This window comes from Ranitomeya variabilis, chromosome 7, assembly GCF_051348905.1.
Source record: "Ranitomeya variabilis isolate aRanVar5 chromosome 7, aRanVar5.hap1, whole genome shotgun sequence".
In the NCBI taxonomy this organism is placed as follows: Eukaryota; Metazoa; Chordata; class Amphibia; order Anura; family Dendrobatidae; genus Ranitomeya; species Ranitomeya variabilis.
This window is the reverse complement of record NC_135238.1, coordinates 82,323,233-83,476,665: the sequence shown is the minus strand read 5'-3', so window position 1 is coordinate 83,476,665 and position 1,153,433 is coordinate 82,323,233. Positions and strand designations below refer to the sequence as shown.

The following is a 1,153,433-nucleotide window of genomic DNA, read 5'->3' as shown; positions in this document are numbered from 1 at the left end:
GACGGTGGAACCTGTACTGACCGCAATCCTGAACTAACACCGCAACTAGAAGTAGCCGTGGGGTGTGCCTAACACTCCCTAGACACCTCAACACAGCCGGATGACTAAATACCCCTATAGATGGAAATGGGAATGCTATCTTGCCTCAGAGCAGACCCCCAAAGGATAGGCAGCCCCCCACAAATAATGACTGTGAGTAGGAGAAGAATAGACACACGCAGGTAGAAAACAGGATTTAGCAGAAGAGGCCACTCTAGCTAAATAGGAAAGGGTAGGACAGATAACTAGGCGGTCAGTATTAAAACCCTTCCAAAAATATCCACAGCAGATAATACAAAAAGTTCCACAATCTAACTAAAGACATGGAATGTATATCTGCCACTCCAGAGAATCCAGCAAGACTGAGAAAATACTGACACAATCTAAGCTGGACAAGAAAACACAAAGAATAGCACTGAATTGTGAAGCACACAACATGTGTGCCACAGGGAAAAAGAACCAGACACTTATCTTTGCTGATTTGGCAGAAAGGCAGGAAGAACCAGGCAGAGGTACTACACCTCCCAACAACAATTGACAACTGGCAAGGACTAATGAATCCTGCACACCTAAATACCCCAGTCAGATCTGCAATCAGCAGATACACCTGACCAGGGCTGCAACTCATGGGCAACTGCATTACCACCTACAACCACCGGAGGGAGCCCAAAAGCAGAATTCACAACAAGGTACTTCCTGTCTGGGGTGTGCCGGCGGCCGATCTTCTGTCCAAGGAGTTCTCCAGGGTCTGGCAGGAGATCAAAATCGCGATAGAACAGGCTCAGGCCAGGACTAAGAGATATGCTGATAAGAGATGCCTGGATTCTCCATTATTTCAGCCTGGTGATAAGGTGTGGTTGTCTTCCAAGTTTATTTGTCTTAAAATCCCCTCGTATAAACTGGGTCCACGCTACGTAAGTCCTTTCTAGGTTTTGTCTCGTATCAATGATGCTGCCTACAAATTGAAATTGCCCACCTCACTTCGCATTCCCAACTCTTTTCATGTCTCCCTTCTAAAACCTGTCGTTTTCAATCAGTTCCATGTTTCTCCTGCTCAAACTCCTTTACCTGTCTCCGACCCAGTTGCCTTTGATGTTAAGGACATTCTTGCCATGAAAAAGTCTCGAGGTAAAACTCTCTTTTTGGTTGATTGGAAGGGTTTTGGTCCCGAAGAGAGGTCTTGGGAGCCCCGTGAGAACAAACAAGCTCCTCAGATTTTATCCAGGTTTCTGTCTGGTCTTAGAAAGGAGGGGAGTAAGGGGAGGGGTACTGTCATGGCCACTCCTTCTGCTTATACTTACCTGCTGCGGCGCCCTCCTCCTGCAGGCGCGTGTCCTCTCCTTCATGCTTCTCCACTCCCTGGTTCTCGTCGGGTGCACGTGCACACTGCCCACTGCAGCACTTCCTCTTTCTGATTTACAGGCACTCTGTATCTCCTCTCTGTGATCCTGGAGGACCGTGACCCGGAAGTCCTCCAGCACTCCATGTATATAAGGCGATTCCTTCCTCTGCTCCTTCCCTGTCTGGCATTTTTGTTTCTGTGACTCAGGTCCACCTTTGTCTTTGCACTGCCTGTTTGGAGTCTCCAATCTGTCCAGCCAGTTCAGCTTCTCTGTCTCTCCCAGGCTTCCTTGTCTCCTCATCCGGTCCAGCCCTCCCAGTGTCCTCCCCATACTCTGTTAGTCTGGTGTCTCTGTCCAGTCCTGCTTCCTTTGTGTCTTCCCCTTCGCGGTGCTCCTTTGGTCTCGCCTGTACCCAGCTCTTACCTAACTGTACATCATTTTACCCCGCTCTGTCTGTCCTACGCCTAGCTTCTCTATTTTGCACCTCCTACTACCTGTCTCCGGGTTCCAGCTTCTGTGGCAATAGTCTCCTTTGGGTCTGCCCCTAACGCTCCCTGTATAGGAGGTGGTCTACCTGGTCAGATCACCCTTGGGAGGTTCGTTGTCGTGGATCTGCGGGTCCACCCCAGGTATTCCAAAAGATCTCACAATAGGACTGCACTCGGATGACATCTGAGTGCAGTCTGATTTTTACAGTCAGTTGGCGTGTCATCCAGGGATTTCGGAAACTAGAAAGTCGATTGGTCGAAGTTTCTGGTGGCCAGGGTGGCAAAGAGAAATCATCAAGTGGGTGCATTAGTGTACTGTGTGCGCTAGGTCAAAAGCCTCACATGCCCCGGCAGCAGGGTTGCTGTGCCCTTTGGAAGTTCCTAGTTTGCCATGGTCACATTTTGCTATGGATTTTATCACTGATCTGCCGGTCTCTGCGGGTTTTTCTGTCATCTGGGTTGTTGTGGACTGGTTTAGTAAGATGTGTCATCTGGTCCCGTTCAATAAATTACCCAAAACTCTAGCTAAGGCATTTGTGAAAGAGATTGTCAGGCTCCATGGGGCTCCAACGGACATTGTTTCCGATAGAGGACCACAGTTTGTGACACTTTGTGTCAGTTTGTGGCTCGCTTTTGGCGTGCTTTTTGTGACAGATTAAAGGTTCATTTATCATTTTCGTCAGGATATCATCCGGAGTCCAATGGACAGACCAAAAGAAACCAGGACGTTGAGCAGTTTTTTTTAGATGTTTTGTAGCAGACAATCAGGAGATGTGGTTTAAATATCTACCACTAGCTTAGTTTGCTCTTAATAATCATACGACTTCCTTGACTGGGTGTTCTCCTTTTTTTTGCTGTACAGGGAGGCATCCATCTTTTGGTCCATTTTCAAAGATTGGGGCAGTGGTGCCTGAGGAGGAAAGTTTTTCTGGAAATTTGGACAGCGTTTGGACCAATGTATGCCATAATCTGAAAAAGGCAAATAGGAGGTCAAAGAAATGTTTTGACAAGAAAAAAAGGGAGGCGTTGTTTTCAGTTGGGGACATGGTCTGGTTGTCCTCCAGGAATCTGAGTTTGAAGATCCCTTCTAAAAAACTAGGGCCATAGTTTGTAGGACCCTTCAAAGTGGTTCAGGTGGTCAACTCGGCAGCGGTGAAATTAGACATCACCTGGTCCTGGAAAATCAATTCAGTTTTTCATGTATCTTTACTGAAGAAAGTTGACACACCAGATAAGGAGCCTATGCCAACTGTTCCTCCAGTTGATGAGTTTGAGATTTCACGCATTTTAGATTCCAGGTGGCACAGAGGAAGTTTGCAGTATCTCGTGTTCTGGAAGGGTTTCGGTCCCGAGGATAATTCCTGGGTGAAAGCTGAGGATGTCTCGGCCTCAAGGCTGATTAGGGCTTTTCACAGGAGATTTCCTAATAAGGCTCGGCCAAGAGGATCTGGAGGATGCTCGTAAAAGGGGAGGTACTGTTAGAATCTGTTTTGTTTTGACCATCCACCATCTTGTTGTCGTTTTCTGGCTGCTGGTCTTTTTCCCCTGGTGCTGGGTTGTCTTAGGTCAGGTGATTGTATCACCCTTTATTACCCAGCACCTGCCTCCTCCCATTCCTTCCTGGACAACAGTGTTAACCCCTTCATGACCCAGCCTATTTTGACCTTAATGACCTGGCTGTTTTTTGCAATTCTGACCAGTGTCCCTTTATGAGGTAATAACTCAGGAACACTTCAATGGATCCTAGCGGTTCTGAGAATGTTTTTTCATGACATATTGGGCTTCATGTTAGTGGTAAATTTAGGTCGATAATTTTTGCGTTTATTTGTGAAAAAAATGGAAATTTGGCTAAAATTTTGAAAATGATGCAATTTTCAAATTTTTAATTTTTATTCTGTTAAACGAGAGAGGTATGTGACACAAAATAGTTAATAAATAACATTATCCACATGTCTACTTTACATCAGCATAATTTTGGAAACAATTTTTTTTTTTGCTAGGAAGTTATAAGGGTTAAAATTTGACCAGCGATTTCTCATTTTTACAACAAAATTTACAAAACCATTTTTTTAGGGACCACCTAAATTTGAAGTCAGTTTGAGGGGTCCATATAGCTGAAAATACCCAAAAGTGACACCATTCTAAAAACTGCACCCCTCAAGGTGCTCAAAACCACATTCAAGAAGTTTATTAACCCTTCAGGTGTTTCACAGCAGAAGAAACAACATGGAAGGAAAAAATGAACACAACTTTTTAGTCACAAAAATGATCTTTTAGCAACAATTTTTTAATTTTCCCAATAGTAAAAGGAGAAGCTAGACGCCAAAAGTTATTGCACAATTTGTATGCCGATACCCCAAATGTGGGGGGGAACCACTGTTTGGGTGCACGACATGGCTCGGAAGGAAGGAGCGCCAATTGACTTTTTCAATGAAAAATTGGCTGCAATCTTTAGCGGACACCATGTCACGTTTGGAGAGCCCCTGTGTGCCTAAACATTGGAGCTTCCCCACAAGTGACCCCATTTTGGAAACCAGACCCCCCAAGGAGCTTATCTAGATGTGTAGTGAGCACTTTGAACCCCCAGGTGCTTCACAAATTGATCCATAAAAATGAAAAAGTACTTTCTTTCACAAAAAAAATTATTTTAGCCTCAATTTTTTCATTTTCACATGGGCAACAGGATAAAATGGATCCTAAAGTGTGTTGGGAAATTTCTCCTGAGTACACTGATACCTGACATGTGGGGGTAAACTTCTGTTTATGCACACAGCAAGGCTTGGAAGGGAAGGAGCGCCATTTGACTTTTGAATGAAAAAATAGCTCCAATCATTAGCGGGTACCATGTAGCGCTTGGAGAGCCCCTGTGTGCCTTTGAATCCCAAGGTGCTTCACAAATTGATCCGTAAAAATTAAAAACTACTTTTTTTTTCACAAAAAATTTGTTTTAGCCTCAATTTGTTCAATTCCACATGGGCAACAGGATAAAATAGATCCTAAAATTTATTGGGCAATTTCTCCTGAGTACACGGATACCTCACATGTGGGGGTAAACCACTATTTGGGCACACGGCAGGGCTCGGAAGGGATGGAGCGCCATTTGACTTTTTGAATGAAAAATTAGCTCCAAGCGTGAGCGGACTCCATGTCGCGTTTGGGAGCCCCTGTGTGCCTAAACATTGGAGCTCCCCCACAAGTGACCCAATTTTGGAAACTAGACTTCCCAGGGAACTAATCTAGATGTGCCGTGACCACTTTAAACCCCCAAGTGCTTCACAGAAGTTTATAACGCAGAGCCATGAAAATAAAAAAGCATTTTTCTTTCATCAAAAACTATTTTTTAGCCTGCAATTTTTTATTTACACAAGAGTAACAGGACCCCAAAAGTTGTTGTCCAGTTTGTCCTGAGTACGCAGATACCCCAAATGTGGGGGGGGAACACTGTTTGGGCACACGTTGGGGCTCGGAAGGGAAGTAGTGACGTTTTGGAATGCAGACTTTGATGGAATGGTCTGCGGGCATCATGTTACGTTTGCAGAGGCCCTGATGTGCCTAAACAGTAGAAACCCCCACAAGTGACCCCATTTTGGAAACTAGACCCACCCAGGAACTTATCTAGATGTGTGGCGAGCACTTTGAACCCCCAAAAGCTTCACAAAAGTTTATAACACAGAGCCGTGAAAATAAAAACTCATTTTTCTATCCTCAAAAATTATTTTTTTAGCAAGGAATTTTTTATTTTCACAAGGGTAACAGGAGAAATTAAACCCTCAAAGTTTTTGTGCAATTTTTCCTGAGTGTGCTGATACCCCATATGTTTGGGTAAACCACTGTTTAGGTGCACGTTAGGGCTCGGAAGGGAGGGAGCACCATTTGACTTTTTGAACGCAAGATTGGCTGGAATCAATGGTGGTGCCATGTCGCATTTGGAGATCTGTTGTGAACTCTATTTTTGGGCTCCCTCTAGTGGTCACAAGCGGTACTGTGTAGTGTTGTCTTTCTGCAGGTTGGCAGCATCAGCTGGTTCGTTATCCTTGGTTGGTTTCCTATTTAGCTCACCTGGATACTCAGTTCCTTGCCTGCTCTCAATGTATTCAGTGCTCTTCAGATTCCTTGTGACTACCTTGCTCCCAGTCTCTCCAAGACAAGCTAAGTTTTTGTTTGTTTATTTTTTGATTATCAGCATTCATCATGTTTCTTGTCCAGCTTGCTAAAATGTGATTTCCTCGCTTGCTGGTTGCTCTAGGGGACTGAGTTTCTCCCCCCACACCGTTAGTTGGTGCGGGGGTTCTTGAAATCTCAGTGTGGATATTTTGTAAGGGTTTTTTTTACTGACCGCACAGACCCCTTTTCTATTTTCTGCTATCTAGTATTAGTGGGCCTCATTTGCTGAATCTGCTTTCACCCCTGTGTATGTGCCTTCCTCTTACCTCACCGTTATTATTTGTTGGGGGCTTCTATATCTTTGGGGATTATTTCTCTGGAGGCAAGTGAGGTCTTTCTTTCTCTCTAGGGTTAGTTAGTTCCTCAGGCTGGCTCGAGACGTCTAGGATTTTAGTCACGTTCACCGGCTACCTCTAGTGTGTTGGATAGGTTCAGATTTGCGGTCAGTCCAGTTTACCACCTCCCTAGAGCTTGTCCTATGTTTTGTTACTTAGCTGGAGTATTTTGTGATCCTCAACCACTAAGGATCATAACAGTAGAGCAGGCCAAAAAGTGTTTAATGCATCGCAGAAGTGGGATAAAAAGAAGACCTGAGTACATTTTTTTTTTCCTCCCACTTTTCCTTTGCTGCAGTCTGTTTAGCTTCTTTCATCCCCTTGAACTCTGGGTGGTTTTGAGCTCAGCTGCAGACATGAATGTTCAGACTCTGACTTCTAGTGTGGATCATCTTACTGCATGGGTGCAAAGTATTCAGGATTTTGTTATTTGTAGCCCTATGTCAGAACCAAAGATACCCATTCCTGAGTTGTTTTCTGGAGATAGATCTAGGTTTCAAAATTTTAAGAATAATTGTAAGTTATTTCTATCTCTGAGACCTCGTTCCTCTGGTGATTCCGCTCAGCAAGTTAAAATTGTTATCTCCTTGTTGCGTGGCGACCCTCAAGATTGGGCTTTCTCTCTGGCGCCAGGAGATCCTGCATTGCTTAATGTAGATGCATTTTTTCTGGCTCTTGGACTGCTTTATGAGGAGCCTAATCTTGAGAATCAGGCAGAAAAAGCGTTGCTGGCTATCTCTCAAGGTCAGGATGAAGCAGAGGTGTATTATCAAAAATTTTGGAAATGGTCGGTGCTTACTCAATGGAATGAGTGTGCCCTGGCTGCAAATTTCAGAGAAGGTCTTTCTGAGGCCATTAAGAATGTTATGGTGGGGTTTCCCACCCCTACAAGTCTGAGTGATTCTATGGCTTTAGCCATTCAGGTTGATCGGCGTTTGCGGGAGCGCAAATCTGCTCATCCTTTGGCGGTATTTTCTGAACAGAGACCTGAGTCTATGCAATGTGACCGAACTCTGACCAGAATTGAGCGACAAAGTCATAGACGTCAAAATGGGTTGTGCTTTTACTGTGGTGATTCTACTCATGTTATCTCAGCATGCTCTAAACGCTTAAAAAAAATCGCTAAACCTGTCACCATTGGTACTATGCAGCCTAAATTTATTTTGTCTGTTACTTTGATTTGTTCTTTGTCATCCTACCCGGTTATGGCTTTTGTGGATTCGGGTGCTGCCCTGAATCTGATGGATTTGTCGTTTGCCAGGCGCTGTGGTTTTGTCCTGGAGCCTTTGGAATTTCCTATTCCTCTGAGGGGAATTGATGCTACGCCATTGGCTGAGAATAAGCCTCAGTATTGGACGCAAATGACCATGTGCATGACTCCCGTACATCAGGAGGTGATTCGCTTTCTTGTTCTGCATAATTTGCATGATGTTGTCGTTTTGGGTCTGCCATGGCTGCAGGCTCATAATCCAGTTTTAGATTGGAAAGCTATGTCTGTGTCAAGTTGGGGTTGTCAGGGAATTCATGGCGATGCTCCGTTGGTGTCTATTGCTTCTTCCACTCCTTCTGAGGTCCCTGAGTTTTTGTCTGACTACCAGGATGTATTTGATGAGCCCAGGTCCAGTGCCCTGCCCCCTCATAGGGATTGTGACTGTGCTATAAATTTAATTCCTGGTAGTAAATTCCCTAAGGGACGACTTTTTAATCTGTCTATACCAGAGCATGCCGCGATGCGGAGTTATATAAAGGAGTCTTTGGAGAAGGGACATATTCGCCCATCCTCTTCCCCTCTTGGTGCAGGATTTTTTTTTGTGGCCAAGAAGGACGGTTCTTTGAGACCTTGTATAGATTATCGTCTTCTGAATAAAATCACAGTCAAATTTCAGTATCCTTTGCCATTGTTATCTGATCTGTTTGCTCGCATTAAGGGGTCTAGTTGGTTCACCAAGATAGATCTTCGTGGTGCGTATAACCTTGTGCGTATTAAGCAGGGTGATGAATGGAAAACTGCATTTAATACGCCCGAAGGCCATTTTGAGTACTTGGTGATGCCTTTTGGACTTTCTAACGCTCCTTCTGTCTTTCAGTCTTTTATGCATGACATCTTCTGTGAATATCTGGATAAATTTATGATTGTGTATCTGGATGATATTCTGTTTTTTTCTGATGATTGGGAGTCCCATGTTAAGCAGGTCAGGATGGTGTTTCAGGTCCTGCGTGCCAATGCTTTATTTGTGAAGGGCTCAAAATGTCTTTTTGGAGTCCAGAAGGTTTATTTTTGGGGTTTCATTTTTTCTCCTTCTACTATTGAGATGGACCCAGTCAAGGTTCAGGCTATTCATGACTGGACGCAGCCTACATCTGTTAAGAGTCTTCAGAAGTTCTTGGGTTTTGCTAATTTTTACCGTCGCTTCATCGCTAATTTTTCTGGTGTTGTTAAGCCTTTGACGGATTTGACCAAGAAAGGTTCTGATGTTACTAACTGGTCTCCTGCGGCTGTGGAGGCCTTTTGGGAGCTGAAGCGCCGGTTTTCTTCGGCTCCGGTCTTATGTCAGCCAGATGTCTCTCTTCCTTTCCAGGTCGAGGTTGATGATTCCGAGATTGGAGCGGGGGCTGTTTTGTCGCAGAGAAGCGCTGATGGCTCTGTGATGAAGCCATGTGCTTTCTTTTCAAGAAAGTTTTCGCCTGCCGAGCGGAATTATGATGTCGGTAATCGGGAGTTGTTGGCTATGAAGTGGGTATTTGAGGAGTTGCGACATTGGCTCGAGGGTGCTAAGCATCGTGTGGTGGTCTTGACTGATCACAAGAATCTGATTTATCTCGAGTCGGCCAAGTGGCTGAATCCTAGACAGGCTCGTTGGTCGTTGTTTTTCTCTCGTTTTGATTTCGTGGTCTCGTACCTGCCTGGTTCGAAGAATGTAAAGGCTGATGCTCTTTCTAGGAGTTTTGTGCCTGACTCTCCTGGAGATTCAGAGCCGGCTGGTATTCTCAGAGAAGGGGTGATTTTGTCTGCCATCTCCCCAGATTTGCAACGAGTGCTGCAGGAGTTTCAGGTGGATAGACCTGACCGTTGACCACCGGAGAGACTGTTTGTCCCGGATAGATGGACCAGCAGAGTTATTTCTGAGGTTCATTCTTCGGTGTTGGCGGGCCATCCTGGAATATTTGGTACCAGAGATTTGGTGGCCAGGTCCTTTCGGTGGCCTTCCTTGTCGCGGGATGTGCGTTCCTTTGTGCAGCCTTGTGGAATTTGTGCTCGGGCTAAGCCTTGCTGTTCTCGTGCCATTGGTTTGCTGTTACCTTTGCCTGTCCCGAAGAGGCCTTGGACGCACATTTCCATGGATTTTATTTCGGATCTCCCTGTCTCTCAGAGAATGTCTGTCATCTGGGTGGTGTGTGATCATTTTTCTAAGATGGTCCATTTGGTGCCCTTGCCTAAGTTGCCTTCCTCCTCCGAGTTGGTTCCACTGTTTTTTCAAAATGTGGTTCGTTTGCATGGGATCCCTGAAAATATTGTTTCCGACAGAGGATCCCATTTTGTGTCTAGATTTTGGCGGACCTTTTGCGCTAAGATGGGCATTGATTTGTCTTTTTCGTCGGCCTTCCATCCTCAGACGAATGGCCAAACCGAACGAACTAATCAGACCTTGGAAACCTATTTGAGATGTTTTGTTTCTGCTGATCAGGACGACTGGGTGACTTTTTTGCCATTGGCCGAGTTTGCCCTTAATAATCGGGCTAGTTCTGCTACTTTGGTTTCTCCTTTTTTTTGTAATTCGGGGTTTCATCCTCGTTTTTCCTCGGGTCAGGTGGAGCCTTCTGACTGTCCTGGAGTGGATGTTGTGGTGGATAGGTTGCATCAGATTTGGAATCATGTTGTGGACAATTTGAAGTTGTCACAAGAGAAGGCTCAGCGCTTTGCCAACCGCCGTCGCTGTGTGGGTCCCCGACTTCGCGTTGGGGACTTGGTGTGGTTGTCTTCTCGCTTTGTTCCTATGAAGGTCTCCTCTCCTAAGTTCAAGCCTCGGTTTATCGGTCCTTATAAGATTTTGGAAGTCCTTAACCCTGTGTCATTTCGTTTGGACCTCCCAGCATCGTTTGCTATTCATAATGTGTTTCATCGGTCGTTGTTGCGGAGGTATGTGGTGCCTGTGGGTCCTCCGGTTGAGCCTCCTGCCCCTGTGCTGGTTGAGGGAGAATTGGAATACGTGGTGGAGAAGATCTTGGATTCTCGTATTTCTAGACGGAGGCTTCAGTATTTGGTTAAATGGAAGGGCTATGGTCAGGAGGATAATTCCTGGGTTGTCGCCTCTGATGTTCATGCGGCCGATTTGGTTCGTGCCTTCCATGTGGCTCACCCTGATTGCCCTGGGGGTTTTGATGAGGGTTCGGTGACCCCTCCTCAAGGGGGGGTACTGTTGTGAACTCTGTTTTCAGGCTCCCTCTTGTGGTCACAGGTGGTATTGTGTGACTTTTGTTTTGGGCTCCCCCTGGTGGCTTTGTTTGTTATCCTGCGGGTCTGTGGCTGATCAGCTGCCTCGTTATTCACTTGGGAGTTTCCTATTTAGCTCTGTTTCACTTCCACTTGTTGCCGGCTGTCAATGTACTCAGTGCTATTCTGATTACTCCTGATTATCTTCGGTTTCAGTCTCTTCAGGATAAGCTAAGTTCTGTTTAATTATTTTTTGCTCATCAGTCTGCAATATGATTTCTGTGTATGATGAGTTTAGTCCAGCTTGCTAATATGTGATTTCTTTTGCTGGTTTGCTCTGGGGTACAGAGTTGCTTCCCCCGCACCGTTAGTTGGTGCGGGGGCTCGAGCGATCTCTGCGTGGATATTTTGAATAGGGTTTTTAATTGACCGCACAGTTCCCTTTCTATTTTCTGCTTTCTAGTGTTAGCGGGCCTCATTTGCTAAATCTAATTTCATCTCTGCGTTTGTGCTTTCCCCTTAACTCACCGTTAATATTTGTGGGGGGCTATTCTATATCTTTGGGGTCATTTCACTGAGGCAAGTGAGGACTTTTGTTCCCTCTAGGAATAGTCAGTTTCTCAGGCCGTGAAGAGACGTCTAGGATTTTCAGGTAACGTTCCATGGCTGCCTATAGTTGTTTGCGGATAGGATCAGGTTGCGGTCAATTCAGTTACCACTTCCCCAGAGTTTGTAGTCGGTTTAGTTACTTAGCTAGTCCTACTTGTGATCCTTGCCACTAGGATCATAACACCATTCTACTGTTTACAAAAAATGGAATGAGACCTACAAAGAAAAGAACACAGTACCTACAGTCTAATATGGTGGAGGTTCAAAGTTGTATTGAGATGATTTTGCTGTCTCTGGCACTGGCTACCTTGACTGTGAAAGATCTTAAAATTTCTGTTGAAGAATGCTTTCAAAAGAAGAGTGGTCAAAAATTCCAGTTGAGAGGTGTAAAAAGCTTATTTATTTTATTTATTTATTATACGTTGCTTACATAGCACTATCTTATTCCACAGCGCTTTACATACACTATCATCACTGTCACAAATGGGGCTCACATTCTAAATACCTTATCAGTATGTCTTTGTTGATGTATTTGTTGATGGTTATAGGAAGCAATTGACTGCAGTTTTTTTTTATTTCAAAGGGTGTGCAAGCAAATATCAAGTTGAGGGTGCCCATTTTTGCAGTTTTGTGTTAAATTATGTCCATTTTGTCTTTTTCTTCTCTTTTTTGTGTTGTTTCAATTCACACAAAGGAAATAAACACGTGTATAACAAAACATTTGAGAAAGCAACATGATTTTATCATCTATCTGTACTAATTTTTTTTAAAGAATGAAATAAAGACAAATGTTTTAATTGAAATTCAGTTTGCTGATCCAATTTTTTTCCTAACTTATCCGATGGTCAAATGGAATCTGGATCCTAACTGCAGTATCAGAGGCTACCTACAATATAATACACGATGAGGAACCATTCCCTTTTTTTCGTTTGCTTTTTCTCAAAACATTTGAAATTGCAATAATTTTCTGTGAGCAATACTTTATATTCTGGAACAATTTCAAGGGTGCCAACACCTTATGCCATGAGTGTAGTTGGTATTGTAGCATTTAGAAACTTCAGATCTATCAATACATGCTGTAAATTACCATATATACTCGAGTATAAGCCTAGATTTTCAGCCGTTTTTTAGGCTAAAAGTGCGCCTTCTCAGGACACCAGCACCAGACCCCCAGCGACGAGAGGTGAGCATGTAATTTTTTTTCTTTTAATCGCAGCTGCAGCATTTGGGGCATATTATTCTATGGAGCATCTTATGTGGCTGTCATTAATCTTTTATGCAACATTATAATGGACATATTTTAATATGGAGCATCTCATGGGTCCATCAACCTTTGGGCAGCATTATATGGGGCATAATATTCTATGGAGAATCTTATGTGGCCATCATTAACCTTTCTGCAGCATTATATGGGGCATATTTTAATATGGGGCATCTTATCGGGCCCAACATGAACTTTATGGAGCATTATATGGGGCGTATTTTGTATGGAGCATCTTATAGGGCCCATCATGAACTGTATGGAGCATTATATGGGGCTCCTGATTCAATATGGATATTCAAAAACACTTAGCCTACTGATGTGTCAATTAATTTTACTTTTGAAGGTATCTCTTTTTATGTTTTAAATTTACCAGTAGCTTCTGCATTTCCCACCCTAGGCTTATCGAGTCAATAAGTTTTCCCAGTTTTAGTGGCAACATTAAGGATCTCGGCTTATACTCGAGTATATACAGTAAATTAATCAGCTCAATAAATGGCATAGTGAGAAAAAAATTGAAATGCCAGAATTAAGTTTTTTGGCCACCACAACATTGCAATCAAATGCAATAATAGGCAATCAAAACACTGTATCTACCTCAAAATGGTATCAATAAAAGCATCAACTCAGGTAAAACAAAATATCCTCACAAAGCTCCAGATCCTAAAAAATGAAAATGTTACAGGGCTCTGAAAATGGCAACAAAAGCAAAAATATTTTTTCATACAAATTTATGATTTTTTTCACCACTTAAAAATAAAAAAATAACCATACATGTTTGGTGTCTGCATACTCATACTGACCTGGCCAATCATATAGTGAACTTGGTAAATAAAAAAAATTGTGGAATTGCACTTTGTTTTGCAATTTTACTGCACATGGATTTTTGTTACTGTTTCCAGTGCATCGCATGATAAAATAAATAATGTACCGTATATACTCGAGTATAAGCCGACCCCCCCTAATTTTGCCACAAAAAACTGGGAAAATGTATTGACTCAAGTATAAGCCTAGGGTGGAAAATGCAGCAGGTACCGGTGAATTTCAAAATTAAAAATAGATACTCCATACCATTCATTATGGCCCCATAGATGCTCCACATAAAGCTGTGCCACATATAATGCTCTGCACCGTTCATTATGGCCCCATAGATGCTCCACATAAAGCTGTGCCATATATACAATGCTCTGCACCGTTGCCCCATAGCTGTGCCATATATATAATGCTCTGCAACGTTGCCCCATAGCTGTGCCATATAGTGCTCTGCACCATTGCCCCATAGCTGTGCCATATAGTGCTCTGCACCGTTGCCCCATAGCTGTGCCATATATATAATGCTCTGCACCATTGCCCCATAGCTGTGCCATATAGTGCTCTGCACCGTTGCCCCATAGCTGTGCCATATAGTGCTCTGCACCGTTGCCCCATAGCTGTGCCATATAGTGCTCTGCACCGTTGCCCCATAGCTGTGCCATATAGTGCTATGCACCGTTGCCCCATAGCTGTGCCATATAGTGCTCTGCACCGTTGCCCCATAGCTGTGCCATATAGTGCTCTGCACCATTGCCCCATAGCTGTGCCATATAGTGCTCTGCACCGTTACCCCATAGCTGTGCCATATAGTGCTCTGCACCGTTGCCCCATAGCTGTGCCATATAGTGCTCTGCACCGTTGCCCCATAGCTGTGCCATATAGTGCTCTCCACCATTGCCCCATAGCTGTGCCATATAGTGCTCTCCACCATTGCCCCATAGCTGTGCCATATAGTGCTCTGCACCGTTACCCCATAGCTGTGCCATATAGTGCTCTGCACCGTTGCCCCATAGCTGTGCCATATAGTGCTCTGCACCATTGCCCCATAGCTGTGCCATATAGTGCTCTCCACCATTGCCCCATAGCTCTGCCATATAGTGCTCTGCATCGTTGCCCCATAGCTGTGCCATATAGTGCTCTGCACCGTTGCCCCATAGCTGTGCCATATAGTGCTCTGCACCATTGCCCCATAGCTGTGCCATATATATAATGCTCTGCACCGTTGCCCCATAGCTGTGCCATATAGTGCTCTGCACCGTTGCCCCATAGCTGTGCCATATAGTGCTCTGCACCGTTGCCCCATAGCTGTGCCATATAGTGCTCTGCACCGTTGCCCCATAGCTGTGCCATATAGTGCTCTGCACCATTGCCCCATAGCTGTGCCATATAGTGCTCTGCACCATTGCCCCATAGCTCTGCCATATAGTGCTCTGCACCGTTGCCCCATAGCTCTGCCATATAGTGCTCTGCACCGTTGCCCCATAGATAGCTGTGCCATATAGTGCTCTGCACCGTTGCCCCATAGCTGTGCCATATAGAGCTCTGCACCGTTGCCCCATAGCTGTGCCATATAGTGCTCTGCACCGTTGCCCCATAGCTGTGCCATATAGTGCTCTGCACCGTTGCCCCATAGCTGTGCCATATAGTGCTCTGCACCGTTATTGCCCCATAGCTGTGCCATATAGTGCTCTGCACCGTTGCCCCATAGCTGTGCCATATAGTGCTCTGCACCATCCATTATTGCCCCATAGCTGCTGCTGCTGCTGCAATAAAAAAAAACAAAACACATACTCACCTGTCTTGCTTGCAGCTCCTCGGCGCCATCTTCCCGGCGTCTCTCTGCACTGACTGATCAGGCAGAGGGCGGCGCGCACACTATATGCGTCATCGCGCCCTCTGACCTGCACAGTCAGTGCAGAGAGACGCCGGGAAGATGGCGCGACGCCTGGCGTGTGGAACGAGGACAGGTGAATATGCGATACTTACCTGCTCCCGTCGTCCCGCTCCTTCCCCCGGACAGCTGGTCTTCGGTGCCGCAGCCTCTTCCTCTATCAGCGGTCACCGGCACCGCTTCATTAGAGAAATGAATAGGCGGCTCCGCCCCTATGGGAGGTGGAGCCGCCTATTAATTTCTCTAATGAGCGGTCCCACGTGACCGCTCAGGGGAAGAGGCTGCGGCACCGAAGACAGTATGACAGGCAGGGGGAGCGCCAGGATCTCCGGGACTAGGTGAGTATATGACAGTCCTCACCCGCCGACCCCACCACCGATCATGACTCGAGTATAAGCCGAGAGGGGCACTTTCAGCCCAAAAATTTGGGCTGAAAATCTCGGCTTAAACTCGAGTATATACGGTAATTCAAAAGTACAACTCAGCCTGCAAAAAGGAAGCCCTCATACAGCTATATTGATGGAAAAATAAAAAATATATGGCTCTTGCATGAAGGGGTGGAAAAAAACGGCAATGAAAAAACAACATTGAAAAAATGGAAAATAGCCTGGAGGACAGGGGTTAACCATAATTTCCCCCTTCTTAAAATCTAGTGACTAAGAAATGCTAAGTAAATGTCTCAAAAAACAACAGCAGCAACAGGCTGACATTTTCATATGGCATATAAGTATTTCAAGTTCAGCTAATAAAACTGTTGTGAAAAAAATTAGATTTAAATACACCTACTCAGTAAGGCAGAAAGTCACAGAATTACATGATTGAACTTTTTAATTCGTTTTCACATTTTTAGCTAATTTTCTTCCTTCTCAAAAAGTACTTACCAAGAAATGCTAAGTAAATGCAATATTCTGCAATGTGAAAAATACTGGTGGTCATTATATTAATTCATGCAAAGCAAATCACAAATTAATCAAGTTGAGCAAATATCTAAAACTTCAACAATAAATCTATTAATATCAAATCAATTCCCTTGTCAGTATACATTTTATTTTAATTTAAAGAATTTAATTTATTAAGACAAAAATTTAAGAGCGTGAATAGAGGAGATAATCTTTGCCCCAAATTGTGCAGATGTTATTATTTTGACAAATGGATACATACTGTAGATGTTCTGGGAAATTTTTGTCACAATTACTACAATGTAAGTTAAAAAAATAGAGGAAAGAAATATTACCAAGAGCTAATGCAGACTCTATAATTACGGTATATTCAAGATTAAAATCTGCTCCTTCTGAATATCACTAGAGATGAAGATTCACTATGGAAACCTATTTTGAAGAATACAGGAGGAAAAGTAACCAACAGTGACTTTCATGCTTAAAGAAGTTGTCCACTACTATAACCTTTTTTTTTTTTTTCATAAATCTTGCTATTATGGGCCACTGAAAACATCTACTGTGTTTATTTTAGCAATATTACCTTTTATCATGCTGTAGCAGCACATTTTAGTGCTGGATTCAGCTCTCATGGGGTTAATCGACAACTTCCTTTCTCCTGAGTCATTGTGCTCTAATGCTACAAGTTCCATGATGCATTGCACTGCTACTAAGCCTGAACCTACCACACCCTCTCCAAAACACACCCAACCCCTCCCTCCTCTCCCTCCTCTAGCTTCAAAAAGATTTGTGATGTCATTTCTGTCCAACCTCCTCTTTTACATTTGTCCAACCCACACTCCATTACAGATAGATAGAGGGAAAGACAGATAGATAGATAGATAGATAGATAGATAGATAGATAGATAGATAGATAGATAGATAGATACAGATATATCTATATATCTATGTCTATTTCCATAGATATGTCCATATCCATGTTTCTAAACCCCTTCACCCCCTGGAGCTTTTTTGTTTTCGTTTATCGCTCCCCTTCTTTCCAGAGCCATAATTTTTCCGTCAATATGGCCATGTGAGGGCTTATCTTTTGCAGAACAAGTTCTACTTTTGAACGCCATCATTGGTTTTAGCATGTCGTGTAGCAGAAAATGTGAAAAAAATTCAAAGTGCAATGAAATGGCAAAAAAAGTGCAAATCCCACACTTGTTTTTTGCTTGGCTTTTTGGCTAGGTTCACTAAATGCTAAGGCTGTGTGCACACGTTGTGGATCTGATTGCAGATCCGCAGCGTTTTTTGCTGCACTGAATTGCATCAAATCCGCAGTGTAGTGTACAACCAATGTAAGTCTATGGGAGCCGCAGACTTGTTGTGCACATGCTGCGGAAAAAGCCGCACCGAAACCGCACCAAGAACTGCATCAAAACCGCACCAAAAACTGTATCAAAACCACACCAAAACTGCGAAACTGCACCAGGTTTTGATGCAGTTTTTGGTGCAGTTTTGATGCAGTTTTTGGTGCAGTTTTTATGCTTTTTTTGGTGCGGTTTATGCGCGGTTTTAATGCCGTTTTTGGAAATAAGTAAATAAACGGAAAATGTGCATGATTTGAATGGAAACATGCATGAAAAAACGGATTCCAAGGCCGGATTCATCATTTCACAGCTCGGTTTCATCCTTTTTTTGCCGGATCCGTCGCTGTGCGTTTTTTCGCCGGACAGAAAAAACGTTCCTCTGTATGTGTTTTCCATCCGGCGGAAACAGCTTTTTTGATGGATCCGGCAAAAAACGGATGAAACTCTATGAGAAAAAGACGGATCCGTCGGAAAAAAATGGATCCGCTTTTTTCAAAACTCGCCGGATTGTGCCTCACGGCAAAAACCTGATGTGTGAAAGCAGCCAAATATATGGATAGATACATCTATGTATCTATAGATATATCTATAGATAAATATATCTATAGATAGATATATCCATAGATATATAATAGAAAGGCCGATGTTTCTATAAGGCTACTTTCACACTTGCGTTTTTCGCAATCCGTCTTTTTGGGAAAAAAACGGATCCTGCAAATGTGCTCGCAGGATGCGTTTTTTACCCATAGACGTGTATTAGTGAAGGATCGCGACGGATGGCCACACGTCGCGTCCATCGTGCAACGGATGCGTCGTGTTTTGGCGGACCGTTGGCACATCCGTCACGTCTGCCATTTTCTACCGCGCATGCGTGGCCAAAACTCCGCCCCCTCCTCCCCGGACTTCAGAATGGGCAGTGGATGCGTTGAAAAACTGCATCCGCTGCCCACGACGTGCACAAATTTCACAACGTGCGTCGGTACGTCGGCCCAATGCATAGCGATGGACCCGTGCTGACGCAAGTGTGAAACAGGGCTTAATGAGTGTTTAATTTAATAAAAAACTGAAAAAAACGGCGTGGGCTCCCGCGCAATTTTCTGCGCCAGAGGGGGAAAGCCGACGGCCGAGGCCAATATTTGTAGCCTGCTATGAATATCAGCCCGCAGCTGTCTGTGTAGCCTTTACTGGCTATTAAAATAGAGGGACCCCCCCAAAAAATGACGTGGGGTCCCCCTATATTTTATAGCCAGAAAGGCTACGCAGACAGCTGCGGGCTGTTATTAATAGCCTAGAGAGGGGCCATGTATATTGGTCCCCCCCCCCCGGCTACAAATACCAGTCCACAGCCACCCCAGAAATGGCGCATCTGTAAGTCTACGTTCACATTAGCGTTCGGCGCCGCAGCGTCGCCGCATGCATCATGCGCCCCTATATTTAACATGGGGACGCATGGACATGCATTGTGCTGCGTTTTGCGACGCATGGGTTTTTTTTGGCCGCAAGCATTGGGCGCAGAGGACGCAGCAAGTTGCATTTTTTTTGCGTCCAACTTTCCGCCAAAAAGGACGCATGCGTCGCAAAACGCAGCGTTTTAGCGTGCGTTTTGTTGCATTTTTGTTTGCGTTGCGTCTCCGACGTTGCGGCGCACAATGCAAATGTGAACGTAGCCTTAGATGCGCCAATTCCGGCACTGAGGCTGGTTTCACACTTGCGTTTTTGGATGCTGCGTTTTAGCGCTAAAAAACGCATGCGTTTTTTTCCTATACTTAACATTAAAAACGCATGCGTTTTTTCGCATGCGTTTTGACGCGTTTTCAGCAACGCATGCGTTTTTGAACGCGCGCGTTTGTTTGCGTTAAAAACGCATGCGTTTTTATAGAAAAAAAACAGAAAAAACACTGAAAAACCACCCACCACCATCAGGGTGATAAAGGGATCCAAACCCTAACCCTACCCCTAACCTCACCCCTAACCGTTTAATGAACATTTTATGACATAGTGCCACGATATTTCAGTGCCACGTATATAAGTGCCACGTATGTAAGTGCCACGTATGTAAGTGCCACGTGCCATGTATGTAAGTGCCACGTATGTAAGTGCCACGTATATAAGTGCCACGTGCCACGTATGTAAGTGCCACGTATGTAAGTGCCACGTATGTAAGTGCCATGTATGTAAGTGCCATGTATGTAAGTGCCACGTATTTAAGTGCCACGTGACACATATTTCAGTGCCACGGATTTAAGTGTCACGTATTTCAGTGCCACGTGCCATGTATTTCAGTGCCACGGATTTAAGTGCCACCTATGTAAGTGCCACGTATTTCAGTGCCACGTATTTCAGTGCTACGTATTTAAGTGCCACGTATGTAAGTGCCACGTGCCACGTATTTCAGTGCCACGTATGTAAGTGCCACGTATTTCTGTCACGTTTAGGGTTAGGGTTAGGCCCTAACCCTACCCCTAGCTATTTCTATTTATAGTGTGTTTTCTTGTGGATTTTGATGATTGGCAGCTGTCACACACTTCTCAGCATGCATTTTAAAAACGCAAACGCATGAAAAAACGCATGTAAATGCGGCAAAACGCCGCGTTTTTTTTCTACATGCAAAAACGCATGCGTCTAAAAAACACAGCGTTTTACCACGTTTACATGCGTTTTTTAAAAAACGCATGCAGATAAAAACGCAAGTGTGAAACCAGCCTAAGCCCCTCTCTTCCCACTCCCGTGTAGCGGTGGGCTATGGGGTAATAAGGGGTTAATGTCACCTTGCTATTGTAAGGTGACATTAAGCCGGGTTAATAACGGAGAGGCGTCAATAAGACGCCTATCCATTATTAATCCAATATTAATAAAGGGTTAATAAAACACACACACATTAGGAAAAAGTATTTTAATATTCTTCATTTAACCATACTTACCATACTTCAGCGCCTGCAAAAAACGTAACATAATAAACCGTATACTACCTGTCCGCCGTAGTCCAAATAATAACGAGGGTCCCACGACGACCTCCCCTATAGAACAGTGACATCGGGTGATGTCACTGCTCTATAGGACCCTCAGTGACACACTGACAGGAGACAATGGCTCCTGCAGTGCATCACTGAGGTTACTATAGTTCACTGGTCTCACTTTATGGCAAAAAGCTGCGTGGGAACTTTCTCATACAGCATACCATAAAGTGAGACTAGGGACTATTTTCTCACAGGGGCGTAGGAATACATTGTGGGGAATACATTGTGGAAGGATACCTTCCTCCCCTCATTGTCTTCCTGGAGCCCCTGGAGAGTGGTTGCATTAGCAGATGCTCCTGTTCTCCATGGGAGATCGTCGTGGGACACTCGTTTTAATTGGATTTCTGCGGATCAGGGAGTATATTGGTTGTTTATTATTTTAATATTTTTTATGACACTGGCTTCGGGGATCAAAGTGACAAGTGATGGTGAGTATATACTCTATGTTATATGTACTGTATGTCTGTATGTATGTACTGTATGTCTGTATGTATGTATGTACTGTATGCACATGTCGTCGAATGGCGCATGTCGTCGCATGGCGCATGTCGTCGCATGCCGTTGCATGCCGCATGCAGTCGCATGCCGCATGCAGTCGCATGCCGCATGTCGTCGCATGGCGCATGCCGTCGCGTGGCGCATGCCGTCGCATGTCGTCGCATGGCGCATGTCGTCGCATGGCGCATGTCGTCGCATGCCGTCACATGGCGCATGTCGTCGCATGCCGTCGCATGGCGCATGCAGTCACATGGCGCATGTCGTCGCATGGTGCATGCCGTCACATGGCGCATGTCGTCGCATGCCGTCGCATGGCGCATGCAGTCGCATGGCGCATGTCGTCGCATGGCGCATGTCGTCGCATGGCGCATGTCGTCACATGGCGTCGCATGGCGCATGCCATCGCATGGCGCATGCCGTCACATGGCGCATGCTGTCGCATGCATCATGTTGTCGCATGGTGCATGCAGCATGTCGTCGCATGCAGCATGTTGCATGTCGTCGCATGGCGCATGTCGTCGCGTGGCGCATGTCGCATGTCGTCGCATGGCGCATGTCGTCACATGGCGCATGTTCTGTATGTGTGTATGTACTGTATATGTGTGGGTTTTTTTTGTTTTGTTTTTTTTTACATTCAACACATTAGCCGGATGATGGGACTACTACTGTCCCATCATTGGCTAATGTGTCACTGACTGTCACTGTAGCAGGCAGAGCACGATGGGACTTGTAGTCCCATCAGACAATGCCTGCACACAGAGACACACACACACACACACCAAAGACCACCCCACCCCCCGCAGCAGACCCAGCACATACCGGCAGCAGAGCCCCGGCGCCGGACCCCACCCCCATCCCCACATGCCGGCGCAGAGCCCCGGCGCCGTACCTACATACCAGCGCTGGCACGCAGAGCAGTGGCGCCGGCCCCCACCCCCACATGCCGGCGCAGAGCCCCGGCGCCGTACCTACATACCGGCGCTGGCACGCAGAGCACCGGCGCCGGCCATCACCCCCACATGCCGGCGCAGAGCCCCGGCGCCATACCTACATACCGGCGCTGGCACGCAGAGCACCGGCACCGGCACGAACATACAGACCCCAGCGCCCGCACCTTCATCATCTCTGCCTAGCCCCGCCCGCCCCCAGCACAGCCCTGCAGGCAGCCACCAGCCCCGCCCACAGCCCAGTCACTCTTGATGAGTGACTGCTCTGACTGTGCAGCTGGGACACACCTGCTGTTGACGTCACGTCAATTTCCAGAGCCTGGAAATTGACGTGACGTCGGCGGAAATAAGCGGCGGCTGCAGCCTGGGGGTCACGTGACCCGGACTCAGCCGCCACTACAGCACCGCTCACAGGCAAAAATGGCAACAAAAGGTATTTGCACAATTCATCAGGGGCCCCGGGGGGATACATTGGGGGGTTAATTGAAAGTAGTGGACAATCCCTTTAAGCCGGGGTCACACTAGCATAGAATACGGACGAGTGCTATGTGAGAAAACATCACATAGCAATCGGACCATTGTTAATCTATGGGGCAGCTCCCACCACCATATTTTTTTCTCGGGCGTATTTTGCATGTGAGAGAAATCGCAGCATGCCCCATTTGTATGTGTATATTGGCCGAGTCTCACCAATGCAAGTCTATGGGTGCGAGAAAACTTCGGATACCACACGGACCATCAGTGTAGCTTGCGAGATATACGCAAGCATTTTCCAGGTGACAGGAAATTCCCTCATCCATTATCAGAATCTTTAAGCATGCAAATTTCTCTGGCAACCTCTTCTAAAAGTCCGAAACGTGCCGATTTCAGCAAAAAACCAACCACCACCACCAGCACGGCCTTTTGCAGGACAGGAGACCAATCAAGAAGATGAGGAACATGGACATAGTAGTATTCCTACACTACCCCTGGATACTTCACCTGTGGCTGCAGCTATCCCACGCTGTGGCCGGCGCAGGAGGGCGCTTGCCACCACCGGTATCAGGCACCAAGTAGACACTGGGGTTTTGGACTATCTATCACGCACTGTGAACAATAACGGTGAGTAGGCATATGCACGGAGTCTTGCACGCTATCTGTGCACATTTCCCTGTGAGGTCAGGCTGCGGGCCAGTGGTGCCATGTAAATTTTGATAGATATATGCACCGAACCTAATACTACTCCGGTGCTTTTGTACCTAGAATGATGGCAGATGTCCAGTGCCAACTGCCTACAAATTCCTGGAATGCAGCATGAGCAGCCAATAGCACTAACAGAGCCACCTCCCTCACTGACGCCATCACCACAGCCACATCAAGCCCCATACCAATACTGCCCACAACATGTGAATTTTCAAAATCAACCTGCACCTGCACAATATGGCCACTTGAACATACCCACTGTAGGAGAGTTGTCACAACATGTGTATGCTCAACTTGGCCATTCTGTGGGTATACACAAATGGCCCATGCAAACCCACTTGATTATTTACATCCTTAGCCAAGTGCCCAGTACCATGTTCCAAAAACAGGGCCCTTCCTTGGTCCGTAATCCAGCCTCATCCACCTCTCAGGGTCACAATACGGTTGGTCCACAAACTAGCCAAACCACTAATGCTGCCCTCCCACCATCACCTCCACCTACATACTATAATTTTTAAAACAAAGTCTCATCATGACTAAACATTTTTTTTTAAAGTTGTTGTTGGTCCTGTAATAGTGGCCAAATATGCCATATGCTTTCAATATGGTTTTTTTTGTGTGAAACAAACCCGTTTTGATTAAAAAAGTTACTTCAATGTGTGTGGTTTCTGCTTTAACAATTATATAGATGATGTGTTTAATTTCACAATTAGAACAATATTAGGTCAAAACATCACACACTTCAAACAGTAGCATACGTTTATTGTCCAAAAATAAAAAAAATCATAACATTGCATTGTCTTGCCATGGAGTATATCCCTCCGATGATGCAAAATCATTTGTAAACACATCTCGCACTTTAAGTCCAGAGGGCTGACAATGTCGATGATGTTCATGTGTAGTAGCCATGCCATTATTTACATCTGCACCATCATCACCATCAATTGCCGTACAGTCATGGATTCTGGTGAAGTTGTGGGGTATCACATTCCACATAACCACATTCACATTTCCTTCTCTAAGTTGAATGGCTGACTGCAGGACCCGCCATTTGGCACAGAGAATGCCAAATGCACACTCCACCAATCATTGTGATAGGTGAAAATTAAATATTCTGTGCCAGTGGTCCAGGGCTCTACTTGGATAGGGCCGCATGACGTTGTGGTTCAATTGAAAGGCCTCATCAGCAACCATCATATAAGGCACCTCTTCCATAGTAGACCCTGGTAGCTGACGTGGGTGTGGGAGGTCCAAGTAATTGCTGCGCAGTCACTGACCCATTATGGAAGAATTAAAGACTCTGGAGTCTCCAGTTCTTCCATATTTCAAAAAACTGACCGTCACATCCAAACATAGACTAAATGTGAACAGGTATTGAACCTAGAGTCACCAACTCATATACAGTCAAATAAATAAGGCAGCACACTGCGGCGCTAAAACATGCAAACATGAAAATTGAACTGCATTACTGCACTAGAAATATGAAAAAATTAGAGCGTTCTTCCATAGACCCAAATATCTACAATTATAAGCCTTTATGCACTGTCGACCATGGCCAGCAGCACTATAGAAAAATATTGTTTGTAATTGAAATATTCACACCCTGAGTTTTGTGGCTTATGAACACAGATGTGCTTCCCATCCAGGGATCCAATGCAGTTTGGAAACTGGCAAGTTACTTCAAAGCCACGGGTTGTCCGCAGCCAATCTTCTTTCATGGGCTCATGCATTGCCGATTGAAGCAGTTAGGACTAGTGATGAGTGAGCACTAAAATGCTCGGGTGCTCGTTGCTCGGGTCGAGCAATTTGTAATACTCAGGTACTTGGCCAGAACAACAAGCACAATGTAAGTCTATGGAAAACCCATTCCATAATTTTTTCCTCAGAATTGAGTGATTCCATAATTTTTCCCCCATGCTTGGTTAAAAAAAAAATAACCATTACTGACTACCACATTTTTTGTCCTTGATTTATTTTAGTGTTTCTTAAAGCCAGAAAGTTGCCATTTGAAATGACTTTAGTTTTGTGCCATGTCTGTGATCTGATTTTTTTCTACAAAATTAAACAACTGAGTGAACATCCTCCAAGGCCGATGATTCCATAATTTTTTGCCAGGGGCTGTATAAGCTTCTGTTCCCTAAGACATGCATAATTTTGGAAGGCTCGTTAAATTTGTAAATGGATATTTTTTAGCCATAGTTGAAAAGCTAAATGTCACATTTCTGCTAGTACCTGTTCTTGAAAACTGTGTAAACTAAATTTACAAACTTAAAAACTAAAAGGTGTGGTTGTATTCATCTTTTAGTGGTGAAGGGGAAGATATTGTGACCAGAAGCCCTAGGGGGATGCAGGCTTTGTCCATCCACTGACTAGAGTAGCTGCCATCTAGTGTGGAAGTATGGGTGTGTATGCTGTCAATAGGAGTAGTCATCTCCCTACCTTGGCCAATTGCACATTAATAAGGCTCAAATGGGTTTAACACAGACCTAGGGCTCTTCAGAGTGTTATACATATATTTTCTGGGCAATTACTGTAAAGGCTTTTCAGCATTGCAGCGTTTGGGTGGAAAACATGGTGAATCCGGTGAATTTCAAATGATACCCTTATCTCTATTCCGAGTCTTGACATCTCTATGTATTTGATAAGAAACCCTTCAATTATCTGGAAAAATTTGAAGATCTGTTTTGTTAAGCCTAATGACCACCTAGGTATACCTTGTTTTCAATTAAATAGTGTTAGAAAAAAATACATTAGTATATGAATTAGAGATGAGAATATTTAGTCTAATGAAGTTAAAATCTTTTCAAATTTGTCAAAATTCCACATTCTGGAGAATACTGATATTTTGTAATATGTTGCTCTCAAATTTAGTATAGTGATGGCCAGATGCCATCGCCATCGTGCTAAAACATAGGGGCAAGCAAAAGGCTAAAAAGTAAAAAAAACACCTCTCCTGCCGCCCTACTGTTCCACGCCTACTGTCTGGTACTCTTCTCCTCTGTCGAGTGACATCTTCTGCCTGGTTTCAACTCCTGCCCTGAAGTTCCTTGCACGTGTTCTGGGGTCTACTCTCAGCTAAAGTACCAGCCTACAGAGAACACAAGGCTGCAACTTTCAGCTGCAGGTCCCAGTTGTTATTGAGCTTGTGTAGTTAACTCCGGGGTCTGTTCACAAACATAAACACCAGCCTGAAGTGAAGTCTGTGCTGTGGACATGATGTTAGTGAAGCGAATACTGGACAGGGAGTAGCCGTAATTGTTGGAAATGTGACTGGTAAGGTATGTTTTTTTTTTCTTCTTAACTTTTTTCTCGCCATTTACATTTCCGGCAGCACATGCTGCTCCCTGCCCATTCTGCTGCCCTGCTTCCTGGTTGCAGGACATCTCCGGCCCATTGTTAGGTTGGGGCTTCCAACTGAGAGCAGGGCCTGGAGATTACTGCACATGCTCCGGGGGCTAATTGCATACAGATATACTGGTCTGTGAATACTGGGTTAAAGATGCAATTTCATGGAGTTGCAGAAGACTGAAAAGGAGGAGCAGCAGAAGAGAATGGAGAGTTGAGCAGTGAAGTGAGTATAATTATTTTTTACATTTTATGTTTATTATACTCTGGGGTCTGGAGAGACCCAAGAGCGTAATAAGATACATTAAATTTGCTGGATCTCCTCATCTATAATATTTAGAGGATAGATTATGGAAAATTTGGCAAATTAAAATCACAATCAGTCGGCTTATAACATGTACCTGTATCATTCACAACACCTGACTGCTAGGTTAGAATATTTCAATCTAATCTCTTTTGAGTTTACTGCACTGTCCAGTAAATGACCATTTAGTAGAATAAGGTCAATGTCAGCAAAATGATGTATCAAATATTTAATGCTTCACTTTATCAATGCTTTTTGCCTTGTCCATCTCTAGTAGAGATTAAATTTGTGCACAGTATAAACTATATTTACAGAGCATATACTAAGTTTAAACTTGTGTAATGGACAGCATTAAAAGTTCTGCTAAGCAAGCTGTCAGCATGTAGGAATGTCAGCTGTGGGATGAAATTTTAGCATGGCTTTTGTGCTGTGTCAAAAACAGATCTGAAAAACTAAAATTTGATTTCAGGATTTCTGTCTACCTGCTCATGAATTAAATTTCCCCTTACTCTTTTCTTAGCTTACCTTTTATATCTATTTAGATTTTTAATACACACACACACTGATGATTCATTCTCTAAATTCTCAATTCCCAGGTACTATTTGTCTTCACTCCCTCCTCCACTTTACATAGAATCCAGTGATGAGCGAGCACTAAAATGCTCGGGTGCTCGTTGTTCGGGTCGAGCAGATTGGTAGCCTACAACCTGCAGTAACCACCGATCAACCAAACCGCTGCATGACCAGCTCTACCCTCGCCTACTGTATTCTCACCCATCCCTTGTAGATTGTGAGCCCTCGCGGGCAGGGTCCTCACTCCTCCTGTACCAGTTATGACTTGTATTGTTTAAGATTATTGTACTTGTTTTTATTATGTATACCCCTCCTCACATGTAAAGCGCCATGGAATAAATGGCGCTATGACAATAAATAATAATAATAATAATACTCGGGTACTCGAGCTGAGCAACGAGCCCAATGTAAGTCTATGGGAGACCCGAGTATTTTTACCGTGATCCCCCAGGGGGTCCTTTTAAGGTCTAAAATGTCTGAAAATTATGAAAACACTGCTTAAATGACAAAGGGACATCATGGGGATCGCCACTGGAAGCATTCCTGACTCCTAGTTCACAGCTTTAATCAATTGTTTCTGAGATTCATGCCATTTTTCCCGGTGCCACAAAAAACACATTAAAACGAAACCAAAACGGGTTTTGCTGTGAAATATGTCAAGGTACATCCTTTGCAGGTTAACGACTTGCCTGTAAGGCCAAATATTTAACCCCAGACTGAAAATTTCCTCCCCCACTTAGGCTTAGTTCAGACGCAACGTTTTTCAACTTTAACATTGCTTTCAACCACTACAAATGCATTCACTGGGAAATGTCATTGTAACATTTAACAACCCTAGCTGGCCATGTGGTGTGTGACACATAAGGAGACACATCTTGTTTCATTTATGAAGGAGGGACTCTTAAAGTCACAGAGCCTATTTTTACTGGTGCATCAGGTGGCATTAATCTTCTTAAAGGGCCATTATGAAACAGTGGGTCTCCTAAGCTGCTGTAGCCTATGCTGTGAGTGGATGGGCTGCCAAAAATTATGATGCACCACAATACCCCTGTCATAAGATGTCCAGGGGAGACTCCTGAAAAAGTGTTGCATTGAATTCAAGGCCTGCCCTGCTACCAATTCATATGCACCCCAATAAGCCTTTGAGCCCACATACTGGATGGGCCCATGAAAATCCACTTAACAATATGCATTTTGCACTCCTGTACTCCTTTGTTTTACACATTGGCAGCAAAGCCAGCCCTGCTGTATAGTCAGTCATATGCACCCCATTAGGCCTTGGAACCCACATACTGGATGGGCCCAGGAAAATCCACTTCACAATATGCATTTTGTACTCCCATATTCCTTTGTTTTACACATTGGCAGAAAGGCCAGCCCTGCTGCATAGTCAGTCATATGCACCCCATTACACCTTAGAACCCACATACCGTATGGGCCCATGAAAATCCACTTGTATTTTTTAATGGTATGATGGTTTTCTCTTTGCAGAATTATTTACAGGAGAATTTGGCAATTTTATTTGCCATGTTTTTAACACTTAGGTTCAGATACGGCTTTAAAAAAGGCTAATACTTGCAATACAAGGCAATTTTATTGCAAACTACAAAATTCAAGGAATAGTATGATTGAATAGTGTGAGTGCGTACACTTTTGCATATGTTAACATACAAAGGTTAATAAATACATATATGGATTACATAAATATAGTGATTACGTATATATACATTCTACATTCATATACATTCTATATACATTATACATAGTACATGCAGTATACTTCATCACCAGGAGGCTTTTAAACATCATCCGTCTGGAATATCAGAGAAGCAACATCAAGACAGAGAATGCCTGGGAGATTACCTACACTGCATGGGCGTCCCCAATTATGCAGGTATCAGCACATTGTATGTGTACAGGTACCCCCGTTTTGGCATCTGTCTTAGTCATGTTTCTCTGGTCTTATATAGTGATTTACACTATGTAGTAACTCTAGTTTCACCCAGACCTTCAAGTGGCCACTTTTCAAGGATGGATGAAATTGAGATATCATGGACTCATCAGACGAGGGGCCATAAACCCCTAGAAAATAAAGGCCACAAGGATTTAGATCAAACCACCACAGGGATAGTTTCAGATTACCTTAATATTTTACAATGACAAACAGCAAACATATAGAGGCTTAGAACTGTTTGTGAAGTGAATAAACAAACATTTATCAAGATTGTGTCACTATGAGCATAGTCTGTTACATCTGTAAATGTTTTACAAGAAATGCAGCTATGTGATTGTCTGAATGCATTCGGTATACAGCATTTCAATCATGTTTACAAATTGCCATTAATATATTCGCCATTTGTACATTTGAGGCAGCCAAAGTTATGGCTCTCAAGGAGAGAAACTAATATAGTGGACAAAGCTATATTTTTAATGAACTACTGAGCCAAACTAACAGCATTGCTTTATCAAATTCATATGAAGTGTATTGTGTGCAATTTGAGCAACCAGACAACACAAAAAGGAGCTTTTCAAGTGAGCTCTTTAAAGTACACAAATGTTGTGAAATGTTTGCCAACATGGATGCTTTTTCACCAATGTAAGTTAACTTTTTAAAAAATATACTATTGCCATCACAGCCCCCCTTGCGCAAACTTCACCAGCCTATAACAGTACAAAGCACGTTCACCCTGGTGATCTAGTGGCAGTTAAAGAAGAGACATTGCAAGAGACAGAGTTAAGAATTAGGCCCAATGTAGTGGTGTGTGTCTCTGAGACTTGTAATGCAGTGCATGATCTGACAAACAATTCCCCAATGGGGGTACCTTTTTAAAAATAGACGAGTGCCATCACAAGCCCCTTGCCAAAAAATCACCGGCCTATAACAGTACTAAACACGTTCACCCTGGTGATCTATTGGCAGTTAAAGGACACATTGCAGGAGACAGAATGAAGAAGTAGGCCCAATGTAATGTCATGCCCAATTCCCCATTGTGGCGTCCTGTTATTACAAAATAAAATAGTGCCTTCACAGCCCCAGTGCCCCAAAATCACCTACCTATAACAGTACAGAGCACATTCACCCTGGTCATCTAGTGGTTCTGGATGAGGAGGATGAGGATAAGGAGGAGGATAACAACAAACAGACCAAATGTGGAAGCGTATACCCATGTGTGGTTGTGAAGGGGTGCATGAGAATACACCTCCCCAAAAGAGACAATGTATTTGAGGTTATGTTTTACTGTTTTCACTTGGTGGTGTACAGAAGTCTTTCCCAATCCAGCCCTTGTTCATTTTTATAAGAGTTAGCCTGTCAGCATTTTCAGTTGACAGGCGGATGCGCTTATCTGTTATAACTCCACCAGTGGCACTAAAAACCCTCTCTGACAGAACGCTAGCAGCAGGGCAGGCCAGGACCTCCAAGGTGTAGAGAGCCAATTCATGCCACGTGTTCAGCTTGGTTACCCAATGATTAAAAGGCACAGAGGAATCATGGAGGACATTTGTATGATCTGCAAGATACTCCCTCACCATCTTCACAATCATTGCACTTCTTGGACAGCACCCCTTGCCTCTGTGCCATCACGATGGGAGGGCCTGAGAAATCAGTCCCAGAACCTTGCCATTATTCCCCTGCCTGAGCTGGATTGCACTTCTGTCTCTCTCGCTTGGACTCCTTTGTTGTACAACAAACTGACGTCTGCTGCCAGCGTTCTCATATGAGAATTTTCTAAGTAGTTCCGCTACAAGGGCCCTCTGGTACTGCAACATTTTAGTACACATCTCTGCCTCTGGTAGAAAAGAGTGAAAGTTCTCCTTGTAGCATGGGTGTAGAAGTGTCACCAACCAGTAAAGAGTGTCACCCAAAATTTTTACAATGCGAGGTTCACGTGAAGCGCAGCGCAACATAAAGTCAGCCATGCGTGCCAGACTGCTAACAGGCAAGACTTCCGTATCCTCACCAACAGGACGACTGGCCATGCTGTCCTCCTCCTCCTCATCCTCATCCTCCTCCTCCCTGTCCTCAGGCCATCCCCGCTGAACAGACCGTATGACAGCAGTGTTTGTAGTACTGTCTATAGTGCATGAAAGCTGCTACCACTCTTCCTCCTCCTCATTGACTACCAATCCACAATGAGAAGACATGAGGCCTACAATGACAAAGCTTGGAACACACAGATATATGAGGGCTGTCACGGAAATACCACACTGGCAAAGGCAAATATGTGGCCTTTTTTATATGCAAAATAGTGCTGTATAGAATGACAGTATCAGACATAAAAAAAGTGGTCCACCGAACGACAATAACAAAATCTGGAACACACAGATATATGAGGGCTGTCACGGAAATACCACATTGGCACATATGTGGCCTTTTTTATATGCAAAATAGTGCTGTATAGAATGACAGTATCAGACAGCAAAAAAAGGGGTCCATCAGCCTACAATGACCAAACTTGGAGCATGCAGATATACAGGGCCTTTTTCTGTGAATTTAAAGCACAAAAAAAAGAGCACAAGGCTAGCACACACAACTATGCTATGTATGCCTGACAAACTATGATTTTTCAACAGGCCTCAGTCTGACAGAATAGACTGTATATTTTTGTTTTTTGGGGGTGAATTTTTTGAAAAAAAAAATTCAACTAGGTATATAGTAAAGAAACTTCAGCAGCAGACAGTTATGGAGCTTTGGGAGGGATGCAGTGGGAGCAATGGACGCATACACAGTGCCAGCAGGCCTTGCAGTGATGTGGATATGCTGTGCCCTGACTACCTAGCGCTGCAATATTGGGACCCATGAATTAGCCCTAAAAAGGACTTTTAGTTTCTGAGGAGTTGTGGATTTAAGAGTTGCAGACCTACACTAACTCTAAAAACCACGATTCTGACCCTATCTCGGCACCAACTCTCCCTACTCTCGCTGAATCAGGAACAGAATGCAGCGAGCAGGGCGGCGCCAGGTCTTTTATACTCGGGATGATGCTGTGCGGCCAAGACAATCACTGCACGACCACAAAAAAGATGGCTGCGGCATTTCATGGCCTGGCAGACAATCCCTGCACCGTGATTGGGTCTCTAAAGTCCACCAAAAATGCTGGGTGGAGACACCAGTTACCCCTGAATAATCCCGGAAATGCTCGCTGCTCATCGAGTACACCGAGTATAGTGATACTCGGATGAGTAACGAGTAGTGGCTAGCACGTTCGCTCATCACTAGTCCTGCTGCCTCCTGCTAGTGCATTTGTCATTTGACAAGGTGTTGGTGAGGCTACTTTTTGTGATGTGTTTTTAGGACTCGCAAATAATGGGGACCCTTAACGTTGGGTTGCAAACTTATCCATTTTGGCCAAAATGGTACCCAATACCTCATTTAATGTCAGGCAGGAAGCAGAGAACGGATTCCTACATCTCTGCTGCCATTTTCTCCTGTAGGTAGCGAAGTCACAGAGATCACTCTCTGCCCACTGCATATGAAGGCAATCTTGCCATGCATCCCATTAGCCTCAGACTCCAAGAGACATGCCAGATTGCTCCCATAATTGGCCTCCAGGCAAGGGCCCCCTACACCTCCGGGCCCCGATGCAGCTGCATCGGTGGAGCCGCATGTCTGCCACTGACTCCACCTTGTGTTAATTGTACTGTGATGGGAAGCATTGTGTCTCTTTTTTATCTCTTGTAGCACTTAAAAAGCTTTTAAATAATTTACAAATGCAGCTCTGCACATGCATCTTCAAGACTATTATTTTAATTTTAGAACATTGGCAGCAAACTTCCTACTTTAGTACAATTCTATATTTTAGCCAGAATGTGCTTCATATTAGCACCTGCACTCATTTTATTTCACTGATGCATGATTTGCATAGAAGAAAAAATTGTCCACCCCCTGACGAACGAGCAAGTCTCCGAAACGCGCGTCAGGGCTGACGTGAGGATCTGGACACCCAAATTCTACGGCATCTGAGGTAATTTTCCCGGAGATTGTTCTCTTTGATAGTTAGTGTGAGTGATGGTCTCAATAACTAGGGCTATACCTCCCGTGGTGGGCTCTTAAGGATAGCTGCCCCTTTATAGACATGAGCAGTTTTGTGACAAGACTAGTTTGTTGGTATAAGTAACCTAAAAATTGGCAGTACCCCCTTTTGCGAAGTGCACTTTTATTAAGAGACTCCAGAATCAGAAGATACTGACAGGAAGGTGTTGAAATACATTATCTCTTATCATACTGACTCATTATCCATTTCTTAGTGATAGGACAGTATCCTGTTTGTTGATAATATTCTGCCTAAACACCCAATATGGGGTATTTGTTGAATATAAATATTGAATGTGGCTGTTTCAGTTCTAAGCGTCGGTTTTTGCACGGTTGCACTTTCTGCTTGTATTTGCACATGTTTTTCCGATAGTCCCATCTTGTGTTATACGCAATAAAGGATTTTTGTATTTATACATTTGATCGTTGTGTCGCCTTTTTGTGGTTTCCACAATCCCCCATTTTCTCCTGTAGGTAGCGAAGCCGCAGAGATCACTCCCTGCCCACTGCACATGAAGGCAATCTTGCCATGGGCCCCATTAGCCTCAGGCTCCAAGAAACATGCCAGATTGCCCTCATAATTAGCCTCCAGGCAAGGGCCCCCTGCACCTCCGGGCCCCGATGCAGCTGCATCGGTGGAGCCGCATGTCTGCCACTGTTAATTGTACTTTGATAGGAAGCATTGTGTCTCTTTTTTATCTCTTGTAGCACTTAAAAAGCTTTTAAATAATTTACAAATACAGCTCTGCACATGCATCTTCAAGACTATTATTTTAATTTTAGAACATTGGCAGCAAACCTCTTACTTTGGTACAATTCTATTTTAGCCAGAATGTGCTTCATTTTAGCATCTGCACTCATTTTATTTCACTGATGCATGATTTGCATAGAGGAAAAATTGGCCGCTTTCCACCACATTATTAAATGCCTTTTTCTCTTCATACAGGACATTTCCTACAGAGATTTCCAACTGCTTATTACTTGCCAAAAAATCACTTTAGAAATATGAAATGTCCTTTATTGCATATGAGTGTATATTCAGTCACCCCAGGTTAAATCTGTATAATTGTAAAACTAACAAATCCCATTTTTGATCAATGTTTATGACACTCTTTTAAAATTTGGCATATTTATTCTGAATCTGAAAATCAACTTCTATATGGCTTTTCTTAAGGCATGGCTTAGAACTGACAAGTGCATTCTCTGTGGAAGTGCAATTACAGGGACAATGCAGGTCTAACGGGTAACATTTCTACCTGTGGAGAGTGACATACCGGCCCTGGCATGCCAGTGTAATGAGGCTTATTCGGCATGCAATGCTCCCATGGGAAATTAAATATGCAAATTATCTCTTCAAAGATGAAGAGGACTAATACTCTATAGCGCCATCTGTTGAAAGCAGCGATCCTATAAGTCATTATCGACCCTTTAATGAGCCTTGCAATATGACTTATGATAAAAGCCAAATTAGTGTCACGGCTCTGTTGTCAGATGTTTCAGGACCAGGACTCCTTCCCTGTCCCTAACTAGTGATGAGCAAATTTGTTCAGAAAACGATCACCAAACATAAATTCGGCACCAATATGGCACATTCAGATTCGGGATCAGAAACCCGAGCAAAAATTTATAAAATCGGTAATATTCGGTAAAAGTGCGGTAAAATATTTGCATTGCCACAAAAATGTTTTAAGCACATTAGCAACGGTAATGGTAGTGTTTTCTGAGCATTGGGCACATGTTTGATGAAGGGAGGGGGGTTGCAGAGCTCAGAGGCGCCATGTTCTTGGAAGCACAGCAGTCATTTTTTTTCCTAACTTTACATGTGCACATTGCGGCTAGCCAATCTGGGCGCACGAAACAACCACAATGTCTGACACCATGGCTTGTGTCATTGGCTGCGGAAATCACATGTCCCTTTCCATATAAATATCTGACATGTGGTTCTAGCGCCATTTTGACACTAATACAGTGCAGAGAGGCTGCTCCTAGAAGGTGCAGAGAGGCTGCTCCTAGCAAAATTTCAGCTATTTAGTTAGGCAGTTGTATATCAGTCAGATAGTGTAGCTAGATAGTGTGTAGTGTGGCTGTAAAATTTACCTGCCGCATTTTTTTTTTCTGTGGCATTTCTGACGGTTCTCAGACAAAGTTAGCAGGGCACATGTCCTGCAAGTGTGTTGTGCACTGATTCTATAGTGCTCCATGCACGAGTATAGCATTCTAAGGGCTCATACTCACTTGTGAGAAAAAAAACTGTCCGATTTCCGAACCGAAAAAACAGACAAGTGTCATGCGAGTGTAGTGTGATTTTTCCACGGAACATCCATATGATATGTGTATGTAATCTGTATGCAATGCGATTTTAACATGAGGTTTTACATACAGCAGTTCTTTGTATGTAAAAGCTCATGTTAAAATCACATTGTAAAATACAACTGTACACATTGTTTTAAAATCAAATAATCTTCAAAACATATACAGTATATAGATAGATAGACAGACAGACAGAAAGACAGACAGATGGATAGATAGATTAAAATGCGGCAGATGTATAGAATAGAACAGATAGAATAGATGTTTACACATAGAATAGGTGTACATATATATACATATATATATAATGATAATGTGTGCAAACTGTAAAGCGCTGCGGAATGTGTTGATCCTATATAAAAATAAAGATTATCAGTACAGACCAAAAGTTTGGACACACCTTCTCATTTAAAGATTTTTCTGTATTTTCATGACTATGAAAATTGTACATTCACACTGAAGGCATCAAAACTATGAATTAACAGATGTGGAATTATATACTTAACAAAAAAGTGTGAAACAACTGAAAATATGTCTTATGTTCCGGGTTCTTCAAAGTAGCCACCTTTTGCTTTGATGACAGCTTTGCACACGCTTGGAATTCTCTTGATGAGCTTCAAGAGGTAGTCACCGGGAATGATCTTCCAACAATCTTGAAAGAGTTCCCAGAGATGCTTAGCACTTGTTGGCCCTTTTGCCTTCACTCTGCGGTCCAGCTCACTCCAAACCATCTCGATTGGGTTCAGGTCTGGTGACTGTGGAGGTCAGGTCATCTGGCGTAGCACCCCATCACTCTCCTTCTTTGTCAAATAGCCCTTACACAGCCTGGAGGTGTGTTTGGGGTCATGTCCTGTTGAAAAATAAATGATGGTCCAACTAAACACAAACCGGATGGAATAGCATGCTGCTGTGAGATGCTGTGGTAGCCATGCTGGTTCAGTATGCCTTCAATTTTGAATAAATCCCCAACAGTGTCACCAGCAAAGCACCCCCACACCATCACACCTCCTCCTCCATGCTTCACAGTGGGAACCAGGCATGTAGAGTCCATCCGTTCACCCTTTCTGCATCGCACAAAGAAACGGTGGTTGGAACCAAAGATCTCAAATTTGCACTCATCAGACCAAAGCACAGATTTCCACTGGTCTAATGTCCATTCCTTGTGTTCTTTAGCCTAAACAAGTCTTTTCTGCTTGTTGCCTTCCTTAGCAGTGGTTTCCTAGCAGCTATTTTACCATGAAGACCTGCTGCACAAAGTCTCCTCTTAACAGTTGTTGTAGAGATGTGTCTGCTGCTAGAACTCTGTGTTGCATTGACCTGATCTCTAAGCTGCTGGTAACCTGCGATTTCTGAGGCTGGTGACTTGGATAAACTTATCCTCAGAAGCAGAGGTGACTCTTGGTCTTCCTTTCCTGGGGCGGTCCTCATGTGAACCAGTTTCTTTGTAGCGCTTGATGGTTTTTGCCACTGCACTTGGGGACACTTTCAAAGTTTTCACAATCTTTCGGACTGACTGACCTTCATTTCTTGAAGTAATGATGGCCACTCTTTTTCTTTACTTAGCTGCTTTTTTCTTGCCATAATACGAATTCTAACAGTCTATTCAGTAGGACAATCAGCTGTGTATCCACCAGACTTCTGCACAACACAACTGATGGTCCCAACCCCATTTATAAGGCAAGAAATTCCACTTATTAAACCTGACAGGGCACACCTATGAATCGAAAACCATTCCCGGTGACTACCTCTTGAAGCTCATCAAGAGAATGCCAAAAGTGTGCAAAGCAGTCATAAAAGCAAAAGGTGGCTACTTTGAAGAGCCTAAAATATAAGACATAATTTCAGTTGTTTCACACTTTTTTGTTAAGTATATAATTCCACATGTGTTAATTCATAGTTTTGAAGTCTTCAGTGTGAATGTACAATTTTCAGTCATGAAAATACAGAAAAATCTTTAAATGAGAAGGTGTGTCCAAACTTTTGGTCTGTACTGTACTATATATATATATATATATATATATATATATATATATATATATATATATATATATATATATATATATATATATCAGTACCACACACACACACACATACAGTATATCTATAGAGTATATATATATATATATATATATATATATATATATATTATCTTTATATTTCATAGAGAGATAGATAGAAGAATGACCAGTAATTCATTTGTCGGCTTCTGATAAATCATTGCAGAAGCTGACAGGATAGGAGACATGGTTTACATACAGTAAGCCATTGCAGAACAGGTAGATTTATATAGCTATCAGTGACTAATTCTGTTAGTACTATGTGTGTGTAAAATTTGGGACCTGTATGTATTTAATAAAAGAATGTTTTCGCAGAAAAGACTGGAGTGGGCTCCAGCGCAATTTTCTGCGCCAGAGAGGGAAAGCCAGTGACTGAGGACAGATATTAATAGCCTAGAGAGGGACCATGGTTATTGGGTTATTGGCCCCCCAGGCTTAAAACAACTGCCCACAGCCACCCCTGAAAAGGCGCATCTGTAAGATGCGCCAATTCTGGCACTTAGCCTCTTTCTTCCCACTACCCTGTAGCAGTGGCATATGGGGTAATAAGAGGTTAATATCACCTTTGTATTGTAAGGTGACTTTAAGCCTGGCTTAGTAATGAAGAGGTGTCAATAACACACCTATCCAATACTAATTCTAAAGTTTGTAAATGGTTAAATAAACACACACTCATGCAGAATAAAGTATTTTAACCCTTTCTGCCAGCTGACGGAATAGTACATCAGCTGGCAGATCCCCCGCTTCGAGGTGGGCTCCGGCGGTGAGCCCACCTCAAAGCCGCGACATGTCAGCTGTTTTGTACAGCTGACATGTGCGCGCAATGAGCGCGAGCGGAATCGCAATCCGCCCGCACCCATTAATTAGATAAATGCCGCCGTCAAGCCCTGACAGCGGCATTTAACTAGCGCTCCCGGCCGTGCAGCCGGAAGTGCTCTCACCGCTGACCCCGTCACATGATCGGTGCACAACACAAATATAGCATTCTAAATAATATTATTTCAGTAGCAAAAAATCAAACATACACATATTTGGTATCGCCACGTTCAGAATCGCCCGATCTATCAATAAAAACCAAGGATTAACCTGACCGCTAAATGGCGTAGCGAGAAAAAAATCAAAACGCCAAAATTACGTTTTTTTGGTCGCCGCGACATTGCATTAAAATGCAATAACGGGCGATCAAAAAAACGTATCTACACCAAAATGGTATTATTAAAAATGCCAGCTTGGCATGCAAAAAATAAGCCCTCACCTGATCCCAGATCAAGAAAATTGTAGACGCTACGGGTATCGGAAAATCGCACAATTTTTTTTTTTTTTTTTAGCAAATTTTGGAATTTTTTTTCACCACTTAGATAAAAAATAACCTAGACATGCTAGGTGTCTATGAACTCGTAATGACCTGGAGAATCATAATGGCAGGTTAGTTTTAGCATTTGGTGAACCTAGCAAAAAAGCCAAACAAAAAACAAGTTTGAGATTGCACTTTTTTTGCAATTTCATCACACTTGGAATTCTTTTCCCGTTTTCTGTTACACGGCATGGTAAAACCAATGAAATCGTTCAAAAGTACATCTCGTCCTGCAAAAAATAAGCCCTCACATGGCCATATTGACGGAAAAGTAAAAAAGTTATGGCTCTGGGAAGAGGGGAGCAAAAAACAAAGATGAAAAAACGGAAAAAGCTCCGGGGGTGAAGGGGTTAATGAAATGAAAGAACACACAGTTTTGCCATCTTTATTCTTCTGCCAATCCAAACGATGCCCTCAATCTCCTGTAATAAATAAAAGAAAAAAACAACAATATACCCATACCTGTCTGATTTTTTCCTCGCACCCATTCACTTACATTGGTGAGTCTCATCCGAGATTCGCAGAAATACGCAGCATGCTGCGATTTTTTTTCTCAGTCCGATTTCAGCTGAGAAAAAAATTTGCAGATGAGATGTAATTCATTGAATAACATTGGTCCGAGTGCAATCCGATTTCTTATTGGATTGCACTCGTCCGTATTTCTCGTAAGTGCATATGCGCCCTAAATGATATTATTTCAGTAGCTAAATGTGGAAAAGCATACTGTATCCTGCATTTTAGCCAGTAAGATAGGTGATTGCATATCAGTCAGATAGTGTAGCTAGATAGATAGTGTTCAGTGTGGCTGTAAAATTTACCGTCCATAATTTTTTTTGTGAGGCATTTCTGATGGTTATCAGACAAAGCAGGCAGGGCACATTTCCTACAAGTGTGCATGGAGCACTATAGAATCAGTGCACAACATAATTATAGCATTCTAAATAATATTATTTCAGTAGCAAAATGGAAAAGCCTGCTGTATCCTGCATTTTAGCTAGTAAGATAGGTGGTTGTATATCAGTCGGATACTGTAGGTAGCTAGTGTGCAGTGTGGCTGTTAAATTTACCTTCCAGACCATTTTTTTTTGGCCAAACTGAGGTGCACAAACAAATCTAGCAGGGCATGTGTTGTGCACTTCTTCTATTGTGATTGATGCACGAGTCTAATTCACATGTACCTGGTGAAAAAATATTGAACAGCCTGCTGTATTCCACATTGTAAGGCTGGTTTCACATTTGCGGTTGTGTCCGCAGCGTTTGTACCGCATATATCCGCATGCGTTGTGTATTTCTATATTTAACATTAGGGACGCATGCGTTTTTGTTTGTTCGCGTTTTGCCGTGGTTGACGACGCATGCGTCGTTTCATCGTTTGTGGCTTGGCGCAGAAATGCAACATGTAGTTATTTTTAGAGGTGTCAATTTGCTGCCTGAAAACGCATGCGGTCGATTGTGCAAGGCTTGCGACAAAAAAACGCATTGCTGTCTATATGAACGCATGAGTTTACAAGCACATGCATCTGGTTGCGTTCATGAACGCATGCGTTCCACAAGAGAAAAACATGTCTAGACACTGATAAGCCACCCCCCACATACAAGGTGATAAAGGGAGGGTGTGGACAGTTGCAGGTCACTTCTCAGCAGACAGCCAAGCAGAGCAGACGGACCACAGCAGACAGCCAAGCAGAGCATACAGACCACAGCACCTTTGAGAAAACAAGCCTCTGAACAATGTGAGTATATCCTAGCCAATGCCTTTATTTTCTATTTTCTTTCTCTACATGTCCTAATTTATGCCATTTCTTTCTTTCTACATGCATCAGAATGTCTTCTTCGGATTCTTCTCATGAGGAGTTTCTTCCTGGGCCGTCTGAAGTCGAGCATGTCAGTGAGGTGAGTACTTGCCTCGTCAGATTGGTAAGTATTCACTGTCACATCTACACATGCGACAATTTGAATTTTTCTTTTTTTAGAGCTCTTCTTCTACTGCGGCAGAGACAGGGCAGGAGCAGCGGAGTCAAGGTCTGGTGGAAAGACGGCAGCGGGTACGTATACAAGGCTGACTGTTTACTGAATCCTCAGTGTAATATTCTTGAATCTTCCTTTCTTTCCATTCATATTTCTTTACTTTTTTCTTCTGGAATCCTTTTGTATGTTGACTTTCCTATTCATGCCATTTCTCAGCATCTTTTTTCTTTCTTTTCCTTATGTTAATTGAGCAAACTTTAATGACTTTATTTAATTTTTAGGTTCACAACGGGAGGATGATCTTACATAGTTACATAGTTATTAAGGTTGAAGGAAGACTTTAAGTCCATCTAGTTCAACCCATAGCCTAACCTAACATGCCCTAACATGTTGATCCAGAGGAAGGCAAAAAAAACCATGTGGCAAAGAGTAAGCTCCACCATGGGGAAAAAAAATTCCTTCCCGACTCCACATGTGGCAGTCAGACTAATTCCCTGAATCAACACCCTATCAAGGAATCTAGTGTATATACCCTGTAACATTATACTTTTCAAGAAAGGCATCCAGTCCCCTCTTAAATTTAAGTAATGAATCACTCATTACAGCATCATACGGCAGAGAGTTCCATAGTCTCACTGCTCTTACAGTAAAGAATCCGCGTCTGTTATTATGCTTAAACCTTCTTTCCTCCAGATGTAGAGGATGCCCCCTTGTCCCTGTCACAGGTCTATGATTAAAAAGATCATCAGAAAGGTCTTTGTACTGTCCCCTCATATATTTATACATTAAAATAAGATCACCCCTTAGTCTTCGTTTTTCCAAACTAAACAGCCCCAAGTGTAATAACCTATCTTGGTATTGCAGACCCCCCAGTCCTCTAATAACCTTGGTCGCTCTTCTCTGCACCCGCTCTAGTTCAGCTATGTCTTTCTTATACACCGGAGACCAGAACTGTGCACAGTATTCTAAGTGTTGTAGTACTAGTGACTTGTATAGAGGTAAAATTATGTTCTCCTCATGAGCATCTATGCCTCTTTTAATACATCCCAATATTTTATTTGCCTTTGTAGCAGCTGCCTGATACTGGTCACTGAATATGAGTTTGTCATCCACCCATACACCCAGGTCTTTTTCATTGACGGTTTTGCCCAGAGTTTTAGAATTAAGCACATAGTTATACATCTTATTACTTCTACCCAAGTGCATGACCTTACATTTATCCCCATTAAAGCTCATTTGCCATTTATTAGCCCAAGCTTCTACTTTACATAAATCCTCCTGTAATATAAAATTGTCCTCCTCTGTATCGATTACCCTGCAGAGTTTAGTGTCATCTGCAAATATTGAAATTCTACTCTGAATGCCCCCTACAAGGTAATTAATAAATATGTTAAAAAGAAGAGGGCCCAATACTGACCCCTGTGGTACCCCACTGCTAACCGTGACCCAGTCCGAGTGTGCTCCATTAATAACCACCCCCTTTGTTTCCTATCCCTGAGCCAGCTCTCAACCCACTTACACATATTTTCCCCTATCCCCATTATTCTCATTTTATGTATCAACCTTTTGTGTGGCACCATATCAAAAGCTTTTGAAAAGTCCATATACACTACATCCACTGGGTTCCCTTGGTCCAGTCCGGAACTTACCTCTTCATAGAAGCTGATCAAATTAGTCTGATATGAACGGTCCCTAGTAAACCCATGCTGATACTGGGTCATGAGTAGTGTTGAGCATTCCGATACCGCAAGTATTGGGTATCGGCCGATACTTGCGGTATCGGAATTCCGATACCGAGTTCCGATATTTTTGTGGTATCGGAAATCGGAATCAGAAATTCCCAGTGTATGGTTCCCAGGGTCTGGAGGAGAGGAAACTCTCCTTCAGGCCCTGGGATCCATATTCATGTAAAAAATAAAGAATAAAAATAAAAAATATGGATATACTCACCAGTCCGGCGGCCCCTGGACCTTAACGATTGTAACCGGCAGCCTCCGTTCCTAAGAATGAGGAGTTTAGGACCCTCGATGACGTCGCGGCTTGTGATTGGTTGCGTGCCGCTCATGTGACCGCTCACCCGACCAATCACAAGCCGCAACGTCATCGCAGGTCCTAAACTCCTCATTCTTAGGAACGGAGGCTGCCGGTTACAATCGGTAAGGTCCAGGGGCTGCCGGACAGGTGAGTATATCCATATTTTTAATTTAATTCTTTATTTTTTACATGATTATGGATCCCAGGGCCTGAAGGAGATTTTCCTCTCCTTCAGACCCTGGGAACCATCCAGGATAGCTTCCGATACTTGTGTCCCATTGACTTGTATTGTTATCGAGTATCGGTATCGGCGATATCCGATATTTTTCGGGTATCGGCCGATACTATCCGATACCGATACTTTCAAGTATCGGAAGGTATCGCTAAACACTAGTCATGAGGTTATTCCTCTTCAGATACTCCAGCATAGCATCCCTTAGAATGCCCTCCAGGGGGCGCATCACCGCTACTGAAGGTAACTATAGGTCATTGACCTACATTTCCTTCATTCGCCGGGGTTTACAGGCACGAGCACAGTTGCATTATAGCAGAGCTCCTGCCTGTAAACTATTTTAACCCCTTCAGATGGATTTACCTCGTGGGACATGACAGTTCATCAGAGGGTATGTATATTGTTGGTTTATTATTTTTCCAAGCGAGGGTCTTCAGGTGGATTGAGAGAGCAATAAAATATTAAAACAACCTGTGTGTTTATTTCATTAAAATACTTTTTAATCATGTGTGTGTGTGTTTTTTAACCCTTTCATACAATTGAATTAATAATGGATAGGTGTCAGAATCGACGCCTCTCTATTATTAATCTGGCTTAATGTCACCTTACAATAGCAAGGTGGCATTAACCCTTCATTACACCATATCCCACCGCTACACGGGAGTGGGAAGAGAGTGGCCAAGTGCCAGAATAGGCGCATCTTCCAGATGTGCCTTTTCTGGGGTGGCTGGGGGCAGATGTTTTTAGCCACGGGGGGGCCAATAACCATGGACCCTCTCCACGCTATTAATATCTGCCCTCAGTCACTGGCTTTACCACTCTGGCGGAGAAAATTGCGTGGGAGCCCACACCAATTTTTTCCGCGATTTAACCCTTAAATTTAATAGCTACAGCACCGAAATTTTGCACATACACACTACTAACATTAGTAGTGTGGAATATGCAAAAAAAGGGGGATATGACATGGTTTACTGTATGTAAACCATGTCTCATATCATGTTGGGTTTAGGCAGGAGAAATGAAAATTTGGCAATTGAATTACCGGCTTTTCAACATTATCGCGCTGAAGCAAATATTAAAAAAGTATGCTTCCCCATTGAATTGCATTGGGTTTCGTGTTTTGGCCGATCCCCAACCCCGACTTTTCAATAAGATCGGCCGATTTCACTCGACCCGACTTTTGAGAAAGTCGGGTTTCGTGAAACCCGACTCGATCTCAAAAAATTAAAAGTCGCTCAACCCTACCAAAGACTTCTTCATCAACCCTCTTGACCAGAAAATGTGCCATTTAATGTCATATATCAATTGAAAATCAACTCACTTCATCTATGCCATCATCTGCCCTTGTAAGAGGGTTTATGTAGGCCAGACATCCCAGGAGTTCAAGAAAAGGGCCCAGAAGCATTTGTCCACAATATGTGGGGAAAAGCCACTGTTTGGGCGCATGGCAGGGCTCAGAAGGGAGGGAGCACCATTTGACTTTTTGAACACAAAATTGGCTGGAATCAAGGGTGGCGCCATGTTGCGTTTGGATAACCCCAAATTATAACATCAAGCCTAACCTCAACACACCCTTAACCCTAATCCCAACTCTAACCATAACCCTAAGCACAACCCTAACCCCAACACACCCCTAACCCTAATCCCAATCCTAACTATAACCCTAACCACAAACCTAACCCTAACACACCTCTAACCCTAATCCCAACCTTAACCATAACCATAAACACAACCCAAACCCCAACACACCCCTATCCCTAATCCCAACCCTAACCACAACCCTAATCCCAACACACCCCTAACCCTTATCACAACCCTAACCATAACCCTAACCACAAACCTAACCCCAACACACCCCTAACTCTAGTCCCAACCCTAACCATAACCCTAACCACAACCCTAACCCCAACAAACCATTAACCCTATTCCCAACCTTAACCATAACCCTAACCACAAACCTAACCCTAACACACCTCTAACCCTAATCCCAACCCTAACCATAACCCTAAACACAACTCAAACCCCAACACACCCCTAACCCTAATCCCAACACTAACCACAATCCTACCCACAACCTTAACCCCAACACACCCCTAACTCTAGTCCCAACCCTAACCATAACCCTAACCACAACCCTAACCCCAACAAACCATTAACCCTATTCCCAACCCTAACCATAACCCTAACCACAAACCAAACCCTAACACACCCCTAACCCTAATCCCAACCCTAACCCTTACTCTAACCCTAACAATAGCTCTAACCCTCACCCTAACCCTAATCCTAACTTTAGCCCAACTTACTTTAGCCCAACTCTAACCCTAATGGGAAAATGGAAATAAATATATATATTTTTTATTTCATTATTTTTCCCTAACTAAGGTGGTGATAAAGGGGGTTATTTACTTTTTTATTTTGATAACTGTGATGGGGTCTATCGCAGTAATCAAAATGAACCAATAGGAGAAATCTCCTATTGTTGCCGGGTGCCGGCCGGCAGATCTCGACGGGCGCACTGCGCATGCGCCCACCATTTTCTTCCTGGAAGATGATGCCAGCGGCCTTAGGGGGATGCAGGAGGGTCCAAGGACACCGGAAGGTACCGGGGGAATCAGGGGACCCTATTTATCTCTCCTGATGTGTGATCACATCAGAAGAGAGGGAAACTAAATGGCAAATCTGACTTTTTTTGCAGTCGCCGTTATATGGCTAATAACTGTGATCGTAACCACGTGGTTGGTAAAAAATGACCCGAATCATGTTCTCTGGGGTCTCGGCTTCCCCCAGTAGCCAAGACCCCAGAGAAATCTGACTCTGGGTGGTGCTATATACTTTTTCAACAGCGCCATTAATTAACTGCACTGTGGTTTAAGTACTCTTAACTACCGCCGTTAAAAGTCGTATCAGCGGTCGTTAAGGGGTTAAACCATGGTGATTCCTATTCAGTATCTGGTGGAAGTCCTTCCCATAGACTCCCAACTGTGGATCTGCAGCAGCTGGTTATTCATACTCCTTCATTGTTGTGTCATCACAACTTCACCAGGTTAGCACAACTTACTGTTTTATTTAATTTTTATTGTAGGTAAGACCATAGTGTGCTTTTCTGCTCCCCACCTCCTGTATACACCTGGGGAAATCAAACCAATTTTGAAACATGTTGTCTAGTTAAGACTTTACTTTTTACTTTGAATTCATCTATCCTGTCCTACATCATGGGAAAACACCAGTAATGCAGGCATTTGCTACAAAAAGGGATAATTTTTTTAACCTAAAAAGTCTCATACTGCAGTGTTGCTAAATAAGCTGTTGGTTACCATCCGTTTTCCCTAGCAGATAAGTTGAGCTCAAAATGGGTTCAATACAGTCTTAGGAATCCTTATAGTTTTATTAATGTCTTTTCCGGGCAGCTTTAAGCTTTGCAGTATTGCAATTTCAAATATATTAATTTTGCACAAAATAACTTTTATTTTGAAAATTTGGTGAATTTGAACTTCAAACAATCTGCTCAACTCAATTAGCTTTGTAGGGAGAAACTATTCAAACACCTTTTCACACATAGGGGAATATTTATAAAAATACCGAAGATGGTCCAGAGTTCTAGCATAATTTGTGTCAAAATTGCCTATCTTTTTAAGACTTGCATCTTATTTATTATATGTTTTAGACACTCTTTATGAGTTAGCTGAAAAGAGTTTGGCTTATCTAAAAAGGGGTGGTGCTTAAAGTATGATATTGTATGCCAAAAATTGCTTCAAATTTGTAGTATACTTTTCTAGCACATAGTAAACCATGATTCGTAAACAAAACCAAAAATCACATACCGAATGAGCCACTTAGGCTAGTTTCACATTTTGCGTTAGAATCCGCAGCGTTTAATCCGCATCCGCAAGTGCTGGAAAAAATGCATATAAACGCGTACAAACGCGGCGTTTTTTAGATGCATGCGGTTTAAAAAACGCCGCGTTTGCACGCTTTTCCATGCACTTTTTTCTGCATTTGCGTTTTTGGTGCGCATGGTGACAAATTTTACAGGAAAAAAATCTAGATAACCAGACACCGCCAATGGGACTGCAGAGGGCGTGTATTATGGCATATCTTTATATAGACCCTTGAACAGCTGAAATCTTCAGATTTTGCTCCTGTATCATGTGTCATGATGGATCTTCGCATGGAGAGCTTTTATTTCTACCTGGATTTAGGCATCAAGCTGTTTCTTGCCTGTGCATTTGCTTGGGAGCAAGACAGAAATCGCGAAAGATGGAGAAGGAGAAGTCGTAGGCGTTTTTTGAGACACCCCATTATCGAACTACGTGAGAGCCGTGGAGCCTATCACACACTGTATGGTGAGCTTAATGCCAACCCAGACAAATTCCCGGAATATGCAAGGATGTCGCAAGACTCGTTCTGGGATTTGCTTGCTCGTGTCCAAGGAGCCATACGGAGACAGGACACCCAGCTCCGTAGAGCGATTCCACCCGAGGAACGTCTGCTGGTCACATTAAGGTACGTAGGAAATCTAAATCAATGCCAGTGCTAATTTTGGGTGCACTAAACATGTTTTTGGGGGGGTTTGGTAATTTCCTTTCTGTCTTTAGCATAACCACACCTTAAATAGAACTGATTGTAATTTTTCTTTAATTCTTTTCTTCCAGATTTCTGGCAACCGGAGAGAGTTTATCATCCCTCCATTTCCAATACAGGCTTGGAATATCCACCCTGTTGGGAATATTTGCAGACACCTGCCGGGCTTTGTGGAATGTACTCCGGGATAAGTTTATACCCCTACCCACCTTGGACATGGGGCTTGAAATTGCGGAAAAATTCTGGAGTGTGTGTGATTTTCCCAACTGTTTAGGAGTGGTGGATGGAAAGCACATCCGCATTATCAAACCAGCCAGAACAGGATCGGAGTATTTCAACTATAAAAAATATTTTTCTGCTGTGCTCATGGCAATAGCCGATGCGGACTGTCGCTTCATCGCCGTGGACATTGGAGCTTTTGGCCGCGGCAACGATTCCCAGACTTTCAAGAACTCGGTTATCAGCCGCCATGTGTATCGCAAAAATTTTAATTTTCCACGGCCACAACCTCTCCCCAACACTCAAGGTCAACCGATGCCATTTGTTATGGTTGGGGATGAGGCCTTTCAGATGTGCAAAAACCTAATAAAGCCATATTCCAGTTGTGACTTGAACCACACTAAAAGGATCGTTAACTACAGACTGACCAGGGCACGAAGAACTGTAGAGTGTACCTTTGGGATTCTAGTCTCAAAATGGCGCATTCTTGTATCAGCCATTAATCTAAAAATGGAGACAGTTGACGAGGTGGTCAAAGTTGTGTGGTTCTGCATAATTACATTATGGCTAAGGAGCGGCCCAACATTGAACTGGATGAACCAGTTGCACACCCACTGCCCGATTACCAGCATCACCCGCTGCGGTCAACAGCTGAAGTTGCCCACATGCGGAACCAATTTGCTGCCTTTTTTGATTCGGATATTGGATGTGAGTCATGGCAGGACAATGTTGTGTAAATGTCCTGTTGATATTTTATCTGTACCAGTTAATTTCTTACATGTTACTAATGTTTCTCGTTAATAAACTTTTTTTTGTTGTCTTGATCATGTCTCATATGTATTTCCTCTATAAACTGAGGTTGTCCTCACACAATTGATATATTTCATTTTTAATTTCAATTGATATATGACATTAAATGGTACATTTTCTGGTCAAGAGGGTTGATGAAGAAGTCTTTGGTTATGTTTTTCCTCTACAAACCAAGGCTGTTCTAAAACTGGCAGTATTTGGTCTGTATTTATTATCAGTATTTGTAATCCAAAACCAGGAGTGGGTGATGAAGGCTGAAGTGCTAGATATGCTAATATTATACTTTTCCTCTAATAGTTCCACTCCTTGTTTTGGCTTACAAAAACCAATATAAAGTAGTGACCACATACTGCTAGTATGACAGCAGCCATGTGGTTTTAGTAATAAGGTTGTTGATGTCATTGCGTCCTGATTCTGTTCTGCTATGCAGTATCCATTGGACACAGACTGAAGAGACAATGGCTGTCATACAAAACAGATCTATACTCATCAAGTCAGATGTCAGAAATAATGAATTCATGATGCACATATAACAGCATCATGAATTCACTATTTCTGACACATGTGCAGGTGAGCATAGATAAGCCGTGTATGACCGCCATCGTCCCTTGAGTTTGTGTGAAATAGATTATGTACACAGAAGAGAAAAAGGAGGCTATACAATGCACTTCTCTACTCACCAGGTCAGGCGTCCCAACTTATGAGTTTTTGGACACCTGACCTGAAGAGTATAGTTTTGCATGGTATTGCCACCATTTGCTCTTCAGTCTGCAACACTAGTCACTAGTGTTGAGCGATACCTTCCAAAAAATATCGGATATCGCCGATACCGATACAAGTCAATGGGACACAAATATCGGAAGTGATCCTGGATGGTTCCCAGGGTCTGAAGGAGAGGAAACTCTCCTTCAGGCCCTGGGATCCATATTCATGTAAAAAATAAAGAATAAAAATAAAAAATATGGATATACTCACCCTCGGATGAGCCCTGGCTGTCACCGCTGCAAGCGTCTGCCTACGTTCCTAAGAATGCAGAGAGTGAAGGACCTTTGATGACGTTGCGGTCACATGAGCGGTCACATGAGCGGTCACGCAACCAATAACAAGACCGCAACGTCATCGCAGGTCCTACACTCACTGCATTCTTAGGAACGGAGGCAGACGCTTGCAGCGGTGACAGCCAGGGCTCGTCCGAGGGTGAGTATATCCATATCCATAACCGGAGGCTGCCGGTTGCACTGCTGCGAGCCAGGGGCCGTCGGATGGGTGAGTATATCCATATTTTTTATTTTTATTCTTTATTTTTTACATGAATATGTATCCCGATTCCTAATATCGCAAAAATATCAGAACTCGGTATTGGAATTCCGATACTGCGAATATCGGCCGATACCCGATATTTGCAGTATCGGAATGCTCAACACTGCTAGTCACAGACTAAGCAGAATGAACAGATTAAGGAGAAAATACAAGTATACATTTTTTGGTCCACTTCATAGCTCTATACTAAAGACACACAAAGTCTTGTACTTGCTAACTACTGGAGCTATGATGTGGCCAAAAAATGAAGTGTGTGGCGAAGTTTGTTACTTGGTGCACGGTGTGTGTTGCCGGCGGCGAAAGACACAATAAACCAAACATAATTGGGGCAAAAAAACTTGTATTTATTTTTTAACAACCAAAATATTTATTTAACTGCGCCTGCTTGGGGTAGAGTGATGTAAACGGGGGGCGTGAAGCACTGAGGCATAGCTAACCATGGACGACACAGAGGTGGCAGGAGAAGGGGCAATGAAACTAGTGGTGTCTGGTAGTTCGGGGATAGGGCTTGATGCAAAAAGGGCTTGATGCCAGATTTATTAAAGGAAACAAGTCAACAGTTGCCACTGCGATAATTCGTAGATAGAAACCCGATGTTTCGACCCTCCCGGGTCTTATTCATGGGGTTTACTTAACTCTTTTGATACATAGACATAGGAGTGGCAGTGATAGACAGCAAGACAATGGTCCTTTTAAGGCATAACCTTATAGTAAGTCCAATAAATGCTCCTGTGGTACAGGTAGAGGGGTCCTGTTTAGGATGAGCTGCAGCATATAGAGATGTCCTTGAGGAGGGTCCAGTGAAAGCTCCTGTGGCATAAATGGAGGGACCCTGTTTACGGTGGACCGCAGCGTGTGGAGTTGTCCAGCTCTGTCCTGTGTCCGGGGGTCAGCGGCGCATCCCGTGCCCAGCTGTGCTGTCCACTGCATAGTGCTCGTAGAGCGTGCAGCCATGCCAGAGTCCATAGCGCTTGTAGAGCGGAAGGCCATGCCAGGGTCCTGCTGCATCGTGGTGGTAGCGGTACGGAAGGCCATGCCAGGGTCCTGCTGCATCGTGGTGGTGGCGGTACGGAAAGCCATGCCAGGGTCCTGCTGCATCGTGGTGGTGGTGGTATTGAAGGACATGCCAGGGTCCTGGTGCATCATGGTGGTGGCGGTATGAAAGGCCATGCCTGGGTCCTGCTGCATCGTGGTGGTGGCGGTATGGAAGGCCATGTCTGAGTCCTGTTGCATCGTCGTGTCAGTGGAGGAGATCCAAGCAGGAGCAGCAGTTGTCATGATGGTGGCGGTGGGCTGTCCAACAGCACTTGGCATCGTGGTGGTGCTGTACTGGTGTCCGGCAGTGCTAGGAATAGAGGTGGCCGTGCAGTGGTATGCAGCAGAGGTTGGCATTGAGGTTAATTGTGACAGTGAAGGCACAGGTGGATATGCCGCCACTGTCTGCTGAAAATACTGACTCTGCTGCATAGCCTGCACGTAAGCAGCATTGCAGGCCTGCATGACACTCAGCTGGAGATCAGGAGTAAGTTGTTCCGACATGCCCTGCTCAATTTGGTTAAAAAAATGATGTGCTGGCCTCTGGAGGTCGGCTTTTACTTGGTCAAGGCTTTTGGTGACCTCCTGGATACGTGTATTCATGTGGCTAAGTGAAATATCCATTCGGTCACCCAAAGCCTTGAGTCCTTCGTGTAAAACTGAGCTCAAGTGCAAAAACTCGGGCATGAGGGACCTGTCCAATGCTCTCTGCCGCTGTCAGGAGGAGCCCCCCAAAAAAGGGGTAGTGGCAGAGGACTGGGAAAGGGGAACACCTGATAGACCAGCTTCCTGGTCTCCAGTTAGTGTGGCAGGCCCATTTGCTGCAGCGCTGCTGGATGGCTGGGACATGTCCGTGGCTGTCTGATGAAGGACCGCTCCAGAACCTGGGCCAACAGTGCTGCTCCATGTGCTGTGAAAAAAGGAAAAAGAAAATTAATACCAAAAATTAACCAGACGCAAAATCCTGTGGAATAGAAATATACAGATTATGGTAATACAATACAACCTAAGGGACGGGAGAAATACTTACGTTCTCTGGGCAAGGACCAGTCTTAAAAATGCCAGAACGCGATGGTAGTTGTATTTTCTGATCCTTGCTCCTGAACCACTGGGAACACGGCTCTCCTGACACAGGTCCTTGTTGAAGCGGTCCTACATTGAACGCCAATGTGTTTTGACTCTGGCGACTGTTGAAAAAACAAAACATAATGGTTAGACAATGGACGTTTGGCCGTGCTCACACAACTGTGTGTGATGAGAGAAACTCCTGAGAGTTTATATCATCACACACAGTGGTGTGAGCACGGCCAAGGTCTGCTGCTTCACAATGCATTGCAATACTTACCAAAAGCATTTCGGACCCGATTCGGGGCATTGTCCCAGCCATCCCACATCTCTTTGGCCACCTCATTCCATAGGCGCCGGATTGTCACGTTGTCCGAGTGCTGTGGAACCCGAGTGTCCCACAACGGGACTCGCTCCTGGACCAGGGAGATGAGGATATCGTTGTCAATGAGGTCATCATCCCGTTCTGGAACCTAAAACATAAATGAAGACATTAAATGTTGTATACATTAATATAAGGAAAAGAAAGAAAACAGAGGCTGAGAAATGGCATGAATAAGGAAAGTCAAGATAAAAAAGGAGTCTAGAAGAAAATTATAAAGAAAGAGGAAAGTAAAGAAAGGAAGATTCAAGAATACTAAAGTGAGGATACAGTAAACAGTCAGCTAGGTATACTTACACGCTGCCACCTTGACACACAACCGTGGCCCCACTGTTCCTGCCCAGCCTCTGCCACAGTAGAAGAAGTGCTCTTAAAAAGGGAAAAAAAATTGTCATATGTGTAGATATGACAATGAATACTTACCAATCTGAGGAGGTGACTACTCACTTCACTGACATGTTCTACTTCAGAAGGCCCAGGACGTTGCTCCTCATCAGAAGAAGAAGACATTCTGATGCATGCAGAAAGAAAGAAATAGCAGAAATTAGGACATGTAGAGACAGAAAATAAAGGCATTGGATAGTATATACTCACATTGTTCAGAGTCTTGTTTCCTCCAAGGATGTAGCCTGCGTCTCATCTGCTTCAGTTTCTGCTGAGTAGCGACCTGCAACTGTCCACTCCCTCCCTTTATCACCTTGTATGTGGGGGGGGTGTTGTGAATTTGCTTTTTGGCTCCCTCTAGTGGTTACTTGTGATTTGACTCTGGGTATGTCAGTCATCCCTTGTATGCTCACCTGGGCCGTTAGTTCAGGGGTGTTGCTATATAAGCTCCCTGGACCTTCAGTTCAATGCCTGGCAACGTTGTAATCAGAGCTAATCTGTTGTGCTCTTGTCTACTGATCCTGGTTCCTGCTAGATTAGGCTAAGTCTGCTTTCTTGCTTTTTGCTATTTGTTTTTGTTTGCATTTTTGTCCAGCTTGTACTTAATCTGTATCCTGTCTTTGCTGGAAGCTCTAGGGAGCTGGTGTTCTCCCACGGGCCGTTAGACGGTTCGGGGGTTCTTGAATTTCCAGCGTGGATGTTTGATAGGGTTTTTGTTGACCATATAAGTTATCTTACTACATTCTGCTATTAGTAAGCGGGCCTCTCTTTGCTAAACCTAGTTCATTTCTATGTTTGTCATTTCCTCTTACCTCACCGTTATTATTTGTGGGGGGCTTGTATCCTACTTTTGGGGTCCTTTCTCTGGAGGCAAGAGAGGTCTTTGTTTTCCTCTTCTAGGGGTAGTTAGTTCTCCGGCTGGCGCGAGACATCTAGCGACCAACGTAGGCATGTTCCCCGGCTACTTCTAGTGTTGGCGTTAGGAGTAGATATATGGTCAACCCAGTTACCACTGCCCTATGAGCTGGATTTTTGTACTTCACAGACTTACCTATTTCTCTGAGACCCTCGCCATTGGGGTCATAACAGTTTGCCAGGCCGGTATTAAATGTTATATGCATTGCAGAAGCGGGATTATAGGAAAGAAAATTCTGAGTTTTTTTTTCTCTCTCTCATTTTTTTTTTTTTTTCTTTTCCCCTTTACCTCTGAGTGGCTCAAGCTTGCTGCAGACATGAATGTCCAGACCTTGATTACAAGTGTGGACCAGCTTGCAGGAATAATTGTAAATTATTTTTGTCCCTGAGACCCTGTTCATCTGGAGACTCCGCTCAGCAAGTGAAAATTGTTATTTCTTTTTTACGGGGCGACCCTCAGGATTGGGCCTTCTCGCTGGCGCCAGGAGATCCGGCATTGGCGGATATTGATGCGTTTTTTCTGGCGCTCGGTTTACTTTATGAGGAACCCAATCTTGAGATTCAGGCAGAAAAAGCCTTGCTGGCTATGTCTCAGGGCCAGGACGAGGCTGAAGTGTATTGCCAAAAATTTCGGAAATGGTCCGTGCTGACTCAGTGGAACGAGTGTGCATTGGCCGCAAATTTTAGAAATGGCCTTTCTGAAGCCATTAAGAATGTGATGGTGGGTTTCCCTATTCCCACAGGTCTAAATGATTCCATGGCCCTGGCTATTCAAATTGACCGGCGGTTGCGGGAGCGCAAAACCGCAAATTCCCTTATGGTGTTGTCTGAACAGGCACCTGATTTAAGGCAATGTGATAGAAAAACCGCAAATTCACCTATGGTGCTGTCTGAACAAACACCTGATTTAATGCAATGTGATAGAATCCTGACTAGAAATGAGCGGAAAATTCATAGACGCCAGAATGGCTTGTGTTACTACTGTGGTGATTCTACACATGTTATCTCAGCATGCTCTAAACGTCTAACTAAGGTTGTTAGTCCTGTCACCGTTGTTAAACCTCTGACGGATATGACCAAGAAAGGCTCTGATGTAGCTAACTGGGCTCCTGCTGCCGTGGAGGCTTTCCAGGAGTTGAAACGCCGGTTTACTTCGGCGCCTGTTTTGTGCCAGCCTGATGTCTCACTGCCCTTTCAGGTTGAGGTGGATGCTTCGGAGATTGGGGCAGGGGCCGTTTTGTCTCAGAGAGGTCCTGGTTGCTCTACTATGAGACCTTGTGCCTTTTTCTCTAGGAAGTTTTCGCCTGCAGAGTGAAATTATGATGTGGGCAATCGGGAGTTGTTGGCCATGAAGTGGGCATTTGAGGAGTGGCGTCATTGGCTTGAGGGTGCTAAGCATCGTGTGGTGGTTTTGACTGATCACAAAAATCTGATGTATCTCGAGTCTGCTAAACGCCTGAATCCTAGACAGGCACGCTGGTCATTGTTTTTCTCCCGTTTTGACTTTGTGGTCTCGTATTTACCAGGTTCGAAGAATTTGAAGGCCGATGCTCTGTCTAGGAGCTTTGTGCCTGATGCTCCTGGAGTCGCTGAACCTGTGGGTATTCTTAAGGAAGGAGTTATCTTGTCAGCTATTTCTCCGGATCTGCGACGTGTGTTGCAGAGATTTCAGGCTGGTAGGCCTGACTCTTGTCCACCTGACAGATTGTTTGTACCTGCTAGGTGGACCAGTAGAGTCATTTCCGAGGTTCATTCCTCGGTGTTGGCAGGGCACCCGGGAATTTTTGGCACCAGGGATCTGGTGGCCAGGTCCTTTTGGTGGCCGTCCTTGTCAAGGGATGTGCGGTCTTTTGTGCAGTCCTGTGGGACTTGTGCTCGAGCTAAGCCTTGCTGTTCTCGTGCCAGCGGGTTGCTCTTGCCCTTGCCTGTCCCGAAGAGACCTTGGACACACATCTCTATGGATTTCATTTCTGATCTTCCGGTGTCTCGGGGCATGTCTGTCATCTGGGTGATATGTGATCGTTTCTCCAAGATGGTCCATTTGGTTCCTTTGCCTAAGCTGCCTTCCTCTTCCGATCTGGTTCCTGTGTTCTTCCAGAACGTGGTCCGTTTACACGGCATTCCTGAGAATATTGTGTCGGACAGAGGATCCCAGTTTGTTTCCAGGTTCTGGCGATCCTTTTGTGGTAGGATGGGCATTGATTTGTCGTTTTCGTCCGCTTTTCATCCGCAGACTAATGGACAAACGGAGCGTACTAATCAGACTCTGGAGGCTTATTTGAGGTGTTTTGTCTCTTCTGATCAGGATGATTGGGTGACCTTCTTGCCGTTGGCTGAATTTGCCCTTAATAATCGGGCTAGTTCCGCCACCTTGGTTTCGCCATTTTTCTGCAACTCTGGTTTCCATCCTCGTTTTTCCTCGGGACATGTGGAGCCTTCTGACTGTCCTGGGGTGGATTCTGTGGTAGATAGGTTGCAGCAGATCTGGAATCATGTGGTGGACTGTTATGACCCCAGTGGACAGGGTCTCAGAGGTACGTGTAAGTCCGCGAGATACAAAAATCCAGCTCATAGGGCAGTGGTAACTGGGTCGACCAAATATCTACTCCTAACACCAACACTAGAAGTAGCCGGGGATCATGCCTACGGTGTTCGCTAGATGACTCGCGCCAGCCGGAGAATCTAACTACCCCTAGGAGAAGAAAACAAAGACCTCTCTTGCCTCCAGAGAAAGGGACCCCAAAGCAAGATACAAGCCCCCCACAAATAATAACGGTGAGGTAAGAGGAAATGACAAACACAGAAATGAACCAGGTTCAGCAAAGAGAGGCCAGCTTACTAATAGCAGAATAAAGCAAGATAACTTATTTGGTCAACAAAAACCCTATAAAAATCCACGCTGGAGATTCAAGAACCCCCGAACCGTCTAACGGTCCGGGGGGAGAACACCAGCCCCCTAGAGCTTCCAGCAAAGGTCAGGATACAGATTGGAACAAGCTGGACAAAAATACAAAACAAAACAAAAGCAAAAAGCAAGGAAGAGACTTAGCTTTAACAAGCAGGAACCAGGATCAGTACACAAGAGCACAACAGATTAGCTCTGATTTCAACGATGCCAGGCATAGAACTGAAGGTCCAGAGAGCTTATATAGCAACGCCCCTGAACTAACGGCCCAGGTGAGCATATAGGAGAAGACAGAAGCTCCAGTGTCAAATCACTAATGACCACTAGAGGGAGCAAAACGCAAATTCACAACAGTACCCCCCCCTTAGTGAGGGGTCACCGAACCCTCACCACGACCACCAGGGCGATCAGGATGAGCGGCGTGAAAGGCACGAACTAAATCGGCCGCATGAACATCAGAGGCGACCACCCAGGAATTATCTTCCTGACCATAGCCCTTCCACTTGACCAGGTACTGAAGCCTCCGCCTGGAGAGACGAGAATCCAAGATCTTCTCCACCACGTACTCCAACTCGCCCTCAACCAACACCGGAGCAGGAGGCTCAGCAGAAGGAACTACAGGCACAACGTACCGCCGCAACAAGGACCTATGAAACACGTTGTGGATAGCAAACGACACAGGAAGATCCAGACGAAAGGATACAGGATTAAGGATTTCCAATATCTTGTAAGGACTAGGGTTGAGCGACTTTCATTTTTTTAAGATCGAGTAGGGTTTTGGGAAACCCGATTTTGTCCAGAGTCGAGTCGAGTGCAGTCGGCCGATTATCGCTAAAAGTCGGGGATCGACCGAAACACGAAACCCAATGCAAGTCAATGGGGAAGCATAGTCGGCAGTGAGTGGAGGCCAGGAAAACACCTACAGTGCCCATTTTAATGCCAAAAACATCCATTCTTGTTTCTGAAGCTTGCCAATCTTAATTAACTGTATAATAATAGTTGGGCATAGGGAATTGGGGGAAAGTTGTGGGGGGAGTAGGGCTGGCTCAAGTTTTTCGTGGGCCCAGGAAATGCGGACTACGTCACGGCGGTGTTGCAGGGAAAGGTAAGTATTTAAAAGTTGCAAGTGCTGTGATCCTGAGCAAGCAGGGGGGGGCCCACTCGTTCGCATTGCCACTGGCACAGGGCCCCTCAAAGTACGGCGGTGTGTTTGCATGGCGGGGGCGCCTCCCACCAGCAGCGACACTTTTGCGTACTCTGAGGGGCCCTGTGCCAGTGACGTCGCCAACGAGTATGCCCCCCCACCTGATGAAGGAACCTGCACTTTCATCTGCACCTTCCTCTTTGTCCCTGTGTAAGGTGGTATAACATGCGGGAAGGGGAACCTTACTTTCAGCAGGGTCAGATTCTGGCTGTGTAGAGTACAAGGGGAATGTAGTGGTCTAGGTCAATGTACCAGCAGACTCATTTAGCAGTGGCTGGGCAATGGGCAGGATGAGGAGGAAACAGATATAGGGCCAAAGAATAAAGTAGGCTACATGCAGTTCAAAATTGGTAACAGGACTAAACAGGCGGCATTGCTTTGTTCAGTGGAGTAGCAAACCCAAGAGCAGCAGACACTGTTTCAAGGGCCTAACCACACTAGTAGGCCAAATGCAGTTTAATATCTGATAGTATAGGGCGAAAGCCAGAATGTGGAAGCTCAGCTTTGTTCAGTTGAGGACAACACCAGGGAGGGGCAGACACCTTTAGTAGGCCGGAAAAGCCTATTGCATTTTTTAAAATGGTAATTTGGAGCAGAAGGTTGAAGCTCAGCTTTATTTAGTTGAGGACAACACCAGGCAGGGGCACACAGACAGACACCTTTAGTAGGCCAGAAAAGCCTATTGCATTTTTTAAAATGGTAATTTGGAGCAGAAGGTTGAAGCTCAGCTTTATTTAGTTGAGGACAACACCAGGGAGGGGCAGAAGCCGTTAGTAGGCCCTAACCACCATTTTTTTTTTTTAAAACCACTTAATGAGAGCCGGAAGGTTGAAGCTCAGCTTTATTTAGTTGAGGACAACACCAGGCAGGGGCACACAGACAGACACCTTTAGTAGGCCGGAAAAGCCTATTGCATTTTTTAAAATGGTAATTTGGAGCAGAAGGTTGAACCTCAGCTTTATATAGTTGAGGACAACACCAGGGAGGGGCAGAAGCCGTTAGTAGGCCCTAACCACCATTTTTTTTTTTAAAACCACTTAATGAGAGCCGGAAGGTTGAAGCTCAGCTTTATTTAGTTGAGGACAACACCAGGGAGGGGCAGAAGCCGTTAGTAGGCCCTAACCACCATTTTTTTTTTTTAAAACCACTTAATGAGAGCCGGAAGGTTGAAGCTCAGCTTTATTTAGTTGAGGACAACACCAGGCAGGGGCACACAGACAGACACCTTTAGTAGACCGGAAAAGCCTATTGCATTTTTTAAAATGGTAATTTGGAGCAGAAGGTTGAAGCTCAGCTTTATTTAGTTGAGGACAACACCAGGCAGGGGCACACAGACAGACACCTTTAGTAGGCCGGAAAAGCCTATTGCATTTTTTAAAATGGTAATTTGGAGCAGAAGGTTGAAGCTCAGCTTTATTTAGTTGAGGACAACACCAGGGAGGGGCAGAAGCCGTTAGTAGGCCCTAACCACCATTTTTTTTTTTAAAACCACTTAATGAGAGCCGGAAGGTTGAAGCTCAGCTTTATTTAGTTGAGGACAACACCAGGCAGGGGCACACAGACAGACACCTTTAGTAGGCCGGAAAAGCCTATTGCATTTTTTAAAATGGTAATTTGGAGCAGAAGGTTGAAGCTCAGCTTTATTTAGTTGAGGGCAACACCAGGGAGGGGCAGAAGCCGTTAGTAGGCCCTAACCAAAGTTGAAGGCCAAATGCAGTTTAATTTCTGATACTATAGGCCGAAAGCCAGAAGGTGGAAGCTCCGATTTAGACAGTGGAGGACAATTTGAATTAGGGACTGCAGACAGACTTAGTAGGCTGTCCCCTGTGGACCATGCATCCACCACATTAACCCATTGCGCCGTAATGGACACGTAATCTTCCGTGGCCATGCCTACAGGTCCATGCGTCTGTTGTCAGGTGCACCTTTGTACTCACAGATTGCCAGAGTGCATGGACAATGCGGTCTTCTACATGCTGGTGGAGGGTTGGGATGGCTTTTCTCGCAAAAGAAGTGTCGACTGGTTAGCTTGTAGCGTGGTACAGCGTAGTCCATCATGGCCTTATTAATAGTAAATAAAATATATAACTAGGCTCTATGAACTTTTAAATAGGTTCCAGGGGTACACGGGCAGCATTGGTGTGGTCAGTGGAGGAGTATTGCAAGTAGGGGCTGCAGACAGGCTATCAAAGGCCTAAAATAACAAACAGTAGGCAGTCATGGCAGTTTTACATCGGTTACGTGGATACACAGGCAGGCACTCCAGGCAGCATTGTGGTCAGTGGAGGAGTATTGCAAGTAGGGGCCGCAGACAGGCTATCAAAGGCCTAAAATAACAAACAATAGGCTCATTGCAGTTTTACAGCGGTTACATGGATAGACGGGCAGGCAGCTTGGTGGTGAGTGGAGGAGTATTTAAAGTAGGGACCGCAGACAGGCTATCAAAGGCCTAACATAACAAACAATAGGCTCATGGCAGTTTTACAGCGGTAACATGGATACACGGGCAGGCAGCTTGGTGGTCAGTGGAGGAGTATTTAAAGTAGGGACCGCAGACAGGCTTCAAAGGCCTATCATAAGAAAATGGGCTGGCTGTAGGCACTTTATAATTGGTTCCAGGGGTACACGGGCAGCAGTGGTCTGGCCAGTGGAGGACTAGTGGAAGGAGGGACCGCAGACAGGCTTCAAAGGCCTAACATAAAAAAATGGGCTGGCTGTAGGCACTTTATAATTGGTTCCAGGGGTACACGGGCAGCAGTGGTCTGGCCAGTGGAGGACTAGTGGAAGGAGGGACCGCAGACAGGCTTCAAAGGCCTAACATAAAAAAATGGGCTGGCTGTAGGCACTTTATAATTGGTTCCAGGGGTACACGGGCAGCAGTGGTCTGGCCAGTGGAGGACTAGTGGAAGGAGGGACCGCAGACAGGCTTCAAAGGCCTAACATAAAAAAATGGGCTGGCTGTAGGCACTTTATAATTGGTTCCAGGGGTACACGGGCAGCAGTGGTCTGGCCAGTGGAGGACTAGTGGAAGGAGGGACCGCAGACAGGCTTCAAAGGCCTAACATAAAAAAATGGGCTGGCTGTAGGCACTTTATAATTGGTTCCAGGGGTACACGGGCAGCAGTGGTCTGGCCAGTGGAGGACTAGTGGAAGGAGGGACCGCAGACAGGCTTCAAAGGCCTAACATAAAAAAATGGGCTGGCTGTAGGCACTTTATAATTGGTTCCAGGGGTACACGGGCAGCAGTGGTCTGGTCAGTGGAGGACTAGTGGAAGGAGGGACCGCAGACAGGCTTCAAAGGCCTAACATAAAAAAATGGGCTGGCTGTAGGCACTTTATAATTGGTTCCAGGGGTACACGGGCAGCAGTGGTCTGGCCAGTGGAGGACTAGTGGAAGGAGGGACCGCAGACAGGCTTCAAAGGCCTAACATAAAAAAATGGGCTGGCTGTAGGCACTTTATAATTGGTTCCAGGGGTACACGGGCAGCAGTGGTCTGGCCAGTGGAGGACTAGTGGAAGGAGGGACCGCAGACAGGCTTCAAAGGCCTAACATAAAAAAATGGGCTGGCTGTAGGCACTTTATAATTGGTTCCAGGGGTACACGGGCAGCAGTGGTCTGGTCAGTGGAGGACTAGTGGAAGGAGGGACCGCAGACAGGCTTCAAAGGCCTAACATAAAAAAATGGGCTGGCTGTAGGCACTTTATAATTGGTTCCAGGGGTACACGGGCAGCAGTGGTCTGGCCAGTGGAGGACTAGTGGAAGGAGGGACCGCAGACAGGCTTCAAAGGCCTAACATAAAAAAATGGGCTGGCTGTAGGCACTTTATAATTGGTTCCAGGGGTACACGGGCAGCAGTGGTCTGGCCAGTGGAGGACTAGTGGAAGGAGGGACCGCAGACAGGCTTCAAAGGCCTAACATAAAAAATGGGCTGGCTGTAGGCACTTTATAATTGGTTCCAGGGGTACACGGGCAGCAGTGGTCTGGTCAGTGGAGGACTAGTGGAAGGAGGGACCGCAGACAGGCTTCAAAGGCCTAACATAAAAAAATGGGCTGGCTGTAGGCACTTTATAATTGGTTCCAGGGGTACACGGGCAGCAGTGGTCTGGTCAGTGGAGGACTAGTGGAATGAGGGACCGCAGACAGGCTTCAAAGGCCTAACATAAAAAAATGGGCTGGCTGTAGGCACTTTATAATTGGTTCCAGGGGTACACGGGCAGCAGTGGTCTGGTCAGTGGAGGACTAGTGGAAGGAGGGACCGCAGACAGGCTTCAAAGGCCTAAAATAACAAACAATAGGCTCATGGCAGTTTTACAGCGGTTACATGGATACACGGGCAGCTTGGTGGTGAGTGGAGGAGTAGTGCAAGGAGTGTCTGTCCCAGTACTCCCAAAATATAAATAGATGTTAATGTCTCGCAAAACAACCAAAACAAAAAAAAAGGTGGCATACTTAGGTACAGGGGTGGGCTCATCTGCTGAGTTTCTGACATAGTAATTTGGCAGTAACTATTTAATGGTGCCAATATAGGACACAGACACAGACTACTTTAAGTTGCATCATAGATGTCTACAAATTTGTATTGTCAGTGCCAGACATTGAATGATGTCAGCGAATAGACTAAAGATTGGTGGAGCTGTGCGACATAATTTTGCATGTGGTAGAGCACATTTTGAGCTGGGGTACGGGGGGAACTCTCTAGAGGCCGGCGGGACCACCCCAGGGCCCCTCATGTTACAACGGTGTGTCTGACGTTGGGTGCGCACCACCACCGCCAGAGACACTACATTGTACTATGAGGGACCCAGTAGCAATGCCGTCAACCAAAAGCGAGCACACCCACCTCTTCAGACAAACAGCAGTCTCATGGGTGCTTGCGCCAAGTCGCGATACCACGGCCCCGTGTGGGGAGTTTGGCCATTTAGGGAGGTGTAAACATGTCGTATGCTGTACAATCAGCTGCAGCAAATTAGACATTAGAAAAGTAATTCACAGGCAAGAGCCTTTCATAGGAAAGCTAGGTGTCGGCCGGGCAAGGTGGGGCAAAAGATTTCGAAATCCAGTTGTGGTTCATTTTAATGAATGTTAGATCGTCAACATTTTGGGTAGCCAGACGAGTCCTTTTTTCGGTTAATATTGAACCTGCAGCACTGAATACTCTTTCTGATAGGACACTTGCTGCCGGGCAAGCAAGCTCCTGCAATGCATATTCTGCCAATTCTGGCCAGGTGTCTAATTTGGAGGCCCAGTAATCAAATGGGAATGACGGTTGAGGGAGAACATCGATAAGGGATGAAAAATAGTTAGTAACCATACTGGACAAATGTTGTCTCCTGTCACTTTCAATTGATGCAGCAGTACCTGTCCTGTCTGCGGTCATAGCAAAATCACTCCACAACCTGGTCAGAAAACCCCTCTGTCCAACGCCACTTCTGATGTGTGCACCCCTAACACTCCTAGTCTGCTGCCCCCTGGAGCTCGTGTGAGAACGATCACGTGCGCTGTGTGCTGGGAATGCCTGAAGCAAACGGTCAACAAGAGTTGATTGTTTGGTTGCTAATATTAGTTCCAAGTTCTCATGTGGCATAATATTTTGCAATTTGCCTTTATAGCGTGGATCAAGGAGGCAGGCCAACCAGTAATCGTCATCGTTCATCATTTTCGTAATGCGTGTGTCCCTTTTTAGGATACGTAAGGCATAATCCGCCATGTGGGCCAAAGTTCCAGTTGTCAAATCTCCGGTTGTGATTGGTTGAGGGGCAGTTGCAGGCAAATCTACGTCACTTGTGTCCCTCAAAAAACCAGAACCCGGCCGTGACACGCAACCAATTTCCTGTGCCCCCGGGAAAGGTTCGGCATTAAAAATATACTCATCCCCATCATCCTCCTCGTCCTCCACCTCCTCTTCGCCCGCTACCTCGTCCTGTACACTGCCCTGACCAGACAATGGCTGACTGTCATCAAGGCTTTCCTCTTCCTCTGGTGCAGACGCCTGCTCCTTTATGTGCGTCAAACTTTGCATCAGCAGACGCATTAGGGGGATGCTCATGCTTATTACGGCGTTGTCTGCACTAACCAGCCGTGTGCATTCCTCAAAACACTGAAGGACTTGACACATGTCTTGTATCTTAGACCACTGCACACCTGACAACTCCATGTCTGCCATCCTACTGCCTGCCCATGTATCCTCCCACAAATAAATAACAGCACGCCTCTGTTCGCACAGTCTCTGAAGCATGTGCAGTGTTGAGTTCCACCTTGTTGCAACGTCTATGATTAGGCGATGCTGGGGAAGGTTCAAAGACCGCTGATAGGTCTGCATACGGCTGGCGTGTACAGGCGAACGTCGGATATGTGAGCAAAGTGCACGCACTTTGAGGAGCAGGTCGGAGAACCCAGGATAAGTTTTCAATAAGCACTGCACCACCAGGTTTAAGGTGTGAGCCAGGCAAGGAATGTGTTTCAGTTGGGAAAGGGAGATGGCAGCCATGAAATTCCTTCCGTTATCACTCACTACCTTGCCTGCCTCAAGATCTACTGTGCCCAGCCACGACTGCGTTTCTTGTTGCAAGAACTCGGACAGAACTTCCGCGGTGTGTCTGTTGTCGCCCAAGCACTTCATAGCCAATACAGCCTGCTGACGCTTGGCAGTAGCTGGCCCATAATGGGACAACTGGTGTGCAACAGTGTCATCTGCCGATGGAGTGGTTGGCAGACTGCGTTCTGTGGAAGAGCTGTAGCTTCTGCAGGAGGACGAGGAGGAGGAGGAGGAGGGGGTGCGAACGCCTACAGCCAACTGTTTCCTAGACCGTGGGCTAGGCACAACTGTCCCTAAATTGATGTCGCCTGTGGACCCTGCATCCACCACATTCACCCAGTGTGCCGTGATGGACACATAACGTCCCTGGCCATGCCTACTGGTCCATGCATCTGTAGTCAGGTGCACCTTTGTACTCACAGATTGCCTGAGTGCATGGACGATGCGCTGTTTAACATGCTGGTGCAGGGCTGGGATGGCTTTTCTGGAAAAAAATTGTCGACTGGGTAGCTCGTATTGTGGTTCAGCGTACTCCATCAGGGCTTTGAAAGCTTCGCTTTCAACTAACCGGTAGGGCATCATCTCTAACGAGATTAGTCTAGCTATGTGGGCGTTAAAACACTGTGTACGCGGATGCGAGGATAAGTACTTCCTTTTTCTAACCAGAGTCTCATGTAGGGTGAGCTGGACTGGAGAGCTGGAGATCGTGGAACTTTCGGGTGTGCCGGTGTACATGGCAGACTGAGAGACGGTTGGAGATGGTATTGTTTCCGCCGGTGCCCTAGATGCAATATTTCCTCCTACAAAACTGGTGATTCCCTGACCCTGACTGCTTTTGGCTGGCAAAGAAACCTGCACAGATACTGCCGGTGGTGCGGAAAATGGTGGCCTTACAGTGACGGAAGGGATGTTGCGTTGCTGACTAGCTTCATTGGCCGAGGGTGCTACAACCTTGAGGGACGTTTGGTAGTTAGTCCAGGCTTGAAAATGCATGGTGGTTAAGTGTCTATGCATGCAACTAGTATTTAGACTTTTCAGATTCTGACCTCTGCTTAAGCTAGTTGAACATTTTTGACAGATGACTTTGCGCTGATCAGTTGGATGTTGTTTAAAAAAATGCCAGACTGCACTCTTCCTAGACTCGGATCCCTTTTCAGGGATTGCAGACTGAGCTTTAACCGGATGGCAACGCTGTGCTCCAACAGGTTTTGGCTTTGACACGCATTTTGGGCCAGATACGGGCCCGGCAGATGGAACCTGTTGCGATGTTGATGCCTGCTGCGGCCCCTCCTCCACCTCCGCTTCTGAACTACTGCCGCCTGCACCCTGTTCCCCCAATGGCTGCCAATCGGGGTCAATAACTGGGTCATCTATTACCTCCTCTTCGAGCTCGTGTGCAACTTCGTCTGTGTCACTGTGTCGGTCGGTGGTATAGCGTTCGGGGCGGGGCAACATAGTCTCATCAGGGTCTGATTGTGGATCTGTACCCTGAGAGGGCAATGTGGTGGTCTGAGTCAAAGGAGCAGCATAGTACTCTGGCTGTGGCTGTGCATCAGTGCACTCCATGTCAGAATATACTTGTAATGGGCATGGCCTGTTAAATGTTTCACTTTCTAAGCCAGGGACGGTATGTGTAAAGAGCTCCATGGAGTGACCCGTTGTGTCGCCTGCTGCATCCTTCTCTCTTGTTGTAGTTTTTGCTGAGGAGGACAAGGAAGCGACTTGTCCCTGACCGTGAACATCCACAAGCGACGCGCTGCTTTTACATTTACCAGTTTCGGAAGAGGAGGCAAAAGAGCTAGAGGCTGAGTCTGCAATGTAAGCCAAAACTTGCTGTTGCTGCTCCGCCTTTAAAAGCGGTTTTCCTACTCCCAGAAAAGAGAGCGTTCGAGGCCTTGTGTAGCCTGACGACGAAACTGGCTCCACAGCTCCAGACTTAGGTGGAATATTTTTATCCCCATGACCACCTGATGCTCCACTACCACTACCATCATTACCAGCTGACAATGAACGCCCACGACGACCTCTTGCACCAGACTTCCTCATTGTTTCAAAATCTTAACCAAAGTAACTTTATTTGTTGCTGTCAAACAACTTACACGGTGAGCTATAACTTCAGTATGATTTCAATATCCCTTAACAGGTTGGTGAGACCACAAGGAAAATCAGGCACAATGTTACACACTCTGTTTTCTGTGGCACAAAATCACAGAGATGACACACACGCAGGACTGTCACTCAAGCACTAATGTCAATATTAATCTCCCACCTAATTTATTTATTTTTTTTCCTCAGGGAGACTTTAGAAACCAAATAATATTAAAAAAAAAAAAAAAAAAAAAAAGGCTTTCTATGGCCCACAATTAGAGAGAGAGAGGTGGCACACCCAGGAGTCAAGACTGGCGCACAAGCTGAAAGGGCAATATTACTCTCCCACTGTTTTTTTAAGTTTTTTTTTTATTTCAGGGAGACTTTAGAAACCAAATAATATTAAAAAAAAAAAAAAAAAAAATAGGCTTTCTATAGCCCACTGAATGAGAGAGAGAGGTGGCACACCCAGGAGTCAAGACTGGCACACAAGCTGAAAGGGCAATATTACTCTCCCACTGTTTTTTTATGTATTTTTTGTTTTTTAAGGGAGACTTTAGAAACCCAATAATATTTAAAAAAATAAATAAATAGGCTTTCTATGGCCCACTGAATGAGAGGGAGAGAGGTGGCACACCCAGGAGTCAAGCCTGGCACACAAGCTGAAAGGGCAATATTACTCTCCCACTGTTTTTTTATGTATTTTTTGTTTTTTAAGGGAGACTTTAGAAACCCAATAATATTTAAAAAAATAAATAAATAGGCTTTCTATGGCCCACTGAATGAGAGGGAGAGAGGTGGCACACCCAGGAGTCAAGCCTGGCACACAAGCTGAAAGGGCAATATTACTCTCCCACTGTTTTTTTATGTATTTTTTGTTTTTTAAGGGAGACTTTAGAAACCCAATAATATTTAAAAAAAAAAAAAATAGGCTTTCTATGGCCCACTGAATGAGAGGGAGAGAGGTGGCACACCCAGGAGTCAAGCCTGGCACACAAGCTGAAAGGGCAATATTACTCTCCCACTGTTTTTTTATGTATTTTTTGTTTTTTAAGGGAGACTTTAGAAACCCAATAATATTTAAAAAAAAAAAATAGGCTTTCTATGGCCCACTGAATGAGAGGGAGAGAGGTGGCACACCCAGGAGTCAAGCCTGGCACACAAGCTGAAAGGGCAATATTACTCTCCCACTGTTTTTTTATGTATTTTTTGTTTTTTAAGGGAGACTTTAGAAACCCAATAATATTTTTTAAAAAAAATAAATAGGCTTTCTATGGCCCACTGAATGAGAGGGAGAGAGGTGGCACACCCAGGAGTCAAGCCTGGCACACAAGCTGAAAGGGCAATATTACTTTCCCACTGTTTTTTTATGTATTTTTTGTTTTTTAAGGGAGACTTTAGAAACCCAATAATATTTAAAAAAAAAAAATAAATAGGCTTTCTATGGCCCACTGAATGAGAGGGAGAGAGGTGGCACACCCAGGAGTCAAGACTGGCACACAAGCTGAAAGGGCAATATTACTCTCCCACTGTTTTTTTATGTATTTTTTGTTTTTTAAGGGAGACTTTAGAAACCCAATAATATTTAAAAAAAAAAATAAATAGGCTTTCTATGGCCCACTGAATGAGAGGGAGAGAGGTGGCACACCCAGGAGTCAAGACTGGCACACAAGCTGAAAGGGCAATATTACTCTCCCACTGTTTTTTTATGTATTTTTTGTTTTTTAAGGGAGACTTTAGAAACCCAATAATATTTAAAAAAAAAAATAAATAGGCTTTCTATGGCCCACTGAATGAGAGGGAGAGAGGTGGCACACCCAGGAGTCAAGCCTGGCACACAAGCTGAAAGGGCAATATTACTCTCCCACTGTTTTTTTATGTATTTTTTGTTTTTTAAGGGAGACTTTAGAAACCCAATAATATTTAAAAAAAAAAATAAATAGGCTTTCTATGGCCCACTGAATGAGAGGGAGAGAGGTGGCACACCCAGGAGTCAAGACTGGCACACAAGCTGAAAGGGCAATATTACTCTCCCACTGTTTTTTTATGTTTTTTTTTTTTTTTCAGGGAGACTTTAGAAACCAAATAATATTAAAAAAACCAAAAAAAAAAATAGCCTTTCTATGGCCCACTGAATGAGAGAGAGAGGTGGCACACCCAGGAGTCAAGACTGGCACACAAGCTGAAAGGGCAATATTACTCTCCCACTGTTTTTTTATGTATTTTTTGTTTTTTAAGGGAGACTTTAGAAACCCAATAATATTTAAAAAAAAAAAAAATAGGCTTTCTATGGCCCACTGAATGAGAGGGAGAGAGGTGGCACACCCAGGAGTCAAGACTGGCACACAAGCTGAAAGGGCAATATTACTCTCCCACTGTTTTTTTATGTATTTTTTGTTTTTTAAGGGAGACTTTAGAAACCCAATAATATTTTTAAAAAAAATAAATAGGCTTTCTATGGCCCACTGAATGAGAGGGAGAGAGGTGGCACACCCAGGAGTCAAGCCTGGCACACAAGCTGAAAGGGCAATATTACTCTCCCACTGTTTTTTTATGTATTTTTTGTTTTTTAAGGGAGACTTTAGAAACCCAATAATATTAAAAAAAAAATAAATAGGCTTTCTATGGCCCACTGAATGAGAGGGAGAGAGGTGGCACACCCAGGAGTCAAGCCTGGCACACAAGCTGAAAGGGCAATATTACTCTCCCACTGTTTTTTTATGTATTTTTTGTTTTTTAAGGGAGACTTTAGAAACCCAATAATATTTAAAAAAAAAAATAAATAGGCTTTCTATGGCCCACTGAATGAGAGGGAGAGAGGTGGCACACCCAGGAGTCAAGACTGGCACACAAGCTGAAAGGGCAATATTACTCTCCCACTGTTTTTTTATGTATTTTTTGTTTTTTAAGGGAGACTTTAGAAACCCAATAATATTTAAAAAAAAAAATAAATAGGCTTTCTATGGCCCACTGAATGAGAGGGAGAGAGGTGGCACACCCAGGAGTCAAGCCTGGCACACAAGCTGAAAGGGCAATATTACTCTCCCACTGTTTTTTTATGTATTTTTTGTTTTTTAAGGGAGACTTTAGAAACCCAATAATATTTTAAAAAAAAAATAAATAGGCTTTCTATGGCCCACTGAATGAGAGGGAGAGAGGTGGCACACCCAGGAGTCAAGACTGGCACACAAGCTGAAAGGGCAATATTACTCTCCCACTGTTTTTTTATGTATTTTTTGTTTTTTAAGGGAGACTTTAGAAACCCAATAATATTTAAAAAAATAAATAAATAGGCTTTCTATGGCCCACTGAATGAGAGGGAGAGAGGTGGCACACCCAGGAGTCAAGCCTGGCACACAAGCTGAAAGGGCAATATTACTCTCCCACTGTTTTTTTATGTATTTTTTGTTTTTTAAGGGAGACTTTAGAAACCCAATAATATTTTAAAAAAAAAATAAATAGGCTTTCTATGGCCCACTGAATGAGAGGGAGAGAGGTGGCACACCCAGGAGTCAAGCCTGGCACACAAGCTGAAAGGGCAATATTACTCTCCCACTGTTTTTTTATGTATTTTTTGTTTTTTAAGGGAGACTTTAGAAACCCAATAATATTAAAAAAAAAAAAAAATAGGCTTTCTATGGCCCACTGAATGAGAGGGAGAGAGGTGGCACACCCAGGAGTCAAGCCTGGCACACAAGCTGAAAGGGCAATATTACTCTCCCACTGTTTTTTTATGTATTTTTTGTTTTTTAAGGGAGACTTTAGAAACCCAATAATATTTAAAAAAAAAAATAAATAGGCTTTCTATGGCCCACTGAATGAGAGGGAGAGAGGTGGCACACCCAGGAGTCAAGCCTGGCACACAAGCTGAAAGGGCAATATTACTCTCCCACTGTTTTTTTATGTATTTTTTGTTTTTTAAGGGAGACTTTAGAAACCCAATAATATTTAAAAAAAAAATAAATAGGCTTTCTATGGCCCACTGAATGAGAGGGAGAGAGGTGGCACACCCAGGAGTCAAGACTGGCACACAAGCTGAAAGGGCAATATTACTCTCCCACTGTTTTTTTATGTATTTTTTGTTTTTTAAGGGAGACTTTAGAAACCCAATAATATTTAAAAAAAAAAATAAATAGGCTTTCTATGGCCCACTGAATGAGAGGGAGAGAGGTGGCACACCCAGGAGTCAAGACTGGCACACAAGCTGAAAGGGCAATATTACTCTCCCACTGTTTTGTTATGTATTTTTTGTTTTTTAAGGGAGACTTTAGAAACCCAATAATATTTAAAAAAAAAAATAAATAGGCTTTCTATGGCCCACTGAATGAGAGGGAGAGAGGTGGCACACCCAGGAGTCAAGCCTGGCACACAAGCTGAAAGGGCAATATTACTCTCCCACTGTTTTTTTATGTATTTTTTGTTTTTTAAGGGAGACTTTAGAAACCCAATAATATTTAAAAAAAAAATAAATAGGCTTTCTATGGCCCACTGAATGAGAGGGAGAGAGGTGGAACACCCAGGAGTCAAGACTGGCACACAAGCTGAAAGGGCAATATTACTCTCCCACTGTTCTGTTTTTTTATGTTTTTTTTTTTTTTTCAGGGAGACTTTAGAAACCAAATAATATTAAAAAAACCAAAAAAAAAATAGCCTTTCTATGGCCCACTGAATGAGAGAGAGAGGTGGCACACCCAGGAGTCAAGACTGGCACACAAGCTGAAAGGGCAATATTACTCTCCCACTGTTTTTTTATGTATTTTTTGTTTTTTAAGGGAGACTTTAGAAACCCAATAATATTTAAAAAAAAAAAAATAGGCTTTCTATGGCCCACTGAATGAGAGGGAGAGAGGTGGCACACCCAGGAGTCAAGACTGGCACACAAGCTGAAAGGGCAATATTACTCTCCCACTGTTTTTTTATGTATTTTTTGTTTTTTAAGGGAGACTTTAGAAACCCAATAATATTTAAAAAAATAAATAAATAGGCTTTCTATGGCCCACTGAATGAGAGGGAGAGAGGTGGCACACCCAGGAGTCAAGCCTGGCACACAAGCTGAAAGGGCAATATTACTCTCCCACTGTTTTTTTATGTATTTTTTGTTTTTTAAGGGAGACTTTAGAAACCCAATAATATTAAAAAAAAAATAAATAGGCTTTCTATGGCCCACTGAATGAGAGGGAGAGAGGTGGCACACCCAGGAGTCAAGCCTGGCACACAAGCTGAAAGGGCAATATTACTCTCCCACTGTTTTTTTATGTATTTTTTGTTTTTTAAGGGAGACTTTAGAAACCCAATAATATTTTAAAAAAAAAATAAATAGGCTTTCTATGGCCCACTGAATGAGAGGGAGAGAGGTGGCACACCCAGGAGTCAAGACTGGCACACAAGCTGAAAGGGCAATATTACTCTCCCACTGTTTTTTTATGTATTTTTTGTTTTTTAAGGGAGACTTTAGAAACCCAATAATATTTTAAAAAAAAATAAATAGGCTTTCTATGGCCCACTGAATGAGAGGGAGAGAGGTGGCACACCCAGGAGTCAAGCCTGGCACACAAGCTGAAAGGGCAATATTACTCTCCCACTGTTTTTTTATGTATTTTTTGTTTTTTAAGGGAGACTTTAGAAACCCAATAATATTTAAAAAAAAAAATAAATAGGCTTTCTATGGCCCACTGAATGAGAGGGAGAGAGGTGGCACACCCAGGAGTCAAGCCTGGCACACAAGCAGAAAGGGCAATATTACTCTCCCACTGTTTTTTTATGTATTTTTTGTTTTTTAAGGGAGACTTTAGAAACCCAATAATATTTAAAAAAAAAAATAAATAGGCTTTCTATGGCCCACTGAATGAGAGGGAGAGAGGTGGCACACCCAGGAGTCAAGACTGGCACACAAGCTGAAAGGGCAATATTACTCTCCCACTGTTTTTTTATGTATTTTTTGTTTTTTAAGGGAGACTTTAGAAACCCAATAATATTTAAAAAAAAAATAAATAGGCTTTCTATGGCCCACTGAATGAGAGGGAGAGAGGTGGCACACCCAGGAGTCAAGCCTGGCACACAAGCTGAAAGGGCAATATTACTCTCCCACTGTTTTTTTATGTTTTTTTTTTTTTCAGGGAGACTTTAGAAACCAAATAATATTAAAAAAACCAAAAAAAAAAATAGCCTTTCTATGGCCCACTGAATGAGAGAGAGAGGTGGCACACCCAGGAGTCAAGCCTGGCACACAAGCTGAAAGGGCAATATTACTCTCCCACTGTTTTTTTATGTATTTTTTGTTTTTTAAGGGAGACTTTAGAAACCCAATAATATTTTTTAAAAAAAAATAAATAGGCTTTCTATGGCCCACTGAATGAGAGGGAGAGAGGTGGCACACCCAGGAGTCAAGACTGGCACACAAGCTGAAAGGGCAATATTACTCTCCCACTGTTTTTTTAGGTTTTTTTTTTTTTTCAGGGAGACTTTAGAAACCAAATAATATTAAAAAAAAAAAAAAATAGGCTTTCTATAGCCCACTGAATGAGAGATAGCACACACAGCAGTGGCACACAAGCCCTGACTGAGGCCAATATTTTTCTCCCACTGATTGATGTAGTGTTTTTGTGTTGAGGTAGAATTTAGAACACAAATCACGGAAAAAATAAATAGGCTTTCTATGGCCCACTCAGTGAGAGATGGCACACACAGGGATGGCACTGTAGCAGAAATGCAAATCTTAATCTCCCACAAAAAAAAAAAAAAAACAGGGACTGTCCTACAATTACTATCTCCCTGCAGTAATCTAAGCCAGGTATGGCAGGCAGCAATAGGAGTGGACTGATGCACAAATTAAATAAAAAGTGTGGACAAACAAAAAAGATAGCTGTGCAGAAAGGAAGGAACAAGAGGATATGTGCTTTGAAAAAAGCAGTTGGTTTCCACAGTGGCGTACACACAGCAATACAGCTATCACGGAGCCTTCTAGGGCAGCCCAATGAGCTACAGCGCTGAGGGGAAAAAAAAAAAATAGCTTCCACAGTCCCTGCACACCGAAGGTGGTGTTGGACAGTGGAAATCGCTGCAGCACAAGCGGTTTGGTGGTTAGTGGACCCTGCCTAACGCTCTCCCTGCTTCTGACGAAGCGGCAGCAACCTGTCCCTAAGCTCAGATCAGCAGCAGTAAGATGGCGGTCGGCGGGAACGCCCCTTTATAGCCCCTGTGACGCCGCAGACAGCAAGCCAATCACTGCAATGCCCTTCTCTAAGATGGTGGGGACCAGGATCTATGTCATCACGCTGCCCACACTCTGCGTTCACCTTCATTGGCTGAGAAATGGCGCTTTTCGCGTCATTGAAACGCGACTTTGGCGCGAAAGTCGCGTACCGCATGGCCGACAAGCACAGGGGTCGGATCGGGTTTCATGAGACGCCGACTTAGCCAAAAGTCGGCGACTTTTGAAAATGATCGACCCGTTTCGCTCAACCCTAGTAAGGACCAATAAAACGAGGTTTAAATTTGGGAGAGGAAACCTTCATAGGAACGAAGCGGGAAGAAAGCCACACCAAATCCCCAACACGTAGTCGGGGACCCACACCGCGGCGGCGGTTGGCAAAGCGCTGAGCCCTCTCCTGTGACAACTTCAAGTTGTCCACCACAAGATTCCAGATCCGCTGCAACCTATCCACCACAGAATCCACCCCAGGACAGTCAGAAGGTTCCACATGACCCGAAGAAAAACGAGGGTGGAAACCAGAGTTGCAGAAAAACGGCGAAACCAAAGTGGCGGAACTAGCCCGATTATTAAGGGCAAACTCAGCCAACGGCAAGAAGGTCACCCAATCGTCCTGATCAGCAGAGACAAAACACTTTAAATAAGCCTCCAAAGTCTGATTAGTTCGCTCCGTCTGTCCATTAGTCTGAGGATGGAAAGCAGACGAAAACGACAAATCAATGCCCATCCTACTACAAAAGGATCGCCAGAATCTGGAAACGAACTGGGATCCTCTGTCTGACACAATATTCTCAGGGATGCCGTGCAAACGAACCACGTTCTGGAAAAACACAGGAACCAGATCAGAAGAGGAAGGCAGCTTAGGCAAAGGAACCAAATGGACCATCTTGGAGAAGCGATCACATATCACCCAGATAACAGACATGCCTTGAGACACCGGAAGATCAGAAATGAAATCCATGGAGATATGTGTCCAAGGTCTCTTAGGGACAGGCAAGGGCAAGAGCAACCCCCTGGCACGAGAACAGCAAGGCTTAGCTCGAGCACAAGTCCCACAGGACTGTACAAATGACCGCACATCCCTTGACAAGGAAGGCCACCAAAAGGATCTGGCCACCAGATCTCTGGTGCCAAAAATTCCTGGGTGACCTGCCAACACCGAGGAATGAACCTCGGAAATGACTCTGCTGGTCCACTTATCAGGCACAAACAGTCGGTCAGGTGGACAAGAATCAGGCCTATCAGCCTGAAATCTCTGCAACACACGTCGCAGATCTGGAGAAATAGCTGACAAGATAACTCCATCCTTAAGAATACCAACAGGTTCAGCGACTCCAGGAGCATCAGGCACAAAGCTCCTGGAAAGAGCATCGGCCTTCACATTCTTTGAACCTGGTAAATACGAGACAACGAAGTCAAAACGGGAGAAAAACAATGACCAGCGGGCCTGTCTAGGATTCAGGCGTTTAGCAGACTCGAGATACATCAGATTTTTGTGATCAGTCAAGACCACCACACGATGCTTAGCACCCTCGAGCCAATGACGCCACTCCTCAAATGCCCATTTCATGGCCAACAACTCCCAATTGCCCACATCATAATTTCGCTCAGCAGGCGAAAACTTCCTAGAGAAAAAGGCGCAAGGTCTCATAACAGAGCAACCAGGGCCTCTCTGCGACAAAACGGCCCCTGCTCCAATCTCTGAAGCATCCACCTCAACCTGAAAGGGAAGCGAGACATCAGGCTGGCACAAAACAGGCGCCGAAGTAAACCGACGTTTCAACTCCTGGAAAGCTTCCACGGCAGCAGGAGCCCAATTAGCCACATCGGAGCCCTTCTTGGTCATATCCGTCAAAGGTTTCACAATGCTAGAAAAATTAGCGATAAAACGACGGTAGAAGTTAGCGAAACCTAAGAACTTCTGAAGACTCTTAACTGACGAGGGCTGAGTCCAATCAAGAATAGCTCGGACCTTGACTGGGTCCATCTCCACAGCAGAAGGGGAAAAAATGAACCCCAAAAAGGGAACCTTCTGTACACCAAAAAGACACTTTGAGCCCTTGACAAACAAAGAATTTTCATGCAAAATTTTAAAGACCATCCTGACATGCTCCACATGCGAGTCCCAATTATCAGAAAAAACCAGAATATCATCCAGATAAATGATCAAAAATTTATCCAGATAGTTCCGAAAAATGTCATGCATAAAGGACTGAAAAACTGAAGGGGCATTAGAGAGCCCAAAAGGCATTACCAAGTACTCAAAATGACCTTCGGGCGTATTGAATGCGGTTTTCCATTCATCACCTTGCTTAATGCGCACAAGGTTGTACGCACCACAAAGGTCTATCTTGGTGAACCACTTGGCACCTTTAATCCGGGCAAACAAGTCAGACAACAGCGGCAAAGGATACTGAAATTTGACAGTGATCTTATTTAAAAGCCGATAGTCAATACAAGGCCTCAAAGATCCGTCCTTTTTAGCCACAAAAAAAGAATCCCGCACCAAGAGGGGAAGAAGACGGACGGATGTGTCCTTTCTCCAGAGACTCCTTGATATATGAACGCATAGCGGTATGTTCAGGTACCGACAGATTAAACAGTCTTCCCTTAGGAAATTTACTGCCTGGAATCAAATCTATTGCACAGTCACATTCCCTATGAGGAGGCAATGCACTGGACCTGGACTCGCTAAAGACATCCTGATAATCAGACAAATACTCCGGAACTTCCGAAGGCGTAGAAGAAGCAATAGACACAGGCAGGGAATCCTCATGAATACCACGACAGCCCCAACTTGACACTGACATAGCCTTCCAGTCCAGGACTGGATTATGGGTCTGTAACCATGGCAGCCCCAAAACAACCACATCATGCATTTTATGCAAAACAAGAAAACGTATCACCTCGCGGTGTTCAGGAGTCATGCACATGGTAACCTGTGTCCAATACTGCGGTTTATTTTCTGCTAATGGCGTAGCATCAATACCCCTAAGAGGTATAGGATTTTCTAATGGTTCAAGAATAAAACCACAGCGCTTAGCAAATGAGAGATCCATAAGACTCAGGGCAGCACCTGAATCTACAAACGCCATGACAGGATAAGATGACAGTGAGCAAATCAAAGTTACAGACAGAATAAACTTAGGATGCAAATTACCAACGGTGACAGGACTAACAACCTTAGTTATACGTTTAGAGCATGCTGAGATAACATGTGTAGAATCACCACAGTAGTAGCACAAGCCATTCCGGCGTCTATGAATTTTCCTCTCATTTCTAGTCAGGATTCTATCACATTGCATCAAATCAGGTGTCCTTTCAGACAACACCATGAGGGAATTTGCGGTTTTTCTATCACATTGCATCAAATCAGGTGTCCGTTCAGACAACACCATGAGGGAATTTGCGGTTTTGCGCTCCCGCAACCGCCGGTCAATTTGAATAGCCAGGGCCATGGTATCATTCAGACCTGTGGGAATAGGAAAACCCACCATAACATTCTTAATGGCTTCAGAAAGGCCATTTCTAAAATTAGCAGCCAGTGCACACTCGTTCCAATGTGTCAGCACGGACCATTTCCGAAATTTTTGGCAATACACTTCAGCCTCGTCCTGGCCCTGAGACATAGCCAGCAAGGCTTTTTCAGCCTGAATCTCAAGATTGGGTTCCTCATAAAGTAAACCGAGCGCCAGAAAAAACGCATCAATATCAGCCAATGCCGGATCTCCTGGCGCCAACGAAAAAGCCCAATCTTGAGGGTCACCCCGTAAGAATGAAATAACAATTTTTACTTGTTGAGCAGAGTCTCCAGACGAACAGGGTCTCAGGGACAAAAACAATTTACAATTATCCCTGAAATTCCTAAACTTAAATCGGTCTCCTGAAAACGGTTCAGGAATCGGTATCTTGGGTTCAGACCTAGGATTTCTGATAACATAATCTTGTATACCCTGCACACAAGCAGCAAGCTGGTCCACACTTGTAATCAAGGTCTGGACATTCATGTGTGCAGCAAGCTTAAGCCACTCTGAGGTAAAGGGGAAAAGAAAAAAAAAAAAAAATGAGAGAGAAAAAAAAAAACTCAAAATTTTCTTTCTTATAATCCCACTTCTGCAATGCATCAAACATTCAATACTGGCCTGGCATACTGTTATGACCCCAGTGGACAGGGTCTCAGAGGTACGTGTAAGTCCGCGAGATACAAAAATCCAGCTCATAGGGCAGTGGTAACTGGGTCGACCAAATATCTACTCCTAACACCAACACTAGAAGTAGCCGGGGATCATGCCTACGGTGTTCGCTAGATGACTCGCGCCAGCCGGAGAATCTAACTACCCCTAGGAGAAGAAAACAAAGACCTCTCTTGCCTCCAGAGAAAGGGACCCCAAAGCAAGATACAAGCCCCCCACAAATAATAACGGTGAGGTAAGAGGAAATGACAAACACAGAAATGAACCAGGTTCAGCAAAGAGAGGCCAGCTTACTAATAGCAGAATAAAGCAAGATAACTTATTTGGTCAACAAAAACCCTATAAAAATCCACGCTGGAGATTCAAGAACCCCCGAACCGTCTAACGGTCCGGGGGGAGAACACCAGCCCCCTAGAGCTTCCAGCAAAGGTCAGGATACAGATTGGAACAAGCTGGACAAAAATACAAAACAAAACAAAAGCAAAAAGCAAGGAAGAGACTTAGCTTTAACAAGCAGGAACCAGGATCAGTACACAAGAGCACAACAGATTAGCTCTGATTTCAACGATGCCAGGCATAGAACTGAAGGTCCAGAGAGCTTATATAGCAACGCCCCTGAACTAACGGCCCAGGTGAGCATATAGGAGAAGACAGAAGCTCCAGTGTCAAATCACTAATGACCACTAGAGGGAGCAAAACGCAAATTCACAACAGTGGACAACTTGAAGTTGTCACAGGAGAAGGCTCAGCGTTTTGCCAACCGCCGCCGCGGTGTGGGTCCCCGACTTCGTGTTGGGGATTTGGTTTGGCTGTCTTCTCGATTTGTTCCTATGAAGGTCTCCTCTCCCAAATTTAAGCCTCGCTTCATTGGTCCGTACAAGATATTGGAAATCCTTAATCCTGTGTCCTTTCGCCTGGATCTTCCGGTGTCGTTCGCCATTCACAACGTATTTCATAGGTCCTTGTTGCGGCGGTACGTTGTGCCTGTGGTTCCTTCTGCTGAGCCTCCTGCTCCGGTGTTGGTTGAGGGCGAGTTGGAGTACGTGGTGGAGAAGATCTTAGATTCTCGTCTCTCCAGGCGGAGGCTTCAGTACCTGGTCAAGTGGAAGGGCTATGGTCAGGAGGATAATTCCTGGGTGGTCGCCTCTGATGTGCATGCGGCCGATTTAGTTTGGGCCTTTCACGCCGCTCATCCTGATCGCCCTGGTGGTCTTGGTGAGGGTTCGGTGACCCCTCACTAAGGGGGGGGTACTGTTGTGAATTTGCTTTTTGGCTCCCTCTAGTGGTTACTTGTGATTTGACTCTGGGTATGTCAGTCATCCCTTGTATGCTCACCTGGGCCGTTAGTTCAGGGGTGTTGCTATATAAGCTCCCTGGACCTTCAGTTCAATGCCTGGCAACGTTGTAATCAGAGCTAATCTGTTGTGCTCTTGTCTACTGATCCTGGTTCCTGCTAGATTAAGCTAAGTCTGCTTTCTTGCTTTTTGCTATTTGTTTTTGTTTGCATTTTTGTCCAGCTTGTACTTAATCTGTATCCTGTCCTTGCTGGAAGCTCTAGGGAGCTGGTGTTCTCCCCCCGGGCCGTTAGACGGTTCGGGGGTTCTTGAATTTCCAGCGTGGATGTTTGATAGGGTTTTTGTTGACCATATAAGTTATCTTACTACATTCTGCTATTAGTAAGCGGGCCTCTCTTTGCTAAACCTAGTTCATTTCTATGTTTGTTAGTGATGAGCGAACACTAAAATGTTCGGGTGCTCGTTGTTCGAGTCGAACATCTCCCGATGTTCGAGTGTTCGTTTCGAATAACGAACCCCATGGTAGTCAATGGGAGACTCGAACATTTTTCAGCGGGACCAAAGCTCTGCACAGGGAAGGTCGCCTAAAAACCTTGGAAGCTCAGAAAATGATGGAAACAACACTGGAATGGACAGGAAACAGCAGGGGCAGCATGCATAGTTGCCTCTGAGGCTGCCCAAATGCACCATTACGCCAAATTATGGCCAACAGCTTTGTGGTGACAGAGTGACCCACTTTGATGAGGTAGCAGGTGAAACACACCGAAATTGAGCCTGACACAGCATGGCAGCTATGGGCACGGCATGCGGAGGCAGCATCAGGCCGGAGAGCGGCACAGTGACGGACCCTTGAGGAGGCGGCAGCAGCATCATTCCTTACACATTGAGGCCACAGAGTGGCACAATTACATAGTTTGGAGGTAGCGAAGACCCAGCATGTGGAGGCGTCAGCACGGAGAGTGGCACGGTGACGGACCCTTGAGGAGGCGGCAGCAGCATCATTCCTTAATCCTTACACATTGAGGCCACAGAGTGGCACAATTACATAGTTTGGAGGTAGCGAAGACCCAGCATGTGGAGGCGTCAGCAGCGTCAGCACGGAGAGTGGCACGGTGACATGACAGACTTCAGTTTGAGCTGCTTTAACACGGTGGCGAGTGGAAATCTGTAGAAATCCATGCTTTATTCATCTTGATAAGCGTCAGCCTGTCAGCGCTGTCAGTTGACAGGCGTGTACGCTTATCGGTGATGATGCCACCAGCTGCACTGAAGACCCGCTCTGACAACACGCTAGCGGCATGGCAAGCCAGCACCTCCAAGGCGTACAGTGCCAGTTCTGGCCACGTGTCCAGCTTTGAAACCCAGTAGTTGTATGGAGCAGAGTGATCATGCAGGACGTTGGTATGGTCACCTAGGTAGTCCTTCACCATCTTTCTGTAAATCTCGCCTCTACTCTGTCTAGACTGTGGATTGGTGGCATACTCTTGCATGGGTGACATAAAACTGGCAAAGGCCTTGGAGATTGATCCTCTGCCAGCGCTTGACAAGCTGCCTGCTCCCCTCCTCTCCCTCGCTTGTTGGCCCTCAGAACCACGTCCTCTGCCGCTAGCGGTGTCAGATGGGAAGGCTATTTTCAGCTTGTGCACCAGGGCCAGTTGGTATTGATGCAGTCTCATACTCCTTTCCTCTATAGGAATTAGAGTGGAAAAGTTGTGCTTGTACCGGGGGTCCAAGAGGGTGAACACCCAGTAATCGCTGGTGGAAAATATTTTTCTCATGCGAGGGTCACGGGAAAGGCAGCCTAACATGAAGTCAGCCATGTGCGCCAGAGTCCCAACACGCAAGAATTCCCCCTCCGCAACAGGCCGACTCTCCATTTCCTCCTCCTCCTCCTCCTCCAACTCCTCCTCCTCAGCCCAAACACGCTGAACTGAGAAGAGGGAATGGGTACCGTCTTCAGTCTCGCCCACAGTCTCCTCCTCTTCATCCTCATCTTCCTCCTCCCCCTCCTCAGTTACACTCTGAGAAACAGACTGGCTGGTGTTCTGGCTCTCAGTCAACTCTTCTTCCCCCATCTCCTGTGACAATCGATGCGCCTCAGACTTCATGCTGAGCAATGATTTTTTCAGCAGACAAAGCAGCGGGATGGTGACGCTGATTATGGCGTCATCCCCGCTGACCATCAGTGTTGACTCGTCAAAGTGGCTTAACACCTTACATATATCAGACATCCACGTCCACTCCTCATTGTAGATTTGAGGAAGCTGACTAACTTGACTACCGGTTCTGGTGGAAGTGGTCATCTGACAGTCTACAATGGCTCTGCGCTGCTGGTAAACCCTGTTTAACATGTGTAGGGTGGAATTCCATCTCGTTGGCACGTCGCACAACAGTCGGTGAGCTGGCAGTTGTAAGCGACGTTGCACTGCCCTCAGGGTGGCAGCATCAGTGGTGGATTTGCGGAAATGGGCACAGATGCGTCTCACCTTGGTGAGCAAATCTGACAGATTGGGGTAGGTCTTGAGGAACCGCTGAACCACCAGATTGAACACGTGGGCAAGGCATTGAACGTGTGTGAGTCTGCCCAGTTGCAGAGCCGCCACCAGATTACGCCCGTTGTCACACACGACCATGCCTGCTTTCAGGTTCAGCGGCGCCAGCCAAAGATCCGTCTGAGCCGTCATGCCCTGTAACAGCTCCTGGGCAGTGTGCCTCTTGTCACCTAAGCTCAGCAGTTTTAGCACCGCCTGCTGGCGCTTGCCCACTGCGGTCCTGCTGCGACTGCAGCTGCCGACTGAAGGTGGCGTGTCCACGGATGGAAATTTACAAGTGGTGTTTGTGGAGGAGGAGGAGGAGGAGGAGGAGGAGGGGGGAGAAGTATAGTAATCCTGGGAAACAGTCACCGAGGTAGGCCCCGCAATCCTGGGTGTGGGCAACACATGAGCTGACCCCGGTTCAGACTCTGTCCCAGCCTCAACCAAATTAATCCAATGTGCCGTCAGGGAGATATAGTGTCCCTGCCCCCCAGCACTGGTCCACGTGTCCGTGGTTAAGTGGACCTTTTCTGTAACCGCGTTGGTCAGGGCACGGTTGATGTTCTGAGACACGTGCTGGTGTAGTGCTGGGACGGCACATCGAGAAAAATAGTGGCGGCTTGGGACGGAGTAGCGAGGGGCAGCCACCGCCATCAGGTTGCGGAATGCCTCCGTCTCCACCAGCCTGTAGGGCAGCATCTCCAAACTCAGGAGTTTGGAGACGTGGACATTTAAGGCCTGTGCATGTGGGTGGGTGGAGGCATATTTGCGCTTGCGCTCAAATGTTTCATGCAAAGACAGCTGAACACTGCGCTGGGACACATTGGTGGATTGTGGGGGGGATGGTGAAGGTGCAGGGGTGGTTGCATGGCGGGAGTCGCTGGTGCCGGGCTCCTGGGCTGGGGAGTTACTGGCAGAGCCAGCATGTGACACAGGGGAAGGAGCAGCGGTGCGACCAGAAGGAGGTGAACGGCCTTGATTCCAATGAGTTGGGTGTTTAGCACTCATATGCCTGCGCATGCTGGTAGTGCTTAGGTTGCTAGTGGTGGCTCCCCTACTGAGCTTGGTGTGGCACAGGTTGCACAACACAGTCCGTCGGTCCTCCTCACTTTCTTTAAAGAAGCTCCAGACTTTAGAACACCGAGGCCTCGACCAAACTGGTTCACTTGTTGAACCTCTGTCTGATGAAATTACTCTGGCCCTGCCTCTCCCTCTGGTCGCACGTCTACCTCTTGCAACGTTTTCTGATGTTACACTTGCCTCCCCCTCCGAAGCACTCTCTTGACTAGGCCTAACAACCCAGCTGGGGTCAGTCACCTCATCATCCACCGGCTCCTCCTCCTCCCATTCATCAGCCTGCTCCCCCCTGGGAATTACTGCACTGACAAGCACCTCACTGTCTGACACCCGTGTCTCATCCTCAGACACCTCTCCACAGACTATTTGTAAATCCCCACTTTCATCACCCACAGACTGGGAAAGCTCTCTATTTTGGGCATCGGGACAGACCCACTGGTCAGGTTGCTGCTCAGCAGTGCTTTGTGAATCTAGGAAGGGTTGGGAAAACAGTTCCTGGGAGTATGCAGGATTTGAATCACTAATTTCCAAGGAGGGGCCAGGCTGGGCGGGAGGAGGTTGAGCTGAAAGATCCTGAGGTCCACTCCCTTGGTGGACTGCGTGGAAGACTGGGCGGTGGATAAACTACTGGATGCATTATCCGCTATCCAGTTGATCACCTGTTCGCACTGCTGGGGATCCAATAGGGGTGTGCCACGTGACACTGTAAATTGGGACAGGAAGCTAGAAAAGGGTACTCTGCGGCGTTCCAGTGCTCCATCAGAAGCAGGTAATGTGTCACCCTGCCCAGGACTACGGCCTCTGCCTGCAACCTCACTTTGACGCCCACATCCTCGTCCTCGTCCCTTACCCCTGGGGTTCACCATTGTAAAGGTTATGCTAGAAAAGCTAGTTATGAAGGTGAAATACACTCTATTTGTCCAAACAGAGGATATATTGCGTGTTGCAAAAAGGACTATTCGGTAAAGAGCGTATTTTATGCAACCAAACCTTGGTTTACAGCAAACTGATGTGTATCAGTAACAGATATAAAACTGTGTTTTATATTTGTGGTATTTCTTCAGATCAAATACCCCTTCTTTATGTAACTATTAGATATGGCGTGCACAAATCTGGCCACAGGCCTAGTCACTAAATACAGAGCGTATTTTTGAACCACAAAACTTGGGTACCAGTAACAGATATAAAACTGTGTTTATATTTGTGGTATTTCTTCACATCAAATACCCTTTATTTCTTTAACTATTAGATATGGCGTGCACAAATCTGGCAACAGGCCTAGTCACTAAATACAGAGCGTATTTTTGAACCACAAAACTTGGGTACCAGTAACAGATATAAAACTGTGTTTATATTTGTGGTATTTCTTCACATCAAATACCCTTTATTTCTTTAACTATTAGATATGGCGTGCACAAATCTGGCAACAGGCCTAGTCACTAAATACAGAGCGTATTTTTGAACCACAAAACTTGGGTACCAGTAACAGATATAAAACTGTGTTTATATTTGTGGTATTTCTTCACATCAAATACCCTTTATTTCTTTAACTATTAGATATGGCGTGCACAAATCTGGCAACAGGCCTAGTCACTAAATACAGAGCGTATTTTTGAACCACAAAACTTGGGTACCAGTAACAGATATAAAACTGTGTTTATATTTGTGGTATTTCTTCACATCAAATACCCTTTATTTCTTTAACTATTAGATATGGCGTGCTATAAAAATGCAATTTTTATCTAATGCGGTTTTTTGGACACACAAAACCTTGGATTAGAATGTAGGGTATTCTATACTATATATATATACTATATATGTGGCAGAATTGCGTATTCTGTACACTGCGCTTATGTGTACACTAAACAAATATTTTTGGGCCAGGTGTGGTATATCTGTATCACTCAAAAATGCATTTTTATATCTTATGCGGTTTTATTTTTAGGCCGCAAATATTTCCTTTTTTAATTTATTAATTATTGTTATTAATTAATATTATTATTATTAAATGAGGTGACAGCGTGTGCTGTACCACTCTACGGAGTCTGAGGCACTACAAGTCCCAGACAGCAGCACAAATGAGGTTACAGCGTGTGCTGGAGTCTGAGGCACTACAAGTCCCAGACAGCAGCACAAATGAGGTTACAGCGTGTGCTGGAGTCTGAGGCACTACAAGTCCCAGACAGCAGCACAAATGAGGTTACAGACAGCGTGTGCTGGAGGCTAAATGGAGTCTGAGGAACATCCAGCAGCCGATATTCTAATAGTGCGGCGTTCGCCCAAAATGGCGGACGCCGCACTATAAAGCCCAGCCTAATGCACACACGATCCCTGCCTAATGCCTAATGCCTATAAAGATTGACTTGGAGACTGAGATTGAGACTTGGCACTGAGACAGTGAGTGCGCAGCTAAGATGGCGGCCGCTGCACTCCTGGTCCCAGCTGCCACACAGCTAGCCAGCAAATACAAGAGAGGACTAGTAGTAGTAAACGTAGATTAGCCCTGACAAGGGCTGTTGATTTCTGCACCCTGCCTGCCTGATTAATTCTGGTCTTTGTCCCTGCTCTAGTCCCTATCAATTCCCAGTCCCCCCAGCACGTCTGTCCCTATGCTCTTTCACACTGCAAATGGCTGAAAGCGCCGAACATAATGAAAGCAGTCTATTGGCTGGTCAGGTCACCTGATCTGGCCAGCCACTCACTGCTCTCGTCTTGTACATGTCCCTACGTCATGCTAGTAGCTTAGAAGGCTCACCTAACATGATTGGCTCCTTGAAAAACTGCCAAAAATGAGAAAACAAAAACGAGATTTCACTCGAGTACCGCGAGATGTTCGGCCGAATACCGAACACCTTCGAACGCCCTAATGTCCGATCGAACACCAGGTTCGAGTGAACACGTTCGCTCATCACTAATGTTTGTTATTTCCTCTTACCTCACCGTTATTATTTGTGGGGGGCTTGTATCCTACTTTTGGGGTCCTTTCTCTGGAGGCAAGAGAGGTGTTTGTTTTCCTCTTCTAGGGGTAGTTAGTTCTCCGGCTGGCGCGAGACATCTAGCGACCAACGTAGGCATGTTCCCCGGCTACTTCTAGTGTTGGTGTTAGGAGTAGATATATGGTCAACCCAGTTACCACTGCCCTATGAGCTGGATTTTTGTACTTCGCAGACTTACCTATTTCTCTGAGACCCTCGCCATTGGGGTCATAACAGGGGTGGCTTATCAGTGTCTAGACATGTTTTTCTTTGGTGCAACGCATGCGTTCACAAACGCAAGCAAACGCATGTGCTTGTGAACGCATGCGTTCATATAGACAGCAATGCGTTTTTTTGGTGCATTCCTTACGCAATAGACTGCATACGTTAACAGGCGGCAAATTGACACCTCTAGAAATTACTACATGTCGTCAAATGCGGCAAAACGCGAACGATCGCAGACACATGCGTCCCTAATGTTAAATATAGGAATAAACAACACATGCGGATACTTGTGGAAGAAACGCTGTGGACACAACCACAAATGTGAAACCGGCCTTAGTTAAATGTTGAGCATTTTAAGACTGTGTAGTCTAAGTTTACAATTTCTAACAATTATACAGTATTGATAAATATGCACTAAAGATTGTTATGCTTTTGTAATCTTACGTAAAAGTTATATGGCATTTCATATAAGTTCTTGGAAATGTTTCATAAATGAACATGTGTTTTTAAAAGTATTTTTGAAGAAAATGACTATGGAGAAAACACTAGAAAAATATATACCCAAAGCATGTTGAATAAAAACTTCAAAGATCTCAAAACTCTGCTATAAAAAATAAACAAAAACAAAACATTATAGGGGAAATGTATTATTATCACAGCTATATACCAGAAAAGAGAGGCATAACCCAAAGAAGATGATGAGCATAGCAATCACAGTGATGCATATTCTGAGATACATTTGTTGGATATTGCTTCACAAGTCACACACTTTCCTGTTATTATGCCAGCTCCGTGTTGCTTTATTTTACACTATTATGTTGCACGATAGTAATATTGATAAATAGATAAATATATATATATATAGATAAATCTGACATTATTTTGGACTCTTCCTAGCCAAATCTGTATGTTTAGACACTTTCAATACTGTCTATTGAGTAACAAAAATATCTAGAACACAAATCTCCTGCATGACATTTATGTAAACTTTTTGTGCAATTTGGGTGTATTTTTTCCTTTGTAAATATCCTTTTACTCTTGTATTTCCATGTTTCATTATAGCCTTTAACCTAACAGCTATCAAAAAAGCCTCAAAAACACTTCAAAATGCTGTGTGGTACCAACCAGATAGCCTAATAAAGAGCTTACATTTTATATTGCTATCCTGAAATACTTTAGAAATTTGCCTTGCTGAACATTTCTCGAGATGCTACAATCCATTATCACAAACTATTCCACTTTGTGTAATTACAGCTTGTTTCACTTTTAGGCATTTTGCCTTCATAACTTAGCACTTTCCCGGTGTATATTTAACTTGAACCTACTTTAGAGTGCAATTTCCAAGATTATATTAAATCAACTCAAATCTAAAATGCATTACGTTTATGTGTTGAAATGTAATTTTTAAGGTAAGGCTATTACACTTTTTTACTTTTATCAAGTACTTCATCTTTTTCATTTATTTTCCATATACCGAATGCAGAGTGTGTACATTCCTGTTTCTAAAAGGTATGAAAAACACAAATAATGAGAGCAGATCAAACCAGTGTCTTTTGTTTGTGTGTTTTATTTTTGTTATATTTATTTATGTATTTTTTTATCATTTTTTTTTTTCATTTATTTTATACACTGTGCCCCCACATCAGGTCTCATAAGTCGACATTTTAATACATTTGTTTACCTCTAATTTCCCCTTTAACTATGGCTGGTATAATAGCGATAGTTACAGGAGAAAATCAGTGTAATGCACAGCAGAAATATCTGAGTTTCTTAAAACCCGATCACCTTTTCTCTCCGAGCACAGTGCTCACATGATCTCTGGGATCATATGAAGAAGCACGGTCAGTGCTTTGTAATCTGTATATACATTACTTTGTTCAGTGCCTTGTATACAGCAATCAAGAATGTAGACATGATAATAAATCATGTCGGCCTTCTCTGCAGGGAGTCTAGCTGTGTCTGGCAGCCAGCTCCTGCCCCCCCGCAGCCCTGCAGAAAGTTTTGATCTAAAAGATGTAGCTTAATATTTTCAGTCTGACATGTTATGTTCATGTGGGAATAACTTTTCAATGTCAAAAGTGAAATACCACACTAATAGTAACAAATAAAAAATAAAAAATAATGATTACATTTACCATGTGTCTAGTCTATGTTTACATTATTTTTGAAAAACATCTTTTACTTTTTATGTAGTTAGGAGGTTTTAAGTTTAGCAGCAGTTTTTCACATTTTGATCAATATATTATTTTAGGCACTTTTTCACTTCTGGAGTGGCTTTAGGGTGCCTATAAATTAGAAACCCATTCAAAAGTCAATGACTTAAAATTTATACTAAACTCAAAATGTATTGCTCGGGTTATACAGCTTTTAGAAATATTCCAAATGTCTTCTCATTGTACTTCTTTAGTTACAGAATTTACTTGGAATATGTGCACACGATGTGTTTCAAACTCAAGTGAACACACTGAGTTTTCCTAAAGGAAGAAGCTTCAGGACACATTGGCATTTTATGTTCTGAAGTCTCTTTTCTTACATACTTTGATTGTTTCCTAGCAATTGTTGCTGCCTATTGGGTTGTGTTGAGCATTTTTCCATATTTTTTTCAACTTTTGCTTTGTTTTTCTCTGTTCAAAATTTAATAAAATGTTAAAAGCTGCTGGGAAACTACTCAAAAAGATACCCAAGCATCTTCCAGGCATCTTTTGAGCTTTCCCATTGACGTGTATTGTAAAGTGTAGAGTGGTGGGTGGGAGGCCTGCAAATCTCTTACCTTTTGTCGTCCCCAAAAAAGCTTTTGATTAGCCTGGGCAATGTCATCTATTTATCCTGCTAATCTCTAAGTGAGACCTGATTATTTATTTATGTTTTGTTCCTTCAAAGTAGTAGCACCCAGAACGTTCTAATCTTTATGTAGCTTTACTATATGACATCTTGCTTTTCGGTGCCTGTAAGGCAGATGTCCATACTAAACAACGCATTAACAATTTTCTCTGGTTAATGCATTTCTGCTGCAATTTTTATGCATTTTTCCTCTTCTTTGATGTTATTTTGGTGCAGATTATTATAGTACAGAAAAGGTTTGAATCTGCACTTAAAAAAGTAACTGCAGTTTTTAAACATATTTTTTAAGTTCCACATAGAAAAAAGCACCAAAAATCACACAGTTAAGCAGCATATAAAGACACATGGGGGGCACATTTTTCATGAAATCACATCCACTTTGTTTGGATAGTTAAACACATCAGAATCTCTATTCAATAAAAGCAGCTGAAAAATAAGGCATTTACTTGACAGGTAAACAAGACCTAAATGCCTAAGAAAAGTGAATGTGGTGTCATGAAAACTACCCCCTTTTGTGAGTGTAAAGACGCTCTTGCACTGTGCGGCTTTGGTGTTTATTTTCTGCATAGACTTCTATGTGGAGCGTGAAAAACACAAGAAAAAAAGATCAAAGCTTTTCTTTACTATTAACCAAGCTGTTAGGTGTCAAGTTCCCGCCGCTGCACAGGGGAATCTCAAACCACCTCCGCTGCGGTCTCCCATTCTTCTCCGGCCGCAGTGGAGCCTGCTCAGCAGAGACGTCGGTCCCAGCATCTGGCTCAGGCAGATACTGTTCACTTGGTTACTGCTGATCTTCCAGACTCACCCATTGTAACCAGCACTGTTCTGCGGCGAGCAGATGCTCCTGGGACTAAATCCTGCTTTTCCTCTACTGGCCATGCCCAAGGGACGACCTCTCATTGGAGAACTTAAGTTCATGTGTGTATGAGCTTAGCTACTTTTGTGGTCGCTGTCAGCATGTGCTCAGGGTCGGCTGTATAGCCTCTAGAATTCTGGCACCTCCGGAGAGGAGTTTGTGTGTATGAATTCAGGGCTGGCATATAGCCACTAGAATTCCGGCACCTCCGGAGAGGAGTTGTTTGAGTGCTGTTGCTGACTGTGTGACCACTACATGCTACCTGCTCTGTTAGAGAGCTGTGACCCTCTGTGAGGGTAACAGGGCACAGCATTATCTTTTATCCCGGCCATATAGTGCCATCATTTACTAGCAGCAGGTTCCACTCCTGCACGGTGGTCCCCGAGCTGCGAACGCGCCAATATTATCTCCATATTTATTTGGTGCATTCCACCAGCTCTAACAGTATACTAGCACCAGGGTCTGGCTAGTAATGGCGGACGAACAGCGACTGCAGCGATTCATCCAGCAGCTGGAGAGCAGGTTGGCGGCTCTCAAGCGTGCAACCTCAGCTGTGGATGTTACCGCAGCAGCTGTTCAGGCTGCTAGCATGGCTGCAGCAAGTATGTCCACTGCCATGCATGTTCCGACCTCATCCCGCTTTCCGCTGCCTGATTAATACTCTGGCGATTGCAAGTCATGTAGGGGATTCGTGAGCCAGTGCGCAATACACCTCAAGCTCCTGGCAGCACGCTTTCCCATAGAGCGGGCAAAGGTGGGATTCATTATATCCCTTCTGTCGGACATGGCATTGGAGTGGGCTATGCCGTTGTGGGAGCGCGACGATCATGTGGTGCAGAGTGCTCTGTTGTTTCTGAGCACTCTGAAACAGGTCTTTTTAGAACCTCGAGTCACCCATGATACGGCACTCTAACTGCTGGCATTAACCCAGGGCTCATCCATGGTCAGCCATTTTGCTGTCCCCTTCCGGACTTTAGCATCTGAGCTGGAGTGGCCAGATAAAGCCCTCATCCCTATATTTTGGAGGGGGCTGGCTGACCATGTGAAGGACGCTTTGGCCACTAGGGAGATTCCCGCCACACTGGAGGAGCTAATAACTGTATCAACTCTGATTGACCTCTGTTTTAGCGTGTGGAGGTTAGAGCAAGCCCAGTGTAGGCAGAGGTTTTGGCTAGCTCCCAAACCATTGGAATCTCCGGTCCGGGCGTCCGAGTCGCATGAGGCCATGGAGGTGTCACGAGCGGGATCTAAGTCCCAGGCTGCTAGTACACTCAAGGTCTGTATTGTTTTCCAGCAGTCAGGACATCCTGCCCCAGATGTTCCCAGCGGTCGGGAAAACATCCGCATCTAGTGGTTGTTGGAGGAGGTATACTAGACACGGCGACGTTTCCCTCCAAACTGTCCTTCAAGGGGACAATTACCATAGGCCCATCCACTCTTACTGTCAAGCTTTGCGTGGATTCTGGGGCAGAGGGGAATTTTATGTCCTCTGCCTTCGCCCAACGCCATGCAATACCCCTGGTGATGCTCGCCAAGCCGTTGACTGTACGAGTGGTGAATGGGTCGACACTGCTCTCACAAATAACACACCAGACCATCCCATTTTCATTATCTATGTCTCCATCCCATCAGGAGATTATTTCCCTCCTTGTCATTCCCGAGGGAATTGACGAGATTCTGCTAGGGATACACTGGTTACATTACCAGTCCCCTCATATAGAGTGGACCTCAGGGAGAACTTTAGGTTGGAGTGAATCTTGTGAGGGCAGATGTCTGAGGGAGTGCGTTCAGGTTGCTACTACTGAAGTACCCACAGATCTTTCCTCTCTCCCCACTGTTGGCCCTATGTGGACGTATTCTCCAAGAGGGCTGTGGAGACCCTTCCACCCCACTGCCCCTATGACTGTCCTATTCACCTTTTGCCTGGTGCAGAGCCTCCTTAGGGTTGAGTCTATCCCCTGTCTCTCTTGGTGATGGAGGCAATGTTCCAATACATCCAGGAGAATCTGGCAAGAGGATTCATTATTAAGTCAGTGTCACCTGCAGGAGCTGGGTTCTTCTTCGTGCAGAAGAAGAACAGAGAACTACGTCCATGCATTGATTACAGGGGTCCTAACACCATCACCGTTAAGAACAAATATCCTCTGCCTCTGATATCAGAGCTATTCAATAGGTTGCAGGGAGTGAGGTGTTGTGAATTAGACTTTTTGGCTCCCTCTTGTGGCACTAGTGGTATGACTCTGGGATTGACTTTTTTCTGTTTGGCACTCACCTGGGTCGTTAGTCCAGGGGTGTCGCTATATTAACTTCCTGGATCCTTAGTCCAGTGCCTGGCATCGTTGTTATCAGATCCTTCTGTTGCTCCTGTCTGCTGGTCCTGGCTCTTGCAAAATTAAGCTAAGTCTTGCTTCTTTGTTTTTTGAGTTACTTGCTTTGCTACTATTTTTGTCCAGCTTGTACTAAATGTGATTTCTGACCTTGCTGGAAGCTCTAGGGGGTTGGTGTTCTCCCCCCGGCCGTTAGACGGTTCGGGGGTTCTTGAATATCCAGCGTGGATATTTTAATAGGGTTTTTGCTGACCATATAAGTCATCTTACTATATTCTGCTATTAGCTAGTGGGCCTCTCTTTGCTAAATACCTAGCTCATTCTTATGTTTGTCTTTTCCTCTTACCTCACCGTTATTATTTGTTGGGGGCTTGTATCCAACTTTTGGGGTCTTTTCTCTGGAGGCAAGAAAGGTCTTTCTTTTCCCTTCTAGGGTTAGTTAGTTCTCCGGCTGGCACGAGACGTCTAGAACCAACGTAGGCACGTTCCCCGGCTACTTCTATTTGTGGTGCTAGGATTAGATATATGGTCAGCCCAGTTACCACTGCCCTATGAGCTGGTTTTTTGTGTTTGCAGACTTGGTATTTATTCCTGAGACCCTCTGCCATTGGGGTCATAACAGTGAGGGTATTTACTAAACTTGATTGGCGGGGTGCTTACAACCTGAATCGCATCCGTGAGGGGGACGAATGGAAGAAGGCATGTAACACCAGGGACGGGCACTATGAATACTTGGTGATGCCCTTCAAGCTCTGTGATGCTCCTGACGTTTTCCAAGACTTTGTAAATGATATCTTCCAGGATATGCTCTCCACCTCGGTTGTAGTCTATCTGGGTGATATTCTCATCTACTCTCCAGATATAGACTCCCACCGGAGAGATGTTTTCAAAGTCTTTGACCTCCTATGGGCAAACTCCCTCTACGCCAAGTTGGAGAAGTGTGTGTTTGAGCAGCAGTCCTTGCCTTTCCTTGGCGATATCATCTCCTCCCAGGGATTGGCTATGGATCCTGCCAAGCTACAGGCTGTGATGGACTGGCAGGAACCTCATTCTCTCAAAGCGGTACAGCGCTTTATGGGGTTCATTAATTACTATCACCAGTTCACTCCCCACTTCTCAACTTTGGTAGCTCCCTTGGTTGCCCTCACCAAGAAGGGAGCAAATCCCAAATTATGGTCGGAGGAGGTCTCCAAGGCCTTCCTCTTTATTAAGTCCCACTTTGCTAGCGCTCCTGTGCTACATTGCCCCGATGTAGATAAACCTTTCATAATGGAGGTGGATGCCTCATCTGTCGGTGCTGGAGCAGTCCTATTCCAAAAGGATGTTCAAGGTCGGAAGCATCCTTGCTTCTTTTTCTCTAAGACCTTCACACTGGTGGAAAGGAATTGTTCCATCGGGGACAGGGAGTTGCTATCTACGAAGTTGGCCTTCTCGGAGTGGAAATACCTCCTGTTTTCCCTTCCAAGTCTATACCGACCACAAAAATTTTGTTTACTTGCCGACTGCCCAGCGGCTAAATTCTCACCAGGCTAGATGGTCCTTGTTCTTCTCCCGTTTCCACTTCACTTTCCATTATCTGTCCGGGGAGAAGAACATCCATGCCGACGCTCTCTCCCACTCAGTAGTATCATCAGTGGAGGAGAGGAGGAGCCTCGGTTAATTGTCCCTTCAGAGAGCCTGAGGACCATGGCTCTGGTTTTGTAAGAGCCTGTGCCCCCGGGCAAGACTATTGTGCCATCAAATTTGCAACCAGAGGTTCTCTCTTGGGCTCACTCGTCCAGCGTGGGAGGACACTTTGGGACCAAAAGGACATCTGAGCTTCTGGCGAGGACGTACTGGTGGCCACATGTGGCCCGTGATGTTGGAGACTATACTCGGGCATGTGTCTCCTGCGCCAAAAATAAGTCTCCTCGACAACGGCCAGCTGGGTTACTTTACCCCCTGCTGGTGGCAGACAGACCCTGGGAGATGGTAGGGATGGACTTTGTGGTGGGCTTACCCAAGTCCTGTGGCTGCACCATTATTTGGGTAATCACCGACCAGTTTTCCAAAATGGTGCACTTGGGGCGTCTTCCACAGCTACCTTCTGCATGGATCTTGGCAGCGTTATTTATCAAACACATTTTCCACCTACACGGTATGCCGGACAAAATTGTCAGTGACCGGGGTCCCCAGTTTGCGTCTCGGTTCTGGAGAGTGCTTTGTCGTCTACTCAGCATCGAGCTGAATCTCTCTTCAGCATACCATCCAGAGACGAATGGATTGGTAGAGAGGGCCAACCAGACTCTGGTCACATATCTGCGACATTTTGTTTCTGCCAGGCAAGATGACTGGGCATCCTTTCTACCATGGGCAGAGTTTGCGCTGAACAATGCCGTAGCCGACTCCACTGGGCAGACCCAATTCCTCCTTAACTATGGCCAGTATCCGCGGGTTCCTATGCCTATGCCCGTGTCTTCCGCCGACTTCAGGGTGGCAGACTGGGCTGTGGAAGCACGTGACATTTGGGACTGCACACAGGATGCTATCTGGGCCTCCAAGGAGAGAATGAGGGTCTTCGCCGATGCACATCGGAGCCCCACTCCGACCTTTGCTCCTGGCCACTTAGTGTGGCTCTCTGCCTGTAATATTAGGCTGTGAGTTGAGTCCACTAAGTTTGCACCTCGCTACTTGGGTCCCTTCAAGGTCCTGTAACAGGTTAACCCTGTGGTCTACCGTCTGGCCCTTTCTCCACACCTAGGTATCACCAAGACCTTTCATGTGTCCCTCCTAAAGCCCGTTCACATGTACCTGTTTTTTGTGTTATCTGCCAGGACATTGGGTTCATCTACGGATGATTATGAGGTGAACGCTATCTTGGGGTGTAAGGTGATACGTGGCAAAAAAAATTATTTGGTGGATTAGAAGGGTTAGGGCCCAGAGGACAGGTCCTGTGAGCCTGCAGAGCACATTCGGGCTCCGCAGCTCATTGCTGCCTTCGAACATAGCGAGGTCCAAGGAGGGGGGCCTAGGACAGGTGTAATGTTAGGAGGCGAGTTCTCGCCACTGCACAGGGGGAATCTCGAACCACCTCCGCTGTGGTCTCCCATTTTTCTCCGGCCGCAGTGGAGCCTGCTCAGCAGAGACGTCGCTCCCAGCATCTGGCTCAGGCAGATACTATTCACTTGATTACTGCTGATCTTCCAGACTCACCCATTGTAACCAGCACTGTTCTGCGGCGAGCAGATGTTCCTGGGACTAAATCCTGCTTTTCCTCTACTGGGCATGCCCAAGGGACGACGGACGACCTCTCATTGGAGGTACATACTCAGGTCCTGAAACAGTTTCTATTGGACCACTAGGAAGGTCCTGGAGATCTCCCTCTATAAAAGGTTTGCATGACCGCACGGCCTTGTGCTAGTATCAACTTAAGTTCATGTGTATATGAGATTAGCTACTTTTGTGGTCGCTGTCAGCATGTGCTCAGGGTCGGCTGTATAGCCTCTAGAATTCCGGCACCTCTGAGAGGAGTTTTTGTGTATGAATTCAGGGCTGGCGTATAGCCACTAGAATTCCGGCACCTCCAGAGAGGAGTTGTTTGAGTGCTGTTGCTGACTGTGTTACCACTATATGCTACCTGCTCTGTTAGAGAGCTGTGACCCTCTGAGAGGTTAACATGGCACAGCATTATCTTTTATCCCGGCGACTCTGTGAAGCAACAGAGTTCGCTCCTATACAGACCGGGTGATGGAACCCGTGTCTATTCAGGCGTAATACTGCCATATAGTGCTGTCATTTACTAGCAGCAGGTTCCACTCCTGCACGATGGACCCGGGCTGCGAATGCACCAATATTATCTCCATATTTACTCGGTGCCAGCCCTAACACAAGCTTTTTCGCTTTTGCATTTTCGTTTTTCTCTCCCCTTCTTCCCAGAGCCATAACATTTTTATTTTTCCGTAACTATGGACGTGTTAGGGCCTATTTTTTGTGGGGCGAGTTGTACTTTTGAACGACACTATTGATTTTTCCATGACGTGTACGAGAAAACAGGAAAAATATTCCAAGTGTGGTGAAATTGTAAACAAAGTGCAATCTCACACTTGTTTTTTGTTTGGCTTTTTTACTAAGTTCACTAAATGCTTAAACTGGCCTGCCATTTCTATTCTCCAGGTTATTATGAGTTAATAGGCACCAAACATGTCTAGGTTCTTTTTTATCTAAGTGGTGAAAAAAATTCCAAACTTTGTAAAAAAATATATAAATGCTCCATTTTCTGATACCCGTAGCATCTCCATTTTTCTTGATCTCGGGTTGAGTGGGGGATTATTTTTTGCATGGCGAGCTGACGTCTTTAGTGATACAATTTTGGTGCAGATACAATCTTTTGATCACCCCTTTTTTCATTTTAATGCAATGTTGCGGTGACCAAAAAAACCATAATTCTGGCGTTTTTACTTTTTTTGTCGCTACACCGTTTAGCTATCAGGTTTATCTATTTATTATTGATTGATCAGGCAATTCTGAATGTGGTAATACCAAATATGTGTATGTTTAAATTTTTTATTGTTTTATTTTGAATGGGGCAAAAGGTGGGTAATTTGAAATTTTATATATATTTTTTTTTAATTTTTAAAAACACTTTTTTAACTTTTGGCATGTTTCAGTAGTCTCCATGAAAACTGTTGGAGGAAAATAGCGCAATAGGGTTTTATCCGAGATTGAGCAGTTAATGCAAGGTAAAAGCACTCACCAGATGTAGCTTTAGACAAGCATTAGAAAGATTCGCTGCTGCAGATCCACGGATCCACGAGGGACCGGCGTTCTCCTACATTGACCACTTTCTCCTACATTGTATTCTCAATAGTCTCCATGGGAGACTAGAAGCTGTCATAACCCGATCGTCTCTGCTACATAGATTTGATGATCAGATCGCCTCTATATAGCAGAATTACTGACTTGCTATGAGTTCTGACTACTGGGTTTCGCTCACAGCAAGCCGGCACTGACAACCATAGAGGTCTCCAGGAGATCTCTGGTTTTCATGCAGACACACCGGTGATCCGCGATCACGTGACGCAGGTCACCGGTGGGTGGATTTCCGGTGCATGGATGTCTGGCGCCAGGGCTGCCACTAGAAATTTCGGGGCCCCATACTGGCAAAATTTTCGGGGCCCCCTTGAGACTCCGCCCAGGCTCCATCCCAGCCCCGCCTCCACTCTCCACCCCTCAAACTGTCCACAGTCCCACCGCTCTCTCTTGGAAAAACTCCACTTCTCACCAATCACACATTGAGGGTACGTGTCCACCTTCAGGATGGCCGGCGGTTGCGTCGGAGCAGCAAACCCGCTCGGCGCTAAGCCCCGCCCCCTACTGTGACGCGATGATGCCGGATGTGTTCATTGCACACATCCGGGATCATCGCACCCCACACATAGGGCCCTGTGTTATAGCTTGCGGCGGCGCAGCTGCCGCAAGGAACACGGACATGCTGTGATCTTAAAAGAAGCGCCGCATGTCCGGAGTCGCAGGGCCGCCGGGTGCGTGTTACCACGCATAGTGGAGACGGGATTTCATAAAATCCCCTTCACTATGCTGGAACATCTGGACGCTGCGTGTTTGATGCTGTGGCCCCACGCAGCGTCAAACACGCAGCGTTTACTTAACGTGGACACATACCCTAACAGTTCCCATCACCAGATCACACATATAGCCGGCAGTTTTTGTTTTGGCCAAAAGATTTTGTAAGCCGCCACCATAACACGGTAGACTCTTTTGGTGAGGCCCTACTCTGCTATAACCTATTAAATATTTGTTAAAATATGCAATACAATTTAGGTATATTTTTATTTATTTTTCAATTTTTAAAATGACCAATAATATCACATAAAAAGAACAAATACCGCTACACCATGACCAGATGACATATTACCACCACAGTGATCGAATAATATCACATACAAGGGACAAATACCACTACACCATGACCAGACCGCATATTACCACCACAGTGATCGAATAATATCACATACAAGGAACAAATACCGCAACACCATGTCCAGACCACATATTACCACCACATAGTGACTGAATACTACAATTCTGATCAGTAATAAAAAAAAAGCACCACACTATCACCATAAGTGCCATTATACACAGGAGATCTGTACTTAGTATGCAGTGTCTGTGTACAGATAATACAGTGATCACTGGTGAAATTATACACAGGAGCTCTGTATATAGTATACAGTGTATAGTGTCAGTGTATAGGTAACACTGACTTACCAGTGACGTCTCTAGGTGAAGTCCTTCATCTTTCATCCAGCACAGACCGCCATCATGTCTTCCAGCCAGGACTCGTTTCTGCAGGAAATAACACAGTTATCTCGAGCTCCGCTTGTAGAACACATTACTTAATTTTTCCCAACTTCTACATTACACCACATGAAGAAAAAGAGGCGACATAGTGTCACTCTACACAGTAACAGGACCGCCCCCTCGTTTAAAACAGTGTCCTCAAAAAATAAATACATCACTGCAGTAATAATATCCCTTAATTAGTCCCTATGGTAATAATATTCCCCATCCTGGCCCCCGTGTGTCTCATTCCTGGCGTCAGCCATATGTTCTCCCATCCTGCCCTCATGAGTATCCATCCTGCCCCATATGATCTCCCCATCCTGCCCCATCTGTCTCCATCGTATCCATCCTGCCCCATGATCCTGCACAATCTGTCTCCAATTCTGCCCCCAGTGTCTCCAATCATGCCTCCTGTGTCTCCAATCCTTCCCCATCTGTCTCCAGTCATGCCCCCATGTCTTTCATCATACCCCATATCTCCATTCTGCCCCTGTGTCCAGCATCATAGCCCCTGTGTCCAGCATCTCTGCCCCTTTGTCCAGCATACTGCCCCTTTGTCCAGCATCTCTGCCCCTTTGTCCAGCATACTGCCCCTTTGTCCAGCATCTCTGCCCCTTTGTCCAGCATACTGTCCCTTTGTCCAGCATCTCTGCCCCTTTGTCCAGCATACTGCCCCTTTGTCCAGCATACTGCCCCTTTGTCCAGCATCTCTGCCCCCTTGTCCAGCATACTGCCCCTTTGTCCAGCATCTCTGCCCCTTTGTCCAGCATACTGCCCCTTTGTCCAGCATCTCTGCCCCGTGTCCAGCATCTCTGCCCCTTTGTCTAGCATACTGCCCGTGTCCAGCATCTCTGCCCCTGTGTCCAGCATCTCTGCCCCTGTGTCCAGCATCTCTGCCCGTGTCCAGCATCTCTGCCCGTGTCCAGCATACTGCCCGTGTCCAGCATCTCTGCCCCTTTGTCCAGCATACTGCCCCGTGTCCAGCATTCTGCCCCCTGTGTCCAGCATTCTGCCCCCTGTGTCCAGCATCCTGCCCCCTGTGTCCAGCATCCTGCCCCCTGTGTCCAGCATCCTGCCCCTGTGTCCAGCATCCTGCCCCTTTGTCCAGCATTCTGCCCCTTGTGTCCAGCATTCTGCCCCGTGTTAAGCATACTGCCCCCTGTGTCCAGCATCTCTGCCCCTTTGTCCAGCATACTGCACCTTTGTCCAGCATACTGCCCCATTGTCCAGCATTCTGCCCCGTGTCCAGCATTCTGCCCCTTTGTCCAGCATTCTGCCCCTTTGTCCAGCATTCTGCCCCTTTATCCAGCATTCTGCCCCTTTGTCCAGCATCTCTGCCCCTTTGTCCAGCATCTCTGCCCCTTTGTCCAGCATCTCTGCCCCTGTGTCCAGCATCTCTGCCCCTGTGTCCAGCATCTCTGCTCCTGTGTCCAGCATACTGCCCCTGTGTCCAGCATACTGCCCCCTGTGTCCAGCATACTGCCCCCTGTGTCCAGCATCTCTGCCCCTTTGTCCAGCATACTGCCCCTTTGTCCAGCATTCTGCCCCGTGTCCAGCATCTCTGCCCCTTTGTCCAGCATACTGCCCCTTTGTCCAGCATACTGCCCCTTTGTCCAGCATCCTGCCCCGTGTCCAGCATCTCTGCCCCTTTGTCCAGCATACTGCCCGTGTCCAGCATCTCTGCCCCGTGTCCAGCATACTGCCCCTTTGTCCAGAATTCTGCCCCGTGTCCAGCATCTCTGCCCCTTTGTCCAGCATACTGCCCCTTTGTCCAGCATTCTGCCCCCTGTGTCCAGCATTCTGCCCCCTGTGTCCAGCATACTGCCCCGTGTCCAGCATCTCTGCCCCTTTGTCCAGCATTCTGCCCCGTGTCCAGCATTCTGCCCCCTTGTCCAGCATACTGCCCCCTGTGTCCAGCATCTCTGCCCCGTGTCCAGCATCTCTGCCCCGTGTCCAGCATCTCTGCCCCCTGTGTCCAGCATCTCTGCCCCCTGTGTCCAGCATCTCTGCCCCCTGTGTCCAGCATCTCTGCCCCCTGTGTCCAGCATCTCTGCCCCCTGTGTCCAGCATCTCTGCCCCCTGTGTCCAGCATCTCTGCCCCTGTGTCCAGCATCTCTGCCCCCTGTGTCCAGCATCTCTGCCCCCTGTGTCCAGCATCTCTGCCCCTGTGTCCAGCATCTCTGCCCCGTGTCCAGCATCTCTGCCCCCTGTGTCCAGCATCTCTGCCCCCTGTGTCCAGCATCTCTGCCCCCTGTGTCCAGCATCTCTGCCCCCTGTGTCCAGCATCTCTGCCCCCTGTGTCCAGCATCTCTGCCCCTGTGTCCAGCATCTCTGCCCCCTGTGTCCAGCATCTCTGCCCCCTGTGTCCAGCATTTCTGCCCCCTGTGTCCAGCATCTCTGCCCCCTGTGTCCAGCATCTCTGCCCCCTGTGTCCAGCATCTCTGCCCCCTGTGTCCAGCATCTCTGCCCCCTGTGTCCAGCTTTCTGCCCCAGCGTGTCCAGCGTTCTGCCCCGGGCCCCAGCGTGTCCAGCGTTCTGCCCCGGTCCCCGGGCCCCACCCCCCTGGGATCGCCGCTCTAAAAAAAAAGAGTTCTTACCTTGCCATGCTCCTGCGGCGGGGAACCTCACTTCCTCCACGCAGGTGAAGGACGCACTCACCGGCGGCTGACAATGACGTCAGATGCCGGCGAAGTGCGACTGCGCACTGCGGCCGCCAGCCTCCGACTGGAGGGGGGGCCCGCAGCGCCGGCAGGGGGGGGGCCCGCAGCGCCGGCAGGGGGGGGGCCCGCAGCACCAACAGGGGGGGGGCCCGCAGCGCCAACAGGGGGGGCCCGGTGAGCAGATTAGACGGGGCCCGATGCGGGCCCCCTCTGCTCACCGGGCCCCATACGCCAGTCATGGCTGTCATGCCCTGATGGAGGCCCTGTCTGGCGCAATTACCAGAAGCGCCTGTTAAATGCCGCTGTCAGAGCTTAACAGGTTAATAGCCTAGCATGGATTGTGATTCCACCTGCGGCTATTCTGGGCACATAGTTAGTGCATACCCTCTGCCTGAACAGGCACTGCAGAGAGGCAGCAACGCTGAGGGGCAGCAACAAGAGGTGGGTATGTCATTTTTCTTTTATCGCAGCAGCAGCATTATATGGGGCATATTTTAATATGGAGCATCTCATAGGGCCATTGTTATCCTTTGTGCAGCATTATATAGGGCATATTTTAATATGGAGCATCTTATGGGGCCATCGTTAACCTTTGTGCAGCATTATATGGGGCATATTTTTGTATGGAGCATCTTATGGGGCATCATTATCCTTTTTGCAGCATTATATGGGGCATATTTTAATATGGAGCATCTTATGGGGCCATCGTTAACCTTTGTGCAGCATTATATGGGGCATATTTTTGTATGGAGCATCTTATGGGGCCATCATTAACCTTTATGGAGCATTATATGGAGCATATTTTTGTATGGAGCATCTTATGAGGCCCATCATGAACTTTATGAAGCATTATATGGGGCGTATTTTGTATAGAGCATCTTATGGGGCTCTTGATTCAATATGGATATTCAAAAACATTTAATCTACCGATGTCTCAAGTAATTTTTCTTTTATTGGTATCTACTTTTATTTTTGAAATTCATCAGTAGTTGCTGCATTTCCCACCCTAGGCTTATACTCGAGTCAATAAGTTTTCCCAGTTTTTTGTGGCAAAATTAGCTGCCTCGGCTTATACTCGGGCCGGCTTATACTCGAGTATATACTGTATACCTTTCCGGCAGATTCTCTCCTTTTCATCATATATCATCTAACTGATCTAAGACTCACAGCAAAGACGCCTGTATAATATGTAATGCAAACACTTCTTGTAAACAGTGCAATATAGTAGATTATTCAAGAAACGTCCCAATGGGACACAATTCCAGAACATATGCCTAATAACGGCAATGATCATTCCACATCTAGGACAGATAGCATCCTCCCTAAATCCAATTGTGTGCAGAAATTGATGGGTCCAACACACTCCATGTAACAAATAGATTTGTGAAAGTCTGTGTACCTCATTGGTGGATATATGCAAACAGAGTAAAGAATTGACTCCAACTGCTGCTCATCAATGTTTCCAAGATCCACATCCTACTTTGTTTCTAACTTCAGAGTATTTTTTTAAATATTCAGGCAAGAGGCGCCTGTAAACTATAGAAATAACTCCCACCCTGTTTTTTATGCTAAGCAGAATACTATTTTGCATATCTATACTATTACTATTTGTGTTCCAGGTGTCACAGTGGAAAGTATCAATAAAACATTTTATGTTGCAAACCAAATTCCTCCCAAAGCTGAAAAAAATCGTAAATACTCCATTCAACTGCATCTGTGACAGAAGATGAATACCTCCCAAATCTCATGTCAAGAATTCCTCCAATCTGAAGAACTCTGAGAGCTACAGATTACACCAAAAAGTAGGGAATTTACTGAAGTCCAACCCCCCCCCATTGTCTGTTTGTTTTTACATTCTGCAACCATTAAGGTACCTTCACACGAAGCGACGCTGCAGCGATAGCGACAACGATGCCGATCGCTGCAGCGTCGCTGTTTGATCGCTGGAGAGCTGTCACACAGACCGCTCTCCAGCGACCAACGATGCCGAGGCCCCCGGGTAACCAGGGTAAACATCGGGTTGCTAAGCGCAGGGCCGCGCTTAGTAACCCGATGTTTACCCTGGTTACCAGCGTAAAAGTAAAAAAAACAAACAGTACATGCTCACCTGCGCGTCCCCCAGCGTCTGCTTCCTGACACTGACTGAGCTCCGGCCCTAACAGCAGAGCGGTGACGTCACCGCTGTGCTTTCACTTTCACTTTAGGGCCGGCGCTCAGTCAGTGTCAGGAAGCAGAGGCTGGGGGACGCGCAGGTGAGCATGTACTGTTTGTTTTTTTTACTTTTACGCTGGTAACCAGGGTAAACATCGGGTTACTAAGCGCGGCCCTGCGCTTGGTAACCCGATGTTTACCCTGGTTACCAGTGTAAAACATCGCTGGTATCGTTGCTTTTGCTTTCAAACACAACGATACACCGCGATCGGACGACCAAATAAAGTTCTGGACTTTATTCAGCGACCAGCGACATCACAGCAGGATCCTGATCGCTGCTGCGTGTCAAACGAAACGATATCGCTAGCCAGGACGCTGCAACGTCACGGATCGCTAGCGATGTCGTTTCGTGTGAAGGTACCTTTAGGGAGATGGTTGGATGTTTTTGATTGATTAGACAGTGGAATTATACCTCCAGGGATAATACCAGTACTTGCAATATGTCATCAATAATTTCTATTGGTTAAACTTAGATATGGTCCCAGCAAAGATATATAAAATGAATGAGAACAAGACCCTGGACCTAAATGTGCTGTATGCAAGAGATCTTAAAGAGGTTATACAGGACAAATTTTTTTTTAGTATGAGCCAAAAACCTAACAGACAGGTAGTTGCTATTTGTCAGGCTGCTGGTTGCTTTTCTCTTTAGCACTGGCACAGAGCAGTTACTGACTTCTACTTTTGCATATTCAGCTGCTCCACACCAACAGAGAAGCTCTTCTTCTGGGCTTCGCTGTTGAGGGGGTGTGACTGCCATTGTCATGCTGATTGAAAGGCAGCTTCTTATACTTCTGCAGCAGGAAGCCAGCTGTCAATCAGCATGACATCAGCAGTCATGCCCCATCAGCAGAGCACAAGAGAAGCTGCAGAAACGCCGGCAGCATTGGTCAGTGACTGCTCTGTGTTGGCAAAGATTTGGTATTGCAGAACAGGCAGGTTGTTAGCAGCCACCTGCTTGCTAGTTATTAGGCCCACAGTAAAAAACTAATGTAGGTCTGGATAAACCTTTTAAGGAATTCTCAGTTATTGCTGGGCTCCTGGCATCATTTTTAGAGGCTCTTTAGTGACTGGTACTGTGCCGAGCAAATGGCAAAATGGCTAATGTGGAAACCATTTTCAAAAAGGGCTACAGGTATTTACAAGGTAATTATGCTAAGCAAGCTTAACATCCATTGTGGAATATATGTTCAAGGGGATTGGAAGGGACTTTGTACAGGAGTATTTAAGTGAGAGTAACATTATGAGTGATAGCCACATAGTTTTATTAAGGACAAAAGTTGTCACAGTATCCTCATAAGTTTTTCTGAAAAGGTCATAAAGAGGAAAAGCTGTGAATATGACATTTTTGACACTGCAATGGCATTTGATACTGTTTGATACTGTCCCACACAGACACCTAATGTGTAAAGTTTATAGACTCAGAAAATCATGCAAATGGCCTCCTGTTATAACAGGTGTACTCCAAAGTCCAGTGCTGTGTCCGCTATTATTCAACTTGATTTGTTAGTGATATTGAAGGCAGGGTTGCTTCTATTTTTGCAGTTGATGCTAAATTTTGTAGTATATTGCAGTTTGTGGAACATTTTCATAGGTTTCAAGCTGACATGGACAAACTGAGTATTTGGGATTCCATGGGGCAGATGAGGTTGTATTAGAGGGATATAGTAATACTACTTTATAAAGCATTCATCTCACCTGGAACATGCAATTCAGTTCTGGGCGCCAGTTCATAGAAAGTATGTCCTGGAATAAGACAGGGTTGTGTTTGTCACTAAGCATCCAAGAGTGGGTGACAAATTGCTGGGAGGGCGCTACCATGAAGGAAGAATTATTATTATTTTTTTAATTTCCCCCTTCTTACCTGCACTGGACTGAGAAGGAAAGCAGTCATCATAACTGGGTTGAGTGTGCATGGGCAGAGAAGCACTGATCATCTCCCTGCCCCAATGGAGGTAGATAAATGATCAATGTGAGGGACCTATGATGATGCCATGTCCATATGACTATTATGGGCAGAGCCATTCAAAAGCTTGCAAGTGATATGTTTCCACAGGCAGGAAACAGCAGAAAGGCACTGTTGGCTGGCAATTAGGGAACAGGGGTACATGGGGATGCAGGCTATGTGAGGGTATATATATATATATATATATATATATATATATATATATATATATATATATAGATGGCTCAAGCTACATATGGGGGTAAATATGGGTGGTGCAGGCTCCATGTGCTGGTAAATATGGGGAGTGCAGGCTACATGTGGGGGTACATATTGGGGGTGCAGGCTACAAATGGAGATACATATGGGGGTACAGGCTTCATGTGGAGCTACATATGGGGGTGCAGGCTACATTTGGGGGTACATATGAGGGCTGCAGGGTACGTATGATGGTATATATGGGGTTACAGGCTACATGTGCATGTACATATCGGGCCTGAAACACATGGGCCACTTGCACATTGAATAAGTCTGTAGGAACCTGTTCACACCACCAGAATACTTGAAGACACAAAAGAGCACAGTGAGGTCAAAAATACTCTGTTGTAAAAAAAACAAAAATCACAGTAATCAGCAAGTGCTAGTCAAAAGATGTAAAGAAAACAGGGTATTTAGTTGATACGTTTTTTTGCAAAAAAATGTATACTAAGCTGCTCCACCAAATCGTCAAGGTATACCCTTATAGAGCAGTCCTAACTAATGTATAGAATCCCTATCTGATGTATTTAAAACCTGATCATCTGTATAATACCTGTATAAGCAGGGTTCAGAGAAGGACTATCCATGTGGACATGCAGGATGGAGCAGTTAAATGTAAATGACCCACAGAGGAGTGGTGGACTCCCCAGTCTTGTAGAAACAAGAGAACAATTATAGAACCTGAAACACATGGGCCACTTGCACATTGAACAAGTCTGTAGGAACCTGTTCACACCACCAGAATACTTGAAGACACAAAAGAGCACAGTGAGGTCAAAAATACTCTGTTGTTGTTTTCTTTACATCTTTTGACTAGCACTTGCTGATTGCTGTGATTTTTTTTTACAACAGAGTATTTTTGACCTCACTGTGCTCTTTTGTGTCTTTACATATCGGGGTGCAGGCTACATGTGGGAGTACATATTGTAGTTGCTGAAGATAAGTGGGGGTACATATGGGGAGTACTAGAGATTTGTGGGTGCAAATATGGGGTGCAAGCTATATGTGAGGGTTCATATGGTGGGTGCAGGCTACATGTAGGGGTACATATAGGCGGTACAGGCTTTGGGAACAGCGATGATAATATCTGTAAAATGCTACCGCTTATCTTGACTTCCACTGTTCCTGTTAACTGCCATTTCTTAATTAAATTTTGAACTGAGAAAACGGCGATTTGAAAAAAACTTTGCTAAATTCTTATACCCCGTACTATCCCGTCCGAGGTCAGAAAGGGGTTAAGGTCTGACACCTTGGTTAAAGGTATCTGAGCACACAAATCTCCAAGGATGCCCAAACATTTGCATCAACCCAATTTCCTTTATGCAATTTTTAAAGTGTAAAATATGACAATATGTACAGCTCTGGCAACAATTAAGAGACCACCAAGTCAAAACCCTGTCATGGGCAGCCCAATTCCCGGACCTGAACCCCATTGAAAACCTCTGGAATGTAATCAAGAGGATGATGGATAGTCACAAGCCATCAAACAAAGAAGAACTGCTTACATTTTTTGCACCAGAAGCAGTGTGAAAGGCTGGTGGAAAGCATGCCAAGACGCATGAAAGCTGTGATTAAAAATCATGGTTATTCCACAAAATACTGATTTCTGAACTCTTTCTGAGTTAAAACATTAGTATTGTTGTTTCTAAAAGATTATGAAATTGTTTTCTTTGCATTATTTGAGGTCTGAAAGCACTGGGGTTTGTTTTTGTTTTTTTTTTCATTTTGACAATTTCTCCTTTTCAGAAAAAGAATACAAAATTTATTGCTTGGAAATTCAGAGACATGTTGTCAGTAGTTTATAGAATAAAAGAACAATTTACATTTTACTTAAAAATGTATCTATAAAGAGAAAAATCAGAGAAACTGAAAATTTTGCAGTGGTCTCTTGATTTTTGACAGAGCTGTATATATATATATATATATATATATATATATATATATATATATATATATATATATATATTACCAAGCCTGAGGTTTAGCAATGGTGTCAGCCAGAAACACAAAGACACAAACACACACACGAAATCTGTGTGAAGCCCAATAGCTGTTTATTTTGCACAAAGAGACACAAGTTAGCCCCAAAAAGGCACCAAAAAAAGCACCAAAACTGCTATGAAAAACGCACCTAAACCTGCTGTTTTGCAGCAGCTTCTTTCCTGCCAATAAATCAGGTAATGTTGCAGAAAAAAATGCAGCAAAAATTCCCAGTGTGAACATACTCTTAACGGCAAACTGGTGTCAATAATTTCGCTAAGGCTATGTGCGCACATTGCGGATTTGCTTGTGGAAAATTCTGCGTGGATTCTGCCTCTCTTGGCAGAAAACGCAGTTGAAATTCCACACAGATTTGATGTGTTTTTTATGCTGATTTTTATGCTGTTTTCATGCAGACTTGTATGCGGATTTGCAAGCTAAAGAAAGATATATTATTTTAAAAAAAATTGTGATGTCATTTCCTTGTTCAACCTTCTTTTTCATTCTCCATTGAATACCATAATATCTTTACATGCCGTGTTCAAATATAATGTTTACACACACAAAACAAATATAAGTGACTATTATACAGCTCTGGCAAAAATTAAGAGACCAACCCCATTGAAAACCTCTGGAATGTAATCAAGAGGATGACGGATGGTCACAAGCCATCAAACAAAGAACTGCTTAAATTTTTGTGCCAGAAGCAGTGTGAAAGACTGGTGGAAAGCATGCCAAGACGCATGAAAGCTGTGATTAAAAAGCATGGTTTTTCCACAAAACATTGATTTCTGAACTCTTCCTGAGTTAAAACATCAGTATTGTTGTTTCTAAATGAGTATGAACTTATTTTCTTTGCATCATTTGAGATCTGAAAGCCCTGGGTTTTTTTTTAATTTTGACCACTTTTCTTTGTCAGAATTAAAATGCAAAAATTACATTGCTTGGAAATTCGGAGACATGTTGTCAGACGTTTATAGACTAAAAGAACAATTTACATTTTACTCAAAAATGTACCTATAAAGACAAAAATCAGACAAACTGAACATTTTGCAGCGGTCTCTTAGTTTTTGCCAGTACTGTATATATATATATATATATGTATATATATATATATATATATATATATATATATATATATATATATATATATATATATATATATACATATATATATATACAGTATATATATATATATATATATATATATAAAATTGTCACAAACATTTCCATGCAAAAACGTAAAGTATCATAGTAAAATCAAAAAAGAACAATTACTAATTACTATGAGTATCATCTGCATGTATGTTAGGACTAAGCATAGGGAAAACTGCCAAACACCATATATAGCAAACATCACAAAAAGAATGCAGTCAACAAGTCCCATAAAATGTATAAAGGTATTAAATATATAGTACATTACAATAAATAACCGATAAATGGACAACAAAGGACAAAGGTAAAGTCCTTTGTTAACCATTTATCGGTTATTTATTGTAATGTACTATATATTTAATAAATTTATACATTTTATGGGACTTGTTGACTGCATTCTTTTTGTGATGTTTGATATATATATATATATATATATATATACAGTATATGTATATATATATATATATATATATATATATATATATATATATATATATATATATATATACCACATCCTAGATATCACTAAAATAAATATTTCAGTTGCAAATCTTTGTTCATTACATAGTGGGATGTGTTGAGAACAATAAAACATAATAATGATCAATGTAAATCAAAATTAATATCACATGAAGGTCTGGATTTGGAATGATATTCAGAATCAAAGTGGAAAATCAAATTACAGGCTGATCCATTTTCTGTGGAAATGCCTCAAGACAAGGAAATGATGTTCAGTTGTGTGTTGCCTCCATATGCCTGTATGACCTCCCTACAATGCCTGGGCATGCTCCTGATGAGGCGGCGGATGGTCTCCTGAGGGATTTCCTCTCAGACCTGGACTAAAGCATCCGCCAATTCCTGGACAGTCTATGGTGCAACGTGATGTTGGTGGATGGTGCGAGACATGATGTCCCAGATGTGTTCAAACGGATTCAGGTCTGGGGAACGGGTGGGCCAGTCCATAGCTTCAATGCCTTCATCTTGCAGGGACTGCTGACACACTCCAGCCACATGAGGTCTGGCACTGTCCTGCATTAGGAGGAACCCAGGGCCAATCGCACCATCATATGGTCTCACAAGGGGTCTGAGGATCTCATCTTGGTACCTAAAGCAAGTCAGGCTAGCTCTGGCGAGCACATGGAAGACTGTGTGGCCCTCCAAAGAAATGCTACCCCACACCATTACTGACGCACTGCCAAACCGGTCATGATGAAGGATGTTGCAGGCAGCAGATCGTTCTCCATGGCATCTCCAGACTCTGTCACGTCTGTCACATGTGCACAGTGTGAACCTGCTTTCACCTGTGAAGAGCACATGGCGCCAGTGGTGAATTTACCAATTCTGAAGTTCTGTGGCAAATGCCAATTGTCCTGCACAGTGTTGGGCTGTGAGCACAACCCCCATCTGTGGACGTCGGGCACTCAGACCATCCTTATGGAGTCGGTTTCTCACTGTTTGTGCAGACACATGCACATTTGTGGCATGCTGGAGGTCATTTTGCAGGGCTCTGGCAGTGCTCCTCCTGTTCCTCCTTGCACAAAGGCTCAGGTATCGGTCCTGCTGCTGGGTTCTTGCCCTCCTACGGCCCCTCCACATCTCCTCGTGTACTGGTCTGTCTCCTGGTAGTGCCTCCAGCCTCTGGACACTACGCTGACAGACACAGCAAACCTTCTTGCCACAGCTCGCATTGATGTGCCATCCTGGATGAGATGCATTACCTGAGCCACTTGTGTGGGATGTAGAGTCCGTCTCATGCTACCACAAGTGTGAAAGCACAACCAACATTCAAAAGTGACCAAAACATCAGGCAGAAAGCATTGGTACTGAGATGAGGTCTGTGGTCCCCATCTGCATAACCACTCTTTTATTGAGTGTGTCTTGATAGTTGCCAATAATTTACATCTGTTGTATATTCCATTTGCACAACAGCATATGAAATTGATTGTCAAACAGTGTTGCTTCCTAAGTAGACAGTTTGGTTTTACAGAAGTTTGATTTACTTGGAGTAATATTCTGTTGTTTAAGTGTTCCCTTTATTTTTTTGAGCAGTGTACATATGTAATACCAAGCTCGATGTTTAGTAATGAACAGGTGTCAGCCAGATACCCTAATTTAGGAAATGGTACATAAAGAGTTAAATACAAACACACACAAACATGAAATCTGTGTGAAACGCTATATCTGTTTATTTTTCAAAACATAAAAAAAAAATTTTGTGGGCTCCTGTGTAATTTTCTTAACCAGGAGAGGGAAAGTCTATGGCTGAGAGCTGATGTTAATATTCTGGGAAGGAGCCAATAGCCATAAAGGTTCCCAGGCTATTAATATCAGCTCACAGATGTTTGCTTAACCATTCCTGGCTATTTTACAAGAGAAACCCAGAAAAAAATTGACATTGGGTCCACCTATAAAATCAAACCAGCAAAGGCTATGCAGACAGCTGCGGGCTGATATTATTAGCCTTGGAAGGGGCCATGGATATTGACCCCCCAGGATAAAAACATCAGCTCTCAGTCACCCCAGAGATGGCGTATCTTAAAGATGCGCCAATTCTGGCATGAAGCCTAGCTCTTCCCACTTGCTCTGTAGCAGTGGCAAGTGGGGTAATATTTGTCGGGTTGATGTCACCTGTATATTTTCCGGTGACATCAAGCCCACGGTTTAGTAATGGAGCAGCATCTATAACACACCTATTCATTAGTAATCTTATAGTTATATGGTCAATAAAGACACAGCCAGAATAAAGTCATTTATTAATCTTAATTAACCATACTTATTGTATTGCCTAATCCCTGAATCCTTCTATCTACTGCAAGAAAAATAAAATATTAAACCAACATATAATACTCCCTGTCCACTGTAGTCCATGTACTGACTGTCCCACGACGATCTCACGTGTAGAACAGTCACATCGGGAGATGTGACTGCTCTACTCGTCCTCCGGTGATACACTGACAGGAGCTAATATCTCCTGCAGTGTATCACGGAGCTGCAATGAGAGTTCACCAGAGTTAATCACTCCAGAGCTCTCACTTTACGACAGTACCACTGTGTGAGAACTTTCCCATGCAGCAGTGCGGTAAGTGACAGCACCGGAGCAGATCAGCTGATACACGACGGTGGCGATTAGCTCCTGTCAGTTATCGCTGGTCAGGTAGAGCGGTCACATCTCCTAATGTTACTATTCTACACATGAGATCATCTTGGGACAATCTGGATTACCTTAGACTATGGCGGACAGGGAGTATATGTTGGTTTATTATTTTATGTTATTTCTAGGAGACGAGGGCATTGGGGATTTGGTGTGCGGTCAGTATATTGTGTTTTTATTTCTATGTGAATATGTATGTATTATGTGAATAATGAATATCATACTACTCTCCCATCAGCGGCACCTGTGTTTACTATTATCAGTGACACCAGAGATAGCCTTATGGGTTAAGTAGTCTCATTAGCCAAGGCGCCTGCAGATGATACTACTCTTCCATTAGCGGCACCTGCTGTCAATGTTATCAGTGACACCAGACATAGCCGGATGGGAGCAGTAGTCTCATCTGGCCAAGCCTGCTTCACTTCTGCGGGTCACAGTCAGCTGCGGAATCGTGCTAACATCTGCCAGCATGATCCCGCAGTACTGTGACCGACAGTACCACACACACAGACACCCACACACACCCGCAGACACATGCAGACAGACACCCGCGCACGCCCACACACACACGCAGACACCCGCACACACACACAGACACCCACACGTAGACAGCTGCACACACACAGACACACGCACACACCTGCAGACACCTGCACACACACAGAAACAAGCACACACAGACATCCGCAAAAACCTGCAGAGACCCGCACACACAGACAACCGCACACACACAGACAACTGAACACATATGTTGACACCCACACACACGCAGACAGCTGCAGACAGACACATATTCTCAGCTAAATTTCAAAATTCAACATTGTTCACAGCAGTGACCTGGGAGTCAAAAATGCTTTCACAGGTCTTCTTCATGCTGTTCCCATGCCATTTGAGAACTCTTCCCATCGATTTCCACAGTTTTTAGACCCTCAAAAGACCTCTGAGGGAGTCGTGGCAAAAATGCTTGAGTTTCCCATAGGCTTACATTGGGCTTGTTGCTTGGGCCAAGCACCTGAGCATTCCAATTTGCTCAACTTGAGCAAAGAGCACCTGAACATTTTTGTGCTCACTCATCACTACTGGGAGACCCAGCAAATCTCAGTGAGAGCTGCTTATAGGATTGCTAGAGATGCAAATCCAAACCCACACTTGACTGAAAAAGACCTTCAGAAAAATTTAACAGGCTCTAGAGTTGTGGTACATTGTTCTACTGTTCAGAGATTCCTGCACAAATATGGCCTTCATGGAAGAGTCATCAGAAGAAAACCTCTCCTGCGTCCTTACCCTAGGATTCAGCATGAGAAGTATACAAAAATACATCTAAACAACCGATCAGGTTAAGATAGAACTCATTGGCCACAATGATAAAAGGTACAGTTGAAACCAAAAGTTTACACTACAGAAAAATACACATATGCATGTTTTTCTCAATATCTGACATGAAATCGGAATAAACCTTTCCCATTTTAGGTCAAATAGGATTACCATAATTATTCATATTTGTCAAATGTCAGAATAATGAGAGAGAGAGAAAATGTTTTAAGGCATTTTAATTACTTACTACAAAGTCAAAAGTTTACATACGCTAAGATTATTCTGCCTTTAAACATTCCTGGACTGCTCATGTGATGATATCATGTGTTTGGAAGCTTCTGAGTGTCTTTTTGCAACATCTGAGTTAATTAGAGACACCCCTGTGGATGTATTTTAATGCACATCTAAAATATACTGCTTCATTGTGTAGCATAATGGGAAAGTTTAAAGAATTCAGCCAAGATGGTAGGAAGAGAATTGTGGATATTTTATATAGTGTATGTAAACTTTTGGTTTCAACTGCATTTGTGGAGATAAAAAAGACACAGAATTTCATGAAAAGAACATTTTGTCATCCATTAAGCATGGGAATGGATCAATCATGCTTTGGGGTAGTGTTGCAGCAAAAGGCACAGGGAACATTTCATGGTTAGATGGAAGAATAGATGCAAAGAAATGTCAAAACATTATTGATGCAAACATAATACCATCTGTAAAAAAGCTTAAGTTGAAAAGAGAATGGCTACAACAAATAGATAATGATCCTAAACACACGTCAACCTCATAAGATGAAAGATAATGGTTTTACAATGGCCCTCACAGTCCCCTGATTGGTACATCATTGAAAACCCATGGCAAAACCTCAAAATAGTAGAGCACACAAAAAGACCCAGGAATCACACAGAATTGGAAGAAACTTCCAAGGAAGAATGGATAAAATTCCTCAAACAATAATTTAAAGACTTTTGGCTAGCTATAATAAGCATTTAAAAGATGTGATATTTTCAAAAAGAGATGCTACTAGGTAATAACCATGCAGGATGCCCAAATGTTTGAATCTAAAAATGTGATATTCCGAAGGTTTTTTACTGGCTTGGAAGCAAGCACCTCTACATTTAAATTTGGATGAGACCGGAGAAAAAATAGGTGTGTTTCTCTTGGATTTTAACACTCTTAGGCTATGTTCACATTTGCGTTGTGCGCCGCAGAGTCGGGCACTGCAGCGTCGCCACATGCATCATGCGCCCCTATATTTAACATGGGGGCGCATGGACATGCGTTGCGTTTTGGGACGCATGCGTCCTTTTTGGCACAAGCGGCATGGCGCAGAGGACGCAGCATGATGCATTATTTTTGCGTTATAAAATAGAACGCATCCGTCGCAAAACGCAGCGTTGTGCATGCGTTGTTCCTGCGTTGTGTATTGTGTCGCCGACGCTGCGGCGCACAACGCAAATGTGAACGTAGCCTTACAGATGTGTCTTGCGAAAGTATTCGGCCCCCTGGAACTTTTCAACCTTTTCCCACATATCATGCTTCAAACATAAGATACCAAATGTAAATTTTTGGTAAAGAATCAACAACAAGTAGAATACAATTGTGAAGTTGAATGAAATTTATTGGTTATTTTAAATTTTTGTGGAAATTCAAAAACTGAAAAGTGGGACGTGCAATATTATTTGGCCCCTGTAATACTTTGTTGCACCACCTTTGTTTTGTACATCAAGAGGCTGAAATTCTTGCCCATTCTTCCCTGGCAAACAGCTCGAGCTCAGTGAGGTTTGATGGAAATCGTTTGTGAACAGCTTGCAGCTCTTTCCACAGATTCTCAATTGGATTGAGGTCTTGACTTTGACTTGGCCATTCTAATACCTGGATACGTTTATTTGTGAACAATTCCATTGTAGATTTTGCTTTATGTTCAGGTTCATTGTCTTGTTGGAAGACAAATCTCCGTCCCAGTCTCAGGTCTTTTGCAGACTCCAACAGGTTTTCTTCAAGAATGGTCCTGTATTTAGCTCCATCCATCTTCCCATCAATTTTAACCATCTTCTCTGTCCCTGCTGAAGAAAAGCAGACCCAAACCATGATGCTGCCACCACCATGTTTGACAGTGGGGATGGTATGTTTTGGGTGATGAGCTGTGTTGCCTTTATGCTAAATATATCATTTGGCATTGTTGCCAAAAAGTTCGATTTTGGTTTTAACTGACCAGAGCACCTTCTTCCTCATGTTTGGTGTGTCTCCAAGGTGGCTTGTTGCAAACTTTAAACAACACTTTTTATGGATATCTTTGAGAAATGGCTTTTTTCTTGCCACACTTCCATAAAGGTCAGATTTGTGCACTGTAAGGCTGATTGTTGTCCTATGGACAGACTGTCCCACCCCAGCTGCAGATCTCTGCAGTTCATTCAGAGTGATCATGGGCCTCTTGGCTGCATTTCTGATCAGTCTTCTCCTTGTTTGAGATGAAAGTTTAGAGGGACAGCCAGGTCTTGGTAGATTTGATATGATACTCCTTCAATTTCAATATGATCGCTTGCACAATGCTCCTTGGGATGTTTAACATTTTGGAAATCATTTTGTATCCAAATCCGGCTTTAAACTTCTCCACAACAGTATCACGGACCTGCCTGTTGTGTTCCTTGGTCTTCATGATGCTCTCTGTGCTTCAAACAGAACCCTGAGACTATCACAGAGCAGGTGCATTTATACGGAGACTTGATTACACACATTTGGATTATATTTATCATCATTAGGCATTTAGGACAACATTGGATCATTCAGAGATCCACAGTGAACTTCTGGACTGAGTTTGCTGCACTGAAAGTAAAGGGGCAGACTAATATTGCACTCCCCACTTTTCAGTTTTTGAATTTCCACAAAAATGTAAAATATACAATATATTTTGTTCATCTTCACAATTGTGTTCCACTTGTTGTTGATTCTTCACTAGTGTTGAGCGATACCTTCCGATATTCGAAAGTATCAGTATCGGATTGGATCGGCCGATACCGGCAGAATATCGGATCTCACCGATACCGATACCCGATACCAATACAAGTCAATGGGACACAAATATCGGAAGGTATCCTGGATGGTTCCCAGGGTCTGAAGGAGAGGAAACTCTCCTTCAGGCCCTGGGATCCATATTCATGTAAAAAATAAAGAATAAAAATAAAAAATATGGATATACTCACCCCTCCGGCAGACCCTGGGCCTTAGCGATGTAACCGGCAGCCTCCGTTCCTAAGAATGCAGAGTGAAGGACCTTCGATGACGTCGCGGCTTGTGATTGGTCGCGTGACCGCTCATGTGACTCACGCAACCAATCACAAGACAGTGACGTCATCGCAGGCCCTTCACTGCACTCCAGCTATAGGAACGGACGCCGCTGAGGTCTGCAGGTGAGTATAACCATGTTTTTTATTTTTTTATTATTTTTAAACATTCGATCTTTTACTATAGATGCTGCATAGGCTGCATCTATAGTAAAAAGTTGGTCACATTTGTCAAACACTATGTTTGACAAGTGTGACCAACCTGTCAGTCAGTTTTCCAAGCGATGCTACAGATCGCTTGGAAAACTCTAGCATTCTGCAAGCTAATTATGCTTGCAAAACGCTAGTTTTCTGCGGGTATATGCATGCTAATTCTGCATGCGATATACCCGCGGCAGGAGGCGCAGAATTGCCGCGGAAATTTCCGCTGCAATTCTGCAACGTGTGAACTTAGCCTAAGACTGTTAGGGATGCCAATGAGTTTACCCGACATAAATCTGGGGTAAATGGTGGACTTTAACTACTATCTAAAAGGTATGGGCACTTTTAGTCTGACTTATCAGTAGGGTGCATAATGACTTAGAGTGCCTATGTCATCATGAACACCAAATACGACACTGCAGGGGGATAGGATTACCTTGCATATGTACGTGCATGGACCATATAAAAAGTATGTTAAAAACCTGTTTAATATTCAAACCATCAAAAGACAATGGAATACTCTCACTGACTGGAGAAAGAAAGATTCAATTTCCATTTGAACAGGTCTTCTTTATCGAAATAACTTTTAAAGAGGTTGTCTAGTCCAAATCGGTAAGTCAGCAGTTACTATGTGTGACTGCAAAATTAAGAATCCCCCCAATGGACCCACTGCAAGGATTCGACGGTTTCTAAGATGGGACTGAAGGGTATGTATGCGGTATACATACTCTCTGCTAGAGCCCATTCAGTGGGCACAGCCTCTCTTTCATACACTTGTATGGAGCGAAGCCATGCATTCTACTCAGCCACACCCTCTGGAGGGCCGTGTCACTAGTCAGGGCACGGCCTTGCTCAATACAAGTATAAAGAGTTAGGCCTCGCCCACCAGATGGGCTCTGGCCAGGAGTATGTATAACGCATACATACTCTCCGGTCCTGGCTAAGAAACGGGCAAATCCACACAGTGTACAGTAAGAGCGCTGGGGGGGATTCATAAGTCTGCAGAAACACAGAGAGACTGCAGATATATCAATTTGGACTGGAAAACCATTGTAATTGAACATCTACAAATGGCTTCAAAATATACTTAGATGCCTTTCTATTTGTAGTCCAAAGGATCGACAATTGGGATTAAGAAGGAAAGGTTTGTTCCTTTGGAGAGAACTGGATGATATGTAAGGGTTGTGAATGTGCCCCATCCAATTGTCCTTTTCCATTCCTCTATTTACTTTCATGGACATGTGTCTTACTTCAATCATATTAACTTGATAACTATGATATTATTTTAAGAATTCTCTAGATTTGCTTATACAACTAAGTTTTATCATTAAGAAAGAAATTAACCTGACCTGACCTGCAAATAAATTGTTAAACAGATGTTTCTGTGTACAAAAAGAAACAATACCGGCGGATGAATTAATTGTCAGAATTGCTCTGCGGTAATTGGAGGTTACATACTGTGCATCCTTTGCAGGGATATCAGATCAATAGAAAGGAATTTTTTACATGTCACAGCTCGAATGTGATTTATTTATTTGTCCCTGTGGAAAAACCTATGTTGGACAAACTTCAAGACCGATTAAGATCTTATTGACTGAACATTCCTCAAGAATCCGGATTTAGGCAAAAAGGTGAAAAATTTAAAAAAAAATCAAAGAGATAATGAACTGAAGAAAATATTTGACAAACCTACTGTTACATGCCATTTTTAGAGACAGGACAATGAATATATGATCTTAGATAAATGGTAATTAAGGAAGTCGCTGGCAAAGATGAATAGCAAGTGAAGACTCAATTATTTCAACTTGATAAATATTGGATTTATACACTAGACTTGGTACTGAGGAATTAAATGGCATCTGTTATTTCAAGGTATTTTTGTAATAGAGATTTTCTTCAAATGGTTTTATATACTTGGACATTGATATTTATTAAACTAGATGGTGAAGTTTTGCTGCTAATTCATTTCTATATTGGTGGGTATACACTGTGCATATTTGTACCGCAGTACATCTGCTATATATTATGCATTACAGTATGAGTCTCAAAGATCGCTTCTTTGAATTAGATTATTTGGTAATTATTTTATGATCTTCCTTGCACTAAATATCTATCAATTTTTTTACCATGTATTTTTGTTGCTTTTTTACTTTTTTTATATGTACAAGGAAAATATTGAGTCTCACGTGGCTATGACTATTTAACCCCTTAACATCCAATGATGGGCAGTGTCCGTTATTGGACACCTCCCCCTGTTTGGTGCGGGCTCCGGTGATCAGCGCACACCTTTTCTGGCACATGACAGCTGATATGATCAGCTGACATGTGCCCTAACAGCCGTGAGTGGAATAATGATCTATGTACTACTGTTGACACGTTAAATGCTGTTGTCAAACTCTGAAAGCGGCATTAAATATGCACGCACAGGAAGAATGTCATTACCTCCTCCCTTCGGTGCCCATGTCACATGGCCGTGGGTCGCCGATGGGTTGGCGTGACAACCCGGGTCAGCAGGAGACCCATGTGGTTGTCATAGCTGGATAGCTATGAGGGCTGCACAGTGGTCGACGCTCATAGCAAGTGAGCATATCCGCTACATAGAGCAGGGCTGAAGCCCTGCTCTACGTAGCACAAGCGATTGGCTGATCGCAGCTTTTAGTCTCTCATGGGGACTTTTGAAGCAAGTAAAAACATTTTTTTTAAAAGCTATAAACAAAAATTGATATAAAATTTCAAATAACCACCTTTTGCCACATTCAAAATAAAACAAGAAAAAAAAATCAAATATACACTTATTTGGTATTGCCACTTTCAGAATCACCCGATCTATCAATATATAAAAATTATTAATCCAATCGGTAAATGGCATAGCCAGAATTACATTTTTTTGGTCACTGCAACATTGCAATAAAATGCAAGAACGAGTGATCAAAAAATTGCATATACACCGAAATGGTATCAATAAAAACGGCAGATAGGCACGCAAAAAATAAGCCTCACCTGGCCCCAGACCCCAAAAAATGGAGTCACTATGGGTCTCGGAAAATAGCAACTTTTTTTTTTTACAAAATTTGGAATTGCTTTTCACCACTTAAATAAAAAAGAACCTAGATATGTTTGGGCGTCTGTGAACTCATAATAACCTGGAGAATCATAATGATAGGTCAGTTTTAGCAATTAGTGAACATGGTAAAAAAAATCTAAAAAGAAATTGTGGAATTGAACTTTGTTTGCAATTTCACCGCGTTTGGAATTCTTTTCCTATTTCTCAGTACATGATATGGTAAAATCAATGGTGCCATTCAAAAGTACAGCTCATCTCACAAAAATCAAGCCCTCACATGACCATATTAATGGAAAAATGGCCGTGAGAAGAAGGGGTTAATCCTGAAAAGGATAAACTTTAAAAACTTGAGAAAGGAGGATCTCTGGTGAAAAATTTTACAGGTTGTGGAAGGTAAGCTAACTCAGCTGCTTCTAAAGGTAGACACAGAAACATTTTATATTAAAGTCTCTGGGTGGTTTATTGCTTCATTAGCCATAATGCCAAAATAGTAACACAAAAACAGCCTTTCTGGCATAAATGGAAAAAAAAGGTCCATACAAAAGTCCTCTCCGGTATGCAGTTAGATGTAAGCATACAATAGATCAAGGTACTGTAGGATGCTAGCAGGTGCATAGGATACAGTGACACACAGGAGGCAGAACAAGGGTTAACAGGTTCTTTAGGTATAGAAACAGTAATGGTATAAGCAGGGAGGTAAAGAATGTGATTGGAGGATAGGGGGAAAGTCAAATGCAATAGAATATAATGGATTAACTTATCAGTCTCTGTGCACTGGAGGAAAGTGACTGGAAGATCTCACGGCGGCGCCTCAGGAGGGATGAGATGGCTCTCATCCGGTCCCGCAGATGAACGATGCACTTTCTCCTTGCGATGACGAATCCTCCGGGTTCTTCTGTGCACGATCTCCTGATCCATGTGAATGGTGGGGCAGAGGTGATGGTCGGTGGCACAGAAGAAGAAGCAGACAGTTCAGTGAACAAGGTCACAGGAGGAGCATACAGTCCAGCGGACACAGCCACAGGCATGGTCCGGTCCTCAGCAGTCACTGCAAGGATGGGACTCAGCGGTGCCTCTGCTGTGGTGAGTGGAGCAAAGGTCCATACTCGTTCCTGGTCACTACTCGGTGAGGAAGTCTCTCTGGGCTGAGGGTAGGACGCGACGGTAGTATGGCTAGCTGTGGGTACAGGTACAGCTATCGAGCATGGGTCCATGAAGTGGCAGTACACATATTTGGTATTGCCGCGTCCGTAATGACCCGCTCTATAAAACTATCCTACTAGTTTACCCCTTCAGTGAACTCCGCAAAAAAAAAAAAATTAAAAACGAGGTGAAAAACAGGGCTTTATTATCATACTGGCAAACAAAAAGTGGAATAACACGCGATCAAAAAGACGGATATAAATAAACATGGTACCGCTGAAAACGTCAACTCGTCCCGCAAAAAACAAGTCCACATATGACTCTGTGGGCCAAAATATGGGTAAATTATAGCTCTCAAAATTTGGTGATGCAAAAACTGTTTTTTGCAATAAAAAGTGTCTTTTAGAGTGTGACGGCGGCCAATCATAAAAATCCACCAAAAAAGCTATAAAAGTAAATCAAACCCCCCCTTCATCACCCCCTTAGTTAGGGAAAAATAATACAATTTAAAAAAATGTATTTATTTCCATTTTCCCATTTGGGTTAGGGTTAGGGCTAGGGTTAGGGTTAGTGCTAGGGTTAGGGTTAGGGCTAGAGTTAGGGTTAGGTTTAGGGTTGGGGTTTGGGTTAGGGTTGGGGTTGGGGCTAAAGTTAGGTTTGGGGTTTGGGTTAGGGTTGGGCTAAAATTAGGGTTGGGGCTAAAGTTATGGTTGGGGCTAAAGTTAGTGTTTGGATTACATTTACGGTTGGGATAAGGGTTGGGATTAGGGTTAGGGGTGTGGTTAGGGTTATGGTTGGGATTAGGGTTAGGGTTGTGTTTGGGTTAGGGTTTCAGTTAGAATTGGGGGTTTCCCTTGTTTAGGCACATCAGGGGCTCTCCAAACGCGACATGGTGTCCGATCTCAATACCAGCCAATTATGCATTGAAAAACTAAATCAGTGCTCCTTCCCTTCCGAGCTCCTCTGTGTGCCCAAACAGGAGTTTACCCCCACATAAGGAGTATCAGCGTACTCAGGACAAATTGCACAACGAATTTTGGGGTCAAATTTCTCCTGTTACCCTTGGGAAAATACAAAACCGGGAGCTAAAAAATAATTTTTGTGGAAAAAAAAGATTTTTTCTTTTCATGACTCTGCGTTAAAAACTGTAGTGAAACACTTGGGGGTTCAAAGTTCTCATAACACATCTAAATAAGTTCCTTGGGGGGTCTAGTTTCCAATATGGGGTGACTTGTTGGGGGTTTCTACTGTTTAGGTACATCAGGGACTCTGCAAATGCAACATGACGCCTGCAGACCAATCCATCTAAGTCTGCATTCCAAACGGCGCTCCTTCCATTCCGAGCTCTGCCGTGTGCCCAAACAATGGTTCCCCACACATATGGGGTATCAGCGTACTCAGAAGAAATTGGACAACAACTTTAGCAGTCCAATTTCTCCTGTTACCCTTGGGAAAAAATAAATTGCGGGCTAAAAGATAATTTTGTGGAAAGAAAAAATGATTTTTTAATTTTCATGGCTCTACATTCTAAACTTTAGTGAAACAATTGGGGGTTAAAAGTGCTCACCACACATCTAGATAAGTTCCTTATGGGTCTTCTTTCTAAAATGGGGTCACTTGTGGGGGGTTTCCACTGTTTAGGCACATCAGGGGCTCTCCAAACGCGACATGGGTTCCGATCTCAATTCCAGCCAATTTTGCATTGAAAAGTCAAACGGTGCTCCTTCCCTTCTGAGCTCTGCCATGCGCTCAAACAGTGATTTACCCCCATATATGGGTATCTGCGTACTCAGGACAAATTGAGTAACAACTTTTGGAATCCAATTTGTCCTGTTACCCTTGAAAAATAAAAAATTTGGGGCGAAAAGTTCATTATTTTTTTTTTTTAAATATGATTTTTTTTTTACGGCTCTACATTATAAACTTCTGTGAAGCACTTGGAGGTTCAAAGTGCTCACCACACATCTAGATTAGTTCCTTAGGGGGTCTACTTTCCAAAATGGTGTCACTTATGGGGGGTTTCCACTGTTTAGGCACATCAGGGGCTCTCCAAACGCGACATGGGTTCCGATCTCAATTCCAGCCAATTTTGCATTGAAAAGTCAAACGGCGCTCCTTCCTTTCCGAGCTCTGCCATGCACTTAAACAGTGATTTACCCCCAAACACAGGGTATCATCATACTCAGGACAAATTGCAGAATAACTTTTGGGGTCCAATTTGTCCTTTTACCCTTGAGAAAATAAAAAATGTGGGGCTAAAAGATCATTTAAAAAAAAATATGATTTTTTTTATGGCTCTACATTATAAACTTCTGTGAAGCACTTGGAGGTTCAAAGTGCTCACCACACATCTAGATTAGTTCATTTAAGGGGTCTACTTTCCAAAATGGTGTCACTTTTGGAAGGTTTCCACTGTTTAGGCACATCAGGGGCTCTCCAAACGCGACATGGTGTCCGATCTCAATTCCAGCAAATTTTGCATTGAAAAGTCAAATGGCGCTCCTTCCCTTCCGAGCTCTGCCATGTGCCCAAACAATGGTTTACCCCAACATATGGGGTATCAGCATACTTAGGACAAATCGTACAATGACTTTTGTGGTCCAATTTCTCCTGTTACCCTTGGTAAAATAAAACAAATTGGATCTGAAGTAAAAATATTGTGAAAAAAGTTATATGTTCAATTTCTTTTAAACATTCCAAAAATTCCTGTGAAGCACCTGAAGGGTTAATAAACTTTTTGAATGTGGTTTTGAGTACCTTAAGGAATGCAGTTTTTAGAATGGTGTTACTTTTGGGCATTTTCTGTCATATAGACCCCTCAAAGTCACTTCAAGTGTGAGGTGGTCCCTAAAAAAAATGGTTTTGCAAATTTTTTTGTAAAAATGAGAAATCGCTGGTCAATTTTTAACCCTTATAACTTCCTAACAAAAAAATTATGTTTCCAAAATTGTGCTAATGTAAAGCAGACATGTGGGTAATGTTGTTTATTAACTATTTTGAATGATATGATTCTCTAATTTAAGGGCATAAAAACTAAAACTAAAATTTTCGCCAAATTTCCATTTTTTTTACAAATAAACGCAAGTCAAATCAAATAAATTTTACCACTATCATAAAGTACAATATGTCACGAGAAAACCTTCTCAGAATCACTATGATCCGTTGAAGCATTTCAGAGTTATGACCTCATAAAATGACAGTGGTCAGAATTGAAAAATATGGCCTGGTCAGGAAGTTGAAAACAGGCTTCGGGGTGAAGGGGTTAAACATCAGTCATAGAAAGGTGTCATGACCTTTCATCTGGAGAGCTGGAACTCCATAATTCCTTACAACTATCACATAGCATGGTACAGTAAAGCCAATCAGGAAAAACTATTATAGCCTGTATAGAAGCCCCATCAGCGAACATTGTAGCAATTTTAGGATTATATTAGAATAGTAAGACTGCATCAGAACTCATAGCTCAGCAACAGAATGAAATAGACATCCCTTAAACATTGGACAAATGCTCCAGACATTAATTTTGCTAAATAACTGCAGCAATAAAGAAGATGAGAGTAATATTCAAAAAATATTTCATAGATTTGCTTGCTAGAGGAGGAAAGAAATAGGAGAGCCAGTGCCAGCGTCCAGTGATCAATGATATGGCTTAACGGCTTCTGTCCTGCTGCATTTAAATTAAAAATACAACTTTTTCTTCATTTCTAATACACTAAAAAGCAGAAGTGAAATAGAAAGATAGGTCTTACAAAAAAAAATCTGAAATCAGTGTCAGATTTTGTGCTTGCTTGTTAGAAGCTAATTTAGCAGGATTTTACATTTCTTGTCCAATCCTTTTTGTGAAGGGAAGTAAAATAGAAAAGAAAATGTCCCCAAATACAGACATTTATCTGCAACTGTTTATTTCACAAAGAATGTGTGTTGTAAACTTTTGTTTTATTTTGCTTATCAGTTGTACTCAAATTTTTTTTTAGTCAAATTTTACATCTGTTCAGGCTCACGAGTACAGTGCCCTGTTGCAGGTAATGGCTTTTGGTAGTGTAACTACCTAGCATTTCTTATTTTGTCATTTTTGAAATGGGCTTTTGAAAACAGCGGCAAAACATGCATTCACGGGGACTCAAACATACTATTCGAGCATGCCGAAGACACTCAAATAGTACCCGAGCATGCTCTGAGCAATTTAGCTCATCACTAGTACCTACCTATCTAGTGTTACTTTTTACGTTCTTTTATGGCAAGGGTCAAATAATTGGGGTCAAAATGATTATCAAAAGTTTACTATAATGCTCTACAAAATGCATTGTTAATCTTTTCTGACATGTGGCATAATAGTGAGCCCATGTCGGACTCCCCCTTTTTGGTGCGGGCTCCAGCACTGAGCCCGTACCATGCCAAGCACATGACAGCCAATATATGCAACTGACATGTGCCCACACCAGATGCTGGTGGAATAGTGATTCACCCACTACTGTTAACTAGATAAATGCTGCTGTCAATCTCTGACAGTGGCATTTATCTCACACTTACAGGAATTGCATCCTTAATCCTGCCCATCGGTGACCCCGTCACATAATTGCGGGTTATCGATAGGTTGGCATGACAACGAGTGAGGCTAAGTGCCAGAATTGACACATCTTAGAGATGTACCTTTTCTGGGGCGGCTGAAAGTTTGTGTTTTTTGCATGGGGGCCAGTATCCATGGCCCCTCCCTAGGCTATTAATATCATCGTGCAGCTGTCTGCATAGCTTTTGCTGGTTAATTATACGTGGACCCTGTTAGGTGTCGAATTCCCGCCGTTGCAAAGAGGGAATCTCGAACCATGTCTGCTGCTGTCTCCCATTCTCCTCCAGCCGCAGTGAAATCTGCTCAGCGGAAACGTCGGTCCCAGCGTCTGGCTCAGCCTGATACTGTGCGAATAGTTACTTTTGCCTTTCCAGGCTCTGCCCTTGTAGCTAGCACTGTCAGCGGTGAGCAGGCTTTTCTGGGACTAAGTCCTGCTTTTCACGCACTGAGCATGCCCACGGGAGGACCTCTCATTGGAGGTCGGGGTCACATGCTCAGGCCCTGTTGCAGCTCCTATTGGTCCACCAGGAAGGTCTTGTAGAGTTGCAACTATAAAAGGTTCGCATGGCCGCATGGCCATGCGCTAGTATCAAATGTGTTTGGCTTATGCCAGTGGATACTATACCGTTCTTTACATATGTGGTGTGAGGCTCTAGCTTTGGGACTGTACACTCAGCTATCAGCTAGTGTCAGTGGGGGCAATGAGCCTTGGCTTAGCATCTGGTTCCTTCATGTGTGAAGTTAGCACAGAAGAGTTCCAGAGCAAGCACAACCCTTAGTTACAGTAATAGTTTTGTGTACAGCGTGACTCTGTGAGTCAACAGAGATCGCTTCAGTTTACACGGGGTGAAGCTTAACCCACTTCTGAGCTCAGAGGTTATCCACAGTTACTTTGAAGCAGATATGTCTGCACGGTGGACCCCGGGCTGCGAACGCACCTTGTAGCTACCTATTTATACGCGGTGCTTTCCGATAGCGCCAACAGACCCTATATCAATTTTTTAGGATTCCCAATTTTAATAGCCAGTAGAGTATAAGTATACAGTTGTGAGCTGATATTAATAGTCTGCAAGCTCCATGGGTATTACTCCCTACCCAGGCTATAAACATCTGCCCACAGCTGTCAGCTTGCCCTGTGCTGGTTAAGAAAATTACAGTTGAGGTAAGCACAGGAAGTGGTATTGCTGCAATGTCCAGGCAAGTTTAATTAAACTTCATAAACTGCTTAAGATAGCAAAACAAAAGAACAGCTCCCGGGCCATTTTCCATTTTTGCGTTTTTGTTTTTTGCTCTACTTCTTCCCAGAGCCATAACATTTTTATTTTTGGGTCAAACTGGCCATGTGAGGGCTTGTTTTTTGCAGGTCAAGTTGTACTTTTGAATTACACAATTGGTTTTAGCATACTGTGTACTGGAAAATGGGAAAAAAATGTCAAGTGTGGGGAAATTGCAAAAAATGAGCAATTCCACTGTTTTTTTTTTTCAACATGTTCACTAAATGCTAAAACTGACCTGCCATTATGATTCTCCAGGTGACTATGAGTTCATAGACACCAAACATGTCTAGGTTCTTTTTTTAAGTGTGAAAAAAAGTTCAAATTTTGGTTTAAAAAAACGGTGCCATTTTCTGAGACCTGCAGCGTCTCCATTTTTCATGATTTGGGGAAGGGTGAGGGCTTATTTTTTTGCACGCAGAGCTGACATTTAGGGTTGAGCAAAACGGATCGGACAAATTCAAAAATCGCTGACTTTTGGCAAAGTTGGGTTTCATGAAACCCGACCCGATCCTAGTGTGGGATCGGCCATGTGGTCGGCGATCTTCGCGCCAAAGTCGCGTTTCGTATGACGCGTTCAGCGCCATTTTTCAGCCAATGAAGGAGGACGCAGAGTGTGGGCAGCGTGATGACATAGGTCTCGGTCCCCACCATCTTAGAGAAGGGCATGACAGTGATTGGCTTTCTTTCTGCGGTGTCACAGGGGCTATAAAGGGGCGTGCACGCCGACCGCCATCTTACTTCTGCCGATCGTAGCATAGGGAGAGATTGCTGCAGCTTCATCAGAAGAAGGGATATAGTTAGGGAGGGAAGATTAACCCCCAAACTGTTTGTGCTGTAGCGATTTTCACTGTCCAACACCACCTTTTTTTTGCAGGGACAGTGGAGGGTATATTTTTGTGCATCAGCTCTGTAGCTTATTAGGCTGCCTTATAAGGCTCCCTGATAGCTGCATTGCTGTTTGCACGCTGCTGTGCAAACCAACTGCTTTTTTAAAAGCAAAAATCCTGTTGCTCCTTTCTGCACAGTTATCTTGTTTATTTGTCCACACTTTTGTGTGCAGCAGTCCTTTGTATTGCTGCCATACTTGTGCTGAGATCATTGTAGGGTGATTGAAATTGTACTACAGTCCTTGTATTTTTTCATATATCTTCCAGCCACTTTCTGCCACTTACATTGTGTTGTGTTATACACTGGGCCGCCTGAGTTTTGGTGCAGTCTCCCTTCAAAAAAAGGGAGATTCAAAATGTCACAAAGTGGATATACGTCAGTTCTGTTAGTTTGTCGTATATTAGCCAGCCACGTTCTGCCACTTACATTGTGTTGTGTTATACACTGGCCCTGAGTTTTGGTGCAGTCTCCCCCCCAAAAAAGGGAGATTCAAATTGTCACAAAGTGGATATACGTCAGTTCTGTTAGTTTGTCGCATATCAGCCAGCCACGTTCTGCCACTTACATTGTGTTGTGTTATACACTGGGCTGCCTGAGTTTTGGTGCAGTCTACCCCCAAAAAAGGAGATTCAAATTGTCACAAAGTGGATATACGTCAGTTCTGTTAGTTTGTCGTATATCAGCCAGCCACGTTCTGCCACTTACATTGTGTTGTGTTATACACTGGGCTGCCTGAGTTTTGGTGCAGTCTACCCCCAAAAAAGGAGATTCAAATTGTCACAAAGTGGATATACGTCAGTTCTGTTAGTTTGTCGTATATCAGCCAGCCACGTTCTGCCACTTACATTGTGTTGTGTTATACACTGGGCTGCCTGAGTTTTGGTGCAGTCTCCCCCCCAAAAAAGGGAGATTCAAATTGTCACAAAGTGAATATATGTCAGGTCTGTTAGCTTGTCGTATATCAGCCAGCCACGTTCTGCCACTTACATTGTGTTGTGTTATACACTGGGCTGCCTGAGTTTTGGTGCAGTCTCCCCCCCCCAAAAAAGGTAGATTCAAATTGTCACAAAGTGGATATACGTCAGTTCTGTTAGTTTGTCGTATATCAGCCAGCCACGTTCTGCCACTTACATTGTGTTGTGTTATACACTGGGCCTGAGTTTTGGTGCAGTTTCCCACCCAAAAAAGGGAGACTCAAATTGACACAAAGTGGATATACGTCAGTTTTGTTAGTTTGTCGTATATCAGCCAGCCACGTTCTGCCACTTAGATTGTGTTGTGTTATACACTGGGCCTGAGTTTTGGTGCAGTCTCCCCCCAAAAAAAGGGAAATTCAAATTGTCACAAAGTGGATATACGTCACTTCTGTTAGTTTGTCGTAGGTCAGCCAGCCACGTTCTGCCACTTACATTGTGTTGTGTTATACACTGGGCCTGAGTTTTGGTGCAGTCTCCCCCCCAAAAAGGGAGATTCAAATTGTCACAAAGTGGATATACATCAGTTCTGTTAGTTTGTCGTATATCAGCCAGCCACGTTCTGCCACTTACATTGTGTTGTGTTATACACTGGGCTGCCTGAGTTTTGGTGCAGTCTTCCCCCAAAAAAAGGGAGATTCAAATTGTCACAAAGTGGATATACGTCAGTTCTGTTAGTTTGTCGTATATCAGCCAGCCACGTTCTGCCACTTACATTGTGTTGTGTTATTCACTGGGCTGCCTGAGTTTTGGTGCAGTCACCCCCCCAAAAAAGGTAGATTCAAATTGTCACAAAGTGGATATACGTCAGTTCTGTTAGTTTGTCGTATATCACCCCGCCATGTTCTGCCACTTACATTGTGTTGTGTTATACACTGGGCCTGAGTTTTGGTGCAGTCTCCCCCCCAAAAAAGGGAGATTCAAATTGTCACAAAGTGGATATACGTCAGTTCTGTTAGTTTGTCAAATCATAAATTCCGAACCAACACTGCACCCACATCAACAAGTTATTGGGGTGCCAGGATATATAGCGGTTCAGTATATATATAATGGGAAAAGCCAAAAGAGAACAATGAAGCACCAAAAAGAACCAATTAGTCATAGAAAATCTTTATTAATTAAAAAAGGGGGTAACAATTAACCATAAAAAACAGGAAATGACAGGGAACACACCACAAAAGGGTGGCAGGGTGGTCACTGACAGGCAAACAAATACCAGTGTAAGGGTAAGTATTAGAATCAAAGGCGAGCATGCAAGTAAAAATATGCTAAATAAGACCCAAAATGTATACACATAAGTTACTACACCGTGTACCAGGTTCCACATATACACAGGTCACAGGCAATTACCTGCTACATATCAGAAAGTGTGCACCGCCAAAAACACATAAGAGTAACAAAGTTTACCTGTAGGACCACGATGCCACCCACCCCAACGCGCGTTTCGGCACCGTGCCTTCTTCCGGGGGTATGGCATCATGGGAAAAGGTATGCTTTTTATAGCAGTCAGAGGCCAATCAAAAATGAAACCAGCGCCATGTATTGGCGCATGCGCAGTCGGATCACATGCCGCAGCCGGAGCAACACCGACGGCGTCAGGCGAGGGAGCGGAAGCGTCACCAAACACCGCCCACATGGACTCACGTGAGCGGCAAAGATGGCGCGACCCTCAACCAAGCCGTACAGACACCGCCAGAGTTGCCCAGCAACGGAGCGCCGGCGCGCATGCGCACAGGATCTGGTGAGTGGCCACAACACAAAATAATGGTGACTAAACAGTCAATACCGAGCAAATAAAAACAGGGTATAGGCTATATGCAGTATAGGGCTAGAGCATGTACAGCACAGATAACTAATCCATATAAATGTACAAAGGAAATACAAAACATACAAAGTGCATTGTGCAAAATATATGTACTATGGATACTTCTGAAAAAAACAGAAAAATATATATATAAAACAAATGGAAAAAACATGAAATATATGTGTACAAACATTATAAGTATACATAAGCGCAGCAAAAAATAAGAACAGTAAGCCACTTGGTGATCTACAGTAATATACAATACAAAAAGTTAGTACATATCAATATACAGTGGGAAGCCGTACAAAGTGCATAGTGCAACATATATAATAACATAGGTACCTGCCAGAATAAAATATATATAAAAGACACAGGTATGTAAAAATACAAATTGAACAATACAAAATATGTATAAGTGTAACTAACAAAGATACACCTAAGGTGAAGGTGCAGGTGAAATGGTGATGTCCTGCACAGATCCAAACCGAATTACAGATATTCCTCTATACCACTGGATTAAAAAGAGGCCACTAGGGCAAGCCTAAAACAGAATAATGGGTGATTAAAAAGACGACAAGACATGATAAAAAGCAAAACAATGAAGAAAATGCCAATTAAAAAGTGTAGAAAAGGGATGATCATAAGAATGGGGCGAAACTCACGGTTTCATTGAGGCCATGAGGGTGTAACGTCTTAAGTCTCCATATCCACCTTGATTCTTTCTGCGCCAGATGGCGACTCAAATTACCACCACATAGACTAACAATCAGGTGGTCAATGCCCTTGATCCTAAAGCCAGAAGGATCGCATGAGTGGTACAGCTTGAAATGCCTAGGGATTGTTTTTAGACATTCCACATTCTCCTCTTTAGAAGCTGCCAGAATATCGCGAACATGTTCGCGTGCTCTGACCTTAAGGGTGCGTGTCGTGAGCCCAATATATATCTTGCCACAAGGGCAAGTCCCATGGTAAACCACCATAGTTGTCAAACAATTGATGGTATGAGTAATTGCGAACTCACGACCGTCAGAGGAAAGAAAATGGGTAGCAGAATCAATATTGGGGCACGCAATGCATTTCCCACAGGGTCTGCAACCCCACTGGGGGCGATTCGTACCAATTCCACTTGAAAAGATTGGAGACAGAGACACCGGTGGGAAGTAACTCCTAACCAGATGGTCACCTAAGTTCTTAGATCTGCGTGCTGTAACCGAAGATTGGGGGGGCAAGTACTGCTTCAATATGGGATCAGCAAGCAGAATCGGCCAATACTTGGCCACAATTTCAGACATTTGACTCCACCTAGAGTGGTATTGTGTAACGAGTCTAACCTGGTTCATGCATTTAATTTGCTTGGGTGAATAGAGGAGATGGTGACGATTGGAGTGCTTCGCCCTGTTATAAGCCCTCTTGATGCTCCTTCTGCTGTATCCATGATCCACAAAACGGTTCTTCAAATCTTCAGCTTGGATTTCAAAAATTTCATTAGTGGCACATATCCTCTTGAGTCGGAGGAATTGACCCGTGGGGACCGCACCAATCACATGGGGTGGGTGGGAAGATGACGCATGTAAAACGGCATTCACCGCTGTCTCTTTACGGAAAACACTGGTCAAAAGTAAGCCATCCACACCTCTCTCCACCAGGACATCTAGAAAATCAATTCGAGAAAAATCACATTTGTAAGTAAGATGTATGTTCAATTGATTCCTATTTAGATCCTGTATGAAAGTCTGTAACTCAAAAGATGTACCTCGCCAGATCAAGAAAATGTCATCAATGTAGCGGGCCCAAAAAATGACCCGCTCCATTGATCACATATGATCCGACGAGAACAGATCCCTCTCCCACAGCCCCAGGAACAGGTTAGCGTACGATGGTGCACAAGCCGCGCCCATCGCTGTTCCCTGGAGCTGTAGGTAGAAGGATCCGTTAAAAAGGAAAAAATTGTGCGTGAGAAGAAATTTCAACAGGAGAGACAAAAAATCAGTGTCACTGGGGGAGAGACTGGTCATGGAGAGAAAATGCGAGACAGCCCTAAAGCCATCCTGGTGGCGAATATTGGTATAAAGCGGCTCTACGTCGCATGTGACCAGGAGCATGTCCTCGTCAACATGGACGGAGTCAATCTTTTTAAGGAACTCAGACGTATCCTTCAAGTAAGAAGGTATAGTCTCCACCAGGGGCTTGAGGAATGAATCAACATATTTACCAATGTTCTCCGTAAGCCCACCCACCCCAGAGATGATGGGCCTACCTGGTGGTGTATGAAGTTGCTTGTGTACTTTAGGTAACAAGTACAGGGTTGGGATACAATGATCCTTCCCCAGCAGAGCATCACGGACCTGAACAGTAATCACACCATCCGAGAGGGCCTTTTGTAAGATTTTAGCCAGTTCCTCTCTAAAAGAAATCAAGGGATTGTATGTTAGCTTTTTGTAGCAATTGTGATCCCTAAGGAGTCGTTGTGCCTCAGTCAGGTATGGTTTAGTAGGCCATACCACAATGTCCCCCCCCCTTGTCAGCCGGCTTAATCACTACATCCTTCAATTGTTTTAGCCTTTTTAGAGATTGTAATTCACTGGATGATAAATTACCATGTCCAACACTTGTCGGAATTGAGCCAAAATCCTGAGCAACTAATTTTACAAAAATGTCGATATTGGAACATAGTGACAAGGGGAGGAACTTCTTAGACCTAGGGAGCAGGGAAGAGGGCATCTTACCCAATGACGGGTTCACATGTTCACGGGCCAATTCCTCCAAATTCTGTAAGGTCAGTTGTTCCTCAGGTAATGGAAACGCTTGTTGGATATCCTCATTGTGGTGCCACTTTTTAAACAATAGCGCACGTGCGAACATATGTAGGTCCTTTAAGGCGATGAAAGGGTCAAACTGCATGCTGGGTGAAAATGTCAAGCCCTTAGTAAGAAGAGATATGTCTGCAGAGCTAAATGTGTGGTCAGAAAGATTGATTACCTTGGGCGTGTTCTTCTTGGTAAAATAATCCTGACCACGTTTGTTGTTAACAGTTTTCCGTTCCCATTTACGTTTGCCAGTATTCCCAAACCGGGTCTGCATGGAGTGTTGGGAAGAGTCAGACACCTCTCCAGACGAAGAAGCCGATGAAACCGAAGGTGATCTGTACTTCTTTCCAGAAGGATTAGATCGTCTCCATCTATACATTGTTTTATTCTGGAAATCCGTTGTGTCTCGGAGTACCTTTTTAGCATGGGTAGTCTTAATTTGTGTCTCCCATTCCACAGAGTTCTTGTCCATCAAGATATCGAATGCTGATACTACATCAGTGCTAGCAATGTTTTTAAATTTAGCATACAGTTCATCAATTTCAGTTTCTAAACCCACAAGAGATTTCTTTTCAAAATTAACAAGTAATTCCATGAATTGTATTGATGCCCTATTGCAGACATCTTCCCACCCCGCAATAAATTGTTCGTCTGAGATTGGAAATGATGGAAAAATTTGTATGCGCAGGCCCCGTGGAATGAGGTTCTTCCTGAGATAAATTTCCAAAAAGGCCCTATTCCACCATAATTTAGTTTGCTTATGTAACAGCCTTCTAATCTGGGTTTGTAGGCTGTTGATATCTCCTTGATCATCACTTACTACACTAGATGAGTCCCTGTCAAAAACCTGAGCAACCAGTGACTGCCAGGCGGTGTCTCTAGAACGATAATCCATCCTGGTAAGGAAATAATCTATGGAAAACCACAGAAACAAGTTAAATCATAAATTCCGAACCAACACTGCACCCACATCAACAAGTTATTGGGGTGCCAGGATATATAGCGGTTCAGTGCATATATAATGGGAAAAGCCAAAAGAGAACAATGAAGCACCAAAAAGAACCAATTAGTCATAGAAAATCTTTATTAATTAAAAAAGGGGGTAACAATTAACCATAAAAAACAGGAAATGACAGGCTGTACATGCTCTAGCCCTATACTGCATATAGCCTATACCCTGTTTTTATTTGCTCGGTATTGACTGTTTAGTCACCATTATTTTGTGTTGCGGCCACTCACCAGATCCTGTGCGCATGCGCGCCGGTGCTCCGTTGCTGGGCAACTCTGGCGGTGTCTGTACGGCTTGGTTGAGGGTCGCGCCATCTTTGCCGCTCACGTGAGTCCATGTGGGCGGTGTTTGGTGACGCTTCCGCTCCCTCGCCTGACGCCGTCGGTGTTGCTCCGGCTGCGGCATGTGATCCGACTGTGCATGCGCCAATACATGGCGCTGGTTTCATTTTTGATTGGCCTCTGACTCCTATAAAAAGCATACCTTTTCCCATGATGCCATACCCCTGGAAGAAGGCACGGTGCCGAAACGCGCGTTGGGGTGGGTGGCATCGTGGTCCTACAGGTAAACTTTGTTACTCTTATGTGTTTTTGGCGGTGCACGCTTTCTGATATGTAGCAGGTAATTGCCTGTGACCTGTGTATATGTGGAACCTGGTACACGGTGTAGTAACTTATGTGTATACATTTTGGGTCTTATTTAGCATATTTTTACTTGCATGCTCGCCTTTGATTCTAATACTTACCCTTACACTGGTATTTGTTTGCCTGTCAGTGACCACCCTGCCACCCTTTTGTGGTGTGTTCCCTGTCATTTCCTGTTTTTTATGGTTAATTGTTACCCCCTTTTTTAATTAATAAAGATTTTCTATGACTAATTGGTTCTTTTTGGTGCTTCATTGTTCTCTTTTGGCTTTTCTGTTAGTTTGTCGTATATCAGCCAGCCACGTTCTGCCACTTACATTGTGTTGTGTTATACACTAGGCCTGAGTTTTGGTGCAGTCCCCCCAAAAAAAGGGAGATTTAAATTCTCAACAAGTTTATATATACCTTCTACCTTGTTTTACACTACCATATAATGGTTGTTATTTTGGTTATATTTTCCCAAAAATGAGGAAGTCTGGTGGAAGAGGCCATGGGCGGTCATTGCCAGCTGGTACTGATAGTGGTGGTGGTGGTAGAGCATCTGGTGGTAGTGGGAAAAGCAAAATAGCACCTAAGGCTGGAGGTGTTGAGCCAGCGTCATCGTCTGGCTACACAAAGCCTTCGAAGGCTCCCTTATCTTGGATTAGGAAAACCGCTTTTAAAGCAAAGCAGCAGGAAAAAGTTTTGGCTTTCCTTGCTGACTCAGCCTCTAGCTCTTTCGCCTCCTCTTCAGAAAGTTCCAAATATAAAAGCAGCGAGTCATCAGTGGATGCTCCCGGTCAGGAACAAGACATTTCCTTGTGTCCTTCACCCAAACCAAAAGTGAAGGATGCGTCAGGCAACACTACAGGTTACTCCATGGAGCTCTTTACAGATAACGTGCCTGGGTTAGAAAGGGAAATTGTTAACTGCCCATTAAAAGATGAATCGAACATGGATTGCACTGATGCACAGCCACAGCTAGATTATTATGCTGTTCCATTGACTCAGATCACTACATTGCCCTCGCAGTGTACTCAGCCAGAATCTAACCCTGATGAGACTATGGTGCCCCGTCCCGAACGCTATAGCACCTTACACGGTGACACAGAGGAAGGTGCACATGACATTGAAGAGGAGGTGATAGTTGACCCAGTTGTTGACCAAGATTGGCAGCCATTGGGGGAAGAGGGTGCCGCTGCCAGTAGCTCAGAAGCGGAGGTGGATGATCCGCAGCAGCCATCTACATTGCAACAGCTGTCATCTGGCAGGCCCGTATCAGGCCAAAAACGTGTGTCAAAAACAAAAACATTTTTAGGACAGCGTGGCCAACCGGTGAAAGTAGCACAGCGTGCAATGCCTGAAAAGGTATTCGATACTAGGAAGAGTGCAGTGTGGCAATTTTTTAACCAAGATCCGAATGATCAGTCAAAAGTTATTTGTAAGAAATGCTCAAAGACCTTTAGCAGAGGGAAGAATCTTCAAAATTGAAATACAACGTGCATGCGTAGACATTTAACCAGCATGCACTTGCAAGCCTCGACTAACTACCAAACGTCACGAACTGTTGGTGCACCTGCTCAGAATGAAGGTAGTCAGCAATGCTACATTGCTTCCTTCACTGTAAGCCCACCAGTTAGGACACAACCAGCAGCAAATGTGGAGGTATCGTCGCAAGGCCAAAGCAGTCAGGGAATCTCAAGGTTATTGGTAGGAAACACTGTATGTAGGCGAACATCAAGAAAACCATCACCAACCCTCTCTCAATCCGCCATGTCCACCACCACCACCCCCGCAAGTTCCACCATATGCAGCTCTCCAGTCCAGCTCACCCTACAAGAGACTGGTTAGGAAAAGGAAGTACTCGTCCTCTCATCCACGTACACAGGGTTTAAACGCCCACATTGCTAGACTAATCTCGTTAGAGATGATGCCCTTCCGGTTGGTTGAAAGCAAAGCTTTCAAAGACCTGATGGCCTACGCAGTACCACGCTATGACCTACCCAGTCAGCACTTCTTTGCGAGAAAAGCCATCCCAGCCCTCCACCAGCATGTCAAAGACCGCATTGTCCATGCACTGAGGCAATCAGTCAGTGGAAAGGTGCACCTCACAACAGATGCATGGACCAGTAGGCATGGCCAGGGACATTATGTGTCCATCATGGCACACTGGGTTAATGTGGTGGATGCAGGGTCCACAGGGGACAGCCAGAGTGGGACAGTTCTGCCTAGCCCATGGTCTAGGAATTAGTTGGCTATAGGCGTTCGCCACCCCTCTTCCTCCTCCTCCTACAGAAGCGAAAGCTCGTCCACAGAGCGCATGTAGCATGACCACTCCATCTGCAGCTGCCAGTGTTGCACATGAGGTGTCCCATTATCGAACAGCTAGTGGTAAGCGTCAGCAGGCTTTGTTACAAATGAAGTGTATGGGCGACAACAGACACACCGCGGAAGTACTGGCTGAGTACTTGCAGCAACAAACGCAGTCATGGCTGGGCAGTGTACATCTTGAGGCAGGCAAGGTAGTCAGTGATAACAGAAGGAATTTTATGGCTGCCATAGTCCTTTCAGAACTGAAACACATACCTTGCCTGGCTCACACCTTGAACCTGGTGGTGCAGTGAATCCTCAAAAATTATCCGGAGTTACCAGCCCTGCTCCTTAAGGTGCGAAGACTTTGCTCGCACATCTGAGTGTCGCCCGTACACTACAGCCGTATGCAGAACCATCAGTGATTGCTGAATCTTCCCCAGCACCACCTAATAATCGACGTTGCAACAAGGTGGAACTCCACACTGCACATGGTTCAGTGGCTGTGCGAACAGAGGCTTGCTGTAATTAATTTGTGGGAGGATACACATACACGGGCAGGCACTTGGATGGCAGACATGGAGTTGTCGGGTGTGCAGTGGTCGAAGCTACAAGACCTCTGTCAAGTCCTTCAGTGTTTTGAGGAATGCACACAGCTGGTAAGTGCAGACAACGCCATCATAAGCATGAGCATCCCACTAATGCGTCTGCTGATGCAAAGTTTGACGCACATTAAGGAGCAGGCGTCTGCAGCCGAGGAGGAGGGAAGCCTTGATGACAGTCAGCCATTGTCTGCTCAGGGAAGTCTCGGGGACGAGGTGGCGGATGAAGTGGAGGAGGAGGAGGATGATGGGGATGAATATTTATGGGAGGGGGATGCTTCTCAGGGGGCAATAGAAACTGGTGGCGTTGCAAGGTCAGGTACAGGGTTTTTGCGGGACACAAGTGATGTTGATTTGCAAGAAAGTGCTCCTCAACCCAGCACAAGCAGTGAATTGACACCTGGAACATTGGCCCACATGGCTGAGTATGTCTTGCGTATCCTAAAAAAGGACCCCTGCATCATCAAAATGATGACCGATGACGATTACTGGTTGGCCTGCCTCCTGGATCCACGATATAAAGGAAAATTACAAAATATCATGACACATGAGAACCTTGAGCAAATATTGGCTACCAAACAAGCAACTCTAGTAGACCGTTTGGTTCAGGCATTTCCAGCACACAGCGGCGGTGAGGGTTCTCACACGAGCCGTAGGGGGCAACATGGCAGAGGTGTCAGAGATGCACAAATCCGAAGTGGCATTGGACAGACGGGTTTTATGACCAGGTTGTGCAGTGATTTCGCAATGACCGCTGACACGACAGGTACTACTGCATCGATTCAAAGTGACAGGAAACAGCATTTGTCCAGTATGGTTAAGAACTACTTTTTCTCCCTTATCGATGTTCTCCCTCACAGGGCCTTCCCCTTTGATTACTGTGCATCGAAAATAGACACCTAGCCTGAATTGGCAGAATATGCATTACAGGAGCTTGCTTGCCCTGCTGCTAGTGTGCTATCAGAAAGAGTCTTCAGTGCTGCTGGTTCAATACTGACCAAAAAAAGGATACGTCTGGCTACCCAAAATGTTGATGATCTAGCCTTCATTAAAATGAACCAATCATATATTTCAAAATATTTGGCCCCACCTTCCCCCGCTAACACGTAGCTTGCCTGAAAAATGTCTTGCTTTTGGACTTCCTCTTACTGACTGCTCCAATTCCTCCATTTGCAGCTGCAGAATGTCCACCATAGGCCATTTTTATACCTCCCTAAATGGGCTGACTCCCCCCACAGGGCCGTGGTCACCACCTGGCGCAAGCACCTGTGCAAGTGCCGTTTGCCTGGACAGGTGGGTGGGTCCACTCTTGGGCGATGGCACTAGCACAGGGTCCCTCATAATACAATGAAGTGTCTCTGACAGTGGTGGTGCACAACCAACGTCAGACACACCATCGTAATTTGAGGGGCCCTGTGCCAGTACCGCCGCCCACGAGAGATTGTTCCCCCAGCTCGAACAGTGCTCTACCACTTGCAATACTTACCTCTCCCTGCTCCACCACTGTGTAGTCTGGGCTGTTAAATCCTTCAATGGCACTGCCAATACAAATTTGTTGAAATGATAGATGATAGTTAAAATATACAGGGGCCCTGGCCTCCATTTAGACCAGTTAATACTTTGCGCCTACTACCACTGTCTGCTACTCAGCAGAGGAGCCCACCCCTGTACCTAGCTATGCCACCATTTTACTTATGAACAATTTTTTGGCAGACATTTAGCCCACTTTATTTGGGCCTACTAACTGTGTCTGCCACTCCTTACAGTTGCCCTCCACTGAACAAAGCAACACCGCCTGTTTAGTCCTGGTATCAATTTTGAACTGCATTTAGCCTACTTAATTATTTGGGCCTACTAACTGTGTCTGCCACTCCTTACAGTTGTCCTCCGCTGAAGAAAACAATGCCGCCAGTTAAGTCCTATTACCAATTTTGAACTGCATTTAGTCTACTTAATTATTTGGGCCTACTAACTGTGTCTGGCCCTCATTACAGTTGTCCTCCACTGAACAAAGCAATGCCGCCTGTTGAGTCCTGTTACCAATTTTGAAATGCATTTAGCCTACTTAATTATTTGGGCCTACTAACTGTGTCTCACCCTCATTACAGTTGTCCTCCGCTCAAGAAAGCAATGCTGCCAGTTAAGTCCTGTTACCAATTTTGAACTGAATTTAGCCTACTTAATTATTTGGGCCTACTAACTGTGTCAGCCACTCATTACAGTTGTCCTCTACTCAACAAAGCAATGCTGCCTGTTTAGTCCTGTTACCAATTTTGAACTGCATTTAGCCTACTTAATTACTTGGGCCTACTAAGTGTGTCTGCCACTCCTTACAGTTGTCCTCCGCTGAGGAAAGCAATGCCGCCAGTTTAGTCCTTTTACCAATTTTGAACTGCATTTAGCCTACTTAACTATTTGAGCCTACTAACTGTGTCTGCCCCTCATTACAGTTGTCCTCCACTGAACAAAGCAATGCCGCCTGTTTAGTCCTGTTACTAATTTTGAACTGCATTTAGCCTACTTTATTATTTGGGCCTACTAACTGTGTTTCCTCCTCATCCTGCCCATTGCCCAGCCACTGCTAGATGAGTTTGCTGGTACATTGACCCAGACCACTACATTCCCCTTGCACTCTACACAGCCAGAATCTGACCCTGCTGAAAGTCAGGTTCCCCTTCTTGCATACTATACCACCTTACATGGGGACAAAGAGGAAGGTGCAGATGAAAGTGCAGGTTCCTTCATCAGGTGGGGGGGCATACTCATTGGAGACATCACTGGCACAGGGCCCCTCATAGTACGCAAAAGTGTATCTGCTGGTGGGAGGCGCCACCCACCGTCAAACACACCGCCGTACTATGAGGGGCCCTGTGCCAGTGCCAATGCCAATGAGTAGGCCCCCCCTGCTTGCTCAGAATCACAGCACTTGCAAAGTTGAAATACTTACCTCTCCCTGCTCCACCGCCGTGACGTATTCCAAGTTTCCTGGGCCCACAAAAATCTTGAGCCAGCCCTACCCCCCAACAACTTTAGCCAAATGACCCCCAGTTTTCAATGACTAACTATTATTATAAAGTAAATTAAGATTAACAAGATTCAGTAATAAGAATTGATGTTTTTGGCATTAAAATGGGAACAGTAGGTGTTTTCCTGTCCTCCACTCACTGTCGACTTTGATTCCCCATTGACTTGCATTGGGTTACGTGTTTCAGTCGGCCCCCGACTTTACGCAATAATCGGCCGGTTTTGCGAAACCCGACTCGATCTTAAAAAAATAAAAGTCGCTCAACTCTACTGACATTTATCTCATTTAGGTGTAGTTAGGATCTTTTGATTGCCCATTTCTGCATTTTATTGCAATGTAGCGGCGACCACAAAACGTAATTCTGGCATTTAGACTTTTTTTCTCATTATGCCATTCAGCAATCAGGTTAATTTTTTTTATATTGATAGATCGGGCAATTCTAAAAGCAGCAATAGCAAATATGTGTATGCTTGATTTTATTTTATTGTTTTATTTTGAACGGGGCGAAAGCAGGTTGATTTGAACTTTTATTTATTTTTTTTCGCGTTACTTTTTGTAAGTTTCAATAATCTCCATGGGAGACTAAGGTTATCTGACCGTCTCTGCTACATACAGGTGATGATCTGTACGCCTGTATGTAGCAGAAATGCTCACTTGCTATGACATGGTGCAGGATGGAGACATGGTGCTGGATGGAGACATGGGGCAGGATGGAGACAGGTGTGGCAGGAACATAGGGCAGGATGGAGACAGATGGGGCAGGAAAATGGGGCAGGATTGAGACAGATTGGGCAGGAGCATGGGGCAGGATTGGGACAGATGAAACAGGATGGAGACAGATGTAGCAGGATCATGGGGCAGGATGGATACAGATGGGGAAGGATGGATACAGATGTTGCAGGATCATGGGGAAGGATGGAGACAGTGCAGGATGGAGACATGGTGTAGGATGGAGACACGGTGCAGGATGGAGAGAGATGGTGCAGGAACATAGGGTAGGATGGAGACATGGGACAGGATGGAGACACAGTGCAGGATGGAGACACAGTGCAGGATGGAGACACGGTGCAGGATGGAGACAGATGGTGCAGGATCAGGGGCAGGATGGAGACAAACGGTGCAGAATTATGGGGTAGAGTGGAGACCAATGGAGCAGGATAGAAACAGATGGGGCACGACCATGGGATAGGATGGAAACATATGGTGTAAGATTGTGGGGCAGGATGGATATGATGGAGACAGATGGGCAAGATCATGGGGCAGATGAGACAGGATCATGGGGCAGATGAGGCAGGATGAAAAGACAGATGGGGCAGGATCATGGGACAGTTGGGGCAGAATCATGAGACAGATTGAGCAGGATGGAGACAGATGGGGTAGGATGGGGAGATCATATGGGCAGGATGTGACATCACATGGAGGCAGAATGGATACTCATAAGCGCAGGGTGGGAGAACATATGGGGCCAGGATGGGACAACATATGGCTGGAGCCAGGAATGAGACACACGGGACCAGGGTGGTGGTTATTTGTTATGGACCTGGTGGTTAGGTGCACCAGAAATGACCTGATAGTTAAACACGGAATCGGGACGAGCTCTGGGGAAATGGGAACTCTGCTGATCGCAAACCCTACTCCTATCAACACAACTAGAAATAGCCGTGGAGCGTGCCTAACTCTGCCTAGATGCCTCTTCACAGCCTAAGAGCTAACTTCCCCTAAAAGAAAAGAAACAAAGCCTCACTTGCCTCAGAGAAATTTCCCCAAAGGTAAAAGCAGCCCCCCACAAGTATTGACTGTGAGATAAGAGGAAATCACAAACACAGGATGAAATAGGTTTTAGCAAAGAGAGGCCAGTCTAACTACACAGATTGAGGACAGAAAAGGGATCTTTGCGGTCAACACAAAAAATAAATAATAATAATAATAATAATTTTATTTATATAGCGCCAACATATTCCGCAGCGCTTTACAACTTATAGAGGGGACTTATACAGACAACAGACATTACAGCATAACAGAAATCACAGTTCAAAACAGATACCAGGAGGAATGAGGGCCCTGCTGCTCGCAAGCTTACAATCTATGAGGAAAAGGGGAGACACAAGAGGTGGATGGTAACAATTGCTTTAGTTATTTGGACCAGCCATAGTGTAAGGCTCGGGTGTTCATGTAAAGCTGCATGAACCAGTTAACTGCCTAAGTATGTAACAGTACAGACACAGAGGCTATTAACTGCATAAAGTGTATGAGAACATGATGGAGGAACGTGATTATGTTGTTGTTTTTTATTAATAGGCCACACAGGGATAATTAGGTTAATGCGTTGAGGCGGTAGGCCAATCTGAACAAATGAGTTTTTAGTGCACGCTTAAAACTGTGGGGATTGGGGATTAATTGTATTAACCTAGGTAGTGCATTCCAAAGAATCGGCGCCGCACGTGTAAAGTCTTGGAGACGGGAGTGGGAGGTTCTGATTATTGAGGATGCTAACCTGAGGTCATTAGCAGAGCGGAGGGCACGGGTAGGTTGGTAGACTGAGACGAGAGAGGAGATGTAGGGTGGTGCTGAGCCATGGAGTGCTTTGTGGATGAGGGTAGTAGTTTTGTACTGGATTCTGGATTGGATGGGTAGCCAGTGTAATGACTGGCACAAGGTAGAGGCATCGGTGTAACGGTTGGCGAGGAATATGATCCTGGCAGCAGCATTCAGGACAGATTGGAGCGGGGAGAGTCTGGTAAAAGGTAGGCCAATTAGTAGAGAGTTACAATAGTCCAGACGAGAATGAATAAGTGAGACAGTAAGAGTTTTTGCAGAGTCGAAAGTAAGAAAAAGCTACAAAAACCACGCAGAGTGTGCAAAAAATACCCCCGCACCGACTCACGATGCGGTGGTGCCACTCTGCACCCCCAGAGCTTCCAGCTAGCCAGATAGTTTCATGATAGCAAGCTGGACTAAAACTTAGCAAGAAAAACCATATGTATCAAATGAACAAGCAGGAACTTAGATTGTGCTGGAGTAGACAGGTCCACAGAAAGATCCAGGAGAGGTCTGAACCAGTACTAGAACACTGACAGCTGGCATGGAGTAACGATCTGAGTGGAGTTAAATAGAGAATCCAGCCTAGCCCTAAACGAGGGCAGCTGGAGAAGGAATCTCAGAACCAGCAGCTCCACTCACAGCCACCAGAGGGAGTCCACGGACAGAACTCACCGAAGTACCATTCATGACCACAGGAGGGAGCTCGAGAACGGAATTCACAACAGTACCCCCCCTTGAGGAGGGGTCACCGAACCCTCACCAGAGCCCCCAGGCCGATCAGGACGAGCCAAATGAAAGGCACGAACTAAATCGGCAGCATGGACATCAGAGGCAACAACCCAGGAATTATCCTCCTGACCATAGCCCTTCCATTTGACCAAGTACTGAAGTTTTCGTCTCGAAATGCGAGAATCCAAATTCTTCTCCACCACATACTCCAACTCCCCCTCGACCAACACCGGAGCAGGAGGATCAACGGAGGGAACCATAGGCGCCACATATCTCTGCAGCAACGCCCTATGGAACACATTATGGATGGCAAAAGAAGCAGGAAGGGAAAAACGAAACGACACAGGATTAAGAATTTGAGAAATCTTATAAGGACCAATGAAACGAGGCTTAAACTTAGGAGAAGAAACCTTCATAGGAACATAACGAGATGATAACCAAACCAAATCCCCAACACGAAGTCGGGGACCAACACGGCGACGGCGGTTAGCGAAACGTTGAGCCTTCTCTTGGGACAAGGTCAAATTGTCCACCACATGAGTCCAAATTTGTTGCAACTTGTCCACCACAGAATCCACACCAGGACAGTCCGAAGGCTCAACCTGCCCTGAAGAAAAACGAGGATGAAAACCAGAATTACAAAAGAAAGGCGAAACCAAAGTAGCCGAACTGGCCCGATTATTAAGGGCGAACTCAGCCAATGGCAAGAAGGTCACCCAATCATCCTGATCCGCAGAAACAAAGCATCTTAGATAAGTTTCCAAAGTCTGATTGGTTCGTTCGGTTTGGCCATTTGTCTGAGGATGGAAAGCCGAAGAAAAAGACAAATCAATGCCCATCTTAGCACAAAAGGACCGCCAAAACCTTGAAACAAACTGGGAACCTCTGTCAGACACGATGTTCTCCGGAATGCCATGCAAACGAACCACATGTTGGAAAAATAATGGAACCAAATCAGAGGAAGAAGGCAATTTAGGCAAGGGTACCAAATGGACCATTTTAGAGAAGCGATCGCAAACCACCCAGATGACCGACATCCTTTGAGAAACAGGAAGATCTGAAATAAAATCTATGGAAACATGCGTCCAAGGCCTCTTCGGGACAGGCAAGGGCAAAAGTAACCCACTGGCACGAGAACAGCAGGGCTTAGCCTGAGCACAAGTCCCACAAGACTGCACAAAAGAACGCACATCCCGCGACAAGGAAGGCCACCAAAAGGACCTAGCCACCAAATCTCTGGTACCAAAAATCGCCAACACCGAACAATGAACCTCAGAGATAACTCTATTAGTCCATCTATCAGGGACAAACAGTTTCTCCGCTGGACAACGGTCAGGTCTATCAGCCTGGAACTCCTGCAGCACCCGCCGCAAATCAGGGGAGATGACAGACAGAACTACCCCCTCTCTGAGAATACCAGCCAGCTCAGGAACCCCAGGAGAATCAGGTACAAAACTCCTTGAAAGGGCATCAGCCTTCACATTCTTAGAACCCGGAAGGTACGAAACCACAAAATTGAAACGGGAGAAAAACAGCGACCAACGAGCCTGTCTAGGATTCAACCACTTGGCAGACTCGAGATAAGTCAGATTCTTGTGATCTGTCAAGACCACCACGCGATGCTTGGCTCCTACAAGCCAATGTCACCACTCCTCGAATGCCCACTTCATAGCCAACAACTCCCGATTGCCAACATCATAATTACGCTCAGCAGGCGAAAACTTTCTCGAAAAGAAAGCGCATGGCTTCATTACAGAGCAATCAGAACTTCTCTGAGACAAAACAGCCCCTGCTCCAATTTCAGAAGCATCAACCTCGACCTGAAAAGGGAGCGAAACATCTGGCTGACACAACACAGGAGCCGAAGAGAAACGACGTTTCAACTCCTGAAAAGCCTCAACGGCCGCAGAGGACCAATTCACCACATCAGCACCCTTCTTGGTCAAATCAGTCAACGGTTTAACAACACTAGAAAAATTAGCGATGAAGCGACGGTAAAAATTGGCAAAGCCCAGAAATTTTTGAAGGCTCTTCACAGATGTAGGCCGAGTCCAATCATAAATAGCTTGGACTTTAACAGGATCCATCTCGATAGTAGAAGGGGGAAAAATGAAGCCCAAAAAGGAAACCTTCTGAACTCCAAAGAGGCACTTAGATCCCTTCACAAACAAGGAATTAGCACGAAGGACCTGGAACACCATTCTGACTTGCTTCACATGGGACTCCCAATCATCCGAAAAGACCAAAATATCATCCAAATATACGATCATGAATCCATCCAGATACTTTCGGAAGATGTCATGCATAAAGGACTGAAACACAGAGGGAGCATTAGAAAGGCCGAATGGCATCACCAGGTACTTAAAATGGCCCTCGGGCGTATTAAATGCTGTTTTCCATTCATCGCCCTGTTTAATACGCACAAGATTATACGCCCCTCGAAGGTCTATCTTGGTGAACCAACTAGCCCCCTTAATCCGAGCAAATAAATCAGACAGTAGAGGCAAAGGGTACTGAAATTTGACCGTGATTTTATTAAGAAGGCGGTAATCTATACAAAGTCTCAGAGAACCATCCTTCTTGGCCACAAAAAAGAACCCTGCTCCTAAAGGTGACGACGACGGGCGAATATGCCCTTTCTCCAAGGACTCCTTTATATAGCTCCCCATAGCAGCGTGTTCTGGCACAGACAAATTGAAAAGTCGCCCCTTAGGGAACTTGCTACCAGGAATCAAATTAATAGCACAATCACAATCCCTATGAGGAGGTAGGGCACTAGACTTGGGCTCATCAAATACATCCCGGTAATCTGACAAAAACTCAGGGACCTCAGAAGGAGTGGAGGAAGAAATTGACAATAATGAAACATCCCCATGTACCCCTTGACAACCCCCAACTGGACACCGACATTGATTTCCAATCCAATACTGGATTATTGACCTGCAGCCATGGCAAACCCAACACGACCACATCATGCAGATTATGCAACACCAAAAAGCGAATATCCTCCTGATGCGCAGGAGCCATGCACATGGTCAACTGGGTCCAGTACTGAGGCTTATTCTTGGCCAAAGGCGTAGCATCAATTCCCCTCAAAGGAATGGGAAGCTGCAAGGGCTCCAAGAAAAAACCACAGCACCTGGCAAACTCTAAGTCCATCAAATTCAGGGCAGCGCCTGAATCCACAAATGCCATAACAGAAAAGGATGACAAAGAGCAAATCAGAGTAACAGACAGAAGAAATTTAGGCTGTACAGTACCAATGGTGACGGACCTAGCGAACCGCTTAGTGCGCATAGGACAATCAGAAATAGCATGAGTGGAGTCACCACAGTAAAAACACAGCCCATTCTGATGTCTATGTTCTTGCCGTTCAGCTCTGGTCAAAGTCCTATCACATTGCATAGGCTCAGGCCTCTGCTCAGAAGATACCGCCAAATGGTGCACAGTTTTGCGCTCACGTAAGCGCCGATCGATCTGTATGGCCAAGGACATTGATTTATTCAGACCAGCAGGCGTGGGGAACCCCACCATAACATCCTTAAGGGCTTCAGAAAGACCCTTTCTGAAAATTGCTGCCAGGGCACACTCATTCCACTGAGTAGGCACAGACCACTTTCTGAACTTCTGGCAATATACCTCCGCTTCATCCTGACCCTGACACAAAGCCAGCAAAATTTTCTCTGCCTGATCCACAGAATTCGGTTCATCATAAAGCAAACCCAGTGCCAGAAAAAACGCATCTACATTACGCAATGCAGGATCTCTTGGCGCCAGGGCGAATGCCCAGTCTTGAGGATCGCCACGCAACAAAGAAATAATAATCCTTACTTGCTGAATAGGGTCACCAGAAGAGCGGGGTTTCAGAGCAAGAAACAGTTTACAATTGTTTTTGAAATTCAGAAATTTAGATCTATCCCCAGAAAATAACTCAGGAATTGGAATTCTAGGCTCCAACATAGGATTCTGAACTACATAATCTTGAATGTTTTGTACCCTTGCAGCGAGTTGATCTACACTAGAGGACAGACCTTGAATGTCCATATCCACACCTAAGTTCTGAACCACCCAGAGTTTAAGGGGAAAAGAAAGGCAAAACACACTGCAGAGAAAAAGAAAAAAAAATGGTCTCAGAACTTCTCTTTTCCCTCTATTGAGATGCATTAACACTTTGTAGGCCAGCTGTACTGTTATGGACCTGGTGGTTAGGTGCACAAGAAATGACCTGATAGTTCAACACGGAATCGGGACGAGCTCTGGGGAAATGGGAACTCTGCTGACCGCAAACCCTACTCCTATCAACACAACTAGAAATAGCCGTGGAGCGTGCCTAACTCTGCCTAGACGCCTCTTCACAGCCTAAGAGCTAACTTCCCCTAAAGAAAGGAAACAAAGCCTCACTTGCATCAGAGAAATTTCCCCAAAGGTAAAAGCAGCCCCCCACAAGTATTGACTGTGAGATAAGAGGAAATCACAAACACAGGATGAAATAGGTTTTAGCAAAGAGAGGCCAGTCTAACTAAACAGATTGAGGACAGAAAAGGGATCTTTGCGGTCAACACAAAAAGCTACAAAAACCACGCAGAGTGTGCAAAAAATACCTCCGCACCGACTCACGATGCGGTGGTGCCACTCTGCACCCCCAGAGCTTCCAGCTAGCCAGATAGTTTCATGATAGCAAGCTGGACTAAAACCTAGCAAGAAAAACCATATGTATCAAATGAACAAGCAGGAACTTAGCTTGTGCTGGAGTAGACAGGTCTGTTATGGTTTCCAATGGCAAGGAAACATCAGAAGCATAGAATAAACAGACAAGCTCTCGGGTGATGGAAACTAGAGCTGACCGCGATGCTAAACCTACACACCACACTAGAAGTAGCCAGGGGGCATTCCTGCGTTGTCTCTAGATGCCGCGCGCCAGCCGGAGAACTAACTACCCCTGGTAGAAGAAAACACAGTCCTGGCTTGCCTCCAGAGAATGTCCCCACAGGAGATAGCAGCCCCCCACATATAATAATGGTGAGAGCAGATGAAAAGACACACGTAGTATGAAAGCAGATTTAGCACAGAGAGGCCCGCTAACTAAATAGCAGAAAGATACAACAGAGGACATCGCGGTCAGCTGCAAAACCCTTCAAAACACCATCCTGAAATTACCTTAACTCATGTGACAACTCATGTCACTGGAGTGGTAATTTCAGCCCAACAAGAGCTTCCAGCTGCAGAGATTCACATAAGTGCAAATTGGACAAAACATACAAAAATAGACTTAAGGACTAAAGTGTCCAACTTAGCTGAGCAGAAAACTGGGAGCAGGAACATGCAACAGAATCACTCTGGATACATTGATGGCCAGCATTAGAATGACTGAGGAGCAAGGTTAAATAGGATACTCCCACATCCTGATAGGAACAGGTGAACTGAGAAGGCAAAGCTTGCAGGACACCAGTACCACAAGAGACCACCGGGGGAGCCCACGAACCGAATCACAACAGTACCCCCCCTTAAGGAGGGGGCACCGAACCCTCACAAGAACCACCAGGGCGATCTGGATGAGCCCTATGAAAGGCACGGACCAAATCAGAAGCATGAACATCAGAAGCTGTAACCCAAGAATTATCCTCTTGACCGTAGCCCTTCCATTTCACCAGATATTGAAGTCTCCGTCTGGAAACACGGGAGTCCAAGATTTTCTCCACCACGTACTCCAATTCACCCTCAACCAGCACAGGAGCAGGAGGCTCAACAGAAGGCACAAGTGGTACCTCATACCTCCGCAATAATGACCGATGGAAGACATTATGGATAGCAAAGGATGCTGGGAGGTCCAAACGAAAAGACACAGGGTTAAGAATTTCCAAAATCTTATAAGGACCGATGAACCGAGGCTTAAACTTAGGAGAAGAGACCCTCATAGGGACAAAACGGGAGGACAACCACACCAAGTCCCCAACACGAAGACGAGGACCAACACGACGATGGCGATTAGCAAAATGTTGAGTCTTCTCCTGGGACAACTCCAAATTGTCCACCACCTGCCCCCAAATACGATGCAACCTATCCACCATGGTATCCACTCCAGGACAATCCGAAGACTCCACCTGACCAGATGAAAAACGAGGATGGAACCCTGAATTGCAAAAGAAAGGGGAGACCAAAGTGGCAGAACTGGCCCGATTATTAAGGGCAAACTCAGCCAACGGCATAAAGGAGACCCAGTCATCCTGATCAGCAGACACGAAACACCTCAAATAAGTCTCCAAGGTCTGATTAGTACGTTCCGTCTGGCCATTTGTCTGGGGATGAAATGCAGACGAAAAAGACAAATCAATGCCCATCCTGGCACAAAACCCCCGCCAAAATCTGGACACAAACTGGGATCCCCTGTCGGAAACGATATTCTCCGGAATACCATGCAGCCGAACCACATTCTGAAAAAACAGGGGCACCAACTCAGATGAGGAAGGCAGCTTGGGCAAGGCCACCAAATGAACCATCTTAGAAAAGCGGTCACACACCACCCAAATGACGGACATCTTCTGAGAAACAGGGAGATCAGAAATAAAATCCATAGAGATGTGTGTCCAAGGCCTCTTAGGAACAGGCAAGGGCAACAACAACCCACTAGCCCGAGAACAACAAGGCTTGGCCCGAGCACAAACATCGCAAGACTGCACAAAAGTACGCACGTCCCGAGACAGGGAAGGCCACCAGAAGGACCTAGCCACCAAATCTCTGGTACCAAAAATTCCCAGATGACCTGCCAACACAGAAGAATGAACCTCCGAGATGACTCTATAAGTCCACTCATCCGGCACAAACAATCTACCAGGCGGACAACGATCAGGCCGATCCGCCTGAAACTCTTGTAAAGCACGTCGCAGGTCTGGGAAGACAGCAGACAATATCACCCCATCCTTAAGTATACCCGTAGGTTTAGAATCACCAGGGGAATCAGGTTCAAAACTCCTAGAAAGGGCATCCGCCTTCACATTCTTAGTACCTGGCAGATACGAAACCACAAAATTAAACCGGGAGAAAAACAACGACCAGCGCGCCTGTCTAGGATTCAGACGTCTGGCCGACTCAAGATAAATCAAATTTTTGTGATCAGTCAAGACCACCACCTGATGTTTAGCACCCTCAAGCCAATGACGCCACTCCTCGAATGCCCACTTCATTGCCAAAAGCTCCCGATTACCGACGTCATAATTTCGCTCGGCGGGCGAAAATTTTCGAGAAAAGAACGCACAAGGTCTCATCACTGAACAATCTGAACTTTTCTGCGACAAAACCGCCCCCGCTCCGATCTCGGAAGCATCAACTTCCACCTGGAAAGGAAGAGAAACATCAGGCTGGCACAACACCGGAGCAGAAGAAAAACGGCGCTTAAGCTCCCGAAAGGCCTCCACAGCAGCAGGAGACCAATCTGCAACATCAGCACCCTTTTTAGTCAAATCAGTCAAAGGCCTGACAACGCTAGAAAAACCAGTTATGAATCGACGATAAAAGTTAGCAAAGCCCAAAAATTTCTGAAGGCCCTTAAGAGAAGTCGGTTGCGTCCAGTCACAAATAGCCCGAACCTTCACAGGATCTATCTCAATAGAAGAGGGGGAAAAAATGTACCCCAAAAAAGAAATCTTCTGAACCCCAAAAACACACTTTGAACCTTTAACAAACAGAGAATTGGTCCGCAAAACCTGAAAAACCCTCCTAACTTGTTGAACATGAGATTCCCAGTCATCCGAAAAAATCAAGATATCGTCCAAATACACAATCATAAATTTATCCAGATATTCACGGAAAATATTGTGCATAAAAGACTGAAAGACCGAAGGGGCATTTGACAGACCAAAAGGCATCACCAAATACTCAAAATGGCCCTCGGGCGTATTAAATGCGGTTTTCCACTCATCCCCCTGCTTAATTCGCACCAAATTATACGCACCGCGAAGATAAATCTTAGAGAACCACTTCGCCCCCTCAATGCGAGCAAATAAATCTGTCAGCAATGGCAAAGGATACTGATACTTGACTGTGATCTTATTCAAGAGTCTATAATCAATACAAGGTCTCAAAGAACCATCGCTTTTAGCTACGAAAAAGAACCCCGCTCCAAGAGGAGATGAAGAAGGACGAATATGTCCCTTTTCCAAGGACTCCCTAATATACTCTCGCATGGCAGCATGTTCAGGTACAGACAGATTGAATAGACGACCCTTAGGAAATTTACTGCCAGGGATCAAATCTACGGCGCAATCACAATCTCTGTGAGGAGGAAGAGAATTAAGAGTAGATTCCTCAAAAACCTCACGATAATCAGACAAAAACTCAGGAATTTCAGAGGGAATAGATGAAGCAATGGAGACCAAAGATGTGTCCCCATGATTTCCCTGACATCCCCAGCTTAGTACAGACATTGTTTTCCAGTCAAGGACTGGGTTATGAGTTTGCAACCATGGCAATCCCAGTACCAACACATCATGTACATTATACAGTACAAGGAAGCGAATCACCTCTTGATGGTCTGGAGTCATACGCATAGTCACTTGTGTCCAGTATTGTGGTTTATTACTAGCCAATGGTGTAGAATCAATACCCTTTAAAGGTATAGGAACTTCCAGAGGCTCTAGATCAAACCCACAGCGCCTGGCAAAGGACCAATCCATAAGACTCAAAGCGGCGCCAGAATCCACATACGCATCCGCAACAATAGAAGATAACGAACAAATTAGAGTTACAGACAAAATAAACTTGGACTGCAAAGTGCCAATAGCAGAGGATTTATCAACTTTCTTTGTTCGTTTAGAGCATGCTGATATAACATGAGTAGAATTTCCACAATAGAAGCACAAATGATTTTTGCGCCTATAAATCTGTCGTTCGCTTCTGGACAGAAAGCTATCACATTGCATACTCTGTGGTGCCTCTTCAGAAGACACCGCCAACTGGTGCACAGGTTTGCGTTCCCGTAAACGCCGATCAATCTGAATTGCCATTGTCATGGACTCATTCAGACCAGTAGGCGCAGGAAACCCCACCATGACGTCTTTTACAGCATCAGAGAGACCTTCTCTGAAAATTGCCGCCAGAGCGCACTCATTCCACTGAGTAAGCACAGACCATTTTCGAAATTTTTGGCAATATATTTCGGCTTCATCTTGCCCCTGAGAGAGGGCTATTAGGGCTTTCTCAGCCTGAATCTCCAAATTTGGTTCCTCATAAAGCAACCCCAAAGCCAGAAAAAACGCATCCACATTGAGCAACGCAGGATCCCCTGGTGCCAATGAAAATGCCCAATTTTGGGGGTCACGCCGCAGTAAAGAAATAACAATTTTTACTTGCTGGGCAGGATCTCCAGCAGAATGAGATCTCAGCGAAAGAAACAATTTACAATTGTATTTAAAATTTAGAAAACAAGATCGATCTCCAGAAAAAAACTCCGGTATAGGAATTTTAGGTTCAGACCGAGGAGCATGTAACAAAAAATCTTGTATATTCTGAACTTTAGAGGCAAGATTATTCAAATTGGTAGCCAGACTCTGGGGATCCATATTTCAACAGATAAAGTCTGAGCCATTCAGGGGTTAAGAGGAGAGGAAAACAGGAGACTGCAATTAGAGCTGGAGTGCAACTTCAGAGGAAGGAAAAAAGGTTTCACACAGTTCCTTTTCTCTCCTGCTTCAGCCTATAGATTAAACATTTGGGCTGGCCATACTGTTATGGTTTCCAATGGCAAGGAAACATCAGAAGCATAGAATAAACGGACAAGCTCTTGGGTGATGGAAACTAGAGCTGACCGCGATGCTAAACCTACACACCACACTAGAAGTAGCCAGGGGGCATTCCTGCGTTGTCTCTAGATGCCGCGCGCCAGCCGGAGAACTAACTACCCCTGGTAGAAGAAAACACAGTCCTGGCTTGCCTCCAGAGAATGTCCCCACAGGAGATAGCAGCCCCCCACATATAATAACGGTGAGAGCAGATGAAAAGACACACGTAGTATGAAAGCAGATTTAGCACAGAGAGGCCCGCTAACTAAATAGCAGAAAGATACAACAGAGGACTTCGCGGTCAGCTGCAAAACCCTTCAAAACACCATCCTGAAATTACCTTAACTCATGTGACAACTCATGTCACTGGAGTGGTAATTTCAGCCCAACAAGAGCTTCCAGCTGCAGAGATTCACATAAGTGCAAACTGGACAAAACATACAAAAATAGACTTAAGGACTAAAGTGTCCAACTTAGCTGAGCAGAAAACTGGGAGCAGGAACATGCAACAGAATCACTCTGGATACATTGATGGCCAGCATTAGAATGACTGAGGAGCAAGGTTAAATAGGATACTCCCACATCCTGATAGGAACAGGTGAACTGAGAAGGCAAAGCTTGCAGGACACCAGTACCACAAGAGACCACCGGGGGAGCCCATGAACCGAATCACAACACAGGTCCACAGAAAGATCCAGGAGAGGTCTGAACCAGTACTAGAACATTGACAGCTGGCATGGAGTAATGATCTGAGTGGAGTTAAATAGAGAATCCAGCCTAGCCCTAAACGAGGGCAGCTGGACAACGAATCTCAGAACCAGCAGCTCCACTCACAGCCACCAGAGGGAGTCCACGGACAGAACTCACCGAAGTACCATTCATGACCACAGGAGGGAGCTCGAGAACGGAATTCACAACAGTTATTATTACCATTGGGGCTCATAAAGGAATATTATTACTGCAGTGATGTATTTATTTATTTATTTATTTTTTGAGGATACTGTTTGAAATGGGGGAACAGTCCTGTTACTGTGCAGAGCGATACTATGTTGCCTTTTTTTCATCTGGTATAATGTAGAAGTTGGGAAAAAATTATTTCCTGCAGAAAGGAGCCCTGGCTGCAAGAATTAGTGGCGGTCTGTGCTGGATGAAGATGAAAAACAAAGAAGAAGGACTTCACCTAGAGAAGTCAGTGGTGAGTCAGTGTGTTACCTGTACATTGACACTGTACACTGCATACTATATACCAAGCTTCTGTGTAAAATGTCACCAGTGATCACTGTATTACCTGTACACTGATATTGTATACAGAGCTCCTGTGTATAATGTCGCCGGTGATCACTGTACTACCTGTACACGGACACTGTATACTAAGTACAGATCTTCTGTGTATAATGGCACTTGCGGTGATACTAGTGTTGTGTTTTTTTCATTAATAATCAGTATTGTAGTATTTGGTCACTATGTATTAGGAATATGTGGTCTGGCCATGGTGCTGTGGTATTTGTCCCTTGTATGTGATATTATTGGTCATTTTAAAAATTGAAAAAAAAATATATATATACCTAAATTGTATTGCATATTTTAACAAATGTTTAATAGATTAGAAGTAGAGTAGGGCCCAGCCAAAAAAGTCTACCTTGTTGTGGTGGCAGATTAAAAAATCTTTTGTCGAAAACAAAAGCTGCTGGCTATGTTTGTGATATAATTGGATTTTTCCAAGAGAGAAAGGTGGGACTGTGGATAGTTCAAGGGGTGGAGGTGGGGTTGAGGTGGAGCCCGGGTGGAGTCTCAAGTAAGCCCTGAAAATTTTACCAGTATGGCGCCCAGAAAATTCCTAGTGGCAGCCCTGATTTACTGTATGTAATCCATCTATTCTATCCTGTAGGCTCCTGCTGTGATTTTACACTACGCGGCAGCTGAATTGCCAGCTTTTCTTCTATTTATCAATGAAATAAATATAAATATATATGTATGTATGTGTGTGTGTGTCACTGAAATTTATAAGTCTACCTATCGTATGGATATATCTCTATTCTATCTATTCTATTCTAACCTGTCACTCTGTGATTTTACATTACGCGGCACATGAATTGCCAGCTTTTATTCTATCTATGATAGATAGATAGATAGATAGATAGATAGATAGATAGATAGATAGATAGATAGAATAAAAGCCGGCAATTCATGAGCTGCATACAGTAAAATCACAGAGTGACAGGTTAGAATAGATAGAATAGATATATACAGTACACATACAGTTAGGTCCATATATATTTGGACAGAGACAACATTTTTCTCATTTTGGTTATAGACATTACCACAATTAGGGTTGAGCGACCTTTACTTTTATAGGATCGGGTCGGGTTTCACGAAACCCGACTTTTTCAAAAGTCGGGTCGAGTGAAATCGGCCGATCCTATAAAAAAGTCGGGGTCGGGGTCGGACGAAACTCGAAACCCAATGCAGTGCATTGGGTTTCCAATGGTTCCCAGGGTCTGAAGGAGCGGAAACTCTCCTTTAGGCCCTGGGATCCATATTTAAGTGTAAAATAAAGAATTAAAATAAAAAATATCGCTATACTGACCCTCTGACGGGCCCTGGTACTAACCGGGAACCTTCCTTCCTTAGAATCAGCCTTCCAGGACCTTGCGGTGACGTCGCGGTGACGTCGCGGCTTGTGATTGGTCGCGCGGCCGCCCATGTGACCGCTCGCGCGACCAATCACAAGCCGCGACGTCACCGTCACGTCACCGAAGGTCCTGGAAGGGCTGATTCTTAGGAAGGAAGGCTGCCGTGGGCGCCCAGGTCTTTTTGCATTGATGAGATCACCAGTGCTTTCTTTCCTTCTCAGGATGTACCAAACTGTACATTTTGCCACTCCTAATATTGTAGCAATTTCTCGGATGGGTTTTTTCTCTGTTTTCACAGCTTAAGAATGGCTTGTTTCACCTTCATGGAGAGCACTTTTGACCGCATGTTTACTTCATAGGAAAACCTTCCAAATGCAAGCACCACACCTCAAATCAACTCCAGGCCTTTTATCTGCTTAGTTGAGAATGACATAATGAAGGGATTGCCCACACCTGTCCATGAAATAGCCTTGGAGTCAATTGTCCAATTACATTTGGTCCCTTTAAAAAACAGGGTGGCACAGGTTAAGGAGCTGAAACTCCTAAACTCTTCATCCAATTTTAATATGGATACCCTCAAATGAAAGCTAAAAGTCTGAACTTCAACTGCATCTGAATTGTTTTGTTTAAAATTAAATTGTGGTAATGTCTATAACCAAAATGAGAAAAATGTTGTCTCTGTCCAAATATATATGGACCTAACTGTAGGATAGGTGGATTTATAGATGTCAGTGACATATATATATATATATATATATATATATATATATATATATATATATATATATATATACAGAATATATTTATATATATTACATAGATAGAAGAAAATACAGCAATTCAGCAGTCGTGTAGTGCAAAGTCACAGCAGGAGCCGTCAGGATAGAAGAGATGGATTACATACAGTATATACACATAGAATAGGTAGATATACAGGTGTCCATGACAAATACAATTAGTACAGAGTGTGCAGCTTAAATATACATGTATTTAATTAATAGTGTTGAGCGATACCTTCCGATATTTGAAAGTATCGGTATCAGATTGGATCGGCCGATATCCAAAAAATATCGGATATCGCCGATACCGATACCCGATACCAATACAAATCAATGGGACACAAATATCGGAAGTGATCCTGGATGGTTCCCGGGGTCTGAAGGAGAGGAAACTCTCCTTCAGGCCCTGGGATCCATATTCATGTAAAAAATAAAGAATAAAAATAAAAAATATGGATATACTCACCCTCGGACAAGCCCTGGCTGTCACCGCTGCAAGCGTCTGCCTCCGTTCCTATGAATGCAGAGAGTGAAGGACCTTCGATGACGTCGCGGTCACGTGAGCGGTCACATGAGCGGTCACGCGACCAATCACAAGACCACGACGTCATCGCAGGTCCTACACTCACTGCATTCTTAGGAACGGAGGCTGCCGGTTGCACCGCTGCGAGCCAGGGGCCGTCGGTGGGTGAGTATATCCATATTTTTTATTTTTATTCTTTATTTTTTGCATGAATATGGATCCCGATTCCCAATATCGCAAAAATATCGGAACTCGGTATCGGAATTCTGATACAGCGAATATCGGCCGATACCCGATATTTGCAGTATCGGAATGCTCAACACTATTAATTAATAATATATTATTTATCTGAAAAAAATGGTATGGACACCTACAAATTTTTTTAACCCTTTTCTGACTTTGGGCGTACTAATATGCTCACGTCAGACTCAGACTCCCTCCCTTTGATGTTGGCTTTATATGTTTGTGTCTAGAAGAATATCTCCTTTCCATTTGTGTAAATGACTTACAGAATTGCTCTATGTAAAAGCAGATGCTTAAATCGCATTGCAATCGGATAGCAATCGCACTGCATTCGGATGTAAATTGGACGCTATGTGTGAAAAATTGGATTGTACCCGCATGACACTCATGCGACTCTTGGCAGGGAGACTTGGACCGATTTTTCATACGTTTATAATCAGACTCTGCAGTAAATTTCTTTGATTAAGCTGTCTCCCTGTCAAAGACAAGGAGGAAAGGTGACAGGCTTTCATATGGTAGCTTTATTAGGGACACTGGCTGAGAGCAATGTTCCTGAGAATTCACACCCTCTGAAGCTTAACAAAACAGCTGATGATCATTGATCCTCTCTTGTCACAGCGGCATCTATTCTGACAACTGACGGCAATGAAATCTGTTTCAAAAGTTCATCTGGAACAGAGCCAAAAACTGAGTGTATGTCTACTTAAATAGAGGATTACTTCTTTTTCATGCAACTGCAGAGAAATTATAAATATGGCTTATTTAGGGGGACTGAAGAGTAATGGACTAAATTTTATAAAGAAAATGCTAATCTAATTAGACTTAAACCTATTTTAAATGGAGAATTACTATATAATAACCTAGCCAATGGTAATGACAATAATAATTGCTCTGTGTTAATTGCTCTGACACATCATGTGACCATAATTGTGAATCAAACTCTCTCAATAAAACATTATAGGATATGAAGGATTGTGTTCGGGCAAATTCACAGATACTGGAAATACACCCTTATAAGAAGGGAATGACAAGTTTGAAAACTTACATTCCAAAGTTTCAGATTCTGAACTTCCTAGCAGGCACATATAATATCATATTCGGATCCTCTAATGTAGAAACACATGTAGACCTCTCTACAGACTTTCATTCATAATGTCTCAGTTATCTAGAACTAAAATTGATGCTGGATGGCTGCTTTGGTTGAACGTCTTGTTTTAAGGACTTAAGAGAAATACAGTTAAAGGAACAACAAGGTGGATGTACTGCTCAAGAGCTTCCTCAACCTGGGAAATTGTCTAGTGAAACAATTCCATTTAAAACAGACAGGAGAAGCAGTATCTCAACAGATAATGTCCAAGCCAGAGATGCTGAGGAATTTATGAATAATCTTTGCAATGCTTTCTTAATGTAATTTGACTATTCTAATATAAATCCCAAAACATAGAATTGACAAGTTGGTCAGGTGACAAAGGGTGCATACAGGCTGATGAGAAGTTATTCAAATCAGGGGAAACTTTACTGAATAGGGTGTAAGTATCAGAAATCTATTTAAGAAAAGCTACTTAAAGATATAGAAATAATTACCGTATTCATGGACATATCATATTTCAAATTCCTAGTGGTCCCGATACTCACTTACCTAGTGATCCTGACACTCACTTAGAACTACCTAAACAAAGGAAAAAACTCAAAAAAATTGAAAACCTGTTAACCAGTACATACTGAGAACAAACTAATATTAGAAATTCCCTTAATTTGGTACAAAATTAAAATATTGGCATTTAAACTTCAACTGGACAATTTTGAAGATAACAGAAAAAGTAATCTGAAAATAAGACGAATTCTCAAATCAATTCAACCTTTCCAATTGAAAATAATATAAAAAATAGCATTCCAACTATTACGTAATCTGGATAAAGACAAAATTGTTACTAAAATCTATAGCATTCCCACACTCTTCTTCCTTCCAAGAAAAAGTGCAAGGGACATTACCGCTTCCTTTAATTCTCTTCTCTAAGAAACGATCTACTAACATTAACTAGAGAATTCAAAAACTCCCATTCCCCTATGACAATATACTGCTCTTCAAATATTTCTAAAAAATTATCATCCAAACAAGAAATTCCTTCTGAAAATTCTTTCAATAACTTCTCCGTGCTGGAATAATCTACCGCTGGGACCAATCGGCGACTCTGCAAGTCAAACAGGGTTTAAAACCATTTTCCATCTCTTCCCAGGATGAGGGACCTGGACTTCTGCGGAAACTGGGTATAACAAGTTCATGAAGTCAACAAGTATTCTTATGAACATGAACAGGTAACTAACCACTTCAGCCATTTAATTCTGGATTACAACATTCCTACACCTGGATTAACCCATTATCTACCAATGTCCTTTTTTTGGGACGCCTAATCTTTTGCTTCTAGCAACTAAGATTTTATAATTTTTATAATTAGGTCCAATTTTTTTGTGTTGTGTTTGTAAAATGAATGTTTTCAAAATAGGAAATCATGTCATTGTCATTTTTAATTGAATATTGGGATGCCCTTTTCGGGAAAATCCGTAAAATGAAAATTTCTAATTTGGCAAGTAATGGGTTAATATTCTTATTCCTACTGGATTGCAAAAGGGTACGATTTCAGATTCTTCTCAATTACAAGCTAGATACAAATTGGATTTCAATAAGTTATTTACCTTGGATTACAATTACGACCCTATTTGAATTACAAAGTTATTTAACATGTGGCTACTGATGTTTCATGGGACTTTGGATTACAAATAAAGGTTCACAAATGGTTCAGGATAACTCAATCTAAATACAACTGATATCACTTTAGTCATTTAGCTAATTTAACCTTACATTATAGGATATTCCAAGTTAATGTAAATTCCACTTTTGTCTACAATGCAATATGAACCAGATTTCCCCCCCCTTAGAGTCAACGAGGTACGCCTCGACACCAACATGTGTCAATACTCAACAAGAAAGTCTACCGTAAATGTACCATGTTTGTATTACTAATCTTGTCTATTTTATTGCATACAATAGTAACAATAAGAATTTATCTACTGCTGTTTTATTGCGAATCATATTTAAATCCTAACAACATTTGTGTGCACTTATCTTTATTCACTATCTTTATTGGGAGCATTTATCTTTCTTCTTTTTCATTTACCTCCCCAATTTTCACCACCTAATAAAAATTTGTTGCTTAAATCCCCCCTTTCAATTTTCTTCTCAAATCTCTCTCCCTACAGAATTGTTTTGTTTATGTTGTTTGTACAATGTTTGTTTTACTCTTAAAAATCCCAATAAATAATATTGAAACACAAATCTAATTTTTGAGAAAAATTTGGCGAACCTGGCATTAGGAATTTTAAAAGATTGTCTTATCTCTAATATCCTACTAATTTTAAAACCATGTTTGAGTTGCCTTTTCTATTCAAAGGGAAGTTTGATGTAATATATAACCAACATAAATGTTTGTTGCTTGTAAGCTTCAGCACAGCACATGATGCTCCATGTCAAAACAAGGGTCCTCATGGAGTTTCTGAACTTTCCAAATAATAGCTTTATTTCAGAGAAGTGTTATCTTCCGGCATAGTTACTACTTAACCCTCATCCAACTGGGAAAAGAAAGCTTTTTTATCTCATTACTAAGGCAGTTCAGGTATTAACATTCATGCATTTGTAGAAGAAGAGATTCATTTCTTTTGTCATTGGGGTATTGTCTGTGATAACAGACAGGCTATTCTGGACTAACTGCTGGTTCACAGGAGACTTACGTTTACGCTTCTAACATCTTTATTAAAATCCCTTAAAGAAATTGTCCAGCATTACCACTCCACTGAGGAATGCTGTGCGCTTCTGGCATTATCTGTTAATACTCTCGAGTTCGGTTTTCTCTGAATGTACTTGAACTTTTCTTTCCTTTTTCAATCTGTGCCAAATATTGTAAATGTATTTGACCATGATTATATGCAGTATACCATGGTTTATATATATGTTTATTGAACACTTGATCTCAGAGCCTTCACCAATGTGCTTCATTATGATGTAAACTTAAAGGGAACCTGTCATACTATTAACCTGCAGGTTAACCCCATATCTGTAGATTAATAGCCTTTTTTCACGTGACAGATTCCTCTTAAGGCTAGGGTTGTATAGTGACATGTATCATGCGACAGCAGTTCTCAGACAAGTCGTGCAACCACAATTACCTATCTAGAATTTTCACCTATTTTAGAGCTGTGATTTTGGTTTAAAAAATGGTCAAATCTAAGATAAGTTGCACACAAGAGGTAGTCGAATGTGACTTGCATTAAAGTCTATGGTAAGTGAATCACATGTAATTTTGTGACTTGAGACAGACAATCTTACACATTTGGAAACATATTCTTCTTCTCAGTGTTATAGTCGCAGGAGGTTGCAGGTCACAATGGAATACCATGGGGAATATTTAGATGTGATATACATGTCGTGGAGTGACCCTAGACTAAATCATTGTGCCTGTGATATAGAATTATTATCTGAGCACCATTCCACACTATTATATGTGCATAGTACAGCATTATAGTGTAGGCCTTTTCTAATATATAATTGCCTAGAATACTACTTCCTGCAATTTGTGCCAACTTCCGTGGCTTTGTCCGGAGCTATTGTCCGGAGCTATTGTCTGGAGCTATTGTCCGGAGCTATTGTCCGGAGCTAATGTCCGGAGCTAATGTCCGGAGATAAGTGACGTCACCAGTGTCCTACACCCAGGCAGAGCACAGTGGCCCCAGGCAGAGCACAGGGGCCCCAGGCAGAACATGGGGCCCCAGGCAGAGCACAGGGGCCCCAGGCAGAGCACAGGGGCCCCAGGCAGCATATGGGGCCCCAGGCAGAGCATAGGGGCCCCAGGCAGCATATGGGGCCCCAGGCAGAGCACAGTGGCCCCAGGCAGAGCACACACCAAATCGGAGGCCGAGGGGCCCCGCCAACCAAATCGGAGGCCGAGGAGCCCCGCCCACCAAATCGAAGGCCGGGGGTCCCCGCCCTCCAAATCGGAGGCCGAGGGGCCCCGCCCACCACATCGGAGGCCGAGGGGCCCCGCCCACCAAATCGGAGGCCGAGGGTCCCCGCCCACCAAATCGGAGGCCGAGGGTCCCCGCCCACAAAATCGGAGGCCGAGGGTCCACACCATCCAAATCGGAGGCCGAGGGGCCCCGCCCACCAAATCGGAGGTCGACGGGCCCCACCCACCAAAGCGGAGGCCGAGGGTCCCCGCCCACCAAATCGGAGGCCGAGGGTCCCCGCCCACCAAATCGGAGGCCGAGGGTCCCCGCCCACCAAATTGGAGGCCGAGGGGCCCCACCAACCAAATCGGAGGCCGAGGAGCCCCGCCCACCAAATCGAACGTCGAGGGGCCCCGCCCACATAAGTGGAGGCCGAGGGGCCCCGCACACCAAATCGGAGGCAGAGGGACCCCGCCCACCAAATCGGAGGCCGAGGGGCCCCGCCCATCAAAGCGGAGGCCGAGGGTCCCCGACCACCAAATCGGAGGCCGAGGGTCCTTGCCCACAAAATCGGAGGCTGAGGGTCCCCGCCCACCAAATCGGAGGCCGAGGGTCCCCGCCCACCAAATCGGAGGCCGAGAGTCCCCGCCCACCAAATCGGAGGCCGAGGGGCCCCGCCAACCAAATCGGAGGCGAGGGGCTTCGCCAACCAAATCAGAGGCCGAGGAGCCCCGCCCACCAAATCGAAGGCTGAGCGGCCCCGCCCACCAAAGCGGAGGCCGAGGGGCCTGGCCCCGCCCACCAAAGCGGAGGCCGAGGGGCCCCGACCACCACATCGGAGGCCGAGGGGCCCCGCCCACCAAATCGGAGGCCGAGGGGCCCCGCCCACCAAATCGGAGGCCGAGGGTCCCTGCCCACCAAATCGGAGACCGAGGGTCCCCGCCCACCAAATCGGAGGCCGAGGGTCCCCGCCCACCAAATCGGAGGCCGAGGGGCCCCTCCAACCAAATCGGAGGCCGAGGGGCCCCGCCCACCAAATCGGAGGCCGAGGGTCCCCGCCCACCAAATCGGAGGCCGAGGGTCCCCGCCCACCAAATCGGAGGCCGAGAAGCCCCGCCAACCAAATCGGAGGCCGAGGGGCCCCGCCCACCAAATCGGAGGCCGAGGGTCCCCGCCCACCAAATCGGAGGCCGTGAGTCCCCGCCCACCAAATCGGAGGATAAGGGGCCCCGCCATCCAAATCGGAGGCCGAGGGGCCCCGCCAAACAAATCGAAGGCCGAGCGGCCCCGCCAAACCAAAGCGGAGGCCGAGGGGCCCGGCCCCGCCCACCAAAGCAGAGGCCGAGGGGCCCTGACCACCACATCGGAGGCCGAGGGGCCCCGCCCACCAAATCGGAGGCCGAGGGGCCCCGCCCACCAAATCGGAGGCCGAGGGTCCCCGCCCACCAAATTGGAGGCCGAGGGTCCCCGCCCACCAAATCGGAGGCCGAGGGGCCCCGCCCACCAAATCGGAGGCCGAGGGTCCCCGCCCACCAAATTGGAGGCCGAGGGTCCCCACCCACCAAATCGGAGGCCGAGGGTCCCCGCCCACCAAATTGGAGGCCGAGGGTCCCCTCCCACCAAATCGGAGGCCGAGGGTCCCCGCCCACCAAATCGGAGGCCGAGGGTCCCCGCCCACCAAATCGGAGGCTGGGGGTCCCCGCCCACCAAATCGGAGGCCGAGGGGCCCCGCCCACCACATCGGAGGCCAATGGGCCCCGCCCACCAAATCGGAGGCCGAGGGTCCCCGCCCACCAAATCGGAGGCCGAGAGTCCCCGCCCACCAAATCAGAGGATAAGGGGCCACGCCAACCAAATCGAAGGCCGAGCGGCCCCGCCCACCAAAGCGGAGGCCGAGGGGCCCGGCCCCGCCCACCAAAGCGGAGGCCGAGGGTCCCCGCCCACCAAATCGGAGGCTGGGGGTCCCCGCCCACCAAATCGGAGGCCGAGGGGCCCCGCCCACCACATCGGAGGCCAATGGGCCCCGCCCACCAAATCGGAGGCCGAGGGTCCCCGCCCACCAAATCGGAGGCCGAGAGTCCCCGCCCACCAAATCAGAGGATAAGGGGCCCCGCCAACCAAATCGAAGGCCGAGCGGCCCCGCCCACCAAAGCGGAGGCCGAGGGGCCCGGCCCCGCCCACCAAAGCGGAGGCCGAGGGGCCCCGACCACCACATCGGAGGCCAGGGGTCCCCGCCCACCAAATCGGAGGCCGAGGGGCCCCGCCCACCACATCGGAGGCCGATGGGCCCCACCCACCAAATCGGAGGCCGAGGGGCCCCGCCCACCAAATCGGAGGCCAGGGGTCCCCGCCCACCAAATCGGAGGCCGAGGGGCCCCGCCCACCAAATCAGAGGCCGAGCGGCCCCGCCCACCAAATCGAAGGCCGAGCGGCCCCGCCCACCAAAGCGGAGGCCGAGGGGCCCGGCCCCGCCCACCAAAGCGGAGGCCGAGGGGCCCCGACCACCACATCAGAAGCCAAGGGGCCCCGCCCACCAAATCGGAGGCCGAGGGGCCACGCCAACCAAATCGGAGGCCGAGGGGCCCCGCCCACCACATCGGAGGCCAATGGGCCCCGCCCACCAAATCGGAGGCCGAGGGTCACCGCCCACCAAATCGGAGGCCGAGAGTCCCCGCCCACCAAATCAGAGGATAAGGGGCCACGCCAACCAAATCGGAGGCCGAGGGGCCCCGCCAACCAAATCGAAGGCCGAGCGGCCCCGCCCACCAAAGCGGAGGCCGAGGGGCCCGGCCCCGCCCACCAAAGCGGAGGCCGAGGGGCCCCGACCACCACATCGGAGGCCAGGGGTCCCCGCCCACCAAATCGGAGGCCGAGGGGCCCCGCCCACCACATCGGAGGCCGATGGGCCCCACCCACCAAATCGGAGGCCGAGGGGCCCCGCCCACCAAATCGGAGGCCAGGGGTCCCCGCCCACCAAATCGGAGGCCGAGGGGCCCCGCCCACCAAATCAGAGGCCGAGCGGCCCCGCCCACCAAATCGAAGGCCGAGCGGCCCCGCCCACCAAAGCGGAGGCCGAGGGGCCCGGCCCCGCCCACCAAAGCGGAGGCCGAGGGGCCCCGACCACCACATCAGAAGCCAAGGGGCCCCGCCCACCAAATCGGAGGCCGAGGGGCCACGCCAACCAAATCGGAGGCCGAGGGGCCCCGCCAACCAAATCGAAGGCCGAGCGGCCCCGCCCACCAAAGCGGAGGCCGAGGGGCCCGGCCCCGCCCACCAAAGCGGAGGCCGAGGGGCCCCGACCACCACATCGGAAGCCGAGGGGCCCCGCCCACCAAATCGGAGGCCGAGGGTCCCCGCCCACCAAATCGGAGGCCGAGGGTCCCCGCCCACCAAATCGGAGGCCGATGGGCCCCGCCCACCAAATCGGAGGCCGAGGGTCCCCGCCCACCAAATCGGAGGCCGAGAGTCCCCGCCCACCAAATCGGAGGATAAGGGGCCACGCCAACCAAATCGGAGGCCAAGGGGCCCCGCCAACCAAATCGAAGGCCGAGCGGCCCCGCCCACCAAAGCGGAGGCCGAGGGGCCTGGCCCCGCCCACCAAAGCGGAGGCCGAGGGTCCCCGCCCACGAAATCGGAGGCCGAGGGTCCCCGCCCACCAAATCGGAGGCCGAGGGGCCCCGCCCACCAAATCGGAGGCCGAGGGTCCCCGCCCACCAAATCGGAGGCCGAGGGTCCCCGCCCACCAAATCGGAGGCCGAGGGGCCCCGCCCACCAAATCGGAGGCCGAGGGGCCCCGCCCACCAAATCGGAGGCCGGGGGTCCCCGCCCACCAAATCGGAGGCCGAGGGGCCCCGCCCACCACATCGGAGGCCGATGGGCCCCGCCCACCAAATCGGAGGCCGAGGGGCCCCGCCCACCAAATCGGAGGCCGAGGGTCCCCGCCCACCAAATCGGAGGCCGAGGGGCCCCGCCCACCAAATCGAAGGCCGAGCGGCCCCGCCCACCAAATCGAAGGCCAAGCGGCCCCGCCCACCAAAGCGGAGGCGGAGGGGCCCGGCCCCGCCCACCACATCGGAGGCCGAGGGGCCCCGCCCACCAAATCGGAGGCCGAGGGTCCCCGCCCACCAAATCGGAGGCCGAGGGTCCCCGCCCACCAAATCGGAGGCCGAGGGTCCCCGCCCATCAAATCGGAGGTCGAGGGTCCCCGCCCACCAAAGCGGAGGCCGAGGGGCCCCTCCAACCAAATCGGAGGCCGAGGGGCTCCGCCCACCAAATCGGAGGCCGAGGGTCCCCGCCCACCAAATCGGAGGCCGAGAAGCCCCGCCAACCAAATCGGAGGCCGAGGGGCCCCGCCCACCACATCGGAGGCCGAGGGGCCCCGCCCACCAAATCGGAGGCCGAGGGTCCCCGCCCACCAAATCGGAGGCCGAGGGTCCCCGCCCACCAAATCGGAGGCCGAGGGTCCCCGCCCACCAAATCGGAGGCCGAGGGTCCCCGCCCATCAAATCGGAGGTCGAGGGTCCCCGCCCACCAAAGCGGAGGCCGAGGGGCCCCTCCAACCAAATCGGAGGCCGAGGGGCTCCGCCCACCAAATCGGAGGCCGAGGGTCCCCGCCCACCAAATCGGAGGCCGAGAAGCCCCGCCAACCAAATCGGAGGCCGAGGGGCCCCGCCCACCAAATCGGAGGCCGAGGGTCCCCGCCCACCAAATCGGAGGCCGAGAGTCCCCGCCCACCAAATCGGAGGATAAGGGGCCCCGCCATCCAAATCGGAGGCCGAGGGGCCCCGCCAAACAAATCGAAGGCCGAGCGGCCCCGCCAAACCAAAGCGGAGGCCGAGGGGCCCCGCCCACCAAATCGGAGGCCGAGGGTCCCCGCCCATCAAATCGGAGGTCGAGGGTCCCCGCCCACCAAAGCGGAGGCCGAGGGGCCCCGACCACCACATCGGAGGCCGAGGGGCCCCGCCCACCAAATCGGAGGCCGAGGGTCCCCGCCCACCAAATCGGAGGCCGAGGGTCCCAGCCCACCAAATCGGAGACCGAGGGTCCCCGCCCACCAAATCGGAGGCCGAGGGTCCCCGCCCACCAAATCGGAGGCCGAGGGGCCCCTCCAACCAAATCGGAGGCCGAGGGGCTCCGCCCACCAAATCGGAGGCCGAGGGTCCCCGCCCACCAAATCGGAGGCCGAGAAGCCCCGCCAACCAAATCGGAGGCCGAGGGGCCCCGCCCACCAAATCGGAGGCCGAGGGTCCCCGCCCACCAAATCGGAGGCCGAGAGTCCCCGCCCACCAAATCGGAGGATAAGGGGCCCCGCCATCCAAATCGGAGGCCGAGGGGCCCCGCCAAACAAATCGAAGGCCGAGCGGCCCCGCCAAACCAAAGCGGAGGCCGAGGGGCCCGGCCCCGCCCACCAAAGCGGAGGCCGAGGGGCCCTGACCACCACATCGGAGGACGAGGGGCCCCGCCCACCAAATCGGAGGCCGAGGGGCCCCGCCCACCACATTGGAGGCCGATGGGCCCCACCCACCAAATCGGAGGCCGAGGGGCCCCGCCCACCAAATCGGAGGCCAGGGGTCCCCGCCCACCAAATCGGAGGCCGAGGGGCCCCGCCCACCGAATCAGAGGCCGAGCGGCCCCGCCCACCAAATCGAAGGCCGAGCGGCCCCGCCCACCAAAGCGGAGGCCGAGGGGCCCGGCCCCGCCCACCAAAGCGGAGGCCGAGGGGCCCTGACCACCACATCGGAAGCCAAGGGGCCCCGCCCACCAAATCGGAGGCCGAGGGGCCACGCCAACCAAATCGGAGGCCGAGGGGCCCCGCCAACCAAATCGAAGGCCGAGCGGCCCCGCCCACCAAAGCGGAGGCCGAGGGGCCCGGCCCCGCCCACCAAAGCGGAGGCCGAGGGGCCCCGACCACCACATCGGAAGCCGAGGGGCCCCGCCCACCAAATCGGAGGCCGAGGGTCCCCGCCCACCAAATCGGAGGCCGAGGGTCCCCGCCCACCAAATCGGAGGCCGAGGGTCCCCGCCCACCAAATCGGAGGCCGAGGGTCCCCGCCCACCAAATTGGAGGCCGAGGGTCCCCGCCCACCAAATCGGAGGCCGAGGGTCCCGCCCACCAAATCGGAGGCCGAGGGTCCCCGCCCACCAAATCGGAGGCTGGGGGTCCCCGCCCACCAAAACGGAGGCCAAGGGGCCCCGCCCACCACATCGGAGGCCGATGGGCCCCGCCCACCAAATCGGAGGCCGAGGGTCCCCGCCCACCAAATCGGAGGCCGAGAGTCCCCGCCCACCAAATCGGAGGAAAAGGGGCCACGCCAACCAAATCGGAGGCCAAGGGGCCCCGCCAACCAAATCGAAGGCCGAGCGGCCCCGCCCACCAAAGCGGAGGCCGAGGGGCCTGGCCCCGCCCACCAAATCGGAGGCCGAGGGTCCCCGCCCACCAAATCGGAGGCCGAGGGTCCCCGCCCACCAAATCGGAGGCCGAGGGGCCCCGCCCACCAAATCGGAGGCCGAGGGGCCCCGCCCACCAAATCGGAGGCCGAGGGTCCCCGCCCACCAAATCGGAGGCCGAGGGGCCCCGCCCACCAAATCGGAGGCAGAGGGGCCCCGCCCACCAAATCGGAGGCCGGGGGTCCCTGCCCACCAAATCGGAGGCCGAGGGGCCCCGCCCACCACATCGGAGGCCGATGGGCCCCGCCCACCAAATCGGAGGCCGAGGGGCCCCACCCACCAAATCGGAGGCCGAGGGTCCCCGCCCACCAAATCGGAGGCCGAGGGGCCCCGCCCACCAAATCGAAGGTCGAGCGGCCCCGCCCACCAAATCGAAGGCCAAGCGGCCCCGCCCACCAAAGCGGAGGCGGAGGGGCCCGGCCCCGCCCACCACATCGGAGGCCGAGGGGCCCCGCCCACCAAATCGGAGGCCGAGGGTCCCCGCCCACCAAATCGGAGGCCGAGGGTCCCCGCCCACCAAATCGGAGGCCGAGGGTCCCCGCCCACCAAATCGGAGGCCGAGGGTCCCCGCCCACCAAATCGGAGGCCGAGGGTCCCCGCCCACCAAATCGGAGGCCGAGGGTCCCCGCCCACCAAATCGGAGGTCGAGGGTCCCCGCCCACCAAATCGGAGGCCGAGGGTCCCCGCCCACCAAATCGGAGGCTGGTCCCCGCCCACCAAATCGGAGGCCGAGGGTCCCCACCCACCAAATCGGAGGACGAGGGGCCCCACCAACCAAATCGGAGGCCGAGGAGCCCCGCCCACCAAAAGTAAGTGCGGCCCCAAAAGTAAGTGCGCCCCCGGGTGCAAAAGTAAGTGCGCCCCCGGGTGCAAAAGTACGTGCGCCCCCGGGTGCAAAAGTAAGTGCGCCCCCGGGTGCAAAAGTAAGTGCGCCCCGGGTGCAAAAGTAAGTGCGCCCCCGGGTGCAAAAGTAAGTGCGCCTCCAGGTGCAAAAGTAAGTGCGCCCCCGGGTGCAAAAGTAAGCGCGCCCCCGACCCCGGGTGCAAAAGTAAGCGCGCCCCCCAGTCCCGTGTGTGAAAAGTGCTGCTGTAAAGCTGGTAGCGCTGTTCAAGCACCATGTATTTCCTTCAGGAAATGCCCATCTAATATATAATTGCCTAGAATACTACTTCCTGCAATTTGTGCCAACTTCCGTGGCTTTGTCCGGAGCTAATGTCCGGAGATAATGTCCGGAGCTAATGTCCGGAGATAATGTCCGGAGCTAATGTCCGGAGCTAATGTCTGGAGATAAGTGACGTCACCAGTGTCCTACACCCAGGCAGAGCACAGGGGCCCCAGGCAGCATATGGGGCCCCAGGCAGAGCACAGTGGTCCCAGGAAGAGCACAGGGGCCCCAGGCAGCCTATGGGGCCCCAGGCAGAGCACAGTGGCCTCAGGCACAGCACAGGGGCCCCAGGCAGCATATGGGGCCCCAGGCAGAGCACAGGGGCCCCAGGCAGCATATGGGGCCCCAGGCAGAGCACAGTGGCCCCAGGCAGAGCACAGGGGCCCCAGGCAGAACATGGGGCCCCAGGCAGAGCACAGGGGCCCCAGGCAAAGCACAGGGGCCCCAGGCAGCATATGGGGCCCCAGGCAGAGCACAGGGGCCTCAGGCAAAGCACAGGGGCCCCAGGCAGCATATGGGGCCCCAGGCAGAGCACAGGGGCCCCAGGCAGCATATGGGGCCCCAGGCAGAGCACAGTGGCCCCAGGCAGAGCACAGGGGCCCCAGGCAGAACATGGGGCCCCAGGCAGAGCACAGGGGCCCCAGGCAGAGCACAGGGGCCCCAGGCAGCATATGGGGCCCCAGGCAGACCACAGGGGCCCCAGGCAGCTTATGGGGCCCCAGGCAGAGCACAGTGGCCCCAGGCAGCATATGGGGCCTCAGGCAGAGCACAGTGGCCCCAGGCAGAGCACAGGGGCCCCAGGCAGCATATGGGGCCCCAGGCAGAGCACAGTGGTCCCAGGCAGAGCACAGGGGCCCCAGGCAGCTTATGGGGCCCCAGGCAGAGCACAGTGGCCCCAGGCAGAACATGGGGCCCCAGGCAGAGCATAGTGGCCCCAGGCAGAGCACAGGGGCCCCAGGCAGAACATGGGGCCCCAGGCAGAGCACAGGGGCCCCAGGCAGAGCACAGGGGCCCCAGGCAGCATATGGGGCCCCAGGCAGCATATGGGGCCCCAGGCAGAGCACAGTGGCCCCAGGCAGAGCACAGGGGCCCCAGGCAGCATATGGGGCCCCAGGCAGAGCACAGTGGTCACAGGCAGAGCACAGGGGCCCCAGGCAGCCTATGGGGCCCCAGGCAGAGCACAGTGGCCCCAGGCAGAACATGGGGCCCCAGGCAGAGCACAGGGGCCCCAGGCAGAGCACAGGGGCCCCAGGCAGCATATGGAGCCCCAGGCAGAGCACAGTGGTCCCAGGTAGAGCACAGGGGCCCCAGGCAGCCTATGGGGCCCCAGGCAGAGCACAGGGGCCCCAGGCAGCATATGGGGCCCCAGGCAGAGCACAGGGGCCCCAGGCAGCATATGGGGCCCCAGGCAGAGCACAGTGGCCCCAGGCAGAGCACAGGGGCCCCAGGCAGAACATGGGGCCCCAGGCAGAGCACAGGGGCCCCAGGCAGCATATGGGGCCCCAGGCAGAGCACAGCGATATTTTGGACCACTGTGCGGTGTTTCAGACCCCCTGTGTGATGTCTGGGGCCCTGTTCTTAAGTATATTAAAGATTAAAGTAACGTATATTAAAGTATATTATAGATCAAATTTGACACGTTTATGAGCACCATTGAGTGATATACTCAAGAATGGCATAATTTTTCAACATTTTATGGTTTCAAACTGTAAACACTCAGAGTTTTTTTTACTTCAACCAGAAAACCTTAACGGTTCATAAAAAACTTGACTTTTCAGGATATGATAAAAGTCATAGTATTCTGAATCTTTAACTTATAAAGATACCTTTACATGGGGTGATTATTGGTTCCAGAGAGGCTTTCGGCCGATAATCGTACACATGGCTGGTGACAGGACAATACAATATAAACATTCAAAGGTAAACACTGATAACATTAAAATCTAATATATAATTGCCTAGAATACTACTTCCGGCAATTTGTGCCAACTTCCGTGGCTTTGTCCGGAGATAATGTCCGGAGATAAGTGACGTCACCAGCGTCCTACACCCGCTCAGGGTGGACAAAGATATATGCCTTCGTGGTGCGCGGCACTTTTCTGATTGGTTGCCGCCTGTCGCGAGCGACCAATCAGAAATGTGCCGTACTGTCAAGAATTGTCAAGAGCTGGTGAGTGCAGCCATTTTTTGTTCTTTCTTACTATTATTTATTAATTTTATTATTCTTACATTTGAATAAATAAAGTATATATGGATTCTAGACTCCCGATTCTTTAGAATCGGGCTGCCATCTAGTATACAATAATTATATGGGTCTATGGGCCTTTTATGGTGACATGTTAGGAAGCTCGTGGCACTGTACTTTAGGCAAATATTACTTTTTACTGTCATCCTTAAGCACAAAAGACTAGACATACCTATATTTGTTTAAGGACCTCTACAGACCTTGAACTAGCCATAAGCCTAAATATTTTTGAACATCTATGGTGAAGAATCTTTGGGAATAGACTACATCACTACTTTAGAACTGTTATCTACATGTAAAGTATAGTGCTTTATTTTTTTTAATAAAGTTTAAAGGGGTTGTTTGGTTTGGCAACAAAAATTGTCCAAAAGCTTAATCTGCTTGAAAATAACAAAATCAGCATTACCTACATTTTAATCAAGTGCCATACAAGTAAACTGAAATTATTATGTTTTTGTTTAACCTTTTGACACTTAAATGCCATATTTCTGCAGCCTCCTCCATTTTTTTTGCTGATCTGACTGCCATCATGTCTACAGAACCTGATTGCTATAGTCAATCAATAATCCCATGCTTCCCACCTTGTAGCTTACTGATTGCCTGCTGTGCTGCAGGTGATAGTACATCCCCTCTGCAGATATGTGAAAAAAAATTGGCAAGGTGGTGAAGTAGGAGCAGTAGTTAAAAGAGTATTACCATCTGCAAGATCCTATCATAATATGTAGTAGGTGTAATAATAATAATATTAGCGAATACCTCCAATTAGAAATGTAGTATAGTTCTTCTGATTAACTATTAGTGATGGGCGAGCACTAAAATGCTCGGGTTCTCGTTGCTCAGGTCAAGCAAATTGGAATACTCGGGTACTCGGCCAGAACAACGAGCCCAATGTAATTCTTTGGGAGACCTGAGTATTTTTACCGCGATCCCCCCCGGGGGTCCTTTTAAGGTCTAAAAATGTCTGAAAGTGATGGAAACACTGCTCAAATGACACAGGGACCTCATGGGGATCGCCTCTGGAAGCATGCCTGACTCCTAGTTCACAGTTTTAATACATTTTTTTGTCCGAGATTCAGGCCATTTTTCCCGGTGCCACAAAAACACATGAAAACGAAACCAAAAAGGGTTTTGCTTGGAAATATGTCAAGGTACATCCTTTGCAGGTTAATGACTTGTCTGTAAGGCCAAATATTTAACACCAGACTGAAACTTTCCTCCTACACTTAGGCTTAGTTCACACGCAGCGTTTTTGAAGCGTTTTTCAACTTTAACATTGCTTTCAACCACTACAAATGCATTCACTGGGAAATGTCATTGTAACATGTAACAACCCTAGCTGGCCATGTGGTGTGTGACACATAAGCAGACCCATCTTGTTTCATTTATGAAGGAGGGACTCTTAAAGTCACAGAGCCTATTTTTACTGGTGCATCAGGCGGCATTAATCTTCTTTAAGGACCATTATAAAACAGTGGGTCTCCTAAGCTGTTGTAGCCTATGCTGTGAGTGGATGGGCTGCCAAGAATTATGATGCACCACAATACCCCTGTCATAAGATGTCCAGGGGAGACTCCTGAAAAAGTGTTGCACTGAATTCAAGGCCTGCCCTGCTACCAATTCATATGCACCCCAATAAGCCTTTGAACCCACAAAGTGGATGGGCCCATGAAAATCCACTTCACAATATGCATTGTGTTCTCCATACTCCTTTGTTTTATACTTTGGCAGGGAGGCGAGCCCTGCTGCATAGTCAGTCATATGCACCACTATAAGCCTTTGAATCCACATAGTGGATGGGCCCATGAAAATCCACTTCACAATCTGCATTTCAAACTGCCGTACTCCTTGGTTTTACACATTGGCAGGAAGGCCAGCCCTGCTGCATAGTCAGTCATATGCACCCCATTAGGCCTTGGAACCACATAGTGGATGTGCTCATGAAAATCAACTTCACAATATGCATTTTGTACTCCCGTACTCCTTGGTTTTACACATTGCCAGCAAGGCCAGCCCTGCTGCATAGTCAGTCATATGCACCCCATTAGGCCTTGGAACCCACATACTGGATGGGCCCATGAAAATACACTTGTATTTTTTAATGGTATGATGGTTACCTCTTTGCAAAATTATTTACAGGAGAATTTTGCAATTGTGCTTGCCATGTTTTTAACACTAAGGTTCAGATATGGCTTTAAAAAAAAGTCTAATCCTTGCAATACAAAGCAATTTCATTGCAAACTACAAATTCAAGGAATATTAAGATTGAATACCGTGAGTGCTTACATTTTTGTATATGTTAACAAAAACATGCAAAGGTTAATAAGTACATATAAGGATTACATAAATATACTGATTATGTATATATGAAGATTAACTTCATGCAGTCTACTTAGATCATCACCAAGAGGCTTTTAAATATCATCCATCTGGAATGTCCGAGAAGCAACACCAAGACCGAGAACCCCTGGGAAATTATCTACACTGCATGGGAGTCCCCAGTTATGCAGGTATCAGCAATTGTATATGTACAGGTACCCCAGTTTTGGCATCTATCTTAGTCATGTTTCTTTGGTCCTATATAGTGATTTACACTATGTAGTAACTCTAGTTTCACCCAGACCTTCAAGTGGCCACTTTTCAAGGTTGGATGAAACTGAGATATCATGGACTCATCAGATGAGGGGCCATAAACTCATAGAAAATAAAAGTCACAAGGATTTAGATCAAACCACCACAGGCAGAGTTTCAGTAAACCTTAATGTTTTACAATGACAAACAGCAAACATATAGATGCTTTAAACTGTTTGTGAAGTGAGTAAACAAACATTTATCAAGATTATGTCACTATGAGCATTGTCTGTCACATCTGTAAATGTTTTACAAGACACGCAGCTATGTGATTGTCTGCATGCATTCGGTGTACAGTATTTCATTCTTGTTTACAGATCACCATTTGTATATTCGCCATTTGTACATTTGAGCCAGCCAAAGTTATGGCTCTCAAGGAGAAAAACTAATATAGTGGACAAAGCTATATTTTTAATGAACTACTGAGTCAAACTACCAGTATTGGTTTATCAAATTTATATGAAGTGTATTGTGTCCAATTTGATCAACCAGGCAATACAAAAAGGAGCTTTTCAAGTGAGCTCTTTAAGGTACACAAATGTGAAGTGTTTGCCATCAAGGATGTGGTTTCACCAATGGGGGGTACCTTTTTTAAAAATATACTATTGCCATCACAGCTCCCTTGCCTAAACTTCAAGGGTCTATAACAGTACAAAGCATGTTCACCCAGGTCATGTCGTCGACTCGTCGGAGATAAGGAAGAGACATTGCAGGAGAGAGTTAAGAATTAGGGCCAATGTAGTGGTATGTGTCTCTGAGACTTGTAATGCAGTGCATGATCTGCCTAACAATTCCCAAATGGGGGTACCTTTTTTAAAAATACACTAGTGCCATTGCATGCCCCTAGCCCAAACTTCAATGGCCTATAACAGTACTAAGCACGTTCACCCTGGTGATCTAGTGGCAGGTACATTTTAGATTGCAGGAGACCGAGTTAAGAAGTCGGCCCAATGTAATGTCATGCCCAATTCCCCAATGTGTTGTCCTTTTTTAAAAAATTAAAGAGTGCCATCACAGCACCCTTGGCCAAAATGCACCATACAAACCATGTTCACCTTGGTTATCTAGTGGTTCTGGATGATGATGATGAGGAAAAGGAGAAGGATAACAACAAACAGACCAAATCTGGAAGTGTATACCCATGTGTGGCTGTGAAGAGATGCATGAGAATACACCTCCCCAAAAGAGAGAATGTATTTGAGGTTATGTTTCACTGCTTTCACTTGGTGGTGTACAGAAATCTTTCCCAATCCAGGCCTTGTTCATTTTTTAAGAGTCAGCCTGTCAGCATTTCAGTTGACAAGCGGATGCGCTTATCTGTTATAATTCCACCAGCGGCACTAAAAACCCTATCCGACAGAATGCTAGCAGTATAGCAGGCCATGACCTCCAAGGCATAGAGAGCCAGTTCACGCCACGTGTCCAGCTTGGATACCCAATAATTAAAAGGCACAGAGGAATCACGGAGGACGTTTGTACGATCTGCAAGGTACTCCCTCACACTCTTATCAAACATTGCAGTTCTTGTGACAGCACCCCTTGCCTCTGTGCCGCCACGATGGGAGGGTTTGAGAAAACTGTCCCAGAACTTGGCCATTGTTCCCCTGCCTGAGCTGGATTGTACTTCTGTCTCTCTCGCTTGAAGTCCTTGGTTGTACAACAAACTCTGACATCTGCTGCCAGCGTTCTCACATGGGAATTTTCTAAGTAATTCCAATACAAGGGCCCTGTTTTAATGCATCATTTTAGTACACCTCTCTGCCTCAGGCAGAAGAGATTGAAAGTTCTCCTTGTAGCATGGGTCTAGAAGTGTCACCAACCAGTAATGAGTGTCACCCAAAATTTTGATAATCCAAGGGTCACAAGAAATGCAGCGCAACATAAAGTCAGCCATGCATGCCAGACTGCTAACAGGCAAGACTTCCGTGTCCTCACCAACAGGACAACTGACCATGCTGTCCTCCTCATCCTCCTCCCTGTCCTCAGGCCATCCCCTTGGAACAGAAGCTAATATATATGTGTTTATAGTACCGTCTATAGCGCATGAAAGTAGCTCCTGTTCTTCCTCCTCCTCCTTATTGCCTACCAATCCACGATTAGAAGACATGAGGCTGGGCTGAGTGTAATCCCCCTGTATGTTTCCTTGCTCCATGTCCTCGTGCTCTGCCTGCAATGCATCCTCTTTGATTGAGAGCAGAGAGTTTTTCAGAATGCTGAGAAGATGGATGGTGATGCTAATTATGGCATCATCGCCGCTCACCATCTTGGTGCAGTCCTCAAAGTTTTGGAGGATGTTACATATGTCTGACCCATGTCCACTCCTGAGGTCTTATGTGTGGAGTCTGACCAGAAATTCTATGGCCTTGTTGATGTTGGTAGTCAACAACGACCGTCTTCTGCTCACAAATCCTTTCCAACATATGCAGTGTAGAGTTCCAGCGCGTGGGGACATCACACAACAGTCGGTGAGCTGGAAGCTGAAAACGCTGCTGAAGCACGGCAAGGGTGGCTGAAGCTTTAGCTGACTTTCTAAAATGGGCAGACAGATAGCGTACTTTCACTAGCAGATCCGGCAGCTCTGGGTAGCTTTTCAGAAAACGTTGAACCACGAGGTCAAGCACATGGGCCAAGCAAGGTATGTGTGTGAGCTCACCTTGCCTCAGAGCCACCACCAGGTTACGGCCATTGTCACACATGACTATGCCTGACTGTAGGTTCAGCGGTGTTATCCAAACATCTGACTGCTCTTTCAGCGCTAGACACAACTCTTCAGCATTGTGCGGTTTGTCACCTATGCCAATTAGCTTCAGTGCAGCCTGTTGCCGCTTGGTTGAGGCAGTGCTGCAGTGCTTCCAGCTTCTGACTGATGTGTTGATTTCAGAGATGGAGGATGAAGAGGAGGAGGAGGTGCAGGAGCTGTAGATTGTGGGGGCAACCCTGATTGACATAGGGCCAGCAATCATTGGCGTGGGGAGGATGTGTTCCATCCCAAGGTCCAACTGGGTCCTGGCTTCCACTATGTTAATCCAGTGTGCAGTCATTGAGATGTACCATCCCTGCCCACAAGCAGTTGTCCACGTGTTCGTGGTAAGGTGGACTTTCCTGGTAACAGCATTGTTGAGGGCATGGATAATGTTGTGGGACACATGCTGGTGTAATGCCGGTACGGCACACCGGGAGAAATAGTGGCGACTGGAGACCGAGTACCTTGGGATGGCCGCCGCCATCAGGTTGCAGAAAGCTTCCGTCTCAACAAGCCTAAAAGGCAGCATTTCTAGTGCAAGAAGAAGAGAAATATTTGAATTGAGGACTGTGGCCTGTGGGGCGTTGGCTGGATATTTCCGCTTGCGTTCCTAAGACTGGGTTATATACAACTGAATGCTGTGCTGGGACAAGGACGTGGACGGGCTTGCTGATGGTGCTGCTTGACTGTGGGCCACAACAGGTGCAGGGCTAGAAGCATCTTCACATGCACGGTGTACTGGGGATTGGCTTCTATGCAAACAGTGGACGAAGCAGTGCTGTGACCAGCAGGCAGTGCTCCTGGAGCCTGGGTTTTGGCCCACAAAGTAGGGTGCTTTGCTTGCATGTGCCTGATCATGCTGGTGGTGGTCAGGCTGGTTGTTTTGCTACCCCTGCTGATGCGGGCATGGCAGGTGCTGCAAATGGCCTGTTTGGGGTTATCAGCAGAGTCTTTAAAAAATAGCCAGACTCGGGAAGATCACACAGGTGGAATGACAACTTCACTCATGTTGGTGTTACGGGGAACAGATGCACGCCTTCTGTCTGTGGCCACCACACCGCTTCTTCCTGCCTGTTGGGGGGATATGCTTCCTTCCCCATTTGTTATGCTGTCCTCACTATGCATGTCCTCCTGCCAGGTTGGGTCAGTCACATAGTCATCTACCACCTCGTCTTCCACATCCGCACCCTGCTCCTCCTCCTGACTTTCTAACAATTGTGTCTCATAATCGTCCATCTCGCGTGACAATTTCCCACCATTGCCTTCGTGTGACCAGGGCTGGTCAAAGCTTTGGGCAACTCTACATGCAATCTCATCTTTCCCCACCTCAAGTTGACCAGCAGAGATTTCTGAATCTTGAAATGGAAAACTGAACAGCTCTTCAGAGTGTCCAAGTGTGGGATCAGTTGTCTCTGGGCACTTGGCATGGGGGGGAATGAGGATCAGGGTGAGGAATATCCTGGCCACACTCACAGCTACTCAGAATTGACCGTGTGGAAGACAAGGTGGTGGTGGTTAGGTGACTGGAAGCATTATCCGCTATCCAACCAACAACCATTTCAAACTGCTCTGGCTTCAATAGTGGTGTGCTGCGGTACCCTAGAAACTGAGACAGGAAGGTCGAGCGAGAAGATGTGGGTCTTTGTTTTTGCCCACTTTCACCTTGCCAACGGCCTCGTCCTCTGGATGCACCATCAGCATCACGTTCACTTCCCCGTCCCTTGCCCTTTGCCTTATCCATTTTAAATGGACTACTGCGCTATTTCAAATGCTCGACACAAATGTCTTTATTAGTAGAGAAATAATATGTGATCAGTATGGCTGCAAATCTATGATTTTTCAAACCCAAACACCAGACAGGCCTCAGTCTGACCTAACAGACTGTATTCAATTTTCGGGTGTTTTTTTTTAAGTTAATTTATGCGAAATAGTGCTGTATAGAATTTGAGTATCACACTGTCAAAAAATAAGGACACCGGCCTCCAATGCCCAAACTTGGAACACAGAGATATATGACAGCTGTAACAGAAATACCACACTGGCAAATCTGTGGCCTTTGAATTTTTTTATGCAAAATAGTGCTATATAGAATTTGAGTATCATACAGACAAAAAATAAGTACACCGGCCTCCAATGACCAAACTTGGAGCACGCAGATATATGAGACCTTTTTCTGTGAATTGGGGGGGGAATTTTTGGGAAAAAAAAATAGGCATATGGACAGTAAATAAGCTGCAGCAGCAGGCAGTTATGGAGCTTTGGGAAAGATGCAGTGGGACCAATGGACAAACATACAGTGCCTGCAGGCCTTGCACTGATGTGGATATGCTGTGCCCTGTCTACCTAGCGCTGCAATATTGGGACCCACAAATTAGCCCTAAAAAGGACTTTTGGTTTCTGAGGAGTTGTGGATGTAAGAGTTGCAGACCTACATTAACTCTAAAACCACGATTCTGACCCTATCTCGGCAGCAGCTCTCCCTACTCTCGCTAAAACAGGATCAGAATGCGGTGAGCAGGGCGGCGCCAGATCTCTTATACTCAGGATGATGCTGTGTGGCCAAGCCAATCACTGCACAACCACAGCAAAGATGGCTGCGGCGTTTCATTGCCTGGCAGACAATCCCTGCACCGTGATTGGGTCTCTAAATCCGCCAAAACTGCTGGGTGGAAACTGCAGTTACCGCCGTATAATTCCGGAAATGCTTGCTGCTCGCTGAGTACGCCGAGCATAGCGATACTCGGGCGAGTAACGAGTAGTGGCGAGCACTTTCGCTCATCACTATTAACTATGTCTCTTTTCTCATGTGCAGACATTCAAGCACCTTAGGTATCCATGGTTACGACCTTCAATATAGTGACAGTTAGCTAGTTGCTAGCAGTCGTAACCATGGATACCTAAGGTCCTGCAATGTGTGCGTATGAGGAAAGAATCATAGCGACTCAGATAATTTATACTAAATTTTTTATTGGAGGTATTTGCTAATATTATTATTATTATTATTATTATTAAATTTACTACATTTTAGGATAGGATCTTGGAGATGGGAATACCCCTTTAAAACTTAGTCCACACTATGTCTTCGTCTATTTTTAAAGGTAAGAAAACTAGGAGACAGAAGAGCGCAATAGGGTCTTATACAATGATGATGAAGAATAAGAAAAGTGAATCAACTCACATGGCGAAGTTGCAATATAGCATCATTTTGTAGGCACGTATGACAGCTGCTGCGGGACCCCGGTCGCAGATGGACCCAGAAAAAGTGGAGAATGGGATGGAGGTGTCATAATAATAATAACAATATTTATTTTTATATAGCGCTAACATATTCTCCAGCGCTTTAGAGTTTGCACACATTATTATCGCTGTCCCCAATAGGGCTCACAATCTAAATTCCCTATCAGCATGACTTTGGAATGTGGGAGGAAACCGGGGTACCTGGAGGAAACCCACACAAACACAGGGAGAACATACCAACGCCTTGCAGATGTTGTCCAAGCTGGGATTAGAACCCAGGACTCCAGCGCTGCAAGGTTGCAATGCTAACCACTTAGCCACCGTGCTGCTGATAAAAGCTTGATAACAGAATAAAATTGAGGGAATTTTATTGTAAAGGTTTACAGGTCAAGGTGTTTTAAGGTCCCACATGACCTCTCCATCAGGACTCAAACCTCTGTCCATTTTTGGGCACATGAGTTATAGGCTTTATAGTGTTCAGAGTTAGTATGTATGCACAGGTATCTGTCCACCTTAGAAAACTATATGGCATATGTTTGTTTTGCAGTTGCACTCTGTATAGTAATCCAAAATCTGCTGTGTTGTGCTACGCAGCTAAACAAACGGTATGCACTTGAACACCAGGCAAATGGAGGATCGAAAGAACATATTTTTGGCCTCTGTCTGTTGAATAGTTATCTTCCTATATGCTATAGTATACTCTATGTCAGATAAAACTCCCTACGTATATTATAGGCTAGGTGCACAGACGCAGACTGTATGCTAGTTGCCGTTAGACTTACCATCGCAGATTTTGATATTTTCAAGCAGACCAAGCTTTTGGGCCAATTTGTTGTGAAACTTGAATCCGTTACTGCTACCAATATCTATAGGCACTGGCATTCCAATCTAATGGAACTGAAGCAGGAGTTTTTTTCACACAATGCCAGGTAGAGAAATTCCATATTTTAGGACAGAATTGTGTTGCCCTGTTTTCATATTCGTTTTTAATACCAGGTTCTCTTTGCTTTCCATTTGTAAAGTGAGACATATAATTGAATACATAATATTCCTGCTGTTATGTTTTATTAGCACTTGTTCTGCATTTTACTTTTTCTGTCTCAAAATCTCCATTCAACTCAATCTGGTAGGTTGTGTAAGGACAAGCTAAAGTGATTTTTTTACTGTAATGCAAGTGAATAGCAGATACTTAAGATGTTTTAGGTACCTCTTTAAACTTTGTAGTAATTACTCTTTTATATATGCTAAAGTAAACAATAATGAATTACCATAATGTGCTTGTCAAGTGCCAACAATAAATTAGGCACTCCAGTTTTTAATGCTTCTGCTGAAGGCTAAACAAAACTATGAAAAAAAAATAGCTAAAATGGAAAGCGTAAACTGGAATAGAAAAAGGACTTTGACTAAGGATGGCCCCTGTTATTTATTTATGATAGATTTTTTTTATTGCATATTAGAATTTTCTCCTGATTTCTCAAGCGCCAAAACGACTTCAAAAATGGACAAAAATACTCCGCAGGGTTCTGGGAGTCTTTGCTCACTGTAATGCCATGTTCACATGTTCAGCATTTGGTCAGTATTCTACATCAGTATTTGTAAGCCAAAACCAGGAGTGGAACAATCAGAGGAAAAGTATAATGGAAACATATGCACCACTTATGTATTTATCACCCACTCCTGGTTTTGGCTTACACATACTGAGGTAAAAACACAGACAAATACTGAACTTATGAATGTGGCTTTATAGGTTTGTTTTTATGATGGTCAAATAATGACTATAATCGTGGCAGAATGTATTAAAAGAATATACGGTATTTAATAAAAGAAATACCATGATATTGAGCTGAAGTTGCAGATATTACAGATGATAATTTTTTGACAATTAAATGGAAAGACCAATAGTTTATTATGTAGAAATATACACCCAACGGTGTTGATAACAATGAAAAAGGTGTATTTGGAAATAACCTAAGTGGCTGAAGCTACCAGTATCTGAAAAACTATAGGTACGCATTAGAGATGACTGAATCTTTTTGAAATTTGAATTCATGACGTTCGGCAATTTTTTTCAAAACCTGTACATTTTATTTTACCATACATTTTGCACAATGTTATATTTAACTTTTGACAATCTTTTGAAACCCTTGTCAAATCCTTCATTCAACACTTGTCAAAAATGGTGTAATACAAAATGCTATATGTGGTGGCAAGCCACAATATAGGTGTGGTGGGTATGGTTATCAAATTGTACAGCTAAAAAAGGTGTGTGAAAATAGACATACACATTTAAATAAATACAATTTTATTTTTTTCTATTTAACAAAATTCAACCTCCCTCCCAAAGATTATGCAATAAGAAATAATAAGCTGTTAAATCACCATGAAGTCAGCACCTGTAATAGGGCACTATAGTTGTGTGAAGTGTATGGATGTAAAATTTGACTAGCTCAACAGATGTGCAAGAAAATACATATTTGCGGCGTGTATAGTTTATGAAGTAGACAGTTGCATTTAAGTCGGTGGATTTTGGAGGCTTTTGTTTTGTATTTAAAAAAAAAAATGTTCTCCCTTTATGAAAATGACTGTACAAGAAATGCAAATACTTGGTACAATAAATTGTGATGCGCAAGCTTATCAACTGACTCACACTGAATTCAGCTTTTTTTTCTTTAACAGAATACTTTTGCTGCTACTGATTTTTTTAGTGCTTTAAGTATGAAATAAAAAAAAGTGTAATTTAAATTTAAATGCAACAGATCTCAGCTACACTATATCATTGATCAATCATGCTGATTCTGGTACTCTGGCTGCTAGCAGGTATCTTATTTATCTCTTACTTTCTTAATTGAATAGCTGTATTATTTGGAGACTATTACTCTTATCGTCTTCACTTCCACAGTTATTTAATATATTGCAGTTTGGAGTATTTGTCTAATGCTTCAGGGCTTCCTTTTAATATATCTATTGCTGTGCTTTGAGCTTTGACAAACTCTCACTATCCTAAAATCACCCCAAAATTACTGCTGCAGTCGCATTCCCTGCTTAGACTTTTATACAGGCTATAACAGTTTCTCCTGAATGGCAGTGCAACACCATATAATGTAATCATTACAGAAATGAATGTAAAGTCACACCTGATGTAATGTCAGTCTTTTTTGAGTGATACAATCTTCTGCAATGTGCACAAAGGTGGTGGGTACCTTTTTTTAGGTGATTTGAATAAAAATGTGATTAAATTCAGCGGGATCTGCGTAGTTCATAAAATTTAGTTTGTATTTGATTCTCAGTTAATCAATTTGATCATATCAAGTACTAATTAGTGTTGAGCATTCCGATACCGCAAGTATCGGGTATCGGCCGATGTTTGCTGTATTGGAATTCCGATACCGAGATCCGATACTTTTGTAGCATTGGGAATCGGAATCGGACATTCCCAGTGTATGGTTCCCAGGGTCTGAAGGAGAGGAAACTCTCCTTCAGGCCCTGGGATCCATATCCATGTAAAAAATAAAGAATTAAAATAAAAAATAGGGATATACTCACCCTCGGACGCGCCCTGGTAGTAACCGGCAGCCTTCTTTGCTTAAAATGAGCGCGTTCAGCACCTTCCATGACGTCACAGCTTCTGATTGGTCGCGTGCCGCTCATGTGACCGCCACGGGACCAATCACAAGCCGCGACGTCATCCCTCAGGTCCTAAATTCCCTTCTAGGAATTTAGGACCTGAGGGATGACGTCACGGCTTCTGATTGGTCGCGTGGCGGTCACATGAGCGGCACGCGACCAATCAGAAGCCGTGACATCATGGAAGGTACTGAACGCGCTCATTTTAAGCAAAGAAGGCTGCCGGTTCACAGCGGTAAGGTCCAGGCTGCGTCGGAGAGGTGAGTATATCAATATTTTTTATTTTAATTCTTTATTTTACACATTAATATGGATCCCAGGGCCTGAAGGAGAGTTTCCTCTCCTTCAGACCCTGGGAACCATCAGGATACCTTCCGATACTTGGTGTCCCATTGACTTGTATTGGTATCGGGTATCAGTATCGGTGATATCCGATACTTTTCGGGTATCGGCCGATACTATACGATACCGATACTTTCACGTATCGGACGGTATCGCTCAACACTAGTACTAATACTACTTTATTTGCTTCCCATGATATGGTTCTTAAGATTTTGCCTGAGAAACCATAAATAGTTGGGCCTTGGCTTTAAAAATATGTAGGCTACAGAGCTTGCAGTTACCAGAAATAGGAAAGCAGTACACATAAAAATAGCTAAATAACATAACACAACAAAAACTAAGTGACTATAAATAGGAAGTAAGGTGTGATGAAATGTATGTCAGCTATATAGGAAAAGTTATGGCTCCTTCATGTTGTCAAACACCTTCATATCACATCAATAAGACAATTTACTTTTATATATTAACCCCTTTACCCCCAAGGGTGGTTTTCACGTTAATGACCGTGCCAATTTTTACAATTCTGACTACTGTTTCTTTATGAGGTTATAACTCTGGAACGCTTCAATGGATCGTGGTGATTCTGACACGGTTTTCTCACGACATATTGTACTTCATGATAGTGGTAGCATTTCTTTGATATTACCTGCGTTTATTTGTGAAAAAAATGGAAATGTGGAGAACATTTTGAAACTTTCACAATTTTCCAAATTTGAATTTGTATGCAATAAAATCACAGAAATATGTCACACAAAATACCTAATAAGTAACATTTTCCACATGTCTACTTTACATCAGCACAATTTGGAACCAAAATTTTGTTTTGTTAGGGAGTTATAAGGGTTAAAAGTTGACAAGCAATTTCTCATTTTTACAACACCATTTTTTTTTAAGGGACCACATCTCATTTGAAGTCATTTTTAGGGGTCTATATGATAGAAAATACACAAGTGTGACACCATTCTAAAACCTGCACCCGTCAAGGTGCACAAAACCACATTCAAGAAGTTTATTAACCCTTCAGGTGTTTCACAGGAATTTTTGGAATGTTTAAATTAAAATGAACATTTAACTTTTTTACACAAAAAATTCACTTCAGCTCCAATTTGTTTTATTTTACCAAGGGTAACAGGAAAAAATGGACCCCAAAAGTTGTTGTACAATTTGTCCTGAGTATGGTGATACCCCATATGTGGGGGTAAACCACTGTTTGGGCGCATGGCAGAGCTCGGAAGCGAAGGAGCGCCATTTGACTTTTCAAAGCAAAATTAACTGGAATTGAGATGGGACGCCATGTTGCGTTTGGAGAGCCTCTGATGTGCCTAAACATTGAAACCCCCACAAGTGGCACCATTTTGGAAAGGAGACCCCCTAAGGAACTTATCTAGATGTGTAGTGAGCACTTTGACCCACCAAGTGCTTCACAGAAGTTTATAACGCAGAGCCGTAAAAATAAAAAATCATATTTTTTCACAAAAATGATCTTTTCGCCACCAATTTTTTATTTTCCCAAGGGTAAGAGAAAAAATTGGACTCCAAAAATTGTTGTACAATTTGTCCTGAGTACGCTGATACCCCATATGTGGGGGTAAACCACTGTTTGGGTGCAAAGGGGGAGCTTGGAAGGGAAGGAGCGCCGTTTGACTTTTCAATGCAAAATTGACTGGAATTGAGATGGGACGCGATGTTGTGTTTGGAGAGCCCCTGATGTGCCTAAACATTGAAATACCCCACAAGTGACACCATTTTGGAAAGTAGACCCCCGAAGGAACTTATCTAGATGTGTGGTGAGCACTTTGACCCAACAAGTGCTTCACAGAAGTTTATAACGCAGAGACGTAAAAATAAAAAATCATATTTTTTCACAAAAATGATTTTTTTGCCCCCAATTTTTTATTTTCCCAAGGGTAAAAGAAGAAATTGGACCCCAAAAGTTGTTGTCCATTTTGTCCTGAATATGATAATACCTCATATGTGGGGGTAAACCACTGTTTGGGTGCATGGCAGAGCTTGGAAGGGAAGGACCGCCATTTGACTTTTCAATGCAAAATTAACTGGAATTGAGATGGGACGCCATGTTGCATTTGGAGAGCCACTGAGGTGCCTAAACATTGAAACCCCCCACAAGTGTCACCATTTTGGAAAGTAGACCCCCTACGGAACTCATCTAGATGTGTTGTGAGAGCTTTGAACCCCCAAGTGTTTCACTACAGTTTATAACGCAGAGCAATGAAAATAAAAATTATTTTTTTCCCACAAAAATTATTTTTGTATTTTTCCAAGCATATCAGGAGAAATTGGACACCAAAAGTTGTTTTCCAATTTGTCCTGAGTACGCTGATACCTCATATGTGGGGGAGAACCACCGTTTGGGCGCATGGGAGAGCTCGGAAGGGAAGGAGCGCCATTTGGAATGCAGAAGTAGATGGATAGGTCTGCAGGCATCACATTGCATTTGCAGAGCCCCTGATGTAACTAAACCATAGAAACCCCCCACAAGTGACCCCATATTGGAAACTAGACACCCCATGGAACTTATCTAGATGTATTGTGAGAACTTTGAACCCTCAAGTGTTTCACTACAGTTTATAACGCAGAGCCGTGAAAATAAAAAATCTATTTTTTTCACAAAATTTATTTTTTAGCCCCCAGTTTTGTATTTTCCCATGGGTAACAGGAGAAATTGGACCCCAAAGTTGTCCAATGTGTCCTGAGTACGCTGATACTCCATATGTTGGGGTAAACCTCTGTTTGGGCGCATAGGAAAACTCGGAAGGGAAGGAGCACTGTTTTACTTTTTCAACGCAGAATTGGCTGGAATTGAGATCGGACGCCATGTCATGTTTGGAGAGCCCCTGATGTGCCTAAACAGTGGAAACCCCCCAATTATAACTGAAACCCTAATCCAAACACACCTCTAACCCTAATCTCAATGGTAACCCTAACCACACCCCTAACCCTGACACACCCCTAACCCTAATTCCAACCCTATTCCCAACTGTAAATATAATCCAAACCCTAACCCTAACTTTAGCCCCAACCCTCTTTAGCCCGAACCCTAACCCTAACTTTAGCACCAACCCTACCTGTAGCCCTAACCCTAGCCCCAACCCTAACCCTAGCCCTAACCCTAGCCCTAACTCTAACCCTAGCCCTAACCCTAATCCTAGCCCTAACCCTAGCCCTAACCCTAACCCTAGCCCTAACCCTAGCCCTAGCCCTAACCCTAATGGGAAAATGGAAATAAATACATTTTTTAAATTTTTTAATTTTTCCCTAACTAAGGGGGTGATGAAGAGGGGTTTGATTTACTATTTTCCAGAGGATTTTTGATGGCAGCTGTCACACACTGAAAGACGCTTTTTATTACAAAAAATGTTTTGTGCATTACCACATTTTGAGAGCTATAATTTTTCCATATTTTGGTCCACAGAGTCATGTGAGGTATTGTTTTTTGCGGGACGAGTTGACGTTTTTATTGGTAACATTTTTGAGCATGTAACATTTTTTGATAGCTTTTTATTCCGATTTTTGTGAGGCAGAATGACAAAAAAACAGCTGTTCATGAATTTCTTTTTGGTGGGGCGTTTATACCATTCCGCATTTGGTAAAATTGATAAAGCAGTTTTATTCTTCGGGTCAGTATGATTACAGTGATACCTCATTTATATTTTTTTATGTTTTGGCGCTTTTATACGATAAAAACTATTTTATAGAAAAAATAATTATTTTTGCATCGCTTTATTCTGAGGACTATAACTTTTTTATTTTTTTGCTGATGATGCTGTATGGTGGCTCATTTTTTGCGGGACAAGATTACATTTTCAGTAGTACCATCGCTATTTATTTCCATCTTTTTGATCGCGTGCTATTCCACTTTTTGTTCGGCGGTATGATAAGAAAGCGTTGTTTTTTGCCTCTTTTTTTATTTTTTACAGTGTTCACTGAAGGTGTTCACTAGTGGGACAGTTTTATAGGTTGGGTCATTATGGACGTGGCGATACTAAATATGTGTACTTTTATTTTTATTTTTAATTTAGATAAAGGAATGTATTTATTGGAACAATATTTTTTTATTATTATTATTTATTTAGGAATTTTTTTTTTTTTTTTTGCACATGTAAATTTTTTTTACACTTTTTTACTTTTGCCCCGGCGGGGGGGGGGCATCACAGTAAAGTGACAGATCGCTGATCTGACACTTCGCTGTGCACTGTGTCAGATCAGCAATCTGACGTGCACTGCTGAAGGCTTCCCTGCACCTGCTCTGAGCAGGCGCTGTGAAGCCACCTCCCTGCAGGACCCGGATGCAGCCCCGCGGCCATTTTGGATCGGGGCTTGCAGTGAGGAGACGCTCAGTACAAGGTGAGCACATCGCCTTGTACCGATCGTCTCAGGGAGCCATGCAGGGAGCCCCCTCCCTGCGCGATGCTTCCCTATACTGCCGGAACACTGCGATGATGTTTGATCGCAGTGTGCCGGGGGGTTAATGTGCCCGGGGCGGTCCATGACCTCTCCTGGCATATAGTGCCGGATGTCAGCTGCGATAGTCAGCTGACACTCGGCCACGATCGGCCGCGCTCCCCCCGTAAGCGCGGCTGATCGCGCTGGAGGTACTATTCCATCCTTGGGAAGTAGGGCCCACCCAACATGGATGGAATAGTATGTCCAATTTCAGAAATGGGTTAACTAGCTTAAGAGCCCGGCGTTGCCCAGGCATAGTAACTTACTGTAGTTAGTTATAACAAATTATAATAATAAACCTCTATCCCATAGTCCCGTGCCCATATACCCATCATACATATCCTCCACCCCATAGTCCCTTGCCTATATACCCATCATACAGATCCTCTATACAAGTCCTGCGCCCATATAACCATCATACATATCCTCCTTCCCGTAGTCCCATGCCCATATACCCATCACACATCCTTCATCCTATAGTCCCATGCCCATTTGTCCATCATGCATATCCTCTATCCCATAGTCCCATGCCCATATACCTGCTATGACATCAACTTCACCATGGCAGCCATTCTGACATCATCGTCGCCATGGCCACTTATTATGACATCATCGTTACCATGGCAACCATTATGACAATACCGTCACTATTACAACCTGTTATGACGTCACCGTCACCATTGCAACCATTATGACATCATCTTCGCCATGGCAGCCTTTTTAACATTGTCGTCATGGCAACCAATATGAAATCATCGTTGATACACATACACACATACACTCGTTCTTATATATATAGATTATGTTATGATATGCTCCACCCCTATTCTAATGGATGATAATTTTTATATTACACAATTTTTATAGGTGAACCATATTGTACCATATTCTTCACTTCCTATATATACACCTTTAATTTTCATTAGGTGTGTCTCACCATTTATACTGGGATGGGGTACTCGTGGTTTTTAGATAAGTCATGAGTATTATTATATTTTCTATTAAGAGTCTATTATGATCCTCCTTGTACTATACGCTTGAAACCTGCTAGTGAGCACTCATAGTATAGCGAGTTACATCTGTTGCAATAAGTCTATTACTTTCTCATTATGCTACCTCATTGATAACAGTCACAAACCAAACCTATTATTGTAATTAAAATTATTAATTGCCAGATTACCGAAGCATGTAGATAGAGATATATTTCAAGTCTATTATGACTGAGGCAGTGAGCACTTTTTGAATGACATGTGTAATAAGGAACTCTCACTGAGTTACCATCTAAAGACGATAGTGTCAGGTTTCTGGGATGTATTGCACCTAAGCACTTTATTGGGTGTGTGTGATGGCATGGTGAGGGAATTCCTTTCAGGGTCAGGTAGGGTGAGCCGGTGTGGAGCAGGGGCGCCACTACGTTCCCCATAGGGTGCCAACCTCTGCTGTTAGGAAGGGAAATGGAAGATTTATTTCTCTTCCCTTAGATGTGATTTCCTTTATAAGTAATTATAACTCAACCCACATCTATTTGATTATCATTACCAATCTTATGACCATGTTTTATGGGCTAATCACTGGGATTTTTTTAAAATTGGATTTGAGCTTTTAAAGTAAATATAATAAAAGATAATTTTTAATAGGTTTTGTTTTACTTTGGTTATAATATACTTATCAGACTTAATTCACCTTTTTGTATTTTGGGGGCTTTTGTTTTCCATTAGGTGTCATGTAGCTGTAATTGTCTAGGTAATAGTAATATCACTAATGTGTATGAAAATCGATACCATTTAATTTTAGTAAAATGTAGAACCTCTCATCCTTGGGTCACTATGTTTTCCTTTTAGGTGGACCTGCACTAGTTGTTCCCTTTTTATGAATTGGATATGGGCATGTGTTTATGGTAGAAAGTGCTGATTATTGAGCCTATTTTATGTAGCCATTAGTGATGAACGAACGTGCTCGTCATTACTCGGTACTCGCCCGAGTATCACTATTCTTGGTGTACTCGGCGAGCACCAAGCATTTCCGGGATTATTCGGCGGGAGCTCGGGTCTCCGCCCTGCAATTCTGTTACTCTTTAGAGCGCCAATGACAATGTAGGGATTGGCTGCCATGCACTGTAATGCCGCAGTCAGCTTTGTTGTGGTATTACAGCGATTGGCAAGCTGCACAGCATCATCAGGTCTATAAGAGACCTGGCGCCGCCCTGCTCGCAGCATTCTGCTCAGGGCTTAGGCTATGTGCAAACGTAGAATGGTTCTCTTCGAATTTTTCCGCAGCGGATTTGATAAATCTGCAGCAAAAACGCTGCGTTTTTGCTGCAGATTTATCTCGGATTTACCGTGGTTTTGTGCGGATTTCACTGCGGTTTTACACCTGCGGTTTTCTATTGGAGCAGGTGTAAAACCACTGCGGAATCTGCAGAAAGAAGTGATATGCTGCGAAATCTAAACTGCTGCATTTCCACGCGTTTTTTCCACAGCATGGGCACAGCATTTCTGTTTCCCAGAGGTTTACATTGTAATGTAAACTCATGGGAAACTGCTGCGGACCCACAGCTGCGGAAACGCTGCGGATCCACAGCGAAATCCGCATCGAATGCACATAGCCTTAGGTAGTGTAGGGAGAGCTGCTGCCGAGATAGGGTAAAAATGATCCTTTTAATAGTTAGTGTGGGTCAGCTAGTGTGCAGTCCAGAAATCTAGAGAAACCAACAGTCCTTTTTAAAGCTAATTCAGGGGTCCTAAGATTGCAGCGCTTGGTAGGCAGGGAAGTCTATGTGCACATAGCCACATCAGTGCAAGGCCTGCAGGCACTGCATGTGAGTACATAGATCTCACTGCATATATCCAAAAGCTCCATTCCTGTCTGCTGCTGCTGCTTATTTTCCATATACCTAGCTGTATTTATCCATGGCAATTTTTTCTGCTTATACCTGCTCATTTAATTATAAAGGAATCCACAGCCCCCTTTTTTTTACATTTATTTGCTTGGTCAAACTGCAGACTACAGCAAGGTCATTGTAATGGAATAGCGTGAATTTATTTATTTTTATTTTTTTTGTCCCAGGCATCAGATGTGAGTGCGCCAAAAATAAATCTGTGCTTTTTTTTGGTGCAATCTAATATATTTGTACAACATTTTTGGACACCATTTTGCTGCCCCAAAAATCTGTAGCTGGCCCAAAAATATTTAGCTACAGTTCCTAGATTTATCACTGTGAGTTATATGCCACACGCATCGCATATCATTGCACAAAATATATTTTAATTTTAGTACTCCTTTTTTTTGTGTGTGTCATAGCCAACTTGTTGACACAATTTGGTGTGCCCAAAAAATCAAGGCCACATTTATATCAGTCTGTTATCTCAGGCTGACGGCTGGTGTATCTGTAGTTGGAAAATCTTTTATTGGCAGGTATGTTGCATAGTTCTGTCTGCTAGCCTTGTTCTACTTATTTTTTGTTGTTTTGAAAAAAATCTCAAAAAACATGAAACAAAAATATACAGTCTGTTTTCTCAGGCTGAGGCCTAGTTACATAGTTACATAGTTACATAGTTATTAAGGTTGAAGGAAGACTGTAAGTCCATCTAGTTCAACCCATAGCCTAACCTAACATGCCCTAACATGTTGATCCAGGGGAAGGCAAAAAAAAACCATGTGGCAAAGAGTAACTCCACCATGGGGAAAAAAATTCCTTCCCGACTCCACATACGGCAATCAGACTAGTTCCCTGGATCAACGCCTTATTAAGGAATCTAGTGTATATACCCTGTAACATTATACTTTTCCAGAAAGGTATCCAGTCCCCTCTTAAATTTAATTAATGAATCACTCATTACAACATCATACGGCAGAGAGTTCCATAGTCTCACTGCTCTTACAGTAAAGAATCCGCGTCTGTTATTATGCTTAAACCTTCTTTCCTCCAGACGTAGAGGATGCCCCCTTGTCCCTGTCACTGGTCTATGATTAAAAAGATCATCAGAAAGGTCTTTGTACTGTCCCCTCATATATTTATACATTAACATAAGATCACCCCTTAGTCTTCGTTTTTCCAAACTAAATAGCCCCAAGTGTAATAACCTATCTTGGTATTGCAGACCCCTCAGTCCTCTAATAACCTTGGTCGCTCTTCTCTGCACCCGCTCCAGTTCAGCTATGTCTTTCTTATACACCGGAGACCAGAACTGTGCACAGTATTCTAAGTGTGGTCGAACTAGTGACTTGTATAGAGGTAAAATTATGTTCTCCTCATGAGCATCTATGCCTCTTTTAATACATCCCATTATTTTATTTGCCTTTGTAGCAGCTGCCTGACACTGGCCACTGAATATGAGTTTGTCATCCACCCATTCACCCAGGTCTTTTTCATTGACGGTTTTGCCCAGAGTTTTAGAATTAAGCACATAGTTATACATCTTATTACTTCTACCCAAGTGCATGACCTTACATTTATCCCCATTAAAGCTCATTTGCCATTTATCAGCCCAAGCTTCTAGTTTACATAAATCATCCTGTAATATAAAATTGTCCTCCCCTGTATTGATTACCCTGCAGAGTTTAGTGTCATCTGCAAATATTGAAATTCTACTCTGAATGCCCCCTACAAGGTCATTAATAAATATGTTAAAAAGAAGAGGGCCCAATACTGACCCCTGTGGTACCCCACTGCTAACCGTGACCCAGTCCGAGTGTGCTCCATTAATAACCACCCTTTGTTTCCTATCCCTGAGCCAGCTCTCAACCCACTTACACATATTTTCCCCTATCCCCCTTACTCTCATTTTATGTAACAACCTTTTGTGTGGCACCGTATCAAAAGCTTTGGAAAAGTCCATATATACTACGTCCACTGGGTTCCCTTGGTCCAGTCCTGAACTTACCTCTTCATAGAAGCTGATCAAATTAGTCTGACATGAACGGTCCCTAGTAAACCCGTGCTGATACTGGGTTATGAGGTTATTCCTCTTCAGATACTCCAGCATAGCATCCCTTAGAATGCCCTCCAGGATTTTACCCACAGTAGAGGTTAAACTTACTGGCCTATAATTACCGAGTTCAGTTTTTGCCCCTTTTTTGAATATTGGCACCACATTTGCTATACGCCAGTCCTGTGGTACAGACCCTGTTATTATTGAGTCTTTAAAGATTAAAAATAATGGTCTATCAATGACTGTACTTAGTTCCTGCAGTACTCGGGGGTGTATCCCATCCGGGCCCGGAGATTTGTCAATTTTAGTTATTTTTAGACGCCGCTGTACTTCCTGCTGGGTTAAGCAGGTGACATTTAATGGGGAATTTTTATCACTAGTCATATTGTCTGCCATGGGATTTTCTTTTGTAAATACTGATGAAAAAAAGTCATTTAGCATATTGGCTTTTTCCTCATCCTCATCCACCATTTCACCCAGACTATTTTTAAGGGGGCCAACACTGTCATTTTTTAGTTTCTTACTATTTATATAGTTAAAGAATATTTTGGGATTATTTTTACTCTCTCTGGCAATGAGTCTCTCTGTCTCAATCTTTGCTGCCTTGATTTGCTTTTTACAGAATGTATTTAATTTTCTGTATTTATTTAATGCCTCCTCACTACCTACTTCCTTTAATTCTCTAAATGCTTTCTTTTTGTCCCTTATTGCGCCCCTTACAGCTCTATTTAGCCATATTGGTTTCCTCCTATTTCTAGTATGTTTATTCCCATACGGTATATACTGTGCACAGGTCCTATCCAGGATGCTAATAAATGTCTCCCATTTTCTTTGTGTATTTTTGTGTCTCAGGATATCGTCCCAGTTAATTGCACCAAGATCCTCTCTCATCCGTTGGAAATTTGCCCTCCTGAAGTTTAGTGTCCTTGTAACCCCCCTACTACCCATCTTATTAAAGGTTACATGAAAACTTATTATTTTGTGATCACTATTCCCCAAGTGACCCCCAACCCTTATATTTGATATGCGGTCTGGCCTGTTGGTTAATATTAGGTCTAGCAGTGCCCCCCTCCTTGTTGGGTCCTGAACCAGTTGTGAAAGGTAATTGTCTCTCATAGTTGTCAAAAACCGATTACCTTTGCTGGAACTGCAGGTTTCTGTTCCCCAATCTATTTCAGGGTAGTTGAAGTCCCCCATAATAATGACTTCTCCTTGAGTCGCAGCTTCATCTATTTGCTTTACGAGGATATTCTCCATTGCTTCCATTAGTTTTGGAGATTTATAACAAACCCCTATCAGTAATTTATTATTTTTTCCCCCTCCCCTTATCTCCACCCACAGAGACTCTACATTTTCATTAGATTCACCTATATTATCACGCAGGATGGGTTTTAAGGTCGATTTTACATACAGACACACCCCACCCCCTCGCTTATCTGTACGGTCATTTCTGAAAAGGCTATAGCCCTGCAAGTTAACAGCCCAGTCATGGCTCTCATCCAGCCACATCTCAGATATCCCCACCATGTCATAATTATGCTCCAACAACATTAGTTCTAATTCATCCATTTTGTTGGCGAGGCTTCTGGCGTTAGTATACATGCACTTGATGTTACTCTCTGTACCTCTATTCTTTCTTAAATTACTAACTATTCTAACCCCACCCCCCATGCCACCGCCACCCCCAACTTCCTTATTTGTGCCCAGGTCTCTATCTGCACTATCTTCCCCTCCTATAAAATGAATACCCTCCCCCCCAATCCCTAGTTTAAACACTCCTCCAACCTTCTAACCATTTTCTCCCCCAGCACAGCTGCACCTTCCCCATTGAGGTGCAGCCCGTCCCTAGCGTAGAGCCTGTAGCCAACTGAGAAGTCGGCCCAGTTCTGCAGGAACCCAAACCCCTCCTTCCTACACCAATTCTTGAGCCACTTATTAACCTCCCTAATCTCCCGTTGCCTCTCTGGCGTGGCACGTGGTACAGGCAGTATTTCAGAAAATACCACGTTGGAGGTCCTTGCTTTCAGCTTGCAGCCTAATTCCCTGAAATCATCTTTAAGGACCTTCCACCTACCTCTAACTTTGTCATTTGTGCCAATGTGCACCATGACCGCTGGGTCCTCACCAGCCCCTCCCAGTAATCTGTCCACCCGATCAGCGATGTGTCGGACTCGAGCGCCAGGTAGGCAGCACACCGTCCGACGATCCCTGTCTTTGTGACAGATTGCCCTATCTGTTCCCCTAATAATTGAGTCCCCCACTACCAGCACCTGTCTGGCCTGCCCTGCTCTCCTTTTTCCCTCCTTACTGGAGCAGTCACTCCTCCGGCTTTCAGAGGACATGCCTGGCTGCAGCAGTGCTACCCCTGTACTGGCACCCCCCTCATCTGCCAACTTAGCAAACTTATTGGGGTGTGCCAGATCAGGACTAGCCTCCCTGGCACTCTTCCCTCTACCCCGCCTTCTATCTGTCACCCAGCTAACTGCCACACTGTCCTGCAGCTCCATCCTACCATCCCCCTCCTCATCTATCCCATTGAGCGTCTGCTCTGTGAGCAGAAGACTCCTCTCCATATTGTCTATGGATCTCAGTGTTGCCAGCTGCACATTTAGATCCAGTATCTGGGTTTCCAAATGCACAACGTGCTCACATCTCGCACAGCAGTATGCACCCTCGATCGGCTGGTCAAGGACTGCATACATGTGGCAAGATGTACACTGGATGGCATTAACAATTGTGGAGCACATTTCCTAATGGGGATTGCACCACACAGAAACGTTAATTAAAAATAAATACAAAGTATTAATTAAGCCAAAAAAAAAAACAGAAGCAATTCCTCCCTTGGAAACTCCCTGATTCCAAAGTCACTGAGTCACAAGTCACACACTTACCGCCGTTCACACTTACGCTCAGGTCACACTCAGCTCGCTCACACTCGCTGTGCTGAAGATTTATAGATTTTTTTTTTTTTTTCTCTCTATCTCCCCTCAACAGCAATCCACCTTGCTGTTCAGATGCACTTCCAAAAAAAAAGTGTATCTGTGTATCTGTGGTTGAAAAATCTTTTATTGGCAGGCTTACATTGCATAAATCTGTCTGCTAGCCTTGTTCTACTCATTTTTTTTTGTTTTTAAAAAAAAAAAATCAAGCAAAAAATAATAATTATACAGTCTTTATCTCAGTCTGAGGCCTTGTGTATCTGTGGTGGAAAAATCTTCTCTTAGCAGGCTTTTTGACCACATATTATTATTATTTATTTATATAGCACCATTAATTCCATAGTGCTGTACATGAGAATGGGGTTACAGACAGGGTTATAGACATCATTTACAGTACACAAATTTACGATGACAGACTGGTACAGAGGGGAGAGGACCCTGTCCTTGCGGACATACATTCTATGGGTTACTGGGGAAGAGACAGAAGGTCGGGGATGTGGCAGCTCGGGCGGTTGGTGAGGCGGCAGCTCGGGTGGTGGGTGAGGCGGCAGCTTGGGTGGTTGGTGAGGCAGCAGAATGGTTATTGCAGGCTGTAGGCTTTCCTGAAGAGATGGGTTTTCAGGTTCTGTCAGGTGGTAGAACAGAGGGGGAGAGGTGCATGGATTTAGGGGTACAGTGGGTATTCCAGGTAAGGAGACCGTTCAAACGTACCAGCTGGTAGAACAGAGGGGGAGAGGTGCATGGATTCAGGGGTGCAGTGGGTATTCCAGGTTAGGAGACCGTTCAAATGTACCAGGTAGTAGAACAGAGGGGGAGAGGTGCATGGATTCAGGGGTGCAGTGGGTATTCAAGGTTAGGAGACCATTCAAATGTATCAGGTGGTAGAACAGAAGGGGAGAGGTGCATGGATTCCGGGGTGCAGTGGGTATTCCAGGTTAGGAGACCGTTCAAACATACCAGGTGGTAGAATAGAGGGGGAGAGGTGCATGGATTCAGGGGTACAGTGGGTATTCTAGGTTTGGAGACCATTCAAACATACCTGTGGATGGAAGCAGATGGGTCAGGGCATGGCAGCATGAAGAGAATATACCATGGGTTACAATTCTGGCATATTTCTGACGATACACCTAAAAGATGTCACTTCAAATGATGTCACATCTGATTAAAATAATAATCTGACATATATATTTTTCTACAAATAAATCCATTTGTATTGAGGTTTTCAAATATTTCAGAAGTCCATTTAAAATGGGCAAGGGGCAAGGGATGGGGAAGTGGACGTGATGCTGATGGTGCATGCAGAGGATGAGGCCGTGGCCAAGCTGAAAGTGGTCCACAGCAAAGACCCACATCTTCACGCTCGACCTTCCTGTCCCAGTTTCCAGGGGACAGCAGCACACCACTATTTAAGCCAGAGCAGTGTGAAATGGTTGTTGGATGGATAGCAGATAATGCTTCCAGTCACTTAGCCACCACCACGTCTTCCACACGGTCAAGTCTGAGTAGCCATGATTGTGGACCGGATATTACATACCCTGATCCTCGTTCCTCCCACCATGCTGAGTGTCCTGAGATAACTGATCCAACACTTGGACACTCCGAAGAGCTATTCAGTTTTCCTTTTAAAGATTCTGGACTCTCGGCCGGTCAACTTGAATTGGAGCGAGATGAGATTGCATGTAGTGATGCCTAAATATTTGAACACAAGAGGTGGACGATGATGAGACAAAGCCAGAAAGTCAGGAGGAGCAGAGTACGGATGTGGAAGATGAGGTGGTGGATGACATAGTGAGTAACCCAACCTGGCAGGAAAACATGCAGAGTAAGGACAGCAGCACACATGGGGAAGGTGGCATATCACCCCAACAGGTAGGAAGAAGCAGTGTTGTGGCCACAGACAGAAGGCATTCATCTGTTCCCCATAACACCAACATGATGGAAGTTGGAAGTTGGAATAACTGTTAGATCTACCAGAGTCTGGTTATTTTTTAAAGACTCTGCTGATAACCCCAAACAGGCCATTTGCAGCACTTGCCATGCCCACATCAGCAGGAGTAGCAAAACTACCAGCCTAACCACCACCAGCATGATTAGGCACATGGCAGCAAAGCACCTGACATTGTGGGCCGAACTCCAGGCTCCAGGGACACTGTCTGCAGGTGTCAACACTGCTTCCACTGTTTTGTGTAGAAGCCAAATCCCAGTTCAGTGTGCATGTGAAGATGCCTCAAGCCTGTCCACGTCCTTGTCCCAGCCCAGCCTTCAGTTGTCTATACCCCATTGGAACGCAAGCAGAAATACCCAGCCAATGCCCCATAGTCCACAGTACTTAATTTAACATTTCTCATCTGCTTGAGCTCGAAATATTGCCTTTTACAGTTGTAGCCAAAAGTATTGACACCCCTGCAATTCTGTCAGATAATGCTCAGTGTCTTCCTGAAAATTATTGCAATCAAAAATTCTTTGGTATTATTATCTTCATTTAATTTGTCTTAAATGAAAAAACACAAAAGAGAATGAAGCAAAAAGAAAAACATTGATCATTTCACACAAAACTACAAAAATGGGCCAGACAAAAGTATTGGCACCCTCAGCCTAATACTTGGTTGCACAACCTTTAGCCAAAATAACTGTGACCAACCGCTTCCGGTAACCATCAATGAGTTTCTTACAATGCTCTGCTGGAATTATAGACCATTCTTCTTTGGCAAACTGCTCCAGGTCCCTGATATTTGAAGGGTGCCTTCTCCAAACTGCCATTTTTAGATCTCTCCACAGGTGTTCTATGGGATTCAGGTCTGGCCTCATTGCTGGCCACCTTAGAAGTCTCCAGTGCTTTCTCTCAAACCATTTTCTAGTGCTTTTTGAAGTGTGTTTTGGGTCATTGTCCTGCTGGAAGACCCATGTCCTCTAAGGGAGACCCAGCTTTCTCACACTGGGCCCTACATTATGCTGCAAAATTTGTTGGTAGTTTTCAGACTTCACAATGCCATGCACACGGTCAAGCAGTCCAGTGCCAGAGGCAGCAAAGCAACCCCAAAACATCAGGGAACCTCCGCCATGTTTTACTGTAGGGGTCGTGTTCTTTTCTTTGAATGCCTCTTTTTTTCTTCTGCAAACTCTATGTTGATGCCTTTGCTCAAAAAGCTCTACTTTTGTCTTATATGACCAGAGAACATTCTTTCAAAACGTTTTAGGCTTTTCAGGTAAGTTTTGGCAAACTGCAGCCTGGCTTTTTTATGTCTCGGGGTAAGAAGTGGGGTCTTCCTGAGTCTCCTACCATACAGTCCCTTTTCATTCAGACGCCAACGGATAGTACGTGTTGATACTGTTGTACCCTCGGACTGCAGGGCTACTTGAACTTGTTTGGATGTTAGTCGGGGTTCTTTATCCAACATCCGCACAATCTTGCGTTGAAATCTCTTGTCAATTTGTCTTTTCCGTCCACATCTAGAGAGGTTAGCCACAGTGCCATGGGCTTTAAACTTCTTGATGACACTGCGCACATAGACACGGGAACATTCAGGTCTTTGGAGATGGACTTGTAGCCTTGAGATTGCTCATGCTTCCTCACAATTTGGTTTCTCAAGTCCTCAGACAGTTCTTTGGTCTTCTTTCTTTTCTCCATGCTCAATGAGGTACACACAAGGACACAAGACAGAGTTTGAGTAAATTTTAATCCTTGTCAACTGGCTGCATGTGTGATTTAGTTATTGCCAACACCTGTTAGGTGCCACAGGTAAGTTACAGGTGCTGTTAATTACACAAATTAGAGAAGCATCACATGATTTTTCGACCAGTGCCAATACTTTTGTCCACCCCTTTTTTATGTTTGGTGTGGAATTATATCCAATTTGGCTTTAGGACAATTCTTTTTGTGTTTTTTCATTTAAGACAAATTAAATGAAGATAACAATAACAAAGTATTTGTGTTTGCAATCATTTTCAGAAAGAAACCGAGTATTATCTGACAGAATTGCAGGGGTGTCAATACTTTTGGCCACAACTGTAGGCTCCTTGAGATGGAAGCTTTCCGCAACCTGATGGTGGTGGCCATCCCAAGGTACTCAGTCCTCAGTCACCACTATTTCTCCCAGTGTGCCATGGGGAAATATAGCTGGGGCACAGAGATCACAGGGGGTACAAAGCTGAAGGGCACCTAGATCACAAGGGACATATAGCTGTAGGGCACAGAGATCACAGGGGGCATAGAGATCACTTGGGGAAACATAGCTGGGGCACAGATATCACAGGGGGGTACAAAGCTGGAGGGCACCTAGATCATAGGGGCACACAAAGCTGGAGGGCACAGAGATCACAGGGGGCATATAGCTGGAGGGAACATAAATCACAGGGGGCATATAGCTGGAGGGCACATAAATCACAGGGGGCATATAGCTAGGGGGCAGAGAGATGACAAGGGGGCACATAGCTGGAGGCACAGAGATCACAGGGGGACATATAGCTATGGAGTACAGAGATTACAGAAGGCACATAGCTGGGGCCACAGAGATCACAGGGGGCACAGAGATCAAAGGGGGCACATACCTGGGAGGCACTGAAATCAAATGGGGGCACTAGCTGGGGGGAGCAGATCACCAGCAGACCAACACAGAGCTGCTGGCACAGAGATCCCTGAGAAGGCACAAAGCTGACTTCTCAGAGATCACTCTGGAATTTCTGACAGTGCAGCAGCTCCACTTCCAGAATAGAAGCACAATGGGCGCTAACCCTGACCACCAGGGTTAGCCCTGATCACCCAGATGAAGGTTCCCCACCCCTGCTTTAAGGGAATTGGACAGCAGGTTTTTGACTGTTTAAATTGATTGCAGCATAATATAGGTCAAAAGATCCTGATTACAGGGATGTGTCACTTTTTAGGGTGTGTTGTAGTTTCAATACAATCAGTATATTTTCAACAGGAGATTATAACTGCAGGACTACATCTCAGGTGCACACCAGTCAGGCTAATCTGTGTAAACCCACCGGACCACTGACTAAAATCTGGCCAATAGTGTACACAGGAAACGGGCAGTCAGGGGTGTGGTTAGAATTATACACATACCAGAAGGTTTAGTTCTGCTACATCTATGCCAGACAAAACAGGTATTATTTTGAAAACTACACCAAGCTGTCCAGTAAGTAATTCATCCCAGAAATCAGGCTTATTTCTCTGCATTATGCTGCTCTCAGATTATACAGAAAAAACTGCTGACAGATTCCCTTTACATCTTTTACCTACTATTATTGCACTAAAAGGACATACCTTAATAAACCATCAGCTGATTAAAGGGTTATTCCAGCTGCACTCACTTTGAGAGATGCATGTGATATGATGTCTAGTCTACTGATACCTATTGGACACATAAGTGCTCAGCATCTATCATACAAATTCCAAGTGATTCTGTGCAATATGTATCATACATCATCTACTATATAATTGTCTAAGGGTCACTTCCGTCTTTCTGTCTGTCCTTCTGTCTGCCTGCCTTTCTTTCTGTCATGGATATTCATTGGTCGCGGCCTCTGTCTGTCAAGGAATCCAAGTCGCTGATTGGTCGTGGCAAAACAGCCATGACCAATCAGCGACGGCCACAGTCCGGTGGAAAAATGGCCGCTCCTTCCTCCCCACAGTCAGTGCCCGCTCCGTACTCCCCTCCAGTCTGCCCTCACACAGGGTTAATGGCAGCGGTAACGGACCGCGTTATGCCGCAGTGTAATGCACTCCGTTACCGCTGTTATTAACCCTGTGTGACCAACTTTTTACTATTCGTGCTGCCTATGCAGCATGAATAGTAAAATGATCTAATGTTAAAAATAATAAAAAATAAAAAATCGTTATATACTCACCGTCCGTCGGCCCCCGTATAGACAACAGGCCTTTCCTGCTCTCGACGCTCCGGTAACCGGTCCATGCTGCGATCTCGCGAGATGATGATGATGTAGCGGTCTCGCAAGACCGCTACATTATCATCTCGCGAGACTGCAATGCACTCTTGAGACCGGAGCGCACGAGCAGCGTCGGTAACCGCTTCGCTTGGATCCGGGGGCTCCGGAAGGTGAGTATATAACTACTTTTTATTTTATTTATTTTTTTTAACAGGGATATGATGCCCACATTGCTATATACTACATGGGCTGGGCAATATACTACATGGGTTGGGCAATATACTATGTGGATGGGCAATATACTACATGGGCTGTGCTACATACTACGTGGCTGGGCAATATACTACATGGGCTGTGCTATATACTACATGGCTGGGCAATATACTACATGGGCTGTGCTATATACTACGTGGCTGGGCAATATACTATGTGACTATACAACGTGGGCTGCTCAATATACTACGTGGACTGCGCAATATACTACGTGGGCTGCGCAATATACAACGTGGGCCGCACAATATACAATGTGGCCTGCGCAATATACAATGTGGGCTGCGCAATATACAACTTGGGCTGCGCAATATACTACGTGGGCTGCACAATTTACTATGTGGGCTGCACAATATACTACGTGGGCTGCGCAATATACTACTTGGCTTGCGCAATATTCAATGTGGGCTGCACAATATACAAAGTGGGCTGCGCAATATACTACATGGGCTGCACAATATACTACGTGGGCTGCACAATATACTGCATGGGCTGTGCAATATACTATGTGGGCTGCGCAATATACTATGTGGGCTGCGCAATATATGTGGGTTGTGCAATGTACAACGTGGGCTGCGCAATGTACTACGTGGGCTGTGCAATGTACTACGTGGGCTGCGCAATGTACTGCGTGGGCTGCGCAATGTACTGCATGGGCTGCGCAATGTACTTCGTGGGCTGCGCAATATACAACGTGGGCTGTGCAATATACTACGTGGGCTGCGCAATGTACTATGTGGGCTGCGCAATGTACTACGTGGGCTGTGCAATGTACTACGTGGGCTGCGCAATATACAACGTGGGCGTCGCAATATACTACGTGGGCTGCGCAATGTACTGCGTGGGCTGCGCAAAGTAATGTGTGGGCTGCGCAATGTACTGCTTTGGCTGCGCAATGTACTGCGTTGGCTGCGCAATGTACTGTGTGGGCTGCGCAATGTACTGCGTGAGCTGCGCAATGTACTGCGTGGCTGTGCAATGTACTACGTGGGCTGTGCTACACACTACGCATACATATTCTAGAATACCCAATGCGTTAGAATCGGGCCACCATCTAGTATATAATATGCAGTAAGTGAAGGAGGAAAGTTATTGTGAGAGGACTTTACCATGTCAGCTTTCTTTGTGGCTGCACTGGCATGAAGTTGCACCCAAATCATCGAAATGTCACACAATGTTTGAACATATTTAAACACTCACTGGAAACGACTTTCTACTTTTTTTCAACTTTCTAAATATTCACAATTCAAAAATCCGTTTTGCATTTCATCTAAAATAACTAACCACACACATGTTTACTCTGTCCTATTTAAATTGCCAAGAGAGGCATAAAATACAAAAAGTTGCACATTTTTTGTGCATAGAACAGTATGCCTCGAAATTTGCAATTTTTTTTTTATGACAAGAAACTAGCCCAAAAAGCCTTAATATGTTTTGATGAGAAAAAATTACAGTAGGTGGCTACAATTACACAGATGACTTATCAGCATCTACCATTATTTATAATTTTAAATCTTCTAAACAGTGTATATATGTAAGAAAAAAAGCTTAAAGAAAAAAGTAAAGCAAGTAAGCAAACAAGTCAAATGAGACAGCAAATACAAAAGGGAATTCATAGAATACATCAGTGGTAAAAGGACTATTAAACATTTGTAAACAAGTCAGCTTCAAATAAAGATGACTTTTAATTAAAGGGCACATATAGCTATTAGGTGGTCTTTCTGACCATAACAATGCTGATTCTGACTTAACATAATGTGTACGATATGCAATGCTTTCAACTTGCTGCTTGACTGACTGATTCATTTGTTTTTGTTTGATTTTCTTTCTTTTTTTTAACAGAACAGTCAGGTAAAGTAAGATAACACATACTGTGTTCAAGTGAAAATTACTTTGCCTTTTTTCAAACTCCCACAGGCAACTGAATCAATATATTTATTGCACCTTTTGCTGTACGTCTGAGCTGTTTGCCTATATTAACTAATTTCAAAGCTTTGGCCTGGAGGATGTTTTTAGTTCTCATGGTAGCTTCCAAATGCCACAGTGTTGCTTTCTGTACATTTAACAACAAGCTTATTGCATCAATATCTCTATACAAATATATTATTTCTTTTGATAGAAGCCAAGGAATGTACATAGGAAATCAAGATTCAATGACATCATGCATTTACTTTTTTTCATTGTAGCAATTGAACTAAGATTCAAAGGCAAAAGCGTATTTTTTTAAGAATTAGTGAATTTTTTCTGAAAGCTAGTTTTCCCACAGGTACAGCGTTTTACGTTTGTCAAATTTGTTGTCAAAGATACAGTCAATAGCCTTCTGGTAAGTTTTGCAGACTGACAAAGTTTATGCTTGCAAATTTCTCTTTTTGATCTTGTTTTGAACTTTACTAACGCATATTGTTGGGCATGATTTACTAATGCTATGTTTTATTCAGCATATATTGAGGCTGCACAGTTGTAAAAGTATTCAAATTTATCATAGTAGCTTGTGCTGCATGATACATTTTGGCATCTTTAGACAAACTTTTACTGACTTTTACTACCTTTACATCGCCTGTCAAGTAATATATTGCATGTCAAGATTGGGCCAAAATTGTGCCACTGTTTTTAACACCTTAGTGACAGAGACAATTTGTACTTAATGACCAAGCCAATTTTTATAATTCTGACCATTGTCACTTTATAAGATTATAGTTCTGGAATGCTTCAAAGAATCCAACTGATCCTGAGATTGTTTTTTGTGACATATTGTGCTTCATGTTAGTGGTAAAATAGTTATTTATGAAAAAATCGAAATTTTGCAAAAATGTTGAAGATTTTCAATTTTCAAAATATTTATTTTTCTGCCCTTAAATGAGAGTGTCATATTGCACAAAATAGTTAATAAATACAATTTCCCACATGTCTACTTTACATCAGCACAATTTTGAAAACATAATATTTTTGTTAGGAAATTATAAGGGTTAAAAATTGACCAGTGATTTCACTTTTTTCAAATAAAATTTGCAAAACCATTTTTTTTAGGGACCACCTCATATTTGAAGTGTGTCTGGATGGTCAATATGACAGAAAATACCCAAAAGAGCCATCATTCTAAAAACTGCATCCCGCAAAGTGCTCAAAACCACATTCAAGAACTTTATTAACCCTTCAGGTGCTTCAAAAGAACTAAAGCAATGTGGAAGGAAAAAATGAACATTTTACTTTTTTTATGTAAAATTTATTTAGACCCAAACTTTTTTATTTGCACAAGGGTATCAGGAGAAAATGGACCAAAAAATTTGTTGTGCAATTTCTCCTGATTACACCAATACCCCGTATGTGGGGGGAAAGTCACTGTTTGGGTGCATAGCAGAGCTCAGAAGGGAGGGAGCACCGTTTGACTTTTTGAACGCAAAATTGACTGGAATCAATGGCAAGCACCATGTCGCGTTTGGAGACCCCCTGATGTATCTAAACAGTGGAACCCCCAATTCTAACCCCAACCCTAACCCCAACATGTTCTCCTGCTTCCCTTTTACCTCATGGTTTGTGTCTGTGCGCAGCAGTCCGGCGGCTCACCTAGTAAGAGTGTGCCCATGTTTCCCCATTCTTAAAGAGGTAGTGCACGCATTATGCTAAATGCTTTCAGCTTTTAGCTGAGAAGCATTTAGTATAAGTGGCTGGGCGGCAACTTGTATAAAAGACTCCCTCATCTCTATGGAGTCGCCAAGCAACATAGTGAATCATTGGTTAGTAATGTGTACTGCTAGTGAGTTGTGAGATCCCCTGATCCCGGTGTGTCCAGAGCCTGAACATTTTCCCCTCATCCTAGTGTGGCTAGTCCTCTGTCCCCTGGTCCCAGTGTGGGCTGTCTTGTATCCACAGTTCCCTGGTCCTGGTGTGGCCAGTCTTTTAACCTCATCCCTCAGTCCCCAGCAGCCAGTGCTTCAACCTCGTCCACTGATCCTGGAGTGGCCAATGCCTGAACCTAGCCCTTTAGTCCTGAACTCTGTCACTGTTTCTGGAGTGGTTATTGCCTGAACATTGTCCCCAGGCCTCAGAGCAGCCACTCCTGTTCCCAAAGTCCCATTGTCCAAGTGCTGCCAGTGCACGAACATTATCCCCTGATTTATTTCCATGTTCCAGTATCCTAAACCGGCATGTCTGAACTAAGCTCTAAAAAAGCGTTAGCATACTTGACTCCTGGGGTCTGCAGCTGCAGTACCAGGTTCTGTCCAAGAGTGGTACCTGGTGGCTATCTGCATACAAGCCTGACCTCACCACTAGAGGTTCCAGTAAACAGCAAGGTAGCCGCTTAGTTAAGCCCCTTCCTGGGTAGGTCTGGCTCCGTGGCTCAGTGGATAACAGTTTTCTCAGCCCTGCAATGCCACTCCTATCTACTGCCTTGAATCTTACGGAAAGAAAAAAACGGTTGACCAAATAGTTACATTAAAGTGAATCTGTCACCCCAAAATTCGCCTATCAGCTAAGGCCACAGGCATCAGGGGCTTATCTACAGCATTATGTAATGCTGTAGATAAGCCCCCGATGTCACCTTAAAGATAAGAAAAACAGGTTATATTATACTCACCCAGGGCGGTCCCAATGCCATCCGGTTCAATGGGCATCGCGGTCCATGTCCAGCGCCTCTCATCTTCATACGATGATGTCCTCTTTTTTTTTCTTCCTGCTGCGGCTCCTGCGCAGGCGTACTTTATCTGCCCTGTTGAGGGCAGAGCAAAGTACTTCAGTGCGCAGGCGCCGGAAAAGGTCAGAGAGGCCCAGCGCCTGCGCACTGCAGTACTTTACGCTGCCCTCAACAGGGCAGATAAAGTATGCCTGCGCAGGAGCTGCAGCAGGAAGCCAGGAAGCAAAGAAGAGGACGTCATCGTATGAAGATGGGAGGCGCCGGACCCAGACCATGACGCCCATCAGACCGGACCACATTGGGACTGCCCCTGGGTGAGTATAATATAACCTGTTTTTCTTATATTTTCGGTGACATCAGGGGCTTATCTACAGCATTACATAATGCTGTAGATAAGCCCCTGATGCAGGTGGCCTTAGCTTATAGGCGAATTTTGAGGTGACAGATTCCCGTTAAAAAAGTGAATATTAAAGAACAAAGGAGACATCCTTGACAAGTTCCATATGAAATAGAAATTGAAGTGGATATTACACCTAATGAGTAAACTTAGGTAGAAAGATATGAAAAGAGGGCAACAATTGAGGATAAAATTGGGCATTAAATTAAAAATTTTAAGTACTTCTCTTTAACAGAGCCCCAGTTGACCCAGTTGATTGTCTTATTTGCATCCAGAGTAAGAAGCATAGAAGATGTTCTCTGGGGTTTCATTTCTGATATGATATAAATAAAACAAAAAATGTTTATTTTTTGACAGCTTTTACATCTCTGCAAAAAAAGGGGAAATTGACACACTGGCGCTAATGACGGATGAGTAAAAGCTGCTGATACCGGACAGGTGCCGTGCCTCACCTGTCACACCTGCAGGTGAACCAGAAAAAATCAAAAGAAATGAGGTATCGTGCTAAAACCACTAAAACAAACTAACAATATGGGTTATGTGACACCCTATAATACCCACAGATTACCGCTATTGAAACTGCCAGAACTGATTACTATCATGTATGGAGGTAGTGGTAGACACTTACTTTTTTACAATGAGTCGTGGAAGATGGTGCCAATAGGTGTTACAACCTGCGGGTGTTGATGCTGAGGGTTCCGGACAATCAGGCGGCAGGAGAACCTGTAGTGATGTTTGAAAACGCGCAGAGCCAGAAGCACCCCGGCCGGTGGTGATCCTGGATGCGCGGCTGAAAAATTGGCCGACGCTGCTCTGCTCTGCAGCGTGTGACGTCACAAATAGTGTTGAGCATTCCGATACCGCAAGTATCGGATATCGGCCGATACTTGCGGTATCGGAATTCCGATACCGAGATCCGATACTTTTGTGGTATCGGGAATCGGAATCGGAAGTTCCCAGTGTATGGTTCCCAGGGTCTGAAAGAGAGGAAACTCTCCTTCAGGCCCTGGGATCCATATCCATGTAAAAAATAAAAAATAGGGATATACTCACCCTCTGACGCGCCCTGGTAGTAACCGGCAGCCTGCTTTGCTTAAAATGAGCGCGTTCAGCACCTTCCATGACGTCACGGCTTCTGATTGGTCGCGTGCCGCTCATGTGACCGCCACGCGACCAATCACAAGCCGCGACGTCATTCTCAGGCCCTAAACTCCTCATTCTAGGAATTTAGGACCTGAGAATGACGTCACGGCTTGTGATTGGTCGCGTGGCGGTCACATGAGCGGCACGCGACCAATCAGAAGCCGTGACGTCATGGAAGGTGCTGAACGCGCTCATTTTAAGCAAAGCAGGCTGTCGGTTAACAGCGGTAAGGTGCAGGGGCCTCCGGATGGGTGAGTATATCAATATTTTTTATTTTAATTCTTTATCTTACACATTAATATGGATCCCAGGGCCTGAAGGAGAGTTTCCTCTCCTTCAGACCCTGGGAACCATTAGGATACCTTCCGATACTTGGTGTCCCATTGACTTGTATTGGTATCGGGTATCGGTATCGGCGATATCCGATACTTTTCGGGTATCGGCCGATACTATCCGATACCAATACTTTCAAGTATCGGACTGTATCGCTCAACACTAGTCACAAAGCTACGGAGCTAAGATGGGGCAAAAAACTAACCAACGCATTTCGAGGGACTACGTCCCTCTTCGTCAGGGTTACCGCCCCCTCCCTGCCGACTGTTATATATAGTTGTCCAGATAATTAGCATATTAACCCCCAGGGAACCGGACCATAGAGAAAATGTAAATGCACAATAATTGTGAATGTACACTAATAGGTTATAGCGACCGTAGGGTATCGGGTCACGTATACCTTATGCTCAGTATATAGATGGTATATAAATGAAATTGTGCAAAATGCTGTGGGAGAACATGGAACACCTTTACCTATTATTAAGGAAGGCTAAAAAATGAAACTAAATTAACTTTATTAGTATTATTAAAACTAAAAATGGATATAAAAGTATACCACTAGAATTAAAAATATATATGATAGCACATATAAACAACTACAATTTTAAATAAATAACTACTACTTGTATAACGGGTAAAACCATGTAAAAATCCCATAAATAGTATAGATAAAACCATCTATTTATTTAGAAAAAATCAATCAGAATTTTATTAAAATAATTTTTTAGAGTTTAATAAAGATTTTTGTATATAAAATACCCCCCATTACTCAAAATTTAAACTAAAACGCATATAACTCTAACTCGTGGTTCAGGCCCATAGGGGCCAAACTGTTTAGGTTAAAAATCCATTGGGATTCAACCCTAGACATTTTCTTAAGGTAGTCTCCACCCCTTTGGCCATGAGGAACAATCTGTATGCCACAAAAAAGGACATCCCTTTAGGGACCGGTTATGTTTGTCCTTAAAGTGACGGGAAAGGGGGTGTCCTAAAAAGCCCTTCTGTATATTTTTAAAATGTTCCTTAATACGCTCCATTAGGCGGCGTTTGGTACGACCAACATGTAACTTATTACATGGGCACTTAATGAAATAGATACAATAACTCCTGAGGAGAAACAGGAGATACTTTCCTTAATTAGAAACTCCTTAGTGCCGTCTGTGTCAAGGAACGTAATTTGTCGTTTTTTTTTATAAGAAGTATGTAAACAACCAAAACTTCCACCACACGGTAAAAAGCCGGCACTTAAGTGGTTCGATGTTTGAGAACACGTTTTCTTGTTAACTGCCGTAGTGGGGGCTATAAGATTGCCCAATGTTTGGGCTCTCCTATATACGAACCTAGGGTGGACAGGAAGAAGCTCTCCTACCACTTTGTCTTTCTGTAAGACAGGCCAATGTTTACGGATGATGCAAACAAATTTATTATAGCCCGCATGGAATTGTGTCACAAATGGCAAGGTGTAAACTTGTTCTGATAGTTTACTGCTACTTAAGTCCTTTTTGGATGTTGGTTTAAATAAAGAACCTGAAGGATAAGGATCCGAGTAGGGCTGTATTCTATCACATCCCCAAGCTCCATAAGAGCCTAACTCGTCCTCCTGGTAGACCCATAATATCGGGCATTAATAGCCTAACATCCAATTTATTCCGGTACGTTGATGTACACCTACAAAAATGTATGTCAAGGATACCATCATACTTAAAGGACACAGGTCATACCCTACAGATCTTAGACACCATAAAGTGGGAAAAACATTATATAATAGGTACATCAGATATTAGGTCATTGTACACCGTCATTGATCAGGACAAAGGTTGCCAAGCGGCTGAACATTTCCTCACGGCCCTTGACATATATACAAGTGAACAGACTCTCTTCATTGTGGACTGTATTAAGTTCATTTTGCAACATAACTACTTTACACTGTGTTCCAAATTATTATGCACAAAGAGTTTAGGAGTGATAAGGTTAGAATTTTTTTGTTTGTCATTTAAACTCATTGATGGTGATGTGTGTCAGGGCTCTTTATATCACTGAAAGCAATTGCAGATACCTGTGCAAATTAGTTTGGCAGGTGTGTCCAAATAAAGGCAAGACTACTTAAGAAGACTGTTCTGTTATGATCCCAATGGCAGAGGATCTCTGATATTCCGGCAAGATAGCAAAAATATAAATACTGCTCTAGGGAGGTGGAAACTGGGCTAACCGCATACCTGATCCTGACACAAACAACTAAAAGTAGCCGGTGAACGTGCCTACGTTGGTTCTAGACGTCTCGAGCCAGCCGGAGAACTGACTACCCCTAGAGGGAAAAAATAAGACCTCGCTTGCCTCCAGAGAAATTGAACCCCAAAGATATAGAAAGCCCCCCAAAAATAATAATGGTGAGGCAAGAGGAAAACACAAACGTAGAGATGAACTAGATTCAGCAAAGTGAGGCCCAATAGTCTAGATAGCAGAAAATAGATAGTGGACTATGCGGTTAGCAGAAAACCCTACAAAACATCCACGCTGAACATTCAAGAACCCCCACATCGACTGACGGTGTGGAGGGAGAATATCAGCCCCCTAGAGCTTCCAGGGAGTCAAAAATCAAATGTAAAGCAAGCTGGACAAAACCACTGAATAATGCAAACGATCCAAATTGTACAAAACAGACTTAGCTTTTCTTGCATGAGGCAGACTGAAAGGAATCCGGAGGAGACCAAATAGGTCTGGATACAACGATGCCAGGCAAGAGACTGAGTCCAGAGGAGACTCAAATAGGAAACACCCGCTGCTTAACGACACAGCTGGAGCTCAGGCCTGCAACAAGACATACCTAACACAATACCGTTAGTGACCACCAGAGGGAGCCCAGAAACACAGTTCACAACACTGTTCCACATTATTAAGCAGCCTACATTTTTGGCCAAAATGGGAAAGAAAAAGGACGTGTCGGCTGCTGAAAAGCAACAAATTGTGGAGTATTTAGGTCAAGGCATGACTACAATCAACATTGCCAAGACACTTCATCGTGATCATCGCACAATCAAAAAGTATGTAGCTGATTCCCAGCACACGTGTGCGTGCTGATAAGGAAAAATTGAGGACCCTTTCCAACAGGCAATTGCGTAAAGTTAAAAGTGCAGCTGCAAAAATGCCTGGTCATAGCAGCAGACAAGTTTTTGAAGCTGCTGGTGCCTCCAACGTCCCCAGAACAACAAGATGCAGGGTCCTTCAGAGGTGCGTAAGCCATCCAGTCGACCACCTCTATCCAATGCACACAAGCAGAAACGGCTCCATTGGGCCAAACGATACATGAAGACTTACTTCCAAACTGTTTTGTTCACCGATGAGTGCCGTGCAACGCTCGATGGTCCAGATGGATGGAGTGGAGGAAGGCTGGTTGATGGACACCCCATGAAAACACGGCTAAGGCGCCAACAAGGAGGAGTGTTGTGGATTCTGTTTGTGGGCTCCCTCTGGTGGTTACTGCTGGTACTGGGTGACTTTGGTGGGTTGCGGCCTTTGGTTTCCACCTGTCCATCAGAGGCTGGGTGTTTCCTATTTTACCTGGCCTTTCTGTCATTTCCTTGCCGGCTATCAATGTATTCAGATGTGCTCTGTTTTGTTCCTGCCTACCTGCTCCCAGATCTTTCAGGATAAGCTAAGTGCTGATTTTCAGTTGTTTGGTATTTTGTCCAGCTTGCTTATTATGTCTCTATGCTAGCTGGTAGCTCTAGTGGACTGAGGTTCTCCCCATGTGCCATGAGTTGGCACATGGGTTCTTGTAATCTCAGGATGGTTTTTTGATTAGGGTTTTTTGCTGACCGCTCAGACCCCTTTTGTATCGTTCTGCTTTCTAGTTTACAGCGGGCCTCAATTTGCTAAACTTATATATATCATCTCTATGTGTGTGCCTTCCTCTCATTTCACCGTCAATACATGTGGGGGGCAACTATACCTTTTGGGGTTCGTTCCTCTGGAGGCAAGTGAGGTCTTTATTTTCTCTGCAGTACTAGTTAGCTCTTAGGCTGGTGCGTGGCGTCTAGAACCAACGTAGGCACGCTCCCTGGCTATCTCTAGTTGCGTTTGTCAGGCGTAGGGCAGCGGTCAGCCCAGGTTCCATCACCCTAGAGCTCGTCCGTTATATATTTGTACCTTGCTTGTCCTGTGCTATCCCTAGCCATTGGGATTCATGACAGTATAGCTGGCCCACAAAGTGTTAATTGTTTGGGCTGAAGCAGGAGAAAAAGAAGTGTTTAAGGGAAATTTTTTTTTTTTTCCCTTCAGAGTTTTGCTGCCTAGCCCTTAATTGCTGTCTAGCTGCTTCTTACCTCCTCTTAACCCTTGAATGGCTCTGATCTTAGCTGTTTAACATGGATGTCCAGAGTTTGGCTTCCAGCCTGAGTAATCTCGCGGCAAAAGTTCAAAACATACAGGATTTTGTTGTTCACACCCCCATGTCTGAACCTAGAATTCCTATTCCAGAGTTCTTCTCTGGAGATAGATCTACCTTCCTGAATTTCAGGAACAATTGTAAATTGTTTCTTTCTTTAAAATCTCGCTCCTCTGGAGACCCTGCTCAACAGGTCAGGATTGTAATATCTTTCCTGCGGGGCGACCCTCAGAATTGGGCATTTGCATTGGCACCAGGGGATCCTGCATTGCTCAGTGTGGATGCGTTTTTTCTGGCATTGGGATTGCTCTATGAGGAACCCAACCTGGAGATTCAGGCTGAAAAGGCTTTGTTAGCCCTCTCTCAGGGGCATGATGAAGCGGAAATATATTGTCAAAAATTTCGGAAATGGTCGGTGCTTACTCAGTGGAATGAGTGCGCCCTGGCTGCAAACTTCAGAAATGGTCTTTCTGAGGCCATTAAGGATATTATGGTGGGGTTCCCTACGCCTACAGGTCTGAATGAGTCTATGGCTATGGCCATACAGATTGATCGGCGTTTGCAGGAGCGCAAACCCGTGCACCAGTTGGCGGTGTCTTCTGAACAGGCACCTGAGACTATGCAATGTGATAGAATTCAGTCCAGAAGTGAACGGCAAAATTATAGGCGGAAAAATGGATTGTGTTTTTATTGTGGTGATTCAGCTCATGTTATATCAGCATGCTCTAAACGCACAAAAAAGCTTGATAAATCTTTTGCCATTGGTACTCTGCAGCCTAAGTTCATTTTGTCTGTGACTCTGATTTTTTCACTGTCTTCCATTTCCGTTGATGCCTATGTGGATTCGGGCGCTGCCTTGAGTCTTATGGATTGGTCATTTGCTAAACGCTGCGGTTTTAGTCTGGAGCCTCTGGAAGTTCCTATTCCTCTGAAGGGAATTGACTCTACACCATTGGCTATGAATAAACCGCAGTATTGGACACAAGTGACCATGCGCATGACTCCCGTTCATCAGGAGGTGATTCGCTTCCTTGTACTGTATAATTTACATGATGTACTAGTGCTGGGGCTGCCATGGTTACAAACTCATAATCCTGTCCTGGACTGGAAAACAATGTCTGTGTTAAGCTGGAGATGTCAGGGGGTTCATGATCATGCACCTCCGATTTCAATCGCTTCATCTACTCCTTCTGAGATCCCTGAGTTTTTGTCTGACTATAGGGATGTTTTTGAGGAGCCTAAGCTCAATTCGCTCCCTCCTCATAGAGATTGTGACTGTGCTATAGAATTGATTCCTGGCAGTAAGTTCCCTAAGGGTCGTTTATTTAATCTGTCACTGCCAGAGCATACTGCTATGCGGAATTATATTAAGGAGTCCTTGGAAAAGGGACATATTCGTCCATCTTCGTCCCCTCTGGGAGCAGGTTTTTTTTTGTGGCAAAAAAAGATGGTTCCCTGAGGCCTTGTATAGATTATCGCCTTCTGAATAAGATTACAGACAAATATCAGTATCCATTGCCATTATTGACTGACTTGTTTGCTCGCATTAAGGGGGCTAGGTGGTTCACTAAGATAGATCTTCACGGTGCGTATAATCTGGTGCGGATAAAACAAGGTGATGAGTGGAAAACCGCATTTAATACGCCTGAGGGCCATTTTGAGTATTTGGTAATGCCTTTTGGACTCTCCAATGCTCCGTCAGTCTTTCAGTCCTTTATGCACAATATTTTCCGTGAATATCTGGATAAGTTTATGATTGTGTATTTGGATGATATTTTGGTGTTTTCTGATGGCTGGGAGTCTCATGTTCTACAGGTCAGGAAGGTGTTTCAGGTTCTGCGGGCCAATTCTCTGTTTGTGAAGGGCTCAAAGTGTCTCTTCGGAGTCCAGAAGATTTCTTTTTTGGGGTACATTTTTTTCTCCTTCTACTATTGAGATGGATCCCGTCAAGGTTCAGGCAATTTGTGACTGGACACAACCTACATCTGTTAAGAGCCTACAGAAGTTCTTGGGGTTTGCTAATTTTTATCGTCGGTTCATTGCAAATTTTTCCAGTATTGTTAAACCTTTGACTGATTTGACTAAAAAGGGTGCTGATGTTGCTAATTGGTCTCCTGCGGCTGTGGGGGCCTTTCAGGAACTTAAGCGCCGGTTTTCTTCTGCTCCTGTGTTGTGTCAACCAGATGTTTCACTTCCTTTTCAGGTTGAGGTTGATGCTTCCGAGATTGGAGCGGGGGCGGTTTTGTCACAGAGAAGTTCTGATGGCTCGGTGATGAAGCCATGTGCATTCTTCTCTAGAAAATTCTCGCCCGCCGAGCGCAATTATGATGTGGGTAATCGGGAGCTTTTGGCCATGAAGTGGGCATTTGAGGAGTGGCGTCATTGGCTTGAGGGTGCTAAACATCGTGTGGTGGTCTTGACTGATCACAAGAATCTCATTTACCTTGAGTCTGCCAGGCGTTTGAATCCTAGACAGGCTCGTTGGTCGTTGTTTTTTTCTCGTTTCAATTTCGTGGTTTCATACCTGCCGGGTTCAAAGAATGTGAAGGCAGATGCTCTTTCCAGGAGTTTTGTGCCTGACTCTCCTGGAGATTCTGGGCCTACTGGTATCCTTAGTGATGGGGTAATATTGTCCGCCGTATCCCCAGACTTGCGACTTGCATTGCAGGAGTTTCAGGTGGATAAACCGGATCGTTGTCCACCAGAAAGACTGTTTGTTCCGGATGATTGGACCAGTAGAGTCATCTCCGAGGTCCATTCTTCTGTGTTGGCTGGTCATCCTGGAATATTTGGTACTAGAGACTTGGTGGCCAGGTCTTTTTGGTGGCCTTCCTTGTCTAGGGATGTGCGTACCTTTGTGCAGTCTTGTGAAGTGTGTGCTCGAGCTAAGCCTTGCTGTTCTCGGGCCAGTGGGTTGTTGTTATCCTTGCCCATCCCGAAGAGGCCTTGGACGCACATTTCCATGGATTTTATTTCTGATCTCCCGGTTTCACAGAAAATGTCCGTTATCTGGGTTGTGTGTGACCGCTTTTCTAAGATGGTTCATTTGGTGCCCTTGCCTAAGTTGCCTTCCTCCTCTGAGTTGGTCCCTTTATTTTTTCAGAACGTGGTTCGTTTGCATGGGATTCCGGAGAATATCGTTTCTGACAGGGGATCCCAGTTTGTGTCTAGATTTTGGCGGACATTTTGTGCCAAGATGGGCATTGATTTGTCTTTCTCGTCTGCATTCCATCCTCAGACGAATGGCCAGACGGAGCGAACTAATCAGACCTTGGAAACTTATTTGAGGTGTTTTGTTTCTGCTGACCAAGATGACTGGGTTGCTTTTTTGCCACTGGCCGAATTTGCTCTTAATAATCGGGCTAGTTCTGCCACGTTGGTCTCTCCTTTTTTTTGTAATTCGGGGTTTCATCCTCGTTTTTCCTCTGGTCAGGTGGAGTCTTCGGATTGTCCTGGAGTGGACGTGGTGGTGGACAGGCTACATCAAATTTGGAATCAGGTAGTGGACAATTTGAAGTTATCTCAGGAGAAGACTCAGCAGTTTGCTAATCGCCGTCGCCGCGTGGGTCCCCGACTTCTTGTTGGGGATTTGGTGTGGTTGTCTTCTCGTTTTGTCCCTATGAAGGTCTCTTCTCCTAAGTTCAAGCCTCGGTTCATCGGTCCTTATAGGATCTCGGAGATTCTTAACCCTGTATCTTTTCGTTTGGATCTCCCAGCATCGTTTGCTATTCATAATGTGTTCCATCGGTCGTTGTTGTGGAGGTATGAGGTGCCCGTTGTTCCTTCGGTTGAGCCTCCTGCTCCGGTGCTGGTGGAGGGAGAATTGGAGTATGTTGTTGAGAAGATCTTGGATTCTCGTGTTTCCAGACGCAAACTCCAGTATTTGGTTAAGTGGAAGGGTTATGGTCAGGAGGATAATTCCTGGGTGGTCGCCTCCGATGTTCATGCGACTGATTTGGTCCGCGCCTTCCATAGAGCTCACCCTGATCGCCCTGGGGGTTCTCGTGAGGGTTCGGTGACCCCTCCTCAAGGGGGGGGGTACTGTTGTGGATTCTGTTTGTGGGCTCCCTCTGGTGGTTACTGCTGGTACTGGGTGACTTTGGTGGGTTGCGGCCTTTGGTTTCCACCTGTCCATCAGAGGCTGGGTGTTTCCTATTTTACCTGGCCTTTCTGTCATTTCCTTGCCGGCTATCAATGTATTCAGATGTGCTCTGTTTTGTTCCTGCCTACCTGCTCCCAGATCTTTCAGGATAAGCTAAGTGCTGATTTTCAGTTGTTTGGTTTTTTGTCCAGCTTGCTTAGAATGTCTCTATGCTAGCTGGTAGCTCTAGTGGACTGAGGTTCTCCCCATGTGCCATGAGTTGGCACATGGGTTCTTGTAATCTCAGGATGGTTTTTTGATTAGGGTTTTTTGCTGACCGCTCAGACCCCTTTTGTATCGTTCTGCTTTCTAGTTTACAGCGGGCCTCAATTTGCTAAACCTATATATATCATCTCTATGTGTGTGCCTTCCTCTCATTTCACCGTCAATACATGTGGGGGGCAACTATACCTTTTGGGGTTCGTTCCTCTGGAGGCAAGTGAGGTCTTTATTTTCTCTGCAGTACTAGTTAGCTCTTAGGCTGGTGCGTGGCGTCTAGAACCAACGTAGGCACGCTCCCTGGCTATCTCTAGTTGCGTTTGTCAGGCGTAGGGCAGCGGTCAGCCCAGGTTCCATCACCCTAGAGCTCGTCCGTTATATATTTGTACCTTGCTTGTCCTGTGCTATCCCTAGCCATTGGGATTCATGACAGAGGAGGTGGAGTAATGTTTTGGGCTGGAATCATGGGGAGAGAGATTGTCGGCCCCTTTATGATCCCAGAAGGGGTTAAGATGAACTCCATAATCTATGTGGAGTTTCTAAAAACACTTCCTGCCATGGTTCAAGAGGAAGAACCGTGCTTTCCGCAGCAAGATCATTTTCATGCATGATAATGCACCGTCTCATGCTGCAAAAAACACATCTGCATCTCTGGCTGCTATGGGCATAAAAGATGACAAACTTATGGTGTGGCCACCATCTTCCCCTGGCCTCAACCCCATTGAGAACCTCTGGAGCATCATCAAAAGGATTGTCTATGATGGCGGGAGGCAGTTCACATCTAAGCAATAGCTCTGGGAGGGGATTCTGTCCACATGCAAAATGATTGAAGCAGAAACCATCCAAAAACTGACAAATTCAATGGATGAGAGAGTTCAGAAGCTTCTTTCGAACAAGGGGTCCTATGTGCAAATGTAACATCACCTAGAATAAAGTTTTCACTTGAAAACTGTTTGATTTCATTTTGTAATAAGCTGATAATGCTTATAACTTCACAATTGACCATTTTTTTGTTCAAAATAAAATAAAAAAGGTTGAAAACTCTGCTGTGCATAATAATTTGGAACATGCATTTTGAGTGTTTATTTTTTTTAAAAATATACTGTTTTCATAGGCAGTTTGTTCCAAAACATTGCAATTATAATAGAATAGTAGATGACTGGAAAATAACAATGACTGCAATTCAGATAGGTAATTTAGAGAAAATATGAGGAAATATTATTTGCATAATAATTTGGAACACAGTGTATATATGATGGTCATTATTACCTCCAAACTTGGGGCACCGCTATGGGCACGCGGTTTTCCCCAAGTTATGCTAACATCTATGTTGCCAAATGGGAGGAGTCTCATATATAAGGAGGGTAGATTACATCCAGGTCTGGTGATGTGGTGTCGTTTTATTGACGATATTTTGTTTATATGGGAAGGCTCCCAGGTTGAGCTTAGTACCTTTCTTTTGGGACTCAACAATAATTCTTATGGCTTAGAATTTACATCTCATACAAGCCCTGTTGAGGTTAATTTTTTGGATCTCACCATTTATGTGGGTAATGACCAATTACGCACCAAATGCCACCGGAAGATGGTCGATTCTAATAGTTTTATACACCTTACCAGTTGCCACCTCCTGGTTTGGCTTACAAACATACCAAAAGGGCAATTCACGAGGATTAGGCGCAATTGCTCAACGATTGAGGACTATTATATGGAATCAAGTTTTTTGACCAAGAAATTTCTGGAAAAGGGGTACCCCAGGCCGCTGCTGGAAAAAACAAAAAACTAGCTGGCCCAAACTGATAGAGGTTCTTTATTTAAACCAACATCCAAAAAGGACTTAAGTAGCAGTAAACTATCAGAACAAGTTTACACCTTGCCATTTGTGACACAATTCCATGCGGGCTATAATAAATTTGTTTGCATCATCCGTAAACATTGGCCTGTCTTACAGAAAGACAAAGTGATAGGAGAGCTTCTTCCTGTCCACCCTAGGTTCGTATATAGGAGAGCTCAAACATTGGGCAATCTTATAGCCCCCACTACGGCAGTTAACAAGAAAACGTGTTCTCAAACATTGAACCACGTAAGTGCCGGCTTTTTACCGTGTGGTGGCTGTTTTAGTTGTTTACATACTTCTTTTAAAAAAACCGACAAATTACGTTCCTTGACACAGACGGCACTAAGGAGTTTTTAATTAAGGAAAGTATCTCCTGTTTCTCCTCAGGAGTTATCTATTTCATTAAGTGCCCATGTAGTAAGTTATATGTTTGTCGCACCAAACGCCGCCTAATTGATCGTATTAAGGAACATTTTAAAAATATACAGAAGGGCTTTTTAGGACACCCCCTTTCCCATCACTTTAAGGACAAACATAACCGGTCCCTGAGGGATGTCCTTTTTTGTGGCATACAGATTGTTCCTCATGGCCAAAGGGGTGGAGACTACCTTAAGAAAATGTCTAGGGTTGAATCCCAATGGATTTTTAACCTAAACAGTTTAGCCCCTATGGGCCTGAACCACGAGTTAGAGTTATATGCGTTTTAGTTTAAATTTTGAGTAATGGGAGGTATTTTATATACAAAAATCTTTATTAAACTCTAAAAAATTATTTTAATAAAATTCTGATTGATTTTTTCTAAATAAATAGATGGTTTTATCTATACTATTTATGGGATTTTTACATGGTTTTACCCGTTATACAAGTAGTAGTTATTTATTTAAAATTGTAGTTGTTTATATGTGCTATCATATATATTTTTAATTCTAGTGGTATACTTTTATATCCATTTTTAGTTTTAATAATACTAATAAAGTTAATTTAGTTTCATTTTTTAGCCTTCCTTAATAATAGGTAAAGGTGTTCCATGTTCTCCCACAGCATTTTGCACAATTTCATTTATATACCATCTATATACTGAGCATAAGGTATACGTGACCCGATACCCTACGGTCGCTATAACCTATTAGTGTACATTCACAATTATTGTGCATTTACATTTTCTCTATGGTCCGGTTCCCTGGGGGTTAATATGCTAATTATCTGGACAACTATATATAACAGTCGGCAGGGAGGGGGCGGTAACCCTGACGAAGAGGGACGTAGTCCCTCGAAATGCGTTGGTTAGTTTTTTGCCCCATCCTAGCTCCGTAGCTTTGTGACATCACATGCTGCAGAGCAGAGCAACGTCGGCCATTTTTTCAGCCACGCATCCAGGATCACCACCGGCCGGGGTGCTTCTGGCTCTGCGCGTTTTCAAACATCACTACAGGTTCTCCTGCCACCTGATTGTCCGGAACCCTCAGCATCAACACCCGCAGGTTGTAACACCTATTGGCACCATCTTCCACGACTCATTGTAAAAAAGTAAGTGTCTACCACTACCTCCATACATGATACTAGTCAGTTCTGGCAGTTTCAATAGCGGTAATCTGTGGGTATTATAGGGTGTCACATAACCCATATTATTAGTTTGTTTTAGTGGTTTTAGCGCGATACCTCATTTCTTTTGAGCTTTTACATCTCACTTGGACTCTCTCTACAAGTAAATGCAAAATGCCTAGAAATCTAAAGGAGATCGCTTTAGGGTAAGGTTTTACATCAGAATTGAGAAGTGATATTGGTCTGAAATTTGATGGAGTATCCATTGATTTACCAGGTGAGGGTAGAGCAACTGTCAAGGTCTTAAGGATTTCTTTGGGGAAAAATTCTGTCTCAGAAGCTTCATTAAATAATCTTGTTAAGTATGAAGCATGTAGTCATTTATCTTTTTATAATTTTTATTTGTAAGGCAATCTGGGCCTGGAGCTTTGTTCAGTTGTAATATTTTTTTGCTTTGATCATTTTTGATAATATAAACGGTTGGAAATTAATATTCAATTGTTCTGGATTGAGTTTGGATAGTTGTACGTTATCTACAAATTATAGTATTCTAGTACTGTCTGGTTGAAGGGTATGTTTTTCTAATTTCAAATTACCGTATTTTTCGGACTATAGGACGCACCGGACTATAAGGCGCACCCAGGTTTTAGAGGTGGAAAATAGGAAAAAAAATATTTGAAGCAAAAAAAATGTGGTAAAATATTTAATAATATAAATAACATACTATTATATGTGGTGTTATTATATATAATAGTATGTTATTATGTTGGAAGCTGCGGGACCTGTGTGGTGTCTGTAAAGTACTATATGAAGACACTGGAGGGTGAGTATAAGAATGGGGGCACAGGGCTTATAGTGAAAGCACCACTCCAGCACTGCAAAATAACACTGGAGTGCTTCTTTAAAATCCCATGGGACATGCTGGGAGTTATAGTTCACCAAAGGAGTGGCAGAGTGCTTTATTGTGTTTTGTAAAGACTAACCTCTTAATTGTGGGAGCCTGCCAGCCTGTGGTGAGGTAAAAGCTGGAGCATCCCATGGCTGCACACACAGAGCCCTCTCTCTTGTTGCCTTTCCACAGCGCACACGCAGGACATAAGAGGAAGCTGCAGATTCTAGGTGGGAGTCTGAAGGACCTATGATGATGTCAGAAGAGGGAGGGCTCTGAGCTGCCATGTGATGCTCCAGCCCGCCCACTTCTGACATCACACAGGTCCTCCTTGTGCACCACAGACAGCTCAGCGTCCAGCACAGGCAGGTATGCAGCGATCTCCTGGCCCCTGCTGCTGCTGCCTCCTCCCCTGGACACACAGATTCTCCCCAGAATCAGTGCTGGGGAAACTGTGCGTCGCTGCTTAAGTGCAGTATTCATTTGCTGCTCCCCGCTCACCGCTCAGCTGATCAGTGGGGGGGAGCCGCTAATGAATATTCACTGCACTTAATCAGCGGGGCCATGTGGTTTCCCCAGCAGCTGATTCCGGCAGTGGGGACATCCTGAAGTGGGATATCATTGCGATCCCACTCGCTGCTGCCCCCCTCCCCACATGCTATATCCGTACTATAAGACGCACCCACACTTTCCTCCCAAATTTGGAGGAAAAAAAGTGCGTCTTATAGTCGGAAAAATACGGTATATAGTTTATGGTAATAATCAGCAATCTACTTATCTACAAAAAAAGTTGTCTATTCTCGTGTTATCTTAGGCGCATGTGAGAAAAAGGTAAAATCTCTGTCAGTTGGATTATATAATCTAAATACATCAGGCAACTTGTATGCACCAATGGGGAAGGGTTTGAAATGTTAGATTTAGATATTGAATCTTTAGATGGCCATAACGATAGGTTGAAATTTTCTACCATAATGAGGGAGTCTACTTTAAATTGGTTAACTAGTGAAATTATATTCTAAGAAAAGTTGTGTTGAAAGAGGACAAAGACACCATAAATGCGCCAGTTGTTTTACACTCCTTGTCTGCCATTTTTATGGATTGAAGAATAAAGAATTTTTTATTTTGCTTACCGCTTGGAAGTGCTGCTCTCTTCATCATCTTCCTACTTATTGCTGCTGTGCTGCACCAGCAAGATACATGTACATGACACCCATCAGTTGGTCCTCCCATGGATTCATGTGAAGCAAGAGTGCTAAGCTCTTTTCCCCCTTCTTAAAGTTGTGCAGGTTTGTACTGCATCCATAGAGAGACCAAGATTTATGAAATATTACTGATTAAGCAGTGCAGAATTATAAATCTACTGTAACAATCATATTTTGTTTGGTCATAGTGAAAACAACTGAATACAGCTCTGGCAAAAATTAAGAGACCACTGCAAAATGTTCAGTTTGTTCCGATTTTTCTCTTTATCGGTATATTTTTGAGTAAAATGTAAATTGTTCTTTTATTCTGACATATGTACCCAAATTTCCAAGCAATAAATTTTGTATTTTTTTTCTGACAAAGAAAAATGGTCAAAATAAAAAAGCAGTGCTTTCAGACCTCAAATAATGCAATAATGCAAAGAAAACAAGTTCATAATCATTTAGAAACAACATTACTAATGATTTAACTTAGGAAGAGTTCAGAAATCAATATTTGGTGGAATAACCATGATTTTTAATCACAGCTTTCATGCATCTTGGCATGCTTTCCACCAGTCTTTCACACTGCTTCTGGAACAAAAATTTAAGCAGTTCTTTGTTTGATGGCTTGTGACTATCCATCATTCTCTTGACTACATTCCAGAGGTTTTCAATGGGGTTCAGGTCTGGAGATAGGGCTGCCCAGGACATGGGTTTGATGTGGTGGTGTTCGGGCTAGTGGAACTCACCAAATTATAAGAGAGATGGTATAAGGTGCGTTCGCAACCCAGGGTCCACCGTGCAGAGATGGAACCTGCTGCTGAGTAATGACGGACTATATGGCGGAACAATGTGGATACACACACGGGTTAACTTCACCCTGTGTGAAGGAAACAAACCCTGTTGCATCACAAGGCCACGGTACCGCACCAAGAGCGCAAGCAAGGAGTCTCAGGACTCTATCCCAAGACACAGGATTAGAGTACGTTCAGACCACTTGCGCTCGACACCGCAACTGGGGTGTCAGAGTAACTGAAAATATAACTTAAATGCACAAGAGTGCATGCTGTGCCGCTTTGGCGGACACCACTAACCACCCAGACTTGGGATAGGAAAGCGCTCTAATAGCGCACGGCACAGCAATTAGACGCTGTTTCATGTGTACATTGCTGATTGCTCAGCCGGGTGCCAGATAGCAGACATCCACCTTATGAGAGCAGTCATACACAAGGGAGAGGCTGACTAATGAACGACTTTCACTCATCAACACACACACACAATTTCAAATGTATACTAGCGCATGGCCGTGCGACCATGCAAACCTTTTATAGCTGCAGCAAGTTCAGGACCTTCCTAGAGGACCATTGAGAACTGCTACAGTAACTGAGCAACTTTGGGACCTTCCTAGAGGACCAATAGGAGCTACTGCAGTACCTGAGCATGTGACCCCAGACCTCCACTGAGAGGTCTTGATTTGGGCATGCTCAGAGGGGGAAAAGCAGGACTTAGTCCCAGGAAGACCTGCTCACTGCTGAACATTGCTGGCTACAAGGACAGAGCCTGGAAGGGCAGTAGTAACCAGTCGTCCAGTATCAACCTGAGCTAGATGCTGGGACCAATGTCTCCGCTGAGCAGTCTCCACTGTGGCTGGAGAAGAATGGGAGACCGCAACAGAGATGGTTCGAGATTCCCCCTGTGCAGAGGCAGGAACTCGACACCTAACAGATGGTGTCTTAATTTTTGCCAGAGGTGTATTTTATAACAATTAAACACCACAATTTTTCTTAAAAGCCAGGTCAGAGATTACATTATTATATCTTTTATTTTTAAGCATAAAAAGTCCATTTCATTGAGGTGTATTTCCTAAATGCAGAGAATTTCCACATTCATTTGATTAGCTTCTTTCAATAAAAGGGGACCTTTTGAAGGGTGAATTCAGGCTCTTATCATTAATAGATATTAATTAGTCTTACTCATAATAAGGCTTGCCAAAATGTGTTGTTTTTTTCACATTAGAGGAACTGCCATGAGTTTATAACACAATAAAGGTGAAGTTTTATACACAATTACGTGCCGCTGGAGGATTTTTTTACTTGCTGGATTTTGCCCCTAAGCCTGGGTGGCTCGAGTGCGACAGCTTCAGATGTGATCCCTGCTGCAACGTGACCGGTGAGATGACTGTCCTCTCGCCCCTCCCTTTTGGTTCCTAAACTTAAGTCAAAATCTAGATAAAAAATTAGAGAGTGAATTTTAACGCAATTCTGACAGCTGTAAAAATATGTAGAAATTCTCAAGTGTTGCTTCCTCTACTGCTTATGAACCATTTTTTATATCATTAGTAGTGTTGAGCGATACCTTCCGATATCCAAAAATATCGGTATCGGATTGGAACGGCCGATATCAAAAAAATATCGGATATCGCCGATACAGATACTAGAAACCAATGCAAGTCAATGGGACATAAATATCGGAATTAAAATAAACCCTTTATTTCCTTGTAGGTTAATTCTACATGAAGGAAAACAGCTAAGAATAATGTAGAGTGTATTGGGGGAGGTGGAGGAGACATTAAAGGCATAGAGGTTTAGCCCAATCAAATGGAATAGCAGGAATTATTTTTTTTAAGACGTTCGGAGTTACAAAGATATTGACTATGTTAAGCTTTTTATATTTTGTCAGATATTTATGTTTCACTACTTCCATGCTCTTCACCTTCTTTTTTACTTCTCTCACACTTCTTCTTCACCTTATTCATCTTCTTCACCTTCTTTCTAGTATTCTTTTTTTTACATTTTTCATATTCTTCTTATTCAACTATTATTCTTCTTCATATTCTACTTCTTCATCTTCTTCATATTCTTCTTCATCATATTCTTATTTGTGACAGGCATTCCTGTAGTTGTTATCTATAAAAGTTTGAAGATTACACCTTCCATTCTGCCTGCCCCAAAAGATTTACAACAGCATTTGTCCACGGTCAGTTTGGCCTGCAGCAGCAGGTTTTTTCCAGGGGCACAACGAGGAGGAACGGACTCACCCCCATACACTGCTTAGTCTTCTTCTGCTTAGAATTTAGATAATATCTTTTGCTCTGACTTTTAGTCTTATGCTTAATGTACTTCTGCTTTTTGTTCTGCAGCTTCTTGTTCTTCTGCTTCTTGGTCTTCTTTGGGGTGGTCTTCAGGGTCGTCGTCTCCAGGGTCGTCGTCTCCGGGGTCGTCGTCTTCTTCGGGATGGTCTTCAGGGTCGTTATCTCCAGGGTCGTCGTCTCCGGGGTTGTCGTCTCCAGGGTCACCGTCTCCGGGGTTGTCGTCTTCTTCGGGGTGGTCTTCAGGGTCGTCGTTTTTAGGGTCGTCATCAGGGAGATCCAGAGTGATTAACAAAAACCATTTCAAAAACTTGAACTTGGAAATGTAGGAGAAGGTACAAGAAGGCTGAGGAACTGCCGAGAACCAGCTGAAGGTACGGGAACCCGGATGGGTAGCCTAAGGTACAAGAGCCAATGGAACTACCGAGGACCAGCTGATGGTACTGGAACCCAGTTACTAAGAAGGAGGTACCCGTGCCAGAAAGCACTACCAAGGACCACCAGAAGTTGGTGGAATTCGGATACCGAGAAGGAGGCACCTAAGCCAAAGGCTCTGCCAGGGACCAGCTGACGGTACTGGAACCCACTTACTAAGCAGGAGGTACCCATGCCAGAAAGCACTACCAAGGACCACCAGATGGTGGAACTCGGATACCAAGAAGGAAGCACCTAAGCCAAAGGCTCTGCCTGGAGCCAGCTGATGGTACTGAGACCAGGATGGGTAGCAGAAGGTACAAGAGCCAATGGAACTACAGAGGACCAGCTGACGGTACTAGAAACCCGGTTACTAAGCAGGAGGTACCCGTGCCAGAAAGCACTACCAAGGACCACCAGACGTTGCTGGAACTCAGATACCGAGAAGGAGGCACATAAGCCAACGGCTCTGCCTGGAACCAGCTGATGGTACTGGAACCAGGATGGATAGCAGAAGGTACAAGAGCCAAAGACACTGCCGAGAACCAGCTGACGGTACTGGAACCAGGATGGGTAGCAGAAGGTACAAGAGCCAATGGAACTACCGAGGACCAGCTGACGGTACTAGAAACCCGGTTACTAAGCAGGAGGTACCCGTGCCAGAAAGCACTACCAAGGGCCACCAGACGTTGGTGGAACTCGGATACCGAGAAGGAGGCACATAAGCCAATGGCTCTGCCTGGAACCAGCTGATGGTACTGGAACCAGGATGGGTAGCAGAAGGTACAGGAGCCAAAGACACTGCCGAGAACCAGCTGATGGTACTGGAACCCGGAGGGGCAGCAGAAGGAAAAAGAGCCAATGGCACTACCAAGGACCAGCTGATGGTACTGGAACCCGGTTACTAAGCAGGAGGTACCTGTGCTAGAAAGCCCTACCAAGGACCAGCAGACATTGCTGGAACTCGGATACCAAGAAGGGGGCACCTAAGCCAAAGGCACTGCTGAGAACAAGCTGGCGGTGCAGGAACTCAGAAGGGTAGCTGAAGGTACCCATGAAAAAAAAAGTTGCAAGGCCGTGAGATGGCCGCAGTTATGGAAACCCACAGTCCTACAGGGGGTGCTTATCCTATTGGCTGTCATGGTTCCCAATGGCAAGGGAACGTCAGAGAACATAAATAACAGAACAGCTCTTGGGTGATGGAATCTCGAGCTGACCGTGAGCTAAACCTACCACAACAACTAACAGTGGCCGGGTGGCGTACCTACGTTTTATCCCTAGACGCCTAGCGCCAGCCGGAGGACTAACTAACCCTAATAGAGGAAAAGACAGACCTGGCTTACCTCTAGGGAAATTCCCCCAAAAAGGAGACAGAAGCCCCCCACATATATTGACGGTGAGTTCAGAGGAAAAGACATACGCAGTATGAAGGTAGGTTCAGCAAAGCGAGGTCCGCTTACTAGATAGCAAGAAGATACAATAGGGAACTTCACGGTCAGCTGAAAACCCTATTAAAGTACCATCCCGAAATTACTTTAAGACTCATGTGTCAACTCATGACACCGGAGTGGCAATTTCGGCCCACAAGAGCTTCCAGCTACAGAAAAATAACATAACTGTGAACTGGAACAAAAATGCAAAACAAACTTAGGACTAAGAGTCCAACTTAGCTGATAGTAGTCTAGAAGCAGGAACATGCAACAGAAAGGCTCTGGTTACATTGATGGCCGGCACTAGAATAACTGAGCAGCAAGGCTAAATAGGATACACCCATATCCTGATGAAAACAGGTGAACAGAGAAAGTGAAGCACACAAGTCCAGTACCACCAGTGACCACCGGGGGAGCCCAAAAACCAAACTCACAACAGTACCCCCCCTCAAGGAGGGGGCACCGAACCCTCACAAGAACCACCAGGGCGATCAGGACGAGCCCTATGAAAGGCACGGACCAAATCAGAGGCATGAACATCAGAGGCTGTCACCCAAGAATTATCCTCTTGACCGTAGCCCTTCCACTTGACCAGATACTGAAGTTTCCATCTGGAAACACGGGAGTCCAAGATCTTCTCCACAACGTACTCCAATTCACCCTCAACCAACACCGGAGCGGGAGGCTCAACGGAAGGCACAACCGGTACCTCATACCTGCGCAATAATGACCGATGGAAGACATTATGGATAGAAAAAGATGCCGGGAGGTCCAATTGAAAGGACACAGGGTTAAGAATCTCCAAAATCTTATACGGGCCGATGAACCGAGGCTTAAACTTAGGAGAAGAAACCCTCATAGGGACAAAACGAGAAGACAACCACACCAAGTCCCCAACACAAAGACGAGGACCAACACGACGACGGCGGTTAGCAAAATGCCGATTCTTCTCCTGGGACAACTCCAAATTGTCCACCACCTGTCCCCAAATCCGATGCAACCTATCCACCACAGTATCCACTCCAGGACAATCCGAAGACTCCACCTGACCGGAAGAAAAACGAGGATGAAACCCCGAATTGCAAACGAAAGGAGAAACCAAAGTGGCAGAACTAGCCCGATTATTGAGGGCAAACTCCGCCAACGGCAAAAAGGCAACCCAGTCATCCTGATCCGCAGACACAAAACACCTCAAATAAGTCTCCAAGGTCTGATTAGTTCGCTCAGTCTGGCCATTAGTCTGAGGATGGAACGCAGACGAAAAAGACAAATCAATGCCCATCCTAGCACAGAACGCCTGCCAAAATCTAGACACGAACTGGGTCCCCCTGTCAGAAACGATATTCTCCGGAATACCATGCAAGCGAACCACATTTTGAAAAAACAGAGGAACCAACTCGGATGAGGAAGGCAACTTAGGCAAGGGCACCAAATGAACCATCTTTGAAAAACAGTCACACACCACCCAGATGACAGACATTTTCTGAGAAACAGGGAGATCAGAAATAAAATCCATAGAGATGTGAGTCCAAGGCCTCTTTGGAATAGGCAAAGATAACAACAATCCGCTAGCCCGAGAACAACAAGGTTTGGCCCGAGCACAAACATCACAAGACTGCACAAAAACTCGTACATCTCGAGACAGGGAAGGCCACCAGAAGGACCTAGCCACCAAATCCCTAATACCAAAGATCCCGGGATGACCTGCCAACACAGAAGAATGAACCTCCGAGATGACTCTACTGGTCCAATCATCAGGAACAAACAGTCTACCAGGCGGGCAACGATCAGGTCTATCCGCCTGAAACTCCTGCAAAGCCCGTCGCAGGTCTGGGGAAACAGCAGATAATATCACCCCATCCTTAACCCCTTAAGCCCGTATGACGTACTATCCCGTCGAGGTGGGGTGGGCCTTAATTCCCGGTGACGGGATAGTACGTCATACGCGATCGGCCGCGCTCACGGGGGGAGCGCGGCCGATCGCGGCCGGGTGTCGGCTGCATATCGCAGCTGACATCCGGCACTATGTGCCAGGAGCGGTCACGGACCGCCCCCGGCACATTAACCCCCGGCACACCGCGATCAAACATGATCGCGGTGTACCGGCGGTACAGGGAAGCATCGCGCAGGGAGGGGGCTCCCTGCGTGCTTCCCTGAGACGATCGGTACAAGATGATGTACTCACCTCGTACCGAACGTCTTCTCCCTGCAGGCCCCGGATCCAAAATGGCCGAGGGGCTGTATCCGGGTCCTGCAGGGAGCACTTCCGGGTCGGAGCAGGCTGCAGATGAAAGCTGCAGCCTGCTCCGATGAAAGTATGATCGCGGATCTGATAGAGTGCTGTGCACACTATCAGATCTGCGATCTGTGATGTCCCCCCCTGGGACAAAGTAAAAAAGTAAAAAAAAAAATTTCCACATGTGTAAAAAAAAAAAAAAAAAAATTCCTAAATAAATAATAATAAAAAAAAAAATATTATTCCCATAAATACATTTCTTTATCTAAAAAAAACAAACAAAAACAATAAAAGTACACATATTTAGTATCGCCGCATCCGTAACGACCCAACCTATAAAACTGGCCCACTAGTTAACCCCTTCAGTAAACACCGTAAGAAAAAAAAAAAAAAAAACGAGGCAAAAAACAACGCTTTATTACCATACCGCCGAACAAAAAGTGGAATAACACGCGATCAAAAAGACGGATATAAATAACCATGGTACCACTGAAAACGTCATATTGTCCCGCAAAAAACGAGCCGCCATACAGCATCATCAGCAAAAAAATTAAAAAGTTATAGTCCTCAGAATAAAGCGATGCCAAAATAATTATTTTTTCTATAAAATAGTTTTTATCGTATAAAAGCGTCAAAACATAAAAAAATGATATAAATGAGGTATCGCTGTAATCGTACTGACCCGAAGAATAAAACTGCTTTATCAATTTTACCAAACGCGGAACGGTATAAACGCCTCCCCCAAAAGAAATTCATGAATAGCAGGTTTTTGGTCTTTCTGCCTCACAAAAATCGGAATAAAAAGCGATCAAAAACTGTCACGTGTCCGAAAATGTTACCAATAAAAACGTCAACTCGTCCCGCAAAAAACAAGACCTCACATGACTCTGTGGACCAAAATGTGGAAAAATTATAGGTCTCAAAATGTGGAGACGCAAAAACTTTTTTGCTATAAAAAGCGTCTTTTAGTCTGGTTTCACACTTGCGTTTTTATCTGCATGCGTTTTTTAAAAAAACCGCATGTGTGAAAAAATGCATGTAAACGCGGTAAAACGCAAGCGTTTTTATAGAAAAACACAAGAAAACAAGAAAAAAACAAAAAACCCTAACCCTACCCCTAACCCTACCCCTAACCTGAAATACGTGGCACTGAAATACGTGGCACTGAAATATACGTTTATATACGTATATACGTATATAAGTGCCACGATATTTCAGTGGCCACGTATATAAGTGCCACGTATTTAAGTGCCACGTATTTCAGTGCCACGTATTTCAGTGCCACGTATTTCAGTGCCACGTATTTCAGTGCCACTTATTTCAGTGCCACGTATTTCAGTGCCACGTATTTCAGTGCCACGTATTTCAGTGCCACGTATTTCAGTGCCACGTATTTACGTGCCACGTATTTCAGTGCCACGTATTTACGTGCCACGTATTTACGTGCCACGTATTTTTCAGTGCCTGAAATACGTGGCACTGAAATACGTGGCACTGAAATTCGTGGCACTGAAATTCGTGGCACTGAAATATCGTGGCACTGAAATATCATGGCACTGAAGTATTTACGTGCCACGTATTTTTCAGTGCCTGAAATACGTGGCACTGAAATACGTGGCACTGAAATACGTGGCACTGAAATATCGTGGCACTGAAATACGTGGCACTGAAATACGTGGCACTGAAATACGTGGCACTTAAATACGTGGCTCTTAAATACGTGGCACTTATGACTGTCAGAAAATGTTCAGTAAACGGTTAGGGGTGAGGTTAGGGGTAGGGTTTCAGGTAGAATTGGGGAGCTTCCACTGTTCAGGCACATCAGGGGCTCTCCAAACGCGACATGGCGTCCAATCTCAATTCCAGCCAATTCTGCGTTGAAAAAGTAAAACAGTGCTCCTTCCCTTCCGAGCTCTCCCGTGCGTCCAAAAAGGGGTTTACCCCAACATATGGGGTATCAGCGTACTAGGGACAAATTGAACAACAACTTCTGGGGTCCAAGTTCTCTTGTTATCCTTGGGAAAATAAAAATTTGGGGGGCTAAAAATCATTTTTGTGGGAAAAAAAATATGTTTTATTTTCACGGCTCTGCGTTGTAAACTGTAGTGAAACACTTGGGGGTTCAAAGTTCTCACAACACATCTAGATAAGTTCCTTGGGAGGTCTAGTTTCCAATATGGGGTCACTTGTGGGGGGTTTGTACTGTTTGGGTACATCAGGGGCTCTGCAAATGCAACGTGACGCCTGCAGACCAATCCATTTAAGTCTGCATTCCAAATGGCGCTCCTTCCCTTCCGAGCTCTGTCATGCGCCCAAACAGTGGTTCCCCCCCACATAGGGGGTATCAGCGTACTCAGGACAAATTGGACAACAACTTTTAGGGTCCAATTTATCCTGATACCCTTGTGAAAATACAAAACTGGGGGCTAAATTTCATTTTTGTGAAAAAAAAAAAAAAATAATATTTTCACGGCTCTGCGTTATAAACTGTAGTGAAACACTTGGGGGTTCAAAGTTCTCACAACACATCTAGATAAGTTCCTTGGGGGGTCTAGTTTCCAATATGGGGTCACTTGTGGGGGGTTTGTACTGTTTGGGTACATCAGGGGCTCTGCAAATGCAACGTGACGCCTGCAGACCAATCCATTTAAGTCTGCATTCCAAATGGCGCTCCTTCACTTCCGAGCTCTGTCATGCGCCCAAACAGTGGTTCCCCCCCACATAGGGGGTATCAGCGTACTCAGGACAAATTGGACAACAACTTTTATGGTCCAATTTATCCTGATACCCTTGTGAAAATACAAAACTTGGGGGCTAAAAAATCATTTTTGTGAAAAAAAAAATATTTTTATTTTCACGGCTCTGCGTTATAAACTGTAGTGAAACACTTGGGGGTTCAAAGCTCTCAAAACACATCTAGATAAGTTCCTTAGGGGGTCTACTTTCCAAAATGGTGTCACTTGTGGGGGGGTTTAATGTTTAGGCACATCAGGGGCTCTCCAAACGCAACATGGCATCCCATCTTAATTCCAGTCAATTTTGCATTGAAAAGTAAAATAGCGCTCCTTCCCTTCCGAGCTCTGCTATGCGCCCAAACAGTGGTTTACCCCCACATATGGGGTATCGTCGTACTCAGGACAAATTGCACAACAACTTTTGTGGTCTAATTTCTTCTCTTACCCTTGGGGAAATAAAAAAATGGGGGTGAAAAGATCATTTTTGTGAAAAAATATGATTTTTTATTTTTACGGCTCTGCATTATAAACTTCTGTGAAGCACTTGTTGGGTCAAAGTGCTCAACACACATCTAGATAAGTTCCTTAAGGGGTCTACTTTCCAAAATGGTGTCACTCGTGGGGGGTTTCAATGTTTAGGCACATTAGGGGCTCTCCAAACGCAACATGGCGTCCCATCTCAATTCCAGTCAATTTTGCATTGAAAAGTCAAATGGCGCTCCTTCCCTTCTGAGCTCTGCCCTGCGCCCAAACAATGGTTTACACCCACATATGGGGTATCAGTGTACTCAGGACAAATTGCACAACAATTTTTGGGGTCCAATTTCTTCTCTTACCCTTGGGAAAATAAAAAATTGGGGGTGAAAAGATCATTTTTGTGAAAAAATATGATTTTTTATTTTTACGGCTCTGCATTATAAACTTCTGTAAAGCACTTGTTGGGTCAAAATGCTCACCACACATCTAGATAAGTTCCTTAGGGGGTCTACTTTCCAAAATGGTGTCACTTGTTAGGGGTTTCAATGTTTAGGCACATCAAGGGCTCTCTAAATGCAACATGGCGTCCCATCTCAATTCCAGTCAATTTTGCATTGAAAAGTCAAATGGCGCTCCTTCCCTTCCGAGCTCTGCCCTGCGCCCAAACAATGGTTTACACCCACATATGGGGTATCAGCGTACTCAGGACAAATTGCACAACAATTTTTGGGGTCCAATTTCTTCTCTCACCCTTGGGAAAATAAAAAATTGGGGGTGAAAAGATCATTTTTGTGAAAAAATATGATTTTTTATTTTTACGGCTTTGCATTATAAACTTCTGTAAAGCACTTGTTGGGTCAAAGTGCTCACCACACATCTAGATAAGTTCCTTAGGGGGTCTACTTTCCAAAATGGTGTCACTTGTTAGGGGTTTCAATGTTTAGGCACATCAGGGGCTCTCCAAATGCAACATGGCGTCCCATCTCAATTCCAGTCAATTTTGCATTGAAAAGTCAAATGGCGCTCCTTTGCTTCCAAGCTCTGCCATGCGCCCAAACTGTGGTTTACCCCCACATATGGGGTATCAGCGTACTCAGGACAAATTGTACAACAAATTTTGGGGTCTATTTTCTCCTGTTACCCTTGGTAAAATAAAACAAATTGGAGCTGAAATAAATTTTGTGTGAAAAAAAGTTAAATGTTCATTTTTATTTAAACATTCCAAAAATTCCTGTGAAACACCTGAAGGGTTAATAAACTTCTTGAAAGTGGTTTTGAGTACCTTGAGGGGTGCAGTTTTTAGAATGGTGTCACACTTGGGTATTTTCTATCATATAGACCCGTCAAAATGACTTCAAATGAGATGTGGTCCCTAAAAAAAAATGGTGTTGTAAAAATGAGAAATTGCTGGTCAACTTTTAACCCTTATAACTCCGTCACAAAAAAAAATTTTGGTTCCAAAATTGTGCTGATGTAAAGTAGACATGTGGAAAATGTTATTTATTAAGTATTTTGTGTGACATATGTCTGTGATTTAAGGGCATAAAAATTCAAAGTTGGAAAATTGCGAAATTTTCCAAATTTTCGCCAAATATTCGTTTTTTTCACAAATAAACGCAAGTTATATCGAACAAATTTTACCACTAACATGAAGTACAATATGTCACGAGAAAACAATGTCAGAATCGCCAAGATCCGTTGAAGCGTTCCAGAGTTATAACCTCATAAAGGGACAGTGGTCAGAATTGTAAAAATTGGCCTGGTCATTAACGTGCAAACCACCCTCGGGGCTTAAGGGGTTAAGGATACCTGTAGGTTCAGAATCACCAGGGGAATCAGGCTCAAAACTCCTAGAAAGGGCATCCGCCTTCACATTTTTAGAACCTGGTAAGTATGAGACCACAAAATTAAACCGAGAGAAAAACAACGACCAGCGCGCCTGTCTAGGATTCAGGCGCCTGGCAGACTCAAGATAAATCAAATTCTTGTGATCGGTCAATACCACCACCTGATGTCTAGCCCCCTCAAGCCAATGACGCCACTCCTCAAAAGCCCACTTCATAGCCAAAAGCTCCCGATTACCAATATCATAATTTCGCTCGGCGGGCGAAAATTTTCGAGAAAAGAACGCACAAGGTCTCATCACGGAGCAGTCGGAACTTTTCTGCGACAAGACCGCCCCAGCTCCGATCTCGGAAGCATCAACCTCAACCTGAAAAGGAAGAGTAACATCAGGCTGACGCAACACAGGGGCGGAAGAAAAGCGGCGCTTAAGCTCCCGAAAGGCCTCCACAGCAGCAGGGGACCAATCAGCAACATCAGCACCCTTCTTGGTCAAATCAGTCAAAGGTTTAGCAACATCAGAAAAACCAGTTATAAATCGACGATAAAAATTAGCAAAGCCCAAAAATTTCTGAAGGCTCTTAAGAGAAGAAGGTTGCGTCCAATCACAAATAGCCCAAACCTTGACAGGATCCATCTCAATGGAAGAGGGGGAAAAAATGTACCCCAAAAAAGAAATCTTTTGAACCCCAAAAATACACTTAGAACCATTCACACACAAGGAATTAGCCCGCAAAACCTGAAAAACCCTCCTGACCTGTTGGACATGAGAATCCCAGTCAGCCGAAAAAATCAAAATATCATCCAGATACACGATCATAAATTTATCCAAATATTCACGGAAAATGTCATGCATAAAGGACTGAAAGACTGAAGGGGCATTTGAAAGACCAAAAGGCATTTCTAAATACTCAAAATGGCCCTCGGGCGTATTAAATGCGGTTTTCCACTCATCCCCCTGCTTAATTCGCACCAAATTATACGCCCCACGGAGATCAATCTTAGAGAACCACTTAGCCCCTTTTATTCGAGCAAACAAATCAGTCAGCAGTGGCAGAGGATACTGATATTTGACTGTAATTTTATTCAAGAGTCGATAATCAATACACGGCCTCAAAGAGCCATCTTTTTTAGATACAAAGAAAAAACCGGCTCCTAAGGGAGATGAAGAAGGACGAATATGTCCCTTTTCCAGGGACTCCTTAATATATTCTCGCATAGCAGCATGTTCAGGTACAGATAGATTAAATAAACGACCCTTTGAAAATTTACTGCCCGGAATCAGATCTATGGTACAATCGCAATCTCTGTGAGGAGGTAGTGAACCAAGCTTAGGCTCCTCAAAAACATCACGATAATCAGATAAAAATTCCGGAATCTCAGAGGGAATAGATGACGAAATGGAAACCAAAGGTACGTCCCCATGAGCCCCCTGACATCCCCAGCTTAACACAGACATTGCTTTCCAGTCAAGGACTGGGTTATGAGATTGTAACCATGGTAATCCGAGCACCAAAACGTCATGTAGATTGTACAACACAAGGAAGCGAATCATCTCCTGATGGTCTGGATTCATACGCATAGTCACTTGTGTCCAGTATTGTGGTTTATTACTAGCCAATGGTGTAGAGTCAATACCCTTCAGAGGTATAGGAACTTCCAGAGGCTCTAGATCAAACCCGCAGCGCCTGGCAAAGGACCAATCCATGAGACTCAAAGCGGCGCCAGAGTCGACATAGGCATCTGCGGTAATTGACGATAATGAACAAATCAAGGTCACAGACAGAATAAACTTAGACTGTAAAGTGCCAATTGAAATAGACTTATCAACCTTTTTTGTACGTTTAGAGCATGCTGATATAACATGAGTTGAATCACCACAATAGAAGCACAACCCATTTTTTCGCCTAAAATTCTGCCGTTCGCTTCTGGACAGAATTCTATCACATTGCATATTTTCTGGAGCCTTCTCAGAAGACACCGCCAAATGGTGCACAGGTTTGCGCTCCCGCAAACGCCGATCAATCTGAATAGCCATTGTCATGGACTCATTCAGACCTGTAGGTGCAGGGAACACCACCATAACATCTTTAATGGCATCAGAGAGACCCTCTCTGAAATTCGCCGCCAGGGCGCACTCATTCCACTGAGTAAGCACAGACCATTTACGAAATTTTTGGCAGTATATTTCAGCTTCATCTTGCCCTTGAGATAGGGCCATCAAGGCTTTTTCAGCCTGAATCTCTAAGTTAGGTTCCTCATAAAGCAACCCCAAAGCCAGAAAAAACGCATCCACATTGAGCAACGCAGGATCCCCGGGTGCCAATGCAAATGCCCAGTCTTGAGGGTCACCCCGCAGCAAGGAAATTACTATCCTAACCTGCTGTGCGGGATCTCCAGCGGAGCGAGATCTCAGGGAAAGAAATAATTTACAATTATTTTTGAAATTCAGGAAACGAGATCTATCCCCGGAGAAAAATTCTGGTATAGGAATTCTAGGTTCAGATATAGGAGCATGAATAACAAAATCCTGTAAATTTTGAACCTTCGTAGCAAGATTATTCAAACCTGTAACCAAACTCTGAGGATCCATTTTAATCAGGTGAGATCAGAGCCATTCAAGGATTAGAAGGAGAGAGAGAGACAAAGGCTGCAATTAGAGCAAAAATGCAACTAAGTCAACTATAGAGCAAGCTCAGAGGAAAAAAAAAAAAAAAAAATCTGCAGACTTCTTTTTCTCTCCTTTCTTCTGCCAACGGTTTTAACACTGGTCCGGCCATACTGTCATGGTTCCCAATGGCAAGGGAACGTCAGAGAACATAAATAACAGAACAGCTCTTGGGTGATGGAATCTCGAGCTGACCGTGAGCTAAACCTACCACAACAACTAACAGTGGCCGGGTGGCGTACCTACGTTTTATCCCTAGACGCCTAGCGCCAACCGGAGGACTAACTAACCCTAATAGAATAACTGAGCAGCAAGGCTAAATAGGATACACCCATATCCTGATGAAAACAGGTGAACAGAGAAAGTGAAGCACACAAGTCCAGTACCACCAGTGACCACCGGGGGAGCCCAAAAACCAAACTCACAACAATTGGCACTATGGAACCAGCCTTCATTGCCAGATCCCGCAGCCCACATTAGAAGCACCTAATCTGCAGGCACCATAGAGTCGGCTAACCCGACCGCAACACGACAGGACAACGGATTGGTGGCAAAGTGACTATGACACTGCCCGGAAACAGCTGGTGTGCTGGAACCAGGCTGGGCAGGAGGGAGTACCCGTGCCAAAGACACTGCCGAGAACCAACTGGCGGTGCTGGAACCCGGATGGGTAGCAGAAGCTACAAGAGCCAATGGAACTACCGAGGACTAGCTGACGGTACTGGAACCCGGTTACTAAGCAGGAGGTACCCGTGCCAGAAAGCACTACCAAGGACCACCAGAAGTTGGTGAAATTCGGATACCAAGAAGGAGGCACCTAGGCCAAAGGCTCTGCCTGGAACCAGCTGACGGTACTGGAACCCAGGGGGACCTATTGATGATTGACTTCTAAAGAACCAGCTAATGGTGCTGGAACTCAGTCAGCAGAAGGTCTACATGAACAAAAAATTGCAAGGCCACGAGCCGGCCGGAGTTACCGAAAACCCACAGTCCTACAAGGGGAGCTTGTCCTATTGGCACTACGGAACCAGCCTTGATTGCCAGATCCCACAGCCCACATAAGAAGCACCTAAACTGGAGGCACCGTAGAGGCGGCTAATCCGACCGCAACACGACAGAACAACGGATTGGTGGCAAAGTGACTTTGACACTGCCCGGAAACAGCTGGCGTGCTGGAACCAGGCTGGGCAGGTGGGAGTACCCATGCCAAAGACACTTCTGAGCAGCAACTGGTGGTATTGGAGCCCAGGGATTACAGGAGAATGTAAGTGTAGTGTAGTGTAAGTGTAGGAAGAGGCCTAATTGGAGCAAGTTGAAAGGGAACCTGTCATCCCCCAGGCGTTTGTAACTAAAAGAGCCACCTTGTGCAGCACTAATGCTGCACATGGAAAAGGTGGCTCTTTTAGTTATGATCCTTGCACATGCTGAAGTCAACACTTGTAAAATGTGCCCCCTCATACTGTGAAACTGTCCCGGAGGCAGGACTTTCCTTCTTAAAGAGATGCAGCACAGCTGTCATTTATACCCCCTTGGCGCCATGCGATGCCTCCTCCTGAGCATTGTTTGAATCTGTCCCGGAGCCTGCGCAGTTATGTTATCCCTTGGCCATGCGCAGTTAGTGCTGCCCATCTTCTGACATCATTTGATGTCAGGCTGACTTCGACTGTGCGGCCGCGCTGCTCAAGATCGCCGTGGCATGCGCTTAGGGATCAGCTGACGTCACACAGTCTGAACAAGGCGGAAGGAGATGAGTGAAAGGCAAAAGATATGCACAGCGCATGCCCATGAATCCCAGCCCCGCAGTGTGAATAAATCAGAAGACACTGCAGGGCGGGATCTCGGGTGTTATGGACCTGGTGGTTAGGAGCAACCGGAATGACCTGATGAGTAAACTAGAAATCGGAACAAGCTCTGGGAAAGTGGGAACTCTGCTGACCGCAAACACTACTCCTATCAGACAAAATAGAAATAGCCGTGGAGCGTACCTAACTCTCCCTAGACGCCTCTTCACAGCCTAAGAGCTAACTACCCCATAAGATAGAAATAGAAGCCTAACCTTGCCTCAGAGAAATTCCCCAAAGGTAAAGGCAGCCCCCCACATATATTGACTGTGAGTTAAGAGGAAAGTCACAAACACAGGAATGAAACAGGTTTTAGCAAAGGAGGCCAGACTTCACTAATTTAGTCAGAGGATAGAAAAGTGAACTATGCGGTCAGCACAAAAGACTACAAAAAACCACGCAGAGTAAGCAAAAGACTCCCCACACCGACTCACGGGTGGAGGTGCCACTCTGCACCCCAGAGCTTCCAGCTAGCAAGGGAATATCATGATAGCAAGCTGGACTAGAAATAGCAGTACTAAGAAATATATTCAGGAAGCAGTAACAAAAAATGAACTAGCAAAGACTTAGCTTCTGCTGGAGTAGACAGGTCCTCAGAGAAGTCCAAGAGAGATCTGAACCAATACTGAAACACCGACAGCTGGCATGAAGTAACGATCTGAGTGTAGTTAAATAGGGAAGCCAGCATAGCACTAAATGAGAGCAGCTGACAAAGCCAACCTCAGTGACCAGCAGTTCCGCTCAAAGCCACCAGAGGGAGTCCAAGAGCAGAACTAACCAAAGTACCATTCATGACCACAGGAGGGAGTCCGAGAACGGAATTCACAACAGTACCCCCCCCTTGAGGAGGGGTCACCGAACCCTCACCAGGGCCCCCAGGCCGATCAGGACGAGCCAAATGAAAGGCACAAACCAAATCGGCAGCGTGGACATCGGAGGCAACAACCCAGGAATTATCCTCCTGACCATAGCCCTTCCACTTAACCAGGTACTGAAGCTTCCGTCTCGAAATACGAGAATCCAAAATTTTTTCCACCACATACTCCAACTCCCCCTCAACCAACACCGGGGCAGGAGGATCAACGGAGGGAACCATAGGCGCCACGTACCTCCGCAACAAGGACCTATGGAACACATTATGGATGGCAAAAGAAGCTGGAAGGACCAAATGAAATGACACAGGGTTGAGAATTTCAGAAATGTTATAAGGACCAATGAAACGAGGCTTAAACTTAGGAGAAGAAACCTTCATAGGAACATAACGAGAAGACAACCAAACCAAATCCCCAACACGAAGTCGGGGACCAACACAACGACGGCGGTTAGCGAAACGTTGAGCCTTCTCCTGGGACAACGTCAGATTGTCCACTACGTGAGTCCAAATTTGCTGCAACCTGTCCACCACAGAATCCACACCAGGACAGTCAGAAGGCTCAACCTGCCCTGAAGAAAAACAAGGATGAAAACCAGAATTGCAAAAAAAAGGCGAAACCAAAGTAGCCGAACTAGCCCGATTATTAAGGGCGAACTCAGCCAATGGCAAGAAGGTCACCCAATCCTCCTGATCAGCAGAAACAAAACACCTCAGATAGGTTTCCAAAGTCTGGTTGGTTCGTTCGGTTTGGCAATTTGTTTGAGGATGGAAAGCCGAAGAAAAAGACAAATCAATGCCCATCTTAGCACAAAAGGACCGCCAAAACCTAGAGACAAACTGGGAACCTCTGTCCGACACAATGTTCACCGGAATGCCATGCAAACGAACCACATGTTGAAAAAATAATGGCACCAAATCAGAGGAGAAATGCAATTTAGGCAAGGGTACCAAATGGACCATCTTAGAAAAGCGATCACAAACCACCCAGATGACAGACATCCTTTGAGAGACAGGAAGATCTGAAATAAAATCCATGGAAACATGCGTCCAAGGCCTTTTTGGGACTGGCAAGGGCAAAAGCAACCCACTGGCACGAGAACAGCAGGGCTTAGCCCGAGCACAAGTCCCACAGGACTGCACAAAAGAACGCACATCCCGAGACAAGGAAGGCCACCAAAAGGAACTAGCCACCAAATCTCTGGTCCCAAAAATCCCAGGATGACCAGCCAACACTGAGCAATGAACCTCAGAAATAACTGCTAGTCCATCTATCAGGGACAAATAGTTTCTCCGCTGGACAACGGTCAGGTCTATCAGCCTGAAACTCCTGCAGCACCCGCCGCAAATCAGAGGAGATGGCAGACAGAATTACCCCCTCTTTGAGAATACCAGCCTGCTCAGGGACTCCCGGAGAATCAGGCACAAAACTCCTAGAAAGGGCACCCGCCTTCACATTCTTAGAACCTGGAAGGTATGAGACCACAAAATCGAAACGGGAGAAAATCAGCGACCATCGAGCCTGTCTAGGATTCAACCGCTTGGCAGACTCGAGATAAGTCAGATTTTTGTGATCCGTCAAGACCACCACGCGGTGCTTGGCTCCCTCAAGCCAATGTCGCCACTCCTCGAATGCCCACTTCATAGCTAGCAGCTCCCGATTGCCAACATCATAATTACGCTCAGCAGGCAAAAACTTTCTAGAAAAGAAGGCACATGGCTTCATCACAGAGCCATCAGAACTTCTTTGAGACAAAACTGCTCCTGCTCCAATCTCAGAAGCATCAACCTTGACCTGAAAAGGGAGTGAAACATCTGGCTGACGCAACACAGGGGCCGAAGAAAAACGACGTTTCAGCTCCTGAAAAGCCTCAACGGCCGCAGAGGACCAATTCACCACATCAGCACCTTTCTTGGTCAAATCAGTCAAAGGTTTAACCACACTAGAAAAATTAGCTATGAAGCGACAGTAAAAATTAGCAAAGCCCAGGAATTTCTGGAGGCTCTTTACAGATGTAGGTTGAGTCCAATCATAAATGGCCTGAACTTTAACAGGGTCCATCTCAATAGTAGAAGGGGAAAAAATGAAGCCCAAAAGGAAGCCTTCTGAACTCCGAAGAGACATTTAGACCCCTTCACAAACAAGGAATTAGCACGAAGGACCTGGAATACCATTCTGACCTGTTTCACATGAGACTCCCAATCATCCGAAAAGACCAAAATATCATCCAAATATACAATCATGAATCTATCCAGATACTTTCGGAAGATGTCTTGCATAAAGGACTGAAACACAGATGGAGCATTTGAAAGCCCGAATGGCATTACCAGGTACTCAAAATGGCCCTCGGGCGTATTAAATGCTGTTTTCCATTCATCGCCCTGTTTAATATGCACAAGGTTACACGCCCCTCGAAGATCTATCTTGGTGAACCAACTAGCCCCCTTAATCCGAGCAAACAAATCAGACAGCAGAGGCAAAGGGTACTGAAATTTGACCGTGATCTTATTGAGAAGGCGGTAATCTATACAGGGTCTCAGAGAACCATCATTCTTGCCCACAAAAAAGAACCCTGCTCCCAACGGTGATGAAGACGGGCGAATATGCCCTTTCTCCAAGGACTCCTTTATATAACTCCGCATAGCGGCGTGCTCTGGCACAGATAAATTGAAAAGTCGGCCCTTAGGAAACTTACTACCAGGAATCAAATTAATAGCACAATCACAATCCCTATGAGGGGGTAGAACACTGGATTTGGGCTCATCAAATACATCCTGGTAATCCGACAGAAACTCAGGGACTTCAGAAGGAGTGGAAGCAGAAATTGACACCAACGGAACATTGCCATGTACCCCTTGACAACCCCAACTAGACACAGACATTGATTTCCAATCCAATACTGGATTATGAACCTGTAGCCAAGGCAAACCCAACACGACCACATCATGCAAATTATGCAACACCAAAAAGCAAATATCTTCCTGATGTGCAGGAGCCATGCACATGGTCAACTGAGTCCAGTACTGAGGTTTATTCTTGGCCAACGACATGGCATCAATTCCCCTTAATGGAATAGGATACTGCAAAGGCTCCAAGAAAAAACCACAGTGCCTGGCAAATTCCAAGTCCATCAAATTCAGGGCAGCGCCTGAATCCACAAATGCCATAACCGAGTAGGATGACAAAGAGCAAATCAAAGTAACAGACAAAAGAAATTTAGGCTGTACAGTACCAATGGTGACAGACCTAGCGAACCGCATAGTGCGCTTAGTACAATCAGAGATAGCATGAGTGGGTTCAACACAGTAAAAACACAGCCTATTCTGACATCTGTGTTCTTGCCGTTCAGTTCTGGTCAAAGTTCTATCACATTGCATAAGCTCAGGCCTCTGCTCAGAGGACACCGCCAAATGGTGCACAATTTTGCGCTCACGCAAACGCCGATCAATTTGGATGGCCAAGGACATTGATTCATTCAGACCAGCAGCCGTGGGGAATCCCACCATAACATCCTTAAGGGCTTCAGAAAGACCCTTTCTAAAAATTGCTGCCAGGGCACACTCATTTCATTGAGTAAGCACAGACCATTTTCTAAACTTCTGACAATATATCTCCGCTTCATCCTGACCCTGACACAAAGCTAGCAAGATTTTCTCTGCCTGATCCACTGAATTCGGTTCGTCATAAAGCAATCCAAGCACCAGAAAAAACGCATCTACATTAAGCAATGCAGGATCTCCTGGCGCAAGGGAGAATGCCCAGTCTTGAGGGTCGCCACGCAACAAAGAAATAATAATTTTTACTTGCTGAATGGGGTCACCAGAGGAGCGGGGCTTCAAAGCAAGAAACAGTTTACAATTATTTTTGAAATTCAGAAACTTAGATCTATCCCCAGAAAACAAATCAAGAATTGGAATTCTAGGCTCTAACATCGGTTTCTGAACTACATAATCTTGAATGCTTTGTACTCTTGCAGTGAGATGATCCACACAAGAGGACAGACCTTGAATATCCATATCTACACCTGAGTCCTGAACCACCCAGAGATTAAGGGGAAAAGAGAGACAAAACACACTGCAAAAAAAAAAAAATGGGTTCAGAACTTCTCTTATCCCTCTTTTGAGATGCATTAACACTTTGTAGGCCAGCTGTACTGTTATGGACCTGGTGGTTAGGAGCACCCGGAATAACCTGATGAGTAAACTAGAAATCGGAACAAGCTCTGGGAAAGTGGGAACTCTGCTGACCGCAAACACTACTCCTATCAGACAAACTAGAAATAGCCGTGGAGCGTACCTAACTCTCCCTAGATGCCTCTTCACAGCCTAAGAGCTAACTACCCCTAAAGATAGAAATAGAAGCCTAACCTTGCCTCAGAGAAATTCCCCAAAGGTAAAGGCAGCCCCCCACATATATTGACTGTGAGTTAAGAGGAAAGTCACAAACACAGGAATGAAACAGGTTTTAGCAAAGGAGGCCAGACTTCACTAATTTAGTCAGAGGATAGAAAAGTGAACTATGCGGTCAGCACAAAAGACTACAAAAAACCACACAGAGTAAGCAAAAGACTCCCCACACCGACTCACGGGTGGAGGTGCCACTCTGCACCCCAGAGCTTCCAGCTAGCAAGGGAATATCATGATAGCAAGCTGGACTAGAAATAGCAGTACTAAGAAATATATTCAGGAAGCAGTAACAAAAAATGAACTAGCAAAGACTTAGCTTCTGCTGGAGTAGACAGGTCCTCAGAGAAGTCCAAGAGAGATCTGAACCAATACTGAAACACCGACAGCTGGCATGAAGTAACGATCTGAGTGTAGTTAAATAGGGAAGCCAGCATAGCACTAAACGAGAGCAGCTGACAAAGCCAACCTCAGTGACCAGCAGTTCCGCTCAAAGCCACCAGAGGGAGTCCAAGAGCAGAACTAACCAAAGTACCATTCATGACCACAGGAGGGAGTCCGATAACGGAATTCACAACACTCGGGCAGCACAGCCGCACAGGTGCAGTCAGCCTGACATCAAATTATGTCAGAATACGGGCAGCACTAACTGCGCACGGCCAAGGGATAACAACAGTGCAGGCTCCAGGACAGATTCAAACAATGCTCAGGAGGCGGCGTACGGCGCCAAGGGAGTATGAATGATGGCTGTGCCGCATCTCATTAGGAAGGAAAGTGCCGCCTCCGGTACTTTCACGGTATGAGGGGGCACATTTTATAAGTGTTTAGTTCAGCGTGTGCAAGGAGCATAACAAAAAGACCACCTTGTCCAAATGCAGCATTAGTGCTGCACAAGGTGGCTCTTTTATTTACAAACTCCTGGGGGGGACAGGTTCCCTTTTATATCTGTGGTAGTGTGAGTGTGGAGGTAGCAGGAGCAATTGCTGGATACACAGCTGGGGATCAGCTGATGTTACTGAACCCCAATAACACTGGAGCAGGTGTTGACTGTGCAGACGGCACTTCCGAGCAGCAACTGGTGGTGTTGGAGCCCAGAGTCAATGCTAGAAACAGAGTGGAGAATTTGCCGCACACACAGCAGGGGAGCAGCTGGCGTTACTGAACCTCAATAACAGAGGAGCAACTGTTGACGGTGCAGATAGCACTTCCGAGCTAAAACTGGTGGTGTGGAAGCCCAGGGAATCCAGGAGAAGCAGGGTGTAGGCCGAGGCCTAATTGGAGCAAGATTAATATCTGATGTAATGTGAATGTGGAGGGAGCAGGAGCCATTGCCGGACATACAGCAGAAGAGCAGCTGACGTTACTGAACCCCACTAACACAGGAGCTAGTGTTTTTCTCTGTGCAGACGGCACTTCCGAGCAGCAACTGGCGGTGTTGGAGCCCAGGGTCAAGCAGGGTGTAGGCCGAGGCCTAATTGGAGCAAGTTTAATATCTGATGTAATGTGAATGTGGAGGGAGCAGGAGACATTGCTGGACACACAGCAGGGGAGCAGCTGACGTTACTGAACCCCACTAACACAGGAGCTAGTGTTTTTCTCTGTGCAGACGGCACTTCCGAGCAGCAACTGGCGGTGTTGGAGCCCACGGTCAAGCAGGGTGTAGGCCGAGGCCTAATTGGAGCAAGTTTATTATCTGATGTAATGTGAATGTGGAGGGAGTAGGAGAAATTGCCGGACACACAGCAGGGGAGCAGCTGACGTTACTAAACCCCACTAACACAGGAGCTAGTGTTTTTCTGCAGACGGCACTTCCGAGCAGCAACTGGTGGTGTTGGAGCCAAGGGTCAAGCAGGGTGTAGGCCAAGGACTAATTGGAGCAAGTTTAATATCTGATGTAATGTGAATGTGGACGGAGCAGGAGAAATTGCTGGATACACAGCTGGGGATCAGCTGAAGTTACTGAAACCCAATAACAGTGGGTCATGTGTTGACTGTGCAGACGGCACTTCTGAGCAGCAACTGGCGGCGTTGAAGCCCAGGGATTACAGTTCAGGTGATAGAAACATGAACGCAACAGGAGACCTGGATACTGTTGCCAACATATTATTTAATCTGTAAGAGGACTGGCTAAATCCTGCAAGATCCAGGCCTTGTTCATTTTCAGAAAAGTAAGCCAGTCAACATTATCGGAGGATAGTCGCATGCGACGGTCTGTTAGTACACCCCCTGCGGCACTAAAGACGCGTTCCGATAATACACTAGCAGCAGGGTAAGCCAGAATCTCCAATGCATACCGGGTAAGCTCTGGCCATGTATCCAGCTTAGAGACCCAAAACTTGAAGGGGGAAGAGACGTCTGGGAGTACACTGAGAGGGCAAGACATGTAGTCTGTCACCATCTGATGGAAACGTTGCCTCCTGCTGACTGGAGCCGTCTGTGATGGTGTAGACATTTGTGGCGGGCACACAAAACTTTGCCACAATTGGGCCATACTGGTCTTGCCTTGTGCTGAGGCACTGCTTCTGCTCCCTCTTTGTGCAGAGCTTCCTCCACTGCCTCGACGCACTGAGCTAATTTGTAAAGCACTAGCAGCACTGCTCTCAGTTGGAATGGAGAACATGATGGAATGCACCAGTGTGTCTTGGTACTCTCGCATTTTACTCTCCCGGTTCAACAGTGTTATGAGGCTTTGTGAGTTGTCCCGGTAGTGAGGATCTAGGAGGGTGTACACCCAATAATCAGCCATGTTGAGAATGTTGGCGATGCCGAGGTCGTTTCTCAGGCACTGCAGCATGAAATCAACCATGTGCTGCAGACTGCCAACTGGCCAAGAAACGCTGTCCCCTGCTTGAGGTGTCACCTCTGCCTGCTCTGCATCACCCCACCCTCGCTCTACGTACTGACTACTAGAGCATTGTGTAACTCCCTCCTCTGGATATGTCTTCCTCCTCCATTGACTCCTCCTCATTCTCCTCACAAAGTGTCCCCTGCCTAGGCTTTTGTGAGGAACAATGTTGTTCTGACTGTCCAGAAGCAGATGGAATTGGTGACTCCTCATCCTCCACCTCTTCCACAACATCATCGCTTAGCGCTTGCAGTGTTCTTTCAAAAAGGCAGATAAGGGGGACAGTCATGCTGACTAGTGCATCATCTGCACTTGTCATCCACATGGAATCATTGAAGGCACGCAAAACCTGGCAGACGTCCTTCATAGTGGCCCACTCAGTGGTTGTGAAGTCTGATCGTGCGCAGTGCGACTTCTTTGCGACTGATGCAGCTGGTACTCCATTACTGCATTACTGCTTGCTGCTGCTCACACAACCGCTCCAACATATGTAACGTGGAATTCCACCTGGTGGGTATGTCACATATCATGCGATGTTCCGGAAGGCGGAATCGGTGCTGCAGAGCTGCAATGCGCGATCTTGCCATGCTGGAATGCCGCAAGTGAGCGCACTTTAGGCAGACGTTGTGCAGCAGTGCATCAAGATCCAGATAGTCCCTCAAAAAACTCAGCACGACCAAGTTGAGCACATGTGACAGACATGGGATGTGAGTGAGGTTGCCTAGGCCCAGAGCTGCCACCAGATTTCGGCCATTGTCACATACTACCATGCCTGGCTGGAGATTCGCTGGCACAAACCACACGTTGCTGTGCTGCTTGATGGCATTCCAGAGCTCCTGCGCTGTGTGGCTTCAATTCCCCAAAGAAATTAATTTCAATACGGCCTGTTGATGTTTGGCCACGGCTGTGCTCATATTGGTCGTAACAGGTAAGCGTTCATGGGTCCATGTGGAGGTAGACTGTGACGGCTCCTGCAGCAGTGATTCAAAGGAAATGGAGTATGAGGAGGAGTAAATGTGTACACACTGGATTCCTGCAATCCTTGGAGTTGGCAGAGCACGTACAGCGCCACTCTCAAGATCTGTCCCTGGCTCCACACCATTTACCCAATGGGCAGTGAGGGAAAGGTATCGTCCCTGTCCATGGTGACTGGTCCACGCATCGGTGGTGAGGTGGACCTTGCTACTGATGGCGTTTAGTAGCGCATGTTTAATTTTTCCCTCCACATGCTTGTGCAGGGCAGGGACGGCTTGCCTGCTGAAATAAAAGCGGCTGGGCACGTTGTATTGTGGGACTGCCAATGCCATAAAGTTATGGAAGGTGTCTGTCTTCACCAGCCTGAATGATATCATTTCAATGGACAGTAGTTTTGCAATGCCAGCATTCAGAGCCTGTGCTACCGATGGCTGTAGTAGACTGGCCTGGGAGTGTGAGGATGACAGGGAACGTCGTGCTGTGGGTGGAATTACACTGTGTCTCTGTCCAATAGTGCCAGAGGTTCTTCCATGGCGATCCTGTGAGGAAGCCGAACCAGCTGTGTGTGAGCTGGAGGAAGAGGCTACAACATGAGCTGAAGAGGTGGTAGGTGCCGCTGTAGGTTGGCCTAGGTTTTCAGTGTGTTTTTGTAACTCCACCACGTGCTTGGTTCGCACATGTTTCCACATATTTGTGGTATCGAGGTTGCTGACACTTTTCCCTCTATTGACTTTCTGATTGCACAGCTTGCATTTGACAAAGCAAATGTCATCTGCAACTGTGTCAAAAAAGGACCAGGCACTGCAAGTCTTGGGAGCGCCCGTTTTGGCTTTTGGAAGAGGCATGCTCCTAACAGGTGCCGAAGTGGAGGCTACAGGAACCGCAGTCTTCCCCCTCCCTCTCCCTCCTTTTTGGCCCGTTCGGGGAATCTCTTCCTCAGAGCTGCTCCCACCACCTTCCTGTACCTCACTCCATGATGGGTCAAGGACCTCATCATCTACACTACCCTCTTCCAACAACTGCTTCTCCTGGGTAGTCTCGGCAGCACAGTACGCACCAGAAAGTGGCACCTGAGTCTCATCATCAGATGCGTACTGAGGTGTGCTGACCATAGGCACTGGCCCACCAGCCTCTTTGGATTCAGAGAGACAAAGCTGTTGCGCATCACTGCATACTGCCTCTTCTTCAGTTTCTCGAATGCTGCTTGGCTGGCCCCTTCTTTCCAAGCCAAGAGATTCAGAGAATAGAAGTAGAGATGGCTCCTGTCCTGGGCTCCCTGACTGCCTGGGCAATTTGGCAGGTGGTGAAGAGACAGATGACTGCTCTTCAGTGCTCTTTGCCTGTGAGGATGTGGCACTAATTGAAGTCGATGCGTTAGCTGCCATCCATCCGACAACGGCTTCAATTTGTTCGTCCCGCAGCAGTGGGGTACGGCGAGCTCCTGCAAAGCTGCGCTTGAAGGACTGTTCCCTGCTAAAACTGGGGGATGATGAGTCACTGGTGCCCGCAGCAGGCACAGAATCCCCACACCCTGCAGAAACTCCACGCCCATGACCACGTGCCTTACTCCCTGCCTTATTCTTCTTGGTAGACTGATAAAGATAGGCAGAAAAGTACTAAGGGCTTAGTGTGCTTATTCCTGAACAGCTGCTAACAGATATAAGAAACACTAATTTTATAAAGTGTGGGCTAGACTTTAATATGAGCTAATGTGGCCTACATAATTGTAAACATTTTGTTTTTTTCACAAAAAGACACTGGATGTGCCCAAAGAGGTAAAACTGATAGTATCACAAACTTTTTGGAGAGATTACAATGCATGAAGGTAACCTACAATGCAATAGATGAGGCTCTAAAAAATAGGCTAATACTAATCTGGCTGGGGCTGCAGGGCACGAGGCTGCAGAAAGGCTCCTCTATGTACTCCTATATAGCGTTTTTCCACAATCTAGCAGCATACGGATGGAAACCCACTAATAGGATACATCAGGAAAAATGGGAACTTCCGATTCCGGTATTCGATATACTGAAAGTATCGGAATTCCGATACCGCGAATATCGGCCGATACCCGATATTTGCAGTATCGGAATGGAATGCTCAACACTAATCATTAGCTGAAATGTGATTCCAGTCTTTGAAAGAGTGGAGTGCTTCTTCTGGATCAAGTGACACATGTTTAAATCCATTTTAGTAACCAGTAACTTTTCCAGAAACCCCTATTTGTATTGTACACCATGCTCCCTTAATACTTTTGCACTATTGGCAAAAGCTCTTCAGCAAGTGTTGCTACAGATAGGACTGTGTATAGCACTTTTTGCTAAAGCACCTAAGCATGGAAGGAAGAATTTAATCCAGCTTCCTCCATAAATCCCTAGATTTTACTTTCCTTGTTTTATAATTTAAAGCCATTAATTCCTCAGCATTTTACAGACATCACTCTCTGCAAAATGTAAATTCCCAAACAGCATGTGTTTGCAGTGGGGGAGGAAACCCACACAGAACAAACTTGTTTAATATGTTGTCCTTGTGGAGAATTGACTCCAGGACCACAGCACTGAAAGGCTATAGTGCTTACCACTGAGCGTCCATAGGAAGAATATTTGGGTTTTAGTAAGCAGTGAACCCACCTTTGACAACACAATATTTTATCTTAGCTAACCAGACGTCTATTTTCAATAAGCAAGGAGTCATTGACTGCTATCTATATGATGACTTTTGAATGTATGTGTTTTTTTCTGGTTTGTCAATAAAACACAGACTTTTGTTAATGTAAGCCTGTAATATTAACTTATAAGATGACATTTGATGTAACATATGGTGCTGTTATCCAGGATGACTGGAGATTGAGGATAATCGAACAATGATGTTTGCTGATATGTTGATTACACATTGTCCAGGTATGCTAGTTTATTAACTTGTAAAACAGAGGAGGAAAAACTATGCAAATAGATTAGCTAACTAAACAATGCGAGTTGATCTCGTCACTATTCTTCCACTTTAGGCTACTTTCACACTAGCGTTAACTGCCTTACGTCACAATGCGTCGTTTTGCCGAAAAAACGCATCCTGCAAAAGTGCTTGCAGGATGCGTTTTTTCGCCATTGATTAACATGAAGCGACGCATTGTGACGGATTGCTACACGTCGCACCCGTCGTGCGACGAATGCGTCGTGCAGTGGCGGACCGTCGGGAGCAAAAAACGCTACATGTATCGTTTTTTGCTCACGACGGTCCGCTTTTTCCGACCGCGCATGCGCGGCCGGAACTCCGCCGGAACTCCGCCCCCACCTCCCCGCACTTCCCCGCACCTCACAATGGGGCAGCGGATGTGCTGGAAAAATGCATCCGCTGCCCCCGTTGTGCGGCGGGGACAACGCTAGCGTCGGGGACCTCGGCCCGACGCTAGTGTGAAAGAAGCCTTACCTCTCCATGCTGGCTTGAAGGACAGTTGTTAACTATAAAAAGAGGATAGTTGTGACTATGTAACAGATATCTCCATATACAGAAATACCTCCAGACAGCCAAGAGATCCAGAGATCCAAAGAACCAGAGACTTTCTACATGACAGAAGCAAAGACATCATGGCTCCATCATGAGGGACACAGATTTGACATTTTACAGTATGCCAGCTTAGTGGACCTCGGACAATGCTGAAAGAATACAAGTAAGCTCCATTGACCATCGATGAACCATGGATACTTTTGGGGTTGTCAGGATTTGGACCCACAGTCACCTGAGCCCCATGGATACGTTTGTGAAAGCTAGCGATGGGACCTACCGGTCACTTGGCTCCATTGATATGTTTGGAAAAGCCAGGTTGTGACTAGAGATGAGCGAATAGTTCAATATTTGGTTTGGCTCACAATCAACGAATTTGCAATATTCACTAATTTAATTGCCTATTTAATAGCCAAATATAGCCGAATACCATACACAGCACAAAAGCTGGTGTTTCCCATGCTGTGTGACAGTATGGGAAACACCTGCATTTTGATTCTGATCTGCAGTAACGCTACCGCTGGTAAATCGTTTACGCCATCAGAACTCTGCAGGGTCATGTTGTGAGATGTCGGCCTGACCCAGCAGAAATGCGGTGACCCACTGTAAAAAGCTTACTGCAGGTCAGTAGATGCTGGCTAATGAAAAACTACTTTTCCTATCAGTGTACATCTGCTGTCACTGACAACATTGACAGCAGGTACTGCTGATGGAAGAAATAGTCTGACGTCAGCCGGCACCTGTACTCAAAGTTAAAAAAAAAGTTACATCCATCAGAGCACTGCAGGGGTCACGGAGTCAGATGTCAGCATGACCGCACAGAGATACTGTGACCCGCGGTAAAAAGCTTAGTGCATGTCAACAGGCGCCAGCTGATTAGAGACTGTTTCTCCCATTAGGCTATGTCTGCTGTCACTGATAACAGCGATAGCAGTTTGCGCTGATGGGAGAAGTAGTCTCTCGTCAGCTGGCGCCTGACGTCAAAGTTTAAAAAAAAATAAAGCACATGTTAATTAATTAAATACATATTCAAATAAAAATAAAAAGCACATTATACTCACCTAACACCAAATCTCCTAAGCCCTCGTCTCCTATAAAAAAAAGGAAAATTAAAATCAACATATACTCACCTTAACACCCAATTCCCGATGCTCATGTCTACTCTAAATAATCAAAGACAATAAACCACCATATTGTGAGGCAGTGAGGGGGATCATATGCGAGGGATACGCATATTAGCATTTTGAGACCACTGTAGTGCATTGCAGTAACAGGCATAGCTGTGATTGCAGTTCAAATTAAAAGTAAGTGTGTATCTGGTCAAGTTATTTGGCAATGTTTAGGAAAACCCATTAAGGGCTTTTATTTTTGCAGCGAACTACAGGATGTTATTGGGGCTGTTAGCTCTCTCCAGATGGGCCTTACAAGTGGCCCATGGCGAAAGATTCCAGTTAAAAACCCTTTGATTGCTTCCTGTGTCACAGTATAGCCAGCTGTCGTTGAGAGCAGTCACATCAGTGACTGCTCTCAAAGTCATCAAGATTGTCATGGGACATTATGGATTATTATCTTCTCGGTGGACACGTGAGAAGTATTGTGTTTTTTTGTTTCTTTCAGGAGATGATGGCTTCAGTGGATTAGTTGTTCGGTGAGTATGATTTAATTTAGATTCAATAAAGGAGTCTGTGTCATTATTTCAAATAAAGGACTTTATTCTGGGTGTGTTGTTTATTAAATATCACAAAAGGGTTAGTAATGGGGGAGTCTTATAGACGCCTCTCCATTACTAACCCATGGCGTGATGTCACCTGACAATGCGAAGGTGACATCAAAACCCCTATTCCTTACCCCACTTGCCACTGCTACAAGGCAAATAGGAAGAGCCAGGCTAAGTGCCAGATGTAGTGCATTTTATAGATGCGCCTTGCAAAAGTCAAACATTCACATGACTCTGTCGGCCTAAATATGGAAAAATTATAGGTCTCAAAATATAGCTATCAAAAAAGTTATTTTTGCAAAAATAAAGCCTCTTTTAGTGTGCAATAGTAGCCAAACGTGAAAAAAAATCTGGTATCGCTGTAATCGCACTGACCCAAAAAATGTATTCATTTAATCTTTTATATTTAAATTACTAAACTATTATTATTAAAAAAAATATAAAACCAACTATTGACCAGCTGTTGACTTATTCATTCTGCCTCCCAAATATCGCAGTAAGGCTTGGCTCACATTTATCCTGTGCTCTATGCTGAGTGCTTATGTAGGGGATGTGGTATTTCTATTGTTCCTTTTCCCCCAACCCCTGTTTGCATATATTGTGTTTCATTAATGTGTCCATACACAGTGGTACTGCTACACATAAAGTGTATTACCACTCTGTATAAGAGTATTGCTACATATTATGTGTATTGCTCTGAATATATATGTATTTGCACAGTGTTTGTTAGGGAAAACAAGCAACCCGGGCCAGTATAGTAGTAGGGGAGTAGTATCCCAAGTTGGCCACTAGATAAGGGCATTACAAGTTTGGTCACAAAGCACAGTGACAGTTAGGAAAGTACATAGTTAACTGTAGGATGGGCAAGGTGGGATAAGGAGTGAGGTCTTCCCGGTTCAGTTCAGTTGGGGGCTAGGGCGCCCGTGTGGGACACAGGGCTGGCTAGCCCAGGCCAACATCGTGCCCTGCAATATTTGACAGAAGAGTGGGCCCAGCAGTCAGTATGCAGGGGCCAGAGTACAGAAAGAAGCATAGCGACACCAGAGATAGCAGTGCAGTATAAGTGTGACTGCAGTGCTATGGGAAGAAAGCTAAGCAGTACGGGAGCAAAGTATCCAAGATGTGGCAAATTTTTGGTTGGGCCACTATTCTAAGGATCGGGGTGAAATGGCAGAGAATGCCCCCACAAGAAGCAGGAATTCTGGGCATTGAGGACACTAAGGGACCGGAGGAAATGAAAAGGCTTCAACTCAATCTGCTAAAAGCAAATTCCCATTCAAGTTCATCATTTGTTGATGGAAATATTGAGGGCTGCCACATCAGTGGTAACACAAAAGCTTTGAAAAAGTGCTATGGCACCTCAACCCCTCAAAAATCCAGCGAATTCTGTGCTTCCAAATTAAAATATCCCCCTCTCTTCTGAGCCCCAATCTGCCTAAATCACATTTTTGGCTATTCTGTAGCTATGAGAGCCTGCATAGTTTATGGGTTACATGTCTCCAGACGCATGAGCTGGGCATAATATATATAGACACTACAATGAACTTGAAACTACAATCTACTGGGCACTACAATGTATGGGCACTACAATGGCACATTTGCAATTTTCACTCAGCAATATACACAACAGCGATGGAGGCTCATTGTGGCTGCTTCTGTTTTTGTCAGGTGCTCTCTACATAAAACAGCCAGCATCTGACTGGTATTATATGCACGACACAACCTTGGGGACCAACAATTTACATTACACGATCCCTAGTGGGTTAACTAAAAATACTGGACAGATTTATAAAAGCTGTTATATACAGGGTGGGACATTTATATGGATACACCTAAATAAAATGGGAATATTGATGATATCAACTTCCTGTTTGTGGCACATTAGTATATGGGAGGAGGAAAACTTTTCAAGATGGGTGGTGACCATTGGTATCAGTGTGTCAAGAGTGGGAGAAGAGGCTTGTATTGACAATTCAATACAATGGGTAGCTGTTGTGAATTTGGTTTTTGGGCTCCCCCGGTGGTCGCTGGTGGTACTGGACTTGTGTGCTTCACTTTCTCTGTTCACCTGTTTCCATCAGGATGTGGGAGTATCCTATTTAGCCTTGCTGCTCAGTTATTCTAGTGCCGGCCATCAATGTAACCAGAGCCTTTCTGTTGCATGTTCCTGCTTCTAGACTACTATCAGCTAAGTTGGACTCTTAGTCCTAAGTTTGTTTGCATTTTTGTTCCAGTTCACAGTTATGTTATGTTTCTGTAGCTGGAAGCTCTTGTGGGCCGAAATTACCACTCCGGTGTCATGAGTTGACACATGAGTCTTAAAGTAATTTCTGGATGGTATTTTAATAGGGTTTTCAGCTGACCGTGAAGTTCCCTATTGTATCTTCTTACTATCTAGTAAGCGGACCTCGCTTTGCTGAACCTACCTTCATACTGCGTATGTCTTTTCCTCTGAACTCACCGTCAATATATGTGGGGGGCTTCTGTCTCCTTTTTGGGGGAATTTCCCTAGAGGTAAGCCAGGTCTGTTTTTTCCTCTATTAGGGTTAGTTAGTTCTCCGGCTGGCGCTGGGCGTCTAGGGATAAAACGTAGGTACGTCACCCGGCCACTGTTAGTTGTGTGGTAGGTTTAGCTCACGGTCAGCTCGAGATTCCATCACCCAAGAGCTAGTCTGTTTTTTAAGTTCTCTGACGTTCCCTTGCCATTGGGAACCATGACAGTATGGCCGGCCAAGGGTTAAAACCGTTGGCAGAAGAAAGGAGAGAAAAAGAAGTCTGCAGATTTTTTTTTTTTTTTTTTCTTCTAAGCTTGCTCTATAGTTGACCTAGTTGCATTTCTGCTCTAATCGCAGCCTTTGCCTCTCTCTCTCCTTCTAATCCTTGAATGGCTCTGATCTCACCTGATTAAAATGGATCCTCAGAGTTTGGCTACAGGTTTGAATAATCTTGCTACGAAGGTTCAAGATTTACAGGATTTTGTTATTCATGCTCCTATATCTGAACCTAGAATTCCTATACCAGAATTTTTCTCCGGGGATAGATCTCGTTTCCTGAATTTCAAATATAATTGTAAATTATTTCTTTCCCTGAGATCTCGCTCCGCTGGAGATCCCGCACAGCAGGTTAGGATAGTAATTTCCTTGCTGCGGGGTGACCCTCAAGACTGGGCATTTGCATTGGCACCCGGGGATCCTGCGTTGCTCAATGTGGATGCGTTTTTTCTGGCTTTGGGGTTGCTTTATGAGGAACCTAATTTAGAGATTCAGGCTGAAAAAACCTTGATGGCCCTATCTCAAGGGCAAGATGAAGCTGAAATATACTGCCAAAAATTTCGTAAATGGTCTGTGCTTACTCAGTGGAATGAGTGCGCCCTGGCGGCGAATTTCAGAGAGGGTCTCTCTGATGCCATTAAAGATGTTATGGTGGGGTTCCCTGCACCTACAGGTCTGAATGAGTCCATGACAATGGCTATTCAGATTGATCGGCGTTTGCGGGAGCGCAAACCTGTGCACCATTTGGCGGTGTCTTCTGAGAAGGCTCCAGAAAATATGCAATGTGATAGAATTCTGTCCAGAAGCAAACGGCAGAATTTTAGGCGAAAAAATGGGTTGTGCTTCTATTGTGGTGATTCAACTCATGTTATATCAGCATGCTCTAAACGTACAAAAAAGGTTGATAAGTCTATTTCAATTGGCACTTTTCAGTCTAAGTTTACTTTGTCTGTGACCTTGATTTGTTCATTATCGTCAATTACCGCGGATGCCTATGTCGACTCTGGCGCCGCTTTGAGTCTCATGGATTGGTCCTTTGCCAGGCGCTGTGGGTTTGATCTAGAGCCTCTGGAAGTTCCTATACCTCTGAAGGGTATTGACTCTACACCATTGGCTAGTAATAAACCACAATACTGGACACAAGTGACTATGCGTATGAATCCAGACCATCAGGAGACGATTCGCTTCCTTGTGTTGTACAATCTACATGATGTTTTGGTGCTCAGATTGCCATGGTTACAATCTCATAACCCAGTTCTTGACTGGAAAGCAATGTCTGTGTTAAGCTGGGGATGTCAGGGGGCTCATGGGGACGTATCTTTGGTTTCCATTTCGTCATCTATTCCCTCTGAGATTCCGGAATATTTATCTGATTATCGTGATGTTTTTGAGGAGCCTAAGCTTGGTTCACTACCTCCTCACAGAGATTGCGATTGTACCATAGATCTGATTCCGGGCAGTAAATTTCCAAAGGGTCGTTTATTTAATCTATCTGTACCTGAACATGCTGCTATGCGAGAATATATTAAGGAGTCCCTGGAAAAGGGACATATTCGTCCTTCTTCATCTCCCTTAGGAGCCGTTTTTTTCTTTGTATCTAAAAAAGATGGCTCTTTGAGGCCGTGTATTGATTATCGACTCTTGAATAAAATTACAGTCAGATATCAGTATCCTCTGCCACTGCTGACTGATTTGTTTGCTCGAATAAAAGGGGCTAAGTGGTTCTCTAAGATTGATCTCCGTGGGGCGTATAATTTGGTGTGAATTAAGCAGGGGGATGAGTGGAAAACCGCATTTAATACGCCCGAGGGCCATTTTGAGTATTTAGTAATGCCTTTTGGTCTTTCAAATGCCCCTTCAGTCTTTCAGTCCTTTATGCATGACATTTTCCGGGAATATTTGGATAAATTCATGATCGTGTATCTGGATGATGTTTTGATTTTTTCGGATGACTGGGATTCTCATGTCCAACAGGTCAGGAGGGTTTTTCAGGTTTTGCGGGCTAATTCCTTGTGTGTGAAGGGTTCTAAGTGTATTTTTGGGGTTCAAAAGATTTCTTTTTTGGGGTACATTTTTTCCCCCTCTTCCATTGAGATGGATCCTGTCAAGGTTCGGGCTATTTGTGATTGGACGCAACCTTCTTCGCTTAAGAGCCTTCAGAAATTTTTGGGCTTTGCTAATTTTTATCGTCGATTTATAACTGGTTTTTCTGATGTTGCTAAACCTTTGACTGATTTGACCAAAAAGGGTGCTGATGTTGCTGATTGGTCTCCTGCTGCTGTGGAGGCCTTTCGGGAGCTTAAGCGCCGCTTTTCTTCCGCCCCTGTGTTGCGTCAGCCTGATGTTACTCTTCCTTTTCAGGTTGAGGTCGATGCTTCCGAGATCGGAGCTGGGGCGGACTTGTCGCAGAAAAGTTCCGATTGCTCCGTGATGAGACCTTGTGCGTTCTTTTCTCGAAAATTTTCGCCCGCCGAGCGAAATTATGATATTGGTAATCGGGAGCTTTTGGCTATGAAGTGGGCTTTTGAGGAGTGGCGTCATTGGCTTGAGGGGGCTAGACATCAGGTGGTGGTATTGACCGATCACAAGAATTTGATTTATCTTGAGTCTGCCAGGCGCCTGAATCCTAGACAGGCGCGCTGGTCTTTGTTTTTCTCTCGGTTTAATTTTGTGGTCTCATACTTACCAGGTTCTAAAAATGTGAAGGCGGATGCCCTTTCTAGGAGTTTTGAGCCTGATTTCCCTGGTGATTCTGAACCTACAGGTATCCTTAAGGATGGGGTGATATTATCTGCTGTTTCCCCAGACCTGCGACGGGCTTTGCAGGAGTTTCAGGCGGATAGACCTGATCGTTGCCCGCCTGGTAGACTGTTTGTTCCTGATGATTGGACCAGTAGAGTCATCTCGGAGGTTCATTCTTCTGCGTTGGCAGGTCATCCCGGGATCTTTGGTACCAGGGATTTGGTGGCTAGGTCCTTCTGGTGGCCTTCTCTGTCTCGAGATGTACGAGTTTTTGTGCAGTCTTGTGATGTTTGTGCTCGGGCCAAACCTTGTTGTTCTCGGGCTAGCGGATTGTTGTTATCTTTGCCTATTCCAAAGAGGCCTTGGACTCACATCTCTATGGATTTTATTTCTGATCTCCCTGTTTCTCAGAAAATGTCTGTCATCTGGGTGGTGTGTGACCGTTTTTCTAAGATGGTTCATTTGGTGCCCTTGCCTAAGTTGCCGTCCTCTTCCGAGTAGGTTCCTCTGTTTTTTCAAAATGTGGTTCGCTTGCATGGTATTCCGGAGAATATCGTTTCTGACAGGGGGACCCAGTTCGTGTCTAGATTTTGGCGGGCGTTCTGTGCTAGGATGGGCATTGATTTGTCTTTTTCGTCTGCGTTCCATCCTCAGACTAATGGCCAGACTGAGCGAACTAATCAGACCTTGGAGACTTATTTGAGGTGTTTTGTGTCTGCGGATCAGGATGACTGGGTTGCCTTTTTGCCGTTGGCGGAGTTTGCCCTCAATAATCGGGCTAGTTCTGCCACTTTGGTTTCTCCTTTCTTTTGCAATTCGGGGTTTCATCCTCGCTTTTCTTCTGGTCAGGTGGAGTCTTCGGATTGTCCTGGAGTGGATACTGTGGTGGATAGGTTGCATCGGATTTGGGGACAGGTGGTGGACAATTTGGAGTTGTCCCAGGAGAAGACTCGGCATTTTGCTAACCGCCGTCGTCGTGTTGGTCCTCGTCTTCGTGTTGGGGACTTGGTGTGGTTGTCTTCTCGTTTTGTCCCTATGAGGGTTTCTTCTCCTAAGTTTAAGCCTCGGTTCATCGGCCCGTATAAGATTTTGGAGATTCTTAACCCTGTGTCCTTTCGATTGGACCTCCCGGCATCTTTTTCTATCCATAATGTCTTCCATCGGTCATTATTGCGCAGGTATGAGGTACCGGTTGTGCCTTCCGTTGAGCCTCCTGCTCCGGTGTTGGTTGAGGGTGAATTGGAGTACGTTGTGGAGAAGATCTTGGACTCCCGTGTTTCCAGACGGAGACTTCAGTATCTGGTCAAGTGGAAGGGCTACGGTCAGGAGGACAATTCTTGGGTGACAGCCTCTGATGTTCATGCCTCTGATTTGGTCCATGCCTTTCATAGGGCTCATCCTGATCGCCCTGGTGGTTCTTGTGAGGGTTCGGTGCCCCCTCCTTGAGGGGGGGGGTACTGTTGTGAATTTGGTTTTTGGGCTCCCCCGGTGGTCGCTGGTGGTACTGGACTTGTGTGCTTCACTTTCTCTGTTCACCTGTTTCCATCAGGATGTGGGAGTATCCTATTTAGCCTTGCTGCTCAGTTATTCTAGTGCCGGCCATCAATGTAACCAGAGCCTTTCTGTTGCATGTTCCTGCTTCTAGACTACTATCAGCTAAGTTGGACTCTTAGTCCTAAGTTTGTTTGCATTTTTGTTCCAGTTCACAGTTATGTTATGTTTCTGTAGCTGGAAGCTCTTGTGGGCCGAAATTACCACTCCGGTGTCATGAGTTGACACATGAGTCTTAAAGTAATTTCTGGATGGTATTTTAATAGGGTTTTCAGCTGACCGTGAAGTTCCCTATTGTATCTTCTTACTATCTAGTAAGCGGACCTCGCTTTGCTGAACCTACCTTCATACTGCGTATGTCTTTTCCTCTGAACTCACCGTCAATATATGTGGGGGGCTTCTGTCTCCTTTTTGGGGGAATTTCCCTAGAGGTAAGCCAGGTCTGTTTTTTCCTCTATTAGGGTTAGTTAGTTCTCCGGCTGGCGCTGGGCGTCTAGGGATAAAACGTAGGTACGTCACCCGGCCACTGTTAGTTGTGTGGTAGGTTTAGCTCACGGTCAGCTCGAGATTCCATCACCCAAGAGCTAGTCTGTTTTTTAAGTTCTCTGACGTTCCCTTGCCATTGGGAACCATGACAGGTAGCACTTTGAACACATTTTATAAGTGGTGATAAACTTGTAAATAACTCATGAAAGAATAAAGTTACATTATAACCAAGCACACCATTGATTTTATTGTGAAATTCTCAATAAGCTTGATGTGTCACATGACCCTCTTCCCATTGGAAAAAATACAGTTGGATCCAAAATGGCCGACTTCAAAATTTCCGCCATGGTCACCATCCATCTTGAAAAGTTTTCCTCTTTCCATATAATAATGTGCCACAAATAGGAAGTTGATATCACTAACCATTCCCATTTTATTTAGGTGTATCCATATAAATGGAGAGACTTCATTAAGACTATAAAAAAGTTCCGTCTTTTGCTATAATTCTCAACCACACTGGAAATAAAAATGACTGTTGCAGCTTGGCAGCACTCAGCTTTTTCTAGTCCTCCACAAAGTTGGTTCTAGCAAACATAATTACTTTACTATTATCTTCCATAAGAAATTATTTTCTTGACCTGTTTTTTTGCCTCTCGAAGTCAACATTTTTATTAATAACTAGCAGTTCTTTCTGCTTGGACCCAGTGCGCTTTATACACATGGAAAAAAAACTTGTAAATCTATTTTCCTCTAACAACTCCGTTAACGATGTCTGAGAAAATTCTCTCAGATCTTTGCTTTCTTCTTCTTTATGCAGCTCCAAAATTCTCCAAATATTCCTCAACAAGTTATATTCTAAGGGTACCGTCACACAGTGCCATTTTGATCGCTACGACGGCACGATCCGTGACGTCGCAGCGATCGTATGATTATCGCTCCAGCGTCGTAGACTGCGGTCACACGTTGCAATCACGGCGCTGGAGCGATGCCGAAGTCCCCGGGTAACCAGGGTAAACATCGGGTTACTAAGCGCAGGGCCGCGCTTAGTAACCCGAAGGTTTACCGTGGTTACCAGCGTAAAAGTAAAAAAAAAAAAACCGTACATGCTCACCATCTGATGTCCGTCCGGTCCCTTGCCGTCCGCTTCCTGCTCTGACAGATCCGGCCGTACAGTGAGAGCAGAGTGCAGCGGTGACGTCACCGCTGTGATCTGCTCTCACTTTCCGGCCGGCAGACAGTCAGAGCGGGAAGCGGACGGCAAGGGACCGGACGGACATCAGATGGTGAGCATGTACGGTTTGTTTTTTTTTTACTTTTACGCTGGTAACCACGGTAAACATCGGGTTACTAAGCGCGGCCCTGCGCTTAGTTACCCGATGTTTACCCTGGTTACCAGCGAACGCATCGCTGGATCGCTGTCACACACAACGATCCAGCGATGTCAGCGGGTGATCAAGCGACGAAAGAAAGTTCCAAACGATCTGCTACGACGTACGATTCTCGGCAGGATCCCTGATCGCTGCTGCGTGTCAGACACTGCGATATCGTAACGATATCGCTAGAACGTCACGAATCGTACCGTCGTAGCGATCAAAATTGCACTGTGTGACGGTACCCTAAGTCACACATTTTCTCCTAGTGTACCTGATTTTCTGTTGTTTTCTTTCTAATTTTGGTCATCTTTTTTCATCAATCAATTATTCACATCTTCCATCCCATTAACTTTTCAGTTTTCTCAATCCTGGACTTCATTTTTCCAAACTCTTCTTTTTGCAATACTAATTTTGTCCTTCAAAGAGCTTATTTGTTGCAATACATCATAAATTAAACAAAAGCATTGACCTATTTGCATGGGTATAAACTTTAGACAGGGACACATTTTTCTAGTGGAATTTAATTCAATTTGACTTTTGCAAAATTCCATATTTTCCAGAATGCTGATTTTTTTTTTTAGTTAACTCAAATTCAGCAACTTGGTGGCTGGCTAACCGTGATTTTGCTGAAGAATCGAGACTCGAGAGCCATTAAGAGTTGAAAAAAAACCTAATAAACAACTTACCAATCACTTCCCGGACACCTTCACTTCCAGGACACCGTCAATGCACACTCTCCCCATATTATCATCGCTGCCTCTTCTGACCACTTTCATATGCTGAAACCTTGGGCCTCTTCATGCTAGGCTGGGACTTCTGGCAACATCAAGATAGCTTGATTTGTGCTGCACCCTTACAGCATGAACTTTAGGCCAGGACTTGACTAGGCTAGGGATGTCCCTGCTAAAGCGCAGCAATGTCCCGAGCCTAGTCATGGCATGAAGTCCTGACCTACAGTGAAGATGCTCAAGGTTTCATCATGACGTGGTAGAAAAAGGGACATCGAGGACCTCATGGGGCACAGTAAGCAGGGGAGATTAATACTGATAATTGGTTGCTTTTACCATTTTCTAAATTTTACATTTATTATGCTGTAAGGTCTCTCCAGACCCTAGAACATAAGAAAGGACTTTCAATTCTTGAAGAATAAATTGTCTATGAGTGACATTTTTTTGTAAAATCTAGCAGATTTTGAAAATGCATGTTTTGTCAGACCCACTTTTCTTTGGTTAGTTCCCCTCCTGTAGCCTTTGGTATCTTTCCACCATCAATAGCAAAATTCTCTATAACTGATTCTCCCTATCCTCCCCTTGTGACTCCCTTTCTGACCTTCAACGCTTTTCTAAATCCTCCTGTTCATTTTCATTTCCCTTTTTTACCTCCTTCACTACCTCCTTTACTTCTCGTTTCTTTTTAATAAATTGAGGCATTAGCTTTAAATATTCATCTAATTTCACATTCTTTCCCAAACCAGGAGCACATGTTTAATCCTGAACATATTTAAATATACAGATTACCTAACCTTAACATCTTCTTTCTCTTTTCTTGTGATTTATACTATGGTATCAAAGAAAATTAAGTGATACAATTTTAACTGGGTGAAATAGGGGAGTTATAATCCATATACTCATTGTTGGAATCTGATTGGTGTTTATGGTAAGAATTATTCAATAGTTAAAGATAAGGATGAAAAATTCCATCAGTTCATAAACTGATAAAGTATACACAATATATATATATATATATATATATATATATATATATATATATATATATATATATATATATATATATATACACAATGCGGTAGGGGAGTGAAAATCCACACATCTGATGTTAGGAAATGGTTGTAGGTTACAGTCAATGATGCAAAGTTCCTTGTCAGTATATATAAGATATCAATGTGTTATTCAGCACTGTAATTTACAAAAGATTGTAAAGGTCCATTCATACAGGGGTTTAGTGGTTATCAATAATGAAGCCTTCAAGCCTTTTTGAAATATAGTTTCTGCAGAATTGTTATAGGGTGTTGATAAAAAATAGACATATAACGTAACCATTTATGGTGTTATTACAAATGTCACATGACTGAAAGTGATTTCACCTAATTTACTCCTTCACAAATTCACATAGCTTTTCTTTTATTCAGTAGACAAGATCACTTCCAAAGTCATCAAACCAAACGGGTCTGCATTCGGAAGTAGGAAGGAGGGAAGGGAGAACCACTATCCAGCAACTAATGACCATATGCAATACTAGACACTTCCATACATTGCTGACACACAGCCCAGATTGATGGCATTTTTTCAGAGGAGCGCAGACATTGCCAATTCACTATACACCATGTTAGCTGATATACAAGTGACTGCTCCAACGAGACAACGTGTCCAGAATTGAGGAAGTAAAACTCAGTAACATACACAACAATTGTTATGGTGGTGACTGCCCGGAGCAGCATCACACAGCAGATGCTCACATGCTTCTACATCATCAACAGTATATACATTATAATTGTAAATTCAGGGATAGATTTCTAGGAGCTGAAGCATTGATAAAACTTCAATTCTATTAATCTATATAAATCATGTATATTTTTTAATTAATGTAGGCATTTATTAACCCGATGAAAGCCATAGCTTATTAAATCAGTATTTAATTCAATCAACAGTTACCGACTTTGCCCTAACAAATTTGAAAGTGAACAATAGGGGTCAGAGACACGTTTTTACATTTTTTGTATGAGCATTGTTTCGCTTTCTACTCTCTTTTTATATTTGGCATTTCCAAAGTTGATAACAACTGGATAGGTAATAAATTAAAAAGCACTGGAAAAGAACTTCATTGTGTAAAGTTGCTTCCAGGCACCTCTGACTAAAATGTAATTTCCATATGTGCAAAATAGCAAACCTGTTAAAATGCAACATATCAAATCCCTTATAAGTCAGGGAGGCCCTCTAAAAAATTGAACCAATGGAAGATTTCACAAATTTTGGTTGGTTTAGCTGGCTTTCATCTCATAAGTATTTACAGCTTAAGCACAGTCAGTTTTATCTAAGCTTTATATAATTGAAAACATGTGATGAAAAATAGAAACACTGTTTATCTAATAGAAAACAAATTAAAGTATATCCAAATATTAAAATCACTCAATAAATGCATTCATTTCTTATTAAAGTAATTAACAAAAGTTCAAATAGAATCTCTCCTTTGTATAAGACTTCTTTCCACAGTTTTATACTCTGGAAAGGAAAATTTGTTGATCAAAGATAGAGAATATAGGTCATGCACATTGTATAACATTTAATGAATCTACCGTTATTTTTTACATTCATATCTGGAGAAATATATCCCTTTCTTGTTTTTTTTAGTTGAGTTGTTATGCAAATTAGTGTTACTATTTCCATACACTTTAGATTTTATTACATTGGAGAAAATATCAGAAAATGAAAATCTTCAAATTAAGAGATCATACATCACCTTATTAAAAACTTAATATAGTTAGAATTTTACATTTTATTTACTGTATTCTTAGTTTTCTCTCAATACTTTTTTTCTTAAAAGTAGGTTAATATTGCAAAATCTAGGAGACAGGGTTTTTTTACAGTTTTAAGACATGTAGAAGCTACTTGTATAATAAAGAGACCTTAATTTAAATGGAAAGCTTAATTAATTAGTATTAAGTAATGTAACAAAATTGTATTAAACTGCACAATATTAGTCAAGAACCTTGCTGCATAACACATTTTCTTTTTCAAGGTGCATTTCAATTATCCCACCCCCTTGGATTTTTACCTATTTAGTTACATAACAACCTATGTTTAAATTTTTAACATCAATGGAAAGAACATGGTAAGACAACAAACCTGCCAAGAGAGTGCCACCCACCAAAACTCTCAGCCCGGGCAAGGAGGGCATTAATCAGAGAGGCAGCACAGAGACCAAAGGTAACCCTTGAGGAGCTGAAGAGTTCTCAAGCAAAGATTGGACTCTCTGTCCATATGACCACAGGCTCTCTCTCCACAAGGAGAAACCTTACCACTTAGATCCCAGTCCAGAGCCTCTCACCTAGCCAAATTAGTTCTCATGATTCGCACTGACGAGGGCCAACAGCCCAAAACACTGTGTCTGCGAATTGAGATACTGATTTAGCTTTTATCCTAAGTCATATTGCACGACTCGTTATAGGGTTGATTGTGACTTGTAGGATTGCTACTTCCAACAGGTGGCGCTGTAGAGTTTAAGTCATCTTTTTCTCTGAAGAGGCAATTTGCATATTAAATTTCCCATAGGAGCAGAGCTGATATGTCACTCACCACAAGGAGAAACCTTACCCTTTAGATCCCAGTCCAGAGCCTCTCACAGAGCCTCTCACAGAGCCAAATTAGTTCTCATCCTTCGCACTGACAAGGGCCAACAGCCTGAAACACCATGTCTTGCGAATTTAGATACTGTTAGGTCTCAAGTTCCCACCACTGCACAGGGGGAATCTTGAACCACCTTCGCAGCAGTCTCCCATTCTTCTCCAGCCGCAGTGGAGCCTGCTCAGCGGAGACATCGGTCCCAGCATCTGGCTCAGGCAGAGATTATGCGCTTGGTTACTGCTGCCCTTCCAGGCTCAGCCATTGCAGCCAAAACTGGTCAGCGGCGAGCAGACGCTTCTGGGACTAAGTCCTGCTTTTCTCCTTCTAAGCATGCCCAAGGAAAGACCTCTTATTGGAGGTCTGGGGTCACATGCCCAGGTCCTGTAGCAGCTCCTATTCGACCACTAGGAAAGTCCTTGTCTGCTGCAGCTATAAAAGGTTTGCATGGCTGCATGGCCATGCGCTAGTATCAACCTATGTCTGAGCTTTGCTGTATTGTGGTCATGCTTGCATGTGGTTAGGGTTGGCTAAAATAAGCCCCTAGAATACCGGCACCTCCGTTGAGGAGTTGTGTGTATGAATTCAGGGCTGGCGTATAGCCACTAGAATTCCGGCTCCACCGGAGAGGAGTTGCTGTTTTTTATGCTGACTTCATGACCACTGACTGCTACCCGCTCAGTTAGTTAGCTGTGATCCTCTGTGAGGTTAATAGGGCACAGCGTTTTCCTTCTCGGTGACTCTGTGAAGTAACAGAGTTCGCTTATACCGCCATATAGTGCCGCCAACTACTAGTAGCAGGTTCTTCTCCTGCATGGTGGACCCCGGGCTACGAACGCATCTATAACAACTCATATATATATATATACTTGGTGTGTTCTGCCAGCCGTAACAGATACTGATTTGGCTTTTATCCTAAGACATATTGCATGACTCGTTAAAGGGTTGATTGTGACTTGTAGGATCGCTACTTCCAACAGGTGGCGCTATAGAGTTTAAGTCCTCTTTTTCCCTGAAGAGGCAATTTGCATATGACCACAATAAGCCATACACTTCATAGAGGTGGCCTTTATGGAAGAATGGGCAGAAAAAAAGCCTTTACTTACACGCAAAAATTGTAAGACTTATTTTGAGTTTGCCAAAAACATGGGAGGCACTCAAAATGTATGAAGGAAAGTGCTTTGGTAAGATGAAAGCAAAATTGATTTTTTTTTTCTATATAAATGTTTTTTTTTCTTCAAAATAGGGCAGAATGTTTTTCTTACACAATAAATTCAGAAGGAGCAAGAGTATATATGTAATTAGATGTGCAAATTATGAAACATCCATATATCAAAGTGCATAAAAAACAACTCTGACACTTGTGGATACCTTGCAGAAACACATCTCACATATATACAAGTGCTTCTCACTAAATTAGAATATCATCAAAAAGTTAACTTATTTCAGTTTTAAATACAAAAAGTGAAACTCATATCTTATATAGAGTCATGACAAACGTAGTGATCTATGTAAACATCAAGTGTTTATTTCTGCTAATGTTGATGATTATGGCTTGCAGCCAATGTAAATCCAAAAGTCATTATCTCAGTAGATTAGAATATTTTATAACACCAGCTTGAAAAATGATTTTTAAATCAGAAATGTTGGCCTTCTGAAATGTATGTTCAGTAAATGCACTATTGACAATAGAGAAACCTGGCACTCAAAAATACTTTAGCGTGGATAGTTATTTATTCAATGTGCATCCATAGAGACAAAAGTTGAACGTTTTCAGTCCACATCTGGACCTTCATCAGAACAATTATACTAATAAAACAAAAGAATAATAATATATGAGAATAAACATATTCAAAAAGAAAACCATAAAAAGAAGAAAATGATAGTATCATGGCACATGTTATATCATATTGACAAATGAAAAAATAGTACGTCATATGAGAAATGGTGGGTGGCGATAGTCTTGAAAAAAGTTCCCAGAGGTAGCGGAGAACAAACAGTACATAGTGTGCTGGAGGCTAGACCTGAATTGAGGTTAAGGACTGAAAGTATTAACTAAGAAGTACAAGTGGCAAAACGAGATAAGTGCATAGGTGTAGAAAGGATACTGGTATTGCATCACATAGGTGCCTGTGAAATAAAGAAGTCCAAAAAGAAGAAGTCCAAAGACCTGGTATACTGGGAAATACGTATATCCTGTCAAAACTGGTTCCAACAGAGTTTTCAAAGAAGCCTGGGGAATTGGAGGAATACATTAATTAGTATTATGGTTTTAGATGCTAAGTAACCCATTATGGGGCTGTTGGGATAGGTATGAATGACTGAATTAAAGTCTGATGACTTATATATAAAAAAAAAAAAAAACAGGGAATGCAAAAGCACTATTTTCAGCATGGAACAAAGAGGTGGATATAAACAAAGAACCAGTTATATCTCTGTGACTTTGTCAGTATATACTATACCAGAGTGAATGAACAGGTGAGTATTGTGAAACAGGGTGAAGATCAACGATTCTAGAGAAAATAAGAGAGTGTTTTGATTAGTAATGGCAACAAAAACAACATGCATAAAAGTAGAAGCTGGTACTCTATCAACCATTGTGCAATGGAGGACTTAACCCCTCATGAGCTGACAATCACTCAGTTTTATTGTTAGGGAAATGCATCCCTAAACAAACCGTTTTCATAAGGATATTTACACAAAAAAAGTCCAAGGTTGTTGAAACTTTACAGAAAACTTGAGGTTTCGTAATCCCTATTAAGTCCTTTGGGCTCCAATGTTTGCAGCTTGAAGATCCAATAGGCCTCCCTTCTTTTCAGCATCTTAATCCTGTTTTGGCCCCTTCAACATGGATCCATTTGTTCCAACACTTGGAATCTAAGTTGTGAAACATTGTGCCCCATCTTTTGGAAGTGATGTGGCAAAGGAAGATGAACTATGTTGCACCTAATGTTAGATTTATGTTGGGAAACTCTGTCCCTAACCGCCTGTGTCATTTCCCCCACATATACAAGACCACAAGGACATTTTATGGCATATATCACATATGAGGATTCACAAGTAAAAAATCCCCTAATGGGAATGTTCTGTCCTGTGTGGGGCTGAGTGATGGACTGGTTTTGCGTATGTTGTTGCACTGTAAGCAACCTAAGCAAGGAAATGTGCCACATTTTTGGGTCTGTAGAAATGTTTGGGTAGTATTATGATAGACCCCATATCTGCCCTGACCAGATTATCCTTTAAGTTAGTGGGGCGATGATAAGATGGTAAAAAGGGCTTTTGGAATTCCGGTATGTTTGTGTAGCTGAGGCCTAGGATGTTCCAATATTTTCTAATAATCGTGTGGACCCTATTTGAATAAGGGTGGTACGTGTGTATGAAGGGAATTCCTTTGTTGTGTTCCCTGTTATGACCCCAATGGCAGAGGGTCTCAGAAATAGTTACCAAGTCTGCAAACACAAAAACCAGCTCATAGGGCAGTGGTAACTGGGCTGACCATATATCTAATCCTAGCACCACAACTAACAGCAGCCGGGGAACGTGCCTACGTTGATTCTAGACGTCTCGCGCCAGCCGGAGAACTAACTAACCCTAGAAGGGAAAAGAAAGACCTTTCTTGCCTCCAGAGATAAAGACCCCAAAAGTTGGATACAAGCCCCCAACAAATAATAACGGTGAGGTAAGAGGAAAAGACAAACGTAAGAATGAGCTAGGTATTTAGCAAAGAGAGGCCCACTAGCTAATAGCAGAATATAGTAAGATAACTTATATGGTCAGCAAAAACCCTATCAAAAATATCCACGCTGGAAATTCAAGAACCCCCGAACCGTCTAACGGCCCGGGGGGAGAACACCAGCCCCCTAGAGCTTCCAGCAAGGTCAGGAATAACATTTAGTACAAGCTGGACAAAAATGAGAGCAAGCAAATAACTGAAAAAACAAAGAAGCAAGACTTAGCTTAATTTTGCACGAACCAGGACCAGCAGATAGGAGCAAACAAAAAGGATCTGATTACAACGATGCCAGGCACTGGACTAAGGATCCATGAGGTTTATATAGCAACACCCCTGGACTAACGACCCAGGTGGGTGCAAACTGAGGGAAGAAAATCCCAGAGTCATATCACTAGTAACCACCAGAGGGAGCCAAAAAGACTAATTCACAACAGTACCCCCCCCTTAAGGAGGGGTCACCGAACCCTCACTACGACCACCAGGGCGATCAGGATGAGCAGCGTGAAACGCACGAACTAAATCGGCCGCATGCACATCAGAGGCAACCACCCAGGAATTATCCTCCTGACCATAGCCCTTCCACTTGACCAGATACTGAAGCCTCCGTCTGGAGAGACGAGAATCCAAGATCTTCTCCACCACGTACTCCAACTCGCCCTCAACCAACACCGGAGCAGGAGGCTCAACAGAAGGAACCACAGGCACAACGTAGCGCCGCAACAAAAACCTATGGAACACGTTGTGAATGGCAAACGACACCGGAAGATCCAAGCGAAAGGAAACTGGATTAAGGATTTCCAATATCTTGTAAGGACCGATGAAGCGAGGCTTAAATTTAGGAGAGGAGACCTTCATAGGAACAAATCGAGAAGACAGCCATACCAAATCCCCAACACGAAGTCGGGGACCCACACCGCGGCGGCGGTTGGCAAAACACTGAGCCTTCTCCTGTGACAACTTCAAGTTGTCCACCACATGATTCCAGATCTGCTGCAACCTATCCACCACAGAATCCACCCCAGGACAGTCAGAAGGTTCCACATGTCCCGAGGAAAAATGAGGATGGAAACCAGAGTTGCAGAAAAATGGCGAAACCAAAGTAGCGGAACTAGCCCGATTATTAAGGGCAAACTCAGCCAACGGCAAGAAGGTCACCCAATCATCCTGATCTGCCGAAACAAAACACCTCAAATAAGCCTCCAGAGTCTGATTAGTTCGCTCCGTTTGTCCATTAGTCTGAGGATGAAAGGCAGACGAGAACGACAAATCAATGCCCATCCTAGCACAAAAGGATCGCCAGAACCTTGAAACAAACTGGGATCCTCTGTCAGACACAATATTCTCAGGAATGCCGTGTAAACGAACCACATTCTAAAAGAACACAGGAACCAGATCGGAAGAGAAAGGCAGCTTAGGCAAAGGCACCAAATGGACCATTTTAGAAAAGCGATCACATACCACCCAGATGACAGACATGCCCTGAGACACCGGGAGATCAGAAATGAAATCCATGGAAATGTGTGTCCAAGGCCTCTTCGGGACAGGCAAGGGCAAGAGCAACCCGCTGGCATGAGAACAGCAAGGCTTAGCTCGAGCACAAGTCCCACAGGACTGCACAAATGACCGCACATCCCGTGACAAGGAAGGCCACCAAAAGGACCTAGCCACCAGATCTCTGGTGCCAAAAATTCCCGGATGACCTGCCAACACCGAGGAATGAACCTCGGAAATGACTCTGCTGGTCCACTTGTCAGGAACAAACAGTCTGTCAGGTGGACAAGAGTCAGGTCTACCAGCCTGAAATCTCTGCAACACGCGTCGCAAATCAGGAGAAATGGCTGACAAGATAACTCCTTCTTTAAGAATACCAACAGGTTCTGCGACTCCAGGAGAGTCAGGCACAAAGCTCCTTGAAAGAGCATCAGCCTTCACATTCTTTGAACCTGGTAAATACGAGACCACAAAGTCAAAACGGGAGAAAAACAATGACCAGCGGGCCTGTCTAGGATTCAGGCGTTTAGCAGACTCGAGATACATCAAATTTTTGTGATCAGTCAAGACCACCACACGATGCTTAGCACCTTCGAGCCAATGACGCCACTCCTCAAATGCCCACTTCATGGCCAGCAACTCCCGATTGCCAACATCATAATTCCACTCAGCAGGCGAAAACTTCCTAGAGAAGAAAGCACATGGTCTCATTACCGAGCAACCAGGGCCTCTCTGTGACAACACGGCCCCTGCCCCAATCTCCGAAGCATCCACTTCGACCTGAAAGGGAAGTGAGACATCAGGCTGGCACAAAACAGGCGCTGAAGTAAACCGGCGCTTCAACTCTTGGAACGCCTCCACGGCTGCAGGAGCCCAGTTAGCAACATCAGAACCTTTCTTGGTCATATCCGTCAAAGGTTTAACAACGCTAGAAAAATTAGCGATAAAACGACGGTAGAAGTTAGCAAAACCCAAGAACTTCTGAAGACTCTTAACTGACGTGGGTTGAGTCCAATCATGAATAGCTCGGACCTTGACTGGGTCCATCTCCACAGCAGAAGGGGAAAAAATAAACCCCAAAAAGGGAACCTTCTGTACTCCAAAGAGACACTTTGAGCCCTTAACAAACAACGCGTTCTCACGCAAAACCTGAAACACCATCCTGACCTGCTCCACGTGAGTCCCAATCTTCAGAGAAAACCAGAATATCATCCAGATAAACAATCATAAATTTATCCAGATACTTCCGGAAAATATCATGCATAAAGGACTGAAACACTGAGGGGGCATTAGAGAGCCCAAAAGGCATCACCAAGTACTCAAAATGACCTTCGGGCGTATTGAATGCAGTCTTCCATTCATCTCCTTGCTTAATGCGCACAAGATTGTACGCACCACGTAGATCTATCTTGGTGAACCACTTGGCACCTTTAATCTGGGCAAACAAGTCCGACAACAGAGGCAAAGGATACTGAAATTTAACAGTGATTTTATTCAGAAGACGATAGTCAATACAAGGTCTCAAAGATCCGCCCTTCTTGGCCACAAAAAAGAATCCCGCACCAAGAGGGGAAGAGGATGGACGGATATGCCCCTTCTCCAGAGACTCCTTGATATACGAACGCATTGCGGCATGCTCAGGTACAGACAGATTAAATAATCTACCCTTAGGAAATTTACTACCTGGAATCAAATCTATGGCGCAGTCACAGTCCCTATGAGGAGGCAGAGCACTGGATCTGGACTCGCTGAATACATCCTGATAATCAGACAAATACTCAGGAACTTCCGAAGGAGTAAAGGAAGCAATAGACACCGGCGGGGAATCAGCATGAATTCCCTGACAACCCCAACTTGACACAGACATTGCCTTCCAATCCAAGACTGGATTGTGGGTCTGTAACCATGGCAGACCCAAAACGACCAAATCATGCATTTTTTGCAGAACAAGAAAACGAATCACCTCCCGATGTTCAGGAGTCATGCACATGGTTACCTGCGTCCAAAACTGCGGTTTATTTTCCGCCAATGGCGTAGCATCAATACCTCTAAGAGGAATAGGATTTACCAATGGTTCAAGAACAAAACCACAGCGCTTGGCAAATGACAGATCCATAAGACTCAGGGCAGCACCTGAATCCACAAACGCCATAACAGGGTAAGAAGACAATGAGCAAATTAAAGTCACAGACAAAATAAATTTAGGTTGCAAATTACCAATGGCGACAGGACTAACAACCCTTGTTAGGCGTTTAGAGCATGCTGATATAACATGTGTAGAATCACCACAGTAAAAACACAACCCATTCTGACGTCTATGATTTTTCCGCTCATTTCTAGTCTGAATTCTATCACATTGCATTAAATCAGGTGTTTGTTCAGACAACACCACCAGAGGATTAGCAGTTTTGCGCTCCCGCAAACGCCGGTCAATTTGAATAGCCAGCGCCATGGAATCATTCAGACTTGTAGGAATGGGGAAACCCACCATCACATTCTTAATGGCTTCAGAAAGGCCATTTCTGAAATTTGCGGCCAGAGCACACTCATTCCACTGAGTAAGCACGGACCATTTCCGAAATTTTTGGCAATACACTTCAGCTTGATCCTGGCCCTGAGAAATAGCCAGCAAGGCTTTTACTGCCTGAACTTCAAGATTGGGTTCCTCGTAAAGCAATCCGAGCGCCAGAAAAAACGCATCAATATTTGCCAATGCCGGATCTCCTGGCGCTAGCGAGAAAGCCCAATCCTGAGGGTCGCCCCGTAAAAAAGAGATAACAATTTTAACTTGCTGAGCTGAATCTCCAGATGAACGGGGTCTCAGAGAAAGAAACAATTTACAATTATTCCTGAAATTCCTAAACCTAAATCGGTCTCCAGAAAACAGTTCAGGAATAGGTATTTTAGGTTCAGACATAGGACTACTGGTAACAAAATCTTGTATGCCCTGCACACGAGCAGCAAGCTGGTCTACACTTGTAATCAAGGTCTGGACATTCATGTCTGCAGCAAGCACAAGCCACTCAAAGGTAAAGGGGAGGAAGAGAGGAAAAAAAAAAAAAAAAACTCAGAATTTCCTTTCTTATAATCCCACTTCTGCAATGCATTAAACATTCAATGTTGGCCTGGCATACTGTTATGACCCCAATGGCAGAGGGTCTCAGAAATAGTTACCAAGTCTGCAAACACAAAAACCAACTCATAGGGCAGTGGTAACTGGGCTGACCATATATCTAATCCTAGCACCACAACTAACAGCAGCCGGGGAACGTGCCTACGTTGATTCTAGACGTCTCTCGCCAGCCGGAGAACTAACTAACCCTACAAGGGAAAAGAAAGACCTTTCTTGCCTCCAGAGATAAAGACCCCAAAAGTTGGATACAAGCCCCCAACAAATAATAACGGTGAGGTAAGAGGAAAAGACAAACGTAAGAATGAGCTAGGTATTTAGCAAAGAGAGGCCCACTAGCTAATAGCAGAATATAGTAAGATAACTTATATGGTCAGCAAAAACCCTATCAAAAGTATCCACGCTGGAAATTCAAGAACCCCCGAACCGTCTAACGGCCCGGGGGGAGAACACCAGCCCCCCCCCTAGAGCTTCCAGCAAGGTCAGGAATAACATTTAGTACAAGCTGGACAAAAATGAGAGCAAGCAAATAACTGAAAAACAAAGAAGCAAGACTTAGCTTAATTTTGCACGAACCAGGACCAGCAGATAGGAGCAAACAAAAAGGATCTGATTACAACGATGCCAGGCACTGGACTAAGGATCCATGAGGTTTATATAGCAACACCCCTGGACTAACGACCCAGGTGGGTGCAAACTGAGGGAAGAAAATCCCAGAGTCATATCACTAGTAACCACCAGAGGGAGCCAAAAAGTCTAATTCACAACAGTTCCCTGCGTCCTAAGTTGGAGGTACCATATCTGGCCAATTGTAATACCCTTGCCAGATATCCCCTAGCTGTAAATCTGCATTCCATTTCCCCCAATCTCTGTTGTTTAGTGTCCTCATCAGTTACAATTCTCTCAATCCTTTGGAACTGTGATTTGGGGATTGATTTTTTCACAATAGGGGGATGAAAGCTGGAAAAGTGTAGTAGACTATTACGATCTGTGTCTTTGGTGTACAGATCTATGGAGAGATGGCCATCTCTGTCCTTACAGATCATGGTGTCTAAAAAGCTGATTTGATCGAAATTGTACACTAATGTGAAGTTACGTTCCGGCCAGATGTTGTTGATATGTTTATCAAAGGTTAATAAAGATTCCACAGGCCCGGTCCAAATACAAAAAATATCATCTATATATCTGCGCCATAGGGCGGAATATTGTTGGAATGAGGGATGCTTGTAGATATAATCTACCTCGAAAGCTGCCATGTATGTTACTGCATAAGGGGGTGCTATGTGATACCCCATTGCGGTCCCCTGTAGCTGAATGTAATAGGCATCTTGGAACATGAAATAGTTCTCTTTGAGAACCAAATTCAACAAATCTGAACACAAGTGTCTGATCTGGGGGTTGAGTCTGGCCTCTATGAGTAATCTGTCTGTCGCCTTTGGGCCCTTGCACTCAATACTTGGTTGGGCTCCATTTGCATCAATTACTGCATCAATGCGGCATGGCATGGAGGCAATCAGCATGTGGCACTGCTGAGGTGTTATGGAAACCCACGTTGCTTTGATAGCAGCCTTCAGCTCGTCTGCATTGTTGGATCTGGTGTCTCTCATCTTCCTCTTGACAATACCCCATTCTCTTTGTGGAGAAAGTCAGGCCAGTTTGCTGGCCAATCAAGCATAGTGATACTGTTGTTTTTAAATCAGGTATTGGCAGTGTGGACAGGTGTCAAGTCCTGTTGGAAAATGAAATTTCCATCTCCAAAAAGCTTGTCAGCAGAGAGAAGCATGAAGTACTCTAAAATTTCCTGGTAGATGGCTGCGCTGACTTTGGTCTTGATAAAACACAGATGACTGTTGTGGATTCTGTTTTTGGGCTCCCTCTGGTGGTTACAACTGGTACTGGGTGACTTTGGTGGGTTGCGGTCTCTGGTTTCCACCTGTCCATCAGAGGCTGGGTGTTTCCTATTTAACCTGGCTTTCCTGTCATTCCCTTGCCGGCTATCAATGTATCAGTGTGTCTCTGTTACCTTTGCTACCTGCTCCTAGGCCTTCAAGACAAGCTAAGTCTGGATTTCCCTGTTTCATGTTTGCTTTCATGTTTTTAGTCCAGCTTGCAGATATGTAATTCTCTGCTGCTGGTTGCTCTAGTGGGCTGAAATTACCACTCATGTACCATGAGTTGGCACATGAGTTCAAGTAATTTCAGGATGGTATTTTGAAGGGTTTTAAGCTGACCGCGCAGTTCACCTTTTGTATCCTCTGCTATCTAGCTTAAGCGGGCCTCATTTTGCTGAATCTGTTTTCATAACTACGTTTGTGCCTTCCTCTCATTTCACCGTCATTATATGTGGGGGGCTGCTATTTCTGTGGGAATATTTCTCTGGAGGCAAGATAGGTCTGTGATTCTTCTGATAGGGGTAGCTAGATCTCCGGCTGGCGCGAGACGTCTAGAGTCCCCCCAGGAACGTTCCCCGGCTGCTGTTAGTTGAGTGTTGAGGTTCAAGATCGCGGTCAGCTCAGGTTCCATCACCCTAGAGCTCGTCCTGTTTTTGCCCGTGTTATGTGTTTAATTCCCTGCCATTGGGAACATGACAGTATAGCCAGCCCACAAAGTGTTAATTGTTTGGGCTGAAGCAGGAGAAAAAGAAGTGTTGAAGGGAAATTTTTTTTTTTTTTCCCCTCAGAGTTTTGCTGCCTAGCCCTAAATTGCTGTCTAGCTGCTTCTTACCTCCTCTTAACCCTTGAATGGCTCTGACCGTAGCTGTTTAACATGGATGTCCAGAGTTCGGCTTCCAGCCTGAATAATCTTGCTGCAAAAGTTCAAAACATACAGGATTTTGTTGTTCACACTCCTATGTCTGAACCTAGAATTCCTATTCCAGAGTTTTTTTCTGGAGATAGATCTACCTTCCTGAATTTCAGGAACAATTGCAAATTGTTTCTTTCTTTGAAATCTCGCTCCTCTGGAGACCCTGTTCAGCAGGTCAAGATTGTAATATCTTTCCTGCGGGGCGACCCTCAGAATTGGGCATTTGCATTGGCACCAGGGGATCCTGCATTGCTCAGTGTGGATGCGTTTTTTCTGGCACTGGGATTGCTCTATGAGGAACCTAACCTGGAGATTCAGGCTGAAAAGGCTTTATTAGCCCTCTCTCAGGGGCATGATGAAGCGGAAGTATATTGTCAAAAATTTCGGAAAGGGTCGGTGCTTACTCAGTGGAATGAGTGCGCCCTGGCTGCAAGCTTCAGAGATGGTCTTTCTGAGGCCATTAAGGATATTATGGTGGGGTTCCCTGCGCCTACAAGTCTGAATGAGTCTATGGCTATGGCCATTCAGATTGATCGGCGTTTACGGGAGCGCAAACCTGTGCACCAGTTGGCGGTGTCTTCTGAACAGGCACCTGAGACTATGCAATGTGATAGAATTCAGTCCAGAAGTGAACGGCAAAGTTATAGGCGGAAAAATGGATTGTGTTTTTATTGTGGTGATTCAGCTCATGTTATATCAGCATGCTCTAAACGCACAAAAAAGGTTGATAAATCTTTTGCCATTAGTACTCTGCAGTCTAAGTTCATTTTGTCTGTAACTCTGATTTGTTCACTGTCATCCATTTCCGTCGATGCCTATGTGGATTCGGGCGCTGCCCTGAGTCTTATGGATTGGTCATTTGCCAAACGCTGCGGTTTTAGTCTGGAGCCTCTGGAAGTTCCTATTCCTTTGAAGGGAATTGACTCTACACCATTGGCTATGAATAAACCGCAGTACTGGACACAAGTGACCATGCGCATGACTCCCGTTCATCAGGAGGTGATTCGCTTCCTTGTACTGTATAATTTACATGATGTACTAGTGCTTGGTCTGCCATGGTTACAAACTCATAATCCAGTCCTGGATTGGAAAACAATGTCTGTGTTAAGCTGGGGATGTCAGGGGGTTCATGATGATGCACCTCTGATTTCAATCGCTTCATCTACTCCTTCTGAGGTCCCTGCGTTTTTGTCTGACTATCGGGATGTTTTTGAGGAGCCTAAGCTCAATTCGCTCCCTCCTCATAGGGATTGTGACTGTGCTATAGAATTAATTCCTGGCAGTAAGTTCCCTAAGGGTCGTTTATTTAATCTGTCAGTGCCAGAGCATACTGCTATGCGGAATTATATTAAGGAGTCCTTGGAAAAGGGACATATTCGTCCATCTTCGTCCCCTCTGGGAGCAGGTTTTTCTTTCGTGGCAAAAAAAGATGGTTCCCTGAGGCCTTGTATAGATTATCGCCTTCTGAATAATATTACAGTCAAATATCAGTATCCATTGCCATTATTGACTGATTTGTTTGCTCGCATTAAGGGGGCTAGGTGGTTCACTAAGATAGATCTTCGCGGTGCGTATAATCTTGTGCGGATAAAGCAGGGTGATGAGTGGAAAACCGCATTTAATACGCCTGAGGGCCATTTTGAGTATTTGGTAATGCCTTTTGGACTTTCTAATGCTCCTTCAGTCTTTCAGTCCTTTATGCACAATATTTTCCGTGAATATCTGGATAAGTTTATGATTGTGTATTTGGATGATATTTTGGTGTTTTCTGATGACTGGGAGTCTCATGTTCTACAGGTCAGGAAGGTGTTTCAAGTCCTGCGGGCCAATTCTCTGTTTGTGAAGGGCTCAAAATGTCTCTTCGGAGTCCAGAAGATTTCTTTTTTGGGGTACATTTTTTCTCCTTCTACTATTGAGATGGATCCCGTCAAGGTTCATGCGATTTGTGACTGGACACAACCTACATCTGTTAAGAGTCTTCAGAAGTTCTTGGGTTTTGCTAATTTTTATCGTCGGTTCATTACTAATTTTTCCAATGTTGTTAAACCTTTGACTGATTTGACTAAAAAGGGTGCTGATGTTGCTAATTGGTCTCCTACGGCTGTGGAGGCCTTTCAGGAACTTAAGCACCGGTTTTCTTCTGCTCCTGTGTTATGTCAACCAGATGTTTCACTTCCTTTTCAGGTTGAGGTTGATGCTTCCGAGATTGGAGCGGGGGCGGTTTTGTCACAGAGAAGTTCCGATGGCTCGGTGATGAAGCCATGTGCGTTCTTTTCTAGAAAATTCTCGCCCGCCGAGTGCAATTATGATGTGGGTAATCGGGAGCTTTTGGCCATGAAGTGGGCATTTGAGGAGTGGCGTCATTGGCTTGAGGGTGCTAGACATCGTGTGGTGGTCTTGACTGATCACAAAAATCTGATTTACCTTGAGTCTGCCAGGCGTCTGAATCCTAGACAGGCTCGTTGGTCGTTGTTTTTTTCTCGTTTCAATTTTGTGGTTTCATACCTGCCAGGTTCAAAGAATGTGAAGGCAGATGCTCTTTCCAGGAGTTTTGTGCCTGACTCTCCTGGAGACTCTGGGCCTACTGGTATCCTTAGGGATGGGGTAATATTGTCCGCCGTCTCCCCAGACTTGCGACGTGCATTGCAGGAGTTTCAGGCGGATAAACCTGATCGTTGTCCACCAGAAAGACTGTTTGTTCCGGATGATTGGACCAGTAGAGTCATCTCCGAGGTCCATTCTTCTGTGTTGGCTGGTCATCCTGGAATATTTGGTACTAGAGACTTGGTGGCCAGGTCTTTTTGGTGGCCTTCCTTGTCAAGGGATGTGCGCACCTTTGTGCAGTCTTGTGAAGTGTGTGCTCGGGCTAAGCCTTGCTGTTCTCGGGCCAGTGGGTTGTTGTTATCCTTGCCTATCCCGAAGAGGCCTTGGATGCACATTTCCATGGATTTTATTTCAGATCTCCCTGTCTCACAGAAAATGTCCGTTATCTGGGTTGTGTGTGACCGCTTTTCTAAGATGGTTCATTTGGTACCCTTGCCTAAGTTGCCTTCCTCCTCTGAGTTGGTCCCTTTATTTTTTCAGAACGTGGTTCGTTTGCATGGGATTCCGGAGAATATCGTTTCTGACAGGGGATCCCAGTTTGTGTCTAGATTTTGGCGGACGTTTTGTGCTAAGATGGGCATTGAGTTGTCTTTCTCGTCTGCATTCCATCCTCAGACGAATGGCCAGACGGAGCGAACTAATCAGACCTTGGAAACTTATTTAAGGTGTTTTGTTTCTGCTGATCAAGATGACTGGGTTGCCTTTTTGCCACTGGCCGAATTTGCCCTTAATAATCGGGCTAGTTCTGCTACTTTGGTCTCTCCTTTCTTTTGTAATTCGGGGTTTCATCCTCGTTTTTCCTCTGGTCAGGTGGAGCCTTCGGATTGTCCTGGAGTGGACGTGGTGGTGGACAGGCTACATCAGATTTGGAATCAGGTGGTGGACAATTTGAAGTTGTCTCAGGAGAAGACTCAGCAGTTTGCTAATCGCCGTCGCCGCGTGGGTCCCCGACTTCTTGTTGGGGACTTGGTGTGGTTGTCTTCTCGTTTTGTCCCTATGAAGGTCTCTTCTCCTAAGTTCAAGCCTCGGTTCATCGGTCCTTATAAGATCTTGGAGATTCTAAACCCTGTGTCTTTTCGTTTGGATCTCCCAGCATCGTTTGCTATTCATAATGTGTTCCATCGGTCGTTATTGCGGAGGTATGAGGTGCCCGTTGTTCCTTCGGTTGAGCCTCCTGCTCCGGTGCTGGTGGAGGGAGAATTGGAGTATGTTGTTGAGAAGATCTTGGATTCTCGTGTTTCCAGACGTAAACTCCAGTATTTGGTTAAGTGGAAGGGTTATGGTCAGGAGGATAATTCCTGGGTGGTCGCCTCTGATGTTCATGCGACTGATTTGGTCCGCGCCTTCCATAGAGCTCATCCTGATCGCCCTGGGGGTTCTCGTGAGGGTTCGGTGACCCCTCCTCAAGGGGGGGGTACTGTTGTGGATTCTGTTTTTGGGCTCCCTCTGGTGGTTACGGCTGGTACTGGGTGACTTTGGTGGGTTGCGGTCTCTGGTTTCCACCTGTCCATCAGAGGCTGGGTGTTTCCTATTTAACCTGGCTTTCCTGTCATTCCCTTGCCGGCTATCAATGTACTCAGATGTGCTCAGTTTGGTTCCTGACTACCTGCTCCCAGATCTCTCAGGATAAGCTAAGTTCTGTTTTTTAGTTGTTTGTTTTTTTTTGTCCAGCTTGCTAATTATGACTCTATGCTAGCTGGTAGCTCTAGTGGGCTGAGGTTCTCCCCATGTGCCATGAGTTGGCATATGGGTTCTTTTAATCTCAGGATGGTTTTTGATTAGGGTTTTTTGCTGACCGCTCAGACCCCTTTTGTATCATTCTGCTTTCTAGTTATAGCGGGCCTCATTTTGCTAAATCTATTTTCATCTCTATGTGCGTGCCTTCCTCTCATTTCACCGTCAATACATGTGGGGGGGGCAACTATACCTTTTGGGGTTCATTCCTCTGGAGGCAAGCTAGGTCTTTATTTCCTTTGCAGCGCTAGTTAGCTCTTAGGCTGGCGCGTGGCGTCTAGAATCAACGTAGGCACGCTCCCTGGCTATTTCTAGTTGTGTTTGACAGGAGTAGGGCAGCGGTCAGCCCAGGTTCCATCACCCTAGAGCTCGTCCGTTATTTGAGTTATTTTGCTTGTCCAGTGCGATCCCCAGCCATTGGGATCCATGACAGAACCCGCTGGCACGAGAACAGCAAGGCTTAGCTCGAGCACAAGTCCCACAGGACTGCACAAATGACCGCACATCCCGTGACAAGGAAGGCCACCAAAAGGACCTAGCCACCAGATCTCTGGTGCCAAAAATTCCCGGATGACCTGCCAACACCGAGGAATGAACCTCGGAAATGACTCTGCTGGTCCACTTGTCAGGAACAAACAGTCTGTCAGGTGGACAAGAGTCAGGTCTACCAGCCTGAAATCTCTGCAACACGCGTCGCAAATCAGGAGAAATGGCTGACAAGATAACTCCTTCTTTAAGAATACCAACAGGTTCTGCGACTCCAGGAGAGTCAGGCACAAAGCTCCTTGAAAGAGCATCAGCCTTCACATTCTTTGAACCTGGTAAATATGAGACCACAAAGTCAAAACGGGAGAAAAACAATGACCAGCGGGCCTGTCTAGGATTCAGGCGTTTAGCAGACTCGAGATACATCAAATTTTTGTGATCAGTCAAGACCACCACACGATGCTTAGCACCTTCGAGCCAATGACGCCACTCCTCAAATGCCCACTTCATGGCCAGCAACTCCCGATTGCCAACATCATAATTCCGCTCAGCAGGCGAAAACTTCCTAGAGAAGAAAGCACATGGTCTCATTACCGAGCAACCAGGGCCTCTCTGTGACAACACGGCCCCTGCCCCAATCTCCGAAGCATCCACTTCGACCTGAAAGGGAAGTGAGACATCAGGCTGGCACAAAACAGGCGCTGAAGTAAACCGGCGCTTCAACTCTTGGAACGCCTCCACGGCTGCAGGAGCCCAGTTAGCAACATCAGAACCTTTCTTGGTCATATCCGTCAAAGGTTTAACAACGCTAGAAAAATTAGCGATAAAACGACGGTAGAAGTTAGCAAAACCCAAGAACTTCTGAAGACTCTTAACTGACGTGGGTTGAGTCCAATCATGAATAGCTCGGACCTTGACTGGGTCCATCTCCACAGCAGAAGGGGAAAAAATAAACCCCAAAAAGGGAACCTTCTGTACTCCAAAGAGACACTTTGAGCCCTTAACAAACAACGCGTTCTCACGCAAAACCTGAAACACCATCCTGACCTGCTCCACATGTGAGTCCCAATCTTCAGAGAAAACCAGAATATCATCCAGATAAACAATCATAAATTTATCCAGATACTTCCGGAAAATATCATGCATAAAGGACTGAAACACTGAGGGGGCATTAGAGAGCCCAAAAGGCATCACCAAGTACTCAAAATGACCTTCGGGCGTATTAAATGCAGTCTTCCATTCATCTCCTTGCTTAATGCGCACAAGATTGTACGCACCACGTAGATCTATCTTGGTGAACCACTTGGCACCTTTAATCCGGGCAAACAAGTCCGACAACAGAGGCAAAGGATACTGAAATTTAACAGTGATTTTATTCAGAAGACGATAGTCAATACAAGGTCTCAAAGATCCGTCCTTCTTGGCCACAAAAAAGAATCCCGCACCAAGAGGGGAAGAGGATGGACGGATATGCCCCTTCTCCAGAGACTCCTTGATATACGAACGCATTGCGGCATGCTCAGGTACAGACAGATTAAATAATCTACCCTTAGGAAATTTACTACCTGGAATCAAATCTATGGCGCAGTCACAGTCCCTATGAGGAGGCAGAGCACTGGATCTGGACTCGCTGAATACATCCTGATAATCAGACAAATACTCAGGAACTTCCGAAGGAGTAAAGGAAGCAATAGACACCGGCGGGGAATCAGCATGAATTCCCTGACAACCCCAACTTGACACAGACATTGCCTTCCAATCCAAGACTGGATTGTGGGTCTGTAACCATGGCAGACCCAAAACGACCAAATCATGCATTTTATGCAGAACAAGAAAACGAATCACCTCCCGATGTTCAGGAGTCATGCACATGGTTACCTGCGTCCAAAACTGCGGTTTATTTTCCGCCAATGGCGTAGCATCAATACCTCTAAGAGGAATAGGATTTACCAACGGTTCAAGAACAAAACCACAGCGCTTGGCAAATGACAGATCCATAAGACTCAGGGCAGCACCTGAATCCACAAACGCCATAACAGGGTAAGAAGACAATGAGCAAATTAAAGTCACAGACAAAATAAATTTAGGTTGCAAATTACAAATGGCGACAGGACTAACAACCCTTGTTAGGCGTTTAGAGCATGCTGATATAACATGTGTAGAATCACCACAGTAAAAACACAACCCATTCTGACGTCTATGATTTTTCCGCTCATTTCTAGTCTGAATTCTATCACATTGCATTAAATCAGGTGTTTGTTCAGACAACACCACCAGAGGATTAGCAGTTTTGCGCTCCCGCAAACGCCGGTCAATTTGAATAGCCAGCGCCATGGAATCATTCAGACTTGTAGGAATGGGGAAACCCACCATCACATTCTTAATGGCTTCAGAAAGGCCATTTCTGAAATTTGCGGCCAGAGCACACTCATTCCACTGAGTAAGCACGGACCATTTCCGAAATTTTTGGCAATACACTTCAGCTTCATCCTGGCCCTGAGAAATAGCCAGCAAGGCTTTTACTGCCTGAACTTCAAGATTGGGTTCCTCGTAAAGCAATCCGAGCGCCAGAAAAAACGCATCAATATTTGCCAATGCCGGATCTCCTGGCGCTAGCGAGAAAGCCCAATCCTGAGGGTCGCCCCGTAAAAAAGAGATGACAATTTTAACTTGCTGAGCTGAATCTCCAGATGAACGGGGTCTCAGAGAAAGAAACAATTTACAATTATTCCTGAAATTCCTAAACCTAAATCGGTCTCCAGAAAACAGTTCAGGAATAGGTATTTTAGGTTCAGACATAGGACTACTGGTAACAAAATCTTGTATGCCCTGCACACGAGCAGCAAGCTAGTCTACACTTGTAATCAAGGTCTGGACATTCATGTCTGCAGCAAGCACAAGCCACTCAAAGGTAAAGGAGAGGAAGAGAGGAAAAAAAAAAAAACTCAGAATTTCCTTTCTTATAATCCCACTTCTGCAATGCATTAAACATTCAATGTTGGCCTGGCATACTGTTATGACCCCAATGGCAGAGGGTCTCAGAAATAGTTACCAAGTCTGCAAACACAAAAACCAGCTCATAGGGCAGTGGTAACTGGGCTGACCATATATCTAATCCTAGCACCACAACTAACAGCAGCCGGGGAACGTGCCTACGTTGATTCTAGACGTCTCGCGCCAGCCGGAGAACTAACTAACCCTAGAAGGGAAAAGAAAGACCTTTCTTGCCTCCAGAGATAAAGACCCCAAAAGTTGGATACAAGCCCCCAACAAATAATAACGGTGAGGTAAGAGGAAAAGACAAACGTAAGAATGAGCTAGGTATTTAGCAAAGAGAGGCCCACTAGCTAATAGCAGAATATAGTAAGATAACTTATATGGTCAGCAAAAACCCTATCAAAAGTATCCACGCTGGAAATTCAAGAACCCCCGAACCGTCTAACGGCCCGGGGGGAGAACACCAGCCCCCTAGAGCTTCCAGCAAGGTCAGGAATAACATTTAGTACAAACTGGACAAAAATGAGAGCAAGCAAATAACTGAAAAACAAAGAAGCAAGACTTAGCTTAATTTTGCACGAACCAGGACCAGCAGATAGGAGCAAACAAAAAGCATCTGATTACAACGATGCCAGGCACTGGACTAAGGATCCATGAGGTTTATATAGCAACACCCCTGGACTAACGACCCAGGTGGGTGCAAACTGAGGGAAGAAAATCCCAGAGTCATATCACTAGTAACCACCAGAGGGAGCCAAAAAGTCTAATTCACAACAGTTCCCTGCGTCCTAAGTTGGAGGTACCATATCTGGCCAATTGTAATACCCTTGCCGGATATCCCCTAGCTGTAAATCTGCATTCCATTTCCCCCAATCTCTGTTGTTTAGTGTCCTCATCAGTTACAATTCTCTCAATCCTTTGGAACTGTGATTTGGGGATTGATTTTTTCACAATAGGGGGATGAAAGCTGGAAAAGTGTAGTAGACTATTACGATCTGTGTCTTTGGTGTACAGATCTATGGAGAGATGGCCATCTCTGTCCTTACAGATCATGGTGTCTAAAAAGCTGATTTGATCGAAATTGTACACTAATGTGAAGTTACGTTCCGGCCAGATGTTGTTGATATGTTTATCAAAGGTTAATAAAGATTCCACAGGCCCGGTCCAAATACAAAAAATATCATCTATATATCTGCGCCATAGGGCGGAATATTGTTGGAATGAGGGATGCTTGTAGATATAATCTACCTCGAAAGCTGCCATGTATGTTACTGCATAAGGGGGTGCTATGTGATACCCCATTGCGGTCCCCTGTAGCTGAATGTAATAGGCATCTTGGAACATGAAATAGTTCTCTTTGAGAACCAAATTCAACAAATCTGAACACAAGTGTCTGATCTGGGGGTTGAGTCTGGCCTCTATGAGTAATCTGTCTGTCGCCTTTGGGCCCTTGCACTCAATACTTGGTTGGGCTCCATTTGCATCAATTACTGCATCAATGCGGCATGGCATGGAGGCAATCAGCATGTGGCACTGCTGAGGTGTTATGGAAACCCACGTTGCTTTGATAGCAGCCTTCAGCTCGTCTGCATTGTTGGATCTGGTGTCTCTCATCTTCCTCTTGACAATACCCCATTCTCTTTGTGGAGAAAGTCAGGCCAGTTTGCTGGCCAATCAAGCATAGTGATACTGTTGTTTTTAAATCAGGTATTGGCAGTGTGGACAGGTGTCAAGTCCTGTTGGAAAATGAAATTTCCATCTCCAAAAAGCTTGTCAGCAGAGAGAAGCATGAAGTACTCTAAAATTTCCTGGTAGATGGCTGCGCTGACTTTGGTCTTGATAAAACACAGATGACTGTTGTGGATTCTGTTTTTGGGCTCCCTCTGGTGGTTACAACTGGTACTGGGTGACTTTGGTGGGTTGCGGTCTCTGGTTTCCACCTGTCCATCAGAGGCTGGGTGTTTCCTATTTAACCTGGCTTTCCTGTCATTCCCTTGCCGGCTATCAATGTATCAGTGTGTCTCTGTTACCTTTGCTACCTGCTCCTAGGCCTTCAAGACAAGCTAAGTCTGGATTTCCCTGTTTCATGTTTGCTTTCATGTTTTTAGTCCAGCTTGCAGATATGTAATTCTCTGCTGCTGGTTGCTCTAGTGGGCTGAAATTACCACTCATGTACCATGAGTTGGCACATGAGTTCAAGTAATTTCAGGATGGTATTTTGAACGGTTTTAAGCTGACCGCGCAGTTCACCTTTTGTATCCTCTGCTATCTAGCTTAAGCGGGCCTCATTTTGCTGAATCTGTTTTCATAACTACGTTTGTGCCTTCCTCTCATTTCACCGTCATTATATGTGGGGGGCTGCTATTTCTGTGGGAATATTTCTCTGGAGGCAAGATAGGTCTGTGATTCTTCTGATAGGGGTAGCTAGATCTCCGGCTGGCGCGAGACGTCTAGAGTCCCCCCAGGAACGTTCCCCGGCTGCTGTTAGTTGAGTGTTGAGGTTCAGGATCGCGATCAGCTCAGGTTCCATCACCCTAGAGCTCGTCCTGTTTTTGCCCGTGTTATGTGTTTAATTCCCTGCCATTGGGAACATGACAGTATAGCCGGCCCACAAAGTGTTAATTGTTTGGGCTGAAGCAGGAGAAAAAGAAGTGTTGAAGGGAAATTTTTTTTTTTTTTCCTCAGAGTTTTGCTGCCTAGCCCTTAATTGCTGTCTAGCTGCTTCTTACCTCCTCTTAGCCCTTGAATGGCTCTGACCGTAGCTGTTTAACATGGATGTCCAGAGTTCGGCTTCCAGCCTGAATAATCTTGCTGCAAAAGTTCAAAACATACAGGATTTTGTTGTTCACACTCCTATGTCTGAACCTAGAATTCCTATTCCAGAGTTTTTTTCTGGAGATAGATCTACCTTCCTGAATTTCAGGAACAATTGCAAATTGTTTCTTTCTTTGAAATCTCGCTCCTCTGGAGACCCTGTTCAGCAGGTCAAGATTGTAATATCTTTCCTGCGGGGCGACCCTCAGAATTGGGCATTTGCATTGGCACCAGGGGATCCTGCATTGCTCAGTGTGGATGCGTTTTTTCTGGCACTGGGATTGCTCTATGAGGAACCTAACCTGGAGATTCAGGCTGAAAAGGCTTTATTAGCCCTCTCTCAGGGGCATGATGAAGCGGAAGTATATTGTCAAAAATTTCGGAAAGGGTCGGTGCTTACTCAGTGGAATGAGTGCGCCCTGGCTGCAAGCTTCAGAGATGGTCTTTCTGAGGCCATTAAGGATATTATGGTGGGGTTCCCTGCGCCTACAAGTCTGAATGAGTCTATGGCTATGGCCATTCAGATTGATCGGCGTTTACGGGAGCGCAAACCTGTGCACCAGTTGGCGGTGTCTTCTGAACAGACACCTGAGACTATGCAATGTGATAGAATTCAGTCCAGAAGTGAACGGCAAAATTATAGGCGGAAAAATGGATTGTGTTTTTATTGTGGTGATTCAGCTCATGTTATATCAGCATGCTCTAAACGCACAAAAAAGGTTGATAAATCTTTTGCCATTAGTACTCTGCAGTCTAAGTTCATTTTGTCTGTAACTCTGATTTGTTCACTGTCATCCATTTCCGTCGATGCCTATGTGGATTCGGGCGCTGCCCTGAGTCTTATGGATTGGTCATTTGCCAAACGCTGCGGTTTTAGTCTGGAGCCTCTGGAAGTTCCTATTCCTTTGAAGGGAATTGACTCTACACCATTGGCTATGAATAAACCGCAGTACTGGACACAAGTGACCATGCGCATGACTCCCGTTCATCAGGAGGTGATTCGCTTCCTTGTACTGTATAATTTACATGATGTACTAGTGCTTGGTCTGCCATGGTTACAAACTCATAATCCAGTCCTGGATTGGAAAACAATGTCTGTGTTAAGCTGGGGATGTCAGGGGGTTCATGATGATGCACCTCTGATTTCAATCGCTTCATCTACTCCTTCTGAGGTCCCTGCGTTTTTGTCTGACTATCGGGATGTTTTTGAGGAGCCTAAGCTCAATTCGCTCCCTCCTCATAGGGATTGTGACTGTGCTATAGAATTAATTCCTGGCAGTAAGTTCCCTAAGGGTCGTTTATTTAATCTGTCAGTGCCAGAGCATACTGCTATGCGGAATTATATTAAGGAGTCCTTGGAAAAGGGACATATTCGTCCATCTTCGTCCCCTCTGGGAGCAGGTTTTTCTTTCGTGGCAAAAAAAGATGGTTCCCTGAGGCCTTGTATAGATTATCGCCTTCTGAATAAGATTACAGTCAAATATCAGTATCCATTGCCATTATTGACAGATTTGTTTGCTCGCATTAAGGGGGCTAGGTGGTTCACTAAGATAGATCTTCGCGGTGCGTATAATCTTGTGCGGATAAAGCAGGGTGATGAGTGGAAAACCGCATTTAATACGCCTGAGGGCCATTTTGAGTATTTGGTAATGCCTTTTGGACTTTCTAATGCTCCTTCAGTCTTTCAGTCCTTTATGCACAATATTTTCCGTGAATATCTGGATAAGTTTATGATTGTGTATTTGGATGATATTTTGGTGTTTTCTGATGACTGGGAGTCTCATGTTCTACAGGTCAGGAAGGTGTTTCAAGTCCTGCGGGCCAATTCTCTGTTTGTGAAGGGCTCAAAATGTCTCTTCGGAGTCCAGAAGATTTCTTTTTTGGGGTACATTTTTTCTCCTTCTACTATTGAGATGGATCCCGTCAAGGTTCAGGCGATTTGTGACTGGACACAACCTACATCTGTTAAGAGTCTTCAGAAGTTCTTGGGTTTTGCTAATTTTTATCGTCGGTTCATTACTAATTTTTCCAATGTTGTTAAACCTTTGACTGATTTGACTAAAAAGGGTGCTGATGTTGCTAATTGGTCTCCTACGGCTGTGGAGGCCTTTCAGGAACTTAAGCACCGGTTTTCTTCTGCTCCTGTGTTATGTCAACCAGATGTTTCACTTCCTTTTCAGGTTGAGGTTGATGCTTCTGAGATTGGAGTGGGGGCGGTTTTGTCACAGAGAAGTTCCGATGGCTCGGTGATGAAGCCATGTGCGTTCTTTTCTAGAAAATTCTCGCCCGCCGAGTGCAATTATGATGTGGGTAATCGGGAGCTTTTGGCCATGAAGTGGGCATTTGAGGAGTGGCGTCATTGGCTTGAGGGTGCTAGACATCGTGTGGTGGTCTTGACTGATCACAAAAATCTGATTTACCTTGAGTCTGCCAGGCGTCTGAATCCTAGACAGGCTCGTTGGTCGTTGTTTTTTTCTCGTTTCAATTTTGTGGTTTCATACCTGCCAGGGTCAAAGAATGTGAAGGCAGATGCTCTTTCCAGGAGTTTTGTGCCTGACTCTCCTGGAGACTCTGGGCCTACTGGTATCCTTAGGGATGGGGTAATATTGTCCGCCGTCTCCCCAGACTTGCGACGTGCATTGCAGGAGTTTCAGGCGGATAAACCTGATCGTTGTCCACCAGAAAGACTGTTTGTTCCGGATGATTGGACCAGTAGAGTCATCTCCGAGGTCCATTCTTCTGTGTTGGCTGGTCATCCTGGAATATTTGGTACTAGAGACTTGGTGGCCAGGTCTTTTTGGTGGCCTTCCTTGTCAAGGGATGTGCGCACCTTTGTGCAGTCTTGTGAAGTGTGTGCTCGGGCTAAGCCTTGCTGTTCTCGGGCCAGTGGGTTGTTGTTATCCTTGCCTATCCCGAAGAGGCCTTGGATGCACATTTCCATGGATTTTATTTCAGATCTCCCTGTCTCACAGAAAATGTCCGTTATCTGGGTTGTGTGTGACCGCTTTTCTAAGATGGTTCATTTGGTACCCTTGCCTAAGTTGCCTTCCTCCTCTGAGTTGGTCCCTTTATTTTTTCAGAACGTGGTTCGTTTGCATGGGATTCCGGAGAATATCGTTTCTGACAGGGGATCCCAGTTTGTGTCTAGATTTTGGCGGACGTTTTGTGCTAAGATGGGCATTGATTTGTCTTTCTCATCTGCATTCCATCCTCAGACGAATGGCCAGACGGAGCGAACTAATCAGAGCTTGGAAACTTATTTAAGGTGTTTTGTTTCTGCTGATCAAGATGACTGGGTTGCCTTTTTGCCACTGGCCGAATTTGCCCTTAATAATCGGGCTAGTTCTGCTACTTTGGTCTCTCCTTTCTTTTGTAATTCGGGGTTTCATCCTCGTTTTTCCTCTGGTCAGGTGGAGCCTTCGGATTGTCCTGGAGTGGACGTGGTGGTGGACAGGCTACATCAGATTTGGAATCAGGTGGTGGACAATTTGAAGTTGTCTCAGGAGAAGACTCAGCAGTTTGCTAATCGCCGTCGCCGCGTGGGTCCCCGACTTCTTGTTGGGGACTTGGTGTGGTTGTCTTCTCGTTTTGTCCCTATGAAGGTCTCTTCTCCTAAGTTCAAGCCTCGGTTCATCGGTCCTTATAAGATCTTGGAGATTCTTAACCCTGTATCTTTTCGTTTGGATCTCCCAGCATCGTTTGCTATTCATAATGTGTTCCATCGGTCGTTATTGCGGAGGTATGAGGTGCCCGTTGTTCCTTCGGTTGAGCCTCCTGCTCCGGTGCTGGTGGAGGGAGAATTGGAGTATGTTGTTGAGAAGATCTTGGATTCTCGTGTTTCCAGACGTAAACTCCAGTATTTGGTTAAGTGGAAGGGTTATGGTCAGGAGGATAATTCCTGGGTGGTCGCCTCTGATGTTCATGCGACTGATTTGGTCCGCGCCTTCCATAGAGCTCATCCTGATCGCTCTGGGGGTTCTCGTGAGGGTTCGGTGACCCCTCCTCAAGGGGGGGGTACTGTTGTGGATTCTGTTTTTGGGCTCCCTCTGGTGGTTACAACTGGTACTGGGTGACTTTGGTGGGTTGCGGTCTCTGGTTTCCACCTGTCCATCAGAGGCTGGGTGTTTCCTATTTAACCTGGCTTTCCTGTCATTCCCTTGCCGGCTATCAATGTATCAGTGTGTCTCTGTTACCTTTGCTACCTGCTCCTAGGCCTTCAAGACAAGCTAAGTCTGGATTTCCCTGTTTCATGTTTGCTTTCATGTTTTTAGTCCAGCTTGCAGATATGTAATTCTCTGCTGCTGGTTGCTCTAGTGGGCTGAAATTACCACTCATGTACCATGAGTTGGCACATGAGTTCAAGTAATTTCAGGATGGTATTTTGAAGGGTTTTAAGCTGACCGCGCAGTTCACCTTTTGTATCCTCTGCTATCTAGCTTAAGCGGGCCTCATTTTGCTGAATCTGTTTTCATAACTACGTTTGTGCCTTCCTCTCATTTCACCGTCATTATATGTGGGGGGCTGCTATTTCTGTGGGAATATTTCTCTAGAGGCAAGATAGGTCTGTGATTCTTCTGATAGGGGTAGCTAGATCTCCGGCTGGCGCGAGACGTCTAGAGTCCCCCCAGGAACGTTCCCCGGCTGCTGTTAGTTGAGTGTTGAGGTTCAGGATCGCGGTCAGCTCAGGTTCCATCACCCTAGAGCTCATCCTGTTTTTGCCCGTGTTATGTGTTTAATTCCCTGCCATTGGGAACATGACAGATGACCTACACCGGCAGATTACATGGTTCCCCAAATCATCACTGATTGTAGAAATGTTATACTAGACCTCAAGAATCTTGGATTGTGTGCCTCTCTACTCTTCCTTTAGAATCTGGGGCCTTGATTTCCAAATGAAATGTAAAATTTACTTTCATCTGAAAACAACACAATGGACCTCTAAGCAACAGTCCAGTTCACTTTCTCCTTGACCCCAGAAAGACGCTTCTGGCATTGTCTATTGGTCATGAGTGGCTTGACACAAGGAATGTGACACTTTTAGCCAGTGTCCTGAATAAGTCTGTGTGTGGTGGCTCTTGAAGCAATGACTCCAGCAGCAGTTCACTCCTTGTGAATCTCCCCCAAGTTTTTAATGGCCTTTTTGTAACAATCCTTTCAAGGCTGCGGTTATCCCGGTTGCTTGTGTACCGTTTAACATAAACAGAACTAAACACTTGAAATAGATGACTCTGTTTGTAATGACTCTATATAATATATGTGATTCACTTTTTGTTTTGAAGAAATAAAATAAATTAACATTTTGATGATATTCTAATTTAGTGTGAAGCACTTGTACCATATTTTAAATAACTTGAAGCAAATAATTAAGTTCTTGCACCTTTGAAAAAGGATGATAGCTTTTGTGCTCCCGATGTTTGAAAACATCGAATCAAATTCTACTACAATATCAAAACAGATTCCATAGTTCAATTTCTGAGGGACACATAATGACCCTCATATATGATTCCCCTCACTGCCTCACAATATACATTTATTACTTTTCTTAGAATCTTTCTGTGGCTTCTCCAATCAGAAGCATGGTATTGCTGAAAATAGATATGATCTATGCAAAAAAGGCATGGCCAGACTTCATCAAAAATGTGCCACAATTTTATGTTTTAGTGACAATACTTGCCACAGAGTAAGCGGTTATGGTTATTACTTTATATTTTGATTTGATGATCATTTAAACAATTTATATGATTTATAAATATTTAATAACTTTGCGTTTATATCAGCTTTATAAGTATTATTCATAAAAGCAAAGACACAGGGTGTTGTCTTTGTTTAAATGTTGCCAAAGACTTTGAGAGATAGATAGAACTAGTTTGAAGGAATTCATCTGAATCCATGATTTATGGGCCTTTGTTTCTAAACTTATATACAGTACAGTCCAAAAGTTTGGACACACCTTCTCATTTGAAGATTTTTCTGTATTTTCATGACTATGAAAATTGTACATTCACACTGAAGGCAACAAAATTATGAATTAACACATGTGGAATTATATACTTAACAAAAAAGTGTGAAACAACTGAAATTATGTCTCATATTCTAGGTTCTTCAAAGTAGCCACCTTTTGCTTTGATGACTGCTTTGCACACTCTTGGCATTCTCTTGATGAGCTTCAAGAGGTAGTCACCGGAAATGGTTTTCAATGCACAGGTGTGCCCTGTCAGGTTTAATAAGTGGGATTTCTTGCCTTATACATGGGGTTGGGACCATCAGTTGTGTTGTGCAGAAGTCTGGTGGATACACAGCTGATAGTCCTACTGAATAGACTGTTAGAATTTGTATTATTGCAAGAAAAAAGCAGCTAAGTAAAGAAAAAGAGTGGCCATCATTACTTTAAGAAATAAAGGTCAGTCAGTCCGAAAAATTGAGCAAACTTTGAAAGTGTCCCCAAGTGCAATGGCAAAAACCATCAAGCGCTACAAAGAAACTGGCTCACATGAGGACCGCCCCAGGAAAGGAAGACCAAGAGTCACCTCTGCTTCTAAAGATGTGTATCCGAGTCACCAGCCTCAGAAATCGCAGGTTAACAGCAGCTCAGATTACAGACCAGGCCAATGCCACACAGAGTTCTAGCAGCAGACACATCTCTACAACAACTGTTAAGAGGAGACTTTGTGCAGCAGGCCTTCATGGTAAAATAGCTGCTAGGAAACCACTGCTAAGGACAGGCAACAAGCAGAAGAGACTTGTTTGGGCTAAAGAACACAAGGAATGGACATTAGACCAGTGGAAATCTGTGCTTTGGTCTGATGAGTCCAAATTTGAGATTTTTGGTTCCAACCACCGTGTCTTTGTGCGATGCAGAAAAGGTGAACGGATGGACTCTACATGCCTGGTTCCGACTGAGAAGCATGGAGGAGGAGGTGTGATGGTGTGGGGGTGATTTGCTGTTGACACTGTTGGGGATTTATTCAAAACTGAAGGCAAACTGAACCAGCATGGCTACCACAGCATCTTGCAGCAGCATGCTATTCCATCCGGTTTGCATTTAGTTGGATCATCATTTATTTTTCAACAGGACAATGACCCCAAACACACCTCCAGGCAGTGTAAGGGCTATTTGACCAAGAAGGAGAGTGAAGGGGTGCTACACCAAATGACCTGGCCTCCACAGTCACCAGACCTGAACCCAATCGAGATGGTTTGGGGCGAGCTGGACCACAGAGTGAAGGCAAAAGGGCCAACAAGTGCTAAGCATCTCTGGGAACGCCTTCAAGATTGTTGGAAGAACATTCCCGGTGAATACCTCCTGAAGCTCATCAAGTGAATGCCAAGAGTGTGCAAAGCAGTCATCAAAGCAAAAGGTGGCTACTTTGAAGAACCTAGAATGTAAGACATAATTTCAGTAGTTTCACACATTTTTATATTAAGTATATAATTCCACATCTGTTAATTCATAGTTTTGATGCCTTCAGTGTGAATGTACAATTTTCATAGTCAGGATAATACAGAAAAATCTTTATGTATATATATATATATATAAATATATATATATATATATATATATATATATATATATATATATATATATATATATATATATATATATATATATATATATATATATATATATATATACAGCTCTGGGAAAAAATTAAGAGGCCCCCACATCAAAACCCTGTCATGGGTCATGGACAGCCCAATCTCCAGACCTGAACCAAATTGAAAATCTCTGGAATGTAATTAAGAGCATGATGGATAGTCACAAGCCATCAAACAAAGAAGAACTTTTTTTGCGCCAGAAACAGTGTGAAAGACTAGTGGAAAGCATGCAAATACGCATGAAAGCTGTGATTAAAAATCATGGTTATTCCACAAAATACTGGTTTCTGAACTCTTCCTGAGTTAAAACATTAGTATTGTTGTTTCTAAATGATTATGAAAGATTGTCAGTAATTGTTGGTAATGATTGTTTTCTTTGCATTATTTCAGGTCTGAAAACACTGTTTTTTTTTTAGTTTTGTTTTTCTTTCATTTTGACCATTTCTCCTTTTCAGAAAAAATCAACAAAATGTATTGCTTGGAAATTCAGAGACATTTTACTGAAAAATATACCTATAAAGAGAAAAATCAGACAAACTGAACATTTTGCAGCGGTCTCTTAATTTTTGCCAGAATCGTGTGCGTATATATATATATATATATATATATATATATATATATATATATATATATATATATATATATACTAGATTGTGGCCCGATTCTAACGCATCGGGTATTCTAGAATATGCATGTCCCCGTAGTATATGGACAATGATGATTCCGACTGTGCCCGTCGCTGATTGGTCGAGGCAACCTTTTTGACATCATCGTCGCCATGGCAACCATTATGACATCTACGTCGATACTGTGCCCATCGCTGATTGGTCGAGGCCTGGCAGCCTCGACCAATCAGAGACGTGGGATTTCCAGGACAGACAGACAGACAGACAGAAAGACAGACAGACAGACAGACGGAAAAACCCTTAGACAATTATATATATAGATATATATATACAGTACAGACCAAAAGATTGGACACACCTTCTCATTTAAAGATTTTTCTGTATTTTCATGGCTATGAAAATTGTAAATTCACATTGAAGGCATCAAATCTATGAATTAACACATGTGGAATTATATACTTAACAAAAAAGTGTGAAACAACTGAAATTATGTCATATATTCTAGGTTAATCAAAGTAGCCACCATTTGCTTTGATGACTGCTTTGCACACTCTTGGCATTCTCTTGATGAGTTTCAAGAGGTAGTCACCGGAAATGGTCTTCCAACAATCTTGAAGGAGTTCCCAGAGATGCTTAGCATTTGTTGGCCCTTTTGCCTTCACTCTGTGGTCCAGCTCACCCCAAACATCTCGATTGGGTTCAGGTCTGGTGACTGTGAAGGCCAGGTCATCTGACGTAGCACCCCATCACTCTCCTTCTTGGTCAAATAGCCCTTACACAGCCTGGAGGTGTGTTTGGGGTCATTGTCCTGTTGAAAAATAAATGATGGTCCAAATAAACGCAAACCAGATGGAATAGTATGCCGCTGCAAGATGCTCTGGTAGCCATGCTGGTTTAGTATGCCTTCAATTTTGAATAAATCCCCAACAGTGTCACCAGCAAAGCACCCCCACACCATCACACCTCCTCCTCCATGCTTCACAGTGGGAGCCAGGCATGTAGAGTCCATCCGTTCACCTTTTCTGCGTATTACAAAGACAAGGTGGTTGGAACCATAGATCTTAAAATTGGAATCTTTAGACCAAAGCACAGATTTCCACTGGTCTAATGTCCATTCCTTGTGTTCTTTAGCCCAAAGAAGTCTCTTCTGCTTGTTGCCTGTCCTTAGCAGTGGTTTCCTATCCTTAGCAGTGGTTTCTTGCAGCTATTTTACCATGAAGGCCTGCTGTACAAAGTCTCCTCTTAACAGTTGTTGTAGAGATGTGTCTGCTGCTAGAACTCTGTGTGGCATTATCCTGGTCTCTAATCTGAGCTGCTGTTAACCTACGATTTCTGAGGCTGGTGACTCGGATAAACTTATCCTCAGAAGCAGAGGTGACTCTTTGTCTTCCTTTCCTGGGGCGGTCCTCATGTGAGCCAGTTTCTTTGTAGCACTTGATGGTTTTTGCAACTACATTTCTAGACACTTTCAAAGTTTTCCCAATTTTTCAGACTGATTGACCTTCATTTTTTAAGTAATGAAGGCCACTCATTTTTCTTTACTTATCTGCTTTTTTCTTGCCATAATACAAATTCTAACACTCTGTTCAGTAGGACTATCAGCTGTGTATCCACCAGACTTCTGCTCAACACAACTGATGGTCCCAATCCCATTTATAAGGCAAGAAATCCCACTTATTAAACCTGACAGAGCACACCTGTGAAGTGAAAACCATTTCCGGTGACTACCTCTTGAAGGTCATCAAGAGAATGCCAAGAGTGTGCAAAGCAGTCATCAAAGCAAAAGGTGGCTACTTTGAAGAACCTAGAATATAAAACATATTTTCAGTTGTTTCACACTTTTTTGTTAAGTATATAATTCCACATGTGTTAATTCATAGTTTTGATGTCTTCAGTGTGAATTTACAATTTTTATAGTCATGAAAATACAGAAAAATCTGTAAATGAGAAGGTGTGTCCAAACCTTTGGTCTGTACTGTGTATATATATATGCAGGTACGGACTGGGGCTGAGATTCCGTCCTGGCATTTGAAATCACACAGGCCCATGTTGTCCCAGTCCCCATGAACCAGATGGGATATATTACTAATATTACTCTGGATGGAGCAAAGGAAGATTTACTATACAAGACCAATATTTCTAATGATACCAGTGGCCTGCTGGGGTAAGTGATGGAGTCAGCAACTTTGTGCTCCATCACAATTCTTAACAGTATGGGTGTCTTGAGAAAACGGATTCTGTTAACAACATAGCAGACAAGGCGGCCCATGACCTGACAGGCCCTTCTGGCATTTGCCAGAATTGCCAGATGGCCAGTCCGGCCTTGTATATATGTATATATATATATATATATATATATATATATATATATATATATATATATACAGTTAGGTTCATATATATTTGGACAGAGACAACATTTTTCTAATTTTGGTTATAGACATTACCACAATGAATTTTAAACAAAACAATTCAGATGCAGTTGAAGTTCAGACGTTCAGCTTTCATTTGAGGGTATCCACATTAAAATTGGATGAAGGGTTTAGGAGCTTCCGCTCCTTAACATGTGCCACCCTGTTTTTAAAGGGACCAAAAGTAATTGGACAATTGACTCCAAGGCTATTTCATGGACAGTTGTGGGCAATCCCTTCATTATGTCATTCTGAATTAAGCAGATAAAAGCCCTGGAGTTGATTTGAGGTGTGGTGCTTGCATTTGGAAGGTTTTGCTGTGAAGTAAACATGCGGTCAAAGGAGCTCTCCATGCAGGTGAAACAAGCCATCCTTAAGCTGCGAAAACAGAAAAAAACCCATCTGAAAAATTGCTACAATATTAGGAGTGGCAAAATGTACAGTTTGGTACATCCTGAGAAAGAAAGAAAGCACTGGTGAACTCATCAATGCAAAAATACCTGGGCGCCCACGGAAGACAACAGTGGTGGATGATCGCAGAATAATCTCCATGGTGAAGAGAAACCCCTTCACAACAGCCAACCAAGTGACCAACACTCTCCAGAAGGTCGGCGTATCAATATCCAAATCTACCATAAAGAGAAGACTGCATGGAAGTAAATACAGAGGGTTCACTGCACGGTGCGAGCCACTCATAAGCATCAAGAATAAAAAGGCTATACTGGACTTTGCTAAAAAACATCTAAAAAAGCCAGCACAGTTCTGGAAGAACATTCTTTGGACAGATGAAACCAAGATCAACCTCTACCAGAATGATGGAAAGAGAAAAGTATGGCGAAGGCGTGGTACAGCTCATGATCCAAAGCATACCACATCATCTGTAAACCACGGCGGAGGCAGTGTGATGGCTTGGGCATGCATGGCTGCCAGTGGCACTGGGTCACTAGTGGTTATTGATGATGTGACACAGGACAGAAGCAGCCGAATGAATTCTGAGGTATTCAGAGCCGCCATACTGTGTGCTCAGATCCAGCCAAATGCAGCCAAACTGATTGGTCGTCGTTTCATACTACAGATGGACAATGACCCAAAACATGAAGCCAAAGCAACTCAGGAGTTTATTAAAGCAAAGAAGTGGAATATTCTTGAATGGCCAAGTCAGTCACCTGATCTGAACCCAATTGAGCATGCATTTCCCTTGTTATAGACTAAACTTCAGACAGAAAGGCCCACAAACAAACAGCAACTGAAAACCACTGCAGTGAAGGCCTGGCAGAGCATCAAAAAGGAGGAAACACAGCGTCTGGTGATGTCCATGAGTTCAAGACTTCAGGCAGTCATTGCCAACAAAGGATTTTCAACCAAGTACTAGAAATGAACATTTTATTTACAATTATTTAATCTGTCCAATTACTTTTGGTCCCTTTAAAAACAGGGTGGCACATATTAAGGAGCTGAAACTCCTAAACCCTTCATCCAATTTTAATGTGAATACCCTCAAATGAAAGCTGAAAGTCTGAACTTCAACTGCATCTGAATCGTTTTGTTTAAAATTTATTGTGGTAATGTCTAGAACCAAAATTAGAATAATGTTGTCTCTGTCCAATTATATATGGACCTAACTGTATATATATATATATATATATATATATATATATATATATATATACACATATATATATATATATATATATATATATATATATATATATATATATATATATATATACAGTTAGGTCCATATATATTTGGACAGAGATGACATTTTTCTAATTTTGGTTATAGACATTTCCACAATGGATTTTAAACAAAACGATTCAGATGCAGTTGAAGTTCAGACTTTCAGCTTTCATTTGAGGGTATCCACATTAAAATTGGATGAAGGGTTTAGGAGTTTCGATTCCTTAATATGTGCCTCCCTGTTTTTAAAGGGACCGAAAGTAATTGGACAGATTAAATAATTGTAAATAAAATGTTCATTCCTAGTACTTGGTTGAAAACCCTTTGTTGGCAATGACTGCCTGAAGTCTTGAACTCATGGACATCACCAGACGCTGTGTTTCCTCCTTTTTGATGCTCTGCCAGGCCTTCACTGCAGTGGTTTTCAGTTGATGTTTGTTTGTGGGCCTTTCTGTCTGAAGTTTAGTCTTTAACAAGTGAAATGCTGCTCAATTGGGTTGAGATCAGGTGTCTGACTTGGCCATTCAAGAATATTCCACTTCTTTGCTTTAATAAACTCCTGGGTTGCTTTGGCTTTATGTTTTGGGTCATTGTCCATCTGAAGTATGAAACGACGACCAATCAGTTTGGCTGCATTTGGCTGGATCTGAGCACACAGTATGGCGTCTCTGAATACCTCAGAATTCATTCGGCTGCTTCTGTCCTGTGTCACATCATCAATAACCACTAGTGACCCAGTGCCACTGGCAGCCATGCATGCCCAAGCCATCACACTGCCTCCGCCGTGTTTTACAGATGATGTGGTATGCTTTGGATCATGAGCTGTACCACGCCTTCGCCATACTTTTCTCTTTCCATCATTCTGGTAGAGGTTGACCTTGGTTTCATCTGTCCAAAGAATGTTCTTCCAGAACTGTGCTGGCTTTTTTAGATGTTTTTAGCAAAGTCCAGTCTAGCCGTTTTATTCTTGATGCTTATGAGTGGCTTGCACCGTGCAGTGAACCCTCTGTAGTTACTTTCATGCAGTTTTCTCTTTATGGTAGATTTGGATATTGATACGCTGACCTCCGGGAGAGTGTTGTTCACTTGGTTAGCTGTTGTGAAGAAGTTTCTCTTCACCATGGAGATTATTCTGCGATCATCCCCCACTGTTGTCTTCCGTGGGCGCTCAGGTCTTTTTGCATTGATGAGTTCACCAGTGCTTTCTTTCTTTCTCAGGATGTACCAAACTGTTGATTTTGCCACTCCTAATATTGTAGCAATTTCTCGGATGGGTTTTTTCTGTTTTCGCAGCTTAAGGATGGCTTGTTTCACCTGCATGGAGAGCTCCTTTGACCGAATGTTTACTTCACAGCAAAACCTTCCAAATGCAAGCACCACATCTCAAATCAACTCTAGGCCTTTTATCTGCTTATTTGAGAATGACATAATGAAGGGATTGCCCACACCTGTCCATGAAATAGCCTTGGAGTCAATTGTCCAATTACTTTTGGTCCCTTTAAAAACAGGGTGGCACATGTTAAGGAGCTGAAACTCCTAAACCCTTCATCCAATTTTAATGTGGATACCCTCAAATGAAAGCTGAAAGTCTGAACTTCAACTGCATCTGAATTGTTTTGTTTAAAATTCATTGTGGAAATGTCTATAACCAAAATTAGAAAAATGTCATCTCTGTCCAAATATATATGGACCTAACTGTATATATACATATATATATATATATATATATATATATATATATATATATATATACACTCACCGGCCACTTTATTAGGTACACCTGTCCAACTTCTTGTTAACACTTAATTTCTAATCAGCCAATCACATGGCGGCAACTCAGTGCATTTAGGCATGTAGACATGGTCAAGACAATCTCCTGCAGTTCAAACCGAGCATCAGTATGGGGAAGAAAGGTGATTTGAGTGCCTTTGAACGTGGCATGGTTGTTGGTGCCAGAAGGGCTGGTCTGAGTATTTCAGAAACTGCTGATCTACTGGGATTTTCACGCACAACCATCTCTAGGGTTTACAGAGAATGGTCCGAAAAAGAAAAAAAATCCAGTGAGCGGCAGTTCTGTGGGAGGAAATGCCTTGTTGATGCCAGAGGTCAGAGGAGAATGGGCAGACTGGTTCGAGCTGATAGAAAGGCAACAGTGACTCAAATCGCCACCCGTTAAAACCAAGGTAGGCCTAAGAGCATCTCTGAACGCACAGTGCGTCGAACTTTGAGGCAGATGGGCTACAGCAGCAGAAGACCACACCGGGTACCACTCCTTTCAGCTAAGAACAGGAAACTGAGGCTACAATTTGTACAAGCTCATCGAAATTGGACAGTAGAAGATTGGAAAAACGTTGCTTGGTCTGATGAGTCTCGATTTCTGCTGCGACATTCGGATGGTAGGGTCAGAATTTGGCGTAAACAACATGAAAGCATGGATCCATCCTGCCTTGTATGGAGCATCTTTGGGATGTGCAGCCGACAAATCTGCGGCAACTGTGTGATGCCATCATGTCAATATGGACCAAAATCTCTGAGGAATGCTTCCAGCACCTTGTTGAATCTATGCCACGAAGAATTGAGGCAGTTCTGAAGGCAAAAGGGGGTCCAACCCGTTACTAGCATGGTGTACCTAATAAAGTGGCCGGTGAGTGTATATATATATATATATATATATATATATATATATATATATTTATATATATGTGCCATATTAGTTTGCCAGCTAGCTTTAAGTTACATCTAGCATTGTAGTATGTAAAAGATTATGTTAAAAATGCTTTGCATATGGATTGCATACACTTGACATGCAGATATCATAATGCTGCTATGAGAGAAACAAATATAAATTGCACACTTGCATTGCACTCGCATGACATATACTTGACACTTGTCCTACTTTTCTGGATCAACATCAGAGCCATTTTTAAATTTAAAGCTTTAATGTAATAAAGACAGTGGAATCACTACCAGGGAGGGAGAAGACAAACCTGTTCATCTATGATTAGCTGTAATTAGCTCACAGCTGAACAAATGATCTTCATTCATTAAAAAATGGTCATGGAGATCTGTCACTATGTGACTGTTTTGGGCTCTGGATGATGGGAGCATGGAGGCTCAGTGTGAGCACTGTTGCTTTGCCATGGTGGGGTCCAGGGTTCAAATCCCATCAAGGACATCTGTAAGTAGTTTGTATGTTCTCCCTGTGTTTGCAAGGGTGCCCTCCAGGTACTCCAGTTGCTTCCTCCCACAATTCAAAGACATTCTGATAGGGAACTTAGATTGTGAGCCCCAATGAGGACAGCGATGTCTATGTTTGCAAAGTGCTGTGGAATATGATGGCGCTATATAAAAAAGCTTAATAATAGGAAAGACACACTATTTCTTTATGCATTATATGATGCAAAAGCATAGTAGATTCTAGTAGAAATAGTATATATAATGTAGCTTCCTATAGGTTTACATCCAAAATTGCATTACTTAAGTGGTTTTCAGACTGATACCAAAATAATAGCCTATATGTTAAATATATCGTGGAACTAAAAAATCTAGCCCAAAGTAAAGGTGTTAACGTCTCAAAGTAGTGTTTTTCAGGAGATGCTTCACTGCATATGATATTTCAGAATTATACTCTAAATAATAATAATAATTTATATGAATTTTGTGCCTACATATTGATTTGTGTATAGCTATGTCTGGAGCCTTTGAGGTGTGTAGACATTCAAACTTTCTTCTATACTAATACCACACCCACAACCATACAATACTTTTAGGGGCTTTTCAGGATTTGTATAAGTATAATGAAAAGACTGGAGAAAAAGGAGTAATGAGTAATCATAACAAATTTTAATACATAATTGGCAAAAAAAAGTACAAAAGAGTATGTTCAATACAGCAAAGACAGACAAAGACTAGGTCAGCCAGAGATCAGTCCATCATAAGGGTGAAAAGTATTGCAAAGATTGCATAAGAGTGTGCATCAATAGACATACAAGAGGTAATATACGTGTGAATGTGGGTGGAAAGTATAAGCCACATGGAATTGAAAGTACATGCTGTAATATACACACAAAACACACAAAGCAAAATGCCTCTTACCAAGTGAATGGAGAAGAACTCAGGCTGTAGAAGGCTGGATAAAGAACCCCAACACACGTTTCACGGGTTCAATTAGTCGTTTTATCAAGGGGATAAGTAGGGATGGCATGTTAAGACCTTAATATTGCCCTGATGCCGGGTCACGTGTGTGTCATGTGTAACTGTAGCAGCGAATAGGAGCCTCATTGTTGGCGCACGCGCATCACATACTCTGCACCCTGAAAGATGTACCTCGGCCATCAAGCCGGACTGCTCATTCACAGGAGCGTGAGGAACTCGAGGCTCCCTGTCATGCACGTTAGGCATGGAAACGCCAGACAGGTGATAGGAACACAGAGCCTATGCTCACAGGGCTGCTGGTAAATATGACAGATCCTGGCAGTGTAATGCAGCTTGAGGCAAACTGAGAATAGTGCAATCTAAAGTAAAAGGTCATTTATGGTTAGGGGTATTGATGTGGTCCATGCTGGCATTAGAGGGGGCAACATAAATAAACTTTTGGCCCAGTGTGAAACCAAGTGGATTGTCACACTGGGTACTATGACTCTGGCTGGTTTAAATGAGTCCCTTAGCTTCTCCTCATTTTTATAAATCATTTATTATTTCTCCTGTTTGTCCTACATTTGGTCCCATCTGTTCTATTAAAGGCTAGTGATTGCGCTCATGTTTTCTGTTTTGTAATTTTATATGTGCTCCACTTTTACTTTTAGAGAATCTCTCCTTTACCTGGGATGCCATGATTAGACTTTCATGTTTTCATGTTTTCCCCTACTCTTATGAATGACCCTACTTGCATCGTCAATCTGAACTTATTCTATCTGATCCAGATCAATTTCAACATATCAACAAGCAATATCACCAAAAATAGCGCTAAGCAAAAACTGGTTGAAACCGTATAAATTTTATTTATAACAATAAATAGCAAAAATAAAACCATGTACACGACCAATAAAAGATAGGGGAAAATAAAATGCAGGAACAACCGGCAGGTATGGCTGAAAAAGTGACTAGTTGGACATAAAATTATCTCCAAGATATTTGTATATGTAACAACACAGATATATCACTTAATAAATTTGAAGCACATTGGAAGATCATATATATATTGCAATTCCTCCAAAACAACAGCTGGCAGCGATCATGCACCACATAAATATACAGTGCATTTATATAATAACATCAGTCTGTATACAACCATAAATGTGTAAAATCACAAAATATAAAAATAGATAAACATGGGGTGCAAGATCACCGCCAGCCGTGGTGCCGGAGAATGTAATCATACAACCACAATGTGTGAAGAAAGGAGCATAATTACCTAATGGAAGCTACCAGCCAGGGACCCACCACAACCGACGTGCGTTTCGCTAAGGAAAAGCTTCGTCCAGATATGGTGGGTAGCTGAAAGTGAGGCTTTTTTATATTCGTCATTGGCCAATGACAGAGAAGTGCACTGACTCTCCGTTTATAAACCCAAAGAAATAGACTGATATATTAGTGACCACTAAATCCACATATGCCACACACACATGAACATAGTAATAAATTATAAGTCGATAAATCAGCTATCCACCATAATATTAAATTCCCATGGTAGCTTTGGAAGCCTCTTCCGGGGCATCTTTATTCACTTCCGGGTGACGCAAGCAAAGTTTCGACCGTAATTATGGTGATAAACTCCAGTCACGTGGGTGATAGATTCCGGAATAGCTACATCGCTTCCGGATGATGAAAAGCTGACGCAAACACGTAACTATAGTAATAGGAAGCACTTGCGTCTGCAGTGAGGTCCGGAGCGATTACATGACTTCCAGTTTAGCTCACTGAATAACCATGGTGCTACGAGCGGCTTACTTCCTCGGTAAGAGTCCGGAGCAGCTGCGAGTTCCCGAACTCATAAGGGTACAACAAATCCAATGTCCATGTATGATGGAATGTGTGGAAAACAATCATACTGCATACAATATCACCGCGTTCTCCTAAAATACAAATATAGGTTATTTTACAGAAAATGCCACATACAAATATAATATATTATATATATGTAGACAATATAGTCCATGAATAAATGTGAAAACCTAAACCAAAAAATAGCAAAAGAGAGAAATGTGATGGTGGAAGATGAAAGAATAATTGAATGAATAAATGTGTGACAAAATAAATGTGCCAGTGCCTAAAATAAGGTACTATAAAGCACAAGTAAGTGAAATATTAAAAGTGAAATGCTGTTAGTATCAAGTAACACCAGAGAAACGACACAAAATATGTGCCGAAATTACAAAATATGAAAAAAAAAAAAAAAAACATAAATAAAAAAACATATAACACTATGCGGCATCTTGGCGGTAATACTATATGACAGCCATCCCAGAGTCCAATTATGGGGTAACAAGGCCATTGACACAAACAAGCCTCTGTGAAAGGAAAAGGAAAAAATAATGAACATGGAAGAAACAAAAACACATGACAAATAGGTAAAAGCTACCCACAAAACAGAGGACTAGCAAAATATAAAAATATATTATATACATATATATGTGTAACTCACCACAACCGTCGAGTCGCAAAATGGCGGTGACAGAACCCCCATGAGTGGAATAACCCCACAAATATGGTGTGGACACAAATTTAATATACCAGAGATCAAAAGTATCGAAAGTGTACTCAATTATATAGGAAGAAAAGGGACAACACTATTATGGTCATTCAGGCCATGAGGGGCAGTTGTATTTAGTTTAAAAATCCACAACGATTTTTTTTGTGCCAAAATCCTCTTCCAATTTCCTCCCCATGAACCAGGAAAAACCCTGTGGTCACTAATATATCAGTCTATTTCTTTGGGTTTATAAACGGAGAGTCAGTGCACCTCTCTGTCATTGGCCAATGATGAATACAAATAAGCCTCACTTTCAGCTACCCACCACCCCTGGACGAAGCTTTCCTTAGAGAAACGCGCGTGGGTGTGGTGGGTCCCTGGCTGGTGGCTTCCATTAGGTAATTATGCTCCTTTCTTCACACATTGTGGTTGTATGATTACATTCTCCGGCACCGCGGCTGGCGGTGATCTTGCACCCCATGTTTATCTATTCTTATATTTTGTGATTTTAGACATTTGTAGTTGTATACAGACTGATGTTATTATATATATGCACTTTATATTTATGTGGTGCATGATTGCTGCCAGCTGTTGTTTTGCAGGAATTGCGATATATATATATATGATCTTTCAAGGTGCTTCAAATTTATTAAGTGATATATCTGTGTTGTTACATATACAAATATTTTGGAGATAATTTTATGTCCATCTAGTCACTTTTTCAGCCATACCTGACGGTTGTTCCTGCACTTTATTTTCCCCTATCTTTTATTGGTCGTTTATATGTTTTTATTTTTGCTATTTATTGTTATAAATAAAATTTATACGGTTTCAACCAGTTTTTGCTTAGCGCTATTTTTGGTGATATTGGTAATTATCGCTTTGTCTGGTATCTATCTTGGTGATGAATTATAGGTGTTAATAATATCAACAAGCAACTTGAATTGTCTATGTATTATTATTCTTATTGTGATGTTCTCTTACTTTGTGTACACCTTTCACTTTAGATCGCACTATTATCAGTTTGCCTCAAGCTGCATTACACCGCCAGGATCTGTCATATTTACCAGTAGTCATGTGCGTATGGGCGCCATGTTTCTGTCACCTGTCTGGTGTCCCATGCCTACCGTGCATGACCGGTAGCCCCGAGTTCCTCGCCCTCCCATGCATGCACGGTCCGGCTTGATATATACTGTATACTTAAAGAGAACACCTCATATACCAAATGAAAAAAACAAAAGAAAAGGGGGATTTTTAACCTCCATATAATCACATAAACAGAGAAAAAGAACTGAAGGAGCAATTCCCAATATAACAATATTTATTAATAAAATTATTATGATACAAAATACATATATGCAAAAATAATCAAAAAAGAGTACACATCAGATGGCACAACCATCTGTAAGATTGTATCGGCAGAATAATGGATGTGAGGTAACAGCATATAGTATATACATCCTTACAAAATTACTAAGAAAGTCACTACCACATATATTGCACTTGAACCCATTGGCCTAACATAACATAATCAGCCCATAATAGGATCTAACTAAAATGGCAATCGCATAATACCTGTAGTCATGATGACCCTCGTGTGTGAACCCGTGGAATGAACACCTCGACGCGCGTTTCACATGCCAGTGGCTTCGTCAGGAGGTGAGTAAGCAGCATATGTAACCCCTTTAATACTGTAAGGTTGTGATATAATTACCTGCAGCCGTGTGCGACGCGCACCCGCCATGTTGCGATGCGCTGAGGAGAGCGGCGCTCAAGATGCGCATCACCAAGTCACATGATCCGGTCAGATGACCGGACCTGCGACCATGGCAACACGTCACCACAAACAGAGCGCCACCCACCACCACACGAAGCAGAGCATGTGCGGTGCGCGCACTGGCCAGGCAATGAAGGAGAAGAAAGGTAAAGGTTGGCGTATGTACCCAGAGGTATAGGATCAATGGCACGGTCCGGCTTGATAACTGAGGTACATCATGCAGAGTGCACAGGAATCGGTGCTCATGCACCGACGATGAGGTTGCTATTCACTGTTGTTACACATGACACACACATGACCCGGTGTCAGGGCAACATCAAAGTCCCCTCATGCCATCCCCACTTATCACCTTTATAAAGTGACTAATTGAACACGCAAAAAGCACTTTGGGGTTCTTCACCAAGCCTTCCACAGCCTGAGTTCTTCTCCATTCACTTGGTAAGAGGCATTTTGCTTTTTTGTGTTTTGTGTGCATATTACAGCATGTATCAGTTCCACTTGACTAATACTTTCCACCCACATTCACACATATGTTACCTTTTGTATGTTTATTGATGCACACACTAATGCAATCTTTGGAATACTTTTCCCCATGTGATGGAGTTATATATGGCTGAACTAGTCTTTGTCTATCTTTGTTGTATTGTACATACTCTCTGCACTTTTTTACTATTAGGCTGGAGTCACACACAACGTATAAAAAAATCAGTACGTTTTACACGGACGAGAATTGCAGAAATGTTCCCTGAACAGTAATCCGTATGTTATCTATGTGCAGCACAAGGATGCGATTTTCTTGCATCTAAGCATCCGTGTGACATCCATGTGGCGAGATTTTGTCTATATAGTCTATATGTATAAAAAATTAAAGGGAACACTTAAACAACAGAATATGACTCCAAGTAAATCAAACTTCTGTGAAATCAAACTGTCCACTTAGGAAGCAAGACTGTTTGACAATCAATTTCACATGCTTTTGTGCAAATGGAAAAGACAACAGATGGAAATTATTGGCAGTTATCAAGACACCCGCCTATAAATGAATGGTTCTGCAGGTGGGGACCACATACCACATCTCAGTAGCAATGCTTTCTGGCTGATGTTTTGATCACTTTTGAATGTTGGTTGTGCTTTCACACTTGTGGCAGCATGAGACGGACTCTAAAACCCACACAAGTGCCTCAGGTAGCACAGCTTTTCCAGGATGGCACATCAATGCCAGCTGTGGCAAGAAGGTTTGCTGTGTCTGTCAGCGTAGTGTCCAGAGGCTGGAGGCGCTACCAGTAGACAGGCCAGTACACTAGGAGACATGGAGGGGGAAGGAGGAGGGCAACAACCCAGCAGCAGGACCGCTACCTCAGCCTTTGGTAAAGGAGGAACAGGAGGAGCACTGCCAGAGCCCTGCAAAATGATCTCCAGCAGGCCACAAATGTGCATGTGTCTGCACAAAAGGTTAGAAACCGACTCCATGAGGATGGTCTGAGTGCCCGATGTCCACAGATGGGGGTTGTGGTCACAGCTAGTGTTGAGCATTCCGATGCTGCAAGTATCGGGTATCGGCCGATACTTGCTGTATCGGAATTCCGATACCGGGATTCCGATACTCTTGTGGTATCGGGTATCGGGTATCGCAACAACATTAATGTTAAAATGTGTAAAAGAGAGAATTAAAATAAAAAATATCGCTATACTCACCTCTCCGACGCAGCCGGGACTTCAGCGAGGGAACCGGCAGCGTTGTTTGTTTAAAATTCGCGCTATTACTTGGTTACGTGAATTCCCGGCTTGTGATTGGTCAGGTCGGCCACGTTGCCGGGACGCGGACCAATCACAGCAAGCCGTGACGAAATTACGTCACGGCTTGCTGTGATTGGTCCGCGTCCCGGCAATATGGCCGCCCTGACCAATCACAAGCCGTGACGTCACGGGAGGCTGGACACGCGCCCATTTTAAAATGAGCGCGTCCAGCCTCCCGGCTTGTGATTGGTTGACCGCGGCGCAACCAATCACAAGCCGTGACGTCACGGGAGGCTGGACACGCGCCCATTTTAAAATGAGCGCGTCCAGCCTCCCGGCTTGTGATTGGTTGACCGCGGCACAACCAATCACAAGCCGTGACGTCACGGGAGGCTGGACACGCGCCCATTTTAAAATGAGCGCGTCCAGCCTCCCGGCTTGTGATTGGTTGCGCCGCGGTCAACCAATCACAAGCCGTGACGTCACGGGAGGCTGGACACGCGCCCATTTTAAAATGAGCGCGTGTCCAGCCTCCCGTGACGTCACGGCTTGTGATTGGTCAGGGCGGCCATATTGCCGGGACGCGGACCAATCACAGCAAGCCGTGACGTAATTTCGTCACGGCTTGCTGTGATTGGTCCGCGTCCCGGCAACATGGCCGACCTGACCAATCACAAGCCGGGAATTCACGTAACCAAGTAATAGCGCGAATTTTAAACAAACAACACTGCCGGTTCCCTCGCTGAAGTCCCGGCTGCGTCGGACAGGTGAGTATAGCGATATTTTTTATTTTAATTCTTTCTTTTACACATTTATATGGTTCCCAGGGCCTGAAGGAGAGTTTCCTCTCCTTCAGACCCTGGGAACCATCAGGAATACCGTCCGATACATGAGTCCCATTGACTTGTATTGGTATCGGGTATCGGTATCGGATTGGATCCGATATTTTGCCGGTATCGGCCGATACTTTCCGATACCGATACTTTCAAGTATCGGACGGTATCGCTCAACACTAGTCACAGCCCAACACCGTGCAGGACGCTTGGCATTTGCTACAGAACACCAGGATTGGCAAATTCGCCACTGGCACCCTGTGCTCTTCACAGATGAAAGCAGGTTCACACTGAGCACATGAGACAGATGTGACAGAGTCTGGAGATGCCATGGAGAGTGATCTGCTGCCTGAAACATCCTTCAGCATGACCGGTTTGGCAGTGGATCAGTAATTGTGTGGGGTGGCATTTCTTTGGAGGGCCGCACAGCCCTCCAGGTGCTCGCCAGAGGTAGCCTGACTGCCATTAGGTACCGAGATGAGATCCTCAGACCCCTTATGAGACCATATGCTGGTGCGGTTGGCCCTGGGTTCCTCCTAATGCAGGACAATGCCAGACCTCATGTGGCTGGAGTGTGTCAGCAGTTCCTGCAATATGAAGGCATTGAAGCTATGGACTGGCCCAACCATTCCCCAGACCTGAATCCATTTGAACACATCTGGGACATCATGTCTCGCACCATCCACCAACGTCACGTTGCACCACAGACTGTCCAGGAGTTGGCGGATGCATTAGTTCAGGTCTGGGAGGAGATCCCTCAGGAGACCATCCGCCGCTTCATTAGGAGCATGCCCAGGCATTGTAGGGAGGTCATACAGGCATGTGGAGGCCACATACTACTGAGCATCATTTCCTTGTTTTGAGGCATTTCCACTGAAGATGGATCAGCCAGTAATTTGATTTTCCACTATGATTTTGAGTATCGTTCCAAATCCAAGCCTCCATTGGTTAAAAAATTTGATTTCCATTGATGATTTTTGTGTGATTTTGTTGTCAGCACATTCAACTTTGTACAGAACAAAGTATTCAATGAGAATATTTAATTCATTCAGATCTAGGATGTGTTATTTGAGTGTTCCCTTTTTTTTTGAGCAATATATATGTTTATATATATATATATATAGTCAGTGAGACACATATACAGTATATATAGTTATATTTCATACATAGCTAGATAGCAGAAAAGCTGGCAACTCATTTGTTGGCTTTTTCTAAATCATTACCGAACCCAACAGGATATGAGACATGGTTTACATACAGTAAACCATTGCATATCTGTTATATTTTGATATATCCCTCCCTAATAATGTTAATAGTGTGTGCATGTAAAATGTTGGAGCTGTAGGTGTTAAAGGAGTAATTCACGTAAAAAACTGGGGTGGGCTCCCGCACAATATAGCCCAGAGAGGAACCATGGTTATTGCCCCTCCCTGGCTAAAAACATCTGCCCCCGGCCACCCCAGAAAAGGAGAATCTGTAAGATGCACCTATTTGGCACTTAGCCTCTCTTTTCCCACTACCCTGTAGCATTGGCATATGGGGTAATAAGGGGATAATGTCACCTTGCTATTGTAAGGTGACATTAAGGCTGGTTAATAATGGAGAGGTGTCAATAAGACACCTACCCATTATTAATCCACTAGTCTGAAAGTGTTAAAAATACACACACATTAAGAATAAAGTCTTTTAATGAAATAATTAAACACACAGGTTTTAACATCTTTATTGCATTCTCAATCCAAGCGAAGCCCTTGTTCTCCTGTGAAAAAATTCCAAATTAAAAGAGCAACAAAATCTCATACCTGTCCGCCGCACAGTCAAGTCCAACACAGCTATCCATATCTGGGGGCATTTACATTTTAGAACCGAGAGCGCTGCTAATGCGGCCACTCCCGGCTGTAAACAACTGAGGAATGAATGAAATGCAGGGAGCAGAGATTTGGTGACTAGCGGTGCCATCACTGAAGTTGCGTCCCCTGGCGGCATGAACTTAAATGAACTCTTCAGCGTGGGAAAATCAGCTGGGAGCTCCAAGTATGTTTGACTTGTCCATCAAAGACAAACCCAAAACTCCATTCAGGAAACTGAAGGACAAGCTGAAGGTCAAGAAGCTGTCACAGATGGAGTCATCCTCTACCATCATGCCAAGCAACATCGGCTGACTGGACAGCAATGATGAGGATGAGAAGAAGCCAAAGTTCAAGGCAGTAGCATTCTTTAAGGGACGTCTATGAAAAAGTTCCTTAACCAGGTCCAATACTTCTTTGGGCTTGGACAGCACCATCTCCTCCACAAGTGGCACCATACCCACCAATGCTGGAATCTCCATAGTACTTCCTGATCTTGTCAAGAAACCTGCCAGCAGAAACAGCAGCGTTTCCACCAAGCTCATGGATAAAGACTGTGAAGCTTCGCCCAGGATGACACACAAGAGGGCATTCAGTGACGAGGTCAGCCAACTCAAGCTCTTCCCAGAACCAAAGGTTGCACAGAACCTAAAGCCAAGGGGCAGCCCTATCTTCAAGTCTTCTGTCTGCAGCAATGGAAGCCACGTCTACAAAGAAGTGCCTGCTTGAAAGCCAATACCCCTGGAGAAATCTTCTCCTGCGTCCAAGTCTTTTCACAGTACCGTAAGGAAAGCTGAGGACGCAACGGACGTTATCAGAGGACCGAACCAACCTTCCAAGAAACTGGAGACTAAACCTCTGGATCCTGCTGCAGAGGGACAGAATGCTTCCTCAAAACAAATGCCACAAGCAAAGCCAACCAAGAACCCAGTGCTCATGAAAGACCAACCCACAGAAAGGTCTGACTGGCCTATGGGACTAATTACTAAGATACTCCCTAGCCAGTATGGCAATGTGCGGAAGGTGGAATTAAAGGTCGTCAGGAAAGGCAAAGCATAGACTTTTACAAGACCCATCTACGAACTTGTTCTGTTGTTGCCTGTCAAGATCATCCCTCCTGGATGAACAGTAGTTCTTCCTCTTGATATTGACATGAGTTATGTTTAATGTTGCAATTTCACATGCTTTTCCTTTACAGATTGTTTTTGTTATGGACTCTACTAGTGAAATCCCCAAAGTGAATTTCAGATGGGGAGTGTGCTGTTCCCTTCATGTCCTTTTCACATATTTCAATTTGCTATTGTATTGTATTAATAGCTTGTTCCTTCATGCTTGTCTGCTGCCACCTACTGACCAAAGGCTTTGTGTCACTCTCTCGCTCCTCCTTTTACATTTTTCTAGAATGTTGGAGTGTCCTTCAGCCTTGAGTATGAGCTCACTTCCTGGCATCCATTTTACTTTCAACCATCGTGTGAGACGTCTCTTTTGGGCTGCAGAGAGCAAAGTCTTTTGACCACACACACATTCAGTAGTGGCTCCAGGGGTGAACACCCACAATACAACCACAGGAATGGCTAATTGTGCTATCTACTTCATACCAGCTCATATCTTTGGGTTATGGTTCAAATGAACCACCGCTGATTCATCTCTCTGCATCCACGTTTTAATCCATCCACCCAGGAGCAACACCTGGTCCTGTCTGCCCCGCTGCAAGGACACGAAGGTAGGACTTCTCATACTACACACCTTCAATCACCTTAAGTGGGGACAGAACACATTCTGTTGTGGGTTTTGTTTACTGACAGTGGCATTAACATCTGTGGGGCCATAACTGCATGGAGCATTATATGGGGCATCTATGGTGCCATAACTGCATGGAGCATTATATGGGGCATCTATGGGGCCATAACTGCATGGAGCAATATATGGGGCATTATATGGAGCATCTATGGGGCCATAACTGCATGGAGCATTATACTACGTGACTGGGCAAAATACTACGTGACTGGGCAATATACTACGTGGACATGCATATTCTAGAATACCCGATGCGTTAGAATCTGGCCACCATCTAGTGTTTATATAATCTTGATAAAATGTTTAAAAGTAATTGGAGTTAATGCATTTCCAAAACACAAGATTTTATAGTAACTTGAGCTAGATACCTAGACCAGTCAGCTATTTTTTCAGGTAGCAGAAAATAGAAAATAGCAGACTGCTGCTAGTGCATTATGTGCAATAACATTCATCACTACCATAGTAACAAATTTACTCATCTCCTACTTCTGTAAAGGCTATAGTACTGCAGCCAATAATCAGCCTGTAACCTCATTATTGTATACGCAATGAATACTATATACCAACTATTGGCAAAATTGGTTGATATTCCTACATATTTAAATATTTTATAAGATATATTATGTATAATGTTGTTCATAGCAAAATTCATATTTACTATATTTATTTCATAAGACCATCAGCAAGCAGGAGCATAGACAATTTCTCACTTATTTGATAGAGTATTCCAAGAGGAAACTGTGACCCTGCATACGCTCATAAAGTATATTCTGCTATTATTGTTCTAACATTACAGTAATGTATATTGTAGAATTCCCAGTCATAATCTATGGAGCCTGAAGAAAAAAAAATCCTGGATTCGTTCTTTGTATTTTTTACAGCAATCTCTGCATTTGCCAAAGCAATAGTTCTAGGTTCTGACACTAAATGCTGATTTTTTTTTCTGTTCCATAGTTATTAACCCATTACTTGCCAAATTAGCAATTTTTTTTTAATGACAGATTTTTAATGATTTGGGTCCTAATAAATCAGAAACATAATTTGCAAAATTTCTTCAAGTACGGATTTTTCAGAAAAAGGCATCCCAATATTCAATTAAAAATGACAATGACATGATTTCCTATTTTGAAAACATTCATTTTACAAACACAACACAACAAATTGGACCTAATTATAAAAATTATAAAATCTTAGTTGCTAGAAGCTAAAGATTAGGCATCCCAAAAAAAGGACATTGGTATATAATGGGTTAATATCAGTGTAACTTTTAGCATTTCACAGAATATTCCTATCATACCTTAACCCCTTAGAGACTACCAATGCATCTTTTTATAATGGTCATTAAAGGACTTTAATTCTCAGAACCCATATTTTAACAGCACTGAAGATGCTGATTGAAAAATATATTTTTTTTTCTTTCACAAAACAAAATTAACTGGATATAAATATAGGTTTAGTGCAGGATTCATATGCTTTCAGATTTTTCCCATCATGCAGGGTTTTTTTGTGACACACATTTCAAGTTTTATAGAAATGTTAAAAAATAATACTTCTGTAGTCAACATTATATGAAATATAGCTTACCTAGAAACTTTTTGATGAGGATTTACGGGAATATTTTGCTTTCGGGATATCTCTCTGAATGGTCCATCAATAGTCACCCAGCATACTGGGACTTCACTTGTCTTGGTACCTTTGTTCAATGGTAGAAATCTGCTGCTGAAAATGTTCCCTATACTGGTCATTGACAGCACCAAGATTTTCTGGGAAGAAGTCCAGGAGGGAGTCCAAGAAATGAAATGATGTGTTGCATCCCAGAGGTTGGTATAATTACACAAGATCACTCATGATATCACTGTAGCTTAGGATTTCTGAGAAACGACGATGAGACTTTTTTGAAAGCTGTCCTTGTAAGGGGATTCAATGGTTCCTGAAATTCATGATCTTATTTGTGATCCCATAAAAACCCCTTCATTCAATTTTGCATAACTAACTTTGAGAAATTTTAATTTCAAATGTACAAATGTAGCCAAATTTGTATCAAGTGCTTTTATGAATTGCTTCAATCCTAGTTGAATATGCAGTGGAGGTAAATATACTTTTTCAGGATTTACTAAGGTTACATTTGACACATTTTTTTTGCCCAGGAACAAAAGTTTAGGCCATTGTTTTCTAATATAGTGAAACGTTCTATCCCTGCTCAACCATTCACATAAGAAACGGCAGAATTTACTGTGCCCAAGTTGCAATCCAACCAAATAAAGCAATCACCTTCAAATTTATACAGATATTCCAGTTATATTTTTGATGCTGGATTCTTTCTAATAGCAGTTTCATATTTTCGTATGTCTCTTTCGTATCAGCAGCATGTACAACATGTATTGACAGAAGGTAATTACCATTATGTAAAAAGCAACCTTCAAACTAACTTTTGATAAGTATATGAATAATAGCCACTCATCTGCCCGATGCTGTTGTCCAAGGGCCTCTATAAAAGAACCAACATTATTACAAAAACTATGCCTTTATCGTCAGAGAATTAGTTTTTGAAATTACTCTCTCAGCTACGATACTTGCATATTCTCATGTCTTCACTGAGTAGATTTCATCTTTGAGCCTGGAGCTTAGAGGCTACAATTGTTGTTTAGACAAGTGTAAATTAAGCATAAGGTTGTTCAGACCTTCTTGATATAACAAGTGTGGTTCTGAAGAACAACATGCTTCGAAACAAGGATGACATCTCACATTGTTGTATGCTTCCTCTTTAGTCAGAATAAGGTCAGAGTCAGAGCTGTCACTTATGATCATAAAATCAGGGCACTTGAGCACAGGAAACTAGTGATGAGCGAATATACTCGTTACTTGAGATTTCCCAAGCACGCTCGGGTGTCCTCCGAGTATTTGTAAGTGCTCGGAGATTTAGTTTTTGTTGCCTGAATGATTTACAGCTACTAGCCAGCATAAGTACATGTGGGGGTTGCCTGGTTGCTAGGGAATCCCCACATGTAATCAAGCTGGCTAACAGATGTAAATCATTCAGCTGCTGAAAGGAAAACTAAATCTCCGAGCACTTATAAATACTCGGAGGACACCCAAGCGTGCTCCGGAGATCTCGAGTAACGAGTCTATTCACTCATCTGTACAGGAAACCCTTTGCTATGTAAGAGAAGCCTCATTTCAGATGGAAATTTGGGGTAATTAACTGTATACTTTGTTTTAGATGAGTTTCCTTTAATGTTCCTTAGGTAGAAAGAGCAATCTGTTAAATGGTCCTTCGATTCCTTCCAAACAGTGAGCATTGCAATTTGCATATGATGAAAACTATTTTCCAACTAATAAGAAGCCTAGCAAAAGATAAATAGCATATATGTGGTTAGCAGTAAATGTTGAGATTACTTTTTTAAACCCGAAATAAAGCTCCTAACACTTTTTTATAAGTGATGTAAAACTTTGTCTCTGACTTTTGAACGTCAGTTAACCACACACAACAGAAATTGTTTATATGATTTAAACACTATCTTTACATTATTGAAACATTATAACAACAAATAAAGCTAATAAAACATGAGAATCAAGCAAAACATTTTAGATCAACAGAAGAACAGACTCACTACCATTTCACTACTGGCTCTCTACTTACAAAAGATGCAATATCTAAACATGTCTGAATATGAATGAACCTACATAATCTTGTTATTTTGTCTCGTAACATAACAGAAGACCTTATTTCTCTGATTCCATACTGATTAGAACAGTAAATTTAGGCTGGTTTCACACTTGCGTTTTTGAACGCATGCGTTTTTTTAAAAAAACGCATGGTGCAAAAACGCATGTAAACGCATGTAAACGCTGCGTTTTTTTGACGCATGCGTTAAACGCGTGTGTCCAAAAAACGCAGCGTTTACACGCGTTTACATGCGTTTTTGCATGCGTTTGCGTTTTTTTAACATTTTTCCAAAAAAAAAAAAAAAAAAACCCCAGACACAACCAATGGGAATAGAGAGGGCGTATATGATTGTCTCTCAATATATTGACCCTAGGGGAACAGAAATTTTCAGAGCTTGCTACTGTTTCCGGTGTCACGATGGATCTTTCTATGGATAACTTTTATTTCAAACTGGAGTTCAGCTTCAAGATTTTCATTGCCTGTGTTTTTGCTTGGGAGCAAGACCGAAACCGCCAAAGATGGAGAAGGAGACAGCGTCGGCGTTTTTGGAGGCACCCCATCATTGAAGTGCGTGAGAGCCGTGGAGCATATCACACGCTCTATGCGGAGCTGAATGCCAACCCGGAGAAATTCCAGGATTATACCAGAATGTCTCAAGATTCTTTCCGGGATTTACTGGCTCGTGTTGAAGGATCCATAAGGCGACAGGACACACGGCTCCGTAGAGCGATTCCACCTGAGGAACGTCTGTTAGTGACATTACGGTACGTTCCTAAACTAAACCAATGACCGTCAACTTTGTTGTTATGACATGTTTTCTATGTTTTTTTTTTTTTATTATTTATTTTTTTTTAAAACACACCATTAGAACCGATTTTTAATTTTTTTTGTTTTTGTTTCTTTTTCTTCTAGATTTCTTGCCACAGGAGAGAGTTTATCTTCCCTGCACTTCCAATATCGCCTTGGAATCTCAACCCTCTCCGGAATTGTTGTGGACACCTGTCGTGCGTTATGGAATGCACTCCGTGAGGAGTTTATACCCGTACCCACCGTGGACATGTGGCGGGAAATTTCAACTACATTTTTGAACGTGTGTGATTTCCCAAACTGTTTAGGGGCGGTGGATGGAAAGCACATCCGCATTGTCAAACCGGCCAGAACCGAATCTGAGTTTTATAATTATAAAAAATATTTTTCGGTAGTGCTTATGGCAATAGCGGATGCGGAGTGTCGCTTCATCGCCGTGGATATTGGAGCTTTTGGCCGTGGCAATGATTCCCAAACCTTCAAGAGCTCGGATATGGGCCGTCGGTTGTATGGCAACAATTTTAATTTTCCCCCTCCACAGCCTCTCCCCAACACTCAAGGCCCACCGCTGCCATTTGTTATGGTTGGGGATGAGGCCTTCCAAATGTGTGAAAATCTCCTGAAGCCCTATTCTAGTAGGGACTTGGACCACACTAGAAGAATATTCAACTACAGACTGACCAGGGCCAGAAGAACCGTAGAGTGCAGCTTTGGCATTCTTGTTGCTAAATGGCGCATTCTTGCAACAGCCATCAATCTAAAAGTGGAAACAGTGGACGAGGTGGTCAAAGCCTGTGTGGTGCTACACAATTATATAATGGCTAAGGAGCGACCCCACATTGAACTTGATGAACCTGTTGCACACCCATTGCCTGATTTTCAGCATCACCCGATGCGGTCAACTGCAGCCGTTGGTCTTATGCGGGACCAATTTGCGGCCTATTTTGTGTCCGATATTGGACGTGTGTCATGGCAGGACAATGTTGTTTAAATGTCCTGTTGTATGTTTATGTTTACCAATTATTAAACACTGATAAACATTTTTCTAATTAATAAACTTTTTTGTGTTCACCATGTCTAATATCTTTTTCCTGTCTAAACAAAGGTTGACCAAAGATGGGCAGTAGATATGTATATCATATTTTGTAATCCAAAACCAGGAGTGGGTGATAGTTGTTGAGGTAATAAATTTTAAATTTTTCATCGTAATTTACCTATGTTGCACTCCCTATTTTGGTTTTCAAAGAATGATATAAACCACGGGCCCCATACTTATAATAATGGTACAAAATTTTTAATTATTTTTATTTATTAATTCTAATATTGTTGACGTCATTGCGTCAAGACTGTCACGGTCTCTATATCCATCAAGTCAAGTGTAAGCAATAATAAATTCATGATAAACATATACATGATCATGAATTCACAATTTCTTACACCTGGCCTGGTGAGCATAGATATGTAGAGTGTGAGAACACTTGTCCCATCTGTTTGACAACCATTGTCACATAATGAGCTATATAGAATATGGTGAATATACAAGGCAGTAATCAACTTAATCGGTCAGGTATATATTTTGACATATGACCGTTTCAGTTAATTTCTGAACTTGATTTCCACCATTTTCTCTTTGTACAGTGACACTACACTAGGTACAAAAATAAAAGAGTATGGAAATAAATACTATTTTTTTGGCCAACTCATATCTGTATACTAAAGAAACACATATAGATGTTGTCTTGTATTTTATACTACTGGAGATATGTGTAGGCCAAAAGAATAAGTGTGTGATGAAGTTTATTGGTGTGTATTGAGAGAGGTGATAGACACAATAAACCAAACATAATTTTTTCAAATAAACTTTTTTTTTATTGAGGAAAAAAAAAACAAATTTATTTTTTGGTACCGCGCCGGGTTGAACCACGCCGGCTTGGGGTTGAGTAACGTAACTGGGGGGTATTCAGAACTGAAGCCTGGCTCACCATGGAGGAGGCAGAGGTGGCAGGAGAATGGGCAACAAAACTTGAAGGGTCTGGAAGTTCGGGGATGGGGCTTAAAACATGAGGGGCTTGAGACACACTGGAATGTTGAGACACATCGGTAGGTGATGGGGGAGGAATAATCAAAGTTTTTTTGTTTTTTATGCGTTTTGCCAGTTTTACGTTGGGTTTTCCGGGTTGGGGGAAGTCTTCTTGGGCTATGTTGTACAGTGTGGGCGGGAGACACGTCAGGACCCGGCTCCACACAGTCAGTCTCCATTGTGGAGCGCTCGGCAATGTCTGAGTCCAATGGGGGGAAAGATAAACTCACGCCTGGGTCCTGGTGCCTCGTTGGGGGTGGGGAAACAAAAACCCTTCCAGGATCCTGGTGCCTCGTTGGGGGGGGGGGGAAACAAATCCCATAACAGTGTCCTGCTGCATTGCTGGTGGGGGGGAACATAAAGCCATGGATGTGTCCTGCTGCATCAGGGTGGGTCCTGCCTGGAAAGGTATGGCTTGGTCGTGCTGCATCATGGGGGGCCCGGTGCGATACGCCATGGATGGGTCCTGCTGCATCGGGGGGTGTCCTGCCAGGAAAGCAACGCCTCGGTCCTGCTGCATCGGGGTGGGTCCGGTCCGGTATGCAACGCCTCGGTCCTGCTGCATCGGGGTGGGTCCGGTCCGGTATGCAACGCCTCGGTCCTGCTGCATCGGGGTGGGTCCGGTCCGGTATGCCAGGCCTCGGTCCTGCTGCATCTGGGGTGGGCCGGTCCGATATTGCATGGATGGGTCCTGCTGCATCGGGAGGGTGCCGGCCCGATAAGCCATGCCAGGGTCCTGCGTCCTCGTGGTGTCAGCGGAGGAGGTCCAAGCCGGAGCAGCGGTCGTCACGGTGGTGGCGGTGGGATGTCCAACAGCACTCGTCATCGTGTTGGCGCTGTAGTGGAGTACACCTGTAGAGGGAATAGAGGTGGCCGTGCAGTGGTATGCAGCAGAGGTAGGAATAGTGTTTACTTGTGACAGTGACGGCACAGTTGGATAGGCCGCCACATTACGACTCTGACTCTGCTGCATAGCCTGCACAAAAGCAACATTGCAGGCCTGCATCACACTCAGCTGGAGATCAGGGCTAAGGTGTTCCGACATGCCCTCTAGGATTTGATTGAAAAAATGCTGAGCTGGCTTATTGAGGTCGGCTTTCAATTGATCAACGCTTTTGGCGACATCCTGGATGCGGCAATTTAAGAGATTATGGTTCGCATCCATTCTGTCACCTAAAGCCTTGATAGCATCATGTAAAACCGAGCTCAAGTGTAAAAACTCGGGCATGAGGGACCTATCCGAAGCCCTCTGTCGCTGCCGGGATGAGCCCGCCAAAATGGGTGCAGCGAAAGAGGACTGCGAAAGGGGAAGACCTGATGGGCCAGCCCCCTGGTCTCCAGTGAGTGTGGAAGACCCACCTGGTGCTGCGCTGCTGGATGGCTGGGACGGGTCCGTGGCTTCCGGCTGAAGGACCGCTCCAGCACCTGTGGCGACAGTCGTGCAGTGTGTGCTGTGAAAAAACAAAACAGAAAATTAATACCAAACTACAACAAGACGGTACATCCTGTGGAATTAAAAGTGACAGATTATGTCAATGCAATACAACCGGAGGCATGTGAGAAATACTTACGTTCTCATGAGAAGGACCGGTCTCAGGAAGGCCAACACACGGTGGTATTTGTAGAGCCGGTGCCTTGCTCCGGAACCACTAGCTGCACTCTTCTCTGCACGTAGGTCACAGTTGAAGCGGTCCTTCATGGAACGCCAACGTGTCCTTACTTTTTCCACTGTGAAATAACAATAAAATATAATGGTCAGAATAAGAACTTTTGGCCGTGCTCTTGTGACTGTGTGTGATGACAGAAACTACGAAAAGTTTCTTTCATCACACACAGTCAAGAGAGCATGGCCAAGGTCTGTTGCTTCACACTACCGTGCAATACTTACCAAATGCATTACGGACCCGTGGCGTGGAATTCTCCCAGCCATCCCACAACGCTTGGGCCACCTCACTCCACAAACGACGGAGAACACTATTGACGGCGTGCTGTTTATCCCGGCTGTCCCACAACGGGACTCGCTCCTGGACCAGACTGATCAGCAGGTCATTATCAATCCGGTCGTCGTCCCGTTGTGAAACCTAAAATTAAAACAAAATCATTTAAGTTTGCTCAACCACATTTGTAAAAAATAAGACACGAAGATGAGAAAGGGCAGGAATATGAAAGACAACTTTCAGAAAAGGATGATATAAGAAATATGTATAGAAAAACAAGGGTACAGAAAGGAAGTTAAAAGAATATTACAATAAGGACAGTCTGCCTGGTATACATACCCGCTGCCGTCTTCCACCTGGACCTTGACTCCGCTGCTCAGTACCTCTCTGTCCCTCTGTTGAAGTGCTCTATAAAATTAAAAAAAAAAAATTGCCTCATGTGTCGATGTGACAGTCAATACTTACCAAGCTGACGTACAAAAAACATACCTCGCTCACGTGATCCACTTCTGATTGACGTGGCTGGAACTCCTCATCAGACGAGGAAACCGGAGAAGACATTCTGATGCGTGTTGAAAGAAAAAAAATAGAAGAAATTAGGAGATGTAGATCCAAAAAATTGAAAATGAATGCATTGGCTAGGATATACTCACATTGCTCTGTGTCTTGTCCAAGAATGCGTCCGGGCAGGGTGCTGTCTTCTTTGGAGTCTGATGAGAAGTGACCAGAAACTTCCCCCCACCTTCCCTTTATAACCTTGCTGCTATGGGAGAGTCTTATCAGTGTCTAGACATCTTTATCTACAGTTAATTCAGTGGTGCCAAAAAAAACGCATGCGTCAAAAAAACGCATGCAAACGCATGCAAACGCATGTCAAAAAAAACGCATGCGTCTCCATTGACTCCAATGCATTTTTTTGTCCAAAAAAAACGCATGTAAACGCATGCGTTTTTTTAGGAAAAAAAAACGCCCCTCAAAATACTACAAGTTGCATTTTATAAAATGAACGCATGCAGTTAAAAAACGCATGCGTTCACAAACGCATGCAAACGCGTACACCAAAAAACGCATGCGTTTTCAATGTTAAATATAGGGGAAAAAAACGCATGCGTTTTTTTGGTAAAAAACGCAGCGTTCAAAAACGCAAGTGTGAAAGCAGCCTAAGTTAAGTCATCTGATGGCAAACCAATAAAGAATCTTAAAGGTAAAACATATTTGAATTCAGGAGGTGAAATGGTGCTAGAATCGCCCTTACTGGTTTTTTGTCATGTGGACCAGTGAGATTAAGTGAATAAATCCCTTCTATGGGCTAAAAAGTAGTGGATATCCACTGTATATTACAACTGACACCCTGCAGCATCAGCCACAATTGGTTCTTCTATTTTATAAGGGGAGGGTCCATGTCTAGGCCAGAGGAGCTGCGGAGTGTAATTTTTTAAAAATGTTTTCTTTAATAACTTAATGTGTGTACAGCCAATCAGGGTGCAGAAATCATTCACAATGTTATGACACAAGGTCTCCTCTGATTGGCTGCTGAAGTCACGTGACCCTGCTTATATAAAAAGCGAACATTTTGTTTTGCTGTCACCATTTTCTCCATGTCATAGTTCAGAAACACCACTCCTGCTAGTGCTGCTGCTGAAAGTGAACTTGTCAGTTAGCTAGATAGGATCCTGTCTTGTGTAACATTGATCTTCCAGCATCTAGCTACAGTACAGACCAAAAGTTTGGACACACCTTCTCAATGAAAGATTTTTCTGTGCTTTCATGACTATGAAAATTGTAAATTCATTGTGAAGGCATCAAAACTATGAATTAACACATGTGGAATTATATATTTAACAAAAAAGTGTGAAACAACTGAAAATATGTCTTATATTGTAGGTTCTTCAAAGTAGCCACCTTTTGCTTTGATGACTGCTTTGCACGCTCTTCGCATTCTCTTGTGAAGAGCTGAAGAGTGAGTGGGAGGCTGTTCACCATATCTTCACCACAGGTGTGGTTTAGGTGGTAAATAGCCAGCTTTCTGAGTCTTTCAGGTTGGGATGTACTTGGAGGAGAGCTCCCCAGCATTGTTTATGCTAAAACTTAGCTGAACTCTGTTGTTGTTCCTGAGTGGGCGGATACCCACAAAACAGATGGACTGTGGCATTCCTTATCTTTTGTTTTACAGTTGTGACAGAAAGGCCGTAATTATTCTGATGAACTTTGCACTGGTTTATAACGTACCTTTTTAATAAACCAGCATAAGATTCAAGTGAGTAAGGTTCCTATGTCTACCTCTGTCAGCAACCTTGTGAGCTGATCCACCACAGTTGCTATTGTGCAATTTATCTATGCATTTTGCCTCGAGCCTTGTAATGATATTATGAGCATTTAAATTGCACATCTTAGAACATCCATTTTGACAAACACCCATAATATTCTTAGAAAGGGCGATAATGACTTTCTATTATATAACCCAGTAAATGCATTTGAGCCACTAATGAGACTATTAATATTATAATCTAAAATAATGTTTTAACTTGTGAGAATATACAAGGGGACATTGCATCTTATAAGAGAAGACACAACAAAAAAAGAAATCAATAAGGGATTAACTACTGTAACTTAGATTGTGGCTGGTTGCTTAAGAATTGACTTTGATAATATATGCAACTCCTTTGTTCTATCCTGTGGAATCAATAGAACAAAGAGAGACTTAAACTTTCTTGGATTTAATTAGCCTTGATAAGAAAGATGAAATTCAGCAAGGCAGCATGATGCAATGCAGCTCTGTATGGAGATTTTAGAAAGTGTTTCTACTATAGGAAAATGCCACGTTTACAGTTATGCTCACAAACACATTGTATCTTAACATTTTGATGATTAGTACTTTTTCACTGTGCAACATTTCAACAAAGTTCCATGAAGCACCTTTTAAGTGCTTGACTATTAATATATAGATGTGCAAATTGCGTCTTTGGAAAATAAGAGACCTTGAATTCCAGTGCCAGTTTACTTTTTTAAAACTTTTTACTCCATCCCTCTTTAGGACTGCACCCTGACTGACCTTGGGTGGATGGCAGATGACACCCATAGCTCACAGGAGGCAGCAGTGGCCAAAAATAGAAGACTTGGCAAATACTGGCTGGCATGACTGGTGTACAGACAGGCTGTCGAGCACGGCTGATAGACAGGTGGAAACGGATGGCATGGCTGATACACAGGCAGGCAGATACAGCTGATAGACAAGCAGGAGCGCAACGCTGATAGGCAGGCAGGCAAGCACGGCTGATAGACAGACAACAGACAGGTGTTCTGAAAGATAAGACTTTTGCTAGTTAGGCACGGCTGACCTAGCATGTAGTGCAGGTATACTGGGATACGAGCACTGGGCATCAGAGCACTAACAAGTATGGAAGGTTAAACTAACACGTTGCTCAGACATCTCCTATCAAGTGAAGGTGCCTAACATGAATAATTGTCTCCCAGCCATTGGCTGGGAACAACTTACATTGGGCTGGCCCTTTAAGAGGGCCGGAGCGCGGCTGCCCTAAGCACATTGTCTGGTTATCTGTGAGCAGTGCGCAGACCTCTGGCAGTAGCAGCAGGAGATGGAGGAGAGAATGTGGGTCCTCGGCGTTGAGTGAGCCAGCATCTCTGTTGTGGGGGGATTCAGAGTGCAGATGTAAAGAGGAAGAACAGGCTGCAAGTACCTGTATTGAGCCAGGTCCAGAACTGTTGAGGCTGCATCCCCTGTTTCCTGGAGGGAAGGAATAGGGGACCGGACATGACCCAGGAAGAGGGGGCGAGCTTAGAAAGGGATCCGTCTAGAAGCTGAGAGAGAAAGCACGTGAAGCTGCAGAGAGGCCCCCGCCATCAGTGTGCGAGCAGCAGGGCAGGCAGCGCGCTCCGCACCTGAACGAACAGCATTGCAACGGACTGCAGCAGAAAGACCCGGTGGCCTAGAGAGAGATCGGGTGCAGGACTAACATCTGCGCCCCGATTCACCAGGGTATATCTGCCAGGCCACGTCGTGGTCAGACAGTGCCGGAGCCCACCGCAGTAAACAGGAGAGAGCCAGGAGCCCTGTTCAGCTAAGTGCCGCATGTCAGCCTAAGAGCCAGGGCAGATTTCAGGACTGTTTACTGCTGCCCTTGTCATCAGACTGTGGTCTGCAGTACCCTGCCGGAGAAGCAGCACGCCAGTGGTTATCGGCTGCAGGAGATTCACGATGCAATCGTTAAGAGAGGTGACGTAGGCATAGGGCCTCCCGATATAACTCTGAGAGATCAGTTGGTGGCAGGCTTTAGAGATGCGCTGCGTAAGCAAGCTATGCATGAGCACCTGTGAGCTAATCCGCGCACTACTTTTTCAGAAGTGGGGGCAGAAGCACGCAAAAAGGAGCAAGAGCAGGGGACCGCAGCCTTGGCAGGATGGTCCGGAGCAGCAAAGTATCTACCTCGAACACAGAAGAGCCAGAGTGGTCCTGCAAATTATGGCAGGGAATGTTGAAAATGAGGGCAGAAATCGAGAGCTTAAAGGAAGCCCTTGCTGCGGCCATGAAGCCTGATCCCATACCTTGGTGTAACTCACAGCAAGAGTTAAAAGAAGTTAGAGGAAAGAAACAGAGCATAAGAGCAACCCTAGCAGAAGCTCCAGAATCTAATTCCATATCCTGGGGTGAAGTGCGATTACAGAGGGGGTATACAGAGGGGGTATGCCTCTTGTGGAGGACAGCGATCCCAACCAAAGCCCCACCAGATAGGCACAGAAGTGAATGTTGGACATGTGGTAAAATGGGACATCTGTCAAGAAGTTGCCCTACAAGAGACAGCCAACGGTGAAGATTCGCTCACCCTTCCAAAGGTCATGCCCCTGGGAGAAATGGTACGGTGAGTAGAGGGGAACCTCACCCAGAGCAAGGCAGAGCCATGGCGAGAAGAGACGGAGAAGATGTTGACTGTCTACAGTGAGATGTCTGCGCTGCTCGGTCGCGTGAAGGCAAATCGGTTGAAACGCCAAATTGGATCCAAGGGTACCATCTGTGAGCACCTACCCGAATAGTCCACCAAAGTATGTCGTGTCCCTGCCTGCCACAAGATTATGAAGGAGGGGAGAAAGTGTCAAGTGTCCCTGAAGTGCTCACTCCCACAGTTCCCGATGGTGATGAAGAACAATCCCTTGCCTCATTCCCTGAGATGGATAGTTCACTGCCCGCCAGCCCAAGGGAAAACGTAGGTCTGAAGCTCCGGAGATAGCTGTTCCATTGAACTCGGACATACTCTCATCCTCTACCACCCAATCTGACTCTACTCAACCTGAAGTTCTGAGTTCTCCTAACAAGCAAATTCTGGAGGAGCCTTCAAGTACTAGGTGTGACCATGCTGGAGTTTTGCCCCTGCGATATGCACAGACAAAATTTTGTTCTGCCGAATGTGGTGTAAGAGAGACAAAAATGGAGGCAAAAACTGTGGGCATCTGACCCACCTCTGGAGAACATAAAGGAGCACAAAAATGTCTCGCCTGTGGAATGGCGAGCTAAAGGAGAGGGGTAGTGTAAGAAGAAAGACCAGGTTGCAAGTACCTTTATTCAGCCGTTCCAGAACTGTTGAGGCTCCATCCCCTGTTTCCTGGGGGAAGGAATAGGGGACCGGACAGACCCCTTGACCCAGGAAGAGGGGGCGTGTTTAGAGAGGGAACCAATGTCAATTAAACCCTCTTCTCCCACTTTTGACACACTGATAGCAACACCGTAGAAGAAATGCTAGCACAGGCTTCCATTATCCGGTGTTTCAGATGCTGCACATATCGTACCTTCACAGCATAGACAACTGCCTTACTGTATGAGATGTGCAGCATCTGAAACAATGGATACTGGAAGTCTGTGCTAGCATTTCTTCTGTGGTGTTGCTATCAGTGTGTCAAGAGTTGGAGAAGAGGGTTGCATTGAAAATCCAACACAATGGGCAGCACTTTGAATACATTTTATAAGTGGTCATAAACTTGTAAATAACTCATGAAAGAATAATGTTATGTTAAAACCAAGCAAGCCATTGTATTTCTTGTGAAATTCTCAATAAGTTTGATGTGTCACATGACCCTCTTTCCATTGAAAAAAATAAACTTGGATCCAAAATTCTGCTCCGGACTCAGCTAGTATAGGGAGAGTTGCTGCTGAGATAGGGTCAGATTCGTTCTTTTATTAGTTAGTGTTGGTCTACTAGTGTTCAATCCACTAATCCTGATAAACCAACAGTCCTTTTTAAGGCTAATTAAGGGGTACATAGATTGCAGTGCTATGTAGGCAGGGGAGTCTATGTGAACATATCCGCATCAGTGCAAGGCATGCAGGCACTGTATGTGAGTATATAGATCTCGCTGCATACATCAAAAGGCTCTATTACTGTCTGCTGCTGCGTATTTTATATATACCCGCTGCAGGCTAGGATTTTTTTTTTGCACAGTATACCTGCTAATTTTATTACAAAGCAATCCATAGCCCCCTTTTTTCTATATTTACTTGCTTGGTCACACTGCAGACTACAGCCAGATCATTTCAATACAAGAGCGTGACTTTTTTTTGTCCCAGGCATCAGATGTGAGTGCACAGAAAATTCTGGCCTTTTTTTTGCTACTATAGTATTTTTTGGAGTGTCTTACAACATTTTTGGACATTATTTTGCTGACCAAAGAAATCTTTAGCTGGCCCAAAAATATTTAGCTACAGTTCTTATATTTATAACTGTTATTTGTACGCCACACACATCGCATATAATTGCACTAAATATTTTACAATTTTAGTACTCCAATTTTTTTTTAGTGTTATAGCCTACTTATTGACACAATTTTGGTGGGCCCCAAAAAATCAAGGCCACATTTTGATCAGTCTGTTATCTCCGTCAGACGTCCAGTGTGTCTGTGGCCTCCAAATACTTGCTTTTCAGGCATACATTCCACTTTTTTGTCTGTCTGTTACCCTTGGTCTATACAGTATTTTGTGGTTAACAAAATTTAAAAAGCTCCAGGCCACATATTGAAACAGTCTGTTATCTCCGTCAGACGTCCGATCTATCTGTGGTCTCCAAATCCTTGCTTTTCAGGCATACATTCCACTTTTTTGTCTGTCTGCTACCCTTGGTCTATACTGTATTTTTGTGGTAAATTTTTTTTAAAGATCTCCAGGCCACATATTGAAACAGTCTGTTATTTCAGTCAAATGACCGATCCATCTGTTGTCTCCAAATATTTGCTTTTCAGGCAAACATTCCACTTTTTTGTCTGTCTGCTACCCTAGGTCTATACTTTATTTTGTGGTTAAAAAATTTTTAAAACCTCCAAGCCACATACTGAAACAGTCTGTTATCTCAGTCAAATGACCGGTCTATCTGTTGTCTCCAAATACTTGCTTTTCAGGAATACATTCCACTTTTTTGTCTGTCTGCTACATTTAGTCTATACAGTATTTTGTGGTTAAAAAAAATTAAAAACCTCCAGGCCACATATTGAAACAGTCTGTTATCTCCGTTTGACACCTGGTCTATCTGTGGGATACAAAAACTTGCTTTTCAGGCATACATTGCACTTTTTGGGCATTGTGTTAGCCTTCATGACATTAATTTTCTTTTCAAATACTAAAAAAAAGGCCACATATTGAACATTGTGGTTTATCTGTCAGATGCCTCCTCTATCTGTGGTTTAAAAATTGTTGCATTTGGGTGCTCCTTTGAACTGGTTTTGGTGTGTCTTACCCTAGTTATTGATAAAATTTGTTAAAAACAAAATAAAGAAATTACCACCATTCCATTGAATTAAAAGGGTATTTTTTCGGCACGCTGATCACATATAAGTTTTCTCTAAATTATTCCATTTGTATTGAACTTTAAAATATTTCAGTAGTCCATTTAAAATGGGCAAGGCAAGGGGCAAGGGATGGGGAAGTGGACATGATGCTGATGGTGCATGCAGATGAGGAGACCGTGGCCAAGCTGGAAGTGAGCCACAACAAAGACCCACATCTTCTTGCGTGACCTTGCTGTCCCAAATTCTAGGGGACAGCAGCACACTACCATTGAAGCCAAAGCAGTGTGAAACGATTTTTGGTTGGATAGTGGATAATGCTTCCAGTCACTTAGCCACAACCACCACGTCTTCCACATGGTCAAGTCTGAGTAGCCGTGAGTCTGGACCGCATATTAGTCACCCTGATCCTCCTTCCTCCCACCATGCCACGTGCTCTGAGACAACTGATCCCACACATGGACCCCCCAAAGTGCTTTTCCATTTAAAGATTCCAGACTCTCAGCCAGTCAACTTGAAGTGGGGCAAGATGAGATTGCATGTAGCGATGCCCGAAGATTTGAACAGCCATGGTCACATGAAGGCCATGTTGGGAAAGTGTCAAAAGAGGTGGACGATGAAGAGATACAATTGCCAGAAAGTCAGGAAGATGAGCAGGGTGCGGATGTGGAAGACAGGGTGGTGGATGACATAGTAACTGACCCAACCCAGCAGAAGGACATGCAGAGTGAGAACAGCAGCACACATGGGGAAGGAGGCATAGCACCCCAATAGGCAGGAAGAAGTAGTTTGGTGGCCACAGACAGAAGGCGTGCATCCGTTCCCCGTAACACTAACATGATGGAAGTTGCCATTCCAACTGTTAAATCTTCCCGAGTCTGGTTATTTCTTAAAGTCACTGCTGATAATCCCAAACAGACCATTTGGAGCACCTGCCATGCTCGCATCAGCAGGGGTAGCAAAACTACCAGCCTGACCACCACCAGCATGATCAGGCACATGTCAGCAAAGCACCTGATTTTGTGGGCCGAACCCCAGGCTCCAGGAACACTGTCTGCAGGTGACACCACTGCTTCTTCCACTGTTTTGCGTACAAGCCAATCCCCAGTCCACGGTGAATGTGAAGATGCCTCGTGCCCAGCACCTGTTGTTGCCCACAGTCCATAGCACCATCATTAAGCCAGTCAATGTCCTTGTCCCAGTGCAGCCTTCAGTTGTGTATACCCCAGTCATTGGAACACAGGCAGAAATACGCAGCGAATGCCCCAAAGGCCACAGTACTGAATTCTCACATTTCTCGTCTGATCACGCTCGAAATGTTGCCTTTTAGACTCATTGAGACGGAAGCTTTCCACAACCTGATGGCGGTGGCTGTTCCAAGGTACTCGGTCCCCAGTAGCCACTATTTCTCCTGGTTTGCCGTACCTGCATTACATCAGTGTCCCATAACATTACCCGTGCCCTCAACAGTGCTGTTACTGGGAAAGTCCACCTAACCACGGACACGTGGACAAGTGTTTGTGGGCAGGAATGGTACATCTCACTGATGGCACACTGAATAAACATAGTGGAAGACGGGACCCAGACGATCCTTGATACATCCTTCCGTCGCCGATGATTGTGGGCCCTACGTCACTCAGGGTTGCCCCCACAGTTTATAGCTCTTGCACATCCTCCTCCTCTTCAGCCTCCATCTCTGAAATGAGCACATCAGTCAGAAATTAGAAGCACCGCAGCACTGCTTCAGCCAAGTGGCAATAGGCTGTGCTGAAGCTAATCTGCTTAGGTAACAAACCATACAATGCTGAAGAGTTATTGACAGTGCTGAAAAAGCAGTCAGATTTTTGGCTAACACAGCTGAATCTAAAGCCAGGCATGGTCGTTTGTGAAAATGGACAAAACCTGGTGGCAGCTCTGAGGTAAGGTGAGCTCAGACACGTACCTTGCTTGGCCCATGTGCTTAACCTCGTGGTTCAATGTTTTCTGAAAAGCATGATGTCCCCACGCGTTGGAACTCTACACTGCATATGTTGGAATGGATTTATGAGCAGAAGAGGGCAGTTGTTGACTACCAGCATTAACAAGGCCATTGTTATTCAGTTCAGACTCCACATATAAGACCTCAGGAGTGGACCTTGATGTCAGACATATGTACCATCCTTAAAAACTTTTAGGACTGCACAAGATGGTGAGCGGCAATGACGCCATAAATAGCGTCACCATCCCGCTTCTCTGCATTCTGAAAACCTCTCTGCTCACAATCACAGAGGATGCATTGCAGGCGGAGTACTAGGACATGGAGCAAGGAACCATACAGGGTGATTACACACAGCCCAGCCGCATGTCTTCCCAATGTGAATTGGTGAATTGGTAGACAATGAGGAATAGGAGAAGGAGGAAGAACAGGAGCTACTTTCATGCACTATAGATGGTAATACAAGCACAGCTGTCATACCGTCTGTTCAACGTGGATGGCCTAAGGACAGGGAGGAGGATGAGGGGAGGAGGTGGATGAGGAGGAGGACAGCATGGTCAGTCGTCCTGTTGGTCAGGACACCGAAGTCTTGCCTGTTAGAAGTCTGGCACGCAAGGCTGACTTTATGTTGCCCTGCGTTTCCCGTGACCCTCGTATTGTTAACATTTTCAGTGACACTCATTACTGGTTGGTGATACTCCTAGACCCATGCTACACTGAGAACTTTCAATCTCTTCTTCCAGAGGCAGACAGGTATACTAAAATTGTGCAGTACCACAGCGGAATTACTAAAAAAATTCCTATCTGAGAATGCTGGCAGCAGACGTCAGAGTTAGTTGTATAACCAAGGAGTACAGGCGAGAGACAGAAGTACAATCCAGCACAGGCAGGGGAACAATGGCAAAGTTCTGTTACAGTTTTCTCAGACCCTCCCATCATGCCGGCATGGAGGCAAGGGGTGCTGTCACAAGAAGTGCAATGTTTGGGAAAATGCTGAGGGAGTACCTTGCTGATCATTAAAACGCCCTCACAGATTCCTCTGTGCCTTTTAATTATTGGGTATTCAAGCTGGACACGTGATATGAACTGGCTCTCTACGCCTTGGAGGTCCTGGCCTGCCCTGCTGCTAGCGTTCTGTCAGAGCGGGTTTTTAGTGCCGCTGACGGAATTATAACAGGTAAGCGCATCTGCCTGTCAACTGAAAATGCTGACAGGCTGACTCTTATAAAAATGAACAAGGGCTGGATTGGGCAAGACTTCTGTACACCACCGAGTGAAAACAGTGAAACATAACCTCAAATACATTGTCTTTTTTGGGAGGTGTATTCTCATGCACTTCTTCACACCCACACATAGGTATACGTTTCCTGATTTTGTCTATTTGGTGTTATCCTCCTCCTTATCCTTATCCTCATCATCAAGAACCACTATAACAGCAGGGTGAATTCATTCCGTGATGCAAAAGTCACTCAATTTTTGTGCAAGGGTGTTTTTATGATGCCTGTTACTAATTTGAAACAAAAAAAATGTTACTCCCCCAGGGGAAAATGTTTGTCAGCCCATGCACTTAGTGTATGGGCATTGCGAGTCTAGGAGACCTGCTCCTTTAAATGGGCCTATTTTTTAATGATGCCTTCCTCCACGTCTTATCATTCACCGCCACTAGATCACCAGGGTGAACGTGTTCTATGCTGCTACAGCCAGTCTAATTTTGGCAAGGGTGTCTATGATCCCCATAAAAAAAATTAAAAAAATCTTTTCCCCCTGGTGAAATGTTTGTCAGCCCATGCACTTAGTGTATGGGCATTATGAGTCTAGGAGACCCGCTCCTTTAACTTGGGCCTATTTTTTAATGAGGCCTTCCTCCACGTCTCATCATCCACCGCCACTAGAACACCAGGGTGAACATGTTCTATGCCCCTACAGCCAGTCTATTTTTTGGCAAGGGTGTCTATGATCCCCATAAAAGAATTTAAAAAAATTTACCCAGATGAGGAAATGTTTGTCAGCCCATACACTTAGTGTATGGGCATTACGAGTCTAGGAGACCGGCTCCTTTGTAATGGGACAGTTTTTTTATGAGGCTTTCCTCCATGTTTCTTCCAAGGGGTGCATGCAAATTTGGGTCAAGGTGGCCCTTGCATTCAATGCATAAGGAAACAGTATGGCAGAACCAACTGGGTTTTCCTGTGGCCAGCCAGTACCTGGGTTCAAAGGCTTCTTAGGGTTCATATGACTTGGTATCAGGGCAGGCACTGCAGTCAATGCATAAGAAAACAGTATGGGAGTACAAAATGAATAATGTGAAGTGGGTTTTCCTGTACCCATCCAGTACCTGGGTTCAAAGGCTTATTGGGGTGCATATGACTTGGTAGCAGGGCAGGCCTTACAGTCAATACGTAAGAAAACATTATAGGAGGAAAGTACAAAATTAATAATGTGAAGTGGATTTTCCTTTGGTCATCCAGTACCAGGGTTCAAAGGATTCTTGGGGTGCATATGACTTGATAACAGGGCAGGGCTTGCATTCAATGCAACATTTTTTCAGGAAGCCCTCCTGTACCTCTTGTTAAAGGGGTATTGGGGTGTGTCGTAATTCTTGGCAGCCCAGCCACTCACTGCATAGGCAATAACAGCATAGGAGACCCACTGTTTAATAATGGCCCTTTAAGAATATTAATGCCCCCTGATGCACCTCTAAAAATAGGTTTTGTGATTTTAGGAGTCCCTCCTTCATAAATGAAACAAGATGTGTCTCCTTATGTGTCACACACCACATGGCAAGCTAGGGTTGTTAAATGTTACAATGACACTTCTCAGTGAATGCATTTGTAGTGGTTGAAAGCTATGTTAAACTTGAAAAATGCATCAAAAACGCTGCCTGGGAACATAGCCCAAGTAGTGGAGAAACGTTTTGGTCTTGAGTTAATTATTTTGCCTTATATACAAGTCATTACCCTGGAAAAGATGTGCCTTAACATATTTCCCAGCAAAATCCATTTCGGTTTCGTTTTTGTATTCTTTTTGGTGCACCTGTAAAAATGGAGTGAAACTCTGACAACATTCGTTACAGCTGAGACCTAGAAGTCAGAAATGCCTCCAGGGGCGATCTCCACGATGTTCCCATGTTATTTGTGCAGTGTTTCCATCATTTTCAGATGTTTTTAGACCATAAAAGAACCCCCAGGGAGATCACGGTAAAAATGCTCGGTTTTCCCATAGACTTACATTGGGCTCGGTGCTTGGGTCGAGTACCCGAGTATTCCAATTTGCTTGACCCGAGCAATGAGCACCCAAGCATTTTAGTGCTTACCCATTGCTAATCACCAACCATTCCCATTTTATTTAGGTGTATCCATATAAATGGCCCACCCTGTATATGTGCAAAGCCATTAGAGACTTACCCAAAAAAACTTGTAGCAGCAATTGCAGTGAAAGGTGGTCTACAAAGTATTTATTTACTCAGGGGAGCTGAATGCAAATGCATGTCAGATTTATATTTTCAAAATAATTAGAATGCCATTTATTAATTCCTTTAGAGTTAACAATTTGTGTTGGTATTGCACATAAAATTTCAATAAAATACAGTTTACAGTTGTAAAGTGAAAAAATGTGGAAAAGTTCACTGGGTATTAATAGTTTTTCTAGGCACTTTATGTTGCCTTTATTCCTTCATAGTTTTTTTGCTTAGTGCAATTGCAGCGCCCCAGAGTCCTGGTTGCTGCATTAATATTGTTCTTCCACCAGGGGGAGTGATATTACGTCTGAAGGTAATAAAGGAGTTCATCTTTCCAGGTATCACAGCATCACAACACACTTCACACTCCAGACCACCAGGGGGAGCCATGCTCCTATCTAGTAGGGCACTCCTCAAAGAAGGGTAAAACTGGTGGGCTGGATAGGAAGTTAGGGAGAAGCTGCCTGGGTTTGACCCAGAGAGGACCTGTCAGGCAGACAGGGGGAAAGGAGGAACATCTGAGCTGCAGACAGAGGGCCCTTGTCAGGGGTGGGATCCTGACAGAGGCCTAGCACGAGACAGAAAGATACGGAGCTGCGCCTGCCCCACATGCGGCAGCATCCTAAGGAAGGACAAGAAAGGAATTGTGTTGCAGGGAGTGAGAAACAAAGTCACAGCACAAGGAGACAACACCAGAAAGAGTTCTGTCCTGTAAGAGGCTGCATCCTTCTGAGGCGCGTAGCCGGTGGCCGGAACACCGAGGGAGTAATTGACTCCACGCTTTACTTCAAAGACCGGCAGGACAGTCAAATCCAAGTTGGCAGCCCGACCTTAAAACCTAAGAAGACACAGTGGCAAATTATGGGGGTCGGGGCATCTCTAGGGTCCCTATAAACAAGCCTCAGGCCATCAGTCATACGGGTATGTCCTATCCATACCATCTGGGGGACAGAGAGGAAGAAATAACATCTAGAACATCTACAAAGGTTGTGAGGACTATCCCGTGGTGCTCAGCAGGGAAGTACTACAACACACAGGCGCTAGTAGGAAGGCTACTGATTTCCACCTGGATAAGAGAACTCTGGATTTTGCGTTCGGACCGGCCGGACTCTGCATGCCCTGTGATCTGTACTCTGGACTGTGGATGCTGAAGTCTTCAGTAAAAGGTAAAGAGACTCCAACCTTTGTGTCCTCATTATTCACTGCGCCTTACATCGTCCACCATCACCACCTACACTTCTGGGAAGCCCTGGGGGTACACTTCACCTGTGGGAAGGTATACCATCTAGCTCCCATTCCATCACCCCAGCGGACCCCTAAGCAGCGTCGGTCACCCTGACCGAGTACCACAGGTGGCGTCACGAACATTCTCCATATAAACTGTCACCCCCTTTTATTGGACGCCCCTCCTAGGGCCATGGGCCGGGTTGGGCCACCGTGACAATCCCCATCGAGTACTGAAGGACCCAGTACCAAGTACCCCATTGCCCTTAACATGGGGGCGATCCACAATTTTCTCATATAATCCAAATTCTACCATAAAAGTTTGATTCAATAATCTCCTGGGACATGTTAACACTGAGATGTTTCTACTGTTTTAACTCATGCAACCATATGCCGTATTTTGCAGATTATAAGATGCACCCCAATTTTTGGAGAGGAAAATAGGAAAAAATGTTTTTGTCTTTTTTTATAAAATGGTGCCTGTTATAATAAGCTTTTGTGGTAGCTGACTTGTGGGACAGAAGTGGTGGAGAGATGTCCCAGGTGGCAGTGTCGCTGCTGGTGGAGGCAGGAGATGCTTCTGGCTCCAGGCTGGTAGGGTGGGGTGTTCGATGGCGGCAGTTGTACCATTGCTATGGAACCCAGGCTGGTATAATGAGGTGTTCCGTGGTGTGTTGGCTCCAACAACATTTTGTGAAAGCCAGAGGAGGACTGGCATGTGTAGTGTCTGTAACATGTGAAGCTGTGTTTGGAGAGTGTAATATAATATGCGATTGCCCCCACGGATACTGGACAAGGAGAAATCCAGTGTGTTTAGGGACTGCAATCTAAAAGCCATATGATGTGTAGTGCTATGAAACACACACTGAGTCGAGATGTAACTGTGTGTATTGAACTTTGATGACGTGTACTATAAAATGCTATGCACTTTTTCTGTGTGAAGATAACACATTAAAGTTTGAACTTTGTGGGTCACTGCCTCTTCACTGCATATGGTGCTACCGCAGCATTACACTACACAGTGTTATATAATATTATGATTGCACTCTATAAGAGGATTAAAAACTTTGACAGGTGTGCTTCTTTATCGAGTCTGTGTTGTCTGCCTTGGTGTGTGGGTTTGAGAAGATTCTACATCAAACTTAGAAAAGCCTAAAAAAGTATAATAGATGGTCAATTTTGTATTCTCTATTTAAAAAAGCACTCCCAAAAAACTTTTCATTGCCTAAACCTGTGTAAATGTGTAGTGTACTGTAAGTGTCTTAATATACTTACTAATTGCCATCTTCTTGACATGAGGGTGTCACATCCCCCTGGGTGACCTGGAGTTAGAAGGTCACATCAGGAAATGCGTTGCATTTCCTCTTTAGAGATGATGTGATTTGTATCCTATTTTAAATGGATTTCCTTTCCATCAGTGCTGAAAGGGTTAAGGAATCTTTCCATGCTGGCTGGGAACATTCAGGTGGTCGCTCCCAGCTGCAGCTGCTAACATCATCTCATTTCCTTATATACTAGTATTGGGCGTTTCTTCTTTGCCGGTGGAGAATCTTCTTCCTCTTAACCTTTTTTCTATTTGGTTTGTTTATTCCTCCCTTATCCTACCTTCCTCCCTATTTTTGATGAGTGTTTTGTATGATAGTGATTTTCAGTTACCCCTTTCTGTCTTTATATTTTATTTCCCTTATATTTCTGTGCCATGCCTCATGAGGTGGGGGAGAGGACAGATCAGGGTTTAAGAATAGCTTATTATGGTAAGAGACCCAGGTCTCTGTATCTTCAAGATTACCCCGGGACAGGGATAATTAGGGTCCCTGTTTCAGGGACAGATTTAGGAATCCCACCCCTAACTCCATCACAACAGACCGTCATATCGTAATATTTTAATCGGGTTGCAGTATTGCTCCTTCTAGATCATGTGACTTCTATTCTTACTTGCCAAATCATACTGGGTTCCATGTCTGAGCTGGAAATCGCTTTTAAAATGTAAGTCTATTGAACGTTATTACAATGCTCCATAGACTTACATTTTTAACCCCTTCAAGACCTTGGGTTTTCCATTTTTGCGTTTTTGTTTTTTGCTCCCCTTCTTCCCAGAGCAATAACTTTTTTATTTTTCTGTCAATATGTCATGTGAGGGTTGTTTTTCACAGGATAAGGTGTTCTTTTGAACAACATAATTGATTTTACCAAATAGTGTACTGGAAAAAGGGCAAAAAAACCAGAGTGACGTGAAATTGCAAAAAAAGTTTTTTGCTCCCTAAATGCTAAAACTGACCCACTATTATGATTCCCCAGGTTATGACAAGTTTGCAGATACCAAACATGGATAGGTTCTTCTTTACCTAAGTTGTAAAATCTAAAGTTTGTAAAAAAAAGTGCAATTTTCCGAGACCCTTAGCTTCTCCATTTTTTGAGAACTGGGGCAGGGCAAAGGCTTATTTTTTTTATCATGAGTAAGTCATAACGGTGTACAGTGCTCGACATTATGCTATTCCAATTGTTTTAATGATTATGGCTGCTCAACCTGATACATGTGAGGCATTGGCTGGCATCAGAGAGTCGTAACACAGGCTTTGGTAAGCTGACTACACCCTTTTCCAAATTCTGAAACTGACCTGCTATTAGGATTCTCGAGGTTATTACGCGTTTGCAGACACCAAACATGGATAGGTTCTTTATCAAAGTGGTGAAATCCAAAGTTTGCAAAAAAAAAAAAAAGTGCCATTTTCCGAGACCCTTAGAATTTCCATTTTTTGGGATCTGGAGCTGGGCAAAGGCTTATTTTTTGAGCGCCGGTTGACATTTTTATTGACACCTTTTGGGGTAGATACGATGTTTTGATATAATGTTATTGCATTCTGTTGCAATGTTGCAGCAGCAAAAAAAAATTAATTCTGGAGTTTCGATTTTTTATATTTTTCAATATGCCGTTTACCGATCAGATTAATTTAGTTTATATTTTGATAAATGGGGCATTTCTGAACCCAGCAATAGAGTATATATGTATTTTCTTTTTTTACTGTTTTATTTTGAATGGAGCAAAATGGGGGTGACTTGAACCTTAATTTTTTTTAATTAAAAAAAAATTACAACCTTTACAATAGTCCCCTTAGGAAACTTGAATCTGCAATCATCCGAGTGCTTGTGCTACAAATAGCAGGGCTATCATCTCCTATGAATGCTGACCACAGGCCAGTATTCATAGGAGATCTGCAATGGCAATAACAGGAGTCTTCTGCAGACCTCCGGCTGTCATGCCAACCTATCGGCGCCCCACAATCAAGTGACAGGGCGCCGATTGACAGAGTTTTTACACACTTCCGGTAAGCACGACTTAAATACCACTGTCAGAGATTGACAGCAGCATTTAAGATATTAATAGCCACATGCTGATCGTGATTCTGCCCTCAGTCATTAGGGACACATGACAGCTGATCAAATCAGCTGTCATGTGCTTGAAAGATTGCGAGCTCAGCAACGGAGCCCGCATCAAATGCCAGGACATGACCTATGATGTACCTATACAACATAGATCGTGAAGAGGTTAAAGAGAACTCCAGCTCACACATTGACCCTAGTAAGACCTAACAAGTCAAATAAATGCCACATAACTGAGAAGTGGACCCGAGCAGCACTGGAACCATGTAAGATGGCAATTGGTGACTATAATAACAGTATAATTACAGCACACAATACATACTTTTATACAAGTTTAGATAATAAAATGTTTTCTGGGAGTGTTTCTTTAATCCCCTTGGATAAACTTCTACAATGTGTGAATCCAGAATGCCTCCCTTTAGAGAAGAAAACTTTAATACCACTTCCTCCTGTTCTTTGGAATTTTATTTGCTTGATTATTTGAAAGTTAAGTTGAGAAAAAGTGTTTTTGAAATTTAAAAGGGTAAGGTGTAGTGTGTAGAGAGATGTGTGTTCACACCATGTATGGTAGATTTATGTTTACTTATATGCAGAGGCAAATCTAAGTTTTCATACACCCAGGAAAAAATTAGTTTGGTGCCCGTTTCTACACACAGCTATTGTAGTTTAAACAGTCATCATGTGAACATTCATTTGTGACTTGCCTATTTATAGTCACATGCTGACTACCTGTTCTTCCTAATTCTCTCAATGTTCAGTGTAAAACTACAATCCCGGATTCATTTAAAGGGGACACATGACTGTAAGTATGGAAATAGCATATGATTTGTCATGGGATAACTGCTGGAATTGGCAAATAGAGCTGAATCCTCACAGTGAGTATATTACACAATGTTTAGAATTAGCACGCTATAGTGCTTAATTTTCGAATTAATGCACCTGGCATAAATACAGATGTAGTAATTATTAACACATCAGAATGCACAATACTTTATCACGCTCACTATATCTGACAAATTATGGATTGCTACATATTTATGGGATCAAACAGGAATAAAGGGTAAGAACAAAAATCAGTATACAAATATATCACCATTAGTACATGAAAACATCACCAGAATCACCACAGTTCATAAAAATAGCATCACAACCACCATCAGTACATACATTCATCAATAGAAGCATCGTCAGTAAGTGAATACATCACCAATCTTAGTACAGTGATCACTTGCAATGTCAAGCTTGCCCCATACACAAATGTATCACAAGAACCTACTACACCCAGTATGTTCTTAACAATGGTAAGGCGATACTGGGAATTGTTATTAAAAGCCATCATCAGATTGGATACCAAAAAGGAACCACAGTACTGATGAAAAAGTCAGCATCACAAATAAACATTTACATCCAGGTCCCTTAAAGGTGACATTTTCTCTAATTGAAGTAGTTCTGTTTCTTTTCTTCTCCATCTTGTCCATACACTGTGATGACTTTTCACATCTACAACTCATCTCTGCAAATTTCCTTCTACTATCTGCTACACATGCAGGAGGTGGGCCTGCCAATGCTAGCGACTATTTGACCTTGATGTGTGTCTCGAGGGTTTGAGACACTATTAATGGGATGAGCCCAGGATGAGAACATTGTTAGTGAAAAAGACCCAGAATGGGAATGGACTGATTTATACATATTATTAGAGCTACACACTGTAGCTATATGTTGGGAATAACAATTAGAAGATTTAGCTGACAAAGCTATCTATCTATCTATCTATCTATCTATCTATCTATCTATCTATCTATCTATCTATCTATCTATCTATCTATCTATCTATCTATGTATCATAACCATATTGGCCCAAAGTAGAATTAATACTGACCTGACATTGATTTATCAATGTTACAATTATTAGATTTTATTTTTCTTTGTATAATACAGAAATCTCTGAAACTTTTTCCCCTCCAATCTTAACTCTAAACTGAGCAAACATATAAATGATCAATCTAATGAAGCACTGCAAGCTGAAGGGCTGAATTCTCAATCTGCAAAATCTTCCCAGTAAATTACATTTTTATCACTAACATTTCCTTTTCTTTTATAATTGAAGAAACAGCGCCTCGAACCAATCTTTTCTTACAATGGTAAAAACCTATTTCAGGTAATCTCATTGTACAAATTGTGTTACTGTATTCTTACCCAGTGCGGTTATGTGTCAAAAAGTACATACAATACTTGAAAGAAGTATCTCTACCTATTTCATATAAGAAAAAAAGATTGCAAGTACACATTAACTTCTTTTTTGCTTAGCGGATTAAAAATATAAAGGGTAATAACAGAAGTTTGGTAATTATATCTCAAGATTATCAAAATTCTGTTCTGTTTATAATTATCATGCATCTGCATGATTATTATGTACAATTCTGCTCCTAATCATTCCCCTCCCTAGTGTTGTTGTCTGACTCTGGGTGTTTGGAGCAAGTACAGCACCAGTCAGTGCATACCTACACTGTGCACGATTACCAGCGTCAATTAGTGGCGTTCGCCAGTGTGATGCAGTGCGCAGTTAGTGCGCAGATATACTCCCTAGTTAGGGTAGTTAGTGGCGTTTAAATCTCTTATTTAGGTTGCCCTGGCATCGCAGTTGTGGCGCCGTGCGTTAGTGGGTCTAGAGGGACTAACCCGTGTCCTTGAGGCAGAGTCCTGTGACCGAACACTGATGCTCATTCTGTGGTAAAGCGGCTCTGTGAGGCAATAGAGTCCATCTCTGTACATACCAGGTGACGATAACCCTTGTGTATTCATTATTATACCGGAATATATAGTGTCCACCATTACCGGGCAGCAGGTAACATCTCTGCACGGTGGACCCCTGGGCTGCGAACGCAACTTATTACTACTCTCTTATTAGCCGCCAGCCCTAACACTAAATAAATTCAATTAGCCTAGATGTGACTTCCCAATCCTTCATGATTATAACTACAATTGTGCTCAAAAGTTTACATATCCTGGCAGAATTTTTGCTTTCTTGGCTTTGTTTCAGAGAAAATAAATGATAACACCAAACTTTTTCTCCACTCATGGTTAGTGGTTGGGTGAAGCCATTTATTGTCAAACTACTGTGTTTTCTCTTTTTAAATCATAATGACAGCCCAAAACATCCAAGTGACCCTGATCAAAAGTTTACATACCCTGGTGATTATGGCATGATAACATACACAGAAGTTGACATAAATTTGGATTTTGGAGAGCGGAATTCACTGGATTTTATTTGAGGGGGCGGGAGCCATGTCGCTTTTCCAGAGTCTTCGTTTTAGCAGTAACGTAGGAACCCCGATATTTCCAGTGACAGATAACGGACCTGAGTGGGGGCTGGTTTTGTGCGGGATAAATTAGGTTTTTATTGGTAACATTTTGGGGTACATAATATTTTAAGATCGCTTCCAGAATAAATCTGGATACATTCTTGTGTTCTACGCTGAGCACTTACATCGGGGTTTCCGTGTAAATCCCACAAAAATGAGATTCAGAGAAACCCCCTCAAAAAAACACCCACTATGATGAGGCAGATGGAGACACTTTAGAATCTGTTTGGCGTTTGCTCGGATGGAATGCATCTTTCTATGTGTGCACAGATCTGTAGTCGTCCACATTTGTGCTTTGAAAAGATGCCTTAAATGAGGGGACAACGCTGAAACACAGACCAGTCCAAAGTGATTCCATTAGCCTCATAAGAAAGTGGTTCCATCTGGAGGTGTGTCTGAATAGCAATTTTGGGGAATCTCGACATAAGCACTCAGTGGAGAGCACAGGATAAATGTGAGCCAAGCCTTATTCTGATTTTTGGCAGGTAGAATGAACAAATAGACAGCAGTTCAAGAATAGCTCTTATTTTTATTTTTGTGCAGTTCACTGTATAAGGCAGATTTACTCTTAGGATAGGTGCAATTACAGTGATACCATTTATATTGTTTTTTTGTTAGGTTTTGCTGCTATCACACAGTAAAAGTGCTTTTTATAAAAAAAAAAAATTCTCATGTTGAATCTTCCCCATCTTGATTGTAAATCACACCCTGAGTGGGACCCTGTGCCATTTTGTGTTATACTGTCTAGTTGGTTGATTCTTTACACCGAGAACATATGAACCATCATAGTACAAACACTACGTTTGCTGACCCATGTTCGCATCCTCCTTGACTAACTGTGGAAGTGGACGATAGTGCAAATATTTATTTACTTTATTTACTTTAATAAAAAGTATTTTTTTTGTCTCCACATTCTGAGAGCTGTAACTTTTTTATGTTTTTGGCAAACACAGCTATATGAGGGCTTATTTTTTGCGGGACGAGTTGCAGATTTTGGGGCGCATACTATTTTATGATCGCTTTTTATTCACATTCTTCAAACACAAAATGAACAAAGCTCAGTAATTCAATTATTGTTTTTATTTTTTACGTCGTCCACTGTGCAGTAAAAGGGTCAGACTGATTTGTTTGTTGGGTAGGTGTGATTACAGCGATACCAGATGTATATAGTTTTTTTATATTTTGCTATTTTTATACGCTAAGAACAATATTTTACAAACATGAATTTGTTCTTGCATTGCTATATTCTGAAACCTATAACTTTAAATTTTTTGTTGAATGAGCCATATTAGGGCTTGTTTTTGAGGGACGGATTGGTGTTTTCATTTCTGCCATATTTTTTTACATACTATTTTTTGATCGCTTCTTTATTCACTTTTTTGTGAGTCAGTATGATGAAAAAGCAACATTTTGGCATTTTTAATTCTTTTTTATGGCGTTTGCCATACATAATACATAGCATGCCAGTTTCATAAAGCAGATCGCTACAGACACGGCGATACAAATTTTGTGTACTTTTTTGTTTATTTTTGTTTTATCACAAACGCTGCGTTTTGTGTGACAAAATTTATTTTTGTGATTTGTGTGCACTTTTTTATATGCTTTTTTACTTTTTGACATATTTTATGTATTTTTTTTCACTTTTAAACATAGCCCCACTGTGGGACATATATATTTTTAGCTTGATCACTGATCTTATGCACTGCAGTACTTGTGCACTGCAGTGCATGGGACTGCCAGTGTCTCGCTGACTGTGCCTGGGAGAACCAGCTTATAGTTGGATATCACAGGCCACCGTACTCCGGGGGTCATCACATGATCTCAGGGTACCATGGTAACTATCGGGACACGCAATTCTCATTGCAGGGGTCCGATGATTACTGAGGGGGTCTTGTAACCCCATTGTAACCATTTAAATACTGCTGTCATGATTGACAGGGGTATTTAACAGGTTAATCAGCACCGATCAGCTTCAAAAGCCAGCCAGGAACGATACTGCAGGATGTCAGCTGTCATGTACAGCTGACACCCGCTGGAATTGCAATCACTATTCTCTTATTCCTCAGTACCATCAAAAAGCAGCTCTAAGCAATAAGGCTCCTTAAGGTCCGCCTTTACAAGGCGTATTGGTGGTCATTAAGGGGTTAAATCACATTAAAAACATAACAGAATGTAATTCAACTGTCATGATTCTCAATGGCGAGAGAACATAGCCCAGCATATATAAGAACTAGCTCTTGGAAGATGGAATCTAAACTGACCATGAACTAAACCTGCCGCACAATTAACAGTGGCCGGGTAGCGTGCCTACGTTTTATCCCTAGACGCCCAGCGCCAGCCGGAGGACTAACTAATCCTAGCAGAGGAAAATACAGTCCTGGCTCACCTCTAGAGAAATTTCCCCAAAAGGCAGACAGAGGCCCCCACATATATTGGCGGTGATTTTAGATGAAATGACAAACGTAGTATGAAAATAGGTTTAGCAAAATCGAGGTCCGTTTACTAGATAGCAGGAAGACAGAAAGGGCACTTTCATGGTCAGCTGAAAACCCTATCAAAACACCATCCAGAAATTACTTTAAGACTCTAGTATTAACTCATAACACCAGAGTGGCAATTTCAGATCACAAGAGCTTTCCAGACACAGTAACGAAACAGCAGCTGTGAACTGGAACAAAATGCAAAAACAAACTAGGACGAAAGTCCAACTTAGCTGGGAGTTGTCTAGTAGCAGGAACATGCAAAGAAAGGCTTCTGATTACATTGTTGACCGGCATGAAACTGACAGAGGAGCAAGGTTATATAGAGACTCCCACATCCTGATGGGAACAGGTGAACAGAGAGGATGATGCACACAAGTTCAATTCCACCAGTGGCCACCGGGGGAGCCCAGAATCCAATTTCACAACAGTACCCCCCCCTCAAGGAGGGGGCACCGAACCCTCACCAGAACCACCAGGGCGATCAGGATGAGCCCTATGAAAGGCACGGACAAGATCGGAGGCATGAACATCAGAGGCAGTCACCCAAGAATTATCCTCCTGACCGTATCCCTTCCATTTGACCAGATACTGGAGTTTCCGTCTGGAAACACGGGAGTCTAAGATCTTTTCCACAACGTACTCCAACTCACCCTCAACCAACACCGGAGCAGGAGGCTCAACGGAAGGCACAACCGGTACCTCATACCTGCGCAATAATGACCGATGAAAAACATTATGAATAGAAAAAGATGCAGGGAGGTCCAAACGGAAGGACACAGGGTTAAGAATCTCCAATATCTTGTACGGGCCGATGAACCGAGGCTTAAACTTAGGAGAAGAAACCCTCATAGGGACAAAACGAGAAGACAACCACACCAAGTCCCCAACACAAAGCCGAGGACCAACACGACGACGGCGGTTGGCAAAAAGCTGAGTCTTCTCCTGGGACAACTTCAAATTGTCCACTACCTGCCCCCAAATCTGATGCAACCTCTCCACCACAGCATCCACTCCAGGACAATCCGAAGATTCCACCTGACCGGAGGAAAATCGAGGATGAAACCCCGAATTACAGAAAAACGGGGACACCAAGGTGGCAGAGCTGGCCCGATTATTGAGGGCGAACTCCGCCAATGGCAAAAAAGCAACCCAATCATCCTGATCCGCAGACACAAAACACCTCAAATATGTCTCCAAGGTCTGATTAGTCCGCTCGGTCTGGCCATTAGTCTGAGGATGGAAAGCAGACGAAAAAGACAAATCTATGCCCATCCTAGCACAGAATGCCCGCCAAAATCTAGACACGAATTGGGTCCCTCTGTCAGAAACGATATTCTCCGGAATACCATGCAAACGAACAACATTTTGAAAAAACAGAGGAACCAACTCGGAAGAAGAAGGCAACTTAGGCAAGGGAACCAAATGGACCATCTTAGAGAAACGATCACACACCACCCAGATGACAGACATCTTCTGAGAAACAGGCAGATCCGAAATAAAATCCATCGAGATGTGCGTCCAAGGCCTCTTCGGAATAGGCAAGGGCAACAACAATCCACTAGCCCGAGAACAACAAGGCTTGGCCCGAGCACAAACGTCACAAGACTGCACAAAGCCTCGCACATCTCGTGACAGGGAAGGCCACCAGAAGGACCTTGCCACCAAATCCCTGGTACCAAAGATTCCAGGATGACCTGCCAACGCAGAAGAATGAACCTCAGAGATGACTCTACTGGTCCAATCATCAGGAACAAACAGTCTACCAGGTGGGCAACGATCCGGTCTATCCGCCTGAAACTCCTGCAAGGCCCGCCACAGGTCTGGAGAAACGGCAGACAATATCACTCCATCCTTAAGGATACCTGTGGGCTCAGAATTACCAGGGGAGTCAGGCTCAAAACTCCTAGAAAGGGCATCCGCCTTAACATTCTTAGAACCTGGTAGGTATGACACCACAAAATTAAACCGAGAGAAAAACAACGACCAGCGCGCCTGTCTAGGATTCAGGCGCCTGGCAGACTCAAGGTAAATTAAATTTTTGTGGTCAGTCAATACCACCACCTGATGTCTGGCCCCCTCAAGCCAGTGACGCCACTCCTCAAAAGCCCACTTCATGGCCAAAAGCTCCCGATTCCCAATATCATAATTCCGCTCGGCGGGCGAAAATTTACGGGAAAAAAAAGCACAAGGTCTCATCACGGGGCAGTCGGAACTTCTCTGCGACAACACCGCCCCAGCTCCGATTTCAGAAGCGTCGACCTCAACCTGAAAAGGAAGAGCAACATCAGGCTGACGCAACACAGGGGCGGAAGAAAAGCGGCGCTTAAGCTCCCGAAAGGCCTCCACAGCATCAGGGGACCAATCAGCAACATCAGCACCCTTCTTAGTCAAATCACTCAATGGTTTAACAACATCAGAAAAACCAGCAATAAATCGACGATAAAAGTTAGCAAAGCCCAAAAATTTCTGAAGACTCTTAAGAGAAGAGGGTTGCGTCCAATCACAAATAGCCTGAACCTTGACAGGATCCATCTCGATGGAAGAGGGGGAAAAAATGTATCCCAAGAAGGAAATCTTTTGAACCCCAAAAACGCACTTAGAACCCTTCACACACAAGGAATTAGACCGCAAAACCTGAAAAACCCTCCTGACCTGCTGGACATGAGAGTCCCAGTCATCCGAAAAAATCAGAATATCATCCAGATACACAATCATAAATTTATCCAAATAATCGCGGAAAATGTCATGCATAAAGGACTGGAAGACTGAAGGGGCATTTGAAAGACCAAAAGGCATCACCAAATACTCAAAGTGGCCCTCGGGCGTATTAAATGCGGTTTTCCACTCATCCCCCTGCTTGATTCGCACCAAATTATACGCCCCACGGAGATCAATCTTAGAGAACCACTTGGCCCCCTTTATACGAGCAAACAAATCAGTCAGCAGTGGTAACGGATATTGATATTTAACCGTGATTTTATTCAAAAGCCGATAATCAATACACGGCCTCAAAGAGCCATCTTTCTTAGACACAAAGAAAAAACCGGCTCCTAAGGGAGATGACGAAGGACGAATATGTCCCTTTTCCAAGGACTCCTTTATATATTCTCGCATAGCAGCGTGTTCAGGCACAGACAGATTAAATAAACGACCCTTAGGGTATTTACTACCCGGGATCAAATCTATGGCACAATCGCACTCCCGGTGCGGAGGTAGTGAACCAAGCTTGGGTTCTTCAAAAACGTCACGATAGTCAGACAAGAATTCAGGAATCTCAGAGGGAATAGATGATGAAATGGAAACCAAAGGTACGTCCCCATGAGTCCCTTTACATCCCCAGCTTAACACAGACATAGCTTTCCAGTCGAGGACTGGGTTATGAGATTGCAGCCATGGCAATCCTAGCACCAAAACATCATGTAGATTATACAGCACCAGAAAGCGAATAATCTCCTGGTGATCCGGATTAATACGCATAGTTACTTGTGTCCAGTATTGTGGTTTATTACTAGCCAATGGGGTGGAGTCAATCCCCTTCAGAGGTATAGGAGCTTCCAAAGGCTCCAAATCATACCCACAGCGTTTGGCAAAGGACCAATCCATAAGGCTCAAAGCGGCGCCAGAGTCGACATAGGCGTCCGCGGTAATAGATGATAAAGAACAAATCAGGGTCACAGATAGAATAAACTTAGACTGTAAAGTGCTAATTGAAACAGACTTGTCAAGCTTCTTAGTACGCTTAGAGCATGCTGATATAACATGAGTTGAATCACCACAATAGAGGCACAACCCATTTTTTCGTCTAAAATTCTGCCGCTCGCTTCTGGACAGAATTCTATCACATTGCATATTTTCTGGCGTCTTCTCAGTAGACACCGCCAAATGGTGCACAGGTTTGCGCTCCCGCAGACGCCTATCGATCTGAATAGCCATTGTCATGGACTCATTCAGACCCGCAGGCACAGGGAACCCCACCATAACATCCTTAATGGCATCAGAGAGACCTTCTCTGAAAATCGCCGCCAGGGCGCACTCATTCCACTGAGTAAGCACAGACCATTTACGGAATTTTTGGCAGTATATTTCAGCTTCATCTTGCCCCTGAGATAGGGACATCAAAGCTTTTTCCGCCTGAAGCTCTAAATGAGGTTCCTCATAAAGCAACCCCAAGGCCAGAAAAAACGCATCCACATTGAGCAACGCAGGATCCCCTGGTGTCAATGCAAAAGCCCAATCTTGAGGGTCGCCCCGGAGCAAGGAAATTACAATCCTGACCTGCTGTGCAGGATCTCCGGCAGAGCGAGACTTCAGGGACAAAAACAATTTGCAATTATTTTTAAAATTTTGAAAGCAAGATCTATTCCCTGAAAAAAATTCAGGCAAAGGAATTCTAGGTTCAGACATAGGTGCATGAACAACAAAATCTTGCAAATTTTGTACCTTCGTGGCGAGATTATTCAAACCTGTAGCTATAGCTACACTCTGAAGATCCATTTCAAACAGGTGAACACAGAGCCATTCAAGGATTAGAAGGAGAGAAAGAGAGGAAGGCTGCAATATAGGCAGACTAGCAAGTGATTCAATTATGAGCACACTCAGAACTAGAGGAAAAAAAAAAATAAAAAATTTCAGCAGACTTCTTTTTTCTCTCCTTTCTCAGCCAATAATTTAACCCTTTTGAGGCCGGTCAAACTGTCATGATTCTCAATGGCGAGAGAACATAGCCCAGCATATATAAGAACTAGCTCTTGGAAGATGGAATCTAAACTGACCATGAACTAAACCTGCCGCACAATTAACAGTGGCCGGGTAGCGTGCCTACGTTTTATCCCTAGACGCCCAGCGCCAGCCGGAGGACTAACTAATCCTAGCAGAGGAAAATACAGTCCTGGCTCACCTCTAGAGAAATTTCCCCAAAAGGCAGACAGAGGCCCCCACATATATTGGCGGTGATTTTAGATGAAATGACAAACGTAGTATGAAAATAGGTTTAGCAAAATCGAGGTCCGCTTACTAGATAGCAGGAAGACAGAAAGGGCACTTTCATGGTCAGCTGAAAACCCTATCAAAACACCATCCAGAAATTACTTTAAGACTCTAGTATTAACTCATAACACCAGAGTGGCAATTTCAGATCACAAGAGCTTTCCAGACACAGTAACGAAACAGCAGCTGTGAACTGGAACAAAATGCAAAAACAAACTAGGACGAAAGTCCAACTTAGCTGGGAGTTGTCTAGTAGCAGGAACATGCAAAGAAAGGCTTCTGATTACATTGTTGACCGGCATGAAACTGACAGAGGAGCAAGGTTATATAGAGACTCCCACATCCTGATGGGAACAGGTGAACAGAGAGGATGATGCACACAAGTTCAATTCCACCAGTGGCCACCGGGGGAGCCCAGAATCCAATTTCACAACATTCAACCATCTCAAAGTTTTGCTTTCTGGCTTCTTCTTGGGCACCCTTTTACACTGTATGTACACCTCTGTTAGGGAGAGTCTTTTTATGTGTAGGAGAGAGGGACTTTTGTCAATAATATAGGAAGAGTAAGCTAAAAGGTATAAATCTTCAGAATGCACGAAAGGATCCTGACTCTAAGAACATTTTCATGAATAATAATTTTTCTTTCATCTGCAAAAAGTAAAAATTGATCCTAAATCTACTGCTGTTGTGTCTGATTTAGCTATTGGGAGTCACCCATTGTTTTAAAGTTGTTGTTTCCTCTGCTTCATGCTTGGTGTAAATTACAAACCCACCAGTATATTTGCATAACAATATTATCTAAAAAAAGATAACTGGTATGAGAAAACAGTACTTGAAAAAATGATAGCGGAATAAAGTTTTTTCCAATCTTTCACCTGGACTGGATGCTGTTCCATATTTTATTTTTGAGAAAACAGTGCTATCTTACATATTAAAAATAGATTAATATACTCTCTCCCTCTCCTCACCTAAGTCTATGATGGGTTAAATGTGGTGTCAGTCACCATCACGGGTAAAGATAGTGGAATTTTTGAAAAAAAACTTATTTTCCTAAATATGTTGCTAATTAATAGAATATGCTATCATATCATTATATAACCTTATTTTACAGAAAAGATTTAAGGAATATTAATTATTTGTTCAAAAAATATTGATTGTTTTAATCTTTTTTAAGGGATTTAAAAAAATTGTAAATTGAAAATAAACAAAAAGAAATCCTATACGTACCTTTTTAAATATAATATATTTCAGCGTCTGACAGAAGTAGTTTACATTAACAATGGTATTATCTTTTATGAATTATCTGTATGGCAATTCCTCTGCAAGTGCTGACCCAGTGTCATAATAGATATACTGTATTAAAGGTCAGACACTAAACTATTACCACAAGATAAGACTGAAATGCTGAAGTTTTAATAAGCATTGAATCACAGAACAATCACAGGAGAATATCACCTTTGAATAACATGCTTTACACACTCCTCTCATGTTCTGCCTGTTGGGCAAATTTCTATCCGCTTTAAACCTTCCTTTTCTCCCAGAAGAGCCTATTCTTTTCTTAGTGGTATATGCTGTATATATCATTACTAAACGACTGTCATCTTTTCACAGACCTACAAATAGAAAATTGTTTTAGACCTCATACAATTTTATTATTTCCAGATCTGATTTTTGAATCAATTATGACAAGGTCTTCATGATAATATAAGCTTCTTTATAGATACATTTTTCAATAAGAATATACTTTTTCAGAGGCAATTTTACTTGCTTACATGCAAAATCTGTAACATGAGCCCACAAACCTATCTCATGCTATTTATAATACAGCATCTTCTAAGGATCCTATGGGTCCCTACAGGCATTAAGGGTGAGATGCAACTCCAGATTCAAAGACAATGGCATTTTCTTAATGTCTGTCATATTCTTACTTGAACAATCAATCAGGTCTTTGTGTCCTTATTTTCCAAGTTGTATGAGCAGACTTGTTTGATACCCATTTCTGACTCTGGTTTCCTGTCTTTCTTATTAACTCCTGTTTTTGCCATGTATCTACCCTCTCTGGTTTTGATCTACCTATTCAACTGTTTCATATCAGCTCGTGGCACCTGCCAGTGGCTACCCATGAATTCTACAGAGGAGACCCTACTGCTAGTCTAGATCCAGAATGCCTATAAAGGAGGTTAAAGGTTTAAGGCCAGGGTTCCTCATAACCTGCTAAGCATCATGGCTTGCACATACTCTGTCCGTGTAATCCCTATTAGGAGTTGCCAGAATTCTATGCACAGTTCACCACTGCAGCATAACTGGCTCAAAAATGGATTGCTTGTATTGTGGTCAATAAATACAGGGCCTGGCACAGTTGGTTCAGTACTATATAGAGAGCAGATTCAATATCATGAAGAAGTTCAGGCCTACGCAAGTGCAGCACTTCTTATGACCATTCTGGAACTGAAGGTGCATTTTCTTGACTGATTTTCTAGTGAGCATAAAGGCTTCATCAATTTTAGGGAAAGCTTTCCCCTTTACCTCAGACTCCACAAAAATAATCTGAGTCTTAGAGCCAAAGTGTGGGACTCATCATATTTTTACTGCAGGATATACTGCTAATGCTCTATACTGTAACTTTCCACAGTGGAATATTTCTTTGTGGTTGTAGGTTTCCTGTATGATGATACTGACAATGTAGCAGAAAGGAAAATAACATCTCTACGCCAAGAGCTAAATACTGCAAAAGAGTATTGTTTCTGAGTTTTGGCATTGTCTCGTGGACTTGAATCAGCCATGTCTTAACAGGTGGCTATGTGACTACAGACAGGAAAGCACTACTGCTTCTACACATCCACCTACATTCATGGCCAATAGTGTTGGTACCATTGAAATTGTTACAAAAAAATCAAGTATTTCTACCAGAAAATAGTTGCAATTACACATGTTTTGTTATACACATTTATTTCCTTTGTGTGTATTGAAACAACACAAAAGTACAGATGAAAAAAAGGCAAGTTGGTCATAATTTCACACAAAACCTTAAAAATTGGCCAGACAAAATTGTTGACATCCTCAACTTAATGTTTGGTTGCACACTCTTTGAAATAAGTAGTCAAGCAAAAAGCATTTCACACCTCTGAACTGTAATTTTGGACCACTTTTCTTTTCAAACTGCTCCAGATCTGACATATTGAAATGGTGCCTTCTCCCAACAGCAATTTTAAGATGTCTCCACAGATCTTCAGAACTCTTCAGCATTTTGTTTCCTTTAATTTTTGGATATTTCTTGAGGTAAGTTTGGGGTCACTGTCCTGCTGGAAGACTCATGACCTAGGAAGGAAACCCAGCTGACAGTGTTCACTACATTGCGACCCAAAATCCTTTGGTACTCTTCGAATTTTATGATGCCTTAAACACAGTCAAAGCACCCAGTGCCAGAGGCAGCAAAATAACCCCAAAATATATTTCAACCTCCAACAGATTTAACTGTAGATACTGTGTTCTTTTCTTTGTAAGTCTCTTTCTGTTTTCATTAAACAGTAGAATGATGTGCTTCACAAAAAGCTCTATCTTGGTCTCATCTGTCCACAAGATGCTTTCCCAGAAGGATTTTCGTTTACTTATGTATATTTTAGCAAACTGCAGTCTAGGTTTTTATGACTGTGTCAGCAGTTGGGTCCTTATAGGTCTCCTACCATAGTATTTCATTTCATTCAAATGTCAACGGATAGTTCATGCAGACACTGATGCACCTTTAGCCTGCAGGACATTTTGAATTTCTTTGAACTCTAAAGGGGCTGCTTAGCAAATTCAAGGGTGCCAACAATTTTAGCTATGACTGCATGTACCCACTATAGTTGCTGAGAAGCCCATGCAAATTGGGGTGAGTTAGTCCCATTGACAACTAGGGTTCAAGCAACCAAAGTTTGATCTTTGTAGCTACTATGTAGAGTCTGGATAATTGACAAGTGCCTGTTCCCCCAAAATACTGCTGTCAGAGAGCTCCAGTGTAAGTTAATTTGGAGATGCCCACCTAGGAAGACAGGTATTTTTATTTGACTCTGTAAAATTAATGCTCTCTAATTGCTTATCTAACTTTGAAAAGCCTATCTGCCGTATTGTCTTTATTGACACCAAAGTGTCCCAAGATCTTGGTTTACCCTTGCTAAAAATATGTTTTTATGTGTATGTTTCTGATATTAATAATACACCTTTCACACAAGGTGCGGTATAGCTTCTGCTTTACACTTTGAGTGCATTTCAGTATTTCTTCTTACAAATCTTTCTGCAGGAGTGGTCTTGGACATGAATTGGTTTCATAAAAATACCTTCATTAACTGGAACAGGATTACTGTACAGTGGAATGCTTAATGTCAGAAAGAATGGATAACTTTATCTGTGAAATAGACTAAGGCTTTACTTAGTGGTTTACCTGATATATTTAGACTTTTTTTTTATGATTTTTCTTTGTCTTAATCTGAAAACCTAACCTCACATAAGGTATATGATTGGTCTATTTATCTGGTACCAAAATCCTGCCTTCCAAAATAAAAAATATATAATCTTTTGAGTCCAGAACAGCAGATTATGAAAGATTATATAGTAGAGAGTATTCAAAAGGAGTTAATCAGACGTTACATGTCAACACTCCTGTATATGGAAACCGGCTGCTTGGAGGAAGTAATGGTTGGTCGGTACCTGAACTGCTGATGGGTGAGATCTTTCCTAAATTATCTTGTTTTGTTAAACATTGTGGAAATTGATACATGCACCTAAGCGAGCAAGTCCACATGGAGACCATGATAAGTGTTCTATGGATCAAGCACTGCATGTGTTGTTAGGATTCTTGGATTTAGCCTCATGGTCAATAAATATATGTGATTTGGCATCCAATCTAAATGTTGATCGGAATTGGAACTGATTATTATCATATGATATAGGGTGTCTACTCAAAGAGACATTGGTACACCTATATTATTTGGTCTGGTTGGACATATAGTGGATAAGTGAGCTTTTTATTTTTTACACTTGGTCACTATTTTTCTAGAAGGTAGTTTTAATAGATATAATTAAAAGTTATATTTTAAATTTATTCTCTATGCTGTTTAATAATTGAAGGAGAGAGAATCTTGGGCTTTGACCCTATAGCACGTAGTTGATTATTTATATTGTGTTGGTATGGCAGGTTTCTTATCAACAGGCCTGAATACGGATCAATGGCTGGTTGAAGCTAAAGAGGTATTTTCAGAGCAGACTTTTACCCATAAAAGTACCTTCCGACATATAATTCAGCATTTAAGGAATTGACAAAAGTTTATAGAGATCAGATAACATCATGGTGGGAGGTGCAAAGCCTAGAGAATTATCTGAAGGCAGGCATTGTCCCACGAGGGTTAAGGATTAATATCTCTGCCGGAAATAGACATAAAAATTCTAGTTTTATAGCAAAGTGGGAGAAAGAGGCTCATGCAACTCCTTCTTGAGGCGGAGAAGAAAACCCTCAATACATTAAATGACCAGTTAAAAGAGCAGATAGAGGTGACTAAGAAATTTTCGAATGAACCAGATTTTTCAGTCAAAGAAAATAAATTACAGGGAAATCTTGAACGGTTTCAGTATCACCTCAAGGAGCGGAAACACTGCCAGTACTTGAGGGATACGCAAGACTTCAAGGACAATAAAGCTTATATGGTCATTGGACCGAAAGCGAATATTCTGGAGTTAGAAAAAGACATATCATCTACTGACACAGATTTTTCCGATACAGAGGGTAGGAATAGATCATCAAGAGGGAGAGGCAGAAAAATTTGTTTTTACGCACACTACTTCCGCAGACACAGTTGCTGATTAGAAAACATATTTTACTCACAGTACTATCACAGACATGGCTGTAAAGTTGAAAAATTTGATTTTACTAGTGTTTAGCGAAACCTTCTGATATTCAGAAATATCGGGATCGGATTGTATCGGCCGATATCCAAAAAATATTGGATATCGCCGATACCGATACCGGAAACCAATGCAAGTCAATGGGACACAAATATCGGAATGAAAATAAGCCATTTCTTTCCTTGTACATCCTGTTCTGGAGGGGGGAAGAGTGTGGGCGGTGCGTGGGCAGAGACTGTGTGTCTGTGTGGGACCGTGGGGGGTCTATGCGGGCCTGCAGGGGGTCTGTGCTGCCTGTCGGGGGTCTGTACAGGCCTCTTGGGGGTCTGTGCGGCCTGCTGGGGGTCTGTACGGGCCTCTTGGGGGTCTGTGCGGCCTGCTGGGGGTCTGTATGGGCCTCTCGGGGGTCTGTGCAGCCTTCCAGGGGTCTGTGTGGCCTGCTGGGGGTCTGTACGGGCCTCTCGGGGGTCTGTGCAGCCTTTTGGGGGTCTGTGCGGCCTGCCGGAGGTCTGTATGGGCCTTTTGGGGGTCTGTGCGGCCTGCCGGGGGTCTGTGCGGCCTGCCGGGGGTCTGTATGGGCCTCTCGGGGGTCTGTGCGGCCTGCCGAGGGTCTTTGTGTTTGTGTGCAGGCATCGTCCGATAGGACTACAAGTCCCATCGGCCTATGCCTGCTACAATGGCAGTAATTGACACATTAGCTATTGATGGGACAGTAGTAGTCCCATCATCCGGCTAATGTATTGAATGTAAAAAAAAACAAAAAAAACCTACATACAACATACATACAACATGCATACAATATACATACTACATACATACATACTACATACATACACCATACTACATACATACAACATACATACACACAACGTACATACAACATACTACATACATACTACATACAACATACATACATACTACATACATACAACATACAGTACTACATACATACTACATACATACAAACATACATACAACATACATACATACATACATACAACATACATACAACATACTACATACATACATACATACAACAAACATACATACTACATACATACAACAACATACTACATACATACTACATACAATACATTCATGCATTACATACAACATACATACTGAATACATACTACATACATACATACTTACATATACACAACATGCATACTACACACTTACTACATACATACAACATACATACTACATACATAATACATACAATACATTCATACATAACATACAATACATACAGGCAGACATACTGTTAGGGCTCACAGCATGTAAAAATCCAAAAAACTAATTAAACCGCACCCTATACCCATATGGCTTCCATAAGCCTAGTAGTGCACGTCAATGCCAGGGGGTCAACCCAGCTACAAAGTCCAATCCATATCAAAAAAGAAGACAGCGCCACAATGATCAGTGAAAAAATAACTTACAGATTTAATCTGCCATCTGCGGCGACGTTTCGGTATAACAACCTTTATCAAGCACATTGATAGTGCTTGAGTGCACAGTGCTTGATAAAGGTTGTTATACCGAAACGTCGCCGCAGATGGCAGATTAAATCTGTAAGTTATTTTTTCACTGATCATTGTGGCGCTGTCTTCTTTTTTGATATGGATTATACTGTTAGGGCTAGCGGAACGCACCGAGTAAATATAGATGTTATTATTGGTGCATTCGCAGCCTGGGGTCCACCGTGCAGGAGGAACCTGCTGCTAGCAAATGACGGCACTATATGGTGGTTTAAGCGAACTCTGTTACTTCACAGAGTCGCATGGAAACAAGACGCTGTGCCCTGTTAACCCCACAGGAGTAAACAACTAACTGCCAAGCTGAAGGCAGTCTGTGGTCACGCACACATACAATCTCCTCACCGGAGAAGCCGGTATTCCAGGGGCTTATTTCAGCCATGGCCCTAGATCCACACACACAATCTCCTCGCCGGAGGTGCCGGCATTCTAGGGGCTTATTTCAGCCGAGCCCCTGAACACACACATAAATGTGACCACACAGGCGCATGCACAAAACTGATTCAATACTAGCGCATGGCCGTGCGGTCATGAGAACCTTAAATAGCTGCAGCAAGAACAGGACCTTCCTAGAAGGACCAATGAGAGGCTGCTACAGAGCCTGAGCACCTTCAGGAGCTTCCTGGAGGACCAATGGATTTAGCTGCAGTATCTGAACATGTGACTCTCGATCTTCCCTTAGAGATCTTACTCTGGGCATGCTCAGAACGAGAAAAGCAGGACTTATTCCCAGAAGCGTCTGTTTGCCGCTGCCCAATACTGGCTTTAAGGCAGAAGCTGGAAAAGCAGCAGTAACCCTTTGGACAGAGTCAGACTGAGCAAGACGCTGGGACCGACGTCTCCGCTGAGCAGGCTCCCAGGACCTGTCCTCCGGGCCATAACCCCTCCAATCCACCAAATAAATTTTTTTGCCACGTACCACCTTGCACCCCAAGATAGCGTTCACCTCGTAATCATCCGAAGATGAACCAGATGTCCCGGCAGATGACTCGGAAAACCAGGACATGAATATGGGCTTCAAGAGGGACACATGAAAGGTGTCGGTGATACCCAGGCGTGGCGGAAGAGCTAAACGGTAGACCACAGGGTTAACCTGTTCGAGGACCTTGAAAGGACCCAAGTAGCGAGGTGCAAACTTAGTGGACTCAACTCACAGCCTGATGTTACGGGCGGAGAGCCACACTAAATCGCCAGGAGCAAAGGTCGGAGCGGGGCGCCGATGTGTATCGGCAGAGGACCTCATTCTCTCTTTGGAGGCCCGAATGGCATGCTAAGTGCAGTCCCAAATGTCCCATGCCTCCACAGCCCAGTCTGCCACCCTGGAGTCAGCGGAAGACACGGGCATGGGCACAGGTACCCGCGGATGCTGACCATAGTTAAGGAGGAATGGAGTCTGTCCAGTGGAGTAAGCTACAGCATTGTTCAGTGCAAACTCTGCCCACGATAGCAAAGATGCCCAGTCATCCTGCCTGGCTGAGACAAAATGTTGCAGATATGTGACCAAGGTCTGGTTGGCCCTCTCTACCAACCCATTCATCTCGGGATAATACGCAGAGGAGAGATTCAATTCAATGCTGAGAAGATGACAAAGCTCTCTCCAGATCCGAGACGCAAACTGGGGACCCCGGTCACTGACAATTTTGTCCGACATACCGTGTAGACGGAAGATGTGTTTAATAAACAACACTGCCAAGGCCCGTGCAGAAGGTAGCTGGGGAAGCGGCACCAAGTGCACCATCTTAGAAAAATGATCGGTGATAACTAGTGTTGAGCGATACCGTCCGATACTTGAAAGTATCGGTATCGGATAGTATCGGCCGATACCCGAAAAGTATCGGATATCGCCGATACCAATACCCGATACCAATACAAGTCAATGGGACACCAAGTATCGGAAGGTATCCTGATGGTTCCCAGGGTCTGAAGGAGAGGAAACTCTCCTTCAGGCCCTGGGATCCATATTAATGTGTAAAATAAAGAATTAAAATAAAAAATATTGATATACTCACCTCTCCGGAGGCCCATGCACCTTAAGTCCCACTTTGCTAGCGCTCCCATTCTACATCGCCCCGATGTAGATAAACCTTTCATAATGGAGGTGAATGCCTCATCTGTCGATGCAGGTGCAGTCCTATTCCAAAAGGATGCTCAAGGTCAGAAGCATCCCTGCCTCTTTTTCTCTAAGACCTTCACACTTGCAGAGAGGAATTATTCCATCTGGGACAGGGAGTTGCTAGCTATGAAGTTGGCCTTCTCGGAGTGGAGACATCTCTTGGAGGGGGCTCGTTTTCCCTTCCAAGTTTTCACCCACCACAAGAATTTGGTCTATATTCAGACTGCCCAGCGGCTAAATTCTCGCCAGGCCAGATGGTCCCTGTTCTTCTCCCGGTTCCATTTCACCCTCTATTTTCTCTCTGGGGATAAGAACATTCGTGCTGGTGCTCTCTCCTGCTCCGTAGTGTCATCAGCCGAGGAGGAGGAGGAGGAACCTCGGCTTATTGTCCCTTCTGAGAGTCTGAGGACCGTGGCTCCGGTTTTGCTTGAGTCTGTGCCCCCGGGTAGGACTTTCGTGCCAGCAAATTTGCGACCGGAGGTTCTCTCTTGGGCTCATTTGTCCAGAGTGGGTGGGCACTTTGGGACAAAAAGGACATCTGAGCTGCTGGCGAGAACGTACTGGTGGCCACATATGGTCCATGACGTCGGAGACTATATTCTGGCGTGTGTCTCTTGTGCCAAAAATAAGTCTTCTCGACAACGGCCAGCTGGGTTATTATATCCCCTGCCGGAGGCAGACAGGCCCTGGGAGATGGTCGGGATGGACTTTGTGGTGGATTTGCCCAAGTCTCGTGGCTGTACCATCATTTGGGTTATCACTAGTTTTGAGCATTCTGATACCGCAAGTATCGGGTATCGGCCGATACTTGCGGTATCGGAATGCCGATACTTGCTGTATCATGTGACTCTACGAGTGGTGAATGGGTCAATACTCCCCTCACAGATTACACATCAGAGCATCCCATTTACACTATCCATGTCGCCATCTCATCAGGAGATAATATCTCTGCTCGTCATTCCAGAGGGAATTGATGAGGTCCTGTTAGGGATACCTTGGCTACGGTACCACTCTCCTCATATTGAGTGGTCCACTGGCAGGATTTTGGGATGGAGTAAATCTTGTGGGGGTAGATGTCAGAGGGAATGCGTTCAGGTTGCTACAACTGAGGTACCTGCAGATCTCTCCTCTCTCCCCAAGCAATATTGGCCCTATGCGGACGTGTTCTCCAAAAGGGCTGCGGAGACTATTCCGCCTCACCGCCCCTATGACTGTCCTATTGACCTCTTGCCTGGTGCTGAGCCTCCCCGGGGTCGAGTCTACACATTGTCTCTCCCAGAGACGGAGGCTATGTCTTAGTATATCCAGGAGAATTTGGCAAGGGGATTCATTAGGAAGTCTGTGTCACCTGCAGGGGCTGGGTTCTTCTTTGTGCAGAAGAAGAACGGTGAATTACGTCCATGCATTGATTACAGGGGTCTTAACGCCATCACTGTTAAGAACAAGTACCCCCTGCCCCTGATATCTGAGCTTTTTGACAGGCTTTGGGAGCAAGAGTGTTTACTAAACTAGATCTGCGGGGTGCTCACAACCTAATTTGCATCCGTGAGGGGGACGAATGGAAGACGGCTTTTAACACCAGGGATGGGTACTATGAATATAGGTGAATAGGACCTGAGAATGATGTTGTGGCTTGTGATTGGTCGCGTGGTGGTCACATGAGCGGCACGCGACCAATCAGAAGCCGGGACGTCATGGAAGGCCCTAAACGCGCTCATTTTAAGCAAAGAAGGCTGCCGGTTAACAGTGGTAAGGTGCAGGGGCCTCCGGAGAGGTGAGTATATCAATATTTTTTATTTTAATTCTTTATTTTACACATTAATATGGATCCGATACCGATTCCCGATACCACAAAAGTATCGGAACTCGGTATCGGAATGTGACTTAATAGAGAGGAAGGCCTTGGAGACCTCTTCTGACCACAATTTGGGATTTGCTCCCTTTTTGGTGAGGGCAACCAAAGGAGCTACCAAAGTTGAGAAGTGGGGAATGAACTGGCGATAGTAATTAATGAACCCCATAAAGCGCTGCACCGCTTTGAGAGAATGGGGTTTCTGCCAGTCCATCACAGCCTGTAGCTTGGCAGGATCCATAGCCAATCCTTCGGCCGAGATGATATAGCCCAGGAAAGGCAAAGACTCCTGCTCAAACACACACTTCTCCAACTTGGCATAGAGGGAATTTGCCCGTAGGATGTTGAAGACTTTGCACACATCTCTCCGGTGGGAGTCTATATCTGGAGAGTAGATGAGAATATCATCCAAGTAGACTACCACCGAAGTGGAGAGCATATCCCGGAAGATATCGTTTACAAAGTCTTGGAAAATGGCTGGGGCATTACAGAGCCCAAAGGGCATCACCAGATACTCATAGAGCCCATCCCTGGTGTTAAAAGCCGTCTTCCATTCGTCCCCCTCACGGATGCGAATTAGGTTGTGAGCACCCCGCAGATCTAGTTTAGTAAACACTCTTGCTCCCAAAGCCTGTCAAAAAGCTCAGATATCAGGGGCAGGGGGTACTTGTTCTTAACAGTGATGGCGTTAAGACCCCTGTAATCAATGCATGGACGTAATTCACCGTTCTTCTTCTGCACAAAGAAGAACCCAGCCCCTGCAGGTGACACAGACTTCCTAATGAATCCCCTTGCCAAATTCTCCTGGATATACTGAGACATAGCCTCCGTCTCTGGGAGAGACAATGGGTAGACTTGACCCCGGGGAGGCTCAGCACCAGGCAAGAGGTCAATAGGACTGTCATAGGGGCGGTGAGGCGGAAGAGTCTCCGCAGCCCTTTTGGAGAACACGTCTGCATAGGGCCAATATTGCTTGGGGAGAGAGGAGAGATCTGCAGGTACCTCAGTTGTAGCAACCTGAACGCATTCCCTCTGACATCTACCCCCACAAGATTTACTCCATCCCAAAATCCTGCCAGTGGACCACTCAATATGCGGAGAGTGGTACCGTAGCCAAGGTATCCCTAACAGGACCTCATCAATTCCCTCTGGAATGACGAGCAGAGATATTATCTCCTGATGAGATGGCGACATGGATAGTGTAAATGGGATGGTCTGATGTGTAATCTGTGAGGGGAGTATTGACCCATTCACCACTCGTAGAGTCACTGGTTGGGCGAGCATCACCAGAGGTATTGCGTGTTGTTGGGCGAAGGCAGAAGACATAAAATTGCCCACCACCCCAGAGTCCACGCAAAGCTCTACCAAATGAGTGGATGGGCCAATGCTAATTGTCCCCTTAAAGGACAATTTGGAGGCAAACGTCGCCGTGTCTAGTGAACCTCCACCCACTACCACTAGACACTGATGTTTCCCCGACCGCTGAGGACATCTGGTGGCAAAATGTCCTGACTGCCGGCAAACATGACAGACCCTAAGTGCACGAGCGGTCCGGGACTTAGGTACCGCTCATGAAAACTCCATGGCCTCATGTGACTTGGTTGCCTGAACCGGAGATTCCAAAGGTTTTGGTGAAGGTGGGAGCCAGCCGAAACCTCTGCCTACACTGGGCTCGCTCTAACCTCCGCTCGTGAAAACGGAGGTCAATACGAGTAGATACAGTTATTAACTCCTCCAGTGTGGCGGGAATCTCCCTAGTGGCCAGAGCGTCCTTAACATGGTCAGCCAGCCCCCTCCAAAATATAGGGATGAGGGCTTTATCCGACCACTCCAGCTCAGATGCCAAGGTGCGGAAGTGGACGGCAAAATGGCTGACCAAGGACGAGCCCTGAGTCAATGCCAACAGTTGGAGCGCCGTATCATGGGTGACTCGAGGTCCTAAAAAGACCTGTTTCAGAGTGCTCAGAAACAGCAGAGCACTCTGCACCACATGATCGCCACGCTCCCACAGCGGCGTAGCCCACTCCAATGCCCTGTCCGACAGGAGGGACATAATGAATCCCACTGTTGCCCCCTCTGTAGGGAAACGTGCAGCCAGAAGCTCGAGGTGTATTGAGCACTGACTCACGAAACCCCTACAAGATTTGCCATCACCAGAGAATTTTTCTGGCAGCGGGAGGCGAGATATGGTCGGAACAGGAGTGGCAGTGGACAAAATTGCTGCAGCCACGCTAGCAGCCTGAACAGCTACTGCGGTAACATCCACAGCTGAGGTTGTGCGCTCGAGAGCCGCCAACCTACGCTCCAGCTGCTGGATGTACCGCAAAGATTGCTGTTTGTCCATCATTGCTAGCCAGACCCTGGTGCTAGTATTACGTTAGGGCTAGTGGAACACACCGAGTAAATATAGATATTATTATTGGTGCGTTCGCAGCCCAGGGTCCACCGTGCAGGAGGAACCTCCTGCTAGCAAATGACGGCACTATATGGTGGTTTAAGCGAACTCTGTTACTTCACAGAGTTGCACTGAAACAAGTCGCTGTGCCCTGTTAACCCCACAGGAGTACACAGCTAACTGCCGAGCTAAGGGCAGTCTGTGGTCACACACACATACAATCTCCTCACCGGAGAAGCCGGTATTCCAGTGGCTTATTTCAGCCGGGGCCCTAGATCCACACACACACAATCTCCTCGCCGGAGGTGCCGGCATTCTACGGGCTTATTTCAGCCGAGTCCCTGAACACACACATAAATGTGACCACACAGGCGCATGCACAAAACTGATTCAATACTAGCGCATTGCCGTGCGGTCATGAGAACCTTAAATAGCTGCAGCAAGAACAGGACCTTCCTAGAAGGACCAATGAGAGGCTGCTACAGAGTCTGAGCACCTTCAGGACCTTCCTGGAGGACCAATGGATTTAGCTGCAGTATCTGAACATGTGACTCTCGATCTCCACTGAGAGATCTTACTCTGGGCATGCTCAGAACGAGTAAAGCAGGACTTCGTCCCAGAAGTGTCTGCTCGCCGCTGCCCAGTACTGGCTTTAATGGCAGAAGCTGGAAAAGCAGCAGTAACCCTTTGGACAGAGTCAGACTGAGCAAGACGCTGGGACCGATGTCTCCACTGAGCAGGCTCCACTGCGGCTGGAGAAAGATGGGAGACCGCAGCGGAGATGGCTCGAGATTCCCCCTGTGCAGAGGTGGGATCTCGACCCCTAACACATACAGTACATATAACATTGATTACATACCCATCATCACTTGTAATTTTGATCCCCGAAGCCAGTGTCATCTGTAAAAAAAGATTAAAATAACAAACAACCAATATACTCCCTGATCCGCAGAAAACCACGAGTGTCCAACGACGATCTCCAGTGGAGAATGGCAGCATCAGCTGATGCGACCACTCTCTAGGGCAGGGGTCAGGAACCTTGGCCCTCCAGCTGTGGGAGAACTACAATTCCCAGCATGCCTCAACTGCTGCAAGTTGCTAGGGCATGCTGGGAGTTGTAGTTTTATAACAGCTGGAGAGCCGAGGTTCCCCACCCCTGCTCTAGGGGCTCCGGAAAAACAGCGATGGGAGGAAGGTGTCCTTCCGCACTCTATTCCTCTGCCGCTGTAAATAAATAGTCCCTAGTCTCACTTTTGGCATTGCTGTGTGAGAAATTTTCCCACGCAGCAAGTGAAACTTTGAACTCTAGTAACCTCTCAGTGATGCACTGCAGGAGCCATTGTCTCCTGTCAGTGTGTAACTGAAGGTCCTTTAGAGCAGTGACATCACCCGATGTCACTGTTCTAAAGAGGAAATCGTTGTGGGACACTCGTTATTAATTGGACTACAGCGGACAGGTTGTATGCGGTTTATTATTTTACGCTGAAGTGCTGAAGTATTTTAAGTATGGTTAAATGAAGAATAGTAAAATACTTTTTTCCTAATGTGTGTGTGTGTTTTATTAACCCTTTACTAGTATTAGATTAATAATGGATAGGCAGCTTATTGACGCCTCTCCATTATTAACCCGGCTTAATGTCACCTTACAATAGCAAGGTGGCATTAACCCCTTATTACCCCATATCCCACCACTACATGGGAGTGGGAAGAGAGGGGCTAAGTGCCGGAATTGGCGCATCTTACAGATGCACCATTTCTGGGGTGGCTGCGGACTGGTATTGGTATTTGCAGCCGGGGGGGGCAATATCCATGGCCCCTCTCTAGGCTATAAATATCTGACTGCAGCTGTGTGCGCAGCCTTTCTGGCTATAAAATATAGGGGGACCCCACATAATTTTTTTGGGGGGTCCCCCTATTTTAATAGCCAGTAAAGACTGCGCAGACAGCTGCGGGCTGATATTCATAGCAGGCTACAAATATTGGCCCCCGGCCGTCGGCTTTCCCCCTCTGGCAGAAAATTGCATGGGAATCCACGCCGTTTTTTTTCATTTTTTTTCTTTATTAAAATTAAACGCTCATTAAGGCCTCTTTCACACTTGCGTCGGTACGGGTCTGTCGCTATGCATCGGGCCGACGTACTGACGCACGTTGGGAAATTTGGGCATGATGTGGGCAGCGGAGGCAGTTTTTCCAGCTTCCGCTGCCCATTCTGAAGTCCAGGGGGGAGGGGGTGGAGTTTATATTTATAGATAGATATATTAGATATATCTATAGATACATAGATGTATCTATCCATATATCTGGCTACTTTCACACATCAGGTTTTTGCCGTCAGGCACAATCCGGCGAGTTTTGAAAAACAGATCTGTTTTTTCTGCTGGATCCATTTTTTTCTCATAGAGTTGTATTAGTGCCATATTGCGCCTGATGGGCACACATTTCATCTGTTTTTTGCCTGATCTGTCGCCGTCCGGCGGAAACAGCTTTTTTCTCGGATCTGGCAAAACAAGGATGAAACGTGTGGCCATCCGTCGCGATCCATCGCTAATAAAAGTCTATGGGTAAAAAACGCATCCTGCGAGCACATTTGCAGGATCGATTTTTTTTTCCACCGGATCCGTTTTTTTGTCATAGAGTTGTATTAGTGCCGGATTGCACCTGATGGCCACACGTTTCATCTGTTTTTGCCAGATCCGTCAAAAAAGCTGTTTCCGCCGGACGGCAAACACATACAGAGGAACAATTTTTCTGTCCGGCGAAAAAACGCACAGCAACGGATCCGGCAAAAAATGGATGAAATGTGTGGCCATCAGGCGCAATCCGGAGCTAATACAACTCTATGAGAAAAAAACGGATCCGGCGGAAAAAAACGGATCTTGCAAATGTTCTCGCAGGATGCGTTTTTTACCCATAGACTTGTATTAGCGACGGACCGTGACGGATGACCACACTTCGCATCCATTGTGCAACGGATCCGTCATGTTTTGGTGGACCATGGGCATGAAAAAATGTTCAAGTGAACATTTTTTTGTCTGTCGCGTCCGCCATTTTCTACCGCGCATGCGTGGCCAAAACTCTGCCCCCTCCTCCCCGGACTTCAGAATGGGCAGCGGATGCGTTGAAAAATGGCATCTGCTGCCCACGTCGTGCACAAATTTCACAACGTGCATCGGTACGTCGGCGCGACGCATAGCGACTGACCAGTACCGACGCAAGTGTGAAAGAGGCCTTAATGAGCGTTTTATTTGGAAAAAAAAATGGCGTGGGCTCCTGCGCAATTTTCTGTGCCAGAGGGGGAAAGCCGATGGCCGGGGGCCAATATTTGTAGCCTGCTATGAATATTAGCCCGCAGCTGTCTGCGTAACCTTTACTGGCTATTAAAATAGGGGGACCCCCAAAAAAATGACATGGGGTCCCCCTATATTTTATAGCCAGAAAGGCGAGGCAGATAGCTGCGGGCTGATATTCATAGCCTAGAGAGGGGCCATAGATATTGGCCCTCCACAGCTGCAAATACCAGTCCGCAGCTGCCCCAGAAATGGCGCATCTGTAAGATGCGCCAATTCCGGCACTTAGCCCCTCTCTTCCCACTCCTGTGTAGTGGTGGAATATGGGGTAATAAGGGGTTAATGTCGCCTTGCTATTGTAACGTGACATTAAGCCGGGTTAATAATGGAGAAGCGTCAATAAGACCACTATCCATTATTAATCCAATACTAGTAAAGGGTTAATAAAACACACACACATTAGGAAAAAAGTATTTTAATATTCTTCATTTAACCATACTTACCATACTTCAGCACCTGCAAAAAACGTAAAATAATAAACCGTATATTACCTGTCCGCCTAAGTCCAATTAATAGCGAGTGTCCCACAACGATCTCCCCTATAGAACAGTAACATCGGGTGATGTCACTGCTCTATAGGACCCTCAGTGACACACTGACAGGAGACAATGGCTCCTGCAGTGCATCACTGAAAGGTTACTAGAGTTCAAAGTCTCACTTTATGGCAATTGCTGCGTGGGAAAATTTCTCACACAGCAATGCCAAAAGTGAGACTAGGGACAATTTTTTACAGCGGCGAAGGAATACAGTGTGGAAGGATACCTTCCTCCCGTCATTGTATTCCTGGAGCCCCAAGAGAGCAGTCGCATCAGCAGATGCTGCTGTTCTCCACGGGAGATCGTCGTGGGACATTCGTGGATTTCTGCGGATCAGGGAGTATATTGGTTGTTTGTTATTTTAATCTTTTTTACAGATGACACTGGCTTCGGGGATCAAAATGACAAGTGATGGTGAGTATGTACTCTATGTTATATGTAATGTATGTCTGTATGTATGTATTGTATGTAATGTATGAATGTATTGTATGTAGTATATATCACCAAAACATACTGGAATCACTGATAGATAAACTGTGTCCAAAAAAGTGTCTCCAAAAATATGTAAAAACAATTCATTTTATTAACAAATAATTAAAATACAGACAAACATGAACATACAATAAGGTGCCTCAATACAACCATTAGTAATAAAAATGGACAGCATGAGCAGGACACTTAATGTTTAAGAGCAGGAGTAGGTTCGAGCTTGGATTTAAAAAGTTCAGTATATGGTTCACTACAACACTACCAATGCTATTACAGCATTACAACACACAAATGTAGGGTATTTGTTATATGCTAATTATCAACAGTAATCCTCTAAATACCTATTAGGACTTAACCATAAGCCAAAGCAGTAGAAATACCTATACTGCCTATGTTCCAATTGAAACACAACACAAAACACATCAATCATGATTAAGGGTGCTTTGTCACCAGTAGGGTTGAGCGACCTTAGCTTTTTTAGGATCGAGGTGGGTTTTGTGAAACCCGACCTTCTCGGATGTCGGATCGTATGGAATCGGCCGATTCTACTGTAAAGTCGGGTTCCGGACCCGGAACACGAAACCCAATGTATGTCAATGAAATTATATTTTTTTTATTCTCTCTCTCTCTCTCTCTCTCTCTCTCTCTCTCTCTCTCTCTCTCTCTCTCTCTCTCTCTCTCTCCTCCGAGCAAGTTATTTTTTGACTCCGGAAATTACTACGTCCGAAAACGTAACATAGCACTATGATGCCGCAGGAGCCGGAACCTATGTCATCACGCTGCCCACAATTAATTGGCTCAAAAAAATGGTGGGGAAGGCGTCATTCTAAACGCGACTTTGGCGCCAAGTTCGCGTTCCACGTGGCCGACCCACACTGGGATCGGATCGGGTTTCATGAGACGCTGACTTTGCCAAAAGTCGGCGACTTATGAAAATGAACGACCCGTTTCGCTCAACCCTAGTCACCAGAAACGCGTTGATCTTGTTTTTATTGTTATTGCTGCTGATGTTTTTATCCTCCACATTATATGATTTGAAGTGAATAAAGTTACAGATTTTTTCACTACATCGTTGAGCTGGATCTCCCCCTTTTTTTTCCTGTTTGTCCACGCCCTGACACAGCGGTTCCATGCTCCGAGTTTCCAGGGATGTCGACCATGGTGAGCTGGACTTTGTTTTGTTTTCTTCTACAGAGTAGAAGACATAGAAGACATGGTTGCAGAGTGGAAAAATTTGCTGTTTTTTAAATTACTTCCACAGACATGGCTGCAGAGTAGAAAAAAATTATAGCACACTACTTACAGTGACAAGGGTGCAGAGTAGAAAAAATAGTTTTTACGCATAGTACTATCACACACACAGTTGAAGATTAGAATTTTTATGCACGCTACTATGACAGAAACAGTGGAGAGTTGAAAAATGTGTTTTATGTACATTTCTCCCACAGACACTGGTGTATAGTAGAATTTATATAGTAGAATTTTTTTAAGCACACTACTCCCACATATACGGGTGCAGAATGGAAAAAATTGGTTAGGCACACTACTCCCACAGACACAGGTGAAGAATGGAAAAAAATGGTTAGGCACATTACTCCCACAGACAGGGGTGCAGATTAGAAAAAAAATGGTTAGGTATACTACTCCCACATACACATGCAGAGTAGAAAAAAATGGCTAGGCTCACTATTCCCACTCATGCGTTAATACTAGAAAAAAATTGGTTGTAGACTCACTACTACCAAACACACAGGTGAAGAGTACATACTGAGAGGCTTTTTGGAAAACTGTCCACACACAAAACCTAATACTGTCCCTCATATGGCTGTGTCCAGTCCTTACACTAAGCACAGCAGAATGGAGGTGGCACCCATGATCCAGCATTATACATGCTTGCTCACATGGTGCACCAGCCAATCACAGCCATGCCAATACATGATATGTGTTTGCTCCGAAGTGCCCAAAGCCCAAAAGCTTGTTGATGGGCTGTGCTGCAGCCTTTCAATAAACTTTATTCAGCATTTAAACTGGAACAGTAAACTGGCTGTATGCCATAATCATCAACATTAACAGAAATAAACACTTGAAATAGATCACTCTTTTTGTAATGACCCTATATAATATGAGTTTCACTTTTTGTATTGAAGAACTGAAATAAAATGCTTGATGATATTCTAATTTTGTGAGAAGCATCTGTGTATGCTAAGTCTAGTCTGCAATGCTCAAGACACTTAACTCTGCTATAATAGTCTGCCCTCATTCCTCCTGGTATCTGTTTTGAACTGTGATTTCTGTTATGCTGTAATGTCTGTTGTCTGTATAAGTCCCCTCTATAAGTTGTAAAGCGCTGCGGAATATGTTGGCGCTATATAAATAAAATTATTATTATTATTATTATAAGCATTGATGCAGTAGCTGTACAAATTCATGTCTCACAACTAGCTCTAAAAAAGGCACTTTTATCAGCAGTCTGACAATGCTGATATATTGCACAGCTTCACATAACTCATATATCCTTCATAAATATATTCATTGTCATACTGTATTACATGTACTTGATGTTAACTGACTAAACTGCAGGAATTAATGCTTTCAGCTTAAACTTTATTTCAACCCCTTGGATGTGGTAGATTTGTGAAAAATATAATAGTATAGTAGTATTTTCCAGTAGTGGAAATAACTGACACTTCACTAGCCCAACCATAATAACTTTCGAATCGTTGTGTTCAAAATGTTCTAGTTCTTTGTTCAAATGCTTGACAGCTTTTCTTACAAAGAGACCTTGGTGTAATATGAGATGCAGCAAAGTTTTCTGAAGTCAACATCGGAACAGAAACTTTTTCTCTTGTCAGTACTGTTTGGGAAATAGGTTTTTCTTTTATTTCTGAACTCTGATTAATATCACCTCATTAATGCAGTGTTCTTCATCTTTTCCTATAATGAGAGACAGGAAATGCAACTATATACATAAGTGATGAAACTTGAATTAAACTGTTTGCTAGTACCTGCACACTACATTTCTCTCAAGCAAGTATTTTTTATATCAAAACACCTAATTAATCCTAGAAGAAATGGTCCTCTATGCTCAATTTTTTATATGCAAACCTTCATGTGAAATTGTTGCACCTATCCTTTCTAATCACACACTGTCTGCAATGTTATCAAATATTCTTCTTGTCTGTTATGAGTTTCCAGAGACCAAGTAAAAAAAATCTTTAATTAGGCAACATGTAAGGGCATATAATAATATCACAAATTCTATAAATCTTTAATAAAGTGCTTCTTTTTTAGTTGTGTCTATCCACTTGCTGGGTTAATATTATTTAATGTTTCTCCCAATTTTGAATGCTCCAATACATTTCCTTAGTAGAAAAATTGAAAATTAAGACATTGGAAACATGTGTAGTAAGTGCGGAAACGTAGCTTACTATGCATGTGTACTAATTTAAATAATGTCTTACATTGTTTCAGCTGGAAGTTCGCGTCCACTGCAGTTCTCGCGATGAGATCAGCTGACCATGAGAACTGTCGTGCACGTGACTGCCGGGGTTATCTCCGGTCACTAGCAAAGTTCTCACGGTCAGCTGATAAGCTGATCATGAGAACTGCAGTGCAGGTGACCGCCGGAGACCGAGTTTTCTCCGGTGGTCATCTACAAGCTCTGCTGTGTCTGGATGTCAGGCTGGATGGTGGCATCATGCCACCATTCAGCCAAAGGCATCCAGATGTAGCAGAGCTGGACTCGTCATGGAACACTCGTTATTTAGGACTACGATGGACCAGGGAGTATTTGTGTTGGTTTATTATTTTATTTTTTTGCAGGAGATCGAGGGATTCGAGGATTAGGCATTGCAGTAAGTATGGTTAATTAAGATTTTCGTAGGATTTTATTCTGACTGCGTCTTTATTTACCATATATCTTATAGACGCTTCTCCATTACTAATCCATGCATTTGATGTCACCAGACAATACAAAGGTGACTTCAACCCCACACATATTACCCCACTTTCCACCACTACAGGGCAAGTGGGAAGATCCAGGTAAAGTGCCACAATTGGCACATCTTTGGATGTGCCAGTTGTGGGGTGGCTGCTAATTTTAGGCTGGTGAGGGTCAAAATCCATGGACCTTGCCAGGCTGAGAATACCTGGCCGCAGCTGTCTTCTTTTTCCTTGGCTGGTTAACAAAAATAGGGGGACCCCCATGCCATTTGTTTTTAAGGGGATCCCACTACTTTTGCTTACCATCCAAGATAAGCAGACTGCTGCGGCCTGGTATTATCAGGCTGGTAAGGTTCATGGATATTGGATGCTTACCAGCCTTAAATACCAGGCCGCAGCTGTCTGCTTTTTCCTTGGCTGGTTAACAAAAATAGGGGAACCCCATGCCATTTTTTTTGGAGGGGATCCCACTATTTGTGCTAACCATCCAAGGTAAGCAGACTGCTGCAGCCTGGTATTATCAGGCTGGAAAGGTTCATGGATATTGGATCCTTACCAGCCTGAAATACCAACCCCAGTAGTCTGCTTTACTCTGGCTGGTTAACATACAGTGGGGCAAAAAAGTATTTAGTCAGTCAGCAATAGTGCAAGTTCCACCACTTAAAAAGATGAGAGGCGTCTGTAATTTACATCATAGGTAGACCTCAACTATGGGAGACAAACTGAGAAACAAAAATCCAGAAAATCCCATTGTCTGTTTTTTTATCATTTTATTTGCATATTATGGTGGAAAATAAGTATTTGGTCAGAAACAAACAATCAAGATTTCTGGCTCTCACAGACCTGTCACTTCTTCTTTAAGAGTCTCCTCTTTCCTCCACTCATTACCTGTAGTAATGGCACCTGTTTAAACTTGTTATCAGTATAAAAAGACACCTGTGCACACCCTCAAACAGTCTGACTCCAAACTCCACTATGGTGAAGACCAAAGAGCTGTCAAAGGACACCAGAAACAAAATTGTAGCCCTGCACCAGGCTGGGAAGACTGAATCTGCAATAGCCAACCAGCTTGGAGTGAAGAAATCAACAGTGGGAGCAATAATTAGAAAATGGAAGACATTCAAGACCACTGATAATCTCCCTCGATCTGGGGTTCCACGCAAAATCCCACCCCGTGGGGTCAGAATGATCACAAGAACGGTGAGCAAAAATCCCAGAACCACGCGGGGGGACCTAGTGAATGAACTGCAGAGAGCTGGGACCAATGTAACAAGGCCTACCATAAGTAACACACTACGCCACCATGGACTCAGATCCTGCAGTGCCAGACGTGTCCCACTGCTTAAGCCAGTACATGTCCGGGCCCGTCTGAAGTTTGCTAGAGAGCATTTGGATGATCCAGAGGAGTTTTGGGAGAATGTCCTATGGTCTGATGAAACCAAACTGGAACTGTTTGGTAGAAACACAACTTGTCGTGTTTGGAGGAAAAAGAATACTGAGTTGCATCCATCAAACACCATACCTACTGTAAAGCATGGTGGTGGAAACATCATGCTTTGGGGCTGTTTCTCTGCAAAGGGGCCAGGACGACTGATCCGGGTACATGAAAGAATGAATGGGGCCATGTATCATGAGATTTTGAGTGCAAACCTCCTTCCATCAGCAAGGGCATTGAAGATGAAACGTGGCTGGGTCTTTCAACATGACAATGATCCAAAGCACACCGCCAGGGCAACAAAGGAGTGGCTTCGTAAGAAGCATTTCAAGGTCCTGGAGTGGCCTAGCCAGTCTCCAGATCTCAACCCTATAGAAAACCTTTGGAGGGAGTTGAAAGTCCGTGTTGCCAAGCGAAAAGCCAAAAACATCACTGCTCTAGAGGAGATCTGCATGGAGGAATGGGCCAACATACCAACAACAGTGTGTGGCAACCTTGTGAAGACTTACAGAAAACGTTTGACCTCTGTCATTGCCAACAAAGGATGTATTACAAAGTATTGAGATGAAATTTTGTTTCTGACCAAATACTTATTTTCCACCATAATATGCAAATAAAATGATAAAAAAAACAGACAATGTGATTTTCTGGATTTTTTTTGTCTCAGTTTGTCTCCCATAGTTGAGGTCTACCTATGATGTAAATTACAGACGCCTCTCATCTTTTTAAGTGGTGGAACTTGCACTATTGCTGACTGACTAAATACTTTTTTGCCCCACTGTATATAGGGGGACCCCACACTATTTTTTAATTATTATTTATTTGTTAAAAAAGGAGGGGACCTCTCTGTTCTTTCCTCCACTTTCTGTGTCATGTACGTCCGGCTGTGTCACAAGATTCACTGTTATGTAAATTAGTACACATTCGTAATAAGCTATGTTCCCGCACTTAACACACATGTGACTAGGAAGATAATGTGGTTTTACTGCATCTAGTGAAAGTGTATGGGTAATTTATGCAGCAGAGACGGAGAGTCTTCACTACATAAATTGACATGCTGCGGTCTTGAAAGACGAGGCACATGTCAATCTCTGCGGGTGAGCTGCGGGCATTAGAGCATACATAGTGGGCATGGAATTTCTTGAAATCCCATTCACTATGCTGTAACAGCTGGACACTGCGGGTTGGATGCTGCAGATGTATGGTGTCCAACCCGCAGCATTTAAAAACCGTGGGAAAATCTCCCATCATATCTGCAAACAGGAAATCACTTTTTTTTCTTCCCAGAAGCCAACTTTCAATTAGCTTTATTTCAAGTGACAAAAAACGCATGCAATGAAAAAACGCATAAAAAACGCAAGCAGAAAACAAATAAAAAATGCAGGTGACCTGTCAGTGACCTCAGATGCAGATGTAGTGCAGATTTTACCTGCGTCAAATCCTGAGCAAATACTGAGCCATTCCTGAACGTGGAAACGTACCCTAATAAATACAGAATTGCTGTAGTCCAGACAAGAAAGAGTTAGGGCAACAGTAAAGGTACCTTCACACGAAGCGACGCTGCAGCGATAGCGACAACGATGTCGATCGCTGCAGCGTCGCTGTTTGGTCGCTGGAGAGCTGTCACACAGACCGCTCTCCAGCGATCAACTATGCCGAGGTCCCCTGGTAACCAGGGTAAACATCGGGTAACTAAGCGCAGGGCCGCGCTTAGTAACCCGATGTTTACCCTGGTTACCAGCGTAAAATCTAAAAAAAACAAACAGCACATACTTACATTCACGTCCCCCTGCGTCCACTTCCTGACTGACTGAGCGCCGTACAGTGAGAGCAGAGCGGTGACGTCACCGCTGTGCTGCTTTCACTTTCACTTTGCAGCGCTGAGTCAGAGGAGGAAGCAGACTGCAGGGGACGCAATGTGAGTATGTGCTGTTTGTTTTTTTTACATTTTACGCTAGTAACCAGGGTAAACATCGGGTAACTAAGCGCGGCCCTGCGCTTAGTAACCCGATGTTTACCCTGGTTACCAGTGTAAAATATCGCTGGTATCGTTGCTTTTGCTTTCAAACACAACGATACACAGCGATCGGACGACCAAATAAAGTTCTGGACTTTATTCAGCGACCAGCGACATCACAGCAGGATCCTGATCGCTGCTGCGTGTCAAACGAAACGATATCGCTAGCGAGGACGCTGCAACGTCACGGATTGCTAGCGATATCGTTATAATGTCGTTTCGTGTGAAGGTACCTTAAGAGAAGTTTAAAGATAAACTTTTGTAACTATTATCATGTCACTGATTTTACAATATATGATAATTAGTAAAAATATGTTAAGGTACCGTCACACTCAGCGACGCTGCGGCGATCTAGACAACGAGCCGACCTAAACTAGATCGCTGGAGCGTCTCTGTTTAGGTCGCTGTAGAGACATCAAACACAGCAGCTCCAGAACGATGCAGGAGCGATCCAGTGACGTAACAGCGACTCACTTATCGTTCTCGCTGGTTGATAGCTCCATGTCTGGCATTGCTGGCGTCGTTGCTTTTGATGTCAAACATGACGATACACGCCGACCTAGCGACGAAATAAAGTTCTGGACTTCTAGCTCTGACCAGCGATGGCACAGCGGGATCCAGATCGCTGCTGAGTGTCAAACACAACGAGATAGCTAACCAGGACGCTGCAACGTCACGGATTGTTGTTGTTCTCGTTGCAAAGTTGCTGAGTGTGACGGTACCTTTACATTTTACAATTGCGTCAACTGCAGAATTGGAGATCCCCCCTTTTCTTACAAAGGATGGTTTCTTTAATGGAAATGTGTGACTGGGAGCTCATTACCTTGCTACAGAAGGCTGCCTACTTAATATTATTCACAGGCAAAAGACAGAGAAAGAGAATTGGACTGCCAGGTCAGAGAAATGAAAAAATCCTATTATAAGGTCCAAGGTTTAGTTTTAAAGTGAAGTTAAATTTCAGCACAAAATGCAATTTTTATTTTCTCATATTATTTGTAAGCATCATAAATGTAAAAGAAAACATTCACTCTTGCAGGAAAGTATGCTAAACTTTCTACTGCTTAGTTTTGACTCCCATCCAAGCTTTCTGCTTAAATAGGATTCAGAATCTATTTCCGTCTGTATCCTTTTTCTTTTATGCTTTCTCACCCATAAACATCGTCATTTCTTATGCACATTTATGTTGCTCCCACAGGGGACAGGCACTTAATGATCTCCTGTTGCACTGAAATAGGTAATGAATCCCCTATGGTGTGTATTTGAATGACATTCTGAACATTTATTGAAGAACTACTTTGGCAACCAATCATCACACTAGATTAAAGGTAACTCTCTGCAGACCTGACACAGTTATTTCAAGTAGACTTCTTTTGTGATATATTTTACACTTGCATTGGTTTCCTTTTTTCATAATTCCCATATACACTTACTGCAGTTGATACATTTGGATGTTCAGATACAGATCATTATTTTATATTGTTATACATATGTCCACATTCAACAAAGAATTAGCAGAAATTACTTTCATGGTCGCAAATATTTATAGTATTATGGTATCCACTTCTCCCAGCATATTTAAGGTAGATTTATAGTTACACTATGTTGCATATATTTCAACGGCTTGTTTCTATAAGCAAATGCATGATAAGTGACCAGGTTATTTTTTTCTGGAGTACTGCTAATTTATGTGCATACTGTTTAAGCCTAGATGATATGAGTGCAGTACTAGAGTATGAATGTCAGGAGTATTCCCCTGATGACTAATTATCCAACAGATCACCAAGAAGTCAAAATATAATATGTTTGGATTGCCTTAGAGGATATTATTTGGTAGACATCTTTGGAAAGTTGGCACAATGCTCTTTGTAAAGTTCATGAAGCCATACCTCATGAAGGAACCTTGCTTTGCTTTCGTACAGTTTGCATTATTTTTGAAATGTTTAAAAGGTTATGGTGCTTTCAAGTAACTTTTCAGAATAAGCTGTCCTGTGTGTACATGAGGAATAACACTATATCTGGCCATTACAGGTCATATTGTTATTATTATTATTATTTATTATTATAGCGCCATTTATTCCACGGCGCTTTACATGTGAGGAGGGGTATACATAATCCTGGATTCTTACCACTCCTCCCCTCTGCATGCTCTATCTGTAACTTGCAATCCACTGATTGCTGGGAGGAGACGGGCTCGATGGTCACTGTTTTTCTCCCGTTTCGATTTCGTGGTTTCATACCTTCTGGGTTCTAAGAATGTGAAGGCTGATGCCCTTTCAAGGAGTTTTGTGCCTGATTCTCCGGGAGTTTCTGAGCCGGCTGGTATTCTCAAAGAGGGGGTGATTTTGTCTGCCATCTCCCCTGATTTGCGGCGGGTTATGCAGGAGTTTCAGGCGGATAGACCTGACTGCTGTCCTGCAGAGAGACTGTTTGTCCCTGATAGATGGACTAGTAGGGTTATCTCGGAGGTTCATTGTTCGGTGTTGGCTGGTCATCCTGGAATTTTTGGTACCAGAGATTTGGTGGCTAGGTCCTTTTGGTGGCCTTCCTTGTCCCGGGATGTGCGTGCTTTTGTGCAGTCCTGTGGGACTTGTGCTCGGGCGAAGCCCTGCTGTTCTCGTGCCAGTGGGTTACTTTTGCCCTTGCCGGTCCCGAAGAGGCCCTGGACGCATGTTTCCATGGATTTTATTTCAGATCTCCCTGTCTCTCAAAGGATGTCGGTCATCTGGGTGGTTTGTGATCGCTTCTCTAAGATGGTCCATTTGGTACCCTTGCCTAAGATGCCTTCATCCTCTGATTTGGTTCCGTTGTTTTTCCAGCATGTGGTTCGTTTGCATGGCATTCCGGAGAACATTGTGTCGGACAGAGGTTCCCAGTTTGTTTCGAGGTTTTGGCGGTCCTTTTGTGCTAAGATGGGCATTGATTTGTCTTTTTCTTCTGCTTTCCATCCTCAGACAAATGGCCAAACTGAGCGAACCAATCAGACTTTGGAGACCTATCTGAGATGCTTTGTTTCTGCTGATCAGGATGATTGGGTGACCTTCTTGCCATTGGCTGAATTCGCCCTTAATAATCGGGCCAGTTCGGCTACTTTGGTTTCACCTTTTTATTGTAATTCTGGTTTCCATCCTCATTTCTCTTCAGGGCAGGTTGAGCCTTCGGACTGTCCTGGTGTGGATTCGGTGGTGGACAGGCTGCAGCAAATTTGGACTCATGTAGTGGACAATTTGACATTGTCACAGGAGAAGGCTCAACATTTCGCTAACCGCCGTCGCCGTGTTGGTCCTCGACTTCGTGTTGGGGATCTGGTTTGGCTGTCATCTCGTTATGTTCCTATGAAGGTTTCTTCTCCTAAGTTTAAGCCTCATTTTATTGGGCCTTATAAGATTTCTGAAATCCTCAATCCTGTGTCTTTTCGTTTGGACCTTCCAGCTTCTTTTGCCATCCATAATGTGTTCCATAGGTCATTGTTGCAGAGATATGTTGCGCCTATGGTTCCTTCCGTTGACCCTCCTGCTCCGGTGTTGGTCGAGGGAGAATTGGAGTATGTGGTGGAGAAGATTTTAGATTCTCGTATCTCGAGACGGAAACTTCAGTATCTGGTCAAATGGAAGGGCTATGGTCAGGAAGATAATTCCTGGGTTCTTGCCTCCGATGTCCATGCTGCCGATTTGGTTCGTGCCTTTCATTTGGCTCGTCCTAATCGGCCGGGGGGTTCTGGTGAGGGTTCGGTGACCCCTCCTCAAGGGGGGGGTACTGTTGTGAACTCTGTTCTCGAACTCCCTCCTGTGGTCAGGAATGGTATTTCTGTGAGTTCTGTCCGTGGGTTCCCTCTGGTGGCTGAAAGTGGAGCTGCTGGTCTGGAGGAGGCTTCCTCAGCTGCATAGTTTAAGACTGGGCTGGTTCCTCTATTTAACTCTGCTCAGATCGTTACCTGATGCCAGTTGTCAATGTATCTGTACTGGTTCAGATCTCACTTGGATCTCCTGATGACCTGTCTACTTCAGCAGAAGCTAAGTCCCTGTTAAGCTCATTTGTTGTTCATTTGTGTGCTGAATATATTTCTGAGTACCTGCTAAGTTTTGTCCAGCTGGCTATCATGATATTGTCTCGCTAGCTGGAAGCTCTGGGTTGCAGAGTGGCACCTACCGCGCCGTGAGTCGGCGCGGGGGGTTTCTTGCTCACTCTGCGTGGCTTTTTGTAGTTTTTTGTGCTGACCGCAAAGATCCCTTTATCTATCTTCTGTCTATTTAGTAAGTCGGGCCTCCTTTGCTGAAACCTGTCTCATTCCTATGTTTGTGCCTTCCTCTTAACTCACAGTCAATATATGTGGGGGGCTGCTCTTTTCCTTTGGGGAATTTCTCTGAGGCAAGGTGAGGCTATATTTCTCTTTAGGGGTAGTTACCTCTCAGGCTGTGAAGAGTCGTCTAGGCAGAGTCAGGTACGATCCACGGCTAATTCTAGTGTGTGTGATAATAGATTAGGGCTGCGGTCAGCAGAGCTCCCACTTCCCAGAGCTCACTCTGTTTTGCAGTTTTGACTATCAGGTCATTCCTGGTGCTCCTAACTAGGGTTGAGCGACTTTCATTTTTTTTAAGATCGAGTCGGGTTTTGTGAAACCCGACTTTGTCCAGAGTCGAGTCGAGTGCAGTCGGCCGATTATCGCTAAACGTCGGGGATCGACCGAAACACGAAACCCAATGCAAGTCAATGGGGAAGCATAGTCGGCAGTGAGTGGAGACCAGGAAAACACCTACAGTGCCCATTTTAATGCCAAAAACATCCATTCTTGTTTCTGAAGCTTGTCAATCTTAATTAACTTTATAATAATAGTTGTTCAATGGAACTTGGGGGTCATTTGGCAAATTTGTGGGGGGTAGGGCTGGTTCAAGGTTTTAGTGGGCCCAGGAATCGTGGACTACGTCACGGCGGTGGAGCAGGGAGAGGAAAGTATTTCAACGTTGCAAGTGCTGTGATCCTGAGCAAGCAGGGGGGCACACTTGTTCGCATTGGCACAGGGCCCTTCAAAGTACAGCGGTGTGTTTGCACGGCGGGGGTGCCTCCCACCAGCAGCGACACTTTTGCGTACTCTGGGGGGCCCTGTGCCAGTGACGTCGCCAATGAGTATGGTCCCCCCACCTGATGAAGGAACCTGCACTTTCATCTGCACCTTCCTCTTTGTCCCTGTGTAAGGTGGTATAACATGCGGGAAGGGGAACCTTACTTTCAGCAGGGTCAGATTCTGGCTGTGTAGAGTGCAAGGGGAATGTAGTGGTCTAGGTCAATGTACCAGCAGACTCATCTAGCAGTGGCTGGGCAATGGGCAGGATGAGGAGGAAACAGATATAGGGCCAAAGAATAAAGTAGGCTAAATGCAGTTCAAAATTGGTAACAGGACAGGACTAAACAGGCGGCATTGCTTTGTTCAGTGGAGTAGCAAACCCAGGAGCAGCAGCCACTGTTTTAAGGGCCCAACCACACTAGTAGGCCAAATGCAGTTTAATATCTGATACTATAGGCCCAAAGCCAGAAGGTTGAAGCTCAGCTTTATTCAGTTGAGGGCAAACACCAGGGAGGGGCAGACACCGTTAGTAGGCCCTAACCACCAATTTTTAAAAACACAGCACTTAATGAGAGCCAGAAGGTTGAAGCTCAGCTTTATTCAGTTGAGGAAAAACACCAGGCAGGGGCAGACACCGTTAGTGGGCCGTAACCAAAGTTGAAGGCCAAATGCAGTTTAATATCTGATACTATAGGCCCAAAGCCAGAAGGTTGAAGCTCAGCTTTATTCAGTTGAGGAAAAACACCAGGCAGGGGCAGACACCGTTAGTAGGCCCTAACCACCAATTTTTGAAAACACAGCACTTAATGAGAGCCAGAAGGTTGAAGCTCAGCTTTATTCAGTTGAGGAAAAACACCAGGGAGGGGCAGACACCGTTAATAGGCCCTAACCACCAATTTTTAAAAACACAGCACTTAATGAGAGCCAGAAGGTTGAAGCTCAGCTTTATTCAGTTGAGGGCAAACACCAGGGAGGGGACACCGTTAGTAGGCCCTAACCACCAATTTTTAAAATAACAGCACTTAATGAGAGCCAGAAGGTTGAAGCTCAGCTTTATTCAGTTGAGGAAAAACACCAGGCAGGGGCAGACACCGTTAGTAGGCCGTAACCAAAGTTGAAGGCCAAATGCAGTTTAACTTCTGATACTATAGGCCGAAAGCCAGAAGGTGGAAGCTCCGATTTAGACAGTGGAGGACAATTTGAATTAGGGACTGCAGACAGACTTAGTAGGCTGTCCCCTGTGGACCATGCATCCAACACATTAACCCATTGCGCCGTAATGGACACATAATCTTCCGTGGCCATGCCTACAGGTCCATGCGTCTGTTGTCAGGTGCACCTTTGTACTCACAGATTGCCAGAGTGCATGGACAATGCGGTCTTCTACATGCTGGTGGAGGGTTGGGATGGCTTTTCTCGCAAAAGAAGTGTCGACTGGTTAGCTTGTAGCGTGGTACAGCGTAGTCCATCATGGCCTTATTAATAGTAAATAAAATATATAACTAGGCTCTATGAACTTTTAAATAGGTTCCAGGGGTACACGGGCAGCATTGGTGTGGTCAGTGGAGGAGTATTGCAAGTAGGGGCCGCAGACAGGCTCACAAAGGCCTAAAATAACAAACAGTAGGCAGTCATGGCAGTTTGAAATCGGTTACATGGATACACAGGCAGGCACTCCAGGCAGCATTGTGGTCAGTGGAGGAGTATTGCAAGTAGGGGCCGCAGACAGGCTATCAAAGGCCTAAAATAACAAACAATAGGCTCATGGCAGTTTTATATCGGTTACATGGATACACGGGCAGGCAGCATTGTGGTCAGTGGAGGAGTATTGCAAGTAGGGGCCGCAGACAGGCTCACAAAGGCCTAAAATAACAAACAGTAGGCAGTCATGGCAGTTTTACATCGGTTACATGGATACACAGGCAGGTACTCCAGGCAGCATTGTGGTCAGTGGAGGAGTATTGCAAGTAGGGGCCACAGACAGGCTATCAAAGGCCTAAAATAACAAACAATAGGCTCATGGCAGTTTTATATCGGTTACATGGATACACGGGCAGGCAGCATTGTGGTCAGTGGAGGAGTATTGCAAGTAGGGGCCGCAGACAGGCTCACAAAGGCCTAACATAACAAACAGTAGGCAGTCATGGCAGTTTTATATCGGTTACATGGATACACAGGCAGGCAGCATTGTGGTCAGTGGAGGAGTAATGCAAGTAGGGACGGCAGACAGGCTATCAAAGGCCTAAAATAACCAACAATAGGCTCATGGCAGTTTTACATCAGTTACATGGATACACAGGCAGGCAGCGTTGTGGTCAGTGGAGGAGTATTGCAAGGAGTGTCTGACACAGTTAGTACTCCAAAAAAATAAATAGATGTTAATGTCTCGCAAAACAACTATAAGTAAAAAAAGGGTGGCATGCTTAGGTACAGGGGTGGGCTCATCTGCAGAGTTTATGACAAAGTAATTTGGCAGTAAATTAGTATTTACTGGTGTCAATATAGGACACTGACCCAGACTACTTTAACTAGCATCATAGATGCAAACAAATTGGTATTGTTTGTCAGTGCCAGGCATTGAATGATGTCAGTGCATAGACTAAACATTGGTGGAGCTGTGCGAGATAATTTTGCACGTGGTACAGCACAGTTTGAGCTGGGGGGGGGAAACTCTCTTGTGGCCGGCGGTACCGCCCCAGGGCCCCTCATGTTACAACGGTGTGTCTGACGTTGGGTGCGCACCACCACCGCCAGAGACACTACATTGTACTATGAGGGACCCAGTGGCAATGCCGTCGACCAAAAGCGGGCACACCCGCCTCTTCAGACAATCAGCACTGTAACGGGTGCTTGCGCCAAGTGGCGAGACAACGGCCCCGTGGGGGGATTTTTCCCATTGGGGGAGGTGTAAACATGTCGTATGCTGGACAAACAGCTGCTGCAAATTAACAGATTGGAACACTCAGTAAGACCAGTCCACAAGCAAGACCTTTTTATAGGAAAGCTAGGTGTCAGCCGGGAAAGGTGGGGCAAAATAATTTGAAATCCAGGAGTGGTTCATTTTAATGAAGGTGAGATCATCCACATTTTGGGTAGCCAGACGAGTCCTTTTTTCGGTTAATATTGAACCAGCAGCACTGAATACTCTTTCTGATAGCACACTAGCTGCTGGGCAAGCAAGCTCCTGCAACGCATATTCTGCCAATTCAGGCCAGGTGTGTAATTTTGATGCCCAGTAATCAAATGGGAATGACGGTGGATGGAGAACATCGCTAAGGGAAGAAAAATAGTTAGTAACCATACTGGACAAATGTTGTCTCCTGTCACTTTGAATAGATGCTGCAGTACCTGTCCTGTCTGCGGTCATTGCGAAATCATTCCACAACCTGGTCAGAAAACCCCTCTGTCCAACGCCACTTCTGATCTGTGCACCCCTAACACCTCTGCCATGTAGCCCCCTGCAGCTTGTGTGAGAACCATCACCGGCGCTGTGTGCTGGGAATGGCTTAATCAAACGGTCTACAAGAGTAGCTTGTTTGGTTGCTAAGATTTGTTCAAGGTTCTCATGTGGCATAATATTTTGCAATTTGCCTTTATAGCGAGGGTCAAGGATGCAGGCCAACCAGTAATCGTCATCGCTCATCATTTTAGTAATGCGTGGGTCCTTTTTGAGGATACGTAAGGCATAATCCGCCATGTGGGCCAAAGTTCCTGTTGGCAAATCTGTAGTTGTGCTGGTTTGAGGGGCAGTTACAGGCAAATCTACGTCACTTGTCTCCCTTAAAAAAACAGAACCCGGCCTTGCAACGCCACTAATTTCTGTTTGCCCAGGAGAAGCTTCCTCATTAAAAAAGTACTCATACCCATCATCCTCCTCGTCCTCCTCCTCCTCTTTGCCCGCTACCGCGTCCTCTACATGGCCCTGACCAGACAATGGCTGACTGTCATCAAGGCTTTCCTCTTCCTCGGCTGCAGACGCCTGCTCCTTTATGTGCGTCAAACTTTGCATCAGCAGACGCATTAGGGGGATGCTCATGCTTATTATGGCGTTGTCTGCACTAACCAGCCGTGTGCATTCCTCAAAACACTGAAGGACTTGACACAGGTCTTGTAGCTTCGACCACTGCACACCTGACAACTCCATGTCTGCCATCCAACTGCCTGTCCGTGTATGTGTATCCTCCCACAAAAACATAACAGCACGCCTCTGTTCGCACAGTCTCTGAAGCATGTGCAGTGTGGAGTTCCACCTTGTTGAAATGTCGATGATTAGGCGATGCTGGGGAAGGTTCAAATACTGCTGATAGTTCTGCATACGGCTGGAGTGTACGGGCGAACGGCGGATATGCGAGCAAAGTCTGCGCACTTTGAGGAGCAGGTCGGGTAACCCCGGATAACTTTTCAGGAAGCACTGCACCACCAGGTTTAAGGTGTGAGCCAGGCAAGGAATGTGTTTCAGTTGGGAAAGGGCTATGGCAGCCATGAAATTCCTTCCGTTATCACTCACAACCTTGCCTGCCTCAAGATGTACAGTGCCCAGCCATGACTGAGTTTCATTCTGCAAGAACTCAGACAGAACTTCCGCGGTGTGTCTGTTGTCGCCCAAACACTTCATTGCCAATACAGCCTGCTGACGCTTGCCACTAGCTGTCCCATAATGGCACACCTGGTGTGCAACAGTGGCAGCTGCGGATGGAGTGGATGTGCGACTGGGGTGTGTGGACGAGCTCTCGCTTCTGCATGAGGAGGAGGAAGAGGAGGAGGGGGGGCGAACGCCTACAGCCAACTCTTTCCTTGACCGTGGACTAGGCAAAACTGTCCCAATATTGCTGTCCCCTGTGGAGCCTGCATCCACCACATTCACCCAGTGTGCCGTGATGGACACGTAACGTCCTTGGCCATGCCGACTGGTCCATGCATCTGTTGTCAAGTGCACCTTGGTAGTCACAGACTGCCTGAGTGCATGGACGATGCGGTCTTTAACATGCTGTTGGAGGGCTGGGATGGCTTTTCTAGAAAAGAAGTGCCGACTGGGTAGCTCGTAGCGTGGTACAGCGTAGTCCATCAGCGCTTTGAAAGCTTCGCTTTCAACTAACCGGTAGGGCATCATCTCTAATGAGATTAGTCTAGCAATGTGGGCGTTCAAACCCTGTGTACGCGGATGCGAGGATGAGTACTTCCTTTTCCTAACAAGAGTCTCATGTAGGGTGAGCTGGACTGGAGAGCTGGAGATCGTGGAACTAGCGGTGGTGCCGGTGGACATGGGTGACTGAGAGAGGGTTGGAGATGGTATTCTTGCCGGTGCCCTACATGCAGTGTTTCCTACTACTAACCTGGTGATTCCCTGACTGCTTTGGCCTGGCGACGAAAGCTGCACAGATACTGCAGGTGGTGTGGGAAATGGTCGGCTTACAGGGAGGGAAGGGATGTAGCGTTGCTGACTAGCTTCATTGGCCGAGGGTGCTGCAACCTTTAGGGACGTTTGGTAGTTAGTCCAGGCTTGCAAATGCATGGTGGATAAATGTCTATGCATGCAACTTGTATTTAGACTTTTAAGATTCTGACCTCTGCTTAAGGTTGTTGAACATTTTTGACAGATGACTTTGCGCTGATCGTTTGGATGTTGTTTAAAAAAATGCCAGACTGCACTCTTTCTACTATCGGATACCTTTTCAGGCATTGCAGACTGAGCTTCTTTAACCGGATGGCCACGCTGTCCTCCAACTGGTTTTGGTTTTGCCACGCGTTTTTGGCCAGATACGGGCCCGGTAGATGGAACCTGTTGTGATGTTGATGCCTGCTGTGGCTCCTCCTCCTCCGCTTCAGAACTACTGCCGCCTGCACCCTGTTCCCCCAATGGCTGCCAATCGGGGTCCACAACTGGGTCATCTATGACCTCCTCTTCTATGTCGTGTGCGCTTTCGTCTGTGTCACCGTGTAAGCCGGTGGTATAGCATCCGTGACGGGGCACCATAGTCTCTGCTGGGTTTGATTCTGCCTCAGTACACTGCGAGGGCAATGTTCTGGTCTGAGTCAAAGGAACAACATGGTAATCTGGCTGTGGCTGTGCATCTGTGCACTCCATGTCCGATTCAACTTCTAATGGACATGGCCTGTTAACTGTTTCACTGTCTAACCCAGGAACGGTATGTGTAAAGAGCTCCATGGAGTAACCCGTTGTGTCTCCTGACGCATCCTTCTCTCTTGTTCTGGGTGAAGAAGACAAGGAAGCGACTTGTCCCTGACCGGGAGCATCCACTGACGATGCACTGCTCTGACATTTGGCACTTTCCGAGGAGGAGGTGAAAGAGCTAGAGGCAGAAATGAAAGCCAATACTTGTTCCTGCTGCTCCAGCTTCAAAAGTGGTTTTTCTACTCCCAGAAAAGAGAGCGTTCGAGGCCTTGTGTAGCCAGACAAGGAACCTGGCTCAACAACTCGAGACTTAGGTGCTGTACTGCTTTTACAACGACCACCTGATGCTCCACCACCACTACCATCATTACCAGCTGACAATGACCGCCCATGGCCACGACCTCTTCCACTAGACTTCCTCATTGCTTGCAAAACGTAACCAAAGTAACACTATTTGTTACTGTAAAACAACTTATAAGGTGAACTCAAACTTCTGTAGGATTTATATATACCATTATAGGTGCCTGACACTGAAAGGAAAATCAGGCCCAATGTTACACACTAGGTTTTCTGTGGCCCAATAATTTGAGACAGATGGCACACACAGGCCCAGCACTCAAGCAGAAATGCCAATCTTAATCTCCCACTGTTTTTTTTTTTTCTGGGAGAATTTACCCTAAAAAAAAAAAAAAGGCCCAGTATTACACAGTGTTTTCAGTGCCACACAATGAGAGAGAGATGCCACACACAGCAATTGCACGGAGGCAGACTTGACAATATTTATCTCCCACTAATTTTTTTTTTGGAAAAGGGAGAATTTAGAAAAAAAAAAGGACAAGTATTACACAGTGTTTTCAGTGCCACACAATGAGAGAGAGATGCCACACACAGCAATGGCACGGAGGCAGACTTAACAATATTTATTCCCCACTAATTTTTTTTTTGGAAAAGGGAGAATTTAGAAAAAAAAAAAAACCCAAGTATTACACAGTGTTTTCAGTGCCACACAATGAGAGAGAGATGCCACACACAGCAATGGCACGGAGGCAGACTTGACAATATTTATCTTCCACTAATTTTTTTTTGGAAAAGGGAGAATTTAGAAAAAAAAAAAAAGGACAAGTATTACACAGTGTTTTCGGTGCCACACAATGAGAGAGAGATGCCACACACAGCAATGGCACGGAGTCAGACTTGACAATATTTATCTTCCACTAATTTTTTTTGGGAAAAGGGAGAATTTAGAAAAAAAAAAAAAAAGGACAAGTATTACACAGTGTTTTCGGTGCCACACAATGAGAGAGAGATGCCACACACAGCAATGGCACGGAGTCAGACTTGATAATATTTATCTCCCACTAATTTTTTTTTGGAAAAGGGAGAATTTAGAAAAAAAAAAAAAAAGCCAAGTATTACACAGTGTTTTCAGTGCCACACAATGAGAGAGAGATGCCACACACAGCAATGGCACGGAGGCAGACTTGCCAATATTTATCTCCCACTAATTTTTTTTGGGGAAAAGGGAGAATTTAGAAAAAAAAAAAAAAAAGCCAAATATTACACAGTGTTTTCAGTGCCACACAATGAGAGAGAGATGCCGCACACAGCAATGGCACGGAGGCAGACTTGACAATATTTATCTCCCACTAATTTTTTTGTGGGAAAAGGGAGAATTTAGAAAAAAAAAAAAAAAGGCCAAGTATTACACAGTGTTTTCAGTGCCACACAATGAGAGAGAGATGCCACACACAGCAATGGCACGGAGGCAGACTTGACAATATTTATCTCCCACTAATTTTTTTTTTGGAAAAGGGAGAATTTAGAAAAAAAAAAAAAAAAAAGGACAAGTATTACACAGTGTTTTCAGTGCCACACAATGAGAGAGAGATGCCACACACAGCAATGGCACGGAGGCAGACTTGACAATATTTATCTCCCACTAATTTTTTTTTTGGAAAAGGGAGAATTTAGAAAAAAAAGGACAAGTATTACACAGTGTTTTCGGTGCCACACAATGAGAGAGAGATGCCACACACAGCAATGGCACGGAGTCAGACTTGACAATATTTATCTCCCACTAATTTTTTTTTTTGAAAAGGGAGAATGTACCCCCCAAAAAAAAATAGCCAAGTATTACACAGTGTTTTCAGTGGCACACAATGAGAGAGAGATGCCACACACAGCAATGGCACGGAGGCAGACTTGCCAATATTTATCTCCCAATATATTTTTTTTTTTTTGAAAAGGGAGAATGTACCCCCCCCCCAAAAAAAATGGCCAAGTATTACACAGTGTTTTCAGTGGCTCACAATGAGAGAGAGATGCCACACACAGCAATGGCACGGAGGCAGACTTGACAATATTTATCTCCCACTAATTTTTTTTTTGGAAAAGGGAGAATTTAGAAAAAAAAAAAAAAAAAAGGACAAGTATTACACAGTGTTTTCAGTGGCACACAATGAGAGAGAGATGCCACACACAGCAATGGCACGGAGGCAGACTTGCCAATATTTATCTCCCTGCAGTTATCTCAGAAAAGTATGGCAGGCAGCTATAAAAAGGACTGCTGCACACAAAAGTGTGGACAAACACACAAGATAGCTGTGCAGAAAGGAAGGAAAAACAGGATTTGTGCTTTGAAAAAAGCAGTTGGTTTACACAGCGGCGTACACACAAAGCAACGCAGCTATCAGGGAGCCTTCTTGGGCAGCCCAATGAGCTACAGCGCTGAGAAAACAAAAATGTAGCTTCCACTGTCCTGCAAACAAAAGGTGGTATTGGACAGTGGAAATCGCTACAGCACAAGCGGTTTGTGGCTTTATGTTCCCTGCCTATCACTATCCCTGCTTCTGAAGAAGCTGCAGCAACCTCTCCCTACGCTCAGATCAGCAGCAGTAAGATGGCGGTCGGCGGAAACGCCCCTTTATAGCCCCTGTGACGCCGCAGAAAGCAAGCCAATCACTGCAATGCCCTTCTCTAAGATGGTGGGGACTGAGATCTATGTCATCACGCTGCCCACACTCTGCGTCCACCTTCATTGGCTGAGAAATGGCGCTTTTAGCGTCATTGAAACGCGACTTTGGCGCGAAAGTCGCGTACCGCATGGCAGACCCCACACAGGGATCGGCTCGGTTTCATGAGACGCCGACTTTGCCAAAAGTCGGCGACTTATGAAAATGAACGATCCGTTTCGCTCAACCCTACTCCTAACCACCAGGTCCAGCCATAACACCCACCCCCCCACAGATCACCACACATAATCCTGCCCCCCACCCCATTACCACACATAATCCCGCTCCCCACCACATCACCACACATAATCCCGCACCCACCACATCACAACACATAATCCCGCCTCCCCACCACATCACCACACATAATCCCGCCCCCACCACATCACAGCACATAATCCCGCCCCCCACCACATCACCACACATAATCCCGCCCATCACCACACATAATCCCACCCCCCACCACATTACCACAGATAATCAAGCCCCCCACCACGTTACCACACAAAATCCCACCCCCACCACATTATTACACATAATCCCGCCCCCCCACCACATCACCACACACAATCCCGCCCCCCACCACATTACCACAGATAATCCCGCACCTCCACCACATTACCACACGTATTCCCAACCCCCCACCACATCACCACACATAATCCCACCCCCCACATAACCACAGAAAATACCGCCCCCCCACCCCATTACCACACACAAACCCGCCCCCACCACATTACCACACACAAACCCGCCCCCACCACATTACCACACACAATCCCGCCCCCACCACATTACCACACATAATCCCGGCCCCCCCACCACATTACCACACACAATCCCTCCCCCCACCACATTACCACACACAATCCGCACCACACAGAATCCTGCCCCCCACCACATTACCACACACAATCCGCATCATATCAACACACATAATCTCGCCTGCCCACCAAATCTCCACACATAATCTCGCCCCCTACCACATCACCACACATAATACCGCCCTCCCACCAAATCCCCACACATAATCCCACCCCCCACCACATCACCATACATAATCCCGCCCCCAACACATCACCACACGTAATCCCGCCCCCCACCAAATCACCACACACAATCCCGCCCCCACCACATTAAAACACACAATCCGCACCACATCAGTACACATAATCCTGCCCTCCCACCACATCATCACACATAATCCCGCCCCTCCACCACATCACCACACATAATTCTGCCCCCACCCACCACATCACCACACATAATCCCGCCCCCCACAATATCACCACACATAATCCCACCCCACCACATTAAAACACACAATCCGCACCACATCAGTACACATAGTCCTGCCCTCCCACCACATCACCACACATAATCCAGCCCCTCCACCACATCACCGCACATAAACCCACCCCCCACCACTTCACCGCACATAATCCCGCCCCACTACATCACCACACATTATCCCACCCCATCACATTACAACACAGATAATCCCCCCAGCACATTACCACACATAATCCCGCCCCTACACCACATTACCACACATAATCCTGCCCCCCCACATTTCCACACATAATCCCTCCCCCACCACATTACCACAGATAATCCCACCCCCCACCACATTACCACACATAATCCCGCCCCCACCACATTACCACACATAATTCCTCCCCCCACCACAATACCACATTTAATCCTGCCCCCACCACATTATCACACATGATCCCGCCCCACCACATCACCACACATAATCCTGCCCCCCCACCACATCACCACACATAATCCCGCCACCCACCACATTACCACAGATAATCCCATCCCCCACCACATTACCACACATAATTCCGCCCCCACCACATTACCACACATAATCCCGCCCCCATCACATTACGACAAGTAATCCCGCCCCCACCACATTACCACACATAATCCCACCCCCACCACTTCACCGCACATAATCCCGCCCCACTACATCACCACACATTATCCCACCCCATCACATTACAACACAGATAATCCCCCAGCACATTACCACACATAATCCGGCCCCTACACCACATTACCACACATAATCCTGCCCCCCCACCACATTTCCACACATAATCCCTCCCCCACCACATTACCACAGATAATCCCACCCCCCACCACATTACCACACATAATCCCGCCCCCACCACATTACCACACATAATCCCACCCCCCACCACATTACCACAGATAATTCCGCCCCCCCACCACATTACCACACATAATCTCACCCCTCACCACATTACCACACATAATCCCGCCCCCCACCACATCACCACATATAATCCCGCCCCCCCACCACACTACACATAATCCCGCCCTCCACCACATTACCACACATAATCCTGCCCCCCACCACATTACCACACATAATCCCACCCCCCACATTACCACACAAGGCTTCATCCCCACACATTGCCACACGAGGCTCCATCCCCACACATTACCACACGTGGCTCCATCCCCACACATTACCACATGAGGCTCCGTCCCCCCACATAACGCACGAGGCTCTGTCCCCACACGATACCGCATGCGGCTCCATCCACACACATTACCACACGAGGCTCCGTCCCCACACATTACCACATGAGGCTCTGTCCCCACACATTAAATTGTACCTGGTAGAAGTCAAGGAAAGATCTTTAAAAATGACGAAAATGACTATACATTTAATTGTGTTTACAGAGAAATTTTAACTTAATTTATGTTTCGTTATGAAATTTGTTTAGATGCTGGAATGAATAAAAAACGCACATCTTACTGAATCCAGTTTGTTTTTGATTTTACACTGTGAATAAAATGCATTATTAGTATTATTCAGATTTTTTATGATTATTATTGTTATTAACTTCATTTTAAGTTAATTTACCACCTGCGTAAGCGCTATTGAATGTTGTCATTATTTGCTTTAGTTTAATCACCAGCAGCGTTAATTAGATAGCAATGAGCGTGCCGAGCATTAGCTGGCTGGAAACAGCTAGTACTTTCAAAGCAGCCATTGTGAATTGATTACTTATGTCTTTCTGGTGGTTCATATTGTAAATTCTCGTATTTGCACCTTTGCGCAGTGACCTTTTTTTTCCTGCTTTATGTGGTAATTGTTATGCATGAATTTTGGTCCTATTTTTTGTTACCGATCTTTTTCTAAACAGGCACACTGTGTGGCCTAGGTGACGTATTTTTAATTAAAAAAAAAATTTCTATGTAATTTTGTTCACAGCCAACCAATGATTTGTGGAATTTTTTTATGTCAATGTTTGCAGAATCCCTATGAGATGCTATGAATAGAGTCCCTCTTTTTTATCCCAGCACATTTCTTTGTTATTTTGTTTTTTTTCCTAAAAATACATTTTCAACATTATTATTAATACAAATTATGTTTTATTCATAATTTAATGTACTTCCTTTTTTTACCAATGATTATGTCTTAGTGGTAAATTTTGTTTGAATTATTTATTTATTTAATCATAAAAAGTGTCCAATAAGCTCCACATGGTGCAATTTTGTAATATGCCAGGGGGATTGTGCAATTTTATCTCTTTATGCCTGTCTGTATATTTGTCTATATATATATATATATATATATATATATATATATATATATATATATATATATATATATATATATATATATAGTATATATATATATATATATATATATATATATATATGTATATATATATATAATATATATAGCTGTCTGCATGTCAATATGTCTATATGTCTTTCTATATTAGCTACAGTTGAAACTGGAAGTTTACATACACTATATAAAAAGACACTTCTGCATGTTTTTCTCAATATCTGACATGAAATCAGAATAAACCTTTCCCGTTGTAGGGCAATTAGGATTACAATAATTATTAATGTTTGCCAAATGCCAGAATAATGAGAGAGAGAGAGAGAATGTTTAAGGCATTTTTTTATTACTTACTACAAAGTCAAAAGTTTACATGCATTTCATTAGTATTTGTTACCATTGAACTTAAACTGATTGACTTGGGTCAAGCGTTTGGGATATTGTTCCACAAGCTTCTCCCAATAGTTGGTCAGAATTTAGGCACATTCCGTCTGACAAAACTGGTATAAATGATTCAGGTTTGTAAGTCGCCTTGCTCGCACCTGGCTTTTCAACTTTGCCCATAAATTTTCAATAGGATTGAGATCAAGACATCATGATGGCCACTCCAAAACATTGACTTTGTTATCCTTAAGCCACTTTGTTACCATTTTGGCAGTATGCTTGTCCATTTGGATGACCTATTACCGCCCAAGCTTTAACTTCCTGGCTTATGTCTTGAGATGTTGTTTCAGTATTGCACATAATCTTCTTTTCTCATGATGCCATATATTTAGTGAAATGCAACAGTTCCTCATACAGAAAAACAACGCCACAACATGATGCTGCCACCCCCATGTTTCACAGTTGGGATGGTGTTTTAGGCTTCAAAGCTTCTACCTTTTTCCTCCAAACATAACCATGGTCATTATGCCCAAAAATTTCAATTATAGTTTCATCAGTCCACAGGACATGTATCCAAAATTAAGGTATTTGTTCATTTATGAATTTACACACATTAATCTGGCTTTTTTATGTTTATTTTGGAGTAATGGCTTCTTCCTGGCAGAGTGGCCTTTCAACCCTTGTTGATACAATACTCATTTCACTGTGGATATTGACACAATCTTACCAGCTTCCACCATCATCTTCACCATGTCTTCTGCTTTTGTCCTTGGGTTGATATGCAAATGTTGGATCAAAGCACGTTTATCTCTGGAACGCAGAACCCGTCTCCTTCCCGAGCAGTATGATGGCTGGACATTCCCATCTTCTTTGTACTTACGTATAATTGTCTGTAACGGTGAACGAGGCACCTTCAAGTATCTTGAAATTGTACCCAAAGATGAGCCCGACTTGTGCAAGTCCACAATTCTCTTCCTGATATTTTGGCTGATTTCTTTAGACTTTCCTATGATGCTACACAAAAGAAGCAGTTTGTTTCAGGTGTGTAGTAAAATACATCCACAGGCGTCTCTAATTAACTCAGAGGTTGAAAAAAAACTCGGAAGCTTCCAAACATTTGACATCATCACATGAGAATTCCAGAATTGTTTAAAGGTAGAGTAATCTTAGTGCATGTACAGTGGGTATGGAAAATATTCAGACCCCTTTTCATGCTTTGTTTCATTCCAGCCATTTGGTAAATTCAAAAAAGTTCATTTTTTTCACATTAATATACACTCTGCACCAAATCTTGACTGAAAAAAAAACAGAAATGTCGAAATTTTTGCAAATGTAATTAAAAAAACCCTGAAATATCACATGGTCATAAGTATTCAGACCCTTTGCTCAGACACTCATATTTAAGTCACATGCTGTTCATTTCCTTGTGATCATCCTTGAGATGGTTCTACTCCTTCGTTGGGGTCCAGCTGTGTTTAATTAAACTGATAGGACTTGATTTGGAATTGCAAACACCTGTCTATATAATACCTCACAGCTCACAGTGCATGTCAGACCAAATGAGATTCATGAGGTCAAAGGAAGTGGCCAAGGAGCTCAGAGACAGAATTGTGGCAAGGCACAGATCTGGCCAAGGTTACAACAGAATTTCTGCAGTACTCAAGGTTAATAAGAGCACAGTTGCCTCCATAATAAATAAATGGAAGAAGTTTGGGGCCACTTGAAGTCTTCCTAGATATGGCCATCCAGCCAAACTGAGCAATCATGGGAGAAGAGCCTTGGTGAGAGAGGTAAAGAAGAACCCCAAGATCACTGTGGCTAAGCTCCAGAGATGCAGTAGGGAGATGGGAAAACGTTCCACAAAGTCAACTATCACTGTAGCCCTGCACCAGTAGGGCCTTTATGGCAGAGTGGCCCTACCGAAACCTCTCCTTAGTGCAAGACATATGACAAACCGCAAAGAGATTGCTAAAAAAATGAAGGACTCCCAGATTATGAGAAATAAAATTCTATGGTCTGATGAGACAAAGGTAGACCTTTTTGTTGATAATTCTAAGCTGTATGTGTGGAGAAAAGCAGGCACTCCTCACCTCCTGCTCAATACAATCCCAACAGTGAAACATGGTAGTGGCAGAATCATGCTATGGGGGTGTTTTTCAGCTGCATTGAGAGGATGACTGGTGTCATGAATCCCCAATGGCTAGGGATAGCACAGGACAAGCAAAGTATAACAAATATCGGACGAGCTCTAGGGTGATGGAACCTGGGCTGACCGCTGCCCTACGCCTGACAAACGCAACTAGAGATAGCCAGGGAGCGTGCCTACGTTGGTTCTAGATGCCACGCACCAGCCTAAGAGCTAACTAGTACTGCAGAGAAAACAAGACCTCACTTGCCTCCAGAGGAATTAACCCCAAAGGTATAGTTGCCCCCCACATGTATTGACGGTGAAATGAGAGGAAGGCACACACATAGAGATGATGTATATAGCTTTAGCAAATAGAGGCCCGCTGAAAACTAGAAAGCAGAATGATACAAAAGGAGACTGAGCGGTCAGCAAAAAACCCTAATCAAAAAAACCATCCTGAGATTACAAGAACCCATGTGCCAACTCATGGCACATGGGGAGAACCTCAGTCCACTAGAGCAACCAGCTAGCATAGAGACATTCTAAGCAAGCTGGACCAAAAACCAAACAACTGAAAATCAGCACTTAGCTTATCCTGAAAGATCTGGGAGCAGGTAGGCAGGAACCAAACAGAGCACATCTGAACACATTGATAGCCGGCAAGGGAAATGACAGAAAGGCCAGGTAAAATAGGAAACACCCAGCCTCTGATGGACAGGTGGAAACCAAAGGCCGCAACCCACCAAAGTCACCCAGTACCAGCAGTAACCACCAGAGGGAGCCCACCAACAGAATCCACAACAGTACCCCCCCCTTGAGGAGGGGTCACCGAACCCTCACGAGAACCCCCAGGGCGATCAGGGTGAGCTCTATGGAAGGCGCGGACCAAATCAGTCGCGTGAACATCGGAGGCGACCACCCAGGAATTATCCTCCTGACCATAACCCTTCCACTTAACCAAATACTGGAGTTTGCGTCTGGAAACACGAGAATCCAAGATCTTTTCAACAACATACTCCAATTCTCCCTCCACCAGCACCGGAGCAGGAGGCTCGACCGAAGGAACAACGGGTACCTCATACCTCCGCAACAACGACCGATGGAACACATTATGAATAGCAAACGATGCTGGGAGATCCAAACGAAAGGATACAGGGTTAAGAATCTCCGAGATCCTATAAGGACCGATGAACCGAGGCTTGAACTTAGGAAAGACCTTCATAGGGACAAAACGAGAAGACAACCACACCAAGTCCCCAACAAGAAGTCGGGGACCCACGCGGCGACGGCGATTAGCAAACTGCTGAGTCTTCTCCTGAGATAACTTCAAATTGTCCACCACCTGATTCCAAATCTGATGTAGCCTGTCCACCACCACGTCCACTCCAGGACAATCCGTAGATTCCCCCCTGACCAGAGGAAAAACGAGGATGAAACCCCGAATTACAAAAAAAAAGGAGAGACCAACGTGGCAGAACTAGCCCGATTATTAAGAGCAAATTCGGCCAGTGGCAAAAAAGCAACCCAGTCATCCTGATCAGCAGAAACAAAACACCTCAAATAAGTTTCCAAGGTCTGATTAGTTCGCTCCGTCTGGCCATTCGTCTGAGGATGGAATGCAGACGAGAAAGACAAATCAATGCCCATCTTGGCACAAAACGTCCGCCAAAATCTAGACACAAACTGGGATCCCCTGTCAGAAACGATATTCTCCGGAATCCCATGCAAACGAACCACGTTCTGAAAAAACAAAGGAACCAACTCAGAGGAGGAGGGTAACTTAGGCAAGGGCACCAAATGAACCATCTTAGAAAAGCGGTCACACACAACCCAGATAACGGACATTTTCTGTGAAACCGGGAGATCAGAAATAAAATCCATGGAAATGTGCGTCCAAGGCCTCTTCGGGATGGGCAAAGATAACAACAACCCACTAGCCCGTGAACAGCAAGGCTTAGCTCGAGCACACACTTCACAAGACTGCACAAAGGTACGCACATCCCTAGACAAGGAAGGCCACCAAAAAGACCTGGCCACCAAATCTCTTGTACCAAATATTCCAGGATGACCAGCCAACACAGAAGAATGGACCTCGGAGATGACTCTACTGGTCCAATCATCCGGAACAAACAGTCTTTCTGGTGGACATCGATCCGGTTTATCCACCTGAAACTCCTGCAATGCGCGTCGCAAGTCTGGGGATACGGCGGACAATATTACCCCATCCCTAAGGATACCAGCAGGCCCAGTGTCTCCAGGAGAGTCAGGCACAAAACTCCTGGAAAGAGCATCTGCCTTCACATTCTTTGAACCTGGCAGGTATGAAACCACGAAATTGAAACGAGAAAAAAATAATGACCAACGAGCCTGTCTAGGATTCAAACGCCTGGCAGACTCAAGGTAAATGAGATTCTTGTGATCAGTCAAGACCACCACGCGATGTTTAGCACCCTCAAGCCAATGACGCTACTCCTCAAATGCCCACTTCATGGCCAAAAGCTCCCGATTACCCACATCATAATTGCGCTCGGCGGGCGAGAATTTTCTAGAGAAGAAAGCACATGGCTTCGTCACCGAGCCATTAGAACTTCTCTGTGACAAAACCGCCCCCGCTCCAATCTCGGAAGCATCAACCTCCACCTGAAAAGGAAGTGAAACATCTGGTTGACACAACACAGGAGCAGAAGAAAACCGGCGCTTAAGTTCCCGAAAGGCCTCCACGGCCGCAGGAGACCAATCAGAAACATCAGCACCCTTTTTAGTCAAATCAGTCAAAGGTTTAACAATACTGGAAAAATTAGCAATGAACCGACGATAAAAATTAGCAAACCCCAAGAACTTCTGAAGGCTCTTAACAGATGTAGGTTGTGTCCAGTCACAAATAGCCTGAACCTTAACGGGATCCATCTCAATAGTAGAAGGAGAAAAAATGTACCCCAAAAAAGAAATCTTCTGGACTCCGAAGAGACACTTTGAGCCCTTCACAAACAGAGAATTGGCCCGCAAAACCTGAAACACCTTCCTGACCTGTAGAACATGAGACTCCCAGTCATCAGAAAACACCAAAATATCATCCAAATACACAATCATAAACTTATCCAGATATTCACGGAAAATATTGTGCATAAAGGACTGAAAGACTGACGGAGCATTGGAGAGTCCAAAAGGCATTACCAAATACTCAAAATGGCCCTCAGGCGTATTAAATGCGGTTTTCCACTCATCACCCTGTTTTATCCGCACCAGATTATACGCACCACGAAGATCTATTTTAGTGAACCACCTAGCCCCCTTAATGCGAGCAAACAAATCAGTAAATAATGGCAATGGATACTGGTATTTGACTGTAATCTTATTCAGAAGGCGATAATCTATACAAGGCCTCAGGGAACCATCTTTTTTTGCCACAAAAAAAAAACCTGCTCCCAGAGGGGACGAAGATGGACGAATATGTCCCTTTTCCAAGGACTCCTTAATATAATTCCGCATAGCAGTATGCTCTGGCAGTGACAGATTAAATAAACGACCCTTAGGGAACTTACTGCCAGGAATCAATTCTATAGCACAGTCACACTCTCTATGAGGAGGGAGCGAATTGAGCTTAGGCTCCTCAAAAACATCCTTATAATCTGACAAAAACGCAGGGATCTCCGAAGGAGTCGATGAAGCGATAGAAATCGGAGGTGCATCATCATGAACCCCCTGACATCCCCAGCTTAGCACAGACATTGTTTTCCAGTCCAGGACAGGATTATGAGTTTGTAACCATGGCAGACCAAGCACTAGTACATCATGTAAATTATACAGTACAAGGAAGCGAATCACCTCCTGATGAACGGGAGTCATGCGCATGGTCACTTGTGTCCAATACTGCGGTTTATTCATAGCCAATGGTGTAGAATCAATTCCCTTCAGAGGAATAGGAACTTTCAGAGGCTCTAGACTAAAACCACAGCGTTTAGCAAATGACCAATCCATAAGACTCAGGGCAGCGCCTGAATCCACATAGGCATCGACGGAAATGGAAGACAGTGAAAAAATCAGAGTCACAGAAAAAATGAACTTAGACTGCAGAGTATCAATGGCAAAAGATTTATCAACCCTTTTTGTGCGTTTAGAGCATGCTGATATAACATGAGCTGAATCACCACAATAAAAACACAAACCATTTTTCCGCCTATAATTTTGCCGTTCACTTCTGGACTGAATTCTATCACATTGCATAGTCTCAGGTGCCTGTTCAGAAGACACCGCCAACTGGTGCACGGGTTTGCGCTCCCGTAAACGCCGATCAATCTGAATGGCCATAGCCATAGACTCATTCAGACCTGTAGGCGCAGGGAACCCCACCATAATATCCTTAATGGCCTCAGAAAGACCATTTCTGAAGTTTGCAGCCAGGGCGCACTCATTCCACTGAGTAAGCACCGACCATTTCCGAAATTTTTGACAATATATTTCCGCTTCATCATGCCCCTGAGAGAGGGCTAATAAAGCCTTTTCAGCCTGAATCTCTAGGTTAGGTTCCTCATAGAGCAATCCCAATGCCAGAAAAAACGCATCCACACTGAGCAACGCAGGATCCCCTGGTGCCAATGCAAATGCCCAATTCTGAGGGTCACCCCGTAGGAACGATATAACAATCTTGACCTGTTGAGCAGGGTCTCCAGAGGAGCGAGATTTCAAAGAGAGAAACAATTTACAATTGTTCCTGAAATTCAGGAAGGTAGATCTATCTCCAGAAAAAAACTCTGGAATAGGAATTCTAGGTTCAGACATGGGAGTGTGAACAACGAAATCCTGTATGTTTTGAACCTTTGCCGCGAGATTACTCAGGCTGGAAGCCAAACTCAGGACATCCATGATAAACAGCTAAGATCAGAGCCATTCAAGGGTTAAGAGGAGGTAAGAAGCAGCTAGACAGCAATTAAGGGCTAGGCAGCAAAACTCTGAAGGAAAAAAAAAAAAAAAAAAAAAAAATTTCCTTGAACACTTCTTTTCCTCCTGCTTCAGCCCAAACAATTAACACTTTGTGGCCGGCTATACTGTCATGAATCCCCAATGGCTAGGGATAGCACAGGACAAGCAAAGTATAACAAATATTGGACGAGCTCTAGGGTGATGGAACCTGGGCTGACCGCTGCCCTACGCCTGACAAACGCAACTAGAGATAGCCAGGGAGCGTGCCTACGTTGGTTCTAGACGCCACGCACCAGCCTAAGAGCTAACTAGTACTGCAGAGAAAACAAGACCTCACTTGCCTCCAGAGGAATTAACCCCAAAGGTATAGTTGCCCCCCACATGTATTGACGGTGAAATGAGAGGAAGGCACACACATAGAGATGATGTATATAGCTTTAGCAAATAGAGGCCCGCTGAAAACTAGAAAGCAGAATGATACAAAAGGGGACTGAGCGGTCAGCAAAAAACCCTAATCAAAAAAACCATCCTGAGATTACAAGAACCCATGTGCCAACTCATGGCACATGGGGAGAACCTCAGTCCACTAGAGCAACCAGCTAGCATAGAGACATTCTAAGCAAGCTGGACCAAAAACCAAACAACTGAAAATCAGCACTTAGCTTATCCTGAAAGATCTGGGAGCAGGTAGGCAGGAACCAAACAGAGCACATCTGAACACATTGATAGCCGGCAAGGGAAATGACAGAAAGGCCAGGTAAAATAGGAAACACCCAGCCTCTGATGGACAGGTGGAAACCAAAGGCCGCAACCCACCAAAGTCACCCAGTACCAGCAGTAACCACCAGAGGGAGCCCACCAACAGAATCCACAACAGACTGGTTGTCAATGAAGGAACATGAGTACAGCCAAGTACAGAGATATCCTGGATGAAAACCTCTTCCAGAGTGCTCTGGACCTCAGACTTGGCTGAAGGTTCACCTTCCAGCAAGACAATGACACTAAGCACACAGCTAAAATAACAAAGGAGTGGCTTCAGAACAACTCTGTGATAATTTTTGACTGGCCCAGGCATAGCCCTGACCTAAACCTAACTGAGCATCTCTGGAGAGACCTGAAAATGGCTGTGCACCAACATTCAACATGTAAGCTGGTTGCTGGACGCAGTGACAGACAGAATTCAGAGCAAGGGTTAACAAATATAACAGTTTTAATTTAACAGGGGGGTTTACTCCTCCCAGGGAGGTGCAATGTTAAATGGGGAGAATAATAGTCCAATTGTAAAGGGTAATCAGAGTTAAGGAACATTGAATCAGATAACGGCATTTCTTGTGAATGCTGTGGGGAACTGAATAGCGCCAACATCAGTTCACACTGTGTTGGTACAAGAAAGTTCAGCTGGTAATGGTGGTCTGTCTTCTGGCGGCAACGGTCGGTTTCCGGTACCTTTCGCTGCACCCGTAGTCCATGAACATATGCAGCCGGAGCAAACAAGGCTGCAGCACAATCAGAGTCTCCCATGGGCGAGAAGGTATATGCTAGTAAGGTGGGCTGCAAACGTATGTCCAGTACCCGGTTTTCTCTTTGCCGCACGTGTGCTGTACTCATGGTCACGAAGCATACGGAACCTCGCTCTCTGCCAGCTAACGGGCATGCTGCACTTCTCTCTCGGTGCTGTGCGCTGCCTGTTCCCACCATGACTGAAGTGCCGACAACAGTTGGCACAATGTTTCTCCAACGAGGTCTTGCCAACCATGGTAAGACGACCAGGGCAGCAGCAAACAGTCCTGAACTCTGCCCTTGCACTTAGACTGGTGTGAGGCGCTCAGCTCCAGGCTCTTTCCTTATTACTGCGATGGGCTCCAGCAGCGTCCCGGCATTGGATCGGCCGCATGTCATTGCGGTCCAGCTGTGTACCCTCCGGAGCCCACTGTGCATGCAACTTACCTCTGTCACCGCCGGCGTGAAACTGCCCGCTGCTGTGCTTTTGCTTATAACCGTGCCCCCAGCTTCCAGATCAAGAATCTGTCCGGGCCTTTTTGCCTTCCCCCGGACAACATGGGACACACCCTCAGCAGTTCTGGACCTGGCCTGGTACAGGTATCCGAAGTCCAGTCTTCCTCCTTACAACCATACAACCTGACGGAACTGGAGAGGATCTGCAAGGAAGAAGAATGGCAGAGGATCACCAAATCCAGGTGTGAAAAACTTGTTGCATCATTCCCAAGAAGACTCATTGATGTACTAGCTCAAAAGGGTGCTTCTACTCATTACTGAGCAAAGGGTCTGAATACTTATGACCATGTGATATTTCATTTTTTCTCTTTTAATAAATTTGCAAAAAATTCTACATTTTTGTTTTTCATTCAAGTAGGGGTGCAGAGTGTACATTAATTTGAAAATGAAATAGACAACAGATGGAAATTATTGGCAAGTATCAAGACTGTTATGACCCCGATGGCAGAGGGTCTCAAAAGTACATACCAAGTCTGCAAACATAAAAAACCAGCTCATAGGGCAGTGGTAACTGGGCTAACCGTATATCTAATCCTAGCACCACAAATAGCAGCAGCCGGGGAACGTGCCTACGTTGGTTCTAGACGTCTCACGCCAGCCGGAGAACTAACTAACCCTAGAAGGGAAAAGATAGACCTTTCTTGCCTCCAGAGAAAAGACCCCAAAAGTTGGATACAAGCCCCCCACAAATAATAACGGTGAGGTAAGGAGAAAAAACAAATGTAAGAATGAACTAGATATTTAGCAAAGAGAGGCCCACTGACTAATAGCAGAATATAGTAAGATGACTTATACGGTCAGCAAAAACCCTATCAAAATTTCCACGCTGGATATTCAAGAACCCCCGAACCGTCTAACGGCCCGGGGGGAGAATACCAGCCCCCTAGAGCTTCCAGCAAAATCAGGAATCACATTTAGTACAAGCTGGACAGAAAATAAGAGCCATACAAATAACCAAAAAACAAGGAAGCACGACTTAGCTTAATTTTGCAAGAACCAGGACCAGCAGACAGGAGCAAACAGAAAGGATCTGATTACAACGATGCCAGGCACTGGACTGAGAAACCAGGAAGCTTATATAGCAACACCCCTGGACTAACGACCCAGGTGGGTGCCAAACTGAGAAAGACAATCCCAGAGTCATATCACCAGTGACCACAAGAGGGAGCCAAAAAAGTCAAATTCACAACAGTACCCCCCCTTTAAGGAGGGGTCACCGAACCCTCACCAAGACCACCAGGGCGATCAGGATGAGCAGCGTGAAAGGCACGAACTAAGTCGGCCGCATGCACATCAGAGGCAACCACCCAGGAATTATCCTCCTGACCATAGCCCTTCCACTTGACCAGATACTGAAGCCTCCGCCTGGAGAGACGAGAATCCAAGATCTTCTCCACCACGTACTCCAACTCGCCCTCAACCAAGACCGGAGCAGGAGGCTCAACAGAAGGAACCACAGGTACAACGTACCGCCGCAACAAAGACCTATGGAACACGTTGTGAATGGCAAATGACACCGGAAGATCCAAGCGAAAGGACACAGGATTAAGGATTTCCAATATCTTGTAAGGACCGATGAAGCGAGGCTTAAATTTAGGAGAGGAGACCTTCATAGGAACAAATCGAGAAGACAGCCATACCAAATCCCCAACACGAAGTCGGGGACCCACACCGCGGCGGCGGTTGGCAAAACGTTGAGCCTTCTCCTGTGACAACTTCAAGTTGTCCACCACATGATTCCAGATCTGCTGCAACCTATCCACCACGGAATCTACACCAGGACAGTCAGAAGGCTCCACATGTCCCGAGGAAAAACGGGGATGGAAACCAGAGTTGCAAAAAAAAGGCGAAACCAAAGTAACGGAACTAGCCCGATTATTAAGGGCAAACTCAGCCAACGGCAAGAAGGTCACCCAATCATCCTGATCTGCAGAAACAAAACACCTCAAATAAGCCTCCAGAGTCTGATTAGTTCGCTCCGTTTGTCCATTAGTCTGAGGATGAAAGGCAGACGAAAACGACAAATCAATGCCCATCTTAGCACAAAAGGATCTCCAGAACCTGGAAACAAACTGGGATCCTCTGTCAGACACAATATTCTCAGGAATGCCGTGTAAACGAACCACATTCTGAAAGAACAAAGGAACCAGATCGGAAGAGGAAGGCAGCTTAGGCAAAGATACCAAATGGACCATCTTGGAAAAGCGATCACATACCACCCAGATGACAGACATGCCCTGAGACACCGGAAGATCTGAAATGAAATCCATGGAAATGTGTGTCCAAGGCCTCTTCGGGACAGGCAAGGGCAAGAGCAACCCGCTGGCACGAGAACAGCAAGGCTTAGCTCGAGCACAAGTCCCACAGGACTGCACAAATGACCGCACATCCCGTGACAAGGAAGGCCACCAAAAGGACCTAGCCACCAGATCTCTGGTGCCAAAAATTCCCGGATGCCCTGCCAACACCGAGGAATGAAACTCGGAAATGACTCTGCTGGTCCACTTATCAGGAACAAACAGTCTGTCAGGTGGACAAGAGTCAGGTCTACCAGCCTGAAATCTCTGCAACACACGTCGCAAATCCGGAGAAATGGCTGACAAGATAACTCCCTCTTTAAGAATACCAACTGGTTCTACGACTCCAGGAGAGTCAGGCACAAAGCTCCTTGAAAGAGCATCAGCCTTCACATTCTTTGAACCTGGTAAATATGAGACCACAAAGTCAAAACGGGAGAAAAACAATGACCAGCGGGCCTGTCTAGGATTCAGGCATTTAGCAGACTCGAGATACATCAGATTTTTGTGATCAGTCAAGACCACCACACGATGCTTAGCACCCTCGAGCCAATGACGCCACTCCTCAAATGCCCACTTCATGGCCAACAACTCCCGATTGCCAACATCATAATTCCGCTCAGCAGGTGAAAACTTCCTAGAGAAAAAGGCACATGGTCTCATTACAGAGCAACCAGGGCCTCTCTGCGACAAAACGGCCCCTGCCCCATTCTCAGAAGCATCCACTTCAACCTGAAAGGGCAGTGAGACATCAGGCTGGCACAAAACAGGCGCCGAAGTAAACCGGCGCTTCAACTCTTGGAAAGCTTCCACGGCTGCAGGAGCCCAGTTAGCAACATCAGAACCTTTCTTGGTCATATCCGTCAAAGGTTTAACAATGCTAGAAAAATTAGCGATAAAACGACGGTAGAAGTTAGCAAAACCCAAGAACTTCTGAAGACTTTTAACTGACGTGGGCTGAGTCCAATCATGAATAGCTCGGACCTTGACTGGGTCCATCTCCACCGCAGAAGGGGAAAAAATAAACCCCAAAAAGGGAACCTTCTGTACTCCAAAGAGACACTTTGAGCCCTTAACAAACAAAGCATGCTCACGCAAAACCTGAAATACCATCCTGACCTGCTCTACAAGCGAGTCCCAATCATCAGAAAAAAACAGAATATCATCCAGATAAACAATCATAAATTTATCCAGATACTTCCGGAAAATATCATGCATAAAGGACTGAAACACTGAAGGAGCATTAGAGAGCCCAAAAGGCATCACCAAGTACTCAAAATGACCTTCGGGCGTATTAAATGCAGTTTTCCATTCATCTCCCTGCTTAATGCGCACAAGGTTGTACGCACCACGAAGATCTATCTTGGTGAACCACTTGGCACCTTTAATTCCGGGCAAACAAGTCCGACAACAGAGGCAAAGGATACTGAAATTTAACAGTGATTTTATTCAGAAGCCGATAATCAATACAAGGTCTCAAAGATCCGTCCTTCTTGGCCACAAAAAAGAATCCCGCACCAAGAGGGGAAGAGGATGGACGGATATGCCCCTTCTCCAGAGACTCCTTGATATACGAACTCATTGCGGTATGCTCAGGTACAGACAGATTAAATAGTCTTCCCTTAGGAAATTTACTACCTGGAATCAAATCTATGGCGCAGTCACAGTCCCTATGAGGAGGCAGAGCACTGGACCTGGACTCGCTGAATACATCCTGATAATCAGACAAATACTCAGGAACTTCCGAAGGAGTAGAGGAAGCAATAGACACCGGCGGGGAATCACCATGAATTCCCTGACAGCCCCAACTTGACACAGACATTGCCTTCCAATCCAAGACTGGATTATGGGTCTGTAACCATGGCACACCCAAAACGACCAAATCATGCATTTTATGCAGAACAAGAAAACGAATCACCTCCCGATGTTCAGGAGTCATGCACATGGTTACCTGTGTCCAAAACTGCGGTTTATTTTCCGCTAATGGCGTAGCATCAATACCTCTAAGAGGGATAGGATTTACCAAAGGCTCAAGAACAAAACCACAGCGCTTGGCAAATGACAGATCCATAAGACTCAGGGCAGCACCTGAATCCACAAACGCCATAACAGGGTAGGAAGACAATGAGCAAATTAAAGTCACAGACAAAATAAATTTAGGTTGCAAATTACCAATGGCGACAGGGCTAACAACCCTTGTTAGGTGTTTAGAGCATGCTGATATAACATGTGTAGAATCACCACAGTAAAAACACAACCCATTCTGACGTCTATGATTTTTCCGTTCATTTCTAGTCTGAATTCTATCACATTGCATTAAATCAGGTGTTTGTTCAGACAACACCACCAGAGGATTAGCAGTTTTGCGCTCCCGCAAACGCCGGTCAATTTGAATAGCCAGCGCCATGGAATCATTCAGACTTGTAGGAATGGAGAAACCCACCATCACATTCTTAATGGCTTCAGAAAGGCCATTTCTGAAATTTGCGGCCAGAGCACACTCATTCCACTGAGTAAGCACGGACCATTTCCGAAATTTTTGGCAATACACTTCAGCTTCATCCTGGCCCTGAGAAATAGCCAGCAAGGCTTTTTCTGCCTGAATTTCAAGATTGGGTTCCTCGTAAAGCATTCCGAGCGCCAGAAAAAACGCATCAATATTTGCCAATGCCGGATCTCCTGGTGCCAGCGAGAAGGCCCAATCCTGAGGGTCGCCCCGTAAGAAAGAGATAACAATTTTAACTTGCTGAGCTGAGTCTCCAGATGAACGGGGTCTCAGAGATAGAAACAATTTACAATTATTCCTGAAATTCCTAAACTTGAATCGGTCTCCAGAGAACAGTTCAGGAATAGGTATTTTAGGTTCAGACATTGGACTACTGGTAACAAAATCTTGTATGCCCTGCACACGAGCAGCAAGCTGATCCACACTTGTAATCAAGGTCTGGACATTCATGTCTGCAGCAAGCACAAGCCACTCAGAGGTAAAGGGGAGGAACAAAGAGAGGAAAAAAAAAAAAAAAACCTCAGAATTTCCTTTCTTATTATCCCACTTCTGCAATGCATTAAACATTCAACTTTGGCCTGGCATACTGTTATGACCCCAATGGCAGAGGGTCTCAAAAGTACATACCAAGTCTGCAAACATAAAAAACCAGCTCATAGGGCAGTGGTAACTGGGCTAACCGTATATCTAATCCTAGCACCACAAAAGCAGCAGCCGGGGAACGTGCCTACGTTGGTTCTAGACGTCTCGCGCCAGCCGGAGAACTAACTAACCCTAGAAGGGAAAAGATAGACCTTTCTTGCCTCCAGAGAAAAGACCCCAAAAGTTGGATACAAGCCCCCCACAAATAATAACGGTGAGGTAAGGAGAAAAGACAAACGTAAGAATGAACTAGATATTTAGCAAAGAGAGGCCCACTGACTAATAGCAGAATATAGTAAGATGACTTATACGGTCAGCAAAAACCCTATCAAAATTTCCACGCTGGATATTCAAGAACCCCCGAACCATCTAACGGCCCGGGGGGAGAATACCAGCCCCCTAGAGCTTCCAGCAAAATCAGGAATCACATTTAGTACAAGCTGGACAGAAAATAAGAGCCATACAAATAACCAAAAAACAAGGAAGCACGACTTAGCTTAATTTTGCAAGAACCAGGACCAGCAGACAGGAGCAAACAGAAAGGATCTGATTACAACAATGCCAGGCACTGGACTGAGAAACCAGGAAGCTTATATAGCAACACCCCTGAACTAACGACCCAGGTGGGTGCCAAACTGAGAAAGACAATCCCAGAGTCATATCACCAGTGACCACAAGAGGGAGCCAAAAAAGTCTAATTCACAACACAAGACACACTCAATAAAGGAGTGGTTCTGCAGGTTGGGACCACAGACCACATGTCAGTACCAATGCTTTCTGGCTAATGTTTTGGTTACTTTTGAATGTTGGCTGTGATTTCATACTCGTGGTAGCATGAGACGGACTCTAGAACCCACACAAGTGGCTCAGGTAGTGCAGCTCATCCAGGATGGCACATCAATGAGAGCTGTGGCAAGAAGGTTTGCTTTGTCTGTTAGTGTAGTGTCCAGAGGTGGGAGGCACTACCAGGAGACAGGCCAATATACCAGGAGGTGTGGAGGGGGCCATAAGAGGGCAACAACCCAGCAGCAGGACTGCAACCTCAGCCTTTGTGCCAGGAGGAACAGGAGGAGCACTGCCAGAGCACTGCAAAATGACCTCCAGCAGGCCACAAATGTGCATGTGTCTGCATGACCGGTTAGAAACCGGCTCCATGAGGATAGTCTGGGTACCCGACATCAACAGATGGGGGTTATGCTCACATCCCAACACTGCGCAGGATGCTTGGCATTTGCCACAGAACACCATGATTGGCAAATTAGCCACTGGCGCACTGTACTCTTCACAGATGAAAGCAGATTCACACTGAACACATGTGACGGATGTGACAGATTCCAGAGATGCCGTGGAGAGCGATCTTCTGCCTGCAATATCCTTCATCATGGCCGGTTTGGCAGTGGGTCAGTAATGATGTGGGGTGGCATTTCTTTGGAGGGCCACACAGCCCTCCATTTGCTCACCAGAGGTAACCTGACTGCCATTAGGTACTGAGATGAGATCCTCAGACCCCTTGTGAGACCATATGCTGGTGCGGTTGGCCCTGGGTTCCTCCTAATGCAGGACAATGGAAGATCTCATGTGACTGGAGTGTGTCAGCAGTTCCTGCAAGATGAAGGCATTGAAGCTATGGACTGGCCCGTCCGTTCCCCAGACCCGAGTCCGGTTGAACACATCTGGGACATTACGTCTCTCACGATCCACCAAAGTCAGGTTATACCACAGACGTTCCTGGATTCAAGGATCTATAAAGGAAAAGATGGCTTTTTACAAAGTGATCTCTTTTCGAAAGAAAGAAACATCTGTGAACAGTTTACAGCATGCCTCCTCAGCTCACCCTGCTCATCTTAAGCGGAATATACCATATGGTCAGTTTCTTCAAGCCAAGTGGATCTGTTCTGAAGAAAGTACATATTAGAAGCAGGTTGCGGATTTGCATGAACATTTTCAGGAACGAGGGTATTCCAAACGCACTATTCGTAGGTGTTATTGGTCGTGAAAAGAGAGGATCTTTTAAGAACCAAGACAAAATCCCCTTCCCACCCTCAGGTGAGATTTATTTCTACTTTTTGTAATAACTCATCTGCTGTTAAGTTGGCCTTGGAGAGATATTGGCCATTAATTAGGCAAGATAGGGTTTTGGCCGAATACGTCTCTCTTCCACCCTCCATTACATATAGGAGAAATCAGAACTTAAGAGACCTTCTCAGTCACAGTTACTACAAAGGTCAAGCACATCTTTGGTGCAAAAAAACAGCGATGGGGTTTCTTTCCCTGTATCAATTGTGTAGCATGTAAGAACTTGGAACATTCTTTTTTGTTTCAATCAAGTGATGGGTTAAAGGAATTCAAGATTACACATCACATTACCTGATCCACTGAAAACGTGATTTATTATGCTACGTGCCCTTGTGGGCTTATATACTGTATGTTGGTCTTAACTCTCACCAATTGGGGATAAGGGTGAAGGAATATGTCCGGGATATCCAGAACGCTGCTGAATGTCAGTCAGATGAACAGCTAAAACTGTTAGCTAGACACTTCAAATCAATGCATGGGTGTAATAGTAAGCTTTTAAGAATTTGCGGCATTGATTGCATTCTGACTGACAAAAGAGGTGGTGACAGCAAGAAGAAATTGGCTCAGCTTGAAACCCAGTGGATCTTTAAAATTGATTGCATTCGGCCCAAAGGACTCAATGAGACTCTCAGCTTTGCTCCGTTTTTGTAACTTTTATGTTGTGTTTGTTCATATTTTTTATTGATTTTAACTCTCACTTCTTTCTTGCTGCAGGTTTTTCGGAATAGTTGCCTGGGTTGTGTTTCTTGTATGGCGCATTCCTACATCCATTTTATTTTATAGCCATTGAAAGGAGAGAAGAAGTTGTTTGTCATTTTTTAATGTATTTACATTCACACATTTCTGCACATCTTATTTGTCAGTGATGCACTATATATGTGTTTGGCTATACAGTACTTTCACTTATTTTACTTATTTTATACATTTTATTTTATAGCAGTGGATTTTTTTAGTATTTGTTCAATACTTTGTCACATATGTTTATACGTATATCATCCACCCATACACTGTTGGGCATATGCTTAATATTATTATGCTGCATTGTATATTTCTAACTCACATTCCCTCATTCTCTTTCCCCTTTTTCTCTAATTTCTGATCAGGTGCTATATAGCTTGGAATTTTGGTCTTATTAACTGCATATCACCATATCTGTGCACTCACTAATTAACTTCTTTCATTTTGCTTTTTCAGCGGTCTGTTTTGCACCTCCTTTTATTTCCATCACGAGTGTTTCTTTGTGCGTCATAAGGTATGTGTCTCTCTCCCTGTTGGTTTCTTTTATTATGTCTCACAGCCTTTTTGGATACCTGTTCTATTCTTTATCGGCGGCGTGCACTTCCCCGGGCTTGCGTTCAGCCATTGCCGGGGTTATGTGTCCATTTGACGTCCTCAGCACTCTGCCCACCTGTCTGGCGCGTCAGTGGTGGGTGTGTGCTGGTGACGTCGGACGCCAGGATCCTGACTTCCTGTCGGCGCCATCGCACTCGGAAGCGCCGCATGATGCCGTATATACAGGCAATAGGCTGCTTCCTGCTATAAAAACCTGCAGCTTTTATCCTTACACCACGCCCCCAAGGAAGCAACATTGCGATACGCGTGTTGGGGTCTGTCCTCCAGATCCTTTATTGAGGTTGGTCTGTCATGGGTGTTTGTCTTTACCATTGTCAGTATATACTATTGCACTTTATCTATGGGCCTACAGTGTATTATGATTTATTGTGGTCTAGCAGTTTCTATATTTGACTATATTATTGGTTGGGCTTTTTCTACATGATTATTCTTATGGATGCCTGTTTGCATTACCATTTGCCACTTTACATTTTTGGGCTCTTAAGAACTGTTAGGGATAATCTTCAAACAGCTTTTACCATATGTACCTTTTTAATATTTATATATATATATGCATATATATTTATATATATATATATATATATATATATATATATATATATATAGGGGAAAAATGGAACAGCACAATGCTCACCAATGGTGGGTGCCTGGCCCCCCGGACAGAATGGTCCACTCATCTATCCAAGATGTATACAAAGGTAGTAAAAAGAAGGCAGCACTCCAAGACTTTCCAGTAGAAAAAATGTGAAGTTTTTAATCGACCCACATCACTGCGCGACGTTTCGGCTACATGAGCCTTTTTCAAGCCTTGAAAAAGGCTCGTGGAGCCAAAACGTCGCGCAGTGATGTGGGTCGATTAAAAACTTCACATTTTTTCTACTGGAAAGTCTTGGAGTACTGCCTTCTTTTTACTACATATATATATATATATAGTCTTTTATCCGGCTGCCCCCTGTAGGAGATATATGTGCATATTTATTTATCCATGGTTTGATTACACCATTTCTAACATACCAACTGTCTTATTGGACGTGGCACCAAGGTGTTGCTATATCCTTTTTGTGTTTTGTTTCTATTTATTTATTCATTTATATGATGATAAAACTGTTTTTGCTATGATCATGAATAAAAAATTTCTTTTTTAACTGCTCTGAGATCCATTTTTTGCTTTTTTGGTTTAATGTTACAAAACAGACTGTCCAGGAGTTGGCGGATGCTTTAGTTCAGCTCTGGTAGGAGATCCCTCAGGAGACCATCCGCCACCTCATCAGGAGCATACCAAGGCATTGTAGGGCGGTCATACAGGCACGTGGAGGCCACACACACTACTGAGCATCATTTCCTTGTCTTGAGGCATTTCTACTGAAGTTGGATCAGCCTGTAACTTCATTTTCCACTTTGATTTTGAGAATCATTCCAACTCCAGACCTCCATGGGATATTAGTTATGATTTACATTGATAATGTTTAGGTTTTATTGTTCTCAACAAATTCCACTATGTAATGAATAAAGATTTACAACTGGAATATTTCATTCAGTGATATCTAGGATGTGGGATTCTAGTGCTCCCTATATTTTTTGAGCAGTGTATATATATATATATATATATATATATATATATATATATATATATATATATATATATATATATATATATATATATATATATATATACACATATACACAGTACAGACCAAAATTTTGAACACACCTCATTTAAAGATTTTTCTGTATTTTCATGACTATGAAAATTGTACATTCACACTGAAGGCATCAAAACTATGAATTAACACATGTGGAATTATATACTTAATAAAAAAGTGTGAAACAACTGAAATTATGTCTTATATTCTAGGTTCTTCAAAGTAGCCACCTTTTGCTTTGATGACTGCTTTGCACACTTTTGGTATTCTCTTGATGAGCTTCAAGAGGTAGTCACCGGGAATGGTCTTCCAACAATCTTGAAGGAGTTCCCAGAGATGCTTAGCACTTGTTGGCCCTTTTGCCTTCACTCTGCGGTCCAGCTCACTCCAAACCATCTCAATTGGGTTCAGGTCTGGTGACTGAGGAGGCCAGGCCATCTGGCGTAGCACCCCATCACTCTCCTTCTTGGTCAAATAGCCCTTACACAGCCTTGAGGTGTGTTAGGGGTCATTGTCCTCTTGAAAAATAAATGATGGTCCAACTAAACCCAAACCGGATGGAATAGCATGCCACTGCAAGATGCTGTGGTAGCCATGTTGGTTCAGTATGCCTTCAATTTTGAATAAATCCCCAACAGTGTCACCAGCAAAGCACCCCCACACCATCACACCTCCTCCTCCATGGTTCACGGTGGGAACCAGGCATGTAGAGTCCATCTGTTCACCTTTTCTGTGTCGCACAAAGACACGGTGGTTGGAGCCAAAGATCTCAAATTTTGACTCATCAGCCCAAAGCACAGATTTCCACTGGTCTAATGTCCATTCCTTGTGTTTTTTAGCCCAAACAAGTCTCTTCTGCTTGTTGCCTGTCCTTAGTAGTGGTTTCCTAGCTGCTATTTTACCATGAAGGCCTGCTGCACAAAGTCTGCTCTTAACAGTTGTAGAGATGTTTCCGCTGCTAGAACTCTGTGTGGCATTGACCTGGTCTATAATCTGAGATGCTGAGGCTGGTGACTCGGATAAACTTATCCTCAGAAGCGGAGGTGACTCTTGGTTTTCCATCCCTGGGGCGGTCCTCATGTGAGCCAGTTTCTTTGTAGCGATTGTTGTTTTTTGCCACTTCACTTGGGGACACTTTCAAAGTTTTCCCAACTTTTCAGACTGACTGACCTTCGTTTTTCAAAGTAATAATGGCCACTCGTTTCTCTTTACTTAGCTGCTTTTTTCTTGCCATAATACAAATTCTAACAGTCTATTCAGTAGGACTATCAGCTGTGTATCCACCAGACTTCTGCACAACACAACTGATGATCCCAACCCCATTTATAAGGCAAGAAATCCCACTTATTAAACCAGACAGGGCACACCAGTGAAGTGAAAACTATTCCCAGTGACTACCTCTTGAAGCTCATCAAGAGAATGCCAAGAGAATGGCTACTTTGAAGAACCTAGAATATAAGACGTAATTTCAGTTGTTTCACACTTTTTTGTTAAGTATATAATTCCACATGTGTTAATTTATAGTTTTGATGCTTTCATTGAGAATTTACAATTTTATAGTCATGAAAATACAGAAAATCTTTAAATGAGAAGGTGTGTCCAAACTTTTGGTCTGTACTATATATATACAGGTCCTTCTCAAAAAATTAGCATATAGTGTTAAATTTCATTATTTACCATAATGTAATGATTACAATTAAACTTTCATATATTATAGATTCATTATCCACCAACTGAAATTTGTCAGGTCTTTTATTGTTTTAATACTGATGATTTTGGCCTACAACTCCTGATAACCCAAAAAACCTGTCTCAATAAATTAGCATATCAAGAAAAGGTTCTCTAAACGACCTATTACCCTAATCTTCTGAATCAACTAATTAACTCTAAACACATGCAAAAGATACCTGAGGCTTTTAAAAACTCCCTGCCTGGTTCATTACTCAAAACCCCCATCATGGGTAAGACTAGCGACCTGACAGATGTCAAGAAGGCCATCATGGACACCCTCAAGCAAGAGGGTAAGACCCAGAAAGAAATTTCTCAACAAATAGGCTGTTCCCAGAGTGCTGTATCAAGGCACCTCAATGGTAAGTCTGTTGGAAGGAAACAATGTGGCAGAAAACGCTGTACAACGAGAAGAGGTGACCGGACCCTGAGGAAGATTGTGGAGAAGGACCGATTCCAGACCTTGGGGAACCTGAGGAAGCAGTGGACTGAGTCTGGTGTGGAAACATCCAGAGCCACCGTGCACAGGCGTGTGCAGGAAATGGGCTACAGGTGCCGCATTCCCCAGGTAAAGCCACTTTTGAACCATAAACAGCGGCAGAAGCGCCTGACCTGGGCTACAGAGAAGCAGCACTGGACTGTTGCTAAGTGGTCCCAAGTACTTTTTTCTGATGAAAGCAAATTTTGCATGTCATTCGGAAATCAAGGTGCCAGAGTCTGGAGGAAGACTGGGGAGAAGGAAATGCCAAAATGCCTGAAGTCCAGTGTCAAGTACCCACAGTCAGTGGTGTGGGGTGCCATGTCAGCTGCTGGTGTTGGTCCACTGTGTTTCATCAAGGGCAGGGTCAATGCAGCTAGCTATCAGGAGATTTTGGAGCACTTCATGCTTTCTGGCACCTGCTCACAGTGCCAAAACCACTGGTAAATGGTTTACTGACCATGGTATTACTGTGCTCAATTGGCCTGCCAACTCTCCTGACCTGAACCCCATAGAGAATCTGTGGGATATTGTGAAGAGAAAGTTGAGAGACGCAAGACCCAACACTCTGGATGAGCTTAAGGCCGCTATTGAAGCATCCTGGGCCTCCATAACATCTCAGCAGTGTCACAGGCTGATTGCCTCCATGCCACGCCGCATTGAAGCAGTCATTTCTGCCAAAGGATTCCCGACCAAGTATTGAGTGCATAACTGAACATTATTATTTGATGGTTTTTTTGTTTGTTATAAAAAAACACTTTTATTTGATTGGACGGGTGAAATATGCTAATTTATTGAGACAGGTTTTTTGGGTTATCAGGAGTTGTATGCCAAAATCATCAGTATTAAAACAATAAAAGACCTGACAAATTTCAGTTGGTGGATAATGAATCTATAATATATGAAAGTTTAATTGTAATCATTACATTATGGTAAATAATGAAATTTAACACTATATGCTAATTTTTTGAGAAGGACCTGTATATATATATATATATACATATATATATATTTTTTTTCCTTTATTTGGAGATTTAAAAAAAATATTTTTGCACATTATAATATTATTTTTTTTAAATGTATTACATTGTCCCAGTATGGGACATCACCATATAAGTGCTTGGAGGCAAATAAATATTTCCTAAATATGATGGGCTGTCGATTCCAGGCTCACAAACTTCTTGTACTTAAACTTCTCCGGTTCTGCCTTATGAGGAATTTTTTCACCTTTCATCTCAAAATCTACCACCTGCTGAGGGAAACGGCCATGGGGAGTGCATGTGTGCCCATTTACTTGAATCTGTTCCTCAGCTGGTGGGAAGAGACCACTGTATTGGGGAGTGACATGGAGGAAATAAACCGATGTGACATCTGGACTCATTATTAGTGTTGAGCGATACTTTCCGATATCGGAAAGTATCGGTATCGGAAAGTATCGGCCGATACCGTCAAAATATCGGATCTAATCCGATACCGATACCCGATCCCAATGCAAGTCAATGGGACGAAAATATCGGAATTAAAATAAACCCTTTATAAACTTGTAGGTTCATTCTACATGAAGGAAAACAACTAAGAATAATGTAGGATGTATTGGGGGACGTGGCGGAGACATTAAAGGCACAGAGGTTTAGCCCAATGTAATAGAATAGCAGGTTTTTTATTTTTTTTATGACGTTCGGCGGTAGAAAGATTTTGACTATGTTATTTTTTTTTTTATTTTGTCAGATATTGATGTTTCACTACTTCCACGCCCTTCACCTTCTTTTTTACTTCTCCCACACTTTCTTCTTCATTATCCTCATCATCAGCTTCTTTGACATCAACTTCTTCACCTTATTCATCTTCTTCTTCATCTTCTACCTATTATTTTTTTTCTTACATTGTTCATATTCTTTTTATTTTACTATTATCTTCATCATATTCTACTTCTTCATCATATTCTTATTTGTGACAGGCATTCCCATAGTTGTTATCTATAAAAGTTTGAAGATTACACCTTCCGTTCTGCCTGTCACAAAAGAGTTACATTTGTCCGCGTTCAGTTTGGCCTGCAGCATCAGGCTTTATCCAGGGGCACCACGAGGAGGAACGGACTCACCCCCATACACTACTTAGTCTTCTTCTGCTTATAATTTAGATAATATTTTTTGCTCTGATATTTAGTGTTATGCGTAATGTTCTTCTGCTCTTTGTTCTGCAGCCTCTTGTTCTTCTGCTTCTCGGTCTTCCAGGTCGTCGTCGTCTTCAGGGTCGTCGTCTCCGGGGTCGTCGTCATCGGGGTGGTCTTCAGGGTCGTCGTCTCCGGGGTCGTCGTCATCGGGGTGGTCTTCGGGGTCATCGTCTCCAGGGTCGTCGTCATCACGGTGGTTGTCGTCTCTGGTGTCGTCGTCATCTTAGGGGTGGTCTTCCGGGTCATCGTGTTTAGTCTCTTGAACTTGGAAATGTAGCAGAAGGTACAAGAAGGCTGAGAAAATGCCGAGAACCAGCTGATGGAACTGGAACTCGGATGGCTACCCGAAGGTCCAAGAGCCAATGGAACTACCGAGGACCAGCTGACGTTACTGGAACCCGGTCACTAAGCAGGAGGTACCCGTGCCTGAAAGCACTACCAAGGACCACCTGACGTTGGTGGAACTCGGATACCCAGAGGGAGGCACCTAAGCCAAAGGCTCTGCCCGGAACCAGCTGACGGTACTGGAACCAGGATGGGGAGCAGAAGGTACAAGAGCAAAAGACACTGCCGAGAACCAGCTGACGGTGCTGGAACCCGGATGGGTAGCCGAAGGTCCAAGAGCCAATGGAACTACCGAAGACCAGCTGATGTTACTGGAACCCGGTTACTAAGCAGGAGGTACCCGTGCCTGAAAGCACTACCAAGGACCACCTGACGTTGGTGGAACTCGGATACCCAGAGGGAGGCACCTAAGCCAAAGGCTCTGCCCGGAACCAGCTGACGGTACTGGAACCAGGATGGGGAGCAGAAGGTACAAGAGCAAGTGTCTGCGTGGCTTTTGCAGGACACGATGCCGGCTGCACAGCAGGGGAACAGCTGGCGGTGCTGAACCCCACTGACACATTGGCTGGTGTTTTTCTCTGTGCAGCTAGCAGTACCGGGCCCCAACTGGCGGTGTTAGAGCCCGGGGTCAGCAGGAGGAGGAGATGGAGCAGAGTGTAGGCCGAAGCCTGCACTGGCGGCAGCTTTGGGTCTGTTGTGCCTGCGTGGCTGTTGCAGGACACGTTGCCGGCTGCACAGCAGGGGAACAGCTGGCGGTGCTGAACCCCACTGACACATTGGCTGGTGTTTTGCTCCGTGCAGCTAGCAGTACCGGGCCCCAACTGGCGGTGTTGGAGCCCGGGCTCTGCAGGGGGAGCAGAGTGTAGGCCGAAGCCTACTTGAACCAATTTCAAAGGTAACCTTTAACCCCCCCTCAGGGGTTACAAAGTAGAAGAGCCACAGCTTATGCAGCAGTAGTGCTGCACAAGTCAAAGGTTGCTCTTTTAATTTTGCTCCTTGCACACGCTGAATGAAACACATATAACATTTAGCCCTTTATACAGTCAAACTGTGTTGGAGGCGCGAGTTCCCTTTGTAATGAGACGCAGCACAGATGTCAAGAATCCCACCTTGGTGCTGGGTGCAGCCTCCTGAGCGTTGTTATTTGCTGTACAGGAGTCTGCGCTGTCGTGTTATCCCCTGGCCTAGCGCTGTTAGCGCTGCCCATCTTCTGACCTCATTTAATGTCGGCCGCTGCGGTTTGCGATGACCATGAATCCCAGCCCCGTGGTGTCTTAACATTGTTAAAACACTGCGGGGCTGTGATTCATGGCCTGGCGCAGCACATATGTTCGCCTCTCGCACTCGGGTCCTTACACCTGCTGCAGACTGTGCGGCGTCAGCTGATCCCTTATCGCATGCCACGGCCATGAAGCCGCACAGTCTGAAGAAGGCGGAAGGAGATGAGGGACAGGCGAACTGATGCACTGCTCATGCCCATCAATCACACCCTCGCAGTCCCAAGAAATAAGACACCGAGGGGCGTTGTGTGGGTCAGGGCGGCCGCAGAGGCGCAGGCAGCCAAACAATGATGCCTGAAGACGGGCAGCGCTACCAAGGGGGTTGCAGCGTGTCATTACAAAGGAAAGTCACACCCCCGGGACGGTTAAATGGTCACACAGAGGACACATTTCAGACGTGTTTTCAGTTCCACATGTGCGAGGAGAATACGTTTATGAGCCACCTTGCACACATGCAGCATTACCGCTGTACAAGGTGGCCTTAAAAACGTACAAACGCCTGGGGGAGGGGGGACAGGTTCCCTTCAATTTCAGTTCTTGTGTCTGCGTGGCTTTTGCAGGACACGATGCCGGCTGCACAGCAGGGGAACAGCTGGCGGTGCTGAACCCCACTGACACATTGGCTGGTGTTTTTCTCTGTGCAGCTAGCAGTACCGGGCCCCAACTGGCGGTGTTAGAGCCCGGGGTCAGCAGGAGGAGGAGATGGAGCAGAGTGTAGGCCGAAGCCTGCACTGGCGGCAGCTTTGGGTCTGTTGTGCCTGCGTGGCTGTTGCAGGACACGTTGCCGGCTGCACAGCAGGGGAACAGCTGGCGGTGCTGAACCCCACTGACACATTGGCTGGTGTTTGGCTCTGTGCAGCTAGCAGTACCGGGCCCCAACTGGCGGTGTTGGAGCCCGGGCTCTGCAGGGGGAGCAGAGTGTAGGCCGAAGCCTACTTGAACCAATTTCAAAGGTAACCTTTAACCCCCCCTCAGGGGTTACAAAGTAGAAGAGCCACAGCTTATGCAGCAGTAGTGCTGCACAAGTCAAAGGTTGCTCTTTTAATTTTGCTCCTTGCACACGCTGAAAGGAACACGTATAACATTTAGGCCCTTACACAGTCAAACTGATTTTGAGGCGTGAGTTCCCTTCGTAAAGAGACGCAGTACAGCTGGCAAAAATGCCACCTTGGTGCTTTGCGCGGCCTCCTGAGCATCGTTATTTGTTGCACAGGAGTCTGCGCTGTCGTGTTATCCCTTGGCCTTGCGCTGTTAGTGCTGCCCGTCCTCTGACATCATTTGATGTCGGCCGGTGCGGTTCGCGATGCCCATGAATCCCAGCCCCGCAGTGTCTTGACATAGTTAAAACACTGCGGGGCTGTGATTCATGGCCTGGCGCAGTACATATGTTCGCCTCTCGCTTGGGTTCTTACACCTGCTTCAGATTATGTGGCGTCAGCTGATCCCTTATCGCATGCCACGGCCATGAAGCCGCACAGTCCGAAGAAGGCGGAAGGAGATGAGGGACAGGCGAAGAAATGCACCGTTCATGCCCGTCAATCACACCCTCGCAGTCAAAATAAATAAGACACCGAGGGGCGTTGTGTGGGGCAAGGCGGCCGCAGAGGCGCACCCAGCCAAACAATGATGCCAGAAGACGGGCAGCGTTACCAAGGAGCATGTTGCGTGTCAATACAAAGGAAAATCACACCTGAGGGACGTTTTAATGGTCACAGAGGACACATTTTAGACGTGTTCAGTTCCACGAGTGCAAGGAGAATACGTTTCTGAGCCACCTTGCACACATGCAGCATTACTGCTGTACAAGGTGGCTGTAAAACATAGAAACACCTGGGGGAGGGTGGACAGGTTCCCTTCAATTTCAGTTCTTGTGTCTGCGTGGCGGTCGCAGGACACGTTGCCGGCTACACAGCAGGGGAAAAGCTGGCGGTGCTGAACCCCACTGACACATTGGCTGGTGTTTTTCTCTGTGTAGCTGGCAGTACCGGGCCCCAACTGGCGGTGTTAGAGCCCGGTGTTGTGAATTTGGTTTTTTGGCTCCCCCGGTGGTCACTGGTGGTACTGGACTTGTGTGCTTCACTTTCTCTGTTCACCTGTTTCCATCAGGATATGGGAGTATCCTATTTAGCCTTGCTGCTCAGTTATTCTAGTGCCGGCCATCAATGTAACCAGAGCCTTTCTGTTGCATGTTCCTGCTTCTAGACTACTATCAGCTAAGTTGGACTCTTAGTCCTAAGTTTGTTTTGCATTTTTGTTCCAGTTCACAGTTATGTTATTTTTCTGTAGCTGGAAGCTCTTGTGGGCCGAAATTGCCACTCCGGTGTCATGAGTTGACACATGAGTCTTAAAGTAATTTCGGGATGGTATTTTAATAGGGTTTTCAGCTGACCGTGAAGTTCCCTATTGTATCTTCTTGCTATCTAGTAAGCGGACCTCGCTTTGCTGAACCTACCTTCATACTACATATGTCTTTTCCTCTGAACTCACCGTCAATATATGTGGGGGGCTTCTGTCTCCTTTTTGGGGGAATTTCCCTAGAGGTAAGCCAGGTCTGTCTTTTCCTCTATTAGGGTTAGTTAGTCCTCCGGCTGGCGCTGGGCGTCTAGGGATAAAACGTAGGTACGTCACCCGGCCACTGTTAGTTGTGTGATAGGTTTAGCTCACGGTCAGCTCGAGATTCCATCACCCAAGAGCTGTTCTGTTATTTATGTTCTCTGACTTTCCCTTGCCATTGGGAACCATGACAGTATGGCCGGCCAAGGGTTAAAACCGTTGGCAGAAGAAAGGAGAGAAAAAGAAGTCTGCAGATTTTTTTTTTTCTTCTGAGCTTGCTTTTTAGTTGACTCAGTTGCATTTCTGCTCTGATTGCAGCCTTTGTCTCTCTCTCTCCTTCTAATCCTTGAATGGCTCTGATCTCACCTGATTAAAATGGATCCTCAGAGTTTGGCTACAGGTTTGAATAATCTTGCTATGAAGGTTCAAAATTTACAGGATTTTGTTATTCATGCTCCTATATCTGAACCTAGAATTCCTATACCAGAATTTTTCTCCGGGGATAGATCTCGTTTCCTGAATTTCAAAAATAATTGTAAATTATTTCTTTCCCTGAGATCTCGCTCCGCTGGAGATCCCGCACAGCAGGTTAAGATAGTAATTTCCTTGCTGCGGGGTGACCCTCAAAACTGGGCATTTGCATTGGCACCCGGGGATCTTGCGTTGCTCAATGTGGATGCGTTTTTTCTGGCTTTGGGGTTGCTTTATGAGGAACCTAACTTAGAGATTCAGGCTGAAAAAGCCTTGATGGCCCTAACTCAAGGGCAAGATGAAGCTGAAATATACTGCCAAAAATTTCGTAAATGGTCTGTGCTTACTCAGTGGAATGAGTGCGCCCTGGCGGCGAATTTCAGAGAGGGTCTCTCTGATGCCATTAAAGATGTTATGGTGGGGTTCCCTGCACCTACAGGTCTGAATGAGTCCATGACAATGGCTATTCAGATTGATCGGCGTTTGCGGGAGCGCAAACCTGTGCACCATTTGGCGGTATCTTCTGAGAAGGCTCCAGAAAATATGCAATGTGATAGAATTCTGTCCAGAAGCGAACGGCAGAATTTTAGGCGAAAAAATGGGTTGTGCTTCTATTGTGGTGATTCAACTCATGTTATATCAGCATGCTCTAAACGTACAAAAAAGGTTGATAAGTCTATTTCAATTGGCACTTTACAGTCTAAGTTTATTCTGTCTGTGACCTTGATTTGTTCATTATCGTCAATTACCGCGGATGCCTATGTCGACTCTGGCGCCGCTTTGAGTCTAATGGATTGGTCCTTTGCCAGGCGCTGTGGGTTTGATCTAGAGCCTCTGGAAGTTCCTATACCTCTGAAGGGTATTGACTCTACACCATTGGCTAGTAATAAACCACAATACTGGACACAAGTGACTATGCGTATGAATCCAGACCATCAGGAGATGATTCGCTTCCTTGTGTTGTACAATCTACATGACGTTTTGGTGCTCGGATTACCATGGTTACAATCTCATAACCCAGTCCTTGACTGGAAAGCAATGTCTGTGTTAAGCTGGGGATGTCAGGGGGCTCATGGGGACGTACCTTTGGTTTCCATTTCGTCATCTATTCCCTCTGAGATTCCGGAATTTTTATCTGATTATCTGACTTGTAGGATCGCTACTTCCAATAGGTGGCGCTATAGAGTTAAGTCCTCTTTTTTTCAGCAGAGGCAATTTGCATATTTAAATTCCCAGAGGAGCATTGCACGGCGAATAAGCCTCCTTACCTTGACAAGCCAGCTGGTATGTCACTCTCCATAAGGAGAAACGTTACCCCTTGGACCCCACTCCAGAGCCTCTCACCTAGCCAAATCAGTTCTCATGCTTCGCACTGACGAGGGCCAACAGCCCGAAACACCGTGTCTGCGAATTGAGATACTGATTTGGCTTTTATCCTAAGTCATATTGCACGACTCGTTAAAGGGTTGATTGTGACTTGTAGGATCGCTACTTCCAATAGGTGGCGCTATAGAGTTAAGTCCTCTTTTTTTCAGCAGAGGCAATTTGCATATCTGATTATCGTGATGTTTTTGAGGAGCCTAAGCTTGGTTCACTACCTCCTCACAGAGATTGCGATTGTGCCATAGATCTGATTCCGGGCAGTAAATTTCCAAAGGGTCGTTTATTTAATCTATCTGTACCTGAACATGCTGCTATGCGAGAATATATTAAGGAGTCCCTGGAAAAGGGACATATTCGTCCTTCTTCATCTCCCTTAGGAGCCGTTTTTTTCTTTGTATCTAAAAAAGATGGCTCTTTGAGGCCGTGTATTGATTATCGACTCTTGAATAAAATTACAGTCAAATATCAGTATCCTCTGCCACTGCTTACTGATTTGTTTGCTCGAATAAAAGGGGCTAAGTGGTTCTCTAAGATTGATCTCCGTGGGGCGTATAATTTGGTGCGAATTAAGCAGGGGGATGAGTGGAAAACCGCATTTAATACGCCCGAGGGCCATTTTGAGTATTTAGTAATGCCTTTTGGTCTTTCAAATGCCCCTTCAGTCTTTCAGTCCTTTATGCATGACATTTTCCGTGAATATTTGGATAAATTTATGATCGTGTATCTGGATGATATTTTGATTTTTTCGGATGACTGGGATTCTCATGTCCAACAGGTCAGGAGGGTTTTTCAGGTTTTGCGGGCTAATTCCTTGTGTGTGAAGGGTTCTAAGTGTATTTTTGGGGTTCAAAAGATTTCTTTTTTGGGGTACATTTTTTCCCCCTCTTCCATTGAGATGGATCCTGTCAAGGTTCGGGCTATTTGTCATTGGACGCAACCTTCTTCTCTTAAGAGCCTTCAGAAATTTTTGGGCTTTGCTAATTGTTATCGTCGATTTATAACTGGTTTTTCTGATGTTGCTAAACCTTTGACTGATTTGACCAAAAAGGGTGCTGATGTTGCTGATTGGTCCCCTGCTGCTGTGGAGGCCTTTCGGGAGCTTAAGCGCTGCTTTTCTTCCGCCCCTGTGTTGCGTCAGCCTGATGTTACTCTTCCTTTTCAGGTTGAGGTCGATGCTTCCGAGATCGGAGCTGGGGCGGTCTTGTCGCAGAAAAGTTCCAACTGCTCCGTGATGAGACCTTGTGCGTTCTTTTCTCGAAAATTTTCGCCCGCCGAGCGAAATTATGATATTGGTAATCGGGAGCTTTTGGCTATGAAGTGGGCTTTTGAGGAGTGGCGTCATTGGCTTGAGGGAGCTAGACATCAGGTGGTGGTATTGACCGATCACAAGAATTTGATTTATCTTGAGTCTGCCAGGCGCTTGAATCCTAGACAGGCGCGCTGGTCGTTGTTTTTCTCTCGGTTTAATTTTGTGGTCTCATACTTACCGGGTTCTAAAAATGTGAAGGCGGATGCCCTTTCTAGGAGTTTTGAGCCTGATTCCCCTGGTGATTCTGAACCTACAGGTATCCTTAAGGATGGGGTGATATTATCTGCTGTTTCCCCAGACCTGCGACGGGCTTTGCAGGAGTTTCAGGCGGATAGACCTGATCGTTGCCCGCCTGGTAGACTGTTTGTTCCTGATGATTGGACCAGTAGAGTCATCTCGGAGGTTCATTCTTCTGTGTTGGCAGGTCATCCCGGGATCTTTGGTACCAGGGATTTGGTGGCTAGGTCCTTCTGGTGGCCTTCCCTGTCTCGAGATGTACGAGTTTTTGTGCAGTCTTGTGATGTTTGTGCTCGGGCCAAACCTTGTTGTTCTCGGGCTAGCGGATTGTTGTTATCTTTGCCTATTCCGAAGAGGCCTTGGACTCACATCTCTATGGATTTTATTTCTGATCTCCCTGTTTCTCAGAAAATGTCTGTCATCTGGGTGGTGTGTGACCGTTTTTCAAAGATGGTTCATTTGGTGCCCTTGCCTAAGTTGCCTTCCTCATCCGAGTTGGTTCCTCTGTTTTTTCAAAATGTGGTTCGCTTGCATGGTATTCCGGAGAATATCGTTTCTGACAGGGGGACCCAGTTCGTGTCTAGATTTTGGCGGGCGTTCTGTGCTAGGATGGGCATTGATTTGTCTTTTTCGTCTGCGTTCCATCCTCAGACTAATGGCCAGACTGAGCGAACTAATCAGACCTTGGAGACTTATTTGAGGTGTTTTGTGTCTGCAGATCAGGATGACTGGGTTGCCTTTTTGCCGTTGGCGGAGTTTGCCCTCAATAATCGGGCTAGTTCTGCCACTTTGGTTTCTCCTTTCTTTTGCAATTCGGGGTTTCATCCTCGTTTTTCTTCTGGTCAGGTGGAGTCTTCGGATTGTCCTGGAGTGGATACTGTGGTGGATAGGTTGCATCGGATTTGGGGACAGGTGGTGGACAATTTGGAGTTGTCCCAGGAAAAGACTCGGCATTTTGCTAACCGCCGTCGTCGTGTTGGTCCTCGTCTTCGTGTTGGGGACTTGGTGTGGTTGTCTTCTCGTTTTGTCCCTATGAGGGTTTCTTCTCCTAAGTTTAAGCCTCGGTTCATCGGCCCGTATAAGATTTTGGAGATTCTTAACCCCGTGTCCTTTCGATTGGACCTCCCAGCATCTTTTTCTATCCATAATGTCTTCCATCGGTCATTATTGCGCAGGTATGAGGTACCGGTTGTGCCTTCCGTTGAGCCTCCCGCTCCGGTGTTGGTTGAGGGTGAATTGGAGTACGTTGTGGAGAAGATCTTGGACTCCCATGTTTCCAGACGGAAACTTCAGTATCTGGTCAAGTGGAAGGGCTACGGTCAGGAGGATAATTCTTGGGTGACAGCCTCTGATGTTCATGCCTCTGATTTGGTCCGTGCCTTTCATAGGGCTTATCCTGATCGCCCTGGTGGTTCTTGTGAGGGTTCGGTGCCCCCTCCTTGAGGGGGGGGTACTGTTGTGAATTTGGTTTTTGGGCTCCCCCGGTGGTCACTGGTGGTACTGGACTTGTGTGCTTCACTTTCTCTGTTCACCTGTTTCCATCAGGATATGGGAGTATCCTATTTAGCCTTGCTGCTCAGTTATTCTAGTGCCGGCCATCAATGTAACCAGAGCCTTTCTGTTGCATGTTCCTGCTTCTAGACTACTATCAGCTAAGTTGGACTCTTAGTCCTAAAAATGTTTTTTTCATTTTTGTTCCAGTTCACAGTTATGTTATTTTTCTGTAGCTGGAAGCTCTTGTGGGCCGAAATTGCCACTCCGGTGTCATGAGTTGACACATGAGTCTTAAAGTAATTTCGGGATGGTATTTTAATAGGGTTTTCAGCTGACCGTGAAGTTCCCTATTGTATCTTCTTGCTATCTAGTAAGCGGACCTCGCTTTGCTGAACCTACCTTCATACTACGTATGTCTTTTCCTCTGAACTCACCGTCAATATATGTGGGGGGCTTCTGTCTCCTTTTTGGGGGAATTTCCCTAGAGGTAAGCCAGGTCTGTCTTTTCCTCTATTAGGGTTAGTTAGTCCTCCGGCTGGCGCTGGGCGTCTAGGGATAAAACGTAGGTACGTCACCCGGCCACTGTTAGTTGTGTGATAGGTTTAGCTCACGGTCAGCTCGAGATTCCATCACCCAAGAGCTGTTCTGTTATTTATGTTCTCTGACTTTCCCTTGCCATTGGGAACCATGACAGCCCGGGGTCAGCAGGAGGAGGAGATGGAGCAGAGTGTTGGCCGAAGCCTGCACTGGCGGCAGCTTTGGGTCTGTTGTGCCTGCGTGGCTTTTGCAGGACACGATGCCGGCTGCACAGCAGGGGAACAGCTGGCGGTGCTGAACCCCACTGACACATTGGCTGGTGTTTGGCTCTGTGCAGCTAGCACATCTGGGCCCCAACTGGCGGTGTTAGAGCCCAGGGTCAGCAGGAGGAGGAGAGGGAGCAGAGTGTAGGCCGAAGCCTGCACTGGAGCAAGTTGAAAGGGAAACTTTAACCCCCCCCAGGCGTTTGTAGCTGAAAGAGCCATCGTGTACAGCACTAATGCTGGAAAAGGTAAACTTAGCTCTTTTAATTATGGTCCTTGCACATGCTGAACCTAACACTTATAAAAAGTGTCCCCTCCTACCGTGATACCGTCCGGTAGGTGGAACTTTCCTTTGTGATGTGACGCAGCACAGCCGTCATTCTTACCCCCTTGGCACCGTGCGCCGCCTCCTCAGCGTTGTTTGAATCAGTCCCGGAGCCTGCGCTGTTAGGTTAGCCCTTGGCCATGCACACATTTTGCGCTGCCCGTCTTCTGACATCATTTGGTGTCAGGCTGGCTGCGCCTGTGCGGCCGCGCTGGCCGAGAGCCCGCCTCGTACTGTCTTCTGATTTAATCCCACTGGGGGCCTGAGATCCATGGACATGCGCAGTTCATATCTGAACCTCCACCTCTCACTCATCTCCCTACGGCTTCTTCTGACTGTGCGGTGTCACGGCCGTGGCATGCTATTAGGGACCAGCTGACACCGCACAGTTTGAATAAGCCGTAGGGAGATGAGTGAGAGGTGGAGGTTCAGATATGCACTGCGCATGTCCATGGATCTCTGGCCCCCAGTGGGATTAAATCAGAAGACAGTACGAGGCGGGCTCTCGGCCAGCGCGGCCGCACAGGCGCAGCCAGCCTGACACCAAATGATGTCAGAAGACGGGCAGCGCAAAATGTGTGCATGGCCAAGGGCTAACCTAACAGCGCAGGCTCCGGGACTGATTCAAACAACGCTGAGGAGGCGGCGCACGGCGCCAAGGGGGTAAGAATGACGGCTGTGCTGCGTCACATCACAAAGGAAAGTTCCACCAACCGGACGGTATCACGGTAGGAGGGGACACTTTTCATAAGTGTTAGGATCAGCATGTGCAAGGAGCACCACAAAAAGAGGCACTTTTTCCCTTTGCATCATTACTGCTGCACAAGGTGGCTCCTTCAGTAACAAACGCCTGGGGGGGGGACAGGTTCCCTTAAATTTAACTTGTTGTGCCTGCGTGGCGGTCGCAGTACACGTTGCCGGCTGCACAGCAGGGGAACAGCTGGCGGTGCTGAACCCCACTAACACATTGGCGAGGTGTTTGGCTCTGTGCGGACAGCACTTCTGGACGGCAACTAGCGTTGTTGGAGCCCAGGGACAGGTGGAGGAGGAGGAGGTAGGAGGAGGTAGGAGGGATTGCCACACACACAGCAGGGGAACAGCTGACGTTACTGAACCCCTATAACAGAGGAGGGACTGTTGACTGTGCGTACAGCACTACTGGACGGCAACTAGCGGTGTTGGAGCCCAGGGACAGGAGGGGGAGGTGGAGGAGGTAGGAGGGATTGCCACACACACAGCTGGGGAACAGCTGACGTTACTGAACCCCAATAACAGAGGAGGGACTGTTGACTGTGCGTACAACACTTCTGGACGGCAACTGGCGGTGTTGGAGCCCAGGGACAGGTGGAGGAGGAGGAGGTAGGAGGAGGTAGGAGGGATTGCCACACACACAGCAGGGGAACAGCTGACGTTACTGAACCCCAATAACAGAGGAGGGACTGTTGACTGTGCGTACAGCACTTCTGGATGGCAACTGGCGGTGTTGGAGCCCAGGGACAGGTGGAGGAGGAGGAGGTAGGAGGAGGTAGGAGGGATTGCCACACACACAGCAGGGGAACAGCTGACGTTACTGAACCCCAATAACAGAGGAGGGACTGTTGACTGTGCGTACAGCACTACTGGACGGCAACTAGCGGTGTTGGAGCCCAGGGACAGGAGGGGGAGGTGGAGGAGGTAGGAGGGATTGCCACACACACAGCTGGGGAACAGCTGACATTACTGAACCCCAATAACAGAGGAGGGACTGTTGAATGTGCGTACAGCACTTCTGGACGGCAACTGGCGGTGTTGGAGCCCAGGGACAGGTGGAGGAGGAGGAGGTAGGAGGAGGTAGGAGGGATTGCCACACACACAGCAGGGGAACAGCTGACGTTACTGAACCCCAATAACAGAGGAGGGACTGTTGACTGTGCGTACAGCACTTCTGGACGGCAACTGGCGGTGTTGGAGCCCAGGGACAGGTGGAGGAGGAGGAGGTAGGAGGAGGTAGGAGGGATTGCCACACACACAGCAGGGGAACAGCTGACGTTACTGAACCCCAATAACAGAGGAGGGACTGTTGACTGTGCGTACAGCACTACTGGACGGCAACTGGCGGTGTTGGAGCCCAGGGACAGGAGGGGAGGTGGAGGAGGTAGGAGGGATTGCCACACACACAGCTGGGGAACAGCTGACGTTACTGAACCCCAATAACAGAGGAGGGACTGTTGACTGTGCGTACAGCACTTCTGGACGGCAACTGGCGGTGTTGGAGCCCAGGGACAGGTGGAGGAGGAGGAGGTAGGAGGGATTGCCACACACACAGCAGGGGAACAGCTGACGTTACTGAACCCCAATAACAGAGGAGGGACTGTTGACTGTGCGTACAGCACTTCTGGACGGCAACTGGCGGTGTTGGAGCCCAGGGACAGGTGGAGGAGGAGGAGGTAGGAGGAGGTAGGAGGGATTGCCACACACACAGCAGGGGAACAGCTGACGTTACTGAACCCCAATAACAGAGGAGGGACTGTTGACTGTGCGTACAGCACTACTGGACGGCAACTAGCGGTGTTGGAGCCCAGGGACAGGAGGGGGAGGTAGAGGAGGTAGGAGGGATTGCCACACACACAGCTGGGGAACAGCTGACGTTACTGAACCCCAATAACAGAGGAGGGACTGTTGACTGTGCGTACAGCACTTCTGGACGGCAACTGGCGGTGTTGGAGCCCAGGGACAGGTGGAGGAGGAGGAGGTAGGAGGAGGTAGGAGGGATTGCCACACACACAGCAGGGGAACAGCTGACGTTACTGAACCCCAATAACAGAGGAGGGACTGTTGACTGTGCGTACAGCACTTCTGGACGGCAACTGGCGGTGTTGGAGCCCAGGGACACGTGGAGGAGGAGGAGGTAGGAGGAGGTAGGAGGGATTGCCACACACACAGCAGGGGAACAGCTGACGTTACTGAACCCCAATAACAGAGGAGGGACTGTTGACTGTGCGTACAGCACTACTGGACGGCAACTAGCGGTGTTGGAGCCCAGGGACAGGAGGGGGAGGTGGAGGAGGTAGGAGGGATTGCCACACACACAGCTGGGGAACAGCTGACGTTACTGAACCCCAATAACAGAGGAGGGACTGTTGACTGTGCGTACAGCACTTCTGGACGGCAACTGGCGGTGTTGGAGCCCAGGGACAGGTGGAGGAGGAGGAGGTAGGAGGAGGTAGGAGGGATTGCCACACACACAGCAGGGGAACAGCTGACATTACTGAACCCCAATAACAGAGGAGGGACTGTTGACTGTGCATACAGCACTTCTGGACGGCAACTGGCGGTGTTGGAGCCCAGGGACAGGTGGAGGAGGAGGAGGTAGGAGGAGGTAGGAGGGATTGCCACACACACAGCAGGGGAACAGCTGACGTTACTGAACCCCAATAACAGAGGAGGGACTGTTGACTGTGCGTACAGCACTTCTGGACGGCAACTGGCGGTGTTGGAGCCCAGGGACAGGTGGAGGAGGAGGAGGTAGGAGGAGGTAGGAGGGATTGCCACACACACAGCAGGGGAACAGCTGGTGTTACTGAACCCCAATAACAGAGGAGGGACTGTTGACTGTGCGTACAGCACTTCTGGACGGCAACTGGCGGTGTTGGAGCCCAGGGACAGGTGGAAAAGCAGAGGAACACAATGTAGGCCGAAGCCTGAGAAAGTCGAAAGGGAACCTTTAACCCCCCCCCCAAGGTGTTTGTAGCTGAAAGAGCCAGCTTGTGCAGCACAAAAGATGCAAAAGGAAAAGGTGGCTCTTTTCATCACGCTCCTTGCAAACACAGAACTAAACACTTATAAAATGCGTCCCCTGAAACCGTGAAACCGTCCCGGAGGTGGGACTTTCCTTCGTAATATGACGCAGCACAGCCGTCATTCCTACCCCCCCGGCGCCGCGCCCCGGCTCCTCAGCGTTGTTTGATTCCGTCCCGGAGCCTGCGCTGTTAAGTTATCCCGTGGTACAAATGAAATGCCACCAATCAAGAATAAATGTTTTGTCAGCAAGGTAGGACTGTAATTAGATACAATAAAAAGTAACTTTTAATAAATACCACTAAAAGAGCCCATTTGACTCATAAAACGACATGAGACACAACGTACATATACTGGCTGATATTATCAGTGAGCTCTATACAAGCTCCAAAAAACAGCACGGTGATTGATATAAACACCTGAAAAAATGCAAGAGGTGTCTTTTCTTATATGCCCTCTATGCAATAAACAGAACACATCCAATCCCGGGGAATAATCATTGATTGCTACTGATAATAAGAACAATCTCACCCAAGATGGCAGTAGCTTCACAGGATATCGTGGTCTGGAAACCCATGTAAATACGAGGTGGCACTCTATGTACCCATTTCAAACCTCACTCATGCGGATTTCGTCCCACCAGATATCTATTCCTCCTTCATTCAAAATTTCTCCCAACGCGTTTCTTGTGGCAGTATCATCAGGGGAGAAGCCACTTCAAAAGGATAATAGTGTGCGTCATTCGTCCCGCACACATAGGAGGGTTGGGAGAAATTTTGAATGAAGGAGGAATAGATATCTGGTGGGACGAAATCCGCATGAGTGAGGTTTGAAATGGGTACATAGAGTGCCACCTCGTATTTACATGGGTTTCCAGACCACGATATCCTGTGAAGCTACTGCCATCTTGGGTGAGATTGTTCTTATTATCAGTAGCAATCAATGATTATTCCCCGGGATTGGATGTGTTCTGTTTATTGCATAGAGGGCATATAAGAAAAGACACCTCTTGCATTTTTTCAGGTGTTTATATCAATCACCGTGCTGTTTTTTGGAGCTTGTATAGAGCTCACTGATAATATCAGCCAGTATATGTACGTTGTGTCTCATGTCGTTTTATGAGTCAAATGGGCTCTTTTAGTGGTATTTATTAAAAGTTACTTTTTATTGTATCTAATTACAGTCCTACCTTGCTGACAAAACAAATAAGTTATCCCGTGGCCAGGCACACTTAGCGCTGCCCATCTTCTGACATCATTTGGTGTCAGGCTGGCTGCGCCTGTGCGGCCGCGCTGGCCGAGAGCCCGCCTCGCAGTGTCTTCTGATTTTATCCCACTGGGGGCCTGGGATCCATGGCCATGCACAGTGCATATCCTCTCCTCTCACTCCCCTCCCTACGGCTTCTTAAGACTGTGCGGTGTCACGACCGTGGCATGCTATTAGGGACCAGCTGACACCGAACAGTCTGAAGAAGCCATAGGGAGATGAGTGAGAGGTGGAGGTTCAGATATGCAATGCGCATGTCCATGGATCCCAGGCCCCCAGTGGGATTAAATCAGAAGACACTGCGAGGCGGGCTCTCGGCCAGTGCGGCCGCACAGGCGCAGCCATCCTGACACCAAATGATGCCAGAAGACGGGCAGCGCTAAGTGTGCCTGGCCACGGGATAACATAACAGCGCAGGCTCTGGGACGGAATCAAACAACGCTGAGGAGCCGGGGCGCGGCGCCGGGGGGGGAGGAATGACGGCTGTGCTGCGTCATATTACGAAGGAAAGTCCCACCTCCGGGACGGTTTTACGGTATCAGTGGACACATTTTATAAGTGTTAAGTTCTGCGTGTGCAAGGAGCTAAACCAAAATAGCTACCTTTTCCTTGTGCAGCATTACTGCTGCACAAGGTGGCTCTTTCAGTAACAAACGCCTTGGGGGGGGGGGACAGATTCCCTTACATTTCAGTTGTTGTGTCAGCGTGGCGGTCGCATGACACATTGCCGGCTACACAGCTGGGGATCAGCTGACGTTACTGAAACCCAATAACACTGGGTCGTATGTTTTGACTGTGCAGACGGCACTTCTGAGCCTCAACTGGCGGTGTTGGAGCCCAGGAATTTAAGTTCAGGTGGTAGAAAGATGAACGCAACAGGAGACCTGGATAACGTATACAGTGACCTAATTATTTAATCAGGAGGAGGAGTGGCAAATTCCTGCGAGATCCAGGCCTTGTTCATTTTCAGGAAAGTAAGCCGGTCAACGTTATCGGAGGATAGTCGCATGCGACGGTCAGTTAGTACACCACCTGCAGCACTAAAGACACGTTCCGATAATACACTGGCCGCAGGGCAAGACAGCACCTCCAATGCATACTGGCATAGCTCTGGCCATGTATCCAGCTTTGAGACCCAAAACTTGAAAGGGGAAGAGCCGTCTGGGAGTACAGCAAGAGGGCAAGACATGTAGTCTGTCACCATCTGACGGAACCGTTGCCTCCTGCTGACTGGAGCCGTCTGTGATGGTGTAGACTTTTGTGGGGGGCACAGAAAACTGTGCCACAGTTGGGCCATACTGGTCTTGCCTTGGGCAGAGGCACTGCTTCTGCTCCCTCTTTGTGCAGAGCCTCCACCACTGCCTGGACGCACTGAGCTGCTTTGGAATGCACTAGCAGCACTTCTCTCAGTTGGAATGGAGAAGATGATGGAATTGACCAGTGTGTCTTGGTACTCCCGCATTTTTCGCTCCCGGTTCAACGGTGTGATGAGGCTTTCTACGTTGTCCCGGTAGCGAGGATCGAGGAGGGTGAACACCCAATAATCAGACATGTTGAGAATGTGGGCGATGCGGCGGTCGTTTCTCAGGCACTGCAGCATGTAATCCACCATGTGCTGCAGACTGCCAACTGCCCAAGAAACGCTGTCCCCTGCTGGAGGCGTGGTCTCTGCCCGCTTGTCATCACCCCACCCTCGCTGTACACACTGAGTACTGGACAATTCGGTAACTCCCTCCTCTGGACGGATGTCTTCCTCCTCCATTGACTCCTCCTCATCCTCCTCACAAACTGTCCCCTGCCTACGCGTTTGTGAGGAACCACGTGGCGCTGACTGTCCAGAAGATGATGGAAATGGTGAATCCTCATCCTCCACCTCTTCCACAACATCATCCCTTAGTGCTTGCAGTGATTTTTCAAGCAGGCAGATAAGGGGGACAGTCATGCTGACTAGTGCATCATCTGCACTCGCCATCCGCGTGGAATAATCAAAGGGACGCAAAACCTGGCAGACGTCATTCATAGTGGCCCACTCTGTGGTTGTGAAGTCTGTACGGCGCTGACTGCGACTTCTTTGCGCCTGAAGCAGCTGGTACTCCATTACAGCTTGCTGCTGCTCACACAACCGCTCCAACATATGTAACGTGGAATTCCACCTGGTAGGTAGGTCACATATGATGCGATGTTCCGGCAGGCGGTGTCGGCGCTGCAGAGCCGCAATGCGCGCTTTTGCCGTGCTGGAACGCCGCAAGTGAGCACACTCTAGGCGGACCTTGTGCAGCAGTGCATCAAGATCCGGATAGTCCCTCAAAAAGCTCTGCACGACCAAATTGAGCACATGTGCCAGACATGGGATGTGAGTGAGGTTGCCGAGGCCCAGAGCTGCCACCAGATTTCGGCCATTATCACACACTACCATGCCTGGCTGGAGATTCGCTGGCACAAACCACACATCGCTCTCCTGCTTGATGGCATTCCAGAGCTCCTGCGCTGTGTGGCTACGATTCCCCAAAAAAATTAATTTCAAGACGGCCTGTTGATGTTTGGCCACGGCTGTGCTCATGTCGGTCGTAACAGGTACACGTTCATCACGGGTCCATGTGGAGGTGGACTGTGACGGCTCCTGCAGCGATGATTCTGAGGAACTGGTGTAAGAGGAGGAGTCAATGCGTACAGAATGGATTCCTGCAATCCTTGGAGTGGGCAGGACACGTCCTGCGCCACTCGCATGGTCTGTACCCGGCTCAACGACATTAACCCAATGGGCAGTGAGGGAAAGGTATCGCCCGTGTCCATGTTGACTGGTCCACGCATCGGTGGTGAGGTGGACCTTGCTACTGACGGCGTTCAGTAGCGCGTGTTTTATGTGTCCCTCCACATGCTTGTGCAGGGCAGGGACGGCTTGCCTGCTGAAGTAAAAGCGGCTGGGCACATTGTACTGTGGGACTGCCAATGACATCAAGTCACGGAAGCTGTCAGTCTCCACCAGCCTGAATGACAGCATTTCCAGTGAAAGAAGTTTGGCAATGCCTGCAGTCAGAGCCTGTGCTCGTGGGTGGTTTGACGAGAAAGGCCGCCTTTTCTCCCATGCCTGTACTACCGATGGCTGTAGACTGGGCTGGGAGTGTGTGGATGACTGGGAAAGTGGTGCTGCGGGTGGAATTACAGCGGGTCTCTGGACAACAGGGCCAGAGGTTCTTCCACGGCGATCCTGGGAGGAAGCCGAACCAGCTGCGTGTGAGCTAGAGGAAGAGGCAACACGAGCTGAAGAGGTGGTAGCTGCCGCTGTTGGTTGGCCTAGCTCTTCAGTGTGTTTTTCTAACTCCGCCGGGTGCCTGTTGCGCACATGTTTCCACATGTTGGAGGTATTGAGGTTGCTGACATTTCGACCTCTTTTGACTTTTTGATGACACACCTTGCATCTGACATAGCAAATGTCATCTGCAACTGTGTCAAAAAAGGACCAGGCACTGCAAGTCTTGGGAGCGCCCTTTTTGGCTTTTGGAAGAGACATGCTCCTAACGGGTGCCAAAGCGGAGGCTGCAGGATCCGCAGTCTTCCCCCTCCCTCTCCCTCTTTGGGCCGTACGGGGAATCTCTTCCTCAGAGCTGCTCCCACCACCTTCCTGTCCCTCACGCCAAGATGGGTCAAGGACCTCATCATCTACACTACCCTCTGCCCCCAACTGCTCCTCCTGGGTAGTCTCAGCAGCAGAGCACGCACCAGTAAGTGGCACCTGAGTGTCATCATCAGCTGATGCGGCCTGCGATGTGGTGACCGGAGCCACTGGCCCACCCGCCTCTTCAGAGGAAGAGAGAAAAAGCTGTTGGGCATCACTGCACCCTTCATGCATCTTCCATTTCTCCAATGCTGCTTGGCTGGCCCCCTGTTTCCAAGCCAAGAGATTCAGAGAACAGAAGTAGAGACGGCTCCTGTCCTGGGCTCTCTGTCTGCCTGGGCAATTTGGCAGGTGGTGAAGAGACAGATGGCTGCTCTCCAGTGCTCTGTGTCTGAGAGGATGTGGCACTAATTGAAGTTGATGCATTAGCTGCCATCCATCCGACAATGGCTTCAATTTGTTCTTCACGCAGCAGCGGTGTACGGCGCTCTGACACAAAGCTGCGCATGAACGACTGTTGCCTGGTGAATGTGGGTGCTGATGAGTCACCGGTGCCCGCAGCAGGCACAGAATCCCCACGTCCCCTCCCTGCTCCGCGCCCACGCCCACGCCCACGTGCCTTACTCACTGCCTTCTTCATCTTGGTTGACTGATAAAGATAAGCAGAAAAGTACTAACGGCTTTGTGTGCTTATTCCTGAGCAACTCCTCCTAACAGGTATAAGAAACACTAATTTTCTAAAGTGTGGACTAGACTTTAATATGAGCTAATGTGGCCTACACAAATGTAAAGTGGTGTAACTGGTGTGTTTGGTGAACTTTATTATTTATTTATTTTTTGGGGGCTGAACTGACAACGGATAGAGCTGCAGTCACACGGAGACCGTGCAGACAGCCGTAAATGGCGCTGCAAGGCCCAAAAACCCTCCTCTACGTTATCCTATGTAGTGTTTTTCCACAAGTTAGCTGGAGACGGGTGGAAAGACACTAATAGGAATTTTTTGAAAAAATGTGCAGCAGCCTGCACTACTTAAAACAAAATGAAAATTGATTTGGCGGTATGACGCAGTGAACAACCCTGAGCTGGAGACAACCAGGCTATGGCTGCTCACAGACTACAGGGCGAGCTGCAGTCACACGGAGACCGTGCAGACAGCCGTAAACGGCGCTGCAAGGCCCAAAAACCCTCCTCTACGTTATCCTATGTAGTGTTTTTCCACAAATTAGCTGGAGACGGGTGGAAAGACACTAATAGGAATTTTTTGAAAAAATGTGCAGCAGCCTGCACTACTTAAAACAAAATGAAAATTGATTTGGCGGTATGACGCAGTGAACAACCCTGAGCTGGAGACAACCAGGCTACGGCTGCTCACAGAATACAGGGCGAGCTGCAGTCACACGGAGACCGTGCAGACAGCCGTAAACGGCGCTGCAAGGCCCAAAAACCCTCCTCTACGTTATCCTATGTAGTGTTTTTCCACAAATTAGCTGGAGACGGGTGGAAAGACACTAATAGGATTTTTTTGAATAAATTAGCAGCAGACTACACTACTTGAAAAAAAAAAAAAAAAAGAACAGTATGAGGCAATGAACCACCCTCCCTGAACTGAATACAACCAGCTATGGATGGCCTATGTGGCTGCACTCAGACTAGAGAGTGGGCTGCACTCACACACACACACACACAGACCTTGCAGATCGCTGTGAAAACAGCGCTACAAGGCAAAAGCAAGGTGAATAGTAGGTGAACACAGCGGTTGCTAAATTAGCCTTTGGAAAGCACAAAGAAGCAAATCGCTATCTCTAAACTGTCCCTCAGTCAGCAAACAGCGTCCTGTCACTAACTGAATTCACAGCAGAGTGATCGCAAAATGGCGCCAGCGACTTTTAAACTGCATCATGACATCATTTCAGCAGCCAATCACAGCCTTGCCAGTAGTTTCATGCCCTCCATGCTAAACAGGATGTGCCCACACTTGGAATCATTCTCATTGGCTGAATTTCTGCATTTTGAATCTTGGAACTTCCGATTCCGGTATCCGATACGCGGCAAGTATCGGAATCCCGGTATCGGAATTCCGATACCGCAAGTATCGGCCGATACCCGATACTTGCGGTATCGGAATGCTCAACACTACTCATTATATAGACAATATTTTGATAGTATGATGCGGCTCCATTGGTGAATTTGAGGATTTTGTCATCAAACTAAACCACAATGATATTGGTCTATTCTTCACTTCTGTTGTTGACTTCCTCAATATTTTGACTAAGAAAGGTTCCAATGGTGAACTCAAAAATAGAGTTGAGCGATTTTTTTCGGGTTCCCTCTTATTCGGCAAGCTATAGCGCTTGCCGAATAAGCTACAAAAGGAACCTGGCTTCCTGGATCATGGCAGCTGGTCAACTGATCAGCACCGCAGCTACATATGTCGCGGCTGTGTCATAGTCACAGCACATGCATGGAGAGCCTGTGTGTTGGGCTCTCCATGCATATGCTGTGACTGTGACAGAGCTGTGACACATGCAGCTGTGGTGCCAATCAGCTGATCAGCCGGCGCAATCCAGGAAGCCGGGTTCCCTCAACAGAATATTTAGCAACTGCTATAGCTTGCCAAAAAAGAGGGAACCCAAGCTAATTCGCTCAGCTCTACTCAAAACCTCCACATTCAGAAAGCCCACAGCCACTAATGCTCTGTTGGATTGGAACAGTAGCCATCCATACCACTTAAAGAAGGACATTCCAAAAAGACAGTACCTGCGAGTACACAGAAACTGTTCAACTGAACGATTGTTAGACACCTAAGGTGGGAGAGTAGATTTTTGGATAGAGGTTATTGCCAAGACATTTTGAAAAATGACTTTGCAGAGGCAAAGGGGAGCAATAGGACCAAATTATTAAACCCCAAACCACTAGAAACAGGTCTGATGAGATTCATAACAACATATGACAATGGATCATCTCATGTATGAGATATACTTAACAAACATGGGCCCATTCTTCTCATGGACTCTGATGTAGGTGTTAAGCTTACCAAATCTCCCCTTATCACCTACAAAAAAAGGTAGATCTCTACTTGACAGACTTGTACACAGCCATTTTAGGAAGCCCACAGCCACCAAATCTAATGAGCCCTTCATATCTAATGAAGTGAAGGCTTGTTACAAATGTGGCCTTTGTATCACATGTTCCCATATCAGAGTGGGGAACAGGTTCAATAGCAATGTAACAGAAAGAACCTATCACATTACAGAATTCTTTAACTACAGCACAAGGGGAGTTATCTATAAGGCCACTTCTGACTTCTGCTTTGAATACATTGAAAAAACCATCAGGAGATTAAACATAGAGTAGTGGAACATCTTGGTGAGATACACCGATATCACAGCACGTTAACAACTGCCATGCAGGCAAAACCAATGTCATCAAGTTTATGTTGATTGAAAAGGTGGCAAGACCTGTAAGGGGAGGGGACTGGGACAGAATTCTTCTACAGAAAGAGACCAAGTGGATCTTCTACTTAAAAACAACAACCCCTCTTGGACTAAAAGGACAAATTAATTATGAGTGTTTTATCTAGTTTTATCTCTTCGTCTTCTTGATGTTCTTTTTCCACATCTGGCATAAATTTTGATCACTTCGATACTTCTTGATGTGGATACATCATTATTTACCAAATAGCTCAATTTTGCTTCTATTGGCCATCATAAATTGGACTACAACTATCTCATATTATTATACTGTATATTTACATCACTGACTTCATTCTCTCCAAACCTATATCAATTATATCACCAATGTGAACACGCCTGAGAAATGTCCTTATCAAACCCTGGATTTATCCAAAAGTGCATCATGCCATTCACCTCAAGTTTTATTTTACGACTTTCGGTATAGGTTTTTCAGTTTGTGTATCAGATAATGATTAACGTATGCTGCACTGTCTTCATTAGGATTATTATATGCACTTGTTCTGAATATCGGCACCCACAGTGTGAATAAGCGATCCACTTCCTTTAAGAACGAGTGCATGAACGTGGAGCGTTTGAGTTTATTGGGGGGAACAACTTACTTTTGGTGAGTTCTAATTGGTTTTCACTCTACCATGTGAGTATATATATATATATATATATATATATATATATATATATATATATATATACTGTACATACAGGTGCTTCTCACAAAATTAGAATATTATTAAAAAGTTAATTTATTTCAGTTCTTCAATACAAAAAGTGAAACTCATATTTTTGATAGTCATTACAAACAAAGTGATTAGTGATGAGCGAACGTGTTCACTCGAACCTGGTGTTCGATCGGACATTAGGGCGTTCGAAGGTGTTCGGTATTCGGCCGAACATCTCGCGGTACTCGAGTGAAAATCTCGTTTTTGTTTTTCTCATTTTTGGCGGTTTTTCAAGGAGCCAATCATGTTAGGTGAGCCTTCTAAGCTACTAGCATGACGTAGGGACATGTACAAGACGAGAGCAGTGAGTGGCTGGCCAGATCAGGTGACCTGACCAGCCAATAGACTGCTTTCATTATGTTCGGCGCTTTCAGCCATTTGCAGTGTGAAAGAGCATAGGGACAGACGTGCTGGGGGGACTGGGAATTGATAGGGACTAGAGCAGGGACAAAGACCAGAATTAATCAGGCAGGCAGGGTGCAGAAATCAACAGCCCTTGTCAGGGCTAATCTACGTTTACTACTACTAGTCCTCTCTTGTATTTGCTGGCTAGCTGTGTGGCAGCTGGGACCAGGAGTGCAGCGGCCGCCATCTTAGCTGCACACTCACTGTCTCAGTGCCAAGTCTCAATCTCAGTCTCCAAGTCAATCTTTATAGGCATTAGGCATTAGGCAGGGATCGTGTGTGCATTAGGCTGGGCTTTATAGTGCGGCGTCCGCCATTTTGGGCGAACGCCGCACTATTAGAATATCGGCTGCTGGATGTTCCTCAGACTCCATTTAGCCTCCAGCACACGCTGTCTGTAACCTCATTTGTGCTGCTGTCTGGGACTTGTAGTGCCTCAGACTCCAGCACACGCTGTAACCTCATTTGTGCTGCTGTCTGGGACTTGTAGTGCCTCAGACTCCAGCACACGCTGTAACCTCATTTGTGCTGCTGTCTGGGACTTGTAGTGCCTCAGACTCCGTAGAGTGGTACAGCACACGCTGTCACCTCATTTAATAATAATAATATTAATTAATAACAATAATTAATAAATTAAAAAAGGAAATATTTGCGGCCTAAAAATAAAACCGCATAAGATATAAAAATGCATTTTTGAGTGATACAGATATACCACACCTGGCCCAAAAATATTTGTTTAGCGTACACATAAGCGCAGTGTACAGAATACGCAATTCTGCCACATATATAGTATATATATATATATAGTATAGAATACCCTACATTCTAATCCAAGGTTTTGTGTGTCCAAAAAACCGCATTAGATAAAAATTGCATTTTTATAGCACGCCATATCTAATAGTTAAAGAAATAAAGGGTATTTGATGTGAAGAAATACCACAAATATAAACACAGTTTTATATCTGTTACTGGTACCCAAGTTTTGTGGTTCAAAAATACGCTCTGTATTTAGTGACTAGGCCTGTTGCCAGATTTGTGCACGCCATATCTAATAGTTAAAGAAATAAAGGGTATTTGATGTGAAGAAATACCACAAATATAAACACAGTTTTATATCTGTTACTGGTACCCAAGTTTTGTGGTTCAAAAATACGCTCTGTATTTAGTGACTAGGCCTGTTGCCAGATTTGTGCACGCCATATCTAATAGTTAAAGAAATAAAGGGTATTTGATGTGAAGAAATACCACAAATATAAACACAGTTTTATATCTGTTACTGGTACCCAAGTTTTGTGGTCCAAAAATAAGCTCTGTATTTAGTGACTAGGCCTGTGGCCAGTTTTGTGCACGCCATATCTAATAGTTACATAAAGAAGGGGTATTTGATCTGAAGAAATACCACAAATATAAAACACAGTTTTATATCTGTTACTGATACACATCAGTTTGCTGTAAACCAAGGTTTGGTTGCATAAAATACGCTCTTTACCGAATAGTCCTTTTTGCAACACGCAATATATCCTCTGTTTGGACAAATAGAGTGTATTTCACCTTCATAACTAGCTTTTCTAGCATAACCTTTACAATGGTGAACCCCAGGGGTAAGGGACGAGGACGAGGACGTGGTCGTGGGCGTCAAAGTGAGGTTGCAGGCAGAGGCCGTAGTCCTGGGCAGGGTGACACAGTACCTGCTTCTGATGGAGCACTGGAACGCCGCAGAGTACCCTTTTCTAGCTTCCTGTCCCAATTTACAGTGTCACATGGCACACCCCTATTGGATCCCCAGCAGTGCGAACAGGTGATCAACTGGATAGCGGATAATGCATCCAGTAGTTTATCCACCGCCCAGTCTTCCACGCAGTCCACCAACGCTAGCCAAGGGAGTGGACCTCAGGATCTTTCAGCTCAACCTCCTCCCGCCCAGCCTGGCCCCTCCTTGGAAATTAGTGATTCAAATCCTGCATACTCCCAGGAACTGTTTTCCCAACCCTTCCTAGATTCACAAAGCACTGCTGAGCAGCAACCTGACCAGTGGGTCTGTCCCGATGCCCAAAATAGAGAGCTTTCCCAGTCTGTGGGTGATGAAAGTGGGGATTTACAAATAGTCTGTGGAGAGGTGTCTGAGGATGAGACACGGGTGTCAGACAGTGAGGTGCTTGTCAGTGCAGTAATTCCCAGGGGGGAGCAGGCTGATGAATGGGAGGAGGAGGAGCCGGTGGATGATGAGGTGACTGACCCCAGCTGGGTTGTTAGGCCTAGTCAAGAGAGTGCTTCGGAGGGGGAGGCAAGTGTAACATCAGAAAACGTTGCAAGAGGTAGACGTGCGACCAGAGGGAGAGGCAGGGCCAGAGTAATTTCATCAGACAGAGGTTCAACAAGTGAACCAGTTTGGTCGAGGCCTCGGTGTTCTAAAGTCTGGAGCTTCTTTAAAGAAAGTGAGGAGGACCGACGGACTGTGTTGTGCAACCTGTGCCACACCAAGCTCAGTAGGGGAGCCACCACTAGCAACCTAAGCACTACCAGCATGCGCAGGCATATGAGTGCTAAACACCCAACTCATTGGAATCAAGGCCGTTCACCTCCTTCTGGTCGCACCGCTGCTCCTTCCCCTGTGTCACATGCTGGCTCTGCCAGTAACTCCCCAGCCCAGGAGCCCGGCACCAGCGACTCCCGCCATGCAACCACCCCTGCACCTTCACCATCCCCCCCACAATCCACCAATGTGTCCCAGCGCAGTGTTCAGCTGTCTTTGCATGAAACATTTGAGCGCAAGCGCAAATATGCCTCCACCCACCCACATGCACAGGCCTTAAATGTCCACATCTCCAAACTCCTGAGTTTGGAGATGCTGCCCTACAGGCTGGTGGAGACGGAGGCATTCCGCAACCTGATGGCGGTGGCTGCCCCTCGCTACTCCGTCCCAAGCCGCCACTATTTTTCTCGATGTGCCGTCCCAGCACTACACCAGCACGTGTCTCAGAACATCAACCGTGCCCTGACCAACGCGGTTACAGAAAAGGTCCACTTAACCACGGACACGTGGACCAGTGCTGGGGGGCAGGGACACTATATCTCCCTGACGGCACATTGGATTAATTTGGTTGAGGCTGGGACAGAGTCTGAACCGGGGTCAGCTCATGTGTTGCCCACACCCAGGATTGCGGGGCCTACCTCGGTGACTGTTTCCCAGGATTACTATACTTCTCCCCCCTCCTCCTCCTCCTCCTCCTCCTCCTCCACAAACACCACTTGTAAATTTCCATCCGTGGACACGCCACCTTCAGTCGGCAGCTGCAGTCGCAGCAGGACCGCAGTGGGCAAGCGCCAGCAGGCGGTGCTAAAACTGCTGAGCTTAGGTGACAAGAGGCACACTGCCCAGGAGCTGTTACAGGGCATGACGGCTCAGACGGATCTTTGGCTGGCGCCGCTGAACCTGAAAGCAGGCATGGTCGTGTGTGACAACGGGCGTAATCTGGTGGCGGCTATGCAACTGGGCAGACTCACACACGTTCCATGCCTTGCCCACGTGTTCAATCTGGTGGTTCAGCGGTTCCTCAAGACCTACCCCAATCTGTCAGATTTGCTCACCAAGGTGAGACGCATCTGTGCCCATTTCCGCAAATCCACCACTGATGCTGCCACCCTGAGGGCAGTGCAACGGCGCTTACAACTGCCAGCTCACCGACTGTTGTGCGACGTGCCAACGAGATGGAATTCCACCCTACACATGTTAAACAGGGTTTACCAGCAGCGCAGAGCCATTGTAGACTGTCAGATGACCACTTCCACCAGAACCGGCAGTCAAGTTAGTCAGCTTCCTCAAATCTACAATGAGGAGTGGACGTGGATGTCTGATATATGTAAGGTGTTAAGCCACTTTGACGAGTCAACACTGATGATCAGCGGGGATGACGCCATAATCAGCGTCACCATCCCGCTGCTTTGTCTGCTGAAAAAATCATTGCTCAGCATGAAGTCTGAGGCGCATCGATTGTCACAGGAGATGGGGGAAGAAGAGTTGACTGAGAGCCAGAACACCAGCCAGTCTGTTTCTCAGAGTGTAACTGAGGAGGGGGAGGAGGAAGATGAGGATGAAGAGGAGGAGACTGTGGGCGAGACTGAAGACGGTACCCATTCCCTCTTCTCAGTTCAGCGTGTTTGGGCTGAGGAGGAGGAGTTGGAGGAGGAGGAGGAGGAAATGGAGAGTCGGCCTGTTGCGGAGGGGGAATTCTTACGTGTTGGGACTCTGGCGCACATGGCTGACTTCATGTTAGGCTGCCTTTCCCGTGACCCTCGCGTGAGAAAAATATTTTCCACCAGCGATTACTGGGTGTTCACCCTCTTGGACCCCCGGTACAAGCACAACTTTTCCACTCTAATTCCTATAGAGGAAAGGAGTATGAGACTGCATCAATACCAACTGGCCCTGGTGCACAAGCTGAAAATAGCCTTCCCATCTGACACCGCTAGCGGCAGAGGACGTGGTTCTGAGGGCCAACAAGCGAGGGAGAGGAGGGGAGCAGGCAGCTTGTCAAGCGCTGGCAGAGGATCAATCTCCAAGGCCTTTGCCAGTTTTATGTCACCCATGCAAGAGTATGCCACCAATCCACAGTCTAGACAGAGTAGAGGCGAGATTTACAGAAAGATGGTGAAGGACTACCTAGGTGACCATACCAACGTCCTGCATGATCACTCTGCTCCATACAACTACTGGGTTTCAAAGCTGGACACGTGGCCAGAACTGGCACTGTACGCCTTGGAGGTGCTGGCTTGCCCTGCCGCTAGCGTGTTGTCAGAGCGGGTCTTCAGTGCAGCTGGTGGCATCATCACCGATAAGCGTACACGCCTGTCAACTGACAGCGCTGACAGGCTGACGCTTATCAAGATGAATAAAGCATGGATTTCTACAGATTTCCACTCGCCACCGTGTTAAAGCAGCTCAAACTGAAGTCTGTCATGTCACCGTGCCACTCTCCGTGCTGACGCTGCTGACGCCTCCACATGCTGGGTCTTCGCTACCTCCAAACTATGTAATTGTGCCACTCTGTGGCCTCAATGTGTAAGGAATGATGCTGCTGCCGCCTCCTCAAGGGTCCGTCACCGTGCCACTCTCCGTGCTGACGCCTCCACATGCTGGGTCTTCGCTACCTCCAAACTATGTAAATGTGCCACTCTGTGGCCTCAATGTGAAAGGAATGATGCTGCTGCCGCCTCCTCAAGGGTCCGTCACCGTGCCACTCTCCGTGCTGACGCCTCCACATGCTGGGTCTTCGCTACCTCCAAACTATGTAATTGTGCCACTCTGTGGCCTCAATGTGTAAGGATTAAGGAATGATGCTGCTGCCGCCTCCTCAAGGGTCCGTCACCGTGCCACTCTCCGTGCTGACGCCTCCACATGCTGGGTCTTCGCTACCTCCAAACTATGTAATTGTGCCACTCTGTGGCCTCAATGTGTAAGGAATGATGCTGCTGCCGCCTCCTCAAGGGTCCGTCACTGTGCCGCTCTCCGGCCTGATGCTGCCTCCGCATGCCGTGCCCATAGCTGCCATGCTGTGTCAGGCTCAATTTCGGTGTGTTTCACCTGCTACCTCATCAAAGTGGGTCACTCTGTCACCACAAAGCTGTTGGCCATAATTTGGCGTAATGGTGCATTTGGGCAGCCTCAGAGGCAACTATGCATGCTGCCCCTGCTGTTTCCTGTCCATTCCAGTGTTGTTTCCAATATTTTCTGAGCTTCCCAGGTTTTTAGGCGACCTTCCCTGTGCAGAGCTTTGGTCCCGCTGAAAAATGTTCGAGTCTCCCATTGACTACAATGGGGTTCGTTATTCGAAACGAACACTCGAACATCGGGAGATGTTCGACTCGAACAACGAGCACCCGAACATTTTAGTGTTCGCTCATCACTAAAAGTGATCTATTTCAAGTGTTTATTTCTGTTAATATTGATGATTATGGCTTACTGCCAATTAAATCCCAAAGTCATTATCTCGGTAAATTAGAATAATTAACAAAAACACCTGCAAAGGCTTCCTAAGCATTAAAAAGGTCCTTTAGTCTGTTTCAGTAGGCTCCACAATCATGGGGAAGACTGCTGACTTCACAATTGTCCTGAGAACAGCCATTGACACACTCCACAAGGAGGGTAAGCCACAAAAGGTCATTGGTAAAGATGCTGGCTGTTCACAAAGTGCTGCTTTGTGTTGAAAAAGACAGGGAGTGGAGGGACACACATTTGCCATGCACCTAGCACTTCAATATCGTCAACCCTGTATAAGTTGGTCCCCTGAGGAGTCACTTAAACGAAATGCATTGGGACACCAAGAAGGGAGAGTACAGGGCTTTTCATACAGGGATAGCTTTGGAATGCCCTAGTTAGGGCAAGAGTTTTGGGGAACAGTCAAGAGTAAGCTGCTATAAGGATCTATGGGGCAAACCAGCATTTCTTGAATTTATACCCCTAAGACTTCAGATTGGCTGAGAGAGTTCCTTTTTGTTTGGTCTCTGTGTGTTTATATCTAAGTCTTGATCTTGATTATATGCCTAACTCGTTCTATGATATGTCCTCTTGCTATTAGGGTGATTATTTTATGTCCACTGCCATTTGTATGTCTGACTTCAAACACAGATATGTTGGCATATTATCCCATATACACAATTAAGGGATAGTTGATTATTCTTTCATTGTGGCTCCTATATTGCAGAGGTAGTCACTAGGGTTGAGCGACTTTTATTTTTATAGGATCGGGTCGGGTTTCACGAAACCCGACTTTCTCAAAAGTCGGGTCGAGTGAAATCGGCCGATACTATAAAAAAGTTGGGGTCGGGGTCGGCCGAAACACGAAACCCAATGCAGTGCAATGGGATACTATGGTTCCCAGGGTCTGAAGGAGAGGAAACTCTCCTTCAGACCCTGGGATCCATATTAATGTGTAAAATAAAGAATTAAAATAAAAAATATTGATATACTCACCCGTCCGGAGGCCCCTGGACATCACCGCTGGTAACCGGCAGCCTTCTTTGCTTAAAATGAGCGCGTTCAGGGCCTTAGATGACGTCACGGCTTGTGATTGGTCGCAGCCGCCCATGTGACCGCCATGCGACCAATCACAAGCCGTGACGTAATTCTCAGGTCCTAAAATCCTAATTCTAGGAATTTAGGTCCTGAGAATTACGTCACGGCTTGTGATTGGTCGCGTGGCGGTCACATGGGCGGCCGCGACCAATCACAAGCCGTGACGTCCTCTAAGGCCCTGAACGCGCTCATTCTTAGGAAGGAAGGCTGCCGGAAAGAAGCCGAGGGTGAGTATATTCCTATTTGGTATATACTCACCCTCGGACGCGCCCTGCTTCTTTCCGGCAGCCTTCCTTCTTAAGAATGAGCGCATTCAGGGCCTTAGATGACGTCACGGCTTGTGATTGGTCGCGGCCACCCATGTGACCGCCACGTGACCAATCACAAGCCGTGATGTAATTCTCAGGTCCTAAATTCCTAGGAATTTAGGACCTGAGAATTACGTCACGGCTTGTGATTGGTCGCGTGGCGGTCACATGGGTGGCCGCGACCAATCACAAGCCGTGACGTCATCTAAGGCCCTGAACGCGCTCATTCTTAAGAAGGAAGGCTGCCGGTTACCAGCGGTAAGGTCCAGGCTGCGTCGGAGAGGTGAGTATATCAATATTTTTTATTTTAATTCTTTATTTTACACTTAAATGTGGATTCCGATACCGATTTCCGATATCGCAAACATATCGGAACTCGGTATCGGAATTCCGATACCAGATTCAGAAGATAGCCGACCTCATGGCCGACCCCACTCAGGGGTCGGGTCGGGTTTCGTGAAACCCGACTTTGCCAAAAGTCGGCGACTTCTGAAAATGGCCGACCCGTTTCGCTCAACCCTAGTAGTCACTTTGTGTTAGGGTTTGCGGAACGCACCGAATATATTTATTGAGGTGATTGGTGCGTTCGCAACCCGGGATCCACCGTGCAGGAATATCCTGCTGCTAAGTGGATGGTGGCGCAATATGGCGGTAATAACCAGCTCTGTTAGCTTCACAGAGTTGCCCAGAAAGCAAAGCTCTGTGCCCTGTTAACTCTCACAGAGACATAGGCTAACTACCCAGACGAGAGCAGTCAGTGGTCATTCATGCATACAACACTCCTCGCCGGAGGTGCCAGCATTCTAGGGGCTTATTTCAGCCAGGTCCCTGAATACTCTCACACACAAACTCCTCGCCGGAGGTGCCAGCATTCTAGGGGCTTATTTCAGCCGGGTCCCTGAACACATTCACACAAATGACCACAGTGGCGCAAGCGTAACATATGAAGATACTAGCGCACGGCCGTGCAGCCATGCGAGCCTTAAATAGCTGCAGCACATACAAGACCTTTAAGAAGAGGACCAATGAGAGATTGCCATACCTGAGCATGTGACCCTAGATCTCCACTGAGAGATCTTGCCCTGGGCATGCTCAGTGTGTGCAGAGCAGGACTTAGTCCTAGCACCTATAGGACCTTCCTGAAAGGACCAATGGACTTGGCTGCAGAAGCTGAACATGTGACCCCTGATCTCCAGTGAGAGATCTTACCCTGGGCATGCTCAGTATGTGCAAGGCAGGACTTAGTCCCAGGAAAGCCTGTTCGCCGTAGATCAGTGCAGGGTACAATAGTAGAGCCTGGAGAGGCAGCAATAACCCTTTGCACTGAATCAGACTCAGTGAGACGCTGGGACCGACGTCTCCGCTGAGCAGGCTCCACTGCGGCCAATGGAGAATGGGAGACTGCCGCAGAGACGGATCGAGATTCCCCCTGTGCAGCAGAGGAAACTCGACTCCTAACATTACCCCCCCTCCTAGGGCCCCCCCTCCTTGAGCCTCGCTACGCTCAAAAGCTGCAATGAGCAGCAGAGCCCGAATGTGCTCCACAGGCTCCCATGTTCTATCCTCAGGACCGTGACCCTTCCAATCCACCAGATAAAATTTCTTGCCACGTACCACCTTGCACCCCACGATAGCATTCACCTCAAACTCATCCGTGGATGAACCCGATGTCCCTGCAGATGACTCAGAAAACCGGGACAAATGAACGGGCTTTAAGAGAGAACCGTGAAAGGTATCGGTGATACAAAGGCGTGGAGGAATAGCCAAACGGTAGACCACAGGGTTTACCTGTTCCAGAACCTTGAACGGGCCAATGTAGCGAGGCGCAAACTTAGTGGACTCAACTCGCAGCCTGATGTTACGGGCGGAGAGCCACACTAAGTCGCCAGGAGCAAAGGTCGGAGCGGGGTGTCGGTGTGTATCAGCCGAGACCCTCATTCTCTCCTTGGAGGCCCGGATGGCATCCTGTGTGCGGTCCCAGATGTCACGTGCCTCCACCGCCCAGTCTGCCACCCTAGAGTCGGTGGATGACACGGGCATGGGCACAGGGACACGCGGATGCTGGCCGTAATTAAGGAGAAAAGGAGTCTGACCAGTGGAATCGGCTACGGCATTATTCAAGACAAATTCCGCCCAAGGTGGCAAAGATGCCCAGTCATCCTGCCTAGCAGAGACAAAATGTCGTAAGTATGTCACCAGAGTCTGATTGGTTCTCTCTACCAACCCATTCGTCTCGGGATGATATGCAGAGGAGAGATTCAGCTCTATGCTGAGTAAACGGCAGAGCTCTCTCCAAAACCGAGATGCAAGCTGGGGACCCCGGTCGCTGACAACTTTATCAGGCATACCATGTAACCAGAAAATATGCTTAATGAACAACGCCGCCAAGGCCTGTGCAGAAGGTAACCGTGGTAGTGGCACCAAATGCACCATTTTCGAGAAATGATCGGTGGTGACCCAAATGATGGTACAGCCGCGAGACTTGGGCAAACCCACCACAAAGTCCATCCCGACCATCTTCCAAGGCCTGTCTGCCACCGGCATGGGGTAAAGTAACCCGGCAGGCCGTTGCCGTGAAGACTGATTCTGGGCACAGGAGACACACGCCCGAATATAGTCCCCGACGTCACGGGCCATATGCGGCCACCAGTACATCCTCGCCAAAAGCTCAGATGTCCTCTTGGTTCCAAAATGTCCACCCTCTCTGGACGAGTGAGCCCAAGAGAGAACCTCCGGTCACAAATTCGCTGGTACGAAAGTCTTGCCCGGGGGCACGGACTCTAGCGAAACCGGGGCCACAGTTGTTGTGAATTCCGTTCTTGGGCTCCCTCCTGTGGTTATGAATGGTACTTTTGTGAGTTCTGCCCTTGGGCTCCCTCTGGTGGTTTTGAGTGGAAATGCTGCTCCTTGAGTTTAGCCGTAGCAGCTGCTTTCACTAATCGGCTCCCCTGGCCTTGCTATTTAACTTGGCTCTGGTCTGTAGTTCATGCCAGCTATCAATGTTCTCTGGGTTGGATTCAGATCTCTCCTTGGATTTCTCTGATGGCCTGTCCATTTCAGCATAAGATAAGTTCTTGCTAGTTCTTTGGTTGTCCATTTGCTTTGGACTTTACTGCTCAGTTTAAGTTATGTTTCTTTTTGTCCAGCTTGTCATTATGAAATATTCAGGCTAGCTGGAAGCTCTGGGGAAGCAGATTTGCCCCTCCACACCGTGAGTCGGTGTGGAGATCTTTATTGTAAACTCTGCGTGGATTTTTAGTTTTTAATACTGACTGCACAGTATCCTTTTCTATTTCTGTCTATCTAGATTAGAATTGGCCTCCTTTGCTAAAATCTGTTTTCATTTCTGTGTATGTCATTTCCCTCTCTACTCACAGTTAATATTTGTGGGGGGCTATCTTTCCTTTTGGGAATTTCTCTGTGGCAAGATAGTTTTCTGTTTCCATCTTTAGGGGTAGTTAGTTCTTAGGCTGTGACGAGGTGTCTAAGGAGAGTCAGGAACACTCCACAGCTATTTCTAGTGTTGGTGTTAGGATTAGGAACTGCGGTCAGTAAAGCTACCACCTCCTCAGAGCTTGTCCCCTGAGTCATTTTACCCACCAGGTCATATCAGTGCTTCTCCGTAACCACCAGGTCATAACAGTACAGCTGGCCCACAATGTGTTGAATGCATCTCAAAAGAGGGAAAAGAAAGTTCTGAGCCATTTTTTTTTCCTTTGCAGCTTGTTTTGTCTTTTTTTTCCCCTTAATATTTGGGTGGTTCAGGATTCTGGTGCTGATATGGAGGTTCAGGGTCTGTCCTCGCGTGTCGATCATCTTGCTGCAAGGGTACAGAGTATCCAAGATTATGTTGTTCAGATTCCGGTTTCTGAGCCTAGAATTCCTATTCCTGATTTGTTTTCTGGGGATAGATCTAAATTTTTGAACTTTAAAAATAATTGCAGATTGTTTTTTGCTCTGAAACCCTGTTCCTCTGGTGACCCCATTCAGCAGGTGAAGATTGTCATTTCTCTGCTGCGTGGAGACCCGCAGGATTGGGCATTCTCGCTTGAGCCAGGGAATCCTGCATTGCTCAATGTAGACGCATTTTTTCAAACACTCGGACTGCTGTATGACGAAACTAATTCTGTGGATCAGGCAGAAAAAATCTTGCTGGCTCTGTGTCAGGGTCAGGAAGCAGCAGAAGTATACTGCCAGAAATTTAGAAAGTGGTCTGTGCTCACAAAATGGAATGAGGATGCCCTAGCAGCTATTTTCAGAAAGGGTCTTTCTGAAGCCCTTAAAGATGTTATGGTGGGGTCCCCACACCTGCTGGTTTGAACGAATCAATGTCTCTGGCCATTCAGATTGATCGGCGCCTGCGCGAGCGTAAGGTGGTGCACCATATGGCGGTGTCCTCTGGGCTGAGTCCTGAGCCTACGCAATGTGATTGGATTTTGACTAGAGCAGAACGGCAGGAATTCAGACATCAGAATGGGCTGTGTTTTTACTGTGGTGACTCTACTCATGCTATTTCTGATTGTCTGGTGTTGCATAATTTGCATGATGTTGTTGTGCTGGGTTTTCCATGGTTACAGCTACATAATCCAGTGCTGGATTGGAAATCTATGTCTGTGACTAGTTGGGGTTGCCAAGGGATGCATTGTGATATTCCTTTGATGTCAATTTCCTCTTCCCCCTCTTCTGAAGTTCCTGAGTTTTTGTCGGATTTCCAGGATATAATTGATGAGCCCAAGTCCAGTTCCCTACCTCCTCATAGGGACTGTGATTGTGCTATTAACTTGATTCCTGGCTGTAAGTTCCCCAAGGGTCGACTCTTCAATCTGTCTGTGCCAGAGCATGCCGCTATGCGGAGTTATGTAAAGGAGTCCTTAGAGAAGGGGCATATTCGCCCGTCTTCGTCACCGTTGGGAGCGGGGTTCTTTTTTGTTGCCAAGAAGGATGGCTCCTTGAGGCCCTGTATAGATTATCGCCTTCTCAATAAGATCACGGTCAAATTCCAGTACCCTTTACCTTTGCTTTCTGATTTGTTTGCTCGGATTAAGGGGGCTAGCTGGTTTACCAAGATTGACCTTCGAGGGGCGTATAATCTTGTTTGTATTAAACAGGGTGATGAATGGAAAACAGCATTTAATACGCCCGAAGGCCATTTTGAATACCTTGTGATGCCATTCGGGCTCCCTAATGCTCCATCTGTGTTTCAGTCCTTTATGCATGATATCTTCCGGAATTATCTGGATAAATTCATGATTGTATATTTGGATGATATTTTGTTTTTTTCCGATGATTGGGAGTCTCATGTGAAGCAGGTCAGGATGGTATTTCAGATCCTTCGTGCTAATGCATTGTTTGTGAAGGGGTCTAAGTTCCTTTTTGGAGTTCAGAAGGTTTCTTTTTTGGGTTTCATTTTTTCTCCCTCGGCTATTGAAATGGACCCTGTTAAGGTCCAGGCCATTCATGATTGGACTCAACCCACATCTGTGAAGAGCCTACAGAAATTTGGGGGCTTTGCTAATTTTTATCGCCGCTTCATTGCTAATTTTTCTAGTGTGGTTAAACCTCTGACCGATTTGACGAAGAAAGGTGCTGATGTGGTGAATTGGTCCTCTGCGGCTGTGGAGGCCTTTCAGGAGCTTAAACATCGTTTTATTTCTGCCCCGGTGCTGCGTCAGCCAGATGTTTCTCTCCCTTTTCAGGTTGAGGTTGACGCTTCTGAGATTGGGGCAGGGGCCGTTTTGTCTCAGAGAAGTTCTGATGGCTCTTTGATGAAACCGTGTGCTTTCTTCTCCAGAAAGTTTTCGCCTGCTGAGCGTAATTATGATGTCGGCAATCGGGAATTGTTGGCTATGAAGTGGGCATTTGAGGAGTGGCGACATTGGCTTGAGGGAGCTAAGCATCGCGTTGTGGTCTTGACCGATCATAAGAATCTGATTTACCTCGAGTCTGCCAAGCGGTTGAATCCTAGACAAGCTCGATGGTCTCAGTTTTTCTCCCGTTTTGATTTTGTGGTCTCGTATCTTCCGGGATCTAAGAATGTGAAGGCTGATGCCCTTTCTAGGAGTTTTTTGCCTGATTCTCTGGGAGTCCTTGAGCCGGCTGGTATTCTCAATGAGGGGGTGATTCTTTCTGCCATCTCCCCTGATTTGCGGCGGGTGCTTCAGGAGTTTCAGGCTGATAAACCTGACCGTTGTCCAGTGGGGAAACTGTTTGTTCCTGATAGATGGACTAATAAGGTAATTTCTGAGATTCATTGTTCTGTATTGGCTGGTCATCCTGGGAATTTTGGTACCAGAGATTTGGTTGCCAGGTCCTTTTGGTGGCCTCCCTTGTCACAGGATGTGCGTTCTTTCATGCAGTCCTGTGGGACCTGTGCCCGGGCCAAGCCCTGCTGTTTCCGTGCTAGTGGGTTGCTTTTGCCTTTGCCGGTCCCTGGGAGGCCCTGGACGCATATTTCCATGGATTTTATTTCTGAGCTTTCTGTTTCTCAGAAGATGTCTGTCATCTGGGTGGTTTGTGACCGGTTTTCTAAGATGGTCCATTTGGTACCTTTGCCTAAGTTGCCTTCCTCCTCTGATTTGGTTCCATTATTCTTTCAGCATGTGGTTCGTTTGCATGGCATTCCGGAGAATATTGTGTCTGACAGAGGTTCCCAGTTTGTTTCTAGGTTTTGGCGGTCCTTTTGTGCTAGAATGGGCATTGATTTGTCTTTTTCGTCAGCATTTCATCCTCAGACAAATGGCCAAACGGAGCGAACCAATCAGACCTTGGAAACCTATTTGAGATACTTTGTGTCTGCTGATCAGGATGATTGGGTGACCTTCTTGCCGTTGGCCGAGTTTGCCCTTAAAGGGAACCTGTCACCTGAATTTGGCGGGACCAGTTTTGGGTCATATGGGCGGGGTTTTCGGGTGTTTGATTCACCCTTTCCTTACCCGCTGGCTGCATGCTGGCCGCAATATTGGATTGAAGTTCATTCTCTGTCCTCTGGAGTACACACCAGCGCAAAGCAATATTGCCTTGCGCAGACGTGTACTCCGGAGGACAGAGAATGAACTTCAATCCAATATTGCGGCCAGCATGCAGCCAGCGGGTAAGGAAAGGGTGAATCAAACACCCGAAAACCCCGCCCATATGACCCAAAACTGGTCCCACCAAATTCAGGTGACAGGTTCCCTTTAATAATCGGGCTAGTTCGGCTACCTTGGTTTCGCCTTTCTTTTGTAACTTCGGTTTTCATCCTCGTTTTTCTTCGGGGCAGGTTGAGCCTTCGGACTATCCTGGTGTGGATTCTGTGGTGGACAGGTTGCAGCGGATTTGGACTCATGTGGTGGACAATTTAACGTTGTCTCAGGAAAAGGCTCAACATTTTGCTAACCGTCGTCGGTGCGTTGGTCCCCGGCTTCGTGTTGGGGATTTGGTCTGGTTGTCTTCTCGTCATGTTCCTATGAAGGTTTCTTCCCCTAAGTTCAAGCCCCGCTTTATTGGTCCTTATAAGATTTCTGAAATTATCAATCCGGTGTCTTTTCGTTTGACCCTTCCAGCTTCTTTTTCCATTCATAATGTGTTCCATAGATCTTTGTTGTGGAGATATGTGGTGCCCATGGTCCCCTCCGTTGACCCTCCTGCTCCAGTGTTGGTTGGGGGGAGTTGGAATATGTGGTGGAGAAGACTTTGGATTCTCGTCTTTCGAGGCGGAAGCTTCAGTATCTGGTCAAGTGAAAGGGTTATGGCCAGGAGGATAATTCTTGGGTTTTTGCCTCTGATGTCCATGCTGCCGATTTGGTTCGTGCTTTTCATTTGGCTCGTCCTGATCGGCCTGGGGGCTCTGGTGAGGGTTCGGTGACCCCTCCTCAAGGGGGGGTACTGTTGTGAATTCCGTTCTTGGGCTCCCTCCTGTGGTTATGAATGGTACTTTTGTGAGTTCTGCCCTTGGGCTCCCTCTGGTGGTTTCGAGTGGAAGTGCTGCTCCTTGAGTTTAGCCGTAGCAGCTGCTTTCACTAATCGGCTCCCCTGGCCTTGCTATTTAACTTGGCTCTGGTCTGTAGTTCATGCCAGCTGTCAATGTTCTCTGGGTTGGATTCAGATCTCTCCTTGGATTTCTCTGATGGCCTGTCCATTTCAGCATAAGATAAGTTCTTGCTAGTTCTTTGGTTGTCCATTTGCTTTGGACTTTACTGCTCAGTTTAAGTTATGTTTCTTTTTGTCCAGCTTGTCATTATAAAATATTCAGGCTAGCTGGAAGCTCTGGGGAAGCAGATTTGCCCCTCCACACCGTGAGTCGGTGTGGAGATCTTTTTTGTAAACTCTGCGAGAATTTTTCGTTTTTAATACTGACCACACAGTATCCTTTTCTATTTCTGTCTATCTAGATTAGAATTGGCCTCCTTTGCTAAAATTTGTTTTCATTTCTGTGTATGTCATTTCCCTCTCTACTCACAGTTAATATTTGTGGGGGGCTATCTTTCCTTTTGGGAATTTCTCTGAGGCAAGATAGTTTTCTGTTTCCATCTTTAGGGGTAGTTAGTTCTTAGGCTGTGACGAGGTGTCTAGGGAGAGTCAGGAACACTCCACGGCTATTTCTAGTGTTGGTGTTAGGATTAGGAACTGCGGTCAGTAAAGCTACCACCTCCTCAGAGCTTGTCCCATGAGTCATTTTACCCACCAGGTCATATCAGTGCTTCTCCGTAACCACCAGGTCTTAACACACAGTTCTCAGGCTCTCAGAGGGGACAATAAGCCAAGGCTCCTCGTCCTCCTCCTCAGATGACACTACGGAGCGAGAGAGAGCATCGGCACGAATGATCTTCTCTCCAGAGAGAAAATGGAGAGTAAAATGGAACCGGGAGAAGAACAGGGACCATCTGGCCTGGCGAGAATTCAGCCGCTGGGCCGTCTGTATATACACCAAGTTTTTGTGGTCGGTGAATACTTGGAAGGGAAAGCGAGCTCCCTCCAAGAGGTGTCTCCACTCAGAAAAAGCCAACTTCATTGCTAGCAACTTCCTGTCCCCGATGAAATAATTCCTCTCTGCTGGTGTGAAGGTCTTGGAGAAGAAGAAGCAAGGATGCTTCCAACCTTGAGCATCCTTTTGGAAAAGGACTGCTCCAGCACCAACGGATGAGGCATCCACCTCCATAATAAATGGTTTATCTACATCGGGACAATGTAGAATTGGAGCACTAGCAAAGTGTGTCTTAATCAAAAGGAATGCCTTGGAGACATCCTCCGACCACAACTTGGGATTTGCTCCCTTCTTGGTGAGGGCAACCAAGGGAGCTACCAAAGTTGAAAAGTGTGGGAAGAACTGGCGATAGTAATTGATGAACCCCATAAAGCGCTGCACCGCTTTAAGTGAATGGGGTTCCTGCCAGTCCATCACAGCTTGTAGTTTGGCAGGATCCATAGCCAAACCCTGGGCAGAGATTATATAACCAAGGAATGGCAAGGACTCCTGCTCAAACACACACTTCTCCAATTTGGTGTAGAGGGAGTTTGCCCGTAAGAGGTCTAAGACTTTGTGAACATCTCTCCGGTGGGAGTCAATATCTGGAGAGTAGATGAGAATATCATCCAGATAGACTACGACCGAGGTGGTGAGCATCTCCCGGAAGATGTCATTCACAAAGTCTTGGAAAACGGCTGGGGCATTACAGAGCCCGAAGGGCATCACCAGATATTCATAGTGCCCATCCCTGGTGTTAAAAGCTGTCTTCCACTCGTCCCCCTCACGGATGCGGATCAGGTTATAAGCACCCCGCAGATCTAATTTAGTAAAAACCTTTGCTCCCCGTAGCCTATCAAAGAGCTCAGATATTAGGGGTAGTGGGTACTTGTTTTTAACGGTGATGGCGTTAAGACCCCTGTAGTCAATGCATGGACGCAATTCTCCACTCTTCTTCTGTACGAAGAAGAACCCAGCCCCAGCAGGTGACACTGACTTCCTAATAAAACCTCTTGCCAGATTTTCCTGGATATACTGAGACATTGCCTCCGTCTCCGGGAGAGATAACGGATAGACTCGACCCCGGGGAGGCTCAGCTCCAGGCAAGAGATCGATAGGACAGTCATAGGGGCGGTGAGGCGGAAGGGTCTCCGCAGCCCTTTTGGAGAACAAGTCCGCATAAGGCCAATAGTGCTTGGGGAGAGAGGAAAGATCTGCAGGTACCTCAGTCGTAGCAACCTGAATGCACTCCCTCTGACATCTACCCTCACAGGATTTACTCCATCCCAAAATTCTCCCTGAGGACCACTCTATAAGAGGAGAATGAAAACGAAGCCAGGGTACCCCCAACAGGACCTCATTAACTCCCTCAGGAAGGACCAAAAGAGAAATAATCTCCTGATGTGATGGAGATACAGAGAGAGTGAAAGGGATGGTTTGGTGTGTAATCTGTGAAGGTAGTGTTGACCCATTTACCATTCGAATGGTTATTGGCTTGGTGAGCATCACCAGGGGTATTGCGTGTCGCTGAGAGAAAGCGGATGACATAAAATTACCCTCCGCTCCAGAGTCCACGCAAAGCTCTACCATAAGAGTGGATGGGCCTATGGTAATTGTCCCCTTGAAGGACAATTTTGAGGTAAAAGTTGCCGTGTCTAATGTACCTCCTCCAACTGCCACTAGACGCTGACGTTTCCTCGACCGCTGCGGACACTTGGAGGCAAGATGTCCGGACAGCCGGCAAACATGGCAGACCTTACGGGCATGAGCGGCCTGGGACTTAGACCCGCTCGTGACCCCTCCATGGCCTCATGTGACTTGGGCACCTGGACCAGAGATTCCAAAGGTCTGGCAAAGGTGGAAGCCAGCCGAAACCTCTGCTTACACTGGGCTCGCTCCAACCTTCGCTCATGAAAACGAAGGTCTATGCGAGTTGATATGGATATGAGCTCCTCCAGTGTAGCGGGAATCTCCCTAGTGGCCAAAGCGTCCTTCACATGGTCAGCCAGCCCCCTCCAGAAGACTGGGATGAGGGTTTTATCAGACCACTCCAACTCAGATGCTAAGGTCCGGAAGAGAATGGCAAATTGGCTGACCATGGTCGAACCCTGAGTCAATGCCAGCAGTTGGAGCGCCGTATCATGGGTGACTTGAGGTCCTACGAAGACCTGCTTCAGAGTGTCCAGAAACCGAGGAACACTCTGCACCACATGATCGTTGCGCTCCCACAGCGGCGTAGCCCACTCCAAAGCTCTGTCCGACAGAAGAGAAATTACAAATCCCACCTTTGCCCGCTCTGTGGGAAAACGTGCAGCCAGGAGCTTGAGATGTATGCCGCACTGGCTCACGAATCCCCTACAGGACTTACTGTCCCCAGAGAATTTTTCAGGCAATGGAAGGTGGGATAAGGTCGGAACAGAGGTGGCAGTGGGTAAAGCTGCTGCAGCCACGCTAGCAGCCTGAACAGCAATTGCGGTAACATCCACCACCGAGGTTGCACGCTCGAGAGACGCCAACCGGCCCTCCAGCAGCTGGATGTACCCCTGCAATCGCTGTTTGTCCGCCATTACTTAGCCAGATCCTGGTGCTAGTATAATGTTAGGGTTTGCGGAACGCACCGAATATATTTATTGAGGTGATTGGTGCGTTCGCAACCCGGGATCCACCGTGCAGGAATATCCTGCTGCTAAGTGGATGGCGGCGCAATATGGCGGTAAAAACCAGCTCTGTTAGCTTCACAGAGTGGCCGAGAAAGCAAAGCTCTGTGCCCTGTTAACTCTCACAGAGACACAGGCTAACTACCCAGACGAGAGCAGTCAGTGGTCATTCATGCATACAACACTTCTCGCCGGAGGTGCCAGCATTCTAGGGGCTTATTTCAGCTGGGTCCCTGAACACATTCACACAAATGACCACAGTGGCACAAAGCATGTAACATATGAAGATACTAGCGCATGGCTGTGCGGCCATGCGAGCCTTAAATAGCTGCAGCACATACAAGACCTTAAAGAAGAGGACCAATGAGAGATTGCCATACCTGAGCATGTGACACTAGATCTCCACTGAGAGATCTTGCCCTGGGCATGCTCAGTGTGTGCAGAGCAGGACTTAGTCCTAGCACCTATAGGACCTTCCTGAAAGGACCAATGGACTTGGCTGCAGAAGCTGAACATGTGACCCCTGATCTCCAGTGAGAGATCTTACCCTGGGCATGCTCAGTATGTGCAAGGCAGGACTTAGTCCCAGGAAAGCCTGTTCACCGTAGATCAGTGCAGGGTACAATAGTAGAGCCTGGAGAGGCAGCAATAACCCTTTGCACTGAATCAGACTCAGTGAGACGCTGGGACCGACGTCTCCGCTGAGCAGGCTCCACTGCGGCCAATGGAGAATGGGAGACTGCCGCAGAGACGGATCGAGATTCCCCCTGTGCAGCAGAGGAATCTCGACTCCTAACACTTTGATTATCTTTTTACTTGTACCAGGGAGGATTTACGTTCAGGTACCATAGTGTATCTGGATCTCTGTTCATACTTTTTATGGTGGCACACATTTATATATTTTAGTGATAATATTAAAAGCTAAGCTTTATTTCTCACATTTTGCTGTTACTTTGAAATTTCATTGAATACATACTTTCATCAACCTGTGAAGTGTTCCGTGGGCCATTGGCTGCAACATAACTCCAAAGGATGATTGATCCACCCCCATGCTTAATGGTTGGCGAGATGTTCTTTTCCTGACATTCTGTATCCCTTTTCTCCACACATACCTTTGATCACTGTGGTCAAAAAGTTCTATTTTAACCTCATCAGTCCACAGTACTGGATTTCAAAATGCATAATGTTTGTTTAGATGTTCTTTTGCATACTTCTGAAGCTGAATTTTATGGTGAGGATGCAGAAGAGGTTTTCTTCTGACTCTTGAATGAAGGCCATTTTGGGTAGGTGTCTCTGAGCAGTAGAATAATGTACAACAACTACAGAATCTGCTAAATCTTTAAGTATTTTGCAGTCAAGCGAGGGTTCTGATTTGCCTCTCTAGCAATTCTACAAGCAGCGCTCACTGAAATTTTGCTTGGTCTTCCATACCTTATCCTGTTCACTGACACATCTTAATTACATTTCGAACTGAGAAAATGGCAACTTAAAAATGCTTTGCTATTTTCTTATAGCCTTCTTCTACTTTGTGTTCCTTCACCATTTTCATTTTCAGAGTGCTAGGCAGCTGATTCTTGGCTGCTGTTTCTTGGCACAACATTAGAGGAGGATGGATTTTTATAAAGCTGAGAAATTTGCATCACCTGGTCTTTCCTAATGATGATAGTGAACAAACCATAACCCTAACAGGCTAATGAAGGTCGGAAACAGTGATCAAAGTTATCTGAGCACAAAAATGTCCAAGGGTGCCCAAACTTTAGCCTAAGCTCATTTTCCTTTTTTGCCATTTTTAAAAGGCAAAAAATTACAATGTATTTGTTTTGCCTAAAAACCAAAGGAAACGTTTCATCTTTAGCTTTAGCACTTTCAGAGATCATTTCAACTTCATGTTGCTTATCGGATCACAATAACAGTAATTTTTACCAGAGGTGCCTAAACATTTACATGCCACTGTAGGCTTGATTCCTTCCATGTTTGTGGTGCACTATGCATGTAAAGACAAGTGAATTTTCATGTCATACTTTTATGTCCATGGACCTTAAAGAAGCACTCCCAGCAACATTTTAATCCTCTTCTTAACATATTGCATTGAGCATAGTAAATAACAATGTGCACTTATGGTACCTACAGTTGCTCATTTTGGCCTTATACCAAGCTAATTCTACTCTTTTCCATTAAGACTATGGCATTATGTAATTAAAAACAGACTAGCTGAAACCGTCTAAGTTCGATTTAAAAACAAGAAGTCTCTTTTTTCCATCATGAGGCATTGCAAAAGTCTCTGGGAGGGGAAAGGAGGAGGCAACAGTTGGGTCAGGAATTGAAGAGGAGGATAATTTATGCACATAAAAGACTTTATTTTTCTACATAGAGCAGAGAACAGAGAAAAATTAACTGGATAGAAAAGCAAAATGAACAATGCAGTATGCTATCAGTTATATAATATGCTGATTGTAATATATTAAGAGGATAAAAACATTGATGGGAGTATTGCATGCTAAAGTGTTTTCTTTTGGCATATGTTTGGCTGGGATGAACTTAATCTGTATTAGAGTTAGCCCATAAAAGTGTGAACCTAGTGCACGATGACTGGATGAAGCTGGATTTGGTTAGACTGCGGATGTGAAATAAAGATGGATATTAAGGTGATATTAAGGTGCTGAGGATTTGTAAATTTATAGCTTGTCCTTTTTGTAGCATACCTTAATTTTTTGGACTATAAGACGCACTGTTTTCCCATTTTTTTTTTTTTTCTTGGGAAAATGGAGGTGCGTCTTATAGTCAGAATATACTTACAAATACTGTGGCGGCAGCAGGAGTCAAGTGATTCTGCGGCGGTCCGGGTCAGACGATCACTCTCCCTTCCCAGGCTGATGCGGCAGGTGTGGCGGTGGTGCTTTGTAATGCGGGTGAGCCCCTCCGCACTACAGAGAACCACCGCCGCATCTGCCGCACCTGTCAAACCTACTGTACCAGCCTGGGATGGGATTTCCCAGAGGTCACCGCACCTGCCGCACCAGCCTGGGACCCTTGAACACCCCCTGTGACCACGCTCTACCAGCACAGCCGATCCCCCCCGGTAAGCTGAATTCAGACTGTAAGACGGACCCCATTTGACACAATCATTTTTTTCCTTCTGAAAATTTGGGGTACGGTGCATCTTATTGTCTAAAAAATACAGTAATTTGATACAGATCTAACCCTTTCCAATGTAATATGTCATATGAATGTTCTGCCATTATATTGCAACAGAACTGCTGAAGAATATTTGTACTGCTTACTGAATATAGCCTTATTTTCTCTAAAGCAAGCATATTATCCACATGTTATCATTAGGGCACTGAGCTTTCTATACACTAAAGTAGAATTAGCTTGTGGAAGGTTGACTCTCTTAGTTGCTCCTTGAGGTAGACACAGGCACACATGGGGTTAAAGTCTCTGGGTGGTTTTTTGTATCATAAACCAAAAACCCAAAATGGTAACAGCCTGTCTGGCGCAAATGAAAATAAACAGTTCATACACAGTCCTTCCCAGTACTTCTGGAATAGCACATATGGCTCTCACTTGAGCTTCAGGTTGTGTGCACACGTAGCAGATTTTTTGCGTTTTTTTCGCGGTTTTTCGCTATAAAAACGCTATAAAACCGCTAAAAAAACGCTAACATTAAGCATCCTACGTAACAGAATGCAATCCGCATTTTTTGTGCACATGCTGCATTTTTTTCCTGAGCGGAATCGCAATCCAGAAAAAAACGCAGCATGTTCATTAAAATTGCGGAATCGCGGCGATTCTGCACACATAGGAATGCATTGATCTGCTTACTTCCTGCACGAGGCTGTGCACACCATGCGGGAAGTAAGCAGATCAAGTGCGGTTGGTACCCAGGGTGGAGGAGAGGAGACTCTCCTCCACGGACTGGGCACCATATAAGTGGTAAAAAAAAAAGAATTAAAATAAAAAATAGCGATATACTCACCCTCTGGCGGCCCGACCTTCTCAGCGTCTTCCGAGGTGTGTGTGAAGGACCTGCGATGACGTCATGCTACGTCAATGGCAGGTCCTGAACACACAGCATTAGGAACGGAAGCCGCTGAGGTGAGTATAACCTTTTTTTTTTTATTTTTTTTATTATTTTTAATATTCTATCTTTTACTATAGATGCTGCATAGGCTGCATCTATAGTAAAAAGTTGGTCACACTTGTCAAACACTAAGTTTGACAAGTGTGACCAACCTGTCAAACAGTTTTCCAAGCGATGCTACAGATCGCTTGGAAAACGCTAGTTTTCTGCGGGTATATGCATGCAAATTCTGCATGCGATATACCCGCGGCAGGGGGCGCAGAATTGCCGTGGAAATTTCCGTGGCAATTCTGCTACGTGTGAACTCAGCCTCAGTATGGAAACTTCCTTGCATCCACACAACACAGACCGAGAAAAAAAAAACTGACTGGACATTTATTTCCCCAGTCACACCCCTGAGGTGAAGATATGGTGAGTAGGCGTCCTGCCCATCTCTTTACCTACTCACTTAAAAACCGGCCCATAACATGGCTGCTTAGCTCCTTCAGCACGTAGCGTGCTGAAAAAAAACTTATGGGTTTCTAGATCATGGAGGAAAGCAAACTCCATGACACATATCTCCCCTCACATACAGTGCCAGTGACCCTATCACAAGCTATAAAACAAACAAAGCACTTACTAATTGGTATTCAGTGCAAATAATACTCAGTCTCCTTCTTCTGTCACTCATCATTTGAAGGCAAATTGTATTAAATATAAGGACGGGAGTATAATCCATGCAACTAGTTAAATCAATGCTTGAACTGAATCCGTGGTAAAATAAAATTTAAACCTTAAAATAATTACTTTTTATTGGTTTGGAAGCTATCTTTCTGCAAAATCCATAACTTGTTTTGCCAACACATAAATGTGATGTAGACCTCTAAATCTAAAGATAACCTTCAATATACTGCTAATTCCCCACATCATAATAATCACCAATTTCATTAAGTTCTCCTCTGAGTACAAATACTAAGTTGGTTTCTCTATTTAGTGCTGCTCATTTGATTTCTTTTTGTTTTTCATCCATTTAATTAGCATAGTGATGCTCAGACTTAATTTACATTCCATAGCACACTTACAAATGGCATTCCTAAAACTTTAGTTAAGACAGAATGTTGTACCAAAGTATGATTTGAATGATGAGTATTTGATTTATTAATCATCTTTTTAGCATTACATAATTTATTTGAAATATTAATAAATTCCATTTTTCTGAAGACAAATGTGAAAGCAGGTCCGCGCTTTTTGCACCTAATTTATGTTTTTATTAAAGATGTTTGCAAAATTAGAAAAATTGTTTCCTTTTTTACAGAAACCATGTGATTATTATTTGTGGGCTAAAATTGAAGCTCAGGCCTATTTACTTATATTATCAGACATTGCCCTTTGACAGGAGTGGTATCATTTCTCCGGTAAAAGCAGAAGAGGAATATATTATGAATGCTATGCTAGCACTAAACATGAAACAAGCTTAAAGGGGTATTTCAATCGCCAAGAACCCATCAAAATGCTTAGTCAGTGTAATAATATTAATATTAGCAGATACCTCCAATTAGAAATGTAGTATAATCCCTATAATTCACTATTTCACTTTCCTCATGTGAGGGCATTGCAGGATCTTAGGTATCCATGGTTGCAACCATTACCAAATAGCTTACTGTCATCATATCAGTGGTCCTGCAAGGCCTGCACATGAGCAAAGAGACATAGCATATCATAAGAATTATACTACATTTCTAATTGGCGGTATCTGCAAATATTATTATTAATACATCTACTACATAATAGGATAGGATCTAGGAGATGAGAATACCCCTTTAATCCCTTCACGCCGCAGCCCATTTTATTTTTCGCGTTTCTGTTTTTTTGCTCCCCTTCTTCCCACAGCCATAACTTTTTTATTTTTCCATCAATATGGCCATGTGATGGCTTGTTTTTTGCTGGTTGAGTTGTAGTTTTCCCATATCATGTACTGGCAAACAGGAACAAAATTCCAAGTTTGGTGAAATTGCAAAAAAATTGCAATTCCACAACATTTTTTATTTTTTTTTACCATGTTCACCAAATGCTAAAACTGACTTGACATTATGATTCTCCATGTTATTACGAGTTCATAGATACCAAACATGTGTAGGTTCTTTTATATTTAAGTGGTGAAAAAAAAAACAAATTTGTAAAAAAAATTAGAAAAAAAATTGTGTCATTTTCCAAGACCCATAGCGTCTCCTTTTTTCATGATCTGGGACTGGGTGATGATGTTTTTAATTATACCATTTTGATGTGAATACGATCTTTTATTCGTCCATTATTGCATTTTAATGCAATGTTGCGGCAACCAAAAAATGATTCTGAATGGGGCGATACCAAATATGTGTATATTATTATTTTTTTATGTGGAGTATGGGGGGTGATTTTAACTTTTATATATTTTTTAAAAATATATTTTTTAAACATTTTGTTTTTACTTTTCATTTCCTCCAATAGTGTTCATGTGAGACTAGAAGCTGCATTCATCCGCCTCTGCGACAAACAGGCGATGATCTGGCGCTCATAGCAATCCAGCAATGACAACCACAGGGGTCTCCTGCAGACTTCAGGTTGTCATGCCAACCCATCAGCGACCCACCGTCATGTTACACTGGCACTGATGAGCGGGATTAGTGATGCGCTTCCAGCGCAATCACATTAAATGCCACTGTCAGGGATTGACAGTGGCATTTAACAGGCTAACAGCCGCAGGTGGATCGTGATTCCACTTGAGGATGTTAGGAGCACATATCACCTGTTCAAAACAACTGACGTGTCGGGAAAAATGTGGGCTCAGTGCCGGAGCCCACATCAAAGGGAGAGACACAACATGTGCTGTATATGTATGGCGCATGTCGTGAAGGGGTTATTGTAAACCGAGTAGTGATGCGCAAATAGTGAAATATTAGGATTTGATAACATCGGCACGAATAATTTCTAATATCCATGTATTCATACCGCATAACAAATTCAATGCAAATCAATGGGAAAGCAGAATACTGTTCTGCTGGACCCAACAAACAGATCTGGAAGCTTGAGAAAAAATCTGAAATAGATGGAAAAGTGCAAAAACTAAATGGGAACAGCATGGAGAGGATGCCTGCATGCCTTTCTGATTCACAAACGGTATCTGGCAATAATGTTGCCAGACTATTGCACCGGTTTTACGGATTTCCAAGAAGACCTACTAAATCAAACCAAACCTAATTTTTTTTTTAAAGGGAAAATGCTAAGAAACATTTTTTTTTCCATCATAATTACATGTATAGGTGCTTCTCACAAATTAGAATATCATCGAAAAAATATTTTATTTCAGTTCTTTAAATCAAAAAGTGAAACTCATATACAGTATTATATAGAGTCATTACAAACAGAGTGATCTATTTCAAGAGTTTATTTCTGCTAATGTAGATGATTATGGCTTACAGTCAATGAAAACTCAAGACATTATCTCAGTAAATTAGAATACTTTATAGCACCAGCTTGAAAAATGATTTTAAAATCTGAAATATTGGCCTACTGAAATGTATGTTCAGTAGTGTTGAGCATTCCGATATCGCAAGTATCGGGTATCGGCCGATACTTGCGGTATCAGAATTCCGATACCGAGTTCCGATATTTTTGTGATATCGGAAATCGGAATCGGAAGTGTGCGGTGCGTATGGTTCCCAGGGTCTGGAGGAGAGGAGACTCTCCTTCAGGCCCTGGGATCCATATTCATGTATAAAATAAATAATAAAAATAAAAAATATTGATATACTCACCCGTCCGGCGGCCCCTGCTCTTAGCGGTGCCTCCGTTCCTAAGAATGCAGGGGTGAAAGACCTTCGATGACGTCGCGGCTTGTGATTGGTTGTGTGAGTGGTCACATGAGCGCTCACGCGACCAATCACAAGCCGCGATGTCATCGAAGGTCCTTCACGCGCTCATTCTTAGGAACGGAGGCTGCCGGTTACAGCGGTTACTACCAGGGCGCGTCCGAGGGTGAGCATATCCCTATTTTTTATTTTTATTCTTTATTTTACACATGAATATGGATCCCAGGGCCTGAAGGAGAGTTTCCTCTCCTTCAGACCCTGGGAACCATCCAGGATACCTTCCGATACTTGTGTCCCATTGACTTGTATTGGTATCGGGTATTGGTATCGGCGATATCTGATATTTTTCGGATATCGGCTGATACTATCCGATACCGATACTTTCTAGTATCGGAAGGTATCGCTCAACACTAATGTTCAGTAAACGCACTAAATACTTGGTTGGGGATCCTTTTGCAACAATTACTGCGTGGCAAGGAGGCGATGAGCCTGTCGCCTGCTGAGGTGTTATGGAAGCCCAGGTTGCTTTGATAGCAGCCTTCAGCTCATCTGCATTGTTGGGTCTGGTGTCTCTCACCTTCCTGGCTTGTCAAGCACATTGTTGGCCAATCATCTTTGCTGGCCAGTCATGCACAGTGATACTGTTGTTTTTAAACCAGGTACTGGTACTTTTGGCAGCGTGGACAGGTGCCAAGTCCTGCTGGAGAATGAAATTTCCATCTTCAAATAGCTTGTTGGCAGAGGGAAGCATGAAGTGCTCTAAAATTCCTGGTAGATGGCTGCGCTGGTCTTGATAAAACACAGTGGACCTACAGCAGCAGATGACATGGCTCTCCAAACCATCACTGATTGTGGAAACTTCACACTAGACCTGAAGCAGCTTGGATTGTGAGCCTCTCCGCTCTTCCTCCACACTCTGGAACCTGGATTTCCAAATGAAATGCAAAATTTACTTTCATCTGAAAACAACATCTAGGACCACTAAGCAACAGTGCAGTTCTTTTTCTCCTTGGCCCAGGTAAGACGCTTCTGGCGTTGTCCATTGGTCATGAGTGGCTTGACACAATGAATGCGACACTTGTAGCCCATTTCCTGGATACATCTGTGTGTTGTGGCTCTTGAAGCAATGACTTCAGCAGCAGTCATAACAATCATAATAATCCTTTCAAGGCTGCAGTTATCCTGGTTGCTTGTGCACCTATTTCTACCACACTTTTTCCTTCCACTCATCTTTCCATTAATATGCTTTTATACAGTGTAGGGAGGAGAGACAAGATAATGGTCTCTCCTACGTGTCTGGGCCGGAACCATCAGAACTGTCACCGGTGTTGCAGGGGTAAGAGATTCCTGACTGGAGCAGTACAGGGCATCTGACTGATGGGGCAGGTCCGACTTAAATAGCAGTTTGAGAGGGAAGACATGACACTTGGTGGGGACCGAGCTTGTGAGCAGTGAGACGGTTAACTCCCTCTTCACGGACCCACGCCGGCTAGCTGTGCCTATACTCCCAGCTAGCCAGATGGCTGACACGTCCTACCATCAGCCCAGAGAGACTTCCTCACTGGGTAGTGATCAGGACAGAGTACGGACCTTTGCTCTGCTCACACAGTGGAGGCACCGCTTAGTTCCATCCTTGCGGCACCTGCTGAGGACTGGCCCGTGCCTGTTGCTGTGTCCACTGGACTGTGTGCTCCTACAGCTGCCTTGCTCACTGAACTCTCTGCTTCTTCATCTGTGCCGCCGACCATCACCTCTGCCTCACCATGTGCACTGATCAGGAGATCCCAAGCAGAAGAACCCGGAGGAGTCGTCGTTGCAAGGAGAAAGTGCATCCCTCATCTGCGGGACCGCCGGGGGATCTTCCAGCCACCTTCCTCCTTTGCACAGAGACTGATAAGATAACCTGTTAAATTCTATTGCATTTTACTTCCTTCCCCATGCTCCAATCACATCCTTTACCCCTCTGCTTGTATAATTACTGCTCCTATACATATAAAGAAACTGTTAACAATTGCTCTGTTTCCTGTGTGTCACTGCATCCTACACACCTGCTATCATCCTACAACAGTAGCCTCCTTCTTTAGCAATGATATTTTGTGGCTTACCCTCCTTGTGGAGTGTGTCAATGACTGCCTTCTGGACATCTGTCAAGTAAGCAGTCTTTCCCATGATTGTGGAGCCTACTGACACAGACTAAGGGAGTTTTTCAATGGCTTAAGAAGACTTTGCATGTTTTTTTTTTTGTTATTTATTCTAATTTACTAAGATAATGACTTTTGGGTTTTCATTGGCTGCAAGCCATAATCATCAACAGTAACAGAAATAAACACTTGAAATAAATCACTCTGTAATGTCTCTATATAATATATAAGTTTCACTTTTTGTATTGAAAAACTGAATTAAATTAAGTTTTTGATGATATTCTAATTTTGTGAGAAGCACTTTTATATAATGCAAAAAATAAAAAATAAAGAAATAAATTATACCACCACTTAAGCATATGTTCACATGGAGTGCTTTGGCTTTAGTTTTTCCTTTTACATTTCTGAGGTCCCTCCCTCATTCAAAATTGTAGCTAGATAGTGGAATACATATTCCCCATCACTTTACAATGCCAGGTAAAACATGCTCATTTGAAATTAGGGCTTCACCTGCCACCACTACCATGTCCACCACGATGTCATTATGCAGCCCTCGCTTCACATTTTCAGAGGGCCAGCAGGCCAGCGTAACCTGAGTTTTGTGAGCTCCACAGTTCATTGTTGCTACAGAATCCCAATGGAGCCACTGTCATAGCTGGTGAAGCTGCTGTAAGGTGAACATAATACAAGCGTGGGGGGAGCTGTATGCTCAATGTAAGCACATTGGTTTCTACCAGACACCAAAAGCATTAGAATTAAATTCTGAATAGAGCGTATACAAGTGAGGGCCTATATTGTGGTCAGTCTGTCAGGCATGAAACTTATGTCGGGAACAAGTACAATCCTCATTTTACTTAGAAGCAGCCTCCGCAAAGTAGAGAGACAGGACTGCCATTGACCAATCTGCAGTAACCTACACACTGCTTCTGGAAACTACCCAACCAGGCATAATTTCATTTTTTGCATGGTATTAAGCAACAATGGAGTAATACAGGATATGTCACAGAGAGTGACGAGGTCTGTGGAGTGTATTACTCAGGTGACAGGCAGTGCTACAGAGCTCAGGTAAAGGCCTTAGCATTGCAATTATCAACCTCCAAAATATGTAAGGCTGCGGCCTGAATAGTTCTGTAGATCGTATCAACTCAGTCTCTTCGACCTGCTTAAAATGTACAGAAACTGGCCAATACCCCACCATCATTTTTTCAACCAAAATTTAGAACATTTTAGGGAAGTGACAGTTTAATAAAGAGACACAAGTGTCATTTTAGAGCCTGGAAAAGCCAGGAATGGTCTTTGTCCAGCACCAGACAATGTAAAGTGCTAACAAACATGTATGCCCTATCTATCAATTTGGGAAGAGACATACAGTATATGCTGACAAGGGACAACTGAACGCTGCACTGGGAACAACGAACTAGACGTGGTTGCTGACTGTTGTATCTGTGCAACTGCAGATTGTAGGCAAGAGGCATCAGTGCCTCCTTCCTGGACAGCAGATTGGGAAGGATGTACCACAGGGGAAGGGCCAGTGGTTTCACCCTCAGACACAGATTTTGTACCCAGGCGTTCCATCTACCTACTGGGGTGGTGCATATGTCAGCAGTATATGGCTTATGCTAACAGAGGTTTTATGTTGAATTTCCCTTTATAAAGAGATGTGTGGGTAAAAGATTCAAACTTGCAGAATGTATATCGAGCATGTTTCATTACTCATATTATTATTCTGTGTAAGGCTGAAAACTGAAGAAGTGTGTGGAGCATATTAATGCATTGATGTTCCACAATGTCACAAAAATCAACATCAGGCTCCCAGATACATGCTTAAAGAGACCGTGAGAAGCAGGGCAGCCACTAGGAATTTTGGGGCCCCATACTGGCCAAATTTTCGGGGCCCACATGAGACTCTGCCCAGGCTCCACCCCAGCCCTGTCTCCATCCCTTGAACTGTCCACAGCCCCACCACTCTCTCTTGGAAAAACTCCACTTCTCACCAATCACACATTAACAGTTCCCATCACTAGATCACACATCTAGCCAGCAGCTTTTGTTTTGGCCAAAAGATTTTTTAAGCCTCCACCATGACAAGGTGGGCTCTTTTGCCTGAGCTCTACTGTACTCTATCCTATTATTATTATTATTATTATTAATTATTTATATAGCACCATTCCATGGTGCTCTACATGAGAAAGGGGTTACGTACAGAGGTATAGATATCATTTACAGTAAACAAACTTACCATTACAGACTGGTACCGAGGGGAGAGGACCCTGTTGCGGACTTACATTCTACGGGATAATGGGGAAGAGACAGAAGGTTGGGGGTGCGGCAACTCTGGTGGTGGTGAGGCGGCAGCTCTGGTGGTGGTGAGGTGGCAGCTCTGGTGGTGATGAGGCAGCTGCTCTGGTGGTGGTGAGGTAGCAGCTCAGGTGGTGGTGAGGCAGCAGCTCGGGTGGTGGTGAGGCGGCAGAATGGTTATTGCAGGCTGTAGGCTTTCCTGAAGAGATGGGTTTTCAGGTTCCGTCTGAAGGATCAGAGGGTGGTGGATAATCAGACGTGTAGAGGCGTGGAATTCCAGAGGATGGGGGATATTCGGGAGAAACCTTGGAGGTGGTTGTGTGAGGAACGAATAAGTGTGGAGAAGAGTAGGGGGTCTTGGAAGGATCAAAGATTATGTGAGGGAAGATATTGGGAGATTAGTTCAGAGATATAGGGAGGGGACAGGTTATGGATGGCTTTGTATATCAGTGTTAGTAGTTTGAACTGGATTCGTTGGGGAATTGGGAGCCAGTGGAGGGATTTGCAGAGGGGAGAAACAGGGGAGTAGCGAGGAGAGAGGTGGATTAGCCGGGCAGCAGAGTTGAGGACAGACTGGAGCGGTGCAAGAGAGTTAGCGGGGAGGCCACAGAGGAGGGTGTTGCAGTAATCGAGGCGGGAGATGATGAGGGAATACACAAGAGTTTTAGTAGATTGTGGGCTGAGGAAGGGACGTATTCTGGCAATATTTTGAGTTGGAAGCGACAGGAGGTGGCAAGAGTTTGGACATGCGGTTTGAAGGACAGGGCAGAGTCGAGAGTTACCCCGAGGCAGCTGATTTCAGGTGCGGGAGAGAGCGTGATCCTATTAATCATTTGCTAAAATATCCAATACAATTTAGGTATTTTTTAATTTATTTTTCAATTTTTAAAGTGACAAATAATATCATATACAAGGGACAAATACCCCCGCAAAATGTCCGGACACCATATTACTGCCACATAGACACCTAAAATACCACATACCAGGTACAATTACCCCCACACCATGTCCAGACTGCATATTACCACCACAGTGACTGAATAATATCACATACAAGGGACAAATACCACCGCACCATGTCCAGAACACATATTATCACCACATGGTGACAATAATATTATATAGAAGGAACAAATAACACCACACTATGTCCAGACTGCATACTACCACCACAGTGACCGAATAATATCACATACAAGGGACAAATGCACCATGTCCAGATCACATATTACCACCACAGAGTGACCAATAATACCACATACAAGGAATAAATACCACCACACCATGACCAGACCACATATTACCACCACATAGTGACCAAATAATTGCACATACAAGGAACAAATACCTCCACACCATAGCCAGACAACATATAACCACCATATAGTGACTGAATACTACAATACTGATCATTAATAAAAAAGCACAATATTAATATCACCATAAGGGCCATTATACACAAGATATCTGCACTTAGTATGCAGTGTCTGTGTAGAGGTAATATAGTGATTACCAGTGACATTATTCACAGGAGCTCTGTATATAGTGTCAGTGTACAAGTAAGAAAGTGATCACCGGTGACATTATACATATGAGCTATGAATACAATGTATAGTGTACAGGTAATACAGTGATCAACAGTGACATTATACACTCGAGAACTGTATACAGTATATTGTACAGGTTATACTGTGATCAATGACATTATACACAGGAGCTCTGTATATAGTGTCAGTGTAAAGGTAACACAGTAATCACTGGTGACATTGTACACAGGACCGCTGTATATAGTATACAGTGTATAGTGTCAGTGTAGAGGTAACAAACTGACTCACCAGTAACGTCTCTAGATGAAGTCCTTAATCTTTGCTTTTCATCTTCATCCAGCACAGACAACCATTACTTTCAGCCAGGGCTCGTCTCTGCAGGAAACAACACAGTTAGCTAGAGCACCGCTTGCAGAACACATTACTTAATTTTTTCCAACTTCTAAACCACGCCAGATGAAAAAAAGGCAACATAGTGTCGCTCTGCACAGTAACAGGACTGCCTCCCGCATTTAAAACAGTATCCCCAAAAAATAAAATTAATACATCACTGCAGTAATAATATTCCCTAATTAGCCCTTATGGGAATAATATCCCCCATCCTGGCCCTCGTGTGTCTCATTCCTGGCTCCAGCCATATGTTCTCCCATCCTGGCCCCATATGTTCTCCCATCCTGCCCTCATGAGTATGCATTCTGTCCCCATGTGATGTCCAATCCTGCCCCATCTGTCCTGTGATTCTGCCCAATTTGTCCTGTGATCCTGCCCAATCTGTCCATGTGATCCTGCCCCGTCTGTCCCGTGATTCTGCCCCATCTGTCCTGTGATCCTGCCCGATCTGCCCCATGATCCTGACCCCATCTGTCTTAATTGTTTCCATCCTGCCCATGATCCTGCACCATGTGTCTCCATCTTGCCCCATGTCTCCAACCTGCCCCATGATCCTGCACCATGTGTCTCCATCCTGCCCTATGATCCTGCCCCATCTGTCTCCATCCTGCCCCATGATCCTGCCCATCTGTCTCCATCCTGCCACATGATCCTGCCCCATCTGTTTCCATCCTGCACCATGATCCTGCCCCATCTGTCTCCATCCTGCCCCATGATCCTGCCCCATCTGTCTCCATCCTGCCCTATGATCCTGCCCATCTGTCTCCATCCTGACACATGATCCTGCCCATCTGTCTCCATCCTGCCACATGATCCTGCCCCATCTGTTTCCATCCTGCACCATGATCCTGCCCCATCTGTCTCCATCCTGCCCCATGATCCTGCCCCATCTGTCTCCATCCTGTCCCATGATCCTGCCCATATGTCTCCATCCTGCCACATGATCCTGCCCCATCTGTTTCCATCCTGCACCATGATCCTGCCCCATCTGTCTCCATCCTGCCCATGATCCTGCCCCATCTGTTTCCATCTTGCCCCATGATCCTGCCCCATCTGTTTCCATCCTGCTCCATGATCCTGCCCCATCTGTCGCCATCCTGCCCCATGATCCTGCCCCATCTGTCTCCATCCTGCTCCATATGTCTCCATCCTGTCCCATGATCCTGCCCCATCTGTCTCCATCCTGTCCCATCTGTCTCCATCCTGCTCCATATGTCTCCATCCTGCCCCATGATCCTGCCCCATTTGTTTCCATCCTGCCCCATGATCCTGCCTCATCTGTCTCCATCCTGCCCCATGATCTTGCCTCATCTGTCTCCATCCAGCCCCATGATCTTGCCCTATCTGTTTCCATCCTGCCCCATGATCCTGCCTCATCTGTCTCCATCCTGCCCCATGATCCTGCCCCATCTGCCTCCATCCTGTGCCATGATCTTGCCCCATCTGTCTCCATCCTGCCCCATGATCCTGCCCCATCTATCTCCATCCTGCCCTATGATCCTGCCCCATCTGTCTCCATCCTGTCCCATAATGCTGTCCCATTTGTCTCCATTCTGCCTCATGATCCTGCCCCATCTGTCTCCATCCTGCCCATGATCCTGCTCCATCTGTCTCCATCCTGCCCCATGATCCTGCCCCATCTGTTTCCATCCTGCCCCATGATCCTGCCCTATCTGTCTCCATCCTGCCCCATGGTCCTGCCCCATCTGTCTCCATCCAGCTCCATCATCCTGCCCCATTTGTCTCCATCCTGCCCCATGATCCTGCCCCATTTGTCTCCATCCTGCCCCATGATCCTGCCCCATCTGTTTTCATCCTGCCCCATGATCCTGCTCCATCTGTCTCCATCTTGCCCCATGATCCTGCCCCATCTTTCTCCATCCTGCCCCATGATCCCGCCCATCTGTCTCCATCCTGCTCCCTGTGTCTCCATCATGACCCCTGTTTCTCTATCCTGCCCCCTGTCTCCATCCTGCCATTGAAACATATTGCGGCTTGCCGCTTTCAATTAAAATAAAAGGAACCTTTCTTCTTACCTGACCTCACCATGTGTCTAAATCCTGCCCCATCTGTCTCCATCCTGCACCATGTCTCCATTCTGCCCCCGTGTCTCCATCCTGCCCTTGTGTCTCCATCCTGCCCCCTGTGTCTCCATCCTGCCCTGTGTCTCCATCCTGCTCCCTGTGTCTTCATCCTGCCCCTTGTGTCTTTATTCTGCCCCCTGTATCTCCCATCCTGCGCCCTGTGTCTCCAATCCTGCCTCATGTCTCGCATCCTGCCCCCATGTCTCGTATCCTGCCCCATGTCTTCCATCCTGCTCCCTCTGTCTCCCATTCTGCCTCCTGTTTCTCCATTCTGCCCCCTGTATCTCAATCCTTCCCCCTGTATCTCCATTCTTCCCACTATATCTCCATTCTGCCCCATGTGTCTCCATACTTCCCCCTGTGTATCCGTACTTCTCCCTGTGTCTCCATACTTCCCCCTGTGTCTCCATACTTCCTTCTGTGTTTCCATATTTCCCCCTGTGTCTCCATACTGTCCCCTGTGTCTCCATACTTCCCCCTGTGTCTCCATACTTCCCCCTGTGTCTCCATTCTTCCCTGTGTCTCCATACTTCCCTCTGTGTCTCCATTCTTCCCCCAGTGTCTCCATACTTCCCCCAGTGTCTCCATACTTCCCTCTATGTCTCCATTCTTCCCCCTGTGTCTCCATTCTTCCCTGTGTCTCCATACTTCCCTCTGTGTCTCCATTCTTCCCCCTGTGTCTCCATACTTGCTCCTGTGTCTCCATTCTTGCCCCTGTGTCTCCATTCTTCTCCCTGTGTCTCCATACTCCCCCATTCTTCACCCTGCATCTCCATTCTTCCCCCTGTGTCTCCATACTTCCCCGTGTCACCGTTCTTCCCCCTGTGTCTTCATCCTGCCCCTGTGTCTTCATTCTGCCCCCTGTATCTCCCATCCTGCCCCCTGTGACTCCCATCCTGCGCCCTGTGTCTCCAACCTGCCCCCATGTCTTGCATCCTGCCCCCATATCTCGTATCCTGCCCCATGACTCCCATCCTGCCCTGTGTCTCCCATACTGCCCCCTGTGTCTCCCATCCTGCCCCGTGTTTCTCCATCCTGCCCTCTGTATCTCAATCCTTCCCCCTGTATCTCCATTCTTCCCCCTGTGTCTCCATACTTCCCCCTGTGTCTCCATACTTCCCCCTGTGTCTCCATACTTCCTTCTGTGTCTTCATACTTCCCCCTGTCTCCATACTTCCCCCTGTGTCTCATAGTTCCCCGTGTCTCCATACTTCCCCCTGTGTTTCCATTCTTCCCTGTGTCTCCATACTTCCCTCTGTGTCTCCATTCTTCCCCTGTGTCTCCATACTTGCTCCTGTGTCTCCATTCTTGCCCCTTTGTCTCCATTCTTCCCCCTGTGTCTCCATACTCCCCCATTCTTCACCCTGCATCTCCATTCTTCCCCCTGTGTCTTCATACTTCCCCGTGTCACCGTTTTCCCCCCTGTGTCTTCATCCTGCCCCCTGTGTCTTCATTCTGCCCCCTGTATCTCCCATCCTGCCCCGTGTCTCCCATCCTGCGCCCTGTGTCTCCAATCATGCCCCCATGTCTTGCATCCTGCCCCCATATCTCTTATCCTGCCCCCATGTCTCCCATCCTGCCCCCGTGTCTCCCATACTGCCCCCTGTGTCTCCCATCCTGCCCCGTGTTTCTCCATCCTGCCCCCTGTATCTCCATTCTTCCCTCTGTATCTCCATACTTCCCCCTGTGTCTCCATACTTCCCCCTGTGTATCAATACTTCCCCCTCTGTCTCCATACTTCCCCCTGTGTCACCATACTTCCCCCTGTGTCTCCATACTTCTCCCTTTGTCTCATATTTCCCCCTGTGCCTCCATACTTCCCCCTGTGTTTCCAGTCTTCCCTGTGTCTCCATACTTCCCTCTGTGTCTCCATTCATCCCCATGTGTCTCCATACTTCCTCCTGTGTCTCCATTCTTCCCTGTGTCTCCATCCATCCCTCTGTGTCTCCATTCTTCCCTGTGTCTCCATACTTCCCTCTGTGTCTCCATTCTTGCCCCTGTGTCTCCATTCTTCCCCCTGTGTCTTAATACTTCCTCCTGTGTCACCATTCTTCCCCCTGTATCTCCATTCTTCCCCTTTGTCTCCATACTTCACCGTGTCTCCATTATTCCCCCTGTCTCCATTCTTCCCCCCTGTGTCTCCATTCTTCCCCCCTGTGTCTCCATTCTTCCCCCCTGTGTCTCCATTCTTCCCCCTGTGTCTTCATACTTTCTCGTGTCTCCATTCTTCCCCCTGTGTCTCAATTTTTCCCTGTGTCTCCAATCTTCCCCCTGTGTCTCCATACTTCCCCTTATGTCTCCATACTTCTCCTTGTGTCTCCATACTTCCCCTTATGTCTTCATACTTCCCCTTGTGTCTCAATACTTCCCCTTGTGTCTCCATACTTGCCCATGTCTCCATTCTTCCCCCTGTGTCTCTCATCCTGGCCCTGTATCTCCTATCCTCCCCCTGTGTCTCTCATCCTGCCCCGTGTCTCCCCTGTGCCACTTTCAATAAAAATTAAAAAAAACCTTTCTTCTTACCTGGCCGCGCTCCTGCGGTGAAGTTCCCTCAATGTGTCTTGGACACAGGTTTAGTTACTGCACCGGAAGAAGCCTGCCACTGGGGCCCGATGGCCACAAGAGATGGCCCTGGTGAGAAGGGCAACACAATAAAAAAATTATAATAATAGAATATATAGAGATTGAGAGTATAAATTTGACCATTGCACAATGTACAAAGGTTTCCAAAAATTACCAAAGGAGACTGTATCATACATGCTCAAAAAGAACGTGATGGCAACCTCACAATACATTTTGCAGTTATTAGTATAGCTAGAGATAGGGAGTAGTGATGAGCGAATATACTCGTTACTCGAGATTTCCCGAGCACGCTCGGATGTCCTCCGAGTATTTTTTCGTGCTCAGAATGATTTACAGCTACTAGCCAGGCTGATTACATGTGGGGACTCCCTAGCAACCAGGCAACCCCCACATGTACTTAGCCTGGCTAATAGCTGTAAATCATTCAGCTGAGGCGATGAAAACTAAATCTCCGAGCACTAAAAAATACTCGGAGGACACCCGAGTGTGCTCGGGAAATCTCGAATAACGAGTATATTCGCTCATCACTAATAGGGAGTACAAGTTTCACTATTGCACAATGTAAAATGTTTTCCAAAAATTTCCCAAGGGGTCTGTAATATACATGCTGTAAGAGACCGTGATAGGGACTTCACAATACATTGTACAGGTATTAGAATAGCTTGTGTATATATATATATATATATATATATATATATATATATATATATACTTACTGTAAATAAATGTATCTATATCAATCTCTGTTCATATGCTTATATGTTTCTTAGATATAAAATAATAAGTGCATATAATTTATTGTTTAAAGCTGAACAAAAAGATTTGCATGCAGGACTCTGGTGTCCGGTAGCCATGTCCATAGCCGCAAGAACTTTCCTCTACAAAACTTACCCTATCGCCTGGAATCCATGCTGGTCAGGTTTGACATCATGTGTGTTGGTTAATGACTTTTATGTACCCCAAAATGATGTCACTGATAAACACAACATCCTCAGACAATTCAAAAGCAATGTCTTATTTAAATAAGTTAATATTCAGTACATTTAAATTGAAAAATACTCAGTTTCAAGTTCTTGATGAAAGCCTGTGATGAGCTGAACATCTGTAATTAAGATCTGTAACTAAGATTTCCATGTGTGTAGTGGATTAAAAGATATTCATTATACATGAGTCCTGGGATTCTGTTTATCTATCAAGTTTTTTTCAGATACCATTGTGGGTCTTTCTCACTTTAACACAAGGGTACCAATAATTTTGTCCACGTCTGTATGTGCACATTTCATAATAGTCAAAATGCAAGATTTCTGCTAAAAATTGCCTTCTGTGAATTGACCTAATTTAATAAGCCACATCTCCATGGACTTTTCAAATCAGGTAACAATGACAAAAGTCACAATTTGAGAAAATGTGTAATGTTGATGCAATTTACATATCTGACAAACTAATTATGCAACTTAAAAATACATATACATTCATAAATTTAGTTAGCCAAACATTCAGAATCCTGTAAACAAAGTATAAAGTAATCCTCATATCAATGAAACCTGTGAATATATTATTAATTTAGCAGCCAGGGTAAAATAGGTAGGTTAATCTTGAATAGGATATTTCTTCAATATCTTATCTATCTAGTACCTATCTATATCTAGCTAAGAATTAAGCTTTGGAATGCTATGTTATTACAAAAAAATCTGTGTCCTGCATAAAATAGTGTAAGATTCAATTATAAGAAAAATAATATGACATTCAATATTGTTTGCAAAAAGTAATATGATAAGTGTTTTTACACTTAACTAAACTTTCATAATTTCAGACATTTTGGCTGTATATTTATAAATCAAAGCTGTAATGAAAAGTCCTCACTTGTAACCACCTTTTCATTGCTGTAATCATGCTTAATTTATCTAAGCCTGTATATAAAGTTACAATCCATAGTGATACTTAAACAATATTTACCAGATGATTAGTGAATGAAAAATGGTATTTCTAACTGTGGTTTACATAGAAGAGATCAAAGTAGACCACTGATTGTTGTGTTTAGTTTCACCAGCCAAAACTGAAGGGTTTTGTGTTTGTTTCTGTTTCCACCTTATTTCCATGACCCTTAGGAAACATGACATTTTCCAATAGCCAACAATGTAGAACTTTTGGAAAGGTGTGATTTCTCGCTGTGTTTTTGCAAAGTCGCTGAAAGAAACACATTGTTTTGATGCAAATTTTAAATCTCAATAACCTGCATATTTTTTAATGGGCTTTTGTGAAATAGGAAAAAGAAAATGTAGCTTAAATAGATATAATTCACAAGTACAACCAATAGGAAAGGAGAAAAAACTAATTAGAACTCAGACTCTTGTCTCAATGGGCATTTAAATATATGTAAACATTAAATATATTCTATTACTCCTATATAGACTATACTTTTTAGCACATTTTGATCAGTTTGTATAAGAATATAACAATGCAACCCTCAGATGGAAGGGTACAATAACAGACTTACCCCACCAGAGCATATACTGTGGGGAAAAAAAGATTTAGTCAGCGACCAATTGTGCAAGTTCTCCCACTTAAAAAGATGAGAGAGGCTTGTAATAGACATCAGAGATAGACCACAACTATGAGAGTCAAAATGAGAAAACAAATCCAGATAGTCACCTTGTCTGATTTGGCAAGATTTATTTTGCAAATTATGGTGGAAAATAAGTATTTGGTCATTAACAAAACTTCATCTCAATATTTTGTTATATATCATTTGTTGGCAATAAAAGTGGTCAAACGTTTTCTGTAAGTCTTCATAAGGTTGGCACACACTGTTGGTTGTATGTTGGCCCATTCCTCCATGCAGATTTTTCCTAGAGCATGGGATGTTTTGGGCCTGTGGCTGGGAAACACGGACTATCAACTTCCTCCAAAGGTGTTCTATGGGGTTGAGATCTGGAAACTGGCTAGGCCACTCCAGGACCTTCATATGCTTCTTATGAAGCCACTCCTTCATTGCCCTGGCGGTGTGCTTAGGATCATTATCATGTTGAAAAACCCATCCACATTTCATCTTCAATGCCCTTGCTGATGGAAGGAGGTTTACATTCAAAATCTCACTATACATGGCCCCATTCATTATTTCATGTACACGGATCAGTCGTCCTGGTCCCTTTGCAGAGAAACAGCCACAAAGCATGACATTGCCACCCTCATGCTTCACAGTAGGTAGAGCATTCTTTGGATGCAACTCAACATTCTGTCTCCTCCAAACAAGATGAGTTTTGTTTCTACCAAACAGTTCTACTCTCATCTAATTAAGTGGGAAAATTGCACAATTGGCCTCTGATTAAACACTTTTTTTCCCCACTGTACTTAGAAAAGTAAAGCACAAGCAGAATATAGATATATTCTGCACTAATGTAAGACAGCCTCATAAAGATGAGAGGACATGCTTATTTGTTACTGCAAAACAATCCCAGTAACCTGTATGTGTAAAGTTAATGAGTTCATTTTGATAGGCTATAACTATCGCATTTTGATGCGAAATGCACAGCCAGGGAAACTAAGAAGTTGCTCTGTAAGAAGCATTTTAAGGTCCTGGAGAGGCCTTGGAAATCTCCAGAACTGAAGACAATAGAAAAGCATTGGAAGGAGCTGAATCTTGAAATGTTACCCATCCTGAAAAATGTGGAGAAGCACTGTATGGAGGAGTGGGCCAAAATCCCTGCTGCAGTGTGTGCAAACATGGTCAAGAACTACAGGAAACGTCTGACCTCTGTAATTACAAACAAAAGTTTCTGTACCAAATATTAAGTTCTGTTTTTATATTGTATCAAATACTTAGTTCATGCAATAAAATGCAAACTAATTATGTAAAAGCCAATGTGATTTTCTGGATTTTTTTTAAGATTCTGCCTCTCACAGGTGAAGGGTACCTGCACTAAAAATTACAGACCTCTCCATTCTTTGTGGGTGGGAAAAAATTGGCAGTGTATCAAATATTTATATTTCCCACTGTATAACTGAACATCATGCAACAGTAATCAGACAATCGACTCGGTATTCCATTATATATAAAAATCGGATTCCATTTATGGACTCAAGTGTTTGGAAAAAGAAAAACAGTATTAGTATTATGCCATCCCTGTCATTTTGACAAAGCCTTTACTTTGTTTTCAGAAATGAAATAGAAAATTGAATTATCTGTGCATATTCTTTTCTATTACCTAAAAATGCTTAGATAATAGGTGTTTAATTGTAAAGTACACAAAACTCAATCCTTACTACATTATCAATATTTATTAAACATTAAGCTGTTTATAATATATCTGTTACAATCAATATATTTGAATATATATGAATTATTAATATCATTAAGTGTCACAATAGGCATACATTTTAAACATCCTGAAAGACAAAATATGTACTGTAATATATTGTCGAGCAAAACTTCCATCAAACTCAGTCTGCAAAATTGTGTTCTATTTAATTGGATGACTTAAGGCTTCTGGGCCCTTTCATTTCTCCTTTGATTACAGCTATTGCTATTCTCAAATGTTATTTTGACATCCAGTGAGGATAGTAATTGGACAGATAGCAAACTTACAAAGCTATGATGGACTTAAAATAGTGTAGCTTTGATTTCTTTGAAAATATTACAACTATTACAGAGTAGTTACATTCTGCGAGATAGCATGCCATTAAAATAATAGAACATGGCTTTACAAAATGATTTGCTATTGCTGGTGGTCTTGTGAGAAGTCTGATTGCAAATGTACTAGCACTCAAAAAACTCTAATTATGGACCTTCAGATATAAGCCTCCTCTGCACATTGAATGAGAAACATATCCCTCCCATCAGTTCTCTGTTTTCGCAAGGGGAAAAAAATCTTGTATTTAATTGATACACTATAAATACAAGTGGTTTTCTTTGGATATTGAACTATTGTAGTTTTATATAAAGAAAGTGGAAAATAGAGGAAGAATAAAAAAGAGGGAAAAATAAGCACCTGATCCTACATATATTAATGAAATTCATTTGCTTTTATGTACATGAATAAAAGCAAATCTCAAGTTTAAGACATATCATATCAATAGAATTTCAAATACTCTGGTCACATGAACAAATTTAACATGACACTTACTTTGCAGACACCTTCAAATTACCCTATTATATGTTTTAGCAACAATTAATTTAAAAAACAATTAAATACCACTGCAAAATGTTGAGTTTGTCCAATTTTTCTCTTTATAGGTATATTTTTGAGTAAAATGTAAATTTTTCCTTTATTCTATAAACTACTGATAACATGTCTCCAAATTTCCAAGCAATAACATTTTGTATTTTTTTTTTCTGAAAAGGAGCAATGGTCAAAATTGCAAAAACCAGTGCTTTCAGACCTCTAATAATGCAAAGAAAACAAGTTCATAATCATTTAGAAACAACAATGCAAATGTTTTAACTCAGGAAGAGTTCAGAAATCAATATTTTGTGGAATAACCATGATTTTTAATCACAGCTTTCATGCGTCTTGGCATGCTTTCCACCAGTTTTTCACACTGCTCCTGGTACAAACATGTAAGCAGTTCTTCTTAGTTTGATGGCTTATGACTATCCATCATCCTCTTGATTACATTCCAGAAGTTTTCAATGGGGTTCAGGTCTGGAGATTGGGCTGCCCACGGCAGGATTTTGATGTGACGGTCTCTTAATTTTTGCCAGAGCTGTAGATTAGTCTCATGGTGTTGGGTTTGGATATATGTGTCTTAAAAAAAAATACAGAGAAATTTTGTTTGACACAAACAAGTTTGGAGTAAGAGTCTTCCAAAATTAGAAATCCAGGCCGGGTGAAGAGTGTAATCTCCTTGCATGGCGCACAGCAGTGTGAGCAGCCTCTTCTTAACTTAGCACACCTGCTATCCGCAGTATTAGATTAGTAGTGAGTAGTGTTGAGCATTCCGATACTGCAAGTATCGGGTATCGGCCGATATTTGCTGTATCGGAATTTCCGATACCGAGATCCGATACTTTTGTGGTATCGGGTATCGGGTATCGCAACAACATTAATGTAATAATGTGTAAAAGAGAGAATTAAAATAAAAAATATTGCTATACTCACCTCTCCGACGCAGCCTGGACCTCAGCGAGGGAACCGGCAGCGTTGTTTGTTTAAATTTTGCGCTTTTACTTGGTTACGTGAAGTCCCGGCTTGTGATTGGTCAGGGCGGCCATGTTGCCGGGACGCGGACCAATCACAGCAAGCCGTGACGAAATTACGTCACGGCTTGCTGTGATTGGTCCGCGTCCCGGCAACATGGCCGCCATTAACCAATCACAAGCCGTGACGTCACGGGAGGCTGGACATGCGCGTATTTTAAAAAGCGCGCGTGTCCAGCCTCCAGTGACGTCCCGGCTTATGATTGGTCACGGCGCCATGTTGCCGGGACGCGGACCAATCACAGCAAGCCGTGACGAAATTACGTCACGGCTTGCTGTGATTGGTCCGCGTCCCGGCAACATGGCCGCCATTAACCAATCACAAGCCGTGACGTCATGGGAGGCTGGACATGCGCGTATTTTAAAAAGCGCGCGTGTCCAGCCTCCCGTGACGTCACGGCTTGTGATTGGTTAATGGCGGCCATGTTGCCGGGACGCGGACCAATCACAGCAAGCCGTGACGTAATTTCGTCACGGCTTGCTGTGATTGGTCCGCGTCCCGGCAACATGGCCGCCCTGACCAATCACAAGCCGGGACTTCACGTAACCAAGTAAAAGCGCGAATTTTAAACAAACAACGCTGCCGGTTCCCTCGCTGAGGTCCAGGCTGTGTCGGACAGGTGAGTATAGCAATATTTTTTATTTTAATTCTTTATTTTACACATTTATATGGATCCCAGGGTCTGAAGGAGAGTTTCCTCTCCTTCAGACCCTGGGAACCATCAGGGATACCGTCCGATACTTGAGTCCCATTGACTTGTATTGGTATCGGGTATCGGTATCGGATTGGATCCGATAGTTTGCCGGTATCGGCCGATACTTTCCGATACCGATACTTTCAAGTATCGGACGGTATCGCTCAACACTAGTAGTGAGTCAAAACGACTCTTTTACTTGGTTGCTACCTAAGAAATGTCTGAAGAGGAGAGCCCTGCTGTCTGTGTGCATAGCCAATAATCAAGGCCAAGATGAGGGTTAGGCAGGAGTACGCCTGCGCTGTAAGTTCCTTTTTCGGGCATGCGCAGTTTGCGCTGCCCTTCGACTCCCATCACATTATGGGAACTTACAGCGCAGGCATCGGGGACATTAATGAAGGCACAGGAGGCAGCGCACAGAGGGGCTGAGGGATGGCTGGGAGGTGTTTGTGTCCGGGGGAAAGACATGCCCCCCGGACAGACTACAGGTATGGCGGGCTAATTAAAAAAACGAATATTGAAGCATGAGAAGGGACCCCAACTAAAAGAGCCACTTTGACAGAATGCAGCATTAGTGCTGCACAAGGTGGTTCTTTTGGATAAAAACGCCAGGGGGGGTGACAGGTTCCCTTTAAACCCAGCACAGTCTTGTATGACTTGTGAAATGTGTTGTTGCTGCCACAGAATCGGGTGCATTTATTAATTCGTGTAATGAAGTGGCTACACAATATTGTCTCCTTCCTCAGACTGATGGAATCTCTTATTGGTCAGTGCCACTAAACATTGAGTGTTTATATGATTCTGCAGCATGGAGGGAAGCTGTCACTTGGAGTCTTGTGCACACGGTGACTAAGGACTGGTTGCATTTGTTCATTTGTCTATTTTAAATGATCATTCAGTGAGCTCTAACAATGATAAACTGCTTTGGAAGCTAGGACAGGAGAGAACTAAACAGAATATGCTGAGAGCGATTGATGATCTCCAGTATAGCAGTATGCATAGACAGTATGACTTTCCTGTGCAGAAAAAAAATCAGGGGATAGGAGCAATACATGGCTTTGTCTTATAACTATACTCAGAAGCAGAGATTGGGACTTCTGTCTGTAGTACATAGAAAACTGGCTTGTAATCCAGCTGTCAGGAGATCCATAGGTCAGCCGATGTTATCCAGGACTGTAACAGCAAATTTTATAATGAATGTCTTCTGCTGTACTCCCCCCTCTCATCTATCTCCAGAAGTTACAGACCACAACCTATTACACAGGATGGTCAGGACATATCGCCACTTTTCACCCCTTGGGTCACCATTGCTCTCCTCCTGTCCCCACTGCTTTCCTATTCTCATTCCCCTTCATCCAACTTTCACCACTGCTTCCCTCCTGTCACCACTGCATCCCCCACATCCCCGGAATGACTACTCCCCCTATCTCCTCTTCGTCACAACTGCTCTACCATTTTCAACACTGCTGCTCTCCTGTGACCACTGCTCCCCCACAGGTCACCACTGTGCCATGTACTAATGTCCTCTGTCCTGGTCCCAATCCTTAAATAGTGTCCGCTATACTGTTATAATGTGCCCTGACCTGTAATAATGTCCTGCGTCCTGTACTAATGTCCCCCAATATGTAATAATGTCATCTGTCCTGGCCTCCATCCTGTAATAATATTCCCTGTTCTGTCACCTATCCTGTAATAATGTCACCCATCCTGTAATAATGTACTTTATAGTGGGCCTCATCCTGTAAAACTGACCTTTGTTTTGGCACCTATCCTGCAGTAATGTCCCTTTTCCTGTAATAATTGAGGATGAGTGGACCTGTGGATGTTCTGGTTTGGTGGGTTTTGACAAAGCTGCAGTTGAAAGTTCGGTTTGACCCCAGACCCGAACCCAATACAAGTCAATTGGGACCCCAAATGTGGTGCTTAGAAATGGCCGTAAAATGGTCATAGTAAGGGGGCTGCAAAGAAAAGCAAAATGGTGGCAAGAGCAGAACAATTGCCCTGTAAACAAATGTAAATAAGAAAATGACTTAAAATAGCATAGAATTAAAAAAAAAAGGTAAAAAATGTAATCTTGAATCAGGAGGCAAAAGTTCAAGTGGAGCAGGGGGTTGAGGTGGAGGTGTAGATGGAAGAGGAACTAGCCAACACTGCTTTTAACCTTTTTTGTTATTGATTTTATAGAGGGTACTCTGAAAACAAGTAGAGTGAAAAATTTACATGTCTCTCAGTGGAACTTGGTGAAAAAGTGAAAACAAGTTAAATAAAATGTGTGAAAAGGTTAGAAAAAAAGCAAAAAAGCACACACAAATCATAAATAACCATGTTGCCACTAAAAATGCAGCATTTTTGATAAAACAAAGATAAAAAATACGCAAAATACACATACCATATATACTCAAGTATAAGCCGACCCGAGTATAAGCCGAGACTCTTAATTTGCTACAAAAAACTGGGAAAACTTAATGACTCGAGTATAAGCCTAGGGTGGAAAATGCAGCAGCTACCGGTAAATGTCAAAAAATAAAATAGATACCAATAAAAGTAAAATTAATTGAGACATCAGGAGGTTAAGTGTTTTTGAATATCCATATTGAATCAGGAGCCCCATATAATGCTCCATACAGTTCATGATGGGCCCCATAAGATGCTCCATACAAAATACGCCCCATATAATGCTCCATAAAATTTTTGATGGGCCCCATAAGGTGCTCCATATTAAAATATGCCCCGTATAATGCTGCACAAATGTTGATTATGGCCCCATAAGATGCTCCATATAAAAATGTGCCACATATAATGCTCCATACAGTTCATTATGGCCCCATAAGATGCTCCATATAACAATGTGCCACATATAATGCTCCATACAGTTTATTATGGCCCCATAAAATGCTCCATATAACAATGTGCCACATGTAATGCTCCATACAGTTCATTATGGCCCCATAAGATGCTCCGTATAACAATGTGCCACATATAATGCTCCATACAGTTCATTATGGCCCCATAAGATGCTCCATATAACTATGTGCCACATGTAATGCTGCTGCTGCAATAAAAAAAAATGACATACTCACCTCTCTTCGCTGCCCGCTGCTCCTCAGCATCCCGTCTCTCCGCAGTGACTGTTCAGGCAGAGGGCGGTGCGCACACTAATAAGCCCTCTGACCAGTCAGTCACTGCAGAGGACGCAGAAGATGGGGCGGCGGTGGAACAAGGAAAGGTGAATACTCACCTGCTCCCAGCCCGATCCCTGGCAGCTTCTCCCAGACAGATGGTCTCCGGCGCCGGCAGCTTCTTCCTCTGTTCAGCGGTCACGTGGAACCGCTCTTTACAGGAATGAATATGCGGCTCCTCCCCTATGGCAGTGGAGTACATATTCATTACTTTAATGAGTGGTACCACGTGACCGCTGAACAGGGGAAGAAGCTGCCGGCGCCGGAGACCATGGGACACGCAGGGACCGCATCAGGAGCGCCAGGAGCAGGTCAGTATGTGATAGTCATCGCTCCCCCTCACCGGCCGACCCCCCGCCGACCATGACTTGAGTATAAGCGAGAGGGGCACTTTCGGACCATTTGGGCTGAAAATCTCGGCTTATACTTGAGTATATACGGTAATTGGTATCACCGTGTCCACAATGCCCTGATCTATGACAACTATTACAGAGTAGTTACATTCTGCGAGATAGCATGCCATTAAAATAATAGAACATGGCTTTATAAAATGATTTGCTATTGCTGGTGGTCTTGTGAGAAGTCTGATTGCAAATGTACTAGCACTCAAAAAACTCTAATTATGGACCTTCAGATATAAGCCTCCTCTGCACATTGAATGAGAAACATATCCCTCCCATCAGTTCTCTGTTTTCGCAAGGGGAAAAAAATCTTGTATTTAATTGATACACTATAAATACAAGTGGTTTTCTTTGGATATTGAACTATTGTAGTTTTATATAAAGAAAGTGGAAAATAGAAGAAGAATAAAAAAGAGGGAAAAATAAGCACCTGATCCTACATATATTAATGAAATTCATTTGCTTTTATGTACATGAATAAAAGCAAATCTCAAGTTTAAGACATATCATATCAATAGAATTTCAAATACTCTGGTCACATGAACAAATTTAACATGACACTTACTTTGCAGACACCTTCAAATTACCCTATTATATGTTTTAGCAACAATTAATTTTAAAAACAATTAAATACCACTGCAAAATGTTGAGTTTGTCCAATTTTTCTCTTTATAGGTATATTTTTGAGTAAAATGTAAATTTTTCCTTTATTCTATAAACTACTGATAACATGTCTTCAAATTTCCAAGCAATAAAATTTTGTATTTTTTTTTCTGAAAAGGAGCAATGGTCAAAATTGCAAAAACCAGTGCTTTCAGACCTCTAATAATGCAAAGAAAACAAGTTCATAATCATTTAGAAACAACAATGCAAATGTTTTAACTCAGGAAGAGTTCAGAAATCAATATTTTGTGGAATAACCATGATTTTTAATGACAGCTTTCATGCGTCTTGGCATGCTTTCCACCAGTTTTTCACACTGCTCCTGGTACAAACATGTAAGCAGTTCTTCTTAGTTTGATGGCTTGTGACTCCGCAGTGACCGCTAGTGAAACTAGCAAGTTATTTGTTCCATACCATGAGTACCATAAAAAAGTAAATAAAAACAAACCAAAATTGACACTTTTTCATCATACTGACTGACACAAAAATTGAATTAAAAGTGATCTAAAAGTCAAATGTAAAAAATCGCTAACAGGGCACAGCTTGCTCTTTTCTGTGTGACTCAGTGAAGTAACTGAGTTCACTTATACCGCCATATATTGCCGTCATTTTCTAGCAGCAGGTTGTCTCCTGCACGGTGGACCCCAGGCTGCGAACACACCAATTATAACATCCATATTAACTTGGTGCATTCTGTTGTGAACTGTGTTTCTGGGCTCTGTCATGATCTCCATGGCCAGAGAACTAGCATAAGCCTCTATAGGAACAAGCTCTTGGAAGATGTAACTGTACTGACCATGAACTAAACCTACCGCATCATCTAGAAGTAGCCAGGTAGCATGTCCTACTTTTTATCCCTATATGCCCAGCGCCGGCCGGAGAACTAAATAATGCTAGCAGAGGGAAATATAAGACCTGACTCACCTCTAGAGAAATGCCCAAAAAAAGGAGACAGAGGCCCCCCACATATATTGGCGGTGATATGAGATGAAACAACAAACGCAGCAGGAAAATAGTTTTAGCAAATTTGAGGTCCGCTTTCTAGATAGCAGAAGACAGAAAGCATACTTTCATGGTCAGTAGAAAACCCTAACAAAACACATCCAGAAATTACTTTAGGACTCTGGCATTAACTCATAATACCAGAGTGGCAATTCCTGATCAACAAGAGCTTTCCAGACACAGTAACGAAACTGCAGCTGTGAACTGGAACCAAAATACAAAAACAAAACATGGACGAATGTCCAACTTATCTAGTAGATGTCTGGGAGCAGGAACAAGCACAGAGAGGCTTCTGATAACATTGTTGACCGGCAAGCATCTAACAGAGAAGCCAGGTTATATAGCGACACCCAGATCTAATCAGAACAGGTGAACAGGGAAGATGATGTCACAAGTTCAATTCCACCAGTAGCCACCGGGGGAGCCCAGAATCCAAATTCACAACAGTACCCCCCCCTCAAGGAGGGGGCACCGAACCCTCACCAGAACCACCAGGGCGATCAGGATGGGCCCTATGAAAGGCACGAACCAGATCAGAGGCATGAACATCAGATGCAGTGACCCAAGAATTATCCTCCTGGCCATATCCCTTCCACTTGACCAGATACTGGAGTCTCCGTCTGGAAACACGGGAGTCTAGGATTTTTTCCACAACGTACTCCAACTCACCCTCAACCAACACCGGAGCAGGAGGCTCAACGGAAGGCACAACCGGTGCCTCATACCTGCGCAATAACGACCGATGAAAAACGTTATGAATAGAAAAGGATGCAGGGAGGTCCAAACGGAAGGAAACAGGGTTAAGAATCTCCAATATTTTATACGGACCGATGAACCGAGGCTTAAACTTAGGAGATGAGACCCTCATAGGGACAAAACGAGAAGACAACCACACCAAATCTCCAACACAAAGCCGAGGACCAACACGACGATGACGGTTGGCAAAAAGCTGAGTCTTCTCCTGGGACAACTTTAAATTGTCCATCACCTGCCCCCAGATATGATGCAATCTCTCCACCACCGCATCCACTCCAGGACAATCCGAGGATTCCATCTGACCGGAGGAAAATCGAGGATGGAACCCCGAATTACAGAAAAACGGGGAAACCAAGGTGGCAGAGCTGGCCCGATTATTGAGGGCGAACTCCGCCAATGGCAAAAAAGCAACCCAATCATCCTGGTCAGCAGACACAAAACACCTCAGATATGTCTCCAGGGTCTGATTAGTCCGCTCGGTCTGGCCATTAGTCTGAGGGTGAAAAGCAGACGAAAAAGACAAATCTATGCCCATCCTAGCACAAAATGCCCGCCAAAATCTAGACACAAATTGGGTTCCTCTGTCAGAAACGATATTCTCAGGAATACCATGCAAACAAACAACATTTTGAAAAAACAGGGGCACCAACTCGGAAGAAGAAGGCAATTTGGGCAGGGGAACCAAATGAACCATCTTAGAAAAACGGTCACACACCACCCAGATGACAGACATCTTCTGAGAAACAGGCAGATCTGAAATAAAATCCATCGAGATGTGTGTCCAAGGCCTCTTAGGAATAGGCAAGGGCAACAATAATCCACTAGCCCGAGAACAACAAGGCTTGGCCCGAGCACAAACGTCACAAGACTGCACAAAGCCTCGCACATCTCGTGACAGGGAAGGCCACCAGAAGGATCTTGCCACCAAATCCCTGGTACCAAAAATTCCAGGATGACCTGCCAACGCAGAAGAATGCACCTCAGAGATGACTTTACTGGTCCAATCATCAGGAACAAACAGCCTATCAGGCGGACAACGATCCGGTCTATCCGCCTGAAACTCCTGCAAGGCCCGCCGCAGGTCTGGAGAAACGGCTGACAAGATAACTCCCTCCTTAAGAATACCTGTGGGGTCAGAGTTGCCAGGTGAATCAGGCTCAAAACTCCTAGAAAGGGCATCCGCCTTAACATTCTTAGAACCTGGTAGGTACGATACCACAAAATTAAACCGAGAAAAAAATAATGACCAGCGCGCCTGTCTAGGATTCAGGCGCCTGGCGGTCTCAAGATAAATCAAATTTTTGTGGTCAGTCAATACCACCACCTGATGTCTGGCCCCCTCGAGCCAATGGCGCCACTCCTCAAACGCCCACTTCATGGCCAAAAGCTCCCGATTCCCAACATCATAATTCCGCTCAGCGGGCGAAAATTTACGGGAAAAGAAGGCACAAGGCCTCATCACGGCGCAGTCAGAACTTTTCTGCGACAACACTGCCCCAGCTCCGATCTCAGAAGCGTCGACCTCAACCTGAAAAGGAAGAGTCACATCAGGCTGACGCAACACAGGGGCAGAAGAAAAACAGCGCTTAAGCTCCTGAAAGGCCTCCACAGCATCAGGGGACCAATTAGCAACATCAGCACCCTGTCTAGTCAAATCGGTCAATGGCTTAACGACATCCGAAAAACCAGAAATAAATCGACGATAAAAGTTGGCAAAGCCCAAAAATTTCTGAAGACTTTTAAGAGAAGAGGGCTGCGTCCAATCACAAATAGCTTGAACCTTGACAGGATCCATCTCAATGGAAGAGGGAGAAAAAATATATCCCAAAAAGGAAATTCTCTGAACCCCAAAAACGCACTTAGAACCCTTGACACACAGAGAATAAGACCGCAAAACCTGAAAAACCCTCTTAACTTGCCGGACATGAGAGTCCCAGTCATCCGAAAAAATCAGAATATCATCCAGATACACTATCATAAATTTATCCAAAAAATCGCGGAAAATATCATGCATAAAGGACTGGAAGACTGAAGGGGCATTAGAAAGACCAAAAGGCATCACCAAATACTCAAAGTGGCCCTCGGGCGTATTAAATGCGGTTTTCCACTCATCCCCCTGCCTGATCCGCACCAAATTATACGCCCCACGGAGATCAATCTTAGAGAACCACTTGGCCCCCTTTATGCGAGCAAACAAATCAGTCAGCAACGGCAATGGGTATTGATATTTAACCGTGATTTTATTCAAAAGCCGATAATCAATACATGGTCTCAAAGAGCCGTCTTTTTTTGACACAAAGAAAAAACCGGCTCCTAAGGGAGATGACGATGGACGAATATGTCCCTTTTCCAAGGACTCCTTTATATATTCTCGCATAGCAGTATGTTCAGGCACAGACAGATTAAATAAACGACCCTTTGGGTATTTACTACCCGGAATTAAATCTATAGCACAATCGCACTCACGGTGCGGAGGTAGTGAACCCAGCTTGGGTTCTTCAAAGACGTCACGATAATCAGACAGGAACTCAGGGATTTCAGAGGGAATAGATGATGAAATGGACACCAAAGGTACGTCCCCATGAGTCCCCTTACATCCCCAGCTCAACACAGACATAGCTCTCCAGTCAAGGACTGGGTTGTGAGACTGCAGCCATGGCAATCCCAGCACCAAATCATCATGTAGATTATACAGCACCAGAAAACGAATAGTCTCCTGGTGATCCGGATTAATACACATAGTCACTTGTGTCCAGTATTGTGGTTTATTATTAGCCAATGGGGTGGAGTCAATCCCCTTCAGAGGAATAAGAGTTTCCAAAGGCTCTAAATCATACCCACAACGATTGGCAAAGGACCAATCCATAAGACTCAAAGCGGCGCCAGAGTCGATATAGGCGTCAGTAGTAATAGATGACAAAGAGCAAATCAGGGTCACAGACAAAATAAATTTAGACTGTAAAGTGCCAATGGAAACGGATTTATCAAGCTTTTTAGTACGCTTAGAGCATGCTGATATAACATGAGTAGAATCCCCACAATAGAAACACAACCCATTTTTCCGTCTAAAATTCTGCCGCTCGCTTCTGGACAGAATTCTATCACACTGCATGCTTTCTGGCGTCTTCTCAGTGGACACCGCCAGATGGTGCACTGGTTTGCGCTCCCGCAGACGCCTATCGATCTGAATGGCCATTGTCATGGACTCATTCAGACCCGCAGGCACAGGGAACCCCACCATAACATCCTTAATGGCATCAGAGAGACCTTCTCTGAAAGTAGCCGCCAAGGCACACTCATTCCACTGAGTAAGCACAGACCATTTACGGAATCTTTGGCAGTAAATTTCAGCTTCATCTTGCCCCTGCGATAGGGACATCAAAGTTTTTTCTGCCTGAAGTTCCAAATGAGGTTCCTCATACAGCAAGCCCAAGGCCAAAAAAAACGCATCCACATTGCGCAACGCAGGATCCCCTGGTGCCAATGCAAAAGCCCAGTCTTGAGGGTCGCCGCGGAGCAAGGAAATCACAATCCCAACCTGCTGTGCAGGGTCTCCAGCAGAACGAGATTTCAGGGACAAAAATAGCTTACAATTATTTCTAAAATTCTGAAAGCTAGATCTATTCCCTGAGAAGAATTCCGGCAAAGGAATTCTCGGCTCAGATACCGGAGCATGAATAATAAAATCTTGCAAATTTTGTACTTTCGTGGTGAGATTATTCAAACCTGCAGTTACACTCTGAAGATCCATTATTAACAGGTGAACACAAAGCCATTCAAAGATTATAAGGAGAGAGAAAAAAAAGAAAGACTGCAGCATAGACAGACTGGCAAGTGATCCAATTAAGAGCACAGAGAAAAAAAAAAAAAAAACTCTCAGCAGACTTCTTATTTCTCTCCTTTCTCAGCCAAGGATTTTAACCCTTTAGTGGGCCGGTCAAACTGTCATGATCTCCATGGCCAGAGAACTAGCATAAGCCTCTATAGGAACAAGCTCTTGGAAGATGTAACTGTACTGACCATGAACTAAACCTACCGCATCATCTAGAAGTAGCCAGGTAGCATGTCCTACTTTTTATCCCTATATGCCCAGCGCCGGCCGGAGAACTAAATAATGCTAGCAGAGGGAAATATAAGACCTGACTCACCTCTAGAGAAATGCCCAAAAAAAGGAGACAGAGGCCCCCCACATATATTGGCGGTGATATGAGATGAAACAACAAACGCAGCAGGAAAATAGTTTTAGCAAATTTGAGGTCCGCTTTCTAGATAGCAGAAGACAGAAAGCATACTTTCATGGTCAGTAGAAAACCCTAACAAAACACATCCAGAAATTACTTTAGGACTCTGGCATTAACTCATAATACCAGAGTGGCAATTCCTGATCAACAAGAGCTTTCCAGACACAGTAACGAAACTGCAGCTGTGAACTGGAACCAAAATACAAAAACAAAACATGGACGAATGTCCAACTTATCTAGTAGATGTCTGGGAGCAGGAACAAGCACAGAGAGGCTTCTGATAACATTGTTGACCGGCAAGCATCTAACAGAGAAGCCAGGTTATATAGCGACACCCAGATCTAATCAGAACAGGTGAACAGGGAAGATGATGTCACAAGTTCAATTCCACCAGTAGCCACCGGGGGAGCCCAGAATCCAAATTCACAACAGGGCTCCCTCTGGTGGTCACTAATGGTATTGTGTTAGGTATGTCTTGTTGCAGGCCTGAGCTCCAGCTGTGTCGTTAAGCAGCGGGTGTTTCCTATTTGAGTCTCCTCTGGACTCAGTCTCTTGCCTGGCATCGTTGTATCCAGACCTATTTGGTCTCCTCCGGATTCCTTTCAGTCTGCCTCATGAAAGAAGAGCTAAGTCTGTTTTTGTACAATTTGGATCGTTTGCATTATTCAGTGTTTTTGTCCAGCTTGCTTTACATTTGATTTTTGACTCGCCGGAAGCTCTAGGGGGCTGATATTCTCCCTCCACACCGTCAGATGGTCTGGGGGTTCTTGAATGTTCAGCGTGGATGTTTTGTAGGGTTTTCTGCTAACCGCATAGTCCACTATCTATTTTCTGCTATCTAGACTATTGGGCCTCACTTTGCTGAATCTAGTTCATCTCTACGTTTCTGTTTTCCTCTTGCCTCACCGTTATTATTTGTTGGGGGCTTTCTATATCTTTGGGGTTCAATTTCTCTGGAGGCAAGCGAGGTCTTATTTTTTCCCTCTAGGGGTAGTCAGTTCTCCGGCTGGCTCGAGACGTCTAGAACCAACGTAGGCACGTTCACCGGCTACTTTTAGTTGTTTGTGTCAGGATCAGGTATGCGGTTAGCCCAGTTTCCACCTCCCTAGAGCAGTATTTATATTTTTGCTATCTTGCCGGAATATCAGAGATCCTCTGCCATTGGGATCATAACAGAATGCCAGGCCAAAAGAAAATGTTTAATGCATCGCAGAAGCGGGATTAAAAAGAAGTTCTGAGTTTTTTGGGGTTTTTTTGCTGCAGTTTGCCTAGCTTCTTCCATCCCCTTTTTCTCTGAGTGGCTGAAACTCTGCTGCAGATATGAATGTCCAGACTTTGACTTCTAGTGTGGATCAGCTTGCTGCTAGGGTGCAAAGCATTCAGGATTTTGTTATCCATAGCCCTATGTCTGAACCAAAAATACCTATTCCTGAGCCGTTTTTTGGAGATAGATCTAAATTCCTGAATTTTAGGAATAATTGTAAATTGTTTCTGTCTCTGAAACCTCGTTCTTCTGGTGATTCCGCTCAGCAAGTTAAGATTGTTATTTCCTTCTTGCGCGGCGACCCTCAGGATTGGGCCTTCTCTCTGGCGCCAGGAGATCCTGCATTGGTGAATGTTGATGCGTTTTTTCTGGCACTTGGTTTGCTTTATGAGGAGCCTAATCTTGAAAATCAGGCTGAAAAAATGTTGCTGGTTATCTCTCAGGGTCAGGACGAAGCTGAGGTATATTGCCAAAAATTTCGGAAATGGTCCGTGCTTACTCAATGGAATGAGTGTGCACTGGCCGCAAATTTCAGAAATGGTCTTTCTGAAGCCATTAAAGATGTGATGGTGGGGTTTCCTATCCCTACAGGTCTAAATGATTCAATGGCTGCGGGAGCGCAAATCTGATAATCCTTTGGCGGTGCTGTCTGAACGGTCACCTGATTCTATGCAATGTGACAGAATTCTGACCAGAGCCGAGCGACAAAATCATAGACGTCAAAATGGGTTGTGTTTCTACTGTGGTGATTCAACACATGTTATCTCAGCATGCTCTAAACGTTTAAAGAAAAAAGTTATTCCTGTCGCCATTGGTACTTTTCAGCCTAAGTTTATTTTGTCTGTGACTTTAATTTGTTCATTATCTTCTTACTCAGTTATGGCTTTTGTGGATTCTGGTGCTGCTTTAAGTCTGATGGATTTGTCGTTTGCCAAGCGCTGCGGTTTTGTCCTGGAGCCTTTGGAAAATCATATTCCTCTTAGAGGAATTGATTCTACGCCATTGGCAGAGAATAAACCTCAGTATTGGACGCAGGTGACCATGTGCATGACTCCTGTACATCAGGAGGTGATTCGTTTTTTGGTACTGCATAAAATGCATGATGTTGTCGTTTTGGGTCTGCCATGGTTACAGGCCCATAATCCAGTTTTAGATTGGAAAGCTATGACAGTGTCTAGTTGGGGGTGTCAGGGGATTCATGGCGATTCAACATTGGTGTCTATTGCTTCTTCTACTCCTTCTGAGATCCCTGAGTTTTTGTCAGACTTTCAGGATGTATTTAATGAGGCCAGGTCCAGTGCCCTTCCTCCTCATAGGGACTGTGATTGTGCTATAGATTTGATTCCTGGTAGTAAGTTTCCTAAGGGACGACTCTTTAGTTTATCTGTGCCAGAGCATGCCGCGATGCGGAGTTATATAAAGGAGTCTTTGGAGAAGGGACATATTCGCCCATCCTCGTCCCCTCTTGGTGCAGGATTCTTTTTTGTGGGCAAGAAAGACGGGTCTTTGAGACCTTGTATTGATTATCGTCTTCTGAATAAGATCACTGTTAAATTTCAGTATCCTTTGCCATTGTTGTCTGATTTGTTTGCTCGGATTAAGGGATCCAGTTGGTTCACCAAGATAGATCTTCGTGGTGCGTATAACCTTGTGCGCATAAAGCAGGGAGATGAATGGAAAACGGCATTTAATACGCCTGAGGGTCATTTTGAGTACCTGGTGATGCCTTTCGGATTATCTAATGCTCCTTCTGTGTTTCAGTCCTTCATGCATGACATCTTCCGGAAATATCTGGATAAATTTATGATTATTTATCTGGATGATATTTTGTTGTTTTCTGATGATTGGGAGTCCCATGTGAACCAGGTCAGGATGGTGTTTCAGGTTCTGCGGGAGAATGCTCTATTTGTGAAGGGCTCAAAATGTATCTTTGGGGTACAGAAGGTTTCTTTTTTGGGTTTTATTTTTTCCCCTTCTACTGTGGAGATGGACCCAGTTAAGGTCTGTGCCATTCATGACTGGACTCAGCCCACGTCTGTTAAGAGCCTGCAGAAGTTCTTGGGCTTTGCTAATTTTTACCGTCGTTTTATCGCTAATTTCTCCAGCGTGGTTAAACCTTTGACGGATATGACCAAGAAAGGTTCTGATGTTGCGAATTGGTCTCCTGCGGCCGTGGAGGCCTTTCGGGAGCTGAAGCGTCGGTTTACTTCAGCGCCAGTCTTGTGCCAGCCGGATGTCTCTCTTCCCTTCCAGGTTGAAGTTGATGCTTCTGAGATTGGTGCAGGGGCTGTTTTGTCGCAAAAAAGTTCTGATGGCTCCGTGATGAAGCCATGCGCCTTCTTTTCAAGGAAATTTTCGCCTGCTGAGCGGAAATACGATGTTGGTAATCGGGAGTTGTTGGCCATGAAGTGGGCATTTGAGGAGTGGCGACATTGGCTCGAGGGAGCTAGACATCGTGTGGTGGTCTTGACTGATCATAAAAATCTGATTTACCTCGAGTCTGCCAAGCGTCTGAATCCTAGACAGGCCCGTTGGTCGTTGTTTTTCTCCTGTTTTGACTTTGTGGTCTCGTACCTGCCTGGTTCGAAGAACGTGAAGGCTGATGCACTTTCTAGGAGTTTTGTGCCTGATTCTACGGGAGTCTCTGAGCCGGCTGGTATTCTCAGAGAGGGAGTAATTTTGTCTGCCATTTCCCCAGATTTGCGACGAGGGCTGCAAAAATTTCAGGCTGATAGGCCTGATCGTTGTCCACCAGAGAGATTGTTTGTCCCTGATGGATGGACCAACAGAGTTATTTCTGAGGTTCATTCTTCGGTGTTGGCGGGACATCCTGGGATTTTCGGTACCAGAGATTTGGTGGCCAGGTCCTTTTGGTGGCCTTCCTTGTCGCGGGATGTGCGTTCTTTTGTGCAGTCCTGTGGGATTTGTGCTCGGGCTAAGCCTTGCTGTTCTCGTGCCAGCGGGTTGCTTTTGCCCTTGCCTATCCCAAAGAAGCCTTGGACGCACATTTCCATGGATTTCATTTCGGATCTTCCGGTGTCTCGGAAGATGTCTGTTATCTGGGTGGTGTGCGATCGTTTTTCTAAAATGGTCCATTTGGTGCCCTTGCCTAAGTTGCCTTCCTCCTCTGATTTGGTTCCTTTGTTCTTTCAGAATGTGGTTCATTTGCATGGCATCCCTGAGAATATTGTATCTGACAGAGGATCCCAGTTTGTGTCCAGATTCTGGCGATCCTTTTGTGCTAAGATGGGTATTGATTTGTCTTTTTCGTCGGCATTTCATCCTCAGACTAATGGCCAGACCGAGCGAACTAATCAGACGTTAGAGACTTATTTGAGATGTTTTGTTTCTGCTGATCAGGACGACTGGGTTACCTTTTTGCCACTGGCCGAGTTTGCCCTTAATAATCGGGCTAGTTCTGCCACCTTGGTTTCACCCTTTTTCTGCAACTCTGGTTTTCATCCTCGTTTCTCCTCGGGTCAGGTTGAACCTTCTGACTGTCCTGGGGTTGATTCTGTGGTGGATAGGTTGCAGCGGATTTGGAACCATGTGGTGGACAATTTGAAATTGGCACAAGACAAGGCCCAGCGGTTTGCCAACCGCCGCCGCGGTGTGGGTCCCCGACTTCGTGTTGGGGATTTGGTTTGGTTGTCTTCTCGGCATGTTCCTTTGAAAGTCTCCTCTCCTAAGTTCAAGCCTCGCTTTATCGGTCCTTATAAGATTTTGGAAATCCTTAACCCGGTGTCTTTTCGCTTGGACCTTCCAGCGTCTTTTGCTATTCATAATGTGTTCCATAGGTCCTTGTTGCGGCGGTACGTGGTGCCTATGGTTCCTGCTGTTGAGCCTCCTGCCCCGGTTTTGGTTGAGGGCGAGTTGGAGTACGTGGTGGAGAAGATTCTGGATTCTCGTATCTCTAGACGGAAACTCCAGTATTTAGTTAAGTGGAAAGGCTATGGTCAGGAGGATAATTCCTGGGTTGTCGCCTCTGATGTTCATGCGGCTGATTTGGTTCATGCCTTTCACGCTGCTCATCCTGATCGCCCTGGGGATCTTGGTGAGGGTTCGGTGACCCCTCCTCAAGGGGGGGGTACTGTTGTGAACTGTGTTTCTGGGCTCACTCTGGTGGTCACTAACGGTATTGTGTTAGGTATGTCTTGTTGCAGGCCTGAGCTCCAGCTGTGTCGTTAAGCAGCGGGTGTTTCCTATTTGAGTCTCCTCTGGACTCAGTCTCTTGCCTGGCATCATTGTATCCAGACCTATTTGGTCTCCTCCGGATTCCTTTCAGTCTGCCTCATGCAAGAAAAGCTAAGTCTGTTTTTGTACAATTTGGATCGTTTGCATTATTCAGTGTTTTTGTCCAGCTTGCTTTACATTTGATTTTTGACTCGCTGGAAGCTCTAGGGGGCTGATATTCTCCCTCCACACCGTCAGACGGTCTGGGGGTTCTTGAATGTTCAGCGTGGATGTTTTGTAGGGTTTTCTGCTAACCGCATAGTCCACTATCTATTTTCTGCTATCTAGACTATTGGGCCTCACTTTGCTGAATCTAGTTCATCTCTACGTTTGTGTTTTCCTCTTGCCTCACCGTTATTATTTGTTGGGGGCTTTCTATATCTTTGGGGTTCAATTTCTCTGGAGGCAAGCGAGGTCTCATTTTTTCCCTCTAGGGGTAGTCAGTTCTCCGGCTGGCTCGAGACGTCTAGAACCAACGTAGGCACGTTCACCGGCTACTTTTAGTTGTTTGTGTCAGGATCAGGTATGCGGTTAGCCCAGTTTCCACCTCCCTAGAGCAGTATTTATATTTTTGCTATCTTGCCGGAATATCAGAGATCCTCTGCCATTGGGATCATAACAGCATTCTGCCAGTCCTCACACAGGGTATCTGTAAATGTGACATGGCATTCATAATCTATTCTAAAAATAAAATAGCTTGCTTTCCTTTCCAAGCCCTGCCATGTGCCCAAACAGCAGTTTTTGACCACATATCGGGTATCATTCTGTTTAAGATAAATTGTGTTACAGATTATGCTGTCCATTTTCTTCTATTATCCCTTGTCAAAATTACAAATTTGGGGCTACAACAACATTTTAGCAGGAAAAAACATAATTTTTGTTTTCACATCCACATTTTATAAAGTTTTGTGAAGCACCTATAGCAGGGGTGGGGAATCTTTTTTCTGCCAAGGGCCAATTGTATATTACTTCAATCCTTCAGGAGCCGTACAAACTCCGCCCACAAAAGACATCCTGACTCTGGCACTGGTTTCAGGATGTAATCTTTCATTTCATGCCCTTCAGTGTTCAGTAGTGAACACTGCGAGTGTGTGCTAACAGAGCAAGAAGAAATTAATGAGCTGGTTGTAATCAAAATACAACTCCCTGCTCAAGAATGCAGTCCCTGAGAATCTGCCCAAAGGCCTGATAAGTGGTCATCATCGAGGGCCGTAAATAGCCCTGGGGCCTGAGGTTCCCCACCCCTGACCTACAGTATAGGGTCAACAAGCTCAACACCCCCCTAGATGAATTCTTGATGGATCTAGTTTCCAAAATGGGGTCGTTTGTGGGGGTTTCTGCTGTTTTGGTACTTAAAGGGCTCTGCAAATTAGACATGGTGTCTGCAATCTATTCCAGCAATAATTACCGTATATACTCGAGTATAAGCTGGCCCGAGTATAAGCCGACCCCCCTAATTTTGCCACAAAAAGCTGGGAAAACATATTGACTCGAGTATAAGCCTAGGGTGGGAAATGCAGCAGCTACCGGTAAATGTCAAAAATAAAAATAGATACCAATAAAAGCAAAATTCATTGAGACATCAGTAGTAGGGTTGAGCGACTTTTCATTTTTTGAGATCGAGTCGGGTTTCACGAAACCCAACTTTCTCAAAAGTCGGGTCGAGTGAAATCGGCCGATCTTATTGAAAAGTCGGGGTCGGGGATCGGCCAAAACACGAAACCCAATGCAATTCAATGGGGAAGCATACTTTTTAAATATTTGCTTTAGCGCGATAATGTTGAAAAGCCGGTAATTCAATTGCCGGCTTTTCATTTCTCCTGCCTAAACCTGACATGATATGAGACATGGTTTACATACAGTAAACCATGTCATATCCCCCTTTTTTTTGCATATTCCACACTACTAATGTTAGTAGTGTGTATGCGCAAAATTTCGGCGCTGTAGCTATTAAATTTAAGGGTTAAATCGCGGAAAAAATTGGCGTGGGCTCCCGCGCAATTTTCTCTGCCAGAGCGGTAAAGCCAGTGACTGAGGGCAGATATTAATAGCCAGGAGAGGGTCCATGGTTATTGGCCCCCCCGTGGCTAAAAACATCTGCCCCCAGCCACCCCAGAAAAGGCACATCTGGAAGATGCGCCTATTCTGGCACTTGGCCACTCTCTTCCCACTCCCGTGTAGCGGTGGAATATGGGGTAATGAAGGGTTAATGCCACCTTGCTATTGTAAGGTGACATTAAGCCAGATTAATAATGGAGAGGCCACATAAGAAAGGAAGGACAGCATCCAATCCAGGTGAAGATATTCAAAAGTGAATTCCTTTATTAAGCCACGGTGCGACGTTTCGACTCCGGTGGGTCTTTATCAAGCATAAAACATGTTGGTAATGGTGGACCTTTATAGGGAGTGGATTGCCATAAACCAATCCCCACAAAGAACCCACCTACATCATAAATATCATAAAAAACAATACAATAATGTACATATATATAGCACATCTTATATACATAACAAATATCAGAGCAGAGTCAAAAAATCAATACACATATGTCAATATATTATACAAAAACACCCACTGCAGCCTCATTATAAATCCGTCAACGTGTCCATAGTGACCATGAACCAATGATCGGGTGTGTTTTATCCAGTGCATCAACATCTTACCTATCAGGTCTAACCTGGTATCGCACTCGGACACATGCATGGAAACCACCAATCTGCAACCAATCCATGACACACCAATCACCCGTAACATCCAGAATGCAGTGCTCACCATATCCACCAATCACGCTGCAGCAAGTGTATCATATTTACTAACAATCGCTCCTAGCCAATAGATGAGCCGCTCATACCGGCACCATGTGCACTTCCTCCAATCGATCAGTCGGTCTCAGGAGCTGTAAACAGATGTCCCACAGCAGCGTGCAAGCGTGCGGACGCACATAGCTCCGCCCCCAGCCACGCCATCACTGATGACGCACCATGGTGAGGGAGACAACGCACGCCCACCGCCGCACAGCCGCGCATGCGCTCCGGACCCTTATCTGACTGCAGCTCAATCGCTGAATCACCTATCTAAACAGAGGCAAAATGTGTGCAGCATTGTACAGAAACGCTTCACTATAATGGAAAGCGCCCCCTGGATGATTGTATAATATATGAACATCAATAGCAGTGGAACACATATGACAGTGGAGTGGTAGAGCATATATTACAATAGGGTTGGTGAATTCATAATCAATCACGTATTAGATCACAATTTCATAATTAGGCCAGTAAGCAAGATGACATATATATTAAACAAAATCCATGGAGTAACATTCAACTCACAAAGGCCATCAGCCTCTGCATCTTCTACCAAGGTGGTCATGTATATATAAACCTAAAAACACAAAAGAAAAATATATAAAACCAATAAAAACAATCCTATACCTCGATAAGGTCACAGGGTAACATCACAGCTAATTATGATACACAAATTTGGAGATTATACTCAATATTTAGTCCTCCAGGTTGCAAAGAGCCTAGCCTGGAGATCCACCTCAATTCTTTCTGCTTCAACAACAAAGTACGGTCTCCACCTCTCCTAAGTGGTGGCACCCCATCAATCACCCTGAACCTCAATTGGCTCACAGTATGCCTATTGTCACAAAAATGTTTAGGGACCGGTAGTTCTAACATCTTATTCCTAATAGTAATCTTATGTTTCCCTATTCGTGTCTTGACCTCTTTCGTTGTCTTGCCAACATAGACTAGCCCACAAGGGCACACTAGCATATATATGACGAAACTAGACATACAAGTATACCTACCTTTGATAATAATCTCCTTCCCCGAATGGGGGTGATGGAAGACATCCCCCTTAATCATGTTGCTACAGCAGGCACAACCAAGACAGGGGAAATTCCCCTGTCTTGGAGGGGCCAAAGTCCTCTGTATAAGAGTCTTACCAGGGCCTATATCGGACTGCACAAGCCTATCTTTAAAATTATGTCCTCATTTATATGAAAAGACCAGAGCGTGTGAAAATTCGGCTACATTTGGAAGACCTTTCTGCAATATATGCCAATGTCTCCTCAAAATACCGCCAATCTGACTACTGGCAGTATTAAACGTAGAAACAAAAGGTATACGTTTGTCAACATTCTTGATTCTCTTACTTCTGAATTCCTGTCGAGTCCCATTTTTAACTTTATTTCTAAAGATCCTCACATCGCTAGCTGGGTAACCCCTATCAATAAACTTACTACACATGTCATCAAGTCTGGGATCAAGAAAAGAATCGTCCGACACTATTCTTCTCACCCTCACCATCTGACTCCACGGTAAGGATTCCACCATTTTCCTAGGGTGGTGGCTATTGAAACACAGTAAACTGTTCCTGTCAGTCTCCTTAACGTATAAATCTGTCTTCAAAGTTAACCCCTCTTTGTACACCATCGTATCCAAGAATTGGACCCGCTCTGAAGAATACGTCAGAGTAAAGTCCAATTCCGGGAAAATGTCATTGAGTTCCCCCTGAAATTCGAGCAACTCCGTCACATTGCCATCCCAGACCACAAAGATGTCGTCGATGTAGCGCCACCAGGCCCGGACATGGGGCCAATATTTGGAACTGTACACATGCCGGTCCTCGAGCACCGCCATGTAGATGTTAGCGTAAGTGGGTGCAACATTGGACCCCATGGCGGTGCCACGTCGCTGCAGGTAGTAATCATCCCCAAAGAGGAAGTAGTTCCTCCTGAGGATTATGAATTCACCAACCCTATTGTAATATATGCTCTACCACTCCACTGTCATATGTGTTCCACTGCTATTGATGTTCATATATTATACAATCATCCAGGGGGCGCTTTCCATTATAGTGAAGCGTTTCTGTACAATGCTGCACACATTTTGCCTCTGTTTAGATAGGTGATTCAGCGATTGAGCTGCAGTCAGATAAGGGTCCGGAGCGCATGCGCGGCTGTGCGGCGGTGGGCGTGCGTTGTCTCCCTCACCATGGTGCGTCATCATCAGTGATGGCGTGGCTGGGGGCGGAGCTATGTGCGTCCGCACGCTTGCACGCTGCTGTGGGACATCTGTTTACAGCTCCTGAGACCGACTGATCGATTGGAGGAAGTGCACATGGTGCCGGTATGAGCGGCTCATCTATTGGCTAGGAGCGATTGTTAGTAAATATGATACACTTGCTGCGGCGTGATTGGTGGATATGGTGAGCACTGCATTCTGGATGTTACGGGTGATTGGTGTGTCATGGATTGGTTGCAGATTGGTGGTTTCCATGCATGTGTCCGAGTGCGATACCAGGTTAGACCTGATAGGTAAGATGTTGATGCACTGGATAAAACACACCCGATCATTGGTTCATGGTCACTATGGACACGTTGACGGATTTATAATGAGGCTGCAGTGGGTGTTTTTGTATAAAATATTGACATATGTGTATTGATTTTTTGACTCTGCTCTGATATTTGTTATGTATATAAGATGTGCTATATATATGTACATTATTGTATTGTTTTTTATGATATTTATGATGTAGGTGGGTTCTTTGTGGGGATTGGTTTATGGCAATCCACTCCCTATAAAGGTCCACCATTACCAACATTTTCTATGCTTGATAAAGACCCACCGGGGTCGAAACGTCGCACCGTGGCTTAATAAAGGAATTCACTTTTGAATATCTTCACCTGGATTGGATGCTGTCCTTCCTTTCTTATGTGGTATGTTATCTTCCATGGGGGTCCAGTGGAACTAGGACGTGCATCTGCCCATCTGTTGTGCTGTCGGTCAGCTGCTTTATTTCTAATAATGGAGAGGCGTCAATTATGACACCGATCCATTATTAATCCAATTGTATGAAAGGGTTAAAAAACACACATGATTAAAAAGTATTTTAATGAAATAAACACACAGGTTGTTTTAATATTTTATTGCTCTCTCAATCCAACTGAAGACCCTCGCTTGGAAAAATAATAAACCAACAATATACATACCCTCTGATGAACTGTCACGTCCCACGAGGTAAATCCATCTGAAGGGGTTAAAATAGTTTACAGGCAGGAGCTCTGCTATAATGCAGCTGTGCTCGTGCCTGTAAACCCCGGCGAATGAAGGAAATGTAGGTCAATGACCTATAGTTACCTTCAGTCGCGGTGATGCACTCCCTGGTGGATGTCCTCATATGACCTGGAGCGTGGGAAAAAGTTCCCAGGCTGCAGTTCATGAGGACATCCACCAGGGGGCACATCACCGCGACTGAAGGTAACTATAGGTCATTGACCTACATTTCCTTCATTCGCCGGGGTTTACAGGCACGAGCACAGCTGCATTATAGCAGAGCTCCTGCCTGTAAACTATTTTAACCCCTTCAGATGGATTTACCTCGTGGGACGTGACAGTTCATCAGAGTGTATGTATATTGTTGGTTTATTATTTTTCCAAGCGAGGGTCTTCAGTTGGATTGAGAGAGCAATAAAATATTAAAACAACCTGTGTGTTTATTTCATTAAAATACTTTTTAATCGCGTGTGTGTGTGTGTGTGTTTTTTAACCCTTTCATACAATTGGATTAATAATGGATAGGTGTCATAATTGACGCCTCTCCATTATTAATCTAGCTTAATGTCACCTTACAATAGCACGGTGGCATTAACCCTTCATTACCCCATATCCCACCGCTACACGGGAGTGGGAAGAGAGTGGCCAAGTGCCAGAATAGGCGCATCTTCCAGATGTGCCTTTTCTGGGGTGGCTGGGGGCAGATGTTTTTAGCCACGGGGGGGCCAATAACCATGGACCCTCTCCTGGCTATTAATATCTGCCCTCAGTCACTGGCTTTACCACTCTGGCGGAGAAAATTGCGCGGGAGCCCACGCCAATTTTTTCTGCGATTTAACCATTAAATTTAATAGCTACAGCGCCGAAATTTTGCACATACACACTACTAACATTAGTAGTGTGGAATATGCAAAAAAAGGGGGATATGACATGGCTTACTGTATGTAAACCATGTCTCATATCATGGCGGGTTTAGGCAGGAGAAATGAAAAGCCGGCAATTGAATTACCGGCTTTTCAACATTATCACGCTGAAGTAAATATAAATATATATATATATGTGTCTCTATGACATATATATATATATATATATATATATATATATATATATATATATAACGAAACCCGACTTTGCATTACAGATCGTGTACCGCCGACCCGATCCCAGAGTGGGATCGGGTCGGGTTTCACGAAACCCGACTTTGCTAAAAGTCGGCGACTTTTGAAAAGTGCCGATCTGTTTCGCTCAACCCTAATCAGTAGGGTTGAGCGAAACGGGTCGATCATTTTCAAAAGTCGCCGACTTTTGGCTAAGTCGGCGTCTCATGAAACCCAATCCGACCCCTGTGCTTGTCGGCCATGCGGTACGCGACTTTCGCACCAAAGTCGCGTTTCAATGACGCGAAAAGCGCCATTTCTCAGCCAATGAAGGTGAACGCAGAGTGTGGGCAGCGTGATGACATAGATCCTGGTCCCGACCATCTTAGAGAAGGGCATTGCAGTGATTGGCTTGCTGTCTGCGGCGTCACAGGGGCTATAAAGGGGCGTTCCCGCCGACCGCCATCTTACTGCTGCTGATCTGAGCTTAGGGACAGGTTGCTGCCGCTTCGTCAGAAGCAGGGAGAGCGTTAGGCAGGGTCCACTAACCACCAAACCGCTTGTGCTGCAGCGATTTCCACTGTCCAACACCACCTTCGGTGTGCAGGGACTGTGGAAGCTATTTTTTTTTTTTTTTCCCCTCAGCGCTGTAGCTCATTGGGCTGCCCTAGAAGGCTCCGTGATAGCTGTATTGCTGTGTGTACGCCACTGTGGAAACCAACTGCTTTTTTCAAAGCACATATCCTCTTGTTCCTTCCTTTCTGCACAGCTATCTTTTTTGTTTGTCCACACTTTTTATTTAATTTGTGCATCAGTCCACTCCTATTGCTGCCTGCCATACCTGGCTTACATTACTGCAGGGAGATAGTAATTGTAGGACAGTCCCTGTTTTTTTTTTGTTTTTTTTGTGGGAGATTAAGATTGGCATTTCTGCTACAGTGCCATCCCTGTGTGTGCCATCTCTCACTGAGTGGGCCATAGAAAGCCTATTTATTTTTTCCGTGATTTGTGTTCTAAATTCTACCTCAACACAAAAACACTACATCAATCAGTGGGAGAAAAATATTGGCCTCAGTCAGGGCTTGTGTGCCACTGCTGTGTGTGCTATCTCTCATTCAGTGGGCTATAGCAAGCCTATTTTTTTTTTTTTTTTTTTAATATTATTTGGTTTCTAAAGTCTCCCTGAAAAAAAAAAAAAACCTAAAAAAACAGTGGGAGAGTAATATTGCCCTTTCAGCTTGTGTGCCAGTCTTGACTCCTGGGTGTGCCACCTCTCTCCCTCTCATTCAGTGGGCCATAGAAAGCCTATTTATTTTTTTTTTTAAATATTATTGGGTTTCTAAAGTCTCCCTTAAAAAACAAAAAATATATAAAAAAACAGTGGGAGAGTAATATTGCCCTTTCAGCTTGTGTGCCAGGCTTGACTCCTGGGTGTGCCACCTCTCTCCCTCTCATTCAGTGGGCCATAGAAAGCCTATTTATTTTTTTTTTTAAATATTATTGGGTTTCTAAAGTCTCCCTTAAAAAACAAAAAATACATAAAAAAACAGTGGGAGAGTAATATTGCCCTTTCAGCTTGTGTGCCAGTCTTGACTCCTGGGTGTGCCACCTCTCTCCCTCTCATTCAGTGGGCCATAGAAAGCCTATTTATTTTTTTTTTAAAATATTATTGGGTTTCTAAAGTCTCCCTTAAAAAACAAAAAATACATAAAAAAACAGTGGGAGAGTAATATTGCCCTTTCAGCTTGTGTGCCAGTCTTGACTTCTGGGTGTGCCACCTCTCTCCCTCTCATTCAGTGGGCCATAGAAAGCCTATTTATTTTTTTTTTAAAATATTATTGGGATTCTAAAGTCTCCCTTAAAAAACAAAAAATACATAAAAAAACAGTGGGAGAGTAATATTGCCCTTTCAGCTTGTGTGCCAGTCTTGACTCCTGGGTGTGCCACCTCTCTCCCTCTCATTCAGTGGGCCATAGAAAGCCTATTTATTTTTTTTTTTAAATATTATTGGGTTTCTAAAGTCTCCCTTAAAAAAAAAAAAAAACATAAAAAAACAGTGGGAGAGTAATATTGCCCTTTCAGCTTGTGTGCCAGTCTTGACTCCTGGGTGTGCCACCTCTCTCTCATTCAGTGGGCCATAGAAAGCATTTTTTTTTTTTTTCCTTGATTTGTGTTCTAAAATCTACCTCAACACAAAAACACTACATCAATCAGTGGGAGAAAAATATTGGCCTCAGTCAGGGCTTGTGTGCCACTGCTGTGTGTGCTATCTCTCATTCAGTGGGCTATAGAAAGCCTATTTTTTTTTTATTTTTTTTTAATATTATTTGGTTTCTAAAGTCTCCCTGAAAAAAAAAAAATACCTAAAAAAAAAAAACAGTGGGAGAGTAATATTGCCCTTTCAGCTTGTGTGCCAGTCTTGACTCCTGGGTGTGCCACCTCTCTCCCTCTCATTCAGTGGGCCATAGAAAGCCTATTTATTTTTTTTTTTAAATATTATTGGGTTTCTAAAGTCTCCCTTAAAAAAAAAACAAAAAATACATAAAAAAACAGTGGGAGAGTAATATTGCCCTTTCAGCTTGTGTGCCAGGCTTGACTCCTGGGTGTGCCACCTCTCTCCCTCTCATTCAGTGGGCCATAGAAAGCCTATTTATTTTTTTTTTAAATATTATTGGGTTTCTAAAGTCTCCCTTAAAAAACAAAAAATACATAAAAAAACAGTGGGAGAGTAATATTGCCCTTTCAGCTTGTGTGCCAGTCTTGACTCCTGGGTGTGCCACCTCTCTCTCATTCAGTGGGCCATAGAAAGCATTTTTTTTTTTTCCTTGATTTGTGTTCTAAAATCTACCTCAACACAAAAACACTACATCAATCAGTGGGAGAAAAATATTGGCCTCAGTCAGGGCTTGTGTGCCACTGCTGTGTGTGCTATCTCTCATTCAGTGGGCTATAGAAAGCCTATTTATTTATTTATTTTTTTTCTTATTATTTGGTTTCTAAAGTCTCCCTGAAAAAAAAAAAAAAAACATAAAAAAACAGTGGGAGAGTAATATTGCCCTTTCAGCTTGTGTGCCAGTCTTGACTCCTGGGTGTGCCACCTCTCTCCCTCTCATTCAGTGGGCCATAGAAAGCCTATTTATTTATTTTTTTAAATATTATTGGGTTTCTAAAGTCTCCCTTAAAAAACAAAAAATACATAAAAAAACAGTGGGAGAGTAATATTGCCCTTTCAGCTTGTGTGCCAGGCTTGACTCCTGGGTGTGCCACCTCTCTCCCTCTCATTCAGTAGGCCATAGAAAGCCTATTTATTTTTTTTTTAAAAATATTATTGGGTTTCTAAAGTCTCCCTTAAAAAACAAAAAATACATAAAAAAACAGTGGGAGAGTAATATTGCCCTTTCAGCTTGTGTGCCAGTCTTGACTCCTGGGTGTGCCACCTCTCTCTCATTCAGTGGGCCATAGAAAGCATTTTTTTTTTCCTTGATTTGTGTTCTAAAATCTACCCCAACACAAAAACACTACATCAATCAGTGGGAGAAAAATATTGGCCTCAGTCAGGGCTTGTGTGCCACTGCTGTGTGTGCTATCTCTCATTCAGTGGGCTATAGAAAGCCTATTTATTTATTTATTTTTTTTCTTATTATTTGGTTTCTAAAGTCTCCCTGAAAAAAAAAAAAAAAAACATAAAAAAACAGTGGGAGAGTAATATTGCCCTTTCAGCTTGTGTGCCAGTCTTGACTCCTGGGTGTGCCACCTCTCTCCCTCTCATTCAGTGGGCCATAGAAAGCCTATTTATTTATTTTTTTAAATATTATTGGGTTTCTAAAGTCTCCCTTAAAAAACAAAAAATACATAAAAAAACAGTGGGAGAGTAATATTGCCCTTTCAGCTTGTGTGCCAGGCTTGACTCCTGGGTGTGCCACCTCTCTCCCTCTCATTCAGTGGGCCATAGAAAGCCTATTTATTTATTTTTTTTTAATATTATTGGGTTTCTAAAGTCTCCCTGAAAAAAAAAAAATACATAAAAAAACAGTGGGAGAGTAATATTGCCCTTTCAGCTTGTGTGCCAGTCTTGACTCCTGGGTGTGCCACCTCTCTCCCTCTCATTCAGTGGGCCATAGAAAGCCTATTTATTTTTTTTTTAAATATTATTGGGTTTCTAAAGTCTCCCTGAAAAAAAAAAAATACATAAAAAAACAGTGGGAGAGTAATATTGCCCTTTCAGCTTGTGTGCCAGTCTTGACTCCTGGGTGTGCCACCTCTATCCCTCTCATTCAGTGGGCCATAGAAAGCCTATTTATTTTTTTTTAAAATATTATTGGGTTTCTAAAGTCTCCCTTAAAAAACAAAAAATACATAAAAAAACAGTGGGAGAGTAATATTGCCCTTTCAGCTTGTGTGCCAGTCTTGACTCCTGGGTGTGCCACCTCTCTCTCATTCAGTGGGCCATAGAAAGCATTTTTTTTTTTTTCCTTGATTTGTGTTCTAAAATCTACCTCAACAAAAAAACACTACATCAATCAGTGGGAGAAAAATATTGGCCTCAGTCAGGGCTTGTGTGCCACTGCTGTGTGTGCTATCTCTCATTCAGTGGGCTATAGAAAGCCTATTTATTTATTTATTTTTTTTCTTATTATTTGGTTTCTAAAGTCTCCCTGAAAAAAAAAAAAAAAACATAAAAAAACAGTGGGAGAGTAATATTGCCCTTTCAGCTTGTGTGCCAGTCTTGACTCCTGGGTGTGCCACCTCTCTCTCTCATTCAGTGGGCTATAGAAAGCCTATTTTTTTTTTTTTTTATATTATTTGGTTTCTAAAGTCTCCCTGAAATAAAAAAAAAACTTAAAAAAACAGTGGGAGAGTAATATTGCCCTTTCAGCTTGTGCGCCAGTCTTGACTCCTGGGTGTGCCACCTCTCTCTCTCTAATTGTGGGCCATAGAAAGCCTTTTTTTTTTTTTTTTTTTTTAATATTATTTGGTTTCTAAAGTCTCCCTGAGAAAAAAAAAAAATAAATTAGGTGGGAGATTAATATTGACATTAGTGCTTGAGTGACAGTCCTGCGTGTGTGTCATCTCTGTGATTTTGTGCCACAGAAAACAGAGTGTGTAACATTGTGCCTGATTTTCCTTGTGGTCTCACCAACCTGTTAAGGGATATTGAAATCATACTGAAGTTATAGCTCACCGTGTAAGTTGTTTGACAGCAACAAATAAAGTTACTTTGGTTAAGATTTTAAAACAATGAGGAAGTCTGGTGCAAGAGGTCGTCGTGGGCGTTCATTGTCAGCTGGTAATGATGGTAGTGGTAGTGGAGCATCAGGTGGTCGTGGGGATAAAAATATTCCACCTAAGTCTGGAGCTGTGGAGCCAGTTTCGTCGTCAGGCTACACAAGGCCTCGAACGCTCTCTTTTCTGGGAGTAGGAAAACCGCTTTTAAAGGCGGAGCAGCAACAGCAAGTTTTGGCTTACATTGCAGACTCAGCCTCTAGCTCTTTTGCCTCCTCTTCCGAAACTGGTAAATGTAAAAGCAGCGCGTCGCTTGTGGATGTTCACGGTCAGGGACAAGTCGCTTCCTTGTCCTCCTCAGCAAAAACTACAACAAGAGAGAAGGATGCAGCAGGCGACACAACGGGTCACTCCATGGAGCTCTTTACACATACCGTCCCTGGCTTAGAAAGTGAAACATTTAACAGGCCATGCCCATTACAAGTAGATTCTGACATGGAGTGCACTGATGCACAGCCACAGCCAGAGTACTATGCTGCTCCTTTGACTCAGACCACCACATTGCCCTCTCAGGGTACAGATCCACAATCAGACCCTGATGAGACTATGTTGCCCCGCCACGAACGCTATACCACCGACCGACACAGTGACACAGACGAAGTTGCACACGAGCTCGAAGAGGAGGTAATAGATGACCCAGTTATTGACCCCGATTGGCAGCCATTGGGGGAACAGGGTGCAGGCGGCAGTAGTTCAGAAGCGGAGGTGGAGGAGGGGCCGCAGCAGGCATCAACATCGCAACAGGTTCCATCTGCCGGGCCCGTATCTGGCCCAAAACGCGTGTCAAAGCCAAAACCTGTTGGAGCACAGCGTTGCCATCCGGTTAAAGCTCAGTCTGCAATCCCTGAAAAGGGATCCGAGTCTAGGAAGAGTGCAGTCTGGCATTTTTTTAAACAACATCCAACTGATCAGCGCAAAGTCATCTGTCAAAAATGTTCAACTAGCTTAAGCAGAGGTCAGAATCTGAAAAGTCTAAATACTAGTTGCATGCATAGACACTTAACCACCATGCATTTTCAAGCCTGGACTAACTACCAAACGTCCCTCAAGGTTGTAGCACCCTCGGCCAATGAAGCTAGTCAGCAACGCAACATCCCTTCCGTCACTGTAAGGCCACCATTTTCCGCACCACCGGCAGTATCTGTGCAGGTTTCTTTGCCAGCCAAAAGCAGTCAGGGTCAGGGAATCACCAGTTTTGTAGGAGGAAATATTGCATCTAGGGCACCGGCGGAAACAATACCGTCTCCAACCGTCTCTCAGTCTGCCATGTACACCGGCACACCCGAAAGTTCCACTATCTCCAGCTCTCCAGTCCAGCTCACCCTACATGAGACTCTGGTTAGAAAAAGGAAGTACTTATCCTCGCATCCGCGTACACAGTGTTTTAACGCCCACATAGCTAGACTAATCTCGTTAGAGATGATGCCCTACCGGTTAGTTGAAAGCGAAGCTTTCAAAGCCCTGATGGAGTACGCTGAACCACGATACGAGCTACCCAGTCGACACTTTTTTTCCAGAAAAGCCATCCCAGCCCTGCACCAGCATGTTAAACAGCGCATCGTCCATGCACTCAGGCAATCTGTGAGTACAAAGGTGCACCTGACTACAGATGCATGGACCAGTAGGCATGGCCAGGGACGTTATGTGTCCATCACGGCACACTGGGTGAATGTGGTGGATGCAGGGTCCACAGGTGACATCAATTTAGGGACAGTTGTGCCTAGCCCACGGTCTAGGAAACAGTTGGCTGTAGGCGTTCGCACCCCCTCCTCCTCCTCCTCCTCCTCCTCCTCCTGCAGAAGCTACAGCTCTTCCACAGAACGCAGTCTACCAACCACTCCATCGGCAGATGACACTGTTGCACACCAGTTGTCCCATTATGGGCCAGCTACTGCCAAGCGTCAGCAGGCTGTATTGGCTATGAAGTGCTTGGGCGACAACAGACACACCGCGGAAGTTCTGTCCGAGTTCTTGCAACAAGAAACACAGTCATGGCTGGGCACAGTAGATCTTGAGGCAGGCAAGGTAGTGAGTGATAACGGAAGGAATTTCATGGCTGCCATCTCCCTTTCCCAACTGAAACACATTCCTTGCCTGGCTCACACCTTAAACCTGGTGGTGCAGTGCTTATTGAAAACTTATCCTGGGTTCTCCGACCTGCTCCTCAAAGTGCGTGCACTTTGCTCACATATCCGACGTTCGCCTGTACACGCCAGCCGCATGCAGACCTATCAGTGGTCTTTGAACCTTCCCCAGCATCGCCTAATCATAGACGTTGCAACAAGGTGGAACTCAACACTGCACATGCTTCAGAGACTGTGCGAACAGAGGCGTGCTGTTATTTATTTGTGGGAGGATACACGGGCAGGCAGTAGGATGGCAGACATGGAGTTGTCAGGTGTGCAGTGGTCTAAGATACAAGACATGTGTCAAGTCCTTCAGTGTTTTGAGGAATGCACACGGCTGGTTAGTGCAGACAACGCCGTAATAAGCATGAGCATCCCCCTAATGCGTCTGCTGATGCAAAGTTTGACGCACATAAAGGAGCAGGCGTCTGCACCAGAGGAAGAGGAAAGCCTTGATGACAGTCAGCCATTGTCTGGTCAGGGCAGTGTACAGGACGAGGTAGCGGGCGAAGAGGAGGTGGAGGACGAGGAGGATGATGGGGATGAGTATATTTTTAATGCCGAACCTTTCCCGGGGGCACAGGAAATTGGTTGCGTGTCACGGCCGGGTTCTGGTTTTTTGAGGGACACAAGTGACGTAGATTTGCCTGCAACTGCCCCTCAACCAATCACAACCGGAGATTTTACAACTGGAACTTTGGCCCACATGGCGGATTATGCCTTACGTATCCTAAAAAGGGACACACGCATTACGAAAATGATGAACGATGACGATTACTGGTTGGCCTGCCTCCTTGATCCACGCTATAAAGGCAAATTGCAAAATATTATGCCACATGAGAACTTGGAACTAATATTAGCAACCAAACAATCAACTCTTGTTGACCGTTTGCTTCAGGCATTCCCAGCACACAGCGCATGTGATCGTTCTCACACGAGCTCCAGGGGGCAGCAGACTAGGAGTGTTAGGGGTGCACACATCAGAAGTGGCGTTGGACAGAGGGGTTTTCTGACCAGGTTGTGGAGTGATTTTGCTATGACCGCAGACAGGACAGGTACTGCTGCATCAATTGAAAGTGACAGGAGACAACATTTGTCCAGTATGGTTACTAACTATTTTTCATCCCTTATCGATGTTCTCCCTCAACCGTCATTCCCATTTGATTACTGGGCCTCCAAATTAGACACCTGGCCAGAATTGGCAGAATATGCATTGCAGGAGCTTGCTTGCCCGGCAGCAAGTGTCCTATCAGAAAGAGTATTCAGTGCTGCAGGTTCAATATTAACCGAAAAAAGGACTCGTCTGGCTACCCAAAATGTTGACGATCTAACATTCATTAAAATGAACCACAACTGGATTTCGAAATCTTTTGCCCCACCTTGCCCGGCCGACACCTAGCTTTCCTATGAAAGGCTCTTGCCTGTGAATTACTTTTCTAATGTCTAATTTGCTGCAGCTGATTGTACAGCATACGACATGTTTACACCTCCCTAAATGGCCAAACTCCCCACACGGGGCCGTGGTATCGCGACTTGGCGCAAGCACCCGTGAGACTGCTGTTTGTCTGAAGAGGTGGGTGTGCTCGCTTTTGGTTGACGGCATTGCTACTGGGTCCCTCATAGTACAATGTAGTGTCTCTGGCGGTGGTGGTGCACACCCAACGTCAGACACACCGTTGTAACATGAGGGGCCCTGGGGCGGTCCCGCCGGCCTCTAGAGAGTTCCCCCCTACCCCAGCTCAAAATGTGCTCTACCACATGCAAAATTATGTCGCACAGCTCCACCAATCTTTAGTCTATTCGCTGACATCATTCAATGTCTGGCACTGACAATACACATTTGTAGATGGAGCGCCCCCACACCGCCGCAGGGCCGAGGGGTACCCGGAGCCGGGCCTCTAGGTCTCAGTCCTGGGGTTGTCACGGTGGCTAGACCCGGTCCGTGGCCCTGTCTGTCAGTGGGGGACGTCCGGTGCAATAAGTGATGTTGTAGCGGTGCAGTTGTGGGGTGCAGGTCGCGGTAAATAACGAGGACACCAGGTTGCAGTCTCTTTACCTCTTTACTGAAGCTCTCTGGGTCCTCAGTCCGGAATACGGCTCACCAGGCTGCGCAAGTCCGGCCGGTCCAATGGCACTTCCAGAGCTCTCCTTGCAGGTGGAAATCGGTGCCTTCCTTCTAGCGCTATGTGTTGCAGTCCTTCCCTGCTGTGCTTACGGAAAGTACCCCACAACTGTTGTGTCTGTTTCTCGTGTTCCCTCACAACAACTTTAATTCGCAATGATCTTCCTCGTCCCTCCAGATACTATGGTAGGAACGCACCCGTATGACGGGGAGGCTCGGAGATCTTCCGGGACTCTATCTGCGCCCCTCTCCTGTTGGTACCCCCCTATGCCTTCCTGGGTGATGCGTGAGACAGTCCGCCTCAAGCTAACTGCCCTGCCGTAGGTCTGAGGTATGGCTTGAAACTCTTTACCTCCTCGGCGTTCCGGCCACCGGTAGTGCGCCTCAGTAAGGTGCTGCCTCTTTCAGCACAACCCTCACTGGTATCTCCTTTCGCTTGATTTCGTTTCTCACTCAGCACAATCTATCTCGCTTCTTAGTCCTTCCTTGGGCACCGCCGCTATGCTGAGCAGGCACGGTCCCTTTACGTTCTTTCCATGCCAAGCCTCTGCCAGGATCCCACCCCTGGCAGAGACCCTACAGTCTCTCCCTTCACAACACCCTCTGCCACCAGGTGTTGCTCCGTTCAATCCCGTCAGCGTTCTCTCTAACTTCCTGCCTGACCCCCAGTTTACCCACTATGGTGGGGAGTGGCCTAATGAATAGCACCCTTAGCTCCCCCCGGAGGCCCAGCTGTGAAATGTATTGGTGACTGTGATACCTGCTCAGAGAACTCCTTCCGTGCCATCGAACGCAGCATGGCCCCCCTTAGTGGCTGAACCATGCTACTGCAACGACCAGGACTCTGGGGCGCTGCACTCCCCCCTGGTTAAACACAGTACTCCGGGACTGGGAAGAAAAACAACAATACAGGTTAGCAAAAAGACATACAATTTTGTTGAGTGCAAATAACAATAAGTATACTTAAGTAGGCTTCCCTTTATGGAAGGTGAGGACACTTGTAACGTTACAAACATAATTAACCTTATAATTTACAGAGTATAAATAACTTCTGTTACCCAACCGGGTATTCTATTTAGTGCAATTTTTGAAATAATAACTTAACATTGCCTTTAAGAAACTCACACTCTTAGTCTATCAAAGGCCTTCCTATAATCACATTATAAGGCATTTCAACTTTACATTCTCCTTCTTGTGAACCTGCAGGACCGCCTGTCCCTACGGCACCAGGCCTACTGCCTCTCCTTTCTTCTACAGGACCGCCCTGTTCAGCCAGGGCCTACTGCCTTTCGCTACTATACACAGTATAGACATAACATTCCTTTCGGTTGAAGAACTCTGAGCCAGCTCTACTCGGCTCCTTTAAGGACTCACTCTCTAACCCCTACGGGTTCACTCTCTGTCCTTAGCAATAAAGTAACTTTTCAATGGGGACGCAGGGTTTACCTTCTATCCTCACCCTCATTATTACTTCTCTTACTTTCAACTATGCAGACCTCTACTTCTACCCCTACGGGCTCTCTGCATCTTTTCTCTCTGCAAAACATTATTCAAATTTCACATTTTAACAAATTCAACACATATAACTTAGCATGTAAAACAGTTACATTTCTTTTCAAGGCATCATTATGGCATTACTGTTCTGCAACAGTATCTCTCTCAAGTTCAGTTTCTCACATCCCCTTTAAGAGGAGACCAAGTCTTTCTAAGGTAGCTCGTCTTCTCAGCCTACCAGCCCATGCAAAGGTTCCGGTATGGTATCTTCGCAAAGTGTCTTTGGCTCAAACAAATAGGGCAAATATCTTCGCAAAGTGTCTTTGGCTAAAACCAGTAGGGAGCACCTTTAAGAAGGTGCAAACTATTTACAAGGGAAGTTCGAATCATGCACAGTCCATGATTTCTGCAGTTCTTTAAACTTGTGCAAAAATTTTAGGAAAGGAAAACAAACAAAGAGGATCCCGGGTGAACAGAGGGATCCATTAACCCTGGGCGGGTTTAGCAGCAACTTAAAGGAATAAAAGACAAACAGTAACTATTTACATTTTCATAAAGTGACTCTTCTTTCAGAAGTTTCCATGAGGCGCCTCCTGGCGGGCGGACCCCTGCAATCCAGGTTTCAGGTCCACTCCCGCTGCCAGATACACCCCATGGGTTCGGGTCTGTTGCACGACCAGGTCGTGCGCGGCGATCAAGGTCTGTGTTCCCACTTCTCTCTGTGCTGGCACATCAGGGACATTGATCGCCCGCAGAGGAACTTCTTTAGCCACTACGGTGGTTGCGGCGATCGGGCGGCAGATCGCTAGTTCTGTGGTTGGGCAGGTGGAGGCGACCAGGGTGGTTACAGGTCGGTCACACGGCGGCACTTTGGCTACAGGGGCTGGTTTCTCTTTCTTGTAGACGTTCAGGGCGAACCACCCCTTTTCCCCAAAATGCCGGGTGTAAGTAACACTGTCTCCTGGATAGAGGTCTCGATCGGGGTGACCCTCTCTAAGGTGTGACTCAACATCCCGTCGGTTAACAAAGACCTCCGCGTATAGCCCCGGTTCTTTAATGAAGCCCCAGCCTCCTTGGAGTTTAAAGACAGTGACGATACCCTGCCTACGCGGGGCCTGGTGAGTGGTGGGGTCCTTACGGGCCCGGTCCTTGACCGCCAAATCTTTTTGATGGTAGGCCTCCCGTTTAGCCTGATGTGCTTTCTCTTCCTCTCGCCACCGCTGTTCTAGCTGGATCTGGTATTCCTCCCAGCTTAGGGCCTGTACCATTTCTCCCTTCTGGGTCTCCACCCCGGGGAACCCCATGAGATTGGATCCAGGGTTCACCCAGCGGCACACCGTGCGCTCCGCGCTGACCTCACACGGCAAGGGAGTAGGGGTGATTGGGGCTCGCATACGGTGTTCCATGCCCGTGGCTTCCTCCCATGGTAACAGGCGCTGAAGTCTATGGGTCCCCGGGAGAGGTGGTGCTGCTACGGGACCCACTAACACACCCTCTGCTAGTGGGGTAGGATCGGCGGACTCACCCACTGGTACGATTCCACCTTCTGCGACAGGTCCCGTTGGTTCTTCCGATGTCCGGGAATCCACTGCCGGTCCTACCTGATGCGGGGCCTGGACTCTCACATGCAGTTGGAGGAGCTGGTTATATAAATCCTCCATCTCGGCTCTCAGGAATTTGGTGTTATCCACGGAGGACAAGCCGCTGGGCTCAGCCGGGTAGTCAGGGGAGACTTCCACTTCAACCCCGCTGTCGGGTTCGGAGCTGCTAGCCATAGCGTCCTCCACGTGGGTCGCTTCCTGGTCTTTTTCCCGCTCTCTCCTGCGTGAGCAGTTTCGTTTTCTCTGCCTCCGCCCCCCATTAAGGATTAGGAGGCGGATCTCTGCTGCTGACGGACACGTCCTCACTGCACAGAAATATTTAGACTGGGCGGCCATTACTGTTCGCGCTCTCCAGCTCGGCTACGCCCACTCCACGCCCCTCTTCTCTTCCTGCGCTCTCCTCAGCGCTGCAATGGCGGCGGATTTTGGAGGCAAATGGCACAGCACACAGTCTTGCAATAAAGTACAGTCCAAGCACAGTAAATCACAGTCTCTAGGCACACATGACCTGATTCTTCAGGCTTAAGTAGATCCTGTTCGTGACGCCAAGTTGGAGCGCCCCCACACCGCCGCAGGGCCGAGGGGTACCCGGAGCCGGGCCTCTAGGTCTCAGTCCTGGGGTTGTCACGGTGGCTAGACCCGGTCCGTGGCCCTGTCTGTCAGTGGGGGACGTCCGGTGCAATAAGTGATGTTGTAGCGGTGCAGTTGTGGGGTGCAGGTCGCGGTAAATAACGAGGACACCAGGTTGCAGTCTCTTTACCTCTTTACTGAAGCTCTCTGGGTCCTCAGTCCGGAATACGGCTCACCAGGCTGCGCAAGTCCGGCCGGTCCAATGGCACTTCCAGAGCTCTCCTTGCAGGTGGAAATCGGTGCCTTCCTTCTAGCGCTATGTGTTGCAGTCCTTCCCTGCTGTGCTTACGGAAAGTACCCCACAACTGTTGTGTCTGTTTCTCGTGTTCCCTCACAACAACTTTAATTCGCAATGATCTTCCTCGTCCCTCCAGATACTATGGTAGGAACGCACCCGTATGACGGGGAGGCTCGGAGATCTTCCGGGACTCTATCTGCGCCCCTCTCCTGTTGGTACCCCCCTATGCCTTCCTGGGTGATGCGTGAGACAGTCCGCCTCAAGCTAACTGCCCTGCCGTAGGTCTGAGGTATGGCTTGAAACTCTTTACCTCCTCGGCGTTCCGGCCACCGGTAGTGCGCCTCAGTAAGGTGCTGCCTCTTTCAGCACAACCCTCACTGGTATCTCCTTTCGCTTGATTTCGTTTCTCACTCAGCACAATCTATCTCGCTTCTTAGTCCTTCCTTGGGCACCGCCGCTATGCTGAGCAGGCACGGTCCCTTTACGTTCTTTCCATGCCAAGCCTCTGCCAGGATCCCACCCCTGGCAGAGACCCTACAGTCTCTCCCTTCACAACACCCTCTGCCACCAGGTGTTGCTCCGTTCAATCCCGTCAGCGTTCTCTCTAACTTCCTGCCTGACCCCCAGTTTACCCACTATGGTGGGGAGTGGCCTAATGAATAGCACCCTTAGCTCCCCCCGGAGGCCCAGCTGTGAAATGTATTGGTGACTGTGATACCTGCTCAGAGAACTCCTTCCGTGCCATCGAACGCAGCATGGCCCCCCTTAGTGGCTGAACCATGCTACTGCAACGACCAGGACTCTGGGGCGCTGCACTCCCCCCTGGTTAAACACAGTACTCCGGGACTGGGAAGAAAAACAACAATACAGGTTAGCAAAAAGACATACAATTTTGTTGAGTGCAAATAACAATAAGTATACTTAAGTAGGCTTCCCTTTATGGAAGGTGAGGACACTTGTAACGTTACAAACATAATTAACCTTATAATTTACAGAGTATAAATAACTTCTGTTACCCAACCGGGTATTCTATTTAGTGCAATTTTTGAAATAATAACTTAACATTGCCTTTAAGAAACTCACACTCTTAGTCTATCAAAGGCCTTCCTATAATCACATTATAAGGCATTTCAACTTTACATTCTCCTTCTTGTGAACCTGCAGGACCGCCTGTCCCTACGGCACCAGGCCTACTGCCTCTCCTTTCTTCTACAGGACCGCCCTGTTCAGCCAGGGCCTACTGCCTTTCGCTACTATACACAGTATAGACATAACATTCCTTTCGGTTGAAGAACTCTGAGCCAGCTCTACTCGGCTCCTTTAAGGACTCACTCTCTAACCCCTACGGGTTCACTCTCTGTCCTTAGCAATAAAGTAACTTTTCAATGGGGACGCAGGGTTTACCTTCTATCCTCACCCTCATTATTACTTCTCTTACTTTCAACTATGCAGACCTCTACTTCTACCCCTACGGGCTCTCTGCATCTTTTCTCTCTGCAAAACATTATTCAAATTTCACATTTTAACAAATTCAACACATATAACTTAGCATGTAAAACAGTTACATTTCTTTTCAAGGCATCATTATGGCATTACTGTTCTGCAACAGTATCTCTCTCAAGTTCAGTTTCTCACATCCCCTTTAAGAGGAGACCAAGTCTTTCTAAGGTAGCTCGTCTTCTCAGCCTACCAGCCCATGCAAAGGTTCCGGTATGGTATCTTCGCAAAGTGTCTTTGGCTCAAACAAATAGGGCAAATATCTTCGCAAAGTGTCTTTGGCTAAAACCAGTAGGGAGCACCTTTAAGAAGGTGCAAACTATTTACAAGGGAAGTTCGAATCATGCACAGTCCATGATTTCTGCAGTTCTTTAAACTTGTGCAAAAATTTTAGGAAAGGAAAACAAACAAAGAGGATCCCGGGTGAACAGAGGGATCCATTAACCCTGGGCGGGTTTAGCAGCAACTTAAAGGAATAAAAGACAAACAGTAACTATTTACATTTTCATAAAGTGACTCTTCTTTCAGAAGTTTCCATGAGGCGCCTCCTGGCGGGCGGACCCCTGCAATCCAGGTTTCAGGTCCACTCCCGCTGCCAGATACACCCCATGGGTTCGGGTCTGTTGCACGACCAGGTCGTGCGCGGCGATCAAGGTCTGTGTTCCCACTTCTCTCTGTGCTGGCACATCAGGGACATTGATCGCCCGCAGAGGAACTTCTTTAGCCACTACGGTGGTTGCGGCGATCGGGCGGCAGATCGCTAGTTCTGTGGTTGGGCAGGTGGAGGCGACCAGGGTGGTTACAGGTCGGTCACACGGCGGCACTTTGGCTACAGGGGCTGGTTTCTCTTTCTTGTAGACGTTCAGGGCGAACCACCCCTTTTCCCCAAAATGCCGGGTGTAAGTAACACTGTCTCCTGGATAGAGGTCTCGATCGGGGTGACCCTCTCTAAGGTGTGACTCAACATCCCGTCGGTTAACAAAGACCTCCGCGTATAGCCCCGGTTCTTTAATGAAGCCCCAGCCTCCTTGGAGTTTAAAGACAGTGACGATACCCTGCCTACGCAGGGCCTGGTGAGTGGTGGGGTCCTTACGGGCCCGGTCCTTGACCGCCAAATCTTTTTGATGGTAGGCCTCCCGTTTAGCCTGATGTGCTTTCTCTTCCTCTCGCCACCGCTGTTCTAGCTGGATCTGGTATTCCTCCCAGCTTAGGGCCTGTACCATTTCTCCCTTCTGGGTCTCCACCCCGGGGAACCCCATGAGATTGGATCCAGGGTTCACCCAGCGGCACACCGTGCGCTCCGCGCTGACCTCACACGGCAAGGGAGTAGGGGTGATTGGGGCTCGCATACGGTGTTCCATGCCCGTGGCTTCCTCCCATGGTAACAGGCGCTGAAGTCTATGGGTCCCCGGGAGAGGTGGTGCTGCTACGGGACCCACTAACACACCCTCTGCTAGTGGGGTAGGATCGGCGGACTCACCCACTGGTACGATTCCACCTTCTGCGACAGGTCCCGTTGGTTCTTCCGATGTCCGGGAATCCACTGCCGGTCCTACCTGATGCGGGGCCTGGACTCTCACATGCAGTTGGAGGAGCTGGTTATATAAATCCTCCATCTCGGCTCTCAGGAATTTGGTGTTATCCACGGAGGACAAGCCGCTGGGCTCAGCCGGGTAGTCAGGGGAGACTTCCACTTCAACCCCGCTGTCGGGTTCGGAGCTGCTAGCCATAGCGTCCTCCACGTGGGTCGCTTCCTGGTCTTTTTCCCGCTCTCTCCTGCGTGAGCAGTTTCGTTTTCTCTGCCTCCGCCCCCCATTAAGGATTAGGAGGCGGATCTCTGCTGCTGACGGACACGTCCTCACTGCACAGAAATATTTAGACTGGGCGGCCATTACTGTTCGCGCTCTCCAGCTCGGCTACGCCCACTCCACGCCCCTCTTCTCTTCCTGCGCTCTCCTCAGCGCTGCAATGGCGGCGGATTTTGGAGGCAAATGGCACAGCACACAGTCTTGCAATAAAGTACAGTCCAAGCACAGTAAATCACAGTCTCTAGGCACACATGACCTGATTCTTCAGGCTTAAGTAGATCCTGTTCGTGACGCCAAGTTGGAGCGCCCCCACACCGCCGCAGGGCCGAGGGGTACCCGGAGCCGGGCCTCTAGGTCTCAGTCCTGGGGTTGTCACGGTGGCTAGACCCGGTCCGTGGCCCTGTCTGTCAGTGGGGGACGTCCGGTGCAATAAGTGATGTTGTAGCGGTGCAGTTGTGGGGTGCAGGTCGCGGTAAATAACGAGGACACCAGGTTGCAGTCTCTTTACCTCTTTACTGAAGCTCTCTGGGTCCTCAGTCCGGAATACGGCTCACCAGGCTGCGCAAGTCCGGCCGGTCCAATGGCACTTCCAGAGCTCTCCTTGCAGGTGGAAATCGGTGCCTTCCTTCTAGCGCTATGTGTTGCAGTCCTTCCCTGCTGTGCTTACGGAAAGTACCCCACAACTGTTGTGTCTGTTTCTCGTGTTCCCTCACAACAACTTTAATTCGCAATGATCTTCCTCGTCCCTCCAGATACTATGGTAGGAACGCACCCGTATGACGGGGAGGCTCGGAGATCTTCCGGGACTCTATCTGCGCCCCTCTCCTGTTGGTACCCCCCTATGCCTTCCTGGGTGATGCGTGAGACAGTCCGCCTCAAGCTAACTGCCCTGCCGTAGGTCTGAGGTATGGCTTGAAACTCTTTACCTCCTCGGCGTTCCGGCCACCGGTAGTGCGCCTCAGTAAGGTGCTGCCTCTTTCAGCACAACCCTCACTGGTATCTCCTTTCGCTTGATTTCGTTTCTCACTCAGCACAATCTATCTCGCTTCTTAGTCCTTCCTTGGGCACCGCCGCTATGCTGAGCAGGCACGGTCCCTTTACGTTCTTTCCATGCCAAGCCTCTGCCAGGATCCCACCCCTGGCAGAGACCCTACAGTCTCTCCCTTCACAACACCCTCTGCCACCAGGTGTTGCTCCGTTCAATCCCGTCAGCGTTCTCTCTAACTTCCTGCCTGACCCCCAGTTTACCCACTATGGTGGGGAGTGGCCTAATGAATAGCACCCTTAGCTCCCCCCGGAGGCCCAGCTGTGAAATGTATTGGTGACTGTGATACCTGCTCAGAGAACTCCTTCCGTGCCATCGAACGCAGCATGGCCCCCCTTAGTGGCTGAACCATGCTACTGCAACGACCAGGACTCTGGGGCGCTGCACTCCCCCCTGGTTAAACACAGTACTCCGGGACTGGGAAGAAAAACAACAATACAGGTTAGCAAAAAGACATACAATTTTGTTGAGTGCAAATAACAATAAGTATACTTAAGTAGGCTTCCCTTTATGGAAGGTGAGGACACTTGTAACGTTACAAACATAATTAACCTTATAATTTACAGAGTATAAATAACTTCTGTTACCCAACCGGGTATTCTATTTAGTGCAATTTTTGAAATAATAACTTAACATTGCCTTTAAGAAACTCACACTCTTAGTCTATCAAAGGCCTTCCTATAATCACATTATAAGGCATTTCAACTTTACATTCTCCTTCTTGTGAACCTGCAGGACCGCCTGTCCCTACGGCACCAGGCCTACTGCCTCTCCTTTCTTCTACAGGACCGCCCTGTTCAGCCAGGGCCTACTGCCTTTCGCTACTATACACAGTATAGACATAACATTCCTTTCGGTTGAAGAACTCTGAGCCAGCTCTACTCGGCTCCTTTAAGGACTCACTCTCTAACCCCTACGGGTTCACTCTCTGTCCTTAGCAATAAAGTAACTTTTCAATGGGGACGCAGGGTTTACCTTCTATCCTCACCCTCATTATTACTTCTCTTACTTTCAACTATGCAGACCTCTACTTCTACCCCTACGGGCTCTCTGCATCTTTTCTCTCTGCAAAACATTATTCAAATTTCACATTTTAACAAATTCAACACATATAACTTAGCATGTAAAACAGTTACATTTCTTTTCAAGGCATCATTATGGCATTACTGTTCTGCAACAGTATCTCTCTCAAGTTCAGTTTCTCACATCCCCTTTAAGAGGAGACCAAGTCTTTCTAAGGTAGCTCGTCTTCTCAGCCTACCAGCCCATGCAAAGGTTCCGGTATGGTATCTTCGCAAAGTGTCTTTGGCTCAAACAAATAGGGCAAATATCTTCGCAAAGTGTCTTTGGCTAAAACCAGTAGGGAGCACCTTTAAGAAGGTGCAAACTATTTACAAGGGAAGTTCGAATCATGCACAGTCCATGATTTCTGCAGTTCTTTAAACTTGTGCAAAAATTTTAGGAAAGGAAAACAAACAAAGAGGATCCCGGGTGAACAGAGGGATCCATTAACCCTGGGCGGGTTTAGCAGCAACTTAAAGGAATAAAAGACAAACAGTAACTATTTACATTTTCATAAAGTGACTCTTCTTTCAGAAGTTTCCATGAGGCGCCTCCTGGCGGGCGGACCCCTGCAATCCAGGTTTCAGGTCCACTCCCGCTGCCAGATACACCCCATGGGTTCGGGTCTGTTGCACGACCAGGTCGTGCGCGGCGATCAAGGTCTGTGTTCCCACTTCTCTCTGTGCTGGCACATCAGGGACATTGATCGCCCGCAGAGGAACTTCTTTAGCCACTACGGTGGTTGCGGCGATCGGGCGGCAGATCGCTAGTTCTGTGGTTGGGCAGGTGGAGGCGACCAGGGTGGTTACAGGTCGGTCACACGGCGGCACTTTGGCTACAGGGGCTGGTTTCTCTTTCTTGTAGACGTTCAGGGCGAACCACCCCTTTTCCCCAAAATGCCGGGTGTAAGTAACACTGTCTCCTGGATAGAGGTCTCGATCGGGGTGACCCTCTCTAAGGTGTGACTCAACATCCCGTCGGTTAACAAAGACCTCCGCGTATAGCCCCGGTTCTTTAATGAAGCCCCAGCCTCCTTGGAGTTTAAAGACAGTGACGATACCCTGCCTACGCGGGGCCTGGTGAGTGGTGGGGTCCTTACGGGCCCGGTCCTTGACCGCCAAATCTTTTTGATGGTAGGCCTCCCGTTTAGCCTGATGTGCTTTCTCTTCCTCTCGCCACCGCTGTTCTAGCTGGATCTGGTATTCCTCCCAGCTTAGGGCCTGTACCATTTCTCCCTTCTGGGTCTCCACCCCGGGGAACCCCATGAGATTGGATCCAGGGTTCACCCAGCGGCACACCGTGCGCTCCGCGCTGACCTCACACGGCAAGGGAGTAGGGGTGATTGGGGCTCGCATACGGTGTTCCATGCCCGTGGCTTCCTCCCATGGTAACAGGCGCTGAAGTCTATGGGTCCCCGGGAGAGGTGGTGCTGCTACGGGACCCACTAACACACCCTCTGCTAGTGGGGTAGGATCGGCGGACTCACCCACTGGTACGATTCCACCTTCTGCGACAGGTCCCGTTGGTTCTTCCGATGTCCGGGAATCCACTGCCGGTCCTACCTGATGCGGGGCCTGGACTCTCACATGCAGTTGGAGGAGCTGGTTATATAAATCCTCCATCTCGGCTCTCAGGAATTTGGTGTTATCCACGGAGGACAAGCCGCTGGGCTCAGCCGGGTAGTCAGGGGAGACTTCCACTTCAACCCCGCTGTCGGGTTCGGAGCTGCTAGCCATAGCGTCCTCCACGTGGGTCGCTTCCTGGTCTTTTTCCCGCTCTCTCCTGCGTGAGCAGTTTCGTTTTCTCTGCCTCCGCCCCCCATTAAGGATTAGGAGGCGGATCTCTGCTGCTGACGGACACGTCCTCACTGCACAGAAATATTTAGACTGGGCGGCCATTACTGTTCGCGCTCTCCAGCTCGGCTACGCCCACTCCACGCCCCTCTTCTCTTCCTGCGCTCTCCTCAGCGCTGCAATGGCGGCGGATTTTGGAGGCAAATGGCACAGCACACAGTCTTGCAATAAAGTACAGTCCAAGCACAGTAAATCACAGTCTCTAGGCACACATGACCTGATTCTTCAGGCTTAAGTAGATCCTGTTCGTGACGCCAAGTTGGAGCGCCCCCACACCGCCGCAGGGCCGAGGGGTACCCGGAGCCGGGCCTCTAGGTCTCAGTCCTGGGGTTGTCACGGTGGCTAGACCCGGTCCGTGGCCCTGTCTGTCAGTGGGGGACGTCCGGTGCAATAAGTGATGTTGTAGCGGTGCAGTTGTGGGGTGCAGGTCGCGGTAAATAACGAGGACACCAGGTTGCAGTCTCTTTACCTCTTTACTGAAGCTCTCTGGGTCCTCAGTCTGGAATACGGCTCACCAGGCTGCGCAAGTCCGGCCGGTCCAATGGCACTTCCAGAGCTCTCCTTGCAGGTGGAAATCGGTGCCTTCCTTCTAGCGCTATGTGTTGCAGTCCTTCCCTGCTGTGCTTACGGAAAGTACCCCACAACTGTTGTGTCTGTTTCTCGTGTTCCCTCACAACAACTTTAATTCGCAATGATCTTCCTCGTCCCTCCAGATACTATGGTAGGAACGCACCCGTATGACGGGGAGGCTCGGAGATCTTCCGGGACTCTATCTGCGCCCCTCTCCTGTTGGTACCCCCCTATGCCTTCCTGGGTGATGCGTGAGACAGTCCGCCTCAAGCTAACTGCCCTGCCGTAGGTCTGAGGTATGGCTTGAAACTCTTTACCTCCTCGGCGTTCCGGCCACCGGTAGTGCGCCTCAGTAAGGTGCTGCCTCTTTCAGCACAACCCTCACTGGTATCTCCTTTCGCTTGATTTCGTTTCTCACTCAGCACAATCTATCTCGCTTCTTAGTCCTTCCTTGGGCACCGCCGCTATGCTGAGCAGGCACGGTCCCTTTACGTTCTTTCCATGCCAAGCCTCTGCCAGGATCCCACCCCTGGCAGAGACCCTACAGTCTCTCCCTTCACAACACCCTCTGCCACCAGGTGTTGCTCCGTTCAATCCCGTCAGCGTTCTCTCTAACTTCCTGCCTGACCCCCAGTTTACCCACTATGGTGGGGAGTGGCCTAATGAATAGCACCCTTAGCTCCCCCCGGAGGCCCAGCTGTGAAATGTATTGGTGACTGTGATACCTGCTCAGAGAACTCCTTCCGTGCCATCGAACGCAGCATGGCCCCCCCTTAGAGGCTGAACCATGCTACTGCAACGACCAGGACTCTGGGGCACTGCATAGACATCTAGGATGCAACTTAAAGTAGTCTGTGTCTGTGTCCTATATTGGCACCATTAAATAGTTACTGCCAAATTACTATGTCAGAAACTCAGCAGATGAGCCCACCCCTGTACCTAAGTATGCCACCTTTTTTTTTGTTTTGGTTGTTTTGCGAGACATTAACATCTATTTATATTTTGGGAGTACTGGGACAGACACTCCTTGCACTACTCCTCCACTCACCACCAAGCTGCCCGTGTATCCATGTAACCGCTGTAAAACTGCCATGAGCCTATTGTTTGTTATTTTAGGCCTTTGAAGCCTGTCTGCGGTCCCTCCTTCCACTAGTCCTCCACTGACCAGACCACTGCTGCCCGTGTACCCCTGGAACCAATTATAAAGTGCCTACAGCCAGCCCATTTTTTTATGTTAGGCCTTTGAAGCCTGTCTGCGGTCCCTCCTTCCACTAGTCCTCCACTGGCCAGACCACTGCTGCCCGTGTACCCCTGGAACCAATTATAAAGTGCCTACAGCCAGCCCATTTTCTTATGTTAGGCCTTTGAAGCCTGTCTGCGGTCCCTACTTTAAATACTCCTCCACTGACCACCAAGCTGCCTGCCCGTGTATCCATGTAACCGCTGTAAAACTGCCATGAGCCTATTGTTTGTTATGTTAGGCCTTTGAAGCCTGTCTGCGGTCCCTACTTTAAATACTCCTCCACTGACCACCAAGCTGCCTGCCCGTGTATCCATGTAACCGCTGTAAAACTGCCATGAGCCTATTGTTTGTTATTTTAGGCCTTTGAAGCCTGTCTGCGGTCCCTCCTTCCACTAGTCCTCCACTGACCAGACCACTGCTGCCCGTGTACCCCTGGAACCAATTATAAAGTGCCTACAGCCAGCCCATTTTCTTATGTTAGGCCTTTGAAGCCTGTCTGCGGTCCCTACTTTAAATACTCCTCCACTGACCACCAAGCTGCCTGCCCGTGTATCCATGTAACCGCTGTAAAACTGCCATGAGCCTATTGTTTGTTATTTTAGGCCTTTGAAGCCTGTCTGCGGTCCCTCCTTCCACTAGTCCTCCACTGACCAGACCACTGCTGCCCGTGTACCCCTGGAACCAATTATAAAGTGCCTACAGCCAGCCCATTTTTTTATGTTAGGCCTTTGAAGCCTGTCTGCGGTCCCTCCTTCCACTAGTCCTCCACTGGCCAGACCACTGCTGCCCGTGTACCCCTGGAACCAATTATAAAGTGCCTACAGCCAGCCCATTTTCTTATGTTAGGCCTTTGAAGCCTGTCTGCGGTCCCTACTTTAAATACTCCTCCACTGACCACCAAGCTGCCTGCCCGTGTATCCATGTAACCGCTGTAAAACTGCCATGAGCCTATTGTTTGTTATGTTAGGCCTTTGAAGCCTGTCTGCGGTCCCTACTTTAAATACTCCTCCACTGACCACCAAGCTGCCTGCCCGTGTATCCATGTAACCGCTGAAAAACTGCCATGAGCCTATTGTTTGTTATTTTAGGCCTTTGAAGCCTGTCTGCGGTCCCTCCTTCCACTAGTCCTCCACTGACCAGACCACTGCTGCCCGTGTACCCCTGGAACCAATTATAAAGTGCCTACAGCCAGCCCATTTTTTTATGTTAGGCCTTTGAAGCCTGTCTGCGGTCCCTCCTTCCACTAGTCCTCCACTGACCAGACCACTGCTGCCCGTGTACCCCTGGAACCAATTATAAAGTGCCTACAGCCAGCCCATTTTCTTATGTTAGGCCTTTGAAGCCTGTCTGCGGTCCCTACTTTAAATACTCCTCCACTGACCACCAAGCTGCCTGCCCGTGTATCCATGTAACCGCTGTAAAACTGCCATGAGCCTATTGTTTGTTATTTTAGGCCTTTGAAGCCTGTCTGCGGTCCCTCCTTCCACTAGTCCTCCACTGACCAGACCACTGCTGCCCGTGTACCCCTGGAACCAATTATAAAGTGCCTACAGCCAGCCCATTTTTTTATGTTAGGCCTTTGAAGCCTGTCTGCGGTCCCTCCTTCCACTAGTCCTCCACTGACCAGACCACTGCTGCCCGTGTACCCCTGGAACCAATTATAAAGTGCCTACAGCCAGCCCATTTTCTTATGTTAGGCCTTTGAAGCCTGTCTGCGGTCCCTACTTTAAATACTCCTCCACTGACCACCAAGCTGCCTGCCCGTGTATCCATGTAACCGCTGTAAAACTGCCATGAGCCTATTGTTTGTTATTTTAGGCCTTTGAAGCCTGTCTGCGGTCCCTCCTTCCACTAGTCCTCCACTGGCCAGACCACTGCTGCCCGTGTACCCCTGGAACCAATTATAAAGTGCCTACAGCCAGCCCATTTTTTTATGTTAGACCTTTGAAGCCTGTCTGCGGTCCCTCCTTCCACTAGTCCTCCACTGACCAGACCACTGCTGCCCGTGTACCCCTGGAACCAATTATAAAGTGCCTACAGCCAGCCCATTTTCTTATGTTAGGCCTTTGAAGCCTGTCTGCGGTCCCTCCTTCCACTAGTCCTCCACTGGCCAGACCACTGCTGCCCGTGTACCCCTGGAACCAATTATAAAGTGCCTACAGCCAGCCCATTTTCTTATGTTAGGCCTTTGAAGCCTGTCTGCGGTCCCTACTTTAAATACTCCTCCACTGACCACCAAGCTGCCTGCCCGTGTATCCATGTAACCGCTGTAAAACTGCCATGAGCCTATTGTTTGTTATGTTAGGCCTTTGATAGCCTGTCTGCGGTCCCTACTTTAAATACTCCTCCACTCACCACCAAGCTGCCTGCCCGTCTATCCATGTAACCGCTGTAAAACTGCAATGAGCCTATTGTTTGTTATTTTAGGCCTTTGATAGCCTGTCTGCGGCCCCTACTTGCAATACTCCTCCACTGACCACAATGCTGCCTGGAGTGCCTGCCTGTGTATCCATGTAACCGATGTAAAACTGCCATGACTGCCTACTGTTTGTTATTTTAGGCCTTTGATAGCCTGTCTGCAGCCCCTACTTGCAATACTCCTCCACTGACCACACCAATGCTGCCCGTGTACCCCTGGAACCTATTTAAAAGTTCATAGAGCCTAGTTATATATTTTATTTACTATTAATAAGGCCATGATGGACTACGCTGTACCACGCTACAAGCTAACCAGTCGACACTTCTTTTGCGAGAAAAGCCATCCCAACCCTCCACCAGCATGTAGAAGACCGCATTGTCCATGCACTCTGGCAATCTGTGAGTACAAAGGTGCACCTGACAACAGACGCATGGACCTGTAGGCATGGCCACGGAAGATTACGTGTCCATTACGGCGCAATGGGTTAATGTGGTGGATGCATGGTCCACAGGGGACAGCCTACTAAGTCTGTCTGCAGTCCCTAATTCAAATTGTCCTCCACTGTCTAAATCGGAGCTTCCACCTTCTGGCTTTCGGCCTATAGTATCAGAAATTAAACTGCATTTGGCCTTCAACTTTGGTTAGGGCCTACTAACGGCTTCTGCCCCTCCCTGGTGTTGCCCTCAACTAAATAAAGCTGAGCTTCAACCTTCCGGCTCTCATTAAGTGGTTTAAAAAAAAAAAAATGGTGGTTAGGGCCTACTAACGGCTTCTGCCCCTCCCTGGTGTTGCCCTCAACTAAATAAAGCTGAGCTTCAACCTTCTGCTCCAAATTACCATTTTAAAAAATGCAATAGGCTTTTCCGGCCTACTAAAGGTGTCTGTCTGTGTGCCCCTGCCTGGTGTTGTCCTCAACTAAATAAAGCTGAGCTTCAACCTTCTGCTCCAAATTACCATTTTAAAAAATGCAATAGGCTTTTCCGGCCTACTAAAGGTGTCTGTCTGTGTGCCCCTGCCTGGTGTTGTCCTCAACTAAATAAAGCTGAGCTTCAACCTTCCGGCTCTCATTAAGTGGTTTTAAAAAAAAAAAATGGTGGTTAGGGCCTACTAACGGCTTCTGCCCCTCCCTGGTGTTGCCCTCAACTAAATAAAGCTGAGCTTCAACCTTCTGCTCCAAATTACCATTTTAAAAAATGCAATAGGCTTTTCCGGCCTACTAAAGGTGTCTGTCTGTGTGCCCCTGCCTGGTGTTGTCCTCAACTAAATAAAGCTGAGCTTCAACCTTCCGGCTCTCATTAAGTGGTTTTAAAAAAAAAAAATGGTGGTTAGGGCCTACTAACGGCTTCTGCCCCTCCCTGGTGTTGCCCTCAACTAAATAAAGCTGAGCTTCAACCTTCTGCTCCAAATTACCATTTTAAAAAATGCAATAGGCTTTTCCGGCCTACTAAAGGTGTCTGTCTGTGTGCCCCTGCCTGGTGTTGCCCTCAACTAAATAAAGCTGAGCTTCAACCTTCTGCTCCAAATTACCATTTTAAAAAATGCAATAGGCTTTTCCGGCCTACTAAAGGTGTCTGTCTGTGTGCCCCTGCCTGGTGTTGTCCTCAACTAAATAAAGCTGAGCTTCAACCTTCCGGCTCTCATTAAGTGGTTTTAAAAAAAAAAAATGGTGGTTAGGGCCTACTAACGGCTTCTGCCCCTACCTGGTGTTGCCCTCAACTAAATAAAGCTGAGCTTCAACCTTCTGCTCCAAATTACCATTTTAAAAAATGCAATAGGCTTTTCCGGCCTACTAAAGGTGTCTGTCTGTGTGCCCCTGCCTGGTGTTGTCCTCAACTAAATAAAGCTGAGCTTCAACCTTCCGGCTCTCATTAAGTGGTTTTAAAAAAAAAAAATGGTGGTTAGGGCCTACTAACGGCTTCTGCCCCTCCCTGGTGTTGCCCTCAACTAAATAAAGCTGAGCTTCAACCTTCTGCTCCAAATTACCATTTTAAAAAATGCAATAGGCTTTTCCGGCCTACTAAAGGTGTCTGTCTGTGTGCCCCTGCCTGGTGTTGTCCTCAACTAAATAAAGCTGAGCTTCAACCTTCCGGCTCTCATTAAGTGGTTTTAAAAAAAAAAAATGGTGGTTAGGGCCTACTAACGGCTTCTGCCCCTCCCTGGTGTTGCCCTCAACTAAATAAAGCTGAGCTTCAACCTTCTGCTCCAAATTACCATTTTAAAAAATGCAATAGGCTTTTCCGGCCTACTAAAGGTGTCTGTCTGTGTGCCCCTGCCTGGTGTTGTCCTCAACTAAATAAAGCTGAGCTTCAACCTTCTGCTCCAAATTACCATTTTAAAAAATGCAATAGGCTTTTCCGGCCTACTAAAGGTGTCTGTCTGTGTGCCCCTGCCTGGTGTTGTCCTCAACTAAATAAAGCTGAGCTTCAACCTTCCGGCTCTCATTAAGTGGTTTTTAAAAAAAAAAATGGTGGTTAGGGCCTACTAACGGCTTCTGCCCCTCCCTGGTGTTGCCCTCAACTAAATAAAGCTGAGCTTCAACCTTCTGCTCCAAATTACCATTTTAAAAAATGCAATAGGCTTTTCCGGCCTACTAAAGGTGTCTGTCTGTGTGCCCCTGCCTGGTGTTGTCCTCAACTAAATAAAGCTGAGCTTCAACCTTCTGCTCCAAATTACCATTTTAAAAAATGCAATAGGCTTTTCCGGTCTACTAAAGGTGTCTGTCTGTGTGCCCCTGCCTGGTGTTGTCCTCAACTAAATAAAGCTGAGCTTCAACCTTCCGGCTCTCATTAAGTGGTTTTAAAAAAAAAAAATGGTGGTTAGGGCCTACTAACGGCTTCTGCCCCTCCCTGGTGTTGCCCTCAACTAAATAAAGCTGAGCTTCAACCTTCTGCTCCAAATTACCATTTTAAAAAATGCAATAGGCTTTTCCGGCCTACTAAAGGTGTCTGTCTGTGTGCCCCTGCCTGGTGTTGTCCTCAACTAAATAAAGCTGAGCTTCAACCTTCTGCTCCAAATTACCATTTTAAAAAATGCAATAGGCTTTTCCGGCCTACTAAAGGTGTCTGTCTGTGTGCCCCTGCCTGGTGTTGTCCTCAACTAAATAAAGCTGAGCTTCAACCTTCCGGCTCTCATTAAGTGGTTTTAAAAAAAACAAATGGTGGTTAGGGCCTACTAACGTCTTCTGCCCCTCCCTGGTGTTGCCCTCAACTAAATAAAGCTGAGCTTCAACCTTCTGCTCCAAATTACCATTTTAAAAAATGCAATAGGCTTTTCCGGCCTACTAAAGGTGTCTGTCTGTGTGCCCCTGCCTGGTGTTGTCCTCAACTAAATAAAGCTGAGCTTCAACCTTCTGCTCCAAATTACCATTTTAAAAAATGCAATAGGCTTTTCCGGCCTACTAAAGGTGTCTGTCTGTGTGCCCCTGCCTGGTGTTGTCCTCAACTAAATAAAGCTGAGCTTCAACCTTCTGCTCCAAATTACCATTTTAAAAAATGCAATAGGCTTTTCCGGCCTGCTAAAGGTGTCTGTCTGTGTGCCCCTGCCTGGTGTTGTCCTCAACTAAATAAAGCTGAGCTTCAACCTTCCGGCTCTCATTAAGTGGTTTTAAAAAAAAAAAATGGTGGTTAGGGCCTACTAACGGCTTCTGCCCCTCCCTGGTGTTGCCCTCAACTAAATAAAGCTGAGCTTCAACCTTCTGCTCCAAATTACCATTTTAAAAAATGCAATAGGCTTTTCCGGCCTACTAAAGGTGTCTGTCTGTGTGCCCCTGCCTGGTGTTGTCCTCAACTAAATAAAGCTGAGCTTCAACCTTCCGGCTCTCATTAAGTGGTTTTAAAAAAAAAAAATGGTGGTTAGGGCCTACTAACGGCTTCTGCCCCTCCCTGGTGTTGCCCTCAACTAAATAAAGCTGAGCTTCAACCTTCTGCTCCAAATTACCATTTTAAAAAATGCAATAGGCTTTTCCGGCCTACTAAAGGTGTCTGCCCCTCCCTGGTGTTGTCCTCAACTGAACAAAGCTGAGCTTCCACATTCTGGCTTTCGCCCTATACTATCAGATATTAAACTGCATTTGGCCTACTAGTGTGGTTAGGCCCTTGAAACAGTGTCTGCTGCTCTTGGGTTTGCTACTCCACTGAACAAAGCAATGCCGCCTGTTTAGTCCTGTTACCAATTTTGAACTGCATGTAGCCTACTTTATTCTTTGGCCCTATATCTGTTTCCTCCTCATCCTGCCCATTGCCCAGCCACTGCTAAATGAGTCTGCTGGTACATTGACCTAGACCACTACATTCCCCTTGTACTCTACACAGCCAGAATCTGACCCTGCTGAAAGTAAGGTTCCCCTTCCCGCATGTTATACCACCTTACACAGGGACAAAGAGGAAGGTGCAGATGAAAGTGCAGGTTCCTTCATCAGGTGGGGGGGCATACTCGTTGGCGACGTCACTGGCACAGGGCCCCTCAGAGTACGCAAAAGTGTCGCTGCTGGTGGGAGGCGCCCCCGCCATGCAAACACACTGCCGTACTTTGAGGGGCCCTGTGCCAGTGGCAATGCGAACGAGTGGGCCCCCCCCTGCTTGCTCAGGATCACAGCACTTGCAACTTTTAAATACTTACCTTTCCCTGCAACACCGCCGTGACGTAGTCCTCATTTCCTGGGCCCACGAAAAACTTGAGCCAGCCCTACTCCCCCCACAACTTTCCCCCAATTCCCTATGCCCAACTATTATTATACAGTTAATTAAGATTGGCAAGCTTCAGAAACAAGAATGGATGTTTTTGGCATTAAAATGGGCACTGTAGGTGTTTTCCTGGCCTCCACTCACTGCCGACTATGCTTCCCCATTGACTTGCATTGGGTTTCGTGTTTCGGTCGATCCCCGACTTTTAGCGATAATCGGCCGACTGCACTCGACTCGACTCTGGACAAAATCGGGTTTCCCAAAACCCTACTCGATCTTAAAAAAATGAAAGTCGCTCAACCCTACTAATCAGTAGGTTAAGTATTTTTGAATATCCATATTGAATCAGGAGTCCCATATAATGCTCCATACAGTTCATGATGGGCCCCATAAGATGCTCCATATTAATATATACCCCATATAATGCTGCACAAAGGTTAATAATGGCCCCATAAGATGCTCCATAGAAACATTTGCCCCATACAATGCTGCATAAAGCTTCATGGCCCCATAAGATGCTCCACACATTATGGCCCCATAAGATGCTCCACACATTATGGCCCATGAGATGCTCCATACATTATGGCCCCATGAGATGCTCCACACATTATGGCCCCATACGATGCTCCATACATTGTGGCTTCATGAGATGCTCCATACATTAGGGCCCCCATGAGATGCTCCACACATTAGGGGCCCCATGAGATGCTCCACACATTCTGCCCCATAAGATGCTCCTCATATATGCCCCATAACATGCTCCTCATATATGCCCGATAAGATGCTCCTCATATATGCCCCATAAGATGCTCCTCATATATGCCCCATAAGATGCTCCATACAATATGCCCCATAAGATGCTCCACACATTTGCCCCATTTGCTGGTGCTGCGATTAAAATAAAAAAAATCACATACTCACCTCTCTTCGCTCAGGCCCCCGGCACTTGCGATAGTCACCTTCCACGTTCCATCGCTGAGCGCCGCTCTGTCTTCCAACCTCTGCACTGACTGTTCAGGCAGAGGGCGGCGCGCACACTAATTGCATCATCGCGCCCTCTGACCTGAACAGTCACAGCCAGAGGACGGAAGACAGAGCAGCGTGCAGCGGTGGAATGGGGGACAGGTGACTATCACGCAATGCTCACCTCCCCTGATATACTTACCTGCTCCCGGTGCGGTCCCTGGCAGCGTCTCACTGTCAGATGGTCTCCGGTAGGGTTGAGCGAAACGGGTCGATCATTTTCAAAAGTCGCCGACTTTTGGCTAAGTCGGCGTCTCATGAAACCCGATCCGACCCCTGTGCTTGTCGGCCATGCGGTACGCGACTTTCGCGCCAAAGTCGCGTTTCAATGACGCGAAAAGCGCCATTTCTCAGCCAATGAAGGTGAACGCAGAGTGTGGGCAGCGTGATGACATAGATCCTGGTCCCCACCATCTTAGAGAAGGGCATTGCAGTGATTGGCTTGCTGTCTGCGGCGTCACAGGGGCTATAAAGGGGCGTTCCCGCCGACCACCATCTTACTGCTGCTGATCTGAGCTTAGGGAGAGGTTGCTGCCGCTTCGTCAGAAGCAGGGATAGCGTTAGGCAGGGTCCACTAACCACCAAACCGCTTGTGCTGTAGCGATTTCCACTGTCCAACACCACCTTCGGTGTGCAGGAACAGTGGAAGCTATTTTTTTTTTCCTCAGCGCTGTAGCTCATTGGGCTGCCCTAGAAGGCTCCGTGATAGCTGTATTGCTGTGTGTACGCCACTGTGGAAACCAACTGCTTTTTTCAAAGCACATATCCTCTTGTTCCTTTCTGCACAGCTATCTTTTTTGTTTGTCCACACTTTTTATTTAATTTGTGCATCAGTCCACTCCTATTGCTGCCTGCCATACCTGGCTTAGATTACTGCAGGGAGATAGTAATTGTAGGACAGTTTTTTTTTTTTTTTTTTTTTTTTTGTGGGAGATTAAGATTGGCATTTCTGCTACAGTGCCATCCCTGTGTGTGCCATCTCTCACTGAGTGGGCCATAGAAAGCCTATTTATTTTTTCCGTGATTTGTGTTCTAAATTCTACCTCAACACAAAAACACTACATCAATCAGTGGTAGAAAAATATTGGCCTCAGTCAGGGCTTGTGTGCCACTGCTGTGTGTGCTATCTCTCATTCAGTGGGCTATAGAAAGCCTATTTATTTATTTATTTATTTTTCTTATTATTTGGTTTCTAAAGTCTCCCTGAAAAAAAAAAAAAAACCTAAAAAAACAGTGGGAGAGTAATATTGCCCTTTCAGCTTGTGTGCCAGTCTTGACTCCTGGGTGTGCCACCTCTCTCTCATTCAGTGGGCCATAGAAAGCCTATTTATTTTTTTGGTTTTTTTAATATTATTTGGTTTCTAAAGTCTCCCTGAAAAAAAAAAAACATAAAAAAACAGTGGGAGAGTAATATTGCCCTTTCAGCTTGTGTGCCAGTCTTGACTCCTGGGTGTGCCACCTCTCTCATTCAGTGGGCCATAGAAAGCCTATTTATTTATTTTTTTAAATATTATTGGGTTTCTAAAGTCTCCCTTAAAAAACAAAAAATACATAAAAAAACAGTGGGAGAGTAATATTGCCCTTTCAGCTTGTGTGCCAGTCTTGACTCCTGGGTGTGCCACCTCTCTCATTCAGTGGGCCATAGAAAGCATTTTTTTTTTCCCTTGATTTGTGTTCTAAAATCTACCTCAACACAAAAACACTACATCAATCAGTGGGAGAAAAATATTGGCCTCAGTCAGGGCTTGTGTGCCACTGCTGAGTGTGCTATCTCTCATTCAGTGGGCTATAGAAAGCCTATTTATTTATTTATTTTTTTTCTTATTATTTGGTTTCTAAAGTCTCCCTGAAAAAAAAAAAAAAAAAAAAAACAGTGGGAGAGTAATATTGCCCTTTCAGCTTGTGTGCCAGTCTTGACTCCTGGGTGTGCCACCTCTCTCTCATTCAGTGGGCCATAGAAAGCCTATTTATTTTTTTGTTTTTTTAATATTATTTGGTTTCTAAAGTCTCCCTGAAAAAAAAAAAACATAAAAAAACAGTGGGAGAGTAATATTGCCCTTTCAGCTTGTGTGCCAGTCTTGACTCCTGGGTGTGCCACCTCTCTCATTCAGTGGGCCATAGAAAGCCTATTTATTTATTTTTTTAAATATTATTGGGTTTCTAAAGTCTCCCTTAAAAAACAAAAAATACCTAAAAAAACAGTGGGAGAGTAATATTGCCCTTTCAGCTTGTGTGCCAGTCTTGACTCCTGGGTGTGCCACCTCTCTCATTCAGTGGGCCATAGAAAGCATTTTTTTTTTTTCCTTGATTTGTGTTCTAAAATCTACCTCAACACAAAAACACTACATCAATCAGTGGGAGAAAAATATTGGCCTCAGTCAGGGCTTGTGTGCCACTGCTGTGTGTGCTATCTCTCATTCAGTGGGCTATAGAAAGCCTATTTATTTATTTATTTTTTTTCTTATTATTTGGTTTCTAAAGTCTCCCTGAAAAAAAAAAAAAAAAAAAACAGTGGGAGAGTAATATTGCCCTTTCAGCTTGTGTGCCAGTCTTGACTCCTGGGTGTGCCACCTCTCTCTCATTCAGTGGGCCATAGAAAGCCTATTTATTTTTTTGGTTTTTTTAATATTATTTGGTTTCTAAAGTCTCCCCGAAAAAAAAAAAAACATAAAAAAACAGTGGGAGAGTAATATTGCTCTTTCAGCTTGTGTGCCAGTCTTGACTCCTGGGTGTGCCACCTCTCTCATTCAGTGGGCCATAGAAAGCCTATTTATTTATTTTTTTAAATATTATTGGGTTTCTAAAGTCTCCCTTAAAAAACAAAAAATACCTAAAAAAACAGTGGGAGAGTAATATTGCCCTTTCAGCTTGTGTGCCAGTCTTGACTCCTGGGTGTGCCACCTCTCTCATTCAGTGGGCCATAGAAAGCATTTTTTTTTTTTCCTTGATTTGTGTTCTAAAATCTACCTCAACACAAAAACACTACATCAATCAGTGGGAGAAAAATATTGGCCTCAGTCAGGGCTTGTGTGCCACTGCTGTGTGTGCTATCTCTCATTCAGTGGGCTATAGAAAGCCTATTTATTTATTTTTTTTTTTCTTATTATTTGGTTTCTAAAGTCTCCCTGAAAAAAAAAAAAAACATAAAAAAACAGTGGGAGAGTAATATTGCCCTTTCAGCTTGTGCGCCAGTCTTGACTCCTGGGTGTGCCACCTCTCTCTCTCTAATTGTGGGCCATAGGAAGCCTTTTTTTTTTGTTTTTTTTTTAATATTATTTGGTTTCTAAAGTCTCCCTTAAAAAACAAAAAATACATAAAAAAACAGTGGGAGAGTAATATTGCCCTTTCAGCTTGTGTGCCAGTCTTGACTCCTGGGTGTGCCACCTCTCTCTCTCATTCAGTGGGCCATAGAAAGCCTTTTTTTTTTTTTTTTTAATATTATTGGGTTTCTAAAGTCTCCCTTAAAAAAAAAAATACATAAAAAAACAGTGGGAGAGTAATATTGCCCTTTCAGCTTGTGTGCCAGTCTTGACTCCTGGGTGTGCCACCTCTCTCTCTCATTCAGTGGGCCATAGAAAGGCTATTTATTTTTTTGTTTTTTTTAATATTATTTGGTTTCTAAAGTCTCCCTGAAAATAAAAAAAAAAAAACTTAAAAAAACAGTGGGAGAGTAATATTGCCCTTTCAGCTTGTGTGCCAGTCTTGACTCCTGGGTGTGCCACCTCTCTCTCTCATTCAGTGGGCCATAGAAAGGCTATTTATTTTTTTGGTTTTTTTAATATTATTTGGTTTCTAAAGTCTCCCTGAAAAAAAAAAAAAAATAAATTAGGTGGGAGATTAATATTGACATTAGTGCTTGAGTGACAGTCCTGCGTGTGTGTCATCTCTGTGATTTTGTGCCACAGAAAACAGAGTGTGTAACATTGTGCCTGATTTTCCTTGTGGTCTCACCAACCTGTTAAGGGATATTGAAATCATACTGAAGTTATAGCTCACCGTGTAAGTTGTTTGACAGCAACAAATAAAGTTACTTTGGTTAAGATTTTAAAACAATGAGGAAGTCTGGTGCAAGAGGTCGTCGTGGGCGTTCATTGTCAGCTGGTAATGATGGTAGTGGTAGTGGAGCATCAGGTGGTCGTGGGGATAAAAATATTCCACCTAAGTCTGGAGCTGTGGAGCCAGTTTCGTCGTCAGGCTACACAAGGCCTCGAACGCTCTCTTTTCTGGGAGTAGGAAAACCGCTTTTAAAGGCGGAGCAGCAACAGCAAGTTTTGGCTTACATTGCACACTCAGCCTCTAGCTCTTTTGCCTCCTCTTCCGAAACTGGTAAATGTAAAAGCAGCGCGTCGCTTGTGGATGTTCACGGTCAGGGACAAGTCGCTTCCTTGTCCTCCTCAGCAAAAACTACAACAAGAGAGAAGGATGCAGCAGGCGACACAACGGGTCACTCCATGGAGCTCTTTACACATACCGTCCCTGGCTTAGAAAGTGAAACATTTAACAGGCCATGCCCATTACAAGTAGATTCTGACATGGAGTGCACTGATGCACAGCCACAGCCAGAGTACTATGCTGCTCCTTTGACTCAGACCACCACATTGCCCTCTCAGGGTACAGATCCACAATCAGACCCTGATGAGACTATGTTGCCCCGCCACGAACGCTATACCACCGACCGACACAGTGACACAGACGAAGTTGCACACGAGCTCGAAGAGGAGGTAATAGATGACCCAGTTATTGACCCCGATTGGCAGCCATTGGGGGAACAGGGTGCAGGCGGCAGTAGTTCAGAAGCGGAGGTGGAGGAGGGGCCGCAGCAGGCATCAACATCGCAACAGGTTCCATCTGCCGGGCCCGTATCTGGCCCAAAACGCGTGTCAAAGCCAAAACCTGTTGGAGGACAGCGTGGCCATCCGGTTAAAGCTCAGTCTGCAATCCCTGAAAAGGGATCCGAGTCTAGGAAGAGTGCAGTCTGGCATTTTTTTAAACAACATCCAACTGATCAGCGCAAAGTCATCTGTCAAAAATGTTCAACTAGCTTAAGCAGAGGTCAGAATCTGAAAAGTCTAAATACTAGTTGCATGCATAGACACTTAACCACCATGCATTTTCAAGCCTGGACTAACTACCAAACGTCCCTTAAGGTTGTAGCACCCTCGGCCAATGAAGCTAGTCAGCAACGCAACATCCCTTCCGTCACTGTAAGGCCACCATTTTCCGCACCACCGGCAGTATCTGTGCAGGTTTCTTTGCCAGCCAAAAGCAGTCAGGGTCAGGGAACCACCAGTTTTGTAGGAGGAAATATTGCATCTAGGGCACCGGCGGAAACAATACCGTCTCCAACCGTCTCTCAGTCTGCCATGTACACCGGCACACCCGAAAGTTCCACGATCTCCAGCTCTCCAGTCCAGCTCACCCTACATGAGACTCTGGTTAGAAAAAGGAAGTACTTATCCTCGCATCCGCGTACACAGGGTTTTAACGCCCACATAGCTAGACTAATCTCGTTAGAGATGATGCCCTACCGGTTAGTTGAAAGCGAAGCTTTCAAAGCCCTGATGGAGTACGCTGAACCACGATACGAGCTACCCAGTCGACACTTTTTTTCCAGAAAAGCCATCCCAGCCCTGCACCAGCATGTTAAACAGCGCATCGTCCATGCACTCAGGCAATCTGTGAGTACAAAGGTGCACCTGACTACAGATGCATGGACCAGTAGGCATGGCCAGGGACGTTATGTGTCCATCACGGCATACTGGGTGAATGTGGTGGATGCAGGGTCCACAGGCGACATCAATTTAGGGACAGTTGTGCCTAGCCCACGGTCTAGGAAACAGTTGGCTGTAGGCGTTCGCACCCCCTCCTCCTCCTCCTCCTCGTCCTCCTGCAGAAGCTACAGCTCTTCCACAGAACGCAGTCTGCCAACCACTCCATCGGCAGATGACACTGTTGCACACCAGTTGTCCCATTATGGGCCAGCTACTGCCAAGCGTCAGCAGGCTGTATTGGCTATGAAGTGTTTGGGCGACAACAGACACACCGCGGAAGTTCTATCCGAGTTCTTGCAACAAGAAACGCAGTCGTGGCTGGGCACAGTAGATCTTGAGGCAGGCAAGGTAGTGAGTGATAACGGAAGGAATTTCATGGCTGCCATCTCCCTTTCCCAACTGAAACACATTCCTTGCCTGGCTCACACCTTAAACCTGGTGGTGCAGTGCTTATTGAAAACTTATCCTGGGTTCTCCGACCTGCTCCTCAAAGTGCGTGCACTTTGCTCACATATCCGACGTTCGCCTGTACACGCCAGCCGTATGCAGACCTATCAGCGGTCTTTGAACCTTCCCCAGCATCGCCTAATCATAGACGTTGCAACAAGGTGGAACTCAACACTGCACATGCTTCAGAGACTGTGCGAACAGAGGCGTGCTGTTATTTATTTGTGGGAGGATACACGGGCAGGCAGTAGGATGGCAGACATGGAGTTGTCAGGTGTGCAGTGGTCTAAGATACAAGACATGTGTCAAGTCCTTCAGTGTTTTGAGGAATGCACACGGCTGGTTAGTGCAGACAACGCCGTAATAAGCATGAGCATCCCCCTAATGCGTCTGCTGATGCAAAGTTTGACGCACATAAAGGAGCAGGCGTCTGCACCAGAGGAAGAGGAAAGCCTTGATGACAGTCAGCCATTGTCTGGTCAGGGCAGTGTACAGGACGAGGTAGCGGGCGAAGAGGAGGTGGAGGACGAGGAGGATGATGGGGATGAGTATATTTTTAATGCCGAACCTTTCCCGGGGGCACAGGAAATTGGTTGCGTGTCACGGCCAGGTTCTGGTTTTTTGAGGGACACAAGTGACGTAGATTTGCCTGCAACTGCCCCTCAACCAATCACAACCGGAGATTTGACAACTGGAACTTTGGCCCACATGGCGGATTATGCCTTACGTATCCTAAAAAGGGACACACGCATTACGAAAATGATGAACGATGACGATTACTGGTTGGCCTACCTCCTTGATCCACGCTATAAAGGCAAATTGCAAAATATTATGCCACATGAGAACTTGGAACTAATATTAGCAACCAAACAATCAACTCTTGTTGACCGTTTGCTTCAGGCATTCCCAGCACACAGCGCACGTGATCGTTCTCACACGAGCTCCAGGGGGCAGCAGACTAGGAGTGTTAGGGGTGCACACATCAGAAGTGGCGTTGGACAGAGGGGTTTTCTGACCAGGTTGTGGAGTGATTTTGCTATGACCGCAGACAGGACAGGTACTGCTGCATCAATTGAAAGTGACAGGAGACAACATTTGTCCAGTATGGTTACTAACTATTTTTCATCCCTTATCGATGTTCTCCCTCAACCGTCATTCCCATTTGATTACTGGGCCTCCAAATTAGACACCTGGCCAGAATTGGCAGAATATGCATTGCAGGAGCTTGCTTGCCCGGCAGCAAGTGTCCTATCAGAAAGAGTATTCAGTGCTGCAGGTTCAATATTAACCGAAAAAAGGACTTGTCTGGCTACCCAAAATGTTGACGATCTAACATTCATTAAAATGAACCACAACTGGATTTCGAAATCTTTTGCCCCACCTTGCCCGGCCGACACCTAGCTTTCCTATGAAAAGCTCTTGCCTGTGAATTACTTTTCTAATGTCTAATTTGCTGCAGCTGATTGTACAGCATACGACATGTTTACACCTCCCTAAATGGCAAAACTCCCCACACGGGGCCGTGGTATCGCGACTTGGCGCAAGCACCCGTGAGACTGCTGTTTGTCTGAAGAGGTGGGTGTGCTCGCTTTTGGTTGACGGCATTGCTACTGGGTCCCTCATAGTACAATGTAGTGTCTCTGGCGGTGGTGGTGCGCACCCAACGTCAGACACACCGTTGTAACATGAGGGGCCCTGGGGCGGTCCCGCCGGCCTCAAGAGAGTTCCCCCCTACCCCAGCTCAAAATGTGCTCTACCACGTGCAAAATTATGTCGCACAGCTCCACCAATCTTTAGTCTATTCGCTGACATCATTCAATGTCTGGCACTGACAATACAAATTTGTAGACATCTATGATGCAACTTAAAGTAGTCTGTGTCTGTGTCCTATATTGGCACCATTAAATAGTTACTGCCAAATTACTATGTCAGAAACTCAGTAGATGAGCCCACCCCTGTACCTAAGTATGCCACCTTTTTTTTTGTTTTGGTTGTTTTGCGAGACATTAACATCTATTTATATTTTGGGAGTACTGGGACAGACACTCCTTGCACTACTCCTCCACTCACCACCAAGCTGCCTGTGTATCCATGTAACCGCTGTAAAGCTGCCATGAGCCTATTGTTTGTTATTTTAGGCCTTTGATAGCCTGTCTGCGGTCCCTACTTTAAATACTCCTCCACTCATCACCAGCTGCCTGCCCGTGTATCCATGTAACCGCTGTAAAACTGCCATGAGCCTATTGTTTGTTATTTTAGGCCTTTGATAGCCTGTCTGCGGTCCCTACTTTAAATACTCCTCCACTGACCACCAAGCTGCCTGCCCGTGTATCCATGTAACCGCTGTAAAACTGCCATGAGCCTATTGTTTGTTATTTTAGGCCTTTGATAGCCTGTCTGCGGTCCCTACTTTAATTACTCCTCCACTGACCACCAAGCTGCCTGTGTATCCATGTAACCGCTGTAAAGCTGCCATGAGCCTATTGTTTGTTATTTTAGGCCTTTGATAGCCTGTCTGTGGTCCCTACTTTAAATACTCCTCCACTCATCACCAGCTGCCTGCCCGTGTATCCATGTAACCGCTGTAAAACTGCCATGAGCCTATTGTTTGTTTTTTTAGGCCTTTGATAGCCTGTCTGCGGTCCCTACTTTAAATACTCCTCCACTCACCACCAAGCTGCCTGTGTATCCATGTAACCGCTGTAAAGCTGCCATGAGCCTATTGTTTGATATTTTAGGCCTTTGATAGCCTGTCTGCGGTCCCTACTTTAAATACTCCTCCACTCACCACCAAGCTGCCTGTGTATCCATGTAACCGCTGTAAAGCTGCCATGAGCCTATTGTTTGTTATTTTAGGCCTTTGATAGCCTGTCTGCGGTCCCTACTTTAAATACTCCTCCACTGACCACCAAGCTGCCTGCCCGTGTATCCATGTAACCGCTGTAAAACTGCCATGAGCCTATTGTTTGTTATTTTAGGCCTTTGATAGCCTGTCTGCGGTCCCTACTTTAAATACTCCTCCACTCATCACCAGCTGCCTGCCCGTGTATCCATGTAACCGCTGTAAAGCTGCCATGAGCCTATTGTTTGTTATTTTAGGCCTTTGATAGCCTGTCTGCGGTCCCTACTTTAAATACTCCTCCACTCATCACCAGCTGCCTGCCCGTGTATCCATGTAACCGCTGTAAAACTGCCATGAGCCTATTGTTTGTTATTTTAGGCCTTTGATAGCCTGTCTGCGGTCCCTACTTTAAATACTCCTCCACTGACCACCAAGCTGCCTGCCCGTGTATCCATGTAACCGCTGTAAAACTGCCATGAGCCTATTGTTTGTTATTTTAGGCCTTTGATAGCCTGTCTGCGGTCCCTACTTTAAATACTCCTCCACTGACCACCAAGCTGCCTGTGTATCCATGTAACCGCTGTAAAGCTGCCATGAGCCTATTGTTTGCTATATTAGGCCTTTGATAGCCTGTCTGCGGTCCCTACTTTAAATACTCCTCCACTCATCACCAGCTGCCTGCCCGTGTATCCATGTAACCGCTGTAAAACTGCCATGAGCCTATTGTTTGTTATTTTAGGCCTTTGATAGCCTGTCTGCGGTCCCTACTTTAAATACTCCTCCACTCACCACCAAGCTGCCTGCCCGTGTATCCATGTAACCGCTGTAAAACTGCCATGAGCCTATTGTTTGTTATTTTAGGCCTTTGATAGCCTGTCTGCGGTCCCTACTTTAAATACTCCTCCACTGACCACCAAGCTGCCTGCCCGTGTATCCATGTAACCGCTGTAAAACTGCCATGAGCCTATTGTTTGTTATTTTAGGCCTTTGATAGCCTGTCTGCGGTCCCTACTTTAAATACTCCTCCACTGACCACCAAGCTGCCTGTGTATCCATGTAACCGCTGTAAAGCTGCCATGAGCCTATTGTTTGTTATTTTAGGCCTTTGATAGCCTGTCTGCGGTCCCTACTTTAAATACTCCTCCACTCATCACCAGCTGCCTGCCCGTGTATCCATGTAACCGCTGTAAAACTGCCATGAGCCTATTGTTTGTTATTTTAGGGCTTTGATAGCCTGTCTGCGGTCCCTACTTTAAATACTCCTCCACTCACCACCAAGCTGCCTGTGTATCCATGTAACCGCTGTAAAGCTGCCATGAGCCTATTGTTTGTTATTTTAGGCCTTTGATAGCCTGTCTGCGGTCCCTACTTTAAATACTCCTCCACTCACCACCAAGCTGCCTGTGTATCCATGTAACCGCTGTAAAGCTGCCATGAGCCTATTGTTTGTTATTTTAGGCCTTTGATAGCCTGTCTGCGGTCCCTACTTTAAATACTCCTCCACTGACCACCAAGCTGCCTGCCCGTGTATCCATGTAACCGCTGTAAAACTGCCATGAGCCTATTGTTTGTTATTTTAGGCCTTTGATAGCCTGTCTGCGGTCCCTACTTTAAATACTCCTCCACTCATCACCAGCTGCCTGCCCGTGTATCCATGTAACCGCTGTAAAGCTGCCATGAGCCTATTGTTTGTTATTTTAGGCCTTTGATAGCCTGTCTGCGGTCCCTACTTTAAATACTCCTCCACTCATCACCAGCTGCCTGCCCGTGTATCCATGTAACCGCTGTAAAACTGCCATGAGCCTATTGTTTGTTATTTTAGGCCTTTGATAGCCTGTCTGCGGTCCCTACTTTAAATACTCCTCCACTGACCACCAAGCTGCCTGCCCGTGTATCCATGTAACCGCTGTAAAACTGCCATGAGCCTATTGTTTGTTATTTTAGGCCTTTGATAGCCTGTCTGCGGTCCCTACTTTAAATACTCCTCCACTGACCACCAAGCTGCCTGTGTATCCATGTAACCGCTGTAAAGCTGCCATGAGCCTATTGTTTGTTATTTTAGGCCTTTGATAGCCTGTCTGCGGTCCCTACTTTAAATACTCCTCCACTCATCACCAGCTGCCTGCCCGTGTATCCATGTAACCGCTGTAAAACTGCCATGAGCCTATTGTTTGTTATTTTAGGCCTTTGATAGCCTGTCTGCGGTCCCTACTTTAAATACTCCTCCACTCACCACCAAGCTGCCTGTGTATCCATGTAACCGATGTAAAACTGCAGTATTTTGCTTATAAAAAAGAAAATACTGGAGAGATATCAAATGCAGACATTTTAACATTAAAAACAAAAACACATACAACAAAAAACTGGTACAGTACAAAAATTGGCCACCAGCTACAAAAACTTTCTCCTGCAAGTAGTTAACTGAAAGGTTTTTTTCCATTGAAAACACAGATATGGCATCCACCGAGTGTTGTCCTGTCGCGTCTTCTTTATATTATTGCCAAGAAGCTGCAACTGAATAAAGCTGAGCTTCTACCTTCTGCCTCTTATTAACTGCTTTTTTTTAAAAAAATTGTCCACCAGCTACAAAAACTTGCTCCTGCAAGTAGTTAACTGAAAGGTTTTTTTCCATTGAAAACACAGATATGGCATCCACCGAGTGTTGTCCTGTCGCGTCTTCTTTATATTATTGCCAAGAAGCTGCAACTGAATAAAGCTGAGCTTCTACCTTCTGCCTCTTATTAACTGCTTTTTTTTTATAAAATTGGCTGTTCCGGCCTACTAAAGGTGTCTGTCTGCCCCTGCCTGGTGTTGTCCTCAACTGAATAAAGCTGAGCTTCAACCTTCTGTTCCAAATTACCATTTTTAAAAATGCAATTGGCTGTTCCGGCCTACTAAAGGTGAATGTCTGCCCCTGCCTGGTGTTGTCCTCAACTGAATAAAGCTGAGCTTCTACCTTCTGTTCCAAATTACCATTTTTAAAAATGCAATTGGCTGTTCCGGCCTACTAAAGGTGAATGTCTGCCCCTGCCTGGTGTTGTCCTCAACTGAATAAAGCTGAGCTTCTACCTTCTGTTCCAAATTACCATTTCTAAAAATGCCATTGGCTGTTCCGGCCTACTAAAGGTGAATGTCTGCCCCTGCCTGGTGTTGTCCTCAACTGAATAAAGCTGAGCTTCTACCTTCTGTTCCAAATTACCATTTCTAAAAATGCCATTGGCTGTTCCGGCCTACTAAAGGTGTCTGTCTGCCCCTGCCTGGTGTTGTCCTCAACTGAATAAAGCTGAGCTTCAACCTTCAGTTCCAAATTACCATTTTTAAAAATGCAATTGGCTGTTCCGGCCTACTAAAGGTGAATGTCTGCCCCTGCCTGGTGTTGTCCTCAACTGAATAAAGCTGAGCTTCTACCTTCTGTTCCAAATTACCATTTTTAAAAATGCCATTGGCTGTTCCGGCCTACTAAAGGTGAATGTCTGCCCCTGCCTGGTGTTGTCCTCAACTGAATAAAGCTGAGCTTCAATTTTCAGTTCCAAATTACCATTTTTAAAAATGCAATTGGCTGTTCCGGCCTACTAAAGGTGTCTGTCTGCCCCTGCCTGGTGTTGTCCTCAACTGAATAAAGCTGAGCTTCTACCTTCTGCCTCTTACTAACTGCTGTTTTTTTTAAAAATTGGCTGTTCCGGCCTACTAAAGGTGTCTGTCTGCCCCTGCCTGGTGTTGTCCTCAACTGAATAAAGCTGAGCTTCAACCTTCTGTTCCAAATTACCATTTTTAAAAATGCAATTGGCTGTTCCGGCCTACTAAAGGTGAATGTCTGCCCCTGCCTGGTGTTGTCCTCAACTGAATAAAGCTGAGCTTCTACCTTCTGTTCCAAATTACCATTTTTAAAAATGCAATTGGCTGTTCCGGCCTACTAAAGGTGAATGTCTGCCCCTGCCTGGTGTTGTCCTCAACTGAATAAAGCTGAGCTTCTACCTTCTGTTCCAAATTACCATTTCTAAAAATGCCATTGGCTGTTCCGGCCTACTAAAGGTGTCTGTCTGCCCCTGCCTGGTGTTGTCCTCAACTGAATAAAGCTGAGCTTCTACCTTCTGTTCCAAATTACCATTTCTAAAAATGCCATTGGCTGTTCCGGCCTACTAAAGGTGTCTGTCTGCCCCTGCCTGGTGTTGTCCTCAACTGAATAAAGCTGAGCTTCAACCTTCAGTTCCAAATTACCATTTTTAAAAATGCAATTGGCTGTTCCGGCCTACTAAAGGTGTCTGTCTGCCCCTGCCTGGTGTTGTCCTCAACTGAATAAAGCTGAGCTTCAACCTTCAGTTCCAAATTACCATTTTTAAAAATGCAATTGGCTGTTCCGGCCTACTAAAGGTGTCTGTCTGCCCCTGCCTGGTGTTGTCCTCAACTGAATAAAGCTGAGCTTCTACCTTCTGCCTCTTACTAACTGCTGTTTTTTTTAAAAATTGGCTGTTCCGGCCTACTAAAGGTGTCTGTCTGCCCCTGCCTGGTGTTGTCCTCAACTGAATAAAGCTGAGCTTCAACCTTCTGTTCCAAATTACCATTTTTAAAAATGCAATTGGCTGTTCCGGCCTACTAAAGGTGAATGTCCGCCCCTGCCTGGTGTTGTCCTCAACTGAATAAAGCTGAGCTTCTACCTTCTGTTCCAAATTACCATTTTTAAAAATGCAATTGGCTGTTCCGGCCTACTAAAGGTGAATGTCTGCCCCTGCCTGGTGTTGTCCTCAACTGAATAAAGCTGAGCTTCAACCTTCAGTTCCAAATTACCATTTTTAAAAATGCAATTGGCTGTTCGGGCCTACTAAAGGTGAATGTCTGCCCCTGCCTGGTGTTGTCCTCAACTGAATAAAGCTGAGCTTCTACCTTCTGTTCCAAATTACCATTTTTAAAAATGCAATTGGCTGTTCCGGCCTACTAAAGGTGAATGTCTGCCCCTGCCTGGTGTTGTCCTCAACTGAATAAAGCTGAGCTTCAACCTTCAGTTCCAAATTACCATTTTTAAAAATGCAATTGGCTGTTCCGGCCTACTAAAGGTGAATGTCTGCCCCTGCCTGGTGTTGTCCTCAACTGAATAAAGCTGAGCTTCTACCTTCTGCCTCTTACTAACTGCTGTTTTTTTTTAAAATTGGCTGTTCCGGCCTACTAAAGGTGTCTGTCTGCCCCTGCCTGGTGTTGTCCTCAACTGAACAAAGCTGAGCTTCCACATTCTGGCTTTCGCCCTATACTATCAGATATTAAACTGCATTTGGCCTACTAGTGTGGTTATGCCCTTGAAACAGTGTCTGCTGCTCTTGGGTTTGCTACTCCACTGAACAAAGCAATGCCGCCTGTTTAGTCCTGTTACCAATTTTGAACTGCATTTAGCCTACTTTATTCTTTGGCCCTATATCTGTTTCCTCCTCATCCTGCCCATTGCCCAGCCACTGCTAGATGAGTCTGCTGGTACATTGACCTAGACCACTACATTCCCCTTATACTCTACACAGCCAGAATCTGACCCTGCTGAAAGTAAGGTTCCCCTTCCCGCATGTTATACCACCTTACACAGGGACAGAGAGGAAGGTGCAGATGAAAGTGCAGGTTCCTTCATCAGGTGGGGGGGCATACTCGTTGGCGACGTCACTGGCACAGGGCCCCTCAGAGTACGCAAAAGTGTCGCTGCTGGTGGGAGGCGCCCCCGCCATGCAAACACACATCGCTGTACTTTGAGGGGCCCTGTGCCAGTGCCAATGCGAACGAGTGGGCCCCCCCTGCTTGCTCAGGATCACAGCACTTGCAACGTTGAAATACTTACCTTTCCCTGCAACACCGCCGTGACGTAGTCCGCATTTCCTGGGCCCACGAAAAACTTGAGCCGGCCCTACTCCCCCCACAACTTTTGCCAAATGACCCCCAATTCCCTATGCCCAACTATTATTATAAAGTTAATTAAGATTGACAAGCTTCAGAAACAAGAATGGATGTTTTTGGCATTAAAATGGGCACTGTAGGTGTTTTCCTGGCCTCCACTCACTGCCGACTATGCTTCCCCATTGACTTGCATTGGGTTTCGTGTTTCGGTCGATCCCCGACTTTTAGCGATAATCGGCCGACTGCACTCGACTCGACTCTGGACAAAATCGGGTTTCACAAAACCCGACTCGATCTTAAAAAAATGAAAGTCGCTCAACTCTAGTCTCCGGGAGCCGGCAGCATCTTCCTGTGTTCAGCGGTCACTTACCGCTCATTACAGTAATGACTATGCGTGCATATTCATTACTGTAATGAGCGGTGCCACGTGACCGCTGAGCACAGGAAGAGCTGCCCGGAGACCATCGGACATGCAGGGACCGCTCCAGGAGCAGGTGAGTATGTGACAGCCACCGCTCCCCCTCACCCGCCGACCCCCTCGCCGACACTGACTCGAGTATAAGCCGAGAGGGTCACTTTCAGCCCAAAAAAGTGGGCTGAAAATCTCGGCTTATACTCGAGTATATACGGTACATTGCTGCTCATCATTATTGGCACACATGAAGTTTTAGTACATAATGTGGAATATCTCCTGAAAAAATGAATCAAGTGAAACAATTTTTGGATAGAGCACTCATGTTAAATACAAAAGAGCAAATGATAAACAATAATTTAGAACAAAAAACTATGGGAGGGAAAAAATTTGAAAAACCATAACCTTGCTGACACTGGTATTGGCATACTGTACATTAAATTAGTATGGAAACACATTTTGACTCCCATGTAGCAAACCACAAATGATAATCATGTGATTTCAGTGTTTTAACCCCTTCCCGACCTTTGACGCATACGCTGCGTCATGAAAGTCGGTGCCAATTTGACCTGTGACGCAGCATATGCGTCATGGAGGGATCGCGTCCCTGCAGATCGGGTGAAAGGGTTAACTCCAATTTCACCCGATCTGCAGGGACAGGGGGAGTGGTGCTTCAGCCCAGGGGGGGTGGCTTCACCCCCTCGTGGCTACGATCGCTCTGATTGGCTGTTGAAAGTGAAACTGCCAATCAGAGCGATTTGTAATATTTCACCCCAAAAAACGGTGAAATATTACAATCCAGCCATGGCCGATGCTGCAATATCATCGGCCATGGCTGGAAAACCTAATCTGTACCCCCCCACACCCACCGATCTCCTCCCCAGTCCTCCGTTATGTGGTCCGCCCCCCTAAGTCGTCCTGTTCGCTCCCCCCCATCGTCCTGTCCGCTCCCCCTGTGCTCCGGTCCCCCCCCGTGATCCGATCACCCCCCTCATACTTACTGGGCCTCCCGGTGTCGGTCCATCTTCTCCATGGGCGCCGCCATCTTCCAAAATGGCGGGCGCATGCACAGTGCGCCCGCCGAATCTGCCGGCCGGCAGATTTGTTTCAGATATATTTTGATCACTGCGATATAGCCTATCACAGTGATCAAAATAAAAAAAATTGTAAATGACTTCCCCTTTATCACCCCCATAGGTAGGGACAATAATAAAAATAAATAAAATATTTTTTTTTCTTTTTCTACTAGGGTTAGGGTTAGAACTAGGGTTAGAACTAGGGTTAGGGGTAGGGTTAGGGTTAGGGGTAGGGGTAGGGTTAGGGTTAGGGGTAGGGTTAGGGTTATGGCATGTGCACACAGTGCGGATTTGGCTGCGGATCCACAGCAGATTGGCCGCGGATCCGCAGCGGATTGGCCGCGGATCCGCAACAGATTGGCCGCTGCGAATTCGTAGCAGTTTTCCATCAGGTTTACAGTACCATGTACACCTATGGAAAACCAAATCCGCTGTGAACATGGTGCGGAAAATACCGTGCGGAAACGCTGTGTTGTATTTTCCGCAGCATGTTAATTTTGTGCGGATTCCGCAGCGTTTTATACCTGTTACTCAATAGGAATCCGCAGGTGAAATCCGCACAAAAAAACACTGGAAATCCGCTGTAAATCCGCAGGTAAAACACAGTGCCTTTTGCCTGCGTATTTTTCAAAAATGGTGCGGAAAATCTCACACGAATCCGCAAAGTGGGCACATAGCCTTAGGGTTAGGGTTGGAATTAGAGTTAGGGTTGGAATTAGGGCTAGGGTTGGAAATAGGGTTAAGATTAGGCTTGTGGTTAGGGTTAAGGATAGGGTTAAGGGTGTTTTGGGGTTACAGTTGTGGTTAGGGTTGGGATTAGGGTTAGGGTTGGGATTAGGGTTAGGATTAGGGTTAGGGTTGGGATTAGGGTTACGGGTGTGTTGGGGTTAGGGTTGTGGTTAGGAATGTGTTGGGGTTAGGGTTGTGATTAGGGTTATGGCTACAGTTGGGATTAGGGTTAGGGGTGTGTTGGGGTTAGTGTTGAAGTTAGAATTGAGGGGTTTCCACTGTTTAGGCACATCAGGGGTCTCCAAACGCAACATTGCGCCACCATTGATTCCAGCCAATCTTGCGTTCAAAAAGTCAAATGGTGCTCCCTCCCTTCCAAGCCCCGACGTGCGCCCAAACAGTGGTTTACCCCCACATATCAGGTACCAGCGTACTCAGGACAAACTGGGCAACAACCATTGGGGTCCAATTTCTCCTGTTACCTCTCTGCAAACGTAACATGATGCCCGCAGAGCATTCCATCATAGTCTGCATTCCAAATCGTCACTACTTCCCTTCCGAGCCCCGGCATGTGCCCAAACAGTAGTTTACCCCCACATATGGGGTATCAGCGTACTCAGGAGAAACTGGACAACAACTTTATGGGGTCAAATTTCTCCTGTTACCCTTGGGAAAATAAAAAAATTCTGGGCTAAAAAAATATTTTTGAGGAAAGAAAACACATTTATTATTTTCACGGCTCTGCGTTATAAACTTCTGTGAAGCACTTGGGGGTTCAAAGTGCTCACCAAACATCTAGATAAGTTCCCTTGGGGGTCTAGTTTCCAAAGTGGGGTCACTTGTGGGGAGTTCCTACTGTTTAGGCACATCAGGGGCTCTGCAAACGCAACGTGATGCCCGCAGAGCATTCCATCAAAGTCTGCATTTCAAAACGTCACTACTTCCCTTCCGAACCCCGACGTGTGCCAAAACCGTGGTTTACCCCCACATATGGGGTACCAGCGTACTCAGGACAAACTGGGCAACAAATATTGGGGCCCAATTTCTCCTGTTACCCTTGTGAAAATAAAAAATTGCTTGCTAAAACATCTTTTTTGAGGAAAGAAAAATGATTTTTTATTTTCACGGCTCTGCGTTGTAAACGTCTGTGAAGCACTTGGGGGTTGAATGTGCTCACCACAAATCTAGATAAGTTCCTTGGGGGGTCTAGTTTCCAAAATGGGGTCACTTGTGGGGGGGTTTCTACTGTTTAGGCATATCAGGGGCTCTGCAAACGCAACCTGACGCCTGCAGAGCATTCCATCAAAGTCTGCATTTCAAAACGTCACTACTTCCCTTCCGAACCCCGACGTGTGCCAAAACAGTGGTTTACCCCCACATATGGGGTATCAGCGTACTCAGGAGAAACTGGACAACAACTTTTGGGGTCCAATTTCTCCTGTTACCCTTGGGAAAATAAAAAATTGTGGGCTAAAAAATCATTTTTGAGAACAGAAAAATTATTTTTTATTTTCATGGCTCTGCGTTATAAACTTCTGTGAAGTACTTGGGGATTCAAAGTGCTCACCACACATCTAGATTAGTTCCTTGGGAGGTCTAGTTTCCAAAATGGGGTCACTTGTGTGGGAGCTCCAATGTTTAGGCACACAGGGGCTCTCCAAACGCGACATGGTGTCCGCTAATGATTGGAGCTAATTTTCCATTCAAAAAGCCAAATGGCGTGCCTTCCCTTCCGAGCCCTGCCGTGCGCCCAAACAGTGGTTTACCTTCACATATGGGGTATAATCGTACTCAGGATAAACTGGACAACAACATTTGGGGTCCAATTTCTCCTATTACCCTTGGGAAAATAAAAAATTCTGGGCTAAAAATCATTTTTGAGGAAAGAAAAATTATTTTTTATTTTCACGGCTCTGCGTTATAAACTTCTGTGAAGCACCTGGGGGTTATAAGTGCTCACTATGCATCTAGATAAGTTCTTTGGGGGGTCTAGTTTCCAAAATGGGGTCACTTGTAGGGGAGCTCCAATGTTTAGGCACACAGGGGCTCTCCAAACCCGACATGGTGTCCGCTAACGATTGGAGCTAATTTTCCATTCAAAAAGTCAAATGGCACGCCTCCCCTTCCGAGCCTTGCCGTGCACCCAAACAGTGGTTTACCTCCTCATATGAGGAACCGGCATACTCAGGAGAAATTGCCCAACAAATTTTAGGATCCATTTTATCCTGTTGCCCATGTGAAAATGAAAAAATTGAGGCTAAAAGAAATTTTGTGTGAAAAAAAAGTACTTTTTCATTTTTACGGATCAATTTGTGAAGCACCTGAGGGTTTAAAGTGCTCACTATGCTTCTAGATAAGTTCCTTGGGGGGTCTAGTTTCCAAAATGGGGTCACTTGTGGGGGAGCTCCAATGTTTAGGCACACCGGGGCTCTCCAAACGTGACATGTTGTCCGCTAGCGATGGAGATAATTTTTCATTCAAAAAGTCAAATGGCGCTCCTTCCCTTCCGAGCCCTGCCGTGCGCCCAAACAGTGGGTTACCACCACATGTGAGGTATCGGTGTACTCAGGAGAAATTGTCCAACAAATTTTAGGATCCATTTTATCCTGTTGCCCATGTGAAAATGAAAAAATTGAGGCTAAAATAATTTTTTTGTGAAAAAAAAGTACTGTTTCATTTTTACGGATCAATTTGTGAAGCACCTGGGGGTTTAAAGTGCTCACTATGCTTCTAGATAAGTTCCTTGGGGGGTCTAGTTTCCAAAATGGGGTCACTTGTGGGGGAGCTCCAATGTTTAGGCACACGGGGGCTCTCCAAACGCGACATGGTGTCCGCTAAAGATTGGAGCCAATTTTTCATTGAAAAAGTCAAATGGCGCTCCTTCCCTTCCGAGCCCTGCCGTGCGCCCAAACAGTGGTTTACCCCCACATATGAGGTATCAGCGTACTCAGGACAAATTGGACAACAACGTTCGTGGTCCAGTTTCTCCTTTTACCCTTGGGAAAATAAAAAATTGTTGCGAAAAGATCTTTTTGTGACTAAAAAGTTAAATGTTAATTTTTTCCTTCCATGTTGCTTCTGCTGCTGTGAAACACCTGAAGGGTTAATAAACTTCTTGAATGTGGTTTTGAGGGGTGCAGTTTTTAGAATGGTGTCACTTTTGGGTATTTTCAGCCATATAGAACCCTCAAACTGACTTCAAATGTGAGGTGGTCCGTAAAAAAATGGTTTTGTAAATTTTGTTGTAAAAATGAAAAATCACTGGTCAAATTTTAACCCTTATAACTTCCTAGCAAAAAAAAATTTTGTTTCCAAAATTGTGCTGATGTAAAGTAGACATGTGGGAAATGTTATTTATTAACTATTTTGTGTCACATAACTCTCTGGTTTAACAGAATAAAAATTAAAAATTTGAAAATTGCTAAATTTTCAAAATTTTCGCCAAATTTCCATTTTTTTCACAAATAAACTCAGAAATTATCGACCTAAATTTACCACTATCATGAAGCACAATATGTCATGAAAAAACAATCTCAGAATCGCTAGGATCCGTTGAAGCGTTCCTGAGTTCCCTCATAAAGGGACACTGGTCAGAATTGCAAAAAATGGCCAGGTCATTAAGGTCAAAATAGGCTGGGTCATGAAGGGGTTAAAAAGCCTCATGGAAGGCCCTGTTCCATTGTCACAATGGTCAAGACGAAGGAGCTGTTTGAGGACACCAGGACTGCTATTATTAGCAAACCCAAGACTTCCAAAGGGTATAAGGCCACCTCCAAAGGACTTGGTATTACAGTTTCTACAATGCACAATGTTATTAAGAAGTACCAAGAAGTATGGTGGAGGATCAATAATACTCTAGGGTTTCTTTGCTGCGTCTGGTGCTGTAGGCCTTGACCGTATCACAGGAATCATGAAATCAAAGAATTATCAAGAGATAATTAGGGTTGAGCGAAACGGATCGGTCATTTTCATAAGTCGCCGACTTTTGGCAAAGTCGGGTTTCATGAAACCCGACCCGATCCCAGCGTGGGATCGGCCATGCGGTACATGATCTTTGCGCCAAAGTCGAGTTTCATATGATGCTTAAAGCGCCATTTCTCAGCCAATGAAGGTGCACGCAGAGTGTGGGCAGCGTGATTACATAGGTCCTGGTCCCCACCATCTTAGAGGAGGGCATGGCAGTGATTGGCTTGCTTTCTGGGGCATCACAGGGGCTAAAAGGGGCGTTCCCTCCGACCGCCATCTTACTGCTGCTGATCTGCGCATAGGGAGAGGTTGCTGCCGCTTCGTCAGAAGCAGGTATAGTGTTAGGCATGGTAAATTAACCCCCAAACCACTTGTGCTGTAGCGATTTCCACTGTCCAACACCACCTTTTCTTTGCAGGGACAGTGGAGGCAAGATTTCTGTGCAACAGCTCTGTAGCTTATAAGGCTCCCTGATCGCTGCGTTGCTGTGTGTACGCCGCTGTGCAAACCAACTGCTTTTTTAAAAGCAAAAATCCTGCCTCCTTCCTTTCTGCACAGCTATCTTGTTTGTTTGTCCTCATTTTTTGTGTGCAGCAGTCCTTTTTATTGCTGCCTGAGATACTTTTCAGAGAATATTGTAGGGAGATAGTAATTGTAGTACAGTCCCTTTTTTTTTTCTTTAATATCTTCCAGCCACTTTCAGCCCCTGAAACTGTGTAGTGTAAAACAGTGGGACTGTATTTTTCTGCAGTGTCCCACACCTAAGAAGGGAGATTTATATTGCCAATCAGTGCATATGTGCCAGTGCTGTCTGTGGTATCTCTGTCAGTCATTTTGTGCCACAGAAACTATACTGTGATATAGTGGGCCTGATTAAATCACTTGTCTCCCATATCACAAAAAAATAAAATAAAATAAAGGGAGAATAATATTGCCAAATCTGTGCATCTGTGCCAGTGGTGTATGTGGTATCTGTCATTCATTTTGTGCCACAGAAAATATACTGTGATATAGTGGGCCTGATTAAATCACTTGTCTCCCATATAAATAAAAAAAATTAAAATAAAGGGAGAATAATATTGCCAAATCTGTGCATCTGTGCCAGTGCTGTCTGTGGTATCTGTCATTCATTTTGTGCCACAGAAAATATACTGTGATATAGTGGGCCTAATTAAATCACTTGTCTCACATATAAAAAAATAAAATAAAGGGAGAATAATATTGCCAAATCTGTGCACCTGTGCCAGTGCTGTCTGTGGTATCTGTCATTCATTTTGTGCCACAGAAAATATACTGTGATATAGTGGGCCTGATTAAATCACTTGTCTAACCAAAAAACCAAAACACAAGGATCCCTAAAATGTAACCTTTATTAATTATAAAAGCTAAAATCAGTTTGCTCCAATATAAGAGACAATAATTGTTGGGAGAAAAATTTCAAAAGATTAAAAACTAACTTACCCTATCAGGTGTCCTAATTACTGCACCCTACCTGACAGTGGAGGTTGGCACCCTAAGTTTCTGCGGTAGGCGCCCCCACTCCTCGACGGCTGGCCCTAATAGCCCTATTTACACCCTATATTCCCTAGTAGAGACCTAATCGTTCTCAGAAAAAATGAAATAAATATAAAGAAACAAAACAATGCACAAATAAACTAGAAAAAAGCAAAAAATTGAACTCAGCAAAAAAACAAAATTATTTTTATCATATTAGACAAAAAAGGTCCCTAGTAGGGCATAGCAAAACAAAATTATTGGATAACAATGCCAATATCTTGTTAAAATAAAAAATATCAATGTCTCGTTTATCCAACAAATATATAAGCGGGCCACTTCATCTCACACTGTTCCATATAATCATGTATATCCCGGGTTTTCAAACAATCAAATAGTACCCAAAAAGATATAATGTTCCTAATAGGACTACAGCCCACAAAAACAAAAACATCCCCGCAGGGGACCACCAGAGCAGATTGAGCAGTCAAAAAATAATAATAACACTCCACAGTATATTACTGTAGCATATGTTTCTACTCATCTGCATCCCAGAAGCGTTGTGGGTCCTGTGGTCATCCAGCTCCGCTGGTCTCCTGCCAGGACAAAAAGAGATAGAGATGCATTTTTGTGGCATTGTTCCATGTCCCCTGATGAACCCCCAGGATTTCCACGGGGGGGAAACGCGTCGGGCAATCTAGGGTGAATATCCCGGCAGGAGACCAGCGGAGCTGGATGACCACAGGACCCACAACTAGTGTTGAGCGATACCGTCCGATACTTGAAAGTATCGGTATCGGAAAGTATCGGCCGATACCGGCAAAGTATCGGATCCAATCCGATACCGATACCCGATACCAATACAAGTCAAAGGGACTCAAGTATCGGACGGTATCCCTGATGGTTCCCAGGGTCTGAAGGAGAGGAAACTCTCCTTCAGGCCCTGGGATCCATATTAATGTGTAAAAGAAAGAATTAAAATAAAAAATATTGCTATACTCACCTCTCCGACGCAGCCTGGACCTCACCGAGGGAAGCGGCAGCGTTGTTTGCTTAAAATTCGCGCGTTTACTTCCTTACGTGAAGTCCCGGCTTGTGATTGGTCGCGTGCCGCCCATGTGGCCGCGACGCGACCAATCACGGCAAGCCGTGACGTAATTTCAGGTCCTTCAGGATTTTAAAATTACGTTCTGGCTTGTGATTGGTCGCGTCGCGGTCACATGGGCGACGCGACCAATCACAAGCCGTGACGTCACGGGAGGCTGGACACGCGCGCATTTTAAAATGCGCGCGTGTCCAGCCTCCCGTGACGTCATGGCTTGTGATTGGTCGCGTCGCGTCGCGACCAATCATAAGCCAGAACGTAATTTTAAAATCCTGAAGGACCTAAAATTACGTCACGGCTTGCTGTGATTGGTCGCGTCGCGGCCACATGGGCGACGCGACCAATCACAAGCTGGGACGTCACGGGAGGCAGGACACGCGCGCATTTTAAAATGCGCGCGTGTCCAGCCTCCCGTGACGTCACGGCTTGTGATTGGTTGCGTCGCCCATGTGACCGCGACGCGACCAATCATAAGCCAGAACGTAATTTTAAAATCCTGAAGGACCTAAAATTACGTCACGGCTTGCTGTGATTGGTCGCGTCGCGGCCACATGGGCGGCACGCGACCAATCACAAGCCGGGACTTCACGTAAGGAAGTAAACGCGCGAATTTTAAGCAAACAACGCTGCCGCTTCCCTCGGTGAGGTCCAGGCTGCGTCGGAGAGGTGAGTATAGCAATGTTTTTTATTTTAATTCTCTCTTTTACACATTTTTACATTAATGTTGTTTCGATACTGATACCCGATACCACAAAAGTATCGGATCTCGGTATCGGAATTCCGATACCCGCAAGTATCGGCCGATACCCGATACTTGCGGTATCGGAATGCTCAACACTACCCACAACGCTTCTGGGATGCAGATGAGTAGAAACATATGCTACAGTAATATACTGTGGAGTGTTATTATTATTTTTTGACTGCTCAATCTGCTCTGGTGGTCCCCTGCGGGGATGTTTTTGTTTTTGTGGGCTGTAGTCCTATTAGGGACATTATATCTTTTTGGGTACTATTTGATTGTTTGAAAACCCGGGATATACATGATTATATGGAACAGTGTGAGATGAAGTGACCCGCTTATATATTTGTTGGATAAACGAGACATTGATATTTTTTATTTTAACAAGATATTGGCATTGTTATCCAATAATGTTGTTTTGCTATGCCCTACTAGGGACCTTTTTTGTCTAATATGATAAAAATATATTTTTTTTTGCTGAGTTCAATTTTTTGCTTTTTTCTAGTTTATTTGTGCATTTTTTTGTTTTTTTATATTTATTTCATTTTTTCTGAGAACGATTAGGTCTCTACTAGGGAATATAGGGTGTAAATAGGACTATTAGGGCCAGCCGTCGAGGAGTGGGGGCGCCTACCGCAGAAACTTAGGGTGCCAACCTCCGCTGTCAGGTAGGGTGCAGTAATTAGGACACCTGATAGGGTAAGTTAGTTTTTAATCTTTTGAAATTTTTCTCCCAACATTATTGTCTCTTATATTGGAGCAAACTGATTTTAGCTTTTATAATTAATAAAGGTTACATTTTAGGGATCCTTGTGTTTTGGTTTTTTGGTTGTTTCTACGATTCCACTAATAATTTTTGAGTGGTCTTTTTAAATCACTTGTCTCCCATATAAAAAAAAATTAAAATAAAGGGAGAATAATATTGCCAAATCTGTGCCAGTGTTGTCTGTGGTATCTGTCATTCATTTTGTGCCACAGAAACTATACTGTGATATCGTGGGCCTGATTAAATCACTTGTCTCCCATATAAAAAAAAAAAAAAAAAAAAAAGGAGAGTAATATTGCCAAATCTGTGCATCTGTGCCAGTGCTGTCTGGGATATCTGTCATTCATTTTGTGCCACAGAAACTATACTGTGATATAGTGGGCCTGATTAAATCACTTGTCTCCCATATAAAAAAATAAAAATAAAATAAAGGGAGAATAATATTGCCAAATCTGTGCATCTGTGCCAGTGTTGTCTGTGGTATCTGTCAGTCATTTTGTGCCACAGAAACTATACTGTGATATAGTGGGCCTGATTTTTTCCTGCATTCTCCCACACATAAAGAGGGAGATTTCTATTGCCAGTGTGTGCATCTGCGTGCGTCAGTCCTGTTCGTGGCATATTTGCCAGCCTCTTTCTGCCAATCAAACTGTGTAGTGTAATCCAGTGGGCCTGATTTTTCCCTGCATTCTCCCACACATAAAGAGTGAGATTTCTATTGCCAGTGTGTGCATCTGCGTGCGTCAGTCCTGTTAGTGGCATATCTGCCAGCCTCTTTCTGCCAATCAAACTGTGTAGTGCAATCCAGTGGGCCTGATTTTCCCTGCATTCTCCCACACATAAAGAGGGAGATTTCTATTGCCAGTGTGTGCATCTGTGTGCGTCAGTCCTGTTTGTGGCATATCTGCCAGGCTCTTTCTGCCAATCAAACTGTGTAGTGTAATATAGTGGGCCTGATTTTTCCCTGCATTCTCCCACACATAAAGAGGGAGATTTCTATTGCCAGTGAGTGCATCTGCGTCACTCCTGTTCGTGGCATATCTGCCAGCCTCTTTCTGCCATTCAAACTGTGTAGTGTAATCCAGTGGGCCTGATTTTTCCCTGCATTCTCCCACACATAAAGAGGGAGATTTCTATTGCCAGTGTGTGCATCTGCGTCACTCCTGTTAGTGGCTTATCTGCCAGCCTCTTTCTGCCAATCAAACTGTGTAGTGTAATACAGTGGGCCTGATTTTTACCTGCATTCTCCCACACATAAAAAAGGGAGATTAAAATTCACAACAAGTTTACGTACACCTTCTACCTGGTTGTACAGGACCACATAACGGTTGTTAGTTTGGTTTCATTTTTCCAAGAATGAGGAAGTCTGGTGGAAGAGGTCGTGGCCGTGGGCGGTCAATGCCAGCTTATAATGATGGTAGTGGTGGTGGTCGTGGAGCATCAGGTGGTCGTGGGAAAAGCAATATACTGTAGACCTTAAGTCTCGAGTTGTTGAGCCAGCGTCATCGTCTGGCTACACAAGGCCACGAACGCTCCTTTTCTGGGAGTAGGAAAACCACTTTTAAAGCCGGAGCAGCAGGAACAAGTTTTGTCTTTCCTTGCTGACTCTGCCTCTAGCTCTTTCGCCTCCTCCTCGGAAAGTGCAAAATGTAAAAGCAGCGCGTCGTCAGTGGATGTTCCCGGTCATGGACAAGTCGCTTCCTTGTGTTCTTCACCCAGAACAACAGAGAAGGATGCGTCAGGCGACACAACAGGTTACTCCATGGAGCTCTTTACACATACCGTCCCTGGGTTAGAAAGGGAAATTATTAACAGGCCATGCCCATTACAAGATGAATCGGACATGGTGTGCACAGATGCACAGCCACAGCCAGATTATTATGCTGTTCCTTTGACTCAGATCAGAACATTGCCCTCGCAGTGTACTGATCCAGAATCTGACCCTGATGAGACTATTAAGCCCCGTCACGAACTCTATAGCACCGGCTTACACGGTGACCCAGAGGAAGGTGCCCAGAACATAGAAGAGAAGGTCATAGATGACACAGTTGTTGACCCCAATTGGCAGCCATTGGGGGAACAGGGTGCAGGCGGCAGTAGCTCTGAAGCGGAGGAGGAGGAGCCGCAGCAGGCATCAACATCGCAACAGGTTCCATCAGGCAGGCCCGTATCTGGTCAAAAACATGTGGCAAAAACAAAACCAGTTGTAGGACTGCGTGGCCATCCGGTTAAAGTAGCTCAGTGTGCAATGCCTGAAAAGGTATCCAATAGTAGGAAGAGTGCAGTCTGGCATTTTTTTAACCAAGATACAAATGATTACTGCAAAGTCATCTGTAAGAAATGCTCAAGGACATTCAGCAGAGGTCAGAATGTTAAAAATCTAAATACAAGTTGCATGGGTAGACATTTAACCACCATGCACTTGCAAGCCTGGACTAACTACCAAACGTCCCTTAATGTTGTAGCACCCTCTCACAATGAAGCTAGTCAGCAATGCTACATCCCTTCCCTCACTGTAAGCCCACCGTTTACCACACCACCTGCAGTAAATGTGGCGGTTTCGTCGCAAGGCCAAAACAGTCAGAGAATCACCAGGTTCATGGTAGGAAACACTGTATGTAGGGCAACAGCAAGAATACCGTCACCAACCCTCTCTCAGTCTGCCATGTCCACCGTCACCCCCGCTAGTTCCACCCTATGCAGCTCTCCAGTCCAGCTCACCCTAAATGAGACTCTCGTTAGGAAAAGGAAGTCATCATCCTCGCATCCGCATACACAGGGTTTGAACGCCCACATTGCTAGACTATTCTCTTTAGAGATGATGCCCTACCGGTTAGTTGAAACCGAAGCTTTCAAAGCCCTGATGGACTACGCTGTACCACGCTCTGAGCTACCCAGTCGACACTTCTTTTCGAGAAAAGCCATCCCAGCCCTCCACCAGCATGTAAAAGACCGCATTGTCCATGCACTCAGGCAATCTGTGAGTAGAAAGGTGCACCTGACAACAGATGCATGGACCAGTAGGCATGGCCAGGGGCGTTACGTCTCCATCACGGCACACTGGGTTAATGTGGTGGATGCAGGGTCCACAGGGGACAGCAATATTGCGACAGTTCTTCCTAGCCCACGGTCTAGGAAACAGTTGGCTGTAGGCGTTTGTCCCCCCTCCTCCTCCTCGTCCTCCAGCAGAAGTGAGAGCTCGTCCACAGACCGCAGTTGCATGACCACTCCATCCACACGAGGTGTCCCATTATGGAACAGCTAGTGGCAAGCGTCAGCAGGCTGTATTGGCAATGAAGTGTTTGGGTGACAACAGACACACCGCGGAAGTTCTGTCCGAGTTCTTGCAGCAAGAAACTCAGTCATGGCTGGGCACTGTACATCTTGAGACTGGCAAGGTAGTGAGTGATAACGGGAGGAATTTTAAGGCTGCCATAGCCCTTTCACAACTGAAACACATTCCTTGCCTGGCTGACACCTTAAACCTGGTGGTGCAGTGCTTTCTGGAAAGTTATCCGGGGTTACACGACCTGCTCCTGAAAGTGCGCAGACTTTGCTCGCACATCCGCTGTTCGCCCGTACACTCCAGCCGTATGCAGGACCATCAGCGGTCTTTGAAACTTCCCCAGCATCGCCTAATCATTGACGTTGCAACAAGGTGGAACTCCACACTGCACATGCTTCAGAGACTGTGCGAACAGAGGCATGCTGTTATGTATTTGTGGGAGGATACACATACACGGGTAGGCAGTTGGATGGCAGACATGAAGTTGTCAGGTGTGCAGTGGTCAAAGCTACAAGACCTGTGTCAAGTCCTTCAGTGTTTTGAGGAATTCACACGGCTGGTTAGTGCAGACAACGCCATAATAAGCATGAGCATCCCCCGAATGCGCCTGCTGATGCAAAGTATGACGCACATAAAGGAGCAGGCATCTGCAGCCGAGGACGAGGGAAGCCTAGATGACAGTCAGCCATTGTCTGCTCAGGGAAGTCTACAGGACGAGGTGGGGGGCGAAGAGGAGTAGGACGAGGAGGATGATGGGGATGAGTATTTTTTGGATGAGGAAGCTTCTCCGGTGGCAATAGAAACTGCTGGCGTTGCAAGGCCGGGTTCAGGTTTTTTGAGGGAGAAAAGTGACGTTGATTTGCCCGAAAGTGCTCCTCAACCCAGCACATGCACTGATTTGACAACTGGAACATTGGCCCACATGGCGGAATATATCTTGCGTATCCTCAAAAGGGACCCACGCATTATAAAAATGATGACCGATGATGATTACTGGTTGGCCTGCCTCCTTGATCCTTGCTATGAAGGCAAATTGCAAAACATCATGCCACATGAGAACCTCAAACAAATATTGGCAACCAAACAAGCTACTCTTGTAGACCGTTTGATTCAGGCATTCCCAGCACACAGCGTCGGTGATGGTTCTCACACGAGCTGCAGGGGGCAACAGGGCAGAGGTGTTAGAGGTGCACAAATCAGAAGTGGCATTGGACAGAGGGGTTTTCTGACCAGGTTGTGGAGTGATTTCGCAATGACCGCAGACATGACAGGTACTGCAGCATCAATTCAAAGTGACAGGAGACAACATTTGTCCAGTATGGTTACTAACTATTTTTCCTCCATTATCGATGTTCTCCCTCAACCGTCATTCCCCTTTGATTACTGGGCATCCAAAATAGACACCTGGCCTGAATTGGCCGAATATGCATTGAAGGAGCTTGCTTGCCCAGCAACTAGTGTGCTATCAGAAAGAGTATTCAGTGCTGCTGGTTCAATACTGACCGAAAAAAAGACTCGTCTGGTGACCCAAAATGTTGATGATCTAACCTTCATTAAAATGAACCACTCATGGATTTCTAATTATTTTGCCCCACCTTTCCCGGCTGACACCTAGCTTTCCTGAAAAAAAGTCTTGCTTTGGGACTGATGTTACTGACTGTTCCAATCTCTTAATTTGCAGCTGCTGTTTGTACAGCATACGACATGTTTACACCTCCCTAAATGGCCTAACTCCCCCCACGGGGCCGTGGTCTCGCCACTTGGCGCAAGCACCTGTCAGAGTGCCGTTTGTCTGAAGAGGTGGGTGTGCCCACTTTTGGTCAACGGCACTGCCACTGGGTCCCTCATAGTACAATGAAGTGTCTCTGGTGGTTGTGGCGCGCACCCAACGTCAGACACACCGTTGTAACATGAGGGGCCCTGGGCCTGTACCGCCGGCCACGAGAGAGTGTCCCCCCCCCAGCTCAAACAGTGCTCTACCACTTGCAAAATTATCTCTCGCTGCTCCACCACTGTTTAGTCTATGCGCTGAAATCCTTCAATGCCTGGCACTAATAATAACAATTTGTTGACATGTATGATGCTATTTTAAATAGGCAGGGGCCCTGTCCTACGTTTACACGAGTAAATACTTTGCGCCAAATTACAATGTCTGAAAGTCAGCATAGGAGCCCACCCCTGTACCTAAGTATGGCACCTTTTTTTTTTTGTGAGACATTAACATCTATTTAGTTTTTTGGAGTACTTACTGTCTGAGGTTCCTCCTTCCAATTGTCCTCCGCCGAGCACACCAATGCTACCTGTGTACCCCTGCCACATAATGGAAGCTGCATAGAGCCTATTTTGTTATTTTAGGCCTACTAAGTCTGTCTGCGGTCCCTCCTTCCAATTGTCCTCCACTGAGCACACCAATGCTGCCTGTGTACCCCTGCCACATAATGGAAGCTGCATAGAGCCTATTTTGTTATTTTAGGCCTACTAAGTCTGTCTGCGGTCCCTCCTTCCAATTGTCGTCCACTGAGCACACCAATGCTGCCTATGTACCCCTGCCACATAATGGAAGCTGCATAGAGCCTATTTTGTTATTTTAGGCCTACTAAGTCTGTCTGCTGTCCCTCCTTCCAATTGTCCTCCACTCAGCACACCAATGCTGCCTGTGTACCCCTGCCACATAATGGAAGCTGCATAGAGCCTATTTTGTTATTTTAGGCCTACTAAGTCTGTCTGCGGTCCCTCCTTCCAATTGTCCTCCACTCAGCACACCAATGCTGCCTGTGTACCCCTGCCACATAATGGAAGCTGCATAGAGCCTATTTTGTTATTTTAGGCCTACTAAGTCTTTCTGCGGTCCCTCCTTCCAATTGTCCTCCACTCAGCACACCAATGCTGCCTGTGTACCCCTGCAACATAATGGAAGCTGCATAGAGCCTATTTTGTTATTTTAGGCCTACTAAGTCTGTCTGCTGTCCCTCCTTCCAATTGTCCTCCACTCAGCACACCAATGCTGCCTGTGTACCCCTGCCACATAATGGAAGCTGCATAGAGCCTATTTTGTTATTTTAGGCCTACTAAGTCTGTCTGCGGTCCCTCCTTCCAATTGTCCTCCACTCAGCACACCAATGCTGCCTGTGTACCCCTGCCATATAATGGAAGCTGCATAGAGCCTATTTTGTTATTTTAGGCCTACTAAGTCTGTCTGCGGTCCCTCCATCCAATTGTCCTGCACTCAGCACACCAATGCTGCCTGTGTACCCCTGCCACATAATGGAAGCTGCATAGAGACTATTTTGTTATTGTAGGCCTACTAAGTCTGTCTGCGGTCCCTCCTTCCAATTGTCCTCCACTCAGCACACCAATGCTGCCTGTGTACCCCTGCCACATAATGGAAGCTGCATAGAGCCTATTTTGTTATTTTAGGCCTACTAAGTCTGTCTGCGGTCCCTCCTTCCAATTGTCCTCCACTCAGCACACCAATGCTGCCTGTGTACTCCTGCCACATAATGGAAGCTGCATAGAGCCTATTTTGTTATTTTAGGCCTACTATGTCTGCGGTCCCTCCTTCCAATTGTCCTCCACTCAGCACACCAATGCTGCCTGTGTACCCCTGCCACATAATGGAAGCTGCACAGAGCCTATTTTGTTGTTTTAGGCCTACTAAGTCTGTCTGCGGTCCCTCCTTCCAATTGTCCTCCACTCAGCACACCAATGCTGCCTGTGTACCCCTGCCACATAATATAAGCTGCATAGAGCCTATTTTGTTATTTTAGGCCTGCTAAGTCTGTCTGCGGTCCCTCCTTCCAATTGTCCTCCACTGAGCACACCAATGCAGCCCCTGTGTACCCCTGCCACATAATGGAAGCTTCATAGAGCCTATGTTGTTATTTTAGGCCTACTAAGTCTGTCTGCTGTCCCTCCTTCCAATTGTCCTCCACTCAGCACACCAATGCTGCCTGTGTACCCCTGCCATATAATGGAAGCTGCATAGAGCCTATTTTGTTATTTTAGGCCTACTAAGTCTGTCTGCGGTCCCTCCTTCCAATTGTCCTCCACTCAGCACACCAATGCTGCCTGTGTACCCCTGCCACATAATGGAAGCTGCATAGAGCCTATTTTGTTATTTTAGGCCTACTATGTCTGCGGTCCCTCCTTCCAATTGTCCTCCACTCAGCACACCAATGCTGCCTGTGTACCCCTGCCACATAATGGAAGCTGCACAGAGCCTATTTTGTTATTTTAGGCCTAATAAGTGTGTCTGCGGTCCCTCCTTCCAATTGTCCTCCACTCAGCACACCAATGCTGCCTGTGTACCCCTGCCACATAATAGAAGCTGCATAGAGCCTATTTTGTTATTTTAGGCCTACTAAGTCTGTCTGCGGTCCCTCCTTCCAATTGTCCTCCACTCAGCACACCAATGCAGCCTGTGTACCCCTGCCACATAATGGAAGCTGCATAGAGCCTATTTTGTTATTTTAGGCCTACTAAGTCTGTCTGCTGTCCCTCCTTCCAATTGTCCTCCACTCAGCACACCAATGCTGCCTGTGTACCCCTGCCACATAATGGAAGCTGCATAGAGCCTATTTTGTTATTTTAGGCCTACTAAGTCTGTCTGCGGTCCCTCCTTCCAATTGTCCTCCACTCGGCACACCAATGCTGCCTGTGTACCCCTGCCACATAATGGAAGCTGCATAGAGCCTATTTTGTTATTTTAGGCCTACTAAGTCTGTCTGCGGTCCCTCCTTTCAATTGTCCTCCGCTGAGCACACCAATGCTGCCTGTGTACCCCTGTAGCCTAATTTAAACCGCATCGAGCCTGCTTTATTTTTTTATGCCTAGGAAGTCTGTCTGCGGTCCCTCCTTGAAATCGTCCTCCGCTGCCCACAACAATGCTGCCTGTGTACCCCTGTAGCCTACTTTAAACTGCATAGAGCCTACTTTCTATTGTAGGCCTACTACCTGTGTCTGTCTCGGTCAGTCCACTCCTTGCAGTTGTCCTCCACTGAACAAAGCTATGCCGCCTGTGTATTCCTGTGACCAATTGTGAACTGCATTTATGCTACTTACTGATTTGTGCCTAGTAACTGTGTAAGCCTGTCATAACAGTTGTCCTCCACCACAGAACCTAGCTATGCCACTTGTGTACTCCTTTTACCAATTTTGAACTGAATATAGCCTTCATTTTTATTTTAGGCCTACTTCCTGTGTCAGAGCCACTAATTACACATGCCCTCCTCCGCTGAACCACGCTATGCTGCAAGTGTACTCCACTTACCAATTTTGAACTGCATATTGCCTAATTACTTATTTAGGCCTACTTATTGTGTCTGTCTCCCATTACAGTTGTCCTCCACTGTACAAAGCTGAGCTTCAATCTTCAGGCTCTCATTAAGTAGTTGTTGTTAATATGTGTGGTTGGGGCCTACTGTTGTGTATCCGCTTTTTGGGCTCCCCTGGTGGTTGCTGGTGGTACTGGTGACTTGTTTGCACTTTGCTTCTTCTGTTCACCTGCTTCCATCAGTGTTTGGGAGTTTCCTATTTAGCCTTGCTCTCCAGTCATTTCCTTGCCGGTCATCATTGTAACCAGAGCCTTCGGTTGCATGTTCCTGCTACTAGTCTGCTGATCAGCTAAGTGGACTTTGTCCTTTTGTTTTGTACCTTTTGTCCAGTTTGCAGTTTTTGTAATTCTCTGTAGCTGGAAGCTCTTGCGGGCTGAAATTGCTACTCCTGTGTCATGAGTTGACACAGGAGTCTTAAAGTAATTTCAGGATGGTTTTTGAAAGGGTTTTCAGTTGACCGTGAAGTCCTCTTTTGTATCCTTCTGCTATCTAGTAAGTGGACCTCTCTTTGCTAAATCTACTTTCATACTGTGTATGTCTTTTCCTCTTAATTCACCATTATTACATGTGGGGGGCTGCTATCATCTTTTGGGGTATTTCCCTAGAGGTAAGCCAGGTCTGTTTCTTCCTCTACCAGGCGTAGTTAGTCCTCCAGCTGGCGCGTGGCATATAGGAAGCCGTAGGTATGCTCCCTGGCTACTGTTAGTTGTGTGGTAGATTTAGCTCACGGTCAACTCGAGTTTCCATCACCCGAGAGCTCGTTCGTTACTTATTTGTTTTTTACGTTCCCTTGCCATTGGGAACCATGACAGTATGACCGGCCTACAAAGTGTTAATTGTTTGGGCTGAAGCAGGAGAAAAAGAAGTGTTGAAGGGAAATTTATTTTTTTTTTCCTTTTCCTCAGAGTTTTGCTGCCTAGCCCTTAATTGCTGTCTAGCTGCTTCTTACCTTCTCTTAACCCTTGAATGGCTCTGACCTTAGCTGTTTAACATGGATGTCCAGAGTTTGGCTGCAGGTTTAAATAATCTTGCTACGAAGGTTCAAAATTTACAAGATTTTGTTATACATGCTCCTATTTCTGAACCTAAAATCCCTACACCAGAGGTGTTTTCCGGAGATAGATCTCGGTTTTTGAATTTCAAATATAATTGTAAATTATTCCTTTCTCTCAGACCTCACTCCTCAGGAGATCCTGTCCAGCAATTTAAGATTGTAATCTCTTTGCTGCGAGGTGACCCTCAAAATTGGGCATTTTCATTGGCACCAGGGGATCCTGCGTTGCTCAATATGGATGCGTTTTTCCTGGCTTTTGGGTTGCTTTATGAGGAACCTAATTTACAGATTCAAGCTGAAAAAGCTTTGATAGCCCTATCTCAAGGGCAAGATGAAGCGGAGATATACTGCCAAAAATTTCGTAGGTGGTCTGTGCTTACTCAGTGGAATGAGTGCGCCTTAGCGGCAAATTTCAGAGAGGGCCTTTCTGATGCCGTTAAAGATGTTATGGTCGGGTTCCCTGCGCCTACAGGTCTGAATGAGTCCATGACAATGGCAATTCAGATTGATCGGCGTTTGCGGGAGCGCAAACCCGTGCACCATTTGGCGGTATCTTCTGAAGAGACGCCAGAGAAAATGCAATGTGACAGAGTTATGTCCAGAAGCGAGCGGCAGAATTATAGGCGTAGAAATGGCTTATGCTTCTATTGTGGTGATTCTGCTCATGTTATATCAGCATGCTCTAAGCGTACTAGGAAGGTTGACAAGTCCATTTCAATTGGCACTTTACAGTCCAAATTTATTTTGTCTGTAACCTTGATTTGTTCATTATCAGTTATTACCGTGGATGCCTATGTGGACTCGGGCGCCGCTCTGAGTCTTATGGACTGGTCCTTTGCCAGGCGCTGTGGGTTTGATTTAGAGCCTCTGGAAGTCCCTATACCTCTGAAGGGTATTGATTCTACACCTTTGGCTTGTAATAAACCACAGTTCTGGACGCAAGTGACTATGCGTATGACTCCAGACCATCAGGAGGTGATTCGCTTCCTTGTCTTGTACAATTTACATGATGTTTTGGTGCTTGGATTACCATGGTTACAGTCTCATAACCCAGTCCTTGACTGGAAGGCTATGTCTGTGTTAAGCTGGGGATGTCGGGGGGCTCATGGGGACACTCCTATGGTGTCCATTTCGTCATCTATTCCATCTGAGATTCCGGCATTTTTGTCTGATTATCGTGATATTTTTGAAGAGCCTAAGATTGGTTCACTCCCTCCTCACAGGGATTGTGATTGCACCATAGATCTGATTCCTGGCAGTAAATTTCCAAAGGGTCGTTTGTTTAACCTATCTGTACCTGAACATGCTGCTATGCGCGAGTATATTAAGGAGTCCCTGGAAAAGGGACATATTCGTCCTTCTTCATCACCTTTAGGAGCCGGTTTTTTCTTTGTCTCTAAAAAGGATGGCTCTCTGAGGCCTTGTATTGATTATCGTCTCCTGAATAAAATTACAGTCAAATATCAGTATCCGTTGCCTTTGCTGACTGATTTGTTTGCTCGCATAAGGGGGGCTAAGTGGTTCTCTAAGATTGATCTTCGTGGGGCGTATAATTTGGTGCGAATTAAGCAGGGGGATGAGTGGAAGACCGCATTTAATACGCCTGAGGGCCATTTTGAGTATTTGGTAATGCCTTTCGGCCTTTCTAATGCACCTTCTGTCTTTCAGTCCTTGATGCATGATATTTTCCGGGAATGTTTGGATAAATTTATGATTGTGTACTTGGATGATATTTTGATTTTTTCTGATGACTGGGAGTCTCATGTTCAGCAGGTCAGGAGGGTTTTTCAGGTTTGGCGGGAGAATTCTTTGTGTGTAAAGGGTTCAAAGTGTGTTTTTGGGGTTCAAAAAATTTCATTTTTGGGGTATATTTTTTCCCCTTCTTCTATTGAGATGGACCCTGTCAAGGTTCGGGCTATTTACGACTGGACGCAGCCTACTTCTCTGAAGAGTCTCCAGAAATTCTTGGGCTTTGCTAATTTTTATCGTCGATTTATAGCTGGTTTTTCTGGCGTTGCTAAACCTCTGACGGATTTGACTAAAAAGGGTGCTGATGTTGCCAATTGGTCCCCTGCTGCCGTGGAGGCCTTTCGGGAGCTTAAGCGCCACTTTTTGTCTGCCCCTGTGTTGCGCCAGCCTGATGTTTCTCTTCCCTTTCAGGTTGAGGTCGATGCTTCCGAGATCGGAGCGGGGGCGGTTTTGTCGCAGAAAAGTTCCGACTGCTCAGTGATGAGACCTTGTGCGTTCTTTTCGCGAAAATTTTCGGCCGCCGAGCGAAACTATGATGTTGGTAATCGGGAGCTTTTGGCCATGAAGTGGGCATTTGAGGAGTGGCGTCATTGGCTTGGGGGTGCCAGACATCAGGTGGTAGTTTTGACTGATCACAAGAATTTAATTTATTTGGAGTCTGCCAGGCGCCTGAATCCTAGACAGGCACGTTGGTCGTTGTTCTTTTCCCGGTTTAATTTTGTGGTCTCGTACTTACCGGGTTCTAGGAATGTGAAAGCAGATGCTCTTTCTAGGAGTTTTGAGCCTGACTCTCCTGGGAATTCTGAACCTGCTGGTGTCCTTAAGGATGGAGTGGTTTTGTCTGCTGTCTCTCCAGATTTGCGACGTGCTTTGCAAGAATTTCAGGCAGATAGACCTGATCATTGTCCGTCTGGTAGACTGTTTGTTCCTGACGAGTGGACCACTAGAGTCATCTCGGAAGTTCATTCTTCTACTCTGGCAGGTCATCCGGGAATTTTTGGCACCAGAGATTTGGTGGCTAGATCCTTCTGGTGGCCTTCCCTGTCTCGAGATGTGCGTGTTTTTGTGCAGTCTTGCGATGTGTGTGCTCGGGCCAAGCCTTGTTGTTCTAGGGCTAGTGGGTTGTTGTTGCCCTTGCCTATTCCGAAGAGGCCTTGGACGCACATCTCTATGGACTTTATCTCGGATCTCCCTGTTTCTCAGAAGATGTCTGTCATCTGGGTGGTGTGTGACCGTTTTTCTAAAATGGTTCATTTGGTGCCATTGCCTAAGTTGCCTTCCTCATCTGAGTTGGTCCCTCTGTTTTTTCAAAATGTGGTTCGCTTGCATGGTATTCCGGAAAACATCGTTTCTGACAGGGGTACCCAGTTCGTGTCTAGATTTTGGCGGGCAGTCTGTGCCAGGTTGGGCATTGATTTGTCCTTTTCGTCTGCATTCCATCCTCAGACCAATGGCCAGACGGAGCGAACTAATCAAACTTTGGAGACTTATTTGAGGTGTTTTGTGTCTGCGGATCAGGATGATTGGGTTGCCTTTCTGCCGTTGGCGGAGTTTGCTCTTAATAATCGGGCTAGTTCTGCCACTTTGGTTTCTCCTTTCTTTTGCAATTCAGGGTTTCATCCGCGTTTTTCATCTGGTCAGGTTGAGTCTTCGGATTGTCCTGGAGTGGATGCGGTGGTGGATCGGTTGCATCGGATTTGGGGACAAGTGGTGGATAATTTGGAATTGTCCCAGGAGAGGACTCAGCAGTTTGCTAACCGTCGTCGTCGTGTTGGTCCCCACCTTCGCCTTGGGGACTTGGTGTGGTTGTCTTCCCGTTTTGTCCCTATGAGGGTTTCTTCTCCCAAATTTAAGCCTCGGTTTATCGGTCCTTATAGGATTTTGGAGATTCTTAACCCTGTTTCCTTTCGTTTGGACCTCCCGGCATCTTTCGCGATCCATAATGTGTTCCATCGGTCGTTGTTGCGGAGATATGAGGTACCGGTTGTTCCTTCTACTGAACCTCCTGCTCCTGTGCTGGTGGAGGGTGAATTGGAGTACGTCGTGGAGAAGATCTTGGACTCCCGTATTTCCAGACGGAGACTTCAATATCTGGTTAAATGGAAAGGCTATGGTCAGGAAGATAATTCTTGGGTAACTGCCTCTGATGTTCATGCCTCGGATTTGGTTCGTGCCTTTCATAGGGCTCATCCAGATCGCCCTGGCGGTTCTTGTGAGGGTTCGGTGCCCCCTCCTTAAGGGGAGGGTACTGTTGTGTATCCGCTTTTTGGGCTCCCCTGGTGGTTGCTGGTGGTACTGGGGACTTGTTTGCACTTTGCTTCTTCTGTTCACCTGCTTCCATCAGTGTTTGGGAGTTTCCTATTTAGCCTTGCTCTCCAGTCATTTCCTTGCCGGTCATCATTGTAACCAGAGCCTTCGGTTGCATGTTCCTGCTACTAGTCTGCTGATCAGCTAAGTGGACTTTGTCCTTTTGTTTTGTACCTTTTGTCCAGTTTGCAGTTTTTGTAATTCTCTGTAGCTGGAAGCTCTTGCGGGCTGAAATTGCTACTCCTGTGTCATGAGTTGACACAGGAGTCTTAAAGTAATTTCAGGATGGTTTTTGAAAGGGTTTTCAGTTGACCGTGAAGTCCTCTTTTGTATCCTTCTGCTATCTAGTAAGTGGACCTCTCTTTGCTAAATCTACTTTCATACTGTGTATGTCTTTTCCTCTTAATTCACCGTTATTACATGTGGGGGGCTGCTATCATCTTTTGGGGTATTTCCCTAGAGGTAAGCCTCTAGCAGGCGTAGTTAGTCCTCCAGCTGGCGCGTGGCATATAGGAAGCCTAAGGTATGCTCCCTGGCTACTGTTAGTTGTGTGGTAGATTTAGCTCACGGTCAACTCGAGTTTCCATCACCCGAGAGCTCGTTCGTTACTTATTTGTTTTTTACGTTCCCTTGCCATTGGGAACCATGACAGCCTACTAACGTTGTCTGCCGCTCCCTGGTGTTGTCCTCCACTGTACAAAGCTGAGCTTCAATCTTCAGGCTCTCATTAAGTAGTTGTTGTTAATATGTGTGGTTGGGGCCTACTAACGTTGTCTGCCGCTCCCTGGTGTTGTCCTCCACTGTACAAAGCTGAGCTTCAATCTTCAGGCTCTCATTAAGTAGTTGCTGTTAATATGTGTGGTTGGGGCCTACTAACGGTGTCTGCCACTCCCTGGTGTTGTTCTCCACTGTACAAAGCTGAGCTTCAATGTTCAGGCTCTCATTAAGTAGTTGTTGTTAAAATAACAGTGCAGTTGGCCTACTATTTTGTTTGGGGCCTACTAACGGTGTCTGCGGCTCCCTTGTGTTGTCTTTCACTGTACAAAGCTTAGCTTCAATCTTCAGGCTCTCATTAAGTAGTTTTTGTTAATATGTGTGGTTGGGGCCTACTAACGGTGTCTGCCGCTCCCTTGTGTTGTCCTTCACTGTACAAAGCTGAGCTTCAAACTTCAGGCTCTCATTAAGTAGTTGTTGTTAAGATAACAGTGCAGTTGGCCTACTATTTTGGTTGGGGCCTACTAACGGTGTCTGCCGCTCCCTTGTGTTGTCCTTCACTGTACAAAGCTGAGCTTCAATCTTCAGGCTCTCATTAAGTAGTTGTTGTTAATATGTGTGGTTGGGGCCTACTAATGGTGTCTGCTGCTCCCTGTTGTTGTCCTCCACTGTACAGAGCTGAGCTTCAATCTTCAGGCTCTCATTAAGTAGTTGTTGTTAAGATAACAGTGCAGTTGGCCTACTATTTTGGTTGGGGCCTACTAACGGTGTCTGCCGCTCCCTTGTGTTGTCCTTCACTGTACAAAGCTGAGCTTCAATCTTCAGGCTCTCATTAAGTATTTGTTGTTAATATGTGTGGTTGGGGCCTACTAACGTTGTCTGCCGCTCCCTTGTGTTGTCTGTTGTGTATCCGCTTTTTGGGCTCCCCTGGTGGTTGCTGGTGGTACTGGTGACTTGTTTGCACTTTGCTGCTTCTGTTCACCTGCTTCCATCAGTGTTTGGGAGTTTCCTATTTAGCCTTGCTCTCCAGTCATTTCCTTGCCGGTCATCATTGTAACCAGAGCCTTCGGTTGCATGTTCCTGCTACTAGTCTGCTGATCAGCTAAGTGGACTTTGTCCTTTTGTTTTGTACCTTTTGTCCAGTTTGCAGTTTTTGTAATTCTCTGTAGCTGGAAGCTCTTGCGGGCTGAAATTGCCACTCCTGTGTCATGAGTTGACACAAGAGTCTTAAAGTAATTTCAGGATGGTTTTTGAAAGGGTTTTCAGTTGACCGTGAAGTCCTCTTTTGTATCCTTCTGCTATCTAGTAAGTGGACCTCTCTTTGCTAAATCTACTTTCATACTGTGTATGTCTTTTCCTCTTAATTCATCGTTATTACATGTGGGGGGCTGCTATCATCTTTTGGGGTATTTCCCTAGAGGTAAGCCAGGTCTGTTTCTTCCTCTACCAGGCGTAGTTAGTCCTCCGGCTGGCGCGTGGCATATAGGAAGCCGTAGGTATGCTCCCTGGCTACTGTTCGTTGTGTGGTAGATTTAGCTCACGGTCAACTCGAGTTTCCATCACCCGAGAGCTCGTTCGTTACTTATATGTTTCTTACGTTCCCTTGCCATTGGGAACCATGACAGTATGACCGGCCTGTGTTAAACTTATTGGCAGAAGAAAGGAGAGAAAAAAGAAGTCTGTAAATTTTTTTTTTCCCTTTTTCCTCTATGCTTGCTCCATAGTTGGATCAGTTGTATTTCAGCTTTAATTACAGCCTTTGCCTTTCTCTCCTTATAATCCTTGAATGGCTCTGAGCTCACCTGTTTAAAGATGGATCCTCAGAGTTTGGCTGCAGGTTTAAATAATCTTGCTACGAAGGTTCAAAATTTACAAGATTTTGTTATACATGCTCCTATTTCTGAACCTAAAATCCCTACACCAGAGGTGTTTTCCGGAGATAGATCTCGGTTTTTGAATTTCAAATATAATTGTAAATTATTCCTTTCTCTCAGACTTCACTCCTCAGGAGAAACTGTCCAGCAATTTAAGATTGTAATCTCTTTGCTGCGAGGTGACCCTCAAAATTGGGCATTTTCATTGGCACCAGGGGATCCTGTGTTGCTCAATGTTGATGCGTTTTTCCTGGCTTTAGGGTTGCTTTGTGAGGAACCTAATTTGGAGATTCAAGCTGAAAAAGCTTTGATAGCCCTATCTCAAGGGCAAGATGAAGCGGAGATATACTGCCAAAAATTTCGTAGGTGGTCTGTGCTTACTCAGTGGAATGAGTGCGCCTTAGCGGCAAATTTCAGAGAGGGCCTTTCTGATGCCGTTAAAGATGTTATGGTCGGGTTCCCTGCGCCTACAGGTCTGAATGAGTCCATGACAATGGCAATTCAGATTGATCAACGTTTGCGGGAGCGCAAACCCGTGCACCATTTGGCGGTATCTTCTGAAGAGACGCCAGAGAAAATGCAATGTGACAGAGTTATGTCCAGAAGCGAGCGGCAGAATTATAGGCGTAAAAATGGGTTATGCTTCTATTGTGGTGATTCTGCTCATGTTATATCGGCATGCTCTAAGCGTACTAGGAAGGTTGACAAGTCCATTTCAATTGGCACTTTACAGTCCAAATTTATTTTGTCTGTAACCTTGATTTGTTCATTATCAGTAATTACCGTGGATGCCTATGTGGACTCTGGCGCCGCTCTGAGTCTTATGGACTGGTCCTTTGCCAGGCGCTGTGGGTTTGATTTAGAGCCTCTGGAAGTCCCTATACCTCTGAAGGGTATTGATTCTACACCTTTGGCTTGTAATAAACCACAGTTCTGGACGCAAGTGACTATGCGTATGACTCCAGATCATCAGGAGGTGATTCGCTTCCTTGTGTTGTACAATTTACATGATGTTTTGGTGCTTGGATTACCATGGTTACAGTCTCATAACCCAGTCCTTGACTGGAAGGCTATGTCTGTGTTAAGCTGGGGATGTCGGGGGGCTCATGGGGACACTCCTATGGTGTCCATTTCGTCATCTATTCCATCTGAGATTCCGGCATTTTTGTCTGATTATCGTGATATTTTTGAAGAGCCTAAGATTGGTTCACTCCCTCCTCACAGGGATTGTGATTGCGCCATAGATCTGATTCCTGGCAGTAAATTTCCAAAGGGTCGTTTGTTTAACCTATCTGTACCTGAACATGCTGCTATGCGCGAGTATATTAAGGAGTCCCTGGAAAAGGGACATATTCGTCCTTCTTCATCACCTTTAGGAGCCGGTTTTTTCTTTGTCTCTAAAAAGGATGGCTCTCTGAGGCCTTGTATTGATTATCGTCTCCTAAATAAAATTACAGTCAAATATCAGTATCCGTTGCCTTTGCTGACTGATTTGTTTGCTCGCATAAGGGGGGCTAAGTGGTTCTCTAAGATTGATCTTCGTGGGGCGTATAATTTGGTGCGAATTAAGCAGGGGGATGAGTGGAAGACCGCATTTAATACGCCTGAGGGCCATTTTGAGTATTTGGTAATGCCTTTCGGCCTTTCTAATGCACCTTCTGTCTTTCAGTCCTTAATGCATGATATTTTCCGTGAATATTTGGATAAATTTATGATTGTGTACTTGGATGATATTTTGATTTTTTTCTGATGACTGGGAGTCTCATGTTCAGCAGGTCAGGAGGGTTTTTCAGGTTTTGCGGGAGAATTCTTTGTGTGTAAAGGGTTCAAAGTGTGTTTTTGGGGTTCAAAAAATTTCATTTTTGGGGTATATTTTTTCCCCTTCTTCTATTGAGATGGACCCTGTCAAGGTTCGGGCTATTTACGACTGGACGCAGCCTACTTCTCTGAAGAGTCTCCAGAAATTCTTGGGCTTTGCTAATTTTTATCGTCGATTTATAGCTGGTTTTTCTGGCGTTGCTAAACCTCTGACGGATTTGACTAAAAAGGGTGCTGATGTTGCCAATTGGTCCCCTGCTGCCATGGAGGCCTTTCGGGAGCTTAAGCGCCGCTTTTTGTCTGCCCCTGTGTTGCACCAGCCTGATGTTTCTCTTCCCTTTCAGGTTGAGGTCGATGCTTCCGAGATCGGAGCGGGGGCGGTTTTGTCGCAGAAAAGTTCCGACTGCTCAGTGATGAGACCTTGTGCGTTCTTTTCGCGAAAATTTTCGGCCGCCGAGCGAAACTATGATGTTGGTAATCGGGAGCTTTTGGCCATGAAGTGGGCATTTGAGGAGTGGCGTCATTGGCTTGAGGGTGCCAGACATCAGGTGGTAGTTTTGACTGATCACAAGAATTTAATTTATTTGGAGTCTGCCAGGCGCCTGAATCCTAGACAGGCACGTTGGTCGTTGTTCTTTTCCCGGTTTAATTTTGTGGTCTCGTACTTACCGGGTTCTAGGAATGTGAAAGCAGATGCTCTTTCTAGGAGTTTTGAGCCTGACTCTCCTGGGAATTCTGAACCTGCTGGTGTCCTTAAGGATGGAGTGGTTTTGTCTGCTGTCTCTCCAGATTTGCAACGTGCTTTGCAAGAATTTCAGGCGGATAGACCTGATCGTTGTCCGTCTGGTAGACTGTTTGTTCCTGACGAGTGGACCACTAGAGTCATCTCGGAAGTTCATTCTTCTACTCTGGCAGGTCATCCGGGAATTTTTGGCACCAGAGATTTGGTGGCTAGATCCTTCTGGTGGCCTTCCCTGTCTCGAGATGTACGTGTTTTTGTGCAGTCTTGCGATGTGTGTGCTCGGGCCAAGCCTTGTTGTTCTAGGGCTAGTGGGTTGTTGTTGCCCTTGCCTATTCCGAAGAGGCCTTGGACGCACATCTCTATGGACTTTATCTCGGATCTCCCTGTTTCTCAGAAGATGTCTGTCATCTGGGTGGTGTGTGACCGTTTTTCTAAAATGGTTCATTTGGTGCCATTGCCTAAGTTGCCTTCCTCATCTGAGTTGGTCCCTCTGTTTTTTCAAAATGTGGTTCGCTTGCATGGTATTCCGGAAAACATCGTTTCTGACAGGGGTACCCAGTTCGTGTCTAGATTTTGGCGGGCAGTCTGTGCCAGGTTGGGCATTGATTTGTCCTTTTCGTCTGCATTCCATCCTCAGACCAATGGCCAGACGGAGCGAACTAATCAAACTTTGGAGACTTATTTGAGGTGTTTTGTGTCTGCGGATCAGGATGATTGGGTTGCCTTTCTGCCGTTGGCGGAGTTTGCTCTTAATAATCGGGCTAGTTCTGCCACTTTGGTTTCTCCTTTCTTTTGCAATTCAGGGTTTCATCCGCGTTTTTCATCTGGTCAGGTTGAATCTTCGGATTGTCCTGGAGTGGATGCGGTGGTGGATCGGTTGCATCGGATTTGGGGACAAGTGGTGGATAATTTGGAATTGTCCCAGGAGAGGACTCAGCAGTTTGCTAACCGTCGTCGTCGTGTTGGTCCCCACCTTCGCCTTGGGGACTTGGTGTGGTTGTCTTCCCGTTTTGTCCCTATGAGGGTTTCTTCTCCCAAATTTAAGCCTCGGTTCATCGGTCCTTATAGGATTTTGGAGATTCTTAACCCTGTTTCCTTTCGTTTGGACCTCCCGGCATCTTTCGCTATCCATAATGTGTTCCATCGGTCGTTGTTGCGGAGATATGAGGTACCGGTGGTTCCTTCTACTGAACCTCCTGCTCCTGTGCTGGTGGAGGGTGAATTGGAGTACGTCGTAGAGAAGATATTGGACTCCCGTATTTCCAGACGGAGACTTCAATATCTGGTTAAATGGAAAGGCTATGGTCAGGAAGATAATTCTTGGGTAACTGCCTCTGATGTTCATGCCTCGGATTTGGTTTGTGCCTTTCATAGGGCTCATCCAGATCGCCCTGGCGGTTCTTGTGAGGGTTCGGTGCCCCCTCCTTAAGGGGAGGGTACTGTTGTGTATCCGCTTTTTGGGCTCCCCTGGTGGCTGCTGGTGGTACTGGTGACTTGTTTGCACTTTGCTGCTTCTGTTCACCTGCTTCCATCAGTGTTTGGGAGTTTCCTATTTAGCCTTGCTCTCCAGTCATTTCCTTGCCTGTCATCATTGTAACCAGAGCCTTCGGTTGCATGTTCCTGCTACTAGTCTGCTGATCAGCTAAGTGGACTTTGTCCTTTTGTTTTGTACCTTTTGTCCAGTTTGCAGTTTTTGTAATTCTCTGTAGCTGGAAGCTCTTGCGGGCTGAAATTGCCACTCCTGTGTCATGAGTTGACACAGGAGTCTTAAAGTAATTTCAGGATGGTTTTTGAAAGGGTTTTCAGTTGACCGTGAAGTCCTCTTTTGTATCCTTCTGCTATCTAGTAAGTGGACCTCTCTTTGCTAAATCTACTTTCATACTGTGTATGTCTTTTCCTCTTAATTCACCGTTATTACATGTGGGGGGCTGCTATCATCTTTTGGGGTATTTCCCTAGAGGTAAGCCAGGTCTGTTTCTTCCTCTACCAGGTGTAGTTAGTCCTCCGGCTGGCGCGTGGCATATAGGAAGCCGTAGGTATGCTCCCTGGCTACTGTTAGTTGTGTGGTAGATTTAGCTCACGGTCAACTCGAGTTTCCATCACCCGAGAGCTCGTTCGTTACTTATATGTTTCTTACGTTCCCTTGCCATTGGGAACCATGACAGTTGTCCTTCACTGTACAAAGCTGAGCTTCAATCTTCAGGCTCTCATTAAGTAGTTGTTGTTAAGATAACAGTGCAGTTGGCCTACTATTTTGTTTGGGGCCTACTAACGGTGTCTGCCGCTCCCTTGTGTTGTCCTTCGCTGTACAAATCTGGGCTTCAATCTTCAGGCTCTCATTAAGTAGTTGTTGTTAAGATAACAGTGCACTTGGCCTACTATTTTGTTTGGGGCCTACTAACGGTGTGTGCCGCTCCAAGGTGTTCTCCAGGTTTACTTGCCTGAGCTTCAATCTTCAGGCTCTCATTAAGTAGTTGTTGTTAATATAACACTGCAGTTGGCCTACTAGTGTGGTTGGGGCCTGCTAACGGTGTCTGCCGCTGCTTTCTGTTCTCCACTGAACAGAGCTGAGGTTCAATCTTCAGGCTCTCATTAAGTTGTTGTTTATATAACACTGCAGTTGGCCTACTATTTTGGTTGGGCCTAGTAATGGTGTCTGCCGCACCTTGGTGTTGTCCTGTGTTATTTTCCAGAGCTTTCGGGCTAGATTTGTAATATTAAACTGCATTGGGCCTACTAGTGTGGTTGGGCCCTGAGCTGAGCTTCAATCTTCAGGCTCTCATTAAGTAGTTGTTGTTAATATGTGTGGTTGGGGCCTACTAATGGTGTCTGCCGCTCCCTTGTGTTGTCCTTCACTGTACAAAGCTGAGCTTCAAACTTCAGGCTCTCATTAAGTAGTTGTTGTTAAGATAACAGTGCAGTTGGCCTACTATTTTGTTTGGGGCCTACTAACGGTGTCTGCCGCTCCCTTGTGTTGTCTTTCACTGTACAAAGCTGAGCTTCAATCTTCAGGCTCTCATTAAGTAGTTTTTGTTAATATGTGTGGTTGGGGCCTACTAATGGTGTCTGCCGCTCCCTTGTGTTGTCCTTCACTGTACAAAGCTGAGCTTCAAACTTCAGGCTCTCATTAAGTAGTTGTTGTTAAGATAACAGTGCAGTTGGCCTACTATTTTGGTTGGGGCCTACTAACGGTGTCTGCCGCTCCCTTGTGTTGTCCTTCACTGTACAAAGCTGAGCTTCAATCTTCAGGCTCTCATTAAGTAGTTGTTGTTAATATGTGTGGTTGGGGCCTACTAATGGTGTCTGCCGCTCCCTGTTGTTGTCCTCCACTGTACAGAGCTGAGCTTCAATCTTCAGGCTCTCATTAAGTAGTTGTTGTTAAGATAACAGTGCAGTTGGCCTACTATTTTGGTTGGGGCCTACTAACGGTGTCTGCCGCTCCCTTGTGTTGTCCTTCACTGTACAAAGCTGAGCTTCAATCTTCAGGCTCTCATTAAGTATTTGTTGTTAATATGTGTGGTTGGGGCCTACTAACGTTGTCTGCCGCTCCCTTGTGTTGTCTGTTGTGTATCCGCTTTTTGGGCTCCCCTGATGGTTGCTGGTGGTACTGGTGACTTGTTTGCACTTTGCTGCTTCTGTTCACCTGCTTCCATCAGTGTTTGGGAGTTTCCTATTTAGCCTTGCTCTCCAGTCATTTCCTTGCCGGTCATCATTGTAACCAGAGCCTTCGGTTGCATGTTCCTGCTACTAGTCTGCTGATCAGCTAAGTGGACTTTGTCCTTTTGTTTTGTACCTTTTGTCCAGTTTGCAGTTTTTGTAATTCTCTGTAGCTGGAAGCTCTTGCGGGCTGAAATTGCCACTCCTGTGTCATGAGTTGACACAGGAGTCTTAAAGTAATTTCAGGATGGTTTTTGAAAGGGTTTTCAGTTGACCGTGAAGTCCTCTTTTGTATCCTTCTGCTATCTAGTAAGTGGACCTCTCTTTGCTAAATCTACTTTCATACTGTGTATGTCTTTTCCTCTTAATTCATCGTTATTACATGTGGGGGGCTGCTATCATCTTTTGGGGTATTTCCCTAGAGGTAAGCCAGGTCTGTTTCTTCCTCTACCAGGCGTAGTTAGTCCTCCGGCTGGCGCGTGGCATATAGGAAGCCGTAGGTATGCTCCCTGGCTACTGTTAGTTGTGTGGTAGATTTAGGTCACGGTCAACTCGAGTTTCCATCACCCGAGAGCTCGTTCGTTACTTATATGTTTCTTACGTTCCCTTGCCATTGGGAACCATGACAGTATGACCGGCCTGTGTTAAACTTATTGGCAGAAGAAAGGAGAGAAAAAAGAAGTCTGTACATTTTCTTTTTTCCCTTTTTCCTCTCTGCTTGCTCCATAGTTGGATCAGTTGTATTTCAGCTTTAATTACAGCCTTTGCCTTTCTCTCCTTATAATCCTTGAATGGCTCTGAGCTCACCTGTTTAAAGATGGATCCTCAGAGTTTGGCTGCAGGTTTAAATAATCTTGCTACGAAGGTTCAAAATTTACAAGATTTTGTTATACATGCTCCTATTTCTGAACCTAAAATCCCTACACCAGAGGTGTTTTCCGGAGATAGATCTCGGTTTTTGAATTTCAAATATAATTGTAAATTATTCCTTTCTCTCAGACCTCACTCCTCAGGAGATCCTGTCCAGCAATTTAAGATTGTAATCTCTTTGCTGCGAGGTGACCCTCAAAATTGGGCATTTTCATTGGCACCAGGGGATCCTGTGTTGCTCAATGTTGATGCGTTTTTCCTGGCTTTAGGGTTGCTTTATGAGTAGTGTTGAGCATTCCGATACTGCAAGTATCGGGTATCGGCCGATACTTGCTGTATCGGAATTTCCGATACCGAGATCCGATATTTTTGTGATATCGGGTATCACAACAACATTAATGTAATAATGTGTAAAAAAGAGAATTAAAATAAAAAATATCGCTATACTCACCTGTCCGACGCAGCCGGGACCTCAGCGAGGGAACCGGCAGCGTTGTTTGTTTAAATTTCGCACTTTTACTTGGTTATGTGAAGTCCCGGCTTGTGATTGGTCAGGGCGGCCATGTTGCCGGGACGCGGACCAATCACAGCAAGCCGTGACGAAATTACATCACGGCTTGCTGTGATTGGTCCGCGTCCCGGCAACATGGCCGCCATTAACCAATCACAAGCCGTGACGTCACGGGAGGCTGGACATGCGCGTATTTTGAAAAGCGCGCGTGTCCAGCCTCCAGTGACGTCCCGGCAACATGGCCGCCATTAACCAATCACAAGCCGGGACGTCACGGGAGGCTGGACATGCGCGTATTTTGAAAAGCGCGCGTGTCCAGCCTCCCGTGACGTCACGGCTTGTGATTGGTTAATGGCGGCCATGTTGCCGGGACGTGGACCAATCACAGCAAGCCGTGACGTAATTTCGTCACGGCTTGCTGTGATTGGTCCGCGTCCCGGCAACATGGCGCCGTGACCAATCATAAGCCGGGACGTCACTGGAGGCTGGACACGCGCGCTTTTCAAAATACGCGCATGTCCAGCCTCCCGTGACGTCACGGCTTGTGATTGGTTATTGGCGGCCATGTTGCCGGGACTCGGACCAATCACAGCAAGCCGTGACGTAATTTCGTCACGGCTTGCTGTGATTGGTCCGCGTCCCGGCAACATGGCCGCCCTGACCAATCACAAGCCGGGACCTCACGTAACCAAGTAAAAGCGCGAATTTTAAACAAACAACGCTGCCGGTTCCCTCGCTGAGGTCCCGGCTGCGTCGGACAGGTGAGTATAGCGATATTTTTTATTTTAATTCTTTCTTTTACACATTAATATGGTTCCCAGGGCCTGAAGGAGAGTTTCCTCTCCTTCAGACCCTGGGAACCATCAGGGATACCGTCCGATACCTGAGTCCCATTGACTTGTATTGGTATCGGGTATCGGTATCGGATTGGATCCGATATTTTGCCGGTATCGGCCGATACTTTCCGATACCGATACTTTCAAGTATCGGACGGTATCGCTCAACACTATTTATGAGGAACCTAATTTGGAGATTCAAGCTGAAAAAGCTTTGATAGCCCTATCTCAAGGGCAAGATGAAGCGGAGATATACTGCCAAAAATTTCGTAGGTGGTCTGTGCTTACTCAGTGGAATGAGTGCGCCTTAGCTGCAAATTTCAGAGAGGGCCTTTCTGATGCCGTTAAAGATGTTATGGTCGGGTTCCCTGCGCCTACAGGTCTGAATGAGTCCATGACAATGGCAATTCAGATTGATCGGCGTTTGCGGGAGCGCAAACCCGTGCACCATTTGGCGGTATCTTCTGAAGAGACGCCAGAGAAAATGCAATGTGACAGAGTTATGTCCAGAAGCGAGCGGCCGAATTATAGGCGTAGAAATGGCTTATGCTTCTATTGTGGTGAATCTGCTCATGTTATATCGGCATGCTCTAAGCGTACTAGGAAGGTTGACAAGTCCATTTCAATTGGCACTTTACAGTCCAAATTTATTTTGTCTGTAACCTTGATTTGTTCATTATCAGTAATTACCGTGGATGCCTATGTGGACTCTGGCGCCGCTCTGAGTCTTATGGACTGGTCCTTTGCCAGGCACTGTGGGTTTGATTTAGAGCCTCTGGAAGTCCCTATACCTCTGAAGGGTATTGATTCTACACCTTTGGCTTGTAATAAACCACAGTTCTGGACGCAAGTGACTATGCGTATGACTCCAGATCATCAGGAGGTGATTCGCTTCCTTGTGTTGTACAATTTACATGATGTTTTGGTGCTTGGATTACCATGGTTACAGTCTCATAACCCAGTCCTTGACTGGAAGGCTATGTCTGTGTTAAGCTGGGGATGTCGGGGGGCTCATGGGGACACTCCTATGGTGTCCATTTCGTCATTTATTCCATCTGAGATTCCGGCATTTTTGTCTGATTATCGTGATATTTTTGAAGAGCCTAAGATTGGTTCACTCCCTCCTCACAGGGATTGTGATTGCGCCATAGATCTGATTCCTGGCAGTAAATTTCCAAAGGGTCGTTTGTTTAACCTATCTGTACCTGAACATGCTGCTATGCGCGAGTATATTAAGGAGTCCCTGGAAAAGGGACATATTCGTCCTTCTTCATCACCTTTAGGAGCCGGTTTTTTCTTTGTCTCTAAAAAGGATGGCTCTCTGAGGCCTTGTATTGATTATCGTCTCCTAAATAAAATTACAGTCAAATATCAGTATCCGTTGCCTTTGCTGACTGATTTGTTTGCTCGCATAAGGGGGGCTAAGTGGTTCTCTAAGATTGATCTTCGTGGGGCGTATAATTTGGTGCGAATTAAGCAGGGGGATGAGTGGAAGACCGCATTTAATACGCCTGAGGGCCATTTTGAGTATTTGGTAATGCCTTTCGGCATTTCTAATGCACCTTCTGTCTTTCAGTCCTTAATGCATGATATTTTCCGTGAATATTTGGATAAATTTATGATTGTGTACTTGGATGATATTTTGATTTTTTTCTGATGACTGGGAGTCTCATGTTCAGCAGGTCAGGAGGGTTTTTCAGGTTTTGCGGGAGAATTCTTTGTGTGTAAAGGGTTCAAAGTGTGTTTTTGGGGTTCAAAAAATTTTATTTTTGGGGTATATTTTTTCCCCTTCCTCTATTGAGATGGACCCTGTCAAGGTTCGGGCTATTTACGACTGGACGCAGCCTACTTCTCTGAAGAGTCTCCAGAAATTCTTGGGCTTTGCTAATTTTTATCGTCGATTTATAGCTGGTTTTTCTGGCGTTGCTAAACCTCTGACGGATTTGACTAAAAAGGGTGCTGATGTTGCCAATTGGTCCCCTGCTGCCGTGGAGGCCTTTCGGGAGCTTAAGCGTCGCTTTTTGTCTGCCCCTGTGTTGCGCCAGCCTGATGTTTCTCTTCCCTTTCAGGTTGAGGTCGATGCTTCCGAGATCGGAGCGGGGGCGGTTTTGTCGCAGAAAAGTTCCGACTGCTCAGTGATGAGACCTTGTGCGTTCTTTTCGCGAAAATTTTCGGCCGCCGAGCGAAACTATGATGTTGGTAATCGGGAGCTTTTGGCCATGAAGTGGGCATTTGAGGAGTGGCGTCATTGGCTTGAGGGTGCCAGACATCAGGTGGTAGTTTTGACTGATCACAAGAATTTAATTTATTTGGAGTCTGCCAGGCGCCTGAATCCTAGACAGGCACGTTGGTCGTTGTTCTTTTCCCGGTTTAATTTTGTGGTCTCGTACTTACCGGGTTCTAGGAATGTGAAAGCAGATGCTCTTTCTAGGAGTTTTGAGCCTGACTCTCCTGGGAATTCTGAACCTGCTGGTGTCCTTAAGGATGGAGTGGTTTTGTCTGCTGTCTCTCCAGATTTGCAACGTGCTTTGCAAGAATTTCAGGCGGATAGACCTGATCGTTGTCCGTCTGGTAGACTGTTTGTTCCTGACGAGTGGACCACTAGAGTCATCTCGGAAGTTCATTCTTCTACTCTGGCAGGTCATCCGGGAATTTTTGGCACCAGAGATTTGGTGGCTAGATCCTTCTGGTGGCCTTCCCTGTCTCGAGATGTACGTGTTTTTGTGCAGTCTTGCGATGTGTGTGCTCGGGCCAAGCCTTGTTGTTCTAGGGCTAGTGGGTTGTTGTTGCCCTTGCCTATTCCGAAGAGGCCTTGGACGCACATCTCTATGGACTTTATCTCGGATCTCCCTGTTTCTCAGAAGATGTCTGTCATCTGGGTGGTGTGTGACCGTTTTTCTAAAATGGTTCATTTGGTGCCATTGCCTAAGTTGCCTTCCTCATCTGAGTTGGTCCCTCTGTTTTTTCAAAATGTGGTTCGCTTGCATGGTATTCCGGAAAACATCATTTCTGACAGGGGTACCCAGTTCGTGTCTAGATTTTGGCGGGCAGTCTGTGCCAGGTTGGGCATTGATTTGTCCTTTTCGTCTGCATTCCATCCTCAGACCAATGGCCAGACGGAGCGAACTAATCAAACTTTGGAGACTTATTTGAGGTGTTTTGTGTCTGCGGATCAGGATGATTGGGTTGCCTTTCTGCCGTTGGCGGAGTTTGCTCTTAATAATCGGGCTAGTTCTGCCACTTTGGTTTCTCCTTTCTTTTGCAATTCAGGGTTTCATCCGCGTTTTTCATCTGGTCAGGTTGAATCTTCGGATTGTCCTGGAGTGGATGCGGTGGTGGATCGGTTGCATCGGATTTGGGGACAAGTGGTGGATAATTTGGAATTGTCCCAGGAGAGGACTCAGCAGTTTGCTAACCATCGTCGTCGTGTTGGTCCCCACCTTCGCCTTGGGGACTTGGTGTGGTTGTCTTCCCGTTTTGTCCCTATGAGGGTTTCTTCTCCCAAATTTAAGCCTCGGTTCATCGGTCCTTATAGGATTTTGGAGATTCTTAACCCTGTTTCCTTTCGTTTGGACCTCCCGGCATCTTTCGCTATCCATAATGTGTTCCATCGGTCGTTGTTGCGGAGATATGAGGTACCGGTGGTTCCTTCTACTGAACCTCCTGCTCCTGTGCTGGTGGAGGGTGAATTGGAGTACGTCGTGGAGAAGATCTTGGACTCCCGTATTTCCAGACGGAGACTTCAATATCTGGTTAAATGGAAAGGCTATGGTCAGGAAGATAATTCTTGGGTAACTGCCTCTGATGTTCATGCCTCGGATTTGGTTCGTGCCTTTCATAGGGCTCATCCAGATCGCCCTGGCGGTTCTTGTGAGGGTTCGGTGCCCCCTCCTTAAGGGGAGGGTACTGTTGTGTATCCGCTTTTTGGGCTCCCCTGGTGGTTGCTGGTGGTACTGGTGACTTGTTTGCACTTTGCTGCTTCTGTTCACCTGCTTCCATCAGTGTTTGGGAGTTTCCTATTTAGCCTTGCTCTCCAGTCATTTCCTTGCCTGTCATCATTGTAACCAGAGCCTTCGGTTGCATGTTCCTGCTACTAGTCTGCTGATCAGCTAAGTGGACTTTGTCCTTTTGTTTTGTACCTTTTGTCCAGTTTGCAGTTTTTGTAATTCTCTGTAGCTGGAAGCTCTTGCGGGCTGAAATTGCCACTCCTGTGTCATGAGTTGACACAGGAGTCTTAAAGTAATTTCAGGATGGTTTTTGAAAGGGTTTTCAGTTGACCGTGAAGTCCTCTTTTGTATCCTTCTGCTATCTAGTAAGTGGACCTCTCTTTGCTAAATCTACTTTCATACTGTGTATGTCTTTTCCTCTTAATTCACCGTTATTACATGTGGGGGGCTGCTATCATCTTTTGGGGTATTTCCCTAGAGGTAAGCCAGGTCTGTTTCTTCCTCTACCAGGCGTAGTTAGTCCTCCGGCTGGCGCGTGGCATATAGGAAGCCGTAGGTATGCTCCCTGGCTACTGTTAGTTGTGTGGTAGATTTAGCTCACGGTCAACTCGAGTTTCCATCACCCGAGAGCTCGTTCGTTACTTATATGTTTCTTACGTTCCCTTGCCATTGGGAACCATGACAGTTGTCCTTCACTGTACAAAGCTGAGCTTCAATCTTCAGGCTCTCATTAAGTAGTTGTTGTTAAGATAACAGTGCAGTTGGCCTACTATTTTGTTTGGGGCCTACTAACGGTGTCTGCCGCTCCCTTGTGTTGTCCTTCGCTGTACAAAGCTGAGCTTCAATCTTCAGGCTCTCATTAAGTAGTTGTTGTTAAGATAACAGTGCACTTGGCCTACTATTTTGTTTGGGGCCTACTAACGGTGTGTGCCGCTCCAAGGTGTTCTCCAGGTTTACTTGCCTGAGCTTCAATCTTCAGGCTCTCATTAAGTAGTTGTTGTTAATATAACACTGCAGTTGGCCTACTAGTGTGGTTGGGGCCTGCTAACGGTGTCTGCCGCTGCTTTCTGTTCTCCACTGAACAGAGCTGAGGTTCAATCTTCAGGCTCTCATTAAGTTGTTGTTTATATAACACTGCAGTTGGCCTACTATTTTGGTTGGGCCTAGTAATGGTGTCTGCCGCACCTTGGTGTTGTCCTGTGTTATTTTCCAGAGCTTTCGGGCTAGATTTGTAATATTAAACTGCATTGGGCCTACTAGTGTGGTTGGGCCCTTAAAATGGTGTCTGCCGCTCCTGGGTTTTCTCTTGTTTTGTTTTCCCGAGCTTCAATCTTCAGGCTTTCGGCCTTTATTTGTAATATTAAACTGCATTGGGCCTACTACTGTGGTTGGGCCCTTAAAACGGTGTCTGCCGCTTCTGGGTTTTCTACTCCACTGAACAAACCAATGCCGCCTGGTTAGTCCAGTTACCAATTTTGAACTGCATTTAGCCCACTTTATTATTTGGTCCTATATCTGTGTTTCCTCCTCATCCTGCCCATTGCCCAGCCAGTGCTAGATGAGTCTTGTGGTACATTGACCCAGACCACTACATTCCCCTTGCACGCTACACAGCCACAATCTGACCATGCTGAAAGTCAGGTTCCCCTTCCCACATACTATACCACCTTACACAGGGACAAAGAGGAAGGTGTAGATGAAAGTACAGGTTCCTTCATCAGTTGGGGGGGCATACTCATTGGCGATGTGACAGGCACAGGGCCCCTCAGAGTAGGCAGAAGTGTCGCTGCCGGTGGGAGGCGCCCCTGCCATGCAAACACACTGCCATACTTTGAGGGGCCCTGTGCCAGTGCCAATGCCAACGAGTGGGCCCCCCCTGCTTGCTCAGGATCACAGCACTTGCAAAGTTGAAATACTTACCTCTCACTGCTCCACCGCCGTGACGTAGTCCACGTTTCCTGGGCCCACTAACAACTTGAACCAGCCCTACCCCCACAACTTTAGCCACATGACCCCCAATTTCCAATGCACAACTATTATTATAAAGTTAATTAAGATTGACAAGCTTCAGAAACAAGAATGGATGTTTTTGCCATTAAAATGGGCACTGTAGGTGTTTTCCTGGCCCCCACTCACTGCTGACTATGCTTCCCCATTGACTTGCATTGGGTTTCATGTTTCGGTCGATCCCCGACTTTTCGCGATAATCGGCCGATTGCACTTGACTCGACTTTTGAGATAGTCGGGTTTCGCAAAACCCGACTCAACCCCAAAAAAGTAAAAGTCGCTCAACCCTAGAGGTAATGTCTTGCTCAGTATAAGAAAACTTGGTTTGAGATGAAGATCATGGGTCCTCCAGCAAGATAATGACCTAAAGCACACATCCAAAAATACACAGGAATGGTTGAAAAAGAAAAAATGGACTGTTTTAAAATGGCGAGTAATTAGTCCTGACCTCAATCCCATTGATAATCTTTCACGTGAGTGTTCGGACTGGCGGAACGCACCAGATAATAATTGGAGATGATATAAGGTACATTCGCAGTCCGGGGTCCACCGTGCAACTAAGACACCTGTTGCTTGGTAGTGACGGACTGTATGGCGGTATAATGTGAGTACACACACGGGTTAGCTTTACACGGTATGAAGGAAGCGAACCCTGTTGCATCACAGGACCACGATACCGCACAGAGAGTGCAAGCAAGGCTACACGGAACTCTGCCCCAAGACTCTGGGTAAGAGTCCCTCTAGATCTCTTGCGCTCGACACCGCTACTGCGGTGCCAGGGAAAATAAAATAAACATTTTCCGCACAGGAGGGCGTGCAGCACCACTCTGGTGGATGCCACTAACCACCCTAAGTAGGGCTAGGAAAGCGCACTATCTGCGCACGGTGCCGCTCTGGTGGTCGCTGCTAACTGGATTAGCAAGTTGTCCAAATGTGCAGGATAGCACTGTCAGGCGCTAGGTAGCTATATCATTCGCGAGCAGGCAACACTAGGGATGGGAATGATTCGGAGCTTTCATCCATCAACAGGCATTCATCCACACACAAGTTAATAAGTTTACACTAGCGCATGGCCGAGCGGCCATGCAAACCTTTTATAGCAGTAGCGCTCCGGGACCTTCCTGATGGTCCAATAGGAGCCGCAAAAGGACCTGAGCATGTGACCCCCGACCTCCAATTGGAGGTCGTCCCATGGGCATGCTCGGTGTGGGAAAAGCAGGACTTAGTCCCTGAAACACCTGCTCACTGCTGAACAGTGCTGGCTACAAAGGCAGAGCCTGGAAAGGCAGCAGTACCCAAGGGCACAGTAAAAGCTTGAGCCAGGCGCTGGGATTGACGTCTCTGCTGAGCAGGTTCCACTGCAGCTGGAGGAGAATGGGAGACCGCAGTGGACATGGTTCAAGATTCCCCCTGTACAGTGGTGGGAACTCAACACCTAACAGTGAGCTGAAATCTGCCATTGAGAAAAAGAACCCTGCAAATGCTCAAAAAGCTTGAACACACATTAAAGGAAGAGTGGGAGAAAACACCAGCTGAGAAGTGTAAGAAGCTTATTGATGGCTACAAGAAACATTTGGAGGCTGTCATCAATGTCAAAGTGTGTGCAATCAAGTATTAATTAGGGTTGACTTTATTGCTGCACATACTGTTTATTCTGTTTCTTGTTTGAAATTACAACATATAAGTTAAGTTGAAAAACAATGTTTCATTGTTGTATTACATTGGACCACTAATTAAAAAATCCTAAGGATATAACTTTGGTACCGTATATACTCGAGTATAAGCCGACCCCCCTAATTTTGCAACAAAAAACTGGGAAAACTTATTGACTCGAGTATAAGCCTAGGGTGGAAAATGCAGCAGCTATTGGAAAATTAAAAAAAAAAAATCAATAAAAGTAAAATTAATTGAGACATCAGGAGGTTAAGTGTTTTTGAATATCCATATTGAATCAGGAGCCCCATATAATGCTCCATGCAGATCTTTATGGCCCTATAGATGCCCCATATAATGCTCCATGCAGTTATGGCCCCATAGATGCTCCATATAATGCTCCATGCAGTTATGGCCCCATAGATGCTCCATATAATGCTCCATGCAGTTATGGCCCCATAGATGCCCCATATAATGCTCCATGCAGTTATGGCCCCATAGATGCTCCATATAATGCTCCATGCAGTTATGGCCCCATAGATGCTCCACATAATGCTCCATGCAGTTATGGCCCCATAGATGCCCCATATAATGCTCCATGCAGTTATGGCCCCATAGATGCTCCATATAATGCTCCATGCAGTTATGGCCCCATAGATGCTCCATATAATACTCCATGCAGTTCTTTATGGCCCCATAGATGCTCCATACAGGGCCGGCATCAGCACCCGGCGCACCCGGGCAAGTGCCGGGGCCCTGACGAGACGGGGGGCCCACTCACGCAGTCATAGATCCATCTGGCCGCTAACCCTTTCAATTTGCTCTGGCCCAAGCATCTTCTCAGTCAGTGCAGGGTCAGGCACATAGGTGTTAAGGACACAGCCAGCGTGACATTGTGGGTGGAGATAGCACATTCTCCTGCTCTGCTCTCCCGCCCCTGGCTGCGTGCAGTGCTGAACTTATCAGGCACAGGCAGATTCTGGAGGAGCTTCTACCGGCACCTGAGTGAGTGCCATGCTATCGCTGTATATTCTGACAGTCTGGGTGACCTGGGGCGGCCATGGGCTGGGCTGCTGCAGCTGACATATATATATATATATACACTGTGTTCCAAATTATTATGCAAATTGGATTTAAGTGTCATAAAGAATTAATTGTTTTGTTTTTCAAATAAACTCTTGGATGCTATTGTGTCTCAGGGCTCAATGGATCACTGAAATCAATTGTAAACACATGTGATAATTAGTTTTCCAGGTGATTCCAATTAAAGAAAAACTACTTAAAAGTGATGCTCCACATTATTAAGCAGGCCACAGGTTTCAAGTAATATGGGAAATAAAAAGGATCTCTCTGCTGCTGAAAAGCATTAAATAGTGCAATGCCTTGGACAAGGTATAAAAACATTAGATATTTCATGAAAACTTAAGAGTGATCATCATACTGTGAAGAGATTTGTGACTGAAACAGCACAGACAAAGTTCATGCAGATAAAGGCATAATGAGGAAGGTTTCTGCCAGACAAATTCATTGCATTAGGAGAACAGCTGCCAAAATACCTTTACAAAGCAGCAAACAGTTATTTGAAGCTGCTGGTCCCTCAAACTTCAAGGTGTAGGATCCTTCAAAGGCTTGCTGAGGTGCATAAACCTACTATTCGGCCACCCTTAAACAGTGTTCACAAGCAGAAACAGTTGCAGTGGGCCCAGACATACATGAAGACTAATTTTCAAACAGTCTTGTTTACTGATGAGTGTCGAACAACTCCGGATAGTCCAGATGGATGGAGTAGAGGATGGTTGGTAGATGGCCACCATATCCCAACAAGGCTGCGATGTCAGCAAGGAGGTGGAGGAGTCATGTTTTCGGCCGGAATCATGGGGAAACAGCTGGTATGGCCCTTTAAGGTTCCTGAAGGTCTGAAAATGACCTCTGCAAGTATATAGAGTTTCTGACTGACAACTTTCTTCCACGGTATAAAAAGCAGAAACATGCCTTCAGGAGCAAAATCATCTTCATGCATGACAATGCAGCATCTCATGCTGCAAAGAATACTTCTGAGTAGTGTTGAGCTATACCGTCCGATACTTGAAAGTATCGGTATCGGAAAGTATCGGCCAATACCGGCAAAGTATCGGATCTAATCCGATACCGATACCCGATACCAATACAAGTCAATGGGACACCAAGTATCGGACGGTATCCTGTATGGTTCCCAGGGTCTGAAGGAGAGGAAACTCTCCTTCACGCCCTGGGATCCATATCAATGTGTAAAAGAAAGAATTAAAATAAAAAATAGGGATATACTCACCTCTCCGATGCAGCCTGGACTTTACCGCCGTAACCGGGAGCCGTTGTACCTAAAAATGCGCGCTTGAAGGGCCTTAGATGACGTCACGGCGCTCTGATTGGTCCGTAGCGGTCGCGTGACTGCTACGTGACCAATCACAAAGCAGTGACATCACCTAAGGTCTTTCAAGCGCTTGAAATACCTTAGAAGACGTCCGCAGCTTCTGATTGGTCGCGTAGCGGTCACGCGACCGCTACGGACCAATCAGAGCACCGTGACGTCATCTAAGGCCCTTCAAGCGCGCATTCTTAGGTACAACGGCTCCCGGTTACGGCGGTAAAGTCCAGGCTGCGTCGGAGAGGTGAGTATATCCCTATTTTTTATTTTAATTCTTTCTTTTACACATTGATATTAATCCCGATACCGATTCCTGATACCACAAAAGTATCGGATCTCGGTATCGGAATTCCGATACCCGCAAGTATCGGCCGATACCCGATACTTGCGGTATCGGAATGCTCAACACTACTTCTGAGACATTGGCTGCTATGGGCATAAAAGGAGATAAACTCATGCTGTGGCCACCATCTTCCCCTGTCCTCAACCCTATAGAGAACCTTTGGAGTATCATCAAGCAAAAGATCTATGAGGGTGGGAGGCAGTTTGCATCAAAACAGCAGCTCTGGGAGGCTATTCTGACTTCATGCATAGAAATACAAGCAGAAAATCTCCAAAAACTCACAAGTTCAATGGATGCAAGAATTGTGAAGGTGATATCAAAGAAGGGTTCCTATGTTAACATGTAACTTGGCCTGTTAGGATGTGACCTCCTAATGCTGCAAATTCCACAAATGAGCATTTTCAGTTCTTTAAAACATATCAAATGTTTAGAAATTCTACTGTGCCTAATAATTTGGAACAGTGCATTTTGAGTTTTTATTCATTTTGGAGACTATACTGTTATCATTGGGAGGTTCCTTCAATAAAATTCGATGTATACTCTAACGGATGATGACTTTTATTAGACTGACTGTCATTTGCAACGACCATTTAGGAAAATCCAAGAAAAACGTAATTTGCATAATAATTTGGAACATAGTGTATATACTACAGCAGCCGCCCAGGCCCCTAGCACAGCCTGTATAGATACAGTGTATATAATATATATACAGGACAGGTGCTGGGGGCCTGGACTGGGCGGCTGTTGAAGTATATACACTGCACAGTACCACTCCCCTGTATATATACACCGCACAGTACCTCTCCCCTGTATATATACACCGCACAGTACCACTCCCCTCTATATATACACTGCACAGTACCACTCCCCTGTATATATACACCGCACAGTACCTCTCCCCTGTATATATACACCGCACAGTACCTCTCCCCTATATATATACACTGCACAGTACCTCTCCCCTGTATATATACACTGCACAGTACCTCTCCCCTGTATATATACACTGCACAATACCTCTCCCCTCTATATATACACTGTACAGTACCTCTCCCCTGTATATATACACTGCACAGTACCACTCCCCTGTATATATACACCGCACAGTACCACTCCCCTCTATATATACACTGTACAGTACCTCTCCCTTGTATATATACACTGCACAGTACCACTCCTCCTGTATATATACACCGCACAGTACCACTCCCCTGTATATATACACCGCACAGAACCACTCCTCCTGTATATATACACCGCACAGTACCACTCCCCTGTATATATACACTGCACAGTACCACTCATCCTGTATATATAGACTGTACAGTACCTCTCACCTGTATATATACACTGCACAGTACCTCTCCCCTGTATATATACACTGCACAGTACCTCTCCCCTGTATATATACACCGCACAGTACCTTTCCCATATATATATACAGTGCACAGTACCTCTCCCCTCTATATATAAACTGCACAGTACCTCTCTCCTGTATATATACACTGCACAGTACCACTCCCCTCTATATATACACTGTACAGTACCTCTCCCCTGTATATATACACCGCACAGTACCACTCCCCTCTATATATACACTGTACAGTACCTCTCCCATGTATATATACACCGCACAGTACCTCTCCCCTGTATATATACACTGCACAGTACCACTCCTCCTGTCCTTTATATATACACTGCAGAATTTACAATAGCTATCATTCATGTAAGAAGTGAAATCTGGCATTGAACTATACCTATATTTCTCTGCTGTATCTGGGCATCATGAATCGTGGCATGTGTTAAAGGGGGGGGCACTGAGACTCTTTCGCCCGGGGCCCTCAAAAACCTGGAGCCAGCCCTGGCTCCATATAATGCTCCATGCAGTTATGGCCCCATAGATGCTCCATATAATACTCCATGCAGTTATGGCCCCATAGATGCTCCATATAATGCTCCATGCAGTTCGTTATGGCCCCATAGATGCTCCATATAATACTCCATGCAGTTCTTTATGGCCCCATAGATGCCTCATATAATGCTCCATGCAGTTCTTTATGGCCCCATAAATGCTCCATATAATGCTCTATGCAGTTCTTTATGGCCCCATAGATGCTCCATATAATGCTCCATGCAGTTCTTTATGGCCCCATAGATGCTCCATATAATGCTCCATGCAGTTCTTTATGGCCCCATAGATGCTCCATATAATACTCCATGCAGTTCTTTATGGCCCCATAGATGCTCCATATAATACTCCATGCAGTTCTTTATGGCCCCATAGATGCCTCATATAATGCTCCATGCAGTTCTTTATGGCCCCATAGATGCTCCATATAATGCTCCATGCAGTTCTTTATGGCCACATAGATGCTTCATATAATGCTCCATGCAGTTCTTTATTGCCCCATAGATGCTCCATATAATGCTCCATGCAGTTCTTTATGGCCACATAGATGCTCCATATAATGCTCCATGCAGTTCTTTATGGCCCCATAGATGCTCCATATAATGCTCCATGCAGTTATGGCCCCATAGATGCTCCATATAATGCTCCATGCAGTTCTTTATGGCCCCATAGACGCTCCATACAGCATTGTGCCACATGTAATGCTGCTGCTGCAATAAAAAAAAAAAGACATACTCACCTCTCGTCGCTGCCCGCTGCTCCTCAGCGTCCCATCTCTCCGCACTGACTGTTCAGGCAGAGGGCGGCGCGCACACTCATACTTCATCATGCCCTCTGACCTGCACAGTTACTGTGAGAGGACCGGAAGATGGAGCTGCGTCCGGCGGATGGAACGCGGAAAGATAAATATGAAATACTCACCTGCTCCTGGTGCTGCTGATGCGGTCCCTGCCTGTCCCATGGTACCGCAGCTTCTTCCTGTAATGAGCGGTCACTGGTACCGCTCATTACAGTAATGAATATGTGGCTCCACCCCTATGGGAGTGGAGTCCATATTCATTACTTTAATGAGCGGTACCACGTGACCGAGGAATAGAGGAAGAGCTGCAGCGCGGGAGACCATGGGACAGGCTGGAACAGCGTTAGGAGCGCCAGGAGCAGGTGAGTATGCGACAGTCCTCTCTCCCCCTCACCCGCCGACCATGACTCGAGTATAAGCTGAGAGGGGCACTTTCAGCCCAAAAATTTGGGCTGAAAATCTCGGCTTATACTCGAGTATATACGGTACATTTCCATTTATTTCTGAAGATATTTTACAATCTATGAAAAACATGAAGGGGTGCCAATAATGGTGAGCAGGACTGTACATTTCAATAACCAAATGTCCCTTCTTCACTTCAGAGCCCCGCCATGTGTCCAAACAAAACTATTTGATTACATTTGGAGTATCACCATGCTCAGAAGAATGATGGTAAAAAAAAATGCGTGGTTTTATGTTACTTCTTGATTTTTATGAAAAAATGAAAATTTTCAGTCTAATGTTATGAAATTCTGTGTAGTACCTGTGAGTTCAAAATGCTCACTTTACCCCTGTATAGAATCCTAGAGTGATGTAGTTTCCAAAATGGGGTCACTTGTGGGGGGTTTCTGCTTTTTAGGTGCATTAGGGGACATGCAAATGAGACATGGTGCCCACAATCTATTCCGGACAGATTTGTGCTCCAGATTAAAATTGGTGCACCTTCACTTCCAAAGCCTGCTGTGCGTTCAATCAGAAGTTTTTGATTACATGTAGGGTATTCCCACTCTCAAAATAAACAATTCTGTGGTCCAGTTTTTCCTGTTACCTCTTGCAACACTGAAAAATTTGGAACTTAACATTTTCATGAAAAAATGAACATTTTAAATATGATGACTTAATGTTGTAAAATTCTGTGCACTACATGTGAGTTTAAAATGCTCACTATATCAGTGGATAAAATCCTTCAGAGGTGTAGTTTCTAAAATGGGGTCCCTTGCTGGGGTTTTCTGCTGTTTGGGCACCCTAGGGGCTCTGCAATTGCATCATGCCACCTGCAATCTTTTTCAGCCAAATTTGTGTTTCACAATTCAAATGGTGGTCCTTCTCTTCTGAGCCCTGCCCTTTGTCCAAACAGAGATTTCTGGCCACATGTTGGGTATCAGTACCCTCATAGGAAACTAGTTAAGATGTTATGTGGTCCAATTTCTTTTGCTGTCTCTTGAAAAAAATTTAAAAATTGTGACTAAAGCAAAATTAGTAAAATTTCATTTTTTTTTCATTCAACTTTGCATTAATTCCAGTTTGAAATTTGAAGGGTTATTTTTTTTTAAGTATTGAGGGGTGTGTTTTTAAAATGGTATCACATTTGGGGAGGTTCCATTGTATAGGCCCTGCAAAGTCCATTTATATCTGAAAAGATCCCTAAAGAAACAGGTTTTGTAAATTTCATGAAAATATGAGAAATTGCGGCTAAACTTTCAACCCTTCTAACAATGTAACACAATAAAATGATGTTTACATCTGCATCACTTTTTCGAAGCAAATATGAGGGACATTTTATTTATAATTATTTTGTTCTGAATGCCCAACTGGTTTAAGCCCTTAGTAAAAGAGCCAATTTGGTACTTAATGACCAAGCCAATTTTTACAATTCTGACCACTGTCAATTTAAGGTTATAGCTCTGGAATGTTTCAACATATCCCACTGTTTCCGAAACTGGTGTTTCATGACATATTGTACTCCATGATAGTGGTAAAATTTCTTCAATATAACTTGCGTTTATTTATGAAAATAATGGAAATTTGGCCAAAATTTAGAAAATTTTGCAATTTTCACATTTTAATTTTTGTACACAAAATAGTTAATAAATATCATTTTCCACATGTCTATTTTACATAATCACAATTTTGGAAACATCATTTTTTTGTTAGGACATTATAATGGTTAAAATTTAACTAGCAATTTCTCATTTTTCAAACCCTTCAGCTGCTTCACGAGAACTAAAGCAATGTGGAAGGAAAAAATGAACATTTGACTTTTTTCACAAAATTTTATTTTGGAACCAATTTTTTTTATTTTCACAAGGGTACCAGGAGAAAATGGACCAAAAAATTTGATGTGCAATTTCTCCTGAGTACGCCGATACCCTATATGTGGGGAAAAGTCACTGTTTGGGTGCATGGCTGGGCTCAGAAGGGAGGGAGCACCATTTGACTTTTTGAACGCTAAATTGGAATCAATGGTGGCACCATGTCAGGTTTGGAGACTCCCTGATGTACCTAAACAGTGGGAACCCTCCAATTCTAACTCCAACCCTAACCTCAACCCTAATCCCATCCCTCACCATAACCCTAAACACGACCCTAGCCTCAACACACCCCTAACCCTAATCCCAACCCTAATAATATCCCTAACCACAAACCTAACCATAACACACCCCTAACCCTAATCCCAATCCTGACCACAGCCCTAACCCTTGCCACACCCTATCCCTTACTTTAGCCAACCCTAACTTTAGTCCAATTCTCTTTAGCCCAACTCACTTTAGCCAACTCTAACCCTAACTTTAGCCCAACCTTAACCCTAACTTTAGCCCAACCCTAACCCTAACTTTAGCCCAACCCTAAACCTAACTTTAGACCAACTCACTTTAGCCCAACTCACTTTAACCCAGCCCTAACTCTAACTTTAGTCCAACCCTAACCCCTACTTTAGCCCAACCCTATCCCTAACTTTAGCCCAACCCTAACTTTATCCCAACAAACTTTAGCCCAAATCTCACCGTAATGGAAAAAGGGAAATAAATACATTTTTTAATTTTATTATTTTTACCTAAGTAAGGCAGTGATAAAGGGGGTTTGATTTACAATTTTTTATTTTGATCACTGAGATAGAGTTTATCACAGTGATCAAAATGAACCAATAGGAAAAATTTCCTATTATTGCTGGGTGCCGGCCGGCAGATCTCAGCGGGCGCACTGTGCATGCACATGCCATTTTCTCCAGGAAGAAGATGCTGGCGGCCCGGGGGACTTCACGGGAGGATGCAGGGACTCTAGAGGTACTGCTCTACCTGGCCTCAGAAAATACACTTACAGGATGTAATCGCTCCCTCAGTTTATCAATAAGCTGCCATGAGAGTTCAGAAGAGTTCGTCAGTTGATCATCTCTGGTGCTCTGACTTACGGCATTGCTGCGTGAGAAAGTTATCATACAGCAGTAGAAGTGAGAGCACCAGAACTGATGAATTTCGGTGAACTCTCACGGCAGCTCTGTGAAAACCTCCTGTCAGAGTATTGCCGGTGGCCAGGTAGAGCAGTCACATCTCCTGATGAGATCGCCGTGGTACCTTCGGTATTAAATGGACTACGTTGGATTGGATAGTGTTATATGTTGGTTTATTATTTTTTGATTGTTTGCAAGAGACAAGGGCATCGGGGATTAGGAATTCAGTAAGTATGCTAAATTTAGATTCAATTTAGGAGCATATGTGATTATTTCAAATAAAGGACTTTATTCTGGGTATCTGTGTTTTATACAATACCACTATGGGGTTAGTAATAGAATGGTGTCTTATAGACGCCTCTCTATTACTAACCTGTGGGCTTGATTTCACATGACAATACAAAGGTGACATCAATCCCACAAATATGAACCCGACTTGCCACCACTACAGGGCAAGTGGGAAGAGTGAGGCTAAGTGCCAGAATTGGCACATCTATAAGATGCGCCATTTCTGAGGTTGCTGAGAGCTGATGTTTTTAGCCTGGGGAGGTGCCATTATCCATGACCTCTTCCCAGGCTATTTATATCAACCAGCTGCTGCCTGCCTAGCCTTTGCTGGTTCAATTTTATAGGGGGACCCATGTCAATTATTTTCTGGGGTTACCCTTGAAGCTAGCCAGTAATGGCTAAGCAAACAGCTGTGAGCTGATATTAATATCCTGAGAACCTTTATGGCTATTGGCTCCTTCGTAGAATATTAACATCAGCCCTCAGCCATCGGCTTTCCCTCTGCTGGTTATGAAAATAATGTGGGAGTCCATGCAATTTTTTTACATTAAAAAAAACAGATATTGCGTTTCACGCAGATTTCTGACAGTTGCTTTTTTGTTACAGCATATGTAGGTTAATTATGCTAATGTTCCTACATAGGCTGGTGACTGTGTGTGTGTCTGTGTGTCTTTATTTAACTCTTTATGTGCCATTTTATTAATGAGGGTATCTGGCTGACACCTGTTCATTACTAAATTACTAAATTACTAAATACGCGATCTTGGTAATATATATATATATATATATATATATATATATATATATATATGTATATATATATATATATATATATATATATATACACACTTATATCTGTTTTGTGTGTAAACATTATAAATTTGAACATGGTATGTAATGATAATTAGTGTTGAGCAATACCGTCCGATACTTGAAAGATAGTTGAACGGTATCGGATAGTATCGGCCGATACCCGAAAAGTATCGGATATCGCCGATACCGATACCCGATACCAATACAAGTCAATGGGACACCAAGTATCGGAAGGTATCCTGTATGGTTCACAGGGTCTGAAGGAGAGGAAACTCTCCTTCAGGCCCTGGGATCCATATTAATGTGTAAAATAAAGAATAAAAATAAAAAATATTGATATACTCACCTCTCCGACGCAGCCTGGACCTTACCGATGTAACCGGCAGCTTCCGTTCCTAAGAATGAGCGCTTGAAAGATCTTAGATGACGTCTCGGCTTGTGATTGGTCGCGTGAGCGGTCACGTGACCGCCACGCGACCAATCACAAGCTGCGACGTCATCTAAGGTCTTTCAAGCGCTTGAAAGACCTTAGATGACGTCGCGGCTTGTGATTGGTCACGTGGCGGTCACGTGACCGCTCACGCGACCAATCACAAGCCGCGACGTCATCTAAGGTCTTTCAAGCGCTCATTCTTAGGAACAGAAGCTGCCGGTTACATCGGTAAGGTCCAGGCTGCATCGGAGAGGTGAGTATATCAATATTTTTTATTTTTACTCTTTATTTTACACATTAATATCGATCCCGATACCGATTCCCGATATCACAAAAGTATCGGATCTTGATATCGGAATTCCGATACCGCAAATATCGGCCGATACCCGATACTTGCGGTATCGGAATGCTCAACACTAATGATAATGTAATGTGGTAAATGGGCATACACAAATTTTCCAACTCGTGCACTAAGAACCTTAATTTTACAGTATAGGCTTTAAAGCACTAATGTAGTTCCAAATGCATAAATTCAGGGTTTACATGTTGATTTTTTGGGGTACTGATTTTTGTTCTTTTTTAAACAGAGTCTACCGTTTCAAATGCAGCTGTATAATCAGAGTGGGTCCACGTTCCTCAAAATGGAATACTTGAATATAAATATTACATGCAGATATGAAACTTATTAGAGATAATCCAGTTCAAAAGAGACTTTTCTTATTTCTTTACATTCTGTTTAGATGATTACTAATCACTATAATAATCTTCTCTTGCAAATGTGGGAATTTGTAAGGTTCCTTCTCATTAAAAGATAATATCACTTAAACAGCCCAATTGCTGTAAAATATATACTATCCACCAGTTGTTAGATATTATCACTGATAAAAGTGGACAGAAAATTATTGAAACTGTAGAGAATAGCTACAAAAATACATTGTTTCCAATTGCCTAATAATATCCTGGTATAGCGATATATTTACAACAGTTTCAGATCTACTATAGTGCATATATTTGTACTTTGGAAGTGAACATAGCTATTTCAGCTATATTCCCCAAAAATAGCTATTTCGCGAGTTTGGTTATAGACAGTTTGATAGAATTTTTCTGTCTGTGTAGCACTCCTTTGTCTAAAACATTCTCTCCATTTTATCCTACTGCATAGGGTGATTTCAATTATAATGCAATCTCTTTCATATTATTTATAGTGGAATATAATATTGAATATTTTAAGTCTAATAATAATAATAAAAGTTTCAATATTTATCTTTCCAATTTTATCAATTAAAGCAATTTAAAGATAAAACAGAATTCAAAATTTCAATTTCAACATGTGCAGCCTGACTCGAGTTTCAACATACCGGCTGGTGTATGATTACATAATGTCACCACCATTTATTCATACAAAACACCACAATAGTAAAAATATTCAACTTCAATCAAAGTCAAAAATGTAAAAGAATCCATTTATTAAAAAAAAATACATACTAAGTATCAGAATGAATTCTAGTTTTTCTCCTCACCTAATTAGTCTACAGGAAAGATATATATCTTGGTTCCATGTTAACCAGTAGATAGAAAGATGTTTAGAATTGAGAGTCCTCAGTGGTTGATACTAGGGTTGAGCGACTTTTCCTTTTTTGAGGTCGAGTCGGGTTTCACGAAACCCGACTTTCTCAAAAGTCGAGTCGAGTGAAATCGGCCGATCTTCTTGAAAAGTCGGGGTCGGGGATCAGCCGAAACACGAAACCCAATGCAAGGTAATGGAAAATCTATATATTTTTATATTTACTTCAGCGCGATATATGTGAAAAGCCGGTAATTCAATTGCCGGCTTTTCATTTCTCCTGCCTAAACCTGACATGATATGAGACATGGTTTACATACAGTAAACCATGTCATATCCCCCTTTTTTTTGCATATTCCACACTACTAATGTTAGTAGTGTGTATGTGCAAAATTTCGGCGCTGTAGCTATTAAATTTAAGGGTTAAATTGCGGAAAAAATTTGCGTGGGCTCCCGTGCAATTTTCTCCGCCAGAGTGGTAAAGCCAGTGACTGAAGGCAGATATTAATAGCCTAGAGAGGGTCCATGGTTATTGGCCCCCCCTGGCTACAAACATCTGCCCCCAGCAACCCCAGAAAAGGCACATCTGGAAGATGCGCCTATTCTGGCACTTGGCCACTCTCTTCCCACTCCCGTGTAGCGGTGCGATATGGGGTAATGAAGGGTTAATGCCACCTTGCTATTGTAAGGTGACATTAAGCCAGATTAATAATGGAGAGGCATCAATTATGGCACCTATCCATTATTAATCCAATTGTATGAAATGGTTAAAAAAACACACACACAATATTGCAAAGTATTTTAATGAAATAAACACACATGTTGTTGTAATATTTTATTGTTCTCTCAATCCACCTGAAGACCCTCGCTCTGTAACAAAGGAAACATAATAAACCAACAATATACATACCATCTGTAGATCTGTAACGTCCCACGATGTAAATCCATCTGAAAGGGTTAAAATATTTTACAGGCAGGAGCTCTGCTAATGAAGCTGTGCTCGTGCCTGTAAACCCCGGGGAATGAAGGAAATGTAGGTCAATGACCTATAGTTACCTTCAGTCGCGGTGATGCGCCCTCTGCTGGATGTCCTCATATGACATTGAGCGTGGGAAAAAGTTCCCAGGCTGCAGTTCAGACTACAGATCTACGGATGGTATGTATATTGTTGGTTTATTATGTTTCCTTTGTTACAGAGCGAGGGTCTTCAGGTGGATTGAGAGAACAATAAAATATTACAACAACCTGTGTGTTTATTTCATTAAAATACTTTGCAATATTGTGTGTTTTTTTTTAACCATTTCATACAATTGGATTAATAATGGATAGGTGTCATAATTGACGCCTCTCCATTATTAATCTGGCTTAATGTCACCTTACAATAGCAAGGTGGCATTAACCCTTCATTACCCCATATCCCACCGCTACACGGGAGTGGGAAGAGAGTGGCCAAGTGCCAGAATAGGCGCATCTTCCAGATATGCCTTTTCTGGGGTGGCTGGGGGCAGATGTTTGTAGCCAGGAGGGGCCAATAACCATGGACCCTCTCTAGGCTATTAATATCTGCCCTCAGTCACTGGCTTTACCACTCTGGCGGAGAAAATTGCGTGGGAGCCCATGCCAATTTTTTCCGCGATTTAACCCTTAAATTTAATAGCTACAGCGCCGAAATTTTGCATATACACACTACTAACATTAGTAGTGTGGAATATGCAAAAAAAAGGGGGATATGACATGGTTTACTGTATGTAAACCATGTCTCATATCATGTCGGGTTTAGGCAGGAGAAATGAAAAGCCGGCAATTGAATTACCGGCTTTTCATATAAATCGCGCTGAAGTAAATATAAATATAAATATATATATATATATATATATACAAAACGAAACCCGACTTTGGAGCGAAGATCGCCGACGGCCGACCCGATCCCACAGTGAGATCGGGTCAGGTTTCACGAAACCCGACTTTCCCAAAAGTCGGCGACTTTTGAAGTTGGCCGATCTGTTTCGCTCAACCCTAGTTGATACCTTTTAATGGCTAACTGAAAAAATGGTAACAAATTGCAAGCTTTTGAGACTACACAGCTCTCTTCATCAGGCATAGACTAATACAAATTCTGAAGAATCACATATTTATGCACAACATAGCACAGAAAATAAAACATGGATAAGACAGGTGGCATGAAGCAGAATTACCATGAGTGATAAACAGTTATGTCCATAAATGTTGGGCCAGTTCTTAGATAAGGAATGTTTTATTGTCCTCTGTTTGGGGTCTGTGTTGTGATGACCCCTCATAGTCTTAGGGGCAAGTTCCTTAGTTGATGTAAAAAGACATAAATCCGTGTGACACATTCATTCCTGCATTTAGAGTGTCAAAGGTCGTCATCAGTTTATATTCCCAGACTCTTCTGTCTCTCTGAGTTTTGAAGTTACCCTTTAACACAAGTAATTTCATGTCCATAATGCTATGATTTGGGAGACAAAAATGTATTGCCACAGGTAGATCCATTCTTTTTTTTTTTTTTTCCTCTTATTGTGTGGCGGTGAGAATTCATTCTTGTTCTCAGTTTCTGCCCTGTCTCCCCCACATACAGACCCCCAGTTGGACATTTAGTACAAATGATTAGGTATACCACATTACACTGTGTTCCAAATTATTATGCAAATAATATTTCCTCATATTTTCTCTAAATTACCTATCCGAATTGCAGCCATTGTTATTTTCCAGTCATCTACTATTCTAGTATAATTGCAATGTTTTGGAACAAACTACCTATGAAAACAGTATCTTTTTAAAACAAATAAACACTCAAAATGCATGTTCCAAATTATTATGCACAGCAGAATTTTCAACCTTTTTTTTATTTTGAACAAAAAAATGGTCAATTGTGAAGTTATAAGCATTATCAGCTTATTACAAAATGAAATCAAACAGTTTTCAAGTGAAAACTTTATTCTAGGCGATGTTACATTTGCACATAGGAACCCTTGTTTGAAAGAAGCTTCTGAACTCTCTCGTCCATTGAATTTGTCAGTTTTTGGATAGTTTCTGCTTCAGTTGTTTTGCATGTGGACAGAATACCCTCCCAGAGCTGTTGCTTAGATGTGAACTTCCTCCCGCCATCATAGACACTCCTTTTGATGATGCTCCAGAGGTTCTCAATGGGGTTGAGGTCAGGGGAAGATGGTGGCCACACCATAAGTTTGTCCTCTTTTATGCCCATAGCAGCCAGAGATGCAGATGTGTTTTTTGCAGCATGAGACGGTGCATTATCATGCATGAAAATGATCTTGCTGCGGAAAGCACGGTTCTTCCTCTTAAACCATGGCAGGAAGTGTTGTTTTAGAAACTCCACATAGATTATGGAGTTCATCTTTACCCTTCAGGGATCATAAAGGGGCCAACAATCTCTCTCCCCATGATTCCAGCCCAAAACATTACTCCACCTCCTCCTTGTTGGCGCCTTAGCCGTGTTTTCATGGGGTGTCCATCAACCAGCCATCCTCCACTCCATCCATCTGGACCATCGAGCGTTGCACGGCACTCATCGGTGAACAAAACAGTTTGGAAGTCAGTCTTCATGTATCGTTTGGCCCACTGGAGCAGTTTCTGCTTGTGTGCAGTGGATAGAGGTGGTCGACAGGATGGCTTACGCACAGCTGCAAACCTCTGAAGGACGCTGCATCTTGTTGTTCTGGGGAAGTTGGAGGCACCAGCAGCTTCAAAAACTTGTCTGCTGCTATGACAAGGCATTTTTGCAGCTGCTCTTTTAACCTTACGCAATGGCTTGCTGGAAAGAGTCCTCAATTTTTCCTTATCAGCACGCACACGTGTGTGCTGGGAATCAGCTACATACTTCTTGATTGTGCGATGATCACGATGAAGTGTCTTGGCAGTGTTGATTGTAGTCATGCCTTGACCTAAATACTCCACAATTTGTTGCTTCTCAGCAGCCGACACATCCTTTTTCTTTCCCATTTTGGCAAAAAATGTAGGCTGCTTAATAATGTGGAACAGCCTTCTTAAGTAGTCTTGCCTTTATTTGGACACACCTGCCAAACTAATTTGCACAGGTATCTGCAATTGCTTTCAGCGATATAAAGAGCCCTGACACACATCACCATCAATGAGTTTAAATGAGAAACAAAAAAATTCTAACCTTATCACTCCTAAATTCTTCGTGCATAATAATTTGGAACACAGTGTAGAAGTGACGCAGCTGAAAGTACCTGGTATCTTGTAGTCCTGACCTAATGGATAGGGATGAACACCTTGATTGCCTCAGAAAGACCTTTTTGAATCAGGGCTACCATCCAAGAACAATTGAAAACCAGATTACAAGAGCCACCAGAATATCAAGTAATCACGTGTTACATTACAAAGCTAAAGAAGAAAATAACCGGGTACCTCTAGTAGTTACCTACAATCCAAATCAGGAGGTGCTAAGGGGAACTGCACGGAAATTACAACCTTTACTACAAAAAGATGCCCGCTTAAGATCCATTTTCCCAGACCCCCCACTACTGTGTTTTAGACAGCCCCCAAATCTAAGAAGCATCATTGTCAAGAGCTCACTGTCCTCTCCAACAGCTGCAGGTACCTTTCCCTGCAATCAGAAAAAATGTAAAACTTGTCCATTTATTATGACCACGGACAAGATAAAGATCCTCAATTCACATCAGGACTACAAGATACCAGGTACTTTCAGCTGCATCACTTCTAATGTGGTGTACCTAATCATTTGTACTAAATGTCCAACTGGGGGTCTGTATGTGGGGGAGACAGGGCAGAAACTGAGAACAAGAATGAATTCTCACCGCCAAACAATAAGAGAAAAAAGAATGGATCTACCTGTGGCAATACATTTTTGTCTCCCAAATCATAGCATTATGGACATGAAATTACTTGTGTTAAAGGGTAACTTCAAAACTCAGAGAGACAGAAGAGTCTGGGAATATAAACTGATGACGACCTTTGACACTCTCACTGCAGGAATGAATGTGTCGCATGGATTTATGTCTTTTTACATCAACTAAGGAACTTGCCCCTCAGACTATGAGGGGTCATCACAACAAAGACCCCAATCAGAGGACAATAAAACATTCCTTATCTAAGAACTGGCCCAACATTTATGGACATAACTGTTTATCACTCATGGTAATTCTGCTTCATGCCACCTGTCTTATCCATGTTTTTTTGTTTTTTTTCTGTGCTATGTTGTGCATAAATATGTGATTCCTCAGAATTTGTATTAGTCTACGCCTGATGAAGAGACCTGTGTAGTCTCGAAAGCTTGCAATTTGTTACCATCTTTTCAGTTAGCCATTAAAAGGTATCAAGCACTGAGGACTCTCAATTCTAAACATCTTTCTATCTACTGGCTAACACGGTACCAAGATATATATCTTTCCTGTATCAAAATGGAGGACACCAGAATGTACCGCATCTTTATGGAACTGAAACCACTTCTGAAGAAACGTGCACAAATGGACAGCGACATTTTTTTCCTATCTAAATGCAAAAAGGAGAATCTAATTCCCAAAGGACTCTGGATTACAAACCCAATTCTTCATACCTACAATACCCATTATGCACAAAACCTGTGTCACAGGACTTCTGAGAGATTAAGGAATCATCTTTTGCATGTCTGCTACAGCATAAAGAGTAAAGTCCAAGGGCAATTTGAAACTCTGAGGAAGACACTTACAGAAGACACAGAGCAAAAATTACAACAATACTACAACAAACTACAGGCCCTTCTGATTCATAACAAGGAAAAGAAACTGCACACATTGTGCCTCAATTCAGGACTCTATAATAATAATAATAATAATTTTATTTATATAGCGCCAACATATTCCGCAGCGCTTTACAACTTATAGAGGGGACTTATACAGACAACAGACATTACAGCATAACAGAAATCACAGTTCAAACCAGATACCAGGAGGAATGAGGGCCCTGCTGCTCGCAAGCTTACAATCTATGAGGAAAAGGGGAGACACAAGAGGTGGATGGTAACAATTGCTCTATGCAAACAGGTACAAAACAAAGCCAAAACCTGACAACTTGGACAACCACTCCATTCCAGACACAAAAGCATCTAACTGTGTCATTAATCTCTCAGATTATAAACCCAACAAAGTGGAGCTGGCCGTGCTCTCCAGAGGACTCTCATTTTGTCCTACTAAGGCCCTGGATAAAACTGAACTCTGCAGTGATATGGAACATTTTTTCAGGAGACTGCGCCTGAGGGAATATTTCAATGATACAGAAGATTCAGAACCCACCTGGACTGAAGGAAAAGGGATCCTAACAACAAAGAAGAGGTCAGACTGGACACCTCCACCTGGATGCAACCCTCATTTGGATAAATATATAGACTCCTTCAGACATGTGATAAAATCCACCATCATAGCCACTAACAGGAGACAAGCATCCAACATCAGTGCCCAGGAGAGAAAGGCCATACAGTCTCTGAAAACCAACAAAGAAATCATCATCAAACCTGCTGACAAGGGAGGTGCAATAGTCATGATGAACACATCAGACTATATGAAGGAAGCAAACAGACAACTTATGGACACACGCTACTTCAAAAAATTGGAGTCGGATCCTGCACAGGACTACTACAAGGAACTAAACAAGTTGGTATCTTGTCTGCCCAACGAATCCATAAGAGTCAATGACCTGATACCAGAAAGTCCATGAACAGGGACATTCTACATGCTTCCCAAAATCCACAAATCTGGAAATCCAGGAAGACCAATTATTTCATGTGTGGGCACCCTTACTGAGCAGGTATCTGGATGGGTAGAGGGTGTTCTTAAACCCCTGGTAAAGGATACACCCAGCTTCATTCAGGACACAACTGACCTATTGAATAAACTATCAGCAATAGGTCCTCTACCAGAAGGAACCATCATGGCCACCATGGATGTGGAATCTTTGTACTCAGTATCCCACCCCAGGATGGATTAAATGCCTGCAAATTCTTCCTGGAAAACACAGGGACTGATGCAAATTCTGTGGTGAAACTTATAAAATTCATCCTCACCCACAATTACTTTGAATTTGACAAGAAGATCTATCTACAGGAGACTGGCACAGCAATGGGAAGTAAAATGGCCCCACAGTATGCAAATCTTTTCATGGCCAAGCTTGAAAGCGACTTTTTGTCCTCATGTCCCATCAGGCCTCTGGCGTACTAACACTACATTGATGACATTTTAATCATCTGGACGGAGTCTGAACCACAGCTAAAGACGTTCCATGAACAGTTTAATCAATTTCACCCTACCATCAACTTGACACTCAACTACTCCTATACTGAAATTAACTTTTTGGACACCATCATTAAGCTGCAGAACAATAAAATAGAGACATCCCTGTATCAGAAGCCAATCGCCCGTCCAACATACCTTAAATGGGACAGTTTCCATCCAAAACACATAAAAAGCTCCATTGTCTACAGCCAAGCCATCAGATACAATCGTATATGTTCCAACCCAATGGATAGAGATGAACACCTTGATCGCCTCAGAAAGACCTTTTTGAATCAGGGCTACCATCCAAGAACAATTGAAAACCAGATTACAAGAGCCACCAGAATATCAAGGAATCACGTGCTACATTACAAAGCTAAAGAAGAAAATAACCGGGTACCTCTAGTAGTTACCTACAATCCAAATCTGGAGGTGCTAAGGGGAGCTGCACGGAAATTACAACCTTTACTACAAAAAGATGCCCGCTAACGATCCATTTTCCCAGACCCCCCACTACTGTGTTTTAGACAGCCCCCAAATCTAAGAAGCATCATTGTAAAGAGCTCCCTGTCTGTTATGATCTGGTGGCCAAGGAACGGCATGAGACGTACTCTGGAGAATGTGGTAACTGTACTAACCGCAGACCCTGGACTTAACACCGCAACTAGAAGTAGCCATGCGATGTACCTACTGATCCTAGACACCTCGACACAGCCGGAGGACTAATTAACCCTATAGATAGAAAAGGGAAGGCTATCTCGCCTCAGAGAAAATTCCCAAAGGATAGGTAGCCCCCCACAAATATTGACTGTGAGAGGAGAGGAAAAAACATACACAGGCTGAAAACAGAATTTAGCAAAGGAGGCCAATCTAGCTGGATAGGAAAGATAGGACAGAGTACTATGCAGTCAGTATTAAAATACTATGAAATATCCACCACAGAAAATACAAAAACTTCACATCTAACTAAAAACATGAAGGGTATATCTGCCTCTCCAGAGATACCAGCTTGACTGCATAAATCCTTACACAGATTAAGCTGGACAAGAAAAAACATGAAATGCACTAAGCAATAAGGCCCACAAAATGTGGGCTGCAAAACAAGCAGGACTTATCTTGGTGAAAAGACCAGGAAGCAAGAGAGACCATGAAGAGATGTGAATCCTCCAGATAAAATTGACAACTGGCACTCACTAAAGGGTGAAGCCAGACTAAATAGCCCAGTCCAGAGTGAACACACCTGATAACTGCTGTGAAGGACAGACAGCAGCGCTGCCACTGATAACCACCGGAGGGAGCCCAAGAACAGAATTCTCAACAGTACTCCCCCTTGAGGAGGGGTCACTGAACCCTCACCAGAGCCCCCAGGCCGATCAGGAGCCAAATGGAAGGCACGAACCAAATCGTCAGCATGAACATCAGAGGCAACAACCCACGAATTATCCTCCTGGCCATAACCCTTCCACTTGACAAGATACTGAAGCCTCCGCCTTGAAAAACGAGAATCCAAGATCTTCTCAACAACATACTCCAACTCCCCATCAATCAACACCGGGGCAGGAGGATCAACAGAGGGAACGATGGGTACCACATATTTCCGCAACAAAGATCTATGAAAAACATTGTGAATGGAAAAAGAGGCTGGAAGGGCCAAACGAAAAGACACTGGATTGATAATCTCAGAAATCCTGTAAGGACCAATAAACCGAGGCTTGAACTTAGGGGAAGAAACCTTCATAGGAACATGACGGGAAGACAACCAGACCAAATCCCCAACCCGAAGCCGGGAACCCACACGCCGCCGATGGTTAGCAAAACGCTGAGCCTCCTCCAGAGACAACACCAAATTGTCCACAACATGAGCCAAATTTGCTGCAACCTGTCAACCACAGAGTCCACCCCAGGACAATCAGAAGGCTCAACCTGCCCTGAAGAAAAACGAGGATGAAACCCAGAATTGCAAAAGAAAGGTGAAACCAAGGTAGCAGAACTAGCCCGATTATTAAGGGCAAACTCGGCCAATGGCAAGAAAGCCACCCAATCATCCTGATCGGCAGACACAAAGTCTGGTTAGTTCGCTCAGTTTGGCCATTTGTCTGAGGATGAAATGCGGAAGAAAAAGACAAATCAATGCCCAGCTTAGCACAAAAGGCCCGCCAAAATCTGGAAACAAACTGGGAACCTCTGTTGGACACAATATTCTCCGGAATGCCATGCAAATGAACCACATGCTGAAAAAACAACGGAACCAACTCAGAAGAGGAAGGTAATTTAGGCAAAGGTACCAAATGAACCATCTTAGAAAACCGGTCACAAACCACCCAGATAACCGACATCCTCTGGGAAACCGGAAGATCCGAAATAAAATCCATAGAAATATGCGTCCAAGGCCTCTCAAGGACCGGCAAAGGCAAAAGCGACCCACTGGCGCGTGAGCAGCAAGGTTTGGCCCACGCAAAAGTCCCACAGGACTGCACAAAGGAACGCACATCCTGTGACAAAGAAGGCCACCAAAATGACCTACTAACCAAATCTCTGGTAGCAAAAATCCCAGGATGGCCAGCCAACACAGAACAGTGAACCTCAGAAATCACTTTGCTAGTCCATCTATCAGGAACAAACAGTTTCTCCACTGGACAGCAGTCAGGTTTATCAGCCTGAAATTCCTGAAGAACCCTTCGTAAATCAGGGGAGATGGCAGAAAGAATCACCCCCTCCTTCAGAATGCCAACCGGCTCAAGGACCCCAGGGGAATCAGGCAAAAAACTCCTAGAGAGGGCATCAGCCTTAGGCCACGTTCACACTTTGCGGTTTTTCCCGCGGATCCACGGCGATTTTGATGCTGCGGGTCCGCAGCAGTTTCCATAGCATTTACATTAACATGTAAACCCTATGGAAACCGCAAACAGCTGTGCACATGCTGCGGGAAAAACCGCGCAGAAACGCAGCGGTTTAAAACCCGCAGCATGTCACTTCTTTGTGCAGAATCGCTGCGATTCTGCACCCATAGGAAAGCATTGAACTGCTTACTTCCCGCATGGGGCTGTGCCCACGTTGCGGGAAGTAAGCGGTTCAATGTGCGGGTGGTACCCGGGGTGGAGGAGAGGAGACTCTCCTCCAGGCCCTGGGAACCATAAATAGTGTAAAAAAAAAAGAATTAAAATAAAAAATGATGTTATACTCACCTCTCAGCGCTGCCCGCGGCCGTCCGGTCTTCGGTTTGCTGTGCGAGCAGGACCTGTGGTGACGTCGCGGTCACATGACCGTGATGACGACGCGGTCACATGACCATGACGTCACGAAGGTCCTTCTCGGCACAGCATCTTTGGAATCGGAGCGCCGCGTGCAGCGCCGAGGAGATCCGGACATCAGAGGGTGAGTATAACCAATTTTTATTATTTTTATCATTACTATTGATGCTGCATATTGCTGCATATGCAGCATCAATAGTTCAGGAGTAATCCCGCAGCGGAAACCACGGAACAAACCGCAATAAATCTGCAGGGATAACCGCAGCGGTTTTGCCCTGCAGATTTATCATTTCCGCTGCAGGATAAACCTGCAGAGCACGCCGCAAAGTGTGAACGTGGCCTTAACATTCTTAGAACCCGGAAGATATGAGACAACAAAATCAAAGCGGGAGAAAACAGGGACCATCGGGCCTGTCTAGGATTCAGCCGTTTGGCAGACTCGAGGTAAATCAGATTCTTATGATTGGTCAAGACCACAATACGATGCTTAGCCCCTTCAAGCCAATGTCGCCACTCCTCAAATGCCCACTTCATAGCCAACAACTCACGATTACCGACATCATAATTGCGTTCCGCAGGCGAAAACTTTCGAGAGAAGAAGGCACACGGTTTCATCAAGGAATCATCAGAATTCCTCTGAGACAAAACGGCCCCTGCCCCAATCTCAGAAGCGTCAACCTCAACCTGAAAAGGAAGAGAAACATCCGGCTGACGCAACACAGGGACAGAAGTAAATCGGTGTTTAAGCTCCTGAAAGGCAGAAACGGCCGCAGAGGACCAATTCGTCACATCAGCGCCTTTCTTCGTCAAGTCGGTCAGGGGTTTAACCACACTGGAGAAGTTGGCAATGAAACGACGATAAAAATTAGCAAAGCCCAAAAATTTCTGAAGGCTCTTCACGGATGTGGGCTGGATCCAATCATGAATGGCCTGAACCTTAACCGGATCCATTTCTATAGATGAAGGAGAAAAAATGAAGCCCAAAAAAGAAACCTTCTGTACTCCAAAGAGGCATTTAGACCCCTTCACAAACAAGGCATTATCACGAAGGATCTAAAATACCATCCTGACTTGTTTCACATGAGACTCCCAATCATCCGAAAAAATCAAAATATCATCCAAATATACAATCATGAATTTATCAAGATAATTCCGAAATATATCATGCATGAAGGACTGAAACACAGATGGAGCATTAGAGAGTCCGAATGGCATCACAAGATATTCAAAATGGCCCTCGGGCGTATTAAACGCAGTTTTCCATTCATCGCCCTGCTTAATATGAACAAGATTATATGCCCCTCGAAGGTCAATCTTAGTAAACCAACTAGCCCCCTTAATCCTAGCAAACAAATCAGAGAGCAAAGGCAAAGGGTATTGGAATTTGACCGTGATCTTATTCAAGAGGCGATAATCAATACAGGGTCTCAAGGAGCCATCCTTCTTGGCAACAAAAAAGAAACCTGCTCCCAATGGAGAAGAAGATGACCGAATATACCCCTTCTCCAAAGACTCCTTAACATAACTCCGCATGGCGGCATGTTCTGGCACAGACAGATTGAAAAGTCGGCCCTTAGGGAACTTACAGCCTGGAATCAAGTCATTAGCACAATCACAGTCCCTATGCGGTGGAAGGGAACTGGACTTGGGCTCATCAAAAACATCCTGGAAGTCTGACAAAAACTCAGGAACTTCAGAAGCGGGGGAGGAGGAAATTTACATCAAAGAAACGTCATCGTGAACCCCCTGACAACCACAACTAGTCACAGACATACACTCACCGGCCACTTTATTAGGTACACCTGTCCAACTTCTTGTTAACACTTAATTTCTAATCAGCCAATCACATGGCGGCAACTCAGTGCATTTAGGCATGTAGACATGGTCAAGACAATCTCCTGCAGTTCAAACCGAGCATCAGTATGGGGAAGAAAGGTGATTTGAGTGCCTTTGAACGTGGCATGGTTGTTGGTGCCAGAAGGGCTGGTCTGAGTATTTCAGAAACTGCTGATCTACTGGGATTTTCACGCACAACCAGCTCTAGGGTTTACAGAGAATGGTCCGAAAAAGAAAAAAAATCCAGTGAGCGGCAGTTCTGTGGGCGGAAATGCCTTGTTGATGCCAGAGGTCAGAGGAGAATGGGCAGACTGGTTCGAGCTGATAGAAAGGCAACAGTGACTCAAATCGCCACCCGTTACAACCAAGGTAGGCCTAAGAGCATCTCTGAACGCACAGTGCGTCGAACTTTGAGGCAGATGGGCTACAGCAGCAGAAGACCACACCGGGTACCACTCCTTTCAGCTAAGAACAGGAAACTGAGGCTACAATTTGTACAAGCTCATCGAAATTGGACAGTAGAAGATTGGAAAAACGTTGCTTGGTCTGATGAGTCTCGATTTCTGCTGCGACATTCGGATGGTAGGGTCAGAATTTGGCGTAAACAACATGAAAGCATGGATCCATCCTGCCTTGTATGGAGCATCTTTGGGATGTGCAGCCGACAAATCTGCGGCAACTGTGTGATGCTATCATGTCAATATGGACCAAAATCTCTGAGGAATGCTTCCAGCACCTTGTTGAATCTATGCCACGAAGAATTGAGGCAGTTCTGGAGGCAAAAGGGGGTCCAACCCGTTACTAGCATGGTGTACCTAATAAAGTGGCCGGTGAGTGTACATTTCCAATCCAACACCGGATTATGCACCTGTAACCATGGAAACCCCAGCACAATAGCATCATGCAGATTCTGCAACACCAGAAAACGACAATCTTCCTGATGGGCTGGCGCCATACGCATGGTTAGCTGTGTCCAAAACTGAGGTTTATTTTTAGCCAATGGTGTAGCATCAATGCCCCTCAAAGGGATAGGACTCTGCAAAGGCTGCAAGGGAAACCCACAACGTCTGGCAAATTCTAAGTCCATTAAATTTAACGCGGCGCCCGAATCCACAAATGCCATGACAGAAAATGACGATAATGAGCAGAGCAGGATCACAGATAACAGAAATTTCGGTTGTACAGCACTGATGGTAACGGAACTAGCGATTCTCTTGACACGCTTAGGGCAATCAGAAATAACATGAGCAGAATCGCCGCAGTAAAAACACAACCCATTCTGACGTCTGAATCCTTGTCGTTCGGCTCTAGACACAATCCTATCACATTGCATAGGCTCAGGACTCCGCTCGGAAGACAACGCCATAGTGTGCACAACTCTGCGCTCACGCAAGCGCCGATCAATCTGAATGGCCAGAGACATAGAATCACTCAGACCAGCAGGCGTGGGGAAGCCCACCATAACATCTTTAACGGATTCAGAAAGACCCTTTCTGAAAATTGCCGCCAAAGCATCCTCATTCCATTTAGTCAACACAGACCATTTTCTAAATTTCTGGCAATATGATTCTGCCGCTTCTTGACCCTGACACAGGGCCAACAGTGTTTTCTCAGCATGCTCTACAGAGTTAGGTTCATCATATAATAACCCAAGCGCCTGAAAAAAGGTGTCTACATTATACAACGCCGGATTCCCAGGTTCCAGGGCAAATGCCCAATCCTGGGGGTCACCACGCAACAGAGATATGACAATTTTAACCAGCTGGATGGGATCACCGGAGGAACGGGGCTTCAGAGCAAAAACAGTTTACAGTTATTTTTAAAGCTCAGAAATTTAGACTTGTCCCCAAAAAACAGATCAGGGGTAGGAATTCTAGGCTCTAAAACAGGAGTCTGCACGATATAATCAGAAATACCCTGTACTCTAGCAGCAAGTTGATCCACACGAGAAGCAAGTCCCTGAACATCCATATCAGCGCCTAACTCCTGAGCCACCCAGAGGTAAGAGGGAATAAAACACAACAGAGTACAGAAAAAAAAATGGCTCAGCACTTTCTTTCCCTTCTTTTGAGATGTGGTTAACTCATTGTTGGCCAGTTGTACTGTTATGATCTGGTGGCCTAGGAACGGCATGAGACGTACTCTGGAGAATGTGGTAACTGTACTGACCGCAGACCCTGGACTTAACACCGCAACTAGAAGTAGCCGTGGGATGTACCTACTGATCCTAGACACCTCGACACAGCCGGAGGACTAATTAACCCTATAGATAGAAAAGGGAAGGCTATCTCGCCTCAGAGAAAATTCCCAAAGGATAGGCAGCCCCCCACAAATATTGACTGTGAGAGGAGAGGAAAAAACATACACAGGCTGAAAACAGAATTTAGCAAAGGAGGCCAATCTAGCTGGATAGGAAAGATAGGACAGAGTACTATGCGGTCAGTATTAAAATACTATGAAATATCCACCACAGAAAATACAAAAACTTCACATCTAACTAAAGACATGAAGGGTATATCTGCCTCTCCAGAGATACCAGCTTGACTGCATAAATCCTTACACAGATTAAGCTGGACAAGAAAAAACATGAAATGCACTAAGCAATAAGGCCCACAAAATGTGGGCTGCAAAACAAGCAGGACTTATCTTGGTGAAAAGACCAGGAAGCAAGAGAGACCATGAAGAGATGTGAATCCTCCAGATACAATTGACAACTGGCACTCACTAAAGGGTGAAGCCAGACTAAATAGCCCAGTCCAGAGTGAACACACCTGATAACTGCTGTGAAGGACAGACAGCAGCGCTACCACTGATAACCACCGGAGGGAGCCCAAGAACAGAATTCACAACACCTGTCCTCTCCAACAGCTGCAGGTACCTTTCCCTGCAATCAGAAAAAATGTAAAACTTGTCCATTTATTATGACCACGGACAAGATAAAGATCCCCAATTCACATCAGGACTACAAGATACCAGGTACTTTCAGCTGCGTCACTTCTAATGTGGTGTACCTAATCATTTGTACCAAATGTCCAACTGGGGGTCTGTATGTGGGGGAGACAGGGCAGAAACTGAGAACAAGAATGAATTCTCATCGCCACACAATAAGAGAAAAAAGAATGGATCTACCTGTGGCAATACATTTTTGTCTCCCAAATCATAGCATTATGGACATGAAATTACTTGTGTTAAAGGGTAACTTCAAAATTCAGAGAGACAGAAGAGTCTGGGAATATAAGCTGATGACGACCTTTGACACTCTCACTGTAGGAATGAATGTTTCGCATGGATTTATGTCTTTTTACATCAACTAAGGAACTTGCCCCTCAGACTATGACCCCTCATCACAATGCGAAACATTCATTCATGACCCCTCATCACAACACAGACCCCAATCAGAGGACAATAAAACATTCCCTATCTAAGAACTGGCCCAACATTTATGGACATAACTGTTTATCACTCATGGTAATTCTGCTTCATGTCACCTGTCTTATCCATGTTTTTTTTTTTGTTTGTTTTTTTCTGTGCTATGTTGTGCATAAATATGTGATTCTTCAGAATTTGTATTAGTCTATGCCTGATGAAGAGACCTGTGTAGTCTCGAAAGCTTGCAATTTGTTACCATCTTTTCAGTTAGCCATTAAAAGGTATCAACCACTGAGGACTCTCAATTCTAAACATCTTTCTAATTAGTATATAAATTTATTTCTTGCAGATGTACACAGCTAGAGATGAGCAAACCTTTCAAGGTTTGGTGCCCTTTGGCTTGACAAACATATCCAAACCCCATTGAATTCAATGGGAGGCAAAACCAAACGCATACACAACACCTTCTCAATGGCCAAGAAGCTGCCAAAACATCTCAAATTAGAGTCAGACACCAGGAAAAGTGGCATCAGTTGATTGATACTACAAATAGTATAATTACGCTACATGGATTCATGGGACAGGGCATGGGACAGGGCTTAGATCAGCATTTCTAGCTTAAACATTGAGCAGTAACAGGTGGATGAGTGACAGGTGTAGGCCTGGTGCTCTGAGAGCCCTGCAAAATTCAGGCAAAACACATGAAGGAGACCCAACTTGGTGTCCAAACATTTCCAAAAATAAAAGGCAGACACTAGGAAAAGTGGCATCAATTGACCCACAATAGAAATTTGATAATGGCACAGCAGCAGTCAGCCATGGGCCATGCATGAGTTATCAGGGTCTGGGCCAACATTTACAGCTTTGAATCTAAGTTTAAATTAAGATGAGATGGGTAAGGGACCAGTGTAGGCCTGCTGTGCTGCATGACCCGATACCTTTTAGAACAGCTCAAACTGCTTTTCTGCTCAGCCACCCTCCAATGGTAGAAATATCAGCTTCATAGGCTACTATTGTTAGAAACATTTAAGGATAGTAACAAAGGCAGTTGACTTAAAAGTAAGTGCAGGCCTGCCGGTCTGGGAGCCTTATTGCTACAGGCAAAACACATGAAGGAAACCCAACTTGGAGTCCAAACTTTTCAAGCTAATATTGCCACAAACCTGTGAAATGGCATCAATTTCCACAGCATAGAAATAGTATAATGGGGCTCTGACACCCCTTCCACTACAGGCAACCAACCAGATGAAGACCCAACTTGGAGTCTCCACCTTTCAAAATATTTTTGCCACACACACCATAGTGCCATCATTTTCCCCAGACTAGAACTAATATAATGGGGTTCTGACACCCCTTCTACTACAGGCAACCCACCAGATGGAGACCCAACATGGAGTCTCCCACTTTTCACAAAATTGTTTGTAACATCATCAGCAGTAGAAACAGCAGGAGCAGAAGTATATGACAGACTGCAATAATATGAGATCAATGCAGCACAGAAAAACTACACCATCACCTGGTCTGCCCAGTCTGCTACTGGGGTGCAAAAGTCATGGGAGATCCATGACTTGATCACCTTGATGAACAATTTCAGGGGACAGCTGGATGCCCTTATCCATCAGGACACCACAATCAGCGATGAAGACACGTTCTGAGAGAACACTTGCTGCCGGGCATGACAAAACCTCCAAGGTGTAACTGGCGAGCTCATGCCACTTTTCCATTTTTGAAGACCAAAATGCAAAAGAGACTAAACTTTCCTGATGGCATAAATATTGAGCTCAAGATACCCCATGCACAGTCCTCTCTAGTCATTAAGATTAGTACTCTGTTCTGCTGGTGCACAGGCGGGTTTAAAAATGTGCGAAATGACTCACAGAAATTGCCTCTGTCACCTACACTGCTGCTGCTAGTGTTTTTGTCTTAATGATGTTCCCGGAATTGGGAGTCTTGAACTGCGATGCACACTGTGCATCATTGTTGTCTTGGGAAAAACACTCTACACTCTACAAGCGTGTTTTGAAACTCCGGCATGCGCACGTCTCTTTCTTGTGGGGGAGAGCATCTGGCAAAATTTACTCTTGAATTGTGGATTTAACAGAGGGCCAACCCAGTAGTCAGCCCTATTTCTAAACCTAAGAATACAGGCAGCATGTTGCAGATCAGATCAGTTCCATGAGGTCCAAATCCATGGTGTGTTGTTTGTGAGGAAAGTCTCAAGCTTTCTTCCTCTGTCTGCTCCCACCAACCACAGAAAACAGAGAGAGGATCACTATCCTTTTCATCACCTGAGTGTTGCTTGTCCATTCACTTCTCCTCCCCATCCTCCTCTATTTGTTATTGGCTCCTACACCTTCACTAACAGTTTGTCTGGTAGCATGAGTCCCCTCAATCACTGTAATCCACCTTTCCAGGGCTCCTGTCTGTGTGATGACAGTCCGGAGATTTTATCGCTTCCGCATCCTCCTCTGCTTCCACCTCTTCCTCTGGGACCAACACCTCCTCCTGCAGACTGTTCAAAGTGTGCTAAAGCATGTAGATAACCGGAATAGTGATGCTGATAATGGCATTGTCAGCGCTAACATCTTAGTAGCCATTTCAAAACTATGCAGAGGTCTTTCATCTGTGCCCTCTTAGCAAGTGTGATTTGCACCACATCCATAAAGCATTGGCCCAGGCTATGTAAAAAGACATATTTCACCAAAGTTTACTGCTGCTGCCACTGTCGTTGAAACATGTGAAGAGTGGAACTCCACCATGTCAGCACATTGCATATCAAATGGTTAACGGGTAGGCTGAAAGACCTGTGTAGTGATGCAAGTTGATGACCTGTGGGGTGCGAATGACAGAACTGAGGCAACCATACTTTCTGCAGCAGCTCATCCAGGCCAGGTGGAGAAATTGCTGTATCACCAGGTTGAGGACATGAGCCATGCAATGTAAATGTGTGAGGTTGCCCCAGAGAAGGCCGCCCCATCGTTCACACCATTATCGAAAAACTGCCATCTCTGCCTCCATGTTCAATGTAGACAGCCATTGTTCAAACTCGGCCTAGATAGCTGTCCACAACTACTGAGCTGTGTGACTGCAATCTCCAAGGCATAATAATGCAAACACTGCCTGATTGTGGTGAAGCCAGGCTGCGCAGTGCAGAGGTGGGAAGATTCTCTCAGACTGTTGAAATGTGTTCTCATTAAAGGATGGGGTGGAGATTGCAGGTAGAGGCCCTAGAGAAGGTGGAGGAGGCAGAAGCAGTGGAGGAAGAGTAAGGTATAGAGGTATGTCTCCCAAGCCTTTGGGATTCCAAGACTTGTGGAGCAGCCCCTTGCTCACCTGCCCCTACAGCCACCAAAATCACCCAGTGCCCAGTCTGGGAGATTTAACTCCACTGGCCATGTATGCTCATCCAGATGTCAGTGGTTAAATGCAACCTGGCAGACAGATTTTTTCAAGGAATGGGAGATGAGACATGCTGGTTCAGTGCAGGCACACCTTTCTTAGAGAAGCAATGGTGACTAGGCAACTGGTACTGAGAGACTGAGAAGGCCATCAACTTTCGGAAATGTCTATATCCACTAGGTGGTAAGGCAGCATTTCCATAGCCAACAGATTCGAGATGATGGAGTTCAAGCTCTTAGATAATGCTGCTGTGCTGAGAGAGGGTGGAGTAGGATGAACACGACAAACTGCTGAACTATAAGTGAGGTACAGGCAGAGATGTTATGGTGGATTAAGAAAGATATGGTGTGCTTGATGAAGCAAAAACAGCAGGCATGTCCACTTCCATAACAGCTGATGGGCTCTACCTCACCACAACTGTAAGCAAATGGAGGTTCTGTGGCCAGGGTAAGAACACTTACCACAGTGACGGAGAGGAAGAATCAGCAGATGCAGTTGATGGGAAGCCCATTGGTTGGTGAGGCCCGCTAGTCCGCATTTTAGCACAATGAGATTCTAACTAATGCATGTTGATTCAACATGTGCATGTAGTAGTCAAATTATTGCAATTTTTGCCTCTACAGCATTGTTTTTGCAAAGTTTGCAGGCAATGTGAGTTGGGTCATCTTTTGTGTTCTCAAAAAATGTCCAAGCTAGACAACCTTTGCCACCCCTGTGAACTGCAGACTTTCAACCTCTGCTTGCCACAGCCAGAGTTGTGGCTGAGGATGCAGTGCTTGTTTTAGTTGCATCACTTAATGTCTGTGTGGCAAGCCGCAACATAACCTCCTAGTCTTCCTCCTCTGCTGAACTACTGCATGCCTCTGGATTCACACCAAGTGGGACCTTCAACCTAATCATTACCATTTCAGTTCTCCCACTCCTGACCCTGAGAATCACCCTCCTCCTTTTCCTGCCCTGACAGCACAGTACAGTCCACTTGTGCCTGAGGTATCTGAGTCTCCAGCGTGGTAAGAATATAAAACTTCACATTTACTTAGAACGTGTTAAAAAGACATGTTTAAACACAGAAAGGAATCCAAGGGGATAACAGGATAACTAAAGAGTCTTAGTAATGGTCTCTAATTGGGATCCCACCTCTGAGCATTGTACTGTGTGTTATGTTAAAGTGGAGGAAGAAGAGGAGAGGCCACTTGATGCAGTGCTTGCCAACCACTGGAGCACATGCTCTTTCTGGCTCTCATCTAGAGATGGTTTGGAAATGTGGTCTGGTGTCTGGCCCACACTATTAGCACAAGTGATTTAGATTCTGAAATGTGTCATGATGCGAGTGCCTTATGATAACTCTCGAAAAATATGGAGTGGGAGCCATATGAAGACCCCTTAAACATTTGGGGCAAATGCCGCATGATAACCCTGTAAAAATTTGGAGAGAGGGCCACATGGTGATCCTGTAAAAATTTGGAGTGAGGGAAGTCTGGTGACCCTGTTGCTATGGTAGAGAAAGAGAAGGAGGACAAGAAAAAGAATTCATTCCCTTTTTTGAGTGCCAAGGGGTGCATGGGAATTCATCACAAAAAAGGGAACATTTGAATAGGTTTTATTCTCCACTGCTATCATTTAGTGGGGTTGAGAAGTTTGGGTCAATATAGGCCTTGTTCATCTTAATAAGAGTCAGCCTATCAGCGTCAGCATTTTCAGTTGACAGGCAAATGCACCTATCAGGTGCCAGCACTAAAAACTTGCTCTGACAAAATGCTAGCGGCAGGGCGGCCAGCACCTCCAAGGTGTAGAGGGATAGTTCATGCCATGTATCCAGCTTGGAAACCCAATAGTTGTATGTCACAGAGGAATCATGGAAAATGCTGATACAGTCGACTAGGTAATCCTTCACCATCTTTCAAAACTTTTATCTCCTGGTCAGACTACCCCGCACATCAGTACCTGGGCGCTGGGAGGGTCTAATGAAACTGTCCCAAACCTTTGATAGTGCACCAGCAGAATTTTTGTACTATTTGTTAATTTAGAGCCTTCTGTTATTTCACCATTTTACTATCCCTCTCTGCCGCAGGAAGGAGAGATAGAAAGTTATCCTTGTAGTGTGGGGTGAAAAGGGTGAACAACCAGTAATCAGTGTTGGCCAAAATGTGTATAATATGAAGGTCACAGGAAAGGCAGTGGGACATAAAGTCAGTCATGTGTGCCAAACTCTCAACAGGCAAGATTTCCTTGTCCACACCAAGAGGATGACTCTTCATCTCTTCCTCCTCATCCCTCTCCTCATCCTATTCAGCCCATCCACGCTGAATACATGGGATGAAGCTGGTGTGAGTAGTAACCACTGCAGCACAGGCAACCATCTACTGTTCCTCCTCCTGTTCATCCTCCTAATTATACCAAATCCTCGCTGAGAAGATGAGATGATGCTGGGTGGCATCACTCTGTGTCTGTTTTTCTTCCTTCATCTACAGCTGGTCTACGTGCAAATGTTCCTCTTTTTAAACACCTGTATTGTGCTGTTGAGTGGACTACAAGTTCCAGATACTCTAAGCGATGGCTGCTGAGCAGAAAGACGGCTGCCCTTAAGTCCAGGGCTGTAGATAAGTGCATAGTTAAAGTAATATCAAAGTTTAACACAAGAGCATAGTTTGGTGTTTTCTTTACTAGATTTCCATTATTTTTTATGCTTTTATCTGTATGGTTTATCCCTTTTTAATATGTGCTCTATAGACAATGCTTCCAGGTGTGCATCTTGTGAGATATATCCATGCCTTGAACAGCCATTTGAGGGTGAATATATCTGCACTTGATGCCAGCGAGTTACATGTTTGGAAGCCCAGGTAATGGATCTGCATGTGCAGCTTGCAACACTCAGGAGCATTGTAAACCTGTAGAGGAGTTTAGAGCTCACTGAGATTGTGCTGGCTGGGGCCAGTGATATGGAGGAGGGTGGAGGTGGAGAAGATCAGGACAGAGAATTACATAACTGAGTAAATGTTACAGGAAGGAGTAGGAAGAAAAGTGCCAGGGAGCTCAGTTCTGATCTGGCACAACTTAGCAAATATGCCTGGTTGGCTGATATTAGTAATGAAGCCTAGGACTGGGATCACTACAGCAGGGCGTTGCTCCTAGAGAACAGGAAACAGACTGCTGTAAGAAGGAGGGAAATAGAAGTGCAGCAAAGGCCAGAATATGTTGGTGGTAGGAGACTCTATAATTAGGTAGACAGACAAGGTCATCTGCCGCTGAGACTGTGAATGCCAAACAGTGTGTTGTCTGCCGGGTGCTCGGGTTTGACATATTGCAGATTGAATAGACAGATTGCTTGGTGGGGCTAGGGAAAACCCAGCAGTCATGGTGCATATCGATACTAATGACAAAGTTAAGAGTGAGGTGGAAGGTCCTTAAAAATGATTACAGTGAACTAGTAGAGAAGCTGAAGGCCAGGACCTCCAAGTTGGTGTTTTCAGAAATACTGCTGGTGCCACGAGCATCACTAGAAAGACAGTAGGAGCTTAAGGAGATAAATAAGTAGTTTAGAAATTGGTGCAGACTTCTGTTAGCTACAGGCTCTACGGTAGGGAAGAGCAGCACCTAAAAAAAGGTAAGACAATGGAGGAGCTTTTAAAGTAGGATCTGCGGGGAGGAAGGGTAGTTCTGCTAATAAAGAGAAAGATAGAGTAGACAAAAGGACTGGTATACTAAGGGTTAATGGGGATTTAGGGGAGCTGGGATATGCAAGGAAAGCAGGGAGCTGAGTATGAGTAACAAATGTGCTAAAAATATTAAATGTGTGCTGGCAAATTAAAGAAGTCTTGCTATCAAAATGAATGAACTGGAGACTTTTATGTCAGTCACAGACTACAATGTGGTGGGCATTACGGTAACCTGGCTTGACGAGAGCCATGACTGGGTAACAGACGTATAGAGTTACACTACATTTAAAAAGGACAGGGAAGATAAAAAGGTGGGGGATGCATTTTAGTAAAATTCAAATTAAAAGCTGTGCTCAATGAAGACATTGTGGAAAGGTACAGCAATGTAGACTTACTAAGGGTAAATGTACATAGGGATAGCAATAATGCTAATTGGAATTTTCCTACAAGCTTCCTAATATAGCTGAACAGGTAGAGGATGAAATGCAACAAATTAAAAAAGCAGCAAACAGTAATAGGGTTCTTATAATGGGGGATTTTAGCTATCCAGACATTCAATGGGACATAGAATCTTCTGGTTCTGCTAAAAGCTACAAGTTCTTATCCACACTTCATGACAATTACCTCTCTCAGCTGGTAGACGAACCAACCAGGAGAGGTAATATACTGGATTTGGCTCTGTCAAATAGGTCAGATACAATGTCAGATCTACAAGTCAGGGAGCATTTGGGAAGCAGTGACCATAATATGGTAAGTCTCAATGTAATTTTCAATCAAACATTCAAAAGGGGAAATGCCAAAACCTGGAACTTTAGGAAAGCCAATTTCAACAAAATAAGGGAATAGTTTAATCGTATAGACTGGGACAACGTCATGGTAACTGGAGATACCGAACATAATGGGGCATTTTTAAGGATATATTACTAGAATCCTTCAGGAAACATATACCCTCTGGCAATAAAATGTCAAGGAATAAAAAGAAACCATTGTGGATAACTAAAACCATACAAAGTTTAATAAAACAAAATCAAAGAGCATTCAAAGCATTGAAAGCCAAGAATACTGAAATAGCATTTCAGGAGTATAAAGATCTAAATAAGAAATCCAAAAATTAAATCAAGCTAGCAATTTTTTTTGCAGCTTGTCTAACTTTTGATTAGCTATTTTGACAATGGCCCAAGTCACCTTGTACCTCAATTTTATTATTACTAGCGTATGAAAACGAACTGGCTCTGAGAATCAGGAAAGTAGCGATAAAAGTTCAAAATATTAAATAGAAATATTAGTTTAAAAGAGGGAATAAATATAGATCATATCTGAAATAAGATAATGTTATAATTTTTCAAATATCAAATTTCCTATGCTGCATTCACAATGTACTGTTGTGGCTGCTGTTTATTATGTAAAAAGCGATGCAGTGCCGCATCCAAATGAGCCTCATTCCTCAAAACCAAGGGATGGACACAAACAGAGGAAGCCTCTGAGCAAAAACAGTATATGGCCCTTTGCAGTTCAATAGCTCATCATAATTTATAATTTCACCTGTTTTGGAGGTGGAAATGGATCCCCTTACCATTTGGGTTGCTGTGCAGTTGTTCAAGTTGCATCGGTGATATGTCTGTCCTTGCTTGAACCACATTGACTTGGGTTCCATCTTAAAAATAGTCCTAGCTGCAGTGCTATTTTCATTTATTTACTAGTGCTAATATTGAGTTTTTATTGTATTACTATTTGTGATGGAGTCCATCAAGAAACAGAACCAAAGAATGTATTTGAAGGCTTATTTCCTATCTGATTTAATATGACGCACTTCCAAATATACAAGAATATAGTATATTTTTCTCTATGAAGCTTGATTTTTCCTCATGTTCACAAAGGTCCTACTGATAATAATGGGATGATATCCATCATTTAAAAATATTGAGGCTCTTCAATTCAAAGCTCTGGTGCAAGTTCACAAACTGTTAGGACGGTACAACATTTTTGATTGTCAAAAATGATTCATTTGGTTGAAATCCACAGAACTGAAGCAATGCAAGGTAGCCTAAACCATTATTTTTTTTTCAATTAGATATTTTCAGCCTGAAAACCACTCATACTTCTGTATGAAATTCCTAAACTCTATAGGTTAACTGTGTAACCTTAAATATTGCAATAGGCATTGATATTATCATAGCTAATAATCTATATCCAGTGGAATCATAATTTAAATTGACATTATCTACTAAGAGGACTCACGTGTATTATCTGGTGATATTTCAGAATACCTGCTGTGAATAGATTACTTTAAATCAAGAATTGTTTTGGACATATGACATATAAAATATATCTTTTTTGTAAGCTGGCTGACAGAAATTCTGTACATTGTCAAGATATAATTATGAAGCTTTATAAAAGATGACAGGACACTAGAAAAGTCATTGAGGTTTAATATCAAATACCAATTAAGTACTAAGATTATATTTCATGTAAAATAATCCTCCATCAGCCATTAGAATAATTGGTTTGCTGTGTGTTTCCTTAACATCCTTCTTTTTAAAATCTGATAAATTAGAAAAAGATATATAGTCTACAGAACACAGCACATCATTGCAATGAATCTGAAAAATGATTCCAATGAGTTTTATCTTACTTTATGGCCCCTATAAATATGAAATATTGTAACTTTTTTGGCCTTTTTTTAAAATGGGTAATTTTCTACAGATGACGTTCTTAATAGAAATACCCAATGGTTTGCACTCTAAACAAACAGATGTTCCATTTCTTACTGTAATGCCCACCAGGACCGTTGGGTACTCGGTACCGGGTCCAGTCGCAATAAAAGTGGTGGTCACTAGTGTTGAGCATTCCGATATCGCAAGTATCGGGTATCGGCCGATACTTGCGGGTATCGGAATTCCGATACCGAGATCCGATACTTTTGTGGTATCGGGTATCGGTATCGAAACAACATTAATATGTAAAATAAAGAATTAAAATTAAAAAATATTGCTATACTCACCTCTCCGACGCAGCCTGGACCTCACCGAGGGAACCAGCAGCGTTCTTTGCTTAAAATGCGCGCGTTTACTTCCTTCCGTGACGTCACGGCTTGTGATTGGTCGCGTGCCGCCCATGTGGCCGCGACGCGACCAATCACAGCAAGCCGTGACGTAATTTTCAGGTCCTCAATGCCTAATTCTAGGCATTCAGGATTTTAAAATTACGATCCGGCTTGTGATTGGTCGCGTCGCGGTCACATGGGCGATGCGACCAATCACAAGCCGTGACGTCACGGGAGGCAGGAAACGCGCGCATTTTAAAATTATGTCACGGCTTGTGATTGGTTGCGTGCCGCCCATGTGACCGCGACGCGACCAATCACAGCAAGCCGTGACGTAATTTCAGGTCCTGTATGCCAAATTCTGCATTCAGGACCTGAAATTACGTCACGGCTTGCTGTGATTGGTCGCGTCGCGGTCACATGGGCGGCACGCAACCAATCACAAGCCGTGACGTAATTTTAAAATGCGCGCGTTTCCTGCCTCCCGTGACGTCACGGCTTGTGATTGGTCGCGTCGCCCATGTGACCGCGACGCGACCAATCACAAGCCGTAACGTAATTTTAAAATCTTGAATGCCTGGAATTAGGCATTGAGGACCTGAAAATTACGTCACGGCTTGCTGTGATTGGTCGCGTCGCGGCCACATGGGCGGCACGCGACCAATCACAAGCCGTGACGTCACGGAAGGAAGTAAACGCGCGCATTTTAAGCAAAGAACGCTGCCGATTCCCTCGGTAAGGTCCAGGCTGCGTCGGAGAGGTGAGTATAGCAATATTTTTTATTTTAATTCTTTCTTTTACACATTAATATGGATCCCAGGGCCTGAAGGAGAGTTTCCTCTCCTTCAGACCCTGGGAACCATCAGGGATACCGTCCAATACTTGAGTCCCATTGACTTGTATTGGTATCGGGTATCGGTATCGGATTAGATCCGATACTTTGCCGGTATCGGCCGATACTTTCCGATACCGATACTTTCAAGTATCGGACGGTATCGCTCAACACTAGTGGTCACAATGGCAGCGACCCGGTCCAAGGCCCTGGGCACCCAAGTAAAAGGGACGGTCTTTAAAGGGGTTTTTGAAATAAAGAAAGTTTGTGATGCCACCTGTGGTATTAGGTCAGAGGTGACCAACGTTGCTTAAATGTGTTCTTTGGGGTGATGTTAGCCAGATGGTATAACTTCCCACAGGTGAAGTAGGTCCTCAGGGCTCCTGGTGAATAGATGGAAGATGGTAAGTGGTGCAGTAAAGAAAGAAGGATGCAGTTGTGCAGTCTTTTTTACCTGGTTTACTGATGGTAGTGGGCAGCCACAGTCCAGGGACCAGATCACAGGTACAGGCAGGGTCCGGCCAGCTTGGAAGCAAGTTCAGAGTCCAGCTTTACCAGGTGGAGTTAAAAGCCTTCCTTCTAGTGCTGTGTTGTTGTAGTCCCTTAATGCCTATGGCTTCTTAGCAAGGTCATCTCAGTTATCTCTGCGGTGAACTAGACCGTGAGCACTGCTAGCATAGGTGCACGGGTAGGTTCCCACACCTTTTAACTAGTACATGTAACAAAACCCGGCACTCAACTTCAAAATGGGATGCTGGACAATTTATTGTGTAGTGTCAACAACAAAACGTTTCGGTCCATTCAGACCTTCCTCAGTTACTACAGAGTGAAAAAATGAAATAAACATAACAATTTAACATAAAGAAAAACAACAAAATAGAAAAACAAAAGTATATACAACATTATATACAGGATACATGGACGGTCACGTACAAGTAGGAACATATTTAAATATAATGCTTAGAAACCAAGCAAAGCATATCAATTTGTGAAGTGTGTAGAATGAAATTTCTCTGCCAATAGAGCCCTATTGGAGTCACTAGGGAGAAAAAAAAGGGGGAGAGAGAGGGGGGGTGGGTGCCATTGAATACCATGGTATGGTGCAGCCCGGTGCTCTATGTGCCCCAACTAAATGGCGGGTACCTTGTATACCAGTGTCTGCTTCTGGGGTACTCTATGAGCTGAAAAACAAAGGGAGGACAGGAAAAGTCCTAGTGAGCCCCCAGCGGTCGAATTGTGCCATAAATGGGCCAAACCCCTAACTAGTAAGTGCCGCTTGAGGTATGAACTAATATACAGGTTACCTTCTATACGTCCGGGTGAAGACGCGGTGTCCACCACTTGTCGCTATTGCATACCGGAGTGAGGAAGACCGGCCTATGCGCCTTTTTCTGTATGGCGTGGGAGGCCGGAAATGACGCGCCGGAAGTGCGTTTCCGGGCTGTCGTGACAGGCAGGTGTGGGGTGTCCAATGGAAAGCCCTGGCCATTGTGCTGGGCGGGACTAAGGATTGACGTGGCTGGCATGCACTGTGTCCAATCAAGGGACAGGTCCGTTGTGATGGGCGGAGCTAAGGGGCAAAACTGCACTATACAGTGAAATAATGGACCGTGGAGCAGGTGACGAAGGTGCTGTAAAAGTGGTGACTGTATTGGTGTCCATCAGGGTGATCAAGGGTGGTAATACAGATGAGATGGATCAGTACAGGCGGCTCTAAAAAAAGGGGACAATAATGTTAGTATCATACAGTCTGGTCATCTTACTTTGTAGACAAATTACATAGATTGACATTAGGGCAATCAAAGAATAAATACAACATGATTGTATGTGGTACAATACTACTCTGTGTTAAAACATATTCAACTTGATAGCGGGAACAATACAGACCAATACAGACATTTAGGCCATAAGGGAAGTGATGCAATTATATATAATTACGTATAAGCCAAACAGAGAATAGTTTGATGTCAAATATGTCCTCGTAGTCATGGAAATTCAATGGGATTCATTAAGTGAAGGCCAGGAGGTCATAGTCCCTATTTAAACCTCTAGGGTGTAGGGTATCCAAAGTGTGGATCCAATATGCCTCACGGCGTTTCAGAATGGCTATCCTGTCACCCCCTCTTCTCGGGGCTTCTACCTGTTCTATTACTAGAATTCTAAGTTGGGAGATATTGTGTCCCTTTGAAATGAAATGTTGGGGGATTGGTAGGAGTGTATTCCTACACCTGATGGTTGACTTATGTTTGGAGATCCTTTCTCGGATCCGCTGTGTGGTCTCTCCCTCATATAGTAATCCACATGGACATTTTATGAGGTAAATGACATGTGAAGAGTCATATGTGTAGTAATGTTTAATGGGGAAACTTTTGCCCGAGTATGGATGGTTGAAAGAGCTGCCTCTGAGTACATTGCTGCATTGGGTGCAGTGTAGGCACGGGAAAGTGCCGTATCTCGGATTCTGTAGAAAACGTTGTTTTGAGTGGTGTCTCTCTGTTCCCATGTCCGCTCTAATGAGTGTGTCTCAGATATTCCTCGCCCTCCTAAAGCAGGGAAGGAAGGGCTCCCTAAAGTCTCGGATGTTGGGATGGGCGGTGGCTAGTAGATGCCAGTGTTGACGGATTTTCCTATGTAGGATATATGCGTACGGGTGGAAGGAATGTACAAATGGAATACGGTCCTTATTCTGTCTGGTTCCATGGGGTGTCTGACCTGGAGCATCCAGGATAGATGTCGGGTAACCCCTAGATTTGAACTTAGTTTTTATTTCAGATACCCGTTGTGCCCACAGGTTGTCGTCTGACACAATGCGGGACACCCGTTGAATCTGAGATTTAGAAATTGACCGTTTGACCGCTTGTGGATGTAGACTATCGAAGTGAAGTAGGCTGTTACGGTCTGTATCCTTCACATGAAGGTCTGTACTCAGAACACCGTTGGGATCCTTAATCACAACCGTGTCCAGGAAGTTCATCCTGTGTAGGTCGTGGGACATTGTAAATATAATGCCCGGCCATGTCGAGTTCAGGAATTCGAAGAATGATAGCAGGGACTCCAATGTGCTGCCCCAGAAGCAGAATATGTCATCGATATAACGTTTCCATAACAACACATTCTCCTGGAAACGTGAGTCACGATAGATATGACTTTCCTCAAAATCTGCCATGCAGCAGTTTGCGTAAGGAGGCACCACATTGGAGCCCATTGCAGTCCCGCGTATCTGCAGAAAAAACTGATCCTGGAATAGGAAATGGTTAGAGTCAAGCACCACAGTGAGGAGTTCAATGCGTAAGTCTATCTGTCTATGGTCTGTCTCAGCTGCTGTCAGGAGTTTTTTCACAGAGTTTATGCCTTCTGTATGTGGTATGGAGGTGTAGAGATCTTTTACGTCTAAAGATACCAGTATGGCGTTGGGTGGTATATGCCCCATAGAACGTATAATATTGAGGAAAGCACCTGTATCTAAAAGATACGATCTTGTGGAGCGGATATGTGGGGTCAGGACTTTCTCCAAAAAGATGGAAATGGGGGACAAGATAGAGTTTGTGGCGGCCACTATGGGTCGCCCCGGAGGATGTTCTAAATTTTTATGGATCTTGGGGAGTATGTAGAACACCGGGGTGACCGGGTGGTCATTGGTGAGATAGACACATGTTTTCATGTCAAGGACCCCTGCTGTCGTGTATTTCTTAAGGATAGTTGAAATTCTATTTTTAATGGAGTCAGTGGGATTGGAGTCTAGTTTGCGGTAGATGGTAGAGTTATCAAGTTGTCTTAGTACTTCCTTAAGGTACTCACTCTTGTCCATGACAACTATAGCCCCACCCTTATCCGCTGGTTTTATTATCAGACTGGTGTCTGATTGTAGTGTCTGTAGGGCCTGTTGTTCCGTATTCGTGAGATTGGATGGATAGTGAAGATGGCCCAATTGTATCTGTCCCCGGAGTTCCTGAAAGGAATTCTGAATAAATTCAATGAATGTCTCGACTGCATGAGAGCCCCGTGGGGGTCTAAACTGGCTTTTTGAGCGTATGCCCAGACTCTCAGCCGTAAGTAATTGGGGTGGGTTATCTATGTTCGTGGAGACTTGTGAAATGTGATGTTGGGGATCAGAGAAATATACTTTTAGACGCAAAGTCCGATAGAACCTCTGAAGGTCCATATCAAGATCAAACGTACAATATTGATATGCAGGGCAGAATGAGAGTCCCTTCTGTAGGACACAATATTCCGATGTCCCCAAAGTTTTTAAAGAGATATTCACGATTAGGGACTCCATACCTGTGACCGTGTGATCCGCCCCTGTTCCATGTCCTTTCTGATGTCCGTTGTTATGACCCCAATGGCGAGGGTCTCAGAGGAACGTGGAAGTCTGCAGAATACAAAAATCCAGCTCATAGGGCAGTGGTAACTGGGTTGACCATATATCTACTCCTAACGCCAACACTAGAAGTAGCCGGGGATCATTCCTACGTTGATTCTAGATGACACGCGCCAGCCGGAGAATCTAGCTACCCCTAGTAGAGGAAAACAAAGACCTTTCTTGCCTCCAGAGAAGGGGACCCCAAAGCTGAATAGAAGCCCCCCACAAATAATGACGGTGAGGTAAGAGGAAATGACAAACACAGAAATGAACCAGGTTTAGCACAGAGAGGCCCGCTTACTGATAGCAGAATAAAGAAAGGTAACTTATATGGTCAACAAAAACCCTATCAAAATCCACACTGGAAATTCAAGAACCCCCGAACCGTCTAACGGTCCGGGGGGAGAACACCAGTCCCCTAGAGCTTCCAGCAAAGGTCAGGATATAGATTTGGAACAAGCTGGACAAAAATACAAAACCAAAACAAATAGCAAAAAGCAAAAGGCAGACTTAGCTGATATAACTGGAACCAGGATCAGTAGACAAGAGCACAGCAGACTAGCTCTGATAACTACGTTGCCAGGCATTGAACTGAAGGTCCAGGGAGCTTATATAGCAACACCCCTAACTAACGACCCAGGTGCGGATAAAAGGAATGACAGAAAAACCAGAGTCAAAAAACTAGTAACCACTAGAGGGAGCAAAAAGCAAATTCACAACAGTACCCCCCCCTTAGTGAGGGGTCACCGAACCCTCACCACGACCACCAGGGCGATCAGGATGAGCGGCATGAAAGGCACGAACTAAATCGGCCGCATGAACATCAGAGGCGACCACCCAGGAATTATCCTCCTGACCATAGCCCTTCCACTTGACCAGGTACTGAAGCCTCCGCCTGGAGAGGCGAGAATCCAAGATCTTCTCCACCACGTACTCCAACTCGCCCTCAACCAACACCGGAGCAGGAGGCTCAGCAGAAGGAACTACAGGCACAATGTACCGCCGCAACAAGGACCTATGAAATACATTGTGAATAGCAAACGACACAGGAAGATCCAGACGAAAAGATACAGGATTAAGGATTTCCAATATCTTGTAAGGCCCAATAAAACGAGGTTTAAATTTGGGAGAGGAGACCTTCATAGGAACAAAGCGGGAAGAAAGCCACACCAAATCCCCAACGCGTAGTCGGGGACCCACACCGCGGCGGCGGTTGGCAAAGCGCTGAGCCTTCTCCTGTGACAACTTCAAGTTGTCCACCACATGATTCCAGATCTGCTGCAACCTATCCACCACAGAATCCACCCCAGGACAGTCAGAAGGCTCCACATGACCCGAAGAAAAGCGAGGATGGAAACCAGAGTTGCAGAAAAAAGGCGAAACCAAGGTGGCGGAACTAGCCCGATTATTAAGGGCAAACTCAGCCAACGGCAAGAATGTCACCCAATCGTCCTGATCCGCAGAGACAAAACACCTCAAATAAGCCTCCAAAGTCTGATTGGTTCGCTCCGTCTGTCCATTAGTCTGAGGATGGAAAGCAGACGAAAACGACAAATCAATGCCCATCCTACTACAAAAGGATCGCCAGAACCTGGAAACGAACTGGGATCCTCTGTCTGACACAATATTCTCAGGGATGCCGTGCAAACGAACCACGTTCTGGAAAAACACAGGAACCAGATCGGAAGAGGAAGGCAGCTTAGGCAAAGGAACCAAATGGACCATCTTGGAGAAGCGATCACATATCACCCAGATAACGGACATGCCCTGAGATAGCGGAAGATCAGAAATGAAATCCATGGAGATATGTGTCCAAGGTCTCTTCGGGACAGGCAAGGGCAAGAGCAAACCGCTGGCACGAGAACAGCAAGGCTTAGCTCGAGCACAAGTCCCACAGGACTGCACAAATGACCGCACATCCCTTGACAAGGAAGGCCACCAAAAGGACCTGGCCACCAGATCTCTGGTGCCAAAAATTCCCGGGTGACCTGCCAACACCGAGGAATGAACCTCGGAAATGACTCTGCTGGTCCACTTATCCGGGACAAACAGTCTGTCAGGTGGACAAGACTCAGGCCTATCAGCCTGAAATCTCTGCAACACACGTCGCAGATCCGGAGAAATAGCTGACAAGATAACTCCATCTTTAAGAATACCAACAGGATCAGCGACTCCAGGAGCATCAGGCACAAAGCTCCTAGAAAGAGCATCGGCCTTCACATTCTTTGAACCTGGTAAATACGAGACAACAAAATCAAAGCGGGAGAAAAACAATGACCAGCGGGCCTGTCTCGGATTAAGGCGTTTAGCAGACTCGAGATACATCAGATTTTTGTGATCAGTCAAGACCACCACACGATGCTTAGCACCCTCGAGCCAATGACGCCACTCCTCAAATGCCCATTTCATGGCCAACAACTCCCGATTGCCCACATCATAATTTCACTCGGCAGGCGAAAACTTCCTAGAGAAAAAGGCACAAGGTTTCATAACAGAGCAACCAGGGCCTCTCTGCGACAAAACGGCCCCTGCCCCAATCTCCGAAGCATCCACCTCAACCTGAAAGGGAAGTGAGACGTCAGGCTGGCACAAAACAGGCGCAGAAGTAAACCGGCGTTTCAACTCCTGGAAAGCATCCACGGCAGCAGGAGCCCAGTTAGCTACATCGGAGCCCTTCTTGGTCATATCCGTCAAAGGTTTCACAATGCTAGAAAAATTAGCGATAAAACGACGGTAGAAGTTAGCGAAGCCCAAGAACTTCTGAAGACTCTTAACTGACGAGGGCTGAGTCCAATCAAGAATAGCTCGGACCTTGACTGGGTCCATCTCCACAGCAGAAGGGGAAAAAATGAACCCCAAAAAGGGAACCTTCTGTACACCAAAGAGACACTTTGAGCCCTTGACAAACAAAGAATTTTCACGCAAAATTTTAAAGACCAACCTGACCTGCTCCACATGCGAATCCCAATTATCAGAAAAAACCAAAATATCATCCAGATACTTCCGGAAAATGTCATGCATAAAGGACTGAAAAACTGAAGGCGCATTGGAAAGCCCAAAAGGCATCACCAAGTACTCAAAATGACCTTCGGGCGTATTGAATGCGGTTTTCCATTCATCACCTTGCTTAATGCGCACAAGGTTGTACGCACCACGAAGGTCTATCTTGGTGAACCACTTGGCACCCTTAATCCGGGCAAACAAGTCAGACAACAGCGGTAAAGGATACTGAAATTTGACAGTGATCTTATTTAAAAGCCGATAATCAATACAAGGTCTCAAAGATCCGTCCTTTTTTGCCACAAAAAAGAATCCCGCACCAAGAGGGGAAGAAGACGGACGAATATGTCCTTTTTCCAGAGACTCCTTGATATATGAACGCATAGCGGTATGTTCAGGTACCGACAGATTAAACAGTCTTCCCTTAGGAAATTTACTGCCTGGGATCAAATCTATAGCACAGTCACAGTCCCTATGAGGAGGCAGTGCACTGGACTCAGACTCACTGAAGACATCCTGATAATCAGACAAATACTCCGGAACTTCCGAAGGCGTAGAAGAAGCAATAGACACAGGCAGGGAATCCTCATGAATACCACGACAGCCCCAACTTGAGACTGACATAGCCTTCCAGTCCAGGACTGGATTATGGGTCTGTAACCATGGCAGCCCCAAAACGACCAAATCATGCATTTTATGTAAAACCAGGAAACGTATCACCTCGCGGTGTTCAGGAGTCATGCACATGGTAACCTGAGTCCAATACTGCGGTTTATTTGCTGCCAATGGTGTAGCATCAATACCCCTAAGAGGAATAGGATTTTCTAATGGTTCAAGAGTAAATCCACAGCGCTTAGCAAATGAGAGATCCATGAGACTCAGGGCAGCACCTGAATCTACAAACGCCATGACAGGATAAGATGACAGTGAGCAAATCAAAGTTACAGACAGAATAAATTTAGGTTGCAAATTACCAACGGTGACAGGACTAACAACCTTAGCTATACGTTTAGAGCATGCTGAGATAACATGTGTAGAATCACCACAGTAGTAGCACAAGCCATTCCGGCGTCTATGAATTTTCCGCTCATTTCTAGTCAGGATTCTATCACATTGCATTAAATCAGGTGTCTGTTCAGACAACACCATGAGGGAATTTGCGGTTTTTCTATCACATTGCACCGAATTAGGTGTCTGTTCAGACAACACCATGAGGGAATTTGCGGTTTTGCGCTCCCGCAACCGCCGGTCAATTTGAATAGCCAGTGCCATAGTATCATTCAGACCTGCGGGAATGGGAAAACCCACCATAACATTCTTAATGGCTTCAGAAAGGCCATTTCTAAAATTAGCGGCCAGTGCACACTCGTTCCAATGTGTCAGCACGGACCATTTCCGAAATTTTTGGCAATACACTTCAGCCTCGTCCTGCCCCTGAGACATAGACAGCAAGGCCTTTTCTGCCTGAATCTCAAGATTGGGTTCCTCATAAAGTAAACCGAGCGCCAGAAAAAACGCATCAAGATCAGCCAATGCCGGATCTCCTGGCGCCAGCGAAAAAGCCCAATCCTGAGGGTCGCCCCGTAAGAACGAAATAACAATTTTTACTTGCTGAGCAGAATCTCCTGATGAATAGGGTCTCAGGGACAAAAACAATTTACAATTATTCACGAAATTCCTAAACTTAAACCTGTCTCCGGAAAACAGTTCAGGAATCGGTATTTTAGGTTCTGACCTAGGATTTCTGATAACATAGTCTTGTATGCCCTGCACACGAGTAGCCAGCTGGTCCACACTTGTAATCAAGGTCTGGACATTCATGTCTGCAGCAAGCATAGCCACTCTGAGGTAAAGGGGAAGGAGAAAGAAAAAAAAAAAAAACTCAGAATCTTCTTTCTTATAATCCCTCTTCTGCAATGCATTAAACATTTAATACTGGCCTGGCAAACTGTTATGACCCCAATGGCGAGGGTCTCAGAGGAACGTGGAAGTCTGCAGAATACAAAAATCCAGCTCATAGGGCAGTGGTAACTGGGTTGACCATATATCTACTCCTAACGCCAACACTAGAAGTAGCCGGGGATCATTCCTACGTTGATTCTAGATGACACGCGCCAGCCGGAGAATCTAGCTACCCCTAGTAGAGGAAAACAAAGACCTTTCTTGCCTCCAGAGAAGGGGACCCCAAAGCTGAATAGAAGCCCCCCACAAATAATGACGGTGAGGTAAGAGGAAATGACAAACACAGAAATGAACCAGGTTTAGCACAGAGAGGCCCGCTTACTGATAGCAGAATAAAGAAAGGTAACTTATATGGTCAACAAAAACCCTATCAAAATCCACACTGGAAATTCAAGAACCCCCGAACCGTCTAACGGTCCGGGGGGAGAACACCAGTCCCCTAGAGCTTCCAGCAAAGGTCAGGATATAGATTTGGAACAAGCTGGACAAAAATACAAAACCAAAACAAATAGCAAAAAGCAAAAGGCAGACTTAGCTGATATAACTGGAACCAGGATCAGTAGACAAGAGCACAGCAGACTAGCTCTGATAACTACGTTGCCAGGCATTGAACTGAAGGTCCAGGGAGCTTATATAGCAACACCCCTAACTAACGACCCAGGTGCGGATAAAAGGAATGACAGAAAAACCAGAGTCAAAAAACTAGTAACCACTAGAGGGAGCAAAAAGCAAATTCACAACAGTCCGTGGCCCCTCCGCGTCCTCTTCTTTTCCCGCGTGGGCAACTTTGTCCTAAAAAACGGGAGGTATTCGGAATGGAGGAACCTCTGTCCATTTCGGATTCCGAATTGGAATAATCTGATGAGGAGCGATGTCCATTCCTTGAATTGATACGGCGGGAAGTGTAGTTGTTCCGCCATTTGTAGACACGATTAAGTTCGCAGTCCTCTATATCTCAAGCGAACTTTTGGCGCTTCCTACTTTCCGTATCCCTTCGGTGTTGGTCTGTCCTGGTCTTGATTTCCGATTTAAGTGAGCTGAGTTCCTCCGGGGTACCTGTGGACGAGAGCTGAGCCTCAATAGCCTTGATTTGTTCTGAACTTGCCGTAATGGCCTTATGTAAGTGTTCAATAGTTAAGGTGATTAAGTCCAGTGAGCACTTATTCAAAATGTGCTCAAACCGTGTGCAGTACTCTTGAGAATCGCGGAACAAAGTGGGGCGAAGGGGAACTCTAAGGCCCCTCGGAATGCGTTGTGTACGTAGATATTCCGAGAGGGTGGCGCAATGTAACTCGATGTTAATATGGTGCCTCAGTTCCCGTTCCAGGTCCCGTCCCCTGGTTTCCCGGGGTGCTGTTTTAAGGAAATCACTCGAATAATTGGAGTGTGATAGGATGCTGGTGGTTTCTTCAGCGTTATACGAGAAGGTGTTAGAGGTCATGACCGAGTGAGCGTGCTATCACGTATGGGTAGACTGTGCGGTGAACTAGACCATGAGCACTGCTACCATAGGTGCACTGGTAGGTTCCCACACCTTTTAAAAAGTACATGTAACAAAACCCGGCACTCAACTTCAAAATGGGATGCTGGACAATTTATTGTGTAGTGTCAACAACAAAACGTTTCGGTCCATTCAGACCTTCCTCAGTTACTACAGAGTGAAAAAATGAAATAAACATAACAATTTAACATAAAGAAAAACAACAAAATAGAAAAACAAAAGTATATACAAATTATATACAGGATACATGGACGGTCATGTACAAGTAGGAACGTATTTAAATATAACGCTTATAAACCAAGCAAAGCATACCAATTTGTGAGGTGTGTAGAATGAAATTTCTCTCCCAATAGAGCCCTATTGGAGTCACTAGGGAGAAAAAAAAGGGGGAGAGAGAGGGGGGGGGTGTGCCTTGAATACCATGGTATGGTGCAGCCTGGTGCTCTATGTGCCCCAACTAAATGGCGGGTACCTTGTATACCAGTGTCTGCTTCTGGGGTACTCTATGAGCTGAAAAACAAAGGGAGGACAGGAAAAGTCCTAGTGAGCCCCCAGCGGTCGAATTGTGCCATAAATGGGCCAAACTCCTGACTAGTAAGTGCCGCTTGGGGTATGAACTAATATACAGGTTACCTTCTATACGTCCGGGTGAAGACGCGGTGTCCACCGCTTGTCGCTATTGCATACCGGAGTGAGGAAGACCGGTCTGTGTGCCTTTTTCTGTATGGCGTGGGAGGCCGGAAATGACGCGCCGGAAGTGCGTTTCCGGGCTGTCGTGACAGGCAGGTGTGGGGCGTCCAATGGAAAGCCCTGGCCGTTGTGGTGGGCGGGACTAAGGATTGACGTGGCTGGCATGCACTGTGTCCAATAAAGGGACAGGTCCGTTGTGATGGGCGGAGCTAAGGGGCGAAACTGCACTATACAGTGAAATAATGGACCGTGGAGCAGGCCGCGAAGGTGCTGTGAAAGTGGTGACCGTATTGGTGTCCATCAGGGTGATCAAGGGTGGTAATACAGATGAGATGGATCAGTACAGGCGGCTCTAAAAAAAGGGGACAATAATGTAAGTATCATACAGTCTGGTCATCTTACTTTGTAGACAAATTACATAGATTGACATTAGGGCAATCAAAGAATAAATACAACATGATTGTATGTGGTACAATACTACTCTGTGTTAAAACATATTCAACTTGATAGCGGGAACAATACAGACCAATACAGACATTTAGGCCATAAGGGAAGTGATGCAATTATATATAATTACGTATAGGCCAAACAGAGAATAGTTTGATGTCAAATATGTCCTCGTAGTCATGGAAATTCAATGGGATTCATTAAGTGAAGGCCAGGAGGTCATAGTCCCTATTTAAACCTCTAGGGTGTAGGGTATCCAAAGTGTGGATCCAATATGCCTCACGGCGTTTCAGAATGGCTATCCTGTCACCCCCTCTTCTCGGGGCTTCTACCTGTTCTATTACTAGAAATCTAAGTTGGGAGATATTGTGTCCCTTTGAAATGAAATGTTGGGGGATTGGTAGGAGTGTATTCCTACACCTGATAGTTGACTTATGTTTGGAGATCCTTTCTCGGATCCGCTGTGTGGTCTCTCCCACATATAGTAATCCACATGGACATTTTATGAGGTAAATGACATGTGAAGAGTCACATGTGTAGTAATGTTTAATGGGGAAACTTTTGCCCGAGTATGGATGGGTGAAAGAGCTGCCTCTGAGTACATTGCTGCATTGGGTGCAGTGTAGGCACGGGAAAGTGCCGTATCTCGGATTCTGTAGAAAACGTTGTTTTGAGTGGTGTCTCTCTGTTCCCATGTCCGCTCTAATGAGTGTGTCTCGGATATTCCTCACCCTCATAAAGCAGGGAAGGAAGGGCTCCCTAAACTCTCGGACGTTGGGATGGGCGGTGGCTATTAGATGCCAGTGTTGACGGATTTTCCTATGTAGGATATATGCGTACGGGTGGAAGGAATGTACAAATGGAATGCGGTCCTTATTCTGTCTGGTTCCATGGGGTGTCTGACCTGGATAGATGTCGAGTAACCCCTAGATTTGAATTTAGTTTTTATTTCAGATACCCGTTGTGCCCACAGGTTGTCGTCTGACACAATGCGGGACACCCGTTGAATCTGAGATTTAGAAATTGAGCGTTTGACCGCTTGTGGATGTAGACTATCGAAGTGAAGTAGGCTGTTACGGTCTGTATCCTTCACATGGAGGTCTGTACTCAGAACACCGTTGGGATCCTTAATCACAACCGTGTCCAGGAAGTTCATCCAGTGTAGGTCGTGGGACATTGTAAATATAATGCCCGGTCATGTCGAGTTCAGGAATTCGAAGAATGATAGCAGGGACTCCAATGTACCGCCCCAGAAGCAGAATATGTCATCGATATAACGTTTCCATAACAACACATTCTCCTGGAAACGTGAGTCACGATAGATATGACTTTCCTCAAAATCTGCCATGTAGCAGTTTGCGTAAGGAGGCGCCACATTGGAGCCCATTGCAGTCCCGCGTATCTGCAGAAAAAACTGATCCTGGAATAGGAAATGGTTAGAGTCAAGCACCTCAGTGAGGAGTTCAATGCATAAGTCTATCTGTCTATGGTCTGTCTCAGCTGCTGTCAGGAGTTTTTTCACAGAGTTTATGCCTTCTGTATGTGGTATGGAGGTGTAGAGATCTTTTACGTCTAAAGATACCAGTATGGCGTTGGGTGGTATATGCCCCATAGAACGTATAATATTGAGGAAAGTGTTATGATCCTAGTGGCAAGGATCGCAAGTGACTAGCTAAGTAACTAAACCGACGACCAGCTTTGGGAAGTGGTATCTGGATTGACCGCAAACCTGAACCTATCCGCAAACAACTATTGGCAGCCGTGGAACGTTACCTGAAAATCCTAGACGTCTCTTCATGGCCTGAGAAACTACCTATTCCTAGAGGGAAAGTAAAGTCCTTACTTGCCTCAGAGAAATGACCCCATAGATATAGAAAAGCCCCCCACAAATATTAACGGTGAGTTAAGGGGAAAGCACAAACGCAGAGATGAAATAGATTTAGCAAATGAGGCCCGCTAACACTAGATAGCAGAAAATAGGAAGGGAGCTGTGCGGTCAATAGAAAACCCTAAGCAAAATATCCACGCAGAGAATGCTCGAGCCCCCGCACCAACTAACGGTGCGGGGGAAGCAACTTCGTACCCCAGAGCTTACCAGCAGCAAGAACTCACATATTAGCTAGCTGGACTAAACTCATCATACACTGAAATCATATTGCAGACTGATGAGCAAAAAATAATCAAACAGAAACTTAGCTTCTCCAGAAGAGACTGAAAACGAAGATAATCAGGGGAGACCAGAATAGCACTGAATACATCGACAGCCGGCAACAAGTGGAGGTGAAGTGGAGGTGAAGCAGAGCTAAATAGGAAACTCCCTAGTGCATAACGAGGCAGCGGATTCAGCCACAGATCACAAAACTCACACAATACCACCTGTGACCACAAGAGGGAGCCCGAAAACAGAGTTCACAACAGTACCCCCCCTTGAGGAGGGGTCACCGAACCCTCATCAAAAACCCCCAGGGCAATCAGGGTGAGCCACATGGAAGGCACGAACCAAATCAGCCGCATGAACATCAGAGGCGACAACCCAGGAATTATCCTCCTGACCATAGCCCTTCCACTTAACCAAATACTGAAGCCTCCGTCTAGAAATACGAGAATCCAAGATCTTCTCCACCAAGTATTCCAATTCTCCCTCAACCAGCACAGGGGCAGGAGGCTCAATCGAAGGAACCACAGGCACCACATACCTCCGCAACAACGACCGATGGAACACATTATGAATAGCAAACGATGCAGGGAGGTCCAAACTAAATGACACAGGGTTAAGGACTTCCAAAATCTTATAAGGACCGATAAACCGAGGCTTGAACTTGGGAGAGGAGACCTTCATAGGAACAAAGCGAGAAGACAACCATACCAAGACCCCAACGCGAAGTCGGGGACCCACACAGCGACGGCGGTTGGCAAAGCGCTGAGCCTTCTCTTGTGACAGCTTCAAATTGTCCACCACATGATCCCAAATCTGATGCAACCTACCCACCACAAGATCCACTCCAGGACAGTCAGAAGGCTCCACCTGACCCGAGGAAAAACGAGGATGAAACCCCGAATTACAAAAAAAAGGCGAAACCAAAGTAGCAGAACTAGCCCGATTATTAAGGGCAAATTCGGCCAATGGCAAAAAAGCCACCCAGTCGTCCTGATCAGCAGAAACAAAACATCTTAAATAGGTTTCCAAGGTCTGATTAGTTCGCTCGGTCTGGCCATTCGTCTGAGGATGGAAGGCCGACGAAAAAGACAAATCAATGCCCATCTTAGCACAAAAGGTCCGCCAAAATCTAGACACAAACTGGGATCCTCTGTCGGAAACAATATTCTCAGGGTTCCCGTGCAAACGAACCACATTTTGAAAAAACAGCGGAACCAACTCGGAGGAGGAAGGCAACTTAGGCAAGGGCACCAAATGGACCATCTTAGAAAAGCGATCACACACCACCCATATGACAGACATTCTCTGAGAGACAGGGAGATCTGAAATAAAATCCATGGAAATGTGCGTCCAAGGCCTCTTCGGGACAGGCAAAGGTAACAGCAAACCACTGGCACGAGAACAGCAAGGCTTAGCCCGAGCACAAATTCCACAAGACTGCACAAAGGAACGCACATCCCGCGACAAGGAAGGCCACCAAAAGGACCTGGCCACCAAATCTCTGGTACCAAATATTCCAGGATGGCCTGCCAACACCGAAGAATGAACCTCGGAAATAACTCTGTTGGTCCATCTATCTGGGACAAACAGTCTCTCCGGTGGACAACGGTCAGGTCTATCCGCCTGAAACTCCTGCAGCACTCGTCGCAAATCTGGGGAGATGGCAGACAGAATCACCCCTTCTCTGAGGATACCAGCCGGCTCAGAATCTCCAGGAGAGTCAGGCACAAAACTCCTAGAAAGAGCATCAGCCTTCACATTCTTCGAACCAGGCAGGTACGAGACCACGAAATCAAAACGAGAGAAAAACAACGACCAACGAGCCTGTCTAGGATTCAGCCGCTTGGCCGACTCGAGATAAATCAGATTTTTGTGATCAGTCAAGACCACCACACGATGCTTAGCTCCCTCGAGCCAATGTCGCCACTCCTCAAATGCCCACTTCATAGCCAACAACTCCCGATTACCGACATCATAATTTCGCTCGGCAGGCGAAAACTTTCTTGAAAAGAAAGCACATGGCTTCATCACAGAGCCATCAGAGCTTCTCTGTGACAAAACAGCCCCCGCTCCAATCTCAGAAGCACCAACCTCGACCTGGAAAGGAAGAGAGACATCTGGCTGACATAAGACCGGAGCCGAGGAAAACCGGCGCTTCAGCTCCCGAAAGGCCTCCACAGCCGCAGGAGACCAATTAGTAACATCAGAACCCTTCTTGGTCAAATCCGTCAAAGGCTTAACAACACCAGAAAAATTAGCGATGAAGCGCCGGTAAAAATTAGCAAAACCCAAGAACTTCTGAAGACTCTTAACAGATGTAGGCTGAGTCCAGTCATGAATAGCCTGAACCTTGACTGGGTCCATCTCAATAGTAGAAGGGGAAAAAATGAAACCCAAAAAAGAAACCTTCTGGACTCCAAAAAGACATTTTGAGCCCTTCACAAATAAAGCATTGGCACGCAGGACCTGAAACACCATCCTGACCTGCTTAACATGGGACTCCCAATCATCAGAAATATCATATAACAGAATATCATCCAGATACACAATCATAAATTTATCCAGATACTCGCGGAAGATGTCGTGCATGAAGGACTGAAATACAGAAGGAGCGTTACCATGAATTCCCTGGCAACCCCAACTTGACACAGACATTGCTTTCCAATCCAGGACTGGATTATGAGTCTGCAACCATGGCAGACCCAACACGACAACATCATGCAAATTATGCAGAACAAGAAAGCGGATCACCTCCTGATGAACAGGAGTCATGCACATGGTCACTTGCGTCCAGTACTGAGGTTTATTCATAGCCAATGGTGTAGCATCAATACCCCTTAGTGGAATAGGGAATTTTAAAGGCTCCAAAACAAAACCACAGCGCCGGGCAAATGACAAATCCATCAGGCTCAGGGCAGCACCTGAATCTACAAAAGCCATAACCGGGTAAGATGACAGGGAACAAATCAGGGTAACAGACAAAATGAACTTAGGCTGTAAAGTACCGATGGTGACAGATTTATCAATCTTTTTTGTGCGCTTAGAGCATGCTGAGATAACATGAGCTGAGTCACCACAATAAAAGCACAACCCATTTTGCCGTCTATAATTTTGCCGTTCACTTCTGGTCTGAATTCTATCACATTGCATAGACTCAGGTGTCTGTTCAGAAGACACCGCCAAATGGTGCGCAGCTTTGCGCTCCCGCAAACGCCGATCAATCTGAATGGCCAGAGTCATTGACTCATTCAGACCTGCAGGCGTAGGGAACCCCACCATGACATTCTTAATGGCTTCAGAAAGACACTTTCTGAAATTTGCAGCCAGGGCACACTCATTCCATTGAGTAAGCACCGACCATTTCCGAAATTTCTGGCAATACACCTCTGCTTCATCTTGCCCCTGAGAGAGGGCCAACAAAGCTTTTTCAGCCTGGTTCTCAAGATTAGGTTCCTCATAGAGCAATCCAAGGGCCAGAAAAAATGCATCCACACTGAGCAATGCAGGATCCCCTGGCGCCAATGCGAAGGCCCAATCTTGAGGGAAAGAAATAATAATCTTAACTTGCTGAACGGAATCACCAGAGGAACGAGGTTTCAAAGAAAGAAACAATTTACAATTGTTCTTAAAATTCAGGAACCTAGATCTATCTCCAGAAAACAACTCCGGAATAGGTATTCTAGGCTCTGACATAGGACTGTGAACAACAAAATCCTGAATACTTTGTACCCTTGCAGCAAGATGATCTACACTGGAGGCCAAACTCTGGATATCCATGTCAGCAGCTGAACTCAGAGCCACACCAAGATTAAGAGGAGGAGAGAAGCTAGACACATGGCAGCAAAAAAAAAAAAAAAAGTCCTCAAGGCTTCTCTTCTCCTGCTTCTGCCATGCAATTAACACTTTATGGGCCGGCTGTACTGTTATGATCCTAGTGGCAAGGATCGCAAGTGACTAGCTAAGTAACTAAACCGACGACCAGCTCTGGGAAGTGGTATCTGGATTGACCGCAAACCTGAACCTATCCGCAAACAACTATAGGCAGCCGTGGAACGTTACCTGAAAATCCTAGACGTCTCTTCACGGCCTGAGAAACTACCTATTCCTAGAGGGAAAGTAAAGTCCTTACTTGCCTCAGAGAAATGACTCCAAAGATATAGAAAAGCCCCCCACAAATATTAACGGTGAGTTAAGGGGAAAGCACAAACGCAGAGATGAAATAGATTTAGCAAATGAGGCCCGCTAACACTAGATAGCAGAAAATAGGAAGGGAGCTGTGCGGTCAATAGAAAACCCTAAGCAAAATATCCACGCAGAGATTGCTCGAGCCCCCGCACCAACTAACGGTGCGGGGGAAGCAACTCCGTACCCCAGAGCTTACCAGCAGCAAGAACTCACATATTAGCTAGCTGGACTAAACTCATCATACACTGAAATCATATTGCAGACTGATGAGCAAAAAATAATCAAACAGAAACTTAGCTTCTCCACAAGAGACTGAAAACGAAGATAATCAGGGGAGACCAGAATAGCACTGAATACATCGACAGCCGGCAACAAGTGGAGGTGAATCAGAGCTAAATAGGAAACTCCCTAGTGCATAACAAGGCAGCTGATTCAGCCACAGATCCGCAGGATAACAAACAAAGCCACCAGGGGGAGCCCAAAAACAAAACTCACACAATACCACCTGTGACCACAAGCGGGAGCCCGAAAACAGAGTTCACAACAGGAAAGCACCTGTATCTAAAGGATACGATCTTGTGGAGCGGATATGTGGGGTCAGGACTTTCTCCACTCCGGTATGCAATAGCGACAAGCGGTGGACACCGCGTCTTCACCCGGACGTATAGAAGGTAACCTGTATATTAGTTCATACCCCAAGCGGCACTTACTAGTCAGGGGTTTGACCCATTTATGGCACAATTCGACCGCTGGGGGCTCACTAGGACTTTTCCTGTCCTCCCTTTGTTTTTCAGCTCATAGAGTACCCCAGAAGCAGACACTGGTATACAAGGTACCCGCCATTTAGTTGGGGCACATAGAGCACCAGGCTGCACCATACCATGGTATTCAATGGCACCCACCCCCCCCTCTCTCCCCCTTTTTTTTCTCCCTAGTGACTCCAATAGGGCTCTATTGGCAGAGAAATTTCATTCTACACACCTCACAAATTGGTATGCTTTGCTTGGTTTCTAAGCATTATATTTAAATAAGTTCCTACTTGTACATGACCGTCCATGTAACCTGTATATAATGTTGTATATACTTTTGTTTTTCTATTTTGTTGTTTTTCTTTATGTTAAATTGTTATGTTTATTTCATTTTTTCACTCTGTAGTAACTGAGGAAGGTCTGAATGGACCGAAACGTTTTGTTGTTGACACTACACAATAAACTGTCCAGCATCCCATTTTGAAGTTGAGTGCCGGGTTTTGTTACATCTCAGTAAGTCTGTTCTTCCTTCTGTATCTCGCTATCTAGGAGCTACAGCACCTCAGGCTGTACGGCCCCTCACCCATCCTTCTGCCTCAGACTGCTCCAGTCTGCTGCCTTGCACCAACTAACTAATTGTTCCAAACTGCCTAGCAACTGCCTAGAAACTAACTCCTCCTCCCAACCAGAGAGAGAAGCTCCCCTGAAGTCGGAGTAGAGCTCCCCCTTCGGGCCTGGAGTCAGAACGGTGTTGTATGTGATAATTGCCTGTTAAAAGGAATCCTCCATCGCTTCCTAGTGTGACATCACTCTCCCCATGAGCAAAGCAATGTCACTGTGAAAACCAGGACCCTGGGGCATCACACTACCCTAACAAAAGAAATTCCATATAAGGTATACTTCTCTGGTGCATGTACAGTATGTTCAGCTTCTGTACCTTGATTCCTCATACAGCAGGCAGTAAATATCAGAGTCTAGAAGATCACACTAATCCAAGTGATTGACTGGTCTCTTCTATAGAAAGACACCTGTCAATCACCTGGAATGGTGCTGGGAAAGCTGTGCAGGGCAACATCAAACTAGTCCCATCTCCAATCTTCTAGCTATATCTTTGTAGTTTAGTAATATGCCTGACTACAACCATGTAGCCAAAATCTGATTCGTGCTACCCATGATTTGGGCAGAATGAATTGAGTGACAGGTTCCTTTTAACTCCCTGGAAGTCCATCTCAATTTTTCCCTGGACTGTTAGCTTTTGCATTTGCCAAAAAATGAATTAGAGTCGACCCCAGACTCTCCACTTCCTGATCCTCTCATATGCGAGGTACCAAAGCATTGGATCCTTATGTCAGGCAGCATGAGAATATTTCATGCACCAATGTGGTGAGTTAAGTAAGCTGCAGATCCCAGAGCCAAAAGTATACTCTTGGTATTTAACACTTTCCCGATGTGGCCAACTTCCATTTTTTCCTACACTATTATATGAAGTATGTAAAATAGGGGGCAGGTCAGTGAGGGATCAGTGACTGGTTACAATCCCATAAGGATGCACAAGTGAGCAAAGCGCCACATTAAACCCTGCCCACAGACCTGCCCACAGGCTGCCTAGAAGCACAAGAATCTCATTAACTGAAAACTACAAATACAAATTAAACAACAACCACAAGACAGATTCCGTCAACCAAGTTATCGTTTTAATCACTGTTACGGTGCCAAACTGACAATGTCTGTAGTTTACTGAGCAAAATCCTGCTGACAGGTTCGCATTAAGTTCTTATGTCAGTGTTTTCATTTTGTGACCTAATGACTGGACCAGTATATGCTTTAAGATTCTAGTATACACTGTGTTCCAAATTATTATGCAAATTGGATTTCAGTGTCGTAAAGATTTAATTGTTTTGTTTTTCAAATAAACTCGTGGATGGTATTGTGTCTCAGGGCTCAATGGATCACTGAAATCAATCTGAGACACATGTGATAATTAGTTTTCCAGGTGATTCTAATTAAAGGAAAACTACTTAAAAATGATGTTCCACATTATTAAGCAGGTCACAGGTTTCAAGCAATATCGGAAATAAAAAGGATCTCTCTCTTCCTGAAAAGCATCAAATAGTGCAATGCCTTGGTCAAGGGATGAAAACAATAGATATTTCCCGAAAACTTAAGCGTGATCATCATACTGTGAAGAGATTTGTGGCTGAATCTGAGCACAGACGTGTTCGTGCTGATAAAGGCAGAATGAGGAAGGTTTTTGCCAGTCAAGTTAATCGGATTAAGAGAGCAGCTGTTAAAAAGCCATTACAAACCAGCAAACAGATATTTGAAGCTGCTGGTGCCTCTGGAGTCCCTCGAACTTCAAGGTGTAGGATCCTTCAAAGGCTTGCTGTGGTGCATAAACCTACTATTCGGCCACCGCTAAACAGTTTTCACAAGCAGAAACGGTTGTAGTGGGCCCAGACATACATGAAGACTAATTTTCCAACAGTCTTGCTTACTGATGAGTGTCGGGCAACTGTGGATGGTCCAGATGGATGGAGCAGTGGATGGCCACCATGTCCCAACAAGGCTGCGATGTCAGCAAGGAGTGGAGGAGTCATGTTTTGGGCCGGAATCATGGGGAAACAGCTGGTAGGGCCCTTTAAGTTTCCTAAAGGTGTGACATTGACCTCTGCAAAGTACATAAAGTTTCTGACTGACAGCTTTCTTCCATGGTATTAAAAGGAGAAATGTGCCTTCAGGAGCAAAATCTTCTTCATGCATGACAACGCACCATCTGAAGCTGCAAAGAAAACCTCTGAGTCATTGGCTGCTATGGGCATAAAAGGAGATAAACTCATGGTGTGGCCACCATCTTCCCCTGACCTCAACCCTATAGAGAACCTTTGGAGTATCATCAAGCAAAAGATCTATGAGGGTGGGAGGCAGTTCACACCAAAACAACAGCTCTGGGAGGCAATTCTGACTTCATGCAAAGAAATACAAGCAGAAACTCTCCAAAAATTCACAAGTTTAATGGATCCAAGAATTGTGAAGGTGATATCAAAGAAGGGTTCCTAAGTTAACATGTAACTTGGCCTGTTAGGATGTTTTGGAGTTAAATAGCTTTTTTGTTCCGTGAATGTGACCTCCTAATGCTGCAAATTCCACAATTGAGCATTTTCAGTTCTTTAAAACATATCAAATGTTTAGAAATTCTACTGTGCATAATAATTTGGAACAGTGCATTTTGAGTTTTTATTCATTTTGGAGATTATACTGTCATCATTGGGAGGTTTCTCAATAAAATTCAATGTATAATCTAACGGGTGATGACTTTTATTAGACTGACTGTCATTTGCCCCGACCTTTTAGGAAAATCTGAGAAAAATGTAATTTGCATAATAATTTGGAACATAGTGTAATCATGCAAGAGATAGAAGGGTAAACTAGTGATTTATTTTAATACATTGACAAAATGTGCAGCAAAATACAAAAATATATTCAGGCAAAACACAGAAATCAATCATTTCACAAACTTATGTTATATAGTTTGTTCAGTGAATATAATTTTGTAAATGTTCCAGCAATGCATTATAGAATACAGTATTGCTCTCACTTTGGCTTAGAAGCCAGAAACAGAACATATTTAAAACAGACATCAAATTCCGTTTCACTGGAGGGAACTTTCATAATTTCTAGAAACCTTAAAAAAAGAAAGACAAAATTATTTCATAAAACATAATTGCTTATACTGTATGCTGTGTTAACCCAAGATAAAAACAAAATGTTCAGATACCTGCCCATGAGATGCTATATAGAGAAAATTCCCAACTCAAAAAGGAGCAGCTATGTCCCAGTTTGCACAAACTACAAAAAACAAAATACAAAAATAGTTTTATTTGCTGTCTTTGGAAAAAAAGGATCTGAAATTATTTAATTTACTCAACTATAGATGAGATGTATCATTGACAAGACAGATGCAGATGATGGGAGGGGAAGTACTGTACGCTGTACAGTTTTGGAAATAAGTATTTGATCCCTTGCTGATTTTGTAAGTTTGCCCACTGACAAAGACATGAACAGTCTCTAATTTTAAGGGTAGGTTAATGTTCACATTGAGAGATAGAATATCAGAAATAAAATCCAGAAAATCACATTGTATAAATTATATAAATTTATTTGCATTTTGCATTGAGAAATAAGTATTTAATCCCTCTGGCAAACAAGACCTTGGGTTGAAATGTGTTAGCAATGGTTTTCTTGGTGACTGTGGTCCCAGCTGCCTTGAGATCATTAACAAGTTCCATCAGAGTAGTTTTAGGCTGATCCCTCACCTTCCTCATGATCAAGGATACCCCACATGGTGAGATTTTGCATGGTGCCCCAGATCGATGTCGATTGACAGTCATTTTGTATTTTTTCCATTTTCTTACTATTGCACCAACAGTTGTCTCCTTCTCGCCCAGCATCTTACTTATGGTTTAGTAGCCCATTCCAGCTTTTTGCAGGTCTATGATCTTGTCCCTGACATCCTTATAAAGCTCTTTGGTCTTGCCCATGTTGGAGAGGTTAGAGACTGACATTAATTGAGTCTGTGGACAGGAGTCTTTTATAAAGGTCACTGTAAAACAGCTGTCTTTAATGCAGGTAACGAGTTAATTAGGAGCGCTGGTCTGAAGGAGTCAGAACTCTTAATGGTTGGTAGGGCATCAAATACTTATTTCTCACTGCAAAATGCAAATAAATTTATATAATTTATACAATGTGATTTTCTGGATTTTATTTTTGATATTCTATCTCTCAATGTTAAAATTAGCATACCCTTAAAATTATAGACTGTTCATGTCTTTGTCAGTGTGCAAACTTACAAAATCAGCAAGGGATCAAATACTTATTTTCCCCGCTGTATATACTTATAATTACAGCTCTGGCAAAATTTAAGAGACCACCACATCAAAACCCTGTCATGGGCAGCCCAATCTCCAGTCCTAAACCCCATTGAAAACCTCTGGAATGTAATCAAGAGGATGGTGGACAGTCACAAGTAGTGTTGAGCGATACCGTCCGATACTTGAAAGTATCGGTATCGGAAAGTATCGGCCGATACCGGCAAAGTATCGGATCCAATCCGATACCGATACCCGATACCAATACAAGTCAATGGGACTCAAGTATCGGACGGTATTCCTGATGGTTCCCAGGGTCTGAAGGAGAGGAAACTCTCCTTCAGGCCCTGGGAACCATATTAATGTGTAAAAGAAAGAATTAAAATAAAAAATATTGCTATACTCACCTGTTGTGGATTCTGTTTGTGGGCTCCCTCTGGTGGTTACTGCTGGTACTGGGTGACTTTGGTGGGTTGCGGCCTTTGGTTTCCACCTGTCCATCAGAGGCTGGGTGTTTCCTATTTTACCTGGCCTTTCTGTCATTCCCTTGCCGGCTATCAATGTATTCAGATGTGCTCTGTTTGGTTCCTGCCTACCTGCTCCCAGATCTTTCAGGATAAGCTAAGTGCTGATTTTCAGTTGTTGGTTTTTTTGTCCAGCTTGCTTATTATGTCTCTATGCTAGCTGGTAGCTCTAGTGGACTGAGGTTCTCCCCATGTGCCATGAGTTGGCACATGGGTTCTTGTAATCTCAGGATGGTTTTTTGATTAGGGTTTTTTGCTGACCGCTCAGACCCCTTTTGTATCGTTCTGCTTTCTAGTTTACAGCGGGCCTCAATTTGCTGAACCTATATATATCATCTCTATGTGTGTGCCTTCCTCTCATTTCACCGTCAATACATGTGGGGGGCAACTATACCTTTTGGGGTTCATTCCTCTGGAGGCAAGTGAGGTCTTTATTTTCTCTGCAGTACTAGTTAGCTCTTAGGCTGGTGCGTGGCGTCTAGAACCAACGTAGGCACGCTCCCTGGCTATCTCTAGTTGCGTTTGTCAGGCGTAGGGCAGCGGTCAGCCCAGGTTCCATCACCCTAGAGCTCGTCCGATATTTTGTATTACTTTGCTTGTCCCTTGCTATCCCTAGCCATTGGGATTCATGACAGTATAGCCGGCCCACAAAGTGTTAATTGTTTGGGCTGAAGCAGGAGAAAAAGAAGTGTTTAAGGGAAATTTATTTATTTTATTTTTTTTCCTTCAGAGTTTTGCTGCCTAGCCCTTAATTGCTGTCTAGCTGCTTCTTACCTCCTCTTATCCCTTGAATGGCTCTGATATTAGCTGTTTAACATGGATGTCCAGAGTTTGGCTTCCAGCCTGAGTAATCTCGCGGCAAAAGTTCAAAACATACAGGATTTTGTTGTTCACACTCCCATGTCTGAACCTAGAATTCCTATTCCAGAGTTCTTTTCTGGAGATATATCTACCTTCCTGAATTTCAGGAACAATTGTAAATTGTTTCTTTCTTTAAAATCTCGCTCCTCTGGAGACCCTGCTCAACAGGTCAAGATTGTAATATCTTTCCTGCGAGGCGACCCTCAGAATTGGGCATTTGCATTGGCACCAGGGGATCCTGCATTGCTCAATGTGGATGCGTTTTTTCTGGCATTGGGATTGCTCTATGAGGAACCCAACCTGGAGATTCAGGCTGAAAAGGCTTTATTAGCCCTCTCTCAGGGGTATGATGAAGCGGAAATATATTGTCAAAAATTTCGGAAATGGTCGGTGCTTACTCAGTGGAATGAGTGCGCCCTGGCTGCAAACTTCAGAAATGGTCTTTCCGAGGCCATTAAGGATATTATGGTGGGGTTCACTACGCCTACAGGTCTGAATGAGTCGATGGCTATGGCCATTCAGATTGATCGGCGTTTACGGGAGCGCAAACCCGTGCACCAGTTGGCGGTGTCTTTTGAACAGGCACCTGAGACTATGCAATGTGATAGAATTCAGTCCAGAAGTGAACGGCAAAATTATAGGCGGAAAAATGGATTGTGTTTTTATTGTGGTGATTCAGCTCATGTTATATCAGCATGCTCTAAACGCACAAAAAGGGTTGATAAATCTTTTGCCATTGGTACTCTGCAGCCTAAGTTCATTTTGTCTGTGACTCTGATTTTTTCACTGTCTTCCATTTCCGTCGATGCCTATGTGGATTCGGGCGCTGCCCTGAGTCTTATGGATTGGTCATTTGCTAAACGCTGCGGTTTTAGTCTGGAACCTCTGGAAGTTCCTATTCCTCTGAAGGGAATTGACTCTACACCATTGGCTATGAATAAACCGCAGTATTGGACACAAGTGACCATGCGCATGACTCCCGTTCATCAGGAGGTGATTCGCTTCCTTGTACTGTATAATTTACATGATGTACTAGTGCTTGGTCTGCCATGGTTACAAACTCATAATCCTGTCCTGGACTGGAAAACAATGTCTGTGTTAAGCTGGGGATGTCAGGGGGTTCATGATTATGCACCTCCGATTTCAATCGCTTCATCTACTCCTTCTGAGATCCCTGCGTTTTTGTCTGACTATAGGGATGTTTTTGAGTAGCCTAAGCTCAATTCGCTCCCTCCGCATAGAGATTGTGACTGTGCTATAGAATTGATTCCTGGCAGTAAGTTCCCTAAGGGTCGTTTATTTAATCTGTCACTGCCAGAGCATACTGCTATGCGGAATTATATTAAGGAGTCCTTGGAAAAGGGACATATTCGTCCATCTTCGTCCCCTCTGGGAGCAGGTTTTTTTTTCGTGGCAAAAAAAGATGGTTCCCTGAGGCCTTGTATAGATTATCGCCTTCTGAATAAGATTACAGTCAAGTATCAGTATCCATTGCCATTATTGACTGATTTGTTTGCTCGCATTAAGGGGGCTAGGTGGTTCACTAAGATAGATCTTCGCGGTGCGTATAATCTGGTGCGGATAAAACAGGGTGATGAGTGGAAACCGCATTTAATACGCCTGAGGGCCATTTTGAGTATTTGGTAATGCCTTTTGGACTCTCCAATGCTCCGTCAGTCTTTCAGTCCTTTATGCACAATATTTTCCGTGAATATCTGGATAAGTTTATGATTGTGTATTTGGATGATATTTTGGTGTTTTCTGATGACTGGGAGTCTCATGTTCTACAGGTCAGGAAGGTGTTTCAGGTTCTGCGGGCCAATTCTCTGTTTGTGAAGGGCTCAAAGTGTCTCTTCGGAGTCCAGAAGATTTCTTTTTTGGGGTACATTTTTTCTCCTTCTACTATTGAGATGGATCCCGTCAAGGTTCAGGCGATTTGTGACTGGACACAACCTACATCTGTTAAGAGCCTTCAGAAGTTCTTGGGGTTTGCTAATTTTTATCGTCGGTTCATTGCTAATTTTTCCAGTATTGTTAAACCTTTGACTGATTTGACTAAAAAGGGTGCTGATGTTGCTGATTGGTCTCCTGCGGCCGTGGAGGCCTTTCAGGAACTTAAGCGCCGGTTTTCTTCTGCTCCTGTGTTGTGTCAACCAGATGTTTCACTTCCTTTTCAGGTTGAGGTTGATGCTTCCGAGATTGGAGCGGGGGCGGTTTTGTCACAGAGAAGTTCTAATGGCTCGGTGATGAAGCCATGTGCATTCTTCTCTAGAAAATTCTCGCCCGCCGAGCGCAATTATGATGTGGGTAATCGGGAGCTTTTGGCCATGAAGTGGGCATTTGAGGAGTGGCGTCATTGGCTTGAGGGTGCTAAACATCGTGTGGTGGTCTTGACTGATCACAAGAATCTTATTTACCTTGAGTCTGCCAGGCGTTTGAATCCTAGACAGGCTCGTTGGTCGTTGTTTTTTTCTCGTTTCAATTTCGTGGTTTCATACCTGCCAGGTTCAAAGAATGTGAAGGCAGATGCTCTTTCCAGGAGTTTTGTGCCTGACTCTCCTGGAGACTCTGGGCCTACTGGTATCCTTAGGGATGGGGTAATATTGTCCGCCGTATCCCCAGACTTGCGACGTGCATTGCAGGAGTTTCAGGTGGATAAACCGGATCGTTGTCCACCAGAAAGACTGTTTGTTCCGGATGATTGGACCAGTAGAGTCATCTCCGAGGTCCATTCTTCTGTGTTGGCTGGTCATCCTGGAATATTTGGTACTAGAGACTTGGTGGCCAGGTCTTTTTGGTGGCCTTCCTTGTCTAGGGATGTGCGTACCTTTGTGCAGTCTTGTGAAGTGTGTGCTCGAGCTAAGCCTTGCTGTTCTCGGGCCAGTGGGTTGTTGTTATCCTTGCCCATCCCGAAGAGGCCTTGGACGCACATTTCCATGGATTTTATTTCTGATCTCCCGGTTTCACAGAAAATGTCCGTTATCTGGGTTGTGTGTGACCGCTTTTCTAAGATGGTTCATTTGGTGCCCTTGCCTAAGTTGCCTTCCTCCTCTGAGTTGGTCCCTTTATTTTTTCAGAACGTGGTTCGTTTGCATGGGATTCTGGAGAATATCGTTTCTGACAGGGGATCCCAGTTTGTGTCTAGATTTTGGCGGACGTTTTGTGCCAAGATGGGCATTGATTTGTCTTTCTCGTCTGCATTCCATCCTCAGACGAATGGCCAGACGGAGCGAACTAATCAGACCTTGGAAACTTATTTGAGGTGTTTTGTTTCTGCTGATCAAGATGACTGGGTTGCTTTTTTGCCACTGGCCGAATTTGCTCTTAATAATCGGGCTAGTTCTGCCACGTTGGTCTCTCCTTTTTTTTGTAATTCGGGGTTTCATCCTCGTTTTTCCTCTGGTCAGGTGGAGTCTTCGGATTGTCCTGGAGTGGACGTGGTGGTGGACAGGCTGCATCAGATTTGGAACCAGGTGGTGGACAATTTGAAGTTATCTCAGGAGAAGACTCAGCAGTTTGCTAATCGCCGTCGCCGCGTGGGTCCCCGACTTCTTGTTGGGGATTTGGTGTGGTTGTCTTCTCGTTTTGTCCCTATGAAGGTCTCTTCTCCTAAGTTCAAGCCTCGGTTCATCGGTCCTTATAGGATCTCGGAGATTCTTAACCCTGTATCTTTTCGTTTGGATCTCCCAGCATCGTTTGCTATTCATAATGTGTTCCATCGGTCGTTGTTGCGGAGGTATGAGGTGCCCGTTGTTCCTTCGGTTGAGCCTCCTGCTCCTGTGCTGGTGGAGGGAGAATTGGAGTATGTTGTTGAGAAGATCTTGGATTCTCGTGTTTCCAGACGCAAACTCCAGTATTTGGTTAAGTGGAAGGGTTATGGTCAGGAGGATAATTCCTGGGTGGTCGCCTCCGATGTTCATGCGACTGATTTGGTCCGCGCCTTCCATAGAGCTCACCCTGATCGCCCTGGGGGTTCTCGTGAGGGTTCGGTGACCCCTCCTCAAGGGGGGGGTACTGTTGTGGATTCTGTTTGTGGGCTCCCTCTGGTGGTTACTGCTGGTACTGGGTGACTTTGGTGGGTTGCGGCCTTTGGTTTCCACCTGTCCATCAGAGGCTGGGTGTTTCCTATTTTACCTGGCCTTTCTGTCATTCCCTTGCCGGCTATCAATGTATTCAGATGTGCTCTGTTTGGTTCCTGCCTACCTGCTCCCAGATCTTTCAGGATAAGCTAAGTGCTGATTTTCAGTTGTTGGTTTTTTTGTCCAGCTTGCTTATTATGTCTCTATGCTAGCTGGTAGCTCTAGTGGACTGAGGTTCTCCCCATGTGCCATGAGTTGGCACATGGGTTCTTGTAATCTCAGGATGGTTTTTTGATTAGGGTTTTTTGCTGACCGCTCAGACCCCTTTTGTATCGTTCTGCTTTCTAGTTTACAGCGGGCCTCAATTTGCTGAACCTATATATATCATCTCTATGTGTGTGCCTTCCTCTCATTTCACCGTCAATACATGTGGGGGGCAACTATACCTTTTGGGGTTCATTCCTCTGGAGGCAAGTGAGGTCTTTATTTTCTCTGCAGTACTAGTTAGCTCTTAGGCTGGTGCGTGGCGTCTAGAACCAACGTAGGCACGCTCCCTGGCTATCTCTAGTTGCGTTTGTCAGGCGTAGGGCAGCGGTCAGCCCAGGTTCCATCACCCTAGAGCTCGTCCGATATTTTGTATTACTTTGCTTGTCCCTTGCTATCCCTAGCCATTGGGATTCATGACACTCACCTCTCCGAGGGAACCGGCAGCGTTGTTTGCTTAAAATTCGCGCTTTTCTTTCCTTACGTGAAGTCCCGGCTTTGTGATTGGTTGCGTCGCAGTCACATGGGCGACGCAACCAATCACAGCAAGCCGTGACGTAATTTCAGGTCCTTAAGGATTTTAAAATTACGTCCCGGCTTTGTGATTGGTTGCGTCGCAGTCACATGGGCGACGCAACCAATCACAAGCCGTGACGTCACGGGAGGCTGGACACGCGCGCATTTTAAAATGAGCGCTTGTCCAGCCTCCCGTGACGTCCCGGCTTGTGATTGGTTGCATCGCGGTCAACCAATCACAAGCCGGGAGGCTGGACACGCGCGCATTTTAAAATGAGCGCTTGTCCAGCCTCCCGGCTTATGATTGGTTGACCGCGATGCAACCAATCACAAGCCGGGACGTCACGGGAGGCTGGACAAGCGCTCATTTTAAAATGCGCGCGTGTCCAGCCTCCCGGCTTGTGATTGGTTGACCGCGATGCAACCAATCACAAGCCGGGACGTCACGGGAGGCTGGACAAGCGCTCATTTTAAAATGCGCGCGTGTCCAGCCTCCCGACTTGTGATTGGTTGACCGCGATGCAACCAATCACAAGCCGGGACTTCACGTAAAGGAAAGAAAAGCGCGAATTTTAAACAAAGAACGCTGCCGCTTCCCTCGGTAAGGTGCAGGCTGCGTCGGAGAGGTGAGTATAGCAATATTTTTTATTTTAATTCTCTCTTTTACACATTTTTACATTAATGTTGTTTCGATACCGATACCCGATACCACAAAAGTATCGGATCTCGGTATCGGAATTCCGATACCCGCAAGTATCGGCCGATACCCGATACTTGCGGTATCGGAATGCTCAACACTAGTCACAAGCCATCAAACAAAGAAGAACTGCTTACATATTTGCTCCAGAAGCAGTGTGAAAGCATGCCAAGACGCATTTGATTAAAAATCATGGTTATTCCACAAAATATTGATTTCTGAACTCTTCTTGAATTAAAACATTAGTGTTGTTGTTTCTAAATGATTATGAATTTTTTCTTTGCATTATTAGAGGTCTAAAAGCACTGTTTTTGTTTAATTTTGGCCATTTTTCTTTGTCAGAAAAAAAATACATTTATTGCTTGGAACTTCGGAGACATGTTTTCAGAATTGTTTATAGAATAAAAGAATAATTTACATTTTACTCAAAAATGTACCTATAAAGAGAAAAATCAGACAAACAGAACATTTTGCAGTGGTCTCTTCATTTTTGCCAGAGCTGTATTTAAGTCCAGGCAACTGAATCTGAGTTTACAATATAAACTCCATTGGTCTATGAAATGAAAAGGTATGTAAATTAAAGTGGTATTCTCCTCTCCAAAATCCTATCCCAGAATGTAGTAGGTGTAATAATAATAATAATAATAATAATAATAATATTAGCAAATACCTCCAATTATAAATGCAGTGTAGTTCTTCTGATAAGCTATGTTGCTTACCCCACATGCTGCAATAAATTTCAGCTGTATATGTGTCCTCGGATTGACATACAGCTAAAATAGGCGCTGGCACGGGCACCCCACCCTCCAGCACAGGCGCAGTGCCACCCTGGCTGATGCAGAAATAGCTGCTGGGAAGTGACCCAGGAGGCATATACCCCTCTTCCCCCCAGCAATGTACTCCTCTGCACCCCAAAAACAAGAAGCCAGGAGGCAGGCAACCGCTGGACTCCTGAAAAAAGATGACATTGACCCTTTAAGACTATGAGGATTATGTAGAAAAAAATGACCTATTTGGTTTAAACTCTGCTATATTCAGCTATTGTACCCCTGCTGTAAAAATATTTATCCTACTTTAAATTAAAATGAACATATAAATCTCTAAGCTTCAGAATTTCCCTTATGCATGGTATGCACTGCTAGTAATTTCTTCACTCCTCAATATTTCCCTAGGAACCTATTGTTCTTCAGTTTCAAAGATTAAAACATGAGCCTAATATTTCTACTTTGTCATCAAAAATTAAATACATTTCATAACTTTATAACATTTGTTAAAACTTTGATCAGGTGCAAAGCAGTGGATAATTGATTCAACACAACATATGAAAGGTGCCACTTTCCTTGTCACGGGCACAAGGTACAACAAAATAGACAAAACTTACTACAGTATATGTAAATATGCTTCATTTATTATCTGGGATACCTTTGGTGCAAAATGTTGATCTACAATGATCCATTCAGACGGTGTGTAAGAAACAGAGAAGTGCCTAACATGCCTCACCAAATGAGGAAAAATTATCAATATTGTCAATGAAAGTGCTCTGTATTCTTTATTTGGCTACAGTCCCATAATGAGTATTTTGAGAGTTTTCGATGTTGCAGATTTTCTACATTTCTGCACCTATTACGTGAAGTTCATTGGTTAAATTGCACTTTTAAATGTGCTTTTTAAATGCATGTTTTTTATCTATTTTTTATGCATTTTATGTCTATTTTCATTATATCAAGTTTTAAATAAAGCGGCTTTGTTTTGTAAACTTACTGGTAATTGGCTTTGTTATTTAACATTGCCTAAACTTTATTGATATACTGTAGTCATGTGCGGATTACATGCGTTTTGAATTAGTTTTTTGCTACAACAAAATCTTACCAAATACACATTGTAGAAATATAACATTAGAGATGGTTTAACCCCTTCATGACCCCAGCTTTTTTCGGTTTTTCATTTTCATTTTTCACTCCCATCTTTCCCAGAGCCATAACTTTTTTATTTTTCTGTCAATATAGTCATGTGAGGGCTTATTTTTTGCAGGACAAGATGTACTTTTGAATAACTTCATTGGTTTTACCATGTCATGTACTAGAAAACGGGAAAAAAATTCCAAGTGCAGTGAAATTGCAAAAAAGTGCAATCCTACACTTGTTTTTTGTTTGGCTTTTTTGCTAGGTTCACTAAATGCTAAAACTGACCTGCCATTATGATTCTCCAGGTCTTTGTGAGTTCATAGACACCAAATATGTCTAGGTTGCTTTTTATCTAAGTGGTAAAATAAAATTCCAAACTTTGCTAAAAAAAATTAAATAAATTGTGCCACTTTCCGATACCCGAAACGTCACCATTTTTCGTGATCTTGGGTTGGGTGAGGGCTTATTTTTTGTGCGCCGAGCAGATGTTTTTAATGATACAATTTTGGTGCAGATATGTTATTTTGATCGCTCGTTATTGCATTTTAATGCAATGTCGCGGTGACCAAAAAAACATAATTCTGGCATTTCACATTTTTTTCTTGCTACGCCGTTTAGCGATCAGGTTAATCTTTTTTTTATTGATAGATCGGACGATTCTGAATGCGTACATACCAAATATGTGTATATTTGTTTTTTTTATTGTTTTATTTTGAACGGGGCGAAATGGGGGTGATTTAAACTTTTATATTTTTTTATTTTTTTCCATATTTTTTAAAACATTTTTTTTCACTTTTGCCATGCTTCAATAGCCTCTACGGGAGGCTAGAAGCTGGCATAGCCTGATCAGCTCTGCTACACAGGAGCAAAGCTCAGATCGCTCCTACGTAGATTTACTGCATTGCTATGAGCACCGACCACTGGGTGGCGCTCATAGAAATCTGGCATCAAAAACCACAGAGGCCTCAAGGAGACCTCTGGTTGTTATGCCTACGCATTGCTGACTCTGGATCACGTGGTGGGGGTCAGCAATGCGCTCATTTCCGGCCCGATGGCCAGAAGCGCTAGTTAAATGCGTTTGACAGCGGCATTTAACTAGTTAATAGCAGCGGGTGGATCACGATTCCACCTGCCGCTATTGAAGGCACATATCAGCTGTACAAAACAGCTGACATGTCCTGGCTTTGATGCGGGCTCACCGCCGGAGCCCGCATCAAAGCGGGGTTCTGACCTCAGACGTACTATGCCGTCTGAGGTCAGAAAGGGTTACAGGGAACCTGTCATCAGAAAAAATGCTATTATCCTGCACACATGAGGTTAATCTTCAGGGTAATAGTGTTACTAACCTGACATATAGTGAAGAGAAAGCCAGCTCACCTAGTACTTGAAGTCCAGCTTGCACAGAACCAGGTGGATCCACACCAGATAATATACTCAAGGGAAAAAAAGTTGTTGTTCCAGCCTCTGGTAAAATAGTTCTTTCTTTATTTTAAGTCCATTAAAAATTGCAAAAATTACAAAGGGCAAGGGAGCAAGATGCGTTTTGAACGCATAGAATTACAAACGTACAGCCTTTGTAATTTTTGTACATTTTTAATGGACTTGAAATAAAGAAAGAACTATTTTACCAGACGCTGGAACAACAACCTTTTTTTTCCCTTTAGAGTATTACTAATCTGCCTGGTATCCGTACTTTGCCAAACACTGAAGAGAGAAAATTAACTTTATGTGATCCGGCAGCGTTCAGATTTCAGTCATGGGGATGGCACCAGTTTAGTCACGGCTCTGAGAATGCAGAACGATGACTGTAACGGCGCCCCCGCCCCTGGCTGACATTGGTTCTGTATTAGGGTCAGCTGTCAGTCAGGGCCGGGGGCATGGTTATAGCTGTCACTCTGTATACTCAGAGCGGTGACTGAACCAACGCCGGCACAGCCCCTGGGAATGAAATAGTTTTTGTAAATCTATATTGCGAGATATGGATTTCAACCTTTGGCAGGTTTTGCCAGCATACTGTAATATTGTTTTGAATTTATATTGTCATAAATTTGAGTCATCCATGAAATTCAGCAAAAGGTAAGGGTGGACACATCTGGTATATATGTGCAGGAATATTTAGCAGACTTTGACAAGGTTATACACTAAACCAATGTAATCAATTTCAAGTTGTGATCATTCTTTCAGGCTTGAACTTTGCCTTATATACAAGTCATTAGCCTGGAAAGGAGGTACCTTAACATATTTCCCAGCAAAATCCATTTTGTTTACGTTTTTTTTATGTTTTTTGGTGCACCTGTAAAAATGGAGTGAAACTCTGACAACATTGTTTACTGCTGTGACCTAGAAGTGAGGAATGCTTCCTTGGGCGATCCCGATGATACTACTCTGTCATTTGAGCAGTGTTTCCATCATTTTCTGATGTTTTTAGACCTTAAAGGACCCCAGGGGGGGATCGCGGTAAAAATACTTGGGTTTCCCATAGACTTACATTGGGCTCGTTGTTCTGGCCGAGTACCCGAGTATTCCAATCTGCTCGACCCACGCAACGAGCACCCGAGCATTTTAGTGCTTTCTCATCACTACATATTGCATTTGCAATGCCCTAAAAGGAGCTAAAACATGAGAAAGCCCTGAACGTTACCCAATTTTGGACACTAAACCCCTAAAGAAATATATTTAGAAATGAAGTGACCTTTCTGGACACAGGCACTTTACAAAGGATTATTATATAGGGACATGAAAACGAAAACCTATCTTAAATTATGCTTTATCCTCAATTTTTTTTTATCTTCAAAAGGGTTAATAGGACAAAATGAACCCCACAATTTGTAAAGCAATTTCTCCCTAATGCAGCTGAAAACCTACTGTTTAGGCACATGAGAGGGCAACGAGGGCAAAAAACATTATTCAGCCTTTAGACTGCATATGTGTCCAAAAACTGCCAATACAGCAGAAAACCCTCAAAAGCATGCCATTTCAGAAACTATACTCCTCAACGAATTTATGAATTTACTTGAGGTGTGGTGAGCATTTTGATCCAACAGTTGCTTCAACGAATTTTATAAGTCTGGGTTGTGGAAAACTTATGCTTTTTTTCCACTATAATATTCTCTTAGTCACAATTTTATCACTTTCACTTCATAATAGAAGAAAATATTCCCAATCATTTGAAAAGCAATTTTTCAGAAATGCATTAATACTGAACAAGTGGTTGAAAACTTCAGTTTGTGTATTAGACGGGTCTCGAAAGAGAAGACTCACTATTTGACTTTGGACTACAAATGTGTTGATAGTAGCCTTTGGGCATAACCTGCATAGCCCCTGAATTGCTAGAACAGCAGAAAATCCCTAAAGAAAAACTACACTTCACAAGAAATTAATCTTGTGGTGTAATGAGCATTTTTATATTAGAAGTGTTTCACCAATTTCTTTAGTATTAAGCTATGCAAAAATAAAAAAAGATATTTGTTGCAATAATGGAAAATTTAGCTCAATTTTATTCATTTTTATCATGGCTAATAAGAAAAAATGTACCTGTAGAGTGGGCCTCTCTATATAATTACCCTGGTGGGCCCTAGGCACCCCAGTCCAACTCTGTATTTGTACAATAGTATAAGATCGCCACTAAGCCTTCATTTTTTCCAATCTACATAATCCCAAGTTTAATAACCTATCTTGGTATTTGCAGTTTACCCATTCCCTTAATAACCTTGGTTGCTTCTGTCTGCACCTGCTCTAGTTCAGCCATGTCATTCTCATAACCTGGAGCCCAAAATTGTACACAGTATTTTGTGTGGCTGCACTAGTGACTTGGGTAGAGGCAAATCATATTCTTGTCATGAGCATTTATGCTTCTTTTAGTATAGCCTAAGATTTAATTTGTCTCAACAGCAGCTAAATGGCACTGCCAGTGGTCACTAAAGTTGAATTTGCCGTCCACTCATATGTCCATGTCTTTTTCAGTGACAGTTTCACCCAGTGTTTTACCGTTTAGTATATAACTAGCTGTTTCCAGCCAGCTAACGCTCGGCATGCTCATTGCTATCTAATTAACGCTGCTAGTGATTAAACTAAAGTAAATAATGACAACATTCAATAGCGCTTATGCAGGTGGTAAATGAACTTAAAATGAAGTTAATAACAATAATAATAATTAAAAATCAGAATAATACTAATACATTTTATTCACAGTGTAAAATCAAAAGCAAACTAGATTCGTCTGGTAATGTGTGGGGACAGACCCTAGTGTGGTAATGTGTGAGGACGGAGCCTCATATGGTAATGTGGAGGGACAGAGCCTCGTATGGCAATGTGTGGGGACAGAGCCTCGTGTGGTAATGTGGGGGGACAGAGCCTCGTATGGTAATGTGTGGGGACAGAGCCTCATATGGTAATGTGTGGGGACAGAGCCTCGTGTGGTAATGTGGGGGCGGAGCATCATATGGTAATGTGGAAGGACAGAGCCTCGTATGGTAATGTGTGGGGACAGAGCCTCGTGTGGTAATGTGGAGGGACGGAGCCTCGTATGGTAATGTGTGGGGACAGGATTGTGTGTGGTAATGTGGTGTGGGCGGAATTGTGAGTGGTAATGTGGGGGGGCGGGATTGTGTGTGGTAATGTGGTGGGGGGCGGGATTGTGTGTGGTAATGTGGGGGGGCGGGATTGTATGTGGTAATGTGGTGGGGGTGGGATTGTGTGTGGTAATGTGGTGGGGGGCGGGATTGTGTGTGGTAATGCGGGGGGGCGGGATTGTGTGTGGTAATGCGGGGGGGCGGGATTGTGTGTGGTAATGTGGTGGGGGGCAGGATTGTGTGTGGTAATGTGGTGGGGGCAGAATTGTGTGTGGTAATGGTGTGGGGGGCGGGATTGTGTGTGGTAATGTGGTGGGGGGCGGGATTGTGTGTGGTAATGAGGTGGGGGGCGGAATTGTGTGTGGTAATGTGGTGGGGGGGCAGGATTGTGTGTGGTAATGTGGTGGGGGGCGGGATTATGTGTGGTAATGTGGTGGGGGGCGGGGTTATGTGTGGTAATGTGGTGGGGGTGGGATTATGTGTGGTAATGTGGTGGGGGCAGGATTATGTGTGCTAATATGGTGGGGGGCGGGATTATATGTGGTAATGTGGTGGGGGGCAGGATTATGTGCGGTAATGTGGTAGGGGCGGGATTGTGTGTGGTAATGTGGGGGGCGGGATTGTGTGTGGTAATGTGGGGGGGCGGGATTGTGTGTGGTAATGTGGTGGGGGGGCGGGATTGTGTGTGGTAATGTGGTGGGGGCGGGATTGTGTGTGGTAATGTGGTGGGGGGCGGGATTGTGTGTGGTAATGAGGTGGTGGGCGGGATTGTGTGTGGTAATGAAGTGGGGGGCGGAATTGTGTGTGGTAATGGTGTGGGCGCGGGATTGTGTGTGGTAATGTGGTGGGGGGCAGGATTGTGTGTGGTAATGTGGTGGGGGCAGAATTGTGTGTGGTAATGGTGTGGGGGGCAGGATTGTGTGTGGTAATGTGGTGGGTTGGCAGGATTGTGTGTGTTAATGTGGTGGGGCAGAATTGTGTGTGGTAATGTGGTGGGGGGCGGGATTGTGTGTGGTAATGTGGTGGGGGCGGGATTGTGTGTGGTAATGTGGTGGGGGCGGGATTGTTGTGGTAATGTGGTGTGGGGGCGGGATTGTGTGTGGTAATGTGGTGGGGGCGGAATTGTGTGTGGTAATGGTGTGGGGGGCGGGATTATGTGTGGTGATGTGGGGGGCAGAGCTACTGTGCAGGGGGCGGGATTAGCGAGTAATCACGATGCCTCTTATATATATAGATTGTACATTTTAATTCCCTGGTTCAATTGTATGACCTTACATTTGTCAACATTCAACTTTAATGTCAAACTCTATCACCAAAAAAACCATACATTGTTCAATAGTCTTTATTACAGATTGCCCTGCCTGTTTCACTAATAACTGAATTCCCCAGTACCAGCACCTGTCTAGCTTTCCCTGCCTTCCTATTCTTCTCTTTACCAGAGCAGACAATCCCCTGGATTTCAGAGGAAGAGTTTTACTGCAGCAGTGGGATTCCTGTACTGACAGCCCCCTCATCTGTCAACTTAACAAACTTGTGAGGTTGTTTCAGATCAATACTCTTCGCTCTACCATGCCTTCAATCACCCAGCTAGCTGCATTATTGTCCTAAACTTCTATGCTGCCATTCTGTCCTACATCTTCCCAACCGAGTATCTGTTCAGCAAATTCCTTTCCATATTGTCAATGGGTCGATGGATCTCAGTGATGTAAGTTGCTTATTTAGATTTAATATCTGAGCTTCCAAATGTGCAACATGCATAAATCTCACACAGCAATATACACCCTCAAATGGCTTGCCAAGAATTGCCTACATGCGACAAGATTTGAATTGAATGACATTGTCAAAAATGGAGGACTGCACAATCACCAGCATATAAACAAGAAAATATCAATGGTGAATTAATACAAATAACTCCCTTCTAAAGTCACTAGATGTAAGTTCATTGGCTCTCAAGTGACATTTCAGCCAAACCATACTTAAAAGAAACTTATTATTTCATATGCTGTTCGAGATTTTGAAGTTTATATTCTTTAGCTGCAACACAACCTGAAATTTACTGCAATCTGTGTATTATCTGAGATATCACTTTTAGCATATTATTGTTGCATAGTATGGTCACAGAAGAAACTTGTGAGAGTAGATTATATGGGGTAATTAAACTTTTATCTTCACAGAATATGTGGTACATGCATCAGCTTCTTAATACGGTATAACAGGAAGTCTAAAGAACTTTTTACCAGAGAGAATGTGAAAACAATTTACAAGTATATGCATTACATTCAACTAAGCATATACGGTAACAGTAACAACATCACCATCTACTGTCAGAAAAGTGTGAACTCGTCCTGCACACAAATAAGTCTGTATCTGTTGCAAAACTGCCAACACCCTTTCTCAACAGTAAGGACTTATTCAGTTAAAAAAAGAAAAGAATGTCCAGCTTCACCGAATCCGTAAAAAAGAGTTTTCTTTATTCACATACTATTAAGCATAGAGGATACAGACTTCAGCACACGCCATATGGGTAAGAATCTCAACGCGTTTCTGGAGACTAAGCTCCCTTAATCATGAGCTTAGTCTCCAGAAACGCGTTGAGATTCTTACCCATATGGCTTGTGCTGAAGTCTGTATCCTCTATGCTTAATAGTATGTGAATAAAGAAAACTCTTTTTTACGGATTCGGTGAAGCTGGACATTCTTTTCTTTTTTGGACTCTATACGCCTGAACACAGCGGGTCCGTGCTCCCGAAGATTGGTTTATGCATCACGGGTGAGCTGGTTTATATTCCTTATTCAGTTAAGCCTAATTTCTTCATCAGTCTCTGATGTCTTTCAGCATTCAATGCCTTTGTGAAAATATCTGCTGTCATATCTTCAGTTGGGCAGTACTCTAAATTTAGGATTCCTTGCTCCTGGTGATCTCCCAAGAAGTGAAACTTCACATCAGTGTGTTTAGTTCTTGGATTAACGCTTTCCATCTGAGCAAGAACTAGACATCCTTAATTGTCCTCATATACCTTCGTTGGTCCCAATTGTTGTTGTCCTAAGTCTGTTAGCAGTTGTCTTCACCATAGAACTTCTTGGCAGGCATGTGCTGCAGTGACATATCCTGCTTCTGTCGATGACAGTGTTACTATTGATTGTTTCTTACTAGTCCAATTAATTGGTCCACCTGAGTGCAAGAAAAGATAGCCACTGGTAGATTTCCTGTCAATTGGATCTGCAACCCAGTCTGCATCAACATATCCAGTTAAAATATATTTATCACTTGCAGGTAGTTTCAGTTTAACACTGCTAGTCCCTTTCAAATAATGGATTACTCTCTTCACTGCATTCCAATCCATTTTGTTTGGCTTTGACACCTTTCAGCTCAAAATTCCCACTGCTGCTGCAGTGTCTGGCCTTGTAACAGTCGCAAGATATAAACATTTTCCCATTGCCTTTGTGTATTGTTCATTCTCCGGTAACAGATTCTGTTCACTATTTATTTCCTTCAGATAGTTTGTTTCCATTGGAGACTTTACTGGTTTTGCATCTTTCAATCCAAATGTTTCGATTATGTCTTGAATCATGTGATTTTGATTAAGAAGGAAACTCAAGTCCTCTTCTCTTTCTATCTGCATTCCTAGGTATTGTTTCACGTTTCCCAGATCTTTGATCTCGAAGTGTTGATCCAAAGTTTTCACTATCTCCACTCCATCCCTTTCTTTTTCAAAACAAACTAAAATATTGTTCACATATATTAGCACATAGATCCATCTGTCTGTCAGTCTCTTTGTATATAGACAAGGATCCGCTTTGCTTCTTTGAAAATGTTCATTTATGAGTACGTCTGTGATTTTATTACTCCATGCTTTAGTGGCTTGTTCTAACCATATATACTTTTCTGTAGCTTACGAGCCATGTTTGGTTTCCTTTTATCCTTGAATCCTGGGGGTTGTTCCATGTAAATGTCTTCTGTTAAGTCTCCATTCAGAAATGCTGCTGTTACGCCGCTACCTAATACTTACCTGTCTGGCCGGCGTGCTCCCGATGCTCCCTCCAGCTCTCCGTCTTCCTGCTTCTCTGGCGCTTGTCCATTCTGCGGTCCGCGCATGCGCAGACGCGCTCCTTTCATCGCTGGGGCTTCTGGGAGGTCGTGACCCGGCGGTTCTGCCTCCAATATGGCGGCGCCATTGGGTACCTCTTCCCAGTGCCTGCCCTCCTCAGACGCCTTTGCGTCTATTGCATTCCCTGGCTTATCGCTAGCATCTCCTTAGGTTCCTAGGCTCAGATCTGTGAATCTTTGCTGTGACTCTGACTGTCTCTGTTTGCCGTCTCCTGCCAGTCCTGTGTTCCTGCCATACCTTGCCAGTCCTGTGTTCCTGCCGTGTCCTGCCAGTCCTGTGTTCCTTCTGTCTCCTGATAGTCCTGTGTTCCTGCTGTGCCTACGAGTCCTGTGTTTCTGCCATGCCTACCAGTCCTGTGTTCCTGCCGTACCTTGCCAGTCCTGTGTGCCTGCCGTATCCTGCCAGTCCTGTGTTCCTGCCCTACCTTCCAGTCCTTTGTTCCTGCTGTTCCTGCCAGCCCTGAGTTCCTGCTGTACCCTCCAGTCCTGTATTGCTGCCGTACCCTGCCAGTCCTGTGTGCCTGCTGTTCCTGCCAGTCTTGAGTCTCCGTTGTCACCGTCTTTCATGTGCTTGCATCTTACCGGTCAGTACTTTGTGCTGCCTCTATCTGTCCAGTGCCTCCGCCATTCTTGTCACTTCACTAGCTCCATCTTCCCTCCGTCTTCTGTTCTCTCTTTGTTCTATCTTCAGTCATGCCTTTGGCTCTGGCAGTTGCGGCTTCACCCTCCTTGGGCCTGTCCCTAACTCTCCCTGTACAGGGGGTGGCATCATCTGGTTCACTCGCCCTCGGGGGCTCTGAAGCCATGACCCACAGGGTCCACTTCCTTAGTCCTGATAGTACGCAAAGGCCATGGATCCCGCAGGGGCTGCGGCCGCTCAGACAGAGCTTGTTTTCCTGCGGAAGAACCAGTCTCGGATGATGTCCTTTATGAAATCTATGGACTCCCGTCTCTCTGCTCTCCAGTCCCCTGATCCGGGGAATGCCTCTCAGCTGGCAACAAGAACTGGCACAGCAGCGTGACGCTCAGTCCCATATTCTGGGGTATATGGCTTCTGTTGATAGTCGTCTTCTTTCTTTCCAGTCTGCAGCGTCCGTTCCTCCACCAGCTCTAGCTCCTCATCCCACTCCCCGTTTGGCCAAACCCCCTCGCTTTAATGGACATCGCAAACTATGTCTGGGATTTCTCAATCAGTGCCGTCTTCATTTTGAGCTCCTTCCTATGCAGTATCCAACGGATCGAGCCAAGGTGGCTTTTATTGTTTCTCATTTGGAGGGAGATGCTTTAGCATGGGTTAATCCTCTTTGGGAGCGGGGTGATCCAGTGGTTCTTTAGCTCACTCCCTTTTTAGAGACCTTTCGTCGGGTATTTGATGAACTGGTTGCTTGGCCTCAACCACTGAGGCTTTGTTTAATTTACTGCAGGGGTCTTTAACTGTAGGGCAATACGTTATCCAATTTCGGACCTTATCTTCCGACTTGGGTTGGAATAATGAGGCGTTAATAGGGGCTTTCTGGCGGGGGCTTTCTAGCCGTATTAAAGATGAATTGGCAGGTCGAGATACTCCAAATAATTTGGAGGATTTAATTGCCTTGGCTACTCGCATAGATCTTTCGCTTTCAGGAGCGTGCTCAGGAGAAGAAATTTCCTCGTCCTTCTATGCCCTCTCGTAGACCTCTCAGTCCATAGCCCAGAGTCTCTGCTTCGGTTCCTGCCCCAGAGCCGATGCAAGTGGATCATCTTAAACTCTCCGAACAACGTCGGAGGGAGAGACGTGCCCAAGGTCTCTGTTTTTACTGTGGAAGCTCCTCTTATCTTCTCCGAGTCTGCCCAGATCATCCGAAAAAACTCCTCCACCTAGGTCAGGTAAGAGAGGCCTCCCTAGGTGCATGTGAAACCTCTCTACCCCTCACTCTACCAGTTTTGTTGCGCACTCATGATAAGCGTATTTCTCTTGAGGCTTATGTGGACTCCGGTGCAGTGGGAAATTTTATTAGGTTGGAGGAGGTTATTAAGTTTTCTGTCCCTGTTAGGTCTTTAGAGAATCCTCTTTTTCTCACTTCTGTAGACGGGAGACCTCAGCAAGAGACTGTCACTCAAGTTACTCAGTTAGTTGAGCTTCAGGTAGGGGCTTTTCATAGGGAGAGAATCTGTTTTTTTGTTTTAGCCAACATCTCTCATCCAATTCTTCTTGGTCTTCCATGGTTATGGGTCCATGAACCCTTCTTAGATTGGCATAGGGGCAATATTCTTTGCTGGGGGGATTCCTGTCGGACTCGTTGTCTGCTGCCAGTGTGTCCTGTTGGTGTACCCTGTCCCTTCCTCATCCCTTCTGGGTTGCCCTCTGTTTATGCTTCTTTTGCAGATGTTTTTGACAAAAAGGAGTCGGATACTCTTCCGCCACATCGACCCTACGACTGTCCTGTAGACCTTGTACCTGGTACCACTCCCCCTAGAGGTAGAATTTACCCTCTCTCGCCTGCAGAAACTCAAGCTATGTTGGACTATATTCAAGAGAACCTTACCAAAGGTATCATTCGAAAATCTTCGTCTCCAGCTGGGGCAGGTTTCTTTTTTGTGAAAAAGAAGGATTGTACCCTTCGTCCTTGTATTGACTACAGAGGGTTTAATAACATCACTGTGAAGAATATCCATTGGCTCTTATTTCAGAACTCTTTGACCGCCTGAGGTCGTGACCCGGCGGCTCTGCCTCCAATATGGCGCGCCCATCGGGTACTTCTTCCCAGCGCCTGCCCTGCTCAGATGCCTTTGCATCTATTACGTTCGCTGGCTTATCGCCAGCATCTCCTTAGGTTCCTAGGCTCAGATCTGTGAATCTTTGCTGTGACTCTGACTGTCTCTGTTTGCCGTCTCCTGCCAGTCCTGTGTTCCTGCCATACCTTGCCAGTCCTGTGTTCCTGCCGTGTCCTGCCAGTAGTGTTGAGCGATACTTTCCGATATCGGAAAGTATCGGTATCGGAAAGTATCGGCCGATACCGTCACAGTATCGGAATCCAATCCGATACCGATACCCGATCCCAATGCAAGTCAATGGGACGAAAATATCGGAATTAAAATAAACCCTTTATACACTTGTAGGTTCATTCTACATGAAGGAAAACAACTAAGAATATTGTAGGATGTATTGGGGGACGTGGCGGAGATATTAAAGGGACAGAGGTTTAGCCCAATGTAATAGAATAGCAGGATTTTTTATTTTTTTTTATGAAGTTCGGCGTTAGAAAGAATTTGACTATGTTTTTTTTTTTTTTTTTATGTCAGATATTGATGTTTCACTACTTCCACGCCCTTCACCTTCTTTTTTACTTCTCCCACGCTTTCTTCTTAATTATCCTCATCATCAGCTTCTTTGACATCAACTTCTTCACCTTATTCATCTTCTTCATCTTCTACCTATTATTTTTTGGGTTACATTGTTCATATTCTTTTTATTTTACTATTATCTTCATCATATTCAACTTCTTCATCATATTCTTATTTGTGACAGGCATTCCCGTAGTTGTTATCTATAAAAGTTTGAAGATTACACCTTCCGTTCTGCCTGTCACAAAACAGTTACATTTGTCCGCGTTCAGTTTGGCCTGCAGCATCAGGCTTTATCCAGGGGCACCACGAGGAGGAACGGACTCACCCCCATACACTGCTTAGTCTTCTTCTGCTTATAATTTACATAATATTTTTTGCTCTGATATTTTGTGTTATGCTTAATGTCCTTCTGCTCTTTGTTCTGCAGCCTCTTGTTCTTCTGCTTCTCGGTCTTCCAGGTCGTCGTCGTCTCCAGGGTCGTCGTCTCCGGGGTCGTCGTCATCGGGGTGGTCTTCAGGGTCGTCGTCTCCGGGGTCGTCGTCATCGGGGTGGTCTTCGGGGTCATCGTCTCCAGGGTCGTCGTCATCACGGTGGTTGTCGTCTCTGGTGTCGTCGTCATCTTAGGGGTGGTCTTCTGGGTCATTGTGTTTAGTCTCTTGAACTTGGAAATGTAGCAGAAGGTACAAGAAGGCTGAGAAAATGCCGAGAACCAGCTGATGGAACTGGAACTCGGATGGCTACCCGAAGGTCCAAGAGCCAATGGAACTACCGAGGACCAGCTGACGTTACTGGAACCCGGTTACTAAGCAGGAGGTACCTGTGCTGAAAGCACTACCAAGGACCACCTGACGTTGGTGGAACTCGGATACCCAGAGGGAGGCACCTAAGCCAAAGGCTCTGCCCGGAACCAGCTGACGGTACTGGAACCAGGATGGGGAGCAGAAGGTACAAGAGCAAAAGACACTGCCGAGAACCAGCTGACGGTGCTGGAACCCGGATGGGTAGCCGAAGGTCCAAGAGCCAATGGAACTACCGAGGACCAGCTGACGTTACTGGAACCCGGTTACTAAGCAGGAGGTACCCGTGCCTGAAAGCACTACCAAGGACCACCTGACGTTGGTGGAACTCGGATACCAAAGGGAGGCACCTAAGCCAAAGGCTCTGCCCGGAACCAGCTGACGGTACTGGAACCAGGATGGGGAGCAGAAGGTACAAGAGCAAGTGTCTGCGTGGCTTTTGCAGGACACGATGCCGGCTGCACAGCAGGGGAACAGCTGGCGGTGCTGGACCCCACTGACACATTGGCGAGGTGTTTTTCTCTGTGCAGCTAGCACATCTGGGCCCCAACTGGCGGTTTGTTAGAGCCCAGGGTCAGCAGGAGGAGGAGCAGGAGGAGGAGGAGCAGGGGGAGGGGAGTGTAGGCCGAAGCCTGCACTGGCGGCAGCTTTGGGTCTGTTGTGTCTGCGTGGCTTTTGCAGGACACGTTGCCGGCTACACAGCAGGGGAACAGCTGGCGGTGCTGGACCCCACTGACACATTGGCGAGGTGTTTGGCTCTGTGCAGCCAGCACTTCCGGACAGCAACGATCGGTGTTGGAGCCCGGGCTCTGCAGGGGGAGCAGAGTGTAGGCCGAAGCCTACTTGAACCGATTTCAAAGGTCACCTTTAACCCCCCCTCAGGGGTTAGAAAGTAGAAGAGCCACAGCTTATGCAGCAGTAGTGCTGCACAAGTCAAAGGTTGCTCTTTTAATTTTTCTCCTTGCACACGCTGAATGAAACACGTATAACATTTAGCCCTTTATACAGTCAAACTGTTTTGGAGGCGCGAGTTCCCTTTGTAATGAGACGCAGCACAGATGTCAAGAATCCCACCTTGGTGCTGGGTGCAGCCTCCCGAGCGTTGTTATTTGCTGTACAGGAGTCTGCGCTGTCGTGTTATCCCCTGGCCTAGCGCCGTTAGCGCTGCCCATCTTCTGGCATCATGTAATGTCGGCCGGTGCGGTTCGCGATGCCCATGAATCCCAGCCCCGCAGTGTCTTAACATTGTTAAAACACTGCGGGGCTGGGATTCAGGGCCTGGCGCAGCACATATGTTGGCCTCTCACACTCGGGTCCTTACACCCGCTTCAGACTGTGCGGCGTCATCTGATCCCTTATCGCATGCCACGGCCATGAAGCCGCACAGTCCGAAGAAGGCGGAAGGAGAGGAGGGACAGGCGAACTGATGCACTGATCCTGCCCATCAATCACACCCTCGCAGTCCCAATAAATAAGACACCGAGGGGCGTTGTGTGGGTCAGGGCGGCCGCAGAGGCGCAGGCAGCCAAACAATGATGCCAGAAGACGGGCAGCGCTACCAAGGGGGTTGCAGCGTGTCATTACAAAGGAAAGTCACACCACCGGGACGGTTAAATGGTCACACAGAGGACACATTTCAGACGTGTTTTCAGTTCCACATGTGCGAGGAGAATACGTTTCTGAGCCACCTTGCACACATGCAGCATTACCGCTGTACAAGGTGGCTGGATAACGTAAAAACGCCTGGGGGAGGGGGGACAGGTTCCCTTCAATTTCAGTTCTTGTGTCTGCGTGGCTTTTGCAGGACACGTTGCCGGCTGCACAGCAGGGGAACAGCTGGCGGTGCTGGACCCCACTGACACATTGGCTGGTGTTTTTCTCTGTGCAGCTAGCACATCTGGGCCCCAACTGGCGGTGTGTTAGAGCCCAGGGACAGCAGGAGGAGGAGCAGGAGGAGGAGGAGCAGGGGGAGGGGAGTGTAGGCCGAAGCCTGCACTGGCGGCAGCTTTGGGTCTGTTGTGTCTGCGTGGCTTTTGCAGGACACGTTGCCGGCTACACAGCAGGGGAACAGCTGGCGGTGCTGGACCCCACTGACACATTGGCGAGGTGTTTGGCTCTGTGCAGCCAGCACTTCCGGACAGCAACTAGCGTTGTTGGAGCCCGGGCTCTGCAGGTGGAGCAGAGTGTAGGCCGAAGCCTAATTGAACCGATTTCAAAAGTCACCTTTAACCCCCCCTCAGGGGTTACAAAGTAGAAGAGCCACAGCTTATGCAGCAGCAGTGCTGCGCAAGTCAAAGGTTGCTCTTGTAATTTTTCTCCTTGCACACGCTGAATGGAACACGTATAACATTCAGCCCTTTATACAGTCAAACTGTGTAATGGAGGCGAGAGTTCCCTTTGTAATGAGACGCAGCACAGGTGTCAAGAATCCCACCTTGGTGCTGGGTGCAGCCTCCCGAGCATTGTTATTTGCTGTACAGGAGTCTGCGCTGTCGTGTTATCCCCTGGCCTAGCGCCGTTAGCGCTGCCCATCTTCTGGCATCATGTAATGTCGGCCGGTGCGGTTCGCGATGCCCATGAATCCCAGCCCCGCAGTGTCTTAACATTGTTAAAACACTGCGGGGCTGGGATTCAGGGCCTGGCGCAGCACATATGTTGGCCTCTCACACTCGGGTCCTTACACCCGCTTCAGACTGTGCGGCGTCATCTGATCCCTTATCGCATGCCACGGCCATGAAGCCGCACAGTCCGAAGAAGGTGGAAGGAGAGGAGGGACAGGCGAACTGATGCACTGATCCTGCCCATCAATCACACCCTCGCAGTCCCAATAAATAAGACACCGAGGGGCGTTGTGTGGGTCAGGGCAGCCGCAGAGGCGCAGGCAGCCAAACAATGATGCCAGAAGACGGGCAGCGCTACCAAGGGGGTTGCAGCGTGTCATTACAAAGGAAAGTCACACCACCGGGACGGTTAAATGGTCACACAGAGGACACATTTCAGACGTGTTTTCAGTTCCACATGTGCGAGGAGAATACGTTTCTGAGCCACCTTGCACACATGCAGCATTACCGCTGTACAAGGTGGCTGGATAACGTAAAAACGCCTGGGGGAGGGGGGACAGGTTCCCTTCAATTTCAGTTCTTGTGTCTGCGTGGCTTTTGCAGGACACGTTGCCGGCTGCACAGCAGGGGAACAGCTGGCGGTGCTGGACCCCACTGACACATTGGCTGGTGTTTATCTCTGTGCAGCTAGCACATCTGGGCCCCAACTGGCGGTGTGTTAGAGCCCAGGGACAGCAGGAGGAGGAGCAGGAGGAGGAGGAGCAGGGGGAGGGGAGTGTAGGCCGAAGCCTGCACTGGCGGCAGCTTTGGGTCTGTTGTGTCTGCGTGGCTTTTGCAGGACACGTTGCCGGCTACACAGCAGGGGAACAGCTGGCGGTGCTGGACCCCACTGACACATTGGCGAGGTGTTTGGCTCTGTGCAGCCAGCACTTCCGGACAGCAACTAGCGTTGTTGGAGCCCGGGCTCTGCAGGTGGAGCAGAGTGTAGGCCGAAGCCTAATTGAACCGATTTCAAAAGTCACCTTTAACCCCCCCTCAGGGGTTACAAAGTAGAAGAGCCACAGCTTATGCAGCAGCAGTGCTGCGCAAGTCAAAGGTTGCTCTTGTAATTTTTCTCCTTGCACACGCTGAATGGAACACGTATAACATTCAGCCCTTTATACAGTCAAACTGTGTAATGGAGGCGAGAGTTCCCTTTGTAATGAGACGCAGCACAGGTGTCAAGAATCCCACCTTGGTGCTGGGTGCAGCCTCCCGAGCGTTGTTATTTGCTGTACAGGAGTCTGCGCTGTCGTGTTATCCCCTGGCCTAGCGCCGTTAGCGCTGCCCATCTTCTGGCATCATGTAATGTCGGCCGGTGCGGTTCGCGATGCCCATGAATCCCAGCCCCGCAGTGTCTTAACATTGTTAAAACACTGCGGGGCTGGGATTCAGGGCCTGGCGCAGCACATATGTTGGCCTCTCACACTCGGGTCCTTACACCCGCTTCAGACTGTGCGGCGTCATCTGATCCCTTATCGCATGCCACGGCCATGAAGCCGCACAGTCCGAAGAAGGCGGAAGGAGAGGAGGGACAGGCGAACTGATGCACTGATCCTGCCCATCAATCACACCCTCGCAGTCCCAATAAATAAGACACCGAGGGGCGTTGTGTGGGTCAGGGCGGCCGCAGAGGCGCAGGCAGCCAAACAATGATGCCAGAAGACGGGCAGCGCTACCAAGGGGGTTGCAGCGTGTCATTACAAAGGAAAGTCACACCACCGGGACGGTTAAATGGTCACACAGAGGACACATTTCAGACGTGTTTTCAGTTCCACATGTGCGAGGAGAATACGTTTCTGAGCCACCTTGCACACATGCAGCATTACCGCTGTACAAGGTGGCTGGATAACGTAAAAACGCCTGGGGGAGGGGGGACAGGTTCCCTTCAATTTCAGTTCTTGTGTCTGCGTGGCTTTTGCAGGACACGTTGCCGGCTGCACAGCAGGGGAACAGCTGGCGGTGCTGGACCCCACTGACACATTGGCTGGTGTTTTTCTCTGTGCAGCTAGCACATCTGGGCCCCAACTGGCGGTGTGTTAGAGCCCAGGGACAGCAGGAGGAGGAGCAGGAGGAGGAGGAGCAGGGGGAGGGGAGTGTAGGCCGAAGCCTGCACTGGCGGCAGCTTTGGGTCTGTTGTGTCTGCGTGGCTTTTGCAGGACACGTTGCCGGCTACACAGCAGGGGAACAGCTGGCGGTGCTGGACCCCACTGACACATTGGCGAGGTGTTTGGCTCTGTGCAGCCAGCACTTCCGGACAGCAACTAGCGTTGTTGGAGCCCGGGCTCTGCAGGTGGAGCAGAGTGTAGGCCGAAGCCTAATTGAACCGATTTCAAAAGTCACCTTTAACCCCCCCTCAGGGGTTACAAAGTAGAAGAGCCACAGCTTATGCAGCAGCAGTGCTGCGCAAGTCAAAGGTTGCTCTTGTAATTTTTCTCCTTGCACACGCTGAATGGAACACGTATAACATTCAGCCCTTTATACAGTCAAACTGTGTAATGGAGGCGAGAGTTCCCTTTGTAATGAGACGCAGCACAGGTGTCAAGAATCCCACCTTGGTGCTGGGTGCAGCCTCCCGAGCGTTGTTATTTGCTGTACAGGAGTCTGCGCTGTCGTGTTATCCCCTGGCCTAGCGCCGTTAGCGCTGCCCATCTTCTGGCATCATGTAATGTCGGCCGGTGCGGTTCGCGATGCCCATGAATCCCAGCCCCGCAGTGTCTTAACATTGTTAAAACACTGCGGGGCTGGGATTCAGGGCCTGGCGCAGCACATATGTTGGCCTCTCACACTCGGGTCCTTACACCCGCTTCAGACTGTGCGGCGTCATCTGATCCCTTATCGCATGCCACGGCCATGAAGCCGCACAGTCCGAAGAAGGCGGAAGGAGAGGAGGGACAGGCGAACTGATGCACTGATCCTGCCCATCAATCACACCCTCGCAGTCCCAATAAATAAGACACCGAGGGGCGTTGTGTGGGTCAGGGCGGCCGCAGAGGCGCAGGCAGCCAAACAATGATGCCAGAAGACGGGCAGCGCTACCAAGGGGGTTGCAGCGTGTCATTACAAAGGAAAGTCACACCACCGGGACGGTTAAATGGTCACACAGAGGACACATTTCAGACGTGTTTTCAGTTCCACATGTGCGAGGAGAATACGTTTCTGAGCCACCTTGCACACATGCAGCATTACCGCTGTACAAGGTGGCTGGATAACGTAAAAACGCCTGGGGGAGGGGGGACAGGTTCCCTTCAATTTCAGTTCTTGTGTCTGCGTGGCTTTTGCAGGACACGTTGCCGGCTGCACAGCAGGGGAACAGCTGGCGGTGCTGGACCCCACTGACACATTGGCTGGTGTTTTTCTCTGTGCAGCTAGCACATCTGGGCCCCAACTGGCGGTGTGTTAGAGCCCAGGGACAGCAGGAGGAGGAGCAGGAGGAGGAGGAGCAGGGGGAGGGGAGTGTAGGCTGAAGCCTGCACTGGCGGCAGCTTTGGGTCTGTTGTGTCTGCGTGGCTTTTGCAGGACACGTTGCCGGCTACACAGCAGGGGAACAGCTGGCGGTGCTGGACCCCACTGACACATTGGCGAGGTGTTTGGCTCTGTGCAGCCAGCACTTCCGGACAGCAACTAGCGTTGTTGGAGCCCGGGCTCTGCAGGTGGAGCAGAGTGTAGGCCGAAGCCTAATTGAACCGATTTCAAAAGTCACCTTTAACCCCCCCTCAGGGGTTACAAAGTAGAAGAGCCACAGCTTATGCAGCAGCAGTGCTGCGCAAGTCAAAGGTTGCTCTTGTAATTTTTCTCCTTGCACACGCTGAATGGAACACGTATAACATTCAGCCCTTTATACAGTCAAACTGTGTAATGGAGGCGAGAGTTCCCTTTGTAATGAGACGCAGCACAGGTGTCAAGAATCCCACCTTGGTGCTGGGTGCAGCCTCCCGAGCGTTGTTATTTGCTGTACAGGAGTCTGCGCTGTCGTGTTATCCCCTGGCCTAGCGCCGTTAGCGCTGCCCATCTTCTGGCATCATGTAATGTCGGCCGGTGCGGTTCGCGATGCCCATGAATCCCAGCCCCGCAGTGTCTTAACATTGTTAAAACACTGCGGGGCTGGGATTCAGGGCCTGGCGCAGCACATATGTTGGCCTCTCACACTCGGGTCCTTACACCCGCTTCAGACTGTGCGGCGTCATCTGATCCCTTATCGCATGCCACGGCCATGAAGCCGCACAGTCCGAAGAAGGCGGAAGGAGAGGAGGGACAGGCGAACTGATGCACTGATCCTGCCCATCAATCACACCCTCGCAGTCCCATTAAATAAGACAACGAGGGCTGTTGTGTGGGTCAGGGCGGCCGCAGAGGCGCAGCCAGCCAAACAATGATGCCAGAAGACGGGCAGCGTTACCAAGGAGCTTGTTACGTGTGTCAATACAAAGTCAAATCACACCTGAGGGACGTTTTAATGGTCACAGAGGACACATTTTAGACGTGTTCACTTCAACATGGGCAAGGAGAATAAGTTTCTGAGCCACCTTGAACACATGCAGCATTACTGCTGTTCAAGGTAGCTGTAAAACATAGAAACACCTGGGGGAGGGGGGACAGGTTCCCTTCAATTTCAGTTCTTGTGTCTGCGTGGCGGTCGCAGGACACGTTGCCGGCTACACAGCAGGGGAACAGCTGGCGGTGCTGAACCCCACTGACACATTGGCTGGTGTTTTTCTCTGTGCAGCTAGCACATCTGGGCAAAAACTGGCGGTGTTAGAGCCCAGGGTCAGCAGGAGGAGCAGGGGGAGCGGAGTGTAGGCCGAAGCCTGCACTCGAGCAAGTTGAAAGGAAACCTTTAACCCCCCCCCCCCCCCAGGCGTTTGTAGCTGAAAGAGCCATTGTGTACAGCACTAATGCTGGAAAAGGTAAACTTAGCTCTTTTAATTATGGTCCTTGTACACGCGGAACCTAACATTTATGAAATGTGTCTCCTCACAGCGTTAAACCGTCCGGTAGGTGGAACTTTCCTTTGTCGTGTGACGCAGCACAGCCATCATTTTTACCCCCTTGGCGCCGTGCGCCGCCTCCTCAGCGTTGTTTGAATCTGTCCCGGAGCCTGCGCTGTTAGGTTAGCCCTTGGCCATGCACACATGTTGCGCTGCCCGTCTTCTGACCTCATTTGGTGTCAGGCTGGCTGCGCCTGTGCGGGTGCGCTGGCCGAGATCCCGCCTCGCAGTGTCGTCTAATGTAATCCCACCGCGGGCCTGTGATCCGTGCCCGTGCGCAGTGCATATCCTCTCCTCTCACTCCCCTCCCTACGGCTTTTTCAGACTGTGCGGTGTCACGGCCGTGGCATGCTATTAGGGACCAGCTGACATCGCACAGTCTGAAGAAGCCGTAGGGAGGGGAGTGAGAGGAGAGGATATGCACTGCGCACGGGCACGGATCACAGGCCCGCGGTGGGATTACATTAGACGACACTGCGAGGCGGGATCTCGGCCAGCGCACCCGCACAGGCGCAGCCAGCCTGACACCAAATGAGGTCAGAAGACGGGCAGCGCAACATGTGTGCATGGCCAAGGGCTAACCTAACAGCGCAGGCTCCGGGACAGATTCAAACAACGCTGAGGAGGGGGCGCACGGCGCCAAGGGGGTAAAAATGATGGCTGTGCTGCGTCACACGACAAAGGAAAGTTCCACCTACCGGACGGTTTAACGCTGTGTGGGGACACATTTCATAAGTGTTTGGTTCAGCATGTGCAAGGAGCATCACGAAAAGAGGCACTTTTTCCCTTTGCATCATTACTGCTGCACAAGGTGGCTCCTTCAGTAACAAACGCCTGGGGGGGGGGGGGGTCAGGTTCCCTTACATTTAACTTGTTGTGCCTGCGTGGCGGTCGCAGTACACGTTGCCGTATACACAGCAGGGGAACAGCTGGCGGTGCTGAACCCCACTAACACGTTGGCGAGGTGTTTGGCTCTGTGCGTACAGCACTTCTGGACGGCAACTAGCGGTGTTGGAGCCCAGGGACAGGTGGAGGAGGAGGAGGTTGGAGGAGGTTGGAGGAGGTAGGAGGGATTGCCACACACACAGCAGGGGAACAGCTGACGTTACTGAACCCCAATAACAGAGGAGGGACTGTTGACTGTGCGTACAGCACTTCTGGACGGCAACTGGCGGTGTTGGAGCCCAGGGACAGGTGGATGAGGAGGAGGTGGAGGAGGTAGGAGGGATTGCCACACACACAGCAGGGGAACAGCTGACGTTACTGAACCCCAATAACAGAGGAGGGACTGTTGACTGTGCGTACAGCACTTCTGGACGGCAACTGGCGGTGTTTGAGCCCAGGGACAGGTGGAGGAGGAGGAGGTTGGAGGAGGTAGGAGGGATTGCCACACACACAGCAGGGGAACAGCTGACGTTACTGAACCCCAATAACAGAGGAGGGACTGTTGACTGTGCGTACAGCACTTCTGGACGGCAACTGGCGGTGTTGGAGCCCAGGGACAGGTGGATGAGGAGGAGGTGGAGGAGGTAGGAGGGATTGCCACACACACAGCAGGGGAACAGCTGACGTTACTGAACCCCAATAACAGAGGAGGGACTGTTGACTGTGCGTACAGCACTTCTGGACGGCAACTGGCGGTGTTGGAGCCCAGGGACAGGTGGAGGAGGAGGAGGTTGGAGGAGGTAGGAGGGATTGCCACACACACAGCAGGGGAACAGCTGACGTTACTGAACCCCAATAACAGAGGAGGGACTGTTGACTGTGCGTACAGCACTTCTGGACGGCAACTGGCGGTGTTGGAGCCCAGGGACAGGTGGAGGAGGAGGAGGTTGGAGGAGGTTGGAGGAGGTAGGAGGGATTGCCACACACACAGCAGGGGAACAGCTGACGTTACTGAACCCCAATAACAGAGGAGGGACTGTTGACTGTGCGTACAGCACTTCTGGACGGCAACTGGCGGTGTTGGAGCCCAGGGACAGGTGGAGGAGGAGGAGGTTGGAGGAGGTAGGAGGGATTGCCACACACACAGCAGGGGAACAGCTGACGTTACTGAACCCCAATAACAGAGGAGGGACTGTTGACTGTGCGTACAGCACTTCTGGACGGCAACTAGCGGTGTTGGAGCCCAGGGACAGGTGGAGGAGGAGGAGGTTGGAGGAGGTAGGAGGGATTGCCACACACACAGCAGGGGAACAGCTGACGTTACTGAACCCCAATAACAGAGGAGGGACTGTTGACTGTGCGTACAGCACTTCTGGACGGCAACTGGCGGTGTTGGAGCCCAGGGACAGGTGGAGGAGGAGGAGGTTGGAGGAGGTTGGAGGAGGTAGGAGGGATTGCCACACACACAGCAGGGGAACAGCTGACGTTACTGAACCCCAATAACAGAGGAGGGACTGTTGACTGTGCGTACAGCACTTCTGGACGGCAACTGGCGGTGTTGGAGCCCAGGGACAGGTGGAGGAGGAGGAGGTTGGAGGAGGTTGGAGGAGGTAGGAGGGATTGCCACACACACAGCAGGGGAACAGCTGACGTTACTGAACCCCAATAACAGAGGAGGGACTGTTGACTGTGCGTACAGCACTTCTGGACGGCAACTGGCGGTGTTGGAGCCCAGGGACAGGTGGAGGAGGAGGAGGTTGGAGGAGGTAGGAGGGATTGCCACACACACAGCAGGGGAACAGCTGACGTTACTGAACCCCAATAACAGAGGAGGGACTGTTGACTGTGCGTACAGCACTTCTGGACGGCAACTGGCGGTGTTGGAGCCCAGGGACAGGTGGAGGAGGAGGAGGTTGGAGGAGGTTGGAGGAGGTAGGAGGGATTGCCACACACACAGCAGGGGAACAGCTGACGTTACTGAACCCCAATAACAGAGGAGGGACTGTTGACTGTGCGTACAGCACTTCTGGACGGCAACTGGCGGTGTTGGAGCCCAGGGACAGGTGGATGAGGAGGAGGTGGAGGAGGTAGGAGGGATTGCCACACACACAGCAGGGGAACAGCTGACGTTACTGAACCCCAATAACAGAGGAGGGACTGTTGACTGTGCGTACAGCACTTCTGGACGGCAACTGGCGGTGTTGGAGCCCAGGGACAGGTGGAGGAGGAGGAGGTTGGAGGAGGTAGGAGGGATTGCCACACACACAGCAGGGGAACAGCTGACGTTACTGAACCCCAATAACAGAGGAGGGACTGTTGACTGTGCGTACAGCACTTCTGGACGGCAACTGGCGGTGTTGGAGCCCAGGGACAGGTGGAGGAGGAGGAGGTTGGAGGAGGTTGGAGGAGGTAGGAGGGATTGCCACACACACAGCAGGGGAACAGCTGACGTTACTGAACCCCAATAACAGAGGAGGGACTGTTGACTGTGCGTACAGCACTTCTGGACGGCAACTGGCGGTGTTGGAGCCCAGGGACAGGTGGAGGAGGAGGAGGTTGGAGGAGGTAGGAGGGATTGCCACACACACAGCAGGGGAACAGCTGACATTACTGAACCCCAATAACAGAGGAGGGACTGTTGACTGTGCGTACAGCACTTCTGGACGGCAACTGGCGGTGTTGGAGCCCAGGGACAGGTGGAGGAGGAGGAGGTTGGAGGAGGTAGGAGGGATTGCCACACACACAGCAGGGGAACAGCTGACGTTACTGAACCCCAATAACAGAGGAGGGACTGTTGACTGTGCGTACAGCACTTCTGGACGGCAACTGGCGGTGTTGGAGCCCAGGGACAGGTGGAGGAGGAGGAGGTTGGAGGAGGTTGGAGGAGGTAGGAGGGATTGCCACACACACAGCAGGGGAACAGCTGACGTTACTGAACCCCAATAACAGAGGAGGGACTGTTGACTGTGCGTACAGCACTTCTGGACGGCAACTGGCGGTGTTGGAGCCCAGGGACAGGTGGAGGAGGAGGAGGTTGGAGGAGGTTGGAGGAGGTAGGAGGGATTGCCACACACACAGCAGGGGAACAGCTGACGTTACTGAACCCCAATAACAGAGGAGGGACTGTTGACTGTGCGTACAGCACTTCTGGACGGCAACTGGCGGTGTTGGAGCCCAGGGACAGGTGGAGGAGGAGGAGGTTGGAGGAGGTAGGAGGGATTGCCACACACACAGCAGGGGAACAGCTGATGTTACTGAACCCCAATAACAGAGGAGGGACTGTTGACTGTGCGTACAGCACTTCTGGACGGCAACTGGCGGTGTTGGAGCCCAGGGACAGGTGGAGGAGGAGGAGGTTGGAGGAGGTTGGAGGAGGTAGGAGGGATTGCCACACACACAGCAGGGGAACAGCTGACGTTACTGAACCCCAATAACAGAGGAGGGACTGTTGACTGTGCGTACAGCACTTCTGGACGGCAACTGGCGGTGTTGGAGCCCAGGGACAGGTGGAGGAGGAGGAGGTTGGAGGAGGTAGGAGGGATTGCCACACACACAGCAGGGGAACAGCTGACGTTACTGAACCCCAATAACAGAGGAGGGACTGTTGACTGTGCGTACAGCACTTCTGGATGGCAACTGGCGGTGTTGGAGCCCAGGGACAGGTGGAGGAGGAGGAGGTTGGAGGAGGTAGGAGGGATTGCCACACACACAGCAGGGGAACAGCTGACGTTACTGAACCCCAATAACAGAGGAGGGACTGTTGACTGTGCGTACAGCACTTCTGGACGGCAACTGGCGGTGTTGGAGCCCAGGGACAGGTGGAGGAGGAGGAGGTTGGAGGAGGTAGGAGGGATTGCCACACACACAGCAGGGGAACAGCTGACGTTACTGAACCCCAATAACAGAGGAGGGACTGTTGACTGTGCGTACAGCACTTCTGGACGGCAACTGGCGGTGTTGGAGCCCAGGGACAGGTGGAGGAGGAGGAGGTTGGAGGAGGTTGGAGGAGGTAGGAGGGATTGCCACACACACAGCAGGGGAACAGCTGACGTTACTGAACCCCAATAACAGAGGAGGGACTGTTGACTGTGCGTACAGCACTTCTGGACGGCAACTGGCGGTGTTGGAGCCCAGGGACAGGTGGAGGAGGAGGAGGTTGGAGGAGGTAGGAGGGATTGCCACACACACAGCAGGGGAACAGCTGACGTTACTGAACCCCAATAACAGAGGAGGGACTGTTGACTGTGCGTACAGCACTTCTGGACGGCAACTGGCGGTGTTGGAGCCCAGGGACAGGTGGAGGAGGAGGAGGTTGGAGGAGGTAGGAGGGATTGCCACACACACAGCAGGGGAACAGCTGACGTTACTGAACCCCAATAACAGAGGAGGGACTGTTGACTGTGCGTACAGCACTTCTGGACGGCAACTGGCGGTGTTGGAGCCCAGGGACAGGTGGAGGAGGAGGAGGTTGGAGGAGGTTGGAGGAGGTAGGAGGGATTGCCACACACACAGCAGGGGAACAGCTGACGTTACTGAACCCCAATAACAGAGGAGCGACTGTTGACTGTGCGTACAGCACTTCTGGACGGCAACTAGCGGTGTTGGAGCCCAGGGGCAGGTGGAAAAGCAGAGGAACACAATGTAGGCCGAAGCCTGAGAAAGTCGAAAGGGAACCTTTAACCCCCCCCCCAAGGCATTTGTAGCTGAAAGAGCCAGCTTGTGCAGCACAAAAGATGCAAAAGGAAAAGGTGGCTCTTTTCATCATGCTCCTTGCAAACACAGAACTAAACACTTATAAAATGTGTCCCCTGAAGCCGTGAAACCGTCCCGGAGGTGGGACTTTCCTTCGTAATATGACGCAGCACAGCCATCATTACTACCCCCCCCGCCGCCGTGCCCCGGCTCCTCAGCGTTGTTTGATTCCGTCCCGGAGCCTGCGCTGTTATGTTATCCCGTGGCCAGGCACACTTAGCGCTGCCCATCTTCTGACATCATTTGGTGTCAGGCTGGCTGCGCCTGTGCGGCCGCGCTGGCCGAGAGCCCGCCTCGCAGTGTCTTCTGATGTAATCCCACTGGGGGCCTGGGATCCATGGCCATGCGCAGTGCATATCCTCGCCTCTCACTCCCCTCCCTACGGCTTCTTTTCCAGACTGTGCGGTGTCACGGCCGTGGCATGCTATTAGGGACCAGCTGACACCGAACAGTCTGAAGAAGCCATAGGGAGATGAGTGAGAGGTGGAGGTTCAGATATGCACTGCGCATGTCCATAGATCCCAGGCCCCCAGTGGGATTAAATCAGAAGACACTGCGAGGCGGGCTCTCGGCCAGCGTGGCCGCACAGGCGCAGCCAGCCTGACACCAAATGATGCCAGAAGACGGGCAGCGCTAAGTGTGCCTGGCCACGGGATAACATAACAGCGCAGGCTCCGGGACGGAATCAAACAACGCTGAGGAGCCGGGGCGCGGCGCCGGGGGGGTAGGAATGACGGCTGTGCTGCGTCATATTACGAAGGAAAGTCCCACCTCCGGGACGGTTTTACGGTATCAGTGGACACATTTTATAAGTGTTAAGTTTTGCGTGTGCAAGGAGCAAAACCAAAATAGCTACCTTTTTCCTTGTGCAGCATTACTGCTGCACAAGGTGGCTCTTTCAGTAACAAACGCCTTGGGGGGGGGGGGACAGATCCCCTTACATTTCAGTTGTTGTGTCAGCGTGGCGGTCGCATGACACATTGCCGGCTACACAGCTGGGGATCAGCTGACGTTACTGAAACCCAATAACACTGGGTCGTATGTTTTGACTGTGCAGACGGCACGTCTGAGCCTCAACTGGCGGTGTTGGAGCCCAGGAATTTAAGTTCAGGTGGTAGAAAGATGAACACAACAGGAGACCTGGATAACGTATACAGTGACCTAATTATTTAATCAGGAGGAGGAGTGGCAAATTCCTGCGAGATCCAGGCCTTGTTCATTTTCAGGAAAGTAAGCCGGTCAACGTTATCGGAGGATAGTCGCATGCGACGGTCAGTTAGTACACCACCTGCAGCACTAAAGACACGTTCCGATAATACACTGGCCGCAGGGCAAGACAGCACCTCCAATGCATACTGGCTTAGCTCTGGCCATGTATCCAGCTTTGAGACCCAAAACTTGAAAGGGGAAGAGCCGTCTGGGAGTACAGCAAGAGGGCAAGACATGTAGTCTGTCACCATCTGACGGAACCGTTGCCTCCTGCTGACTGGAGCCGTCTGTGATGGTGTAGACTTTTGTGGGGGGCACACAAAACTGTGCCACAGTTGGGCCATACTGGTCTTGCCTTGGGCAGAGGCACTGCTTCTGCTCCCTCTTTGTGCAGAGCCTCCACCACTGCCTGGACGCACTGAGCTGCTTTGGAATGCAGTAGCAGCACTTCTCTCAGTTGGAATGGAGAAGATGATGGAACTGACCAGTGTGTCTTGGTACTCCCGCATTTTTCGCTCCCGGTTCAACGGTGTGATGAGGCTTTCTACGTTGTCCCGGTAGCGAGGATCGAGGAGGGTGAACACCCAATAATCAGACATGTTGAGAATGTGGTCGATGCGGCGGTCGTTTCTCAGGCACTGCAGCATGTAATCCACCATGTGCTGCAGACTGCCAACTGCCCAAGAAACGCTGTCCCCAGCTGGAGGCGTGATCTCTGCCCGCTCGTCATCACCCCACCCTCGCTGTACACACTGAGTACTGGACAATTCGGGAACTCCCTCCTCTGGACGGATGTCTTCCTCCTCCATTGACTCCTCCTCATCCTCCTCACAAACTGTCCCCTGCCTACGCGTTTGTGAGGAACCACGTGGCGCTGACTGTCCAGAAGATGATGGAAGTGGTGAATCCTCATCCTCCACCTCTTCCACAACATCATCCCTTAGCGCTTGCAGTGATTTTTCAAGCAGGCAGATAAGGGGGACAGTCATGCTGACTAGTGCATCATCTGCACTCGCCATCCGCGTGGAATAATCAAAGGGACGCAAAACCTGGCAGACATCCTTCATAGTGGCCCACTCTGTGGTTGTGAAGTCTGTACGGCGCTGACTGCGACTTTTTTGCGCCTGATACAGCTGGTACTCCATTACAGCTTGCTGCTGCTCACACAACCGCTCCAACATATGTAACGTGGAATTCCACCTGGTAGGTAGGTCACATATGATGCGATGTTCCGGCAGGCGGTGTCGGCGCTGCAGAGCCGCAATGCGCGCTTTTGCCGTGCTGGAACGCCGCAAGTGAGCACACTCTAGGCGGACCTTGTGCAGCAGTGCATCAAGATCCGGATAGTCCCTCAAAAAACTCTGCATGACCAAATTGAGCACATGTGCCAGACATGGGATGTGAGTGAGGTTGCCGAGGCCCAGGGCTGCCACCAGATTTCGGCCATTATCACACACTACCATGCCTGGCTGGAGATTCGCTGGCTCAAACCACACATCGCTCTCCTGCTTGATGGCATTCCAGAGCTCCTGCGCTGTGTGGCTACGATTCCCCAAAAAAATTAATTTCAAGACGGCCTGTTGACGTTTGGCCACGGCTGTGCTCATGTCGGTCGTAACAGGTACACGTTCATCACGGGTCCATGTGGAGGTGGACTGTGACGGCTCCTGCAGCGATGATTCTGAGGAACTGGTGTAAGAGGAGGAGTCAATGCGTACAGAATGGATTCCTGCAATCCTTGGAGTGGGCAGGACACGTCCTGCGCCACTCGCACGGTCTGTACCCGGCTCAACGACATTAACCCAATGGGCAGTGAGGGAAAGGTATCGCCCCTGTCCATGTTGACTGGTCCACGCATCGGTGGTGAGGTGGACCTTGCTACTGACGGCGTTCAGTAGCGCGTGTTTTATGTGTCCCTCAACATGCTTGTGCAGGGCAGGGACGGCTTGCCTGCTGAAGTAAAAGCGGCTGGGCACACTGTACTGTGGGACTGCCAATGACATCAAGTCACGGAAGCTGTCAGTCTCCACCAGCCTGAATGACAGCATTTCCAGTGACAGAAGTTTGGCAATGCCTGCAGTCAGAGCCTGTGCTCGTGGGTGGTTTGACGAGAAAGGCCGCCTTTTCTCCCATGCCTGTACTACCGATGGCTGTAGACTGGGCTGGGAGTGTGTGGTTGACTGGGAAAGTGGTGCTGCGGGTGGAATGACAGCGGGTCTCTGGACAACAGGGCCAGAGGTTCTTCCACGGCGATCCTGGGAGGAAGCCGAACCAGCTGCGTGTGAGCTAGAGGAAGAGGCAACACGAGCTGAAGAGGTGGTAGCTGCCGCTGTTGGTTGGCCTAGCTCTTCAGTGTGTTTGTCTAACTCCGCCGGGTGCCTGTTGCGCACATGTTTCCACATGTTGGAGGTATTGAGGTTGGCGACTTTTTGACCTCTTTTGATTTTTTGATGACACACCTTGCATCTGACATAGCAAATGTCATCTGCAACTGTGTCAAAAAAGGACCAGGCACTGCAAGTCTTGGGAGCCCCCCTTTTGACTTTTGGAAGAGACATGCTCCTTACGGGTGCCAAAGCGGAGGCTGCAGGATCCGCAGTCTTCCCCCTCCCTCTCCCTCTTTGGGCCGTACGGGGAATCTCTTCCTCAGAGCTGCTCCCACCACCTTCCTGTCCCTGACGCCAAGATGGTTCAAGGACCTCATCATCTACACTACCCTCTGCCCCCAACTGCTCCTCCTGGGTAGTCTCAGCAGCAGAGCACGCACCAGTAAGTGGCACCTGAGTGTCATCATCAGCTGATGCGGCCTGCGAGGTGGTGACCGGAGCCACTGGCCCACCCGCCTCTTCAGAGGAAGACAGAAAAAGCGGTTGGGCATCACTGCACCCTGCCTCTTCTTCCATTTCTCCAATGCTGCTTGGCTGGCCCCCTGTTTCCAAGCCAAGAGATGATTCAGAGAACAGAAGTAGAGACTGCTCCTGTCCTGGGATCTCTGTCTGCCTGGGCAATTTTGCAGGTGGTGAAGAGACAGATGGCTGCTCTCCAGTGCTCTGTGTCTGAGAGGATGTGGCACTAATGGAAGTTGATGCATTAGCTGCCATCCATCCCACAACGGCTTCAATTTGGTCTTGACGCAGCAGCGGTGTACGGCGCTCGGCGACAAAGCTGCGCATGAACGACTGTTCCCTTGTGAAAGTGGGTGCTGATGACTCACCGGTGCCCGCAGCAGGCACAGAATCCCCACGTCCCCTCCCTGCTCCGCGCCCACGCCCACGCCCACGTGCCTTACTCACTGCCTTCTTCATCTTGGTTGACTGATAAAGATAAGCAGAAAAGTACTAACGGCTTTGTGTGCTTATTCCTGAGCAACTCCTCCTAACAGGTATAAGACACACTAATTTTCTAAAGTGTGGACTAGACTTGAATATGAGCTAATGTGGCCTACACAAATGTAAAGTGGTGTAACTGGTGTGTTTGGTGAACTTTATTATTTATTTATTTTTTTGGGGCTGAACTGACAACGGATAGAGCTGCAGTCACACGGAGACCGTGCAGACAGCCGTAAACGGCGCTGCAAGGCCCAAAAACCCTCCTCTACTTTATCCTATGTAGTGTTTTTCCACAAATTAGCTGGAGACGGGTGGAAAGACACTAATAGGATTTTTTTAAATTAATTAGCAGCAGACTACACTACTTGAAAACAAAATGAAAATTGATTTGGCGGTATGACGCAGTGAACAACCCTGAGCTGGAGACAACCAAGCTACGGCTGCTCACAGACTACAGGGCGAGCTGCAGTCACACGGAGACCGTGCAGACAGCCGTAAACGGCGCTGCAAGGCCCAAAAACCCTCCTCTACTTTATCCTATGTAGTGTTTTTCCACAAATTAGCTGGAGACGGGTGGAAAGACACTAATAGGATTTTTTTAAATTAATTAGCAGCAGACTACACTACTTGAAAACAAAATGAAAATTGATTTGGCGGTATGACGCAGTGAACAACCCTGAGCTGGAGACAACCAAGCTACGGCTGCTCACAGACTACAGGGCGAGCTGCAGTCACACGGAGACCGTGCAGACAGCCGTAAACGGCGCTGCAAGGCCCAAAAACCCTCCTCTACTTTATCCTATGTAGTGTTTTTCCACAAATTAGCTGGAGACGGGTGGAAAGACACTAATAGGAATTTTTGGAAAAAATGTGCAGCAGCCTGCACTACTTCAAAAAAAAAAAAAAAAAGGACAGTATGAGGCAATGAACCACCCTCCCTGAACTGAATACAACCAGCTATGGATGGCCTATGTGGCTGCACTCAGACTAGAGAGTGGGCTGCACTCACACACACACACAGAGAGACCTTGCAGATCGCTGTGAAAACAGCGCTACAAGGCAAAAGGAAGGTGATTAGTAGGTGAACACAGCGGTTGCTAAATTAGCCTTTGGAAAGCACAAAGAAGCAAATCGCTATCTCTAAACTGTCCCTCAGTCAGCAAACAGCGTCCTGTCACTAACTGAATTCACAGCAGAGTGATCGCAAAATGGCGCCAGCGACTTTTAAACTGCATCATGACATCATTTAAGCAGCCAATCACAGCCTTGCCAGTAGTTTCATGCCCTCCATGCTAAACAGGATGTGCCCACACTTGGAATCTTTCTCATTGGCTGAATTTCTGAATTTTGAATCATGGAACTTCCGATTCCGGTATCCGATACGCGCCAAGTATCGGAATCCCGGTATCGGAATTCCGATACCGCAAGTATCGGCCGATACCCGATACTTGCGGTATCGGAATGCTCAACACTACCTGCCAGTCCTGTGTTCCTTCTGTCTCCTGATAGTCCTGTGTTCCTGCTGTGCCTACGAGTCCTGTGTTCCTGCGGTGCCTACTAGTCCTGTGTTCCTGCCGTACCTTGCCAGTCCTGTGTGCCTGCCGTATCCTTCTAGTCCTGTGTTCCTGCCGTACCTTCCAGTCCTGTGTTCCTGCCATTCCTGCCAGCCCTGAGTTCCTGCCATACCCTCCAGTCCTGTGTTTCTGCCGTACCCTGCCAGTCCTATGTGCCTGCTGTTCCTGCCAGTCTTGAGTCTCCGTTGTCACCGTCTTTCATGTGCTTGCATCTTACCGTTAAGTACTTTGTCTGTGCTGCCTCTGTCTGTCCAGTGCCTCCGCCATTCTTGTCACTTCACTAGCTCTGTCTTCCCTCCGTCTTCCATTCTCTCTTTGTTTTATCTTCAGTCGTCCCTTTTGGCTCCAGCAGTTGCGGCTTCACCCTCCTTGGACCTGTCCCTAACTCTCCCTGTACAGGGGGTGGCATCATCTGGTTCACTCGCCCTCAGGGGCTCTGAACCCATGACCCTGAGGGTCCACTTCCTTAGTCCTGATAGCTGCCTTTACATCCAGATATTTCAACTGCATTTGTTTCATTGCTGCAACTGCAAACAAAGTTCTGATTGTGGTGTGTTTGACAACTGGAGCAAATGTCTCATCATATTCTTCTCCATATTTCTGAGAATAGCCATTAGCTACAAGTCTTGCTCAGTATCAATCAGCTGTGCCATCTGCTTGGTATTTTACTTTAAAAACCCATTTACATCCTATAGCCTTTTTTCCTTTTGGTAGTTCTGTCAGTATCCATGTCTTTGAATCATGCATGGATTTTAATTCTATTTCTGCAGCCTTTATCCATTTGTTGGCCTCTTCTTCTGAAAGTTGAGATATGTCCTCCAAAGATGTAAGTTCATAAATTTTATTTGTACTTACCTTGTATGGAAGACATTGAGGTGGTCTTCCCTTGTTTTTTCTTATTGAGCGTCTTGGTTCTGTGTCTGTATGGAGCTGTATCTCCATACAGTTTTTTGATTTTCATCGATTTCCACTTCTTTCTTATCAGATATTCCTGCAGTTGTATTACTGTCGTTTCTCTATTTTTTTGTTTCCAGTGATGTCATTATGTCATCATTTAGATCTTCAATGAATGTTACACTGTTATTTGCTGTGATTCTGTTTGTCACTATATCCGACAAATATTCCTTCAATGGCTCTGTTTTGAAGTTTGAAGTGTTTTTCTTCTGGAATAAAACACAAAAACTTTGCAACCAAAAGCTCTTAAATGACTCACACTTTGTTTCTTACCTTGCCACAGCTCATATGGTTTTTTTTTTCAGCTTTTTTGAAAAAAGTCTGTTTTGCAGATAAGTAGCTGTCATTGCTGCTTCACCCCAGTATGTCTCTGGTAGTTTGGAGTCTTATCATACATCATATTATTTCAGTCAGAGTTCTGTTTTTCCTTTCTGCTACCCAATTCTGTTCAGGTGTGTATGGAACAGTTTTTTGATGCCCTATTCCATTCTGTCTTAAGTAGTTTTATATTTGGTGTCCTGTAAATTCATCTCCATTATCACTTTTGATGATGATGATTGGCTTCCTCTGAACCTTGTTACTTGACTTTTTCATATAGTCTTCTAATTTTTCAAAAACTTCACTTTTGTTCTTTATCAAGTACGTGACTGTGTATCTTGAGTAGTCTTCTATGGAGGTCACCATATATCTATTAACTCCTGATGTGGTCACTTTCATGGGTCCATATACACTCACCGGCCACTTTATTAGGTACACCTGTCCAACTTCTTGTTAACACTTAATTTCTAATCAGCCAATCACATGGCGGCAACTCAGTGCATTTAGGCATGTAGACATGGTCAAGACAATCTCCTGCAGTTCAAACCGAGCATCAGTATGGGGAAGAAAGGTGATTTGAGTGCCTTTGAACGTGGCATGGTTGTTGGTGCCAGAAGGGCTGGTCTGAGTATTTCAGAAACTGCTGATCTACTGGGATTTTCACGCACAACCATCTCTAGGGTTTACAGAGAATGGTCCGAAAAAGAAAAAAAATCCAGCGAGCGGCAGTTCTGTGAGCGGAAATGCCTTGTTGATGCCAGAGGTCAGAGGAGAATGGGCAGACTGGTTCGAGCTGATAGAAAGGCAACAGTGACTCAAATCGCCACCCGTTACAACCAAGGTAGGCCTAAGAGCATCTCTGAACGCACAGTGCGTCGAACTTTGAGGCAGATGGGCTACAGCAGCAGAAGACCACACCGGGTACCACTCCTTTCAGCTAAGAACAGGAAACTGAGGCTACAATTTGTACAAGCTCATCGAAATTGGACAGTAGAAGATTGGAAAAACGTTGCTTGGTCTGATGAGTCTCGATTTCTGCTGCGACATTCGGATGGTAGGGTCAGAATTTGGCGTAAACAACATGAAAGCATGGATCCATCCTGCCTTGTATGGAGCATCTTTGGGATGTGCAGCCGACAAATCTGCGGCAACTGTGTGATGCCATCATGTCAATATGGACCAAAATCTCTGAGGAATGCTTCCAGCACCTTGTTGAATCTATGCCACGAAGAATTGAGGCAGTTCTGAAGGCAAAAGGGGGTCCAACCCGTTACTAGCATGGTGTACCTAATAAAGTGGCCGGTGAGTGTACATCAGTTGTGTACGAAGTCAAGTGGTCTTGTGCTTTTTCTCTCACTCTCTTTAGGTATAGATACTCTTGTAGCTTTGGATTTTATACAACTTTCATATTTTGCGGTAATTGAGCAATCAGATATCAATAGGTCTTTTGTCAAATTCTTCATTTGTAATACCATTATACTCTCAGGGTGTCTGTGTCCTAGATATCTAAGTCACATGTGAATACAGTTCTTTTGATCATGTGTACATAACTTCATCTGTTCCTCCAATGTGTCTAGATGATATAATTCTTCACCTGCTTTGACATTAATAATTATTAATTACCTTATCTCCCACTAGGATTGTACAATTATCATCTTTGAATTTTACAGTAAGTCCTTTGGTTGTCATACACTTTATGGATAACAATCATCATTCTAGTCCTGGAACATATAACACATCCTTTACTAGTAATTTTGAATTATACCCAAATCTATAAGGACAGATTAGCATTCTTTGTCCAATACCTTCTGCGGTTATTTTTCTCCTATCTGCAAGATAAATTGCTTCCTTCTTATTTTCATCAAGTTCAGTAAAGAAGCTTTTATCACTAGTCATGTGACTTGTTACTCCTCAGTCAATAAACCCTGATGATGACTCTTTATCAGTTACTTTAAATGTACCATTCCAGTGATCTGCATGTGGGTTAGAATTTGTGCGTTTTACTTTCTGTTTATTCTCCTTTTGGTGTAATTTTTGTTGTTCTGCTTTCCATTTAGTACAGTCTTTCTTTAAATGTCCCCTTTTCTTACAACTGAAACATTCTCTTGTCTATGTATTATGGGGCTTCTTGTTTGTCGCTTTAAGAGCATTTTCACTATCCCTTTCATTGTTTGTTTGCTCTTTCCTTCTATGATATTCATCTATAAGTCTGGTCTTTACCTACTCTAGTGTAATGTCTGCTTCAGGTCTTGTCTCTAGTGCATTTATCAGAGCAGCGTATGAATCTGGTAAACTGCACAATAATATTGATGCTATATGGCTTTCCTTAAAGGGAACCTGTCACCCCAAAAATGGAAGTTGAGCTAAGCCCACCGGCATCAGGGCTTTATCTACAGCATTCTGGAATGCTGTAGATACAGTAAGCCCCCGAGGTAACCTGAAAGATGAGTAAAAGAGGTTAGATTATACTCACCCAGGGGTGGTCCCACTGCGGTGGGTGTTGTGGTCCAGTCCGGGTCCTCCCATCTTCTTACGATCATGTCATCCTTTTGTCTTCACGCCGCAGCTCCGGTGCAGGCGTACTTTGTCTGCCCTGTTGAGGGCAGAGCAAAGTACTTCAGTGCACAGGTGCCGGGAAAGGTCAGAGAGGCCCGGCGCCTGCGCACTGCAGTACTTTGCTCTGCCTTCAACAGGGCAGACAAAGTACACCTGTGCTGGAGCCGCAGCATGAAGACAAGAAGAGGACATCATCATAAGAAGATGGGAGGCCCCGGACCGGACCGCGACGACCATCGGACCGGACCGCAGCGGGAATGCCCCTGGGTGAGTATAATCTAACCTCTTTTTCTCATCTTTCAGGATACATCGGGGGCTTATCTACAGCATTCCAGAATGCTGTAGATAAGCCCCTGATGCTGGTGGGCTTAGCTCAACTTCCATTTTGGGCATGACAGGTTCCCTTTAATGTCTTCACCAACTGATCTCAGCTGTGTTACCACCTCCATCATAAAGTTTATATGCTTCTGCATATCTTTCCTTGCACTTAATCTCATCTTGTAAAGTTTTCTTAGCAGAAATAGTTTGTGATTTATGCTTGATCTTTCATGTAGCTTTCTCTATGCTTCCCACATTCCCTTTGCTGTATATTCTTTATGTGGATTAAGGATTAACTGATCATCCTCCACTAATAAGCTGATTGTAGCTCTTGCTTGTCTGTTTTTCTTATCCCATGTCTGATTATTATCATTGGGTCTGTCTGTAGTGATTAACTCCCATAAATCATCTTTAGACAATAACATCTCCACTTTGAACTTCCATAACTGATAGTTCTCATTGTTCAGCTTAGCAACTGTGAGTCTCAGCTCTGAACTGCTGCTCATCTTTAGCTTATTTTTCTTACTTGTTTGGAGAGAATTGCTCTGAAGTATTCTTTTGCATTCACCAAGTCCTTTTTGTCTTCTATGCTGGGCCCATAACCTGTTGCATAGTTTAGTCGCAGAAGAAACTTCTAGACTATATGGGGTAAATCAACTTTTATCTACAGAGAAAACTTTATACAGCATAAGAGGAAGTCTAAAGCACCTTTTACCAGAGAGAAAGTGAAACCAAAGTGCAAGTATATGCATGACATTCAACTAAGCATAAAACAGTAACAACATCGCCATCTACTGTCAGAAAAGTGTAAACTTCTCCTGGACACAAGGCTATATCTCTGTTGCATATCTGCCAACAATTATTGCATCACTTTATACATTGTCCCAATTTAGAAGGAAGAATGGACTTAATACAAGTTTAACAACGCTGTTATTTTAGGCATCCTTGTGAATCAATATTGTTCAGCAGTACACCAAGTTCCTATGTGTAGTTGGAACATGCAATGTTGGAACATGCAATGTGTAGTAAGGAACATGCAATGATTTTTCTTCTTATGCTTTCTGTAAGAATAAGCAAAGAAGGAGAATGCCATCTCACCGCAATCAATATCTAGATGATCCCAGAGTATGGAAAAGGGTCTTTGCTGTTACACAATAGAAATGGCATAAATAAGAAATCCAGTTTCATGGGATAAAACGTAATTAGTGAATGAACTCATATCCAAAAGGTGAAAATAAAAAACCTGAAATATTTTCATGTAAAGTTCAAAGTCAAAGAGCTGAATAGTGCGAATAGGTGATTAATGCGTTTTTGGTGTGATACACCCATTTGAAGAATTGACAATATTTCATGTTTATTATTTTCAATTTTTGGATTTGAGTTATATCTGGTGAAGCTGGATTTCTCCTTTTTGCAATTTCTGTAAAAATCTTTGAAATAAAAAGAAATTCCTAAGCTGCCATATAAAATCAATGGCGATCTGAATCATATTTACAGATCCATAAAACAATGGTGCGCATAAGACTTCATAGAGATAATTTTAGCATGCACTCAGTTCAAATTTAGGCGAGGTGCTGGTGTAACGGACCGGACGGTCCAGAATCACAAATGGAATATGGAATTCACCGCACACTCTAGTGATTTTTCATTCCAAATTCATATAGATTTATTACTTCATAATCTGGGAGCATAACAGAATAAATGAACATTACAAGGAATGCGATATAAAAACGTGACTTCCTTTACCGGACCACTTCACCCAGATGAGACACACAGTAGCTCAACTTAAGTTTCAGGTTATTGAACACGTTCCCCGCCCCAGGAGGGGGGGGCGACCACATTAGACTACTGAAATTACGTGAAACATACTGGATTCATAAATTGGACACCTTAGCCCCAAGGGGGCTTAACAGGGTGATTGACTGGCATTTGTGAATATCTATTAACCCCTTCACCCCGAAGCCTGTTTTCACCTAAGTGACAGGGCCAATTTTAACAATTCTGACCACTGTCACTTTATGAGGGCATAACTCTGAAACGCTTCAACGGATCCCGGTGATTCTGACATTTTTTTCTCGAGACATATTGTACTTAATGATAGAGATAAAACTTCTTCGATATGACTTGCGTTTATTTGTGAAAAAAAACCAAAATTTGTCGAAAATTATGAAAATGTAGCAATTTTCAAACTTTTAGTTTTTATGCCCTTAAATTAGAGAGTTATATCACATAATATAGTTAATAAACAACATTTCCCACATGTCTGCTTTACATCAGCACAAATTTTGGAAACATAATTTTTTTGTTAGGGAGTAATAAGGGTTAAAAGTTGACCAGCGATTTCTCATTTTTGCAACAAAATTTGCAAAACCATTTTTTTACGGACCACCTCACACTTGAAGTGACTTTGAGGGGTCTATATGACAGAAAATGCCCAAAAGTGACACCATTCTAAAAACTGCACCCCTCAAGGTACTCAAAACCACATTCAAAAAGTTTATTAACCCTTCAGGTGCTTCACAGGAATTTTTGGAATGTTTAAAAAAAATTGAACATTTAACTTTTTTTTCACAAATTTTTTACTTCAGATCCAATTTGTTTTATTTTACCAAGGGTAACAGGAGAAATTGGACCACAAAAGTCGTTGTACATTTTGTCCTGAGTACGCTGATACCCCACATGTTGGGGTAAACCATTGATTGGGCACATGGCAGAGCTCGGAAGGGAAGGAGCGCCATTTGACTTTTCAATGCAAGATTTGCTGGAATTGAGATCGGAACCCATGTCGCGATTGGAGAGCCCCTGACGGGCCTAAACAGTGGAAACCCCCACAAGTGACACCATTTTGGAAAGGAGACCCTCCAAGGAACTAATCTAGATATGTGATGAGCACTTTGAACCTCCAAGTGCTTCACAGAAGTTTATAATGTAGAGCCGTAAAAAAAAATCATACTAATTTTCACTAAAAATGATTTTTTTGCCCCAAATTTTTTATTTTCCCAAGGGTAACAGGATAAATTGGACCCCAAAAGTTGTTGTGCAATTTGTCCTGAGCACGTTGATACTTCATATATGGGGATAAACCACTGTTTGAGTGCATGGCAGAGCTCGGAAGGGAAGGAGCGCCGTTTTACTTTTCAATGCAAAATTGGCTGGAATTGAGATCGGAACCCATGTTGCGTTTGGAGAGCCCCTGATGTGCCTAAACAGTGGAAACCCCCCACAAGTGACCCCATTTTGTAAAGAAGACCCCTAAGGAACTTATCTAGATGTGTGGTGAGCACTTTTAACCCCCAACTGTTTCACTAAAATTTAGAATGTAGCGCTGTGAAAATTAAAAAATAATTTTTTCTTTCCACAAAATGATGTTTTAGCCCGCAATTTTTTTTTCCCAAGGGTAACAGGAGAAATTGGACAAAAAAGTTATTGTCCAATTTGTCCTGAGTACGCTGATACCCCATACATGGGGGGAACCACTGTTTGGGCGCACGACAGAGCTCGGAAGGGAAGGAGCGCCGTTTGAAATGCAGACTTAGATGGATTGGTCTGCAGACGTCATGTTGCATTTGCAGAGCCCTGATGTACCTAAACAGTAGAAACCCCCCACAAGTGACCCCATATTGGAAACTAGACCCCCCAAGGAACTTATCTAGATGTGTTGTGAGAACTTTGAACCAACAAGTGTTTCACTACAGTTTATAACGCAGAGCCGTAAAAATAAAAAAATATTTTTTTTCCACGAAAATGATATTTTAGCCCCCACATTTTATTTTCCCAAGGGTAACATGTTGTGAATTTGGATTCTGGGCTCCCCCGGTGGCTACTGGTGGAATTGAACTGGTGTTTTCATCTTCTCTGTTCACCTGTTCCCATCAAGATGTGGGAGTCGCTATATAACCTTGCTGCTCTGTTAGTTGCTTGCCGGTCAACAATGTTATCAGAAGCCTCTCTGTGCTTGTTCCTGCTCCTAGACAACTACTAGATAAGTTGGACTCTTGTCCATGTTTGTTTTTGCATTTTTGTTCCAGTTCACAGCTGTAGTTTCGTTACTGTGTCTGGAAAGCTCTTGTGAACAGGAATTGCCACTCTGGTGTTATGAGTTAATGCCAGAGTTTTAAAGTAATTCCTGGATGGTGTTTTGATAGGGTTTTCAGCTGACCATGAAAGTGTCCTTTCTGTCTTCTGCTATGTAGTAAGTGGACCTCAAATTTGCTAAACCTATTTTCTTACTACGTTTGTTATTTCATCTTAATTCACCGCCAATACATGTGGGGGGCCTCTGTCTCCTTTCGGGGTATTTCTCTAGAGGTGAGCTAGGACTAATATTTTCCTCTGCTAGCATTATTTAGTCCTCCGGCTGGTGCTGGGCATCTAGAATCAACGTAGGCATGCTACCCGGCCACTGCTAGTTGTGCGTTAGGTTTAGTTCATGGTCAGCTCAGTTCCCATCTTCCAAGAGCTAGTTCCTATATATGCTGATGCTATGTTCTCTTGCTATTGAGAACATGACAGTTTGACCGGCCCACAAAGTGTTAATTGTTTGGGCTGAAGCAGGAGAAAAAGAAGTGTTTAAGGGAATTTTTTTTTTTTTCCCCCTCAGAGTTTTGCTGCCTAGCCCTTAATTGCTGTCTAGCTGCTTCTTACCTCCTCTTAACCCTTGAATGGCTCTGTGTCCACCTGTTTGTAATGGATCTTCAGAGGGTAACTGCAGGTTTGAATAATCTCGCCACGAAGGTACAAAATTTGCAAGACTTTGTTTGTCATGCACCTGTATCTGAGCCGAGAATTCCTTGGCCGGAATTTTTCTCGGGGAATAGATCTGGGTTTCAGAATTTTCGAAATAATTGCAAATTATTTTTGTCCCTGAAATTTCGCTCTGCCGGAGACCCTGCACAGCAGGTCAGGATTGTGATTTCCTTGCTCCGGGGCGACCCTCAAGACTGGGCTTTTTCATTGACACCAGGGGATCCTGCGTTGCTCAATGTGGATGCGTTTTTTCTGGCCTTGGGGTTGCTTTATGACGAACCTCATTTGGAGCTTCAGGCAGAAAAAACTTTGATGTCCCTATCTCAGGGGCAAGATGAAGCGGAAATTTACTGTCAAAGATTCCGTAAATGGTCTGTGCTTACTCAGTGGAATGAGTGCGCCCTGGCGGCGACTTTCAGAGAGGGTCTCTCTGATGCCATTAAGGATGTTATGGTGGGGTTCCCTGTGCCTGCGGGTCTGAATGAGTCCATGACAATGGCTATTCAGATCGATAGGCGTTTGCGGGAGCGCAAACCAGTGCACCATCTGGCAGTGTCCACTGAGAAATCGCCAGAGAGTATGCAGTGTGATAGAATTCTGTCCCGAAGCGAGCGGCAGAATTTTAGACGAAAAAATGGGTTGTGTTTCTATTGTGGTGATTCTACTCATGTTATATCAGCATGCTCTAAGCGCACTAAAAAGCTTGATAAATCTGTTTCCATTTGCACCTTACCGTCTAAGTTTATTCTATCTGTGACCTTGATTTGCTCTTTGTCATCTATTACCACGGACGCCTATGTCGACTCTGGCGCCGCTTTGAGTCTTATGGATTGGTCCTTTGCCAAACGCTGTGGGTATGATTTAGAGCCTTTGGAGACTCTTATTCCTCTGAAGGGGATTGACTCCACCCCATTGGCTAATAATAAACCACAATACTGGACACAAGTAACTATGCGTATTAATCCGGATCACCAGGAGATTATTCGCTTTCTGGTGCTGTATAATCTACATGATGATTTGGTGCTAGGATTGCCTTGGCTGCAATCTCACAACCCAGTCCTCGACTGGAGAGCTATGTCTGTGTTGAGCTGGGGATGTAAGGGGGCTCATGGGGATGTACCTGTGGTTTCCATTTCATCATCTATTCCCTCTGAAATTCCTGAGTTCCTGTCTGACTATCGTGACGTCTTTGAAGAATCCAAGCTTGGTTCATTACCTCCGCACCGAGAGTGCGATTGTGCCATAGATTTAATCCCGGGTAGTAAATACCCAAAGGGTCGTTTGTTTAATCTGTCTGTGCCTGAACATGCTGCTATGCGAGAATATATAAAGGAGTCCTTGGAAAAGGGACATATTCGTCCATCGTCATCTCCCTTAGGAGCCGGTTTTTTCTTTGTGTCAAAAAAAGACGGCTCTTTGAGACCATGTATCGATTATCGGCTTTTGAATAAAATCACTGTAAAATATCAATACCCATTGCCGTTGCTGACTGATTTGTTTGCTCGCATAAAGGGGGCCAAGTGGTTCTCTAAGATTGACCTTCGTGGGGCGTATAATTTGGTGCGAATCAGGCAGGGGGATGAGTGGAAAACCGCATTTAATACGCCCGAGGGCCACTTTGAGTATTTAGTGATGCCTTTTGGTCTTTCAAATGCTCCGTCAGTTTTCCAGTCCTTTATGCATGATATTTTTCGCGATTATTTGGATAAATTTATGATTGTGTATCTGGATGATATTCTGATTTTTTCGGATGACTGGGACTCTCATGTCCAGCAAGTCAGGAGGGTTTTCCAGGTTTTGCGGTCTAATTCTTTGTGTGTGAAGGGTTCTAAGTGTGTTTTTGGGGTACAGAGGATTTCCTTTTTGGGATATATTTTTTCTCCCTCTTCCATTGAAATGGATCCTGTCAAGGTTCAAGCTATTTGTGATTGGACGCAGCCCTCTTCTCTTAAGAGTCTTCAGAAATTTTTGGGCTTTGCTAACTTTTATCGTCGATTTATTGCTGGTTTTTCGGATATTGCTAAGCCATTGACCGATTTGACTAAGAAGGGTGCTGATGTTGCTGATTGGTCCCCTGACGCTGTGGAGGCCTTTCGGGAGCTTAAGCGCCGTTTTTCCTCTGCCCCTGTGTTGCGTCAGCCTGATGTTGCTCTACCTTTTCAGGTTGAGGTCGACGCTTCTGAGATCGGAGCTGGGGCAGTGTTGTCGCAGAAAAGTTCTGACTGCTCCGTGATGAGGCCTTGTGCCTTCTTTTCCCGTAAATTTTCGCCCGCTGAGCGGAATTATGATGTTGGGAATCGGGAGCTTTTGGCCATGAAGTGGGCTTTTGAGGAGTGGCGCCATTGGCTTGAGGGGGCCAGACATCAGGTGGTGGTATTGACTGACCACAAAAACTTGATTTATCTTGAGACCGCCAGGCGCCTGAATCCTAGACAGGCGCGCTGGTCATTATTTTTCTCTCGGTTTAATTTTGTGGTGTCATACCTACCGGGTTCTAAGAATGTTAAGGCGGATGCCCTTTCTAGGAGTTTTGAGCCTGACTCGCCTGGTAACTCTGAGCCCACAGGTATCCTTAAGGATGGAGTGGTATTGTCAGCCGTTTCTCCAGACCTGCGGCGGGCCTTGCAGGAGTTTCAGGCGGATAGACCGGATCGTTGCCCACCTGATAAACTGTTTGTTCCTGATGATTGGACCAGTAGAGTCATCTCTGAGGTTCATTCTTCTGCGTTGGCAGGTCATCCTGGCATTTCTGGTACCAGGGATTTGGTGGCAAGGTCCTTCTGGTGGCCTTCCCTGTCACGAGATGTGCGAGGCTTTGTGCAGTCTTGTGACGTTTGTGCTCGGGCCAAGCCTTGTTGCTCTCGGGCTAGTGGATTATTGTTGCCCTTGCCCATTCCTAAGAGGCCTTGGACGCACATCTCGATGGATTTTATTTCAGATCTGCCTGTTTCTCAGAAGATGTCTGTCATCTGGGTGGTGTGTGACCGTTTCTCTAAGATGGTCCATTTGGTTCCTCTGCCCAAGTTGCCTTCTTCTTCCGAGTTGGTTCCTCTGTTTTTTCAAAATGTTGTTCGTTTGCATGGTATTCCTGAGAATATCATTTCTGACAGAGGGACCCAATTCGTGTCTAGATTTTGGCGGGCATTCTGTGCTAGGATGGGCATAGATTTATCTTTTTCGTCCGCTTTCCATCCTCAGACGAATGGCCAGACCGAGCGGACTAATCAGACCCTGGAGACATATCTGAGGTGTTTTGTGTCTGCTGACCAGGATGATTGGGTTGCTTTTTTGCCATTGGCAGAGTTCGCTCTCAATAATCGGGCCAGCTCTGCCACTTTGGTGTCCCCGTTTTTCTGTAATTCGGGGTTTCATCCTCGATTTTCCTCTGGTCAGGTGGAATCTTCGGATTGTCCTGGAGTGGATGCTGTGGTGGAGAGATTGCATCAGATCTGGGGGCAGGTGGTGGACAATTTGAGGTTGTCCCAGGAGAAGACTCAGCTTTTTGCCAACCGCCACCGTCGTGTTGGTCCTCGGCTTTGTGTTGGGGATTTGGTGTGGTTGTCTTCTCGTTTTGTCCCTATGAGGGTCTCTTCTCCTAAGTTTAAGCCTCGGTTCATCGGCCCGTATAAGATATTGGAGATTCTTAACTCTGTTTCCTTCCGTTTGGACCTCCCTGCATCCTTCTCTATTCATAACGTTTTTCATCGGTCATTATTGCGCAGGTATGAGGTACCGGTTGTGCCTTCCGTTGAGCCTCCTGCTCCGGTGTTGGTTGAGGGTGAGTTGGAGTACGTTGTGGAGAAAATCTTAGACTCTCGTGTTTCCAGACGGAGACTCCAGTATCTGGTCAAGTGGAAGGGATACGGCCAGGAGGATAATTCTTGGGTGAATGCATCTGATGTTCATGCCTCTGATCTGGTTCGTGCCTTTCATAGGGCCCATCCTGATCGCCCTGGTGGTTCTGGTGAGGGTTCGGTGCCCCCTCCTTGAGGGGGGGGTACTGTTGTGAATTTGGATTCTGGGCTCCCCCGGTGGCTACTGGTGGAATTGAACTGGTGTTTTCATCTTCTCTGTTCACCTGTTCCCATCAAGATGTGGGAGTCGCTATATAACCTTGCTGCTCTGTTAGTTGCTTGCCGGTCAACAATGTTATCAGAAGCCTCTCTGTGCTTGTTCCTGCTCCTAGACAACTACTAGATAAGTTGGACTCTTGTCCATGTTTGTTTTTGCATTTTTGTTCCAGTTCACAGCTGTAGTTTCGTTACTGTGTCTGGAAAGCTCTTGTGAACAGGAATTGCCACTCTGGTGTTATGAGTTAATGCCAGAGTTTTAAAGTAATTCCTGGATGGTGTTTTGATAGGGTTTTCAGCTGACCATGAAAGTGTCCTTTCTGTCTTCTGCTATGTAGTAAGTGGACCTCAAATTTGCTAAACCTATTTTCTTACTACGTTTGTTATTTCATCTTAATTCACCGCCAATACATGTGGGGGCCTCTGTCTCCTTTCGGGGTATTTCTCTAGAGGTGAGCTAGGACTAATATTTTCCTCTGCTAGCATTATTTAGTCCTCCGGCTGGTGCTGGGCATCTAGAATCAACGTAGGCATGCTACCCGGCCACTGCTAGTTGTGCGTTAGGTTTAGTTCATGGTCAGCTCAGTTCCCATCTTCCAAGAGCTAGTTCCTATATATGCTGATGCTATGTTCTCTTGCTATTGAGAACATGACAGTAACAGGACAAATTGGACCCCAAAAGTTGTTGTCCAACTTGTCCTGAGAATGCTGATACCCCACATGTTGGGGTAAACCCCTGTTTGGGCGCACGGGAGAGCTCGGAAGGGAAGGAGCACTGTTTTACTTTTTCAACGCATAATTAGCTGGAATTGAGATCGGACGCCATGTCGCGTTTGGAGAGCCCCTGACGTGCCTGAACAGTGGAAACTCCCCAATTCTAACTGAAACCCTAACCCCAACCCTAAACCCAGCCCTAACCTAGCCCTAACCTCAACCCTAACCCTAACCCTAGTCCTAACCCTAGCCCTAACCCTAACCCTAATGGGAAAATGGAAATAAATACATTTTTTAAAATGTTATTATTTTTCCCTAACTAAGGGGGTGATGAAGGGGGGATTGATTTAGTTTTATAGCGTTTTTTGGCTGATTTTTATGGTTGGCAGCCATCACACACTAAAAGACGCTTTTTATTGCAAAAAATAGTTTTTGCATCACCACATTTTGAGAGCTATAATTTATCCATATTGGCCCACAGAGTCATGTGAGGTCTTGTTTTTTGCGGGACGAGTTTTTATTGGTAACATTTTCGGACACGTGACAGTTTTTGATCGCTTTTTATTCCGATTTTTGTGAGGCAGAATGACCAAAAACCAGCTATTCATGAATTTCTTTTGGGGGAGGCGTTTATACCGTTCCACGTTTGGTAAAAAATTGATAAAGCAGTTTTATTCTTCGGATCAGTACGATTACAGTGATATCTCATTTATATCTTTTATGTTTTGACCCTTTTATGCGATAAAAGCTATTTTATAGAAAAAATAATTATTTTGGCATCGCTTTATTCTGAGGACTATAACTTTTTTATTTTTTTGCTTATGATGCTTTATGGCAGCTCGTTTTTTACGGGACAAGATGTCGTTTTCAGCGGTACCATGTTTATTTATATCCGTTTTTTGGATCGTGTGTTATTCCACTTTTTGTTCTGCGGTATGATAATAAAGGGTTGTTTTTTGCCTCATTTTTTTTTCTTTCTTACGGTGTTCACTGAAGGGGTTAACTAGTGGGACAGTTTTATAGGTTGGGTCGTTACAGACGCAATACTAAATATGTGTACTTTTATTGTTTTTTTTTTATTTAGATAAAGAAATGTATTTATGAGAATAATATATATATTTTTTTTCTTCATTTAGGAATTTTTTTTTTTATTTTTTTTTTTACACATGTGGAATTTTTTTTTTTTTACTTTTTTACTTTGTCCCAGGGGGGGACATCACAGATCGCTGATCTGACAGTTTGCACAGCACTCTGTCAGATCAGCGATCTGACTTACAGCACTGCAGGCTTACCAGCACCTGCTCTGGACCCGGAAGTAGTCCCTGCAGGACCCGGATGCAGCCCCGCGGCCATTTTGGATCTGGGGCCTGCAGGGCAACGCGATGCTTCCCTATACCGCCGGAACACTGTGATCATGTTTGAACGCAGTGTGCCAGGGGTTAATGTTCCGGGAGCGGTCCGTGACCACTCCTGGCACATAGTGCCATAGCTGCGATAGGCAGCTGACACCAGGCCGCGATCAGCCGCGCTCCCCCCATGAGCGCGGCCGATCGCATATGACCGTCGATGGGAATTAAGGCCCACCCTACCTCGACGGGATAGTACGTCATATGGGTTTAAGGGGTTAAAGGGAATGTTAGTTTGTTGCACTTTGCTCAAGAGTGATAATGTTGTCTTAGATAGTTAGATTATAATATTGATACATAGCTGATGGTATGTACCGTATTTTCCGGCGTACAAGACGACTTTTTAACCCCTGAAAATCTTCTTAAAAGTCGGGGGTCGTCTTGTACGCCGGGAATCGCCTTGTACGCCGGGTGTATATGGTGGGTGGGGGGGGGGAGTGATCCTGATGACGACGAGGGGGCGTCTCACAGGAAAGTGAGTATCCCCCATTACCTTATCATAGCGCTGCAGCGTGGGGTCTCTGTGCTGGGAGCGGCGGCTGCTGTGCTGTGCTGTGGCGGCTCCTCTTCTGCAGTGTGGGGCCTCTGGTGCTGTGGGGCGGTGGCGGCGGCGGCGGCGTATCTTCATGCAGTCGGGGCTCCTCCGGCATCTCAGCCTGGAAGCCCCGCCAGCAACTCCATCGGTGTAATGCGCTGGCCTCCGGGAAAATGGCCGCTGCTTAGATTCAGATCTCGTGTCCCGAGATTTCGGGACGAGATCTGAATCTGAGCATGCACAGCCCCCAGCGGCCGGGCCACCGCATCGCACCTATTGAGCTGCCTCCGGGAAAATGGCCGCTGCTCAGATTCAGATCTCGTCTCCCGAGATCTCGGGACGAGATCTGAATCTGAGCAGCGGCCATTTTCCCGGAGGCCACCTGACCGCATTGTACCGATGGAGTTGCCGGCGGGGCTTCCAGGCTGAGATGCCGGAGGAGCCCCGACTGCATGAAGATACGCCGCCGCCACTGCCCCACAGCACAGAGGCCCCACACTGCAGAAGAGGAGCCGCCACAGCACAGCAGCCGCCGCTCCCAGCACAGAGACCCCACGCTGCAGCGCTATGATAAGGTAATGGGGGATACTCACTTTCCTGTGAGACGCCCCCTCGTCCTCATCAGGATCACTCCCCCCCCCCCAAAAGGCACATATTCACCGGCCCTATAAGACGACATACGGTGTATAAGAAGACCCCCAACTTTTAAGAAGATTTTATTTTTTAACTGGTAAAGTTGGGGGGTCGTCTTATACGCCCAGTCGTCTTATACGCCGGAAAATACGGTAGTTAAGAATAACAAATGTTAGATGACGTACTCTGAATAAAATTGAGGATAAAGAAATTGGAAGAAAGATACAGTGAGCCCATAGAGGGGGTGAAACCTGTTCTGCATTTCAATAGAGTGAACCCGTAGGGGTTAGTGAGTCCTCTAGTGAGCCTTAGAAAGTTAATTAAAAGACTTTGCACTTAGAAAAGAATCTTGAATAAAGAAAATGTTAATTTATTGTTTTATAATTGCACTTAGTAGTTAATATATAGTATACCTGTATGGGTAATAGTATTCCATAGTTAGTTAGCGCATCCGTAATTGGTCAATCTACAGAAGTAGCTGACAATGTAAATATGTTCTTGTTTTGCAACGTTCAAGTGTTCTCACCTGCCATAAAGGGAAGCATTGTTATATTAACTTGTTTTATTGCATTTCAAAAATTTTGTATGTCTTTTTTGCTAATGTATTGTTGTTTTCTTTTCCCAGTCCGGGAGTACTGGATTTATTGGGGGGAGTGCAGCGCCCCAAAGTCCTGGTCGTTGCAGTAATGTCATTCTTCCACCAGGGTGAGTGATATTACGTCTGATGGCAATAAAGGAGATCTACCTACCAGGTATCACAAACCATACACTACACTTCACACTCCAGACCACAAGGGGGAGCCTTGCTCCTATCTACTAGGGCACTCCTCACAGAAGGGTAAAACTGGTGGGCTGGATAGAAAGTTAGAGAGACGCTGGCTGGGCTTTGCCCAGGCAACACCTGTCAGGCACACAGGGGGAAAGGAGGAACATCTGAGCTGCAGACAGAGGGTCCCTGTCAGGGGTGGGATCCTGACAGAGGCCTAGCGAGATGGAAAACTACGGAGCTGCGCCTGCCCCACATGCAGTAGCAACCTAAGAAAGGACACAAAGAGAATTGTATTGTAGAGAGTGAGAAACGAAGTCACAGCACAAAGAGAAATCACCGGGAGGAGTTCTGCCCTGAAATAGGCTGCCTCCTTCTGAGGCGCGTAGCCGGTGGACGGAACACCGAGGGAGTAATTGAATCTACGCATTACTTCAGAGACCGGCAGGACAGTTAATTCCAAGTTGGCTACCCGACCTTAATACCTAAGAAGACACAGTGGCAAATTGTGGGGGTTGGGGTGTCTCTATGGTCCCTATAAACAAGCCTCAGGCCATCAGTCATATGGGTTTGTCCTATCCATACCGTATGGGGGATAGAGAGGAAGAAATAACATCTAGAACATCTACAAGAGTTTTGAGGACCTTACCGAGTTGCTCAGCAGGTAGGGACTACAACACACAGGCGCTAGTAGGAAGGTTATTGATTTCCACCTGGATAAGGGGACTCTGGATTTGCCTTCGGACCAGCCGGACTCTACCTACCCTGTGGTCTGTACCCTGGACTGTGGATGCTGAAGCTTCCAGTAAAAGGTTAAGAGACTGCAACCTTGTATCCTCATTATTCCCTGCGCCTTACATTGTCCACCATCACCATCTACACTTCTGGGAAGCCCTGGGGATACACTTCACCTGTGTGAAGGTATATCATCTAGCTGCCATAACATCACCCCAGTGGACCCCTCACCGCAGCTTCGGTCACCCTGACCGAATACCACAGGTGGCGTCACGAACTTTATACAAACTATTCTCCCTTTCATTGGATGCCCCTCTAAGGGCCACGGTACCGGGTCAGGCCACCGTGACATCCCCACAGAACACTGAAGGACCCGGTGCCGAGTACCCCATTGCCCTTAACGTGGGGGCGCTCCATATACTTCTGTTGGTAGATAGTAACAAAACAAAGCAAGGTATTCACCAGGTTTAAGAATCTGGTCCATCTGAAATTATTTATTTCTCTTTTAAATCTCATTTAATTGATAATGAATTGAAAAATTATGATAAAGCTAAAAATGGATTGAAGATTAGTGCTACAAAGATATAAAATAAGACTTAGTATACTAGTATAATGTAGATTCACATGTTCAACATTTAAATAATACAAAAAGTATTTTGTGGACAAAATTGGAAAAAATCGATAAGCAGTAAAGTAAAGTCTGGGGCTCAAAAACTGTATAAGATGAAGGAAAACTGAACCATCACTGTCTACATATACAAAATGATTGGGTCTATAGCATCCACAGTCTAAAAGAAAGATAAATATCATTACAGGTGGTATATGTTCACAAGGTTTATACATGTGGTATAAATAAGGCATTGAACGTTGTAGTTTGTTGGTGTCACATAAGAGCTTGATGGAATCGAGAAGGTGAAAATTTTGTTAATCAGGAGATAGTATAAATATTATATAATCAATATATCTCTCAGAGCATTGTTTATTAACTTGTATCAGGTCATTAGGTATAGCAGACACTAGGCCTCTGGGACTTTGAGCATAGTAATTTGAAAACGTTGTTTGGGGATAGCGGCTTGGCAGAGTAGAAGTAAATTCTAGGAATACCAAATATCCCTAGTAGGCCAGTAAAGCTTAGATACATTTATAAATCTCACCAAGTGTTTAAACACCTGCTTCATGCTTTACTCTGGAGGGTTCAACAATAACTCCCAAGCAGCATGCCCCCTGTCTTGGGGTCATATTCGACTCTGAACTTTCCTTTACTCCCTATATCCAATCACTCACTCGCTCCTGTCACCTGCATCTTAAAAACATCTCCAGAATCCGACCTTTTCTCACCTTTGAAACTGCTAAGACTCTTAGGCTACTTTCACACTAGCGTCGGGAACAACCCGTCGCTGCGCGTCGGGCCGACGTTCCCGACGCTAGTGTGTTCTCCGCCGCACAACGGGGGCAGCGGATGCATATTTCCCACGCATCCGCTGCCCCATTGTGATGTGCGGGGAAGTGCGGGGAGGTGGGGGCGGAGTTCCGACTGCGCATGCGCGGTCGGAAAAAGCGGACCGTCGGGAGCAAAAAACGTTACATGTAACGTTTTTTTCTCCCGACGGACCGCTACCATACGCCCAAACGCCGCCAAACGCATTCACCGTTTGGAAATGCGTCGCAAATGCATCGCAAATGCGTCGCTAATGTTACTCTATGACGAAACAACGTATCCAGCAAAAACTTTTGCTGGATGCGGCGTTTCGCAAAAACGACGCATTTGCGACGTATTGCAGTTAACGCTAGTGTGAAACTAGCCTAACTGTCGCTCTTATTCATTCTCGTCTGGACTACTGCAACTCTCTTCTGATCGGTCTCCCTCTTACCAAACTTTCTCCTCTCCAATCCATCTTGAATGTGGCAGCCAGGGTCATATTTCTGTCCATCCACTTCACCGATGCCTCCATCTTGTGCCAGTCATTACACTGGCTACCCATTCGCTACAGGGTCCAATATAAACTCATCTCTCTCACCCACAAAGCTCTCCACAGTTCTGCACCGCCTTATATCTCCTCTCTCATCTCTGTCTATCGCCCTACACGTGCCCTCCATTCTACAAATTACCTAAGACTAACATCCCCTGTAATCCGAACCTCGCATCTTCGTCACCAAGACTTCTCTCGTGCTGCGCCAGCTCTCTGGAATGCACTTCCCCAGACGATCAGACTGATACCTAGCCCCACATAGCAAATAGATAATGGCTGCACTCAAGTTTATTGTGCTAAAGCAAGGAAATGTGCAATACATGAAATGTGAACAGCATAATGGCTTGTGAAATTTATGAAAAAACACATGAGATTTTTAGCACAATATTTGGCCAAATGTTGTGAGCCCATTCACCAAACGTCAAGGTTATCTCAGATCGAATGGGTAACTAACCTGTCTGCCTAGTGTGAACACTTACCTATGGCTAATAAAATGGTAAAGCCTGTATTTATAGAGGAGGTTAGAACCAACTGTGTTTGGATGTAATTAAAATCACAGCATGGTGAAGGGCGGGGCGTTCAAGTCAGAAAAAGCAATACATAGTAAATATAGAAAAACTGACTGAACAGCCATCTAGTCTGAACTGGTGCATAACCAAAAAGTCTTACATAGCAAATAGATAATGGCTGCACTCAAGTTTATTGTGCTAAAGCAAGGAAATGTGCAATACATGAAATGTGAACAGCATAATGGCTTGTGAAATTTATGAAAAAACACATGAGATTTTTAGCATAAAATTTGGCCAAATGTTGTGAGCCCATTCACCAAACGTCAAGGTAATCTCAGATCGAATGGGTAACTAACCTGTCTGCCTAGTGTGAACACTTACCTATGGCTAATAAAATGGTAAAGCCTGTATTTATAGAGGAGGTTAGAACCAACTGTGTTTGTATGTAATTAAAATCACAGCATGGTGAAGGGCGGGGCGTTCAAGTCAGAAAAAGCAATACATAGTAAATATAGAAAAACTGACTGAACAGCCATCTAGTCTGAACTGGTGCATAACCAAAAAGTCTTACATAGCAAATAGATAATGGCTGCACTCAAGTTTATTGTGCTAAAGCAAGGAAATGTGCAATACATGAAATGTGAACAGCATAATGGCTTGTGAAATTTATGAAAAAACACATGAGATTTTTAGCATAAAATTTGGCCAAATGTTGTGAGCCCATTCACCAAACGTCAAGGTAATCTCAGATCGAATGGGTAACTAACCTGTCTGCCTAGTGTGAACACTTACCTATGGCTAATAAAATGGTAAAGCCTGTATTTATAGAGGAGGTTAGAACCAACTGTGTTTGTATGTAATTAAAATCACAGCATGGTGAAGGGCGGGGCATTCAAGTCAGAAAAAGCAATACATAGTAAATATAGAAAAACTGACTGAACAGCCATCTAGTCTGAACTGGTGCATAACCAAAAAGTCTTACATAGCAAATAGATAATGGCTGCACTCAAGTTTATTGTGCTAAAGCAAGGAAATGTGCAATACATGAAATGTGAACAGCATAATGGCTTGTGAAATTTATGAAAAAACACATGAGATTTTTAGCACAAAATTTGGCCAAATGTTGTGAGCCCATTCACCAAACGTCAAGGTAATCTCAGATCGAATGGGTAACTAACCTGTCTGCCTAGTGTGAACACTTACCTATGGCTAATAAAATGGTAAAGCCTGTATTTATAGAGGAGGTTAGAACCAACTGTGTTCACACTAGGCAGACAGGTTAGTTACCCATTCGATCTGAGATTACCTTGACGTTTGGTGAATGGGCTCACAACATTTGGCCAAATTTTGTGCTAAAAATCTCATGTGTTTTTTCATAAATTTCACAAGCCATTATGCTGTTCACATTTCATGTATTGCACATTTCCTTGCTTTAGCACAATAAACTTGAGTGCAGCCATTATCTATTTGCTATGTAAGACTTTTTGGTTATGCACCAGTTCAGACTAGATGGCTGTTCAGTCAGTTTTTCTATATTTACTATGTATTGCTTTTTCTGACTTGAACGCCCCGCCCTTCACCATGCTGTGATTTTAATTACATCCAAACACAGTTGGTTCTAACCTCCTCTATAAATACAGGCTTTACCATTTTATTAGCCATAGGTAAGTGTTCACACTAGGCAGACAGGTTAGTTACCCATTCGATCTGAGATTACCTTGACGTTTGGTGAATGGGCTCACAACATTTGGCCAAATTTTGTGCTAAAAATCTCATGTGTTTTTTCATAAATTTCACAAGCCATTATGCTGTTCACATTTCATGTATTGCACATTTCCTTGCTTTAGCACAATAAACTTGAGTGCAGCCATTATCTATTTGCTATGTAAGACTTTTTGGTTATGCACCAGTTCAGACTAGATGGCTGTTCAGTCAGTTTTTCTATATTTACTATGTATTGCTTTTTCTGACTTGAACGCCCCGCCCTTCACCATGTTGTGATTTTAATTACATCCAAACACAGTTGGTTCTAACCTCCTCTATAAATACAGGCTTTACCATTTTATTAGCCATAGGTAAGTGTTCACACTAGGCAGACAGGTTAGTTACCCATTCGAGATTACCTTGACGTTTGGTGAATGGGCTCACAACATTTGGCCAAATTTTGTGCTAAAAATCTCATGTGTTTTTTCATAAATGTCACAAGCCATTATGCTGTTCACATTTCATGTATTGCACAGTTCCTTGCTTTAGCACAATAAACTTGAGTGCAGCCATTATCTATTTGCTATGTAAGACTTTTTGGTTATGCACCAGTTCAGACTAGATGGCTGTTCAGTCAGTTTTTCTATATTTACTATGATACCTAGCCCCGACCTATTCAAGCGCGTTTTAAAAACCCATCTCTTCAAACAAGCCTACCACATCAACTACTCAGTAAACTAACTTTGCCCTGTTCCCTCCTTCCAAATATTACTCTGAATCTGCACCCTACTATTCATCTGTCTCCACACCCTCCATGCACATGATAACTGCACTTGATACTTGACTATTGCACTTAAACACACAGGCTGATGCAATTGTCGAACTTCTTTATATTCCTAGATCTATTGATTACATTTATTTGTTTGTTGGGAAACCCCATTAAAAAAAAGTTTCCGCTATTAACATCGCATAAGCACTGATTTGTCCCATTTCATTTATAGTCTAGAAAATCAAACTAATTAATCATATCAATGTTGTATGATAGGATGGTAGTTAGTTATGATATGAAGAAGATCATGAGCACAAAAAAAGTTTTAGAGCCGAGAAATTAAAAGTATACCATACGCACTTTGTCGGGAGTGTGCAATCACTGTGGCAAGGAATCTGCTCAAAATAAAATAGAAAAAAAGGGAGCAACTGCATTCCAATAGGTTGTAGAAAACTCTCCCATTTTGTTCTTTCATCAATACAAAAAATGTAACGTTTTAATCCACAATATTCAGTTGGTCTTTTTTCATTCAAGTTAGATAAATAGCAATACTGTGGATTGAAACATCACATTTTTTTGTATTGATTGAAGAAAAAAGTAGGAAATGAACAAGATCATGTCATCTGCATAAAGACCTATTCAGTTTTCTCATTCCACAAAAATTGTTTTGTTTCTAATCTGATTGGCTTAAAATCTAATTCTTCTGTCAGCATGAGTGATCACTCTACCAAGTACCTATGTCCGCAATTTCTCAAATTTTTCAGATACACTGCTAGTCATAAGTAAATCTTCAGTAAGAGCAGCACATTTTGTGCAGATACAGTGGGGAAAAAGTATTTAATCAGCCACCAATTGTGCAAGTTCTCCCACTTAAAAAGATGAGAGGCCTGTAATTGACATCACAGGGAGACCACAACTATGAGAGTCAAAATGAGAAAACAAATCCAGAAAATCACCTTGTCTGATTTGTCAAGATTTATTTTGCAAATTATGGTGGAAAATAAGTAATTGGTCACCTAAAAACATGCAAGATTTATTGCTTTCACAGACCTGTAAAACTTCTTGTTTAACAGGCTCCTCTGTCCTCCACTCATTACATGTAGTAATGGCACCTGCTTGAACTTGTTATCAGTATAAAAGACACCTGTCCATAATCTCAAACAGTCACACTCCAAACTTCACTATGGTGAAGAGTAGACCAAAGAGCTGTTGAAGGACACCAGAAACAAAATTGTAGCCCTGCACCAGGCTGGGAAGACTGAATCTGCAATAGGCAAGCAGTTTGGTGTGATAAAATCAACTGTGGAAGCAATAATAAGAAAATGGAAGACATACAAGACCACTGATAATTTCCCTCGATCTGGGACTCCACACAAGATCTCTCCCCGTGGGGTCAAAATCATCACAAGAACAGTGAGCAAGAATCCCAGAACCACCTGGGGGGACCTAGTGATTCACATGCATAGAGCTGGGACCACCGTAACAAAGGCTAAGATCAGTAACACACTATGCCGCCATGGACTAAGATTCTGCAGTGCCAGACGTGTCCCCCTGTTTAAGCCAGTACATGTTCATGCCCATCTGAAGTTTGCAAGAGAGCATTTGGATTATCCAGAAGAGTATGGGAGAATGTCATATGGTCTGATGAAACCAAAGTAGAACTCTTTGGTAAAAACAAAACTCGTGTTCAGATGAGACAGAATGCTGAGTTGCATCCAAAGAACTCCATACTTACTGTGAAGCGTGGGGGTGGCAACATCATGCTTTTGGGCTGTTTCTCTGCAAAGGGACCAGGACAACTGATCCGTGTACATGAAAAAATGAATGGAGCCATGTATCATGAGATTTTGAGTGCACACCTCCTTCTGTCAGCAAGGACATTAAAGATGAAACGTGGATGGGTCTCTCAGCATGATAATGATCCCAAGCACACCACCAGGGCAATGAAGGAGTGGCTTCGTAAGAAGCATATGAAGGTCGTGGAGTGGCCTAGCCAGTCTCCAGATATCAACCCAATAGAAAACCTTTGGAGGGAGTTGAAAGTCCATGTTGCCCTCCCTGCTCTAAAGGAGATCTGCATGGAGGAATGGGCCAACATACCACCAACAGTGTGTGCCAACCTTGTGAAGTTTTAAAGAAAACATTTGACCACTGTCATTGCCAACAAAGCATATATAAAAAAATATTGAGAAAAACTTGTGTTAATGACCAAATATTTATTTTTCACCATAATTTGCAAAATAAATCTTGTCAAATCAGACAAGGTGATGTTCTGGATTTGTTTTCTCATTTTGACTCTCATAGTTGTGGTCTATCTATGATGCAAATTTTTTTTTAGTGGGAGAATTTGCACAATTGCTGGCTAACTAAATACTTTTTTTCCCCACTGTATACAGCTGCTATGATCCATGTGGACACTTGCAGATCAGCTGCAGAAAGAGCCCAGAGGAAACCTATAATGTTTGAACTTTACAATGCTTGAACTTACCCTGAAGCCATGTTATCACAACTTTGAACTGAGCAATGGCAGTTGAAGGAAATTATGATATGCTAGTTCATTTCTTTCCCGTGGGACTTTTGTGAAAATAAGTTTTTATCTTAGGTTGATTACAGATTTTGCATCTACCCTGATATTTTGGCAATGGGATGAAGGATATTGAAGTGCTGAATTCCTTGCTAAATAAAAATGATTTTTTTTAGTAGAGGTGAGGATTTTCTTTAAACACTTTTATATGTGGAAAAGCACAAAACATAAATCAGGTGTCTGCTTATAAATGAGAGAAAGGTTAAAACTAGGTCCTGTATATATAGTTTACAAAAATCTAATGAAACATGTTGCCAAGCTATAATTTCACCTTGATGTGATATTTTGCATTTATGGTATTTTTGTATCCTATTTATACATAACAGCCTATACACAGGTTCACACTGTTGTTGAATTATCATCTTTGTCACTGATAAAGCATGTGTAGAAATAAAGTTAAGCAGAGAAAAAGTTAATTTTAAGCAAATGCCTATAGTATAATAATTTTCTTTAAAGGTTATCATAGTGAGGAGTTTCTTACAGCAAGGGAACAGCGCAGATATTAATCTTGTGTTTCTCTGACAGGCTTACCTCAGAAAAGAATAATGCAGAAAAATATAGAAGCTATCATTTGCCGAAAGAAATCAAGGAGAGTCATTTTTCTTTGCTTTATGAAAATTTTCATTTTACCTCTTTCATAAACTTTCCAATGTCAAACCAATGGACAGCAACATGCGCAGCTATTAGATCTACCGAGGCATTATCTACTGAAACTTCCTCAGCTGGTGAGACTCTGTAAAAGGATATTTAATCATTCTTACAAAAAGGGTCAGACATTATACTAGCGTTAGTAATATAATATTTGAAAGTCACAGTTCAGCTATAATCTGGATACCAGGTATAGCAGTAGACATCTACTGTCTTAGTCGTTCCGAGTGTTGGAAACAGAAGGTAAGCATAGTATAATGGTTATGTTGAAAGCCATCCCTACGAGTGTCATCTGTTTTCCAATTACGGCTTTCATTTTTCTAGCCCAGGTTGCTCTGAACAACCACAACTTTTATTTCAGTTTGCCCATATATTAGATCTTGTATATTATTTTCATACTCCATTTCTCAAAATGTAACCTTTACCACAGCAATGAATTATTCAACTCTATAAAAGCTCATACCTGAACGCAGGTAAGGACTGGGGCTGAAATTCAACCATTGCATTTGAAATCACACAGGCCCATGCTGTCCCCATGAACCAGATGGGATATATTACTAATATTATCCTGGATGGAGGAAAGGAAGATTTTCTAAAAGACCAATATTTTTAATGATACCCGTGGCCTGCTGGGGTAAGTGATGGAGTCAGAGACTTTGTGCTGCATCACAACTCTTAGCAGTATGGGTGTCTTGAGATCACCGATTCTGTTAACAACGTAGCAGACAAGGCAGCCCATGACCAGACAGGCCCTTCTGGCATTTGCCAGAATTGCCAGATGGCCAGTCCGGCCCTGCCTGAACGTTGTGTTTGGAAGATTAACTGCAATCTTAGTCTCCTCAATTTGAGCTTCACCAATGTCAATTCCCAAAACCTTCTCAAAGTGCGAAGCCAGAATTTTTGTGTTTTGTCCTGTTCCACAGCCAACATCAACTGCAAATTCATAAGGCTTGTCTAACTGAAAAAGCAGATGTAAAATTCAACATTTAAAAAACCTGGTCAGATAATAGCTTGCAATATTTTGGACCTATAAAAATGAACGTATGTACATAGATCTACTGGACAGTACATTAATATTTCTGCATAACATAACATTGCATTAACTGAAAACAGAAGACAAAACTAAACATCAACATGTTAGAACTATGGGACATATTGATGAATACTGTTTAATTTTTAGACAGTGCAAGCTTAAACCAGTCAGTTTTATAATGTACCACATTTTTTACAAAGGTTCATGCTGTTTGATTAATCTGGCATATTTTTATACTGTCTAGTCCAGGATTTCCCAACTCCAGTCCTCAAGGTTCACCAACTCATCATGTTTTCAGGATTCCCTTAGCATTGTACAGGTGATGTAATTATTGCTCATGCAGAGGATGCAATTATCACCTGTGCAATATTAAGGAAATCCTGAAAACATGATCTGTTAGTGGGCCTTAAGAGCTGGAGTTGGGAAACACTGGTCTAGTCTAAGATTACACTACCTACAACTTGCTTTGCATTGTGCCAGAAATTTGAACCAAAATTTTAGTACCATTTAAATGCCACTGTCAATGATTGATTGATTGATGATTGGGACTTATATAGCCATATTCAGATGGCTATTTTAATAGTCCAGTACACTAACCTTATAATGATCTAGCATCAAGTCTAATAATTCAAAGATTACAACATCTACGCTAATACATCAACAGAACCACCATCAGTGCACGCCAAGTTACAAGAACCACCATCTATAGCAATGTCAGGTAAGCTCCATGTACAATTGTATTGCATGAAACTTATGTTGTGAAGGGGTTAATAAAGTAACTGAGAATCTCTATTGAAATCTTCTCTTACTTTTTGCTGAACATAACTGATGATCATATCTTGAATCTTTTGTGGTGGAGAAATTCTGTATTTTTGCTAATAGTATACATGTTCTTTCCCTTCAAACATTTGTGTAGCCATTTCTGAATCAGTTAATCCACCATTAACAAGAATCAATAGGAGATATCTAAAATATTTTGAGCACCTAAAAAATAAAATACAGATATAAAAAACACTAGTTTAACCTGGAAACTTTTAAGCAATCAAGTGACTTTAGCTTCTATGAAAAAAAAATCATCACAGGGTTTATAGTTTACAGTCATGGCCAAAAATTTTGAGAATGAGACAAATATTATTTTTTCCAAAGTCTACTGCTTCATTTTTTCTAATGGCAATTTGCATATACTCCTGAATGTCAGAGTGATCAGCTTAACAGCAATTACTGTACTTGCAAAGTCAATATTTGCCCAGAAAATGAACTTTAACCCCCAAAACACATTTCAACATCAATGAAGTCCTGCCTTAAAAGGAGCAGCTAACATCGTTTTAGTGATTGATCCATTAACACAGGTGTGGGTGTTGATGAGGACAGGGCTGGCGATCAATCAGTCATGATTAAGTAAGAATGACATCACTGGACACTTTAAAAGGAGGCTGGTGCTTGGTATCATTGTTTCTCTTCAGTTAACCATGGTTATCTCTAAAGAAACATGTGCAGCCATCATTGCACTGCACAAAAATGGCCTAACGGAAGAGTATCACAGCTACAAAGATTGCACCTCAGTCAACAATCTATCGCATCATCAAGAACTTCAAGGAGAGAGCTTCCATTGTTGTCAAAAAGGCTCCAGGGCGCCCAAGAAAGACCAGCAAGCGCCAGGACCGTATCTTAAAACTGTTTCAGCTGCGGGATCGGACTACCAGCAGTGCCGAGCTTGCTCAGGAATGGCAGCAGGCTGGTGTGAGTGCTTATGCATGCACTGTGAGGCGGAGATACTTTGAGCACGGCCTGGTTTCAAGGAGGGCAGCAAAGAAGCCACTTCTCTCCAGAAAAAACATCAGGGACCGACTGATATTCTGCAAAAGGCACAGGGAGTGGACTGCTGAGGACTGGGGTAAAGTCATTTTCTCTGATGAATCCCCTTTTCGATTGTTTGGGACATCTGGAAAACAGCTTATTCGGAGAAGAAGAGGTGAGCGCTACCACCAGTCTTGTCTCATGCCAACTGTAAAGCATCCTGAAATCATTCATGTGTGGGGTTGCTTCTCAGCCAAGGGAATCGGCTCACTCACAGTCTTGCCTAAAAACACAGCCATGAATAAAGAATGGTACCGGAATGTCCTCCAAGAGCAACTTCTCCCAACCGTCCAAGAGCAGTTTGGTGCCCAACAATGCCTTTTCCAGCATGATGGAGCACCTTGCCATAAAGCAAAGGTGATAACTAAATGGCTCATGGAACAAAACATAGAGATTTTGGGTCCATGGCCTGGAAACTCCCCAGATCTTAATCCCATTGAGAACTTGTGGTTAATCATCAAGAGACGGGTGGACAAACAAAAAACAACAAATTCAGGCAAAATGCAAGCATTGATTATGCAAGAATGGACTGCTATCAGTCAGGATTTGGTCCAGAAGTTGATTGAGAGCATGCCAGGGAGAATTGCAGAGGTCTTGAAGAAGAAGGGTCAACACTGCAAATATTGACTTGCTGCATTAACTCATTCTAACTGTCAATATAACCTATTGGTACTCCTAATATGATTGCAATTATATTTCTGTATGTGATATAAAGATCAGACAAACACTAATAAAAACCAGAGGGCAGCAGATCATGTGAAAATATAATTTTGGTGTCATTCTCAAAATTTTTGGCCATGACTGTACATTCTTCGGCCTCATTCAGATGTCTGTATTTTCCCATATGAAAAACATGGACAAATTGTTGTGATCAGATTTTGATCAGAGTTTGATTAGAATGTGGTCCAAATGTTATCAGTATTTTTCATACATAAATAAAAAAAGTTTTCCCACCTCCTCTTTTCTGAAAATCCATTATACCTGGACTTATATGTGCATTTTCAAAAGGACAATAGGAACTTTAAAAATTTGTGTATATATATGTATATACTGTATGTTGATTCTTTTTCATTTTTTTATACTCTGTGCATCTTTGTAAGGTCCATAGGATAGAAGCGTCATGCATATTCTATTCTGGGAAACACTGTTTCAATAAATCACCTTTCATCATTCTTTCATCTTTTTCAAGTGCCAAGTTCTATATGCATCCATACATTTTGGACTAGAATTGGTTGAGCCCAGGGATATCAACAGGTACAGCCAAAAGTTTAATATGTATGGATATCCCTAAAAGATGTAGATAAGGAGCAATAGATAAAGATCTAGCACATCTGAGTTTACATGGCTGATCCTTTTGTTCTCTAAGGCCGGGATCACACATACGCGAGATACGGCCGAGTCTCGCAGGTGAAAACCCAGCTCTGGCGGTGGCACTCCGGAGCGAAGCGTGCAGCTGCACAGCAATACATGGAGCTGCATGCTCCGCTCCGGAGTGCCGGCTGTTGTGAATTCTGCTCTTGGGCTCCCTCCGGTGGTTATAAGTGGTAGCGCTGCTGTCTCTGGATCGCAGCATTCATCAGGTGTGTCCACTTTTTCCAATTCTGACTGGGCTATTTAGTCTTGCTTGACCCTTTAGTCAGTGCCAGTTGTCCATTGTTCCTGGAGGATTCACATCCCTGCCTGGTCTCTCCTTCTTTGCTGTTCATTTCAACAAAGATAAGTTCTGGCCTTGATTTTTGCAGTCCACATGCTGTGGGCCTTATTGTTAGTTCTTTTCCATGTTTTTGTCTTGTCCAGCTTGGTCTGTATAAGGATTTGTTTAGCCAAGCTGGTATCTCTGGAGATGCAGATATACCCTTCTTATCTTTAGTTAGATGTGGAGATTTTGTATTTTCTGTGGTGGATATTTTCTAGTATTTTAATACTGACCGCATAGTACTCTGTCCTATCCTTTCTATTTAGCTAGAAGTGGCCTCCTTTGCTAAATTCTGATTTCAGTCTGTGTATGTTTTTTCCCTCTCCTCATACAAGCAATATTTGTGGGGGGCTGTCTATCCTTTGGGAATTTTCTCTGAGGCAAGATAGTTTTCCCTTTTCTATCTCTAGCGGTAATTAGTCCTCCGGCTGTGTCGAGATGTCTAGGGAGTGATAGGTACATTCCACGGCTACTTCTATTTGCGGTGTTGTTCAGGGTCTGCGGTCAGTACAGGTACCACCTTCTCTAGAGTACGTCTCATGCTGCTCCTAGGCCACCAGATCATAACAGTACAACTGGCCAACAATGAGTTAACCGCATCTCAGAAGAAGGGAAGGAAAGTGCTGAGCCATTTTTTTTTTCTGTAGTCTGTTGTGTTTTTTTTCCCTCTTTACCTCTGGGTGGCTCAGGAGTTTGGCGCTGGCATGGATGTTCAGGGATTGGCTTCTCGTGTGGATCAACTTGCTGCTAGAGTACAGGGTATTTTCGATTATATCGTTCAGACTCCGGTTTTAGAGTCTAGAATTCCAACTCCTGATTTGTTTTTTGGGGACAGGTCCAAATTTTTGAGCTTTAAAAATAACTGTAAACTGTTTTTTGCTCTGAAACCCCGTTCCTCTGGTGATCCCATCCAGCAGGTTAAAATTGTTATATCTCTGCTGCCTGGTGACCCCCAGGATTGGGCATTTGCCCTCGAACCTGGGAATCAGGCTTTGTTTAATGTAGACACCTTTTTCCAGGCACTTGGGTTATTGTATGATGAACCTAATTCAGTGGATCATGCTGAGAAGACCTTGTTGGCCCTGTGTCAGGGTCAAGAAGCGGCAGAATCATATTGCCAGAAATTAAGAAAATGGTCTGTGCTGACTAAATGGAATGAGGATGCCTTGGCGGCAATTTTCAGAAAGGGTCTTTCGGAATCCGTTAAAGATGTTATGGTGGGGTTCCCCACGCCTGCTGGTCTGAGTGATTCTATGTCTCTGGCTATTCAGATTGATCGGCGCTTGCGCGAGCGCAGAGTTGTGCACACTATGGCATTGTCTTCCGAGCGGAGTCCTGAGCCTATGCAGTGTGATAGGATTGTGTCTAGAGCTGAACGACAAGGATTCAGACGTCAGAATAGGTTGTGTTTTTACTGCAGCGATTCTGCTCATGTTATTTCTGATTGCCCTAAGCGTACCAAGAGAATCGCTAGCTCTGTTACCATCAGTACTATACAACCTAAATTTCTGTTATCTGTGACCATGATCTGCTCATTATCGTCATTTTCTGTCATGGCATTTGTGGATTCAGGCGCCGCTCAAAACGTAATGGACTTAGAATTTGCCAGACGTTGTGGTTTCCCCTTGCAGCCTTTGCAGAGTCCTATTCCTTTGAGGGGCATTGATGCTACACCGTTGGCTAAAAATAAACCTCAGTTTTGGACACAGCTGACCATGTGCATGGCGCCAGCCCATCAGGAAGATTGTCGTTTTCTGGTGTTACATAATTTGCATGATGCTATTGTGCTGGGTTTCCCATGGTTACAGGTGCATAATCCGGTATTAGATTGGAAATCTATGTCTGTGTCTAGTTGGGGTTGTCAGGGGGTTCATGGTGACGTTCCTTTGATGTCAATTGCCTCCTCCCCCTCTTCTGAAATTCCTTAGTTTTTGTCAGATTTCCAGGATGTATTCAATGAGCCCAAGTCCAGTTCCCTTCCACCGCATAGGGACTGTAATTGTGCTATTGACTTGATTCCAGGCTGTAAGTTCCCTAAGGGCCGACTTTTCAACCTGTCTGTGCCAGAACATACCGCCATGCGGAGCTATGTTAAGGAATCTTTTGAGAAAGGGCATATTCGGCCATCTTCTTCACCATTGGGAGCAGGGTTTTTTTTTGTTGCCAAGAAGGATGGCTCCTTGAGACCCTGTATTGATTATCGCCTCTTGAATAAGATCACGGTCAAATTCCAATACACTTTGCCTTTGCTTTCTGATCTGTTTGCTAGGATTAAGGGGGCTAGTTGGTTTACTAAGATTGACCTTCGAGGGGCATATAATCTTGTTCGTATTAAGCAGGGTGACGAATGGAAAACTGCGTTTAATACGCCCGAAGGCCATTTTGAGTACCTTGTGATGCCATTCGGACTCTCTAATGCTCCATCTGTGTTTCAGTCCTTCATGCATGATATATTTCGGAATTATCTTGATAAATTCATGATTGTATATTTGGATGTTATTTTGATTTTTTCAGATGATTGGGAGTCTCATGTGAAACAAGTCAGGATGGTATTTCAGATCCTTCGTGATAATGCCTTGTTTGTGAAGGGGTCTAAGTGCCTCTTTGGAGTACAGAAGGTTTCTTTTTTGGGCTTCATTTTTTCTCCCTCATCTATAGAAATGGATCCGGTTAAGGTTCAGGCCATTCATGATTGGATCCAGCCCACATCCGTGAAGAGTCTTCAGAAATTTTTGGGCTTTGCTAATTTTTATCGCCGTTTCATTGCCAACTTCTACAGTGTGGTTAAACCCCTGACCGATTTGACGAAGAAAGGCGCTGATGTGACGATTTGGTCCTCTGTGGCTGTTTCTGCCTTTCAGGAGCTTAAACGCCGATTTACCTCTGCCCCTGTGTTGTGTCAGCCGGATGTTTCTCTTCCTTTTCAGGTTGAGGTTGACGTTTCTGAGATTGGGGCAGGGGCCGTTTTGTCTCAGAGTAATTCTGATGGTTCCTTGATGAAACCATGTGCCTTCTTTTCTCGAAAGTTTTTGCCTGCGGAACGCAATTATGATGTCGGCAATCGTTAGTTGTTGGCTATGAAGTGGGCATTTGAGGAGTGGCGACATTGGCTTGAGGGGGCCAAGCACCGTATTGTGGTCTTGACCGATCATAAGAATCTGATTTACCTCGAGTCTGCCAACCGGCTGAATCCTAGTCAGGCCCGATGGTCCCTGTTTTTCTCCCGTTTTGATTTTGTGGTCTCGTATCTTCCGGGATTTCAGGCTGATAAACCTGACTGCTGTCCAGTGGGGAAACTGTTTGTTCCTGACAGATGGACTAGTAAACTGATTTCTGAGGTTCATTGTTCTGTGTTGGCTGGTCATCCTGGGATTTTTGGTACCAGAGATTTGGTTGGTAGGTCCTTTTGGTGGCCTTCTTTGTCACGGGATGTGCGTTCTTTTGTGCAGTCCTGTGGGACTTGTGCGCGGGCCAAGCCTTGCTGTTCCCGCGCTAGTGGGTTGCTTTTGCCTTTGCCGGTCCCTGAGAGGCCTTGGACGCATATTTCTATGGATTTTACTTCGGATCTTCCGGTTTCCCAGAGGATGTCGGTTATCTGGGTGGTTTGTGACCGGTTTTCTAAGATGGTTCATTTGGTACCTTTGCCTAAATTGCCGTCCTCTTCTGATTTGGTTCCGTTGTTTTTTCAGCATGTGGTTCGTTTGCATGGCATTCTGGAGAATATTGTGTCCGATAGAGGTTCCCAGTTTGTTTCGAGGTTTTGGCGGGCCTTTTGTGCTAGGCTGGGCATTGATTTGTCTTTTTCTTCCGCATTTCATCCTCAGACAAATGGCCAAACCGAGCGAACTAATCAGACTTTGGAAACCTATTTGAGATGCTTTGTGTCTGCTGATCAGGATGATTGGGTGGCTTTCTTGCCATTGGCCGAGTTTGCCCTTAATAATCGGGCTAGTTCTGCTACCTTGGTTTCACCTTTCTTTTGTAACTCTGGTTTTCATCCTCGTTTTTCTTCAGGGCAGGTTGAGCCTTCTGATTGTCCTGGGGTGGACTCTGTGGTTGACAGGTTGCAGCAAATTTGGGCTCATGTTGTTGACAATTTGGTGTTGTCTCAGGAGGGGGCTCATCGTTTTGCTAACCGTCGTCGGTGTGTTGGTTCCCGGCTTCGGGTTGGGGATTTGGTCTGGTTGTCTTCCCGTCATGTTCCTATGAAGGTTTCTTCCCCTAAGTTCAAGACTCGGTTTATTGGCCCTAATAGGATTTCTGAGATTATCAATCCAGTGTCTTTTCGTTTGGCCCTTCCAGCCTCTTTTTCCATCCATAATGTTTTTCATAGATCTTTGTTGCGGAAATATGTGGTGCCCGTTGTTCCCTCTGTTGATCCTCCTGCCCCGGTGTTGATTGATGGGGAGTTGGAGTATGTGGTTGAGAAGATTTTGGATTCTCGTTTTTCGAGGCGGAAGCTTCAGTATCTTGTCAAATGGAAGGGTTATGGCCAGGAGGATAATTCTTGGGTTGTTGCCTCCGATGTTCATGCTGAGGATTTGGTTCGTGCCTTTCATTTGGCTAGTCCGGATCAGCCTGGGGGCTCTGGTGAGGGTTCGGTGACCCCTCCTCAAGGGGGAGGTAATGTTTTGAATTCTATTATGTGGTCCAAATGTTATCAGTATTTTTCATACATAAATAAAAAAAGTTTTCCCACCTCCTCTTTTCTGAAAATCCATTATACCTGGACTTATATGTGCATTTTCAAAAGGACAATAGGAACTTTAATAATTTGTGTATATATATGTATATACTGTATGTTGATTCTTTTTCATTTTTTTATACTCTGTGCATCTTTGTAAGGTCCATAGGATAGAAGCGTCATGCATATTCTATTCTGGGAAACACTGTTTCAATAAATCACCTTTCATCATTCTTTCATCTTTTTCAAGTGCCAAGTTCTATATGCATCCATACATTTTGGACTAGAATTGGTTGAGCCCAGGGATATCAACATGTACAGCCAAAAGTTCAATATGTATGGATATCCCTAAAAGATGTAGATAAGGAGCAATAGATAAAATCTAGCACGTCTGAGTTTACATGGCTGATCCTTTTGTTCTCTAAGGCCGGGATCATACATACGCGAGATACAGCCGAGTCTCGCAGGTGAAAACCCAGCTCTGGCGGTGGCACTCCGGAGCGAAGCCTGCAGCTGCACAGCAATACATGGAGCTGCATGCTCCGCTCCGGAGTGCCGGCTGTTGTGAATTCTGCTCTTGCGCTCCCTCCGGTGGTTATAAGTGGTAGCGCTGCTGTCTCTGGATCGCAGCATTCATCAGGTGTGTCCACTTTTTGCAATTCAGACTGGGCTATTTAGTCTTGCTTGACCCTTTAGTCAGTGCCAGTTGTACATTGTTCCTGGAGGATTCACATCCCTGCCTGGTCTCTCCTTCTTTGCTGTTCATTTCAACAAAGATAAGTTCTGGCCTTGATTTTTGCAGTCCACATGCTGTGGGCCTTATTGTTTGTTCTTTTCCATGTTTTTGTCTTGTCCAGCTTGGTCTGTATAAGGATTTGTTTAGCCAAGTTGGTATCTCTGGAGATGCAGATATACCCTCCATATCTTTAGTTAGATGTGGATATTTTGTATTTTCTGTGGTGGATATTTTCTAGTATTTTAATACTGACCGCATAGTACTCTGTCCTATCCTTTCTATTTAGCTAGAAGTGACCTCCTTTGCTAAATTCTGATTTCAGTCTGTGTATGTTTTTTTCCCTCTCCTCATACAAGCAATATTTGTGGGGGGCTGTCTATCCTTTGGGAATTTTCTCTGAGGCAAGATAGTTTTCCCTTTTCTATCTCTAGCGGTAATTAGTCCTCCGGCTGTGTCGAGATGTCTAGGGAGTGATAGGTACATTCCACGACTAATTCTAGTTGCGGTGTTGTTCAGGGTCTGCGGTCAGTACAGGTACCACCTTCTCTAGAGTACGTCTCATGCTGCTCCTAGGCCACCAGATCATAACAGCCGGCGCTAGAGCTGGGTTTTCACCTGTGAGACTCGGCCGTATCTCGCGTATGTGTGATCGAGGCCTAAGGGATAAGCTGCCATCAGAAATGCCTAGCAGAGGCTCTCATAAAAAAATAGAAGCGCTCGGTAGAGTGGGTGATCCTATATAAGAGAGAGTTGGGTGAGAACATCCAGCACTATGATCGAACAGAAGTCTATTGCATATAATGGCTTTTGTCAAATACTTGTTCGGCTGACCTACACATGTGGTCAAAATTGTTGGTACCCTTTTTTTAATGACAGAAAAACCCACAGTGGTCACAGAAATAACTTGAATCTGACAAAAGTAATAATACCGTATACACTCGAGTATAAGCCGAGATTTTCAGCCCAAATTTTTGGGCTGAAAGTGCCCCCACGGCTTATACTCGAGTCACGGTCGGCGGGTGAGGGGGAGAGGGCGCTGAGGTATACTTACCTGCTTCTGGGGCTCCAGGCGCTCCCCCTGCCCGTCCCACGGTCTTCGGTGCCACAGCTCTTCCCCTGTTCAGCGGTCACATGGGACCGCTCATTAGAGAAATGGATAGGCTGCTCCACCTCCCATAGGGGCGGAGCCACATAATTCATTTCTCTAATCAGCGGTGCCGGTGACCGCTGACAGAGGAAGAGCTGCGGCACCGAAGACCAGCTGTCCGGGGGAAGGAGCGGGACGCCGGGAGCAGGTAAGTATTACATATTTACCTTCCCTCGTTCCACCCGCCGGGCGCCGCTCAGTCTTCGCATCCTCTTGTTCTGACTGTTCAGGTCAGAGGGCGCGATGACGCATATAGTGTGCGCGCCACCCTCTGCCTGAACAGTCAGTGCAGAGAGACGCCGGGACGGGACGCTGAGGAGCTGCAAGCAAGAGAGGTGAGTATGTGTTTTTTTTTTTTTTTATTGCAGCAGCAGCAGCAATGGCACAAATTTATGTGGAGTATCTATGGGGCAACAGTGCAGAGCACTATATATAAGGCACAGCTTTATGTGGAGCATCTATGGGGCAATGGTGCAGAGCACTATATATAAGGCACAGCTTTATGTGGAGCATCTATGGGGCCATAATCAAAGGTCAAAGGTGCAGAGCATTATATATGGCACAGCTATCTATGGGGCCATAATCAAAGGTGCAGAGCATTGTATATGGCACAGCTATCTATGGGGCCATAATCAAAGGTGCAGAGCATTATATATGGCACAGCTATCTATGGGGCCATAATCAAAGGTGCAGAGCATTATATATGGCACAGCTATCTATGGGGCCATAATCAAAGGTGCAGAGCATTGTATATGGCACAGCTATCTATGGGGCCATAATCAAAGGTGCAGAGCATTGTATATGGCACAGCTTTCTATGGAGCATCTATGGGGCCATAATGAACTGTGCAGAGCATTATATATGGCACAGCTTTATGTGGAGCATCTATGGGGCCATAATGAACGGTGCAGAGCATTATATGTGGCACAGCTTTATGTCGAGCATCTATGGGGCCATAATGAACGGTATGGAGCATCTATTTTTAATTTTGAAATTCACCGGTAGCTGCTGCATTTTCCACCCTAGGCTTATACTCGAGTCAATAAGTTTTCCCATTTTTTTGTGGCAAAATTAGGGGGGGGTCGGCTTATACTCGGGTCGGCTTATACTCGAGTATATACGGTAAGTAAAAGATCTATGAAAATTAACAAGTGAAAGTCAGACATTGCTTTTCAGCTATGCTTCCACAGAATTTAAAAAAAAATAAAACTCATGAAATTGGCGTGGAAAGAAATGATGATGCCCTTAACTTAATATTTTCTTGCACAGCCTTTTGAGGCAATCACTGCATCAAATGATTCCTGTAACTGTCATTGAGACTTCTGCACCTCTCAACAGGTATTTTGGTACACTCCTCAAGAGCAAACTGCTCCAGTTGTCTCATGTTTGAAGGTTGCCTTTTCCAGATGGCATGTTTCAGCTCTTTCCAAAGATGCTCAATAGGATTTAGGTCAGGGCTCATAAAATGCCACTTCAGAAAAGCTGTGTGTTTTGGGTCATTATCCTGTTACAAGACCTATGTCATGCAACTGAGACCAAACTTTGTGACACTGGGCAGCACATTTCTTTCTATAATTCCTTGATAGTCTTGAGATTTCATTGTACTGTGTGCAGATTCTAGATACCCTGTGCCAGATGCAGCAAAGCAGCTCCAGAACATAACAGAGCCTCCTACATGTTTCACAGTAGGGACAGTGTTCTTTACTTGATATGCTTCATTTTTCCATCTGTGAACATAGAGCCTATGAGCCTTGCCAAAAAGTTCCATTTTTGTCTCATCTGTCCATAGGACATTCTCCCAGAAGCTTTGTGGCTTGTCAAAACGTAGTTTGGCAAATTCCAGTCTGGCTTTTTTATGATTTGTTTTCCACAATGGTGTCTTTCTTGGTCATCTCCCATGAAGTCTACTTTGGCTCATACAACGACGGATGGTGTGATCTGGAACTGATGTTCCTTGAGCTTGATGTTCACCTTTAATCTATTTAGTAGTTTTTCTCGGCTCTTCTGTTACCATTCGTATTATCCGTTTCTTTGATTTGTCATTAATTTTCCTCCTGTGGCCATGTCCAGGGAGGTTGGTTACAGTCCCATGGATCTTACATTTCTGAATAATATGTGCAACTGTAGTCACAGGAACATCAAGCTGCTTGGAGATGGTCTTATAACTTTTACCTTTACCATGTTTGTCTATCATTTTATTTCTAATCTCCTGAGACAACTCTTTCCTTTGCTTCCTCTGGTCCATGTTTAGTGTGATACACACCATGTCACCAAACAGTACAGTGAGTATCTGTAGCTCTATATACATGCCCACTCACTTATTCCAAGATTGTAGACACATGTGATGCTAGTTAGTGGACACATCTTGATTTAACATGTCCCTTTTGTCACATTATTTTCAGGGGTACCATCATTTCTGTCCAGGCCTATTTCACGCGTTTTATTTTTTTTAAATTCTGTGGAAGCATGGTTGAAAAGCATGGTTCCTTTGTTCATTTTCATACAGTATATCTTTATATTTCATAGAGAGATAGATACATAGAATGTATTCACAGAAAAAACTGGCGTGGGCTCCTGCACAATTTTCTGCACCAGAGAGGGAAAGCCAGTGACTGAGGGCAGATATTAATAGCCTAAAAAGGGACCATGGTTATTGCCCCCTCCGGCTAAAAACATCTGCCCCCAGCTACTGGGGCATGAATGAAATGCTGGGAGCTGAGCTTCAGTGACTAGCGGTGATGTCACCAAAGCTGCGCTCCCTGCCGGTCTGAACTCAGATGAACTCTTCAGCATGGGAAAATCCACTGGCATTTTCCCACACTCAAGAGCTCATTTGAATTCATTCCCCAGTAGTTTACAACCGGGATGGTCGAATTAGCACCGCTCCCGGTTGTAAACTCTATATACCCCAGATATCGATTACAGCGTGGGACTGACTGTACGCCGGACAGATATGGGTATATTGTTGGCTTATTATTTTTTCAGTTATTACAGGAGATTGAGGGCTTCATTTGGAATGGCAGAAGAATAAAGATGGCAAAACTGTGTGGTCTTTCATTTCATTAAAATACTTTATTCTGTATGTGTGTGTTTATTTATCAATTTATAAATGTTAGGATTAGTAATGGATAGGTGTTTTATTGACACCTCTCCATTACTAATGGGCTTAATATCATCTTACAATACAAAGGTGACATTAACCCCTTATTAACCCATATGCCACAGCTACAGGGCAGTGGGAAGAGAGAGGCTAAGTGCCAGAATTGGTGCATCTTACAGGTGCGCCTTTTCTGGGGTGGCTGGGGGCAGATGATTTTAGCCAGTGGGGGGCAATAACCATGGTCCCCCTCTAGGCTATTAATATCTGCCTTCAATAACTGGCTTTCCCTCTCTGGCGCAGAAAATTGCGAGGGAGCCCACGCCAGTTTTTTCCGTGAATACATTCTTTTATTAAATACATACAGGTCCCAAATTTTGCACACACATAGTACTAACAGTATTAGACACTAATATCTATAAATCTAACTGTTCTGCATTGGTCTACTCTATGTAAATCATTCCTCCTATCCTGTCGGCTTCTGCAATTATTTTACAGAAACCGATAAGTGAATTACCGGCTTTTCTGCTATCTATCTCTCTATGAAATATAATGATATATATATATATATATATATATATATATATATATATATATATATATATATATATATATATATATATATATATATATAAAGAGAGAGAGATATCTATCTGTGTCACTGACATACACATATATACTGTATATATATATATATATATATATATATATATATATACACAGTGGGGCAAAAAAGTATTTAGTCATTCAGCAATAGTGCAAGTTCCACCACTTAAAAAGATGAGAGGTGTCTGTAATTTACATCATAGGTAGACCTCAACTATGGGAGACAAACTGAGAAAAAAAAATCCAGAAAATCACATTGTCTGTTTTTTTATCATTTTATTTGCATATTATGGTGGAAAATAAGTATTTGGTCAGAAACAAACAATCAAGATTTCTGGCTCTCACAGACCTGTAACTTCTTCTTTAAGAGTCTCCTCTTTCCTCCACTCATTACCTGTAGTAATGGCACCTGTTTAAACTTGTTATCAGTATAAAAAGACACCTGTGCACACCCTCAAACAGTCTGACTCCAAACTCCACTATGGTGAAGACCAAAGAGCTGTCAAAGGACACCAGAAACAAAATTGTAGCCCTGCACCAGGCTGGGAAGACTGAATCTGCAACAGCCAACCAGCTTGGAGTGAAGAAATCAACAGTGGGAGCAATAATTAGAAAATGGAAGACATTCAAGACCACTGATAATCTCCCTCGATCTGGGGCTCCACGCAAAATCCCACCCCATGGGGTCAGAATGATCACAAGAACGGTGAGCAAAAATCCCAGAACCACGCGGGGGGACCTAGTGAATGAACTGCAGAGAGCTGGGACCAATGTAACAAAGCCTACCATAAGTAACACACTACGCCACCATGGACTCAGATCCTGCAGTGCCAGACGTGTCCCACTGCTTAAGCCAGTACATGTCCGGGCCTGTCTGAAGTTTGCTAGAGAGCATTTGGATGATCCAGAGGAGTTTTGGGAGAATGTCCTATGGTCTGATGAAACCAAACTGGAACTGTTTGGTAGAAACACAACTTGTCGTGTTTGGAGGAAAAAGAATACTGAGTTGCATCCATCAAACACCATACCTACTGTAAAGCATGGTGGTGGAAACATCATGCTTTGGGGCTGTTTCTCTGCAAAGGGGCCAGGACGACTGATCCGGGTACATGAAAGAATGAATGGGGCCATGTATCGTGAGATTTTGAGTGCAAACCTCCTTCCATCAGCAAGGGCATTGAAGATGAAACGTGGCTGGGTCTTTCAACATGACAATGATCCAAAGCACACCGCCAGGGCAACGAAGGAGTGGCTTCGTAAGAAGCATTTCAAGGTCCTGGAGTGGCCTAGCCAGTCTCCAGATCTCAACCCTATAGAAAACCTTTGGAGGGAGTTGAAAGTCCGTGTTGCCAAGCAAAAAGCCAAAAACATCGCTGCTCTAGAGGAGATCTGCATGGAGGAATGGGCCAACATACCAACAACAGTGTGTGGCAACCTTGTGAAGACTTACAGAAAACGTTTGACCTCTGTCATTGCCAACAAAGGATATATTACAAAGTATTGAGATGAAATGTTGTTTCTGACCAAATACTTATTTTCCACCATAATATGCAAATAAAATGATAAAAAAAACAGAAAATGTGATTTTCTGGATTTTTTTTTCTCAGTTTGTCTCCCATAGTTGAGGTCTACCTATGATGTAAATTACAGACGCCTCTCATCTTTTTAAGTGGTGGAACTTGCACTATTGCTGAATGACTAAATACTTTTTTGCCCCACTGTATATACATACATACATACACACTAGTGATGAGCAAATATAGTTACTGGAGATTTCCCGAGCACGCTCGGGTGTCCTCCAAGTATTTTTTAGTGCTCGAAAATTTCGTTTTTATTGCCGCAGCTGAATGATTTACATATGTTAGACAGCATAAGTACATATGGGGGTTGCCTGGTTGCTAGGGAATCCCCACATGTAATCATGCTGGCTAAGAGATGTAAATCATTCAGCTGCGGCAATAAAAACTAATCTACGAGCACTACAAAATACTCGGAGAACACCTGAGTATATTCGCTCAACACTAATACACACCTATACTACAGTATGTGTATATATCTATTCTATCTATTCTAATGTAAGCTGTCAGTGTGATTTTACTGTACACTGCACTGAACTGCTGGCTTTTCAAAGGACACCGGTGGGTAGTTCTCACAAGTCACACTGATGGTCCGTGTGGTCTGCGAGTTTTTCTCACACCCACAGACTTGCATTGGCGAGTCTCGGCCGATATACAGTACAAACTGCAGCATGCTGCAATTTCACTCGCACATATAATAGAACGTATAGAAAACGTAGAAAAAATTGGATGATGTTAGCTGCCCCATAGATTAACATTGGTCCGAGTGCTATGCGATTTTTTCTCCCATAGCACTCATCTGTATTCCTCTCTAGTGTGACTCCTGCCTAAGTTTAATAACTGGACTGTTGTTACATTGCAATTTCTGTTCTCAATTTAACTATTATCTCCCTGTGAGGAGTTTCTTTACTGTTCCAGTTAAATAGCAATACTGTTAACCCTTTCTCTGCCTCCCTTGTGTCACTGCATCCTGTAACCTGCTTACATTAGCAAAGTGAATGAGAATCCTGAAGTGTCAGGTACACACTGAATATTTTTTACTGGCAGAAAAAAATCTGCAGCATGTCAATTCTCTGTGAGTTTTTGTCCTGCATTTTTCCACATTCACTTCACTGAAATCAATCAAAAACGCAGGCAAAAAAAGTACCAAAAACGTGGCAAACATTCTCCAGAAACGCACATTTTTGCAGCTGCGTTTTTCCTGCCTAGAGATGCAGAAATGATGCAGAAATTTAGCTCAGCATGTGCACATACCCTTATCGGTATTATATTGCTCAATAATAGACTGTTCCATGGTCTGGAGCACATATCCTTGGTTTATAGCCCTCAAAAGTGCATAGGCTTTATGAGTCCAGGAGTACCAATACATGACAATTTGAACAGAATCTGTATGAGGCCCTCCTTTATGTCTAATACATTGTGTATTGGAGTTCCTTATTTTTGGCCGTTTTTGTTTAATTCATAAAGTCAACTAAAATTTCATATTTTTTAATTAACCCCTTTCTGACATTAGACCTACTATCCCGTCGAGGTGGTATGGGCCCGTATGACCACCGACGGGATAGTACGTCTAACACGATCAGCTGCGCTCACGAGGGGAGGGCGCCCAAGCTGACTATCACAGCTGAAATCTATGAGCCAGGAGCGGTCACATGATCGCAGCGTTCCGGCGGCATAGGGAAGCATTGCACAGGGAGGGGGCTCCCTGCGTGCTTCCCTGAGACCCTCGGAGCAACGTGATTGCTTTGCTCCGAGCATCTCCTCCGTCCTCCTCTCTGCAGGCCCCTGATCCAAGATGGCTGTAGGGCTCCTTCCCGGTCCTGCATGGAGGTGTCTTACAAGCGCCTGCTCAGAGCAGGAGCCGGCAAGCATCCTGCAGTGCCTGTCAGATCACTGATCTGACACAGTGCATTGCAAAGTGTCAGATCAGCAATCTGACACTTTAACATGATGTCCCACACTGGGACAAAGTAAAAAAAAATATTTACATGTGTAAAAAAAAAATAATAATAATTATAAATAAATAAATAAAAAAATATTGTTCCAATAAATACATTTCTTTATGTAAATAAATAAAAACAAATAATAAAAGTACACATATTTAGTATTGCCGCGTCCGTAACAACCCAACCTATAAAACTCCAACATGAATCAACCAAAGACTCAAAAACCGTGCGGCACTAGGTGAGTGCAATCTTCACAGGTAGTTCAGAGAAGCGAGGGCTGATAGACTTGAAACAATTTCCAGCATATAAGCAATCAGGGGTGGTGCACAAAAATATCAACAGTGGACCAGAGACTTCACTTGTAATAACAAAAAGAAGAAGATATAGCACTCACCCCAATGATGCTGTGATTAAAATCCTTTATTCGCTGCGATCAGCTTTTAGGCTTACATGGAGATGCGGCAGGACGTGAACAAAAGAGGGTGCGGGGAAGGAGAGGTGAGGACAACGGCCGTTTCACGTGCGTGCGCTTCAACGGGTCCACATGCAAACTACACACATGTCACTTCCTTTTAAAGGGATGGACAATAATGTGAACAAACGTATAATAGTGCAAAGAATAATAAAAACGTTCAATTTGCAATGGAAATGTATACAAAGACATACTATCATTATATTGAAGCTATTAATGAGCCATATATAAGATACTTATAGAAAAACCGCCATATCAAGCTTATCATTAAGGCCAATAGGGCCTTGCGCATTAGTATCCAGGATCCACCTAGCTTCATGTTGAAGCAGAATTTTATTGCGGTCACCGCCGTAATGTGGATTTTTTACAATTTCTAGACCGGCAAATCGCAAAACAAAACGGCTCTGCATTATAAACTTCTGTGAAGCGCTTGAGGGTTCAAAGTGCTCACCACACATCTAAATAAGTTCCTTAGGGGGTTAACTTTCCAAAATGGTGTCACTTGTGGGGGATTTCAATGTTTAGGCACATCAGGGGCTCTCCAAATGAGACATGGCATCCTATCTCAAATCCAGCTTATTTTGCATTGAAAAGTCAAACGGCACTCCTTCCCTTCCGAGCTCTACCATGTGCCCAAACAGTGATTTACCCCCACATATGGGGTATCGGCGTACTCAGGACAAATTGTACAACTTTTGGGGTCCAATTTCTCTTGTTACCCTTAGTAAAATAAAACAAATTGGAGCTGAAGTAAATTTAAAAAAAAAAAAAAAAAGTTAAATGTTCATTTTTTTTAAACATTCCAAAAATTCCTGTGAAACACCTGAAGGGTTAATAAACTTCTTGAATGTGGTTTTGAGCACCTTCAGGGGTGAAGTTTTTAGAATGGTGTCATACTTGAGTATTTTCTATTATATAGATCCCTCAAAGTGACTTCAAATGTGATGTGGTCCCTAAAAAAAAAATGGTGTTGTAAAAATGAGAAATTGCTGGTCAACTTTTAACCCTTATAACTCCCTAACAAAAAAAAGTTGGTTTCAAAATTGTGCTAATGTAAAGTAGACATGTGGGAAATGTTACTTATTAAGTATTTTGTGTGACATACAGTGCAGACCAAAAGTTTGGACACACCTTTACATTTAAATATTTTTCTGTATTTTCATGACTATGAAAATTGTACATTCACACTGAAGGCATCAAAACTATGAATTAACACATGTGGAATTATATACTTAACAAAAAAGTTTGAAACAACTGAAATTTTGTCTTATATTCTAGGTTCTTCAAAGTAGCCACCTTTTGCCTTGATGACTGCTTTGCACACTGTTGGCATTCTCTTGATGAGCTTCAGGAGGTAGTCACCGGGAATGGTCTTCCAACAATCTTGAAGGATTTCCCAGAGATGCTTAGCACTTGTTGGCCCTTTTGCCTTCACTCTGCGGTCCAGCTCACCCGAAACCATCTCGATTGGGTTCAGGTCTGGTGACTCTGGAGGCCAGGTCATCTGGCGTAGCACCCCATCACTCTCCTTCTTGGTCAAATAGCCCTTACACAGCCTGGAGGTGTGTTTGGGGTCATTGTCCTGTTGAAAAATAAATGATGGTCCAATTGAACGCATGCCGCTGCAAGATGCTGTGGTAGCCATGCTGGTACAGTATGCCTTCAATTTTGAATAAATCCCCAACACTGTCACCAGCAAAGCACCACCACACCATCACACCTCCTCCTCCATGCTTCACGGTGGGAACCAGGCATGTGGAGTCCATCCGTTCACCTTTTCTGCATCGCACAAAGATACGTTGGTTGGAACCAAAGATCTTAAATTTGGACTCATCAGACCAAAGCACAGATTTCCACTGGTCTAATGTCCATTCCTTGTGTTCTTTAGCCCAAACATATCTCTTCTGCTTGTTGCCTGTCCTTAGCAGTGGTTTCCTATCAGCTATTTTACCATGAAGGCCTGCTGCACAAAGTCTCCTCTTAACAATTGTTGTAGAGATGTGTCTGCTGCTTGAACTCTGTGTGGCATTGACCTGGTCTCTAATCTGAGCTGCTGATAACCTGCGATTTCTGAGGCTGGTGACTCGGATAAACTTATCCTCCTCAGAAATAGAGGTGACTCTTGGTCTTCCTTTCCTGGGGCGGTCCTCATGTGAGCCAGTTTCTTTGTAGCGCTTGATGGTTTTTGCCACTGCACTTGGGGACACTTTCAAAGTTTTCCCAATTTTTCAGACTGACTGACCTTCATTTCTTAAAGTAATGATGGCCACTCGTTTTTCTTTACTTAGCTGCTTTTTTCTTGCCATAATACAAATTCTAACAGTATATTCAGTAGGACTATCAGCTGTGTATCCACCAGATTTCTGCACAACACAACTGATGGTCCCAACCCCATTTATAAGGCAAGAAATCCCACTTATGAAACCTAACAGGGCACACCTGTGAAGTGAAAACCATTCCCGGTGACTACCTCTTGAAGCTCATCAAGAGAATGCCAAGAATGTGCAAAGCAGTCAGCAAAGCAAAAGGTGGCTACTTTGAAGAACCTAGAATATAAGACAAATTTTCAGTTGTTTCACACTTTTTTGTTAAGTATATAATTCCACATGTGTTAATTCATAGTTTTGATGCCTTCAATGTGAATGTACAATTTTCAGTCATAAAAATACAGAAAAATCTTTAAATGAGAAGGTGTGTCCAAACTTTTGGTCTGTACTGTATCTCTGTGATTTTAGGGCATGAAAATTCAAAGTTGTAGAATTGCGAAATTTTCAAAATGTTTGCCAAATTTCCATTTTTTCACAAATAAACTCAAGTAATTTTAATAGTAAGAAATTTTACCACTAACATGAAGGATAATATGTCTCGAGAAAACAATGTCAGAATCACCAGGATCCGTTGAAGCATTCCAGAGTTATAACCTCATAAAGGGACAGTGGTCAGAATTGTTAAAATTGGCTCGGTCATTAACATGCAAACCACCCTTGGGGGTAAAGGGGTTAATACAGAGCTCAAAAAAGTTTCAATAGACCTCAGAGTGCCATACACTTATTTTCCACTATGCTGAGGTTTTCCATAAATGTGTTTCATGTTGAATTTATTCAAAATGAACACATGCAGCCCATGAATGGCAGCGCTTCCCAGGACTCACATCCAAAGATGATATTTTGAATTTTTTCTTTTTTAGTAATTGACAGGAGAAGATACAATGCCTTTCGGATACTGTATATATCTTTCTTCAGGTGAATAAAAACACAAAACAATTCCTACTAGTAAAAATTCAATCACACATATATAGTGGCAAAACTTTTAACCCAGCCTCAGGACCTTCATTTGGGGTGTGGACCAGGTTCAGGAGCACACCCACTAATTAGTCCAGCCTTTCAAACCACATCCTGATCCTAATTCTCTCAATGTTCAGTGAAATCCTGAGAGAAGCAGGAAGAGAAGCTCAGTGTCACATGACCATAAATATGAAACACAGGTAATTTGGATGCACTGACACAGGAGCACAGAGCAGGGGTTAACAATTACATATTTTATCAATACAGGGACAATGTCCTCGCAGGGAGCAACAGTGAATTAACGAATAAAGGATGAGGGGAAAACAAGGGGAAACAGTCGCTCAGAATGGTAGTCTATATTTTAATTCCACTTAGCATGAATCCGCTGTCCGTTTCTCCTCCTGGGTCAGATGGTTGGTCAGCTGCCAGCTGAGGCTGGTGCTGAGTTCTTCTGGCTTTCCCGCCTAACAAGCTGTCCTCACTTCTGGTGGGAGCGGGCAGTCACCGGTAGGGTTGAGCGACTTTCATTTTTTTAAGATCGAGTCTGGTTTTGTGAAACCCGATTTAGTCCAGAGTCGAGTCGAGTGAAGTCGGCCGATTATCGCTAAAAGTCGGGGATCGACCGAAACACGAAACCCAATGCAAGTCAATGGGGAAGCATAGTCGGCAGTGAGTGGAGGCCAGGAAAACACCTACAGTGCACATTTTACTGCCAAAAACATCCATTCTTGTTTTCTGAAGCTTGTCAATCTTAATTAACTTTATAATAATAGTTGGGCACTGGAAATTGGGGGTCATTTGGCAAAAGTTGTGGGGGTAGGGCTGGTTCAAGGTTTTAGTGGGCCCAGGAAACATGGACTACGTCATGGCGGTGGAGCAGGGAGAGGTAAGTATTTCAACGTTGCAAGTGCTGTGATCCTGAGCAAGCAGGGGGGGCCCACTCGTTCGCATTGGCACTGGCACAGGGCCCCTCAAAGTACGGCGGTGTGTGTCATGTTCTCAATGGCAAGAGAACATAGCATCAGCATATATAGGAACTAGCTCTTGGAAGATGGGAACTGAGCTGACCATGAACTAAACCTAACGCACAACTAGCAGTGGCCGGGTAGCATGCCTACGTTGATTCTAGATGCCCAGCACCAGCCGGAGGACTAAATAATGCTAGCAGAGGAAAATATTAGTCCTAGCTCACCTCTAGAGAAATACCCCGAAAGGAGACAGAGGCCCCCCACATGTATTGGCGGTGAATTCAGATGAAATAACAAACGTAGTATGAAAATAGGTTTAGCAAATTTGAGGTCCACTTACTACATAGCAGAAGACAGAAAGGACACTTTCATGGTCAGCTGAAAACCCTATCAAAACACCATCCAGAAATTACTTTAAAACTCTGGCATTAACTCATAACACCAGAGTGGCAATTCCTGTTCACAAGAGCTTTCCAGACACAGTAACGAAACTACAGCTGTGAACTGGAACAAAAATGCAAAAACAAACATGGACAAGAGTCCAACTTATCTAGTAGTTGTCTAGGAGCAGGAACAAGCACAGAGAGGCTTCTGATAACATTGTTGACCGGCAAGCAACTAACAGAGCAGCAAGGTTATATAGCGACTCCCACATCTTGATGGGAACAGGTGAACAGAGAAGATGAAAACACCAGTTCAATTCCACCAGTAGCCACCGGGGGAGCCCAGAATCCAAATTCACAACAGTACCCCCCCCTCAAGGAGGGGGCACCGAACCCTCACCAGAACCACCAGGGCGATCAGGATGGGCCCTATGAAAGGCACGAACCAGATCAGAGGCATGAACATCAGATGCATTCACCCAAGAATTATCCTCCTGGCCGTATCCCTTCCACTTGACCAGATACTGGAGTCTCCGTCTGGAAACACGAGAGTCTAAGATTTTCTCCACAACGTACTCCAACTCACCCTCAACCAACACCGGAGCAGGAGGCTCAACGGAAGGCACAACCGGTACCTCATACCTGCGCAATAATGACCGATGAAAAACGTTATGAATAGAAAAGGATGCAGGGAGGTCCAAACGGAAGGAAACAGGGTTAAGAATCTCCAATATCTTATACAGGCCGATGAACCGAGGCTTAAACTTAGGAGAAGAGACCCTCATAGGGACAAAACGAGAAGACAACCACACCAAATCCCCAACACAAAGCCGAGGACCAACACGACGGTGGCGGTTGGCAAAAAGCTGAGTCTTCTCCTGGGACAACCTCAAATTGTCCACCACCTGCCCCCAGATCTGATGCAATCTCTCCACCACAGCATCCACTCCAGGACAATCCGAAGATTCCACCTGACCAGAGGAAAATCGAGGATGAAACCCCGAATTACAGAAAAACGGGGACACCAAAGTGGCAGAGCTGGCCCGATTATTGAGAGCGAACTCTGCCAATGGCAAAAAAGCAACCCAATCATCCTGGTCAGCAGACACAAAACACCTCAGATATGTCTCCAGGGTCTGATTGGTCCGCTCGGTCTGGCCATTCGTCTGAGGATGGAAAGCGGACGAAAAAGATAAATCTATGCCCATCCTAGCACAGAATGCCCGCCAAAATCTAGACACGAATTGGGTCCCTCTGTCAGAAATGATATTCTCAGGAATACCATGCAAACGAACAACATTTTGAAAAAACAGAGGAACCAACTCGGAAGAAGAAGGCAACTTGGGCAGAGGAACCAAATGGACCATCTTAGAGAAACGGTCACACACCACCCAGATGACAGACATCTTCTGAGAAACAGGCAGATCTGAAATAAAATCCATCGAGATGTGCATCCAAGGCCTCTTAGGAATAGGCAAGGGCAACAATAATCCACTAGCCCGAGAGCAACAAGGCTTGGCCCGAGCACAAACGTCACAAGACTGCACAAAGCCTCGCACATCTCGTGACAGGGAAGGCCACCAGAAGGACCTTGCCACCAAATCCCTGGTACCAAAAATGCCAGGATGACCTGCCAACGCAGAAGAATGAACCTCAGAGATGACTCTACTGGTCCAATCATCAGGAACAAACAGTTTATCAGGTGGGCAACGATCCGGTCTATCCGCCTGAAACTCCTGCAAGGCCCGCCGCAGGTCTGGAGAAACGGCTGACAATACCACTCCATCCTTAAGGATACCTGTGGGCTCAGAGTTACCAGGCGAGTCAGGCTCAAAACTCCTAGAAAGGGCATCCGCCTTAACATTCTTAGAACCCGGTAGGTATGACACCACAAAATTAAACCGAGAGAAAAATAATGACCAGCGCGCCTGTCTAGGATTCAGGCGCCTGGCGGTCTCAAGATAAATCAAGTTTTTGTGGTCAGTCAATACCACCACCTGATGTCTGGCCCCCTCAAGCCAATAGCGCCACTCCTCAAAAGCCCACTTCATGGCCAAAAGCTCCCGATTCCCAACATCATAATTCCGCTCAGCGGGCGAAAATTTACGGGAAAAGAAGGCACAAGGCCTCATCACGGAGCAGTCAGAACTTTTCTGCAACAACACTGCCCCAGCTCCGATCTCAGAAGCGTCGACCTCAACCTGAAAAGGTAGAGCAACATCAGGCTGACGCAACACAGGGGCAGAGGAAAAACGGCGCTTAAGCTCCCGAAAGGCCTCCACAGCGTCAGGGGACCAATCAGCAACATCAGCACCCTTCTTAGTCAAATCGGTCAATGGCTTAGCAATATCCGAAAAACCAGCAATAAATCGACGATAAAAGTTAGCAAAGCCCAAAAATTTCTGAAGACTCTTAAGAGAAGAGGGCTGCGTCCAATCACAAATAGCTTGAACCTTGACAGGATCCATTTCAATGGAAGAGGGAGAAAAAATATATCCCAAAAAGGAAATCCTCTGTACCCCAAAAACACACTTAGAACCCTTCACACACAAAGAATTAGACCGCAAAACCTGGAAAACCCTCCTGACTTGCTGGACATGAGAGTCCCAGTCATCCGAAAAAATCAGAATATCATCCAGATACACAATCATAAATTTATCCAAATAATCGCGAAAAATATCATGCATAAAGGACTGGAAAACTGACGGAGCATTTGAAAGACCAAAAGGCATCACTAAATACTCAAAGTGGCCCTCGGGCGTATTAAATGCGGTTTTCCACTCATCCCCCTGCCTGATTCGCACCAAATTATACGCCCCACGAAGGTCAATCTTAGAGAACCACTTGGCCCCCTTTATGCGAGCAAACAAATCAGTCAGCAACGGCAATGGGTATTGATATTTTACAGTGATTTTATTCAAAAGCCGATAATCGATACATGGTCTCAAAGAGCCGTCTTTTTTTGACACAAAGAAAAAACCGGCTCCTAAGGGAGATGACGATGGACGAATATGTCCCTTTTCCAAGGACTCCTTTATATATTCTCGCATAGCAGCATGTTCAGGCACAGACAGATTAAATAAACGACCCTTTGGGTATTTACTACCCGGGATTAAATCTATGGCACAATCGCACTCTCGGTGCGGAGGTAATGAACCAAGCTTGGATTCTTCAAAGACGTCACGATAGTCAGACAGGAACTCAGGAATTTCAGAGGGAATAGATGATGAAATGGAAACCACAGGTACATCCCCATGAGCCCCCTTACATCCCCAGCTCAACACAGACATAGCTCTCCAGTCGAGGACTGGGTTGTGAGATTGCAGCCAAGGCAATCCTAGCACCAAATCATCATGTAGATTATACAGCACCAGAAAGCGAATAATCTCCTGGTGATCCGGATTAATACGCATAGTTACTTGTGTCCAGTATTGTGGTTTATTATTAGCCAATGGGGTGGAGTCAATCCCCTTCAGAGGAATAAGAGTCTCCAAAGGCTCTAAATCATACCCACAGCGTTTGGCAAAGGACCAATCCATAAGACTCAAAGCGGCGCCAGAGTCGACATAGGCGTCCGTGGTAATAGATGACAAAGAGCAAATCAGGGTCACAGACAGAATAAACTTAGACGGTAAGGTGCAAATGGAAACAGATTTATCAAGCTTTTTAGTGCGCTTAGAGCATGCTGATATAACATGAGTAGAATCACCACAATAGAAACACAACCCATTTTTCCGTCTAAAATTCTGCCGCTCGCTTCGGGACAGAATTCTATCACACTGCATACTCTCTGGCGACTTCTCAGTGGACACCGCCAGATGGTGCACTGGTTTGCGCTCCCGCAAACGCCTATCGATCTGAATAGCCATTGTCATGGACTCATTCAGACCCGCAGGCACAGGGAACCCCACCATAACATCCTTAATGGCATCAGAGAGACCCTCTCTGAAAGTCGCCGCCAGGGTGCACTCATTCCACTGAGTAAGCACAGACCATTTACGGAATCTTTGACAGTAAATTTCCGCTTCATCTTGCCCCTGAGATAGGGACATCAAAGTTTTTTCTGCCTGAAGCTCCAAATGAGGTTCGTCATAAAGCAACCCCAAGGCCAGAAAAAACGCATCCACATTGAACAACGCAGGATCCCCTGGTGTCAATGAAAAAGCCCAGTCTTGAGGGTCGCCCCGGAGCAAGGAAATCACAATCCTGACCTGCTGTGCAGGGTCTCCGGCAGAGCGAAATTTCAGGGACAAAAATAATTTGCAATTATTTCGAAAATTCTGAAACCCAGATCTATTCCCCGAGAAAAATTCCGGCAAAGGAATTCTCGGCTCAGATACAGGTGCATGACAAACAAAGTCTTGCAAATTTTGTACCTTCGTGGCGAGATTATTCAAACCTGCAGTTACACTCTGAAGATCCATTACAAACAGGTGGACACAGAGCCATTCAAAGATTAGAAGGAGAAAAAAAAAAAAAAAAAAAAAATTCTCAGCAGACTTCTTATTTCTCTCCTTTCTCAGCCAAGGATTTTAACCCTTTAGTGGGCCGGTCAAACTGTCATGTTCTCAATGGCAAGAGAACATAGCATCAGCATATATAGGAACTAGCTCTTGGAAGATGGGAACTGAGCTGACCATGAACTAAACCTAACGCACAACTAGCAGTGGCCGGGTAGCATGCCTACGTTGATTCTAGATGCCCAGCACCAGCCGGAGGACTAAATAATGCTAGCAGAGGAAAATATTAGTCCTAGCTCACCTCTAGAGAAATACCCCGAAAGGAGACAGAGGCCCCCCACATGTATTGGCGGTGAATTCAGATGAAATAACAAACGTAGTATGAAAATAGGTTTAGCAAATTTGAGGTCCACTTACTACATAGCAGAAGACAGAAAGGACACTTTCATGGTCAGCTGAAAACCCTATCAAAACACCATCCAGAAATTACTTTAAAACTCTGGCATTAACTCATAACACCAGAGTGGCAATTCCTGTTCACAAGAGCTTTCCAGACACAGTAACGAAACTACAGCTGTGAACTGGAACAAAAATGCAAAAACAAACATGGACAAGAGTCCAACTTATCTAGTAGTTGTCTAGGAGCAGGAACAAGCACAGAGAGGCTTCTGATAACATTGTTGACCGGCAAGCAACTAACAGAGCAGCAAGGTTATATAGCGACTCCCACATCTTGATGGGAACAGGTGAACAGAGAAGATGAAAACACCAGTTCAATTCCACCAGTAGCCACCGGGGGAGCCCAGAATCCAAATTCACAACAGGTGTGTTTGCATGGCGGGGGCGCCTCCCACCAGCAGCGACACTTTTGCGTACTCTGAGTGGCCCTGTGCCAGTGACGTCGCCAACGAGTATGCCCCCCCACCTGATGAAGGAACCTGCACTTTCATCTGCACCTTCCTCTTTGTCCCTGTGTAAGGTGGTATAATATGCGGGAAGGGGAACCTTACTTTCAGCAGGGTCAGATTCTGGCTGTGTAGAGTACAAGGGGAATGTAGTGGTCTAGGTCAATGTACCAGCAGACTCATCTAGCAGTGGCTGGGCAATGGGCAGGATGATGAGGAAACAGATATAGGGCCAAAGAATAAAGTAGGCTAAATGCAGATCAAAATTGGTAACAGGACTAAACAGGCGGCATTGCTTTGTTCAGTGGAGTAGCAAACCCAAGAGCAGCAGACACTGTTTCAAGGGCCTAACCACACTAGTAGGCCAAATGCAGTTTAATATCTGATAGTATAGGCCGAAAGCCAGAATGTGGAAGCTCAGCTTTGTTCAGTTGAGGACAACACCAGGGAGGGGCAGACACCGTTAGTAGGCCCTAACCACCATTTTGTTTTTTAAAAAACACTTAATGAGAGCCAGAAGGTTGAAGCTCAGCTTTATTCAGTTGAGGGCAACACCAGGGAGGGGCAGACACCGTTAGTAGGCCCTAAACACCATTTTGTTTTTTAAAAAACACTTAATGAGAGCCAGAAGGTTGAAGCTCAGCTTTATTCAGTTGAGGGCAACACCAGGCAGGGGCAGACACCGTTAGTAGGCCGGAACCACCATTTTGTTTTTTAAAAAACACTTAATGAGAGCCAGAAGGTTGAAGCTCAGCTTTATTCAGTTGAGGGCAACACCAGGCAGGGGCAGACACCGTTAGTAGGCCGGAACCAGCAATGTGTTTAAAAACAGCAGTTAATCAGAGCCGGAAGGTAGAAGCTCAGCTTTATTCAGTTGAGGGCAACACCAGGGAGGGGCAGAAGCCGTTAGTAGGCCCTAACCACCATTTTGTTTTTTAAAAAACACTTAATGAGAGCCAGAAGGTTGAAGCTCAGCTTTATTCAGTTGAGGGCAACACCAGGCAGGGGCAGACACCGTTAGTAGGCCGGAACCAGCAATGTGTTTAAAAACAGCAGTTAATCAGAGCCGGAAGGTAGAAGCTCAGCTTTATTCAGTTGAGGGCAACACCAGGGAGGGGCAGAAGCCGTTAGTAGGCCCTAACCACCATTTTGTTTTTTAAAAAACACTTAATGAGAGCCAGAAGGTTGAAGCTCAGCTTTATTCAGTTGAGGGCAACACCAGGCAGGGGCAGACACCGTAAGTAGGCCGGAACCAGCAATGTGTTTAAAAACAGCAGTTAATCAGAGCCGGAAGGTAGAAGCTCAGCTTTATTCAGTTGAGGGCAACACCAGGGAGGGGCAGAAGCCGTTAGTAGGCCCTAACCACCATTTTGTTTTTTAAAAAACACTTAATGAGAGCCAGAAGGTTGAAGCTCAGCTTTATTCAGTTGAGGGCAACACCAGGCAGGGGCAGACACCGTTAGTAGGCCGGAACCACCATTTTGTTTTTTAAAAAACACTTAATGAGAGCCAGAAGGTTGAAGCTCAGCTTTATTCAGTTGAGGGCAACACCAGGCAGGGGCAGACACCGTTAGTAGGCCGGAACCAGCAATGTGTTTAAAAACAGCAGTTAATCAGAGCCGGAAGGTAGAAGCTCAGCTTTATTCAGTTGAGGGCAACACCAGGTAGGGGCAGAAGCCGTTAGTAGGCCCTAACCACCATTTTGTTTTTTAAAAAACACTTAATGAGAGCCAGAAGGTTGAAGCTCAGCTTTATTCAGTTGAGGGCAACACCAGGCAGGGGCAGACACCGTTAGTGGGCCGGAACCAGCAATGTGTTTAAAAACAGCAGTTAATCAGAGCCGGAAGGTAGAAGCTCAGCTTTATTCAGTTGAGGGCAACACCAGGGAGGGGCAGACACCGTTAGTAGGCCGGAACCACCATTTTGTTTTTTAAAAAACACTTAATGAGAGCCAGAAGGTTGAAGCTCAGCTTTGTTCAGTTGAGGGCAACACCAGGCAGGGGCAGACACCGTTAGTAGGCCGGAACCACCATTTTGTTTTTTAAAAAACACTTAATGAGAGCCAGAAGGTTGAAGCTCAGCTTTATTCAGTTGAGGGCAACACCAGGCAGGGGCAGACACCGTTAGTAGGCCGGAACCAGCAATGTGTTTAAAAACAGCAGTTAATCAGAGCCGGAAGGTAGAAGCTCAGCTTTATTCAGTTGAGGGCAACACCAGGGAGGGGCAGACACCGTTAGTAGGCCGGAACCAGCAATGTGTTTAAAAACAGCAGTTAATCAGAGCCGGAAGGTAGAAGCTCAGCTTTATTCAGTTGAGGGCAACACCAGGGAGGGGCAGAAGCCGTTAGTAGGCCCTAACCACCATTTTGTTTTTTAAAAAACACTTAATGAGAGCCAGAAGGTTGAAGCTCAGCTTTATTCAGTTGAGGGCAACACCAGGCAGGGGCAGACACCGTTAGTAGGCCGGAACCAGCAATGTGTTTAAAAACAGCAGTTAATCAGAGCCGGAAGGTAGAAGCTCAGCTTTATTCAGTTGAGGGCAACACCAGGGAGGGGCAGACACCGTTAGTAGGCCGGAACCACCATTTTGTTTTTTAAAAAACACTTAATGAGAGCCAGAAGGTTGAAGCTCAGCTTTATTCAGTTGAGGGCAACACCAGGCAGGGGCAGACACCGTTAGTAGGCCGGAACCACCATTTTGTTTTTTAAAAAACACTTAATGAGAGCCAGAAGGTTGAAGCTCAGCTTTATTCAGTTGAGGGCAACACCAGGCAGGGGCAGACACCGTTAGTAGGCCGGAACCAGCAATGTGTTTAAAAACAGCAGTTAATCAGAGCCGGAAGTGTTGTGAATTTGCTTTTTGCTCCCTCTAGTGGTTACTAGTTTTTTGACTCTGGTTTTTCTGTCATTCCTTTTATCCGCACCTGGGTCGTTAGTTAGGGGTGTTGCTATATAAGCTCCCTGGACCTTCAGTTCTATGCCTGGCAACGTAGTTATCAGAGCTAGTCTGCTGTGCTCTTGTCTACTGATCCTGGTTCCAGTTATATCAGCTAAGTCTGCCTTTTGCTTTTTGATATTTGTTTTGGTTTTGTATTTTTGTCCAGCTTGTTCCCAATCTATATCCTGACCTTTGCTGGAAGCTCAAGGGGGCTGGTGTTCTCCCCCCGGACCGTTAGACGGTTCGGGGGTTCTTGAATTTCCAGTGTGGATTTTGATAGGGTTTTTGTTGACCATATAAGTTACCTTTCTTTATTCTGCTATCAGTAAGCGGGCCTCTCTGTGCTAAACCTGGTTCATTTCTGTGTTTGTCATTTCCTCTTACCTAACCGTCATTATTTGTGGGGGGCTTCTATCCAGCTTTGGGGTCCCCTTCTCTGGAGGCAAGAAAGGTCTTTGTTTTCCTCTACTAGGGGTAGCTAGATTCTCCGGCTGGCGCGTGTCATCTAGAATCAACGTAGGAATGATCCCCGGCTACTTCTAGTGTTGGCGTTAGGAGTAGATATATGGTCAACCCAGTTACCACTGCCCTATGAGCTGGATTTTTGTATTCTGCAGACTTCCACGTTCCTCTGAGACCCTCGCCATTGGGGTCATAACAGTTTGCCAGGCCCGTATTAAATGTTTAATGCATTGCAGAAGAGGGATTATAAGAAAGAAGATTCTGAGTTTTTTTTTTCTTCTTCCCCTTTACCTCAGAGTGGCTATGCTTGCTGCAGACATGAATGTCCAGACCTTGATTACAAGTGTGGACCAGCTGGCTACTCGTGTGCAGGGCATACAAGACTATGTTATCAGAAATCCTAGGTCAGAACCTAAAATACCGATTCCTGAACTGTTTTCCGGAGACAGGTTTAAGTTTAGGAATTTCGTGAATAATTGTAAATTGTTTTTGTCCCTGAGACCCTGTTCATCTGGAGATTCTGCTCAGCAAGTAAAAATTGTTATTTCGTTCTTACGGGGCGACCCTCAGGATTGGGCTTTTTCGCTGGCGCCAGGAGATCCGGCATTGGCTGATCTTGATGCGTTTTTTCTGGCGCTCGGTTTACTTTATGAGGAACCCAATCTTGAGATTCAGGCAGAAAAGGCCTTGCTGGCTATGTCTCAGGGGCAGGACGAGGCTGAAGTGTATTGCCAAAAATTTCGGAAATGGTCCGTGCTGACACATTGGAACGAGTGTGCACTGGCCGCTAATTTTAGAAATGGCCTTTCTGAAGCCATTAAGAATGTTATGGTGGGTTTTCCCATTCCCACAGGTCTGAATGATACTATGGCACTGGCTATTCAAATTGACCGGCGGTTGCGGGAGCGCAAAACCGCAAATTCCCTCATGGTGTTGTCTGAACAGACACCTAATTCGGTGCAATGTGATAGAAAAACCGCAAATTCCCTCATGGTGTTGTCTGAACAGACACCTGATTTAATGCAATGTGATAGAATCCTGACTAGAAATGAGCGGAAAATTCATAGACGCCGCAATGGCTTGTGCTACTACTGTGGTGATTCTACACATGTTATCTCAGCATGCTCTAAACGTATAGCTAAGGTTGTTAGTCCTGTCACCGTTGGTAATTTGCAACCTAAATTTATTCTGTCTGTAACTTTGATTTGCTCACTGTCATCTTATCCTGTCATGACGTTTGTAGATTCAGGTGCTGCCCTGAGTCTCATGGATCTCTCATTTGCTAAGCGCTGTGGTTTTACTCTTGAACCATTAGAAAATCCTATTCCTCTTAGGGGTATTGATGCTACACCATTGGCAGCAAATAAACCGCAGTATTGGACACAGGTTACCATGTGCATGACTCCTGAACACCGCGAGGTGATACGTTTCCTGGTTTTACATAAAATGCATGATTTGGTTGTTTTAGGGCTGCCATGGTTACAGACCCATAATCCAGTCCTGGACTGGAAAGCTATGTCAGTCTCAAGTTGGGGCTGTCGTGGTATTCATGGGGATTCCCTGCCTGTGTCTATTGCTTCTTCTACGCCTTCGGAAGTTCCGGAGTATTTGTCTGATTATCAGGATGTCTTCAGTGAGTCTGAGTCCAGTGCACTGCCTCCTCATAGGGACTGTGACTGTGCTATAGATTTGATCCCAGGCAGTAAATTTCCTAAGGGAAGACTGTTTAATCTGTCGGTACCTGAACATACCGCTATGCGTTCATATATCAAGGAGTCTCTGGAGAAAGGACATATTCGTCCGTCTTCTTCCCCTCTTGGTGCGGGATTCTTTTTTGTGGCAAAAAAGGACGGATCTTTGAGACCTTGTATTGATTATCGGCTTTTAAATAAGATCACTGTCAAATTTCAGTATCCTTTACCGCTGTTGTCTGACTTGTTTGCCCGGATTAAGGGTGCCAAGTGGTTCACCAAGATAGACCTTCGTGGTGCGTACAACCTTGTGCGCATTAAGCATGGTGATGAATGGAAAACCGCATTCAATACGCCCGAAGGTCATTTTGAGTACTTGGTGATGCCTTTTGGGCTCTCCAATGCGCCTTCAGTTTTTCAGTCCTTTATGCATGACATTTTCCGGAAGTATCTGGATAAATTTTTGATTGTTTATCTGGATGATATTTTGGTTTTTTCTGATAATTGGGATTCGCATGTGGAGCAGGTCAGGTTGGTCTTTAAAATTTTGCGTGAAAATTCTTTGTTTGTCAAGGGCTCAAAGTGTCTCTTTGGTGTACAGAAGGTTCCCTTTTTGGGGTTCATTTTTTCCCCTTCTGCTGTGGAGATGGACCCAGTCAAGGTCCGAGCTATTCTTGATTGGACTCAGCCCTCGTCAGTTAAGAGTCTTCAGAAGTTCTTGGGCTTCGCTAACTTCTACCGTCGTTTTATCGCTAATTTTTCTAGCATTGTGAAACCTTTGACGGATATGACCAAGAAGGGCTCCGATGTAGCTAACTGGGCTCCTGCTGCCGTGGAGGCTTTCCAGGAGTTGAAACGCCGGTTTACTTCGGCGCCTGTTTTGTGCCAGCCTGACGTCTCACTTCCCTTTCAGGTTGAGGTGGATGCTTCGGAGATTGGGGCAGGGGCCGTTTTGTCGCAGAGAGGCCCTGGTTGCTCTGTTATGAAACCTTGTGCCTTTTTCTCTAGGAAGTTTTCGCCTGCCGAGCGAAATTATGATGTGGGCAATCGGGAGTTGTTGGCCATGAAATGGGCATTTGAGGAGTGGCGTCATTGGCTCGAGGGTGCTAAGCATCGTGTGGTGGTCTTGACTGATCACAAAAATCTGATGTATCTCGAGTCTGCTAAACGCCTTAATCCGAGACAGGCCCGCTGGTCATTGTTTTTCTCCCGCTTTGATTTTGTTGTCTCGTATTTACCAGGTTCAAAGAATGTGAAGGCCGATGCTCTTTCTAGGAGCTTTGTGCCTGATGCTCCTGGAGTCGCTGATCCTGTTGGTATTCTTAAAGATGGAGTTATCGTGTCAGCTATTTCTCCGGATCTGCGACGTGTGTTGCAGAGATTTCAGGCTGATAGGCCTGAGTCTTGTCCACCTGACAGACTGTTTGTCCCGGATAAGTGGACCAGCAGAGTCATTTCCGAGGTTCATTCCTCGGTGTTGGCAGGTCACCCGGGAATTTTTGGCACCAGAGATCTGGTGGCCAGGTCCTTTTGGTGGCCTTCCTTGTCAAGGGATGTGCGGTCATTTGTGCAGTCCTGTGAGACTTGTGCTCGAGCTAAGCCTTGCTGTTCTCGTGCCAGCGGTTTGCTCTTGCCCTTGCCTGTCCCGAAGAGACCTTGGACACATATCTCCATGGATTTCATTTCTGATCTTCCGCTATCTCAGGGCATGTCCGTTATCTGGGTGATATGTGATCGCTTCTCCAAGATGGTCCATTTGGTTCCTTTGCCTAAGCTGCCTTCCTCTTCCGATCTGGTTCCTGTGTTTTTCCAGAACGTGGTTCGTTTGCACGGCATCCCTGAGAATATTGTGTCAGACAGAGGATCCCAGTTCGTTTCCAGGTTCTGGCGATCCTTTTGTAGTAGGATGGGCATTGATTTGTCGTTTTCGTCTGCTTTCCATCCTCAGACTAATGGACAGACGGAGCGAACCAATCAGACTTTGGAGGCTTATTTGAGGTGTTTTGTCTCTGCTGATCAGGACGATTGGGTGACATTCTTGCCGTTGGCTGAGTTTGCCCTTAATAATCGGGCTAGTTCCGCCACCTTGGTTTCGCCTTTTTTCTGCAACTCTGGTTTCCATCCTCGCTTTTCTTCGGGTCATGTGGAGCCTTCTGACTGTCCTGGGGTGGATTCTGTGGTGGATAGGTTGCAGCAGATCTGGAATCATGTGGTGGACAACTTGAAGTTGTCACAGGAGAAGGCTCAGCGCTTTGCCAACCGCCGCCGCGGTGTGGGTCCCCGACTACGCGTTGGGGATTTGGTATGGCTTTCTTCCCGCTTTGTTCCTATGAAGGTCTCCTCTCCCAAATTTAAACCTCGTTTTATTGGGCCTTACAAGATATTGGAAATCCTTAATCCTGTATCTTTTCGTCTGGATCTTCCTGTGTCGTTTGCCATTCACAATGTATTTCATAGGTCCTTGTTGCGGCGGTACATTGTGCCTGTAGTTCCTTCTGCTGAGCCTCCTGCTCCGGTGTTGGTTGAGGGCGAGTTGGAGTACGTGGTGGAGAAGATCTTGGATTCTCGCCTCTCCAGGCGGAGGCTTCAGTACCTGGTCAAGTGGAAGGGCTATGGTCAGGAGGATAATTCCTGGGTGGTCGCCTCTGATGTTCATGCGGCCGATTTAGTTCGTGCCTTTCATGCCGCTCATCCTGATCGCCCTGGTGGTCGTGGTGAGGGTTCGGTGACCCCTCACTAAGGGGGGGGTACTGTTGTGAATTTGCTTTTTGCTCCCTCTAGTGGTTACTAGTTTTTTGACTCTGGTTTTTCTGTCATTCCTTTTATCCGCACCTGGGTCGTTAGTTAGGGGTGTTGCTATATAAGCTCCCTGGACCTTCAGTTCTATGCCTGGCAACGTAGTTATCAGAGCTAGTCTGCTGTGCTCTTGTCTACTGATCCTGGTTCCAGTTATATCAGCTAAGTCTGCCTTTTGCTTTTTGATATTTGTTTTGGTTTTGTATTTTTGTCCAGCTTGTTCCCAATCTATATCCTGACCTTTGCTGGAAGCTCAAGGGGGCTGGTGTTCTCCCCCCGGACCGTTAGACGGTTCGGGGGTTCTTGAATTTCCAGTGTGGATTTTGATAGGGTTTTTGTTGACCATATAAGTTACCTTTCTTTATTCTGCTATCAGTAAGCGGGCCTCTCTGTGCTAAACCTGGTTCATTTCTGTGTTTGTCATTTCCTCTTACCTAACCGTCATTATTTGTGGGGGGCTTCTATCCAGCTTTGGGGTCCCCTTCTCTGGAGGCAAGAAAGGTCTTTGTTTTCCTCTACTAGGGGTAGCTAGATTCTCCGGCTGGCGCGTGTCATCTAGAATCAACGTAGGAATGATCCCCGGCTACTTCTAGTGTTGGCGTTAGGAGTAGATATATGGTCAACCCAGTTACCACTGCCCTATGAGCTGGATTTTTGTATTCTGCAGACTTCCACGTTCCTCTGAGACCCTCGCCATTGGGGTAATAACACGGAAGGTAGAAGCTCAGCTTTATTCAGTTGAGGGCAACACCAGGGAGGGGCAGAAGCCGTTAGTAGGCCCTAACCACCATTTTGTTACCATTTTGTTTTTTAAAAAACACTTAATGAGAGCCAGAAGGTTGAAGCTCAGCTTTATTCAGTTGAGGGCAACACCAGGCAGGGGCAGACACCGTTAGTAGGCCGGAACCAGCAATGTGTTTAAAAACAGCAGTTAATCAGAGCCGGAAGGTAGAAGCTCAGCATTATTCAGTTGAGGGCAACACCAGGGAGGGGCAGACACCGTTAGTAGGCCGGAACCAGCAATGTGTTTAAAAACAGCAGTTAATCAGAGCCAGAAGTTAGAAGCTCAGCTTTATTCAGTTGAGGGCAACACCAGGGAGGGGCAGAAGCCGTTAGTAGGCCCTAACCACCATTTTGTTTTTTAAAAAACACTTAATGAGAGCCAGAAGGTTGAAGCTCAGCTTTATTCAGTTGAGGGCAACACCAGGCAGGGGCAGACACCGTTAGTAGGCCGGAACCAGCAATGTGTTTAAAAACAGCAGTTAATCAGAGCCGGAAGGTAGAAGCTCAGCTTTATTCAGTTGAGGGCAACACCAGGGAGGGGCAGAAGCCGTTAGTAGGCCCTAACCACCATTTTGTTTTTTAAAAAACACTTAATGAGAGCCAGAAGGTTGAAGCTCAGCTTTATTCAGTTGAGGGCAACACCAGGCAGGGGCAGACACCGTTAGTAGGCCGGAACCACCATTTTGTTTTTTAAAAAACACTTAATGAGAGCCAGAAGGTTGAAGCTCAGCTTTATTCAGTTGAGGGCAACACCAGGCAGGGGCAGACACCGTTAGTAGGCCGGAACCAGCAATGTGTTTAAAAACAGCAGTTAATCAGAGCCGGAAGGTAGAAGCTCAGCTTTATTCAGTTGAGGGCAACACCAGGGAGGGGCAGAAGCCGTTAGTAGGCCCTAACCACCATTTTGTTTTTTAAAAAACACTTAATGAGAGCCAGAAGGTTGAAGCTCAGCTTTATTCAGTTGAGGGCAACACCAGGCAGGGGCAGACACCGTTAGTAGGCCGGAACCAGCAATGTGTTTAAAAACAGCAGTTAATCAGAGCCGGAAGGTAGAAGCTCAGCTTTATTAAGTTGAGGGCAACACCAGGGAGGGGCAGACACCGTTAGTAGGCCGGAACCACCATTTTGTTTTTTAAAAAACACTTAATGAGAGCCAGAAGGTTGAAGCTCAGCTTTATTCAGTTGAGGGCAACACCAGGCAGGGGCAGACACCGTTAGTAGGCCGGAACCACCATTTTGTTTTTTAAAAAACACTTAATGAGAGCCAGAAGGTTGAAGCTCAGCTTTATTCAGTTGAGGGCAACACCAGGCAGGGGCAGACACCGTTAGTAGGCCGGAACCAGCAATGTGTTTAAAAACAGCAGTTAATCAGAGCCGGAAGGTAGAAGCTCAGCTTTATTCAGTTGAGGGCAATACCAGGGAGGGGCAGACACCGTTAGTAGGCCGGAACCAGCAATGTGTTTAAAAACAGCAGTTAATCAGAGCCGGAAGGTAGAAGCTCAGCTTTATTCAGTTGAGGGCAACACCAGGGAGGGGCAGAAGCCGTTAGTAGGCCCTAACCACCATTTTGTTTTTTAAAAAACACTTAATGAGAGCCAGAAGGTTGAAGCTCAGCTTTATTCAGTTGAGGGCAACACCAGGCAGGGGCAGACACCGTTAGTAGGCCGGAACCAGCAATGTGTTTAAAAACAGCAGTTAATCAGAGCCGGAAGGTAGAAGCTCAGCTTTATTCAGTTGAGGGCAACACCAGGGAGGGGCAGACACCGTTAGTAGGCCGGAACCACCATTTTGTTTTTAAAAAAACACTTAATGAGAGCCAGAAGGTTGAAGCTCAGCTTTATTCAGTTGAGGGCAACACCAGGCAGGGGCAGACACCGTTAGTAGGCCGGAACCACCATTTTGTTTTTTAAAAAACACTTAATGAGAGCCAGAAGGTTGAAGCTCAGCTTTATTCAGTTGAGGGCAACACCAGGCAGGGGCAGACACCGTTAGTAGGCCGGAACCACCATTTTGTTTTTTAAAAAACACTTAATGAGAGCCAGAAGGTTGAAGCTCAGCTTTATTCAGTTGAGGGCAACACCAGGCAGGGGCAGACACCTTTAGTAGGCCGGAACCAGCAATGTGTTTAAAAACAGCAGTTAATCAGAGCCGGAAGGTAGAAGCTCAGCTTTATTCAGTTGAGGGCAACACCAGGGAGGGGCAGAAGCCGTTAGTAGGCCCTATCCACCATTTTGTTTTTTAAAAAACACTTAATGAGAGCCAGAAGGTTGAAGCTCAGCTTTATTCAGTTGAGGGCAACACCAGGCAGGGGCAGACACTGTTAGTAGGCCGGAACCACCATTTTGTTTTTTAAAAAACACTTAATGAGAGCCAGAAGGTTGAAGCTCAGCTTTATTCAGTTGAGGGCAACACCAGGCAGGGGCAGACACCGTTAGTAGGCCGGAACCAGCAATGTGTTTAAAAACAGCAGTTAATCAGAGCCGGAAGGTAGAAGCTCAGCTTTATTCAGTTGAGGGCAACACCAGGGAGGGGCAGAAGCCGTTAGTAGGCCCTACCCACCATTTTGTTTTTTAAAAAACACTTAATGAGAGCCAGAAGGTTGAAGCACAGCTTTATTCAGTTGAGGGCAACACCAGGCAGGGGCAGACACTGTTAGTAGGCCGGAACCAGCAATGTGTTTAAAAACAGCAGTTAATCAGAGCCGGAAGGTAGAAGCTCAGCTTTATTCAGTTGAGGGCAACACCAGGGAGGGGCAGACACCGTTAGTAGGCCGGAACCACCATTTTGTTTTTTAAAAAACACTTAATGAGAGCCAGAAGGTTGAAGCTCAGCTTTATTCAGTTGAGGGCAACACCAGGCAGGGGCAGACACCGTTAGTAGGCCGGAACCACCATTTTGTTTTTTAAAAAACACTTAATGAGAGCCAGAAGGTTGAAGCTCAGCTTTATTCAGTTGAGGGCAACACCAGGCAGGGGCAGACACCGTTAGTAGGCCGGAACCAGCAATGTGTTTAAAAACAGCAGTTAATCAGAGCCGGAAGGTAGAAGCTCAGCTTTATTCAGTTGAGGGCAACACCAGGGAGGGGCAGACACCGTTAGTAGGCCGGAACCAGCAATGTGTTTAAAAACAGCAGTTAATCAGAGCCGGAAGGTAGAAGCTCAGCTTTATTCAGTTGAGGGCAACACCAGGGAGGGGCAGAAGCCGTTAGTAGGCCCTAACCACCATTTTGTTTTTTAAAAAACACTTAATGAGAGCCAGAAGGTTGAAGCTCAGCTTTATTCAGTTCAGGGCAACACCAGGCAGGGGCAGACACCGTTAGTAGGCCGGAACCAGCAATGTGTTTAAAAACAGCAGTTAATCAGAGCCGGAAGGTAGAAGCTCAGCTTTATTCAGTTGAGGGCAACACCAGGGAGGGGCAGACACCGTTAGTAGGCCGGAACCACCATTTTGTTTTTTAAAAAACACTTAATGAGAGCCAGAAGGTTGAAGCTCAGCTTTATTCAGTTGAGGGCAACACCAGGCAGGGGCAGACACCGTTAGTAGGCCGGAACCACCATTTTGTTTTTTAAAAAACACTTAATGAGAGCCAGAAGGTTGATGCTCAGCTTTATTCAGTTGAGGGCAACACCAGGCAGGGGCAGACACCGTTAGTAGGCCGGAACCAGCAATGTGTTTAAAAACAGCAGTTAATCAGAGCCGGAAGGTAGAAGCTCAGCTTTATTCAGTTGAGGGCAACACCAGGGAGGGGCAGAAGCCGTTAGTAGGCCCTAACCACCATTTTGTTTTTTAAAAAACACTTAATGAGAGCCAGAAGGTTGAAGCACAGCTTTATTCAGTTGAGGGCAACACCAGGCAGGGGCAGACACTGTTAGTAGGCCGGAACCAGCAATGTGTTTAAAAACAGCAGTTAATCAGAGCCGGAAGGTAGAAGCTCAGCTTTATTCAGTTGAGGGCAACACCAGGGAGGGGCAGACACCGTTAGTATGCCGGAACCACCATTTTGTTTTTTAAAAAACACTTAATGAGAGCCAGAAGGTTGAAGCTCAGCTTTATTCAGTTGAGGGCAACACCAGGCAGGGGCAGACACCGTTAGTAGGCCGGAACCACCATTTTGTTTTTTAAAAAACACTTAATGAGAGCCAGAAGGTTGAAGCTCAGCTTTATTCAGTTGAGGGCAACACCAGGCAGGGGCAGACACCGTTAGTAGGCCGGAACCAGCAATGTGTTTAAAAACAGCAGTTAATCAGAGCCGGAAGGTAGAAGCTCAGCTTTATTCAGTTGAGGGCAACACCAGGGAGGGGCAGACACCGTTAGTAGGCCGGAACCAGCAATGTGTTTAAAAACAGCAGTTAATCAGAGCCGGAAGGTAGAAGCTCAGCTTTATTCAGTTGAGGGCAACACCAGGGAGGGGCAGAAGCCGTTAGTAGGCCCTAACCACCATTTTGTTTTTTAAAAAACACTTAATGAGAGCCAGAAGGTTGAAGCTCAGCTTTATTCAGTTCAGGGCAACACCAGGCAGGGGCAGACACCGTTAGTAGGCCGGAACCAGAAATGTGTTTAAAAACAGCAGTTAATCAGAGCCGGAAGGTAGAAGCTCAGCTTTATTCAGTTGAGGGCAACACCAGGGAGGGGCAGACACCGTTAGTAGGCCGGAACCACCATTTTGTTTTTTAAAAAACACTTAATGAGAGCCAGAAGGTTGAAGCTCAGCTTTATTCAGTTGAGGGCAACACCAGGCAGGGGCAGACACCGTTAGTAGGCCGGAACCACCATTTTGTTTTTTAAAAAACACTTAATGAGAGCCAGAAGGTTGAAGCTCAGCTTTATTCAGTTGAGGGCAACACCAGGCAGGGGCAGACACCGTTAGTAGGCCGGAACCAGCAATGTGTTTAAAAACAGCAGTTAATCAGAGCCGGAAGGTAGAAGCTCAGCTTTATTCAGTTGAGGGCAACACCAGGGAGGGGCAGAAGCCGTTAGTAGGCCCTAACCACCATTTTGTTTTTTAAAAAACACTTAATGAGAGCCAGAAGGTTGAAGCTCAGCTTTATTCAGTTGAGGGCAACACCAGGCAGGGGCAGACACCGTTAGTAGGCCGGAACCAGCAATGTGTTTAAAAACAGCAGTTAATCAGAGCCGGAAGGTAGAAGCTCAGCTTTATTCAGTTGAGGGCAACACCAGGGAGGGGCAGAAGCCGTTAGTAGGCTGGAACCAGCAATGTGTTTAAAAACAGCAGTTAATCAGAGCCGGAAGGTAGAAGCTCAGCTTTATTCAGTTGAGGGCAACACCAGGGAGGGGCAGAAGCCGTTAGTAGGCCCTAACCACCATTTTGTTTTTTAAAAAACACTTAATGAGAGCCAGAAGGTAGAAGCTCAGCTTTATTCAGTTGAGGACAACTTGAATTAGGGACTGCATACAGACTTAGCAGGCTGTCCCCTGTGTGGACCATGCATCCAATACATTAACCCATTGAGCCACAAAGGACACGTAACCTTCCGTGGCCATGCCTACAGGTCCATGTGTCTGTTGTCAGGTGTACCTTTGTCAGTGTAGGCCTATTGGAAGGAGGGACCGCAGACAGGCTTCGAAGGCCTAACACAATAAAATGGGCTGGCTGTAGGCACTTTAAAATTGGTTCCAGGGGTACACGGGCAGCAGTGGTCTGGTCAGTGGAGGCCTAGTGGAAGGACGGACCGCAGACAGGCTTCGAAGGCCTAAAATAACAAACAATAGGCTCATGGCAGTTTTACAGCGGTTACATGGATACACGGGCAGGCAGCTTGGTGGTGAGTGGAGGAGTATTTAAAGTAGGGACCGCAGACAGGCTATCAAAGGCCTAAAATAACAAACAATAGGCTCATGGCAGTTTTACAGCGGTTACTGTTGTGAATTTGGATTCTGGGCTCCCCCGGTGGCTACTGGTGGAATTGAACTGGTGTTTTCATCTTCTCTGTTCACCTGTTCCCATCAAGATGTGGGAGTCGCTATATAACCTTGCTGCTCTGTTAGTTGCTTGCCGGTCATCAATGTTATCAGAAGCCTCTCTGTGCTTGTTCCTGCTCCTAGACAACTACTAGATAAGTTGGACTCTTGTCCATGTTTGTTTTTGCATTTTTGTTCCAGTTCACAGCTGTAGTTTCGTTACTGTGTCTGGAAAGCTCTTGTGAACAGGAATTGCCACTCTGGTGTTATGAGTTAATGCCAGAGTTTTAAAGTAATTTCTGGATGGTGTTTTGATAGGGTTTTCAGCTGACCATGAAAGTGTCCTTTCTGTCTTCTGCTATGTAGTAAGTGGACCTCAAATTTGCTAAACCTATTTTCATACTACGTTTGTTATTTCATCTTAATTCACCGCCAATACATGTGGGGGGCCTCTGTCTCCTTTCGGGGTATTTCTCTAGAGGTGAGCTAGGACTAATATTTTCCTCTGCTAGCATTATTTAGTCCTCCGGCTGGTGCTGGGCATCTAGAATCAACGTAGGCATGCTACCCGGCCACTGCTAGTTGTGCGTTAGGTTTAGTTCATGGTCAGCTCAGTTCCCATCTTCCAAGAGCTAGTTCCTATATATGCTGATGCTATGTTCTCTTGCCATTGAGAACATGACAGTTTGACCGGCCCACTAAAGGGTTAAAATCCTTGGCTGAGAAAGGAGAGAAATAAGAAGTCTGCTGAGAATTTTTTTTTTTTTTTTTCTCCTTCTAATCTTTGAATGGCTCTGTGTCCACCTGTTTGTAATGGATCTTCAGAGTGTAACTGCAGGTTTGAATAATCTCGCCACGAAGGTACAAAATTTGCAAGACTTTGTTTGTCATGCACCTGTATCTGAGCCGAGAATTCCTTTGCCGGAATTTTTCTCGGGGAATAGATCTGGGTTTCAGAATTTTCGAAATAATTGCAAATTATTTTTGTCCCTGAAATTTCGCTCTGCCGGAGACCCTGCACAGCAGGTCAGGATTGTGATTTCCTTGCTCCGGGGCGACCCTCAAGACTGGGCTTTTTCATTGACACCAGGGGATCCTGCGTTGCTCAATGTGGATGCGTTTTTTCTGGCCTTGGGGTTGCTTTATGACGAACCTCATTTGGAGCTTCAGGCAGAAAAAACTTTGATGTCCCTATCTCAGGGGCAAGATGAAGCGGAAATTTACTGTCAAAGATTCCGTAAATGGTCTGTGCTTACTCAGTGGAATGAGTGCGCCCTGGCGGCGACTTTCAGAGAGGGTCTCTCTGATGCCATTAAGGATGTTATGGTGGGGTTCCCTGTGCCTGCGGGTCTGAATGAGTCCATGACAATGGCTATTCAGATCGATAGGCGTTTGCGGGAGCGCAAACCAGTGCACCATCTGGCGGTGTCCACTGAGAAGTCGCCAGAGAGTATGCAGTGTGATAGAATTCTGTCCCGAAGCGAGCGGCAGAATTTTAGACGGAAAAATGGGTTGTGTTTCTATTGTGGTGATTCTACTCATGTTATATCAGCATGCTCTAAGCGCACTAAAAAGCTTGATAAATCTGTTTCCATTTGCACCTTACCGTCTAAGTTTATTCTGTCTGTGACCCTGATTTGCTCTTTGTCATCTATTACCACGGACGCCTATGTCGACTCTGGCGCCGCTTTGAGTCTTATGGATTGGTCCTTTGCCAAACGCTGTGGGTATGATTTAGAGCCTTTGGAGACTCTTATTCCTCTGAAGGGGATTGACTCCACCCCATTGGCTAATAATAAACCACAATACTGGACACAAGTAACTATGCGTATTAATCCGGATCACCAGGAGATTATTCGCTTTCTGGTGCTGTATAATCTACATGATGATTTGGTGCTAGGATTGCCTTGGCTGCAATCTCACAACCCAGTCCTCGACTGGAGAGCTATGTCTGTGTTGAGCTGGGGATGTAAGGGGGCTCATGGGGATGTACCTGTGGTTTCCATTTCATCATCTATTCCCTCTGAAATTCCTGAGTTCCTGTCTGACTATCGTGACGTCTTTGAAGAATCCAAGCTTGGTTCATTACCTCCGCACCGAGAGTGCGATTGTGCCATAGATTTAATCCCGGGTAGTAAATACCCAAAGGGTCGTTTATTTAATCTGTCTGTGCCTGAACATGCTGCTATGCGAGAATATATAAAGGAGTCCTTGGAAAAGGGACATATTCGTCCATCGTCATCTCCCTTAGGAGCCGGTTTTTTCTTTGTGTCAAAAAAAGACGGCTCTTTGAGACCATGTATCGATTATCGGCTTTTGAATAAAATCACTGTAAAATATCAATACCCATTGCCGTTGCTGACTGATTTGTTTGCTCGCATAAAGGGGGCCAAGTGGTTCTCTAAGATTGACCTTCGTGGGGCGTATAATTTGGTGCGAATCAGGCAGGGGGATGAGTGGAAAACCGCATTTAATACGCCCGAGGGCCACTTTGAGTATTTAGTGATGCCTTTTGGTCTTTCAAATGCTCCGTCAGTTTTCCAGTCCTTTATGCATGATATTTTTCGCGATTATTTGGATAAATTTATGATTGTGTATCTGGATGATATTCTGATTTTTTCGGATGACTGGGACTCTCATGTCCAGCAAGTCAGGAGGGTTTTCCAGGTTTTGCGGTCTAATTCTTTGTGTGTGAAGGGTTCTAAGTGTGTTTTTGGGGTACAGAGGATTTCCTTTTTGGGATATATTTTTTCTCCCTCTTCCATTGAAATGGATCCTGTCAAGGTTCAAGCTATTTGTGATTGGACGCAGCCCTCTTCTCTTAAGAGTCTTCAGAAATTTTTGGGCTTTGCTAACTTTTATCGTCGATTTATTGCTGGTTTTTCGGATATTGCTAAGCCATTGACCGATTTGACTAAGAAGGGTGCTGATGTTGCTGATTGGTCCCCTGACGCTGTGGAGGCCTTTCGGGAGCTTAAGCGCCGTTTTTCCTCTGCCCCTGTGTTGCGTCAGCCTGATGTTGCTCTACCTTTTCAGGTTGAGGTCGACGCTTCTGAGATCGGAGCTGGGGCAGTGTTGTCGCAGAAAAGTTCTGACTGCTCCGTGATGAGGCCTTGTGCCTTCTTTTCCCGTAAATTTTCGCCCGCTGAGCGGAATTATGATGTTGGGAATCGGGAGCTTTTGGCCATGAAGTGGGCTTTTGAGGAGTGGCGCCATTGGCTTGAGGGGGCCAGACATCAGGTGGTGGTATTGACTGACCACAAAAACTTGATTTATCTTGAGACCGCCAGGCGCCTGAATCCTAGACAGGCGCGCTGGTCATTATTTTTCTCTCGGTTTAATTTTGTGGTGTCATACCTACCGGGTTCTAAGAATGTTAAGGCGGATGCCCTTTCTAGGAGTTTTGAGCCTGACTCGCCTGGTAACTCTGAGCCCACAGGTATCCTTAAGGATGGAGTGGTATTGTCAGCCGTTTCTCCAGACCTGCGGCGGGCCTTGCAGGAGTTTCAGGCGGATAGACCGGATCGTTGCCCACCTGATAAACTGTTTGTTCCTGATGATTGGACCAGTAGAGTCATCTCTGAGGTTCATTCTTCTGCGTTGGCAGGTCATCCTGGCATTTTTGGTACCAGGGATTTGGTGGCAAGGTCCTTCTGGTGGCCTTCCCTGTCACGAGATGTGCGAGGCTTTGTGCAGTCTTGTGACGTTTGTGCTCGGGCCAAGCCTTGTTGCTCTCGGGCTAGTGGATTGTTGTTGCCCTTGCCTATTCCTATGAGGCCTTGGACGCACATCTCGATGGATTTTATTTCAGATCTGCCTGTTTCTCAGAAGATGTCTGTCATCTGGGTGGTGTGTGACCGTTTCTCTAAGATGGTCCATTTGGTTCCTCTGCCCAAGTTGCCTTCTTCTTCCGAGTTGGTTCCTCTGTTTTTTCAAAATGTTGTTCGTTTGCATGGTATTCCTGAGAATATCATTTCTGACAGAGGGACCCAATTCGTGTCTAGATTTTGGCGGGCATTCTGTGCTAGGATGGGCATAGATTTATCTTTTTCGTCCGCTTTCCATCCTCAGACGAATGGCCAGACCGAGCGGACTAATCAGACCCTGGAGACATATCTGAGGTGTTTTGTGTCTGCTGACCAGGATGATTGGGTTGCTTTTTTGCCATTGGCAGAGTTCGCTCTCAATAATCGGGCCAGCTCTGCCACTTTGGTGTCCCCGTTTTTCTGTAATTCGGGGTTTCATCCTCGATTTTCCTCTGGTCAGGTGGAATCTTCGGATTGTCCTGGAGTGGATGCTGTGGTGGAGAGATTGCATCGGATCTGGGGGCAGGTGGTGGACAATTTGAGGTTGTCCCAGGAGAGGACTCAGCTTTTTGCCAACCGCCACCGTCGTGTTGGTCCTCGGCTTTGTGTTGGGGATTTGGTGTGGTTGTCTTCTCGTTTTGTCCCTATGAGGGTCTCTTCTCCTAAGTTTAAGCCTCGGTTCATCGGCCCGTATAAGATATTGGAGATTCTTAACCCTGTTTCCTTCCGTTTGGACCTCCCTGCATCCTTTTCTATTCATAACGTTTTTCATCGGTCATTATTGCGCAGGTATGAGGTACCGGTTGTGCCTTCCGTTGAGCCTCCTGCTCCGGTGTTGGTTGAGGGTGAGTTGGAGTACGTTGTGGAGAAAATCTTGGACTCTCGTGTTTCCAGACGGAGACTCCAGTATCTGGTCAAGTGGAAGGGATACGGCCAGGAGGATAATTCTTGGGTGAATGCATCTGATGTTCATGCCTCTGATCTGGTTCGTGCCTTTCATAGGGCCCATCCTGATCGCCCTGGTGGTTCTGGTGAGGGTTCGGTGCCCCCTCCTTGAGGGGGGGGTACTGTTGTGAATTTGGATTCTGGGCTCCCCCGGTGGCTACTGGTGGAATTGAACTGGTGTTTTCATCTTCTCTGTTCACCTGTTCCCATCAAGATGTGGGAGTCGCTATATAACCTTGCTGCTCTGTTAGTTGCTTGCCGGTCATCAATGTTATCAGAAGCCTCTCTGTGCTTGTTCCTGCTCCTAGACAACTACTAGATAAGTTGGACTCTTGTCCATGTTTGTTTTTGCATTTTTGTTCCAGTTCACAGCTGTAGTTTCGTTACTGTGTCTGGAAAGCTCTTGTGAACAGGAATTGCCACTCTGGTGTTATGAGTTAATGCCAGAGTTTTAAAGTAATTTCTGGATGGTGTTTTGATAGGGTTTTCAGCTGACCATGAAAGTGTCCTTTCTGTCTTCTGCTATGTAGTAAGTGGACCTCAAATTTGCTAAACCTATTTTCATACTACGTTTGTTATTTCATCTTAATTCACCGCCAATACATGTGGGGGGCCTCTGTCTCCTTTCGGGGTATTTCTCTAGAGGTGAGCTAGGACTAATATTTTCCTCTGCTAGCATTATTTAGTCCTCCGGCTGGTGCTGGGCATCTAGAATCAACGTAGGCATGCTACCCGGCCACTGCTAGTTGTGCGTTAGGTTTAGTTCATGGTCAGCTCAGTTCCCATCTTCCAAGAGCTAGTTCCTATATATGCTGATGCTATGTTCTCTTGCCATTGAGAACATGACAGGTTACATGGATACACGGGCAGGCAGCTTGGTGGTGAGTGGAGGAGTATTTAAAGTAGGGACCGCAGACAGGCTATCAAAGGCCTAAAATAACAAACAATAGGCTCATGGCAGTTTTACAGCGGTTACATGGATACACGGGCAGGCAGCTGGTGATGAGTGGAGGAGTATTTAAAGTAGGGACCGCAGACAGGCTATCAAAGGCCTAAAATAACAAACAATAGGCTCATGGCAGTTTTACAGCGGTTACATGGATACACGGGCAGCTTGGTGGTGAGTGGAGGAGTAGTGCAAGGAGTGTCTGTCCCAGTACTCCCAAAATATAAATAGATGTTAATGTCTCGCAAAACAACCAAAACAAAAAAAAAGGTGGCATACTTAGGTACAGGGGTGGGCTCATCTACTGAGTTTCTGACATAGTAATTTGGCAGTAACTATTTAATGGTGCCAATATAGGACACAGACACAGGCTACTTTAAGTTGCATCATAGATGTCTACAAATTTGTATTGTCAGTGCCAGACATTGAATGATGTCAGCGAATAGACTAAAGATTGGTGGAGCTGTGCGACATAATTTTGCACGTGGTAGAGCACATTTTGAGCTGGGGTAGGGGGGAACTCTCTTGAGGCCGGCGGGACCGCCCCAGGGCCCCTCATGTTACAACGGTGTGTCTGACGTTGGGTGCGCACCACCACCGCCAGAGACACTACATTGTACTATGAGGGACCCAGTAGCAATGCCGTCAACCAAAAGCGAGCACACCCACCTCTTCAGACAAACAGCAGTCTCACGGTTGCTTGCGCCAAGTCGCGATACCACGGCCCCGTGTGGGGAGTTTTGCCATTTAGGGAGGTGTAAACATGTCGTATGCTGTACAATCAGCTGCAGCAAATTAGACATTAGAAAAGTAATTCACAGGCAAGAGCTTTTCATAGGAAAGCTAGGTGTCGGCCGGGCAAGGTGGGGCAAAAGATTTCGAAATCCAGTTGTGGTTCATTTTAATGAATGTTAGATCGTCAACATTTTGGGTAGCCAGACGAGTCCTTTTTTCGGTTAATATTGAACCTGCAGCACTGAATACTCTTTCTGATAGGACACTTGCTGCCGGGCAAGCAAGCTCCTGCAATGCATATTCTGCCAATTCTGGCCAGGTGTCTAATTTGGAGGCCCAGTAATCAAATGGGAATGACGGTTGAGGGAGAACATCGATAAGGGATGAAAAATAGTTAGTAACCATACTGGACAAATGTTGTCTCCTGTCACTTTCAATTGATGCAGCAGTACCTGTCCTGTCTGCGGTCATAGCAAAATCACTCCACAACCTGGTCAGAAAACCCCTCTGTCCAACGCCACTTCTGATGTGTGCACCCCTAACACTCCTAGTCTGCTGCCCCCTGGAGCTCGTGTGAGAACGATCACGTGCGCTGTGTGCTGGGAATGCCTGAAGCAAACGGTCAACAAGAGTTGATTGTTTGGTTGCTAATATTAGTTCCAAGTTCTCATGTGGCATAATATTTTGCAATTTGCCTTTATAGCGTGGATCAAGGAGGCAGGCCAACCAGTAATCGTCATCGTTCATCATTTTCGTAATGCGTGTGTCCCTTTTTAGGATACGTAAGGCATAATCCGCCATGTGGGCCAAAGTTCCAGTTGTCAAATCTCCGGTTGTGATTGGTTGAGGGGCAGTTGCAGGCAAATCTACGTCACTTGTGTCCCTCAAAAAACCAGAACCCGGCCGTGACACGCAACCAATTTCCTGTGCCCCCGGGAAAGGTTCGGCATTAAAAATATACTCATCCCCATCATCCTCCTCGTCCTCCACCTCCTCTTCGCCCGCTACCTCGTCCTGTACACTGCCCTGACCAGACAATGGCTGACTGTCATCAAGGCTTTCCTCTTCCTCTGGTGCAGACGCCTGCTCCTTTATGTGCGTCAAACTTTGCATCAGCAGACGCATTAGGGGGATGCTCATGCTTATTACGGCGTTGTCTGCACTAACCAGCCGTGTGCATTCCTCAAAACACTGAAGGACTTGACACATGTCTTGTATCTTAGACCACTGCACACCTGACAACTCCATGTCTGCCATCCTACTGCCTGCCCGTGTATCCTCCCACAAATAAATAACAGCACGCCTCTGTCCGCACAGTCTCTGAAGCATGTGCAGTGTTGAGTTCCACCTTGTTGCAACGTCTATGATTAGGCGATGCTGGGGAAGGTTCAAAGACCGCTGATAGGTCTGCATACAGCTGGCGTGTACAGGCGAACGTCGGATATGTGAGCAAAGTGCACGCACTTTGAGGAGCAGGTCGGAGAACCCAGGATAAGTTTTCAATAAGCACTGCACCACCAGGTTTAAGGTGTGAGCCAGGCAAGGAATGTGTTTCAGTTGGGAAAGGGAGATGGCAGCCATGAAATTCCTTCCGTTATCACTCACTACCTTGCCTGCCTCAAGATCTACTGTGCCCAGCCACGACTGCGTTTCTTGTTGCAAGAACTCGGACAGAACTTCCGCGGTGTGTCTGTTGTCGCCCAAACACTTCATAGCCAATACAGCCTGCTGACGCTTGGCAGTAGCTGGCCCATAATGGGACAACTGGTGTGCAACAGTGTCATCTGCCGATGGAGTGGTTGGCAGACTGCGTTCTGTGGAAGAGCTGTAGCTTCTGCAGGAGGACGAGGAGGAGGAGGAGGAGGGGGTGCGAACGCCTACAGCCAACTGTTTCCTAGACCGTGGGCTAGGCACAACTGTCCCTAAATTGATGTCGCCTGTGGACCCTGCATCCACCACATTCACCCAGTGTGCCGTGATGGACACATAACGTCCCTGGCCATGCCTACTGGTCCATGCATCTGTAGTCAGGTGCACCTTTGTACTCACAGATTGCCTGAGTGCATGGACGATGCGCTGTTTAACATGCTGGTGCAGGGCTGGGATGGCTTTTCTGGAAAAAAAGTGTCGACTGGGTAGCTCGTATCGTGGTTCAGCGTACTCCATCAGGGCTTTGAAAGCTTCGCTTTCAACTAACCGGTAGGGCATCATCTCTAACGAGATTAGTCTAGCTATGTGGGCGTTAAAACCCTGTGTACGCGGATGCGAGGATAAGTACTTCCTTTTTCTAACCAGAGTGTCATGTAGGGTGAGCTGGACTGGAGAGCTGGAGATCGTGGAACTTTCGGGTGTGCCGGTGTACATGGCAGACTGAGAGACGGTTGGAGACGGTATTGTTTCCGCCGGTGCCCTAGATGCAATATTTCCTCCTACAAAACTGGTGGTTCCCTGACCCTGACTGCTTTTGGCTGGCAAAGAAACCTGCACAGATACTGCCGGTGGTGCGGAAAATGGTGGCCTTACAGTGACGGAAGGGATGTTGCGTTGCTGACTAGCTTCATTGGCCGAGGGTGCTACAACCTTAAGGGACGTTTGGTAGTTAGTCCAGGCTTGAAAATGCATGGTGGTTAAGTGTCTATGCATGCAACTAGTATTTAGACTTTTCAGATTCTGACCTCTGCTTAAGCTAGTTGAACATTTTTGACAGATGACTTTGCGCTGATCAGTTGGATGTTGTTTAAAAAAATGCCAGACTGCACTCTTCCTAGACTCGGATCCCTTTTCAGGGATTGCAGACTGAGCTTTAACCGGATGGCCACGCTGTCCTCCAACAGGTTTTGGCTTTGACACGCGTTTTGGGCCAGATACGGGCCCGGCAGATGGAACCTTTTGCGATGTTGATGCCTGCTGCGGCCCCTCCTCCACCTCCACTTCTGAACTACTGCCGCCTGCACCCTGTTCTCCCAATGGCTGCCAATCGGGGTCAATAACTGGGTCATCTATTACCTCCTCTTCGAGCTCGTGTGCAACTTCGTCTGTGTCACTGTGTCGGTCGGTGGTATAGCGTTCGTGGCGGGGCAACATAGTCTCATCAGGGTCTGATTGTGGATCTGTACCCTGAGAGGGCAATGTGGTGGTCTGAGTCAAAGGAGCAGCATAGTACTCTGGCTGTGGCTGTGCATCAGTGCACTCCATGTCAGAATCTACTTGTAATGGGCATGGCCTGTTAAATGTTTCACTTTCTAAGCCAGGGACGGTATGTGTAAAGAGCTCCATGGAGTGACCCGTTGTGTCGCCTGCTGCATCCTTCTCTCTTGTTGTAGTTTTTGCTGAGGAGGACAAGGAAGCGACTTGTCCCTGACCGTGAACATCCACAAGCGACGCGCTGCTTTTACATTTACCAGTTTTGGAAGAGGAGGCAAAAGAGCTAGAGGCTGAGTCTGCAATGTAAGCCAAAACTTGCTGTTGCTGCTCCGCCTTTAAAAGCGGTTTTCCTACTCCCAGAAAAGAGAGCGTTCGAGGCCTTGTGTAGCCTGACGACGAAACTGGCTCCACAGCTCCAGACTTAGGTGGAATATTTTTATCCCCACGACCACCTGATGGTCCACTACCACTACCATCATTACCAGCTGACAATGAACGCCCACGACGACCTCTTGCACCAGACTTCCTCATTGTTTTAAAATCTTAACCAAAGTAACTTTATTTGTTGCTGTCAAACAACTTACACGGTGAGCTATAACTTCAGTATGATTTCAATATCCCTTAACAGGTTGGTGAGACCACAAGGAAAATCAGGCACAATGTTACACACTCTGTTTTCTGTGGCACAAAATCACAGAGATGACACACACGCAGGACTGTCACTCAAGCACTAATGTCAATATTAATCTCCCACCTAATTTATTTATTTATTTTTCTCAGGGAGACTTTAGAAACCAAATAATATTAAAAAAAAAACAAAAAAAAAAAGGCTTTCTATGGCCCACAATTAGAGAGAGAGAGGTGGCACACCCAGGAGTCAAGACTGGCGCACAAGCTGAAAGGGCAATATTACTCTCCCACTGTTTTTTTAAGTTTTTTTTCTTTTATTTTCAGGGAGACTTTAGAAACCAAATAATATTAAAAAAACCAAAAAAATAAATAGCCTTTCTATGGCCCACTGAATGAGAGAGAGGTGGCACACCCAGGAGTCAAGACTGGCACACAAGCTGAAAGGGCAATATTACTCTCCCACTGTTTTTTTAGGTATTTTTTTTTTTTCAGGGAGACTTTAGAAACCAAATAATAAGAAAAAAAATAAATAAATAAATAGGCTTTCTATAGCCCACTGAATGAGAGATAGCACACACAGCAGTGGCACACAAGCCCTGACTGAGGCCAATATTTTTCTCCCACTGATTGATGTAGTGTTTTTGTGTTGAGGTAGATTTTAGAACACAAATCAAGGAAAAAAAAAATGAATGCTTTCTATGGCCCACTGAATGAGAGAGAGGTGGCACACCCAGGAGTCAAGACTGGCACACAAGCTGAAAGGGCAATATTACTCTCCCACTGTTTTTTGATGTATTTTTTGTTTTTTAAGGGAGACTTTAGAAACCCAATAATATTTTTTTTAAAAAATAAATAGGCTTTCTATGGCCCACTGAATGAGAGGGAGAGAGGTGGCACACCCAGGAGTCAAGACTGGCACACAAGCTGAAAGGGCAATATTACTCTCCCACTGTTTTTTTATGTTTTTTTTTTTTTTTCAGGGAGACTTTAGAAACCAAATAATATTAAAAAAACCAAAAAAATAAATAGCCTTTCTATGGCCCACTGAATGAGAGAGAGAGGTGGCACACCCAGGAGTCAAGACTGGCACACAAGCTGAAAGGGCAATATTACTCTCCCACTGTTTTTTTATGTTTTTTTTTTTTTCAGGGAGACTTTAGAAACCAAATAATATTAAAAAAAACAAAAAAATAAATAGCCTTTCTATGGCCCACTGAATGAGAGAGAGAGGTGGCACACCCAGGAGTCAAGACTGGCACACAAGCTGAAAGGGCAATATTACTCTCCCACTGTTTTTTTATGTATTTTTTGTTTTTTAAGGGAGACTTTAGAAACCAAATAATATTAAAAAAACCAAAAAAAATAAATAGCCTTTCTATGGCCCACTGAATGAGAGAGAGAGGTGGCACACCCAGGAGTCAAGACTGGCACACAAGCTGAAAGGGCAATATTACTCTCCCACTGTTTTTTTGTGTATTTTTTGTTTTTTAAGGGAGACTTTAGAAACCAAATAATATTAAAAAAAAAACAAAAAAAAAAAGGCTTTCTATGGCCCACAATTAGAGAGAGAGAGGTGGCACACCCAGGAGTCAAGACTGGCGCACAAGCTGAAAGGGCAATATTACTCTCCCACTGTTTTTTTAAGTTTTTTTTTTTTTATTTTCAGGGAGACTTTAGAAACCAAATAATATTAAAAAAACCAAAAAAATAAATAGCCTTTCTATGGCCCACTGAATGAGAGAGAGAGGTGGCACACCCAGGAGTCAAGACTGGCACACAAGCTGAAAGGGCAATATTACTCTCCCACTGTTTTTTTATGTATTTTTTGTTTTTTAAGGGAGACTTTAGAAACCCAATAATATTTAAAAAAAAAAAAAAAAAAAGGCTTTCTATGGCCCACAATTAGAGAGAGAGGTGGCACACCCAGGAGTCAAGACTGGCACACAAGCTGAAAGGGCAATATTACTCTCCCACTGTTTTTTTATGTATTTTTTGTTTTTTAAGGGAGACTTTAGAAACCCAATAATATTAAAAAAAAAAAAAAAAAAGGCTTTCTATGGCCCACAATTAGAGAGAGAGGTGGCACACCCAGGAGTCAAGACTGGCACACAAGCTGAAAGGGCAATATTACTCTCCCACTGTTTTTTTATTTATTTTTTATTTTTTCAGGGAGACTTTAGAAACCAAATAATAAGAAAAAAAATAAATAAATAAATAGGCTTTCTATAGCCCACTGAATAAGAGATAGCACACACAGCAGTGGCACACAAGCCCTGACTGAGGCCAATATTTTTCTACCACTGATTGATGTAGTGTTTTTGTGTTGAGGTAGAATTTAGAACACAAATCACGGAAAAAATAAATAGGCTTTCTATGGCCCACTCAGTGAGAGATGGCACACACAGGGATGGCACTGTAGCAGAAATGCCAATCTTAATCTCCCACAAAAAAAAAAAAAAAAAAACAGGGACTGTCCTACAATTACTATCTCCCTGCAGTAATCTAAGCCAGGTATGGCAGGCAGCAATAGGAGTGGACTGATGCACAAATTTAATAAAAAGTGTGGACAAACAAAAAAGATAGCTGTGCAGAAAGGAACAAGAGGATATGTGCTTTGAAAAAAGCAGTTGGTTTCCACAGTGGCGTACACACAGCAATACAGCTATCACGGAGCCTTCTAGGGCAGCCCAATGAGCTACAGCGCTGAGGAAAAAAAAAAAAAATAGCTTCCACTGTTCCTGCACACCGAAGGTGGTGTTGGACAGTGGAAATCGCTACAGCACAAGCGGTTTGGTGGTTAGTGGACCCTGCCTAACGCTCTCCCTGCTTCTGACGAAGCGGCAGCAACCTCTCCCTAAGCTCAGATCAGCAGCAGTAAGATGGCGGTCGGCGGGAACGCCCCTTTATAGCCCCTGTGACGCCGCAGACAGCAAGCCAATCACTGCAATGCCCTTCTCTAAGATGGTGGGGACCAGGATCTATGTCATCACGCTGCCCACACTCTGCGTTCACCTTCATTGGCTGAGAAATGGCGCTTTTCGCGTCATTGAAACGCGACTTTGGCGCGAAAGTCGCGTACCACATGGCCGACAAGCACAGGGGTCGGATCGGGTTTCATGAGACGCCGACTTAGCCAAAAGTCGGCGACTTTTGAAAATGATCGACCCGTTTCGCTCAACCCTAGTCACCGGTATTACCCACTGAGCCCCTAGTCCACTATGCTGCAGCACTGTGCTCGGCCATGATCACAACTATGCAGCCTATCCTTCCCCGCAGCTCAACGCTGGTACTCTCTGACTCCTCTCTCTGGTGGGAAGCCCTTCTCTTTTCCCTCGCAAATCCTTTTATACCTTCCTGGCTCGCGATGCCCCCGTTGCCCGGGTTCAAGGTTTGCCCTGTCTCCAATCTCTTTCCACCTGCAACAGTAGGTTCGGCCACAGCAGTTCCAGACCCGGTGCTCTGTCAACACCCACAGCCCAGTCTTCTCTCCTACACCCCCATTCTCCTTTAACTCGGCATTCCACGAGCTAGAACTCCTTCACCAGGTAGTCATATTCCTTCACTTCTCAGATGATCTATTGCCAGATGAATTGATCTTGCTCATAATGAGTGGAATTATAAACATAGGGGGGAAAGACCTTGGGGAGATCAAAATATCCAACACCGCGGAGACACCATCACGTGTTTCTCACCGCAAGCAATGAATAGCCAGGTCTATCACCGGGAAGGAACAACCACGGGAAGGGCAGCATCCAATAAAGGAAAACCACCTATGCCAAAACATGGTATCCATCCACAGTGGATTCATTGCTTGCATTGAGAAACACGTGATGGTGTCTCCGCGGCTTTTCTACATGCATTTGCATATTTCCCATTAGGGATGGGGGCAGTGTTCTGGATCACTGCGTTGAGAAACACGTGATGGTGTCTCCGCGGTGTTGGATGTTTTGATCTCCCTGAGGTCATTCACCCTTATGTTTATTGTCTTTTTACCAGGCACTGCTCCTAAAAGCCAGTTTCCTACTCCACACTGATGAGGGGCAAATACCACAAAACAGCTGTCTGTGGATGGATACCATGTTTTGGCATAGGTGGTTTTCCTTTATTGGATGCTGCCCTTCCCGTGGTTGTTCCTTTCCAGTGAAAGACCTGGCTATTTATTGCTTGCATTGAGAAACATGTGATGGTGTCTCCGCGGCTTTTCTACATGCATTTGCATAATGAGTGGGAGGCATTCCAGCTGTCTTTCGCTCTGATCAGCATAATCCAAGTCGACTGATGGGGTTGAGGAGCTACTCTGATCTGATGAGCCTGTCGCTCTGGTGGCTTCAAACATTGGTGCTTAAGCGTTACCTTCCCTGGGAGTGAAAGGCAGCAAATCGATGAGATCTATGGGCGAGACTGGCATTTCTTCTTCATCAAAGTCAAGAAATGGGTACCTTGGTAGTTTTTGGCGGTTCTTCTTCATCCTTTGGACAGGCAGGGCCTCAACATGCTATGGTGAACTACCCAGGTGGGTGCTCCTTCCATCGGTTCAGGCTGGACTTCATATACCGGCCCAACAGAACCGACTCGTCATGTGACTCGATGCGGGGGTCTGCTCCCATCAGCTTCCAGCTTTCTTCAGGGCTACTTGTTCTGGACCAACACCCCGTCCCCTTATCTCAGAGCTGTCCCTTGCCTAGATGACTCCTCATGATGCCTGTGTCAGGACTCTGAACTTTTTTTTACCTTTTGTGCATTACTGCCCTTTTCCAAGATGGCATCTTTGGTCTCATGTGCACTGTGTCTTCCTGCTATAAAACTCCACCCCAGCCTTCAATCTGTGCTAGAGTATTCTGCCTTGCATCCAGCTCCTGACTTGATCGACTCTCTGGCTATATACCTGCTCCTGTGAACCTGTGTGGTGATCCTGCTACTCTGCTCTGAGTTCCTGCTGCATACACCAGTTTCCAGTAATCCTCCTTCATCTGCTGCTCGTGTTTACTCCCATTTGCATTTGCTGGACATGTAAGCTGTTGCTGCTCTGCTTAAACCTGAGATTGTCACCCAGGCCTTCCTGGTTGAGATAAGACATTGCTTGAACTGCCTTATAAGCATATCTATCTATGTTTGGACTAAGACAAGGACTTATTCGTGTCAAGTATCCTCAAGAATAACTGTGCTGCATAGACTTTCTGCGTGTTTGCATTTTCCTCTGAAGTTCCCTATAGACTGTTTAAGCTGTGTTTAATATTTACACTAAGTGTTGTGGATTTGAGTTTCTCTCTGCACCTGTTTGAATCACCGTGTGATAATATAGACTTTACCACTTATAAAACTGTGTCCTGTAGTTGTCTTGTTCCACGCAAAGCGTCTCCTGAGTTATCCCCTATAATTATTACAGGATACTCTAGCCAGGAAAGAGGAGACTGCTGGAACAATGACTGCAGAAAGCAGATGAGAGCAGGTGTTTTCCATAATTAGATCACTGCAGGAAGATGTGGAAGGTCTGCAAAAGAAGTTTGGAAGCTTTGAACACAATCAACAAGTGTTTGGACAAACTTTGCAGGACTTAAGCACCCGCATGGCAGCCCAGGAAAGCAAACTTGCTGGCATAGAGTCCCAGTATGGATGGGCTTTTCAGGACATAAGCACGCAAATAGCTGCACAAGCGACTTTACCCTCTGGGCCACCAGCTACCAGCTAGCCCACCTAAGTTTCCCCCATTCAGATTTAATGGTGATCGCGACAAATTTCGTGGCTTTGTGAATCAATGTATGCTATATTTTGATGTACATGCTGACCGTTTTCCTACTGATAGATCCAAAGTATTGTGTGTAATAATGCTGCTGACCTCACGAGCGCTCGCCTGAGCGAATCCGATGATTGAGCCTCGTGACCCACGGTTAAATAACTTGGATGATTTCTTGGCCGCTATGGCATTAATGTTTGATGATCCTAATCGCCGTGCAACCGCTGAATCTGCTTTATTGTCTTTACGCCAGGCTAAACGTTCTGTTATTGAGTATGCCACTGAATTCAGTTGATTAGCGGTAGATACCAATTGGGACAGTTATGCACAATTGCCTATTTTTAAAAGGGGTCTGTCTCGTATTGTAAAAGATGAACTAGCCCGCTCTGAGTCACCACAAGAGCTAGAGACATTTATACAGTATTGTGTGCGCATAGACATTCGCCTTACTGAGCGTAGGCAAGAGAAATTTGCTGCATATAACCGTGTTTCTAACTTTTCCCTTCCTTCCAAAGAGCCTGCAGGTAAAACCTCTTGGGAGGTGGAGGAGGTGCCCATGCAAATTGCTTCCGTTCAGAGGCGCGAGATTAATGAGCGCCGGGAGCATCGCCTTCATGAAAGTCTATGTTTCTACTGCGGTCAGTCTGACCACTTTTTAATCAACTGTCCCAAGCGGCCTAACAAGGTGCTAGCAGCGGTAGGAGAATATGACAACTGTGATGATGAATCTGACATCTCTGAATGCAGCCTGCCTTTAAACGCTGTATTCCATTCACTTTCTATGACTTCACCCCCCAAGGAGCTGAAGGAGAAGGACTCTCACTGTTCTCTCCCTATTAAGATCCTGTGTTCAGGACAGTGGACTTCCAGTGCAGCTATGATTGACTCTGGTGCAGGTGGCAATTTCATGGATATCGCATTTGCCAAGGAACATGGTATTGAAATTCAGCAAAGAACCTCTCCAATTACCATGGAAACAGTGGATGGGTCACCTTTAATCTCTGGGCCTGTGGATCAGGAGACTGTACCCCTTGAAATTTTGTTGGAGCCTAATCATCAGGAGCAACTTTATTTCTTGCTAATATCTTCTCCTCATTTTCCTGTGATTTTAGGCATTTCTTGGTTGCATTCTCAGAACCCAATTATCAACTGGGAGACCAAGGAGATTATCTTCCCAACAAGGAGCAACTCAGCGTTAACAGAAGCTGTCCCTGAGTCCACGGCTACGGAACCACATGTACAGGTATTTACTTTACCTTTAGCATATAAAGATTTCTCTGACATCTGTGACAAGAAGAATGCAGATCAGCTTCCTCCACACAGGCATTATGACTGTCCCATTGAGCTTCTTCCTGGGGCAGCTATTACTTTTGGTAATGTATACCCTTTGGCGGCACCTGAGCTTCAAGCCTTAAAGGAGTATATTGATGAAAATCTGGCCAAAGGCTTCATACGTCCTTCTTCCTCACCAGCAGGGGCACCTATATTTTTTATAAAAAAGAAAGATGGGACCCTGAGACCCTGTGTTGACTATCAGGAACTTAATAAGGTAACCATACAAAATTGATACCCTTTGCCTCTGATTCCCGAATTACTGGAAAGAGTCCGCCATGCTAAGGTGTTCTCTAAACTGGATCTTCGTGGGGCTTATAATTTGGTGCGTATTCGTCCAGGGGATGAGTGGAAGACAGCATTCATATGCCGGTATGGACACTTTGAATATCTTGTGATGCCCTTCGGGCTTTGTAACGCCCCTGCAACGTTTCAACACCTTGCTAATGACATTTTCAGAGATTTGTTGGACCAGTTTGTGGTGATCTATTTGGACGATATCTAATCTTTTCTGACTCTCTACAGGAACATGAAGAACATATCAAAACTAGGGTTGAGCGACTTTCATTTTTTTAAGATCGAGTAGGGTTTTGGGAAACCCGATTTTGTCCAGAGTCGAGTCGAGTGCAGTCGGCCGATTATCGCTAAAAATCGGGGATCGACCGAAACACGAAACCCAATGCAAGTCAATGGGGAAGCATAGTCGGCAGTGAGTGGAGGCCAGGAAAACACCTACAGTGCCCATTTTAATGCCAAAAACATCCATTCTTGTTTCTGAAGCTTGCCAATCTTAATTAACTGTATAATAATAGTTGGGCATAGGGAATTGGGGGAAAGTTGTGGGGGGAGTAGGGCTGGCTCAAGTTTTTCGTGGGCCCAGGAAATGCGGACTACGTCACGGCGGTGTTGCAGGGAAAGGTAAGTATTTAAAAGTTGCAAGTGCTGTGATCCTGAGCAAGCAGGGGGGGCCCACTCGTTCGCATTGCCACTGGCACAGGGCCCCTCAAAGTACGGCGGTGTGTTTGCATGGCGGGGGCGCCTCCCACCAGCAGCGACACTTTTGCGTACTCTGAGGGGCCCTGTGCCAGTGACGTCGCCAACGAGTATGCCCCCCCACCTGATGAAGGAACCTGCACTTTCATCTGCACCTTCCTCTTTGTCCCTGTGTAAGGTGGTATAACATGCGGGAAGGGGAACCTTACTTTCAGCAGGGACAGATTCTGGCTGTGTAGAGTACAAGGGGAATGTAGTGGTCTAGGTCAATGTACCAGCAGACTCATTTAGCAGTGGCTGGGCAATGGGCAGGATGAGGAGGAAACAGATATAGGGCCAAAGAATAAAGTAGGCTACATGCAGTTCAAAATTGGTAACAGGACTAAACAGGCGGCATTGCTTTGTTCAGTGGAGTAGCAAACCCAAGAGCAGCAGACACTGTTTCAAGGGCCTAACCACACTAGTAGGCCAAATGCAGTTTAATATCTGATAGTATAGGGCGAAAGCCAGAATGTGGAAGCTCAGCTTTGTTCAGTTGAGGACAACACCAGGGAGGGGCAGACACCTTTAGTAGGCCGGAAAAGCCTATTGCATTTTTTAAAATGGTAATTTGGAGCAGAAGGTTGAAGCTCAGCTTTATTTAGTTGAGGGCAACACCAGGGAGGGGCAGAAGCCGTTAGTAGGCCCTAACCACCATTTTTTTTTTTTTTAAAACCACTTAATGAGAGCCGGAAGGTTGAAGCTCAGCTTTATTTAGTTGAGGACAACACCAGGGAGGGGCAGAAGCCGTTAGTAGGCCCTAACCACCATTTTTTTTTTAAAACCACTTAATGAGAGCCGGAAGGTTGAAGCTCAGCTTTATTTAGTTGAGGACAACACCAGGGAGGGGCAGAAGCCGTTAGTAGGCCCTAACCACCATTTTTTTTTTTTTTAAAACCACTTAATGAGAGCCGGAAGGTTGAAGCTCAGCTTTATTTAGTTGAGGACAACACCAGGGAGGGGCAGAAGCCGTTAGTAGGCCCTAACCACCATTTTTTTTTTAAAACCACTTAATGAGAGCCGGAAGGTTGAAGCTCAGCTTTATTTAGTTGAGGACAACACCAGGGAGGGGCAGAAGCCGTTAGTAGGCCCTAACCACCATTTTTTTTTTTTAAACCACATAATGAGAGCCGGAAGGTTGAAGCTCAGCTTTATTTAGTTGAGGACAACACCAGGGAGGGGCAGAAGCCGTTAGTAGGCCCTAACCACCATTTTTTTTTTTTTTAAAACCACTTAATGAGAGCCGGAAGGTTGAAGCTCAGCTTTATTTAGTTGAGGACAACACCAGGGAGGGGCAGAAGCCGTTAGTAGGCCCTAACCACCATTTTTTTTTAAAAACCACTTAATGAGAGCCGGAAGGTTGAAGCTCAGCTTTATTTAGTTGAGGACAACACCAGGGAGGGGCAGAAGCCGTTAGTAGGCCCTAACCACCATTTTTTTTTTTAAAACCACATAATGAGAGCCGGAAGGTTGAAGCTCAGCTTTATTTAGTTGAGGACAACACCAGGGAGGGGCAGAAGCCGTTAGTAGGCCCTAACCAAAGTTGAAGGCCAAATGCAGTTTAATTTCTGATACTATAGGCCGAAAGCCAGAAGGTGGAAGTTCCGATTTAGACAGTGGAGGACAATTTGAATTAGGGACTGCAGACAGACTTAGTAGGCTGTCCCCTGTGGACCATGCATCCACCACATTAACCCATTGCGCCGTAATGGACACGTAATCTTCCGTGGCCATGCCTACAGGTCCATGCGTCTGTTGTCAGGTGCACCTTTGTACTCACAGATTGCCAGAGTGCATGGACAATGCGGTCTTCTACATGCTGGTGGAGGGTTGGGATGGCTTTTCTCGCAAAAGAAGTGTCGACTGGTTAGCTTGTAGCGTGGTACAGCGTAGTCCATCATGGCCTTATTAATAGTAAATAAAATATATAACTAGGCTCTATGAACTTTTAAATAGGTTCCAGGGGTACACGGGCAGCATTGGTGTGGTCAGTGGAGGAGTATTGCAAGTAGGGGCTGCAGACAGGCTATCAAAGGCCTAAAATAACAAACAGTAGGCAGTCATGGCAGTTTTACATCGGTTACATGGATACACAGGCAGGCACTCCAGGCAGCATTGTGCTCAGTGGAGGAGTATTGCAAGTAGGGGCCGCAGACAGGCTATCAAAGGCCTAAAATAACAAACAGTAGGCAGTCATGGCAGTTTTACATCGGTTACATGGATACACAGGCAGGCACTCCAGGCAGCATTGTGGTCAGTGGAGGAGTATTGCAAGTAGGGGCCGCAGACAGGCTATCAAAGGCCTAAAATAACAAACAGTAGGCAGTCATGGCAGTTTTACATCGGTTACATGGATACACAGGCAGCTAGGTGGTGAGTGGAGGAGTATTTAAAGTAAGGACCGCAGACAGGCTATCAAAGGCCTAACATAACAAACAATAGGCTCATGGCAGTTTTACAGCGGTTACATGGATACACGGGCAGGCAGCTTGGTGGTGGTGAGTGGAGGAGTATTTAAAGTAGGGACCGCAGACAGGCTATCAAAGGCCTAACATAACAAACAATAGGCTCATGGCAGTTTTACAGCGGTTACATGGATACACGGGCAGGCAGCTTGGTGGTGAGTGGAGGAGTATTTAAAGTATGGACCGCAGACAGGCTTCGAAGGCCTAACACAATAAAATGGGCTGGCTGTAGGCACTTTAAAATTGGTTCCAGGGGTACACGGGCAGCAGTGGTCTGGTCAGTGGAGGCCTAGTGGAAGGAGGGACCGCAGACAGGCTTCGAAGGCCTAACACAATAAAATGGGCTGGCTGTAGGCACTTTAAAATTGGTTCCAGGGGTACACGGGCAGCAGTGGTCTGGTCAGTGGAGGCCTAGTGGAAGTATGGACCGCAGACAGGCTTCGAAGGCCTAACACAATAAAATGGGCTGGCTGTAGGCACTTTAAAATTGGTTCCAGGGGTACACGGGCAGCAGTGGTCTGGTCAGTGGAGGCCTAGTGGAAGTATGGACCGCAGACAGGCTTCGAAGGCCTAACACAATAAAATGGGCTGGCTGTAGGCACTTTAAAATTGGTTCCAGGGGTACACGGGCAGCAGTGGTCTGGTCAGTGGAGGACTAGTGGAAGGAGGGAGCGCAGAAAGGCTTCAAAGGCCTAAAATAACAAACAATAGGCTCATGGCAGTTTTACAGCGGTTACATGGATACACGGGCAGGCAGCTTGGTGGTGGTGAGTGGAGGAGTATTTAAAGTAGGGACCGCAGACAGGCTATCAAAGGCCTAACATAAAAAAACAATAGGCTCATGGCAGTTTCACAGCGGTTACATGGATACACGGGCAGGCAGCTTGGTGGTGGTGAGTGGAGGAGTATTTAAAGTAGGGACCGCAGACAGGCTATCAAAGGCCTAACATAACAAACAATAGGCTCATGGCAGTTTTACAGCGGTTACATGGATACACGGGCAGGCAGCTTGGTGGTGAGTGGAGGAGTATTTAAAGTATGGACCGCAGACAGGCTTCGAAGGCCTAACACAATAAAATGGGCTGGCTGTAGGCACTTTAAAATTGGTTCCAGGGGTACACGGGCAGCAGTGGTCTGGTCAGTGGAGGACTAGTGGAAGTATGGACCGCAGACAGGCTTCGAAGGCCTAACACAATAAAATGGGCTGGCTGTAGGCACTTTAAAATTGGTTCCAGGGGTACACGGGCAGCAGTGGTCTGGTCAGTGGAGGACTAGTGGAAGGAGGGAGCGCAGAAAGGCTTCAAAGGCCTAAAATAACAAACAATAGGCTCATGGCAGTTTTACAGCGGTTACATGGATACACGGGCAGGCAGCTTGGTGGTCAGTGGAGGAGTAGGGACCGCAGACAGGCTATCAAAGGCCTAAAATAACAAACAATAGGCTCATGGCAGTTTTACAGCGGTTACATGGATACACGGGCAGGCAGCTTGGTGCTGAGTGGAGGAGTAGTGCAAGGAGTGTCTGTCCCAGTACTCCCAAAATATAAATAGATGTTAATGTCTCGCAAAACAACCAAAACAAAAAAAAAGATGGCATACTTAGGTACAGGGGTGGGCTCATCTGCTGTGTTTCTGACATAGTAATTTGGCAGTAACTATTTAATGGTGCCAATATAGGACACAGACACAGACTACTTTAAGTTGCATCATAGATGTCTACAAATTTGTATTGTCAGTGCCAGACATTGAATGATGTCAGCGAATAGACTAAAGATTGGTGGAGCTGTGCGACATAATTTTGCACGTAGTAGAGCCCAGTTTGAGCTGGGGTAGGGGGGAACTCTCTTGAGGCCGGCGGGACCGCCCCAGGGCCACTCATGTTACAACGGTGTGTCTGACGTTGGGTGCGCACCACCACCGCCAGAGACACTACATTGTACTATGAGGGACCCAGTAGCAATGCCGTCAACCAAAAGCGAGCACACCCACCTCTTCAGACAAACAGCAGTCTCACGGGTGCTTGCGCCAAGTCGCGATACCACGGCCCCGTGTGGGGAGTTTGGCCATTTAGGGAGGTGTAAACATGTCGTATGCTGTACAATCTGCAGCAGCAAATTAGACATTAGAAAAGTAATTCACAGGCAAGAGCTTTTCATAGGAAAGCTAGGTGTCGGCCGGGCAAGGTGGGGCAAAAGATTTTGAAATCCAGTTGTGGTTCATTTTAATGAATGTTAGATCGTCAACATTTTGGGTAGCCAGACGAGTCCTTTTTTCGGTTAATATTGACCCTGCAGCACTGAATACTCTTTCTGATAGGACACTTGCTGCCGGGCAAGCAAGCTCCTGCAATGCATATTCTGCCAATTCTGGCCAGGTGTCTAATTTGGAGGCCCAGTAATCAAATGGGAATGACGGTTGAGGGAGAACATCGATAAGGGATGAAAAATAGTTAGTAACCATACTGGACAAATGTTGTCTCCTGTCACTTTCAATTGATGCAGCAGTACCTGTCCTGTCTGCGGTCATAGCAAAATCACTCCACAACCTGGTCAGAAAACCCCTCTGTCCAACGCCACTTCTGATGTGTGCACCCCTAACACTCCTAGTCTGCTGCCCCCTGGAGCTCGTGTGAGAACGATCACGTGCGCTGTGTGCTGGGAATGCCTGAAGCAAACGGTCAACAAGAGTTGATTGTTTGGTTGCTAATATTAGTTCCAAGTTCTCATGTGGCATAATATTTTGCAATTTGCCTTTATAGCGTGGATCAAGGAGGCAGGCCAACCAGTAATCGTCATCGTTCATCATTTTCGTAATGCGTGTGTCCCTTTTTAGGATACGTAAGGCATAATCCGCCATGTGGGCCAAAGTTCCAGTTGTCAAATCTCCGGTTGTGATTGGTTGAGGGGCAGTTGCAGGCAAATCTACGTCACTTGTGTCCCTCAAAAAACCAGAACCCGGCCGTGACACGCAACCAATTTCCTGTGCCCCCGTGAAAGTTTCCGCATTAAAAATATACTCATCCCCATCATCCTCCTCGTCCTCCACCTCCTCTTCGCCCGCTACCTCGTCCTGTACACTGCCCTGACCAGACAATGGCTGACTGTCATCAAGGCTTCCCTCTTCCTCTGGTGCAGACGCCTGCTCCTTTATGTGCGTCAAACTTTGCATCAGCAGACGCATTAGGGGGATGCTCATGCTTATTACGGCGTTGTCTGCACTAACCAGCCGTGTGCATTCCTCAAAACACTGAAGGACTTGACACATGTCTTGTATCTTCGACCACTGCACACCTGACAACTCCATGTCTGCCATCCTACTGCCTGCCCGTGTATCCTCCCACAAATAAATAACAGCACGCCTCTGTTCGCACAGTCTCTGAAGCATGTGCAGTGTTGAGTTCCACCTTGTTGCAACGTCTATGATTAGGCGATGCTGGGGAAGGTTCAAAGACCGCTGATAGGTTTGCATACGGCTGGCGTGTACAGGCGAACGTCGGATATGTGAGCAAAGTGCACGCACTTTGAGGAGCAGGTCGGAGAACCCAGGATAAGTTTTCAATAAGCACTGCACCACCAGGTTTAAGGTGTGAGCCAGGCAAGGAATGTGTTTCAGTTGGGAAAGGGAGATGGCAGCCATGAAATTCCTTCCGTTATCACTCACTACCTTGCCTGCCTCAAGATCTACTGTGCCCAGCCACGACTGCGTTTCTTGTTGCAAGAACTCGGACAGAACTTCCGCGGTGTGTCTGTTGTCGCCCAAACACTTCATAGCCAATACAGCCTGCTGACGCTTGGCAGTAGCTGGCCCATAATGGGACAACTGGTGTGCAACAGTGTCATCTGCCGATGGAGTGGTTGGCCGACTGCGTTCTGTGGAAGAGCTGTAGCTTCTGCAGGAGGACGAGGAGGAGGAGGAGGGGGTGCGAACGCCTACAGCCAACTGTTTCCTAGACCGTGGGCTAGGCACAACTGTCCCTAAATTGATGTCGCCTGTGGACCCTGCATCCACCACATTCACCCAGTGTGCCGTGATGGACACATAACGTCCCTGGCCATGCCTACTGGTCCATGCATCTGTAGTCAGGTGCACCTTTGTACTCACAGATTGCCTGAGTGCATGGACGATGCGCTGTTTAACATGCTGGTGCAGGGCTGGGATGGCTTTTCTGGAAAAAAAGTGTCGACTGGGTAGCTCGTATCGTGGTTCAGCGTACTCCATCAGGGCTTTGAAAGCTTCGCTTTCAACTAACCGGTAGGGCATCATCTCTAACGAGATTAGTCTAGCTATGTGGGCGTTAAAACCCTGTGTACGCGGATGCGAGGATAAGTACTTCCTTTTTCTAACCAGAGTCTCATGTAGGGTGAGCTGGACTGGAGAGCTGTAGATCGTGGAACTTTCGGGTGTGCCGGTGGACATGGCAGACTGAGAGACGGTTGGAGACGGTATTGTTTCCGCCGGTGCCCTACATGCAATATTTCCTCCTACAAAACTGGTGATTCCCTGACCCTGACTGCTTTTGGCTGGCAAAGAAACCTGCACAGATACTGCCGGTGGTGCGGAAAATGGTGGCCTTACAGTGACGGAAGGGATGTTGCGTTGCTGACTAGCTTCATTGGCCGAGGGTGCTACAACCTTGAGGGACGTTTGGTAGTTAGTCCAGGCTTGAGAATGCATGGTGGTTAAGTGTCTATGCATGCAACTAGTATTTAGACTTTTCAGATTCTGACCTCTGCTTAAGCTAGTTGAACATTTTTGACAGATGACTTTGCGCTGATCAGTTGGATGTTGTTTAAAAAAATGCCAGACTGCACTCTTCCTAGACTCGGATCCCTTTTCAGGGATTGCAGACTGAGCTTTAACCGGATGGCAACGCTGTGCTCCAACAGGTTTTGGCTTTGACACGCGTTTTGGTCCAGATACGGGCCCGGCAGATGGAACCTGTTGCGATGTTGATGCCTGCTGCGGCCCCTCCTCCACCTCCGCTTCTGAACTACTGCCGCCTGCACCCTGTTCCCCCAATGGCTGCCAATCGGGGTCAATAACTGGGTCATCTATTACCTCCTCTTCGAGCTCGTGTGCAACTTCGTCTGTGTCACTGTGTCGGTCGGTGGTATAGCGTTCGTGGCGGGGCAACATAGTCTCATCAGGGTCTGATTGTGGATCTGTACCCTGAGAGGGCAATGTGGTGGTCTGAGTCAAAGGAGCAGCATAGTACTCTGGCTGTGGCTGTGCATCAGTGCACTCCATGTCAGAATATACTTGTAATGGGCATGGCCTGTTAAATGTTTCACTTTCTAAGCCAGGGACGGTATGTGTAAAGAGCTCCATGGAGTGACCCGTTGTGTCGCCTGCTGCATCCTTCTCTCTTGTTGTAGTTTTTGCTGAGGAGGACAAGGAAGCGACTTGTCCCTGACCGTGAACATCCACAAGCGACGCGCTGCTTTTACATTTACCAGTTTCGGAAGAGGAGGCAAAAGAGCTAGAGGCTGAGTCTGCAATGTAAGCCAAAACTTGCTGTTGCTGCTCCGCCTTTAAAAGCGGTTTTCCTACTCCCAGAAAAGAGAGCGTTCGAGGCCTTGTGTAGCCTGACGACGAAACTGGCTCCACAGCTCCAGACTTAGGTGGAATATTTTTATCCCCACGACCACCTGATGCTCCACTACCACTACCATCATTACCAGCTGACAATGAACGCCCACGACGACCTCTTGCACCAGACTTCCTCATTGTTTTAAAATCTTAACCAAAGTAACTTTATTTGTTGCTATCAAACAACTTACACGGTGAGCTATAACTTCAGTATGATTTCAATATCCCTTAACAGGTTGGTGAGACCACAAGGAAAATCAGGCACAATGTTACACACTCTGTTTTCTGTGGCACAAAATCACAGAGATGACACACACGCAGGACTGTCACTCAAGCACTAATGTCAATATTAATCTCCCACCTAATTTATTTATTTTTTTTTCTCAGGGAGACTTTAGAAACCAAATAATATTAAAAAAAAAAAAAAAAAAGGCTTTCTATGGCCCACAATTAGAGAGAGAGAGGTGGCACAACCAGGAGTCAAGACTGGCGCACAAGCTGAAAGGGCAATATTACTCTCCCACTGTTTTTTATGTTTTTTTTGTTTTTTTCAGGGAGACTTTAGAAACCAAATAATATTAAAAAAACCAAAAAAAAAAAAGGCTTTCTATGGCCCACTGAATGAGAGGGAGAGAGGTGGCACACCCAGGAGTCAAGACTGGCACACAAGCTGAAAGGGCAATATTACTCTCCCACTGTTTTTTTAGGTTTTTTTTTTTTTTTCAGGGAGAATTAGAAACCAAATAATATTAAAAAAAAAAAAAATAGGCTTTCTATGGCCCACTGAATGAAAGGGAGAGAGGTGGCACACCCAGGAGTCAAGACTGGCACACAAGCTGAAAGGGCAATATTACTCTCCCACTGTTTTTTTATGTTTTTTTTGTTTTTTTCAGGGAGACTTTAGAAACCAAATAATATTAAAAAAACCAAAAAAAAAAAAGGCTTTCTATGGCCCACTGAATGAGAGGGAGAGAGGTGGCACACCCAGGAGTCAAGACTGGCACACAAGCTGAAAGGGCAATATTACTCTCCCACTGTTTTTTTAGGTTTTTTTTTTTTTTTCAGGGAGAATTAGAAACCAAATAATATTAAAAAAAAAAAAAATAGGCTTTCTATGGCCCACTGAATGAAAGGGAGAGAGGTGGCACACCCAGGAGTCAAGACTGGCACACAAGCTGAAAGGGCAATATTACTCTCCCACTGTTTTTTTATGTATTTTTTGTTTTTTCAGGGAGACTTTAGAAACCCAATAATATTTAAAAAAAAAAATAAATAGGCTTTCTATGGCCCACTGAATGAGAGGGAGAGAGGTGGCACACCCAGGAGTCAAGACTGGCACACAAGCTGAAAGGGCAATATTACTCTCCCACTGTTTTTTTAGGTTTTTTTTTTTTTTTCAGGGAGAATTAGAAACCAAATAATATTAAAAAAAAAAAAAATAGGCTTTCTATGGCCCACTGAATGAAAGGGAGAGAGGTGGCACACCCAGGAGTCAAGACTGGCACACAAGCTGAAAGGGCAATATTACTCTCCCACTGTTTTTTTATGTATTTTTTGTTTTTTCAGGGAGACTTTAGAAACCCAATAATATTTAAAAAAAAAAATAAATAGGCTTTCTATGGCCCACTGAATGAGAGGGAGAGAGGTGGCACACCCAGGAGTCAAGACTGGCACACAAGCTGAAAGGGCAATATTACTCTCCCACTGTTTTTTTAGGTTTTTTTTTTTTTTCAGGGAGACTTTAGAAACCAAATAATATTAAAAAAAAAAAAAAAAAAAAAAAAATAGGCTTGCTATAGCCCACTGAATGAGAGATAGCACACACAGCAGTGGCACACAAGCCCTGACTGAGGCCAATATTTTTCTCCCGCTGATTGATGTAGTGTTTTTGTGTTGAGGTAGAATTTAGAACACAAATCACGGAAAAAATAAATAGGCTTTCTATGGCCCACTGAATGAAAGGGAGAGAGGTGGCACACCCAGGAGTCAAGACTGGCACACAAGCTGAAAGGGCAATATTACTCTCCCACTGTTTTTTTATGTATTTTTTGTTTTTTTCAGGGAGACTTTAGAAACCCAATAATATTTAAAAAAAAAAATAAATAGGCTTTCTATGGCCCACTGAATGAGAGGGAGAGAGGTGGCACACCCAGGAGTCAAGACTGGCACACAAGCTGAAAGGGCAATATTACTCTCCCACTGTTTTTTTAGGTTTTTTTTTTTTTTCAGGGAGACTTTTGAAACCAAATAATATTAAAAAAAAAAAAAAAAAAAAAATATAGGCTTGCTATAGCCCACTGAATGAGAGATAGCGCACACACAGCAGTGGCACACAAGCCCTGACTGAGGCCAATATTTTTCTCCCACTGATTGATGTAGTGTTTCTGTGTTGAGGTAGATTTTAGAACACAAATCACGGAAAAAATAAATAGGCTTTCTATGGCCCACTCAGTGAGAGATGGCACACACAGGGATGGCACTGTAGCAGAAATGCCAATCTTAATCTCCCACAAAAAAAAAACAAAAAAAAAAAAAAAACTGTCCTACAATTACTATCTCCCTGCAGTAATGTAAGCCAGGTATGGCAGGCAGCAATAGGAGTGGACTGATGCACAAATTAAATAAAAAGTGTGGACAAACAAAAAAGATAGCTGTGCAGAAAGGAAGGAACAAGAGGATATGTGCTTTGAAAAAAGCAGTTGGTTTCCACAGTGGCGTACACACAGCAATACAGCTATCACGGAGCCTTCTAGGGCAGCCCAATGAGCTACAGCGCTGAGGGGAAAAAAAAAAAAAAATAGCTTCCACTGTTCCTGCACACCGAAGGTGGTGTTGGACAGTGGAAATCGCTGCAGCACAAGCGGTTTGGTGGTTAGTGGACCCTGCCTAACGCTCTCCCTGCTTCTGATGAAGCGGCAGCAACCTGTCCCTAAGCTCAGATCAGCAGCAGTAAGATGGCGGTCGGCGGGAACGCCCCTTTATAGCCCCTGTGACGCCGCAGACAGCAAGCCAATCACTGCAATGCCCTTCTCTAAGATGGTGGGGACCAGGATCTATGTCATCACGCTGCCCACACTCTGCGTTCACCTTCATTGGCTGAGAAATGGCGCTTTTCGCGTCATTGAAACGCGACTTTGGCGCGAAAGTCGCGTACCGCATGGCCGACAAGCACAGGGGTCGGATCGGGTTTCATGAGACGCCGACTTAGCCAAAAGTCGGCGACTTTTGAAAATGATCGACCCGTTTCGCTCAACCCTAATCAAAACTGTTTTAAGACGTCTGAAAGAGAACCATCTGTATATTAAGCCAGAGAAATGCGAGTTCCAGCGTTCTGAGATACAGTTCTTAGGATATATCATCTCTCCCCAAAGGGCTGAACATGGAATCTGGTAAGATTCAGGCTATCCTTGACTGGCCGGTACCCAAGAACGGTAAGGAGGTCCAACGTTTCATTGGTTTTGCAAATTTCTACAGACGCTTCAGTCGAAATTTTTCTGATATTGTCCGTCCCAATACTTCCTTGACAAAGAAGGAAAAGCCATTTATGTGGTCATCACAGGCTCAAGAAGCTTTTGATCGCCTGACTAAAGCTGCTCATTTTGTTCCATGTGCCGGCCTCCCTTCAGCTAAAGATACAGTGAACTTGGTTTTACAGAATGTCTTTCGGTTGCATGGGGTCCCGGATGAGATCATCTCTGACCGTGGAGCACAGTTAACTTCAAGATTCTGGAAGGGGTTTTGCTCTGCATTCAATATTAATGTATGTCTCTCTTCCGCTTACCATCCCCAGACAAATGGTCAGACTGAGCGGACCAACCAGACGCTGGGACAATATCTAAGATGCTATGTCAGCCATCTCCAGGATGATTGGTTGTAGCTGCTGCCATTAGCCAAATTTTCATATAACAATTCTCAGAGCGCCTCCACTAAATTTGCACCTTTCTTTGCCAATCTGGGTTATCATCCGTGTATCTTACCTAGGTCTCCAATTAATTCTCCGGTTCCAGCAGTGGAGGAAAGGCTGACTGCGATGTGGCAAAATCTGGAGGTTCTGAAGGAATCCCTGACCACAGCTCAAGAATGTTATAAGAGATCGGCTGATAGATTCCGTTCAAGGTAGGAGATTCCGTGTGGTTAGCAACTAAGAATCTGAAGTTAAACGTTCCTTCACAAAAAGTTGGACAGAAATTCATTGGCCCTTTCAATATCAACGGTATTGTGAGCTCTGTGGCCTGCCGGCTGAAGCTGCCTAGGACTATGTAGGTACGCCCAGTTTTTCATGTATCTTTACTAAAGCCTGTATCTCCCAATACCTTCCAGGGACGTGTTGTGCAACCTCCGCAGCCTGTGGTGATTGATGGGCAAGAACAATTTGTGGTGGAGGAAATTATTGATTCCAGGATTCGCAGGAATCGGCTCCAATGTCTGATAAGATGGCAGGGATATCCCCCTGAGGAAGACTCTTGGGAACCTGTGGAGAACATCAATGCCCAACAGAAGATTTCTCGTTTTCATCAGAGATTCCCTGAGAAACAGGTCCAGGATCGTCCTGAGGCCACTTCTAAGGAGGGAGTAATGTCAGGATACTGAACATTTTTATTACCTTTTGTGCATTACTGCCCTTTTCCAACATGGCGTCTTTGGTCTCATGTGCACTGTGTCTTCCTGCTATAAAACTCCACCCCAGCCTTCAGTCTGTGCTAGAGTATTCTGCCTTGCATCCAGCTCCTGACTCTGATGACTCCCTGGCTATATACCTGCTCCTGAGAACCTGTGTGGTTATCCTGCTACTCTGCTCTGAGTTCCGGCTGCATACACCAGTTTCCAGTAATCCTCTTTCATCTGCTGCTCGTGTTTACTCCCATCTGCATTTGCTGGACATGTAAGCTGTTGCTGCTCTGCATAAACCTGAGATTATCACCCAGGCCTTCCTGGTTGAGATAAGACATTGCTTGAACTGCCTTATAAGCATATCTATCTATGTTTGGACTAAGACAAGGACTTATTCATGTCAAGTATCCTCAAGAATAACTGTGCTTTATAGACTTTCTGCGTGTTTGCATTTTCCTCTGAAGTTCCCTATAGACTGTTTAAGCTGCATTTAATATTTACACAAAGTGTTGTGGACTTCAGTTTCTCTCTGCACCTGTTTGAATCACCGTGTGATAATATAGACTTTACCACTTATAAAACTGTGTCCTGTAGTTGTCTTGTTCCACGCAAAGAGTCTCCTGAGTTATCCCCTATAATTATTACAGCCTGAATTCTTGAAACTTCATCTGCACCAAGGGTTTGCTGACGATGTCGGTATTTTCAGACCAAGAAGACAGACCCGTCCGTGGGTAGTCCTCTTCAGGGTCCAACTCGGTGATCTCTTGTTCCTTTCATCTGAACAGCAAGTTACACAGAGTGAACCATGTCGTACTGTGCACTCGATCGTTGTATGCCCATACTAACTCAGCCACGAACTCAGGCCATTATATCTTCTGATCTTCCTATAAAGTTCAAAGCATCTGGATCAGCGTCCGATTGAAGTGATCACACGCCTCATTCCCCTGAGGGTGGTAAGGAGTAGATCTTGACTTCTCAATCTCCTACAAATGGTGCAACTCTTCCATTATTTGGCCCTGGAAGCAGGCGCCCTTGTCGGAGTGGATCCTCTTTGGACAACCATACACTCGGATAAAATCCCAGCAGATGGCCTGTGCAGCTGATTCAGCAGTCTGGTCTCTGGTCGGGGTTACCACAGCAAACTTTAAGAATTGGTCGGTCATTACCAGGCAATGTTCATATCCAAGATGCACCGAGCCTACGGTCAAGTAATAGAACATTAGGCCCTCCAAGGCAGCAGAAATCATGATGGTCTGTAGTGGAGCCCTCTGTTCTGGGGGTTTGGCCAGCTCACAGTACAGACATTGTTGGCAAAAGTCCTCCACCGCAGCGCACACACGTGGGCAATACAACAACTTCTGCAACCACTGAAACGTCTTCTCTGGACCGAAGTGAGTCCCTCTCTCTTGAGACTCTGTAGCCACTACTCTGATCAACTTCTCCAGGAGCACTACTTACCGAGTGACCCCCACTTCTTTCAGCAGCTGTACGGTATAGCAAGCCATCTTCCAACTAGAGCCTCTCCCATTGCCTCAGTATCTGCAGGGCTCCTGAAGACAAAGCATCTCTCTCTCGCTGGAAAGTTGTTTCAGTGCCACCCACTGGCACAGCTGGGCGATTTCCTTATCCACCTGTTGAAGTTGAACCCAGTCATCCTGGGGCCATCCCAACACCTGTTCCTCAGATGCTTCTCCAATCTGTCCCTGCGTCACCACCTACGATCTGGTATAGTTATGGAAACGGGGAATCTCTTCCTCCTCCAGATCTTCATCTCAATCACATTCTTGTCGCTCATGAGTCACCCTGGAAAGGGCATCAGCGTGGATGTTCTCAGCTCTAGCCTGGTAGGCAATCTTGTACAGAAAGTTTGCCATGCAAGCCACCCATCATTGTACTAAGGCCCCCAACTTTGCATTTTCCAGTGGGCCAGGGGGTTATTGTCCGTCCGGACCAGGACTTCCGACCCAGACAGGTATTCTGCCAGCTTCTCATTCATCGGCTACACCAATGCCTGAAGCTCCAGCTTAAAGGAGCTGTAATTGTCTGGTTTCCGTGCCAAGTCGTGAAGAGACCGGCTCGCGTAGGCTATCACTCGTTCCTTTCCTCCCTGCATTTGTGATAGTACTGCTCCCAGACCACGTAGGCTTCAGTCAGTCTGGAGAATGAAGGGCTGTGTGAAATCTGCATAAGTGAGTATTGGGGCTTCCATCAAGGTAATTTTTAAGGCCCTGAAGGCTTCTTCTTGACTGCATCCCCACCGAATAGTTTGATTCTTCGAGCCGGCCAGCACTCCTTTGAGTAGCTCCAGCAAGGGGTTGGCCAGGCGGGTGAAATTTTTCACGAATCTTCGGTGATACCAAGTCATTCCCAGGAAGGCCCAAACATCTTTCACCATTGTTTGGGGTGGACCACTCTTGTAGGGCCGCTGCTTTCTCGTGCATGGGCTTCACTCCTTCACCGGATACAACATGCCCCAGATATTCAATCTGTTTGCGAAAGAGATGGCATTTCTGTGGTTTTACCTTCAGACCATGGCTCTGCAGCTGAATTAGCACTTATTCCTGCTGCTGAAGGTTTTCCTCATAAATCAGTGTTGCCTCAAAGTTAAAGTCTCCCAGGCATCTCTCCATCAAGCGATAGAATGTCCCGGGAGCATTGGTTAGGCCAAAGGGCAGACTGTTAAACTCAAACAGTCCCATGGGCAATATGAACACAGTTTTCAGTCAGTTGTGTTCAGCCATGGGAATAATGTCTGGTGTTTCTACACCTGGAGCAAATCGGGTTCCATTCAGCACTGGGTCATCTCGTCCAATAGCGAGATTCGACGGACAGGCAGGACTCTGATTCACTCCTATCTCATGGTGATGGGGCTGCTCTTGACGGTTCTTGATCCGGAGCGGGGGCTCCTCTGAAGCTGGACCATTCACTCCTCATTTCTTGTATTTCCCTCTTTATCTCTCGGGCCCACTCCGGCTCGGCTGCGGTTGAGGTAGGTACTTCATTGTGCTGGAACATCCCTGCTACAGCCGCCACCCCTTGTTCCTGCTCTTTCACGTACGCCACCACCCCTACTTCTAGGAAGGTCATACATGGACTAGTGCGCAGGCGTTCTCGCAAAGCCTGCTTAAGCGACACGTCCCTGAGACCCAACACAAACTGATCTCTCAGTATCCTATCAGGGGGCCCCACTCCCATGGTCCCCACATCATCTCTTTTAGTGATGTGCGCATGCATCTCCTGCAACGCATTGATATATTGCATCACCATCTCTCCCTCCTGCTGAACACAGCGAAACAATCACATCTGCAACTCTCCCACATCAGTAGGATCTCCATTCTTTTCTTCTAGAATCTACACCACCTTATTCAATGTTTCCTGTTCGTGGGGGGGGTGGAGTATAAGAGTATCGGGCCTCACCATCCAGGGTCATTAAAGCTATCTCAGCCTGCTTAGTGGGGGTCATGGGGTGCATCCGCAACATACACTTACCCATCCCCGTCCAGTCCCAAAACATCATATTACTCCCTTGAACTTTGGGAGTTTGCTAAGCATGGCCCCAATGGTAAGCTGGACCTTGGGGCACTCATGGTGGACTGGTCTGCAGCTCCTGTGTCCAAAGACTGCATCCTGCTGACTATGCCTAATGAAACACAGGTAATTCAGATGCAGTGACACAGAAGCACAGAGCAGAGGTTAACAATTACTTTTTTTTATCAATGCAGGAGCAACCTCCTCTCAGGGAGCAACAGGGAATAAACAAATGAAGGATGAGGGAAAAACAAGAGGAAACAATCATTGAGAATGGCAGTCTATATATTAATTCCACTTAGTCTGAACCTGCTGTCCGTTTCTACTGCTGGGTCAGATGGTTGGTTGGCTGCCAGCTGAAGTCAGTGTCGAGTTCCGGCTTCCCCGCCTAACAAGCTGTCCTCACTTCTGACAGCAGCGTGCGGTCACCGGTCTTACCAGCTGAGCCCCTAGTTCATTATGCTGCAGCTCTGCAAAGAAATATTCATCACAATTCACCTCTTGGCACACGCCTGCCAAAACCTGGGTGCTTTCACTGTGCCCAGCCGTAATCGCTACTATGCGGCCTATCCTTCCCAAAGCTTAGCGCTTGTCCTCTCTGACTCCTCTCTCTGGTGGGAAGCCCATTTCTTTTTCCATGCAAATCCTTTTATACCTTCCTGGCTCGCCACACCTCCTCTGCCTGGGTTCAAGGGTTGCTCCATCCTCAATCTCCTTCCCCCCGAAACAGTAGGTTCAGACCCAGCAGTTCCGGACCCAGTGCCCTGTCAACACCCACAGCCCGGTCTTCTCTCCTACAAATATCAAAGTCAGATATGAGTAAAGTGGCCATGTGATGACTGCTGGAACCTGCAAGCAGAGCTGAATCCTTACAGAGTAAGGATTGGCATGCTACAGGGCTGCATTTTATAATTTAAGGACTTGTCCAGGTTTGATATGGAAGCCTGCAGTCACTCTAGGTGACTGCAGGTTTCTGAATTCTCACAGAGCATATACTGCACGTTTTTAGCATTTTACCTTGCCGGTGGCAAGAGTGGATGGTTACGTGAGCGCAATTATGCAATTTGTATACTTCTGGCCACATTCAAACAAGACTTGTCTGGTCTCCCTCAATTCATTATCATTGAGTGAGGCCACAAACATCTATTCCCCACGTATGCAAATCACACACTTGTAGTTTCGTGACCTCTCACCACAAGCACCAGAGCATCCTGACATTGTGCAGTGTACACTGTGAGAATTCAAATGTCTGCAGTCACATAGAATGACTACAGACTCATCACAAACTTGGACAACCCCTTTAATGGTTGTAACATAAATAAAAACATAGTAACCTTATCAGATGACACAACACTTTATTAACATAGCCATGTATCACGTAATCTTACAAGGTATAGATTGTTATATGTGTACAGGATCAGAACTAATAACATTAGAAGACTCCATCACAAGAACCACCAGCAGTACAGAAGTACATCACTAGAATCCCCATTAATACAGAAATACAGCATTACAACCTTCATCACTACAGAAATACTGTACAACATGAGAACCACCAGCAGTACTGAAATTCATCAAAACCACAAGAAATACAGAAATACATCCATATAACCCCTATTAGTACAGAATCACAGCACCAAAACTTTCATCAGTAGAGGAATACACCACAAGAATCACCATCAGTAAAGGAATACATCACCAGGACTACCATCAATACATAAACACATCAATAGGACCACCAGCACTACATTGTACATCAATTGTACTGTCAGGTCGGACCCATATACATTTGTAACAATAATACTAAAGCAGAACATATGATACTGCAACCTTACATTGGGAACCAACCTAAGACATAATGTCTAAAACAGCCCAATATTTCAGGACAGTCCATTACAAATGCAAAAAGACTGGAGTAAAAGTCTAAATCAATATCCTTTATTAACATAAACAAATATATACATCCATAAAACAACAATTAAGTAATCTACGTGTATAGACACTAGATGACATGAGAGGGCAAAAAGTGAAAGTAAAAGAAACACCAGGTCACATATATGTTAAAGTGGATATGGGAAGAATCAGCAGAAAAAGAATATATTTTTCTCTAATACCTAATTGGTTATTTAAGAGTTGCAAATAGATCTAGCCATTGACATAGGTAGTTATATAATGCAACCCCCCAGAAGAAGCCTATGCGAAACGCACGTAGGGGCTTCACCAGCTCATTTGAGTGGCACTAACATGGGTAAGGCTCTGCAAGGTGTTGTGTCATTTATTGTCTGACAGTACACATGTGTCAATAGGTAGTATGCTATTTGAAAGATATGGTGTGGACTTTGTCTTCCACGTGATGTGGATTACTAGTTGAGACATTCTGCATTATATAACTACGTATGCCAATGGCTAGATCTATTTGCAACTCTTAAATAACCCATTGGGTATTAGAGAAAAATATATTTCTTTTTCTGCTGATTCTTCCCATATCCACTTTAACATATATGTGACCTGGTGTTTCTTTTACTTTCACTTTTTGCCCTCTCATGTCATCTAGTGTCTATACACGTAGATTACTTAATTGTTGTTTTATGGATGTATATATTTGTGTACGTTAATAAAGGATATTTATTTGGACTTTTACTCCAGTCTTTTGGTTTTTTTCCATATACATTTGTGTCACATGTGGAGCGCCCGCTAGGACCCTGGGGTACTCGGGCCAGGTCCGGTGGTCATTTAAGGGGGTGGTCATGGTGGCAGCGACTCAGTCTGTTGACCTGGGTGTCCAAGTCAAAGGGAAGGTCTTTAAAGGGGTTGTTGAATAAAGAATGTTCGTGACTAGTGTTGAGCGATACCGTCCGATACTTGAAAGTATCGGTATCGGAAAGTATCGGCCGATACCGGCAAAGTATCGGATCCAATCCGATACCGATACCCGATACCAATACAAGTCAATAGGACTCATGTATCGGACGGTATCCCTGATGGTTCCCAGGGTCTGAAGGAGAGGAAACTCTCCTTCAGGCCCTGGGAACCATATTAATGTGTAAAAGAAAGAATTAAAATAAAAAATATTGCTATACTCACCTCTCCGACGCAGCCTGCACCTTACCGAGGGAAGCGGCAGCGTTCTTTGTTTAAAATTCGCGCTTTTCTTTCCTTTACGTGAAGTCCCGGCTTGTGATTGGTCGCGTGCCACCCATGTGGCCGGGACGCAACCAATCACAGCAAGCCGTGACGTAATTTCAGGTCCTTCAGGATTTTAAAATTACGTTCCGGCGTTGTGATTGGTTGCGTCGCAGTCACATGGGCGACGCAACCAATCACAGCAAGCCGTGACGTAATTTCAGGTCCTTCAGGATTTTAAAATTACGTCCCGGCTTTGTGATTGGTTGCGTCGCGGTCAACCAATCACAAGCCGGGAGGCTGGACACGCGTGCATTTTAAAATGCGCGCTTGTCCAACCTCCCGTGACGTCCCGGCTTGTGATTGGTTGCTTCGCGGTCAACCAATCACAAGCCGGGAGGCTGGACACGCGCGCATTTTAAAATGCGCGCGTGTCCAGCCTCCCGGCTTGTGATTGGTTGCGTCGCGATGCAACCAATCACAAGCCGGGACGTCACGGGAGGCTGGACAAGCGCGCATTTTAAAATGCGCGCGTGTCCAGCCTCCCGTGACGTCACGGCTTGTGATTGGTTGCGTCGCCCATGTGACTGCGACGCAACCAATCACAAAGCCGGGACGTAATTTTAAAATCCTTAAGGACCTGAAATTACGTCACGGCTTGCTGTGATTGGTTGCGTCGCCCATGTGACTGCGACGCAACCAATCACAAAGCCGGGACTTCACGTAAGGAAAGAAAAGCGCAAATTTTAAACAAAGAACGCTGCCGCTTCCCTCGGTAAGGTGCAGGCTGCGTCGGAGAGGTGAGTATAGCAATATTTTTTTATTTTAATTCTCTCTTTTACACATTTTTACATTAATGTTGTTTCGATACCGATACCCGATACCACAAAAGTATCGGATCTCGGTATCGGAATTCCGATACAGCAAATATTGGCCGATACCCGATACTTGCGGTATCGGAATGCTCAACACTATTCGTGACGCCACCTGTGGTACTCGGTCATGGATGACCGATGCTGCTTAAAGGGGTTCACTGGGAATGATATTACTGCAGTAGGGATTGTAGAGGTGAATGTGAAGCTGGATCCCCAGGGCTCCCGGTGTAGTGGGTAAAGATGGTAGATGGTGTGGTGTCAGACAGAATCAGAGGACACAAAGTTGCAGTCTCTTTACCTTTTACTGGTGGTAGTCTGCCACAATCCGGGGTACGGATCACAGGTGATGGTGAGGTCCGGTAAGCCTGGAAATGATTAGGAATCCCCTTAGCCAGATGGGGTTTGAAGCCTTCCTCACTGCGCTGTGCTGTAGTCCCTTGCTGTCTAAGGCTTCTCTCTCTCTCTCTCTCTCTCTCTGTCCTTGGACAGTACCTGAATGACAGGCAACTCGAGCCGTTTTACAGGTGTTTCTGGTTGCGGTGACTCTGGGCTCTGTATGCTGCTGTGTCATTGGGTGTAGTTGTGGACAATTGACTTTTAATCTCCTGCCCTCCAGTTCCTGCTGTGGGGCCAGCAGTCCCACACAGCCTCGGACTCCCAGTGTCCGTTCCTGCTCTTCAGCGTGGAGGGAGTCCAGTTGCAGCTCCCCTCCAGCTCCTCACTTCTCCTGTGCTCCTTCTTCCTTCACACTCTCTACAGACTAAACTAACTCCTCCAAGCCAGAACATATATAGGAAAGTTCCCTGAAACCGAGTCTAGAGCTCTCCCTTCTGGCCTGCAATCAGAACATGTTGCATGTATTGTGCTACCTGTCAAAGGGATCCTTCTCATTTCCAGGCATGGCATCACCCTCCCCGAGAGGAAGGCAATACCACTGTGGTACCCGGACTCCAGGGGTGCCACACATGAACCTCCAATTTCCAGTGCGTCCTTGAAGGGAACCTGTCAGTTCTGCCATGTCTTCCAGTCTAGCAGCATTCAGCTATGTTTGAATAATCTCCCTCCCTAACCAGCCTTGTATAACATAATCCAGTTAAATAAATGCTTTAAAAAAACATTTTATAACCTATGCTTTTCCTATGCTAATGAGGGCATTGACTAGTTGATGGGATGTTAGTTTCCCAGACTAGTCAGCCCTCTTTCCATTTTATTACCCACTGTGGGCGTGATAACATAATCTGTATGAGCCGACATCATTGCCAACTCATGTAAATGTGCACACGCATGTCGCTCATTCTGGCAGCATAACTGCGTCTCTGAAGCTGGGTTCCTGGCTTTAGATGCACACACTGTGCAGACTTGAAGCTATCTTCTAAACTTCCGGACATGCCCAATCTGCACCTCTAAAGCCGGGAAGCATACAGCCAGCTTCAGAGGTGCACTGCACGTGACCGGAAGTTCGGAAGATGGCTTCTGGTAATACACAGTGCACACCTCTGAAGATGGGAAGCATATACCCAGCTTCAGAGTCACAGTGACGCCGCTGGAATGAGTGGCCCACATGAGTTTGCCTAAGTGGCAATGATGCCGCCCATGCAAATAATGTTATAACACCCACAAATGTGTGATAACATGGAAAGAGGGTTACCTAGTGTGTCAACTTTTTCAGAAACATTTAAAGTTTAGGCTAGTAGCCAGTGTATAACTCGGACAGGTGGAATGTTATACTATGGAGCAGTGCCGGCTAGCGTTTATTTTCTCATGTCGCATCAGCATGAGGAAAAAAAAGAAAAAAAAATCACTGCATGCTGTGATTGGTAACATACATCAGACAGCACTCACCCAAAGTCTATGGGTGCATGCAAAATATTGGACTACACTCGGATGTCATCTGAGAGCAGTCAGATATAAGCCGACTCAAAAAATGGAGAAGATGGAGAAATTAAGTTCTCCATCTTCTACGCACCTGTGATCCGATTCTTGTATGCGAGAGAATCGGATCACAGTTAAATGACACTCACACTCGCATCAGAGGTTAAGCAGAGGGGAATTTGTGTATAGCATCCGATTCTCTTGCATGAGAGAATCATCGGATGCTACTCGCCAGTGTGAGCTAGCCATAATAAGAATTGAGAAAAGGATAGCAGAATGCCAAACGCTGCACTAGCTGCAACATACTGTAGCATATCAATTTTTCCAGACGTGATATACTGTAAAACTTAATACCAATTATGTTTTCAATATCGTTCTTGGTAAACTGTTTACTAAAGTGTCTTAGGTTAAGGCCATGCTCACACATTCAGTATTTGACCAGTATTTTACATCAATATTTGTAAGCCAAAATCAGGAGGAATCAAAGGAAAAGTATAATAGAAACACGTCACCACTTCTGTATTTTTCACCCACTCCTGATTTTAACTTAAAAATACTGATGTAAAATACTGACCAAAAACTGAACGTGTGAACACGGCTTAAAAGGTGAAAGTTAGCCTAACTTTGCTAACAAATACCAAATGCACCCATTAAGTAGTCCATTAGAATAGAGAATGTCACCAGGCAATCTGTCCCAGTCATAAATGTTTTAAAGTATGGATGTGGTTTAAAACAATAAAAAAAAATGTAATACTATCATTGCTAATTTATTACTATCATTACTAGCATTTGTTATCAATGGGAAAAATAAATTTTTATCAATTGTGTTTTAATACAGGATTGGCAAATGCAGCAGCCTAACTAATTTGTATAATAGCATGCAGGTGCACAACATAAATCTCTGTATTTCAGTTAATAGTGCAATGGAAATCTCAATCTGAGTGTACTAATGATTGACAAATTCTAAGCATCTCCTCTTCAACTGCAGTTGGCACGATAAGGCACTGTTTCAGCTCAGTTCATTTTTTGCATAGTTTTGTGATAAGACACAGTAATATATCTAAAGAATGTGGTAAGGAGGATACTTATCAAGGTTCACACAAGTCAGACACTAGAAACCTAAGCACTAAGAAATACATATCAGTCCTCAATGCATAGAAATAGATTGCTAGAATGGAATCAGATGCTCATACAGAATATCATTGTTCGCAAACTGGAATGCTAACTTAAGTGTGCAAAAAGAAAAACTTGTGTAACTGTCTGTACTTTTTAATTGATTTTTTAGGTATTTTTAGCTTTGAGTTCTCTCCGCAACAATGATTTTTTACTCCTAAAATTCTAGATCAGTTCATAAGTGCATGAACAGCATATCATTAGCACCAACAGGCAGCAATATTGTTGTGGCACCTACAATTGTTAAATGCAGCCAGTAAAATTGTTGGAAAACCTTAGAGATTTCCCACTACAGTAACATTGATGGCCTATCCTTAAGATTGGTCATCAATGTTTGATCCGCTGGGGTCCGACAACCGGCGCATCCACCTTCTATTCAAATCAATAGGAGATAGAAGTGTAATACCCTGCAGTAGCCACCACAAGTGGGCAGAGCAGGTCGACAAGTCAGTACTTTCAGCTGGCAGCTGGCACAGCTGACAAGGATAACAGCTAATCGATGGGGGAACCGGGTGTCAGACTGGGCCGATCAGACATTGAATAATTATTTTAAGGATATTTCATCAGTGTAAAAGAAGGGGAGAATGTATTTCATCTTTTTTTTCCATTTTCTTTCAGCTTGTTTATTTTAATAACTATCCTTTTCAGCAAAAAAATGCAACACAAGGTAAGTAACTATAAAATGCAAAGTGGCTACGAGTGGATTCATGACCTGAACTGAAGATGCGGCAACAGCATTCAGTAAGTTCATGTACGAAGTGCTCCATGACATCACAGCTTGTAGGAATGCGAGAAGCCAAGTCACACCAGAAACTGTGGCCCAAAGTGATGCTGGCTAAAGAAGATACGTGAATGCGGAAGGCAAAAATAAGAGGCACAGAAGGGCAGGGATACAAGTGAGCAGTGAGGTATTTTTATTATTTTTTTTTTTTAAAGGTAACTTGTCAGTAGGATTGTGCTGAGTAACCTACAGACAGTGTCAGGTTGGCACCTTTATACAGATTAAAAGGATACCTTAGTTGATGAAATTCGTCTTGTGGTTGTTGTTTAATCTTTGCTTTCAGTTTCCAGTTAATGATATGCTCCTGCTCTGGGGTGGCCTGTGGGGATGGTCTTCATGTGATGCTCTGCTTAGATATTCATATGTATGGCTTCTGATAGGTCACTGATCCCTCAGTGACCTGCCCCAGTGAATATTATACACAGTGACAAAAAAAATCACCTGCAGCAGGCAGGCGCCGACGCCGCAGCAAGATCGCAACAATAATGTGAATTTAGTTTTTTTATTTCATGGTATACATAAATTCATTTAAAAAAATCAGATCTATCAGATCGCCGATAGATGCTACTGCTACTGTGGAGACATTTTTTTTTCCTCTAGCAAAAGGCCATCGCCTCCGAAATAGCATTTATCAGATCGTTAATACAGTAGCTGCTACTACTCCGGCACTGCCGGCGCCATTTTGAGACTGATTTTTTTTCATGAATTTAGGTATACCATCAAATAAAATAATTAAATACACATTATAGTTACAGGAGCTGCCACTGGAAAGTTCGATTATCGTCAATCATCTCTAGGTAAGAGCCATAAGGAGAAAAGTTGTTGTGTTTTGTGCAATGACAAAATCAGATGAACCTCATTGATATGACAGAAATGGTATAAGATTTAGAAATTAGGGATAAGCGAGCATTAAAACGCTCAGGTGCCGTTGCTCAACCTAAGCAATTCCTAATACTCGCATGCTCATTTTGAATGTGGAGAAGAATGGGAGTCGATGGGAAAGCCAATATTTTTTTCCAGTAGACCCTACAAAGAGGTCTGGTGGGGCAGTGAAAATGTTCAAATGGATAGGAAAAGTGCTGAATAGAAGTATGGGGAAGACCGCTAGAAGCATCTGACTCCCAGATTGCTGATGAGAACAATGGTGTCACGCTTTTACTCCACCTTAATGAGTGACAAAAAAACATTCCAAACTGAAGAGATATTTTTTATTTTTACAGAAATAGAAAACATTTTTTTCTTGTACAATAAGGCAAAATTTAAAAAGGATGTAAGAAAATATAATTTAAGTAAACCAAAATTAATTTTTATTAAAAAAAAATAGGAAATTTCTGTGCAATTTATGAAAGAACAAGAGCTGCAAAAAGTAAGGAACTTAGATACACCCTGTATTACACATAAAGGAGGGCCCCATACACCTTCTGTTCAAATTGTCATGTATAGGTACTCCTAGACAAGGATATGTATTCCAGACCATGGAATATTCTATGGATGAGCAATGTAATACTGATAAGGGTATGTGCTCATATTGAGTAAAATTTCTGCACCATTTCTTCATCTCTTGGAAGGAAAAATGCAGCTGCAAAAATGAGCATTTTTAGTGCATTGTACACTCTTGCTGCTTTTTTGCCCTGCGTTTTTAGTTGCTTTGAGTGAAGTGAATGTTGAAAAACAGAGGGCAAAAATGCACAGAGATTTGACTTGCTGTAAAATATTTTCTACACCAAATCAGGAGTAAAAATTACTCATCCTATGCCTGACACGTCAGGTTTTTTATTCACTTTGTTGGCATCAGGTTTTGCCACATATCTGCACAGAAAAAAACACAACAAAAATGCACCAAATCTGCAATGTGTGCAGCCAAAATTTTTGTACACGTTTTTAGAGGCTTTTATAGCAACAAAATGTACCAAAAAAGATGTAATACCCTATGGATGAGCAATATAATACTGCTAAATTTTGAACAAGTTTTTGAGGGTCATATACCAATGAAATGTACCCAAGAATATGTAATACCCCATGGATGAGCAATATAAAACCGATAAATATTGAACACATTTTTTGAGTTTTTTATAGCAACAAAATGTACCCAAGAACATGTAATATGCTATGAGTGAGCAATAAATTTGGAACACATTTTTGCAGGTTTATATTACCACTAAATGTACCCAAGAAGATAATAATACCCTATAAGTGAGCTGAGCAATATAATACCGATAAATTTTGAACAAATTTCTTGAGGGTTATATGCCAACAAAATGTACTAAAGACCACAGAATAGTTTATAGATGTGCATTATAATATCAATTCATTTTTAACCAAGTTTTTAAAAAGTGTATGGATGAAAATCAAGTTCAATACATAAAAATGTTTTAATGCTTATTCTCAGCTTTAGAGATCACATAATTGTTCATAAACCATGTAACACTGTATGGCTGAGAAATGGAGGCCTGCACAATTTTTTAAAATATTTTTAGCAGTTTTAGAGATCACAGAATTGTTCACAGACCACGTAACACCGTATGGCTGAGAAATGGAAGCCTACAAAATGTAACTAAAAGCTGTTTATCAGTTTTAGAGATCACAGAAATGTTCAAAATAATGCCATACAATCTCACCACCTGATTGATAAAGAACCTGGAAATTGTCTCCACATTAGGTAACCCTGATAAAAGAACAAATTGAGCTTGTTTACTGTATCCTTCAACCACCACTGGTTTTGCCACTAGACAAAGACAAATCAGTAATGAAACCCATGAACAACGGAGTCGACATAATTTTTTTACATAAGCAATGGAGCCATTTCCACAGCTGGACGATTCTGGCAAACTTTAGCTTGTGAACAAACTTCACAGGTGGATACAAAACCTTTAATATCATTAAGCATGGATGGCCACCAAAAGATTCTACATATAGCTTTCTGTGAAGCAGTGACTCCTTGGTTAAACATTTAGCAGATTCAATATAAGCTGAATTATATATGATCAGTCACAACCATGACCGGATGCATAGCTCCCTCCAAAAAATGCCTCCATTCTTCAAAAGCTAACTTGACAGTGAGCACCTCATGATTTCAAACATCATGATTTCTCTCAGCAGACAAAAATTTCCTAGAAAATATGGTAGTCAGTAAGGCTTTTGAGACAAGACAGCTCCCACCCAGCCTCTGAGGCATCCACCTCAATGATAAACTGTTTCTGATCGAGTTGAAGCAAAACTGGAACAGACATGAAGAACTCTTTTAGTTTATTAGAAGCCCCAATAGCATCTAATAACCAAACCTTAAGATCCCCTTACGCTTGATACCATTAAGGGGCTTAACAATCTGTGAAAACCCTAGTGAATTTTCTATAGTAATTGGCGAATCCTAAAAAACGCTGTAGTGCCTTAAGGTTGTGAGGTTGAACCCAATCAATAGTAGCCTGTACCTTTCCTGGATCTATCTTAAACCCTTCAGCAAATACATTGAACAAAAAAGTACACTTTTCTAATATGGCAAACAAAGAATTTTCTCCGAGTCTGTGTGAAACATAACAAACAATAACTTAGTTATTGATGAAAATAATTTTTTAAACTTTGAGAGCAATCATTTTAAGAAATAGAAAACAAATATGTAGTTTAGCTGCATGATGTAAATGAGGAGGATCTTGATTATCAGATGAATAAAATAGGGATGAGTCTAAAAGAAAAGAGATATTTGATACCCTTCATAGAAGGTGCAAAAAGAATGTAAAGTATTTGATAAGGGTATTGTATTAAGGAAATTAGAAATAACAACAAGGGTCAAATTGAAAAGAAATATGGATTAGCCTTTACCACCAGATATAATAGCAATGCCAATCAGATCAATGACATTATCAAGAAACATTGGGACAGTTTAATGGGTGACCCTCATTTTGGGAAAATGTTGGTGTTTAGTAGGGCAAGAGATATTGAGGATATTGTTGCCCCCTCCCATTCTTAACTAAAGGGAAGAAAAGAAGGACAAAAGGAGTGTAATAGTTGATTAAGTGTAAAAGAGGTGTTTAAAAATGGGATAGGTGTATTTCGCATAGGCAAAAAACTTGCAGTACTATCACAGGAGGGATCTTTGAAATCAAACAATTCCTCAATTGCAGAAGTGATTTTGTAATTTGCATGTTGGCGTGCCCCTGAGGCCTTCAATATTTTGGCAGAACAACTTTGACATTGATGGAAAGTCTCAGCAAACATAGATACATGGTCACGTTCACACGTTCAGTATTTGGTCAGCATTTTACATCAGTATTTGTAAGCCAATATCAGGAGTGGGTGATAAATACAGAAGTGGTGAGGTGTTTTTATTATACTTTTCCTCTGATTGTTCCATTTCTGATTTTGACGTATAAACACTGATGTAAAATACTGACCAAATACTGAAAGTATGAACATGACCTAATGTTAGACATATCAAAAACCATAGCGTATCACATCATTTTTCTATGGCATACAATGGTGACACTTTGAAAGTTGCTCCCGTTGATCAAGTACTTAGTTCTTTTTCAAGACATAAAGATCTTAGAAGAAAAGAAAAGAAGAGAAATGTTCTAGATTTTACATTTATATTGCCTGGGACCAAAAGGGTTACACATTTCATTGAAAAAAAGTTGTTTAGTTGTTATAAGGTGGTGTTCTTTTGAATTAATTGAATTGATCATATGTTTTTATTATATATCTAAGTGTAATGAAACAATGGAATTTCTCAAAATAAACTTTTTTTAGGCTATTTATTCACTTGTTATTTTTTATCATCTTTTTTGTTGTTAATACAAAATAAGGGCTTTTAGGGGAATTTCAATTGTGGTTGAAGAGGGAGGGTATTTATAGGAGTAGTTTAATACTGATAATGTCTAAAGAAAGATTAATCTTGAAACGTGTAATTTTATCTTTTATTTATTATATGATAGAACCCATTAACCCTTTAACCCCCAGAGGTATTTACAGCTTTGCGTTTTCATTTTTTGCCCCCTTATTCCTAGACCCATAACTTTTTTATTTTTCCATCAATATGGTCGTGTGAGAGCTTGTTTTTTGCGGGACAAATTGTACTTTTAAACAACACCATCGGTTTTACCATGGCATGCACTAGAAATTGGGAAATAAATTCCAAGTGCAGTGAAATTGCAAAAAAATGCAATCCCACACTTGTTTTCTGCTTTGCTTTTTTACTAGGTTCACTAAATACTAAAACTGACCTGCCATTATGATTCTCCAGGTCATTCCGAGTTCATAGACACCAAACATGTCTAGGATGTTTTTTATCTAAGTGGTGAAAAAAAAATACAAACTTTATTAAAATGTAGCGTCTCCATTTTTTGTAATCTCGTGTCAGGTGAGGGCTTATTTTTTGAGCGCCAAGCTGACATTTTTATTAATACCATTTTGGTGCAGATATGTTCTTTTGTTCGCCCATTATTGCATTTTAATTCAATGTCGAGGGGACCAAAAAAACATAATTCTGGCGTTATGACTTTATTTCTCGCTACACCGTTTAGCGATCAGGTTAATCCTTTTTTTATTGATAGATAAATGTCTAGTGTTTATTAAACTAGGCATTACAAGCAGAAAATCTTTTAAAAAAATGTTTGTATGTACATTGATATTCATATGATTTATCCAGCAGATCTTTAATTATTTTAAATATATAAAAGCTTATGCTTACACTGACATTTTGTCACTTTCCAGTGAAAGGAACTGCGCAGTGCCCTCGGTTGTTCCAGCAACCCTGAACCTAAATGTAATTAATATCACAATGTTTTTATCACTTGTAACAACAATTATGCTGTAGCTCAATCTGTGAAGTAATAATGCTGTGAGAAATATTACTAAGCGCAAACTAATCCATATGTGTACATTTTGAAAACTGAATTAAAAGCAGTTGGCCGTTTCATACCAAATTTGTGTTTCAGAACTTAGATTTCACTTGTATGTGTTGTACAAATATTTCAATATGAACCACACACTTCAAGTAGTTCTGCTGATATTTGACATACTGCAACAGTTTACATACCAGGAGATGTCTGTCTTGTTACATAAACAGAGCCCTATGTTTTATGGAAGTTTACGCAGTCCTGAGAAAAAGAAATTAGCACTTAATATTTTAAAGGCATTCTAAATGTTTGACCTGATCTATTACCTTTCAAGGAATCTCAGCGATGCATATTAGGCACTCATCCATGTGACTAAATAAACTGTTGCAAAAATGCCAGCTCTAAAGTTTTGTTCTTCGTTTCCACACTTTTCATTCACGTATTACTGTACATAACATAAGTGTAGAACTGTGTAATCTGTGTTTCCTTATTCATTATTATGAGTAGAAGAAATTATGGTAAGGATGTGCAAGATGCAGGCGCTCAGCCACAGATATTACTGCAGACAAAACTTCTGCACAGTGTTTCAGGTTATCGTTGCAAAGGTTTCATTCTTTTCTATGTTGGCAAATGTTTTCAGTCAAACAAAAATAAGATAATGGACTAATAAAATAAGCAATTATAGTTCATATGGTAATGTAACTCAAAATAAGCTAAACACTTAAGGGCGTAATGAGTATAAATACACAGTACCAGTCAAAAGTTTGAGCACACCTGTTTATGCAATAGTTTCTTTTTATTCCTATTAGAATGCTCACACTCTGGGTTCAGACTGAAAGCAGAAAAATCACAAAGGGACACCTATGTAAAATGGAGTAAAGAAACACATGGGAACCAAACCAGTGAGGACAGAACTGTATAAAACAAGATGAACAGGCAGATGCCTGGCTGAGTAGGGGTAGCACTTGCAGACCCTGCAGTAGCACTAGTACAGTATACTTGGTACATGATGGACAGACAGGAGATGCTTGGCTGTGTAGGGGCATCAGCTATGGTAACAACAGAATCATATAGAGCATAAATGACATAAAGGCAGATGCTACAGTCAATCTAACCATTGGCCTCTGCTGTAGATGGAAGAAAATCATCAATGATCTTTGTCTGAATAATTTTCACATTTTTAAGACTTTAAAAAATGTGGAGGACAAGCTGGTCCACTTGGGTTTGACAAAACCACCTGCTTCATAGAACAACCTGTCTGTACTGTCAGTGCATTGGAGACTGCGCAGATTGCAATCTGGGCCTGTTCTTGTAAACTCTGTGTCCATGGAGTCAGAGGCATGAAACGAGTACAACAGCGTCAGCGCCCCTGCATGTGTCCCCTTCCTCCCCCCTGGTGGGATGCTGGCACATTCACTTACCCATCCACACTCCGCAATTGTCTATTTCCTCCCAGGGCCTGCACATGGCATGCAGGTTTCCTGGGAGAATGCTAAGGGCACGCACGCTCCCAGCTTCTTATGGGGGCCGCGCACATGCTTCTGAAAATGTCACCAGCCAATGGCTGGGAGACATTAGGTATTTAATGCACCTTCCCCAAAGGGGAAGAACCTTAGCAATGTTATTACCAATGAGTTTCCCGCTGTTTCGTTGTAAGGTCCCTATATCAGTACTCTCTGTATCTCTTCCTGCCCATCCCATTTACCTGCACCTGTTACCCAGGCTGCTCCTGATCCTATCCATCCTGCTGTACTTATACCCAAATTCGCCCTGCCTATGCCTAGTCATAACTGTGCCTATTCTGCTTTGTCTGATCCGGCATCTGTCTAGTAGCCGCATAAAAAAAGTTTCTTTATATTATTGAATCAAGGATTTTCATTTAGATTAGAGCAGTCAAAACCTTCAGTTTATTTATTTACAACCCCTCTACTGGTCCAGTAGAAGTGCGAATCAGCGCAAAACGTTCATTGCCCGCCATGTCTCTCATCATGAAATTACGGCACCTGCGGCCACGCTGCTAGCACTTTTGCACTTTTTTGCTAAATGTCCATTAATGAAAATTAAAAAGTTTCTTGAAAAAGAAGGGTGAGTGCTGACTTTCTTTTCATTTATATTATATTGAAACTTCAATTGTTTCTAGTGATGAGCGAGTGTACTCGTTGCTCTGGTTTTCCCAAGCACGCTCGGGTGGTCTCTGAGTATTTGTAACTGCTCGGAGATATAGTTTTTGTTGACTCAGCTGCATGATTTACGGCTGCTAGCCAATCTGAGTACATGTGGGGGTTGTCTGGTTGCTAGGGAATCCTCACATGTATACATTCTACAGCGGTGGCAAGTGGGGTGATATTTGGTGGAGGTTGATGTCACCATTAGGTGACGTCAAGCCCCGAGGTTAGTAATAGAGAGGTGTAAGATGCCCCCATTACTAACATCCTAGTAACATTGTAAGAAAACAAAGACACCAAGCATAAAGTCCTTTATTTGAAAGAATGACACAAACTCCTTTAATAATCTCAATTAAACCATACTTACGACCTCCATAATTCCATCAAAGCCCTCGTTCTCCTGTAATAAACCAGAAATAAAAAAACAACAATATACCATACTTGTCCATCGTTCTGTCCCACGCTGTAATCCATGTCTGGGGGATAATTAGTTTTCAACCTGGATGGTGCCAAGATGCGACCGTCCAGGCTTAGAACCATGGGGGAATTAACAGCTTTGAGCGCAGCCTCAGTGACTAGCGGAGACGTCACTGAGGCTCCGTTCCCAGCCGGGATGAGCTGTGGTGACCTCAGTGAGATCCCCACTAGCACCGTGAGAAAAAGTCTCACAGTGTCGGTCACCAGGATGCAACTAAAGAAGAAGAGGAATCACCACCTATTGTAGGCATAGATGGTGCCTGAGAGTGTGAAAAGATGTTCAGCCCCCTCAAGTGACTGCCCAAAGAAGGTTGGGCCCAGTAAAGAAAGGTCTGCCCGGAATTGGAGGTATGTTCCGGAGGAAGTTGTGGTACAACGTGAGGCATGACCCGCTGTCTGTGAAAGTGCACTAAAAGTGGGTGCGGCTGAAGGCGGAGCCGCCAAGAGTGAAGTGTGATGCGGTGGTCACGTCAGGAGTTTGGCCCGGAAGAGGCAGAGTCGGACACGCAGGAAACGTGCCATCAGAAGGCGTCCAGCGCCATTTCTCTGCAACTTGGAAGAGGTGAGGCGCCATGAGAAGAGCTCCCAGTGCAAATGGCTTGCTACGTACTCTCGAGGCCTCCGGTAGCAGTCAGCCAACAAGAGGGGCTATTCTGGAGCGCGTGTTGCTCCAATGGTTGTTGGTGCCAAAGCCGGACATGGGGCTACTGACACATGAGCTCCGTATAATGTGTTGGAGCCGGATACCAGCAGGAGAGGTCTCTTCGGCAGAAGCTTAAAAATCCCCAGGGGGTGTGCTGGTCCTCTGTGACGAAGAGAGAAGCCTTTCCATACCAGCATAGGACATCGAGGAACCAGTCTTGATGGAGGGGTTCGAAGGTTCTGAGGACGACAGCACATCAGGACCTGGGACGGAAACGGTGGAGGAAGTTGAGTGAATTGACTGGAGGCGGGTTGAGCATAAGTTGATAAATGACCCGCCAGTCGCGGACATCCCCTCTGAGCATGAGCGATGGTGGATGCCGGCGCAGTACTTACCTAGGTACCCCGACCCCCCCCTCTGAGCAAAAACCATGATGGATGCTGGTGCAGTAGCCACCCAGGGACCAGAAGGAAGAAAGGAAGCTTACTAACACTTTCATGACGGGGTGGTTGGATGGCAGGCAGACGGGAATCAGTACAAGATTCCCAGATCAGGGACCAGGTGTTAGGACTGGCAGAATGCACCAAATAATAATTAGAGAAGATATGAGGTGCGTTCGCAGTCCGGGGTTCACCGTGCAGAAAGGACACCTGCTGCTCCGTAATGGTGGACTAGATGGTGGTATAATGTGAATACACAAACGGATTAGCTTCACCTGGTATGAAGGAAGCGAACCCTGTTGCGTCACAGGGCCGTGATACCGCACAGAGAGCGCAAGTAATGAGTCACAGAACTCTGTCCCAGGTCACGGGGAAAGAGTTCCTCTAGACCTCTTACGCTCGACACCGCTTCTGTGGTGTCAGAGATAGAACTGAACTAACAATTTATCGCACAAGAGTGCATACAATGCCGCTCTGGCTGACACCACTAACCACCCTAACCAGGGCCAGGAAAGTGCACTAAGTGCAGGGTGCCGCACTGGCGGTCGCTGCTGAGAGGCACTGAATTGTGTGCTGGATGTGCAGAGTAGCACTGTCTGGCACTAGGTAGCTTCCACCATTTGCAAGCAGGCATCAACAATAGGGATGGGAATGATTTGGAGCTTTCATCCATCGACAGGCATTCATCCACACACACACAAGTTAATAAGGTTACACTAGCGCATAGCCGAGTGGCCATGCAAACCTTTTATAGCAGTAGCACTCCGGGACCTTCCTCATGGTCCAGTAGGAGCCACAACAAAACCTGAGCATGTGACCCCCGACCTCCAATGTGAGGTCGTCCCGTGGGCATGCTCAGTATGGGAAAAGCAGGACTTAGTCCCAGAAAGGCCTGCTCGCTGCTGATCAGTGCTGGCTACAAAGGCAGAGCCTGGAAAGGGAGCAGTAGCCATTCACACAATATCAGCTTGAGCCAGACGCTGGGACCGACATCTCCGCTGAGAAGGTTCCACTGCAACTGGAGGAGAATGGGAGACCGCAGCGGACATGGTTTGAGATTCCCCCTGTGCAGCAGCGGGAACTCGACACCTAACACTAGGTTCTGGAATTCTACATCAAGGAAGGTTACGGGTTCCTGGATGAAGAATTCACCACTGACCGGGTCTACATCAGCCGTGATGCTGTAAAATGTACCTATGTACCTTCCCGCTTGCACAGCCTGCACCCAGGGGAGATTGTGTATTTCATGAAATTTGAATGCCAGAAGGGTTGGTATATTGCAGCGGTGGAATGGCCGTATACATGGGAGGACAAGTTAGAGTGGGATCAAGGGGTGTTCAGCTGAATAGCCTGTAGGGAGGCCCTGCAAGAGGATGCCAAGGAGGCCAAAGCAGCTTGTCTTAAAGAGGTCCAGAGAGGTCCCAAAGGGATTTAGAACAACTGTGGGAGGCAGCACATTCGGCACTAAAGAGGTGGAGCTGACCAACCTGATGAGAAACCGGTGACCGGAGATCGAATGGACAGAGGACAGGGACCCATCTTTGCTGCTAAGGAAAGGTTGCATTTGTAGAAGAGTTAGAGAAAGCTGCTGAAGTTTCCAGTTGCAGCTCATCTCTAATGGAGACAGTACACCTCTATCTTGGAACAATGATTGTTATGGACTGTTTTTGGTTCATTCAATCCAAAAAGGGGACTGTTTCTTTTCCCTCTGGACCAGAAGAGTCTGAAGTTCAGCTGTTTGTTTTGAGTGACTGTTTACATATTGTTACTTTCTTGTTTTGCTGCACCTGTAGGACCTTTTTCTCTTGTTCTGCTGGAATAGCAGAAGCTGGCACTGTTGGCGTGTTGTTACAATCTTTTCCAACCAGGATTTCACCTCTCTGGACTGTATTGCAACTGGAAGCTTTTGATGTGTTGGCCTAAGGGCCTTATTAATGGACATGGACACTTTGTTCCGGGGTCCTTACCAAGAAGGACCGGTATTACTAAAGAGATTAAATGGACTGTCATACCTGCTGTTACAGGGCCATTAACCGAGAAGGGCGGGTTTTAAGGAGGAGACGTCGAGGTCAACTCACCGTCTCTGGTTTATAAAGTTAATGATGTCTAAACTGCCTTGTATCTATACTAACTTTTCTTTAAGAGGTCTGGCATGACCAGGGACAACCATGATTAAAGTGTAGGGGAATGTAACAGTGGTGGGAGTTAACGGGTTACTCCCTGACACCTAAGGGTTAAGATGTATTTTGATGCATTTTGTGTGGCTAAAGTATAATATCCCCTGGGACTGCAGTTAGCTGGGACACGGTTAACTGAAGTGGCCAGCCCAGATGGGAGGGGGAAACTGAGTGCTAGTGAAAGACTCAGGAAGTGGCAGACAGTTAATGGAAGGCAGGTGTAAAAATGCAGTAGGAATAGCGGATGCTAGGGATGATGTGAGCTTAATATTCAGGACTGCAAATTACTGTAGATACCCTAATGGACAAGGGCAACCTCGAGATGGATGTTGGGGGCCAGGAGCGCACTCAGCTTGCGAAGCTAGATGAAAGGATGGACTCAGCCCACAAGGGGCAGAAGGTGTTGCAATCCAGAAATGCTGCTAGAGGTGACGAAGATCTCCAAGGGCTTGGAAAAGCCAGAAAGGGGGATATGGCACCTATCTCAAGAGCAGGGGCAAAAGTTGTATCTGGTAGCTGGGGGAAAGATGACAACCCTTTGGGACTTATCCTTTAAACCTGCTTGTAATTACTGTACAGTCTGTCATTCTCTAAGTAAACGTTTCATTTTTATTAACAACATGTTTCATGGATTGTTTGCTGCCCTGGTTCCAGAAGAGGGATTCCTGGAGTCAGAAGAGGCCTGCAGGCCAGAAGTTGGTGGGAAGCACCACATGCACAGCAGCACACCAGGAATGAGACACCCCTTGCCTGTAGGATGCCAGAGTGAGTGGGGACCAAAGCTCGCCCACAACTGCCTCGCTTAGGTATCTTACAGGTGCATGATGACCATGTTCCAAAAAGGCTGCAACATCACCAAGGAGATGGCGTAGTCATGTATTTTGACGGATTCTTGGGAAAAGAGCTGGTAGACCACTTTAGGTCCCTGAAGTTGCGAAAATGACCTTGACAAAGAATATAGACTTTGTCACTGACCACTTTCTTCCATAGTACAAAAATAAGAACCATGCCATCTGCAGCAAAATCGTCTAAATGCATGACATTGCACCATCTCATGCTTCAAAGAATATCTCTGATTTATTGGCTGCTATGAACATAAAACCAGAGAAACAGGAAAACTCAGGGTGAGGCCACCTACCTCCCCTGACCTCTTCATTACTCAGAGCCTCTGGGGTAGCATCAAGCAAAAAAATCTATGTGGGTTGGAGGCAGGTAACATGAAAACAACAGCCTTTGTAAGCTATTCTGACATCCTGCAAATATATTCAAGCAGAAACTCTTGAAAAACTCACAAGTTGAATGGATGCAAGAATTGTGATGGTAATATCAAAGTATGAGTCTTATGTTAACTTATGACTTGGCCTGTTTAGATGTTTTTGATTCCAAAAGCTTTTGATGCTGCAAATTCAGTATCAACCATCATGGGTCCCTTCCTGTAATAATGTCCCTCGCTCTGACGTTCTTCGCCAACATGTTTGAAAAATAAATAAATTATTCTTTTACCTTTGTTACCATTCCCTTCTTCCACAATGTGCAGCATCCTCTTCCATAGCTAGCACAGCTGACTTCAGTATGCCCGCCACAGGCACGGGAAGTGCATAGTATCACTTCCATGTGCCACCCTTGATAGGTAAAATGAAACAGGAAAAATGTGGATTAACTGCATGACTGATGAATAGTAGGAGGATCCAGGAGACTGAAGATTATTCAATATGGTTTATTTGTCAATGCTTTTCAAAGTCATCTGACATGAGGACAAACCTTACATGTTTTTCTGCTCCATTTCACGTCTATATCCCTCATGGGCTTGCAGCAGCAGACATTTTGTTCTTCTACAGTGGTTCTGTCTTACACAACCGCATCAGGTGACCACCTATATGCACCCTTAATTATTTTTGTCAATCCCCGGATAAGACCGTATTGCGCTTTTCGTTGTATCTCTATCTTTTTTCTATTTACCCTTGATGGGTACAGTTACAGGGCTTTCATGGCATGTATTGTGGTGCAGGGAGCCGACAATTCAACTGAATGTTGAATGCCTGGAAGGAAGTAAAAAAAGCATTATATATATATGCATATTAAACATAATAAATATAAATCAAGTGTCTCCGTGCACTAATCACATAATCTTTGTAAAAAGATTAACCTTTGTTTTATTTTTTTTAATGTCATTAAACAATAGTACACATAAAAACAAACAACTTTGCAATATATCTTATCAGCAAAATCTGCTTCTTTCTTCTCATTGATTAACCCGTCACTTCATGGACAAAATTTGTAAAGATCTGTATTCAGTGAAGACAAACTTTCGTATAACTTAGATAGGAGATGACAGTTGGTACTCTTAGGTACTTTGGAGAGGGGAGGAAAGAGGGGTTAGGAGTTACAGGCAGACACAGACGTTCTGCTGTAAGTTCTACTGAATGACGGTTACACTTCTCCATAAAACTTTATGAGCACCAACTGTCATCTCCTATCTTAGTAATGGGAATATCTGCATTAACTGAAGACTGATTTTACCACTGAAAGAAGCTAATCCTCTAATAAGATATATCAAAAAGTTTCTTATTTTCACTTATGTACTATTGATTTAGTAAAAAAAAAAAAAAATGAAAAAGACGGTTATTGTTGTTTCTCCAATGATTGTAAAGAATGTGTCCAATAGTCTTTACTGGTTTTAAGCTGTTTGATACAATCCCATACGTGACATATAATGGGGATTCTTTTTTAACTACTGATATTTTGATGAGGCAGCAGCACACAGGGCATGATGGAAATTAAACAAAAATGGTTATTAACAGGTTTTCACATCTTATGACTATCTTATGTTTAGATGTCCTGTCTTGTATATGTTGGATAGTCTCACCAACATACATAAGACCGCACAGGCACTTTATTAAATAAACCATGATTAGTGGAGGGTACTGACTCTCACTCAAGATTCTCAGCTATGTATGGAAACTTAATCCATGGCTATTCTCTTTGTGAAAAAAATATGCAAAGTATTTCATACAGGCCAAACCAGAGACCCTTCTGTAGACAGCACTGTTTCTGGGTTTTTGCCCTTCATAAGATTAGAATAGTGTGCAGGTTAGCTTAATGATAAGCCTTGATGCAGATCAGGGGGTAATGGCCCTCATTGAATAAACTCAATATACAAGTTTCACTTTTTGTATTGAAGAACTGAAATAAATTCACTTTGCAGGTACCGGGTGCTCACAAAATTAGATGCAAACATTTATATAGGAAAAAAAAGTAGCGGCAATCACCCATTCTTTAACCCCTTCATGACCCAGCCTATTTTGACCTTAATGACCTGGCCGTTTTTTGCAATTCTGACCAGTGTCCCTTTATGAGGTAATAACTCAGGAACGCTTCAACGGATCCTAGCGGTTCTGAGATTGTTTTTTCGTGACATATTGGGCTTCATGATAGTGGTATATTTAGGTTGATAATTTCTGAGTTTATTTGTGAAAAAAACAGAAATTTGGCGAAAATGTTGAAAATTTCGCAATTTTCACATTTTGAATTTCTATTCTGTTAAATCAGACAGTTATGTGACACAAAATAGTTAATAAATAACATTTCCCACATGTCTACTTTACATCAGCACAATTTTGTAAACAAAATTTTTTTTTGCTAGGAAGTTACAAGGGTCAAAATTTGACCAGTGATTTCTCATTTTTACAACAAAATTTACAAAACAATTTTTTTTAGGGACCACCTCACATTTGAAGTCAGTTTGAGGGTTCTATATGGCTGAAAATACCCAAAAGTGACACCATTCTAAAAACTGCACCCCTCAAGGTGCTCAAAACCACATTCAAGAAGTTTATTAACCCTTCAGGTGTTTCACAGCAGCAGAAGCAACATGGAAGGAAAAAATGAACATTTAACTTTTTAGTCACAAAAATGGTATTTTAGCAACAATTTTTTTATTTTCCCAAGGGTAAAAGAAGAAACTGGACCACGATCTTTGTTGTACACTTTGTCCTGAGTATGGTGATACCTCATATGTGGGGGTAAACCACTGTTTGGGCACACGGCAGGGCTCGGAAAGAAGGAGTGCCATTTGACTTTTTGAATGAAAAATTGGCTCCAATCTTTAGCCGACACCATATCGCTTTTGGAGAGCCCCTGTGTGCCTAAACATTGGAGCTCCCGCATAAGTGACCCCATTTTGGAAACTAGATCCCCCAAGGAACTTATCTAGATGCATAGTAAGCACTTTAAACCCTCAGGTGCTTCACAAATTGATCCGTAAAAATGAAAAAGTACTTTTTTTTCACACAAAATTTCTTTTAGCCTCAATTTTTTCATTTTCACATGGGCAACAGGATAAAATGGATCCTAAAATTTGTTGAGAAATTTCTCCTGAGTACACCGATACCTCACATGTGGGGGTAAACCACTGTTTGGGCACATGGTAAGGCTCGGAAGGGAAGGCTTGCCATTTGACTTATTGAATGGAAAATTAGCTCCAATCGTTAGTGGACACCATGTTGCGTTTGGAGAGCCCCTGTGTGCCTAAACATTGGAGCTCCCCTAAAAGTGACCCCATTTTGGCAACTAGGACCCCAAGAAACTTATGTAGATGGATAGTGAGCACTGTAAACCCCCAGGTGCTTCACAGAAGTTTATAACGCAGAGCCGTGAAAATAAAAAATAATTTTTCTTTCCTCAAAAATGATTTTTAGCCCGGAATTTTTTATTTTCCCAAGGGTAACAGGAGAAATTGGACCCCAACTGCTGTTGTCCAGTTTGTCCTGAGTACGATGATACCCCATATGTGGGGGTAAACCACTGTTTGGGCGCACGGCAGGGCTCGGAAGGGAAGGCACGCCATTTGGCTTTTTGAATGGAAAATTAGCTCCAATCGTTAGCGGACACCATGTCACGTTTGGAGAGCCCCGGTGTGCCTAAACATTGGAGCACCCCCACAAGTGACCCTATTTTGGAAACTAGACCTCCCAAGGAACTAATCTAGATGTGTGGTGAGCACTTTGAACAACCAAATGCTTCACAAAAGTTTATAACGCAGAGCCATGAAAATAAAAAATAATTTTTCTTTTCTCAAAAATGATTTTTTAGCCCACAATTTTTTATTTTCCCAAGGGTAACAGGAGAAATTGGACCCCAATATTTGTTGTCCAGTTTCTCCTGAGTACGCTGATACCCCATATGTGTGGTAAACTACTGTTTGGGCACACATCGGGGTTCGGAAGAGAAGTAGTGACGTTTTGAAATGCAGACTTTGATGGAATGCTCTGCGGGCGTCACGTTGCATTTGCAGAGCCCCTGATGTGCCTAAACAGTAGAAACTCCCCACAAGTGACCCCATTTTGGAAACTAGACCCCCAAAGTAACTTATCTAGATGTGTGGTAAGCACTTTGAACCCCCAAGTGCTTCACAGAAGTTTATAACGCAGAGCCGTGAAAATAATAAATGTGTTTTCTTTCCTCAAAAATATTTTTTTAGCCCAGAATTTTAAAATTTTTCCAAGGGTAACAGGAGAAATTTGACCCCGAGAGTAGTGTTGAGCATTCCGATACCGCAAGTATCGGGTATCGGCCGATACTTGCGGTATCGGAATTCCGATACCGGGATTCCGATACTTGCCGCGTATCGGATACCGGAATCGGAAGTTCCAAGATTCAAAATGCAGAAATTCAGCCAATGAGAATGATTCCAAGTGTGGGCACATCCTGCTTAGCATGGAGGGCATGAAACTACTGGCAAGGCTGTGATTGGCTGCTGAAATGATGTCATGATGCAGTTTAAAAGTCGCTGGCGCCATTTTGCGATCACTCTGCTGTGAATTCAGTTAGTGACAGGACGCTGTTTGCTGACTGAGGGACAGTTTAGAGATAGCGATTTGCTTCTTTGTGCTTTCCAAAGGCTAATTTAGCAACCGCTGTGTTCACCTACTATTCACCTTGCTTTTGCCTTGTAGCGCTGTTTTCACAGCGATCTGCAAGGTCTGTGTGTGTGTGTGTGTGAGTGCAGCCCACTCTCTAGTCTGAGTGCAGCCACATAGGCCATCCATAGCTGGTTGTATTCAGTTCAGGGAGGGTGGTTCATTGCCTCATACTGTTCTTTTTTTTTTTTTTTTTTTCAAGTAGTGTAGTCTGCTGCTAATTTATTCAAAAAAATCCTATTAGTGTCTTTCCACCCGTCTCCAGCTAATTTGTGGAAAAACACTACATAGGATAACGTAGAGGAGGGTTTTTGGGCCTTGCAGCGCCGTTGACGGCTGTCTGCACGGTCTCCGTGTGACTGCAGCTCTATCCGTTGTCAGTTCAGCCCCCAAAAAATAAATAAATAATAAAGTTCACCAAACACACCAGTTACACCACTTTACATTTGTGTAGGCCACATTAGCTCATATTAAAGTCTAGTCCACACTTTAGAAAATTAGTGTTTCTTATACCTGTTAGGAGGAGTTGCTCAGGAATAAGCACACAAAGCCGTTAGTACTTTTCTGCTTATCTTTATCAGTCAACCAAGATGAAGAAGGCAGTGAGTAAGGCATGTGGGCGTGGGCGCGGAGCAGGGAGGGGACGTGGGGATTCTGTGCCTGCTGCGGGCACCGGTGACTCATCAGCACCCACATTCACCAGGCAACAGTCGTTCATGCGCAGCTTTGTGTCAGAGCGCCGTACACCGCTGCTGCGTGAAGAACAAATTGAAGCCGTTGTCGGATGGATGGCAGCTAATGCATCAACTTCAATTAGTGCCACATCCTCTCAGACACAGAGCACTGGAGAGCAGCCATCTGTCTCTTCACCACCTGCCAAATTGCCCAGGCAGACAGAGAGCCCAGGACAGGAGCCGTCTCTACTTCTGTTCTCTGAATCTCTTGGCTTGGAAACAGGGGGCCAGCCAAGCAGCATTGGAGAAATGGAAGAAGAGGCAGGGTGCAGTGATGCCCAACAGCTTTTTCTCTCTTCCTCTGAAGAGGCGGGTGGGCCAGTGGCTCCGGTCACCACATCGCAGGCCGCATCAGCTGATGATGACACTCAGGTGCCACTTACTGGTGCGTGCTCTGCTGCTGAGACTACCCAGGAGGAGCAGTTGGGGGCAGAGGGTAGTGTAGATGATGAGGTCCTTGACCCATCTTGGCGTGAGGGACAGGAAGGTGGTGGGAGCAGCTCTGAGGAAGAGATTCCCCGTACGGCCCAAAGAGGGAGAGGGAGGGGGAAGACTGCGGATCCTGCAGCCTCCGCTTTGGCACCCGTTAGGAGCATGTCTCTTCCAAAAGCCAAAAAGGGCGCTCCCAAGACTTGCAGTGCCTGGTCCTTTTTTGACACAGTTGCAGATGACATTTGCTATGTCAGATGCAAGGTGTGTCATCAAAAAGTCAAAAGAGGTCGAAATGTCAGCAACCTCAATACCTCCAACATGTGGAAACATGTGCGCAACAGGCACCCGGCGGAGTTAGAAAAAACACACTGAAGAGCTAGGCCAACCAACAGCGGCAGCTACCACCTCTTCAGCTCGTGTTGCCTCTTCCTCTAGCTCACACGCAGCTGGTTCGGCTTCCTCCCAGGATCGCCGTGGAAGAACCTCTGGCCCTGTTGTCCAGAGACCCGCTGTAATTCCACCCGCAGCACCACTTTCCCAGTCATCCACACACTCCCAGCCCAGTCTACAGCCATCGGTAGTACAGGCATGGGAGAAAAGGCGGCCTTTCTCGTCAAACCACCCACGAGCACAGGCTCTGACTGCAGGCATTGCCAAACTTCTTTCACTGGAAATGCTGTCATTCAGGCTGGTGGAGACTGACAGCTTCCGTGACTTGATGTCATTGGCAGTCCCACAGTACAATGTGCCCAGCCGCTTTTACTTCAGCAGGCAAGCCGTCCCTGCCCTGCACAAGCATGTGGAGGGACACATAAAACACGCGCTACTGAACGCCGTCAGTAGCAAGGTCCACCTCACCACCGATGCGTGGACCAGTCAACATGGACAGGGGCGATACCTTTCCCTCACTGCCCATTGGGTTAATGTCATTGAGCCGGGTACAGACCGTGCGAGTGGCGCAGGACGTGTCCTGCCCACTCCAAGGATTGCAGGAATCCATTCTGTACGCATTGACTCCTCCTCTTACACCAGTTCCTCAGAATCATCGCTGCAGGAGCCGTCACAGTCCACCTCCACATGGACCCGTGATGAACGTGTACCTGTTACGACCGACATGAGCACAGCCGTGGCCAAACGTCAACAGGCCATCTTGAAATTAATTTTTTGGGGGAATCGTAGCCACACAGCGCAGGAGCTCTGGAATGCCATCAAGCAGGAGAGCGATGTGTGGTTTGTGCCAGCGAATCTCCAGCCAGGCATGGTAGTGTGTGATAATGGCCGAAATCTGGTGGCAGCTCTGGGCCTCGGCAACCTCACTCACATCCCATGTCTGGCACATGTGCTCAATTTGGTCGTGCAGAGCTTTTTGAGGGACTATCCGGATCTTGATGCACTGCTGCACAAGGTCCGCCTAGAGTGTGCTCACTTGCGGCGTTCCAGCACGGCAAAAGCGCGCATTGCGGCTCTGCAGCGCCGACACCGCCTGCCGGAACATCGCATCATATGTGACCTACCTACCAGGTGGAATTCCACGTTACATATGTTGGAGCGGTTGTGTGAGCAGCAGCAAGCTGTAATGGAGTACCAGCTGCTTCAGGCGCAAAGAAGTCGCAGTCAGCGCCGTACAGACTTCACAACCATAGAGTGGGCCACTATGAATGACGTCTGCCAGGTTTTGCGTCCCTTTGATTATTCCACGCGGATGGCGAGTGCAGATGATGCACTAGTCAGCATGACTGTCCCCCTTATCTGCCTGCTTGAAAAATCACTGCAAGCGCTAAGGGATGATGTTGTGGAAGAGGTGGAGGATGAGGATTCACCATTTCCATCATCTTCTGGACAGTCAGCGCCAAGTGGTTCCTCACAAACGCGTAGGCAGGGGACAGTTTGTGAGGAGGATGAGGAGGAGTCAATGGAGGAGGAAGACATCCGTCCAGAGGAGGGAGTTACCGAATTGTCCAGTACTCAGTGTGTACAGCGAGGGTGGGGTGATGACGAGCGGGCAGAGACCACGCCTCCAGCAGGGGACAGCGTTTCTTGGGCAGTTGGCAGTCTGCAGCACATGGTGGATTACATGCTGCAGTGCCTGAGAAACGACCGCCGCATCGCCCACATTCTCAACATGTCTGATTATTGGGTGTTCACCCTCCTCGATCCTCGCTACCGGGACAACGTAGAAAGCCTCATCACACCGTTGAACCGGGAGCGAAAAATGCGGGAGTACCAAGACACACTGGTCAATTCCATCATCTTCTCCATTCCAACTGAGAGAAGTGCTGCTAGTGCATTCCAAAGCAGCTCAGTGCGTCCAGGCAGTGGTGGAGGCTCTGCACAAAGAGGGAGCAGAAGCAGTGCCTCTGCCCAAGGCAAGACCAGTATGGCCCAACTGTGGCACAGTTTTCTGTGCCCCCCACAAAAGTCTACACCATCACAGACGGCTCCAGTCAGCAGGAGGCAACGGTTCCGTCAGATGGTGACAGACTACATGTCTTGCCCTCTTGCTGTACTCCCAGACGGCTCTTCCCCTTTCAAGTTTTGGGTCTCAAAGCTGGATACATGGCCAGAGCTAAGCCAGTATGCATTGGAGGTGCTGTCTTGCCCTGCGGCCAGTGTATTATCGGAACGTGTCTTTAGTGCTGCAGGTGGTGTACTAACTGACCGTCGCATGCGACTATCCTCCGATAACGTTGACCGGCTTACTTTCCTGAAAATGAACAAGGCCTGGATCTCGCAGGAATTTGCCACTCCTCCTCCTGATTAAATAATTAGGTCACTGTATACGTTATCCAGGTCTCCTGTTGTGTTCATCTTTCTACCACCTGAACTTAAATTCCTGGGCTCCAACACCGCCAGTTGAGGCTCAGAAGTGCCGTCTGCACAGTCAAAACATACGACCCAGTGTTATTGGGTTTCAGTAACGTCAGCTGATCCCCAGCTGTGTAGCCGGCAATGTGTCATGCGACCGCCACGCTGACACAACAACTGAAATGTAAGGGAATCTGTCCCCCCCCCCAAGGCATTTGTTACTGAAAGAGCCACCTTGTGCAGCAGTAATGCTGCACAAGGAAAAGGTAGCTATTTTGGTTTAGCTCCTTGCACACGCAGAACTTAACACTTATAAAATGTGTCCACTGATACCGTAAAACCGTCCCGGAGGTGGGACTTTCCTTCGTAATATGACGCAGCACAGCCGTCATTCCTACCCCCCCGGCGCTGCGCCCCGGCTCCTCAGCGTTGTTTGATTCCGTCCCGGAGCCTGCGCTGTTATGTTATCCCGTGGCCAGGCACACTTAGCGCTGCCCGTCTTCTGGCATCATTTGGTGTCAGGATGGCTGCGCCTGTGCGGCCGCGCTGGCCGAGAGCCCGCCTCGCAGTGTCTTCTGATTTAATCCCACTGGGGGCCTGGGATCCATGGACATGCGCATTGCATATCTGAACCTCCACTGTCATGGTTCTCAATGGCAAGAGACCGTAGTAAAGCATACAAAAGGACTAGCTCTTGGAAGATGGGAACTCGAGCTGACTGTGAGCTAAACCTACCGCACAACTAACAGTGGCCGGGTAGCGTGCCTACGTTTTATCCCTAGACGCCCAGCGCCAGCCGGAGAACTGACTGACCCTAGCAGAGGAAAATACAGACCTGGCTTACCTCTAGAGAAATTTTCCCCAAAAGGCAGACAGTAGCCCCCACATATAATGTCGGTGATTTTAGAGGAAATTGACATACGAAGTATGAAGATAGGTTTAGCAAATTGAGGTCCGCTTACTAGATAGTAGGAAGACAGAAAAGGGAACTACACAGTCAGCTGAAAACCCTTTCAAAACACCATCCTGAAATTACTTTAAGACTCTAATATCAACTCATGACACCAGAGTGGCAATTTCAGCTCACAAGAGCTTCCAGCCTCAGAAATATTCAAACACAGAGAACTGGAACAAAAATGCAAAACAAACTTAGGACTACAAGTCCAACTTAGCTGATAGTAGTCTAGGAGCAGGAACATGCAACAGAAAGGCTTCTGGTAACATTGTTGGCCGGCATAGAAATGACTGAGGAGCAAGGCTAAATAGACAACTCCCACATCCTGATGGAAACAGGTGAACAGAGGCGATGAAGCACACAAGTTCAGTACCACCAGAGACCACCGGGGGAGCCCAGAAACCAAATTCACAACACTCCACCTCTCACTCATCTCCCTATGGCTTCTTCAGACTGTTCGGTGTCAGCTGGTCCCTAATAGCATGCCACGGTCGTGACACCGCACAGTCTTAAGAAGCCGTAGGGAGGGGAGTGAGAGGCGAGGATATGCACTGCGCATGGCCATGGATCCCAGGCCCCCAGTGGGATAAAATCAGAAGACACTGCGAGGCGGGCTCTCGGCCAGCGCGGCCGCACAGGCGCAGCCAGCCTGACACCAAATGATGTCAGAAGATGGGCAGCGGTAAGTGTGCCTGGCCAAGGGATAACTTAACAGCGCAGGCTCCGGGACGGAATCAAACAACGCTGAGGAGCCGGGGCGCGGCGCCGGGGGGGGTAGGAATGACGGCTGTGCTGCGTCATATTACGAAGGAAAGTCCCACCTCCGGGACGGTTTCACGGTTTCAGGGGACACATTTTATAAGTGTTTAGTTCTGTGTTTGCAAGGAGCGTGATGAAAAGAGCCACCTTTTCCTTTTGCATCTTTTGTGCTGCACAAGCTGGCTCTTTCAGCTACAAACGCCTTGGGGGGGGGTTAAAGGTTCCCTTTCGACTTTCTCAGGCTTCGGCCTACATTGTGTTCCTCTGCTTTTCCACCTGTCCCTGGGCTCCAACACCGCCAGTTGCCGTCCAGAAGTGCTGTCCGCACAGTCCCAACAGTCGCTCCTCTGTTATTGGGGTTCAGTAACGTCAGCTGTTCCCCAGCTGTGTGTGTGGCAATCCCTCCTACCTCCTCCACCTCCCCCTCCTGTCCCTGGGCTCCAACACCGCTAGTTGCCGTCCAGTAGTGCTGTACGCACAGTCAACAGTCCCTCCTCTGTTATTGGGGTTCAGTAACGTCAGCTGTTCCCCTGCTGTGTGTGTGGCAATCCCTCCTACCTCCTCCTACCTCCTCCTCCTCCACCTGTCCCTGGGCTCCAACACCGCCAGTTGCCGTCCAGAAGTGCTGTACGCACAGTCAACAGTCCCTCCTCTGTTATTGGGGTTCAGTAACGTCAGCTGTTCCCCTGCTGTGTGTGTGGCAATCCCTCCTACCTCCTCCACCTCCCCCTCCTGTCCCTGGGCTCCAACACCGCCAGTTGCCATCCAGAAGTGCTGTACGCACAGTCAACAGTCCCTCCTCTGTTATTGGGGTTCAGTAACGTCAGCTGTTCCCCTGCTGTGTGTGTGGCAATCCCTCCTACCTCCTCCTACCTCCTCCTCCTCCACCTGTCCCTGGGCTCCAACACCGCCAGTTGCCATCCAGAAGTGCTGTACGCACAGTCAACAGTCCCTCCTCTGTTATTGGGGTTCAGTAACGTCAGCTGTTCCCCGGCTGTGTGTGTGGCAATCCCTCCTACCTCCTCCTCCTCCACCTGTCCCTGGGCTCCAACACCGCCAGTTGCCGTCCAGAAGTGCTGTACGCACAGTCAACAGTCCCTCCTCTGTTATTGGGGTTCAGTAACGTCAGCTGTTCCCCTGCTGTGTGTGTGGCAATCCCTCCTACCTCCTCCACCTCCCCCTCCTGTCCCTGGGCTCCAACACCGCCAGTTGCCGTCCAGAAGTGCTGTACGCACAGTCAACAGTCCCTCCTCTGTTATTGGGGTTCAGTAACGTCAGCTGTTCCCCTGCTGTGTGTGTGGCAATCCCTCCTACTTCCTCCTACCTCCTCCTCCTCCACCTGTCCCTGGGCTCCAACACCGCCAGTTGCCGTCCAGAAGTGCTGTACGCACAGTCAACAGTCCCTCCTCTGTTATTGGGGTTCAGTAACGTCAGCTGTTCCCCTGCTGTGTGTGTGGCAATCCCTCCTACCTCCTCCTACCTCCTCCTCCTCCACCTGTCCCTGGGCTCCAACACCGCCAGTTGCCGTCCAGAAGTGCTGTACGCACAGTCAACAGTCCCTCCTCTGTTATTGGGGTTCAGTAACGTCAGCTGTTCCCCTGCTGTGTGTGTGGGAATCCCTCCTACCTCCTCCTACCTCCTCCTTCTCCACCTGTCCCTGGGCTCCAACACCACCAGTTGCCGTCCAGAAGTGCTGTACGCACAGTCAACAGTCCCTCCTCTGTTATTGGGGTTCAGTAACGTCAGCTGTTCCCCTGCTGTGTGTGTGGCAATCCCTCCTACCTCCTCCACCTCCCCCTCCTGTCCCTGGGCTCCAACACCGCCAGTTGCCGTCCAGAAGTGCTGTACGCACAGTCAACAGTCCCGCCTCTGTTATTGGGGTTCAGTAACGTCAGCTGTTCCCCTGCTGTGTGTGTGGCAATCCCTCCTACCTCCTCCTACCTCCTCCTCCTCCACCTGTTCCTGGGCTCCAACACCGCCAGTTGCCGTCCAGAAGTGCTGTACGCACAGTCAACAGTCCCGCCTCTGTTATTGGGGTTCAGTAACGTCAGCTGTTCCCCTGCTGTGTGTGTGGCAATCCCTCCTACCTCCTCCAACCTCCTCCTCCTCCACCTGTCCCTGGGCTCCAACACCGCCAGTTGCCGTCCAGAAGTGCTGTACGCACAGTCAACAGTCCCTCCTCTGTTATTGGGGTTCAGTAACGTCAGCTGTTCCCCTGCTGTGTGTGTGGCAATCCCTCCTACCTCCTCCACCTCCCCCTCTTGTCCCTGGGCTCCAACACCGCCAGTTGCCGTCCAGAAGTGCTGTACGCACAGTCAACAGTCCCTCCTCTGTTATTGGGGTTCAGTAACGTCAGCTGTTCCCCTGCTGTGTGTGTGGCAATCCCTCCTACCTCCTCCTACCTCCTCCTCCTCCACCTGTCCCTGGGCTCCAACACCGCCAGTTGCCGTCCAGAAGTGCTGTACGCACAGTCAACAGTCCCTCCTCTGTTATTGGGGTTCAGTAACGTCAGCTGTTCCCCTGCTGTGTGTGTGGCAATCCCTCCTACCTCCTCCTACCTCCTCCACCTCCCCCTCCTGTCCCTGGGCTCCAACAACGCTAGTTGCCGTCCAGAAGTGCTGTCCGCACAGAGCAAAACACCTCGCCAATGTGTTAGTGGGGTTCAGCACCGCCAGCTGTTCCCCTGCTGTGCAGCCGGCAACGTGTACTGCGACTGCCACGCAGGCACAACAAGTTAAATTTAAGGGAACCTGTCCCCCCCCAGGCGTTTGTTACTGAAGGAGCCACCTTGTGCAGCAGTAATGATGCAAAGGGAAAAAGTGCCTCTTTTCGTGGTGCTCCTTGCACATGCTGATCCTAACACTTATGAAAAGTGTCCCCTCCTACCGTGATACCGTCCGGTTGGTGGAACTTTCCTTTGTGATGTGACGCAGCACAGCCGTCATTCTTACCCCCTTGGCGCCGTGCGCCGCCTCCTCAGTATTGTTTGAATCAGTCCCGGAGCCTGCGCTGTTAGGTTAGCCCTTGGCCATGCACACATTTTGCGCTGCCCGTCTTCTGACATCATTTGGTGTCAGGCTGGCTGCGCCTGTGCGGCCGCGCTGGCCGAGAGCCCGCCTCGTACTGTCTTCTGATTTAATCCCACTGGGGGCCAGAGATCCATGGACATGCGCAGTGCATATCTGAACCTCCACCTCTCACTCATCTCCCTACGGCTTATTCAAACTGTGCGGTGTCAGCTGGTCCCTAATAGCATGCCACGGCCGTGACACCGCACAGTCAGAAGAAGCCGTAGGGAGATGAGTGAGAGTTGGAGGTTCAGATATGCACTGCGCATGTCCATGGATCTCAGGCCCCCAGTGGGATTTAATCAGAAGACAATACGAGGCGGGCTCTCTGCCAGCACGGCCGCACAGGCGCAGCCAGCCTGACACCAAATGATGTCAGAAGACGGGCAGCGCAAAATGTGTGCATGGCCAAGGGCTAACCTAACAGCGCAGGCTCCGGGACTGATTCAAACAACGCTGAGGAGGCGGCGCACGGCGCCAAGGGGGTAAGAATGACGGCTGTGCTGCGTCACATCACAAAGGAAAGTTCCACCTACCGGACGGTATCACGGTAGGAGGGGACACTTTTTATAAGTGTTAGGTTCAGCATGTGCAAGGACCATAATTAAAAGAGCTAAGTTTACCTTTTCCAGCATTGGTGCTGTACACGATGGCTCTTTCAGCTACAAACGCCTGGGGGGGGGGGTTAAAGTTTCCCTTTCAACTTGCTCCAGTGCAGGCTTCGGCCTACACTCTGCTCCCTCTCCTCCTCCTGCTGACCCTGGGCTCTAACACCGCCAGTTGGGGCCCAGATGTGCTAGCTGCACAGAGCCAAACACCAGCCAATGTGTCAGTGGGGTTCAGCACCGCCAGCTGTTCCCCTGCTGTGCAGCCGGCAACGTGTCCTGCAACAGCCACGCAGGCACAACAGACCCAAAGCTGCCGCCAGTGCAGGCTTCGGCCTACACTCTGCTCCATCTCCTCCTCCTGCTGACCCTGGGCTCTAACACCGCCAGTTGGGGCTCGGTACTGCCAGCTGCACAGAGAAAAACACCAGCCAATGTGTCAGTGGGGTTCAGCACCGCCAGCTTTTCCCCTGCTGTGTAGCCGGCAACATGTCCTGCGACCGCCACGCAGACACAAGAACTGAAATTGAAGGGAACCTGTCCACCCTCCCCCAGGTGTTTCTATGTTTTACAGCCACCTTGTACAGCAGTAATGCTGCATGTGTGCAAGGTGGCTCAGAAACGTATTCTCCTTGCACTCGTGGAACTGAACACGTCTAAAATGTGTCCTCTGTGACCATTAAAACGTCCCTCAGGTGTGATTTTCCTGTGTATTGACACGCAACAAGCTCCTTGGTAACGCTGCCCGTCTTCTGGCATCATTGTTTGGCTGGGTGCGCCTCTGCGGCCGCCCTGCCCGACACAACGCCCCTCGGTGTCTTATTTATTTTGACTGCGAGGGTGTGATTGACGGGCATGAGCAGTGCATATCTTCGCCAGGCTGTCACTCAGCTCCTTCCGCCTTCTTCAGACTGTGCGGCTTCATGGCCGCGGCATGCGATAAGGGATCAGCTGACGCCACATAGTCTGAAGCAGGTGTAAGAACCCAAGCGAGAGGCGAACATATGTACTGCGCCAGGCCATGAATCCCAGCCCCGCAGTGTTTTAACTATGTCAAGACACTGCGGGGCTGGGATTCATGGGCATCGCGAACCGCACCGGCCGACATCAAATGATGTCAGAGGACGGGCAGCACTAACAGCGCAAGGCCAAGGGATAACACGACAGCGCAGACTCCTGTGCAACAAATAACGATGCTCAGGAGGCCGCGCAAAGCACAAAGGTGGCATTTTTGCCAGCTGTACTGCGTCTCTTTACGAACGGAACTCACGCCTCCAACACAGTTTGACTGTATAAAGGGCTAGGCCAGGGGATAACACGACAGCGCAGACTCCTGTACAGCAAATAACAACGCTCAGGAGGCTGCACCCAGCACCAAGGTGGGATTCTTGACATCTGTGCTGCGTCTCATTACAAAGGGAACTCGCGCCTCCAACACAGTTTGACTATATAAAGGGCTAAATGTTATACGTGTTTCATTCAGCGTGTGCAAGGAGCAAAATTAAAAGAGCAACCTTTGACTTGTGCAGCACTACTGCTGCATAAGCTGTGGCTCTTCTACTTTGTAACCCCTGAGGGGGGGTTAAAGGTTACCTTTGAAATTGGTTCAAGTAGGCTTCGGCCTACACTCTGCTCCCCCTGCAGAGCCCGGGCTCCAACACCGCCAGTTGGGGCCCGGTACTGCTAGCTGCACAGAGCCAAACACCAGCCAATGTGTCAGTGGGGTTCAGCACCGCCAGCTGTTCCCCTGCTGTGCAGCCGGCAACGTGTCCTGCAACAGCCACGCAGGCGCAACAGACCCAAAGCTGCCGCCAGTGCAGGCTTCAGCCTACACTCTGCTCCATCTCCTCCTCCTGCTGACCCCGGGCTCTAACACCGCCAGTTGGGGCCCGGTACTGCTAGCTGCACAGAGAAAAACACCAGCCAATGTGTCAGTGGGGTTCAGCACCGCCAGCTGTTCCCCTGCTGTGCAGCCGGCATCGTGTCCTGCAAAAGCCACGCAGACACAAGAACTGAAATTGAAGGGAACCTGTCCCCCCTCCCCCAGGCGTTTGTACGTTTTTAAGGCCACCTTGTACAGCGGTAATGCTGCATGTGTGCAAGGTGGCTCATAAACGTATTCTCCTCGCACATGTGGAACTGAAAATACGTCTGAAATGTGTCCTCTGTGTGACCATTTAACCGTCCCGGGGGTGTGACTTTCCTTTGTAATGACACGCTGCAACCCCCTTGGTAGCGCTGCCCGTCTTCTGGCATCATTGTTTGGCTGCCTGCGCCTCTGCGGCCGCCCTGACCCACACAACGCCCCTCGGTGTCTTATTTCTTGGGACTGCGAGGGTGTGATTGATGGGCATGAGCAGTGCATCACTTCGCCTGTCCCTCATCTCCTTCCGCCTTCTTCAGACTGTGCGGCTTCATGGCCGTGGCATGCGATAAGGGATCAGCTGACGCCGCACAGTCTGCAGCGGGTGTAAGGACCCGAGTGCGAGAGGCGAACATATGTGCTGCGCCAGGCCATGAATCACAGCCCCGCAGTGTTTTAACAATGTTAAGACACCGCGGGGCTGGGATTCATGGTCATCGCGAACCGCAGCGGCCGACATTAAATGAGGTCAGAAGATGGGCAGCGCTAACAGCGCTAGGCCAGGGGATAACACGACAGCGCAGACTCCTGTACAGCAAATAACAACGCTCAGGAGGCTGCACCCAGCACCAAGGTGGGATTCTTGACATCTGTGCTGCGTCTCATTACAAAGGGAACTCGCGCCTCCAACACAGTTTGACTGTATAAAGGGCTAAATGTTATACGTGTTTCATTCAGCGTGTGCAAGGAGCAAAATTAAAAGAGCAACCTTTGACTTGTGCAGCACTACTGCTGCATAAGCTGTGGCTCTTCTACTTTGTAACCCCTGAGGGGGGGTTAAAGGTTACCTTTGAAATTGGTTCAAGTAGGCTTCGGCCTACACTCTGCTCCCCCTGCAGAGCCCGGGCTCCAACACCGCCAGTTGGGGCCCGGTACTGCTAGCTGCACAGAGCCAAACACCAGCCGATGTGTCAGTGGGGTTCAGCACCGCCAGCTGTTCCCCTGCTGTGCAGCTGGCAACGTGTCCTGCAACAGCCACGCAGGCACAACAGACCCAAAGCTGCCGCCAGTGCAGGCTTCGGCCTACACTCTGCTCCATCTCCTCCTCCTGCTGACCCCGGGCTCTAACACCGCCAGTTGGGGCCCGGTACTGCTAGCTGCACAGAGAAAAACACCAGCCAATGTGTCAGTGGGGTTCAGCACCGCCAGCTGTTCCCCTGCTGTGCAGCCGGCATCGTGTCCTGCAAAAGCCACGCAGACACAAGAACTGAAATTGAAGGGAACCTGTCCCCCCTCCCCCAGGCATTTGTACGTTTTTAAGGCCACCTTGTACAGCGGTAATGCTGCATGTGTGCAAGGTGGCTCATAAACGTATTCTCCTCGCACATGTGGAACTGAAAACACGTCTGAAATGTGTCCTCTGTGTGACCATTTAACCGTGCCGGGGGTGTGACTTTCCTTTGTAATGACACGCTGCAACCCCCTTGGTAGCGCTGCCCGTCTTCTGGCATCATTGTTTGGCTGCCTGCGCCTCTGCGGCCGCCCTGACCCACACAACGCCCCTCGGTGTCTTATTTCTTGGGACTGCGAGGGTGTGATTGATGGGCATGAGCAGTGCATCACTTCGCCTGTCCCTCATCTCCTTCCGCCTTCTTCAGACTGTGCGGCTTCATGGCCGTGGCATGCGATAAGGGATCAGCTGACGCCGCACAGTCTGCAGCGGGTGTAAGGACCCGAGTGCGAGAGGCGAACATATGTGCTGCGCCAGGCCATGAATCACAGCCCCGCAGTGTTTTAACAATGTTAAGACACCGCGGGGCTGGGATTCATGGTCATCGCGAACCGCAGCGGCCGACATTAAATGAGGTCAGAAGATGGGCAGCGCTAACAGCGCTAGGCCAGGGGATAACACGACAGCGCAGACTCCTGTACAGCAAATAACAACGCTCAGGAGGCTGCACCCAGCACCAAGGTGGGATTCTTGACATCTGTGCTGCGTCTCATTACAAAGGGAACTCGCGCCTCCAACACAGTTTGACTGTATAAAGGGCTAAATGTTATACGTGTTTCATTCAGCGTGTGCAAGGAGCAAAATTAAAAGAGCAACCTTTGACTTGTGCAGCACTACTGCTGCATAAGCTGTGGCTCTTCTACTTTGTAACCCCTGAGGGGGGGTTAAAGGTTACCTTTGAAATTGGTTCAAGTAGGCTTCGGCCTACACTCTGCTCCCCCTGCAGAGCCCGGGCTCCAACACCGCCAGTTGGGGCCCGGTACTGCTAGCTGCACAGAGCCAAACACCAGCCAATGTGTCAGTGGGGTTCAGCACCGCCAGCTGGTCCCCTGCTGTGCAGCCGGCAACGTGTCCTGCAACAGCCACGCAGGCACAACAGACCCAAAGCTGCCGCCAGTGCAGGCTTCGGCCTACACTCTGCTCCATCTCCTCCTCCTGCTGACCCCGGGCTCTAACACCGCCAGTTGGGGCCCGGTACTGCTAGCTGCACAGAGAAAAATACCAGCCAATGTGTCAGTGGGGTTCAGCACCGCCAGCTGTTCCCCTGCTGTGCAGCCGGCATCGTGTCCTGCAAAAGCCACGCAGACACTTGCTCTTGTACCTTCTGCTCCCCATCCTGGTTCCAGTACCGTCAGCTGGTTCCGGGCAGAGCCTTTGGCTTAGGTGCCTCCCTCTGGGTATCCGAGTTCCACCAACGTCAGGTGGTCCTTGGTAGTGCTTTCAGGCACGGGTACCTCCTGCTTAGTAACCGGGTTCCAGTAACGTCAGCTGGTCTTCGGTAGTTCCATTGGCTCTTGGACCTTCGGCTACCCATCCGGGTTCCAGCACCATCAGCTGGTTCTCGGCAGTGTCTTTTGCTCTTGTACCTTCTGCTCCCCATCCTGGTTCCAGTACCGTCAGCTGGTTCCGGGCAGAGCCTTTGGCTTAGGTGCCTCCCTCTGGGTATCCGAGTTCCACCAACGTCAGGTGGTCCTTGGTAGTGCTTTCAGGCACGGGTACTTCCTGCTTAGTAACCGGGTTCCAGTAACGTCAGCTGGTCCTCGGTAGTTCCATTGGCTCTTGGACCTTCGGGTAGCCATCCGAGTTCCAGTTCCATCAGCTGTTTCTCGGCATTTTCTCAGCCTTCTTGTACCTTCTGCTACATTTCCAAGTTCAAGAGACTAAACACGATGACCCGGAAGACCACCCCTAAGATGACGACGACACCAGAGACGACAACCACCGTGATGACGACGACCCTGGAGACGATGACCCTGAAGACCACCCCGATGACGACGACCCCGGAGACGACGACCCTGAAGACCACCCCGATGACGACGACTCCGGAGACGACGACCCTGGAGACGACGACGACCTGGAAGACCGAGAAGCAGAAGAACAAGAGGCTGCAGAACAAAGAGCAGAAGAACATTAAGCATAACACTAAATATCAGAGCAAAAAATATTATCTAAATTATAAGCAGAAGAAGACTAAGCAGTGTATGGGGGTGAGTCCGTTCCTCCTCGTGGTGCCCCTGGATAAAGCCTGATGCTGCAGGCCAAACTGAACGCGGACAAATGTAACTCTCTTGTGACAGGCAGAACGGAAGGTGTAATCTTCAAACTTTTATAGATAACAACTACGGGAATGCCTGTCACAAATAAGAATATGACGAAGAAGTAGAATATGATGAAGATAATAGTAAAATAAAAAGAATATGAACAATGTAAGAAAAAAAATAATAGGTAGAAGATGAAGAAGAAGATGAATAAGGTGAAGAAGTTGATGTCAAAGAAGCTGATGATGAGGATAATGAAGAAGAAAGTGTGGGAGAAGTAAAAAAGAAGGTGAAGGGCGTGGAAGTAGTGAAACATCAATATCTGACAAAATAAAAAAAAAATTAACATAGTCAAAATCTTTCTACCGCCGAACGTCATAAAAAAAAAAAAAAAAACTGCTATTCTATTACATTGGGCTAAACCTCTGTGCCTTTAATGTCTCCGCCACGTCCCCCAATACATCCTACATTATTCTTAGTTGTTTTCCTTCATGTAGAATGAACTTACAAGTTTATAAAGGGTTTATTTTAATTCCGATATTTTCGTCCCATTGACTTGCATTGGGATCGGGTATCGGTATCGGATTAGATCCGATATTTTGACGGTATCGGCCGATACTTTCCGATACCGATACTTTCCGATATCGGAAAGTATCGCTCAACACTACCCGAGAGTTGTTGTCCAGTTTCTCCTGAGTACGCTGATACCCCATATGTGGGGGTAAACTACTGTTTGGGCACATGCCGAGGATCGGAAGGGAAGTAGTGACGTTTTGGAATGCAGAATTTGATGGAATGGTCTGCGGGCATCATGTTATGTTTGCAGAGCCCCTGATGTGCCTAAACAGTAGAAACCCCCCACAAGTGACCCCATTTTGGAAACTAGACCCCCCAAGGAACCTATCTAGATGTGTAGTGAGCACTTTGAACCCCCAAGTACTTCACAGAAGTTTACAACGCAGAGCCGTGAAAATAAAAAATCATTTTTCTTTCCTCAAAAATGATGTTTAAGCAAGCAATTTTTTATTTTCACAAGGGTAACAGGAGAAATTGGACCCCAATAGCTGTTGCCCAGTTTGTCCTGAGTACACTGATTCTGCATATGTGGGGGTAAACCACTGCTTGGGCACACGTCGGGGCTCGGAAAGGAAGTAGTGACGTTTTGAAATGCAGACTTTGATGGAATGGTCTGCGGGTGCCACGTTGCGTTTGCGGAGCCCCTGATGTGCCTAAACAGTAGAAACCCCCCAAAAGTGACCCCATTTTGGACACTAGACTCCCCAAGGAACTTATCTAGATGTGTGGTGAGCAGTTTGAACCCCCAAGTGCTTCACAGAAGTTTATAACGCAGAGCCGAGAAAATAAAAAATCATTTTTCTTTCCTCAAAAGTTATGTATTAGCAAGCAATTTTTTATTTTTGCAAGGGTAACAGGAGAAATTAGACCCCAATAGTTGTTGCCCAGTTTGTCCTGAATATGCTGGTACCCCATATGTGGGGGTAAACCACTGTTTGGGCGCATGTCAGGGCTCGGAAGGGAGGGAGCACCATTTGACTTTTTGAACGCAAGATTGGCTAGAATCAATGGTGGCGCCATGTTGCGTTTGGAGACCCCTGATGTGCCTAAACAGTGGAAACCCCTCAATTCTAACTCCAACACTAACCCCAACACACCCCTAACCCTAATCCCAACTCTAGCCATAACCCTAATCACAACCCTAACCCCAACACACTCCTTACCACAACCCTAATCCTATCCCTAATCCTAACCCTAATCCCAACCCTAACCCTAACCCCAACCCTAACCACAACTTTAACCCCAACACACCCCTAACCATAACCCTAACGACAAGCCTATTTTTAACCCTATTTCCAACCCTAGCCCTAATTCCATCCACGTTGCGGATTCGTCTGAGATTTTTCCGCACCATTTTTGAAAAATCCGCAGGTAAAAGGCACTATGTTTTACCTGCGGATTTACCGCGGATTTCCAGTGTTTTTTATGCGGATTTCACCTGCGGATTCCTGTTGAGGAACAGGTGTAAAACGCTGTGGAATCCGCACAAAGAATTAACATGCTGCGGAAAATACAAGGCAGCATTTTCGCGCGGTACTTTCCGCACCATGGGCACAGCGGATGGTACTGTAAACCTGATGGAACACTGCTACGAATCCTAGCGGCCAATCCGCTGCGGATCCGCAGCCAAATCTGCACCGTGTGCACATAGCCTAATTCTAACGCTAACCCTAGTTCTAACCCTACCCCTACCCCTAACCCTACCCTTAACCCTACCTCTAACCCTAACCCTAACCCTACCACTAACCCTAACCCTACCCCTAACCCTAACCCTACCCCTAGCCCTAGTTCTAACCCTAGTTCTAACCCTATTGGAAAAAAATATATATTTTCTTTATTTTATTATTGTCCCTACCTATGGGGGTGATAAAGGGGGGGGTCATTTACTATTTTTTTTATTTTGATCACTGTGATAGGTTTTATCACAGTGATCAAAATGTAGCTGGAACTAATCTGCCGGCCGGCAGATTCGGTGGGCGCACTGCGCATGCGCCCGCCATTTTGGAAGATGGCGGCGCCTGTGGAGAAGACAGACAGACACCGGGAAGCTCGGTAAGTATGAGGGGGGGGGATCAGAGCACGGGGGGGTGATCGGAGCGGGGGGTGGGATCGGAGCACAGGGGAGCGGACACGAGGACGGGGGAGCAGACAGGACGACGGAGGGGAGCGGAACAAAGGATGGAGGACTGGGGAGGAGATTGGTGGTGGTGGGGGGGTGCAGACCAGTGTTTCCAGCCATGGCCGATGATATTGCAGCATCGGCCATGGCTGGATTGTAATATTTCACCAGTTTTCATAGTGAAATATTACAAATCGCTCTGATTGGCTGTTTCACTTTCAACAGCCAATCAGAGCGATCGTAGCCACGGGGGGGTGAAGCCACCCCCCCTGGGCTGAAGTACCACTCCCCCTGTCCCTGAAGATCGGGTGAAATTGGAGTTAACCCTTTCACCCGATCTGCAGGGACGCGATCATTCCATGACGCCACATAGGCATCACAGGTCGGATTGGCACCGACTTTCATGACGCCTACGTGGCGTCACAGGTCGGGAAGGGGTTAAAATCCAATGTCTTTATTTAGATAAACATGTTTAAAATTGGCCGCAGAGAGAGAATGGAATAGTTTTTCAATGCATTCCAGGACCAGCAAAAGCGCAGAAAATCATGAAACGATCGTTGTCCTGCACATGTGCTCCTTCTGTTGCGCCCCAGGGTCCTGGTCATCACAGTAGCATTGTTTTCCTTATGGGGAGAGTAATGTTACGTTTGGAAGCGATGAAGGATATCTTTTATCAGGTAATCACCATACACACAGCATGTTCACACTCCAGGAAACAAGGGGGAGCTTTTGATCCTATTTCTAGGTGACTCCCCTGCATATGCAGATATATTGTGGTTTGGAGGGAAGTTAGAGATTCAGATTCTGTCAGAGGACAGAGGAGGAAGCAGAAAGACAGAGTATTGGAAGAACTGAAGGAGCAGTGTAGCCAGAGTCGCTACAGCTCCTAAAGAAAGAGAATTAAGAAGGAAAGGACAGCTTGTGGAAAGTGTGCAGGACAGTGAAGCACAGGAGAAAGATATCAGGGGAGACCAGCTGCGAACAAGCTGCCTCCATCTGAAGTGCGGATAACCGGTAGCCGGAACACCAAGGTTGTAAGGGACTCTAAGACTTACAGCAGAGACCAGCAGGACAGCTGAACTGCAAGTTACCTGTCCGCCACACACACCTGAAGACACAGTAACATATAGAGCCCGGGGTGTGATAGAGTCCCTGTAAAAAGGCTTGAGTTACCTGTCATACAGGTATTGTCCTATCCTATATGGTGGACAGAGAAGAACTGTGAGGACCTTATCTGAAGCCATAGGCAGTAAGGGACTAAAACACCACCGTGCTAGAGGAAGGCTTTCATCTCCACCTGGTAAAGGGGAATTCTGGATTCGCTTCCAAGCTGACCGAACCCTGCCTGTGCCTGTGATTTGGTACCCTGGACTGTGGCTGCCTGAAGTTTTCAGTAAACCAGGTAAAAGAGACTGCAAACCTGTGTCATCGTTCTTTACTGCACCATTCACCATCTTCCATCTACACATCAGGAGCCCTGGGGATATACTTCACCTGTGGGAAGTTGTACCATCTAGCTGCCATAATAACATCACCCCAGAGGACCCCTTAAAGCAGCGTCGGTCCCCACTGACTGAATACCACAGGTGGTGTCACGAGCATAAACTTTATTCAAAACCCCCTTTTACATGAGTGCTCAGGGCCACGGATGGGCCCAGCCACCGTGACATCCCCCTGTGAACACCAGACCAGGTTCCAGGTACCCCTTGCCCCTGGCAGGCGTTCCACTTCTCTCTTTGCAGCCAGTTTTAACCCCTTCACCCCCAAGGGTGGTTTGCACGTTATGGACCGGGCCAATTTTTACAATTCTGACCACTGTCCCTTTATGAGGTTATAACTCTGGAACGCATCAACGGATCCCGGTGATTCTGACAATGTTTTCTCGTGACATATTGTATTTCATGATAGTGGTAAAATTTCTTTGATATTACCTGCGTTTATTTGTGAAAAAAACGGAAATTTGGCGAAAATTTAGAAAATTTCGCAATTTTCCAACTTTGAATTTTTATGCAATTAAATCACAGTGATATGTCACACAAAATACTTAATAAGTAACATTTCCCACATGTCTACTTTACATCAGCACAATTTTGGAACCAAAATTTTTTTTTGTTAGGGTGTTATAAGGGTTAAAATTTGACCAGCAATTTCTCATTTTCACAACACCATTTCTTTAGGGACCACATCTCATTTGAAGTCATTTTGAGGGGTCTATATGATAGAAAATACGCAAGTGTGACACCATTCTAAAAACTGAACCCCTCAAGGTGCTCAAAACCACATTCAAGAAGTTTATTAACCCTTCAGGTGTTTCACAGGAATTTTTGGAATGTTTAAATAAAAATGAGCATTTAACTTTTTTTTCACACAAAATTTACTTAAGCTCCAATTTGTTTTATTTTACCAAGGGTAACAGGAGAAAATGGACCCGAAAAGATGTTGTACAATTTGTCCTGAGTACGCCGATACCCCATATGTGGGGGTAAACCACTGTTTGGGCGCATGACAGAGCTCGGAAGCGAAGGAGCGCCATTTGACTTTTCAATGCAAAATTGACTGGAATTGAGATGGGACGCCATGTTGCGTTTGGAGAGTCCCTGATATGCCTAAACATTGAAACCCCCCACAAGTGACACCATTTTGGAAAGTAGACCCCCTAAGGAGTTTAACTAGAGGTGTGGTGAGCACTTTGACTTACCAAGTGCTTCACAGAAGTTTATAATGCAGAACCGTAAAAATAAAAAAAATCATATTTTTTCACAAAAATGATATTTTCGCCCCCAATTTTTTATTTTCCCAAGGGTAAGAGAAGAAATTGGACCCCAAAAGTTGTTGTACAATTTGTCCTGAGTACGCTGATACCCCATATGTTGGGGTAAACCACTGTTTGGGCGCATGGGAGAGCTCGGAAGGGAAGGAGCGCCGTTTGACTTTTCACTGCAAAATTGACAGGAATTGAGATGGGACGCCATGTTGCGTTTGGAGAGCCACTGATGTGCCTAAACATTGAAACCCCCCACAAGTGACACCATTTTGGAAAGTAGACCCCCTAAGGAACTTATCTAGAGGTGTAGTGATAGTGAGCACTTTTACCCACCAACTGCTTCACAGAAGTTTATAATGCAGAGCCGTAAAAATAAAACAAACATTTTTTTCCCACAAAAATGATTTTTTAAGCCCCCAGTTTTGTATTTTCCTGAGGGTAACAGGAGAAATTGGACCCCAAAAGTTGTTGTCCAATTTATCCTGAGTACGCTGATACCCCATATGTGGGGGGGAACCACTGTTTGGGCGCATGGGAGGGCTCGGAAGGGATGGAGCGCCATTTTGAATGCAGACTTAGATAGAATGGTCTGCAGGCATCACATTGCGTTTGCTGAGCCCTAATGTACCTAAACAGTTAAAAAAAAACACAAGTGACACCATTTTGGAAAGTAGACCCCCTAAGCAACTCATCTAGATGTGTTGTGAGAGTTTTGAACCCTCAAGTGTTTCACTACAGTTTATAACGCATAGCCGTGAAAATAAAAAATAAAAAAATTCCCCCCAAAATGATTTTTTAGCCCCCAGTTTTGTATTTTCCCAAGGGTAACAGGAGAAATTGGACCCCAAAAGTTGTTGTCCAATTTGTCTTGAGTACGCTGATACCCCATATGTGGGGGGGAACCATTGTTTAGGCGCATGGGAGGGCTCGGAAGGGAAGGAGCACCATTTGAAATGCAGACTTAGATGGATTGGTCTGCAGGCGTCACGTTGCGTTTGCAGAGGCCCTAATGTACCTAAACAGTAGAAACCCCCCACAAATGACACCATTTTGGAAAGTGGACCCCCTAAGGAACTTATCTAGATGTGTTGTGAGAGCTTTGAACCCCCAATTGTTTCACTACAGTTTATAACACAGAGCCATGCAAATAAAAAATATTTTTCTTCCACAAAAATTATTTTATAGCCCCCAGTTTTGTATTTTCCCAAGGGTAACAGGAGAGATTGGACCCCAAAAGTTGTTCTCCAATGTGTTCCGAGTACGCTGATACCCCATATGTTGGGGTAAACCCCTGGTTGGGCGCACGGGAGAGCTCGGAAGGGAAGGAGCACTGTTTTACTTTTTCAACGCAGAATTGGCTGAAATTGAGATCGGATGCCATGTCGCGTTTGGAGAGCCCCTGATGTGCCTAAACAGTGGAAACCCCCCAATTATAACTGAAACCATAATCCAAACACACCCCTAACCCTAATCCCAACGGTAACCCTAACCACACCTCTAACCCAGACACACCCCTAACCCTAATCCCAACCCTATTCCCAAGCTTACATGTAATCCAAACCCTAACCCTAACTTTAGCCCCAACCCTAACCCTAACTTTAGCCCCAACCCTAACTGTAGCCTTAACCCTAACCCTAGACCCAACCCTAACCCTAGCCCCAACCCTAACCCTAGCCCCAACCCTAACCCTAGCCCCAACCCTAGCCCCAAACTCTAACCCTAGCCCTAACCCTAGCCCTAACCCTAGCCCCAACCCTAGCCCAAACCCTAGCCCAAACCCTAGCCCAAACCCTAGCCCTAACCCTAGCCCTAACCCTAACCCTTGCCCTAACCCTAGCCCTAACCCTAATGGTAAAATGGAAATAAATACATTTTTTAAATTTTTTTATTTTTCCCTAACTAAGGGGGTGATGAAGGGGGGGTTTGATTTACTTTTATAGCGGGTTTTTTAGCGGATTTTTATGATTGGCAGCTGTCACACACTGAAAGAAGCTTTTTATTGCAAAAAATATTTTTTGCGTTACCACATTTTGAGAGCTAAAATGTTTCCATATTTAAATCCACAGACTCATGTGAGGTCTTGTTTTTTGCGGAACGAGTTGACGTTTTTATTGGTAAGAATGCTTGGGCACGGGAGATTTTTTGATCGCTTTTTATTCCTATTTTTGTGAGGCAAAATGACCAAAAACCAGCTATTCATGAATTTCTTTTGGGGGAGGCGTTTATACCGTTCCGCGTTAAATTGATAAAGCAGTTTTATTCTTCGGGTCAGTACGATTACAGCGATACCTCATTTCTATCATTTTTTTATGTTTTGGCGCTTTTATACGATAAAAACTATTTTATAGAAAAAATAATTATTTTGGCATCGCTTTATTCTGAGGACTATAACTTTTTTATTTTTTCGCTGATGATGCTATATGGTGGCTTGTTTTTTGCAGGACAAGATGACGTTTGCAGCGGTACCATGGTTATTTATATCCGTCTTTTTGATCGCGTGTTATTCTACTTTTTGTTTGGCGGTATGAGAATAAAGCGTTGTTTTTTGCCTCGTTTTTTTTTTTTTTTACGGTGTTCACTGAAGGGGTTAACTAGTGATATAGTTTTATAGGTGGGGTCGTTACGGACGCGGCGATACTAAATATGTGTACTTTTATTGTTTGATTTTTTTTATTTAGATAAAGGAATGTATTTATGGGAATAATATATATATTTTTTTTATTTATTTAGGAATTTTTTTTTTTTACACATGTGGGAATTTTTTTTTTTACTTTTTTACTTTGTCCCAGGGGGGGGCATCACAGATCGTTGATCTGACAGTGTGCACAGCACTCTGTCAGATCACCGATCTCACTTACAGCCGTGCAGGCTGCAGCTTTCATCTGCAGCCTGCACGGCACTGCACGGCATTTTGGATCCGGGGCCTGCAGGGATAGGAGGTAGGAGACCCTCGCAGCAATGCGATCACATCGCGTTGCTCCGGGGGTCTCAGGGAAGCCCGCAGGGAGCCCCCTCCCTGCGCGACGCTTCCCTGTACCGCCGGCACACCGCGATCATGTTTGATCGCGGTGTGCCGGGGGTTAATGTGCCGGGGGCGGTCCGTGACCGCTCCTGGCACATAGTGCCGGATGTCAGCTGCGATAGGCAGCTGACACCCGGCCGCGATCGGCCGCGCTCCCCCTGTGAGCGCGGCCGATCGTGCTGGACGTACTATTCCGTCCTTGGGAATTAGGGCCCACCCCACATGGACGGAATAGTACGTCCAATGGCAGAAAGGGGTTAAACATGTTTTCTGAATAAAGACATTGGATTTTAAAGGATCGGTGAGTGCCACTACTTTTTTTTCCTATATAAAAATGTTAAAAGGGTTGTTCAATCCAAAATAAAAAGTCTGCAGTCATTCTGTGTGTGAACGCAGACTTATGAAGCAGCACACTGTATGCTGCGGGGATTCAACGATTTCTGAGTTGGGACTGGAAGGTTTGTATGAGTAATGCATTCTCCCTGCCAGTGAGCATGGCCTTGCTTCCGCACATTTGTATGGACAAAGGCCGTGCCCTCTAGTCGGCCATCTGAGGGAGGTAGCGGTCCTCTGCCGAAACGCGTAGTGGCTTAATAAAAGGTTTGTTTACCACTAATCCATTTCAGTGTGCTCTATAGCCGTAGCGCTCAAATTGACCACATACATTTTTTTTTCCTAAAAACGTTGATATTCCCCTTGAGGGTTTGTGGGTGGAGCAGCTTGGGGCCATAGAGTTCATCTCCTGGCAACAGGACCTGAGTGACATCATCCTGTGAAGTGGCATCACGTGACTGAATCTTGGGGCCATGTAACCAGACCAAGAAAAACAGCACAGGAGCTGTTCCTGAGCAACAGAGCAGGATTGTATGGAGACGTCTGCTACCGGAGTTGTGCACGGGTGCACAACCCTTCCAGGTGAGAGGCTATTCACCCCACCTTTCATTGAAACATCCCAATTAAACCACCTGGTTCTTCTCATGCTGCACTCTTCCATGTTTATTGTCTTACCAATTGGGGCTCGGCCTAGGTCCATACAAGTGTGAATGAGAGAGGCCTGTAATTGACATCATGGGTAGACCACAACTATGAGTGTCAAAATGAGAAAAGAAATCCAGAAAATCACCTTGTCTAATTTGGCAAGATTTATTTTGCAAACTATGGTGGAAAATAAGTATTTGGTCATTAACAAAAGTTCATCTCAATATTTTGTTATATATCCTTTGCTGGCAATGACAGAGGTCAAACGTTTTCTGTAAGTCTTCACAAGGTTGGCACACACTGTTGGTGGTATGATGGCCTGTTCCTCCATGCAAATCTCCTCTAGAGCAATGATGTTTTGGGCCTGTTGCTGGGTAACGTGGACTTTCAGCTCTCTTCAAAGGTTTGCTACAGGGTTGAGATCTGGAGACTGGCTAGGCCACTCCAGGATCTTCATATGCTTCTTACAAAGCCACTCCTTCCTTGCCCTGGTGGTGTGCTTGGGATCATTATCATGCTGAAAGACCCATCCACGTTTCATCTTCAATGCCCTTGCTGATGGAAAGAGATTTGCACTCAAAATCTCACGATACATGGCCCCATTCATTCTTTCATTTACACGAATCAGTTGTCCTGGTCCCGTTGCAGAGAAACAGCCCCAAAGCATGATGTTGCCACCCCCATGCTTCACAGTTGGTATGGTCTTCTTTGGATGCAACTCAGCATTCTGTCTCCTCCAAACATGACTAGTTCTGTTTCTACAAAACAGTTCTACTTTGGTTTCTTCAGACCATATGGCATTCTCGCAATACTCTTCTGGATCCAAATGCTCTATAGCAAACTTCAGGCGGGCCCGGACATGTACTGGCTTAAGCAGGGGGACACGTCTTGCACTTCAGGATCTGAGTCCCTGGCGGAGTAGTGTGGTACTGATGGAAGCCTTTGTTATGGTGGTCCCAGCTCTATGCAGGTCATTCACTAGGTCCCCCCGTGTGGTTCTGGGATTTTTGCTCATCGTTCTTGTGATCATTTTGACCTCACAGGGTGAGATCTTGCATGGAGCCCCATATCAAGGATTATCAGTGGTATTGTAAGTCTTACATTTTCTTATTATTGTTCCCACAGTTGATTTTATCACACCAAGCTGCTTGCCTATTGGAGATTCAGTCTTTCCAGCCTGGTGAAGGGCTACAATTTTGTTTCTGGTGTCTTCAACAGCTCTTTGGTTTTCACCATAGTGGAGTTTGGAATGTGACTGTTTGAGGTTGTGGACAGGTGTCTTTTATACCAATAACAAGTTCAAACAGGTGCCATTACTACAGGTAATGAGTGGAAGACAGAAGAGCCTCTTAACCCCTTACGGACATCGGACGGGATAGTACGTCCGATGTCAGTATCTCCCGCTTTGATGTGGGCTCCGGATGCAAGCCCACCTCAAAGCTGGGACATAGCAGCTGTTTTGAACAGCAGATATGTGCACGCAATAGCTGCGGATGGAATCGCGATCTGCCCTCGGCTAATAACTAGTTAAATGCCGCTGTCAATCTCTGACAGCGGCATTTAACAAGCGCTTCTGGCCATCGGGCTGGAAATACGCGCACCGGTGACCCCGCCACATGATCGGGGGTCATTGGTGTGTCAGCATGACAACTAGATGTCTCCGTGAGACCTCTTCTGTTGTTGATGCCGGATTGCTGTGAGCGCCACCCTGTCTGCAATTTAGCTACATAGATGCAATCTGAGCATCGCCTCTCTGTAGCAGAGCAAGTTATGGCAGCTTCTAGCCTCCCATGGATGCTATTGAAGTATGCTAAATGTTAAAAAAAAGTTTTAAAAATATGGAAAAAATAAAACATAAAAGTTGAAATCACCCCCCTTTTGCCCCATTCAAAGTAAGAGAATAAAAATAAAATCAAACATAAACATATTGGCAAAGCAGCTGGGCCTGATGGCCTCAGTCCTCGTGTCCTCAGAGCATGTGCAAACTAACTGTGTACTGTCTTCCAGCACCTGTTTAACTGGAGCCTTCAATCACAGGGGGTACCAGAACTGAGGAAGACCACCTGCCTGCTGCCAGTTCCTAAGACCCATTTTCCACCTTCCCTACAAGACTATCGTCCAGTGGCCTTAACATCACATGCTATGAAGTCCTTGGAGAGAATAATTCTCGCCTACTTGTGTCTGAGGGTGAGGGCTTTTACTGACCCCCTGCAGTTTGCGTACCAGCAGAGATTAGGGGTGGATGATGCTGTAGTGTCTCTGCTACGTACAGTACATTCATTCTTGGACAATGATGGAACTGCAGTGCACGCCATGTTTTTTGACTTCGCAAGTGCTTTCAATACCTTACAGCCACTCTTACTACGTAATAAGTGTACTGATATGGCGGTAGATGAGGGGATGGTAATCTGGATAAACGACTACCTGACAGACAGGCCACAATTTGTAAGGATGGGGGAGGTGGTATCTTGCAGTGTACAGAACAGTGTTGGAGCCCCTCAGGGTACAGTGCTGTCGCCCTTCCTCTTCACATTGTATACAGCTGACTTTCAGGATAAATCAGAATTTTGTCACCTCCAAAAATTCTCAAATGACTCAGTGATTGTAGGGGGCATTGTGGGGGCCGGGGGGAGGAGGAATATAGAAGGGTGGCTTCTGACTTTGTGGATTGGTGCCGGACTAACTGTCTAGAACTAAATGTAAAGAAAACCAAGGAGTTGGTGGTGGTGAGTTATAGAAAGAAAAAGGAGGATTACTTACCACTCAATATTGCTGGCCAGGAGTTTGAGATTGTTGAGAGCTACAAATATTTGGGGGTTCACCTTGACAGTAAACTCGATTGGAGGTGTCATACAGAAAAGGTTTACAAGAAGGGAATTAGCAGACTGTACTTTCTTCGGAAGCTCAGGTCACTTAATGTGTGCAGTAAAATGCTGGAAATGTTCTACCAGTCCGTTGTGGCAAGCGCCATATTTTTTGCTATCATATGCTGGGGCAGTAGTGTGCGAGTATCTGACGCTAATAAGCTCAACAAACTTATCAAGAAGGCAAGCGCCGCTGTTGGCGTCCATCTGGACTCTTTTGAGGAAGTATTGGAGGATAGAATTCAGAAGAAGTGTAGGGCTATAATGATGAACACCCACTATACGGGCTGTTCTGGAAGCAGGAGAGCACATTCAGCAGCCGCCTAATCCTACTAAGGTGCAAGAAGGAGAAATTCAGGAAATTGTTTCTACCTACTGCTATGGGGATGTATAATAATTTCCTAAGGGTGGTAGACAATAATGGCTGATTGCTGGTGTACTAATGTCAATTAAAAGTGATTTATATACCTAAACCACCCACACAGGGGCGGACACAAACTGCAGAGGGCCCCTGTGCAAGAAATCTTCCTGGGCCCCACCCCCTCCATAGGGCAACAAAGTTATGTAAACATATAGGTTGTAATATTTATTATCAGTTTAGAACACAACTATCAACTCTAAATAATAAATTTTAGTTCCATACTTAAAAACTGAATATAACACAAAGCAGTCATGCAATTGATGTCATATCTGCACAGAAGACACTTGCAGATCATCCTGTCAGCCAATCACAGATGTGCTTGTAAGACTAGGTTCACATTCCGTTAACAGCAGCCCGTTCAACACATGCGTTAAACGGGTTGCGTTAACGCAAGTGCTGACATGCCATCGCGCTAGCGCATAGAGCTAGCAAATGCTCTATCTGCGCTAGCGGTGATGGACCCGGAAATGCTGCAGCCCGCATCCCTGGGTTTGTCACTCAATGACGGCACATCGCTAGCGCACGCCCATTTTGGGCGTGCGCTAGCGATGCATCCGACATAGCTTAATGGCGGCATTAACGGACTGCGTTACACCGCGTTATGCCATGGTGTAACGCAGTCCATCTATCGGACTACGGAAATGTAATGTGAACCCAGCCTAAGGCAGTGTGTGATTTGCTGAGAGGTAACCATGCACAAATGTCACTGTGCACTCCATATAACCTTAAACATGTACCAGGCGCTATGTAGATCTCTATACCCATCCACCCCTTATGTAGTGGATCCATCATTTTAATACATTCAATCCAGGGGGCAGGCTCTTCCCCTACCTAGATAAGTGATTAATTAATTCCTCCCCTCACCCCCCTATTTTCATGTGTAATGTAAAGACCCAGTCCCGTGGATCAATGAGGCTCTGGGAAGAGTGCATGAACTACTGCACGTGCACTGTAGAAGCTTCAGTGACTCACTGTGACTGAGAGGCCTTCCCCCTCCCGCTCCCTCTCCTCACTCCTCTATTCCTGTTCCATTGTCTGCTACCCGTCACCTCACCGCAGACCGCAGCAGTGACTCCCAGCTGGACAGCAGCATAATATATCTCCTGTTAACAGTAATACTGCCGCTGGCTGTCATTCACATTCATTGCTTTGTATGTTCGTCGGGGATGCCCTCCCGCCCTGGGCCCCTGTGCGGTTGCACAGGTTGAACAGGCAGTATGTCCGCCCTTGTACCCACATTTATTTATGCAATGTTGGTATACCTGTGCAAGATTTGTGTCCAAATATTTTATGTACTCGTGTTTGTGTTGCTGCTCTAATACTGTAATTTCCCCCCGGGAGCAATAAAGTGTATCGTATCATATCGTATTTGGTAAGGCCGCATTCTGAATCGCCCGATCTATCAATAAACAAAGTGATTAACCTGATCGCTAAACGGCATAGCGATAAAAATAATCAAAACACCAGAATTACGTTTTCTTGGTTGCCGTGACATTGCTTTAAAATGCAATAACGGGTGATCAAAAGATCGTATCTGCACAAAAATGGTATCATGAAAAAAAAACAGCTTGGCACACATAAAATAAGCCCTCCCCCAACCGCAGATCACAAAAAATTGAGACGCTACAGATCTCGGAAAATGGCACCATTTTTTTTCAGCAAATTTTGGAATTTTTTTTCACCACCTAGATAAAAAAGAACCTAAACATGTTTGGTGTCTATGAACCCATAGTGACCTGGAGAATCATAATGGCAGGTCAGTTTTAGCATTTAGTGAGCCTAGCAAGAAATCCAAACAAAAAACAAGTGTGGGATTGCACTTTTTTTAAAATTTCACCACACTTGGAATTTTTTTCCCATTTTCTGTTACACGGCATGGTAAAACCAATGGTATCGTTCAAAAGTACAACTCACCCCCGCAAGAAAATAAGCCCTCACATGGCCATATTGATGGAAAAATAAAAAAGTTATGGCTCTGGGAAGGAGGGGAGCGAAAAGTGAAACGCAAAACCGAAAAAAGCTTCATTCATGAAGGGGTTAAAGAAGAAGTTACAGGTCTGTGAGGGTCAGAAGTCTTGCATGTTTTTAGGTGGACCAAATACTTATTTTCCACCATAATTTGCAAAAAAAAAATCTTGCCAAATCAGACAAGGTGATTTTCTGGATTTGTTTTCTCATTTTGACTCTCATAGCTGTGGTCTACCTCTGATGTTAATTACCGGCCTCTCTCATCTTTTTAAGTGGGAGAACTTGCACAATTGGTGGCTGACTAAATACTTTTTTCCCCACTGTATGTACTAAGTGCCTTCTTTTTACTGTAAATTCTCCTATAGCAAAATTGCATTTCAAATTTTTCTAAATTTTACAAGTACATACTATAGCGCTTAACCAATATTCTATGGCAGTAATGCAGTTCCAATTTTCTAGATGTACCATTTTAAACAGTCCAGAGTACAGCTTTATATTACCATATATACTCGAGTATAAGCCGAGATTTTCAGCCCAAATTTTTGGGCTGAAAGTGCCCCTCTCGGCTTATACGCGAGTCACGGTCTGTGGCAGGGTCGGCGGGTGAGGGGGAGAGGGTGCTGAGGCATACTTACCTAGTCCCGGCGATCCTGGCGCTCCCCCTGCCCGTCACACTGTCTTCGGGTGCCGCAGCTCTTCCCCTGTACAGCGGTCACGTGGGACCGCTCAATAGAGAAATGAATATTCATTTCTCTAATCAGCGGTGCCGGTGACCGCTGATAGAGGAAGAGGCTGCGGCACCCGGAGACCAGCTGTCCGGGGGAAGGAGCGGGACGCCGGGAGCAGGTAAGTATCGCATATTTACCTGTCCACGATCCACACGCCAGGCGCCGCTCTGTCTTCCCGGCGTCTCTCTGCTCTGACTGTGCAGGTCAGAGGGCGCGATGACGCATATAGTGTGCGCGGCGCCCTCTGCCTGATCAGTCAGTGCAGAGAGATGCCGAGACGGGACGCTGAGGAGCTGCAAGCAAGAGAGGTGAGTATGTGTTTTGTTTTTTTTATTGCAGCAGCAGCGTTATATATGGCACAGATTTATGTGGAGCATCTATGGGGCCAAACTGAACGCCGCAGAGCATTATATATATGGGGCAGCTTTATAATGAGCATCTATGGGGCCATAATGAACGGTGCAGAGCATTGTATATGGGGCACAGCTATATAAGGAGCATCTATGGGGCCATAATGAATGGTGCAGAGCATTATATATGGCACAGCTTTATAAGGAGCATCTATGGGGCCAAACTGAACGGTGCAGAGCATTCCATATGGGGCAGCTTTATAATGAGCATCTATGGGGCCAAACTGAACGGTGCAGAGCATATAGGGCACAGCTTTATAAGGAGCATCTATGGGGCCAAACTGAACGCTATAGAGCATATATGGCACAGCTTTATAATGAGCATCTATGGGGCCAAACTGAACGCTATAGAGCATATATGGCACAGCTTTATAAGGAGCCTCTATGGGGCCAAACTGAATGCTGCAGAGCATATAGGGCACAGCTATATAAGGAGCATCTATGGGGCCATAATGAACGGTGCAGAGCATTATATATGGCACAGCTATATAAGGAGCATCTATGGGGCCAAACTGAATGGTGCAGAGCATATAGGGAACAGATTTATAATGAGCATCTATGGGGCCAAACTGAACGGTGCAGAGCATATATGGCACAGCTTTATATGGAGCATCTATAGGGCCATAATGAACGGTGCAGAGCATTGTATATGGGGCACAGCTTTATATGGAGCATCTATGGGGCCATAATGAACGGTGCAGAACATTCTATATGGCACAGCTATATATGGATAATATATGGGGCAATAATCAATGGTATGGAGCATTATATATGGCACAGCTTTATATGGAGCATCTATGGGGCAATAATGAATGGAATGGAACATCTATTTTTATTTTTGAAATTCACCGATAGCTGCTGCATTTTCCACCCTAGGCTTATACTCGAGTCAATAAGTTTTCCCAGTTTTTTGTGGCAAAATTAGGGGGGTCGGCTTATACTCGGGTCGGCTTATACTCGAGTATATACGGTATCTTAGAATTATGTTAGCTGGAACCTATTCACACTAGTTGGGATGTGCTGGTCCGTTTTTTTCTGTCTCCCTCTGCCTCATTGAATGACATTGGTCCGAGAGCAATCCGATTTTTTTAATAGATTGCACTTGTCTGATTTATATGCAAGCGTGAGCAAGCTCTTACAAAAGATCATTTTTTTTGTTTACAATCTAAACATGTGTATCTATTAAAAATTTAAAAAATGCAGTGTGAAACAGGCCCAAGTTAACAATTCCCTTTTACTGCTCTTTTCAAGTGTAGCCCTATTTACTATAACGGATATTTGTGATAAAACATTTTTCATGTATTAATTTTCTGACAATGAAATTGACCCATAATAATATGTATATATCTATCTATATCTCTCCGGAGCGACTTGCATCTGTTTAACCTGCAATGTTCTTGAAATGTTAATGTATTTCCTATCTCTGAATCATTTCTAAGCGTTTTTTCTACAAACCAGTTACCCACTTGAGATGCATTTCAAAATATTCACAGACATGCATTACGGACCTATGATCTGACCTTGCTGTCTTTATACATTATCAGAAGCTTTCTGGTTTTTCAACTCAAATTAGATGGAGAAAAAAGTGCCTGTATTTCTTTTTTTCTTGTTTGATCTTTTTTAAATGTTGACCTTTCTCACCTGCTTTTGAATAATGGATTAACTTGATTTATGAACACAAAATGTAACTAGTGTTTGCAAAAAAAAAATCTACTCTGCAGCCATCATTTTGTGAGTAGTGCTTCTAATAAAAAGTCTGGTATGCAGTCGTCTCTTTCCCCATTAGCGGTCCCAAAAAATTATTTAATTCTGCTGCTGTGTCTATACGATTAGTATGCCTAAAAAATGTTTGTACTCTGCAGTGTTTCGAAAACATTTTTCTTCTATGCAGCGATCTCCCACTGGGTCTATACAAATAGTGTTTCTAAAAAAATTCTACTCTGCAGCTGTCTTTTTCTGAGTGGTGTCGCTAAAAATTTTTTTGTCTCTTTCCTATTTGTGGGCTGAAAAAAATTATTTTATTCTACTGCTGGGTCTATATGAGTAGTGTTTCTAAAAAAAAGTTTAAAATATACAGCAGTCTCTTTCCCCTTTGTGGGCTGAAAAAAAATGTTTTTTTCTACCGCTGTGTCTATATGTGTGGTGTATCTAAAAAAAAAAACAATTCTACTCTTCACACTATACTTCATTTCTTTTTATAGCTCATTGTTTTCCCACCTTTAGTGTTATAGGTGGTTAATAGGGTGAGCAGTGGATAGCCGCCGTCGAGTGGGGGTGCCAGAATCGAGTCTATCAGGGTGCCAACCTCCACTGTCAGGCAGGGTGAGCAGTGAAGTGTAGGGACAGTGTGAGGTTAGGTGCACTTCTGTGATCCTGATTTGTTTTATGTCACTGGGATTTTTGAATTTTTAGATATATTTAATAAAAGTATTTTAAGGGATTATATGTTCACATACTGTAACAAAAAGCCTCTGTTTGTACTGTACCAAAAAGTATATGGGAGTACTGTGCCAAAAAGCCTCTGTTTGTATTTTAACAAAAAGCCTCTTGAAGTATTGTGAAGAATAAAAGCTTGCTTCTCTTTGTACTATCAAAAAAAGCCTCTGGAAGTAATATGCCAAAAAGCCTCTGTTTTTCACTGTAAAAAAAACCTCTGGCAGTACTGTGCCAAAAACCCTCTATGTCTGCTGTGCCAAAAAGCCTCTGTGTGTACTGTCCCCAAAAGCTTGTTTGAACTCAAACAAAAAGCCTCTTGGAGTACTATGCATAAAAAACCTTGGTTCGTCTTGTACCAAAAAGCCTCAGTTAGCCGAACAGTTCGTTGAACGTATCCAAATCTCATTGAATTCAATGAGAGGCAAAACCAAACGCACAGACAAAAACTTCATGGTGGCGCAAAAAGCTGCCCAAAAAGTTCAAATTGGGGGCAGACACCCGGAAAAGTGGCATCAATTGACAGAGTACAAATTTGATGATGGAACAGCAGCAGTCAGCCATGGGCAATGCATGATGTATCAGGGTCTGCGCCAGCATTTATAGTTTTGAATTTAAGTTTAAATTTAGACGAGATGGGTGAGGGACCAGTGTAAGCCTACTGTGCTGGGAACCCTGATACCTCTTGCAACAGCTTAAATGTGATTTTTGATCAGCCACACTCAGAAGGCACAAAAATCGGCTTGGTATACCACAAATGTTATAAAAATTTAAGGATAGTAACACAGGTGGTTGACTGAAAGTAATTGTAGGCCTGCCATTCTGAGAGCCCAACTGCTACAGGCAACACACATGAAGGAAACCCAACTTGGAGTACAAACATTTCCCAAATTATTGACACACACCACTAAATTGTCATAAATTTCCCAGAGTAGAAATATAATTATATAGGAAATGTGCAATATTTCACATTTCATATTGCACATTTCCTTGCCTTAGCACAATAAAATTGAACAGCCATCTAGTCTGAACTGGTGCATAACCAAAAAGTCTTACATAGCAAATAGATAATGGCTGCACTCAGTCAGTTTTTCTATATTTACTATGTATTGCTTTTTCTGACTTGAACGCCCCGCCCTTCACCATGCTGTGATTTTAATTACATCCAAACACAGTTGGTTCTAACCTCCCCTATAAATGCAGGCTTTACCGTGTTATTAGCCATAGGTAAGTGTTCACACTAGTGTTCACACTAGGCAGACAGGTTAGTTACCCATCCGTTTTGAGATTACCTTGACGTTTGGTGGATGGGCTCACAACTTTTGGCCAAATCTTGTGCTAAAAATCTCATGTGTTTTTTCATAAATTTCACAAGCCATTATGCTGTTCACATTTCATATATTGCACATTTCCTTGCCTTAGCACAATAAAATTGAGTGCAGCCATTATCTATTTGCTATGTAAGACTTTTTGGTTATGCACCAGTTCAGACTAGATGGCTGTTCAGTCAGTGTTTCTATATTTACAAAATAGAAGTGTTGTTCCACTTGTTTTAAGTCATAAGGGGAGAAGTGATATGGGATGATAGCTATATGCAAAGAATGGGTCAAGGGAGGACTTTTTGAGGATGGGTGTGATCAAGGTATGTTTGAAGCATGAGGGGAAGACAAAAGTTGTTAGTGACAGCTTGAAGTGGTGAGTTAGTTTCGGGATGAAGACTGTTGTAAATTTTGTAATGAGGTGGGACGGGATTGGGTCAAGTTCACAGGTGGTGAGACGTGATTTGGAGAGTAAAGAGGATACTTGATTCTTATTGATGGTGGAGAAGTTGGTTTTGGAGTAGGAGAGTTGAGTAGTTATGAGGAGAGGCTGTGGAGACTCAGATACTTAAGACACACGCAGATTGTACTATGCTCTCAAGGCTGTAATACTCTGACAATATTGTTCCCACTCACCTGGGATTCATAGATGCTTCCAGGTGTCTTCCCCATGCTTTTCTTATGTCATATCATCCTTGTTTCCATCGATTTTAGCAATTTTTAGACATCTCCAGGCCTCCAGGGGTGTGAGGGTGGTGTCGGAAAAATGCTGAAGTTTCCCATTGACTTATTATACTCGTTACTTTGGTCAAGCACAGGATCATTACAATTTTATTGCTCGCTCTTCACTAGTCATTACTATTTTTAGTCAGACATTGTATTATTTTGTTGTAACGGACATTTGATTCTCAGGTAATCTTTAGTCTGTCCTCTTCTTTTCCCTCTAGGAACACGATTGGCCTCCATTATACTTGGTGTGTTCTTTATCCCATACAGGGCCCCCATTTTTTCCATTTGGTGGTTCTGTATGTGACACAGAACACCACCTAACTTTGTGTATATCTGTTTTTAATATGATCATAATATATATCAGGTAAATGTTCTTTAGATTCCTGTGGATTCTCTGCATATTATTTCCTATATAGTTGTGCATATTAGTGGCTCTGATATTTATGCTACTTATTCAGCACCCCACTAGGGGGCACACCATACTGAAGCTCAGTTGGGGATAATACACAATGCTGGGGACTGCCTAGCCTGCCCTACGCCTATTACGATGCTCTAGCACTCTCCTAGTACGGACAGAAATGGGTGTGACTACTGTCACGTCACTTCGGGTCATATGCTCTCTCTATGATATGTCATTCTTGGTTGTGCATTCCACTGTGAAGCATACAACTGCGTCACTTCTAGTCAGCTGTCTCCTCCTGGTGTACATCACTTCCAGTGGTGTGCTCCATTGTGAAACGCATGCTCCGTTCACCATAATCCAAGCCTCCTGCTTACTCCATCCCTTGCTGTGATTACCCACACATGGGGCAACTACTATTTATACTACTGAACACTTGCACTTTAGCACTTAATCCCTGAAGAAGCCATAGGAATATGGCATAACGCGTAGGGTTTGCTACTCTCCTCTTCTTATTTCATGGTGGTTCGTATTGACTTACTGTTCCAACTCTTTATTATTCCTGTATTGCCCTACTATCACCGTGCTAGTTTACTTCTATGTATTCTACATGATATTCCCCATTAAGGATTTGACTGTTTTACATATGTCCACCTGATGTCTTCTTAGGGATTGGTATTGGTACAGTCTTAGTGCATTGACTAACATAGTTTTCTGCAATTTTTGTGGACTGTTCAGCCCATAGTATCTTTGTTTCTCCCCCTCTACCCCCCCCCCCCTTTTTTTTTAGGGGACTAGGTTTTTCACCCAATACTCCATTTATTTTTATCTGGTTGTATTATGTTTCATTATCAGGGGAAAAATTCTTCTCAATGTTTTTAAATGGTTTTAATATTCGTCAGCAGTGCTTGTGTGTTGTATTGTGTATATTTTGTGGTGGCGGCTCATATCATCCTTCCCGCTCATCGCTAGTCCTAACAAGAAAAAAGTTTTAAAAAAATGATGCAGATGTAAAGTAGACATGTGGGAAATGCTATTTCTTAACTCCTTTGTGTGACATAACTCTGGTCTAATGACATAAGAATTAACAGTTTGAAAATCGCAAAATTTTCAAAATTTGCGCCAAATTTCTGATATTTCCACAAATTTGCACATCGCCATATCAAACAAATTTTACCACTATCATAAAGTACAATATGTCACAAATAAAAAAAAATTCAAATATACACATATTTGGTATCGCTGCGTTCAGAATCGCCTGATCTATCAATAAAAAAAAGGATTAACTTGATCGCTAAACGGCGTAGCGAGAAGAAAATCCAGACTTATGTTTTTTGGTCACAGCGACATTGCATTAAAATGCAATAACGGGTGATCAAAAGAACGTATCTAAACCAAAATGGTATAATTAAAATGTCAGCTTGGCATGCAAAAAATAAGCCCTCACCCAACCCCAGATCACAAAAAATGGAGACGCTACTGGTATCGGAAAATTGGGCATTTTTTTTTTTTTAGCAGAGTTTGGAATTTTTTTTACCACTTAGATAAAAAAAGACCCTAGACTTGTTTGGTGTCCATGAACTCGTAATGACCTGGAGAAATAAAATGGCAGGTCAGTTTTAGCATTTAGTGAACCTAGCTAAAAAGCCAAAGAAAAAAACAGCTTTTTTTTTTTTTTTAAGTCAAGTATACACATATTTGGTATCGCCGCATTCAGAGTCGCCTGATCTTTCAATAAAAAGAGGATTAATCTGATCGATAAACAGAGTAGCGCGAAAAAATTCAAAACACCAGTATTACGTTTTTTCGGTCATCACGACATTGCATTAAAAAGCAATAACGGGCGATCAAAAGAACGTATCTGCACCAAAATGGTATACTTAAAAACATCAGCTTGGCACGCAAAAAAAAAGCCCTCACCCAACTCCAGATCATGAAAAATGGAGATGCTACTGGTATCGGAAAATTGCGCAATTATTTTATTATTTATTATTTTTATTTTTAAGCAAAGTTTGGATTTTTTTTACCACTTAGATAAAAAAGAACCTATACATGTTTGGTGTCTATGACTTCGTAATGACCTGGAGAATCAAAATGGTAGGTCAGTTTTAGCATTTAGTGAACCTAGCAAAAAGCCAAACAAAAACCATTGTGGGATTGCATTTTTTTTTTTGCAATTTCACCGCACTTGGAATTTTTTTCCCGTTTTCTAGTACATGACATGCTAAAACCAATGATGTCGTTCAAAAGTACAACTTGTCCTGCAAAAAATAAGCCCTGACATTGCCATATTGAAGGAAAAATAAAAATGTTATGGCTTTGCGAAGGAGGGGAGCGAAAAACGAAAAAATGAAAATACCCCGGGTCATGAAGGGGTTAAAGTTAAAAGAGGCTCAGTCAAGGGTGAAGTTATGTTTATATGCAGTATGTTTTTTCACTTTGGGATTTCATTATAACAACATATTGTCAACTAAATTGCGTCATATAATGTTGCAATAATACAACTGTAATGGTTTTATGCCTAAATAACAGCATAATACAGTATTGGCATAATAATGCCAATATAGCAGAGAAACAGAACTCAAATGCTCTGTCGGGTTGGCACCGTTATTCTGATTGAAATGATACCTTGGTTGATGAAATCCATCTTGTGGTTGTTGTTTATTTTGTATTTGTAGATTTCAGCTGATGAGTGCTTTGTTTTAAACCCTCCATAGAATATGCAGTGTATAAAAAGGGGCAGGTTACTGAAGGATCAGTGACCTGTCATCAAGGCCGTATTTGCCACTAGGTACTTGAGGGCACATTCCTAGGGCACCAGGATCCGGGGGGGGGGGGGGGGGGGCGGCACCTGAGCTAGGTTTTTTTTTTTTAGTCCAGGGTCGGCCCACCCGCACATTTCAGTCTTCCGGCTGCTGCTGGCAGGACCGCCATCAGGGAGTTACTGCCCTTACTACTGTATGGGGCCCGATGAACAGTAGCAAAAAGGGGGGCCCTGATGCTCTGGCAGGCCGGGCCCTCCTCCCTTGCTACTGCTGGCCGGGCCCCAGGCGCCATAGTTCTTGGCCGCTGCAAGCCAGATACATAACAACACTGCTGTGATTTAAAGATACACCTACAGTGCTGTTAGTGCATCCAGAGGCCAGAAATTTGTGCTGTACCTTTAAGCGGCAGGCCCAAGTGCATCATGGTCTTGATGCCAGTCATGTGACATGCTGCACGCTCTTGTTCAGTCTGGAGCAGAGCAGCATGTCATGTTTGCTGGATACAGGAGATACTGAAGTCGGCAACGAGCAGGCAGAGGAGGCGGACAGTGTGTGAGGACTCGGAGGAGGCTGCAAAGGGGAGTGATGTGAGTTAGGAGATAGGAATCTGCTGATGTGAGGTGAGGAGATGGAGGCTGCTGAAGTAAGAAGATGAAAGGCTGCTGAAGTGAGGAGATGGGAGGCTGCTGAAGTGAGGAGATGGGAGGCTGCTGAAGTGAGGAGAAGGGAGGCTGCTGAAGTGAGGAGAAGGGAGGCTGCTGAAGTAAGGAGATGGGAGGCTGCTGAAGTGAGGAGATGGGAGGCTGCTGAAGTAAGGAGATGGAAGGCTGCTGAAGTGAGATTGGAGGCTGCTGAATTAAGGAGATGGGAGGCTGCTGAAGTGAGGAGATGGGAGGCTGCTGAGGTGAGGAGAGGCGAGGCTGCTGAGGTAAGGAGAGGGGCGGCTGCTGAAGTAAGGAGATGGGAGGCTGCTGAGGGGAGGAGATGGGAGGCTGCTGAGGTGAGGAGATGGGAGACTGCTGAGGTGAGGAGAGGGAAGGCTGTTGAGGTAAGGAGAGTGGAGGCTGCTGAAGTAAGGAGATGGAAGGCTGTTGAGATGAGGAGAGGGGAGGCTGCTAAAGAAAGGAGATGGAAACAAACACCACAACAAAATGCAACATGTTGCGTTCGACGCAGTTCAGCGCAGTGTCGAAATGATGCATGCGGAGGCATCCGCATGGCCTGCTTACCCAATGTTAAGATAGGGTACGGAGGATGCATGCAGACGTAGGCGGAGCTGAAGGAAGAGGTGTGGCAGTGGGCGGAGCTAAATGGAGGAAGGCTGCCATCCGCAGCCCTGCCGAACGGTAGTGTGAAACCAGCCTAAGTCACTGCCGACAGTGTCTGAATTAGTCATACTCACCAATGGGGGAGGCAGCACTAAAAGTGCCTATGGCAGCATAAACTCTAAATACGGCCCTGCCTGTCATAAGCCATAATGATGCATATGTAAGGAAAGCACCACATAAAGCACCCCCCACAGGCTGCCCCGAAGCATGAGAATTTCATTAACTGAAAACTACAAATAAAAAATAAACAACAACCACAAGATGGATTTCATCAACCAAGGTATCATTTTAAATTCACTTTAACTTGTTAGAGAAGACTAATTCACTACTATAAAGTAATAATAATCTACTAAACTATAAGCTTCATTCATTAGTTATAGAGGCAGGCTTGAACTCGCCAACAGGAGAATAGGAGAATCCACTGGTGGGCCTCTGTGCAATAGTGGGCCACCACCCTCTTATTTGAGCAGTGCTTGGCACAATATACTGGAATCACTATGTACAGACAATGGCAGCATCTTATTCCTTTAACAATCTTCCCTGTTCATTGTTATATACATTTGTGATTGAGGATAATGTCCCATATGCATTTAGCTGGAAAGGGAGCCAGTGGCATTGGTTACTGGTGGGTCCATAGCACCCCAGTCTGACACTGTATAGAGGCCTCTGCTGGCATATTTAGGCCAGATGCTAATCCTAGAAGTATAATAAAGGTACAGTTCACATGGAGCTCCGTCCACTAGGGAACATCATCACACATAATAGCACAATCTGTGATTAGCTGTGAAATTAAATATTCAGCTCACTATTCCTTGTTCAGATACTACAATTAACTGGTGAATAGTGTTGAGCGATACCGTCCGATACTTGAAAGTATCGGTATCGGATAGTATCGGCCGATACCCGAAAAGTATCGGATATCGCCGATACCGATACCCGATACCAATACAAGTCAATGGGACTCCAGTATCAGAAGGTATCCCTTATGGTTCCCAGGGTCTGAAGGAGAGGAAACTCTCCTTCAGGCCCTGGGATCCATATGAATGTGTAAAATAAAGAATTAAAATAAAAAATATTGATATACTCACCTGTCCGGAGGCCCCTGCACCTTACCGCTGTTAACCGGCAGCTTCCGTTTGTTTAAAATGAGCGCGTTTAGGGCCTTCCATGACGTCACGGCTTCTGATTTGTTGCGTGCCACTCATGTGACCGCCACGCGACCAATCACAAGCTGTGACGTCATTCTCAGGTCCTAAATTCAGAATTCTAGGAATTTAGGACCTGAGAATGACGTCACGGCTTGTGATTGGTTGCGTGGCGGTCACATGAGCGGCACGCGACCAATCAGAAGCCGTGACGTCATGGAAGGTGCTGAACGCGCTCATTTTAAGCAAAGCTGGCTGCCGGTTACTACCAGGGCGTGTCAGAGGGTGAGTATATCACTATTTTTTATTTTAATTCTTTATTTTTTACATGGATATGGATCCCAGGGCCTGAAGGAGAGTTTCCTCTCCTTCAGACCCTGGGTACCATACACTGGGAACTTCCGATTCCGATTCCCGATACCACAAAAGTATCGGATCTCGGTATCGGAATTCCGATACCGCAAGTATCGGCCGATACCCGATACTTGCGGTATCGGAATGCTCAACACTACTGGTGAACTAAGAAGAGCTCAGTGCAAACTTCTTCAGTCTTGGACCTGGAAGATAACAAAATGCAAGCCAAATTTTCACTGAACCATCAGTTAAGTAGAGGAAAATTTACAACAATTGAATACAAAAAATTAAAATAACATCCCCTATTTATTACTGCGTTCAGGTCCTGATTGGTAATATGGCCCTGGATACTACACACTGTATACTCCTTTTCAATGAGGGTCAACTGTCAAGCATTCAGAAACATTTGTCAAAAACTTTGGTTGAAGGTGTATGTTAGGCAATACTCAAAATGTAAACATCTGACATAAGGTGTAGAGGAGATGTGAACAAATGCTATTTAGATTTTAGACAGGATTTAACAGAATCTGTAAATTTACTTTGATGGCAAATTTTGAACGAAGTGCCATTTTGGCATAATTTATTATTAACTGGTAAGGTAGATACTTTTTACAAGCTATATTACTGATTCCAGTATAGTCTCACATCTATTCTTCAGTTTTCATGAAAAAAAGAAAGCTTTAGAATCTGAAATCAGGGTTAATCAAAATTACTTTAAGTAATTTACTCAAATTGTTCACGACTACTTTACTTCTCACTTTATTTTGACAAGCACGTGTATTTGTAACAGATATGTCAATATTAGCAGCATGCTGTGCTCTGCCTTTTATAGCAGTGTGTTATATAACCATTCATCTACATTTTACAGATACACATCATACTCAAAGTAATATAATTTAATTCAAATGCCAAAAAGTGTTGACAAAGATGAATGAATTACTTTGTGGAATGAAAAACAACGCTTGAAACATGATGTAATTGGGATACAAATTAATATAATGCATACCGTGTAATTTCTACATGACAATTATGTTGACTTGTTCTCTAGGTATAAATGAATTCAATTCTTATGAGTACTTACTATGAATGGAGAGCAGAAGGAAGGAAGCAAACAATAGTTTCAACTATGTTTAATTAAAATTAAACAAATTAATAGATTAGAAGTCATATGCGTAGTTGGGCAAGAAGAGGATTAGAAACGAATGAACTACACATTTGCATGCTTAATTTTGTTGGCCCCTTTCAGAGTCATTTAACTTATAAACCTGACTATTACGTACACTCACCGAATCAGTGCTGACTCTCTGCAGCTGCCTGTCTGTTGTTTTCCTGTGGCGCTAATGCGGGGGCCCGGCTTTTATTTGCCGGAGGCCCCCTGACTGGTCGGCCAGGTTATGTTGAATTTCACCTCATCTTCACCTTTTCTCCTGCACGTGTAGAAAGGGTTAATAGGGGCTCTCCCCTCCCTCTTTTGCTTGTTAGATTAGGTAGGCAGCGTCACTTCTGGAAGTGGGGTTTTTGTCTACTTTCCCTGACGGGTATATATAAAGCTGTGCCTGAGGCGTTTCAGCCACTTTGAACGTTGAGTCATTGAGCTGATACGCAAGCTTGGCGTATATGAATTTTGAGGGATGGCGGACTCGCTTGAGGCCACTATAAGGGAGAAGGTTAGTAAGGAAGGGGCTGCATGGCTTTCAACCATTTTACCTGAGCTGGGAGCAGGCGAAGCTTTTCATCTCAAAGTTCCTGTCGGCCGTCGGTCGCGTCGTAAGCTACGCCTGCCTGAGAGTCTGAGTCCGCCTCACCTTCAGACTGCTTACCAGCATATCTCGGCAGCAGCACCTGACTTGACATTGTCTCATGCTGAAGAAGCGGGAACTTCCTCTGTTCCCCCACCCCGCAGCCATGTTAGCAGTAATAAGGGCGGGATTTCTGTGAGGTGCAGCTGTGCCAGCCTGAGAGGTACCGTGTCCCTACAGGCTCGGTTACTTTCACAGCACAAGACACCTCTAGCTGGGGTTTGTGGAGATACAGTGGAAACAACTTCTATTTTATCTTCCAGTGTGACCGGTCATTATCATTTAATGGAGTGTACTCACAGTGCCAGTTCATCTTCTGTAGAAGAGGCTGGGAGCAGTAAGGTATTAGGACTGCAGCCATGTTTTTTTACCTCAGCCAGTTGGGGAACACTTGTTGGTTGATTTGGCTGTTACTGGGAATCAACCTTCACAACTTAACCCTCAGTCTGCCGCCATTCCTTCAAATTTGAATGCGGGTAGTGTAGCCTGCAGCCTGTGGCAGTAATACAGGCTGGCAAGAGCCAGCCATTAATAACACGCTCCATATCATCTTTGTCTCACCTTCTCAACCCGATCCAAACAGGTACGGCACCTTAGTTGGCAGAGTGATCCAATACCTTTGTTCAAGCTGTTGGTGGTACGCCAATGGTGTCAGCTGCGTCTGTTTATCAAGGAATGGTGGCTGCTTCAGCATCTGGGGCAGACCATTCATTATCAGCACCCATTGTAACGACAGCCGACCATCATGGTCGAAGGAATTGCAGGACAAGGAGACATCGCAGGTCCTCTTCATCTTCTTCCTATTCTGGTAGAAGGTCTTCTAGATGTCATAGTCACCATACTCATCGTGGAAGGAGGAGATCGGTTTCTATATGTAGTCGTGTTCACAGACATCGCGTTGCCATTCTTCATCTTCCTCGGGGTCTCGTAGTCGTGCAAGGGATCTCCAATCTTCTAGAACGTCTCAGGAAGAACAGCGAGGTCATAATGAAGAGGCAGTTCCTGTTCAGTCGGAGATTCCGGCTCCTGAGGCACAAGCTGGTGAGTTCAATTATGTGGGAGCATGGGAGGGTTCGGTTAAAAATTTTGTGACATTAGACAATCTCAGGAGCATATTGGGTGGAGATAAATTACTTTTGAACACAAAATTATTGTCCCAAGTGAAAGTTGTTACCCCCCTTCCTCCAACTGTGCATTCTGATATTCATAGGGATGTTTTTTATTGTGGTGTTGCTCCATTGGGTTCCCACTTGGATCAAGAGACATTGAAAAAAATTTGGTCCAACAATTACATTGATGTCAGGCTGGATCTGGGGCATTAATGGCTAAGTCGGACATTGCGTAGGCCTTTCGCCTTTTTCCGGTTCACCCAGACTGTTATCATCTTTTTGGTTGTTTCATAAAAGGGATCATTATTATAATACCTGTCTCCTCATGGGTAGTTCCATTTCATGTAGGTATTTCGAATTATTTAGTAGTTTCCTTGAATGGGTAGTCAAATTTGAGACAGGCTCCCATTGGATTACACACTACTACGATTTTTTATTTGTTGGTCCACCAGATTCAGACTTATGTGAGAAGGTGTTGCTTAGGTTTCGTGAGTTAATGAGGGTTTTTGGGGTCCTGTTATCAGAAGAGAAGACAGTGGGTCAGTTGACCTGCCTTTGTTTTCTTGGAATTGAAATTGTTAACAGTTAACATGGTGTTTTGTTTGTCGGCTGAAAGCTACTTAGCTTAGGTGTGCTGCCTACCTGGTGCTCGAGTCCGACACATTGCTGATCGGGTTGACAGATTACTGGGAGGGGCTGGTGAGGACCCAGTGGTCATGGTGCACATTGGCACAAATGACAAAGTTAGAGGTAGATGGAAGGTCCTTAAAAACGATTTCAGGGAATTAGGCTGCAAGCTGAAAGCAAGGACCTCCAACGTGGTATTTTCCAAAATACTGCCTGTACCACGTGCCATGCCAGAGAGGCAACGGGAGATTAGGGAGGTTAATAAGTGGCTCAAGAATTGGTGTAGGAAGGAGGGGTTTAGGTTCCTGCAGAACTGGGCCAACTTCTCAGTTGGCTACAGGTTATCCGCTAAGGACGGGCTGCACCTCAATGGGGAAGGTGCAGCTGTGCTGGGGGAGAAAATGGCTAGAAGGTTAGAGGAGTGTTTAAACTAGGGACTGGGGGGAGGGTATTCCTTTTATGGGAGGGGAAGATAGTGCAGATAGAGACCTGGGCACAAATAAGGAAGTTGGGGGTGGCAGTGGCATGGGGAGTGGAGTTAGAACAATTAATAATTTAAGAAAGAATAGAGGTACAGAGAGATACATAAAGTGCATGTATACGAATGCCAGAAGCCTCGCCAACAAAATGGACAAATTAGAGTTAATGTTGTTGGAGCATAATTATGACGTGGTGGGGATATCTGAAACATGGCTGGATGAGAGCCATGACTGGGCTGTTAACTTGCAGGGCTATAGTCTATTCAGAAATGACCGAACGGATAAGCGAGGGGGAGGTGTGTGTCTATATGTAAAATCATCCTTAAAACCCATCCTAAGGGGAGGGGGTAAAAATAATAAATTACTGATAGGGGTTTGTTATAAGTCTCCAAAAATAATGGAAGGAACGGAAAATATCCTCATAAAGCAAATAGATGAAACTTCGACTCAAGGAGAAGTCATTATTATGGGGGACTTCAACTACCCTGAAATAGATTGGGGAACAGAAACCTGCAGTTCCAACAAAGGTAATCAGTTTTTGACAACTATGAGAGACAATTACCTTTCTGTTGTGAATTTGCTTTTTGCTCCCTCTAGTGGTTACTAGTTTTTTGACTCTGGTTTTTCTGTCATTCCTTTTATCCGCACCTGGGTCGTTAGTTAGGGGTGTTGCTATATAAGCTCCCTGGACCTTCAGTTCAATGCCTGGCAACGTAGTTATCAGAGCTAGTCTGCTGTGCTCTTGTCTACTGATCCTGGTTCCAGTTATATCAGCTAAGTCTGCCTTTTGCTTTTTGCTATTTGTTTTGGTTTTGTATTTTTGTCCAGCTTGTTCCTAATCTATATCCTGACCTTTGCTGGAAGCTCTAAGGGGGCTGGTGTTCTCCCCCCGGACCGTTAGACGGTTCGGGGGTTCTTGAATTTCCAGTGTGGATTTTGATAGGGTTTTTGTTGACCATATAAGTTACCTTTCTTTATTCTGCTATTAGTAAGCGGGCCTCTCTGTGCTAAACCTGGTTCATTTCTGTGTTTGTCATTTCCTCTTACCTCACCGTCATTATTTGTGGGGGGCTTCTATCCAGCTTTGGGGTCCCCTTCTCTGGAGGCAAGAAAGGTCTTTGTTTTCCTCTACTAGGGGTAGCTAGATTCTCCGGCTGGCGCGTGTCATCTAGAATCAACGTAGGAATGATCCCCGGCTACTTCTAGTGTTGGCGTTAGGAGTAGATATATGGTCAACCCAGTTACCACTGCCCTATGAGCTGGATTTTTGTATTCTGCAGACTTCCACGTTCCTCTGAGACCCTCGCCATTGGGGTCATAACACCTTTCACAACTGGTTCAGGACCCAACAAGAAGGGGGGCACTGCTAGACCTAATATTAACCAACAGGCCAGACCGCATATCAAATATAAGGGTTGGAGGTTTCTTGGGGATAGTAATCACAAAATATTAAGTTTTCATGTATCCTTTAATAAGATGTGTAGTAGAGGGGTTACAAGGATACTAAACTTCAGGAAGGCAAATTTCCAACGGATGAGAGATGATCTTGGTGCAATTAACTGGGACGATATCCTGAGACATAAAAATACACAAAGAAAATGGAAGACGTTTATTAGCATCCTGGATAGGACCTGTGCACAGTATATACCGTATGGGAATAAACATACTAGAAATAGGAGGAAACCAATATGGCTAAATAGAGCTGTAAGTGGCGCAATAAGTGACAAAAAGAAAGCATTTAGAGAATGAAAGGAAGTAGGTAGTGATGAGGCATTAAATAAATACAGAAAATTAAATAAATTCTGTAAAATGCAAATCAAGGCAGCAAAATTTGAGACAGAGAGACTCATTCCCATAGAGAGTAAAAATAATCCCAAAATATTCTTTAACTACGTAAATAGTAAGAAACTAAAAAATGATAGTGTTGGCCCCCTTAAAAATAGTCTGGATGAACTGGTGGATGAGGATGAGGAAAAAGCCAATATGCTAAATGACTTTTTTTCATCAGTATTTTATTTACACAAGAAAATTCCATGGCAGACAATATGATCAGTGATAACAAAAATTCCCCATTAAATGTCACCTGCTTAACCCAGCAGGAAGTGCGGCGGCGGCGGCTAAAAATCACTAAAATTGAAAAATCTCCGGGCCCGGATGGCATACATCCCCGAGTACTGCAGGAATTAAGTAAAGTCTTTGATAGACCATTATTTTTAATCTTTAAAGACTCCATAATAACAGGGTCTGTACCACAGGACTGGCGTATAGCAAATGTGGTGCCAATATTCAAAAAGGGGACAAAAACTTAACTCGGAAATTATAGGCCATTAATCTTAACCTCTACTGTGGGTACAATCCTGGAGGGCATTCTAAGATGCTATGCTGGAGGATCTGAAGAGGAATAACCTCATGACCCAATGTCAACATGGGTTTACTAGGGACCGTTCCTGTCAGACTAATCTGATCAATTTCTATGAAGAGGTAAGATCCGGACTGGACCAAGGGAACCCAGTGGACGCAGTGTATATGGACTTTTCAAAAGCTTTTGATACTGTGCCACACAAAAGGTTGATACATAAAATGAGAATAATGGGGATAGGGGAAAATATGCGTAAGTGGGTTAAGAGCTGGCTCAGGGATAGGAAACAAAGGGTGGTTATTAATGGAGCACACTCGGACTGGGTCGCGGTTAGCAGTGGGGTACCACAAGGGTCAGTATTGGGCCCTCTTCTTTTTAACATATTTATTAATGACCTTGTAGGTGGCATACAGAGCAGAATTTCAATATTTGCAGATGACACTAAACTCTGCAGGGTAATCAATACAGAGGAGGACAATTTTATATTACAGGATAATTTATTTAAACTAGAAGCTTGGGCTGAAAAATGGCAAATGAGCCTTAATGGGGATAAATGTAAGGTCATGCACTTGGGTAGAAGTAATAAGATGTATAACTATGCTTAATTCTAAAACTCTAGGCAAAACCGTCAATGAAAAAGACTTGGGTGTATGGGTGGATGACAAACTCACATTTAGTGGGCAGTGTCAGGCAGCTGCTACAAAGGTAAATAAAATAATGGGATGCATTAAAAGAAGCATAGATGCTCATGAGGAGAACATAATTTTACCTCTACTCAAGTCACTAGTTCAACCACACTTAGAATACTGTGTACAGTTCTGGTCTCCGGCGTATAAGAAAGACATAGCTGAACTAGAGAGGGTGCAGAGAAGAGCGACCAAGGTTATTAGAGCACTGGGGAGTCTGCAATATCAAGATAGGTTTTTACACTTGGGACTATTTAGTTTGGAAAAGGGGTTAAGGGGTGATCTTATTTTAATGTATAAATATATGAGGGGACAGTACAAAGACCTTTCTGATGATCTTTTTAATCATAGACCTGAGACAGGGACAAGGGGGCACCCTCTACGTCTGGAGGAAAGAAGGTTTGACTCCGTGCTCTGGTTACATATGGGAGGTGCCCGGAACCCCCTAATGCCGTTGGTGCACACGTCGGTGGCTCCTTCAACTTGGAATGCATATGGTAAGGCATGGCAAGAATGGTGGGTTTTTACAGGTAATCTTCCAGTAGATAATTTTAGCACAGCAAGGTTGGAGGCAACAGAGTTTTATTTACAACATATACATACATGCGGTTCATCGGCAGCAGTTGCCAGGAATTGGTTGTCAGGGTTGTTTTTTCATTTTAAATTAAGGGGATGGTAGGATGTTACAAAAAGTTTTATTTTGCGGCAGGCCCTAAAGGCTTGGAAAAGCTCTTGGAAGCAACATTTTGTTAGACAACCAATTTATTTTTCTCTTTTGGCCCAAATTATTGCTATCATGAAGTTAGTGTGTAGTTCAGATTTTTAATCTGTTTTGTTTTCAGCAGCTTTTGGAATCGCCTTTTTCGGGGCCTTGCATGTTAGCGAACAGGCAGCTCCTTCATCACATAAACCCGGGGGTTTACAGTATAATAATGTTTCGTTTTGTAATGGTGGCATTCGTATTCGGCGTTCAAAGACAGACTCCTTTGGAAATGGAGTATAGTTTCCTTTGTTTTATGGTTTGCCCCATTAAATTGGTTTCACAGTATTTGGCAATAAGACAAGATAGTCATTCCTTTTTCGCACATTCCAATGGATCCCTGCTAACCAGATTTCAGTTTTTGGCCTTATTAAGGAGGATTTTAGTGACTTTGGGTCTTCCTCCTGGGGAATTTGTTACTCACTCATTTAGAATTGGTGCTGCTACTGAGGCTTCTTGTACGGGTCTTATGGATGATGAAACTATGAGAATTGGTAGGTGGCGTTTGTCGTGTTTCTCTCAGTACATCAGGCCGGATTTGTTAATGTTATAGTAGATTTAATATGCATCAAAATTTTCTGTTTTCTTTATCATTCTAGGTCTTTCCAGGCCAAGTGATTGGATCCTGGTTGCTAGGGGTCGACTTCCCATCTCTGCACAGGGGGAATCTCGGGCCATCTCCTCTGAGGTCACCCATTCTTCTCCTGCCGCAGTGGAGTCTGCTCAGCGGAGACGTCAGTCCCAGCGTCTCGCTCAGTCTGACTCTGTACAGAGAGTTGCTGCTGCTTTTCCTGCTTCTACCATTGAAGTCAGTGCTGGGCAGTGGCGAGCAGATGCTTCTGGGACTAAGTCCTGCTTTTCTCGTTCTGAGCATGCCCAGAGTAAGATCTCTCAGTGGAGATCGAGGGTCACATGATCAGACACTGCAGCTGGTTTTCCTTCAACCTATCGCCTCGTCCCTTCCTTCTTTTGTCCGCGACTCCTCACATTTCATTGACATCTGTAGACAGATTGAACTTCCGGAAAAATATCTACTAGTGACATGCGATGTTGAGTCGCTTTATTCCAACATTGGCCATAAAGAGGGGACAGAGGCGGTTACGTATTTCTTAAACAAAAACAGCTCCATGGATAGAGGCCACGACTCTTTTCTGCTTGACTTGCTGACCTTCATTCTCCATCATAATTTCTTCCTTTTTGATAGGGTATACTATCTGCAGCGATCAGGCGTGGCGATGGGCATGAAATGCGCACCAGCCTATGCGAACATCTTTTTAGGCTGGTGGGAAGAGATCTGTGTTTACCCGTCACCTGCATTCGCGACCCACGTACACGCCTGGTTTCGCTTTATAGATGATGTTTTTATCCTGTGGAAGGGCGCTGTAGAAGATTGTGTTAATTTTTTTAACCATCTCAATTCCAATCCTTATAACATCTACCTCACATATTCCTTCTCTACCAGTGAGATCACCTTCTTGGACTTGAAGATCTTTTCTCAGGGGAATGGCTTGGCAACGAGCTTGTATCGCAAACCAACCGCAACAAATTCGTTATTGGCATTTACAAGCTTTCATCCCTGGCATACCAAGGTGGGTGTCCCTACGGGACAGTTTTTACGTGTTAGACGCAACTGTACTCGTAACTCTGACTTTTCGACCCAGGCTCAGGATTTAACGGACCGCTTCCAGCAGAGGGGCTACCCAAAACGTGTTATATCTATGGCCTATCAAAGAGCAAGAAGCCAGGATCAGAGATCTCTTCTGGCCCCTAGACAACGGTGTCAGGAGACACAAACCAGATTCATTACTGACTTCAACAGCAGTTGGACACAGGTCAGTGATATCTTAGCCAAACATTGGCAGAGCCTACGAGTAGATTCACAAACAGCAGAAATCACCAGTGAACGACCCCTTATGACAGCAAGACGGGCTCCAAACTTAAGGGATCTACTCACTAGGAGTCACTTCAAGAGACCTACGACGAGACTCAATAGAGGTATCATCCTCAGGGGTTCGTTTCCATGTGGGGACTGCAATGTCTGTCCTCACATGGCAGTAACACGGGACTTTTTTGTCCATCCTACTCGTTTTAGTAGGCACCCACTGAGGGCATATATCAATTGTAAGTCCAGGGATGTTATCTATGCCCTCATTTGTCCATGTAAAATGATATACGTCGGAAAGACGTCTCAAGAACTTAGGAAACGGGTCCAGAAACATTTATCCACGATACATCTAGCAGCCTCAGACTTAAGGAAAGGAAAGGTCCTTACCCCAGTGTCTGAACACTTTTTGGAACACCATAGTGGCTCCTCTGCGAATTTGCGGGTGGTTGGTTTACAAAAAATCACCCGTAACGAGAGGGGAGGGGACAAGCATAGGAATCTCTTGCAGGTAGAATCCAGGTGGATTTTCCTACTACAAACTGTGGCCCCTCTTGGACTTAATGAGGAACTTCTCTTTACGGGATTCCTCGGCTGTTGATTTATGGTTTTTTCTTGACTATCCTTTGTCTTGGGTGATAAATATCTGATTTATATGTGACAACTCTTTACATTCTCTCTTTAGGATGGTGTCATTTGCCCAGACAGTCTTGGTCACTCACTCCTTCACCATCTGGGAATTGGATAGATTACCATTGGACTACGCCTTTGGATCGTGGAATGGGAGGGAATACTATGGAATCTGCAACTAACCACTTCTTCATTTCTGGACGGATATAAAACCCTTATATCGGGATGTCATATATGTGGAATCGGGCCGGCTTTTCCTTTATGTACATGATCTGGTTGGCATGGACCATGTGCCTTGGACTCCTCCTGATGTTATTTTGGACTACGAATGAATTGATGAAGAGCTCTTTCCTGGGACAGTGTTTATGGACCATCCTTATAATATCCCGGAATCTCTTGGACCTTCTTTAGTGGTGGGGAATATGGGAGTACCATACACCATTTATGTGTAGTCACATTGTGGATATGGTGATAGTTACATGTGTGTGGGATGTGTTAAACTAGCTTATTCATACCCACACACACTTTCTATGGCACATTTCATATAGCTGTGGATTTGTTTTCACAATGCACCTGATCGTTTTCATTCCTTTAGGTGCTTCATTTGTCATATGATCTGTGCAAATATATCTACAGGCTGCCATGTCTATGTATATATGTGTATATATGTGCATGTATGTGTGTATATATATATATATATATGCATGTCTCGCTTAGGATGTATCTCTTGTTTAAACTGGCTTTATCCCTTAGGTACCCCACTGGCTGTGCGGTTTTATTGCCTTTTGGACTTCTGTCCTAATTACAACATTCATTCACTTAGTTGTCACGGCTTATATTCATCCGCCCTAAATTTGGTCTCGCTTTCCTCCTCCCCCCTCCCTCTCCCTCCTCCCCTGTCCTTGCTTCGGCCGGCTCATTTATCTTGGTCCGGGCACGTCTTCCCTGACGCTTGTGCAATGCGACTCAGTTCTGAGTCGGCTTTGCACAGACGCCGCTCATCTCCATGGAGACCCCTACACTTCCGATGTTTATCCCTCCCTCTGCTCGGCCAGCGTGTGCCTCCTCACTTCCGCCTTCCGCATGGCGGCTGTCCAGCTGTACGCACTTCGGATGATGACTGGTGAGTATAAATGTTGATTGTCATCACCACTACACCCACTTCCCCTGACGAAGCCGCTGCGGCGGCGATACGCGTGGGGTGTCTTTCCATCACCCTACTCTTCCCATATCCACATGCCGGACATCTTGACCTTGACTTTCGCATAGGATCTGACGGTGGGTTAAGGTTTGGGTGACAGCTCAGTTTCTTTGCTATTCAGCTAAACTGACTGACTACTTGGTGTTATGTCACCCTTTAGGTCTATATAGGTTCCATCTTACCTTTGCTCATGTGTTCATCCAGACCCGACTATAGGGGGGCCTTTTGCTACCCTAATGATTACATTTAGGGTTGCTCTTGACTCAGCTGTCATGATTCTTGAGGCACTTTGTCTGATGTTTATTGAGTCCTTCGCAGGATATGTGTGATACAGGTATCAGGCCATACCTTACTGATTTATACATAACATATGTGGGTGATGTATACAGGATATTGTGTGTTTTTAATGTTTTTATTTGCTGTGTTGTGGTGTTTTGAATAAACATTTTTTGTATTTTCATATTACATATGGTTGTGCGAGCCGCTTTGTAGTCCATTCTCTCTTGTCCATTCTCTCTTTTTGCTCAGTCCAGGTTATATATTATTGGACTCGGCTCTGCACGCCGTGGATTATTATTATTTCCTTATACACGGCTCGAGTGCACCCTTCTCTTCACTATTATCAGACACTGCAGCTAAGGTCCTGTAGGTGCTCACGCTCTGTGGCAGCCTCTCATTGGTCCTTCCAGGAAGGTCCTGTACGTGCTGCAACTATTTAAGGCTCGCATGGCCGCATGGCCATGCACTAGCATTGCTCTTTGTTTATGTACTTTGCGCCAGTGTGGTCTTGTATGAGTGTGTTCAGGGACCCGGCTGAAATAAGCCCCTAGAATGCTAGCAACTCCGGTGAGGAGTTTGTATGCTTGGGTATTCAGGGATCTGGCAGAAATAAGCCCTTAGAATGCTGGCACCTCCGGCGAGAAGTTTCGTGTGCATGCATGACCACTGACTGCTCTTGTTTAGGCAGTTAGCCTGTGCCTCTGTGGAGTCTAACAGGGTGCAGTGCTTTGAGTTCAAGGCTGCTCTGTGAAGTAACAGAGTTTGCTAACACCGCCATTTAGTTTCACTATTTGCTAGCAGCAGGTTCTCCTGCACGGTGGACCCCGGTATGGCGTGGGGCACGAGATTGGGCGGGTATTGAGAGAGTGTGAAGAGCAGTAAACCATCGAATTTCTCACTTTGTGCATTTTAAGGGTGGCATTATTGTAAGGCACAAAAAGCTAGAAGTTAATAATACCAGGCTATTGCGCCCAGGTGGGGTACATTTGACAGACATTGGATTGGACATATTTTTGTCTGGTTTGCAAGATGGGATTAAGGAGGCATTGTTTGCTTTGGGTGGGGAGTCATAGCTCTGATTTGTCATAGCTACTCCTTGGCGGAAGAGCAAGACAGGTAACATATGTCGGGAGTCCGGCAGCATAACCCCTCAGAAAATTCCGGTGGTTAATTGAGAGAGCTGCGACCCTACCCCTCCAACAAAAAAGGGTTTCTATAGGAAAGATGAGAGTTGTTTACCTTGTTTCTCTCCAATAAATGTTTGAATTGTTTATAATTGTGGTCCGTTCTCTGCATCGGGGGAACAGGGGAAGAGGTTTAGGGTCTGGGCAGGCTGTTACATTGACAGTGCTGAACTCAATCACCAAGTGTAGCAGCTCATCATGTATACATTGATAGAGCCGCTGAGCTTAGTGCAGAACTGTCGAGATAATGTCAGCTTTGCAGGTGAAGAAGAAAGGTCCAGAACCAGCTCACCACAGCTAAACCAAGGATGGTAAGAAGTATTTAGGTTTTTTTTGTATTATTACTATTGCAACTTATAGCCAAATATTTTCTAAAAAGGGACTACCACTTTAATTGTATGTTGATTACTTGTTAACAATAGAAATACATGTGCTGTATTTTTAGGAATCCTAATAGGTTTCATGTTGTACCTCCTGCATTTGGACTAGCAGTCGATTTCTGAATGGTTACCCGTGATTTGTTTCATTTTAATTACTGCATCAATTCAAGGGCCAATTGATTTGATTACCAACAAAAGTTATATATTTTGTCAGACTTCTGGCTCCAGCATCTCCATGGATAGTCATATGTCATATTTGAGCACTTTGTGCAATGCAGCCCTAAACACTCTACTAATCCATGAGGAACTGTCTCATTGCCCAAGATTTTGGATACCAATAAACTGCAAACAGCAATTGTTATATGGACTTGTACAGGTTAAAAGATGGAAAGCAAACATAAACTCAGAGAACAGGTAAAGAAGATATCCTCACAGAGATGCAGATGGCATTTTCCCAGCAAGTAACAGAGGTAACTCTCCAACATGCTCATTGCATGCTAATTTTGAAGGGCAGTAAACACAAGATGATTTAAACATTGATTACAAACAGCTAGCCATTGAGGTGAAATTAATGTCCCAAGATTTACAATCTCCTTCATCTGTTACAACCTCTCTGGCAGACATGAGTAGAGATGAGCGAATTTGCTCAGGTCCCTGCTTATTTGGCAAGCTATAGCGCTTACCGAACAAGTTGCAGGGGGAACCTGGCTTCCTGGATCACTCCGGCTGATCAGGTGTTCGGCTCTGCAGCAGCAATGTGTCGTGGCTTTGTGAGCTTCACAATACGTGCATGGAGAGGTCAATAAACAGGATCTCCATGCATGTGTCATGCCTGTCACACACCCGCGACACATGCAGCTGTGGAGCTGAACAGCTGATCAGCCGGTGTGATCCAGAAAGCTGGGTTCCCTCTGCAGCTTATTTGGTAAGCATTATAGCTTGTCGAATAAGCAGGGACCCAAGCAAATTCACTCCACTCTACATAAGAGAAGTTGTTCAACACTCACAGAAGCTAGAAGAACTGTAAGATACAGTAGTGTGGTTACTCACCAGTCCCTTACTCCCTTCTCGTATTGCTGGCTTACTGTGAACTAATCCTCTCTGGGTCACTCTGAGAGCTGGACTGGCCATCTGGTAATTCTGGCAAATGCCAGATCGGTCGGTATTGACAGTGGGACTCTCAGTCTTCCCAGAGAAGAATTGTCCCTCCAGTGATTTAATATTTAGATCACTGAGCTGCCTCTTTCTCATGTGATGTCTTTTTCCTCCTTTTCACATTCGTAATCTGAACGAGGAAGTAAGCACTAGGGCCACACTGACACCATCAGTTAACATCACCACTAGCTGCTCATAGCCAGTCCAGCAAGAGCGGGCTGAGACTAGCAACTTCCAAGGACTCAGGAGAAGACAGTAGTTTCCTACCAGTTCTCTCACATTCCGGTGGGTGAGTAGAGGGCTTTTTTCTGTCATTATGAATAACATTGCACATGTGAAGGGAGACAAAAAGGGGTTGGGTACCATGTTAGTCAGTTTAATAAGGATTGCTATCAGTGGGAAAAACAAGATAATCTTATAGTTATGATACCTATTAATGGCTAACAAATATGAAATAAATGATATTACAAAGCAAGCTTTTGAGACTTCTTACGTTCCTTCCTCAGGCAAAGTATAACAAAGTGAGAAAATCAAAGGCATGTCCTGCACTTTGAAGATGTGCTGTTCTTTTGTTACTAATCAGGAACAGCAGCACCATGAGACACATCATTTGCAATCAGTGTTCTAAGTCTATAAAAGCCATTTACAGACTGGGCAAGGTTTAATCCTTTCACAGCTTACCTAAACACGTTGTTTTCTCAGTCAACTATAGGGAGGTAATGAAAGAGTTAACCTCCCCTGTTTTGAGAAAATATATTTTATTACCACAGAACTGTGATAAAAACTGACAACACAAAGCTTACATCAACCCCAACCCTATTACCCCACTTGCCACCCCCACGTGGCAAGGGAAAGAGTGATGCTAAGCACCAAATTTGGCATACAGGAATCACCAGGATGTGTGAAGGGGGACTTACATATTAAATTATCTTGCAACTTTTGTTATTTATATCATCCTGTCTTTATTACACATCCTGTCTTTTGTTACATATAAAATGAAATTATGGCTGATGATGGAGCTTCTTTTGTAATGGAGGAGGCTGATGGACTTGTCTTCTGGTCACACGATACTCTATCAGTAGTCATTTTTTATCAAACAAGAGAAAACTCTATATAATAAAGAAAGGGCGCTGTGACCAACCAAAAAATAATGAGAATATTCTATATACAGGATGGTGCTATTAATAACTAAAATTCTATTATGTAATAACATGACAGCACTGTATTTAACAACATAGGACAATATATAATAAGGGAAAGGGCCATAAATCACTAGAGAGGAGGCTACGTAATTAGGGACAGTGCTATAAATAATAAAAGAGGAAACTATGTAACTAAAGGTGGCCCTATACATAACAAGAAATTACACTATACAGTATACTAAAGGATGGCGCTATATATAAAATGTTCAAAACTAATTTTTTTGTAAGGTAATACATAGGATTCAAAGATATGAGTGCACACATGGATTCTTCCTACCTATAAAATGTAGCAAAATGAAAAAAATGCGCTTTAAACAGCATGAATAGGCTATAAAAAATAACATTTTATTGTATGCAATTTATTTTAGTTAGAATTTCACTAGCAATTTCATATTTTGTATATTACCATATATAAATCACGCTTTAGAAAGGGGGTGTTCTCCCGAAACGTAGACTAAGTCAGTGCATTTGAAACTGGCTGTAAAATGTTTTTAAAGCATATTCATGCTGTTTGGACTACAATTTTTTTCAATTTATGGCGCTATATAAAACAAAAAAGTACACTATATACTAAAGGATAGTGCTATATATAATAAGGTTACATTCCTTTAGTCTGTATGAAGTGTCGGTGTGCTGGCCAGTTTTTTTTTCTTAGACAGCACATTAAGTATGTCCTATTCTGATCCTCAAATTTGGATCAGAAATGGACATGCTTGGAGTGTCGTAGATCTTATTCTCAGATCCGTGATTTTCATAAATATGTCAATGGGTCTATACCCAAAGGGTAACGTTTCCCCTTGCGGAGAGTGACATGTTAAGCATATCAAGATGAGGAGACTTAAAGCCGCAATGCCCCTCTGGGAAATATGCAAATTGGCTCTTCAGAGAGGAAGAGGAGTAGAACTCTAGTGCCACCTATGGGAAGTAGCAATCCTAAAAGTTAATGCCGACCCTTTAATAAGCCTTGTCATTTTTTTCAGTAGACACAGCATAAAGGACAGCTTAACCATATAGTCTCACCAGGTATTGTCCTGATGAAGAGGTCCTGCATGACCTCGAAACCCGTTGACTTTTAAACCTGTTTCAAATAAAACAATTTTATTTTACCGACAATTCACCATCAGCAGTGCATGAGTGATACCTGTTTTCATCTCTAATGCATACAGTACAAATACAGAATTAATATTTATAGTACATCCAGTGACCGCTGACATCTTGTCTGATATGAGCCATTTTCTGTTGTTTTTCCTCCATCTGATCAAACCTTCATATTGACGTGTTCCAGCCATGATTCCTCTTGCCGCAATGATCACTGCAGCCCTCAAAATAATGAGATCACATATATTGTATACATACCTTTGTTGTCTCCTGAATAAAGAATTCCCCACACTGCACCTCTGAATATAAAAATTTACCAGACGATTAATACACAATCAGCCATGCACCATTCACAATATAGATTAATAAGCCAGCGCTGTGCCCACCATTAACTAGCATACTATACTACGATTCAGATTCCTGAAATTTCATCCAGACTAATTTGTGATTCATTTCACAGTTTGCTCAAATAAAAATTGCTTAGGATGAGAGATGAGTAGTGTTGAGCGATACCGTCCGATACTTGAAAGTATCGGTATCGGAAAGTATCGGCCAATACCGGCAAAGTATCGGATATAATCCGATACCGATACCCGATACCAATACAAGTCAATGGGACTCAAGTATCGGACGGTATCCCTGATGGTTCCCAGGGTCTGAAGGAGAGGAAACTCTCCTTCAGGCCCTGGGAACCATATTAATGTGCAAAATAAAGAGTTAAAATAAAAAATATTGCTATACTCACCTCTCCGACGCAGCCTGGACCTCACCGAGGGAACCGGCAGCGTTCTTTGCTTAAAATGCGCGCTTTTCCTTCCTTCCGTGACGTCACGGCTTCTGATTGGTCGCGTGCCGCCCATGTGGCCGCGACGCGACCAATCACAGCAAGCCGTGACGTAATTTTGAGGTCCTTCTAGGCATTCAGTATTTTAAAATTACGTTCCGGCTTTGTGATTGGTCGCGTCGCGGTCACATGGGCGACGTGACCAATCACAAGCCGTGACGTCACGGGAGGCAGGAAACGCGCGCATTTTTAAAATTACGTCACGGCTTGTGATTGGTTGCGTGCCACCCATGTGACCGCGGCGCGACCAATCACAGCAAGCCGTGACGTAATTTCAGGTCCTGAATGCCTATTTCTGCATTCAGGACCTGAAATTATGTCACGGCTTGCTGTGATTGGTCGCGTCGCGGTCACATGGGCGGCACGCAACCAATCACAAGCCGTGACGTAATTTTAAAAATGCGCGCGTTTCCTGCCTCCCGTGACGTCACGGCTTGTGATTGGTCGCGTCGCCCATGTGACCGCGACGCGACCAATCACAAAGCCGGAACGTAATTTTAAAATACTGAATGCCTAGAAGGACCTGAAAATTACGTCACGGCTTGCTGTGATTGGTCGCGTCGCGGCCACATGGGCGGCACGCGACCAATCAGAAGCCATGACGTCACGGAAGGAAGGAAAAGCGCGCATTTTAAGCAAAGAACGCTGCCGGTTCCCTCGGTGAGGTCCAGGCTGCGTCGGAGAGGTGAGTATAGCAATATTTTTTATTTTAATTCTTTATTTTTCACATTAATGTTGTATTTTACACATTAATGTTGTTTCGATACCGATACCCGATACCACAAAAGTATCGGATCTCGGTATCAGAATTCTGATACCCGCAAGTATCGGCCGATACCCGATACTTGCGGTATCGGAATGCTCAACACTAGAGATGAGCGAATATTTAAATGCTTGGTGTCATGATTCTCAATGGCGAGAGAACATAGCCCAGCATATATAAGAACTAGCTCTTGGAAGATGGAAACTATACTGACCATGAACTAAACCTGCCGCACAACTAGAAGTGGCCGGGTAGCATGCCTACGTTTTTTTATCCCTAGATGCCCAGCGCCAGCCGGAGAACTACCTAATCCTAGCAGAGGAAAAGACAGTCCTGGCTCACCTCTAGAGAAATTTTCCCAAAAGGCAGACAGAGGCCCCCACATATATTGGCGGTGATTTAAGATGAAATGACAAACGTAGTATGAAAATAGGTTTAGCAAAATCGAGGTCCGCTTACTAGATAGCATGAAGACAGAAAGGGCACTTTCATGGTCAGCAGAAAACCCTATCAAAACACCATCCAGAAATTACTTTAAGACTCTAGCATTAACTCATAACACCAGAGTGGCAATTTCCGCTCACAAGAGCTTTCCAGACACAGTAACGAAACAGCAGCTGTGAACAGGAACAAAATGCAAAAACACACAAGGACAAAAGTCCAACTTAGCTGGGAGTTGTCTAGTAGCAGGAACATGCACAGAAAGGCTACTGATTACATTGTTGACCGGCATGAAACTGACAGAGGAGCAAGGTTATATAGCGACTCCCACATCCTGATAGGAGCAGGTGAACAGAGGGGATGATGAACACAAGTTAAATTCCACAAGTGGCCACCGGGGGAGCCCAGAATCCAATTTCACAACAGTACCCCCCCCTCAAGGAGGGGGCACCGAACCCTCACCAGAACCACCAGGGCGATCAGGATGAGCCCTATGAAAGGCACGGACAAGATCGGAGGCATGAACATCAGAGGCAGTGACCCAAGAATTATCCTCCTGACCGTATCCCTTCCATTTGACCAGATACTGGAGTTTCCGTCTGGAAACACGAGAGTCCAAGATCTTTTCCACAACGTACTCCAACTCACCCTCAACCAACACCGGAGCAGGAGGCTCAACGGAAGGCACAGCTGGTACCTCATACCTGCGCAACAATGACCGATGAAAAACATTATGAATCGAAAAGGATGCAGGGAGGTCCAAACGGAAGGACACAGGGTTAAGAATCTCCAATATCTTGTACGGGCCGATGAACCGAGGCTTAAACTTAGGAGAAGAAACCCTCATAGGGACAAAACGAGAAGACAACCACACCAAGTCCCCAACACAAAGCCGAGGACCAACACGACGACGGCGGTTGGCAAAAAGCTGAGTCTTCTCCTGGGACAACTTCAAATTGTCCACCACCTGCCCCCAAATCTGATGCAACCTCTCCACCACAGCATCCACTCCAGGACAATCCGAAGATTCCACTTGACCGGAGGAAAATCGAGGATGAAACCCCGAATTACAGAAAAACGGGGACACCAAGGTGGCAGAGCTGGCCCGATTATTGAGGGCGAACTCCGCCAAAGGCAAAAAAGCAACCCAATCATCCTGATCCGCAGACACAAAACACCTCAAATATGTCTCCAAGGTCTGATTAGTCCGCTCGGTCTGGCCATTAGTCTGAGGATGGAAAGCAGACGAAAAAGACAAATCTATGCCCATCCTAGCACAGAATGCCCGCCAAAATCTAGACACGAATTGGGTCCCTCTGTCAGAAACGATATTCTCCGGAATACCATGCAAGCGAACAACATTTTGAAAAAACAGAGGAACCAACTCGGAAGAAGAAGGCAACTTAGGCAAGGGAACCAGATGGACCATCTTAGAGAAACGGTCACACACCACCCAGATGACAGACATCTTCTGAGAAACAGGCAGATCCGAAATAAAATCCATCGAGATGTGCGTCCAAGGCCTCTTCGGGATAGGCAAGGGTAACAACAATCCACTAGCCCGAGAACAACAAGGCTTGGCCCGAGCACAAACGTCACAAGACTGCACAAAGCCTCGCACATCTCGTGACAGGGAAGGCCACCAGAAGGACCTTGCCACCAAATCCCTGGTACCAAAGATTCCAGGATGACCTGCCAACGCAGAAGAATGAACCTCAGAGATGACTCTACTGGTCCAATCATCAGGAACAAACAGTCTACCAGGTGGGCAACGATCAGGTCTATCCGCCTGAAACTCCTGCAAGGCCCGCCGCAGGTCTGGAGAAACGGCAGACAATATCACTCCATCTTTAAGGATACCTGTGGGCTCAGAATTACCAGGGGAGTCAGGCTCAAAACTCCTAGAAAGGGCATCCGCCTTAACATTCTTAGAACCCGGTAGGTAAGACACCACAAAATTAAACCGAGAGAAAAACAACGACCAGCGCGCTTGTCTAGGATTCAGGCGCCTGGCAGACTCAAGGTAAATTAAATTTTTGTGGTCAGTCAATACCACCACCTGATGTCTGGCCCCCTCAAGCCAGTGACGCCACTCCTCAAAAGCCCACTTCATGGCCAAAAGCTCCCGATTCCCAATATCATAATTCCGCTCGGCGGGCGAAAATTTACGGGAAAAAAAAGCACAAGGTCTCATCACGGAGCAGTCGGAACTTCTCTGCGACAACACCGCCCCAGCTCCGATTTCAGAAGCGTCGACCTCAACCTGAAAAGGAAGAGCAACATCAGACTGACGCAACACTGGGGCGGAAGAAAAGCGGCGCTTGAGCTCCCGAAAGGCCTCCACAGCATCAGGGGACCAATCAGCAACATCAGCACCCTTCTTAGTCAAATCAGTCAATGGTTTTACAACATCAGAAAAACCAGCAATAAATCGACGATAAAAGTTAGCAAAGCCCAAAAATTTCTGAAGACTCTTAAGAGAAGAGGGTTGCATCCAATCACCAATAGCCTGAACCTTGACAGGATCCATCTCGATGGAAGAGGGGGAAAAAATGTATCCCAAGAAGGAAATCTTCTGAACCCCAAAAACACACTTAGAACCCTTCACACACAAGGAATTAGACCGCAAAACCTGAAAAACCCTCCTGACCTGCTGGACATGAGAGTCCCAGTCATCCGAAAAAATCAGAACATCATCCAGATACACAATCATAAATTTATCCAAATAATCGCGGAAAATGTCATGCATAAATGACTGGAAGACTGAAGGGGCATTTGAAAGACCAAAAGGCATCACCAAATACTCAAAATGGCCCTCGGGCGTATTAAATGCGGTTTTCCACTCATCCCCCTGCTTGATTCGCACCAAATTATACGCCCCACGGAGATCAATCTTAGAGAACCACTTGGCCCCCTTTATACGAGCAAACAAATCAGTAAGCAGTGGTAACGGATATTGATATTTAACCGTGATTTTATTCAAAAGTCGATAATCAATACACGGCCTCAAAGAGCCGTCTTTCTTAGACACAAAGAAAAAACCGGCTCCTAAGGGAGATGACGAAGGACGAATATGTCCCTTTTCCAAGGACTCCTTTATATATTCTCGCATAGCAGCGTGTTCAGGCACAGACAGATTAAATAAACGACCCTTAGGGTATTTACTACCCGGAATCAAGTCTATGGCACAATCGCACTCCCGGTGCGGAGGTAGTGAACCAACCTTGGGTTCTTCAAAAACGTCACGAAAGTCAGACAAGAATTCAGGAATCTCAGAGGAAATAGATGATGAAATGGAAACCAAAGGTACGTCCCCATGAGTTCCTTTACATCCCCAGCTTAACACAGACATAGCTCTCCAGTCGAGGACTGGGTTATGAGATTGCAGCCATGGCAATCCCAGCACCAAAACATCATGTAGATTATACAGCACCAGAAAGCGAATAACCTCCTGGTGATCCGGATTAACACGCATAGTCACTTGTGTCCAGTATTGTGGTTTATTACTAGCCAATGGGGTGGAGTCAATCCCTTTCAGAGGTATCGGAGCCTCCAATGGCTCCAAATCATACCCACAGCGTTTGGCAAAGGACCAATCCATAAGACTCAAAGCAGCGCCAGAGTCGACATAGGCGTCCGCGGTAATAGATGACAAAGAACAAATCAGGGTCACAGATAGAATAAACTTAGACTGTAAAGTGCTAATTGAAACAGACTTGTCAGGCTTCTTAGTACGCTTAAAGCATGCTGATATAACATGAGTTGAATCACCACAATAGAAGCACAACCCATTTTTTCGTCTAAAATTCTGCCGCTCGCTTCTGGACAGAATTCTATCACATTGCATATTTTCTGGCGTTTTCTCAGTAGACACCGCCAAATGGTGCACAGGTTTGCGCTCCCGCAGACGCCTATCGATCTGAATAGCCATCGTCATGGACTCATTCAGACTCGCAGGCACAGGGAACCCCACCATAACATCCTTAATGGCATCAGAGAGACCTTCTCTGAAAATCGCCGCCAGGGCGCACTCATTCCACTGAGTAAGCACAGACCATTTGCGGAATTTTTGGCAGTATATTTCAGCTTCATCTTGCCCCTGAGACAAGGACATCAAGGCCTTTTCCGCCTGAAGCTCTAAATGAGGTTCCTCATAAAGCAACCCCAAGGCCAGAAAAAACGCATCCACATTGAGCAACGCAGGATCCCCTGGTGCCAATGCAAAAGCCCAGTCTTGAGGGTCGCCCCGGAGCAAGGAAATTACAATCCTGACCTGCTGTGCAGGGTCTCCGGCAGAGCGAGACTTCAGGGACAAAAACAATTTGCAATTATTTTTAAAATTTTGAAAGTGAGATCTATTCCCCGAGAAGAATTCAGGCAAAGGAATTCTAGGCTCAGACATAGGTGCATGAACAACAAAATCTTGCAAATTTTGTACCTTTGTGGCGAGATTATTCAAACCTGTAGCTACACTCTGAAGATCCATTTGAAACAGGTGAACACAGAGCCATTCAAGGATTAGAAGGAGAGGAAGAGAGGAAGGCTGCAGTATAGGCAGATTAGCAAGTGATTCAATTAAGAGCACACTCAGAACTAGAGGGAAAAAAAAAAAAAAAAAAATTGTAGCAGACTTCTTTTTTCTCTCCTTTCTCAGCCAGTAATTTAACCCTTTTTTGGGCCGGTCAAACTGTCATGATTCTCAATGGCGAGAGAACATAGCCCAGCATATATGAGAACTAGCTCTTGGAAGATGGAAACTATACTGACCATGAACTAAACCTGCCGCACAACTAGAAGTGGCCGGGTAGCATGCCTACGTTTTTTTATCCCTAGATGCCCAGCGCCAGCCGGAGAACTACCTAATCCTAGCAGAGGAAAAGACAGTCCTGGCTCACCTCTAGAGAAATTTTCCCAAAAGGCAGACAGAGGCCCCCACATATATTGGCGGTGATTTAAGATGAAATGACAAACGTAGTATGAAAATAGGTTTAGCAAAATCGAGGTCCGCTTACTAGATAGCATGAAGACAGAAAGGGCACTTTCATGGTCAGCAGAAAACCCTATCAAAACACCATCCAGAAATTACTTTAAGACTCTAGCATTAACTCATAACACCAGAGTGGCAATTTCCGCTCACAAGAGCTTTCCAGACACAGTAACGAAACAGCAGCTGTGAACAGGAACAAAATGCAAAAACACACAAGGACAAAAGTCCAACTTAGCTGGGAGTTGTCTAGTAGCAGGAACATGCACAGAAAGGCTACTGATTACATTGTTGACCGGCATGAAACTGACAGAGGAGCAAGGTTATATAGCGACTCCCACATCCTGATAGGAGCAGGTGAACAGAGGGGATGATGAACACAAGTTAAATTCCACAAGTGGCCACCGGGGGAGCCCAGAATCCAATTTCACAACAGCTTGGTTTGGACTACAATCGCTGAATTTGCAATATGCACAGATTTATTAGTCGAATTTTCGCCGAACGCCATTCAAGTCATTGGGAGTTAAAAACAAACGCATGCACAATACATTGAAACGGCCCCAAAAGCTGCCAAACACATCAAATGAGGGGCAGACACCAGGAAAGTGGCCTCAATTCACCTACAGTACAAATTGTAGCATGGTATGACAACAATCAACCATTCATAATGTATCGGGGTCTGGGCCATCATTTACAGATTTAAATTGAACATCAAAGTAAGACGAGGTGGGTGAGGGATCGGCGTAGGCCTGCTGTGCTGGGAGCCCTGATACCACATGCAGCAGCTCAACCTGCTTTCATCCTCAGCCACAATCAGGTGGCACAAATATCAGTTTCGTATACTACCATTGTCAGAAAATCTAAGGATAGTAGTAACCCATTCAGTTGACTTAAAGAAAGTGCAGGCCTGACGGTCTCGGAGACCAACTGCTACAGGTAACACGTATGAAGGAGACCCAACCAGAACTCTGCATATTTACAAAAATGACTAGCTGATGGACAGAAGAGCACAGACAGGTACAAGCAGATGGGTACAGGGTAGACAAGCAGATGGACGGACTTGGGCAACGAGACAACTAGGAAGCATGCAAGACAAACTAACAGTGTAGCTTAGGCACCTCCATATTGAAGGAGGAGCCTTGAATAGAAGGTGTCACCCAGCTATAGGCTGGGAAGACCTTAGGTTGAAGGGGACGGTCCCTTTAAGGGGGCGAGATAAAGAGGTGATGTGGGAGTGGGAGACACTGAATGTCCTGTCTGTTAGGTACGAGCAGGGCAGCACGGTGGCTCAGTGGATAGCACTGCAGCCTTGCATCGCTGGGGTCCTGGGTTCAAATACCACCAAGAACAACATCTGCAGGGAGTTTGTATGTTCTCCCCATGTTTGCGTGGGTTTACTCCGGGTACTCTGGTTTCCTATAACATTCCAAAGACATACTGATAGGAAATTTAGATTGTGAGCCCCATCGGGGACAGCGATGACAATGTGTGCAAAAAACTGTAAAGTGCTGCGGAATATGTTAGCGTTATATAAAAATAAAGATTATTATATTATTATTATTATTATTATCCAATAAAGGGCCGAGTCTGAAATGGCAACAGATCAGATGGTCTAATAGAAGACAAGTACTGGACACAGCAGTAGATACAGTTAGGTCCATATATATTTGGACAAAGACAACATTTTTCTACTTTTGGTAATAGGCATTACCACAATGAATTTTAAACAAAACAATTCAGATGCAGTTGAAGTTCAGACTTTCAGCTTTCATTTGAGGGTATCCACATTAAAATTGGATGAAGGGTTTAGGAGTTTCAGCTCCTTAACCTGTGCCACCCTGTTTTTAAAGGGACCAAAAGTAATTGGACAATTGACTCCAAGGCTATTTCATGGACAGGTGTGGGCAATCCCTTCAATATGTAATTCTCAATTAAGCATATAAAAGGCCTGGAGTTGATTTGAGGTGTGGTGCTTGCATTTGAAAGGTTTTGCTGTTAAGTAAACATGTGGTCAAAGGAGCTCTCCATGCAGGTGAAACAAGCCATCCTTAAGCTGCGAAAACAGAAAAAACCCATCCGAGAAATTGCTACATTATTAGGAGTGGCAAAATGTACAGTTTGGTACATCCTGAGAAAGAAAGAAAGCACTGGTGAACTCATCAATGCAAAAAGACCTGGGCGCCCATGGAAGACAACACTGGTGGATGATCGCAGAATAATCTTCATGGTGAAGAGAAACCCCTTCACAACAGCCAACCAAGTGAACAGCACTCTCCAGGAGGTAGGCGTATCAATATCCAAATCTACCATAAAGAGAAGACTGCATGAAAGTAAATACAGAGGGTTCACTGCACGGTGCAAGCCACTCATAAACATCAAGAATAAAAAGGCTAGACTGGACTTTGCTAAAAAACATCTAAAAAAGCCAGCACAGTTCTGGAAGAACATTTTTTGGACAGATGAAACCAAGATCAACCTCTACCAGAATGATGGAAAGAGAAAAGTATGGCGAAGGCGTGGTACAGCTCACGGTCCAAAGCATACCACATCATCTGTAAAACACGGCGGAGGCAGTGTGATGGCTTGGGCATGCATGGCTGCCAGTGGCACTGGGTCACTAGTGTTTATTGATGATGTGACACAGGACAGAAACAGCCGAATGAATTCTGAGGTCTTCAGAGCCATACTGTGTGCTCAGAGCCAGCCAAATGCAGCCAAACTGATTGGTCGTCGTTTCATACTACAGATTGACACTGACCCAAAACATAAAGCTAAAGCAACCCAGGAGTCTATTAAAGCAAAGAAGTGGAATATTCTTGAATAGCCAAGTCAGTCACTTGATCTCAACCCAATTGAGCATGCATTTCCCTTGTTAAAGACTAAACTTCAGACAGAAAGGCCCACAAACAAACAGCCACTTAAAACCACCGCAGTGAAGGCCTGGCAGACCATGAAAAAGGAGGAAACACAGCGTCTGGTGATGTCCATGAGTTCAAGACTTCAGGCAGTCATTGCCAACAAAGGGTTTTCAACCAAGTACTAAAAATGAACATTTCATTAAAAATTATTGAATCTGTCCAATTACTTTTGGTCCCTTTAAAAACAGGGTGGCACCTGTTAAGGAGTTGAAACTCCTAAACCCTTCATCCAATTTTAATGTGGATACCCTCAAATGAAAGCTGAAAGTCTGAACTTCAACTGCATCTGAATTGTTTTGTTTAAAATTCATTGTGGTAATGTCTATAACCAAAATTAGAAAAATGTTGTCTCTGTCCAAATATATATGGACCTAACTGTATACTGTATATCTGTGGCACCCCAGAAGTTCGGGTACCACAGTAGTGCTGCCTTCCTCTCGGAGAGGGTAGTGCTATGCCTGGAGACAAGTGAGATTCCCTTTGGCAGGTTATCACACACACAACACCTTCCAAATCCAGGCCAGGAGGGGGAGCTCAAAACCCTGTTTTAGGGCAGCTTCCCTGGATAAAGATCCTGATTTGGAGGAGGAGCTAGTTCAGTTTGTACAGACAGTCTGTGAGTGAGGACAGACAGGAGAGGAGCAGAGGAGAGATTCAGGGCTCAAGGAGGCCTCCGAGGAGTCGGTGCGCAGAGACCGGGTACCAGAAGCCCGAGGCTAGAGTGGAACTACAGGACACTCAGCAGAACCGGATGGCATAAGATCATACAGACATTGCCCAAATTATGCCTGTGGCACAGCAATATCCTGGAGCCTGGAGTCACTGTGTAGAGATCCCAGAAAGAACGTCTCAAGCTGCCTGCCATACAGGTACCTGTCTCAGGACAGGAGAAAGAGCTGAAAGAATTAGGACCTTGTTTGGGACACTTCAGACAGCAAGGGACTTTAGCAAGCGCAGAGTAGAAGGCTCTTAACCTGACTTGACAAGGGGTTTCTGCTTGTTGCCGGGCTGCCTGGACTCCTATGTACCTGTTGCCGGTGCCCTGGACTGTGGCCTGCCAACTGCAGTAAACCTGGTAAAGACTTACAACTTGTGCCCTTTACTCATTTACCGGCAACCGTCATCACCATCATACACCTTAGGACCCCTGGAGACCCCGCTTCACCTATGGGAAGTGTACAATCAGTGCTGCAATAACATCCCCCAGAGGACCCCTTGAACGCAGCGTCAGTCCCACTATTGATTGAACACCACAGGTGGCGTCACGACAGACTTATAAACATTTTTCCCTTAAAAGACCATTCCCCTTTAATTGAGCGCCCTGGGCATGGACCGGGTAGCAACCACCGTGACATCCCCTTTAAGAGCAACTGGACCCTGTGCCGAGTACCCAAGGCCCTGGTAGGGTGACTCAACTTTGGCATCACAAACAGGATTTTGTGCCCTGGCATCACCAGGTACTGTGTGCCAGAGACTGTGACAGTTTGTTTGAAAACCGACATTGTCGCGCCGCGTGGAGCGAGAGGGGGAGGAGATGCACCTTCGTGGGCGGAGCTGGCCAAAAAGAGCGCGAAGAAGGGGAAACAGATGCTGCACTGCCAGAGGAAAGCCGGAAGTGAAGACGCCGTACAGCGAATCCAGAAGTGAGGGCGCCGCAAAGTGCTGGACGGAGCACCGGAGGAACCGCTGCAGACTCCGGAGAGGAGACCCCGGCTTTTACCAGGTTAGCAAGGGGGAAGAGCCATGTCTGACCCAGGAGGAGGATTGGCGGCGGTCGCAGCTGCAGGCCCCATAGTACCCCCAGGTCCCGCCATGGATGCACCAGCAGGCCCAGTGATGCCCCCAGGCCCCGCGGTGGATGCAGCCGCAGGCCCTATACAGCTACCAGGTCCTGCAATGCCCGCAGCTCCAACAAGCCGGCCGGACACCGCCACAGCTACAGCGCCCATCATGACCCTGTCCATGCCGTATATACCTGGATCAGCATGGCTTCCATAGTATTCTGGAGAGTCCCATACATTAAATGACTTTAAGGAAAGGCTATGCAGCCTATTTGAAGTTTATCTCCTGACAGAGCATCAGAAAATTAACATCTTAACTGGCCAACTGATTCGTGCGGCCCTAAGAGAGGTAAAATCCTGGCCAGATGTGGAAAAAAGGACTTTGCAGCAGATCTTTGCTAAACTCAAATTCGCCTTTGACACCCGCACAGCTGCAGAAATAAAAATGAAGTTCTTTGGGTGTAGGCAGAGAGCTCAAGACAGCATAAGGGACTATGCCCTTAATTTGCAAGAGGCACTACGGGCCATAAAACCGGTTGACCCTAGTAGTGTACAGGATGAAGATACTCTTAAAAGAGCAGTTCATTGAAGGACTCCTGTCCAGCACCCACAGGACTCAGCTACGCATCCTGGATTTGCAAAACCCTGACCTGGACATTGCACAATTTAAGGACAGAGCCATCCCGGTGTTGCACGAACCTCAGCCCAGCCGCACAGTGCCCCCTAAGTGTCCAGCCCTCGCGTACCACCAGGAGGTGGCATCATATCCTCAGGTCCCTGTTGAGGCCGATGCACAGGTCCTAGATGATGATTTTTCCATAGGACTATGCCTCCAGGTGCAAGAGCTGACCAAAAGTGTTGCTGCATTAGCCCGGACCGTACAGTCTCTACAGGAATCCCCTAAGGAGAAGATCAAGCTGGCTTCCAGACTGGAGGATGTCCCCTGGCGACAACAGAAGAGGATCCCTCTGACCAGAGGAAGAGACGACGACCGCTATCACCAGGATGGACGACCCATTTGCCGCTGCTGCAACCAGGCAGGACACATTGCAATGTACTGTTATTTAAACGAACGACCCCTGTGGCAGAGGGCCAACCTCCAGGAATAGGATGACCAGGCCCACACAACTGGCGAGCCAAGTACGTCGGAGGATGACCAGTTCTCCACATTGTGATCAACGGCATCCTGATGAACTCTTTGTTGGACACCGCTTCTCAGGTTATGCCTTACTTTACTATAAGCATTATTGGGCTGACACAGACATTACCCATGGTCCAGATAGTGATTTAACCATAGTTGCCACACCAGAAACAAGGGGCTTACAGGGTGGTCCATGAGTATGAACGGGTATTCAGTAAACATCCACTAGATTTTGGGCAGGTAAAAGGGGTACAACATCATATCCCCACTGGAAGTCATCCACCCATTAAGGAGAGGTACCTCCAGCTCATTACCAGTGTGCCAAAAGTATGTTGCGAGAGATGAAGGAGGCTGGGGTAATCAGGGATAGTTGTAGCCCCTGGGCAGCTCCATTAGTCCTAGTCAGGAAAAAGTACGGCACAATGAGAATGTGTGTAGATTATAGGCAGATAAACCGCATTACACACAAAGATGCATACCCGTTGCTTAGAATAGAAGAGTCATTAGCTGCCTAATGTCATTAATTACATTCCGTTTGGACTGTGCAATGCCCCAGGAACACTTTAGAGAATAATGGAGTGCTGTCTCGGACACAAGAACTTCAAAACCATCTTGTTGTACCTGGACGATGTCATAGTCTTCTCCAAGACTTATGAGTACCACCTGAAGCACCTGGCCGAGGTGTTTGAAACCCTGTCCATCTTTGGCTTGAAGCTAAAACCATCTAAATGTCACCTGTTGAAACCCAAAGTGCAGTATCTGGGCCATGTGGAAAGCTCTGAAGAAGTGGCACCAGACCCTGACAAGGTCACCGTGATCAAGAACTGGCCGAAACCCAGTAACATCCATGAAGTCCGACAGTTCCTCGGGTTGGTAGACTACTACAGAAGATTTATTAAAGACTTCACCTAGATAGCCGCACCACTGCAAGACCTGTTAGTGGGCCAATCTAACAAAACCAAGGGTAAGAATACCCCTTTTTATTGGAACAACAGGCTGGAAGGATCCTTCACTCGGTTGAAGTTGGCTCTCACGGGAGATGAGGTACTGGCCTACCCAGAGTATGACCAACCGTTTGTGCTGTACACGGATGCCAGCAACCTGGGATTGGGAGCAGTACTGTCCCAGGTACAGAAAGGCAAGGAAAGAGTAATTGCTTACGCCAGCCGGAAGCTTCACCCTACAGAAAGGAACCCCGAAAATTATAGTTCCTTTAAGTTGGAGTTCCTCAGCATCATCTTGGTGGTAAGAGAGAGGTTCAAGCACTACCTGGCTGTTGTGAACTCTATTTTTGGGCTCCCTCTAGTGGTCACAAGCGGTACTGTGTAGTGTTGTCTTTCTGCAGGTTGCAGCATCAGCTGGTTCGTTATCCTTGGTTGGTTTTCTATTTAGCCCACCTGGATACTCAGTTCCTTGCCTGCTATTAATGTATTCAGTGCTCTTCAGATTCCTTGTGTCTACCTTGCTCCCAGTCTCTCCAAGACAAGCTAAGTTTTTGTTTGATCATTTTTTGATTATCAGCGTTCATTATGTTTTTAGTCCAGCTCGCTAAAATGTGATTTCCTCGCTTGCTGGTTGCTCTAGGGGACTGAGTTTCTCCCCCCACACTGTTAGTTGGTGTGGGGGTTCTTGAAATCTCAGAGTGGATATTTTGTAAGGGTTTTTTACTGACCGCATAGATTCCCTTTTCTATTTTCTGCTATCTAGTATTAGTGGGCCTCATTTGCTGAATCTGCTTTCACCCCTGTGTATGTGCCTTCCTCTTACCTCACCGTTATTATTTGTTGGGGGCTTCTATATCTTTGGGGATTATTTCTCTGGAGGCAAGAGAGGTCTTTCTTTCTCTCTAGGGGTAGTTAGTTCCTCAGGCTGGCTCGAGACATCTAGGAATTTTAGGCACGTTCACCGGCTACTTCTAGTGTGTTTGGATAGGTTCAGATTTGCCGTCAGTCCAGTTTGCCACCTCCCTAGAGCTTGTCTTATGTTTGTTACTTAGCTGGAGTAATTTGTGATCCTCAACCACTAAGGATCATAACACCTGGCCTCAGCAAGATTCACAGTTTACACAGACAACAATCCGCTGACTCACCTGGAGATGGCAAAACTAGGTGCCTTGGAGCAGTGATGGATGGCTCGGTTGTCCAACTATGAATTCAACATCAAGTGCCGTGCAGGGCACAAGAATGCCAATGCCGACGCGTTATCCAGGATGCCCAACTTACCGGAGGTGGAAGAGGATCCAGAGGTACTGGAAGAGGTTGAGTTATCAGCTTTCCATCGCCCTGGAGCAACTCAGTACTCTCATTATGTGAGGAACAGGCACAGTAACAAGCAAGAAGCCACACTGAACCCATTGCCCCACCATGGATGGGCAGAGACACAGGACAGTGACCCCACGGTCCGTCTGGTGAAAGAGCTGCTGACGCAAGCAGATTCACACCCTGGTCCAGATGATCCACAAGAGACGCAACAACTGTGGAAGGAGAAAGGCAAATTATTTATCTACAATGGTAAGCTGTGCCGGAGAAACATTGACCCACGCACTCATGAGTTAGTCTGGCAGATAGTGGTTCCAAGACAAGATGTGCCAATGGTTTTGGTGGATTGGCATGAGAAAAGCCAATGAAAAGTGATGCCGAGAGTGTGACCCATGCAACCTGCGCAGAAAGGACCGTGACAACTAGAGGGCTCCCCTACAGCCCATAGTCACCAAACAGCCACTTGAACTAGTGGCCTTAGACCACGTGAAGCTAACTCCAAGCCAGTCAGGCTATGTCTATGCTTTGACTATTGTGGACCATTACTCCAGATTCCTGGTAGTAGTACCTGTCAAGGTCCAGATAGCAAAGACGGCAGCCAAAGCCTTCCAACAGCGCTTCTGCAGACCACATGGATATCTTGAGAAAGTACTTACTGACCAAGGACCAGCCTTTGAAGCAGAAGTGTTTCAAGAATTCTGCAACCTGAACGGATGCAAAAAGATTAGAACCGCACTGTACCACCCGCAAACCAACGGAATGTGTGAAAAGATGAACCAAGTAGTGATTGACTTACTGAAGACATTGCCTTTACATGAAAGAAACTTGTGGCCAAAAAAGTTACCAGACTTGGTAGATTTGTACAACCACATTCCAATGAATTCCATCAACTACACTCCAGCATGCCTGATCAGAGGAAGATCTAGTAAACTACCAGTTGATCTAGATATGGGAGTCCTAACCCCAGAAAATACCTCACCTGATGCAAATTGGGATACTGAGAGACAACAAAAGTACCACCAAGTACAAGAGTGTGTCGAAAGAAGTCTATCACAGGCAAGACAAAAACAAAAGAGAGACTATAACCAACGTGCCCCTGCAATTCCCTTGTCATCAGGTGAACAAGTGCTAAAACTAGTGTTGAGCATTCCGATACCGCAAGTATCGGGTATCGGCCGATACTTGCGGGTATCGGAATTCCGATACCGAGATCCGATACTTTTGTGGTATCGGGAATCGGTATCGGGATTAATATCAATGTGTAAAATAAAGAATTAAAATAAAAAATAGGGATATACTCACCTCTCCGGCGGCTCCTGGACTTTACCGCCGTAACCGGGAGCCGTTGTACCTAAGAATGTGCGCTTGAAGGGCCTTAGATGAGGTCACTGCGCTCTGATTGGTCCGTAGCGGTCGCATGACCGCTACGCGACCAATCACAAAGCAGTGACGTCACCTAAGGTCTTTCAAGCGCTTGAAATACCTTAGAAGACGTCACTGCATTGTGATTGGTCGCGTAGCGGTCACGCGACCGCTACGCGACCAATCAGAAGCTGCGGATGTCTTCTAAGGTATTTCAAGCGCTTGAAAGACCTTAGGTGATGTCACTGCTTTGTGATTGGTCGCGTAGCGGTCACGCGACCGCTACGCGACCAATCAGAAGCTGCGGATGTCTTCTAAGGTATTTCAAGCGCTTGAAAGACCTTAGGTGACGTCACTGCTTTGTGATTGGTCGCGTAGCGGTCACGGGACCGCTACGGACCAATCAGAGCGCAGTGACCTCATCTAAGGCCCTTCACGCGCGCATTCTTAGGTACAACGGCTCCCGGTTACGGCGGTAAAGGCCAGGCTGCGTCGGAGGGTGAGTATATCCCTATTTTTTATTTTAATTCTTTCTTTTACACATTGATATGGATCCCAGGGCCTGAAGGAGAGTTTCCTCTCCTTCAGACCCTGGGAACCATACAGGATACCATCCGATACTTGGTGTCCCATTGACTTGTATTGGTATCGGGTATTGGTATCGGATTAGATCCGATACTTTGCCGGTATCGGCCGATACTTTCCGATACCGATACTTTCAAGTATCGGATGGTATCGCTCAACACTAGCTAAAACATAAAAGGAGAATGCACAAACGTGATGACCATTGGGAAGCAGACCCGTATACTATCCTACCCTCAAACTTCGACAAAACGAAAGTATGCCTTATAAGTAAAGATGGAGGAGAAACTTCAACTGTAGTATCCAGAGATCATCTCAAAGTATGCCCTGACAAACTGAGGAACAAAGAAGAAAATCCAGTAACTATTCAACCCGTGGTAGAAGAGGAAAAGAGAATTCACACCATTCTTGGAGATTTTCCCCAGTCTTCGACACAAGTACATCAGGCCATAGTGATACCTGTCTTGACTTTTCCCCATCTGGAAACACCAGAACAAAATGTGATTCCAGACCATCCTGAACCAGAAGAGACCTTACATCAGCAGGTTCAAGCAGCAAATGTCACCCCAGCAGTGGAACCAGAGAATCCACCCTCTGCTATTGGTGAAACTGTCAGACCTATGGTGAATCTAAGAAGTCGCAGACAATTACCCAGTTTACCGACACAATGCAGGCCTACAAATAGTACATGCACTAGTGGGTACACAACAGCAAACATGTTAGACCAGGAATTACGTAGGTCTACTCGTAGCACCAAGGGTCAAATCCCTACTCGTTACAGGGACTGTCAATAATTGGTGTTACCTGTTTGAAATGTTTGCATGTATTTTGTTACAGGCTTAAATAGACATTGAGGTAATGGACAGTGGATTACTCAAAAACTGTTTTTGTAAATAGTTTGGCACCCTCCAGGTGCACCCTGGTTCTGCCCACTTGCCAGCGTGGGTAGAGCCTTCTTTGCTTCTGCAGACCCGAGCTAAAAACTGTCTGGCGTGGCGAACCCCGGGTCTGGATATGCCTTGTAGCCTGCCCAAGCCTACGTTGGGGGTTCATGATGGGTCCCTTTCTTCGGTACTGTTATACTTATGAACATGGGCACCCTGGTATAAGTCAGAAAAAAACAAGCGTATTCAGCTCACCCATAAAAGTCCAAAAGCTGTGGTTATAGCATCCGAGCAGGGAAAAGATGTCACCGCTGTGACATGGATGAAGCACCAAACAAAGCAAGATTTCCAGCTCCAGGATGTAAATATAAAAATATTGTATCTTTATTCCATAATTTAAAACAGCAAAGACTGACAAAAAACCAGAGAAAAGATCACACGGCAGTCATGACTGAATGCGTTTCGAACATTAGGTTCTTAGTCCTCAGTACAAAGAGAGGCAAGTCTCGTTTCCTTATGTGAAACCTCCACAGGTGATGAAAAAATTACACACCCCAAAAGAAGAAAAAAAAAAGTGAATTTAAAATCCATATCTGAAACCGCAAAATAACCAATGAAATGACAGTGACAAAATAATAACAAGTAAAAAAAACAAGATAGAATAACAAATACATGGACAATTGTTAATATACATGGAGAAAAAAAAACAGGAATACATAAGATCAATCGATATTAATAAAATAGCATGATTTCCTTTCTAAGGTTTAATCCTAAAGGGGCCCTAGAATTACGATTTAAAATCCAAAAGGCTTCCCTGTCTCGTAATGTTCGTTCTCTGTCCCCACCTCACATACTTTTATAAATCTGTTCAATTGCATAGATTTTTAAGGATGAGGTACGTCTATTGTGAGCTTTTATAAAATGATTAGACGCATTGGAAACATGTCTAATAGTGGGTTGTACAATGTCATTTGGATGCTCCCAAAATCTCTCCTTTAATTTCCGTATTGTGGACCCAACGTAAAGTAAATTACAGTCTGTGCATTCTATAATGTAGATCACGTAGTCTGAGTTACAATTCAAATAATTTTTGATTAAGAAGTTTTTTTGTTTTTTAGCACAGAAGAATGATGTTTTTTTTTAACATAAGTGCACGTTTTACATGGAAATGATCCACATCTGAAGAAGCCTTTTGTGAACAACCAATTGGAGGAATTATATGTGTCCACGTTCAAGATTGCATCAGGATTTGGTCAGGATTTTTCATCAGTATTTGTAAGCCAAAACCAGGAGTGGAACAATTAGAGGAAAAGTATAATAGAAACAAATGCACCACTTTTGCATTTATCACCCACTCCTGGTTTTGGCTTACAAATACTGATGAAAAATCCTGACCAAATCCTGATGCAATCCTGAACGTGGACACATACCCTTAGGGTACGTGTCCACAATCAGGATGGCCGGCGGTATCGTCGGAGCGGCAAAGCCGCTCGGCGCTAAGCCCCACCCCCTTCTGGGACGTGATGATGCCGGATGTGTTCATTGTACACATCCGGGATCATCGCACCCCACGCATAGGGCCCTGTGTTATTCCTTGCGGCGATGCAGCGTCGCGGCAAGGAACACGGACATGCTGCGATCTGAAAAGATGCGCAGCATGTCCGGAGTCGCAGGGCCACCGCGTGCGTGTTTCCACGCATAGTGGACACGGGATTTCAAAAAATCCCCTCCACTATGCTGGAACATCTGGACACTGCGTGTTTGACGCTGCGGCCCCACGCAGCATCAAACACGCAGCGTTTCCTGACCGTGGACACGTACCCTTAGAGACATTTGATGATAAAAAACTTGGAGCAAGTGCAGCACCTAGAGTAGGTGCTTTCCTTGATACAATTTTAATACCGTCATTCAAAATCACATCTACTAAAAGGTCATCTCGTAGAATATTAAAATTTTGGCGAACAATGTTGGATATATATTTAAAATGAGTACTATAGGTGAGTATTAGAACCGGTTGATTGTCATAAAATTTATTTGTTGGAGATTGTGCTGAATCTGCGGTATTATTACTAATCTGATTTGACATACCATTCAAGAGTGCTGATCTTGGCTTTCTGTCTGCCAAACTGAAAGCTCTATCTATGGCCCATTTAGGATATTTTCTGTTTTTAAGATGTTCCCGAATTGTGATTTTAGGCCTGTTTCACACGTCAGTGGCTCCGGTACGTGTGGTGACAGTTTTCTCACGTACCGGAGGCACTGACTCACGTAGACACATTAAAATCAATGTGTCTCTGCACATGTCAGCATGCTTTCACGGACCGTGTGTCCGTTTGAAAAACACGGAGACATGTCAGTGTTCGTGGGAGTGCACGTATCACACGGACCTATTAAAGTCAATGGGTCCGTGTAAAACACGGATCGCACATGGATGCTGTCTGTGTGCAGTCCGTGTGCCGTGCAGAAGACAGCGCTACAGTAAGCGCTGTCCATCCGGCTTGTGGTGCTGAATCCGCCATTCATTTCTTCTCTCCAGCGGCGTTCGCTGAAGGAAGGAATGAAAAATTATTGTTTTTTTATTTTTTGGGGTTGAAATAACGTTCCTGGTAACCTCCCCCCTCCCACCCCCTGTGCGCCCGCCCGCTGGAAATAAAATACTCACCCAGCTCCCTCGATGCTTCCTCTCAGCGCCTCAGCTTGTCCTGTATGAGCAGTCACGTGGTACCGCTCATTACAGTGATGAATATGCGGCTCCACCTCCCATAGGGGTGGAGCCACATATTCATCAATGTAATGAGCGGCACCACGTGACCGCTCATACAGGACAAGCTGTGACGCTGAGAGGAAGCATCGAGGGAGCTGGGTGAGTATTTTATTTCCAGCGGGCGGGCGCACAGAGGGTGGGAGGGGGGAGGTTACCGGGAACTTTATTTCAACCCCCAAAAAATAAAAAAACAATGATTTTTCATTCCTTCTCTCCAGCGAACACTGCTGGAGAGAAGAAATGAATGGCGGCTTCAGCACCCAAAGCAGCGGACAGTGCTTACTGTAGCGCTGTCTCCTGCACGGTCCGTGTGGTACCCAGTCGGCACACGGGCGGCACACGGCTGCCGCCCGTGTGCCACACTGATGTGCCACGTGAGCACACGGACACACGGACACGGATAACTCCGGTATCGGAATTATCTGGACGTGTGAGACTGGCCTTAAATGTGATTTCCTCATTGCAGTTTCTTTTAGCTCTGCTTGCCTCCCCCACAGGAATAGATTTGATAGTATGACTTGGATGAAAACTGCTTGCATGCAAAACCACATCATTCTTCTGTGCTAAAAAACAAAAAAACTTCTCAATCAAAAATTATTTGAATTGTAACTCAGATACGTGATCTACATTATAGAATGCACAGACTGTAATTTTCTTTACGTTGGGTCCACAATACGGAAATTAAAGGAGAGATTTCGGGAGCATCTAAATGACATTGTGCCACCCACTATTAGACATGTTTCCAATGCGTCTAACCATTTTATAAAAGCTCACAATAGACGCACCTCATCCTTAAAAATCTATGCAATTGAACAGATGTATAAAAGTATGCGAGGTGGGGACAGAGAACGAACATTACGAGACAGGGAAGCCTTTTGGATTTTAAATCTTAATTCTAGGGCCCCTTTAGGAATAAACTTTAGAAAGGAAATCATGCTATTTTATTAATATCGATTGATCTTATGTATTCCTGGTTTTTTTTGTTTGTTTTTTTCTCCATGTATATTAACAATTGTCCATGTATTTGTTATTCTATCTTGTTTTTGTTACTTGTTATTATTTTGTCACTGTAATTTCATTGGTTATTTTGCTGTTTCAGATTTGGATTTTAAATTCACTTTCTTTTATTTTTTTCCTTCTTTTGGGGTGTGTAATTATTTCATCACCTGTGGAGCTTTCATATAAGGAAATGTGACCTGCCTCTCTCTTTCTACTGAAGACTAAGAACCTAGTGTTCGAAACGCGTTCAGTCATTACTGCCATGAGATCTTTTCTCCGGTTTTTTGTCAGCCTTTGCTATTTTAAATTATGGAAAAAAGACACAATATTTTTATATTTACGTCCTGGAGCTGGAAATCTTGCTTTGTTTGGCACCCTGGTATAAGGCCAGATGTAGATTTATAAATTTGTTTGCAACGTTCAAGAACTGTGCCTCCCGTAAGCGATGAGAAGTTATTAACCTGCTGTAATTTATTTCTAATGTTTTGCAAAAATGTCTTTCTAACCTGTTGTTTATATTTTCTTTCGCAGTCCAGAAGTACTGGATTTAATGGGGGGTAATGTGGCACCCCAGGAGTTCGGGTACCACAGTAGTGCTGCCTTCCTTTCGGGGAGGGTAGTGCTATGCCTGGAGACAAGTGAAATTCCCTTTGGCAGGTTATCACACACACAACACCTTCCAAATCCAGGCCAGGAGGGGGAGCTCAAAACCCTGTTTTAGGGCAGCTTCCCTTGATAAAGATCCAGGTTTGGAGGAGGAGCTAGTTCAGTTTGTACAGACAGTCTGTGAGTGAGGACAGACAGGAGAGAAGCAGAGGAGAGATTCAGGGCTCAAGGAGGCTGAGAATAAGCCTCCGAAGAGTTGGTGCACAGAGAACAGGTACCAGGAGCCCGAGGCTAGAGTGGAGCTACAGGACACTCAGCAGAACCAGAGGGCATAAGATCATACAGACATTGCCCAAATTATGCCTGTGGCTAAGCAGCATCCTGGAGCCTGGAGTCACCATGTAGAGACCCCAGAAAGTACGTCTCAAGCTGCCTGCCATACGGGTACCTGTCCTAGGACAGGAGAAAGAACTGAAAGAATTAGGACGTTGTTTGGAACACTTCAGGCAGCAAGGGACTTTAGCAAGCGCAGAGTGGAAGGCTCTTAACCTGGCTTGACAAGGGGTTTCCACTTGTTGCCGGGCTGCCTGGACTCCTATGTACCTGTTGCCCTGGATTGTGGCCTGCCAACTACAGTAAACCAGGTAAAGACTTACAACTAGAGATGAGCCACCTCCGTAGTGTTCGGGTTCGGTTCGGTTAATCGAAAAGGGACGTGTTCGATTAACTGTTCGTCGAACGTTCGACGAACACCGCTGAACCCCATTGAAACCAATGGCAGGCAAACACAAACACATTCAAACACATGGAAAACACATAGAAAACACCTTAAAAGGTTTCCAAAAGCTGACAAACTGCTCAGAAGACACATGGAAAAGTCACAACTACATATAGTCATGCGAAAAGAAAAGAGATGGAGGAGTAAAAGGAGGAGGAGACACAGATATAGGCATGTCATGCCCTTCTAAAATCAAGAAAGGCTGGAGTAAAAATCTAAACTCACTCTACCAACACCCAGACGTCTTGACAAAAAAAATTAAAAAAGAAATATCTTTAGGTAGAATGGCGGCGGGTCCATTCAGAACACTTTCCTTAGAAGATGTAGTGGTACCCCCGTTGGGAGTTGTGCCAACAAATGAACCCAATACAGTCAGACTAATCCACCATTTGTCATATCCAAGGGGCAGGTCAGTAAACGACAACATCGATGCAGAAACAAGTACAGTACTATGTACTGTACCTTCTTTGACGAGGCAATCAGGGGGGGTCAAGAAGTTGGTAAGGGGCACCCTAATGGCCAAAACAGACATTGAGGGGGTGTTCCGGTTACTACCTGTGCCTCCGAATAGTGTCCTCTCATTGGGCTGCTTCTGTGAAGGAGCATACTACATAGATCGCTGTTTGCCCATGTTTGCTGTGCTCCATATCCTGCTCACTATTTGAGGCGTTTAGTTGCTTCCTCGAATGTGTCGTCATGGATGTTTGTAAGGCGGCACATATTATCCATTACCTCGACGACTTCTTATGCCTGGGCCCAAAAGATTCGCCACAGTCTGAAAACACGCGTTAGTCCACCTGTGAGAAGGAGAGAGCTGGAGGAAGAGTGGACACCCCAGAGCCGAGGGGTTAGATTGAGAAAGAAAGAAGGCGGTGTAGCTTGCTTCATGGGTGGGGTACTCTGCTGAGTAGCAGAAATTGCTATTAGGCCCAAAAGGATTTCCTGGGCCAGATGCCGTTACAAAATAGTAGTTAGGTAAACAGGTGTTGTAGCTTGCTTCAAGGGTGGGGTACGCTGCTGAGTAGCACTAAATTCTACTAGGCCAAAAAGGATTTCCTGGGCTAGATGCCGTTAAAAAATAGTACTTAGGTAAACAGGCGGTGTATCTTGCTTCATGCGTGGGGTACGCTGCTGAGTAGCACCAAATTCTACTAGGCCCAAAAGGATATCCTGGGCCAGACGCCGTTAAAAATAGTACTTAGGTAAACAGGTGGTGTATCTTGCTTCATGGGTGGGGTACGCTGCTGAGTAGCACCAAATTCTACTGGGCCCAAAAGGATTTACTGGGCCAGATGCCGTTAAAAATAGTACTTAGGTAAACAGGCAGTGTAGCTTGCTTCATGGGTGGGGTACGCTGCTGAGTAGCACCAAATTCCGCTAGGCCCAAAAGGATTTCCAGGGCTAGATGCCGTTACAAAATAGTACTTAGGTAAACAGGCAGTGTAGCTTGCTTCATGGGTGGGGTACGCTGCTGAGTAGCACTAAATTCTACTAGGCCAAAAAGGATTTCCTGGGCCAGATGCCGTTACAAAATAGTAGTTAGGTAAACAGGCGGTGTAGCTTGCTTCATGGGTAGGGTACTGTGCTGAGTAGCACCAAATTCTACTGGGCCCAAAAGGATTTACTGGGCCAGATGCCGTTAAAAATAGTACTTAGGTAAACAGGCGGTGCAGCTTGCTTCATGGGTGGGGTACGCTGCTGAGTAGCACCAAATTCTACTAGGCACAAAAGGATTTCCTGGGCCAAATTCTGTTAAAAATAGTACTTAGGTAAACAGGGGGTGTAGCTTGCTTCATGGGTGGGGTACGTTGCTGAGTAGCACCAAATTCCACTAGGCCCAAAAGGATTTCCAGGGCTAGATGCCGTTACAAAACAGTACTTAGGTAAACAGGCGGTGTAGCTTGCTTCATGGGTGGGGTACGCTGCTGAGTAGCACTAAATTCTACTAGGCCAAAAAGGATTTCCTGGGCCAGATGCCGTTACAAAATATTAGTTAGGTAAACAGGTGGTGTAGCTTGCTTCATGGGTAGGGTACTGTGCTGAGTAGCACCAAATTCTACTAGGCCCAAAAAGGATTTCCAGGGCTAGATGCTGTTACAAAATAGTAGTTAGGTAAACAGGCGGTGTAGCTTGCTTCATGGATGGGGTACGCTGCTGAGTAGCACTAAATTCTACTAGGCCCAAAAGGATTTCCTGGGCCAGATGCCGTTACAAAATAGTAGTTAGGTAAACAGGTGGTGTAGCTTGCTTCATGGGTAGGGTACTGTGCTGAGTAGCACCAAATTCTACTAGGCCCAAAAAGGATTTCCAGGGCTAGATGCTGTTACAAAATAGTCGTTAGATAAACAGGCGGTGTAGCTTGCTTCATGGGTGGGGTACGCTGCTGAGTAGCAACAAATTCTTCTAGGCCCAAAAGGATTTCCAGGGCTAGATGCCGTTACAAAATAGTAGTTAGGTAAACAGGCGGTGTAGCTTGCTTCATGGGTGGGGTACGCTGCTGAGTAGCACTAAATTCTACTAGGCCCAAAAGGATTTACTGGGCCAGATGCTGTTAAAAATAGTAATTAGGTAAACAGACGGTGGTTGACCCGGCCCACTAGGCCACATTGTAGCACAGTGAGCTTCCCACTGCAACTTATGCCTCATATCCATGTGACGGTTCATGCATGAAGTACTCAAGCTAGTGATTTTTTGGCCTCTACTGAGATTTTGTTGACAAATCTTACAGACAACATGAGTTGGGTCATCTTTTGCGATGTCAAAAAAAGGCCAGGCTATGCAAGGCTTAGAGCCTGTGCGACCTGAAGGGCCACCACGACTTCTGGTCTGAGGCACAGTTGGGGTTGAGGATGCAGTTGTTGATGTGCTTCCAGTATTCTGTCTCTGTCCAGGAAGGCGCACCGTTACCTTGTCGTCAGACTCGTCACTAGCATCCTCCTCCTCTGCTGACCTCATGGACTGGCGGACTGGGGGTTGACAGTAAGTGGGGTCTACAACCTCGTCATCATCATCCTGTGTGTTCTCACACCCGTCGTCCTCAGAGCCAACCTCTTCCTGCCCCGACCGAAAAGTAAAGTTTTTGTTCTAATCAGGTATCTCAGTCTCATCATCATCTTCCTCATTGTCTCCACCAACAGGAGTTACAGTTTGGGAACGAGGGTCTACATTATGCTCAGAACCTTCTTCATCTGGGCCTGGATCCGACTTACAAAGATTCTGGGCATCAGTGCAGATCATTTCCTCATCTGGATTCACAGAAGCTCTGGAGCAGACCTCTGATTCCCAGGCTATAGTATGCGTAAACAGCTCTACAGACTCAACCATGTGTGTTACCCCATGCTCAGATGGGCAGCTGGAGACTTGGGAGCTGTGAGGAAGCAAGTGCGATTGGGGTGACAACTCTGAGGACTGGAGTAGTTGTGATGTTGAAGTTGACATGGAGGAGAGCCCAATTGAATGATCACTTGATATCCGTTCAAGCACTTGCTGTTTTTGTGCCTCATCTGGAATTTTTGGCAATGCTTGTAGCAATGGTCATAAGAAGGGATCATATCAGATTGTCCACGAAAAGAAGTAGACATCTTACTTTGGCTTTAAGATGGTCTTTCTTCTGCAGATGTTACTGTTGCTTTACCACCTACCCCACGGACACAATCTTTTTTTCCCTTTCCAACATGCCTATTCCCCTTTCCACCAGCAGCAGGCCTTTTGCCACTCATTTTAGTGCTTAACTAATTGGCAACGCTGTATCTGTCGTTGTTGGCACAACAACCGATTGATAAAAACCAAGCAGAACTGAGTGGCCAAACTGTGGTACTAGGCCCAAAACCATTAACTGGATTAGATGTAGTAAAAATTGAGATACACAGGCGGTATAGTTTGTTTCACAGGCGGGCTACTCTGCTGACGTGCAGACACTGCTCCAAGGCCCTAAACTATTAACTGGATTAGATGCAGTAAAAATTGAGATACGCAGGCGGTATAGTTTGTTTCTCAGGTTGGCTACTCTGCTGACATGCAGACATTGCTCCTAGGCCCTAAACTATTAACAGGATTAGATGCAGTAAAATTTGAGATACACAGGCGCTATAGTTTGTTTCACAGGCGGGCTACTCTGCTGACATGCAGACACTGCTCCTAGGCCCAAAACTATTAACTGGATTAGATGCAGTGAAAATAGAGATACACAGGCGGTGTAGTTTGTTTCACAGGCTGGCTACTCTGCTGACATGCAGACACTGCTCCAAGGCCCAAAACTATTAACTGGATTAGATGTAGTAAAAATTGAGATACACAGGCGGTATAGTTTGTTTCACAGGTGGGCTACTCTGCTGACGTGCAGACACTGCTCCTAGGCCCTAAACTATTAACTGGATTAGATGCAGTAAAAATTGAGATACACAGGTGGTATAGTTTGTTTCACAGGTTGGCTACTCTGCTGACATGCAGACATTGCTCCTAGGCCCTAAACTATTAACTGGATTAGATGCAGTAAAATTTGAGATACACAGGCGGTATAGTTTGTTTCACAGGCGGGCTTCTCTGCTGACGTGCAGACACTGCTCCTAGGCCCTAAACTATTAACTGGCTTAGATGCAGTAAAAATTGAGATACACAGGCGGTATAGTTTGTTTCACAGGCTGGCTACTCTGCTGACATGCAGACACTGCTCGTAGGCCCAAAACTATTAACTGGATTAGATGCAGTGAAAATAGAGATACACAGGCGCTATAGTTTGTTTCACAGGCGGGCTACTCTGCTGACATGCAGACACTGCTCCTAGGCCCAAAACTATTAACTGGATTAGATGCAGTGAAAATAGAGATACACAGGCGGTGTAGTTTGTTTCACAGGCGGGCTACTCTGCTGACGTGCAGACACTGCTCCTAGGCCCTAAACTATTAACTGGATTAGATGCAGTAAAATTTGAGATACACAGGCGGTATAGTTTGTTTCACAGGCGGGCTACTCTGCTGACGTGCAGACACTGCTCCTAGGCCCTAAACTATTAACTGAATTAGATGCAGTGAAAATAGAGATACACAGGCGGTGTAGATAGTTTCACAGGCGGGCTACTCTGCTGACGTGCAGACACTGCTGCTAAGCCCAAAACCCCAAATTGATTTACTGGGTTAGATGCAATAAAAATTGAAATACACAGGCGGTGTAGCTAGCTTCACAGGCGGGCTACTCAGATGACTATCAGACAATGCTACTAGCCCAAAAGGATTGGCTGAGCTAGTTTGCACCAAATGCTGTAAACAAACATTTGCTCAGTACTGGCTCAGACCTGCCTGGCAAACAGTGCTATGAACTGCTGTAACCTACCCTGAAAAGGGCTGATATTACAACTAGTCCCGACTCCTCCCGACTCCCTAAACCTATCTCGCTGACAATTCGCTCCAAAAAAACACTCTGAGGCTGGTTTCACACTTGCGTTTTGATCTGCAGCGTTTTTTAAAAAAACGCATGAAAACGCATGCAAACAGTGCGTTTTTTTGACGCATGCGTTTTTGCGCCCAAAAAAAATTGCAGCAAAACGCGGCGTTTTCCCGCGTTTACATGCGTTTTTTCCCGCGTTTGCGTTTTTGAAACGCATGCTGAGAAGTGTGTGACAGCTGCCAAACATCAAAATCAACTAGAAAACACACTATTAATAGAATTTGCTAGGGTTAGGGTTAGGGTTAGGGGTAGCTTTTTATTAGAATGTCCTGGTCACCAGGTCACTGATAAGCCACCCCCCACCATCAAGGTGATAAAGGGATCCAAACTCTAACCCTACCCCTAACCCTACCCCTAACCCTAACCCTACCCCTAACCCTAACCCTTGGGATCCTAACCCTAACCCTAACCCTACCCCTACCCCTAACCCTACCCCTAGCCATAACCCTAACCATAGGGATCCAAACCCTAACCCTAACCCTAACCCTACCCCTAACCATAACCCTAACCATAGGGATCCAAACCCTAACCCTAACCCTACCCCTAACCCTACCCCTAACCCTAACTATAACCCTAACCATAACCCTTGGGATCCTAACCCTAACCCTAACCCTAAGGGTTAGGATCCTAACCCTAACCCTAAGGGTTAGGGTTAGGATCCCTATGGTTAGGGTTAGGGTTAGGATCCCTATGGTTAGGGTTAGGGTTAGGATCCCTAGGGTTACTAGGGATCCTAACCTTAGGGTTAGGGTTAGGGTTAGAGTCTGGATCCCTATGGTTAGGGTTTTCTTGTTTTTTTGTGTGTTTTCTTGTGTTTTTCTATAAAAACGCATGCGTTTTTAACGCAAACAAACGCATGTGCTTAAAAACACATGCGTTTACATAGAGAGCAATGCATTTTTTTGCTGCGAATAAACGCATGCGTTTTTTTTGCGGTAAAAAAACGCAGCTAGAAATTGCTACAGGTTGCATTTCTGCAAATGAACGCACGCGTCAAAAAACGCATGCGTTGCCAAAAACGCGTCAAAACGCATGCGAAAAAACGCATGCGTTGTTAATGTTAAGTATAGGAAAAAAACGCATGCGTTTTTTGCGTTTTTTAGCGCTAAAACGCAGCTTACAAAAACGCAAGTGTGAAACCAGCCTTAGTCTGTATAGCGCCCACAGCATCAGCGGTGCCGTCTAACACTAAGCTGCAGCAGTGAGGAAATGGTGGCGACGGGGCAAATGGCTGGTTCTTATAGGGCAAGGACATGTGACATGCACATGCCCTTGCTTGTGTGCATCACATGCACATTGCTGTGTGTGTGCACTGCTGATAGGCTGAGAGACTGCACCACCCCTCTGTAAATGCGGGAAAGAACAAAAAATGGAGATCGGTGTTAGTTGAGCACAGATCTATCCCCCGCCCCCCCCCCCACTATACACTGAAACAGTTCATTACCAATGATAAACAGTTTTAATGTGCAAATCAAGCTAGGCTTTTGGTGAATGAACAGTTATCGAACAGAAACTCAAACAGCTGAATTTTCAGCAAATTGTTCGGGTTCGTCGAACGACTTGAACACCACCCAAAACAGCTCGAATTTGAAATTGGCGAACAGTTCGACTTGAACACCACTCATCTCTTCTTACAACTTGTGTCCTTTACTCATTTATTGGCAACCGTCATCACCACCATACACCTTTGGACCCCGCTTCACCTGTGGGAAGTGTACTATCAGTGCTGCAATAACATCCCCCAGAGGACCCCTTTAACGCGGCGTCGGTCCCACTATTGACCGAATACCACAGGTGGCGTTACGACAGACTTATAAACATTATTCCCTTAAAAGACCGTTCCCCTTTAATTGAGCGCCCAGGGCACGGACAAGGTTCGCAGCCACCGTGACATCCCCCTTAAGAAGTGACCGGACCCGGTGCCGAGTTCCTCATGCCCTGGTAGGGCGACACATATCCAACTAAATAAATCAATATATCTATTTCCTTATAGAATAGGTGGTATACATCTGCTGAGTGGATGAATGGTAGACCATTTGGAAGATTTGTGCAAACCAAATAGAGAAACCGAACATAAAGATAAAATACCTTTATTGACAAAAGGGTTAAAGGGTAACATCGCATACAAGATATGCTCGCACCATTAAAACGAAGAGACAATACAGTATAAAATAAAATACGTTTAAAAAGGCCTCCTCCCAGGTAATAATGTGTATAACATAATCAAATTTATATCTCATATAGTACTATGTGCTGCAATGTGCATAAAAGAATATAGTGTATTATCAAATGTCACATAGTACAACAATCAGTAATAGATCCACTATAAAATATATATACACATAGCACTCTGTGCTGCGCTGCAGTGTATACATAGAGTGTATATCACTATGTTTTTCAATATGTACAGCAGTACGTGCCGTGTCCCAAGAAAAGTTTAATAGCTCTGTAAAAAAGGAAAAAATCTGAACATTTATAAAGTGCAACAAATAGATGTTTAAATAGGAAATATCAGATAGCTTGATAATACTAGATAATAATTAGTGATACTTAATAACACCAGGGCTGTGTTTAATAACAATAAACATCTTTAAACCCTTAGTGACAGAGACAATTTGGTACTTAACCCCTTCACCCCAAAGCCTGTTTTCACCTAAGTGACACGGCCAATTTTTAGAATTCTGACCACTGTCACTTTATGAGGTCATAACTCTAAAACGCTTCAACGGATCCTGGTGATTCTGACATTGTTTTCTCGTGACATATTGTACTTCATGATAGTGGTAAAACTTCTTCGATATGACTTGCATTTATTTGTGAAAAAAACAAAAATTTGTCAAAAATTATGAAAATTTTGCAATTTTCAAACTTTTAGTTTTTATGCCCTTAAATTAGAGAGTTATATCTCGTAATATAGTTAAAAAAAACAACATTTCCCACATGTCTGCTTTACATCAGCACAATATTGGAAACATAATTTTTTTTTGTTAGGGAGTTATAAGGGTTAAAAGTTGACCAGCGATTTCTCATTTTTGCAAGAAAATTTGCAAAACCATTTTTTTTACGGACCACCTCACACTTGAAGTGACTTTGGGGGTCTATATGACAGAAAATGCCCAAAAGTGACACCATTCTAAATACTGCACCCCTCAAGGTACTCAAAACCATATTCAAAAAGTTTATTAACCCTTCAGGTGCTTCACAGGAATTTTTGGAATGTTTAAAAAAAATTGAACATTCAACTTTTTTTTCACAAAATTTTTACTTCAGATCCAATTTGTTTTATTTTACCAAGGGTAACAGGAGAAATTGGACCAAAAAAGTTGTTGTACAATTTGTCCTGAGTACGACGATACCCCACATGTTGGGGTAAACCATTGACTGGGCACATGGCAGAGCTCGGAAGGGAAGGAGCGCCATTTGACTTTTCAATGCAAGATTTGCTGGAATTGAGATCGGAACCCATGTCGCAATTGGAGAGCCCCTGATGTGCCTAAACAGTGGAAACCCCCACAAGTGACACCATTTTGGAAAGTAGACCCTCTAAGGAACTAATCTAGATGTGTGGTGAGCACTTTGAACCTCCAAGTGCTTCACAGAAGTTTATAATGTAGAGCCGTAAAAAAAAATTCATATTAATTTTCACAAAAAATGATTTTTTGCCCCAAATTTTTTATTTTCCCAAGGGTAACAGGATAAATTGGACCACAAAATTTGTTGTGCAATTTGTCCTGAGTACGCTGATACCCCATATATGGGGGGGAACCACTGTTTGGGCGCACGGCAGAGCTCGGAAGGGAAGGAGCGCCGTTTGAATTGCAGACTTAGGCCGGCGTCACACTGGCGAGTTTTACGGACGTAAGAGCGCAGAAACTACGTCCGTAAAACTCGCATAACATACGGCACAATTATTCTCAATGGGGCTGCTCCTATTAGCCGTATATTACGGTTCAGTATTATACGGCTTTCTACGGCCGTACAAAATCGCAGCATGCTGCGTTTGTCAGCGTACTGTGCAAAAAAATCGCCAATGAAAGTCTATGGGGGCGAGAAAAATACGGATTCCACACGGACCAGCAGTGTGACTTGCGAGAAATACGCAGCGGTGTTAGTGACAAGTCGGTAATTCAATTGCCGGCTTTTCATTTCTCCTGCACAAACCCGACAGGATATGAGACATGGTTTACATACAGTAAACCATCTCATATCCCCCTTTTTTTTGCATATTCCACACTACTAATGTTAGTAGTGTGTATGTGCAAAATTTCAGCGCTGTAGCTGCTAAAATAAAGGGTTAAATGGCGGAAAAAATTGGCGTGGGCTCCCGCGCAATTTTCTCCGCCAGAATGGTAAAGCCAGTGACTGAGGGCAGATATTAATAGCCAGGAGAGGGTCCATGGTTATTGGCCCCCCCGTGGCTAAAAACATCTGCCCCCAGCCACCCCAGAAAAGGCACATCTGGAAGATGCGCCTATTCTGGCACTTGGCCACTCTCTTCCCACTCCCTGTAGCGGTGGGATATGGGGTAATGAAGGGTTAATGCCACCTTGCTATTGGAAGGTGACATTAAGCCAGATTAATGATGGAGAGGCGTCAATTATGACACCTATCCATTATTAATCCAATTGTAGGAAAGGGTTAAAAAACACACACACACATGATTGAAAAGTATTTTAATGAAATAAACACAGCGGTTGTTGTAATAATTTATTGTTCTCTCAAATCCATTTGCAGTCCCTCGCTTGGCAACATAATAAACACACAAGATACATACCCTCTCTGATGTACTGTCAGGTCCAACGATGTAATCCATCTGAAGGGGTTAACTAATATTACAAGCAGGAGCCCTGCTATAATGCAGCTGTGCTCCGTGCTTGTAATTCCCCTGCGAATGAATGAAATGTAGGTCATTGACCTACATTTCCTTCAGTCGCGGTGATGCGCCCCCTGCTGGATGTCCTCATATGACCTGGAGCGTGGGAAAAAGTTCCCAGGCTGCAGTTCATGAGAACATCCACCAGAGGGCGCCTCACCGCGAATGAATGAAATGTAGGTCAATGACCTACATTTCATTCATTCGCAGGGGAATTACAGGCACGGAGCACAGCTGCATTATAGCAGGGCTCCTGCTTGTAATATTAGTTAACCCCTTCAGATGGATTACATCGTTGGACCTGACAGTACATCAGAGAGGGTATGTATCTTGTGTGTTTATTATGTTGCCAAGCGAGGGACTGCAAATGGATTTGAGAGAACAATAAATTATTACAACAACCGCTGTGTTTATTTCATTAAAATACTTTTCAATCATGTGTGTGTGTGTTTTTTAACCCTTTCCTACAATTGGATTAATAATGGATAGGTGTCATAATTGACGCCTCTCCATCATTAATCTGGCTTAATGTCACCTTCCAATAGCAAGGTGGCATTAACCCTTCATTACCCCATATCCCACCGCTACAGGGAGTGGGAAGAGAGTGGCCAAGTGCCAGAATAGGCGCATCTTCCAGATGTGCCTTTTCTGGGGTGGCTGGGGGCAGATGTTTTTAGCCACGGGGGGGCCAATAACCATGGACCCTCTCCTGGCTATTAATATCTGCCCTCAGTCACTGGCTTTACCGCTCTGGCGGAGAAAATTGCGCGGGAGCCCACGCCAATTTTTTCCGCCATTTAACCCTTTATTTTAGCAGCTACAGCGCTGAAATTTTGCACATACACACTACTAACATTAGTAGTGTGGAATATGCAAAAAAATGGGGATATGAGATGGTTTACTATATGTAAACCATGTCTCATATCCTGTCGGGTTTGTGAAGGAGAAATGAAAAGCCGGCAATTGAATTACCGGCTTATCACAGATATCGCGCTGAATGAAATCTAAATACAGAATATATATATATGTGTCTCAATGACATATATATATATATATATACTGTATATATGTTTTCCCTAACATTTGAGCACATAAATCCATTAGATGTCGGTTTTGCAAGCCTGCGCGAAAATCTCGCAGTACGGATGGCATACGGATTACATACGGAGGATGCCATGCGCAAAATACGCTGACACACCCTGACTACGGATCACTATTTTGGGAACATTTCTCCGTATTACGGCCGTAGTACGGACGTATAATACGTGGCGTATTGTCTTACGCCGAGTGTGACGCCGGCCTTAGATGGATTGGTCTGCAGGTGTCATGTTGCATTTGCAAAGCCCCTGATGTACCCAAACAGTAGAAACCCCCCACAAGTGACCCCATATAGATGGGGGCCGGAACAAAGCGCAGCTGGGAGGAGGCCCCCCATGACTGCTTTGAGCCGGCGGGCTTTTTTAAATGATGCTACGGCTGGGGATAGGAGAAGGGAAAAGGGGGAGGGGTTTTAGAAGGGGAGTTAGTAGGGAAAGTGCGGGAAAACCGCCATTCCCTACCTGAATCCAGAAGAAGGAAGAAGTCCAGGATGGCGTCGGCGGAGTCCATGCTGGCCCAGCTCCGAGAGATGGCCAGATCGAGAAGAGGGGGCTGGCTTGAGGCCCAGCTGTCCTCCATCATTGGTGCCGCAGGAGGATCCAGGCAGAGTTTACGGGGCAGGAGGACCAGGCCCCCAGAGAGACTATCTCCGGATCTCCCGGCGCGTGGCAGGCGCAGGCTCCGGAGCCCCTCCAGGGACCCTGCGGGCGGTGAGTCCAGCGGCGCTGCCTCCCCCGGCCGCTCCCGCACCGGCAGGAATCCCAGCACCCGGCCTGCACGCGCCGGGCGTCGGACTCAGGACACCGCCGCTGCTGCTGGGAGCGCCGGACCGGAAGTGCGGCCTGCGCGATCCAGGCAGAGCGCAGCCGCAGCTTCCTCCGCTCCTGGCAGGTCCCCAGATAACAGCGGGCGTGCGGCCGCCGGTCCTCCAGCTACATCCGGTGTCCCAGCGTACAGGGGCAGGGCGGCCGGCGCTTCCCCTGCCCCCGCTTCACCTGCCCCCACCAGATCCACAGGGCCCAGGGGGCGAGCGGCGGCAAGGAGAGGGAGAGCAGCGCGGACAGGAAGAGCAGCCCAGCCAGGCAGAGCGACGCAGCCAGGAGGAGCAGCAGGAGGAACAACAAGTCCAGGAGGAGCAGCACGGCCGGGACGAGCAGCGGCAGGAACAGTCAGGAATTCGGCCCCTTTACCTGCGGCAGGCACCCACAGTCCATCACCTCTCAGGGTGCCTGCTGGGATGTCCACAAGGAGTGCGCAGGCGGCGGACGGTCAACGGTCAGGAGATCTTCTGCGTCCCGCCTATATGCAACGGCGCAGCGGAGGGAGAGTTGCAGGCAGCAGTGTCGAGCTGCCTGCGAGGGAGCAAAGATCGTTACTCGACCGGGCGGGCTCGCCCGGGTTGGAACGCGGGGATCGGTCACGGTCGCCCAGGAGATCTCAGGAACATAGAGCAGCGTTTACCCGTTACCCATCGGGCGGTGAGGTGGCGGGGGATACTGTCGGCGGACGGAGGAGTGGATCGATACAGCAGCTACAGCACGCTCGGGTCCCCCCTGGTGACGAGGAGGCCAGGGGCGCGGGCCTGGGGCAGAGAGGGCTAACGGCGCAGCAGTTCCAGTACGCTCGGGTCCCCCCTGGTGACGAGGAGGCCAGGGGCGCGGGCCTGGGGCAGAGAGGGCTAACGGCGCAGCAGTTCCAGCACGCTCGGGTCCCCCCTGGTGACGAGGAGGCCAGGGGCGCGGGCCTGGGGCATCAACGCGGCGACGAGAGGTTGGAGTCCAGCGGTGATAGTCGCGTGAGGTCGGAGCGCCAGGGATCCGGAGGTCCGGCTGGCGGGGACACAGCACCCGCGCAGCCTTGTGAGTATGCCTCTATGTCTGGTTTGTCGCCCGCAGGGGCCGGGTTGCAGGAAAGTAGGAGCGGTCGGGTGGCGGTGTGTGAGGAACGGCAGAGGAGTGGGCCGATTGTGGCTGAGGTGCCAAGTATGCAGGACTTATTGCAGGGTATGTCGCAGATTTTGCGTAGATTAGAGGGAGGGTCGGCGGCTGGGGTTGCCGCATCGCCGGTTGAGGCGTGGTTGTCTGGTCGAGGGGTGGAACCCCAGGAAAGTTGTGGTTTGTTAAGCCCTGGTCAGGCAGTGGAGGTTGCATCGTCAGGTGTATCAGTTTCGGTTCAGACGGAGAAGGATAAAGGCGATACGGTCAAATTAGATGACAGAGCCAAAGGGGAAGTTTATGTGTGCTTTGAAGGGCCGTTGGGAGCGCATTTAAAAAAGGAGGTGAAGGAGAAGATTTGGAGAGACGAGTATGTGGAAATTTTTTCCCTGCTTCCTTTGGAAAAGTTTAACTTGGATAAAGGAAAAAAAGACGATAGCAAAAAGGAGGAGGAAGAGAAGCGGAGGTGGCGGTTAATTCCGCAGACGTTTTTGAACTGGTTGCAGGCATTTGCAATATTGGCGAGTGTAGTGGGGGAGAAGGCGCCTGAGAATTGCTCGGGTTTGTTTTGCTATTTAGACTCGATTGGGGAGGCGCATCGTACATATGGCGGTCAGACGTGGCTGCGGTATGATGAGCAGTTCAGGCAGCGTAAGGCGGTAAGGCCGGAAATTAGGTGGGACCAGAAGGATATAGGCCTTTGGCTGAAGGTTATGGCCCCAGCCAGACATGGGCAGTCCTTTCATGGGTCCGGGGGTGGTGGCAGCCAGCAGTCGGGACACGGAAGCAGTAGTCAGGGTGCACAGGGAGCAAAGGAGAAGTCTGGAACCTGCTGGCAGTTTAACGACGGGCAGTGTAAATACGGTAACACCTGTAAATTTAAGCATGTGTGTTCCCACTGTAATGGAAGTTCACACGGGGCTTCCAAGTGTTTCAGGAAGGGAAAAGGAAAGCCAGCTTTGGGTGCCGGTCAAGGGGGAGAGCCCGGTGAGGCTTCACGAGATGGCCCCCTTTCTAAATAGGTACCCCGATCAGTTGAAGGCGGGTATTATTTTTGATGGTTTTGCGGATGGTTTTAGGATTCCTCCCCCGAGTCACGAGGTTCCTTTTTCGATTAAGAATTTGCGGTCGGCAATGTTGCATGCCGAGGTTGTTGATGTTAAACTGAAGAAAGAAGTGGAGTTGGGAAGGATGTCGGGGCCGTTTTTAAACCCGCCGATTGAGGGTTTGGTGGTTTCCCCGTTGGGGGTGGTGCCTAAGAAAGAGCCGAATAAATTTCGGTTGATTCAACATTTGTCGTATCCAAAGGGTCGGTCGGTAAATGATGGCATCGCCCAAGAGCTGTGCTCTGTTGAGTATACATCATTTGATGCAGCGGTGCTGTGGGTGAGAAGGCATGGCCCTGGGGCCCTGTTGGCAAAGACGGATATTGAATCGGCCTTCCGTTTGCTTCCGGTGCACCCGGACAGCGTTCCGTTGTTAGGTTGTTTTTGGAATGGTGGTTACTATTTGGACAGATGTTTGCCAATGGGCTGCGCCATTTCTTGTTCCTTGTTTGAGACGTTTAGTACTTTTCTGGAGTGGGTGGTTAGGGACGTGGCGGGAGTTCAGTCGGTTATCCATTATTTGGATGATTTTTTGTTTATCGGGCCGCCTGATTCCGCGGTATGCCGTAATACGTTAACGGCTATGTTTTGGGTTGCAGAGCTTTTTGGAGTTCCATTAGCGGCAGATAAGACGGAAGGTCCTGCTACGGTGTTGAGTTTTTTGGGAATTTTAATTGACTCCGAGAGAATGGAGTGTCGGTTGCCGGAGGATAAGCTGGCCCTGCTGCAGCAGGAGGTTGATAGAGCTAGAAAGAGGAAGAAGCTGACTTTGAAAGAGTTGCAGTCTCTTTTGGGTAGATTGAATTTTGCATGTCGGATCATACCCATGGGCAGGATATTTTGTCGCAGGTTGTCGGTCGCGACGGCAGGTGTGAAAGAGCCGCACCATTTTATTCGTCTGAGCAAGGAACACAAAGACGATTTGCTAGTGTGGCAACGTTTCCTGTGTAACTACAACGGGCGGTCGTTGATTCAGCAGGAGGTCTTAACAAACTTTGATTGCGAGATATATACGGATGCAGCTGGTTCGGCTGGTTACGGGGCCTATTGCGGTGGTCGTTGGTGTGCCGGACGGTGGCCGGGCCAGTGGAGGGAGTTGGGCCTTACAAAAAACCTGGTCTTGTTGGAATTGTTCCCTATCGTGGTTGCGGTTTCCATTTGGGGGGAAATGTTTGCTAACAGGAGGATTCGTTTTCATTGCGACAACATGAGCGTCGTGTCAGTGATGAACAGTTTGTCGGCCTCATCTCCCCCGGTGATTAAGTTGGTGAGGGAGTTGGTTTTTCGGTGCTTAGAGCTGAATGCTTGTATTTCGGCAGTGCATGTGCCGGGTGTGCAGAACTCAATAGCAGATGCATTGTCTCGTTTCCAGTGGGACCGTTTTCGGGAATTGGCGCCGGATGCGGAAATCTCGGGAGAGGAATGCCCTTTGCATCTTTGGAGCGTGATTATGGACGAGCGGGCCGGTTGATTCAGGAGTCTGTTACGAGTCAAACATGGGCATCATACGAAGCATCTTGGCGAGTATGGCAAAGTTGGGTGTCGGTGTGGGGCCAGTTGGTGTCTGACGAAGATAGAATGTTGGCAGTGTTATTTTTGATAGGGAAGGCGGCCGAAGGAGGTTGGTCGATTTCGAAGGTAAATAAATTTGTTGCTGGATTGGCTTTTGCTTTTAAGTTACAGGGGTTGGTGGACGCGACGAAACATTTTTTGGTCAGACAGGCACTTAGGGGTTTTAGGAGAGGTACTCAGACGATTGACCGTCGCCGCCCCATTTCGTTTAGCCTTTTAGAACGGTTGGGTGGGGTTTTGGAGATTATTTGTGGTTCGAGTTTTGAGTTGGCGTTGTTTCGTCTCGCCTTTTCATTAGCATTTTTTGGGGCTATGCGCGTTGGGGAGCTGGTGTCAACGTCCAAAGTTAGAGCAGGGGGTTTGTTGGCGGAGGATGTAGAAGTATGGACGGGGGGTGTCGTTTTTTGGATTCGGCGTTCGAAGACTGACCAACTTGGGAGAGGAAAACGTGTGGTGCTGGGGAGGGTTAACGGGTCTCTGATGTGCCCTAGAGGTTGTCTGGAAGCGTACTGGCAGTTATGGTCGGGCAGATCCGGCCCTTTGTTGTGTCACGCAGAGGGGTCCTTTTTGTCACGCTTTCAGTTCATTGCAGTGTTAAGAAGGGGCTTGCGGGAGTTGGGCCTTTCTCCAGATTTGTTTGGGTCGCATTCTTTTCGTATCGGGGCGGCATCAGAAGCTGATAGTTTGGGTTTGGGTGCGGAGGACATTTGTAGGATTGGCAGGTGGACTTCCAATCGTTACTTGAGTTACATCCGTCATTAATTTAGTGGTGTGGTTATGATTTTGGTATTTGACCTCAGTGTTTTTTCTTCATGCTTCTTGTTGCAGGTGTGTCCCCTTACTTAGCCTGGATCTTCGGACATTCGTTCGTTCATTGGGGGGCGCTGCGGGCCGAGGTCAGGCCGGACGGTAGGCAACTGGGGTTTAGTAGGCGTCAGGTTGTCATTCGGTGGTTGGGGTATAGGGGGATGGTGTGGTGCAGGGCCCTTCCTGAATTTTCCAAGGCGGTTCGTTTAGACAGGCAACCTGACATTTTAATTGTGCATTTGGGGGGGAACGACTTGGGCGCGCGGCCTGTCAGGGAGTTGATTAGGGACATACGGTTTGATTTGTTGAGGTTGCAGGTATCATTTCCTGGGGTGTTGATTGTGTGGTCGGACATTGTGCCTAGGAAACGGTGGAGGGGGGCTAGATCTTTGAAGGGTATTAATAGGGCTAGGGTCAAGTTGAATAGGGCAATAGCAGGTTTTGTTTCCAGGAACGGGGGGATTAGCGTTAGACATTTTGAATTGGAGTCGGGGCTTGGTAACTACTGGTTGGAAGACGGAGTCCACTTAAACGCGATTGGGATTGATTTGTGGACTTTAGCATTGCAAGAAGGAGTTGAACGGGCGTTGGTGGCGTTGGGGCACTCACGAGCCTGAGGTGGTCAGGGCTGTTCGTGTGTGGTGGGGGGGGTGGGGGTTCTTGGAGTTGACGCTGATTGGTTGGGGGAAGGAATTGGAGCATAATTGCAGGCAATTTAAAATGTGGTGGGGTTGGATCTGGCATTTTGGTATGGGCTCTGGACGGGGTTTTACCCTGGGAGCTGTTGGTGGTTTTTTCTCTTCCCGGAACGGGATGTACGGTGCCCTCGAGCTGGTTTTCACGGCTGAGGGTAATATGGTGGTCGATCTTATATTGTGGGGTTTTTGCCAGATCTTTTTAGCTCCAAGAACCCTCCCCTCGAATTTATACTGTTGTATTTATGTTATGTTAATTTTATTAATAAAGTTGGCCGCTGTGGCCAAAATATCCAAAAAAGAATAATTGGTTATGTTTTATTTAAGTAAAGGTTGGGTCAGTGGGCAGTTTTTGGTGGTTAGGTTACATACGGAGAAAAAGACCGTACTCGGCATACGCGGTCAAGATGGGGGCCGGAACAAAGCGCAGCTGGGAGGAGGCCCCCCATGACTGCTTTGAGCCGGCGGGCTTTTTTAAATGATGCTACGGCTGGGGATAGGAGAAGGGAAAAGGGGGAGGGGTTTTAGAAGGGGAGTTAGTAGGGAAAGTGCGGGAAAACCGCCATTCCCTACCTGAATCCAGAAGAAGGAAGACCCACCCACCCTCCCTTGTAGGCTTGTGCTTGGGGTTTTTGTTTAACGAGGGGGGGGGGGGAATTGTGGGGCAGAGTTTTTATATATTGATATGGCACGGGATGTTATATAAAAAAAAAAAAAAAAAAGTGTTTGGGTTTACACTTGGTATGCGGGTTTTTGGTCATTGTTTGCATTTTATTCATTTATTGTCACAGTGGCGGTGGGGGGGTGGGGGTTCTTGGAGTTGACGCTGATTGGTTGGGGGAAGGAATTGGAGCATAATTGCAGGCAATTTAAAATGTGGTGGGGTTGGATCTGGCATTTTGGTATGGGCTCTGGACGGGGTTTTACCCTGGGAGCTGTTGGTGGTTTTTTCTCTTCCCGGAACGGGATGTACGGTGCCCTCGAGCTGGTTTTCACGGCTGAGGGTAATATGGTGGTCGATCTTATATTGTGGGGTTTTTGCCAGATCTTTTTAGCTCCAAGATCCCTCCCCTCGAATTTATACTGTTGTATTTATGTTATGTTAATTTTATTAATAAAGTTGGCCGCTGTGGCCAAAATATCCAAAAAAGAATAATTGGTTATGTTTTATTTAAGTAAAGGTTGGGTCAGTGGGCAGTTTTTGGTGGTTAGGTTACATACGGAGAAAAAGACCGTACTCGGCATACGCGGTCATGGAAACTAGACCCCCCAGGGAACTTATCTAGATGTGTTGTGAGAACTTTGAACCAACAAGTGTTTCACAACAGTTTATCACGCAGAGCCGCGAAAATAATTTTTTTTTTTTTTCCACGAAAATGATATTTTTGCCCCCACGTTTTTATTTTCCCAAGGGTAACAGGACAAATTGGACCCCAAAAGTTGTTGTCCAACTTGTCCTGAGAACGCTGATACCCCATATGTTGGGGGGAACCACTGTTTGGGCGCACAGGAGAACTCGGAAGGGAAGGAGCACTGTTTTAGTTTTTCAAAGCAGAATTGGCTGGAATTGAGATCGGACGCCATGTCGCGTTTGGAGAGCCCCTGATGTGCCTAAACAGTGAAAACTCCCCAATTCTAACTGAAACCCTAACCCCAACCGTAACCCCAGCCCTAACCCTAGCCCTAACCCCAACCCTAGCCCTAACCCTAGTCCTAACCCTAGCGCTACTTTCACACTAGCGTTTTTTTGCATACGTCGCAATGCGTCGTTTTGGCGAAAAAACGCATCCTGCAAAGTCATCTGCAGGATGCGTTTTTTCCCCATAGACTAACATTAGCGACGCATTGTGACGTATTGACACACGTCGCAACCGTCGTGCGACGGTTGCGTCGTGTTGTGGCGGACCGCCGGCAGCAAAAAACGTTACATATATACTCACCCCTCGATAAAGCTACACGCGAAACGCACGTCGGGGAACCGGTCCACACCTACGGAGGTAATGTGCCCATGCCACTGAGCAATTTTACCATTATTTTCTTTGGGGACTCTATATACTTAGGTTATTTAACCCTTTATTTCTATTGAGGTTGCACTTGCTCCTTACTTATCACATTTTTTGTAATAATTATCAACGCATTTGATCTTTATTATTAGAACCCCCAACACTTTATCCTCCATAGGCTGGTCCGTTTATAGTGTGCACAGTGTCTCCACACACACAGAACAATCTCTTGTTGTTCTTTTGTTTCTTTTTTCATTCATCTTTTTATTATTGATTCAAATAAAGTATTCATACTTTTAAAGCTATAGCTCTTTCTCCTTTTTTGGATGTAAAAAACGTTACATGTAACTTTTTTTGTGCCGACGGTCCACCATTTCCAACCGCGCATGCGCGGCTGGAACTCCACCCCCACCTCCCCGCACCTCACAATGGGGCAGCGGATGCGTGGAAAAACAGCATCCGCTGCCCCCGTTGTGCGGCGCTTGCACAGCATGCGTCGGTACGTCGGGCCGACGCAGCGCGACGGCCCCGTACCGACGCTAGTGTGAAAGTAGCCTAACGGAAAAATGGAAATAAATATATTTTTTAAAATTTTATTATTTTTCCCTAACTAAGGGGGTGATGAAGGGGGATTTGATTTACTTTTACAGCGTTTTTTAGCGGATTTTTATGGTTGGCAGCCATCAGACACTAAAAGACGCTTTTTATTGCAAAAAATAGTTTTTGCATCACCACATTTTGAGAGCTATAATTTTTCCATATTTTGGTCCACAGAGTCATGTGAGATCTTGTTTTTTGCGGGACGAGTTGACGTTTTTATTGGTACCATTTTCGGGCACATGACATTTTTTGATCGCTTTTTATTCCGATTTTTGGGAGGCGGAATGAACAAAAACCAGCAATTCTTGAAATTCTTTTAGGGGGGGCGTTTATACCGTTCCACGTTTGGTAAAAAGGATAAAGCAGTTTTATTCTTCGGGTCAGTATGATTACAGCGATACCTCATTTATGTAATTTTTTTATGTTTTGGCGCTTTTACACAATAAAAACTATTTTATATAAAAAAATAATTGTTTTTGCATCGCTTTATTCTGAGAGCTTTAACTTTTTAATTTTTCTGCTGGTGATGCTGTATGGTGGCATTTTTTTTGCAGGACAAGATGACGTTTTCAGCGGTACCATGATTATTTATATCCGTCTTTTTGATCGCGTGTTATTCCACTTTTTGTTTGGCGGTACGAGAATAAAGCGTTGTTTTTTGCCTCGTTTTTTTTTTTACGGTGTTCACTGAAGGGGTTAACTAGTGATATAGTTTTATAGGTGGGGTCGCTACGGACGCGGTGATACCAAATATGTGTACTTTTATTGTGTGATTTTTTTTTATTTAGATAAAGAAATGTATTTATGGGAATATTTTTTTTTTTTTTATTTATTTAGGATTTTTTTTTTTTCTTTTTTTTTTACACATGTGGAAATTTTTTTTTTTAACTTTTTTACTTTGTCCCAGGGGGGGACATCACAGATCGGTGATCTGACAGTGTGCACAGCACTCTGTCAGATCACCGATCTGACAGACAAGGGCAGAGGCTTGCCGGCGCCTGCTATTAGGAACTCTCTGCAGACGCCGGCAAGCAGGGTCATCTTATGACCCGGAAGGAGTCCCGCGGCCATCTTGGATGAGATCGTGCTGCTCCGGTGGGAGAGCGCAGGGAGCCCCCGTCCCTGCGCGATCCCCCTCTATGCCGCTGTCACTATTGACAGCGGCATCAGAGGGGTTAAATGCCCGCGATCGGCGATAGCGCCGATCGTGGGCATTGCTGCGGGGTGTCAGCTGTCATATACAGCTGACACCCGCACCCGATCACCGCGGCGCTCAGCGTGAGACCGCTGTGATCGGGGCGCCATACTAGTACTGCGGCTGGCACTAATGCAGTGCCGGCAGCGCAGTACTAGTACGGCGCATGTCGGGAAGGGGTTAATGACTAGGCCAATTTTTACAATTCTGATCACTGTCACTTTATGAGGTTATAACTCTGGAATGCATTAACGGATCCCGCTGATTCTGAGAATATTTTTTTGAGACATATTGTACTTCATGTTAGTGGTAAAATTTCTTCTATATTACTTGCGTTTATTTATGAAAAAAATGGAAATATGGTGAAAATTTTTACAATTTTGCAATTTTCAAACTTTGAATTTGTGTGCCCGTAAATCAGAGAGATAAGGTACAGACCAAAAGTTAGGACACACCTTCTCATTTAAAGATTTTTTTATATTTTCATGACTATGAAAATTGTACATTCACACTGAAGGCATCAAAACTATGAATTAACACGTGGAATTATATACTTAACAAAAAAGTGTGAAACAACTGAAAATATGTCTTATATTCTAGGTTCTTCAAAATAGCCACCTTTTGCTTTGATGACCGCTTTTGCACACTATTTGCATTCTCTTGATGAGCTTCAAGAGGTAGTCACTGGAAATGATTTTCACTTCACAGGTGTGCCCTGTCAGGTTTAATAAATGGGATTTCTTGCCTTATAAATGGTGTTGGGACCATCAGTTGTGTTGTGCAGAAGTCTGGTGGATACACAGCTGATAGTCCTACTGAATAGACTGTAAGAATTTGTATTATGGCAAGAAAAAAAATCAGCTAAGTAAAGAAAAACGAGTGGCCATCATTACTTTAAGAAAAAAGTCTGAAAAATTTGGGAAAACTTTGAAAGTGTCCCCAAGTGCAGTGGCAAAAACCATCATAAGGAGGTGAAGCACAAGAAGAGTCCGGAGACAGTTACCTTCTCGGCTCCGTGCCTGGAACCATTGAGCTGTGCTACAGGTTCCCCAGGGGGCAGTCTTAGAGACTGGAACAGGAGGGAAGCCAGGCAGAGAGCGGGAAAGGCGCGCGCACAAGGGTCAGAGCAGCGTGAGCAGCAGTCAGAGCAGGGCGCAGCTGCGCTCCGAGAGAGAGAGAGAGCTCCCGGTCAAAGGACAAATACAGGGAGATTGCCCAGAAAGACTGCATCTTGTGAGTACATGAAAGCGGACTCTGCTGTGACAGGAGAGGGGTGCCTTGAGACCCATGCAGAGACATTGGCCCATCAGAGACTGTGACCCCCTGGTACCCACGGTATCAGTGCAGAGACTGTGACCCCTGGTACCCACGGTATCAGTGCAGAGCTCTTAATTCCTGGTGAGAGACTTAATAATAGACTGACCATCGTTTTCCCGGGATAGGCTGTGCTGTAAAAGCTAAAGACTCAGAGCCTGTGCATATCATATTAACTCACGAAAACCCAGGCAGCATGTTCCTACAGACTAACAGCCCACGGACAACAGAGGGACGACAAGTGTCGCTGTTTCTCAGCGCATACGTTGGAGAAGACGACCCTTCAAGCAAGTCCTCATCAGACAGATAAGTGTTTTTTTCTCAAGAAATACTGCTTACTTCTGTTACACTGTTTGACTCCCATATTTTTGCACTGTTTTATTGTTAGTTATATTCTACTGCTTCCTCCGTGCGAGGAGAACCTAATTCCAGTTAATAAACCCCTCAACTGTTAGTCTGTCTGTTCCGTGGTGACACACTCAGTACCTGCATAATATTACACTACAAAGAAACTGGCTCACATAAGGACCGCCCCAGGAAAGGAAGACCAAGAGTCACCTCTGCTTCTGAGGATAAGTTTATCCGAGTCACCAGCCTCAGAAATTGCAGGTTAGCAGCAGCTCAGATTAGAGACCAGGTCAATGCCACACAGAGTTCTAGCAGCAAACACATCTCTACAACAACTGTTAAGAGGAGACTGTGCAGCAGGCTTTCATGGTAAAATAGCTGCTAGGAAACCACTGCTAAGGACAGGCAACAAGCAGAAGAGACTTGTTTGGGCTAAAGAACACAAGGAATGGACATTAGACCAGTGGAAATCTGTTCTTTGGTCTGATGAGTCCAAATTTGAGATCTTTGGTTCCAAGTACCACCGTGTCTTTGTGCGATGCAGAAAAGGTGAACAGATGGACTCTACATGCCTGGTTCCCACCGTGAAGCATGGAGGAGGAGGAGGGATGGTGTGGGGGTGTTTTGCTGGTGACACTGTTGGGGATTTATTCAAAATTGAAGGCATACTGAACCAGCATGACTACCACAGCATCTTGCAACGGCATGCTATTCCATCCGGTTTGCATTTAGTTGGACCATCATTTATTTTTCAACAGGACAATGACCCTAAACACACCTCCAGGCTGTGAAGGGCTATTTGACCAAGAAGGAGAGTGATGGGGTGCTATGATAGATGACCTGGCCTCCACAGTCACCAGACCTGAACCCAATCGAGATGGTTTGGGGTAAGCTGGACTGCAGAGTGAAGGCAAAAGGGCCAACAAGTGCCAAGCATCTCTAGGAACTCCATCAAGATTGTTGGAAGACCATTTCCAGTGACTACCTCTTGAAGCTCATCAAGAGAATGCCAAGAGTGTGCAAAGCAGTCATCAAAGCAAAAGGTGGCTACTTTGAAGAACCTAGAATATAAGACATATTTTCAGTTGTTTCACACTTTTTTTGTTTTTGAAACTCAGGTTTCTATAGGTCATGTACAGGGAAAAGCCGTATTGTGTCCACCGGACTTGCAGATTTGGAACCGTGGAGTTAAGGAGACGACTCCTGAGCGATGAATAGTCCCACCAAAGAAGGCTAAAATAAATGTAAAAAAAGAAAGAAAATGAACGAAAATAAATAATAAAGTCATAATGTCATGGTAATCAATCAATTGCCTAGAAAGCCGGTGAAGAGGAGCTCCTCATTCAAACCGGCCGGAGTTACCGATTGTAGATCAAAGATCCATCTAGACTCGATTTGTAGCAGGAGTTTGTGTTTATCACCCCCTCTTTCACTGGGATTAAGTTTTTGCAGACCCACCAGTTTGAGGTTCGTTGAGGAGCCCCCATGCTTACTTAGAAAGTGTTCGGCTACCGAGGTGAGGGTCTTACCCTTTTTTAGATCCGAATTTGCAAGATGGATTGTTGAGATATGCTTCTGCGCGCGTTTCCTGAGTTCTTGTGAAGTCTGCCCTACGTATGTCTTCTTGCAGGGACAGACAAGGGCATAGATCACGTCTTTAGACTTACAATTGACGTATGCCTTTAGGGGATATTGTTTACAAGATGTAGGATGAACAAAGAGGTCACCAGTTGGGGCCATGTGGGGACAGATGTTACAGTCCCCACACGGAAAAGAGCCTTTAAGATGGATACCCCTATTTAGTCTCACCGTTGATCTTCTAAAGTGGCTCCTGGTGAGTATGTCCCTCAAGTTTGGTGCCCATCTTGCTGTCATTAGGGGTCTTTCACTCGTTATTTCCACTGTTTGGAGATCCGCCCTCAGAATTTGCCAGTGTCTGGATAGAATGTTACTAACCTGTTTCCAACTATCGTTGAAGTCGGTGATGAACCTGGTGAAGGTCTCCTGGTTTCGTCTTCTTGAAGATAGAAGTGACCTCTGATCCTGTCCTCTTGCTCGCTGATATGCTGCGGAGATAATACGTTTAGGATAACCCCTTTTCCTGAAGCGATCTGATAAATCGCGAGCCTGGACAGAAAAATCGCAATCCCGGGTACAGTTACGCCTTACGCGTAAAAACTGTCCTGTAGGCACACCTACCTTGGTGTGCCAGGGATGGAAGCTTGAAAATTCCAACAAAGCATTGGTTGCCGTAGGTTTACGGAATAGGTCGGTTGCCAGGGAATTTGCTACTGGAAATACCTTCAAGTCCAAGAACGTAATTTCACTTGCGGAAACAGAATAAGTGAGAAAGATGTTAAAGGGGTTGGAGTTCAAGATATTAAAGAACTCAATGCATTCCTCTTCTGTGCCTTTCCAAAGAATAAACACATCATCTATAAAGCGAAACCAGGCGTGGACGTGGGCAGCGAATGATGGTAAGGGATAGACAAATTTCTCTTCCCACCAGCCAAGAAAAATGTTGGCATAGGCCGGTGCACACTTCGCGCCCATCGCCACGCCTGATCGCTGCAAATAATACACTCTGTCAAACAGAAAAAAATTATGATGTAAGACAAAAGTTAATAAATCAAGCAAAAAAGAGTCATGTCCCCTGTCAGTAGAATGATTCTTGTTCAGAAAATAAGCTACTGCCTCAACTCCGTCCTTATGGCCAATATTCGAATATAAAGATTCTACATCACACGTAATGAGCAGAAAATCAGTAGGAAGTTCCGTCTGGTGGCATAGTTCAATAAAGTGTGAGGAATCTCTAACGAAAGATGGAAGAGATGAGGCTATGGGTTGAAGAAAGAAGTCTAAGTACTCACCAGCTCTTTCACACAGACTACCGACACTCGAGACGATAGGTCTCCTGGGAGGTCTGGTGCTGTCTTTGTGTATCTTGGGCCGCATGTAAAACGTGGCTGTCACTGGTTTTTCCACCCAAAGATATTGTTTCTCTTGTGGGGTGATGATGGCAAACTGGAGGGCTCTGGAAAGGAGTCGTTCGAATTTCGATTGAAATACAGCGGTGGGATCAGACGGAAGCATTTGATAGTATTGTGCATTACCAAGCTGGCGCTTGGCCTCGGCTTCATAGAGTTGGATAGACCACAGCACCACATTGCCCCCTTTATCAGCCTCCTTGATAGTGAACTCATTGTTGTTTTGAAGAGTAGTGAGGGCTCGTCTTTCTTCTGCATTCAGATTGGGTAGGCCATTCGCCCGAATAGGCATGGCCAAAATATCCCGTCTAACTACCTCAAAGAAAATTTTAATAGCCGGCACAAGAGAAAAAGAGGGTGTTTTGAGAGATTTCGGTGAGGAAACTTCTTCCTTCCCAATTCTGGCTCATTCTCCTCCAAAAGCTCCAAAAGATCCTGGAATGTTTGATGATCATCTGTGGAAATAGTCTGCAAAATATCGGGTTTCCTGTACATGACCTGGAACGTTAACTTCCTGCAAAAAAGATAAAGGTCTTTTATAAGTATAAACTTATCCGCCGAGTGTGTTGGTACAAACGATAGACCTTTCTGAAGAATGGATAATTCGCAGGATGTAAGATTGTATTTAGAAAGGTTAATTACCTGTAGTGTCAAGGAACTGGGCTCACATACTTGAAGGTCCGGATAGGGGGAATGTGAATCTCCTATTTCCGTCTGGTAGGATACTTGTGGCAGTAAGGAGATTTGTGACCCCTGTACCGAGTCAATCTTTTTTGTATGTTTCCTCCGTTTTCCGCCACGTCTGGTCCGCGGTCTATTTCGCTGCCGCTTGAAGACAAAAAATCACTACTAGGGTATTCCTCCCTATATGAGGAGGCGGGAACACCTGATGGAGGCGTGTCCCTATTCCATCTCGGACGGCGGGTATTACCCGTATGTCTCCACTTATAGGCCGTCTTATGTTCAAAGTCCATCTTATCCCTCTGGAACTTTTTACTTTTCCGTTGGGTCACTTCTGCTTCGTATTTATCTAGTGTTTCCTTCAATTTAATTTTGAAGGTCAGGACTTGACTCTCTTCAAAGCCTGCTAATTTGGTCTCTAGGTCTTTGACCAAAATTTTGGTGGATCCAAATAAGGTTCTATCATGTTCAAGCAGAAGATTTATCAAAATAATCGAACAACGCGTCAGCCCCTGTTCCCAATGTTGTTGAAAGGTATCAGAAGTTTCCCAGGCCGGAAAAATTGATATACGTAACCCCCTCGGGATATATCCAGATTTCATGTATTCCTCCAAGCTCCTCATGTTCCACCAAAGTCTGATGCACGTTTTGTGGGCCCTAGTCAAATCGGAGCAGAGTGCGGTGAAGTCATTTGCCGCCTGAAAGGTGGTAGAAGTCCCTGCTGTCTCAAAGATACTGGAGGACTTAGCCCGCCAAGACGCCTCTCTGGCCTCCCAGTCCATAATGACACCCTAGGTATAAAAACACCCAAGACAAAAATTGTAAATATAGATAGGGAAATATATACAATTATCTCACAGCACGCCACCCAGATCGGTGTGTGCAACCCTTAGAAAATAGCCCTGGACAACAGGGCTGAATAATGTGATAAAACTGAAGAAACAAGGGTGCACCAGGCTGTAAACAAAATATTAAATATGCAAATAGGGTGCAATGCCTAGTCCAATAGTAAATAGAATACCAAAGCGAAGAAAAAGGATTGGACTAAAAAAGGCATGCACAACCATAAAGTATGAAAGAATATAGATAAAGATAGGTACTATCTCAAATTTAAAGTCACTTTGAGGGGTGTACAAGACAGAAAATACCCAAAAGTGACACCATTCTAAAAACTACACCCCTAAAGGTGCTCAAAACCATATTCAAGAAGTTTATTAACCCTTTATGTGCTTCACAGGAACAGAAGCAATATGGAAGGAAAAAATTAACACAACTTTTTTTACGAACATTTTACTTCAGAACCAATTTTTTTTATTTTCACAAGTGTAAAAAGAGAAAATGAAGCACAAAATATGTTGTGCAATTTTTTATGAATACCCCATATGTGGGGGTAAACCACTGTTTGGGCGCATGGCAGAGCTCGGAAGGGAAGGAGCGCCATTTGACATTTTCAATGCAGAATTGGCTGGAATTGAGATTGGACGCCGTGTTGCTTTTGGGGAGCCCCCGATGTGCCTTAACAGTGGAAACCCACACATCTGTCACCATTTTGGAAGCTAGACCCCTTAAGGAACTTATCTAGATGTGTGGTGAGCACTTTGAACCCCCCAAGTGCTTCACAAAAGTTTATAACGCAGAGCCATGAAAATGAAAAATCTTTTTTTTTCCTCAAAAATGAATTTTTAGCCCACAAGTTTTTATTTTCACAAGGGTAGCAGGAGAAATTGGACTCCAAAAGTTGTGGTTTAGTTTCTACTGAGCACGCTGTTACCCTATATGTGGAGGGGGGCATTGATTGGGCACACAACGGGGCCCGGAAGGGAAGTAGTGACATTTTAAAATGCAGACTTTGATGGAATGGACTGCGGGCGTCATGTTGCATTTGCAGAGCCCCTGATGTACCTAACCAGTAGAAACCCCACACAAGTGACCCCATTTTGGAAACAAGACCCCCAAAGGAGCATATCTAGATGTGTGGTGAGCACTATGAACCCCCAAGTGCTTTACAGAAGTTTATAATGCAGAGCCGTGAAAATAAAAAATAATTTTTTTCCACAGTAATGATCTTTTCACCCCCCAAATTTTTACTTTCACAAGGGTAACAGGAGAAATTGGACCATGATCGTTGTTGTGCAATTTGTCATGAGTACGCTGATACCCCATATGTTGGGGGGACCACTGTTTGGGTTCATAGCACAGCTCGGAAGGGAAGAAGTGCCTTTTAGGAATGCAGACTTTGATAGAATAGTCTGAGGGCATCATGTTGCATTTGCAGAGCCCTTGATGCACCTAAAAAGTAGAAACCCCCCACAAGTGACCCCGTTTTGGAAACTAGATCCCCCAAAGAACTTATCCAGATGTGTTGTGAGCACTTTGAATGCACAAGTGCTTCACAGAAGTTTATAATGCAGAGCTGTGAAAATAAAAGATCTTTTATTCCACAAAAATGATTTTTAGCCCCCAATTTTAATTTTCCCAAGGGTAACAGGAGAAATTGGACCCCAAAAGTTGTTGTCCAGTTTGTCCTGAGTATGCTGATACCCCATACGTGGGAGAAAACTACTGTTTTGGCACACGTTGGGGCACGGCAGGGAAGTAGTGATGTTTTGGAATGTAGACTTTGATTGAATGGTCTGTGGGCATCATGTTGCGTTTGTAGAGCCCTTGATGTGTCTAAATAGTAGAAATACCTCACTAGTGACCCCATCTTGCAAACTGGATCCCCCCAAGGAGCTTATCTAGGAGCTTATCTAGATGTGTGATGAGCACTAAGTGCTTCAGAGAAGTTTATAATGCAGAGCAGTATAAATAAAAAATCATTTTCTTTCCACAAAAATGATTTTTTAGCCCCCAATATTTTTTCCTGAGGGTAAAAGGAGAAACTGGATGCCAAATGTTGTTGTCCAATTTGTCCTGAGTACCCTGATGCCCCATATGTGTGGGTAAACCACTGTTTGGACGCACGGCAGAGCTCAGAAGGGAGGGAGCACCATTTGACTTTTTGAACGCAAAATTGGATGGAATCAATGGTGGTGCCATGTCGTGTTTGGAGACCCCCTGATGTACCTAAACAGTGTAAACCCCCAATTCTAACTCCAACCCTTTCCCCAACACACCTCTTACCCTAATCCCAACCCTATCCATAATCCTAATCACAACCCTAACCCCAACACACCCCTAACCCCAACCATAACCCCAACACACCCCTAAACCTAATACCAACACTAACCATAAACCTAACCACAAACCTAATCCTAATCCCAATACACCTCTAACCCTAATCCCAAACCTAACTCTAATCCCAACCCTAACCCTAATCCAAACCCTAATCCCAACCCTAACCCTAATCCCAGCTCTAACCTTAACTTTAGCCTCAACCCTAAAATGTTACGGGGAGCCTAGAAGGCTAAGGTAAATTTCCCGGGCCCCTGCAATATCCCTCAGACTAGGGAAAAACCCTGTCTGTCCCTCTCCCAGAATTTACACTAATGGTGTGCTTGTCTGGGCCACCAGGCCTGGCCCTGACTCCTGTTTCAGCCCTATGCTGGAACCACCACCCGCCACCCAATGAAAAGACCTAACACCAAACTCCAGGGACAAAACAGACAGGGAAAACTTAAAATGCACCACACTGCAGACGCACAGGAAAACACAATAATGTGCGCAGGGCAAAACCAAAATATAAATATAAGAAGGAAAAATATAAACAAAGGATAATACACCACCAGATAATATTTCTTCTCCAAGATCACCACTCCAGACTGGATTCACTAGGCACAAGGCACAAGCTACAATCGGCGATGCCCAAAGTCCAGCACGACTATTTAAAAGCCTCCAACCTGAGTACCAGCTAGATTAACCCCTGACAACCTAAAACAAGTCTAGCCGATGCCACTGAGCATATAGTGGCCGTAAATGGAATTACCGCAGTCTGTCAGACGCCCTGGTGTGAATATAATCCGACATGACATAACTATAGACCCAACCCTAACCCTAACTTTAGCCCTAACCCTAATGTTAGCCCAACCCTAACCCTAACATTAGCCCTAGCCCTAACTTTAGCCCAACTCTAACCCTATTTGGAAAATGGAAATAAATACAGGGTATTTACTATTTTTTATTTTGATCAATGTGATAGGGTCTATCACAGTGACCAAAATGAACCAATAGAAAAAATCTTCGTATTGTTGCCGGGTGCAGGCCGGCAGATCTCGGCGGGTGCACTACGCATGCGCCCACCATTTTCTTCCCAGAAGAAGATGGTGGTTGCCCATGGGGGGAAGCAGGAGGGCCGAAGAGCACCAGGAGACACTGGTAAGTATCGGGGGCGATCGGGAACCCTATTTCTCTGTTCTCTGATGTGCGATCACATTGGAGGACAGAGAAATTAAATAGCACAGCAGCCTTTTTTTTGCAATCAACGGTATACGGTTAATACCGGCGATCGCAAACCGGGGGTCGGGAAAAACCGATCTGCATCATATTCATCCGACTCTGGGGGGGCTACACACTTTTTCCACAATGCCGTTAATTAACGGTGCTGTGGTTTAAGTACTCTTACCTACCGCCATTAAAAGGCGTATCTGCGGTCATTAAGGGGTTAATGTGAGACCCAAAGAGTAAATAGAAATGGTGCTGATAGAACCATAGTGGTAATAAAGACAGGGGAATGGGTCAACACTATTTCTATATAAAGCCAAGGGTACACTGCCACAATAAGAGGATGCTAGTATATTACCTGAATGGAAGAAGTGTTGTGAATTTGGATTCTGGGCTCCCCCGGTGGCCGCTTGTGGAATTGGACTTGTCATCCTCTTTCCTGTTTCACCTGGTTCCATCAGTAGTGGGTGTCGCTATTTAAGCTCATTTCTCTGGTGGTTTCTTGCCGGTCAACAATGTTATCTGATGCCTCTCAGTGCTTGTTCCTGCTTCAAGACAACTACTAGTTAAGTTGGACTTTTGTCCATGTTTTGTTTTGCCTATTTGTTCCAGTTCACAGCTGAAGTTTTGTTACTGTGTCTGGAAAGCTCTCGTTGATCAGGGATTGCTACTCTGGCGTTATGAGTTAATGCCAGAGTTTAAGGTAATCTCTGGATGGTGTTTTGTTAGTGTTTTTCTGCTGACCATGAAAGTATACTATCTGTCTTCTGCTATCTAGTAAGCGGACCTCAAATTTGCTAAGACTATTTTCCTGCTGCGTTTGTTGTTTCATCTGAACTCACCGTCATTATATGTGGGGGGCTACTGTCTTCTTTGGAATATTTCTCTAGAGGTGAGCCAGGTCTTATATTTCCCTCTGCTAGCTATTTAGGTCTTAGGCCAGAGCTGGGCATCTAGCGATAAATAGGAAATGCTACCTGGCTATTTCTAGTTGCGCGGCAGGCTTAGTTCATGGTCAGTATAGTTCCATCTTCCGAGAGCTTGTCCCTCTATAGGCTTGCTATGATCTCTGCCTGCAGAGATCATGACAGTTTGACCGGCCGATAAAGTGTTAAAGACCCAGGTTGAGAAAGGAGAGTTATAAGAAGTCTGCTGGAATTTTTTTTTTTTTTTTTTTCCTCCAGTCTGCCTTGCTGCAGTCTTTTTTCTCTCTCTCCTCCTAATCTCTGTATGCTCTGTGTGCACCTGACAATAATGGATCTCCAGAGTGTAACTGCGGGTTTGAATAATCTCATCACGAAAGTACAAAATTTACAAAATTTTGTGGTACATGCTCCGGTATCTGAGCCGAGAATTCCTTTGCCGGAGTTCTTCACAGGGAATAGAGCTAGCTTCCAGAATTTCCGAAATAATTGTAAGCTTTATTTGTCCCTGAAGTCTCGTTCAGCTGGAGACCCTGCTCAGCAGGTTAGGATTGTGATTTCCTTGCTCAGGGGTGACCCTCAAGATTGGGCCTTCTCATTGCCAGCAGGGGATCCTGCGTTACGCGATGTGGATGCGTTTTTTCTGGCCTTGGGCTTGCTTTATGAGGAACCTCATTTGGAACTTCAGGCAGAAAAAACTTTGATGGCACTATCTCAGGGGCAAGACGAAGCTGAAGTTTTCTGCCAAAAATTCCGTAAATGGTCTGTGCTTACTCAGTGGAATGAGTGCGCCTTGGCGGCAACTTTCAGAGAAGGTCTCTCTGATGCCGTTAAGGATGTTATGGTGGGGTTCCCTTTGCCTGCAGGTCTGAATGAGTCCATGACAATGGCTATTCAGATTGATAGGCGTCTGCGGGAGCGCAAACCGGTGCACCATCTGGCGGTGTCTATGGAAAAGACGCCAGAAAGTATGCAGTGTGATAGAATTCTGTCCAGGAGCGAGCGACAGAATTTTAGACGGAAGAATGGATTGTGTTTCTATTGTGGGGATTCTACTCATGTTATATCAGCATGCTCTAGGCGTACAAAGAAGCTTGATAAGTCTGTTTCCATTGGCACCATTCAGTCTAAGTTTATTTTGTCTGTAACCCTGATTTGTTCTTTGTCATCCATTGCCACGGACGCCTATGTTGACTCTGGCGCCGCTCTGAGTCTTATGGATTGGTCCTTTGCCAATCGTTGTGGTTTTGATTTAGAGCCTTTGGAGACTCTTATTCCTCTGAAGGGGATTGACTCCACCCCATTGGCTAATAATAAACCACAATACTGGACACAAGTAACCATGCGTATCAATCCGGATCACCAGGAGATTATTCGTTTCCTGGTGCTGTATAATTTACATGACGATTTGGTACTGGGATTGCCATGGTTGCAGTCTCACAACCCAGTCTTGGACTGGAGAGCAATGTCTGTGTTGAGCTGGGGATGTAAGGGTATTCATGGGGACGTACCTTTGGTTTCTATTTCGTCGTCCATTCCCTCTGAAGTCCCTGAGTTCCTCTCTGATTATCAAGACGTCTTTGACGAACCCAAGCTTGGGTCGTTACCTCCGCACCGTGAGTGCGATTGTGCCATAGATTTGATACCGGGTTGTAAATATCCAAAGGGTCGTTTGTTTAATTTGTCTGTGCCGGAACATGCTGCTATGCGGGAATATATAAAGGAGTCTTTGGAAAAGGGACATATTCGTCCATCTTCTTCTCCCTTGGGAGCTGGATTTTTCTTTGTCTCAAAAAAAGACGGCTCTTTGAGACCATGTATTGATTATCGGCTTCTGAATAAGATCACTGTTAAGTATCAATACCCATTGCCATTGCTTACTGATTTGTTTGCTCGTATAGAGGGTGCTAAGTGGTTCTCTAAAATTGATCTTCGTGGGGCGTATAATTTGGTGCGGATCAGGCAGGGGGATGAGTGGAAGACCGCATTTAATACGCCCGAGGGCCACTTTGAGTATTTGGTCATGCCTTTTGGTCTTTCTAATGCCCCTTCAGTTTTCCAGTCTTTTATGCATGATATTTTCCGCGATTTTCTGGATAAATTTATGATAATATATCTGGATGATATTCTGATTTTTTCTGATGACTGGGACTCTCATGTCCAGCAGGTCAGGAGAGTTTTTCAGGTTCTGCGGTCTAATTCTTTATGTGTGAAGGGGTCTAAGTGCGTTTTTGGGGTCCAGAAAATTTCCTTTTTGGGGTATATTTTTTCTCCCTCTTCCATTGAGATGGATCCCGTCAAGGTGCAAGCTATTTGTGACTGGACTCAGCCCTCCTCTCTTAAGGGTCTTCAGAGATTTTTGGGCTTTGCCAACTTTTACCGCCGATTTATTGCTGGTTTTTCGGATGTCGTTAAACCACTGACTGATTTGACCAGACAAGGCGCTGATGTTGCTAATTGGTCCCCTCATGCTGTAGAGGCCTTTCAGGAGCTTAAGCGCCGTTTTGCCTCTGCCCCTGTGTTGCGTCAGCCTGATGTGAATCTGCCTTTTCAGGTTGAGGTTGACGCTTCGGAGATCGGAGCTGGGGCAGTGTTGTCGCAGAAAGGTTCCGACTGCTCCGTCATTAGGCCTTGTGCCTTCTTTTCTCGCAAATTTTCGCCCGCAGAGCGGAATTATGATGTTGGGAATCGGGAGCTTTTGGCCATGAAGTGGGCGTTTGAGGAGTGGCGCCATTGGCTCGAGGGGGCTAGGCATCAGGTGGTGGTATTGACTGACCACAAAAATTTGATTTATCTTGAGACTGCCAGACGCCTGAATCCTAGACAGGCGCGCTGGTCTTTATTTTTTTCTCGCTTTAATTTTGTGGTGTCATACCTACCGGGTTCTAAGAATGTTAAGGCAGATGCCCTTTCTAGGAGTTTTGACCCGGACTCTCCTGGTAATTCTGAACCCACAGGTATCCTTAGGGAGGGAGTAATTTTGTCGGCCGTTTCTCCTGATCTGCGGCGGTCCTTGCAAGAGTTTCAGGCGGATAGACCGGATCGTTGTCCGCCTGATAGACTGTTTGTTCCGGATGATTGGACCAGCAGAGTCATCTCTGAGGTACATTCTTCTGCATTGGCAGGTCATCCCGGAATTTTTGGTACCAGGGATTTGGTGGCAAGATCCTTCTGGTGGCCTTCCCTGTCACGAGATGTGCGAGTCTTTGTGCAGTCATGTGACGTTTGTGCTCGGGCCAAGTCTTGTAGTTCTCGGGCTAGCGGACTGCTGTTGCCCTTGCCTGTTCCTAAGAGGCCTTGGACACACATCTCGATGGATTTTATTTCAGATCTGCCTGTTTCCCAGAAGATGTCTGTCATCTGGGTGGTCTGTGACCGTTTCTCTAAAATGGTCCATTTGGTTCCTCTGCCCAAGTTGCCTTCTTCTTCTGAGTTGGTTCCTCTGTTTTTTCAGAATGTTGTCCGATTGCACGGTATTCCTGAGAGTATTGTTTCTGACAGAGGTACCCAATTTGTGTCTAGATTTTGGCGGGCATTCTGTGCTAGGATGGGCATAGATTTGTCTTTTTCATCTGCTTTTCACCCTCAGACTAATGGCCAGACCGAGCGGACTAATCAGACCCTTGAGACATATCTGAGGTGTTTTGTCTCTGCTGACCAGGATGATTGGGTTGCTTTTTTGCCATTGGCAGAGTTCGCCCTCAATAATCGGGCCAGTTCTTCCACCTTGGTGTCCCCGTTTTTCTGTAATTCGGGGTTTCACCCTCGATTTTCCTCCGGTCAGGTGGAATCCTCGGATTGTCCTGGAGTGGATGCGGTGGTGGAGATATTGCATCACATCTGGGGGCAGGTTATGGACAATTTGAAGTTGTCCCAGGAGAAGACTCAGCGTTTTGCCAACCGTCATCGTCGTGTTGGTTCTCGGCTTTGTGTTGGAGATTTAGTGTGGTTGTCTTCTCGTTTTGTCCCTATGAGGGTCTCTTCTCCTAAGTTTAAACCTCGGTTCATCGGCCCTTATAGAATATTGGAGATTCTTAATCCTGTTTCTTTCCGTTTGGACCTCCCTGCGTCCTTTTCCATTCATAACGTTTTTCATCGGTCGTTATTGCGCAGGTATGAGGTACCTGTTGTACCTTCAGTTGAGCCTCCTGCTCCGGTGTTGGTTGAGGGTGAGTTGGAGTACGTTGTGGAGAAAATTTTGGACTCTCGTGTTTCCAGACGGAAACTCCAGTATCTGGTCAACTGGAAGGGTTACGGCCAGGAGGATAATTCTTGGGTCAATGCATCTGATGTTCATGCTTCTGATCTTGTTCGTGCCTTCCATAGGGCTCATCCTGGTCGCCCTGGTGGATCTGGTGAGGGTTCGGTGCCCCCTCCTTGAGGGGGGGGTACTGTTGTGAATTTGGATTCTGGGCTCCCCCGGTGGCCGCTTGTGGAATTGGACTTGTCATCCTCTTTCCTGTTTCACCTGGTTCCATCAGTAGTGGGTGTCGCTATTTAAGCTCATTTCTCTGGTGGTTTCTTGCCGGTCAACAATGTTATCTGATGCCTCTCAGTGCTTGTTCCTGCTTCAAGACAACTACTAGTTAAGTTGGACTTTTGTCCATGTTTTGTTTTGCCTATTTGTTCCAGTTCACAGCTGAAGTTTTGTTACTGTGTCTGGAAAGCTCTCGTTGATCAGGGATTGCTACTCTGGCGTTATGAGTTAATGCCAGAGTTTAAGGTAATCTCTGGATGGTGTTTTGTTAGTGTTTTTCTGCTGACCATGAAAGTATACTATCTGTCTTCTGCTATCTAGTAAGCGGACCTCAAATTTGCTAAGACTATTTTCCTGCTGCGTTTGTTGTTTCATCTGAACTCACCGTCATTATATGTGGGGGGCTACTGTCTTCTTTGGAATATTTCTCTAGAGGTGAGCCAGGTCTTATATTTCCCTCTGCTAGCTATTTAGGTCTTAGGCCAGAGCTGGGCATCTAGCGATAAATAGGAAATGCTACCTGGCTATTTCTAGTTGCGCGGCAGGCTTAGTTCATGGTCAGTATAGTTCCATCTTCCGAGAGCTTGTCCCTCTATAGGCTTGCTATGATCTCTGCCTGCAGAGATCATGACAAAGAAGGCTCCGATGCAGCACACACCCCAATGTGCATTTCGGACTGTGTCCTTTGTCAGAAGTGAATCAGAAAGTCTGTACGGTAGTAAAATAGAATGGTCCACTGTGTCAAAGGCAGATGCCAGGTCCAAGAGAAAGAGAAGGTTAGTAGGCCATTGGTGACTTTAGTCAGGGCAGTTTCAGTGGAATAGTTGTTGTGAAATTGGATTCTGGGCTCCCCCGGTGGCTACTTGTGGAATTGAACTTGTGTGCATCATCCCCTCTGTTCACCTGCTCCTATCAGGATGTGGGAGTCGCTATATAACCTTGCTCCTCTGTCAGTTTCTTGCCGGTCAACAATGTAATCAGAAGCCTTCTGTGCTTGTTCCTGCTACTAGACAACTCCCAGCTAAGTTGGACTTTTGTCCTTGTGTGTTTTTGCATTTTGTTCCTGTTCACAGCTGCTGTTTCGTTACTGTGTCTGGAAAGCTCTTGTGATCGGAAATTGCCACTCTGGTGTTATGAGTTAATGCTAGAGTCTTAAAGGAATTTCTGGATGGTGTTTTGATAGGGTTTTCTGCTGACCATGAAAGTGTCCTTTCTGTCTTCCTGCTATCTAGAAAGCGGACCTCGATTTTGCTAAACCTATTTTCATACTACGTTTGTCATTTCATCTAAAATCACCGCCAATATATGTGGGGGCCTCTGTCTGCCTTTTGGGAAAATTTCTCTAGAGGTGAGCCAGGACTGTCTTTTCCTCTGCTAGGATTAGGTAGTTCTCCGGCTGGCGCTGGGCATCTAGGGTTAAAAAACGTAGGCATGCTACCCGGCCACTTCTAGTTGTGCGGCAGGTTTAGTTCATGGTCAGTATAGTTTCCATCTTCCAAGAGCTAGTTCTCATATATGCTGGGCTATGTTCTCTCGCCATTGAGAATCATGACAGTTTGACCGGCCCAAAAAAGGGTTAAATTACTGGCTGAGAAAGGAGAGAAAAAAGAAGTCTGCTACAATTTTTTTTTTTTTTTTTTTTCCTCTAGTTCTGAGTGTGCTCTTAATTGAATCTCTTGCTAGTCTGCCTATACTGCAGCCTTCCTCTCTTTCTCTCCTTCTAATCCTTGAATGGCTCTGTGTTCACCTGTTTCAAATGGATCTTCAGAGTGTAGCTACAGGTTTGAATAATCTCGCCACAAAGGTACAAAATTTGCAAGATTTTGTTGTTCATGCACCTATGTCTGAGCCTAGAATTCCTTTGCCTGAATTCTTCTCGGGGAATAGATCTCACTTTTCAAAATTTTAAAAATAATTGCAAATTGTTTTTGTCCCTGAAGTCTCGCTCTGCCGGAGACCCTGCACAGCAGGTCAGGATTGTAATTTCCTTGCTCCGGGGCGACCCTCAAGACTGGGCTTTTGCATTGGCACCAGGGGATCCTGCGTTGCTCAATGTGGATGCGTTTTTTCTGGCCTTGGGGTTGCTTTATGAGGAACCTCATTTAGAGCTTCAGGCGGAAAAGGCCTTGATGTCCTTGTCTCAGGGGCAAGATGAAGCTGAAATATACTGCCAAAAATTCCGCAAATGGTCTGTGCTTACTCAGTGGAATGAGTGCGCCCTGGCGGCGATTTTCAGAGAAGGTCTCTCTGATGCCATTAAGGATGTTATGGTGGGGTTCCCTGTGCCTGCGAGTCTGAATGAGTCCATGACGATGGCTATTCAGATCGATAGGCGTCTGCGGGAGCGCAAACCTGTGCACCATTTGGCGGTGTCTACTGAGAAAACGCCAGAAAATATGCAATGTGATAGAATTCTGTCCAGAAGCGAGCGGCAGAATTTTAGACGAAAAAATGGGTTGTGCTTCTATTGTGGTGATTCAACTCATGTTATATCAGCATGCTTTAAGCGTACTAAGAAGCCTGACAAGTCTGTTTCAATTAGCACTTTACAGTCTAAGTTTATTCTATCTGTGACCCTGATTTGTTCTTTGTCATCTATTACCGCGGACGCCTATGTCGACTCTGGCGCTGCTTTGAGTCTTATGGATTGGTCCTTTGCCAAACGCTGTGGGTATGATTTGGAGCCACTGGAGGCTCCGATACCTCTGAAAGGGATTGACTCCACCCCATTGGCTAGTAATAAACCACAATACTGGACACAAGTGACTATGCGTGTTAATCCGGATCACCAGGAGGTTATTCGCTTTCTGGTGCTGTATAATCTACATGATGTTTTGGTGCTGGGATTGCCATGGCTGCAATCTCATAACCCAGTCCTCGACTGGAGAGCTATGTCTGTGTTAAGCTGGGGATGTAAAGGAACTCATGGGGACGTACCTTTGGTTTCCATTTCATCATCTATTCCCTCTGAGATTCCTGAATTCTTGTCTGACTTTCGTGACGTTTTTGAAGAACCCAAGGTTGGTTCACTACCTCCGCACCGGGAGTGCGATTGTGCCATAGACTTGATTCCGGGTAGTAAATACCTTAAGGGTCGTTTATTTAATCTGTCTGTGCCTGAACACGCTGCTATGCGAGAATATATAAAGGAGTCCTTGGAAAAGGGACATATTCGTCCTTCGTCATCTCCCTTAGGAGCCGGTTTTTTCTTTGTGTCTAAGAAAGACGGCTCTTTGAGGCCGTGTATTGATTATCGACTTTTGAATAAAATCACGGTTAAATATCAATATCCGTTACCACTGCTTACTGATTTGTTTGCTCGTATAAAGGGGGCCAAGTGGTTCTCTAAGATTGATCTCCGTGGGGCGTATAATTTGGTGCGAATCAAGCAGGGGGATGAGTGGAAAACCGCATTTAATACGCCCGAGGGCCATTTTGAGTATTTGGTGATGCCTTTTGGTCTTTCAAATGCCCCTTCAGTCTTCCAGTCCTTTATGCATGACATTTTCCGCGATTATTTGGATAAATTTATGATTGTGTATCTGGATGATATTCTGATTTTTTCGGATGACTGGGACTCTCATGTCCAGCAGGTCAGGAGGGTTTTTCAGGTTTTGCGGTCTAATTCCTTGTGTGTGAAGGGTTCTAAGTGTGTTTTTTGGGTTCAAAAGATTTCTTTCTTGGGATACATTTTTTCCCCCTCTTCCATCGAGATGGATCCTGTCAAGGTTCAGGCTATTGGTGATTGGACGCAACCCTCTTCTCTTAAGAGTCTTCAGAAATTTTTGGGCTTTGCTAACTTTTATCGTCGATTTATTGCTGGTTTTTCTGATGTTGTAAAACCATTGACTGATTTGACTAAGAAGGGTGCTGATGTTGCTGATTGGTCCCCTGATGCTGTGGAGGCCTTTCGGGAGCTCAAGCGCCGCTTTTCTTCCGCCCCAGTGTTGCGTCAGCCTGATGTTGCTCTTCCTTTTCAGGTTGAGGTCGACGCTTCTGAAATCGGAGCTGGGGCGGTGTTGTCGCAGAGAAGTTCCGACTGCTCCGTGATGAGACCTTGTGCTTTTTTTTCCCGTAAATTTTCGCCCGCCGAGCGGAATTATGATATTGGGAATCGGGAGCTTTTGGCCATGAAGTGGGCTTTTGAGGAGTGGCGTCACTGGCTTGAGGGGGCCAGACATCAGGTGGTGGTATTGACTGACCACAAAAATTTAATTTACCTTGAGTCTGCCAGGCGCCTGAATCCTAGACAGGCGCGCTGGTCGTTGTTTTTCTCTCGGTTTAATTTTGTGGTGTCGTACCTACCGGGTTCTAAGAATGTTAAGGCGGATGCCCTTTCTAGGAGTTTTGAGCCTGACTCCCCTGGTAATTCTGAGCCCACAGGTATCCTTAAAGATGGAGTGATATTGTCTGCCGTTTCTCCAGACCTGCGGCGGGCCTTGCAGGAGTTTCAGGCGGATAGACCTGATCGTTGCCCACCTGGTAGACTGTTTGTTCCTGATGATTGGACCAGTAGAGTCATCTCTGAGGTTCATTCTTCTGCGTTGGCAGGTCATCCTGGAATCTTTGGTACCAGGGATTTGGTGGCAAGGTCCTTCTGGTGGCCTTCCCTGTCACGAGATGTGCGAGGCTTTGTGCAGTCTTGTGACTTTTGTGCTCGGGCCAAGCCTTGTTGTTCTCGGGCTAGTGGATTGTTGTTGCCCTTGCCTATCCCGAAGAGGCCTTGGACGCACATCTCGATGGATTTTATTTCGGATCTGCCTGTTTCTCAGAAGATGTCTGTCATCTGGGTGGTGTGTGACCGTTTCTCTAAGATGGTCCATCTGGTTCCCTTGCCTAAGTTGCCTTCTTCTTCCGAGTTGGTTCCTCTGTTTTTTCAAAATGTTGTTCGTTTGCATGGTATTCCTGAGAATATCGTTTCTGACAGAGGGACCCAGTTCGTGTCTAGATTTTGGCGGGCATTCTGTGCTAGGATGGGCATAGATTTGTCTTTTTCGTCTGCTTTCCATCCTCAGACTAATGGCCAGACCGAGCGGACTAATCAGACCTTGGAGACATATTTGAGGTGTTTTGTGTCTGCGGATCAGGATGATTGGGTTGCTTTTTTGCCTTTGGCGGAGTTCGCCCTCAATAATCGGGCCAGCTCTGCCACCTTGGTGTCCCCATTTTTCTGTAATTTGGGGTTTCATCCTCGATTTTCCTCCGGTCAAGTGGAATCTTCGGATTGTCCTGGAGTGGATGCTGTGGTGGAGAGGTTGCATCAGATTTGGGGGCAGGTGGTGGACAATTTGAAGTTGTCCCAGGAGAAGACTCAGCTTTTTGCCAACCGCCGTCGTCGTGTTGGTCCTCGGCTTTGTGTTGGGGACTTGGTGTGGTTGTCTTCTCGTTTTGTCCCTATGAGGGTTTCTTCTCCTAAGTTTAAGCCTCGGTTCATCGGCCCGTACAAGATATTTGAGATTCTTAACCCTGTGTCCTTCCGTTTGGACCTCCCTGCATCCTTTTCGATTCATAATGTTTTTCATCGGTCATTGTTGCGCAGGTATGAGGTACCGGTTGTGCCTTCCGTTGAGCCTCCTGCTCCGGTGTTGGTTGAGGGTGAGTTGGAGTACGTTGTGGAAAAGATCTTAGACTCTCGTGTTTCCAGACGGAGACTCCAGTATCTGGTCAAATGGAAGGGATACGGTCAGGAGGATAATTCTTGGGTCACTGCCTCTGATGTTCATGCCTCCGATCTTGTCCGTGCCTTTCATAGGGCTCATCCTGATCGCCCTGGTGGTTCTGGTGAGGGTTCGGTGCCCCCTCCTTGAGGGGGGGGTACTGTTGTGAAATTGGATTCTGGGCTCCCCCGGTGGCTACTTGTGGAATTGAACTTGTGTGCATCATCCCCTCTGTTCACCTGCTCCTATCAGGATGTGGGAGTCGCTATATAACCTTGCTCCTCTGTCAGTTTCTTGCCGGTCAACAATGTAATCAGAAGCCTTCTGTGCTTGTTCCTGCTACTAGACAACTCCCAGCTAAGTTGGACTTTTGTCCTTGTGTGTTTTTGCATTTTGTTCCTGTTCACAGCTGCTGTTTCGTTACTGTGTCTGGAAAGCTCTTGTGATCGGAAATTGCCACTCTGGTGTTATGAGTTAATGCTAGAGTCTTAAAGGAATTTCTGGATGGTGTTTTGATAGGGTTTTCTGCTGACCATGAAAGTGTCCTTTCTGTCTTCCTGCTATCTAGAAAGCGGACCTCGATTTTGCTAAACCTATTTTCATACTACGTTTGTCATTTCATCTAAAATCACCGCCAATATATGTGGGGGCCTCTGTCTGCCTTTTGGGAAAATTTCTCTAGAGGTGAGCCAGGACTGTCTTTTCCTCTGCTAGGATTAGGTAGTTCTCCGGCTGGCGCTGGGCATCTAGGGTTAAAAAACGTAGGCATGCTACCCGGCCACTTCTAGTTGTGCGGCAGGTTTAGTTCATGGTCAGTATAGTTTCCATCTTCCAAGAGCTAGTTCTCATATATGCTGGGCTATGTTCTCTCGCCATTGAGAATCATGACAAATAGTGCAGTCTGAAGCCAGATTGTAAGTGGTCAAAGAGGGAGCAAGAGGAAAAGTGGAAGGACAGTACAAAATGGTCCATTCATGACGAGACTCAGATACTTGAGGCGCATGCAAACTGTACTGTGCTGTTCAGGCAGGAAGGATAGAAGGTTGACTCCCAGGGTGAGGAGTGGGAGAACAGAAAGGATGATGAAGAAGTAGTAGATCACACTTGGTGTAAAACCAGAGGCTTGCAGCTGAGTAGCTCAGCAGAGGAGGAGGAAGAGGAAGACAAGGAGGTTATGAAGACAGAGTTATGCAACCACAACGAGCAATGCATCGTGAGCCACAACTCTGCCAGTGGACAGCAGCGTTCATAAGTCTGCAGTTGCCTAGCTTGGGTCTCTTTTTCAGGACGGCAAAAAATCTAAAAAATCACGTTATCTGTCAGCTTTTTTAAAACCAACATAGTGTTAGGACTGGCTGAACGCACCGAGTAAAAGGTGAGATGTTATTATGTGCGTTCGCAGTCCGGGGTCCACCGTGCAGGTGAGAACCTGCTGCTAGCAAATGGCAGCGCTATATGGCGGTGGAAGCAAACCCTGTTAAGTCACAGGGCCGCTGTACCGCACAAAAGAGTGCAAGCAAGGAGTCACCGAACTCAGTCCCAAGACTCGGGATTTGAGTCCGTCTAGACTACTCGCGCTCGACACCACTACTGGGTGTAAGAGATAAATAGAAATAATAATTTTGAGCACAAGAGTGCAAACTGTGCCGTACTGGTGGACGCCACTAACCACCCAGACTTGGGCTAAGGAAGCGCTCTAATGGCACGTGGAGCCATACTAGCGGTCACAGTAGTAGATGCTGTTTCGTGTGTTATAACGCTGAGAGTTCAGTCGGGTGCTAGATAGCAGCCATACACCATACGCGAACAGTCATACAATAGGGAAGGGATATTTAAGAATGACTTGCACTCATCAACACACACACGTATACAAATGTACACTAGCGCATGGCCGTGCGGTCATGCAAACCTTTTATAGCTGCAGCATGTACAGGACCTTCCGAAAAGGACCAATGGGAGGCTGCCACAGAAGTTGAGCACCTTCAGGACCTTCCTGGAGGACCAATGGGATCTGCTGCAGTATCTGAGCATGTGACCCTCGATCTCCAATGGGAGATCTTGCCCTGGGCATGCTCAAAAGAGGAAAAGCAGGACGTAGACCCAAAAGCGGCTGCTCGCCACTGCCCAGCACTGGCTTCAATGGCAGAAGCTGGAAAAGCAGCAGTAACCCTTTGCACAGGGTGAGACTGAGCAAGACACTGGAACCGACGTCTCTGCTGAGCAGGCTCCACTGCGGCAGAAGGATGGGAGACTGCAGCGGAGATGGCCCGAGATTCCCCATGTGCAGAGGCGGGAACTCGACCCCCAACACATAGTAGAGTTAAAAAAAATGAAATACTTTGAGTACTACATGCATGAACTGGCACATGCGTGATCAATATGCATTAATCTGGGAATCTGAATGTGCTGAAATGCAGAATAGCATGCCTTGACAACCACTGTCCTTCCCATCAACTGCATCTTCTGATTCTTCCTCCTTGCTCAACATGGCAAGTGTTGTCACACAGTTCTCTGGCCCCAGAATCTCCACTTGTTTTCTCCCTACAGTGAGGTGACTGATAGCCTGTCAGCTGATGCTGAAGTGGACATGCCTGCTGTTTTTGACTGAACTTACAAGATTCTTTACTCCTACACATGGCACAGTTAACAGCTTGACCTTCAACATCTTCAATTCACTAATGATAATAACCTTTATTTATATATCGGAAACATTCTGCACAGCTTTAAAAGTCAGCATTTCATATAAAACAGTCAAATTTTAAGGTGATCAAACAATTAAAGCAAAAGTAAAGATAGCCCTGCTCTTCAGATCAATCTACAATGAGGTGAGGGTGACACAAAGTACAGGTGCTTATTTACAATGATGGTCCAACCATCTTGAGGAAATGAGGGTTAGATAAAGGCTGCATGAGGCTTTTGGGTACAGATTAGTTTGATGGCGAATTATATTTGGAGAAGTAGAGAACAAGCCATATATATAAAAAGGACTTTGATGGGTATAAACGTGATGGGTTTTTAGGGAGCACTTAAAAATGTCTAAGTTGTGGTTACACTCCTATTTTAATGAGGGACAAAGTTTAAAAGGTGAGTTATATAGGTAGGAGATTGAACTGAGCTGGACAAAGACCAGATCAGGGATGTTACCTTCTTTGTGTGTCTCAGACGTTGAAAGTTGTGAGATCATGATGCCATAAGAAGTGGCAAGAGATAGAAGGTGGGATGCAGTTGGGGAAGTGGATATGTTGAAGTCTACCAGGATAAGGGTTGGCAATTCTGAGGACATGAACTGTGGCAGCAACATAAAAATCTGTTTGAGGAAGTGGGTGGGTGAGCCCGAAGGACGGTATATGACCGCTAATCTGAGGGAGATGGGATGGAAGACCCTGATGGTGTGAACATCAAAAGAAGAATGGCATTCAACTGGCCTGAATTTATTTACTTGGTTAAAAACAGGATTGGTGGAGGTAGAGAGAAGTATAGAGTTATTGTGCAATTAGCAGTGATTGTATGGCGGGATATAAACATATTCCATGCGTTCTAACCCGGAGGTCGAAAAGTCGTACGCTCACTATTGGTTTTTCGAGAACTAATTATTGACAACAGCCTATCGCCTCCTCGGATGATAATCGCCCAATCATGTCATTGTTTGGACAATAAATGCCGGCTGAGAGCTCTATGCTACAAAGATCACAGCACTTGTTTCTGCATGACTCACGGCCTGTGATGTCTGAGATTATTGCATGGCCACTCCAATTTGATGGCCATGGAAATGCTGCCTTTTCGTATTGTGGATACAGGCAGTTTCCGAAAGCTGATTTCTGTTGCAGTCCCCCAGTACCACTTGACCAGCAGTCGGGGAAGGGGTTGCTACACAAGTCTTACAATCCCCAAGGCTTGCAGGGTGCTTGGGGATGGGGAAATAAAACTTTACACATCATAAGATGGATAACTAAACTAATTGACAACAGGAATTGGAGAGCTAAAATACTAAACAGCTATCATTCCAGAACGAAACAAATACACACCAGAACATGGAGAACTAAACTAATAGAAAACAGGGGTTGGATAACTAAACCACTAAACAGCTTGGTTTGGAGAACTAAACCGGTACACACCAGGGGATGAAGAACTAAAGCACTAGACACCAAGGTGTCATTAGACAGTCTTGAAATCCACAGGGCTTGCAGAACAAACCTTTTTATCTAACACTTACTCTGTTGCTTCTGCCGCCTCCACCTCTGTTAGGGCCTCCACCTGCGCCCTTAACCCCTGCCTTAGTGATTCATGTTCCCGAACTGCAGAGAGAATCCCCCACCTCCGTACTGCGCTGCCATGGATCACCGCAATCAGGCGGTGTTTAAATTACAGTATTTTTTCAGAGTGTAAGACGCACCTTTTTCCCAAAACTTTTTTGGGGGAAAATGGGGGTGCGTTTTATAGGCCAAATGCAGTTACCAGGATACACATCCCAGGCTGATGATTGGTGGTGCGGCGGCTTTGCCGGCATTTGTGGAAATCCTGGAGCACCCACACATCCATCCCAGGCTGGTGCACACACTTTTGTAGATGCTGGGTGGTGCGGGGGGATCTGCCGACATTTTTTAAAAGAACTGAGCCCCCGCACTTCCATTGCTGTAATGAGTTGGTAGTCTCCCGAGATCTCATTCTGCGCATGTGCCGCTTCCGGCTGCCATTTTCATGGAGACCAACTAATTACAGCAATGGAAGTGCAGGGGCCTCCGGCCTTTCACAAAATGTTGTCGGAGCCACTGCACCACCGAGCATCTACACAACTGCATACACCAGCTTGGGATGGATGTGTGGGGGCTCTGGGATTTTCAAAAATGCTGGCGGGGCCCCCGAACCACCGATCATCTGCAAAACTGCCACACATCAGCCTGGGTTGGATGTGTGGGGCTTTCAAAAAATGTTGGAGCCCACACACCACTGTACCTGCTGCACCGAACACCTCCTGTGAACCTGCTCCACCAGCACTCCCTATCACACCTTACCCCCCAGTTAAGCTGAATAATTCGGACTGTAAGATGGACCCTAATTTGACTGATTAATATTTTCCCTATTTTTCTTCTGAAAATTTGGGGTGCGTCTTATGATCCGTGTGTCTTATAGGCTGAAAATACGGTAATATGCCTTGGAGATTACAGTCATAGAGATCAACAGTTTTGTACCGCTATCCATGCCGAGTTTCAGCAATGGCTGTCTACACTAAACCTGTAGCCAGGGAAGGCCGTGTGCAATAACAGTGCAAACCTAGTGGCAGCCTTATGCCAGTGCAACCTCACACACGTGCCTTGCATGGCTCGCATCCTTAACCTGATGGTACAGCAATTCCTATGCCACTGTCTGTTGTGAATTTGGATTCTGGGCTCCCCCGGTGGCCGCTTGTGGAATTGGACTTGTCATCCTCTTTCCTGTTTCACCTGGTTCCATCAGTAGTGGGTGTCGCTATTTAAGCTCATTTCTCTGGTGGTTTCTTGCCGGTCAACAATGTTATCTGATGCCTCTCAGTGCTTGTTCCTGCTTCTAGACTACTACTAGTTAAGTTGGACTTTTGTCCATGTTTTGTTTTGCCTATTTGTTCCAGTTCACAGCTGAAGTTTTGTTACTGTGTCTGGAAAGCTCTCGTTGATCAGGGATTGCTACTCTGGCGTTATGAGTTAATGCCAGAGTTTAAGGTAATCTCTGGATGGTGTTTTGTTAGTGTTTTTCTGCTGACCATGAAAGTATACTATCTGTCTTCTGCTATCTAGTAAGCGGACCTCAAATTTGCTAAGACTATTTTCCTGCTGCGTTTGTTGTTTCATCTGAACTCACCGTCATTATATGTGGGGGGCTACTGTCTTCTTTGGAATATTTCTCTAGAGGTGAGCCAGGTCTTATATTTCCCTCTGCTAGCTATTTAGGTCTTAGGCCAGAGCTGGGCATCTAGCGATAAATAGGAAATGCTACCTGGCTATTTCTAGTTGCGCGGCAGGCTTAGTTCATGGTCAGTATAGTTCCATCTTCCGAGAGCTTGTCCCTCTATAGGCTTGCTATGATCTCTGCCTGCAGAGATCATGACAGTTTGACCGGCCAATAAAGTGTTAAAGACCCAGGTTGAGAAAGGAGAGTTATAAGAAGTCTGCTGGAATTTTTTTTTTTTTTTTTTTTTTTCCTCCAGTCTGCCTTGCTGCAGTCTTTTTTTTTCTCTCTCTCCTCCTAATCTCTGTTTGGCTCTGTGTGCACCTGACAATAATGGATCTCCAGAGTGTAACTGCGGGTTTGAATAATCTCATCACGAAAGTACAAAATTTACAAGATTTTGTGGTACATGCTCCGGTATCTGAGCCGAGAATTCCTTTGCCGGAGTTCTTCACAGGGAATAGAGCTAGCTTCCAGAATTTCCGAAATAATTGTAAGCTTTATTTGTCCCTGAAGTCTCGTTCAGCTGGAGACCCTGCTCAGCAGGTTAGGATTGTGATTTCCTTGCTCAGGGGTGACCCTCAAGATTGGGCCTTCTCATTGCCAGCAGGGGATCCTGCGTTACGCGATGTGGATGCGTTTTTTCTGGCCTTGGGCTTGCTTTATGAGGAACCTCATTTGGAACTTCAGGCAGAAAAAACTTTGATGGCACTATCTCAGGGGCAAGACGAAGCTGAAGTTTTCTGCCAAAAATTCCGTAAATGGTCTGTGCTTACTCAGTGGAATGAGTGCGCCTTGGCGGCAACTTTCAGAGAAGGTCTCTCTGATGCCGTTAAGGATGTTATGGTGGGGTTCCCTGTGCCTGCAGGTCTGAATGAGTCCATGACAATGGCTATTCAGATTGATAGACGTCTGCGGGAGCGCAAACCGGTGCACCATCTGGCGGTGTCTATGGAAAAGACGCCAGAAAGTATGCAGTGTGATAGAATTCTGTCCAGGAGCGAGCGACAGAATTTTAGACGGAAGAATGGATTGTGTTTCTATTGTGGGGATTCTACTCATGTTATATCAGCATGCTCTAGGCGTACAAAGAAGCTTGATAAGTCTGTTTCCATTGGCACCATTCAGTCTAAGTTTATTTTGTCTGTAACCCTGATTTGCTCTTTGTCATCCATTGCCACGGACGCCTATGTTGACTCTGGCGCCGCTCTGAGTCTTATGGATTGGTCCTTTGCCAATCGTTGTGGTTTTGATTTAGAGCCTTTGGAGACTCTTATTCCTCTGAAGGGGATTGACTCCACCCCATTGGCTAATAATAAACCACAATACTGGACACAAGTAACCATGCGTATCAATCCGGATCACCAGGAGATTATTCGTTTCCTGGTGCTGTATAATTTACATGACGATTTGGTACTGGGATTGCCATGGTTGCAGTCTCACAACCCAGTCTTGGACTGGAGAGCAATGTCTGTGTTGAGCTGGGGATGTAAGGGTATTCATGGGGACTTACCTTTGGTTTCTATTTCGTCGTCCATTCCCTCTGAAGTCCCTGAGTTCCTCTCTGATTATCAAGACGTCTTTGACGAACCCAAGCTTGGGTCGTTACCTCCGCACCGTGAGTGCGATTGTGCCATAGATTTGATACCGGGTTGTAAATATCCCAAGGGTCGTTTGTTTAATCTGTCTGTGCCGGAACATGCTGCTATGCGGGAATATATAAAGGAGTCTTTGGAAAAGGGACATATTCGTCCATCTTCTTCTCCCTTGGGAGCTGGGTTTTTCTTTGTCTCAAAAAAAGACGGCTCTTTGAGACCATGTATTGATTATCGGCTTCTGAATAAGATCACTGTTAAGTATCAATACCCATTGCCATTGCTTACTGATTTGTTTGCTCGTATAGAGGGTGCTAAGTGGTTCTCTAAAATTGATCTTCGTGGGGCGTATAATTTGGTGCGGATCAGGCAGGGGGATGAGTGGAAGACCGCATTTAATACGCCCGAGGGCCACTTTGAGTATTTGGTCATGCCTTTTGGTCTTTCTAATGCCCCTTCAGTTTTCCAGTCTTTTATGCATGATATTTTCCGCGATTTTCTGGATAAATTTATGATAATATATCTGGATGATATTCTGATTTTTTCTGATGACTGGGACTCTCATGTCCAGCAGGTCAGGAGAGTTTTTCAGGTTCTGCGGTCTAATTCTTTATGTGTGAAGGGGTCTAAGTGCGTTTTTGGGGTCCAGAAAATTTCCTTTTTGGGGTATATTTTTTCTCCCTCTTCCATTGAGATGGATCCCGTCAAGGTGCAAGCTATTTGTGACTGGACTCAGCCCTCCTCTCTTAAGGGTCTTCAGAGATTTTTGGGCTTTGCCAACTTTTACCGCCGATTTATTGCTGGTTTTTCGGATGTCGTTAAACCACTGACTGATTTGACCAGACAAGGCGCTGATGTTGCTAATTGGTCCCCTCATGCTGTAGAGGCCTTTCAGGAGCTTAAGCGCCGTTTTGCCTCTGCCCCTGTGTTGCGTCAGCCTGATGTGAATCTGCCTTTTCAGGTTGAGGTTGACGCTTCGGAGATCGGAGCTGGGGCAGTGTTGTCGCAGAAAGGTTCCGACTGCTCCGTCATTAGGCCTTGTGCCTTCTTTTCTCGCAAATTTTCGCCCGCAGAGCGGAATTATGATGTTGGGAATCGGGAGCTTTTGGCCATGAAGTGGGCGTTTGAGGAGTGGCGCCATTGGCTCGAGGGGGCTAGGCATCAGGTGGTGGTATTGACTGACCACAAAAATTTGATTTATCTTGAGACTGCCAGACGCCTGAATCCTAGACAGGCGCGCTGGTCTTTATTTTTTTCTCGCTTTGATTTTGTGGTGTCATACCTACCGGGTTCTAAGAATGTTAAGGCAGATGCCCTTTCTAGGAGTTTTGACCCGGACTCTCCTGGTAATTCTGAACCCACAGGTATCCTTAGGGAGGGAGTAATTTTATCGGTCGTTATTGCGCAGGTATGAGGTACCTGTGGTACCTTCAGTTGAGCCTCCTGCTCCGGTGTTGGTTGAGGGTGAGTTGGAGTACGTTGTGGAGAAAATTTTGGACTCTCGTGTTTCCAGACGGAGACTCCAGTATCTGGTCAACTGGAAGGGTTACGGCCAGGAGGATAATTCGTGGGTCAATGCATCTGATGTTCATGCTTCTGATCTTGTTCGTGCCTTCCATAGGGCTCATCCTGGTCGCCCTGGTGGATCTGGTGAGGGTTCGGTGCCCCCTCCTTGAGGGGGGGGTACTGTTGTGAATTTGGATTCTGGGCTCCCCCGGTGGCCGCTTGTGGAATTGGACTTGTCATCCTCTTTCCTGTTTCACCTGGTTCCATCAGTAGTGGGTGTCGCTATTTAAGCTCATTTCTCTGGTGGTTTCTTGCCGGTCAACAATGTTATCTGATGCCTCTCAGTGCTTGTTCCTGCTTCTAGACTACTACTAGTTAAGTTGGACTTTTGTCCATGTTTTGTTTTGCCTATTTGTTCCAGTTCACAGCTGAAGTTTTGTTACTGTGTCTGGAAAGCTCTCGTTGATCAGGGATTGCTACTCTGGCGTTATGAGTTAATGCCAGAGTTTAAGGTAATCTCTGGATGGTGTTTTGTTAGTGTTTTTCTGCTGACCATGAAAGTATACTATCTGTCTTCTGCTATCTAGTAAGCGGACCTCAAATTTGCTAAGACTATTTTCCTGCTGCGTTTGTTGTTTCATCTGAACTCACCGTCATTATATGTGGGGGGCTACTGTCTTCTTTGGAATATTTCTCTAGAGGTGAGCCAGGTCTTATATTTCCCTCTGCTAGCTATTTAGGTCTTAGGCCAGAGCTGGGCATCTAGCGATAAATAGGAAATGCTACCTGGCTATTTCTAGTTGCGCGGCAGGCTTAGTTCATGGTCAGTATAGTTCCATCTTCCGAGAGCTTGTCCCTCTATAGGCTTGCTATGATCTCTGCCTGCAGAGATCATGACAACTGTCCCAGCCTGGATGCGCTGCTACAGAAACCACTGTCGCTGTGTGCTCACTTCCACCATTCCACTTCAATTGGTATAGGGATCTTTCAAACTACTGGTTAACCGGTTGATATGCGATGTAACCACACCATGAAATTCAACTCTGCACATGTTGCAGCAATTGTGGCAGCAGCTCCAAGACCTGGTGCAGTATGACATTTTGCATAGCCTGGCAAAACACAGCACGGACATGGTGGAATTCACACTTGCGCAGTGGACACAGATGAAGGACCTCTGCACCCTTCTGCATGTTTTTGAAATGTCTACTAAGACGGTTAGCGGTGACGATGCCTTCATCAGCATCACTATTACTATCATATACATGCGGGAGCACACTTTAAATAGTATGGGTGAGAAGGTGGTGGTGGTGGTCCTGGGGGAAGTGGAGGACCTTTTAGGGTTAACAATATCTATAAGTTCAGGTCTATCATCTCACAGGCGGTTGCCATGGGAGGAATAAATGGAGAAGGACCATGAAAAGGACAAGAAGAAAGAAGTGATGGACATGCTACAATTAGGAGATGAAAACAATTCCTTCTCTGTTGTCCATGGTTTCCAGGAGGGGATGGAGGAAGCAAGCTTGAGTGTTATCCCACCACCAGCACACTGTGGAGTTGGAATTCATGAAAGGGACTGACCCATGAGTGCCTTCTTGCAGCACTATCTGCAACATGATTGTTACCTATACAGTTATGATTCAAAATAATGCTGATTACTGGGTTGCCACTGAGTTCTATCCTCGATACAAAAGGAAATTTTACCAGTTGTTTCGCCCTCTGGAAAGGGACGTGCCAATGCTACAGTATTACAACATGCAGGAAGACAATCTTTTTGTAAATATTTTATCCAGCAATATGCACTCCTGAAGGATGATGATGGAACTCGATATTCTGATTCAAGGATGATTTTTATTTCAAACTAAAATATAACCGGTTTTAACTTCTTGGAGTCTTCCTCAGGTATAATATCATGCATATAAACAGATCTATCTGAACATATTTTATAGCAGATATCCCTGCATGTCAATTTGGGTAGGGGCTGAAAGATCTGTTTTTCAGACACACCCAGATACTCAGATATGCAGGATTTTGCACTCTGGGGAATCTAACAAAATTCATATACCAACTAAATACCAACTTTTTTTGGAAGTGCATCTGAACAGCAAGGTGGATTGCTGTTGAGGGGAGATAGAGAGAAAAAAAAAAAATCTATAAATCTTCAGCACAGCGAGTGTGAGCGAGCTGAGTGTGACCTGAGCGTAAGTGTGAATGGCGGTAAGTGTGTGACTTGTGATTCAGTGACTTTGGAATCAGGGAGTTTCCAAGGAGGAATTGCTTCTGTTTTTTTTTTTTTTTGGTTTAATTAATACTTTGTATTTATTTTTAATTAACGTTTCTGTGTGGTGCAATCCCCATTAGGAAATGTGCTCCACAATTGTTAATGCCATCCAGTGCACATCTTGCCACATGTATGCAGTCCTTGACCAGCCGGTCGAGGGTGCATACTGCTGTGCGAGATGTGAGCACATTGTGCATTTGGAAACCCAGATACTGGATCTAAATGTGCAGCTGGCAACACTGAGATCCATAGACAATATGGAGAGGAGTCTTCTGCTCACAGAGCAGACGCTCAATGGGATAGATGAGGAGGGGGATGGTAGGATGGAGCTGCAGGACAGTGTGGCAGTTAGCTGGGTGACAGATAGAAGGCGGGGTAGAGGGAAGAGTGCCAGGGAGGCTAGTCCTGATCTGGCACACCCCAATAAGTTTGCTAAGTTGGCAGATGAGGGGGGTGCCAGTACAGGGGTAGCACTGCTGCAGCCAGGCATGTCCTCTGAAAGCTGGAGGAGTGACTGCTCCAGTAAGGAGGGAAAAAGGAGAGCAGGGCAGGCCAGACAGGTGCTGGTAGTGGGGGACTCCATTATTAGGGGAACAGATAGGGCAATCTGTCACAAAGACAGGGATCGTCGGACGGTGTGCTGCCTACCTGGCGCTCGAGTCCGACACATCGCTGATCGGGTGGACAGATTACTGGGAGGGGCTGGTGAGGACCCAGCGGTCATGGTGCACATTGGCACAAATGACAAAGTTAGAGGTAGGTGGAAGGTCCTTAAAGATGATTTCAGGGAATTAGGCTGCAAGCTGAAAGCAAGGACCTCCAACGTGGTATTTTCCGAAATACTGCCTGTACCACGTGCCACGCCAGAGAGGCAACGGGAGATTAGGGAGATTAATAAGTGGCTCAAGAATTGGTGTAGGAAGGAGGGGTTTGGGTTCCTGCAGAACTGGGCCGACTTCTCAGTTGGCTACAGGCTCTACGCTAGGGACGGGCTGCACCTCAATGGGGAAGGTGCAGCTGTGCTGGGGGAAAAAATGGTTAGAAGGTTGGAGGAGTGTTTAAACTAGGGATTGGGGGGAGGGTATTCATTTTATAGGAGGGGAAGATAGTGCAGATAGAGACCTGGGCACAATTAAGGAAGTTGGGGGTGGCGGTGGCATGGGGGGTGGGGTTAGAACAGTTAGTAATTTAAGAAAGAATAGAGGTACAGAGAGTAACATCAAGTGCATGTATACTAATGCCAGAAGCCTCGCCAACAAAATGGATGAATTAGAACTAATGTTGTTGGAGCATAATTATGACATGGTGGGGATATCTGAGACGTGGCTGGATGAGAGCCGTGACTGGGCTGTTAACTTGCAGGGCTATAGCCTGTTCAGAAATGACCGTACAGATAAGCGAGGGGGTGGGGTGTGTCTGTATGTAAAATCGACCTTAAAACCCATCCTGCGTGATAATATAGGTGAATCTAATGAAAATGTAGAGTCTCTGTGGGTGGAGATAAGGGGAGGGGGAAAAAATAATAAATTACTGATAGGGGTTTGTTATAAATCTCCAAAACTAATGGAAGCAATGGAGAATATCCTCGTAAAGCAAATAGATGAAGCTGCGACTCAAGGAGAAGTCATTATTATGGGGGACTTCAACTACCCTGAAATAGATTGGGGAACAGAAACCTGCAGTTCCAGCAAAGGTAATCGGTTTTTGACAACTATGAGAGACAATTACCTTTCACAACTGGTTCAGGACCCAACAAGGAGGGGGGCACTGCTAGACCTAATATTAACCAACAGGCCAGACCGCATATCAAATATAAGGGTTGGGGGTCACTTGGGGAATAGTGATCACAAAATAATAAGTTTTCATGTAACCTTTAATAAGATGGGTAGTAGGGGGGTGACAAGGACACTAAACTTCAGGAGGGCAAATTTCCAACGGATGAGAGAGGATCTTGGTGCAATTAACTGGGACGATATCCTGAGACACAAAAATACACAAAGAAAATGGGAGACATTTATTAGCATCCTGGATAGGACCTGTGCACAGTATATACCGTATGGGAATAAACATACTAGAAATAGGAGGAAACCAATATGGCTAAATAGAGCTGTAAGGGGCGCAATAAGGGACAAAAAGAAAGCATTTAGAGAATTAAAGGAAGTAGGTAGTGAGGAGGCATAAAATAAATACAGAAAATTAAATACATTCTGTAAAAAGCAAATCAAGGCAGCAAAGATTGAGACAGAGAGACTCATTGCCAGAGAGAGTAAAAATAATCCCAAAATATTCTTTAACTATATAAATAGTAAGAAACTAAAAAATGACAGTGTTGGCCACCTTAAAAATAGTCTGGGTGAAATGGTGGATGAGGATGAGGAAAAAACCAATATGCTAAATGACTTTTTTTCATCAGTATTTACAAAAGAAAATCCCATGGCAGACAAAATGACTAGTGATAAAAATTCCCCATTAAATGTCACCTGCTTAACCCAGCAGGAAGTACAGCGGCGTCTAAAAATAACTAAAATTGACAAATCTCCGGGCCCGGATGGGATACACCCCCGAGTACTGCAGGAACTAAGTACAGTCATTGATAGACCATTATTTTTAATCTTTAAAGACTCCATAATAACAGGGTCTGTACCACAGGACTGGCGTATAGCAAATGTGGTGCCAATATTCAAAAAAGGGGCAAAAACTGAACTCGGAAATTATAGGCCAGTAAGTTTAACCTCTACTGTGGGTAAAATCCTGGAGGGCATTCTAAGGGATGCTATGCTGGAGTATCTGAAGAGGAATAACCTCATGACCCAGTATCAGCACGGGTTTACTAGGGACCGTTCATGTCAGACTAATTTGATCAGCTTCTATGAAGAGGTAAGTTCAGGACTGGACCAAGGGAACCCAGTGGACGTAGTATATATGGACTTTTCCAAAGCTTTTGATACGGTGCCACACAAAAGGTTGTTACATAAAATGAGAGTAATGGGGATAGGGGAAAATATGTGTAAGTGGGTTGAGAGCTGGCTCAGGGATAGGAAACAAAGGGTGGTTATTAATGGAGCACACTCGGACTGGGTAACGGTTAGCAGTGGGGTACCACAGGGGTCAGTATTGGGCCCTCTTCTTTTTAACATATTTATTAATGACCTTGTAGGGGGCATTCAGAGTAGAATTTCAATATTTGCAGATGACACTAAACTCTGCAGGGTAATCAATACAGGGGAGGACAATTTTATATTACAGGATGATTTATGTAAACTAGAAGCTTGGGCTGATAAATGGCAAATGAGCTTTAATGGGGATAAATGTAAGGTCATGCACTTGGGTAGAAGTAATAAGATGTATAACTATGTGCTTAATTCTAAAACTCTGGGCAAAACCGTCAATGAAAAAGACCTGGGTGTATGGGTGGATGACAAACTCATATTCAGTGGCCAGTGTCAGGCAGCTGCTACAAAGGCAAATAAAATAATGGGATGTATTAAAAGAGGCATAGATGCTCATGAGGAGAACATAATTTTACCTCTATACAAGTCACTAGTTCGACCACACTTAGAATACTGTGCACAGTTCTGGTCTCCGGTGTATAAGAAAGACATAGCTGAACTGGAGCGGGTGCAGAGAAGAGCGACCAAGGTTATTAGAGGACTGAGGGGTCTGCAATACCAAGATAGGTTATTACACTTGGGGCTATTTAGTTTGGAAAAACGAAGACTAAGGGGTGATCTTATGTTAATGTATAAATATATGAGGGGACAGTACAAAGACCTTTCTGATGATCTTTTTAATCATAGACCTGAGACAGGGACAAGAGGGCATCCTCTACGTCTGGAGGAAAGAAGGTTTAAGCATAATAACAGACGCGGATTCTTTACTGTAAGAGCAGTGAGACTATGGAACTCTCTGCCGTATGATGTTGTAATGAGTGATTCATTAATTAAATTTAAGAGGGGACTGGATACCTTTCTGGAAAAGTATAATGTTACAGGGTATATACACTAGATTCCTTGATAAGGCGTTGATCCAGGGAACTAGTCTGATTGCCGTATGTGGAGTCGGGAAGGAATTTTTTTCCCCATGGTGGAGTTACTCTTTGCCACATGGGGTTTTTTTTGCCTTCCCCTGGATCAACATGTTAGGGCATGTTAGGTTAGGCTATGGGTTGAACTAGATGGACTTACAGTCTTCCTTCAACCTTAATAACTATGTAACTATGTAACTATGTAAATTTTATACACAAGTTTTTTCACACAACAAGAAAAAAAAGTTAAAAAATTTCACACAAAAAAGTTTTGACACACAAATTTCTCACTAAAAGTATTTTTTCTTTTCTAAAAATGCTATAAATATAATTATACTATATATAAAATTTCTTTTAAAATGTTATTAAACATACTAAAGTGTGATTTCATTGTTAGGGCTAGCGGAACACGCCAAATGATTATATAGAATATGGTGCGTTTGCAGCCCGGGGTCTACCGTACAGAGATGGAACCTGCTGCTCAGTAATGACGGACTATATGGCGGTACAAAATGGATTCATGCAGCGCCCCAGAGTCCTGGTCATTGCAGTACTGTCGCTCCGCCACTAAGGGGAGTGATGGTACGTCTGATGGCACTAAAGGAGTTCACCTGACCAGGTATCACAGTTACACATTACACTTCCCACTCTGGCCACCAGGGGGAGCAAAGGGTTCTATGTATTAGGCCACTCCTCACACTTTGGTAAAAATGGGGGCTGGATAAGAAGTTGGGGAGAAGCTGACTGGGTTTTGCCCAGGTAACACCTTGTGAGAGAAGAGGTTGCTTGGGAAGATCCAGGGGGGTCCCTGTCAGGGGTGGGATCCTGACAGAGGCCTAGCAAAAACGACAGATCGTTATGGAGCCGCGCCTGCGCTTCATTGCGGCGGCATCTTAAGAAAGGACACGAAGTGAAGTATCTTGTGGAGAAGTGAGAAACGAGATCACAGCACAAAGGCGATAGAACCAGTAGGAGTCGTGCCCCGAGATCGGCAACATTCTACTGAGGCGCATAGCCGATGGCCGGAACGCCGAGGAAGTATTGGGCTCCACGCATTACTTCAAACCAACGGCAGGGCAGTTAATTATAGGTTGGTTGCCTCACCTAAATCACCTAATGAAGACAACGGAGGCAATTGTGGGAGAGGGGCATCTCTAGGGTCCCTATAAAATAACTCCAGGCCTACCCCGTCATACGGGTGCATCCTATCCATATCATCTGGGGGATGGAGAGAAAGAACAGAAACATACACGACAGTTGTGAGGACTACCCTGTGGTGCTCAGCAGGGAAGTACTACAACACCCAGGCGCTAGTAGGTAGGCACTGATTTCCACCTGCAAAAGGAACTCTGGATGTGCCTTCGGACCGGCCGGTCTCAGCCAGCCCAGTTAACAGTGCTCTGGATTGCGGATGCCGATGCTTTCAGTAAAGAGGTAAAGAGACTACAACCCTGTGTCCTCATTATTTACTGCGACTTACACCATCACCTACACCTTTTATTGGGCGCCCTTTAGCAGGACCACGGATCGGGTCAGGCCACCGTGACATCCACAGAACCGAGAGAGACCCGGATTCGAGTGAACCGTTGTCCTGCGTCTGGGGGCCGCTCCAACTTGGTGTCACGAACAGGATCTACTTAAGCCTGAAGAATCAGGTCATGTGTGCCTTAGAACTGTGATTGAATTGTGCTTGAACCGTGATTTATTGCAAAGACTGTGTATAGCTATTTGCCGCCAAAAGTTCCCACCAAAAGCGCCTCCATTAGAGCGCCACGAGGAGCGCAGGAGAAGAAGAAGGGCGTGGATTTGTGGGCATGGACAAACTGAAGAGCGCGAAGAACAATGGCCGCCCAGTCTAAATATTTATGTACCTTGAGGACGTGTCCGTCAGCAGCCGAGATCCACCTCCTGATTCTCAATGGAGGTTGGAGACTAGGGTTGAGCGACCTTGACTTTTTTAGGGTCGAGTCATGTTTCACGAAACCCGACTGTTGGAAAAGTCGAGTCGGGTGAAATCGGCCGATTACTGTGCAAAGTCGAGGATCGGCCAGAACACGAACCCCTATACGTCAATGGGGATTTTTTTTTTCTTTTTCTCTCTCTCTCTCTCTCTCTCTCTCTCTCTCTCTCTCTCTCCCCCTCTCCCCCTCCGTCCCAGCACAGAAAATTTTGTTTCACACATTCCAAATTGCTACTGCGCACAAGCGATAAAATGATGATAGGCGTGCACGCCCTAACCCCTATGTCATCACTCTGCCCACGCTCCTTCATTGGCTGTAAAAATGGCGCTAAACGCGTCATACGAAACGCGACTTTGGCGCCAAGATCGCGTACCGTATGGCCGACCCCACACAGGGATCGGGTCAGGTTTCATGAGACGCCGACTTTACCAAAAGTCGGCGACTTATGAAAATGAACGATCCGTTTCGCTCAACCCTAGTGGAGACAAAGTAAGCGAAACCGCCCACGAAGGAGAGAGCGGAAAAAGGACCAGGAAGAAGAGAACCACGTGGAGGACGCCATGGCCAGCCACCCGGAGCCGGAGTGTGCGGTCGGAGCAGAGGACTCCCCCAGCTACCTAGAAGGGCACCGGAACCAGGCCTCCACCGCTGACACCGACTCCCTGCAGGCCAGAATGGAGGAGTTGATTGACCAGCCCCTGCAGATGCGGGTGAACTCCAGGACCGCATACCGGACGACACCTGCGGAGGATTCCTCAACACCGCCACCGCTCCCTACATCGCTACAGGAGCCGCTGCCAACGCCGTCGCGGACGCTGCTGCCAGCAGAGCCAGCCGACATCGAGGACACCGCTGCGGCAGGTAAGAATGCCGACCCTGCTTCGGTGACTGAGAAACTATTGATAGGCCCCGTCGCAGCACCACCTGCTGCCCTGACTAAGACTACATCTGTACCAACGAGTCCCAGCACTACTACTACAGTGTGCATTATCTCTACTACTGAACTTACTACCAAAACTGACATTCGAACCCAGGTTATACCTGAAAAACCGATTAGTGACATTGATACCACATTGGATGAGAAGTCGAACACAGATCATCCCAGGCCAGGAAGTGTGAGATACCGACAGGTGCCTTGGAAGAAACTACTACCTCCAGACCTATGGGAATAAACCTCGGAACCACGAGTATGTAAATAGTCAACTGTTTGTTTTCCTGCTGTTTTGCTGCTTTAAACCCGACCAGGGTTAGTTCTTAAAGGGATCCCTTTGTTTACCCGGGGTCCCTAATGCTTTATGTTTGCTGTGCATCACTGTTTTAAAAAGACTACCAAATCATGGACGGTGACTGATTCACAAACTGTTGCTGCTAATAGTTGCACCTTCTTAAAGGTGCCCCCTACTGGTTTTACAAAGGAAAGAGCTTTTTGAAGAGACTGTTCCTGGATACAGCGCAGAAGCTCTTGTTTACTGCAGACTTGCAACTTGAGAGTTGCACTACCTCAAAGAGACTTGAAATGTCCCTCTTAAAGGGAATGTTCACTGTTGCAATTAGCCAAGATATAATGTTGCTTCAAGAAAGTTGGATAGCGATAATGTTTTACATAGTAGTATGTAGATAGAGAGATAATGATAAGGAATCAAATTGCTGATAATGACATGTGAATAAAATTGAAGTTAAAGTGATTATCGGAACTAATGATAGAGAGCCAAGGAAAGATGCAGTAGTCCTGTGGGGGTAGACGAGAGAGTCCTGCATAGGAGAAAGAGAGCTCAGGAAAATATTGATTTGCACTTTTAGTCTTGTAGTATGCCTTTAGTGGGTACCTGCCTTACACCCTTAAAGGAAAAGTTAAATTATTGTTCAGAATTTGCACTTAGTAGATAAAATGCCCGGCTGGGTAATGATAGTTATTTATAGTCAGTTATTTAATCAGTGTTATTTAAAATCTTAAGCACTATGTAAATATGTTTTTGCTTGTAAAGTTCAAGTGTCCTCACCTCCCATAAAGGGAAGCACTGTTAAATTTACTTGTTTATTGCATTTCAAAATTTTGTATGTCTTTTGCTAACATGTATTGTTGTTCTTCTTTCCCAGTCCGGGAGTACTGGATTTAGCCGGGGGGGAGTGCAGCGCCCCAGAGTCCTGGTCATTGCAGTACTGTCGCTCCGCCACTAAGGGGAGTGATGGTTTGTCTGATGGCACTAAAGGAGTTCACCTGACCAGGTATCACAGTCACACATTACACTTCACACTCTGGCCACCAGGGGGAGCAAAGGGTTCTATGTATTAGGCCACTCCTCACAGTTTAGTAAAACTGGGGGCTGGATAGGAAGTTAGGGAGAAGCTGACTGGGTTTTGCCCAGGTAACACCTTGTGAGAGAAGAGGTTGCTTGGGAAGATCCAGGGGGGTCCCTGTCAGGGGTGGGATCCTGACAGAGGCCAAGCGAAAGGACAGATCGTTACGGAGCCGCGCCTGCACTTCATTGCGGTGGCATCTTAAGAAAGGACACGAAGCGAAGTATCTTGTGGAGAAGTGAGAAACGAGATCAAAGGTGATAGAACCAGTAGGAGTCGTGCCCCGAGATCGGCAACATTCTACTGAGGCGCGTAGCCGGTGGCCGGAACGCCGAGGAAGTATTGGGCTCCACGCATTACTTCAAACCAACGGCAGGGCAGTTAATTATAGGTTGGCTGCCTCACCTAAATCACCTAATGAAGACAACAGAGGCAATTGTGGGAGAGGGGCCTCTCTAGGGTCCCTATAATATAACTCCAGGCCTACCCCATCATACGGGTGCGTCCTATCCATATCATCTGGGGGACGGAGAGAAAGAACAGAAACATACACGACAGTTGTGAGGACTATCCCGTGGTGCTCACCTACACCTTTTATTGGGCGCCCCTTAGCAGGACCACGGATCGGGCCAGGCCACCGTGACATCCACAGAACAAAGAGAGACCCGGATTCGAGTGACCCGTTGTCCTGTGTCTGGGGGCCGCTCCATTCACACACAGGTTAACTTCACCCTGTATGAAGAAAACGAACCCTGTTGCGTCACAGGGCCGCGGTACCGCACAAAAGAGCTCAAGCAAGGAGTCACAGAACTCAATCCAAAGACTCTGGACTTCATCTAGACCTCTTGCGCTCGACACCGCAACTGGGGTGTCAGAGTGAATGAAATAATAATAATTATTTAGATGCACGAGAGTGCGTGCGGTGCCGCTCTGGCGGACGCCACTAGCCACCCAAGCTTGGGTAAGGAAAGTGCTGTGAAAGCACACGGCGCCGAACTGGCGGTCACAGCAATTCGATGCTGTTTTGTGTGTCACACGCTGATAGCTAAGTCGGGCGCTAGATAGCATTCATCCACCTTACGCGAGCAGTCATACACAAGGGAGGGGATAATTAATGAATGACTTTCACACGTCAACACACACATGTTTACAAGTGTACACTAGCGCATGGCCGAGTGGCCATGCGAACCTTTTATAGTGGCAGTGCTGCAAGACCTTCCAGATGGTCCAATAGGAGCCACAACAGGACCTGAGCATGTGACCCTCGACCTCCAATGGGAGGTCATCCCATGGGCATGCTCAGTATGGGAAAAGCAGGACTTAGTCCCAGAAAGATCTGCTCGCTGCTGATCAGTGCTGGCTACAAAGGCAGAGCCTGGAAGGACAGTAGCAACCAGTCACCTAGTATCAGCCTGATTTAGATGCTGGGACTGACTGAGATGGTTTGAGATTCCCCCTTGCAGAGGCGGGAACTTGACACCTAACATTCACACTAAAATGTAAAATCCTACAAACATATACATTATGACAAAAAAATAAAACACTTCCTTTTTCATATTGTGACTATTTCCAAATGCCAAATAGAATTTTTTGATATTTCATTCATGTAAAAACTAAAACAGCAAAAAAAAAACCTAAAAAACAACAACAACAACTAATATGCAATTTTAAACCTGTCAATATATTTGCTTTGTACATCATATACCCTCTATAACATAATTTAATCCATCTGGATATAATGTACCCAGACAGAAGATCCAATATGATTCTTTCCAGTTTAACTTTTGTACCCTATTAGTACAATTCTCAGGTATTTGCTCCAATGGGTCACGGAAATATGCAATGTTTTATTATGCTTCAAACATAAATGCCGGGATAAGCCCTGTTTTAAAAAGCCATTTTTAGTATTGTGTCTGTAGCCATTCATACGGGATCGTAAGGACTGAATAGTTGACCCACGTATTGCAGGCCACAGGCACAGGTAATAACATATATCACAAAATCACTATCACACGTTAGTTTTTGTGTGATCGCTATGGTTTCTCTCGTACTTACGACGTGATATAATGAGTCATATGGGTAATAATTTTGCAGGTACAACTTTTTTGGGAACCACATCGATAGATACCCAGTTTGGAAGCATTCATTTTGTTTATCCTAATTTTTTCTTTTCTCTTTATACATTCCCGTTCCCCATCTTTGGTCATTCTGAGATTACTAGGGGCAATTATACCCTTCACTGTTTGGCCCCTACGAAAAGTAATATTGTGTTTGTCTGGTAAAAGTTTTTTCAAAAATGTATCCTTTTTCAATAAGTACCAATATTTATTTAAAATGTTTCTTGTCTCCGTATTACTATGATTAACAGCAGTGATAAAATTATTCTGCCACCTATCTTTTTTTCTATCCTTATTCTCATTTTTGCTTTTATTAGTTATCTGCTCAGGTTTTTCTCCTCCGTCCTTAGTTATCCCCTCTTCCACTTCCTTATTTTTATAATTCTCTCTAGATAAGCACTCCTGCTGAGTTCTTTCTAGATTGATTCTATATGCTGCCATAATTAATCGTTTTGGATATTTCTTATCTATAAACCTATCAATCAAAATTTTTGATTGTTCCACATAATCTTCCCTATTTGTATTATTTCTCCTAATTCGACGGAACTGGCTACAAGGAATTTAACAATTCACTCTCCTCCTTTTTTTCCCCCAATTCAGTAGAGTCTAATACAAAATTACAGGAAACAATATGACCTCAGAATCACATATCTGAACTTTGCCCTAATTATAGTATTTTTACAATGCATGACACTGCTGAATCACCTAATTTTTACACCACAGTAATACAAGCACCATCTTCTTCTCCAGCAAATTCTAGCATATATTTTTAGAGATTGTACCAAGAATAAATAAATACACTCCCTGACAGAAGTTATGTCGCTTATCCATGTTATGTAAATAAAAGCTTATAACCTGACGTTAAATTCATCCATTGGTTGTATAAATTATTCTGTTGAAGGCTGAAACCCTCCGAAATGTGGTTTAGGTTAAGAAAAGAAATTGGCATCAATGCAAAAATATTGATCAGTTATTGGACACAGAATGGTCAGATTTTGGCAAGACAAAAGTTTTGTCGCCCACAGAAAGTAATGTGATATTTAGTGATGAGCGAGCACTAAAATGCTCGGGTGCTCGTTGCTCGGGTCAAGCAGATTGGAATACTCGGGTGCTCGGCCAGACCAACGAGACCAATGTAAGTCTATGGGAGACCCGAGTATTTTTACAGCAATCCCCCCCGGGGGTCCTTTTAAGGTCTAAAAATGTCTGCAAATGATGGAAACACTGCTCAAATGACACAGGAACATCATGGGGATCGCCCCTGGAAGCATTTCGGACTTCTAGTTCACAGCTTTAACCTTGCAATTTTTCCCAATGCCACAAAAAACACATTAAAACGAAACCAAAACGGGTTTTGCTGTGAAATATGTCAAGGTACATCCTTTGCAGGTTAATGACTTGCCTGTAAGGCCAAATATTTAACCCCAGACCGAAAATTTCCTCCCCCACTTAGGCTTAGTTCAGACGCAGCATTTTTGAAGCGTTTTTCAACTTTAACATTGCTTTCAACCACTACAAATGCATTCACTGGGAAATGTCATTGTAACATTTAAAGGGAACCTGTCACCCCCAAAATCGAAGGTGAGCTAAGCCCACCGGCTTCAGGGGCTTATCTACAGCATCCTGTAATGCTGTAGATAAGCCCCCGATGTATCCTGAAAGATGAGAAAAAGAGGTTATATTATACTCACCCAGGGGCGGTCCCACTGCGGTCGGTCTGATCCAATGGGCGTCGCGCTCAGTCAGGGACCTCCCATCTTCATAGGATGACGTCCTCTTCTTGTCTTCACGCTGCCGCTCCAGCGCAGGCGTACTTTGTCTGCCCTGTTGAGGGCAGAGCAAAGTACTGCAGTGCGCAGGTGAAGGGCCTCTCTGACCTTTCCCGGCACCTGCGCACTGCAGTACTTTGCTCTGCCCTCAACAAGGCAGACAAAGTACGCCTGCTCCGGAGCCGCAGTGTGAATACAAGAAGAGGACGTCATCATAAGAAAATGGGAGGTGCTGGACCAGACCGCGACGCCCATCAGACTAGACCGCAGCGGGACCGCCCCTGGGTGAGTATAATCTAACCTCTTTTTCTCATCTTTCAGGATACATCAGGGGCTTATCTACAGCATTACAGAATGCTGTGGATAAGCCCCTGAATCTGGTGGACTTAGCTCACCTTCGATTTTGGGGGTGACAGGTTCCCTTCAACAACCCTAGCTGGCCATGTGGTGTGTGACACGTAAGCAGACCCATCTTGTTTCATTTAGGAAGGAGGGTCTCTTAAAGTCGCAAAGCCTATTTTTAGAGGGGCATCAGGCGGCATTAATATTCTTAAAGGGCCAATATTAAGCAGTGGGTCTCCTGTGCTGTTATTGCCTATGCAGTGAGTGGCTGGGTTGCCAAGAATTATGACGCACCCCAATACCCCTTTCATGAGAGGTACAGTCAGGCTTCCTGAAAAAATGTTACATTGAATGCAAGGCCTGCCCTGCTACCAAGTCATATGCGCCATAATAAGCCTTTGTACTCAGATACTGGATGGCCACAGGAAAATACATTTCACATTATTCAGTTGGTCCTGCCATACTGTTTTCTTATGTATTAACAACAAGGCCTGCCCTGCTACCAAGTCATATGAACCCCAATAAGCCTTTGAACACAGGTACTGGATGGCTATGGAAAACCCACTTCACATTATTCAGTTGGTCCTGCCATAAAGTTTTCTTATGTATTAACAGCAACGCCTGCCCTGCTTCCAAGTCATATGAACCCCAATAAGCCTTTGAACCCAGGTACTGGATGGCCAAAGGAAAATACACTTCACATAATTCATTTTCTACTCCCGTACTCCTTTGTTTTACACATTGGCAGCAAGGCCAGCCCTGCTGCATAGTCATATCCACCCCATTACGCCTTGGAACAAACATTTTTGATGGGCCCATGAAAATCCACTCGTATTTTTTAATGGTATGATGGTTCCCTCTTTGCAGAATTATATACAGGAGAATTTGGCAATTTTATTTGCCATGTTTTTAACACTAAGGTTCAGATGCGGCTTTAAATAAGGCTAATACTTGCAATCCAAAGCAATTTTATTGAAAACTACAAAAGTCAAGGAATAGTATGATTGAATATTGTGAGTGCGGACACTTTTGCATATGTTAACATACAAAGGTTAATAAGTACATATAAGGATTAAATACATATAGTGATTACGTATATATGAAGATTAACTACATACAGTATACTTACCGTATATACTCGAGTATAAGCCGAGATTTTCAGCCCAAATTTTTGGGCTGAAAGTGCCCCTCTCGGCTTATACTCGAGTCATGATCGGTGGTGGGGTCGGCGGGTGAGCACTGTCATATACTCACCTAGTCCCGGCGTTCCTAGCGCTCCCCCTGCCTGTCACACTGTCTTCGGTGCCGCAGCCTCTTCCCCTGAGCGGTCACGTGGGACCGCTCATTAGAGAAATGAATAGGCTGCTCCACCTCCCATAGGGGCGGAGCCGCATAATTCATTTCTCTAATGAAGCGGTGCCGGTGACCGCTGATAGAGGAAGAGGCTGCGGCACCGAAGAACAGCTGTCCGGGGGAAGGAGCGGGACGCCGGGAGCAGGTAAGTATGTCATATTCACCTGTCCTCGTTCCACACGCCGGGCGTCGCGACATCTTCCCGGCGTCTCTCCGCTCTGTCTGATCAGTCAGAGCGGAGAGACGCCGGGAAGATGGCGCCGAGGAGCTGCAAGCAAGAGAGGTGAGTATGTGTTTTATTTTTTTTTATTGCAGCAGCAGCAGCAGCTATGGGGCAATAATGGACGGTGCAGAGCACTGTATGGCACAGCTATGGGGCAACGGTGCAGAGCATATAAGGCACAGCTATGGGGCAATGGTGCAGAGCACTATATGGCAGAGCTATGGGGCAATGGTGCAGAGCACTATATGGCAGAGCTATGGGGCAACGGTGCAGAGCACTATATGGCAGAGCTATGGGGCAATGGTGCAGAGCACTATATGGCACAGCTATGGGGCAACGGTGCAGAGCACTATATGGCAGAGCTATGGGGCAATGGTGCAGAGCACTATATGGCAGAGCTATGGGGCAACGGTGCAGAGCACTATATGGCAGAGCTATGGGGCAATGGTGCAGAGCACTATATGGCAGAGCTATGGGGCAACGGTGCAGAGCACTATATGGCAGAGCTATGGGGCAACGGTGCAGAGCACTGTATGGCACAGCTATGGGGCATAAACGGTGCAGAGCACTATATGGCACAGCTATGGGGCAATGGTGCAGAGCACTATATGGCACAGCTATGGTGCAACGGTGCAGAGCACTATATGGCACAGCTATGGGGCAATGGTGCAGAGCACTATATGGCACAGCTATGGGGCAATGGTGCAGAGCACTATATGGCACAGCTATGGGGCAATGGTGCAGAGCACTATATGGCACAGCTATGGGGCAACAGTGCAGAGCACTATATGGCACAGCTATGGGGCATAAACGGTGCAGAGCACTATATGGCACAGCTATGGGGCAATGGTGCAGAACACTATATGGCAGAGCTATGGGGCATAAACGGTGCAGAGCACTATATGGCACAGCTATGGGGCAATGGTGCAAAGCACTATATGGCACAGCTATGGGGCAATGGTGCAGAGCACTATATGGCACAGCTATGGGGCAATGGTGCAGAGCACTATATGGCACAGCTATGGGGCAACGGTGCAGAGCACTATATATGTGGCACAGCTATGGGGCAACGGTGCAGAGCATTGTATATATGGCACAGCTTTATGTGGAGCATCTATGGGGCCATAATGAACGGTGCAGAGCATTATATGTGGCACAGCTTTATGTGGAGCATCTATGGGGCCATAATGAACGGTATGGAGTATCTATTTTTAATTTTGAAATTCACCGGTACCTGCTGCATTTTCCACCCTAGGCTTATACTCGAGTCAATAAGTTTTCCCAGTTTTTTGTGGCAAAATTAGGGGGGTCGGCTTATACTCGGGTCGGCTTATACTCGAGTATATACGGTAGATCATCACCAAGATGCTTTTAAACATCATCCGTCTGGAATATCAGAGAAGCAACACCAAGACAGAGAACCCCAGGGAGAATACCTACACTGTATGGGCATCCCCAATTATGCAGGTATCAGCACACTGTACATGTACCCCAGTTTTGGCATCTGCCTTAGTCATGTTTCTTAGGTCTTAAATAGTGATTTACACCCAGAGCTTCAAGTGGCCACTCTTCATGGTTGGATAAAACTGAGATATCATGGAGTCATTAGACGAGGGGCCATAAACCCCTAGAAAATAAAAGCCACAAGGATTTAGATCAAACCACCACAGGCATAGTTTCAGTAAACCTTCATGTTTTACAATGACAAACAGCAAACATATAGAGGCTTAGAACTGTTTGTGAAGTGAATAAACAAACATTCCTCAAGATTGTGTCACTATGAGCATTGTCTTTCACATCTGTAAATGTTTTACAAGAAATGCAGCTATGTGATTGTCTGAATGCATTCGGTATACAGTATTTTAATCTGGATTCCAAATCGACATTGGTATATTCTCCATTTGTACATTTGAAGCAGCCAAAGTTGTGGCTCTCAAGGAGAGAAAGTAATATAGTGGACAAAGAAATATTTTTCATGAACTGCTGAGCCAAACTAACAGCATTGCTTTATCAAATTTATTTGAAGTGCATTGTGTCCAATGTGAGCAACCAAGCAACACAAAAAGGAGCTTTTTAAGGGAGATCTTTAAGGTACACAAATGTTATGAAGTCTTTGCCAACAAAGATGTGGTTTCACTAATGGGGGGTACCTTTTTAAAAATATACTATTGCCATCACAGCCCCCCTTGCCCAAACTTCACCAGCCTATAACAGTACAAAGCACGTTCACCCTTGTGATCTAGTGGCAGTTAAAGAAGAGACATTGCAGGAGACAGAGTTAAGAAGCAGACCCAATGTAGTGGTGTGGGTCTCTGAGATTTGTAATGCAGTGCACGAGCTGCCAAACAATTCCCCAATGGGGATAGCTTTTTTAAAAATGGACTAGTGCCATCGCAGCCCCCTTGCCCAAACTTCACCGGCCTATAACAGTACATACCACGTTCACCCTGGTGATCTAGTGGCAGTTAAAAAAGAGACATTGCAGGAGACAGAGTTCAGAAGTAGGACCAATGTAATGTCATGCCCAATACCCCAAAGTGGGGTCCTTCTTTATTAAAAAAAATAGTGCCATCACAGCCCCAATGCCCAAAATTCACCGTACAGAGCACGTTCACCCTGGTCATCGAGTGTCAGTTAAAGGACACATTGCAGGAGACAGAGTTATGAAGTAGGCCCAATGTAATGTCATGCCCAATTCCCCAATGTGGGGTCCTTTTTTTACAAAATAAAATATTGCCATCACAGCCCCCATGCCCAAAATTCACCGTACAGAGCACGTTCACCCTGGTCATCGAGTGTCAGTTAAAGGACACATTGCAGGAGACAGAGTTAAGAAGTAGGCCCAATGTAATGTCATGCCCAATTCCCCAATGTGGGGTCCTTTTTTTACAAAATAAAATATTGCCATCACAGCCCCTGTGCCCAAAATTCACTTTACAGAGCACGTTCACCCTGGTCATCTAGTGGTTCTGGATGATGACAATGAGGAAAAGGAGGAGCATAACAACAAACAGAACAAATCTGGAAGTGTATACCCATGTGTGGTTGTGAAGAGGTGCATGAGAATTCACCTCCCCAAAAGAGAGAATGTATTTGAGGTTATGTTTCACTGCTTTCACTTGGTGGTGTACAGAAGTTTTTTCCAATCCAGCCCTTGTTCATTTTTATAAGAGTCAGTCTGTCAGCATTTTTAATTGACAGACGGATGCGCTTATCTGTTATAATTCCACCAGCGGCAGTAAAAACCCACTCTGACAGAATGATAGCAGCAGGGCAGGCCAGGATCTCCAAGGCATAGACAGCCAGTTCATGCCACGTGTCCAGCTTGAATACCCAATAATTAAAAGGCACAGAGGAATCACGGAGGACATTTATACGATTTGCAAGGTACTCCCTCACCATCTTCACAAACATTGCACTACTTGTGACAGCACCCTTGCCTCTGTGCCATCACGATGGGAGGGTCTGAGAAGACTGTCCCAGAACTTTGCCATTGTTCCCCTGCCTGAGCTGGATTGTACTTCTGTCTCTCTCGCTTGGACTCCTTGGTTGTACAACAAACTCTGACGTCTGCTGCCAGCGTTCTCACATGGGAATTAATTCCGCTACAAGGGCCCTCTGGTATTGCAACATTTTAGTACACCTCTCTGCCTCTGGCAGAAGAGATTGAAAGTTCTCCTTGTAGTGTGGGACTAGAAGTGTCACCACCCAGTAATGAGTGTCACCCAAAATTTTTATAATGCGATGGTCATGTTAAACGCAGCACAACATAAAGTCAGCCATGCATGCCAGACTGCAAACAGGCAAGACTTCCGTGTCCTCACCAACAGGATGACTGACAATGCTGTCCTCCTCATCATCATCCTCATCCTTCTCCTCCCTATCCTCAGGCAATCCACGCTGAACAGATGGTATGACAGCTGTGCTTGTAGTACCATCTATAGCGCATGAAAGTAGCTCCTGTTCTTCCTCCTCCTCATTGCCTACCAATCCACATTAAGAAGACGTGAGGCTGGTCTGAGTGTAATACCCCTGTATGGTTCCTTGCTCCATGTCGTCATGCTCTGCCTGCAATGCATCCTCTTTTATTGTGAGCAGAGAGGTTTTCAGAATGTTGAGAAGTGGGATGGTGACGATAATTATGGCATCATCGCCGCTCACCATCATGGTGCAGTCCCCAAAGTTTTGGAGGATGGTATATATGTCTGACATCCATGTCCACTCCTGAGGTCTTATGTGTGGAGTCTGAACTGAATATTGACGGCCTTGTTGATGTTGGTAGCCAACAACTGCCCTCTTCTGCTCACAAATACTTTCCAACATATGCAGCGTAGAGTTCCAGCGCGTGGGGACATCACACACCAGTCAGTGAGCTGGAAGCTGCAAACGCTTTCTAAAATGAGCAGACAGACAGTGTACTTTCACTAGCAGATCTGGCAGCTCCGGGTAGCTTTTCAGAAAACGTTGAACCATGAGGTTAAGCACATGGGCCAAGCAAGGTAGGTGTGAGCTCACATTTCCTCATAGCCGCCACCAAGTTATGTCCATTGTCACACACGACCATGCCTGGCTGCAGGTTCAGTGGTGTCATCCAAATATCTGACTGCTCTTTCAGCACTGTCCACAACTCTTCTGCATTGTGCGGTTTGTCACCTATGCAGATTAGCTTCAGCACCACCTGTTGCTGCTTGGCTGAGGCAGTGCTGCAGTGCTTCCAGCTTCTGACTGATGTGTAGTGTTGAGCGATACCGTCCGATACTTGAACGTATCGGTATCGGAAAGTATCGGCCGATACCGGCAAAGTATCGGATCTAATCCGATACCGATACCCGATACCAATACAAGTCAATGGGACTCATGTATCGGACGGTATTCCTGATGGTTCCCAGGGTCTGAAGGAGAGGAAACTCTCCTTCAGGCCCTGGGAACCATATTAATGTGTAAAATAAAGAATTAAAATAAAAAATATTGCTATACTCACCTCTCCGACGCAGCCTGGACTTCAGCGAGGGAACCGGCAGCGTTGTTTGCTTAAAATTCGCGCTTTAACTTCCTTACTTGAAGTCCCGGCTTGTGATTGGTCGCGCGCCGCCCATGTGACCGCGACGCGACCAATCACAGCAAGCCGTGACGTAATTTTAGGTCCTTCAGGATTTTAAAATTACGTTCCGGCGTTGTGATTGGTTGCGTCGCGGTCACATGGGCGACGCGACCAATCACAACCCGTGACGTCACGGGAGGCAGGAGACGCGCGCATTTTAAAATGCGTGCGTGTCCAGCCTCCCGTGACGTCACGGCTTGTGATTGGTCGCGTCGCCCATGTGACCACGACGCAACCAATCACAACGCCGGAACGTAATTTTAAAATCCTGAAGGACCTAAAATTACGTCACGGCTTGCTGTGATTGGTCGCGTCGCGGTCACATGGGCGGCGCGCGACCAATCACAAGCCGGGACTTCAAGTAAGGAAGTTAAAGCGCGAATTTTAAGCAAACAATGCTGCCGGTTCCCTCGGTAAGGTGCAGGCTGCGTCGGAGAGGTGAGTATAGCAATATTTTTTATTTTAATTCTTTATTTTACACATTAATGTTGTTTCGATACCGATACCCGATACCACAAAAGTATCGGATCTCGGTATCGGAATTCCGATACAGCAAATATCGGCCGATACCCGATACTTGCGGTATCGGAATGCTCAACACTACTGATGTGTTGATTTCAGAGATGGAAGATGAAGAGGAGTAGGAGGTGCAGAAGCTCTCGACTGTGGGGGCAACCCTGATTGACGTAGGGCAAGCAATCCTCAGCGTGGGGAGGATGTGTTCCATCCCAAGGTCCGACTGGGTCCTGGCTTCCACTATGTTAACCCAGTGTGCCATCAGTGAGATGTACCGTCCCTGACCCAAGCATTTGTCCACGTGTCCGTAGTTAGGTGGACTTTCCCTGTAACAGCATTGCTGAGGGCACGGTAATATTGTGGGACACATGCTGGTGTAATTCCGGTTCAGCACACTGGGAGAAATAGTGGCGACTGGGGACCGAGTACCTTGGGATGGCCGCCACCATCAGGTTGCGGAAAGCTTCCGTCTCAACTAGCCTAAAAGGCAACATTTCGAGTGCAAGCAGAAGAGAAATGTTAGAATTTAGGACTGTGGCCTGTGGGGCGTTGGCTGGGTATTTCCACTTGCATTCCAAAGACTGAGGTATAGACAACTGAAGGCTGTGCTGGGGCAAGGATGTGGACGGGCTTGACGGGTGGTGCTGCTTGACTGTGGGCAACAACAGGTGCAGGGCTAGAGGCATCTTCACATGCACGGTGTACTGGGAATTGGCTTCTACACAAAACAGTGGAAGAAGCAGTGGTGTCACCTGCAGACAGTGGTCCTGGAACTTGGGGTTCGGCCAAGAAAGTTGTGTGCTTTTTTGCCGTGTGCCTGATCATGCTGGTTGTGGTCAGGCTGGTTGTTTTGCTACCCCTGCTGATGCGAGCATGGCAGGTGCTGCAAATTGCCTGTTTGGGGTTATCGACAGAGTCTTTAAAAAATAACCAGACTCGGGAGGATCTAACAGTTGGAATGGCAACTTCCCTCATATTGGTGTTACGGGGAAAGGATGCACGCCTTCTGTCTGTGGCTACCACACTGCTTCTTACTGCCTGCTGGGCTGATATGCCTCCTTCTCCATGTGTGCTGCTGCCCTCGCTCTGCATGTCTTCCTGCCAGGTTGGGTCAGTCACATAGTCATCCACCACCTCGTCTTCCACATCCGCACCCTGCTCCTCCTGACTTTCTGGCAATTGTGTCTCATCATCATCCACCTCTTCTGACACTTTCCCACCATCGCCTTTGTGTGACCGGGGCTTTTCAAAGCTTTGGGCATCTCTACATGCGATCTCAGCTGTCACCACTTAAAGTTGACCTGCCGAGAGTCCACAATCTTGAAATGGAAAACTAAACAGCTCTTCAGAATGTCCATGTGTGGGATCAGTTGTCTCAGGGCACTCAGCATGGTGGGAGGAAGGAGGATTAGGGTGAAGAATATCCAGGCCACACTCACGGCTACTCAGACTTGACCGTGTGGAAGACATGGTGTTTGGTGGTGGTGGTGGCTAAGCGACTGAAAGCATTGTCCGCTATCCAACCAACAACTGTTTCACACTGCTCTGGCTTCAATAGTGGTGTGCTGCGGTCCCCTAGAAACTGGGACAGGAAGGTCGAGCGAGAAGATGCGTTTCTTTGTTGTTGCCCACTTTCACCTTGGCCACGGCCTCGTCCTCTGCATGCACCATCAGCATCATGTCCACTTCCCCATCACTTGCCCCATGCCTTGCCCATTTTAAATGGACTACTGCACTATTTCAAAAGCTCAACACAAATGTATTCATTAGGAGCAAAATAATATCTAATCCGTATCCGTATCAAACACAGACACCAGGCAGGCCTCAGCCTGACATACCAGACTGTATTCTATTTTGGGGGGCTTTTTTGTGAATTTAATTTATGCAAAATAGTGCTGTATATACTGTAACTAGAGTAACAGACAGGAAAAAAAGTGGGAAACCGGCCTACAATGCCCAAACTTGGAGCACGCAGATATATGAGGCCGGTCACGGAAATACCACACTGCCAAATATGTGGCCTGTTTTTTTAATGCAAAATAGTGCTGTATATAATTAGAGTAACAGACAGCAAAAAAAGTGGTAATCCGACCTACAGTGGCCAAACTTGGAGCACGCAGATATATGAGGCCTGTCACGGAAATACCACACTGCCAAATATGTGGCCTGTATTTTTAGTTTAATGCAAAATAGTACTGTATATAAGGTGAGTAACAGACAGGAAAAAAAGTGGTAAACCGGCCTACAATGCCCAAACTTGGAGCACACAGATATATGAGGCCTTTCACGGAAATACAACACTGCCAAATGTGTGGCCTGGTTTTTGTAAAATGCAAAATAGTTCTATTTATAAGTAGAGTAACAGACAGCAAAAACAGTGTCAAAAGGGCCTAAAATGCCCAAACTTGGAGCACGCAGATATATGAGGCCTTGTTTGGTGAATTTAAAACACACAAAAAAAAAGTGGCACAAGGCTATCACACACATCTATGCTACGTATGCCTGACAAACTATGATTTTTTAAACAGGCCTCAGTCTGACGAAACACACTGTATTTTTTTTTTTTGTGGGGTGAATTTTTGGGAAAAAAAATGCAACTAGGTATTGTCACAGAGTTACCGCGACAGAGCAGTACCAGAAGAACACGGCGTCTGATGGCTTCTGCTTCATCTCTGAGAAGAAGCACTTCTCCTGTGTATTAAAAGTGTTTTGTTTTCTTTCAGCAGGACAGGGGTTAATTGGCTATGTGGAAATTCCTGCTTTCAGCTGTGCTCAGTTAGCCACTCCTCTCTCCTATAAAAGCTAGGCCTTCTGGTCAGATCTTTGTCTGAAATAGCACTTGCTAGATAGACCTGGAGTAGTGAGGAGCTGGTGTTTGGAGAGCTGGAAGAATTTATTGTGCGACAGTTGTTTGGTTTGTACGCTTGGAAAATTCCTCATCCTCACCTGCCTTATTTTCTCTCCCCGTCCTTCACACCCTGGTGGATACCTCTGTTATTTGTGAGAGCATATTTTGTGTGAGTGGAGTTTTCTTTTTACCCTTGTCTTCGTTCCCCTGTTTGTCGGGTTGGTGTACACGGTAGCACCTCTCTTCCCTGGGTGGGGAGGGGGACAGATGCAGGGCAGCAGTCAGGAGACAGGGCAAGGATGGAGGCCCCAGCATCCTTGCCATCTGAGGTATCCGGGGAAACAGGGCGAGTTAGGGTGCCCCCTAGAGCTAGGGCCAGGAAAGGTTCCACTGGTCCCAGTTTACTCGCCAGTCCAATCATGACATTATTTCAGACCCAAAAGCATTTTTTGATCCATTATGGATCCTATTACAGCGCTGACAGGGCAGTTGCAGCAGCTCAGTCTGGAGGTGGCGGATTTAAGTACGGTGGTTTCACAGCACTCTGTTACGCCTGGTGTAGGGATCTCACTTTCCAAACAAACAATTGTGGAGCCCAAGGTCACGCTGCCAGACAGGTTCTCCGGAGGGCGGAACAAGTTTGTTGTGTTTTATTTCCGGCTGCGTCCGGTATCCTCTGGTATGGAGGAGCAACGGGTGGGGATTGTTATCTCGCTCCTACAGGGAGACCCGCAAGCATGGGCATTTTCTCTTCCATCTGACTCACAGTCACTTCAGTCAGTAGAGTCTTCTTCCAGGCTTTGGGCTTAGTGTATGATGACCCTGATTGTGTCTCCTTGGCTGAGTCGTCTCTGCGCCAACTTGAGCAAGGAAACCGTCTAGCGGAGGAATACTGCTCCGAGTTCTGGCGGTGGGCCACTGACACTAGGTGGAATGACCTGGCCCTCTGTAGTCAGTTCTGCGAGGGTCTCTCCAAAAGAGTAAGGGATGCTTTAGCTCTCTATGAGACTCCGGATTCCCTTGAGGCAGCCATGTCTCTGGCGATCCAGGTTGATCGCCGTCTTTGCCAGAGGCATAAGGAGACACCTCTGGGGGCAGGAGGTCCAAGTTTGAGTGTGACCAGTACTGATTCTACTGTGGAACCCAAGCAAGTGGGTGCAGCGTCCCAACCTAGCAAACTTGCATTAATTCGGCGTAAGGGGGAGAGTGCTTTTGTTGTGGCAAGAAAGGTCATTTTGTGGGCACATGTCTTACCCATCACTTGTTTAAACAACCGCCGGAAAACTAGAAAGCCTGGGTTGCGGGGAGGTAGGCAACTCGGGTATACTCATAACCTCTGTGGGAAAGACTTTTTTGTTCCTTCCTGCTATATGTGGGTGAAAATAAGGTTGACGTGTCCGCCTTCTTGGACAGTGGGGTGGGGTTTAATTTGGTCGACGCAGGGTTCGTCTGGGACCAAGGCCTTGTCTCACAAACCTTGTCCAGACCTATACCCATTACAGTTATCGATTCCGGTCCTTTAAGACAGGGGCACTTCACGCAGGTAGTCCCTGACTTATTGCTACAGGTAGGGGCCATACACTCTGAGGTGTTAAAATGTTATGTGCTTGAGGGCCTGCCCTCACCTGTGGTACTGGGACTTCCTTGGCTCGCTCTGCACAATCCAGTAATTGATTGGCAGACACAGGAAGTAGTAAAGTGGAGTACATACTGTCAAGGACACTGTTTGGGTACCCTGTTGGCAAGGGTGGATACCCAATCTGTGCCCCATTACCTGTCAGACTTTGTGGATGTGTTTTCTGAGCAGGGGAGCCAAGAGCTTCCCCACATCGTCCTTATGATTGTGCCATCAATCTTGTTCCTGGTGCCAAGCTGCCCAAAAGTACACTCTATAACATCTCAGGTCCAGAAAGGCAGGCCATGAAGGACTATATTACAGAAAGTCTGGCTAAGGGCCATATCCGACCTTCCTCTTCTCCCCTTGCTGCGGGGTTCTTTTTCGTAAAGAAGAAGGATGGCGGGTTACGTCCTTGCCTGGATTTCCGGGAACTTAATGCTATCACAATCCGTGATCTGTATCCACTACCTCTTATACCTGACCTTTTTAATCAAATTGTTGGGGCAAAATGGTTCTCTAAGATGGACCTCAGGGGGGCATACAATCTCATCCGCATTAACAAGGGTGATGAGTGGAAGACTGCGTTCAATACGCCAGAAGGACACTACGAGAATCTAGTGATGCCTTTTGGGTTGACGAACGCGCCCACCATCTTCCAGCACTTTATTAATGACATCTTTAGTCACCTTGTAGGCTGGTTTGTTGTTATCTACCTGGATGACATTCTTGTGTACTCACCTGACCTTGAGTCACACCAGCAACATGTCAGACAAGTCCTGCAGATACTTCGTTACAATAAATTGTATGTCAAACCTGAAAAGTACATGTTCTCGGTTGAGGAGATCCCTTTCCTTGGATATGTATTATCTGCCACCGATTTTCACATGGATCCGGTGAAAGTCCGGGCAGTATTGGAAAGGGACCGTCCTGAAGATTTGAAGGCCTTACAAAGGTTTTTGGGTTTTGCCAATTACTACCGTAAATTCATAAAGAACTTTTCAGTAGTAGCTAAACCACTCACTGATATGACTATAAAGGGACGGACTTCTCCAAGTGGTCCAGTCCTGCCAGGGAGGCATTTGACACTTTGAAAGGGTGTTTTGCTTCTGCACCGATTCTTATTCAGCCTGATGTCACTCAGCCATTCATTGTGGAGGTGGATGCATCCGAGGTGGGAGTGGGGGCTGTATTATCGCAAGGTGCGTCTCCTGGTAAATGGCAACCATGCGCTTACTTTTCTAAAAAACTGTCTCCTGCTGAGAGAAACTATGATATTGGTAATAGGGAACTCTTAGCTATCAAATGGGCATTTGAGGAGTGGCGTCATTTCTTGGAAGGAGCGGTTCACCCTGTGATGGTGATCACTGACCATAAGAATCTGGTTTACTTGGAGTCGGCAAAACGTCTTACACCTCGTCAGGCAAGATGGGCTTTGTTCTTTACCAGATTTAACTTTTTTGTTACTTTTAGGCCCGGAAGCAAAAATGTTAAGGCAGATGCTTTGTCCCATTGCTTTCCTGGGGGAGGCGATAAGTGCAAACCGGTACCTATACTACAAAAAGGGGTAGTGATGGCGTCCATATGCTCCAATCTTCAAAGAGAGGTGGCAGATAGTGTTGAGCAATACCTTCCGATATGCAAAGGTATCGGTATCGGATTGGATCGGCCGATACCCAAAAAGTATCGGATATCGCCGATACCGATACCAATGCATATCAATGAGACACAAAATATCGGAATGGTTCCCAGGGGCTGAAGGAGAGGAAACTCTCCTTCAGGCCCTGAGATCCATATTCATGTAAAAAATAAAGAATAAAAATAAAAAATATTGATATACTCACCCCTCGGACGGCCCCTGGCTCTCACCGGTCCAAGCGTCTGCCTCCGTTCCTAAGAATGCACAGTGAAGGACCTTCGATGACGTTGCGGCTTGTGATTGGTTGCGTGACCGCTCATGTGACCGCTCACGCGACCAATCACAAGCCGTGATGTCATCGCAGGTCCTAAACTCACTGCATTCTTAGGAACGGAGGCTGCCGGTTACACCGCTAAGGTCCAGGCTCCGCCGGAGGGGTGAGTATATCCATATTTTTTATTTTTATTCTTTATTTTTTACATGAATATGGATCCCAGGGCCTGAAGGAGAGTCTCCTCTCCTCCAGACCCTGGGAACCATACACTGGGAACTTCCGATTCCGATTTCCGATATCACAAAAATATCGGAACTCGGTATCGGAATTCCGATACCGCAAATATCGTCCAATACCCGATACTTGCGGTATCGGAATGCTCAACACTAGTGGCGGATGCTCAGGGGGATACCCCTGCTACCTGTCCTCTTGGTAAACTGTTTGTACCAGTCAATCTCCGTCTTAGAATCCTCAGTGAACATCATGATACGGTGCTGGCTGGACATCCAGGGATTAAGGCTACCGCGGATCTACTTACTTGGCGTTTTTGGTGGCCAGGTGCCACCAAAGACTTCACATACTCATCCGTCAGGGGCTCTCTACGGACCTACCTGTGTCTGCAGGGAACACTGTAATCCTGGTGGTTGTGGACAGGTTTAGTAAAATGTCTCATTTTATTGCTTTGCCAGCATTGCCTAATGCCAAAACTCTGGCGCAAATCTTCATCAGGGAAATAATAAGACTGCATGGGATTCCTACAGATATTGTTTCTGATCGGGGGGTGCAGTTTATTTCCAAATTCTGGAGGGCGTTTTGCACCCGTCTGGGGATCCATTTGTCTTTTTCTTCAGCGTTTTACCCACAGTCTAACGGGCAGACTGAATGGGTTAATCAGAATTTAGAGACATATCTTAGATGTTTTGTATCTGAGAATCAGGAGGACTGGGTGACCTACTTACCTTTGGCTGAATTTGCAGTTAATAATCGCTGTCAGGAATCAACTGGTAAGTCCCCATTTTTTCTGGCATATGGGTTTCATCCGCAGTTTAGTTCGTTCAATGGTGATCGCCCTTCTGGTTTACCGGAGGAGGAACAGTTCTCTTCTTCTATTTCTACGATTTGGCATGGGATGATTAATAATTTGCAAAAAATGGGCTTCAAATATAAGAGTGTTGCTGATCGGAGACGTTTGGTGGGTCCGGACCTGAGTGTTGGTGACTTGGTGTGGCTGTCCTCAAGGAACATTAAACTAAAGGTTCCATCTTGGAAATTGGGTCCCAAGTTTATTGGTCCCTATAAGATCCTAGCTGTCATTAATCCGGTAGCATTCCACCTTGCTCTGCCACCTACATTTAAAATCCACAATGTGTTTCACCGTTCTCTTCTCAAGAAGTACATGGCATCTGCAGGATCTTCACCTCCGCCACCTTCTCCTGTCATTGTCGATGGTAATCTGGAGTTCCAGATAGCAAAGGTCTTAGATTCTCATCTTGTTCGTCGGTCACTTCAATACATGGTGCATTGGAAGGGGTACGGTCCTGAGGAGAGGATGCGGGTTCCAGCTTCCGACGTTCATGCGACCAGACTGGTTCGGGGATTTCATACGGCTCACCCAGGTAAACCAGGTCCTGAGGTTCCGGAGGTCCCTCATAGAAGGGGGGGTACTGTCACGGAGGTACCACGACAGAGCAGTACCAGAAGACCACGGCGTCTGATGGCTTCTGCTTTATCTCTGAGAAGAAGCGCTTCTCCTGTGTATTAAAAGTGTTTTGTTTTCTTTCAGCAGGTCAGGGGTTAATAGGCTATGTGGAAATTCCTGCTTTCAGATGTGCTCGGTTAGCCACTCCTCTCTCCTATAAAAGCTAGGCCTTCTGGTCAGATCTTTGTCTGAAATAGCACTTGCTAGATAGACCTGGAGTAGTGAGGAGCTGGTGTTTGGAGAGCTGGAAGAATTTATTGTGCGACAGTTGTATGGTTTGTACGCTTGGAAAATTCCTCATCCTTACCTGCCTTATTTACTCGCCCCGTCCTTCACACCCTGGTGGATACCTCTGTTATTTGTGAGAGCATATTTTGTGTGAGTGGAGTTTTCTTTTTACCCTTGTCTTCGTTCCCCTGTTTGTCGGGTTGGTGTACTGTTGTACACGGTAGCGCCTCTCTTCCCCGGGTGGGGAGGGGGACAGATGCAGGGCGGCAGTCAGGAGACAGGGCAAGGGCGGAGGCCCCGGCATCCTCGCCATCTGAGGTATCCCAGGGAACAGGGCGAGTTAGGGTGCCCCCTAGAGCTAGGGCCAGGAAAGTTTCCCCTGGTCCCAGTTTACTCTCCAGTCCAATCATGACAGGTATATAGTAAAGAAGCTGCAGCAGCAGCACACAGTTATGGAGCTTTGGGAGGGATGCAATGGGAGCAATGTATGCACATACAGTGCCTGCAGGTCTTGCACTGATGTGGATATGCTGTTCCCTGCATACCTAGCGCTACAATATCGGGACCCACAAATTAGCCCTAAAAATTAATCTTGGTTTCTCAGGAGTTGTGGATTTAACAGTTGCAGACCTACACTAACTATATATAGTTACTAGATATATATATCTCGGCAGCAGCTCTCCCTACTCTCGCTGAATCCAGAGCAGAATGCGGCGAGCAGGGCGGCGCCAGATCTCTTATACTCGAGATGATGCTGTGTGGCCAAGCCAATCACTGCACGACCACAACAAAGATGGCTGCGGCATTTCATGGCCTGGCTGACAATCTCTGCAGCATGATTGGGTCTCTAAAGTCCGCCAAAAATGCTGGGTGGAGACACCAGTTATCGCCGAATAATTCCGGAAATGCTTGGTGTTCGGCGAGTACACTGATACTCGTACGAGTAACGAGTAGTGGCGAGTACGTTCGCTCATCACTGATTGTGACCACTTTGGCAAATTTTCCAAAGTGATGAGAAAAGGAGGTAGGAGTTAGTAGATGTTGGTATTGGCGATTGCAGTCCAGCACTTGTACTATAATTCACAACATATTTAAATTTTCACCAATAAAAGAAGTATTAATAAAATGTACCCTTTCGGAGAAAAATATGAGTTTTGGAGTTTCTGCTGGTTGGGTTTTTTCATTTTTCATTCATCATAACCTAGATAAACATTACCCGATACTTGGCTTGTGAAATGGTTACCCTGTCACACTTCCTAACAGAGACACTGTTTTTCATCATTACTATTTGTCAGTCATTGTTCTCAATGGAATTTCCTTCCTCTCATACAGTTTGACTATGGTTTTGCCATCTGTGTTAAAAGCTTAGTTCTCTTATTTTTCCATTTACCTATTGGTGAGTACAATATGTAGATAAAAATTCTGAATCTGATTTGTAGTTGACCTACAAAGAACAAAACCGATATAGTCATTGAAAAATATTGGACACTGAAAAAATTCCTGTATTAAATAAAAATGACAACAGTAGCATCTTCAATAAGGATCTCATTACTACAAGTATAGTCTACAGACATTAACACAATCCTGATTTGTTAATAAAAGTTATATTTAAGTTAATATTATGGTGCATCAAAATATATGTTCTCCTAATTAACACAGAGACTATTTCAATTTAGTGAGGTTGCCTCCTTTTTTCCTGTGGTCCAGGAATGGAGACTGGACTTTTGCTTCTGTTTCCTACGTTGTCTACATTATCCTTGCTGTTTCAGTGAAAGAATTACCTTGTAATACTAAGATGTTCAAAGAGTGAAAGTGTCACACAGGGTATTTCAAATTTGTGCTATAAAACCAAATATGGGGATATTGTAATGGGGCCAAAACCCCAAAATTGTGTTTTTAAGAAATAGCTGGGGGACAATAAAATTTCAATAGTTTGTAATCCAAATTTCTGCGTTAAGCAAAAGGAGGTACTACTCACCTGATGTGGTTGTGGGAGAGACAACTCTGCAAAGGTTTTACATTGATGAGCAAAAGAGTATTAATGTTTTGAACTTTTGAATTTCATGCTCAATATCTCACCATCCACTACTGCTTCAAGAGTGAGACTGCCATCATTTTATAGACAATCATCTTGGCTATCTCATACATAAGTTTGGCAAGCAACTATATTGCATATTATTAGTTATGCAAATTCTTGTCATGTCACTGCATTGTTACTGTTTTGCTGAAATCTAAATTTTAATTTGTATTATTTTGTCAGTATTTTGTAAATTCACCTTTGGCTTTCAACACTGCCTGAATCCTTCTTGGCATACTCTTGATCAGATTCTAGCATGTCTCAACAGAAAGCTGATTCCAGGTCTCTACTACACATTCCCAAAGTTGGTGCATACTGGTCTACTTACTTGGGAATTTATATAGTTTTTCTTCAACTCTACCAACAAGTGGTTGATTGGGTCGCGGTCTGGAGACTGAGGAGTTCAATCCAGCACCTCAAGTTTATCATCATTGAACCATTTGTTTTGCCAATCTCAAGGTATGATTTGAGTCAATGTACTGCTTGAACACTATGTTGTCCTTTTCAAACCCATAGCACTTGAGTGTGAGAAGTAACTCATCTTGCAGCATACTCACATTTGCCTCAGCATTAAGACCACTATCCTTGTCAAGTATCCAACATCTTTGACTGTGAAACAACAATATCATTAGGCTTCTTCTACCGAACTTGACAATTAATTCAGTTTCTCGATCCATTAGCCCCTTTTTCCCTTGTTTCTTCTAGACCAGTTTGAACCCATCAGAGCCTAATCTAACTTTTGTCTCATATCTCCAAATCACTAGAGAAGAGCGAATATGTTAAAAAAATGATCGCCAAACAAAAATTTTGGCACGGAAATAGCACATTCGGAGTCGTGATCACTTTTGCTAGGATACTGGTGGTGTATAAAGAGCATGGGGCATGTGTTTGATGAGGGTAGGGGGTGTAAAAAGCTCAGAGGAGCGGCATGCTTGTAAATGATTTTTTTTCTAACTTTATGTGTGCACATTGCGGCTAGCAAATCAGGGTGCAGGAACCATTCACTATGTCCAGACACAATTGCTTGTGTCATTGGTAGTGTTGAGCGATACCGTCCGATACTTGAAAGTATCGGTATCGGATAGTATTGGCCGATACCCGAAAAGTATCGGATATCGCCGATACCGATACCCGATACCAATACAAGTCAATGGGACACCAAGTATCGGAAGGTATCCTGATGGTTCCCAGGGTCTGAAGGAGAGGACACTCCCCTTCAGGCCCTGGGATCCATATTAATGTGTAAAATAAAGAATAAAAATAAAAAATATTGATATACTCACCCTCTGACGCACCCTGGTTGTAACCGCCAGCTTCCGTTCATAAGAATGAGCGCTTGAAAGTCCTTAGATGACGTCGCGGCCTGTGATTGGTCGCGGAGCAGTCAAGTGACCGCAACGCGACCAATCACAAGCCGTGACATCATCTAAGGTCTTTCAAGCGCTTGAAAGTCCTTAGATGACGTCGCGGCCTGTGATTGGTTGCGTTGCGGTCAAGTGACTCCTCCTCTTCGCCTGCTACCTCGTCCTGTAGACTGCCCTGACCAGACAATGGCTGACTGTCATCAAGGCTTTCCTCTTCCTCGGCTGCAAATGCCTGCTCCTTTATGTACGTCAAACTTTGCATCAGCAGACGCATTAGGGGGATGCTCATGCTTTTTATGGCGTTGTCTGCACTAACCAGCTGTGTGCATTCCTCAAAACACTGAAGGACTTGACACAGGTCTTGTACCTTCGACCACTGCACACCTGACAACTCCATGTCTGCCATCCAACTGCCTGCCCATGTATGTGTATCCTCCCACAAATACATACCAGCACGCCTCTGTTCGCACAGTCTCTGAAGCATGTGCAGAGTTGAGTTCCACCTTGTTGCAACATCGATGATTAAGCGATGCTGGGGAAGGTTCAAAGACCGCTGATAGTTCTCCATACGGCTGGAGTGTACGGGCAAACGGCGGATATGTGAGCAAAGTCTGCACACTTTGAGGAGCAGGTCGAGTAACCCCGGATAACTTTTCAGGAAGCACTGCACCACCAGGTTTAAGGTGTGAGCCAGGCAAGGAATGTGTTTCAGTTGGGAAAGGGCTATGGCAGCCATGAAATTCCTTCCGTTATCACTCACTACCTTGCCTGCCTCAAGATGTACAGTGCCCAGCCATGACTGAGTTTCTTTCTGCAAGAACTCGGACAGAACTTCCGCGGTGTGTCTGTTGTCGCCCAAACACTTCATAGCCAATACAGCCTGCTGACGCTTGCCACTAGCTGTCCCATAATGGGACACATGGTGTGCCACAGTGGCAGCTGCGGATGGAGTGGTTGTGCGACTGCGGTCTGTGGATGAGCTCTCGCTTCTGCAGGAGGACGAGGAGGAGGGGGGGGCCAACGCCTACAGCCAACTGTTTCCTAGACCGTGGGCTAGGCAGAACTGTCCCAATATTGCTGTCCCCTGTGGACCCTGCATCCACCACATTCACCCAGTGTGCCGTGATGGACACGTAACGTCCCTGGCCATGCCTACTGGTCCATGCATCTGTTGTCAGGTGCACCTTTGTAGTCACAGATTGCCTGAGTGCATGGACGATGCGCTCTTTAACATGGTGGTGGAGGGCTGGGATGGCTTTTCTCAAAAAGAAGTGTCGACTGGGTAGCTCGTAGCGTGGTACAGCGTAATCCATCAGCGCTTTGAAAGCTTCGCTTTCAACTAACCGGTTGGGCATCATCTCTAATGAGATTAGTCTAGCAATGTGGGTGTTCAAACCCTGTGTACGCGGATGCGAGGATGAGTACTTCCTTTTTCTAACAAGAGTCTCATGTAGGGTGAGCTGGACTGGAGAGCTGGAGATCGTGGAACTAGCGGTGGTGCCGGTGGACATGGCAGACTGAGAGAGGGTTGGAGATGGTATTCTTGCCGGTGCCCTACATGCAGTGTTTCCTACTAGGAATCTGGTGATTCCCTGACTGCTTTGGCCTGGCGACGAAAGCTGCACAGATACTGCAGGTGGTGCGGGAAATGGTGGGCTTACAGTGAGGGAAGGGATGTAGCATTGCTGACTAGCTTCATTGGCCGAGGGTGCTGCAACCTTTAGGGACGTTTGGTAGTTAGTCCAGGCTTGCAAATGCATGGTGGTTAAATGTCTATGCATGCAACTTGTATTTAGACTTTTAAGATCCTGACCTCTGCTTAAGGTAGTTGAACATTTTTGACAGATGACTTTGCGCTGATCATTTGGATGTTGTTTAAAAAAATGCCAGACTGCACTCTTTCTACTATCGGATACCTTTTCAGGCATTGCAGACTGAGCTGCTTTAACCGGATGGCCACGCTGTCCTCCAACTGGTTTTGGTTTTGCCACGCGTTTTTGGCCAGATACGGGCCCGGCAGATGGAACCTGTTGTGATGTTGATGCCTGCTGCGGCTCCTCCTTCTCCGCTTCAGAACTACTGCCACCTGCACCCTGTTCCACCAATGGCTGCCAATCGGGGTCAGCAACTGGGTCATCTATGACCTCCTCTTCTATCTCGTGTGCAACTTCGTCTGCGTCACCGTGTAAGCCGGTGGTATAGCGGTCGTGACGGGGCACCATAGTCTCAGCTGGGTTTGATTCTGGCTCAGTACACTGCGAGGGTAATGTTCTGCTCTGAGTCAAAGGAACAGCATAGTAATCTGGCTGAGGCTCTGCATTTGTGCACTCCATGTCCGATTCATCTTCTAATGGGCATGGCCTGTTAACTGTTTCACTGTCTAACCCAGGAACGGTATGTGTAAAGAGCTCCATGGAGTAACCCGTTGTGTCGCCTGACTCATCCTTCTCTCTTGTTCTGGGTGAAGAAGACAAGGAAGCGACATGTCCCTCACCATGAACATCCACTAACGACGCGCTGCTTTTACATTTAGCACTTTCAGAAGAGGAGGCAAAAGAGCTAGAGGCTGAGTCAGCAAGGAAAGCCAAAACTTGTTCTTGCTGCTCCAGCTTTAAAAGCGGTTTTCCGACTCCGAGAAAAGGGAGCGTTCGAGGCCTTGTGGAGACAGACGACGAACCTGGCTCAACAACTCGAGACTTAGGTGCTCTATTGCTTTTACCACGACCACCTGATGCTCCACCACCACTACCATCATTACCAGCTGACAATGACCGCCCACGGCCACGACCTCTTCCACCAGACTTCCTCATTGTTTGCAAAACGTAACCAAAGTAACGGTATTTGTTACTGTAAAACAACTTATAAGGTGAACTCAAACTTCTGTAGGATTTATATATACCTTTATAGGTGGCTGACACTGAAAGGAAAATCAGGCCCAATGTTACACACTAGGTTTTCTGTGCCCCAATAATTTGAGACAGATGGCACACACAGGACCGGCACTCAAGCAGAAATGCCAATCTTAATCTCCCACTATTTTTTTTGTTTTCAAGGAGAATTTAAAAAAAAAAAAAATCCCAGTATGACACACTAGGTTTTCTGTGCCCCAATAATTTGAGACAGATGGCACACACAGGACCGGCACTCAAGCAGAAATGCCAATCTAAGGCTACTTTCACACTAGCGTTAACTGCAATCCGCCACAATGCGTCGTTTTGCCGAAAAAACGCATCCTGCAAAAGTGCTTGCAGGATGCGTTTTTCCCCCATAGACTTACATTAAGCGACGTATTGCGACGGATTGACACACGTCGCAACCGTCGTGCGACGGTTGCGCCGTGTTGTGGCGGACCGTCGGGACCAAAAAACGCTACATGTAACGTTTTTTGCTGATGACGGTCCGCTTATTCCGACCACGCATGCGTGGCCAGAACTCCACCCCCACCTCCCCGCACTTCCCCGCACCTCACAATGGGGCAGCGGATGCGCTGGAAAAATGCATCCGCTGCCCCTGTTGTGCGGTGGAGACAACGCTAGCGTCGGAAACCTCGGCCCGACGCTAGTGTGAAAGTAGCCTTAATCTCCCACTATTTTTTTTGTTTTCAGGGAGAATTAAAAAAAAAAAAAAAATTCCCAGTATGACACACTAGGTTTTCTGTGCCCCAATAATTTGAGACAGATGGCACACACAGGACCGGCACTCAAGCAGAAATGAGAATCTTAATCTCCCACTTTTTTTTTGTTTTCAGGGAGAATTTAAAAAATAATAATAATAATTCCCAGTATGACACACTAGGTTTTCTGTGCCCCAATAATTTGAGACAGATGGCACACACAGGACCGGCACTCAAGCAGAAATGCCAATCTTAATCTCCCACTATTTTTTTTGTTTTCAGGGATAATTTAAAAAAATAAATAAAAATTCCCAGTATGACACACTAGGTTTTCTGTGCCCCAATAATTTGAGACAGATGGCACACACAGGACCGGCACTCAAGCAGAAATGCCAATCTGTTGTGAATTTGGATTCTGGGCTCCCCCGGTGGCTACTGGTGGAATTGAACTTGTGACATCATCTTCCCTGTTCACCTGTTCTGATTAGATCTGGGTGTCGCTATATAACCTGGCTTCTCTGTTAGATGCTTGCCGGTCAACAATGTTATCAGAAGCCTCTCTGTGCTTGTTCCTGCTCCCAGACATCTACTAGATAAGTTGGACATTCGTCCATGTTTTGTTTTTGTATTTTGGTTCCAGTTCACAGCTGCAGTTTCGTTACTGTGTCTGGAAAGCTCTTGTTGATCAGGAATTGCCACTCTGGTATTATGAGTTAATGCCAGAGTCCTAAAGTAATTTCTGGATGTGTTTTGTTAGGGTTTTCTACTGACCATGAAAGTATGCTTTCTGTCTTCTGCTATCTAGAAAGCGGACCTCAAATTTGCTAAAACTATTTTCCTGCTGCGTTTGTTGTTTCATCTCATATCACCGCCAATATATGTGGGGGGCTTCTGTCTCCTTTTTGGGCATTTCTCTAGAGGTGAGTCAGGTCTTATATTTCCCTCTGCTAGCATTATTTAGTTCTCCGGCCGGCGCTGGGCATATAGGGATAAAAAGTAGGACATGCTACCTGGCTACTTCTAGATGATGCGGTAGGTTTAGTTCATGGTCAGTATAGTTACATCTTCCAAGAGCTTGTTCCTATTGAGGCTTATGCTAGTTCTCTGGCCATGGAGATCATGACAGTTTGACCGGCCCACTAAAGGGTTAAAATCCTTGGCTGAGAAAGGAGAGAAATAAGAAGTCTGCTGAAAATTTTTTTTTTTTTTTTTTTTCTCTAGTAGTTAGTGTGCTCTTAATTGGATCACTTGCCAGTCTGTCTATGCTGCAGTCTTTCTTTTTTTTCTCTCTCCTTCTAATCTTTGAATGGCTCTATGTTCACCTGTCTATAATGGATCTACAGAGTGTAACTGCAGGTTTGAATAATCTCGCCACGAAAGTACAAAGTTTGCAAGATTTTGTTGTTCATGCTCCGGTATCAGAGCCGAGAATTCCTTTGCCGGAATTCTTCTCAGGGAATAGATCTAGCTTTCAGAATTTTAGAAATAATTGTAAGTTATTTTTGTCCCTGAAATCTCGTTCTGCTGGAGACCCTGCACAGCAGGTTGGGATTGTGATTTCCTTGCTCCGCGGCGACCCTCAAGATTGGGCTTTTGCATTGGCACCAGGGGATCCTGCGTTGCGCAATGTGGATGCGTTTTTTCTGGCCTTGGGCTTGCTTTATGAGGAACCTCATTTGGAACTTCAGGCAGAAAAAACTTTGATGTCCCTATCGCAGGGGCAAGATGAAGCTGAAATTTACTGCCAAAGATTCCGTAAATGGTCTGTGCTTACTCAGTGGAATGAGTGTGCCTTGGCGGCTACTTTCAGAGAGGGTCTTTCTGATGCCATTAAGGATGTTATGGTGGGGTTCCCTGTGCCTGCAAGTCTGAATGAGTCCATGACAATGGCCATTCAGATCGATAGGCGTCTGCGGGAGCGCAAACCAGTGCACCATCTGGCGGTGTCCACTGAGAAGACGCCAGAAAACATGCAGTGTGATAGAATTCTGTCCAGAAGCGAGCGGCAGAATTTTAGACGGAAAAATGGGTTGTGTTTCTATTGTGGGGATTCTACTCATGTTATATCAGCATGCTCTAAGCGTACTAAAAAGCTTGATAAATCCGTTCCCATTGGCACTTTACAGTCTAAATTTATTTTGTCTGTGACCCTGATTTGCTCTTTGTCATCTATTACTACGGACGCCTATATCGACTCTGGCGCCGCTTTGAGTCTTATGGATTGGTCCTTTGCCAATCGTTGTGGGTATGATTTAGAGCCTTTGGAGACTCTTATTCCTCTGAAGGGGATTGACTCCACCCCATTGGCTAATAATAAACCACAATACTGGACACAAGTGACTATGTGTATTAATCCGGATCACCAGGAGACTATTCGTTTTCTGGTGCTGTATAATCTACATGATGATTTGGTGCTAGGATTGCCATGGCTGCAGTCTCACAACCCAGTCCTTGACTGGAGAGCTATGTCTGTGTTGAGCTGGGGATGTAAGGGGACTCATGGGGACGTACCTTTGGTGTCCATTTCATCATCTATCCCCTCTGAAATCCCTGAGTTCCTGTCTGATTATCGTGACGTTTTTGAAGAACCTAAGCTTGGTTCACTACCTCCGCACCGAGAGTGCGATTGTGCCATAGATTTAATTCCGGGTAGTAAATACCCAAAGGGTCGTTTATTTAATCTGTCTGTGCCTGAACATACTGCTATGCGAGAATATATAAAGGAGTCCTTGGAAAAGGGACATATTCGTCCATCGTCATCTCCCTTAGGAGCCGGTTTTTTCTTTGTGTCAAAAAAAGACGGCTCTTTGAGACCATGTATTGATTATCGGCTTTTGAATAAAATCACGGTTAAATATCAATACCCATTGCCGTTGCTGACTGATTTGTTTGCTCGCATAAAGGGGGCCAAGTGGTTCTCTAAGATTGATCTCCGTGGGGCGTATAATTTGGTGCGGATCAGGCAGGGGGATGAGTGGAAAACCGCATTTAATACGCCCGAGGGCCACTTTGAGTATTTGGTGATGCCTTTTGGTCTTTCTAATGCCCCTTCAGTCTTCCAGTCCTTTATGCATGATATTTTCCGCGATTTTTTGGATAAATTTATGATAGTGTATCTGGATGATATTCTGATTTTTTCGGATGATTGGGACTCTCATGTCCGGCAAGTTAAGAGGGTTTTTCAGGTTTTGCGGTCTAATTCTCTGTGTGTCAAGGGTTCTAAGTGCGTTTTTGGGGTTCAGAGAATTTCCTTTTTGGGATATATTTTTTCTCCCTCTTCCATTGAGATGGATCCTGTCAAGGTTCAAGCTATTTGTGATTGGACGCAGCCCTCTTCTCTTAAAAGTCTTCAGAAATTTTTGGGCTTTGCCAACTTTTATCGTCGATTTATTTCTGGTTTTTCGGATGTCGTTAAGCCATTGACCGATTTGACTAGACAGGGTGCTGATGTTGCTAATTGGTCCCCTGATGCTGTGGAGGCCTTTCAGGAGCTTAAGCGCCGTTTTTCTTCTGCCCCTGTGTTGCGTCAGCCTGATGTGACTCTTCCTTTTCAGGTTGAGGTCGACGCTTCTGAGATCGGGGCTGGGGCAGTGTTGTCGCAGAAAAGTTCTGACTGCGCCGTGATGAGGCCTTGTGCCTTCTTTTCCCGTAAATTTTCGCCCGCTGAGCGGAATTATGATGTTGGGAATCGGGAGCTTTTGGCCATGAAGTGGGCGTTTGAGGAGTGGCGCCATTGGCTCGAGGGGGCCAGACATCAGGTGGTGGTATTGACTGACCACAAAAATTTGATCTATCTTGAGACCGCCAGGCGCCTGAATCCTAGACAGGCGCGCTGGTCATTATTTTTCTCTCGGTTTAATTTTGTGGTATCGTACCTACCGGGTTCTAAGAATGTTAAGGCGGATGCCCTTTCTAGGAGTTTTGAGCCTGATTCACCCGGCAACTCTGACCCCACAGGTATTCTTAAGGAGGGAGTTATCTTGTCAGCCGTTTCTCCAGACCTGCGGCGGGCCTTGCAGGAGTTTCAGGCGGATAGACCGGATCGTTGTCCGCCTGATAGGTTGTTTGTTCCTGATGATTGGACCAGTAGAGTCATCTCTGAGGTACATTCTTCTGCATTGGCAGGTCATCCTGGAATTTTTGGTACCAGGGATTTGGTGGCAAGATCCTTCTGGTGGCCTTCCCTGTCACGAGATGTGCGAGGCTTTGTGCAGTCTTGTGACGTTTGTGCTCGGGCCAAGCCTTGTTGTTCTCGGGCTAGTGGATTATTGTTGCCCTTGCCTATTCCTAAGAGGCCTTGGACACACATCTCGATGGATTTTATTTCAGATCTGCCTGTTTCTCAGAAGATGTCTGTCATCTGGGTGGTGTGTGACCGTTTTTCTAAGATGGTCCATTTGGTTCCCCTGCCCAAATTGCCTTCTTCTTCCGAGTTGGTGCCCCTGTTTTTTCAAAATGTTGTTCGTTTGCATGGTATTCCTGAGAATATCGTTTCTGACAGAGGAACCCAATTTGTGTCTAGATTTTGGCGGGCATTCTGTGCTAGGATGGGCATAGATTTGTCTTTTTCGTCTGCTTTTCACCCTCAGACTAATGGCCAGACCGAGCGGACTAATCAGACCCTGGAGACATATCTGAGGTGTTTTGTGTCTGCTGACCAGGATGATTGGGTTGCTTTTTTGCCATTGGCGGAGTTCGCCCTCAATAATCGGGCCAGCTCTGCCACTTTGGTGTCCCCGTTTTTCTGTAATTCGGGGTTCCACCCTCGATTTTCCGCCGGTCAGATGGAATCCTCGGATTGTCCTGGAGTGGATGCGGTGGTGGAGAGATTGCATCATATCTGGGGGCAGGTGATGGACAATTTAAAGTTGTCCCAGGAGAAGACTCAGCTTTTTGCCAACCGTCACCGTCGTGTTGGTCCTCGGCTTTGTGTTGGAGATTTGGTGTGGTTGTCTTCTCGTTTTGTCCCTATGAGGGTCTCATCTCCTAAGTTTAAGCCTCGGTTCATCGGTCCGTATAAAATATTGGAGATTCTTAACCTTGTTTCCTTCCGTTTGGACCTCCCTGCATCCTTTTCTATTCATAACGTTTTTCATCGGTCGTTATTGCGCAGGTATGAGGCACCGGTTGTGCCTTCCGTTGAGCCTCCTGCTCCGGTGTTGGTTGAGGGTGAGTTGGAGTACGTTGTGGAAAAAATCCTAGACTCCCGTGTTTCCAGACGGAGACTCCAGTATCTGGTCAAGTGGAAGGGATACGGCCAGGAGGATAATTCTTGGGTCACTGCATCTGATGTTCATGCCTCTGATCTGGTTCGTGCCTTTCATAGGGCCCATCCTGATCGCCCTGGTGGTTCTGGTGAGGGTTCGGTGCCCCCTCCTTGAGGGGGGGGTACTGTTGTGAATTTGGATTCTGGGCTCCCCCGGTGGCTACTGGTGGAATTGAACTTGTGACATCATCTTCCCTGTTCACCTGTTCTGATTAGATCTGGGTGTCGCTATATAACCTGGCTTCTCTGTTAGATGCTTGCCGGTCAACAATGTTATCAGAAGCCTCTCTGTGCTTGTTCCTGCTCCCAGACATCTACTAGATAAGTTGGACATTCGTCCATGTTTTGTTTTTGTATTTTGGTTCCAGTTCACAGCTGCAGTTTCGTTACTGTGTCTGGAAAGCTCTTGTTGATCAGGAATTGCCACTCTGGTATTATGAGTTAATGCCAGAGTCCTAAAGTAATTTCTGGATGTGTTTTGTTAGGGTTTTCTACTGACCATGAAAGTATGCTTTCTGTCTTCTGCTATCTAGAAAGCGGACCTCAAATTTGCTAAAACTATTTTCCTGCTGCGTTTGTTGTTTCATCTCATATCACCGCCAATATATGTGGGGGGCTTCTGTCTCCTTTTTGGGCATTTCTCTAGAGGTGAGTCAGGTCTTATATTTCCCTCTGCTAGCATTATTTAGTTCTCCGGCCGGCGCTGGGCATATAGGGATAAAAAGTAGGACATGCTACCTGGCTACTTCTAGATGATGCGGTAGGTTTAGTTCATGGTCAGTATAGTTACATCTTCCAAGAGCTTGTTCCTATTGAGGCTTATGCTAGTTCTCTGGCCATGGAGATCATGACACCAATCTTAATCTCCCACTATTTATTTTTGTTTTCAGGGAGAATTTAAAAAAAAAATAATAATTCCCAGTATGACACACTAGGTTTTCTGTACCCCAATAATTTGAGACAGATGGCACACACAGGACCGGCACTCAAGCAGAAATGCCAATCTTAATCTCCCACTTTTTTTTGTTTTCAGTGAGAATTAAAAAAAAAAAAATCCCAGTATGACACACTAGGTTTTCTGTGCCCCAATAATTTGAGACAGATGGCACACACAGGACCGGCACTCAAGCAGAAATGCCAATCTTAATCTCCCACTATTTTTTTTGTTATCAGGGAGAATTAAAAAAAAAAAAATCCCCAGTATGACACACTAGGTTTTCTGTGCCCCAATAATTTGAGACAGATGGCACACACAGGACCGGCACTCAAGCAGAAATGCCAATCTTAATCTCCCACTATTTTTTTTTGTTTTCAGGGAGAATTTAAAAAAAAATAATAATTCCCAGTATGACACACTAGGTTTTCTGTACCCCAATAATTTGAGACAGATGGCACACACAGGACCGGCACTCAAGCAGAAATGCCAATCTTAATCTCCCACTATTTATTTTTGTTTTCAGGGAGAATTTAAAAAAAAAATAATAATTCCCAGTATGACACACTAGGTTTTCTGTACCCCAATAATTTGAGACAGATGGCACACACAGGACTGGCACTTAAACAGAAATGCCAATCTTAATCTCCCACTTTTTTTTTGTTTTCAGGGAGAATTTAAAAAAAAAAAAAAATCCCAGTATGACACACTAGGTTTTCTGTGCCCCAATAATTTGAGACAGATGGCACACACAGGACCGGCACTCAAGTAGAAATGCCAATCTTAATCTCCCACTATTTTTTTTGTTTTCAGGGAGAATTTTAAAAAATAAATAAAAATTCCCAGTATGACACACTAGGTTTTCTGTGCCCCAATAATTTGAGACAGATGGCACACACAGGACCAGCACTCAAGCAGAAATGCCAATCTTAATCTCCCACTATTTATTTTTGTTTTCAGGGAGAATTTAAAAAAAAAATAATAATTCCCAGTATGACACACTAGTTTTTCTGTACCCCAATAATTTGAGACAGATGGCACACACAGGACTGGCACTCAAGCAGAAATGCCAATCTTAATCTCCCACTTTTTTTTTGTTTTCAGGGAGAATTTAAAAAAAAAAAATCCCAGTATGACACACTAGGTTTTCTGTGCCCCAATAATTTGAGACAGATGGCACACACAGGACCGGCACTCAAGTAGAAATGCCAATCTTAATCTCCCACTATTTTTTTTGTTTTCAGGGAGAATTTAAAAAAATAAATAAAAATTCCCAGTATGACACACTAGGTTTTCTGTGCCCCAATAATTTGAGACAGATGGCACATACAGGACCGGCTCTCAAGCAGAAATGCCAATCTTAATCTCCCACTATTTATTTTTGTTTTCAGGGAGAATTTTTAAAAAAAATAATAATTCCCAGTATGACACACTAGGTTTTCTGTACCCCAATAATTTGAGACAGATGGCACACACAGGACTGGCACTCAAGCAGAAATGCCAATCTTAATCTCCCACTTTTTTTTTGTTTTCAGGGAGAATTAAAAAAAAAAAAAATCCCAGTATGATACACTAGGTTTTCTGTGCCCCAATAATTTGAGACAGATGGCACACACAGGACCGGCACTCAAGCAGAAATGCCAATCTTAATCTCCCACTATTTTTTTTGTTTTCAGGGAGAATTTAAAAAAAAAAAATTCCCAGTATGACACACTAGGTTTTCTGTGCCCCAATAATTTGAGACAGATGGCACACAAAGGACCGGCACTCAAGCAGAAATGCCAATCTTAATCTCCCACTATTTTTTTTGTTTTCAGGGAGAATTAAAAAAAAAATAATAATTCCCAGTATGACACACTAGGTTTTCTGTGCCCCAATAATTTGAGACAGATGGCACACACAAGACCGGCACTCAAGCAGAAATGCCAATCTTAATCTCCCACTTTTTTTGTTTTCAGGGAGAATTTAAAAATAAAAAAATCCCAGTATGACACACTAGGTTTTCTGTACCCCAATAATTTGAGACAGATGGCACACACAGGACCGGCACTCAAACAGAAATGCCAATCTTAATCTCCCACTAATTTTTTTGTTTTCAGGGAGAATTAAAAAAAAAAAAATTCCCAGTATGACACACTAGGTTTTCTGTGCCCCAATAATTTGAGACAGATGGCACACACAGGACCGGCACTCAAGCAGAAATGCCAACCTTAATCTCCCACTATTTTTTTTGTTTTCAGGGAGAATTTAAAAAAAAATAAAAAATTCCCAGTATGACACACTAGGTTTTCTGTGCCCCAATAATTTGAGACAGATGGCACACACAGGACCGGCACTCAAGCAGAAATGCCAATCTTAATCTCCCACTTTTTTTTGTTTTCAAGGAGAATTTAAAAAAAAAAAAATCCCAGTATGACACACTAGGTTTTCTGTGCCCCAATAATTTGAGACAGATGGCACACACAGGACCGGCACTCAAGCAGAAATGCCAATCTTAATCTCCCAGTTTTTTTTGTTTTCAGGGAGAATTAAAAAAAAAAAAATTCCCAGTATTACACACTAGGTTTTCTGTGCCCCAATAATTTGAGACAGATGGCACACACAGGACCGGCACTCAAGCAGAAATGCCAATCTTAATCTCCCACTATTTTTTTTGTTTTCAGGGAGAATTTAAACAAAAAATAATAATTCCCAGTATGACACACTAGGTTTTCTGTACCCCAATAATTTGAGACAGATGGCACACACAGGTCCGGCACTCAAGCAGAAATGTCAATCTTAATCTCCCACTTTTTTTGTTTTCAGGGAGAATTTAAAAAAAAAAAAAAATCCCAGTATGACACACTAGGTTTTCTGTGCCCCAATAATTTGAGACAGATGGCACACACAGGACCGGCACTCAAGCGGAAATGCCAATCTTAATCTCCCACTATTTTTTTTTTGTTTTCAGGGAGAATTTAAAAAAAAAAAAAAAAATCCCAGTATGACACACTAGGTTTTCTGTGCCTCAATAATTTGAGACAGATGGCACACACAGGACCGGCACTCAAGCAGAAATGCCAATCTTAATCTCCCACTATTTTTTTTGTTTTCAGGGAGAATTTAAAAAAAAAAAAAAAATTCCCAGTATGACACACTAGGTTTTCTGTGCCCCAATAATTTGAGACAGATGGCACACACAGGACCGGCACTCAAGCAGAAATGCCAATCTTAATCTCCCACTTTTTTTTGTTTTCAAGGAGAATTTAAAAAAAAAAAAAAATCCCAGTATGACACACTAGGTTTTCTGTGCCCCAATAATTTGAGACAGATGGCACACACAGGACCGGCACTCAAGCAGAAATGCCAATCTTAATCTCCCACTTTTTTTTGTTTTCAGGGAGAATTAAAAAAAAAAATTCCCAGTATTACACACTAGGTTTTCTGTGCCCCAATAATTTGAGACAGATGGCACACACAGGACCGGCACTCAAGCAGAAATGCCAATCTTAATCTCCCACTATTTTTTTTGTTTTCAGGGAGAATTTAAAAAAATAAATAAAAATTTCCAGTATGACACACTAGGTTTTCTGTGCCCCAATAATTTGAGACAGATGGCACACACAGGACTGGCACTCAAGCAGAAATGCCAATCTTAATCTCCCACTTTTTTTTGTTTTCAGGGAGAATTTAAAAAAAAAAAATCCCAGTATGATACACTAGGTTTTCTGTGCCCCAATAATTTGAGACAGATGGCACATACAGGACCGGCACTCAAGCAGAAATGCCAATCTTAATCTCCCACTATTTTTTTTGTTTTCAGGGAGAATTAAAAAAAAAAAAAAAAATCCCAGTATGATACACTAGGTTTTCTGTGCCCCAATAATTTGAGACAGATGGCACACACAGGACCGGCACTCAAGCAGAAATGCCAATCTTACTCTCCCACTATTTTTTTTGTTTTCAGGGAGAATTAAAAAAAAAAAAAATTCCCAGTATGACACACTAGGTTTTCTGTGCCCCAATAATTTGAGACAGATGGCACACACAGGACCGGCACTCAAGCAGAAATGCCAATCTTACTCTCCCACTATTTTTTTTGTTTTCAGGGAGAATTAAAAAAAAAAAAAAATTCCCAGTATGACACACTAGGTTTTCTGTGCCCCAATAATTTGAGACAGATGGCACACACAGGACCGGCACTCAAGCAGAAATGCCAATCTTAATCTCCCACTATTTTTTTTGTTTTCAGGGAGAATTTAAAAAAAAAAAATTCCCAGTATGACACACTAGGTTTTCTGTGCCCCAATAATTTGAGACAGATGGCACACAAAGGACCGGCACTCAAGCAGAAATGCCAATCTTAATCTCCCACTATTTTTTTTGTTTTCAGGGACAATTTAAAAAAAAAAAAAAAATCCCAGTATGACACACTAGGTTTTCTGTGCCCCAATAATTTGAGACAGATGGCACACACAAGACCGGCACTCAAGCAGAAATGCCAATCTTAATCTCCCACTTTTTTTGTTTTCAGGGAGAATTTAAAAATAAAAAAATCCCAGTATGACACACTAGGTTTTCTGTACCCCAATAATTTGAGACAGATGGCACACACAGGACCGGCACTCAAACAGAAATGCCAATCTTAATCTCCCACTAATTTTTTTGTTTTCAGGGAGAATTAAAAAAAAAAAAAAATTCCCAGTATGACACACTAGGTTTTCTGTGCCCCAATAATTTGAGACAGATGGCACACACAGGACCGGCACTCAAGCAGAAATGCCAATCTTACTCTCCCACTATTTTTTTTGTTTTCAGGGAGAATTAAAAAAAAAAAAAAATTCCCAGTATGACACACTAGGTTTTCTGTGCCCCAATAATTTGAGACAGATGGCACACACAGGACCGGCACTCAAGCAGAAATGCCAATCTTAATCTCCCACTATTTTTTTTGTTTTCAGGGAGAATTTAAAAAAAAAAAATTCCCAGTATGACACACTAGGTTTTCTGTGCCCCAATAATTTGAGACAGATGGCACACAAAGGACCGGCACTCAAGCAGAAATGCCAATCTTAATCTCCCACTATTTTTTTTGTTTTCAGGGAGAATTTAAAAAAAAAAAAAAATCCCAGTATGACACACTAGGTTTTCTGTGCCCCAATAATTTGAGACAGATGGCACACACAGGACCGGCACTCAAGCAGAAATGCCAATCTTAATCTCCCACTATTTTTTTTGTTTTCAGGGAGAATTTAAAAAAAAAAAAAAAATTCCCAGTATGACACACTAGGTTTTCTGTGCCCCAATAATTTGAGACAGATGGCACACACAGCACCGGCACACAAGCAGAAATGCCAATCTTAATCTCCCACTTTTTTTTGTTTTCAAGGAGAATTTAAAAAAAAAAAAAATCCCAGTATGACACACTAGGTTTTCTGTGCCCCAATAATTTGAGACAGATGGCACACACAGGACCGGCACTCAAGCAGAAATGCCAATCTTAATCTCCCACTTTTTTTTGTTTTCAGGGAGAATTAAAAAAAAAAAAATTCCCAGTATTACACACTAGGTTTTCTGTGCCCCAATAATTTGAGACAGATGGCACACACAGGACTGGCACTCAAGCAGAAATGCCAATCTTAATCTCCCACTATTTTTTTTGTTTTCAGGGAGAATTTAAAAAAATAAATAAAAGTTTCCAGTATGACACACTAGGTTTTCTGTGCCCCAATAATTTGAGACAGATGGCACACACAGGACCGGCACTCAAGCAGAAATGCCAATCTTAATCTCCCACTATTTATTTTTGATTTCAGGGAGAATTTAAACAAAAAATAATAATTCCCAGTATGACACACTAGGTTTTCTGTACCCCAATAATTTGAGACAGATGGCACACACAGGTCCGGCACTCAAGCAGAAATGTCAATCTTAATCTCCCACTTTTTTTGTTTTCAGGGAGAATTTAAAAAAAAAAAAAAAATCCCAGTATGACACACTAGGTTTTCTGTGCCCCAATAATTTGAGACAGATGGCACACACAGGACCGGCACTCAAGCGGAAATGCCAATCTTAATCTCCCACTATTTTTTTTTTGTTTTCAGGGAGAATTTAAAAAAAAAAAAAAATCCCAGTATGACACACTAGGTTTTCTGTGCCCCAATAATTTGAGACAGATGGCACACACAGGACCGGCACTCAAGCAGAAATGCCAATCTTAATCTCCCACTATTTTTTTTGTTTTCAGGGAGAATTTAAAAAAAAAAAAAAAAATCCCAGTATGACACACTAGGTTTTCTGTGCCCCAATAATTTGAGACAGATGGCACACACAGCACCGGCACTCAAGCAGAAATGCCAATCTTAATCTCCCACTTTTTTTTGTTTTCAAGGAGAATTTAAAAAAAAAAAAAATCCCAGTATGACACACTAGGTTTTCTGTGCCCCAATAATTTGAGACAGATGGCACACACAGGACCGGCACTCAAGCAGAAATGCCAATCTTAATCTCCCACTTTTTTTTGTTTTCAGGGAGAATTAAAAAAAAAAAAATTCCCAGTATTACACACTAGGTTTTCTGTGCCCCAATAATTTGAGACAGATGGCACACACAGGACTGGCACTCAAGCAGAAATGCCAATCTTAATCTCCCACTATTTTTTTTGTTTTCAGGGAGAATTTAAAAAAATAAATAAAAATTTCCAGTATGACACACTAGGTTTTCTGTGCCCCAATAATTTGAGACAGATGGCACACACAGGACCGGCACTCAAGCAGAAATGCCAATCTTAATCTCCCACTATTTATTTTTGATTTCAGGGAGAATTTAAACAAAAAATAATAATTCCCAGTATGACACACTAGGTTTTCTGTACCCCAATAATTTGAGACAGATGGCACACACAGGTCCGGCACTCAAGCAGAAATGTCAATCTTAATCTCCCACTTTTTTTGTTTTCAGGGAGAATTTAAAAAAAAAAAAAAAATCCCAGTATGACACACTAGGTTTTCTGTGCCCCAATAATTTGAGACAGATGGCACACACAGGACCGGCACTCAAGCGGAAATGCCAATCTTAATCTCCCACTATTTTTTTTTTGTTTTCAGGGAGAATTTAAAAAAAAAAAAAATCCCAGTATGACACACTAGGTTTTCTGTGCCCCAATAATTTGAGACAGATGGCACACACAGGACCGGCACTCAAGCAGAAATGCCAATCTTAATCTCCCACTATTTTTTTTGTTTTCAGGGAGAATTTAAAAAAAAAAAAAAAATTCCCAGTATGACACACTAGGTTTTCTGTGCCCCAATAATTTGAGACAGATGGCACACACAGGACCGGCACTCAAGCAGAAATGCCAATCTTAATCTCCCACTTTTTTTTGTTTTCAGGGAGAATTAAAAAAAAAAAATCCCAGTATTACACACTAGGTTTTCTGTGCCCCAATAATTTGAGACAGATGGCACACACAGGACCGGCACTCAAGCAGAAATGCCAATCTTAATCTCCCACTATTTTTTTTGTTTTCAGGGAGAATTTAAAAAAATAAATAAAAATTTCCAGTATGACACACTAGGTTTTCTGTGCCCCAATAATTTGAGACAGATGGCACACACAGGACCGGCACTCAAGCAGAAATGCCAATCTTAATCTCCCACTATTTATTTTTGATTTCAGGGAGAATTTAAACAAAAAATAATAATTCCCAGTATGACACACTAGGTTTTCTGTACCCCAATAATTTGAGACAGATGGCACACACAGGTCCGGCACTCAAGCAGAAATGTCAATCTTAATCTCCCACTTTTTTTGTTTTCAGGGAGAATTTAAAAAAAAAAAAAAATCCCAGTATGACACACTAGGTTTTCTGTGCCCCAATAATTTGAGACAGATGGCACACACAGGACCGGCACTCAAGCAGAAATGCCAATCTTAATCTCCCACTTTTTTTTTGTTTTCAAGGAGAATTTGAAAAAAAAATCCCAGTATGACACACTAGGTTTTCTGTGCCCCAATAATTTGAGACAGATGGCACACACAGGACCGGCACTCAAGCAGAAATGCCAATCTTACTCTCCCACTATTTTTTTTGTTTTCAGGGAGAATTAAAAAAAAAAAAAAAAATTCCCAGTATGACACACTAGGTTTTCTGTGCCCCAATAATTTGAGACAGATGGCACACACAGGACCGGCACTCAAGCAGAAATGCCAATCTTAATCTCCCACTATTTTTTTTGTTTTCAGGGAGAATTTTAAAAAAAAAAATCCCAGTATGACACACTAGGTTTTCTGTGCCCCAATAATTTGAGACAGATGGCACACAAAGGACCGGCACTCAAGCAGAAATGCCAATCTTAATCTCCCACTATTTTTTTTGTTTTCAGGGAGAATTAAAAAAAAAAAATAATAATTCCCAGTATGACACACTAGGTTTTCTGTGCCCCAATAATTTGAGATAGATGGCACACACAGGACCGGCACTCAAGCAGAAATGCCAATCTTAATCTCCCACTTTTTTTTGTTTTCAGGGAGAATTTAAACAAAAAAAAAAATTCCCAGTATGACACACTAGGTTTTCTGTGCCCCAATAATTTGAGACAGATGGCACACACAGGACCGGCACTCAAGCAGCAATGCCAATCATAATCTCCCACTATTTTTTTTTTTTTTTCAGGAAGAAATAAAAAAAAAAAAAAAGGGACTGTCTTACAATTACTATCTCCCTGCAGTAATCTCAGCAAGGTATGGCAGGCAGCAATAACAAGCAGTGGACAGCTGCACAAAAAAAAACAAAAGTGTTGACAAACAAACAAGATAGCTGTGCAGAAAGGAAGGAAAAACAGGATTTGTGCTTTGAAAAAAGCAGTTGGTTTGCACAGCGGCGTACACACACAGCAACGCAGCTATCAGGGAGCCTTCTAGGGCAGCCCAATGAGCTACAGCGCTGAGGAAAAAAAATGTAGCTTCCACTGTCCCTGCAAACAAAATGTGGTGTTGGACAGTGGAAATCGCTACAGCACAAGCGGTTTGGGGGTGAATGTACCCTGCCTAACACTATCCCTGCTTCTGACGAAGCGGCACCTCTCCCTACACTCAGATCAGCAGCAGTAAGATGGCGGTCAGCAGGAACGCCCCTTTATAGCCCCTGTGACGCCGCAGAAAGCAAGCCAATCACTGCAATGCCCTTCTCTAAGATGGTGAGGACTGAGATCTATGTCATCACGCTGCCCACACTCTGCGTCCACCTTCATTGGCTGAGAAATGGCGCTTTTAGCGTCATTGAAATGCGACTTTGGCGTGAAAGTCGCGTACCGTGTGGCCGACCCCACACAGGGATAGGGTCGGGTTTCATGAAACCCGACTTTTCAAAAAGTCGGCGACTTATGAAAATGACCGATCCGTTTCGCTCAACCCTAGTCCTCACATCTCTCGTAATTGTTCCTGATGTTATTTCTTCCTCTCTGTCCCCCAGATGGTATGGATAGGACAACCCGTATGACTGGGATAGCCGGGGGCTTGTTTGTAGCGACCCCAGAGACGCCCCACAATTTGCCACCGTGTCTTCTTAGGTATTAAGGTCTTCCAACTTGGAATTGACTGTCCTGCCGGTCTCTGAAGTAAAGCGTAGAGTCTATTACTCCCTCGGTGTTCCGGCCACCGGCTACGCGCCTCAGAAGGAGGCTGCCGATCTCGGGGCAGAACTCCTCCCGGTGTTATCTCCTAGTGCTGCGACTTCGTTTCTCACTCTCCACAATACAATTCCTTTCTTGTCCTTTCTTAGGATGCTGCCGCACGTGGGGCAGGCGCAGCTCCATGACTTTCTGTCTCGTGCTAGACCTCTGTCAAGATCCCACCCCTGACAGGGACCCTCTGTCTGCAGCTCAGATGTTCCTCCTTTTCCCCCTGTCTGCCTGACAGGAACTCTCTGGGTCGAGACCCAGGCAGCGTCTTGACTAACTTTCTATCCAACCCACCAGTTTTACCCTAGTGTGAGGAGTGCCGTAATAGATAGGAGCAAGGCTCCCCCTGGTGGACTGAAGTGTAAAGTGTAGTGTGTGACTTGTGATACCTGGCAAGGTGGACTCCTTTAGTACCATCAGACGTAATATCACTCCCCCTGGTGGAAGAGCGACATTACTGCAATGACCAGGACTCTGGGGTGCTGCACTTCCTCTTCAAAATGTCATGCTGCACCAGGCCTCAGCGCTGCTGTCACAGTCACCAACTTAAGTGGAATGGTGAAAGTGAGCACACAATGACAGTGGTTTCTGCATTAGAGCATCCAGGCTGGGACAGTGAGGGAGGAATTGCTGTACCATCAGGTTGAGGATGCAAGCCATGCCAGGCACGTGTGGGAGGTTGCCCTGGTGTGGGGCCACTACCAGGTTTGCACCGTTATCGCAAACGGATGTCCCTGGCTCCAGGTTCAGTGGAGACAGCCATTGCTTAAACTCTGCATAGATAGCTGTCCACAATTCTTGATCTGTATGACTGCGATCTCCAAGGCATATTAATTTAAACTCTACCTGATTGTGGTGAGCCCTTAATATGCAGTACGGAGGTGGGAGGGATTCTCTCTGCAATGTTAGAACGTGTGTCTCATTAACCCCTTCACCCAAAACCTGTTTTCAACTTCCTGACCAGGCCACTTTTTTTTCAATTCTGACCACTGATCACTTTATGAGGCAATAACTCTGGAATGCTTCAACAGATCCAGGTAATTCTGAGACTGTTTTATCCCGACATACTGTACTTTATAATACTGGTAAAATTTCTTTGATATGACTTACGTTTATTTGTGAAAAAAAACTTTTGAAAATTTAGCAATTTTTGTACTTTGATTTTTTATGCCATTAAATCAGAGAGATATAACACAAAAATTAGTTAATAAATAACATTACCCACATGTCTGTTATGCATTAGCAAAATTTTGGAACCAAAATATTTTTTGTCAGGAAGTTATAAGGGTTAAAAGTTGACCAGCGATTTTTCATTTTTTCAATAAAATTTACAAATCCATTCTTTTAGGGACCACCTCACACTTGAAGTCACTTTGAGGGGTCTATATGACAGAAAATACCCCAAAGTGATACCATTTCAAAAACTGCACCCCCCAAGGTACTCAAAACCACATTCAAGAAGTTTACTTACCCTTCAGATGCTTCACAGGAGCTGAAGCAACGTGGAAGGAAAAAATGAACATTTAACTTGTTAGTCACAAAAATGATCTTTTGGCAACAATTTGTTTATTTTCACAAGGGTAAAAGTAGAAAATGATTCACTAAAGTTGTTGAGCAATTTCTCCTGAGTATGAAGACACCCCATATATGGGTGAAAACCACTGTTTGAGCGCACGGTAGGGCTTGGAAAGGTAGGAACGCCTTTTAACTTTTTGACTGAAATTAAGAGCAGACACCATGTTGCATTTGAACAGCCCCTGATGTGCCTAAACATTGGAAACCCCCCACATGTGACCCCATTTTGGAAAATAGACCCTTTAACGAACGTATGTAGCTGTGTTGTGAGCACTTTGAGCCTCCAGGTGTTTCACAGAAGTTTATCACGTAGAGCCGTAAAAATAAAAAATCAAATTTTTTCCACAAAAATGATTTTTGGGAAAGATTTTTTTATTATCACAAGTGTAAAAGGATAAAATGGTCCAATAAAATTGTTGAGCAATTTCTCATGAGTATGCTGACATCCCATATGTGGGGGAAAACCACTGCTTGGGTGCACGGCAGCGCTCGGAAGGGACGGATTGCCTTTTGAATTTTTGAATGCAAAATTGGCTGGAATTGAGAGCGGACGCCATGTCACGTTTGAAGAGCCCCTGATGTGCCTAAACATTGGAAAACCCCCACAAGTGACCCATTTTGGAAACTAAACCCTTTATCGAAGTTATGTAGCTGTGTGGTGAGCAGTTTGAACCCCCAGGTTCTTCACAGAAGTTTATAACGTACAGCCAAAAAACAAAATCACATTTTTTCCACAAAAATTATCTTTTGGCAATGATTTTTTTATTTTCACAAGCGTTAAAGGAGAAAATGGTCCACTAACATTGTTGTGCAATTTCTCATGAGTACGCCAATTCCCCATATGTTTGGGAAAACCACTGTTTGGGCGCACGGCAGGGCTCGGAAGGCAAGGAGCGAATTTTGACTTTTTGAATGCAAAATTGAGAGCGGATGCTATGTCACGTTTGAAGAGCCCCTGATGTGCCTAAACATTGGGGAAGCCCCCACAGGTGACCCTATTTGGAAACTAGACCCTTTAACTAACTTATGTAGCTGTGTGGTGAGCAGTTTGAACCCCCAGGCTCTTCACAGAAGTTTATAGCGTAGAGCCGTGAAAAAAAAATCACATATTTTTCCAAAAAAATGATCTTTTGGTAATGAATTTCTTATTTTTGCAAGTGTAAAAGGAGAAAATGGTCCACTAAAATTGTTGAGCAATTTCTCCTGAGTACGCCGATACCCCATATGTTTGGGAAAACCACTGTTTGGGTGCATGGCAGGGCTCGGAAAGGAAGGAGGGCCTTCTGACTTTTTAAAATCAAAATTGTCTGGAATTGAGAGCGGACGCCATGTCTCGTTTGAAGAGCCCCTGATGTGCCTAAACATTGGAAAACCCCCACAGGTGACCCTGTTTGGAAACTAGACCCTTTAACTAACTTATATAGCTGTGTGGTGAGCAGTTTGAACCCCCAGGTTCTTCACAGAAGTTTATAGCGTAGAGCCGTGAAAAAAAATCACATATTTTTCTAAAAAAATGATTTTTGGTAATGAATTTCTTATTTTTGCAAGTGTAAAAGGAGAAAATGGTCTACTAAAATTTTTGAGCAATTTCTCCTGAGTGCACCGATTGTTGTGATCCGCTTTTTGGGCTCCCCTAGTGGTGGCTGGTGGTACTGGAGACTTGTGTGTTCTTTTCTGCCTCAGCTCACCTGCTTCCATCAGTTTTGGGAGTTCCCTATTTAGCCTTGCTCTCCAGTCACTTCCTTGCCGGTCATCATTGTAACCTGAGTCTTTCAGTTGCATGTTCCTGCTACCAGTCTGCTGATCAGCTTGAGTTTCCATCACCCGAGGGCTAGTCTGTTATTTTGTGTTTCTGATGTTCCCATGCCATTGGGGAATCATGACAGTATGACCGGCCACTGTTAAAGTAATTGGCAGAAGAAAGGAGAGTAAAAGAAGTCTGTACATTTTTTTTTTTCCCCTCACATGTTTGCTACTTAGTTGGCTCAGTTGTATTTCTGCTCTATTTACAGCCTTGCCTTTCTCTCCTTCTAATCCTTGAATGGCTCTGATCTCTCCGGTTTAAGGATGGACTCTCAGAGTTTGGCTGCAGGTTTAAATAATCTTGCTACGAAGGTTCAGAATTTACAAGATTATGTTATACGTACTCCTATTTCTGAACCTAAGATTCCTACACCAGAGGTATTTTCCGGAGATAGATCTCGGTTTCTGAATTTCAAATGTAATTGTAAATTATTCCTTTCTCTCAGACCTCACTCCTCTGGAGATCCTGTTCAGCAGGTTAAGATTGTGATTTCTTTGCTGCGAGGTGACCCTCAAAATTGGGCATTTTCATTGACACCAGGGGATCCTGCGTTGCTCAATGTGGATGCGTTTTTTCTGGCTTTAGGGTTGCTGTATGAGGAACCTAATTTGGAGATTCAAGCTGAAAAAGCTTTAATAGCCCTGTCTCAAGGGCAAGATGAAGCTGAGATATACTGCCAAAAATTTCGTAAATGGTCTGTGCTTACTCAGTGGAATGAGTGTGCCCTAGCGGCAATTTTCAGAGAAGGCCTTTCTGATGCCGTTAAGGATGTCATGGTGGGGTTTCCTACGCCCACAGGTCTGAATGAGTCCATCACAATGGCGATTCAGATTGATCGGCGTTTGCGGGAGCGCAAACCCGTGCACCATTTGGCGGTATCTTCTGAAGGGACGCCAGAGAAAATGCAATGTGACAGAATTCTGTCAAGAAGCGAGCGGCAGAATTATAGGCGCAAAAATGGCTTGTGCTTCTACTGTGGTGATTCCGCGCATGTTATATCAGCATGCTCTAAATGTACTAGGAAGGTTGACAAGTCTGTTTCTATTGGCACTTTACAGTCTAAATTTCTTCTGTCTGTAACTCTGATTTGTTCATTATCAGTTATTACCGTGGATGCCTATGTGGACTCTGGCGCCGCTCTGAGTCTCATGGATTGGTCCTTCGCCAGGCGCTGTGGGTTTGATTTGGAGCCTCTGGAAGTTCCTATACCTCTGAAGGGTATTGATTCTACACCTCTGGCTTGTAATAGACCACAGTTCTGGACGCAAGTGACTATGCGTATGACTCCAGACCATCAGGAGATGATTCGCTTCCTCGTGTTGCATAATTTACATGATGTGTTAGTGCTTGGATTACCATGGTTGCAATCTCATAACCCAGTACTGGACTGGAAAACTATGTCTGTGTTAAGCTGGGGATGTCGGGGGGCTCATGGGGACATACCTTTGGTTTCTATCTCGTCATCTATTCCCTCTGAGGTTCCGGCATTTTTGTCGGATTTTGGGGATATTTTTGAAGAGCCTAAAATTGGTTCTCTCCCTCCCCACAGAGAGTGTGATTGCGCCATAGATCTGATTCCAGGCAGTAAATTTCCAAAGGGTCGTTTGTTTAACCTATCTGTACCTGAGCATGCTGCCATGCGAGAGTATGTTAAGGAGTCCCTGGAAAAGGGACATATTCGTCCTTCTTCATCACCTTTAGGAGCTGGGTTTTTCTTTGTCTCTAAAAAGGATGGCTCGCTGAGGCCTTGTATTGATTATCGACTCCTGAATAAAATTACTGTCAAATATCAGTATCCGTTGCCGCTGCTTACTGATTTGTTTGCTCGCATAAGGGGGGCTAAGTGGTTCTCCAAGATTGATCTCTGTGGGGCGTATAATTTGGTGCGAATTAATCAAGGGGATGAGTGGAAAACCGCATTTAATACGCCTGAGGGCCACTTTGAGTATTTAGTAATGCCTTTCGGCCTTTCTAATGCACCTTCAGTTTTTCAGTCCTTTATGCATGATATTTTCGGTGAATATCTGGATAAATTTATGATTGTGTATTTGGACGATATTTTGATGTTTTCTTAGGAGATGGGAGTCTCATGTTCAGCAGGTCAGGAGGGTTTTTCAGGTCTTGCGGGAGAATTCTCTGTGTGTAAAGGGTTCTAAGTGTGTTTTTGGGGTTCAAAAGATTTCCTTTTTGGGGTACATTTTTTCCCCTTCTTCTGTTGAGATGGACCCTGTCAAGGTTCGGGCTATTTGTGACTGAACGCAGCCTACTTCTCTAAAGGGTCTTCAGAAGTTCTTGGGCTTTGCTAATTTTTATCGTCGATTTATAACTGGTTTTTCTGGTGTTGCTAAGCCTCTTACGGATTTGACTAAGAAGGGTGCTGATGTTGCCAATTGGTCCTCTGCCGCTGTGGAGGCCTTTCGGGAACTTAAGCGCCGCTTTTCGTCTTCCCCTGTGTTGCGCCAGCCTGATGTCTCTCTCCCCTTTCAGGTTGAGGTCGATGCTTCCGAGATCGGAGCGGGGGCGGTTTTGTCGCAGAAAAGTTCCGATTGCTCAGTGATGAGACCTTGTGCGTTCTTTTCTCGAAAATTTTCTGCCGCCGAAAGAAATTATGATGTCGGTAATCGGGAGCTTTTGGCCATGAAGTGGGCATTTGAGGAGTGGCGTCATTGGCTTGAGGGTGCTAGACATCAGGTGGTGGTTTTGACTGATCACAAGAATCTGATTTATCTTGAGTCTGCCAGGCGCCTGAATCCTAGACAGGCGCGCTGGTCGTTGTTTTTCTCTCGGTTTAATTTTGTGGTCTCATATCTACCAGGTTCTAAGAATGTGAAGGCAGATGCCCTTTCTAGGAGTTTTGAGCCTGATTCCCCTGGTGATTCGGAACCTACAGGTATCCTTAAGGATGGGGTGATATTATCCGCTATTTCCCCAGATCTGCGACGTGCTTTGCAAGAGTTTCAGGCGGATAGACCTGATCGCTGTCCACCTGGTAGACTGTTTGTTCCTGATGATTGGACCAGTAGAGTCATCTCGGAGGTTCATTCTTCTACGCTGGCGGGTCATCCTGGAATTTTTGGTACCAGGGATTTGGTGGCTAGATCCTTCTGGTGGCCATCTCTGTCTCGAGATGTGCGTGTTTTTGTGCAGTCTTGTGATGTGTGTGCTCGGGCCAAGCCTTGTTGTTCTAGGGCTAGCGGGTTGTTGTTGCCCTTGCCTATTCCAAAGAGGCCTTGGACGCACATCTCGATGGACTTTATTTCTGATCTTCCTGTCTCTCAGAGGATGTCTGTTATCTGGGTGGTGTGTGACCGTTTTTCTAAGATGGTTCATTTGGTGCCATTGCCGAAGTTGCCTTCCTCGTCTGAGTTGGTTCCTTTGTTTTTTCAAAATGTGGTTCGCTTGCATGGTATTCCTGAAAATATCGTTTCTGATAGGGGTACCCAGTTCGTTTCTAGATTTTGGCGGTCATTTTGTGCCAGGTTGGGCATTGATTTGTCTTTTTCGTCTGCCTTCCATCCTCAGACTAATGGCCAGACGGAGCGAGCTAATCAGACTTTGGAGACGTATTTGAGGTGTTTTGTGTCTGCGGATCAGGATGATTGGGTTGCCTTTTTGCCGTTGGCGGAGTTTGCTATTAATAATCGGGCTAGTTCGGCCACTTTGGTTTCCCCTTTCTTTTGCAATTCGGGGTTTCATCCCCGTTTTTCTTCTGGTCAGGCGGAGTCTTCGGATTGTCCTGGAGTAGATGCTGTGGTGGATCGGTTGTATCGGATTTGGGAACAAGTGGTGGACAATTTGAATTTGTCCCAGGAGAGGACTCAGCGGTTTGCTAACCGCCAGCGTCGGGTTGGTCCTCGCCTTCGTGTTGGGGACTTGGTGTGGTTGTCTTCCCGTTTTGTCCCAATGAGGGTTTCTTCTCCTAAATTTAAGCCTCGGTTCATCGGTCCCTATAGGATTTTGGAGATTATTAACCCTGTTTCCTTTCGTTTGGACCTCCCGGCATCTTTCGCTATCCATAATGTGTTCCATCGGTCGTTGTTGCGGAGATACGAGGTGCCGGTGGTTCCTTCTGCTGAGCCTCCTGCTCCTGTGCTGGTTGAGGGTGAATTGGAGTACGTTATAGAGAAGATCTTGGACTCCCGTATTTCCAGGCGGAGACTCCAGTATCTGGTTAAATGGAAGGGCTATGGTCAGGAAGATAATTCTTGAGTAACTGCCTCTGATGTTCATGCCTCGGATTTGGTTCGTGCCTTTCATAGGGCTCATCCAGGTCGCCCTGGCGGTTCTTGTGAGGGTTCGGTGCCCCCTCCTTAAGGGGGGGGTACTGTTGTGATCCGCTTTTTGGGCTCCCCTAGTGGTGGCTGGTGGTACTGGAGACTTGTGTGTTCTTTTCTGCCTCAGCTCACCTGCTTCCATCAGTTTTGGGAGTTCCCTATTTAGCCTTGCTCTCCAGTCACTTCCTTGCCGGTCATCATTGTAACCTGAGTCTTTCAGTTGCATGTTCCTGCTACCAGTCTGCTGATCAGCTTGAGTTTCCATCACCCGAGGGCTAGTCTGTTATTTTGTGTTTCTGATGTTCCCATGCCATTGGGGAATCATGACAACCGATACCCTATATGTTTGGGAAAACCACTGTTTGGGTGCATGGCAGGGCTCGGAAAGGAAGGAGCACCTTCTAATTTTTTTAATCAAAATTGTCTGCAATTGAGAGCGGACGCCATGACTCGTTTGAAGAGCCCCTGATGTGCCTAAACATTGGAAAACTCCCACAAGTGACCCCATTTTGGAAATTAGACCCTTTAACGAACTTATATAGCTGTGTGCTGAGCAGTTTGAACCCCCAGGCTCTTCACAGAAGTTTGTAACATACAGCCAAAAAAAAAATCAAATTTTTTCCACAAAAATTATCTTTTGGCAATGATTTTTTTATTTTCACAAGTGTAAAAGGAGAAAATGGTCACTAACATTGTTGACCAATTTCTCATGAGTATGCGGATACCTGATATGTTTGGGAAAACAACTGTTTGGGGCGCACGGCAGGGAAGGAGCGCCTTTTGACTTTTTGAACGCAAAAGTGGCTGGAATTGAGAGCGGACGCTATGTTGCATTTGCCCCTGATATGCCTAAACATTGGAAAACCCCCACAAGTGACCCCATTTTGGAAACTAGACCCTTTAGCTAATTTATGTAGCTGTGTGTGGAGCAGTTTGAACCCCCAGGCTCTTCACAGAAGTTTATAGCGTATAGCCGTGAAAAAAAATCACATTTTTTTCCCCAAAAAATTATCTTTTGGTAACGATTTTTTTTTTACAAGTGTAAAAGGAGAAAATGGTCCACTAAAATTGTTGAGCAATTTCTCCTGAGTACTCCGATACCCCATATGTGGGGGAAAAAATACTGTGTGGGCACACGGCAGGGCTCGGAAGGGATGGAGCGCCTTTTGACTTTTTGAACGCAAAATTGGCTGGAATTGAGAGCGGATGCTATGTCGCGTTTGAAGAGCCCCTGCTATACCTAATCATTGTAAAACCCCCACAAGTGACCCCATTTTGGAAACTAGACCCTTTAGCTAATTTATGTAGCTGTGTGTGGAGCAGTGTGAACCCCCAGGCTCTTCACAGAAGTTTATAGCGTAGAGCCGTGAAAAAAAATCAAATTTTTTTCCAAAAAAAATTATCTTTTGGAAACGATTTTTTTTTCACAAGTGTAAAAGGAGAAAACTAAAATTGTTGAGCAATTTCTCCTGAGTACGCCGATACCCCATATGTGGGGGAAAAAAACACTGTGTGGGTGCATGGCAGGGCTCGGAAGGGAAGGAGAGCCTTTTGATTTTTTTAATGCAAAATTGGCTGCAATTGAGAGTGAACGTCATGTCGTGTTTGAAGACCCCTGTTGTGCCAAAACATTGGAAAACCCCCACAATTGACCCCATTTTTGAAACTAGACCTTTTAAGGAACTTACGAAGCTGTGTGGTGAGCAGTTTGTACCCCCAGGCTCTTCACAGAAGTTTATAACGTGAAAAAAAAATCAAATTTTTTCCTCAAAAAGCCCCTATTTTTTTATTTTAACAAAGGTATCCAGAGAAAATAGACCACTACAGTTGTTGCACATTTTTTCCTGAGTACGTCGATACCTCATATTTGCGGGAAAACCACTGTTTGTGCACATGGCAGGGCTCAGAATGGAAGGAGTGACGTTTTGGATGTTGCATTTGCAGAGCCCCTGATGTGCCTAAACAGTGGAAAACCTCCTCAATTGACCCCATTTTTTTAAACTACACCTCTGAAGGAATTTATCTAGAGGCATAGTTTTATAGTAATAATTATAATGCTTTTGGTTTTTCTGGTGTATGAATTTATAATGTGGTGTTATGTGTAATATGTGCGGGGTACATCAGATTATAAAAGTGTGTTGTGTCAACAGGGTATAAACTAATTTTAGTAGTTTGTGGACATGTGGTACGCTTTGAAACAATCCTTAATGCAAAGGGCAGGTTTCACAATGGTAAGTTGTGTCTTTTCGGATTCCCATCTTGGAGCATACTCTGCACCGTTTTTGTGACCGGCCTGTCCTCGCTGTTTGGGGAACCTGTCCTGGAAAATGTTGACCTGGGACAATATGGGCACTATCAGATTCAGAAGTAGTGGGGCCCTCATCTCCCCGAGAGCCAAATATTAGGGCCTTGATAACTTCCTCATGAAACTGAAGGAAGGTCCCCGTATTGCCTGCAAATGGGAACAGCACAAAAGCATTGTACAGTGCCATCTGTACAATGTGCACGGACAATTTTTTGTTCCATACTTTGGCTTTTCACATGGCACTGTATGGTTGGAGGACCTGATCTGAAAGATCCACATCCCCCATGTACCAATTGTAATCCAAGATACAATCTGGCTTTTGGACTTGTGCTGTGGTCCCACGAACAGTGACAAGAGATCTATTGTTACGGTGTATGGTGGTTAAGACAAGGACATCCCTTTTGTCCTTATACTTGACCACCAGCATGTTGTTGCTGCATTGGGCTCTGCTTTCCCCTTTTCTCAGCATTTACCAAATTAGTGGCTTAGGGAGGCCTCGCTGTTTTTATTGCACGGTGCCACATGCATCTGTACTTCTGGCAGAGAGGGCCTTGAAGAGTGGGACACTGGTGTAAAAGTTATCAATGTATTGGTGATAACCCTTATCCAGCAGTGGGTGCAGCAAGGGGTTAATTTGGGTGTCCTCGTAGACCCTAAATCTGTGGGTGTACCATGAGGTTTGTACAGCTTTACTCTGTACCTCGACTTCTTACTGGGCAGGTATTGTCGGAATTTAAGCCTTACTTTGAAGTGAATGAGAGATTCATCAATAGCGATGTCCCTCTGTGGTGAGTACACCTTGTTAGAGCTGGCGGAACGCACCGAATAAATGTAAAGATAGTAATAAGGTGCGTTCACAGCCCGGGGTCCACCGTACAGGATGGAATCTGCTGCTAGGTAATGGCGGCACTGTATGGCGGTACTATGCCAGAATTAACACGGGTTCTGTCACCTGGTATGAACTGATGTGAACTCTGTTGCTTTACAGAGTCGCAGCGAAACAAAGGAAACACTGTGCCCTGTTAGCTCTGACCCTCGGTGGCTTTTGAGCCCGCGCCTGAGGATGCCCTGAGTCAGATGCTGAGATCAAGCGGGAGTTCCCACCCTACACTGACCGGTTGTCAGGACTACTTAAAGATTTACCGCACAGAGTGCGTACAGCGCCACTATGGTGGACGCCACTAACCACCCTAACTGGGGATAGGCAAGAGCAGTAGTTGCGCATGGCGCCGCACTGGTGGTGGCTGCAAATTGACGCAGTAATTTGTGTCTAGATGTGCGGGATAGCACTGTCTGGCGCTAGGTAGCTTCCACCATTCGTGAGCAGTCAACAACTCAAGGTATGGGAATGATTCGGAGCTTTCATCCATTGACAGGCATACATCCACACACACGTAAGCAAGTTTATACTAGCACATGGCCGAGCAGCCTTGCGAACTTTTTATAGCTGTAGCCTTCCGGGACCTTCCTAGTGATCCAATCAGAGACACTACAGGACCTGAGCATGTGACCCCCGACCTCCAATGAGAGGTCGTCACATGGGCATGCTCAGTAGAAGAAAAGCAGGACTTAGTTCCTGGAGTGTCTGCTCACCGCTGATCAATGCTGGTTACAAAGTCTGAGCCTGGAAAAGCAGCTGTAACCAAGCACATAGTATATGCTTGAGCCAGACGCTGGGATCAATGTCTCTCCTGAGCAGGCTCCACTGTGGCTGGAGGAGAATGGGAGATTGTAGCGGACATGGTTTGAGATTCCCCCTGTGCAGCAGCAGGAGCTCCACACCTCAGCAAATTTTCTGCTGAAGTGTTCAACCACTGGCTGAATTTTATATAGACGATCAAAGTTTGGATTGTCTCGGGAAGAATACTGTGCATTATTACTGTAACCCAAAAATCTTTGGATCCCTTCAAATCGTGTCCTTGTCATGGCCATGCGGAATGCTGGTGTGCTGTAGAGAATATCAGTACTCCAGTATTGCCGAAGCTCTGTTTCTTTTATTATGCCCATATGCAGCACAATTCCCCAAAATGTCATCATCTCTGCTGCGTTTACAGGGTCCATCTGGAGTATGATGATGTGGGATTTTGGGTGAAAAATTGTTGGGTATACAGGTTCGTCTGGGCCACCATAAGATTTAATATTTCATCACTGAAAAAGAATTTGAAGAAGTCAATTTCAGTGAGGCCTGTGGTGTCAAACTGGATTCCTGAGCTGCTGCTGAAATCCGGAATGACGGGCTGATAATTTTCGGGGGGGGGTGCAATCCTTCTTGGATCGATTGCTGCAGGAGTTGCCTGGGTCCTAGAGCACTTTGTTGGGGGTCCTCCCTCACTAGATGAGGATGAGGAATGGAGGAATGTGGGATCTTCCTCAATGGCTGAATCCGTGTCGGACACAAGGAAGGCGTAAGCCTCCTCTGGTGAATAGCGCCTTCTTGTCGAATGGGCCAATTTTTTTTATTTTTCCAAACCTTGGGGATGTGTATGTAAGTTGGGCTTTTACACGTGTAATATGTGGGGCTTGTGTATAGGGTACTCTTTATTATAACAAAACAGAGAGAAAAAAAAAGTAGAGAGATAAAATGTAGAAGAAAAAAATGGAAAGAAAAATCATATGTAAAAAAAGTTTGTTTAAAAAAATAGAGACGGTCACTACACTAATGCCCTCACTATAAATTTACCCAATGCAAATTACTTTTTACAAAAGAAAAACGGACGTCACCAGCAATGTGACGTATGCTCCCCTAATGCACTTTTTATGCAAGAAAATAAAAAGAAGTTACCTCCCTACCTATAAAACTGCTCTGTACTTTTTTTCTCTAAAAGAAGATCGGTCGTCACTAACGATGTGGCGTTGGCTACACTACCTTGCTACGTCTAAAAGTACGCTGTACTAACTACTATTCTTTTTTTCTACAAAAAAAAAATCGGACGTCGCTTAGACTGTGATGTCCGCTACGCTAACTAGCTAAAAAAAGAAAATTCCAGTGGCGCAGTCTATAATCAGCAGCGATACTGATCAGAGCACTGCAGACACAGAAGAGCACAAATGCTCTGCGAAGGATGCCGCACACACAAAAAAAGTGCAAAAAAAAGGCTAAAAATTCAATTGGATCAGGGGTACTGGAACAGGGATGGGGGGGATGTTACCAAACACCGATGCCGGCTACGCTACTTTGCAACGTCTAAATTTACACTGTACTAACTACGATTATTATTTTTTTCTAAAAACAAAAATCGGACGTCACTTAGACTGCGAAGTCTCCTAAGCTAACTAGCTAAAAAAAGAAAAATTCCCATGGCGCAGTCTCTGATCAGCAGCGATACTGATCACACCGCTACGGACACAGGAAGAGCACAAACGCTCTGCAAAGGAAGCCGCGCACTCACAACAGTGCAAAAAAGTGCGCTAAAAGTTCAATTGGAGGGTCGAGGGGGGTACTGGAACAGGGATGGGGGGACTGGGAAAGGGGACATCACCAAATACTGAAGCTGGCTATGCTACTTTGCTACATCTAAAACTACAGTGTACTATCTACGATTATTATTCTTTTCTAAAAAAAAATCAGATGTTGCTTAGACTACAAAGTCCACTATGCTAACGAGCTAAAAAAATTAAAAATTCCTGTGTCACAGTCTCTGTTCAGCAGCGATACTGACCAAAGTGCTGCAGACACAGGAAGAGCACAAGTGCTCTGCGCGGGACGCTGCACACAGAAAAAAAAAGCGCAAAAAAGTGGGCTAAAAAATCAATTGGAGGGGGGGTACTGGAACAGGGATGGGGGACTGGTAAAGGGGACATCAAACACTGACGCCGGCTGTAATGAGCTGGCCGGCTGTGACTGTTCTGTTATCATTGACATAGAATCTGTGACAGACACTGCCCCCGTGTGGCCAGAAGTTATACCTATGCCGAATGTGATTACAGAGAAACAAACTGTATTGGCTAGACTTCCCCCTGTTATGTCATGTGACCAGGAAGGAGGAAGAGAAGAAGAAGAGCCCGGGAAACCAGTCGGTACAGATAGAAGTCTGTGTGATCTGGTGTCCTCCTGCTGAGGCGATATAGAGGATTGCCTGGATAACCCCTCTCTCTTGGAAGCTGACATCCAGATTGTTCCCAGCTCCCACACTGCGGAGCACTCAGCGGTGACATATTCACAGATTCTGGAGCCCATGAACTGTAAGCGGGTCCTCTGTTGAGAGGTCGAACACCCCACCCTTACCTGCTGAACCACAAGGATTACAGTCTGGACCTGAGAGACAGAGTTTTGTTTACTCCCTGTTGTTTTCTCCTCAGCTGGAGCGTCTCCCTGCAGCGTTGACAGACAGGCCTGCGACGTGGGAAGATAACCTCCTGGAACAAAGGAACTGGTAACGTGTGGATAGGGACAGTGAGGGAAAATTTATTACACGTTATTTCTGCGAATAGGCATATTTTGTACTGTCTAATGTTTAACAGTAAAGATACGTTTGTTAAGATGGAATCTGAGTGTGGAAGTTTTGCTGGGCCAGATCATGGATATGCATGGGAGGCCTTGCCCTCGGTCACTTCACCGGCTACGCTACTTTGCTAAGTGTAAACCTACACTGTACTAACTACAATTATTATTTTTTTCTAGAAAAAAATGGGACTTCGCTTAGACTGCGAAGTCCACTACACTAACTAGCTAAAAAAAGAAAATTCCTGTGGTGCAGTCTATGATCAGCAGCGATACTGATCAAAGCACTACGGACACAGGAAGAGCACAAAATTACAAAAAAGTGCGCTAAAAATTCAATTAAAGGGGGGGTAGAGGCTCTGGAACAGGGATGAGGGACTGGGAAAGGGGTGGTGGAGGTGCTGCTGCTGCCGTGATCACAGGAGTCAAACAGCAGGCAGATGGCAGCACAGCACAGATCGCAGGAGATTTCAATGGAGCAGCACACAGCAAAGCAGGGCAGGAGATCACCGGGTTGATCGCACTGGCCACCAATGGATTTTCTCTCTCAGGTGACACAGAGGGGCTGGAGAAATGCTCTGTATGCCAAATCTGAGGAAAAGATGGCGTGTAGGGCGGTGATCGCTATTTTAGATTAACCCCTTCGGCGCTGATTGGCTAGAAGCTATTGTTCAGCCAATCCCAGAGATGCACACCACGTATAAGAATAAGAGACATGATACTGGAAAAGCACAAGATTTTATTGAAACACTACATAAAACATAATTAAAAAACAGCAAACAAAAAGCCCTGTCCATAGCAAACAATGCAAGGTACAATGATACGTACAAACAACAGTAAAGCTATAACATGCAATGCTATAAACCTGCCTATACCCTAGATAGAATAGGAGCAATATATGATTCAACTAAGAACACTAAACTGGCCAGGGAATGTAAATCCTACACCATCCTATATATAAAAATGGGCATATGCCCCACCAGGCACCTAAACAAGTACAATAACCTGCGCGGCTCATGGGACACTGATAAGCATGTAATCCAGACCAACTGGACTGTAAGGGAAATCCCAAAAGGACATGCTAGCAATAGAAAAAGTGCAGAGACCGCCCAGCAAAGTGCCAAAAAAAATGCTGAGACATAAATTACCCAAAGCAAGATGGTGGCCAGGAAGAAGTCCGTGGGTGAACCGGCAAGTAAGCAGGACTAGGGCCAATGCAGCCCCACGCGTATCGCCCTCTCAAGTAGGGCTTCGTCTTTCGACTAACATACTCAGTAATCCATACCTGACACTCACGGCTCCAAGACTTCTCTTGAGTTGCACACAGTTTTAGGCACGCCTTAAAAACACAACTGTTTTGGGTGGCTTATCATGTTCCCTGATTGAAGTCCTCTCTAATTCTATGATCATAATACTCCATTAAACTCCATGGCTCTCAGAAGCACTACAAATATTGGCTAGTGACCAGCTTATGCAGCCTTTATCTATCCCCCATTTCCTTAAGAATACTTTGCCATCATTGTAAATAAGCACATATACTTTGTCTCCCCACCTCATTGCAGATTGTAAGCTCTTACGGGCAGGGTTGTCATTATCTTTGCATTAATTATTGTATTATTGTTAACTATGCTATGACTGTTGCATATGAACTGTTGAATTGTAAAGTGCTGTGGAATATGTTGGCGCTGTATAAATAAAGAACATTATTCTCATTATTATTAGATACAGAGCCTTTGGGATTCTACAACTTTGTGTCCATTGACACCACTGTCTAGTGCTTTAGTTCTCCATCCCCTGGTGTGTAGTAGTTTAATTGACCAACCAAAGCTGCTTAGTAGTTTAGTTCTCCAACCACTGTTGTCTATTACTTTAGTTCTCCATGTTCTGGTGTGTATTTGTTTCATTCTCCAACCCTAGCTGTTTATTAGTTTAATTCTCCAACTCCTGTTGTCTAATAGTTAAGTTTTCCATCTCATGGTGTGTAGTGCTTTAGTTAGCCAACTTTAGGTATTTAGCAATTTATTTCACCAAGCTCTGCCATCTAGTAGTTTAGTTCTCCTTCTTATGGTGTGTAGTGGTTTAGTTCTCCATCCCCAAGCGCCCTGCAAACCTTTGGGATTCCAAGACTTGTGGAGCAGCCCGTTCCCCGACTGCCCCCACAGCCACCAGAGTCAACCAGTGCCCAGTCAGCAATATATAACTGTGTCAGTGTTGAAATGCACTCTGGCTGACATGGAATTTTTCAGGAAATGGGTGATGTTGTCTGCGATTTGCTGGTGTACCGAGGCACATCTTTCTTAGATAAGTAATGGTGACCGGGAAACTGGTACTGGGGTACTGGGGAACTGCGACTGCCATCAGCTTTCGGAAACTGTCAGTATCCACAATGTGGAAAGGCTGCATTTCCATGACCAACAGATTGGATTGGCCTTGCAATAATCACAGATCACAGGACATGAGTCACGCAGAACCACCCGCTGTGATCTTTGGAGCGAAGTGCTCTCAGCTGGCACTTTGGTCTAGACAATTACATGATTGGGCGACAATCAACTGATGATGCCACAGGATGTTTACAATAATTAGTTCTCAGAAAACTAATAGAGAGCGTACGGCAGATCCAACTCTGGATTACAACGCATGGAATATGTGTGTATACTGCGGTGCGATTATTGCTAACTCCACGATAACTCCACACTCCTCGCTACCCACACCAATTCTATTTTTAAAAAGTAAATAAATACAGGCCCATTGGACACCATTCTTCTTTGGAGGTTCACACCATTAGGGTCTTCTATCCCTTCTCTCTCAGAGTAGCGGTCATATACCGTTCCCCAGGCTCACCTACCCACTTCTTTGACCACTGTCCTCAGAATTGCCAACCCTTATCCTGGGAGACTTCAACAGCCCCACCTCCCCAACTGCATCCCAACTTCAATCTCTAGCAACTTCTCATGGCTTCTGTTATGCAGTGACAGGTATTATACACTCCCTGACAGAAGTTATGTTGCTTATCCATGTTATGTAAATAGAAGCTTATAACCTGACCTGACCATTGGCATCAATGCAGAAATATTGATCAGTTAATGGACACAGAATGGTCAGATTTTGGCAAGACAAAAGTATTTTCGCCGGGTCATATAATGCACCCAATCCTAGTTTACATCCTCACCAGTGCTCAGTAAATTATCGATTATTTAGTGTATGTGTATAAAAAGAAACCCAGCACCCCAGACCTTCACTTGAACTGTAACTTGAACTCTGACAAAATGCCAAAAATCCACCCTGCGACCAAAGCCTGGATTATCAAGAGGCTAAAGACCAGATCCACTGCAGAGGTGGCTGGCACCTTTAATGTGTCTCAGCGTCAAGTACAAAGAATGAAAAAAAATTTTGAAAAGACTGGAGATGTGCTTGACAAGCCCAGGTCCGGCAGACCCCGCAAGACAACTGCTCAGGAGGAACGTTTGTTGGTTAGAAAATCCAAAGCAAGCCTCTCTTCCACTGCAGCAGAGATCCAACAGTCTTTGTCACCTCAAGTCCCTGTGTGAGCTACAACAGTTTGTAGGATTGAGTCTCGCAATGGCCTCCATGGTGGAATCAGTGCCCAGAAGCCAGCACTAAACAAAAGGCAAATAAAAAATTGTGTGGAATTTGCAAAGACCCACAGCCTGCTAAACAGATGGACGCTGGAAAAGTGGCAGAAGGTGGATTTCTCTGATGAATCTTCAGTAGAATTACACCACAGCTTCTGCAAATACTGCAGGAGACCTACTGGAGTCCATATGGATCCAAAATACACCCAGAAAACAGTTAAATTTGGTGGTGGAAAGATCATGGTCTGGGGTTACATTCAGTATGGGGGTGCACGAAACATTTGCAAGGTGGAAGGCAATATCAATAGCCTGAAATATCAAGAAGTATTAGCTACCTCTTTTATTCCAAATCATAAAAGGGGTCAAATTCTGCAGCAGGATGGTGCTCCATCTCATACATCCATCTCTACAACAAAGTTCCTCCAGGCAAAAAAGATCAAGGTGCTCAAGGACTGGCCAGCCCAGTCACCAAACATGAACATCATTGAGCATGTTTGGGGTAGGATGAAAGAGTAAGCTTGGAAAACAAAACCAAAGAATCTAGATGAGCTCTGGGAGGCATGTAAGACTGCATTCTTTGCTATTCCTGATGACTTCATTAATAAATTGTATGAATCATTGTTGAACTGCATGGATGCAGTCCTTCAAACTCATGGAAGTCACACAAAATATTAAATATGACTCTAATAGCACCACAACTTCATTCACCTATGTTATGCAACATATATTTGTATTTTAAGTTAATTATTTGTTTTAATATCACATTACTTTCTGTGGGTGACAAAACTTTTGTCTTGCCAATATCTGACCATTCTGTGTCCATTAACTGATCAATAATTCTGCATTGATGGCAATTTGTTTTCTTAACCTAAACCACATTTCGGAGGGTTTCAGCTTTCAAAAGAATAATTTATACAACCAATGGATGAATTTAACGTCAGGTTATAAGCTTTTATTTACATAACGTGGATAAGCGACATAACTTCTGTCAGGGAGTGTATGTGAGAGGCGATATGTATCCTTTAGGATGTGCACAAAAGCATATTGAGGCCGCTGGAGTGCATTGCAGTCACAGGCATAGCTGTGATTGCAGTGCAAAATAAATTAAGTTTGGTCTTGGACAAGATATTTGTCCAGCATGGGCTTTTATTTTTGGAGCGAACTCCAGACCGGGTCTTACAAGTGGCCTATGCCTACAGATTACATTTAAAAATCCTGCAGTAAAGGGTTTGGGTGTGTCAGTCTTTGTTTGCAAACTGCAGATCAGGTGGCTCTGCAAGGTTCAGCCTGTGTGAAGCAACACAGAGCCAAGCGATGCAAAAAGGCCTGGCATGGTGACATGGTGGTGCAGTCACCCACGGCAAGCGATCTTGGGTACGGACTGTCTTGAAAGTCGGTTGTGATCCGGAGGATACCATTTGTTTTCCATTTGTGAGTACGTTGAACATAAAAGACACTTTGGTTTGAACTTTCCTATAGACACTGCCTGTCTGTCACACTGCACCAACCCCACTGCACTACACCTCTCACAACTTTCAACCTCTGAGACAAACAAAGACAGTAACACCCCTCATCTGGTCTTTGTCTGACTCAATTCAATCTTCTACCTAGATAACCCACCTCTTATCCATTGTCCCCCATGAAATTAGGAGTATAACCACAACTTAGACATTTTTGGTGCTCCCTAAAAATACATCACGTTCCCTAATCAAATTCCTTTTGTATATATATGGCATATTCTCAACTTCTCTGAATATAATTTGCCATCAATTTGAACCGTACCCAAAAGCCTCATGCAGCCTTTATCTAACCCCCATTTCCTCAAGATCATTCGACCATCATTGTAAATAGGCACCTGTACTTTGTGTCACCCCCACCTCATTGTAGATTGTAAGCTCTGAAGAGCAGGGTCATCATTACTTTTGCTTTAACTTTGCTAGACTGTGAGAGAGGTGCAGGCAGAGATGTTATGGTGGATTGAGAAAGATGGGGTGTGTTTGATTTCTAAGATCAGTTAAAAACAGCAGGCATATCCACTTCGTATCAGCTGACGGGCTCTCACCCACCCCGACTGTAGCGGGCAAACACGTGGGGGTTCTATGGCCGGAGATCTGTGTGACAACACTTGCCATGGTGAGGAAGGAGGAGGAAGCTGAAGATGCGGTTGATGGGCTGGACAGTAGTTGACGAGACCCGCTAGCCTGCATTTTAGCACACTGAGATTCTCAAATTAATGCATGTTGATCGTGCATGTGCCATTTCATATATGTAGTTGCCAAATTATTGCACTTTTTAAAATCTACTCTGTCGTTCTTAACAAAGTTGGCAGATAATGTGATTTTGGTAATTTTTGGTCATCAGAAAAAATACCCAAGCTAGCCAACGGCAGACCCTTGAATGCTGATGGACACTGACAGTTGGGGCTGAGGATGCATTGCTTGTCGTGGTTGCATAACTCTATGTCTGCGGGAATCCGCAATGTAACCTCCTCATCTTCCTCCTCCTCCTTTGCTTGCTGAGCTACTCAGATGCATGCCACTGGGTTTACACCAAATGGGATCTGCTACCTCATTGTCATCCTCTCTGTCCTTCCACTCCTTGCCCTGAGAGTCACCCTTCTCCTATTTATGCCATGATAGCACAATACATTCCACGTGCACCTCAAGTATCTGAGTCTCATCAGGATCACCTCCACCCCCCGGGTTTAATGTCTGTTCACAAGGGTTTGGATTCTGCTCGGACCCTACTTTGTCCAGCTCTGGATCAAACTGAAAAAAATTTGGGCATCACAGCATGAAGCAGATGATTTTCCTCCTCCTACTCTATGAATCTTTGGAGTACACTTCCGATGCCCATGGCATAGAATCTGTGAACAGATCTGAAGACTCAGCCATATGCAGTTCCCCACTGCCAGCTGGTCGGTTAGAGAGCTGTGACATGGTGGAAAACAATGGTAATTGGGGTGCCACCTCTTAGGACTGTACTGTGTGTAATATTAAGGTGGAGGAGGAGGAGCAGAGACCACTTGATGCAGTGTTTGCCATCTAGTGGAGCACATGTTCTTTCTGGCCTTCATCTACAAAGCGTACCACTGTGTGGCTGACAAAGAAAGGGAGTTTAGTAGCCTGTCCTGTAGCTGCTCAATGCAGCAAAACAAACCTACTTCTCATCTCTCATATCATACCTGTCTCAAAACCCTAAACAACTATTCAGTACTTTCAATTCTCTCATCCATCCACCAGTTCCTCTCACTCTTCTCTTGTCTCAGACTTTGCCTCATTCTTCAAGCAGAAGATTGGCAATGTAAGTCAAAGCTTATGCTTAAAGTTCCTACAGCCCCTCCTCACAAGTACGCAACTCTCCTCCTCCAAAACTAGCTTCACCATAACGGAAGATCAATTTTTCTCTTTATTCTCCAAATTACGTCTCACCACCTGTGAATTTGACTCAACAACTTCCCACCTCATTCCAAACCTTACCTTCAACTCAATCCAAACCCACCTCTTCAACCTGTCACTAACAACTGGTGTCTTCTCCTCCTGATTCTAACATACCTCGATCACATCCTTCCTCAAAAAGCCCTCCCTTGTCTCATCCTCTGTTTCTAGCTATCGCCCCATCCCACTTCTCCCCCATGCCTCCAAACTACTGGAACAACACATCCATTTTGAACTGTCCTTCCACTTTTCCTCTTGTTCCCTCTTTGACTGCTTACAATCTGGCGTCTGACTGCAACATTCCTCTGAAACTGCCCTGACTAAAGTTACCAACGACTTACTAACCACCAAATGAAAGCAACGCGAGTTTGGCTTCCTTCTTCTCCTGGACCTGGCATCTGTCTTTACACAGTGGACCATTCCATCTCATAACAGACTTTCTCTTGGCATTACAGACGTGGCCCTTTGTTGGATCTCCTCGTTCCTAACAGACAGGACATTCAGTGTCTTCCACTCACACACCACCTCCTCATCTTGCCCCCTATGAGTTGGTGTCCACCAAGGTTCAGTTGTAGGTCTGGGCATGATGCTTAGGGTACACACGCTCCCTCTCTCCCTAAGTTGACCCAAGCCAATAGCAGGACAACACTTTCCATATAAGGCTCCTCTTCCAATATGGAGGTGCCTGAGCAATGTTGTTAGATTGCCTTGCATGCTTGCTAGTTATCAGGTTCCCCACGTCCACCCATCTACTTGTCTAACCTGTACCTGTGTGCTTGAATCTGTCTGTGCTTCTTCTGCTATTACAGTCTATGAGGTATTAGGGTCTGAGCCTGCATTTACAGCTTTGAATTGAACTTCAAATTAAGACAAGGAGGGTGAAGCATTGTTGTAGGCCTTCTGTGCTGAGAGCCTTGATACCACATGCAACAGCTCAGCCTGCTTTTATGCTCAGCCACACTCAGGTGACACAAATATCAGTTTCGTAGACTACTATTGTCAGAAAAATCTAAGGATAGTAACACGGGAAATTGACTCAAAGGAAGTGGAGGCCTGCCGTTCTCAGAAGTCTACTGCTACAGGCAACACACATGAAGGAGACAAAACCAGGAGTCTACACATTTCCAAAAATTAGTGGCAGACACCACCAAAGTGACATTAATTTCACCAGAGTAGAACTGGTATAATGGGGACCGACACCTCTTCTACTACAGCCAACCCAGCAGATGGAGACTGCAATGGGCAAGGTTGTGGAACTGCAGTGCCCCCACTGCCACAGGGCCGAGGGGTACCCGGTACCGGGCCTCTGAGTCTCTGCTCTGGGGTTGTCACGGTGGCTAGACCCGGTCCGTGACCCTGCTGAGGGGCGTACAGTAATATATGTGGATGGTGGTGGTGGTGCGGTGCAGTAAATAACGAGGACACCAGGTTGCAGTCTCTTTGCCTCTTTACTGAAGGCTTCTGGGTCCTCAGTCCGGAATACGGTTAGCCGGGCTGCACAAGTCCGGCCAGTCCGATGGCACCTCCAAAGTTCCCTTCGCAGGTGGAAATCTGTGCCTTCCTTCTAGCGCTTATGTGTTGTGGTCCTCCCCTGCTGTGCTTACGGGATAGTCCCCACAACTGTTGTGTCTGTTTCTCGTGTTCCCTCACAACTCGATTCTGATGTTCTTCCTCTTCTTCTCGTCCCCCAGATCTTATGGTAGGACGCACCCGTATGACGGGAAGGCTCGGAGCTCTTCCGGGACCCTAGAGTCGCCCCTCTCCACAAGTTGCCCCCTATGTCTGCGTAGGTGATGTAGGTGAGACAGCCAGCCTATAGCTCTCTGCCCTGCCGTTGGTTTGAAGTAATGCTTAGAGCCCTGTACTTCCTCGGCGTTCCGGCCACCGGTTAGTTACGCCTCAGTAGGATGTTGCCTCGGTCTAACAGCACGACTCCTACTGGTATTCTCCCTGTTGCGTTGATCTCATTTCTCACTCAGCACAATAAATCTCGCTTCTTGTCCTTTCTTAGGGCACCGCCACTATAAAGTGCATGCGCGGTCCTGTAGCTTTCTCTCTGATTGCCAGGCCTCTGTCAGGATCCCACCCCTGACAGGGACCCTACCGAATCTTCCCCTACAACACCCTCTGCCACAAGGTGTTGCCTGGTTCCAACCCAGTCAGCGTTCTCTCTAACTTCCTGCCTAACCCCCAGTTTTACCAGACTGTGAGGAATGGCCTAATGAATAGTATCCTTAGCTCCCCCTGGAGGCCAGACTGTGAAATGTATTGGTGTATGTGATACCTGGTCAGATGAACTCCTTCAGTGCCATCAGACGTACCATAGCCCCCCTTAGCGGCGGAGCTACAGTACTGCAACGACCAGGACTCTGGGGCGCTGCACTCCCCCCTGGTTAAATCCAGTACTCCTGGACTGGGAAGAAAACAACAATACATGTCAGCAAAAAGACATACAATTTTGAAAATGCAAGTACAAGTCAACTTTGTAACAGAGCTTCCCTTTATGGGAGGTGAGGACACTTGAACGTTACAAACATGGTTAAATACTTTTTAAATAACTTTACTATAAATAACTTTTCTAACCCAACCGGGTATTCTACTGAGTGCAAATTCTGAACAATAATCCAACTTTGCCTTTAAGGACGTACTTGCTAAATCCACTAAAGACCTTCTTATATCACATATAAGGCTAATTAACTTTTATGCATTCTCCTACTTTACGTCTGCAGGACCGCCTGTCCTAACTGCTCCAGACCTACTGCCTCTCCTTTCTGTACAGGACCGCCCCTTTCCGCCCGGGCCTACTGTCCTTCCACAACTATACACAGTATAGAACATATCATTTTTCTTTCAGTTCAAGATCACTGAGCCATCTCTGTATGGCTCCTAGGAGGACTCACTAACTAACCCCGTACGGGTTCACTTCCTGTCCTCGTTCTTCTATCAACATTATTAAACATTTCTTACAATCAACTAGTTAGTTACATTCAACTTTCACATATCAGCATTAGTACTTTCTCTTTTAGAGCATCATCATTCCCCAAGTACTATCAATGAACATCCCCTTTAAGAGGGGACCAAGTCTCTATGAGGTAGTGCAACTTCTCAAGCTGCAAGTCTGTTCGCAGTAAGGACTCCGGTGCTGGTTCCAAGACCAGTGTCTTCGCAAAGAGTCCTTTCCTTGTGCAAAACCAGTAGAGAGCACCTTTAAGAATGTGCAAACTATGTACAAAAAGTTTGTAATCATGCATTGTTCATGATTCAGCAGTTCTTTGTAACATTGCGGAACAAAAGCAAAAATGAAAATAAAAGCAAAAAATGAAAAGCAATAGGGATCCCGGGTAAACGAAGGGATCCCTTTAAGAATAACCCTAGTCGGGTATTAGCAGCAAAAAGCAGGGAAACAAGCAGTTAACTATTTACATGTCCGTGGCATCGAGGTTTACTCTCGCTCTGGCGGCCGTAGCTCCGCATAGACCTCGCTCGGCAAGGTGATCGGCGAGATCGGGGCCTTTAAGAAGTGCTCCATACCCAGGGCCTGATCCCAGGGTGTAAGGCGCTGGAGTTTATAGGTCCCAGGGAGAGGGGGTGCCGTGACGGGGCCTATCAGCAGGTCCTCTGCTGGCGGGGCAGGGCCGTTCTTCATACCTGCTTCAGATGCGGTCCCTCCGGTGCCGATCTGCTCCGTCTCCGCTGGGATCTGGAACACTGGTTGCAGGGCCTTGCGCTGCGGCGCTGTCATCTCCGTTTGCAGCATCTCGCTTTCTGGCAGGGCCTTGCTTTCTGGCTTCGGAGCGCTGGAACTTCTTTCTTGCTCCGGACCAGACGAGGCTGCCGACGGACGTCTGGTGAGGTTCCCGATGAAGGTCTTCTTCCACCCGGCCTCAGTGCTCAGCTGCGTCTGCAGGAGTTGGTGGATCTGCTCGTCCGCTCCGGTCTGCAGGAGGTCAGCGTCAACTGTGGAGGTCTGGCTGCGGTGCCTCTCCGGGTAGCTGGGGGAGTCCTCGGCTCTGACCCCACGCTCCGGCTCTGGGCGGCTGGCCATGGCGTCCTCCATGTCACTGACTTCTTCTTCCTGGTCCTTTTCCCGCTCTCTCCTCCGTGGGCGGTTTCGTTTCCTCTGCCTCCGCCCACCATTGAGAATCAGGAGGCGGATCTCGGCTGCTGACGGACACGTCCTCAAAGGGCAGAAATATTTAGACTGGGCGGCCATTGTCTTTCGCGCTCTTCAGCTTGTTTACGCCCACTTCCACGCCCTTCTTCTTCTCCTGCACTCCTCTTAGCGCTGTAATGGTGGCGGTTTTGGCGGAAACTTCTGGCGGCAAATGGCAATCCACAGTCTTTGCAATAAGTCACAGTCCAAGCACAATAAATCACAGTTCCAAGGCACACATGACCTGATTCTTCAGGCTTAAGTAGATCCTGTTCGTGACGCCAAGTTGCAGCGCCCCCACTGCCGCAGGGCCGAGGGGTACCCGGTACCGGGCCTCTGAGTCTCTGCTCTGGGGTTGTCACGGTGGCTAGACCCGGTCCGTGACCCTGCTGAGGGGTGTACAGTAATAGATGTGGATGGTGGTGGTGGTGCGGTGCAGTAAATAACGAGGACACCAGGTTGCAGTCTCTTTACCTCTTTACTGAAGGCTTCTGGGTCCTCAGTCCGGAATACGGTTAGCCGGGCTGCGCAAGTCCGGCCGGTCCGATGGCACCTCCAGAGTTCCCTTCGCAGGTGGAAATCTGTGCCTTCCTTCTAGCGCTTATGTGTTGTGGTCCTCCCCTGCTGTGCTTACGGGATAGTCCCCACAACTGTTGTGTCTGTTTCTCGTGTTCCCTCACAACTCGATTCTGATGTTCTTCCTCTTCTTCTCGTCCCCCAGATCTTATGGTAGGACGCACCCGTATGACGGGAAGGCTCGGAGCTCTTCCGGGACCCTAGAGTCGCCCCTCTCCACAAGTTGCCCCCTATGTCTGCGTAGGTGATGTAGGTGAGACAGCCAGCCTATAGCTCTCTGCCCTGCCGTTGGTTTGAAGTAATGCTTAGAGCCCTGTACTTCCTCGGCGTTCCGGCCACCGGTTAGTTACGCCTCCGTAGGATGTTGCCTCGGTCTAACAGCACGACTCCTACTGGTATTCTCCCTGTTGCGTTGATCTCGTTTCTCACTCAGCACAATAAATCTCGCTTCTTGTCCTTTCTTAGGGCACCGCCGCTATAAAGTGCAGGCGCGGTCCCGTAGCTTTCTCTCTGATTGCCAGGCCTCTGTCAGGATCCCACCCCTGACAGGGACCCTACCGAATCTTCCCCTACAACACCCTCTGCCACAAGGTGTTGCCTGGTTCCAACCCAGTCAGCGTTCTCTCTAACTTCCTGCCTAACCCCCAGTTTTACCAGACTGTGAGGAGTGGCCTAATGAATAGTACCCTTAGCTCCCCCTGGAGGCCAGACTGTGAAATGTATTGGTGTATGTGATACCTGGTCAGATGAACTCCTTCAGTGCCATCAGACGTACCATAGCCCCCCTTGAGCGGCGGAGCCACAGTACTGCAACGACCAGGACTCTGGGGCGCTGCACAACCACTGTGCCATAGCCCATCCAAAAAGGGGAGTAACTTGGTGGCTTACTTAATCTGACCTCGGATAAGCAGCAGCAAGCAAAAACTGCGACCCAAGGAAAGACAAGAAGGTGGCACCAGGTGCTACTCCAGGGCTAACCTACAGAGGGTTGCAGCTGACCCCCTAGGATGAATAGGCTGCTACAGCCCAAAGGAGGAATGAACCCTAGGATGAATAACCTGCTACAGCCTGAAGGAGGGATGAATAATGCAAGCAGGCACTGTAGGGACCCTGTAACCAGATGGGACTGGCTGAGGAATGGAAAAGCACTGGCAGACAGATGGGCACTGGCAGGTGCGATCTAGACCAGCTGATGGACAGAAGACATAGAGTCGAGCAGAAGAGTACAGGGTAAACAAGCAGATGGGCAGACCTGGGGAACCTGACAACTAGCAAGCATGCAAGTCAAACTAACAACCTAGCTCACGCACCTCCATTTTGGAGGAGGAGCCTTAAATAGAAGGTGTTGCCCAGCTATAATCTGGAAAGACCTTAGGTTGATATGGGCGGTCCCTTTAATAGGGAGGGAACGTGTGCGCTCTAAGCATAGTGCCCAAGCCTACAAATGAACCTTAGGGGACACTGACACATGGGGGCGAGATGAGGAGGTGGTGTGTGAGTGGGAGACACTAAATGTCCTGTCTTTTAGGTATGAGGTGATTCAACAAAGGGCCAAGTCTGTAATGGCAAGAGATCAGAATGTCTGTAGTAAGAGGGATTGGTCCATTGTGTCAAAGGCAGATGCCATTTCCAGGAGAAGGAGGAAGACAAACTAGCGTTGCTTTGATTTGGCGGTTAGTAGGTTGTTGGTGACTGTTGTCAGGGCAGTTTTAGTGGAATGTTGAGATCGGAAGCCAGATTGTAAGCAGTCAAAGAGGGAGCAAGAGGAAAAGTGGAAGGACAGTTCAAAATAACATGTTGTCCCAGTAGTTTGGAGGCATAGGGGAGAAATGAGATGGGGCGATAGCTGGACACAGAGGATGGGTCAAGGGTGGGCTTTTTGAGGAAGGGTTTGATCGAGGTGTTTCTCAATCAGGAGGGGAAGACATTAGTTGTTAGTGACAGGTTGAAGAGGTGGGCTACGCTTGAGATGAAGACTGTGGTAAGGTTTGGAATGATATGGGACTTATTGGGTATTTCACAGGCGGCGAGGCAACGTCTTCAGCTGAGATGACAGGAGAGGGAGGGGGTGCTGGTTTATTGAGGAGAGAATTGAAAGCACTGAATAGCTGCTTAGGGTAGTAGAACAGTTATGATATGAGGGATGAGAAGTAGGTTTGTTTTGCTGCAGTGAGCAATTGAGCAGCATTATTACAACTTTTGTTACTGGACGGGCTACTCCACTCCCATTCTTTGGCAGCCATACAGTGGTACGCTTTGTAGATGAGGGCCAGAAAGAACATGTGCTCCATTAGATGGCAAGCACTGCACCAAGTGGCCTCCGCTCCTCTTCCTCCACTTGATCATCACACATAGTACAGTCCTCAGAGGTGGCACTCCAATTACCCCTGCTTTCCCCCACATCACAACTCTCCAACCGCCCAACTGAATGTTGGGAACCACAGATGGCTGAGTCTGTAGATCTGATCACACATCCTAAGCCTTGGGCATCGGAAGTGTACTCTAAAGATTCACAGAGTAAAGAGGAGGAAATCATATGCACGATGCCTAAATCTTTTTTCAGTTTGATCCAGGGCCGGACAAAATAGGGTCCGAGCAGAATCCAAACCCTCATCTACAGACATTAACCCTGGTGGGTGGAGTTGATCCATTTTTGATGACACTCAGATACTTGAGGCACCCATGGACTGTAGTGTGCTGTAATGGCAGGAAAAGGAGGAGGGTGACTCTCAAGGCGATGAGTGGGAGAACAGAGATGATGACGATGAGGTAGTAGATCACACTTGATGTAAACCTAGAGGCATGCAGCTGAGTAGCTCAGTAAGCAAAGGAGGAGGAGGAAGACGAGGAGGTACGTTGCGGCTTCCCACAGACACAGAGTTATGCAACCATGACAAGCAATGCATCCTGAGCCCCAACTTTGGGAGTGCCCAGCAGCGTTCGTGGGTCTGAAGTTGCCTAGCCTGGGTCTTTTTTTCAGACTGACAAAAATGTCAAAAATTATGTTTTCTGCCAACTTTGCTAAAAATGACAGAGATGAGTTTAAAAAATGCAATAATTTAACTACTACATGCATGAACTGGCACATGCGCGATCATCATGCATTAATCTGGGAATCTCACTAGCGTGCCTCGCCAACCACCGTCCTCCCAATCAAAAACATCTTCTGATTTTTTCTCCTCCCTCAGTGTTGTCAGACAGGTTTCTGGCTGCATTACCTCCACTTGTTTACCCCCCACAGTTGGGGTGACTAGAACCAAACAGTCCCAGCACCAGGAGCTGCCTGTTATAGTGTTAAAATGGCACTAAAACAAGATGCACAGTCTTTATATAGAGAGGGGCATGTTATTTCAGCAGCCAAGGACACAAGCCGTTGAGTCAGGACATTGTGGATGTTTCATGCGCCCTGATTGGCTAGCTGAATGTGTGCACATAAAGTTAAATGAAAAAAAAAATTACAGTTTACAAGCACGCCGCCCTTTGGGCTCTCCCCATCCCCTACCCTCATCAACCACATGACCCATGCTCATAATACATCATCATTATTGTAGCCAAAGTGCTTAGTGGCAACTAGGGTTGAGCCGACTTTCGGCAAAGACGGGGTTTCGTGAAACCCGACCCGATCCCACTGTGGGATCGGCCATGCGGTCTGCGATCTTCGTGCCAAAGTCGCGTTTCGTATGATGCTTTCACCGCTGTTTTTCAGCCAATGAAGGAGGACGCAGAGTGTGGGCAGCGTGATGACATAGGTCTAGGTCCCCACCATCTTAGAGAAGGGCATGACAGTGATTGGCTTGCTTTCTGTGGCATCACAGGGGCTATAAAGGGGCGTGCACGCCGACCGCCATCTTACTTCTGCCGATCTCAGCATAGGGAGAGGTTGCTGCAGCTTCGTCAGAAGCAGGGAAATAGTTAGGGAGGAAAGATTAACCCCCAAACCGCTTGTGATGTAGCGATTTCCACTGTCCAACACCACCTTTGTTTTGCAGGGACAGTGGAGGCTATATCTTTGTGCATCAGCTCTGTAGCTTATTAGGCTGTCTTATAAGGCTCCCTGATAGCTGCATTGCTGTTTGCACAGCTGCTGTGCAAACCAACTGCTTTTTTAAAAGCAAAAATCCTGTTGCTCCTTTCTGCAGTTATCTTGTGTATTTGTCCACACTTTTGTGTGCAGCAGTCCTTTTTATTGCTGCCATACTTGTCCTGAGATCATTGTAGGGAGATAGAAATTGTACTACAGTCCTTGGATTTTTTCAGATATCTTCCAGCCACTTGCAGCCACTTACATTGCATTGTGTTACACACTGGGCCTGAGTTGTGGTGCTGTCTCCCCCTCAAAAAAGTGAGATTGAAATTGTGACAAAGTGGATGTACGTCTGTTCTGTTAGTTTGTGGTGTATCAGCCAGACACTTGCTGCCACTCACATTGCGTTGTAAAATACACTGAGCCACAGTTTGGGTTCTGTGTCCAAAAAAAAAAAGTGAGATTGAAATTCTCACAAAGTGGATATACCTCAGTCCTCTTAGTTTGTGGTGTATCAGCCAGCCACTTGCTGCCACTCATATTGGGTTGTAAAATACACTGTGTTAGGACTGGCGGAACGCACCAAGTAAAAGGTGAGATAATATAGGTGCGTTCGCAGTTCGGGGTCCACCGTGCAGGTGAGAACCTGCTGCTAGTAAATGGCAGCGCTATATGGCGGTGGATGCGAACCCTGTTACGTCACAGGGCCACGGTACCGCACAAAAAGCGTAAACAAGGAGTCACCGAACTCAGTCCCAAGACACGGGATTAGAGTCCGTACAGACTACTTGCACTTGACACCGCTACTGGGTGTAAGAGGTAACAAGTAATAATAGCTTGAAGCACAAGAGTGCGAGCTGTGCCCTATTGGCAGACACCACTAAACACCCAGACGTGGGTTAGGAAGCGCTCTACTGGCGCATGGCGCCGCACTGGCGGTCACAGCAATGGACGCTGTTTCGTGTGTAACACGTTGCGAGTCTAGTTGGGCACTAGATAGCAGCCATACACCTTATGTGAGCAGTCATACAATAGGGATGGGATATTTAAAGAACGACTTGCACTCATCAACAAACACACGTATACAATTGTACACTAGCGCATGGCCGTGCGGTCATGTGAACCTTATATAGCTGCAGCATGTACAGGACCTTCCTAAAAGGACCAATAGGAAGCTGCCACAGAAGTTCAGCACCTTCAGGACCTTCCTGGAGGACCAATGGGATCCGCTGCAGTATCTGAGCATGTGACCCTCGATCTCCAACAGGAGATCTCACCATGGGCATGCTCAGAAGGGTAAAAGAAGGACTTAGTCCCAAAAGCGTCAGCTCGTCGCTGCCCAGCACTGGCTTTAATGGCAGAAGCTGGGAAAGCCGCAGCAACCCTCAGCACAGAGTGAGACTGAGCAAGACGCTGGGACCGACGTCTCCGCTGAGCAGGCTCCACTGCGGCAGAAGAAGAATAGGAGACCGCAGCAGAAACGGCCTGAGATTCCCCCTGTGCAGAAGCGGGAACTCGACCCCTAACACACTGTGCCTGAGTTTGGGTTCTGTGTCCCAAAAAAAAAGTGAGATTGAAATTCTCACAAAGTGGATATACATCAATTCTGTTAGTTTGTCGTATATCAGCCAGCCACTTTCTGCCACTCACATTGTGTAGTGTAATACACTGGGCCTGAGTTTGGGTGCAGTCTCACCCCCAAAAAAGGGAGATTTAAATTGCCACTAAGTGGATCTACGTCAGTTCTGTTTGTTGTATATCTGCCAGCCACATTCTGCCACTTACATTGTGTAATGTAATACACTGGGCCTGAGTTTGGGTGCAGTCTCACCCCCAAAAAAGGGAGATTTAAATTGCCACTAAGTGGATCTACGTCAGTTCTGTTTGTCGTATATCTGCCAGCCATGTTCTGCCACTTACATTGTGTAGTGTAATACACTGGGCCTGAGTTTGGGTGCAGTCTCACCCCCAAAAAAGGGAGATTTAAATTGCCACTAAGTGGATCTACGTCAGTTCTGTTTGTCGTAAATCTGCCAGCCACGTTCTGCCACTTACATTGTGTAGTGTAATACTCTGGGCCTGAGTTTGGGTGCAGTCTCACCCCCAAAAAAGGGAGATTTAAACTGCCTCTAAGTGGATCTACGTCAGTTCTGTTTGCCGTAAATCTGCCAGCCACGTTCTGCCACTTACATTGTGTAGTGTAATACACTGGGCCTGAGTTTGGGTGCAGTCCCACCCCCAAAAAAGAGAGATTTAAATTGCCACTAAGTGGATCTACGTCAGTTCTGTTTGTCGTATATCTGCCAGCCACGTTCTGCCACTTACATTGTGTAGTGTAATACACTGGGCCTGAGTTTGGGTGCAGTCTCCCCCCCAAAAAAGGGAGATTTAAATTGCCACTAAGTGGATCTACGTCAGTACTGTTTGTCGCATATCAGCCAGCCACGTTCTGCCACTTACATTGTGTAGCGTAATACACTGGGCCTGAGTTTGGGTGCAGTCTCACCCCCAAAAAATGGAGATTTAAATTGCCACTAAGTGGATTTACGTCAGTTCTGTTTGTCGTATATCTGCCAGCCACGTTCTGCCACTTACATTGTGTAGTGTAATACACTGGGCCTGAGTTTGGGTGCAGTCTCACCCCCAAAAAAGAGAGATTTAAATTGCCACTAAGTGGATCTACGTCAGTTCTGTTTGTCGTATATCTGCCAGCCACGTTCTGCCACTTACATTGTGTAGTGTAATACACTGGGCCTGAGTTTGGGTGCAGTCTCCCCCCCAAAAAAGGGAGATTTAAATTGCCACTAAGTGGATCTACGTCAGTACTGTTTGTCGCATATCAGCCAGCCACGTTCTGCCACTTACATTGTGTAGCGTAATACACTGGGCCTGAGTTTGGGTGCAGTCTCAACCCCAAAAAATGGAGATTTAAATTGCCACTAAGTGGATTTACGTCAGTTCTGTTTGTCGTATATCTGCCAGCCACGTTCTGCCACTTACATTGTGTAGTGTAATACACTGGGCCTGAGTTTGGGTGCAGTCTCACCCCCAAAAAAGGGAGATTTAAATTATCAACAAGTTTAGATACACCTTCTACTTTGTTTTACAGTACCATATAACGGTTGTTATTTTGGTTACATTTTCCCAAAAATGAGGAAGTCTGGTGGAAGAGGCAGTGGGCGGTCGTTGCCAGCTGGTAATGATAGTGGTGGTGGTGGTGGTGGAGCATCTGGTGGTAGTAGGAAAAGCAATATAGCAGCTAAGGCTCGAGTTGTTGAGCCAGCATCATCTTCTGGCTACACAAGGCCTCGAAGGCTCCCTTATCTGGGAGTAGGAAAACCGCTTTTAAAGCCGGAGCAGCAGGAACAAGTTTTGGCTTTCCTTGCGGACTCAGCCTCTAGCTCTTTCGCCTCCTCTGCAGAAAGTTCCAAATTTAAAAGCAGTGAGTAGTCAGTGGATGCTCCTAGTCAGGAACAAGTCGCTTCCTTGTGTCCTTCACCCAAACCAAAAGTGAAGGATGCGTCAGGCGACACTACAAGTTACTCCATGGAGCTCTTTACACATACCGTTCCTGGGTCAGAAAGGGAAATTGTTAACAGCCCATTACAAGATGAATCGGACATGGAGTGCACTGATGCACAGCCACAGCTAGATTATTATGCTGTTCCATTGACTCAGATCACTACATTGCCCTCGCAGTGTACTGAGGCAGAATCTGACCCTGATGAGACTATGGTGCCCCATCCCAAACGCTATAGCACCTTACGTGGTGACACAGAGAAAGGTGCACATGACATTGAAGAGGAGGTGATAGATGACCCAGTTGTTGACCCAGATTGGCAGCTATTGGGGGAAGAGGGTGCCGCTGACAGTAGCTCAGAAGCGGAGGAAGATGATCCGCAGCAGCCTTCTACATCGCAACAGCTTTCATCTGGCAGGCCTGTCTCAGGCCAAAAACGTTTGTCAACCAAAAAAAACAGTTTTAGGACAGCGTGGCCATCCGGTGAAAGTAGCACAGCGTGCAATGCCTGAAAAGGTATTCCATAGTAGGAATAGTGGAGTGTGGCAATTTTTTAACCAAGATCCGAATGATCAGTGCAAAGTTATCTGTTGGAAATGCTGAAAGACCTTAAGCAGAGGCAAGAATCCCCAAAATTTAAATACAACGTGCATGCGTAGACATTTAACCAGCATGCACTTGCAAGCCTGGACTAACTACCAAACGTCCCGTACCGTTGGTGCACCTGCTCAGAATGAAGGTGGTCAGCAACGCTACACTGCTGCCCTCACTGTAAGCCCACCGGTTAGGACACCACCAGCAGCAAATGTGGAGGTATCGTCGCAAGGCCAAAGCAGTCAGGGAATCACAAGGTTTTTGGTAGGAAACACTGTATGTAGGTCAACATCAAGAATACCATCACCAACCCTCTCTCAATCTGCAATCACCACCACCACCACCGCTTGTTCCACCATATGCAGCTCTCCAGTCCAGCTCACCCTACAAGAGACTCTTGTTAGGAAAGGAAAGTACTCATCCTCTCATCCGCGTACACAGGGTTTGAACGCCCACATTGCAAAACTAATCTCGTTAGAGATGATGCCCTACCGGTTGGTTGAAAGCGAAGCTTTCAAAGACCTGATGGCCTATGCAGTACCACGCTATGACCTACCCATTCGACACTTCTTTGCGAGAAAAGCCATCCCAACCCTCCACCAGCATGTCAAAGACTGTATTGTCCATGCACTGAGGCAATAAGTAAGTAGAAAGGTGCACCTCACAACAGATGCATGGACCAGTAGGCATGGCCAGGGACATTACGTGTCCATCACGGCACACTGGGTTAATGTGGTGGATGCAGGGTCCACAGGGGACAGCCATAGTGGGACAGTTCTGCCTAGCCCACATCTAGGAAACAGTTGGCTGTAGGCGTTCGCCACCCCTCCTCCTCCTCCAGAAGCGAAAGCTCGTATACAGAGTGCAGTCGCATGACCACTCCATCCGCAGCTGCTAGTGTTGCACACGAGGTGTCCCATTATGGAACAGCTAGTGGTAAGCGTCAGCAGGCTGTGTTGGAAATGAAGTGTTTGGGCGACAACAGACACACCGCGGAAGTACTGGCCGAGTACTTGCAGCAAGAAACTCAGTCATGGCTAGGCAGTGTACATCTTGAGGCAGGCAAGGTAGTCAGTGATAACGGAAGGAATTTTATGGCTGCCATAGCCCTTTCAGAACTGAAACACATACCTTGCCTGGCTCACACCTTGAACCTGGTGGTGCAGTGCTTCCTGAAAAGTTATCTGGGGTTACCAGCCCTGCTCCTGAAGGTGCGAAGACTTTGCTGGCACATCCGCTGGTTGCCCGTACACTCCAGCTGTATGCTGAACCATCAGCGATCGCTGAATCTTCACCAGCACCGCCTAATATTCGACGTTGCAACAAGGTGGAACTCCACACTGCACATGCTTCAGAGGCTGTGCGAAGAGAGGCGTGCTGTAATGTATTTGTGGGAGGATACACATACACGGGCAGGCACTTGGATGGCAGACATGGAGTTGTCAGGTGTGCAGTGGTCGAAGCTACAAGACCTCTGTCAAGTCCTTCAGTGTTTTGAGGAATGCACACGGCTAGTAAGTGCAGATGATGCCATCATAAGCATGAGCATCCCACTAATGCGTCTGCTGATGCAAAGTTTGACGCACATTAAGGAGCAGGCGTTTGCAGCCGAGGAGGAGGGAAGCCTTGATGACAGTCAGCCATTGTCTGCTCAGGGAACTCTCCTGGACGAGGTGGTGGACGAAGAGGAGGAGGAGGAAGATGGGGATGAATATCTATGGGAGGAGGATGCTTCTCAGGGGGCAATAGAAACTGGTGGCATTGCAAGGTCAGGTACAGGGTTTTTGCGGGACACAAGTGATGTTGATTTGCAAGAAAGTGCTCCTCAACCCAGCAAAAGCAGTGAATTGACACCTGGAACATTGGCCCACATGGCTGAGTATGCCTTGCGTATCTTAAAAAGGGACCCCCGCATTATCAAAATGATGACCGATGATGATTACTGGTTGGCGTGCCTCCTGGATCGACGATATAAAGGAAAATTACAAAATATCATGCCACATGAGAACCTTGAGCAAATATTGGCTACCAAACAAGCAACTCTTGTAGACCGTTTGGTTCAGGCATTCCCAGCACACAGCGGCGGTGATGGTTCTCACACGAGCTGTGGGGGGCAACATGGCAGAGGTGTTAGAGGTGCACAAATCAGAAGTGCCATTGGACAGAGGGGTTTTATGACCAGGTTGTGGAGTGATTTCGCAATGACCGCAGACATGACAGGTACTGCTGCATTGATTCAAAGTGACAGGAGACTGCATTTGTCCAGCATGGTTACGAACTATTTTTCCTCCCTTATCGATGTTCTCCCTCACAGGTCATTCCCCTTTGATTACTGGGCATCTAAAATAGACACCTGGCCTGAATTGGCAGAATATGCATTACAGGAGCTCAGTTGCACTGCTGCTAGTGTGCTATCAGAAAGAGTCTTCAGTGCTGCTGGTTCAATACTGACCGAAAAAAGGACTCCTCTGGCTACCCGAAATGTTGATGATCTAACCTTCATTAAAATGAACCAATCATGGATTTCAAATTATTTTGCCCCACCTTCCCCTGCTGACACGTAGCTTGCCTGAAAAATGTCTTGCTTTTGGCCTCCTCTTACTGACTGCTCCAATTCCTCCATTTGCAGCTGCTGAATGTCCACCATAGGCCATTTTTATACCTCCCTTAATGGGCTGACTCCCCCCACAGGGCTGTGGTCACCACTTGGCGCAAGCACTCGTGCGAGTGCCGTTTGTCTGGACAGGTGGGTGTGCCCTCTCTTGGGTGATGGCACTGGCACAGGGTCACTCATAGTACAAAGAAGTGTTTCTGACGGTGGTGGTGCACAAACAACGTCAGACACACCGTCGTAATATGAGGGGCCCTGTGACAGTACCGCTGCCCACGAGAGAGTGTTCCCCCCTGCTCAAACAGTGCTCTACCACTTGCAATACTTACCTCTCCTTGCTCCACCCTGTAGTCTGTGCTGTTAAATCCTTCAATGGCACTGCCAATACAAATTTGTTTAAATGATAGTTAAAATATACAGGGGCCCTGGCCTCCATTTAGACCAGTTAATACTTTGCGCCTACTACCACTGTCTGCTACTCAGCAGAGGAGCCCACCCCTGTACCTAGCTATGCCACCATTTTACTTATGAACAATTTTTTGACAGACATTTAGCCCACTTTATTATTTGGGCCTACTAACTTTGTCTGCTACTCATTACAATTTTCCGACACTGAAAAAAGCAATGCCGCCAGTTTACTCCAGTTACCAATTTTGAACTGCATTTAGCCTACTTTTTTATTTTAGGCCTACTACCTGTGTCTGTCTGTGCCACTCAATACAGCTGTCCTCCACTGAACAAAGCTATGCCGCCTGTGTACTCCAGTTACCAATTTTGAACTGCATTTAGCCTACTTTTTTATTTTAGGCCTAGTACATGTGTCTGTCTGCACCACTCAATACAGCTGTCCTCCACTGAGCAAAGCTATGCCGCCTGTTTACTCCTGTTACCATTTTTGAACTGCTTGGAGCCTACTTTTTTAATGTGGGCCTACAAACTGTGTCTGCGCCACTCCTTACAATTGTCCTCCGCTGAACAAAGCTATGCCGCCTGTGTACCCCTGTAACCAATTTTGAACTGCATTGAGCCTACTTTTTTATTTTAGGCCTACTAAGTCTGTCTGCGCCACTCCTTACAATTGTCCTCCGCTGAACAAAGCTGAGCCGCCAGTTTCATCCTGTTTCGAATATTAAACTGCATTTGGCCTACTTGTTTGGTTGGGCCTACTAACGGTGTCTGCCGCTCCTTGCTTTTCTCCTCCACTGAACAAAGCTGAGCCTCAATTTTCATCCTGTTTCGAATATTAAACTGCATTTGGCCTACTTGTTTGGTTGGGCCTACTAACGGTGTCTGCTGCTCCTTGCTTTTCTCCTCCACTGAACAAAGCTGAGCCTCAATTTTCATCCTGTTTTGAAAATTAAACTGCATTTGGCCTACTTGTTTGGTTGGGCCTACTAACGGTGTCTGCCGCTCCTTGCTTTTCTCCTCCACTGAACAAAGCTGAGCCTCAATTTTCATCCTGTTTCGAAAATTAAACTGCATTTGGCCTACTTGTTTGGTTGGGCCTACTAACGCTGTTGCCGCTCCTTGCTTTTCTGCTCCACTGAACAAAGCTGAGCCTCAATTTTCATCCTGTGTCGAATATTAAACTGCATTTGGCCTACTTGTTTGGTTGGGCCTACTAACGGTGTCTGCCGCTCCTTGCTTTTCTCCTCCACTGAACAAAGTTGAGCCTCAATTTTCATCCTTTTTCGAATATTAAACTGCATTTGGCCTACTTGTTTGGTTGGGCCTACTAACGTGTCTGCCGCTCCTTGCTTTTCTCCTCCACTGAACAGAGCTGAGCCTCAATTTTCATCCTGTTTTGAATATTAAACTGCATTTGGCCTACTTGTTTGGTTGGGCCTACTAACGGTGTTGCCTGTTATGGACTGGTAATTTAGAAGCGACATGCGACTAGCTCTGGGCAGGTGGTAACTATACAGACTGCAATCCCTGATCTTAACACAACACTAGCAGTAGCCGTGGAATGTTCCTGTCACTCCCTGGACATCTCGTCACAGCTGGAGAACTAGCTACCCCTGAAGGTAGAAACAGGAAAGCTATCTTGCCTCAGAGAAAATCCCCAAAGGATAGGACAGCCCCCCACAAATATTGGCTGTGAGAGGAGAAGGAAATGACATACGTAGTATGAAACAAGATTCAGCAAAGGAGGCCAATTCTAGCTAGATAGACAGTAAGGAAAGAAACACTGTGCGGTCAGTAATAAAAACTAGAAAAAGTCCACCGCAGAGATATGCAAAAAATCTCCACACCTGACTAAAGGTGTGGAGCGCAAAATCTGCAGCCCAGAGCTTCCAGCTTAGCTAAATAGATACATACTGATAAGCTGGACAAATGAACAAAAACATAAATGTGCTGAACAATAAGTCCACAACAAGTGGACTGCAAAAGGACAAGCAAGGACTTAGCTTTGCTGAACGGGTCAGAGTGTCAGGGAAATCCAAGAGCCGTGCCTCCAGGCAAGAACAATTGGCAACTGGCATTGATTGAGGGATAAAGCCAGACTATAATAGCCGAGCAGAAAGAAGATCAGTGGAAGCAGCTGCTGATACTAAATCCAAGAAGCAGCCATACCACTCAAAACCACAGGAGGGAGCCCAAGAGCAGAATTCACAAAAGTGCTACTTACAACCACCGGAGGGAGCCCAAGAGCGGAATTCACAACAGTTGCCGCTCCTTGCTTTTCTGCTCCACTGAACAAAGTTGAGCCTCAATTTTCATCCTGTTTCGAATATTAAACTGAATTTGGCCTACTTGTTTGGTTGGGCCTACTAACGGTGTCTGCCGCTCCTTGCTTTTCTCCTCCACTGAACAAAGTTGAGCCTCAATTTTCATCCTGTTTTGAATATTTAACTGCATTTGGCCTACTTGTTTGGTTGGGCCTACTAACGTGTCTGCCGCTCCTTGCTTTTCTCCTCCACTGAACAAAGCTGAGCCTCAATTTTCATCCTGTGTCGATTATTAAACTGCATTTGGCCTACTTGTTTGGATGGGCCTACTAACGTGTCTGCCACTCCTTGCTTTTCTCCTCCACTGAACAAAGCTGAGCCTCAATTTTCATCCTGTTTTGAATATTAAACTGCATTTGGCCTACTTGTTTGGTTGGGCCTACTAACGGTGTCTGCCGCTGCTTGTTGTTCTCCTCCACTGAACAAAGCAGTGCCGCCTGTTTACTCCTGTTACCAATTTTGAACTGCATTTGGCCCACTTTATTACTTGGGCCTACTAACTGTGTGAGCTCAGAGCCATTCAAGGATTATAAGGAGAGAAAGGCAAAGGCTGTAATTAGAGCTGAAATACAACTGATCCAACTATGGAACAAGCATAGGGAAAAAGAAAAAAAAAAAAAAAAAATTACAGACTTCTTTTTTCTCTCCTTTCTTCTGCCAATAAGTTTAACACGGGCCGGTCATACTGTCATGGTTCCCAATGGCAAGGGAACGTAAGAAACATATAAATAACGAACGAGCTCTCGGGTGATGGAAACTCGAGTTGACCGTGAGCTAAATCTACCACACAACTAATAGTAGCCAGGGAGCATACCTACGGCTTCCTAAATGCCACGCGCCAGCCGGAGGACTAACTACGCCTGGTAGAGGAAGAAACAGACCTGGCTTACCTCTAGTGAAATTCCCCAAAGATGATAGCAGCCCCCACATATATTAACGGTGATTTCAGGGGAAAAGACATACACAGTATGAAAGTAGATTTAGCAAAGAGAGGTCCACTTACTAGATAGCAGAAGGATACAAAAGAGGACTTCACGGTCAACTGAAAACCCTTTCAAAAAACCATCCTGAAATTACTTTAAGACTCCTGTGTCAACTCATCACACAGGAGTGGCAATATCAGACCACAAGAGCTTCCAGCAACAGAAAATGACAAAACTGTACACTGGACAAAAATACAAAAACGATAAGGACAATAAGTCCACTTAGCTGATCAGCAGACTAGTAGCAGGAACATGCAACTGAAAGACTCTGGTTACAATGATGACCGGCAAGGAAATGACTGGAGAGCAAGGCTAAATAGGAAACTCCCAAACACTGATGGAAGCAGGTGAACAGAAGCAGCAAAGTGCAAACAAGTCACCAGTACCACCAGCAACCACCAGGGGAGCCCAAAAAGCAGATACACAACAGTACCCTCCCCTTAAGGAGGGGGCACCGAACCCTCACAAGAACCGCCAGGGCGATCTGGATGAACCCTATGAAAGGCACGAAACAAATCCGAGGCATGAACATCAGAGGCAGTTACCCAAGAATTATCTTCCTGACCATAGCCTTTCCATTTAACCAGATATTGAAGTCTCCGTCTGGAAATACGGGAGTCCAAGATCTTCTCTACGACGTACTCCAATTCACCCTCCACCAGCACAGGAGCAGGAGGTTCAGTAGAAGGAACCACCGGTACCTCATATCTCCGCAACAACGACCGATGGAACACATTATGGATAGCGAAAGATGCCGGGAGGTCCAAACGAAAGGAAACAGGGTTAAGAATCTCCAAAATCCTATAAGGACCGATGAACCGAGGCTTAAATTTGGGAGAAGAAACCCTCATAGGGACAAAACGGGAAGACAACCACACCAAGTCCCCAACGCGAAGGTGGGGACCAACACGACGACGACGGTTAGCAAACTGCTGAGTACTCTCCTGGGACAATTCCAAATTATCCACCACTTGTCCCCAAATCCGATGCAACCGATCCACTACCGCATCCACTCCAGGACAATCCGAAGATTCAACCTGACCAGATGAAAAACGCGGATGAAACCCTGAATTGCAAAAGAAAGGAGAAACCAAAGTGGCAGAACTAGCCCGATTATTAAGAGCAAACTCCGCCAACGGCAGAAAGGCAACCCAATCATCCTGATCCGCAGACACAAAACACCTCAAATAAGTCTCCAAAGTTTGATTAGTTCGCTCCGTCTGGCCATTGGTCTGAGGATGGAATGCAGACGAAATGGACAAATCAATGCCCAACCTGGCACAGACTGCCCGCCAAAATCTAGACACGAACTGGGTACCCCTGTCAGAAACGATGTTTTCCGGAATACCATGCAAGCGAACCACATTTTGAAAAAACAGAGGGACCAACTCAGATGAGGAAGGCAACTTAGGCAATGGCACCAAATGAACCATTTTAGAAAAACGGTCACACACCACCCAGATGACAGACATCTTCTGAGAAACAGGGAGATCCGAGATAAAGTCCATAGAGATGTGCATCCAAGGCCTCTTAGGAATAGGCAAGGGCAACAACAACCCACTAGCCCTAGAACAACAAGGCTTGGCCCGAGCACACACATAGCAAGACTGCACAAAAACACGCACATCTCGAGACAGGGAAGGCCACCAGAAGGATTTAGCCACCAAATCTCTGGTGCCAAAAATTCCCGGATGACTTGCCAGAGTAGAAGAATGAACTTCCGAGATGACTCTAGTGGTCCAATCGTCAGGAACAAACAGTCTACCAGACGGACAACGATCAGGTCTATCCGCCTGAAATTCTTGCAAAGCACGTCGCAGATCTGGAGAGACAGCAGACAAAACCACCCCATCCTTAAGGACACCAGCAGGTTCAGAATTCCCAGGAGAGTCAGGCTCAAAACTCCTAGAAAGAGCATCTGCCTTCACATTCCTAGAACCCGGTAAGTACGAGACCACAAAATCAAACCGGGAAAAGAACAACGACCAACGTGCCTGTCTAGGATTCAGGCGCCTGGCAGACTCCAAATAAATTAAATTCTTGTGATCAGTCAAAACTACCACCTGATGTCTGGCACCCTCAAGCCAATGACGCCACTCCTCAAATGCCCACTTCATGGCCAAAAGCTCCCGATTACCCACATCATAGTTTCGCTCGGCGGCCGAAAATTTTCGCGAAAAGAACGCACAAGGTCTCATCACTGAGCAGTCGGAACTTTTCTGCGACAAAACCGCCCCCGCTCTGATCTCGGAAGCATCGACCTCAACCTGAAAGGGAAGAGAAACATCAGGCTGGCACAACACAGGGGCAGACAAAAAGCGGCGCTTAAGCTCCCAAAAGGCCTCCACAGCAGCAGGGGACCAATTGGCAACATCAGCACCCTTTTTAGTCAAATCCGTCAGAGGTTTAGCAACGCCAGAAAAACCAGCTATAAATCGACGATAAAAATTAGCAAAGCCCAAGAATTTCTGAAGACTCTTCAGAGAAGTAGGCTGCGTCCAGTCGTAAATAGCCCGAACCTTGACAGGGTCCATCTCAATAGAAGAAGGGGAAAAAATGTACCCCAAAAAGGAAATTTTTTGAACCCCAAAAACACACTTTGAACCCTTTACACACAAAGAATTCTCCCGCAAAACCTGAAAAACTCTCCTGACCTGCTGAACATGAGACTCCCAGTCATCAGAAAAAATCAAAATATCATCCAAGTACACAATCATAAATTTATCCAAATATTCACGGAAAATATCATGCATTAAGGACTGAAAGACCGAAGGTGCATTAGAAAGGCCGAAAGGCATTACCAAATACTCAAAATGGCCCTCAGGCGTATTAAATGCGGTTTTCCACTCATCCCTGTTGTGTATCTGCTTTTTGGGCTCCCCTGGTGGTTGCTGGTGGTACTGGTGACTTGTTTGCACTTTGCTTCTTCTGTTCACCTGCTTCCATCAGTGTTTGGGAGTTTCCTATTTAGCCTTGCTCTCCAGTCATTTCCTTGCCGGTCATCATTGTAACCAGAGCCTTCGGTTGCATGTTCCTGCTACTAGTCTGCTGATCAGCTAAGTGGACTTTGTCCTTTTGTTTTGTACCTTTTGTCCAGTTTGCAGTTTTTGTAATTCTCTGTAGCTGGAAGCTCTTGCGGACTGAAATTGCCACTCCTGTGTCATGAGTTGACACAGGAGTCTTAAAGTAATTTCAGGATGGTTTTTGAAAGGGTTTTCAGTTAACCGTGAAGTCCTCTTTTGTATCCTTCTGCTATCTAGTAAGTGGACCTCTCTTTGCTAAATCTACTTTCATACTGTGTATGTCTTTTCCTCTTAATTCACCGTTATTACATGTGGGGGGCTGCTATCATCTTTTGGAGTATTTCCCTAGAGGTAAGCCAGGTCTGTTTCTTCCTCTACCAGGCGTAGTTAGTCCTCCGGCTGGCGCGTGGCATATAGGAAGCCGTAGGTATGCTCCCTGGCTACTGTTAGTTGTGTGGTAGATTTAGCTCACTGTCAACTCGAGTTTCCATCACCCGAGAGCTCGTTTGTTACTTATATGTTTCTTACGTTCCCTTGCCATTGGGAACCATGACACATCCCCCTGCTTAATTCGCACCAAATTATACGCCCCACGAAGATCAATCTTAGAGAACCATTTAGCCCCCCTTATGCGAGCAAACAAATCAGTCAGCAAAGGCAACGGATACTGATATTTGACTGTAATTTTATTCAGGAGTCGATAATCAATACAAGGCCTCAGAGAGCCATCCTTTTTAGAGACAAAGAAAAAAACGGCTCCTAAAGGTGATGAAGAAGGACGAATATGTCCCTTTTCCAGGGACTCCTTAATATACTCACGCATAGCAGCATGTTCAGGTACAGATAGGTTGAACAAACGACCCTTTGGAAATTTACTGCCAGGAATCAGATCTATGGCGCAATCACAATCCCTGTGAGGAGGGAGTGAACCAATTTTAGGCTCTTCAAAAATATCACGATAATCAGACAAAAATGCCGGAATCTCAGATGGAATAGATGACGAAATGGACACCAAAGGAGTGTCCCCATGAGCCCCCCGACATCCCCAGCTTAACACAGACATAGCTTTCCAGTCAAGGACTGGGTTATGAGACTGTAACCATGGTAATCCAAGCACCAAAACATCATGTAAATTGTAAAACACAAGGAAGCGAATCACCTCCTGATGGTCTGGAGTCATACGCATAGTCACTTGCGTCCAGAACTGTGGTTTATTACAAGCCAAAGGTGTAGAATCAATACCCTTCAGAGGTATAGGGACTTCCAGAGGCTCTAAATCAAACCCACAGCGCCTGGCAAAGGACCAGTCCATAAGACTCAGAGCGGCGCCAGAGTCCACATAGGCATCCACGGTAATAACTGATAATGAACAAATCAAGGTTACAGACAAAATAAATTTGGACTGTAAAGTGCCAATTGAAATGGACTTGTCAACCTTCCTAGTACGCTTAGAGCATGCCGATATAACATGAGCAGAATCACCACAATAGAAGCATAACCCATTTTTACGCCTATAATTCTGCCGCTCGCTTCTGGACATAATTCTGTCACATTGCATTTTCTCTGGCGTCTCTTCAGAAGATACCGCCAAATGGTGCACGGGTTTGCGCTCCCGCAAACGCCGATCAATCTGAATTGCCATTGTCATGGACTCATTCAGACCCGTAGGCGCAGGGAACCCGACCATAACATCTTTAACGGCATCAGAAAGGCCCTCTCTGAAATTTGCCGCTAAGGCGCACTCATTCCACTGAGTAAGCACAGACCATTTACGAAATTTTTGGCAGTATATCTCAGCTTCATCTTGCCCTTGAGATAGGGCTATCAAAGCTTTTTCAGCTTGAATCTTTAAATTAGGTTCCTCATAAAGCAACCCTAAAGCCAGGAAAAACGCATCCACATTGAGCAATGCAGGATCCCCTGGTGCCAATGAAAATGCCCAATTTTTGAGGGTCACCTCGCAGCAAAGAAATTACAATCTTAACCTGCTGAACAGGATCTCCTGAGGAGTGAGGTCTGAGAGAAAGGAATAATTTACAATTATATTTGAAATTCAGAAACCGAGATCTATCTCTGGAAAACACCTCTGGTGTAGGGATTTTAGGTTCAGAAATAGGAGTATGCATAACAAAATCTTGTAAATTTTGAACCTTCGTAGCAAGATTATTTAAACCTGCAGCCAAACTCTGGGGATCCATCTTTAAACAGGTGAGCTCAGAGCCATTCAAGGATTATAAGGAGAGAAAGGCAAAGGCTGTAATTAGAGCTGAAATACAACTGATCCAACTATGGAACAAGCATAGGGAAAAAGAAAAAAAAAAAAAAAAAATTACAGACTTCTTTTTTCTCTCCTTTCTTCTGCCAATAAGTTTAACACGGGCCGGTCATACTGTCATGGTTCCCAATGGCAAGGGAACGTAAGAAACATATAAATAACGAACGAGCTCTCGGGTGATGGAAACTCGAGTTGACCGTGAGCTAAATCTACCACACAACTAATAGTAGCCAGGGAGCATACCTACGGCTTCCTAAATGCCACGCGCCAGCTGGAGGACTAACTACGCCTGGTAGAGGAAGAAACAGACCTGGCTTACCTCTAGTGAAATTCCCCAAAGATGATAGCAGCCCCCACATATATTAATGGTGATTTCAGGGGAAGAGACATACACAGTATGAAAGTAGATTTAGCAAAGAGAGGTCCACTTACTAGATAGCAGAAGGATACAAAAGAGGACTTCACGGTCAACTGAAAACCCTTTCAAAAAACCATCCTGAAATTACTTTAAGACTCCTGTGTCAACTCATCACACAGGAGTGGCAATATCAGACCACAAGAGCTTCCAGCAACAGAAAATGACAAAACTGTACACTGGACAAAAATACAAAAACGATAAGGACAATAAGTCCACTTAGCTGATCAGCAGACTAGTAGCAGGAACATGCAACCGAAAGACTCTGGTTACAATGATGACCGGCAAGGAAATGACTGGAGAGCAAGGCTAAATAGGAAACTCCCAAACACTGATGGAAGCAGGTGAACAGAAGCAGCAAAGTGCAAACAAGTCACCAGTACCACCAGCAACCACCAGGGGAGCCCAAAAAGCGGATACACAACAGTCTGCCACTCATTACAGTTTTCCTCTACTGAACAAAGCAATGCCGCCTGTTTAGTCCTGTTACCAATTTTGAACTGCATTTAGCCTACTTTATTATTTGGGCCTCTATCTCTGTTTTTCCTCCTCATCCTGCCCATTGCCCAGCCACTGCTAGATGAGTCTGCTGGTATATTGACCCAGACCACTACATTCCCCTTGCACTCTACACAGCCAGAATCTGACTCTGCTGAAAGTCAGGTTCCCCTTCCCGCATACTATACCACCTTACACAGGGACAAAGTGGAAGGTGCAGATGAAAGTGCAGGTTCCTTCATCAGGTGGGGGGGCATACTCGTTGGTGACGTCACTGGCACAGGGCCCCTCATAGTACGCAAAAGTGTCTCTGACGGTGGGAGGCGCCACCGCCATCAAACACACCGCCTTATTTTGAGGGGCCCTGTTCCAGTGCCAATGCGAACGAATGCCCCCCCCCCCTGCTTGCTTAGGATCACAGCACTTGCAAAGTTGAAATACTTACCTCTCCCTGCTCCACCGCAGTGATGTAGTCCGCGTTTCCTGGGCCCACGAAAAACTTGAACCAGCCCTACCCCCCCACAACTTTAGCCAAATGACCCCCAATTTTCAATGCCTAACTATTATTATAAGGTAAATTAAGATTGGCAAGCTTAAGTAACAAGAATTGATGTTTTTGGCATTAAAATGGGCACCGTAGGTGTTTTCCTGTCCTCCACTCACTGCCGACTTTGATTCCCCATTGACTTGCATTGGGTTGCGTGTTTCGGTCGGCCACCGACTTTTCGCAATAATCGTCCGATTTCACCCGACCCGACTTTTGAGAAAGTCGGTTTTCTCGAAACCCGACTCGATCCTAAAAAAGTAAAAGTCACTCAACTCTAGTGGCAACACAAATATTTTCACACACTTTTACCAAATGTTTCCGATTTTTTCTGATTTTATAAAATTTTGCTTGTGTTTCCAATCATGAATTTGAATGTGCCATATTCATGCCGATTTCAGGTTTGGCGATAGCTTTTTGGAACAAATTTGCTCATCACTACTAATTGGGCCTCGTGATTGCAACCCAAAATTAGGCCTATTGATTTTTAGGTTGAATCTGGCATTCTGATTTGCCACTGAAACACAGTTTTATCACAAATGATTTGGATTAGCTAATTGGTCCCCCAGGCTACACCCCAATATTATGCCTAATGAGTTTAAGTGGAAATCTGGCCTTTTGATTTGCCACTAGTGTTGAGCGATACCGTCCGATACTTGAAAGTATCGGTATCGGAAAGTAACGGCCGATACCGGCAAAGTATCGGATCTAATCCGATACCGATACCCGATACCAATACAAGTCAATGGGACTCAAGTATCGGACGGTATTCCTGATGGTTCCCAGGGTCTGAAGGAGAGGAAACTCTCCTTCAGGCCCTGGGATCCATATTAATGTGTAAAATAAAGAATTAAAATAAAAAATATTGCTATACTCACCTCTCCGACGCAGCTTGGACCTTACCGAGGGAACCGGCAGCGTTGTTTGCTTAAAATGCTCGCTTTTACTTCCTTCCGTGACGTCACGGCTTATGATTGGTCGCGTGCCGCTCATGTGGCCGCGACGCGACCAATCACAGCAAGCCGTGACGTAATTTTCAGGTCCTCAATGCCTAATTCTAGGCATTCATGATTTTAAAATTACGTTCCGGCTTGTGATTGGTCGCGTCGAGGTCACATGGGCGACGCGACCAATCACAAGCCGTGATGTCACGGGAGGCAGGAGACGCGCGCATTTTTAAAATTACGTCACGGCTTGTGATTGGTTGCGTGCCGCCCATGTGACCGCGACGCGACCAATCACAGCAAGCCGTGACGTAATTTCAGATCCTGGATGCAGAAATAGGCATCAGGACCTGAAATTACGTCACGGCTTGCTGTGATTGGTCGCGTCGCGGTCACATGGGCGGCACGCAACCAATCACAAGCCGTGACGTAATTTTAAAAATGCGCGCGTCTCCTGCCTCCCGTGACGTCACGGCTTGTGATTGGTCGAGTCGCCCATGTGACCGCGACGCGACCAATCACAAGCCGGAACGTAATTTTAAAATCATGAATGCCTAGAATTAGGCATTGAGGACCTGAAAATTACGTCACGGCTTGCTGTGATTGGTCGCGTCGCGGCCACAAGGGCGGCACACGACCAATCACAAGCCGTGACATCACGGAAGGAAGTAAAAGCGCGCATTTTAAGCAAACAACGCTGCCGGTTCCCTCGGTGAGGTCCAGGCTGCGTCGGAGAGGTGAGTATAGCAATATTTTTTATTTTAATTCTTTATTTTACACATTAATGTTGTTTCGATACCGATACCCGATACCACAAAAGTATCGGATCTCGGTATCGGAATTCCGATACCCGCAAGTATCGGCCGATACCCAATACTTGCGGTATCGGAATGCTCAACACTATTTGCCACTGAAACACAATTTTATCACAAACAATTTGGAGTAGCAATCGGTCCCTCTGGAGACTGCCACACAATATTTTGCACAGTCTACTTGGTGGAAGATTGCTTTCACACAGGACAGAATCCTATCTTTTTAACTGACAAGTTCACTTTCAGCATCAGCACTAATGCAGGAGCGACCTCTTTGCACTGCGACACTGAGACAATGGCGCCAGCAACACAAGATGTCCGCTTTTCATGTGGCCAGGGACATGTGACTTTGGCAGCCAATTGCACAAGACCTTGTTTCGTGATGTTGTGGATGGTTTCTGCTCTCTGGTTGGCTGCCGGAATCAACACATATAAAGTTAAGGTAAAAAAAAAAGAGGATGGTGCTCCTCTAACTTCTCCACACGCTTTTCTAACCACTCCACACACCCCTCCCCTCATCAAACACACCTCGCCGACCCCACCTCATCATACAGCACCACTATCCTAGCCAAAGTAATAACAAAAGCATTAGTGGAAATGCAATGATTACCAAACTGTGTCTGAATTTTGTCGACTTTGAATAAAAATGCTCGTTAAAGTGAACATGAATCCGAATGTGCTATATTCAAGCTGAATGTGAGATTGGTGAACATTTTTTTAACAAGTTCGCTCAACTCTACTCTTAAGGTCAACAGACTCCCCTCTTTCTCCTATTGAATATAAGCTCTTGTGATCAGTAGAGTCCACTCTCCATCCAACAAAATGTAAGATCTTATGCTCAGCAAGGTCCTCTCTACTGTAGTATGTAAGCTCTTAAGGTCAACAGACTCTTCTCTCCTATAGAATATAAGGTCTTATGGTCAGCGAAGTTCTCTCTCTCTGTCTTTCTTTCTCTCCTATAAGATGTAAACTCTTATGGTCAACAGGGTCCTCCTTTTCTCTCTCGCTCTTCCATAATGTGCTCTTATAGTCAACAGATTCCTTTTTCTTTCTCTTATGGAATGTAAGCTCTTACGATAAGCAGGGTTCTCTGTCGCTCTCTCTTCTCTTTTCATTCCCATGCATATTTTCTGAGCAATGAAAGATTTCCAGTATTGAGATTAACACAAATTTATTCACCTCAAATTGAATTTGTTGGGAATATTAGACAAAGCCAGTGAATTTGAGTTTCAAAAGATCATCTCTTCTTGCTACCTGACAAGATTTTCCCACAAAAGAAAAGACAACTTGCATTTCCCAGTTATTAATACCTTTTCCTCGGTAGGAAAAATGTAAATAGTACAATTTTTCCAAAATTGAAATGTATGGAGTATGCAATCTGCAAGTGAATTAAGCAAGTAAACCGCACAGAGCACTGATGTTTTAGGTCTTAATTAGAAGTTGAATTTACATACTGGAAAGTATTGTAATACAGTTTTTAATGTTAAATATTAATACACTTGCAAGCTTATATTAAATTTAAAACAAGAGCAGAGTCCAAAATTGAAATTGATTAGTAAGGATTTTTTTAAGGAGTATTTAAAAATATCCATGGGTGAATAATAAAATAAATGACTGCACAAAAGATTAACCCCTTAACCCCCAAGGGTGGTTTGCATGTTAATGACAGGGCCAATTTTTACAATTCTGACCACTGTCCCTTTATGAGGTTATAACTCTCGAACGCTTCAACGGATCCTAATGATTCTGACACTGTTTTCTCATGACATATTGTACTTCATGATAGTGGTAACATTTATTTGATATTACCTGCGTTTATTTGTGAGAAAAATGGAAATTTGGCAAAAATTTGCAATTTTCCAACTTTGAATTTTTATGCCCTTGAATCACAGAGATATGTCACACAAAATACTTAATAAGTAACATTTCCCACATGTCTACTTTACATCAGCACAATTTTGGAACCAAATTTTTTTTTGTTATGGAGTTATAAGGGTTAAAATTTGACCAGCAATTTCTCATTTTTACAACACCGTTTTTTTTAGGGACCCCATCACATTTGAAGTCACTTTGAGGGGTCTACATGATAGAAAATACCCAAGTGTGACACCATTCTAAAAACTGCACCCACCAAGGTGCTCAAAACCACATTCAAGAAGTTTATTAACCCTTCAGGCGTTTCACATGAATCTTTGGACTGTTTTAAAAAAAAATGAACATTTACCTTTTTTTCACAAAAAATTTACTTCAGGTCCAATTTATTTTATTTTACCAAGGATAACAGGAAAAATTGGACCACAAACGTTGTTGTACAATTTGCCCTGAGTCTGCTGATACCCCATATGTGGGGTTAAACCACTGTTTGGGCGCATGGCAGAGCTTGGAAGGGAAGGAGCACCGTTTTTTACTTTTCAATGCAAAATTGACTGGAATTGAGATACGACGCCATGTCGCGTTTGGAGAGCCCCTGATGTGCCTAAACATTGAAACCCCCAAGTGAAACAATTTTTGAAAGTAGACCCCCTAAGGAACTTATCTAGATGTTTGGTGAGCACTTTGACCCACCAAGTGCTTCACAGAAGTCTATAATGTAGAGCAGTAAATAATCATATTTTTTCACAAAAATCATCTTTTCACCCCTAATTTTTTATTTTCCCAAGGGTAACAGAATAAATTGGACCCCAAAAGTTGTGCAATTTGTCCTAAATATGCTGATACCCCACATGTGGGGGTAAACCACTGTTTGGACGCATGGCAGAGCTCAGAAGGGAAAGTGCGCCGTTTGACTTTTCAATGCAAAATTGACTGGAATTGAGATAGGATGCAATGTCGTGTTTGGAGAGCCCCTGATGTGCCTGAACATTGAAACCTCCCACAAGTGACCCCATTTTGGAAAGTAGACCCCCTAAGGAACTTATTTAGATGTGTGATGAGCACTTTGACCCACCAAGTGCTTCACAGAAGTTTATCATGTAGAGCCATAAAAATAAAAAATCATATTTTTTCACAAAAATCATCTTTTCACCCCTAATTTTTTATTTTCCCAAGGGTAACAGAATAAATTGGACCCCAAAAGTTGTGCAATTTGTCCTGAGTACGCTGATACCCCACATGTGGGGGTAAACCACTGTTTGGACGCATGGCAGAGCTCGGAAGGGAAAGTGCGCCGTTTGACTTTTCAATGCAAAATTGACTGGAATTGAGATAGGATGCAATGTCGTGTTTGGAGAGCCCCTGATGTGCCTAAACAGTGGAAACCTCCCACAAGTGACACAATTTTGGAAAGAAGACCCCCTAAGGAACTTACATGTGGGAAGAATATATACTCTTTCACTGCAAAATATAATGTGTAGTACCCACACTGGTCCATTATAAAGGATTACTCTAGAGCACATTTGTTGTCATCAGTATTTCTGCCCTTAGTAATGTCACTGTGTTATTTATTATAACTTCGGTATAAGCAGATAATGTGATTCTTTGTCTGGGCACGGTATTTCAGCCACACCAGTGAATTATGTGACATTAAAGGGAACCTGTCACCCCCCCCTCAGTCGTTTCAAACTAAAAGAGCCACCTTGTACAGCAGTAATGCTGCATTCTGACAAGGTGGCTCTTTTAGTTCTGGGTGCTGTAACTAGAGAAATAATCCGTTTTTTAATTTGTCAGAAATACCTGGTTTTCAGTCAAGGAGGCCGGCATTTCTCCCTGCTTTAGATGCCACATAGCTGTCACTCACATCTTCTTGGTGCTGGGCGCCGCCTCCTCCTCACCGCTTTTTTGAAAATAGCCGGCGCCTGCGCTCTTTTCCCCTGCCTGGTGCAGGCACAGTGAGTGCTGCCCGTCTTTCCTCATATGCAGCCCAGCTGACTGCGCCTGCGCGGCCGCCCTGCCTGTGAATCCCAGCCCCGCAATGTGAATAAATCATAAGTCACTGCAGTGACAGCTGTGTGGCGTCTAAAGCAGGTTAGGGTTTGCAATTAGTGTGTGCGCCGCCCTCTGCCTGAGCGTCAGTGCACAGGACCGGTGAATATAGAAAGTGCCGGGGGCCTGAGAGGTGAGTATGTCATTTTTTTTTAATCGCAGAAACAGCATATGGGGCAAATGTCTGTATAGAGCATCTTATGGGGTCATGTGCAGCGTTATATGGGGCAAATATCTGTATGGAGCATCTTATTTGGCCATGTGCAGCATTATATGGGCAAATATCTGTATGGGGCCTTGTGCAGCATTATATGGGGCAAATATCTGTATGGGCCATGTGCAGCATTATATGGGCAAATATCTGTATGGGGCCATCTACAGCATTATATGGGGCAAATATCTGTATGGGGCCATGTGCAGCATTATATGGGGCAAATATCTCTATGGAGCATCTTATGGGGCCATAATCAGCATTTGTGGAGCATTATATGGGGCAAATGTGTCTATGGAGCATCTTATGGGGCCATAATCAGCATTTGTGGAGCATCATATGGGGCATATTTTAATATGGAGCATCTTATGGGGCCCATCATGAACTGTATGGAGCATTACATGGGGCTCCTGATTTTATATGGATATTCAAAAACACTTAAACTACTGATGTCTCAATTAATTTTGCTTTTATTTGGTATCTATTTTTATTTTTGAAATTTACCAGTAGCTGCTGCATTTTCCACCCTAGGCTTATACTCGAGTCATTAAGTTTTCCCATTTTTTTGTGGCAAAATTAGGGGTCTCGGCTTATACTCGGGTCGGCTTATACTCGAGTATATACTGTATTTTTGCATCGCTTTATTCTGAGGACTATAACTTTTTTACTTTTTCGCTGATGACGCTGTATGGCAGCTCGTTTTTTGCGGGACAAGATGACGTTTTCAGATGTACCATGTTTATTTATATCCGTCTTTTTGATCACGTGTTATTCCACTTTTTGTTCGGCAGTATGATAATAAAGTATTGTTTTTTGCCTCGTTTTCATTTTTTACTGTGTTCACTGAAGGGGTTAACTAGTAGTACAGTTTTATAGGTCGGGTTGTTACAGATGTGGCGATACTAAATATGTGTACTTTTATTGGGTTTTTTATTTAGATAAAGAAATATATTTATTGGAACAATTTTTTTTTCTTTATTTAGGAATTACATTTTTTTTTTACACATGTAAAAATCTTTTTTTAACCTTTTTACTTTGTCCCAGGCGGGGACATGACTATATAGTGTCAGATCGCTGATCTGACCCTTTGCAATGCACTGTGTCAGATCAGCGATCTGACAGGCAGTGCAGGAGGCTTGCCGGCGCCTGCTCTCAGCAGGCGCTTGCAAGCCACCTCCATATAGGACCCGGAAGGAGCCCTGAGGCCATTTTGGATCAGGGGCCTGCAGGGAGGAGACGCTCGGAACAACTTGTTCACATCGCATTGTTCCGAGGGTCTCAGGGAAGCACGCAGGGAGCCCCCTCCCTAAGTGATGCTTCCCTATGCCGCCAGGAACCCTGCGATCATGTTTGATCACAGTGTTCCGGGGTATATGTGCTGGGAGTGGTCCGTGACCACTCCTGGCATATAGTGCCAGATGTCAGCTGTTATAATCAGCTGACACCCGGTGGTGATCACCCATGACGTACTATCCCGTTCCTGGAAATTAAGTCCCAGGTCACTTTGACGGGATAGTGCGTCATATGGCAGAAAGGGGCTAAGGGACAGTAAATGTTCTAAAAATTAAAATACAAAATTGTATAATATTTTTGACTTCTTTATGCTGCAAAATTATACCACATGCTATTAGGAGAATTGTATATAATAGCATATTTTTATCATTTCTAGACAAAAAAACAAACCTAATTTTTAGCTTAAAAAAACAACACAGAACTTGTGTCCATATGAAAAAATCACACAAAATATAATTAAGACTTCCAGAATTCTCATTATGCTTTGCATTGAAAAACAACAGATTTTTTCTAGTTGGGCTCACAATGTCCATGTAGCGTTAGTCAATGTTATTATTACTATTACTGTACATTTTTATAGCACCATTTATTCCATGGCGCTTTACATGTGAAAAGGGGGCAAATATAGAAAAATACAACTAAGCATGAGCAAAAAACAAGGCACACAGGTACGTAAGGAGGGAGGACCCTGCCCGCGAGGGCTCACAGTCTGCAGGGGATGGGTGAAGATATACTAGGAGAGGGTAGAGCTGGTTGTGCGGCGGTGCAATGAAAAAGGGGTGTTTGGGGTATCTAGATAGAGGTAGTACCTCTGGTGGAGAGCTTGCCGTGTCCTTTCTGGACAGCTCTTCCATGTTTGGTCCTCATCTGATGCTCAACTCTCACCTGTACCTCCAAGTAGCTGCTAGCATGCGGCAGTGGGTACACCCTGGAACACCACCTCGGCAGGCAGGCTAAACCAGGTGAGGGTAGCTGTTGGGTTTCTTTGAGACCTATGGTGATTTTCAAGGGTTTGCCAACTCATGCATGTGAACACTGGATATGGCAAACTGTGTGGATGAAAACTTTCAAGATTCAAAGGACAGACAAGCGATTTCCAGCACAGCAGTGTGGAGCACTAAGAGGGTGAAGAGAGGCACATATAGGATACTGTTGGCCATCCACTGCACCCTGACCTATCTGCAGTTGTCTCGTCTAGTTCTTGCCATTGGGGATCGATAGGTACAGATGAGAGAGTGAGGTTGACGATCTGCGCAACTCTTCCTCACTTTAATCCAAGTCAAGAGCAAGTCATGACTTCAACCACTGCGTATCTAAAGTCCTGTGGCAATGGGAGAGTGGCAAAGCAGCACGTGTGGAATCACTAGAAGCTGGAATCACGAACCTGCGCGCAGGCGGCCCATGCCATATGGTCGCTCCCCACTGGACTGAAGCTGCAGTGGAGTTCGGCAGCCTCCTGGGTGTCTGAGCAGTCCTGTTTAGGATCACTCTGCTCACCTCAATTGAGGATGGGGCTAGAAAAGGTGCCTCAAGCATAGTCTGCTTCATTTCACCTGGCCATCCTACTGCAGCTGGCGGGTTTCCCATACAGCGGTCAACACACAATAAAGGAAAAGAAAATGATGGTACTCAACCTTGGCACATGGAATGTGAGAACTCTGATGGATAATACTCACCTTGAGAATGCACGTGGGTGAAACGCGCGTTAGAGTGGTTCATGCGGTGGTACCTGTGGCTTCATTATAACAACAATGGGTAAGCCTTGATTTGCATTTTCTAATATGGATAGCCCCAATGTTAGTTCCCATCATCCGGGTGTATGTTTACATTTATGATTATGACCTTTGTAGGATGTGTTGTGGATTCTATATATGGGAATGATATTTATACTATATAATGCAATGTGATATGTTAACGTACTACCACTGCCGTATATGAATTTTGGCTTGGTATAGTCTTCTGAGAGCCTCATATGTTATTATGTGTGTTTTAAAAATATTTTTTCAATAAACTTTACTGATTTTACTTATGATGTTATAGTGCTCTATGAGTACTAGGTACTCATGTTTTGAAGATATATTGGATTTGTTTACTATTGATTTAGTCTCTAGTATACAAATGGCATGGGATTTGCTATCAAAACTCATCTTGCTTGTAAACTTACCAGGCTTCCTTACTGCATCAATGATCGCCTGATGAACTTTACACACTTATTTCAGCAATCCCACAGGCAGACAAGCTCATTATACTTGGAGACTTTAATGCCAGAGTGGGAACAGACCATCAAAACTGGGAAGGGGTTATTGGGAGACACGGCACTGGCAAGTGTAACAGTAATGACCTGCTGCTCCTCAAGATGTGTGCCACACATCACCTTGCTATCACCAGCACCCTATTCCGGTTACCCACACGCAAGAAGACATCATGGATGCACCCACACTCGAGGCATTGGCATGTCATTGATTACATCATTGCCAGGAAAAGGGATGAGATTTTTTTTATCTCGAACACGTTTGGCTCTATTTATGATTTTAGCTCTATAGCCACACAGTGCAAGCATTAAATTATACAATTTTAGCCTCTCTTCATATGTTGCATTAGCCATGCAAGAACATTTAGCTCAAATTTGTTCACCAATTGGTACATTTCTGGTTGTATGCTTGACATGACCACTGTCAGCATGAAGAATGGTATTGCCACTTGTTGATTTTCTATATAATTTGCTTATAGTCTAATCATTTTCTGTATCCCCAGACAAAGATATATCTTAAAAAGAAACTTGAATTATCATGACATTTACCTGTGAATTGGAGATTTTAATTATTGTTGTTTAATTTGCTAGATACTTTCAAAAGAAAGATAAGTTGAGACACTATAAAATCTGCATGTTCATTTTAGATGTTTATCAATATATTCACACTTTAAGCATTAAATTTTTGTAGCATTTTTACTCATCCATTGGCTGCAATCTTCTGTTTTTTTCTTCTAAAACTGAGTATATATTGTTGAAAATGTTTAATTTTACATAGTATCAGCATTATTTAATCATGATGGATAACATTTTACCACAAATGTTGCCATATTGGCCCTCATTTATAATTTAGTTTCTGACTGATTTGGGCAAAAAAAAGTCTAAAAAATCATCTGAAATATTTTCAAATTTGAGTAAATACATACCAACAGTTAGACAGAGAGGACCAATCCATCACTTGAGCAAAATATGCTGTGTCTTGCCACGTCTCAGCAAGATGATTGGTGCTCTACATTGTCCGTGGCTGAGTTTGCATATAATAATCGGATTAATCAGTCTACTGGCACCTCTCCCTTCTTTTGTAACTACGGTTTTCACCCACATTTTTGCAAATTTTCCAAGTTGAATTCGGGATGTTCATGTACAGATTTGGCAGTTCAGCGGTTGTGGGAGGTTTGGAGGGAGGTCCAGAAGAACATTGGGGGGCTCAGGGCAGACATAAAAATTTTGTTGATAAGCGACGATCTTTAGGACCTGTATTTCTGGTGGGAGAAAAAGTGTGCTTGTCTACCAAGAACATATGGATGAAGGTCCCTTCTGCTAAATTGGGTCCCAAGTTTATCAGTCCTTATGAAATCATTGAGGTTGTCAATCCAGTTGCCTTTCAATTGCGCTTACCTCCGTCGCTTTGGATTCCCAATGTGTTCCATAGGTCCCTCCTGAAGTCATTTGTACCTTCCGCTGTTGAGTCTCCACCTCCTGAAGTCATTTGTACCTTCCGCTGTTGAGTCTCCAACCCTTCCGTCACCTGTCTCTATGGATGATCAAACTGAGTATGAAGTGGAACGGATTGTGGATTCTCTCATGCTCCGCCATTCACTTCAGTATTTGGTTCATTGGAGGGGTTATGGCCCTGAGGGTCAATCATGAGTCCTGGCGTGAGCTGTCCATGCTGATCGCCTGGTTCAGGCCTTTCATGCACTTTGTCCTGGAAACCTGGGGGTCCATTGGCCCCCCTTGAGAGGAGGTTACTGTCATGATCCAGTCCGGGTTTTGAGTCCTGTCTGCCCTTTTCCCAGGCTGATCATATTAAGGGTTAACTTTGCTCTGCCTCATTCTGGGTTCAGGTTTGCTATTTAGCTCTGCTGCATCCCGTAGGCGGTGTCAGTTATAGTTTCTGCCTATGGCGTGTGTAGCTGACTCTGTGTACCCTTATTCGTCCTGCTGCTTTGCTGACTGTGCCCATGTCTGTTTATTCCCCTCTTCCCGTCCTAACTCTGTGTTCCCCGTTTGTGTTTGGATTCTCTAGTACCTGACGTGGCTTGGACTCTGAACTGCTGTTTTTGTCTCTTGTCTTTGGCATATCTGCTCCTGACCAGTATTGACCCATTTGACTTGTTTCTGACTCTATGCTTGGTTATTCCTTTGTTACTGTGCTACAGACTAATATCAACCTGGCTGGTTTTACTATTCCACTGCCACCTGGTAGTGTCCTTGCTGCTGCGCTGCAGGTCTGGTCTTGCTGTGTGTAGTCCTCTGTCCACTCTTTTGCCATCTAGTGGAGCTGCATCTACCTGCATAGAAGCAGCATGACAATGCCAAGATGCATGAAAGCTGTGATTAAAAATCATGGTTATTCCACAAAATATTGATTTCTGAACTCTTATGAACTCTTCCTGAGTTACAACATTAGTATTGTTGTTTCTAAATGATTATGAACTTGTTTTCTTTGCATTATTTGAGGTCTGAAAGCACTGTTTGTTTATTTTTAATTTTGACCATTTTTCTTTGTCAGAAGAAAAATTAAAAAATTATTGCTTGGAAATTCGGAGACATGTTGTGAGAAGTTTATAGAATAAATGAACAATTTACAATTTGCTCAAAAATATACTTATAAAGAGAAAAATCAGACAAAATGAACATTTTGTAGTGGTCTCTTAATTGTTGCCAGAGCTGTATTTGGCAAACGTAAATTTAAAAACCTTTAAATTTAAGCATGGGCTTTTATTTTTGGAGTGAACTATAGGATTCTAGTGGGGCGGTTCACTCCCTCCAGCGGGTCTTAAGGCCCCGTCACACACAGCGACGCTGCAGCGATACACACAACGATGCTGATCGCTGCAGCATCGCTGTTTTGTCGCTGTGTGGTCGCTGGGGAGCTGTCACACAGACCACTCTCTCCAGCGACCAACGATCAGGGGAACGACTTCGGCATCGTTGAAACTTTCTTCAACGATGCCGAAGTCCCCCTGCAGCACGCGGGTAACCAGGGTAAACATTGGGTTACTAAGCGCAGGGCCGCGCTTAGTAACCCGATGTTTACCCTGGTTACCAAAAAAACCAAACAGTACATACTCACCATCTGATGTCCGTCAGGTCCCTTGCCATCTGCTTCCCTGCTCTGACTGAGTGCCGCCGTACAGTGAGAGCAGAGCGCAGCGGTGACGTCACTGCTGTGCTGTGCTCTCACTGTACGGCCGGGAGTCAGTCAGAGCAGGAAGCGGACGGCAAGGGACCTGACGGACATCAGATGGTGAGTATGTACTGTTTGGTTTTTTTTACATTTTATACTGGTAACCAGGGTAAACATCGGGTTACTAAGTGCGGCCCTGCGCTTAGTAACCCGATGTTTACCCTGGTTACCAGTGAAGACATCGCTGGATCGGTGTCACACACACCGATTCAGCGATGTCAGCGGGACCTCAACGATCAAAAAACGGCCCAGGCCATTCCGACACGACCAGCGATCTCACAGCAGGGGCCTGGTGGCTGGTACATGTCACACATAGCGAGATCGCTACTGAGGTCGCTGTTGCATCACAAAACTTGTGACTCAGCAGCGATCTCGCTAGCGATCTCGCTATGTGTGACGGGGCCTTTACACTGCCGCACTACAGGAGGATATAAACTTTTTCTTGGATTTGTCAAATTGAGCAAATGAAAAATAATCTGCAGTGTAAAGGTAGTTCTGTGTACTTATTGACTCTTAGTTATGACATTGTACTTAGAAGCTTCTGAATATATTTAGTTTTAATGTGTGTAAATAACCACAACCCTTCCATGTTCCATGTTGCCAGGATTTCCCTATATTTCAGTTCAGAACGATTATTGCTGTAGTATCCAAAACTATCAAACTGCAATAGATTGATAAAACAATGGTCCACATGGGCTTACTTAGAACAGAACTCTTATAAGAAAAGACCCTGCCATGACGTCTTATTAGATTATTCTTTACAGCATTACATAGTACAGGTCATAGTATCTGATTTTTTATTACAACCTAGCCTTGTCCTATTTATAAGAAAACCCTAGAGATCAGAGTCCTAGATGTTACAGAAAGGAACTTCTCCTTTGTTGAACAGAACGCTCAGCTCTGATCATTAATTTTTCGAAGCAAAATTGGCATGCTTCAGAAATTTCTCTAACATTACATAAGATGAGCAACTCATCCTGACATAGGTGGTAAGTAGTGTTGAGCGATACCGTCCGATACTTGAAAGTATCGGTATCGGAAAGTATCGGCCGATACCGGCAAAGTATCGGATCTAATCCGATACCGATACCCGATACCAATACAAGTCAATGGGACTCAAGTATCAGACGGTGTCCCTGATGGTTCCCAGGGTCTGAAGGAGAGGAAACTCTCCTTCAGGCCCTGGGAACCATATTAATGTGTAAAATAAAGAATTAAAATAAAAAATATTGCTATACTCACCTCTCCGACGCAGCCTGGACCTCACCGAGGGAACCGGCAGCGTTCTTTGCTTAAAATGCGCGCTTTTCCTTCCTTCCGTGACGTCACGGCTTGTGATTGGTCGCGTGCCGCCCATGTGGCCGCGACGCGACCAATCACAGCAAGCTGTGACGTAATTTTCAGGTCCTTCTAGGCATTCAGAATTTTAAAATTACGTTCCGGCTTTGTGATTGGTCGCGTCGCGGTCACATGGGCGACGCGACCAATCACAAGCCGTGACGTCACGGGAGGCAGGAGACGCGCGCATTTTTAAAATTACGTCACGGCTTGTGATTGGTTGCGTGCCGCCCATGTGACCGCGACGCGACCAATCACAGCAAGCCGGAACGTAATTTTAAAATACTGAATGCCTAGAAGGACCTGAAAATTACGTCACGGCTTGCTGTGATTGGTCGCGTCGTGGCCACATGGGCGGCACGCGACCAATCACAAGACGTGACGTCACGGAAGGAAGGAAAAGCGCGCATTTTAAGCAAAGAACGCTGCCGGTTCCCTCGGTGAGGTCCAGGCTGCGTCGGAGAGGTGAGTATAGCAATATTTTTTATTTTAATTCTTAATTTTACACATTAATGTTGTTTCGATACCGATACCCGATACCACAAAAGTATCGGATCTCGGTATCGGAATTCCGATACCCGCAAGTATCGGCCGATACCCGATACTTGCGGTATCGGAATGCTCAACACTAGTGGTAAGTAATAGTGCACATGTTCTTCTGTACTGTAGCATGGTACTACTAGACAGTTCATGCACTTCAGTAATTCCAACTTTTTATCTATGAATTGCCTCTACCGATTGGTCAGATATCATAGCCGTTACACTACATTTCTGTAGAACAATGTTGTCTGGGGTATTGGGTGTTAAATGTGATTTTATTTTACAGTGAACAGGGACAAAAATTTTAACTGGAGGCCGGTGTAACACGAGAGACCACCCGTATTACACATAAATTCCAGCAGCCTTGATTTGCCTCAGCAAAAGCAGCTGTTAAGAGTTGGACCCTCAATTAACGGGGGTTTCTTCTGATGAGAAGACCTCTTTAGGTCTTCTGAATTTTGTTTGCAAAGAACAGTTAGAAGTATATTCACAATAATAATTGAGAAATTGGAAATTTTGTAATACATGATTTGTTTTCTTGCTTTATTCTAAAACGGTTGAAATTTAGCATAGCAACGTGTTAATTAATTTGGTTTAATGATATTTTTTGCTTGTTTTCAAGGAAAAAATTCCTGAGCGTATAACAAACATCAGCCGTTTTAACAGACCCAAATGGTCTCTCTATTGTCAAAGTTATTAAAAAAAAGACATCTATTCAACATAAATGAAACTACATCAAGGGACAAAAGGAAATGTGGAATAATAATCAGTAGACTGGAAAAGCTGTCTCTTTTTGACAATGATATGACAAGTTAATTGATATAACAAGTGAAAAATAATATCCTTAGGGTATTTCCCTCTACAAAATGAACTGGTAACAAGTAATGAATTGCTAATGAAATTCAATATGCTCAAGCAAACATTAGCAGTATTTGATATTTAACAATTAATAATTTGTCCTATGCTGAATTATAGGAGTGTAAATATATTGCAAATTTTATATAGTAAATTTTATGCTGTTAATTTTTCAGACTTGCACAAATAGTGCCTCATTTTTTTAAAAAGTGCCCACCTCTAAAAAAAAAATAGGAGCATTTTGAATGGTTTTAGTTTTTAAATTACACCACTAATTTGAGCCTCCTGCAATCTTTATATTTGATAAAAGAGTTTAAAGTTTGTTTACAGTTTAGTCACATTTCTTTTTTGTTGCGTGTGTTTTTTTTTCTGACAGTACAAAGTTTGCATGTATTTACTCAAATGTGAAAATATATCAGATGATTTTTTAGACTTTTTTTTGCCCATATCAGTCAGAAACTAAATTATAAATGAGGGCCAATATGGCAACATTTATGGTAAAATGTTATCCATCATGATTAAATAATGCTGATACTATGTAAAATTAAACATTTTCAACAATATATACTCAGTTTTAGAAGAAAAAAAACAGAAGATTGCAGCCAATGGATGAGTAAAAATGCTGCAAAAATGTAATGCTTAATGTGTGAATATATTGATAAACATCTAAAATGAACATGCAGATTTTATAGTGTCTCAACTTATCTTTCTTTTTCACAGGTAAATGTCATGATAATTCAAGTTTCTTTTTAAGATATATCTTTGTCTGGGGATACAGAAAATGATTAGACTAAAAGCAAATTATATAGAAAATCAACAAGTGGCAATACCATTTTTCATGCTGACAGTGGTCATGTCAAGCATACAACCAGAAATGTACCAATTGGTGAACAAATTTGAGCTAAATGTTCTTGCATGGCTAACGCAACATATGAGGAGAGGCTAAAATTGTATAATTTAATGCTTGCACTGTGTGGCTATAGAGCTAAAATCATAAATAGAGCCAAACGTATTCGAGATAAAAAAAATCTTGAAAACAGTATTCCTTCCTTCACAACTGGTCAAAAATGAAAACAAAAACACCAATATTACCTTTTCAACTTCTTATACTACAGATTAAATATAGGCTATTAGGCTATTAATACAGTATCTGCCCTCAGTCACTGGCTTTACCACTCTGGCGGAGAAAATTGCGTGGGAGCCCATGCCAATCTTTTCCGCAATTTAACCCTTTAATTTAATAGCTAGAGGGCCCAAATTTTGCACATACACACTACTAACATTAGTAGTGTGGAATATGCAAAAAAAAAAGGGATATGAGATGGTTTACTGTATGTAAACCATGTCTCATATCATGTCGGGTTTGGGAAGGAGAGAGCAAAAGCCGGCAATTGAATTACCGGCTTTTATGATAGCTAGCGCTGTCTGAAATATAAATATATATATGTGTCTCAATGACATATATATATATATATATATATATATATATATAGATAATGTATTAACCCCTTAATCCTGTATGACGTACTATCCCGTCAAGGTGACCTGGGACTTAATTCCCGGTGACGGGATAGTACGTCATACGCGATCGGCCGCGCTCACGGGGGGAGCGCGGCCGATCGCGGCCGGGTGTCAGTTGCCTATCGCAGCTGACATCCGGCACTATGTGCCAGGAGCGGTCACGGACCGCCCCCGGCACATTAACCCCCGGCACACCGCGATCAAACATGATCGCAGTGTACCGGCGGTATAGGGAAGCATCGCGCATCCCTGCGGGCTTCCCTGAGACCCCCGGAGCAACGCGATGTGATCGCGTTGCTGCGAGGGTCTCCTACCTCCTTCCTGGCTGCAGGTCCCGGATCCAAGATGGCCGCGGCATCCGGGTCCTGCAGGGAAGGAGGTGGCTTACCGAGTGTCTGCTCAGAGCAGGCGCTGGTAAGCCTGCAGCCCTGTCAGTGAGATCGGTGATCTGACAGAGTGCTGTGCACACTATCAGATCATCGATCTGTGATGTCCCCCCCTGGGACAAAGTAAAAAAGTGTGTAAAAAAAAATGTGTAAAAAAAAAATAAAAAAATTCCTAAATAAATAATAATAAAAAAATATATATTATTCCCATAAATACATTTCTTTATCTAAATAAAAAAAACAAAACAATAAAAGTACACATATTTAGTATCGCCGCGTCCGTAACGACCCCACCTATAAAACTGCCCCACTAGTTAACCCCTTCAGTAAACACCGTAAGAAAAAAAAAAAAAAACGAGGCAAAAAACAACGCTTTATTACCATACCGCCGAACAAAAAGTGGAATAACACGCGATCAAAAAGACTGATATAAATATCCATGGTACCGCTGAAAACGTCATCTTGTCCCGCAAAAAACATCAGCAAGCATCATCAGCAAAAAATTAAAAAAGTTATAGTCCTGAGAATAAAGCGATGCAAAAATAATTATTTTTTCTATAAAATAGTTTTTATCGTATAAAAGCACCAAAACATAAAACAATGATATAAATGAGGTATCGCTGTAATCGTACTGACCCGTCGAATTAAACTGCTTTATCAATTTTACCAAACGCGGAACGGTATAAACGCCTCCCCCAAAAGAAATTAATGAATAGTAGGTTTTTGGTCATTCTGCCTCACAATAATCGGAATAAAAAGTGATCAAAAATGGTCACGTGTCCGAAAATGTTACCAATAAAAACGTCAACTCGTCCCGCAAAAAACAAGACCTCACATGACTCTGTGGAGCAAAATGTGGAAAAATTATAGGTCTCAAAATGTGGAGACGCAAAAACTTTTTTGCTATAAAAAGCGTCGCTGGTTTCACACTTGCGTTTTTGTCTGCAGCATTTTTTGCACAAAAAAACGCATGCGTTTTTTCCCTATATTTAACATTGAAAATGCATGCGTTTTTTGTACGCGTTTGGTCGCATTTTCAAACGCATGCGTTTTTTTCTGCATGCGTTCATTTTCAGAAATACAACCTGCAGTATTTTCTTGCGTTTTTAAGCACATGCGTTTGCGTTAAAAACGCATGCGTTTTTATCGAAAAAAAAACTGAAAACACACTGAAAAGCCACCCACCACCATCAAGGTGATAAAGGGATCCAAACCCTAACCCTAACTCTACCCCTAACCTCACCCCTAACCGTTTAATGAACATTTTCTGACAGTCATAGTGCCACGTATTTAAGTGCCACGTATTTAAGTGCCACGTATTTAAGTGCCACGTATTTCAGTGCCACGTATTTCAGTGCCACGTATTTCAGTGCCACGTATCACGTATTTCAGTGCCACGTGTTTCAGTGCCACGTATTTCAGTGCCATGTATCACGTATTTCAGTGCCACGTATCACGTATTTCAGTGCCACATATTTTAGTGCCACGTATTTCAGTGCCACGTATTTCAGTGCCACGTATTTCAGTGCCACGTATCGCGTATTTCAGTGCCACGTGTTTAAGTGCCACGTATCACGTATTTCAGTGCCACATATTTAAGTGCCACGTATTTAAGTGCCACGTATTTCAGTGCCACGTATCACGTATTTCAGTGCCACATATTTTAGTGCCACGTATTTCAGTGCCACGTATTTCAGTGCCACGTATTTCAGTGCCACGTATTTAAGTGCCACGTATTTAAGTGCCACGTATTTCAGTGCCACGTATTTCAGTCACGTTTAGGGATAGGGGTAGGGTTAGGGTTAGGGCTAGGGTTGGAGGAAAAGTTAGGGTTAGGGTTGGGGCTAAAGTTAGGGTTGGGGCTAAAGTTAGGGTTAGGGTTTGGATTGCATTTACGGTTTGGATTAGGGTTGGGATTAGAATTATGGGTGTGTCAGGGCTAGGGGTGTGGTTAGGGTTACCGTTGGGATTAGGGTTAGGGGTGTGTTTGGGTTAGGGTTTCAGGTAGAATTGGGGAGTTTCCACTGTCCAGGCACATCAGGGGCTCTCCAAGCGCGACATGGCGTCCAATCTCAATTCCAGCCAATTCTGCGTTGAAAAAGTAAAACAGTGCTCCTTCCCTTCCGAGCTCTCCCGTGCGCCCAAAAAGGGGTTTACCCCAACATATGTGTTATCAGCGTACTCGGGACAAATTGAACAACAACTCCTGGGGTCCAAGTTCTCTTGTTATCCTTAGGAAAATAAAAATTTTGTGGGCTAAAAATCATTTTTGTGGGAAAAAAAAGATGTTTTATTTTCACGGCTCTGCGTTATAAACTGTAGTGAAACACTTGGGGGTTCAAAGTTCTCACAACACATCTAGATAAGTTCCTTGGGAGGTCTAGTTTCCAATATGGGGTCACTTGTGGGGGGTTTGTACTGTTTGGGTACATCAGGGGCTCTGCAAATGCAACGTGACGCCTGCAGACCAATCCATTTAAGGCTGCATTCCAAATGGCGCTCCTTCCCTTCCGAGCTCTGTCATGCGCCCAAACAGTGGTTCCCCCCCACATATCGGGTATCAGCGTACTCAGGACAAATTGGACAACAACTTTTGGGGTCTAATTTATCCTGTTACTCTTGTGAAAATACAAAACTGGGGGCTAAAAAATCATTTTTGTGGAAAAAAAAAGAATTTTTATTTTCACGGCTTTGCGCTATAAACTTTAGTGAAACACTTGGAGGTTCAAAGTTCTCAAAACACATCTAGATAAGTTCCTTGGGAGGTCTAGTTTCCAATATGGGGTCACTTGTGGGGGGTTTGTACTGTTTGGGTACATCAGGGGCTCTGCAAATGCAACGTGACAGCTGCTGACCAATCCATTTAAGTCTGCATTCCAAATGGCGCTCCTTCCCTTCCGAGCTCTGTCATGCGCCAAAACAGTGGTTCCCCCCCACATATGGGGTATCAGCGTACTCAGGACAAATTGGAAAACAAATTTTGGGGTCCAATTTATTCTGTTACCCTTGTAAAAATACAAAGCTGGGGGCTAAAAAATCATTTTTGAGAAAAAAAAGAAAAATTATTTTCACGGCTCTGCGTTATAATCTGCAGTGAAACACTTGGGGGTTCAAAGCTCTCAAAACACATCTAGATAAGTTCCTTAGGGGGTCTACTTTCCAAAATGGTGTCACTTGTGTGGGGTTTCAATGTTTAGGCACATCAGGGGCTTTCCAAACGCAACATGGCGTCCCATCTCAATTCCAGTCAATTTTGCATTGAAAAGTCAAATGGCTCTCCTTCCCTTCCAAGCTCTGCCATGCGCCCAAACAATGGTTTACACCCACATATGGGGTATCAGCGTACTCAGGACAAATTGCACAACATTTTTTGGGGTCCAATTTCTTCTCTTACCCTTGGGAAAATAAAAAATTGGGGGCGAAAAGATCATTTTTGTGAAAAAATATGATTTTTTATTTTTACGGCTCGGCATTATAAACTTCTGTGAAGCACTTGGTGGGTCAAAGTGCTCACCACACATCTAGATAAGTTCCTTAGGGGGTCTACTTTCCAAAATGGTGTCACTTGTAGGGGGTTTCAATGTTTAGGCACATCAGGGGCTCTCCAAACGCAACATGGCATCCCATCTCAATTCCAGTCAATTTTGCATTGAAAAGTCAAATGGCGCTCCTTCCCTTCCAAGCTCTGCCATGCGCCCAAACAATGGTTTACACCCACATATGGGGTATCAGCGTACTCAGGACAAATTGCACAACATTTTTTGGGGTCCAATTTCTTATCTTACCCTTGGCAAAATAAAAAATTGGGGGCGAAAAGATCATTTTTGTGAAAAAATATGATTTTTTATTTTTACGGCTCTGCATTTTAAACTTCTGTGAAGCACTTGGTGGGTCAAAGTGCTCACCACACATCTAGATAAGTTCCTTAGGGGGTCTACTTTCCAAAATGGTGTCACTTGTAGGGGGTTTCAATGTTTAGGCACATCAGGGGCTCTCCAAACGCAACATGGTGTCCCATCTCAATTCCAGTCAATTTTGCATTGAAAAGTCAAATGGCGCTCCTTCCCTTCCAAGCTCTGCCATGCGCCCAAACAATGGTTTACACCCACATATGGAGTATCAGCGTACTCAGGACAAATTGCACAACATTTTTTGGGGTCCAATTTCTTCTCTTACCCTTGGGAAAATAAAAAATTGGGGGCGAAAAGATCATTTTTGTGAAAAAATAAGATTTTTTTTTTTTACGGCTCTGCATTATAAACTTCTGTGAAGCACTTGGTGGGTCAAAGTGCTCACCACACATCAAGATAAGTTCCTTAGGGGGTCTACTTTCCAAAATGGTGTCACTTGTAGGGGGTTTCAGTGTTTAGGCACATCAGGGGCTCTCCAAATGCAACATGGCGTCCCATCTCAATTCCAGTCAATTTTGCATTGAAAAGTCAAATGGCGCTCCTTTCCTTCCGAGCTCTGCCATGCGCCCAAACAGTGGTTTACCCCCACATATGGGGTATCAGCGTACTCAGGACAAATTGTACAACAACTTTGGGGGTCCATTTTCTCCTGTTACCCTTGGTAAAATAAAACAAATTGGAGCTGAAATAAATTTTGTGTGAAAAAAAGTTAAATGTTCATTTTTATTTAAACATTCCAAAAATTCCTGTGAAACACCTGAAGGGTTAATAAACTTCTTGAATGTGGTTTTGAGCACCTTGAGGGGTGCAGTTTTTAGAATGGTGTCACACTTGGGTATTTTCTATCATATAGACCCCTCAAAATGACTTCAAATGAGATGTGGTCCTTAAAAAAAATGGTGTTGTAAAAATGAGAAATTGCTGGTCAACTTTTAACCCTTATAACTCCGTCACAAAAAAAAATTTTGGTTCCAAAATTGTACTGATGTAAAGTAGACATGTGGGAAATGTTACTTATTAAGTATTTTGCGTGACATATGTCTGTGATTTAAGGGCATAAAAATTCAAAGTTGGAAAATTGCTAAATTTTCAAAATTTTCGCCAAATTTCCATTTTTTTCACAAATAAACACAAGTTATATCGAATAAATTTTACCACTAACATGAAGTACAATATGTCACGAGAAAATAATGTCAGAATCGCCAAGATCCGTCAAAGCGTTCCAGAGTTATAGCCTTATAAAGGGACAGTGGTCAGAATTGTAAAAATTGGCCGGGTCATTAACGTGCAAACCACCCTCGGGGCTTAAGGGGTTAATGTTTTAACGAACATTTGAGCCCATAAATCTATTAGATGTCGGTTTTGCAAGCCTGCGAGAAAATATCGCAGTACGGATGCCATACGGATTACATGCGGAGGATGACATGCGCAAAATACGCTGCCACACCCTGCATACAGATGACTGTTATGACCCCAATGGCAGAGGGTCTCAGAAATAATTACTAAGTCTGCAAACACAAAAAACCAGCTCATAGGGCAGTGGTAACTGAGCTGACCATATATCTAATCCTAGCACCACAAATAGCAGCAGCCGGGGAACGTGCCTACGTTGGTTCGAGACGTCTCGCGCCAGCCGGAGAACTAACTAACCCTAGAAGGGAAAAGAAAGACCTTTCTTGCCTCCAGAGAAAAGACCCCAAAAGTTGGATACAAGCCCCCAACAAATAATAACGGTGAGGTAAGAGGAAAAGACAAATGTAAGAATGAGCTAGGTATTTAGCAAAGAGAGGCCCACTAGCTAATAGCAGAATATAGTAAGATGACTTATATGGTCAGCAAAAACCCTATCAAAATATCCACGCTGGATATTCAAGAACCCCCGAACCGTCTAACGGCCCGGGGGGAGAACACCAGCCCCCTAGAGCTTCCAGCAAGGTCAGGAATCACATTTAGTACAAGCTGGACAAAAATGAGAGCAAGCAAATAACCAAAAAACAAAGAAGCAGGACTTAGCTTAATTTTGCACGAACCTGGACCAGCAGACAGGAGCAAACAGAAAGGATCTGATTACAACGATGCCAGGCACTGGACTAAGGATCCAGGAAGCTTATATAGCAACTCCCCTGGACTAACGACCCAGGTGGGTGCCAAACTGAGGAAAGACAATCCCAGAGTCATATCACTAGTAACCACAAGAGGGAGCCAAAAAGTCTAATTCACAACAGTAACCCCCCCTTAAGGAGGGGTCACCGAACCCTCACCAAGACCACCAGGGCGATCAGGATGAGCAGCGTGAAAGGCACAAACTAAATCGGCCGCATGCACATCAGAGGCAACCACCCAGGAATTATCCTCCTGACCATAGCCCTTCCACTTGACCAGATACTGAAGCCTCCGTCTGGAGAGACGAGAATCCAAGATCTTCTCCACCACGTACTCCAACTCGCCCTCAACCAACACCGGAGCAGGAGGCTCAACAGAAGGAACCACAGGTACAACGTACCGCCGCAACAAAGACCTATGGAACACGTTGTGAATGGCAAACGACACCGGAAGATCCAAGCGAAAGGACACAGGATTAAGGATTTCCAATATCTTGTAAGGACCGATGAAGCGAGGCTTAAATTTAGGAGAGGAGACCTTCATCGGAACAAATCAAGAAGACAGCCATACCAAATCCCCAACACGAAGTCGGGGACCCACACCGCGGCGGCGGTTGGCAAAACGCTGAGCCTTCTCCTGTGACAACTTTAAGTTGTCCACCACATGATTCCAGATCTGCTGCAACCTATCCACCACAGAATCTACCCCAGGACAGTCAGAAGGCTCCACATGTCCCGAGGAAAAACGAGGGTGGAAACCAGAGTTGCAGAAAAATGGCGAAACCAAAGTAGCGGAACTAGCTCGATTATTAAGGGCAAACTCAGCCAACGGCAAGAAGGTCACCCAATCATCCTGATCTGCCGAAACAAAACACCTCAAATAAGCCTCCAGAGTCTGATTAGTTCGCTCCGTTTGTCCATTAGTCTGAGGATGAAAGGCAGACGAAAACGACAAATCAATGCCCATCCTAGCACAAAAGGATCGCCAGAACCTGGAAACAAACTGGGATCCTCTGTCAGACACAATATTCTCAGGAATGCCATGTAAACGAACCACATTCTGAAAGAACACAGGAACCAGATCGGAAGAGGAAGGCAGCTTAGGCAAAGGCACCAAATGGACCATTTTAGAAAAGCGATCACACACCACCCAGATGACAGACATGCCCTGAGACACCGGGAGATCTGAAATGAAATCCATGGAAATGTGTGTCCAAGGCCTCTTCGGGACAGGCAAGGGCAAGAGCAACCCGCTGGCACGAGAACAGCAAGGCTTAGCTCGAGCACAAGTCCCACAGGACTGCACAAATGACCGCACATCCCGTGACAAGGAAGGCCACCAAAAGGACCTAGCCACCAGATCTCTGGTGCCAAAAATTCCCGGATGCCCTGCCAACACTGAGGAATGGACCTCGGAAATGACTCTGCTGGTCGACTTTTCAGGAACAAACAGTCTGTCAGGTGGACAAGAGTCAGGTCTACCAGCCTGAAATCTCTGCAACACACGTCGCAAATCGGGAGAAATGGCCGACAAGATAACTCCCTCTTTAAGAATACCAACTGGTTCTGCGACTCCAGGAGAGTCAGGCACAAAGCTCCTTGAAAGAGCATCAGCCTTCACATTCTTTGAACCTGGTAAATACGAGACCACAAAGTCAAAACGGGAGAAAAACAATGACTAGCGGGCCTGTCTAGGATTCAGGCGTTTAGCAGACTCGAGATACATCAAATTTTTGTGATCAGTCAAGACCACCACACGATGCTTAGCACCCTCGAGCCAATGACGCCACTCCTCAAATGCCCACTTCATGGCCAGCAACTCTCAATTGCCAACATCATAATTCTGCTCAGCAGGCGAAAACTTCCTAGAGAAGAAAGCACATGGTCTCATTAACGAGCAACCAGGGCCTCTCTGCGACAAAACGACCCCTGCCCCAATCTCAGAAGCATCCACTTCGACCTGAAAGGGAAGTGAGACATCAGGCTGGCACAAAACAGGCGCCGAAGTAAACCGGCGCTTCAACTCTTGGAACGCCTCCACGGCTGCAGGAGCCCAGTTAGCAACATCAGAACCTTTCTTGGTCATATCCGTCAAAGGTTTAACAATGCTAGAAAAATTAGCGATAAAACGACGGTAGAAGTTAGCAAAACCCAAGAACTTCTGAAGACTCTTAACTGACGTGGGTTGAGTCCAGTCATGAATAGCTCGGACCTTGACTGGGTCCATCTCCACAGCAGAAGGGGAAAAAATAAACCCCAAAAAGGGAACCTTCTGCACTCCAAAAAAAACACTTTGACCCTTAACAAACAAAGCATTCTCACGCAAAACCTGAAACACCATCCTGACCTGCTCCACATGTGAGTCCCAATCTTCAGAGAAAACCAGAATATCATCCAGATAAACAATCATAAATCTATCCAGATACTTCCGGAAAATATCATGCATAAAGGACTGAAACACTGAGGGAGCATTAGAGAGCCCAAAAGGCATCACCAAGTACTCAAAATGACCTTCGGGCGTATTAAATGCTGTCTTCCATTCATCTCCTTGCTTAATGCGCACAAGGTTGTACGCACCACGAAGATCTATCTTGGTGAACCACTTGGCACCTTTAATCCGGGCAAACAAGTCCGACAACAGAGGCAAAGGATACTGAAATTTAACAGTGATTTTATTCAGAAGCCGATAGTCAATACAAGGTCTCAAAGATCCATCCTTCTTGGCCACAAAAAAGAATCCCGCACCAAGAGGGGAAGAGGATGGACGGATATGCCCCTTCTCCAGAGACTCCTTGATATACGAACGCATTGCGGCATGCTCAGGTACAGACAGATTAAATAGTCTTCCCTTAGGAAATTTACTACCTGGAATCAAATTTATGGCGCAGTCACAGTCCCTATGAGGAGGCAGAGCACTGGACCTGGACTCGCTGAATACATCCTGATAATCAGACAAATACTCAGGAACTTCCGAAGGAGTAGAGGAAGCAATAGACACCGGCGGGGAATCAGCATGAATTCCCTGACAGCCCCAACTTGACACAGACATTGCCTTCCAATCCAAGACTGGATTGTGGGTCTGTAACCATGGCAGACCCAAAACGACCAAATCATGCATTTTATGCAGAACAAGAAAACGAATCACCTCCCGATGTTCAGGCGTCATGCACATGGTTACCTGCGTCCAAAACTGCGGTTTATTTTCCGCCAATGGCGTAGCATCAATACCTCTAAGAGGAATAGGATTTACCAACGGTTCAAGAACAAAACCACAGCGCTTGGCAAATGACAGATCCATAAGACTCAGGGCAGCACCTGAATCCACAAACGCCATAACAGGGTAAGAAGACAATGAGCAAATTAAAGTCACAGACAAAATAAATTTAGGTTGCAAATTACCAATGGCGACAGGACTAACAACCCTTGTAAGGCGTTTAGAGCATGCTGATATAACATGTGTAGAATCACCACAGTAAAAACACAACCCATTCTGACGTCTATGATTTTTCCGCTCATTTCCAGTCTGAATTCTATCACATTGCATTAAATCAGGTGTTTGTTCAGACAACACCACCAGAGGATTAGCGGTTTTGCGCTCCCGCAAACGCCGGTCAATTTGAATAGCCAGCGCCATGGAATCATTCAGACTTGTAGGAATGGGGAAACCCACCATCACATTCTTAATGGCTTCAGAAAGGCCATTTCTGAAATTTGCGGCCAGAGCACCCTCATTCCACTGAGTAAGCACGGACCATTTCCGAAATTTTTGGCAATACACTTCAGCTTCATCCTGGCCCTGAGAAATAGCCAGCAAGGCTTTTTCTGCCTGAACTTCAAGATTGGGTTCCTCGTAAAGCAATCCGAGCACCAGAAAAAACGCATCAATATTTGCCAATGCCGGATCTCCTGGCGCTAGCGAGAAAGCCCAATCCTGAGGGTCGCCCCGTAAAAAAGAGATAACAATTTTAACTTGCTGAGCTGAATCTCCAGATGAACGGGGTCTCAGAGATAGAAACAATTTACAATTATTCCTGAAATTCCTAAACTTAAATCGGTCTCCAGAAAACAGTTCAGGAATAGGTATTTTAGGTTCAGACATTGGACTACTGGTAACAAAATCTTGTATGCCCTGCACACGAGCAGCAAGCTGGTCTACACTTGTAATCAAGGTCTGGACATTCATGTCTGCAGCAAGCACAAGCCACTCAGAGGTAAAGGGGAGGAAGAGAGGAAGAAAAAAAAAAAAAAAAAACTCAGAATTTCCTTTCTTATAATCCCACTTCAGCAATGCATAAACATTCAATGTTGGCCTGGCATACTGTTATGACCCCAATGGCAGAGGGTCTCAGAAATAATTACTAAGTCTGCAAACACAAAAAACCAGCTCATAGGGCAGTGGTAACTGAGCTGACCATATATCTAATCCTAGCACCACAAATAGCAGCAGCCGGGGAACGTGCCTACGTTGGTTCTAGACGTCTCGCGCCAGCCGGAGAACTAACTAACCCTAGAAGGGAAAAGAAAGTCCTTTCTTGCCTCCAGAGAAAAGACCCCAAAAGTTGGATACAAGCCCCCAACAAATAATAACGGTGAGGTAAGAGGAAAAGACAAACGTAAGAATGAGCTAGGTATTTAGCAAAGAGAGGCCCACTAGCTAATAGCAGAATATAGTAAGATGACTTATATGGTCAGCAAAAACCCTATCAAAATATCCACGCTGGATATTCAAGAACCCCCGAACCGTCTAACGGCCCGGGGGGAGAACACCAGCCCCCTAGAGCTTCCAGCAAGGTCAGGAATCACATTTAGTACAAGCTGGACAAAAATGAGAGCAAGCAAATAACCAAAAAACAAAGAAGCAGGACTTAGCTTAATTTTGCACGAACCCGGACCAGCAGACAGGAGCAAACAGAAAGGATCTGATTACAACGATGCCAGGCACTGGACTAAGGATCCAGGAAGCTTATATAGCAACTCCCCTGGACTAACGACCCAGGTGGGTGCCAAGCTGAGGAAAGACAATCCCAGAGTCATATCACTAGTAACCACAAGAGGGAGCCAAAAAGTCTAATTCACAACAGATGACATACGGATCACTATTTTGGGAACATTTCTGCATATTACGGCCGTAAAAAATGGACCGTATTTTCATACGCTGAGTGTGATGCCGGCCTTAGATGAAAAGAAACTCTCGAACATGAACCCAGCAGGCAGGTGTCAGTGTATCTGCACATATAGTGAGGCGAACACAATCGGATTGCAGTGGACCAGGTTAATGTTATTATCTCTGATGAATTCCCCATCAGAATGTTTGGGCAATCTGCAAGAATGATTTTCCAGAAAGGAAATGGTGAGCGCTACCGTGAGACCTGTGTCATCCCAACACTAAAGCATCCTGAGACCATTCATGTGTGGGGTTGCTTTTTATTGAAGAGAGTGGGCTCACTCTCAATTTTGCCTAAGATCACTGCATCGAATAAAGAATTATATCTTAACTTAAAGAATAACTTCTCCAAGTGATCTAGAAGCAATTTAGAGATGATCAATGCTTTTTTACCCAAGTGACAGTGCCATGTCACAAGGCAAGGGTGACAACTAAGTGGTGCAGTGAACAAAACATTGACATTTTGAGTCCATGGACAGCAAACTCTTCAAATCTTAATTTCAATTGAGAATCTGTTGTAAGTCTCAAATAGTGGGTGCACAAACAGAAACACAGAATTAGTGATAAATTCAAAGCAATTATTAGGCACGTATGAGCTGCTAGCATTCAGTATTTGGCCCAGAAGCATGATAATTTCTTACAGGTCAGGGAAAATTGCAGACGTCTTGAAAAATAAGGGTTAACACTGAAAATATTTAGTTTTTGCATTGCATACTTGAAAATGTAAAAACAAATTAAATGCGTATAAATGCACTACAGTGACCACTGAAGCATCTGACTAAAACAATCAAAACAACACTGAAGCAGCAAACTTTTTGAAAACCAAAATTTGTGTCAGTATCAAAATGTTTGTCCACAACTGTTCACTGGGAAGCAGGCTGTCAATTAAAGTGCTGGGGATTGATCACAGCTGCGTTCTCAGTACAATGAGTGATAACTGTAATAGCTCCCTCTCAGAAAACAGAAGGGACAGGTAATGGCATGGATGTTGCACTACAGTCCCCCTCCTTCAACAAGGGGCTTCAAGTTGGCACATTCTGTCTGACCATTGGTCTCTGGGTGGTAAGCAGATGAAAAAGATAATTCTACATTTATCTTACAGAAAACTCTCCAGAATTTATAAACAAACTGAGTCCTCTAACTGCAAACTATATTTTCTGGAATACCATGTAAATGTGCAATGTGTTTTTTTTTATAACTTACCTAAAGTTTGAGAGTTTAGACAACCATACACAGGGACAAAATTACTATTTCCTGAACTTTTCAACCACCTCTCAGATTGCAATCTTCCCTTCTAAGGATAAAACTTCAATAGTTAAGTCCATGGAGAGTTGGGTCCAAGAACTCTTAGAAGGGCTTAAGGACTAGAGAAAACTGGCTGAACAGAAGTGAACTCTCTTGGCTTGGGCACAAATTTACAAGCAAATAAGAAAACTCTGTGGTCCTTGTCTATAGTTGTCCACCAAAAATAACTGGCTTTAATTCAAAGAGTTTTGTTAATCCCAGTGTGACCTGTGAGGATTGAGCCATGGGATTATTGTTCGACTCACAGACAGAAATGAAGAGGATCAAAATCTTTGGATATTTAAGTCACCTGAAAATTGGCCAGGCAAGCTAACCTTAGCTTTAGGAATGGTCAAGGGATGTGCTGCATTGGCATGGGTTTCAGTGGCTTCATGAAGCTGAATCATCTCTGCATAACACCTTGACCAACTAGATCACGTCTTGAAACTTATCCACCACCACTTCAAGGGGATCCATGTAGGCTAGTTATAATGTAATGTGGACACTATTTGTGGTGTCACAATAGCTTTTAATAGGGCTTCCATGAACACTAGTTTAGTGCTATTCACTCTATCTATCAGATCTCAGATGTTGCCTGCCATGGTGTGTCACGCCTTGATGTGACTCCTGGAGCATCTGGGATCAGAAGGTTACAACATTTAATACATCACAAGTCCTATTTAGTGTCTGTTATTTGTTTACCTTGATTTGAAGTGGATTTACTTTCATTCGGTGATGAAAGGATTAAGAACTAGAGAAGAGCGAACCTTTCAAGGTTTTGTTTGCTTCACCTAATATTTAGACATTGTCACCTTAAGGGGTGACAATAAGCTTCCCAAACAGCTAAAATTAGGGGCAGACAAAAGTGGCATCAATTGCCCCACAGTAGAAATTTGCAAATGGCACAGCAGTCAATCATTGGCCATGCATGAGGTATCAGGGTCCGGCCCAGCATTTACACCTTGTAATTTAAGTTTCAATGAGGACTTGGTAACTAAAGGAGCCATGTAAGCCTTCTGAACTGGGAGCTCTGGTACTTCCTGCAACACCTCCAATTGTTTTTTTATTCCAGCCACACTCAGATGGCACAAACATCAGTTTCATACAGTAATATTGGTAGTAAAATGTAATGAAAGCAACACAGGTAGTTGACTGAAATTAAGTGCAGGCCTGCCTGTCTGGAAGCCCTACTTATACAAGCAAATCCACCAAATGAAGACCTAACTTGGAGTCTCCACATTTCAAAAAATAATTGTCACATCACTAAAGTGGCATCAATTTCCACAGAGTAGAAACAGTATAATAGGCCTCTGACACACCTTCTACTACAGGCAACCCACCAGATGGAGGCCCAACTTCGAGTCTCCACATTTAAAAAAATTGTTTGTAATATCAGCAGAAGTAGCAAACAGCAGGCACAGAATACACCTTGAAGATGGCACAGACTGCAATAACGCAAGAGCATGATGCTTAAAACAACAGAATTGCCTAGTCTGCCCAGTCTGTGACTGGGTGCAAAAGTAATTGGATATTCATGACTTGTTCATTTTGATGAAAGTTAGGTGGTCTACACTTTCAGTGGTAAGCCGGATACGCATATCCATCAGGACACCACCAGCAGCACTGAACAAATGTTCTGCGAGAACACTGGCTGTTGAACATGACAAAACCTCCAAGACATGACAGGTGAGCTCAGGCCACTCTGCCATTTTTGAGGTCAAAAATGCAAATGGGTCAAACCCCCCCTGATGGCATTGATATTGATTTCCAGATACTCCTACACCATCCTCTCCAGTTATTCACATTGTGTCAGACTTGTACTCTGTTCTGCTGGCTTATGAGCTGGTCTAAAAAATGTATGAAATGACTCACAGAAATTGCTTATGCCACTTACTCGTACACTGCTGCTGCTAATGTCTTTGCGATGATGCCTTGACGTTCTCAGGGTTGGACGTCTACAACTGGGATGCACTCTGTGTGCCTCAATGATGTCTTGGAGAAAACCGCTTTTAAGATTGTCCTCAAGTGTGTTTCGATACTCCAGCATGCGGGCATCCCTTTCCAAGGGTAGAAGCATCTGGCTAAATTTACTCTTGTACCGTGGATCTAACAGAGTAGCAACCCAGTAGCCAGCACTATTTCAAACCCTAAGAAGACTGTCATGATGCAGGCACTTCTATGAGCTCCATGTTGTGAAATTGGATTCTGGGCTCCCCCGGTGGCCACTGGTGGAATTGAACTTGTGTTCAAAAAAACGTAGGCATGCTACCCGGCTACTTCTAGTTGTGCGGCAGGTTTTAGTTCATGGTCAGTATAGTTTCCATCTTCCAAGAGCTAGTTCTCATATATGCTGGGCTATGTTCTCTCGCCATTGAGAATCATGACAGTTTGACCGGCCCAAAAAGGGTTAAATTACTGCTGAGAAAGGAGAGAAAAAAGAAGTCTGCTACAATTTTTTTTTTTTCCCTCTAGTTCTGAGTGTGCTCATAATTGAATCACTTGCTAGTCTGCCTATACTGCAGCCTCCCTCTCTTTCTCTCCTTCTAATCCTTGAATGGCTCTGTGTTCACCTGTTTGAAATGGATCTTCAGAGTGTAGCTACAGGTTTGAATAATCTTGCCACGAAAGTACAAAATTTGCAAGATTTTGTTGTTTATGCACCTATGTCTGAGCCTAGAATTCCTTTGCCCGAATTCTTCTCAGGGAATAGATCTCACTTTCAAAATTTTAAAAATAATTGCAAATTGTTTTTGTCCCTGAGGTCTCGCTCTGCCGGAGACCCTGCACAGCAGGTCAGGATTGTAATTTCCTTGCTCCGGGGCGACCCTCAAGACTGGGCTTTTGCATTGGCACCAGGGGATCCTGCGTTGCTCAATGTGGATGCGTTTTTTCTGGCCTTGGGGTTGCTTTATGAGGAACCTCATTTAGAGCTCCAGGCGGAAAAGGCCTTGATGTCCCTATCTCAGGGGCAAGATGAAGCTGAAATATACTGCCAAAAATTCCGCAAATGGTCTGTGCTTACTCAGTGGAATGAGTGCGCCCTGGCGGCGATTTTCAGAGAAGGTCTCTCTGATGCCATTAAGGATGTTATGGTGGGGTTCCCTGTGCCTGCGGGTCTGAATGAGTCCATGACGATGGCTATTCAGATCGATAGGCGTCTGCGGGAGCGCAAACCTGTGCACCATTTGGCGGTGTCTACTGAGAAAACGCCAGAAAATATGCAATGTGATAGAATTCTGTCCAGAAGCGAGCGGCAGAATTTTAGACGAAAAAATGGGTTGTGCTTCTATTGTGGTGATTCAACTCATGTTATATCTGCATGCTCTAAGCGTACTAAGAAGCCTGACAAGTCTGTTTCAATTAGCACTTTACAGTCTAAGTTTATTCTATCTGTAACCCTGATTTGTTCTTTGTCATCTATTACCGCGGACGCCTATGTCGACTCTGGCGTTGCTTTGAGTCTTATGGATTGGTCCTTTGCCAAACGCTGTGGGTATGATTTGGAGCCATTGGAGGCTCCGATACCTCTGAAAGGGATTGACTCCACCCCATTGGCTAGTAATAAACCACAATACTGGACACAAGTGACTATGCGTGTTAATCCGGATCACCAGGAGATTATTCGCTTTCTGGTGCTGTATAATCTACATGATGTTTTGGTGCTAGGATTGCCATGGCTGCAATCTCATAACCCAGTCCTCGACTGGAAAGCTATGTCTGTGTTAAGCTGGGGATGTAAAGGGACTCATGGGGACGTACCTTTGGTTTCCATTTCATCATCTATTCCCTCTGAGATTCCTGAATTCTTGACTGAATATCGTGACGTTTTTGAAGAACCTAAGCTTGGTTCATTACCTCCGCACCGGGAGTGCGATTGTGCCATAGATTTGATTCCGGGTAGTAAATACCCTAAGGGTCGTTTATTTAATCTGTCTGTGCCTGAACACGCTGCTATGCGAGAATATATAAAGGAGTCCTTGGAAAAGGGACATATTCGTCCTTCGTCATCTCCCTTAGGAGCCGGTTTTTTCTTTGTGTCTAAGAAAGACGGCTCTTTGAGGCCGTGTATTGATTATCGACTTTTGAATAAAATCACGGTTAAATATCAATATCCGTTACCACTGCTGACTGATTTGTTTGCTCGTATAAAGGGGGCCAAGTGGTTCTCTAAGATTGATCTCCGTGGGGCGTATAATTTGGTGCGAATCAAGCAGGGGGATGAGTGGAAAACCGCATTTAATACGCCCGAGGGCCATTTTGAGTATTTGGTGATGCCTTTTGGTCTTTCAAATGCCCCTTCAGTCTTCCAGTCCTTTATGCATGACATTTTCCGCGATTATTTGGATAAATTTATGATTGTGTATCTGGATGATATTCTGATTTTTTCGGATGACTGGGACTCTCATGTCCAGCAGGTCAGGAGGGTTTTTCAGGTTTTGCGGTCTAATTCCTTGTGTGTGAAGGGTTCTAAATGCGTTTTTGGGGTTCAAAAGATTTCCTTCTTGGGATACATTTTTTCCCCCTCTTCCATCGAGATGGATCCTGTCAAGGTTCAGGCTATTTGTGATTGGACGCAACCCTCTTCTCTTAAGAGTCTGCAGAAATTTTTGGGCTTTGCTAACTTTTATCGCCGATTTATTGCTGGTTTTTCTGATGTTGTTAAACCATTGACTGATTTGACTAAGAAGGGTGCTGATGTTGCTGATTGGTCCCCTGATGCTGTGGAGGCCTTTCGGGAGCTTAAGCGCCGCTTTTCTTCCGCCCCAGTGTTACGTCAGCCTGATGTTGCTCTTCCTTTTCAGGTTGAGGTCGACGCTTCTGAAATCGGAGCTGGGGCGGTGTTGTCGCAGAGAAGTTCCAACTGCTCCGTGATGAGACCTTGTGCTTTTTTTTCCCGTAAATTTTCGCCCGCCGAGCGGAATTATGATATTGGGAATCGGGAGCTTTTGGCCATGAAGTGGGCTTTTGAGGAGTGGCGTCACTGGCTTGAGGGGGCCAGACATCAGGTGGTGGTATTGACTGACCACAAAAATTTAATTTACCTTGAGTCTGCCAGGCGCCTGAATCCTAGACAGGCGCGCTGGTCGTTGTTTTTCTCTCGGTTTAATTTTGTGGTGTCATACCTACCGGGTTCTAAGAATGTTAAGGCGGATGCCCTTTCTAGGAGTTTTGAGCCTGACTCCCCTGGTAATTCTGAGCCCACAGGTATCCTTAAGGATGGAGTGATATTGTCTGCCGTTTCTCCAGACCTGCGGCGGGCCTTGCAGGAGTTTCAGGCGGATAGACCTGATCGTTGCCCACCTGGTAGACTGTTTGTTCCTGATGATTGGACCAGTAGAGTCATCTCTGAGGTTCATTCTTCTGCGTTGGCAGGTCATCCTGGAATTTTTGGTACCAGGGATTTCTTCTTCCTTCTGGTGGCCTTCCCTGTCACGAGATGTGCGAGGCTTTGTGCAGTCTTGTGATGTTTGTGCTCGGGCCAAGCCTTGTTGTTCTCGGGCTAGTGGATTGTTGTTACCCTTGCCTATCCCGAAGAGACCTTGGACGCACATCTCGATGGATTTTATTTCGGATCTGCCTGTTTCTCAGAAGATGTCTGTCATCTGGGTGGTGTGTGACCGTTTCTCTAAGATGGTCCATCTGGTTCCCTTGCCTAAGTTGCCTTCTTCTTCCGAGTTGGTTCCTCTGTTTTTTCAAAATGTTGTTCGTTTGCATGGTATTCCGGAGAATATCGTTTCTGACAGAGGGACCCAATTCGTGTCTAGATTTTGGCGGGCATTCTGTGCTAGGATGGGCATAGATTTGTCTTTTTCGTCTGCTTTCCATCCTCAGACTAATGGCCAGACCGAGCGGACTAATCAGACCTTGGAGACATATTTGAGGTGTTTTGTGTCTGCGGATCAGGATGATTGGGTTGCTTTTTTGCCTTTGGCGGAGTTCGCCCTCAATAATCGGGCCAGCTCTGCCACCTTGGTGTCCCCGTTTTTCTGTAATTCGGGGTTTCATCCTCGATTTTCCTCCGGTCAAGTGGAATCTTCGGATTGTCCTGGAGTGGATGCTGTGGTGGAGAGGTTGCATCAGATTTGGGGGCAGGTGGTGGACAATTTGAAGTTGTCCCAGGAGAAGACTCAGCTTTTTGCCAACCGCCGTCGTCGTGTTGGTCCTCGGCTCTGTGTTGAGGACTTGGTGTGGTTGTCTTCTCGTTTTGTCCCTATGAGGGTCTCTTCTCCTAAGTTTAAGCCTCGGTTCATCGGCCCGTACAAGATATTGGAGATTCTTAACCCTGTGTCCTTCCGTTTGGACCTCCCTGCATCCTTTTCTATTCATAATGTTTTTCATCGGTCATTATTGCGCAGGTATGAGGTACCGGTTGTGCCTTCCGTTGAGCCTCCTGCTCCGGTGTTGGTTGAGGGTGAGTTGGAGTACGTTGTGGAAAAGATCTTAGACTCTCGTGTTTCCAGACGGAAACTCCAGTATCTGGTCAAATGGAAGGGATACGGTCAGGAGGATAATTCTTGGGTCACTGCCTCTGATGTTCATGCCTCCGATCTTGTCCGTGCCTTTCTTAGGGCTCATTCTGATCGCCCTGGTGGTTCTGGTGAGGGTTCGGTGCCCCCTCCTTGAGGGGGGGGTACTGTTGTGAAATTGGATTCTGGGCTCCCCCGGTGGCCACTGGTGGAATTGAACTTGTGTGCATCATCCCCTCTGTTCACCTGCTCCCATCAGGATGTGGGAGTCGCTATATAACCTTGCTCCTCTGTCAGTTTCATGCCGGTCAACAATGTAATCAGAAGCCTTTCTGTGCATGTTCCTGCTACCAGACAACTCTCAGCTAAGTTGGACTTTTGTCCTTGTTTGTTTTTGCTTTTTGTTCCAGTTCACAGCTGCTGTTTCGTTACTGTGTCTGGAAAGCTTTTGTGATCGGAAATTGCCACTCTGGTGTTATGAGTTAATGCTAGAGTCTTAAAGTAATTTCTGGATGGTGTTTTGATAGGGTTTTCAGCTGACCATGAAAGTGCCCTTTCTGTCTTTCTGCTATCTAGTAAGCGGACCTCGATTTTGCTAAACCTATTTTCATACTACATTTGTCATTTCGTCTTAAATCACCGCCAATATATGTGGGGGCCTCTGTCTGCCTTTTGGGGAAATTTCTCTAGAGGTGAGCCAGGACTGTGTTTTCCTCTGCCAGGATTAGTTAGTTCTCCGGCTGGCGCTGGGCATCTAGGGATAAAAAAAAACGTAGGCATGCTACCCGGCTACTTCTAGTTGTGCGGCAGGTTTTAGTTCATGGTCAGTATAGTTTCCATCTTCCAAGAGCTAGTTCTCATATATGCTGGGCTATGTTCTCTCGCCATTGAGAATCATGACAGCTCCAAGTCTATGGTGTGTTGATAGCGGGGTAACACTCACGGTTGCTTACTCCATCCCCCCCACCAACCACGGACAACAGAGACTGGATCATTATCCTTTTCAACTCCTGTTATGCATCCCTCACCTTGTCCTCCTCCATTTGTTCCTTGGCTCCTGCAACTTCACTAACAGTTTGTCTGGTACTATGAGCCCCCCTCAATCACTGTAATCTACCATCCAATAGCACCCGTCTGTGCAACAACAGTCCTTAATTTTGAGATATTATTATCCCTTCTGCATCCTCCTCTGCTTCCACCTCTTCCTCTGGAACCACCACCTCCTCACGCACACTATTCAAATTGTGCTTCAGCATGTTGTTGACCGGAATAGGGATGCTGATGACGGCATCATCAGTGTTAACCATCTTAATAGCCATTTTGAAACTGGGTAAAGGACCTTCTTCTGTGCCCACTCCGCAAGCATGACTTGCACCAAGTCCAGACTGCGTTGGCCAGGCTTTGCAAGAGGACATACTGCACCAGGCCTTCTCGCTGCAACATATGCAAAGTGGAATTCCACAGTGTCAGAACATCACAAATCAAATGGTTAACAGGTAGGCCGAAAGACCTCTGTAGTGATCCAAGTTGATGACCTGCGAGGTTCGATCGGCAGAAGTGAGCACACAGCCAACATGCTTTCTGCAACAGCGCATCAAGCCTGAGATAGTGGTGGAGAAATTGCTGTACCTCCAGGTTAAGCCATGCCATGCAGAACATGTGTTTGAGGTTGCCCCGGCGTAGGGCTGTCACCAGATGTGCAATATTATCATACACAGCCTTTTCTGGCTCCAGGTTCAGTGGAGACAGCCATTGCTCTAACTCAGCCTGAATAGTACTCCACAACTATTGAGCTGTGTAACTGTGTCAATGCAATACAGTTTTAGCCCAAACAATTTGGATTAGTAAATGGGTCATCCTGGCTGAACCCCAATATTAGGCCTAACAATTTTAATTTGCAAATGGGGCTTCTTAATTTTTTACTGCAACACAGTTTTAGCCCAAACTATGTGGATTTGCAAATGTGCCCTTCTGGCTGAACTCAAATATTAGGCCTAACCATTTTGATTAGCAAATGGAGCAGCCTGATTCCTGGCTGCAACACAGTTTTAGCCCAAATAATTTGCATTAGCAAATAGGGCCTCCTTGCTGAACCCCAATATTATGCCTAATGATTTGGATTAGCAATGGGGCCTCCTGATTCCTTACTGATTCCCGACTGCAACACAGTTTTAACCCAAATGATTTGTATTAGCAAATGAGGCCTCCTGACTGCAAAACAGTTTTAGCCTAAATGATTTGGATTAGCAAATGGTGCCTCCTGATTCCTGACTTCAACACAGTTGTAGCCCAAATTATTTGGATTACCAAATGGGGCCTCCTGGCTGAACCCTTATTTTAGGCTTAATGATTTTAGCTAGCAAATGGGGCCTTTTGATTCCTAACTGCAACACAGATTTAGCCCAAATGATTTTGGGTAGGAAATGTGGACTCCTTCCTGCATAATATTATTAGCACAATCTAGTTAGATGCTGAAAGATCAATTTCACACAGGACAGGATCTTATCTAACTAAGGCTACTTTCACACTAGCGTTAATTGCAATCCGTCGCAATGCGTCGTTTGGCCGAAAAAACGCATCCTGCAAAAGTGCTTGCAGGATGCGTTTTTCCCCATAGACTAACATTAAGCGACGTATTGCGACGGATTGACACACGTCGCAACCATCGTGCGACGGTTGCGCCGTGTTGTGGCGGACCGTCGGCACAAAAAAACGCTACATGTAAAGTTTTTTGCCGCTGACGGTCCGCTTTTTCCGACCGCGCATGCGCGGCCGGAACTCCACCCCCACCTCCCCACACCTCACAATGGGGCAGCGGATGCGCTGGAAAAATGCATCCGCTGCCCCCGTTGTGCGGCGTACACAACGCTAGCATCGGTAAACTCGGCCCGACGCACTGCGACAAGCCGAGCCCGACGCTAGTGTGAAAGTAGCCTAAATGACAAGTTCACTTACAGAAGCATCAGGAGTGGACTCTCTGCACTGTTGCACTGATAAAACGGCGCCAGCAAAACAAGATGTCAGCTTTTTATATAGGGAGTGACATCGGCAGCCAATCACAGAAGCTCTTGTGTTATGACGTTGTTGATTGTTTCTGTGCCCTGTTTGACTGTCGGAATATATACACATTAAATTATAAGAGAAAAAAGTTAAAAACAAAAAAAATTACATTCCACAGCTACTCTAACCTATACACACACCCTTCCCTCAGAACACACGTTCCCCCCTCTTTATACAGCACCATTATCCTAGTCAAAGTCAAAACAAGCAATAGATTCTCATCGATTTTTAATGTTTTATTGTCACACCTTAAAATGGAGTAAAAATGTGACACCATTGTTTTCAGCAGCGATCTGGGAGTCAGAGAGCATAAAGAAAATTATATAAATCTGGCATCGCTGTCATCACACAGACCTAAAAAGAACAAAAATTCATCTAATCACTTATGCCACACAAGGAATGGCTTAACAAATAAATAAAACCAACTCTTGACCAACTATTGATTTGTTTATTCTGCCTCCCAAAGATCACCGTAAGTCTCAGCTCAAATTTATCCTGCGCTATGTGCGGAGTGCTTGCACCGAGTAAGAGATTCCGCGCAAAACTCTGAAATACGTAATTCAGACGGAAACCCCAACAGAAAATTCCCTGTAGTGAGGCAGATGGAGACACTGTGAATGCCGTCTGGCTTATGATCTGCCGGTGTCCATCTTTTTAAGCGTTCACAGTAGTGCCATCGGCCACAGTTTTGGGCACCTCTGAAAAGGACACCAATGAACACATGCCAGATGGAGTCCAGAGTAACTCTGCTGCCTCATTATACTAAATGGATCTATTGGGGGTTTCATTTAATTCACGTCATTTGGAGATTTAGATGTAAACCCTGATGTACTGTAAGTGCTCAGCATAGAGTGCCAGATAAATGTGATCCAAAATGTTATGCAAAATGTTACAAATAAAAACTTAAACTCAATCGATAATAAAAGCAAATTGCCACTCACGTCCCACTATGGGTATTTACTCCCCAAAAGAAATCCAGTGAAATCTACATTTCCAAATCCAAATGCCCCCTCCCTTCTGAGCCCCAAAGTGTGCCTAATCCACATTTAGCTCTCACATGTCTGGCATTTCTGTAGCAATAAGAACCTGACTAATTTCCAGGGGCATGTCTCCAGAAGCACAAGCTGGGCGTAACGTACTAGGAACTACATTGTACTGAAAAATGATTAGAATTGAGAGTCCTCAGTGGTTGATACCTTTTAATGGCTAACTAAAAAGATGGTAACAAATTGCAAGCTTTTGAGACTACACTGGTCTCTTCATCAGGCATAGACTAATCTACTGGCTAACACGGTACCAAGATATACAGTGGGGCAAAAAAGTATTTAGTCAGTCAGCAATAGTGCAAGTTCCACCACTTAAAAAGATGAGAGGCGTCTGTAATTTACATCATAGGTAGACCTCAACTATGGGAGACAAACTGAGAAAAAAAAATCCAGAAAATCACATTGTCTGTTTTGTTATCATTTTATTTGCATATTATGGTGGAAAATAAGTATTTGGTCAGAAACAAACAATCAAGATTTCTGGCTCTCACAGACCTGTAACTTCTTCTTTAAGAGTCTCCTCTTTCCTCCACTCATTACCTGTAGTAATGGCACCTGTTTAAACTTGTTATCAGTATAAAAAGACACCTGTGCACACCCTCAAACAGTCTGACTCCAAACTCCACTATGGTGAAGACCAAAGAGCTGTCAAAGGACACCAGAAACAAAATTGTAGCCCTGCACCAGGCTGGGAAGACTGAATCTGCAATAGCCAACCAGCTTGGAGTGAAGAAATCAACAGTAGGAGCAATAATTAGAAAATGGAAGACATTCAAGACCACTGATAATCTCCCTCGATCTGGGGCTCCACGCAAAATCCCACCTTGTGGGGTCAGAATGATCACAAGAACGGTGAGCAAAAATCCCAGAACCACGCGGGGGGACCTAGTGAATGAACTGCAGAGAGCTGGGACCAATGTAACAAGGCCTACCATAAGTAACACACTACGCCACCATGGACTCAGATCCTGCAGTGCCAGACGTGTCCCACTGCTTAAGCCAGTACATGTCCGGGCCCGTCTGAAGTTTGCTAGAGAGCATTTGGATGATCCAGAGGAGTTTTGGGAGAATGTCCTATGGTCTGATGAAACCAAACTGGAACTGTTTGATAGAAACACAACTTGTCGTGTTTGGAGGAAAAATAATACTGAGTTGCATCCATCAAACACCATACCTACTGTAAAGCATGGTGGTGGAAACATCATGCTTTGGGGCTGTTTCTCTGCAAAGGGGCCAGGACGACTGATCCGGGTACATGAAAGAATGAATAAGGCCATGTATCGTGAGATTTTGAGTGCAAACCTCCTTCCATCAGCAAGGGCATTGAAGATGAAACGTGGCTGGGTCTTTCAACATGACAATGATCCAAAGCACACCACCAGGGCAACGAAGGAGTGGCTTCGTAAGAAGCATTTCAAGGTCCTGGAGTGGCCTAGCCAGTCTCCAGATCTCAACCCTATAGAAAACCTTTGGAGGGAGTTGAAAGTCCGTGTTGCCAAGCGAAAAGCCAAAAACATCACTGCTCTAGAGGAGATCTGCATGGAGGAATGGGCCAACATACCAACAACAGTGTGTGGCAACCTTGTGAAGACTTACAGAAAACGTTTGACCTCTGTCATTGCCAACAAAGGATATTTTACAAAGTATTGAGATGAAATTTTGTTTCTGACCAAATACTTATTTTCCACCATAATATGCAAATAAAATGATAAAAAAAAACAGACAATGTGATTTTCTGGATTTTTTTTTCTCAGTTTGTCTCCCATAGTTGAGGTCTACCTATGATGTAAATTACAGACGCCTCTCATCTTTTTAAGTGGTGGAACTTGCACTATTGCTGACTGACTAAATACTTTTTTGCCCCACTGTATATCTTTCCTGTATCATACATTGTATCATACATTGTACTGGACACTACAATATACAGTAACTGCAATAGTAGATTTTCAACAAAGCAACATCCACTGATGCTTGTTTCTGGAAAACCTACATGAAGTCAAATCATCACTACATCTGTAGATACATTTTTAAGGGAGTATAATTTCCAAAATGGGGTCACTTGAGCTGTTGTGCTCTTCTAGCACTTAGGGGCTCTGTAAATGGAGTCTTCAAACTATTCTATGAAAATCTGCACTCCCGAAGGCAAATAGCGCTTTTTCCCTCCCGAGTCTTTCCATGTTACTAAGCAGTACTGTACAGCCACATATGTTCAGAAGAAATTGTGTGATAAATTTTGGTGCTATTTTACCCATTTCCCATTGTGAAAATGTAAAATTTTGAGCTAAAAAAAATTTTTATGTTAAAAATGTAATTATTTTTTCTTTGCTCAATGATGTAAAAAACTCTGTGACACACCACTGGTGTCAACATGATCACCCTTAGATGAATTCATTGAGAAGTGTAGTTTAAAAATTGTCATCACATATGGAGGGGTCTGCCGTTCTAGTACCTTAGGGGTTCTCTGTTATGTTGGGCTGGTGGTTAGGAGCACTAGAAATGACCAGATGAGCAAACTAGCAATACAGGACGAGCTCTGGGAAGTGGGAGCTCTGCTGACCGCAACCCCTAATCCTATCACAACAACTAGAAATAGCCGTGGAGCGTTCCTGACTCTGCCTAGACGCCTCTTCACAGCCTAAGAGCTAACTACCCCTAAAGATAGAAAATACAGCCTACCTTGCCTCAGAGAAATTCCCCAAAGAAATAGGCAGCCCCCACATATATTGACTGTGAGTTAAGATGGAAGTCACAAACACAGGAATGAAATAGGTTTCAGCATAGGAGGCCAGACTTAACTAAACAGACTGAAGATAGAAAAGGTATCTTTGCGGTCAGCATAAAAAACTAACAAAAAAAAACGCAGAGTGTGCAAAAGAAACCACCGCACTGACTCACGGCGCGGTGGTGCCACTCTGCATCCCAGAGCTTCCAGCTAACAAGATAAAATCATAATAGTAAGCTGGACAAAAACACAATGGTAACAAATAAGCTAGCAGGGACTTAGCTTTTGCTGAAGTAGACAGGTCATCTGAAAGATCCAAGAGAACTGAACCAGTACTAGGACATTGACAGCTGGCATCAAGTAACGATCTGAGTGGAGTTAAATAGAGCAGCCAGCCAAGGCCTGAATGAGATCAGCTGGAGAAGGAATCTCAGAACCAGCAGCTCCACTCACAGCCACCAGAGGGAGTCCATGAACAGAACTTGCCGAAGTACCATTCATAACCACAGGAGGGAGCTCAAGAACAGAATTCACAACAGTACCCCCACCTTGAGGAGGGGTCACCGAACCCTCACCAGAGCCTCCAGGCCGCTCCGGATGAGCCAAATGAAAGGCACGAACAAGATCGGCAGCATGAACATCAGAGGCAACCACCCAGGAATTATCCTCCTGACCATAACCTTTCCACTTGACTAGGTACTGAAGTTTCCATCTCGAAATATGAGAATCCAAAATCTTCTCCACCACATACTCCAACTCCCCCTCAACCAACACCGGGGCAGGAGGATCAACGGAGGGAACCATAGGAGCCACATATCTTCGCAACAACAACCTATGGAACACATTATGGATGGCGAAAGAAGCTGGAAGGTCCAAACAAAATGACACAGGATTAATAATTTCAGAAATCTTATAAGGACCAATGAAACGAGGCTTAAACTTAGGAGACGAAACCTTCATAGGAACAAAACGAGACGACAACCAAACCGAATCCCCAACACAGCGACGGCGGTTAGCGAAACGTTGAGCCTTCTCCTGGGACAATGTCAAATTGCCCACTACGTGAGTCCAAAATGGCTGCAACCTGTCCACCACAGAATCCACACCAGGACAGTCCGAAGGCTCAACCTGCCCTGAAGAAAAACGAGGGTGGAAACCAGAATTACAGAAAAAAGGCAAAACCAAAGTGGCCGAGCTGGCCCGATCATTAAGGGCGAACTCAGCCAAAGGCAAGAAGGACACCCAATCATCCTGATCAGCAGAAACAAAGCATCTCAGATATGTTTCCAAAGTCTGATTGGTTCGTTCGGTTTGGCCATTTGTCTGAGGATGGAAAGCTGAAGAAAAAGACAAATCAATGCCCATCTTAGCACAAAAGGACCGCCAAAATCTTGAAACAAACTGGGAACCTCTGTCCGACACGATGTTCTCCGGAATGCCATGTAAACGAACCACATGCTGGAAAAACAATGGAACCAAATCAGAGGAGGAAGGCAATTTAGGCAAAGGTACCAAATGGACCATCTTAGAGAAGCGATCACAAGCCACCCAGATAACTGACATCCTCTGAGAGACAGGGAGATCTGAAATAAAATCCATGGAAATATGCGTCCAGGGCCTTTTCGGGACTAGCAAGGGCAAAAGCAACCCACTGGCACGAGAACAGCAGGGCTTAGCCCGAGCACAAGTCCCACAGGACTGCACAAAAGAACGCACATCTCTTGACAAGGAAGGCCACCAAAAGGATCTAGCCACCAAATCTCTGGTACCAAAGATTCCAGGATGACCAGCCAACACCGAACAATGAACCTCAGAGATAACTCTACTAGTCCATCTATCAGGGACAAACAGCTTCTCCACTGGGCAACGGTCAGGTCTATCAGCCTGAAACTCCTGCAGCACCCGCCGCAAATCAGGGGAGATGGCAGACAAAATTACCCCCTCTTTGAGAATACCAGCCGGCTCAGGAACTCCCGGAGAATCAGGCACAAAACTCCTTGAAAGGGCATCAGCCTTCACATTCTTAGAACCCGGAAGGTAAGAAACCACAAAATTGAAGCGGGAGAAAAACAGCGACCATCTAGCCTGTCTAGGATTCAACCGCTTGGCAGACTCGAGATAAGTCAGATTCTTGTGATCCGTCAAGACCACCACGCGATGTTTGGCTCCCTCAAGCCAATGTCGCCACTCCTCAAACGCCCACTTCATAGCCAACAACTCTCGATTACCCACATCATAATTGCGCTCAGCAGGCGAAAACTTTCTAGAAAAGAAAGCACATGGTTTCATCACAGAGCCATCAGAACCTCTTTGAGACAAAACAGCCCCTGCTCCAATCTCAGAAGCATCCACCTCGACCTGAAACGGGAGCGAAACATCTGGCTGACACAACACAGGGGCAGAAGAAAAACGACGCTTCAGCTCCTGAAAAGCCTCAACGGCCGCAGAGGACCAATTGAACACATCAGCACCTTTCTTGGTTAAATCAGTCAATGGTTTAACAACACTAGAAAAATTAGCGATGAAGCGACGGTAAAAATTAGCAAAGGCCAGAAATTTCTGAAGGCTCTTCACAGAAGTAGGCTGAGTCCAATCATAAATGGCCTGAACTTTAACAGGGTCCATCTCGATAGTAGAAGGGGAAAAAAATGAAGCCCAAAAATGAAACCTTCTGAACTCCAAAGAGACATTTAGACCCCTTCACAAACAAGGAATGAGCACGAAGGACCTGGAACACCATTCTGACCTGCTTCACATGAGACTCCCAATCGTCCGAAAAGGCCAAAATATAATCCAAATATACAATCATGAATCTATCCAAGTACTTTCGGAAGATGTCATGCATAAAGGACTGAAACACAGATGGAGCATTAGAAAGCCCGAATGGCATCACCAAGTTCTCAAAATGGCCCTCGGGCGTATTAAATGTTGTTTTCCATTCGTCGCCCCGTTTAATACGCACAAGATTATACGCCCCTCGAAGATCTATCTTGGTGAACCAGCTAGCTCCCTTAATCCGAGCAAACAAATCAGACAGTAGCGGCAAAGGGTACTGAAATTTGACGGTGATTTTATTAAGAAGGCGGTAATCTATACAAGGTCTCAGAGAACCATCCTTCTTGGCCACAAAAAAGAACCCTGCTCCCAACGGTGACGACGACGGGCGAATATGCCCTTTCTCCAAGGACTCCTTCCATCAAGTAATGATCTGAGTGGAGTTAAATAGAGCAGCCAGCCAAGGCCTGAATGAGATCAGCTGGAGAAGGAATCTCAGAACCAGCAGCTCCACTCACAGCCACCAGAGGGAGTCCATGAACAGAACTCGCCGAAGTACCATTCATAACCACAGGAGGGAGCTCAAGAACAGAATTCACAACAGTTCTCCCAGTATGTTATAGCACCCGCAAACCATAACAGGAAAATCTGCTCTAAATTATAGCGCTCTTTCCCTTCTGAGTTTTGTACTGTGTCTCAAAAGAAGTTCCCGATCACATGTAGGGTATTGGTGAGAAATTGCACAACAAACTGAGAGGTTTATTCTTTTTTTAGCCCTTATAAAAATTTAAACTTTGGAGATAAAACCACATTTACAGGTAAAAATATAATTATTCATACATCACCGCAATGGTATAAATTTCTGTGAGGCACATGTGGTGTCAACATGCTCACTGCACCCCTATATGAATTTATTGAGAGATGTAGTTTCTAAAACTATATCACTTATGTTGGTTTTCTGCTCGATTGGCACCTCAGAGGCTATGCTAAAGTGACATGGCACTCTCAAACCATTCCAGCAAAACATGAACTCCAATATGGTGTTTCTTCCTTTCTGAGCTTTGCATTGTGCCTCAAAAGTAGTTTTCAACCACATATGGGGTATCAATGTACGCAAGAAAAATTGCACATTAAATTATATGGTCCATTTTGCCTTTGTGATAATGAAAAATTTGGGGCAAAATCAAGATTTTTGAGGAAAAAATTGTATTGTTATGTAACGAATGGAAGCGGAGGCACAGGTGGTGAAGTTCACATTCGTTTTTTATTGATATTTTTGTGGGACCACGGTCCAGGGGACTCCGAAGGGGGCGTGACTACGTTAGCCTCAGGCACCTGTGGTAAGTCCCCAAGAACAGGGTCGGAATGGAATGCCTGGGGGACACGGTTGCTACCTCCAGTTAGACCCCGGATAGGTGGCAGCTGTCCCAGCGGGACAGATGGACAAGCAGGATTAACAGATGTCGTGGAGCTGACACAGGTGGTACTGGTGTTGTCCAGAGGTATGGATGGCTGAATAGCGGGACATGATGGAACTGGCATAGACAGAATGGTCGTCATCCAGAATAGCCGGGTAACAGGTAGCTGATAGTCTGAGGAGACAAACAGTGTAAGCGGAGCACTGGCAGAACACTTCAGAAGCTAAAGCAGGCACTAGCTGAAACCGGAAACTAGCAACAGAGGATACTTGTTGCTCTGGCACCCTCCCTATGGAGGAGGGGCTAGAAATAGTAATTACTAACATGCTATTGGTCAGAAGTACTTTTTGAAAAATGCGCTCTGTCTCTTTTAGAGACTGGGAGCGCGCGCACGTGACCTAAGCACTCTGAGAACCTGCTGGCCACGTGCCAGGAAGCAGGGGGAAGACAGGAAGCAGAGGCTGCAGCAGGACAGTGGGGGGCTGGCACAGTGTGGGAGTCCCGACGGGGACCCCATGAAGGTACAGGAACGGGACCGGGTGTTACATGTTTTATTTTCACAACTTAATGTTATAAACTTCTGTTAAGCACCTGGAAGTTCACGGTTCTCACCACACATCTAAATATATTTCCTGAGAGATCTAATTCCAAAATGGGGTCACTTGTTAGGGGTTTCCATTGTTTAGGCACATTAGGGGCTCTTAAACGCGACATGGCATTCACTAATGGTTCCAGCAAATTTTGAGTTTGAAAAGTCAAATGACACTCTTTCAGTACTGAGAACTGCTGTGAACACAAACAGTAGTTTTCCTTTACATATTGGGTATTGGCGTACTAAGGAGAAATTGCACAACAAACTCTTTGGTGCATTTGCTTCTGTTACCCTTGTGAAAATTCAAAACTTGGGGCTAAAAACTTTTTTGTGGGAAAAATGTGACTTTTTATTTCCACAGCTCTATGTTATAAACTTTTGAGAAGCACCTAGGGGTTCAAGGTCCACATCACAACTGTCACAATCAAATTTTGATTTGTGGCAGCTCTGGTTCCTCTCTGTTTAAATGTAGCTGTTTTCCTTTAGGGCCATCAGGGGTAAAGTCAGTTTTTCCCCACTGGCAATCTGGTGTAACTGCAGTGCTGCTGGTTCAGCTGATGTGGGTGGTGACCACTCCCATCATCCTTTAAATAGTCACCTGATGCATCAGCTTAATGTTGGTGATAGAGTTTTCTCTGCATACCAGCCAATGTGTGAGGAGCTCTTTGGTGCCAGCGTGTATCAGCTGTTTGAGGTCCTGGTGTTGTATCCTATGCTGAATGGAGTTTGGAGTCCGGCTTTCGGTGTCATCTGTGATTTGAAGCTTGATAGCGGAGTCTGGAAGCTATGTGTGGTGTTTTTTCCTCATCCCTTTTGTGTTTGTCACTGTCCCCTGTGTGGTACTACCTGCAGTGGTGAGGCTAGCGCCAACTAGCCAGCGCAGTGTGAGGTGACAACTAGGTACAAGTTTCCTGTCAGCAGTGGGGGGAAGGAACCCACTTAGGGCGTTTTATTGGAGTGCAGGGACAATTTCAGGTTTGAGCAGGAGGTGACTGACCACCCCTTAAGTTCCCTATTGATAGGGCCTTCCTCCCTCCTTTTCCATCTCGTTGTGTGCTTGCTGTGCCGGCCGCTGACCATCCACCCTTTAGGTCGTGTCACTTTGTGACAACAACTCTATATACATTTCTTGAGGGGTCTAGTTCCAAAATGTGGTCACTTGTGGTGGGTTTCCACTGTTTAAGCACATCAGGCACGCTCCAAATGTGACATGGCATCTGCTAATGATTCTAACAAATTTTGCGTTCAAAAGACAAATGGCGCTCCTTCCCTTCTGAGCCCTGCTGTGTGTGCAAACAGTTGTTTTCCTCCAGAAATGGGATATCGTCATAAATAAGAGAAATTACACAACAAATTGTATGGTGCATTTTCTCCTGTCTACCTTGTGAAAATGCAAAATTTTGGGCTAAAAAAACATTTACGTGGGAAAATGTGACTTTTTATTTTCACAACTCTACATTACAAACTTCTGTGTAGCACCTGGGGGTTCAAGTTGCTCACCACACATTCCTTGAGTAGTCTAGTGGAAACACGCACAAGTGACTCCACTTTGGAAACTATTTAAGCTCATCCGGGGTTCTCTAAATACTAGCCAGTAGTTTTACCCCATATATGGGATATTGTTGATCGCCAATAGATGCTACTGTGCAGGCGCTGGTGGTGGCATCTTGGAGGAGGACATTTTTTGGAGAAGAAAAGCAAGATGGCACTGGACCAGCCCACACCTGCCATTGCTTATCTGTATATTAGCCTTCACCTGCCAGTGCCTATCTGTATTCCAGCTAGACTAGCCCACAACTGCCAGTTGCCTATCTGTATACCAGCCAGTACCTGCCAGTGCTTATCTGTATACCAGCCATACCATCAGCACCTGTAGTTCCTGTATTCCTGACATGCCTGTCTGTATCAGCTGTACTCTCCTACCAGGCCCTTTCAGCTATGTGTCTCTTTGGGGTCAGCTGCCATGTGTTCAAGATCTGTCCTGTAGTAGCACTTGATTTCCATCAGGAGCCAAGCCTAACCCACCATTAGGGACTCTAGTGAAGAGTCAGGTGCTCACCTAGTCACACCCATGAAGGCTCTCCACGGACCACGGCACAGTGGTCCGCCATTCCCATTACACCTTGTTCTGTTGTTACAAGTTCTGTTTGTCTCCTAGAGCTCTCACTCTGAACTATCTCAGCTGTCTTGAGTTTGCCACTCCTCTCTGGTATAAATATTCACTTCTTAACTTGAGTTGTTGCCAGTGATAGCTTGCTATACCCCGGAGTTGGTTTGAGAGCTGTGAGAAGCCATTTTGGAGTATCTTTTGGAGATTGCTGTTTGGAAGTTTGCTTGATGTCATACTTTTCTTTATCTCCCTTTATGGTTTGTCTTGCACTTCCTTTCCTTTTGTATATAATTTCATAGTCTGGGTGAGCTGAGAACAATTGCTGTGCTCACACTGCTCAATAGCCAGGGCCTTGCTTAGTGTAAAACAGGGATTAGGAAAGTGACCGCCACACAGGGTGAAATAACCCATCTAGGGACATCAGGGAGGTCAGGATTGCACAGGGCAAGATTCAGTGGTGCCCCTTTAATTTTTGCCTAGTTGCTGAGTTTCCCTTCCCATCTGTCTCACTTAGTGAAGCGTGACAGTTTGCAGGCATATATTATGTACCTAATTTAAAATGCTCAAGGTGTGTCATAAGGGACGGGGAAGTGGACGTGCTGCTGATGGTGTATGCAGAGGTCAAGGCCGTGGTCCAGGTGAAACTGTGTCTGCTGTGGGAGCACAACAAGCACACTCATCCATGAGACCTAGCTTCTTGTTCCCCTTTCCAAGAGGGGCATTGGTCACTACTCTTGAATAGTGTTGAGCGATACCGTCTGATACTTGAAAGTATCGGTATCGGATAGTATCGGCCGATACCTGAAAAGTATCGGATATCGCCGATACCGATACCCGATACCAATACAAGTCAATGGGACACCAAGTATCGGAAGGTATCCTGATGGTTCCCAGGGTCTGAAGGAGAGGAAACTCCCCTTCAGGCCCTGGGATCCATATTAATGTGTAAAATAAAGAATAAAAATAAAAAATATTGATATACTCACCCTCTGACACGCCCTGGTTGTAACCGCCAGCCTTCGTTCCTTAGAATGAGCGGTTATGGACCTGGTGGTTAGGAGCGCCCGGAATGACCTGATGAGTAAACTCAAAATCGGAACTAGCTCTGGGTAAGTGGGAACTCTGCTGACCGCAAACCCTAATCCTATCAACGCACACTAGAAATAGCCGTGGAGCGTACCTAACTCTCCCTAGACGCCTCTTCACAGCCTAAGAGCTAACTACACCTAAAGATAGAAATAGAAGCCTTACCTTGCCTCAGAGAAATTCCCCAAAGGTAAAGGCAGACACCCACATATATTGACTGTGAGTTAAGAGGAAAGTCACAAACACAGGAATGAAACAGGTTTAAGCAAAGGAGGCCAGATTTCACTAAATAGTCAGAGAATAGAAAAGGGAACTATGCGGTCAGCACAAAAGACTACGAAAACCACGCAGAGTAAGCAAAAAGACTCCCCACACCGACTCACGGTGTGGAGGTGCCACTCTGCACCCCAGAGCTTCCAGCTAGCAAGGGAATATCATGATAGCAAGCTGGACTAGAAATTAGCAATACTAAGAAATATATTCAGGAAGCAGTAACAACAAATGAACTAGCAAAGACTTAGCTTCTGCTGGAGTAGACAGGTCCAAGAGAGATCTGAACCAATACTGAACATTGACAGCTGGCATGAAGTAACGATCTGAGTGGAGTTAAATAGGGAAGCAGCATAGTAATAAACGAGAGCAGCTGATAAAGCCAACCTCAGTGACCAGCAGTTCCGCTCAAAGCCACCAGAGGGAGTCCAAGAGCAGAACCAACCAAAGTACCATTCATGACCACAGGAGGGAGTCCGAGAACGGAATTCACAACAATGAGCGCTTGAAAGACCTTAGATGATGTCACGGCTTGTGATTGGTCGCATTGCGGTCACGTGACCGCTCCGCGACCAATCACAGGCCGCGACGTCATCTAAGGTCTTTCAAGCACTTGAAAGACCTTAGATGACATCACGGCTTGTGATTGGTCGCGTTGTGGTCACGTGACCACTCCGCGACCAATCACAGGCCGCGACGTCATTTAAGGACTTTCAAGCGCTCATTCTTATGAACTGAGGCTGGCGGTTACAACCAGGGCACGTCAGAGGGTGAGTTTATCAATATTTTTTATTTTTATTCTTTATTTTACACATTAATATCGATCCCGATACCGATTCCCGATACCACAAAAGTATCGGATCTCGGTATCGGAATTCCGATACAGCAAGTATCGGCCGATACCCGATACTTGCGGTATCGGAATGCTCAACACTACTCTTGAAGCCAAAAGAGTGTGAACAGGTGGTCGGTTGGATGGCAGATAATACTTCCAATATGTTTTCCAGCACCACCCCATCTTCCACATGGTATAATCTGATTAGCCAAGAGTCTGGTCCACATAATACTCATCCTGATCCTCCTTCCTCCCACCATGGGACTCCCAGGAGACAAGTCATCCCACAGTCAGACTCTCCAAGGATCTCATTACATTTACAATTATTGATTCTAGCCTTTCGCCATACACGTTTCAAGAGGGATATCAGAAGATCATGCATAATGATGCATATATGAGCAGCTACGGTCAGAAGAAGACGATGATCGAGAATGGCAATTAGTGTCTCAAGAGGTAGATGACGATGAGACACAGTTGCCAACAAGTGATATTGCTAAGTCAAGAAGTCAGGAGGACCAGAGAGAACCTTGTGGAAGCCAGGACCGAATCAGACCCTGGGACTGCACATGTGCTACTGACACCCGAGGATTGTGGGCCCTAGTTCCATCATGGTTTTTCCAAACTCTTACACCAGTTCCTACACCCATCCTGCTTCTCATCCATCATCTCTGAATTATAATCTCAAAGCAAGTCATTCATATCAGTCGCAAGCTGGAAGCACTGCAGCACTGCCTTGGTGAAGTGGTAACTTGCTCTTCTGAAAATAATTTGTTTTGGTGACAAAAAGCACATTGTTGCAGAGTTGTGGAAAGGTATAATAGACTAGACAGATCTGAGGCTCTCGCCGCAGAACCCATAAGCAGGCATGGTTGGGTGTGATAATGTCCATAACCTGGTGGCAGCTTTGAAGCTTATCAATCTCACACAAGTACCATGCCTGGCACACGTGCTTAACTTAGTGGTCCAGCAATTTCTGAAAACCTACCCAGATTTGCCTGAGCTACTTGTAAACTAATTTCCACAAGTCAACTACGGTTGCCGCCAGTCTACAGTGCTTCAACAGCACTTGCAAGTGCCAGCTCACTGACTAGTGTGAGATGTGACCATGTGCTGGAACTATACATTACACATGTTGGCAAGGCTTTGTGAGCAGCAGAGGACAATAGTTGAATAATAGCTACACCTTGCCCATCAGTCTTCCAATCAGCCTCCACACAAAACGAATGGGCATGTGTCATGGTTCCACCCCTCAAAGTGTCTGGGATGCAGATACTAACAGCTAAGCAGTCCCATCAGGGGCAGGGGTGTGCTGAAGCTGGCAATACTTTTATTGACAGTTCAGTTGTTGAGTCTGGTACAGGGGCGAGCTGAGCTGTCATTGTCTTGATTGACAGCTCAACTGTCCAGTCTGAGACTGGGAGGAGATGGTTGTCTCCAAGTGTTCATTGTCACAGGTGAATGCGAGGCTACTTAAATGTGCTGTTTCTCCTAGCCCTCTGGCAGACACTGTGTGGTTTGTCTTTCTGTGTCTTGTGTTATTTGTAGATCTTTCATTGCCTGACCTCAGACCTCGTTCTAACCATCTTTCTGTTTAACTCCTTCTGCTCTACCCTCCTGGTTTTCTTCCTAAAATAAGGTACTGATACATATCCTTTGAGACCCAGGTGTTATCAACATTAGCGTTCATTGACTGTGGGTGTGCTATATTCTTTATTGATTTGGGTTCTGAAGTAAGGGTTAAGAACAGATAGCTTAAAAAGACCCATTCAAATCTTCGCTGTTGACAAGACACTGTTAGCCTGAAATTTAGTCAAGAGGGTAAAGGTAGATTTCACTATCCAAGTGAGAACACTTCGCTTTGAATCCATCTCCTGTTTTGTGTTGGATAATTTACCTGTTGGGTTGATACTGGTGCTCCCATGGTTGCAGATTCATAATCCAGTTATTGATTGGTATCAGAAGGAGATTGTTAAATGGAGCCCCAATTGATGCAAGAAATATCTAAAAACTGTACAAATATGCTCCGCTAATCTGAAGGGTACCTGAAAGACTTTGGAGATGTTTTCTCAGAAAAAGAGATGGAGATACTACCTCCTCATTGTCTTTATAATTGTGCTATTAATCTTATTCCTAGTGCCAAATTGCCTAAAGCTCCCCTTTACAATTTTTCGGGGTCTGAATGGACTGCCATGATTGAATATGTTAACAAATCTTTACAGAAGGGTCATATTTATCCTTCCTCCTCCCCTGTAGATGCCGGATTTTTCTTTGTTAAAAAAAAAGGGGTCTCTATCCTTGCCTCGATTTCCGAGAACTAAACAAAATCACAGTTAAAAATATTTACCCACTTCTACTCATCCCCGACCTACATAATCAGCTTTTGGGGGTCAGGGTGTTCTCTAAACTTGACTTTAGAGGGACTTACAATTTAATAAGCATCCAGAATGGTGTTTTTAACATTTGAGGGTCGATTTGAAAGCCATATCATGTAATTTGGATTATCCAATTCACCTGCTGTGGTTCAAAATTTTTATGAATGGTATTTTCTCTGATTGTATTGGAAGATGTGTTGTGATTTACCTGGATGATATTCTAATATTCTAGCCAGATTTGGACTCTCACCAGAAACATACCCATGATGTATTACAGAGATTGAGGGAGAACTTTGTGTTTGCTACATTAGAGAAATCAGTTTTTTCTGTTCACGAAATTTCATTCTTGGTGTCTACCTTGTCAGCAGAAGGGTTTAAGATGGACTCTGGGAAGGTGCAGGCCATAACTGATTGGGTTCAACTTCGAGAACTTAAGGTTTTGCAACAGTAGCGCCCCTGAGATCCAGTCGCCACAGAGGTACTGGACCTCAGACGAGGTTGGGTGCTCCGCTCTCAGGTAAGGAGGGGGGCACTACCCAGAACCCACACACTTAAGGTACCGTCACATTAAGCGACGCTGCAGCGATAGCGACAACGATGCCGATCGCTGCAGCGTCGCTGTTTGATCGCTGGGGAGCTGTCACACAGACCGCTCTCCAGCGACCAACGATGCCGAGGTCCCCGGGTAACCAGGGTAAACATCGGGTTGCTAAGCGCAGGGCCGCGCTTAGTAACCCGATGTTTACCCTGGTTACCAGCGTAAAAGTAAAAAAAACAAACAGTACATGCTCACCTGCGCGCCCCCAGCGTCTGCTTCCTGACACTGACTGAGCTCCGGCCCTAACAGCACAGCGGTGACGTCACCGCTGTGCTTTCACTTTCACTTTAGGGCCGGATCTCAGTCAGAGCAGGAAGCAGACGCTGGGGGCGCGCAGGTGAGCATGTACTGTTTGTTTTTTTTACTTTTACGCTGGTAACCAGGGTAAACATCGGGTTACTAAGCGCGGCAATGCGCTTAGTAACCCGATGTTTACCCTGGTTACCAGTGTAAAACATCGCTGGTATCGTTGCTTTTGGTGTCAAACACAACGATACACGGCGATCGGACGACCAAATAAAGTTCTGGACTTTATTCAGCGACCAGCGACATCACAGCAGGATCCTGATCGCTGCTGCGTGTCAAACTAAACGATATCGCTAGCGAGGACGCTGCAACGTCACGGATCGCTAGCGATATCGTTTAGTGTGACGGTACCTTTACATCCAACACCAGACCTCTCAAGGCCAGGGAGGAACTAGGTAGAGGGTGTGGGTGGAGAGAGTAGAGTTGTCATGGAAACAGTAGGAGGAGTCAGGAAAGGTCTAAAAACTTAGTCAGTCTGTGGAGAGGAGGAGAGCAGAGCAGACGTGAGAGAGAGTTGGAGCTGGGGACTTGAGCAGTGAGGAGCTCGTCCCTGCACCAGAAGACAGAGAGAGAGAACAGAGAGAAGCTTCTGACAGAGAGAGAGAGAGAGAGAAGGGGTCCTAGGGACACAAGTAGTCAGCAATCCACCCGTGGGGCCCATATCCACACCGACTGTAGTTGGGTGGAGGGACCAGGTCGCAGTGAGGAACCGGCCCTGAGACTAATGGAGAACTACAAGGCACATCTAGCCTGTGGTATTTGTACGTGCCACAGCCACAACCACTCACACTCGCTGAAAAGGCAGCCACATAGAGTCAAGGGGATAAAGGGGACATCTCCCGGCAACATCCAAGGCTGCTGGCTTGGGACATTGTGAGTGAGGGCAAAGGGCAGGAGAGGAGGGAGCCAGCGCAGAGAGAGACCAGGAAAGGAACATCTGAAGGGGGTTCTGACATGGTGTACCCCAAATTACCTGAGAGCTGACTGGACCACAGACCTGGAGGACACAGCACCGGCTGGGACTGCATTTAAGAACTGTGAGTAAAAGTGTGGAAACTGCACCCTGCTATGTCCTTTGAATTATTTGCTGCGTCACCTGCCCTGCACTACAACGACGACCACAATCACATTTAACACCATCACTGCCCTGGGGCTTAGCTCTACACGTGGAGAGCTGTACCATCTCTGCTGCATCACCATCAGCCAAAGTGGTCCCCTTAAGCAGCATCAGCTACTCATTGCCGAATACCACAGGTAGCGTCATGAACAATCTCCCCATAAACTTTATTCCCTTTAATTTCATTGACTCTTTTATTGGATGCCCAGGGCCACACCCTTTCAGAACCATAGGACCTGCCCGAGTACCCCACGGCCCTACCGGACGCTCCGCAACATTTTCTGGGACTCGACAATTATTATAAGTAATTAATCAAGGGTTTTTCTCAGATTGCTAAACCCCTTACTGACCTTATACATAAGGGGGCGAATTTTAAGATTCGATTGCCGGGTGCTATCAGGACTTTCAAAAAATTAAAAGTATTTAATGTCTGCTCCCATTTTGATCCAACCTGATCTCCAAGAACTGTTAATTGTGGAGGTGAATGCTTCGGAGGCTGGAGTAGGGGCAGTTTTATTGCAGGGGCCCAAAACATTGACTAACCTGCGTCCATGTGCTTTTTTTTCTAAACCATTTTCGCCAGCAGAAAGAAATTATTATGTTGGGAATTGGAGTTACTTGATGTCATATTGGCCTTTGAGGAATGGAGAAATATTTTGTAGGGGGCGGTTCATCCAGTTGCAGAGGTCACTGATCCAAAGAATCTAGCTTATATTGCATCCACAAAAAGGTTAAAGGCCCCGTCTCACATAGCGATTTACCAACGATCACGACCAGCGATACGACCTGGCCGTGATCGTTGGTAAGTCGTTGTGTGGTCGCTGGGGAGCTGTCACACAGACCACTCTCTCCAGCGACCAACGATCAGGGGAACGACTTCGGCATCGTTGAAACTGTCTTCAACGATGCCGAATTCCCCCTGCAGCACCAGGGTAACCAGGGTAAACATCGGGTTACTAAGCGCAGGGCCGCGCTTAGTAACCCGATGTTTACCCTGGTTACCAAAAAAAACAAACAGTACATACTCGCCTTTCGGTGTCCCTTGCCGTCTGCTTCCTGCTCTGACTGAGCCGCCGTACAGTGAGAGCAGAGCGCAGCGGTGACGTCACTGCTGTGATCTGCTCTCACTTTCCGGCCGGCAGACAGTCAGAGCAGGAAGCAGACGGCAAGGGACCTGACGGACATCAGATGGTGAGTATGTACTGTTTGTTTTTTTTTACATTTACGCTGGTAACCAGGGTGTAAACATCGGGTTACTAAGCACGGCCCTGCGCTTAGTAACCCGATGTTTACCCTGGTTACCAAAAAAAACAAACAGTACATACTCGCCTTTCGGTGTCCCTTGCCGTCTGCTTCCTGCTCTGACTGAGCCGCCGTACAGTGAGAGCAGAGCGCAGCGGTGACGTCACTGCTGTGATCTGCTCTCACTTTCCGGCCGGCAGTCAGTCAGAGCAGGAAGCAGACGGCAAGGGACCTGACGGACATCAGATGGTGAGTATGTACTGTTTGTTTTTTTTTACATTTACGCTGGTAACCAGGGTGTAAACATCGGGTTACTAAGCGCGGCCCTGCGCTTAGTAACCCGATGTTTACCCTGGTTACCAGTGAAGACATCGCTGGATCGGTGTCACACACACCGATTCAGCGATGTCAGCGGGACCTCAACGACCAAAAAAAGGTCCAGGCCATTCCGACACGACCAGCGATCTCGCAGCAGGGGCCTGATCGCTGGTACGTGTCACACATAGCGAGATCGCTACTGAGGTCGCTGTTGCGTCACAAAACTAGTGACTCAGCAGCGATCTCGCTAGCGATCTCGCTATGTGAGACGGGGCCTTTACTCCTAGACTGGCCAGATGGCCCTTGTATTTCTATAGGTTTATTTTTTTTAGTACCTTCAGGACCGAGTCTAAGAATGTGAAAGCTAAGCTAATGCATTATCTCATAGTCAGGAATAAATCTCTATACAAAGACCAACACTGATATTACCACCATATGGTGACCATATAGTGGTAGATACAAATCCTGAAGAACCTGAAATAGATTACAGTACAGTTACAGATAGTGACTTACAGGTGACATTGTTTCTGGTGTACTCATTCACTTTTCCCGTGTTTTGTATCTGGCTCAGACCGGCATGACAACTTCTCCAGCCAAGACTCGGCTGCAGAGATTACAACAAAAACACACTTGCTCACATTTCCTGTACCTTCCCCATCTATGCCCAACCTGAACAAACTGCTTGTCCTGTTGATACCCTAATACTGAGCCGCTGTTGCCATATGTATCCCTATTATTGCACCTACTGTGTGGTTATGTGTGCCCTCTAGATGGTAAAACAACCCTCTAGAATACAATAATACCCTGTGAAAGTGCACTAGCAAACAGTGCCCACATTTTGCCCCCTAGAACAAAATAATGCCCTCTGTGTGCCCCTTTGACAGTCTCAATAACCTGAGTTCCCCTACAACAATAAGTGTCCACTTAACATTTAATAATGTACCGAGTCTTCCCCCTGTACAGCTTCCCTCTACACAGTATGATGTTCTCTTATACATAGTATAATTACTAGTGTTGAGCATTCCGATACCGCAAGTATCAGGTATCGGGCGATACTTGCGGTATCGGAATTCCGATACCGAGTTCCGATACTTTTGTGATATCGGAAATCGGAATCGGATCCATCTTCATGTAGAAAATAAATAACTAAAATAAAAAATATGGATATACTCACCTCTCCGGCGGCCCCTGGACCTTACCGATGTAACCAGCAGCCTCCGTTCCTAAGAATGAGCGCGTGAAGGGCCTTCGGTGACGTTGCGGCTTCTGATTGGTCGCGTGACCGCTCATGTGACCGCTCACCAATCACAAGCCGCGACGTCATCGCAGGTCCTTCACGCGCTCATTCTTAGGAACGGAGGCTGCCGGTTACATCGGTAAGGTCCAGGGGCCGCTGGAGAGTATATCCATATACTCACCTCTCCGGCGGCCCCTGAACCTTACCGCTGTAACCGGCAGCCTCCATTCCTAAGAATGAGGAGTTTAGGACCTTCGATGACGTCACGGCTTGTGATTGGTCGCGTGAGTGGTCACATGAGCGGTAAGGTCCAGGGGCCGCCGGAGAGGTGAGTATATCCATATTTATTATTTTAATTCTTTATTTTTCACATTAATATGGATCCCAGGGCCTGAAGGAGAGTTTCCTCTCCTTCAGACCCTGGGAACCATCCAGGATACCTTCCGATACTTGAGTCCCATTGACTTGTATTGGTATCGGGTATCGGTATCGGCGATATCCGATATTTTTCGGGTATCGGCCGATACTATCCGATACCGATACTTTCAAGTATCGGAAAGTATCACTCAACACTCATAATGACCCCTCTCTTTATAGTACCCCCACATAGAATATTGACCCATTAACAGCCTCTAAACAGTTTTATGGTTCCAGCACTCTATGATGGCCCCCACACTGGACAAAGACCCCACATTATCTACCACACTGTATGATGGCCCCTCACTATAATCCACACACTGTATAATGCACTCCACATAGGCCTCCATATAGCATAATGCACTCTCCATAGGCAGACTCTATATATTATTATTATTATACATTTTTATAGCGCCATTTATTCCATGGCGCTTTACATGTGAAAAGGGGGCAAATATAGACAAATACAATAAACATGAGCAAAAAACAAGGCACTAACAGGTACAGAAGGAAGGAGGACCCTGTCTGTGAGGGCTCACAGTCTGCAGGGGATGGGTGAGGATACACTAGGAGAGGGTAGAGCTGGTTGTGCGGCGGTTCAGTAGGTTGAGGATCACTGCAGGCTGTAGGCTTGTTGGAAGAGATGAGCCATCAGGTTCTTTTTGAAGGTTTCTATGGTAGGCGAGAGTCTGATGTGTTGGAGTAGAGAGTTCCAGAGTATGGGGGAAGCACGGGAGAAGTCTTTGATGTGGTTGTGTGAAGAAGAGATAAGAGGGGAGTAGAGAAGCAGATCTTGTGAGTATCGAAGGTATAAAACACCCCCATAGGCCTGTATAGTATAATGCACTCCCTATAGGCCTCTATACAGTATAATGCACTCCCCATAGGCCTCAATACAGTATAATGCACTCCCATAATCAGACTTTATATAGTATAATGCACTCTCCATAGGCAGACTCTATATAGTATAATGCACTCCCCATAAGCTGCCATATAGTATCATGCACTCCCCATAAGCCTCCACACAGTATAATGCACTCCCCATAATCAGACTTTATATTGTATAATGCACTCTCCACAGGCAGACTCTATACAGTATACTGCACTGCCCATAGGCCTCCATGCAGTATAATGCACTCCCCATATGTCTCTATATAGTATAATGCACTCACCATAGGCCTCTATACAGAATAATGCACTCCCTATAGGCAGGCTCTATATAGTATAATGCCCTGCCATAGGCAGATACTATATTGCATAATGCACCCCCAAAGTCAGACTCTATATAGTATACTGCACCCCCATAAGCAGACTCTATAAAGTACACTGCACTCTTCATAAAAATAAATAAATAAATACAATACTCACCTCTTCTCCTCGCTCCCCTGCTGCTCCGAGCACCCGCTTATCTCAGGACAGTGGGCCCCGAGTAATGACGTCATCACACTCGCTGTCAGTGTGAAATTGGCTTCTAAAAACCAGGTCATTCCATTTTGTATCCATTACCCATCTGTGGAATTTGGAGCTATACATTTTCGCTGACCGATTCCCTTGCTGAAGGCAATGCAACCTGGACTTAGCCAAGGAGACTCGGTCAGGGTCATCATAGATAAGGGCTAGAGCCCCCAAAAAATCCCTCCACAGACTGGAGACAAACTGAATCCTGCGGCAAAGAGAAAGCCCAGGATTGAGGATCTCCTTGCAGCAGAGAGATCACGATACCAACTCGTTGCTCCTTAATTCCGGAGGAGTAAGGACAAAGTTTAAAATACAGTTTGCAAGCTTCCATCAACACAAAAAACTTGTCTCTACCTCCGGAAAAAACCTGTCTGGGAGGGCAATCTTGAGTTCCAGCTGGACTGGCCTAACTGCAGAGACCCCAACATCAGTGATCTGCAGCCACTGTTGCTGATACTGAACCTCATAGCGGAGGTCATTCACCACCAGAGACAGACAGCGTTAGCTGCTATGCCAGCCCTGAAAACGGATCCATAACCAAGGGAGAAAAGGAAAAAAGACATGCCCAAGGAAAGAAAAAACATACATAAATAAAATCACGTGTCAGTTTTTTTTCCTAAATATGCACGGCCGGTGATAATGTCACGCACAGTGTGGGAAGTACGAATCCCACACGAGGGGAAGAGGGTAAAGAAGCCCAAACAGTAGGGAAAGGGGGAGTGGAGACTCCTAGGCAGATTGAATAGCACCCTGCCTCCCCTACCATCTCTGCATTGGATTCACACCAATCGCTGAACAGGAACCTAAGCCCTGTATATCCCGAGAGCTAGGTCCTGAATAGGGAAGGGGGGGGGATGAGCACTGATCAGTCCCCACTGTACACTAAAGAGAAGAAGGCATTGGGCACTGGGCATATGGGCAGCATGGTGGCGCAGTGGTTAGCACAGAAGCCTTGCAGCGCTGGAGTCCTGGGTTCTAATCCCACCTTGGACAACATCTGCAAAGAGTTTGTATGTTCTCACTGTGTTTGTGTGGGTTTCCTCCGGGCGCTCCAGTTTCCTCCCACATTCCAAAGACATACTGATAGGGAATTTAGATTGTGAGCCCCATCGGAGACAGCGATGATAATGTGTGCAAACTGTAAAGCACTGCGTAATATGTTAGCGCTATATAAAAATAAAGATTATTATTATTATTATTATAAGAAGGGGAACAAACAAGGAGGAAGCAACTCAGCTTGAGCAGACTCAGAGCGGTAACACCAAACGTCTTCCAACAGGACCAGAGAGGAAGTTAGGTGACTGCTCTCACACCAAGCCTTCACAAGAGAAAATGTGAATATCACCGGCGACTCCCTGAAACAGTCTAGGAGTCTATAAACACCCAGGTCCAGGTGTGGCAAATAGAGCCAGAGGGAGGTTGCCACTGGGTCCAAAAATCAGAAAGATTAAGAAGGCGTCTGCAGTGCAAAACACAGAGACCTTCTGCAGCCAGATGCAGAGCGATTGTCTGTAGGATCTGACACACCCATGACACCAATCTAGTACAGGGGCATGCTGAAGCTTGTTAGTACTTTGATTGACAGTTCAGTCATCCACCCTAGCGATGGGGCATGCTGAACTGTCAGTGTATTCATTGACAGCTCAGCCGTCCAGTCTGAGACTGGTAGTCGCTGACTGTCTCCTGGTGTTCATTGTGTTAGGTGACTGCCAAGCTACTTAAATGGGCTGTTTTCCAAGACATCTGTCAGAAATACATTCAGCTACTGTGTGGTTTGTCTCTCTGTGCTTTGCACTCTTTTTGTAGATTTTTCGTTGCCTGACCTTGGACTTCGTTCTGACCATCCATCTGATTAACCCCTTCTGCTCTGATCTGCTATACTTCTGGTATGCCTCCATAAGAACATTACCTGACTACAGCTTTTGTCTCTTTCTTCTTTTTATGATGTACTCTCCTGGCTTCTGACCTTGGACTCCATAAATATTCTGACTCATGGTTTGTCCATGAAAAGTGATTCAGCATCACAGCATGGATGTCTGACATCTGTATGGTTCTTCAAAACTTTGAGGAATCAACCAAGATGGTGAGCAGCGATGACACCATAATTAGTGTAACCATCCTGCTTTCATGTGTACTCAAACACTCGCTGCTCACAATTAAAGAAGTTATGCATGTGGACCAGGTGGAGCTGGAGGAAGAAAGTACACAGGGTGATACTACCCAGCCTAGCCTCATCTCATCTTCTTAGAATGGATTGGGTGATAATGAAGAGGAGGAGGTACAGGAGATGGTTGCTGCACTGCAGAGGATACTACCCACACCAAATTCATCCCTTGGATGAAGTCGTCCTTTTGGTGGGAACAGGGAAGTCTTGCCTGTTGGGAGTTTGGCACACATGACTTATTTTATATTCCATTGCCTTTTCCTTGACCCTCTTGTTATACGCATTTTGACCTACACTATTATGGTTGTTCACCCTTCTCGACCCATGCTACAAGGAGAATTTTCCAACTCTACTTCCTGCAGCAACATTTTTTTCTATGTGTAGCCCATGTACTAAGCTAGGTTTGAGAACACTGCTCTAGAGCATAATAATAGGAAGATGTAAAAAATGTTTAAAAATACTTATACTCTCCTTACTTCTCACATATCCAGCCCCTCTACTCCTTACCGTCATCTGTCCAGGCCTTGCTGCATCTTCTTATTATCACTGTGAGCACTAAATCCTCAGGCATTCTCACATAACGGCAAGAGCATCATGACTAAAGTACACAGGGTGATACTACCTAGCCTAGCCTCATCTCATCTTCTCAGCATGGATTGGGTGATAATAAGGAGGAGGAACAGGAGATGGTTGCTGCAGTACAGAGGATACTACCCACACCAGCTTCATCCTTGTCTGTTTAGCACGGTGGGCTAAAGAGGAGAAGGAGGAGGAAATGTAAAGTCGTCCTCGTGTTGGGGACAGGAAAGTCTTGTCTGTTGGGAGTTTGGCACACATGACTAACTTTATGTCCCGCTGCCTTTTCAGTGACCCTCATGTTATACATATTATTGCCAACATTATTATGGTTGTTCACCTTTCTACACCCACGCTACAAGGAGAACTTTCCAACTCTGCTTTCTGCAGCAGAGAGGGATAGTAAAATGGTGCAATACCAGAAGGCCCTAGTCGAACATTTAGTACAAAAATTCTCATCTGATAACTCTGGGGGAGAAGTCATAGTTCCTTGGGCAACCAAGGTGCAGAGACGAGGGAGACACACACAAGGTCCAACAGAGGCAGAGGAACACTATGAAAGGTCTGGGACAGTTTCATTAGACCCTCTCAGCGTGCAGGCCCTGATGCATGGGGTAGCCTGAAAACAAGGGAAAATTTTTGGAAGATGTTGAAAGAGTACGTAAGCCGATCATACAAGCGTCCTCTGTGATTCCCCTTGTCACGATAATATAAATATGCCATATTCGGAGTATAGTTCTAGAAAGTTCCATGGCACACACATATGCTGTGGGCTCTCTGACCCCCTCTCCAGCTGCATAGGAAACTCTTCTTCTCACTACACACGCTGTGAAACTTGATACCAATGCGCAGCAGCCCCCCACTGAGTAGTTTATGGCTTTAGGCTGGCTAAAGGCAACTATAGTACCATGTGCTCTTTTGTTCATGTTAAAACTTAATAGTAAGGCATAACTTGACCCAATTAGTGACAGAGATATGAACGTTATATATTTGGTATGTGCAACAATAGGGCTACACAACTGTGCATTTTCTAAGCGCAGCACCTAGAAGAAATAGAGAAACGGGTTACTGCTTAACAGGGGCTCATATGCACTTCATGTTTGGGCTCAAATTAATGCCCAGCTCATGCCCAGAAGAATGGTAGTTCCATGGTCGCTATATAGTGTGCCATCCCCAAGCTACGATGGCTAGGAGCTTTCAGTACCCTTCAGTCCCTCTGAGAAAAGATTAGTGCATTTCATAACTTAGCCCACTCAGTGATGTCACGACCAGAGAGTATATCTTAAACCTGCTGAGTTATGAGTCAGACTTTGCCCAGGAAAAGGCTAACAGCAGCTCTGCAAGCTGCTCTGATGGGACATATGCTCCTCCCCCCAGCCACAAGGTCAGCAATGATATGAAAGAACTGTAAGTGTTTTTTTCAACTTTGATCCTTTTTTATTTGCGATAGTTCTGTACATATGTAATTGTCTCATTTTATAATATCTTGTTCCACTTTTGCAAACACTGCCTACCTTTTGGAGTAAAATGTATAAAATTACTAGCTTCATTTCTCCTTGCTCTATAACGTACTTTCACGTCCTCTGAAGTAAATTACGCTACTAATTGGGTTGGCTCCTGACCCATTATTGATTTAGGAATAGGAGCTGGTGGCAGCGGACCGTACTGAGCTTGTTGGGTAAAGCTGGCAGCGATGGAACGGGTTTTATGAGTGTATTGCTCGGCTGCGGCTGGGAAAAATTATATCACCCTTGCTGCAGTGTGTGCCCAATAGCCAGTACATAGTAAGGCATTCTTTCTGGTGACTAATTATCCTAGGTGCAGTTCCCTGACTGACCCGAGGGTAAGGGGGGCGCCAGAGAGCTGCGAGTTCCAAACCGGAACTGGGAAGTGGGATATAAATAAATCCCCTTTGGAAAAGAACCAGGAGCAACCAAGCAACCCCGGTACATGACATATTGGTGTCAGCAGTGGGGATGATAAAAATATCCTCCCTGTGATTCGAGACACTCCTTTACCATGAAACTATTTGGTATCCAAACTGGACACGTGGCATGAACTGTCCATCTACACCTTGGAGTCACTGGCCTGCTGCTAGCGTTTTGTCAGAGCAGGCTTTTAATGCTGCTGGGGGCATAATACCTGCTGACAGGCTGACTCTTATCAAAATAAAAAAGGCCTGGATTGGCCCAGACCTTTTAACCCCACCAGATGACAGCAGCGGAACATAAAGCCAATTCAAATGTTCTCTTTTTTTCTGGTGTATTCCCTTGCACCTCTTCCCACTCAAAACAAGTAAATAGTTAATGGTTTCTTCTTTTTCTTGTCCTCTTCCACCATATCAACAAGATCATCAAGCGGCCCGCACTCATAATTTTTAGAGGGTCATCAGGACGCCTTCCTGCATAATTTTTAGAGGGCCGTCATAAGTTTTGGCAGTTCTTGCATTGTCCTCATAGGCTTTGTTAGTTTCAGAGTCCCTCCTTAATAAATTAAACAGAATGTCTCTGACCTTGTGACACACAGCACATGCCCAGATAAGCAGTAAATTGTTAAAATTAGATTTACATTTACCAGTGACTACAGTTGGGTGCAGTTTTATTTTTCCATCTACTATGTCATCTACTGTAGTAGTGGAAATACGGTGAGAGATGGCCCAGCTATTAAGGGGTGGAAGAGGTGTTTTTTTTTCTTTTTAATTTTGCCTTATATACAAGTCATTATACAGGAAAGAATATTTCCTAACACTTTTACCTGTAAAATCCACTTTATCTTCGGGTATGCTTTATTGTCAGTCAGTAAAAGTGGACTAATACTCTGACAACATTGTCCCCAGCAGCGACCTGGGAGTCAGACATGTGTACATCCATCTTCCCCATGCTGTTCCCATTATTATTATTATTATTATTATTATTATTATTATACATTTTTATAGCACCATTTATTCCATGGCGCTTTACATGTGAATGGGGCAAATATAGGCAAGTACAATAAACATGAGTAAAACAAGGCACAGACAAGTACAGGAAGAGAGAGGACCATGCCCACGAGGGCTCACAGTCTACAGGGGATGGGTGAGGATACACTAGGAGAGAGTAGAGTTGGTCATGCAGCAATTCAGCAGACAGAGAATTGCTGCAGGTTGTAGGCTTGTTGGAAGAGGTGGGTCTTCAGGTTCCTTTTGAAGGTTTCTGGGGTAGGCGAGAGCCTGATGTGTTGTGGTAGAGAGTTCCAGAGTATAGGGGAAGCACGGGAGAAATCTTGAATGCGGTTGTGGAAGGAAGAGATGAGAGAGGAGTAGAGAAGGAGATAATGAGATGATCGAAGGTTGCGTGTAGACCATGTCACAGATGTATGGAGGAGACAGGTTGTGAATGGCTTTGCATGTCATTGTTAGTGTTTTGAACTGTAGCCTCTGGGCAAAAGGAAGCCAATGAAGGGCCTGGCAGAGAGGAGAGGCTGGGGAATACATTACATTTAAGTGCCGTTTACATCCATTTTAGCAATTTTTCTGGCCCCCAGCCTTCTGCTAGAGTTTTCAATTGACTTCAATTGTATTCTTTACTTGAATCAATCCAATTGGAGCTTCCAGCCTGCTCCATTCGAGTACAAATCACTGAAGCATTTTAGAGTTTGCTCATTACTAGATGTTACTACAAGATAGGGACTAGAATGGGACATTACTACTAGATGGGAACCAGAATGGGACATTACTACAAGATGGGACCAGAATTGGTACAATACTATATAATGGGAACATTGCTACAAGAGGGGGACCAGGATGAGGTACATTACTACAAGATGGGAACTAGGATGGAGAACATTACTACATGATGGGAATCAGTTTGTGGACATTACTTGAAGATGGGGAAACTACTACAAGATAGGGACATAACTATAAGATGTTGGTCAGAATTACTATATAGTGATAACTGTAAGACACAATTACTGTATGTGGCCAATTAGGGAACATAAAAAGGAAATAAAAATTGTAAAAAAAAATTCTAAATAAAGTAAGACATTTTTTATACAAAAAATGCTGTTTTATGTATAAACTAAAGTAATAAAAAAAGTGTACTATTGTCGCACCTATATTGGCCCAAGCTGTAAAACTGTACCATAACCCACACGATAAATGCCATTTCAAAGAATAAAAAAATAAGCCAAAAATGTTCAAAAAAAAGATCAAAAGGTGTATAGAGATAATATGGTATCACTAAAAATGTCATCTCGTCCTACAAAGAATGTGGCCCTTCAGATTCACATTTTTTTTCCATGTGCAGCCAATGTACCAAGCTAAGTTTGAAACCCCTGCTCTGGAGCATAATAATAGGAAGATGTACAAATTAAAAAATACTTATACTCACCTTACTTCTCACTGCTTCTTATTATTATCACCATGAGCACTGAATCCTCAGGACTCCTCACATAATGTCAAGAGTGTCGTGACCTTGTACGCACATGCACAGAATCATATTGGGCCTCATTTTTCCCCGACACAGCATGAGAAGCCCAAAGGTTCAGCCTTTATGGTGGTGATAAGATGCAACAAGGCCGGATAAGTAATGGTAAAGTGCAGAGGAGCTGGAGAAGTGAGTGGCAAGGTGAGTATAAGATATATTTTTTTTACGCTTGTTGTGATAACCCTTTACAGTTCTGTAAAATGGCTGTCAACCTCCGCTATTATGCTAAATATGCACGGTAGCGCATTATTAAAAAAAAAACAAACACGTATTTTTGTAATATTCAAGTAAAATTTTATCTCACTAAAATATATTCAGTCATGTCTAGTCAGGAATATTATTTAAAAAAATATATATTTAATGACAAATATCTGAATTGATTATATAGAGCCACATTTCGTGCCCGACAGAAACATTTTGATGCATAAAACCCATATAAATCAGCAGACATATGGAGGTATAATAAAAGGTAATAGACAAATGACGAATTCAATAACGCAGATATAGTTTCCACAGATGGCTCAAAATTCCACACAGATTTATAAAGTAAAATTGTACAAGATATCCAGGCAGTGCAAGAAACTCCAATAAATCATCTCTAAGTGCATCTTTAAAAGAAATTCATACTTTAAATTCCATGAAACCTAACAGCTCTATCTAGATGTATCAGTATCAGCGCCGCACACAGAGATACATCTGCATTATGCAAGATAAAACTAGCTTTTTTTATTGTGTTTCCTGCATACAGCAAAAGTGCCTCGCTCTCTGAAAAGAGGTTTCACGCATTTAACAATAAATATAACTTAACTACGGTATATCAGTGCAGAAAAAAAAACCCACAATATTCTTCAATAGCAGAATGAGGTATAGAGCCTACGAGTAGCTAGAAGGTTTTCTATATTGTCTGACTATATTGTCTGCTTTTTACTGTTCAAGATCTGATCAATTTTGCAAGTGACACTGCTTAACGTGATACATTATTAAAATATCTTGGGAAACCGTGCCTGCTGTTAGTATTCATGCCCAATTAATCTTGGCACAATCAATGATGGATTTCTCCCTTGGCGCCATGTGCGGAGATTGCAACATTAGATTTTTGCATTATGGGTAATATTGTGAATGTCAATAATTGGCAATTTAGGCTAGTGGGTGTACAGACAAATGATTTGAAAAGGTCCATAAATATATTTCCAAAGACAGACATTTGGCATTTCACTTTGTTCATGGTGATGGTTTCATACTTTTGTTTTATGTTATGGAATACCCTGCCATCTATGGACAACAAACAAAAATGTTTAATCCCAATGCATTAATATGTTACTTCATATCGCAATTATGTCCAAAAGAATAATGTATTATGTCTTCATAATAAATGCATACATTAACACATAACACAACAAAAAGGTCACAAAGCAAGAACCAACTTTATTTCAAGCAGTGTCATCTCATCACAAATAAGTAAGTGTTAATAAAATATTTTGCACAAGTATTGGTCACGCTTTCTTTCATGAGAAATTTTGTTTTCACTTGTGTTATGGCTTCTGCTTTGCAAGATCCATAACAGATATAAAGGGAGTTAAAGGGGTTGTCACAGACAGGAGCACGATTAATGATGTAAGGTAGCTCACAACTCGTAATGGATTAGATGAGAGGGTTTCACCACACCCTGACCTTGTCCTGACCCAACTCTGTCCACTTTGGTGGAGCAGTCAGGCACTAATGTGAAAAAGCCAAAAGTTGTCAAATTTTTTCACAAGCTCAAATTGTGCAAAAAAATTATGACTTTTACGCTGGCATGACTATGATGAATCAGGGACTATGAGCTGACAAAAGTTGTCAGCATAGAAAATGTAACCTGTAACACAAAAATAAAGAGATAAATGGATAAATACATCACACCTCATTGTCCAACAGGCTAAAATGGTTTCATGGCACTCCTTGTGCCATAATTTGGGGCTCAGCAAGGTAGAGCATTATATATTTTTCATCAGAGACAATGCTGTAATACAGCAAAATCCAATGGAGCATGCTTGAGATTTACTGTATATATGGCAGGTGAAACCTCCATATGGTGCTACACAACATCAAAGGCAAATGCAGGTACAGTAAGGTTCCCTATAAGTGTATAGGTGCTGTACTCTAACTTCATACAACATGGAGGCTATATGTAGTATATAATAACCATGTTGATTCATACAGCATAAGACACTCATCGAGCAGCACTATAGAATAACAATCCACAGTGTTCTTTCTCACATAGACATGAGTGGAATTTCCTTGACGACAACTCCATTATTTGTATAAAGATCTATTAGCATCCCAGAAGTTAAATCAGTCAAGATCTGGATTATAATATACCTGTATGTATGAATATATATATATATATATATATATATATATATATATATATATATATATATATATATATATATATATATATATATATATATATATATATATATATATATATATATATATATATATATATAATTTATTTATTTATTTGCTAAAACCCGACATTATATTAGATTTCCAGATACATATTTTTATTTAGTGGGAGAAAGTTATTTAATTGACACTAGGTGTAAAATGCAAATTTCCAAACAAATTCAGACAATCTTCAATGTTATAGTACATACTACCATTCAGGAGATGATAACTGCTTAGAATTATAATTGCATGTACGTTTTAGATTTAATGGTAAAATAGGATTAATATTTAAACCGTGTCTTGACAGAGAATGTGTCACCCTCACATTGAACATTGAAGCATGGCTTCATCATAACTTGAAGGGAAAAAGAGCTAACCCTATATTCCAACTCTTGTTCAGCTATGACTCTTGCTATAAACAGGTCATTGAATTGGGTTATCTGATGGAGAGCAGACACAAAGTTTGGACTCTACACAAGAGGCTGGAAGGTGACAAATTTATCGCCTTTAGAGATAACTCTTCCTGTCTTCAAAAGAACTAGAAAAGACTCTTTGGTACCAAATTGCAGCTATGAATATTGTTTTTTTATGACAGGTGTCAGTCCTATACTTATGGGAGACATATTTTCAGTGTCGTGGCAAATGTAACGCATTTACTTACATCATTGTGCGGTCTGCACATCAGCCCCAAATTAATATCGGCAGATGAATAACGTTATATATACGTCATGTTTCCTATCTACTGACACCTAAAATCATGATTGAAAAAATGGCATTAACCCCTTTATCCCCAAGGGTGGTTTGAATGTTAATGACCAGGCCAATTTTCACACTTCTGACCACTGTCCCTTTATAAGGCTATAACTCTGGAACACTTCAATGGATCCCGGTAATTCTGACATTGTTTTCTCGTGACAAATTGTACGTTATGATAGTGGTAAAATTTCTTTGATATGACTTGCGTTTATTTGTGAAAAAAACAGAAATTTGGCGAAAATTTTGGAAATTTCACAATTTTCCAACTTTGAATTTTCATGCCCTTAAATCACACAGATACAGTACAGACCAAAAGTTTGGACACACCTTCTCATTTTAAGATTTTTCTGTATTTTCATGACTATGAAAATTGTACATTCAGACTGAAGGCATCAAAACTATGAATTAACACATGTGGAATTATATACTTAACAAAAAAGTGTGAAACAACTGAAATTATGTCTTATATTCTAGGTTCTTCAAAGTAGCCACCTTTTGCTGTAATGACTGCTTTGCACACTCTTGGCATTCTCTTAATGAGCTTCAAGAGGTAGTCAACGGGAATGGTTTTCACTTCACAGGTGTGCCCTGTCAGGTTTAATAAGTGGGATTTCTTGCCTTATAAATGGGGTTGGGACCATCAGTTGTGTTGTGCAGAATTCTGGTGGATACACAGCTGATAGTCCTACTGAATAGACTGTTGGAATTTTTTTTATGGCAAGAAAAAAACAGCTAAGTAAAGAAAAATGAGTTGCCATCTTTACTTTAAGAAATGAAGGTCAGTCACTCTGAAAAATTGGGAAAACTTTGAAAGTGTCCCCAAGTGCAGTGGCAAAAGACATCAAGCGCTACAAAGAAACTGGCTCACATGAGGACTGCCCCAGGAAAGGAAGACCAAGAGTCACCTCTGCTTCTGAGGATAAGTTTATCCGAGTCACCAGCCTCAGAAATTGCAGGTTAACAGCAGCTCAGATTAGAGACCAGGTCAATGCCACACAAAGTTCTAGCAGCAGACACATCTCTACAACAACTGTTAAGAGGAGACTTTGTGCAGCAGGCCTTCATGGTAAAATAGCTGCTAGGAAACCACTGCTAAGGACAGGCAACAAGCAGAAGAGACTTGTTTGGGCTAAAGAACACAAGAAATGGAAATTAGACCAGTGAAAATCTCTGCTTTGGTCTAATGAGTCCAAATTTGAGATCTTTGGTTCCAACCACCTTGTCTTTGTGTGACGCAGAAAAGGTGAACGGATGGTCTCTACATGCCTGGCTCCCACCGTGAAGTATGGAGGAGGAGGTGTGATGGTGTGGGGGTGCTTTGCTGTTGGGGATTTATTTAAAATTTAAGGCATACTGAACCAGCATGGCTACCACAGCATCTTGCAGCGGCAAGCTATTCTATCCAGTTTGCGTTTAGTTGGACGATCACTTATTTTTCAACAGGACAATGACCCCAAACACACCCCCAGGCTGTGTAAGTGCTATTTGACCAAGAAGTAGGGTTGAGCAAAACGATCGGACAAATTAAAAAATCGCCGACTTTCAGCAAAGTCGGGTTTCATAAAACCCGACCTGATCCTAGTGTGGGATCGGCCATGAGGTCGGCGATCTGCGCTCAAAAGTCGCGTTTCATATGATGCTTTCAGCGCCATTTTTCAGCCAATGAAGGAGGACGCAGAGTGTGGGCAGCGTGATGACATAGGTCTTGGTCCCCACCATCTTAGAGAAGGGCATGACAGTGATTGGCTTGCTTTCTGCGGCATCACAGGGGCTATAAAGGGGCGTGCACGCCGACCGCCATCTTACTTCTGCCGATCTTAGCATAGGGAGAGGTTGCTGCACCTTCATCAGAAGAAGGGATATAGTTAGGGAGGGAAGATTAACCCCCAAACTGTTTGTGCTGTAGCAATTTCCACTGTCCAACACCACCTTTTTTTGCAGGGACAGTGGAGGCTATATTTTTGTGCATCAACTCTGTAGCTTATTAGGCTGCCTTATAAGGCTCCCTGATAGCTGCATTGCTGTTTGCTCGCTGCTGTGCAAACCAACTGTTTTTTTAAAAGCAAAAATCCTGTTTCTCCTTTCTGCACAGTTATCTTGTTTATTTGTCCACACTTTTGTGTGCAGCAGTCCTTTTTATTGCTGCCATACTTGTCCTGAGATCATTGTCGGGAGATTGAAATTGTACTACAGTCCTTGTATTTTTTCATATATCTTCCAGCCACTTTCTGCCACTTACATTGTGTTGTTTTATACACTGGGCCTGAGTTTTGGTTCAGTCTCCAAAAAAAAAGTGAGATTCAAATTCTCACAAAGTGGATATACTTCAGTCCTGTTAGTTTGTCGTATATCAGCCAGCCTGTAAGAATTATAGGGGATAACTCAGGAGTCTCTTTGCGTGGAACAAGACAACTACAGGACACAGTTTTATAAGTGGTAAAGTCTATATTATCACACGGTGATTCAAACATGTGCAGAGAGAAACTCAAGTCCACAACACTTGGTGCAAATAATAAACGCAGCTTAGCAGTCTATAGGAAACTTCAGAGGAAAATGCAATCAAGCAGAAAGTCTATGAAGCACAGTTATTCTTGAGGATACTTGACACGAATAAATCCTTGTCTTAGTCCAGGCACAGATAGATATGTTTATTAGGCAGTTCAAATCATATCTTAGCTTAACCAGGGAGGCCTGGTTAAAAGTCTCAGGTTATTGCAAAGCAGAAACAGCTTACATGTCCAGCAAATGCAGATGGAAGTAAACACGAACAGCAGATGAAGGAGGATTACTGGAAACTTGTGTATGCAGCAGGAACTCAGAGCTGAGTAGCAGGATCACCACACAGGTTCACAGGAGCAGGTGTATAGCCAGGGAGTAATCAGAAGTCAGGAACTGGATGCAAGGCAGAATATTCTAGCACATACTGAAGGCTGGGGTGGAGTTTTATAGCAGGAAGACACAGTGCACATGAGACCAAAGACGCCTTCTTGGAAAAGGGCAGTAATGCACAAAAGGTAAAAAATGTTCAGAGTCCTGACACAGCCACTTTCTGCCACGTACATTGTGTTGTGTTATACACAGGGCATGAGTTTTGGTTCAGTCTCCAAAAAAAAAGTAAGATTCAAATTCTCACAAATTTGATATACTTTAGTCCTGTTAGTTTGTCGTATATCAGCCAGCCACTTTCTGCCACATACATTGTGTTGTTTTATACACTGGGCCTGAGTTTTGGTTCAGTGTCCCAAAAAAAAGTGAGATTCAAGTCCTCACAATGTGGATATACTTCAGTCCTGTTAGTTTGTCGTATATCAGCCAGCCACTTTCTGCCACATACATTGTGTTGTGTTATACACTGGGCCTGAGTTTTGGTTCAGTCTCCCAAAAAAAAAAGTGAGATTCAAATTCTCACAAAGTGGATATACTTCAGTCCTGTTAGTTTGTCGTATATCAGCCAGCCACTTTCTGCCACGTACATTGTGTTGTGTTATACACAGGGCCTGAGTTTTGGTTCAGTCTCCCAAAAAAAGGGAGGTTTAAATTCTCAACAAGTTTATATACACCTTCTACCTTGTTTTACAGTACCATATAATGGTTGTTATTTTGATTAGATTTTCCAAAAAAAGAGGAAGTCTGGTGGAAGAGCCCGTGGGCGGCAGTTACCAGCTGGTACTGATGGTGGTGGTGCATCTGGTGGGAGTGGCAAAAGCACAATAGCACCTAAGGCTTGAGGTGTTGAGCCAGCGTCATCGTCTGGCTACACAAGGCCTCGAAGGCTCCCTTATCTGGGAGTCGGAAAACAGCTTTTAAAGCGGGAGCAGCAGGAAAAAGTTTTGGCTTTCCTTGCTGACTCAGCCTCTAGCTCTTTCGCCTCCTCTTCCAAAAGTTCCAAATATAAAAGCAGCGAGTCGTCAGTGGATGCTCCCGGTCAGGAACAAGACGTTTCCTTATGTCCTTCACCCAAACCAAAAGTGAAGGATGCGTCAGGCGACAATACAGGTTACTCTGTATACTGACCGAAAAAAAGACACGTCTGGCTACCCAAAATGTTGATGATCTAACCTTCATTAAAATGAACCAATCATGGATTTCAAATTATTTTGCCCCACCTTCCCCTGCTAACACGTAGCTTGCCTGAAAAATGTCTTGCTTTTGGCCTCCTCTTACTGACTTCTCCAATTCCTCCATTTGCAGCTGCTGAATGTCCACCATAGGCCATTTTTATACCTCCCTGAATAGGCTGACTCCCCCCACAGGGCCGTGGTCACCACCTGGCCAAGCACCCGTGCGAGTGCCGTTTGCCTGGACAGGGTGGGCCCACTCTTGGGCGACGGCACTGGCACAGGGTCCCTCATAGTATAATGAAGTGTCTCTGATGGTGGTGGTGCACAACCAACGTCAGACACACCGTCGTAATATGAGGGGCCCTGTGCCAGTACCGCCGCCCACAAGAGAGTGTTCTCCCCAGCTCGAACAGTGCTCTACCACTTGCAATACTTACCTCTCCCTGCTCCACCACTGTGTAGTCTGTGCTGTTAAATCCTTCAATGGCACTGCCAATACAAATTTGTTGAAATGATAGATGATAGTTAAAATATACAGGGGCCCTGGCCTCCATTTAGACCAGTCAATACTTTGTGCCTACTACCACTGTCTGCTACTCAGCAGAGGAGCCCACCCCTGTACCTAGCTATGCCACCTGTTTATTTATGAACAATTTTTTGGCAGACATTTAGCCCACTTTATTATTTGGGCCTACTAACTGTGTCTGCCACTCATTACAGTTTTCCTCCACTGAACAAAGCAATGCTGCCTGTTTAGTCCTGTTACCACATTTGAACTGCATTTAGCCTACTTTATTATTTGGGCCTATATCTGTGTCTGTCACTCATTACAGGTTTCCTCCACTGAACAAAGCAATTCCACCTGTTTAGTCCTGTTACCAATTTTGAACTGCATTTAGCCTACTTTATTTTTTTGGCCTACTAACTGTGTCTGCCACTCATTACAGTTTTCCTCCACTGGACAAAGCAATGCCGCCTGTTTAGTCCTGTTACCACATTTGAACTGCATTTAGCCTACTTTATTATTTGGGCCTACTAACTGTGTCTGCCACTCACTACAGTTTTCCTCCAATGAACAAAGCAATGCCACCTGTTTAGTCCTGTTACCAATTTTGAACTGCATTTAGCCTACTTTATTTTTTGGGCATACTAACTGTGTCTGCCACTCATTACAGTTTTCCTCCACTGAACAAAGCAATGCCGCCTGTTTAGTCCTGTTACCACATTTGAACTGCATTTAGCCCACTTTATTATTTGGGCCTACTAACTGTGTTTCCTCCTCATCCTGCCCATTGCCCAGCCACTGCTAGATGAGTCTGCTGGTACATTGACCCAGACCACTACATTCCCCTTGCACTCTACACAGCCAGAATCTGACCCTGCTGAAAGTCAGGTTCCCCTTTCCGTATACTATACCACCTTACACGGGGACAAAGAGGAAGGTGCAGAAGAAAGTGCAGGTTCCTTCATCAGGTGGGGGGCATACTCGTTAGTGACGTCACTGGCAGAGGGCCCCTCATAGTACGCAAAATTGTCTCTGCCAGTGGGAGGCGCCACCCGCCGTCAAAGACACCACCGTACTATGAGGGGCCCTGTGCCAGTGATGTCGCCAACAAGTATGCCCCCCCACCTGATGAAGGAACCTGCACTTTCATCTGCACCTTCCTACGAATGAGTGGGCCCCCCTGCTTGCTCAGTATCACAGCACTTGCAAAGTTGAAATACTTACCTCTCCCTGCTCCACCGCCGTGATGTATTCTGCATTTCCTGGGCCCACGAAAATCTTGAGCCAGCCCTACCCCCCCTTCCCACAACTTTAGCCAAATGACCCCCAGTTTTCAATGCCTAACTATTATTATAAACTAAATTAAGATTGACAAGCTTAAGTAAAAAGAATTGATGTTTTTGGCATTAAAATGGGCACTGTAGGTGTTTTCCTGTCCTCCACTCACTGCCGACTTTGGTTCCCCATTGACTTGAATTTGGTTTTGTGTTTCAGTCGGCCCCCGACTTTTCGCAATAATCGGCCGATTTCACCCGACCCGACTTTTGACAAAGTCGAGTTTCGCGAAACCAGACTCGATCCGAAAAAAGTAAAAGTCGCACAACTCTACCAAGAAGGAGAGTGATGGGGTGCTACGCCAGATGATCTGGCCTCCACAGTCACCAGACCTGAACCCAATGATGGTTTGGGGTGAGCTGGATCGCAGAGTGAAGGCAAAAGGGCCAACAAGTGCTAAGCATCTCTGGGAACTCCTTCAAGATTGTTGGAAGACCATTCCCGGTGACTACCTCTTGAAGCTCATCAAGAGAATGCCAAGAGTGTGCAAAGCAGTCATCAAAGCAAAAGGTGGCTACTTTGAAGAACCTACAATAAAAAACATAATTTCAGTTGTTTCACACTTTTTTGTTAAGTATATAATTCCACATGTGTTAATTCATAGTTTTAATGCCTTCAGTGTGAATGTACAATTTTCATAGTCATGAAAATACAGAAAAATCTTTAAATGAGAACGTGTGTCCAAACTTTTGGTCTGTACTGTATATATATATATATATATATATATATATATATATATATATATATATATATATATATATAAAATCCAGAAAAATTGGAGGCAGCACAAACCGTTTTGTAGTGAAAAGGAGCTATTTAATCAGCCCAGAAAGCTTTCTGGGCTGATAAAATAGCTCCTTTTCACTGCAAAACGGTGTGCTGGCTCCAGTTTTTCTGGATTTTTATAATTGAGGTTTGGTATTTGCCTGGGGGCTCTGCACCCGGACTCTTTCTTTGTGCTGCTCTAATTCTCTTTCTCTTATATATACTGTATATATACAGTGCATATATTTGCTCTGTTAGCACACACACACAGTGTTCACTACTGAACACTGAAGGTCATGCAATGAAAGATTATGTCCTGAAACCAATGCCAGAGTCAGGATGCACTTTGTGGGTGGAGTTTGTATGGCCCCCAAAGTATCCATATATCCAAATGGCCCATCGCAGAAAAAAGATTCCCCACCCCTGATTTAAGGTATCATGCCTTTCATGCAAATTCTTACGTGAACTATGGAAGTTCATTAGTATTCCCTGCTTTGTCTTGATACCCTTTACTTTTTGTGAAAACCCCCTCCCACCTTATCTACTTGATTTTATCCCCTTTTGAATCCTCTTACATGTCAAATTTACTCTCTGGTTCATGTCTTGTTTACATTTAATTCTTAATTAAACAATGTACATTTTATACTCTTTTGAGTGATGTTTTTCTAGGTACTTTGTACCCTGATTTTGGTTGCATAGAGAAACATTGTCTGAATATACCACAGCACCTGGTCAGGGGAGGAAGCAAAAGAGTATACAGACAGGACAGCATGGGATCACAAATTAATCAAATTAATCATAAATATGGGTAAGCTCTATACTACCTTTATATTAGATATGGACTAATTAAGCCTTTTTTTCTTGTCTTCCAATATTACAATGTCACAAGCTCATTAATTTGACAGGTGAGTTTGCTGGCCAATTAAGCATAGTGATAATGTTGTTTTGAAACTAGGTATTGGAACTTTTGGCAGTGTGGACAGGTGCCAAGTCCTGCTGGACAATGATATTTCCCTCTCCAAAAAGCTTGTCGGCAAAGAGAAACATAAAGTTCTCTAAAAATTTTTGGTAGACGGGTGCGCTGCCTTTCATCTTTAACCCCTTAATCCCATATGACGTACTATCCCGTCAAGGTGACCTGGGACTTAATTCCCAGTGACGGGATAGTACGTCATATGCGATCGGCCGCGCTCACGGGGGGAGCGCGGCCGATCGCGGCCGGGTGTCAGCTGACTATGTGCCAGGAACGGTCGCGGACCGCCCCCGGCACATTAACCCCGGGCACACTGCGATCAAACATGATCGCAGTGTACCGGCAGTACAGGGAAGCATTGCGCAGGGAGGGGGCTCCCTGCGTGCTTCCCTAAGACGATCGGTACAAGGCGATGTACTCACCTTGTACCAAGTGTCTCCTCCCTGCAGTCCCCGGATCTAAAATGGCCGCGGGGCTGCATCCGGGTACTGCAGGGAGTACTTCCGGGTCCACAGCAGGCGCTGGTAAGCCTGCAGCCCTGTCAGTCAGATTTGCTGTGCAAACTATCAGATCAGCGATCTGTGATGTCCCCCCCTGGGACAAAGTAATAAAGTTAAAAAAACAAATTCCACATGTGTAATTAAAAAAAAAAAAAAAAAATCCTAAATAAAGAAAAAAAAATATTATTCCCATAAATACATTTCTTTATCTAAATAAATAAAAAAAAACAATAAAAGTACACATATTTAGTATTGCCTCGTCTGTAGCGACCCAACCTATAAAACTGTCCCACTAGTTAACCCCTTCAGTGAACACCGTAAGAAAAAAAAAAAACGAGCCAAAAAACAACTCTTTATTATCATACCGCTGAACAAAAAGTGGAATAACACGCGATCAAAAAGATGGATATAAATAAGCATGGTACCGCTGAAAACGTCATCTTGTCCTGCAAAAAACAAGCTGCCATACAGCATCATAAGCAAAAAAATAAAAAAGTTATAGTCCTCAGAATAAAGCGATGCCAAAATAATTATTTTTTCTATAAAATAGCTTTTATCGTATAAAAGCACCAAAACATAAAAAAATGATATAAATGAGATATCGCTGTAATCGTACTGACGAATAAAACTGCTTTATCAATTTTACCAAACGTGGAACGGTATAAACGCCTCCCCCAAAAGAAATTCATGAATAGCTGGTTTTTGTTCATTCTGCCTCACAAAAATCGGAATAAAAATGAGCGATCAAAAAATGTCATGTGCCCGAAAATGTTTTAGGGTTTCAGGTAGAATTGGGGGTTTCCACTGTTTAGGCACATCAGGGGCTCTCAAAACGCGACATGGCGTCCGATCTCAATTCCAGCCAATTCTGCGTTGAAAAAGTAAAACAGTGCTCCTTCCCTTCCGAGCTCTCCCGTGCGCCCAAACAGGGGTTTACCCCAACATATGGGGTATCAGCGTACTCAGGACAAATTGGACAACAACTTTTGGGGTCCAAGTTCTCTTGTTATCCTCGGGAAAATAAAAATTTGAGGGGCTAAAAATCATTTTTGTGGGAAAAAAATATTTTTTATTTTCACGGCTCTGCGTTATAAACTGTAGTGAAACACTTGGGGGTTCAAAGTTCTCACAACATATCTAGATAAGTTCCTTGGGAGGTCTAGTTTCCAATATGGGGTTACTTCTTGGGGGTTTCTACTGTTTGGGTACATCAGGGGCTCTACAAATGGAACGTGATGCCTGCAGACCAATCCATCTAAGTCTGCATTCCAAATGGCGCTCCTTCCCTTCCGAGCTCTGCCATGCGCCCAAACAGTGGTTCCCCCCACATATGGGGTATAAGCATACTCAGGACAAATTGGACAACAACTTTTGGGGTCCAATTTATCCTGTTACCCTTGTGAAAATACAAAACTGGGGGTTAATAAATCATTTTTGTGAAGAAAAAAAAAATAATTTTTATTTTCACGACTCTGCGTTATAAACTGTTGTGAAACACTTGGGGGTTCAAAGCTCTCAAAACACATGTAGATAAGTTCCTTAGGGGTCTACTTTCCAAAATGGTGTCACTTGTAAGGGTTTTAATGTTTAGGCACATCAGGAGCTCTCCAAACGCGACATGGTGTCCCATCTCAATTCCAGTCAATTTTGCATTGAAAAGTCAAATGGCGCTCCTTCCCTTCCGAGCTCTGATATTTGCCCAAACAGTCATTTACCCCCACATATGGGGTATCAGCGTACTCAGGACAAATTGTACAACAACTTTTGGGGTCCAATTTCTTCTCTTACCCTTGGGAAAATAAAAAATTGGGGCCGAAAAGATCATTTTTGTGAAAGCACTTGTTGGGTCAAAGTGCTCACCACACATCTAGATAAGTTCCTTAGGGGGTCTACTTTCCAAAATGGTGTCACTTGTGGGGGTTTCAATGTTTACGCACATCAGGGGCTCTCCAAACGCAACATGGCGTCCCATCTCAATTCCAGTCAATTTTGCATTGAAAAGTAAAATGGCGCTCCTTTCTTTCCGAGCTCTGCCATGCGCCCAAGCAGTGGTTTACTCCCACATATGGGGTATCAGCGCACTCAGGACAAATTGTACAACAACTTTTGGGGTTCAATTTCTCCTGTTACCCTTGGTACAATAAGACAAATTGGAGCTGAAATTAATTTTGTGTGAAAAAAAGTTAAATGTTCATTTTTTTTTAAACATTCCAAAAATTCCTGTGAAACACCTGAAGGGTTAATAAACTTCTTGAATGTGGCTTTGAGCACCTTGAGGGGTGCAGTTTTTAGAATGGTGTCACACTTGGGTATTTTCTATCATATAGACCCCTCAAAATGACTTCAAATGAGATGTGGTCCCTAAAAAAAAATGGTGTTGTAAAAATGAGAAATTGCTGGTCAACTTTTAACCCTTATAACTCCCTAACAAAAAAAAATTTTGGTTCCAAAATTGTGCTGATGTAAAGTAGACATGTGGGAAATGTTACTTATTAAGTATTTTGCGTGACATATCTCTGTGATTTAAGGGCATAAAAATTCAAAGTTGGAAAATTGCAAAATTTTCAAAATTTTTGCCAAATTTCCATTTTTTTCACAAATAAACGCAAGTTATATCAAATAAATTTTACCACTATCATGAAGTATAATATGTCTCGAGAAAAGAGTGTCAGAATCTCCAAGATCCGTTGAAGCGTTCCAGAGTTATAACCTCATAAAGGGACAGTGGTCAGAATTGTAAAAATTGGCCCAGTCATTAACGTGCAAACCACCCTCGGGGCTTAAGGGGTTAAAACATCGCTCCCCAAACCATCACTGATTGTGGAAACTTCACACTAAACCTCAAGCAGCTTGGATTGTGTGCCTCTCCACTCTTCCTCCAGCCTTTGGGACCTTGACTTCCAAATGAAATGAAAAATTTACTTTCATCTGAAAACAAAACCTTGGACCACTGAGCAACAATCCAGTTTTTTCTCTTTGACCCAAGTAAGAATCTTCTGGGGTTGTCTATTGGTCATGAGTGGCTTGACAAAAGCAATGCAAAACTTTTAGCCCATGTCCTGGATACGTCTGTGTGTAGTGGCTCTTGAAGCAATGACTCCAGCAGTAGTCCACTCCTTGTGAATCTCCCCCAAATTTTTGAATGGCCTTTTCTTAACCCCTTAACGACCGCCGATACGCCTTTTAACGGCGGCCGCTAAGGGTACTTAAACCACAGCGCCGTTAATTAACGGCGCTGTGGAAAAAGTGAATAGCGCCCCCCAGAGTCGGATTTTCTCTGGGGTCTCGGTTGCCGAGGGTAGCCGAGACCCCAGAGAACATGATTCGGGGGGTTTTTACCGACCCCCGAGTTGCGATCGCCGGTAATTAACCGTTTACCGGCGGTCGCAACAAAAAAAAAAAAAAACGCGATTTGCCGTTTAATTTCTCTGTCCTCCGATGTGATCGCACATCGGAGGACAGAGAAATGTGGTCCCCGATGGCCCCCAATAGCCCCCCAATACTTACCTACCTCCCCCGGTGCTCCTCGTGTCTCCCCATGGGCGCCGCCATCTTTTTTCCGGGAAAAAATGGCGGGCGCACGCGCAGTGCGCCCGCCGCCCGGCACCCGGATGTTCTTTGGGGTCTCGGCTGCCGGGGGTAGCCGAGACCCCAAAGAACATGATCGGGGTCGATTTGCACCGACCCCTGCTTTGCGATCGCCGGTAATTAACAGTTTACCGGCGACCGCAAAAAAAAAAAAAAAAAAAAAAGCGATCAGTTATTTCTCTGTCCTCTGATGTGATCGCACATCAGAGGACAGAGAAATAGGGGGATTCGGGGACCCTAACATACTCACCCGGGGTCCCTGGGTCCTCTTCTGTCTTCTCCTGCCAGCCGGCTTTTTCATCATGGCGGGCGCATGCGCAGTGCGCCCGCCATCTGCTGTCATCTGCCGGCCGGCAGGAGAAGACAAGTTGGGGCTAAAATTAGGGTTAGGGTTAGGGTTAGGGTTAGGGTTAGGGCTAAATTTAGGGTTAGGGCTAGGGTTAGGGTTAGGCTACTTTCACACTAGCGTTTTTTGGCTTCCGTCGCAATGCGTCGTTGGAGAAAAAACGCATCCTGCAAAAGTGCTTGCAGGATGCGTTTTTTCTCCATTGGCTTGCATTAGCGACGCATTGCGACGGATTGCCACATGTCGCATCCGTCGTGCGACGGATGCGTCGTGCTTCGGCGGACCGTCGACACAAAAAAAACTACATGTAACTTTTTTGTGCGACGTGTCCCACATATTTCAGTGCCACGTGCCACGTATTTAAGTGACACGTGCCACGTATCAAAGTGCCACGTGCCACATATTTCAGTGCCACGTATCAAAGTGCCACGTGCCACGTATCAAAGTGCCACGTGCCACGTATCAAAGTGCCACGTGCCACGTATCAAAGTGCCACGTGCCACATATTTCAGTGCCACGTGCCACGTATCAAAGTGCCACGTGCCACGTATCAAAGTGCCACGTGCCACATCTTTCAGTGTCACGTGCCACGTATTTAAGAGACACGTGCCACGTATCAAAGTGCCACGTGCCACATATTTCAGTGCCACGTGCCACGTATTTAAGTGACACGTGCCACGTATCAAAGTGCCACGTGCCACATATTTCAGTGCCACGTATCAAAGTGCCACGTGCCACGTGCCACGTATCAAAGTGCCACGTGCCACGTATCAAAGTGCCACGTGCCACGTATTTCAGTGCCACGTATTTAAGTGACACGTATCACGTATAAGTGCCACGTGTCACGTATTTAATTGCCACATATTTAAGTGCCACGTATCAAGATTTTCCATGGAGAACAGACACATCCAGAGATATGTCTGCTCTCCACGGCTGCAGCAACACACTGACAGGAGCCATAGTTCCTGTCGGTGTGTCACTGCGCATGCGCGAGCGAGTTTACCGGCGGTCATTGACCCCGGCACTCTCGCTTAACGGCAGTGCTGCGTGGGAAAGTTCAACGCAGCTGTACTGCTGTTAACCGTGACGCCGGAGTCATTGAACTCCGGAACAGTACGCGATACACTGCTAGGAGCTTCGCTCCTGGCAGTGTATCGCCGGAGAGCAGCCGATCGGCGTGGGACACTCGTTTTATGGATTCTGCGGACAGGGAGTATGAATTTGGTTTATTATTTTTGGATTTTTTCCTGGAGGATCGAGGGCTTCGCCTACAAGTGTGCTGTTGGTGAGTATATACTCTGTGTTATATGTTGTATGTACTGTGTGTCATGTATGTGTATTGTGTGTAGGTGTTTTGTGTAACTTTACAATTGTGCTAAGTCGCCGGACACAGGGACAACTCTCCCATCCTAATACCGGATGGGAGTAGTAGTCCCATACGGCGACTTAGCACAATGGTGGCACTAGCGTCGCATGGGGACACACACACGCACACACACGCACACACACACACACAGAAGGACTCCATGCTGCTTCACTGGGGGGCGGGGGCTTCCCTCTTCCTGTCCGACGTCACGTCCGGTCCTGGGTGTCAACCCCTCCGTACAAAGACGCCGACACCCAGGACAAAGGCGCTGTGTGTGGAAGGTAATATGGGGCCCTAGGGGGATACGCAGACA

At 45.1% G+C, this 1,153,433-nt stretch overlaps 1 protein-coding gene across 1 annotated transcript; it reads right to left on the bottom strand.

Moving 5' to 3' along the window:
* Window positions 1-322,855: 322,855 nt before the first annotated feature.
* On the bottom strand, window positions 322,856-327,272 carry LOC143786129 (uncharacterized). The gene is made up of 5 exons (XM_077275378.1): window positions 326,975-327,272; window positions 326,825-326,893; window positions 326,437-326,629; window positions 326,120-326,276; window positions 322,856-325,999 (listed from the first exon to the last, which is right to left on the bottom strand). Exons 1-5 carry the CDS (start codon window positions 327,044-327,046, stop codon window positions 324,775-324,777), a joined length of 1,716 nt encoding a protein of 571 aa, XP_077131493.1. The 5' UTR covers window positions 327,047-327,272; the 3' UTR covers window positions 322,856-324,774.
* Between the last annotated feature and the right edge of the window lie 826,161 nt (window positions 327,273-1,153,433).

What these genes read in the sequence shown, in the direction of transcription:
- LOC143786129 (XM_077275378.1), bottom strand. Translation starts at nt 327,046, where the DNA reads ATGTCTTCTCCGGTTTCCTCGTCTGATGAGGAGTTCCAGCCACGTCAA. An exon ending in AAGTGGATCACGTGAGCGAG is followed by an intron (nt 326,894 to 326,974) that starts GTATGTTTTTTG and finishes TTAATTTTATAG; the next exon opens with AGCACTTCAACAGAGGGACA. An exon ending in CAGGTGGAAGACGGCAGCGG is followed by an intron (nt 326,630 to 326,824) that starts GTATGTATACCA and finishes TTTTAATTTTAG; the next exon opens with GTTTCACAACGGGACGACGA.